Below are 1,141,641 nucleotides of genomic sequence, written 5' to 3'. Positions count from 1 at the left end.
TCTTCCTGTTCTTTTGGAATTCTGTCAGTAGCTATGAGACCCGGTCCAGGCTACCCTGCTGGAGGATGGAAGGTCACACAAAGCAGAGATAAACTGTGTCGGCTGAGGGCCATCCAAGACCGGCCAGCCCCCAGTCAGTCAGAAGCTGAGCAGACCAGAGGCGCACAGGGGACTCAGTTGATTAAATGTCTGACTTCGGGTCAGGTCATGATCTCATGGTTCCTGGGTTTGAGCCCCACATTCACGGTTCGTGGGTTTGAGCCCCGCATAGGGCTCTGTGCTGACAGTTCAGAGCCTGGAGCCTGCTTCGGATTCTGTGTCTCCCTCTCTCTCTCTGCCCCTCCCCTGCTCGCATTCTGTCTCTCTCTTTCAAAAATAAATAAATGTTAAAAAAAAAATTTTTTTTATAGAACCTGAGCGGACCAGAACAGTCCAGCTGAGCCAACCTAAACTGCAGAACTATAAGATAAATAAGTGATTGTTGTTTTAAGCCACTAAGTATTGACATGGTTTACTTTGCAGCAAAAGCTAACTGATACAGTAACTTTCTTATGTCCATTGGCTTATTACTACCCGCTGCTCCCACTTGGCTTTTGATGACCTCTGGCCTATCCTGCTTTCCATTATTTTGTCCAAAATAATGGTATCTGGGTGTGTACAAGATACCATTGGGTATCTGTTGTGTGTACAAGCAGAGCTGGGTACTGAAATACACCAATGAGCCACCTTGGTTATGCAACAGACACGTACAGATAGTTTCAGTTCAGTGTGATGCTACAAATGTAAATACATATTGCCAACAGAGGACCTGGGACAGACACCTAACTAGTCAGATAAGATAACTAGTCAGATAATTACTAGTCAGATAAGACTAGTAATTGAGAGAGAAAGTGAGTCAGAGAGAGGTATAGACTGTACACAAAAGCCTGGAGGGGCACAGAGGAGGGTCAGGTAAAGAAAGGTCAAGAAATTCAGTGTGGCTAGAGCCCAGAGTACAGGAGGGAGAGCAAGGAGAGGCAGGGCTGGAGAGAGAAGCAGGAACTAGAACACAAAGAGCTCTACCCGCCTTTACAGAGAGTTTAGCTATCTGCTGCAGGGGAATATAATCTAATATAATATGAATGTAGAAAGCTCACTAGGACTGCAAGGTGACAGAGGGACTGGAGGGGTTGAAACTAGAGGCAGGAGACCAGTTAGGCGGCTGTTGCGGTCATCTAGATGACAGAACGTGGCAGTTTGAACTAAGGTAGCAGTAGTGGGGATGAAGTTAAGTGGACTGATATTATAGATGCTTAGGAGTTAAGATTCCATAACTGACTAGAAATGGGATGATGAACGAGAGGAAGGAATAAAGGGTGGTCCCAGATTTTTGGCTTGGCCGAATGGTGATAGAATTGAGGTTAAGAATGTGGATGAGGAACAGGGGAACAGAAGGGGCAATTGTGTCCAGTTCAGTCGGTGGAGCATGTAACTCTTTTTTTTGTTTTTTTAAGTTTATTTATTTTGAGAGAGAGAGAGAAAGTAGGGGAGGGAGAGAGAGAGCGAGTGGGGGAGGAGCAGAGAGAGGGAGAGAGAGAATCCCAGGCAGGCTCTGTACTGTCCATGCAGAACCTGATATGAGGCTCGAACTCACGAACCATGAGATTATGACCCGAGCCGAAGTTGGATGCTTAACCAAATGAGCCACCCAGGTGCCCCTGAAGCCTGCAACTCTTGATCTCAGGGTTATAAGTTTGAGCCCCACATTGGGTATAGAGATTACTTAAAAATAAAATCTTAAAAAAAAAATAGGGGAAGAGATGAAGAATTCAGTTTAGAATATGTTAAGTCTGAGGTGCCTTCAGGACATCCAAATGGAGATGTCTAGTAGGCAGCTGGATATACCTAAGACCTGACAGACAATATTTTATATATTTGCTCATTATCTAACTTGAAAAAAAAAATAGGAGGTATCTGATAGTTGAGGAGTTTAGGGACTAGAGGAGGAAGGGAAGAAGAGAGCTTTGGGAAAAGTGAGAGAACCGGAAGCCTAGAAGGTAGTGGTCAGAGAGTAAAATGTCTAGGATCCCAGGATGTAAAAGTACAAGATAATGAATTTGAAGTACTCGGAAAAAAAAAAAAAAAAAGGAGAGAGAGAGAGGCCAAGGTGATGGATGGGTCACCCCAGATGATAGCAGGCCAGATGTCAAAACCTTTCATAAATGAGAGGAAGGTAAGCCTTTCATAAATGAGCCACCTGGGTGGCTCAGTCAGTTAAGCGTTTCACTTTGGCTCAGGTCATGATCTCGCGGTTCGTGAATTCGAGCCCCGTGTGGGGTTCTGTGCTGACAGCTCAGAGCCTGGAGCCTGCTTTGGATTCTGTGTCTCCCTCTCTCTCTGCCCCTCTCCCACTCACACTCTCTCTCAAAAATAAATAAACATTAAAAATTAAAAAAACAATGAGAGGAAGGTTGGTTGATGACAGTAAAGTGGGTAAGGGGCAGAACAGGATGGCAAGACCTTCAAAGATGGAGTGAAGTCCAAAACGGGGCACATATGTTCAGAGAAGACTCAGCACAGCTTGAGGATGCCAGGAACAAAATGAAGGGTGACTGGGGGACTTACACTTGGGGCAATTAGCAAAATGACAAGAATGTGAAGTATGGTATGAGTGGGTTGGCCCCAGATGTCCAGGTACGGATTGTTCATGCTTTGGAAGGAATGCAATACCCCTTGAGGAAAGAGCAGCAGCCCGGCACAGTGTTTCTCTTTTAAAGGGCAGCCGGGGATAGAACTGCCAGGTTTAGCAAATGAAAATATGGATGCTCAGTTAAATTTTTTTTTTTTTAATTTTTAAGTTTATTTATTTATTTTGAGAGAGAAAGAAGGTACAAGCAGGGGAGGGCCAGACAAAGAGGGAGGGAGAGAGAATCCCAAACAGGCTCTGCACTGTCAGCGGGGCTCAAACTCGCAAACCGTGACATCATGACCGGAGTCGAGACCAAAAGCCGAATGCTTAACCGACTGAGCCACCCAGGCGCCCCGCTCTGTTAAATTTCAATTTCAGGTATTGCATGGGACATACTTAGACCAATTTCTACAAGGTTTTGGCATCATACAGTCGTAACAGCCTGCCAGCTGGTTAGCCTCTCAGCTATCCAATTCAACTCCTTTGTATTAGAGTAGGCTAACTGCTACAACTATTTGATCTTAAAACATAAAATGGGTTTTTAAAAAAGAATTATTTTTCATGTTTATTTATTTTTGAGAGACAGAGCGCAAGCAGAGAAGGGGTAGAGACAGATGGAGACACAGAATCTGAAGCAGGCTCCAGGCTCTGAGCTGTCAGCACAGAGCCCGACATGGAGCTCGAACCCACAAGCCGCAAGATCATGACCTGAGCTGAAGGTGGACACTTAACCGACTGAGCCACTCAGGCGCCCCAGGTTTCTTGATTTTCGAAATTTGTTTTTAAAAATTAAAAATATTTTTAAGATTTTATTTTCTTTTTAAAGATTTTATTTTTTCATTTTTTAAAATTTATTTGAGAGAGAGAGAGAGAGCAAGCACCAATGGGGGAGAGGGGCAAAGGGAGAGTGAGAATCATAAGCAGGCTCCATGATCAGCCCAGAGACCGATCCCACACCCCAGGCACCCCTGAAGATTTTATTTTTTAAGTAATCTCTATTCCCAACGTGGGCCTCAAACTCACAACCCCGAGATCGAGTCCCATGCTCCACCGACTGAGCCAGCCATGTGCCCCCATATAATGGTTGAACAAAGCTTATTTCCTACCTAGCTGGTAACGAAGCTGGAGAGGCCCTTCTACATGCAGTCATTTAGGGGTCAGGGGGATGAACTTTCTGCCCTGGGTGTCATCTCCATTCCAGCCGGGTGGAACGGTGAGCATGGAGGAGGACCTGTAGGGGTTTGTATAAGCCAGGCCTGAAAGTGGCGTAGACACTCCTGCACACAGTCCGTTGGCTGATGTCAATCACATGGTCCTACGTAACGGCAAGGGAGTCCTGTTAATGTAGTCAGGCAGTGTGCATAGAAGAGAACACGGATTTGAGTGAGTAATCTCTGCTATACCCCTTAGGAGGTTTATCTGTGGATCCCCTAGGGGGTCATAAGATTCTGGTTCAATAACCGTTGCTTTTGGAACAGGCCCCTCCTCTCCCTCTCAAAAACACACCAAGTCCTGATTGCTACTGAAAATGTGATTAAAGACAGAATGAAAGATTATCACATTCTTTCCTTTTTTTCCCCAGATACGGTGGTACTTAGGATAGCCAAAAGTGGCACCTATCAAATAGATCTCACTAAAAGAAATAGGAAAAGTCTGTTTTGTTTTTCCAATTCTAGCTGCTAGCCTCTCAAGTTGGTGCTATATCTTTCCATTACGATGAAATTTACCACAAATCATTCCAAACAACAAATATTTTCCCCCAGTTCTGGCTTATGTAAATGTCGGTTGTCATGACAACAAGAAGACTGCCTTGATCATATGGCAGAGCTTGCTAAGAAACAAGAAGCAACTAGCTGGTTCAGACATAAACCTAATCCCATAGGCATGCCTAACAAGGGAAATGAAAAACTGGGGCAATTTTTTATTCAAAAGAAAAAGTGAAAGTAGAGGAAGAATTTGATTCTACTGAGAGAAAAGATGTGGTCAAAAAATTTAAATAAACCACTTCCTCTTGTTACATTCTTTTTTGGGGATGGGACCTGGCTTTCTTCTTGTTTCTTGCTATATCACAGGGCTCATAAAAGGATTTGGGCCCCAGACTCGGCCAATTTTCTCTTTACTTGCAATCCACCTTGACATTGGAATGGGGTCACGCCCTTTACTATATACTTTACAGAAAGAATTCACGGGGACCTCACCCATTAGCTGCTTTCTTGACTTGCTGCCTCTACGGTCTATGTTATTGAGACCTAAATGGCAAGATAAGAACTAATTACTTTGAATAATGTTTAGGATATATTAAGCTACTTTCATTAGAACTGGCATTTTAGAACAAAATAATTTGCACATAACCTTGACATTTTTGGTCATGGGATTCAGTCTTTTTGAAAGTATTGCTAAAACGAGATATTAAAAATAAGCTACAACTAGCGAGGAGCCCCCCTCCCCCCCCACCCTGCACTGCTTGGCAGGAATGCAGACTGGTGCACCGACTATGGAAGATCTTTTGAAGGTTCCTCAAAAAGTTAAAGGTGGGGGGCACCTGAGGGGCTCAGTCAGTGAAGTGTCAGCCTCTTGATTTTGGCTCAGGTCATGATCTCACAGTTTGTGAGTTTGAGCCCCAAGATGGGCTCTGGACCGGCAGCATAGAGCCTGCTTGGGATTCTCTCTCTCTCTCCCTCTCTGCCCCTCCCCCACTTGTGTTTTCTCTCTCCCTCTCTCTCAAATAAATAAACATTTTTTTTAAAAGTTAAAGATGGGGGGCGCCTGGGTGGCTCAGTCAGTTAAGCGTACGACTTCAGCTCAGGTCACGATCTCGCGGTCCGTGAGTTCGAGCCCCACGTCAGGCTCTGGGCTGATGGCTCAGAGCCTGGAGCCTGCTTCCGATTCTGTGTCTCCCTCTCTCTCTGCCCCTCCCCCGTTCATGCTCTGTCTCTGTCTCAAAAATAAATAAAACGTTAAAAAAATTTTTTTTTAAATAAAAAATAAAAGTTAAAGATGGAACTATCCTACAACCCAGTAATTGCACTACTGGGTATTTACCCAAAAAGTACAAAAACACTAATTTGAAGAGATATGTGCACCTCTACGCTTATTGCAACATTATTTACAATTAGCCAAGATATGGAAGCAGGACAAAACAAGTGTCCATCAACAGATGAATGCATAAAGATGTAAGACATATATAATATATACACATACATATACATATATAACCACACAGGAATATTATTCAGCCATAGAAAATAATTAAATCTTGCCATTTGCAACAACATGGATGGATCCAGAGAGTATAATGCTAAGTAAAATAAGCCAGTCAGAGAAAGACAACCACCATATGATTTCACTCATATAGAATTTAAGAAACAAAACAAACAAGGGGCGGGGGGAGAGACAAACCGAAAAACAAACTCTTAAGTATAAAGTACAAACTGATGTTTACCAGAAGGGAGGTGGGGGGGGGGCGTGGGGGAAATAGGTGAGTGGGATTAAGAATACACTTGTCTTGATGGGTTTTAGTCTAATATTAAAACGAACCTACAGTCTTTGAGCATACACAAGACCAGGGAAACCAGAGACAGCAGCTGAGAGGTAGTTGGCTGGGTCCCTATTCACCAGCACTAAAAAATCTGCTGAAGGAAACATTCTTCATTCAATAAACGTGTATTATCGGCTGTGAGCTAGGCTCTGTGCTGGGCTCTCAAGATGGAATGACCAAATCATGCGTAGCTCCCGCCCTGCTGGAGCTGACTTCTAGTCTAACAGAGGAGATGGAATGAAATGACCACAGAAATATACCACCACAATCTGAGATGAGCACTGTGAATGCGAATGATGTGATTGATTACGAGATTTGTGGGTTTGGGGAAGGCATCTCTGAGGAAGTGACATTTAAGCTGGAACCAAGAGAGTAATAGATCAGAGTTGAGGGAAGGGAGGTCCTAGAATGGGCAAAGGCTTCTTTATCCGAGCTGACTTGCTCCCCACCCCTTTTTAAGTAACCTCTATGGCCAGCGTGAGGCTCCAACTCAAGACTCCAAGATCAACAGTCACACACTCTACCAATTGAGCCAACCAGGTGCCCCTCATCTGAGAAGCTGAAAGGAAAGCCTGCCAGGAGCACAGAGAATAAGATATGCCAAGGAAAAGGTCAGCATTCCCATGTAGGCCATTCTATGGAATACGGATTGTATTTTATGATTAAGAAGAAGCCATTAAATGATTTTAAGCAAAGGAATGCCATGCTCAAGTCTGCCAAGGACGATCATCCTGGATGCTTTCTGAAGAACAGACTAGGGAAAGTGCATGGCCAGGGGAATGTTGCAGTGGTCTACAGGAGAGATGGCTGCTTGGGTGGTGGTGGTAGAGGCATGCAGGGAATATTTTAGAGGCAGAACAGACAGGATTTGGTGATGATGGGGATGTGAGGAAGAGAGACGTCTATAAATGGGCAGCCAACTGAAACATTAAAAAGAATAACCCAAACTATTTACTGAGTACCACGTACAGTTCTGCATCAGAAAAGGGCAATCAGTTGAGGAGGCAAGAGGGGTTATAATCTACATCACACTCTTGTTTGGACTTGTCAAGCCACGAGCCTGGCATGGGCCATGTCCACAAGTGGAAGGAGTGCCTTCCTACTGCCCACCAAGCTGGGTGACTGGTGACCTTGACAACACTTTCAGAAAGCCACCAGCAGCCTCCATGGGGGCAATGGATGTGGGTTTTGTCCTGCTTCTCCTAGAATGTAAGATTCACAAGGGCAAGGATCTATCCTGTAGGAACTACCACACTTAGAGCTGCTATAATCTGATCAAACCTAGTCACAGAAGCACTCAGCTAGCCCTGACAGCTCAACAGCCTGCAAAATATGAAGTCAATCTCTCCCTTTAGTGACAACAGATGAGTACTTCATATTTATTTATTAAAATACTTCACATTTAGAATAGCTCCCTTCTGTGGCAGTAGAGGTATCACCTTGGGTTCATGTGATACTCTCTCAAAACAAAGATTACAAAACGATGAGTGAGGTCAAGTAGGTAATCTTTAGACACCATAGCGACACCAGCCAAGGCAGTCAAGACTTTGTGTTAGGGCTCCCAGCTGTTAAGGGCTCACGGGACCCCTATGGTCACGCTGGAGGTCTAAGGGGAGAGAGGTAGCATTGAGTATACAAACCTGCACAAACACAGTAGCTTCAGGAAGGTTAATCCTGCATTACATAGTACATGAAGGTAGCCCAGAGGTATCCAACAAACAGTATTACTATACCCTAACATTGTACCAAGTTTTCACTCACGGTATTTTCCTGGCATAAAAGAGAAAGGAGGAGCCCATCTTACATCTTAACTCAAGTCTCTACTTTCCTAGTTTCCTTACTGGTACTCAGAACCTTGCAGAAGCCCACCAGGGCCACCAGCTTGAAATGAAGCTAAAAACCCCACAAAATTGTCCCAAATTAAGGAGAGGAGGCTTGGAACAAGTCAACCTCCACAGGTCTGATATACAATCTCTCTCCCTCCCACTCCCAGAAAGCTAAAATGTCCAAAGTCTTCCCATTTCAAGTAGGAGGATAGAAAAAAAAAATCTGTCCAAGTCAGTTTACCTTTGACCATTTGGTCAATACTCTAGTACCGACCTTGCAGATTCAATGCAAATCTCAAATCTAAGAAAATCAGGCCAACTACAGAAATACTGGAAGCATCCCTTTGACTAGAAGCCAGGCTGGGTGCTCATTTTTTTTGCTTGCTTTCATCCTGTATCCCTAGAGGATCCTCAACCATTGCTCCCGTTATGAACCTCACTTCCTGATGGTTAGTTCTGGCTTGCCCTCCACCCATTTCTTTCTATATTCAGGGTATGTATGGTAGTAGAGCTCCAAATACTTGGTTTCCTCCTGTCAAACTCAAGAGGCCTATTTTCGCATTTTCTTCTACAGAGGGGGCTTCTTCTCTCTTCTTATCTGTAAAAGGAATAGAATTTAATCTGAAAATCAGGGTCATAAACGTAAGAGTAGGTATGGGCATTCAAAGTTATGTGAAGGAACCCAACACTCAACATATTAAAACAAGATTTTAACACTTTATTTTTTATTGATAAAAAGTCGAAACATACTTAAATCACCTTGCTGTTAAGCTTGTATATGCCAAAGTTGGCTCCCTTTGGGGGAGATTCCTTTATTTAACTCCGGGTTGACAATCTGCTTTGTCTACAGCGGTAATGAGACGTTTTATTTTGGGTCCAAGTAATTGGCAAAGCTTGTCCTTTTCATTTCATTTTTTGAAAGTAATTTCTATACCCAACTTGGGGCTCAAACTCACAACCCCAAGGTCAAGAGTTGCATGCTCTACTGACTGAGCCACCCAGGTGTCCCTGTCCTTTTCATTTTAAAACTTCACCACCCATAGGACACAAAACTAGAGGATAATGTCAACCTGTTAGGTATATATAGTGTCATACTGTGTGTGTCTTGATATATACATGTGCTTTGAGAAAGGATGGAAAAAACATAACGTTTAACCTTTTTTTTTGGTATTTACTAAATTATCTATCCTGAAAATGTGCTACTTACATAAAAAAGGAGAAATTAAACTGTGTATCTATCCACACTAACATTCTAAAAACCTATTATATAACGTCTAAATTTCTCATTTGCTTTATAAAGTCCCCTACCATATCCTTACTTTCTCTACACCCACATATAACCATTTCTGGACAAGTTTGATGTTCTCTGTCCACATTATTCCAGCTTTTTGATCATTACATAATCTCTTATGTTCCTCTCAAATCAATTTATTTCATAACTTCTGGAGACCCTTGTTCAAAATATCACCAATGATTAACCTCATCTTTAATGAGTACCCACAGATTATACATAATTGTTCCTTTATCCGATTATGATTGTTTGTAGGTTGTTGAATGTACACACCTCTTATTCCCTAACCATAAAAGATTTAGCTCTTTTGTGAAAAATATTCAAGGATTACTTTCTTCAAAAGATCACCAAGCCAAACATTTGGCCATATTTTTATTTACTACATATACTATAAACATATACAATACATGCTACAAAAAAACATTTTTTTTTAAAATTTAACTGTCAAGAAAGTGTATAGTGTTATAATACAATGGCACATGTTCATATTTTATTTCAAATTGGTTTGCTGACCACCCATTTCAAACCATTAATAGTGAAATGTTACTTAAGGATAATTAAAAATTATCTATTTGCATTATTAACAATAAACAATTCCAACAAATTAATAAGAATTAACCACGTCAAATATTAGTATCCAAAAACTGGGCTTTTGCAGAAATGATTATATAAAATATAGCAGCCAATTACAGTTTACTTGCTCTGTGACAATGTACATATGCACTTGAATAGGATTCTAGCATTTGCTTTTGGAAGATACTTTTTAGAAGTCCTTTGATTTAAGGTCTAACAACTGACACACCCAGCCAAATCCAACCCAACAGTTCATATAATGGCTTCAGACAACTGATCAAACTGATCATTGAGAAATTCTTATGATTTGGGTAGAGTTGAATGTTCCACTAATATTACATATGATGAAAAGAGACATATCCAAGCCAATATCAAAGTCAAAGGCAAAAGAAAATACAAACATTCAAATCAGTTTATGACAAGGTTTTTCTACAAGTATTTTAGATGTCATACTTTCAGGAAAACAAGATTTAATTTAATGCGTATTTGGATTTGGATTTTACAGTATCTATGCTCTAACTGAAAATTTAAGAGTAGTCAGATGGAATTAAGTCTAGTATTGCAAATATGTTCATTTAACATTATTGAGCACCCACTACGTGCATTGCACTGTGCTAACTTTTAAAAGTTGAGTATTAATATATTTATCAAGCATTACCTTAGTGTGAGGTAAAAATAAATTAGCGTCAACTCATTAGTTTGCTTGTGGTATGTAATCCTGTGTCAGCTGGCTTCCCTGTGCTGTATGAGCTTCTGCACACCCCTCATTCACTCACACAAACATCTGCACACCGACTATGCCAGGCATTGTGCTAGTCACTGGGATACCATGATTTGGTATAGTTCAAAGAATGCATATTAATCATTAACCTATGTAGAAACAATGAGAAAGATACATTACTTTTCTAAAATGAGGCCCAAAGCAAAATATAAGGTGTTTCTATGGGTCATACCACACCATAGACCAGTAAGTGCCTTTCTAGACTGGGAACTAACTTTTAAGGTTTCATATTGTGGTCTAAATAGCCTAGATCATTTTTGGTCTCAGAAGTCAATTCTTTGGAGCACCTGACCCCACATAAACCTTCCATACTTGAAAGTATTTGTAAACTAAACTGGAACACAAAGAAAAAGAGCCAAAAATGAAGGCAGTTGATAACGTAATGCACTTCAAGCACTATTCTGGCCATGTAAAATGAATACTACATAATTCATGATTGGTTCAAATGTTTTTAAAAGCGCTAACCCTACCCCAAACTCATGTAATTTTAATCTGACTTGTATACAAGTTGCACATAAAGCAAAGGGCAGAATTTGGCCCTACAACCCTCTATGGAATATTCTAAGTGATTGGTCCTTCCACTCCAAGCAAGTAGAAGCTAAGAATTTCAGAGAGTTCCCTAATAGGATACTGGCACTCAGAAGAAATGGCCCTACTGGATCCCATTAGCCAGGAGTCTGTTTAGTTGTGGTAGCAGTGTGAACCTATGACCCCTTGAGGGAAGGCAGAAAGCTGGGAATTTGGGTGTCCACTCAGTGAATCCAATACTGGCTTAAAGCTATGCACTGAATAAAGTGCTCTGCACATCCTGCTTGTCATCTGGAATGAAAAATACTTTTCTCAAGAATGAACCTATTTGTAGGTTTAGGGGAAAAGAATGACAAGGATTTAAAGAATCCCAAGAAAAAGTATGAAGCATTGACTAGGAAGGAAGACAAATGCCTCTAGTAGTGTCCTCAGAAATCTCAGGATCTGAACTGTCAGAATGAGTCACACAATGGTCACGTTCTATAAATGAAAAAGCAATCCCACTGGGTACTTCCTATTCACACGGTGCAATATTACTTCATGGGGGTGGAAGGGAACAGTCTATTGCCATTTGCTAGCATGGTTTCAAAATGAAAACAAAACCATTGAGTAAATCAGGGTAAGCAGTGTCCAATAGTCCTCTCCTGTCCATCAGTTTTCCACAGGTTGATCTGCACTACCTGAGGGAAAGGAGGCAAAATACCCATCCCTTCTGAAACACTCAGGCATGGCTGCTATCGCTTAAAATCGCCAATTCAGAAGTTAACACACGAGCCCTCCAGTTTCGTACCCTGAATATGGTAAATGAGACTAGAGATGGAGTAGTTCAGTCTAAAAAAGATCACAGGTAACAGAATGCTTATATAAACTAGACTGCTTTGACGTCTGTAAGAAAATCGTATAGATGACAATTGGAAAAAAAAAAAAAAGATTGTTCCCATCTGTCAGCAAAACTGTTGAGCTATACTCAGCTGAAGTCCTCATCAGGATTCTGTTGATCCAGCAGACGGACATGTGTGAATGGGAAGTGACCTCGTTTGCCATTACACTCCCCTTCCCACTGACCACTCACATTAATCTTCGTAACCTTTACCAGCTCACCGACCTGCAGGAGGAGAATAAGGAAAGCGCTTTATTTCCAGTTATGAATGCAAACTGAAAAACTCCATTCTCTGGTTAGGCATACCCTGCCCACGTGATTGCTCTAGGGCTGACATTATAGAAATGGCTATTTGCTGCCTCCCAAGCCCCAGCCACCAGACTGATTACTTGTGGTTAGTGCAGGCAGAAGGAAGAAGTGATTTTAGCAGTGCAGAAAAACACAGAGTACAGAAAATAGAAAGGGCCCTAAAAAATGACACTTTTTGGAAATTTTAATCATCTCTGGAAGAGCAATCCCAACCAGAATGAGCCGGTATTCTTTTTTCTGGTACCCACTGCTCTTAGATTCCTGCTTGCCCCCCAGGCCATGGCCTAGGAGGAGAGATCCCCCACCCCTACTGGCATACAAGCAGCAGCACAATCCCTCAACCCACTGGTGTATACATATCACTACCTACTAGTGCTTGCAGAGAAGATAATCATGGAAATCAACTTCATCTGGTCCCAGAAAATGAAGTGTTCTATCACCTTCCTATCAAGGCAAGGCTTTTCCCACTTGGGCAGGTATAGGCCAAAACTCCAAATTCCATCAGCTCCCTGCAAAGTCCCCATCTTCTTCATCAAGCTCTACTTGGCAGGCCACTGCCTGCCAGCTCTCCACCCCCACCCTACCATGTACTAACAGACCTTGTTGCTCCTTCAGTGCCACTTGGTACCTATTCATTAAGGAGACATTACATTTTTGTTTCTGTTATGAAAAACTTTCCTTTGCAACATCAACTATAAAGTTTTGACAATCTAGGATATACGTCTATTCTCGTATAAAACTTAAGACAAAATCAGTCTGATGAATGGATTCATCCTGTGGCAAAATATTGAACAAATGGTGAGATCAGGCCCCATATGACACTGGACTAAAGAACTTTACCCTTTAATTATCAACATCTGAGTTCTGAGCATACAAGAAGTTTCTAAACATAACTGTTCATTTGGTTTTATTAAGTTAATAGCTACTATTTACTGAACTTTCATTAAGTACTGTAGAGGATTTTTTTTTTTTTTTTTAAGTAAGCTCCAAGATCCAACATGGGGTTTGAACTCACAACCCTGAGATCAAGTATCACATGCTCTACTGACTGAGCCAGCCAGGCACCCCTACTGTACAAAATATTTTATATACACTATTTTGTAGTCCTTATAATAACCTTGTAAAACAGGAATTTTTCATTTTATAGATGATAAAACTGAGGTTCAGAGCAATTACAGGATATACCTGAGGTCACATAGCCAGGAGCAGGGCTGGGATTTGAGCCCAGAAGTATTGGCTCCAAAGCCAATTAATTTATGCTCTTTCTACCATAGCACGAACTTTCAAATTATGCTCCTACGACCTTCAGGATTCCCTAAGAATGTCTGTAGGTCAACCACTTGCTTAAGTGAACTCGAGTTTAGGACCAGAGCCTTCTGCAAAACCAGCTTGATCTTACAGAAGAACAGATTGTCTATTGGTCTGTCTATAATTTCCTGAAGAACTATCTGAGAACTACAGAGGCCTAAGGTGGTTGTGGGGACCATAGGGTGCGGAAAAAAGGAAGACAGAAACTAGAGAATATCTGAGAAAAAGGGATAAAATATAAGGGTGAGAAAAGGCAGCAGTGTAGTCTGCTGATGTTGTAAAGATTGAGGCTGATGGTTTAAGGGGAGAAGAAAAGATGCTGCACGTCCATTCTTGCATCCACATGCACAATGCAGTCCCTACAAGGCTGCTAGCACCAGGGTTCTTTATTCCAAGCAATCTTTGAATTCAAAGTTCCTGATGTCCAAGCAAGCCAACCATGACAAGTCAAGATGTTCCTATAGCCCCCAATCACACCACTAGCCTCTTGCTATGCTAAGGTCAATTATATCGAGTGTAGGACTTCTTTTCCCCATCTTAGTATTTATTTGTATTTTCTACTAAAACACTCATGTTGTGCTAAGTGCTATTCTGGTAGCTAGACATAGGATAATAGACCTAGGGGATGTGTACACTCATGTCAAAAGTCTAAATTGCCACTCACATTAAGTTCCCCTCCAGATGGGGACTAGGGGCCAGTTTGAGAAGTTGGTTTGACAGGGTGCCCGGCTGGCTCAGTCAGTAGAGCATGTGACTATTGATCTCGGGGTAGTGAATTCAAGCCCCATGTTGGGTGAAGCGCTTACTTGGCATTGGGGGGTGGGGGGAAGCTAGTTTGACAATATCTAACACCCCTAACAGCTGTCATATCTGAATCCATCATTTTACTGATATTAAAAACCCACAAGAGAGACATGAGGAAACATTCTGGAGTGTTAGAAATGTTTTATACTTTCATGTGGGTGGTTATCACATAGGTGAATACACATGTAAAACTCCAAGCTGTATACTCAGGATCAGTACCTTTTACCAAATGATTTCATGTGTTTTTTTCTCCTAACCTCACTCCCTCAAATGATTTCATATTTTTTTTTTTAATTTTTTTTCAACGTTTTTATTTATTTTTGGGACAGAGAGAGACAGAGCATGAATGGGGGAGGGGCAGAGAGAGCGGGAGACACAGAATCGGAAACAGGCTCCAGGCTCTGAGCCATCAGCCCAGAGCCTGACGCGGGGCTCAAACTCACGGACCGCGAGATCGTGACCTGGCTGAAGTCGGACGCTTAACCGACTGCGCCACCCAGGCGCCCCTAATGATTTCATATTTAAATGAAAAGATGAAAATTTGTTATATTTTACCCGCATTTTCTGGGTTTTTTAGAAGATGGTTCTTCAGGGTATACCCTTAAGTCCACCATTCTACTTGATAGCAAAATCTAGGTTTATTTTATTCATTTTGTTTCAAGTTTGTTTATTTTATTTTGAGAGAGAGCAAGTGGGGTAGGGGCAGAGAGAGAAAGAGAGAATCTCAAGCAGACCCCATGCTGTCAAGCACGGAGCCCAATGCAGGGCTTGAACCCACAAACCCTGAGATCATGACCTGAGCCAAAACTAAGTCAGATGCTTAACCAACTGAGCCACCCATGCACCCCCAAAATCTAGATTTAAACACTTTTCTCTCAACGTTACATTGTCTTTATTTTTAAGCATTCAACATGTTATCTCAAAACGCATCCCACAGAGCTCTGAGAAGTGAAGGACAGGTTGAAATGTGGACTAGCCCAGCCTCTTGCTTTTATCAGTACCACAGAAACACAACAGCTGCTCCACAAGCAGGACAGAACCTGCTGACCTGCCCTCAGACTTTTCTTCTTTCAGAGGTCAAACGGAGAAACATTGCAAGATGGTACTGGTAGGGGTGAGGGGTGGATTCTGTACAGATTAGACCTTGGGACACACCAGAGCCATCTCTAACGCACATGGTGTCTTGGCTCTACCCTACAGAGGCTCTGGAAAACCACACCATATTCTGAAATCCAAAACCTTTTTTTTATAGTTGATCAGGTTCTTGGCAGAGAGGTCCAAACATCAGGGAGTGAAACAAAGGCTATGGCACAACTCTAAAACAATTCTAACTTTTTTTTTTTAATTCTGATTTAAGTGGATAAAAGAGAAAAATTGTAAGCAGTCAATTGGGCTAATTAACCTGTCCAAAGTGGCCTTTAAGTACAAGTACTTCGAGGAAGATCTTATCAAATTAAATAACCCTTTGTACCCTATGGAGTTTTTCTACTGCAATATTCAAAGCCCATGGGGATTCCTAGGGTCAAGAAAAGGCAAACCCCAAGGGCAACACGACTATCCTTAGATCACATGAGGCCCTAGTACTTCCGTAGTCTGGAAGAATAGGTGGCTGTCAAGCCTGGAGGATGCAAGCTGGGGGAGCTCAGAAAGTGCCAGGGCAGTCTGAAAACACGGGCTACGCTAAGTGCAGTTCTTCCTCCAAATCAGAAACAACATAAGAATTCACGCTTCTCCTCCTGTTAGGCAACAACTCACTAAAGCAGGATTTCCAAGGCCACACCAAGGAGGATGAGGGGGACGGATATGGGTTCAAGCTTGGCATGCTATTCCAAAGACAAAGAAAGCAAAACAGAGTACTTGCTCTAGAATTGCTATAATCTTAAGATACAAAGGAATGTACTAATCAGTAAGTGCAGTAATAACTGTGTTCTAACACTACTGATTTCAAAATTCAAGTTATAGATGGAAAAAACCCTAATTGGCCTATCAATGAATAAGAAAGACTTTATAAAGGATTTGAAACACGAGACAGTTAACCTTTCTTTTTATGAGGCAGACTTCATCACCACCCTGTAAAGGAGAGACAGTGATGATTCTTTCACTGAGGTACTGTTCTATTGTCCAGTCAGTTCTCCTGATCCTAGGTCATGAACTTAGACACAAGCCTGCAAGTAAATCATGGCATCATCTATAAAGAGGACTGAATGTGGTTACTTCAGTGTTTTCACTCCTAGGGAATTTGATGAATACTGGTTTCTTCCCTGGCTCTGTGTAGTTCCCAAGGTAAATCACAATTTTGGTACACATTGAGTCAGATCTACAATTGGTCCAGGAGCAAATGACTACCCAATCGATATTCACCAGTGAGTTTCCATTATAGTGAGAAAAATACTGGAACCCAATTAGCATTAATTTTTGGTACTCGCTAAATAGAGGAGACATCAGGGAACTGTGTGATCTCCTTCCTTTGCTGGTGTAACTCCAGGTGACTACTTTTCTAGTTTCGGTCCCTACTATCTAACAGGAAAGGCATCAACAATCACGAGTGTTCCTTTGATGCTGACTTGCTGTAGGATTCCAGTGAGATCTGACAGAAAACACATACAAATTCATATAAATAGAACCAGAGAAAAGTACGTACAGAGATGGAATACAGAGGCCTTGTCTTCAAACATTTTTGAACACACCAAGAACACATTTAGTAAATACTTCCAGATTTGGCTGGAGGAGAACAAAAGTTAAGAAAACGACAGCAATCTAAGACGGGGGTCAGCAAGCTACGGTCCATGAGCCAAATCCAGCTTGCTCCCTGTTTCTGTAAACAGTTCTCTCAGAACACAGCAAACTCATCTGTTGTTTTGTCTATGGCTGCTTTCTTGCTACAATGACAGTTGAGTGGTTGTGACAGAAAGCGTATGGTCTGAAAAGCCCTTTACTGAAAAAGTTTGCAGATCTCTGATCTAAGGGAATAGATAATATTTAGGGTACATCTACAGTCTTGCAAATCAATGGAAACAACTGCAGACAGTTCGGCCTTAAAGATTCGCTTGCCTCAGAGATGGACTGGAATTGCCATGGGCTATATTGGTAGAAAGTGGCAGGTCTTTGAGATTTAACTGGTAGGCTTCTGGATGAAAAGAAAAAGCATCTCAACAAATCCTGGAAAATAGGTCTCATCCTAATTCTAGTCCAAGTCAGAACAGATCTTCTCTAGCTCCACAGCCGATACTACCTAAAACTAAGTTCCCTATCCCCCTGGTACAAGTTGGGGAGGTAACCACATATACTAGATACATTTTTAGCTAAATGTAAAGAATTTTCTTTTTTTTTTTTTTTTTCTTTTTAAAGTTTATTTATTTTGAGGGGGAGAGGGAAGAGGTGCAGAGAGACAGGGAAAGAAAGACAGGAAGAGAGAGAATCCCAAGCAGGCTCTGTGCTGTCAGCTTGATCCTATAAACTATAAGATCATGACCTGACCAGAAATTAAGAATCAGATGCTAAACTGACTGAGCCACCCAGGCGCTCCTCTTCTTTTCTCTCCCTTAAGGATTCTATTTTTAAGTAATCTCTAGACCCAACGTGGGGCTCAAACTCATAACTCCAAGATAAAGAGCTTCATGTTCAACCAACTCAGCCAGCCAGGCCCCCCACGGATTTTCTAAAAACCAACACAATGGACTAGACCTAAGGTTCCCAAACTGTAGTGTCAGAGAGAGGCATTGCAGCAAATTCAGAGGGTGCCGTGACACAGTTAAAGTTTTGAGGGAAACAGCAATACTTGACATCTATTATGCCATGTGAACTACTAGCTCAAGGCAGCTGACAATTTCTACACTAGACTGCACAACATTCCTTTCAAAGATGTCATCTCTTTGCAAAACCAGGTGGCAGCAAGCTACAATAAAAAACAAGCACCTCATGAAATAAGTGTGGAACAAGAAACAAGAATGGCAGTGTTCTAAATGATCTCAAGGTTTGGAAACAATATGGCATCTAATAGATGTACACGTCTTTTTTTTTTTTTTAATTTCTTTTTTTAATGTTCTTACTTAGTTTTGAGAGAGAGAGTGAGAAAGAGAATGAGCAAGGGAGGGGCAGAGAGAGAGGGAGGCAGAGAGAGGATCTGAAGTAGGCTCTGCACTAACAGACAGCCCAATGCAGGGCTTGAACCCACGAACTGTGAGATAATGACCTGAGCCAAAGTTAGATGCTTAACCGATTGAGCCACCCAGGTACCCCTAGATGTACATGTCTTAATAGTTAAGTAATTGCAGTTATTTGAGATTAAAATTAAAATATTGTTTTTTGGGGGAGCCTGGGTGGCTCAACTGGTTAAGTGTCCGACTCTTGGTTTCAGCTCAGGTCATGACCTCACGGTTTGTGAGTTCAAGCCCCACATCGGGCTCCAGGCTGACGGTGCAGACCCTGCTTGGGATTCTCTCACTCCATCTCTCTCTGCCCTTCCCCCGCTCTCTCTCAAAAATAAACTTAAAATTTTTTTTTCGTAAGTATTGTTTTCTTTCCACTATGTTTATTATTTTTCAAATGGGTACTAAGTTATTAGGATATAAAATTTTAACCTATCTACTAAAGAAATGCAACTGTCATGTATTTCTTTTGGCCTGGGACACTGTGAAATGTTACTGAGACACTATAGGTGCTACGAACCAAGAAAGTTTGGAACCTCTGGACTATACTTCTGTGTTGACATAAAGTTCCCCAAAAGTAGAGATATCCAAGCAGATGTTTAAAAAATCACCTGTGAAGATACCAGAAGATCTGCCTTTAATGTCTGAGAGGCTAGATTAGTTTACCTCCAAAAGTCTTTTCCAACTGAGATTCTATGAGCTGAAATAAAGGTAATGTCCAAGAAGAATGGAAAGAAGAGGAAAAGTAGACATCTGTCTCAATAAGCAATACAGAAATCTGTAATTACAATTCCAGGAAAAGACAAACCAAACTGACACAGCAAGAACCTGCCACTCGTGTTCTTACACTTTCCGATCTCAATTTTTTTTTTTTTTCTAACACAGGGAAAGTTTAAAAACTTAGGTTTCGGGGCGCCTGGGTGGCTTAGTCAGTTGGGCGGCCGACTTCGGCTCAGGTCATGATCTCGCGGTCCGTGAGTTCGAGCTCCGCATTGGGCTCTGTGCTGACAGCTCAGAGCCTGGAGCCTGTTTCAGATTCTGTGTCTCCGTCTCTCTGACCCTCCCCCGTTCATGCTCTGTCTCTCTCTGTCTCAAAAATAAAGAAACGTAAAAAAAAAAAATTAAAAAAATAAAATTAAATAAAATAAAAATAAAATAAAAAACTTAGGTTTCATAGAGTTCCACATGGGGAGATAGAGTTGGTGTAGCCACTAATGCATATAATCTGGGACCCAAAGCACATTTACTCCTTTCCTATCTGTGCCCTGAGGAACAGGTCCAAGTCTAAGAATACCTGAGAAGCTCCTTGATTACTCTCAAGTCTTATCATCTATCAAAGGCAAAATGCCAGGTTGAATCAGAGAATGAAAGTTACGTGATTAGTACATTTAAAGATAATTTGATTATTTTCGACAGTCTATAGAGGCATCAAATTAACTTTAACATCTGCAATTCACGAAATAAGAATCATCCTATTCCAGCTCCCAAGGAACCATTACACAAAAATCTAAGAACAAAAATTAAAGGTGCCACTGCTCTACCCTAATGTTATTTCCAGTATCTCTCCTTTAAAACACTCTGCATATTTGCATGTTTAAAATCTCAGGAGCTCCAGAATGGAACAGAAGGTATCTGATTTAGTTATATTCCCCCCAGATATGACCAACTGACCCACAGAACTATAGTGGGCAGAGGAATACACTTACTTTGGTGGTTAGCTGGAATCAATCCCTACTTTCCAAAGCCTTCAACCTTACTAGAGAAATCTGGTGCATAGCAAAAGAGAAAATATCTAATAATTTTCCAGTTGAGGACTGTGGTCAGAATAAATGTACTACTGCAGAAAAATTCCATCTTTAAGGTGAGGGCAGGTGGTTTGTGAACTCTGTTTTTTAAATTTATGTTTTTAAGTACAGAAATCCTTTCTTAAAAGAAAATCTTAGAGAGATCCAAATATGTAACACAGTTAAAAACAGTTGCTTTGGTTGAAGCCAGAGCCCTGCATCCTTCAATTCCCCCTCTCACTACGTACCTCTTGGGACTCTTATGACACTGAGAAGCAGTCTGAAGACTGCTGGTCTAGGGGCGCCTGGGTGGCTCAGTCAGTTAAGTGTCCAACTTTGGCTCAGGTCATGATCTCGCAGTGTGTGAGTTCAAGGCCCACATCCAGCTCTGTGCTGACAGCTCAGAGCCTAGAGTCTGCTTCAGATTGTGTCTCCCTCTCTCTCTGCACCTCCCCCACTCACGTTCTGTCTGTCTCTCTCAAAAATAAATAAACATTAAAAAAAATTTATGAAGGGGCGCCTGGGTGACTCAGTTAATTGAGCATCTGACTTTGGCTCAGGTCATGATCTTGCAGTCTGTGAGTTTGAGGCTCATGTCAGGCTCTGTGCTGACAGTTCAGAGCCTGGAGCCTGCTTCAGATTCTGTGTCTCCTATTCTCTCTGCCCCTCCCCCTGCTCACTCTCTCTTAAACATAAACAAACTTAAAAAAAAACTTATGAAGACTGCTGGTCTAATACAGTATCTCTAGGGCCCTACCAATTCTAAAATGCAAGGATTCTGATTTATCAATTTCAAGTTAAATGTAAAACTGCACTAAAATGTACCTCGCTGGTCTACAGATCTTGATTTCTAGTGGGTCATATATAGCAATGAATGTTTTACTTTATTTTGTTTTTATTAAACCAGAATGCTAAGGTCAGAACACCACAGCCTCCTACTCTTATCTCCCAGCCTCACCTCAATAGGGACAAGACATCAGCTTATAAAAAACTAGACATGGGAAAGGAGAACTGTAGACAACTGTCTATGATACAGCTGTACTGTACTGAGAGCACAACTATCCTTGCATACAGTACAAGTGAGGATATGCTGTCAGTGAAATCACACAAAACCTACATTGAGAAGGGCAGTGGGACTGTTAAAAAACAAAAAGAATCAGAGATTAGATTGGGCATGGTAGAAAAGGTACCACATGAGATCTGGGTTCATTATAGCTCTACCTCCAATTAGTCTGAACAATCCAATCTGTCTAAACATCAGTTCTTTTTATATAACAGATAAAGATATCTAAGATCCTTTCCAGCTCTAAAATTGTATGATGCTAAACTGACAGTGTGTTTTTAAGCACATGAGGTATTTTGAAGCTATTACTGTGGGGTATTGAACTTGAAAGAGGCCATCTTCGGCAATCAATATATGTGGCTTAAAACCAGTATCTGACCAAAAAACAAAACTTACTGAAATCAGACATTATTTTCTTTCCTTCTTTTTTTTTTTTTTATAAATTATTTTCTACTTAGTTATTCACAAGATTTATGTTTCATAGTAGGGAGAGCAACTCAACCACTTTGAGCACTAAAATCTCTTAGTCAAGGCAGGCATCATTAAAAACAATTCTCTTGGGGAGCCTGGGTGGCTCAGTTGGCTAAGCGTCCAATTCTTGATTTCAGCTCAGGTCATGATCTCATGATTCAGGGCTCAAGCCCCACATTGGGCTCTGAGCTGACAGCACAGGGCCTGCTTGGGATTTTCTCACTCCCTTCTCTCGCTCTCTGCCCCTCCCCCACTCTGTCATTCTCACAAAATTTAAAAAAACAACAACACTTCATTAAAAAGAAATCTCTTTCAAGAAAGGAAATGCAGGGGCACCTGGGTGGCTCAGTAGGTAGAGGGTCTGACTATTGATTTTGGCTCAGGTCATGACCCCAGGGTAGTGGGATCAAGCTCTGCATCAGGCTCCGTACCAAGCATGGAGCCTGCTTAAAAGTCTCTCTCTCTCTCTCTCTCTCTCTCTCTCTCTCTCTCTCTCATTCTTTCTCTCTTAAATGAATGAATGAATGGAAATGCAAGAGCACCTGGCTTAGTCAGTAGAGCATGTGACTCTTGGTCTTGGGGTTGTGAGTTTGAGCCCCGTGTTGGGTACTAAGATTACTTTAAAGAAAGAAAAAAAAAAAAAAAAAAGGAAATGCAAATGGAAACAAAAGTACTGTGATAATTATTCTTTCCAGGGTCTTGGCTGGCTTGTTTCATGAATGCTATTTTCATACTCCAGCCCAGTGCTAACAAGGTCTGCAGTAAATGTCAAAAGTTACATCTGTCATGTATGTGCCCAGCATCACGCTATATGTCCAGACTCAAAGTGGGAAAAAGTGGTGTGCCCTAGATAACACACATTCGCTTCTCGCCAAACCAGAAACACAATACTTTTAACTCACAGCGCAATCTCAAAAAACAAGCACTTTAAAAATACATTTTTCAGTAAAATCTGTATGACTCAGCTAACCCTCTTTGCATTCACTATTCAGAATGTAAAAGAAAAATTTCAAATCCAGTATGATCAGAGACTGATTCAAATAAAACCTAGCTTATTCTATAGGCTAACACTTCTAAGCAGCTCTTACTCCTCAGTGTATGAACATAACCCAAAGAAAACAGCATTTAGAGATTTCAGTTTATAAGAACACACTTTGGCCCCTTCTCTGCTAGTCAGTACTCACATAACTTCAGTCTGTGCTTATGAAAGGTAGCTCCTTGCTTAAATTCACATTCTATCATAAGCTCTGAAAGACAGGAGAGCATACCACTTTTGTACAAGCTTTTACACTAAACCACTAGCTCTGCATAACTCAGAAAGGCAGGGAGACAAAACTATGAGTGCTAAAGAGAGGAATAAAAGAATAAACACAATGCAACGGTTGGCCAGAGGAGATGGGCTACCAAGATTAACTATTCACCAGTAAAAGGCAAGAATTTATTCCTCAGGAGGAACTGGCTTCCCGCCTGTCAAAGGTACCGAACAACAAAAGCCAAGTAAACCTGCTGCTCCTTGGAGTGTGTGCTTTTAGGTACATATCTCTTCTCCCCTGTACTATGCTACACTGTTCCTCCTGAATTCTTACTTTATGAACACAATCAGTCAATGCTAAGGAACCCCATGCCCTCTAAAGTAAAAACATTATGGTTTTGTGGGAAAACTCCATTTAAGTACTTTAACAGAGCCCATCTTATTATTTTCAACACCGATAAACAGAAAGAATCAGATTAGAATGCAGATGAGAAAAAAATATTTTAGGTTAATTCCTGTGAATTTAGGCGGAGTTAAAGAGGTCAAAGTATGTTTAGTAGATCAATAAGAACATTCAGTTATACAATTTTAAGCTTACTCATTTCAAAATAGGTTTTCTACAAAAAAAGAGAAAACCCAACATTAAATGCCAAAATCAGTACTTAATGATTCGACATCTACAACATCACAATGCTGGTGCTTGTATTCAGCATTCCTATAAAGCTCTAAGAGGTCTGAAAGGGAGACCCTGTAGCAGATCTCTTCTTTCTACATTTTGCACATTATGTACCTCCAAAGCCAAGGCTGTCTTGTCGTAGGCATTAGGGACTCGCTTCTGGATTACCCTGGCATAAATGGGCCCATTCTGGAGGTTAGGGAGCGGAGTGTTGACGCTGGGTTGGGCATAGGGCCCAGGCTCCGGCCCACCCAGTGGCTGTGGGTGGGAACCCTCCTGGTTACCTCCAATCAGAGCCGATACTGAGGCGGAGGCAGGTCTATACTTCTCGACGTAAGGGACTGGAATCATCCCCCTCTTGCCTTCGCTGTCCTCCGCATTCCACCACTGCTCTTCAGGCTTATCCCGGATTCTCAGGATGTCTCCTTTCTTAAAGGGAAGATCTTCTTCATCATTCCCATTAAAGTCAAAGAGGGCTCGCACATACTCAGCCTCCTCCTGCCTGAGAATCACTCCACTACCCTGCCTGGATTTGGAAACTGGTTCTATCAACGTTGTAGTGTCCAAATAATGTATTTTGTAGAATTCCAGTAAAGCAGGCAATGAATCAAACTCTTGATCTCCTATTCGGAGTCTGGAGGGGCTCACCCCTGGAAAAAAAAACAGAGCAGGTTATTATTTAAAGATGTATTACACAGGATATGAAATGCAGATTTTAAGCATTTCCCAAACACATTTAGTCAGTAATCAGAAAAAAAATAAAGTCTAGAAAAGATAATCCCATCTCCTTATGGTAAACTGAAATACTTTGTAGCTAAAACATACCCTCAAAAGATGCCCAGCACCACCTGCAGCAGAAAAGGAAGAAAGGTCATAAGAGACCAGACCAGTTGGGGCATACTCTCATACTAGATAAAAGACAAAGCAACATGGAGACTTTGTTCATTTTCCCAAAATGTTCTGTGCTATCCCATTTACAGAGTAGCATAAGGCTTAACGTTTTGTTAAAATCTTCTTTTCAACCTCAGGAAATGTAGCGAGTTCTCCTTTTCCACAGGTCTCAGCAGCTTTTCCAAGAAGAGGTGGGGAGAACTTGCTATTTATCTATACCAGGCTCATACATTCCTTCTCTTCACATTTAGAATGTACAATTGCTAAGAGGAGGTTGTTTTTTGGTTTTTTTAAGTGAGCTCTGTGCCCAATGTGGGGCTCAAATTTATGACCCTGAGATCAAAAGTCACATGCTCTACTGACTGAGCCAGCCAGGCAGGCGCTATCTCTTTAAAAATTGTTTTTTCATTTAATCTACTTTTTAGAAAGAGAGAGGGAGAGGGAGAGAGAGTGCACGTGCATGTGGGGGGGGGGGGGGAGGGCAGGGAGAGACAAACAGAAAGAGAATCCCACACAGGCTCCACACTTGGCACAGAGCCTGATGCTGGGCTCGATCCCACAACCCTGGGTTGAGCTGGATGCTCAACCAACTGAGCCACCCAGGCACCCCAAGACTATCTTTTTTATTTTTTTTTTTAATTTTTTTTTCAATGTTTATTTATTTTTGGGACAGAGAGAGACAGAGCATGAACGGGGGAGGGGCAGAGAGAGAGGGAGACACAGAATCAGAAACAGGCTCCAGGCTCTGAGCCATCAGCCCAGAGCCCGACGCGGGGCTCGAACTCCCGGACCGCGAGATCGTGACCTGGCTGAAGTCGGACGCCCAACCGACTGCGCCACCCAGGCGCCCCAAGACTATCTTTTTTAATCTATGATTGCTGATTTCAATTTCATTTCTGACAGCCAAAAAAAAAAAAAAAGAAGAATCTTAATCAGGCAAAAGAATCAAGGAGCCTATAAAAAGAAACTAAAAAGCTGCTTAAAAATCAATTCCTAATGTCTTCATTGAAATAAAACATGCAAACAGTATTGTTCCCTTTGAGGCAAACAGGTCACGAAAAAAAGTAAATAAGGATGCTTGAAAAAATAAAGAAGCATTAAAATTCTCAACCTCTAGGGGTACCTGGCTTGCTCACTCACAGCACATGACTCCTGATTCAGGATTGTGAGTTCCAGTCCCATGTTGGGTGTAGAAATTACTTAAAATCTTTTAAAAAATAAAAATAAAATTCTCAACCTCTGAGGACATCCTGAGGGTCAAGGAGAAAATGCATTAGGAATCTTTAAAATTCATATGATGCAAAGAGGTGTATGGCCCTAGACATACAGGGCATACTTCAGAATGTATTCCCTCTCAGGGCGCCTGGGTGGCTCAGTCGGTTGGGCTGCCAACTTCGGCTCAGGTCATGATCTTGTGGCCCGTGGGTTCGGCCCCACGTCAGGCTCTGTGCTGACAGCTGGGAGCCTGGAGCCTGCTTCAGACTCTGTGTCTCCCTCTCTCTCTGGCCCTCCCCGACTTGCGCTCTGTCTCTCTCTCTCAAGGGTGAATAAATGTTAGAAAAAAAAAAAAAGAATGTATTCCCTTTATCCTGAGATTCTAGAATTGAATAAATTAACATAGTATCAGTTCAAATGAGAAACAAAGTTTCTAGTAAGGAGCACCTCTAACTTACACTCTGCTAAGTGCCAAAATATCAAATTGTCTTCATTGGATTTTTAACCTTTGGCTTCCTGATAAAGTAATAAATAACTCTATAGAAAACTGGATTTTGTGGAGGTTGGATTTTTTTTTTTTCCAATCAGCCTTAACCTACAGGCACTCAGCATTGAGTTATAACATCCCAGATTTAAAAAAAAATTAATGTTCATTCATTTTTGAGGAGAGAGAGACAAGAGTGCCAGCAGGAGGAGGGGCAGAGAGAGAGAGGGAGATACAGATTCTGAAGCAGGCTCCAGGCTGAGCTGTCAGCACAGAGCCCAAAGCAGGGATCAAACTCACGAACTGTAAGATCATGACCTGATCCGAAGTTGGACACTTAACGACAGGTGCCCACAACCTCCCAGATTTTAATATAGATCTGTGTGTATGTGTGTGTCATAAATTTATACAGGTTTTCATAGCCAGGTTGCTATAAAGTTTTATATCTTACCTTTTCTCATACTATGAAAAACATTTTATCTTACATAATAAAAACTTTCTCTCTTTTCAAGAACATGACTTTTAATAGCTACAAAGTATTCCCCAGGCGCCTGGGTGGCTCAGTCCCTTAAGCTTCTAGCTCTGATCTCAGCTCAGATCTTGATCTGCATCATCACTTCAAGCTCCACATTGGGCTCCATACTGGGCATGGAGCCTTCTTAAAAATAAATAAATTGAGGTGCTTGGGTGGTTCACTCAGTTGGCATCTGATTCTTGATTTCAGCTCAGGTGATGATCTCATGGTTCATTAGTTTGAGCCCTACATGAGGATATGCACTGACAGTGCAGAGCGTGCTTGGGATTCTTCGTCTCCCTCTCTTTCTGTCCCTCCCCAGCTCATGCACACCACGTGCATTCTCTCTCTGAAAAATAAACACCAAAATAAATCAAATAGGGGTGTCTGGGTGCCTCAGTTGGTTAAGCATCTGACTCTTAGTTTCGGTTCAGGTCATGAACTCACGGTTTGTGGATGGAGCCCTGCATCTGGCTCTGCGCTTAACAGTGCGAAGTCTGCTTAGGATTCTCTCTCTCCCTCTCAGCCCCTCCCCTGCTCACACGCTCCCTCTTTGAAAATAAACTTTAAAAATAAATAAATACAGATAATGGAATAAATGCTGATAATGGATTTAAAAAATAAAAATTAAAAAAATGAAGTATTCCCAGCTTTTTGCTAGTGAAAATGCTACTACAAGCAATTTTTTAAATTTATTTTCTTTTGAGAGAGACAGAGTGTAAGCAGGGGAGGGGCAGAGAGAGGGAGAGGAAGAATCCCAAGCAGGCTCCTCGTGGTCAGTACTCAGAGCCTAATTTGGGGCTTGAACCCACAAAACAATGAGATCATGACCTGAGCCAAAACCAAGAGTTGGATGCTTAACCAACTGAGCCACCCAGGTGCCCCTATTGTGAGCATTTTTTTTCTTAACTATTAATGAACTTTTTTCTCATTACTTCCTTAGGATAGATTCCTTGAAATGCAATGGCTGGAGCAAAGGGTAAGAACATTAAAGTTTAGGGGTGTCTGGATGGCTCAGTTGGTTAAGCTATCTAATTCTTGATTTCGGTTCAGGTCATGCATGATCTTGTGGTTGTGAGAGCCCCATGTCTGTGGAGCCTGCTTGGGATTCTCTCTCCTTCTCTCCCTTGCACACATGTGCTCTCCCTCAAAAAAAAAGAAAGAAAGAAAAAGAAAAAAAAGAAAAAAACATTAAGGTTTATGTTGCCAAATTGCCCTCCAAAAAATCTGTACAATTTTACACTCCCACCAGTGGTTTATGAGTTCCCACTTCCCCCATACTCTTGCCAAAACAGCATTTAAAAAATCACTGCCAATTTAATGAGAAACGTGATCTCTTTTTAATATCATCTTTGATTATTTGGTGTTTTTCAAGTTTACTATTTGCACTTGTTTGGGGAAGGTTACTTGTTCAAGTCCTTTGTTAAGGGAAAATGGTCAATTTCTGCTCTCCACTCCAAGAACACTGGTCCACCATCTAAAAGCCATAGTGATTAATATGGTGAAATAGCAATATTGCGGTAGCTCAGAAGTATAAATTAATTTGCATTCTAAAAGAAACGAGACCCAATTATTCTGTTGTTAGAAATCACTTCTAGAATGACCAGAAAAAGTACATTTAAAATTCAGTAGTGAGGAGAAGTGAAGATAAACTTTGGAAGTTAACCTGAAGTCCTCAATACAGAATGAGTTCTGATGGATGAATGCCTTCCCTTTTTACATAAATGAATGAATGAAGAGCTGTAAGCTAAACAAGCTGTAAGCTAAAACAAGTTAATAGCCCACATTCAGTAATGCTGTCTCTCCAACTCAAGATGCTGAAATAGATGTCCAGACCCAGGACTACATATCTATGGAGAACACTTAGCAGGCACAATCATGATAGTTCTGAGTGTTGAACTAGAAAAAGAATTTTGGTTATGAATACACCAGAGCACGGTGGTGCTATATTTTGGAGTTTCTCTTCACTAAAGGGGATCAATGAAGGGGAACTGTTCTTATTTAAGTCTGGTAGGCAGGGAGACACATGGTCATTCTGCCTATCACCACTAGGCTAATTAAGTGATCCTTTAGACCTGCATAACTGTTAAGGATTGGGTCAGTGTGAGCTCCAAGGAAACCTACTTAGCCCTGCCTGCTCAAGAAAGCCTTCAGGGCTGAGTGGTAGGGAGAACTCTCACACCAGCAGAGTATCCATGGCTTAGAAAATGGTCCTAATGACACCTGGGGAGGAAAGTTTCCTTGCTCGAGTTTACACAACTACATGCCAAGGTGCAACAGCCAAATGGTTTTCACTAGTTACCTTTTTGGGACAGTGGTTGGAAGATGGTATATACTCAATAAATGTTAGATATTATTAATGAACAAAACTCTGAAGTGAGGTAAAGTAAAATGAAAGTCTGTTCCCAGCTTTGAGAAGCTCACAGCATAACTGGGGATGTAAAGGCGTACACAGTGTAACCAAAGCAGTGTATCGCAGGAAGACATTATTTCCCCCTGCTTCCACTTTTTTTTTTTAATTTGTAAATGTTTATTTTTGAGAGAGAGAGAGAGAGAGAGAGAGAGAGAGACAGCGCGCGCGCACACACAAGCAGGGGGAGGGGCAGAGAGAGAGGGACACACAGAATTTGAAACAGAGTCTAGGCTCTGAGCTGTCAGCACAGAGCCCAACCAGGGCTCGAACTCACAACTGTGAGATCATGACCTGAACCAAAGTCGGACGCTTAACTTACTGAGCTATCCAGGTGCCCCACTTCCTGCTTTCACTCTGAAGGGGAGATGTGTTCTTACAAAAAACAGTAGCAACATCAAACTGTGTTCTTAGATACAACAAAATCATGATGAAAGATTTGATCATGCCTGAACATTTCCAAGGCACTCTTTTCACTCTAAAAAGGAAAGTAACCACTCCCTGTTATCCATTGTTATAGTTCCTCCATTACTGTAGGAGCCCAAATAAAATGTGTTTTGTGTTTGTGTTTCTTTGGGGGAAAAGAGTTTAGAAGAACAAATAAGACCACAAAACCAATTCCCTTAGAAAGATCGCTGGGAGAATTCTGAAAGGAAAAACTGGCAGCTCCTCTGCCATAAACATAAAGGTAGGAAGCTGTTCATTTCTTCTTCAATTGCTACATGGTGTGAAGTGGGCCCACTATGACTTCTTTCTTGGCTTGGCTTGGCAACCCCAGCAGTCACAGAAATATAAGCAAAACACCAAGGGAAATCTCAGATATTCCTTACTCATAAATTTTTTTCTCTTCTAATGACACTATAATAATACCACAAGAAGAATGCCTGTTTTTGTGTACTGCTGAAGCAATCAGATTATATAGACTATCAAGTTTCATCGATCCAAACTCCAGAGGAAGGGAAGGGAAGGGAAGGGAAGAGAACAAAGGTAAGTCTCAGATAAGCCCAAACCTCATTACAGCTGTGTATTCTGGTTCCTTTTCCCTAGTCCATCTCCTTCCAACCACAAAGAGCCAAAGGCAGGAAATAGAAGGGCGGGAAAGGAAGGAGATACAGTCAGTCTAGAGAAAAGAACCAATGACAAGGTTCTCATTGCTGGAGCTTGGAAAACCTCACTGATTTGTTCTACCTAAGCCTGCGCTGGTATTCTGAACATGCAGTTATGAACACACACGTTCAGAAATCACAATCAATGCAAGCAATTAGATATTCTTTTGGTTTCTGTACATGCTCAACTCATTACTTTTAAGCATTTTAGCCCTTGGGTTACATCAGTTTTTACAACACGACTCCCTGAAGGTTATATGGACACCCAAGAGCTCTGTGGGCTATGACAGGCAAGGTCACTTCTGACGTGGGTACCACCTCAGCAGCTCCATTATCATCCTCTCCTTGATCTCACAGCACTTCCTTTTTCCCTTTCCCTTTCCTTAATTCCCACTCCTTCTCTTCTGCTTATGGTATTTATAGAAATTGCTTACACACACCCCACCACCTGTCTAATACAAAGGGATAAAAAGGCTGCTGACTTCCATCTGAGAAGGTTTCCTAAAGAGGTATCAAATGTCTGGTCTCCTAAGCAAACAGAACTTTCTAAAAATGGTAGCTATTAGCTATCAGCCTGGTACTTTGCAGACTCAGACTGATTGGGTTTGATGAATTCTGGCTCTGCCATTTACTAGCTGTATGAGCTGTTATTTAACTTCTCATGGGGCCAAACACCTACTTTATTACAACAAAGTTCCTAAAAGTAGCTGGTACCTTACAGGTGCTTAATAAAAAGCAAATTCAGCTTAATACCCTGCCCAAACTTCTGAATTCCTTTAGAAATTTCCAATTAATCCCAAACCCAAAGTCCACTATACTGTTTCCCAGAAAAGGTTCTACAGAATCTCAAATGCTTCTCAAAAAGTCTTGTGGTCAAATATGTTTGAAAAACCCAGTATCCAATACCTACTAATTTCACATAAGCATAGTAAAGGCTTAGAGAAGTCCTCTAGTAAATAAACCTACTTCCTTTTACCATGGAATCCTTTTCTTGTAAAACGTGGAAGTAACTCACTGAAGAACTTCCCCCCAGAACCACTGGATGGATGGATGGATGCTCTGTAACTGACGAATAAAACCTGAGGACCAGGTTTCAGGACGGCAAAGACCAGGTAAACAAATGAAACATAGATGGTGGATGAACAAAAAAAAGGAGCAGTGGGTGATGAGCAGTCCCACGAGATCTCTAAAGTGGCTTAGTGCAACACCACGTTGAAGAGGCAGCACAAACAATAACCACCTTAGCTTCTGCCCCTCCCCCCTCAAAAGGAGGCAAGCTTTTATGCTCCCTTCATCCACTAGAGCAACAGGTAGAAGGCTCTGAGTTAAGCAGGTAACAACAGGTGTCTTCTTTATGTCCATGTCCTGGATCCAAGGTCCTTTTCACACTTCTTGATGCACCCCATCCCCCTCCACCCAGGCACCTGACAGTGTCCACCAATCCACACTGTGCCTACCTGTGAGCCTCTCAAAGCTGAGAGTTTTCAATTTGGCTCCAAGTCCTGCTCTCCCAACCTCATAAGACTAATATATCTAATACTTACTGAGTACTTACCATATGTTGGCCCCATTCATAAGTATTTAATATACTAAACTCATTTAATCCTCACAACATAGTGAGGTATCATACTCTATGAGGTATTACTATTTCCCCCCTTCTTTACAGATGGGGAAACAGACAGAAGTTAAAGAACTTGCCCAAAGTTATATAAGTAGTAAGTGGCAGGTAAGAAAGATTCAAATCCAAGCTCCAGAGCTCAAACTTATAACTACTCTCCCAGGTCACACTTACTCAGTTTTGTTGACTGTCTACTGATCAAGGTCTAGTAATACTTCATTGTCTGAAGAAGAAACGTGTGAATCAGTGATCACAAAGCCTTCCCACGAGGTCAACCTTAAAGTCTAACCTGACCAGGTATGACCAGCAGACCTGACCAAACCTTGCCTTATGGCCCTGAGGCATAAGGCAGGTTGCTCCCAGACTACGGCAGCCTATGGAGGCTGAACAGCTAAGTTAAAAATAGGTTCACGGGAAAAGGTCGAGAACACCTGTTCCATCCTATCCCTATGACTCTAAAAACTAAGCCATTCTATACAATTTCTACCTATGTATTATGTCCAGAAAATATGCTATATAATCCTACGTAAAAATCTCATTTTTCATGTTCAAATTACCAAATAAGGATTTTTAAAGCTTCATCATTGACTTTTAGATGGCAGACGTGTATTATCTAAATGCTAAAGCTAGTTTCTTCTTGTCATCCTTTCCTTTTGGTCTTTAAATAGAACCTGTAACCCCAGGACAGAGACAAAAGTGTTGAATCCTCTATGTGCATGGTTGAGATCTTAAAAGGAAAGAGAAAGAAGTACAGTATAATAATGTAAGCTCTCTGGTCAGAATTCGAAGGTTCAAATTCTGGCTCAGTCATTTACTAGTTATGTGACCTTGGGCAAATTACTGAATCTTTAACTCTGTCTCCTCAGCTATAAAATGGAAAAAAAAAATTTTTTTTGTTAAAATGAAAGCACTTTAGTAAATAGAAATCATAGTACTTTCTCCTCAGATTGTTATAGACAGAGAATGAAATAAAGCACAGAAAGTACTCAGCAAAGTACTTGGCACAGAATAACCAGTCAATAAATGTTAGCTAATACCGTGCATGCTTTTCTAAAACTCAAGAATTCCTGTGTAGTTTCAAAAGAAAATAGCTTGATGGGGGAGGGGGAGAACAAAGATTAAGTAATCTTTATGAAGACAGCAACTCAATCAATTGCTCTACGTGGAAAAAGTGGGCATGTTACCAGAAACAAGAATTACCACAATGCCCATGAATGTTCCACACCCCATCTACAAACCTTGGCAATCTTCACCTTCTCTCTTGGGACAAGCATGTGAACTCGTATCTGTTATGACAAGGTGGAGCTCAATATCAAGGTAAGTGCAGAGATACAAAGTCATAACACCAAGGTGTGGAGAAAGCTCAAACTAACAAACCTTCCTGCTGCCATTCCCAAATTTTGCAAAACAGATACGCAAACAAAAAGGTTGAAAATTAAGCTTTGGTGCCAGTTTGACATCATATTACTGCATTGTAATGCAAAAACCTAGATACCAAGAAGGTGGTAAAAGGTAGAATATATCTGGTTTAGGGCAAATTTATGTTACATCAATATTCCTGTCTCATGTTATGCTATTAAACCAAAGAGACTGAGAAGGACTTAGGCATTGGTATGTGTTAGCAACAAAGAGACGGACTATCCTATCTCCCCATTTCTGGCCTGAGTGAATAAATCTAAATTAGGACTACCTAATTTGCAAGTCTGCAAAGCCTGGCTCAGGAGCTTCCTAATTCACTGAGACTGGCCCAGAGCTTGCCTCAACTGGTCAGGAGGAAACTGCTTCAATTTGGGAACAATGAGAAAGACGAAGCCTCTCCGTGCTGTGACACAGATGATGGTAAGAGGATAGGCACCTCACAAATCTCAAGTACTAAGTGCATAAATCTCGTTAACATTCTCCAAAGACATTGATAAGACAGTCACGTCTCAATGATCCTTGCTAAGGAAAACCTAGGTCACAGCCCCCAAGTCACTGAGAAAGGAGAGGCCCTGACTTACAAGACTGACAGTGTTTAAGTCCAATGAAATTGCAAGGTCCATTCACTCTGAAGGAAAAGATGGTTTCCACTGGCTTATTTCCTGGGGGAGGGGGGGGAATGTCCTCCCCCAAATACCTTGAAAACTAGAACCCGTAATTGTGGAGAACAGTCTCTGGAAGCTAAGATCTCTCGGACACTATCAGCTGGGCATCAACTTGTTCTGGGCTGATCACAGAGGGCTTACTTCTATCACCAAGGCACTTAGCTCACCACCTTCGTCCTCTGTGGGGGAAGAGGGCAGTAAAAGTATTTTGGAAAAATGCCCAAGAAAGGAAAAAGCTGACCGGTTTCCTGAGGGTGTCTCCATCCCTCCCGGCTAGTATGTGGTGACTTCCTACCAAAGGCCAGCAGGGGAGAATAGCTCTCCAAACCAAACCCGGCTCTCTAACACTACAGGAAATGTTTCAAGCCTAAAAAGCCACTTGTAGGATCATCGGATTCATTCTGGGAACCGGTGCCAAGTGATGCCCCCGCAGTGCCAACATCCCCCTCAGCTCTTTGTCCCCACGTTGCCCGGCCCTGCCCTTGTGCCTGGCCCCGCCGCTAGCCCCACCCTGGGGCCGAAGCAGTTCCCCTTCCCCCGGGCTGTCCTCCCAAGTCACACCCAGAGGCCTGGGTCAGCGGCTCCTCCTCTCCCCACCCCCCAACACACGCCCGCTAGTCGGTGGGAACGAGCCCGGGCACCAGGCTGCCCCCCTGCCATGGTCGCTCCAGCCCTCTGCCCGTGTCCCTCGTGGAGGTCAGCTCGCGAGGAGCAGCCAGCCAGGCTGGGGAGTTCCGCGGCCCTCACCCCCGCCCCGGGCCTCCCGTCCCGTCTGTCCTCACCGGGCGGAGGCTGGGCGGGCGACGGTGGCACGGGCGGGCGCGGGCCGCTGCTGTTGATGATGTAGTGGGAGACGCGCGAGTTCTCGGAGACGCTGAGCACATAGTCCCCGGGGCTGGTGCTCGAGTCCCGCACCAGAAACACCCCGTGCCGCTGGCCCTGCAACAGCGCCACCGCCTCCTGCCGGCTCAGCCGCCCCCAGTACCAGCTACTCCGCTCCTCCGAGTCGAAGTTGCCCGCCATGGCCGCCTCCGCGCCTATACGCTGGGCCGCCGCCGCCGCCGCGCGCGCGCCCCTCTTGCCCCGGCGCCCGCCGCCCAGCGGACCGGCTCCGGTCTCAGCCTCACAGCAGCGCCTGAAATGGCGGCGGCGGCCGCGGGCCTTCCCCACCGGAAATGACGCGCGCTTTGCCCCCTCGAGGATGCCGGGAAGGGGACCGCCACCCGCCATTGGGAGAAGGGCAAAGTATGGCTCGAGCGCTCACTGCGCGTGCGTTCTCACGTGCGTCGCCACCTGGCGGGGATCGGGACTGCAGCGGATGGACAGGCAAAGTCTGGGACGAGGGGTAGGGGCTCAGCCAGCAGTCGGCGGAGGTTTGTGTTTGTGCTTTGGGACCCGAGGCTCTTCTCTGCACCAGGCTTCAAGTTCCTGAAAGGCCCAGAATTTCTAGGCGGCGACTCCGGGCCAGAACTGGAGTACAAAAGATGCATGTGGCCCCAGGGCCTGAGTTCCGGGAGACCCGTCTTTTTCCGGTGGTTCCTCCAGCTTTTGTCTATACTGGCTAAAGTTTTTTGTTTGCATTGATTCATTCAGCAAACAGTTATTGACACCACTGTGGGTGCAAAGGTGATCAAGGCTGGGCCTTGACCTCACCGAATTCACCACCAGTGGGAGGAACCAGGAAACAATGACAAAGGAATGCCAAGTGCTGTGATAGGGAACCGAGAAGGGACTCTAGGAGCACGGTGGGGGGTGGGGGTGGGGGTGCTCATCCAGTCTGTAAAGGGATTCAATATGAAGTGGCTTACCAGAGGAGGTGGCTTGAGCTGAATGTTGAATGGCAAGTGGGGGAAGAGCATTCAACACAAAGGAAGCAGAATGTGCCAAGCGAGGTAGAGGTATGGAGTTCTCTGTACTGAATCAATCTCTCAAGTCATTTGCCCAGATTCTTCTAAACCCTAATTGTGGCCGTGGGGATCCTGTACTTTCCCTGCTGTCATGAGCATGTCTGTCTCTCTATTCTGCATCTATATCTGTATTCCTGTGAACAGCTGCTCAGTCGTGCTCTATAGTCTTGCTGCCCCAAGTGCATTGCACATACCTGCCAGCGTCAGCTTTCTAAATTACAGCTCTAAGTCTGTTGCCACCCTGTGTGCAACTTTGAACGGTCTCCAGGTGTGAAAACTCGGTGTAGCTCCCAGCATAAAATGGGGCCACAGTCTCCTCTTAACTGCTCCTGCGTGAACCTTGTGTTTCTTTTTCCTGGAATACCTTTTCAGTCCTTTCCAGATCTCAAACTCAAACGTGTCCCGGCCTTAACCACCCATCCCTCCCTCTCTGCATCGACAGCGCTGCATCCGTATTATTTCCATTACAGTTCCTACCCATTGTAGTGTAACCTTTCGTTTACAGATCTGTCCGTGTCCCACACTAGAGCTCCTCGAAGGCCAAGCATCTAGTGTAGGAGGTACTACACAAATGTTTCATGATAACGGCTCACATTTATCCAGGGAATACTACCTGCTAGGCAGAGTGCTAATTGCTAACCACCTTTATACAGGTCATCTCATTTAATCCTCTTAACAACCTCTTTTACAGCTATCTCCATTTTACAGATGAAGCTCAGGGAGGTTAAGTAATTTGTCCAGAGACACACGGCTGCCAAGTGAGGAGCTGGCATTCAAATCCAAGGAACAGAGAGCTATGGTCCTTGTGCCACATCCTCAGGCTCCTGGAATAGGAACGGAGACGGACTCGAGGCTGGGGGAGGATGGCAGAAATAGGCATTAAAAAAAATCAGCCAGCCCTGGGTTTTGGTCTTAACATGAACAGCACACCTCTTCCGGATCTACTTCACACACTCCTGAGCCTGCTCTGGGAAGGGAAGGAGAGCAAAGGCACCTTCCATGCTGTGGGTGACTCATCGTGACCCTGGCTTAGTCACAGCCAAGTTACCACAAGCCAGCAGCAGAAGCCATCCCAGTGTGAATTCTGGCCCTTTGGGAAAGAGGAGTGCCTGCTCTTCGCTTCTCCAGGATGGCAGAGCCTTGAGGCAAAGCCTTACCAGGAGGCTGCTTGTGGGCTCTGAAGCCATTTCTCAAACCCTCTCTCCGGGGCATATGGATATGACAGAAAACGTACTTTAAAAGAAGAAAAAGGGAAAGGAAGGAAGGAAGGCACAGAGGAAGGAAGGAAACAGATCATAAACTGGATTATAAGCAAGGAGATCGACAAGGAGGGAGACCTAGACCCAAGGGGCTACTTGCGTGTGTTCTTTCTTGAGCACAGAGAGGCCAACGAGGTAGGAACAGGAGTGGCCTTGGAACAAGGAGGAGGCGAACCCATCCTGCGCCTCCGTCCTTTCTCTTCTCCTCCTTCTCTTCCCTACATACATTTGGGATTTGTGCTGTAATGGTGGCTTTTGCACACCCCCCCCCCATTCTTTGCCCTACAAAGAATGTGACTTTCCTGCTTAGGAATGGCTCCTGGTGCTGGGGTGGTGCGGGGGGGGGGGGGGGGAGTTACCTGAAAGAGAAGCAGAAGGAAAAAGGAAAAAGAAAGAGAAGCCTGCCCCATTCAAGAGAAAAACACACCAAAGTCCTTTACTCCCAACTCTCCTAACCAGAGAAAGGCATTCCTTATTTTAGCAGGGGAGGAGGAGCAGGGGATCAGTGACCTGCTTGTGTGCCTGCACTGAGTTACCTAAAGTAATCAGAGCTGCCTCGTACAGCTGTGCAGGCTGTGCACTGCATAAGTCCACACTATTATGTAAGGAAGCACTTGGAGTTGGGTTACTACTATTACAGTTTGCCTTAAAAAAAAAAAAAAAGCAAACAAAGACGATTTGTATCAAAGACGACAAAAATATTGCTATCTAGAGCGAAAACTGACAGGATCACCTTGCAAGAGAGAGAAAGAAAAGGTGGGTGAGTGTGTGGAGACACAATTTGTATTAGTACAAAACCACCATTCTACCCTGTTCTCATCCATGTAGGGAGACCGGGGGAAAGGAAGGAGACACAAAAATCTCCAAACCTCTGCTGGAGTTTCTGAACTATGAAGAGAAATGCCCCACCTCCCAGTGGGTAGCCCAGAAGCTCTGTGAGGAATTGTGAGGGGATTCCAGGAGGGCCTAGGAGAGGCGAGTGTGCTAGGAACCGAGGCAGGAGGCCAGACCTTCCCAGGAAAGTCAGTGAGATATTCCCATGTGGCGATGTGCTGTGGGACTGGTGAGAATAGGTTGTGGGGGGCGCCTGGCTGACTCGGGCTGTGGAGCATGCGACTCTTGGTCTCAGGGTTGTGAGTTTGAGCCCCGTGTTGGGTGTAGAGATTACTTAAAATCTTTTTAAAAAGAGAGAGAAAGACATGGGGCGCCTGGGTGGCTCAGTCGGTTGAGCGTCCGACTTCGGCTCAGGTCATGATCTCACAGCTCGTGAGTTCGAGCCCCGCGTCAGGCTCTGTGCTGACAGCTCAGAGCCTGGAGCCTGCTTCGGATTCTGTGTCTCCCTCTCTCTCTGCCCCTAACCCACTCGCATTCTGTCTCTGTCTCTCTGAAAAATAAATAAACATTAAAAAATTTTTTCAAAGACAGAGAAAGGCAGAATGCGTTGTGTGCCTTGCTGCGAGGTGAATGCCCCTCCCTGCCTCCATCCTTTAGGAAAGCCTTTGCAGTGAGGCATCCAAGAGAAGGTGTCACCTTCGTTGTCTCCATCCTCTCCAAGCTGAGGAAGTCAAGAACATCTGAAGGAGGCAAGATGCAACCGTGCCCGACTTGTCGTCTCCCCCTACTCACCCGTCCCTGGCTCCTCTGATTCTTCTTCCTCCTCCTCTGACGAGCCTCCGCACTTTGCACTTGCTGTTCCCTCCGCTGGCGGCCCACGGTCAGTCCCTCACCTCCTCCAGGTCTGTGCCCCATGTTGCCCCCTCAGGGAGACCTTCCCTCACCCGCCCATGTGCAAAGGCGAGTGGTGCAGCCACCTCTGCTTCTCCTCCTTCTCTGCTTTATTTATTTTCCTCCTCTAAAACGTAAGCTCCGTAAAAGCAAGAATTTGGGTGCTTTTTGTTCTTGCTATATCCCGAGCGCCTGGCAGAGAGCCTGGCACATAATAGACATTAAGTAAATACTGGTTGAATGAAGGAATGGACAGAGATTTGGGTGGAGACTCTTGTCCAGGGCCCCATGTAGCTTCCCACAGTTGGCACGCAACTCCTGGAGGGCACTGGACTTCCTGCAGGACATGAGCTGGGGGTGCAGACCATTCTTGACTGCCTCGCCAGAGGCCAAGGCTCCTGGGCCGCACGTGGGTCACGTCTGCGACGTGGCCTTTGCACGCATCGCAGTTTGCTAGAGAAAGGCGTGTTGCTGGGTTCTAAAGCTGCTAATTGCACCCAGCACAATGCTTATCTTATCTGTCGGCTTCTTGCAGCCACTGCTACTACTGATAGAGCGGACAAATTATTGTGGTGCTTTTTTTTTTTTTTTTTCTGTAGTTGGGGGAGTGTCAAATCTAGGTTGTGCACACAGGATTGCGTCAAGCCCAAGATAGTCCCACGTTGCACAGTATCTCATTCATCGGGAACTTCTGCTCCGGATGATGAATCTAAGCTCCTGGGCAGATAGCTTGACCCCAAATTAAACTTTTTCTTGCCTTTAACCCCTTCCTTTGCCATTCCTTCTGCTCACCACGCCTGTCCCACTTGGGAAAACTCTTAGCCATCTGCCAAGGAGTTCTGTGGATGCTGCCTGCAACACTCATTCCCTTTCTTCTGGAGGCACCACTCTGATGATCTCTTGGGAAGCCATCTGCCCCCGCTCTTGGACCATGAGTCAGGTGTGGTTCATGCTGCTGGTGTCTGGGCTGGGGTAGGGGATAGACGCATGACCTAGACCTGGCAGGCATCTATTGGAACAGAATGTGCTCTTCTCCCTAACTGCAACAATTGGGTCAGGGAAGACCCAGTTCAAGGTCTTCATTCAAGTTGGTCTACTCTGCATTGGCTCTGAGACTTTTTTTTTTTTTGTCATTTTTTTTTAACGTTTATTCATTTTTGAGACACAGGGAGAGAGACAGAGCATGAGTGGGGGAGGAGCAGAAAGAAAGGGAGACGCAGAATCTGAAGCAGGCTCCAGGCTCTGAGCTGTCAGCACAGAGCCCGATGAGGAGCTTGAACTTGGAACGGCGAGATCATGACCTGAGCCAAAGTTGGACGCTTCACCGACTGAGCCGCCCAGGCGCCCCCTGAGACTTTTGAATTACTGGGAAAGACGCTCTTTTTTCCTACCTCCTTATGCTCAACTCACAGAGTGAAAGCCCCAAGCTGCTGCTGACTGTTGCCGCCATGCCACAGGGCAGAACCTGCTTGACAGTGGAGCCACCGCAGAGGAAGGCTGAGCCAAGAGACGGTCCCAGACATGTTCTTAACGATGTTGTTTGAGTGCCTGCAAGCAGCCCTACCCTGGGACCATTAGGTCGCTAATGCTAATAAATGCCTTTTCTGCCCAAGCCAATTTAGATTTTATTTGCCACTTGCCACAGAATTTGGAGCGTATCCTTTGGGACCCAGCTCAGATGTCATCTTCTCTGTGAAGTGTTTACAGCCTTTCTCCCCCACTGAGTCCATCGCTAGTCAGCGTGCCCCTTGGGGCCTGCACTTCCCACACTGGGCTGTGTTTCTCTCCGCCGGGCTGAGGACCACTGGGCAGGGACTGTGTGAGATGCATCTTCCCCTGGCCCACAGCAGTGGGCCAGGCTGAGCAGCCCTTCGGTAGACAGTTAACGAAAAAGCAAGTCTGTGTTGCAGCTACTGGTTACTTCTGTTTTCCCTCCGGGAAGGCGCCCTGCCTTCCTCCTTCTGTGGACAAGGCAAAAATTCTAACACAAGACCCTGGGTTGCCTTTAGGGGTCCTGTCCCTTTTCCTAACATTCACAAGCAGACCAATGTTGGCAAACACATATTGCTTTATTTAGTGTTTCTCTGGATTGCAGAAGTATCAGCGGTGGGCTGAGACCCCCAGGAGGGCAGAGGCAGCTGGGCAGCGCTCAGGCCCTCTGGGGAGGTGGGGGGACACAGCAGAAAGAGGTGATGCCTCTGCAGCTCCTCCCAAGGCTAGCCTCTTCCCTGGGCTCCGCAGACAGGAGGGCGTAAGGGCCAGGAAAGGGCCTACATCCTTGAATTGGGGCCAAAGTATATAAACAGGATGTTTGTCATCCTAAGGCATAGACTCAGGTAGGACTGCTTCTCCCACCTGTTGGCCCCCAGGGTGATTGCTGGTTAGGGAGCCACACGCACCCTTAAAGACATGAACCTGTCCCTGGAGAGGCAGTGAGGTGTGTTGAAGACAGGACTGCAGTCCTGGTTTTGCCCCAACCTGCTGGATGAAGGGCACATCCCTTCTCTTGGGCCTCTGTCTCCTGCTCTGTCACACCAGGAAGCTTACACTAGATGATCTCTCGGCGTGTTCCAAATTCTGTGGTCTAAGACCCCTTCCCCCGCTCCAGGATGTCCTCAGGCGGGGGTGATGATTTTGAAAGGGTATTTTTAAGGCAGGAAGAAGGGGGCAGGCAGAGGTGGTCTCAGCCCCCAAGGGGATGACAGAGTGGGCTGCAAAGGGTACAGGTGGGCAGGCAGGCAGAAAGAAAGGTGCCAAGGGAATGAAGAGGAGAGAGTGGCCTGGGCAAGGGAGAGGGCACCGGGGCCCAGACCACCCAACCCCTCGGCTACACTCCCTGCCCTGCTGGCATCAGGGAAAACACATCCAGTGTGTCTTGGGGTGGGAAAATAGCTTTTTTAAAAAATAGTTTCTTATAAAGCATCAAAAAATCTCAGAGAAAACCTCAGCAAAAGTTCCCTTCTCTCAAATATTTGGCATCGGCAGTGGGGCTGGCATGGCCGCCTCTGTCCCCGGCTTTCCTATTGCTGTGGCCCGGCCTGGCCCACTTCTGGGGTGGCTCCCTGGCCCCCGCTGCTCCCTCAAGAGAGGGGTGAGCAAAAGGCAGGAATTTGTCAGTGGGCTTCGAGGTGTCCCTGGGTCCCTGTCTAGAAGCTCGAGTCTTTGGTAAGTGGGAAGGGGAGGTGGGGAGAAGCAAAGCATTGGGAGGTGGGAGGGGGTCCAGTGGGCGCCTTCATCACCGAGAGTTCAGCCGTGGGGCCACCTATGGGGGCAGAGAGAGAAGCCCAAGTGGTGAGTAGGAAGCAGACCCAGGCGCTTTGGGTGCTTGTCTACATGGATTAGATAAATGCAGTGGCGGTCTGAGGGGTGGGCGTCTGGTGGCCTCAGTCCTGGAGACTCCGATCCTACTCCCATAGGACTCCCCGTCCTGCCAGAGTGGGCCTTGTCTACAGCTCCCCTCGAGCCTCCCAGGCCTCCCCCACCTCCCAATGCTGCCATCTTTATGACCCTCTGCACCGTGGAGGCTCATATGGCCCCACTCTCTGGCCCTCAATGGGCCATGGGAAGAACAAGGTGGTTTGATGCCCCACGGATGGAGACCCATGGATGAGCTGCCCAGGCTCTGCCAAGCTGCCGAGGAAGCTCGGCACCCGAGGCTCACCTGAGCCCCAGGGCTACTGGTAGGGAGGTGGGCTGTTGCCTGCTGGCCCCACTCACCACAGCCAGGTGCCCGTTCTTGGCCTTGGTGATGAGCAGTTCTGAGCCAGGCGTGAAGTCGATAATGCCATCCCTGCCGGGGCCCCCTGCAAACGTGATGCTGGAAGGAAGGGGGTGTGTGAGGGCTGTCTGCATACGCACGCCTGGTCCCCTCATCACCCCTGACCGCCTCACCTGCCCTGGTTGATGTTGATGTTGTTCACACGGTCAGCACTGAGGGCTGTCTTGGTCAGTGTCTCAATCACGTGGTCACTCTGCAGCACCACATCCCCCTGGGGGCGTCCAGAAGAGAGAGGGGTCAGGCCCTGCCCAAAGCTCGAGAACCCACCTCGGCCCTGCCGCCCAGGCCCCAACAGGGTACCTTCTGCTTATTGTCCTCCCGCTGCACATGCAGCACAAAGAGGCTGTCGCTCAGGCTGCTGACAGAGATTCCTGAGGAGAATGGCAGAGGTTAGGGGTCAAGGGTCAGAGCGGGGGCCCTCCCTAAGCAGCCCTGGGCTCTCGCTCACCGGTCAGGTTGGTGTAGTCAATCCTCTGCTTGACTTTGGCGTCCTCCACGATGACCACGGCGCTGGGTGTCAGCAGCAGCTGCCGGGAGCGGGCTTTGTAGCCCTTGCGGTCGTATTTCACCACAGGCACCGCATACTGCAGATGAAAGGTGGGGTGAGGGCTCGGGGAGGGGCTACGGGGCCTCCAGGGCAGCCCCTCATTCTCTGCCCAGGCCCTGAGCACCCCCCATGCAGCCCTCAGGCCGCAGAACCGTGGTCTCACCTGGATGGGCTCAGAGCCGAGGGCCTGCAGTACCTTGGGGCTGATCTCATCTGCACCTGCAACGCAGGTGGGGGAGAGAGAGGTCAGGGGAGGGGAGAGGGGACTTAAGTTGGATGGTGCTGGAGGGTCGGAGCACTGAAAGGGGCTCACCAAGCCGTGTGCTGATGAAGAGCCTGGGGACACTCTGGGGGTAATTGTCCTTCTTGCCCTTGAAGATCTCACTAGCCACGGCTTTTTGCTGCAGCTGAGGAGACAAGGGCGGGAGGTGGGGGTTACAAGGGGTGGGAACCATCAGGGAGCGGGAAGGGGCAGGCCAGCCCTAGGAACTGAGACAGTCTCTCACCTTCTCTCTGGCCCCAGCACCAGGAGGCGAGGCCCTGCCACCAACCCTGCTGTTGGCCTCTCCCTCTGCTTTGCCCCCAACCCCACTAACAAGACAGAAGGCTTTCCAGAAGGGTCAAGACAGCATTTCCAGGGGCTAGGCTCGACCTGGGGGCTAACTCCCCATCATATCAGGCCCTGGGGCCCCTGGCGTTCACCTCTAGCTTGGCACCTTGAAGCTGGCTGATTGCTGATACTCTAAACTACTAACAGGTTATCTGAGCTGGTGGGTCTTTCAGCATCATCCAATAGTGACTTGGCCAACACAAGGCACATCAGCCACCATCGTCCATCCGTGCAACCACAGCAGACGTTACCAACCGATCAGACTGATTCTGTAGCCTTTTCAACACAGGGCTCTGGGGAGCCTCTACCACTCCGGTGGAGTGGGCCCATAGGACAAATTCTATTTGCCACCCAGGAGCCACTCCAGCCTCGACCTCACACACAAGGCCAAATAGGGCCCGGGATCCGTCTGACATCACACCGTAAATCCGGGGGGGGGGGGGGGGAGGTGACATGCTCCTCCCAGCACGCTGCCCCGACCTCGCTGGCTAGTCCCAGTCCACGCCTGCCTCCTCACTCTCCATACCTGCTGCTTCCACTCCGGGCTGATGCTCCGACAGTAGTTCCACACCATGTTCTTCATGCACAGCTCCCGCAGAAGCTCTGAGGCCTGAGGGCACGAGGGAGGTCAGGGCACCTACACAGCCCGGCTCCCTTCCCTCTGAAGACACTAGGCATATGCCCACTACTGGGCCTTTGCCGGAGTGACCCCCCCCCGCCCAACCTGGACATCCCTTCCATTCCTGAACCGTTTCTCTCAAAAGAACTCATTCTCCGTGGCCCAGCTCCAGTTCTCCCTCGGGGGACCTCCAATGCTTCTCCGTCCACAAGATCAGTAGGCCCCTCCGCTGAGTGCTTTCACGGTCCCCAGATCAGTAGGGAAGCCCACGGACCTCACGCAGGGCAGGTGGCGGTGTGGGCCAGGAAGTGTCCAAGACATTCCGGGGCAGATGCTTCCGCAGGTTGAGCAGAAAGGAGGTGCGCACGTGGTCCAGGAAGAAGGCATTCTCAGGGCAACGGGGTGCGTGGCGCAGGATGAATCCACGGATGAGCCTGGGGGTGTGGGCCCGCCAGGGGTGGGGGTGAGAGGCCTGGCAGCGCCCCACCGCCTGTTCTGCACCACCCCCTCGTGGCGCCCCGGTGCTCACCGCCGGATCGTCTGGGCGGCCCACTTTCTCTTGGCTGCCTTCCTCCGGCCCAGCGTTCCCCGCCACCAAGACTGGATGCAGATGGCTGCGGAGACCACAAACGGCTGACCTTAATCTCCTCACGATGGCGGCCCACTCTAGCCCCAGACCCTGCCCCTTCTGAGGATCCCTGGGCCCCCGCACCTGATCGCTTCACACGGAGGAATTTCTGCCGCCAGTGAAAGCCCCTCCAGGCGGCCTGGATCTTCGTGGCTGTGGTGGGGAAAGAAAGTCACTTGGCCAGAGCCCTGGGGAACCAGCTGAGGGCCTGGCACTGTCAGAGCTCACTGAGGGGCACGAATGAGAGTGGCTGAAGGAACTACTGAATGAGAGGATACATAAGAGGAGGAGAATGCAATGCGTGAAGGAGTGAAGGAGGGAGCAAAGGAAGGTGGGAATATGCTCAGAGTTTGCATCCAGGAGCAGGACTGGAGCTGGTAAGGAGGAGGGGAGCTGAATGTGAGTGAACTGGGCTTCCTGGAGAAAAGGCCCAAATGCAGTGATTTCTTTCCTTCTCCCTAGAACAGACCCCACTGGGATAGGAAGGTGTGGCCTCTCTCTTACCCAGGCTCTGCCGCCGGACCTCCAGGGCGTCCTCTGTGGCAAACAGGGTCTTGGGGAAGCGGATGAAGATCTTGGTCCTGAGGAGGCAGCAGTGATCATCCCCTGCTTGCTACCCCTTAGCACCCCAAACACTGGGTGTGGGCGGGTACCACTCACCTGCCCATCTTGTACTCTTCCGGCTTGTAGCCCAGGTGCCTGACCAGCACAGCCACCCCATCCTGGGGCCGTCCTGCCCATGTGGGCCATGTCTCTGGACACAGTGACTTGTACCTGGAGACAGGAGGAGTGGAAATGCACCCAGGCCCCACCCCAATCAATTCCCCCCGACCCCTGGGGACCCAAATCAGCTTTTTGGGGTACATGCTGGGTACTCCCACCCATGACTTGCAGCTCATGAAAAGCCTCAGAGGTCACTTTGTCACTATATCCATTTTATTTTATTTATTTTTCGAGAGAGTGAGCAGGAGAGGGGCAGAGAGAGAGAGGGAGAGGGAGAGAGAGGATCTTAAGCAGACTCTACACTCAGCAAAGAGCCCAACACAGGGGCCCGAATCTCATGACTGTGAGCCGAAATCAAGAGTAGGACACTTAAACGACTGAGCCACCCAGGCGCCCCACTGCATCCATTTTTTTTTTAATTTTTAAAGTTTATTTATTTTTGAGAGAGGGAGAGAGAGAGAGAGAGAGAGAGAGAGAGCAAACAGGGAAGAGGTAGAGAGAGAGGGAGACACAGAATCCAAAGCAGGTTCCAGGCGCTGAGCTGTCAGCACAGAGCCTGACGCGGGGCTCGAACTCTCGAACCATGAGATCATGACCTGAGCTGAAGTCGGACACTTAACCAACTGAGCCACCCAGGCGCCCCACCACTGCATCCATTTTAAAGAGGAGGAAACTGATGTATCCTCATCTAAGGCCACAGGGCTAGAAAGTGGCAGGGATGGAATTCAAATCTGATTGACTCTCCAGCCCCTTAGACCAACCACAAAGCTGCTCTATCCTTTCTGAACTGATTGGAAACTCTGTCCTCTTCATAGACTTTTACCATGCCACCTGGTGACAAGCATGTGGATGCATGCCTATGGACCCCTAACCAGGTCCTCTATGAGGGCAGGTCCCTGAGCGGGTGGGGTGGGGGATGGGGTTGGGAGCACTGGCATCCTGTCCACCTAGCTTGATATTAGGCCTTCCAGCATGGAGGGTCCCCTGGCATGCGTCCCACAGCAGCTCAGAGACTCAGTGTCCTAGTCTCTGAAATGGGGCTAAGAATCCCTGTCTGCTCTCACAGGACCCAGAAATTTCCTACCCTCCTACCCCCTTTCCCTGGCGCTGAGCCAGGCCACGCCCCCACCTCTGCAGGAAAGCTTCGTATTTGCGACGATAGGCAAAGCCGGCTCTGCGCACGCGCAGGTTCTCCATCAACCCCAGGTACTTCACCTGGTGCCTGATCAGCACTTCGTCAAAGCGGCCTGGGGGAGGGGTAACAGGGTGGTCAGTGGACTTTCAGGGATGGATAGCCTGTTGCCCCTGCAGGGGCGACCTGCAGGGGTGACCCAGTCCCCACAGGCCTATGGCGGGCGGAGGCACCTACCTGGCTGTTTAGCATCATTGGGCTTGATGCAGCGGACATAGGCGGGCTCTTTGGACTGCAGGATCTCCACCAGCTGCAGGAGGCTCATCTTGAACTGGGTGGCAACCTGGGCAGCCAAAGTGAATGGAAGGTTGGCCAAGGCTGTGGATCCCTGCAGCTGCCCCTCACTGGGGCAAAGCTGCTGAACCCTGCAGACGCCCCTTCCTGGAGCGGAGTGGCGCCAGTCCCCACAGCTACCCTGGGCCCTACTTGGGCCCTTCCTTTTGCCTCCCCAAGCTCACAGTAGAGGGAGGGACCAGACTGCTGGCATCTTCCAGCTGGGCTAGAGACATCAGCTTAGGAACCTCACTCCTATCTAAAAACCCTGCTCAGGAGGCACCAGGCTGAGACTCAATCATTGGAACCTACTCTTGTGGGCTCAAGCCACACCCAATCTCTACACCCCATCTTTTACACATTGGCTGTAGAGATTACTTAAAAAACCAAAAACAAAAACACTTGTTCAGGTATCCCCACAACCCCGATTCTACATCTCCCTTTGACGACAACTCTTTCTCCTTCTAGAATTTCAGGGCCACCTTCTTTACCAGTGTGTCCTAATGCCTATGCATCTAACCATTGTCTCTGCACACTGCTCATCAAGACCGTCAAGGATCTCAGGCCTATGGGAGAAGCAGACTTCTCAACAGATTCGCAATTCCATCAATGACAGAGGTGTGTGCCTGGGGGTTCCAAAAGCATCAAGGAGGGGCAACTAATCTAGTCGGTGGGGTAAGGGGCATCAGGAAATGCCCCTTGGGCTGAGATTTAAAGGATAAGTAGGAGATAGCCAGAAGGAAGAGAGGAGAGGAAGGTATTCAGGCAGAGGGACAGCCTGAGCAAAAGTTTCATGTACCCAGGGAGCTATAAGCAGTGAAAGGATCCAGATGAGGAGCAAACAAGATAGGATTAGAGAGGCAAGCAGATGCAGTATCATGACAGGCTTGGAGAGTCACTTTCAGGGGACTGACTTCTCCTGAGGGAAATAGGGAGCCAATGAGGAATCTGGAATGAGGGAACAGCAGGCACAGATCTGCATTTTGGAAGACCTCTAAACAAATATATGGAGGGTGGGTGGCAAGGGCAGCCAGGAAGCCAGGAGGAGACCAGAGATGACACTGGCTGGCTCAGAGCACTGAACTGGAGCAGTGGTTATGGGGACAGGCTGAGGGGAAGGAGCTAAGAAGTATTCAGGCAGCAGGAACCAGCAAGATCCAGTAGTTGTCTGGATGAGGGAGATGGGGGAGACTGAAGAGTCACGGATGTTGCCCAGGTTTCTGGCCTGTGAGACGGGGTGGTGGGTGATCCTCGTCCTGAGTTAGGGACACAGAAGGGGCAGGCCTGGGGCACTGTGCAATCAAGGGCCCATTTTAGACCAGTGGGTTGCCTGGAAGGCACTGGAGGAGATCAGTGGATACGTGAACCTGCAGCCTGCTGGAGAGGCCTGGACAGTGGTGCGTGTCCTTCCCGCGAAGGGAGGTATGTGTGTGTGGGGAGGGCGAGGGGTATGCATCAGGGAACAAGGGACTGGGGAGTGGGACACTGGGCAACCCATGGTTTCTGCACCCTCCCTGCCAGCGTGTCTCAGCCTGCAGTACTCCAGCTTCTACCTCAGACTGAGCCCGCTCCTGCTGGGACCCGGGGCCTCCTCCCACCACACCCAACAGCCACACCTCTGCCCTCAGCTCACTGGAGCTCTCCCTGAATCAGGCACTACTGGCCGCACCCGCCTTTCCCAGCCTCTCTCTCCATGATGTCACTCTCCTGTCAGCCTCCTCGTCTTTTTTTGGGTTCTGCAGGTCTGTGCTGGGCCTTCCTCTGCCTGCTGTGCTCTCCCATAGGTCCCTCTGACAAGCACTTAGTCCCAAGTTATCTCAGATGCTTCCTCTAGGAAGCCTTTCCAGACAGCTCTCCCCACTTCTACTCCCTCAGGCAATTTGCTGTTCCTTATTCTGTTTCCAAAGCACCCTGTGCACATTTCTATGAAAGCACCTATTCATTTGGGTCTCCTAAGTGCCTAGGAATGTCTGATCCAAATGTCTGCCGAGTGGGTGAATGCAGGCAAGTGCCGATGCAGAGACACGTACAATCCCCACAAGGACTCGGGGGTTCATGTGTGGGTCTACAGGTAGAGACAGGTGCACACATGGAAGCCAGCACAGATGCACCCACGGGCAGCCTCCTAGACGCACACAGATGTGTACCAGTGAACACGTAGCTCACATGCACGCTGCCAACTCCTGGCTCACGCAGGCACCCATCCACACACACGTGCACACACGTGCCCCCTCAGGTCCCCACAGCCTCCACACCGTCTCTGGCCGCTTCTTGTCGCTGAGCTCACTCCGGTCGAAGCATTGGCTCATAATGGGATTTTCTGAGCTGCACATGGTCTGTGAGGGCAAAGCAGGGAGTCAGGGCACAGGGGCAGGTGGGACCCGTTCCTGGGGCAGAGGTCAGTCAGTGCCCAGATCCTGATCCCTCTCCCCAGTCTTTCTCACCTCCTTCAGGTTCCGGAAGAGAAGGTCATTGTTTTTATCCAGAAACCCTGGGAGAAGGGAGCAGACACGAGGTGAGGGAGAGCCCCTCTCCCTGCCCACTGTGGGGACCCAGCTCCAGAATCCTCACCGGTCACGCTGTAGGTCACCTCTCCAGCATAGTGCAGAAGGCGGAACTCCCCACGGCCCAGAGATTTCCTGGTCCGCTGGTCAGCCAGCTTGTGCCTGGAGAACGAGAGGAAGCTACAGATTGCTGGCCTGAGCCATGCGCCTTCCTGCTGAAGAGGCTCAAGAGACGAATCGGGCATCTAGTAAGGAGCAGGTACGCCCTGGGCCACGCCACAACCCTCTATGCCTGGCGACAGACAGGGCAGGGCTGTCAGCTGCGGAGGCTCAGGGAGGCAGACGGCCTTTCCCAGGGTCACACAGTGCCAGGACCGGGATGCAGGCCTCTGCGCGGCTGGGGCTCACGGGGCAGAGGTCTCCTTTCATTGCCTGTGGCTGTTATGTGACTCTGCTCAGAAGGCTCAGTGCTGCCCACTGCATTTTAAGAATGGAAATCTGCCCCAAAAGATTACTTAAGTGTATTTATACCCTTTAACCCATTGTCTACTTTTTTTTTAAGATTTTATTTTATTTTATTTACTTATTTTAAAAATTTTTTTTTAACGTTTATTTATTTTTGAGACAGAGAGAGCATAAACGGGAGAGGGTCAGAGAGAGGGAGACACAGAATCTGAAACAGGCTCCAGGCTCTGAGCTGTCAGCACAGAGCCCGACGCGGGGTTCGAACTCACAAACCGCGAGATCATGACCTGAGCCGAAGTCGGCCGCCCAGGCGCCCCTAAGATTTTATTTTTGAAGTAATCTCTATACCTAACATGGGACTCAAACTTACAATTCCGAGATCAGGAGTCACATGGTCCACCGACAGAGCCGGCCAGGCACACCCCCGCCCCCACCATTTTCTACAACTATTCCAAGCAACTAACCAGAGATACAGGGAGAGATTTAAAGCACAAGGATGTTTGTGGCAGCCTTGTTACCCCAGCAGAAGCCTGGAGGCTGGCTAGGGGCCTCCAGAGGCTGGGTGAGAGCACTGGAATATCTGTGAGTTAGAGCCACTGGAGGAAGTGTTTTGAGGAAATTTTTCTGTTTGATGATACAGGAAAACACTCAGGATATAACATTATCCTGAACCTTATACACAATAAGTTTTCAACTATGAAAAAAAAACATATAGGGGCGCCTGGGTGGCGCAGTCGGTTAAGCGTCCGACTTCAGCCAGGTCACGATCTCGCGGTCCGTGAGTTCGAGCCCCGCGTCGGGTTCTGGGCTGATGGCTCAGAGCCTGGAGCCTGCTTCCGATTCTGTGTCTCCCTCTCTCTCTGACCCTCCCCTGTTCATGCTCTGTCTCTCTCTGTCCCAAAAATAAAGAAACGTTGAAAAAAAAAATTAAAAAAAAAAAAAAAAAACATATAGAAAAAGGCAGGAAGGAAATGCCTCACATTGTTAACAGTGATGACCTCTGGGTGTTAAGCTAGATAACAAGTGGCTTTTGCACACATTCCAATTTTTCTCTAATGAGCATCATTCTTTTTACAATCAGAAAAAAAAATGTTAATTTATTTACTATGAGAGAGAGAGAGAAAGCGTGAGTGGGGCAGCGGCAGAGAGAGAGGAGAAAGTGAGAATCCCAAGCAGGTTCCACACCGTCAGCGCTGCACCCTGAGAACCCTGAAATCATGACCTGAGCCGAAGTTGGATGCTTAACTGACTGAGCCACCCAGACACCCCCAGGAAGAGGTTTTTAATGTTACGATTTTTTAATTTAAAGTTTATTTATGTATAAATAAATTGAAAGAGAGAGAGAGAGTATGAGCAGGAGAGGGGCAGAGAGAGAGAGAGAGAGAGAGAGAGAGAGAGAGAGAATCCCAAGCAGGCTCTGCACTGTCAGTGCAGAGCTGATGCGGGGTTTGAACTCACAAACCATGAGATCATGACCTGAGCTGAAATCAAGAGTCAGACTTTTGGGGTGCCTGGGTGGCTCAGTCAGTTGAGTGACCAATTTCGGCTCAGGTCATGATCTCACGGTTTGTGACTTCAAGCCCCGCATCGGGCTCTGTGCTGACAGCTCAGAACCTGGAGCCTGCTTCGGATTCTGGGTCTCCCTCTCTCTCTGCCCCTCCCCCACTCATGGTCTGTCTCTGTCTCAGAAATAAATAAACATTAGAAAAAAAATTAAAAAAAAAAAGAGTCAGACTTTTAACCGACTGAGCCACCCAGGTGCCCCTTAAGGTTACAACTAAGCAAAAAATAAAAATAAAAAAATAAAAAAATAAAAAGGTAAAATGCTCAGGGCTTTGGCATTCAACAGCTCCAGGCCTGAGTCCTAGCTCTGCAACTTACTAAATGTGTGATAACCTTAGGCAAATGACGTCACCTCTTGGAGCCTCAGTACAGTGAAGAAAGCACCACGAATGCCTCCTTACAGGCTTGCTTCAGGTTAGAGGAGGTGATGTGCACAAAAGATGCAGGGCAGAGGTGCTTGCTTCTTTCCTTCCCCTTCCCACATTAGGGGAATCCTTAAAGAAAGAGCAACTTCCAAATAAGGAAGCTAAAAAAATCTTAAGTTTCATTCTCAAAAAAGAATAAGGAGGGAGCCATGCTCCTCTTAGCTTCTTACTTTGTGGACGCACCACAAGCTGTGGCTTTGTGCACCTGTCCTCAGCTTAGCAACTCCCCTGGTCATCTCTCCTTATGGCTGGGGTCTTAGGATTGTACGGGGATCCCGCGCTTCACAGGTTCTTCCCCAAGCGAGCCCTTGCCCCTAAGCTGCTCGGCCACCCCGCTTACGTCAGGAAGTGCGGATGGTGCTTGACTGTGTCCTCCAACTTCTCCAGGAAGGTCAGATCCGTGGCCTCCCCAGGGCGCAGACATTCCTCATCCTGGGGGGGGGGGGGTAATGGCAGAGGATGAGGGATGTATCAGGGAAGGAGCCGGAGGGCACAGGAGACTCAGGGGCATCGTGCCAGGAAGCAGAGATGCAGCGGACAGGGGCAGATCATAGGGAGCCTCCCACAGACAGCTTCCAGACCAGACCAGCACCTCACCTCACCCTCCACACACAGCCCTGCCCTGTCCCTACTCAACACCAAACTCAGGCCCTCCATGGACAGGCCTAAGAGAACAGGGAACAGAGTAACATCCTCCCACCCAGCCCCCAATATGAGTCCTTGAAAGAGCAAAGGACTCACCAAAATGGAGATGATGCCCTTGAACTTCTCCTCTACCAGGTCACAGATGATCTTATTGTTGAAATACTGGACAGGCTCCCACTGAAGGGCAAAAGGGAAGGACGGCATCATCATGGGGTCCTAGCACCTTGTCCGGGGGACCCCAGTGCCTGGCTTCCTATGGGGTGTCCATAGGGACACCTGTAGGCTCGCACCTACCGCGATGCCCTCTGCCTCATATTCCTCCTGCTCCGACTTGAGGGTGAGCTCGATGAAGAGCTGCTGAAGCTTCTCGTTGCAGTAATTGATGCAGAACTGCTCAAAGCTGTGAAGGAAACAGAAGAGCCCACGGTAGTTCAAGGGGGACACAGGATCAGGACAGGGGAGAGATGCGGGGAGGACTCGGAGTAGCTAAGGGAAGGTACACAGAGCAAGACCCGAGGTGGCCGGGACTTCGTCAAGAATACGAGAGGCAGGGGCAAGAGGAGAGGGACCGGGACAGGGGAGATGGGAGGAGAGACGGGCAGGTGGATGGGGGGGCTGACCTGTTGTGCTGAAACACTTCAAAGCCATAAATGTCCAGGAGCCCAAGGACCGTGGTGCTCCGCCAGCTGGGGCTCTCAGCATCCTAGGGCCAGCGGTTCAACAAAGAGCGTGGGTCCTGGTGTTTGCCAGCACCCAGCCCCAGGCCTCCCTGGACTGCCCTCTCTGCTGCTTCAGAAGCAGCATGGTCCAAGGGCCACGAGCTCACCTTGGAGGCCAGCGACCTGTTGATCTTCCTGACCAGCCAGGTAAAAGTGCGGCTGTACACGGCCTTGGCAAGAGCGTCTCGTGCATACGCAGCCTGTTCCAAGTTCAGCGGGCTCAGGAGCTGCCAGCCAAGGTGAGACGGGAGATGAATGCCACAGACCCCTTTCCATCTGCCTCCCGTATGGGCTCAGGCCGAGCACCAGAAAACCACGACCACTCTGTCCTCCCGGCTCCTGGTGAGCCTGAGGGGTGGGGCACGCCAGGAGAGGCCACAGTGGCCACATCAGAGGGAAGACGGCGTAAGGACAGGAGGCTGCGTTCCTGGAGGTGGGAGTCTCAGAAGAGGCCTTGGAGCACCTGCACCCCGTTCACCCCCCACGTCCTGAGACAAAGGCTTGGCCTCACCTCCTCCCCCTTGGCGATGATCTTCCTGTGTGTCAGGGCTTCCCGCAACGTCGAGCCTTCCACACCAAGCAGCTGTCAAGGGAGGGGGTGGGCATGGTGGGGGTGCACTCCTCCTCACCCCAGCCCCTCTGCCCTCGCCCTCTGCTCACCCCACTCACCCTGGTCAGATACTTGAGCTGGTTCTCGGTGGTGACCTGGGCGTTGCTCTCCTCATCAGCGGCAAAGTGGATGTTGCCCAAATGCAGGACGCTGGCCACAATACTCAGCAGGTCCTGGACAAACAGGGAGGGGTGGGTGGGGGTCACAGGAGGGGCAGAGAGCCAAGGAGGGCAACCGGTGAGCAGTCAGATGGAGCGAGGAATAGGTGGGGGAGTGTCTGAGAGAAGGGAGCTGTAAGGGCTGTAAAAGCGGACGGAGGTTTTCCAGGTGCGGCAGGAGGAAAGGGGGGGCGTCCCCAGCACCGGCCTCACCTCCACTTCATCTTCAGTGAAGTCGATGACTGTCAGAGCCTTCCTGACGACTTTCCAGTCACTCTTGTCATTGATGGACGAGACTTTGGCACACTGGCCCTGGGGGAAGGGCAGAGCTGGGTCACCAGCCCCGGCGCTGCGTTCCCTGGGTGGCACCCGCCCTGCCCACTCGCGACTCACCTTGACCAGGTACAGGTAGCTCTGGGGGTTCCGCTCCAAGCCCAGCCTGCGCAGCAACTCCTCCTCGCCCCCTTCCAGCAGCTGGTAGAAGACGTGGAAGTTCCTCTCCCCGTGGTTCTGGTGAACCACTCGGGACTTCTCCAGCAGGTAACTGAGGATGTGGCCACCCACAGGTGCACCCTGTGGGCAGGGCAGGACGTGGTGGCTGTTCAGGGGGCCTGGGGATAGGCTCCGACCCACCCTCCCCCGCCTTCCTCTGCACTCCTGGCCTCTAATTCTAGAGCTGCGACTAGCTGCATGGGCTCAGCCAGCCACCCCCTCTGGCCTCCGTGTTCCCATCTGGGAAATAAGCACGTCCGGCCCTATCTACCTGGCCACTCCACTTGGCTGTCCGACGAGCCGCTTACACTCAACAGGCCTGGAACTGCACCCTGTACTCGTGGTGTCGCCTCCTCAGACCAGCTCCTCTCTTCCCATCTTGGTCAATGGCCACTCCGCCCCTCTAGGTATTCGGCCCAAGGAGTTTGCCCTCCTCTCGGAAGCCTCTTTTCCTCCCTAACCTCATGTCCCGCCACGCAGCCAATCCTGCTGCCTTAACCCTCAAAACATCCAAAACTCTACACTGCCCCCACACTGGTCCCAGCCACTGTCATCTGTCATCTCGGCTTAATAACCACCAGCCTCTGGACTGGTTTCCTTGTTCAGCCTGCTTCTCCTACCATCTACTCTCGACAAAGCACTATGATCTGTTGGAGAGCAACGTCACATCATGACGCACCTCTGTTCCAAACCCTCCAACAGCTCCCCTTCTACTCAGAGTTTCTTGTTTTGTTTTCTTTAGTTTTGACAGAGACAGAGACAGAGCATGTGCGGGGGGGGGGGGGGGGGGGCAGTGCAGAGAGAGAGAGGGAGACACAGAATCCAAAGCAAGCTCCAGGCTCCGAGCTGTCAGCGCAGAGCCCGACACGGGGCTCAAACTCATGAACCATGAGATCATGGCCTGAGCCAAAGTCAAAGGCTTAACCGACTGAGCCACCCACGCGCCCCTACTCAGAGTTGTTTTTTTTTTAAACTTTTTACAAAGACCCAGAAGTGCCTGCACCATCCAGTCTCCCCTCCTATTCCTGGGCACCTTGTTCTCTGGCCTCCTTGCTGTCCTTACCAGGTACTCTCCTACCCCAGGGCCTTTGCACTGGTTAGTCCCGCTGCCTGAACTCTCTCCCCTAGGTATCCGCACAACTTGCTCCCCTGTCTCCATCAAGCTTTTACCAAAATACTACCTTCTCAGTGAGGTCTACCCTATCTGCCTTATTTAAAATAGCAACTGGCCCCACCCCTCACCTCATTTTATTTTTTGCTATAGCACTCGTCACCTAAATTACATTTTTCTGTTTATTGTCTATCTCCCTGGAGGCAGGATTTTTGTCTATTTTGTTTCACTGCTTGTACCACTGGCACCTGGAACAGCACCTGGCACAGAGTAGACGCTCAAAAAATATTTGCTGATACCAAAGACCTGGCGAGTGGGTGCCTACTACCTGGGAATCCCATTCCCCCCGCCTTGACCCATCCACAGGTACCTTGAAGTCAAACTGCACATCCATGTACTTCCCGAACCTGCTGGAGTTATCGTTCCGGAGGGTCTTGGCGTTTCCGAAGGCCTAGGAGCGGAGGGGGGTATGAGGGATATCTGGTGTTCTCTCCCTGCCCCTCCCTCCCTGCAGACACTGCTGTCCCCTACCTCCAGCACCGGGTTGCTCTGCAGCAGCCGGTCACGTACAGCACCCCCCCTCTCGGGGGCTGGGCAGGTCTCAGCATAGAACTGCAGCAGCCGCTTGGTGGCCTCTGTCTTGCCTGCCCCGCTCTCCCCAGAGATCATCACCGCCTGATCCCGGCGCTCGGTGCGCAGTGCCCGGTACACGGTGTCGGCCACTGCAAACCTGGGGCAGAGGCTTGTCAGGAGCTTAAGGGATGGGAGTGGGGCAAGGTAGGAGGGGGATGGGGCACAGGGATTCCCGTATTTCTCATATTTGCTTGGAATTCATTTGTGGGTGGGAGTTGGGCATGCCCTCACAGATGGGGATTGGGGGACCCTCAGGACTGCGGGTCAGGGAAGGTCCTTCACCCTGAAATGGGGGTCACTCTGAGATGGAGGACTGAGGAGATCACTCACGGGTGGGGGTCCTGGAAGTCATTCAGGTAGAGATTGGGGTCGCAGAGTCACTGAGGTTGGGGAGCCATGCCCAGGTACAGTTGGGGGCAAGGAGCTAGGGGTGTGAGGTGGGGTGGGGGCTGGGGAGGCCCCACCCAGATGGGGTTGAGAGATTCATCTCAAGCGGGGATCAGGGTCACTCTAAGGTGAGAGATTGTAGGACCCCTCACAGATGTAAATAATGATTCATCCCAGGTTGGAGATCAGGGATATTCTAGAGTGAGAGTCATCTCAGGTGGGGTCATCTCAGGTGGAGGGGGGTCACTCCTGGAGAGGCTGGGGGTCACTCACAGGTGGGGTGGCACCTCATAGAAGCTGACACCCCGGTAACGTTCCATATGCTGCCGGCTGTAGATCTGTAGGTCCCGGTAGGGGTTGACAGAAACCAGGACGGGGCCAATATAGGTCTGGGGGTTGAGGGAGGAGAATCAGAAGTCTCTCCCAGAGGCTCCTGGTGCTTCTTTCCCCCTCAGACCTGTGTCTGTGCCCCCCCAAAACCCTTCTCTTTCCACTTGGGGCTCACGTAAATGAGGTTCTCCCGGAAGCGTCGCCGCAGGTTTTCGATGAAGGCTGCCTCACTGGTGAAGTTCTCCAGCAGCACGAAATCCTGTACCCCCACCCGGTCACGGGCCGTCAGTGCACTCTCCATGGTCACCCGCACCCCGTCACTGCCCAGGGCCTGCAGGGAATGGACCACAGGACGGTCAGAGCCAGCAGGGTAAGGTAAGGCTGCTTCTCTTCCACCTCAGCCTGTGGGACTCAGAGGGCAACCAGGGGCACATGCACCCAGGACACAGAGAACACCCAAGAGATGGACCATGCTGGGTACAGGGGCAGGGTCACAGGAAGCTGGCACATGGAACATTGAAGACATGGGTCATACAGAACAAGGACCATGTGGGGCACATGGCACCTGGACACAGGACACTGGGGCACAGAAGACCCTGAGGAATGTGAAGCAAGGCCACTAAATCCAGGCAGGCACTGCTTTTTGTGTAGAGAAAGAGGAGTCATGAGAAGAAACTCCCTGGAATAATAAAAAGAATGCTCTGTTGACCTTGGACAAATCCCCTCCTCTCTCTGGCTTGTTTCCTCCTCAAGGAGGAGTTGAGTTAGACCAGGTGACCTCAAGTCCCTTAGTTCTGGGCCACGTGTGACAGGTGCTTTGGAGGACAAAATGGCTCAGAGTGAATTCTGCAGTCAGGGTGGAGCCATCTCTGCCACCCTCACTCATCAAAATCTCCAGGAGAAGAGAGTCAGGGACCAAGCAAAAGGCCACCAACAGACCACAGGAGAGGGATTTCCCCAGAGGGCCTCCTGTCCCAGCTGGACTCAACACCCACCCCAGAAGTTGCAGGGGAGGGGGGGGGGGGACTCCTTCCCATAGCTGGGCCACACCCTCTCCTCCAGCTGCCAGCCTCCCCAGACACCCTCCTCCTGAGAGCCCCAGAAGCCTCAAGGGGGTGGGGGTTTTACCATGGAAAGCCCAGCTGCCTCCAGAGCACACAGGCTCAACAAGGCCCTCACCCCAGGTTACACTCTTCACATAGGAGGAGAGGGGGCTCTAGGAAATTGACGTCAAGAGTGTCAAGGGTCGGAGAAAAGCAAGGTGGCAGTGTGGGAGGGGGGTTGTAGATCCCACTGAGGCCATCAATTCTCCTCCAACCACAAAGCATCCAGATCTCTGGCCTGGGGCACCCCTCTGGGTCTGGCCTGCCTCTCCCAGGCTTGTCCCTCGCCGCCTTAACCGCCCCCCCCAATCCTGTCCCGAAGCTGTTGCCAAATCTGGCCAAAGCTCCCGCCCCCTTGCCCTCTGGGTGACGGGTCTCTGTGCTCTCAGCCCTCCCTGAGAGCCGCCAGCCGGGCTCTGGGTCCGAGTGCCCCGCGGCCCTCTTTGCCTCCGCCTCTTCCCCCTGCAACTTTCCGGGACGTTTTTCCACCCGAAATTCCTGGGCCGCGCCCGCTTCCTGGCGGGGCCGAGGCGGCGCCGCGAGGCAGAGAGGGACGCCCGGGACCCCCCGCCCTGCCCGCCACCTCCGCTCACCGACGCCCGGTAGCGCATCCTGCCCGGCCGGTCTGGCGCCCTGCTCCGCTGCCCGTGCTCTCCGCCCGGGGCTCGGCGGCAGCGGCGGCGGCGGCGTCAGCGAGGGAGGGGCCGGCCCGCCCCCCGCGCCTCCCCCTGCGCGAGCCTCGGAAGCGCGGGACTCCCCGGCCGCCCCCGCCTCGCACGGGGTTCGCACTCGGGGGTTCCTGCCCAGCTGGTGGGAGTGGGGTGGGAACTACGCGGGATTTCGGTGCGGGGGTGGAAATGGGGGGGGGGGGAACGGAGCTCCCCGCCCGGCAGGGGCTCCGCCTGAGTCAGGTTTTCCAGGAGGGGCGTTGTTGGTTCCAGGGTGGGGCCCGGAACCCGCACGGCCGCCGCGTCTACACGGACCCGGAACTGACTTCCGGGCTGTGTCTACACTACACATCAGGGCAGGCGCACGACGAAGATTGAGGCCCTTGGGTCCCGAAGGAGGCAGGATTTCCATCTCCCCTCACCCCAACCTCAAGTCCCAGGAAAGTTAAAAATAGACCGAAATGTCCAAATACGGCCGGCGCGCCCAGGCGGGCGGAGCCTCCGTGCAGGACACTGTCCACCCCTATATACTCTCTGGGGGGTGGCCCAGTGTCCTTAAGGCCCAAGAAAATCTCTTTAGGTTCGGAGTCAGGACGGAGCGCACACCCAAGGGACAGCCACGGCCACAGGGAGCCTTTGCCGGGCGCGGTGTGTGTCTGGTCCCTAAGGAGGTCTCATTTTTCCATCTGGGAAATGTACACCCGACCTCCAGCATTTGGGGCCTATACCCTTCTCCCCTATCCCAGACACCCTAACGAGGGCCTCTGTGCTTCGCTCAGGGGCTCCTCTCCTCTCCCTCTTGATCCCCCAGGACACTCTTCTCCCAAACCAGCCCCAAGCAGCCCCACAGTCGCTGGGGTCTTAAAAGGCACTCGAGGGGCAAACTCCAGCTCAGATCCCACCGCTGGCAGAGGCGGTGATGGCTAAAAGGCTTTGGTGCTTGCAAAAGGCTGGGCTATTTCTTACGAGCTGTATGGGAACAAGGCGGTTTCCTAGAGCCAACTCTGCATCCTTAAAATGTGGCTAATACCTGCCTTAAAGATTGCTGGGAAGGCTAAGATAAAGCGCGAAGGCACCTCCCAATCCCTCAACAAGCACTTCCCTCTCTCGGCCCGACATTCATTCCACACGTGCTTGGGACAGACCTACTAAGAGCCAGGCCCTGGGCCAGATAGGTCACACTTCCTATAGTGGGGAAAGCCCCTCAGGCGTGCCTGCCAGTTACAGACAGCTCTCGTAAACTTTACCTGTTTCCCACCTGACAGATAAGGAACCTGAGGCACAGTAACGCGGACTTGTCCTAGAGAGGAAAAGGCGGGGCCGAGACCTAAAGCCCCAGCATGCCCCTCGCACCCAGGCTCCCCCGAGAGGGGGTGAGGCTGCGGCAGGTGCGGGCTGCAGCCTCGTGGGGAGGCTCATTACCTCGAGAACAACAGCCCGGTCGGAGCCGCGGCCCGGGGGACCCCGCGGGGGGTGCACCAGCTGGGAGATGGGGCCTTGCGGAGGGGCCAGGGGACTGGGTGCGCAGCTGGGAGATGGGTGGGAGAGGAGGGGGGGTATTAAACGCCACCGACAGAGGCGGGCTCAGGGAGGAAGGGGGCGCCCTCTGCGGCGTCCCAGGTTTAAAATCCAGAAGGGAACGGGAGCGGGGAGGGTTCTCAGCTTCCAGCCCACTCGGGGTGGGGAGCGCCTTTGGATACTGGGGGAACGAGGTCGAGCGAGCCCCACCAGCAGCATGGCTCCCTGCGGTAAGGGGGCGACAGGGCTGGCGCTGCGGCCGCTCGCGGACCGGGGAGGAGGAGCGGAGAGCGGGAGGAGCCTCGCGGCCGCAGAGCCCGCCCCGCCCGCTGCCGCGTCAAGCGGCTGGAATGAGGGGAATCCGCGTGCGGAGGGGTCCTGCCGGCCACCCCCCCCACCCCCCACCCGGAGCCGCGCCGCCGCATTCCCGGGATGCCCGCTGGCGCCCCCACAGCCGCCGCCCGGCGGCGGAAGGAGGGGGCGTCTTCGCTGCCGGGCAGGCCAGAGGGGCGGCCCCAGCCGGGGTCCCGGCCCCCGCCCGCCCCGCCTCACTGGACGGAAGCGCCAGCCCCTGGGAGGGGTAGGGAGGCGGGGAACCGAGGGTGTGAGAGACACAGCGACCAAGGCTGCAGCTCCTGGAGCTTCCTGCGTTCTCAGCGCCGACTTACCGTACTCCCTTCCATGCTCCCAAGCCAAGCCTTTAGGTCTGTGTTATTACCCCATTCTATAGGCGGGGAAACTGAGTCTGGGCAGGTGAATGACTTGTTCAAGATCCCAGGACTAGTGAAAGGAGGGGTGGGGTTGGAACCGGCAACGCCAGCACTCACTGCTTCTGCAGGGCTGCCCTGAAGGAGAGAGGCAGGCCCGCCCGCTGGCTGGTGGATGTCCAAGCTTCCGCTTCTCTGCAAGGGTTAACTCGCTGCCCTGGCAGGCTATGACCTTCCTCAGTAACCCCGTGACTGCAGTGCCCAGTATACAACCGTGTCGGTTTTGTGTGACTATCGATATGTAGGCCTTAGGAGCAATAGCTAGGGAGTATGCCACTGCCTTTGGGCCCCCAGCATGGCCCTGCACCTAGGGGCTGGCTGCACGCTGGTGAGAAGCCATGGACACATGAGTGACCCAGGACTTATTTCCCAAGACTACCTCTGGGTTTCCTCCCACCTGTGTCATTTCCTCTAAAGGCAGGGATGGGGCAGACCCAGCAGACCTAGGTCATCCAGTGCCCTTTACCTAGTGTGGGCCAGGTACCCTCAAGACTGGCCTCTGGAGGAGTGGGGAAGGCAGTGGCAGCCTCAGATGTTCAAAGAGCCTCAAAGGACCCATGCAGATCTGGAGCGGGTGTTTTGAGCATCCCCAGATTTCTGCTAAAAGCTGATTTCCACCGAGGCAGCCTCCTGGCCTTTTGGGGAAACAGACTCATAGCCTCTCTCACCCACAGTGTAGTGCTGGGCACAGAAGAGTTTATATTCAGTTTATATTCATTATGCTCAGTTTATATTTATTGGATGTATCTTAGATCTGGGCCCAGGCTGCCCCACCAAGGACTGTTCCAGACTTAAGGCAACTGTTGTGAGGGGCAAGGGAGATGAAAGGTGGGGACTAAAGGGCTCTACCCGATTGTTCACAGGGCCCCAGTCAAGGGCTGTACACTCTAGCTCTAGAATCATGGGTCTCTGGCCTGCCAAACACCTCTGCTTGGGGGTCCAGTGGAAGTAAACAGAGCATTTTGCCCCCCTGACCTATCCTCTTTGTTCAATATCCTATATGTAGAAAGGAGGAAGACACCTCCAGCTAGTCATCACCATCTGGCATCAAAAGTCCTGTTCACTTCCCTCCATTTCTCATACCAAGGAGTCACCACCTGCTAAAACCTTCCCTCTGCTCCCCCTTCACTCTTGTGCTCCTGGATCAGGCAGCAACCTTCACACTGCCCTCCCAGCCTTCCTCCCTCCAATCCATTTTTCCACAACAGCCTGTAGTATTTACAAATGCAAGTCTGATTAATCAACATCTTATGTTAACGGAGTGAAAGTTTATAGGGCACCCTTCCATGTGCCAAGCCCATACTTCACACCTAATGCTTCTTGCCAGGAACCTGCATATAGACTCCAGCAGCCCCCTCTGTCCTCAGCTCACCCCGATGTGCCCACAGGGGTGGTCCTCTCCAGTCCCTTCTTTTACTACCACACACAGCCAGGAGGAACTGCCCCCATCCCTATCACACGTCGCTCTCTCCCTAAGCTTCTTGTTTTTGCACCTGCACCTTCCTTGGTTGGGCGCACCCTCCCTCTCCCCACCTGACTGACTCTTAGTCATCCTTGAAGACTCAGCTCAGGTATCACCTCCTTCAGAACCCCTTCCTGCCTCCCCCAACACATAGCCCCCTCCATATCTCATCGTGCTCTAATCGCCAGTTTCCTTGTCAGTCTCTCCCAGGAGACTGCTCCCTCCAGGGCGTACACCCCGGCTAGGCACACAGTAGGGGCTCAGTAACCCCTCGTGGACGCCTGTATGAATGAACGAATCACAGAGCCCAGAGCGTGCCGGGAGTTGAATAAGGCCGTGGACCAACCATTCATTCTCTCGTTCACCTCCGAGACCCCGGCCGCCGCACTCCCGGGCGCCCAGGCGCGGGGAAGCTGGCACTGCAGGGCCCCGGGGGCGGAGTACGGGAAGGGGCGGGGCTCGAGCGTCCTCTCCGGAACCCAGAGGCAGCCCCGGCTGCCGGAGGGGCCCAAAGGGGGTACAGGGTGCCTGGATCCTGTGACCCCAGCCGCCCCTCCCCGCCCTCACGTTACCTTCAAGTAATCTAAGTCTCCACGAGGCCGAGTTCTGGGACCCCTCACGGGCCGGGCCAGGCCGCCCCGGGCCGCCCCTCGGCCCCAGCGATCCCCAGGCCGGCGACCCCCGCCTTCCCGCACGGCAGCTCCGGGCTGGGCTCGGCTTTCGGCCACCTGCCCTTTCCCCTTTTCCCCCCGCCGGCCGACCCCTCCCGAGACCACGCGGCTGCTGCCCGCCGTGCGCCCACGCCCCCCGTACCCACCGGCTCAGCTCTTCGGGTGCGCAGGCGGGGGCCAGGCCGGGCGGCGTGGCCGGCTCCGGAGTCCGCGGCCCCGGCACGCTCTCCCCGCCCAGGGCCCGCCCGGGGCCGGGCCGCTGCCTGTCGTCATCCCGGGCAGGGCCCAGGCCCCGGCGCGCGCGCGCGAACCCTCCCGCCCCGCCCCGCCCCGGCCAGCCCCGGCCCTGGCCCCCGCCCGAGTCCGCCGAGACTCGGTGCCGCACACTCCGCAACCAGCTCCGGGGACGGGGCGCGCGTCACAGCCACACGCGGACACTCTCTCTCTCTCTCTCTCTCTCTCTCTCTCTCTCTCTCTCTCTCACACACACACACACACACACACACACACACACTCACGCACTCTCCACACCTGGCCCACTCGCTGCAGCGCTGGGGTCGAGGGGATGCATTTCCCCATCCTAGGGCCGCTTTGCATCCTCAGAGCAAACCCGACCCCCGCCCCGCTTTTGCCAGGCCAGCTCAGCTCTTCCCCACTTGTGCCTACCTGTCTCTCTTCCCCCTCCTTCCCTGCCCAAGCTACCGCTCTGAGCTGGCCAGTCCTGGTTTTTTGGGCTGAATGAAGCGGAGGCATTAATTCAACCTGTCCTATGCGTCTGGAGCTTTACATGCACCGCCCGTCCTTTGGCCCCAGAGCAGTCCTGTCACCTACGTGTTAGGGCCAGTTTATAGCCCAGCCTATTGAGGATCAGGGAGCTGGGAGAGAAGGGATTCACACCTAGATCGCTGCTTAGAAAAACCCTGCTCCTAGAGGTGCTTAAATTCTTACCCCTTCCTTTCATTTACCCCTTCTTGTCCAGTCTGTTCCTGTCCAGCCAAGGATCAGAACCCCTCCCCACTGCTCACCTCTTTCCTGAGGGGCTTGCTTGAGAGGGAGCTGCTGGGCCCTGGGGAGATGCTGCCACCCTTCCTCCCGGCCCAGGGCATCCCAGCTTACAAGCTTGCAGGGCCTGTGGGGATGAACCACGCGGATGATCTCCCCAGTGGGTATCAGCTCCACTTGCAGTGCCATTCTGCCGATGGAGAGCCAGCGTGCTGAGCAAAAGCCTGCCTGCCCACTGGCTCTGGCTGCTCCCGGAGTCAGGAATCTGGTCTCACACTGGGATGGCCACTTGGTTCGGCTTCCACTCTGGCCCCGGGGGATGTGTCTGGTCCAGCTCCTCAGGACACAGCTGGAGCAGCCCAGGTCTGATTGGGAGGCCTCTTGGCCCAGCGGGTTGGGGCAGGAAGAGGAGGGGCCGAGGGATGGAGGAAATGCCTGTTGTCCCAGGTAACCAGAGGAGCTGATGCAGCCACCCGTGGGGGACCCTGGCCTCCAGGTCAAAGGTTAGGAGGGTCCTTCGCCGCAGCAGCTCCATGGCCAGGCCTCTCCTGCTGCCCACTCACCGGTGTCAGCCGCAGAGCTCAGTGTTCCCCAAACCAGAAGCACATCCCGCCCTAAGCCAACAGGATCCATCGGTAGGCACTGCCCCTCCTGCATGTTCCCCCAGGGTGCCTACCTCCCCACAGCAGCGGGCAAACCCCTTAAGTTTGAGAGGCCAGAGCTGCTGGGGGCTGGCCATGTTGAACAGAGGGGGTTTAGCCAGAGAGGCAGGACGACACTGGGAGGAGGCCCCCGTCCCACCGTCCTCTGGAGCCTTTAATGCCTGGGAAGTTGGTCCCCAGACTCCTTGGCTCTGGGCAGCTGTAGCCCTGTCGGCTTCTTACTTTTCCATAGCACCCTCAGGTGCCCCTCACCCCGTTCCTGTTTTCTTCTTTATTGTTGCTAAATCACAGCTGACACTTTCCTGGCCTGGGAGTGAGCCCTCAGGTCTTCAGCCGTTCCTTATCGGAAGTGAGAAGGGAAAGAGGATGGGGAAAAGTGACCTTTCCAGAGAGAGGCACTGGCCTGGGAGGGGTGGAGTCCAGCGGGCTGGTGCTGGCCTTGACAGCCCCCTGGATGGGCACCTTCCCCCCGGGGCACCCTTTCCTTCCCTCCCCACGGCTTCCCCCGCCCAGGAAAGGCCAGCAAAGCTTCCTTCCTTCCTCTGAGCAGCATGTCTATCTAGGGCAGGCTCATCCCCGGTGGCCACACAATGGCCCTTATCAGCTGTGGAGCCAGGCGCAGAGACCCTGCGAACACCAAGTCTCACATATTTCCTGTTTCCACCCAGCGGGTCAGGGCTGGGCCCAGAGCGACCATATCCTGACTGGGGCCAAGAGGAGGGAGAACACTCCCCCTTCCCTTTCCCGGCCTCTCAATCACTGGACTCACCCCCACCCCCAGGCCAGAAGGGGGCCCCCAACAGGAGGCAGGGGTAGGGATGTGTGAAGACTTAAAGGAGGGAAGGGGAGAGGTGGGCACGTGGACAAGCATGCTCCACAAGCAGAAGGGGGGACCGCGGAGACCCAGCCCCAGGGCTCCGTTTAATCAGAACGAAGAGGTAGGCATGCTGTCGCTTTGGTTGTTTTTGCAATTGTTCTCACAACAATCTTGTGAATGGATTCATTCTTTGTGTTTTACAGACAGCCGAGATTCCTGTGTGGGAAGAGGTGGAACTCGGATTCAAACCCGGGTCTTGACCTCATTCCTGGGTTTCTGGCCCTGCAGGACACCACAGCTGCTTGTGTAATTTTGGAAGGATCACGCCACTCCTTTGAGCTTTGGTTTCTCTGTTTGCCAAGTGACAGGTGCCGTGTGGCAGAGCCCATGATGGTTGTGCAGGCACGAAGGCAGGAGGCGGGCAAGTGCGGGTGTTTGGGGTTCCTCAGGTGTTGAGTGTGTTGGGGCAGGAACAGAGGTTACCATGGAGACGTTGGGGGCAGGAGGGCCTGGGAAAAGGTGGGGCAGAGAGAAAAGATGGTGACATCTTTGGATAGCTGGACATGGGACCAAGGCTCAAGACTAAGGTGAGGAGGGATGAACCAGAGTGCAGAGTAAGCATCTTTTCTGAGTTGTCGGTTGCCAGAAATGCATTCTGCTTTGCAGCAAAGTAAACTAAGTGCCTAATCACATAGGTGGCTCGCCCCAACTGCACCAGGGACCCAGAGGGCCACCATCCTGGAACCTCATCCCATTCCCATCCCGGCAATATCTGCCACTCTCGGACACAGAAAGTCTAGTCTGGATCTACGGGGCCCTCGTCCCAGAGTTTAGAAAGGGCCCGTTACTATGTGCCACGGAGTCACACACAAGCGTAAAAGTCATGTTTCTAATTATCCCCCAACACAACAGACACAGAGCACAGACAGCCATGGCCCGCTAGCAGCCAGGGGGACAGTTCTTCATGGTACACACGGCTCCCAGGGTGGAGTATGGATCATAGAGCGACTGCAGCGTCCCTCAGTCTCAAGTCATAGGATGGGCGTGATGGTCACAGAGCAGGCTCCCTGAGGTGTCTTCTCCTGGGAGAAGGGCCGTTGAATCACCAGTGGCTGGAGGCAAGTGGTGGGAGGTGGGACTGAGGGCCCAGACAGCACCTAGAGAATGCTCTCTGAACACCCTCAAGGTCAGATTCTCCAACATCTAGATTCTGGCTCTCTTCTCTGCCGGCCTCCGCTTCTGGGTGCTAGGGCACTCTAGAGAGAGGGCAGGTTTCTGGCCAGTGACCACTGCAAGGGTATGAGCACGAATGGGCAAGGAACACCCTGGAAAAGTCTGTGCCTTCACAAGAGGACAGGTTGGGGCATGGAGCCTGACCCACCAGCAGAAGTGAACCTGGGTTCAATCTTCTGCTCCGGCCCTGGGACATCCTGGGGTGGGGGTACTGGCAGCAGGACAGTCATCGTCTTGCCCACAACATTTACATGAGAGCCTGGGTGAAGGGGCCCCTCCATCTCACCCACTTAGTCCTTGCTGAAAGCAGGGACCCCAGGCCCTCTGCCTATCCCTCAGGGGGACAGGCAATGAGATGCCAAGACTCCTGGAACCCAGGGCTGCTTGTGCCAACCAGTCTACAGAGCCTGTGCAAATGTGAGCATCTCTTCCCCCCCCGCCCCCCGCCCAGGCAGCCTGAGGCCCAGGATGGCGTGACAAGAATGCAGGCCTGTGCCAGATGGGGCATGTGCCTGGCAGGCCTGCTTGGGCGGAACTGGAAGTGTGTGTGGGGAAAATCAAGAAACGAGATGCAGGCTGGAGGGTCTTCCCACAGCCAGTGGACTGTCCCAGGTCTTCACTGCTGACAAACCAGCTGGTTGCACTCACATCTCAGCAACAAAAACCTGTATTCAAGTGGCCAATTCCAGAGATCTGGACTGGAGAGAGAGCATAGGAGTGTGGCGAGAGCTCCCCCTGGGAGGTGGAGGGTACCTGCTGCCTCTTCTGGGGGCTGGGCCCCCAGCGCTCCTGGCAGTGGTAGGCAGAGCTGGCTGCCAGCTCTGGCCTCCGCCCTGGATCCACTCTCATCCGGGCTCAGATATGTGGTTGGGCTTCACCCAGTAGGTCCTCTGCCAAGGAGGAGCCAGGCTGGATCTGCAGGGATAAAATAGGCGGTGAGTAGAAGTGGGGGGGGGGGGGGGGGGGGGAGGGGAAGAGCAGGTTCTCCTTTGTGCCTTTCCATCACTCCCATTCTCAAAGGATGCGGCTCCGTGGTACAAGTGGGTTCCTAGCCCGTGCCCTGGGAGAACCGATGAGGAGCTCAAGTCCTCTGACAGTCCCCTTCCCCACCAGCATCCCGTACCTTGAAGGGTTTGCTTATCCCCACCACAGAATGTAGACTGTTGCTATAGTAACAGAGGAGAAACTGGTCCTCAGTCTCGGGGATATTGCTGACATTGAAGTATACCTGGAGGGGAGGATGAATAGGAATGGGGTCACCTCCCCAGGCTGGGCCCCACCCAGCGCTCAGCAACAAATTATCCCAGCCTCGGTTCCTTCCAAAGACAGCGGTGCTCAGGCAAGCCCTCATGCTGGAGACATGGAATACCTAGCTTAGGAAAGGGGGCAGGTACCTGGCTCAGCCCATCGTTGAAGGAGACCTGGTTGTCCCTGACCCAGACATAGGACACGTAGTCATTAATGTGGCGCAGCCCCACCTGTGGGAGAGGGGATTGGGCAGTCAGTGGTCTGGGAGGACACAGGACCTATAGCAAGTCCTAAGGAGAGGACGGTTTTACTCCCCAGGCTGGCCATTGTGGCGTATGCACCCTCCCCTTCACTGCCAGCCCCTAGGTGGGCAAGGACCCCCATGGGGGATGAGCATGAGCTCTTCAGCCTGTGCCCAGCTCCCGTAAACCCTCAGGATGGATAAGCCAGAGGAGTATGGCTGATGGACGCCACGCCTTTCCTGCCACATCACCTTGTATAGTCCAATCCAGTCCCAGGGGCTGCTGAGAAAGTCTGGGGTCAAGGAGTAACTGATCAACATGTCGTTTTCCATGGTCCACAGGCCCTCAGGTATCAGGGTGATCAATGGGGCAGACACCAATGGCTTCAGCTACACGCAGGAGTGAGAAAGGGGTTGAAATCCCATAGCATCATTCCTTTCTCTGAGACGAATGTCCTTGCTGGGCCCTTCCAACATATCAGGGTCAGTAGGGGAAAAGAGGGCACGCAAGGGGGTGGGCATCGAACTCCGCTCGGCTGCCCCGAGAAAGTATCAGACCCTGGCTGGCCACCTGGAGGAAGGGGCCAAAGGCTTGTTGGGGGTGGCTGGCCCTGCCAGGGAAGATGGGGATGGGGGCCAGGTGGGTAACCACGCAGAGAGTCAAGTGTTGAGGGGTGATGGTGGGGGAGAATAGGGGAGTTGATGACAGGTTTAAGAAAGAAGGCAGAGAGCTGCTCTCAGGCCTCTAGGGTTTGTCAGGAACCCTCCCCAAGGCTCTGGGGAGAACAGCTATAGGCATATGGAGGGACACAATGGTATACAGACAGACAAACCAGTATGAAAAAGTGAAGGCTGAGGGCAGCCAGCGGGTCACCAAGGGAAGTCAACATCGCCTTGGTCATTTGATGGCAAGATGCAAGGATGGAGGGAGCTCCCTTTGCAACCTGATCCAGGTAGGTTTAGGACAAAAAGAAGTCCTACTTCACATAGTAGGTAATAAGCATAATGGAACTCATTAGCCCCAAGGGACGGCACCAAGAGGAAATGGAAACCTGTTCACAAAGGGTCTGGACACGTTTTTGACAGAGCCCTCCACAGCTTCTAAGAGCTGGGATACCTGACCTGGGAGGAGTGGCAGTGGTGTCCTCCTACAGGTCTCCCCTGGGACGTTTGCTGACATTAGAATCCAGGGCTGGAGGGTGTGGGAGGTGGCCCGGCACGGGTGCTCTGTTAAGTGCCAGGCAGCCCAGAAATTCACCTCCAAGTCAAAGGTGCTGGTGACAGGCTTATGGTCACTGATGCAGTACACCATGTGGCTGACGTAGCTCCTCAGGGTCAGGCAGAAGTGGGGGGCTGGGAGTCTCGGGGTGTGGGGGTTGGCCTGGGGCTGCCGCTTCAGCCTCCACAGGATGCGGTCGGTCCATGCGGGCTTGCGTTTTTTCTCACTGCGGGGGGGGGGGGGTGGAGAAAAAGGAGGAGGAGAGAAGGGTTGGCAGGAGAGCAAGAAGTTACCCCCCACAAGCTTGCTGGAGCCCCTAACACCAGGGGCTATCAGTGGCCCTGAGAGCCCTGGCTACAGCTGGAGCATGGCATGGCAGCAGACTGGAGGGGGCCCAAGGGAATCAAAAGTATGTTGGCTTTTGTCAGACTCCGCCAAGGACCTTCAGTCTGGTCTACGTTTGTATGAATCAAATTGTGATTCGGAACCGTTTCTTTTCAAAGCTTTTCTTCTTAAACAAAAGCAGCAGTAGCTCGAAAAAGCTGAGGTCTGGACTCGGGAGTCAGACGTGAGCCTGACTTTGGCTTCCCCCTCACTAAAGGCATGGCCTCAGGAAAGGAAAGGGAAGCATTTGGAGAAGCTGTCTATGCCTGCCACTGATACTGTTTGTTCCACTCTCCACTCCACAGGTGGAGAAATTGAGATTTAGAGGGGAAGCAACTTTCCCAAAGTCACCCAGCTACCGAGCGTGGAGCCAGGATTCAAGGGGAGGCAGCATGACCACAGAGCACACGCTCTTCATCACACCAACCCCTCCTGGCCTCAGCCTCCTCATCTGTAAAATGAAGGTAATAAGGGTTGCTGACGTGATTAAATGAGATAAAGCACAAAAAATATTTAGCACGGCGGTAGGTACAAAATAAACTCTCTGTAGTCACTGGCTGTTATGACTCTTTGTTCTCAAGAGTCCTCCACTGAGGGACCTCTCACCTGTTTGCTTACAAGCTTCCTTGAAGGGCATGAGGGGCCGTACAGCCCCTGGAGACAAGAGTGCTCTCCTCCCCTAGGTAACTGTAGTTGCCCCAAGACAGGCAAATCTCTCACTCCTAACACAGCTATGCCCAGGCAGCTACTGGTGTTCTCGAAGACTGGTTGGCTAACCAGGCCCTGCCCTCCAAAGGGGGGGCCCCAAGTCCTGGAACGGGGTGGGGTGGGGGGGGGAACAGTGGCTGTTCTGGGTTCCTCCCCCCTTTATTTTATTTTTAATGTATTTATTTTGAGAGAGAGAGAGAGTGAGTGGGGGAGAGAGGGGGAGAGAGAGAGAGAGAGAGAGAGAGAGAATCCCAAGCAGGCTCCACAATGTCATCACAGAGCCCAATGGGGGGCTTGAACTCATGAACCGTGAGATCATGACCTGAGCCGAAATCAAGAGTTGGACACTTAACCGACTGAGCCACCCAGGCGCCTCCTCCCCCTTTATTTTACGTATTAAAAAAAATTTTTTTTAACGTTTTATTTATTCTTGAGAGCGAGCGAGAGAGACAGAGCATAAGTGGGGGAGGGACGAGTGAGAGGGACACAGAATCGGAAGCAGGCTCCAGGCTCTGAGCTGTCAGCACAGAGCCTGACGTGAGGCTTGAACTCACAAACCGTGAAATCATAACCTGAGCCGAAGTCAGACGCTTTACCAACAGAGCTACCCAGGCGCCTCCCCCTCCCCCTTTATTTTAAATGAAGCCAGAGTGGTCAAGCCTGGTCAGATGGTTGCCTACTTTAAAAACTACCACCCCCCATTTTAAAACCTTTAAGGAGTCTTCATGCCTCCAAAATAAAGCTCAAGTCCCCAAGTATGGCTTTCAAGGCGCTCAGGAGTCTCACACCCCTGTCCTACCTTGTCTCCCACCACTGTCCCAGACCCGCCTACCACAGTGCCTCTTAAGCCTCAGGACCTTTACTCTTGTGGTTTTTGCTGCCCGGAACACACTTCTTCACAGGGAGAGGCCCAATTCCAAAGCTGTCTTTGTCATAAAGCCAGCTTTGAGCTCTCCTTTTTGCTTCCAAAGCATTTTACACCGGTGCTTCCCTAATTATGTTATACAGCGCGGCCGTTTTGTTTCCCAGTCAGCACGTCGCTTAGTGTGAGCTGGGAAGGCAGGACTGGCTCTTGAGTCCCCTGTGTATTCTCAGCATTAGTACAGAGCCTGGCACATAGTAGGTACTCAATGGCGTATGGAACCCAAACTAACTAAAACCCCAAACTCAATCTCTCTCCTCAAAAATGATCATCTAATCCTAACGTATACGGTTTCAGACGTTGATAACCAGTTTGAAATGCTATTTTTGTCTTCTGTTTCATCCCTGTTTTTAATTGATTAATTTATTTTTAAGTTTTTTTTTTTTTTGAGTGGAGGGTGAGAGAGAGAGAGAGAGAGAGAGAATCTCAAGCAGGTTCTGCACAGTCAGCGCAGAGCCTCACGCTGGGCTTGATCTCACGAACCATGAGATCATGACCTGAGCTGAAATCAAGAGTCAGTCGCTCAACCAACTGAGCAACCCAGGCACCGCCCCCCCCGCCCCCTTTTACTGTTTTAAATTAACATTTCCGACATACTGTTGTCAATTCAACAGCAATAGTCTTCCAGCAACAGATGCAGAATGGTGTCCGGCTGGTAAACTCTGACTCTGGAATCAGATAACAGGAGTTGGGGGAAGGTCCTGCTCTGTTATTTAAGAGCTACATGGTTCTGGTTGGTGAACATGTGATTTGAAGAGCGTGGAGGGCTCAGAGGGCAGGGAAGCTCCTCGCCCTCTCCCCATACCTTGCCCTACGCATCTCTTTCATCTGCCTGTTCCTGAATTACATCTTTTTATAATTAACTGGTAATTTAGTTTAAAAAAGAGAGAGAGAGAGAAAGCTATGTGCCCTTGGGCAAGTGACTTCACTACTCCAAGCCTCAGTTTCTTCAACTCTAAGATGGGGTGATAACAGTACTTACTTCAAAGAGACATTGTGAGGACCAAATAAATTAATGTGCGTCAAGGGAGTGGTCAAAAAGTGCTAACTGGCTGAAGCACATCTGTTTGGGGCTCCTGGCGTTGTTTCAACTTTTCACTCTTCTGAGGACTGGTCAGAGCACATCAGAATGTGCTATTTCCATCCCAGAGACTATAAACAGAATCTCAGAACCTACTGAACCTACATTCAGTACCCAGCAATCCTTATACTTGGTGATGCGCCACATAAATACACCACTCTTCCTTTCAAAGTGTTCCCCCTCCTCAACTTCCCTATCATGGTGACTTCAAGATCTTCCCCAAGACCTGACCACAGCCTGTCTCCCTTTCTTCCTTTTCCATGGCCTGGCCCAGGCTTATCACCGGGCACCTGTATTGTTCAATCTTTCAACAAAGATTCACTGAGTGCTTATTATATGCCAGGCAACTGGGGATCTGAAAAATGGGATTGACAAGGTCCTCAAAGAGCTTGTTTGACAAACAAAAGACAGGAAGCAAGTTAAATGTGCACAAATTAAATTCCCCCACTTCTCCATTTCTAAAAATAACAAGAGCAAAACATGGGGTCCTTCTGTGCATTAGACACTGTGACAGGTGTCTCACGGACTGTTCTAACCCTCTCAACACCGGAAGAATGTCACAGGGCGCATTTTCCTCCTTCTACAAGACCCTGAAGTTCAGAGGTCACCCTGTCCAGGCAGAAGTCGGACGTTTGCCCAGGTCTACGAAGTCCACACTCCTTCCACGGCACTCCCCTGTGGCCAATTCCCAGCAGCCAGAACTGTCTCAGAGCATGCCGTATAGAACTGGACCTCGCTTTTGCTTTTTGGCTGAATGGTGTGACTGAGTATAAGAAATGCTTCTGGATCTTACCGTGTCCTAATTTTTGAAAAATTAAAACCGAGCAACTCTGCAAATTTCTCTTTAGGAGCTAGAAAATTGAGCCAATTTACTGACCCTAAAGTAGGGAAGTGTTCCATTTCTAGGTCAGAAATGGACTTTTCCCTTCCGCTCCCTATAGATGGCTTCTAAGTGTCTCACTGAACTCTGGACATGAGTTTTGACTAGATTGAGCATAATAACCTCTGCTCATCGCCTAGTGGAGAGGTTGCCCAGGCTCGTGTTGACTGTAACAAAATCCTATCGCAATCCCTGACTTTAACAGGATTTCCCGCTCTGGGCCCTTTCACCCTCCCCTGTAATGGAGCTGACCTCGTTTCTCATTACATCTTGGCTCAGGGACGCTGCTGTGGCTGGGCAGAGCCGTGTGCGTACTATGCCCTGTCTACAACTCACTCGCAGCCACTTTGTATGGCTGGTCAGCCTCTTCTCAAGGTGCCTCTCATCAGTGCTGCTGATTGACCGGAACGTCTGCCCTTCTTTCTGCCAAAGTCTGCTGCTTCCTTGACAGCAGCTCTGACTGACTCCTCCTGGCTTCAGCTGTCTGTCTCCTTACCATTCGCTCAACTTCCTTCGGCACTTACAGAGCTCTAGAACCTTTTACTGGCCAACTCTTGGACTTGAGAGTGTTTATTTGGATCTCTTGCTATGGGTGGGTCTCTCTACTAGGCTGGCTGCTCCTTAAATAACTTATCTTTCTTCCTTTTGTCCTCTCAGGCTCCCGATTCAAACATACTCCAGGCACTATGCTACATACCAGAAACGGTCATAAATCAGCTCTCTTCAGGCATTCATAGTAGAGCAAGAAAAGCACACCGTGTCTTGAGAACAATACCGAAAGCATGATGTGTGCAGGGCTTTCAGGCGGCATGCCGGCAGGAGAGGGCTCTCGGTGGGATGGGGGAGGGTCAAGGAAGGCCTTCTAACAGACGTGATGTCTGAACTGAGTTTTCAAGGATGAGTAACAGTCTGGTTACACAGACACACGGCAAGTGCTCAGTAATGGCGACCACAATGTGGGTTGTATCTATCATGTGGAAGTACCTGCTTCCTTCTTAGCAAGGCTTTGCTATCCCAATCCCGCCCTTTCTGCGGCTGCTGGCAAGACCGGCTGTGATTGTGGAGGTACTGCGGGCTAGAGGGAAGCATCGTGGGCCACCAGAGTCCAGAGTCAGGTCTCAGCCCCAACTCTGCCACCAGTGGCTGAGCTTCCTGGGGAAGTCCTCTGAAGTCCTTTAACACCTCAGGGCCTCTCTAGCCAATCTCAGTCCCTGCTGACCACAGCCTAGACTCAGCTGTAATAATTCCTAGTCTCCTGGTGGTTTCCCTGCCATACGGGGTGGGGACAGAGGGACACCTGGCCACATGGCCTGCCAGCAGCTCTCTTCCCGCTGCCAAGTGAGGATTTAAAGTCAACTGGCAGAGGGTCCCAGGCCCCAAGGCTTGGGCCTGTCCCACCGAGGCCTCGCAATTTCCATGGTAGCTCTCATTTCCAATGGATGGCTGCGGAGACTGGCGTTCTCCGTGCCGCTGTGGCCCCGGGCCAGCTGGCCAGCCAGAACCTGCCCTCTTACCTCTTTTCCAGCCTGTTCTGTTGCCCAGGCTGGACTCTGTTTCCAGTGTTCATGGCCTCTTCTTGTGTACATTGCCCAGGCCATGACCCCACCCCGTCTTGCTCCACACTCCTGAAATGGCTCACCCTCTCCCCGTTCCGTGGAGGGGCCGCTGTGGCTCTGCCATACCCCTTCCGGCACAGGGCCGTCGGTTCTACCTGTCTCCCTGGCCTGGCTGGGGAGATACCTGTTCACTCCCTAAATTCCAGAGGCGCTGCCCTGGAGGCACTTCCCGCCGCCCTCATAAGGCAGCCCCGCTGTGAGGAATAAATGAAGCCGCTGCTCCAGGGGAAACGAAACCCCCAGAACACGTGAGGGGTTCTTTTCTTTTCTTTTTTTTAACATTTTACCTTTAAGTAATCTCCCTGCTCAACGTGGGGCTCGAACTCACAACCCTGGGATCAAGTGTCGTACGCTCCACCGACGGAGCCAGCCAGGTGCCCCTACTCTTTTTCTTCAAAGAGATGAGAATCCTTGCCAAACTGGGCCAGGGACTCCATGCTGGAGCTGCTTTCAACCCTTGGCCTGAGCTTAAAGTTTTGGCGGTTACCTGGCCCTTTCTTGGCTTCCTAGAAACGTGTCTGGTAAAACTACCACCTGAAGGCACGAATCTAACAACAGCAGTCGTCACCGTGCTTACCAGGTGCCAGGCACCGGGCTAAGCACATGCAAGGTCTCGTTCAATCCTCAACCCCATGAGGGGGGGTACTGTTAGCACCCCCATTTTATAGGTGACAAGACTGAGGCTTAAACACCTGTCCAAGGTCATGCAGCCGGCGAGGGGCAGAGCTGTACCTCTGACTGCCAGCTGCACCGTCTCTATACTGTTTCCCATAAAACTCCTCCCCGCCCCGACAACTACTATTTCATCTTCCTAAATAGTACCTGATTCACCCACAGCTGGGGCAGGGACACTTCATACCAGTAACTGGCTGAGCCGACATTTCTGTCCCCCTGTCTGGGAGGGACCAGAAGGTCTGGGGAAGTGTGGACAAGGGTGCCCAGAATGTTGAAATACGGTCCCTCCCAAGGGAGGAATGAGCTGCTTCTCCCCTTCCTCCTGCCCTACCTGCCCTGCCCCCACCCCCACCCTGCAGCCTCGTCAGCACCTCCATGCTCTCCGAGGACAATCTGGGGCAGCTCCCGTGGTCAGCGCCTCATGAGGTGGGTGGGAGGTGCCATTCCCGAGGTGGTGGCTGGCCGGATCTGTTCCCGCTTTCTAACACTTCTCCTGTGAGGCAGCTCCCTCTGCCACTAGGGCCCGTACAACCCGACTTCCCGCGCCTCCTGGCCCCGCACTTCCTCCTCACAGGCTAATTCCAAATCTGCGGCAGGCTGACCCTCTCCTGGTGGAGCCCCCTCACCTGGTATCGTAGTTGTTGGAGTTCTTATCAAACTTGTAGGTGGGCGGGAAGAGCAGAGGGCCCTCCTGGAACTCCCGGAGCAGCGGGTCGTGTTTCTTGGCAATGCTGAGCTAGAGAGAAAGAACAGTCCCATCTCCTAGGAGTCCTGACCCAGTGGCCCAGCACACACTCCATTCAAGGGATGAGCACGTGCCGGCACGCTAGGCAAGAGTCCAGCAACACCTCTTCCCTTCCTCACCGCCGCCCCGGTGGCAGCCTCAGCACCCCATCCCCACTCCACCCCCAGGAAAGCAGCTGGATCCCTTTGTAAACATCACGCGAGATCCCTAGTCCCGCGAGAGGCAGATGCCTGCCATTTCCCAGTCCTTGGGCTCTAGCGAGCAGGCTTTGAATTGCATCTGTTTGGGAGCCACTAGCAGACATGTATCACAGTGTATTTGGGTAGCCAGGGTGCCCCCAAAGGGGTAGTATCTCATCCTCCAGAAGGCAAGCAAGCCTGGGGATGGGAAAGACAACAGGGTATAGGAGAGTCAGTGTCTGGTGCGGGGCCACGGCAGGCGGAAGCCCTTCTTGTTCCCCAACTTATTTCACACCCGGCAGCTCCTCCAGGCGAAGACCAGGCCCCTGGGTGCAAAGGGAACAGGGACTTCAGAGGCTTGGGAATGGAGGACAGGTGCTCAGGAACCTGAGCAGTACTCCCCACATTTGATGTTAGGCCTCCACAATGGGCTCAGATCACCCCTCTGGACCCTTCCTTCATTTGATACCTGATCCTTCTCCCACAGGTCACTGTAGCACCGATTTTTTATGGATTCCCGAACAAAATGCAGCCCAAAGTCCTCGATCCGAAAGTTCATGTCTCCAAACCAGAGAATGAGGCTGCAGAGGGAAAAGAAGGCAGCTGAGGGCTATGATGAGGTAAGAGAAGACAGGAGCAATGGACCCCGGGGCCGCTCACTCCTCTGGCACAGAGCTCGAGGGGCAGGTGAGGTGCCAGATGCTGGGAGAGGAGCCAGTAATGGTAACGACGTGGCATGGGTCCTACTGGGCTGTTCTGACGGCCACTTCCTTGTCCTCCAAAGAGGCCAGCTCCTGGGGGCAAGCAGCAAATACAGAGCAGGCTCTAGGCCTCCCACTTCCCCCTCAACTGGCCACCAGGCAAGGCTGAGAACCAGCTCCCCGTGGGTGACCTCAAGGAACCATGGCCTTCTCAATCTGGGGTGTTCAGAAGTGTCTAGAGCTCCTAGGCGGGCCAGGGAGGCAAAGCTGGATGGGAGAGTAGATGGAGCATTAGGGAAGAGGCTGGGAAATGGGGGGAGGGGAGCAAAGCTGCCTGAGGAGGATGCTAGCCTGGGCTGACCGCAGGGGCAGCAGTTCGCAAGCACATGCTCACTCATGGTCCAGGATGTTGGGGATGTTCTGTCCCTCAAAATTTTGCATCTCCAGGATCCGGTCAAAGTGCTGCAGCCGCTGGTCATTGTTGGCCATGTGGGGGGGGAGGTGGCAGTTGATGATGCTGACATAGTAGCCATAAAGCTTCAGGCAGATGTTGATGCCCCCTTTGTTCCCCTGGTGGAACAGGTGGGCAGAAGGGTGGGAAGTCGCTCTGGGTGAGAATCACCTCCCCTTTCCCATTGCAGGGCCAGACACTCAGCTCCCTGGAGCGACGTCTCCATCTAAGAGCCCAGCTCACCCAGTCTGAGGTCTCAGGGGTGCTAAGCTCCCAGGGGCAGGAGAGCAGATATGTAGGGCACTGGCCTGGAAGAATGCTCAGATTCATTTCACCCCCTCTTTTATTTGCTCACCTCTAAAGAACCCAGCCCTCCCCGGCCCAGTGGCAGAGGGCCTCCCAGCTCACAACTCAGACCACAGCTCAGTCCTTACCCAGTACCCGAAGAGGCCAGTGGGGGTGGATTTAGTAGAGAGGATCTGGACAAAGGGCAAATGCTGATGCTTGGCAAAGAAGAGTAAGAGGAGCCCCTGCATGCGGACACTGGAGACCTACAGCACAGGGGGGACAATGGTCATTCATTTCCCTGCACTGGCTGAGCATGACCCTGCCCAGCCCTGAGGTCAATGGTATCTCAGCTCGAGTCTTACTCCCCTTAGCTGCCAAATGATGCATTCTGGGAGCTGAGCAAGTTCCAGTTTCTGTTCTTGGGCTTGAGTGGAAGGCAGGGAAGACAAGGCTGCCAGGGTACCCTGCCATCAGGAGGGCACTGACTCTTCAGTCCCAGTCCCATGGAACCCAGGGGCTCCTCTCACCCATGCTCTGTGGGTCCTTTGGGGACCCTGGGCTGCTACCCCTGTGGGCCAGGGCCTCAGAGAGTAATGGCACAATGCAGGATAGTGGCTAAGGGCAGTGGCTTTGAAGTTAGCCAGATCTGGGTTCAAAGCCCAAGAGTATTTGATACTGGGCCAAGTCTCAGTCTATTTTATCATTGATAAAGCAGGAATCTATCTCATCTATCTCACAGATGCTGAAAGGATTAACTGGTAGCTGCTATTTTCTGGTTTAAGGATTTATTTTTTATTTTTAACATTTATTATTGAGAGACAGAGCATGAGCAGGGGAAGGGCAGAGAGAGAGGGAGACACAGAATCTGAAGTAGGCTCCAGGCTCTGAGCTGTCAGCACAGAGCCTGACGCAGGGCTCAAACTCACAAACTGCAAGATCATGACCTGAGCCGAAGTCAGACGCTCAACCGATGGAGCCACCCAGGCGTCCCATGGATTTTTTTTTTTTTAAGTAATACACCCAAAATGGGGCTTGAACTCATGACCCTGAGATCAAGAGTCGCAGGTTCTTCTGACTGAACCAGCCATGCGCCCTTGATTTAAAGTTTTTAAAAGTAAATTGGGTAGCAGGGTGGCTTGGTCAGTTAAGCATCTGACCTCGGCTCACGTTATGATCTTATGGTTTGTAAGTTCGAGCCTTGCACTGGGATTGCTGCTGTCAGCACAGAGCCTCTTTTGGATCCTCTGTCCCCCTCTCTCTGCCCCTCCCCCATGAGCATGCACATGCACATTCAAAAATAAACATTTAAAAATAAATACATACATACATACATTAATACATAAATAAATAAAAGTAAATTTAGGGGGAGGGGACCGCTTCAGTCACTTAATCATATGACTCTTAATTTTGGCTCAGGTCATGATCTCACCAGTTGTGAGATCAAGCCCTGAGTCAGTCTCTACGCTGACAACACGGAGCCTGCTTGATTCTTTCTCTCTGCCCCTTTGTCTCTCTCCCTCCCTCTTATAACCATTTTACGAAATTAAAAAATACATATAAGTAAATTCGGGGGGGGGGGTGCCTGGATGACTCAGTCGGTAGAGCATGTGACCTTGATCTCAGGATTGTGAGTTCAAGCCTCACGTTGGGCGTGGAGCCTACTTAAAAGAAAAAAGAAAGTAAATTCAGGTAAAGAACATGAGAGAGCCTTCTAGGGTGCTAAACATATTCTGTATCTTGACTTGTTGACTTGACAGGTGATAATATTGGTGCATATACACATAAAAATCCATAAAAAATACACTTAATTTTGCAAACATTATAGGTCAATGGAAAATTAAGAAAATGCTCCACAAAATAATTATACTCCGTGGTTCGTTGCATTTCCATAAAAGCAATGAGAGCAAGCACAGTGGACATGTGTTTACGGGCTGGGGAGAACGGCCACGATCTACACAAACCCTTCATACCGCATTTAACCTCTGCACCAATGTCCCTGTTCTGCAGATGGAAGGCTGAGGCTCAAGGAGACTAAGGAACCAGTAGGACTACTTGGATAACAGTATTAGAGGTCTGGGATCACCAAAATCCTTGCTCTCTTTGAGGTGGGGTGGGAAAGGGCCCTAGCCAGTGACCCTCTCACTCAGCTTCAGGCTGTCTACACCTACCACCCGAGTAGCTGTTTCCGGAGCATGAGGTGCAGAGGCCAAGGAGGAAATCCCCGGGTGGGGAGTGTGTACTGGGGCCTTCCAGGAATTATGAAACTTGATGCCGCAGGCCAGGAGCTTTGGCACAGTGGAGGAGTCAAAGCAGGGAGAACCCCAAACCCAGGAACGAGTGAGGGAGGCGTGGAAACCTAGGGCTGGGTAGAGGTTGCTACAGATGTGTCCTCAGCCCCACCCTCCAGCCCCAGTCTTGGTCTCTCCCATTCACAAGCACAGGATAATGGACGGGACTAAGGAACCGATAAAGATCCAGGAAGGGCTGTGAAGCTTAATCCTAATCCACGGAGCAGGTCTGGGCCACTGGGACCCAGCACAAAGGCACCAGTCCACTCTGTGAAGCAGCAGGGACGGGTGGGGAAAGGGGGGGTGGCAGAGGCAGGAAAGCCTCAGACTGGGAGAAAGGGTGGGGCCACCGGGGGAAGGCGGGAGAGGGGAAGTTCGGTTGGAGGAAGTGAAGTAGGAGGAGCTAAGGAAGGGCCTAAAGGGAGGCAGATAGGGACTCTGGAGCAGGCAGAGGGCCTCAGGCCCAGGCTTCTCAACCTATAATTGGCAAACTCCTGCCAAAGGAAGAGGCTGCAAGCAGGACTCACCCCTTCCCCTCAATTCTTGGCTACGGGAAGGAGGGACGTCTATCTGCTTTGGGTGCCAGCCCCTCAGGCAGTCCTCCCAAACGCGGGAGGCTGCATGGGTGGAATGGGTTGTGTCCCTGCCACAAGCTGAGCTAATTTCCTTGGCTCCATTCCATTCTACCAATCCCTTGCCAGTTAGCTGGGGCGCAAGGAGGCCTCCAATCTTGGGAAGAGAGTGGGTGGTGAGAGTAGTGGTTCTGCCCTCACAGAGGCTCTAGCTCCTCGTCTGTAGAAAGAGGCCTGAGTTTCATCTGGAGAAGACCAAGGGCTTGGGGGTTGGCCTTTTCTAGCCTCAGCAGCAGGACAAAACTTGTATTCCCTCCTCCTGGCTCTGCCCTCAAGAGGACTCACATCTGTTGCCTTGGCATCTTTAGGCAAACTGGGGTAAGAGAATCAATTCTGAAGAAATCTAGTCGCCCAGGGAGAGGAATAGAGGAATTCTGGTATTTCCCAGAAGCACTGCATAAGGCGCTCTGAATGGGAGGATGCTTCATCCCTCAGCTGCGCAGGACATAAAGGTGAAGATGCAGCAATCTCGAGCCTTCCTGTGGAGTCTCCTATGGTCTAGTTTCCCCAAAGAATACTGGCCTTTCAGACTGAGAACTATTTTCCTCCCCATCTATCTCCCCTCTCCTAACCTCTGGGCCCCTAGAAGTTGAGGCACATGTCCTCTATGATCAGAGGACACCCTCGGATACCAGCAGGCTAGCCTTGGGATACCTGTCAGCCTCAGAGCTCACCAATATAGCACTAAAGTATAGTAATCAAAAACATGGGTTATGAAGTTTGAAAGATATGGATTTAAATCCCAGATAGCCTGTGTGACCTCTGAGTCTTGGTTTTATCTGTAAAATAGCCATATTTCAAGAGTTATGGTTTCTAAGTAATGTATATGGAAAGCTTATTTACAATGCTTACTACCAAGTAAGCACTCGATACATGTTAGCAGTTATTATTATATTCAGGGACTTCAGGCTGGGCATGGGAGTAGAGATGGAGACTGGCAGTAGGGTAGGCACTGAGGTGTTAATAAGCTCCCCCCTCCACCCCCCCGGATTCTCCCAATCTGAAAAATATCAAGGTGTTAAACTAACCCCCGGGGTCCCAGCTCAGCTCCAGCTACATTGGAAAGACACAAGGCAGACAGGAGCACCAGGAAGCCAGGTGCAACTGAAGTTCAGGCCTTTAAATAAATAGAAACAGCATGAAAGCCTGAGTGGGAGACCAAAGGACTGGGGGTTAGTGAGGAGAGGGGAGATACATTTCCCAACTGCCCATGAACTTGTAAGTTACCTTGACGAAGGTCAGAGGGGAAAGCACATCCATGAAGAAACTGCTCCATGGGTCTTCAAAGGCAGTGTCAGAAAGGAGGCTCATGATCCCACAGTTCATTTCCTGCAAACTGCCCATCCCAGGTCAGAGGATCTCCCCCTGGCCTAGAGGGTACTGCCTCTGCCACGGACATTTAATACCGCCCTCAGCACTTTCAAACCTTGGGTACTCATGACCGTGATCTCTCCCTCCCCTGGCTGTTGATCGCCAACCCTTCGCCATTACTAACTCAGGACAAGAGACACTGACTGGCTGAAAGCTCCTAGCCTTCAGACTCCGGAGCAAGGGAGGACAGGTCACAGTTCCCCGTGGGGACGATTTGGGACTGGCTGGGCTTACCTATCTCAGATATGGGGAAGGGTGAGGGGGCATTGCAGACACCTACCCAATGACATACATGTCCACACTCAGGTTCTCTTTGTTGAGCTGAAGAAGATCACTGAGGTCTAGAGGAGGTGCTGCAGAGGCCACGTTCCACGTCACAACATGGATTCTGTGGAAGGGATGCAAAGGGAAGTCGTGCAGGAAGGAGGGTAAGACCTTATCCCGGTAACAAACGGGCCGAGGCCCGCTAACGGCTGCACCACGATCCCCTGCAATCGTAGTGGGAAATGTGTTTCTGCACCTGGGTGTGGGAAGAGGTGCACTGAACTGCAGGCTCTTCATCCTGACTTCCGTCCTGAAGCAGGACATTTCCATCCTGCTTTGGCTCCTCCATGCAGGCCCACAGCTGCCCACACCTGGCAGCATGGGTGCTGCTGACATCAGCAAAGCTGCTCAAAGTTTTCTGGGGCAGGCAAGGGAAGGGGTGGGGATGGGGTGGGTCGTCAGGAACTTAATAATTCCACCAGCCATTCACACCTCAGGGCTCCTAAGACCACCAGAAAGATTCTGGAGGTTCAGTTTTTACCTTGTAAGAGGCCTCGGCACTACAAGACAGGAGAATTTCAAAAATAACAGAGATAACAATACCACATTCCCTTCCTTCCTTCTTCCTAGGAGGTCCCTGGAGCATAACCAAATCCTGCCAAACATTTCAGGGAGCCCAAAGAGAAGATCCTAAATAACAAGGTTCTCAACATCTCTCTCAAGAGTCTACCCTCTCTTGGGAAAAGTCATCAGTTGGATAACATCCTCAACCTTGGCTTCATGCTAGGGAAGCAACAGAACTTAGATCAGCAGCTCTCAATAACAATGGATCACATCACAGGCTCCGGGGAAAAGACACTTGCAGATTTCTTTAATTGAATAGTTACAGCAGTACTCCCAGAGAGCCCGATTCTGCTCAGTACAGAGCAGGCAGGAGCTACAAACCCTGCAGAGACCAAAGACAGCCACCAATCCCTAGGTGAGGGACACTATGAGGAGAGGATCTGCAGCAGCTGCAAACCGAGAATGGGAGCAGCTACAAGGGGGTTGAAAGAGGTGGGAGAGAAGGGCAGGACGTCTAAAAACATCTCTTCTTCACCAGATCCTGTTCTCAGAGGTCCGTGTCCTAAAAAGCACAATTTGAAATTCTTGGCCTTTTTTTTATTTTTTTTTTTTTTTAAATTTTTTTTTTTCAACGTTTATTTATTTTTGGGACAGAGAGAGACAGAGCATGAACGAGGGAGGGGCAGAGAGAGAGGGAGACACAGAATCGGAAACAGGCTCCAGGCTCTGAGCCATCAGCCCAGAGCCCGACGCGGGGCTCGAACTCACAGACCGCGAGATCGTGACCTGGCTGAAGTCGGACGCCCAACCGACTGCGCCACCCAGGCGCCCCAAAATTCTTGGCCTTTTTAAAACAACTTCCTGCCCCTCCCTATGAACATCAACAAAACAATACACAAACCACCTTTCTAGGCATTCGGCCAGAGATTCTGGGCTACGTTAGTTTAAGATCTCCCCCTGCTGTCCAACAAAGGATTAAGAAAAGCAACCCTTTTAGTGCAAGGCTCTTTGTTTTCCCACGGACCAGCTCTAAACGGATGGAGAACAAAAGTCGGGATTTCTTGCCCTCACTCTCAGATCCGACGATTAGCAGCAAATCCCTGCATTGTGACTTGCACTAAGTTGGTGATTAGCGCTGTTCTTTGCTAAAGAGCAAGCATGGGACCAGGCTATATCCCTTCGCTAAAGGATCTTACCTAAATCTGATTTCGGATTTCAGGAGATCACAACGGGATCAGGCAGACCCCGTGATGTACGTGCTGATCAAAAGAACAAGATTTCTACTCTAGAGCTGACAGAAGAATGCCTTGTTATGTCTTTAACTTCAGACAGCCCGACACCGCTGCCTCCGCCAGTAGCAAACTGAGACACCTGCTTGGGGCACCCAAATAGGAACGAGATCGGCGGCTTGAATTTGGAGGGGGCGCGGGGCTTGGGCCCAAAACAGCCCACTCGACATCGGCTTGGGAGAACTGGGGAGGGCCTCTGAACTAGAATCAGCCCTGTAGGCCTGGTCCTTTCTCTCCCAGTCTAGTTCTACCCCAGATCCGCAGCCCGGAATGGGTAGGAGGCAGTGATCCTGCCCGGAGCAGGCCGGCCTGCCCGCAGCCGCCTTCCTCACCTAAGCGTCTTGCCTCTCGGTTCGGTTAATTTCCGTGGGTTCACAGCCGCCATCGTCCCAAGCAGCGGCCCGGCCGCCTCGTGTGTCCCCGCCACAGCCGCTCCTGGCCCGATCCGCCTCCCTCCTGCAGGAGGTCCCGGCCAGCTTACTCTCACCAATTGTTTTCCTTCCGGATTCTGACTCTCCGCCTCAGCTTCCGTAAGAGGCGGGGCTTGAGGCCACGAAGGGCTCTGAGTGGCTCGGCCCGGGGGAAGAGGCGGGCCTCTCCAACGAGCGCGAAACGGCGAAAGGCTGCGAGGAGAGAGGCTTAGGGGGATCCGGGCCATAAGACAGGCACGTCTCTGTGTCGTCAGAACCCGACGCAACGATGCCCCGCCCGGCGCGCCGGGCATCTGTCGCCGCCCCCCCCCGCGGCTCCCAGGGAGCCCCGCGCGAGGCTGGCCGGGAGGGGCTGTCTTCCGGCGTAAGCTGCTGCGAGGCCCGCACCAGCATCCTCGAGCCGGTGCGTTTCCCTATCGTTGGAAATGGGGTCTCTGACCTCTGCGCTGTGCCCCTCCACCTCCCCAACGCCCAGAGACCCAAAAGGCGAAGGTTGAGGGTGGGGTGGCAACCCAGCCACTGTCCTGCCTGTAAACCAGTCTCTCTGCCCCTCATCTACAGGTAATCGCTCTCATGTTGGTCATTGAGCTCCTCCGTCGTTCCTCTCCACTCCCACTTTAAAGTGCTTCTCGCTTTTCAAACTCATTAGGTTATGTATTACACGCTAGACGCTGGAGGTTCCTGGACTCTTAAAAAAAAAAAATTAGCCACCAAAGAATGAAAAACCACTCCCTATATTTGATGAATATCAGATTTTCTTCAGATAACTGGTTCTTAATCTTTTTTGGCAGTGGGGAGGACGGTGCATGGGATTCCTTTGAGGATCCGATGAGAACCATGACTCCCCAGAAGAACGCACAATTTCACAAACAAGTGTTATGAGGTTCACAGACCTGGGACTTTTTTTTTTTTTTTTTTTAAATAAATGTTTTGATGGGTAGGATGGTAAAAAAGAGGGAGATGTGAAGAGGAGGAGAGACCAAAGCAAAAGGGAAATACTGCCAATATAAAGTGGCAGAATTCCTTTCAAATACGTGATGTCTGCGTAAGTACAATGACGAGGGGATGTTTTAATTTACAGAAATTGGCCTGCAAAAAATTTTGGAGACATCTTGTATTTTTTTCTAATCCTGGTAAAATGGAGGAAAATCAGCAGAAGTTGGAGCATATCCAAGTTGTAAAATGGACATAAGGACATCACCAATAAGCTGGACTCCAGAAATCTCTGTCTAGGATTTTATTAGACTGCTTTTCTCCCCCCAATATACCTGTTTCGGAAGATTGAGACAAAAAGGCACAAACTCACATTAAATAAACAAGGTAATCTAATCAGTTCTACAAAGTGTATTTTGTAAAAGAAGTAGCACTAGGAACCAACCGAAATAAGTCAGGGAGTCCCAGCAGGGACTATAAGAGGACTTGGGAAGATATACACATGCCCACAATACTGACCCCGTCCCTGACCTCTCTCGACGAGAAGGCCAGAGCCCGGCATCCCCCCTTAACAGAGGCACTGCTGCTTCAAACTGGGACTATGACCCTGGAAATCTAATGGAAGCAGCTAGCCTGCAGGGGCACGGCACACCCTCAGGTACTATCCCCGGAGCTGAGCCTTGCATCAGAAGCCCCTCTCGGTGCTAGTCAGTTTGGAGGGTGGGTGAGAGGGTAAGGGGGATACTTAAAAGCCAACACTGTTGCCCAGCAGCAACACTATCCGTGGGGATAGAATAGACCAGGGACACCCCTCCTTATGTTTCTGTGGGTTGGCGCCCCAGATCCAGCTGACCTCAGGAAATTCTAGCTCAGCTCATGTGGATGCTTTCAAACTGGGGCAACAGGTGGATGTGGGAGGAGCCAGAGAAAAGCCAGATAAAGAGCAAGCCCCCAACTCCATGGAGTTGGAGTGGTATGTGTGGATCTTAAGAGAAGAGCTGAAACAAGGAGACTAACATCTGCTGACCCTCAAACTACCTGTCTGCTGAGAACATCATGGTTCGTTTCTCCCAGGATGACCCACATCTGGACTTAGATGATGCATGAAGAAGGGAAAACGTTAAGCACAAATATAATTATAGCTAATACAGAGCTTGTAGGAAAACATTAACATTTTTCTCCAGTAGTAATGCTTCACTTTCCCGGTCAAAGAGAAGCTACCAGCAGTCGGGATCCTAATAACCAACTGAACTGCCCCAGATCCATTACCGTAGACCCCACAAGGTGAGGAGACTGAAAGGAAGGTGTAACAGGACATTTCCTGGTCCCAAAGAGGCCTCAATGAAGGTGGGAGACAACCACACTGAGGGGTCTGAGTCCATCCACTGTTGCCCCAACAGGGCCACAGGGAAGCATCCATCAGCATGTCACAGGTGCAATCCTGTGAAACATTCCCTTATTGCACTTAGAAATGAGTAAGGCAAAACAAACTGACAAGAACATAAGGATAAATGATCCCATCCTACTTCTTGCTCCCCCAACACAGATTTGGTCTCTTAATCAATCAGCCACCCCACCCAGGCTGGCATGGGCTTGGATCACAACACGCTTGGCTAACAACATACCTCACAAGGCTTGGGAGATGTCGGATGACACCACAGCTATCTCGGATTCTCCCACCGGGAAGGCATGCTTGGGTTTTGCCAAGTCGTACAAAACCATGAAGCACTCAGCAGCTTCTACCTCCCTTGGAGTCGACTTTTTCACTGGCCTGCTATGGTAGAGTTCTATACCACGATCACTACTTGCTTTTGATTGTCCAGGACAGAACTCAGCATGGGGGTGGGATGAGCTGAGTCCTTGATCCCCAAATTCCTTTCCGGTAGCTGGAGACAAGAGGGAACATGTTCTGCTGGGGAAAAGCTTTTTGCATGCTTGTTTTGTGCAGCAAGAAAAGATCAGGACCCTTCTGTCCTGACCAGCCTCAAAGACAGGGCAGGAATGTGAGAAAGCACAGAGAAAAGAGGATTATTGCTGAGTGGCAGCACCAGCCCAAAAGGGAAGAGGAGCATGGACATACAGAGCTCCTCAGGGGGGTGGGCACACTAATTAGTACATACAGGGCAGACTCAGTTCTAAGGGCCACACGGGACAGGTCCCTCCAGGTGGAGAGTTGCCCCGGGCGTATCATGGGCTCTGTGAGGTTCAGACAGAGTGGGCAACAGGAGGGCCGAGAAGCCATAGGTGTTTCTAAGACTAGTGACCAGAGATGCGATGCCTGGGGCAGAGGTTATCTGAATTTGTTGAATGTTTAAAACAGACTGGCTGGGCCCTGGGTACTTCCTCGGTGCTTACAGCACATGAACAATGGGTTACTGAGAGCAGAGATCACAGTTAGGAAGCCACACTGCTGTTCTGTGGAAATGGAGGAAAAAACTGTATTTCCAACTCATCTCCTCTCCCCAGGTGAGCACTCAAATTTGCAAAGATCTGCCCAGGAAGTGAAATACCTCAGTTTATCCCAAGGTTGAAAACAAACAAACTTAAGTCATTTAAATCACCACATCACAAAAGGCAGCTATTTTGAAAGACTAAAAATGTCACTTGGAAATAAAGGGAGGGGCACACAGAAATGGGCTGAGAACACAATGGCTGGAGAGGGAGGAGCTGTAAACACAGCAACCTACAGGCCATGTATCTCAGAGGAGCAGGCTCCCGTACACGCGGGCTTCATAATACCAGACGGTCTATTTGTTCACAATATTGAAGGGCATCTAGAATTAGCTACAGTAAGGGATCGAAAGTTGCCTGAAGAATGGGCACAGAAAGGCTGCGTCCGAAGATGGCCTGTCACTCGGGAGGGTGGAGCTGCTGGGCCTTCCTGTTGACCACTGTCTTGCAAAACTAGAAAAGAAATACAATTATTAAGGAAGCAACAGAGGAAAATAGAAGCACACTGTAAATCGTCATTGATGGGGGAATTTCAAAAGGAGGAAAGATGCCAGTTGGGGGTTGGGGTCAGGGGAGAAAACTAAGGCCCAAGCAGCTGGCATTGCACCAATCCACTTGATCTTACTGTTTTATCTCTCAGAAGTTCTCAAGCACATGAGGCAGGGAGAGCAAGCTGAGGTCCACGCTACCGCTAAGACCCCAGGCCTCCTCAGCAACTTAGTGGTAGAGGACAACCAGATTTTATTTGATAAAATAATTTTCTCTCAGAGCCTGATGGGAAGCAGGGCCAGGTTTTCAATGCCATGACCAAGCCAGCTCTGAGCTGCTGGAATACCAGGAGTCTGGGGAGGTATGTAGGGCCCTGGGGGCTAAGAGAAGGACAGGGCTTGGGCAAGAGTGACAGCATTAAACAAGGAACATCTCATTCCGGTCCTATGACCTGGGAAGAAATACTCTCCAAGCATCTGAAAGATGCTGCCTCTGATGAGGACAGCTACTTAGTATGGGATCAGGAGGTCTAAAGAACAAGGAAACGATACCCCAGACACAATGATGGACCCTAGGAAAAGCTGTCTGGCCCGCAGATTTTCCAAGGGTGGGGCAGGTAATGCTGGCCTGGGAGCTAGGAACGAGCTCAGGGGCATAGGGGGCACCCCGCAATGCCAGCTGCAACTTGACACGACTCTAGCTATGACAGGGAGAGGAATTAGTTGCAGATAAGCTTCAAATCTGTATCTACCAACACAGCCCCACTCCTCACCCCCAGGTCCATGTGTCTGGGCCGTTCATTATAAAATCACATATCCCTGAAATGTCCTAACAGTCACAGGATCTTTCAGTGGAGGGCTGAGAGCTGTTTAGCATGGCAGCCATTGTTATCAGTGGAGGGCAGGATGATGAACGAAGCGTGCTTCCTGACTCCACAGCGAGCTGCTGAGGCCCCGAGGACCCAAACTGGCTTTCACGTCTATGACATGCAAACGGAGGGTATTCGGTACATACAGTGCAGAAGGGGGAGGGGTGGCTTTAGTCATCTGCGGTCATTCCTTTCACTGGGTCCTTTTGTCTCATCTGGAACAGAAAAAAAACAGGAAAAACTGAAGGCTCTTGCTGCTGATGGAACTCCAACACAAATACATTCCGCCTTCTCTTCAGTCCTGCCAATGAAGAGGGTGGAGCATTTTTTGTTCACAAAGCTAATCAGAAGAGAATTCTGCATACATACGGCCAAAGCCCTACCATGGATAGCTCCGTGTCACTGGTCCCACTGTCCAGGATTTCTGTTCCGCGCCCTGCATCCCAGTGCTGGGGTATAGCTCTTAAGCTCCTCTCTTTCTTCATTCATTCATTCAACAAATATCTATGAAGCAACTCCTTTGTGCTAGAAACTGCACAAAACTGCTTCAGGCCTGAGGATTCAACAGTGAACCAGGGAGAGACCAAGTCTCTCCTCCCGGTGCTTACTTCCTGGGGCAAAGTGAGGGAGAACCAACCAATATGTCAGGTGGGGCCAAGGGCTGTTTGGATGGAGCATGACCCTGGAGAAGCGAGTTGTGGAAGGTCTCTGACAAGTGACATTAAGTAGAGACCGGCAGGAAGCGAGGTGGCAAGTCCTGTGGCTCCCTGGAGGGGGCAGGTGGAGGGAAGGGCAATTCCCTTTCCTGGGCTCTGCTGAGAGGCTCCGCGCCATCGGTCAGATGGGCAGAGCGTGGCACGAGAAGGCGGGGCTTGAAAGTGCAGGGGGGGTAGATCTCAGCAGAAGTGTGAGGCTGCCGGAAAACAGGATGGGGTCTTCTCTGGAAGCCCTGAGTGGCCCCTGTCAGCTGCAACTTCCAAGCAGAAGGGGACACAACTTCTCGTGGGGAGACTGTGGAGGTGATCTCCCTCAAATCCTTTCCAGCTTGCAAGTTCCACTCTATTTGCAGCATGCCTGCAACACATGCGTATTTTAACTTCCCATCAGATATTTCTTCACTATCCACGAGTGTTCTGCTCAACTCTCATTCTTTATTCATTCAACAAATTGTGAGCACCTCAGAGAATGGGCCTCTGGAGTCAAACTGCCTGGATTGTATTCTGGCGCCATCACCACATGTGACCCTGAACAAGTTACCTCACTGCACTCTAAGCCTCAGTGCCTGTGATGATAAAATGAAGATAATAAGAGCGACTGCGTCGTGGGGCTGTAGAAAATGAAGTAAAGGTGTTCATGCAGAGTACTTAGTGCGGTAGAGTGCTGGCCCGGAGTATGCGCTCAGTCCACCCCACCTGGGATCTCTGCAGCACCCTGCAGTAAAGGGGGGGGGGGGGTGCCCACAAGCTCCGAGGAAACTGGACTTCTGTGCTTCCTCCTCAGAGTTCTGTTTCGTTCGCTAAAACTTTAACACTGCCACGCCTGCAGAGATTCTACCTCAGAAGCAGCAGTTCTCCACTAGGACATATTTTCAAAATACTCTTCCCGCCACATTTGGAACTCGTGTCCGTTTTTCACACTCCCTGCTTTCCCCCGATTATTACACTCAGTGAATCCATGTGGAACCTGGACATGGTTAAAAAAAAAAAAAAAAAAATTCTCCTGGAGGTTCCGATATTCATTCCCTGTTGACAACTTTTACTGGAATGACATCAAATGTCTCAGCTTGGTCTTTTGGGCCAGTTTCCTACTTGAGCAAAAGAATTGCCCAGACTGCTTGTTGTAGATTCTTGGACCCAAGACCTGATAAGTCAGAACCTACAGGAGACAGACAATAAGTGAGTCACCAAATCAGTCAGTCTTACATGCCTCACTTACCATCCCCAGCAAAGATCCTCTGTGCCAAACAGGAAGATCCATTTTCTGACACGAAGCCAGTATGTGCTTATTCCTACCTCCACCTGAGTGCCTATCTCCTGTCGATTTGCTCTAAACTCACTTTCACAAATGATGGCTTTTGATTTTTACTGCTTCTGTAACTTCAGTTATCTATATCAATTAATGCCTGTTAATAGATTACTTTATAGGAGTTTAACAAATTCAAGATTTTCCAACATGATAGAAATCTGTTAAGGATAAAGGCACTGTTTTAAAAAAATTTTTTTTAATGTTTATTTATTTTTGAGACAATGCAAGAGACAGAGTGCAAGCAGCGGAGGGGCAGACAGAGGGAGACACAGAATCTGAAGCGGGCTCCAGGCTCCAAGCTGTCAGCCCAGAGCCCAACGCGGGGCTCGAACTCACAAACCGTGAGATCATGACCTGAGCCGAAGTCAGATGCTTAACCGACTGAGCCACTCAGACGCCCCACTGTTATGTTTTTAAAAAGAGAAAAAGTTTACCTTGTAGTATTAGGCTGGAATTGGAAGTATTTGTGTGAACATACACGTAAGACAGATATGGAAATAACTACAGATGTGAAAGTTCCTCAGCTCTGTCCTATGAGAAGGCCTGGGGGCAGCAACAGCCCAGCAGTAACGAGCACACCCAGGACCCTTCACTGAAAGGAACCAGGGCTCCTTAGAGACATGGTCCCAGGGCTGTGTCACGAAAAGAAAAAGACAAACCCCTGATGCCTTGTGCTTTGAGTGGACAGAGGTAACCTGAGCAGTAAGTGGACAGAAAGACAGCTACAATGCAATGAAAGGACACCAAATCTGTGACATTTTGGCCTAAAATATATAAACTGGATCTAATCCTGCAGAATCATTGCATAAACCCAAACTGAAAGACATTTTACATGATGATTTGCCTATGCCTATAACCTTCAAAAATGTCAAGGTCATGGAAGTCCAGGAAAACTGAGGAATTGCATCAGAGTGAAAGAGACTAGAAGGGTACAGTGTGTGACACTGGGCTGTATCCGCTCGAAAGGACAGAAGTCTCTGGGGAGCCTGGGTGGCTCAGTCAGTTAAGCATCCGACTCTTCATTTTGGCTCAGGTCATGATCTCACAGTGTGTGAGATTGAGCACTGTGTTGGGATTCTCTCCCTCTCTCTCTGCCCCTCCACTGCTCTCTCTCTCTCTCTCAAGATAAATAAATAGGGGTGCCTGGGTGGCTCAGTCAGTTAAATGCCCAACTTTTCATCTCAGCTGGGATCATGATCTTGCAGTTCCTGGGGCTGAGCCCTCTGTCGATGCAGAGCTGCTTGCGATTCTCTCTCTCCCCCTCTCTCTGCCCCTCCCCGGCGCTTTCTCTCTCTCTCTCAAAGAAAGAAATAAACTTTAAAAAAAAAAGAAACTTAAAAGGAATGAGGTCTCTGTGTAAGGGGGCATACAAGAGTTCTTTGTGTTTTTCTTGTCATTTTCTCTAAGTTTGAAACTCTTTCAAACTAATTTTTATTTATTTCTTTTAATTTTAGAGAGAGAGAGCACATGCATGCAGGGAAGAGGGGCAGGGGGAGAGAATCTTTTAAAAAAAATTTTTTTTAACGTTTTTATTTATTTTTGAGACAGAGAGAGACAGAGCATGAACAGGGGAGGGTCAGAGAGAGGGAGACACAGAATCTGAAACAGGCTCCAGGCTCTGAGCTGTCAGCGCAGAGCCCGACACGGGGCTCGAACTCATGGACCGCGAGATCGTGACCTGAGCCGAAGTCGGCCGCTTAACCGACTGAGCCACCCAGGCGCCCCAAGAGAATCTTAAGCAGACTCCACGCTCAGTGTGGAGCCAGACACAGGGCTCTATCCCATGACCCTGGGATCATGACCTGAGCCAAAATCAAGAGTTGGCCACTCAACCAACTGAGCCACCCAGGTGCCCGTCAAAATAAATTAAAAAATAAATAAATAAAATATAGCTGATGTACAATATTATGTTAGTTTCTGTGTACAACACAGTGATTCGACAATTAGATACATTAGGAAATGTTCACCATGTGAGTGTAGTCGCCATTGGTCACATACAAAATTATTCCACTACTATTGACTGTATTACCTGTGCTGTATTTTTCATCCTGTGACTTTTTTTTTTTAAGTTCGTTTAAGTGTGAGCAGGGGAGGGGCAGAGAGAGAGAGAGAGAGAGAGAGAGAGAGAGAATCCCAAGCAGGCTCTGCATTGTCAGCACAGAGCCCAACGTGAAGCTCAAACTCACAAATTATGAGATCATGACCCGAGCTGAAATCAAGAGTCAGATGCTTAACTGACTGAGCCACCCAGGGTCCCCGTGACCTACTTATTTTATAACTGTTTCACCCACCTCCCAATCCACCCTCCCCTCTGGGAACTACTAGTTTGTTCTCTATATTTGAGGCTCTGTTTCTCTTGTTTGTTCATTTGTTTTGTTTTTTAGATTCCACCTATCAGTGAGATTATATGGTATTTGTCTTTTTCTGTCTGACTTATTTCACTTAGTGTAATACCCTTTAGGGTCCATCCATGTTGTCACAATGCAAGATTTCATTCCCTTTTATGGCTGAGTCGTATGCCATCCATTTTATTTACACACACACACACACACACACACACACACACACACACACACACACCACATCTTCTTTATCCATTTATCTATTGATGGACACTTAGGTTGTTTCCATATCTCAGCTCAAAATAAATTTTTTTAAAAACACAAAAAAGAATTCATTAACTGTTTGCTCACTAATGACCATTCACATAAATTTTCGATTTGAGAGAGGCTAAGATTTAGTACCAGAGAAGCAAAGCTCCTTGGGCCCCAACTAGATCCATGTATACCCTCAGAGTTTATTGCCTTGCTTTAATTTACTAAAGCCAGGTCCTGTTTCCTACGGCTTAAGATGCAACTTCCTATCAGAGACCATGATAGCTTCCCCTACTCTCAGAGACAAGGTCGCCTCAGAGGGTGCCACTGAAATAAAAATGCATTATTTCATTCTTCTAACGAAATGCTCTAAGAATGCTTATTTCCTGTTTCTTGGGGCCTGTATAACACTGAGAGGTTTTATCTGATGTTTGTTCTTCCGATCAAGCTACAGAAGGCTGGCTATGTAGACGCATATAGTCCAGGAATATGAAAATAGAAACTCCAATCCTGGTTTGTTTGTTTTGTTTGAGAAAAAGAGAGATCGTGTGTGCACGCACACGTGCGCAAGCAAGGGAGAGGGGCGGAAGGAGAGAGAGAATCTTAAGCAGGCTCCACGCTGAGTGCAGAGCCTGATACAGGGCTCAGTCCCAAGACCCTGGGGTCGATCATGACCTGAACAGAAATCAGCAGTTGGATGCTCATCTGACTGAGCCATGTCAGTTGGCATCCCCTGGTTTGTTTGTTTTTTAATTTTTATTTTAATGTTTATTTTTGACAGAGAGAGAGAGACAGAGCATGAGCGGGGGAGGGACAGAGAGAGAGGGAGACAGAATCTGAAGCAGGCTCCAGGCTCCGAGCTGTCAGCACAGATCCCGACGTGGGGCTCAAACTCACAGAGTGCAAGATCATGACCTGAGCTGACCCCTCCCGTTTGTTTTTTTTAATATTTTTATTTATTTTTGAGAAAGAGAGAGAGACAGAGCATGAGCAGGGGAGGGGCAGAGAGAGAAGAAGACACAGAATCTGAAGCAGGATCCAGGCTCTGAGCTGCCAGCACAGAGCCTGACGCGGGGCTCGAACTCACAGACCCTGAGATCATGACCTGAGCTGAAGTCGGATGCCCAAACTACTGAGCCACCCAGGCGCCCCCCTTGGTTTGTTTTTAACAGTGATTTTCTCTAGGGAATAAGGCCAGGGATTGGAAGAAAGGAACTTTTATTCATCTATTTATTTTATTTATTTATTTGGACTTCAATTTTGTATTTTTCCATATTTATATATTTTTAAGATTTTATTTTTGGGGCCCCTGGGTGGCTCAGTCGGTTAAGCCTCTGACTTCAGCTCATGACCTCACAGTTCGTGGGTTCAAGCCCCGCGTTGGGCTCTGTGCTGACAGCTCAGAGCCTGGAGCCTGCTTCAGATTCTGTGTCTCCCTCTCTCTCTGCCCTTCTCCCACTCATGTTCTGTCTCTCTGTCTCTCAAAAATAAACAAACATTAAAAAAAAAAAGATTTTGGGGGCGCCTGGGTGGCGCAGTCGGTTAAGCGTCCGACTTCAGCCAGGTCACGATCTCGCAGTCCGTGAGTTCGAGCTCCGCGTCAGGCTCTCTGGGCTGATGGCTCAGAGCCTGGAGCCTGTTTCCGATTCTGTGTCTCCCTCTCTCTCTGCCCCTCCCCCGTTCATGCTCTGTCTCTCTCTGTCCCAAAAATAAATAAACGTTGAAAAAAAAAAAAAAGATTTTATTTTTAATCTCTACACCTAACATGGGGCTCAAACTTACAACCATGAAATCAAGAGTCACATGCTCTACCAAATAAGCCAGGCAGGTGTCCCTATTTTGTATATCTTTTGAAAATTTTTACTATTAAGTATGAAATACTCCTTTGATTAAGAAAAAAAAAAAAACTAGTGAAAGTATCAATGTCAATATCCTGGTTGTGATACTGTAGTTTTGCAACACATTGCCGTTGGGAGAAATGGATCCCTTTGCATTCTTTTTTTTAAGTTTATTTATTTTAGAGAGAGGGAGAGAGAGCATGCATGAACGTGGCAGAGAGAGAAGGAGACAGAATCCCAAGTAGGCTCCGCTCTGTCAGCATAGAGCCGGAGGTGGGAATTGAACTCATAAACTGTGAGGTCACAATGTGAGCCAAAATTGAGTTGTACGCTTAACTGACTAAGCCACCCAGGCACCCCACTCTGTATTATTTCTTATAACTGCATGTGAATCTTTTTTTTAATTTTTTTAAATGTTTATTTATTTTTGAGAGACAGAGTGTGAGCAGGGGAGGGGCAGAGAGAGAGAGAAAGACACAGAATCTGAAGAGGCTCCAGGCTCCAAGCTGTCAGCACAGAGCCCGATGCAGGGCTCGAACTCACAAGCTGTGAGATCATGACCTGAGCCGAAGCTGGACGCTTAACCGACTGAGCCATCCAGGCGCCCCTACATGTGAATCTTATAATCATTTCAAAATAAAAAGTTCAATAAGAAATAAAGCTAGCAAAAAAAAAAAAAAAATCAGTTTAAGACCCTGAAAAGCAACCAGAGACCAAGCATTCCTGAAGAAACACAAACATGAGGTACATGCAAACTGTTTCTAGAACCTCTTTAGAAAGCCCTTTGCAGGGGTTCCTGGCTGACTCAATCAGAGGGGCGCGTGACTCTTGATCTCCAGGTCATGAGCTCAAGCTCCATGGTGGGTGCAGAGATTACTTAAATAAATAAAACTGAAAAGAAAATTAAATTAAAAAAAAAGAAAGCCCTTCAGAAAAGAAATTTGGTAATAAATAACAAGAGTCTTAAATTGTCTAATTCCATTGGTAGGAATTTATTCTAAGGAAATAATCATAATCCAAATCCAAATAATAATCCAAAACACTGCATGCACAGAAATTTTCATCCCAGCATTACTGACAACAGTGAGAACCTGAGAACATGAAGGAAAACCCAATGCAGGGCAATGACCGATCACAGAGCAATGTGTATGCTGCCGTCAGAACCCTGTGTGTGAAGAAACTCTTGGTGGAAAATGTTAACATTTGTTATAATGTTACATATTTGTTATAATGTTCAGAGAAAAAAGTAGGCTATCCATTTGGCATATGTCCTATGATCATAACTAAGTAAAAGTGTGTAGAAAGGGGCACCTGGGTGGTTCAGTCGGTTAAGCATCCAACTTTGGCCTAGGTCATGATCTCACGGTTCTCGTGAGTTCAAGCCCCGTATCGGGCTCTGTGCTGACAGCTCAGAGCCTGGGGCCTGCTTCAGATTCTGTGTCTCCCTCTCTCTCTGCCCCTCCTCTGTTCATGCTCTGTGTCTCTCTCTCAAAAATAAACATTAAAATTTTTTTAAAAAAAGTGTGTAGAAAGACTTCACATGTTTTGGAGGTTATCTTTAAGTAGAGTACAAGTGATTTTTTTTTCTTTCTACTTTTCACTATTTTCCAAAAAAATGTTTAATGTTTACATATTACCCTAATATTGAAAAATGAGACTGTATTTGAAAAGAAAAGAAAGAGGCGCCTGCCGGGGTAGCTCAGTTGGTTAAGCGTCCGACCTTGGCTCAGGTCACATGATCCCACAGTTTGTGAGTTCGAGCCCCGCATCAGGGTCTGTGCTGACAGCCTGGAGCCTGGAGCCTGCTTGGGATTCTGTGTCTCCCTCTCTCTCTGCCCCACCCCTGCTCGCACTCTGCCTCTTGCTCTCTCTCAAAAATAAACAGACATTAATAAGTGAATGACTGATGAACAAATAAATAAATGAAAAGAACGTAAATAAATCTACTTCCATATTTCAAGATGTTCCAAAGTTCCAGGCGGTCTGCCCTGGGGTCACTCACTGTTGGGCAGGTGAGAGGGAATTAAGAGTCCACGGGCCAACATGGTTCTCCACCTGCAGGGATCCCGCAGCCTCTAGAGCCCGAGCTAGCGCTGCCCTCTGCCAATGCTACTGGAATCTCACGCCCCACTGTCCCGCGGCCCAGCAGGTAAGCTAGGCTCTGAACGGTTTCTGTTGATCAGCTTAACCCTCTAAACTTCTGTCTACCATAATCACAAACTGGAAACTTTGGGGTATAGTAGGCATTTCACTGCACAGGGACACTTATATAGTCTCAGGGGAACCAGTTCAGAGTTTAAGACTTAAAAATCTAAAAATTATGGTGAACCAGCAATCATCTGCCAGAAAGCCAAAGGATGGAGCAAGGGACCTTTGCATCAAGAGTCAGGAGACGAGAAAGAGAAAGGCACATTCACAGGTAAGCACAGAGACAGGGGGAGTGACTGCAAGGAGGTTCAGAGACAGCCCCCAAAGTGGACCTGCGGAGCAAGAGGGTCATGCGGCCTCTTGGCTCCATCACGAAGGGATGGGCTACGGAGGTACCAGAGGAATCACGGAGCCCACGGGGACTTAGAAGGAACCCCCACAAAGGAAGGCTGGGAAAGAAAATGCTACAGAATCTTACTCATGCACTCTGACACAACAGTATCTTTGCGGTTTTTCAGCAAATGTTCTAGAGTCCAGCACCTCAGGAAACAAGTTTTCTTAAAAGTTTTAAAATGAGTTCCCTTCTCCCAGGCGCATTATCTACAGAGTTATTGGCCAAAGGCCCAGGCGGCACTTGTATACTGAACTAGGAGGTATCCTCAACTTCTTTGAGCCTCAGTTGTTCTACCTATAAGATGAAAATACTATGGCACAGGATGACATGAGGATTTGATAATGCAATTCACGGAAAATGCTGACCACACACGCCAGGCGTACAGTAAGACCTCAATAAAATATTAGCTATTAGTAATGAAAATATTTTTTATTACCACCACATTCAAGAGATAGTGAGTTCCCCATTATAGGAAGCAATCAAGCACAGGCTGGTGGGGAAGCTGCAGAGAGGACTCAAGCGTTGGACATGCAATTGGACTAAGTGAGCTTTAAGGAGCTTTCTTTCAGTTTCAAGATTATGAGTCTCTTTTTTTAAAAAAAAACTTTCTTTCTTAGTGTTTTTATTTATTTTTGAGACAGAGAGAGACAGAGCATGAGCAGGGAAGGGGCAGAGAGAGAGGGAGACCCAGAATCGGAAGCAGTCTCCAGGCTCTGAGCGATCAGCACAGAGCCCGATGTGGGGCTCGAACTCACAGACTGTGAGGTCATGACCTGAGCCGAAGTCGGACGCTCAACCGACTGAGCCACCCAGGCACCCCTCAAGACTATGAGTCTCTTAAGAGAGCAAGAGCAAGGGAGAGGGAGAAAAAGAGAGGGAAGAAGGGAGGGAAAGAGGAAAGGAGGGAGGAAGACAGACAGACACTGCTCTCCTACAGGCACACATATCCTGACATGTTTCTTTTTAGGGCAAAGGACTGATCTCTTGATCCCTTGTTTCTCAAACCCTTGAACCTCACCCAAGAATGGTAAGTCCACCCTCCCAATGGGACCAGAGTTACAGTAGTGGTGACTGTGGCCTTATAGTGACCCCTCATAATTCACCGAGAAAATCCACCCACGTTAGACTGCTATGCATTATTCAGAGAGCAAGGGTCATAATTCCTCTTGCAAATTTACAGTTAACCATGGCAGGTTGTAAACATGCATCTATCGCTATTCCTTCCCCAAACCCCACTACGATGACAGTAAAAGAATAAGCAAAAGATATAAAACCATGAAGACAACAAAAACACAGGCGCCAACAGCAGACAAGAGATGGCAACGCCATTCTGGAAGATGAAACACGGATGGACGAGTAGTGACTGATTCGCAGAGCAGCGGGACTGGCACTAAGTACCTGTGAGGAGGGGAGCTGAGGAGGAACAGACCCACTTACGCTGCAAGTTCTCCAGAGGCTCAGGAACCGGAAGCACCAGGTACCTTAGAGGGTGGGTGTGCAGCCAGGGTTGAAAATGGGTGACTTGTTTGAAAGTGAGAATAAAAAAAACCCAGTTTGGCCCTGGTATTCCCTCCCTGAGTTCTCACATCCAAGCAATCACCCCCCTTCCTGTCACATCATAGCAGCAGTGAAGGGCTCAGCAAGTGCGGGCGGTGGGGGGACCCTTAACCAGGGGGTTAAGTTCAAGCAATCCCATGGCATGCTCACTCTTAGACGTGAATGAATGGCCAAGGACCGCTAGTCATTTAAGGAAAGCCACTAAGGCGAATCACGGAGTCCAACAGGAGAAGGGTGCTCAGGGGAAACAAAGAACACACGAGGGGCAGAGAAACCTCAAAAACCAAACACAAAAACAAAACGCCAAAGCCTCAGAAAAGGAAGATAACGCACAGAGAAAAACAGAAAAAGTACTGAAGAAAAAGAACACGGTGCAAGAAATGCTTGAAAATGTTTTTAAAATCAACAGATGAGAGAGAAGCAAACGTTGGAAAAGATCTTCAGAAGGCAGATAAAAAAGGAGAGAAAACATAAGAAAATGAGGTCACTTCATTAAGTCTGATTTCTGACTCCTAATAAAAATCCCAGAAAAAAGAATAAAGGAAACAGAGGGGAAAAAATTATGAAATAGATACACAAACACATTTTCCAGAACTGAGGAGATCTTGAGATCAGAGTGTCTGTTGAGGGGGGAGCAAAATCAGTGAGGATGAACCGACGTTACCTACGTTATCACACGGCACACGCCACACGACCAGACAGGACCACCCACGTAAAGATTCAAAAACAAAACTTAATGACACGGATACATAAAACTAAGCTAACTAAAGGAAGGGAGGCAATTACTAACTTCTTATCTTTTTTCCCCCAGGTGTTTATTTAAATTCCAGTTCGTTAACATACTAGTTTCAAACTGTATTATTAAAAAACAAAAAATTTTCCAAGAAAGGAACGGAAATCAGCAGAAGACTAAAGTGCTCAGATGGGGAAATGAACAAAAAAGTTGTAATAACACAAACAGAATAATGAATTAACCCAAAATTCTGATAATGGAGGAGGGAGAAGAGAGTGAGTGATGGGTGGAGTACAGGAACTAAATCATAGGAAAAGTCGACCATTAATATCTAAAGTTGAGAAATTGAGAATTAAGCGCCTAAGCATATTATTTGGAAATACTGGAGGTCATTAACAAAAGAAAGACCCCGAAGAACTGCAAGGGGGTGCTTCTTGGGGGCAGGACTCCAGGGGCAGGGCAGAGGAGGACAGCTTCTTCCTCATAAGCCGGGGACGCCATCTGAGTTTGAAAACTATAAAAATGCTTTTGGAGGTGATGTTTTTGTTCACGCAAAAACTGTGGTGATGGTTTCACAGATGTATACTTATCTGAAACTCATCAACATATATATATTAAATATGTGCAGCTTTCTGTGTGTCAATCATACCCCAATAAGTTTTTTTTTAATAAATATAACTGTAAAAATAAAACTTTGATAAAACTATTTTTAGAAGGAGGGAAAAAAAGAGAAAAAAGTATGCCAGAGGTACAGTTGCTGATGAGGTCAAAAGATGTCCCACAACGACACAGACTTGGTTTTCCCTTTTTCTTCTACTACAAACTATTTAAAATTCCAGTTCTAAAACGGGTTTCCTGAATTTGCAGTTAGCCTGGAGGATAGCGGTCTTCTAAGGTTTTGGCACAATTCTCCACAGAATGGAGAAACACACAGAGAGAGGTGGGGATTAAAAAAAAGAACTCCCCAATGGTGAGGACTCTCAAACTTTGAATCTCAGAGTCAGATCCAGGAGCTCCTCTGGAGAGTTCCTCCAGCTCCAAGAACTCAAATTCTGCCCAAAGAGTGAAAGGCTGTCCGCAAACGCCTCCATGAGCCCCGGTATACCTTGTCAGGCAGTGGGTGACGGAAGCTCCAGGCTGAACCCTGAAGTCACCACGCTCCTTTGTTTGGTAATTTTTTTCCCTTCTTTTGTCAGGACTAGGGTGACCAAAACACTCCGGCCTCTCTCTCATATAGTCCCGGAGGTTAAAAATCTACCACTTCCTTGAAGATCCTTAGCAGAAGAATCAGGAATTGTGTCAAAAATCCTGCCACTTCCCTGCCAAATGCAGCTGGATGAATAACCAGAACATCTGCCTTCAACAGGAAGTAGGGAAGGAAGAATGCCTGGGCCCAGTCTGCACCCAAGACCAGCTCAGTGGAGCGGGAGCACCACAGGCACCCAGGCCTGGGTCTCGCCGGAGGCACTACCGGGGAGCTGGGCAAAGCAATGTCTCCCCGACATCTGGCTCCACGCCAACCCACCCAGGGCAAGGAGGGAGAAATGGACGGCAGTTATGAAACAGAGCTTCCTGCCTTATTTTTAGCCCCGAGAGGGCAGGACGGCCCCAAATGGCATCTAAGGGAGGAAAAACAGCCAAGTGATCCGGAGCTATGGCTCTCACCCTGCCCGTATGACGAGCTGGACTCTCGGAGCCTCGTCTGAGGGTGGCAACAACAGTGGCGTCTCCTCACCGGTATCATGAGGATCTCAGGAGATGGCGTATTTAAGAGCCCTTGGAATGGTGCCTCACACACAGTCAGTGCTTGAATGTTGTTTCCTGACCATCTCCTCAGAGCGAGCCTCGCAGAGAAGCATCCCCAAATGAGGCGGCACGAGTGGTAGGCCTCCGGCTCCTTGGATCCACGCCAAGCCCCCGCTTCCCCCAAAAGAGCCAAGGCTCCAAACTCTAAATATAGCTCAAGACCACCCTCTTCAGTAGTTAGCTGCGTGTGTGCGCTGCTGCCGTCCTCCGTGGGGCATGTGCGTGGTACTCACGGATCCGACCAGCCTGCCTTCTCCCAGGGGCCCCCTCGAGGTCGCAGCCCAGCACGGCTCCCCCCACCCCTCCAGTTCCAAAGAACCACGGCAGCAAGCGCTCACTTGGCATGCGGCACACGCTGCCATATTCGTCTCTCCGAGTACGCCAAGGCCTCAGCTCGCTGTCTCTCCTTCCATGCCACCTGGCACCAGACCTTACTCACGTGGACACTGACGCGTTCCTAGAGCCGCAGGCGGTGCCCTCGTGAACTGCCCCGCATGACGGTCTCCTTCGGGGATCGACCGGGTGGAGAGCCCAGTCTCTTCCAGGCACCCACTTACCTCATCCAGCTGTCTCTTCGTCTCTTCTTCCATCCTTCGGATGTCGTCCATGGTCAGGTCAACCCACTTATCGAGCCAACAGAACAGCTGCCTGTGGAAGTTTGTAAACAGACGCCTTTCTTGCTACAGAGAGGAGGGAACCTAGTTAGAAGTTAGAACCAGAAGGCAGAGGCCACTGCTGCAGCTCCCCTCCCACGACCTCCGTGTCAACAACCCCACTTTCCGGGGGTGGGCGGGGAAGAGTGGTGCCCGGCTGGCTTACATGGGTGAGCCCTTGGGTCCCAAAAGTCAGTGATTTTTGCCCTCACATGACAACAGGTAACATCTCAGGTAGGAGGGAGCCCCCCCACAGCCTAGGCCCTGTGTCCAAAATGCTGGCAAGACAGGCAGCGTATGTGCTCACAGTTCGGCCAAGGCCCCCCAAAAACTGTGCCAAGTTTCCCTTCTTGTCTCTGGAGCCTAAGGCCAGGTTAAAACCGGCCAGCAGCTATGAAATGTGGCCCAGGAGCGAGGCTCTAACACATCAGAGAAAAAGCTATAAAAACGCCTTAGGTCTGTCCAGTTCAGGAATTGAGGGTGCTGGAGAATTTAGCTCATGGGGCCTCTTGCCTTTCGGCTTCAAGCAAAGAGAAAGACTGAGTTTTATTTGAAGCTCAGTCATAGAAAACCCCTTCCTGTTTCCTTTTTGTTGCTTCAGTTTCCTTCCCTGTAACATGTGGTGCTCCTGGACAGACAGCATTCAACTGTAAGACAGTTAAGTGAAAGGGGAAGTGGGGTCTGGGAAATCAAACCGAAATATTCTGATGTCACCCACCTGAGGATAAAAGTCACTTATCTTGTTGGGCAACCCCCACCCCCCCACCCCCCGCCACGGGAAAGGCCTTACCCTGGTCACTTACCTTATGTATAAAGTTTTCCACTTTGTTCTGCAGGCCCCACCACTTAAACTTGACAGTGACCAGTTTGTATGCACACATGTATGGGCAGTCTTTCTGATTTACAAGTTCTTGCTGTATTAGAAACACACATATAGGCAGGCAGGTAACTAAGAGGGCAGACCTCTGGCTCTCCCTAGGCCCACCCTAGCCATTCCCCTCCTCAATGGCAGAGGTCTGCCCGTGCTGTGCCCTGCCCCCTGGTGGTGAGGATGTGAACTGCACCTTCCAATTGGGTCCCAAGGGTCCTCGGCCTGTTTTGATAGACTTAAATTTTGCTGGGTCTTCCTCCGCCTTGTAATCCTGAGAGAAGTGGTAGAATTGGAGTTGGGGTCGGAAGGGAGAGAAGGAGGGAAGGCGGGAGGGGGAGAGACACAGAGATTAGGTTTTTCCATCAGAATACACTTCATACCAGTTGAAGCTGCTGGTGTATAGAAAACATGGGAAAATTTTATAAACAAGATATAGAACCGTTTACATTTGCCTCTGAGGAGAGCTCTGTGTGATTTTCTCTGCCACAGTTTGTTTTCAGTTTTATGCGTATGAAAGTGTCAAGTCAAGTACTGTCTGAGCAGGCACATATTTCCAGCTTAAGACAGAGATATTCAACCTGGGATAAGCATCCGAATGGAAAGCTTTTTCAAAATACAGATTTTTGGGCTGCTGCACCTAAAAACCCAGCAAATAAGAATATTTGCAGGTAAGGGCAGATTTTCTTTTTTTTGTTTTAAGCCTCTGCAGGTGATTCTAAAACCTGGCCATAGAGGAGAACTGCTTGTCGAACCTGAAATCTCATCCAATCTCCTGCTGGTTCTGTTGTTTTTAACTGACTTATTTTAATAAAATCATTACTGGAAACGTTCATTGTATGGAACCTATCCTCTTGTATACCATTGTTAGTCCCACTTCACTTATTTATAATGCGGTCAATGCTGTGTGTGAATTAACCATAACAGAAGTTTAATCTGTGGCTATTCTTCTGCACTGACTAATATGGGCTTAAGAAAAGCAAACTCACTCTAAGAGCTACTTAACGAAGATACCGAAGAAAACAAATCACACGCATACACACGAGTCATAAAGTATTTCCCAAAATGAAAATTATGTGTGCTTTAAAAAAAAAAAAAAAGATCAACCTTTTGTGTCAACTATACTTAAATAAAAACAAATAAATTAATTATTCATATCTTCCCCACCTCTGCTTATCTCCATGCACACAAAACCCCCAGAGTTGACAAAATCCTCAGAGAGCCATAGTCTTTGTTAGCATTTCTGTTGGAGAAATATCTGGGTATGCTCAGTTTGAGAAAATCCATTAAGCTACACACTTAGGATATATAACCTTTGCTGTATGCTATACTTCAATAAAAAGCTTTTGAAAAAGCCACTAACTTTTGAGGGTGGAAGTGAGGCTATTACGCAAGGAAGCATAGGATGGTTTTCCTGTCTTTTTGGAGACATACAGATCAAAATATCGAAGCACAGAGAGCGACTCCAAGAAAGAGGTGTCATACCCCTGGGATATGGAGAGCAAACACTTACTTCCCACCAATAGGCAGAGAGCCAAATTCCTCTGCCCTGATCCCAATATCCCCCGTCAAATAGGAAGAGTAGTGAATGAGGAAGAAACTAAACTTTCCTTCCCTAAACAAATACTTCCTGGGAGCACAGCACTGAGCAGGACACACCTGGTCCTGGCTCTCTCCAAGTTCATGGTCTAGTAGTGACTGTCCTTTTCTGGGCATGTGCTGCCATGTGTGTTACTCTGACAAGCCACCACCAACTTCTTGGGGGGAGGGCATCTGTCTTTTCATTTTTCTGCTGGAATCCATAGAACACAGTCTTCCAAACACAACAGGCAGGCAATAAATGTTTTTTTAATTACTGGGTTGGAAACATTAATTTGAAAACCAGTTTCAGGCTTAGTGTCATTTCAGCTGAGCAAATTATCCTCAGCACCTACACTGTCCGGTGATAATTCCCAGAGGCTAAACAGGACACATACATCCGGGCCACTATCTTCCTGGTGGAATCCCCAAGTCAAGATAGGAGAATTCTTAACACTACTTTACAAAAATAAAATAAACAGTAGCTGAGACAGAACTTCCCTTTGAGCCAAGTTGGGTACGGTTCCCTGGTTTCTCTGACACTTGGAAGTCATTTCTGCACCTCAAAGGCCGCCCACGTCGCTAACCAGTTCCTACCTTGCTAAGTACTTGGCTTCGATCTGCAATGTCTATATATATGGCTTCCACGTGTTTCCAGGCCTCAGGCTCCAGTTTGTGCACCTGTAGGAACAAGGACCACTGTGTAGGTTTTGTCAACTACAAAGCACCCTTTATCCAGAATGAACACCTAGGGGGTGCCTGGGTGGCTCAGTTGGTTAAGCATCCGTCCGGCTTCGGCTCAGGCCATGATCTCCCAGTTCATGGGTTCGAGCCCCGCATCGGGCTCTGTGCTGACAGCTCAGAGCCTGGGGCTTGCTTCGGATTCTGTGTCTCCTTCTCTCTCTGTTCCTCCCCTGCTCATGCTCTGTCTCTCTCTCTCTCTCTCTCTCAAAAATAAATAAATATTACAACAGAATGAACACCTAGGAACAGCTATTCCTGTAGTCATCAATGTGCAATTCCTACCAGTAAGGAATTATAGACAAAATTATCCAAAGGAACAAGAGAAGGATTTTAAGTAGATATACAAGAGAGAAGTAACACTCTGATTTCAGCAGGCCAGAACACTCAGGGCTACTTACAGCACTAACATTATTTCTGTATGTTCCCCTTTATAAAGACTACAAACACTTGTGGACTTGTTCCCTGTTTAGCCATATACTGTTTGTTTTTTTTTTTAAATGCTTATGTATTTATTTTTGAGAGAGAGAGAGAGAATGAGAAGGGGAGGGGCAGAAAGAGAGGGAGAGGGAGAGAGAGAGAGGGAGGGAATCCCAAGCAGGCTCCACGCTACCAGCACAGAGCCTGATGTAGGGCTCAAACTCAAAACTTACAAATCAGAGATAATGACCTGAGCCAAAATCAAGAGTCGGACGCTTAACTGAGTCACCCAGGTGCCCCTATACTGCTTACTTTGAAGTTTTTAAAAAACTTTCTCTTGCTTATCTTCCAGTCCCCTCCTGAGTAACACCACCACCACCACCAGATTCTATGCACAAACATCCATGTAGAGAGATTTTTCTTTTATTTTTTTTTAAATTTTTTTTTTTTTTCAACGTTTTTTTTTTATTTATTTTTGGGACAGAGAGAGACAGAGCATGAATGGGGGAGGGGCAGAGAGAGAGGGAGACACAGAATCGGAAACAGGCTCCAGGCTCTGAGCCATCAGCCCAGAGCCCGACGCGGGGCTCGAACTCCCGGACCGCGAGATCGTGACCTGGCTGAAGTCGGACGCTTAACCGACTGCGCCACCCAGGCGCCCCGAGAGATTTTTCTTTTAACAAAAAATGGCAACACAAATACACAGTTTTGCATCATGCTTTTTTTTCACTGAACAGTCTACCTTGAAGACTGTTCTCTATTGTTTTTTTTTTTTTTTAAGTTTTTATGTGAACATGTTTTATTTTTTTAAAATATTTATTTTATTTTGAGAGAGAGAGAGAGAGAGAGCACGGACAAGCAGGGGGGAGGGAGGGAAGGAGAGAGAGAAGGAGGGAGAGAGACAGAGAGAGAGAGAAGAGAAGAGACAGAGAATTCCAAGCAGACTCCGCACTGTCAGCACAGAGCACGATGCGGGGCTTGAATTCACAAACTGTGAGATCATGACCTGAGCCAAAATCAAGAGTCAGATGCTTAACTGACTGAGCCACCCAGGTGCCACCCCACCTTTTTAAAAAATGTTTATTTACTTATTTTGTGAGAGAGGGAACAAGCAAGGGAGGGAGGGAGAGAGAGAGAGAGAGGAGAGAGAAAATTCTCTTTATCTTTTAAATATTTATTTGGAGAGAGAGGGAGAGGAACAACATATGAGCAGGGGAGGGGCAGAGAAAGAACTCCAAGCAGGCTCCAAGCTGTCAGCGAAGAGCCCGATGCAGGGCTCGATCTCACAAACTGCAAGATCACGACCTGAGCCCAAATCAAGAGTCAGCTGCTTAACCAAATGAGCCACCCAGGCGCCCCTATAATCTTCGTGGTTTAAAAATACAATTCCTCTGTGCCAAGCGTTGCATTTTTAGACCAATCTCAGCTCTACGAGAAGGCCCTATAAGGAGTCTTGGAGGGGCGCCTGGGTGGCTCAGTCAGTTAAGCGTCTGACTTCGGCTCAGGTCATGACCTCATGGTTTGTGAGTTTGAGCCCTGCATCAGGCTCTGGGCTGACAATTCGGAGCCTGGAGCCTGCTTTGGATTCTGTGTCTCCCTCTCTCTCTGCCCTTCCCCGACTTGTGCTCTCTCTTTCCCTCTCTCTGACTCAAAAAATAAAAGAAAAACATTTAAAAAATTAAAAAAAAAAAAAGAAAAAAGGAGTCTTGGAGATCATGTTTGGCAAATTAGAGCAATCCCATGCTGGTAGAAAGGGTCTAGGTACAGGCTGTTGCCTTCACGGCCAGGGAAAATGGGACCACGGGGAAGGCAGCGAAGGAGAAGCTCTGGGCAGAACCTCAAACGCCACTCTGCAGCCTGCAAGTCCTTGGGCTCTTGGGAAGTGCTACTTACATTCTCCTGGGTGCCAAGATCTGGTTTGTGCCAGGTTTCAATTTTAATCAGAAAGTCTTCTTTCATGTATTCATTCTGGAAGGGGGAAAACACCTTACAGTCACCAGCCTCAAAGGTGGAGAGTAACTGTCTCCCATTACTGCTCGCGGGCGGTTGAGAGACTCCAGCTTGTCTTACAGTAACAGCCAACTTGACGAGGCGCCCACAACATGCTAGGGGCGCGTTATCTTGTTCACTCCTTATCCCAGTCTGCAAGGGCTGTAGTACTATCACCCTCATTTTACAGACGAGGAAAGTGAAGTTCAAAGCGGGGAGGTGACTTGCCCAAGGCCACGGGGACACTGACAGAGCTGGGCCTTAAAACCACGTTGGTCTGACTTCAAAATCCACGTAATTAACAACTCGGTCATCCTGCTTTACGCACAGGGTGCTAACGGTTAACGAGAGAAGGAATATTCCTAACCAACCAAATGTTCACCGGGTTTTGCTGAGGCCTGAAGTTCTCTTCTCAGCAAATGAACCCTTGGTGCTTCCTCCCTTGATGCTGTTTAAAACATGGTGCTACTTGGAGGAGGCACGCATTAACCCCTAACTCCTCAGCGGGCATGAGGTGGGCAGAAGCCGCCTCCGCTGAGCAGCAGGGACGGACACCTGGATGTGGTGTCCAAGGGTGAAGAGAAGGGGTGATGACGGGGGGTTGGACGTGGAAAAGACACCCCGCTGCCTTCACAATTTTGCCAACAGGCAGTGCCGCCTGGGGTCCACAGGTGCGCACGTGGGAAAGCCACGATCAGTCAGCTGAACTGAGGTTTTGTAAACCCTGAGAAGGCATGACGTGGGGAGGGCGGGAGAGAGCCTCGGGTCATCCTGTACACGTGAGACCCGTGGTCCTCACTGCCGGACCTACAAAGCCACATGCCAGTGCAGCTTACGGCAAGAGGCCACTTTCCCAATTAACAAATTCCTCATTAGGAGCGAAAGGATTAAGCCTCAACAGCACCATGTCTCCTGACAGAGAGGAACACCCAGGAACTGCCAGTGTAGTGATATTTTAATTTCCTCTTTTCTTATAAATCATCTGCAATTCCACTCCCCCCCTCGGAAATTCTTACCGTAATAACTGCTCCAAGGCAAGGACATGGAAAGAAGAGAGAAAAAGATTAATGAGGATCAATAAATATCTGCCCCTCACCCCCAGGGACCACGGTAGTAAAAAGTTCTCCACTCCCTGGGGCTTATGCCATGGTCACCCTTCAAGCCCCGTGAGTGCATCTGGCGCTTCAAATGTACGAACCCTCAAGGTTCACTCATACAAAAATCCCAGAAGACCAAATCTGGAATGGATTCTTCCCCGCTGCGCAAGGAAGGGGGCCGGCTCTGAGGAGCTGAAGCCCCCTGAGACCCAGCACTCTGCCATCAGAGCGTCACCTCCCACCGCCTCCCGGGGCACAGAGGGCGCTTGCGGCCAGACACTGTCTGTCGGCCTTCTGTACGCTTCCTGTCACTGTAACCAAATCTCGCGCCCTCTATACTCCTGCTCATTGTAATGAGACCCCTTCGGAGAGCACGGATCAATTATTTACCAGAGAAAATGGCTGCAGCTCTAATGTCACTGGGGAACAAACTAGCTCTCCTCCTGACAACAGCCCAGGTCACTGTGTACCCTCTGAATTTAGGAGCTATCTCAGGTTCTGATGGATGTCACACGGCCATATTGGACAGCTTATGGGGCTAACAGTCAAACTCCGTAACTCCAAAACTGAAACTGAGGTTACCCCTGAGATTAAAATGAGGAAACGCTGAAACATAACAGAGAAGGCCCACCTTGTATAGAAACAATCCAAGAGCCCACTAGTAATTTCCCTGAGTCCGACGAAAGATACTTGCAAGAAAGCACCCGGTTAAGATTATTAACTACGTGGCCTGTCCTGTTATCAGCTTGAAGGAAATCAGTTCACAAAAAAGGAAATGATAGGTATGATATCCACTGAGCGGGAGGCCAAAGAGGCCTGTCTGGCAGAAATTCTCCCGTGTTATACCGGTGGCAGTAATTCCAGGGCACATCTAGTCAGCCCCGTCTCTACAGTGGAGACAGCGGTGTCAGCCGGGGCTGGTTTGACGACACAAGCCACTAAGGTTCTCCAACTAACCACCTGATCCTGAATCCATGTACTCCAAGCAATGTTCTAGTAGCCAGGCCTCCGTGGGGACAGAATATGCTCATCAATGGACACGAGAGTCCAATCACTTAAGCAAATGGACATTTCTACCGCGTGTTGGCGTACTGAGTAAGCGCTGGTTTGCCACGTAGCGGGGTCCCCAAGGAAAGAACACTCTAGTCAGCAAACAGGAATACCCGGTGTCATTAGTTAATTCTGTATTTCAATACAACTTAATATATCAGCACTTGGGGTTCTCATGCGTTAGTCTTTCCGAGACCCTGAGAAAAGGATCCACTCAGTTCTGACAAACTAGGTTTCTGAACCTACGAGGGTGATGACCCTCCCTGGCCTTTAATGTCAACTCAGGTGACCAAACAAGCTCCCCCTATCTTCTCTAGTCCTCCCTGTCCCTCCAAACACCTCTGCATTCAGAACAGACCCTTTTCTTCAAACCGCAACACTAGCTATACTGGAAGAGTCTCGGGAAGCCCTTTGCAGTTGGGAAATGCGGCTCTCCAAATAAGACTTATCAGGTACTTTAAAACCATGGCTTACCGAGACCGCGTTCAGGCCCGGGTTAAGGTTAGAGGGAGAGGCAAGAGGAGAAACATTTATTTCCCTCTTCCTACTTTCAATCACAGGCCAAGCCCCCTCTTACCCCCTCCTTATCAGCAACAGGAGGAAAGAAACAGAGAGAAACAAGGTCAGAGGACGGAAAGAGCGGACGGTGAAGAGAGCATCACAAATCCGTTTTCATTCCACTCAGAGCAGGGGTAGAGCCTTCTAAAAGACACCCTATGCTCCTTTATCCATTCTCACCTCAAACTTTACTTCAGCCAGGCTAAGGGGTTTGAACTATTGATCTTTCTCCCACCAGAGGGAACTGGCCAGTATTTCTGGCTCCTTATTTCTATCTCTGAATTTCAAAAAACAATGTCTAACTAAGCAGATCTAAGATTCAACATATTCGTTCCGTATGATGGAGAGTTCTGGCTATGAGACCAGCACCCACTGAGGAAACCAACCTTACTCCCCTAACTCCCTGCTTCTCCTCTTCATGGAATATTTAGAAATTACATTCTTCTTCTTCTTCTTCTTCTTCTTCTTTTTTTTTTGCTAAGGATCAGGACAATATGTGAATGGACACTTGGCATCTAGAAAAATGCCCGTGTCAGCTGTAGCACACTCTCCCCAGAATTACTCAGAGGACAGAGGCGTCTCTGAGTCAACACAAGCTCTGTACGCAGAACACTGACCCAGGCATGAAAGAGTCCACACTGTTTATCACTTTTATGCCAGTTGGTTAAGGTTTTTATGATGCATGTTCCATGCAATTCTCTTGGACATAAAGAAAATTCACCTTTGACCCTAGGCCAGACACACCCAGCCACAGTGGGCAGTGTCTTTTAAGAAAGTGTGTACATGCCTCTTTTCCAAGAATTTAACAATTTTATGCCCTGCACTGTTTAGGGAGTTATGGTATTTTCACCGTCAGCTACTGCAATAAAACTCTAAGTGTTACACATCCTGGGTTCTACCGAAGATTGTCCATCGCCTGAAACAAAGTTCTTGAACCTCTGTAGGGCCACTGAGGGTTGGAGAGAGCAATGACTCTGTGCTCTAGCCTTTAGTCACTCCCAAAGTCCACAGGATAAGGACTCCATGGGTGGAACATCCTCATCAGATACAACCTTTAGGGTGTGCCGGATTCCAACAAATGAGACAGGTGTTAACTCTACACGTAAGTAGAGGCTGGCAGGAGGGCCCCACAGCCAGACTGTCTATGCCAACAAATGCAGGTTGGCCAGGGAAAAGGCCACTCAACTAACTCACAGTCAAATTCCAGGGGACCTCTAAGGACACCCCCCACCCCCCGCCAAGATTTGGATCAGTACTGGCTTCAGTCCTCCAAGAGTTCTACTCTTAAAGAGCCTTCAAGACCTAAGAATCCTAGAATGTTAAGAGTCTGAATTACTCAACAGGAATCCCAGAATGTCTAGAAGAGAAAGTTCTCTGTGGAGGTTCAAGTCTTTCCTTCCCAGAAACTCCAGATAGCCAAGATTAAGACAATAATTCCACCCCTACTCATACCTTGAATACAGAACATGCTGATTTTGTGTAAGCCTTTAATTCAGGGCTCTTAGCACGTATATTCTATGTGTATATAGATTCTATACACATCTATAAAATACAGACACACACACACACACACACACACACACACAGGCTTGACCCTCCCCCAGGGCAAGAAGGTCACCTTATAGGTCCTTTCCTACGACTGCCTCCCTCAAGAGTTCCTCAGACTCAAAGCGGTTTTTCAAGCCAAAGCCAAATATGTTATATTTAACTGGAAATTTCAGTGTCTAACAATAAGGGAGTGGTTTAAAAAGATCACAGTACCCTCACAGAATAAAATACTATTCAGACATTACAAATTTAAAAAACAGTAGACTACATAGCGATAGGGGAAATGTCCTGAGTAAAAAATGAACAATTTATACCATCCCAACCAAAGTGGACTGGTTCTGTGCCATCCAGGCCGTGACTCCTTGGTGGTTCCCACCCAGCTGGCTGCCAAACTGTACTAGACAGCACGGATGCTCACCACCAGCCCGGAGGGAGTCCCCAGGCTCATCCTTTCACTGGCTTAATCTGGCAAATGAAGGTGTGACCCCAAACCCTAATTCACTGCCACCCCTGGGCCTACCTGACCACACCCTCGGTCCACCTTGGGGCTCAAACTCCAGCTTCTGGCCAGGTCTGCACTTACCAGTTCTGCAGTAAGGGTAGGCATTCCATGCCTTTTCATGTATATTCAGGGCTCCCTCTGGGGCTAGCATTCGAACAAACGTGGGCACTTTGCTGTGGTAAGAAAAAGGGATTGTGAAGAAAAATGGAGAGGAGAAAAGACAGTGGGCTTTTATATCACATTCTTCAGGCCACAGCCCCAGCTTCTTCAGTGGGGTTGACGAGCAAATTTCTATGAGATAAGCAGGTTACTCTTGTGTGTGTGAGGCCACCTGTCAGAGCCTGACGCCCAGGCTCGGCTGGCTACTAACATCTACCCACTACTCGCCCCAGTACCTCAACACCCATCAGAACAGGACAGCAGGTGGGACCCTGGACTACCTGCCACGGCTTGGCAGTCCTTACATTATCATTACCCATTTTTTTTAGTTCACCAGGCCCAGGGCATTATACCACACCCTGCAAGGATGTGATAACTCCAAGAGTTCACCCGTCTAGGCTTATGGGCCAGAGTGACTGACAGGCTGATGAACTTGGAATATGGGATCCAAGATAATCTGATCTGCTTCGTCAGTTCTGGGAGGCCAGAAGGGCCTCAGGGCCATCTGACTCCCAGGACAAAATATTTCATCAATTCATTTTATCTCAGGTTACAGAACAGCAGGTACAGTATGAGCCCATTTTTGTTTGTTTGTCTGTTTGTTTTTAAAGGTGCATATGTTCCTCTGCCTTCGTTTTTAGCTGGTAATCCATGTAGTCTTTAGAGGCTCCAACGATCTCCTCAGCTTTAGAGCCTGGGCCTAAGACAAAAGAGCTAAGTCCAGCAGAGAGCTGATTCAGGCACTCAGCAACCCTCTGAGATTCATTCACTCACTGACACACTCATTCAGGGAAATACTCCTGTGTGCCAGGCACCAGGACACATACAGAAATCACACAGACATGGCTCCTGACTTCATGGAGCCTATGTGCGAGCAGGGAGTCCAGCAAACCAGGCAGAGGACGGCACTGTATGTGTATATGCCATAACGGGTGAGCCCAGGGCTCTGGGGGGACAGAGCGCGGGGAGAACACGGTGTGGGAGGCATGGGACATGGGGAGGCTCCTCGGAGAAAATAAGAATTACACGAACACAGAATAGAGCTAGAAAGGTCAGAAGTGAGGTTAGAAAAGGTAGGAGAAAGAGATTGGAGTAGCTGGTATAAGGTATGAGGCAGGAAATATAAGAAAATATGATGGGGTGCCTGGGTGGCTCAGTCGGTTGAGCGGCCGACTTCGGCTCAGGTCATGATCCCACGGTTCATGAGTTCGAGCCCCATGTCAGGCTCTGTGCTGACAGCTCAGAGTCTGGAGCCTGCTTGGGATTCTCTGTCTCCCTCTCTCTCTGCCCCTCCCCAACTCATGCTCTGTCTCTGTCTCTTCAAAAATAAATAAACATGAAAAAGAAAAGAAAAGATGCAAAATCTGGTCACAAAAGATCTTGTAAGTTACATCAAGGAGTATGGACTTTATCCATGCTTTCGGGCATAGGGAAGCCATCCAGAACTTTTTTTTTTTTTAATATTTATTTATTTATTTATTTTTTTGGAGAGCACAAGCAGGGGAGGGACAGAGAGAGGGGGACAGAGAATCCAAAGTGGGCTCTGTGCTGACAGGTTAACAACAGTGAGCCCAATATGGGGCTCGAACTCACAATCTGTGAGATCATGACCTGAGCCAAAGTTGGACGCTCAACCGACTGAGCCACCTACGTGTCCCCATCCAGAACTTTTAAGCTGGGGAGCAACAGATCTATCTTTGGACAGAACACTGGAAGCAGAGAAATGGAAAGCAGGGAGAACAGTTAGGAGGCGCTGTAGTAAGAGATGATGATGGCTGGCAAGAGATGATGGAAGGCAATGGAAATGCTGGAGGTACTAAGGAGATGCAGTCAAAAGGACTTGATGTGATATGAGGGACGAGGAAGAAGGTAGTGGGCAGCCCATATTTCTGACCAGGGCAACCAGACGGCTGACAGGAAGGCTTTGATCCTCATGAGGGAAGGTGGTCACGGGATTCAGCACTGTTGGTTTCCACCTGGTTTTTGCAGTTGAAGTTAAGTCAAGGGTGGTGGTGGCAGCCCAAAGTTTACCCCCTCTCTTTTAAGGAAGAGAGTAAGACATGTCCCACCCTCCACATGTACAGATCTCCCCTCTGACACTTTGGCTGGACCAACTGAGTCGTAAGAAACCAGCTGGTCTCTTCTCCCAACCTCACTATCTCTGCAAAGTCCTCTTTAGGAAAACAGAGACGCTATGGGGAAGGCATATCCTGAGTCTTATTCTAACCAACGGCGAATGGCTCAGTAAGGATTGGTTGGCAGTCAACTGAGTAGGGATGGAAGAAGACGAAGAGGAGACATGGAGGAGAAAGAAGACAACGGCAAGGAAATGGGATCATGGCGAGATTTCCCCACTTTACAGTGTTGCTCTCTTCCTGGTTCCAGCACTCACAAAATCCTGGACTGCTCTGGGCTAGCACTTTTACATCTCCAGAGCATCAGACTACATTAAGTCAGGGATTTCACCAGACGAAAATGAAATTGATTTCATGTCTAGTCAGTTCAGCGACTGGAAATGAAGATTCCAGCTTATGCTACATGGCAATGTAAATGTACTTATTGCCACTGAACTTAAAAATGGTGAATTTTGTGTTTTGTGTATTTTACCACAGTTAAAAAACATAGATTTGGGGGGAAAAAAAGGCATAGATAAGATTTATTTTTTCCAGTACTGGATAGTTTCTAAAACTAGCTTTGTTCAACTTCCATTCAAGCTGGTGTATGTTTACCATGGCTTTCAGTGCCCTTTGGGTCAGCTTAGAGTTTACTGAAATATGACTGTTTACTGAAATATATGATTCAGCAAATCTATGTGATTTGCTATGGATTTTGGTATACAAATAAGACTCACTTTTATTTTTATTTATTTTTTTAATGTTTATTTAGTTTTGAGAGAGAGACAGACAGCATGTAAGCTGGGGAGGGGCAGACAGAGGGAGACCCAGAATCAGAAGCAGGCTCCAAGCTCTGAGCTGTCAGCACAAATTTGGACGTGGGGCTCAAACCCATGCACTGTGAGATCATGACCTGAGCTAAGTCTGGCGCTTAACCCACTGAGCCACCCAGGCACCCCTCAGACTCACGTTTACTTATGCCTTTGGGGCACCTGGGTGGCTCAGTCAGTTAAGCGTCCGACTTCGGCTCAGGTCATGATCTCACAGTGCATGGGTTCGAGCCCTGCTTCGGGCTCTGTGCTGACAGCTCAGAGCCTGGAGCCTGTTTCGGGTTCTGGGTTTCCCTCTCTCTGCCCCTCCCCAGCTTACACTCTGTCTCTCTGTCTCTCTGTCTCTCTCTCTCTCTCTCAAAAATAAGTAAACATTAAAAAAAATTTCTTTTAATTAAATACGTATGCCTTTGATCCAAAAAGAGGTGCTTCAAGTTCTCTAGTAACCAATTCCCCAGTATCAGAATTTAAAATACTACCTGCCCCCAATTTCACTTTTAGGAGCATGTGCTATAGATTTATACACATAAGTGCAGCAAAAGATCTGTGTAACATCTGGCAAGGATGACTGTCCGTCCAGCAGGGGAGGACTGGTGAAGCAGATTATAGCACATCTGTGTGACGTAGCACTGTGCTCTCTAAAAGAACAGGGTAGAATATGCTGACAGCCAAAGACAGCTATGATATGACAAGTAACAAAAGCGCCAAGTCCAGATCCGTACGTATAGTTTGATCCCATGGATGAGAGAACAATAAAGGAAATGGAACACCCATACACACACACACACACACACACACACACACACACACACACCCCTATACTCACAGACCATGGAACAGCCTCCAAGAAACTAAACACTACCACCTCTAGGGACGAGGAACCTGGCGGGGAAAGTATTAAAAAAAAAAAAAAAATCCAAAAAATAAATTAAAAATAAACTAAAAAACCTTTAAACGAGCAAAGAAGTGTCCTTTACGCCCACTCTCACAGGTGAAGCAACCCGCGTAACCAGCCGAGAACCCGGAAAAAACCCCCAGTGATCCACTCTCTCTGTTTCGATCCCTGCCTGCCTCCCGGCCCTGCTGCTCGGCCACATACCTCTGTAGGTGGTAGATCTTGTGTGTGTACTGGCCTTTCTCGCCATCCTTCTCGTAGGGCTCGTTCACCAGGACCTCCACGCCTTCACCACCACCCGTTTCGTTTTTACTGGCCTCGGCCACAGAATACAGCTGCCCTACTTGGTACTAGAGGAACAGAGAGACAGGAGTCATTGTCAGAGAGTCTTCTCGACAAGCACACAGAGTCCAGTTGCCAGAAATTGTCCAGTGAGATCACCCTGGGATTCCCCTGCATCCAGGACCTCATTCTGCAGTTCCACTGGGACCTTGCCCAAATCCACCCACAGCGACTAAGAACGCTGCTCCGTGGCCTCTCTTTAGCTATCAGATGTGTTTCGTTTCATCCTTCCCATTTCCCCATCTTCCAGCAAGGCTGAAGAAGCCAGGTAAACATACTTAACTTCACACCACTATCCAGGAACCAGATTACAGAGTCCAAGGCAGCTTCTTCCCTGAACCTGCCTCTGGTATTAAGACCCTAAAACCAGATCTGGGTCGGCCCCTAGAATCTCTTCACCCCATTCATTCAAACAGATCCTAACACAGGACTTCTTGTCAAAGAAAGTTGCCCCAGTGCTCTGAGAAGTCCACAACCTCTGCTGTAAACTGACTCATCTACCTGTTTTTTCTCCAGTGTCGGGCAGCTCGTCACCCTGCCAGCAGCTCAGAGAACAGTTTTACAGGCGACCAAACCTCCTGATGCTTTCCAGATTCCTGGTAGCGCTGGGGCAAGTGGCCTGCTTCCCATACTGGATGACAGAGATTCCGACCCCACGGTGTGTGCCTTTACTAGATGGCAAGAACCTGGTTTTCCTTTATTTGGTCATCTGCCACCCTATCAAGTCACCAGTCAAGGTTACTGGCCTCCTCTGACCCCCTCAGGACAACCCAGTGTTACGGCCAGTGACCTGGGCATTGCCCAGACCTGGCCCTTCTGCAACCTTCTGAGTGAAGCTGTTTGGAGGGAAAAATAAGGCAAAAAGAACGAATGGCAGTAGTTAATGCAGGAAGTTATGTCTATACCGGAGGAAGCATTTTCCCTCTTACTGCCAGTGCCACCAGGAACAACTATTCAGGGAGGATGAGAAAAAAAGGTACGTAATCACACTGCGGGTATAAAGGTTTTCCTCACCTTCTACGTTGCTCCGCAGACTCCTTTTACACCCAGGAGAGACAGACAAGGGGTTCCCTCCCTTCGAGATTAAAAGAGAGAGGCTGCGTCTCTGAGCAGCTGCCACTTAACCCACTCCCGGCAACAGCAAGGAGCAGAGGCAGCTTCCAGGGCTACTTCCCCTCAAACTTGGAAGCCCGCTCTACCAGGCAGCTTCAGAATGAAGCACTGCAGGGAAATTTCTGGGCAGAGTCTGGGGGAGGCAGCACACTAGGACAAACGCCAAGAGGCCTAACTTCCAAAGTAAAAACCCAGTATAAAATGCCAAAGAAAGGCCCAAGCAAGTGATCAAGGCTCAGTTAATCCCATAGAGAGAAACATCTGGGACAGAGCCAGTCACCTTGACCTTGCTAATCCTGAAAAACATCAGTGCTGCCTCAATGCCCCCGTGGAACACCAAGCTGTCTCTGTGCCTTTCCAAGTCCACCCCCTCAAGTGGGTCCGGGTTGGGCTAAAACAGGGGTTCCTAAGAAGGAGCATTAATTGTTTCAGAGAAGAGTCATAATAACATCTAACCACTGACTCAGCAATCCTGAAGGACAGGCTGAAGAAAGGGCCTGGTGGAGGGGACAGGGCTGTCGGCTGGTGGCGCTGCTTGGGGAGGGGCCCCCACGCAGACACTAATCCCCTTCATTTGGTTCCTCATCAGATACAGGAACCAGAGGGCAGGCTCTAAGAGGATCAGTCTGTTGGGCCGGCATCTTCTCCCTTTAATCTCTCTTGATATTCTGATCCTTTAATCCCAATGAGACAAGTGAAGGCCGTTCTGTTAATCCAAAGGGGTTAAGTAAGACTGGCCTTCAGAAGCTACAAGTGAGGGACACTTTTCATGCCAGAGGGTTCCCTTTGGCAAAGTGGCGCCACACCTTGGGAAAGCGGAAAGCAGCCACACTCAGATGGGGATGGGGGTGGGGGTGGCGGGCAGACCATTAAATCAGATAAAAAACCCTTATCCATCTGAGGATTCCAGCCTCCTCAGGCCTAGGACAATGAGGCCTGCCCTTGTCCCAAAGAACTAAGACACTCAGCTAAGAAAAACAGACTCTACCACTTAGGCAACCTGGGAGCGGGAGCCCAGGAACATGCAGTGGGTGGGCCTGAAACACTGACAGGCAATATTATCATGAAAAACAGCACAGCTGTTGGCCCCATCCACGTGACTGTGTCAGGCCAGGTACCACAGGCGGATGGTAACATGCATTTCTGGAAATGGGAAGTAAAACAGCCCTGCCCACAGGGAAGAGGGTGGGCCTATCTAAGCCAGGAACCACCGGTGGACACACCCTTGTCAAACATCCAGGGCTTTCTCTGCAGAAGGCCTAGAAACCCTGTGCAGTGTTAACCCAAAGGCTCTGGCCAGATAGAAGCTAATTCCGCCCCAAAATATTGATTCACACCATCAGGATCGTTATAAAGACATGGCCTTCTCTTTTCTCCTTCTTCTCTTTCCCAACCTACAACAGAAAGCCCTGAGGAAGGGTGCCTGGCTGGCTCAGTCACAAGAGCATGCAATTCTTGATCCTGAGGCCTTGAGTTAAGCTCCACGTTGGCTATACAGATCACTTACATAAATAAATAAACTTTTAAAAAAAAAAAAAAAGGAAAGAAAGCCACGAGGGCCTCAAATCAAGGCCTCCAATTAGGAAGTAAGTCCAACAGTCATATGATGCTGGGCTGTTCCCATGGGAACCATGAGTCATGATGGGTCTATTGATAAAGACTGAAAAGGTTGATCATTACTTGTTTCTTCTTTGGCTTCCCCATTCAAGATTTTCTGATCTCTGGAACTAAAGTTTAAGCCATCAGAAAAGCAGCTCCAGGGTGCCTGCTGGCTCAGATGGTGGAGCAAGGGATTCTTGATCTTGGGGTTATAAGTTCAAGACCCACACTAGGGCCATAGAGGTTACTTAAAAACAAAAAATCTTAGAGAAGCAGCACCTGCTTCACCCTACCCAAGCCATGTACTTGCTTTCTCATCAGTGGTTTCTAGCTAAGAAAAGGCTGACCATTCCCAGGCGGACAGATGAATCCTTAGCAGAGCTTACTTCCCAAGCTTCTGCTTAGACTTTAGGCTCTGTTCACCCTGCCCCATCACTTCCTCAATGCTGCAAAAAAAAAAAAAAAAAAAAAAAATCACAAGCTAAAAACTGCCAATTGCAGATGATCTCAAGGTGAGTTCCTCTTTCCCTCCACTCTTGGCCCCATCCTAAGTCACCTCCAGCCTTGCTGCAGAGTAGCCAATAGGTGCTCCTGAACAGTGCTGGCTCTCCCGGGTTGGCCACACTTCTCACAAATATTCCCATCCTTGTTCCATCAAGATACTCCCTGTGAAAAGACCCATTTTGCCCCTAAATGCTACACTGAGGTACTCCGGAGTTCCTGAGGGACATCTTCCTGACTGGGGGGTGGGTGGGGGGGGGGTGGGATCATCCTGTACAGCAAAGAGAGGGTTACTGGACTCCCAAGAGCTGAGTTTCAGGGTAAGGGACAGGCCAAGCCTTCCCGCTTGGCCTCCTGATTTGGAAAATCATCACTTTTATTTTTCACAAAGACGGCAAGGCCTCCAAGGAGGTGGGTTAACAGGAGCCCCCCAAGCCCAACACCTGTCAGCCTAAGCACAGGGTTCCCAGGCCCCAGGTACACGTCAGGTGCTTCCAGGGATAGGAGCATCTATCCTTTCCATGCCCTTTGCCCTGCATCCCCGGTCTGGTTTCTCTCAAGCTCCTTTCCTAGAGCTCCCAGAGCATGATCGAGGACCACCTCTGGCTCCCACCCCCAGGTCTCCACAGCTCTTATCAGATTACAGCCCACCACTGGAGACGATCCTCTAGGGGGCCGATGCCTACCCACCCCCTTTGGGTCCAAGAAGCTTGGATATCTGTCTCATCTAAAGTGTGCTGCAGGCTCTGTTGGCCTGATTTCATTTTTCAAAGGTCCATTTCATATTTGGAACAGAGTGTAAGTTATCACAGGAGCTTCATGCTGACACCACAGGAAAGACAGTGACTGAGGGCACCGCGCTGGCTGACACACTTCACCCAAACTGGAGCCTGGCTAGAAGCTGGGGGATGCAAAGAACAGGCTGCAACAGGAGAAGACAGTGGAGGAGATGCAAAGAAAGGATGGAACAAGGGAGGCTCTATGACAGTTTTTTGCTGTCCAAGACACGATTCTGAGTCAGCATGGCCTATGAACCTTCTCGGGGCAGGTCCTGCCAGATCCCCATACACAGGGACGTTGGGCCTAAAACCATAAAAGGACAGAGGGCAAGCCAAGCCCATTTGTTATTCCTTGCCCTCCGTAAAAGGGTTCGGGGCCTTGGTCTTCCCAGGGGTCACCTAGAGCATGGCTAGGGAGGGCCTCAGAGATTTCCCGCCCTACTGGTTTGTTGCACAACCAGAGAGGGCCGTGCACGCTTCCCAGTCAAGTGCTGGAGGGCCCAGAAATCCCCTCACACACTCAGTCCCCTCAATAAAATGTCCCCCAACAGGCACAGTCTTAGCAGGTAAAAGGGGCTGGTTTAGGCTCTATCCAAAGTCTCCGTTCAAAGTTACCTAGCATGCCGACAGCTTGAGGCAGGTTGCAGATATACAAAATAGGTGCCCTCCTTCGACTAAAGGTGGCACTAGGAAAATTCTCATCGGATACTGAGTATCTCTAAGTTAGAACAACCATGAAAACCACACCAAGAGGGTGGGCCACTTGTAGCCCAACGTAGCTAATGGTCGCAAGCAATTATATGAATAAAAAGAAACTATGAATAAAAAGGAAAAAAAAACTTACCTCATCTACAGACACAGGCAGGATGACTCGGCTACAAGAGAGGGAAAACAGTATCAACTTCAGGCCTGAATGCTACCCAAGGCCATTACAGCACCACTGTAGAACAGTCTTAAATGTTCTGTTGCACATGGCATATGCTCACTGCCGAAAACCCAGCAGAGAATGGCCCCCTGAGTGCTATGAGGCAGGATCGTCTGTGCCCTTCAGCCCCAACTTAGAACCTGTGATTCAGTGCAAGCCTGTCCCCCTACGGGCTACTTCGCAGGCCTCTGACTCATTTGGAGCTGTCTTCTTCTCCCTTTCCCCCACTGATATCTTTCCCAGCAAAACGAGGACCCCCCCCCCCCCCCGGCAAACTCTGAAGCCAAGATGAGGAGTCAGACCTGAAGACTCAGGCCCTGGGGATTTCATCTCTACGGGCCCAATGTCCTGACGATGGCCCTCAAGGTAGAAAGCTAGGAAGGGACCAAGCTCCTTCAAAGCTTAATCACCCCAAGAGCACACACCAACCACCTCTGCTCTGAGGCAGGATATTGCAATACAAGCTACTATCACAAAGTCACCAAGAGAGGACACTCGACTTGTGTCTTCAACTCCAGAAGCTGTCCAAAGGCACCCCAATTGACAGTTTCCTTTTACTTCTTCTCCATCTTAACGACCACTGATTGTTGGAGGTGCCAACAAGCCATGACCAACAAGTCATGCCCAGCCAGGTCGCACGCCCGTCAGCATTCCACAGAGGTGGGAGGGCTAGTGGCAGAGCAACAGCCGAGCCCCAGCTGAAAGCCGCGCGGTCAGAGAGGTGAGACCAAAACACTTGGTTGTATTTATACAAACGAGGCCCGCTCCTGAGCTCAGGTTCTCAGTGCCCAGACCCCAGTTGGAACGCCCTGGAGCCTCCTGCACCTCGCACGCTTGGCGAAGCGTGAGCTGCTATGTTCTCCTTCCTAGGCAGTGCTTCCGACAACTGGGATCTGTGCTCCAGGCTGCTAAACAGTCCGCTCACTATTTTCCAAATCCACAAAGGTCCCCCAGGTAGCAAGAAGCACACAGGGGTCCGAGAAAAACATCACACTGAAGGCAAGGTGCGGGGCAGAAAAGGAGCAGGAAAAACAAAAGGGGCCTCAAGTGCTTACTGCCTGCTAACCCCCTCCTCCAGAATGACTCAAATAACACAAATCCTGCAGGTTACTGGATGCTGCCGCGAATGCCCTCCTCCCATTAGAGAAAGCCGACAGCGCAGAAAAATACTTCCAACGTGGAGGCCACAATTTCTGCACCCTCAGAAGAAACTTCCTAGAAAACAATACGCCTTTTATCTGCAAGAACAGCAGTACAAATCACATCCAAGAATTTGCAGAAATCAAATCCAGGAGAATCCTGTTAGAGGAAGTGTCAGAAAAATCACCAGGGAAACCGCCAGACCCTGGGTAGGCACCAAGTCTCCCCCAGCTCCTGACGGGATGCTCTGAGGCTGCCTTACGTGACAGCCGCACACCCGGACGTCTCTCCCTGGCTCCTCAGGAGCAAAACCACTTTAGCAGCAATTGGGTGCAATTCCAAAGGATAGGGCCACAGGGGCAGTGCTGGGCTGAGACTGGAGCTGTGCTCACTTCAGTGTGACCTTCACTTCCACCCTTCCCAGAGCTGCAGCACTGCAGCCACGGCCAAGTGTCTCGGATGCCCCCCTCCTCGGCCCCTGCCCCAGGACGCACACACTCGCCGGGGCACACGCGGGGCACAAGTCAGGCAGGAAGGAAACGCAGATGCCAGGCAGGCTCTGCAGCCCCGGCACCTTGGACCTTTCCCTGATAGGCTTCAAGGGTAGAAGAACAAAGACTGGGGAGGAAGGCCCTTTCTTCAAAACTCACTCAGATCTCTTCTGAAGGTCCCTTCCCTGTCTGACCTTCTTCACAAAACTACAGGTTTCTACAGACTCTGGAATTCACTTGGGAAGAGATAAAAAGATCAGGAGAATGGGATGGGATGGGAAAAGCCTGTTTTCTGGACGGTCGAGGTTAAAAGCCAAAGTGCACCATGCTCTCCTCCCATTGGTATCCCAAGGTTCATCCTCCTCACCATACCAAGCTCCAAGCTCTGGCTGGATCAACATCAGACTGGATGTCAAGAACCAGAGGTGGAGGGGCTCCAAAAAATGCTGTTCAGATGAGGTGTCCAGCTGGGACGACAGCTTGGGTCTCTGCTCCCTTTGTTATCCAAAGCGCCACACTATGTCCTAAATGTCCTAAACACCTCCAAGGAGCAAGCCATATGGGATGGGGCAAAGTGCTTTCAATGACAGAATGGAAACAGCCCTCCGCACACCTGCCTGGCTACCAAGTGAGTTCCACCAGTTGCTCTCTATGGGGACATCTCCCCCTTCTGGATTTCCTGGGCTTCTGACCCAATGCTGCCCGCCCACCCACCCTCTCCTCCAGGGAAGCACAGTTTCACTGTAAATTCTGCACACACGCATTCAATCTCTCCTCTTTGGGGGCAGGGAGGAAGCCCTGAAATGTTTACTTGGAACCATGAGCTTCAGTGATGGGTCATCTAGTGTCTGAAAGATTTAGCCATCTACACATCCCCACCTGTCATCCAATCCCCTGGATTTCAGGAGCAAGCCTTCTGCCTGCAACACCTACCAGAAGTCACTAGTTTTCCACCCCAGTCACTAGTCGAGAACTCCCTCACCCTTCACTGTCTTTCCTCAAGTAATGGCTTTATGGGAACCTCCTTAATTTCTCTTTGCACCAAGACTGAGATTGCCCTAGAGACAGGCTGCCCCTGTCTCTACTAACCCCCTAACCCCCTAACCCCTACTCCAATACGTTTATTTATTACATACATTCACAAGCCTACTCCCTCTCCAAACTGCCCTCTACCCTGGTAACATCCCAGCCCTCTCCAGCACTATAACTCCCACAAACCAGCTCCTCCCCAATATTTTCTGGATGCCTTCCCCAAGTGTCCCCCAAGTCCCAAGCAAACATCCTAAGCTTCTTTCCAAGTACCTCCTCCCCTGCACCTACCACTTAGGCACCATGTCACGCCACCAGTGCCCTCTGCAATCTTCTTAGACCCTTCCTCTGTCACCCAAGCCTGGCCCTAACTCCCTGCACCTTTCCCTGTGTGCACTTCCTTACAATCCTCCCCATGCCTAAGGCGGCCACTCCTCATACTCCAGGTCCCCCTCACGCTCCTCTCCACCATCTCAGCTCCATTCCTGAAGCTGTCTTAACTGTTCCTCAGCCCCTGAAGCCTACTCCTTCTCCCGCCAGTCCCCGCGGCCACTCCTGTAGTTCTGGCGGGCCCCTTCGTCCCTCTGCCCCCACTGTAGGGCCACCACGCATCTCCATCCCCTCAAGCCCCTCCTCATGCCCTGCTGGCTCTCACTGTCCCCTTGACCCCATCTCTGGCCCTGTCCAGCCCTCATTGTCCCTTTGGCCTCTTCTCTCAGGCCTATTCGGCCCTCACTGTCCCTCAGGCCCCACCTCAGGAGCTGTCCGTATCTCTCTATCCCCGTTGGCCCCACCTCAGGCCCTTTCCGGCCCTCACGGTCCCCTCAGCCCCTGCTGGGCCGCCCAACAGCCCATCCATTGCTCCCCATCCCCGTCCGGTCGCTGCATCCACTCCGCCAAGCCATCAGGCTCCCTGGTCGTCATCCCCGACTTTCCCTTCCTCCCCGCTTCCGCACGGCGCGCCGGACACTCACTACTCCTTGAGCAGCACCATGTCGCTCCGCAGCTCGGCGGCTGCCCGCTGCCCGCCCGGCCTCCCGCCCGCTTCCCGGCGGCCGCTCTCCCCGTGGCCCGGCCCGGCCCTGCTGCCTGCGCGCCTTCGTCGTGGTCCGCTCCGTCCCCGCCGCTCTCGCTGCGGTCGCCGCGCCGGCTTCTGCCGCCCCGGCCTTGCCGCCTCCCGCGCCGCTGCCGACGCCGCCCGGAGCTCCGGTTCCGCAGCGCCGCGCGGGGGCGGGGCGTCTCTGCGGCAACCAGAGCGTCACACGCAGCGGTGCGCGCTGACCTCAGCGCGAAGGCGGAGCCTTCTCGGGCCCGCCCCCTCCATCCTTAAGTGGGCCGTGGCGTCTGCGTCCTCTTCCGAGGTGGGCCCCCAGCGGGGGTCAAGAACTCCCCGCCGCCAGCCCAGGGCAGTAGGCGAAGCGGACATCAAGGTGTCGCGTGGGGACCTAGGTGTGACTGTTTTGCACCTGTACGTTTGGCCCCCCTCAGCGGGGTGGGTTGAGATCAAGGAAGCAGTTGTGCCAAGAAAATATTAAAAATAGCCAAATTTACATGCAACTGCTGTTCTAAGTGCTTGACTCCTCACAACAACTCTACCGGAAAAAGTTACCATTACTGTCCGCATTTACAGGTGAGGAGGAGGAGGAGGCAGAGGCTAAAGGAATTGCTCAAAAGTGAATGAATGACTTGTTCAAGTCCATAGAGAGCATGTGATGGAGATTTTCACCTAACAGTCTTAGTGTGATGTCATTCATCCAATAAGTGTTTGCAGAGTACCTGCTGTGTACCAAAACCTGTGCTTTTTTTTGAGAGAATGAACCGAGCAGAAATGAGAAAAGGCCCGTGAATAGTGAAACACAAGCTTGATGGGATTACACTGGAGGTATAGTCCTCAAAATTTTCCTGGAAGAAGAGGGTTTGTTTGGTTTTTTTCACTTTGTTTTTAAGATTTTTTTTTTTTTTTATAAAGGAATCTCCACACCCAACGTGGGGCTCAAACTCACGACCCTGAGATCAAGAGGCATATGCTCTATGGAATGAGCCAGCCAGGCACTCCCCGGAAGAGGAAGTTCTAAGCTGAGGTCTGCAGAGAGCTTGGAAAGGGAGAGTTTACCAGGCAGAGTGAGGAGAGGGTTGGGGGCAGATAATGCAGTTCCTGACAGGTGATAATAAGTTGTTTGGAGTCCATCCTAAGGGGGCTGGGGCCTTTTAGGGGTTTTAAGCAGGTTTGGTGTTTGGAGGCTCACTCTGAGCGGTGGGTGGAGAGGGGATGGCGGGGGCCAGAGCAGAGGCAGGGTGACCAGTAAGGAGGCCGCTGCAGAAGTCCAGGTGAAGATGACAGTGATGGGAAAGGGCAGTGGAGGGAAGCAGCTCAAGAGGTAATATCAGCAAGACTTGTTGACTAATTGGCTGAGGGAGAAAGGAAGAAAACCACCCAGGTTTCTGGCCTGGGAGCCTGGGTGGGCAGTACTGTCTTCAGAAGAATACCAGAAAGGTAGATTTGCACAGCAGAAGATAATGACTCCACGGTTGGACTTGAGGGACAGCCAGGTGATGGTGGGTGGGCTGCCACTGTACGGATTTGGGAAGGGAGGGTGGAGTAGGTGGCATATTGCTGTCAAGCCATGACTCGTACCCCAGGACAGCTCTGAGTATTGCCCATGTTGGCCACTCGTTCATCAAATCCTAAAGTAGGCGCGTGGATTGCCCCAGAAATCCAAGCCCCTTGAAGGAAGGCCAAGAGAAGAGATATTACCACCCAAAGTCCAAGTTGAACTGGACCCTGATCCCCTGACCCTTCAGTAGAGAGCTTTTTCTCCTACATAATAGCAGTGAATAGTTGTTTAACAATTGCCATGTGCTAGTTCTCTCCAGAAAGTAACCGAACCATGCCCTCTGGGAGCCTGAAGTCTAGTTGGGACAACTAGTGAATTCACTCAGTAAATACTGACTGAGCTCCTGGCCCTGTCCTGGGCCTTTTTCTCAGCACTTGGGACACGGGGGGTGACCTAGAAAAACCAGGTCCTTCCCTTGTTCAGAGTGAGGGAGTGGAGTATAAACAAACACAGAAATAACTTCAAGTAGTGATAAATGTTCCGGAGAGGTTGAACATGGTGACTGTGGGCAGTGGCAGGTGACATTAATGGGGAGGTCAGGGAAGGCGCTTAGAGGAGGCGAGGTTTACACTGAGCCCTCCATGATGAGAGGAATTATTGCTAAGCAGACTCTTAGTTAACAAAAGCTGAGACAAAGGGGCTTGCAGGGCTGTGCTGGGCTCTGGGGAAAGTAAGAAGCAAAACAATAATCGAAATGCCTGAGAAACAGCCCCTGCTCTTGAGTCACTCACAGGGAGGAGGACTTGCAGTTTTGGAAAACTATAACTCGTGACACAAGGTAGCTTGTGACAAAGGGGAACATGTGTGACACAAAGAATAGGTCCAAGGAGAGGCCTCTCTGGGCTGCAGAGGCGTGGGAAGCATCCTGGGACAACAGGCACTTGAGCCACATTGGAAGAGGAAATGGCATCTCCAGAGGGAAACTATGATATGCAAAGGTGCAGAGGCAGAATGCTACGAGGGCCTCTGGTTAGCATTCGAGCGTGTTCTGTGTGGGCACACAGGTGGGACTGAGTGCCAAGCTAGAGAACTGTATCTCTGTTCCGGGGACAGGGGGCAGGGGCCTTAAGGCACCCCCAGTCCTTGTCACCCAGATCCAACGGTTAAAGAGATTTTGCCGCTCATGCTTTATCTCTTTTCTGGAACATTTTATTTTAAATGTTTACGTATTTTTTAGAGAGATCGCGCACACGCGTGAGCGGGGGAGGAGCAGAGGGGAAGGAGGGGACAGAGGATCCGAAGCAGGCTCTGCACTGTCAGCACAGAGCCTGATGCGGGGCTCGAACTAAACTCACAAACCGTGAGATCACGACCTGAGCTGAAGTCAGACGCTTAACCAACTAAGCCACCCAGTCGCCCCTTTCCTGAAACATTTTAAAGCAGATCTCAGACATCATACCACCTCACCCCCTCTATGTTTTGGTATGCATTCTAGGAATAGGAATATTTTCTCGAAAACCCATGCCATTATCATACTAAAAAAACTAATAATTTCTTTTTTTTAATGTTTATTTATTTTTGAGAGAGAGAGAGACAGACAGACCATGAGCAGGGGAGGGGCAGAGAGAGACGGAGACACAGAATCTGAAGCAGGCATCAGGCTCTGAGCTGTCAGCACAGAGCCCTATGTGGGGCTGGAACTTATGAACCTTGAGATCATGCCCTGAGCCAAGGTGGATGCTTAACTGACTGAACCACCAAGATGCCCCAACGATTTCTTTTTTTTTATGTTTATTTATTTCCTTTGAGAGAGAGAAAAAGAGATAGCATGAGTGGGAGAGAGGGCCAGAGAGAAACAGAGAGAGAATCTTTAAGCAGGCTCCATGTTCAGCCTGGAGCCTGACACGGGGCTTGATCCCATGACCCTGGGATCATGACCTGAGCCAGAGTCAAGAGTCAGATGCTCAACCAACTGAGCCTCCTAGATGCTCTTTTTTTTTTTTTTTAAGTAATATCGACCCCCAACGTGGGGCTTGAACTCATGACCCTGAGATCGAGTCATATGCTCTACCAACTGAGCCAGCCAGGCACCCCAAATTAATCATTTCTTGATATTATCTCCTACCCAGTTCATATTCAGATTTCTCTTATTATCTAAAAAATATTTTGCAGTTTCTTTTAGATAAGTTCAGTGTCTGAACAAGGTCTGCATTTCCCCCACATTTTAGCTTTGTGATGTTTCTTACATCTTCCATTCTAGCAAGCTCTGCTTTGGGTGTGTTTAAGAGTTAGCCCTCACATGCGGGTGCCACAGCACTTTCTAGCTTGGCCCCCTGGGAGTCCTCAGCCCCACTGTGGGAGCAGACCCCCCGGTGCCCCATGCCTTCCAGTCCTTCCGCCTGTATGAACTTGGGCAAGGTACTTAACCTCTCTGTGCCTCAGCTTCCTCAGTTGTAAAACTGGGCAATGATTGTGCCTGCCTGCTAGGAATCAGGAGACGAGGCAGTGTCCTTGAGGCCATCTTGTGCAGTGCATGGCACATTTCCATATCATCATTATTGGGGAAGGGGTGTTGTGAGGAAAGAGGGATGGACGCCACCGCCCCTTAAATCTACCTCTCCGATGGCATCTGGGTGGCTCAGTGGGTTGAGCGTCCCACTCTTGGTTTCGGCTCAGGTTATGACCTCACAGTTCAGGAGTTCGAGCCCCGCGTCAGACTCCACGATGAGTGTGGAGCCTGCTTGGGATTCTCTTTCTCTCTCCCTCTGCATCCCTCCCCGCCCCCCCATCTCTCTCTCAAATAAGAAAATGAAAAATAATTTAAAAAAACTACTTCTCCAGGCTCCAGGCTTAAAATCTCGAGTGTCACAGTGACCTCCTATCATGTCTCCTTCTTTGTTTCTCTCCCTCTTTCCATCCCTATCTGCACCAGAATTTCTGTCTTCTCTCCCTCCCATATTCCCTCACCAATTCTGTCTCTCCTGTCTCTTTGTATCTCTCTCTGTCTCTGTATCTCTCTGTACCTTTGTCTCCCTCTCTGTTCTGTCTCTCTCTGCCCTCTGTTTCTCTGTATCTTTCTGTCTCTGTCTTTCCTCTCTCTGTCTCTCTTCACTTCTCCTCCTGCCTGTCCTCTTCAGACCTCTCTCTGCCTCTCCCCAGCCCTCTGGTTTCAGTCTTTGTCACACTGCTCTGTCTGGGTGATGACCTTCAGCCAGTGTTTTTGCCATCTTCTCTTCCCAGCGGTCTCCTGCCCCGGCCTGTGTGCTGTTCGCTCCACCTTGGACTTCCTCCTGCCTTCGTCCTCACGTCTGTGTATCTCAAAGCTCCGACCCCCGCCCAGGTCCTCCTGGCTGGCCGGCCCTGTGACTGCTTGGGCCACAGCCACACCTGGAACCCACCTCTGGGTATCTCGAGGAGACTGTGTTTCACTGTTTCTGTCTTCTGCTGTGTCCCTTCCTGGCTGGCGAGGGCATGCTCTTCCCCTTTCCCAGTGTGTGTCAGCCCCTTTTCAGTTCATTTCTGTCTGTCTCTCTCCATTTTCAAATTTCATCTTCCAAATATTTATTGAGCAGCTGTTCCTTGCCGGGCACCATTCTGGGCCCTGGAAATATTGCAGTGACCAGGACAGAGCATGGGGCAGCTTTCAAGAGGCATTCATTCTAGTGGAGAGACAGACACCGGACAAGAAAACAGACAAAGGCGTGACCCTGGCTGCTGGGCTGGACCCACTGGGAGGAGGAGGGTGTCGGCCAGTCCAGGCCACGGGCAGGCACTCAGCCAGTAAGGGCGGGCTGCTTCTGCCCTGCACTTTGCCTGACAATTCCCTGTCCCTAAATGGAGACTCGGCCCCTCTAGAAGCCAGACTAGAGTGTTTAACCCACTTGCTCCCTCCACAGCATTCATTATGCACCAGGCTTGGGGGAGACAAAGGGAAAAATGAAAAGGTCCCAGGCCAGATAGGGCCACAGTCTGATGCAAGACAAACGTGTCACCTGCTGGAGCCAAGGAAATAGACAAGCAGTTGTTTTGGGCACCCGAAAGAGGCAAGGAGGCCCTGCACATTCTCCTCTCTCCTTACCTCTGATGTGTTTGGTCTGCATACAGTGGAAAGCTATTTGAGCAGCCATGAGAGTTTTTAAAAAATTGTTTTGAGCCGACAATTGAAAATGGGAATTAAAAAAAAAATTTTTTTTAATTTTTATTTGAGAGACAGAGAGAGAGAGAGAGCACAAGTGGAGGAGAGGGGCAGAGGAAGAGAGAATCCCAAGCAGGCTCCCCACTCAGGGCAGAGCCTGATGCTGGGCTTGATCCCACGACCCTGGGATCGTGACGTGGCCAAAACCAAGAGTCGGACGCTCACCTCACTGAGCCGCCCAGGTGCCCCGAGAAAGAGAATTTTTAAAAAAATAATAAAATTTAGGATTTTCAGCTTCTCCTGAAAAAACTCAGAAGATCTGACAGACAACACTAGGCTCATTCCCACGTGGCCACGATAGAGTGGGGTCAAGGCTGCCCTTTAGATGGAGGCTGTGGCCTCCACGTCCCCCCAGTCCCCCCCCCCCAAGTCCTCCTGTGTCCCTGGCATGGAGGTCAAGGTCTAACAACGCCTGCATTACCAGAGACCTTATGTTGTGGCTCTACTTACATTAGAGAAATATTTCTCTGTGCTTTCTCAATCAAACATGGGAAAAGGAAAGGTAGCAAAGGGATGTGTCAGAGCCTTAGCTTTTGAATTTGCAATCCTGACAGGTAGGAGCTCCCACACATACCCAGGTAATATTCCCTCTCATCCTTTCCCCAGCTGGCCCCTGAGGCCATGCACATCCCTCCCCTAGGCCTCAAGCCCCCTCCACACAATTAGGGTGAGGGGCCAGGCCATCCCTTCCCTCCCTGGGATGGGGATCTCCTTGTGGCTTCTCCGGAGAGGCCCAGTGGCTCTCTCTCTCCCTCTCTCTCTCTCTCTGCCACTGCCCAGGGCCCTGGCAGGAGGGCAGCCAGCATGGTGGGAAATCTTAGAAGGAGCAGTCATGCCCATGACCACCACCTTAGTACGAAAGAAAAGAGATGAGGATGAGCTCCCTCTAGAACCAGAATTCACCAGAAGCCTTGGTCTTCCCACCCAAGAGGCCCCTCACTCTGTCCCTCCCCCACCTCTTAAAATAGCCACCCAGAAGGCCAAGCCAGCAAAGCTGGGCCATGGCAAGGGCACCATAGGGGAGGGGTGGGGGTCAGGGAGCACACGTCAGACAAGTGACACAGAATCTGAGCAAAAGGTAAGGGACAGAAAGATGGGGGACTTAGGAAGAGACACAGGAGCAGAGGAGGAAGTAGTTGTTAGTCATTCTCAGCATACATTTATTGAGTGCTTACTGTGTGCCAGGAAGTAAGCCAGGTGCCAGAAACAGCAATAGGGCCGGGAGTCAGGGTCAGTTACTGAGGAGCGGTGTCACTATTGACCCTGGTTGACACAGGGAACCGATGAACCCTTCAGGCACCACTCAGGACCTAGGCCTTCCCAGCCATGGAGAGGGATTCAGCGAGGCAAGACCCTCTCCCTCTTCTCCAGCACACAGACAAGCTCCTACACGCTCCTCAAAACGCGTTCACACCCGACGTGCCCGGAGCCCATCTCAACTCACACGTGCACACACGCACACACTGAGGCGCAGCCAAGCAGTTGTGCAGGAGGTGGTACAGAGGTGCCACCTACATGCAGTGACCCGAGTCACCCCGCTTAGCATGAACTGTCGGGGCGCCTGAACACCCACCACTTAGAAATTATCTTGAGACGCTTTGGGGCCAAGTCACTTACTAAAATGTGAGAAATAAACGAAAAATAACAATAAACAAGATGAACAAAGGGACAACTTCTTAAGGCTTTTGCTTCGAGAGGGGTTCTGAGAGGGATACGGGTCAGCGGAAACGGACCTCGCTTCCTTTAGTTGGCCACAAGTCTGTTCCGGTCAGAGTTGCCTAAGGTAGATGTCCCGTTGTATGGATGGGGTTAGGGTGGGGACGGTCTTTGTTCCCTGTGCTATCCGCAGTATACCACTGTACATGTGCTTTATGCCCATGTCCACCTACCTCCCAGTGAGGGGATCACCTCCATTTTACAGGTAAGGAAACTGAGGCTCAATACTTGCCTAAGGCCACGGAGACTGTATATGCTGTGGGGCCTCTAACCTCTGCCCCTCCTCTCACTGCCTCCTTGGCACGGGAAGATGGAGCCTTATCTGGGATGGGTCAAGAGGCTGGGAGCTGCCAGGGGCCCGGGTTCAGTCTCGGATCCACCCAGGAGGCTGAGAATGACTGACTTCAAAGGTGAACGTGCTGTCTGCAGAGACCCAGGGGCACAGGTGGTGGCCCCCTGCTGGCAGGGAGAGGCTGGCGCTGTGGCAGGCTACCCACGTGGAGGATGCCACACCTCCTTCTCGACACTGTGTCCTCACCCCAGGGCTTGGGTGAGTTAGGAAATGGGTGGAAACAGCCTCACAGAGCCTACCTGTTCACCCTGACCTTGCCCCCAACCCTGGGGGACCGGGGTGGGGGCTGCAGCCTATGGAAAACCAACTCTTTCACTTTGGGGGTCCTGGGCTCCTAATCCTCACAACCCCACGACCTACGCCGTTTTGGGAAAAATGGGCTATCACCCTTGAGCTGGTCCCCTGGCAATTGGAACAGGTAAGGCGCCCCACCACCCCAAGAGCCTGTGAGGAGCCATCATATTCTCCTTCAGAGAAGAGGGGAGCTGGTGTTTAAACAGCCTCTGAAGCCCGATCCTGTCGAGAAGACTTCTCGGAGCTCTCTGACAAGAGCCCCTGACCACAGAGTGCCAACCACTCGTCCCCACACCCCCACCTTACGTGTCTGCTCAGACTCACACAGGCTGATGCAAGTGCATCAACAACTCCACGGAGCTGAATGTGCTGCTGCCTGGGGCAGTCCTGCACATATACCCCCAATACCAGGTGTGTCCCCATTTTCAGTGTCCTTGGGGCCCAGGGCAGAGTGATGCCCCCCTCAGACTGCATAGCCCAGGGGCCATGACGATGGGGGCTTGAGCAGAAGTTCCTTTGACCACGCCGATTCTGGATACAAGAGGGAAAGGAGATGGAGCAAAACCAAAAGGAACCCACAGGGGCCTGCAACCATAACTGTGGGAGTTAGAAGGGTTGGAACTTTCCCCAGCAGCGTTTGCAGGAAGCCAACCACAAAGGAATGACTAGACTCCCAGACAGGAGTCCAGGAAGACTAGACAGGAGGAGACCCCTGGCAATGTTCCTGAGGACGGCCCAGCCCCCTTCCTCTCTCCGACCAAAAGCGCAGGACCAGGCATCACTTCCTGCTCCTTCCCACGAGGAGCCTGGAGGCTGGGGGGGTGGGACGAGACCAGAGGGCTGTGGCCACTTGGTGTCCACTGCCTTTGACCAGCTCGTGGTCCCTTTCCCACCCCAGGGCACTCTTCTCAGGGTGGGGGTGACCAGAGATTTGCTCCCCCTTGTACCCATCAGTCTCCAGGGCCAAGATGACTCTACTAAGTAGAGCTCAATCCAGGCTCTGAGGAAGCTCTTGGCTCCAGGAAATGGAGACCATGCCTGGCTTTTTGCTTCCTTTCCCTGGGCTGTTGCTGCCCTGCTCCCAAGGCCCAGTGGGCCCTGGGGCTGATGCTCCAAATGGAATGTCCTGGCCTAGAGGGCCTTGGATGCTCCAATGACTTCAGGAGTCCTGGCTCTAACCTTAAGCATGTTACTCCACCCCCGGGCCTCGAGTTTTCCAGCTATAAAATAGGGATAGTATCTAACTCCTGGGTTATTATGATTCAAGGATGATAACAGGAAAATATGTAACCCATCAACTCCGTACTGTCAGAGCAGAATGACTGGCCCCCGACAAGGGGGTGGGGGCGCAGTTACCTGACCCATCTGGTACTGCTCCATGCACTGTTGGCCTTGGACTCTTTTCCAGCCTGCCCTCTAGTTTCTCAATGCCTGCTTCTTCTCACAAAGTGCCCATGTCCTGCAGGTGGGTTGGGAGAGATAGGCAGCAGCTCCCTTTGGCCGGGCCTGGGCGCTGCTGGGGACGACACGGGCCCTGTCTGTACAACCTCAATACGGAAGGGCCCTTGCTAATTAGCCATCTCCCCAAATTGTACTCCTCTGTGTCCCTAGGTCTCGAAATGTGGGTGCCCCAGAATCACCAGGTGGGGCTTAGCAAAATGTAGATTGTCAATTCTCCGGGCCAGAGGCGACACCTGGCGTTGACCTTTTTAACAAGCACCCGAGGAGTTCCTGCTGCCGGTGGTCATTAGACCGTATGTGGAGGACGGCTCTGACTGCTAACACCATACCCCACCTGGCCTTGGAAGCCACAGGTCCACAAACATGACAAAAGTACAACACCTGCCTGACTTTAACTCTGCATTTCCCAAATTTGACCATTTATTTATTTATTTATTTTTAAAAGAAAGCTCTGTGTCCAACATGGGGCTTGAACTCACAACCCCAACATCAAGAGTCACATGTTCTACTGACTGAGCCAGCCATGTGCCCCTGACCAGGAAAGTTGTTTTTTTTTTTTTTTTAATTTGAATAATTAACATCTCACAGAACTAGTGTTCTGAAGAACGGTTTGGAAAATGTTGATCTGGTTCTCTCTCCTTTTTAAAACTATTTGTTTTAGGGGCGCCTGGGTGGCTCAGTCAGTTAAGCGTCCGACTCTGGGTTTTGTCTCAGGTCACGATCTTACGGTTTGTAGGATGCAGCGCTGAGTTGGGCTCTGTGCCCACAACACACAGCCTGCTTGGGATCCTCTCTCCCTCTGCCCCTCCCGGCTTGCTTGCTTGCTCTCTTCCAAAAATAAACTTTAAGAACAGTAAAAATAATTGTTTCAAACAAATACCTTGTTTTTTAATGTTTGAGTGGACTGAAATCTAGGAAAATTAGGTGTGTTCAAGGTGCTCGACCGTTAATGCAGGACTCGAATTTGGGCCTGGGTCTGTCCTTTACTGTTCTCCACCAGTTTCCCTCACCACTTTCTGCCTCTGTCTCTTTGAGCCTGAGGTTCTCCTGGGTCACCTTGTGTCCTGAGCTCAGGAGGAACCCTCAGGGCAGCGGATCCAGGAATAAGAAATCTGAGTCGGGGATGGAAGGGATCAGGACTCGCTGTTTGGCTGGGATAAACAGCAGAGGCAGTCTGGCCCACACTTCTAAGATGTCTGTACAAGCGCAGTTTGTTTGGGGGTGGGGTGGGGAGTAAGGTCTCTTCCTGGCCCCACTGTAGCTTCTAAGATGGCAATCACCCAGAGAGATGGGGAGCGGCTGGCTGGGTAGGACTGGGGCTGCTCAGTGGCAAGAAATCTTGTCTTGCCTTTTCTCCTCAAGCTCAAAACAGGCACGTGTAGCCATTAACCGAAATGCTTAGCAGGGGCGTCCCTTACCAGGAGGAAAATGGATTTATTGCTTTATAAAAAGGAGTCTGATAAAACTTAAAAAGAAAAAACCCAAAAGTAGAAACCTAAAAATCAACCCACCCTGCTGAGCACTCCCAGGAAGTCTCAGACACATTTCTGGAGGCAGTCAGGTGGGGGGCTGGAAAGCCAGGCCCGCCTGGCAGAGGAAGGGCGGCCTCTTCCCGTAAACAGCTCCAAGGCCCTGGAGGAGTCTGCCGGCAGGGGGCGCTGTGGCCCCACGGCCTCAGACCAGCTCCAGGCCCAGAGTGAGGCTGCCTCCAGGACCCTGGGCCTGTGGCAGGCCTGGCTGGCTCCTGGGTGGCCCCGGGAAGATGAGGGCAGACACCCAGAGCCCACACCTTACCATCACCCCACCACACACATCCCTCACACGTATCACAGGGTCACACATCCCACTTAACACATGTACACACACACACACACACACACACACACACTTAGGCCCCTCACCGTCCATCTCCCCGGCCAGGCCTGGACCTCCTCATCTGTCAGCAGCAGCCTGGCTTCCACCCCCATAAAAACAGCTGTGTGTGTAGGGGGTGCCCTGTTGGTGCTGTTTTAATTCCCTTCGGGTCACAGACTGGATGAAGGGTGGCAGTGGAAACTTGCTCCCTGCCCCGAGGGAGGAGGTGAGGGACTGCTAAGCAGCCTTGTCCTTGGCTCCTAGCCGTGCATGACTATCCAGCCCTCCGTCCCCTCCCCAGGCTTTAAGCCAGGGGGGCTTCTCCACAGGCCTATAACAGGAGGACAGGTCACAGACAGGCCACAGGGGGCTGGAATTACAAAGGAGTTAGCACCAACAACAGGAAGCGGGTCCTTCCTTCCTCAGGCAGCCTCAGACTGGCCGGGGAGGAGGTTGAGGGGCCAGGCGAGGGTGCGCAGACAGTGCAAGCCTTTGTCCTTGGGCAGGTGTGGCCAGTGGGCATGCAGCTGAGGGGCAGGTGGCAGGCAGTAGGTGGCAGACCCCTCTGCTTTGGCAAGAGGCAGAATCCAGACACTTAAGGGAGAGAGAGCCTGCCTGCTGGAGGTCCTCCTTGCTCCTCCTGCAGGCACCATTGTGCCTCAAGGCTCCGGGGCCCCTCGACAGTGGCAGAGCAAAGCCCAGGCCAGCCCTTGCTTCCAGCAGTAGGAACATCGCACATCCGGGCCCTCTCCCGTCCGTCCTTGCGCTGCAGAGCTCCAAGGCAGGACCAGGGCCCTGGGAGGGAGCGTGGACTCCAAAATGGTGAAGGAGAGGATCCTGAGGGTGCACGGAGGTCCTCTGGGATGGGGAGAAGGACACCGGTGAGTCACTGAAGCAAGGGCAGGAGGCCACAGTTCCGAGGCGGCGAGCGCTACACGAAAGCCTCTGGGTTGGAGGAGCCGTTCAGCTTGAGGAAAAGCTTGTCATCCTCCCTCTTCTGCTGTAGCTGCCTCTCCAGCTGGCGCCGGTAGCAGACGAGGTAGAGGGGGAGGCAGAACCCCAGCATGCTCAGGGCAAGCAGCCCCACATTCACCTGGAGAAGCAGAAATGAGAGCTGCCGTCACATGAGGCAGGGGGCCGGGCAGGAGCTGTGGTCTTTGCAGAGCCCGGCTCAAGAGCCTTCCCCACACTCAGGTTTGGACGAGGGGAGGTCACAGGAGGGGAAAGGAAAAGCTGAAACTGGACGAAGGGCCCAGGGCCCGTGGCTCCACATTCCAGTATCAGGATTCCCAGCTGAGAAGCCCTCGGGGACTGGGCCCTCCACCTCTGACCTCCAGTTGTGAATATCCAGGGGTGGGGCCAGGGGTGGGGCACGTTCACAGTACCTGGTTAAAAATGCCAACCCTCAGCAGGAGGGCTACCCCAAAATCAGGTCCAGAAAGGATACTCTTCTTCTCCTACACAGCCACCGCTCACAGAGGGACCCTGAGTTCATCCTAACCGAAGTTCCAAACTGCCTCTCCTTGGGGCCCTGGAAGCTCCTGAGCAATGCCTCCCAGCTCTGAGTGGGCAGATGCCCATACCCCACTGCCCCACACCCTTCTTACCCACAGAGGGTCTCCTTGGAGGGGACCCATCATGGCCAGAAACAGGGGCTGCTGCAGGAGAGCGAAGAGTGCACTGACCAGCGACTGCAGTCCTGTGAGGCTGCCAAACTGGGTGGAGGGGTACCTGCCGGAAAGACAGGGGACCTGTCACCACAGGTGCCACTCTCAGGCTTTCCCAATGCTCCTCGGCCTCAACTTGGCCCCAGGTGTGCCTGCCTCGGATTAGTTTCTGCCAAGCAGTCCTGTGACTGTGAATTTCTCTTTCAGACCGGCGTGAGACCCCCGATTCTGGGGAGGACCCCACTCCACCCAGGCGTGCCCCAGGTCCATGGGTGTCTGGACGAGCTGAGTGGAAAGTGGTGCCAGCAGGACTCTGCGGCTTGGCAAACAGGCCCAGGGAGCAGGTTGGAGGCTGGCCCTGGCTCCGCTACGCCCTCATCCAGAGGAGCATTGTGTAATCACGGAAACTCGGCATCACACTCTTGGTGGACTCTCAGACTCTGCCAGGGCAGCAGCAACTTCCTCCTGGCATCGGGTGGAGTGGGGGACGACAGGCAGACCTGGAATGACCCCCGTGGGATGCTGATGGGAGGGGAGAGAAAATCTCAGCGAAATGTCAGGCTTTGTGGCCCCGGAGGTGAAAAGGGGCTCCCAGCGAGGAACAGGCTAGTCTTTGGTCAGAGACACACAGGAGACGGTGTTTGAGTTCCTTTTTTTTTTTTTTTTTTTTTAAAGATTTTATTTTTAATTAATCTCTACACCCAATATGGGGCTCAAACTCAGAACCTCAAGACCAAGAGTCACATCCTCTACTGACTGAGCCAGCCAGGCGCCCCCATGGAGTTCCATTTTTGAGCCAAGCCCCAGCCCAAGGGGGAAAAACAACTGTGGTTCCTTCTGGATGTGTGGCCTCTTGGAAAAGGAGGCAGGTTTCATTTTAGCCAAGGCCCAAAAGGCCAGTGGCAGAACCAGGCCCTTTGAGACTCTGGGTGAGAACAGTCTGACACATTGTGGGCTCAGTTATCCATGTCATTGCCCCTGTGGAAGGCCCTGTAGTTCTGGGCAGCCAGAGCCCTCCCCTGTCCTTCCCGTGAGCAACCAGGGGCAGTCCCGGGGCTCAGCTGAGCGGCCATCCCCGAGGCATAACAAGCTACACGGGAGCACTGACCCTGGCGGGGGAACTGACTTCGTGTTAGATGCCAAGGCTTGTGGGCACCCAACTGTCGGCCCGCTGACCCACCTCCCACCAGGTGTGACCTTCCCTTGACACACCCAACAGAAGCCCCGGTACCCATCCCCTGGCACAAGAAGATGGCAGGCTGGCCCCCTCCAGGACCTCGGTCCTCCCACGAACCTCCCTCAGGTCATTCCCTTACTGTCGGCCCCAGGCCACCCCCGGCAACCAGCACTTACACGGCGGCATACAGGCCCCCGACGGCAGAGTGGATGAATCCTCGCACAATCGTGTGCAGGATGAAGGAGAGGATCTGAGAGAGGGAGAGCAGAGTGTGAGCAGAGAAACGCGAGGGTCCCCACAGTCCTTGGGGTCCTGAGCAATGGCAGCACTGGCAACTGGTGTTGGCTCACACCAGCTCTCCAAGGGCCAATGCCCGAGTTGTCAGGGATTTTGTGAGCCAGCTATGAGACAGTCACTACGAAAAATTAAATTCATAAAGACTTAGAATTAAACAAATTATATAAAAACAGAGGTAACGGATACTCAGAATTCACCATTTCTTAATTATTTTGCTATTATCTGTGCTCTGGGGGTTTCGACGTTTATAGTCTAGTACGGCGGGAGTACCGTACGATGGCGTGTCACTGTGAATCTCTTTTCAACTGCACATTTGGGGATGTCATATCAGTTGAAATCAGCCATGGTGAAAGCATTTACACCAAGGAAATTGGCAAACACCGAGTCAGGGCTCCTCCTGCCTCCACCCAGAGTCAGCAGTTATAGATGTACTGACACAGCACTAAATAGGAGGTCATTAATCATGATTTGATCTCCTGCCTTTGCTGACCTGAGGATGGTGCCCAGAGGTCTCTGTGCCTGGTCACTCAGGTCCTAACGGCTGATAGCTTTCCTTCTCCCTACCCGAAAGTTCAGCTTCTTAAAAAGGCCACAGCTGGCCGGCTTGGCAAGCTCCAAGAAGCATTTGTAGATAATTCCTCAGGAGCAAGAGAGCTGTGTCCATTTTGCCACAGCCGCTGGGACCCTTTATTCGCCCTTTGCACACGGCCCTGCCATCCTGCTTAGCAGCCAGGACCTGTTCCCAGGAATGTGGGCGGCAGAGGGGGCAGGGGCTGCTCTCTGCAGTGTTGCAAGAGGGCTGTGCCCAACTATGCTTGCTCACACATCCTTGTGCAGGTTCCCCCTTTCCACTTCAAGTGTCTTGTTGCCTTTTCATAACTTTTCTTTCAACAAGAACTAAATAAAACAAAAAGCAGAAGACTGTCCCTAGTGAGCACTGCCCCTTCATTAGACAAGGTGGTCAAGGCAAGGATCTATCGACCAGCCTTGTAAGAGGGGACAGCCACCAGGAAGCTGGGAGGGTACCAGGAATACAAAGACACTCTCACTGGGAACTGGAACAAGCCTCCAGTGGTTTACTCTGGTCTCACACAGAATGTCGGCACATGCACATGATAGTACCCATGGGTGGTGCACAGCTGGGTGTTCAATGTACTTCAACACATGGCCACTTGCAAAAAAAAAAAAGAGAGAGAGAGAGAGAGAGACTCTGGCTTTCCTTCTGGACCTGGCCCAAGATACTATCTGGACTTGAGCTAACCCATGTGGAAGCAATGCCATTATTCAGGTCCCTTCAAAGTTCATAAACTTGGGGATTTAAAAAATCGTCATAATAAAAATAAACAAACTTGGAGATTGGCACTAGAACACTTTCATGGACGTAAGGGTAGAGCTGGGCAGGTGACAAAATCTACTTTGCTTGCAATGTCTGCCAAAAGTCAGCTTTCAAAAGCAACAGAAATCTTGTGAAAAGGAATTAAACTTTTGAACCCTCATGCCCAGTGATCATCACAGTCTTTCCCAACTCTCTACAACACAGATACCCCGTAGGCATTCTTGTACCAGAGTAGATGGTCCCATCAATGCCACAGATTAGCCAGACCTCTCTGGACCTCAGGTTTCAACTGTGTGAGCAAAAGCAAAACAAGGAGCCATACAACTACCCCACATAGTTCTGGGGGACGGTATGGTGGTGGTATTCACGGCATGCAAGATGCTCAAAAGGCCATGAAGAAGGATAGGCCTTCATAGAGAAGAGTCTTCTGTGAAAGGCAATCCCAGTTTCATTTAGAGCTCACCCCCTGCATTAAGCACAGAACCTGGCAAGTAAGAAGCCCTTGGTAAATAACAGCGGGCTGGTTGGTTGTTGGTTGCAATAAATGAATGAAAAGTCACCATGGTCTTTGTTGATGGCTTCCATGACACATCACGTCCCTTCTAGTCTCACTGTCCCACATCCCACCCGACCTCTCCTTCTCCCCGTACCCACCTGCAGAGGCAGGTTGGGAATGAGACAGGTCACCCCAAAGCCCACAAGCAGCACATTTGTGAAGGCGAAGGCCCGCATGGCGTTGGTGACTTTCTGGATCTGCCGGTCTCGCTTCTTCTTCTTCTCGCCCCTGTGGAGACAGAGCACACACCGGAGCTGGGAGCTCCCTGAAGGAGGATGGGCTCTCCCAGGAAGTCACAGCTTACAGATGATGCGAGACTCAGAGACCACCCGAACACATCTGAGGGACTGTCAGGGCGAGACCACCCCTAGGGACGCCCCCATTGCGCCCTCTGGACTGAGTGCTGGGTGTGAACCGCAGTGGAGAGGTTGGATGCAAGGTCATTAACACACTGCGCTGCCTCAGTGAAGACTGACGGGGAGGCAAGCAGCAGAGCACACCCAAGTCAGGATGTGGCGAAGCCCCGCTTCACCGCGGACTCCAACTTCACCCAGATCCCGCAGGGAGCTGATGATAAGCCAGATAATAAGTCAAACAAGGGAGGGAGTGGATTTCCCCTTTGGGGGCAGGAAGGGGTGAAGGAGAAACAAATATGCAGTAGATGGAACCAGATGGCTTTAGGACCTGACCTAGATAACGGAGCATTCTCTGTAGCTATTTCCTTGTGAATTCACTATTAGGGATCCCAGTGCCACTGCCCACACAGATAACCCACGGACAACTGTAGGACATGCAACAATGAATGCCAAGTGCTGGAGACCCGGGGAGTCCCAGACCCACCACTTCCTCACTATGTGACCCCAGGCAAGCTACTCAAAGTCCTAACTTCAGTTCCCGCATTTGAAAAATGGGTTCAACACTAGTACGCGCCTCATCCAGGTGCTGGGAGGCTTGACTGAGATACTGTGCATCAAGTGTTTGGCATGGGGCCCAGAGCAATAAACAGTGGCTTATTATATTAAGGTGGAGTCATGAAGACAGCATTTAACTCACCCTCTGATCTTGGAGCCCAACCTTTACGAACGCGGGGCTCCTGTACCTTGTTTCATGCTGACAATTATGAACAGATCTAGCAGTTCTGCGGTTATAGCAGCCTACTACTCCCACCGAGTGGAGTGAGCCTCGTAGGCAAGCAGGACTTTACCACGGTTTACCACTGTGCTATTCCTGAGTGGGTCCTCAGACACCCAGTGTCTGCACACAGACCTTCCTCCGGTTTCTCCCATTCTTCCATCAAGCCCAGTGCTTTTCCAAACTTTCAGGTACCAAAGGATCTCCATAACGAAGTGATACACTCAAATCTGTGCTGAGCTAAGTGAGAGAGTGTCGGAAAGCCCTTACGAATAGCTTTGGGCACGACCCCCTCTTGCCTCTCCCACTGACTTCAAAACCTAGGCCACCCACCCGGTTCCTGCCTAGCAGCTGACTCTGGGGCCAGGAGCTACGGGACAGGCCCTGTCTACGCACTGGTTGGCGTCTTTCTCCTCAGGTTCCTCAGAGGCATCTTCACACTCCTTCAGCCTCCAGTCCATGATGTAGCCAATGACAGGGGCTGTCAGCAGGCAAAGCAGCTGGAGCACACCGAAGATGGAGGTGTAGAGGCCAACTGGGGAGGAAAATGGGCTGCGTCGTGGGGGGCCCCTAGCAGAAGCCTGAGGCAGGGGCTGGGAGAGCCTGAGACCCCACAGGCCCTTCCGGGGTCTTCCACAGACCACCCCCCACCACCCCTCACCGTGGGCCTTGAGGGGAGCCCAGAGACTTTGAACTCCAGAATCAAAGGTGGAGCAAGGGGCAGGCACCCTGTTCTCTTCTCCAAATCATCTGCTTATTTCCAAGAAACAGCTAATGAAATCCAGTATGTCACAACAACATCCCCCAGAAGCTCCAGGAAGCGTCTATGACTCGGGAACCACAAAATTACCAATGCCTGGGATTGAGGCTTTGTGTACGACTAGTCATTAGTTTTCTGCCTCTAGAAATATACCAGGAAGGCACCACTCACAGGGGCTCTGACGTAAGGGCTCCAGTCTTCAAAGAGCCTTAAAATTATGATGCGATTTTTTTTCAGGCAAATAGAAGCTGAGGGTTGACTGCCCCTCCCCCACCCACAGTTCTGGCCAAGAGGGATGTTTCTTGGTCAGAGACTGGCTGGAGGGGATGTTGCAGTGTTCTTCGACAATCCCCCTGGCTTACCGGTAGCCATCACTGCATCAGGAAAGCAAAAGTAAAAAAGCAGAAAGGAGAGAGGTTAGCAGCAGAGATCTCAATGGTTATTATAGGGAGATGGGGCGTGGTAGCAGGCCAGCTCTGGGCCCAGCACACACATGCCATTTCCCACCAAGACCAGACTCTTAGAGCATCCAGGGGACGCCCAGCTTGAGTCAGGCTTCTGGGAGTGCAGGCGGGTGAGGCCCAGCACGGGCATCTGTTGATGGTTTCCGGTCTGCTGTGGCCTCAGTCACATGCAGCCGGAGCCTCGTCACAGGAAGGCTGGTGAATCAGGCCTGCAGTGCTTGCCGAGGACCAGGAGAGGGAAGTGGCGTGGGTGCCGAAGACCCGGCCAACCAGGGCCCCTCATGCACCCTGCCCTGTCATACTCTGTCACACCTCCTACTGCTCTCCAAGGGAAGGAGAGGTCAAAGAATCCGTCCCGACCCCCAGCCAAACACTGACACCATGGGTCTCCCTCCGACAGCCAGAGATGGTCTCTTCTATTCCACCAGCTCCCTGAGCCTGAGCAGCCCCTCTGGGGACAGCCGGGGCTGTGGGGGTCAGGAACAACAGCTCACAGGAGCAGAGTGGGGAAAACCGGTGCCCCGTCAGCTGCAGATTGGATTTCCTGGCCCAACTTCCTCTACTTCTTAAAGCTGACTTTTTGAATGTGGGAAACAGTTGGGAAAAAAAAATCCTCTTGAGCAGCAAAAGATTTCTTAGAGAACTGGAGTGAAAGTCCACGACTCAGCAGCAGGGAGATTTGCCTTCTAAGAGCCAGTGGGCCCTCACTTCACTTCTTGGGCCCTGAGTTTATAACAGAGGGTGTTTAGACACGATAGATCAGCTTTCCCCAAAGTGTGGTCCACAGATTTTAATGAGCGTTATACCATAACAATGTTCCTGTGGTGGAAGTTTGGGGAAAAATCATTGGACAAAACAAAGTTAAATAGGTTATGTTTTCCTATAGGGCTCTCTTAGGGCCTTTACTGTGTCAGCGTCCATTATGAAATTTTGCAAGGGCACATGGTAACTTCGCCACAGGACATCCATTTTCACAGTGGAACCAGTGTTGTCCAGGTCCCTTTGTCATCTTTCCCTTTTGTTAAAGCTGTTTTTTTACTTATTTTTGAGAGAGAGAGTGAGAGAGAGACAGAGGCAGAGTGTGAGCAGGGAAGGGGCAGAGAGGGAGACAACAGAATCCAAAGCAGGCTCCAGGCTCTGAGCTGTCAGCACAGAGCCTGACACGGGGCTCGAACTCATGAACTGTGAGATCATGACCTGAGCCGAAGTCGGACACTCAACCGACTGAGCCACCCAGGCACCCCTCTCTTTTTTTAAGTTTATTTATTTATTTTAAGAGAGAGAGAGGGAGAGCGCAAGAGTGCACATGTACATGGGGCAGGGGAAGAGAGAGACAGGAAGGAGAGAGAGAATTCCAGGCAGGCTGCTCACTGACTCATCCCCTTTAAAAACTGTATTTCAGGGGCACCTGGGTGGCTCAGTCAGTTGAGCGTCCGACTCCTGTTTGTGGCTCAGCTCATAATCCCACGGTCGTGGGATGGAGCCCCTCATCGGGAGATGGGCATGCATCCTCCTTATGATTCTCTCTCTCCCTCTCCCTCTGCCCTTCCCCCACTTGTGCGGACGAGCTCTCAAAAAATTCAAAAAAATAAAAATAAAACACACCAAAAAACCTATATTTGATTCCTTGTAATCCCTAGTGTAACTACCCCTGGGGAAAACCAACTAAACCAACAAACAGTTGCACACCAGTGAGAATGCCAATAAAAAGGATTTACCGACTGTGTTTGTCCAGCTTAGGGATGACTAAAGCTGACTCAGCTCAGGCCCTGAGGAAGTACTGATTTTCTTTGTAGAATCAAAACCTCTAATCAGCTGAAGACCTTCTGTGCTGTTTTAGAAAAGTGGTGTGTGCGTTATCAGCTCTGTTTACCGAACTTGACAAGCCTGGACTGGATCACACGCACAAGGAAGCCGCCGCCCAGCCTTGCCTCCCAGTTCTGGGCGCAGACCCTGAGTACCCAGCGGTGTGGGCCACCCCTGCCCCTTCGCACAGAGCCTCTCCACGGCCGCGCCTGCGGTTTCCCAGGGCAGGGAGACCCTTGGCAACGGGGCTGACTGCCTGTCTTTCAACAAGTTCTCAGGTGGAGTACTCCGTTCCCCACAGTGTTTTCATTCACAAACAGGCTTGCCAATGGCCCCGAGGCAATGAAAAACATACGCCCCACACCCTAAACACATGTAATTATTTTAGTCCCCCTCCCCCGCCTCTAAACCGGGAAATTCTAATGGCAACGGGAGAGAACAGTGGGGGCCGGCTGGGGTGAAATGGCTCTCATCAGCAGTGAATCCTTCGGAGCCTGCCATTTTCCGGACTAGTATCTTCCAGGCGGTGGGCTTAACCTCAGGCGGGTAGGAAGGAGCACGGATCGCGGGGTGCCCTCTTGTGGGGAAGTGCATCGAGGTCGGGGGGCCACCTACCTACATCCTGATCACCGCTGACCAGGAACTTGAGGATATTGTTCATGGCGCCCATGTAGAAGATGAGCCGTAGCTGTGTGATGCACATGGTGACCAGGCTGAGCAGCAGGATGGGGCTGAACACGCTGTGCATGAAGGAGGGGGCCGCTGCGGGGAGAAGACCAGGGGTGCTCAGGAGAACCGACGCCCCTACCCGCCCCGCCCCCGGCCCACAGCCTACCCACCGTCCAGGGGAAGCCTGATTTGCTGACCAGATCACCCTATGCTGGATGCAGGGATGGGCCTGGGGGAGGTTAAATGTGTGGGTGCTGGACTTGGGTCACCCAGGTGTGTGAAGTGAGTTGGAAGAATCCCTTCCCCATTCTGGGCCTCAGTGTGCTCGTCTGTCAGCCCGGGTGCAGGGTGCCGCCTGCCCTCTGGGGATCAAGTGGGAATTAAGTGAGATGGCACCCACGAAGCCCTCAGTTGCTGCTGGCCCCGGTGAAGGGGTTTCCGGGATGGGTTGGCCGAGGTGCGGGTTTGGGTGCAGACGGCTCCGCCGACGTCCTAGGCAGGCCCTGAAGGTGAGGTCATGAGGTGGGTACCTGCGGTGTCTGGCTGGCACTTCACCTCCAGGTCAATGGTGGACAGGCACAGCTTATGGCCCTCCTGCAGTGCCGCTTGCTCCTTGCTGCTCCTCATGGAGCTGCCCACGCTAAGGCGGCGCCCCACCGTGGTCACCTGCTTGTAGAACTGCTTCCCTGTGATCTTGTGGTCAAAGCCCAGCCAGCTGAACTTGATCTTCACCCTGGAGGCCACAGGAGAGTGTCCATTGGTGCTGCCCGGGACCCTGGCCAGGGCGGGGGTGGGGCAGACGGCACATCCACTTACGAGTAGTCCATGTCCTCCGGCCCTGGGAAAGGCTCCAGGGGCCAGTTCAAGAAGCAGTTGAGGAAAACCAATCCGGAGCAGCCGGCCCAGACCACGAGGATGATGATGAAGGAGGCACCAAAGTCGTAGATGACCTGACAGGCACAATGGGGTAGGTGCAGGGCCAGGGGGCAGAGTTAGCAGAGGGAAGCCACGGCAGGTGGCGGGCATCTGTCAGCCCTGCTCTTCCTGTGCTGAGCTGCATAAGGAGGCACGTCGTTAACCCCCTGTGCCTCCAACTTGGACCACATGTCACCTCCCTGGAGAGGCCTTCCCTGACTGCTTCCGTCACTGTCACCTCACAAGTTCACAGTGAACAGCCCTGGCTGAGATTACTGACTTCTTGATTACTTTCCTAGTCCGTTACTAGTCCAGCTCCTTGAGAACGGGAACCTGCTAGCCTTGTTCACGGATGTGCCTTGAAGGGTGCACGTGGCAGGTGCCCCAGACACCCAACGAGCAGATGGATGTCTCACTTTGCTCCTCTCTGAAATGGGCATAACACTGTCCTGTAGCCTCAAGGAGCTGCAGGTGTGATCCCCAGAGTGCTCAGTACAGGGCCTGGCAGGTGGGAAGCCTGCTGAGCAAGCATATTAGTCGTTGTTGTCACTGTTACCATTTATTTCCAGCACAAGAGTCGCCAGCATCCTGGCAGACAGCTGCCCAGCTCCCCAGGGAGGGGACCAGTGGTTAGACAGCAAGAAGAGGTGGAGGAGGAACTTGTAGACTTCTCCACACTCCGGAAGGGTGAGAACGCCTAGGAGGCCACAGCATGGCTGGCTCCACACCCTCCAGGTACCTTGATTCCCCCGAGGCCAGCCCGCGTCTATGACTCCTCCTCCTAATCCATGGCCTCCCCGCCATGTATCGCAGGAAAGGGGTTTCGATTTGGTGCTGAGACCACAGGTGGGACAAGCCCCTTTCGAAGACTTGGCAGGGCAACAGTATTTGGAGCGGGTGCCGGGGCTGACAGACTGTGAGGTGTTTGCTTCCTCCTGACCCTGCGTGACTTCCACGGGTTCAGAATCCTGCCTGGGAGGGAAACAGCTGAACCAACTTAGCCAAGAGCAGCGCTCTGGCTAATGAGGAGTAACAGCCCAACAACAACAGACCTGGGGGTGGGGTGACCTGGGACAAACTCACCCATCCCTCTTCTCTACCCCAGCCCAGAAATGCAAAGGCGGCCTGCGGTAACACCCTGTGTGATATGCTTGAATTTTCCGTCTCCCATGGCTCAGTGGTTTTCTTTTCTTACTCTTGTGGTGGCCAGGTGCATCCTCCCAGGTGTGGGTGGTGGGGAGGGGCAAACCCCAGAACCCACAATTACTTCCCTCTTCAGAGGAGGCTGAAAGAGCCTTGGGAGAGGGCTCTGCTCAGACATTAGGACCAGAGGGTGAGGCTGGTCACACCCTCACCTTGATTCCTGGGAAGGTGACTGCTGAGGAGGCATAGGATCCAATCATCAAGGCAATAAACGTGGACCGAAGGTCACCGAACATGTTGGGTAGCTGAAAGACAAGAAGCAAGGGAGACCTGCTGAGGGAATGGGCAGCGGACTGGTGGGGGAGGCGTGGGGGAAGGAATCAAGGTATCCTCAGGTTCCATTTCTTATCAGCTCTCCTTCCTGTGTCATTGAGGGGGTGGTGTGGGGAGTGGGTAATTACGGCTTTTCATCTGGGACTTAGTTTGATAAGGGGAGGGGAGATTAATGCAGAACTCGGAGACCGGGTCAGACTCTGAGCTGTTAGACTTCCTGGCTGGTGAGTGTCCCTCCTCTTTGCTCATGCCAGGAGCCTCTGCGTCTTTGCAGGGTTTCATTGAGATGCCAGCGAGCAAAGTCGGGAGCCTCAGGCATCCCTCAAAGGGAGCAAGCCTGTTAAAAATAAGAATCTATTTGGGGATGAGAGTGTCACTGTATACATAAAAATATCAGTGTCCCAGAAGGACCAGATGTCAGCAAAAGCTGCTTTTGGTTCTAAGACAGTAGGCTTCTGGAAGGTGCCAATCTGAATTCTACAGTTCCTCAGGGCTGACAGGGGAGCCAGCCTAGTCTGGGATTCCTGCTTCTGGTTTCTAAGTGCAAGGAGAGCCTCTCCATCTCACATTTTACCCCAGTGATGGGCATCGGAGGAGACCGATGGCAAGAAAGACTCATTCTCTTGTCCCAGTGAGGTCGCTCACACACCTCCTATCAGCTCATTCTGGGCCTACCGCCACAACGTCAAAGCTCAGACCCACCCAGCCCGCGATTCTACACAAATCCAGGCACAGTAAATGTGACAACACAGTCACAGAGGCAAACAGACCTAGGGCAAAGTACATCCTCCCAAACAGCCAGTTTGTATCTCCTCTCCCTTGCCTCCAAAGAGACGGAACTGCCATGCTGCGAAGCTCTCCCGTCCCACATCCACAGTGTCCAGAGCATTGAGATCACTCTCTGTGTAGCTATCCAACCTGCTTCACTGAATTCAGGCTGTTCATATGGACCTAATCTATGACCCCCTCTCCCATTTGTCCGGAATCACATTGGGGTTTTCTTAAACACGGAACACTGCTGCCTGGGAGCCAATCCATTGTTGCTGAGTGCAGGCAGTTTGAACTGGCCTTTCCTGCCCCTCATCATTTCTGCCTGTGTTGCCCACAATTAAAAATGAGGAAGGGACATCACCAAAATTAAAAGCTTTTGTGCTTCAAAGGGCACCAGCAAGGGGCTCCTGGGTGGCTCAGCTGGTTGAGCACGCGACTTCGGCTCAGGTCATGATCTCACGGTTTGTGAGTTCGGGCCCTGCGTTGGGCTCTGTGCCGACAGCTCAGAGCCTGGAGCCTGCTTCGGATGCTGTGTCTCCCTCTCTCTCTCCCGTCCCCTGCTTGCACTCTGTGTCTCTCTCTCAAAAATAAATAAACATTAAAAATTTTTTTAAAAAGGCACCACGAAGAAAGGGAAAAGACAACGCACAAAAGAGAGAAAACGTCTGCAAATCATACATCTGATAAGGGACATGTGTCTATACACTATGTATATATAAAAGACTCCTAAAATTCAATAATAAAAAAATAACCTATTTTTTAAATGGGCAAAAGATCTGAACAGACATTTCTCCAAAGAAGATCTACAAATGGCCAATAAGCATATGAAAATCCACTCAGTATTATTAATCTTAGGGAAATGCAGGTTGAAACCACAATGAGATATCGCTTCATGCCCCCTAGGGTGGCTATAATAAAAAATCAAATAATGACAAATGTTGATGATATATATAGGAAATCAGAACCCTGATCCACTGCTAGTGGAAATATCAGATGGTACACAGCCACTTTGGATAAGTCTGGCAGTTCCTCAAACAGTTCAACACAGAGTTACCATATGACTTAGAAACTTCACTCCTAGGTATATACCAAAAGAAATGAAAACAAATGGACTCACAAAATTGTGGCAGCATTCAAAAAAAAAAAAAAAAATTGGGAGGCACTTGAGTGGCTCAGTCAGTTAAGTGTCCGACTTCGGCTCAGGTCATGATCTTGCAGTCCGTGAGTCCGAGCCCCGTGTCGGGCTCTGTGCTGACACAGCTCAGAGCCTGGAGCCTGCTTTGGATTCTGTGTCCCCCTCCCCTCTCCCCCTCCCCCACTCGTGCTCTGTCTCACTCTGTCTTTCAAAAACAAATAAATGTTAAAAAAAAAAATTGTGGCAGCATTCTTCACAATAACAAAGAAGGGCAAACAAGGCCAATGTCCATCAGTAGATGAATGGGTAAACAAAATGTGGTCTATTTATGCAATGGAACGTTATTGAGCCACAAGAAGAAATCAAGTACTGATACCTACTACAACATGGATGAACCCTGAGAATATTATGATAGATGAAAAAAACAAGTTACAAAAGACCACATATCGTATAACTCCATTTATACGAAATGTCTAGAATGGGCAGATCCATAGAGACAAAAAATAGATTAGTGGTTGCCCAGGGCTGGGGTAGAGGAAGCTGGGAGTGCATAGGGAGGAAGTGCCAATGGGTACAGGGTTTCTATTTGGGGTGATATAATTGATTACAGTGATGGCTGCACAACTCTGAATGTACTAAAAACACTCAATTGTATACTTCAGGTGAATTGTATGGTATGTAAATTTGTCTCAACATCACTGTTAAAAAATACATGAGTAAGATACATAAGATGATTTGGGGTCCCAGGATTAAAAAGGAAAATGAATAAATCTATAGTGTATGGCCAATAAGCCATTCTATGGCATAGGGCCAGGGTGGCCATCTAGGCTCCCCTAAGAATTCCAAGCACACAAAGAGCTCTTCTTCCAGCCTTGACATAGAGTGGACCCTCTGTCCACTCAGGCTTCTCAGATAGGATCAAAGGGGGATAGAGAGCATATTGAAATTCCCCCCAGCAGGAAACAGAGGCAATGTGAATGCTCACGTGTGCCCGGGAACACCTAGGTGACTACTAAAGGTGCCTAATCTTACTCTTTGCACACCTGCTTCCCAGGTATGCTGCGGTTCAGAGGACATGCCTCCGTTCCTGAGCTCACATATTCGGGCTGCTCTGTGCTGGCTCACCCAGCAAGGCAACCTTGCAGCGGAGGCATTTCTGGGGTCATATCCGCCCCAGGGAGAATCCAAAGATTTGTTCTGCTTATGTGGAAGGAAGGAACTGTTCCAACCTGGGATGCCACTCCAGCCATGGGAAATAAAGGAAGAAAGGGATCAAAGAGGCCTTGGAACCGAACCAGAAGAGCGCATGGAGGCCAAGCGCCCGGTACAGGAAAGGCTACTTGGTACAAAGTCAAGCCAGAAAAACACTCTTGTTGCCTGTAGTCACCTTGAAGCACAAAAAGGTATCTCCCAACTTTTCAACAGGGCTGGGAATACTCTTAAAAAGGAGACAGCTTGCTAGCTAGCCTTTTTCCTTCTTAAGCTCAAGTTTGCCTTAATCCTAACCTAGGCTAGAGGCCAACAGAACAATGGACTCGGGCTAGCATACAACCCTGGCCTGATCTTCTGGAGTCTTCTCCCCAGAAAAGATTCAGGAAGAACAGGAAGCTGAGAAAGAGGACTGACTTCCCATCTGCCCATGGATGAGGCCCTTGCCCTCATACCTAGACAAGGACAGTGGCTTTTTAGCTGCCCAACTTCTCCCTGCCTAGAACACTCTTAGTGACACCAAGAAAATTTGCCCCAACGTGTTATTTTGGTCAGTAGGGCGATACCTAGGGGGAGTATAGCTTCAGGTCAAACCGTACTACACAGTGTTCTCACCAACACCTATATCCTTTATTTTAAATTAGGGTTATTTTTTTCTGATTACAAAAGTAATGTATGTTCATTGTAAAACATTTGGAACAAAGTATACATAAAGAAAGAATAGAATAAAAATCCCCCTGATATACCCATTAACTATTTTTTATATATTTCCCATTAACCTTTGTCTTATAAATAACTGTAGCTTTTATTTTTTTTTTATTTTTTTATTTTTTTCAACGTTTATTTATTTTTGGGACAGAGAGAGACAGAGCATGAACGGGGGAGGGGCAGAGAGAGAGGGAGACACAGACTCGGAAACAGGCTCCAGGCCCTGAGCCATCAGCCCAGAGCCTGACGCGGGGCTCGAACTCACGGACTGCGAGATCGTGACCTGGCTGAAGTCGGACGCTTAACCGACTGCGCCACCCAGGCGCCCCAATAACTGTAGCTTTTAAACAAAACTGGGATCATATGCTACATGTCATTCTACAATTTTTCCCTTTTACTTGATATAGTATGTTTTCTTACTTTTTAAATTTATTTAAGATTTTTAATTTTATTATTATTATTTTTTTAACTTTTAAGTAATCTCTACACCCAACATGGGGCTCGAACTCACAACTCTTGAGATCAAAAATTGCATGCTCCACTGACTGAGCCAGCCAGGCACCCCTATAAACGCTTTCTAACTTAGTATTCACCTTCAACATAATTTGTAATGACTGTCTGGTATTTCCTTATCTGGATGGTCTATAATTTATGCAACCACTTCTCTGATGTTGGAATTCAAGTCCTTTTTAATTAACATTCTTAAAGATAAGCCTATGTGCACATAGCTATTATTCCCTTAAGGTAAATTCCCAAAAGTAGAATCATTAGGCAAAAGGGAATACACATTCTGAAGTTTTTGTGATATCCTGTGCCAAACTGCCCTCCAGAAAGTTACACCAATTGGTAACTCCCACCAGGAGTACAGTAGAGTGTCTATTTCACTGTATCCACTCTGGCATTTCGTGTTATTTTTAATATTTGCCACTTTACCAACATCCTTGTTTTAAAATCCATTTCTTTGTGTATATGGATGAAGTGAATGAGTAATATTTGCTTCAAAATAGCCTGGATGGTGGGTAGAGACAGGAACAAAGCAAGGCTGGTTGTGAGCTGATAATTGTTGAAGTTCAAGATGGGCACATGGGATCATTATACTATTCTAATACCATGTATATATTTAAATTTTTCCATGACTAAAAAACGAAATTAAAAAATTTACATTTATTGATTACTAATGACTTTCAACACTTTCTATAATTTTTAAAATCAGCCATTTATATTCCTCACTTGTCCTTTTCTCCTATGAGGATGTTAATCTTTTTATATTGATTTCGTATAGGCTCTTTATATATTAAAGACAGTTACGGTTTGCCCATAGAGTGCAGGTATATTTTCCTAGTTTGTCATTTAACTTCTTAGTTACTTTACCTTCTTCTTAGTTCATGGTGTTCTTTTGATCAACAGAAGTATTTAAATAGGTAGTCAAAGTGTGTGTCAGCTTTTAGGGCCTACGTAGCATTTCTGTCAGATGAAATCTCTCTGAAAAGAACATCAAGGGTGACCTTGACCAATGAACCCCAAAGTACAAACATCCTGACAATGTCAATGTGTGGTCACAAAAGAATAGCAAGCACAGGAGAAAAGAGGGTTTCCCTAAGGACGCTAATTATTTTTTAAATGTTAATACTAATTGTGTTTTTCCTTTAAGCCACTTCCTTCCCTTCCTCCTAAAGCTGTCATGCCTGCCAGGAGATTTTCCCCATTTGCCATGCCCAGAAGCAGCTTGATTAGATGATTTTTCTTATTATTAAGTAATAATATATAATAATATGGCCTAATTATATTAGTATAATAGCATATAATAATAAGACAATAGCATTATCATAATAATAGCAACGATTTTTAATACCTACTGTAGGTATTATCTTAAAAACCCTCAAAACAACCTTCCAAGGTAGGTTCCAAGGGTCACTTTTCACACTCCCTTATCGGGTATAAAACTCTAGGATTAGAAAAGTCGAGGGACACCCTCAAACCGGTAAGGGTCAAATTTGGGATTCAAAGCAGGTCAAGCTTCCGTGCATAGCCACTGGACTACTCTGCCTCTTGGAAATCTGAGTTTGGTCCCCAGGGCAATTACCATCACCTCTCAAGCTTCTATTTGCTCCTTATTAAGCACTCTGTCTGCTCTCCCCACTAGAGTTTTCTTTATGTCCCTTCTGATGCTCCTTTTGGACCTACCTGCCCCTTCCTCCTCTTGACCTCCCCATGGTCCAGGGCCACACCTTCAAGTAGACTTGCACTTGCCCTTGGACTTGCTCCTATTTCATCCTCATGTCTGTCTCCTCCCATTCTGGTCTCCTCCTCCCTCCCACCCTCTCCCTCCTTCTGGCTCCAAATGACCTCATCTGCACATAATGGCTACTCAGAAGCCCTGATGACGGAGTGATGGCTGGGCACTGAGCAGAGTGCCTTAGTGTGGGCCTCAAGCGCTAGGTGGAGAGGGAAGAACGGAGCTCTTCTGCCAAGTAGGAAGCTGGAGCCAGGCTACAATGACAGACGACAGGGGAAAACACTCAGCAGGAGTGGTTTCCTGATTCTGGATTCACAATTGCACTCACAGGTGGGGAGCGCAGGCCCCCTCCCCAGGCTCTGGGTGCTTCCCATAGCCACTTCTGCTGTCTCTGCAAGGGCTGGGGCTGGAATAGCTCGCGGGGCAGAACCCACGGCCTAGCTCACTCGGGGATACCAGTGGTGACTCATTCTCAGCCCCGTGGCTGCACTGTAAACAGGCCCTGGCTCTGTGACCTTCCCAGAGGGGAAAACAGCAGCTGCAGGCAGCCCTCCCCTGGAGTTCTGGCCACAGAACATGGCTACTGGACAAGAGGACCCAGAGGCCTAGGCTCCGTGATGGTGAGGACTGGCTAGCGTCCTTGCAGGACCTTAAGATGCCTCTCTACTCAGGGGCCCCAAAGACAGGCCTTGGCTGGCAGGCAGGGACAGAAGGACCACCGTATAGCCCCTGGAACTGACTTTCCAAATCCATGGTCCCCCAAGCCCACCAGCTAAGGGTGCACCCTGGCCCTCAGGGAAAAGACACAAGGCCCCTTCCAGAGGTGGCTGGTGTACACACCCAGAGCCCTGTACAACTTGTATAGGCCGGGATCCAGGTACCAGTCTGGACAAGCAGACTCAGCAAAGCTAGGCTATTTCCTAACCCCAAACAACCGGGCAGCTCCAAGCACACACTGCCAGGAAAAGGTCCTTGTGGTCACCTTTCCGCTTCACTGCTGTAGGGGTGGGGAGGAGGGGTTCCACTCCCGAAACCACCTCATTTGCCTTCCCAGCCAGGGCCAGCCCTGCCGATGCCTCCACTACACCTTCTGTTCACCCCCGAACATGTCACATGGTGAACAAATTCATAAGGCAGAACTCTCGGATGGGTGAATTTTTTCCAGGTCGGTGGCGATCAGCTGGTTAGTGGGCTCTCAAGGCCCGGGATAGAAGCTAAAAGACAGAGCTGGCTCCGGGCACTGAAAGTCCTGCTCACCTGGCACTTTGAGCTCCCAGAGAGCTGGCTGGGGTGCTGTGGGGATTTTCTCCTGGTGGTAGAAATGGGCCAGCTGAGCAGCAACGCCGAATTCCCATCCCCCCACCAGGGGGCACATGCTTCACTGCTGTGCCCGATTCCTTTGCCTCACCTCTCTCTTCTTGGTATTTAAAGAGGGATATTTATTCTCTTCTCCTCAAACTCTAGTCCCAACTCCCATGGGACCATTTCTTCCTCAGATTTAAAGTCAGACTTCAATGAATCAAATAGGAAAAGCCCACAGAGAAATTTTTCATTACGGAGCCTGACAACAGTTTGGAACCACTTTGCTGCAAGGTTTCCAGCTCAGAACCCACTCCCGCCGACAGGGACAGGGGGCAGAGTAATGAAGTGGAAAAGATATGTTCACAATGTTGGTCGCATCTGCTCCCATCTCTAAGCAACCCCGGGCCCTGGATCGCAGGGTGGCAACCCAAAGATGCCACCTCAGCCTCCGGCCGGTATTTACACTCCACCCAATGAAGCGAGTTAAAGGGTTGTACAAACGCTAGACATTGGGCAAACAGACCAAAGTGTTCTGTCCAGATGTCCAGCGGGAAGGCTGGGCTCTGCACCTCGGGGAGTGCTCTGTTCCCATGGAATGACCTCACCCTCCCCTGAGGATGTCACGAGGTTCAGGCCCTCTGCTGTGGGGACCCAGGAAAGTCAGTTCTGGTTGTCGGCAGCCCACGGGCATGGGATTTCAGTCTTGCCCTTTGGAGCCTCTGCTCTGGAAGGAAGGATCACCCAGGAGTACAGGCCTCTCAGGCACTATAGACCATCTCGGCCTGGCCTGTGGGGAAAAGGCATTTTGCCAACTTTGGGGCCTCTTCTCCACCAATGGGGTGACCGCTCACAGCCCCTGGTCATTTTTATTTATACCACAGCCCATACTACACAAAACTTCTTAGAACTCAGAAAGTCCCCAAATTAGCATTTCTATGGCAACACATTCCCCCAAATTCCCAGGTTATCACAGAGTGATTATCCACGGCCCCAAAGAAGTGATAGGAGATTTGATTTAGGAAGTTCCTAAAGGCGACCCTAAAGACTCCTTTGTCCCCCAAATTAGAACATGGGTTGGAGACAAAACAGAAAGTGCCGTTGTGCTGCTAGCTTGGCGTCTTTGGGGGGCAATGTTGGCAGTTCTGCTTTTTAAATTTTTTTTTTCCAACGTTTTTATTTATTTTTGGGACAGAGAGAGACAGAGCATGAATGGGGGAGGGGCAGAGAGAGAGGGAGACACAGAATCGGAAACAGGCTCCAGGCTCCGAGCCACCAGCCCAGAGCCTGACGCAAGGCTCGAACTCACGGACTGCGAGATCGTGACCTGGCTGAAGTCGGACGCTTAACCGACTGCACCACCCAGGCGCCCAGGCAGTTCTGCTTTTTAAAGGCCTGGGCTGTGTCAGAAAGAGATTGAGCTCTGCTCAGCAGAAGCCTCGGCCAGCCCTAAAACACTGCCCAAGAGCTCTGGCTCTGTCCTCACTGACCTGCTTCTCATTCCCCTTTTGGGGTCTATTCTGGAAAGGACAGCCACAAGAGCCCCCATCTGAGACCACATGGGACAAGAGAATGCCCACTGAGATCCCTCGGGCCAGGGGCAGTAGTGGAGGCGGGGAATGACTTAGAAAGTGTTTAGGGAGTTGGCCCATGTATCTAGGAGGGGGATCAGTAGGATGGGGGTGAGGGGATGAGGGGGTGAGGGCAACACCTGCCTTCTGACAAGGAATAGTAACTGAGCAGCTTCTTGGCGCCCTGCACCAAAGCTTGTAAAGCGCCCGACAGTATGTATTTTAGGTTTTGCAGGCCATATAGTCTCTGTACAACTCCCTCATTCTGCCCCTACAGCACAAAGGCAGCCACGGACAATAGTAAACAAGTGGGCACAGCTATGTTCCAATAAAAACTTTGTTTACAATCTGCACCCCACACTGTAGAGGCCTCTTTTAGGCAACAGGCTTGAGCAATGGAAACCTGAGTAAGGGAAAAGGGCGCACGGTGACCACTGGGCTGAGTACAAACAGGCCCATTAGGTGACCCACCTCAAAATAGCCATAACTCCCAGCTGACCAATGGGCCACTTACAACTGGGCACAGGTGCCGAAGAAGGAGCATACATTCCCATAACTCCTCACTCCCCACCTTACCTACAGCCCCCCACCACCGCCTCCTGGCAGATGTCTCTCCTTGGCTGTTCACCCACCGCTCCGGTCCTTTGCAGTGTATTCAATAAACTCCCATCTCCTTTGTTCTGCCTTGGGTGAATTCTTTCCCTGCCCTCGCCTCCGGCTTCCACCTGGCCTCTACCTGATCGGTTGCCCCACACCCAGCAGTGGTCTGGATTTGGCCTAGGGGCAGCAGTGTGCTAACCCCTGCTCTAGACACAAGAATGGAGACCTTAGGAGACAAGCCACCAGCCTCCCTTAAACAGACAGCTGCTAACCAAATGCTTTAGGTAACAATCAGATGGTTTTCTTGCCTGGTCACTCTGTATCCTCTGTACCTTTGACCTCCCAGTGGGCGGGTGAGGAGCCAATGGGAGTGCTCCCGCTACAGTGCTTTTGGACTGTGAGTGCTTTTGGTCTGTGTTAACACACAGACCTGTTAGAGGCTGATGAGGGCAACAGACCCTCCCGCGGAGAAACGCACACACAATTTGCTTGCATACAACTTTAAGGGGGTGTACACTCCTCCTTAAGTTTATTCATGATCACCCGGAGGCCTCAAAACCCTAGGGGAAGATCCCTCGCTCACTCCAAAAAGAGAGCTAATTTTTTTTTTTATATACAAAAGAGCTCTTACAAAACACTTAAAAAAGATCAACAACCCTGTAGAAAAACAGACAAATCGCACAAAGAAGCAATTCACAGAATACAAAAGATCACAAAAAAAAGAGGTGGAAAGATGTTCTGCCTCGTAAACAATTAAAGGCAAATTAAAAAAAAAATCATGGTATATCATTTTCACCAGATCAGACTGGCTAATGTTTAAAAGACTAATAACAGGGCACAGGAAGGGGTGTGGAGAAAGGGCCACTCTTACTCCTGCCGGTCCACCAGAACCAGTATGGGGAAGACCAGCAATCCCACTTCTGGGAGTTTATTTTACAGAAATATACATACGGGGGTGTGCACCTTAGCATCATCATAAATCAGAAAGACTGGGGACCTGGGGCGCCTGGGTGGCTCTGTCGGTTAAGCATCCGACTTTGGCTCAGGTCATGATCTCACGGTCCGTGAGTTCGAGCCCCGCGTCGGGCTCTGTGTTGACCGCTCAGAGCCTGGAGCCTATTTCGGATTCTGTGTCTCCCTCTCTCTCTGACCCTCCCCCATTCATGCTCTGGCTCTCTCTGTCTCAAAAATAAATAAACGTTAAAAAAAAAAAATTAAAAAAAAAAAACAAATAAAAATGCACAAAAGAGTACAGAGTAAACCTCCCTCCTGTCACAGAGGGCAAGGCAAGCAGAGTTCCCAGATTTGTGCATGTCACCCACACCCGAGTTGTCACCCACACCCTGAGCATCCCACATACACAGCCCTGTGCTATGCCTTTCTCACCCAACACAGATCTCTCTGAACTCCCCATTTCCATGTGCCTCCACCAGATGGTTACCCCTTCCCACCAGGACAAAGTTAATAAGGCAAAGTGAACAGGATAGGCCCTGGGCTGGGCCTGGCCATGGGCTCACAGCCTGCAGGTAGAGGGGTCATGGAGATGCCAGCTACCTATTTAAGCTCCTTCCGAGAAGACCAGCAGTCCCAGGGCCCCTCAATAGCATGACTTGACTCACTAGTAGAAAGGGAAATCAGAAACCAGAGTGCCCTGCGAATGGTGACAGTAGATATTACATCATATAAGTTTTTCACAGGGAAACTAAGGCAAGCCAGACTTTGCTGTCGGTGGAAATCTCTCTGAGAAACGTAGTATTCTCACTTCTTTCCCATCAGCCAGCTCTGAAGGGCAAGCCTGCAGAGAGCTCCCTTCGTCTTCCTGGGGAAGACATTTTTGGCCTTCTTTGACTCTCTTTCTTTCAACCTGGACCTTCCTGCAACCACTCTCACCTCAAAAAGAAACACATTCTGTGGTGTTCCACTGCTATAGGTAAGGTAGGCGCTCAAGCATCCCAAGAAAACATCTCCCTCCTCAGGTCGGCTCGCTGTGCCCTGGCATGTAGAAAACCAAGAAGAGACACAGCCGGGTACTCCCCTGAGTTTTCCACTCCATTCTGGACAAAGGCAATGGTGAAGGGCGAGGAGATTCCAAGGGAGGATTGTTTCTAGAGTGCACTATTAGCCAGAGTTGCCATGGAAAAGGAGAGGAAAGAAAGCGGGCGGCAGCTTTTTTCCTTCCTGCTCCTGTCTTCTCTGGGTACGTGGCTAGTGAGGTGGCTTCTTGGGTACCTAAGCCAAGATCAGAAGGCAGGGGATGGGCTCACTCTGAGAGCCGTGCTCTGCTGCCTTCGGGCCCGCCTCCGGAACCTCCCAGCCCGGGAGGCCATGACTGGCTTTGCTGCTAGGCCGCTTCATCACCAGCAGCCTCTCCTGCTTGGGATGTCCAGGCGCAGGTAGGCCAACGGAAAGCAGGGCAACTGAAGCCAACAAAAGCTGCCTCAGATTCAAAAGGAGATGACCAAACGAGAGAGCTTTAAAAAATCAATACTTACTGTTAACGAGGTGAAAGTCATGCACATCCCACCAAAGCCATTCAGAGACAGGGCGATGAAGATGAGCACAGACAGAGCTGGAAGGAAACAGAAGGCTCATCAGCCGGGAACCACGGCTGAGCTTCAGGGAGGCCTGGCCCGCTGCCTCGCAGAGAGCAAGCAGAATGGATGACAGGCCATCAGGGGCTAGCGCCGGACACCCGGGGAGGGGGAGTTGGAACAGCCTCTTCCTCCTCACCCCCCTCCTCTTTGATTTTACAGGACTTGGACTCCTGCTAAAGGTCTGACGCCACCCCCTCCTTTCTCCATTAACCTTAGAGCAAGCCAGAGGCCCAAAGAAGCTGCTTCACCGAAACCAAAAATACGGGTCTTCAAAAATCAGTAGATGAGCCCAGCTAAGATTTTGATGAAACCCAAGTTCTATTTTGGTATTTGTTCTGAAAGTCTTTGAAGCAACAGCTCCACCTAAACAGGGTTGGGGACCAGTTGGATTCTAAGCCATTTTTTAAAAATGTAGGCTCTATGCCCAACTTGAGGCTTGAACTCACTACCTGAGATCAAGAGTTGCACGCTCTTCTGACTGAGCCAGTCAGGTGTCCCAGCTTTTTTTTTTTTTTTTTTTTTTTTTTTTTAATTGAGAGAGAGAGACAGACAGACAGAGTGTGAGCAGGGGAGGGGCAGAGACAGAGGGAGACACAGAATCCAAAGCAGGCTCCAGGCTCTGAGCTGTCAGCACAGAGCCTGAAGCAGGGCTTGAACCCACGAACCATGAGATGGTGACCTGAGCCGAAGTCGGACGCTTAACCGACCGAGCCACCCAGGCGCCCCCTAGGTGTCCCAGCTTTTAAGCCAACTTCACAGTGCTGGCCTAGGCTGCCTCAGGGGACTCAGCTCCCAACTTCTGGACACACCCCTCAGCTAGCCTGGTTCTTAGAACTTGTCTGGGGTTGGCATCAATGAAGCCATCAGGGACTGGCTTGGCTTGTGATGAGATGGGAGCACGGTACACCCCGGGAGCTTCTCTCAGACGTCTGTCTGGGGGACTGCTGTCTTACCCAGCCACCCGTTTGAGATAAGTAACTGCGTGAAGGCCTAACAGGCATCCCCTGTAATTTGAGCAGTAAGGCCTGGCATGGCTTCCTAGAGCAGATGGACCTGTGAGCACCTCTGGGCACTCTCTCTCCAGTCCCTGACCAAAGAGTAGAGGAAAAGCATACTCACAGTTTGGGTTACTTGCTCCATATGCAATCAGCAAGCAGGAGACAGCAAAGCAGGCACTAAAAACAAGCAGAAATAGTACGTTATTTATTATTATTGTAAATAGTGTTATTTGGAAGTATTTACCATAGGTCAGATGTTTTCAGAAAATGTATATACATTCTCTCGTTTAATTTAACATTTCTAAGGAGTATAATTGGCTCTGTTTTACTCATGAAGAAAATAAAACAAAAAGAAAGAAAAAAACAAACAAACTACATTCTCAAAAGTCTCATAGCTAGGAGGTGTCTTAAACTGCAATTCAAGGCCCGAAGGCAGATCTGGTAAATACCACTATCTCCTGTGCCTTCCCCTCCCATCCTCAGACTGGAGAGGCCAAAGCTCTGAAGTGAGAGAGAGCACAATCCATTCTCCAGATTCCTCTGCCCGTCGTGCCAGGGGAGGAACAGAACCGCACTGAGCATGAGGGAGATAATGGCAGTTTCTGAGTCCTGGCTGCCTGGCTCCATCCTGGGGACAGAGGCCTCTCAAGCTCCAAAGAATGAGTGAAACTGATCCCCTACCCATGCCCTTCACGGTCACAGGCCTCACCCGTTGCAAACCACTGCCCTGCATGTGATCGTTCCCAGTGGGCCTGGTCTGGGGAGGATGCTGGCCTGAGAGGGCTAGCTTCTTGGGGGACTGACCCTGAGTCTGGCAGACTGGAGCTTTACGGACCATATCAGGAAGTGCACAAGATGAACCACTGCAGTGCCGGGGGGTGATGGAAACAGGAGGACTTCTGCTTTATCACTTTTTTTTTTTTTTTTGCAAAATTTTTTTAAATTTCAATTTTAGCTAGCTAACATAACAGTGCAATATTGGTTTCAGGACTGGAATTCAGTGATTTTTTTTTTTTTTTTTTTGCGATTTTTAAAAATTGAAACTCTTTTATCATTTTTAATCTTTGCCACTTTAATTGACATTTTTTTGTACATGCATCATAAAGCAACATAAAACATTAAAAATGGCCTATGTGTATATAATTGATAATTCCATGCTTATATTGGACGTACACGTTCAAAATCTTTTTTTTCTGATGGGAGAGGTCAAAAAGATGGTGGAAACCAGTGTTCTTAACGATAAGCAACTCCAAACCCTCCCAGGCGGGCCTGGGGCCCTGACCCTTTTTATGCAGTATTGGCATGTCTCAAGGACCACAGGACCTACTGATTTGGTGGTGGAATGAGCAGGAAGCCCACTCCAGGTGGGCATTTAGGGAGGTCCACCGTGCATCTGATAGCAGGTACAAGGATTCCCTACAGTGGGGACCTCAGCCCCAGGAGTCCCACCTGCCCACCCCCAACCCCTGCACTGACCTGCCCAGCAGCCTGAGCTTCCTCGGGCCGTACTTGTCCATGACGATGCCTAGAGGTAGGGTGATGGCGCTGAGCAGGAAGGAGCCTACGGTGAAGGCCAAGTTTAGCATCTCATCCTGGGCCTTGCAGCTGAGCCAGCCATTCATCCAGCTGACCTCCTCGTGCTCCAGCTCTTCCGTGTCCCCCACTGTGCCGTTGGTGACATTCTCTGTGTGTGTAGAAGGAGGGAAACTTGACCGCAGGGTTGAGGCCAAGATTCCCAAAGATCAGAGGGCAAATGCACATTCAGACCCCACGGGAAATGTCAGGGCTGGCTCTGGCTCCCCCACAGCAGGTGTGGCTGTCCATCTGGCCCCAGCCCCCTGGAGCGATAAGGTGGAGGCCCTGGTCTTTTGTGGAGGGCACAAACCCTTTGGAGAATCCAACGGAGGAGGCTCTACTCCTGCTCCTCAGAAAATGCATGTGAAGTCTTGTCCACAGTTTGAGGAGATTTATGTGTCCCTTGAAACACACAAGCCCCAGCTTGGGAGTCCCATTCTAGAGTAACCTATGCTCTGGAAGAACAGGCCTCAGGACCCAGTGTAGGCTGTGGGGCCGCAGGTGGGCTAAAACCTCCTCAGCAGCTCTGTCCCTGGAAAAGGACAGCAGCCAGTATGTATGCTGTCGATCCTAGATCACTTGGCAAGCACAGGCTGCTGGTCTCACCGCAACACTCCGGTTCTCCTCAGTCAACCAAAGGGAAGAGTGAGCGGGTCTCCTTTACTGCTAAGTACAGGAGACTTCTCATACCTACACCTGCTACCTCCCCCGGGTATTTTCACAGCATCGACCACCACACATACTGTGTCACAGAATCCCTGGGAAAGGTTTTTTTTTTTTTTTTTAATTAAAAAAACATATGTGTTCATGTTTATTCATTTTTGAGAGACAGAGAAAGAGAGTGAGCGGAGAAGGGTCAGAGAGAGAGACACACACAGAATCTGAAGCAGTCTCCATGCTCTGAGCTGTCAGCACAGAGCCTGATGCGGGGCTCAAACCCCCAAACCGTGAGATCATGACCTGAGCCAAAGTCGAACGCTTAACCGACTGAGCCACCCAGGCACCCCAGGAAAGATTTTGTTTTTTAATTTTTTTTTTTATATTTATTTATTTCTGAGACAGAGACAGAGCATGAGCAGGGGAGGGACAGAGAGAGAGAGAGACACAGAATCAGAAGCAGGCTCCAGGCTCTGAGCTGTCAGCACAGAGCCCGACGCAGGGCTCAAACTCACAAACCGTGAGATCTTGACCTGAGCCGAAGTCGGACGCTTAACCGACCGAGCCACCCAGGCGCCCCGAATGTTTCTTTATTTTAGAGAGAGAGAGAGAGAGAGAGAGTGCATGAATGGGGAGGGACAGAGAGAGAGAGAGACACAGAATCAGAAGCAGGCTCCAGGCTCTGAGCTGTCAGCACAGAGCCCGACGCAGGGCTCAAACTCACAAACCGTGAGATCTTGACCTGAGCCGAAGTCGGTCGCTCAACCGACTGAGCCACCCAGGCGCCCCAGGAAAGATTTTTTTAAAACAGTCCCAAGTTACTTGCTTTCACTCGTTGAGGTTCACCTTTCTTATTTTTCTTGCTGGGGGTCAAGTGTTGCTGTCCCCTGTGGCCACAATCTTGAGCTGCAATCTCAGCCCTTAACGGCCTCTCCAAAATCCACCCAGCACCAAGACAACAAAAACTAGGGAGGAAGAAGCACTGGAGCAGCTGAGGGCTGGAGGGTGGAGTGCAGGCCGGAAGGCGGCACAGAAGCCCTCCCTCCCTGACTGCTAGTTAAGAGATGCTGACTAATCCCACGAGGAGCAGCCTCTGATTAGATGCGAGGTCACACCGGGAGAGTCAAGGAAACACCTCTCTCCAGATAACTGCCTGACTCCGGATTGCGGCCCTCTGGCGCCAGGGCTATAAAGCTGAGGGCTGCAAAGGCCGGCCCAGGCCTCTCAGGGCTGACCCAGGGTCACGGAAAAGGATGCACTTAAGGTGAATCATGCTATATGCCAACCTCCTAACCAACAAGCCCTGCTGGGGGCACACTGGTTGAGGGTGAGGAGCTACAACCTGGCCTCTGGGTTCCAATTTTGGTGTCTCTACTTCCTACTTGTATAACCTCAGAAAAGTGACCTAATCCCACTCTATCTCAGTTTCTTTATGTGTAAAATGGCATAACGTAATAGCAGTATCTACCTCCTAGAGTCTGCCCGGGAGATAAATGAGAAAATCCAGATAACGCTCTGGGGCTCACATGGCCGTAGAAAGTACTCAATGAACAACAGTTATGAGTTATTATTATTACTATCATGGGAGTCCTGGGAGGGTGCACCTCGGTGGCGGCAGAGCCGGACAAAGTAACTGGGCGCAGGGTCCCATAACTGTGTGTGCGTAGCGTGAATTTGCATCTAGTCGCCTGTTAGGCTGGGGGCCGTGTTCCCAGCACCTCACCCAGATCCTGGTGTACGGTAGCTATTTACTGAATGAATGAAAACAACGGAGTCAGATCACAACAGCCCAAAGGCCCCAGAGAGAAGAAAGGAACTAGGACATACGGAACCATGAAAATAGAGGGGACGCACGGAGATGACAGGCACATTGCTAACCTCCTAAAGCCACAGAGACAAGACCCAGCACGCCAGATTCTCCCCCCACCCCCAATCTCTGCCACTTCCAGTTTTCCAAAAGAGGCCCCACCATGTTGACAGCCCAAACACAGGACAAACAGGATCATCTGAGTCCATCAGGGTCCGGGTCAGAACCACCACACACCCTGCCTTAGCCAGCGGGCCCGAGCCGCTCATCCACTGTGGGATAGCCTCGGCAGAGGCCGGGCTGCCTCACAGGCTGGCACTGGTTTCTGGTGACAGCTCGGCCAGCAGCAACAGGAAGCGGGAGGACGGGGTCCCCACACAGCAACGGCCATCCCCACGTTGGTGTGCAGATAGGGGCAAAGCAGCACACGTGTGACAGGCTGGATGGGCGCAGAAGGCCCCTCAGGGCCCAGGATCGTTGGCTGGCGAACGCTGACTGCGGCCATGCAGGGTCTGGAGCCCATGACGGCACTGAAGGACACGAAATGGCCTGGATGGCTCAGTCGGCTGAGTGTCCAACTTCGGCTCAGGTCGTGACCTCACGGTTCCGTTAGTGAGTTCAAACTCCGCATCGGGCTCGCTGCTGGCAGAGCCCTCTTCAGATCCTCTGTCCCGTCTCTCTCTGACCCTCCCCTGCTCACACATGTGCGCGCGCTCTCTCTCTCTCTCTCACAAATAAATAAACATTAAAAATAAATAAATAAATAAATAAATAAATAAATGACACAAAATAACTCAGGACTTGGGAGCATGGCAGGATCTGCTGCTACAGGCAGGGAGCCAGAGCTGGACTGGGAACTGATGGAGCCAGGCAGCACCATCTCTGGGTAGAAGCCCCAGGGTGTCCACCCTCAGTTTCCCCAGAGCTGGACTCCTAAATCCATGATGATACTCACCAACAGAGAGAAGATAAATCCCAAGGCAATGTACCCAAAGCAGTCTCCCTGATTTGCCATAACTGGGGATGTCCACGGAAACATCTCGAATTATTTAGAGATGGCTAGACAGAGAAGCTCGTAAGGAGAAAGGCAACACCAGGGGGAAGGATATTTGTCCCCCGTCTTTCATCTTACAGTCACTGCACACAGGAGCAGGGACCTTCCACACCTTGGGCCACCGGCTTTCTCTCCTTAAAAAAATCCCTGCCAACAGGGCTGCCTGGCCCTCTGCCCTCCTGCCTCTAGGCAGGGATGTCCAGCAACAGGTCAGCCTGGGGTGGGGGGTCCCAGTGGCCTCTCTTCGTCTGCTCATGAAGCAATTCAAAAGTGTCCCTTGCTCCTAGAGGGGACTAAATCTTCAGTGAGCCCAGAAGCTTTGTTGGCAGTAAACAGTCCACGTGAATAGTCACAGATCCAGGAGATGCCCAAACACAGTCACACCCAAGCTGTTCCTCTCCCTCTGCTCTCACCTGGGCCACCGTGGGCCAGGAAAGACACAAACAGATAAGCACAAAGGAAGTGTCAAGCCCTGGGGTGCCCCTCTGCTCCCAGCCTAGAGCTCAGGCCTCACTCCAAACCGGCCTGCTCTGCACCTCACTTGCACCTGTTTATCAAACAGATGTCTCTGCAGTGGGTGGCCAGGGTGGCCTGGCCCAGCCCAGCCAGGAAAGGTGAATCAAGAGGACAGGCAAGGAATTGGTGTGGCCCGAGTGTGCTGAGAAAATAGCTTCGAGGCTGCTTAGGGGCAGGGAAGAGAGAACAAAGCCTGCACTGTTCAGCCCTCCTCCCAGAAGACTCGCACACAATCTGCACAGTGAAAGTAGGGGACAAAAGGGGGTGCTATGACCCCACTCAGGTTCCCCTGACATCTCTGGGTCAAAGAGGGAGCTCCCCCAACCCCAGAGAAACAAAGGGAATGAGGAACAGAACAGCTGGCTGCATGATGCTTAAGGGAGCGAGGGACACGGGGCTGGAGACCCCTCCAAATTTCTGAGCAGCCCCCTTCTCTGACTGGCTGTTCACTGGGCCCTCCACCCAGGATGCAGGCCCCTGGACCTCCCTGCTGATGGTCCCTGCCCCAGGATCTCCTGTCTGTCTCCCAAATCCTTAGTCTATCCGGCAACAGGAAGCAGCATCTCAGTCCAACAGGGGGATGTAGGTGAGAGGTCAGTCTCAGACACAGAGCAAACAAAAGGCAGGACACAGTCAGAGGGCCATCGTGGGGAGGCCAGGGCCTAGCCCCTTGCTGCGGTCCCGGAGTGCCTGTGTATGCTGGCTGCTGTATTCAGTGGTATTCATTCTGTTTCACTCAGTGCCCTCTCACCCCCACCCAGATGCCACACGAGGACACCAGCAAGTTGCTTGCCCAAGGTCTCCCAGACAGTACATTATGGGGAAGCTGAACTTGAATCCAGGCTGCCAGACCCCAAAGTTCCTGCTTTTAACCTTCAGGCTGTGCTGATGCTGTACCACCTGAGTTAGAGGCATTTCAGAGAAAATATGCTGAGGGAATGGAGACAGCCCAAGGCTATCACAGTGTCGGGGACAGCACCAGGTGGCTCTTAATGACACCTAGTGTGAATGGGACCGTCCCCAAGATCCTCCCTGAAAGACAACCCAAGCTGAACAGAACCTTAATGCAACACCACGAAGGCAGGTGGGGCCAGCGGATGTGGGGGAGGGAAACTGGGTCACGAAATGGGCAGGAGGAAGGCAGGGGTGGTAGGAAGGGACGCTGAGGGCGCCAGCTCCTTTCTGTGATGCATCCTGAGGCCGAGGGCACCAGCCTTTAGACCTTACCCGTTGCTACAGAATACTTTTTTTTTTTTTAATCCAAAATACACTGGGCGGGGGGGGGGGGGGGATGGAAACAGTCACATTCACAGCAATACAAGTAAAAGGGTGGGTTTTCAAAAGCTATCAAAGGCCAGCAGCCTTTAAGTGAGGCAGAGACCGTTAAAAGAGGGTCTCTAAGCAACAGGGAATGTCTCTTGTCCACATCTGCAGCTTCAGCCCACCTGCAGGGGACCAGTCCTGGCTCTGCTTCTTTGCTGTGACAGCAGCACCTCTGCCCCTTCAGGGCCCAGCTTTGTTTCGTGAGGGGTTCAGCTCCCCTGCCACCACAGGCAGAGAGACTGCAGTGGTCAAGAGCACAGAACTGGGATCTGCCTCGGCATCCACGGAGGAGCTGGACTGAGACTTCCTCAGGCAGAGGCCGCGACTCCACCCCCCCCACCCCATGCCCAGAATGTGGCAAGACCTCAACAATTTTTAAGAATCTAATAGGTGAATGTGGTGGTCACCCTCTTCTGCCTCTGTCTCTTCTTCCTGCCTTGAGAATAAAATCCAACTTCCCGGGGTGCCTGGGTGGCTCAGTTGGTTGAGCGTCCGACTTCGGCTCAGGTCAGAATCTCACGGTTCATGGGTTTGAGCCCCACATCAGGCTCTGTGCTGACAGCTCAGAGCCTGGAGCCTGCTTAGGATTCTGTGTCTCCCTCTCTCTCTCTGTCCCTCCCCTGCTCATGCTCTGTCTCTGTCTCAAAAATAAAATATAAAAACATTAAAAAAATTTTTTTAAATAATTAATTAATTAAATAAAATCCAACTTCCCCAAGTGGCCTCCTAGGCCCAATGGGCCTTGGCTCCTTCCCACTCTCCTTGCCCCCTCCTCTCCCAACTCACCCCTCTTGGCCCTCTAAACATCAGAGAGGCCCTGACACCCAAGTTGAACCAGGTGCCCTCTGTGGCTCTCCTTCCTGGCACCCTGCTCTCCACTGGAGTTCTGACCCCCTCTTGGAATTATATGGTCTGTGTGTTTAATGCTGGCAGACTACAGACTCCCTCGGGACTGCTCTACACCCCCAGCACAGCACCTCAATTAAATGTTTACTGAACGTGGAGGTTAGAGGAAGAGGAGATTAACAGCCCCCTGATCTGACCCTGTCCAAGAGGGCCATCAGATGACAGAGAGAACGAAGAAAGAGGTCAAGAGTGGGTAGGTACGACAGCCATCCGGAGGCCAGAAGGATACGGTTCTGGAAAAACCCTGTTCTTCCTGGGCTGGGAAGCCAGTCAGCTTCCGATCCACACCAGGAGGCAAAGCCCAAAGGCCCACCCCCAGTCCTTATCAATCCTGTCTGGTGGGCAAGGCAAAAAGAGCTGAGAGGCAACAGAGAAATGCGAATTTTCTTTCCTTCTCCCACCTCACTATGCTGGAACCCAACACCGTGTCTGTGGTGAGATTCTGGCTGGAGTCCCAAGAACCTTTCAACAGGTTCAGGCAAATTTTCTTTAGAGAACAAACCAAATCAAAGGTCCTAAAAGCAACCAAAAGCTGACAAATTTGCATCTCAATCAGATGTAGACCAGTATGTTTTTCACAGTCTAATTCAATAAATGGCCCAAAGGCTTCTCTGTAGTTCAGCCACCTACCAAGTTTGAAAATATTAGGCCTAAGCAGAAACCTTGACCCTAAATCCTCCAGACACTCCCAGTTAGGCATGGAGGAGACTCCTGGCCCCCAAAGGCAACAGGCTACTTGGACTCCAAGAAGCAAGGAGCAGCGAGGCCAGAGATAAGCTAAGTGGAACCGGCAGGCCTGTCCGTAAAGGATGCTGGGTCAGCAGGTTTGCCAGGTAGTCAGAAAAAACAAAATCAAAGGCAGGAGCAAAGGCACGGGATAAGAAGTTGATGTTCAACCTACAACCTGACCCTTCACCTTCACTTTGCTTTATAGAAGGGACGGGTCAAGCCTCTCTAGGGCTTAAACACCAAGTCAGCACTGTGTCGGCACAAACTCCAGGACTCCTCCCATTTTAACGAAGGAAGAAGCCAAGGTCGAGGCAGGAATGAAATGACCAGCCTCGATGCTGCCAATACCATAAAATAATTAAGCAGTGGACAATCTGGGGGATAAAACCCTAGAATCGGACCTTCCACAAGAGGTCCAAAAAAAAAAAAAAAATCGACCACAACAGTCCCTCAGTCTGGACGAGATGCTAAAAGCTTCATCTGGGGATGATGATGTTTCTTGCTGTTCTTAAAACCCTCGCTGTACCTTGAAAGAATCCATCAAAGAGGCAAGCAGGAAGGGTCATGATCTAAAGCAGGAGGGCGGGGGAGGAGCCAAACACTCCAACCTGCTCCTTCCAGATAGTCCTTAATCTGCTAACATCTCTTGGGCAAAGCAGAAAGCTCGTTCAAGGAACAAGGTCTGAATGACTCTCCCATCTCCCAAGATTTCTTGCTGATGTGGGGAAAGTTCTGCCAAGAACCTTTAGGCTATTGGAAATATTTCTGAGTAGCTAAAGGCTAAAGGTTATAAATGACATACTCTCTGTCCTCTCTCCCAGGTGGCCTCTACATCTCCTCCATTTCTCCTGCTCTAAACTTGTCCCGCAAAGCTTGCCTAGAGACTGAAACACTTGGGGATCTCCTGGGACTGTCAGGAGAGGGAAACAAGGAGGATTCTACATGGGGTTCCAGGCAGCGTGAGCTGGTCCAAAGTTTTCTCTCCCCCCCAATTTAGAACTCTAGGAAGAAAAGGCATGCCAGCGGTGTGATTCAGAGGGACAGACTTAAGCTATCTCCCTCTAAGGGGACTCGCACAGGGGTTGGCTGACAAAGGAACTGGGAAGAGATATTCCGGAGCTCAACTATTAGATAGCCCCTGCTGGGGACAACAGGAGGGCAGAGGGAAACATTTCCTATCAAGGTTACCTAAGAAAGGGGATGCAGGGTAGAGGCGGGGACTTGGGTCCCACTTCTTGGCTTAATCTACTGGCCTATAGCAATTAGGATCCTTAAACAGGGTCAGGGGGCATGTGAGGGTAGGAGTGGGGGTTACACTCCTTGTAGACAAGCATCTTCAACCTGCGTTCAGCAACACCAATGATGCAGCAAAGGGAGAGCACAGAACTAGTGTTATTTCCTTAAATACTCCCCTTGCCTTCCCCTACCATGATAGGCAGATAGAAGGCCACAGAGACATTCTCATGGCCTGTGGGAGAAATGTCCTTTGGAAAATCATAAAGCAGCAAAAACAGACAAGAAATTGTAGCTGACATGCCCTTAAGAGACTCCATAATGGCCTAAAAAACATCTAGATTCTAGATGAAACTTCGATGGGGTGGAGGCCAAGCCACTTCCTCTCTCTCTTGCTGCACCCCAACCATTGAGTCAGGAGTTCCTCTTTCTCACAGAGAGCAACATATTTAGTTCAAGTCAAGTGATACGCCAGACACCAGGAGGAGAGAAATCCAGCAAGGTTCCTAGGTGGCGGAAAGAACATCCCGGACCTGGAGGTTCTGGAACTACCAGAGTCCTCAACTGTGTGGCCTTGGACAAGTCAGCAGATCTGTCTGAGCCTCAGTTTCTTCACCCACAAAACAGGGACAATGATATGTACCCAGCTGAGCTGGCTGACGATCAAATGGGGCTTTTGCTAAATGGGAGGCGCTGCGCAGCGAGGCGGTATTGCGGGCCGGGTCCTCACTGCCATCTCGCCCTCTCCCAAAGCTCCCACTCTGGGAACCACCCCGAGCCCGAGACGCCCGTCTCACCTGGCTCAGTACACAGGTATGAGTAGAAGCCCTCCGACTTGAGCATGATGAGCAGCGAGCCCCAGCCCAGGAGGACTGCCGAGAAGAGGAGGTTTTCCAACACGGCTGTGCAGGCCATCCACCAGCGGCGCCGATGGGCAGTGGCCAGGGTGGGCGCCATGGCGCGGCGCGGCGGCCCTGCTCCGGCTCTGCAGCCACCTGCACACAGACCCCGGTCAGCGTCAGCGCCCGGCCCTGCCCAGCCTGTGTGGCCAACCCGGGCCGCTGCCGCAGCGCGCGCAGCTTGTCACCCCTCCGCGGCCCGCACCGTGGGTGCGCACAGCGAAGGAAGCCCCAGCCCTGCCTGGGTCCCAGGCCAACCTGTCCGCGGCTGGCTCGTACGTCTGCCCTCAGCTACGGGACAGCGGCCCCGGCCAGGCAGGGAGACCTCTCCCTTGGCTCATCCCGAGGAAACCTGAAGCATGAAAACAGGAGGGACTAACGCATGCTCAGGGACGTGGAATTAATCCTGGCTCTCCGCAGGACTGACATAGCTTGGGGACTGTCAGGGGAGGCACCTTCAGGTCCGGATACCTGGGCAGGGCCATACCTGAGGACTGCCACTCCCTGGGACCCTGACAGGCGCCCTCCCGCCCGCACTCGAGACCCTTCCCCAGAGCTGGTTCCTTCAACCACAAGATCAGCGCAGGGAATCCGGAACGGCCCGCCCCCGGCCCGCTCATAGGCTGGACGGCTAGGAACTGCTGCGCCATTGGCCGCTGTCTAGGTCGCTAGGCGCTGCGGCCACGCGAACCCCGCATGGGAGAGGCGAAGCCGGTTCAAACCGGCGGCGCGAGCCACCTGCACGACCCCCATTCCGGCTGCTTCCACGCCATTTAGTCTGTTCCCATGGAAGCGGACCCCCCGTCCCTCCATCTCCGAGCTGCCTCCTCCATTCGTCATCTCTTCCCTGGCAGACCTTCATCCAATCTGTTTCCTCTCATAGTTATACATCTTCTCCCTATGCCCCTATTCGTGCGCCTTCTGTCCCCCTAGCACCTTCTCCCAGATCCCCAAGACCCAGCTCACCCGGCTTCTACTGGCGTGTATCGGGCCCGGCCGGCGCCTTTTCTGCCTCCTTTTATTCCAGAGCTTTTATTTCGACCCCAAGACGAAAACACTGTCGCACGCTGATTGGCTGAGTGGGGGCTGGAAACAGGCATTGGCCAATCAGCAGCTACCCGCCCGCCCGGCGGCGAGCAGAAGCCGGTTCCGGCCGGACTTGAGAGACAAACAAGAGAGCTGGGGGGGGGGGGCGGGGGGGGTTTGCCGGGGGCAGCGGTGGGTTGCCTCTACTGCTACTGCTGCCTTAAACTGGAGTAACAGCCTGGCTGGGAATTCCCCGGGGCATTGCCCCAGCGTGTCTCTAGAGCCTTACTCCGAAGCTCTGACCCTGGGTTCGGTCCCCTCTGTGGATGTTCTGGTGGACTGCATGCCTGCCTCCCTCGCACACCCAGCTGGGCTCTTACACTCCGTTCTACTCCAGCCCGCTACATAGTCCCCAGCTTCCCCTCTGTCCTGGGCGCCACGTCCCGATGCCCTGGCTCCGTGTGGGTCGTTCGCTCCTGCCGTCTCCATTGCCTCTCCCACGCAACGCTGCCATCCCCGGCTGCCTCGGGCTTTATGTTCTGATTTCTCGCTCTCCTGTCCCCAGTGTTCTCCATCCAGGCGCTGTCTGCACATCCCGGATCCCCGGACTCCTGTGCAGGCGTGCTATGCCTCTTCCCTGCTCTCCTGATTCATCGACCCTTCTCCTGGGTGCCATCTGCCCGATCCCTAGAAGATGCTCTTGGGGGATCCCTAGGTGGGAGTTTGGGGCTTGTCTATACCCTAGGACGGTTTTCTCCCATCCACTGATCCCTCGCCCACCCGTTCCTGCTGTCCTTGGTCCCCTTGGGGACCCCTACCCAGAGTTGCCCATCCCATCCCCATTGTCCTGCGCCGCCACCACCCCCTTACGCCCCATTCGCGGACGTCTCCTTTAAGGGCCCTCTCTGGTGACGCGGCGGGCAGCGCCTCGGGGAAAGCGCGTGGAGTCTCTGGGCTTCCAGTCTGATCAGAGCTGGACCTGTCCCCAGGACTGCTAGGGCAGGGAGATGGAGCCCCGGCACCGGGGAGGTTCAGCAGCCCAGATGCGTCTTCCGGATCGGAGTTGCCAGCCCGATCTCTGAGGACCCTCGGGCTCCCCCAGACTCAGCTTGGTCTCCCTCGGCTCGCTTTGGGAGCTGGCTTATTCCAGGGCTCTGGGAGCCTCAATAGCCTCCCCTTTCATGTCCTTGAATCCGAGTGCGCCCCCTGCCGCCATGAACCCACCGCTGGCAACCTTGCTCACACCACGCCTGGCGCTGTGGGCTTGGGGGAGATACTGGCTGGTTACCTATCAGGTTACCTACCCTCACAGAATCTCACCCACTCACTCCTCACTTGCGACTGTCATTTGATAAACTTCAGTCCTTCTCTCCCTCCTACTTCCACCTGCTTAAGGGACGTCTTCAGGCAGCTGTTCGATAGACATCTCTGAACTGTTTCAAAAACCATCAAAAATGATTCACTCTCTACCCCCAAAACTGTCCCTCCCATTCTTTCTCAGATAATAGCACCACTACCATAAAACCATCTTTTCAACAAATATTTATTGGGCAACTGCTGTTATTCTCCCCCTCCTTCGCCCCATCCCCACCCCACCAATACAGCCGTATCTCCTAAATATTTATCATCTGTGTACTGGCACAAGAACAGACACTCAGATCAATGGAACAGAATAGAGAACCCAGAAATGGACCCACAAACGTATGGCCAACTAATCTTTGACAGAGCAGGAAAGAATATCCAATGGAATAAAGACAGTCTCTTCAGCAAGTGGTGCTGGGAACACTGGACAGCGACATGCAGAAAAATGAACCTGGATCACTTTCTTACACCATATACAAAAATAAACTCAAAATGGATGGAAGACCTAAATGTAAGACAGAAAGCCATCAAAATCCTCGAGGAGAAAGCAGGCAAAAACCTCTTTGATCTTGGCTGCAGCAACTTCTTACTCAACACATCTCCAGAGGCAAGGGAAACGAAAGTAAAAATGAACTACTGGGACCTCATCAAAATGAAAAGCTTCTGCACAGCAAAGGAAACAATCAGCAAAACTAAAAGGCAACCGACAGAATGGGAGAAGATATTTGCAAATGACATATCAGATAAAGGGTTAGTATCCAAAATATACAAAGAAGTTATCAAACTCAACACCCAAAAAACCCCCAAATAATCCAGTGAAGAAATGGGCAAAAGACATGAATAGACACTTCTCCAAAGAAGACATCCAGATGGCCAACCGACACACGAAAAAATGCTCAACAATACTCATCCTCAGGGAAATACAAATCAAAACCACAATGAGATACCACCTCACACCTGTCAGAATGGCTAACTTTAACAATTCAGGCAACAACAAATGTTGGCAAGGATGTGGAGAAAGAGGATCTCTTCTGCATTGTTGGTGGGAATGCAAGCTGGTGCAGCCACTCTGGAAAACAGTATGGAGGTTCCTCAAAAAACTAAAAATAGATCTACCCCACGACCCAGCAATTGCACTACTAGGGATCAATCCACAGGATACAGGTGTGCTGTTTTGAAGGGACACAGGCACCCCCATGTTTATAGCAGCACCATCAACAATAGCCAAAGTGTGGAAAGAGCCCAAATGTCCATCGATGGATGAATGGATAAAGAAGATGTGGTATACATATACGATGGAGTATTACTCGGCAATCAAAAAGAATGAAATCTTGCCATTTGCAACTACGTGGATGGAACTGGAGGGTATTATGTTAAGTGAAATTAATCAGTCAGAGAAAGACAAAGATCTTATGACTTCACTCATATGAGGACTTTAAGGGACAAAACAGATGAATACAAGGGAAGGGAAGCAAAAATAATATAAAAACAGGGAGGGGGACAAAACCTAAGAGACTTAAATATGGAGAACAAACAGAGGGTTACTGGAGGGGTTCTGGGAGGGGGGATGGGCTAAATGGGGAAGGGGCACTAAAGAATCTACTCCTGAAATCATTGCCTCACTATATGCTAATTTGGATGTAAATTTTAAAAAATAAAAAATAAAGTTAAAAAAATAAATTAAATATTTATATATGATATTTGAAAAAAAAAAATATATCATCTGTGTCCAAAGGATTGCAACTGCTGTTCATCCAGCCTCCAATTTCAGCCCCTCAAATCCATTTCTTTACCCAACCCCATCCCAGTGAGCTGTGGGAAATGTAAATCTAACTTTAGTAAATGTGACTTCTGCTAAAATCCTTCAGAAACTCTACTATTTGTCCTGTAGGGTAAAGTTCAAGTTCTTCAGCCTGACCCACAGACTCCTCCCCACCAGTCTTCCACCCCCTAGAGGCCAGTTGATGCTTCATTCGCAGGGAATTGCTTGTAGTTCCTGCACATGCTGTTCTCTCACCTCTGGCCCTCAAACATACCCTCTTCTTGGATAGCACCTCCTTCAGGAAGCCTTCCCTAACCACTCCCAAAAATATTCACTATCTTAGTCTACTGATTGCACTGTTTTATAACCATCAGGTCATCTGTTTGTCTCTCCCTTTCCCCACTGACTATGAACTGTTTAGGTCTTACTCAACTTCAAATCACCACCCCCCCTTAACACGGAAGCATGAAGCAGATGCACCATACTGTGACTGAGTGAAAACATGAACAAATGAAAAGGGGTGGAAGGTACATGCTTCTAGGGACAAAGGATTCAAAGCTGGGAGAATGATGGTAATGACTATAATAATTACCCTTCATTGAGAATTAAAAATTTACTAGGTGCTTTAGTTTGTGGCATTTAATCCCCTCCGTAACTCTGGGAGACGGCCATTAACCCCATTCCAAAGTCACAAAACAAGTATATCAGAACTGAGATTTGAATCCATAGCTATTTGAATGAAATTCTGGGTTTGTTTGTTTGGTTTTTTTTTTTCAGTCTTTTTAATGTTTATTTATTTTTGAGAGAGAGAGTGCGAGCTTACAGAGGGGGAAGGGCAGAGAGAGAGAGAGAGAGACAGAGGATCCTCCCTGATATAGGAGACAGCCCGTTGCGGGACTTGATCATGACCTGAGCCAAAGTCAGACACTCAACCAACTGAGCCACCCAGGTGCCCCTTTTTTCAGTCTTTTTATCAAGGGTGTTAAAACTCCAAAACCTGCACTGCTGGCAAATCATAAAGAAATAAAATCACTTAAAGTACTAGAAGAAAATGCAGATGATTGTTTCACTAGTTTTAGGGTAGAGAAGACCTTTCCACTAAAAATGACATGAAACTCATAAGACAAAAAGACTGTCTAAATTAAAATTTTAAATTTCTGGGGCACTGGGGCACTTGGGTGTCTCAGTTGGTTGAACAGCTGATTTTGGCTCAGGTCATGATCTCTTGGTTCACAAGTTTGAGCCTTGGATCAGGCTTTGTGCTGACAGCTCAGAGCCTTGAGCCTGCATCAGATTCTGTCTCCCCCTCTCTCTGCCCTTCCCTGCTTGCAATTCTCTCTCTCTCTAAAATAAACATTAAAAAAAATTTTTTTTTAATTTCTGGGGTGCCTGGGTGGCTAAGTTGATTAAACACCCAACTTTGGCTCAGGTCATGATCTCACAGCCCCACATCGTGCTCTGTGCTGACAGCTCAGAGCCGGGATCCTGCTTTGGATTCTGTGTGTGTTTCTCTCTCTGCCCCTCCCCCACTTGTGTTCTGTCTCTATTTCTCAAAAATAAATAAACGTTAAAAAAATTTTTTTAAACTTTAAATTTCTACAGAGGGAAAAAAAAACTATAAACACCATTAACCGACCAAACACAAATGGGGCAAAGAATTCATACCCTTGATACACATAAAGGCAATTATAAATCAGTGAGGAAAAGAGAAACACCTCACCTGAAAACTGAGGAAAGAGGGGCACCCGGGTGGCTCAGTAGATTAGGCATCTGACATCAACTCAGGTCATGATCCCACTGTTTGTGGGTTCAGGCCCCTAATCAGGCTCTCTGCTGTCAGAGCCTGGAGCCTGGTTTGAATCCCCTGTCTCCCTCTCTCTCTGCCCCTGCCCCACTCACACTCTCTCCCTCAAAAATAAACATCTAAAAAAATATGGGGCGCCTGGGTGGCTCAGTTGGTTGAGCGTCCGACTTCGACTCAGGTCATGATTTCACAGTCTGAGTTCGATCCCCTCATCAGGCTCTGTGCTGACAGCTCGGAGCCTGGAGCCTGCTTCGGATTCTGTGTCTCCCTCTCTCTGCCCCTCGCCTGTTTATGCTCTGTCTCTCTCTGTCTCAAAAATAAAAACATTAAAAAAATAAAATAATAAAATAAAATAGTGGAAAGAATATAATCAGATAGCTCATAGGAAAAAATACAAGTAATTATTAAAGATACAAGAAGCAGCTCAACCTTAGAATAATCATAGAAATTTACATTTTAATGATATAATTTTTGATGGCTAAAAAAACAAAAGCAAAAAAAAAACTTTTATCTGTACAAAGATGTTAACTTTTTAAGAAGCTTTAGCATGTTATCACTTTATTATTCTTATTGTGCTAAAATAATGAGACACCTGCGAACGCAAGCTGGTGCAGCCACTCTGGAAAACAGTATGGAGGTGCCTCAAAAAACTAAAAATCGAACTACCCTACGACCCAGCAATTGCGCTACTAGGCATTTATCCAAGGGATACAGGTGTGCTGTTTCGAAGGGACACAGGCACCCCCATGTTTATAGCAGCACCATCAACAATAGCCAAAGTATGGAAAGAGCCCAAATGTCCGTCGATGGATGGATGGATAAAGAAAAAGTGGTATATATATACAATGGAGTTATTACTCGACAATCAAAAAGAATGAAATCTTGTCATTTGCAACTACGTGGATGGAACTGGAGGGTATTATGCTAAGTGAAATTAGTCAGTCAGAGAAAGACAAATATCATATGACTTCCTTCATATGAGGATTTTAAGAGACAAAACAGACGAACATAAGGGAAGGGAAACAAAAATAATACAAAAACAGGGAGGGGGACAAAACAGAAGAGACTCATAAATATGGAGAACAAACTGAGGGTTATTAGAGGGGGTGTGGGAGGGGGAATGGGGTAAATGGGTAAGGGGCATTAAGGAAACTACTCCTGAAATCATTGTTGCAGTATACGCTAATTTGGATGTAAATTTAAAAAAATAAAATTAATAATAATAATAATAATAATAATGAGACACCATTTCAACCTATTAGACTGGGTGTGGGAACACAGTTCCTATCATCACTTGCGAGAATGCAAAACCACATAACTGTTTTGGACGGTAATTTGGAGTAAGTACCCAAATGGTTACTTTTTTTTTTAATGTTTATTCATTTTTACGAGAGAGAGAGAGAGAGACAGACAGAGAGAGAGAGAGAGAGAGAACAAGGCGGGAAAGGACAGAGAGAGAAGCAGACACAGAATCGGAAGCGGGCTCCAGGCTCTGAGTTGTCAGCACAGAGCCGGACGAGGGGCCGGAACTCACAAGCCGTGAAATCACAACCTGAGCCAAGGTCGGTCGCTTAAGTGACTGAGCCACCCAGGCACCCCAGTACTCAATTGTTTAATGTTCTTACCCTATAACCCAGCAATTCTGCTGGTAGGAATCTCTTCTACAGAAAAAACTTCCATGAGTGCAAAAAGAAATACGGACAAAGTTGTACACCGAATCATTTATTGTATCAAAACAATTAGAAATGACCCAACTTCCCATGGGTAGGGGATGGTTTAAATAACCTGTGTTAGTTCCACATGATGGAATCCCATGCAGCCATTTTTTAATAAAAAGAGGTAGCTTTATAATTACTGACATCAGAAGATATCCAGAGTATATTTAAGTAAAAAACCAAATTCTACAACGATATGCGCACAGGAAAACCTCTAAAAGGAAGGATCTAAGCTGTCTGCAAGATTCTCTGAGCTCTGGGATGGAAGGGGGAGCTGCCGTTTCTGTCCTGACTGGGTAATTCAAGTATGTGAGAAAAGAATTCAGAACCAAAAGGCATTCAATGACAAGTAAGTCTGGCCCCTCCCCTGTCCCTCAGACTCCTCTGGGGAAAGGGGCAATCTCCTTTCTACTCTATACATATCTGTAATGTTAGTACTTTTTTTATTTTATTGTATTTTAAAATTTTTTTTAACGTTTATTTATTCTTGAGACAGAGAGAGACAGAGCATGAACGGGGGAGGGGCAGAGAGAGAGGGAGACACAGAATCGGAAGCAGGCTCCAGGCTCTGAGCCATCAGGCCAGAGCCCGACGCGGGGCTCGAACTCACAGACCGCGAGATCGTGTCCCGGGCTGAAGTCAGATGCTCAACTGACTGAGCCACCCAGGCGCCCCCGTACTTTTTTTATTTTTAACAACATTTTTTTTTTATTTTTTTTGTAAAAAAAAAATTAAATCTAGAGAGAAAAGTAAAAAGAATGTTCATTATAGAACATTTACAAATTATACAGAAGTTTACGAAGGAAGAAAATAAATATCAGCCACTATCTCATCTCCCAGAAAAAAAATGCCACTTGATGCTGTTCCCCCGAATCTTTTTTATGCATATACAAAAAAAAAAAAAAAAAGTCTGCAAAACAATCACAAAACACACACAAAACGGAAGGATTCTAAACATGTATCGTGAAGGAAAAGGAAATGAAATTTATAAGAAGAAAACTTACTTTTTTACACTTAACAGTAAAGCATAAACAGTCTCCCATATTTCCCATATTAAATCTTCTTGCACAACATGATTTTTCATGGTTGTTTAGGAAAGTATCATAAGCAATCTTGCTTTAGCCAATCTTCTATCACTGAATATTTAGGTTGTTTCCCATTTCAGAAAAATGTTTTCCAAATGAAGAAAAGAATAGCCTTTGGGGGCAAACAGAGTCCAGGACAACAGAGAAAAAGTCCCCACGGTCATCTCTTTCCCCTTCCTGACCACACCCAATGGGGTCGCTGCCCAGGCCTTCGAGACCACTCCCAGAGCACTGCCAGGGCCCAGAGCCAACTGGCCTCCAACTCTGACGTTTCCCCACGAAAGGGCAGAGGCTCTGGTATGTCTTTCCTGGCCCTGGGATCTTTTTCCAGCAAAACACAATCTGAGCCAGGGGCAGTTCGTATGCCTACCCTCCATCCATAGTCTTCCTTCTCCCCCAATTCAAGGCTCTCAGGGTGCTGGTGGCCCAGAGATGGGTGCAACATTCTCATACTGGGGCTCCTCCTGCCCCTCCTCATCAGACAGCTTCTGGGGATCCTGTTCCTGAGGGCCATCCTCAGGGGCCAGCTCCTGGGCCCTCCCCGAGTTCTTGGTGCCATCGCCTGGTCCCCTGGCCACTTCCTCTGGTCCAGTTCCTGCAGACTCTAAGGCCCTAGTGAGCTCATGGTTCGGGGCTAAGTTGGGGCTCTGACTGGCAGTGCCGGAGGCCAGCCCGGGGCTGTCCTTATTTCGACTCAGGGCCCGGCGTGGCGGCTTGGGGATGGCACTCTTGACCTTGGGCTCTGCCTGGCCTTTCTGGAAGCTACCAAAACGACGGAGAACAGACCGGACGGGGCCCTCAGATACCTGGGGTGTCCCTGCCAGCATGTAGATCGTGGTCACGGAGCCTGAGCCCTCTGAGACACTGCCTTCAATGGCTTCCACACGCTCAGCCACTGTCCGGCCACCAAGTGGGAGCCGGCGGCGGCCAATGGCTGGATCCCTGGGGCTGGCAGCACCAGGAAGGGTCTCATCCGTTTCTGCTTTCTCCGGGCCCATGGACTCTTCAGCCTCCTGGCTTTCCGGACTCAGCGGGGCCCCCCGGGAGAGCCTCTTGGGCTTTCGGAGAGGACTGGAGAGCTCCCCTGAGCTTTGGCGACTCTGTGGTGCAAACTTGGTGCCTTCAGCAAAGGAGACTGATGGCCGCTTGGCCCGTGCTAGGCTGGAAGTGCGTGGGATAGGGAATGGTGTGGAGGCGTCCTCAGGGGGAGGGATGGGACCTCCAGCCAGGCTGGCCTCTGGAAACTCTCCGTGCGCCACAGTGGCCATCCCTGGCAGAGGAGACAGAAAAGCTTGGCCAAAACGGGGCTGGCCACCCCAATCCGTCCTGTTTACTCAGTTTAGCATCTTCTGGGGATCCTCATCAGTGGGGCAAGGAAGAGGGTGAGGGCACAGAGACAGGAGAAGAGCCTACTCCTTCTACACACTTTTCTCCCCATCCCTTCCCACTTTGAACTGATGCCACACTCTAACCAAGCTAACATTCTTTCAGTGCCACACAGTCATGTCCCTCTCACCTTGGACCTTCACGTGCACTGTTCCGTCCTCCTGAAACGCCGTTCCCATCCCTCCTCAACTTGCGCTTTGTTGACTCCTGACTCCTGAGTCTAGCAGGCTCAGTTCCGATATCACGAACACAGAGACATCTTCCCTGCCCCTAATCACCCCTGACATGGCTGGATTACAAGCCCCTACGTGTATGTCCCCCATCAAAGCATGCATCACCTGGTCCTACACGTGTCTTATTCCTGCCCACCACACTAGAAGGTTGGCAAGGATGGGAATCCGTGTCGCTCTTTACTATGTCCCCCAGCCAGCAACAGTGACCTGCACTTGAATGGGCACCTGATACACGTTTGCTGAAGGAGTAAAGAAGTAGTGGGCAGGGCTGCTCGGGGCCACGCGGGCTGTTGAGGGGTTGGTTACCTTCTTGGGGTGGCACGCAGTAGGCAGGGCCCTCGTCCTCCTCGCCAGACTCAGGATCAGAAGAGAAGGAGTCGTCCGAGGCCCAGCCGGCGGAGGGCGGCTCAATGAAGCTGTGATTGAAGGGGATCTCCGGGTCGTGGTGTGAGACTGCAGGGGGCTCTGGGTCAGGCACGGAGCTCCATGGAAGACCTTGTCCCGTCCCAGCCCCTGACCTGCAGCACCCACACTCACCTGTCACCCAGGGAAGCTTGTGGCTGCTGAGGGAACCACAGGGTAGCGCCGAGCCCAGGCTGGTCAGCGCCCCCCAGACCTGCATCTTCACCCTGGACACGGCGGCTTCATCTCTTGCTGGCCTGAGGGGAGAGGAGGGCAGTCGGTGCACAAGACCACCGGTTGGGGCAGCGTGGGGGCAGGAGAGAACGATGTGAGAGAGGCAGGCTGACACAGCGACTGTCTACCTCGGCGGTGCCCTTTGACAACAGAGTAAAACCCAAACCATTGAGCCTGGGATTTGGGCCTGTCAGAGAGGGCAGCATAGCTCAAATAGAACTGGGTAGCAACTCTGGTTCCGGCTTCCCCCTCTCCGGGCCTCGGTTTCCTCATCTGTAAAGTGGGGACAACTCCTAGCTCTGAGACTCTTTTTCAGGACCCAGTCTAGCTCCAGGCACCTGCTGAGGTTCCCCCAAATGCAGCTTTGTGTTATCATCTGGCTGAGTCCCCAGCTCAGCTATGTTTCTGGAAGTGGCACCACCTCCAGGAAGCCTGTCCTTGACCCCATCCCCAAGCTGCTTCATTGTTATGAACACTCTGATGGCCTTTGTCATTCCCAGCCTCTCCCCACCCCCACGGGAGGGGCTATTGGGTCTGCTCATCTGTGAATCCCCCATAGCACAGAGGAGGACGTGTTCAAGGCTCAGTGCACGAAGTAATAAGAGAGCACCAGACAGAGAATCCAGAACAACAGAGCAGGGGCTTTGCGCGTGCTAGTGACAGGCTGGGTCACCTTGGGCCTCCATGTCCTTCTCTGTGAATTGAGAACGCTAATCCTCCTGCCCCCACATTCCCTGCTTTAAACCTTGCTGCTGTGAGTCTCCAAGGGATTTTGTAAAGGAACAAAGCCCTGTGCAAGCAACATTCCCCTGCAGCAGGCCCCCGCAAGCCCAAATCCTTCCTATTATCTCCTTTTCTCAGGAAGCTACCATCTCTGCTAAACCACTGCTCAGACTTCTGTACTCTCCTTCGAGGGTGGTGGAGGGTGTTGAGGCCTCGTCTCTTCCCCTCCGTGCCCAGAGCTGCCCTGCTGCTTCTGCCTTCCCCGCATTCCCCCTCTGGTCCCTAAACCCTCGGCCTCCTGCTGCAGGTTTGAGATTTGCCATCCTGGTGCCCAGCGCCCACTGTGCACACTCATGCAACTCGGACACTCGCAGGGAAGGCAGGCAGCCGACCTGGTGTCTCCAGGCCATGGCCACTGCCAACTACCTCATGCCCTCTAAGTGTGTGCGCCAAGACCAGCCCTTCCCCGCCGCTGAAAGGAAACCAGATGCTACCTTGCTCCCACCCTGTGGCTTGAGCTGGGGGTGAGGAAGGGGTGAGCCGGCATTCACCTGTCCTTGGGGTCCAACCGGGCGGCCCAGCAGCAGCAGGCACAGAAGGCGATGCCCAGGAGCAGCAGCAGCAGAGGCACAAGGATGCCTGCGATGAGGGCGGCATCCTGACCGTGAGGCCCTGGGGAGAGCGGGGAATGGCCGAAAGTTCAGGGCTTTCCTGTCTTCCACACATCGCATCTCATCTCCAGCTCTGAGTTGCCTCCCCCACCCCGGAATTTTCCACCTGTGGGTCCCTCCCCTTCTTCTGAGAGAGACAGGCTCTGCTCAGCCTGGAGGCCCTCTTCCCAAGGCAGCCTCTCTGCAACCCTGTCCCCTCTTCACGGCCCATGTTCCACAAGCTCTTGCTCCCAACTGTCACGCCTGATACACATCCCGGTGTCCAGACCTGCCTGCTCACGGATGCCAGCCCTGGATGCGAGCCTGGTGTCTCAGCAGGCAAGGGCCGTATCATATCTTCAGGGGTCTCCAGAGCATCCATACAGATTTCAGGTATAGGGAATGTCTCTGAAGTGAGCCCAGCCTCCCTGGCAAGTGATACGTCCCTGAAGCCATATAAAGGGCCCATTTTCCCTGGTCACTGCACCCCACACCCTCCTTTTCACCTTACCCAGCTGGCAGGCCCCAGAGACAGGGTGGCAGGATCCCCCTGGGCATTCACAGGGAATAGAGCAGTTGTTGCCATGGAAGCCAGATGGGCATGAAGTGTTGCAGCTATGGGGTGACAAGAGAAACAGGCTGAAGGCTTGGTGAGAAGGGATAGGGGTGGGCAGAGGACAGGGGAAGGTGGATTTCTGGGCACTGCTCCCCAACCCCTGTCATGCAGACTTCCCTTGAGGATGCCCAAGTAGACTCCTCTGACCTCTGAGGACATTCTAAGTACCCCTGGCCATGTCTGGGAGAATCCCTTAGCCCCTAAGCTCATCTTCCAGAGAGGCCACCCCACAAGCTGCCCCTTGGTCCCCAGCCCCCCAGGGTATACCCCAGAGTATAGGGCAAGATCCACCCCTCATGATGCTCGTCCCTAGCCCATCCAACACTAATGTGAAATAAGCAAGGTGCCAACGGCATCCAGAGAAACGTCCTCAGGGTCTGGAGGTCTGAGTCCGGCCCTGCCCCAAACTCTCTGGGCCTTGGTCCTCTCTTCTATGAGATGAGGTCTCTTCCATTTGATACTACATTCTGTTCTAGAGGCGGAAAACCTGCCATTGGAGACATTGACCTTGATTATGTTTCACCACATGAAGGCCTCACGGGAACAACAATGGAGTTGGGAGTCCCACCCCTAAATAACTTCCCCGGCCTAGTTCCGGAGCCAGGTCTTTGAGATTAAGATTAGATCACTCTGACCCTTCTTCAGAAGGTGCAGACCTCACAACAGGAGGACAACTTCTTCAGTAAGAGCTTGCTGGGTGGGTATCCGGGAGGCAGGCAGGCGGAGAAGCCCCGAGAAGGGAAGTTTAGGACACAGATTGCACTGACGCCTGACCGAGGCCCGTGCCTCCCTGCCAGGGCCCCAGTTCTCACCTGGGTCCCCAGTAGCCAACGTCGCAGACACATTCCCCAGTCACAGCATCACAGGCCCCCTGAACACAGGTGGGGCAGGTAGAGGTGCAGCCTTCCCCAAAGGTGCCGAGCGGGCAGGGGTCTTCACATCTGAGGTGAGGCGAGACTCGGAAGAGGAGGGCAGGGCAGGTCCGGCAGGGCAGACCTCCCCCCCCTCAAAAGGTCCTATGCGTCTTCCCCCATGCTTCTGGACTCAGGGCCCCAACTGTCTATGCCTCAGCAATGAAGCTCAGGTGTTAACAGGGCCTTGAACCTGGGGCCAAACCCCATAGGTGACAAGACTACAGATCCCTGGAGGGGGAAGAGAGCAGGATACCTGAGCGGTGAGGGAGCTGGAAGAGAAGCCTGCCCAGGGCTTCATCAGCACCCCTCTCTCTTCTGTCAGTCTTGGCCAGGAGGCAGGCCCCCAGTGGGGGAGGGGCCAGCTATCCCAGGGCTGGAATGAGGACCCTGAAGGAGGGGGGCCCCCCACCCTGAGCAGGCTGGCCCCCTCACCTGGGCCCCAGCCACCCAGGGTCACAGCGCTGACAGTGCCCAGTGTCTGCCTGACAGGCCTCCCCAAGCCGGCAGTGGGGGCACTGCTTCCGGCAGCTCTCGCCAAAGGTTCCGGGTGGGCAGGGCTGGTGGCACTGGGTTCCATTCCAGCCCGGCTCGCAAGACTCACAGCTGCCTGTATCTGCAGAGCATGGCTTGTTCTGCTTGCAGTGGCCGCAGCTGGGAAGAGAAGGAGTCATGGGAGCACTGAGGAGCCCATGGATGGAATGCCCACCCAGGCCTCCAGGGACACTGGAGAGCATCCAGGACACTCAGGCAGGTCTCAGCCTCAGTTTCCCCATGTTGTACAACAAAAAGACCGGACAGATGATCTCCGTAGGATTCCAGCCCTCTCCTTCCAACTTCCCATTCCAGGACCCATCCTTCCCAGGGTCCCAGGATTAGCCCAGGCAGAGCAGCCAAGATACCTTGGCCAACCTTCTCCCTCCTATCCTTTCTCCTCTCTTCCTCCTACCCACGCCATCTCTGAGGTCTGGTATGACTGTGACTCTTCTATCTCGTAACATAAAGATCCATAAAAATTAAAACATGTCTGTTTTCATCACTATAATTTCAAGTTTATCTTATGTTTGAAAAAAAAATGCTGGGGCACCTGGGTGGCTCAGGGAGTTAAGTCTCGGACTCTCGATCTCGGCTCAGGTCATGATCTCACAGTTTGTGAGTTCGAGCCCCCCCATCGGGGTCTGGGCTGACAGTGCAGAGCCTGCTTGGGAGTCTCTCTCCCCTCTCTCTCTGCCCCTATTCCCCTCTCTCTCTCTCTCTCAAAATAAATAACTTAAAAAATATATTAAAAAATGCTTTCCCCGGTTTTTTGGAGATATAACTGACAGTATACAACTTAAAAAAAATTTTTTTTAATGTTTATTTATTTTTGAGACAGAGAGAGACAGAGCATGAATGGGGGAGGGTCAGAGAGAGGGAGACACAGAACCTGAAATAGGCTCCAGGCTCTGAGCTGTCAGCACAGAGCCCCACGCGGGGCTCGAACTCACGGACCGCGAGATCACGACCTGAAGCCGAAGTCGGACGCTTCACCGACTGAGCCACCCAGGTGACCCAACAGTATGCAACTTTAAAGTGTACAGCATAACGACTTGACTTACATATAGTGTGAAATGATCACCACAGTAGGTTTAGTTAATATCCCTCATCTCATATAGGTACAAAAAAGGGAAAACAATGGCTTTTTTGTTTGTGATGCAAACTCTTAGGATCTACTCTCTTAGCAACTTTTCCAACAAGGTTTACCTTATTCTAATTTCTTATTGATTCTTTTTTTTTTTAATTTTTTTTTTCAACGTTTATTTATTTTTGGGACAGAGAGAGACAGAGCATGAACGGGCGAGGGGCAGAGAGAGAGGGAGACACAGAAACGGAAACAGGCTCCAGGCTCTGAGCCATCAGCCCAGAGCCTGATGCGGGGCTCGAACTCACGGACCGCGAGATCGTGACCTGGCTGAAGTCGGACGCTTAACCGACTACGCCACCCAGGCGCCCCAGATTCTTAACAGTTTCTTGACAAGGTTCCCCCCAGATAATTATTTGGAGTCATATGCTTGGATCAGACTCATTTGTTCATAAAATCAACTTAGCAGACCAGCATCAAAAAAAGAAAAATAAAAACATTACAGTATATATACACATATGTGTGTATCTATACACACATATGTGTATCTATACACACATATGTAATATATATTATATATATGAAGCAAAGATAAGTATATGTTGTTAAGCTTTTACCACAGAGGGGTGTGAATGAGATAGGGGGGATGTAACACGCATTTCTTTTTGTTGTTGTTTTGCTCATTTTATTTGTTTTTAAGTAAGCGCCGTCCCCAGCGCCCAACCTGGGGCTTGAACTCACAACCCCCAGATCAAGAGCCAAATGCTCTACCTACGAGCCGGCCAGGCACTCCTAAAACCCATTTCTTATTGTGGGTGGGGCCCGCCTAAGTTTGAAAGCCACGAGGTCTAAAAGGGACCCTGCAATCATTTCGTCACGTGGTTCATCTTTTCTCTGCTTCTAAGTAGAGCTTGCTAGTACTCCTATTGTCCGTTTAACAGTAGCCGGACGTAGGGTGGGCGAGGCCGGACCTAGGGGCATCGGGGGTCTTTTCACCCCTTTCATCCCGTCCCTGTATGTTTTTGCCGAGGGCACCGCGCGACGCCCCTGCCGGGCCCATCCCCTTTCTCTCCCGTTCCCTTCAGCTCCTTCGCCCGCCCTCCCCGCGTTCTGTCCACACCCCCACCGCCGGCGGCCCGTCCCTCTGCCCGGCTGCTGCGTGAGCCCCGTCAGCACCCGCCCCCCGCACGCCCTCCCCGCAGCCTAGCCGCAGCCCCACGGCCCCGCTCACCTGTCGCGGCAGTGCGGCCCGTAGCTGCCGGCGGGGCAGGGCAGCTCGCAGCGCGCGCCGCGGAAGCCGGGCGGGCAGGCGCACAGGCCGGAGACGGCGTTGCAGCGGCCGCGCACGCACTCGCACTCATACCGGCACTCGGGACCCCACCGGCCCGACCGGCAGACGCAGCGGCCGGTCTCCTGCGCGCACGGCGAGCCGTGGCAGGCGCAGCGGAAGCTGCAGCGGCGGCCCCACCAGCCCGGCTCGCAGCGGCAGGAGCCGTTGGTTTGATCGCAGCGCGCCACCGCCGGGTTGCACTGGCACGGACGGCGGCAAGTGGGCGACCACCAGCCGGGCTCGCAGCGGCACGCGCCCGTCGCGGCGTCGCAACGCCCGTGGGGGCCGCAGTCGCACTGGAACTCGCAACGGCTGCCCCAGCGTTCCGCCTGGCAGTGGCACACGCCCGTGGCCGGCTCGCACTGGCCGTGTGGGTGGCAGGCGCAGGTCTCACGGCAATCTGGGCCCCAGTACTGACTCGGGCAGCCTGCAGGAGTCGGGTGGGGAACATAGAGGGGTCAGTGGGCTCAGGGCCAGGCGCGGATCTCCGCCCTGCGCGCCCTTCCACAAGGAAGAGAGGCGCCAGGCCCACCCTCCAAGAGCCGGAGACAGACCCTTGAACATCTGGCAGCCTAACCTCCTGGGGCACAGCTCACTTCCTGCCTCAGACTCAGGAACTACAGAAAGCCTTTGGAGTGGCCCAGACTCCCACTTCATACTCCAGAACACACTTAAAGTTCCTGAGTGGGAAAGGTTTGCCCAGAGTCACACAGCAGTAGGATTTCACTCAGGTCCCTTCCTCTCTCTCATGCCCATCCCCCTTCCCTCCACCCCCACCCCACTAGAGATGACAGGGCGTCCCAGTGTCCACCCCTGCCTGGATACTGACCATGAGGGTCACAAGAGAAGCCACATTTCCCCCCTTGCGTCTCCTCTCAGCCCTGATTCCTGGTGGCTGCTCTCTGGCCATCCTGCCCACCAGGACAGGGCAGAGCCCTGCCAGATTATCTCCTTCCACCCTCCTCCACACGTGTATAAAGTGCACACGAAGGAGACAGAGAACGTGTCCATTTTGTGATCAACAGGGGTAACCACCCTCTTTTCTGAGAAGTTGTGGATGGTGAAGGGCCCAGAACTGAAAGTGTGGGTAGGGCTTTGTGGATATGGGTAAAAACCAGATGACTCAGGGCATCTTCCAGGAATGCGTCACTTCCTGACTCTGGGCCTCAATTTCCTCAGTGAGGCTTGGAGGGATTCTGGCTCTGCCGTTTTAAGATCACATTTCTACCCGCTTTGCCTCCCCGCTCCCCTCCCTGGTTCCGCCTGACAACTTCATCCTCCAGATGAAACTCAGGACTCACGGGAGTTGCACTGGGCCCCAAAGAATCCAGGTTTGCATCGACAGAGGCCTGGTTTCACGCACACTTCATCTTCCCGGCAAGCATCCAGCCCCTCACAGATGGCTGAAAAACACCCCACCCAGGTGGGAAGGACAGTGGCATGGCACCAACCAGGGGACACTCTGCCCCTCTCACTGGCTCCCAGCGCCCTGCCCCGTCAAGAGCCATTCCCTCAGGGCGGGGGGGGGGGGTGTCAGGATGGACCCTAGCTCTAGGGCTCAGAAGGGGAAATAGGAGGCCCCAGGAGGGGAGGCAGGAAGGGTCACTGGACTATGTTCTCCTTTCTTCTCAGGTGGGGATCCGTTCTGGCTACTCACGGATAGTGCATTCTTGGTCTTTCTGCCTCCAGCCTGGGCAGCACTGGAGCTCAGCAGAGGGGCTGTGGGGCAGAGAGGGGTCAGCCGGGGGACAGACAGACTGGCTCCGCAGGTGGATCACTGTCTCTGGCTGAGATGTGGGAGGCTGCCTCAGCCCCATCAGGCAGGCCTAGCCAAGAGTCACAGCCCCAGTGTCCCCAATTCCTTCCCTTTCCTTCCCTGGCCCTCCCACCTTCTGTCTTGACTACCCACCACCTTCTAGGCTGTCCCCAAGCCCCCCTCCCTTCAGCCCATGACCTCTTCCCTCATGTCCTCCTTCCCTGCAATGCTGCAATACCAGTTCAGGCACCCCCCCCCCCCCCATCAGATTCCTACAAAGACCCACCTGCCGGCCGTGCAGACATGCCGCCCGTTGGGGTCCAGGTTGGACCCCTGGGTACCCTGTGTCCAGAGCAGCAACAGTGAGACCAGCAGCCTCAGCCCCATGGCGGCCAGTCCAGCGGGAGGGCTTGGGTTAGTCTGGCCCCCACGGCTCCCAACCCCCTCCCTGCTTCCTTCCAAGGCCTTTCCTGAGGAAACCAGTGCCGAGAGGCGGGCTGCCATGAGGCACCTCCCTGAGAGGGCGGGCGGGTGGGTGCTGGGAAGACCAGACGCCAGAGAAATGAAAAGGAAAGCTGAGGGCAAAGGCTGAGTCGGGGCTTTAAGGGGCTGGTCTCAGTGTGGAGGGGGCAGGAAGATGAAGCTGCAAATCCTAGGGTACTGGGGACAGGCGAGGGTGTGGGGTGCGAGTGGGAGCCACATCTTTCCATTAGGTCATGCTACCCAACGGAGGCCCTAGCTGGGAGACTTCCCCACCCACTAACAACCAACAAGACCCTGTGAGGAAACCTCAGCCTGCCTTTGGTCCTGGCAGAGTCAGGCGGGGGCAGACCAGTCACACACAGACATGAAGCAGTTTCTGGGTATCGTGGGCAGCGGCTTTATTACATTGGCTTAGGCCGTTCACATAGACCCTTGGGAGGTAGGTAGCCCGCTCTCCATTTCACAAATGGGAAAACGGAGACTCAGGGAGGAAGCACTTTCATCTGACCCCGGAGGCTTGGCACAGAGATACAGGGAAGGAAGGTAGGCTGAACTCTTCATCATCCCCTGGCTCAGGCCAGGATCGCGAAAGAGCCTGGGGAGGGCTGAGAAGGAGGGAGCCCTGTCCTCATTTGAGGCCACACATCTACCCATAGCCAGATTCCAAAGTCAGGTCTCTGGGGCAGCTGAGACAAAGATGTTCATCGAGTGCAGAGCACGGCTGGTCAGGAGTTGAGGACTGTGGGGCTGCCCACAGGCTCCGAGTGGGGTGGCTGTGGGGTCTCCTCTTCTCCCCCTAGCTTACTGGGGGCCAAGTTGCTGGTCTGGGCTTCAGGGGCCTCTGTTTCACCCCGATAGGACAGGCCAAAGCTGGGGGGAGAATCAAGAGGCACGCTGAGCTTGGATGCCAGAGAAGTCAACGATATGGGCTGAGGGCAGGGGCTGGTGAGAAAAGGGATACAACAGGAAGAAAGGGCAGTGTGAGGTATTGAGGGGGCAAAGGGGCCGGGGCCGGGGCCAGGGCCACTGTGGGGCGGCATGCTCAGAGCTCAGGGCAGCAAAACAAATATCAGTGGAACAGAAAAGGGGGAAAGAACAAAGGTGGGGCCCCTCCTTCACCCCCACAACCTTTCCCCTTCCTCTTCTCCCAACATACAAACTCTGTATTCGGGACTCAGTGGGTGGAGGATGGGCTCCCTTATCACTGGAGAGTAGGAGCCATGAGCTGTCTTCATCGTCACTGAGGCAAAGAGGAGAAAGGAGATGTAGGGGTCATTAATCAAGGCCCTAGGGGACACCAGGAGTCCAGCTATGTTCAGGCCTCTGCACAGCGCCCAGGAATGGCCAAGGGAGGACAGAGTGACCCTGGGCCCCTCAAGGCTGGAGAGAAGGTGGTGCTGGGGAGATGAAGGACATCTTGAGGCTTTTACTTTACAGCCTGACGGCCGGCCCTGACATAGCTGGAACTACAGTCTGAAATTTCTGAGAACAAACAGATCCAGCCAAGACAGGAAACTGAAAAATTCATGTGGAGAAGCAGCATTACCAGGTTTCTTTGCCAGGAGGTACAGTGAGCACGGCACGTGGGTGCAGTGCAATCCAGAGGGAAGGGTGGCAGGCTAGGGTGTGCCCAGGCCAGAATGGAAGGCTCAACAGGACAGGCTGGATGGCAGGTCCAGGGGGTGACCAGGCCAGAGTGGTAGGTTCAGCAGAACAGACAGGACAGCAGGCTCAGGGGGTAACCAGGCCAGGTTAGCAGGTTTAAGCCGTAACTAGGTGACAGGCTCAGGGAGTAAGGAGGCTAAGGTGATAAGCTCAAGGGGTGACTAGCCTGGGTTAGAGCATGACCAGGCTGGGACATCAGGCTCAACAGAAAGAGGAAGGGAGAGCTGGCTCAGTGGGAATGGAGGCAGGGACTTACCTGCTCTCTGCTTCCTCTGGAATCCCTAACATCTTGGCCTTGATCTTCTTCCGCTGCTTCTTGACAGCCACCTTCATGGCTTCAACCAGAAGCCCAGGGACCCGGTGGTCCGTGAGCAGCTCCCTGCAGAGGAGGGAGAGGGGCCGAGTAAGCAGTGGGAATGCCAACAGTAGGTCTCATCCCAAGTACCTGTGCATGTTGTCCCCCCCTTTTTAAAACACTCCGCCTTGCTAACACCCCTCAGACCTTAGCTTAGTTGTTGCCCTTTCCTAGGAGTACTTCTTTGACCACTGCTGTGACTCTTTGTACCACCTCCTCCCTCATTTGGAAGAAGTTCCTGGAGGGCAGGTGCTGTGTCCTCCCAGTGTCCCGCACAGTGCCTGGCACATGTCACTGTGGATATATCAGTGAGCCAAAAAATGAAGCTGGTGACTTGAGATCTGGGAACGGTTGTGAGTGGAGCGCCCCCATCCCCAGCTTCCCAGCCCCTGCCCACCGCCCTCACCTCTGGAAGTAGGCCAACTCCTCCTTCAGCAGGAACACGTTGGCTTTGAGTTCATTCCTCTCCTGAAGGATCTGCTCAAGTTCCTCTCGACTGAAGCTGCACCGTCCTACCTTGGAGGGGCGCCCTGGCTGAAGGACGGGTTTGGTCGATGGGGGTGTCTCTGCTGGTGTTCCCCTGCCCCCCCGGGGCCATCCCAGGAATGCTAGAGCAAGTGACTGGCAGGGAGACTTGGGAGGCAAGGGCGCTGCAACAGATGACAGACCAGTGCTCTGGCTGAGAGTGAGAGCAGAGGCCGGCTGCGGGGGGGGGCGCACACTTGTATGCCACCTTCCAATTTTCCGGTGGACCTGCTAACGCCGCACAGCAAACCTTTCCCGAGTGCCCACCAAGTACCAGACCTGCGAATACTACGACGGGCACTCACCGGGTCCTCAGGGGTCCCTGGGGCCCCCGCCTCAGCGGTTGCCCGCTCAGGGTCCTGCCTCTGCTCGTACCCGGCCCCCCTGGCCTGGTCCTGCGCCGGCTCCTGAGCCAGCTCCACTGCCCCCTGGCGCTGTAGCTCCCGCTCGCCCTCGCGGTCCCTCGCGGCACGCAGCTGGGTTTGCACCGCTGCCAGTTTGTGCCGCAGCTCTGAATTCACCAGCAGGAGGCGCTGCAGCTGCTCCTGCAGCTGGGGGCGGGGCAAAAGAGAAGGTAGGCGGGGTGTCGGTGGGTGAGGTGGAGAGCCCCGCCCCTCGCCCCTCGCCCCTCGCCCCGCCCCGCCCCGCCCCGCCCTCACCGCCTCCGTCTCCTGGCTGCGCTGCAGCAGGTCGCGGTTGTGCGCCCGGAGCTCGTCTCGCTGGCGGTCGGTCACCTCCTTGAGCTGCCGCAGAAGAGCGCGCTCCTCTGAGGAAGGGGCGAACTTAGCAGCGGCTTGGGGTGGGGGCCCTGAGCCGGCCCACCCCACACCCTGGTCGTGCCCGCACTCACCGTGTGGCCCAGAGTGCAGCTGTCTGCGGAGGTGCTCATTCTCCTCGCGCAGCCGCCGCAGCTCTAGTTCGGCCTGCTGCGCTGACACCTGCAGCTGGGGAGTCCAGGCGGTGAGGGCTACGCTCCCACCAGCCCTGCGGGTGGCGAGGGGAGGGGGCGGTGACTCACTGAGTCCGGGTCGGGCCCCACGGCAGCCTTTTCCAGGAGCTCCAGCGCCCGAACCACGAGCGGCACTAGCCTGGCCGCCGCCTCCGGCCCGAAGCGGCGCGCCAGCTCCTTCAGCTCCGTGCCCAGGGCCCCTGCTAGATGGTACACGAGCTCCGCGGCCGTCCCTGACCCGGCGGCCACTCGAGGCCCGCAGCCAGGCACCCCGGGTATCGTCCCCCTGGGCTCCATGGTTCCACAAGGCCAAGGGCTGCAACACCCCCCTCCAACCCTAACTAGGGCAGGAAAAAGCCAAACAGTTTCGGCCCAGGAAGCAGTTTAGGGCAGTAGAGGGCGGGGAAGAGGCGACAGAGGAGGAGCGATTAAGGGAAAAGGCGTGGGGAAGGAGGTAGTGCACTGGGTCCCCTGGGCCCTGTCCTGTTCGGATCCCCCAAGGTCACAGGAAGCAGGACTGCCTGCTTCCAGCCAGGCGTCCCAGGGCTAAGGCTCAGGGCTCTAAGTGGTCACTTTCGTCAATCCCTCCCCACAGCCTCCAGTCCAGGCTCCACCCCAGTGTCTGGTGTCATGAGGCTCCACTTGGCAGCCAAGCACTACAGGCAAGAGGTGAGAGGTAGGAGGGTTGTCCCTGGTCTCAGAGACAGTCATCTGTGAAGCCACGTGCCTATTTCCCCAACCAGGAGTGACACAAAGCTTAAGGGGCTAGGCTGGGCACCACAGTTGGAGGGGCAAATCCACAAGCTTCCAGACTCAGAAAATGGCAGCAACTGTTCCAAAGGATGTTGAATAGGAGTGATTTGGTTTGCAGAGAGAGAGAGAGAGAGAGAGGGAGAGAGAGAGAGAGAGAGAGAGAACGAATATGAGTGCACACACATGCAAGAGCAGGGATAGGCAGAAAGAGAAAAAGAATCTTAAGCAGGTCCAGACCCAGCGCAGAGAGCTTGATCTCACAGCTATGAGATCATGACCTGAGCCAAAATCAAGAGTCGGGACACTTAACTGAGCCACCCAGGTGCCCCGGTTTGCAAATATTTTGAAGGGATGTTGACAAATGTGGTCAAGCAGTAAGGGTGTGAAAGCCCAACCCCACCTCAGTTCCCGGAATCTAAGGGATACTTACTTAGTCCCACAGCCCATGAAAAGGAGGCTCATGCCCCTTTAAGGTTGAGGCCAGCATGTTGCTATGAACAAGTCCAGCCTCCCTACTTCCAGAATTTGAGCTCAGGAGGAAAACAACAGCAACAACTCAAAAACTCCTATTTATACAAAATTTATTATTACACTTTACTCAGGACTACAAGCCACCAGAGATCAATAACACAAGAAGCACAAAGACAGGAAAATGGGGTCAAGCTGCTGAATGTCACCAGCTTGTCTTTGGGGGTAAAAGACTCCAGCCTGTGGAGCGTCTGAAGCAGGGGGAGGTGAGGATACAACTAGGCATAGAGGTCCTCTCGATCCGCGGAGTAGACCTCGCCCTCTTGCAGGAGAGCGAAGTTGAGGAAGTGGGAAGGTCTGTGCACCTCGTGGTAGAACTCTTTGGGGTTTGCCAGCTGCAACTCATACTTCATGTTGGGATCATGCCGCACACCTTGGGGTAGAAGGAATGGTCTGGTGTTAACAAGGTGCACCTGCCTCACCCAGCCTGGACCCTGGCCATCTCCAAACCAGAGTCAAGCCCCAAGTGCTAAGGGGGATGGCCTGCCCCAGCCCCACTTCCCCATGCTGAACTTACCCATAAAGTTGTAGTTCCATGAGGACTGGGCAGGGACCATAAAAAAGCCAAGGAAGCGGTCTGACAGCAGCATCTGGACCCTTTCATAATGCGAGGGTAGATAGCCCTTGGGATTGTTGCCCTTGTCTGTGTTCTGGCGACCCCATTCATAGCCACTGGGGGTCAGCTTATAGGCTGTCAGTGTGCAGGAGCCTGGTGTGAAGCTGACAGAGCGATGAAGACAGAGTCAGAGCTCAGGCCGCCGTTCTAGGCCCTGTGCTGCAATGCCTGCCGCACCCCATTTCCTCCCAAAGGGGCCCAAGTCTACCTGCAGGTGATGATAATGGTCTTCTCACCATCCCAAGATGGGTTGTCAGCCATGATCTTAGCATGGGTGGTGACATCCTGGGGTGACAGCTGGGGGGACTCATTGGGCTGAGTGTGGATCCATCCTAAGGGTTCCATTTCCTATAGGCAAAGAGAGGTGAAAAGTTATCTGGAGCCCCATCTGCAGACGGGAATCACCCCATGAGAACAACATGGCTGCCCTCCTTCCACCACTCTCACAGAAGAAAGCTCCCATTCTCCCACACCCCCACTGACCTTGAGGTACTCATGCTGGGGCAGCTGGCCAGGCAGATGCACGGTTTGGTGAGTGCCCCACTGCGGTACCATCACGATGCAGCGGATCTCCTTCACCTGGGGGTTATCCGGTGGGCTGACCCCATACAGGTATCCTGCAATCTGGAAACAAAGGGGTCAAGAACCAAAACGATTCTTAGTACCATTCCAGACTCTGGGCTATCAGTCCTGTGTTTCATTCCCTTCCCCAAGAACAAAGGAGAGCTTCTCAAAACGTGGTGAGAATCTCTTGCATCAGAGTAGCCTGGGGTGCTTGTTCGAAATGTTAAACACGGCCCTCATCTCGGACTTATCACATCAGAATCTCAAGTGGGGTCCAAGAATCTGCATTGCTCACACACTCCCCAATCGATTAAACAGCATCCATAAATAAATGAGCACACCAACACACAGCTCATGAATTTTCACAAGATGAATACATCTTTAAGTCCACCACTAGGTGGTATTTTGAATTTTACCCAGCCATCGACAAAGAGGACCTGTGTCCTATAAACCCACCCGCAATCTTCTATTAACAATCTTCTCAAATTCACCAACCTGAGGCCACAAATTGGGTATTGTATACAATATGAATTACCTGATTACTAGTAAGGCTAAACATCTTTTCAAAGTAGTGTGTTTATTTTTGAGAGAGAAACGGAGTGTGAGCATAAGCAGGGAAGAGGCAGAGAGAAAGGGAGAAAGAGAGAAAATCCCAACCAGGCTCCGCACTGTCAGTACAGAGCCTGACATGGGGCTCAAACTCACAAACTGTGAGATCATGACCTGAGCTGAAATCAAGACTGAGCCACCCAGGCACCCCCCTAATCAACTTTTCATATGACATTTGCCATTTGTAGTTCCATTTCTGAACTACCTTCATATTCTTTGCCTATTCTTCTAGTTATTTTTTTATTTTATTAATTTTTATTTTAGAGAGAGAAGCTCCGTACTGAGCGTGGAGCCCCATGCAGGGCTCAATCTCACAACCCTGGGATCATGACCTGAGCTGTAATCAAGAGTTGGATGCTCAGCTGACTGAGCCACCCATGTGCCCCTACAATTACTTTTAAAAATCAACTTCCCTGTTCTAGATTCTAATCCACCTTATTTTAGAATTATGCAAAATTTTCTTCCTGTTTTTAGTGTGTCTTTTGCAGCACCCTTTGTCACACACAAGTTATTGATTTTGATTACGGTTTTGTGTCCTTTTTAAAAAATTTTTAATGTTTGGTTTTGAGACAGACAGTGAGTAGGGGAGGGACAGAGATAGAGGGAGACACAGAAGCCGAAGCAGGCTCCAGGCTCCAAGCTGTCAGCACAGAGCCTGATACAGCGCTTGAACCCATGAACTGTGAGATCATGACCTGAGCCAAAGTTAGATGCTCAACCGACTTGAGCCACCCAGGTGCCCCATGGTTTTGTATCTTAAGAAGGCTATCTTGGGGCTGCCTGGGTGGCTCAGTTGGTTAAGCGTCTGACTCTTAGTTTTAGCTCAGGTCATGATCTTATGGTTTCTTGAGTTCGAGCCCCACGTTGGGCTCTGGGCTGTGGGCTTGGGATCCTTTCTCTCTCTGCCCCTCCCCAATTTAGGCTGTCTTTGTCTCTCTCAAAATAAATAAATAAACTTAAAAAAAAAAAAAGGCGACCTCACCATTACAATAATAGATATTTTCTTCTAATACTCTACAGCTTAGTATTTTATATTCAGGTCTTTACTCCACCTGCATTTTTTAAGTGCTGTGAGGCAGGGTTCTGACTGTTCCAGTGCCACAAAGCATCCTTAATCCTACAGATCTGATACACATTTATTATGTACACAGGAATCCCTTTCTGACTATATGCTATCCTCTTCCAAAAACTTTTGGAACTCTTAACTGCCATAGCTTTATAACGTTTTAATATTTGGTGGGAGCCAAAACCCTCCTTGCTGTTTGGGCCACTCTTATGTACCCTGCGTTCCAGGCAGTCTCAGGTGAGTTTTAGGCATGTAAAATGCCAGGCACACACTATGGCTTAGTTGAGCACACTTACTCACTTGGGCCCGCAGGTCAGATATGCAGATGAACTTCTTAAGCACGTTCTTGGGAAGGATATAGGTGTAACCAGTCTCCTTGATGTCATCAGATGAAACATAGATATGATTGGTCCTCAGGTGAAGGTTGGCAGCAGAGATGGCCCTACAAATGGTGAGGAATGTAAGCATTTCTCAGGCCGAGCACCACAGGCAGCATCAGTAGGCTTTGCCATCCCTACCTCTTCCCCTTACAGTACCTAACCCGCCATTCAGTCTTAGAGGAGAAAGTCTGCGTCTCATAGTTGCTGGTGGTAGAAGTAATGATCTCATCACCATGCTTGTTGACAGTACGAGTCTGTGTTGCTGTCAGCTGTGACTGTTCCTTGGTCTGCTTCTCGATCTCTGCTATCTGCTGCCGCTGCTGTGATGGTGCCGAGATCTCCATACCCAGGATGATGTCTCGAATTTCCGATTGTGTCAGTGATGCCACGTTCACACTGTGGGGACAGCATGGGTCACACCACAAGATCCCTCCCCTTGGTCAACTATGCCTCAATGGCAAGAGTATAACTTGGTAGGACAAGGGACTCCATACCCTTACCCCAGACGATCCTCAAGTGTATAGTGGAGATGTCCTAATACCAGTTAAGATTTATCACAGCCCAGGATGGCCCTGAGCATGTACACCCTTTCAGCAACACTCAAACCTGCTCAGTAGCCATTCCTCCCTCTTTTCCTTGACAAGAAGTGTCCTGGTTTATAGAACAATTCTCAAAAACAGAAACCCTTAGAACATGTTCTCAATCATTGCTGGTACTGTCAGTCACCTCAGTCATCCTGGGGGGGGGGGGGGTACCTGGACATCTATGGACATTTTTCTTCTTGGTTGCCAAAATGACAGGAAGAGGGAAGGAAGGGGTGTGTGTGCTGTTAGCAGTGGTACCTGGGGATGTGGATGTTAAAACTGCCTATAACATGAACAGTAAAGAAATGCCCTGCTCAAAATGGCAACATGAAACAATGCCCAAGAATCAGACGAAAACCCTGAAACACTGACATTTTCTACGTTATCTGAAGACACCATCTTTTTTCTGTAGGCATCTCCAGGACAATTCCTTGAGAAATTTCTGAGCCTTAAATGTTTCAAAAAACCCAGAAACCACATACCAAACCATTCATTTCACCCTTTTAGGATGTCTCCCAACCACCAGCGCTCACTTGTTTTTCTTGCCGTAGTCGGCCAAGATCAGATCTTTGAGCTGCACTTCCACCTTGATCCACTCCTCGTCAGTCAGAGTGGGCCAGATATGGTGTGGCTCTGTAATGGTCGTCTTGTCTGGCTTCAGGATCACCTTCGCCCGGTCATTGTTCACGTGCAGGGCACGCAGAATCAAGATGAGGCGGGAGAAAGCCTGAGAAGAGGTATGGCAACAAAGGGCAGGGGGGGGGTCAGACACTGAGGTCCTCCCCATTTCCTCGATTCTGTTCTTTCAGGGAACCCAGAAATTGATTTCAAACTCTAAGGTAGAGCCTCCACCGCTCTCCCAGTCAACTTTTTATGCAGAGCATAGAATTGCTGTCTCATCCACAGGCTGAAGATGTGAAAATGGCCCCATAGGGGACCTGGGAAAAACTTAAGGAAGGCACAGAATTGTCTTATGACCCCAAACCCACTCCTCTTAGAGTGACCTTCTTTGTTAGGTAGTTTCATACCGTATAAGATGAGATAGTCTTGAGCCAGTCATCATAGAGATTAAAAAGAACCATCTGGGGTTCAGTGGCTTTAAGGATGAGGTCCCCAAACTTTTCCACCTTGAGACAAGCCTGGAAAGGGAGCTGGAGCTCCGATCCTTTGATCACAATATTGGGGAAGTCCAGCAAGTGCACCTAAGACAAGATCAAGTCCAAGATTAGAAATAGCCTATACGTCTCAGCCCTCCTTTCTTCTACCTCATCCACCTCTCACCTCCAATGGGTCCAGCATGCCCTTCCTAGTGACAATGATCTGCTTGGGCTGCTCCTCCACAGGCAGAGATCGGATCAGGGCAGCCACCTCCTCAGCCGTCTTCCACTTAGCCAGCTAAAAAGGAAGAGGGGAGGAAATGGAAATTGAGTGTCTATCACCACAGGTCAACTAGAACAAAACAGCCTAGGTCTTGAGATAATCAACCTATCTTTCTGTTGCACACCGCTACTGAATGTTAGGTACTTTGGAGGTGCAAAAGAAGTGTCAGATGGCTTTGCCCAAAAGGGTTTTTCAACCTAGCTGGCCAGACAAAACTCACACAAGATATACCACAAGCCGGTATTTGATTATATAATACCAAGTGTCTGGGACAAAATAAATTAAGGCTAAAACTGATAAAAAGCTATACAAAGAAACAGGTCTTAAGGGATAAGGAAGACTTGATTAACAGAGTAAAGAGGAGAGATCATTCTAGAAAGAAAGATACATGAGCAAAGCCACAGAAGCAGAAATGGATGTCAGAGTTTGGGGATTCTAGGAGGAAGTAGGTTTTATTTATTTTTTTATTTTCATTAAAAAAAATTTTTTTTTAATGTTTTATTTATTTTTGAGACAGAGAGAGACAGAGCATGAGTAGGGGAGGGGCAGAGAGAGAGGGAGACACAGAATCGGAAACAGGCTCCAGGCTCTGAGCTGTCAGCACAGAGCCCGACGCGGGGCTTGAACTCACAGACCGCGAGATCATGACCTGAGCCGAAGTCGGACGCTCAACCAACTGAGCCACCCAGGTGCCCCAGGAAGCAGGTTTTAAAGGAAGAGAAACCATGGGTGGACAGGTGGTAGCTCAGCCAAATTATCAAGTGTCTAGGAAGCCAGAAAATAGTTAATTCAGCAAAAAAAGAGTTAGATAGATAGAGGTAGAGATTTGGCAAAAATGAGGCCTTAAGCATACTTGGTTCCCTTTAGAAAGATGATTCTTGGTAGTCTCGTTCAAGGTAGGTTAGAGATGGGAGATGCAAGAAACACAGAGACCAACTGGTAGGTAATGAAGGACCTCACATACTGCTGGGCCCCCTGTAGAGTACTCCCCAAGTTAAGTAATTTGGAGCAAAGGTTCAAATGAGACATAATCTCTCACAGAGAGAAACAAGAGGATGTGCCCTGGCTCCCTGCTTCCCAAAGAAAAAGGGGCAGCAAGGTTCCACAGCCTCTCTACCCTTTAACCAGCTCACCTGCCCCAGACGCTTCTGTCCAGCCCACACAGATGTGTGGATTATCTTGAGGAACAGCTGCCCTGTGCGTGGATTGAAGATGAAGATGGCCCCATTGATAGGTTTGGTTGTCAAATTCCCTTCAAAGGTCTAAAGAATGATATCATCAGTTAGTGCGGCCTAGACACATCCACCCTACCTTCCCATATGCACACATTTGCCTCATCACCCTCTCACATGCATATACAGTCCCACACCCCTAGGTTGTTTCTAATTCTCACCTTGTGAATAGTCACTCTGTAGACATTAGTGTCATCCACAAACCAGATAATTTGGTTGGAGAAGAGCTCACCATAGTTCTGAGAGGACAGATAGGGCTCAGTGGGCTCAGATGAATAGAGCTGCAGCCCCTTGCGGATCCGTTCACGTAACACATACAAGGCAGGGTTTGCCTTCATGATCTTGGCCATGGCCTGCTGTATGAGAGGCTTGCTGCCTGGGAACCAGTTTCCATAGGCACTATGAGAATAGAAGAGGCAAGAAGAGTGAAGACCAGGCTGACAAGTGTCTGCCCATGTACACAGAGGCAAGAAGAAAAGGTCGATGACCCAGAAGAGGAAAGGGCCACACAGGCAAACTAAAAAAACGTGTACATTAAAGTATGGGGCCGACTGGGGTGCCTGGCTGGTGCAGTCAGTAGAACATGTGACTCTTGATCTCAGAGTTGTTGAGTTTGAGCTCCAGACTGGCCACAGAGTTTACTTAAATAAATAAAATTTAAAAATAAAGTATGGGGCTGACATTACATACATGCTTCTGAACACCAACTTACCTATGCAGGTTATAGGCCAGGTCAATGGCAATGAGCACACCAGTGGGTGAAGGATAGATACTCATGTTGTCTGTGGTGTAGTCCAGGAACTTGGCCCGGGCATAGCGTTCAATGTCATGGGAGTCATAGTCCCCCCAGCGCAACTGGATATCAATCCAATACTTCTGAGTGGTGGTACTGTCCATCACATCCCTGAGGGTGGAAAGAGGTTAGGAATCCAGGCGTTAGGAAGCCACTGACACAACCAATGTCCAACAACTACATGAACTCTCAATCGCTACATCTAACTCTCAAAAAGGAAAGGAAAGTTTCCAAAGTAGCACAGGTAGAACAGTAAACAAGCTTCTTGGATGCCAAGGGCTGTGTTATAATGCACTTACTTGGAGTCTGCCAGCAATGAGGGCCGGGAGACATTCCACTTATAGGAGGCAAAAAGCAGAATATCTGCACAGGAAGAATTCATCTTATAGGACTTTCGGGGGTGAATTGTCTCCTTTTGTACTGTCTCAATTTCTAGTGCATCCAGTTCCTGATCAAATACCTGAAGGCAAAGGTAGAAAGGTTATGACTGCTTATGGGAGCCCACTTAGAACGAGACTTGTAGGAGTCCAGATTATGTGGCACCTGGCACCACAATGCAGGTCTCCTCCTTGGTGCTTCCAGGGTGGACTTCCCATACCAAGAGTGAGCTTTTTCGTTTCTTTTCCTTCCTTTCTTTTTTTTTTTAAAGCAGGCGTCATATCCAGCATGGAGCGCAATGTAGGGCTTGCATTCATGACTCTGAAATCATGACCTGAGATCAAGAGTCCTTAACTGACTGAGCCATCCAGGCACCCCAAATACAGTTTTCCTTTTTTTTTCTTTTCTCTTTAAGTAGGCTCCATACCCAGCACAGAGCCCAAGGTGGAGTTTGAACTCACAACCGTGACTCAAGACCTGGGCCAAGACCAAGAGTCAAATGTTTAACTGACTGAGCCCGAGCTGACCTGACTTCTCATAGTACCCTCTCCCCTCACTTCTGGCCCACCTGACACAAGTCCATCACAATGCTCTCGTGGATCTTCTGCCATAAGTGAGCTCGGAAGATCTGGATGAGAGAGATCTTCAGTGTGGGGATCTTGCCATGCATAAAGATACCTGTCAGGTCCAGCTGCACCTGAAAGCCTACATATACCTGACGGGAAAAAGAGAGTGAAAGTGAACCCAGACATCAAGACACTTCTTTTCAGGACACAATGAAGGAAACAGAAACTCTTGTTTTTAGCTTCCTGTCTTCCAGGTCTAGCGATCACACTCACATTGGCTCGGTTGATGGTTGGGGACCACCAGAGGGTGAATCTACGATTGGGAATCTGGTTCAATCCCGATCGCTGAGCATTGGTTAGCTTCTTCCACTTCATAGACTCCTCAAAACCACTGGCCTTCTCCCTGGGAAAAAGAGACCAGGTAAAGTGATACCCTGCCATCTCCCAGAGCACTGGTCTCTGGTAAACGCCACAGAACACAAAGGCACAATAGGGATGAGCTCAGAGGGTTATGACAGGTTACCGTAAGGGGAGAAGAGAATCCTCACCAGAAAAGCCCCTCCCAGGTAGGGAAGTAAGTGCCCTTGAAGAGTGTGTGTTCCAGAATGCCTTCCACACCACCCAGGGCCTGGATCATGTCTGTACGGTAGTTGTTCAGGTTCCAGAGCTTCCCATCATGCCGCTGGTGTGTCCACCAGAAAGGGTTCTGCTTCAAGACCTAGATGGCAAAGCAAGCACCATCAAGCTTCTGGGAGCCTACTGCCCCAGCTAGATTCCTGGCACAGCCGTGGGTTCCTCTAATGCAGGGGAAATCTCTGTACTATCCCCTCCATGTACCTGGTACTGCTTAAAGTCAGTTCGAACACGCCAGCCTTTATCATACGCCAACGTGTGCCGGTCCTTCTGGAAAAGGGTGTTGATTCGAGGAATGCCACGATCCCATGAATCCTCTAGATCTTCTAAGGTCAGTCGTCTGTCAAAAAAACACTGAAGTCAAATATGTGCTCACACAAAGTTTATTTAGCATTCCTCCCTGGCCAAGGACCGATGGGTCAGATGTAGAACCTACTTCCCTGGTCTCCATTAAAATACAGCACGCTCTGTTCCTGACCTCCATGCAAGGCTGCACACCCCTGACAGGACTGCTATGCCTTCCTGGATGTGTACCTGTTCTGAGCAATGGCCTCTTGTCTCTTCAGTGCATACTCAGCCCAGACCCTCTGAGAATCAATGAACTCGCTCTCCCATGGTTGTATGTAGCGGTACAAGTTGGGAATCAGCTGGTCTTCTTCATGGCTCATTCCTGAACGAAAGTGTGTGATACCTACATCTGTCTGCTTGGACCACCTGTTTGGGGGCACAACCAAGATTAGAGAAAAAATAAAACCTAAAAGTAAAGAAACATCCCCTTCCCTCAGGATCTAGAAGGTTTTCAAGCAAGTCCTACCTGAGGTCAGACTGGGGGATGAGTACATGGCCCATTGAGAGCATGCCAAGTCCACCCAACTCCTTAGGGGTATAGAACACAACAGGAGGGAAACGACTCGGCATCTTGGAATTGAGGCCAATCTTGATACGTGTCTGGATCTTGTTCTCACACTTCACTAGCAAGTCCAGGAGCTCCTGGGTGTTCACTACAGCTTCCCGAAAATATGTCATAAGGCCAATAAGAGCGGTGTTCCACTTATTCACAATCTGAAAATAGTAGGGAAAAGGTAAATTATAGGTGAGCCATGGGAGGGGACAAGTGGTGGGGACTACTTGGCCCAGTTGATTACACTCTTCCTAGTTCTCAAGGAAGACTTGAGCTCAGTGTCATTAGGGAAGTATACATAAGTCAAAACCACTGTGAGAATCTGTTTAACGCCCACAGGAATGGCTACAGAACAGTGACAACTGTTAGCAAGAATGTGAAGAAAATGGAACACTCCTCTACTATTGCTGGTGGGAACGTGTACTGGTGCAATCACTTTGAATAACAACCTGGTAGCTTAAAAGGTTAAACAGAATTACTGTGTGATCCAGTAATTCTACTCTTAAGTATATAACCAAGAGAAATGAAAACATTCATCTGCACAAAAATCTGTACCAAGTGCTCATGAAAACATTATTCATAACAGCCAAAAAGTAGAAAAAACTCAAATGTCCACCAACTGACAAAGATAAACAAAATATGGTATATCCATATAACAGAATATTATTCACCTGTGAAAAGGATTCTTCAAGTATTAATACATGCCACAATGTAGATGAATCTTGAAAACATGTTAGGTGAAAGAAACCAGACCAAAAAAGGTCACATATTGTACAATTCCATTTGTATGAAATATCCAGAACAGGCAAATCCATATAGACAGAAAGTACACTCATGCTTGCCAGGAGCTGAATGGTGGGGAGCAATGGGGAGTGAATGACTGCTAATGAATACAGGGTTTCTTTCTGGGGTAATGAAAATATTCTAGAATTAGACAGTGGGGACAGGTGCACAATTTTATGAATATACCGAAAACCAAAGAACTGTACATTTCATTATTTTAATTTTTATTAAAAAAAATGTTTAACGTTTATCTATTTTTGAGAGAGGGTGTGTGAGCAAGAGAGGGCCACAAAGCGAAGAGGGAGACAGAGGATCTGAAGCAGACTTCGTGCTGTGAGCACAAAGCCCAACGTGGGACTCAAACTCATGAACTCTGAGATCCTGACCTGAGCCGAAGTCAAGAGTCGGACGCTTAACCGACTGAGCCACCAGGTGTCCCGGAACTGTACTTTTTTTTTTTTTACAATGTGAATTTCATCTCAATAAAAAAATCAACTAAGGCAATATAAACACTTAAGAGCAAATATAGTAAGTAATCCTGGGGTGGGTGGGGGAGAAAAAGGGATGAGAAAAACTACTAAAAATTAATAGAGGGAATAAAAACTAATGGGGCCACAGAAATTGCCTCTACTTTAAACAACTAGAAAACTGAACAAAAGATATAAAACAGTATCTTCAGACAACTGACAAATAGGCAACATAGGCCTAAGGGCCATGACCCTTGAGGAGAAGGAAACAAATGAAGTCAACTCCACGACTGTCCCCCACAACTTACTGCCGAGTTTCTAAGCTGCAGCATACACATAGAGGAGTAACAGAAACAGGGCCCAATAGTCTCGCTCAATTGAAGAGATCAAGATTAGAATTCAGGAGGCCAAGGCAGCTACAATTTGTGGGGCAGAGGTACTGGAGAGAAGCAAGGTCTCCAAAAGAGATTTCTGGAGATCCATGAAGGGATTCCCCATGATTTTGGATGAGTACCAATGTGTATGGAGTAAAACTCCAAGAACACCCGAGATCAGAAAGCTGAGCAAGTCCCACAGGTCATATAAGGTTGGCAGCAGTTTGTGTTCCCACCAGCCAACTAGAGAGAACCTGTAATACATGGGAATTGGGTAGAGTCCCCAGAAGGTTATCAACCCAGCAGCAGAGGTTCATTAGTCCCAGAACAAAGGGTGCTATAGAGTTGCCATAACTACACTTAAAAGCAAGCCTTCAAAGGACCAAACTAACCCACAAGTTACTGAACTGCACACCAGAACACAACTCAATACTCTTTAACAAAACATAACAAAACCTATAAATAATGTAAAATTCAAAATTTCTAGCATGTAATAAAAATGATCATTCATGCAAAAAGAATGAATTAACCATAACCAGAAGAAAAATCAATCAATAGAAATAGACCTAGCAATAACACAGGTGATAAAATTAGTAACCAAGGACTATAAAACAGCATTTAAAAAATCTTATAATTACACTGGAGTATATAAAGGAAAATATGAACATAATAAGGAGAGAAGATACTAAACACCTCGATGGAACTTTCCAGAGATAAAAATCATAACATCTGAAATAAAAAAAATACACCGATGGAAAACTGCAAAAGAAAACAATGATTTACATTAACAGAAATTAGACAAAATAAACACTTTCCCAGACAGACAAAAGCAGAATGCATTCACTGCCAATAGATCATTACTATAAGAAATGTTAAAGGAAATTCTTTAAGCACCATGAAAACAACACTAGATGGAAATCTGGATCTACATCAAGTAACAGAGAATACCAGAAAAAGTATGTGAGTAAAATGTAAAAGATATTTTTGCTCATTTTGTAGTTTCTGTAAAAAAATAAAGTCTGTTTAGAACAAAATTAGCAACAAAGTAATGTATTTATAATACAGGTAAAGTTAAAACATATGACAAAAATACTACAAAGAATGAAGGGGAAAATGGAAGTGTAATGTGTGGTTCTTACGCTATACGTAAAGTGATCTTAGTAGAAGACTAATGGTGACAGTAGACCATGGTAAGTCAGTGATGTACAGAGCAACCAATTAAAAAAAAAAAAGAAAAAGAAAAAGTGTAGGGGCGCCTGGTTGGCTCAGTCATTAGAGCATGCAACCCTTGGTCTCGGGGTTGTAAGTTTGAGCTTCATGTTGGGTGTAGAGATTCCTTAAAAATAAATCTTAAAAAAAAAAAAAAATGTAGTTACTAAGCAAAGAGTGAAATAAACAAGCCCACTCAGGGTGCCTGGCTGGCTCAGCTGGTGGAGCATGAAGCATGCCACTCTTGACCTTAGGGTTAGGAGTTCAAGCCCTACGTTGGGTGTAGAGATTACTTAAGAAAAATAAAATCTGGGGCCCCTGGGTGGCTCAGTCAGTTGGGCATCCGACTGCGGCTCAGGTCACGATCTCACGTTTGTGAGTTCGAGCCCCACATCAGGCTCTGTGCTGACAGGTTGGAGCCTGGAGCATGCTTCAGATTCTGTGTATCCCTCTCTCTCTGCCCTTCCCCCGCTCGTGCTCTCTCTCAAAAATGAATAAATGTAAAAAACATGTATTTTTTTTTTAAATAAAAAAAGCTTAAAGATGAAAAAAGACACCCATGCAAACACAAAGTCTGAGTAGCACTACTATCAGACAAAGTAGACTTTAGGACAGAAAATATTACCATGAATTAAGAAGAACATTTCATAATGATAAGAAAGTCAATTAAGAAGATATAATAATCCTTGGGGCACCTGGATGGCTCCGTCAGTTAAGCATCCAACTCTTGGTTTTGGCTCAGGTCATCATCTCATGGTTTGTGGGTTTGAGCCCAACATTGGGCTCTGCGCTGACAGTGTGGAGACAGCTTGGGATTCTCTCTCTCCCCCTCTTCCCCCCACCCCCACCAAAATGTTTGAAGAGTGTTAAAAAAAAATATGTATATGTATATATGTTAACCCTAAATACATTTCATACCTAATTACAGAGCTTCTAAACTGTTTATATAAAGTAAAAACAGGTGGATGTTGAAGCAGAAAACTCAAAAATAATCATGAACACTACATATTCCTTTCAGGGTATCAACAGAGTTGCTTGTATGTACGGAAGTATCTATGTGTTTCCACCGTAAGGCCCAATTCTAAGTTCAGCTGTCTCTTTAGGTACATGACAACACTCCATCTGGCACACTCCCCTGGTCATCATTTGTATGCAGGTTCAATGTTCCTTGGACAAAAGGTTTGTCAGTTTGCATTCTGATATCAATGCAATGGCTCCCCTCTCCCCTAAGCCTAATATCTTAGATGAATTCCTTGTTGGTTTTCCATCTGCAAGCCAATACATTTTGCCCAACTTTCAATTATGTTCAACAAAACGTCCTGATCATTTGCCTTTTTATACAATTACAACCTATGTGAGTAATTTTGTTCTAAGTATTTTAAGAATTCCAGATTTCTGAACTTCAGAAATTCTTCATGCTCAAAAAATATATAATTTTCTTGAAAAATGTCACGTGGCTTTATGCTAAAAGTTTGGATGTCTCTAATAAAGTTAACTGTGTCTCTGAATAACCCCTTCCACAAACAAAACAAAAAAACCCCAACCACAAAAAAATGGACCTGAAAGAGGAAATAAATAAATCCGCAATTATAGTTGGAGATTTCCAAGACTCTTCTCTCAGTAATTGACAGTAGACAAAAAAGTCATTACAAATATACAAAGACTTGAACAACACAATCATTCAACTTACTGGACCTAACTAACATTTATAAAACACTCTACCCAAAAGCAGAATACAGATTCTTTTCAAGTTCACAACCATAAAACAAGTATTAAGACATCTGGAAAAACGAAGATCATAAAAAGTATGTTTTCTGACTATAACAATTACTAGCAACTAATAACAAAAATATCTGGAAAACCCTCAAATATTTTAAAATTAAACAGCATACTTCTATTTTTTTTTTTAAATTTTTTAATGTTTGTTTATTTTTGAGAGAGAGACAGAGCACAAGCAGGGGGAAGGGCAGAGGGAGAGGGAGACAGAATCTGAAGGAAGCTCCAGGCTCTGAGCTGTCAGCACAGAGCCCCACACGGGGTTCAAAACCACAAACCACAAGATCATGACCTGAGCTCAAGACAGACACTTAACTAACTGAGCCACCCAGGCACCCCTAAACAGCATGCTTCTAAATAACATATGGGTAAAATAAAAACTCTCAAGGGAAATTAGAAAATATTTTTAACTGAATGAAAATAACCCAACTTAATCAAAATTTGAGGGATGCAGCTTGAAGTAATACTAAGAGGGAAATTTATAGCAGTGAATGCTTATATTTAAAAAGATCCCAAATTGACCTAACTTTTTACCTTAAACCAGAAAACTTTAAAGCAAATTACACCCAACTGTAAACAAAAGGAAAAATACTATAAGAGCATTTTGAAAACAAACAGAACAGAGAAAAATCAATGAAACCAAAGCTGGTTCTTTAAGATTAAAAAAAAAAAAAAAGGCAAACTACAAAATACCAAATGATATAATCAAGATTTTAAGGTAAGGACTATGTTTTCTGGACAATTACTGAAGTGCAAGATCACACTGGCTGGAGTAACCATGGAAATTAGTCTTGAGCAAATAGCCGTCTTCAGATAGGCAAGATAAAAGGGACTTTCTAGGGGCGCCTTGGTGGCTCAGTCGGTTGAGCGTCCGACTTCGGCTCAGGTCACGATCTCACGGTCCGTGGGTTCGAGCCCCGTGTCGGGCTCTGTGCTGACAGCTCGGAGCCTGGAGCCTGCTTCCGATTCTGTGTCTCCCTCTCTCTCTGACCCTCCCCCATTCACGCTCTGTCTCTCTCTGTCTCAAAAATAAATAAACGTTAAAAAAAAAAGGGGGGGGGGCTTTCTAGAGTTAGGTAACAGCGTGAACCAAATCACAAAAGCTACACTGAGCATCTAGCTTGTACTCAAGATGAACCAATGAAGAAAACAGACGAACAGAAAGGAAGGCCATGGGCCAGAATGGGCTGGATCTGGGAGTAAAGTCAAACAGACTTGAGTAGGACAACTGTGAGGCTCAGTAAGCTCTTCGACTATAATTGGCTCTAGGAACTGCCAGCTGCATGGTTTTTATCACAAAACACACCAGTTGTATTCTGCAGTTACCAGTGCTTTATTCCTGGAGGGGAGTAAGTCTGAATTCCCAAGAAGTACCACAGTCCTTTACGAATAACAGGAGTATTCTACATTCCTTTACAATAGCAGGTCCCTGGGCAGCTCAGTCGGTTAAGCATCCAACTCTTGATTTCAGCTCAGGTAATAATCTCACAGTTTGTGAGCTGGAGCCCCATGTCACGCTCCACACTTGGAGCTTGGAATTCCCTCTCCACCCCCCAACCCCTGCTCTCTTTCTCTCTCAAAATCAGTAAATAAAACATAAAAAACAAACAAACAAAAAAGCCTTAAAAAAAAAAAAAAAAAGAATAGCCAGAGTTGCTGGGGATTCAGGGAGGCAGGAAAGAAAATGCATCAGTGACTACATGTGCTAGGTACCAAGGTTAAGAACTTTACACTCATTATGCCTTTAAGTCTTCATAAAAGAAACAAATTCAACTTCTACCAACTTGCTCAACACACCTCATGACCCAAAACGAATGTGGAAAAATAAAAACTGATGTTAGGACAACAGGATTCTAGATACTTTCTAGGTCTTGTTAGTATTTTTACGGTAGCAAAAACACTCTGTATGTTTTAATAATCAATTATATCATTATACATTTATCCAAACCCACAGAATATATACCACCAAGATGGAACCCGAAAGTATACTATGGCTTTTGGATGATCATGATGCGTTAGTGTAGGTTTATTCTTGGTAAAAAATGTACCACTCTGGTGTGTGATGTTAATAGGGGAGGCTTGCATGTATGGGGACGGGGAGTTCATGAGAAGTCTGTCCCTCCCTCTCAATTTCACTATAAAACTAAATTTAGTTTTTAAAAATTTTTTTTTAATTTAACATTTATTATTATTTTTTTTAATTAATTTTTTTTTTCAACGTTTATTTTTGGGACAGAGAGAGACAGAGCATGAACGGGGGAGGGGCAGAAAGAGAGGGAGACACAGAATCGGAAACAGGCTCCAGGCTCTGAGCCATCAGCCCAGAGCCTGACGCGGGGCTCGAACTCACGGACCGCGAGATCGTGACCCGGCTGAAGTCGGACGCTTAACCGACTGCACCATCCAGGCGCCCCAACATTTATTTATTTTTGAGAGAGACAGAGGCATGGAGAGAGGGAGACATAGATTCTGAAGCAGGCTCCAGGCTCTGAGCTGTCAGCACAGAGCCCAACATGGGGCTCAAACTCATGAATCGTGAGATCATGACCCGAGTCGAAGTCAGACACTTTACTGACTGAGCCACCCAGGTGCCCTTTTTTGAATTGTTTTAAAAAATTAAGTCTCAAAATAAATAATGTAAAATAGAAGTCAAAACGAAACTCAAAAAAAAAAAGAACAGAGAAATACATCTCCTGCCAAGCAAAGATGTTCTCTTGAGGCCTTTGCCTCAGGCTTTAGACTTCAAGTCATCCGGACATGGTGAAAGGGACACCTTGGTGAGGGAAGCAGGGACTGCCGTGTTGGGAAGGTAGTGAAAGAGGCAGGAAGGCAGCAGTAAGGCCCTTCGGAACCTGAAGCTAAGTAGGCTGCACCTTGTAAGTCAGACTATCTATGCCCATCTCTGTTTTCCCAGTTATGCCTGGCCCTTATGAAAGCCCTGCTTAAACGTTCCAGCCTTATTTTCTAGCTCCCACTGGGACCGAAGAGAAGGGTCCCTGCCTGCACGCTTGGACTAGTGTGCTGCACACACCCGAAAGCAAGGATGGTGAGAGCACCTAAAGTGGCAGTGGTGGCAATGACTGCAAGAGTCCAATTTTAGAGGACAAGAACAGGGCCACAAGGTCCAGCCACCTCTCACCCTAATGGACACTTCCCTTCTATTATCAACCTTGGAAGTGTTACAAGAACTATTTTACCTTAACACACCTCAGGAAACAAATTCCAATATTCTACTACCTGATCAAAACCCGGATCCCTCTACTTGATGAGAGCAAACATTTACTGAACAATTTACTGAATAATTTAACTTACTACATTTGCTATTTCATTCTCACAATAAGCCCTCAGAGCTAGGTAATACATCAGTATTCCTGTTTTTTTTTTCTTTTACATTTATTTATTTTTGAGAGACAGAGCACAAGGCGGGGAGGAGCAGAGATAGAAGGAGACACAGAATCCAAAGCAGGGTCCAGGCTCTAAACTATCAGCACAGAGCCTGATGCGGGGCTCAAACCCACAAACTGTGAGATCATGGCCTGAGCTGAAGTCGGATGCTTAACTGACTGAGCCACCCAGGTGCCCCAGTATTCTTGGTTTAATTTACTTTTTTGAAATGTTATTTAAACCCAAGTTAACATATAGTATAATAATGGTTTCAGGACAATTTAGTGATTCGTCACTTACACAGAACACCCAGTGCCCACCCCCATTTAGCACATCTCCCCACCCAACACCCCTCCAAAATTCTCAGTTTGTTCTGTTTTTTAGAGTCTCTTATGGTTTGCCTCCCATTTTTTTTAAAAAGTGTATTTACTTACGTAATCTCTACACCCAACATTGGACTCAAACTCACAACCCCGAGATCAAGAGTTCCATGTTCTACTGAGCCAGCCAGGCACCCCATCATTGGTATCCCCATTCTATAGAGAGAACTGAGGCCCAAAGTGGGTGACTTATCCAAGATCTCAACTAGTTATGTGACAGAGCTATGATCTGAACTCCAATCTGACTTCTAACCACTATAGTAAATCGCCTCCCTAATCTCTGACATTACTCAGGCTCTCACCTCTCACACATCTACTCCCTTGATCCCTACAACTCAAGACCACTGGCCTCTTCTAGTCTCTTCCTACTCACTCCCCGCTACCCCCAATAATCCAGGATCCCAATAGGGGCCAGCACTCTTGATTCTCCTGCATTCAATCCCTTACCACTCCACAACAGTCTACAGCAAAACCCCAAAACCTAAACTACCAATAGAATATATCCACTTTGCCCATCCTGTCACTGAGTAGCTGAGTGCTTCTGAGAAGAACTCACACTCACAGCTGTCAAAGCTGAAAAATTCAGTATTTGTTATAACTTCCCACTCAACCTTACATTCACATATATCCAGACCTCTTTTCTTTTAGGTTTAGAGGAGGGTTCCCTCTGCTTCCCCTTTACTCTGCCCCCACTCAACTCTGGGGAACGCTGCTCCATCACTTACTACACTGGTCTACTGCACCCTGAACTGCTCCTGGCTCCTTCCTAATTAGAACATTCTTCACTCAATACCATTTAAAAATACTGCCTTGACCTATATCTCCCTCTAGGTGGCATCTCATGCCCTTCCTCTTTTTCTAGCTCTGGCAATTTGACGGTCCTTGCTGTCTCCACTCCCTCACTTCCCATAAAGCCTCACCCACTGTAATCTGGCTTCTATCCCCACTATTTCTGAAACAGCTCTTGCTAAGGTCACCAATGACGTCCTGACTGCCAAATCCAATGGATACTTTTCAGGCCTTATCTAACTGAAAGACTCTTAGGCAACTGACACTGTTAAATGCCCGCCCCAATTCCTGACATCCTTGGCTCCCATGACCCAGCACTCTCCCAGTCTGGCCATGCTGTTGCTCAGTGTATCCTATGGTTCCAAACCTGTCCCTCTGCTCTTCTCAATCCTTACCCTGTGAAATCTTGCTCGCTCTTGAGTTTTAAACCACCTCGTAAACCACCAGACTCCTAAACCTACATCTTCAACCCAGATATCTTCTCCAAGCTTCAGACTGCAAAACATCTCCACCTGGACATCCTACAGGAGCCTCGAAGTTACCCCTGACTGCTCTCATTTTCTCACTTCATGTCTCTCTCTGAAGCTTCAAGCTCAAAGTATTTTACAGCAAATCTAAGAGATTATCAATTTACTAGGCATCACTAGGGTGGAAAAAACACGCACGTGTGTGTGTGTACACATTTGTATATATACATACATATACACACATACACACACACTCATTTTGGAATTGAAAACAGAGGATATGGGGCGCCTGGGTGGCGCAGTCGGTTAAGCGTCCGACTTCAGCCAGGTCACGATCTCGCGGTCCGTGAGTTCGAGCCCCGCGTCGGGCTCTGGGCTGATGGCTCAGAGCCTGGAGCCTGTTTCCGATTCTGTGTCTCCCTCTCTCTCTGCCCCTCGCCCGTTCATGCTCTGTCTCTCTCTGTCCCAAAAATAAATAAACGTTGAAAAAAAAAAAAAAAAAAAAAAGAAAACAGAGGATATAAGAAGTGCCTGCCAAACAGCTCCATCTGGATATTCCTAGGAACCTCAAATTTTTTACATCCTGAACGAAATCCATTTATCTTCCCTCCTAAACCTGCTCTTCTTCCTGTACTCTTCCAGTTGGCAGTGCCAATATCCATGCCCAAAACTGAGTGTTATTTTCCTTTCCCTCTGGCATCCCACCAAAATGAGGCTGCTGATTTCACCTGCTAACTACTCAGATCTACTCCTGTCTCCTCACTGCTCTCATCTCTATCATCAGGACTTCAGCAGAAATCCCCAAACTTGATCTCCCACCCAATTTCTCTAAACCCATCTTCTCCACAGCTACAAGAGTGAAGGACCTAACACAGAAAGCTGGGAAAATCATTCCCATGCTTAAGAACCTCGTAGGATTCTTTAGACACCTGGAAGGCTCAGTTGGTTAAGCATCTGACTCTTGATTTTGGCTCAAGTCATGATCTCACAGTTCATGAGATCGAGCCCCACATCAGGCTCTGTGCTGACAGCACAGAACCACTTGAGATTCTCTCTCCCCCTTTCTCTCAGCCCCTCTCCCGCTCACACGCGTGCAAGTGCTCTCTTTCAAAATAAATAAATAAACGTTAAAAAAAAAAAAAACCCTCACAGGATTCTTAACAAGCCATGCAATCCCCTCCATGATCTGGCTCTTGGTGATCTGTCTCGCCCCCATCTCCTAACAGTCCCTACTCCATAACTATACTCCAGTAAACCCTGAATTTGCACAGCTCCACACATTTCATGCTAGTTACCTCTTCATACCTAAGGCTGAAGGAAGGCCCTCCCTCATCTACCTCATCACACATTACTTCTTCCAGGAAGACTCTCCTCTCCCTCTCCCAGACTGGGCTAGTCATTAACTTGAGTGTTCTCACAGATTCCCAAATAACACCATAGCTTTATAAACACTACATCCTAGTATAGTTCTCTTGTCTATGGATCTTGTCTCTCCAACTAGGTAGGTGAGCTCAAAGGTACATGCAGTGTGCACAGAGCCTTGAACGCAGTAGTTATCAATAAACACCAATGGAATGAACGAGTTACGGAATTCTTGTTACCTGACCCTTAGAGAGACCTGAAAAGGTAAACTCTCCCCTTGTACTGTACTCAAAATGTGTAAGAAATTTTAAGAAATACTAAGGGGCTCATGGTTGACCTAGCCAGAAGAGCATGCGATTCTTGATCTCAAGGTGAACAGTCTGAGCCCCAAGCTGGGTATAGAGATTACTTACATAAAACATAAAAGCTAAGATACAGAAATGTATCCTTAAAAGCACTGTTTGGAGCACAGCCTAGTAAGAACCTGAATTTCTCTTTTTGGCATTATTGATGTTCTTGAGAGCATCAGCCAAGACATTATGTGCACCTTTACGACACCATGGAAAGACAGCAGGAAGAACAAGGTGACGTTTTAAACCTCGCAGAAGCTTAGGTATGCACTGTTAACAAATTTCCAGATTATTTTTTCTTAACTCCAGCTGCCTTCAGGTGGGTGTCTGGAAGCAACTAAAGGGGAAAATGAATACTAGTTATACTTCCTTTTTAACATACACACTGTTACTGGTTAAAAAATGAGCTATATGAATAGACAATAAGCCCCCTGGGAATGTGTAAAAAATGTCAAGTTTTGTCCCAATTAAAGAATCCCACTTCTACTCTTACCTTAACTCAGTCATCACACGGACAATCCCTACAGGGTATTCTCAGAAAGGAACTGAGTTGATTTGACACTCTAAGGTTCTATATCATAAAGTATAGAAACTGGTACACTGAGCCAAGCTGGGAAAAAAGGAGAGCAAACCAAGGGAAGAGTTCAAAAGGACAGGAGATGGATAGAGGACGTGAAGGAGGTTGGGGCTGACTGACTTATATACCTTGGTGAAGGTGGTGGAGCCAGAGGCCATCAGAATCTGACGCACGCGGTTGTGGAAACGCTGCATTGACTCATCGTCCACTCGCAGGAAACACTGAGCTGTCCGCTCTTTAGTAACCTAAACCACAAGGTCAAGGTTAATTGGTCTTTGATACTGTTATGGGAGCAAGGACCAAATCTGACACCACAACCCCTCACTAAGCCCTACCACCCAACAAAGCTCAAATGACTGATAACGAAAAGGTGTGATGTTCCTCACCCTATGTATCCCGAAGGTATGGGGGTGGAAATGCTACTTCTAGCCCCTTTCCGGACTGTACCTCATTCTGTAGGTTCCAGACCCCATCCTTGTGAGTGAACTCCTCATAGCTGGTGCGGCATTTAGGCAGGATGCGGCACTCAAAGCCACACATGTTGAACAGCAGGTTGGGGTTGTCCTTACTGTACACAGATACGAAGCTGTTCTCCCACTGAACTGTAGTCACTGATCGTGGCAGACGGTTCTTGATGTCCCAGAACACTGCCCGACCCCTGCTCACAGGGAACATATGGTCACATTAGTCTCCTGGAACTTGAAGGAATTTCCCTCAGAAGGCCAGACTGACAATATCCTAACGGAGTACACTCCTCCCACACAGGACACAAAGTCATAAATTCCCTGTTTTCTGGGTCCCTCAGACCAATGTCCTTCCAGCTTCCACAGCCCCCAACTTAAACTCACAAGTTGACATCATGCTTCATGAGGCGCATGCGGGCATCTCGGGGCCAGCACTTCTTGTTATTATAGCCAACGATATTTTCATTGTTGGGATCAGGATGCTCTGTCAGGTAACGCTGGATCAGGTCCCGAGCCTCATCTGCTGTGAACCTATACCAGCGAGATGTGTGGCTGAGACCCAAATAAACTGGAACCTCATGAGACCTACAGCTTTGTAGAACCCACCTCCAACCCCCATCCTACTCATGGGACTTCATTCCATTTTAGAGCCCCGATCCAGCAGCAGGAACCTTAGTTCCTCAACTAAGGAACAAAAGCTGTGTCCAGAGGCTGAGCATATGTCTTGATGCCCTGCAAAGATAAGACTCCAGGCAAGGTGCTCACCTGAAGAAAATATGTATGCGATCAATGTATCTGCAGAAGAGACGGATGGGGTGGGCAGCCTCGGTGGCTATATCCTGGAAACTGAGAAAGTCATTTGGCATCTGAGGGGGCCCAGCCATCTCACTGGCCCGATGTAATCCCAACACAAGCAAATCCATCACCAGGCCATAGTACTGCACAATGAATGAGGCAAACTGCAGGCCTCTGATGATCCCGTAAGAATTTGTATGGTTCATGTCCTAGAAAGAAAAGATTTACAAACTCTTGGCAATTCTTAACCCAAGGCCATGTCTAAAGCCTCTCTGGGGGCTTATCCTCTTTTGTCCTCCCTTCAGCAAATCCTAACTCAGGGAGCCAGACACACCCCTTCCCCAATTCCTTGCTACCCTGCCCCTAAGACATACCTTATAGTTGATGACCACGTTGTTCTTGGCAGTCATGTAGTCGGCTATGTTGTGGTCTACGATGAGTCGCAGCAGCCTATTAAGCAGGGTCAAGTCGATCTTTTCATACATCTTTTCAAAGCGTGATTCCAGCATGACATTGCACTCACCCTCACTTGTCTCCCACACATCCTGCAGATTATTGATGCCTGAGAAGTAGTCAAGACAGGTGTGCAGCAGGTTAGAAATTCCCATCCCATAGTAGCTACCACAGTCCATAACCTCATCACACTGCCCTCCATTCACACGTGTGGACTGATAGGAGTGCCAGTGTTGCTCAGTTTCACGTTAATACTATTTCCTTGGCACTACGCAGCAAGAGTCAGCTACACCGCCTGGATGAGAACTTTAATGTAGAAGTCAATTCACCTCAAATCAACCCAACTCACCTCAATTCCCAAGGGCAAACCCAGAAAAACTTTACCTTGGCACCACTTGTAAACAAGCAGAGGGGGTGGTTCTGTGTCAGCAGGCTTGATCCACGGTGGGAAAAGGCGGCGCTTGTCAGCTTCATACCACAGGTACTGGTCCAGGTAGGCGTCAGTGATCTTCTCCAGTGGCTCCACATCATAAACCGGCACCAAGTGGCTATAGAGATCCATGAACTCAATGCCCACCTGCAGAACAGGGAAGCTGGCTTACACGGATCCACCAATCACTTACTACTACTCTTGGTAGCAACCCACTACTCTTGGTGCCATGAACGAATAGCAATAGACAAGTTGGGGGGGAAGCATCTTACTCACTTCTTTAAAGGCTCTCTGAGTGAGGAGGTGACGTTTGATGCGGGACAATGCCTCATGGGGGTTGTCATAGGCTTGCTCGATCAGACCTAGCTCCTCCCTCTGAGACTGGTTTAACCGAGACTTCACACTGATAAGGAAACAGGAAAGATGAATGGAAAAACCAAGAAGGAAACCAAAACCAGAAACCACGGAAGCTAAACCTTCTTTCTTTGGACTGTGACAATGATGCTGTCCTTCCCGCTCTCACCTTCCCAAAGGAATCCACTCTCTACTCTTTACCTGTAAGCTTCTTTGAGCCGCTCCAAGGCCAAGATGAGCAACTTGGTATCATGCTTGTAGGAGAGTGGGGGGAACGGGATGGGTGAGAACCTCCGGCTCTCCAGCCAGTGCACAGTGGTGGTATACACTGCCACCGCCTCCTCTGCTGTGATGTACGGCCCATCCTGCAAAGGAGACATAATTAGCCCCCCAGTGTAGCCTAATCCCCACAGGACAAGGTATAGTCCCAATTCTGCGGTCTATTCTCCTGCCCACTCCCCACACCCAGCCCAGCCTAAGCTGCCCAACCTTCAGGTAGTTGTGCTGCCGCTCCTGTTCTGCCTTCAGGTAGAGCCGAGTGAGGCGGCCCAGGTTCTTTTTGCAAACAGTCTTGTCCACAGTGGCTCCACGGCGGATCCGTTCTCGGTTGTAGTGGGCAGTGTTAGTCCACCAATCAGCCTTGGCCTTCACATATCGAAGGATCATATTCTCTATGGGTGTTGGCAGCCCAGGTACCTGAAAGTGCAAAAGGCATAGTGAGAAAGTGACAAGAGCCACATAGCTCCCAAAGGCAGTCTGAGAATGATAATCTTTTTTTTTTTTTTTTTTAACATTTATTTATTTCTGAGACAGAAAGAGTGTGAGCGGGGGAGTGGCAAAGAGAAGGGAAGACACAGAAACTGAAGCAGGCTCCAGGCTCTGAGCTGTCAGCACAGAGCCTGAGGCAGGACCTGAACACACAGACTGTGAGATCGTGACCTAAGCTGATGTCAGACACTCAACCAACTAAGCAACCCAGGCACCGCCCCCCCAAAGTTTTTTTTTTAAGAGAGAGAAAGAGACAGACAGACAGAGAGTGGAAGAGGGAGAGAGAAGCCCAATGCAGGGCTCCATCCCACAACCCTGGTTCATGACTGGAGCTGAAATCAAGAGTCGGATGCTCAATCAACTGAGCTCACCAGGTGTCCCCGGGAGCGGTAACCCTAACCCTAGGAAAATGATGTTCCTGCCTTCTCAGAGTTGGGGTGACACCCACCTTCCAGGGAATGTTGGCCTTCCAGCAGCGCCAGGCTTCACTGAGGTGCTGCAGGATCGTCCGCGCCTTGTTCTGTTTAATTCCCTCAGGCATCATGTCCAGAATGTCATGCATCACAGCTGCCCGAAGCTCAAGGTCAAAATGTGACTCCACTCGCTGCTTTGTTACAGTCTTTGCCACCCCCTTAGAGTGTCGGCCTAGAAGTGAATTGATTAAAGGCAAGATTCATTGCTCTCAGTGAGTCTCTACCATCATGTCCCCTCATTAACCATGGGTACACTGAAATCAACAAGTATAAACAAAGTGTCCACACACCCAGCACATGCAAAAATGACAAGCTACCTCAGATAGTCACAACAATGCTTCTGAGAAATTTCCATCCTCCAAATCCAAGATAGCCTCAAGGCCCCGGAGAGAAGCCCAAGAAACACAGTGCCAAGTCAGAATCACTGAAGAGCGGGACTTAGAGGCAATCCAGCAGAAAGGGATTCTCAGTCTCAAACAAGGGGAGGGGACATGATGGGAACATATGATCTACCCTTGAAGGGATTAAAAAAAAAATGTTGGACACAGAGAAAACCACTCACCTTCAAACTGTCGGGCCAGGAGGTTGCCTAGCCACCGCTCCAACAAAGGGGTGATGCCACGCATGAAAAACAGCCAGACCCGCCAGCCTGCAGCCCAGAAGCCACAGCCAGGGCCCTTCCCTACAGGGCCCTGTGGCCCCAAGCAGAAATCAAGAAAGTAAGTTAGCAATTCTTTTAGAGAGCAATTGAAAACTGGGCACAGGTAGGGTCATGGGAAACATATCAAAGACAATAATAGGAAAAGAGGCAAAACTCCTGGACTTCAACATCTAAAATAGAATAGGTGCGAAATTCTAAGGTACAAACCAGTAACTGAAATTCCCTATTTAAAGGTGGGCTTTTAGGGGAAGTGTTAAAGTACACACAGTGAGGGCAAGTAAGGACATACTTAAGGCCTCTCTCCAAACAGGTCCCTGGAAAAAGCCCTGACTAGACATAAAAATTAAAATGGATTGGAGAAAGTGCGTGCACGAGGGCAGGGTCCCACCGTGTTGAAGCGGTAATAGATGAGATGTTTCAGGTCCTTGCACATGCGAATCTGCCGCATCAGCTTGTACTTGTAGCGGTACATGCCCGTCAGCTGCCCCACATGGGCAAAGATATACTGCAACCCATCTGCCAGCTGCAACACAATTACACCATCAGGCTTTAAGCTAGAGTCAGTTCCATGATGAGATCAGGCTTCGCTCAGCTTCCCCCCCCCCCCCCCCCCCCCGGGGCAGGGATCAAGGATACCTAGCCTCACCTGGAAGGCATCCACATTGCCCAAACGATACTGCACATGACTGTCTACCACCAGCTTAGTTAAACGCAGAACTTCTCGACAGAGATGGAAAGCATTCCCAAAACGAGATTTCTTTCTTTCCTGGAGAAGATACCAAAATACAAAAAACATTAATTAGCAATGGTCCAAACTGGATGTACTCCTTCCCCAGAGGACAGAGCAAAACGAGTAACATCCCTCAAACCCAGAAGACCCTTAAGGTGAAATGCAGACACCTTGGTGGTGAGGGTCTTGACAGGCTTAAGATTGAAGTTGTAATCCAGGTGCAGATAGTTGAGGTTTTTACGGTGAATGAGAAGGTTGAGCATGTTGTAGCCCTGGCGGCAAACCTGTAGCCCCACCTCCACCCAGTCCAGCTTCGTGGACTGAAAGAATTTGGTGGCTTTGAAGGAACGGAACAGGTATCTGGGGTGGGAATAAGAGGGAGAGGAGAGTGACAGTTAGCTCCTGATTATGTTTGGAACAAAAGAAGTCTGAGAAATGACCCTCAGGCACCTTACCTCTTCTTTTGGGCTTTAGGGGGCCGGTGCTTCAGGGCATTCAGCACATAGTACTTAAGCAGTTTCTGGTAGGAGACTCTCACTTTCACAGGCTGCCCAGCAGGACAATGCTCTCGATACCTGGGAAAACAAGCCAAGAAGAGTTAGCCCATCTCTCCTTCCAGTCCCTCTGGTAAAGGCTGCAATCCCACCCAGTTGTAGTGTTCTCTCCAATACATTCATTACCATCCCCCCAGATAGAAACCTTACCAGTTCTTGACAAGGGGGATATCCAGGGCCCGGCGGGTGCGACCAGAGCGTAGGTTGAAGGGCCGTGGGGCCCAGAGGAGGGCAATGCCATTGGCTGTATTGTCTGTGTAGAGGGGTGTGTCCTTCAGGAAGGGCTCCACAAACTCTGGGAGCTCAAACTCCTCATCATCATCAGGCAACGGTTCCTGGCTCTGAAACGAGAATGCCCAAGGGTTCAGCTCCCACTGAACTTGGAAGAGAATTGGGATGAGAAGAAAGCTCTCTGGGGCCAAGCACAGTGGCTACATCTGCCATGGAAACTAGGCTGCCAGACAAGAAAAGCCCTAAAGAGCCAGGGCAAAGGGGGCCAAGGGAGCAGAGAACAAGCCAGGGCCAATCAGGAAAGCAAGCATCACTCCTCACACCCCAAATGGCTCATCACCAAGGGCCTCCCAAGGAGCCCCAGTACCTTACACAATGCAATCACCTCCTGCCCAAGCTCCAAAACCTGAGCTGGGGGAAGGAGGTCTGTTAAGAACACTATGGAACATAGGTAAACATCAAAAACATTATTTCAAGTATAAAAGGTCAATCACAAAAGATCACATACTGGAAGATTCCATTTATATGAAATCTCCAGAATAGGCAAATCTACAGAAAGATTAGTAGTTGCCTAGGCAAGGGAGGTTCAACAGAAATAGAGAGTGACTACTAATGGTGCAGGAATTTCTGAGATGATGAAAATGTCCTAAAATTGCCTGTACAGATGGCTGAACTACTCAGAATACACTAAAAACCACTGAATTGTACACTTTAAATAGGTGAGTTACATGATATGTGAACTCTATCTTAATAAAAGGATTCCAAAAAAAGCCATAATGCAAACGGACCAGAACAGACTATACAGAAAGCCCCAATCACAGAAACACAAATTAAACACCAATAACTTGGTTTGAGCCAAGTGTCAAAGTGTCAAATTAGCTTCAAGCTCAAGGGGAACACTAAAGCAGATGACAAACACGTCTCCCTCTAGCTGATTTCCATCTAGTAACACTTAAGCCACAGTCATGAAATTTCTCTTGCAAGAACTAAGGTCAAATGTTCCCTCTTCTCACCTTGACAGAGTGCCTATGAGAAATTGGGTTGATTAAAGGATCAAAGTAGAAAGCTGGCAGATCAGGATCCTCAGTTTTGATGAACACAACGTTAGGAGTATGGTACCTAAAATGGAAGAACAATCAGCTCAAGTTCTCCTGACTCTCCAGCCTTCTCTTTTCCCCAACATGTATTCTTGCTCTCACCAGGTGAGGTGGACATGGTGTGGAAGATTGTTGTACAGGTAAGGGAAAGCAATCTTGTATTCAGTGCGGATAGGCTGCCGGATGATGATCTTGTTAATATCATTGAATTCATTCCAGTCTTCATCCCTAGGGTACAAAATCAAGGATGAGTAGACCAGCTGGGGAATTTGGAAACTACAAACGTTTCTCAAGGATCAAGAGTAGATCTTATTCAACCCAAAGTGCCTAAAATCCCCACTCTCTTCAACTTACTGGAGGTTGATGTCTCGAACAAGAGGTTCAAATTTGGGGCCTCCAGGAATGGCCATATTGAGTGCCTTGGAGGTAAAGAAGGCCTTCAAATCAAACAGATAGAAATAGTTGTCATCTACTAAGTCTGTCAGGAGCTGATTGGCCAGGCGATAGAGAGTGGACATCATGGGCAGTGTGAACTGCCAGCGCTGGTAAGTGGAGCCATTCACATACCTAGGAAAAAAAAGACAGGCCTCTATCAGTTAGGTATACCAGCTAGCCAAGCCATTCTACCTATTGCTCTCCCAGGACTCCTGGAATTCCAAAACTCTCACAGGAGCAGTAACTTAACCATCACTCACTTCCGGCTGTCCCTCAGTGGCTGGTGGTCATAGAACCAATCCAATACAGGGGCATCCTCTTCAGGGTCCAGCTCTAGCTGAATGGCCTCCAGTGGCTCAACATCTAGGATGTTGTCAGCATAATCCAAAGGTGGCTCTTCATCATCAAAAGGGGGGAAACGCATCCTCTTGAAATGCCTCCTGTCTCTTTTTTCACGGCGCATCATAATCCACATTGACCTAGAAGCCAAAAATGTCATACTATGGTTTCTGTTCACTGTCCCCAAACCACCCTCCCCCCATTCCAGCCCTTCTTACCCCCACTGGGAGATGTAGACAGGCTCAATGACCCAGGGAATCTCATTGACAAAAGAAATGGCTCCAGTGATGTGGTACAGCACAGGCACATCTCGAATCTGCTCCCAAGGCATAGGCATGTTCTCCAGGAGTTTCAGTACTGCATGGGGCATATACTTTAGGGCACTGCAACATTAGGGAGAAAGACGATTGTAAGTGACAAGGTATTCTGCTACCTGTGCCATGCAGAGAAGCCACATGCTATCAGAGTACAGCATTCCACAGAAAAGCCTGCCTTACAGTCCAAACTCCCAAACTTAGCACACAGGCCCTCCTTGACCAGGAGCCCTGCCTCCTCCTCTCCAATTGTGCCACTCTTCCTCTTCAACTTCACAGTCCTACAGTATTGGGTTTCTTTTCCTCTAGAGATAGTTTTCGGGCTGTCACACATTCTACGTTCTCTGTACCTTCCCATAAATAATAACAATAAGAGGCGCCTGAGTGTCTCAGTTGAGCATCCAACTCTTGATTTCAGCTCAGATCATGATCCTAGGGTCATTGGATTGAGCCCCATGTCAGGCTCTGTGCTAAGATTCTCTCTCTCTCTACCCCTTTCCTCCACTTGCAGTCTATTGCTCCCAAATTAAAAACATAAATAAAAGAAACCAATATTAAGTAAAATTATTCATCTTAAAAAAATAATAAAATATTTGTCATACTTTATTGTAACCATCTGTCTCATATCGGCCATGCCACTAGACTATAAGATCCAGAAAGGCCATTACGTCCTATTCACTGCTCTATCCCTAGCACAGTTCTCAAAAAATACTTTTTATAACCAAAACATATGGCCCTCTTTTTTTTAGATGGCCACCTTAGATCATTAAGTGGCTAATATTTTTGTGTCCAAATAGAAAGGAGATTTGCTAAGGCACTTATGCCTGTATTTACTCAGCTTGGGAGCAGAGAAAAACAAGAGTATAGAGGCTTCAGGAGTTAAATATCCTGAACTTCAGGATTCTGGTCACTGAGGAGTTACTAACAATAAGAATGAAGTGTCCTGTTCTGGGTTTCAACCCCTTCAAAGATAGGGACATCTTAACATAGCTTCAACAAGACGAATTAGAGGCAGATCAAGAAAAGAAATCAGGGCAATCAAGGGAATAACTGCAAGGGGCGCCTGGGTGGCTCAGTCGGTTAAGCGTCCGACTTCGGCTCAGGTCACGATCTCGCGGGCTGTGGGTTCGAGCCCCGCGTCTCAGAGCCTGGAGCCTGTTTCAGATTCTGTGTCTCCCTCTTTCTCTGACCCTCCCCTGTTCATGCTCTCTCTCTGTCTCAAAAATAAATAAATGTTGAAAAAAAAAATTTTTTTTAAGAGAATAACTGCAAGATCTGAAAATTATCACGGAATCCTAGTTTTCTCCCTTTGCTTATAACCACCAAGATGGGCTGTCATTGAGGATTCCTGTCCCCAAATGAGAGCTGCTATCCAGGACTACAACCTATGGGGCAGGAACAAAGGAGAGGGGCCAAACCGTAAATGAAATAATTCCAAGAGGTTCCTTACCCCAAGTAGACCCTTTTGTCATGGCGGAACTTCCTGTTGGTCATGTCTCCATGGTCTCGAATGATCTTCCTAACGTGTTCTGGGGGCATGTCTTCCTTCTGAGCATCCACAAATCCAAACTTCCGCTTTTCTGCATAGCGCTTGGCCTGTAATTGCTGCCATTTTCGGGCTACAAAGACAATTCAGTTTAAAGATCTACACACCCTCAGCCTAATCATCCCCCCCTCTTGCCCCAGGGTAAGCTCCTGTCTGGATGTATGAGAAAGGGGTGGGCATACAGTAGATGCACTCCTTGCCAATTCTCTTACCTCCCTCTGCTTTATTTTTTCCTTTATCTCCTTCATCACATTTATGACTGTCTGACATTCTTGTTACACATGTTTAAGTTTTTTATTGTCTACCTCACTCATTGCAACTTAACCCTTATCAGAGTAGGGCTTTTTTTTCCATTGCAATTGTTTCCCCATTGGATCAGTGCCTGCAAGTAACAGATACCTTTAACTACCCTATTAGATTAAAAAATAAATGGGGTTATAAGTGAGCTGACACCTCATGCCGACTTAACAAAACGGGGAAAAGAAGCAAACCCGCTGCGCGCACGCGCACACCCGCCCTAAGCCTCCCGGCCCGCAGGCGCCGGTCCGCACGCTTTCTTCATTCACCTTTCTCCTGCAGCTTCTCCTCCGACATGTAGTCTGGCAACGGGGCTAGAGGGCCGGGCACCGGGTTACCCGGCCCTCGGTAAGGAAATACTCCGGCCATTCCCGGAGGATCTGGGGGGGCAGAGAAATTAAAACTGTATCGAGCAACAGGGCCCGGGCCCAGCAGGAACGCGTCAACACCCCCGACCTGCAGTTCCTCCTTGCTCAGAGTATGCCCAGCCCGACCCAGCCCAACCCTCAAGCCTTTCAGCCCGACCCCCTCACACCTCCCGCAACACAGCCCTTAAAGCCCGCCACGAACCCCCAAAGGCCCCCACACAGGTAGCCGCTTTCTTCGCAGCACAATGGCGGCAAGCCTACGTCCGCTGTGCGTTCCCAACGCCGGGAAGTACGCAACTCTCGTTCAGCAGTCGATCCAATAGGCGCCCAAGTGCCCAGACGGATTAGAGAGCTCACCAATTAGAGTTGCACATAGGACCAGAGGGGGCGGTCCATAGGCGGAAATATTAAAACGCAAGAGGGTGGGGTCGGGTAGGCGCAAGCCCCGCCTCCCTCCTTTTTCGGGCTGCTTTTGGGACCTGGGGTAGATGGATCTAGACTTTAATCTGCGCTTGGGGTCCATCAGACTGCGACAGACCTTAGTTTTGAAAAATAAATTTGTAACAATCTGCACGTTATACTGTGTCTAATTTCATAAATGTAGGTTTGAGGTCCTCTAGCTCGGAGTCCATCCTTCTTTTGTTCATGCATGCATTCGTTCACTAAGCCATCTATTGGGTGCTCAACATGTATCAGGGGTTGGAAACAGCAGGGGGGAGGGGAAGCCAACCTCATGGAACTCACAGGGTAGCGGCCAAAGGACCCAGGATCTTGCAATGCAATGTGATGGGAGTTCAGGGGCAGGACATTTTAACCCTGCCAGTGAAGTCAAGGAGTTAGTCAATGCACCTAGAACAATAAAGAGGCCATGGAGGTCAACATCGCTGGGTGACCTTTCCCCTCCTTCTCCATTCTTTCTCTCTCTCTCTCTCTCTCTCTCTCTCTTTCTCTCTGGCAATGATCACACCATGGAGTATATACTGGACATAAATGCTTCTTGATTCCCTCAGGCTCTGCCTGTGTCTTGCTACTTGGATTGCTTTCCATCTCCTGCCATCCTGGTTTCACTTTCTATCTCTCTTATTGCATCCTAACAACCTTAAATCTGACTTAGTCAACAGGTAAGTTTGTTTGAACTCACACAGTTTACTGTGGAGTATGCAGAGGAATTGTAACCCATACAACCTCTCAAACTGGTTGAAAATGTAGGACTCAAAGGTGAAATGATGAGAGAAAAATGCAAAGGAGAGTCCAGACAAGTAAAGATTAGTAAAGATTTGATGGAAATGGGTAGATGTGAGGGATTTGATGGGGGTAAAGAAAGAGGAAGGAGAAAGAAATCCCAGGTGGTGGAAACTGCTAGAGTTGAAGTTTAGAAAGGGGAATCAATAGGGGTGCCTGGTGGCTCAGTCGGTTAAGCATCTGGCTCTTGGCTTTGGCTCAGGTCATGATCTCACAGTTTGTGGGTTTGAGACCCACATCAGGCTCTGCCTGCTTGCGATTCTCTCTGCCTCTCCCCAGCTAATGTGCACTCGCTCTCTCTCTCTCTCTCTCAAAATAAATAAATAAACTTATAAAAAAAAAAAAGAGGAACAAATATGGCGTGCTCTGAAAACAGCCAATCAATCTGGCAGCAGTAGAAATTCCACTCTTGTCATTATTATGTTCATCATTGTCATTCTTGTGGAGTCCTTCCACCTGCATAAGGTTGGGTGGGAGGTATTGTTCTAAACCCTGGTAATATCCAAGTGTTATGGAAACTGGTCTGGATCACCTGACAGAAGAACCAAGTGGCACTTGGAGAGCTTAGAAGGCAGGAGGTTTATTTTACACCGGTGGGTTCAGAGGAGATCATTCTCCAGAGGTCTGAACCCAGAACATCAATAGAGGGGACAAGTTATAGTCTGTTACTTCTGCATTCCTCATTAGTAGTAATTTGGAGCCTGAGGCAAGCAGGGTGGAAGAAGAACCCAGAAGGGAAGTCTTCAGGCAGGGACTGAAATTCCCTTATCAGTACTGTCGGCCATCATGTAACAGATTTTTTCCTATCACTAGTATTGTCTATAGTTTTGTCAATAGTACCAATGTCAACTTCTGGTTTCAGTTGTTCTGCTATTGTCATGTAAGAAGTTTGCTACTGGGTGAAAGGTAGCAAGCTACTGGGAATTCCCAGTACTATTTCTTTATTTAAAAAAAAAAAAGATTTTACTTTTACGTAATCTACATCCAACTGGGGCTTAAACTAATAACCTCAAGATCAAGAGTCATGTTCTCCATCAACTGACCAAGCCAGGAGCCCCTGTACTATTTCTAAACAGCATTATTAAGATATAATTTGCATTCCATAAAGTTCACCTCTTTTAAAGTGTACAATCCAGTGACTTTGGGCATATTTATAGAGTCATGAAATTATCATTACTATCTAGTTCCAGAACATTTTCATCATCCCCAAAACAAACCTCATAGCCATTAGCACTCACTGCCCATTTCCTCCTATCTCCTACCCCTCAGCCCTAGGCAACCACTAATTTATTTTCTGTGTCTATAGTTTTTTGCCTGATCTAGACATTTCTCATCATTAGTATCATAGAATAGTGATCCTTTGTGACTGGCTTCTTTTACTTAGCATGTTTTTGAGGTTCGTCCTCAAAATATACACATACATACATACACACACACATACGTATACCTGTACATACATATACATATATACAAAATCTTCTTTGGAGAAATGTCTATTCAGATCCTTTGCCCATATTGAAATTGCGTTGTCTTTTTATTATTGTGTCCTGGAAGTTCTTTATCCTAGATATAAGTCCTTTACATGATTTGCAAAAATTTTCTTTCATTCTTAGGGTTATCTTTTCATTTTCTTCATGGTGTTCTTTGAAGAACAAAGGTTTTTAATTTGGATAAAGTTCAACTTATCAAATCTTCTATTGCTTATGATTTTGGCATCAAATCTTGGAGAAATTATTGCCTAATTAGGGGCACATGTGTGGCCCAGTCAGTTAAACATCAGACTCTTGATTTTGGTTCATGTCATGATCTCACGATTCACGAGTTCAAGCTCTGAGTTGGGCTCCTCACTGACAGCACATTGTCTCACTCCACAGAGCCTGCTTAGGATTCTCTCTGTCCCTCTCTCTCTGCCCCTCCCCCCTCCAGTGCATGCTCTCACACAGGTATATGTGAGCTCACGTGCGTGCTCTCTCGCTCTCTAAATAAACCTAAAAAAACCTGAATAATATTGAAAAAAAAATGAAAGAAAGTATTGCCTAATCCAACTCACAAACATGAACTCCTATGTTTTTTCCTAAGAGTTGTATAGTTTTAGCTCTTACATGTAGGTCTACGATTCACACTGAGTCACTGAGTTAATTTTTACGTGTGGTGAGAGATAGGAGTCCAAATGCATTCTTTTGTATGTGGATATCCAGTTGTCCCAGGACCATTTGTTAAAAAGACTATTCTTTCCCCTTTGAATTGTCTTAGCTCCCTTGACAAAAATTGGTTGACCATTTGTTCGTTCCTTGACTCTCAGTTTTATTCCATTGATCTATACGTTTCTCTTTATGCGCTCTCTGTGCTATTTTTGCAAATTTCATGTGAGCCTAACATTATTTTTTAAGTTAATAAATAAATAAGCGACTTTAATCCTCAAAACAACCTTACAAGATAGATGTTATTATTATCCCTATTTTAATGAAGAGAAACCCAAGCTCAGAATGGTCGAGTAATCTGTCTTGGGTTACATGGCTAATTACATGAAGTATGTGTAGGTTCTAACAACTTTATATGCATTAGTTCACCTGATTGTCACAATAATCCAACAGGGTAGTTACTCTCATTAGCCTCATTTCTAGATAAAGAAACTGACAACTTGCTCACAGACAGTAAATAATGTCCCCACAGAGAGTAAATAATGAAGCCTCCGTCTCACCCTAAGCGACTGGATCCAGAGCTTATAGGCTTTTTGTTTGTTTGTTTTTTAAGTAAACGCTACTCCCAACGTGGGGCTCAAACTCACGACCCTGAGATTAAGAGTTGCACGCTCTACCGACTGAACCAGCCAGGTGCCCAAGGGGCTTATGTTCTTGACCATACTGCTACATCAACTTCTATGGTCATGCCAAGAAGCATACTGTTGGATGGGAAATTTTGGGCTAAGTTGTAGCTGGTCTTGAATTCCAGAGCTCAGGCAGCACTTTGACTTTTTACTAATGATTCGATCTATTTGCCAATGTTTTCCAAGCTTTTTCTTTTAAAGCTGGAAAACATTTGTGCAAATTAAGTAATTTACATTAAGTGGGCAAGAGGCACTAGGAGGATGCTTGTTGGGATGAACACAGGGTACATCCTTACATGTAATTGATGAATCACGAAATTCTATTTCTAAAAACATTAAAAAATAAAAATAAAATATATAAAAAAAGAAATAATTTACAAATGAAGAAACTTTAAGACTTAAAGAATTAAGAACTTCTCTTAAGTTCTCTTCACCGGTCAAACATAGCTTGAGTTAGTCTGATGGAGCTCAGTTGAGTAGCAAAGTGACAAAGCCGGAACAGATCTGAAGGGACAATATTGGCTGCCATTATTATGGACCCATTCATTGCAGCCAAACCAATCTCCTCATTGTTTAAGGAGTTTAAAACTGGACTTGAAGGTGACTGTGGGTCATATAAATGAAGGAGTCCTCTGGCTAGAAATACACAAGTGTGAAGTCTAGGAGCTCAGACCAGAGGTTCAATCGACAGACCAAAGCTGATAGATAGTAAAGCCATGAAAAGAATAACAGAAAAGCAGATGAGAAAGCCTGGACACACAGTCTGGAACAGGAGGATGCCAGAAAAAGCTGGGGAAGTAATAGCTGGAAAATTTGGGAGAGGCCCACAGGAAGGAAGAGCTTCAAGAAAAGGAAGCCCTCTACCATGTTAGATGATGCACATAGAGGAAGACTAAGAAAAGTCACGTTCTTGGCAAGAAAGAATTCTCTGACCTCGGAGAGCAGTTTCAGAAGAATTATGGGACAATAAGGTTGCTGGTTGCCAAGGAGGTTCCTATGGAGACAATGGGTATCAACCATTCATTTGAAAATTTGGGCATAAAAGAAAGACAAGAATTTGGACTGTAGCAAGAGGGTTAAGAAAAACCGAGATAAAGGGCTCCTGGGTGGCTCAGTTGGTTAAGCGTCTGACTTTGGCTCAGGTCATGATCTCGAGGTCTGTGAGTTCAATTCCTGCGTCGGGCTCTGTGCTGACAGCTCAGAGCCTGGAGCCTGCTTCGGATTCTGTGTTTCCCTCTCTCCCTGACCCTTCCCTGTTCATGCTCTGTCTCTCTTTGTCTCAAAAATAAATAAGCGTTTAAAAAAGAGAGAGAGAGAGAAACTGAGATAAGAGGCAAGGTAGATTAAAATCATAGAACTGGCAGAGACATCAGAGATCATCTTGTCCAAACTCTTATTCAATCCAGTAAGTCTTTCCAAAGCATACCTGCCCTTAAAGATTTATTTCTACAAAAGTTGAATACACACCTCCAGGTGCTGGCCTTGCCAGGGTGCCAGGGTACAGAAGACAGCCAACCAGACCCAGGCCGTGCCTGCTCAGAGCTTGCCTGCGGATATTAAACAGCTAGAGTTACACGATGAATGTTTGTAGTTTCAGTTTTTACAAAGTTATATAGTCTCATAGAATCTGTGACAAAGAGCAGCTGCCTATGCTTCCCCTTCCCATTTCTCCTTTCCCAAAGAAAACCACTTTTCTCGATTTTAGCTGATTAATTTGGCATTTATTCTCATATCTCCAAACAAGTGTGTATTGCTACTTTTTGCTTTTATTTTTTTTAAGTCTATTTAATCATTTTGAGGAGCGCCTGGGTGGCTCAGTCGGTTAAGCATCTGACTTCGGCTCAGGTCATGATCTCATGACTCATGGGTTCAAGCCTTGCGTCAGGCTCTGTGCTGACAGCTCAGAGCCTGGAGCCTGCTTCGGATTCTGTGTCTCCCTCTCTCTCTGCTCCTCTTCAGCTCACTCTCTATCTCTCTCTCAAAAAAAATTTTTTTTGGAGGGGGCGCCTGGGTGGTTCAGTCCGTTGAGCGTCCGACTTCGGCTCAGGTCATGATCTCTCGGTCCATGAGTTCAAGCCCCGCGTCGGGCTCTGTGCTGACAGCTCAGAGCCTGGAGCCTGTTTCAGATTCTGTGTCTCCCTCTCTCTGACCCTCCCCCATTCATGCTCTGTCTCTCTCTGTCTCAAAAATAAATAAACATTAAAAACAATTTTTTTTTAAGTTTTTAAATTTATTTTGACATAGAGAGAACCAGTGGGGAAGCAGCAGAGACAGGGGAACAGAGGATCCAAAGCAGGCTCTGCACTGACAGCAGAGAGTCTGATGTGGGGCTGAAACTCATGCACCGTGAGATCATGACCTGAGCCAAAGTCACACACTTAACCAACTGAGCCACCCAGGTGCCCCAATTTTATTTTATTTTTTTTTAGAGAGAGAGAGAGCACGTGCATGCACCAGTAGGGGGAGGGGCAGAGGGAAAGGGAGAGAGAATCTTAAGAGAATCTTAACACCCAACGAAGATCCCAAAGCAGGGCTTGATTCCACAACCCTGAGATCATGACTTGAGCCAAAACCAAGAATCGGTTGCTCAACCAACTGAGCCACTTGACTTTTTGCTTTTAGAGATTATCCACTCACTTCCCACTGTAGAAAATGGAGATCCAACTCCCCCTAGCCTCCCATACATATGTATGCCCTTCCCACTACCTCATTCTCCCCGCCTGCTTATATTATAATTTTGGCAACATTAACAAGCAAGCTTATGTAATTGTGCATGCAATATCAATAGCACTACATAGCATGTAGTCTGTGTTAGACCCTTGTCTAAGCACACTGCACATGTCAATTCATTTAATTCTCATGATAATCCTATTACTGTCATTCCATTGCACAGATGAAGATACTGGGACTCAGAAAAATAGGGGGGAATCTATACCTCCCCTGAACCTTCCCTGTAAGTTATTACCTCTCCTATCCCCCCGTTTAGTGCACTCACCTCCAGCTGCCATTTGTGTGCCTATCATCGGTAATTTACACAAGGTTTTAACGTAAAACAAAACAAAACAAAACAAAATAAAAATAAAACCCACCAAACAAGAAAACTTTATTGTGCCTGCCTATGCAAATGGTACCCATGGATCTGCGGCTCATTCCTGTAATAAACTGTGATTGCATTTCCTTTCCTAAGCAACTGTTCATTTTGTCTATAATTGACAGATGCATTTGCTCAATTGTCTATAGATTCTCGCAATGTTTCCCCTGGCTCCTCATTAGTTTTTAAATCTCTTCCCAAATATTCAGACATTTAAGATAGTCTCCCAAAAAAGTCTCTTCTGGAGATTTATGACCCGCTGTAGAATGCACCTGTTTCCCTCTCTACTTGCTTACCATACAGCTCTCTTCCTAGGATCCCCATTCAACATTATCCTGCGAAGTCCGTTCTTCTCTTTTATGTTGAATCTCCTGTTTTCATTATCCGTGTATTCTTCTTTCTTGTTTAACTCCCTCTTTTTGGTGGAGTGTATCTTCCAGTAGCTTTCTCTGAATGGTGCATGGAAAATAAATTTTGGAGGACAACCCTCGCACGCGATTGGTAGTTTGGCTCGGTATCAAATCCTAGTTTGAAATAATTTTCCTTCAGATTTTTGGTGACATCACTCCATTACTGTTTAGTTCCCATGTGCTGTTTAGATGTCCAAAGTCTTTTTTTTTTTTTTAATGTTTATTTGTTGGGAAGCCTGGGTGGCTCCGTTGGTTGAGCGTCTCACTTCAGCTCAGGTCAGGATCTAGCAGTTCATGAGTTTGATCCCCACATTGGGCTCGTTGCTGTCAGCTCACAGCCCACTTCATAACCTCTGTCCCTCTCTCTCTCTCTCTGTCCCTCCCCTGCTCACACTCTCTCTGTCTCAAAAATAAATAAATATTAAAAAATTAAAATAAAATGTTTACGGGGCGCCTGGGTGGCTCAGTCAGTTGGGCATCCGACTTCGGCTCAGGTCATGATCTCACGGTTTGTGAGTTCGAGCCCCGCATCGGGCTCTGTGCTGACAGCTCAGAGCCTGGAGCCTGCTTCAGCTTCTGTGTCTCCCTCTCTTGCTCTGCTCTTCCCCTGTTCATGCTGTCTGTCTCTCTGTCAAGAATAAATAAAACATTAAAAAAATTAAAAAAATAAAATAAAATGTTTACTTATTTATTTTGAGGGAGAGAGTATGCAGATGCATGAGACAGGGAGGGGCAGAGGGAGAGGGAAAAAAGAATCCATGCTGAGCATGGAGCCCAACACAGGGTTTGGTCTCATGAACAGTGAAATGATCTGAGCTGAAATCAAGAGTCGGACATTCAACAGACTGAGCCACCCAGCCTGGTGTTTGTATATAACTTTTTCCTCCCCCCTGGACCATTAATCTCAATGTCCTGAAATTTACCTATAAGGTTGCTTGATGTGAGTCTATTTTCTTTCACTGGTCCACGGACCCATCAGTATGTAGTACCTGCAACTCGTGTTCTTTGGTTTTGAGGAATTTTCTTTTATTACTTCATTGATGATTGTCTTTCTTTCCTCAGTCCTCTCTTTCTGCGATTCCCATTATTATTACTATTTCTCTTTTAATTATAGAATTAGAGAGCGAGAGAGCATGAGTGGGGGAGAGGAGCAGAGGGAGGGAGAGAGAGAGAATCTTTTTTAAGTTTACTTTTGAGAGATAGCAAGAGTAAGTGAGGGGCAGAGAGAGAGAGGGAGAGAGAGAGAATTCCATGCAAGCTCCACACTCCCAGCACAGGGCTCAAAGTGGGGCTCAAACTCACAAACCATGAGATCATGACCTGAGCCGAAGTCAGATGCTTAACTGACTGCGCTACCCAGGCACCCTAAGAGAAAGAGAATCTTAAGCAGCCTCTACACTCAGCATGGAACCCAACGTGGGGTTCAATCCCATGACCCTGGGATTGTGACCTGAACCAAAATCAAGTGTCAGATGCTCAACTGACGGAGCCACTCAGGCGCCCCTATTATTTTTTTAAGTAAACTCGATGCCCAACATGGGATTTGAACTCATGACCCTGAGATCAAGAGTCACAGGCTCTACTGACTGAGCCAGCCAGGCGCCCCTTTCCATTATTTTGATGTTGAATCTCCTGGACTGGTCCCATGATTGTCTCATCTTTTCTGTCCTAATTCTGGGAGATTCACTCAACTTTATCTTCCAACTCCTCCATAAATTTTTCATTTCCAGTATCACATTTTTTTTAAGTTTATTTATTTATTTTAAGAGAGAGAGAGAGAGAGAGCACAAATGGGGAGAGGAAGATAGAGGGAGACACGGAATCCAAAACAGAGAGCCTGATGCGGGGCTCAGACTCCTGAACCATGAGATCGTGACCTGAGCCGAGATCAAGAGTTAGGAGCCCAACCGACTGTGCCATCCAAGAGCCCCTCCAGTGTCACATTTTTAATTTCAAAATATTCTTTTTGGTTTTCTCTGAATGCTTTCCTTTCTTTTTTGCTAGTATGTTCTTACGTCTTGGTTGCAATATATTCTCTTGTCTATCTCAGGAAAACAATTAAGAGCTTTTCCGAAGTTTTATTCTCCATGCAGTCTTTGCTTTTTGTGTGTTTTCCCTTTCCTTTTTCTATATGTATCATGTTAGAGGCTTTCCTCAAATGAGCACGATCGGTTCTTCAATTAAACTTGTAATAAGTGCTTCCAGTGAAAAGTACAGAGAGATTTGACCTAATTATAGGGGGAGGGTCATGGAACTTTCCTCAGAAAAAGACATGTTGGAAATAGGCACTGAAAAGTAAGAATGTAAAAAAAAAAAAGAGAGAGAGAGAGGGAGAGAGAGAGAGAGAGAGAAAGAAAGAAAAGAGAGTGCATAAGATACAGAAGGGGCAGTAGGAGGAGGGCAGTCAGAAAGACAGGAGCAGGGGATAATGGGAAGCCTACCAGGCATTGGCCATTGTGCAAGGTCCTGAGAAAGAAGCATGAGACAAAGAGTCAAACAGAAAGTCCCAAGAGTCCAGAGAGTAGACAAGGGGAGATTATGCAGAACACGATAGGACAGCCCGAGTCATGCCTTTATCTTTATGTATGTATGTATGTATGTATGTTTATTTCTTTTTTGAGGGGGGGGAGGGGCAGAAAGAGAAGGAGACACAGTATCCGAAGCAGGCTCCAGGCTCCAAGCTGTCAGCACAGAGCCCGACCATGGGCTTGCACTCACAAATCATGAGATCATGACCTGAGCTCACAAAGTCGGACACTTGACTGACTGAGCCACCCAGGTGCCCGGGGTCATGCCTTTATCTTAAAAAGAAGGAGGAGCACCCGGATGGTATGAAGCAGGGGAATGACAGGATCAGATCTGCATTTTCACAATCCCAGGCTGGCTGCTACGTGGAGGATAGTTATGAAGTCATCGTCATGTCACCCAGGCTAGAGATGGTGGTGACTTTGACCAGGGTGGGAAAGCAGGAAATAAAAAGGAATGAATGGATGTGGGATCGATGCCCAACTGAGTGATAATCAGATACGTATGTATGGGGTGGACATGGGGTGGCATGCTTGAGGACGATGTTAAATTCCTGACTTCTACAGTGAGTTGATGGCGGTGCCATGCACCGGGAGACTGGGAGACTGGGAGAACACTGGGAAGGATGCAGGTCTGGGAAGAAAGATCCCAAGTTAGGTTCTGGACAGCCCCTCGGATGTCAGAATGCAACAATCCTAACCTCCCTGTACGTCGTTTGTCTGTTCGCAGTCTCACGGTGATCTGTTTCTACATTTCTTACCCCTGGTCTCCCTCCGCCGGATGATTCTTTCTTTCCCAATTTCCCACTTTAACAAAATCCCGGTTGCAGGCTTCCCCTAGCCTGCGAGAGATATGGCTTGTTTACTCAATGTTATACTTTATAAATTCTTGTTGAAAGGAGAAATAAAGAAACAGTGTAGCATGCCATTGATCGTTGGAGCCACAGAATAAAATGGCACATCTCCAGGGCACCTGGGTGGCTCAGTCGGTTAGGCACCTGACTCTTGGTTTAGGGTCATGATCTCATGGTTCATGGTTTCAAGCCCCACATCAGGTCCCACACCACCAGCACGGAGCCTGCTTGGGATTCTCTCTCTTCCTCTCTCTCTCTCTGCCCCTCCCCACCCAATCATTTTTTTTTTTCTCTCTCTCTCTCTTTCTCAAAAAAAATAAAATAAACTTTAAAAACGATGGCACATCCTCCTGGATGGTAAAACTGACAATTTCACTTGACATTTTGTAAAAATTTTTAAAATCACAGACCATAACCCCTAAGTAATTTCAAATGGTATTATATATTAAAACGGATATGAACAGACTTTGAAGCAGGATGCAAAGTTCACCTGAATGTCTAAAATTTAATACACGTCAAGGCAGTGCTGCTGTAGCTGCCCTCCCTGGGCAGTGCCCCCTGTGTCCCTGCCCCCCCCCCCCCCCCCCCCCCCCGTTTCTGTCATCTCCCTGGCTCCTCACCGTTGCTTGCTGTCCGGGAATCCTTTGGACTTTGTGAAGAGTTAGGGTTAGGGAACAACAGCAGAGTAGCAGCAGGAATTTGTGGCAGCCCCACGCTTCAGGCCCCTCGGTCCTCCTGCAGCCATACCCCAACCTGGGATCTGTGGCACACACCGCGTCAGTCTCTCAGCTCCCAGGATTGCACAATGCCAACCAGTGAAGTTCAAGGGGGAGAAGCGGTCCTTTGGAAGGTCAGATACTACCCCAGAGTGGGGAGTTGGGGATTGGATGGTGGTGGGCAGGGAGCCCTTTGCAGGGACCCTCCCGTCGCACTGCACAAATGAACTCCCATTCTTTTCCCCGCCCCCCAAAGGTCACGTGGCCTGCATCCTCAGTTGAGCTCAGTCTAAGAATCACTTCCGCGATAATAAGGGTTATTTGCATAAGGTCTGCTATGCAGACCTTATTAAATCTTATTCAACCTCCTGTGTGATAAGAGTGTCTCTGGTGATTAGGAGTCATTCTCCCCTTCCTGATAAAAGATGTGGGGGTGGGCGCCGGGCGGGGTGGACACCTTCACACCTTCACAAAGGGAAATTTACAGGGCGCCTGGGTGGCTCAGTCAGTTGGGCGTCTGACTTCGGCTCAGGTCATGATCTCGCGGTCCGTGAGTTCGAGCCCCGCATCGGGCTCTGTGCTGACAGCTCAGAGCCTGGAGCCTGTTTCGGTTTCTGTGCCTCTCTCTCTCTGACCCTCCCCCGTTCGTGCTCTCTCTCTCTCCGTCTCAAAAATAAATAAATTAAAAAAAAAAAAAAAAACAAAGGGAAATTTACATTCTGCCTCTAGGCAGAGATGGAGAGGACAGACAACTTTTCCTGTATCTGTTTCTCAATTGACTTCAGCTCAGAATAATCCTTATGGCACAATGGCGTGTCTAATAACCTTTCACCTGTGTCAAACCTACACATTCCTGCAGAATGTTCCTGCAGAAGATGTGGCAAGAAGGGCGCTTTCCCACCCGGTTAGAGGTGGAGAAAGAATATGCTCACACCATGGAGTTAAGTGGTGTTCTTATTTGCAGGGGAAAGCTGAAATGCACCTCTGAGAGGCAGTTGCTACATTCCTGAAAAGCACAGGGATCAATACCTGGTGAATATAAAAGTCTGGCTTTCAAACCGAAGCATTCTGACTTAGAAACAGCCACTCCAGAGGCAATTTATCTGATCTGATAGATCTTCAGTTGTCAGCTGCCTCCTATCTTTTTACCTTGATGTTTCTCCCTTCCTCGGCCTTTCTATAAAGAAAAAGACAACATAGTGTGTAACAACGAGGCCTGAACCAAAGCAGAGACCTGGATTCTAAGTCTGGCCGTGCCACAAACTGGCTGGGTGTACTTGGATGGGTCACTTAACTTTTCTAGGTTTCAAGTTCCTGCAAATTGAAATAGGAAGACTGAATAGTCTTGAAGGTGATGTATTAACAAAAAGACTCACAGTTACGGGTGAAAAAAACAAAACAAAATAAAACTCAATTCATACTCACTTAAGCAAATCGGGAGTTTTTTGGCTTGTGTAACTGAATTGTCCAGGAGAAAAGTTCTGGCTTCAGGCAGAGCTTGATCTAGACAACACTCAGGTGATGTTAGAGATCTCCATCTCTGACCCCTCTTTTTTGTGGTGCCTTCACGTTCAGGGATGCTCCCTCACATCCTACTGGCTTAGCAATGTTAGCACACATAGTGCACGTAGCTAAAAGGTCGAGCAGAAGTCAAGGTGTTGAGGCTCATAAGCTCTGCTTATGTGTTAAGCATTCATTTCAGGGAAAGAGGATATGGTGTTTTGATGGGCTAGGCTTAGGTCACATGCCCATTGAGAGGGGAGTGAGAGAGGAGGGTTTTCTAAGGAAAATCTCTACACTGCTAGGCAGGCAAAAATAGCAGATGTTGACCACAGGTGGGATCATAGAAAAAAAAATGGGTTTGAGTCCAGACCCTGCCACTAGCTAGCTAGTTAAACCTGAGCAAAGTATTCAACCTCTCTGAGCCTTTGTTTTCTCAACTAAATAATGGGATTCATCTCTGTTGAGTGGGGTTAAATAGGATAAAGCATAAAAGGTGACTGATGACGTGGTGGAGGCACGGCAAATGTTTAGTTTGGGAAGCTGTGACTTTAAGTTAGTGATTCTAATAAACATTTCAATGTAAGTGCAACTCTTTAAAGAATAACTTCCCCTGGGGTGCCTGGGTGGCTCAGTCTGTTCAGCATCTGACTTCGGCTCAGGTCGTGATCTTGCGGTTCTTGGGTTCAAGCTCCCTTGTCAGGCTCTGTGCTGACAGCTCAGAGCCTGAAGCCTGCTTCAAATTCTATGTCTCCCTCTCTCTCTGCCCCTCCCCTACTCGTGCTCTGTCTTTCTCTCTCTTAAAAATAAAATAAACATTAAAAAAAAGAGTAACTTCCCTTATATAATTTCCTGTCTAGTGAGGGCTCCTAATTTTCAGCCTGAGAAATCCAGATTTTATATACGATAAAGCCTTGACAATTCAGTTATAGAGATTTCTGTTAATTTTCTTAATTCAAGATTAATTTGGCTAAAAGATTCTTTCAGTTTCAAACCTTGGCATTGACAAATCACTCTAAATTGTCTGATTCCATTCTCTTGCTCTAAGCCCATTCTATTGAATAAATTGGGTTTTGGTTTGTTGTTTTTTGTTTTTTTTTTAACATTTATTTATTTTTGCGAGGCAGAGAGAGACAAAGAGACAGAGCATGAGTGGGGGAGGGGCAGAGGGAGGGAGACACAGAATCCGAAGCAGGCGCCAGGCTCTGAGCTCTCAGCACAGAGCCCAACGCAGGGCTCAAACTCACCAACCGTGAGATCATGACCTGAGCCCAAGTCGAACGCTTAGCAGAGTGAGCCATCCAGGTGCTCTGGGTTTGCTTCTTGATAGTAGAGGATCTTCCAACACTTTAGGGCTTTGTAGGTCAAAAAGTTGGTGCCAAGACGAGACCTTCCCAAAGCAAAGCTTCCACAGTCCAGCATTTCATTATAAATCAGACCGCCATTGGAACCCAGAAAACATGACTCAAAGAAACCGCATTCATAAAAGACTGCAATTATGTGCATAGCAATTTATTAATTTATGATCAGGATAGTGTTTCAAGACTATAAAATATCAATGTCTCCCATCCCGGAAGCCACTCCCTTGTGCCAGAGGACAAATAATTCATCAGCCAATAGCTTGGTAGGCATGGAGTCAGTCTTGAGGGCCACTTCACTAAGCCATGGTGAGGTCTGACAGGTCACTGCCACGGTGACCCAACTCATTGTACCAAATGCAACATTTGCCAACCTCTGCATTTTTGAGTTTCTCTTTTCTAGGGACCCAACTGACCATGCCTCTCCAATTCCCATCATCTATATCTGGTCCACACCATCTATAACTGGTCTCTGTGATGAGATATCTACTTAATCAATTACAATCATAATGCAGTCTTGCCTTCCTGAAGTTTCACTGGGTCACTGTGATGAAAATTTGTCTGATTCCAAATTCTTCAGGTGTTTGCTTATGTCCTACCCCTACCTAGTAGCTAATCTTACCCTTCCTGTGCAAGTTTTACTAGTTAACCCACAGGAACAGCTATATTTCCATAATGGTCAAGGTCTTGGCATCTCTCACAAGATACTATCAATTAGTCACTTGAGGAGTACTCGCTTGAACCATAAACTTGTGTCGGCAGCACAAGAAAACATGCAGGGCTTGGAACAAATCAATATTGACCTCAACACATACTTAGGGAACGGATTTCTTCCGTGAGTTTGTCACATTTCTTTTGCTTTGAAAACTCAAGATAGTGTTTTTGTTAATGAAGGTATTCAGTTAAGATGGCAAATTGAGTTTTGAAGCTACTATTTCTATCAAGGACAACCTCTCTGACACAACTCTGTTTTGTTTCTCTGTCTCAACTTCTATACCTTTGCCTCTCTGGCTTTTGTCTGATTACATTTGATGTCTCTGCTCTTATTGTCTGCCTGTGTTTGCTTCCAACTGTGGCAATTTCTTCTCAGCCTCTATGTGCTGTTCTTTCCCTTTGTGCTTTTTGGAAATTTTTAAGATTTTCAAATTTTGGGGGTTCCTGGGTGGCTCAGTCAGTTAGGCGTCCAACTCTTGATTTTGGCTCAGGTCACGATCTTGTGGTTCGTGAGTTTGAGCTGCTGACAGTGCAGAGCCTGCTTAGGAGCCTCTCTTTCCCTCTCTCTGTTTGTCCCCCAAATAAATAAATAAATACATAAACTTAGGGATATAAATACATAAACTTTTTTAAAAAAGATGTTTTAATTTTGTAAAGTAATCTCTAGTCCCAACATGGGGTTCAAACTCTCAACCCTGAGGGGCACCTGGGTGACTCTGTCAGTTAAGCATCCAAGTTTGGCTCAGGTCACGATCTTGCGATTTGTGAGTTCGAGCCCTGCGTAGGGCTCTGTGCTGACAGCTCAGAACCTGGAGCCTGCTTCAGATTCTGTGTCTCCCTCTCCCTCTCTGCTCCTCCCCTGCTTGTGCTCTGTCTCTCTCTCTGTCTCTCTCTCTCAAAATAAATAAACATTAAAAAAACCCAAAAAACAAAAACCTCATGGCCCTGAGGTCAAGGGTTGAATCCTCTTCCAACTGAGCCAGCCAGGTGCCCCACCCACTTTGTGCTGTAATGATCTCTGATGGGTATCTGTCACTATCCCTCCTTCCTTTTTTCCCTATCTCTATTCTTTTTTTCTTTTTTTCTTTCTTTCTTTCTTTCTTTCTTTCTTTCTTTCTTTCTTTCTTTCTTTCTTCATCTGTTCCCTCCTTGTCCTTGATTTTTCCTTTGGATGTTTTGTTGGTTTGGTTTGGGGCATTTTTGTTTGTTTTAGATTTTATTTATTTTTTAATGTTTTTTTTTTTTAATTTATTTTTGAGAGAGGGGGAGAGAGAGAGAGAGAGAGAGCAAGTGGGGTAGGGGCAGAGAGAGGGGGACAAAGAATCCAAAGCAGGCTGTGTGTTGACAGCAGAGATCCTGATGTGGGGCTCAAACCCACAAACCCTGGGACCACAACCTGAACTGAAGTTGGACGCTTAACCAACTGAGCCACCCAGGCACGCTGAGATTTTTTTTTTTTTTTAAGTGATATCTACACCCAGCGTGGGGCTCGAACTCACAACTCTGAGATCACGCATCCTCCATCAACTGAGCCAGCCAGGTGCCCCTTCCTTTGGATGTTTATTTACTCAGTCTGCTCCCCTCTCCACCCACCCCTCCCCCTTCTTTCACTCTCTGTGGTTCTCCTCAGTCCCTTTGCCTATTCTTCTATCTCAATTTACATCCCTGATTCTTATTTTTCCTCATCTTCCTACCAGTCTCTGCCTAACAGTTCCTGGCAGTCTCTGGCTTTGTTATACAGTGTAGCCGTTTGTCCTTTGTCTTTCTGTCCCCAACTCCACATATTTCCTACTTTCTTTTTCTGCCAGTGAATCTTCCCATTGAGTGCCTCTTCACCTTCTGTTCTTTTGCTTCTCAGCTCCCCTGACGAATCCCCCTCAGCCTCTATCTCCACCTCTCTCTTCTCTCGCTCTGCGAACCTCTCTAAAGGCTTCTATTACCTCCATCTCTCCTGAGTCGGGTCGTTCCTCCTTGTCACTCACTCTATTTCTCTGTCTAAACCATCTGTGCCTTGCACCCTTGGGGGCCCTTCCTGTCAGCTTTTATACTGATTTTCCTCGTCCTTGTCCTCTTCGTTTATGACCATTTTACCAGTTCTGTGACTGCTTCCTGTCAGCAACCACGAGGGTCTTTCTCAGCGTTTCTGCCAAAGATTCCCTGTCTTGCCCTCCATCTGTCTTCACCTCTGTCTCTTCCATACAGGTGATCCTTTTATTTGTCCCTTGATCTATGTATGTCCACTTCTACTATCCCTTTTCTCTGGCTCAGCTTTGGGGCAGGATTTTTTTTGTTTTAATTTTCCTGTCTCTTGCTTCTGCTCATGTATTTTTTCGGTGGATGATTAAGGGTTATCTCTTTCTGTCCATTGCTTTGTAGAATAGTAAACTTAATCTGCTCTACACTTCCCGTAACCTGGCTGTTCTGCCTGAAGAAAAGAGATTTTGTGTGGTGAAAAACAGAAGCGCAGCGGAAGTGCTAGGGGAGAAAGGAGAGGGAGAGCTCGCAAAGGAATCCTGGAAGGGAGTCAGATAGACCTTAGTCCCTCTGCAGCCAAGTGGAAGCCTTCCCTCATCTACTTCTGCCTCTGCCTTCCTTCTTCCATGAAAGACAGGGCCTGGGAAAACCCTATAGTCGGCACCCAGATCAGGTGTTTGAGTCCCTGCCGTGGCTCTGGGCTTTAGTGCTGTCCTAAGACAGACCTGGTGGGCACCTGGGTGGCTCAGTCGGTTAAGCATCTGACTTTGGCTCAGGTCATGATCTCGCGGTTCTTGAGTTCGAGCCCTGTGTGGGGCTCTGTGCGGACAGCTCACAGCCAGGAGCCTTCTTTGGATTCCGTGTCTCCCTCTCTCTCTGCCCCTCCCCGGCTCACACTCTCTTTCTCTCAAAACTAAATGAACATTTAAAAAAATTAAAAAAGAAGAATCTGCATTTTCCTTGAAAAGATCAGAAGATACTAAGAAAATTTAAAAGGAAGATGCTGGGCTTTTTAAAAATTATGAAGGCAGGGGCACCTGGTGGCTCAGTGCATTGAGCATCTAATTCTTGATTTTGGCTCAGGTCATGATCCTAGGGTCGTGAGATTGAGCCCTGAGTTGGGTTCTACACTGAGTGTGGAGCCTGCTTCAGATTCTCTCTCTCTCTCTCTCTCTCTCTCTCTCTCTCTCTCTTTCTCTCTCTCAGTGCCTGGGTGGCTCAGTCAGCTAAGCGTCGGACTCTTGGATTTCAGCTCTGCTTGTGATCTCACGGTTTGTGAGATGGAGGCTTACATCAGGCTCTGTGCTGGCAGCACGGAACCTGCTTGAGATCCTCTCTCTCTCCCTCTCTCTCTGCCCCTCCCCTGCTCGCATGCACTCTCTCAAAATACAGAAACATTACAAAAATATTCTCTCTCTATGCCCCTCCCCCCCCCTAAAAAAATTTTTTTTTAAGGCAGTAGAACTAACATTAAGTACAAACACAGTAGTGTGGCTTTGAGAACCAGAAATAGCAGCAGCAATTGTAGTGGCCCAGATCTTCTGTCTCTTGGTGACTATTATGTCCACCCCCACTGGCTACTGATAGCACCTGTGTGGCCTCCTCCCATTGCTAGAATTTGGTCACAGTTGAGGTCTTTCTTCCTCTGACCCCACCCCCTCCATGCCAGATCTCTCTGATCCTAACAGGACCTCACCTTTCTTCACCTGTTCCCATGCTAAAGCAAAGGATTTCATTGGTAGTTTCATTTAGCTTCATGCCTCCTGCCACCTCTTATTGGTAGAACTGGCTGTACCTCTTGAGTTAGTCTGCTGGACGAAGCGGTCATCTGATGATGGGATTCAGTGAACAATAGCCCAGGATCCCGGTTTCCCACCCATCATGAGCATCAGCATTTCTTCTTAGATCCTAGGAATGGGGAGGGGTGTGAGTTAGCCGGAAAAGGAATTGAGATACTGAAAATTCCTTTCGGTCCTTACCCCATCGAGGGACAGTGCACTGTAGACCACCATGTCCTTGTCCTGGCCATGTCTCCCCCAGGACTGGCCGGAGAGGAGCCTGACGCTTCTCTCTAGTCTTTTAGGCTGAGAATGGAACCATCCCTGGTGACAAGCTCACCATCACAACATCTCCTTGTGTCCCTGGTTTCCTTGTGCCCAGGGATGGGCGGGCGGTGCCGAGACCGTAGGACATCACTGACCAAAATACGGACACCCAGTATGATGCTCATGGCACCCACAGTCACCAGTCCAGTTCCACCAAGGATGACCAGAGCAGGAGGCACCTGGTGTTGCTGCCGAATCAGCCACAGACTTATCCACCCCAGAGGCACCAGGCGGAAGAGGGCCAGGGTGGCCAGGGTGGCCCAGCTGGCCATGCTGAAGGCCAGGGATGGGGCCTGGTGGGAAAGCAGCAGCAATTTTCGTAGGTGCAGGCAGGCAGAGTTCAGCTCCAGGAGCAAAGACACCATAGAGAGGCCTACATAGTGGCTGGACAGAATGGCGGTGCTGAGGCAGCTCACTACCTAGGGAACAGGGGTCAGAGGTCAGAGGACCTTCCAGGAACTACTGACCATCATTGCCAACATCTCAATCCCTAAGACAGGGGCTCCTAAGCATTTTGTGGTATGCTATCAAAAACCTGCCCTTTAGGCTTACCCTTACGTTGGGGCCTAAATGGCATTAAAATAACTCTTCCATAATAACCCTCGGCCCAGAGGTTGTCTCCCCTGGGGCAGCAGCAGCGTCTGCACAGTATACCCCCCACCCCGCCCCGATTTCCAATCCTGGGTTTTGATGCCCCATCCCCACTCCCTGTACTGGGACTCCCCCTTCTCAGAAAATCTCCCTATTCAACATTTCTGCAATCTATGAGCCACCTGAGGGAATCCAAGCTACCTAGGCAGTGCTCAGACTCCAGCTGTGGCTAGCAGTCAATCCTCTCCCCCCAAACCAGCCCAAAGTTGGGAGGATCAAGCCCCAACAGGGTCAGAGACTCTGGAAAGTCACTGGACAGAAACCTGAAGAGAGATTGGGGACCCCACCCCGAGCATACCACCGTTCCTGTCTCCCTTTCCCCAAGTCTCACCACCAAATGATGACAGAGAAGTTCCCACGCCTGGCCCAAGGTCTGGTTGCACAGCATGTCAGCTCCATCCGCCAAGAAATAACCTATGGGCATGGTATGAGGGGGAGGACCATTAGGCCTCCCCAAGTTGTTGTACCTCTTGGAGAGGAATCTTCATCCCCTCCTTTTTCCAGGTCTTTAGTTTCCTTCAGCAAAGCTGCCAGAAACATTTGACCCCTGGGGACCTAGAATTACCATCGGAAGGTTGTTCCCCACCAAGCCCGCCCAACCTTCCCTGCAGACTCACCCACGGACACAGCCACCAGCACCAGGGCCCAGAACGGGTGGCCGTGAATCGGGTCGGCAGCCATCTGAGGGTACAGCGAGAGCCTGTAGGAGATGGGGGACCATAGTCAGCATCGTGCAGACTCAGACCCCATTCTCCCGCTGTGCACGCTCACCCACCCATTCACAGCCCCCACCCAGTGTCAGACTTTCAAGGTCCCGCTTGGAGGGAGTGAAGCCTACTTGGAAAGAAAAGAAAAGGAAAGAGAAGAGACGAGAAGAGAAGAGAACAAAAAAGAGAAGAGAAGAGAAGAGAAGAGAAGAGAAGAGAAGAGAAGAGAAGAGAAGGAGAAGGAGAAGGGAACAGGAAAAGGAAAAGGAAAAAGGGTTGTGTAAGGTCCTGCTTCGATTCTTGAAGGTGCCCCTATGGGTCTTTTAATCTCAACTTTCGACCGCTCCCCCTCACCCCGGTACCTCCCGAACCTCTAAGCCCCGCACCCGAGCAGCGCCCCGACCCCTGTGAGCAGGCTGTGCACCAGGGAGACACAGATGTTCCGCCACTTCCAACGGTCCTGGGCAGCAGATCCCGGCGTGGGCAGCAGCTGCAGCGCCCAGTGCAGCCCCCGGAAGGCGGCGAAGGAGGCGCCGGTCACAAGGAGCCCCCACATGGCCTGGCAGGTCCGATTTAGTCCCTTGGGCGCCGGCGCTCTCAGCTGGGACGCACCCAATGTCAGCTGCGGGGGCTGTGAGCTGGTTTTCGCGCAAGAACGGGTGTTTGGCTTCCCCAGCCCACCGCGCCTTTGGAATCCGCTTTAACTTTTCTAGGCTTCGACCACGCCCCCATCACTCGGCTAGGTGGTGATTGGAGCAGCCGGGGAGCCACGCCCCGGAGCTACAGCCAACAGATCCTGTCCCGCCCTAGGGTGGGTGGCGGGTTGGGGGCTTCTGGGGACCACGCTTTGCAACGGAGCTCAGGGGGACTTCCAGGCTGTCGACAGGGTTCTTCCCCAACTCCTGTGTCCCAAACCCTTCGGAACTCCCGAAATAGGTCGCTAAACTCACCTGACACCCCCAGAGGCCCCGCCCCATTGTCTTTCACCTCCTCTTCCCTATACTAACCTTTCACCTGCTGGTCATCCCACTCTTGGCACCCTCACCGACCTGAAGGTAGAGGCCAGCGCACACCCACTCCCACTTGCTTAAACATCGCCACCGCACTGCCCCACATCACCCCCACCCCGTCTCAGCTGTGGGGGTACCTCATTTCCTTCGAGCCACCCTTTGCACTTTCCGAGGTTTCCAGACCTTTAACACATCATGGCAACCCTATTAATCCCAATAGTCCTGTCCCCTTACACAGTGCCTTCAAATGGAACAACAGCTCCCATTTTGGAGAAGCGACCCGCTGGGGACTCCTCCCCCCAACCGCTTTTGGGGGCCCTACAGAGGACCCTTGCTATTAGGAGGGGAGGGAAAAGGAAACCACTTAGCACTCAAGTCTTGAAAAGCACCCCTCCCCCCAGGGCTTGGTACAAGTTAGGTGAATAGAATTCTCTCTTCCAATCTGAGGTGGCAAGGAGAGGTCACGCAGGGTCACCTCCAGGTTGGGGCAGAATCAAAGAGAAAATCAAAGACTGATAGGATTCTAGAACCTTTCAGCCTGGAGATAAAATCTTCCCCGACGCCCCCACCTTCCATCTCCTGAAGAGTGACAGGTTTTTACTGTTTTCCTTACTCCACACCACACCTCTTCAGCTGGCTGAAAGCCAGCAATTCAGAGAGCTGTTTCTCGTAGGTGGAGAGGGGTAGATTCCAGCTACTTACTCCTGGAGAATGAAGTTCTTCACATTCTCACAACCCCTTTTCTTCACCAAAACCCCATTTTGTCCAAGGGGTTAGGGGCATCCCTTCATTCCTCCACACCCACCTCTCCAAGTTTTTAAAACAATTACACTGATTCTTTTAAATTTTATTATATGAGAACCACACACAATGTAGAAAATTTTAAAATAGAAAAGCCAAAGAGGAAAATCACAATGATTTTGTTCCACCATCCAAAGATAATCACTATCATCAACATTTAAGAGTTATGTCCTTAGTCTTTATCTGTTTTATATATACAAGAATATACCCATATTAAAAGAAATTGAGATCACATAATACACACTATTTTCATAACCTTTTTAATATTCAAAGAGCATTTTTCTTTCCAGTCAAATGTTCTTCTACATGACTTCTAATGGCTGTGCAGTACTCCACCATCTGGATGGATATACAATGATTTACTTAAGCAATCCCCCATTGCAAATTTTCATTACAGCAAAGAAGAAGTGAATTCCCAATCAGACAACTGCTTCTCATTTTTTCTATTGCAATGCTGGGGTGAGCATCTTGTAACTGAATCTTTAATTATTTTCTTAGGATAAATTCCCAAGTGTAGAATCACTAGGTCAAAGGCGATGGACACTTTTAGAGCGTTTGACACATACTACCAAACTGACATCCAGGAAGGCTATACCAATTCGCACCCCCATATGCAAGGTATGGGAGTGTTATTTTAGCGCTCCTTTGCCGATACTGGGTCTTCTTTTTTTTATTTTTTAAAATATAGTTTGCTGAGGGAAAAATGCTTTCAGCTATGCTTGTCTTTCTTTAATTACTAATGAAGCACACATTGTTTTTCATGGTTTTATCCATTTGAGTTTCTTCTATGAATTCCCTACATATGTCCTTTCACAGCTGGTTCTTGCTCCTTGAGGCTGCTTTATATCACTCTATAGGGTAGGGAGTGGAAGTAGGAGGATGAAGCAACAGGACATTTTAACACAGTCTCATATCTCAGGGAGGTAGTGACACTGGAGAGAAATAGTGAATGAAGCCAGTGGCCGGGAGCTTGTTCTTGATGGAGGCTGGCCGTCCTCCCTCCTCCTCGGGTGCTCCTGGCCTTTATGGGTCCCCTCTGCGGGGTGCCCAGACAGGGCCCTGTGCTCTCCGGGCCTGGTCCTTCACTGGTCTTCTGCCTGCCTCTGTGTTCCCAGGCTGCTCTTCCTCATCTCTGCTCCATGACGGGTGAGGATGGCAGAGCCACATACCCGGGGCTGGAGGGAGACACTGCGGCCAGTGAAGCGGAGAGGGGAAGAAAGGACGGAAGCAATGTCCAGGGACAGAACAATCTTTGTTGCAGCCTATGAGTGGACCCAGTCTACCCACCCCCTCCACCACAGTCCCACACACATCCAGCCTAGGCTGCAGAAGGGTGGGTTCAATGATCTACTCTCCCCTAAATCTCTCTCATAAGTGGAGAAAAGGACCCAGCTACCTGTACATCTTGTGCCCCACAGCGGGACAGCTTTCTGCAGCCCCTGAATTTGGCCACCTTCAGGCAGGGAGGCTGGGCCACGGTTGAACCACACCAGAGCCTGAGCCCCAAGAGTTACATGGCATCAGGAGCCAGGGGTGCTAGGTTTACACAGCTTGATTCCCCAGAGGGGGTCATATCCCACAACCCATCTCGCCTGGTTACTGGAGAGAATTTCCTGCCTCGTAAGCCTGAGCTGAGTCTCACAAATTATCCTGGAAGGTAAAGTGAGAGAAGAAACAGGAACAGCAGTTGGAACCCCATCAGGGGCTGCAGTTCTGTTTTGGGTGGCAGAGGAAACCTGGGGCCACCTTTGTATGGTGGGAAGTCAATGTAGAGACTGAGCTCCTCCAGCCCCTAGCCCTGGTCTAACTCTAGCCCCCTCCCTCTAATCCTCCCCCCACCCCCAGCTCCTGGGGTTGTGTTGGTTAGGGATGGGGGGAGGGGCAACAGCTTATATGAAAAGCTGTTTTGTTCCCACCCACAGGGAGAAGAGAGCCCAGGCTCTGAGTCTGCACAGTAGGCTTCTGATTCCCTCCTGCACATTCAACTGTATGATTCTGCATCTCACAGGTGTTGAAGCTGAGACAGGAGGCCCAAGGGTCCCACATATAGGTGATTTATCCCTGTAACTGGAGTCTAGGCCAGTCTGAGAAAATACAGGGAAAGCTAAGAGCATGGAGTTGACTACTCAGATGGGAGTTTCAGTATGACCTCTTCCCTGAAGATGAAATTTACTTTGGACCTCACCTGGAAAGGCAGTAGGAAAGAAAGGGAGACAGGAAGGAGGGTCAAGAAAGACATCTGAGTAAAGGTGTTGCCAGTTTTCTTTGCTCCCATTGTCTTCCCTTTGTCACACACTGATGTAGACCAACTAACCTTGGGTAGTCACAGCCATCTAGTCCCCAGCCCAACGAGGGTCTCTAATCTACAACTGTTCTCTCTTGCAGGGCCAATCTGGCTGAAGGGTCTCCAACTGAACAAGGTTCCCTTTTCCAAAAGGCATCACCACTCCCGCTGTTCTGACCTTCCCATCCCCAGTTCCGTCACCTTCCAGATGAGGGGGAAAGCAGCTCCTTCTCCTCTTCCTCCTCCTCCTTGAAGCCAGGGGCAGAGGGCAACAGTTCTTCAACTGGCAGCTTTAGCTGGGTCAGGACATAAAGCTTGCCACTGAAGAACTACTGCGGCTCAGCCAGTTGAGGATGTGGGAGGGACAGGCTCCTAAAAGGAAAGGGAAGAAAAATGGGAAGGATCTGAGCAGGGCCATGTCACAGGGACACTGTCCCACTGGCATCAAAGTCCAGCTCCAACAGATGCTCAACCTTGTAACAAAGGGTTCTTGGCTTTGACTTGGGCCTGCAGGAGCAGTTAACTTCAGTGAGAAGAGGCAGCTCTAAACATACCTCCTTGCACCTCTTTCCAGAACTGAAGGCTGTAGAGACCCAGGCCTGCTCTCACCCCACCCCCCACCCCTTGCCTCAGCTACCCACGGAGGGCCCCTCCTCTTCAGCATTCAGAGAGGGCAGGACTTAGAACCTTGGACACGTCCCACCAATCGCCCAGGTACTTGGTGAGAAGTGGTACCTTAGGTCCAAAAATGTGAGTTCAGTGATCAGCCCAACTGACTTGTTCCCAAAGAGTTCAGCTAGAAGAGTTTTGGGGGCCTACATCTGGGGAAGAGTAAGGAAGTGTTTGGAAGGTCAGCAGAGGCTCCAGGGACTGTGAGGAGAGGACAGGGGACCAAAGGCTGGAGGGGAGGGAGGTATGGGCAGGGTGGATGGGCAGCTTCCCCAAGACTCTCAAATGCCAGGCATTCCGCTTGCGCATTCCGGGTACATCTGGTATGAATTCCAGGCTGTCTGCCGGCCCCTCCATGTCTGAACTTTGTTCCAAGTTCCAAGCCCCGCCCCCACAGTTCCAACGCATGAATCAGCAGGAAAAGCCGGGCCCTGCAGCATGGCCCAGGGAGGGGGCTGGGGGCGTGGCAGGCTAGAGGGCTGTGAGCTGGGGAGGGCGGGTCTGTGCTGACACTCAGTCCAAGGGCATGGCCCATGCCAGTGTGAGCGGCCAAGGCGGTCTTGCTTTCAGACTTCTATACTCAGAGGATAAGAAAGACTAGGGTGGGGGTGGGAGGTTTTCAAATTACAAAACCCTCTTGGGAGACATGAACTTTGTGGTATCTTCCTTCCCCCAGGTGACCAGTCCAACTCCTTCCCACTCTCCTCTGTCTGAGCCAGCTCTGTTCAGCCCATAGGACTCAGCGGCTGCTCAGAGTCTGTGCCAAGCAGGTGCCCTTGGCTGCAGGGCGGGGTGGGCCCAGGGCACTGACCCTCTGACCAGCTGCTCCATCAACCCTTTGGCACCCTGACAATTCCTAGCCCAGTCTGACAGCCAGGATGACAGGCCAAATGAGTTGGAGGCTGTAACTAGGGCCGGAGGGAGGTGGGGGCGATAGCCTAGCGAGAGGCCATAGGGAGGGGCCAAGAGTTGGCCGAGAGGTGGGGAGAGAGGGAGCCCAGTGATGACTAACCCAGGCGCCCCACCCAGTCAGCCGGCTTCCCAGGCGGTCAGGGCCAGGCCTGGGCTAGGGGCCCCACAACCGGACATGCTGGGGGGAGGTGCAGAGGTGACCTTCTCTGGGCCCAAGACGGCCAGTTAGGCTGGGGAGGGGGGGTTAGAGTTTCCAGGTCCTCCTCCAGCCCGCTTCCCCCACCAACCGCGGTGAAACCCTAACCTTTGGGTTGCATAAGGCCCCCGCACCGCCGCCCCCTACTCCTCTCCCCTCCCCCCTTACATAACATCCCCTGGAGGGAACGAGAGGAGGGGCCGGCCCGCCCAGAGACCCCTTCCCTGCCGGGGCGCTCAATTGGCCCTGACCCACTGACTGCCAGTAAAGGAAAACTACCTCCTCACTACCCGCCGGGTCCAAACCCTCCGCAAGCTAGAAGGCCAGTTCTCATATCCTTTGACCAGGGGGCGCCCAGGTTAGCTGCCCCCAGCCCTCCAGCCCCTCGTCTCCCTTTTAGCCACTCTGCAAAACCTTCCGCCACTACTGCTGTCCTGGCTCCTTCTTTAAACCTCCTGCCACACTACTCCAGTCAGTTCAGGCCCCTCTGCCCCAAAGCTCCGCTACCCCCGCCGCCCCCTCTCCCCTCCCCCGGAAGGGCAGGGTGTGGCCACCAGGACCCTACTTTCCCCCGTTACCCTGTTAGCACGGTTCCCTCCTGTGCGGCGGAGACCCCAGCTCACACCCACCTGGTGCTGGGTGGGGGGGCTGCTGAGGGTAGGGGAGCAAATCAGTGCGTCCGTCCCCCACGGCCGGCGGCGCTGTGTCTTCCCTGCGCCCAGCACACACCGGCTCCAGGCTCCGATCAGCTGGCGGCGTCGTGACGCACAAGCTGCGATTGCACCGCCCAGGGCCAATCACCGCCCACTGCTGGGCAGCGTGACCACACCCACTCTGGGGCGCCAGCACTTCGCCCAGGTCCCGCCTCTCCGGCCGTCTTAGCTCTGATTGGCAAGGAGGCCACCCCTTTGCCTGGGTGAGCTGCGCTAGGCCACGCCCACCAACTCACGAGCTCACCAATAGGTGAAAGGGTGTGGCTGAGCCATAAGCCTAAGGCAGCTTGCTTTGAGGAGCGCTACGTCAAACCAGAGTCCTAAAGAGCAAAAGGAAGTAAAGGCGTGTGTGTTTGCGTTGCACACTGGTCAATGTAGTTCTCGGTCTGACCTCGTTCCCAGAATCCAGCGCGCTCTGTGAGTTGGCATTTTTAAACTCCTCTCCGAATCCATCCTGGCGAAGTCCTTAAAGGGCTACAGCCCCTCCTTTTTTGGGCCGTGCGTGCTTGTTTTAAACTACCCCAAAATGGATTCGCTGACCTCTGCGTATGAGGCGATAGTTCTTTAGGGAAAGGTGGAGCAGGCGAAGCAGGAGTGGGTAGAACTGAAGGTGGAAATCAGCCTCCCGGGCAGCACACTCTTCCATTGGATGAGGACTCTTGAGGGCTTTTGGGGGAGGGAAAACTGTCCACCTCTCCTGGTCCCAGCTTTCACTGGAGAGATCTAGTCCTCCTCTCCTGGCGGGCTCTTACTAATCAGGAGATTTTTCTTGTAGAGTAGGTCTCGTCCCAGTCGCATAGAGGCAGAGCCTCTCAAGCAGCAACTTCCTAACAAAAGATTCATAGTACAGTCCTCACTTGAGGGTAGAAGCAAGACTAGTGGTGGGAAACTAGGGGATGGGTCTTGCCAGAGTGTCAACTGGTAAGTAACCCCATCCTCCGCCTAATACCCCTATTCTGTCCCGCCCTCCAGAAGCCTTTCACTGACTCAGGCCTACTTAGGAAGAGATTTCAAAGGTAGAGACCAATGGGGAGGCTGCCCCTTTCCCCAGGGGCCAATCAGAGCCTAGGGGGGCGGGGGATGGGCAAAACGAAGAGGAACCCAATGACTTGGCAAAAGCTGCTAAACCGCTTTTTTAAAGGGCCAAGTCTGGGACGCGTCGCAATTTATCACCCCCACCCCCGCCCGTTCCATAAAAGAGAAACGTGTAGACAGGATCCGTGACTTTTCCATAGACTCCCAGTTGAGTATGAGGATACCGAAAAGGATCAGCCTGGGGTGAGAGACAGTTCCTCTGTATCAAATACAGGCTCCACCAAGTAATTGCTGTGGTTCCTAGGAACTCCAGAATTCCCAGCCTGTGTTCAGAACAATGTGCCTTTAAGGAAACTTCCTGCCTTCCACCCCAGTAACAGCTGATTGCTGGAAAGTGTGACCTCAGGGGACGAATCAGCTGTTACCACATCCTCCTCCTGGCCTGCCCTCCTCCATCCCCTTATCCCCACCCCACCCCCCACTCTACCTCCGCCCCAACCCTCCTGGGTCTTCAGGAAAGAGAGGAGATGGAACCCCAAATATGGGGGACCTGCTTGTATGTTCTTTCCTCTTTCACTCCAAGACTATCTCCCCCCCTCCAACCCCCCATCTGCTGTTTAGCTCTTCAGAGGTCTGAGCTTGGAACGAGCGGTATTTCCTGTCTGCACAGCCAGTTCACACTCAGCTCATACCCGCCTTCCCAGGTCTAGAAGGAGGCCAGTATTGGGGAGGCTCAGAATGGTGGCTGGCTGGGTGTGTGGGTGCTCCAGGAATGGTACTGGGAAAGGTCCAGCGAAGCTGCAAACCAAACCTAGAAGAGAGGAATAGCCATGGAAAGAACGCTTCCTGGGGCCAGAAACCTGCTCCCCAGGCCATTTGCCCCCTACTCCCTACTCAAGTTGCCTTATTCCTTCCCACACTGGGACTAGCTAATGGGACTCTCTTGGCTTCACCCATTCACTCCACTTATAACTTAGATGCCACCTGGCCCTTGTTTTATTTACACTCTCACCCTCCACAGCAGGCGTGCTAATGTGGAGCCTCCCAGAGACTGCAAGTGGAATGCACTGATCCCAGAAACCAGAGGCTTTGGCTAGGAAGTCCTGCAGGAAGACCCAGGTAAATATTTTTACCCCAGCCCTGAGCAGGGAGTCAGGGTCATTCCAGGACAAGCTTAGTGTTAAGTCCCAGGACTGACTTGGCAAGGTTGGGAGAAACTGAGCAGGGCCTTGGCCAAGCTTGGAAGAAAGAGGAACCTCACCAGCTGCCCCCATTATCCATTATCCTTACAATGGAAGTCTCATTCCCTTCTTATCCAAGACCCTCGGAGTAGGCCCATGTCCATTTTGTTCTGCTAACTCTCCATTTCCCCTCACCCCTCCCATCCCATTGGGCAAAAGCACAGGCTTTGAGTCCAGGGTTTCTCAACTTCAGCAGTATTGACATTTTGGGCTAGATAATTTCTTGTTGTGGGGGCTGTCGTTTGTAGCATATTTTAGCAGCATCCCTGGTCCACTAGATGGAATTAGCAACACCCCCACCCTGCAGTTATGACAACCATGAATGTCTCAGGACATTACCAGATGTCCCCTGGGGGCCAAAATCTCCCCCAGTTGAGAACTACCGAAATCAACAAACTTGGATTCAAATTCCAGCTCTTACCAGCTCTGAACTTGAAGATGCTCAACATCTCTGCACCTCAATTTCCTCATCCACAAAATAGAGTGAATAATAAATTCAGAGTTTATTGTAGGGATTAAAAAAGGATTATGTTGTTTTTATTAAAAATTTTTAAAATGTTTATTTTTGAGAGAGAGAGAGAGAGAGCACATGAGGGGGGAGGAGCAGAAAGAGAGGAGACAGAGGATCTGAAGCAGGCTCTGTGTTGACAGCAGAGAGCCCAGTGAGGGGCTCGAACTCATGAATGGTGAGATCATGACCTGAGCTGAAGTCAAATGCTTAAACCTACTGAACCACCCAGGTGCCCCGAAAAGGATTATGTTCGAAAACACCTAGCACAGTACCTGGCCCACTGGCCCACAGTTGGCACACTAAATGTTAGCTTCCTTCACTTTTCTCACTGCCAGATCAGCAAAAACTAACCTCACTCAGCATGGGCTGACTGCCGGGGCAGCTGCAACTTCCCTCCTTGACTATCCAAGCCATGACCTCCAGGAAACTCAATATTGAAGTTGGCGAAAGGGAGTGGCTAATTTGGTCCCAGATTCTCCAAAGCCCAAGGGTGCTTGGGTTGGGATTCCAGGGAAATTTGGGAATTGAGCTGTTACAGAGCATTATATCACGATGTGGCCTGCAGATTGCCTGCATCAGAATTAACTGGGGTGCTTGTTAAAAATTCAGGTCCCTGGGTCTCATTCCAGACTACTGAATCAGAAGTACATCATAAAGTTTGAAAACCACTGTTTTAGGCCTCAGGTTGGGGAAGGTGTCAGTGCCCCAGAAATCTTAGTGCCCAGCATTGTAAGGACATCCTATTCAAAGGAAGAAAAGAATTCTTAAGGTTAGTTACACTCAAGGTCATTGTTGTATTGCAAGCCAAAACCACTAGAGGGCAGGACATACACGAATTTACAGAAAGAAAAAGTAGTGCCTATTCAGACTAGGTAAACAAACCCAAGCAAAGACCAGGTGGACCCAATTTCATTGGTACTAAGAAGCAGGCACTACCCACTGACCATCAAAACCCGTTCTCTGGCCTCAGGTACTCAGACCAAAGTTCGGGATGCGAGATTGTCAAAGAACGCCTAATTTCTCAGGTGAAAAAATAAAACTTCATGGCCAAGGAGCACAGTGAACATTGGTTTTAGAAGGAGATACTTTGGGTTTGAAATTTGGCTCTACCAACTCTTAGCAGTGTGACCTTGGGCAAGTTGCCTAAGGTAGTCAGCTTCCTCATCCTAAATGGTTATAAAAATATCTCCTTAAACAAAACAAGATATGCAAAGTGTTAGCAGGGTGCCTGGCTCCTAATCAGTGCTCCATGAATGATGGTTGTAAGTTATAACTGCCCAAGGCCATGTGAACAAGCACATCCGGGGCTCCCACTGTGTCTTCAAGAGGATGCAGATGGAATCAGATCATAGCTGAACCATTTGTTTCCTCTCTGATTAGGACTGTAGTTTTTCTTTTCTTTTTTTAAATTAAAAAACTGTTTTTAAGTTTTATTTATTTACTTTTGAAAGAGAGAGAGAGCATGAGCAAGGGAGAGGCAGAGAGAGGGAGAGAGAGAATCCCAAGCAGACTCAGTGCAGCACAGAGCCCGATGTGGGGCTCAAACCCATGAACCATGAGATCATGACCCAAGCCGAAATGGAGATGGATGCTTAACCGCCTGAGCCACCCAGGCGCCCCGGGACAGTAGTTTTTCTTGAGTGCCTTTATGGATTCCTCCCTCTACACCAAACTCCTACTTGAGGCAAAATCTCCTAGGAGTGAGACTCAAAAAAACAGAGCCAGTGGTTTTGCTACAATGTCCTCAAATGGGTCAGAACCGAGACCCCCGGATAGTTTTGGCACCAGCTGTCTGGTTTCTGCTCCCTGTCCTATGCTGCACCGTTCCCCTAGCCAAGGTAGCAACTACAAGGCTCTGACCACAGCAGGCAGGCTCTGGCACCTCAGAGGCAGATCTTCAACGGGAAGTCTTGGGGAACATTTCCTCCCAAGAACTACAGGCCTCTGGGCCTGGGCCACTTTTCTCCCTCTCAGATGGCTCAGAATTTGAAAGAGAGAAAGAAAGAGCCCTGAGAGGGCTGGGGAGGGGGGAGGACTGTAGGACAGCAAGTGTGTGCACCAGCTTCTAAGTTGCCATTCTGCCACTTGGGCAAGTCTCTTTGGCGGCTCTTGGTTATGACTTGTGAAATATAAAGAGTATTAACTGTCTTCTGTCTTTTAGGGGTGTTGTAAAAGCCAAATGGAATGCTACTGATTAAATGTGTTGGAAAATTAAAAGCTCCTTCTCTTGGTAGGCAGCATGGAGGCGCTGAAGGGACTTAATGTCAAAAGCCCGGCTCTGCCATCGGTTTCTTAGCTGTAAAACCAGAGGGGCGGTGGTATCAGCCAGCTAAAGGCTAGGATCTCCGGCAAAATCCTTCCTAAATCCACGTCCTGGTGCGTGCAGGAGGAAGCAGGGAGGGAAATCTCATAGGCTGTTCAGCATCCCCCTCTCCTGCACCCCGAGAAAGCGAAGCCGCAACTGCACTGGGAGGGAGGGCACCGAGGCCTGCCAGGCGGTGGCGCCGGCGGGAGGCGCGGTCCGACCGGCCCATTTGAGCCACGTGCGGTTGTTTCCGTGCCGGGGCGATCACGTGAGCCGAGTCAGCTGACCGGTCACGGCAGAGCCAGGCTCGGGCGCCCCGCAGCCCCTGCCCGGCTGTGCCCGGAGCGCAGGACCCTGCAGTGGGGTAAGAGCGTCCCCGCCCTCCCCTCCTCTGTCCCCGGCCCCTCCGCCCCCGCCTCTGCCTCAGCCCGGGTCCCTCGCCCGTCCCTACCCGCCCGGCCTGGCACCCCGGAAGCCGTCGCGGGAAGGGCCGTGGCCGGGCTCAGCCCCGCGCTGCCCCCAGGCGGCCAGGAGGGGATGGCCCCGGGGAGCAGGGGGCGGGAAGTGGCTCTTACCAACGGGGCCGAAGGCTGGTCCCCGCCCCCAAGCCCCGACATGGAGGAGCTGCTCCAGAGCGTGGAGAGGGACCTGAACATCGATGCCCGGCAGCTGGCTGCGGCCCCGGGGGGCACCCACGTGGTGGCCTTAGTGCCCGCGCGCTGGCTGGCCAGCCTCCGCGAGCGCCGGCTGCCCCTGGGACCCTGCCCCCGGGCAGAGGGCCTGAGCGAGGCGGAAGTGAGGACTCTTCTGCAACGCTCCGTGCAGAAGCTGCCCCCCGGCTGGACGCGCGTGGAGGTGCACGGGCTGCGGAAGCGGAGGCTGTGCTACCCGCTCCGTGGCGGCTTGCCTTTCGAGGAAGGGTCCAGCAGCCCTGAGACCCTCACTCGCTTCATGCAGGATGTGGCTGCCCAGAATTATCGCAACCTGTGGCGCCATGCTTATCATACTTATGGGCAGCCGTATAGTCATAGCCCTGCCCCTTCAGCTGTCCCTGCCCTGGACTTAGTACGACAGGCTCTGCAGAGGGTCTATGGTTGTTCCTTCCTGTCAGTGGGTGAATTTACCCAGTGCCCATCATATACAAGAGATGGTCCCTGTCCCCCTCGGGGCAGCTTGGCCTGTCCCAGTCTTTTGCGAGCTGAGGCCCTGCTGGAGTCGCCAGAGATGCTGTACGTGGTGCACCCTTATGTGCAGTTTTCCCTGCACGATGTGGTCACCTTCAGCCCAGCCAAGCTGACCAACAGCCAAGCCAAGGTGCTCTTCATTCTCTTCCGTGTGCTGAGGGCTATGGATGCCTGTCACCGCCAGGGACTGGCCTGCGGGGCCCTAACTTTGCACCACATCGCTGTGGATGAGAAGCTTTGCAGCGAGCTCCGGCTGGACCTGAGTGCTTACGAGAGGCCCAGGGAGGAAGAGAATGAGGAGACCCCTGTATCAAGGGCTGGGCCAGGCAATGAACTTGGAGAGGAGGGAGGTGGGGGGGCTGGGTGTCCCACCTGCCGGGAGGAACTTAGAGGCCTTGTGTTGGATTGGGTCCATGGCCGCATCAGCAACTTTCACTACCTCATGCAGCTAAATAGGCTGGCAGGTCGGCGGCAGGGGGATCCCAACTACCACCCAGTGCTGCCCTGGGTGGTGGACTTCACCACACCCCACGGGCGCTTTCGAGACCTGCGCAAGTCCAAGTTCCGCCTCAACAAGGGGGATAAGCAGCTGGACTTCACATACGAGATGACGCGGCAGGCATTTGTAGCAGGTGGTGCGGGCGGCGGGGAGCCACCTCACGTTCCTCACCACATCTCGGACGTGCTTTCCGACATCACATATTATGTGTACAAGGCTCGGAGGACACCCCGGTCGGTGCTCTGTGGACATGTGCGGGCGCAGTGGGAGCCCCATGAGTATCCCGCCAGCATGGAACGTATGCAGAACTGGACACCCGACGAGTGCATTCCTGAGTTCTACACCGATCCCTCTATCTTCTGTTCCATCCACCCTGACATGCCTGACCTAGATGTGCCAGCCTGGTGTGGCTCCAGTCAGGAGTTCGTGTCTGCACACCGGGCACTGTTGGAGAGCAGAGAGGTGTCCCAGGACCTACACCACTGGATTGACCTCACATTTGGCTACAAACTCCAGGGCAAGGAGGCTGTGAAAGAGAAGAATGTGTGCCTGCACCTGGTGGATGCCCACACACACCTGACCAGCTATGGCGTAGTGCAGCTCTTCGATCAGCCACACCCCCAACGCCTGGCTGGGGCTCCTGCCCTGGCCCCTGAGCCTCCACTCATCCCCAGAGTGTTGTTCCAGACCATCCAGGAGAGCATAGGCCGGGAGGACTTACCAGGACAGCTTACAAATGGGGTGGGCAGGCTGGTTTTGGAGGCCACTCCCTGTGAGGCTGGCTGGGCAAGGGAGAGGCCCGTGGCAGGGGAAGATGACTTGGAACAGGCCACAGAAGCTCTGGATTCTATCTCCCTCGCAGGGAAAGCAGGTGACCAGCTGGGCTCTTCCGCATCTTCCTCCAGTCAAGCCTCCCCAGGCCTTTTGTCTTTCTCAGTGGCCTCGGCCTCTCGAGCAGGCCGCAGGAACAAAGCTGCTGGGGCCGACCCTGGGGAAGGTGAGGAGGGGAAGATTCTTCTTCCCGAGGGTTTCAATCCTGTACAGGCTCTGGAAGGGCTGGAGAAACTAGGCAACTTCCTGACCAAAGGCCTAGGGGGCCAATTGGAGGTGCCTGAGCATGCCCAGGTTCAGCCACCCGTGCAGCTGCAGGACCTCTTCCATCGGGACATGCAGGCGCTGGGTGTCCTGTTGGCTGAGATGGTGTTTGCCACCAGGGTCCGGACACTGCAGCCTGACGCGCCTTTGTGGATACGCTTCGAGGCCGTCCGGGGCCTCTGCACACGCCACCCCAAGGAGATCCCCGTGTCTCTGCAGCCCGTGCTGGACATGCTCCTGCAGCTCAGTGGACCCGAAGGCCCTGTGGCAGCAGGGAGGGGCAAGCTGGCCCCACTCTTTGAGTACAGGCCCATCTCCCGGGGATTGCCTCCACCCTGTCCGGCCCAGCTCCTCAGCCCCTTCAGCTCCGTGGTTCCCTTCCCTCCGTACTTCCCGGCGCTGCACAAGTTCATCCTCCTGTATCAGGCGAGACGCGTGGAGGACGAGGCCCAGGGGCGGGAGCTGGTGTTTGCTCTGTGGCAGCAACTGGGTGCAGTGCTGAGTGACATCACCCCGGAGGGCCTGGAGATCCTGCTGCCCTTCGTGCTGTCACTCATGTCTGAGGAGCACACGGCTGTGTACACAGCCTGGTACCTATTTGAACCTGTTGCTAAGGCCCTGGGCCCCAAAAATGCCAATAAGTACCTACTGAAGCCTCTCATTGGTGCCTATGAGAGCCCCTGCCGGTTACACGGCCGCTTCTACTTGTACACTGACTGCTTTGTGGCCCAGCTGATGGTGCGGCTGGGCCTGCAGGCCTTTCTCATCCACCTGCTGCCCCACGTCCTCCAGGTGCTGGCTGGTGTGGAGGCCTCCCAGGAGGAAAGCAAGGGCCTGGTGGGGGCCACTGAGGATGAGGAGAGTGAGCTCCCAGGGGCTAGGCCCAGCCCCTGTGCTTTTGGGGAGGAAATTCAGATGGATGGTGAGCCTGCTGCTTCCTCGGGCCTGGGGCTCCCGGACTACACGTCTGGTGTCAGTTTCCATGACCAGGCCTACCTCCCTGAGACCGAAGACTTCCAAGCTGGGCTCTATGTGGCCGAGTCCCCACAGCCCCAGGAAGCTGAGGCTGTGAGCCTAGGCCGGCTGAGCGACAAGAGCAGCACCAGTGAGACCTCCCTGGGCGAGGAACGGGCTACAGATGAGGGGGGTGCTCCTGTGGACAAGAGCAGCCTCAGGTCAGGTGACAGCAGCCAGGACTTGAAGCAAAGCGAAGGCTCAGAGGAGGAAGAAGAGGAGGAGGAAGGCTGTGTGGTGTTGGAGGAGGAGGAGGGAGAGGGGGAGCAAGACGACATCACCAGGGCGTCTGAGCTCACTCTCTCTGACACGGTGCTGTCCATGGATACTGTCGTGGCCCGTGGTGGCGACACAGATGGGGAGGAAGAGGAGGAACCACTAACTGAGCAGTCAGAGGGCAAAGAACAGAAGATCCTTCTTGGTGAGTTCTCAGGCCTCGAGGTGTTGTAAAACAGTCCTCTGGTTTGTTTTGTTTTTTTATCTTATCGTATTATTTATTTATTTGCATAATGTCTACACCCAAACGTGGGACTTGAACTCATGACCCTGAGATCAAGTCGCATGTTCTCACTGAGCCAGCCAGGTGCCTCAGGGTTCTGTTTTGTCTTTTGATTCCGATATAGTTAACATACAGTGTTCTATTAGTTTCAGGGGTACAATGTAGTGATTCAACAATTCTATACATTGCTCAGTGCTCCTCACAGCAAGTGCACTTTAATCCCCATCACCTATTTCACTCATTTCCCCATCCACCTCCCCTCTGGTAATCATCAGTTCTCTATAGGTAAGAGTCTGTTTCTTGGTTTCTTCCTCTCACTCTTTTTCTCTCTCCCTTTGTCCTTGCTTGTTTGTTTTGTTTCTTAAATTCCACACATGAGTGAAATCGTGTGGAATTTGTCTGTCTCTGACTTGTTTTGCGTAGCATAATACTCTCTAGCGCCGTCCGTGTTGTTGCAAATGGCGAGATACCATTCGTTTTTATGGCTGAGTAATATTCCATTATACATGTGTACCACATCTTCTTTATCCATTCGTCTGTCGATGGACACTTGGGCTGCACATAGTTTGGCTCTTGTAAATAATGCTGCAGTAAATATAGGGGTGTGTGTGTCCCTTGGAAATAGTGTTTACATATTTTGGGAGTAACTACGAGTATTCCAATTACTGGATCATAGGGTGGTTTTATTTTTAACTTTTTGAAGTACCTCCCAAGCACCTTCCACAGTGGTTGCACCAGTTTGCATTCCCTCCAGCACTGCACATTTCTCCACATCTTCACCAACACTTAACTGTTTTTTGTGTTGTTGATTTTAGCCATTCTGACAGGTGTGAGGTGGTATCTCATTGTAGTTTTGATTTGCATTTCCCTGATGATGAGTGATGTTGAGCATCTTTTCATGTGTCTGTTGGCCATCTGGATGTCTTCTTTGGAGAAATGTCTGTTCATGTCTTCTGCCTTTTTTTTAAGTTGGATTATTTGTTTTTTGGCTGTTGAGTTGTATCAGTTCTTAAGATATTTTGGATACTAAGCCTTTATCGGATATGTCATTTGCAAATATCTTCTCCCATTCAGAAGGGTGCCTTTTAGTTTTGTTGATCATTTCCTTAGCTATGCAGAACCTTTTTATTTTGATGTAGTCCCAAAAGTTTATTTTTGCCTTTGTTTCCCTTGCCTCAGGAGACATAGCTAGAAAGACGTTGCTATGGCCGATGTCAGAAAAATACTGCCTGTGCTCTCTTCTAGGATTTTTATGGTTTCAGGTCTCATGTTTAGGACTTTAATCCATTTTGAGTTTCTTTTTGTGTATGGTATAAGAAAGTGGTCCAGTATGATTCTTTTGCATGTAGCTGTCCAGTTTTTCCAATACCATTTGCTGAAGAGACTTTTTTCCGGTTGTATATTCTTTCTTTTGTCAAAGATTAATTGACCATATAATTGTGGGCTTTTTTCTGGGTTTTCTGTTCTGTTCCATTGATGTGTTTATTTTTGTGCCAGTGCCATACTGTTTTGATTACTACAGCTTTGTAATTAATATAACTTGAAGTATGGAATTGTGATACCTCCACTTTTTCTTTTTCAGGATTGCTTTGGCTATTCAGGGTCTTTTGTGATTCCATACAAGTTTTAGGATTGTTTGTTCTAATTCTGTGAAGAATGCTCTTGGTATTTTGATAGGGGTTGCATTAAATGTGTAGATTGTTTTGGCTAGTATAGACATTTCAACACTATCCATTCTTCCAATCCATGGAAGAACCTTCCATTCCTTTGTGTCATCTTCCATTTCTTTCATCCATGTTTTATAGTTTTCAGGGTACAGGTCTTTCACCTCTTAGTTTCATTTTATTCCTAGGTATTTTACTGTTTTGGGTGCAATTGTAAACGGGATTGTTTTCTTAATTTCTCTTTTGCTGTTTAATTCTTAGTGTATAGAAATGCAACAGATTTCTGCACATTGATTTTGTATCCTGTGACTTCACTGAATTCATGTGTCTGTTCTAGTAGTTTTTTTGGTGGGGTCTTTAGGGTTTTCTATAAATAGTATCATGTCATCAGCAAATAATGGAAGTTTTACTTCCTTTACCAGTTTGGATGATTTTTATTTCTTTTTGTTGTCTAATTGCTGTGGCTAAGACTTCCAGTGGTGAGAGTGGAAATATTTGTCTTGTTTCTGACCTTAGGGGAAAAGCTCCTAGTACTTCCCCATTGAGGATGACATTTGCTGTGGGTTTTTCATATATGGCCTTTATTATGTTGAGGTATGTTTCCTCTGGACCTACTTTGTTGAGGGTTTTATGAATGCACATTGTACTTTGTCAGGTGCTTTTTATGCATCGGTTGGAATGATCATATGGCTTTTATCCTTTCTTTTATTGATGTGATGTATCATGATGATTGATTTGTGACTATTGAACCACCCTTGCATCCCAAGGAGTAAATCCCACTTGATCACGGTGAATGATTTTCTTAATGCATTGTTGGATTCAGTTGGTTAGCATTTCGTTGAGGATATTTGCATCTATGTGCAACAGAGATAATGGCCTGTTGTTCTCTTTGTGTCTTTATCTGGATAACGCTGCCTCACAGAATGAATTTGGAAGTTGTCCTTCCTCTTTTATTTTTGGAATAGTTTCAGAAGAATAGGTATTAGCTTTTCTTTACTCTGGTTTTCATTCAACATTTCTGAGTACCTAGTCTTTGCTAAGCAGTGGGTGCAGCAGATTCACACACAGCACAGATGTGGGCCTGCCCTCCTGGAGCTCACCTGTAGCCAAGGAGATGCCACACTGTAGACAGTGTCATGTAAATGTCATGTTAGTGCTGTAAAGAACAGGACTGGCTGCTATGAGGGAATATAAATGGGGCTTAGATCAAGTTTTCAGGGTCCCATGAAAGTAGGGCTGGTTGAGATCCAATGAATAGGAGATAGCAAGCAAAATGGTAGAGTTTACAGTGGGAAGAGCATACCAGGAAGTGGGAACAGCATGTGTGAGGCTCTAAGGTTGTCCTGGTTCCATTGAAGAATCAGGGACTGAATTCTGCTCCTGAACCCAATATTGTACTGTATTTAAAAAAAATTTTTTTAATGTTTATTTATTATTGAGAGACAGACACAGAGCATGAGCAGAGGAGGGGTAGAGAGAGAGGGAGACATAGAATCTGAAGCAGGCTCCAGGCTCTGAGCAGTCAGCACAGAGCCTGACGCGGGGCTCAAACTCACAGACTGCGAGATCATGACCTGAGCCGAAGTCGGTCGCTTAACCAACTGAGCCACCCAGGCGCCCTTATCGTACTGTATTTTAACTAACTAGAATTTAAATAAAAGTTTGAAGAAAAAAAAGAATCAGTGCAAACCTAGGAAGTTTAGACAGAGAGAGTGGAAGGAAAAAGAAGGAGCACAGGCCATAGGGTGAGGGAGCCAGGGCCTGGCCAGGCCTCATTTAGCAGCTTAGGAAGATTCGCTGAAAGGATAACCTTCCTGCAAGGTGTGCTAAAGGAAAGGAGCCTGGAGTAGCCCTAAAGCCAGGGCCACGTGGGGGCAGTCCCAAAGCCACAGGCCACCTCTGCCACTGCTAAATAGAGGGTGGTGGTGTGGGGCACCCGGCTTTGACTGGGCCCCTCGGCAGGTCTGCAGCCGGGCTGGCCAGGAGAGGTGCCCTGGGGTGGGGTGGGAGGCGTGGCAAGTCACCATTATCTGATGAGCTCAGGGCCCGTTCCTGCCCTGCAGATACAGCCTGCAAGATGGTCCGCTGGCTATCTGCCAAGCTTGGTCCCACAGTGGCCTCTCGCTACGTGGCCCGGAACCTGCTCCGCCTGCTGACATCTTGTTACGTTGGTAAGGCCTGTGGTTGGTGCTGGAGATGGGGCTTCGTCCCAGCCCCTCTGTCTATCTTCAGCCCCCTGCAGGGGATCCTTCCTACTTCCACCTCCCAGGCAGGTCCTGGGTCCCCGTCTGTAAGCTACTTCCTTCCTTGGGTAGGGCATGGGGTGGCCCCCAGGCTAGGGTGACGAGGAGTGGCTACCACAGTTCCTGGAAGGCCGCCCTGCCTCCTGCCTGCTGTTAGCTACTCAAGGCTGCTGGTTCTTCCTCGGCAGGGCCCACTCGGCAACAGTTCACCGTGAGCAGTGGTGAGAGTCCCCCGCTGAGTGCTGGCAACATCTATCAGAAGAGACCGGTGCTGGGTGATATAGTGTCGGGGCCCGTGCTCAGCTGCCTCCTCCACATTGCTCATCTGTATGGGGAGCCTGTCCTCACCTACCAGTACCTGCCCTACATCAGCTACCTGGTCAGTTACTGATTGGCAGTCCCAGGGGAGGTCAAGGAGCTTGAGGGCGGACCTGGGATCCCTGGGGGCCCCAGGGGGTCTGTGGACAGCCTGGCCCTCACCTTCTCTATGGCCCTAGGTGGCCCCAGGTGGCACCTCAGGCCCCAGTCGACTGAACAGCCGTAAGGAGGCGGGGCTGCTGGCAGCGGTGACTCTGACCCAGAAGATCATCGTGTACCTCTCGGACACCACCCTCATGGACATCCTGCCCCGAATCAGCCACGAGGTCTTGCTGCCCGTGCTCAGCTTCCTCACTTCCCTCGTCACTGGGTAGGCTCCTGCCCCACCCCTGTGCCGTGGAGTAGCTCAGCTGAGGGAGCTACCCAGGAGGGGCTGGGAAGCTTGGGGGCGAGACCGGACTGGGTGTCAGGAGTCTTGGTTATCAGGATTCCTGGTTCTGATCCAGCTGTGTGACCCTGGGCAAGCCACATCTTCTTTCTGTGCCTCCGGTTCCTCTCGCCTGGTTTGGATCAAATTTGTCTTGTAGTTCTTTTCACTTAAAGCTTTTCATAGATTCTGGGCAAGTCCCGCAGAGTTGTGGAGAGGTGGGGGGTGCTGGAGCTCATGAACTCTCTTTCCAGGTTCCCGAGTGGGGCCCAGGCCCGGACTGTCCTGTGCGTGAAAACCATCAGCCTCATTGCCCTCATATGCCTGCGCATTGGACAGGAGATGGTCCAGCAGCACCTGAGTGAACCTGTGGCCACCTTCTTTCAAGTCTTCTCTCAGCTGCATGAGCTTCGGCACCAGGTAGGCAGACCTACCCCCCTTACCTGGCTGGGTTGGGCTGGGCAGGGGCCGTGAACTCGGCTGACTCCCTGGGCCTCCCTGCCCACAGGAGCTGAAGCTGGATCCCGTGGGCCGCAGTGAGGGCCAGCTGCCAGAGGTGGCCTTCTCCGATGGGCAGCAGCGGCTGGTGGACCCTACCCTGCTGGACGAGCTGCAGAAGGTGTTCACCTTGGAGATGGCGTACACAATCTACGTGCCCTTCTCCTGCCTGTTGGGTACTGCCCCATCACGTTCCCTCGCAAAGCCTCTGGGGCTATGTCTCTTCTCTGGGGGGGGGCCCATGCTCCCCTTGCCCCCAGAATCAGTAATGAGCATTCAGTGTTCTGGGTCAGAGCAAAGGGATTTGGCCTTGGACCTCAGAGTTCCAAGGTGCTGTATAAACAGGGACTGAGCATTAGCCAGCAAGGAGGCACAGGAGCTGGCCTAGAGTATCCCTGGGGACGGCAGGGCCACCAGGCTGACGTACTGACATCTCCCGGAGCTGAGAGGAATTAGCTGCCCACCATTTCTGTAGCCTCCCGTATGGGCCTGGCACTGCCGAGCAATTATGTGTGTCATCATCTTAAATAGGATGGACAGCCCTGTGGTCAGATATGTCATAGTCCCTCTACTGAAATCTAAGCCCTGGGAGGGAAAGCACCCCCTGGCTTTTACCATTCTATTTCTGATGCCCTGCGTAACGCCCGGCACACATAGAAGATGTTCGTGTGAATGGATCTACCTTTCTCTGTGGAAGAAAATAGGCTCGGAGATGAAGAGTTACTTGCCCAGAGTTGCACAGCCAGGACCTGCCCTGTTTTCTGTGGTTCCCAAGCCTCGGATGGGTGGTGGCAGCGGCCTTCCATCTTCCCTAATCTGAGGACCTCTCCCACTCCCATCCAGGTGACATCATCCGGAAAATCATCCCCAACCACGAGCTGGTTGGGGAGCTGGCGGGGCTGTATTTGGAGACCATCAGTCCGAGCAGTCGCAGCCCTGCCGGCGTGGAGCCCACGGTGCCCAGCGCCGGCCCTGAGTGGGACCCCCAGAGTGGGGGCTGCTCCCGGGACGACGGCCACTCGGGGACCTTTGGGAGCGTGCTGGTCGGGAACCGCATCCAGATTCCCGATGACTCTCAGCCTGAGAGCCCCGGCTTGCTGGGCCCCATCCCTGGCGCTGGCAGTGGGGGCCCCAGCAGCGAGGAGGACAACGCGCTGAAGCGGGAGCTGCCTCGGAGCGCCCACGGGCTAAGCGGGAACTGGCTGGCGTACTGGCAGTACGAGATCGGCGTGAGCCAGCAGGATGCCCACTTCCACTTCCATCAGATCCGCCTGCAGAGCTTCCCGGGCCACTCGGGGGCTGTCAAGTGCGTGGCGCCCCTGAGCAGCGAGGACTTCTTCCTGAGTGGCAGCAAGGACCGCACGGTGCGCCTCTGGCCACTCTACAACTCTGGGGATGGCACCAGCGAGACGGCCCCACGCCTCGTCTACGCCCAGCACCGCAAGAGCGTCTTCTTTGTGGGCCAGCTTGAGGCCCCGCAGTATGTGGTGAGCTGTGACGGGGCTGTGCACGTCTGGGACCCCTTCACAGGTGAGCGGGCCCAGGTGAGGCCTGTTCTGTTGCTGCCATGCTGTGCCCTGCCAGGCCAGGCCTCTGGGTGCGGGGACCCAGGGTTGGGCGGTTGGGGTGTCTTGGTATATGGTGTGGGACAACCCAGCGAGGCTGCACAGAGGAGCAGTTAGACCTGAGTTGGAATCCATTAGCCTTAAGTTTGAATTGGTTCTGCCAACTTATTTGCGGAGTTACCTTGCTCAAGTCACTTTGATGCTGGAAGCGTTAGTGCTCCCCATCTGTAAAATGGGAATCAGAACTGGTTTAGAAGATAATGCACATAGGGGTTTGGCTTAACACATAACATGTCATACAAGTTTGGCAGAGAGTTGCTTGATGATTTTTTGGCATCGTGTTAGGGAGAAATAAGGTTAATAAGGTTTTTAAAGGGGGAGGGGATGGAGTAGCATCGAGGTAGACCGAGGAGAGGTAGCATTTGGTCAGGGGGTGCTGTGTGAAGAGTTTGGGGACAGGAGCCTGGCCTGGCCATGGATGCAGGAAGGTGGGGGGGGTCAAAAATCATCTTTAGTATTTTCTTAGGTCCCCTGGGAGATGAGAGGCAGTTACAGGGTATGTCAGGGAGATAGGAAGGGTTGGGGTTCTTCCATCTGCTACTGGGACCCTAGATCCACTGTGCCTTTCCTTCCCAGGGAAGACCCTTCGCGTAATAGAGCCATGGGACAGCCGGGTGCCCCTGACTGCTGTGGCTGTCATGCCTGCCCCCCATACCAGCATCACCATGGCCAGCTCTGACTCGACCCTGCGCTTTGTGGACTGCAGGAAGCCCGGCCTGCAGGTCAGGGGCGTTCGGTTCCCTGAGCCCTGGCTTGGATGCCCAGCAGGGAGGAAAGACCCTGAAGAGAGAAGCAGGGTGTAGTTTCTCTTTGGAGACAAATCACCCACAGCAGCAAACGCTGGGGGGTGGGACTCTGATCTGGGATGAAGGGGTGCCCTCCCCTCGATGGGGCATAGAGGCTCAGGCCTTTCAGCCGTGTGGGCTTGGGGTGAACAGGACCTCAGGGAGAAATGGGTTGGAGTGGGTGGCAGTGCTTTAGCTCATCTCCCTCTGTCTGCAGCATGAGTTCCGCCTGGGTGGCGGGCTGAACCCGGGGCTTGTCCGCTCCTTGGCCGTCAGCCCCAGTGGCCGTAGCGTCGTGGCTGGCTTCTCCTCCGGCTTCATGGTGCTCCTGGACACCCGTACAGGCCTGGTTTTGCGTGGCTGGCCAGCCCATGAGGGGGACATCCTGCAGATCAAGGTGACTGACGTGGTCCCCTTTCCCTCCTCACTGCCCAGCCCAGCCCCTGCTCCAGGCCCTCTTAGGGCCCACCCAGGACCGGCTCCCTCGTACATGCCCCATGGCTGATGGGCGGAGAGGGTTAGGAGCCAGCTCTTCTGCAGGGGGCCCTGGCGGCAGGCAGGCCACGGGGGCGGGAACCAGGGGGCGAGCTGACCCTGCTGTTCCCTGGGGATGTTCTAATGAGTAACCCTTGTCCATATTTGTCTTGCTTGGAGGATCAGGGGTCGGGTCCTGTCCGTGACCCAGTTCAGGTTAAATAAAGCTCAGCTGGGAGGGTGTTTACTGCCCCCGACCACTGAGCAGAGTCCATGGCCCGTGCTGGGCTGCCCTGGTGGGGGTAGGGACACCCGGGCATGGGGATCCTGCCCCTACCCCCGCCCATTCTCAGTCACAGACCTTGGGGAACTGCCCAGGGTGGGACCAGGAGGAGGAACAGGACTGTATGTGGGAGGATTTTTCCAGGCAACTGGCACTCCCTCCCTATCCTGACTGGAGCCAGGGGACATGCACTGCCAATACTAAGGGCAGGCTGCCCCCAACTCTGTCCGGGGCCCCAGGGCTTCAGGCACCTCTAAGTTCTGACCTTCCAAGGAAGGCTTTGGGGTCAGCCTGGGTATTACCTGGCAATGCCACTTACTGGCTCTGTGACCTTGGTAGGATTACTTAACTTTTCTTAGCCTCATGTTTTTTCTCTATAAAATGGGAACAACAGCATTTACGTCATAGAGTTGTTATGAAAATTAAATGTGGTAATATGGCATGCCTAACAAAATGCCTAGATACAGTAAGTGCTCAAATGATAGTGATGACTAGGTTAAAGACACTTTAACATATTAACTAGTGTTAATGTAATGTGGCGGGGAGGGGGGGGGGCAGCTGGTCCCCTGCCCGGGATCCCCTGTCTTCCTGGGAGATACAGTGCGAGTAAACAGAAGACCTTGGAGCTCGGTGGGCACATGGGAGGGCCCAGGCCCTGCTGAGGCTCTCTTCTCCCTGAGCAGGCGGTGGAGGGCAGTGTCCTGGTCAGCTCCTCCTCTGACCACTCCTTGACTGTGTGGAAGGAGCTGGAACAGAAGCCCACGCACCACTACAAATCAGCATCTGACCCCATCCACACCTTCGACCTGTACGGCAGCGAGGTGGTCACCGGCACCGTGGCCAACAAGATCGGCGTCTGCTCCCTGCTTGAGCCGCCCTCCCAGGCCACCACGAAGCTCAGCTCTGAGAACTTCCGAGGCACGCTCACCAGCCTGGCCTTGCTGCCCACTAAACGCCACCTCTTGCTGGGCTCGGACAATGGGGTCATCCGCCTCCTGGCCTAGGCCAAGGTGGGGCTGGCCAACGAGGGTGGGCAGACATCCCCCGCGAGTCCATCCCTTACCCTTGTCTCCCCAGCAGCTCCCTCTGGGCAGGCCTCAGGCCCCACACTCTGTGCCCACATGGCCTGCCAGCCACAGTGAGGCAGGGGTCCAGGTTCCTGAACCGCCAGAGCCACCAGTGCTGCCAGAAGGGATCTCATTTGTGGCTTGGGGAGATGTTGCCCCGAGTCAGCAGGAAGCAAGAGAGGGAGCACAGGAAAGCATCGCTGCCCTCTCTTCTCCCCAGCTCTGCCCCCTGGGTCCACATGGGGACAGGGAAGCTCTGAGAAGGAGAAGCGAGACTGGCCCTGTCCAGCCAGTGTCCAGCCAAGGACGCCCCCACCCCCACCTCCCCTTGTGAGCCCTCTGTGCCCCTATCTCACAAGGGCAGGGAAGCCGCTCCAGTCCAGGACACTGATGGTGCTTGGACTCCAGCCTCTAAGGAGGGCTGGTCCTGGTCCAGGAGTTAGGGGCCTTGGGGTGGGGTTTAAGTGTCCACCCAGCCAGGCCCTGCCCAGTATGGGACCAGTAGGGGAAGAAAGAGGGCAGGACCAGGGGAGGGAAGATGGACTGGTCCAGCTGGTGCCTGCCAGGAGTGACCCCATGCCTTGCCTGCCCATTCCTAACCACAGTGTTTGTGCCTTGAACTGAAGAGGCAGCCCCTGGGCCCAGAACCCTTGGGGAGTGGTCCAACACCCTGAGAGAAGGGGCAAGAATGATCTCTGCATCTCAGGTCTCTCCCAGGGGACAGGAAGACCCAGGCATCCCCGGACCCTCACAGTCTGGAGCAGAGATGAGGTCTAAGCCTGGGCCCTTACTGCCTCTTCACTATTTGCAATAGATGTAAATATGACCAATAAATCTTTTGGAAGAGCCATGGAACTGAGTGAGGCTTTTCTTGATGATGGTTATCAGGGTGGGAAAAAATTGAGACCCAGCAGCTTCCAGGGCAGTGAGGAGAGTGAGAAGTAGGGTGGGAGGAAGGTGGGAGACAGCCTGATCATTGCTCTTGGGCACCACGGGGTACAGGGCTTCTGGTTCATGCAGCCCCAGGTCAGTTTCCTGAACCCTCAGCTTGGGGGAAGGTAAGGAGGCTTTGATCCTGCTGAGGGAGGATGCTGGCAGAGGCCATGGCCCTCTCTCTTCTCTCCACCCCTTCCAAACCCAGACTGAAAGCAGCCAATCAGGATCCTGGGCTTGTAGGGATTGGGGATGGGCATCTTATCTTGGGTTCCCCACATAGGCTCCCATAGCTTCCCCTTCCTTACCCTTAGGACGGGGGAGAGAAAAGGACATTGGAAGTGAGAAGCTGGAGGTGGCTCTGAGCCCAGCTGTGTCCTTGGGCATGTTGCATAGACTCTCTGAGCCCCACTAAAATGGGGATGAACCCCCACCCCATGGGGTTGGGGGGAGGCCCTTCCTGGATCTGCCCTACAGATGAGGACAGTCTCCTCAACCGTTTCCTGAACCTCCTTTCTTCAGACTCAGGTGGGACTCAAATCCATGAGGGCTCCAGGTAGCTATCTCAGGGTTAGATGCCCTGGTGGGAATGGGGCTTCCGGCCCCAATATCAATGTTTAACCGGATGTGCAGGTCAATATTTACCAGAAGAGAAAGCAATTTGAACCGGGGTTGGCTGAGAGCAAAGGTCCTCCTGGTGGGAGGGGAGGGCTCAGCTGGGCTGGCTGGAGCCTGGGCAGAGTGTGGGGAGCACCCAAGTGGGGCCAGAGGGACAGTGTGTGCAGCAGCGAGGAGCCTGCAGAGGTACGAGGGGAGGGGTGGCTCGGCCTGCTCTTTGGGCAGGAGAGGAGGTAAGAGCTGCCTACCTGGCTGAGGGGGTCTGGGGTGAATTTATTCAGGTTTCTTATTTCCCAGCCTCCTGGGTGATGAAGACCCAAGGTGGGGGTTCTGGCAGGAGTCTCCCCGGGACTTCAAAAACTAGAGGTCTTTTCTTGCCAGGAAGTTTCAAAAGCCCAGGTTGGAGATCAGAGCCCTGGCCAAGGGTCCTTGTGCGTGATGGGGGGTGGGGCCAGGGGTGACAGAAGGACTGGTCCTGAGATGGGGGTAGGGTTGGAGTGTGTGGGACCCGCTCTGGGACAGATCTAGACCTGCCCATCCCCACCCGCCAGCCTGGCTTCCCGGAGCTGACCTGGACAGAGTGGGGGGCGAGGCCTGTGCTTCCCGTAAGTCCAAAGGTGGCTCTGCTGGGAGCCATTCATTGGGCTCTGTTGCTGGGTCAACAACGTGGCTCTCCAGCCCATCTCACCAACGCTGCTGAGACCTCAGGGCCTCACGGGCCTGTCCACGTTGGTGGTCAAGACCAGACGAGCCAGAAAAGGTGGGCCACTGAACAGCAGGTTGGATAGGAGCTCTGGGAAAGGGGCCCCAGTATGGAGGAGGCTTCGGGGCAGGCTTCCCAGAAGAGGGGCCCTGGGCTAGGCTGACAACAGCCATGTGACTGAGTGCCAGGCATTGTAATCAGGGCTCACAAAGACGGTCTTATTTTGGTCCTCACAATAAACAGTGGGAGGAGGTAGGGACTTCTGCTACCATTTGACAAGAAAAGGCAAAGCCCAGAGGGGTATGGGAGATCTATCTCAGGTCCTCTGAGAAGAGGCAGGATGTGGATTCTAAACCACAGCTGACTCACAACATAGGGCCTTGAAGAATGAGGACTGCTCTTGTTTTGATATTTGCCCTATAAACCTGAACATTTTCAGTGCACGAAATGGGAAAAACCGGAAAGTAAGAAGGGGTTAAAAGCAATTAGGGGGAGCTCCCCACCCCTGAGAGATGGGAGCCAGGGCGAGTGTGTTTTCGGGTGGGTGTGCAGGCGCTTGCTGGGTTGACCCTCAGCCGTAGAGGCTCAGGAGTTGCCAGGCCAGGCAACGTGTGGGTGGGATCCCGCGCGGGAGCGTGGGCGAGCTGGGGACGCAGGCTCCCTGTCCCGCACAGGAACATGGCGCTGCTGCTCCGGGGGCTCCTGCTGCTCGGCTTGTCCTGCCTGCAAGGCCCCTGCCTGGTGGTGAGCCTGGGCCTCGGTCAGGGTGGGGCGGGGAGGCAGGTGGGGCCACGCCGGGAGTCGGGTGTGTGTGTGGGGTGGGGGGGGGGGTCTGGGCGGGAAGAGGAGGGGGCTGAGTCGAGGGTGGCTTTGGCTCTGAGGGCGTTCCCTCTCCTCTCCTCATCCCTTTCTCGACAGTTCTCCGCGGCGAGTGCCATGGAGCCCTTGGACCAGCAGGTACTGGGGCGTGAGGGCGAGACGGGGAGGAAGGCCTTGAGGGGCCTCACCTGTGGCTCTTGCAGGGTGGGGGACGTGTGGGAAGGGTCCCGCTCCATTCGCTTCCTCCCTTCTTCAGCTAATGAGCGGGCCGGCCCAGGAGAAGCTGCCCCCGCTTATCCTCCTCAAGTTGGGCAACCAGGTACAACCAGGTGGGGCTGGGGGAAGAGTGGGCGGGGTCCGAGGGAGGAGGGCCAATCAGCAGGGGCGAGGGACCCGGGGGCGTGGTCATGAGGCTGAGACCTAAAGGGAGAGGGTGGGAGGGAGGGACGAAAGGAAAGGACCGGGTCCCCAGAAGGCTATTGCCCACGTGACTCTCCCTCTCATGTCAGGACTGGGAGGAAGCCCTGCTGTTCCCAGGCACAGGGCCTATGAAAGGGATCTTTCCACACAGAGCTGACCCCTTGACCCTACTGACCCTCTGATCTGTCCCTGTAGGAGCCCAGTGGCCATATTGCCCTGAAGAAGGCCCCAAGAGACTGCAAGGGAGCCCCAACCCAGGAGGAGACCCGCAAGTTGGCCCAGGCCATGATGGCCTTCACCACAGATCTGTTCTCCCTGGTGGCCCAAAGGGCCACCAGCCCCAACCTCATCCTGTCGCCTCTGAGTGTGGCCCTGGCATTGTCTCACCTGGCACTAGGTACTGTGACCTCTCCAGCCCAGCAGAGCTGGGAGGCCAGTAGGAACTCCATACTCCAGAGTTTACTAGTGGGTGCTTCTTCCATCAGGGTCACTTGGATGTTTGGTAAAAATGCAGATTCCTTGGCACACCTCCAGTCTCTGTGAATCAGATTCCCAGGGATTGGGCCTAAGGATATGCTTCTGGTGATTTTTATGCAAGGGTTTGAGAGCTACGATGTCTTCACTGGACTGGATGCTCTCATGGTGGGAAACCGAGGTTCAGAGAGGGAAAACAACTTGGACGAGGTGAGGTCACCCAGACCGCCAGCAGCAGAGATGAAAGTAAAACTTAGGGAGTACTGTCATTCAGACCAGTTCAGTGGATATGGGAGGAGAATGTGATGCTGTGGGCGTGCTCATCATGGGGGTTTAACAGGGGCTAGAGTGGGCAGCAGGGCGGGAAAGAACCCCGGCCCCGGGCCACAGCTGATGTGGTCCTCTCCAGGTGCTCAGAACCAAACGCTGCAGAAGTTACTACAGGTGCTGCACGCAGACTCAGGGCCCTGTCTCCCCCACCTGCTGAGCCACCTTTGCCAGGACCTGGGCCCTGGGGCATTCCGACTGGCTGCTAGAATGTACCTGCAGAAAGGTAGGTGCTGGTGGTTTGGAGCTCCCTAGGTAGTGCCCTGGGGTGGACAGGGTTGATGGAGATGGGCTTGGCCTAGGTTAGGGTTAGGAACAGCTTGTGGCCCCTCCTGTGTAGGATTTCCCATCAAAGAAGACTTCCTGGAACAATCAGAACAGCTCTTTGGCGCAAAGCCCGTGAGCCTGACAGGAAGGAAGAGAGATGATCTGGTGAACATCAACCAATGGGTGAAGGAGGCCACAGAGGGGAAGATAGAGGATTTCCTTTCAGAGCTGCCAGATGACACAGTGTTGCTTCTCCTCAATGCCATCCACTTCCAGGGTGCGTTTGTCCTCTCCTCGGGTCCCCCACCCCTCAGCTGGTACCCCTGCCCTGTAGGCTGAGCTGGGCTTCGAAACCTTTGTCCTCAGGGTTTTTCTCCTCAGGGCTGGGCCAGGAGGCAGGGAGATCTCTGTGTTGTGGCTTGGGGGAGGGTGGGAAACAGGTGATGGTTTGCCAAAGAGGGGGCCAGGAACTGGATAGGGCTGTTGTGAAGAGAGTGCCCTAGCAGGAAACTGAGTCTGAAAGGATGGGCGGGTGGGGGTGGGGGGCAGGTGGGACGCTCCTGGGAGCATGGCAGGGCATGGGAAGAATGCAAGTCCAGATTTCCAAAATGCTACAGGGAAGACACCTTAGATCGGCTGGGTATGCACTGGCACAGTGTCCCTTGGGGTTTTGACTCTACCTTTTGTCCCTTGAACGGGTTCTGGGTGGAATAGGGAAGAGGCTGGTGGTGTCCCAGTCTACGTGGCCCCTGCCCTCTGCTGGATATAGGTTTCTGGAGGAGCAAGTTCGACCCGAGCCTCACCCAGAGAGACAGTTTCCACCTGAATGAGGAGTTCACGGTGCCAGTGGACATGATGCAAGCCCGCACGTATCCCCTGCGCTGGTTCCTGCTGGAGCAGCCTGAGATACAGGTCACCTTTGATCACCCACCCAGGCTGGGCCTGACTGCTGGGAGGGGGGGCGGGGGGGGAAGGAGGGGGCGGGGCTGTGGAGCAGGCTCAGGGGTAGAGGGGGCTGTGGCCCATCTTCCTTGCAGTTCTGTCGCTGAGACAGGTGGCTCTGGAAGGCCTCACTGTGCCCCGACCCAGTGGGGACTGAGGTTCCAGTCTCTTCGAAGTTCATTAATTTGGCAAAAGTATGTGGGGGCATGTGCTGCATGCCAGATCCTGTTCTAGGCTCCGGGCGCACAAGGGGGATCTGGTGCCCGCTCTCTCGGGAGGGAAGACACAGAGTACACGAACAAACATAGTTTCAGAGAGTGGTGAGTGCTGCGAAGGAAAAAAAAAAAGTGATTGATCGGTGGCTGGGGAAGATATTTTAGATACAGTGGTCAGGGAGCGTTCTTTGAGGAGGGGCCTTGGGTCGAAACCCAGGTGATCTTGGTGATAAGGGTTTGTTACAAAGGCGCATGGGTTGTTGGGCAGCACAGGGGCCACTCAACAGCTGTAGAGCCACTCAGCCTCAGCATCCCCAAGCCTGGGTGATGTGACCTGGCTGTCACAGTGCTCCTTAGAGAAAGGAGGGCCTGCTTGGGATGGATTTGTCAGTATCCTGCTGGAACATTCTGATCGCACGGAGTGCAATGCCAAGCTGTCTCAGATGAGGCCTCCCTTGCTTCTGGCCCAAATGTGGTCCTCTTGGCTTGAGCGTGGATCCCAGGGCCCGTGAGCTGTGGCAGAGACGGCAGTGTTGGTTAGTTTCACAAGACGGCCCGGCACAGACCTCAGCTGCTTCTGTTAGCCCTCCTGAGAGGGGCTGTGGGTCTGTGGTTGAGGCAGACCCTTGGAGCAGCGTCCCGCTTCTGCCTTCCACCCTGACAAGTAGACCGTCTTGTTCACCTCCCCACCTGTGCCCTTCGTGCTGTTCCTGCTCTCTAGGCTGTGTCCTGCCCCTCCTCCTTTACCCTCTGCCTCTGTTCCTGGCCCTCGGGCCTCCTCTTCCTCATGCACTCTGCAGGTAGGCCCTGGGCAGCCAGAGGTGGGGCTGACCCCGCCCCCCCCCCCCCCCCCCCCCCCCCCGCCAGGGCTCCTGCTCCCTGGCTGCTCTGCCTGGAGCCTGAGGGGGTCACAGCTGCCAGAGGCCATCGAGCCCAGTGCTTTCCACACTTGTGTAGCTGCAGAAACCCCACTGACGTGAAATCTTACCTCAAACCACAGTATTATACACACCCGGGCAGTCACTGTTGAAAGTTGGGGGGTGGGGAGGGAACCACCCATTGCAGTGGCTCCTCTACAGAACCCAGGGTGGTTTGGACATGAACAACGCAGGCCATTGTACACATGGAGAAACTGAGAGGCCGACACGGGGGCCTTGCTCAACCCAAGTCACTGGTAGCAGGTGAAGAGACAGAAAGTCACCATTTATTGAGCACTGCCTATGTGCTGATACTCTGTTAGAAGCTTTACATGTTTATTTATGTTTGAGAAAGAGAGTGCTAGCAGGGGAGGGGCAGAGACAGAGGGGGACAGGGATCCGAAGCGGGCTCTGCGCGGACAGCAGAGAGCCCGATGCGGGGCTTGAACTCACAAACCGTGAGATCATGACCTGAGCCCAAGTCAGACGCCTAACTGACCGAGCCACCCAAGTGCCCCTCTGCTAGAAGCTTTAAAAGGCTCACTCTCTCTCCTCTCTGTGTGTGTCACACATCACCCTGCAATATGGGCAGGTAGTATTATTCCACTTCACAAGTGAGGAAATGGAGGCTCAGGGAGGCCAAACACAACCTGAGAAGAATAGCCTGGAACCCCTGGTCCATCTGTCTCAGCAGCATGTGCTGGCCCAGACCCCATCGGGTCTGGGCGCTTACTGGTCCTCACGTTGTCGCCTTTCCTTTTCCGTAGGTGGCTCATTTCCCCTTTAAGAACAACATGAGCTTTGTGGTCATTATGCCGACCCACTTTGAGTGGAACGTGTCCCAGGTGCTGGCCAACCTGAGCTGGGACATCCTGCACCAGCCCTTACTGCGAGAGAAACCCACCAAGGTCCAGCTGCCTAAGCTGCATCTGAAATACCAGCTGGACCTGGTGGCCACCCTCAGCCAGCTGGGTAAGGAGGCTGGGCATGGGACAGCTCCCCCAGGACAGGCTAGGGTATGGGACAGCCCCTGCTAGGTCAGGCTAGGGCATGGGACAGCCAGAGTGGGTGAGAAGGAACCCCCACCCCCACCCCAAGCTGGCAGTGGGGCACCCTAGCTTTGGGTCCCAGCCTTTTCTGGGGCTTCGGGAGGCAAGAGCATTTCCTATGAGCCCCTGGACCATCTGTCCTGGGGTGGGCTGGGGTGGCCCAGGGAATGAGGACCTGCTCCATCCAAGACTGAGCATTGCAGAGAATCCCCGCTAGAGAGCCTGGGTGGCATGTGAGCCCTTCTGGCTGTCCTGCAAGGGGCACTGTACTAGGCACTGGGAGCCCACCGTGTACCAAGAGCTCCGTCAGATGGAGTGGACAGATAAGGAATCAGGTACTTACAATTCAGTATGAGTGAAAAGAGGGAGGGGCTTCTCTCCAGTTCTCGGGATTTGGGGGCAGGGGATCAGGGAGGGCTTCCTGGAGGAAGGGACTTTTAAGCTGATACTTGGAGGTTAAATAAGAGTTAACCGGGGACCTGTGCGTTGGAGGTGTTCCCTGGCTAGGATGCCAGACACCCTCCCGGGTGCCCAGGCGGCCTGGGGGGCAGCAGGCAGCTCTGAGCAGCAATCCCCTGCCCTGGGCAGGCCTGCAGGAACTGTTCCAGGCCCCAGACCTACGCGGGATCTCTGACGAGAGGCTGGTGGTGTCCAGCGTGCAGCATCAGTCCACTCTGGAGCTCAGCGAGGCTGGCGTGGAGGCGGCCGCGGCAACGGGCACTGCCATGTCCCGCATGTCTCTCTCCTCCTTCATTGTGAACCGCCCCTTTGTCTTCTTCATCCTCGAGGACACAACAAGCATGCCCCTCTTCGTGGGCAGCGTGAGGAACCCCAACCCCAGCGCGCAGTGGGAGCGCAAGGAACAGCAGGATTCCCCGGATGACAGGGACTCCTTCCTGAACCAGAAAGCCTTCCCCCGTGGAGACAAGCCCTTCGGCCCTGACTTGAAACTTGCACCCCCCTCAGAGGAGGATTACCCCCAGCTTAATAGCCCCAAGTGAGAGGCCAGCTGCCAGCATCCTGAGTCCCTGCCTGGACCAACTTCTCAACTCCTGAGACTCTTTCCAAACAGCTTCGTGGATTAGGGCAGGGGTCTGGGTGGGCGGTCTGGGAGCGGAGAGGAGCTGTTTTCTCCCCGCTCCTCTCCTCTCTCAGGGAGTTTGGGGTGGGTGGGGCCAGGATGTGGGCGGGCGTCAGGGAATCACGGGCCTGGATCCCACATCATTTCTTCCAAAGCGGCTAGGAGGCTGTCCTTGTTTGGGGCTTGGGCAGAGGGGCAGCTAGAGAGATCCACTTTTGTCAGGAAGGGAGGGAGGTTATTCCCTAAGTTGGCGGTGGCACTTCCACATTTGTTTACCAGAGGGGGTTGGGGACAGGAGGGAATGGATGCCTTGGCTGGGGAGAGAACTGACAGACCCTGGGGGTGGAGCCTTGTCCCACTGTGTGGGTGGGAGTTGAGCCTTCCAGTCCCTGCTTGGGCCTTAACCTCCCTAAGGCCCTCAGCCCTCCTCCGCCCACCCTGATGTTCTGTCACCTCAGTCCCCCCACCGCTCCTTGGACATACCCACATTGCCAGGACTCTCCTTCCCTCCGCTCCCTCCTCTACCCAGGTGTCTCAGGGGCTGCAGTGGGAGAGGAGGGGGATAGTTCCCTAAGGCTCTTTTGTAAAGTTTTTGTAATGATTTTTATGCCACGCGAATAAAGAATGAATGGCCCTGGCTGCTTTGCTGTCACTATTCTGGGCGTGAGTGGGAGCAGGAGGGCGGAGGAAGGTGGGAGGAGGCCACAGGCTGCACTGAGCACCCGGCTGGTGCCTGAGGGCAGACAGCCCTCTCGGCCACGTTTGTCCTCTGACCACTCGCCCGCCCTTCTCCGCGCAGTCCCCTCTGACCTCGGCAGCCGTCTCCAGGGCCGCCTCCACGCCAGCCTGGCTCTGCTCTCAGCCTCTTCCCCTCTAGGGACCTCCAGCAGCTGGCAACAAGGGCGGCTCAGAAATAGCGCCGGCCTCCCAGTTTGGGAGAACTGGCAATTAGGGAGCTTCTGGGGTTTCTAATTACATGCGGGTCCTTCTGCCAGGAGCAGGCGCCCGCCAGCCGGGGGGCAGGCTGCAGGAAGCGCTGGCTCCAGCTGGAGGCTGTCAGCGCCCGAGATCTGGGGGGAGTGATTGCGCGCATCGCGGCACCGGCACCGGGCTGGGGGCAGCGCGGGTGTCCACGTGGGTGGGCCCTTGTCTGTGAGCGCAGGGTGTCTGTGCAGTGGCCGCCTGCAACCCTGAAGAACACTGGTTAAGAGCAAGTGCCTGGGGTAGACTCTTGCTTCTAACAAACCGGCAGTGTGGGGAGACAGGTAATAAATAAAACAAGCGAAATAGATGTTGTGTCAGAGGCTGGCAAGGGCTATGGGGAGAAAGAAAGCAGGGAAGGCCTCCCCTATAGGTGGTGTGGGAGCAGAGACTGGAAGCAGGGGAGGGCAGGCACCATGGAAATCTTGGGGAGGAGCTTCCCCGGCAGAGGAAGAGCAAGGGCAGAAGTGGGAGCATGCTCAGAAGGTTCAGGATGAGCAGGACATTCACAAGGCTGGGGCGGGGGCGGGGGTGGGGAGGGGTCAGAGGGGAACTGGAGACCGATCGCGTTAAGGCTTTAAGGTCACTGTAAAGAGTGTTGTTTTTATCTTTGGAGTAAGAAGTAATTGGAAAGTTAAATCAGCAGTCTACCAACTTAATTTTACCTTCTAAATCCTTCTCCGCTCTCTCCTCCTCTCCATTCTGGCTTTAGCCACGGTTTGGATCTGGTCATCACTCCCACGGGTCACCTGCCCTCACCTCCTAGGTTCTCCCTGCTGCTGGTCTGACTGCATCCCCCTACAAGTCCTTGTCAGAGCCTGTGTGTCCAGCAGTGCGTCAAGCTCTGGGGATACAGCAGTGAGCCAGCAGACAAGATCCCTACCCACCGGAGCCTAAATCGGTGGTAGAGTGATCTAGACAATAAACAAGTGAAAATCTTGTGTTGAAATATGGTATGCAAAGTGCACAAGTCTCAACTGTACACGAACTTAATGAATTTTCTCATGAACCCAATACCCCTGTGCAACCAGCACCTGCATCAAGAAACGGTACTCACTCTCCTGACTTCCAGGAACAGATTCGTCTTTCCCGGTTTTGAACTTCATATAAAGGAATTATAGGGTCTGCTCTGTTGGGTCTAGCTTCTTTTGTTCAACCTCCTGTTTGTGACATTCGTCTGTGTTGTTGTGGATGGCAATAATCCACTCACTGTGGAAGGCTTTTAAGTGAGGGGTGCCGTGGTCTGATGTTGAGTTCTAGAAGGCTCCCTTTGGCTGCTGTGTGGAGAACGGAATGTAGAGGGACAAACGTGGGTTAGCAGGCAAGAGACACAGGGGGTGCGGGTATTTTGCAGGTAGATGCTGTAGATTCTGTGGATAGATTGTATGGGACATGATGGAAAGGAAAGGCTCAAGGATGGTGGGGTTCATAGTTCAGATTCCTGGATTTCTGTTTTGAGAAAATGGGTTTCACGGAGATGGGAATCAGAGTAAGGGACAGATTTTAGCATAGATCGGAGGTTTCTCCCTTTCCTTCTTTCCTTCCTTCCTTCCTTCTTTCTTTCTTTCCTTTTTTTTAAAAAAAGATTATTTTTAAGTAACCTCTACACCCGACGTGTGGCTTGAACCCACAACCCCGCAATCAAGAGTTGCACACTCCACCGACTGAGCCAGCCAGGCGCCCCGACTGGAGATTTCTAGTTTGAACATGTTGTGACTGAACTACCGCATTAATGTAGACTAACATCGTCTACCTGGGACAGTTCAGGTTACGTCTGTGGTTCTACTTTTGTTCCGAGGAGTGTTTGGATGGTAAATTGTATGTTCATCCTACCTACTCGGCATCCATGTGGATTTGTCAAATAGGCTATTGGGTATCTTGGTCAGGAATACACACTTGGAAGTATCTGGGAGCATACAGATGCATTGAAAGTCACGGAACTAGGGGAAATCACCTAAGAGGAGATGTCGATGGTGAGGAAAAGGGGTCCCTGGATCGAGCCAGCAAAGGAGATAGAAAAGATGCAGTGTGTGAGGCAGGGGTGGCAGGGGGTTGGTGGGGAGTGGAGTGGGGAATGGGGGTGTGTGGAGAGGCAGAGTTTCAAGAAGGAGGAACCATCTGCTCTGCTGTCTGTTGTCAAGGGAAGAGACGTCACTTTGGTGGTCAACATGAAGGTCACCCGTGAACTTGGCTATAGCTGTTTCGAAAGAGAGGTGGGCACAGAAGCAAGTTTGAAACTGAGGAGGGAATGGAGCGGGACACCTCTCACGGTAATCAGAGGAGAGAGAAATCTTTCTTCGTAAGTTATCATGAAATCATTGGGACAGACAAAAGGTGCAATGAATTGCATAATGCCATTAAAATATTCTCAATATAGCGACAGCTTTACAAGTCCTTCCACGATCCCTCCTCTACTCCCATAACTGTCATCCTGAATTTGGTTTCTATTATTTTCATGTATTTCTTTTCCTGTGATCACACGAATTTTTTTTTATCCTTGGGTAGTATATAGTGTGTGTTTTTAAGCCTTATGTAACTGTGTCGTGCAGTTTGCATGTTTCTGCAACTTGTATCACTTCACACTCTGAGACAGGTCTGTGTTGATACAAATGACTTCCCTTCACTTTCTCAGGGCTGGAAGACTTTTCCATCTCTAGTCTCCTGTTGATGGACATGCATCTACTTTTTTTTTTTTTTTTTCCTTTAACGTTTATTTATTTTTGAGAGCAGAGACAGAGCACAAGCAGGGGAAGGGCAGAGAGAGAGGGAGACACAGAATCCGAAGCAGGCTCCAGGCTCTGAGCTGTCAGCACAGAGCTGGTTGGGGGCTCGAACCCTTGAACCTTGAGATCATGATCTGAGTCTCCCAGGCATCCAATTACTTTGTTTCTTTTTGTCACTATAAATAGTCCTGCTATAACATTCTTGACCATACATACTTCCTTGTGCACACATGTGGAATCTTGCCACCTTGCATGTTTAGGATTGGAATTGCTGGGTTGCAGTTTGGGTCTTCCCATCTTTAACTGCCAGGGCTGCCCCCTATGGTTATGCACAGCTTTGCCATTTGTTGCCACATTGTTCTTCGAGGTGGTTGTATCAATTTACATTCTCACATTCTCAACAGCAGGGCATTAAGAGATCCTGGTTGTCCACATCCTCACCAACACTGGGTCTTGTCAGATGTTTAAATTTTGCTGATCTGGGGGCACCTGGGTGGCTCAGTCGGTTAAGCGGCCGACTTCGGCTCAGGTCATGATCTTGCGGTCCGTGAGTTCGAGCCCCGCGTCGGGCTCTGTGCGGACAGCTCAGAGCCTGGAGCCTGTTTCAGATTCTGTGTCTCCCTCTCTCTGACCCTCCCCTGTTCATGCTCTGTCTCTCCCTGTCTCAATAAATAAATAAATAAACAAATAAATAAATAAATAAATATCTCCCTGTCTCAATAAATAAATAAATAAAACGTTAAAAAAATAAGTTTGCTGATCTGATGATGAGTGTGAAACACACTCATCAAATTATGGTTTTAATTTGCATCCCCCTGATTACTGGTGAGAATAAACCATCTTTTTCATCAGTTTAGTGGCCACTTTGGATTCTCCCGTGAATTACTTGGGTCTATGGTTCTGTTGAGTTTTTAATTTTTTGTATTAATATGTACCTCTCTCTATATTACCATTAGTAATCTTTTGTGCTTTTTTTTTTTGTTTTTTTGTCAGTTACCTGTGTAACAATTATGTTCTCCCAGTGTGAGCCTTTTGTTTTCACTTTGTTTTATGGTATCTTCTCATGTTTTCAGTTTTAGTGTTAAATTTACCAATCTTTTATAATTTGTTCTTCTTTTGGTGTCTTGTTTAAAAAAAAAATCCTTTCTACCCAGAGATCACAAAGAGATCCATTCATACCTTTCCCCCCCCTTTTTTTTTTAAGTTTATTTATTTATTTTGAGAGAGAGAGAGAGAGAGAAAGACAGTGCACGAGCAGGGGAGGGTCAGAGAGAGAGGGAGAGAGAGAGAATCCCAAGTAGGTTCCACACTGTCAGTACAGAGCCCGATGCAGGGCTCAAACTCACAAACCGTAAGATCATGACCTGAGCTGAAGTCGGACACTTAACAAGACAAGCCACCCAGGCACCCCTGTATTTGCTTTTGAAAGCATTAAAAGTATGTCTGAAAGGATACATAGGAAAGAGATTAACAGAGGTTTCCAGGGAGTGGAATGAGGTGACTGGAGATCAGATCACTGTGTACCTTTTGTTGCTTTTGGGTTTTGAAACTTGTGAAAAAAATGCTAATTTTTCTTTATTGTTTACTTATTTTTGACAAAGAGAGCACGAGCAAGGGAGGGGCAGAGAGAGAAGGAAACAAGATCTGAAACTGGCTCTGTGTTGACATCAGAGAGCCTGATGCAGGGCTTGAACACATGAACTGTGAGATCATGACATGAGCTGAAGTCAGACACTTAACCAACTAATGCCTATTCTTAAATAATTAAAAAATTTTTAAAAATGTTTATTTATTTTTGAGAGTGGCAGGGTTGGGGGGGAGCAGAGAGAGAGGGAGACACAGAATCTGGAGCAGGCTCCAGGCTCTGAGTTGTGAGCACAGGGCCCGATGCGGCGCTCGAACTCACAGACCCATGAGATCATGACCTGAGCCGAAGTCGAATGCTCAATTGACTGAGCCACCCAGGTGCCCCCTATTCTTAAATAATTTAAATACAAAATCATTATGAAAGTTTCTTCAGGGGCACCTGGGTGGCTCAGTCAGTGGAGTGTCCGACTCCAGCTCAGGTCATGATCTTGCGGTCCGTGAGTTTGAGCCCCGCATCGGGCTCTGTGCTGACAGCTCAGAGCCTGGAGCCTGTTTCAGATTCTGTGTCCCCCCTCTCTCTCTGCCCCTCCCCTGCTCATGCTCTCTCTCTGTCAAAAATAAAATAAATATTAAAAAAAATTTTTTTTTAAAAAGAAAGTTTCTTCAAAAACAGAAATTGTTTTTCACATTTAATCCCTAATGTAGCTAGAGCTACTTTTTGTGAATGGTGTGAGATAGGGATCCAGTTTTAACTTGTCCACATGGATACTTGCACCCTTCCTGCGTTTCCATGCTTAGCTCCTTCTTATTCACTCTTCAAGACAGCTTAGATTCATATATTCCAACCACATTGCCACAATACCCTTCAGAACAGTGCTGTCCGATAGAAATACAACGCAAACTACATACGTAATTTAAGATTTTCTAGTAGCCACATTAAAAAAGAAATAGGTCGGGGCGCCTGGGTGGCTCAGTTGGTTAAGTGTTTGACTTCGGCTCAGGTCCCGATCTTGCGGTCCGCGAGTTCGAGCCCCATGTCGGGCTCTGGGCTGATGGCTCAGAGCCTGGAGCCTGCTTTGGATTCTGTGTCTCCCTCTCTCTCTGCCCCTCCCCCGTTCATGCTGTGTCTCTCTCTGTCTCAAAAATAAACGTTAAAAAAATTAAAAAAAAAAAAAAGAAATAGGTGAAATTAATTTTAGTAATGTATTGCATTTAACCCAATACATATAATCAGTGTAAAAACTACTGAGATACTTTACAGTATTTTTTTTTCATACAAAATATCCACAATCTGCTGTGTATATTACACTTATAAGATATCAGATTAGCCACATTTCAAGTGCTCTGTGGCCACATGGTTAGTGACTATTGTACTGGACAGTGGGGTTGTAGAGCCTGCTATCACAGAATGTGCCACATTATGGTGCAACAATCTGTTCTCGTACCAGCCTCTGACTATTAGCCAGTTAAGTTTCTGGAGTGTGGCACTGAGCCTTATTCATCTATATCCTTCTCCTCTTCTGCATACCTAGCCAGCGACTTGCATAGAGGTACTCAACTTTTTTTGTTGAAAGGCTTGAACTCTGACTGTTGAGAGAGTTTTCTTATATAAGGCTGAACCCATTGGAAAGTTCTACCCAGGGGCTCTAGTTCTGCTCCCTGGAGCCTCACAGGAGGTGATGGTGTTTTCTGGAATTTTCTCTTCCTCCAGCTAAATATTCCAGGGCGTTCCCTGTTCCTTCCCTGATCTCTTCTCTGGAATTTTCTCTTCCTCCAGCTAAATATTCCAGGCGTTCCCCGTTCCTTCCCTGATCTCTTCTCCGCATGACCACTGGGCTCTCGGCCAGCACTCATACCTGCCTGGAAAGCGTTTTGTTACGTTATTTCCCATGTCAGTATTTTAGGTTCACAACCACATTGCAAGGTCCTAAACATCCCAGCTGAGCAGGGCCCAGGTGTTCCCCCATCTAGAGGACCTGTATTGTGCCTAGAAGGTGCCCAGCACGCTCTTGGCCTCCCCTCAGGACTAACGGTTCTAGCACAGCCCAGTTCTTCCTCTGGTCAGATATTTCCCCCACTGCCCTTTCGGATCTTTAGAAATCACAGAATTCCAGGGCTGAGAAAGCAGATAGACACCCCAGTTCCATTTCTCCATTTTTCAGCCAAGGCAAGGCAGGAGCTGGGAGAGTTGTCTTGCCCCAAATCCCAGCTAGTGCCAGAGCCAAGGACCAGGAAAAACCTAGAGTCCTAGCACTGGGCAGGGTTGTTTTTTTTTTTTTCCCCCTCTCTGCTCTAGCCTGCCTCCGGGGCCTCCTCCTGCAAGTCTCTTCCTTCCTTAGGCCTGTCTCCCACCCGAGTTGGCCAGGGTGCCCTCTGGGGGTGGGACCGCAGGCAGGAGGAAGGCCAGGGTCCCAGAGGACGGTCTGGTGGAGTCGGTGTGGGAATGTGTGTGTGTGTGTTGGGGGTGTGCGGTGGAAGGGCAGCAGTGGGTTAAAGTTAACACCAGGCAGTGATGCAATCACAGAATCCAAACTGAGTGCAGGTCGCTTTAAGAAAGGAGTAGCTGTAATCTGAAGCTTGCTGGGCGCTGGGTCGGGAGGCGGCTGCAATAGCTCTTGTGCTTGCTGGAGCCCCTCGGTGTGCAGAGGCTGGCACGGAGCTGCGGTGCACCCACAGGTAAAGCAGCTCCCTGGCTGGTGCGAGTGTCAGGGGAAGACTGGAGAGGCTCCCCGGGGTTGAGACAGGCAGGGAGCAGAAAAGAGGGGTGCGAAGGAGAGGAGGTGGGGAGCCAAGAGCTCCTGCAGCTTGGGCACGGGGGTGAGAGGATAAGAGAGGGCAGAAGGGGTTGGGGGTAGAAGGCCAGGGCCCAGTTATCCCCAAACCCCACTGCACCACTGGAAGAAGAGGCTGGAAAGACTTTTGAATGAAGTGGGTGGGAAGCAATGGAGGAGGGCGGTAGTGGAAAGAAAACAGAGGGCTCAGCTGCTGGGCCGGGTCTGAGCAGCACCTCCAAGGGGCTCCGCAGACCTAAGGGAAGGAGGCTGTCCCGGAGCACTGCTTCCCTGGGGGTATTTACGAGGCAGCCCCCCAACCCCCTCCAGCCCAGCCCTGGCTTGGGCTCAGCTCCCTGCTGCTTTTTCAAAATCAATTGGTGCCGATTTCAGAGGTAACTTCCTACACCGCCAAGCAGCTGACCTGTTGAGCCCTACAGAAGACTGGGACGAGGGACGGCTGGGTCCTTCTATCCAGTCGCCATCCTTCCTCTTGGGCCAAATTAGCTTCCAGTAAAGGCTGGGATGGGAGACCAGTGGGGCTTTGGCCTCTCGCAAACAACGACCACTCTTTAGTCCAGCCAGCGTATGGGGTCTGGAGAGATTGGCTGCCTGCATCCTTTCTGCTCCCCGGGGTACACCACAGCAAGGAGCGGGTCTGGGCCAAACAAAAGCCGCAGGCTTCCCAGAAATCCCATCACTGTCTGGCCCATGCCTGTCACCAGGAGTTCAGGGTGGGAGGGGAAGGGGGCCAGACAGTTCTGCTTCTAGGGCTGGCCCTTCTGGGGCGTGGGGAGGTGAAACTCATGGGCACCGTGGCCCCACTCATTCAGGCTCCCAGGCTTCAGAAGGAAGGCTTCCCGGGGACTGGCAGGGTCCCCATGGGTGGAGTGGGCCTGGAGGGGACCCTCGGAACCTCTCTCCCAGGAGAGAGGGTGGTGCCCTTCCCTGTGCTGCCCAGGAGGTCCACTGCCATGTGGCTTTAGGCTGTGTGGTGCTGGAAGGAGGAGGGATGGTGTTTGTCTCACAGCTGGATTTAATCTGAAACACATGTATTGGCTCAAATTTATCCTCCCAGCTTGAAGGCAAGATCACAAAATCCCAGTTCCTTGTGTCTCTTGATTTGAGTAAATGTGGCAGCAAGGAAGGCCTGACCTTGGCCCAACGGGGAGCGTATCTACCTCCTCCCCATGCCCTCCCCTTCCTGGTATGACAGGAGTCTGGCTTGGATACTGCCCTTTGGACAGGATGGCATCATTGTCCCTGTGCCCCTGGCCAGGCAGCGGCTGCCTGCCCTCAGCCCACGGAACAATCACCTTGGACAGGGCAGTGAGTGGGCTCAGAGGGCCCCCCAACCCCACGCAGACTCTTTCTCTCTGCTCTCTCAGTGCCCTTGTAGGGGGCTCTCAATAATCTCTCCTCTTCCCTCATCCCCAGGGCTTGAGATAGAAGATTCAGAGGTGCCATTAATAGTACATGTCCCAGCGACTGGCTCTGGGCCGGCTGGGGACCCATGTGCCTTTCACTGCCAGGGTCCCTCACTTCTCTTCAGCCCACCCACATGGGGACAGTGATCACATGACCCCGGGGCTTAGGCTGATTCTGTAGGGACTCCCGTGGGGAAGGTCTGACCTTCAAGTGCATTTGAACTGTAAACGTAGCTTCCTTAGACACTATGCCAGGATGCCCCCCACCTCCCCCGGCCAGAGGGACTAGAGCTAACGGCTTATCCTTTAGCCTTGCTGCCTGTGAATCTCCTGGAATTTTGGGTCTCTGATAAACCAGTCTGCTGAGGCTCAGGCGAGAAGGCTCCGCCAGCTCTGGGGTGGGGCTGGCGGGTGGAGAGAGCAGCTGTGAGCCTGGATGGTGTTAAAGGTTTCGATCTGGTACCACAGAAAGCTTTTCCTGTTGCCTCAACGGAAGATTTCTCCCTGAGCGCCAGCCGCAGCTGTATAGGAGGGCAGCTGGCTGAGAACGAGGGTCTGTGGGGCTCACCCTGGGACGCAGCTCCCTATCAGAGTTTGGGAAGACAGCCAGGCTCGCTCCCACCCGCAGTCCAGCCATGAGCTGGGCAGACTCTGGAGGCGGCCTCTTTCATTGCTTTTCATCTCTACGGTGTTGTCTGGTGGATTATCTGGCTTGATTCTAAGGACTTTGGCCAAAAATCACACACCGCACTCCCGACTTTCCTATTTGTTCTGAGAAGTCAGGAAAGTATGTGTGTTGTGCGTGTGGGAGGGTATTTCTGGGTATATGAGAGGATGACAAGGAAAGTGCTCAAGACCCTTGGCCTGTGCGTGTGTCAGGGAGGTGAGGGGCAGGGAAGGCAGATTATAAATGGTTGACTTGGCAGTGTGGACAGAGGGAGGTCACAGACCAACCAGAGGTCCTAGCTTCTGAGGCCTTCTCCCACTTTTTATTTTTTATTAAAAAAATTTTTAATGTTTGTTTATTTTTGAGAGAGAGACACAGACAGAGAGTGCAAGGGGAAGGGGCAGAGAGAGAGGGAGACACAGAATCTGAAGCAAGCTCCAGACTCCGAGCTGTCAGCACAGAGCCCGACACGGGGCTCGAACCCATGAACCGTGAGATCATGACCTGAGCTGAAGTCGGACACCTAACCAACTGAGCCACCCCGGCTCCCCCTTCTCCCACTTTTTAAACAGAGGGCCTCTTAGAAGATCCTACCTGTGAAGCCCCCTTAGCTGCCTTCCGCCCCTCCCACCCCACACCCAGACTCCCAGGGGTGAGCTCACGGATGCAGCAAGTGCAGGAGGGTGAGGGATGGTGGCACGCATACAGCTCTGGACCCAGATTTCCCGTTTCCCTCGTGGTCCAGGGGCCAGAGAGAGTGGGTCCAGAGGAGGCCAGTGCTGGGGAGGTGAATGGACTTGGGGGGCCCTACTAAGAAACCGGTTGTTTAACCTGAAGCAAAGAAAGCCCTGAGGGTGTAAGAGCTATTTTTGAGCTGGTGGCTGGAAGAGGACCTGTCTCCCTAGGATGAAGGGGCGCCCTGGGGTTCCAGGTGTAGGGAGACCCACTTCAGCTCAGGGGCTGCTGGAGAGCTCACCTGCCTTTGCCCTGTTCAGGTCTATGGAGACATTATCCAATTTAATCATCATCACAATAGGTAAGAACTATTTGATCTCCATTTCACAAGAGAAGACACTGTGATTTAGAGAGGTATTAAGACAAACTGAGATTTGTACCCAGTTGTTTGACCCTAGGGCCAGTGCTCCTAAGTAGGAGACTAAGAGCTCTCAACAGAGAACTGGGAAGGGAATGAGTCCCTCATGCGGCCACGGGTTCTAGACCAGAGGAATTCAAGGGGAGAGTCTAAGAACTTCCTGGGGAAAGCAGGGGCTCGACCAGATGTCTCCATTCTCTGTATTCTGTCATTCTACATATGGGACCTCGGTTCTGCCCCCTTCACACATTACCCCAAATCCTATGTAATGAGCTGGCTGGGTGCCTCTAGGGAAATGCCTTGCTGTGCATTTGTGCTAGGCCATATCCACGCAGAGGGGCCCACGACTCGATCTCCATGGCCCTGGAGGTTTGGGTCCAAAGGTAGGTCTCCTGATACAGCAGAGGAAAGCGCAGGTTCACCCTGGGACGGTAGGCCTTGAGGCAGGTGGAGGAGAGGAGAGGTGATGAGAGGGAGGGACTGTCAAGTTGAGGGGCCACTTCTAGCCTGGGGAAGTCAGAGGCGAGGTGGCTGGCCCTATCGAGCTCCTGCTTCCTGTCCAGGGTGGCTGGTGGAGCAGGGCAGTGGGTGAGGGAAACAGCTCACTGCCCCTTGCTTTCTTCCAGGCCCCGGGATGCAGGCCCTCATGCTACTCCTCTGGGCTGGAGCCCTCCTCGGGCCAGGCAGCTGCCAGGACAACGCGGGCAGCCTGGAGGTCAGTGGGGGTGGGGTGAGGTGGGGACGTCAGCAATCCCAGCCCCTCCTTAGCAGGCAGCATGGGAGACGGGACAGACACCCAGGTTCCAGGCCAGGCTCTGGCCTTTACATATAGACATCAGCAAAACAGACAGAAAGCATCTTGCCCTGCCTTTCAGAGAACCTAGTGGAGACAGAAATAAGATCCCAGAAGGTGAAAGGTGAAGGCAGTCTAACAAACCCCAGGGACCAGGGTGGTCCCTTTGGTGAAGGCCTTTTCTCATTACCTTGTGGGACTGTGGGTCTCACTGACTGGGTGAGTTCCTGGATATTTGTGCAGATACCAACCAGGGTGCGGCAGAGATATGAGTGTGGAAGGCCTCAGACTGCAAAGGCAGATGCTGAGAACCTAATACTGAGTGACAGTGAGGGACCAGGGCTGCACGGGCATAATGACCGAAGCCCTGGACTTCATTGTGAGTTCTGAGTTTGAGTTCTCGCTCTACCTCTCATTTAGCTTGGTTACCTTGTTCGTTCGTTCTTTCTTTCTTTCTTTCTTTCTTTCTTTCTTTCTTTCTTTCTAAAAAAATTTTTTTTATGTTTATTTGTTTTTGGGAGACAGAATGCAAGCAGGGGAGGAGCAGAGAGAGAGGGAGACACAGAATCCAAAGCAGGCTCCAAGCTCTGAGCTGTCAGCACAGAGCCCGACGTGGGGCTCGAACCCGTGAAGCATGGCATCATGACCTCACTGAAATCAGAGGCTTAACCCACTGAGCCTCCCAGGTGCCCCTAGCTTGGTTACCTTAGACAAGTCACTGTCACCTGAGTCTGTCTCTATCTTATTGATAAAGTGGGTTTAAAAACACCTACCCTTACAGGGCCATTGTGGTCAGTCACTCACTTTCTACCTACTGAATACCTGCTCTGTAGGGGCTGGGGATGGGCGGAAACATCAAAGACTCAGTTCTTGCCTTCAAGGCACTCGGTCTTTTGAGGCATGGAATACATCAATAAGCAAGAAATAAAGTACCTCAAATGAAAAGAACTAGCACAGAGCCCAGTACATGGTAGGTGGTTCATATGTAAGTGGTAGTTGACTCTGTAAAAAGTTCAGAAAACCAAAAAGCACCTTCACTTTGGGGCAACGAGGGAAAGTCTGTGGTGGAGGAGATGATGTGTGATCAAGGCCGTGAAAGGCAAGGAGGGTCCAGGTAGAGACCTGGGAGCAGTAAGCAAGGGGGAACAGACAGGTAGCTTGCTCTGGGCTGAGAACAGAGTTCCTTGGAAGGCAGGAGGCTCTTTCTCTCTTTTTTAAAATTATTATAGGCCTGAGGCTCACAGGTCACCAGTGTTTAAATGTGGTCAACTGATTTCCATTTGGGGCTGTCTGTCCCCAGCAGAGAGCTCCTGCATGATCAGGGAGCACAGACACATTCCAAAGTTAGGCTACATGGACGGTCCTCAGGCGGGATGGCTGTAAGGGGCCAGAATGACAATCCCACTCAAAGCAACGAGACCAGTCATCCACGGCTCATCTCTAATGGCCCTTTTTACTCAAATCCAGGACTCCCCAGCTCCTGACACCACAGGGGTGCCGGTGGAGGAGGAGGACCCCTTCTTCAAGGTCCCCGTGAACAAGCTGGCAGCGGCCGTCTCCAACTTCGGCTATGATCTGTACCGCGTGAGGTCCAGCCTGAGCCCTACTGCCAATGTGCTGCTGTCTCCACTCAGCGTGGCCACTGCTCTCTCTGCCCTCTCACTGGGTGAGTTCTCAGACGCAGACGGCCCCAGAATCCTCTGCGTGTACATGCCTCTCTAAGTCCTAGAGACTCTTCCCCTCAGGAAGGGGCGAAGAGGTGCTTGAGAGACTGGCCTGCTGAGGTCCCCTGCATGTTCACGTACAATCCCTTCCTCGCTCCCCGGAGGCGCTGAGCACTGCTGACTCAGGGGTGAGGCCTTGGGACCACTCATAGACAGGGTGACTCAACACTCATTCATTCCTTCAAGAAGCTTCTGCATACCAGCCGTCCGGCTAGATTATGGGGGTTCAACTGCACACAAGCAGGCGTGGTCTCTACCCGCCCTCGGCTCGCAGCTGAGTTCATATTAGCTGAGCTAATGAGTCTCTATTAGCTAAGACTAATAAACAGGTAACCACAAAACGTTCTGGTAACAGCTGTGATGGAGATGCATCGGGGCTTATACCTCTCAGTCCTACCCTTATTGCGCTCTCTAGGCCTGATGACCTTAGCCTGCATTAGAAAAAAACATTTTTCTTCCATTGCCTTCAAATTTCTTGCCAGTCTAAGATGTTTCCAGTATGAGCAGTAAAAGACTAGAGTGTGGTGGCCTGTCCTGAGATCTGGCCTGATCTGGGCCCCGGTGGGCAGTTAGTGAGGCTCCCACCCATGTCTCTCTGACAGGAGCAGAACAGAGGACAGAATCCACCATTCACCGGGCTCTCTACTATGACCTGATCAGCAACCCGGACATCCACGGCACCTATAAGGAGCTCCTTGCTGCCGTCACTGCCCCCCAGAAGAACTTCAAGAGTGCTTCCCGGATCATCTTTGAGAGGAGTGAGTCACCTTGCTAGCTAGGGATGCCCGAGGAATATGGAGCTCTCTCCTCCACATGGGGGCTTCATTCTAAACACTAGATCACATCTGTCCAGGCTGGGGCTGGCACTGGTGGGCAGGAAGGGGCCCGTGAGCTCAAAGAGGATCAGAAAGAAGAAGTGGCCTGAGGGAGACAGCGGGAGGGTTGGGGGAGGGCGGTAACACAAAGAGAAATGGCAATGAGAGAAACTGGTTGTTCCCTGTCCAGAGCCTGGGGAAGCTGGCACAAAGTCCCGGCAAGTCACGGGAAGTCACTAGGCAGGAAGTCGGGTCCTGCTGAGTGGTAAACCAGAACCTGAGCCTGGCATGCTCTCAAACAGCGGATGCTGGTTAGCTCTCAGAGCACATTCTCTCTCCATGTCTCCCCAGAGCTGCGGATAAAATCCAGCTTTGTCGCGCCACTGGAAAAGTCCTACGGCACCAGGCCCAGAATCCTGACCGGCAACTCTCGCTTGGACCTTCAGGAGGTTAACAACTGGGTGCAGGCCCAGATGAAAGGGAAAATTGCTAGGTCCACACGGGAGATACCCAGTGAAATCAGCATTCTCCTTCTCGGTGTGGCTTACTTCAAGGGTGAGGGCTCCTCCACCTCTCGTTTGGCCAAGGGTGGGTGGTGGGTGTCCGAGGGGCTGGGGAAGGGCGGGACGTCAGAGATGGAGCTCAGCAGGAACCCAGAGGCGAACAGCCAGAGGATGACCCGGGAAACACCCTTGCCTGAGAGCTCTGTGCTCGTCACCTAATCCCAGGCAAACGTGGGGAGTGCCTACAAAGCGAAGAGGCTTATGCAGAAAGACCAGCCCAGACAAGAGAGCACTACCACTCTTGTGCCTGTTTGGGGCGGGCCACCGTTAGATTTGGGCTGGAGTCACAGGGGGGTCAAAGCCCAGCTCGGCCTTTCCCGGCTGCAGAGCCCTGCGCAGGCCTCACAGCCTTCCCGGGCCTATTCCCTCACCTCTAACACGGGATGACACACGTCAGAGGCCCTCTGTCTGTACCGTCTCCTATCTTCACATCGACCAGAGCACTGTGCCCAGGACACGGCAAGTATTCGACAAACCGTTGTTCGCCATGCGAGGCTGGCCCCATTCAGATAAGACTTGGGTGGGATTTGGACAACCTCCGATGCTTTACAACCAGCTCTCGGGCGGTAGCAACAGTGGACCCCTAACCTTGAGAAAAGCCCTCCTTGAAGCACTGATCTCCAGAAGGTCACGTCAGACTAAGGGAGCTTGGTTATCACATCGCTGTACTGCCAAGTGCCTTCACCCCTCTTGGGCTTCGGCGCTTTTTCAGATGTGAGGGGGTGATGCTGAGGTCCCTTACAGCTCTGACCTCCTTCGATGCTGTCTCCCAGACACCTCACTGCAGAAGTAGATACCAGTTTACTTTTCCCCCTGGGCTATCACAGGAGGATATTATTGTATAATCCAGACCATCAAATCACTAAAATCAATGTATTTCCTTCCTCCTGAGTCTATACACGGAAGGTGTTCAGATCCTAGACATATTGTGGTCCAGCCTGCACATTCTGGAGCGGTTGCTTTAGCCAGGCAGCTTTCCACAATATGCTTTGGTCTCACACCATGGTCCCAATGCCTGTCTGGTCTCCCGGGGCTCAGGGCACCCCATTTGTTTCATTCCAGGGCAGTGGGTAACAAAGTTTGACCCCAGAAAGACTTCCCTTGAAGATTTCCATTTGGATGAGGAGAGGACCGTGAGAGTCCCCATGATGTCAGACCCTAAGGCCACTTTACGCTACGGCTTGGACTCTGATCTCAGTTGCAAGGTCTGTAGGGGGTAGGGTGAGTGGTGGGTGCCGGGGGGACTGAGATAGGCAGGATGGTATAGTGGAAATAAGATGACCTTTGAGATGTGATAGCTGTCTAAATTCTGTGGGACTTTTAGCAAGTCAACAGCTTCTCTGAGCCTTTCTTCTTAAAATGAAGAAGGACAGGTATTGAAACTTATCCTCTCAGGGTTTGTTGTAAGGATTAATAGATAATGGGAGGGCCGCCTGGCTGACTCAGTAGGTAAAGCCGTCGACTCTTGATCTCAGGGTCGTGAGTTGAGCCTCATGTTGGGCATGGGGTCTACTTTAAAAAAAAAAAAAAGAGAGAAGATAATGCGAAATGGGCCAAGAGTGGACAACTCAAATGTTGGTGTTTTCTTGTCTTTTTTCCACCATCTTCCTCTCTCTTTCTCCTTTTCTCTCTTTGGGGAGATCTTTTATTTCTAGAATTCAAAGCGAAACTTTAAAAAACTGTCACAAACTCAGGCGCCTGGGTGGCTCAGTTGGTTAAGTGCCCCACTTCAGCTCAGGTCATGATCTTGCACCCTGTTGAGTTTGAGCCCCGCATCGAGCTCTGTGCTGACAGCTCAGAGCCTGGAGCCTGCTTCAGATTCTCTCCCTCTACCCCTTCCCTGCTCTCTCTCTCTCTCACTCAAAAGTAACTAAACATTAAAAAATTAAAAAACAAACTGTCACAAACTCCGAATTGCTGGCATTCTAAATCTTTCACATATACTAGACATCTTTTAATTCTAAATCAGTAGTTCTTAAACCTTTTTCTTTGGGAATCTGACAGAACGCCCAAAACACTGGAGAGAAAAGCCACGTATACCCATGCACACATTTCTGTATGTGGTTTCAGGGGCCGTTAGGACTCCTGATGCTGTTTGTCCCATGGACCTTAGGTTCACAACCTCTGCTCCAAAGACTCATTTTATTACTGCTTCTGTGTTGCTGTGCTCAACGCCCCCCACCTTCTAGTCCAGGGCTCTGTACATAACAGATGATCAGTAACTATTGGCAGACAATCCTCAGGAGAAAATACGGACCTGGGATTCAATCCTAGCTCCTTAGAACCACAGGAGAAAATTCTTTCAGCACATAACTTTAGTTGGTATTAGGCTGAGGTAAGAAAAGACAAGAGTCTACTCTTTGGAAGGAACCAGAGTAGATATCTTGCTGCCAGAAAGCAGTGGCCTAGAAGGACAGTTGTTAAATAGATTAGGGGCCGGGGAAGGCATGGCCAGGGACCCAAACAGGAGAGGAGAAGGCATCCTGGAGTGTGTGTCTAGCCCTGGGCTCTTGGGCTTCAAAGCACTAACCCCTGTGCTCCTTCTCTATTGTTGCAGATTGCCCAGCTGCCCTTGACCGGCAGCATGAGCATCATCTTTTTCCTGCCTCTGAAAGTAACCCAGAACCTGACCATGATAGAAGAGAGCCTCACCTCTGAATTCATTCATGACATAGACCGAGAGCTGAAGACTATTCAAGCCGTCTTGACCATCCCCAAGCTGAAGCTGAGTTATGAAGGCGAAGTCACTAAGTCCCTGCAGGAGATGAGTATGTCCGCAAGACCCCCTTGCTCTTGGGGTGCATGGGGTTGAGCCTTGGAGCCTTCCACCTTGATAAGCAGAACTCAAGGGCTCCATGGCCCTTGAGTAGGGAAGCCAGGGATGACTGGGGAAGACTGAACTGCCTTCCTTATCAGACACATTCCTCAGCCCCAGAAGCATGCATCTTTTAATAGAACACTGCGTCTCAAGACAGGTCTGTTGAGCTGGTTTCTAATCTTAACCTCGCTTGCTGTGTGCTCTTGGGCAAGTCACTTACTCCCTACCCAGCCCAGAGGCCTGTGTTCATACCTCACAGAATGTCCAAAGTGGTGTTCTACTCCCAGCTTGCCTGCCTTCTTGAGAATCAGGACTTAAGAATCAGGAGCATATTCTTCCTCGGGGTGTTGGGTAAGGCAGGGTTTTAACGGAAATCTCTCTCAATCTCTGCAGAACTACAATCCTTGTTTGATTCGCCAGACTTTAGCAAGATCACAGGCAAACCTATTAAACTTACTCAAGTGGAACATCGAGGTGGCTTCGAGTGGAATGAGGATGGGGCCAGCACTGCCCCCAGCGCAGGGCTCCAGCCTGCCCGCCTCACCTTTCCCCTGGACTATCACCTTAACCAACCTTTCATTTTCGTACTGAGAGACACAGACACAGGGGCCCTTCTCTTCATAGGCAAAATTCTGGACCCCAGGGGCATTTAATGCTCCAGTTTCAAGTTCAAATATCCCAGAAAAAGAAAAGCCTAGGGGGTGGCTGATTACATATTACACGAAGGCTGCCCCTATCATGTTTCAATGTATACTTTGCAATAAACGTGCTTTATCCTTAACTATTGTTGCCCTGTTCCTCCTATTTTGAGCTATGTTAAGTTTAATATTAAGATAAATAGCCCTTTAGTAATTTTCTGGTACTATAGTTATAGCCTGGGTCTGTCTAAAACTCTGCAGAAAGTCACCATTTAAAAAAAAATTTTTTTTAATGTTTACTTAGTTTTCAGAGAAAGAGAGAGCAAGCAAGCAGGGGAGGAGCAGAGAGACAGGGAGACACAGAATTGGAAGCAGGCTCCAGGCTCTGAGCTGTCAGCACAGAGCCCCATGCAGGGCTCAAACCCATGAATCATGAGATCATGACCTGAACCAAAGTCGAACGCCTAACTGACTGGGCCACCCAGGCGCCCCAGAAGTCACGGTTTATAAGAGTATAACTTATACTCAGTATATAACTTATAACTTATACTCAGTGGGGCATGCTCTTAAATAAACCAAACTTTAGGTTTTAATGCAAGCACAGATAGTCCCCAGTCAAGCTAGTATCACCTGACAACACAGGATAACACAGACAGATAAGGGAGGTAATTTGTAACTTCAGGAAATATTTCATAAAGCATTTAAAGAGAGCTCCCAAGTACACCTAAAATGGGACCTGATATGTGAAAAATTCTAAATGTATTCTTTTTCGGGGAGTATGTCTATTTTACACAGTATAACAGGACCTTTTTTTAGGAACATGAGACATGTCAAGTGTTTGGAACATAATACAGAACTGTCCTCAGGACTAAATTTTCAAGAAGAAAAATTTATCTCTATGAAACAAACAAACAAACAAACAAACAACAACAAAAACCTAACTGGCCACTGTCTTGCCACAGTGAATTAGTAGAGAGAATTTGGATAAATGAGATTCTGCCTGACCTTCATTCAAATGTTTGAATGCAAACTGTGTTCTAAACACTCAGCTTCCTGGGGTGCCTGGGTGGCTCAATTAGTTAAGTGTCCAACTTAAGCTGAACCTAAGCTGAAGCTTAGGTCACAATCTCATGGTTCATGAGTTCAAGCCCTGCGTCGGGCTCTGTGCTCACAGCTCAGAGGCTGGAGCCTGCTTCAGATTCTGTGTCTCCCTCTCTCTCTGCCTCTTGCCCACTCACGTTCTGTCTCTCTCTCTCAAAAATAAACAAACATTAAAAAAAATTAAAAAAAAAATTTAAACACTCAGCTTCCTGAAAAGCTACTGCCAGACATCTTCAGGGCTAATCATTTCCAGATTATAATGCTGAGGCAAGCAATGGACACTTCCTGGTCATGGCCAGGGTGGGCAAGCTCTCAAAGCACTGTGGACCTGACATTCTTTTCCACTGATTCATTGAAACCACTTGGTCACCGATGGTGCTATATAGCAACCAGGGCTCAGAACAGAGTCTCCTAGCCTCCTGAACAGGATGGAATCTAGACTATTGCTACCTATCCAGGTAGAAAAGAGCCGTCATCCCTACCTTTTGTCCCTCAAGTTTGAAACCACAAGCAGCAACGCCTGTACCCTCAGCATCGTTTGAAGCCCCCCTGCCCCCAATGTCTCAGTACATATGCAGTCTGTATTTACCAGCTTGGGGAGGTCTGGTAGAAAGGAGTCTCTTTTCAGGCTTGCTAATAAACACAACTGAGAACGGAGGCGCGCATGTCATTACTATAAGCTCGATTTTATTAGTGTTTGGTCAGCGAGTCTGCCACGAGCATAGAATGAGAGGCAGATAATAAGGACAGGAAGAAACTGATCAACAGTAAAGTGGCCCCATATTTATTTCTCTATTTACAATTTACACTGTACCAGTTTTAACAAAGGATTCGAGAAAGCTAGATATCATACAGGAAATGGTGACTCTAGATAGAGGTAAGGAGCCTCGGTGATTTCTTGCTTTATAATTATTTTTCAATTACAATACAACTACCAACTACCAAGAGCTGAAGTTCCCACTGGAGTGGTACATAACATTTCATTACTACTAGAAACCATAGGAATGTTCCAGGGAAACAGACTATCATCATTTAGTGAGGTGGAGTCTAGCCAAAACCCCAGGCTAACTTCCAGATGCCTGCAGATGAGCTAAAATCCTTTTAAAGTGCTTAGACTCTCCAGACACTAGTTTTAAGTCTTTTCTGGGAACTGGGAGTTTTTATGGGAGGGTAGTTAACTATTGGAAGAAAACATTTGGACCCTGCACAGAAGGCCCTGCAGGGATGGGTGGTAAGTCCAATAAGCAAGATCTCATCTTTTGGAGCTCCTGGATCTCATCATTCCAAGGGCCATAGTGCACCATCAGAACCTTTTCTGCCTTTTGTATTGTATTCAGCGCCTCTGGTATTGCAAACCTGAACCACGGGAGGTAAAAGGAGTAAATTCACCCATTCAACCAAGCAAACTTTAATCAAGGGTCTACTCGCACCCTGTGAAAAATACAAAGTTATAGAAGGTCAATTTGTCCTCAAGGATCTTACAGTCTGGAAGGGTTGGTGAGAGACTTTCACGAACACACGGCAAGGCAGAGATTGAAAACAAAGTTATCAGGAAAAGCATGAAGGTTCCAAGGTCCTGAGAAATGGGAAAATCTCAAAGTGTTAATCTGGTGTTTATGCCACGGTTTACTCAGGAGCCTTCGTCTCCAGGTAACCAAGTCCATCCCTGACCTGCCTCTGCAGCCCTGTTCTCTCTCTCTCTCTCTCTGACCAAATGGGTGACCTCTGTGTCTTGGGTATCAGATCCACAAACCATTCGTAATCTTAGGATCAAGCTTCAAACACTGCCTCAGCCAGGGTGCACTGATGGCAGCTTTAGCAAGGCTGGAAGTAAGTATTCCATCTAGAAATAGGGCCTCCCAGTGATCTCAGCCGCAAAGGTAGATGACATCAACCCTACTGCTCCTTCCGTGAAACCTCCAAAGCAGGGTTTCTCAACCTTGACACTATCGGCATTTTGGGCCGGACAATTCTTAGCTGTGGTAACAGCATCTCTGGTCTCTACCCTGAATTGTGACAACCAACTGTCTCCAGACATTGTCAGACATCTCCTGGGGGCAAAATTACTCCTGGTTGAGAAGAGCTGCTTTAAGAGGAACAGGATAGGGAGGAGGAAGAGCTCCTGGACTTGAAGTTGCGAGAGTGAGGGCAGTGAGAGAGGTGTGAGGAACCCAAGGACTGAGAAGAGGGGCCACATGCAGGTGGTGGGACTGCTTGGCAACTTCTCCCTAGGAATCTCCTTTCAGAGCTAAGAGCTTTCCCCATATCTCTCAGGAGGAGATTCTAAAGCTCCCATTTTTCCATAAAACAGAAGGAAAGGATCTCTCCTAAAGGGGAAACGAAGAAGTTTCAACATGCTTAACGGCACCACAGAAAAAAGGTAAAGGACAGAAGAACCTAATGAAATACAGGGAGTGGCCTGGAAAGTGTCAGGAAAAAAGAGAAAGACTTACCCGTTGAAGAAGAGTTGGGCCAGTTTGAAGAGCTCATGGCCCATTTCAACACTGGACGGCCCATGGCGAACCTCAACCACTTGGAGACTCTTCTGTAGATGGGTAGCTGACTTTTGCCAGTCCCCTGCAGAGACACAAAAATCTGGTTCCAGGAGAGAATCACAGTCAACTGTGGATGAATGTTTTCAGGGTGTGTAAAGCTCAGTAAGAGGGAGAACAGCTTTAGCTGAAGGCTAAGAGGTAGGCCAGGGTCATGACCAAACACACAAGGCAAACTTGTTCCTCAGAACAGAAAATGAAGACACAAGTCATACCTAAGGCAGCATAGGCCTGGGCCAGGTCATCCTCCATTTCTCCCACCAGACTGTGTTCTCCTGACAGGAAGCTCTGGGCATCACGCTGGCACCCCAACAATAGCTGAATGGCTCGCTCTATCAATGCAAAGGAAAGTGGCCTCATTACCACACAAACCCAGTCCTGGAAATGTGAACCCAGCTCTTAAGTTCTATATTGGCTGGGTTGAATGTGGAAACCCTACTTTGTCTCCTTCGGTTGTGACCAACCCACAATGTTTGTTCCAGTAAAGCTGTTGTTCTCTTATGTTTTCTCTTTCTATAGAAAAAGGTGCTAGGTGAGGCCTCTCCACATTTACTCTGGGTTTCCAACTTCAGTGGCCTAGATTCCACTTATGACCATGATTTCTCTTGACACTGAAATCTAGGTTAAAGGTCAGCTTTCACAAAGTTCAGTAAATAAATTCCTATGACATCAAGTTCGAAGGCAGAGTTTGCAAGGGTGATGTGGAATTCTACAACTGTCTCTCTGAAGAAAGCAGGATACTTCCATCCATTGGACACACGCTCCACTACTCTCTACAAGAGATGAGGCTCTGATGAGAGCAGAGAATCTCTTTAGAAAATTAAGTCATTAGGCCCTGGAATTAAAAATAAATCCACTGAACTTCTGGATATGCACAAAGATCATGGGTGTCAGAGATAACCCTTTAGTTATCATGGGCGTATTTTAACTTAGCTCTCTGATGCACAAGAGAACAACAGCTTAAATCCTCTGGCCCTTTTTCAAGGACACCACACAAATTCAGCTGGTTAGGGTTTGGTCTCATTGGCCTGCATAGCCATCTTGTGGCTGGCATGGGGATAATTAAATGTAATTCTTCCATCATCACTGAGTCTCCTTGAGTCCAAGGTGATCTCAGAATGAATAAAAAGGAAGGGGCTGGAGGACCAAAGCAGGGAGCCAGTCTCACCTGGTTTATCATTTCTGAGAAGCTTCCGGGCCATCCCAACCTGCTGCTGAAGGTCCTGTAACCGAGAGATGAGGTGATCTCTGCTGACTGACTCCGTACAGGACGTGCTGCCACAGATCAGTACATCGTCTCCCTGTGGAAGTCAGTTTTGTCTTTATTCCTGTACCACATTCGGTTAGCAACATCGCATGTGCCTTACATTACAGGGTCACTCCACAGCTTCTGACCCCAAAGAGATGACGGCAATAATACACCATGACCAAAGCCTGACTCACTTCGGTTTGACAGCAGCAACTCTACTGAAAGCAGTAGATGATCCCACCCTAAGACTTAATTTTTGCAACCAAAATTAAACTGGTATTACAATTCACAGTTTCTTCCCATCTCTAGACTCCTTTCTTATCTCTCTTTAGGGTCAGAGCTTTGGATGACAGACACATTCCTAGTGGTTATGAAAAGGCCATATGAGTACAGAGTTGTTGGGGGCATCTGGGTGGCTCAGCTGTTTAAGCATCGGACTCTTGATCTCAGCTGAGGTCTTGATCTCAGGGTTGTGAGTTCAAGCCCCATGTGGGGCTCAGTGCTGGGCGTGATGCCTATTTTTTTTTTTAAAGGGGGTGTCTGAGTGGTTCAGTCAGTTAGAGTGTCTGACTCTTGATTGTGGCTTAGGTCATGTTCCCACAACTCAGGGTCATGGGATGAATCAAGCCCTGCGTTGGGCTCTGTGCTGAGTGTGGAGTCTGCTTGGGATTCTCTCTTTCTCTCCCTCTGCCCCTCTCCCCGGCTCTTTCTCTCTCAAATTAAAAAATAAAATAAAAAGAGTACAGGGTTGTTGAATCACTTTGTTGTGCATCTGAAATTAATGTGACATTGTGTGTCAACTATACTTCAATTTAAAAAAAGCAAAAGCCATAAGAAAACCAAAGGAAGAGGTGCCAGACGAGACCTCCCCACATTTGACCTTGGGTTTGTAACTTCAGCTTTCCAACACAACCAGCTCTACATTACACTTATGGTTCCCCTAAGAATACTGTGTCCTCTGGCAGAGGAGAAAATCTCCGAGGTGAACATTTGCTGGTTTTTAAATGCCAGTATCGGGGCCCCTGGGTGGCTTAGTCGGTTAAGCGTCCGACTTCAGCTCAGGTCATGATCTCGCGGTTCATGGGTTCGAGCCCCACGCTGGGCTCTGTGCTGACAGCTCAGGGCTTGGAGTCTGCTTTAGATTCTGTCTCCCTCTCTCTCTCTCTGCCCCTCCTCTGCTCGTGCTCTGTCTCTCTCTCTCAAAAATAAACATTAAATAAATTTTTTTAAATTAAAAAAAATAAATGCCAGTATCTACACCCTCATTTGGCAATAGTAACGTGATTTCTCCTGAGGATCCTCTCCTACCCTCCCCCACTCAGGACCCCGTGGCTGAGGGGGTGGTCATGTGGCTCCAATCTGACCCATTCCTCTGGGCCAAATGGCTGGAGGAAAACTATGTGACTGATTTTCCACCAGCCACAGGGATCAGGCCAATGAAATGAAGCACAATTTTGGCCTATACCGCTGTGAGAGGAGCGCGTGTCTTTATCCTCCCGGACCAGGAGGATGTGAGGTTGGAACTGCCGGTAGCTATCTCGCCACCACCACCAGAGGGAAGTCTGTCCGAGGATCGCCTCGCTGAGAAAGTGGAGCTGAGGGAAGGAGGGAGGGAGAGAGAGAAATCGGTCTTGGTGACATTATCTGAGTCCCTGGATCTAGTTGTTATCTGAAGTACCCCCATCCTGGGACCTTTTAGTGATTTATTGAGCAAATACATGCCCAGTCTTTTTTTGCCCCCTTCCCTCTCCCTCACACCAGTTTAGGTGGGATTTTCTGCTATTTGCAAGAGACAGATTACTAAATCCAATGTTTCCTGTGGTTCCTGTGGAGGGGTAACCAGTGTGCGGGGAAGATGAGCTGAAGGGGAAGAGACTTGCTCTCAGCCTCCCCTGAGAAGCCTCCAGGCTTCTCCTGAAGATTTATGGCCTCTGGGCTGGATGACTGACCTCCAGCCAAAGTAGAGAAGCAAGAAGAGAGATTTACCTGCATGAGCGCCCCGCAGCTCCTACAGCAGAACGCCTCCCACCGGGGCCCTGTGGCAGCTGAGTGCTTCTCGTTCTGACAAGCTGCGCAACTGCAGTCAAAGAAATACTGTGATCTCAGCTTCTGTTGCCTTTCAGCAGCACGCATCCTGCTCTGGTGAGGCCCTGCAGAGAGACCACATGTGGCCAATAGTGAAGGCAAGAGGGAGCCAAGCACTAAACTCAAAAAACTTCAGTTTAGGGGCGTCTGAGTGGCTCAGTCAGTTAAGCATCTGACTCTTCATCTCGGCTCAGGTCATGATCTCATGGGTTTGTGAGTTCAAGCGCTGCACTGGGCTCTGCACTGACAGTGCAGCACGGAGCCTGCTTGGGATTCTGTCTCTCCCTCTCTCTGCCCCTTTCCTGCTTGCACTCTCTCGTTCTCTCAAAATAAATGAACAAACTTTAAAATAAAATAAAAATGCAAAAAAAAAAAAAAACCCTTCAGCTTAGCAGAGGATCCGGTCAATTATTCATCATGTGACAGGTGCCTTTTACTCAAACATTTGTGGAACTAGATATAGAAATAAGCTTCTGGGGTGCCTGGGTGGCTCAATCAGTTGAGTGTCTGACTTCAGCTCAGGTCATGATCTCACAGTTCATGGGTTCGAGCCCCGAGTCGGGCTCTGTGTGGAAATATCAGACAGAGCCTGGAGCCTGCTTCAGATTCTGTCTCCTCTCTCTGTCCCTCCCCCGCTTGCATGCATTCTGTCTCTCAAAAATAAATAAATGTTAAAAAATATTTAATTAAAAAAAGAAAGAAAGAAAGAAGCTTCCAAGTTGGAAGGATAGGAAGGAAAAAAACCCAAAAAGTTATTCTGAGCCCATTTTTGGCACAGGAAGTTTATGGGATTAAGCAGTGAGATACGTGATAGTTTAGACACAATAGGGCCAAGGAAGGAGGCCAGGAGGCCTTTTCTTTTTCTGGCCCAAGTATGCACTGCCTTCACCTGTCCATTGGTTTGCCCATTCTGATTCACCCTGTCCTTTCCTGCCAGAGAAACGTGGACAGTGGCGAGGCAGGGAGGGCTCACCGTAGCAGTGGAGAATCTCTTGCCCTTTTCCAATCTGCTGTGATGCCCGAACGGTGGCGACGGTGCTAATGAAGGACAGGCTGGTGTTGGGGCTGCAGGAATGGTTCAGGAGGCTGATGACAGGGAAGATGCCCGTGGCAAGGCGGACCTGCCTGCTGTTGGTCACGCTGTTCTCTTTAGATCCTGAAAGAGCAAGAGGAAAGGAAAAATGTGTCAGGACAGTAGTCTTGGCCTCACTGTCGATTCTTCAGAAGATGAGCTGGGCAACTGGGCCTGAAGCCCCGTCTGAGTCATAGCTCCATAGCCGGATCTGATACATATCAGATGAAACATGACTCACAGCAAACTCTCGTCCTCAGGAAGCAAAGCAAACGAACACATGAAAAGTCCACTGAATCCCGGAACCCAACCATTGCATCTCGATACCAGAAAAATCCAAAGATTAGAACTTATTTTTTTTTTAATGTTTATTTTTGACAGAGAGAGAGGGAGAGACAGAGCATGAACAGGGGAGGGGCAGAGAGAGGGGGAGACACAGAATCCGAAGCGGGCTCCAGGCTCCCAGCTGTCAGCACAGAGTGCGATGCGGGGCTCAAACTCACAGACCGCGAGATCACGACCTGAGCCGAAGTCAGACGCTCAACTGACTGAGCCACCCAGGCGCCCCCAAAGATTAGAACTTATTAAAAAAAAAAAGAATAAAAAAGGAATTATCAGCCGGGAGCCTTCTAGGTAGACAGTTTCATAATGTTCACCAGGACACAGAAACCAGAGTGCCTGGTGAGATGATTTCCCAAAGACTTTTATAGTCGATGCCGCTTTTGTTTAACCGGTCTCTGGTTAGTTAATAGAACAAGTCACCTGATCACTATCCCAAACTAGACACGTGATAATATATTAAAAAAAATCATGTTCCTTATGCTTACCTATTCGTTCTGCCCTCTGTCCCAACTTTATGGGAAATCAGTCACTGAAAAAAACCTCTCTGGAAAAGCTCTAATTCAAGACAGTCACATGTCCCACACGATCTCTTCTTTGAAGCACAATTAGCCAGCAATTTAACTACGTGATTGAAAATTAGGAAGGAAGGAAAAGGCCTCTAAGCGGGGATGCTATTTCTGCACCAAAGCTCGCGACTGGTACTCATAGATGAGTTCTTTATGCTCTCATGTGGTCCTATTTGCTCTTATTTTAGCCAGTTATAGCTGCCTTAGTTATTCAGTTTCTCAGCCCACAGCAGCCCAGAAACAGAGAACTAATAAGAGGCAGGTTTTATGACAACGGCAAAGGAGACAGGTGACAGACAGGAGAGGGAGGTAGAAAACTTATATAAGAATAACAGCCCGAGGGCAAACAAAAACACTAGTACCATTCAAGTTTTACTACCGGTGTAACACTTCCCTTAACCAGAGGTTCCTAGACCGACGGCATACCGACATGGGTTTTGTAATAGCCATGCACGGCTCGGGAATATGTGTGCAAAGGCAGATGACCCTGGGCATCCAGAAAGGCTTAAATTGTGTTCAGTGGCCTTGGTGTAAGCGTGAGGAAATCGTATTCCCAACGAAACCGGCTGAAATATGAAAGCTGCCGGTACTTCAAGGGAAACCTTCAGTTTTCTGGAAACCTGAAAAACCATCGGCTAATTGCGGTATCATGGCCTATGCCAGGAATCCCAACACACCAGTTGCCGAAGAAATGAAGCGGTCTAGGTGCAAATGTGATGAATAAAGAAAATATCATGATCCATCATGTGAAAATGTCTTAGAAAGGAAAACGTTAAATATAGGAATAATGTTGTCTCTCTGCAGACAATCCTATTATCTGTTGCTATGGAGGGCAAGAAAAGAACAAGTAAATAAAATTCGCAGGGAATCCAAATGACTCAATTTTAGTCACCAGTTCTACAAATTGTATTGAAATCTTTCATCAGAGCTTGTCTTCAGTATTTAGCAGATTTTAGTTTCCCTTCCTTTTCCCCCTGGCCAATGCCTACCTTCTGGTGTATGTGCTAATGAGCAGTAAAAATGCTAAAGGGTAGGCAGCGAGAAGGAGCAGTACAGGGCACGAACAGTTTGTTGTCTGAATAATCAGCCTCTGCATAATTAAAAGTTGACTTGCATTCCCAACTACTGATAACTGGCAGGCTATATTAGCACAGTTGTTAAAATTTTCCCAGAAAAAATTATCACAATACGGTGAGTAATGGCAGCTTTGTGAATTATTTATAGATTATCCTCTAACATAAGTAGGTCCAGGAACTGAGTGGGGTGAATATTTATGTGGGAGTTGAGTCTCCCTCTAATTATTTCTAAAAATGAAGTATTGATTTAAAAAAATTACCCAATATTTTACATTAGTCATCTGCTAGGAGAGATAATGGAAAGTGAGAATATATATGTACCTTATCAACCAAATTTAATATGTGACATTTGTGCATAAAACGAAAACGAAAACAAAAGAGGGAGTGATTCTTTATTTTACCAAAAGTGTACCTTAGTAATATCCCTAGTGCATTTACAATGGGGTTCAAGTACAGAAAAAGAGATTTGTTCCAGACTTCCAGACTATACCTATTCCGGTAGGTATTTTATAACAAAAGAAATTTGTGTGTATAGCACACAGATAATCAAGGATCCAAACTGGAGGTAGATTCCTTGGTTGTTGAAGAGTGAAAGCAAAGGGCAGTGAATTAATCTGAACCTGCATGGAACCTCGTTAAGCCTTGTGATGAATCCAGATACCTCTGGAATCTGCCATTCCCACTGAGATAGAAGCACACATATCAGGGTCTAGAATATCATCTGTGGCCAGTTCTGTGCCTTAAGATAAGTACCAAAGAGAGGTTTCTGATGAACTTTGATTAAATAGGATTCATACAAAGATAATAACATACTTTTCATAGGTTTTGGTCAAAGTCTATCCTAGTTAACACTTTAATCCTTCTGTGCTACTAATGAAAGAGCTGCTAATGAAATTCAACGAGAACACTAAACTGAGAGGTGTCAGAACCCCAAAGAAATAATAAAAAGGGATATAACAAGATTAGAAATATGAGCAGACTAAAACAAAATCAGTTGGATTCAAAAATGAAAGTGAACATCACTGGTAGGCTGGTAACTGGTACAACTTTCCTGGAGGGCAAATTCCCAATATGTATCAAGTGTCTTAAAAATGTTCATACGGGGCGCCTGGGTGGCTCAGTCCCTTAAGTGTCCGACCCTTGATTTTGGCTCAGGTCTCGGGCTCTGCACCAACAGCACGGAGCCTGCTTGGGATTCCTCCTCTCTCTCTCTCTCTCTCTGCCCCTCTTGAGTTCTGTCTCTCAAAATCAGAGAGACAAATGCTCATACAAATAAAGTTCCCATTGTTTGAATTATTTTTGTTATTTAGAAAACTAATCAACATTACAAAAGGAACACATGGTAGTCAGAAAGAAATTACAAAGTGAAAATTGTAGAGAAAATAAATCATCTATAAGCCTACCAGGCAGAGGCATTTTCTTGTAGTCCTCTTTCTAGCCTCATGCATGAAATTTTTCGTGTCATTGGCCACGTGGTACACATAGCGATTTATCGGCTACTTCTTTTCACTTAACATATCATGGCCATTTCTTTATACTCTAACCTAAAATCCTTATCACAGTTAAAACAAACAAACAAACAAACAAACAAACAAATCCCCCAAACCCAACAAAGCAACTTTGCCAATCTGACAGGGAAAAAATGGTATCCAGTTTTAATTACAATAGAGACATGAATTTATTTTTATTATTTTATTATTTATTTTTTAATGTATATTTATTAGAAAATATTTATTTCTGAGAGAGAAAGAGAGAGTATGCACAAGCAGAGGAGGGGCAGAGAGAGAGAGAATTTCAAGCAGGCTCCTGTCAGTGCAGAGCCTGGCTCGGGACTCAAGCTCACGAACCGTGAAATCATGACCTGAGCAGAAATCAAGAGTCAGAAGCTTAACTGAGTCACCCAGGCGTCCCACCACTATGCATATTTTTAAAGACTGATTGCTAAAGATTTGATTTTAAGATTTGCACAGTTGTTAGAAACACTCTCTCATTTTGTCATGTACATTTTAGTTTTGTTTATGGTTTGTTGTTTTTTTTTTCCTTCCTGGGGGTGGTTTGCTGTTAAAATAACAACTATTTCATTTGCTTATAGTGCTGTGTGCCAGCAACTTTGCCCAGAGTTTACCTGAACACTTTTTTCTGCTGGTCTTGCCCCGGATTACTCACATGATTGCATTCGTCTGGCACAGTCTTTTACCCGCAAGAAGGCTAGCCTAGGCTTGCTTATGTGGCTACACAATTATTCCAAGAAAATGACACGGAAGCTACAAGGCACCTTAAAGCTTAGACTCAAAAGTCACATAATGTCACTTCTACTGCATCCCATGGGTCAAAGTAAGTTACAGGGCTGGCCCAGATTCAAGGGCACAGGAAACAGACTCTACCTCTTGATTGGAGAAAAACTAATGTCAAGTGGTAAAGGGGCAAACATAGGGATGGGCAAAATTGTTGGGGTCGTCTTTGCAAACAGTCCTCCCCAGAGGCCTGGAGGTTCACCCAGCCCTCTCATTATCCATATAAGAATACTGAGTGAGGGGCGCCTGGGTGGCTCAGTTGGTTAAGCGTCTGGCTTCAGCTGAGGTCATGATCTCGCAGTTCCTGAGTTCGAGCCCTGTGTCGGGTTCTTCGCTGACAGCTCAGAGCCTGGAGCCTGCTTCAGATTCTGTCTGTCTGTCTGTCTCTCTGTCCCTCCCCTGCTTGTGCTCTCTCTTTCAAAAGTAAATAAACATTTAAAAAAAACAAGAATAGTGGGTGAATTTCTCTGACATATCTTTCTAGATATGTCTCCTGAGGTAAGGGGAACAAAAGCAAAATAAAAAGCTTTTGCACAACAAAAGAAAACAACCAACAAAACTAAAAGGCAACCCACTGAATGGGAGCAGATATCTGCAAATGACAGATCTGATAAGGGTTAGTATCCAAAATATATAAAGAACTGATATAACTCTACACCCCAAACAAAAAATCCAAGTAAAAAATGGGGAGAAGAATAGAGATTTCTCTAAAGCAGACGTATGGAAGGCTAACCGACATGAAAAGATGCTCAACATCACTCGTCACTGAGGGAAATGCAAATCAAAACCTTACACCTGCCACAATGGCTAAAATGAAAAACTCAAGGATCACCAAGTGTTGGTGAGGTTGTGGAGAAAAAGGAATCCTCGTGCACTGTTGGGGGGAATGCAAACTGGTGCAACCATTGTGCAAGACAGTTGGGAGGTTCCTCAAAAAGTTAAAAATAGAACTATCCTATGATCCAGTAATTGTACTACCCAAGGAATATGAAAGCACTAAGTCGGGGCGTCTGGATGGCTCGGTTGGTTAAGTGTCCCTGACTCTTGATCTCAGCTCAGGTCACAATCTCACGGTTTGTGGGATTGAGCCCCACGTCAGGCTCTGTGCTGACAAGAGGAGCCAGCTTGGGATTCTCTCTCTCTCCCTGTCTCTGTCCCTCCCCCAATCTCTTTCTCTCTCTCGCTCTCTTTCTCTCTCTCAAATTAATAAACTTTAAAAAAATTTTTTTTAAGGTTTATTCATTTTTTAGAGACAGAGACAGAGCAGGAGTTGGAGAGGGGTAGAAAGCGAGGGGGACACAGAATCCGAAACAGGCTCCAGGCTCTGAGCTGTCAGCACAGAGCCCGATGAGGGGCTTGAACCCATGAACTGTGAGATCATGACCTGAGCTGAAGTCGGATGCTCAACCAACTGAGCCACCCAGGAGCCCCTCAAATTAATAAACTTTTTAAAAAAAGTTTAAAAAAGGTTTTTAAAAACAGAAAACACTAATTTGAAGGGATATATGCACCCCTATGTTTACTGCAACATTATTTATAATAGCCAAACTATGGAAGCAGTCCAAGTGTCTATGGATAGATGAATGGATAAAGAAGTGGTGTGTATGTGTATACACACACACACACACACACACACACACACACACACACACACAGGAATACTATTCAGCCATAAAAAAGAATGATGTTTTGCCATATCCAACAACATAGATGGAGCTAGAAAGTATAATGCTAAGCGAAGTATGCCAGTCAGAGAAAGAAAAATGTATGATTTCACTCGCCTGTGGAATTTAAGAAACAGAACAAATGTGAGGAGCCTGGGCAGCTCAGTTGGTTAAGCGTCCAACTCTTGGTTTTGGCTCAGATTTGTGGGTCTGAGCCCTGCGTCAGGCTCTGTGCCTCAGTGCAGAGCCTGCTTGGGATTTTCTTTCTCTCTCTCTCTCTTTCCCCCTCTCTCTCTGGCCCTCCCCTGTTTATACTCTCTCTCTCTCTCAAAATAAATAAATAACCTCTAAAAAGAGATTAAAAAAAAAGAAAAAGAAACAAAACAAATGGACAAAGAAAAAAAAGAGACAAACCAAGAAACCAACTCTTAGCTATACAGAACTGATAGTTACCTGAAGGGAGGTGGGTGGGGGGATGGGGGAAATAGGTGATGGGGATTAGATTAAGAGTGCACCTGTCTTCATGAGCATTGAGTAACGTGTACAGTTGTTGAATCACACTGTTGTACACCTGAGATGAATACAGAACTGTGTGTTAACTACACTGGAATTAAAAAAATAATAATACTGAGTGAGACACAGAGAGGTTAAATAATCTAAGTTCATATGGAAAGTTAGTGGTTAGATTCAGCAGAATGGAAACTCAGGTCTGTTGCCTCCAGTCCCATATTTTCATCCCTTCGAGGACCTCTTTCACCTCCATTCTCTATCTTCTTTATTGATTCTGGTGTTTTTGATATTTGGTATTTAGGTTAAATCTAGCTATCTTTTAGTTATCAAAATTGGATACCAATGCTTTAAAAAGCTTCTCTCACCCCAAGACCATATAAGTGTTCACTTATCATTTTTGAGATATTTTATGGTTTAATGCTTCACTATTTAAACTTAATGATTCAGAGAAAGAATTTAATACTTTTTTAGGGGGGCTATCATATCAGTACCAAGCCCTTTCAGTATGTATGTATGTATGTATGTATGTATGTATGCATTCTTCTTCTTAAGAGTTCAGATTTTATTAAACAGGTTACAGAAGAGGTTTAGTCAAAAAAGACCAACTACATCCACATGATCATCAGACTCCTCTGATTCTTCTTTTTTTTAAATGTTGATTTATTTTTGAGAGAGAGAAAGAGAGCGAGAGCGAGAGTGAGAGTGAATGAGTGGGGGAGGGGCAGAGAGAGGGGGACAGAGGATCTGAACCCGAGCCAAAGTCGGACACTTAATCAATTGAGCCACCCAGGCGCCCCCAGTCTCCTCAGGCTCTTCTTTCTTTGCTTCCACCTCCTTCTCTTCAGATGGGCAGTAGTGGTGGTGGGGCAGGACCTCCTGCGGGTGCAACACCAGCTGCTGGGGCGGGTCCATCAGCTCCAACTTCTCAAAGGACATTTACACCCTCTGCTCTAATGGGGGCATTGACCTTAGCCTTCCTGACCACCACCAGGTCAGGTCATACAGGCTGAGGGCAGGGGAGATGCAGGCCAGCTCGGACACCGAGGTCCTGGGTGGGCGAGTGCCAAGCAGACGCTGCAGGACGTGCTGCTCTGTGCAGGAAGGGAGGGCCTCACCCCAGCTGCTGCCTTAGCTTGCTCGGAAGGACCCGGTGAAAGAGTTCGGTACTCTTACAAAAAGGCCATTCTCATCGCTTATTCGAGATGAACTTTAGAATCACTGTCAAATTCCAGGAAAAGTCCAATTGTAATTTTGTGTGAAATTGCATTACGCTGATCTGGGGAATGTGGGGGAACTGCCATGTTTAGTTTTCAGTCTTTCCATCTAAGAATATGGCCTGTCTCTGCATTTACACAAGCCTTCTTGTACATCCCTCTAAATTAGAATATCCTTGCATTTCTGGAAGAAAGCCTACTTGGTCTTATAGTAGTGTTCCGTCAGTCAACTACTGGATGTGATATGGCAGTGATTTTTTTCAGGGTTCTAACAGCTATATTCACAAGTGAGACTAGCCTATAGTTTTTCTTCTTGGCTTTACAGAATGAGTGGGAAAGGGTTCCAGATTCCCCCATGCCCTGGAACACTTTATAGTGTATAAAAATGATCTTTTCCTAGAAGATCATTTTTTCTTTGCTTTCTTTATTTAAAAAAAAAAAATCGTGGCTAGGGGTGACTGGCTGGCTCAGTCGACTGAGTGTGCCAGTCTTGATTTCAGCTCAGGTCACGATCCCAAGGTGGTGGGATCTAGTCCCCTCTTGGGCTCTGTGCTGAGCGTGGAGCCTGCTTAAAATTCTCTCTCTCTCTCTCTCTCTCTCTCTCTCTCTCTCTCCCCCCCCAACCTTCCTCCACAGCCTGCGCACACACTCGCTCTCTAAAATTTAAAAAAAAAAAAAAAAAAAAAAAAAGTGGCCTAAATATGGTCCTTAAATATTTTAAAGAACTTATCCGGAAAAGAGTTGGTCTGGCTTGTTTTGATGGAAATATTTTCACAATCTTTTTCAATTTCTTCCACAATCACTGGACTTTTGAAATGTTCTCCTCCTCAGAAAATCGAGGCAATTTATATTTTCTACAAAGTTTTCCCTTCCTTTTGTTTTGTAAGTAGGCTCCACACCAAATGCAGAGCCCAATGCAGGGCTTGACATCACGACCATGAGATCAAGACCTGAGCTGAGATCAAGAGTTAGAGGCCGCCCAGGCAACCCTACAAAGTTTTCTACTTAATGTTTTCAAGTTTAATAGTCTAAAATCATATTAAATATTTGCTTAAAGTTAAAAAAATTATATTATTGGCTATATTCATTGTTCCTAATTTTGTGGGCTTTTTCTTTTCTTTTATTTTTTTAATGTTTATTTATTTTTGAGACAGATAGAGAGAGAATGGGAGCAGGGGAGGGGCAGAGAGGGAAAGACACACAGAATCTGAACCAGGCTCCAGGCTCTGAGCTGTCAGCACAGAGCCTGATAGGAGGCTCGAACTCAGGAACCGTGAGATCATGCCCTGAGCATTAGTTGGATGCTTAACTGACTGAGCCAATTGGGCACCCCCCAGGCTTTTTTTTTTTTTTTTTTCTAAATAGATTTCGTTATTACATTTGTCAACTCTTTGTTTATATCAGGGGTCTGTAAACTATAACCTATGGGTCATATCCTGCCTGCTGCTGGCTTTTATACAGACTGTGGTCTGAGAACTGTCTTCACCTTTTTAAGTGGTTAGAAAAAAATGAAAAGAATAATGCTCATGTTGTGAAACGTTATAAGAAATACAAATTTCAGAGTCCATTATAAAGTTTTATTGGAACCCAGCCATACTCATTTAGATGTGCATTGTCAGTTGCTGCTTTGGTGCTACAATGACAGAGCTGTGTGGCTGCAAAGGAGACATGATGGCCTGCAAAGCCTAAAATATTTACTATTTGCCCCTTTACAGGAAAAGTTTGCTGAGCCCTGAGATAAGGAGAACAAAGGCAAAAGAAATGTAGATAAAATTACATTTCCTTACAACTTGCAGCCCATTGACAGGCAGAGTAGGACAATCCTCAAGGAGCCCACAACTGCCTAATGGTAATGCTTTGCTAGAGGCAAAAAGCAGCCTTAGCGTGATAATAGCCAGACCTCCAGGATTCTGTAAATTTCCTTTAACGTTGGAAAATCCTGTCGGAAACTTCCTTTATCTCTAATTTAAAAGTATACAATCAATTTAAAAGTAGTATATAATCAATCCCTCCTCACAATCCCAGTGTAGTTCTTTAAGCCCACGGGTCCTATCCCATGCTTTAATTAAAAACAAAAACAAAAACAAAAACAAAAACACACCTTTTTGTGCTGAAAATGTCTCAATTCTTTTTTGACCATTGGTTCCTGGCCCACATCACATCACCCTGGTCTATAGGACACAAGTTTGTTTATTTAAAAAAAAAAAATTTTTTTTAACATTTATTTATTTTTGAGACAGAGAGAGAGAGCATGAACAGGGGAGGGTCAGAGGAAGAGGGAGACATAGAATCTGAAACAGGCTCCAGGCTCAGAGCTGTCAGCACAGAGCCCGACGCGGTGCTCAAACTCACGGACCGCGAGATCATGACCTGAGCCGAAGTCGGATGCCCAACCGACTGAGCCACCCAGGCGCCCCTATAGGACACAAGTTTTGATGGATATTATGTACTGAATCCCCTAGTACAGTAGTTATCTTGGCTTCTAGATCCTTATTATTTTATTGTATTAAAACATTTTTGTTTAACATTTATTCAGTTTTGAAAGATGAAGAGAGACAGAGCATGAACAGGGGTGGGGCAGAGAGGGAGACACAGAATCTGAAGCAGGTTCCAGACTCTGAGCTGTCAGCACAGAGCCCGACGCGGGGCTTGAACTCACAAAACACGAGATCATGACCTCAGCCGAAGTCAGACGCTTGACTGACTGAGCCACCCAGATGCCCCTAAATTATTTTTACTCATTTTGAAAGATTTGTTTAGAATTTAGCCCATTTATAATTACTTAAAAACTCATTTTACCATCTTTATCATCTTTTTGCTCAGTTAACTTGTTTTTAAAAAATCTCCCGGAGAATAATAAGGAAGTATACAATCCATTTTAAATTTACTAGAATAACGTTACTACTGTGTGAATCAGTGTTTTTAATTTTAAAAATATAGGGGCGCCTGGGTGGTGCAGTCGGTTAAGCGTCCGACTTCAGCCAGGTCACGATCTCGCGGTCCGTGAGTTGGAGCCTTGCGTCAGGCTCTGGGCTGATGGCTCGGAGCCTGGAGCCTGCTTCTGATTCTGTGTCTCCCTCTCTCTCTGCCCCTCCCCCGTTCATGCTCTGTCTCTCTCTGTCCCAGAAATAAATAAACGTTGAAAAAAAAATTTTTTTTAATTTTAAAAATATAGAAAAACTTCATGGGTGCCTAGGTGAATCTCAGGTCTTGATCTCAGGGTATGAGTTCAAGCCCCGTGTTGGTAGGCATGAAGCCTACATAGGGAAAAACAAACAAACAAAAAAACCATATAATCTTTATATATATATATGTATATATATATATATATATATATATATACACACACACACATATAAAGAAGTTCAAAGAAGAAAAAATAGCAATCACTCGTATTTCCACTTTCAGAATTGATTACTGTTAAGATTTTGGAATTTTTTGCATTTAGTCATTTTTTTTTCTATTTTTAAACATCATGTAAATAAGAATAAATTATGCATAAAATATAGAACCTCATAGATAGGGGCACCTGGGTGGCTCAATTGGTTGCTACCCAAAAGTTTATTCTGAACTTATGAAAATTTTTACCCCAAACTTGCTATACAAATAAAAGCCTGACTATAATGAGATGTCACGCACATGGAGCAAAACATTTGGGCTAAGATTGTTTGATGGTGCGGAACAGGCCATGGAGGGAAGTGGATGGAAAACTCCTCTGCCATTCTGGCTCCGGGAGTCAGCCTGCTATTGTCTACCCAGACAAGAGTTTCTACAGTTCTTAGAGCTACTGACATTTCTACCTTTTTTGTCTGTTCTATTAAGTACTTTAGGAGCACGACACAATAAAATCAGGAGTTGGTAACTTCCTGCCATTATAATCTGGAAGCCCCCTATACTATATTTTTTTTTCTTTTTTTTTTTAATTTTTTTTTCTTAAGTTTATTTATTTTTGAGACAGAGAGAGACAGAGCATGAACGGGGGAGGGTCAGAGAGAGAGGGAGACACAGAATCAGAAGCAGGCTCCAGGCTCTGAGCCATCAGCCCACAGCCCGACGCAGGGCTCGAACTCACGGACCGTGAGATCGTGACCTGAGCTGAAGTCGGACGCTTAACCGACTGAGCTACCCAGGCGCCCCTCCCTATACTATATTTTTATATTCGCAAAAACAGAACTCAATGAAAATAGTATTTTTTAAAATGCCAGGGAATGTACCCAAGGGAAAACAAAATTCTGGAAAAACACTCAGCAGATGTATTTTAGAAGGTAGCAATGGCTCAAAGAAGCAAAAGAAAGCAGAGAAGAAAACAGAGACTAGCTTGCAATAGGATTTCCTAGTATTATGGGATGAATCCAGTGCTATTTTTGGATGTTCCATGTGCTTCAGGATGGGGAAGAGAGTCTTCCTCCAAAACACCTCTACTGAAATGCCTATACATCATAACACTTGGCAGCTGAATTAAAATTTAAGATAAAAACATGCATACAAAAGGTTGACAAAATTCTAGATTACCTAATATGAGAAGATCAAAAGAATTGAATTGAAAGACAGTATCTGTTAAAATGGAGATCATACGATAGAAATGCTGGAAACACCATCTCCTTTCTAATAGTATCTGTTGTCAATACGGTGTCACTGTGATGCTGGGCACATCCAGTCTCTCCATCTGCCTTAAATAGCCTTATCTATAGGACATGTTTCAGGCAAGCAGGGTGAGGCTGGTCTGTGTGTAGGGGTAGCCCCTAGATTATTGGCCATGCACCAAAGGACCAACAGTTCATGGTAGTATTGTGTGAAAAGTTGTGCTTGGCCAGATCGCTCTCTTGGAAATTTAAAACAGAAGATTGGGGGAAATCTGTCAATTGGAAAGGGAAGCGATCGAGTGGCTGAGTCACATGAATAAGACTCTGATATGCTAACTCAACCATAGACCTTCTTTCTGCAGTCTTCTTTGATTACTATTTCATAATAAACTCCCCCTTAGCAATTGGGTTTTTAAGGTATTTTTACAAACTACAAAGGTATTCTTCACAACTCAGTAAAGTTAGGTGGGATTAAACTAGCCATTTTAGCCATTTTAGTGGGGGTCTGGGTGGCACAGTCAGTTAAACGTCCGACTCTGGATTTCGGCTCAGGTCATGCTCTCATGGTTTTTGAGTTTGAGTCCTGTGTCTGTCTCTGCCCCTCCCCTGCTTGTGCTTACTCTCTCTCTTTTTCAAATGAATAAATAAACTTAAAAAAAAAAAAACCCCATAAACTACCCATTTTAGCGATGAGAAAACCGAGGCAGAGTGGAATCAAATAATTTGTTAAGGCCACGTAGCTTCTCAATGCCATAATCACGACAACACGAGGTAGCCAGCGGTGTTTTCCCATCAGACCGCTGATTTGAAGGCTGCCGTTTCCACTCACAGTTCTTTCTCCCCAGATATTAGCTACATCAAGGACAGTACCGTAAGGCAAGAACAGTTTCCCTCCTACCTGTGTGCTGAATGGTGGTGATCGCCTGAGCGTTACAGTGCAGCTGCAGCACGTGTTTCAGCATGGCCACTCCCCAGACATCCAACTCTGAACCCGACCCAGGAGGCACAGCCGCCGCTGGCTTGTAGCAACCGGCTGCTTCAAGTCGCCTGCACAGTGCAGAGACACTTAGAGCACAGAGAAATCTGTGCTCCGGGCTATGGTTTCCAGTATGTGGCAGGAGGTGGAAGACGGCATTGTAATTACTTTCATATTTCCCATTCAGATCACATCCTGGAACTGGGGGCTCGAGCATTTTGCCTTTGTTCTCACTCTCCCCTCCCAGGTCACAAGTGAGTGTTTGCACCAGAGTCTCTCTTTCAGGTGAACATGTGTCTCTGTTCCTAATCTCACCGCAAAGCTTCCTTATGACTTTGCTTGCATCCTCAAATCTAGCTACGAGAGTGGACCTCAGGGCAATGTGGCAGAAGACACCCAGTGTGAGAAGCAGCCCCCCTAGAGAACACTCCACACTATGGTACAGGTCCCAGGCCTGCTGCATACAGTCATGGCTGCAGTATTTGGCATAGCTGCACCCATCGCAGGGAACTGTGGCCAAAGTGTGGTCCAAACATCGGTGACAGTAGAGGTCCCCGTTGGTAACCCTGGTATCCCACTTGCTCTCTAGGTGACGTAGCGGTGGCATCTCTCCCGGGTGAAGGACGCTCACAAAAGCGTCCTCCTTCACCAAGAGCTCTCCTGGGAGAATATCTTTTGTGGCAACCAAATAGCGGCCTCTTAAAGGGTCTGTGCGTAAGCTGACAGATGACGATGCGCTGGGGACTTGTCCATTCTCTCCCTTTAGGTCCATATCCTCCAAGGCTTTGGTTAGAGCTGCCGGGAAGGTTTCTGTGAGACTCTCCTTTTCTTGTGCCTTCATTTTCAGACGATAGAGGTTTGTCTGCAGAATCTGAAACTGGGCAGCTGCGAGGGTTGGTTTGGCAGCAAAGCTACTTTCAAGATCACTGATGGTCTGGCTCGCCTCCTGTCGTCTCCCCAGGGTCACCAGACATTCGGCCTTACGCAACATCATCTTGGGTTGCAGTCTCTCTGGATACCCGTGCATCTGCGCTCTCATGATGTCTTTAAGACACATCTGCAAACAGAAAGGAGATCCCCAAATGACCCTTGGTCCCTACTTTCAGTGTCTATTGCAAATGGTAACAAAAATCTACAGGAAACTTACGAGATTATTACAGATGCAGCAACTATAACCACGTGCTAATTTCTTTAAATCATATTCTACCGTGTGATGTTTTGAGTGATTAAGTAATACTTGCCGAGGATATTGTGTTTGTCTTATTGAATATTCCTGTTTTGAGGAAGAAAAGTCTTAGACACAGAAGTCAGACAGATCCGCATTCCACTACTGACTGACTCTTACGAGCTGTGGGACCCTGTGTAAGGAACTTCATTTCTAAGTGTCTTGGTGTTCTCATCTGAAAAATAGGGACAACCTCACAGGGTTGTTTTAAGGATGAAATAAGGTAATACACCTAAGGTTGAAAAGAATGCGTGGGGCATCGTATGTGTTCAATGTATGATGATCACTGCTGCAAGAAGGGAATAGAAATAACCAATATAGGGAAAGTTATGAAGGGTTACATATTACACAAGTTCTTGCAATTGTTGTCCTCAATTGTCCAGGACTTTTTTGCTCAGGGTCTGGAGTTAAATTCTTGCTTGTCTCTTTTAGTTCAAAGGGCAATAGGTATGAACTTGTGAGTATTCAAAAAGTTCTTAAAAAAAATTTTTTTTTAATGTTTACTTATTTTGAAGAGTGAGAGAGAGAGAGTGAGCAGGGGAGGGCCAGAGAGAGACAGAGACACCGAATCCGAAGCAGGCTCCAGGCTCTGTGCTGCCAGCACAGAACGTGACACCGGGCTCCAACTCATGAGCCGCGAGATCATGACCTGCGCCGAAGTCAGACGCTCAATTGACTGAGCCACCCAGGCGCCCCCAAAAAGTTCTTAATTATAGGGAATATTTTACATTTCTGTGGTATTCCAAAAAAGGACATGCCAAAATGATGTTTGAGAGCTTGTCCTTAGACCTCAACTAGGGAATGAGAAGAAAGTCGCCCATATAAAGCCCACTTCCTCATAGGCATACACAGGCATTTCAGCGCAACTTGGACTTGCCCTTTCAAAAGGCATATTGAGGGTGAGCTGCATTATTGAAGGGATAATCTTGAACATGCTCTACTCATTAAAAACAAACAAACAAACAAACAAACAAGTAAATTGTTTGCAAACACTTGGAACCTGAAGTATTATTAGCAACATATCTCACTGCTGATCTCAACACTGAGAACTGCTGACCCACTGGATATAGTCCATGGCCCTGTGCCACGTGCCATGACTCTTTCTTGTCAACCAATACTGCCCCACATAATCACCTGTGATAGGTAAAATGAATCAGGAGAGAAAAAAATGAATCGGGGAAGAATAAATTTGGGAGGATACCAATTTTCTTCCAATTCAACTGACTGCAGCATGGCCTAGGTTTAGTGCTCTAAGGTAGGAGCAGAGAAGACAGTCTAGTCTTCCAGGGTACCCCCTCCAGATCCTCTCCAATCACACCATGCACCCTGATACTCACCTCATGCTGACCCAGGTGGAAGAGGGCTGCAGAGCGATTGGCATAACACAGTGAAATGTCTGCAGTGTGAGGCCTTGAATGTGATATTCCCTGCAAAACAATGAACCGGTTAAAAGTATAAATGGGAAATAGCATTAAAAAAAAATCTCTACACCCAATGTGGGGTTCCAACACACGACTCCGAGATCAAGAGTCATGTGCTATACCAACTGAGCCAGCCAGGCACCCAGAAAACAAGCATTTCTAAAGGTTTGTTTTTTTTTTTTCTTTCTTCCAGATAAGGGCTCTGCTATGAAAGATGGTATGAAATTCGGAAAGTTACTGGATCTTTTCGTGCTTCAGCTTCATTTTTAATTATCTCAGAGCAAAGCTGTGAAGATCGAGTGAGGAAATAAATACTCAAAGCACTTTGAAGATAGCAGCATCAAACACCACTTCAGCCACAAACAATCCTAAAGGTAAATGAAAATGGAGGAAAATATTGCAAGCACGATCCTGCACACAACAAAGGGTGAGTGGCACAAATAGAAATTCACAAAAGAAGAAACACTAATGATACTTATTTCTTAGAACACAAATAGTTAATTTATTTGTGGATAGTAAAATATATGCAAATGAAAGCACACAGGGCTCCCTTCCTTCTACCACCAAATTGGCAAGGATTAAGAATTATCATAAAGGTAGCATCTCAAATCACTGGAGGAAAAAAAGGGATTATTCAATAAAAGTATTGTGACAAGTAGGAAGAGAAATAAAGTTGGCCCTCTATTTATGATAAACCTTTAATTAGGACAAATTCTCAATGGATCAAAACCTTAATGTAAAAAATGAAACTCTCAGAGCACTAGAAGAAACTATAGGAAAAATCTAAAGCGATGTTGGAGTGAGGGATCCCTTTGTAACTATGACACAAAACCCAGAAGTCACAAAAGGTTAATAAATTTGAGTACATAAAATATTTCTTGAGGCACCTGGGTGGCTCAGTCAGTTAAGTGTCTGACTTTGGTTCAGGTCATGATCTCACCGTTTGTGAGTTCAAGCCCCACATCAGGTTCTCTGCTGTCAACGTGGAGCCTGCTTGGGATCCTCTGTCCCCCTCTCTCTGCCCCCCCCAAATAAATAAACACATTAAACAACTATTAAAAAAACACATTTCTTTACAGCAAACCAATAAAAGCAATATCAAAAGGCAAACATGAACCGGAAAAAATATCTGTAACTCATGTCACAGGCAAAGGGCTCATTTCTTTACTTTATGATAGTTCCTGCAGATCAATAAGATGATGACCAATAATTCAACAGGAAAATAAGCAAATGATATGAATAGAGAGTTCTAATGGGAAATAGAAATGGCTCATAAACATATGAAAAAATGCTCAGCCTCATTCATAATCAGCAAAATGCAAATTAAAACTCTACTGGACCTTGAAAACATTATGCTAAGCGAAATAAGCCAGAAACAAAAGGACAAATATTGTATGATTCCACTTACATGAGGTACCTGGAATAGGCAATACCACAGAGACAAAAACAGAACAGCGATTGTCTGGGGTGAGGGAGAGGGAGGTATGGAGAGTTACTGTTTAAGGGGCACAGAGTTGGTTTTGGTTGATGAGAAAGTTCTGGAAATGTATGATGATGGTTGTGATGTGGGAAACAAAGGCAAAAGGAAAAAAATTAAAATTTCCTTACTACTTACTGCCCATTGACTTGTCCTTGAGACAGGCCGAGCAACCCTCCTCTAGGAACTCGACTGCCTGGATGCTAATACTTTGCTAAGGGCAAAAGGCTTAGTTTAGCATTAGCCCGACCTCCAGGATCCTGTAAGTCTTCTTTAACATATAAAAATTCCTTTGGAAACTTCCTTTCTCTCTAACACCCCGAGATATATGTTGGCAATCATCCTCCAAGCTTATGGCCCACTGATACACATCTGAAGGATCTCAAGACTGAGTTTTTACTAAACAATAATAAATTACCTTCTCCTAACAAGAGCTAGCCCCCTCAAGGTCCTGGAAACCTTGCTTCCACACTCCTTAGAGACTTACTCTACCCCTCAGCCCCTCCCAACTTGAAGATATATAGTCAAGGGCTCTTCACAACCCTAGTGCAGCTCTTTCTGCCCACGTGTCCTGTCCCTGTGCTTTAATAAAAACCACCCTTATTGCCCTGAAGATGCTTCAGTTCTTTCTTGACCATTTGCTGCAAACCCCAACATTTCCACATCAGTTAAACAGCACTGTAAGTGTACTTAACGTCACTGCACTGTATACTTAAAAATGGTTACAATGGAACATTTTATGTAATGTATATTTTACCAGAGTAAAAAAAAGTTTCCATCTGATAAATTGGAAAAAAAAAGAAAAAACCCAACTATACTGAGAAACCATTTTTTAGCTATCAGATTGGCAAAGATAAATAAAGCCGATAGCACATGGAGTCATCAAAGGAGTGGGAAAATGAGCATTCTCATATGTTGCCAGTGGGAGTATAAGCTGGTCTCATGATTATGAAGGGCAAGTTAGCAACATATATATGTATTTCACATATATATATCTGTATCATTTATATCTCCATTAAACCAGCAACTCCTCTTCTAGGAATTTATCCTACAGATATAATCTTTTACCCCAATGCTTAACCGACTGAGCCACCCAGGAGCCCGTCTTTTACCCCAATGATAGGTACAAAATAACATACATGCAAAGTTTCTCAGCATAGAGTTGTTTGAAATAGCCAAAGATAAGGAACAACTTAGATCAATTACATATTGATCTATAAGATGCTGGCTAAATAAATTACTACACATCCATATTAGGTAATACCATGCAGCTATAAGAATGAGGAAGCTCTTAATATTCTGAGGTGGAATGATCTTCAAGATATTATTAAGTGAAAAAAGCATGGGGCTGAACAGTGTATATTTATGTAAAAAGTGTATGTGTATGGGGGCTCCTGGGTGGCTCAGTTGGTTAAGCGTCCAACTCTTGATTTCGGCTCAGGTCATGATCTAGAGGTTCATGGTATCCAGCCTGGAGTAGGGCTCTGTGCTGACAGTGTGAAGCCTGCTTGGGATTCTCTCTCTCCCTCTCTCTCTGCTCCTCCCCCGCTCGTATGTGTGTAAGCTCTCTCTCTCTCAAAATACATAAACATTTTTAACAAATAAAAATAATTTTTTTTAATTAATTTATTTTTTTTTTTTAATTTTTTTTTCAACGTTTATTTATTTTTGGGACAGAGAGAGACAGAGCATGAACGAGGGAGGGGCAGAGAGAGAGGGAGACACAGAATCGGAAACAGGCTCCAGGCTCTGAGCCATCAGCCCAGAGCCTGACGCGGGGCTCAAACTCACAGACCGCGAGATCATGACCTGGCTGAAGTCGGACGCTTAACCGACTGTGCCACCCAGGCGCCCCAATAATTTTTTTTTTTAAAGTGTATGTGTGTGCAGGAATGGGAGATTGTTTGTATTTATTTATATATGCTAAATACCTCTGGAAGACACATTTTTTTTTTAATTTTTTTTTTCCCAACGTTTATTTATTTTTGGGACAGAGAGAGACAGAGCATGAACGGGGGAGGGGCAGAGAGAGAGGGAGACACAGAATTGGAAACAGGCTCCAGGCTCCGAGCCATCAGCCCAGAGCCTGACGCGGGGCTCGAACTCACGGACCGCGAGATTGTGACCTGAGCTGAAGTCGGACGCTTAACTGACTGCGCCACCCAGGCGCCCCTGGAAGACACATTTAACAGTGCTGGGTTCTAGTGTTAGGTAAAGTGGTGACCAGGAGACAGAAGAAATAGACTACACTGTGTATATATTCTTGTACCTTTTGAATTTTAACTATGTAGACACATTTCATATTAAAAATAAATAGCTAAAATAACAAAATCTTAAAAACTAGTATTGCTGAGGATACAGAGAAATGAACATTCCCATATTCTACTAGAAGGGTTGTTAACTAGTTTTTTCCTAGAGAACAATCCAGCACCAAGTACCAAAGGCTTAGAATAATACATTTAAATTGACCCAGCAAATTCTCTTCTAGGAATTTATCCTAAGGAAGTAATCAAATGCGTAAAAATATTTACATAGAAAGACACTCCTTGTAGCCTTGTGATACCAAGCAATCTGTCAACATTAGGAGATGTTAAATCAAGCATAGTTCTCTGTAATGGAACACTAAACTAGCCATAAAAAAATCATGTGCTAGTGGAAAATTTAATAACACGAGAAAATGGTCACAATAAATTGTTGAGGGAAAAAAGCAGATTACAAAACAGTAAGTGCAGCATTATCCCAATTTTGTAAAAGAAAAACATATTTTCAGAGGAAAAAGTGTCTGGATGGATATAAGCAAAAATGTTAACAGTGCCTATCCCTGATTATGTGACTTTTTTTACTCCTATGCTTCTCTGTATTTTCCAAGTAACTTACAAAACATAGTACTTTTATAATCAGATAGAAACAACAAATATTATTAAAAAAAAGAGAAAATAGCAGGTTTGTAGAAAATTGCAAAGTACCATAATCCCCAAAATACTAGCTTCATGAAATAGGAAGGCTCATCTCCCTTCACATACAGAGCAAACCTTAATTTTTTGTCTGATTTCCTTTTTTATTTTACTTGTTTTCCTTGAACAACTTCCCACATGATCACATTTCTGATGCACATGCATAAACTTGAAGAGATTAGCTCTGTAAAAAGGAACTATTAAGCCACTTATCAGTGGATCGTTACTTAATTCTTCAGGAATCACGAATTCACATTATTCAACTAAATACTTTATAACGTTACAATTTAGGGCTCTTATCAGTTATAGAGGCTATTGTTAGAAGTCTGAGAGTTGTTGGAAAACTAATTCCAAATGTTAAGCTTAGCCCTGTTAAAGATTCAGAGTAAAGGTGTTTACCCTTCAAATTTAGACTCATTCTTTTATTTAAAAAAAATTTTTTTTTAATGTTTATTTATTTTTGAGAGACAGAGTGTGAGTGGAGGAGGGGCAGAGAGAGAGAGAAAGACACAGAATCTGAAAAGGCTCCAGGCTCTGAGCTGTCGGCACAGAGCCCAACATGGGCCTTGAACTCACAAGCCGTGAGATCATGACCTGAGCTGAAGTCAGATGCTTAACCGACTGAGCCACCCAGGTGCCCCTACACTCATTCTTTTAAATATAAAAGATCACAGACGTGGTGAGAGGATTGGTACATTCCTGCTTTAAGCCCATATTTATCTCTTAAAAATTATGGACGGAAGTCTCTCAGGGATCTTGTTTCAGTTTCTATGATGGAAGCAGGACAGTAAAAGCCGCAGATTGTTAAAAGCCACTCTTCCTGATCAAAATCTAGCTCAGTGATGCTTAGTTTTTATTTTATTTTATTTTATTTTATTTTATTTTATTTTATTTTATTTTATTTTAATTTTATTTAATTTCATTTCATTTCATTTCATTTCATTTCATTTCATTTCATTTCATTTCATTTTTTAAAGTTTATTTATTTCGGGCGCCTGGGTGGCTCAGTTGGCTAAGCATCCAACTTCGGCTCAGGTCATGATCTCATGGTTTGTGAGTCTGAGTCCTGAGTCAGGCTCTGTACTGACAGCTCAGGGCCTGAAGCCTACTTCAGATTCTGTGTCTCCCTCTTCTCTCTGCCCCTCCCCGACTCATGCTCTCTCTCTCTCTCAAATAAATATTAAAAAATAAATATAGGCATACCTCATTTAAAAAAAAAATTTTTTTTTAACGTTTATTTATTTTTTTTTTTAAATTTTTTTTTTTTTCCAACGTTTATTTATTTTTGGGACAGAGAGAGACAGAGCGTGAACGGGGGAGGGGCAGAGAGAGAGGGAGACACAGAATCGGAAACAGGTTCCAGGCTCTGAGCCATCAGCCCAGAGCCCGACACGGGGCTCGAACTCACGGACCGCGAGATCGTGACCTGGCTGAAGTCGGACGCTTAACCGACTGCGCCACCCAGGCGCCCCTAACGTTTATTTATTTTTGAGATGGAGAGAGACAGAGCATGAACAGGGGAGGGGCAGAGAGAGAGAGGGAGACACAGAATCTGAAACAGGCTCCAGGCTCTGAGCTGTCAGCACAGAGCCTGACGCGGGGCTCGAACTCATGGACTGTGAGATCATGACCTGAGCTGAAGTCAGACGCTTAACCGACCAAGCCACCCAGGCACCCCTAGGCATACCTCATTTTAATGTGCTTCACACACATGGCGTTTTTTTTTTTTTTATTATTACAAAGTAAAGGTTTGTGGCAATCCTGCATTGAGCATGTCTATCAGCACCATTTAATAGCCTTTGCTCACATTGTTCATTGTGTCTCTGTGTTACATTTTGGCAATTCTTGCCATATTTCAAACTTTCATCATTATATTCATTACGATGAGCTGTGATCAGTGATCACGACTTGCTGAAAGCTCAGCTGCCAGTTAGCTTTTTTTTTTTGCAATACAGTACTTTTAATTTAAGGTATGCACATTTTTTTGATATAATGCTATGGCACACTTAGTAGACAATAAATAGTGTAGCGTGAACATAACTGGGAAGCCAAGAAATTCATTTGGCTAGCTTTATTGAGATATTTGCTTCATCGTGGTAGTCATCTCCTAGGTACTGCTGTATCTGTTGACAACTTCCAAAATGGGATTTAAATAGGCTGTGGCAGTTGGGCTTATTTTCCTTTCTAAGTTAACCTAAGTCATACCGGTTGTAAGCGAACACTGTGGCTGACCAAACACCTAGCTGGCCTCTAAATTGGGACTATCAAACCAACAGCCTCATCAGTCATTCTGATACAAAGGGCACACAATTCAGTGACAGCTGACAGACCCGGGCAAGGCAGAGCCATGGGTCCAATAAGCCTATTGCTACAGGGTATCTGAGGGAATCCAGGAATAGAAGTTTCTTGATGGAATTTAGGACGCGTATATGCCTTTGTTTTGGCATATAACCAATGGCAGAATCCTGCCAGTTTTCTTTTTCAAATTCAGTTCACAAATTGTAAACAAGGGAACCACTGGCTACACAAGTCAGCAGTAAGGTTCTGTGACCTGAAGAACTATGCATCGCGGAATCGTTGGTAGCCCCTCCTGCTGAGATGCGGTGCCTTACCTTAGAGTACAGCACTGTGGCTCCCATATAATCCTTCTGCTGAAATTTTTTGTTTCCTTCTTCTCTGTAGAAAAGGGGAGCGTTGGGGTCCTTTTCCACCAGGTAGCCTCTAGACAGATTTTGTAAAAACATCTCATCCTCGGGTCTTCATGAAGAAAGAAACGAAACAAAAAAAGCACACATTTGTTATTAAGGGAAGTACCTTAACCACTGCACTTGAAACGTTCTGAGTACCTACCTGCAAAACACTGGGACACATGAGGTTGTCTGTATCGTGTAATGTGAATGGGGGGGGGGGGGGGAATCTTATGGCCTCAGAGGCATAGATACCAGAATTTCTATTTAGAGGACAGAATGCTAATTATTTATTTTATAATTACCACCCCCACGATAATGTATCATAAAAAAGCTTAGGTGTGGAGAATAACATAATACATGGTTTTGTAGCAGAGTATTCTCCACCTAAACTGTGTTGAAAATACTTGAGTGAATGGCTGACAGAAGGAGGAAAGAGAGGGGAAGAGGGAGGGAGAGGTAGGGAAAGAGAAAGAGAAAATGAAAATGAATCATAAAGTAAATGTAGTAAAGTATTAACATTTGGGGAATCTGAAAGAAGATACTGAAAAGAAAGTCACAGGTCCCAAATGGTATCACTTGTTAAGGACCCAAGTCAGTAAACCAAGACTTAATACCTAAGCTGACTGCAGTTGCAAGACCCCAGAAATGTAACCTTTAACCTCCAGATAGGAATTTACTGGTCAGCACTAGTAAGTTTACTGACAGACCCCTTCCATTCGCCTTAGGAGGGTGACCTTGCCTAAAACAATGGATTCTTTGCTAATAATTTCCTTTTTCTCCACACTTTCTCTACCTTTATTTTTTTAAGTTTATTTATTTATTTTTAAATATTTATTTATTTGAGAGAGAGAGAGGGAAAGAGGAACAGAGAAAGAGGGAGACAGAGAATCCCAAACAGGCTCCCGCCGTCAGCGAAGAGCCCCACAAGGGGCTAGAAACCACAAACTGTGAGATCACCACCTGAACCAAAACCAAAAGTCAGACGCCCAACCAACCAAGCCACCCAGGCATCCCTAAATGTTTGTTTATTTTAAGACAGAGAGAGAGATAGGGGGAGAGAGAGAGAGAGAGGGAGAATGAATGAGGATCTCAAGCAGGCTCCAAGCTGTCAGCAAGGAGCCCGATGAGGGCTCAGCTCTCACGACTGTGAGATCAGGACCATAATATGATGACCCTGAGATCATGACCTGAGCCGAAATCAAGAGTGGGGCACTCAACCGACTGAGCCACCCAGGCACCCACATCCTCCCTACTTTGAGCTGTCAGCGCAGAACTGGGCGAGAGGCTCAAACCCAGGAACTGTGAGATCATGACCTGAGCCAAAGTCGGAGGCTTAGCTGACTGAGCCACCCAGGCGTCCCTCTACTTTTAAAAACCTTCCCTTTTCCATAGCCCTTTGGAGCTCCCTTCTACTTGCTAGTTGGGATGCTGCTCAATTCATGAATCAATTAACAAAGCCAACTGGATCATTAAAATTTAGTTGGTTGAGGGGTGTTTGACTTAGGCTCAGGTCATGATCTCGCAGTCTATGAGTTTGAGACCCACATCAGTTTCTCTGCTGTCAGAGTGGAGCCTGTTTGGGATCCTGTCTCTCCCTCAATCTGCTCCTCCCCCATGCTCGTGTGTACATGCGTGCTCTCTCTCTCTCAAAAATAAACATTAAAATTTTTTTAAAATAAAAATAAAGTAAAATAAAATAAAATAAAATAAAATAAAATAAAATAAAATAAAATAAAATAAAATTTTCTTGGTTGGGGCATCTGGGTGACTCAGTCGGTTAAGTGTCTGACTCCTGATTTTGGCTCAGGTCATGATCTCACAGTTTGTGAGTTTGAGCCCTGCATGGGCTCTGTGCTGTCAGCTAGGAGCCTGCTTGGTATTCTCTCTCTCAATCTCTCTCTCTCTCTCTCTCTCTCTCTCTCTCTCTCATAAATACATAAACTTAAAAAAATTTACTTGATTGAATTTTTGTTACTTAACAAAGTATATTACTTTGTTATACTTAATATACTTAAAGTATATACTTCTTAACGGTATATACTTTTTAAAATATACTTAACAAAGTATATTACACAGCAATTATTTGTACTATTTTTACAAATTTTATTGTAAAAATTACTACTACTATTGTAAAATTACTATTTTACAAATAATTCTGAAATTATTTCAACCTGAAAAGGCTAAGTGTCTAACTCTTGGTTTAGGCATGGGTCATGATCTCACGGTCTGTGAGTTTGAACACTGCATTGGGCTCTGTGTTGACAATGCGAAGCCTGCTTGAGATTCTTTCTCTCTTTCTTGTTCTGCTCCTCTCCTGCTCTCTCTCTCAAAAATAAATTAATAAACATAAAAAACCCCACAAATAAACACACACACTGGCAACGGAGAATACACCATTCTGCCAACAAGGAGAAACAGAATACCCTAGACTCTCTCTTTAACTGTAAAGAAAGTAAAATATGCATAATGTGAAAAATAAAAATTCCCTTTTTAAAAAATTCTTTAGGGGTGTCTATGTGGCTCAGTGGGTTAAGCGTCCAACTTTGGCTCAGGTCATGATCTCACGGTTCATGGATCTGAGCCGTGTCAGGCTCTGTGCTGACAGCTCAGAGCCTGGAGCCTGCTTCAGATTCCGTGTCTCCCTCTCTCTCTGCTCCCCACCCCCCCTTGCTTCTGCTCTCACTTTCTCTCTCAAAAATAAACATTAAAAAAAGTTTTTGTTTATTTTTGGGAGACAAAGAGACAGAGTGGGGGAGGGGCAGAGAGAGAGAGAGAGAGAGAGAGAGAGAGAGAGAGAGAGAATCTGAAGCAGGCTCCAGGCTCTGAGCCGTCAGCACAGAGCCTGACGTGGGGCTCAAACCCACGAAGCGTGGGATCATGACCTGGGCTGAAGTCAGACGCTCAACCAACTGAGCCACCCAGGTGCCCCCCAATTTTTTTTAATTTTTAAAATATGTATTTATTTGAGAGAGTGAGTAAGCAAGCAAGCATGAGTGGGGGAGGGCAGAGATAGCAGGAGAGAGAGAATCCCAAGCAAGTTCTGTGCTGTCAGTGCAGAGCCTGACGCAGGGCTCAATCTCACAAATCATGAGATCATGACCTGAGCCTACTCAGAAGCTTAACTGACTAAGCCACCCAGGTGCCCTGAAAACTAAAAATTCTCTTAAGCATCTCTTCTCAAAGAAATTGAGATCAGAAGTGTAGAATGTTTTTCAAATTTTTGTTTACAAAGACCCATAATAAGAAATATCTTTTACACCGTGATTCAGTCTGATGTGTCTATGTACATATGTATTGAAATTTCACAAAACATTATCTTTACTATGTATGAGTTAATATCAAATATTTTATTAGTATTTAGATACAATATAGAAAAATATCAAAATAAATAATATAAAAAGGAAAATTAGAAATTTTAATTAAAAAATTTTAATTTAAAAGGTGTGCTTGCCTGTTCTAAGTTTATTCCAGTCTAAAAACAATATGAGGATAATACCCTATGCATATCTGGTGAACCATAGAGTCTGTTGTTTTTTTTTTCCTGTTTGTTTTTGTTTTGTTTCAAATTAGGGTAAATCTGAAAATCCTAGTTCAAGCAAAAAGATTGTGGTGAATAATAATTATAGCAAAACTCTTCTTGCCTAACAATGGATACTCTTTATCTTAATCCAAAATGATGATAAATTCAGTGTTGTGTAATTGTTCTTTAGTCCAATTAAGAACTAAGCTGCAATAATTCATTCTTTTCTTCAGGCACCAAGTTAACTCAGTAATTGATTCAAAGTTTTGAAAAGCAAATGGATGTTCTTTTTCTTTTTCATATTCCAAATTTTCTTCTGGAATAGTATGATAAAAAATTTGAGGAAGTGAGATAAAACAATTTTTCTTTCTTAAAAAATATATTTATATATATATATATATATATTTTGAAGATTAAAAATTTTTTTTTAATGTTTATTTATTCTTTGAGAGACAGAGTGTGAGTGGGGGAGGAACAGAGAGAGAGAGAGAGAGAGACACAGAATCTGAAGTAGGCTCCAGGCTCTGAGCTGTCAGCACAGAGCCTGATGTGGGGCTTGAACTCACAAACTGTGAGATCATGACCTGAGCTGAAGTCAGACACTTAACCCACTGAGCCACCTGGTCACCGCTATTGTTTTTGTTTTTGTTTTTTTGAGAGAGAGTGTTAGAGGGATAGAGAGAATCTCAAGCAGGCTTCACACCCAGCATGATACCACAATCCTGAGATCATGACCTGAGGTGAAATCAAGAGTTGGACACTAAACCGACTGAGTCACCCAGGTGCCCCAAAACAAATAATTTTTTTTTTACATTTATTTATTTTTGAGAGACAGAGCACAAGTGGGGGAGGGGCAGAGAGAATGAGAATCTGAAGCAGGCTCTAGGCTCTGAACTGTCAGCGCAGGGCTCGAACTCATAAACCGTGAGATCATGACCTGAGCTGAAGTCAGATGCTCAACCAACTGAGCCACCCAGGTATGCCAAAACAATTTTTCTAATTATCTTTACTGTGGTAAAATACACATGACAAAATTGACACTTTAACTATTTTTAAGTATACAGTTCAGTGGCATTAAGTACGTTAACAATATTACGCAATTGTCACCACTATCCACTTCCATAACTTTGTCACCATCCCAACCTGAAAACTCTGTCCTCATTAAAAAATAACTCCTCAGGGGTGCCTGGGCGGCTTAGTGGGTAAAGCATCTGACTTCGGCTCAGGTCATGATCTCATGGTTCGTGAGTTCAAATTCAATGTCAGGCACCCTGCTGTCAGCACAGAGCCTGCTTTGGATCCTCTGTCCCCCCCCCCCCCCCCCCCGCCCCTCTCCTGCTTGTGCTCTGTGTGTCTCTAAAAATAAATAAATAAACTTAAAAAAATAATAATTTGATAACTCCCCATTCCTCCCTCTTCCTAGCCTCTGCTAACCTCTATTCTATGTTCTGTCTCTATGAATGTCTACTCTAGGTAACTCAGATAAGTGGAATCATATAATATTTATCCTTTTTATGCCTAGCTAATTTCACTTAGCATACTGTTCCCAGATTCATCCATGTTGTAGCATGTATCAGAATTTCATTTCCTCTTATGGATGAATAATACTCTATTGTATGTAGATACCACATTTTTTTTATCCATTCATCCGTGAATGGACAACATTTGGGCTGTTTCCATTTCTGGCTATTATGAAAAATACTGCCATGAACACTGGTGTGCAAATATCTGTTTGAGTTCTGTTTTCAATTCTCTGGGGTATCCATGCAGAAGTAGGGTTGCTGGACCATATATTAATTCTAGTTTTAATTTTTGAGGAATGACACTGGTTTCCATAGTAGCTACACTATTTTACACTCCCACTAGCAGTGCACAAGGCCTCCAGGTTCTCCGCATCCTCACCAACATGAGCTATTTTCTGTTTGTTTGTTTTTTCCTAGTAACCATCCTAATGAATGTGAGGTGGTATCTCACTGTAGTTTGGATTTGCATTTCCCTAGTTATTAGCGATGTTAAGAGCACCTCTCCAGGGGTACCGGGGTGGCTCAGTCAGTTAAGTGTCTGACTTTGGCTCAGGTCATGATCTCGTGGTTCATGGGTTCGAGCCCCACATCAGGCTCTGTGTTGACGGCTTGGAGCCTGGAGACTGGTTTGGATTCTGTGTCTCCCTCTCTCTCTGCCCCTGCCCCACTCATGTCTGTCTCTCTCTCAGAAATAAACATAAAAAAAAAAAAAGAGAGCACCTCTCCATGTGCTTGTTGGCTATTGATATATCCTTTTTGGAGAAATCTCTATTCAAATCCTTTGCCCATTAAAAAAATTTTTTTTTAACGTTTATTTATTTTTGGGACAGAGAGAGACAGAGCATGAACAGGGGAGGATCAGAGAGAGAGGGAGACACAGAATCTGAAACAGGCTCCAGGCTCTGAGCGGTCAGCACAGAGCCCGACGCGGGGCTTGAACTCATGGACTGTGAGATCATGACCTGAGCTGAAGTCGGACACTTAACCGACTGAGCCACCCAGGCGCCCCTCTTTGCCCATTTTTAAAATCAGGTTGTTTGTTCTCTTGTTGTTGAGTTTTAGGAGTTCTCCTTATCAGGTACGTGATTTGCTAATATTTCCTCCCATTATGTGGCTTGCCTTTTTAAAAAAAAATCTTTTATTTTTATTTTTTTAAGTAATCTCTCCACCTAACATAGGGCTCAAACTCACGACACAAGATCAAGAGTCACATGTCCTCTCTACCCACTGAGCCAGCCAGGTGCCCTTCTGTGGGTTGCCTTTTTTACTCTGTTGATATTGTCTTTTTATGCACAAACTGTTTTAATTTTCAAAATTGTCTACTTTTGTTGCCAGTGTCTTTGCTGTTATAGCCTAGAAATCATTCCCAGCCAATGTCATAAGCTTCCACCTTAGGTTTTCTTCTAAAGGTTTTATAATTTTAGCTCTGAAGTTTAGGTCCTTGCGCTATTTTGAGTTAGCTTTTATATATGGTATAAGGTGAAAAGTCTAACTGTGTTTTTTTCATGTGGATGCTAATTAGGGAGCAGACAGAACTGAGTTCCTTCTTCTAGTCTTGCCTTCTGTCTCTGGAGCCCTACTGAGGGCCTCTCATGGAGTCAACTGGCAATGCATCAAGTTCCACAGAGTACAGAGGATTGAGAATGGAGCTGAGAAACAATAGTGTGTTAACTCCCACACGTCTGTATATACATGTTTTTTCTGAGCCATTTGAAGTACAGTCATCATAGAAGTTCACCTCTACGCATTTCAGCAGACCTCTGCTAAGAATAAGAACATTCTAGGGGCGCCTGCGTGGCGCAGTCGGTTAAGCGTCCGACTTCAGCCAGGTCATAATCTCGCAGTCCGAGAGTTCGAGCCCCGCGTCGGGCTCTGGGCTGATGGCTCAGAGCCTGGAGCCTGTTTCTGATTCTGTGTCTCCCTCTCTCTCTGCCCCTCCCCCGTTCATGCTGTCTCTCTCTGTCCCAAAAATAAATAAACGTTGAAAAAAAAATTAAAAAAAAAAAAAAGAGTAAGAACATTCTATACCTAAAAAAATTTTTTTGGGGGTGCCTGGGTGTCTCAGTCGGTTGAGCATCCAACTTTGGCTCAGGTCATGATCTTGCGGTGAGTTGGAGCCCCGCATCAGGCTCTGTGCTGACAGCTCAGAGGCTGGAGCCTGCTTTGGATTCTGTGTCTCCCCCTCTCTCTCTGCCCCTCTCCCACTCACACTCTGTCTCTCTCTCTCTCTCTCAAAAATAAACAGTAAAAAAAATTCAAGACCTATTTATGATACAGACAACTTCCTTAAATTAAAAATGGGTATGTACTATAAACCTATGGCAAATGTCCTAAATGGCTGTTACTATTCAATACTGCACTGGAGGTCTAACTAATGTTATAATCAAAAGATAAAATGAGAGGTAAAAATATTGGAAAGGAGGATTACCATTTGCAGATATAGCTACTTGCCTAAAAATTCCAAGTGAATTGGCATAAAAACAATAAAATATTGTGAAAATACAGTTAGGCAGCTGTAGGATACAAAAATTCCTAGCCTTTATACACCAATCGTCAGAGAATGTAATTTGGTGAAAAAAAAGTCTTATTCACGATAACAATAATCTCACAATAAGGAAGAATAAATCTAAGAGGGAATGTGCAAGACCTATACAAAGAAAATGATAGAACTTTACTTAAGGATATGAAGGAAGCCCTAAGCAAATGGCAAGACATACCTTTTACTTGGAGGAGGAAATTTAACATTGTAAAGGTGTCAAGTCTCCCTAAATGAATCTGTAAGTTCAACACAATCTGCATCAAACATCCAACATTTTTTAGAAAGTATTTATTTATTTTCGAGAGAGAGAGAGAGCACGTGTGCAAGCGCAGGGGGAGGGGCAGAGAGAGAGAGGGGGACAGAGGATTCGAAGCAGGCTCTTTGATGACAGCACAGAGCCCGACGTGGGGCTCGAACTCACCAACTGTGAGATCACGACCTGAGCCGGAGTCGGACGCCTAACCGACTAGGCCACCAGGCGCCCCTAGCCAAGACATTCTTGAAAAAGAAGAAGTATATGAGTGTGTGGGAACTTGGCCTACCAGACAGCAAAGCCACATCTATACGAGCCTTCCATGCTTTCCAGTGTTCCTTCCTTCCACTTCTGGTAATAAAATCTCAGGGAGGAAACCATTTCTTGTGGCTGAAGTAGGGAAGACCCCAATGTGGCAACAGGGTTGAGCACCGTGCTATAGGCCTGGCCAATCAGAAAGGCCTCACGCTCGTGGTTGAAAGGATGCATCAGGCAGTCAAAATTAGGTTGAATGGAGTCCACAATTAGGTTGATCTAGACCTTTTCTGCCCAAACTCTCAGGAAAGATGGCCTCTTTTCTTGTGGTTGTTAAGTTTGCAGGACGTGTCCAAGGCTACCAGTGTTGATTATGCCCGCCAGGTGTGCAGTTTGTCTGCGAGATGAAGAGCTACAGTCTGATGACATCTGAGCCCCTGGACAGAACTCTGCTTGCAAACAGATCTGCCTTGGACATCCTAGTTTCATAGTGCATAAATTTCCTAATGTGAGCTGGGTTTCTGTCACTTGAAACTGAAAGAATTCTAGTATGATACTATAAAGTCACAGTAAAAACCCTTTGGTTTTGACATAGAAATAGAGTCTAGGAACAAATTTGTGGCAAGTGGGAATTCAATTTTTAACGAATATGGTGTTTTGAGGCACTAAGGATATCACGGACTATTCAATAAATGCCTAGGAAAAATCATCTGGAAAAAAGTTAGCACATTCTCTTACATCACATACAAAAATAAATTCCAGTGCCCGCTTCGGCAGCACATATACTAGGATTGGAACAAAAATAAATTCCAGATGGAGTTTTGAGTGAAAACTAAAACACAAAACTACAAAAGGAGTTAGAAGAAAATAAAGACTATTTGCAAGACACATAACTCAGAAACCAGAAAAAAAAAAAGATATAGGTGTATAGAAGTTAAAGCACGCACAATTTATATACAATGCAAAACACTGCAAGTAAAGATAAATAATAGGTTGGGGGAAAACTAGTCACAAATATAGCAAAGAATTATAGGACCAGATTTTTGAAGATCTCTTATAAATTCATAAGAGAAAGACAGACAACCTAGAGGGAAAATAGGCAAAAGACACAAATGAAGAGTTTGCATAAGAAATATAAACGGGTTGTAACATCAGAAATAATGCATTCTTTCACTAGTAATTAGAAAAGTGCAAAAAAACAAAACAAAACAAAAACAAGGTATTTTTGTCCTGAAGTCTGGCAGAATTAAAGACTACTGCTTTCTAGTGCTGGTGTGGATATAGGAAAGTACCAGTAATGTCTTTTTGGAAGACAATTTGTCAGTATTTATCACATTTTAAAATGCCCTGGGCGGCTCTGCCAGTTGAATGTCCAACTTCAGCTCAGATCATAATCTCATGGTTCATGGGTTCGAGCCCTGTATCGGGCTCTGCACTGACAGCTCAGAGGCTGGAGCCTGCTTCAGATTCTGTGTCTCCCTCTCTCTCTGCCCCTTCCCCACTTGCTCTGTCTCTCACAAAAATAAATAAACATTAAAAACAATAATAAAAAAATAAATAAAATGCTCATAATGACTGATACAGCTATTTATCTTCTAAGAATATATGTGTACAAAAACATACAAAAAAGTTGCTTAGTGCAGCATTGTTTGTAACAGTAAAAATGCAACAACTTGGAAATAATGTAATTGCCCCTCAACAGGGAAAAGAATAACTACATTGTGGTATAACTACATAAGCAATATCATGCGGTTGCTAGAAAGATTAAGGTGTGACATCGGAGAAAACCTCCTAGAACAAAGCACATAATATGACAGAATAAAGAAAAAGAAATGTAGATATATCTACAATTGTATGAGAATACACAAAAAGGACCAGAAAATTCCAATAAACTGTGGCTGTTTCTGTAGAATTGAATGAAGAGACGGTAAAGGGGAAACCTTCCCGTTAAACTTCATTAAATACCATTTCAAATACGATGAGAATGAATTTGCATCTTGTCAACATTTATCATAAAGAAAAGCAAGTATCAAAAAAAAAAAAACACCCCAAAACAAGTAAAACGCTAATTGTACCTGGTTAGTGCCTGAACTGGCAAGGCTCAACACTGAACTCATCATCTCATTCAACTAAAATCTGAGTGCCCGCTATGTGCCGGACTATCAGCAGTTGTTGGCACAAAGATAAAGATGTTAACATTGAACCTGAAAAGTATGTGTTTATGTATCTGCATGTATATGAGGCTCTCATGTATGAGTCCTATTGAGCATAAATACGTGCCAGTTGGTGAAGAGCTTTAGACATATTTCCAGATTGACATTCAATCAGTATTTATTAAATGCCTGTTTTGTTTTGTTTTGTTTTGTTTTGTTTTGTTTTGTTTTGACACAGCACTGCTCTTGTCTACACAAAGACAAACACAGACAACATCTTTGCCCTCATGGAGTTTATAGTCTATAGTGAAGACAGACATCAATCAAATGATTACACGAACCTGGAAAGGAAAGCTACATGACGTTGTTAATATATACTGAGCTGGGACTCAGGAGGCTTTCCTGAGGAAAGATCTGGCTGACCCTGAAGGATAAGTAGAACTTAATTAGGGCGCGGAGGAGTAGAGAGAAGCCAGGGAAAGCATTTCAGGCAGAAGAGATACAGGAAGTAAAGGCCACGTGACAAGAAGCACAGTGTACATTAAGAACTGAAAGAAGGTCATGGGGCGCCTGGGTGGCTCAGTCGGTTGAGCGTCCGACTTCAGCTCAGGTCACGATCTCGCGGTCCATGAGTTCGAGCCCGACGTCGGGCTCTGGGCTGATGGCTCGGAGCCTGGAGCCTGCTTCACATTCTGTGTCTCTCTCTCTCTCTGCCCCTCCCCTGTTCATGCTCTGTCTCTGTCTCAAAGATAAATGAACGTTGAAAAAAAAATTAAGAAAAAAGATCTGAAAGAAGGTCAACAATATGCTGGAAATAGGAGCGTGGTAAGAGGAGGCCACGGGCGATGGGCAGACTGCAATGTCTTACTGGCTACGTTAGGTTGATAATTTTAGTCTTTATTGTAAGAGCGAAAGGAACTCCTGAAAGATTTTAAGTGAGAGCACTATAATCTGATTTGTGTTTTGAAAAAGGATTTCTGTTGTGGTGTAGGAAATAGTTTGGAGGGAGGCAAGTATGCATTTGGGGAACCAGTTGGTAGTATTCTAGCTACTGATAGTAATTTGGATTAGGGAGGTAAAGGGAACGTGTTGGTTTTTTGTCACTGCTGTAACAAATTCCTACAAAATTAGTGGCTTGATACAAACAAAAATGTGTTCTCTTACAGTTCCGACATGGGTCTCAGTAGGCTAAAATCAAGGTGTTGGTAAAGACATGTTGCTTTCTGGCCCCAGGGGAGACTCTGTGGCCTCATCTTTTCCAGTTTCTAGAAGCTGCCTACATTCTTTGGCTCGTGGCTCTCTTTCTTTACCTTCAAAACCGGCAATCCTGCATCTCTCTTGACAATTCTTTCATAGTTATATCTCCCTCAGACTCTTCTGCTTCCTTTCTGCACTTTCAAGGATTCTTGTGATTACACTGGGCTAATGGGTAATCCAGGCTACTCTGCCCATCTTAAAGTTGGCTTGTTAGCAACCTTAATTCCATCTGCAAACTTAATTTCTCCTTACCATGTAACCTAACACATTCACAAATTCCAGGAATTAGGATGCAGACAACTTTGGGATGTATTATGTAGTATTATATCTACCACACAGGAAAAGAGGGAGATTATCACAGTTTTTTGAGAGAGGGAGAGCGCATGAGCGGGGGGGGGGGGGGGGGGGGGGGGGGGAGGGGGAAGAGACAGAGAGAGAGAGAGAATGAATCCCAAGCAGACTCCAGGCTCAGCATGGAGCTCAGTGCAGGGCTCGATCCCATGACCCTGGGATCATGACCTGAGATGAAATTAGGAGTCAGAAGTTAAATCAACTGAGCCACCCAGGCACCTCTTATTATAAATGTTTAAATATTTGTTTTGCGGTTATCCTGGAGATTAAAAAATGAATCCTTGATTTATTTACTATCTTCAGTTAGTACTTTTGCCATTTCCCAAACAATAGAAGAACCTTACAACAATTTACCTCCATTTGCCCATCTTTCCATTTGTACTACTATCATGTGATCATGAGTTCTTATTTTATATTTAATTATTTTTTAAAACCTTATTTATTATTATTATTTTTAGTAATCTCTACACACCAATGTAGGTCTTGAATTCACAACCCTGGGATCAAGAGTTGCATGCTCTACTGACTGAGCCAGCAAGACACCCCTCATGAGCTATTTTTTTGTTTTTGTTTTTTTTAAGATTTTGTTTTTACTTATGTATTTATTTTTTTAAAGATTTTATTTTTAAGTAAATCTACATCCAACATGGGGCTCGAACTTACAACCCCAAGATCAAGAGTCATATGTTCTACCAGCTGAGCCAGCCAGGAGCCCTGTGAGTTGTATTTATCTATTTAAAAAAACAATTTTTTAAAGTCTTTATTTTTAATTAATCACCATACCCAACACGGGGCTCAAACTCACAACCCCGAGATTAAGGTTTGCAGGTTGCACCAACTGAACCAGCCAGATGCCCCTCCTCGCCATGAGTTATTTTTAAATATAGAATGGTTCATAGGTTCTTAGCTTTAAGAACTGAAATAAGGCAGTGCAATTCACTAAGATAGGGACCACTGGAAGGGGCTGTGAGTTTGATTTTGAATATGTTGAATGTTTTTTTTCAGCGAGAGAGAGAAAAAGAGTCGGGGGGTTGGGGAGAGAAAGAGGCAGAGAGAGAATCCCAAGCAGGCTCCATGCTTAGTGTGGAGACCCACGTGGGGCTTGAACTCACAAACCCATGAGATTATGACCTGAGCCAAAATCAAGAGTCAGGCGCTCAACCAACCGAGCCACCCAGTTGCCTCTGGATATGTTCAATTTTAAGTATCTTTGGGACTTTTAAGTAGTCAGCTGGATTTAGAGATTGGAGTCTCAGAAGGGAGGTGAGGGCTGGACATAAAATTTTAAGGATAATCAACATACAGAGGAGGTAATTGATGTCATAGGTGTACATGAGACTGTATCAGTTGAGGATACAGAGTGGAAAGGAAAAAGAGCCTAGGTTGGAGTCTTGAGGAACTCCAATAGTAAATGACCAAGTAAACCCTCTTCATTTATATTCCTTTCCATGCACCAAAACTTCAAATGATTCTTGTGGATTAGGACATCTTGGTGTTAGTAAGCCATATCCAACTACCTTGGGATAACTCTGTTACCATTACTATTTTCATCAATAGTTGTCTGTCATTTTTAGAAACTCTGTAAAAGGAATCCACAGATCCCATAAAGATTTAGACATTATTTTTCAAACTGTAGGTCATGACTCAGTGGGTCATGAAATCAGTTTAGTGGGTCTTGATTATTTTTTAAATGAGATAAATAGAAAGGAAAATATCAAGGCACATCATACGCAGTAAGCATTTATATTCTCTACCATGGTGAACTTACCCAGTCTGCAGCTCAAAATACCATGTATGACTCCCAAATTTCTATCTCCAGCCCAGCGCTCTCTCCTAAATGTCGTGCTGACTTAGACACCTCCACCTGGATGTCTACTAGACATCTCAAACTGAACTGGAAACCCCTGATCTTCTTTTCCAAAACTGTACCAAAGCAGTCTTCCCAGGTGATGGTAATTTCATCTTTCTTAGGCCTAAATCCCTAGAGTCACTTTTTACTTCTCTCATCCTCTAATATATCACATTCCATCTTTCAAGGAATGCTATGAAGTCTACTTTCAGAATCCAACCATTTCTCGTCAACCCCACCACCACCACCCTGGTCCAAATTATCATCACCTCATTTTTCACCTGGATTAATGCGACAGCCTCCCAACAGGTTTCTCTAATTCCACCCTTGCTTGTCTATCCTCAACAGAGTAATCCCTTGAAACAGGAGTTAGCAAACTTTGTCTGTGGAGAGTCTGAGAGTAAATATTTAGGTTTTGTGGGCCAAGAGGTAAAATTGAGGCTCTTACAGAGGTAGCTCTATAAGAAAAGAGAAAACAAATTTCTATAAAATTTTTATTGATACAACTTAAAAAATAATTGAGTATAATGCCTTGTAATACCAGTCTACTTTTTTTTAAGTTGGTTCCCCCCCCCCCATCCTCTGGCCCCCCTTCCCGAGATCAAGAGTCACAAGTTCTTCTGACTGAGCAGGCCAGGCACCCCGCGTAATATAGGTCTACTAATGAGAATGGATTTTTTTTTTTAATTTTTTTTTCAACGTTTATTTATTTTTCGGACAGAGAGAGACAGAGCATGAACGGGGGAGGGGCAGAGAGAGAGGGAGACACAGAATCGGAACCAGGCTCCAGGCTCCAAGCCATCAGCCAGAGCCTGACACGGGGCTCGAACTCACGGACCGTGAGATCGTGACCTGGCTGAAGTCGGACGCTTAACCGACTGCGCCACCCAGGCGCCCCGAGAATGGATTTTTTTTTTTAATGAATTTTACTTAATTGGGATTCAAAGCCAGTGTTCCCAAATCATCAAATCAACTGTAAATGCTTATCTGTAAAAACTGTTCTTAGTTGATGGTCATATAAAAACAGGCAGCAGGACGGATTTACCCTGCAGGCTGTAGTTTGCTGACCCCTGCTTTAAAATATAATCAGATCATATCGTTCTCTCAAAACCCTGGGAATTAGTTTTCTACTGTTGGGTAACAAATTACCACAACTTCAGCAACTTAAAACACCCGTTTATTATCCTCACAGTCTGTTGATCAGAAGTGCAGGTGAGTCTGGCTGAGTTCTCTGAATTCTCTGAATAGGGTTTCACAAGGCTGAAATCAAGCCAGTTCTTTCCGATTGTAAGTCTGAGGTCCTCACTTCCTTGCTGGCTATCAGCCAGGAACTACTCTTAGCTTGAAGAGGCTGCCTGCATTCCTTGTCATGTGGTCCCCCTCCATCTTTAAAGTCATTAAAAGCACATGCGTATCTCATGGTTTGAATCTTTTTGATGTTCCTTTATGCTACCAGCTGGGAAAAACGCTCTGCTTTTATTTTTATTTATTAAAAAAAATTTTTTTTAACGTTTATTTATTTTTGTGACAGAGAGAGACAGAGCATGAACAGGGGAGGAGCAGAGAGAGAGGGAGACACAGAATCTGAAACAGGCTCCAGGCTCTGAGCTGTCAGCACAGAGCCCGACGCGGGGCTCGAACTCACGGACCGTGAGATCACGACCTGAGCCGAAGTCGGACGCTTAACCGACCAAGCCACCCAGGAGCCCCAGAAACGCTCTGCTTTTAAAGGGGTCACCTGATTAGGTCAGACCCACTCAGATAATTGTGTATCAAGGTCAACTGACTTGGGAGTGTTGGGAAGGGGGCATCATCTTTAGAAGTCTGCCTACCACACCTTGCAATAATTTCCTACTCAGAGTAAAAAGAAAAGGCACGTAGGAGGGCCAACATGACTTGTACCACTTGCTGTCCCCCAACCTCCATGGATGTCTCATTACCTCTTTGATATTATTTCCTGCTCCTCTCCCTCTGGTTTACTCGGTTCATGCACACTAGTCTTCTTGCTGTTGCTTAAACATGCCAGACACATCCCACCTTGGGATCTCTGTCTGGAGTACTCTTCTCTCAAATATCTAATTTGTTAACTCCTGTATCTCCAAGACTTTGCTCAACTTCCACTTTTTCAATGAGACCATATCTGATCACACTATTTATTCAGAGGTGTTTTTTTTTTTAAGTTGATTCATTTATTTTTGAAAGAGAGAAAGAGTGAGCACAAATGGGGGAGGGTCACAGAGAGACAGGATCCCAAGGAGGTTCCGCACTGTCAGCATAGCACCTGATGAGAGGCTCGAACTCATAAAGTGAGATCATGACCTGAGCCAAAGTCGGACACTTAACTGACTTAGTCACCCAGGTGCCCCTGATCACAACCTGCACTCTCACTCCTGGCACTGCCTATTTCTCTTATCTTGTTCTATTTTTGTTTTTTTTCTACTATACTTAGCACCTTTAACATACTATATCCTTATATGTGCTTATTTATGTTTATTGTCTGTCTCTCCTTGCCACAATTATGCTCCTCAAGGGTAAGGCTCTGTGTCTATTTTGGATTCACTAATGTATTTTTCTTTCTTTCTTTTTAAGTGGTAAGGTTCTTTTCTTTTTTTTCTTTAAGTTTATTTATTTTGAGAGAGAGTGAGCATGTGCACGTGGCGGGGGGGGCAGAGAGGGAGAGAGAATTCCAAGCAGCCTCTGCACAATCAAGAGTCTGTTGCCTACCTGACTGAGCCACCCAGGCACCCCCTTTTTAAATTTTATTTATTTAGGGGCGCCTGGGTGGCTCAGTCAGTTAAGCGTCCTACTTCAGCTCAAGTCATGATCTCACAGTCCGTGAGTTCGAGCCCCGCATCGGGCTCTGAGCTGACAGCTCAGAGCCTGGAGCCTGTTTCAGATTCTGTGTCTCCCTCTTTCTCTCTCCTCCCCCACTCATGCTCTGTCTCTCTCTTCTCAAAAATAAATAAACGTTAAAAAAAATTTTTTTAAATAAATTTTATTTAAAAATAATTTTTAATGGTTATTTTTGAGAGAGAGAGAGAGAGAGACAGACAGACAGACAGACAGAACATAAACAGGGGAGGGGCAGAGAGAGAGGGAGACACAGAGTCCAAAGCAGGCTGCAGGCTCCGAGCTGTCAGCACAGAGCCCGACGCGGGGCTCGAACTCACGGACCGTGAGATCATGACCTGAGCCGAAGTCAGACGCTTAACCGACTGAGCCACCCAGGCGCCCTGATTAAAACATTTTTAATGTTTATTTATTTGAAATGTTTTTTATTAGTTTTCTTTATTTTTGAGAGGCGGAGAGAGACAGAGCACGTGTGGGGGAGGGGCGGCGAGAGAGGGAGACACAGGATCGGAAGCAGGCTCCAGGCTGTGAGCTGTCAGCACAGAGCCCAGCGCAGGGCTTGAACTCACAAACTGTGAGATCATGACCTGAGCTGAAGTTGGATGCTCAACCGACTGAGCCACCCAGGCCCGCACACCCCCCCCCCTCCTCCTTTTTTAAAGTAAGCTCTACTGCCCAATGTGGAGCTTGAATGACCTTGAGATTCAGAGTCACATGCTCTACTGACTGAGCCAGCCAGGCACCCCTCATTGATGTATTTTTTGTTCACTAAGCATATAGCACAGTGTCTGACACAAAACAGGTGATCAATAAAAATTCGCTGAATGAAATTTTGGGAAACTCTTGTTGTAATTTCTGTATACGTATGTATGTACTAGGTTATGATATAAAATAGAATTTCTTATTGAGGATGGTAGTCGAGAGTTTGAATATATGACTTCTAAAGTCCTTTCTAAATGTGAGCACTTATAAATTTCTATATGCAGCTAGTAAATCTCCACTATATCTTTTGGGAGATGGCAAAGTTCACAGCCTACTTTCCACAGCACAGCATTGCTTATTGAAACCAAAAACACCAAAAAAGCTATCTTGTCTGTTCTATAACAGTAGGTTAGGGAAAACTGGAAATAGCAAGAACTGCTGAATGCTCCAAAATGTAAAAAATCTGAACGTAATCCTTCCATGAAAAAGAGATAGAAATTGAGAGAAAATGACAAAAGAGAACATTTTCGAGACCAACATTTCCCTGGTTAAAGCTTTCATTCACTTACTGAAGAAGCAAAGAGGAGTGAAGAAAGATATCGCTCAAAGTCTCTGCGGTAGAGATCGTGACCTGAATGGACTTCGGGAGCAAAGACCACTTCTGAAATACATATGATTTCCACTCATCCACAGGCAGATCCATCCTACTTTAGGTCTATAAAATGAATAAGAAAATAAAGGATTCAGATTTCTACAAATGCACAATCCTAGAAAAATCAAGATTTCACTCAAGCAAATGGGAAACAACCAAATCAATTCTTGTGGTCTTTTTCTGTACTTTACATGCTGAGGATCTATAGTCTCTCACACTGAACATCCTTTTATTCAGAAATATTTATTGAAGGGCTACTTTGTTCCACAAAGGACGCTTGCCTCTTACCTCCATCTCCCAAGATGCTCAAGTCAGAAACTGAGACATCCCAGGTTTTTCTTTCTCTCTCCTCAGCAACTATTAAGTTAACAAATGTTTCTATGTATAGTTCAGTTTTTTTCTTTCAGTCCCCAGGTCATTCCTTTAGTTCAAGTCCTCACCATCTCTTGTCTGGCGTAACTAGTTTCCATGCCCTCAGTCCCCTACCCGGCTTTCTAAATTCAATTCATCCTTCATATTGAGACAGATGTCCATCCTCTGCCTTAAATTAATTAATGCTCCTCCAAGCATTTAGGGAAGCCCAGTACAAATCCTTCACTATTTGACCTGGGGCTTGTTTTCTTCCTTTTTTTCAAAATTTATTTATTTATTTTGAAAGAGCGAGGAGGCGAGGGGCAGAGACTCCCAAGCAGGTTCAATACTGTCAGCGAGGCGCTTGACAAACGGCTTGAACTCACCAACTGTGAGATAGATCGTGACCTGGGCCAAAATCAAGAGTCAGATGCTTAACTGACTGAGCCACCCAGGCACCCCTACCCCTGGCTCATTTTCTAATGCCTAAGTCATCTTCCTCTGTAACCCACTATCCTGAGCTACTTAAAGCTATCCCCAGCTTGCCAGGCTATTCACCTCTCTAGTTTGTGCATAGGCTTCGCATTCATCCAGGCGCTTCCTTATCCTCACTTACAGTCCACCTGACAAACCTGCACACACCCTTCAGGGCTCAGTTTGAATGGCACCTCCTTTGGGAAGCCTTCCCTGATTTTCCATCTGTGATCGCAGCACACTTCGTGTCTCTCCTGAGGCCCATATCATGTCTACTTGGAGTGAGGACCCCTCACTGTGGTAACTCCCTGGACAGACCATACTCTCCTCTGAGGGCAGGGACTGGATTCTATTTACCTTCAGAGATCCCCACTGTGCCAAGCTCAAGGTCTAGCACCGGCGGGAGCTCCGCCCTGGGTTGAGAAAGTAGTCAAGTTACTGCTTGACTATGGGCAGCAGCAGGGTTATCAGGGAACAGCTCTCTCTTCCAGTCGGCCCGCCAAAGGCCGAGCCAGGCTTTCCACCAAGAAGCCTCTCGGCAAGCTTCCGGAACTGCACCTCGCGCCCTTGGTTAGCGCTCGCGTCATCCTCCGCGCGCCCCGCGGCCCAGGCCCCGCCCCTAGGCCGCATTGGGAGACTAGGTCCTGAACGGGTGCTCAGGCGTGTCACGTGGGCTGCTCGCAGCTCCTCGGCCAACGCGGTGGCTGCTCCGCCCTTATGCCCGCCTCCGTGCCCTGCGCATGTCGGAAAGCGGGGGTGGTGCCTGTAGCTCCTTGGCCCAATAGCTTTGGAGCGCGCGGGGCCCCGGGAGTGAAACAGGGGCTGCGGAGGATCCCGAGCGCGGGAATTGGTGCGGCGAAGGCATGGTGGGCCACCTGAGCGAGGGGGCCATTGCGGTGAGGAGACGCCTGCGGGCCAGCGGGCCGCGGGGTAGCTGTGGGCCCTGGCCGTGTCCGGGTGGAGAAGGAGAGAGAGGCTGGAGGCTATGGGGAGAGAACGCGGGAGAAGATAACGGGGGTGGGACAGGAAACCGTCGGGTGACTCCCTAAAATCATCACCCTCTCTTCGAAGGAGTTTTCCTGTCCTCTTTTAAATATGCCCGTGTTTTTTGTACTTAAGAAAACGAAGCAAAATGAACTTGTTTGTCCTCCATCTCCCTCCTTTTGCTAGTCTCTGTCTCCTCCCCTCCCCTTGTTCACAGCAAACTTCTCGAGAGTTGTCGTTTCAGCACACCTCGGGTTAACCCATTAACAGACTCCAATCCTTCGTTCCCTTCGATCGCTATAGAAAGAACGCTGGCTGAAGTTAACAGTGCCTCCTAGTCGTTAAATTCAACAGCCACTTTTGAGTTTTCAGCTTAACCAACAGAGTTCTCAGCAGCGTTTGAGTGTGTTGAGCATTACTTCTTAACTTAATGTTTCGGCTTTTTTGGCTTGGCTTGCCCGATCTTTCCTCGTCTTGTTTGCAGGTCCCTCATTGTAGGTAGTTTACTCAAGGTTATGTTCTAGGCCTTCTTCTACCAAGACATACCATTACCATCTATATGTCAGTTGCACACAAGTGTCTTTGTCCGGAACCACCTTTTAAAATTTTTTGTTTATTTATTTTTGAGAGACAGAACGCTAGCGGGAGAGGGGCAGAGAGGGAGGGAGACAGAGAATCCCAAGTAGGCTCTGGGCTGTCAGCACAGAGCCCTATGCAGGGCTCATGCGGGGCCTGGACTCACAAGTTGTGAGTTGTGACTTAATGAAGAGTGAGTTGCCTAACAGAGCCACCCAGGCACCTCTGGAGCCACCTTTATCTGAAAGACAAACCTCTATTTTCTGTCTGCCCACCGGATACCTCAAAGAGATTTTAAATTCAACATATCCCAAAGTAGATCCATTATTTTAGTAAGTTGGGGCCTCTTGGTGTTCCCTATAGGGATGAATGGCACCATTATCCACTAAGATATGCTAGCCCGAAATTGTGGAATCATTCTTCTTGCAGACTCCCATCACTTTAGATGTCCAGTCCATCACCAAATTTGGTTTTACCTCCACACATTTCTCTTAAATACATCTACTTCTCTTTCATCCACTCTGGCATCATCATTTCTTGCCTGGACTACTCACTTCCACCCAGTGTACCCCCCCCCCCCCCCCATTCCCATCATTGCATATTCCCTCTTGTTCTTGCTTCCTTTCCAGCTTTTAAAAAGTGTGTTTTTTTTTTTAATTTTAATTCTAGTGTAGTTAACATACTTCTGTTAGTTTTAGGTGTACAATATAGTGATTCAACAATTCTATACATTACTCAGTGCTCATCATGATAAGTGCACTGTTAATCCCCATCACCTATTTCCCCCATCCCCCCACCACCTCCTCTCTGGTAACCGTCAGTTCTCTATAATTAAGAGCCCGTTTCTTGGTTTGTCTCTCTCTCTCTTTCTCTTTGTTTCATTTGCTCATTTGTTTTGTTTCTTAAGTTCTACATGAGTGAAATCGTATGGTATTTGTCTTTCTCTGACTGACTTATTTCGCCTAGCATTATACCGTCTAGCTCCATCCATGTTGTTGCAGATGGCAAGATTTCATTCTTTTTTTATGGCTGAATAATATTCCATCATATATATACATACCGTATCTTCTTTATCCATTCATTTACCAATGGACACTTGGGCTGTTTCCATAATTTGACCATTGTAAATAATGCTGCAGTAAACATGGGGTTCATATATCCTTTTGAATTAGTGTTTTCATATTTTTTGGGTAACTACCCAGTAGTGCCATTACTGGATCCTAAGGTAGTTCTATTTAAACTTTTTGAGGAACCTCCATACTGTTTTCCATAGTAGCTGCAGCAGTTTGCATTCCCACCAACAGTGCATGAGGATTCCTTTCTCACCTTATCCTCATCCAGGTGTGAGGTGATATCTCATTGTGGTTTTGATTTGCATTAACCTGATGATGAGTAATACTAAGCATTTTTGCACATTGGCCATCTGTATGTCTTCCTTGGAGAAACGTCTGTCCATATCTTCTGCCCATTTTTTAATTGGATTATTTGGGTTTTGGTGTTGAGTTGTATCAGTTTTTTATATACTTTGGATACTAAGCCTTTATTGGATGTCATTTGCAAATATCTTCTCCAATTCAGTAGGTTGCCTTTTAGTTTTGTTGTTTCCTTAGCTGGGCAGGAACTTTTTGTTTTGATGTAGTCCCAATAGTTTATTTTTGCTTTTCTTTCTCTTGCCTCATGAGACATAGCCAGCAAGATGTTGCTATGGCCTATGTCAGAGAAAATATTATTATTTTAAAGTACCTGTGGGTTTTTTTAAAGTTTATTTATTTATTTTGAGAGAGAGAGGGAGAACGAGCAGGGGAGGGGAAGAGAGAGAGAGAGGGGGACAGAGGATCTGAAGTCTCTGAGCTGACAGCGGAGAGCCCAACGTGGGGCTTGAACTCATAGACCGGGAGATCATGACCTGAGCCGAAGTTGGACCCTTGACCGACTGAGCCACCCAGGTGCCCCTATTTATTTACTTTTGAGAGGGAGGGAGAGAGATAGAACCAGTGGGGGAGGGGGAGATGGGGCAGGGGACACAGAAGATCTGAAGTGGGCTCTATGCCGACAGCAGAGAGCCTGATGCAGGGCTCAGACTCACAGACCGTGAGATCATGACCTGAGCTGAAGTCAGATGCTTAACCAACTGAGCCACCCAGACGCCCCAAGAAGAAAAATTCTTTTATTACAGTTTATTTATTTATTTATTTAGAGAGAGTGTGCACTTATGTATGAACTGGAGAGGGGCAGAGAGATCGGGAGAGAGAATACCAAGCAGGCTCCCTGCTGTCAGTGCAGAGCCTGATGTGGGACTTGAACTCACAAACTGAGATCATGACCTAAGCTGAAATCAAGAGTCAGACGCTTAACTGACTGAGCCACCCAGGTAACCCGGCAAAAAAAATTTTTGTGTTTGTGGTGACTGAGTGTGGAGCACCTTTGCGAACTCTGATTATCAGCTAAAGCAAGTAGTATTTTAGTTCAAAAGACACAGTCCCAAAGGGTAAGCAACTGACACATAAATAGGAGAGACATTTGGGGCAAGAGCTAACATCATAAAAGAAGAGATTATGCATGTAACTACTGTGGTAAACCGGATAAATAGCATTTGTATCTTAAGTTACTGGGTAATATAAGGAAAGGAGAAGGGAACTAATATTTTTGCCATTTCCATTGTGCCAGATACTTTATGTATAATAGTCAGTACTTACAGTAACCCCATAAGGTAGATTTTTATAATTACCTGCATCTGCACTGAAATTAAAGTGCAGAGAGGTTAAATAATTTGTCAATGGGGTGAAGATTTGGATGGATGTGCCCTTGACTACTACATTCTGTTGGTTTGTAGTTTTTTAAATTTAAGTACAATTGACACACAATATTCTATTAGTTTTAGGTGTTCATCTTAGTGATTTGGTATTTTTATAGGTTAGGAAATGATCCCTATGATAAATCTGGTTACTGTCTGTCACCATACAAAGTTATTACATTGTTACTAAATTCCCTGTGTTGTACATTACATCCCCATGACCCTTTTTTCTTTTTTTAAATCGGGAAGCCTGAACCTCTTAATCCTCTTCACAACTTTCACCCACAGCCCCAATCATTCCTCACTCTTGTAATCAATAGTTTGTTCCCTGTTTCTGTCTGTTTCTATTTTGTATTTTATAGATTCAACATGTAAGTGACATCATGTTATTTGTCTTCTCTGTCAGGCTTATTTCATTTAGCATAATACTGTCTAGGTCTAATCATGTTGTCACAAATGGCAAAATTTCTTTCTTTTTTATGGTTGAGTAATATTCCTCTGTGTGTGTGTGTGTGTGTGTGTGTGTGTGTGTGTCTGTCTGTCTTTGTTCATCTATTTATGGACATGTGGTTTCCTTCCTTATCTTTGCTATTGTAAATCATGCTTTTTGAACATAATGGTGCGTATGTCTTTTTGAATTGGTATTTTTATTTTCTTCAGGTACCTACCCAGAAGTGGAATTTCTGGGTCATATGGTAGTTTGATTTTTATTTTTTTGATGGGCCTCCACACTGTTTTCTGTTGTGACTGCACCAATTTACATTCCCCACCAACAGTGTACCAGAGTTCCCTTTAGTCCACATCTTTGCCAACACTTCATATTTTTTGTCTTTTTGATAGTAGCTAATCTGTGATTTTGATTTGCATTCCCATGATGATTAGTGATGTTGAGGATCCTATGTATCTGTTGGCCATCTCTATGTCTTTGGGAAAGTGTCTATTCTAAAGTCTTTTGCCCATTTTTTAATTGGGTTGTTGCTTTGTATTTTTTTAAATGTTTTTAAAATTTATTTTGAGAGACACAGACACACAAACACACACAGCGGGAGGGTGGGGGGTTGGGTGGAGAGAGAGAATCCCAAGCAGGCTCCAACCCAGCATGGAGCCCAGTGTGAGGTTGGATCCTGCAAACTGCGAGATCATGACCTGAGCCAGAATCAAAGAGTTGGATTATCAACGTACTGAGCCAAGGTGTCCCGAGGCAATTTTATTTTAAGTGTACATATCATGTTATATGTCCCAGAAGATTTAATCTTATATGCACTATTTATGATGACACAAATTAAACAGTAATAAGTTAGTATATGCATGTGGTTTTTATTATTTTTTAAAATTTACATCCAAGTTAGCATATAGTGCAATCATGATTTCAGGAGTAGATTACAGGGATTCATCCCCTATGTATAACACCCAGTGCTCATCTCAACAAGTGTCTTCCTTAATGCCCCTTGCCCATTTAGCCCATCCCCCAACCCCTCCAGCAACCTTTAGTTTGTTCTTTGTATTTAAGAGTCTCTTATGTTTTGTCCCCCTTCTTGTTTTTGTATTATTTTTGCTTCCCTTCCCTTATGTTCATCTGTTGGTTTTTTTTTAATGTTTATTTATATTCAAGAGAGAGACAGAGTGAGTGTGGGGGAGGGAGGGATAGAGAGAGAGGGAGACACAGAATCCAAAGCAGGCTCCAGGCTCCAGGCTCCAAGCTGTCAGCACAGGGCCTGATGCAGCGCTTGAACTCACAAACTGTGAGATCATGACCTGAGCTGAAGTCGGACGCTTAACTGACCAAGCCACCTGGGTGCCCCTCATCTGTTTTGTATCTTAAATTCCATATGAATAAAGTCATGATATTTGTCTTTTTCTGACTAATTTTGCTTAGCATAATACCCTCTAGTTCCATCCACATAGTTGCAAATGGCAAGATTTTGTTCTTTTTGATTGCTGGGTAATACTCCATTGTATATATATGCCACATCATCTTTATCAAAATTCTTCTGTCGATGGACATTGGGCTCTTTCCATACTTTGTTGTCGATAGCAGTACTATAAACATTGGGGTGCATGTGCCCCTTCAAAACAGCATACCTATATCCCTGGGATAAATACCTACTAGTGCAGTTGCTGGGTTGTGGGGTAATTCTATTTTTAAATTTTTGAGGCACCTCCATACTGTTTTCCAGAGTGACTGCACCAGTTTGCATTCCCACCAGCAGTGGAAAAGAGATCCTCTTTCTCTGCATCCTCGCCAACATCTGTTGTTGCCTGAGTTGCTAATGTGAACCATTCTGACAGGTGTGAGGTGGTATCTTATTGCGGTTTTAATTTGTATTTCCCTCATAATGAGTGATATTGAACCTTTTTTCATGTGTTAGCCGTCTGGATGTCTTCTTTGGAGAAGTGTCTATTCATGTCTTTTGCCCATTTCTTCACTGGATTATATGTGTTTTGGGTGTTGAGTTTGGTAAGTTCTTTATAGGTTCTGGATACTAACCCTTTATCTGATATGTCGTTTGCAAATATCTTCTATTCTGGTGGTTGCCTTTTAGTTTTGCTGATTGTTTCCTTCGCTGTGCAGAAGCTTTTTATTTTGATGAGGTCCCAGTAGTTCATTTTTGCTTTTGTTTCCCTTGCCTCTGGAGACGTGTTGAGTAAGAAGTTGCTGTGGCCAAGATCAAAGAGGTTTTGGCTTGCTTTCTCCTTGAGGATTTTGATGGCTTCCTGTCTTACATTTGTCTTTCATCTATTTTGAGTTTATTTTTGTGTATGGTTTAAGAAAGTGGTCCAGGTTCATTTTTCTGCATGTTGCTGTCCAGTTTTCCCAGCACCATTTGCTGAAGAGACTGTATTCCATTGTATATTCTTCCCTGTTTTGTCAAAGATCAGTTGGCCATACATTTGTGGGTCCATTTCTGGGTTCTGTATTCTGTTCTATTGATCTGAGTGTCTGTTTTTGTGCCAGTTTCATACTGTCTTGATGATTACAGCTTTGTAATACACCTTGAAGTCCGGGATTATGATGCCTCCAGCTTTGGTTTTCTTTTTCAGGATTGATTTGGCTATTTGGGGTCTTTTTTGGTTCCATACAAATTTTAGGATTGTTTGTTCTAGCTCTGTGAAGAATGCTGGTGTTATTTTGATAGCGATTGCATTGAATATGTAGATTGCTTTGGGCAGTATCGACATTTTAACAATATTTTTTCTTCCAATCAGTGAGCATGAAATATTTTCCATTTTTTGGTATCTTCAATTTCTTTCATAAGCTTTCTATAGTTTTCAGTGTATAGATTTTTCTCCTCTTTGGTTAGGTTTATTCCTAGGTATTTTTGTGGTTTTTGGTGTAATTGTAAATGGGATCAATTCCTTGATTTCTCTTTCTGCTGCTTCATTATTAGTGTATAGAAATGCAACCGATTTCTCTGCATTGATTTTATATCCTGCAACTTTGCTGAATTCATGGATCAGTTCTGGCAATTTTTTGGTGGAATCTTTGGGTTTTCCACATAGGGTATCATGTCTTCTGTGAAGGTGAAAGTTTGACTTCCTCCTGGCCGATTTGGATGCCTTTTATTTCTTTGTGTTGTCTGACTGCTGAGGCCAGGACTTCAAATACTGTGTTGAATAACAGTGGCAAGAGTGGACATCCCTGTCATGTTCCTGACCTTAGGGGGAAAGCTCTCAGTTTTTCCCTATGGAGGATAATATTAGCGGTGGGTCTTTTGTATATGGCTTTTATGATCTTGAGGTATGATCCTTCTATCCCTACTTTCTTAAGGGTTTTTATTAAGAAAGGATGCTGTATTTTGTCAAGTGCTTTCTCTTTATCTACTGAGAGGATCATGTGGTTCCTGTCCTTTCTTTTATTAATGTGATGTATCACATTGATTGATTTGCAGATGTTGAACCAGCCCTGCGTCCCAGGTATAAATCCCACTTGATCGTGGTGAATAATTCTTTTAATGTGTTGTTGGATCTGGCTGGCTAGTACCTTGTTGAGGATTTTTGCATCCCTGTTCATCAGGGAAATTTTTCTGTAGTTCTCCTTTTTAGTGGGGTCTTTGTCTGGTTTTGGAATCAGGTAATGCTGGCCTCATGGAATGAGTTTGGAAGTTTTCCTTCCATTTCTATTTTTTGGAGCAGCTTCAAAAGAATAGGTCTTACCTTTCTTTACATGGTTGATGGAATTCCCCTGGAAAGCTATCTGGCCCTGGACTCTTGTTTATTTGGGAGATTTTTGATTACTAATTCAGTTTCTTTACCGGTTGTGGGTCTGTTCAGATTTGCGATTTCTTCCTGTTTCAGTTTTGGTAGTTTATATGTTTCTAGGAATTTGTCCATTTCTTCCAGATTGCTCAATTTGTTGGCATATAATTGCTTATAATATTCTCATATTATTGTTTGTCTTTCTGCCGTGTTGTGATCTCTCCTCTTTCATTCTTGATTTTATTTATTTGGGTCCTTTCCTTTTTCTTTTTGATCAAACTGGCTGGGGTTTATCAATTTTGTTAATTCAAAGAACCAGCTCCTGGTTTCATTGATCTATTCTATATTTTTGGTTTTGATATCATTGACTTCTGCTCTAATCTTTACTATTTCCTGTCTTCTGCTGGCTTCGGGTTTTATTTGCTGTTCTTTTTCCAGCTCTTTAAGATGTAAAATTAGGTTGTATACCTGAGACCTTTATTCTTTTTTAGGAAGGCCTGGATTGCTGTATACCTCCCTCTTATGACTGCCTTTGCTGCGTCCCAGAGGTTTTGGGCTGCGGTGTTACCATTTTCATTGTCTTCCATGTACTTCTTAATTTCCTCTTTAACTTCTTGGCTAACCCATTCATTATTTAGTAGGATGTTCTTTAATCTCCAAGTATTTGTTGTCTTTCCGAATTTTTTATTGTGGTTGATTTTGAGTTTCATAGCATTGTGGTCTGGAAATATGCATGGTATGATCTCAGTCTTTTTGTACTTGTTAAGGGCTGATTTGTGTCCCAGTATGTGATCTGTTCTGGAGAATATTCCATGTGCACTCAAGAAAAATGCGTATTCTACTGCTTTAGGATGAAATGTTCTGAATATATCTGTTAAGTCCATCTGGTCCAGTGTGTCATTCAGAGCCATTGTTTCCTTGCTGATTTTCTGCTTATATGATCTGTCCATTGCTATAAGTGGGGTGTTGAAGTCCCCTATTATTATGGTATTATTGTCAATGAGTTTATGTTTCTGATTCATTGGTTTATATATTTGGGAGTTCCATGTTGGGGGCATAAATGTTTGTAGTTGTTAGATCTTCTTGGTGGATAGACTCCGTAATTGTAATGTAATGCCCTTCTTCATCTCTTGTTACAGTCTTTATTTTAAAATCTAGATTGTCTGATACAAGTATGGCTATTTGGCTTTCTTTTGGCGACCATTAGTATGATAGATGGTTCTCCATCTGAAGATACTTTTTTCTTTTTTTTTCTTTTTTTCTTTTAATTTTATTTTTTATCTTTTTAAAATTTACATCCAAATTCGTTAGCATGTAGTGCAACAGTGATTTCAGGAGTAGATTCCTTAGTGCTCCTTTGAAGATACTTTCAATCTGGAGGTGTCTTTAGGTCTAAAATGGGTTTCTTGTAAACAATATAGAGATGGATCTTGTTTTCTTATCCATTCTGTTACTTTTGATTGGAGCATTTAGTGCATTGGCATTTACAGTGAGTACTGAAAGATATGCATTTGCTGCCATTGTGTTGCCTGTGGAGTTGGGAGTTTCTGGTGGTGTTCTCTGGTCCTTTCTAGTCTTTGTTGCTTTTGTTCCTTTTTGTTTTGTTTCATCTTTTCTCCCCTCAGAGAGTCCTCCTGGAAATTTCTTGCAGAGCTGGTTTAGTGGTCACAAACTCCTTTAGTGTTTGTTTGTCTGGGAAACTCTTTATCTCTCCTATTTTGAATGACAGCCTTGCTGGATAGAGAATTCTTGGCTGCGTATTTTTCCAATTCAGCATGTTGAATATAACCTGCCATTCCTTTCTGGCCTGCCAACTTTTTGTGGGTAGGTCTGCTGCGAACCTGATCTGTCTTCCCTTATAGGTTAAGGACTTTTTTTCCCTTGCCACTTTCATAATTCTTTCCTTGCCTGTGTGTTTTGCGAATTTGACTATGATATGCCTTGTTGATGGTTGGTTTTGTTGAATCTAAATGGTAGTTCTCTGTATCTCCTGGATTTTTGATGTCTGTCTCTTTCCCCAGGTTGGGAAAGTTTTCTGCTATGATTTCATGCATGTGGTTTTTAAATGAAATAGAACAGGAAGGTGTTTGATGAAATTATTGATGTTTGGCCCCGCCCTGCCCCAGTTCTGTTCCCTAGAAACTTTTAAAAATTCAAACTGTATTGAAATTCAGTGTGATTTACACACTATAGAACTGTGATATGTATAATAAATACATATAACAAAGCTCAAGATGTGTGCAGTTTGACAAGCTTTGGCAAATTCCCCATCTCGTAATGCCAACCTAGGCAAACCAGAGTTTTAACTTCTGTTTTTTATCTTTATAGGTTAGTTTTAACTATCCTACAAATTTTTTTTTAGTGTTTATTTTTGAGAGACAGAGCGTGAGCAGGGGAGGGGCAGAGAGAGAGGGAGACACAGAATCCAAAGCAGGCTGCAGTCTCTGAACTGTCAGCACAGAGCCTGATACGGGGCTCAAACTCGTGAGCTGAAGTCGGACGCTTAACCAACTGAGCCACCCAGGCACCCCTAGTTTTAACTGTTCTATTTTTTTTTAAGTTTATTCATTTTTGAGAGAGACAGAGCAAGCAGGGAAGGGGCAGAGAGAGAGAATCTCAAGCAGGCTCTGCACTGTCAGCACAGAGCCCAATGCGGGGATCAAGCCCATGAAATGCAAGACCATGACCTGAGCCAAAACCAAGAGTCGGACGCCTAACTGACTGAGCCACCCAGGTGCCCCTTGACTATTCTAAAACTCCATATAAACTTGTGTCTGGCTTCTTTGCCTAGCAAAATGTTTTTTGAGATTTATCCATGTTGTTTCAATAGTTTGAGCCTTTTTTTGCCTTTTATTGTGAATAATCAATTTGTTTAATTTACCTGTTGTTAAACATTTGGGTTATTTTCATTTTTTGGCCATTACGAATGAAGGTGCTGTGAACATTCACATACAAATCTTTTTTTTTTTTTTTTTTTTTTTTTTTTTTTATTTTTTTATTTTTCAACGTTTATTTATTTTTGGGACAGAGAGAGACAGAGCATGAACGGGCGAGGGGCAGAGAGAGAGGGAGACACAGAACCGGAAACAGGCTCCAGGCTCCGAGCCATCAGCCCAGAGCCCGACGCGGGGCTCGAACTCCTGGACCGCGAGATCGTGACCTGGCTGAAGTCGGACGCTTAACCGACTGCGCCACCCAGGCGCCCCCATACAAATCTTTTTGTAGAAATATATTTTTATTTCTCTGGGATAAATACTTAGGAATGTAATTGCTGAGTTACATGTTCAGTGAATGTTCATAAGAAATTGCTAGACTTCTCTAAATCGATTGTGAGAATTCTAGTTGCTCCATATCTTTGCCAACACTTAATTTTGTCAGTCTTTTTAAGTTTAACCATCCTATTGAATGTGTAGTTTTATTTTGTAGTGGAATATAGATCTGTGTTTTTTCTCTTAGAACGACTTTGTTTTTTTCTGTCCGGTAAACCTAATGACATCATAAAATGAGTTCAAAAGTGTTCTCTTCTATTTCTTGACAGTTTATGCAAGATTAGTATTTTTTTCTTTATTAAAAAAATATATTTATTTATTTTGAGAGAGAGAGAGAGAGAGCACACGAGCAGGGGAGGGGCAGAGAGAGAGAGAATCCCAAGCAGGTTCTGTGCTGTCAGCCCAGAGTCTGATGTGGGGCTCGATCTCAAGAACCATGAGATCATGACCTGAGCCAAAATCAAGAGCTTGGTGCTTAACTGACTGAGCCACCCAGGAAACCTCCCCCCACTTTTTTTTTTTAGTAGGCTTTATGCCAAACATGGGGTTTCAGCTCATGACCCTGAGATCAAGACCAGAGCTGAGATCAAATTGGATGCTTAACCCACTGAACTACCCATACGCCCCCTCCGTTGGAATATTTTAAATTATAAAATCAGGTTTTTTTTAATGGATATGGTACTGTCTAGATTCTCTGCATTTTGTATGTCAGTTTTGATAATTTGTGTTTTTCAAGGGACTTAGCCATTTTATCTTTTTCATAAAGTTGTTCCTAATATTCCATTATCTCTTGTATATATAATCTAACGTATATGATATATAGTGATGCATTTTTCATTTCTGATATTGAGAATATTTGTTTCTTTTTCTTGGCCAGACTAGCTAGAGGTTTATCAATTTTATTGATATTTTCAAAGAACCAGCTTTTAGTTCAATTGTTTTTTCCTGTTGTTTATGCATTTTCTATTTTGTTGATTTTTTGCTCTTTTATTATTTCCTTCCTTCTGTGTGCTTGAGTTTAGTTTATTCTTTTCTGGCTTCTTCTGGTAGAAGGTTATATAATTGATTTTGGATTTTTTTCTTCTCTAAGCATTAAAGCTGTAATTTTCCCTTGAAGCATTACTCTAGCAAATCCTATAAGTTTAGATAGATTGTATTTTCATTTTCATTCTGTTAATAATACTTTCTAATTTCTCTTGTGATTTCTTTCTCAATAGATGGGTTATTAAAGAAGTTTATTGTTCACGGGGCACCTGGCTGGCTCAGTAGGTAGAGCATGCGACTCTTGATCTCGGGGTTGTGAGTTTGAGCCCCACGTTGGATTTAAAAAAAAATAGAAGTTTACTGCTTAGTTCCCAAGTATTGGGAAATTTTGTAGATATCCTATTGTTAGGATTTTTAGTTTCCTTCCAGTGTGGTCAGATAACGTGCTCTCTGAATTCAGTCTTTTAACATTCATTGAGACTTGTTATATTGCCCAACTTATGGAACCTTGATGAAAATGTTCCAGGGGCACTTAAAAGAATGTTTATTCTGCAATTGTTAGATGATCTAATTAGGTCAAGTTGGTTAATAGTTTAATCTTTTATGTTCTTCTACATATTCTTTTTTTATCTCTTTGCTTTTTCCATCCTGAGGGAAGGAAGTTGAGACCACCAATTATAATGATGGACTTGTCTATTTCTCTTAACTCTGTAGATTTTTGCTTCATGTCTTTTGAAACTTTGTTATTAGGTGTATATATTTATCATTGTTGTGCCTTCTTCAGGAATCAACCCCATTATTAGGAAATGTCCTTTTTTATCCCTGGTAATATTCTTTGTCCTGAAGCCTTCTTTGCCTGCCAGTAATGATGCAGCTTTTTCCAGTGTTTAATTTTTAACCTGTGTCTTTATATTTGAAGTGCAGTTCTTGTAGACAGCAGATAGTTGGATCTTATTCATTTTGACAATTTTTGCCTTTTACTTGGAGTACTTGAGCCATTTGTACTTAGTATAGTTACATGTTTGGGTGTAAGTTTTTTGTTTTGTTACTTGTTTTCTCTTTGTCCCATCTGTTGGTTGTTGTTGTTTTGTTGTTTAGCTTTCCCTGACTTGTGGATTATTTGAGTATTTTTTATGATTTGAATTGATTTCCACTATTGATTTATGAGCTATACTTTTTTTAAGGAGTGCTTTAGAGCAGTTCATCTTAGTTTGGACAACCATTACAAAACACTTTTTTTTTTCTTCAAGTTCTGTTGTTCTAAGTATTTGCTTCACCAAATGTGGGGCTTGAACTCACAACCCCGCGATCAAGAGTCACATGCTCTTCCAACTGAGTCAGTCAGGCGCCCCTATTACAAAATACTTTAGACTGGATGGTGTAGACAACAGATTGGTTTCTCACAACTCCAGAGGTTGGGAAACCCAAGATTGAGGTGTCAGCAGATTCATTTCTGGGTGAGGGCTGTGTTTCTGGCTTGCAGCTACCATCTCACCATGTGCCCACATGACCTCTTCTTTGTATATGGGAAGAGAGAGCTCTGGTGTCTCTCTCCTTTTTTTTTTTTTTTTTTTTATGTCTGTTTATTTTGAGAGAGAGAGAGAGAGAGAGAGAGCGAGAGCATGTGTGTGCGTGCAAGCTGGGGAGGGGCAGAGAGAGAGAGGGAGAGAAACCCAAGCAGGCTCTGTGCTGACACCCCTGCTGCCATGTCCAAATGACTGAGCCACCCAGGTGCCCCAAGTTGTCTCTTCTTCTAAGGGCATGAATTCCAATGTGGGGGCTCCACCTTCATGACCTCATTAAAACAAATTACCTCCAAAGGCCCCACCTTCTAATGTCATCACATTGGGGGTTTGGGCTTCAACATATGAATTTGGGGAGGTGGGACACAAATAGTCTAAAACATGGTGGTTCTCTTCTTGTTTTTTTATAATTTATTTTTTATTTCTTCATTTTATTTATTTTGAGAAACAGAGACAGAGCACAAGTAGGGGAGGGGCAGAGAGAGGGAGAGAATCCCAAGCGGGCTCTGCACTATCATCGCAGAGCCCTATGAGGGATTCGATCCCACAAACCTTGAGATCGTGACCTCAGCCAAAATCGAGAGTCAGATGCTTAACTGACTGAGCCACCCAGGAGCCCCTCTCTCTCTTTTTTAATTGAAGTATGGTTGATACACAATGTTATATTAATGTTTTAGGTGTACAGCACAGCAATTGGACAAGTCTACATGTTATGCTGTACTCACCATTGAATGTTTTGATCTTAGAATACTTTTCTTTGATTTTTTAATGTTTAACGTGCACAAGCGTGCCGGGGGGGTGGGGGCAGAGAGAGGAGGGGACAGAGGATCTGAAGCGGGCTCCTGCAGGGCTCTAACTCAGTGAACTGCGAGATCATGACCTGAGCAGAAGTCAGATGCATAACTGACTGAGCCACCTAAGTGCCCGTCACTTTATTTATTTTTTGAGAAAAGATTTACTCAGTTCCAAAGTTTGAATAACCAGTTTGTCATTTGGCCTTTCAAGTAAAAATGATGTTTCGTGAAAAAAGTGGCTAGTTCAACTCACAGCTCAAACAGTTGCACAAGTGGTGACAGCCAGTACTCCAGTATGTGGCAGAAGTACTTTTTGCCTACTTCCCATGTTGTTCCACAGAATATTTAAAATTTTCTATAAAGAATATGGAGTTGTTTTGGCAGGTTGTTGATTGATTGACTTGCAAATCAGCTGATCCCTTGGAGATTGGAATGGGTCCAGAATAGCTTTTACTTTGGGTCTAGTTTAGTCCTGTTTCTGAAGCATGACCTTTCTGGGGTTTCTACTGAAAGCAGCAGGTGTTTATTGAGTTTTCTGCACTCAGGCTGGTGAGAGCTCAGCTGTGTTCTAGCCTGTGTGAGCTCCACTCATTTTTCAGTTTATAGCTAACACTTAATCTTTGCCTGGCCGTGTGGAGTCTCATTTTGTGTATCCACAACTTAGAAGTCAGCCAGAGACTCCTGGGAACCCCTGTGTGGGTTATTGAGGCTCTAACTCTGGGTAGCTTGTCATCTCTGGTATTCTGCATCCACGAAATCCAACTAAGTTGTCTCCCTGAACTCTGTGCTCAGTAGGACTGCCACGTTCTTCTTGGGTTCCCTGTCCACGCTGTGATCCAAGAGTGCCTCCGTGCAGAAAGCCAGGAGGATTGTAGTGTTCCCCTCATTCGTTTCTCTTTTTTCAGGGACCACAGTCTTGCTCTGCCTGTTGTCCAGTATTTGAAAGGTTTATGTATTTTTGTCCAGTTTTTTCGTTGGTGGTGCTGTTTATTTCAGCATGGGCAAGAGCAGAGGTCAGAGAACCAGTATTCACTGCTGTTGGTTTTTTTCTGATGATTACCTTTATTTATTTTTTTAAATTTCTTAAACGGATTTTTTACTTTTTTATTTATAAGTAGGCTCCAGGGCCAATGTGGGGCTCAAACTCACGACTCTGAGATCAAGAGTTGCATGTTCCACCGACTGAGCCAGCCAGGGACCCCTCTGATGGTTACCTTTAAATGGTGGCTTTTTAAAAACAAACTAAAAACCTGATTGGTGGTCTTTTTTTTGTAGATACTATTTTCATAATTGCTAATAGAGACATGAGATTTAAAATCAAACGGTTTTGGGTGCGTAGGTGGCTCAGTCAGTTGAGCGTCCGACTCTTGATCTTAGCTTAGGTCTTGATCTCAGGATTGTGAATTCAAGTCCCCCATTGGGCTCTGTGCTGGGCGTGAAGCTTACTTAAAAAAAAAAAAATGCAAAAGATATAAAAATTGGATCCAGTGTGAGGTCTGCCTCCCACCTACGGCCCTACTCGCCAGTTCTCTCAAAAGAGGCAACCAATGTTACATACACATCTCTTTAAGGCTGCATAATATTATTTTAAAGATTTCCCATACTTACCTAATTATTTTTTTTTTCCCATTTATTTATTTATTTTTGAGAGACAGAGAGGGAAGTGGGGGATGGGCAGAGATAGAAGGAGACACAGAATCCGAAGCAGGCTCCAGGCTATCAGCACAGAGCCTGACATGGGGCTCGAACTCACAAACCGCGAGATCACGACCTGAGCTGAAGTCAGACGCGCACTCAGGCGCCCCTCTAATTGTCTATTAATGGGCCCTATAGGCAAATTAATGTGCTGTTCTGAATAATGAGCACAAATGTGATGCCTGTATTTTGGATGCAGTAATTGTATTCTTGTTAAGCCAAGTATTGCACTTTTATGCTTTTATGATTTTATCCAAGTGATAAAACTTTACTAGATTTTCAGATGACATGCTCCAAAAAGTCTCTTTAATAATGTTATCTGTGGTTTATTACAAATACCAAACTGTAAAAATATGTCAGATTTGGTCATAATTTGAATGTAGGTCTCATTCTGTGTTTACTCTTTCAGGCCATAATGCAACAGGGAGACACTTCCATAAAACCTGTCCTCCAGGTCATTGTGAGTACCTGTGTATGTTTTATGTCAAACATTTTAAAAACTTCTATGTAATTATACATTATGTTTGATGAAGCACATGTCAATTTCATGTCCATTTTAGGAAATTCTCTCCCTCATCACAAAAAATAGGCCTGTCCTGTAGTAACTGCAGGAGAGCAGCTAGGGCTGGGTTTTTTTCTTCTTCAATATAAGTTAGCCAGAGTTAGACTTGGGGGTTTAGATTTGAGCCTTCGCCTTTCTATTCTTGCCACAATTGATGGAGGCTGTAGTGCTACACATCATTAGTATTGCCTCGTTACTTTTTTCTTCCTGCCCTGAGGTTTGTCTTTCTTAAATCTGCCTTATATGGGCCTACAATGAATGTGTCTGCTTAAAATTCTTCATTAGCCCTATCATTCATTTAAAATTAAATTTTTTTTTTTAATGTTTGTTTATTTTTGGAAGAGAGAGACAGAGTGTGAGTGGTGGGGGAGGGGCAGAGAGAGAGGGAGACAGAATCTGAAGCAGGCTCCAGGCTCTGAGCTGTCAGCACAGAGCCCGACGCGGGGCTCAGCCATGAGATCATGACCTGAGCCAAAGTCAGACACTCAACCGACTGAGCCACCCAGGCGCCCCCATTTAAGGGTTTTCCAAAAATTTTTTTTAAGTTTATTTATTTATTTTTGAGAGAGGGAGACAGAATGAGCAGGGGAGGGGCAGAGAGAGAGGGAGAGAATCCCAAGCAAGCTGTGCACTCTCAGCATGGAGCCCGATGCAGGGCTTGAACCCACAAACCGTGAGATCATGACCTGAGCCAAAGCCAAGAGTTGGATGCTTGACTGACTGAGCCACCCAAGTACTCCAAAGGTGTTTCAAATTTTAGTGGGAATTTAAAAAATGAATAGAAGCAGAATCCTGGATCATTCTGTGGATTCTGAGTCAGTAGGCCTGGTGATCTTGTGACTCCCAGACTCGCTGCTGGTCATCATAAGGCTCCGTTTCTGTATTTCACTTCCTGTGGAGAGCAGCTTCTGATTTCCTGTAAGTTGTGATAAATGCCTTGGCTGTGCCCCCATGTCATGTGCACACATCTCTTATATCTCTTTGCCTCTGTCTCCACCACACTTGTAAGCCCCTTCAGGGCAAGGATTTTTTGGTTTTTTTGTTTTGTATTTTTAACATGTTTTCTACACAGCACCTTGCATTGTTAGGTGCCTTATCATTTTTTTTTAATTGATTTTCAATTAAATTTGAGCTGGGGAGAGAGAACACGAGTATTGGCAACTCATTTTATTCTCATCTGTGTTGTGCTTAATAATGTTAGAGAGAAGCTGGTGGGAAAATCATCATATCCAAGTTTCTTTTGCTTGGACGTAGGTGTCAGGAGAATGGGCAAGCAGTTCAGTGTTTGCTGAAATAATGACAGACCTACTCTCCTGCCACTTAGATGTAATTATCTCTGGGGACTGGGGAGACAGTCTGTCTAATGAATCATGTTTTCTATCTTAGAACATCCGTCCCATCACTACAGGGAATAGTCCACCCCGTTATCGACTGCTTATGAGTGATGGATTGAACACTCTCTCCTGTGAGTATGATGTATAAATCCAGGAATTTGTATTTAAATAATAAAAGCACATCCAGCACTTTGATTGCAATAATTTGGGGCATTTCAGAAGTGTACATTTGCCTGACCGTGCACTTCATTCAGACAGAATTGCAGCCAGCAGAGAGCATTCTAACAATAGACTGGATCTAGTGGAAAGCTGCCACTTGGCTTAATTAATTTTCTCTAACTGGTGCTCTGTTTTCTTTGATTAATTTCCCTCAGGATGATATTGACATTTAGTGAATATAATGGGTTAGCTGTCCTATACTTGCCTTTTTAGGCTTTTATTTCAGTGTTGGAAACTTCACAAGCAAGAAAGACAGTTTTCAGAATATGTGCTTGCTATCTCTAGTCACAAGGTGAAGAACATAGAAAAGATTTTTTTAGTCTTCATCATGAAACCTGAATGATGGAAAAAATGATTCTGGGCAATTTAAGAAATACTTACATTTCAAGAGTAGCAGCAGATGTTTAATGCTTAGTAAATCATACTGTTTTTCACTGCAGAATCTGAATAGTTTTAGTTTCAGAAACATTCAAGGCATTGTTTTTCTTTGCTAGTCCACGTGTGATCAGTGCTAGTTCAGATTGTTATGACTGAAATGTTTTGGGAACTAAAGAAATCTTTGTGCTTTTCAGCTTTCATGTTGGCAACACAGTTGAACCATCTCGTTGAGGGAGAACAATTGTCTAGCAACTGTATTTGCCAGATTAACCGATTTATTGTTAACACTCTGAAAGATGGAAGGTATGTGGTGGGTTATTTTTGCTTTTTAGAGTTTTCTTTGGTTTTATTGTGTTTTGGAATGGGGACTAATGTTTGAACAGAGAAGTCCTTTGGATACCAAAATTCACTTAGGAATTTCAAAAAGACAATGATGAGCTTCCAGCTAAGAGTTTACAGCTATTGAGATTTGAACTCGAGTGACTAAAACATGGCACCAAAGGGAGAGAAATATGGAAACAAATTGGAAATTTCAAAGCAGGAGATTAAAGCCAAACACAGAACTCTTATTTCTAATCTCTTCAGAAGCCCTGTTTTTAGCATTCTCTTTTAAAGCATCTTTTAATGAAAAGGGGTCACTTATAAAGAGCAGAAGAGGTGTATTTAATTATGTAACACTGCTCCTTTTCTACAACCTTGAATCTTTCATCGTAAATTATTCAGCCAATACAGAGCATGGTGAGGACTTACAGATGCTACACGCTAGAGGTGCAGCGGTGAGCACACTGTTAACCGTTGCTAAAATAGGACCTTTTTGTTGGGGAGAAGCTTTTAAGGTCTTTATTTTCAGTCACAGAACACATGAGAAACAAATATGGCAAGCATTCCCATCTTAAGGGTATGTCAGTGTATGTTACAATAGTATTATCTGTACATTTCCAAGTAACTTTTGCTTTATATTTGTTTGCTATATCATTGTCCTTCTTTTAACTTTCAACTTCTGTTCTTAATCTTGGGTGTCTTTTATAAATAGTGTATACTTTTATTTATTTACTTTTTAATTTTTATTAAAAAATATTTTTTGGGGGCGCCTGGGTGGCGCAGTCGGTTAAGCGTCCGACTTCAGCCAGGTCACGATCTCGCGGTCCGGGAGTTCAAGCCCTGCGTCGGGCTCTGGGCTGATGGCTCGGAGCCTGGAGCCTGTTTCCGATTCTGTGTCTCCCTCTCTCTCTGCCCCTCCCCCGTTCATGCTCTGTCTCTCTCTGTCCCAAAAATAAATAAACGTTGAAAAAAAAATTTTTTTTTAAATACTTTTTTAATGTTTTATTATTTTGAGAGAGAGAGAGAGTATACACAAGCAGGGGAGGGGCAGGGAGAAGGAGAGACAGAATCCCAAGCAGGCTCTGTGCCATCAGCACAGAGCCTGATGTGGGGCTCGAATTCATGAACTATGAGATCATGACTGCGCCGAGATCAAGAGTCGGACACTTAACCGACTGCACCACCCAGGCGCCCCAGCAGCATATAGTTTTAGAAATCATTTAAAAAAAATTTTTTTTTAATGTTTTATTTATTTTTGAGACAGAGAGACAGAGCATGAACGGGGGAGGGTCAGAGAGAGAGGGAGACACAGAATCCGAAGCAGGCTCCAGGCTCTGAGCTGTCAGCACAGAGCCTAACATGGGGCTCGAACTCACGGACCGTGAGAATCATGACCTGAGCCAAAGTCAGACGCTCAACCGACTGAGCCACCCAGGCGCCCCTAGAAATCATTTTGAGATTTAGTTGGTGAGTTTATTCTGCTTAACTTATTATTGATTTTTTCTAATTTTTGTGTTTTCACCATGTTTTTTGCTTTATTTTTTTCTTGCCTTGGATTGATTGGATTTTTCCTTAATCCTCATTTTTGCCTCTGCTGGTGTGAGAGACATTCTATTTGTGCTGTGTTTTTGTTTGTTTGGTTTGTTTGTTTTTTGTGGGTACTCTTACATTTAAAAAAAATCCTGGGGGCACCTGGGTGGCTCAGTCAGTTGAGTGTCCGACTTCAGTTCAGGTCATGATCTCATGGTTCATGTGTTCAAGCCCCGCATCCGACTCTGTGCTGACAGCTTGCTCGGAGCCTGGAGCCTGCTTTGGATTCTGTGTCTCCTCTCTCTGCCCCTCCCCCGCTCACACTTTGTCTCTCAAAAATAAATGTAAAAAAAAAAAAATTTGAAAATCCATATGTAAATTAACAGAAATTCTAAAATAGGTCAGTATTTTTACCATCCTCTCAAATAAAACAAAGGTCTCAAAATGATCTGTGTTTAGTGTTCAATTTTGTTTTTATTTCTTCTGATTAGCATTCTCTACACAGACAGCCATTACTTATATTTACCCATAGTTTGTTAGCTCCCGTTTGTCTCCTTCATCATACTCTTTCCTTTTTAGTTCAGTTCTCATTTTCCTGAAGAATATCTTTGAGCAGCTCTTATGGAGAAAGTTTGTGAATGATAAAAATCTGTCATCTAAAAATGTCTGTTGCCGGACTCCTGGCTGGCTCACTCGGTAGAATGTGTGACTCTTGATCTCAGGGTCATGAGTTTGAACCCCACTTTGAGTGTAGAGATTACTTAAACAAAGAAATAAAATTTAAAAAATAAAAATGTCTGTTTCACTCTCAGTTTAACTAAGTATAGAATTCTAGGTTGACAGTTAACTTAGTTGCTGTTACTATTTTCACCCTGATAGAATTTTGTGTTCTTGTCCTGGTGCTTTGAAAAAAAAATTTTTTTTTTTAATGTTTATATTTATTTTTGAGACAGAGAGACAGAGCATGAGCAGGGGAGGGGCAGAGAGAGAGGGAGACACAGAATCCGAAGCAGGCTACAGGTTCTGAGCTATCATCTCAGAGCCTGATACGGGGCTCGAACCCATGAACCATAAGATCATGACCTGAGCCGAAGTCGAACGCTCAACTGACTGAGCCACCCAGGCGCCCCTTGTCCTGGTGCTTTGTAAAAAAGACTTTTGTCATATGTACATTATAAAATTCACATAAATAAAAATAACTGTAATCCCACTGCCTAGAAGTAACTATTAGTAACATTTTGTTGTAATCCTTCCAGAATTTTTCTGTAAACATGAGTACTTATAAATTTGTATTTTCCTTAAAAAAAACTTCATAATATAGTTTTATAAAATTCTTTTTTAAGTTTATGGTTGTTGTTTTACATGTTCCTAGATAAACCTCTATGTCATATATTACTTAGCATGTCATTGTATAAGTTTACTTTAATTTAGTTAACATTTAATATTACACAGTATTTCACTATTTAAAGTTTTTCACCAGTGTTCCTTAGAATATATTTGTAGCTCTTTGTGTATTCAGATTTTTAGAGAAGACGATCATTTTAATAAAAACAACACACAGAATCACCAATTCAAGCAATGCAAAACAAGGTACAAAGAAGGGGAAAAAATGGTCTAAAATTGATACAACCTAGAAATAACTATATTATGATTTAATGAGCATCATTCCAAAAATCTCACCATGCATATTTATCAATAATTGGTGAATCGATGGAAATCATCTTGGTAGTGGAATGACAATATAAACACTGTTACTGCTCTCTTCCTTCCTGTATAATTGGGTCCAAAGCCATTAGGTGGGGTCAAGCAAGGTAGGTGTTTACAAGGGAGGGGTGGTGGTGGTGGTGGTCTGGAACCAGGTATTAGCCCAAACAAAGTGAGGAGGGGGTCTTTGTGGGCTGGACAGGGTGCTGGAGCCCCAGCAGGTAACGATAACACACACGAGGGGAGAATGGCTGCGGCCCAGAATGGGTTGTCGGAGCCTGAGTAGGGTGAGGCAAGAGTCTGTGTGGCCGTTGGATCCTGAGCAAGGGATGAAGCCATCTGGGAGTGTGGGGGTCAGGGGACAGCAGCATGTTGTTGGAGACTGGGTGGGATAAGGAGGGAGGCCAAGCAGAATAAGGAGGGGGTCTGCAAGAAGTGGTGATAGCCCAGCATGAGTGTCAGAACCAATGGGGAGAGGAGGGTGCTTGTTTGTAATGGGATGGTGGTAATCTTAGAACTAGGTATGGAACTTGAGCATCGGGAGGAGGATGTCCGTGGGTGCAGCAGTGGCAGGTGGTGACATATGAGGGGAATTGATTTAATAAATATGTTGAGGGCAGTGAGAGCTAGCCAAGGGAGAAATCTGTGATTCTGGATTGGAACTGGAGGTTTCAGAGTGAACTCAATGTTTTTGATAGGTAGATGTAGATACAGATATAGATAATTAGTTTGGGGTTTTAAAGTTCTATTTTATTGGGTCGCCTGGGTGGCTCAGTTGGTTAAGCATCCAACTTTGGCTCAGGGCATGATCTCACAGTCTGTGAGTTCGAGCCCCGCTTTGGGCTCTGTGCTGACAGCTCAGAGCCTGGAGCCTGCTTCAGATTCTGTGTTCCCCCTTTCTCTCTGCTCCTCCCCCACTCACACTCTGTCTCTCAAAAATAAAATAAAAACATAAAAAAAATTGATAAAAAAATAAAGTTCTATTTTATTTTATTTTTATTTTATTATTCAATTTATTTAAACTAAAAACAAAAACAGTTCTCCCATTTCTCCCACCCCCTTCCCCTTGCCTCTGACAACCACCAATCAGTTTGTTCTTTGTATCTATGAGCTTATTTCCACATATGAGAGATCAAATGGTAATTGCCTTTCTTTGTCTGACTTAGCATAATGCCTTGGAAGCCCATCCATGTTTTCACAAATGGCAAGATCCTCCTTTTCTTTAAATGGCTGAATAAAAGAGTGTGTGTGGGTGTGTGTGTGTGTGTGTGTGTGTGTGTGTGTACCACAGTTTTTTTATGCATTTATCTATTGGTGGACACTTCGGTTGTTTCCGTATCTTGGCTATTATAAATAGTGCTGCAGTGAACATGGGGGTGTAGTTATCTTTTCAAGTTACTACTTTTGTTTTCTTTGGATAAATGCCCATAAGTGGAATTGCTGGATCATATGGTAGTTCTAGTTTTAACTTTTTGAGGAGCTTCCATAGCGTTTTCCATAGTGGCTGCACCAATTTACATTTTCACCAACAGCTGTACGAGGGTTCCCTTTTCTCCATATTCTCGCCAACACTTGTTATTTCTAGTCTTTTTGATAATTGCTATTCTGACAGATATGAATGAGGTGATGTCTTATTGTGGTTTTGATTTATATTTCCCTGATTCATGAAGTAGAGTATCTTTTCCTGTATCTCTTGTCTAGGTATGTCTTCTTTTGAAAACTGTCTCTTCACATCTGGTTGGTGTAGGAGTATACATATATTGTGCAGTGTGTGTGTGTGTGTCTGTCTGTCTGTCTATCTTGCCTAGGTCTGTCTACCAAGAGAGCTTTGGAGCAGCGACAGCACAATAGCTGTGAGCCCACTTAGCACATCTTGGTTTCTGAATGCCAAAAAGAACCAAGGCTCCTTGGAGGATGGCTTGTTATGGGCTTGGAAATTATAAGTCGAGCCTGGACTATCTTAATGTGTCAGTTGGTAAGGAAGTGCTCAAAGGGAGAGGGGACCCTGTCAAAAGGCTGGTAGAAATCTTACACTTGCCAATCTAAGATAATTTATAAACCACAATAAAAGTGCAAACAGATTGCAACCTGTTGAATAAAATAGGAGTTCGTAAGTCGGTACTGAATAAATGAATACATGGGGGGAAGATAAAGGTTCTTCTTAACATAGAATGCCATCTAATAAATGTAGAAGGAATGATGGAATAGAAAGTCGCCATTTGGTAATCATCACAATATTAGTTCATGCAGGAAACATCAATGGGTGCTTTGACTGCTCTAACAAATTAACACAAACTTAGTGGTTGAAAACAATCAGAAATTATTCCCCCTGGAGGTTGGAAGTTGAAATCAGTTTCACTGGGCTGAGATCCTGGTGTTGACAGGGGCATGCTCCCTCTGGAAGCTGTCTGGAAGAATCCATTCTTTCCCTCTTCCAGCTTCTGGTGGTTGTTAGAATTCCTTGGCTTTTTGCTGCATCAGCCCAGTCTCTGCCTCCATGGTCACATTGCCTTCTGTCTGTTTCAGATCTGCCTCCCTCTTAAAGGATACATGCCATTCCTTTTAGGGCTCATCTGAGGATTCAGGAATAATCTTGCCATTTCAGTCATTAACTTCATCACATTTGTAAAGTCCTTTGTTGTCCCGCTCACAGGTTTCAGGGGTTACGACGTGGATATCTTTTGGTGTGGGGGATTCAGTCTACCGCAGATGCTGAAACAAGTGGTGAAAGTTTGCAGAGTGACAAGTTTTTTTTATGGGGTTAAAGTACTTCCCCACAACATAATTACTAATTGTAAATGGAACAGAGGCAACTTCATAGTGGAGGAACCTGGCAGACAGTACCTTATTCCAGTGATTAAGGTTAACATTACCAGTAATGGGACAAATAGAAATCGTGTATTACCTGATAAGATGCAATGAGAATAACACAGCATCACTAATAGTATATTTTTGCGAAAGATACATAATCTATATCTAATCATGAAGAAACCTCAGGTAAATTAAGGGATATTCTACAAAATAAGGGACCTCTGATTTTCAAATCTCAAGCATGAAAGTAAAAAAATTGTGTACACTGAAAGACTGTTCCAGATTGAAGGAGTCTTAAGAGATTTGATAATTAAATATAACAAGTGATCCTGGTCTGGATTATTAAGGACATCATTTAGACAGTTGATAAAACTTAAATAGGTTCTGTGGATTATGGAAAAATTCTTTCATTATGTTTCAAGTTCAGTGACTTGACCAGGGTATGTCTTTTTTTTTTAATGTTTATTTTTGAAAGAGCAGAAACAGAGCATGAGTGGGGAGGGGCAGAGAGAGGGAGATACAGAACTTGAAGCAGGCTGCAGGCTCCAAGCTGTTAGCACAGAGCCCGATGTGGGACTGGAACTCATAAACTGTGAGATGACCTGAGCTGAAGTAGGATGCTTAACCGCTTAACTGACTGAGCCATCCACGTGCCCTTTAACCAGGCTGTGTCTTAATGTCCATTGTTCTTCCTTTTTTTTTTTTTTTTTTTTCTGGTCCATGGTATGCCCTTTCAGTCTGCAGATTTATTTCTTTTCAATTAAATCTTTCTGTGTGTTATTCCTTAATGCTGTTTTCTATTTCATTTGGTTCTAGTTTTTATTTACATTGTGGATAACTGTCTTCCCTTTGTGTCTTCAGTTTGTTTTAGTTTATTTTCTAATGCATATGTTGGATTAAGTCAAGATTTTCCAACATACTAGTAGTTCAGTTTTTAGCTTTCTTCTTGCTGTCTCTTGGTGTTTATAATCTTTAAGTGTTAGATGTATAATGGTATTACTTTTGTTCTGTTTTTGTCTTAAGTTCCTTTTTCTTCTCAATCTCTCATCTCATCTTTTGAGTTTTATTTTATTGAATTCTTAGTCTTATTTTCCAAATCTCTCTTGGGAAGTATTATTCCCTTTCTTGGCTTATGCTTTCTTCTAGATTGGATTCTCTGATTGTCTCTGCCTTTTTTGTTCCTCGTATTTTTATACATTTTTGCATGTTGCATTGTTGCCATGTCATTTCTTTTTATCTCTTTCGTGCTTAACGTGGATGGTTCTGTCAGACTTCATATTCGCTCCGACATAGTTTAAGCTGGATACATCTCTTTGCCAACCTTCCCACTTGGGATCTATTATCTTCCACTCCAGGCTACCTTTGAGTGCTCGAGTGGTGCTTTTTATCCACTTTTCTGTCCTCTGGGGTATGGTTATGGGAGAAGATGGAGTGCTGTGCTGGGGTTGAGTGCAACAGCTTAGGCTTGGTTCTCTACAGTCAGGGATAGAGTTTCAGTCCCACGGGCTTTGCTTCTTTCTACCATCTCACGATGGTGGCATGTCTTGTACTCTTTCCTACCTCTGTTGACAATCTGTGTCCATACATCCCAGCTTATTTACCCCTTATTTTTTGATGGACATTTAGCTTTATTCCAAACCGGGCTTTAGCAATCATCCTTGCAAATTTATCTTTATGTGTTCGTGCTATTACTTCTGAAGAGCAGATTGCTTGAGTTAGTGTTGTGGGGGTCAAACGACGTCTCTTAACAGAAAATATACCAATTAATACACCCAGTAACTTTGTGTAAGAGTGCTTCTGAATAAACAAATCCAAGGAAACAAATTAGTGGTTCTGCATGGGTGGGGAAATGGAGTGGTATGTGAATGATATCTCAAAAACCTGTTACGAAAGAAAGAAAGAAAGAAAGAAAGAAAGAAAGAAAGAAAGAAAGAAAGAAAGAAAGAAAGAAAGTTCCCCTTAACCTTGTCATCATATTGGATACTACTAATTTTTTTTAAATGTTTATTTTTGAGGGGCGCCTGGGTGGCGCAGTCGGTTAAGCATCCGACTTCAGCCAGGTCATGATCTAGCGGTCCGTGAGTTCGAGCCCCGCGTCAGGCTCCGGGCTGATGGCTCGGAGCCTGGAGCCTGTTTCCGATTCTGTGTCTCCCTCTCTCTCTGCCCCTCCCCCATTCATGCTCTGTCTCTCTCTGTCCCAAAAAAATAAATAAAAAATGTTGAAAAAAAAAATTAAAAAAAAAATGTTTATTTTTGAAAGAGAGACACAGTGCGAGTGGGGGAGGGACAGAGAGACAGAGACAGAATCCAAAGCAGGCTCCAGGCTCTGAGCTGTCAGCACAGAGCCCGACGTGGGGCTCGAATTCACGAGCTGTGAGATCATGACCTGAGCCAAAGTCAGATACTTAACCAACTGAGCCACCCAGGTGCCTGTATGCTACTGATTTTTAAAAATAATTGTTAATTATCATTACTTTAATTTACATTTCCATATTCGTGAGCTCAAATGTCTTTTCAGGTACTTGTTTATTCTTTGTAGTTCTTTTCTGAATAGCTTTTTATATATGTACTTTGTGCATGTTTTTGTTTCCTGGGAGATCTTTGTAAACCAGGGATATCAACTATTTTTTAGCTGTTTCAAGTATTTTATCCCACTTTATCATAACTTGCTTATGGTGTCTTGTGATACAGCATTTAAAACTATTTTTAATTTTTTTAATTTTTAAAAATTTTAGAGCAGGGAAGGGGCAGAGGGAGAGGGAGAGAGAGAATCTCAAGCAGTCTCCACGCCTGGCACAAAGCCTTACACGAGGCTTGAACTTGTGAACTGTGGGATCATGACCTGAGCTGAAATCAAGAGTGGGACACTTAACCAGCTGAGCCACCCAGGTGCCCCAGTAAATAAACTTTACAAAAAAAAAAAAAAAAAAAAAAGAAGTGATATTTGAGATGAGAGCAAAAAATGAGTACTAGCTGACGGCAGAATGAGAGAAGGTCATCACAGTCAGTGAGCAGCATATACAAAGGCTTTGTGGCAGGAGAGAGGGTGGCAAGAGAAAACATGGCATATACCAGGAATTGAAAGCAAACAGAACTGCTGGAGAGCAGTGTTTCTGGGAAGCGGTATGAGATGAACTAGAAAGAGATTAGCAAGACCAGATCACACAGAGCCTGTAGGGCATGTGAAAGGTTTTAGTTTTGGGCTAAGGTTCTTGGGAAGTTATTGAAAGGTTTTAATTAGAGTTAAAGATAGGTAAAAGAACTATAAGTTTTTAGATCATAATTACATTAAAAAATAGCTACAGTTGTAATGGTTTTCACTGGGAAAAGGTAATTGTTTAGATGGGTATATGTTTCTGAAAACAGATCATCTGTTGTTGTGCCATATATTATTGTGTTTAATCTAAATTCTGATTGTGTCATTTACTCCTTGATGGTACGGTTTGTGGTAAGGGCACTGCATTTTAATTAAAGGACTAGATGGAAAATGAAAATCCTGCAATCATAAAAAGCCTTGATAATGATACAGTGAAAGATTAAGGGAAATATTTACATAGGAATTGATATCATATATTTCTCAAGTTATTCAGTAATGAAAACCTGTTGACAAACGGAAATAGTTTTATCAAAATGATTATTGGGGGAGAGCTTTTTAAGTAGCTTGTCATTTGAAAGGTTCTGAATTGATTTTTTCTAACTTGTTTCTATTTCTTTGCCTTTGTAGGAGAGTAATTATTTTGATGGAGTTAGACATTTTGAAATCAGCTGAAGCAGTTGGATTAAAGATTGGCAATCCTGTGCCCTATAATGAAGGTAAAAGGCTTTTTTATAGGTTGTAGCACTCGATAGAATACCTCTTTATAGATCCAGAATTCTACCATTTGGTTTCAGTTTGATTTGTTAGTCTTACTAAAACTCATGATTTGGAGGTTTAGGAACCAGGTTATTCTTTCAGGTTTTTTAGTATGGAAGAAATGATGGTAGGACTCCAAAAGGAAAACTCTCTCTGTTTTTCCCAACACACAACTTCCTTCATACTTCTGGCTTGTCTGTTACCAAAAGTGTGGGGTTTGTCTCACACTAAGCAATTCTCTAATTCTCTGTGGACGAGAGCCGGTTGTCCTACAGTTCCAGTTGAGTTCTGATACTACCTATCCAAAGTTAGCTTCAGATTCCACAGATAAAGACAGAGTCCCGCAAGGCTGCCTCCGCACCCCTCCACCACCGCCAAACCCCAGTTCAGATGCCAGTCAAAAGTCTAGGTAGTTCCCTCTGCTTCTGACCAACTGGCTGTAATTGAAGGTTCCCACAATCCCCTCCTCAGGTTCCATTAGATTAATGAGCTAGAGTGGTTCACAGAACGCAGAGAACAGCCAGATGGGAGAGGTGCATTGGACAAGGTGTGTGGGAGGGGTACAGAGCTTCCGTACTCTCTCGGGGTGCACTGTCCTCCCAGTGCCTCCATGTGTTCACCAACAGGAGTGCCCCAAACCCCATCCTTTTGGGTTTTCATGGAGGCCTCCATAGACATGTTGGATTACATCATTGGTTGTTGGGTGATTGGTTCCACCTCCAACCTCTCTCCTTTCCCCAGAGGTGGGGAGTGGGTGCTAAAAGTTCCAACTCTCATCACATGGTTGGTTCCCCTGGCAACCATCCCCATTGTTAGGAGCTTTACAGAAGTCACTGTGTTGATACTTAGCTGTGTTTGAAATGGGCTTTTTATAAATAAGATCCCCTTAATTCCTCTTATTACTTAGGAAGTTGTAAGGGTTTTGAGAGCTCTGTGCCAGGAACCATGAATGAAGGTCAAAAAAATATTTCTTATGTATCACAATATCACAAGCTTGCATTAGGAAAAGAGGGAAAATGAAAGAATAGAAAAAAGTCCCACTTACAATAGATTAAAAATAACAAATACATTGAAGTGTTAATGAGAAATGTGCTTTCTTTTTTTTTTTTTTAATTTTTAAAAAAATGTTTTATTTAGTTTTGAGAGAGAGACAAACAGGAAGAGTTGGGGGGTGGGCAGAGAGAAGGAGACACAATCTGAAGCAGGCTCCAGGCCCCAAGCTGTCAGCACAGAGCCCTGTGTGGGGCTCAAACTCAACAAACCATGAGATCATGACCTGAGCTGCAGACGAAAGCTCAACCGACTGAGCCACCCAGGTGCCCTGACAAATGTACTTTCTTAAGATCATTCTTACGCACATTTTTGTTTTTATTTTATTTTTGTTTTTAAAAAATGTAAAGCAGGGGCACCTGGCTGTCGGTAGAACAATCAACTCTTGATCTCGAGGTTGTGAGTTTGAGCCCTACACTGGGTGTAGACGTTATTAAAAATAAAATCTTCAGGGGTACCTGGGTGGCTCAGTCGGTTAAGTGCCTGCCTTCAGCTCAGGTCATGATCTCACAGTTCATGAGTTCAACCCCCACATTGGCCTCCACTGTCAGTGAAGAGCTCGCTCTAGGTCCTCTGTCCCCCTATCCCTCTCTCTCTGCCCCTGCCCTGCTCATGCACTGTCACTCTCTCGCTCGCTCTCTCAAAAAAAAAAGTAAAAAATAAAATCTTTAAAAATAAATAAAAAATGTAAAGCGTGTAATCGGTACTCTTTTGATAGCTCACCACACCCAGTAGTTTTTAAAATAATTTCTGTGTTTATTGCCAGGCCACGAATAAACTCCCTGAAGGTGCACACCATATTTTGTTCTTTGTTGTGTCTCTCATGCCTAACTTTTATTTTTATTTATTTTTCATTTTTATTAAATAAAATGCAAAACAGTGGCCACCCACCCTTTTGCACCTCTGTGATCAGAAGCAGCTTTCAGAGCACAGATCCCCAGTATTTGGAGGACAGGGTCCTTTTTACCTACCTCATTTCTCCAAAACTGTGTGCACAATGCTTTAGGAAAATGTGCACAGGGGCTCCTGGGTGGCTCAGTCAGTTAAGCATCCGACTTTGGCTCAGGTCATGATCTCACGGTTTGTGAATTCAAACCCTGCCTTGGGCTCTGTGCTGACAGCTCAGAGCCTGGAGCCTGCTTCGGATTCTGTGTCTCCTTTTCTCTCTGCCCTTGTGCTCACGTTCTGTCTCCTTCTCAAAAATAAATAAACATGGGGGAGAAAAAAAGGAAAAGGTGCACAGCTAGCTGCCTGCCATTTAGCTGAGGGCCCAGAGGTAGGTAGCAGTTACTGTGCTAAGAGCTGAAATTGACTGTAATTTGCCATCCAGATCTTCTCCTGGAAGTTGCAAGCCTTCAGGAGACTCCCAAATTCCAAAATAGTTGTATCAGACAGATTCCGCCAGTGCAATTATAGTTTAGGTTAAGAGATAGATTCCTAGTACTTCCTAAACAGTGATTATCTGTTGATAATGAGTTTTATTTTCTTGTGAAAATATATAGAAAAGCACAATGAAATCAGAATGATTTAATTACTTTAAACGAGAGACAATGATAATTCTAGAAAAAGACAAAGAATTGTAAATCACTGACCCTGTTAAAGGAAATGGCTCATCTGTCCCTCTACCAAGTCTAATAAAAATAAAATTAAAAATAATTAGTTAAATAAAAAGGGGTGCCTAGCTGGCTCAGTCGGTAGAGCATGTGACTCTTGATTTCAGGATCATGAGTTTGAGCCCTATGCAGGGGCATAGAACCTACTTTAGGAAAAAAAAAAAAAGTAAAGCCTCACTGTTCACCAAAATAAATTTCCAGATTTGTTTTAAAAATTAGAAAATAAGGGTGCCTGGGTGGCTCAGTTGGTTAAGCGTCTCGCAGTTTATGACTTCAAGCCTCGCATCAGGCTCTGTGCTGACAACTCAGAGCCTGCAGCCTGCTTTGCATTCTGTGTCTCCCTGTCTCTCTGCCCCTCCCCTCCTCACACTCTGTCTCTCTCTTTCTCTCTCTCTCTCTCTCAAAAATAAACATTTAAAAAAGAAAATGAAACCATCAAAAATAATAAAGAGGATGGGGCTGCATACGGATTGGGATAATTCACAATGAATACATGATTACATTGAAATAAAATTTCACACGGTGAAAGTAGGAAGGTATGTAAACTTAAACTAGGATAAAATACTTATGGAAGATGAGACTGATAGAGGCACCTGGCTGGCTCAGTCAGTAGAGTATGTGATTCTTGATCTCAGGATCATGAATTTGAGCCTCACATTGGAGGCAGAGTTTACTTCAAAACAAAACAAAACAAAACAAATAGCCAATACATAACAAAAAATATTTAGCCTTACTGGTTGTTTTTGTCTTGCTCCTGGTCTTAGGGAGATAGCATTGTCTTTTTCCATTAAGTATTATGTTAGCTGTAGGTTTTCATATATATTTTTTTATCATTATGAAGATGTTTACTTTTAATTCCTAGTTTGCTGAGGGTTTGTATCAGGAATAGGATGGTGAATATTTTGTCCAGTGTTTTTTTCGGTGTCTATTGATGATTGTATGGTTTTTCTTTTTATTGGTTAATATGGTGAGTTACATTCAATGATTTTTGAATGCTAAACCAATTTGTGGTTTCCGGGATATGTTATGTCATCATGACCTATTAATACTTCTTATATATTGTTGGATCTCATTTTCTGAATTTGCTTGATTTAACAAACCAACTTGATTTTGTGTAGAATTTTTACATCTATATTATGAGGGACATTTGTCTATTATTTTCTTGTGATACCTTTTGTCTAATTTTGTTGTCATAGTAATCCTGGCCTTACAGAATGAATTAGAAAGTGTTCCCTCTTAAATTTTCTACAGTAGTTCATGTGGAATTACTACTTTTTACTTAAATGTTCAGTAGAGTTTACCAGTGAAGCCATCTGGGACTGATATATTTTTTAGAAAGGTTTTTAAACTACAAATGCAATTTCTTTAACAGATACATATAGGGTTATCCAGATAATCTGTTCCCTTTTGAGTGAGCTGTAGTAGATTGTGTTTTAAGGAATTTGACCATGTCATTTAAGTTGTTGGGTTTATTGGCCTCTATAAAAGTAAATAGTCTTGGGGTGCCTGACTGGCTCAGTCAGTAGAGCATGTGACTCTTGATCTCGGGGTTATAAATTTGAGACCCACTTTGGGTGTAGAGATTACTTAAAAATAAAGTCTTTTAAATAAATAAATAACAGTAAGTAGCCTAAAAACCCCAATTAAGTGGCAGAAATTATCAGATTGAATCAAATAAATGTAGTATTAGCCTTTTGGTGTCTATGAAAGGCTGTAGTGATGTCATTTCTCTCATACTTGATATTCATAATTTGTATTCTTTTTTTTTCCCCATGATCAGTCTGGCTGGATGATTTATCAATTTTGTTAATCTTTCCAAAGAACCACCTTTTGGTTTCATTGATTTTTTTCCTCTTTTTATATTTTCTATATTACTTTGATTTAAAAAACATTTTTTTTTTAAGTTCATTTATTTATTTTGAGAGAGCACAAGCTGGGGAGGGGCAGAGAGAGAGGGAGAATCCTAAGTAGGCTGCATGCTGTCAGATGACCTGGGGCTCCATTTCATGAAACTGTGAGATCATGACCTGAGCTGAAGTCAAGATTCAGTGCTTAATGGTCTGAGCCACCCAGGTGCCCCTATGCATTGATCTTTAATGTTTCCTTTCCTCTGTTTATTTTGGGCTTAATATGTTCTTTCTCACCATTTCTTTAGATGAATGCTGGCTCATTGATTATGACCTTTCTTCTTTTCTAAAATTAGAGGCATTTGGTGTTACGAATTTACCCCTAAGCACTGCTTTAACAATGTCAAGCACATTCTGGTGTTAAAAGTTTTATTCCATTCAGAGTACTTGCTGGGGTGCCTGGGTGGCTCAGTCAGTTAGGCATCCTACTCTTGATTTTGGCCTAGGTCATGGTCTCACCTTTCGTGAGATTGAACCCCAGGTCGGGCTCTGCTGACAGCGCAGAGCCTGCTTGGGATTTTCTCTCTGCGCTTCCCCCCTGCATGGATGCACACGCACGCTCTCTCTCAAAATAAATAAACTTGAAAAAAAAGTCAAATGGTTTTGTGTACACTTTAAAACAAAACCAAGTAAATAACATTTCCCTTCCTTATTTTTCTTTGGCCTCTAACTCCTGTCCAAGGCAGTCTTTTCAAATTTTAAGCTATTTCTTCCATATTTTTCCCCATATTTATTTCCATATTTTTAAATAACATTTATGCTGTTCTTTCTTGATTTTTCAGTGTAGACATTTGTTTACTGACTTCACGCTATGGTGAAGTCAGTAACATATAGTTACTGTATTAACATACAGTGTTCTATTATTTTCAGGCGTACAATATAGTGATTTCAGGTGTAAAATATAGCGTACAATTCTATACATTACCCAGTGCTCATCATGATAAGTGTGCTCTTAATCCCCACCTCTTTTATCCATCTTCCCACCCACCACCCTCTGTTTGTTCTCTATAGTTAAGAGTCTGTTTTCTGAGTTGTCCCTTTTTTTATTTGTTTTGTTTCTTAAATTCCACATATGAGTGAGATGATATTTGTCTTTCTCTGACACACTTCTTTTACTTAGCCTTGTACTCTCTAGCTCAATCCATGGTGTTGCAAATGGCAAGATTTTATTTTATTTTTTTTATGGCTGAATAATGCCACCTTTTCTTTATCCATTCATCTATCAATGGACACTTGGACTATTTCCATAATTTGGCTATTGTAAATAATGCTGCAATAGGCATAGGGGTGCATATATCTTTTTGAATTAATGTTTTCATATTCTTTGGGTCAATGTCCAGTAGTGGAAATACAGGATCATATGAGAGTTTTATTCTTTTTTTTTTTTTTTTTTTTGAATTTTTAAGTTTTATTTTCTACGTGTTAACATGCTTATTAATGCACTTTATTTTTTTAGGTTTATTTATTTATTTTTTAGAGAGAGAGAGAATTCCAAGCAGGCTCCATGCTGTTGGTGCAGAACTGGACACAGGGCTTGACCCCACAAACTGTGAGATCATGACCTGAACCAAAATCAAGAGTCAGATGCTTAACCAACTGAGCCCCTCAGGCGCCCCAGATGCAGACTTTAATCTGATAAAGTCTGCCCCTAATCAGACTGTTGATTATTTCCGTTTATAATTGGTTAAATCAGAGAAAAAAATTTAATTAATTTTTAATATATGCCATCAAAAATAAATATTCACTTAATGTGATCGTATCTGTTTTATGATATCAAAACATTTTTTCCTCCCCAAATAAAGAGTCTAAGTAAATATGAGATTTCTTCTAATGAAAAAAGTTATGCCTTATCAGCTGTTGAGCTTACAAAACAATACAGGGGATTGCTACCGGCACACTTACTGTAAGAGGAAAGTATGTCCAATGAAAAGGAAATTTAAAATATGACATTAAACTTGTATGAAAAATTTTAGCAACGCCTTTACTTCATTTACTTTTAACTTTTCCATAAATACCAGAAAAGAAATTGGACAGTTTATAATGAAACTTAGAAAAATGTCTTTTTCCATAAAGCAAACTTACTCATCGTCTTTCCCTGTGGCTCCTTCTTCCAGTCCTCCTGCACTGTGCTAAAGAGCTATTGAGTTCTTCCAGATTTTTGATTAGACAGGTGGTTTCCAAGCCGACTGGGCTTTCTAGGTACATAGTTCCTGCACGGGGTTTTCCAGTCACTTGTCCAGCTTTGAAAGTATCTCGGCCCGTTCATGTTCCACATGCTTTGTTCGTGGGATGGGTAGAGCTTTGAGAAGCACAGTATCCCCCAGTGTGCACTGCTGAAGAGCATTGTGAGCAGAGTAGATTTTTCACTGATTAAAATACTTTAATAAATAGGGATCCAAAATGAGCCTGGTCACTCTCACTTTAGCTGTTTTTTGCATTGTATTGCTGTTCCAGTGACCTTCCCCATTGATATTATGTGGCTTTGGTCACCTCCCAGCTCTCTTTTCTTGGCACTTGTTCTGGTAGTTCTATTTTTAATATTTTGACCCTCCCAGTTGTCTTCCACAGTAGCTGCTCCAGCTTTCAATCCTACCAACAATGCATGCAGATTCCTTTTTTCTCTACATTCTCACCAACACCTGTTGTTTCTTGTGTTGTTGATTTTAGCCGTTCTGATAGGTGTGAGGTGACATCTCATTGTAACTGACTTGCATTTCCCTGATGATGAGTGATGTTGAGCATCTTTTCGTGTCTGTTGGCCGTCTGAATGTCTTCTTTGGAAATATGTCTTTTCGTGTTTGCTGCCCGTTTTTAATTGGATTATTTGTTTTTCATTATCAGTTAATTTTTTAAATGTTTTTTTAATGTTTTTATTTGTTTTTGAGAGAGACAAACAGAGTGTGAGCAAGAGGGCCAGAGAGAGAGAGGGAGACACAGACTCTAAAGTAGGCTCCATGCTCAGAGCTGTCAGCACAGAGCCTTACATGGGGCTCGAACTCGTGAACCATGAGATCACCACCTTAGCTGAAGTCAGACGCTTAACGGACTGAGCCACCCAGGTGCCCCATCAGTTAATTATTTAACTAAATCTGAAGAGATGATGATCAGTCATGAATATTTGGAAAAGAATTTCTGACACAATTTATGAGAAATAGATATGTTTCAGGAAATGTATGGAATAATTTTTTTTTTTTAATTTTTTTTTTCAACGTTTATTTATTTTTGGGACAGAGAGAGACAGAGCATGAACGGGGGAGGGGCAGAGAGAGAGGGAGACACAGAATCGGAAACAGGCTCCAGGCTCTGAGCCATCAGCCCAGAGCCTGACGCGGGGCTCGAACTCACGGACCGCGAGATCGTGACCTGGCTGAAGTCGGACACTTAACCGACTGCGCCACCCAGGCGCCCCTGTATGGAATAATTTTAAGAGCTTATATAATTTATTAAGTTAATAGTTTTTATTAGCTATTTTAATTATAAACATGATGTTTAAAAATTTTAAATGGGAGTGCCTGGATGTCTCAATTGGTTAAGTGTCCAACTTTGGCTCAGGTCCTGGTCTCACGGTTTGTGAGTTCATACCCTGCATCAGGCTCTCTGCTGTCAGCATGGAGCCCACTTTGGATCTTCTGTCTCTCTCCCCTGCACCTCAAAAATAAATATACACATACAAAAATTAAAAATGACTTTTCAGCTGGTCAGTATAAAGGATGCCAAAAGCTGTATATATGACTTACCTTATTTAAAGTTTTCCATTATGTATTTCTTTCTCTTTCCCAATTGATTTCACAGTAGGAAATTAAATAGGTGTTTGGTTTTTTGGTTTGTTGTTTTTTTTTTTTTAATTTAATTTTTTATTTTTTTAAATATACATCCAAATTAGTTAGCATGTAGTAAAACAATGATTTCAGGAGTAGATTCCTTAATGCCCCTTACCCATTTAGCCCATCCGCCTCCCACAACCCCTCCAGTAACCCTCAGTTTGTTCTCCATATTTATGAGTCTCTTCTGTTTTGTCCCCCTCCCTGTTTTTATATTATTTTTGTGTCCCTTCCCTTAGGTTCATCTGTTTTGTCTCTTAAAGTCCTCATATGAGTGAAGTCATATGATTTTTGTCTTTCTCTGACTGACTTAATTTCACTTAGCATAATACCCTCCAGTTCCATCCACATAGTTGCAAATGACAAGATTTCTTTTGATTCTTTTTGATTGCTGAGTAATACTCCATTGTATACATACACCACATCTTCTTTATCCATTCATCCATCCATGGACATTTGGGCTCTTTCCATACTGTGGCTGTTGTTGATAGTGCTGCTATAAACATTGGGGTGCGTGTGTCCCTTCGAAAGTGCACACCTGTATCCCTTGGATAAATGCCTAGTAGTGCAATTGCTGGGTCATAGGGTAATTCTATTTTTAGTTTTTTGAGGAACCTCCATACTGTTTTCCAGAGTGACTGCACCAGCTTGCATTCCCAATAGGTGTTTGTTTTTAACTTAGAGAAATAACTGTTCTGGTTAAAAGTAAACCGTTTCTGTTGGTCCTAATAAAGAAAGGTGCTTAGGTGTTTCTACTAAAGTACACTAATTCACTGTCTAAATTTAAACTTATCAAGCATAATTCTTCAATTTATCATTAATCAAAAATTACTAGTCAAGCTTTTGCTTAAGGAAGATAAATGTGATCCCAGTAATTTTTGTGCTAGAAGCAAACTGCATCCTGTCCTTGTTTTCCTATCTGGGACTCAGTTCTGGTCTTCACCTCAGTGGAGTTAATGGAAAGGAAAGGAAAGTTTGAGATGCTCAGGCCTGCTGCACAATCACAGAACGTTAAGAGATAGAAGGAACTGTTTTAGAGATCAGTTGTGTTAATCATAAGACAGAATGAAAGTGAAGGAGGTGATAAGTGACTTGGCCAAGATGGCGGAGCAAGTTAAAAATTACACAGCAGGTGAGTCGCTTCAACAGATGAGACTCATTATTCCTGATTTCCAGGTGAAGATGCTTTCCACTGTACCCAGACCTTCAAAGATTAACCTTCATATCAAAATGTTTGCCTATTACGAAAATTGTATTTTAGTTAATAGAGTGTGTGAATTGAATCTATTATAGGAATGTTTCTGTGTGTATATATAATCAGAAGTAGTCTAATTCATGTTAGTATATTTGTCCATTAAAACATGTATAATTTTATTTTTTTTTAATTTATGTTGAGAGAAAGAGTGTGCCTGCACGAGTGGGGGGTGCAGAGAGGGGGGAGAGAGAGAATTCCAAGCAGGTTCCATGCTGTCAGCACAGAGCCTGATGTGGGGCTCAAACTCATGAACCACGAGATCATGACCTGAGCCAAAATCCTGAGTGGGACGCTTAACCAACTGAGCCACCCAGGTGCCCCCAAACTTGTATCATTTAAAAAATGGAAATATAATTAAGATAATCAGACATCTGTTTTTTATAAACACTAATTTCCTTGCAACTTTTGAATAGATAATATAATTACATGTTTCCAAAGTGAAAAGTACAAAATTATATATTTAGGGAAATCTTACTGCTACCCCTGTCGCCGGCTAATGCCGTGTTTGTATCCACTGCTGACCTGTATAGGTAACCAATTTTAGTAGTTTCTTTTTATCCTTTGGGTGTTTCTTTATGCAAATATATACCAAATAAAAATATTATATATTTTTATTCTGTGCTCCAGTTTGCTTACACAAAAGGTAGGATATTGTGTATATTATCTTACCTTTTTAAAAATTTTCTATTATTAAAAACATTTTTTAATGTTTATTTATTTTTGAGAGAGAGAGAGGGAGAGAGAGAGCACAAGGAGGGGAGGGGCAGAGAGAGAGAGAGAAACACAGAATCTGAAGCAGGCTCCAGGCTCTGAGCTATCAGTGCAGAGCCTGACACAGGGCTTGAACCTATGAACTGTGGGATCATGACCTGAGCCAAAGTCGGATGCTTAACCAACTGACCCACCCAGGTGCCCCTTCCCTTTTTTGATCCTGCTTTAAAATTTTTTTTTAGCTTAGAGATATTTCCATGTATATACACTTAGAGATCTTCCTTATTTAAAAAACAAAACAAAACAATTAAAGAGTGTTCTGTTGTGTAGCTGTTCCATAGTGTAACCAGCCTTGTTACATTATGGCTTGCTTGCATGCTGTAGCAATGAAAACAGTACTGCAGTGAGTAACTTTGTACATATGTGGGTATATTGACAGAGGTGGTTTGGTTTCCAGAAGTAAGATTGCTTGGATCAGTGGATAAATGCATCAGTGGTAGGTAGATACGGTAGGATTCCCCTCTGTAGCATGGTAACATTCTGCATTCCCACCAGCAGTGCATGAAAGTACTAATTTCTTCTCAGCTGTACCAACAGAGTACGTTATCAATCTTTTGAATTTTCACCAGTCTCTTAGATGAAAGCTGAGATCTCAGTGTAGTGTTTAATTTGTATTCTCAGCAAGATGAGCATCCTTTTAAATATTTGAGGGCTTTTGATTCTCTGTGAACTGTGTATCCTCCATTTTTCTTTTGGGTTGTTCGTCTTTTTCTTCTCCATTTTTAACAGTTCTTTAAAGAGTAGGGAGATTAGTCCTTTGTCTCTGATATGAGTTATAAAAAGCTTTCTTTACTTGGTTATGGTGGCTTTTTGCCACAAGCAATTTTTTTGTTGCTGTTTTTATGAGGTTAAGTTTTCCAGTCTTTTTTAAATGACTTTGGAATTTTGAACCATCATTAGAAAGGTCTTTAGGGGTTCCTAGCTGGCTCAGCTGGTAGAGCATGCAACTCTTGATCTTGGGTTTGTGAGTTCAGGCCCCACATTGGGTATGGAGCCTACCTAAAAAAAAAATTTTTTTTTCATTAAAAAAAAAAAATGAGGAAGGCCTTCCTTACTCCAAAGTTATTAAAGTATTCACCCTTTTTTTTTTTTTTTTTTTTTTACATATATTTACTTAGAGGTCGGCAGCGGGACAGAGAGAGAGAGAGGGAGAGAAAATGCCAAGCAGGCTCTGAGCTGTCAGCACAGAGCCCAACGTGGGGCTCTAACCCACAAACTGAGATCAGGACCTGAGCTAAAGTTGAACGGTTAACCCACTGAGCCACCCAGGGGCCACCACCAACCTTCTACCTTTTACTATGGCCATTGAATATGTTCAAATGTTACTTAAAAAAAGATTTTTTTTTTTTAATGTTTATTTTTGAGAGCGAGAGAGACTGAACACAAGCAGGGGAGGAGCAGAAAGAGAGGGAGAGAGAATCTGAAGCAGGCTCTGGGCTCCAAGCTGTCAGCACGGGAGCAGGATATGGGGCTTGAACTCACTAACCGTGAGATCATCACCTGAGCCCGAAGTCTGACACTTAACTAAGCCACCCACGTGCCCCCACGTTTTATTCTAGTATCTACACAATTACATTTTCTATATTTAAATCATGATTGCCACTTCTGTCTTACAATTGGTTTCTTGATTTATGGTGTTTTGAGCTTCACTTTTCATGTAATTTGGAATTGATGGGTTTTCTCTGCTCCTTCAATTCACTAAAGATGTAGTCTCTATGTGGGGCGTTTGTGTGTAGAGTATGTATTCATTCTCCTTTATGCTCTGTATGATTTTTAGAAGTGGGAAAATTTGGTTAATTGTGCTTCTTCCAAAAATGGACCCTTCTAGATTTTAATGTTTACCTATACAAAACATAGTAATTTGGTATGTTAAATTGGAGAAGGGGGCACCTGGGTTAAGTCGGTTAAACGACTGACTCTTGATTTCTGCTTTGGGTTTGTGAGTTCAAGCTCCACATTGGGCTCGGTGCTGGCAGTGTGGAGCCTGCCTGGGATTCTGTCTGTCCCTCTCTCTGCCTCTCTCTCTATCTAAAAATGAATAAGTAAACTTAAAAAATAAATAAATAAATTGGAGAAGGAAAGCTGAAGCTTATGTAGGTAAAGTCCTAAAATCTTAAATTGGAACATCACATTTGTTTTGCAGTAGTAAAGTTCTGTTAAAATGAGCACATTGGTTATCTTCTCAAGCTTTCAGGACAAAACAGTGTTTAGCATCTCTATGAAATCTTTGGATGCAGAAGGGTTGAGGGAGAGATCATTGTGCCCAACTTTATCACCTTTGTCCAGATTTCTAATGTTTTTTATGTTGTATTTAATTGAGTGGTTGCTGTGGACATTTTGTGTTTCAGGGGAAAAGTATTTGAGATAAAGCTGGAGTTGAAAGGGTTGAAAGGTAGTTATCGCTTGGGGTCAGGACTATAGAACTAGCGGAAAAACTCCTTTGTCTCAATAGTCCATTCCACTCGCTCTTCTTTTTCTTCAGGGCCTGTTAAAGTGCAGAGGGATGAGGGAAGATTTTGCTGTCCAGGATTATTTGCTACTGAATTTCATTGTAACCAGATCAATAACACTTTGTTACTTGGGCCATGGTGGAAATAGCTTTGTTACAGTGGCTATTGCATTGTGGTGTATTTCACACAAATGGTTTCTAATTGTCTATTGTGAAGGCAAGGAAACTGTTACTAGTGAGGAGGGAAGTAAAGTTAGATTTGTATCCTCCAAGCACTTAATCCAGAACCTGTGACATATCAGGTGAGCTGTGAAATTAATTGACTAAACCCAACTGGGAAATAGGCAGAGGAATTACAAAATGTGCATTGAAATTGTTTGGAACTAGTACCACATTAAGTACAGATACTTAACAGAATTTTCCAAACATGAGAAATAAAACTTCAAACGTAATTCATGTTTCATATAATATTGGATTGGATGATTTTAAACTCCCGTATCTATCACTATATATTTTTGTCACTATGTATATTACTACTGCGTACCTACAGTGTTTATCACATTATTTTACTTAGACTTAAGTTTCTTATATGATACATAGTTACTAGCATTATTTATTATTGAAAGGTAGAAGTTGGAACTTTTTTCAGCCTTACTCCGATCATATTATGCCAACAGGAATTTTTAACTAATGGGTTGACTTTTTTTTTCTTTTTCTGGTTGTTAAGAAGGTACTTGCTAGTAGAAATTGAGTTTTTGTTACTCTGTATATTCTGTGGTTGTTAGCTAATTTTTCTCAGCTGGTGGCTCATTTACCACTATATATTTTAAAAAAATTTTTTAATGTTTATTTATTTGAGAGAGAGCACAAGCATGAGTGGGGGAGGGACACAGAGAGGGGGAGAGAATCCCAAGCAGGCTCTGTGCTGAGTGGAGCCCAGTGTGGGGCTTGATCCCATCACCTGTGAGATCATGACCTAAGCCAAAATCAAGAGTTGGATGCTCAAATGACTGAGCCAACCAGGTGCTCCTGATATATATTTAAAAAGAAAGTTTTTAAAATAATCTCTGTACCCAGTGTGGGGCTTGAACTCATGACCCTGAGATTAAGAGTAGCATGCTCCATGGGGCACCTGGGTGGCTCAGTCGGTTAAGCATCTGACTTTGGCCCAGGTCATGATCTCACAGTTCATGGGTTCGAGCCCCATGTTTGGCTCTGTGCTGACATCTCAGAGCCTGAAGCCTGCTTTGGATTCTGTGTCTCACTCTCTCTCTGCCCCTTCTTCCTCACACTCTCTCTTTCAAAAATAAACATTTTTTTAAAGTTATTAAAAAAGAGTAGCATGCTCCACCAACTAAGTCAGCCAAATGTACCATTATAATGATAATAAAAATGATAGGTGTAAATGCAAGTAACTTGAGAAGCTAGAGTATTTCTTTCTTTTTCTTTCTTTTTTCTTTCTTTTTTTTTTTTTTTTTTTATGTTTTATTGTTGAGAGAGAGAGAGACAGAGTGCGAGCAGGGAGAGGGGTAGAGAAAGAGGGAGACACAGAATACAGGTTCCAGGCTCTGAGCTGTCAGCACAAAGCCCGATGCGGGGCTTGAACTCACGAACTGTGAGATATGACCTGAGCTGAAGTCAGATGCTTAACCGGACTGAACCACCCAGGCGCCCCGCTAGAGTCTTTTAATGTCCTATTTCCCCCTGGTTCAGAGACAGTGGTTAAAGCTAGCACAGAGCAAAAGAGTGTAAGAATTAGGACCTTGATTCATCTTAGTGGGATGGTTTCATTTGCAGGTGGCACAAAACAGAAGATTAGCAGTTGATTCTCTGTATTGCTGTTTGGGGGTATAATTTCAGTTTTTAGAAAGATTTTCATTTAGCCGTGGACTAATTTCGGGTTTTGTGGTCAGCAGCTGTGTTGCAGCGCATTAAATTGAAGGGCGATTGTTGCAATTTAGGATGCACCAGGACTCTTGTCATCCGTTTGGTTTCAGGACTGTCTCTTGTCTCCTGTGCCAGATTTGCAAGTGTGGGCCAATGCAGGAGTTTAAGATTGCCCTAACAAGATTGGTGACTTAGATGTTTCGGTTATTCGTTATGTTCTATATAACTGGAGTTTGGGCTGCCAGAATAGGTTGCTTACAATTAAAAATTAACTGGATGGTGGTGAAGTGGGTGGATCTGGTCAGACAAACGTGGATCAGGACTGGATTCTGCCTCCTCCTAGCTCTGTGTGACTTTGGGCAAGTTACTTGCCCTCTTTAACCCAGTTTTTTCATCTGTTAAATGAAGAGAGTAATAGTGCCTTTGTCATAGTCCTGAAGATTAACCGTGTACCTGGTGCATAGTAAGCACTCAAAGATTATAGCTATTATTAATATAGCCTAATTGGTGTCTTGTTAAATACACTGTGCTTTATTGAGTCTGAGAATCCAATGAGTGTAATTGACTGTACCAGTAAATTATATACTGATAAGAAATTATAACAATTAGATCGCCCATTGGATTTTATCTGGGATCTGCAGTTTGCCTTTGGGATTGATCACCTTGTCGTTTTGAATCCTGACAAATCCCTTGCTTCCCACCCTTTATACTCTCCTCTGGTTCTCAACCTCATCAAGTTCAAATCAGCCATCCTTTTTAGCTCCCATGGAATTGTTTTGTATCTGCTTCCTTACTAATCTCCCTTAAAATGTAAAAAGTACATTCTGTCAATTTTTTATTGTAAGAACTATGCTTTGGGGTCACCTGGCTGGCTCAGTTGGTGGACCACGCGACTCTTGATCTTGGGGTCCTGAGTTCAAGCCCAAGCTCAAGGCCTAGAGCTTACTTGAAAAAAAGAAAAAGTGGGGTGCCTGGGTGGCTCCGTCACTTATGTGTCCAACTTTTGATTTCAGTTCAGGTCATGATCTCATGGTTCAGGGGATTGAGCTCTGTGCTGACAGAGTGGAGCCTGCTTGGGATTCTCTCTTTTCCTCCCTCTTTGCCCTTCCCAAGCTTGTGCACATGTGCTCTCTTTCCCACTCTCTCTCAAAATAAATAAATAAACTTAAAAAGAAAAAAAGGCATTAGGGGCACCTGGGTGGCCCAGTCAGTTAAGCATCTGACTCTTGCTCTTGGTTCAGGTCATGATCTGAGTTTGAGCCCCACATCAGGTTCTGTGCTGATGGCTCGGAGCCCGCTTGGGATTCTGGCTCTGTCTCTGCCCCTTCCCCGCTGGCACTCTCTCCTGCTCTCTCAAAATAAGTAAACTTAAATAAAAAGAAAAAAAAAACCACTTTGATGTGCTAGCATAACTGCTGTAGCTTCTTGTATACTGTAGTTCTGTGTGGCGTCAGATTTAGTACCTGTAAACACACACAAGACATTTATTACACTTTTTTAAAAATGTTTATTTATTTTTTGAGAGAGGGAGAAACAGAGTATGAGCGAGGGAAGGGCAGGGAGAGAGGGAGACACAGAATCCGAAGCAGGCTCCAGGCTCTGAGCGGTCAGCACAGAGCCCAATGCGGGGCTCAAACCCACGAACTGTGAGATCGTGACCCGAGATGAAGTCGGCCGCTTAACCGACTGAGCCACCCAGGCAGGCGTCCTTTGGTGTTGGGGATTTTTAATAAGCAAACAAAATTACACAAAATATGGGTGCCTGGGTGGCTCAGTTGGTTAAGCGTCCGGCTCTTGGTTTTGGCTCTGATCATGATCTGGTGGTTTATGGGTTCAAGCCCCGTGTCAGGCTTCACAGCTGGCAGCGTGGAGCCTGCTTGGAATTCTCTCTCTCCCCCGCCCCCACCGCTGCCCCTTCCCTGCTCATGCTGTCTCTCTCAAAATAAATAAACTTAAAAAAAACCCACAAAATACTGTTGGTTACAGTAAACCAACTAAACTCGAGTAATGGCTGCTGGAGAAACAGCTACCAGTGTACTGGGAGGGACTCAGCTGGTCTTTGTTCAGAAGCTGCCGCTGAACACACATAAAAATCCTAGTCATCCACGTTTAAATGTCTGCCAGTCTAAATTTAGATAATTAAAAAATATATGTATTTCATTTGCAGTTGCTAATAATCTATCAAATCTTCTCTCTCCCAACCCCACTTTTTACCATATGCTTATACACTCTCCTTTCAAATACCAGTTTGGTATTTAAGTTGTTCACCCCCATTTCCAGTAAGGATAAGAAAAAAAATAGAGAAATGCAAAGTATATAGCTAGACAACTTACCCAAATATAAAATATTTCCAAATAGTTGAAATAAGAGGGGAAAACATGGGACTCCCTGCTGTCAGCCCAGAGCCCACTTCAGATCCTCTGTCCTCTTCTGTCTCTTTGCCCCTCCCCCATTCATGCGCATGCTCTCTCAAAAATAAACGTTTTAATTTTTTTTTTTTTTAACGTTTTTATTTATTTTTGGGACAGAGAGAGACAGAGCATGAACGGGGGAGGGGCAGAGAGAGAGGGAGACACAGAATCGGAAACAGGCTCCAGGCTCCGAGCCATCAGCCCAGAGCCTGACGCGGGGCTCGAACTCACGGACCGCGAGATCGTGACCTGGCTGAAGTCGGACGCTTAACCGACTGCGCCAGCCAGGCGCCCCTCAAAAATAAACGTTTTAAAAAAAGGTTTTTTTACATTTATTTTTGAGAGACAGGGCACTAGTGGGGGAGGGGCAGACACACACACACACACACACACACACACAGGCTCCAAACTCCGAGCTGTCACCACAGAGCCCTACATGGGGCTCAAACTCACAAACTATGAGCTCATGACCTGAGCCGAAGTCGGATGCTCAACTGACTGAGCCACCCAGGCACCCCGAAAATGAATTAACATTTTTAAAAATCCCTAGCATGAAAAAAAAAATAATGTTTTAACTCATATGTTAAAATATCTAAAAAAAAAGTTCAACCTAGAATAGGTAAATAGGCAAGTTATATTATTGAAAATTATGGTAAAATACTCAGAAAAAAATTTACATCTTTTAAGTGCAGTTTGGTGGCATTCAGTGCATTCATAGTTGTGCAAGTATCGCCACCATTCATCTCCAGAACTTTTTTTTCTTTTTAACATTTTATTTTAAGTAATCTCTACACCCAGCATGGGGCCCCATCTCACAACCCTGAGATCAAGAGTCACATGCTCCGCTGACAGGACTGACTAGCCAGGCACCCCTACAGAACTTTTTCAGTCATCATCTCAAGCTGAAATTCTAACCATTAAACCATAATCCCCCATTCCCTACTCCTGCCAGTCCCTACTAAACACTGTTGTGTTTTCTGTCACTGTAACTTGATCACTCTAGTTACCGCATAAAGGTTGGTTATGTTATGATAGAAATTAAATGTTAAGAGATCAGCATGATCCCATGACCATGTCCTATTCAGCAAGATACTGGAAGAAGCAGGCATGATACTGAAGAAGGGACTTGAGATGGGTTTGAAACAGTGGAACTAGGTGGAGTGGAGTTTGTATATTTTTATGGCTCCATCTTTAAATATCTAAATCTTTTGATTCTTTTGAATATATTTCTTGAAGCACATAAGTATAGTTTTATTTTTTCCAGTTACTTAGCCCCAGTAAGTATAGTTTTATTTTTTCCAGTTATTTTTGCCTACCGATTTAAGAAACAGTTTACTTTAAAATTTCAAAATGTTCCATCACTAGATACATTGTCAAAGAAGGGCAGTTTTCCCATACAATTTCATATGACACTTGGTAAATTCAGAGATGATGGAAAAACTAAAAAGTATCACAAAAACTCATTATCAATAATCGAGTCTCTTGGGGAACCTGGGTGGCTCAGTCAGTTAAGCATCCAACTCTTGATCTCAGCTCAGGTCTTGATCTCAAGGTCATGAGTTCAAGCCCTGTGTGAAGTCTACTTAAAAAAAAAAAAAAATCTAGGCTCTTTTTTTCTGTGTAAGTAAGGTCTCTCAGAACAAAAAGAAATAAAAGGCATCCAGATTGGTAAGGAAGAAATAAAACTTTCCTAAAGACTCTACCAAAAACTGCTAGCATTGATACATGAATTTGGTGAAGTCACAGGATACAAAATCATTGTACAGAAATCTGTATACACTAATAATGAAGCAGCAGAAAGAGAAATTAAGAAAACAACCCCATTTACAATTGCACCAAAAATAATAAAATACCTAGGATAGACTGAATGAAAGAGGTGAAAGACCCGGATCCTGAAAACTATAAAACCCTGATGAAAGAAATTGAAGATGACACAGAGAAATGCAAAGGCATTCCATGTTCCTGGATTAGGAGAACAAATATTGTTAAAATGTCTATACCACCCAAAGCAATCTACAGATTTAATGCAATCCTTGTCGAAATACCAGTAGCAATTTTCATAGAACTGGAACAAATAATCCTCAAATCTGTGTGGAATGTTTACAAAAGACTCTGAATAACTAAAGCAGTCTTGAAAGAGAAAAAGCTGGAGGTATCATGATTTCAGACTTCAAGTTATACTACAAATTGTAGTAATCAAGACAGTATAGTACTGGCACAAAGATGGACACACAGATCAGTGGAACAGAAAAGAAAACCCACAAATAAACCCATAAGTATGTGATCAATTAATCTTCAACAAAGGAGGAAAGACTATACAATGGGAAAAAGACAGTCTCTCCAACAAATGGTGTTGGGAAAACTGGACCACTTTCTTACACCATACATGAAAATAAACTCAAAATGGATTAAAGACCTGTTGTGAGACCTGAAGAGAGCATAAGCAGGAATTTCTTTGACATTGGCCATAGCAACATTTTTCTAAATGTGTCTCCTGAGACAAGGGAAATAAAAACAAAAATAAACTGTTAGGACTACAGTTTATAAATAAAAAGCTTTGGCATACTGAAGGAAATAGTCAAGAAAACTAAAAAACAATCTAGGGAATGAGAGAAGATACTTGCAAATGATATACCCAAGAAAGGCGTAGTATCCAAACTATATAAAGAACTGATATGTACAACTCAACAGCCAGAAAACAGGCAGAAGATATAAACAGACATTTCTCCAAAAGAGACGTACAGATGGCCAACACATGAAAAGATGCTCAACATCACTCATCATCAGGGAAATGCAAATCAAAACTACAATGAGATATCACCTCATACCGTGTCAGAATGGCTAAAACCAACAGCACAAGAAACAAGTGTTGGCAAGGATGAGGAGTAAAAGGAACCCTCTTGCCCTGTTGGTGGGAATGCAAAACTGGGCAGCTACTGTGGAAAACCTTATGGCGGTTCCCTCAGGAAGTTAAAAATAGAACTACCTTGGGATCCAGTAATAGCACTACTAGGTATTATCCAAAGAAATACAAAAACATTCAGAAGGATACAAGCACCCCTGTGTTTATTGCCGTATTATTTACAGTAGCCAAGTTATGGAAGCAGTCCAAGTGTCCATTGATAGATAAATGGATAAAGAAGATGTGGGGTGTGTGTGTGTGTGTGTGTGTGTGTGTGTATGCACATATGTACGATGGAATGTTATTCAGCTATGGAAAGATTGAAATCTTGTCATTCACAACGACATGGAGTGAGCTAGAGAGTATAATGCTAAGTGAACTGAATAGGAGAAAGACAAACACCATATTATATCATTCATGTGTAGAATTTAAGAAAGAAAAATAAAAAAAAGAGACCAAGAAATAGATTCAACCACAGAGAACAAATTGATGGTGACCAGAGAGGAGGTGGAGGGGGGAATGAGTGAAATAGGTAATTGGGATTAAAGAAAAGAAATAAGCAAGGTCTCAATGTTTCTCTCCGTAGGAAGAACTAAAGAATAAGAAATTCTGTTTTAACCTTTTTAATTTTATGCTAGGTTTATTTTACTCAAATGGCACGGTTAACTCTTCGTTTTGTTATACTAGTTAAGAGAATATTGGCAGAAGGAAATGAAGTCAGGGTGTAATAGGCCCGTTCGAGGTACAGCCTTGGGAAGCCCAGCAGGAATAAGCCTAGTGATTGGAGAAGGCAGAGACAAGGTGGTGGGTGGGGAGCCTTTTCAGCAGTGCTCACCATGTTTGTTTGTAGGACTTTCTAGGAAATCTTTTTGAGCTGTATTTGTGTGAACAGCCTAAATTAGTGCCCGCCACAAAGGCAAAATCAAATTCCATAAATCTATTGTTTTTTTTACATTAGGTATATTTTGCAGTTTTAACATTTTTCAACTCCTAAAGCATTTGTAGAAAGGGTGAAGGGCAAATAAATACTCTCGTGGTATGGTATTTCTTATTTTCTGCTTGAGAGACATGTTCGTTTCCCCTCCTTTCCTTTTAATCTTCCTGTTTCCTTGACACACCTGCTTCTGAACCCCATCTCATCTCTCCCTGCTGTGACAGTTCACTAGCACTTCACGGTACCTAAGCCTCTTTCAACTCTTATTTTCCACCAACCGTCGGTTTCAAAATAAGGTGGCTTTGTTTGGGAGGGAAAGGGTAGAATCCTTTCTGAATGTCTCCTTTTCCTTTGAAGCAGGAGCACTTCAGAGACAATTGAACTGCTTTTAGGTTTTTCTTACCACCCAGCTTTTGCTTCTGATAGATCCTGCCGTGAACACAGTTCTGTTGATGACATCGATTTGTTGCTATGGAAATAGTGGTAATGTCACAGATTCAGCCCAGTGACTTGACTTCAGGTTCAGGCAGGAGAAATGGGCAAGGCCTTAGGGGAGAACCTCATTAAAACTGAAAGCTATCAATTATAAACAGGTGAAAGGTGAATGGAGCCAACCTTTCATATAATGAAAACAAAAGTGAACCCCTACCAAATTGACTGCATGCAGTTGAATGCAACAACATGAATTCTGACCCATGAGAGTCTAACGAAATAAAAAAATTACACTTTCTTGGAGTATTTCTTCTGCTTAAGTTGAAATCTTTTAAGCTGAATTATTTGCACTAAAGTTGTCTTTTTTTTGGGTTCTCAGGACACGGGCAGCAGCAGGTAGTTCCTTCTCCGGCCTCAGCAGCCAACCCACCAGCCAGCAAGCCCCAGCAACAGAATGGGAGCTCAGGGATAGGTAAGCTACTGTGTGAGGACACGTGCTGATTATATGTATCAGGCCTCTGAGTAGTGTTTAGAAATTTAATCTGGGACTAAAGGGAGTTTTCAAAATGTCATTCATGATAGTTGCTTCTTGCAAAGGATAGTTCCAATTCTTACAGTAAAGTATGTGATTGAAAAAATGATTAAAGATAGCCTTTTAAAGATACTTCATATGCCTGTTTTAATCAGAATGATACACTGTTCTCTGTTAATAGTTTATCTGGTGGTTTCTCACATCTTACGTTTTGCACTCTCTTGACTTGTGAATTTACATATCTTTTAAATTTGTACCTTTTAACTATTTGGAATCCCCTTAACTGAATTTCGCTTGTCTCTCTCCAAGTTTCCCATTTGGGGCCCTCACGGGTATTTATCTTAATGTGAAAACAGTATCATTTATACCGGTCATAGGTTCTGCTTCTCAGTCTCATGGATGAGAAATCATTTCTTCCTTTAACTCTCTGCAGTAGGTCCTGAGAGGCTATAATGGAATCATTTTGTTTACTTTCTGGCCTTCACTTTAGGAACTATTGAGAATGATGATGTGTGGAATTTGGTTGGATTTATTTTTAGAGGTCCTTTTTTTCTGTCACAGTGTCTCATACACCCCCTCCTCTCTTCCTCTCAACTATTAATTGCTAATTTTAAATGCTGAGATTTTAAGAAAAACAAGGTTAAGGCATCACTAAGGTGGCTGTGAAACTTTCAGGACATGGGACTTCATTGTTCTTTGATGTTTTTATCTATCTTGCAATATCTGTCGATCTACCTTCCATCTAGCTCCCCTGTGTACGTGTATCTATTTATACACAACTCTCAAATTATATTCTGTTGAAGGAGGTAGTGGCATAGATATACTAACATGGTAAATAATGTAAAAGTCACTTCCTTAAGCCTGAAATGCAAATCGTATATTGTTCCTTTCTTTCTTCTCACAGATTTATTTTCCCAGTTGTCTGTCTTTGGCTTATATTAACATTTATTTTTAAAAGTCAGTTAATGCTTTTTAAACACACATCAACTGGGTGGTAAAAGAAAAAAAGACTGGGCGTGTATTGAGGGGAAGCATGTTTTGTATAACTATCTTCTTGATGATATTAGGTATGCATATACACATGTATTCTGCGAAGTTCACTTGCTTCCTTGCATAATCTTGATGCAGTCATTACTGTTGTATGTGTAGTTCTCTCTTGACTCCTCAGAATAGGAAATGTTAAGATCTAGGACAGTCTGTATGGTTTTTATCAAATGCTACAAATACTGGGGCACCTGAGTGGCTCAGTCAGTTGTGTCTATCTCTTAATTTTGGCTCAGGTCGTGATCCCAGCGTTGTGGGAAGGAGCCCTTCATCGGATTTCAGGCTGAGTGTGCAGCCTGCTTAAGGTTATTTCTCTTCTCACTCCCTGGCTCACGCACATGCTGTCTCTAAAATTAAAAAAAAAAAATTTTTTTTAATGCTACAAATACCGAGAATAATGTCTTACAGGTTGTACAAACTCAGTAAATAAATACTGAATAATGGTAGGTTTACATCTCTAGCAAAATTCCATTCTAAAGAAATGTTTTGATAGAGAAGATTTGAAGTAATTGGACTAAATTACATTTTCTGAATTTGGAGGTTGAAACTTTATAGAAACTGTGCATATAAAGGAATTCCTATGTTTATAAGCTTTAATTACCTGTTTTTTTCCAAGTGCACAGTAGCTGCTTAGGCTTGGGTAAAGAGGCAGAAGGGATCTTGGTTCCCAGCCACCTGGTTGTCTTGAACCAAAAACTGATTGTTGCCCTTTGCCCCCAACTAAACCCAGTCACATAGACTTCAGTGTAGACCTTTCAGTCCTATAGAGCAGTTGAGAACAGTGAGTTTTCTGAAGATGTTTTGAGGTAAAATATTTGTGATAGGTATTGGTGTCCTTCACCTCAGATGGTTCATCTACTGTGTCCTTCACCTCCTAACCTTTTCTTCTGCTTTTTTTTTTCTTAATGTTTATTTTTGAGAGAGAGACCGAGCAGAGGTGGGGCGGAAAGAGAGACACACACACAGAATCCAAAGCAACCCCAGGCTGAGCTCTCAGCACAGAGCCCGATGCGGGGCTCAGACTCATGAATGGTGAGATCATGATCTGAGCTGAAGTCGGACACTTAACTGAGTCACCCAGGTGCCCCGCTTCTGTTTTTTTTTTTCTTATACATGCAGTGACTTGCCGTTGGTTTGACCAGTCAAGGATGTTGGTTGATTTTCTTTCTCTGACCCATTATCTCTCCCGTTGATACAATAAGTTTAAGAAGGATGAGTCTCAGCTCAGTCAGTTGAGCATCCAACTCTTGATTTCGATTCTTGATCTTACAGTTTGTGGGTTTGAGCCCTGTGTCGGGCTCTGCATTGGCAGTGTGGAGCCTTCTTGGGATTGTCTCCCTCCCTCCCTCCCTCCCTCTCTCTCTCTGTCTCTCTCTCTCTCCCAAAATAAATTTTTAAAAAAAGTTAAAAAGGACAGGCCTCTGAAAGAGCAGTGTCTGGACTCACTACTATTATCATGTTGACCTCAGTCATAGCTTAAGTCAGCAAATAAAGTAGTAAGCTTCTGTGTGCCCAGCCTTCATTCTCCATCTCTTTTCTAGCTGCCTGTATTGGTCTCTGATGTCCATATCTCTTGATTGATAAAAAGGAAAAACTCGTTGCCTCTCATTTTGTATGATTTCATGAGCAACACCTCAGTGATTGAGAGTTACTACAAAACTTACATAAAATTTATGTAGACCAATGATTGCCCTTCTTTGTGTTTGTTTTTAAAGGTTCCACTCTATCTAAGACTTATGGTGCCTCAAAGACATTTGGAAAAGCTGGAGCTACCAACCTAGCAAACACAGGTTCTGGAGGAACACAGGTCAAAGTGGTACCCATCGCCAGCCTCACCCCTTACCAATCCAAGTGAGTTTTTCCATAGAGTACGTTCAGAATGTACTTACAGTATAATGCTAGGGGTTATTATGGGCTCTTGCATTATGTATATGCGAACTTCAGGGCTATCATACATAAAGTAAGTTTCATCTCTTTTTTTCCCTCCAGAGGGGGAAGAGGGTACAAATTGTGGCAATCATTAACTCTCTTATCATAAAAGAATGGCAAGAATGGGGCTCCTGGGTGGCTTAGTCGGTTAAGCATCCGGCTTCAGCTCAGGTCATGATCTCACGCTCTGTGAGTTCGAGCCCCACGTTGGGCTCTGTGCTGACAGCTCAGAGTCTGGAGCCTGCTTCAGATTCTGTATCTCCTTCTCTGTCTCTGCCTCTGCCCGGCTTACTCTTTCTCAAAAATAAATAAATGTTTAAAAAAAAAAAAAAAAGGCAAGAAAAGCAATCTACTGTAGATTATGGGGTTTCATTAATTTTGAAAGAATTTGATTTGAAAAATATTTAATGCCTTAAAGAATCCATTTATCATCAGGAGTAAAAAATAAATATTTGTTGTAATTCAGAAGACATTTCATCTTCTCATCATATAAATAAGCGACTTTTAGTCTAAAAATTGTTAGTATGATTTAGGTGACTAAAAAAATCTGTACTATTAGTATAACTGCATTACTATACCCTGAATGGATATTTCTTTTTTTTTTTTAATGTGTATTTATTTTTGAAGGAGGGAGAGAGAGAGAGACAGAGAGAGACAGCTCATGAGCGGGGGAGGGGCAGAGAGAGAGGGAGACACAGAATCCAAAGTGGGCTCCAGGCTTTGAGCTGTCAGCACAGAGCCCGACACAGGGCTCGAACTCACGAACCATGAGATCATGACCTGAGTCAAAGTCAGACGCTTAACCAACTGAGCCACTCAGGCACCCCTGGATATTTCTTATATATAATTCTTTTCCATTTGATTTTAGTAGTTGAGAATGAGTGAATTCTCTTTTCAGAGTTCTTTCAGCTATGTTTTTATTCATTCTTCAACTCTTTGCAGTGTAGGGGTAAGGAGTAAGGTAACTAATGTGCCCAACACATGCCAACCAGGATAGGCACCAAGACTGGATATTGATTGAATCTTGTGCCTCCTTTTTTTAGTGGCCTCTGTCTGAGGTCATACTACTTTGGTGTGTTTTCCTTTGGTAGCTCACCAATACCGTGTTCCATAATTTTGTATTTATATTCAGTGTGTGTTAGAATGGAGACAGAAGTTTGACACCAGTTTTATCAGTTCCCATAATTGAAAATAGTGGCAAAATATAATTGCTGGTATTACTGCATTTTCTAGCTTAGAACCTTTCATTAAGGGGATACCGTTGCCTTGGTGATGCTTTTTGGAGAAGGGAGAGGGTTTATAAATTTACTAATTTGACAGGAGAATGAGTTAGTGTTAAATCATCTCGTATGTTTTACTACTTGCTTATTCTATAAACTGTCAAACCTGTATGTCCTCTTGGGGTTTTAATTAGCTGGATTAAAATACAGCTTATATTGAAAAATGGAATATGCATAAGGTAAGAAAGACTATAGGAAGATAATAGGGCACCCTTTTAGACATTTCCCACGTAAGACTGAGCACTAACATAATCTGTTTGGTTTCTAGGTGGACTATCTGTGCTCGAGTTACCAACAAAAGTCAGATCCGTACCTGGAGTAATTCCCGGGGGGAAGGGAAGCTCTTCTCCCTAGAACTAGTTGATGAAAGTGTGAGTATTTGTCAAGTGGGGAAATAGGAGGAGCCTAAGAAACAGAGGGCTCATCTCTGTGCAGGCCTATGAGATGAGGAACAGTAGTAGGCCAAAAATAGACATGATTGTTATTGTGGTTTTTCCTGTCTGTATTCTTTTGATGGCTCTCTGTGTGCAAAGGGTTAAAGGTCTTAAATAAAATCCTTCGTTTTATTTTACTTTATTGAAAAGCAATTTTTTTAAATTATTGTTTTTGGATAGGCTTCACACCCAACAGGGGCCTGGAATTCATGACCCTGAGATCAAGAGTCACATGCTCGGGGAACCCAGCTGACTCATTCGATGGAGCATGTGACTCTTGATCTCGGTGTAGTGAGTTTGAGCCCCACGTTGGGTGTAGAGATGAGATTACTTAAAAAAAAAGCCACGTGCTGTACCAACTGAACCAACCAGGCACTTCTAAAATCCTTGATTTTAAAGGAAAGCATTTGTAGAAATTTATTTGTTTGGGGGCGGAGGCAGGTGAGCAAGGGGCATAGAGAGAGAGAAGTGGGGCTCATGCTCAACCAATGTTGGACTTGAACTCACGAACCGTGAGAACATGACCTGAGCTGAAGTCAGATGCTTAACAACTGAGCCACCCAGGGTGCCCAGTAATTAGTTTTTTAAATGTATAAGCAGCCTCATGAGCAGTAGAAAGCAGAGACACTCTGTCTGACTTGTTAGCAGGCTAAGTTGAAGCCCTGAGAGGTGATGTCTGGTTATAAGCAAAGTGTTGCTTTGGGCCACAGCAGAAGGCATACAACAGCCACCTTGAAAATCGAGTGGTTGGGGCGCCTGGGTGGCTCAGTCGGTTAAGCGGCCAACTTCGGCTCAGGTCACGATCTCGCGGTCCGTGAGTTCGAGCCCCACGTCAGGCTCTGTGCTGACCGCTCAGAGCCTGGAGCCTGTTTGGGATTCTGTGTCTCCCTCTCTCTCTGACCCTCCCCCATTCATGCTCGCTCGCTCTCTGTCTCAAAAATAAATAAACGTTAAAAAAAAATTTTTTTTTAAAAGAAAAGTGAGTGGTTTTGTGGGAGATGGATTCTGGCTGTGCAAACTCTATACTTAAACAAAACCAAAGCATGATGAAGAGACAAAACATCCAAGTTGTGGAATCTCTCGACAGTCTCGTTAGCTGTTTGTTAGTTTTATTTATAATTCCTAGTATGTACTTCACACATTGTTTTCAAGCTGCTGCCTATTTCCTATTGGTTCAAACTTCTGCAAGGGCGGGGGAAAAATTGGTGGTTTGTTTTGGGTTTTTAGTTTTTGGAAGATGGAGTGATATCCCAAATGTATTGACTGTGTGATGGCAGAATCAGTATCAGAACCTAATTTTTTACCAAATTATTGGTCTGATCTGTCAGTTGGCAAAAATTTGAGCCTTTTTTAAGTTTTTTATCCATCTATAGTTTGTTTTTGTTTTTTTAATTTTTTTTTCAACGTTTTTTATTTATTTTTGGGACAGAGAGAGACAGAGCATGAACGGGGGAGGGGCAGAGAGAGGGAGACACAGAATCGGAAACAGGCTCCAGGCTCCGAGCCATCAGCCCAGAGCCTGATGCGGGGCTCGAACTCACGGACCGTGAGATCATGACCTGGCTGAAGTCGGACACTTAGCCGACTGCGCCACCCAGGCGCCCCATGTTTTTGTTTTTTAAGTGAAGATTTTATTTTTAAGTAATCTCTACACCCAGCGTGGGGCTTAAATTCATAACCCTGAGATCAAGAGTCACGTGCTCCACCAACGAGCCAGCCGGGTGTCCCCATCTATAGTATTTTGACTGACGGAAAAGTAAAGTGAAAATCAAATCACAAGCAACTTGAAAACGTGACTTATTGTAACATTTTGACAATGACTCCCGAATATATCCATCCCTTGCTTGGCGCCAACGTGAGGGCAGCTGGTGATTCATTTGGCTCATCACGCTTCCTTGTGGGCTTCATTCGCGTCAGTGTTCAAAATTTGTTTTTATTTCTGTTGTCAGAATATTAAAATCACTAGGTTCATTGTGGGGTTTTTTGTTTTGCCTTGTTTTTAGGGTTCTAATTTGAGGTTCATAAAGCACCGTAACAGGATCAGCTAGTTAAACCCAAGTTGTTGGCTGGGGTTAATAGCTTGAATGTGTGACCACAAAATACGTGTTTCTGGGGCATCTGTAGACCTCTCACACATCCCATTTGTGCTTGTGTTACTGCTTAAAGATGTCATTTTGACACCACGGTGTCCTGCTTTTCAGTGGTAAAACTTGATGGACACAATTCTAACCGGTTCTTGCTTGTTTCTGCAGGGTGAAATCAGAGCTACTGCTTTCAACGAGCAAGTGGACAAGTTTTTTCCCCTTATTGACATGAACAAGGTATGGTGGTGTTGCGTTGAGAACTGAAACAGTTGAGTGGCATGGGGGACTCTCGTCCTTCGGAGAACTGCGTAGTGGTAAGGAATTTGTGGTTTAATCTGATATACTACCCACGTTCCACAGCTTGCCTCTTTTGCAGGTCTATTACATCTCTAAAGGCACCCTGAAGATTGCTAACAAACAGTTCACAGCTGTTAAAAATGACTATGAGATGACCTTCAATAATGAGACTTCCGTCGTGCCCTGTGAAGATGGTCATCATTTACCAACAGTTCAGTTTGATTTCACAGCGATTGGTGACCTGGAGAATAAGTCTAAAGATTCTCTGATAGGTAAGTCTGCAAATGAGAGCAAAGAGAGTTGGGATTATTAGTTTTTGTTTGCAACATGTAAGGGAAATGTAAGATTTAAGTGCTCGCCATTCAACCTTGGATCATGCTGTAATGGAGCTTTGACCGTTTTTTGCTAACACATTGTGCCTGTATTTTAGACATAATTGGGATCTGCAAGAGCTATGAAGATGCCACCAAAATCACAGTGAAATCTAACAACAGAGAAGTTTCGAAGAGAGACATCTATTTGATGGACATGTCAGGGAAAGTGGTGACCGCTACTCTGTGGGGAGAAGATGTAAGCATTTGTACTGAGCAGTCAGAGTGTGTGCAGAAGGCAGAGATGTAAAGAGCTGGGTGGCTGTCTTGTCTTAAGAGTTGTGGGTTATGCTAAGCGGAATTAGAGGAAGACAAATATCATATGATTTCACTCATATGAGGATTTTAAGAGACAAAACAGATGAACATAAGGGAAGGGAAACAAAAATAATATAAAAACAGGGAGGGGGACAAAACAGAAGAGACTCTTAAATATGGAAAACAGAGGGTTACTGGAGGGGTTGTGGGAGGGGGGATGGGCTAAATGGGGAAGGGGCACTAAGGAATCTACTCCTGAAATCATTGTTGCACCATATGCTAACTAATTTGGATGTAAATTAAAAAAAAATAGGGGCGCCTGGGTGGCGCAGTCGGTTAAGCGTCTGACTTCAGCCAGGTCACGATCTCGCGGTCCGTGAGTTTGAGCCCCGCGTCGGGCTCTGGGCTGATGGCTCAGAGCCTGGAGCCTGTTTCCGATTCTGTGTCTCCCTCTCTCTCTGCCCCTCGCCCGTTCATGCTCTGTCTCTCTCTGTCCCAAAAATAAATAAACGTTGGAAAAAAAAAAATAAATTAATAAATTAAATTAAATTAAAAAAAAAAAAGAGTTGTGGGGCCTTGGCCATGTAGGCCCTTCCTAATGAAGGATTGAGCTGTCTAGGGAATATTTGAAATTCTTTATTTGATTTACTTTTGTGAGGTATGCTATGATTTAAGTTTTATACAGAGAGGTGATCTTTCTTCTAACCCTAGATTAGTTTTAATGTATCTTTGAACAGATTCCTGTGAGTGAGGTTAACTTGGATAGATTCCATGTACTATTTTATTGCATTTATTCTATTGACTGTGTTCCTTGTTTTCTATAAAAATGTTCTGTGTGTTCTTCCTGACAGTGACACCTGTTCACTGTATTTGATTGGTGTTTTTGTTGTTACCCAGGCTGATAGATTTGATGGTTCTAGACAACCTGTGATGGCTATCAAGGGAGCCAGAGTTTCTGATTTTGGTGGACGGAGCCTCTCTGTACTGTCTTCAAGCACGGTCATTGTGAATCCTGACATCCCGGAGGCCTATAAGCTTCGTGGATGGTAGGTATTTTGGGGCTAAACCAAGGGGTCATTTGAGCCTGGCCTTTGAGAAGAAGTGGCTCTTTTGGTTCTTATGATCAGTATGTGAGCTGTCTGCAGAACAGAGGGCTTTGTTACCGAATGGAGCAGTTCCTATATTTCTCAGAGGTGTTATGCCTTCTAAGAGGATGGCTTTAAAGCCCTTAAACTGACAAGCCTGTAATCCCATGACAAACCCAGAGATTCCGGAGGAGGCAGTTAGCATGGACGTGCCGCATGCTGACCTCTATCCTGCCAAAGTAGGGTGGGGCCAGGCTGTTCCAGCCGGGACCCGAGGGACCGTAAGCTAGAGCCAGCTTTCTTTCCTAGGTTTAAAGCTGTGGGCTTCTGTGGTGTGGGCAAAGAGTGTACTTCCCTGTTCTGTCCAGTTGTTGGTGCTGAGCACATCTTCCGGTGTGTTCACTGGACTCTGATAAAGTGCAGTGGAAACAGTGGGCTCTTGTTGGCACTGCATTGTTATTCCCAGGCACTTGGATGAGAGCCTGTTAAGATCGCACTATATCTGGCGTTTTAGGGTGTTAAAACTCTGCCTTTAAAGAGCACTTCAAACTGAAACATAGTGTGCAAGAATTGATGTGGTCAGGGAAAAACACTTTAGCTTGAGCTTAAATAATTTGTGTAGCTGTAGTCCCAGGGGATTGTATCGGTTTCCACCTATGTCTTAGGGTTTTAGTGATTAAAGAATTCGCTCCTGTGACATACTTCTCACTTTTATTTTGAGTGTAATGTGAACCAGTAGTAGCACTAGTGTTTGAGTAGTTTCATGAAACATCTACTAGAGTGTTTGTGACACTTAAGCCAGCCTCCTGAGTATGGTCCACACGTATCTATGTTTAACTATTCTGGTAGCTGGCATTGCATTATGAGGCAGGTCCCGCTCATAGTCTGAGCAGAAATAACCACAGCTGTGGTCTGTCCTTCTCGCTTGATTTTCTTTCAGGCTCTAGAGCTTGACCCCAGGTTAATGGCATGCCCACATTAAGGTCTTCATATTTTACTTGTCAGTAACAGTGATCCTGGTCAACATAAAAAGACATGGCTGTCTCCAGAATAAAATAACCTGCCGTTGATCAAAGAGAAGTTCACTGCACACACCCCACCTAGGCATGGGTTGGAGATGTTTGATCTTGGTTGTAACAATGTGGAGGGGTTTTTGTTGTTTTCTTTTTTTTTTTTCCAATGTGGAATTTTTTTATTGTAAGAAGGGCTGCTTCAGTCTTTGCTCTGTTGATTCCTGATGAGCTATCTTTGGTGGCAAATGTCTCCTTGGAGTTTTTGAAACCGTAAACTGGTGTAGATAGTGGTGAAACAGATTTATGGACCTTGCTGTGCTTCTGTGACGGATTTAGCCGCTTCCCTGACAGAATGTGAAGGCAATTGTCTGCAGCTTAGGGCAGCACCCATTCTGTGACATGGTCCCTTTTTAAGGGGCCTGCTCTCTCTGTGGTTAGCTTTCAGTTATCCTCCTTTTAGATGACATTGGCATGTTTTTAATCTCAGACTGACTCCTCCCTCCCCCAAGTATGTTTCTGAGCCGTTTTCCTTCATGTCAGCTGATATGTGTTCAGGAAATATAATCAGTTTTAATCATAATGCAACACAAATTAATGATAATTTTAATATTGGCATAGGTAGAACCTCACTAAGATAAATCTACAAGAAAATAGATAATATCTTAAATTACTTCGGGTTACGTAATCTTTAGATTCTCTATCAGGCTTATAAGATCTTTTACCATGAAATTTTTTTTTTTGCCACAAAAAACGTGACAGTCAATATGCTGACTGTCACTTTCTATATTGATACAGTTCAGTGATGATAAAAATGTGGCTACTTGCTGAGAATGAGCATCAGTAGCCTAAAGAACTGTGTATAACAGATGCTAATTTAAGAAAAGGTTCTGTGATATTCTGGCCACCGTCTTTCTTGACCACTGGGGGGCATCAGAGCAATTGAGATGAAAAGAGGTCATTCACTTCCTGCAGTTGGCTTAAGATACAAGGAGGAACATAATCATTTCAGCCCATGTGACCACGACCTATGAATGTAGGACAGGTGGGGGGGCTAGTGAATAGCCTCTGATGTCTAGAAACAAGTAGCATATTCAATAAGTATAATAAAGTACCTGTTGTTCTTTGTTTATTTTTCAGGTTTGACTCTGAAGGACAAGCCTTAGATGGTGTTTCCATCTCTGATCTAAAGAGTGGAGGAACAGGAGGTAGCAACACCAACTGGAAAACTCTATATGAGGTTAAATCAGAGAACCTAGGCCATGGTGACAAGGTAGCCCACATTCCTAACTTTCTTCACAAAAGCATATAGAGTGTGCAGAAGGATGAGTTTTCCAACCTGATTTCTGGTACCACCTGTCAGACATTCAGAGCTGTGATTCTTATCTGGAGGTCTGACCAGAACATGGCGTGACAGTTGAGAATCACCAGAGTGAGGGAGTCGTGCTTACTAATAGGCTATGTCAGATCCCTCAGATATCCTGCGGCAGAAAAACATTAGAAACTGACTTAGAGAGTTAATTCTTAGAGGGATCCTGATGAAGTGGTAATAACTTCGGGTCTATGTTTGTGTTTGCTGATTATTCCTGCAAGTTGAAGTGCCCACACACCAAGAAGGTGGGTTTTGAAGTTCTAGCTAACACTGAGCATTAGTCAGGCTCAGGGTCAGACATCAGGCAGTTCACACGTGCCCTCACTGGCTGTACAGTATTAAACTCTCACGGGCTGAGATTTTGCCACTGTTCTCTGATGGGAATCGGCTCTGGTATTTGACTTCAGTTGCAGCTTCCTTTCAATGTTTGTATGTAATGACTCTCTTCCTGTCTTGATCTAAACCTGTATTCTGCCAGCAGTTCATTATTTAAGTCATTTATTTCTCCTTTATGCTCCCCAAAAGAGCAATTCCTACTTTTATTGTTTTCATATTATATAATACAGTTTTTATTCCTTTCCCCCTCGTTTCACTATACTCCCTTATCCCTCATTGTCGTCAACGGCATCTGATGATGCTGTCATATGGCATCTTGAGACTTAAACATTAGACAGATAGGTATTGTCTTGTCATAGGAACAGCCACTCTTCAGGTTCTCTTTTCCCAATTTTCTTCTTAGATCTACAGGTAGACTGTGTGTAATAAATCAGGCCTGTGGGCACCTGGCTGGCTCAATCAGAAGAGCAGGTGACTCTTGATCTTGGGTCCTACATTGGGTGTAGAGATTACTTTAAAAAAAAAGAAAGAAAAAGAAATGAGGGACACTTGGGTGGCTTGGTCAGTTAAGCATCTGATTCTTGATATCAGCCCAGGTCATGATCTTACGGTTGTGGGATTGAGCCCACGTTGGGCTCTGCGCTCATAGCACATAACCTGCTTGGGATTCTCTCTCTCTCCTTCCCTCTCTGCCCCTCCCTCTCTCTCTGCCCCTCCCTCCCTCCCTCCCTCCCCCCCTCCCTCCCTCCCCCACAGTAAGTAAACATTAAAAAGAAGAAGAGGAAGAAGAAAAGAAAAATCATGCCTGGAGAGTACCCATTTGTACCTAAACTTTATTTTTTTAATTTTTTTTAATGTTTATTTTTGAGAGAGAGAGAGTGCGAGCAGGGGAGGGGCAGAGAGAGAGGGAGACACAGAATCCAAAGCAGGCTCCAGGCTCCGAGCTGTCAGCACAGAGCCCGATGTGAGGCTTGAACCCACGAACCATGAGATCGTGACCTGAGCCAAAGTCGGACACTTAACCGACTGAGCCACCCAGGCGCCCCTGTACCTGTACTTTAAAGTCATGAATTGGGGCTCCTGGGTGGCTCAGTCGGTTAAGCGTCCGACTTCGGCTCCGGTCACAATCTCACGGTCCGTGAGTTCGAGCCCCGCGTCGGGCTCTGTGCTGACTGCTCAGAGCCTGGAGCCTGTTTCAGATTCTGTGTCTCCCTCTCTCTCTGACCCTCCCCCGTTCATGCTCTCTCTCTCTCTCTGTCTCAAAAATAAATAAACGTTAAAAAAAAAAAATTTTTTTTTAATAAATAAATAAATAAAGTCATGAATTGAATCTGGACGTTACCTAAAAATACAGAAAATTCTATAGGCATTCTCCTAGGAGACTTATTTTCTCTAGAGCCTTCTAGATAGAGGGCTCAACAAATCTCTTTAAATATCCATATTATTGGGTTTTGCCTTCTTTGTTCTAAGACATTGGGAAGCCCCAGAGATTGCTGACCTGGCTCCGAATTCAGAGTACACCCAGAGGGAACTGCTCACCCTCAAAATTATTTACCCTGTATCCTTTCTGTGAGAGTTAAAAAGCAAAACCAATAACAACAACATAAAGTCCAAGCACATGACTTAGTCCTTTGCTACATTTACTTATCAGTGATTTCTCCACCCGGATGGCTTAGACCAGGGGTTGACACACAGCCGCATGCGCTCATTTGCATATTGTCTGTGGGTGCTTCTGTGCCACAGCAGCAGAGTTGAGTAGCTGCAACAGGGACTCTGACCAAAAGGCTCGTAAAGCCTAAAGTATTTCCCGTCTGGCTTTCTACAGAAAACGTTTGCCACTGTGACCTAGACAAAGATGAAGGTGACTCCAGGCCCCAGAAACCACTACTATTGTTCTTAATGTGGGAGGATGGTTGAACGTCGCTGCACTAGATTTTCCTGCCTTGCCCTGTATTTCCTAGATGTTAACCTTTGGAGGGTCAGAGGAACGGAAGGAACAAATCTGTGTCTCCTGACATCTTTGTTTTTCATATAGTCTTTTTCTGTTTTTAATTAATTTAGTCTACTTTAGGATTCACTTTTCTCGTTAAGGAATAATGTGCTTTATTATTACTATTATTATTATTAATGTCTAATTTTGAGAGAGAGAGCACGAGCTGGGGAGGGCAGAGAGAGAGGGAGACACAGAATCTAAAGCAGGCCCAGGCTCTGAGCTGTCAGCACAGAGCCTGACTGCGGGGCTCAAACTCACAAACCTGGAGATTTTGACGCAAGCCGAGGTTGGACTGAGCCTAGTCACCCTAGGAATAATCTGCTTTAAAGCTTAGTTTATTACCTTTGTAGGTTTTGCAGTCCGCACAAGTGATTTCAGAAACTATAGCATGAATTGTTCCCTGTAATCACATTGTGATCTTAAGGATTCATATATGTGAACACTTACCACTTATATGTCAGGGCAAGCTTGGGCTGCCCCTGAGTCCCTCTTGAACATAGGCCCTGTGTTCCAGGTCTCTCATGTCACTCTTTTCTCCTGAAGGCCGACTATTTTAGCTGTGTGGCGACAGTTGTGTTTCTTCGCAAAGAGAACTGTATGTATCAAGCCTGCCCAGCTCAGGACTGCTTTAAGAAAGTGATTGATCAACAGAATGGATTGTACCGCTGTGAGAAGTGTGATAGTGAATTTCCCAGCTTCAAGTACCGCATGATCCTGTCAGTAAGTAAAATGGGTAGTTGAGACACTATAGTGTTTCTCGAGTCCCTACCACGTGCCCGCCCGCCACTGTAGAGACGAGGGCCAAAACAAGATCTCTTGTGGTAGGAAGCCTGCAGACGAGTAAGTGCTAAAGAGCTTCTTATTCTACAAGAACAAAAGTAAGGGGCCTTTCGCTCAACTGAATAGCAGTCTGTTTTCTCCTACTAAAAGCTTTTTTTCATACCAGTGTTGCATTTAGATGCCCAGCTGATTTCAGTTGCTGTGCATGTAGTACAATTGCAGCATTGGTGACACTCTCCTGCTAACTGTTATGAAGATAAATTAATTTGAAATGGCATTTCTGGAGAGCAGTAATTATACAGCCAATGCGTATATTTAGTTATTTTTCTTGTAGATAATCTATTCCTCTTAGCCCTCGGTAGAGCTGACTTCTCGGGAATGTGACTGTGTGCTGATGTGGGAGTGTGGCTTTTTTGCATTGTAAGAATTGTTTCTTTCGGTTTTAAAACCTTTAAAGTGAAGGGTGTGCTTTAAAAAAATGATAATACTGAATGATAATAAAGGTATAAGAAAAATAGGCATTCTCCTATTTTTCTAGAAGGTGATTTGGCAGTAACATATCAGGAGCCTTAAAAATATTTATGTTTTCTGGCACATTAAACACTTGGAGAGAATTTCTTCCAAGAAATCATCAGAGTTGTTACAGTTGTGTAAAGTTATCTGTTACTCTGTTATGTTGAAAAGTTCAATACAACTTAACTTCCTTAATATTATAGTGGTTAATTCCGTTATTTTATCTGTGGAGTGGAATACCACGCAGGCATCAGAATTTGCCATTTATTTGACAGTTTTCCACAGTTAAAGTATTTGAAGATGACATGAATAAATGTTCAGGTTATTAATTGAAAATGGCAAATTTTAAATCATATGTTCGATATAGTCTTGAGGTATGTACACACACAGAAAACAGACTTGAGTGGGCAAATACCATACTGTTGATAGAGGTTATTTCTGGTTGATTTCTAGTTTCTTCTGCATTTTCCTTTTTTTTTCCCCCTGCAGTGAAAACTCTTGTGATAGAAAAAAAATTTTTTTAATCTTTTCAGATAAAAAAAAAAAAAAAAAAAAGATTTTACTTGTCCTTTCTATATTCTAATTGCCCCTCAAAATGTTAGTTCAGCAGGAAAGTTCTACATTTAAGCTTTATATTCCTGTAAACCATAAACTCCATCGAACCAGAATGGAGAAGGTTGTCTAGATGACTGATCAGCCTTTCTGTGAGGCTTGTAGATAGTGGAACCCCAGGGCACTGGTTTCACAAGGTGTGGACCCAGCGTGTTCCCTTCATTATGCCATTCTCAACCCTGTTGAGGGTGCTCTGGCTCTAGGATGCTGGCACACGGTAAGCAGACTGTAGGTGTGAACTGGGATGAGACACATTCTCTTGTGTGTGTGAGTGTTTGTAACTTTTCTTGTCCCCTTACTTTTCCATCATAACTTTGATATTAAAGCTCTATGTATATGCCAAGTGAAAATGTAGACTCATCAAATGACACCTTAAAAAAAAAACTGTGCTACTTATTTCTACTAAGACTTTTACTTCAGCAAATGGATTCTTTGTGATCCACTTTCTTCCTTGACTCTCCCCTATTTAATTTTACATCGTGGTCCAATTGGAGACAGTTGATCCAAGCTCCTTTCTTTTGCTAGGTAAGTTTGGCCACTGGAGGAAGGCCCCTGACTCAGACTTTTAAATAGTCTGGGGTGCTCAGCAGTGACTGAGAATTGCCTTATAGAACTAGTGACTGAAGGATGTACAGTTTGAAATGCAGAGAACCTGCCCTCACTCATTGGAGGCTCCTTCAGAACCTTTAGTCCAGAGGCCATTGCGGCTGGAGGGGAAGGAACTAAGTCCAGGGTGCCTGGATTCCATGTCTGAAGGAGAGTTTAGTTGGGTTGTTATCTCCACTGAGATCTGAAATCACATACCCACAGCATATCGTGTTCCTGCTGTGATCCAGGCTTACATTTTAAATTCTTTCTTTGATATTTTTCACACTCTTTGGAAAGAATATAGCATATGTGGTAGTAATGGGGTTTTTTCCCCCTGGGAATTATTTTAATGAATGGAAAAAGTTAATCTTCTAGTCTCCTGAGTGTGTCTTCCTTTTATTATTTCTTTGCTAAATTAATATGTAATGTGTTTTTTAGGCAAATATTGCTGATTTTCAAGAGAATCAGTGGGTCACCTGTTTCCAGGAGTCTGCGGAGGCCATCATTGGACAAACCACTGCTTATATTGGGGAGTTAAAAGAGAAGGTTGGCCCCCTCTTTTATTATTAGTGTAACAGTTGCCAATAACACCCTTTTGCTCTTTAAGTTTTTTAAATTTCTCTTGGGTGTTGTATATAGTTTCTCAGTCTGATGATTATTTGAGACTCATCTAATTCTGTCAAATTTGTCCACTTTGGGTGTACTAACAATGAGGTAATCAGGCAATGTATATAAAAGTGTTTTAAGGGTGCCCGGCTGGCTTAGGATTGTGAGTTCAAGCCCCATGTTGGGTGTGGAGCCTCCTTTAAAAAAAAAAAAATTTTTTTTTTAAAGTGCTTTAAAAGCAGCATTTTACAAGTGTAAACCACTTATTTCTCCTGTTACTGTTAGCACACAAAAGTTGGTGTGCCCTCAGTCACTTGACATCTTCTGAAGAAACCTGAAGTACAGATGTGCCCTTTTAACATACACCATCCTGAAAAGTTGAGTCAAATCCTGGTTTAAATTCAGATAGAAGGTACTTGCTACTTTAGGTCTTCAGATGGAATTTTATGAAGTAACTTACTTTCATAAGGTAACTTTATGTTTCATTTTGATAAATGCTTATTTTCACATATTTGGTTTATTTAATGTAGGGAATAGATTACTAATTATGCTAAATGTAGGAAAGATACTTAGATAAAATGTGTAAAGATGACCAATGAAAGCTGTGTTTTCTGGGCCACACAAATTAGCATCTATCTGTGTATTTTTCTCCGACTTCTTCCAGATTGGTTAGAATACTTGTAAAAACCACTAAGAATAAAGATTTGTCATTGGTTTTGGCACATTTTTCTCTTATTCTTTCCTATCTTCAGTTCTGTCCATTCGGCTCCCCCCTACACACCTCTTTTTTAAATTGTTTGTGAGATCTCTGAAAATAATGCCAACAAGCCCTTTTATAGAAATAACTGGAATTGACTTTAAAATATGATGGTGTCTTTTATCTGTTTTGCCTGGTTCTTTATTTTCATATCAGATTTTAAGGCTTGAGGCAGCTTTTCAGGGTTTTTTATGAGCTTATTACATTTGACTGTTTTTACTGCTGGTGAATGAGGACATATAGAAACTCTTCCCTCAGGAACCATGATATTCTTGGAGTATGCACTCCAGCCTTTCCCTAATCTTAGAAGAATAATGACAGCTGATATAATTTTCTTAAGATTTAACACGTTTTTATTTACATATCTGAAGGCCCAGAGGACTGCAAATTTATTTTATGTATATTTATATGCATTAAATGCTTTCTGTGATCCCTCTCTGTTTACCAGACTTTTTTTTTTTTTTTTCTTTAAATAAGTGTAATTAGTGGGCACCTGGCTGGCCCAGTCTGGTGGAGCCTGTGACTCTTGATCTTTGGGGTTGTGAGTTCAAGCCCCACATTGAGTGTAGAGATTACTTTAAAAAAAAAAAAAGGTGGGGGAGGGGGCAGTGGTGCCTGGGCGGCTCAATTGGTTAAGAGTCCAACTTCAGCTCAGGTCATGATCTCATGGTTCATGAGTTCGAGCCCCACGTTGAGCTCTGTACTGACAGCTCAGAGCAATGGAGCCTGCTTCAGATTCTGTGTCCTTCCCTCCCCCCCGCCCCCAACTCATACTCTTGCTCAAAAATAAACATTAAAAAAATATTTTAAAAAACAAAAAAGGGAGGGGCACCTGGGTGGCTCAGCTGGTTATGTGTCTGACCCTTGATTTCAGGTCAGGTTTTGACTCATGAGATCGAGCCCGGCATCAGACTCCATGCTGTTAGCATGGAGCCTGCCTGGGATTCTCTCTCTCCCTTTCTCCACCCACCTCCTTCCCTCCCTCCCCCCCCCCTCTCTCAAAATAAATAAATAAATAATTTTTTTAAGGTACAAAAGTTTAAATAATATTTGACGGGTAAGATAAAGGAGAGAACTGTTTTTATTTTTTTATTATTATTATTTTTTTTCAACGTTTATTTATTTTTGGGACAGAGAGAGACAGAGCATGAATGGGGGAGGGGCAGAGAGAGAGGGAGACACAGAATCGGAAACAGGCTCCAGGCTCTGAGCCATCAGCCCAGAGCCTGACGCGGGGCTCGAACTCACGGACCGCGAGATCGTGACTGGCTGAAGTCGGACGCTTAACCGACTGTGCCACCCAGGCGCCCCGAGAACTGTTTTTCATACTTTCCCTAGTCTTTACCCACCCCACCTCCCTGGCTTCATTTGCTCACAAATCACTGTAAATGTAGAGGTTTAAACCATGTATAACAACTTGAGCTTTTTTCTTACTGTCCACCCCCCATTCTTAATTTACGATGAACATGCTGAGCCTCAGATGTATTTCATCACAAACTTTTTTTTTTTTTAAGTTTGTTTATTTATTTTGAGGGATGGAGAGCAAAGGGAGAGAAAGAATCCCAAGCAGGCTCCACACTCAGAACAGAACCTGAGGCAGGGCTTGAACCCACCAACCCTGAGATTGTGACCTGAGCTGAAATCAAGAGTCAGACGCTCAATGAACTGAGCCACCCAGGTGCCCCTATTCCATCACAAACTTTTAAAGTTTAGAAGTGTGATTTTTGGGGGGCGCCTAGGTGGTTCAGTTGGTTATGTCTGACTTCTGCTCAGGTCATCTCTCAGTTTGTGGGTTTGAGCCCCGCGTCTTCAGGCTCTGTGCTGACAGCTCAGAGCCTGGAGTCTGATTCTGATTCTGTGTCTCCCTCTCTCTGCCCCTCCCCAGCTCACATTCTGTCTCTCTGTCTCTCAAAAATAAATAAACATTTAAAAAAAATTTTAAGTGTTTTTTGGGTTTCGTTTTGTTATATTATGTTGAAATGTGCATAACCTAAAATTTACCATTTTTAAGTATAAGTTCAGTGCATGCATTAAATAGTAACTCCATTTCCCTTTCCCCCAGCCCCTGGCAACCATTCTTCCTTTTTTTTTTTTTTTTAACGTTTGTTTATTTTTGAGGATCTGACAGAGGATCTGAAGTGGGCTCTGTGCTGACAGCAGAGAGCCTGATGTGGGGCTCAAACCCATGAGCCGTGAGATCATGACCTGAGCTGAAGTCAGACACTTAACAGACTGAGCCACCCAGGCGTCCCCCCCCACTCCCTACCGGCAGCCATTCGACTTTCTGTCTCTATTAATTTGACTACTGTAGGTAGAGTATTTTAATTTTTTTAATAAAATTCTACCCAAACAGTTTTATGTAATGAAATATCGCCTTTAGAGTAGTCATTCCTATTCAAACCACTGGGGGTAATTTTTTTTTTTTTTTTTTTTGAGAGAGATTTTTCTCAAAAGTCTTTTCAAAACTCTTTTTTAAAAACAAAATCCTAAAGATTTTATTTTTAAGTAATCTCTACACCTAATGTGGGGCTTGAACCTACAACCCCAAGATCAGGAGTCACACGCTCTTCCGACTGAGCCAGCCAGGCGCCCCTTCAAAAATCTTAATAGATATTTTCAAATGGTCTGGTAGCTTCCATGCCTAAAGTTTTACATTTGTTTTTGCAGAATGAGCAAGCATTTGAGGAAGTTTTCCAGAATGCCAACTTCCGAACTTTCATATTCAAGATCAGGGTGAAACTAGAGACCTACAATGTAAGTGAGGTCACCTGGGATGCAGGAGGGCTAGCAGTGGGAAGCTACTGTTTGTCACCCACAATAACAGTGCAGTGACAGCTGTCACATCATTGCTTGCTGTGTGCCAGACTTAGTACTAAGTGCCTTGCGTTTATCACTCCTCGAGTCTGCCCAGCACTGAGGTACTGTTATTATCTCTATTTTCAGAGGAATAACCTAACTTAGAGAGGTTGAGTGTTTTGTCCAGTGTCTAGCATCGGGGGAGAAAATGCTTATGGTCTTTTCAGTTAAAACCTGGGGTTTTTTGTTTGTGTATTGACAAAGAATGGTAAGGTGTTTAGCGGATTCACATCTTCCATGAGGTTTAAGCTCCAAAGTTAGTGTATGAAACAAAGCACACACATAGTTAAAATTACCTTGAAAATTCCTTTAGGTTGCCTGTAACATCATGTAATTGTATAGTCATAATATAACAGCATTTATTGGGCACTTATTATCTGCCAGTTACTGTTCTACACCTTTTACTGCATATATCATCTCACTTGGTCCTGCCAGTAACCTGGATGTATAGGAACTATTGTTATCCCTGTTTTACCACTGAGAAGCTGTAGGCTTACGGAGAACAAGTCATTTGCCCAAGTCCTGTGCCAGCATGTGGCAGAACTAAGATTCCAGCCCCCAGCTTCAGAGCTTTGTTCTTAACCGTGCTTATAAATCGGACTAGTGATTACTGAGCACACACACTAGAGCGTGTGAGCCCCTGCACTACACTGTGTATCCTTTCTGGGTATCACATCATGCTTCCTCTAAAGACACTGCACAGTCCTGATGAACGAGTGAGGAGGGAGGCTTCTGAAAACATCTCTGCTTATTTTGGGGTTTCCCCATTCTTTTTCACTATTAGATCTTAACCCTGATGGATGTATTCTGCTAACAGATGTGTTCGTTTCTATGGGCATTAAATGAGTAGGAAGGCAAATGTCTGATAGAGTGTCTGAGGTGAGATCCAGGGGCCATTTGAAGGGTCATTCAGCCTCTCATGGTATGGACGGGAAGGTGAGGCACAGAGAGGTGGTCTGTTGCAGAGCCGAGATGGGACCCAGGCCAGGTGTCCCTCCTCTGCCTCAGGTGCCTTTGCTTTCACACCACTTGCAGAACTAACTGTGTAGCTTTAAGCGCATCACTCATCATCTCGGGGCTCCTGTTTCCACCTTGGCAAAGAAAATAAATCGGCCTTGATAAGCCCGCTTAGGTCCATCCCATTTGGATTCTAGGTTTCTGAGTGCTCGGGAGCATGAGGGAAGGGTGAGGGAAGGAGAGGGGCTTCTCCCCACTCTCCCAGCCCCAGAATTCTGGACTTGGCTCTCACTTGTGACTTTTTCTGTATTGGAATTACTGAACACTAAATCCAGCATGCCTTTGTGTTTTCTCCTGCCGGGATCATTGAAACCTCTAAAGCAAAGGGGGTTATCACCACTGCTCCATGCCACGGGCTTTCCTTCGTTTACGAACTGCTTTTCTCTTCTCAAAGGATGAGTCTCGAATTAAGGCCACTGTGATGGACGTGAAGCCCGTGGACTACAGAGAATATGGCAAAAGGCTGATCATGAACATCAAGAGAAACGCACTGATGATGTGAGCAGAGCAGTGCTGATTGGGCAGAAGTTTGAAAAAGCAGAGTTGAAATGAAACAGACTCCTGCCCGCAGCCGCCCCCCCCAACCCCCCTTATGACAATTCCACATTAGGTCCCCAGTGCATAGAGCCTCTCTGCGGCGGACTAGGTGCTTCCTCTCTCAGGCGCATCTTGGAACCCATTGGTAGGCAAAGGACAGTGTGCTCAGGTGGCTGAGGTGTAAACTGTGTCTGACCTAGCGGGTCAGCTGGCGGGAGGTGTAGTGCCAGTCCCTCTGTCTTCAGGCTTTTGTCAGTGATATTAAGATTTCATTATCTTCAAGCAGGAATTATGTCAGAAGTAATTGACCCTAAATCTGCAGACAGTGAAATAAATTATGTAGCTCGGGTTTCCGCCTCTCCAGTGGTGACACCTTCACAACTTGGGTTCCTTCTCCGGAGGGAGAGCCGAAAAGGGGCTGTGCAGAACCTGTATTTTAGTGTGTCTTTCTAGAATTCAAAGGCTTTCCTTTCTAGAGATGCCACAGAGTTGTTAATGCTTGGAATGGCAATAGGGTAGAATTATTAATCAAAGAGATGTCTTTTATATCTGAAGAATATCCTTCCTTCAGGGTTTAATAGACTGAGTCAGATGGGTCTGATATTAATCAAAATTGTCTCTTCTGAGGAAGGCTGATAAGCATTGACTTGCTGTCCCCCAGGGACATCCAGGCAACTACAAAGCATTGCTTTAGTTTTTACTTCAATTAATGTTGCATTTTGGTTGGCGAACGTATACTTTTTCTACCTGTACATATTTTTTGCATTTGTAGGTTTCATTTCTTGATTAAAGCTATGTTAAATAGAAGGGATTTTGAAGGAAGAAGCTCTTTGTTTCCCCTGCTTTGTTTTAATAAACAGAAGCTTCTCTGTGTGTGAATCCTACTTTCTTTGAATGCAAAGGGTTCTTGTAACTGGAAAGCAATTAATTAGCCTTCATAATAAATGTTCACTTGGGGGAGATGTTAACTCATTACAGACTCACAGATTAGTCCAAAGCGTAGAGATCATTCTTCCTAATGTTTGCAACCCTAAGATGCATCTTTAAAAGAGTGAAAAAACTAGAAACAAAAAGCCATTGTACCCAGGAATGCCGATGATCTGGCACTTTGGGATTTTATTGATGTTTACACAGCAGTCTAACACCAACCAGGCTTTGAAATGTGTACAGACAGTGAGCCAGTAAGAAAACAGTAATTATGCGACTGAGCTTTTCAGTCAGCGAGAGCATGCTTGCTCTGTGTGTTCCTAATCATATTAATTATCTATCCAGTTGCCGCGACCCACCACTTGGCATTTGCTGCACATCCCTCCCCGAGCACCCAGGCAGTGTTGCAGGCAGCCTGCAGCGGGAGGACCTGGTTTTTGATTCGTGCCGGTGAGGCGTATGGCAGCCCTCTGTGGAGGTGGAGAACGAGGCTGTCCTGTCGGTCTCATCTTTACCTGTCCTCTTTTGGGAGGAAGCGGCCAGCTCTAGGCGAGATGACTCCTGTTCCTCAGCACAGACAGAGAGGGCCTTTCTCAGGCCCACTGACTGTTTGGACACATTCTGGTCTCAGAGGACGGTCGTCGGGCTGTACTTCCCTTTTTGGCTGGGGCCTCAACCATTTTTATGGAAGCTCTTTTCTGTCTGACCTTGCTTATAAAGCACGGACTAGAAAATTACAGTCTTCAGCACGATTCTGGATTGACAAATTGTGGGTTGGAGGTGGTCATCTAGCGTTCAGCCCAGTAACCAGTCTCCCATCTACCGGTGCCGGGCGCCCTGCCCTCTGCTCACGGGCCCTGCCCGTGAAGAGCGCTGACCTCCCACCTTGCCCTGACTCAACACCATTGTATCAGTTGCTGCTCGCTCCGTCTCCGTGACCACGTGATCAAACCAGCAAATCCATGGAGGTGTTCTGGGGAAGGGCAGCCTCCTGGAGGGAGGATGCTTAGCAGATTCCCCTTCTAAAAATCAGATCACCAGTAGAGGAGCATCAGAAATTGGCTCCGCGGTTACGCTCTTAAGAGAAGTGGGTCCCTGAGGATTGCCTAAATAGATTCTGGCCCGCAGTTCTTGGAATTCTCTTGGATATGGTTTACCTCGAAAGGCTGTTCATGTTCTATTTCTCTTCGCTCAAGATCAATGTTTATTTTGCGTACACCATGACATCAGCGTTAAGCAATTAGGGAAAATCTAATCATTTGCCTTCATTTTAAATGGTTCTTGGATTCCCTCCAGTATCACTGTGAGAGACAAAAAAAATAAATAAAAGGATAATAATCTGATTTCTGTCCATATTTTCAGTGTTTTATGCTTTCCATTAAAGCCTTGCTAATCTCTAGTGTGCTATTCTTTTTTGAACTGCAGGGTCAAAATTTCCCCTTCCCCTGCTTTTTTTTTTTTTTTTTTTTTTTTTTTCCTGAGTGGCCTGTCTTGGAAAAGTATAAATAATATTGATCGTGGTATTTAATACACTAATGAAACCCGTGGTTATTGACTACATAATTAATATACTGTCTAAAAGTGAAGTTTGGCAGCCCAGTGTATAAAGGTTTATATTGACTTGTGTTTCTTTGGCAATATGCCTTCTAAGGTTTTATTTATAGACAATGAAACAGGTTGTTGAGTCTCCTTTCCTTTTCACTTGTTAGAAGGCCACTGCTCCCCTAGTCAATTGATTGTTTCCTTATCTCAGAGAGGATTTCTCTCCCCCACCCCACCCCCCACCACCTTTTTATGTGGTTTGTTAGCTCTTAGTCTTATAATCCTCTCTTTATTGGTGGAGTTCTGGTTTTTATTAAACACTTTTGGAAATAATCAGCTTTTCTCAAAAAGGTTAGAGTATAGATGTTTTATTTTCATTGAGAAAACCTCAACTAAGTATATTTGTTATTAAGCTGAGAAGTGTTGTTAATGTCTGTTGAAAAGGAAAGGAATGGGGACTCTTTGGACCATTATCTCTTATGTAAGTAATCTGTGTTTGTTAGAGAAAAATAACTTATAGATAAGAAAAAACAAAATTACCCATAATCCCACAAGTCAGCAGTAGCCACTTGTAGAACTGATTTTTCTATGCATATGTGCATAGAAATGTGGTTTTAATTGAAATAGGATTACATACTATTCTGTAACGCTTTCCCGCTAGCATGATAGGATGGACATCTTTGCTATTTCAATAAAAATAGATCTGCATAATTTTAACTGGTATTTGGCTATGTGGAAGTATAAATTTATTGAGCCAATTCACTTGCTGGATGCTTATACTTTCCAATTATTTTTAAACTTTATTTTTGTTAAGATATGATTGGCATAGGAGCGCCTGGGTGGCTCAGTCGGTTAAGCGGCCAACTTCGGCTCAGATCATGATCTCGCGGTTCATGGATTTGAGCCCCGCATCCCCGTGTCGGGCTCTGTGCTGACAGCCCGGAGCCTGGAGCCTGCTTTGGATTCTGCCGTCTCCCTCTCTCTCTGCCCCTCCCCTGCGTGTGCTCTGCCTCTCTCTAAAATAAATAAATATTTAAAAAAAATTTTTTTTTTTTATTTTAAATTTTTTTTTTTTCAACGTTTATTTATTCTTGGGACAGAGAGAGACAGAGCATGAACGGGGGAGGGGCAGAGAGAGGGAGACACAGAATGGGAAACAGGCTCCAGGCTCCGAGCCATCAACCCAGAGCCCAACGCGGGGCTCGAACTCACGGGCCGCGAGATCGTGACCTGGCTGAAGTCGGACGCTTAACCGACTGCGCCACCCAGGCGCCCCTAAAAAAAATTTTTTTAAAGATATGACTGGCATATAACATGTGTTCATCTTAGAGTTACATATACTTCCTAATTGCTATCATAAACTTAGCTTTTGATGGGCAGGAACATTTATCCTTTGTGGCACTATGAAAATGTATGCCTTCTTGTTGTGTTAGCTTTCCTGATGGCTTTCTCCGTGTCTTATTCCAATGATAACTCCTCTAACCGTGTGTACCATCAAAGACTGGCAGGTAATTTGAGCAAGCCCTAGAATCCTCTGGAGCAAAAGCAGGTAGATTAATGTAGGGACTGGAGGGGAAAGGAAGGCTCCGAAGCCACAGGCGGCTGTGAAGAGGCCCCAGATCCTCCAGTGTTCTGCCAGTGTGGCAGAAATGGCTGCTTGAGAACACATTTGACTTGCTCCGTAAATCAGTATATATCAATGATTCTTCACCCAGAGCTATTAGTTAATGATTTTTAAATCTTTTAATTATATTTGTGACGACGGCTTTGTTGTTAAGGAGAGTATGTAGCACTTGTCTTCATTGATTGCATTATAAGTGATTTGAAATCAAGACACCTTGTCCCCAGGAACCCTGGTCTGTCTGGAGCAAGGCTTGGGGCTAAGTAATATCACAAGTCAAATTAAAATTCAGTAAGTGGAGGGGTGTCCGGCTGGCTCAGTCGGTAGAGCATGTGACTCTTGATTTCCGGGCAGTGAGTTCAAGCCCCACATCAGGCATAGAGATTACTTAAGGGAATAAAAAAAAATTTTTTCAGTAAATGGAGAGATCACTGGAGACTGGAGTCTTCAGGAAGGACTTCACAAAGAATTGGGTGATTTCAGACTCACAGATCGTAGCCTTCTAGATCAGGGGCTGTCCAATCTACGTGGAGGAGCACGTGTCGCACCTGGCAGTGGTGGTTCTGTGTGACGGCAGATGAAGCATGTAGATGCCACGAAAGGTAGCTGGCCTCGGAGTTCCTTCTGTGAATAATGTTTGACCCGTGGCGGTGGAAGGGACTAATGTTTCCTATTGCCGGCTCCCTAACTCTTGCATCTGACCTGTTAGAGTTTGTGATTTGCCAGTGAACTCGTGGGTGTACTTGAGACTTTGAACCAACCAACGGGCCATTTTCACAGCCTTTCAGCTTTGCGAGGCTCTTGATGACTATCCCCTTGCACCCCCCTGCTTCTTAGCTGTTGATAAACCTCAAGAGGTATAATCTTCAAGAAAACAGTTTTCTTTTTTTCCAGCCTTGACTGTAGACCACATGAGAAACTTAATCCCACCTGCCTTGTGAGAAGTATTTATATCCTATTCAAAAGTTATCATGTAAACTTTTAATAATTGTGAGCCATTCTTATAAAACCATACCTGCTCCCTAGTGTATTACCCAGTTGGTAATTGGAAGTTTGTGCTGTCATTAAAAATGACAGCTTCCTCAGATAACATTCTTGGTGCTTGTAAAATGCAGATAACTCAGCCTATATTTATCTTGTGTGGGGGGCAGCTTCCTTTCCATGGTTAGGTAACCTGGGGCTGGTGCCTGGGAGAGCAGGGAGCTCGCCGCAGGGAGCGAGCTCGTGAATGCCCTGCCCCGAGACGAGTCAGAACAACCAGGACTTTTCAAAAATAAGCCCCAATTGGACTCTCCTCTTTCCTCTCACAGTTGACACTGCTGTTCATGTCGAAGTTTATTTATATCTTCAGTCAGCCATGGTGCAGAGGTCATTTCTATTGGCCTAAAATTTTAGAGGCTTATATGTTTGCCTGGGAAAGCTGATCTCCCCAGCACTTAGGCTTGAAATGCAAAGCCTGTCTTCTGCAGGAGGCTTGCCGTCTCCATAGCATCCCTTCTCCCACCACCACCATTTCCTTCTCCACTATTTATTTAAAATTTGAACAGCTTTAGAAGGTGCATCCCTGTAAATGAGCTCTCCTCCTGTAATGGGTCCTCTCCAGGCAGCAGACCTTCCATAAAGGAGCCACTAATTAAGCAGAAAACGGTTTGTCTTGCTTAGCCACGTTCCCTGAATCTAGCAGTCAGTTTAGAAGATGGCAACATCCTTCTTTATAGCTATGATTTTTAAGAATACTCTTCTGTCTCTCCGCCAGTGGTTAGGGTCTGTGTGTGCGTGTGTGTCCTTGTTCCTGTCTTGCTCTCCATTTTTGAGAGGAAGATCCGTTTCTGTGGACCCTCATTTTTAGGAAAATCCTTATTAAAGTTACTCTTTCAGGATCAAACTCACGCCGAGCCTTCCTGGTTGGAGAGTGGTGCTGTGGGGATGTGCGTCGATTTGCAGTGGAGGCACGCGCAGGCTTTCAGGGAAGATGCCTGTCAGTCAGATGGGCCTCGGGTGTTGAGAGGCCTGCACGGCTCTCCCCTCAGTCCGAGGGGGAATTGAAGGTGTTAGCAGGCTTACCCGGCCGCACCGCTCACGGCCTGGTGTGCATGCCGCACATGCCTCCTAATAGAACCTTCGGCTTCTGGAGCCAAGTCTCATTTTGTGTGTGTGATTAAATTGCGGGTGGCTAGGAAAAGCAGAGCCCTCTTAATTAGAGAGCGACATTCTCGCATAGTAGTTGTGCTCCGTTCGTGGCATAATTGTCACAGCAAATTACCAGTTAGGTTAAATATTGAGCTGGTAGTTCTCAGAGCTTCAATTATTTCCTCCACCCCGCCCTCCCCGCCCCCTCCTACCCTCACCATCACCTGCTATCCTGCACTTCTAACTTGATCTTCTGCCAAGTGGTAGCTTTTAAGTGAGGCTTAGAGAAGATACACTTTACAGCGGGAGCAATAAATCTGGCTTTGGGCAAGTTGTAGGATGCCGAGAACATCTGAATGAGGGGTGCAATTTTTGCTTGGTGTGCGGGGGGTATGCTGGGTCATCTTACAGGTCTTCTGACTCCAGCTATAAAACCACTAGGTGAGTCGGTATGTCCAGCATGGGTGTCTCTAATGTGAAAACCCTACATCTGAGATGCCACAAGAAATGCAAAGGAAATGGAAGAGCTGGTCCATTTTAATTTTAATTAAATTTTAAATTTCTAAATTTTAATCCATGACGGGAAACCCCACAAAATGGAAGCACGCTTTTTATAAACAAGCAAAATCACACAGAGCAGACTGGGTACACGGTGTTGGAGAGGAGGAAACGGAATCTGGTAGAGGCAGTCACAAAACTTCTGAGTTGTCATTGTAAAGGTGCCAAGAATGGCCCGGCAGGGAGAAAGCAGAGGGACTCTTCAGGGTGGAGGAATGGCACACGGCACAGGCACGGGAGTAGGAGAACGTGAACCTGGCGTGGGTGATCCCCAGGAAATTAGTTTGGTTCCAGGGGTAGACTTTGGTCGAGAAATAAAAAAGGAGATGGCCGGAACATCAGGAGCGCAGCCTGGACCTCGATTTTCTTGGAGCTTAATGCTTAAGCCCTTTGGAATGCAGGTCTCAGCGAGTGTCCTTTGTCTTTAATTGCCCTTTGAGTTGCTCCGAGAGCCCGTGTTCTGGCAAGCCAGGTACAAGGGAAGATTGCTCTGGTGCAGCCTGTCTGCTTAGCCAACTAAAGAGCTGAAGAAATCCTGCAGGGGCTGTTATTGGAGTGTTGTGCACTCCATTCCTCACAGGCTTCATGCTGGGCTGCTCATTTTCTCTGGACAAAGATAGACTGGCTCCCTCTCTTGTTGATGGAATGAAAATTCTCTCTTGCGTTATGGCTCATGTGATAACTTTGGTGGCGGTGCTGTGGGGATAATGAAGAGTCTCTTAATGGCTCTAGTTAAACCTGGTAATATCGCTCTATCAACCTTCAGCCGGCTGTGGGAATCTAACCCAGATTCGTATTCCTAAACGTCTAAAACCTGCCACTGGCATCTTCAGAGTGCTAATAAGGAGCTGGCCGGCTCTCGGCTGTTTCCTGGAGCATATGTGGAAGGCAGTGCTCATTTCCTGACTCTAGAATGGTGCGTCTTCCAGTTCCAGCTCCCCAGCCCAAGGTCAGTCTCCTCGGATAAACTTGGGAAGTCCAAGTCATTTCGGCTACAGCCTCCCCCTTGGCCGTCTCTTGCTGCTGGCATGCTGGTTTAACGCCCCCAGTGGAAGAGCTACTCCTTTTATTCTGGAAGATGGGGAAATGAATTTGCTTCAGGACCTGCCTAGGTCTAACGAGTCCAGTCTGTAAGCAGGCCTTGCTCCGTGTCTGAGGCGTGTGTGCACATGTATGGTGTGCGTGTGCACGTGCGTGTGGCACGTGAGCGTGGGTGCCCTTGGCTACAAGAAGATGTGCGCAGCAATGGCTGCTGTTCCTTCACGCTGGCCCACTTCAGCCCTGCTCTCAAGAGAGCTGGTGGATGTGGCCCCCTTAAAACCCTTTTCCTAACTGAAAATGTCTCCTAGTCACCCCCAAATGGAGAAGTAGGCAGGTCACTGTCAAGGCAACTTTTTGGTGTACATTAGGCAAGTGGAAGCCACATGCTGAGGCAGAGGCAGGGGAAAAGGGGAGGGACTAGGAGAAAAAAAGGCATAGGTGGGAAAGAGGTTATTGTTAACCCAAATTAAATAACGGGAATGACAATTAGGAACAGCAACGAGGGCAATGATTGGGCAGCCGGAACTACACAAGACCATGACTAATGGCTCTCCTGGGAAACGGGGCTCAACCTCCTCTCCTGGAAGTCCGGGAAGAGGTCTCTCCGCCAACCAGGGGCGGAAGGCAGGGCCTGCCACTGCCTGATTTAGCCTGGAAGTTGAAATCGCTGGAGCGGTTTATAGAAACACCGGAGTGAGCTGTGGCGCACAATCAGGACGCAGGATCCAGAGATGATAGCATAAATGTTTCAAATGTGCTCAGGGTAATTAGTTTTGAATTACCATGTGCATATTTTAAACATTTAAGTGATCATCCAGGTTTTCGAAAACAGTTTCACGCGAATTCGCGTCGCTCCCCCTCCCCCCACCCCGGGAAGGCTGCCGGGCGGCCGCGCTCGAGATGGAGCCTGGCGGAGCATAGCTCTGCGGCTTGGGCGCCCAGAGAGGGGCGGCGGGGGCGCGCTAAAGCCTTGGATAAAGGGGGATTAGGCTGCAGCCCCAGGTCCTGGCTCAGCCAGCTTGCCCAGGACTTTCCTTCATCCGCGCCAATGTTGTCTGTGCCAGTTTTTCAAAAACGATTTGTTCAGCCTTTAAGTTTTCCATTGTGCATGAAAAGGCAATTCCGTTTGGGGTGTGTGTGTGTGTGTGTGTGTGTGTTTGTTTCTTTGGTTTGGGGTTTTTTTTTCTTTCTTTCTTTCTTTCTTTTATTTTATGAAGCTGGACAGTGGGGAGACTTGAAAGATGACTAGCCAGGTAAGAACCACGTGTGGTATTTTAAACGGGTGAACGTGTTCCCCAGTCATTCAGGGCAAACTCCCTTCCCGCAACTTCAGCCTCCCTGAGGTTTGGCCCGGAATGTAAACAGCAATTTCTAAAATCCCCAAGTCAGTGGAGGGTGGAAAAGGCAAAGGTTTTCATGCCACAGCCCTGGAGCCTCCCTCCTCCTACAAGTCATTGTTAAAGGGGGCGCCCTCCGGCACCTTACAGAGGCTCCTTCGAGGCTCTTCGGGCTCTGGGAGTTTAAAGCGAACTCTTTAACTTTATGAACCTGAATGTAGAGTAATGGCTTGGAAAAGCTGCCCCGCATCCTTTCTTTCCTGTCAAATGTTGTTTCTCCAGCAGGGGGAGCTGGGAGAATAGAAACTCTGAGCCAGTGCCTAGGACCTTTGAGTGGGAGCTATCTCTGCTGAGATCCTGATTGAATGAAAATTGTTCATTATGCAAACTGTCTGGTTCAACACACAGAGGCAGCCCCCAGGCACAAACCCCAAGTAGTTGCTTTTTCTCTCCCCAGATTAAAACATATGAATTGCTTTGATGTAATCTTATAACAAAGCCTAATAGAAATTTTATTTCTTCTGAAGTTGCCTGTCATTTCTTATTGCCCCCCTTCCTCTGTCCTATTAATACCCTTACAGTCAGGAATCTGCAGTTGAGTTTAGATTGTGTTTGAGGATGAGAGCAGTGTGCTTTTCTCGGTATGGCCCAGGTTATTTAAATACAGTTACACCGCTTGCAATATGTTTAATCTCTTGGTCCCCCCCCCACCCACCCCACACACTGCTATTTATCATTTTAATGGAACGCTACAGAATATCACATTATGCAATGTGTTTAAATTGATAAATTGTATTAGAAAAATATTGGATAGGATGTTTTAATGGTAAGTGGGTTTTTGTAGAAATATTTTCTCATTATTAGATTGGCTGCTTGCAGCAGGGTAGAAATTGTAAAGATTTGGGAATAAGCTATATTTATGACCTATTCGGCTAATTAAAATTAAAGCATAATTTTAGCATGAAGTTCCTGCAAGACTTTGCAGAGAGGGTGGAGGAAGAAACTTGCCCAAATCCAGTTACTTTTAAATGTCAGTTGCCATAACAACTTCACATGAGCCATATTTTTACTTGAAAATTCCTTTTAGGATTCGGTTGCTATAATAATTTGCCTCAGCTCTTTTTAGGAGGCATATTTCCCTCTTTTCCTTTTGTGATCATTTCAAGGCTTTCATTACTATAACAAAAATGACCATGCAAACCTCAACTCTTCCTTTTTGCACGCACCAGGGTAGAGTGGCCCCCCCAAAATAGAAGTGTGGGCTATGGGGAGTTCTTCTGCAGGGAAGACTCTCTCGGGTCACCAGGGGAAGGGGCCGAGTTCTAGGGGTCCATTGCTGCGGGAGCCAGTGCCCTTCTTGGTGGAAATTATTAAGCCAACAGAATTTTTTAAGTGTGGCTGTTCACCTTTTCTGTGTCTTTAGGTTTTGCATACGGCAAAGACCAGTCTGACCCTCTCAAGGAAGGATGGTTCCGCTCACATATTCTGAAGGCCTGCCGGCTGCCATCAACTGGTTCGGTGAAAATACTGGCATTTGATGACTAAGTGAGGCAATCCCTGAAGTATTTTCTTAGAAGCAAAGTGGTAGCAGAGTCAAGTTCAGTGCCCTCTCTTTCGCTGTTCGGCTGTTAACCTTAATTCATTAGACAGTATGACCTCAGAGAAGCACCTGCATCTAAGATCTCTTCTGGCCACAGACACATCAGAGGGGACTAATTGCTGCCAGCCTTGGAGCTCTGTCTGGAGCCTTCCAGATACGTCTGGAGCAGGCGTTGTCATTGTCGAGGGCAAGCTCACGGTCCCAAGGAAAAGGTCTCATAAGTGGGCAGAACATTTAATTTCCAAAGACTCCTGGTTCCACCTCCTTGAAGGAGCACGGCCCTTGTGTTCACCTCCCTTGGCCCCAGCGGAAGCTGTAGTCAGGTCTCTGACCTGACCTGCCACAGCTTTAGCGGCCACGGCCCCTCTTCCTGGGTCTTGCCTCGGACCTGCTGTTCCCTCTCCCATCTCTTCCTACACCCACTCATTGGTGGGATCTCCACCTGTCACATCTTTCCTAGGACTCTGAAGCTTGCAAAGGGACGGTGGAATTCCTGCAAAGAGGGGCGCAGAGAAAGAGGCGCCTTGGTTACAAGCCTGCCTTGCCCCGAGATTCCCTGTTGGGCAGACTCCTGGTGTCCCTACCTTGGCAGTGAGGGCAACATCTGCCCCCGCTCCCGCCTCATAGGGCGGAAGTGATGATCAAATGCGATGGTTTGTGGGAAAGAGAAAGCATAAAACATTCCATAAAGATACAACAATAATTGGTTAAGTGGCCGACTCTTGATTTCGGTTCAGGTCAGGTCTCTCTCTCTCTCTGTCTCAAAATAAACATTAAAGAATTTTTAAAAGGCACAACAATAATTATTATTATATTTTCTCCTCTGGGTGATCCAGACTTTGGAGGTAGGGAGCACCTACTCTAGAAAAATCAGCTGGGCTGGCAACATGACTGCTCTTTTCAAACCTCGGTGATGTGCCTCTGCGAGATAACTTTGGTGAAGGTTTGCACCTGTTTGGGGATGTTCAACATTTTGATTGTTCTGTACACGTCCGCTGAAATGTAATACTTGACATTTCTCCGGCGCTGGTTGTGCCTTTTTTTTTTTTTTTAAACCAAGGGTAACTGAACTGTATGTTCAGGGAAATTGAAATAAAACATTATTGTTTGGTTTAGATGTGCAACTGAAATTTCTGCTTCATTTTAACCCTCCTCTGAGGTCTTTAGTCCTTTCCCCACTCTCCAGCCCCCAGGCATAGGACTGTCCCTTCACGTCTGAGGACAGGTGGCATGGCAGGTGCTGGGGACACAACATGTGGTCAGACGGATCTGGGTTCAAATCCCACATCTTCTACCTACCGGACCTCAGAATTCATTCCCTTGCCTACAAGACAAGGTTGAGAACAATGCGTGCCTTTCAGGCCTGTTGTGACAAGTAGAAATAATATACATAAAGCCCCTATCATATAGGGGACTAAATTCAAAGCCTGCAGGGCTAGTTGCTCCCCAGGCTTGTGCAATTCCTCCGCTCGGTCTGGCCCCGCTGCCGGCGCCCTGTGACCTCTGGGGGGATATTTTCATCCCCTCAGCTGATGAGAATGAGGCAGCTTCTAAGAGCCCAGTGGTGACCTTCATGTCTAGAGTTCCTGAAGGCAAATCTGGGACACTGGGTGTGGATGGCATCACGGGTAGGTCAGCCTTGACTCAACCAAAGGAAAGTGTTTTCTCGGGGCCCCTGGGTGGCTCAGTCGGTTGAGCGTCCGACTTCGGCTCAGGTCACGATCTCACAGTCTGTGAGTTCGAGCCCCACGTCAGGCTCTGTGCTGACAGCTCAGAGCCTGGAGCCTGTTTCCAATCCTGTGTCTCCCTCTCTCTCTGCCCCTCCCCCAGTCTCACTTTGTCTCACTCTGTCTCTCAAAAATAAATAAATATTTTTAAAAAATTAAAAAAAAAAAAAGAAAGTGTTTTCTCATTATTAGAGCCAACCAATTACATAATAGGTCACTCTAGAATATAACGAACTTCCATCCCTTTTCCACTAAGAGACGGCTGTTAAACATTTGCAGAGCCCCTGTAGGAGAGGAGCCCAGTGCTTGGCCCTTGCAACTCAAGGCTTCGGGCCATGGACCGACAGCGAGCAGGGACATCCTGGCTACAGCGTTTGGCCCAGCACTCCCCTTCTGGTCCCCTGGGATGCCTTGTGGGCACAAAGCTCTGCCGTGGTCTGCCATCGTAGAAACTGCCTCACAAGGTTTTCGGGGCCAAGTGGCACTCTGAGACAGGAAATGGTTTTGAGAAGAGAGGCCTGGCTTTGAGGAGAGGCTCGGTATCCCTGTGGCTTTGTTACAGAGCCCAAATTGCAGGCATCTCAAGGGTAGGCAGAGGGTCCAGTGGGAGGTGGCCTAGTCCTCGAGAGATGGCTTTGTCCTGGGAGCAGTTCTCCAGATGGCGTTGGCTGTCATGGTGGGTTGAATGACAGCTCCCCAAAAGATATGTCTAAAGGAAACTGCGAATGTGACCTCATTGGAAAAAGGGTCTCGGGGCTCCTGGGTGGCTCAGTCGGTTAAACATCAGACTCTTGATTTTGGCTCAGGTCGTGATCTCGAAGTTTGTGACTTCAAGCCCCGCATCGGGCTCTGCACTGACAGTGAGGAGCCTCCTTGGGATTCTGTCTCCCTCTCTCTCTCTCTGCTCCTCCCCTGCTCGGGCACACACTCTCTCTCTCAAAATAAAATAAAAAATTAAGAAAAAAAAAATGTCTTTTCCGACATAATATGTTAGGGGTCTCTAGGTGACATCTTCCTGTGTATATGGGTGGACCTGAAATCTAATGACATTTGTCCTCAGAAGAGGAGAGAAGTTCCGACAGAGAAGGGGATATGAAGACAGAGCAGAGATTGTAGCTACAATCTGTATGTGTCTACAAGCCAAGGAGCACCGAGGACAGCTGGCCGCCACCAGAAACAGAGAGAGGCACGGAACAGATCTCCCTCAGAGCCTCAGGAAGGAAACAACCTTACTGACACCTGGATTTCAGACTTCTGGCCTCCAGACCGGACAGAATAAATTGCTGTTGTCTGTAGCCAGCCAGTTTGTGTCGTTTGCCCCACAGCCCTAGGAAACTAATGGCTGTTGTTCTGCCATCTTGAATTCTCTCACGCCCTTTCGGCTGGGTCAGTGAGTGGCGCAGTGGGGCCCCTCATTTCCATTGTATTCTGGGGCCCACTGTGATCCCTTGTTCCTAGGGCTGTTCAGTTAGTCTCCTCAGCTCAGTGCTCCCTATTCTCTGTTCCCAAATACTTCCTGGTATCCGCTTTCTTCCACACCAGGTACAATGCTGTTGTATTGTTAATGGCTGGGGTTTTATTGCTTAATGATGTCTGAGCCACAGCATGAGGGAACACGGGGCCATTAGCACAAGGCCTGTGCCCCATGCAAAAAAGGCACATCCCCAACCAGAAGAACATTTTTGAAAATCACCTAAAAAAATAAAAAAGTGGCACCGAGCACGCAATAAACAGCTTTCAGCCACAGTCTGCCAGCCACAAATTTAATCTGTTTTGACCTGGACACAGCTGTTTCCCTCTCTTTTCTTCGGCGTCTTCTTGTGAACTGGCAGCGGCCAAGTGCCCATTGTCATTGGCAGTGAGTTTCCATGTGGAAAGACACTTTAATGAGAGAGTTGGCACCACGTCGTCCTATGCCTTGGTGGGTATTGTTCTCTCAGCAAAGTTTTTAGCTAACGAGTTTGGGGTTTTTGATCTCGAAAACACTAGGGACATAAGCTGGAAGGCCCGGCAGTGACATTCCTTTGGAGACTAACAGAGCCAACACTGTTTTCCAGGAGCTGCAGATCCGCCCGCCAGGGGTCTGGAGGCAGCCCCGCAGCAGGGGTGGGGACGCTGGGCTCTCCCCTCCCACCCACCGCAGCCCCCACCCTTGCTCCTGCTTTCTCCTGGAGAGAGCACCAGAACCCCTGGGTGTGCTTCTCTGAGCTATGGTGGCCCATCCTGCTTCGGCAGAAGACGCGTTTCTTCTATGTGCAGCCCGGGATTAGCATGGAAATAGAGACATCATTCTTTAGGGGACCTCTGTTGACATCTCCTTCACACATCAGTATTGGGGAATCAGTCCCTGGGCTGTGCTCTGAGGAGAAAGGATACATTCATCCTGTCTCCTGGCAGGTGGTACCCAAGGAGCTCCTGCATTGGACCCTGTCGCTACAGAATGTCAAACATTCTGGTTGTTGCGGATTCTCCCAGCCAGGCTCCGATGTCTGAGGAGTAGCGGCCTTTCTCATTCTCGGGACTAATATGAACCTTTCAAACCTTTTGCTCTTTTTTTTTTTTTTTCTTCCCTTTTAATATTCTTTTCTGTCTGTGTGAAAGCACCAAGCACTGAATGCTGCTAAAAATGAAGGGAGCTGTCAAAAAGTCAGAAAGGAAGGGAAAAATCAAAGTCACCCCCAGCCGCAATGGCTGAAAGGTGCGTCGTGACCTGTCCCCACCACTCTGCGGGACGGAGTGCCTGTGCCAGCCCAAATGCCACCGATCCACGGCCCTGTGTGGTGGTGAGGAGTGTGGGCACCAGGGTACTCCCCAAATAATGCAACATTTAAACTGCTTCCATGTCCCTTTCACACACCTCTGCTTCACTTCTTAATTATTGGCAGCGTTTGACTTCCAAGGAGGCCTCTTTGGCCCCTGGAACCCATTACCCCCACCCCCCCCAGCCCCGACCCTGTGCACGTGCTGTGGCCTCACACAGAGGGGTGACACATTTTGTGGCAACAGATTGTGATTTGGGGGCAAGGGTTGTGATCCCCAGGGCGGGAGAGATGCTGGGAGAGAGGCAGTCTCCTGCCCTGGACAGAAGCATCTTTAATGGAATCCTCAGCCGTGGCAGAGGGAGGGGCGCTGGAGGGAGAGGCAGGAAACTGCGGCACGAAGTGTAAATATGATGATTGTTGTCTCTTTCACGGGAAGTAAATAAATCAACCCGATGTAGATTCGAGAGGTGGCTGGTGATGCTGTGTACTTACACAGCGTCTCGAGCCTGGCCTCTTCAGGGCCCTTCAGACGTTGATTCATTACGCCGTCCAGCACCCATGGAGGGCGGAGGTGGGAGAGTTATTATCCTTTCTCTAAAGCGAGGGGCCGAGAGAGGCTAAGAGGCGGTGAGTGGGGAGTGGAAGACGGCAGTCCCAGCCGCACATCGCGTGTCTCCGCCACTAGATCATGCTCCACTTAGAAGCAAGTAATTGTCAGGTAACCTATTTTTCGGGGGCTAATTTCAGCATATGAGGACTTTGTCTCCTCCGTATATTTCTTTGCCTGAAAAATGTATGAGTTTATGGAGAGGGAAAGGACGATGCTAACCATGCGCCAAGCTTGTCTGGGAAAGGAGGGTTCAAGAGAGAGAGAGCAGGAGGATCTGACCCCCCACCCCCACCCCGCCAACCGTCAGCCCCCAGCCCCACGTGGATGAACACTTGAAAGGGGAAATGCATTGTATAGGAAGAATCCTGAGGCTTATGGCCTGGGGTTTCGTGAAAATACGGATCCGAAATTGTTTTCTCATTAGGAATATGTTGACCAAGTGTCGTGAGGAAGGGCTGAGCCGGGGAGACGTAGCCAGATGCTTCGGCCTGGCCCGTGGGTTCTGCTCAGCAGCCCTGCTGAGGCAGTGGGACAGCAGCAGCTGGGGTTTGCAAATGGGTGGGAAGTGCCTGAGTCTTTGTCATCCCAGGCCTGGAGTTCGACCGACCGACCGACCGACCCCGACCGTAGCTTGGGAAAGCCAGGAAGTGAGGAGAGGAGGAGATTCGGACACAGGAGGGGCGGCGCGTGGGAATAATTCTCTGCAGCTCTGTTGCCTGTACTGGACCGTCCAGGACTCTCGGCAGCCCCCTAGCTCTCCTGGGTGCCCGGGAACAGGAGGTGAGAGCAGACGGGTTGCGGGTGGAGCTCCGTCATGTGCGTTACCAAGGAGCAGTTGAACAGAGGAAACTGCCTGCCACGTCCCCGAAGGCCAACGTCCTCCAGCGCCAGCAAGTGTGCAGCCAGCACCAAGTGCCACGCGTCAGGGTGGCTGTGGCTCGGCGCCTCACCGATGGCATGGCAGGGGTGCAAACCAGCACCCCCAGGCGCCCGAAGGAAGACACACCTGGGCACGCCCGCCGGGGCATCACTTCCACCCCTTGTGTGTCCATGAAGGGGAGAGGAAGCTGTTGCAAGCCTCGCCCCTGCTTACTTAGCCCAAAGCAGCGGGGCCCAGACTGATCCCGGCTATATCGGGCAGGCCCTGTGGGGACGTAATGGTACGCGTTTAGCGCCGTGGCGGGTACTCGCCACCATTATAGCTATCTGACGTGCACCCGCTCCCGCTCCCCTCTTCCACTCCTTCCCATCTTCGCTCTCTCGTTTTTTCCTCGCGCTCGCCTCTCTGCTGAATTCTGCATTGACATCAGCACTTCCAAAAACAACAACAAAGGAAAGTAGGTCACTGGCAGTTCCAGGTCGGAGCTGCGCCCTGGTGTCAGCTGAGTCAGGGGTGTGCCCGTCTCATGGACCGAAGAGGGACGCCCCAAACTGTGCCGGCGGCCTTGCAGGTGGAGTTGGTCCCCACCCTGTGTTCTTAGGTGGAAGGGTAGATATGTGCACGGGTAGTGTGTGCTGGCACACCTGCTCCACGAATGGAGCAAGGCTGGGGTTCCTGTACTCAGGGCAACACTCTACTCTGTCCTGGTCCCGGTGTTGGCATTTAAGGGACCCGGGGTACGCACACCTGGTCTTGTGAGCGGGAGGCCAGCCTGCAGATAGCCAGGTTTATTTCCATGCATGTATGTGCACAGGCCCGGCAGCTCTGCCTTCTCTGACCTGTTCCTCGGGGGCTTCACATGTAATATTTCCTCTGCTCTCTATGGTCACGGAGCTCCCAGTTCTACTTGAAAGATTACCCAACACGCTAATTGGGACTCCTGCTGTGATTAAAAGGAAATTTCAGATTAGAGCCACCATGCCATAGAGCTCAGGAAGAAAACAGCTCTTTATAAACCCAGCAGGAGCAGACTTTAAGGTTGTTTTTTTTTTCTGACTTGGAAGGAAACTGCATTTTGCTATTGTTTTGCCCGCGAGAATGAGTCAAGTACAAATAGCCACCAGGTATGGTCTGAACCATAAAGAAAGGGGCACTTGTGAGGAGACAAAATTGCAGCTCTCCCCCCTTTCTAATACAACAACCATAAAGGAGTTATCTCTGCAAGCCTAGATCCTGCCTCGGCCAGCCCCTCTTGTCTCCTGACTCGGGAGACGCCTCCATTCATTCTGGGTCAGCCTTTGCCGGGGATAAAGCTTTTATGAGCAGCCGAGGCTGAGGAGCACATTTCAATCAAGCTCCCTGAAGCGATTAGCTCTGGAGGTCCCCAGAGGTGGCTGGGGGCTTGAGGGGGTTAAGCTGTGGTCAGTGAGAGGCAGGCACAGAACGAGGATCGCACTTCTGAATGATTTCACTTGCGGGGCTGAGTTCTTCGCACAGATACTTTTAGATCTCGTTACCGTGGGCAGCAGCAGGGGCACGCTGTACTAGGCCCCCTGGGCGCCTTGCCTTTTAGAGCAGCACCTCTTGTTTCAAAAGGGAAAAATTCCTCCCGACTCCATTTCTGACCATCAGCCCCAGCCCCCAGCCCCAGTCAAGATTTGTAAACTTTTGTTTTTAATGTTTATTTATTTTTGAGAGAGAGAGAGAGAGAGAGAGAGAGCACAAGCTGGGGAAGGGGAAGAGAGAGAGGGAGACACAGAATCCGAAGCAGGCTCCAGGCTCTGAGTTGTCGGCACAGAGTCAGATGTGGGGCCCGAACCCACGAACCGTGACATCACGACCTGAGCTGAAGTTGGACGCCTAACCGACTGAGCCACCCAGGCGCCCCAAGATTTGCCAGCTTTAATGTTGAACCCAAACCCTCCTCAAAGGGAACCATTTGGCTTTATGTAAATAAGCGTCTCCTCAATATTGCCTTCATCAAAAGACCCGAGAAAAGAACATCAGTGTTTGCTGATGGAAAAGTAAAGCTGTCTTTACGGGTAACTGGTTATTTTTGGCAGATAAGTACCTGCAGATAATGGAGAGGCAGGTAAGAAAGAGGAAGGGGGCTGTTCAAAGAGGCTCACACTGGTAAGCAGGCTCCATGCCCTGAGTGGGGCGAGGTTGGGGCGGAGAGTTTAAGGCAAGGACTGCACTTCTGGCTCCTCCAAAGCCACCATTCCCAGAGTTTCCCAAAGCAGTGAGCCTGCAGAAAGAATCTGGAGGGCCTACCTGGGGTGGACAACGTTTATTTGGCCAACTGGAGACACTGAGAAGCGGCAAACTGTTATGCACCAAACATTAGTTTATGAAAGAAATCTCTTTTTAGGACACCCCCTCCCTCTCTCACCCAAAAACAGGGACACAGTTTCAGAATAAAGGATTATCTTTAGATTGAATAAATTTGGCTTAATGAAAAGCTCACTACATTAATATTTCACTGCAGATCGGTAGAATCGGGATCCCAGGGCCCTCTGGTCTTCCAACTGGCGTCTGGAAACCACCCGCTGCCGCTTCTGCCCTGTGGCCGCAGCTCTTCGGAATAAAGAGGAAGCAGAGGGCCTGGGTTTAAAATGCTGTTGCCGTCTTCTTCCAGGTTTCACCCCCTTTCCCTTGTGTATGTGAGAGAGAGTGGGGAAGTAGACAATTTGGTCAGAGCCAAATGGGTTGAAAGGACACATTAGTCAAGAATGACTATTTCCAGGGCCCCTGGGTGGCTCAGTCTGTCAAGCGGCTGACTTCGGCTCAGGCCATGATCTCACCGCTCTTGAGTTCGAGCCCCGCATGGAGCTCTGTGCTGACATCTTGGCGCCTGGAGCCTGCTGCGGATTCTGTGTCTCCCTCCCTCTCTGCCCCTCCCCTTCTCATTCTCTGTCTCTCAAAAATAAATAAACATTTAAAAAGAAAGAAGAAAAGAACGAGTATTTCCATCACAGCCTTCGTGGCTTTTCCTGCCCAGGTTGCCCTTGCAGCCAGTGACATCATCCCAAAGGCAGAGCGCCACCTGTGGGTCAGGGTGGGAAGCTGCAGTGACGCCGAGGACTACCTGAAGGTGTGCTTAGGCAGTGTCTGAGCCCCAAGTCTGTAACCTTTCCCAGAGTCTGATGAAAAGCTAGCTCTCTCTAGGGGCATCTGGGTGGCTCAGTCAGTTAAGCATCCAACTTTGGCTCAGGTCATGATCTCGGAGTTCACGAGTTTGAGCCCTGCATTGGGCTCCGTGCTGACAGCTCAGAGCCTGGAACCTGCTTCGGATTCTAGGTCTCTCTCTCTCTCTCTCTCTCTCAAATAGGTAAACATTTAAAAAAGATGGGGCGCCTGGGTGGCTCAGTCGGTTAAGCATCCAACTTCAACTCAGGTCATGATCTCACGGTTCGTGAGTTTGAGCCCCGGGTCAGGCTCTGTGCTGACAGCTCAGAGCCTGGAGCCTGCTTCGGATTTTGTGTCTCCCTCTCTCTCTGCCTCTCCCCGCTCATGCTGTCTCTCTCTCAAAAATAAATAAACATTAAAAAAAAAAAAAAGAAAAAGAAAAGTCCACCTAAGTAGGTAAAGTAAATATCATTAGCTAAATAAATTTAGAATGGAAAAGACAAAATAACATGATGTTATACACGAAGTTACCATTGGGGAAAACAAGGTGAAGATATATGGAACTTCCCTGTATCTTTTTTTGGCGGGGGGACAACTTCCTATGCACCTAAAATTATTTCCAAATAAAAAATTTTTTTAAATGGAAAAGAGTTGGGACGCCTGGTGGGCCCAGTCTGTATAGCATGCGACTCTCGATCTCAGGCTGGTGAGTTCAAGCCCCACACTGGGTGTGCAGCCTACTTAAAAAAATAAATAAATAAAAAAGGAAAAGAGTTTTCCGAAAATAAATTGTAAAAAGTTATAATATCACCTAGGATAAATTAATATATGAACCAGTGGTTGCCTGTTCATTTCTTCAGCCAATTTCCTACTAGTTTAGAATTGGATACAAAATTTTAAAATTCGTGAAAATATTCCAAACAAGCAAAGCAGACATATTTGACGGAAAATTAGTATGACGATTTTAAATTAATTTTCCAAATGAATGAAAACAATGGAAAGAAAACACGAATTCCCAGAACAGACTTAAGGCTCACAACAAACTATGAATCGAGGCTGGAAATCAATGATCGAAAATGCTTGAAGCACAAACAGTTGTAAAAAATGCAGCCACTTGAGGGGGCCCACCAGGTAGCTACCTGCTTTCTGTTTGTACACAGGAACCCCCAGGGGGAAGATTGTCAGCTTCCAGTATCCCTTTGCCCACTGTCTTCCTTTTGCCCCCCGCATGGCGCCTGCAGGGGGAAGGACCATGGGGCCAGGTCTTCTGTCTCTGCTCTCACTATTGGAGTCCACTGCACTTCATGGGTCCTTTCAGAAACAGGGACCCAGCTACAGCTGTCAAGAAACTGTTGAGGGCGTCTGGCTGGCTCAGTTGGTGGGGAAAGCCACTCTTGATCTCAGGGCTGTGAGTTCAAGCCCCATATCGGACGTAGAGATTATTTAAAAATAAAATCTTTAGGGGCACCTGGGTGGCTCAGTCAGTTGAGGGTCCAACTCTTGATCTCGGCTCAGGTCATGATCTGGCGGTTCGTGGAATTGAGCCCCACATGGGGCTCAGCTCTGATAGCGCAGAACCTGCTTGGGATTGTCTGTCTCCCTTTCTCTCTGCCCCTCCCTCCCTCCCTCCCTCTCTCTCTCTCTCTCAAAAAAAAAAAAAAAAAAACCTCATAAAGAAAGAGAGAAGGAAAGGAAGAAAGAAGGGAATGGTTGAAACCACTCAGGCCATCGTGGGAGTTTTCTGCCACTGCACCCCTGTTGTTGGTGGAAAGGAAGGCAGAGAGCACGTGTTCTGCCAGCTTCTTCAGTCACCAGGTTGGTGACCCCAGTGACCTAGTTTGGGGAAGTTTAAGGGCTCAGGAGAGCAGAGAACTGCTAGGAAAAACTTCTGACTTCTTCTCCAGGACTTTTGCAAATCAATTCTTCCGAGCTTGAAGTTCCTGGGGGTGGGAAGGCCGTGATGCCCCCCCCCCCCAGAGTGATCCCACTCTTAGCCATGGGTCACATGGGAGGGGACCTTCCACTGGTGGGAGAAGGCAGCACGGGACCGTGCTGGGGAAGAGCCCCTGCCTTAGACTTAGAAGCACAGGTTTGAATAACCAGCAGGGCCACTTCTCCATCTGTAAAATGGAGGTTCCAATCAAACCTCCTCAGAGGTGACACTTCCCAGTTAGTAATGAGGTTGTGTCTCCCAGGGGGCTTTAAAAAAATCAGAAATACCACCCAGTTCCTGAGGAGGAAAGATCTGCAGGAAGACAGGGCTGTGGCCTGGCGGGAGCCATGTCAGCAGCGGAAGTGGGTCAGAGACCGAGGGATGAAGCATCTGTGAGTGAGAAGGCCAGTGTGTGTGGGGGGGGGAGCAGAGGAGGCAGCTCCTGACCGGGCCCTGGGGAGGCCGCTGCCAGTGCTGAGCCCGTGTGAAGCTGGGATCCAGAGGAGCTGGATCCCAATGTCCCGCATGCACTGCCTGTGAGGCCAGGAGGGTCGTTCTGTGGGGCGGTGGAGCAGAGACCGAAGGACAGGAGGACAGATCTGGGATTGGGGGCAGCTCGGAGGCGTGGTGGTCACGGCAGCTGCACCTATGGCAACTTCCAGCAGAAACCGGTCCCCACCCATCCCCTTTCTGTGGGCGTGGAGCTGGGAGCAAAGTGGGGCCCACCCAGGGTGGGTGTGAGCCTCTTTCCCGTGAACTCAGGTCACGGCTGGCAGGGACACAGGTGAGGACGCGAGCCTGCGGGAGCTTCTGGAAAGGGGGCTGGTGTCGAAATTTAGAAAAGCCTGTGTCTTAGGCTTGCAAAGTGCCAGACGCTTGGTGGCACTTTAAATGCTACAGATAAAAAGTGCGAGACTCTCCGGGTGGCAGGCGAGACGAGGGGTCAGGGAACTGGGCCTCTGAGGCTCAGATGCCAGGATAAAGAATAAAAACACCTTGGAGACCCCTGTGACCCGAGTGTGGGGGGAGAATGTCAATGCAGCCCAGCTGGCCGGGAGCTCAGAGCTCAGAGGCACGTGCTGGACAGGCACAGGGTCAGAGATTAAGGGCTCTCGGCCTCTTCAGAACCTCCGTGGGGCTGGGAGCTGGACAAAACCCTTCAGGGTCAAGGCCCAGTGGGAAATGTGGAGGCCCCATGGCTCAGACCAGAATCTGCTCCCTCATCCCTGATGGATGGTCACCAGTGGGTGAGGAGAGGCGGCCCTCTGCCCCTCTCCTGATCACCCCCTGTGTAATCAAATAAAAGGGGCTATCAGCCAGAAGGCAAGCCCCTCGTGGATGGGCATTCTTGTTCCTGGCATTTCAGGGCCTGTCTGGGCCTTGCACGTGGTTGGAGATCAGACCCGTGGACGGGGTGAAGGTCCCACACTCAGCTACACAAGGGACAGGGACAGGACGTGGTGGCCACGCGATGCGCGCGTGCCTGCGTGTGCAAAATGTCTCTGCACCGTCCTGTCTGCATCTTTCTCTGCCTCTGACCCACTGGTGACATGACTGCCCCCTAGCGCTGTGCTTCTTCATGTCTCCTAGTGACACTATGTGTGCACCCTTTGGGGTCTCGCTCAGATTCCACCTTCCCTTGCCCACCCAGTCCACGCCCGACCCCTTCCCCTGTCCCCACGGGTCCCTCTCTGGACTTGTCCTGCTGGCCCCTCCTCAGCACGAAGGTCTTCCTTGGTGACTAACCCTGTCCTATCCTCTCTCTCTGGCTGGAAGGTTAGTGGCCACTTGGGGGCTTCACATCTCAATGTCCAGTCAGCTGCCACTCGGAGGGCATCACTGTCTTGCCAGTGACCGTGCCCGAACCTGGGTGGGGGAGGTGTCATGATGTGGAGCTGGGGGCCTCGGAGGCCTCCCACCTGTTTAGACCCGGGGCACCTGCGTGTCCTTCTTCCTTGCAGCCCGCCTCCTGGGAAATGGTACTTACAGAGCTTGAAGAGTTTCCTACATCTCTCGCTTCCTCTCTCTTTTCTGAGGCCCTGAGAGGAAGCAGCAGAAGCTGTGGCTGGCAGGGTCCCCCTGGGATGCCTGGGTGAAGGAGGAGGGGGTGGCGTGGAGTCTCAGCCAATTTGGAAAGCGCTGTGACCCAAGCACATTTTGCAGCACTAATGTCAAATTCTGCCATTCGGGCATGCCATTAGTGTGCACACTGCCACACAGTAATCCGCGACACAAAAGGCACAGCCTTCCCCACCCTGCCGGTGCTTAGAAACTAACAGCTCTAATGAGCAATGAGAGCTGAAATGAGAGAGATAGGGGGCAGGCCGCATCAGAGCAGGCTGCTGCCGGCTCTTGGAGGAGGCTGACCCACTTCTTTTGGAGGTAAGGGGCCTTGTGGACCAGCCCACTGAAATGCCACTTGAATTAGCCACTGCTGCCTGCACAGGGGTCTCTTTGTTCTCACCTCTCCCTCGCTGCTCTGGGAGGGAGCCCTGTCAACAGGGCACACGGCTACTGACTTCGCTTTCCCCTGGGGCATCCTCGGTCCCTTCGCCCAGGGAACATTTTAGGGCCATAAGCCTCCCTGGGTCCATCGGTCGGTCCCTTTGAACGACACAGGTGAGGACAGTCTGAGGGAGAAGGTACAGGTGGCCGTGCCTTGCGCTGAGCCTCCCTTTTGTTCCTGTCTTTTTGATGGTGTGGGGAGTTCTTCAGCCAACAATAGATGTTTATGTATGTTTTCTTAGAGCCTATGTTTATTCACAGCCTGCAAAGGGGAGACCGTGAGATTTATTCCAAAAGTGCAGTGAGTTAAAAGGGACAATTAGGGGAGCAGAAAGAGATATCGAGCATGGAGCTGTAAAGGATATTTTAATGCACAAAGAGTTCTTGAGATATTTTCCAAGTCGACAGAAGGTATAAGAAAATTGGCCGATTACAAGCTGATAGTGGGGGATTGGTGACATGGGGTGGAGGAACGGGCTAAAGTCCTACGTAGAGGAAGGTGAGCCCAGAGAGCAGACTGGGAGGGCATGAGCCAGAATGTAGGCACAGCCAGGTCAAGAGGTTCAACAATAGATGTTGGCCTGGATGCCACCAAAATGGGCATTCACCTCAGTCAATCAAAGAATATGGACAGAGAAAGGCTGGCATCCCCTGGGTCAGTGTGGAGTAGGGCCCTGCGGAGCTGGGTCCCAGAAGGGACCAGTAGGGACAACCTTGGGAGTGGTGGTGGTGAAAATATGACGAAAGATTTGCTGCTGCCTCCAGGGAGCCCTCCCAGCAAACGTGTCCTCTCCAACCCCCAGCCCTACATCTCATCCTCTGAGAAACTTTCCTGGCCACCCCCGCCGGCCCTCTCGAACTCGCCCGCAGGCCTTCTGGAACTGCATTTGCCATGGTGGCAGAGTGCTGGGTGATTAGTTAGGTGACAAGTTAACATTTGCTTAATGGGATTCTTGGCTCCCTGGTAATGAACAGCACCTACCAGGAGAGAAAAGGGAAGATGCAGTCCGGGGGGAGGTTGGGGGGGGGGTGGTTCTAGGGATTTCTGACGGTCAGCCAAAGCAGGCACAGGTAGACGTGGCCGCGGGGGTGTTGGGTGGCTACGCCTGGAAGCAAGGGAGGGGCTGAGGGCTGAGCCCCTCATGGATGGGAAAGGGGGGGGCACGGGAGATGAAGCGGCTGCGGGATACTTTCTGAGCTTGGAAGCAGCAGGTGTCTGGGAATGGGACTCCGGCCCAGGCAGATTTCCAGGGAGCGCTCCAGCTTGCTGGCACGAGGGAAGGATCTGGCTGAGCAGAAGAGGCAAGTTGGGATGATGAAACCCACTGTTGAGGAACATTGGCAAGCATGCCACGAGTGGGGACCGCGTGCCTGGAGAAACGCTGGGGGGTGGGGGTGGGGTAGGGAAGAGGACTGCAGAGGGGGCCACACCTCCACTGCCGAGCAAATCCAAGTCCCTGAGTAGGATTCCCCCCAGCCTTCCCATTGCCAGTCTTGCCTCCCATGCCCCCCCCCCACCCAGGGTTTCCAGCCCTTGACTCACAGCTCTTTGCTGATACCCCAAACCAGCATGGGGCTGCTGTGGCCCTCCAGCCCTCTGCTTGAAATACTCCCCACACTCTTCTTTGGCCACCTCCTCATCCTCTGAGAGCCACGGGGTGTCACCTCCTCCTTGAAGTCCTCCTAGACTGTCCTCAGTTGACTTTCTCATGATTCGGGGCGCTAACAGAGGCACCAGTCTCATACCTGTTTCCACATCCAGATCCTGTGCTCCTAATAGGAGAGTCACATCTTCCCACTTCTATGTCCCCAGAGCCAATGTCCCCTAGGCCAATGGCCGGCACATGTAGGCCCTTGAACAGCACTTGTTGAATGAAAGGTAAGGAGCCAACTGAGCTCTGGGGTCAAGGGAAGAGCTTCTATGGAGAGCCACTGAGACCACCAGTGGCCACCCAGCCCCTCTCCCAGGCCACCCCCTAAAGTGGAGGACTGTGTGGCAGGAGGGGAGAGAGGGAGGAGGGGAGATGGCTCTCTCCCAGGGCGCAGGGAATGTGCTGAGCGAAGATGGAGGAGGGGCTGGCCCCATGGGGAACGAAGGAGGGGTGGCCTCAGCCCCTCGGAGGAGGACAGGATTCCCAGGGGCAAGAATCCACGTCGCCCTTCCCTGAACCACCCAGGAGGGACTCTGCGTCTAGCCCTTGGCTTGTCAACTTGCTCTGGCGCTCTGGGCAATGGTGTCATCGTAACTGCGTAGCGTGTGAGCCTCTGAGTGACACGTGATGTCATCCACGATAGAGCTGCTTTTATTCCCTCTACCTCTTAGAGGAGAGAGCTGCTAAAAATATACCTGGCGTCCTGGGCCCCTCTGCCTTGCCTCTAACAACAGTCGGCAACCAGAGACCGTGCTGCACTTGACAGAAGTGGATCATTTAAAAAACATTAGTATTTCTCGTACTGACATTTCACTTTCATATTACAGGACTAAGTCTTTAAAAAAAAAAATTAATAAAGTGCTCGGACTCGATTTTCCCACTGAGGGCCTTGCTGTCTAAAGTTGGAAATGAAGTCAACAAAATAACAACATCCTCGGGTTCCAAGGGACAGCTGGACCCTGACACCCACCTGGGTAAGAGCAGGCAGGCCACCGGAGAGCGGACGATTTGTTCTGCCGTCACCGAACTCCCTTTAGTGCATGTTTCCAGCTTTGGACCGAGGAAGATTTGTTCAGCCAGGCCTGAAAACACAGCCCTCCCCTCTTTATCTGGAGAACTGCCTCCTTTCTCTGAAGCAAGAGAGGCAGAGACAGCCTCCAGACCCCGTCTGCTGCCGTCTGGGTTGGTCCCTAGCCTCCTGGAAACCCCAGTGGGCCCCGGGAACTGGCAGCTCCCTTCCAGGCACTCCTGAGCCCCCGAACAGTCAACAGCTCAGGTGCCACAGGTGAGGCTCTTGGGCACAGGCCAGGAAGGATCCAGGACCGGCCTGCTCCAGGGAGAGCCACGGAGATTGGGCTGACCCAGCGCAGCCAGAGTGTAGGAAGTGAGTCACGTCTGTGAGGGCGAGGGAAGGACCATGGAACAGAGAACAAGCGTGTGTGTGTGTGTGTGTGTGCGTGCTCGCACGCGCGTGCACGTGTGCATCCCAGTGAGTCAGTGTGCCTCTGCCCCACACGGCTCCTCCCACCAACAAACGTGCTGTACCCGGCCAGCCTCGCCCACCCCACCAAAATCTGGGATCTGCCACCATTTCAGGAATGCAGGGTTAGGAAATGAGAAACAGGGTTCTTGTCCAAGAGAAATTTTATTATTATTATTTTTCTCTCTTAGTTGGATTCAGTGTTTTCTTGTTCCTCACACACATCCTCTCTGGTGGGGAGTTCAGGTTTGTGGAAAGCTCAAAGGAGATTGTGTCTCCAGGGGCCCTGGCCGGCAGCATGGCCAGACTTGACCAGAGCCGCTGTCCCCTATTTGGGCTTGCCTGCTCCACTGCCTGCACGTCCCCATTCCTGACCCCTGAGTCTGGCCCCCCCCCCCAACCTCTGCCCGTCTCTGGGCATCTTCAGAAGGGCCAGGAGTGATGGGGCCTCCGTTAATGCAGAAGTGCCTGAGATGGTTCTTGAAATGCCCTCTTGTCCCCCTTCTGCTAAGGCCACCTGATGCTTTCCCTCCTGCCACCTATACAGGACCCTTGCTGGGATGGCCATCAAAGAGCCTCAAGGAAAAATTCAGCAGCTGAGCCATGTTGGAGGCCTGGGCTCATGCCCAGAGTCTCCCTGGCCTGTCCAGACCGTTGCTGGCAAAACGCTAGGCTGACGACACTGTCCAGCCTGTTGGGCTAACACTGTGGATGCTTCCTGCCCGTCAGCAAAAGAGACCCAAAGTCCCTTCCTTCCCCTTCTCCGTCAAGCCCGGCCCCCGGGCCTGGCTCCCTGATGTCCAATGAGCTGCTTCTCACTTCTCGGCCTGACGACAACAGCTAGCTAGTACGGTGGGGGTTATGGAATGCTCTGGGGCGGCAGCCGGACTTGTGTTGCATATAAAAACAAGGTGATGCTCTGAACATCTAAGAAGATTGGTCCCCTGAAGTGATTCTTGCTGCCTCCCCTTCTCCCTGACCCCTCCCACTGACCCTTTGCCCTAGGCCCTGGCAAGCCCAGGTTACACGGTGACTGTTGTTGCCAGGTTGGGATTCTAGACAAAAAATCCTGTGACTCTTTTCTTGCTAGAAATCACCAATACAATCCTTAATTCAACAGATAATAGTTTTCCGTATAGTTTATAAACATGAGAAGACATACAGTCTGGTAGGGGAGTGGGGAGGGGTGGGGGGGGCCTGTGCATTTGTGTGTATATATATGTAGAGAGTGTGTATATATATAAGTGGACGTAGTTATAAAACTGCACCTCCTGTGAGAGCCTCACTGCACTTGACGCAGTTCTAAATTTCAGCCTCTGATGATCTTTCCTTTGGTAATTGGTTCTTGGAGCCCAGCAGCTAGGCCTGGGTCTGCCAGGGTAGCCTGAGACATCAGGAATGAGGCCTTACCCCCGAGGGAGGGACTGAGGGTTGGATTTAGGGCAGGCTGACTACGTGGCCTCAGGCAAGAGCCAAAATGCCACCTGCTCCTGTGCTCCCAGGTGGCTGGTGGACCCACCCTCTTGGGTGAGCCTCGTCTGTTCTCCTGAGTCCTGCTTCCTCCAGGAGTGGCGGGGGGCCCTTCAGACCTCTCCAACGACCGGGATTCCACAGAGCCCAGCTCCTGTGGGGCACCGTCCCATGGTTGCTAATGAAGGATTCACTTTGCGTGCTTTAACCGCCTTGCTGGATGGGTGCTGTCCATGGGTGCTCGGCAGGGCCTGGCCGGGACAGCAGGGTGTGATGCGCTAATCCCTTCCCACTTGGGGCTGTACACTGTGGGTTTATAATCCACCGGGCAGGGCCCAGACAGCAGCCAAAGGCTTTACCAGCCTTTGCCTGAAACCCAGCAGATCCTCCGCTTGTTAAAAAAAAGAAAAGAAATTCTGTTCCTTGGTGGACATTGGCAGTGCTGGGTGCTGGGGCCGCAGGTCCTCAGCGGAGAGTGACCACCAGCCCCAGTATCCAGGCCAGGAGCGAGGCTCCCAGGGCACGGCCCGAGGAGGCCTGCTGCACCCCGCTGGGGGCACGGATGGGGGTCCTGCGGGCACACTTGCCCTTCCGCTTGGGCCGCGCCGTGGGCATGATGTCAAAGCTGAACTTGTGCTGGTAGTCGGGGGCGTAGTCCTGCAGCTCGGGGGTCTGCTTCCCAGCGCCTGCCTTGGACACCTGGTTGCGATTCCTGTGGCTGGTGCAGTTCTTGCCGGGCTTCCTGTAGCCCGGCCGGGAGCCCGGCAGATGGCCGTGCGGGTGGCCCTTGTCCCTGGCGGGGCCGTGGGGCGGGTAGTGTTCCTTGCGGGCGGCCCTGTCGGTGGTGGTGAGCGTGTGTGACTTGATCTGGTGCGGGGACGCCGGCCCCGTGCAGTTCCGGAAGTCCTCGGCCCTCAGCAGCTTCAGGTCCTGGCCTTGCCGTGACTCGGGGGACACACAGGGGACAGCAGAGCTGGAGCCGCGGAACCTCCGCAGCCATTCCCACAGGGAGTGCGCCCGGCAGCCGCAGTCCCAAGCATTCCCGTTGAGGCGGAGGAACTCCAGGGCGGCCAGGGGCGCCAAGCAGTCGCCCTGCAGCTCGGAGAGACTGTTGTTGAAGAGAAAGAGGGTGGTCAGCCTGCGGAGGTCGTGGAAGGCCTTGTGGTGGACCCACCGCAGCTGGTTCTCGTGCAGCAGGAGCCGGTCCAGGTTCACCAGCCCCCGGAAGGTGTCCTGGCCCAGGCTCCACAGCTTGTTGCCATGGAGAAACAGGTGGCTGAGGTTGACCAGGTCCACAAAGATGTCGTCCTGGAGGTACTCGATGTGATTGTCCTGCAGGTAGAGGTACTGCAGGCTGTGCAGGCCACTGAATATGCCTGCCGGCAGGGCACTGAGCCCGCACTTATAGAGGTAGAGGGCGTGGAGCTTCACCAGGCCCTGGAAGGTCTCCGGGGCCAGCGTCCGCAGCTGCCGGTTGTCGCCAAGGTCCAGCTCCTCCAGGTGCACGAAGCCCTCGAAGGTGTTGGGGTCAATGTAGGTGATGTTGTTGGAGTAGATCCACAGGGTGACCATAGCGGGGCTGAAGTGGCCCTGCTGGAGGAGGGTGATGCGATTGTTCTGCAGGAAGATGCGTTCGCTATCCTCCGGGATGCCCTCAGGGATGGCGGCAAAGTTGTGCGCCTGGCAGCTGACCGTCATGGGTGCCGGGTAGCACACGCAGTCCCGCGGGCAGCCGCCGCCCAGGGGCAGCTCCCCGGCTAGCAGCAGCAGCAACAGTTCCACACAGCACCCTGGCGGGGAGACAGAGCACAGCCAGGTCAGGGTCGGCCGGGGGACGCGGGGGACAGACGGGGTGCGGGGCTGGTGGGTGTGCCACCCTCCCAGGCCAGGCTCTGGCCTGGCCTGCGCCGAACTCGGCAGTCTGGGACGGCAGTCCCCTGGGGGAGGCTCCAGATGGGAGGAAGGCAGGGCTCAAGCCCAAGCCAGGCCCGCACCTGACGTGAGATAACACTGGGGCCCTGCACCTGTACTGGGGGTTCTATTCCCCAGCCTGGGCTGCCCGCCATCCTTAGTCCTGCCCCCTCAGGCTCTGTCAACCCTGCGGGGGGTGGGGGGTGGGGGTCACAACCCCAGGCCACAGAAGCCAGCCTCTGGTTCCTGTTCCAGCTCTGTCACTCACTCGCTGTTATCCACATGAACAGATAGTGGGGCAGACTCCGGGTCTAGCAAAGTAAACATACGGAGGCCTGAGGAGTCTCTGTATTTATTCTCAATAACAAGGCAAGCATGCATGCACGATACCAAAGTTCATCTCAAAAGAGGTCTCATCTACCATGCCTCCCGCATCCTCAAATACGTGACAACTCTCTGGGCCTCAGTTTCTAAATAATACTAGTTGTCCCCTTCAGCGCCGTGAGGATGTACTAAGAGGACCCGTGTGTGTGGACTGGGGGAGGCATCAGGGTGGCCAGGCTCTGCATCCCCCCCACCCCCCCCCACCAGGAGCTAGCTGCTGCCCCCCATCAGGTCCACCTTCTGGCCTCTCCCCTCTCCCCAGCTAAACTCCCAGGCTGTGGCTGCAAGCCAGGCCTCGCCTCTCGACTGTCCCGAGCATTTCCTCTGTAGCTTCCCTCTAATTGGGCATTAATTAGGCATTCGTTAATGGATCCTTAAAATAATTTATTTTCGGATGTGTCCAGGCTGTGGTCGGATAATAGCCCCGTGCTCATTATCGGAGCAGCCTCATTATGGACGATCATCATTACCTGCCTTTTTCCAGGGTCGCAGCTGCCCCAGGCTGCCCGGCAGGCGCGCCGGCGTGGGAAAGACAGGCTCCAGGCTGGTAGAGCCCCACCCCGCAGGGCCCGGCAGCCACCTCATCCCCGCCTGGTTGGCCTCTTGCCCGTCCCTTCCAGCTTGGCCAGCCGGGCCTCTGGGGAGAGGTCAGGGCTGCCGGCAGCTCAGCCGAGTCTCGCTGCCATCAGCGATGCCCAGAGCATGTAGAAAGAACCTACCCTCCCGGCCGATCTCAGACCCGCCCCACTCCCAGCCTCACAGGGGCCACTGGGCCAGGCTCTGAGGCCCTGCTGCTGCCCTAGTCTGATGGTCAGGCTCAGGCAGGCCTAGCCACCACCCCCTCGTTCCTGGCAGAAATGGCATCGTAAATAAGTGACAGTTCCCAGCTGTTGGGAGTTATGGGCTCCCAGAGAGTGGCAGCTGCTTCCCGTCCCCCTGTAATCACCCGGCTTCCACCAAACGTTTCCAACATAAAAATCATCGCATATAATTTTGTTTTTGCATAATTGGGTTCGGTTGCGATTTCAGAGCAATTATGACCTCGGTGGCAGTGGTGGCGGTGGCAGTGCAGCTGTGAGGAACCGTCCTGGGCTGGGCTCCTGCGCTCCATGTGGCTCCTGCAGTGTCTTCAGTCACCACGACCATTGCACAGCCTGCAGGCTAAGCCTGAGGCTGGTGCCTCCGCAGCCTCAGTTTCCCTCTCTGTAACGTGGGTAGGAGATGATCGCTATGCTAGCCTGCCCCACGTGGAGGCTCGGGTCTGACCTCCAGGCCCCCCCACTCCCCACCTTGGTCTGGCGGGGGGGTCCCAGCCCCGCAGGGGGAAGCAAGAGTGTGGACAGGGGGGGACAGGAGCCTGGACCCAAGCTTCAGCTGACTCTCGGGGAGCCTGCCCGATGCCTCGAGCCACCGAAAGCCAGGGCTGGGATGAAGGCCCAACTCACACTGTCTGCACCTTCCACAGAGACTGACACTCCCTTTCCCTACTCTCAGCTCGCACTCCTTACCCCTGGCCAGGCTGCTGTCTCCCAGGGACCCTGCCCCCGGGAAGCGGCCCCTGCCCTGCCGCTCGGTGGGGCGATCACAGTGCTCACTGTGCTGAAAGGGACCAGGCCACGGCCACGCACCTGTGGTTGTGGGACACACAGTGCCACACCAGACCCTGGGGGCAGGGGGTGGGACTGCAAAGAAAGAGGCTTTTCCTGAAGTCTGGCAGCAGAGGGACACTCACTGTGGGGGCAGGGGTAAGCTGTGGCAGGCTCAGCACTAATACCACTCGACATTTGTGCAGCTTATGAAGTTTACAAAGTGCTTCTGCTCGCGATGCTCTGATCCTCAGAATTACTGTGTGGTCGTAGGGGGTTCTCCTGCCCCCTGACCTGATGGGGGCAGATGACCCTTCTCCCTGCTGTTGTGGCTATGTCTCTGTGAGGCCCCTGGGCTGGGGTTCTCTCAAATGTCCCCAGAAAAGCTGGGGGACCCCATGGAGAGCCACACCCTTTCCTTAGGTGCCCCAGGGAATGTTGGGGTACAGGGAAACCAGGCGGAGATCTCCATTTCGGGGAAAAGCCAAATGCCCAAAAATCCAGGCCGGGGCAGAGCGGCCAGCTTGTGAACACACTTTGGCAGGTGTGTTGGGTAAATGCAGGACCCAGGGCAGGAGCCACCCATTCCCTTCCTCCCAGAGGGTCCCAGAAGGAGGCAGGGGCCCCGGCCAACGCTTGGAGCTGCTCTCCGTCCTTCAGTACTGCCCAGATGCCAGGGACCCAGGCCTGGGAAGCTGCCCTTGCACTACCCCTGCCCCCTTCCACTGGGTGCTGGGGTGGGTCTCAGCTGAGTCTGCTTCTCCACCCCGGAAGCTGGTCACATCTCCAAGGCCCCAGACTAGCCCTCCCAGACAAGCTCACCCACCTCTGGCACCCCTGCCTGAGCCGGCGGGAGCCCCGGGTCTGGATCATCACCCTGCTGGGTTTCTTTCCAGGCAGGAGCTACAGCTTCTCCTGTGCCCCCTCCGTGTGCTGGTGGGAGCCCCAACCCACTGATTGCCTGATTAATGTACTAACACCGAGGCCGGTGCCTTTGCTGTGCATTTTAAGACTGCAAATTAGCAGCCATGTAAATCTCTGAGGAGGAGCCTTGCGCCCCCTCCCATCTGCTTCCTCAGCCCCCTCCTGGGTGCGGCAGGGGTTGCTCTGCCTGAGGGGGCTGAAGAAAGCCAGGCTGGGCTCCCCCTTCCTCAGGCTCTCCTCCTTCAGCAATCCTCCAGGGGCATGCACCCGGACTCCCAAGCTCCTGCCCCCCCCCCCCCCCGCCCCACATCTGAGCTCACCTGAGGCTCCTCTGCCTCATTCATTCCTTCCTCCATTCAATATGTGCCTCAAGTCCTGGAATGTCCAATGTGATAGGGCAAGGAGGAGCCCAGGGATGAGCCGGGGTGAGTCCTCCTGGGTTCATTAGCAGATAGGAGGTCTCACAATACCAGGCAATCTGACCAGGTGCCGGGGCCCAGAGCAGGTGCTAAGGGGTGTGTGTGTGTGTGTGTGTGTATGTGTGTAAGAAGCTCAGGGAACGTCCTTGCTGCCCCTACACCACCTCCTCCACTAAGCCCTCTGCTCCCCTGCCAGTATAGAGGATACACAGTAGAGATTCTATTGTTTGCAAGTTCTCCTTCCTCCAAACCCCAAAACCCTTCACCCGCTGGGCAGCGGGTGAGTGGCCTGAGCATGGTCAGCACCTCACCCAGTCTATTCGGCAGGCCCAGATGTGGTTATGCATGTCCCTGTGGGGCTGGACCTAGCAGGGTGGGTGGGAAGGGCATAACAGGAAGAAGGCACAGTGTGTACAAAGGCACTGAGGTTTGCAAACAGGCAGTGTGCCCACATCTTACCCCAGTCCCCCTCAATCAGCCAAGTAGCCAGAGATCCCAAAGAAGCTGTAACACCAGCCCTGCTAGGCTGGGGAAACCCAGGCCTGGGGAGGCCAGAGAGGTCCCCATTGGAACCAGCACTGACAGGACCCCTGCTCCCGTCCCAGGCCAGATGTCTAGAAATGTCTAGGATGGCAGGGGTCCTCAGCTTCCCCCCAGGAAGGGAGCTAACCAATGAGGACCCACTCCTAAACATGCACCAGGTTCTTTACATGGAAGCCCCATACTACCACACCACTGCAGAGGAAATGAGGCACCCGCAGAGAAGTGGCCACACAGCTGGTGAAGAGGGTGGGAGAGCAGGCCTCACGCCCCTGACCTCAAATCCAGGAGCTCCAAGTTGCATGGGGCAGGCAGGGCAGCCTCATCTGACCTGAGTCAGACCTCATCAGACCTCCCCCTGACCTTAGTCTGCAACCTGCTGGCACCAAAGCGGCCACCTCTGTCGACACCCCCGCAGGGACAGCCCCATGGACTGGAATCCCCCCAAGGCCCCCAGGCAGGTCCCTAGGGGCTCTCTGAGCCTCAGAGACTTGTCAGCCATGTGGCCCATCCTTCCGGCTCCGCAGCCCGCCCTCCCTCTGCACAGGGCCAGGCATCCCCTCCCTCCTGCCCGGGCCTTGCCAGCTGCTCCTCTCTAAGCCAATCGATGCTAACCAAATGGCTCTGCCGGTCAGATAACAGCCTCGGGCCAGGCTGGCTGTGCTCACAGAGCGACTGGCGCCCCAGGCCACTTGGCACTGTCCCTGCATGCCGCACCCAAGTGCAGGCCACTTCCTATAGCGCCCCCGCCCGGTCCAGCCCCGGAGACGAGGCAGCCAGCCTGGGCAGAGCAGGGCTCCCCCCCCCCCCCTCCCGCTGCAGATGCCTGTAATCCACCTGCCTCCCCATCTCTCCGTCCATCCCACGCAATCTGTCCAAAGGTGAGCCGCTGTTCCCCGGCCCCCCAGGCCTCCTCCACGCGCATCTTCTCCATCTCAGGTGAAGGCGGCTCCTTCATTCTGGCAGCTGGGGTGAGAACCTCAGAGTCACGCCGACTCCTCTCTCTCACCTCATACCCAGTCTGCCGGGAGCCCTGTGGGCTCAGCTTCAGGACATACCCAGAACCCACCCTCATCTCCCGGCCACCACCCCAGCCTGGGCCGTCATCATCTCTTGCCTGGCCCATCGCCATAGTCTCCTGCGTGGTCCCCGGGCTCCCACCCTTGCCCCTACATCTCCACTGACACAGCAGCAGAAGTCTGAGTCAGAGCACGTGGCGCCTCTGATCAAACCCCTTTGGCCCCATCGTGCTCAGTAAGACCTTCTAGTTCTCACTGGGGCCCTGGCCGCAGCCTCTCCTCCCTCCCCCAGCCTTTTCTTCTCCCTCTTTTCACGTGCTGGGCGCATCCTGCCTCCAGCCTTTTGCTGCTCTCTCCTTCTGGAGCACTGCCCATGCTCCAGGATACCCGTGGGGCCCCTGCCCTCACCCCAACATTGGGGTCTCTCACAGAGTCACTTTCTCGGTCAGGCCTTCCTTAGCAGCCTGTCTTATTTATTTTTTACATTTTTTTAGAGAGAGACACCACAAGCTGGGGAGAGGGGGAGAAGGGTAGAGGGAGAGAGAGAAAGAGAAGAAGAGAGAGAATCCCAAGCAGGTTCCATGCTCAGCCTGGAGCCTGATATGGGGCTTGATCCCACGACCCTGGGATCACCACCCAAGGTGAAATCAAGCCAATTGCTCAACTGACTGAGCCACCCAGGCACATCCCCAGCAGCCTATTTTAAATGGTCTCCTTCAGTTTAATTTTCCTCCTTAACATTTATGCTCTTCTTTTTTTTTTTTTTAATTTTTTTTTTAACGTTTATTTATTTTTGAGACAGAGAGAGACAGAGCATGAGCAGGGGAGGGTCAGAGAGAGAGGGAGACACAGAATCTGAAACGGGCTCTAGGCTCTGAGCTGTCAGCACAGAGCCCGACGCAGGGCTCGAACTCACGGACCGTGAGATCATGACCTGAGCCGAAGTCAGACGCTCAACCGACTGAGCCACCAAGGCGCCCCTCATTTATGCTCTTCTAATAAAGTACATCATTTATTTATTTCTCTTGTTCCTTTTCTGTCCCCTCCCACTGACAGTGATTTTGTCTGGTATGTTCCCTACTGTGCCCTAGGGCCTAAAACGGTGCCTAGAACACAGTCATGTTTTTCTTTCTTTCTTTCTTTCTTTCTTTCTTTCTTTCTTCTTTCATGTATGTTTGTTTATTTATTAATTTACTTATTTATTTTTGAGAGAGACAGAGAGAGAGCAGGGGAGGGGCAGAGAGGGAGAGGGGGAGACACAGAATCTGAAACAGGCTCCAGGCTCTGAGCTGTCAGCACAGAGCCCGACACAGGGCTTGAACCCACAGACCTTGAGATCATGACCCGAGCCAAAGTCTGATGCTTAGCCAACTGAACCACCCAGGAGCCTGCTATGTGTTTCTTTTAAGAAGAAAACCCTACGGGGCTCCTGGGTGACTCAGTCGGTTGGGCGTCAGAGTTCGCTCAGGTCAGGATCTCACCATCTGTGAGTTCAAGCCCCGTGTAGGACTCTGTGCTGACAGCTCAGAGCCTGGAGGCTCCTTTGGATTCTGTATCTCCCTCTCTCTCTGCCCGTCCCTCTCTTTCTCTCAAAAATCAGTAAACATTAAAAAAAAGAAGAAGAAGAAGAAGAAAACCCTAGGCCAAGGGCCTGGCTCATAGTAGGTGCTCAATAAACATAGTGGTTCTCATTAGTACTGAGGTCTCTAATAAGAGTAGATTGGGCCTTGGCTTTCTCTGGAGGGCCCCCTGGGCCATCACAAGGGGACAGATGGTGGGGAGCACTCTGCAGGGGCACATACACATCAGGCCTATCCAACACGTGGGGCAGGTGATCAATGCGGCTTTGCCCAGGACTCTGGATTTTCAGTGCTAAAACCGTAAAGTCCCAAACAAACCAGCACAAGTCAGTCACCCTACCTAGGGCCAAATTGCACCACCACCCCCCCCCCAAAAAAAAAAAAAAATCTCTGGGCACAGGCAGGGGAGGGGACAAGCAGGCAGGCATGAAGCAGGAATGTCCTCTAGGCACCCACACCCACACCTCAGGTCTAGTGCCTGCAGCCCCGGAGGCAGGCCTGGGCCTAGACAGAGCATGCGTACATGTGTGCACATGGGTCTGGGCATGCCTATGCACATGTGTGCTTCTGTGCGTTTACCTGTGTGTGTACATGGCCAGGTGTGCACGTGTTCACAGCATCTGCGTAGGCGCATGTGTGTATGCAAGCACATGTTTGTCCCTGGACGCCACCAACGGGCTGGCAGCCTGGGCCCTTTCATCCTGCAGCATCCCTGAGCTCCGGCCCAGAGAGAGGGCCCGGGTCTGTGATATCCCCGTCTTATCTCGGCACTCACTCTTGCTTTGCCTTTAGCTCCCGCTCTCCTCCTGACGTGCTGCATGACATCCTTACTCCGGGATCACTCCTGGCTGGGAAGCGGGCGGCCCCTTACTGGAACAGTCCTTGGCTTCCATCTGCTGTGGCTAGCCCCCTGCACAGGCCTGGCTGGGACGCCACGCTAACTGGGCTGCCGCACTCTCAGGAGGCCTCACTGGAGCAACCAGGCTCCCCATCTTTGCCTTGCTGTGTTTGCCACCTTCTCGATGTGGGGTGCCTTCCTGGGGGGGGTACCCCGGTACTGCCTGGCCTTGGGAGCAGCCCCACCGAGACACATTTCAGCTGGGCCACCTCGGACAAGTCACTAAGCTTCCAAAGCCTCAGTTTCTTAGTCTGGGAACTGGGAGACAGAGCACCTGCTTTATTGGGTGTTGGAAACACTCGGGTAGGCTGTGCCCCTGAACTGTAGCCCAGGGGGAGCTGTAGAGGAGGCATTCATGAGGGGGAGGACTGTATGCTCTCCCCAACCCCCAGCGGACTCTGGCCTTCACCACACCCACCCTGGTGCTCTCGGGCCCCAGAAGCCTGGCAGAGGGACCTGTGAGATGGGACACTGAGTCGAGGCTCAGACCCAGGTTCAAGTTCCCTGCCAGGCCTTGGCTGTCCCCAGGACACAGCGGGTGGGGATGGGATCTTGACCCCTCTACTTTGGCCTTTCTCCCAGTCCATCCCTCCCCAGCTGGAGCTGCCAGCTCTGTGCAGAATGTCCAGGGTATGTGGGTTCTGCCTTTACCTCGGGAAGTCCCTCTGGGGCTCATAAAATGTGTCCTCTGTTACTCAGATTTGCTCCTCAGTTTGGGAGCCCCAGAATCTGGGCAGTGGCAGCTCAAGGCTGAATGCCAAGGGCCTCTGAGAGCCAGCTTTTCCCAGGAGGTTTTGAGGAGGGTCTGCGTCCTGCCTCCTCCCTCCAAACCCTGGAGGCTACCGTCCTTCCCTCCCAAACCACAGCAAACTGTGGACCCACCTGCACCAGACAGGCTCACCGAAACTGGAGTGGTATCTTCGGTGTATTTGGTGGGGCAGGTGAACTTCTGTGGGGATGGGACTGTCCTCAGGGGCAAGTGTCTATTGCCTGCCTGGGGGACACTGAAGGGAGGTGAGGGAGAGAGAGTAGGGGTGGGGCTCTACCAAATCCTGAAGGCCCTGGCACTGGGTGACACAAAACAGGAGATGGGACCCAGCCTTTGCAAAGCAGGCGCAGAAGTCTCTTCCAGGAGCCCTCATTCCTAGTTCCCGGAACAGCCACCCTTTCCTCGCTGCCAGTGAAAGAAAGGCATTCAGAACTCACATCCAGGCTGTGGATCACCCTGTTCTGGATCTGTCCCCTGACTCCTTCATTCATTTGACAACAGCTCTGTGCTTGGAGCTGCAATAGTAGGATCCAGCCCTTTCCCTCACGGAACCTACACGTTCTAGCTGGGAGATGATTAAGCAAAAGGAAACAGACAAGCCCAAACGGACACAGGGTAGTTGACACTGTGGACACAATGAGGGAGTTAAGACGGAGACAAATGGGAGGGGAGGAGACTGACATTCGCTTGTGTGCTCATGAAGGGCCTCCCTGAGCAGGGACACCTGAGCTGAAACCTAAAGGAAAGGAAGGAGCCAAAGAACAGAGGGAACAGCAGGTGCAAAGGCCCTGGGATAGAACCAAACTTGGTATAGATGAGAGAAGAAGGGAAGGGCAGGAGATGCCGTTAGAAAGGCAACAGGCAGGCTTTGGAGGGCCTTGAAAGCTTCAGTTGAAGAGTTTGGATCTAATTCTGGGTGTGGCAAGCAGCCACTGAAGAGCCTGAAGTGGGAGCAATATGATAGAACTTGGGCGGGGGGGGGGGGGGGAGGGCTGTTATTGGAGCATGGATTAGAGGGGAGCCAGAGGAGGGGCAGAGAAGCCTGCGGTTGTCATCCGTGAGAGATGTGGGGGGCCAGAAGGGGGCGAGGCCATGGAGTCAGAGAGCAGTGGACAGAAGGAGAAATGTCTAGGATGCAGAACTGGCCGGACACACGGGGGACCAGTGTGAGGGACAGTGAGTGGTTCCAGAGGATGAGGGTACAGTGAGACTGGAGGAGCCTGGGAAAGCAGGGGTAGGGGCCAACAGGAGCTCCATTGAGGATACACAAAGTCTGAGGAGACTTACAGAGATATTCAGCTGGTGGCAGCTGGCTGTCCAACTGGAGCCCAGAGGCGAGAAGTACACTTGGGACTCATGAGCCTAGAGATGGTATTCAAATCTGTGGGAATGGATGAGGTCACCTGTGAGAGTCAAGAGAGGAGATACAGGATGGAGGCCTCCGGGAACACGGTTCTAGAATGTAAAGAAGGCATGGCCCGTGGCGTCAAAGGAAAGCCAGGGCATGCGGTGTGACCGAAGCCGAGAGTGTTTCAAGAAGAAAGGTGGCCTCTGCTGAGAGGAAGGCTGTGAGGGTTTACGTGAGGACAGAGAGGTGCGGTCCTCTGGCAACATGGAGGTGATTGGTAATGCCAGAAAGTTCCTTTCTGGGAGAAAGGTCGGGACAGAGTGCATACTAGAGTGGGAGGAATCTATGGGGAGACTGCACTGTGTTAGTCAGGACAAGTTAGGACACAAGTGGCCCTTGGGGGGGGGGCGGTCTCAGTGGCTCACAACAGAGGCTGGTTTCTTGCTCAGGTGGGACAGCAGGGGCTCTGCTCAGGGATCTGGGCAGAGAACACATCGTCTGCCCAGAACCCTGACTGTCTCGTGGCAAAGGGGACAGAGGACATGGCCAACTACTGCCTTTTGTTTCAAGCAGGACATAGCACTCCTACTCACGTCAGTCACATGGCCCAGCCTGTCCTCAGATGGATAGGGAAGAATACTGGGGTGGGGTGGGGATGTCAGGGAGCACCCAGAGGCCACTCATTCAGAAACTTGGCTATGAAGGGGGCAGAGAAACAGGGCAGCACCTGGAGGGGCGTGGGGTCCTGGGAAGTTGTTGTTGTTTAAAGTTTATTGATTTGGCAGGGGAGGGGGGAGCATGAGTGGGGGGGGGGGCAGAAAGGAGGGGGCGGAGAGAGAATCAGAAGCAGGCTCTGTGCTGATAGCAGAGAACCCGACGTGGGGCTCAAACTCACAAATGGTGCGATCATGACTTGAGCCAAAGTCTGACGCCCAGCTGACTGAACCACCCAGGTGCCCCTAAAACTTATTGTTTATTTTGAATGAGGGGGAGGGAGGGGCAGAGAGAGAGAGAGAGGGAGAGAGAATCCCAAGCAGACTCAAAGCTGTCAGTGCAGAGCCTGACGCAGGGCTCGAACCGACAAACCGTAAGATCATGACCTGAGCCAAAGTCAGATGCTCAACAGACTGAGCCACCCAGGTGCCCCAGGTGTTTGTTTTTTGAAGACAGAAGAAACTAGAGCCTGTTTGCATGCTTGTAGGCATGATTCAGGAGGAGAGAGAGGAACAAAAACGGAAGCAATAGGAGTGAGGGGGCCAAAGCAACAGACCCAGAGCAGCGCTGAAGGACTACCTCTCAGGCCGCAACAGGAGGGAATCCCATATGTTCAAATGACAAGATGATGGAGTTAGCCTCCCAGGTTTCTTTTCTCCCTGAAGTAAAAGGGAGTCATTAGCTGAGAGCGAAGGTAGGGAGGAGGGTGGGAATTTGAAGAGAAAGAAGTCAGAAGGAGGCAGGATTCCATTTGGTGGGAAATCAAGCTCCCTCAATCACATGAGAGGTTTGTGGGGGACGAGGAGGTAGCTGTTTGCAAACACAGCTCTCCAGTGCCCGCTCCCCTGGCCTCAGCCCAAGTCCCCCTCACCTCCTGCTGGACTTGGGGGCGATTGGCTCCTCTGATGAAGTCTGCTCACGTCACTCCCTGGCTGACAGACCATGCATTAGTTCAGCAAACATTCACTCCACCCCTTCCTACGGGCCAGGCAGCATGCCAGGAGGGCACTGGGGACAAAAGACCCAGTTCCTGGTTCCCAGGAGCTGGCAGTCTTCCCCCAGGTGCCTTCAGGATAGTATGTTGTGGACATCTGTCACTCCTCTTGGCCACCCAACTGCTTAAGCCTCTTCCTGAATTTGGGAGATCTCCCAATTTATATAGATGAGTCCTTCCCTCCCTCTGGAAGCTGGAAAGGTCAAGTCCTCGCTTTCCCATCCTTCCTGGAAGATTGGGCAAGGCCAGTAACCCAGACTTTGAAGTGGGAGTTAGCGATGCAAATAAGCATGGACCTACAAGGACAGAGGCAGTGGCAATGACAGAGCCAGTGGGGCAGCGGCTATGATAGGAATATTGGAAATACAAGCTGGAAGTGTCTGTCTTTGTTTGGGGCATTGCTCCTGTCTGTGGAGTCCCCAACCCTCTGGGAGAGTCTGTGGGTTACTTTTAAATAGATGGGCTTATTTAAATGAGTCAAGGCTGGATGTCTGTTGCTTGCAAATAAGAATCCTCACTGATGTGAGGTCCCTCCAGCTGAGCATGGCTTACAAGTCCATCCATGGTCTGGCTCTGCTCCTCTCATTCCCGCTCTGCCCCCTCATCTCAGCTCAGGGGCTTTCTGCTCCCCTCTCCCTGCCTTCTTGGGGAAGCAGCTCCCCAAGTTCCCTCGGGAGACCATCCCTTCCCCACTGCAAGTGATTCAGGATTCAGTCAAGTGGCCAGGCTCAGACAAATTAGACTGTCTTCTAGGAATTTCAACCTGAACTTGAAGCCAAGTGACTCAGCTTGAGCTGTTTCACCCAGGTGGGTCCATCCGGAGGATACTGCCTAGTAGTTTTTCCACCAAGACTTCCAGAGCCACCGTGGTTCTTGCCCTTCCCAGACCTGGGTTGTTCAGCTTCTTCTTTGGGTCCCATTTTCTTTCTGCAGTGGTCCACCTAACATCCCTCTTCTTGGCTATCGGGATCCAGATTTCATTCAGCTACCAGGTAGCCATATACTCTAGAGGAGCTGGGTATGGAGGGAGGGAGTCTACTTTATTAGGCTACTCCATTGTCAGTGATTGGTTGAGATAGGAGCATGTGACTCCATTCTGACCAATGAGACACAAAGAAAGTCAACTGAAGGATTTGGGGAGGAGGGGTGTGTACGTGTCTTTTTCCTCTTGAAAAGGGACACAAGGAAGGGGTGTTCTCTTTCCTGCCTCTGAGTGTGAGTGGGTGAAATGCCAGGTGCTGACACACTATCTTTTGGCCATGAGGGGACTACCTAAAGACCAAACCAGTTTACCAAAGACTAAGGAGCAAAAAGATGGAGAGAACCTGAATCGTAATGACTTTCTTAACTCAATGAGTCAACCAATACTGGGATTTCCAACCATTTTCTTTAATTAAAATTTTTTTTGTTTAAGTCTATTTATTTATTTTGAGAGAGAGGAAGAGCATGAGCTGGGCGAGGGGCAGAGAGAGAGGAGAGAGAACATCCCAAGCTTAGGCTCCGCGTTGTCAGTGCATAGCTGGACAGCTGCGGTGCTCGATCTCATGAAGTGTGAGATCTGACCTGAGCAGAAACCAAGAGTCAGACGCTCAACCCAGGAGCCCCTCCAAACTTCTGATAAGACATAATAAATCTTGTTTTAGTCATTTTTTTTAATTTTAATGTTTATTTATTTTTGAGAGAGAGAGAGAAAGGACAGAGAAAGAGGGAGACAGAGGATCCAAAGCAGGCTCTGCGCTGACAGCAGTGAGCCCGGTGTGGGGCTCTAACTCACGAACCATGAGCCGAAGTCAGAAGCTCAACCCACAGAGCTATCCAGGTGCCCCTTGTTTTAGCCGTTTTGAGGTGGGTTTTCAATTACAGCCCCAAAACACCTTCCAATGGGTTCCTCTTTTGCTTAGTCAGACTAGATTTCTCTTGCTTGCAACCAAAGAAGTCTAACTTGTGTACCTGTCACGCACATGACTTGGCTCACATGGGACCTCTTCCAGGAAGCCTCGTTAGACCCTCCACCCTCCTCAGTGCTGCCTCCTTTCAAGGCACTCACCAGTGTCTTAAAGTCACCTGCCTCCAGCACTGGAGGTGTGGCACTGCTGGGGTGCCCGACTGGTACATGGAACTCATCCATATGTGTCTGGAAAGTGTACGATTGCATGATTTAGCTGATGTAATTCTAGCCAAAAGCCAAAGAAACCAGGTGCTTTCGTTAGCTGAAGCAGCTTTATTTTGGGTAGATGTAGATATACAATAAGTTTTAGCAGCCATAGGATCCCAGGCGCCTCATACCTAAGAGGATAAATGAGTTTACGGGGCATTTCAGGCCTTGCCTCACAGGCTTTTCCCTTTTGACCCCTCTGCAGAGTGCCTCCTGATCGGCCACTTAAGACACCCTGCAGGGAATGCTTCAAATGTATTTGTGGTGTTCTGTGTCTTAATCTGAGCAGTAGACTCAGGGATGTTCGTTTTCTTATCCTCTATACCTTAAACATACTATATTTTGATGCATGCATTTAATATTTAATAAAAGAAATACATCATAGAGAAAAAAAAAAAAAGACACCTTGCAGAGTCTAGCTAAGAATCTCAGGTGCCAGGCCTTGACTTGCCTCCTCCCTGCTGTCTTGAGTCCCACACTTTCTCCAGGGGCCTACCTCCAGCTGGCCACTTACACATTTCAGCCTCTAACCCCAGGCCAGGGAGCTTTGACCCAGGTAGAGGAGGCACAGGCTTCCTGGTGTGGACCCCAGGAACTATTTTTCCCCATAAGTGGTTTTTTTTTTTTTAACATTTATTCATTTTTGAGAGACAGAGCACAAGTGGGGGAGGGGCAGAGAGGGAGACATAGAATCTGAAGCAGGCTCCAGGCTCTGAGCTGTCAGCACAGAGCCCGATGCGGGGCTGGAACTCACAGACTGCGGGATCATGACCTGAGCCGAAGTTGTATGCTTAACCGACTGAGGCACCCAGGCATCCTAAGTTTTTGGGTTTTCTTTTTTATGTTTTTTTTTTTTTTTTTTTTTGAGATAGACAGAGTGTGAGTGGGGGAGGGACAGAGAGAAAGGGGGACAGAGGACCCGAAGCAGGCTCTGTGCTGATAGCAGCAAGACCGATGTGGGGCTTGAACTCACGAACCCTGAGATCACTGCCTGAGCCAAAGTTGGATGCTCAACCGACTGAGCCACCCAGGTGCCCCATAAGGTTCTTTTTTTTTTTTTTTAAGCCACTCTTCGTCATTTATTTTAATTTAAAAATAATACTTGCCAACTGTGGAAAATGTGGAAAGTGGGGAAGTAAAAAGGAAGAAAAATCATCACAACCCCATTAGCTTTGACAACCATCGAGAGTGCCTTGCTGTGCCTTCTTCCTGTACTTCCTTCATTTATGTAGGGATATATAAAATTTAAATAAAAATTTTATTTAAAGCAATAAAATTGGGATCATGCTATATATGAGCTCTGTTCTCTGCGTTTTCTGCTTAACTTAGATCATTCATCCATTCAGCAGCTCGCCAGGTGCCTTCCTCTGTGAGGCTCTACACTAAGGCAGCCACGGGGTGCTCAGCAGGCAGAGTGACCCCACCCTCCAGGAGAGTACAGTCTGAAACAGATACTCATCAAATGGCCACATCCACATATGATCACACTCCAAAAGGAGAAGTACAGAGAGAGAGGTCCGAGGAGCTATGAGGAATGTGGGGGCCCCCCTTGTCAGTGGGAGGGGGAAGGCTGGAAGACTCTCAAGATTGAGAAGGACTCCACTGGGGGGTGGGGAGCAGGATTCCAGGCAGAGGGAACAGCATGTGCTGAAGGCCCGAGGCCAGACAAAACACACAGTTTAAGTAACAGAAGAACGGTGTGGTAACAGGCATGATTTGTAGGGGCTGCGGAGTATCCTTCTTTATGGACAGACCATAATTTATTTATCTGTGGAACATTTAGAGCGTTTCTCATTTTTCATGGTTATAAATTATCATGGCAAAATTGGTAACATTAGTTGCCTCCTGGGAGGGCTACCAGAAGCTCGGGGACTAGGGGCACCTGCAGGGCTCAGTTGCTTAGGCAGCCGACTCTTGATTTTGGCTCAGATTATGATCTCACGGTTCGTGGGTTCAAGTCCCACATTGGGCTCTGTGCTCACACACCCGAGCCTGCTTCGGATCCTCTGTCTCCCTCTCTCTGCCCTCCCCAACTTGTGCGCATACACACACGTGCTCTCTCTCTCTCAAAAAAAAAAAAGTTAAAAAAAAAAAAAGAAGAAGAAGCTCAAGGACTAGAGAGAGGGGAACTTCACTGTATACCTGTCAGGAACGTTTGGTTTATTGCCATATGAATGTACTTATTGATTCTTTTAAGGGTCAGTTAAAGTAAATAATGTTGGAGTGAACATCTTTGTGTATAAAGCTTTGTCTGAATTTCTCAGCCTTTCCCTAAATCATATTCATTGAGCCAAAGTCTCTTAAGTCACCTTCCGGACAGTTTTGCTCACAGAGCCTTAAGTCCTATACCCAGAAGACCATCAGCCTTGGGGACTTTCAGGGACCCCACACTTCCCCATTTGCCTTCCCAACTAGACTGAGCTACTCAGAAGAGACAAGAGCTGTGTGGTTCATATGGAGAAGAGATCTCTGGGGTGGGGAAGCAAAGGTCAGGAATGTGTGTTGAATCCCTCCTGTGTTGGTCAGACCCACCCATAACTGGGGGCACAACATACATTCATTGAATGTTCCCCCAAGAACTTATTACGAAAGTATTAGTACCTGGGGCACCTGGGTGGCTCAGTTGGTTAAGCCATCTGACTCTTGGTTTCGGCTCAGGTCACGATCTCGTGGTCTGTGAGTTTGAGACCGGCTTCAGGCTCTGAGCTGACAGTGAGGAGCCTGCTTGGGATTCTCCGTACTCCTCTCTCTTTCTGCCTCCCCCTCTCAAAAATAAACAAACATTAAAAAAAAAAAGTATTAATATCCCCATTTTAGGGGCGCCTGGGTGGCACAGTCGGTTAAGCGTCCGACTTCAGCCAGGTCACGATCTCGCGGTCCGTGAGTTCGAGCCCCGCGTCAGACTCTGGGCCGATGGCTCGGAGCCTGGAGCCTGTTTCCGATTCTGTGTCTCCCTCTCTCTCTGCCCCTCGCCCGTTCATGCTCTGTCTCTCTCTGTCCCAAAAATAAATAAAAAACATTGAAAAAAAATTTTTTTTAAAAATCCCCATTTTATAGTCAAGAAAAATAAGGCTCAATAAAATGTGGGCATTCGCCCAAGATGGTGGAGCCGGGATTCAAACCAAGATCTCTCTTTTGAGGCCACTGCTCTCTCCCAGGCCCTCCGCCACCCTCTTTCCCTCCAGCACCCAACAGGCAGCCCCCCTACCTCCCATGAACTGTGTGCTTGCTCCCTTGCCAATAACTTCATTCCTGCCCCCATCTTCATTATTTATTTCCTCTCCTGGTGCTTCACACTCATGAGGCTGGGAAAATGGACGAGGCAGATGGGGAAGGAAGTGGAAATTCTGTGTAATACCATCATCTGTATCACAAAACTTGTCTTAAGTGCCAGCCCCAGGGATTTGCTGGAGTTGGTGCGACAGAGGTGGGGCTGAAGGTCAGATTAAATTGGACTAGTAACCCCAGGGGGATACTTGAAAGAGGTTGCTAAAGAAAGCGTTTCCAGCAGGAATGCTAGCGGCTGAGGCAGCAGCGGGCAGCATGCTGGCCGGCCGGCTGGGTCAAGCCTGCTTAACGGGGCTTGGTGGTGACAGGCTTGGGTTCACACGTCCTCCCCCGGAAACCTGGAATCTTGCCTTTTCCCCCCCAATAATGAGTTGGTATAAAAATGGATCTTGAATAAAACCGTCTGCAGTTTTCAAATTTCAAACTGCATTAGTCAAAATATATCAAATTTCCGTGTACTGACTTACCACCTGCTCAAAATCTGATCCTTTTTCAGCTGGAATATATTGAAATATGAATCACCTCTCCTGAGAGGAAAAAGGGAAAAGCAGCCGAGGGAAGGCCCTTTTAAAATGTGCTGGTGGGTGAACTGCACTTGTGTGCTGCTTTGGGCTCCCCCAGCCTCCCCCAGCCTCCCCCAGCCTCCCCTTGGCAATGGTTGCTGGCTGGTCCAAGCCCCTCGCTTACTTCCCCGTGACACCTGGTTTCTTGCTCAAACCCCTATGCTCTGGGCAGTCTATGCCGCATGCTACACAGCATGATCGCCTCAAGTCCTCAGCCTTTAACAAGTGTCAACACGGGAGCACAGATGCACCACACAGGCCGATCAACGGTCATATTGCTGAATCCAATAGTGACCCTTTCGTCACTCCTCATCCACTCACACTCTTGAGAGCACTGGACACAGCTGGCCCTCCCTTTTGGAAGCACTGTCTTCTCTTTACGTCAGAGACAGGGCTCTGCCCTTTCTTCTCCTACCTGGCTGGCCGCTCTTCTCGGTCTGTTCTGCTGGCCGTCCCTCCCCTGCCTGGTCTCTGCATATCCCGATTCCCCAGCACTCAGCACTTGGACCTTCCAAGGGTCCACATCTATCCCAGCATCTATCGGGGTGCTCACCCAGGCCCAGGTGTTAAGTACAATCTCCAGGGGGACGAAGGCCAAGATACACGTCTCAGTCCGGAACCCCAGACCAGCCCAGGTGACATTACCACGTGGATATCTGACAGGCAGCTCCACCTGACGTGCCCTGAAGGTGTTTCCCACACAGGCTTCCCCATCCTAGTAACTGACAACCCCATCCTTCTGGTTGCTCAGGATGAACATCATTCCATGTTCCTCCTTTTCCTCTGTTCTCTTTTCCTTTAATCCATCAAGTCCCGTTTGTTCTAGTCTTGAAACATCTCCCAAATCTGTCCACATCACTAGACCCCCACTGCCGGCGCCCCATCCCAAGCCGCCATCCTCTCTCCCCTGGACCGCCACAGTGGTCTTGCTAGCTGGTCTCCCTGCTTTTATCTCAGCTCCATCACCACCCACAGCCCACATCACAGCCACGAGGATCTTTGAAAACAGTAAGAGCTATCATGTTACTTTTCTGCCTGAAATCTCCCAGTGGCTTTCCACCGCACCAAACAAAATGCAAACTCCCTACCAACCCAGAGCATCCTCCTGACCGGCCCCCACCACCCCTCCAGCCCCACCCTGCACCATTCTCGCCATCACTGGCTGCACTAGCCTTCCTGTTCCCAGACCACGGCAAGCTCATTCTTTTGCTTTATTTTATGGTAAAGTACACATAACATAAAATGTACCATTTTAACCGTCTTAAAGCGTATGATTCTGAGGCATTTAGTACATTCACAGTGTTGTGCAAACATCACCACTATGTAGTTCTAGAACATTTTCATCATCCCAAAGAGAAATCCCATACCCATTAGCAGTCACTCCCCATTCTTCCTCCCCCCCGGCCCCTGGCAACCATTAATCTGCTTTCTGTCTCTGTGGATTTACCTCTTCTGGATACTTCATACAAATGGAGTGATACAATATGTTTGTCTGGGAGTGTGAGCACTGACTGTTCCCTTCCAAACAAGGCCCCCAGGCCCTTGCAGGACCACCTCCTTCTTCTTCACATTCAGGCCTCAGCTCAAACATCACCTCCCGGTTTAATGCAGATGCCCCTATCAGCTCTGGTCCCTCTTTTTTTTTTTTTTTTTCTCCTAGTCCCTCTTGATTACATAAGTACCCTGCTCTATTTCCCTCTTAGGGCAGAACACTCACTGCGAGCGTCTTGTTTAATTATTTGTTTACATGTTTATCGTCTTCCCCCTTGCCTGCCTGTTCGCTGTGATGTCCCCAGCCGCCAGGACAGTGCCGGGCACCCAAGAGGCGCTTTCGGGGCAATTATCTGTGGATTGAATGAACCAGGGCACTACCGGTCCTGTGATGGAGTGTCTACAATGCTATGGAAACGTGGATGAGGAAGAAAGCAAGCAGTGCAGCCCTGAGTGGAGTCCCAGCGGGAAGGCAACCTCCAAGGGCATTGGGGGGGGGGGGGGGGTGGCGGAAGGGGTAGGACATTCTGGTAGAAGGAACTGCACGGTCAAAGGCCTGGAGGCACGAGAGAACATGTCCAGTTTGGAGGCCTGTGCTGTCTTCTCTAGTTTGCAATTTGTCCCCTGATTGCTTCCCAGCCTCCCGCAGAGAAGACATCATATACGGCTGGGTGTTGGTTTTGATACAAGATGTGAGGTCCTGGCAGGGAAGAAAGGGTGGAGTCTGTTTCATTTGTTTCTCCCACCCTGGTTTCAGCATGTGCGGGACACCCTCACAGACCCAAAAGAAAACAGACTGGTTCCAGGTTTTCTGATTTTGGAGTCACCCTGCAACCACCTTTAAGAGAGACGGAAAGGGGCGCCCGGCTGGCTCAGTTGTGAGAGCATGCGCCTCTTAATCTCAGGTTGTGAGTTCGAGGCCCACACTAGGGGTAAGAGATTAGTTAAAAATAAAATCTTTAAGGGGCGCGCGGGTGGCTCAGTCGGCTAAGTGTCCAACTTCAGCTCAGGTCATGATCTCGAGGTTTTTGAGTTCAAGTCCCGTGTCGAGCTCTGTGTTGGTCGGCAGCCTGGAGCCTGCTTTGGATTCTGTGTCTCCCTCTCTCTCAGCTCCTCCACTGCTCATATTCTGTCTCTCTCTCTCTCTCAAAATTAATAAACATTAAAAAAATAAATAAAAAGAAAGAAATCTTTGGGGCACCTGGGTGGCTCAGTCGGTTAAGCGTCTGACCTTGGCTCAGGTCATGATCTCGCAGTTCATGAGCTCCAGCCCCGCGTCGAGCTCTGTGCTGACCGCTCAGAGCCTGGAGCCTACTTCAGATTCTGTGTCTCCCTCTCTCTCTGCCCCTTCCTTGCTTGTCTCTTTGAAAAAAAATAAATATATTTTATTATTTTTTTAAAAATTTTTTTTTCAACATTTATTTATTTTTGGGACAGAGAGAGACAGAGCATGAACGGGGGAGGGGCAGAGAGAGAGGGAGACACAGAATCGGAAATAGGCTCCAGGCTCCGAGCCATCAGCCCAGAGCCTGACGCGGGGCTCGAACTCACGGACCGCAAGATCGTGACCTGGCTGAAGTCGGACGCTTAACCGACTGCGCCACCCAGGCGCCCCAATAAATATATTTTAAATAGATAAATAAAATATTTTGTAAAAAGAGAGAGAGATGGAAAGGTGGGAGAACTTGATGATGTATATTATACATTGTCAACTGTGTTTTGAGGATGGGGGGGCCTCTCAGGAGGGAGGCAGAGCTAGGATGGACCTGTAGCACCCCCACGGGTGCCCTCCTCACTGCCCTAATCTTTCTGGACTAGGCCACTGTCCCCTCTGGGTACTGGGTTGTCTGAGAGCCCTGTGTCTTTTATTTCTCCTGATCGAATCAGGCCCAGCTGACCCAGGCCCTGTGGCTCTGGGAGTCCAGCTGAGCTCCCAGGAGGAGAGGCCCTTCCCCAAAGCTAGTAGGCTCAGGAGGGCAAATTCAATTGTGTGCAAGGCAGGAGCCATTAACCTGTCTGTGGACTTTGGTGCTCCCACTCCCTCTCCCCTCTGTCAGCCGGCCTGTCCAGGCTGCCTCTGCCAGATTCCAGCCTCCCACCATCCCAAGGGCCCCCTGCTGCCCCTGGTCTGTTCCCAGCCTCCTCTGTCCCTCAGTGCCCCATAGCTCCCATCACCCCTGCCTCTAGGGTCAGAGTGGATTTTGAGCTGAGGAGGAAAGCCAGGCCATGAGGAATTCAGCCCCTCCTCAAAGACAAGCCAGACTCTTTGCCTTCCCGCCCCTCAAACTTCTGAGTATAATCTGCCCCTAGAAGTCCTCATGGGGGCACCTGGGTGGCTCCGTCAGTTAAGCGTCCAACTTCGGCTCAGGTCATGATCTTCTGGTTCGTGGGTTCAAGCCCCACGTCAGGCTCTGTGCTGACGGCTCACAGCCTGGTGCCTGCTTCGGATTCTGTGTCGCCCTCTCTCTCTCTCTCTCTGCCCCTCTCCCGCTCACGCTCTGCATCTCGTCCTGTCTCTCAAAAGTAAAAATATATGTTAAAAAATAAAAATAGAAATAAATAAATAAATAGAAGTCCTAATGGGGAAGAGGCCCTGGATGCAGGCTGGGGCCATCTGAGCGGAGAACTCTGAAGTCTCAAACACTTGGAGTGTGGTTTAGAGCCAGCTGTCCAATGCAGTGGCTGCTACCTACGTGTGGCTTCTGAGCACTTGAAATGTGGCTATCTCACAGGCTTAGTTCAAAAAAGGCTTGCTATATTGATTGCGTGTTGAAACGATACTACTTTAAATATATTGGGTTAAATAAAAATAAAAATATCTTAAATGAAGTTCACTTGTTGCTTTTTCCTTTTTTCACGTAGCTGGTAGAAGACTTACAGTACCCGTGGCTTGCATTTCTGCCAGCACTGCTCTTGAGTGATGGGCACGGGCTCCAGGTGGGCACATCTCCACGGACTCCTTGCCCTTTGGGGAGGGGGACAACAGGAAGAGGGCCCGAGCAGGGCCATCCAAACCGTGGACCTGCTTGGAGGAAACCAGTCCTGACACCCACTCAAAAGGCTCCCCTAAAGAACCACAGCTGGAGGATCGGTGAAGGACGGCCCCCAGGAAGGGGCGTGGCCTGGGGCGGGCAGCAGGGGAAGGCCTTGGCTGTCCCTCGCTGTTCCTCTAGCACAGCACCGCTTCAGCACCTACCTGGTGCCAGGTGCTGCCCGGGCACTGCAGATGCAGCTGTGGGCAGCACAGACCCTTGGGGTGGCTCACGCTGTTGTGGGGCGGCAGACCCACAGGTGGCTCCCTGTGGCCCCTGGGGGGAGGGGCAGCGGCAGGGGTGCACCCAGGAATTGGAGAGCCCCAGGAGGTGGCTCTGAGCAGAGAGAGCAAACAGAACTCTCTGGGAAAGTTGGCATGGCAGATCCCCAAGCTGGAATGCCACAGACCTGAGAAGGGAAAGAGGAGAGGGAGAAAGAGAGAAGAGGAAGGGGAAATAAAGATAGAAGAAGGAGAGGAGACAGGGAGAGATGCCCATGAGGGGTGTGGCTCTGGTGCAGAGAACCGCTTTGGTTCCAAGGTCTGAGTGGTGGTGACAGGATGCCCAGAACGGGGCCGAAGAAGCTGACTGGAGGCTTGCTTTTGCATGGGAACAGCGAGGGCGGTGGGGTGGTAGGAGGCTGCCAGGGGTAACACATTCTCGATAAAACTGGGAGACGTGGGTGGCACCATGTGGGGATGAGTGGGGTGGGGTGCGGGGGCTTGATGAGAAGGAGGGGCTGTAATGGGACCCCTGGGGCAGGCCAGGCTGGGGAGGCTGGCCTCTTGGTTGCCTCCTTCTCCATGTGTCCCAGGAGCCCTCATGGAGGAGGAAGGTAGGTTGGGAACACTTCAGAGTAGGTCTGGCTGACCCTCCCAGATGTTCAGGGCAGAGCTGGCCTGGGGCCTCTCCTGGTGAAGACCTCTGGACCTTCTGTGCCCTTGTCCCAGGCCTCATGGACACATGCCACCGTGGAGGACTGTGGCTTCTGTCTTCCCCCGACCCCAGAAAGGGACAACTTGCTCTCTTTCCTGCTTCAAAGCCCACAGCGCCCTGTTAGGCTCTCCACCAAAGCCCCCGCTTCCTGCTCCAGAACAGGGCCAGCTCAGTTCATGCAGCCAGGATGAGGAACAAATCAGGAGCACCTCCAGAGCTAATGAATGATCTGAGCCTTCGGCTCAGGTCAGCAGTCCCCCACCAGCCTCCCTGGTCCTCTTGTGATGGCTCATTATTCCAGTATTCCCAGGAGACAGACGGAATTTTCCCCAACACCGCCTAATTACATTCCAGCTCTACGTGATACAGTGACATGTGTCCAAGCCACACACACAATTCCCAATAAGACCGCGAGGAGACTGTTCCTGCAGAGGTGCGAACAGCAATGTTTTAATCTTGAAGTGTGCGCTGAGAGCTGTTTCCTGGGAAGGCCCTGGGATGACACCCTCCTCTAGGTCAAGGGCAAGCCTCATTCCAGGGTGACGGCCAGAACTAGCCCTGAGGCCAGACAGGGACAGACGGGAGAGACTTCAAAGGGAGGGCAGCTGTGGGGAGGGGTATGTGTGTTTCCTGAGAGCCTGTAACAAGGAATGGGACAGGGTTCTGATCAGGAATCTCAGGAGTATTCCAACTTAATGCAGGGCTCCCTTGGATTGATTCCTTCCCCATGCCAAGTGCAGTCTCTCAGCGTGTTCCCAGCCTGGCAGAGTCCCTGGGATGGGAGAGGACAGGCTGTCTTCTGGAGCCCGGTGTGGCTCTGAGTCTCAGGCACTGCCCACCCCCACCAACAGAGCCACGGGACACTATGGAATATGGAAGCTCCTGGAGGACGGGGCACGCTCCCCGGCCCCTCCTCTCCCTCCAGCCTTTGTTCCATCACCCACGATGTGAGTCGGAGCCTCTGCAGGGCCCAGGCTCACAATCTTAACCAGACTCAGCTAAGGGTCCAGCTGCATCGGCCTCGTTCTATGTGGTCTTCACAGCTTTCTGTCCTGCCCCCCTCTGTGGCCATTGCAAACCTTCCCTTCTCTCCTCGAATCCCTACCCTTGACCTCCCTGCCTGACCCCTCACCTTCACAGAAGCCTCCTGCCTGAGGCTGGCTCTGGCCCTGCCCTCTTACCATCCCCATCCCAAGGTTTCAATTCAAATGCCTACAGGGGCCAAGCAGGAAACAGAAAAGGGTAGAGATAGACCCTACCTCTACAGAAAGGGTAGAGGCTCAGGTGGCAATCTGGAAGCCAGGCTTATCTCGAGGGCCCCAGGCTCTGGCCAAGTGTTGCCCTGAAAGAAGGGAGGCCCTGGGTTATGAGGTCTTTTGGTTTTGCCAGAGGCTGGAAATCAGGCTTTTTTAAAAAAATACAATCGGTTGGCAGCAAATACAACAAAACAAGGAACAAAACAAACACAACTCTTACAGCCTGATTGCCCCTGAGCCAGGCTTTCTGATAGCTGCCTCCCAGTCCGGGGCCCCACTCCCTGACTCTTCAGTCCCCAGCCATGCTGCTCCCTCTCTGCCTACAGACTCGCTCAGGTCTCTCCCACTTCCAGCCTAACCAGAATCTTCCTGCAGCTACCCAGCTACCACTTGCCTCCATCCCAGGCAAACCGCAGTGCAGTGGGCCCCCTTCCTCTCCTGTCTCTCTCTTTCAAGCCCCTGCACCTGGCATCTCACCCCTTCTCGCACACAAACTCCCAGCTTGTGCCCAAATCCAAGTTTCCAGTCCCCTGCTTGCCTCAACTGCTCCTGGGGCCAAAGCGCCCCTTAAAATCTTCTCCCGCCCCGATTTCCTTGACATAGCTCTCTCCTGGGTGCACTCCAACGTGGGCCACTCTGGCCATTCTTTCTCAGCCCCTGTCCTGGGCACCCCTTCCCCTTCTCATTGTATCCACAGTCTCCGGGGGCCACTATGACCCAGGCAACTTCATCCGTGCTTGGCTCTCTCCGGGCTCCAAATCTGTCTCCAATGCCTCCCTGAACATGCTCCCTGGATCTCCCAGACTCTTGCTCCTAGGTATTCACAAAATAGACATGACTCTCCAAGCTTCCTCTCCCCTATCCCGGGTCGCCTTCTTGGGGGCCACTACCTCCTCAGTTTGCAAAACACCTGGATTCTGCATTCTCCTTCTCCCTTGGGTTCAGCTCGCCAGGTCTTACAGCTTCTGCCTTGGGAGCTCTCTCTGGATGGTGCAGCTACCTCTGGCTAATCTCCTGCCTTACCCTTGCCCTGTGCTATCTTCCTCCGTCTGAAGAGCTTTTCTTAAACTTGGCTCTGACTGCATCACTCCAAATGTCTGTGACCCTTCTTTCAGGAGGGTGTCTCTTTGTCTACTGTCCCAGGTCCTAAGCCCACATTCCCCTCTGGTCAGGAGCCCAGCCATGTTGACCTGCTGTAGTCTCTTGAATACACTGCATTCTCTTCCATTCATAGGCCTTGGGTCATGCTTGGGTCCCTCTGCCTGGGACGTCCCTTGTTCCTTCACCTGCCTGCTAATTCTCACTTGGCCAGGGGGATTCTCCCCACTTTGGGCTTACCTAGATCACTGTGTTCATTCAACAGGGCCTCAACATTGTCAGTTTGCATGTAGGTATCTCTTGTCGTATAGAAGAGTGAATATACAAATATACAAATGCCAGACCACATATATAAACAGAACTCTGACTCCCAATCTACGATAACCAGCCCAAGACCCCATCCCATTATCTGTAGTAACCAGCCCAGGAAGCCAGCCTGCTCCTTGTTGGAAATCAGATCCGTAGCTCATTGGACCACATCTCTAATAGGACCACGGTCACTCCTGTGGCAATCAATCCAAAATGTCCAGGACTCGATAAGCTTCCCTAATTTTTGTCCCCACTTCCAACTCAGGACCAACCAAGCAGAGAAAGCCAAACGTGGTCCCCTAACCAGTCAGTGAGAAGGCCTCACTCCCCCTTCTCCCGGGTCCAGTTTTCCCCATCACGACACCCGTCCAATCAGGACACACCCGGCGACTTTTCTCTTTCACACGAAAACTTTTCCACTCCTCTGCCTGACTTTGAGCCTCTGCCAGGATGTGAGTGACGGTGGCTGACTCCCTTGGAAGAATAGCATGCTCTGAATAAATAGCCTTTCCCTGTTCTCATTCGGTAGGTCTCCGTTTATTTCCATATGTGTAACAAACCATTCTAGATTTGACGGCTTAAAATAAAACCATTTTATGACCTCATGGCTCCGTGGGCCATGGGTTCCACAGGATGCTTCTTCTATTGTTCTCACTTGGGGTTTCTCACGTGGTTGCAGTCAGATGGTTGCAAGCACTGGGGTCACCTGAACTAAGATGCTGGGACACCTTAGCCTCTCCCCGGCTCCGTGTGATCCCGAGAGATCGCTCAGTGCGGTTCCTGCATGTGACCTTTCTAGCAGAGCAGCCCTACGTCTTCCGTGGTGGCTCGATCTCCCAAAACCACAGAAACGAGGCTGCTGGCTCGCTTCGGGCTGAGGCCCGCAAATGGCACAGCCTCAACTCTATTGCCTCCCACTGGCTACATCAAGACGCAGGCCAGCCCGATTCCTTGTGGGGAGGGACCCTCACAAAGACACAATAGCCCGGAGCTCGGGGACTGACACTGTTCTTGGTCTCTGGGCCCTCGGCATCGAGCGGGGGGCCAGACTGAGTCAGTGCTCAGCAAGGCTGAATGACCCAGTGAATGGATGGAAGGATGGTGGGCCCGGCAGATGGACAGAGAGGCCTCATACTGGCTTCCCTGCCCCCCGGCCCACACCGCCACGTTTCCTTCACATAAACACTGCTCTCTGCTGCTTAATTCTCCTCTATTTTTAAACCTCTCAAGCAGTGAGTAGTGCTTAACATTTTTTGCATCAGGACCCCTTAGGGAATCTCATGAAAGCTGCGGGAGACCCCCTCCCTAGAGAAGAGCGCCTCCATAAAATCCCTCACACTTCTGCAGCACACTAATGACAGCTGCGCGTCACTGAGATCTTTACCGCGTGCTGCCAGCGACGATGTGCAGTGCGGCGTGACTGTTACCTGGGCTTATTGCCCCAAACGTGCTGCAAGGTGGATCCTACCATTTCGTTCCATTTTATAGATGAGAAAGCCGAGGCTCAAAAAGGTTAAGGAATGGGGCGCCTGGGTGGCTCAGTGGGTAAGTGCCTGACTTTGACTCAATTCACAATCTCACGTTTGTGAGTTAGAGCCCCACGTCGGGCTCTCTGCTGTCAGCACGAAGCCTGCTTGGGATCCTCTGTGCCTCCCCCACCCCCACCCCCACCCCTCCCTACCCCTCCCCTGCTCATGCTCTCTCTCAAAAATAAATAAACATTAAAAAAAAATGTCAAGGAATAAGTAGAAAGTGGCCCTGGGACTCAGACAGTTCTGACCCCAAAGCCCCGACGCACCCCAGCAGTGCACCTTATAGTTTCAGGGGGTTCCAGGATGCTCTGAAGGCCAGCTGTGAACCTCGGATTAAGAACTCCTCTCTAAGAGTTCCTAGAGTCTTACTTCCTTTTTTGTTTTTCTTTTTTTTTTTTTCTGAGAGAGAGAGAGAGAAAGAGTGAGCAGGGGAGGGGCAGAGAGGGAGAAAGAATCCCAAGCAGGCTCCACACTGTCAGTGCAGAGCCTGATGCGGGGCTTGAACTCAGGAACCGTGAGAGCATGACCCGAGCCAAAACCAAGAGTCGGATGCTTAACCGACTGAGCCACCCAGGTGGCCCCAGAGTCTTACTTCCTGACTGAAGTATCCTACCTGGCCTCAAGACCCTAAATAAGCCAACCCCACCCTTTGCTTCCCACTGGCTGGCTGGCTACCCTGAGCATACCTAGTGCTGCCTTCAGCCCGGCCACCTGACCCTCCTCCCCTCCTGGCCCCTCCTCTGAAATGCTCTCTCTCCTCTTGGTCATCACCCAAAAGTTGAGGCTCTCTTCTTCTGACGCTTTCCCTGATAGTCTGCCCCAGACTTATTCCCTCATCTGCTTGGGGGTTCTTATCATTTCCTGAATAAGTGCTAACTTCCCAACCTAGTTGTGATCACCTTGAGATCAGAGACCCACCCTCCTCCCATCTTTCTCGCCTTCCTAGACAGACACTCATGTAAACACTAACTGCTCACAGACTCCCCCCAGGCCTATTTTCTCTGTTCTTTTTGGTTTCTGGATCCTCAAACCCCAGAGCTGAATGAGACCCCAGAGTGGACCAGGCCAGAGAAAGGATGTGTCTCCTTTCAGCAGAGAAGCAACAGCTGAAATGCAGTTTTGGAACCTAGCCAGGGCCCCATCCCTGCTTGGTCACTCCAGCAGGGATATCTCGTGGCATCTGTTTCTCTCTTTTGCATTCTCAGGGGACAGCATGTTACAGGAAATCCGTGCAACATGGATTTCCCGATAAGAATGAATACAGATGGAAAAGAGTATGCCCGTGTTGGTCAGACAGCTTCTAGGAGAGATCACAAGACAAAAGAAATACCAGCTTCCAGAATCCCATGAGATTCTGTTTTTATGGCACCCTCCACCCACAGTGGGTCAGCAGTGCTCAGAGCTGTGCCGAGTTCATGGACGGAAAGCAGACAGCAGAGTGTAAGACTACCGGAGACCCAAGGACAGAGGTGACTGACACACCCCCACACACAATTCCTACACCTCATATACACCATTTCTGTCCTTGTGGGCTGGCCCCTGCCCCTCATGATCAGCCTGGAGGTTAAGGTTACTATTTTCCAGGCCATGGGTCAATCACGCTGTACTCATTACAACAACACAAGCAAACAGTTTTAATAGTAAAATTCATTTTGTAGGTGAGGGCAACAAAGCTCTAAGTAAATGACTTGCCCAGGACTGCTGTTTCAGTCGAGTGTCATTAGGTGCTCTGAGGACAGTTTAATAGAGATAATTGACAAAGGTGTAGGCAGGGCCTAGGGAATCCACGGGGATAACAGATAACAGGCAAGAAAGCACCGGTGAGTGTCACCACCCCTTAGCCTGGCGTGGGGAGGGAGGGGACTGGCAATCAGAACCCAGAACAGAGAAGCTGTGTGGAGAGCACCCCTTGACAAGAGCTGAGAGCAGCCTGTAGGGAGGGGGATAAATACCCAGCAATCACTCTCCTTTCTCCCTCTGATCACCTGCCAGTGCCTCCTGAATGGGAAGTCAGAGGGCAGGAGCCCACAGGTGTTGATACACAGGCCAGCCCCGGGGCGCCTGGATGGCTTAGTTGGTTGAGCATCCGACTTCGGCTCAGGTCACGATCTTGCGGATCATGAGTTCAAGCCCCACATCGGGCTCGCTGACACTGTCAGCTCAGAGCCTGCTTCAGATCCTCTGTCCCCATCTCTCTCTGCCCCTCCCCGGCTTGTGCTGCCTCAAAAATAAATAAAACATCAAATATATATGTACAGGTCAGCCCCTGGCCATAGGGAGGGAGCAAGTGGAAGCCTGTAGCACCTGCACCAACTGGGAAGTGGCAGAGATGGCCACGCAGACTTGACTGCCTGCCAAGGCCAAATATTTAACCCTTCCACTGCCATATTTCCATGGGCTGGAAGCCAGAGAGGCCCAAGGGGGGTGCACACAAGTCTGAGGGCCCTCACTGCCCCAAAGCGGACTTTCTAGTTCTTTGAGAAGATGTGGTGTGGGAGGTTTGAGGAAGTCCCCAGCAGAGGGGAGCTGCGCTTCTATAATTAACCTAAAAGCCTTTTGTTAGCATCTTGGCCTAAAAGGGCCCAGACACCCACACAGAACTGGGTCTCCCCCACCCTGACTGGCTTCCAGCTTGGGGTAGATAGAGAAAGGGTTTCAGCACAGGTGTGGGCTGAGGCTCTGCAGTTCAGAGAACGAGCACATGGCACAACCCCTTCAGGGGCAGGGTTAGGCCGCACCCCTGTGACAGGAAGCTCGGGGTGACCTAACGCCACATCATCTCACCGCACCCCATTCCATTTGCAGATTTATTAAATCGAGAGCCAATTCTGGCACGGTTTCTCTCAAGCACTTCTACCTTGCAGGTGTGCAAAATTTATTTGAGATAAAGAAAACCATTACAGAGAGAGCCCGCAACCTTCAAAGCCCACCTCTGAGACCAGAAAGAAATAAAAACAGTAGCCCATACAAACGTGCAATTAAGTTTCCAAATACTTGGGAGCCAAGAGAAACACCATCCCTGTGGAGAGCAGGTCTTTAAGGCAATTTTCTTGAACTCTATTCAGCACTCACTCAAAATGCCTTTTAAAAATAACATATGATTTTCCTCCCTCTCCAAAGCCCCCCTTGTTCTTTCTCTTCCAGGTAAGAATGAGCCAGCTCTGGAGTGAGAAATTTGCTCATTTTGATAGGGGATGATGGACTATGTTTCCAGGAAGGCAGATAAGAAAGCCAACCAAACATCCCTGCCCACTGGTGCAGGAGGCTTGCTGGGTGTGGGGAGGCCCAGGTACTGGGGGCTGCCCCCCCACCCCGGGACCTTCCCTGACCCACAGAAGGCCACAATGCCAGCCAGCAGACCTGGCTCTGAGGAGGTGTCTATCCACAGCCAAGGCAGAGTTCAACAAATGCCCACCTCTCTCAGGGTATATCTGATCCCCTGTGAGGAGGAGGGGGAGGCTTGTTCGCTGTCAGCTTTGCTCAGAATAAAAGATTCCTTTTTCTTTTCTTTTTTCTTTTTCTTTTTTATTATTATTTTTTAAAGCTGCAGAGTTTCTTTAATTTTTTTTAACGTTTATTTATCTTTGAGACAGAGAGAGACAGAGCATGAACAGGGGAGGGGCAGAGAGAGAGAGGGAGACACAGAATCCGAAGCAGGCTCCAGGCTCTGAGCCGTCAGCCCAGAGCCCAACGCGGGGCTCGAACTCACGGACCGAGAGATCGTGACCTGAGTTGAAGTCGGATGCTTAACGGACTGAGCCACCCAGGCGCCCCTCCTTTTCTTTTTTAAAAAAATATTTATTTACTTTTGGAAGAGCACAAGCAGGGGAGGGGCAGAGAGAGGGGGAAAGAGGATCTGAAGCAGGCTCTGTGCTGACAGGCTGACCACAGCGAGCCTGACGTGGGGCTTGAACTCCCAAAACTTGAGATGATGACCTGAGCTGAAGTCGGAGGCTCAACAGACTGAGCCACCCAGGGGCCCCAAAAGATTCCTCTTTCTATACGAGGTTGAATGCGGTACAAAGAGGTGCAAAGCGCACTCCCTTTGAGTGCTGCAGAGGGAGACAGGACACACGTTCCAGACTTGCAACAGTCTCTGCAACAGAGTTCCAGACTCTGCAACAGTGTGACTGGGCAGGTGGCTTGGCTTCACTGAGCTTCAGGCCTCTAAGCCGTAGAATGAGACACTTGACAGGGCTTTGGGGAGAAAGTGTGGTTTATCTGTTAGAGCACCTAAAGGGTTATACTCCCCGAGGGCAGGCAAAAACCACTGCAGCTGGGACTCTCAAATCATCGCCCCACTCCTGGAAAGGGCCACCACCCAATCACCAGGGCGGGGAGCCAGAGATGGCCACTATGCACAAAATAGCACAGGCCATGACTGAAAGCCCAGGTTTTGGATGGGACTCCGCTTTGAATCTCAGCTCATCATTCAGTCTCTATATGCCCCATGACCCTTAGCTTCTGTGACCCTCAGTTTTCCCATCTGTGAAATGGGAATGTTAATATGTAGTACCAAATCAAATGAGCTAATTCATGCAAAGTGCTTAGCTCCTGCCTGGCACAGCATAGATGCTTAAGAAGCAGTTCTTCTGTTATCATTATGGCCCTTCCAGATCAGACTTCATGAACTAAAATTTAATAACATTGTTTCCTTGTATTTATTTTTGTAGTTAGTTTCTATTTATGGCAAGTGATACTGAGTTTCCATTTATAGAAGTGTTATCCTTTCCTTTTTAAACACATTCATTTAAGCTAAAGTGGGTCAACATAGAGAAGGAAAAAGAGTCAAAAAATAGTGCCCCGTGGTGCAAAGATGGGTGAGACGCTGGGAAGGTGTGCGGCAGAGGCTGAAGTTTGGGAAACCCCAAGAAAATAACCTGCGTGTAAAGCCAGAAGCGAGGCCCAAGCTGTACCCCACGTCTACCCCATGGCCATCCCGAGGTTGTTCAGAGGCGGGGGACCTTGGAGTCTCCCCTTCCTCCCCTTCTTTGGACAGACCATCTTGTCCAGGAGGAAGTCCCCAGCTTCCCTGAGGATGACTTTCTCAAAATGAGGGCATCAGTGAAGAGCCGCCAGGGGCCCCTTGCCTGACTGCCTCTTGGGGGGCCTGGGCCCCAGGAGTGAATCACGGATCTTGAGGCGAGTCTGGCCAGAGACCGCTGGTCTGGGGATTGAGGACAGGGGGAGTGTGCGGGATGCGGTCCCTTTCAGGAGGGAAACCAAATGCCATCCTTCTACAACTTCTAAGGAGAGACTTGGAGCAGCTAGGAAATAAAACACCATCCTGGCTCTCGCCACCGAGGTGTTACAACTCAGTCTCGGTTGCCTGGCAACCGCGCAGGTGTGTGATAGGGCGAGCGGCGCTCCCGGGGAGCCAACCAGCGCCGGCCGGGCCTGCCCAGGTGGGGGCCGGTGGGGGGAGGGGCCCGCAGCCGCAGCCGCCCGCGGCACCCCGCCACCCTTCTGCTGCCCCTCCTCCTGCCCCCTCCGAGAGGGAGGCGCTGCCGTTGCCTCCGGCGGCCGAGGTTTGGGCGGCTGCCAGGCCCCGGCGCCCGTGTTCCTGCCTCCACTGCCGCCTGTAGCCGGTGTTGGGTCACACCGGCTTCAGGATCAAAAGCCAGGAGCCCTGACCTGGTGCAAGGCGGCCTCCTGCCCGCCCCCTGCACACACACTTGAGCCCAAACCACGCATTTCAGAGAAACCCAAGAATGGGGACAGGCGACACCTCCCTCTCTGGGATCTGGACTCTCGTTTAGCACATAGATACACTTCCCTCCGTCCCCAGAGAAAGTGCTTATGGAGCAGAAGCCTTCGGAGGGGGGATCTGGTGGACTCCTGCAGAAGCATCCAGGTGGTTCTGCAGCTTGCCTCCCAGCACCAACAGCTAGAAATGGTGGCCAAGAGAGCTGGCTTGAAATTAGGCCTGCATTCGGATTCCAGCTAGGCGCTGACCGGCTAAGTAACCTTAAGCAAGCCATGTAACCTCTCAGTTTGCTCACCGGTAAAATGGGGGGTGGCGGGGGTGGGGGGGAGGAACAGACCTTACAGGGCTGCTGTGCAGATTAAGTTATACATACAGAACATTAAGCATGGCGCTTGGCAAATTCTTAGTCCTCATTTTCAGAAAAATGGTTCCATTAGGGCCTGGAAGCCATTGCCACCAGGAACAAGTCACGGAGTTGCTGGGGAGTCTCCCACCCCACCCCCTCTTCTAGTCACTTCTGCAGGTGGCTTCTCAGTGGTGGGGCCCAGTGAAGGACAATGGGTCACTCTGCTCCCCATGTGGTGACCAAGCCCAGGCAGCAGAAGTCAGGGCCCCTGCATTGGCTGCCTCCTATAGAAATGCTAAATGAGGGGGCAGTCGGTGTGGGCCCTCGAGATTTCTGCCTGACTCGCTCCACCCTCTCCTGGCCCTGCCTTTTCTCTCTCCAAGGTGGCAACCTCCGCGGGGTCCTCATCAACCTGCACTAATGGGGCTCCTTCCCTCTGCAGAGGCTGCTTACAGGCATTTCAGCAGGACCGGCCACTTTCCCCCAACACGTACACACACACACCCCTTCAGGAAAGAAAAGGGAACACAAGCCCACTCCCATCCTTTGCCAGGTGGGGCAGTTCTCTCTGGAGACTGCCTCCCCCACGCTCTTCCTTCCATCTTCTACCCTTTACTGCCTTCCACTTGCTGACAGGCAGGCAAGCAGGCAGGCCAAGTGTGAAAGCGCTCCTGCCGGGAAGTGCGTGGAGAAGGAAATCAGTGACTGAGGCCAACCTCATCCAACCTTCTGGGAGTCTCCGGGGAAGCCTTGCTGAACCCCAGGGGCTGAAGACCCAGACTTTGTCCCGCACTCCCCTGCCTAGGGGTGCCTCCAAATCCCTGCACTCCAAATCCACTTGGCTCAGATGTGTTTTCTTAAAAAGATTAATCCATGGAATCCCAGGCAGTCTTTGACATTGATGTTTACATGGGGTTTCTAAAAGCTTCTGCTTTTCAGTGGGAAGCCAACATATTAACATGTTAACAGTTGTGCTTGACTCTGCTTGGGTGTATGGGCTTTTCCTCCCTGCCTCTATCGTTTTCTGTACTTTTCAAATGTTCCACAGATGGCATGTTTTACTTTTGTAGTCAAAATAAACAAACAAAAACAAAAGATTAATTACTGGGCCCGCTCAGCAACCTGTTCAAATCCTTATTGGAAATGTAGCAGGGTTTCCCCAGGGGGTCAGAACCAGTCCCAGTTCCTGGCTCTGGGATGCTTCCTGGAGCCACACGGGGCAGGAAGGGCAGGGAGGCCCTGATGGGACAAAGTGCTCCAGATGAGCCTTGATCTGACCCCAGCAGGAATGGCTGTGGTCACAGTGGGTGGCAAGAGGTCAGCAGTTTCCTGGGAGTCACCTGCCCAGGTCACCAGCCAGAAACTGCCCTCTTATGAGGCCTAGAAATGAAGCTGGCTCCATCCTGCTATTTCCCTTTGCTCAGCCCTGTCTCTCCAGGGATGTTAGGGAAATGGGCTGCTGCTGGGGGTATCCCTCTCTCATCCCTGAAGCTGCCTCATCTGTCTGTCCTGAGCCACTCCACACAGGTCTCTGCTCCTTCCCAGCTCAGCCTGCCTCCAGCCTGATGCGGCTAATGCTGCCTAAGACACTGCCCCAGGGGATACCAGCCTTGACCAGCCTTGACCCAAGAAGCTCTGGGACCCTACAGAAAAGGAGACTTACCAGGATGCTAGAGAGGAAAGGATGTAAACTTCTCGGCTCTTCCAAAATAACTGTAGGACAGGCACTGGGCTCAGCCCTATGTATGTGAAACCCTTAACTTCCCAATACCCCAGCAAGGTGGGTGTTATTGTTTGTCTTCTAGATGACAAACTTGGAGCTCAAAGAGAATCAGAGGCTGCTGTAATACCCACAGGTAGAAAGTGGAAGAGCAAGAGCCAAAGCCAGATTCTCTGGGGTCACCCTCTTGCTCACGAACATGAGGAGACTGAACAAGGCAGGGACGGAGGCAGCCCACGGTTTCTACGCCCCAACCTTCCACCTTCCAGTGGACCTGCCCAAAGCCTGGGCTTGGACAAACAGCCATACTGTGCTCAATCCCAACAGAAATGAATGGAAGGGGGCTAAGCACAAACACGGAGACCCTTCCGTGGATGCCCGGCAGGAAGCCCTCGCCTCTTCTTGCTCAGAGGTAGGCTGCCAGGGCTCCCCCGTATCACCAGTCTGCTGACAGTGGAGTGAGGGGGACCAGCAACTTGCTGAGCTAGGGGAATGTGGAAGGGGGAGGCTCAGCGGGCAGCAAAGTGAAAGCAGAGGAGGAGTAATGGCTGGTAAGTCATTGTTTACTGGTAAACTGGGTCTCCCTTTACTGGGAGCTTCTTGAAGGCAAGGCTAGTCTTTTCACAATTCAATCTCAAGTACGTGGGGGGGGGGGGCGGGCAGCAACCAGAAAACTGGGTAAATGCCTCTGGGGGCCAACAGGGGGCCATCTGGTGGGTGAGCTATGCTGATATCCCACATTCTTCTGAGGACACATGTCCAGCTAATGGCACCAGTGAAGGCCAATGCTAACAGCAGCCACAGCCCCTCCCAAGGCCATGCAGCCTAATTCTGTATTCATGACTTGTGCTTTTTCATAGAAGGGGCCCCCGAATTGTCTAAGCTTCAGGCTTCATGAAATCTGGATCTGGCTCAGGATGCCTAAAGCTGGAAACTCCCTCTGCCTGTAACGAGGCCCACACCCTGCTCCGTGCTGGCACGGGTTTGCCAGCCTTCCCAGGGAAAGAAATTGAAAACCACACCCTAATGACAAGGGTTGGTGGGGGCCCTGAGGCCCAGGAAACCCTAGTGACGATCAGGTCTCGGTCATAAGTGAGGCCATGTATCCACCAATACAGACCCTCATGTAGTCACATTATCACAGAGTCCAGTGGGTTCTTAATCGTCTTGAGTGGGGGACCTTCTTGAGAATGAAAGCCCTGATGCTCTAAGACGTACCCGCACATGAAACAGTACTTATCATTTTCAGGGGTTATGGATGCCTGAGGACCATCAGTTGAGTCTGTAGGAATTGGAGAAGGCCGGGCCGGACCCCTGCTATGGAGACAGCATGATATGACGATGGACAATGGGTGATGTGGGCTCCATCCCGGCTTCTAAGTCCCTTCACTTCCCCAAACGTCCACTGGGCTTTGCATTAAGTGTTCCCGAAATTCCTCCCAATTCTAAAATTCTGATTTCCATGATATATGCAACAAGCATTTTTCATACGCTGCTCATTTAATTCTCTCAATTACTCTGTGGAACAAATATCCTTTGCTCCAATTTGCAAATCAAGAGATCCCTCTGTCTGCATGTGGGGTAAAGGAACTCCCCCCAAGGTGTATGGCGAGTGGTGGGGCTCAGATGTGAAACTGGGTCTCGGGGCTCCTGGGTGGCTTAGTTGGTTGAGCATCCAACTTTGTTCGGCGCAGGTCATGACCTTGGAGTTTGTGAGTTCAAGCTGTCAGCACAGAGCCTGCTTGGGATCCTCTATCCCCCTCTCTCTGTCCCTCCCCAGCTTGCGCTCTCTCAAAAATAAACATAAAAAAAAAAACCAAAAAAAACGAAACTGGGTCTCTTGAACTGCACAAGCCTGTGCCTATACCAGTGGCCACAACCAACCCCCTTGGTCCCCTCCTTCTCACACCACTGTCAACTCTGCATTGAAATATGGGGCTTTCTGTCTACCTCTTGCACTTCTTGGCTTCAAGTCACCTGCCTCCCACTTTCTGTCCTCAGAGCCTGCTAGCTACCTGGAAGAAACGAGGACCCCATTCCCTCCCAGCTGGATCAAACCCTACTGAGCCTGACTCCTCCCAGGCCTTTGCTTCCTTGAGGGACAATTGACGGCTGGGGGTTGATTACTGGACACTTAGGCACGGAGCAGCATCAGCCTGGTTTGCATCCCCAGCTTAAAAGCCCAGATTAATCTCCCTGGGCTGGTTCTGTCACACACACGGATATATTTTCTTCTTGGAATTTACAAGTAGTTCCATCGGAGAAATAAACAACCAGAGATAAAAATTACACTGTCACAGTGCAGGTGTGATAGATGTAGGTAGCAAGCCGTTGTGGTCGCCGAGGAGGTGCTCTGCCGACAGAATCTACCGAATGAGACCTGGAGGGGCCCCAAGGTAAGGGGAATGAGATGCTGATGGGATCTCAGCCCAACACACGGAAGCAACAGAAGCGTGGAATCTGCAATTTACATTCATCGCTCTAAATCCTAGGGTTCCCAAGCTAGCCTGGCCAGGGTGAGAGGTTGATTGGCAGGAGGCCTCCTCAGGCTGCCCCGCCTCCCAGCCTCAAGCCTGGGGAACAGGGTCTGCTCAGACAACAGCCCTCACAGAGGAAGCAAGCCTAAGGACACCAGCTTAACCTTGACAGCTCTGTCTCCACCAAGATGTCAACTTCCTGTCTTGTCTCCACAACTACTAGCTGAGGGGAGGTAAGCCCTACGTGTAAAGAAAGGCACCTCGGAGAAGGAAGAGCAGGCTGGACCTGGAGTCTGAAGACTATAACAACAGCTAACATTTACTGAGCACTTACTAAGTGCCCGGCCTTCGGTGAAGGACGCAACAAGGATGATCCCACACAATAACCTTATGAAGTAGGCACTGACATCATCCCCACATTACAGCTGACAAACTGAGGTTTGAAGAGGTTAAGTGACTTCCCCAAGGTTCCTGGAATGTGTTGGATGGTGGCCTCCAAAAAAGTATGTCCACTGGAACCTGCGAAATAAACTGTTAGCTTATTTGGGAAAAAGAGTCTTTGCAGATGCGGTTAAGGATCTTGAGATGAGATCATCCCTGATTACCTACACGGGGCCCAAATTTAATGACCAATGTCCTTATAGAGACAGAAAAGAAGTGAAGCCTCGGGAACACGGAGGCAGAGATTGGAGTGACGTGGCCACAGGAAGTGCCAACCACCACGGGAAGCTGGGAACGGCAAGGAGTGGAGCCTTTGAAGGGAACACGGCCCTGCCAGCACCTAGATTTCGGATTTCTGGCCTCCAGAACTGTGAGGGTATAAATTTCTGCTGTTTTGGGGGGGCACCTGGGTGGCTCAGTCGGTTAAACATCTGACTTCGGCTCAGGTCATGATCTCACGGTCGTGGAATTAATCCTCACATCAGGTCCTGCACTGATAGCCCAGAGCCTGCTTGGGCTTCTCTCTCTCTCTCTCTCTCTCTCTCTCTGCCTCTCCCCGACTCGTGCTTTTTCTCTCTCTCTCAAAATAAAATAAACTTTAAAATAAATAAATAAATACATAAATAAATAGGGGTGCCTGGGTGGCTCAGTTGGTTAAGCATCTGCCTTCGGCTCAGGTCACGATCTCACAGTTCCTGAGTTCAAGCCCCGCGTCGGACTCTGTGCTGACAGCTGGGAGCCTGGAGCCTGCTTCCGATTCTGTGTCTCCCTCTCTCTCGGTTCCTCCCCTGCTCTCACTCTGTCTTTCTCTCACTGTCTCAAAAATAAATAAAGATTTTTAAAAATTTTTATAAATAAATAAATAAATTTCTGCTCTCTTAAGCCCCTAAATTTGTGGCAATTTGTTACGGCAGCCTTAGGGAATGAATCCAGCCTCACAGACAACAAACAGCAATGCCAGAGGCTTCAGATCTGGCAGGCTGACCCCAGACTCAGGTCTGTCCCGCCAGGCGATGCTGCCAGGCCCCAAGACCTGGGTGCCAGTCCTGTCTCCACCGCAATCGAGCTGTGGGGCCTCGAGAAAGTTGTTAAGCCTCAGTCTGTTCATCTGCAAAATGAAGGGGTTCGACAGCAAAAGTGGGGTGCCCCAGGGGCTTCCAGAGCAACAGGACAAATGGAGTTCTGAGGAAGACGGGTACAAAGAAAGCACTTAGCAAACCACCTAAAGCCTACAATTTGTGTGGGTTTCTGGCCGCCCACGATATATTCCCCTCTTTCTGTATGCAGCACCCTGATTTTACCTTGGGGGAACTGGTTCTCCTCAACTTTCCACCGAGCTGATCTCGGCACCCACCTTCCGGGCAGGCACCCAGTCAGCACAGGCTCCCAGGCCTCAGGACTGGTTTGTGGGCCGATGACAAAGGGCCCACAAATATGTTCTAAGTGTTGGGGGGGGGCGGGAAGAAGCTCTCTCTTTCTGAGGGGAGGGAAAATGTGAACACAGAGCTTCTGGAACCTTCTGAGTATGATGTCAAATCAGGGGAAGTCACGCCAAGAAGCTGAGAAGAAGGAACCAGGTCCTGGTGACACTGCGCAATCAGGTTGCACCTGAAGGTGAATCTTTTTAGTTTCAGGAGCTTGTAAGATCCCTTGTTTGTCCCAACAGTTCTGGGTTTCTGTCATTTGTAACCAGAGACTCCCAAACCTCAGGTTACCAGTCATGCCCATTTCCAAGCATCTTTCTAGCTGTGAAGTGTCAGGGCCAGAAAATCTGCAGTGCCTGCAATCCATACCTGTGGATTGTGGGTTGTGTGTGAGCTCACAGGCATGCACGGACATGTGTCCTTTCCACACACGATTCCCCCCAGCATCTCTGACAAGAGATCATGAAGCCTGCACTTCTTGACAGCCCTCTTAGGAGGCTCCTGGTCACCTGGGGTCCAGATCACGCCTGACCAAACTCTTCCTAGAGTCTTCGAGGTAATACCCGGGAGCCTCTGTGCCTAGCTCCTTTTTTTTTAAGTATATGGAAGGTTTTTTTTTTAATGTTTATTTATTTTTGAGAGACAGAGACAGAGAGAGTGCACACGTGCATGTGCACGTGCACACACACACACACACACACACACACACACGAGTGAGTGGGGGAGGAGAAAAGAGAGAAGGAGACACAGATATGAAGTAGGCTCCAGGCTTTGAGTTGTCAGCACAGAGCCCGATGCGGGGCTCGAACTCCTAAACGGCAACATCAAGACTTGAGCCGAAAAAGGATGCATAACTGACTGAGCCACCCAGGTGCCCCCCCCCAAAAAATTTTTTTTAAGTAAGCTCTACACTCAACATGGGGCTTGAACCCACAACCCTGAAATCAAGAGTCACATGCTCTACCAACTGAGCCAGCCAGGTGCCCTTGAGTTTAGCTCCTTTATGCCTCTGAAGATGGTGGCCCCCACGTCTCTTCTTCAGGGCAAGCACTTACTCGGCTCCTTCAGGAGTTCCTGACATAACCCAGGCCATTCAACAGGTATTTACTGAGCACTTAATACATGCCAGGCCCAGGCGAGAGCTAGGGATACAAAATAGATAAGCAGATATAACCCCCGTCCACACACAGCTCACAGTCCAGAGGCGTGCATGACTAATTATAGCACTAAATAGATACCACCAAGCGGCTGCTGGTCCGAATGACCACTCTCCTCAAGGACACTGTAGTCCCTGTAGTCGCCTAACTTTTCTGTTCTCTTCCATTCTTCCTCCTCAGAGTCTCTTTCCTACTTGGCAGTCAGGGTGGTCTTCCAAAAATATGAAAATGTAAACCAGCCTTTTCTATGTCTCCCCATCATACTGAGCATCAATCTGCAGGATCTGGCCACACCGACCACACTGCCGCCTTCCTTGCTCCCCTCCCACCCCTGGGGGCTGTCTTGCTGGGACGCACCAAGCACACACGCTCTCAGGGGCTTTGTGCTAACCGGTTATCTCCTCAGCCCCGCTCCTCTCTTGGCCCGGCCTCCATAGGCTCCTTCCTTCATCTCACCAGGTCTCTGATCAATGTCATCTCCTCATGAGGCTTCCTTGAGCACACTGTCCCAAACTCCCTCCCTCACTGTCTGTGCCCCCACCTCCCTGGTCTTCATCAGCCCTACCTTTGCTTTCTCGTCCATGACTCGGCCCCCTCTCCACTGCTACAGGGGTGTGAGCTCCAAGGGAACAAGTGGTGTGAGGTGATGTCAAAGGGCTAGCAGGGGCCCTGCAGACATGAGGCCTCGAAAACCCTGTTAAAAATCGGGTGTCTAGGGGCACCTGGCTGGCTCAGTCAGGGGCACCTGACTTTGGCTTGGGTCATGATCTCACGTTTCTTGAGTTTGAGCCCCACATCGGGCTCTCTGCTATCAGCACAGAGCCTGCTGGGGATCTTCTCTCCCCCTCTCTCTGCCCTTCACCTGCCTGTGCACGCACGCACACGCACCCTGTCTCTCTCTCTCTCTCAAAAATAAACAAACATTAAAAAATAAGTAAAATAAAATATTAAAAAGAAAAAAATCAGGCCTTTACTGCCAAAGTTGTGAGAAGCCTGAAGGAGTTTAAGCAATCAGAGTGATATGATTAGATTGTGTTCCCTAACATCACCTGTCTGCAGCATGGAGCCTGAAGGCAAGAAGCTAGAGCACCATCAGGAGGCTACTGCAACGGTCTAAGCAAGAGATGTGGGACCCGGGTTTGAGATGGTAGAGGCAGGGGAAATGGAGAGCAGGGGATGAATTTAAGCATCGTGGTGGTGACGGACTGGATTGGTAGAAGATGGCAAGAGAGGATGACTCACTGGGTGCTCAGCAGAGAGGGAAGCAAGTCCTTCACGTCCCGGATCTGGACGCTTCTATTAATGTGACCAAAGATTATAGATGATGTTTTGGTGGGGGAGGGGGTTGTTTTTGGAAAGCACATCAAACTTTCTGACTCACTGTGCCTGCAGGCAAATGCTTTCTCATCATAATAACCCTTACAGGACAAGAAGTCTTTGCTGTGAGTGAGCTGGTTGGGTCCCGGGGCCGTGGGGAGCTGCTGGATCACAGCCTGGAGAGAAAGGTGCCAGGACATCACACACTGGCTGAGGCCAGAGAACCACTGGGGGAATTTCATTTCGAGAATGAAAAATAGTCATGGGCAAGAGATATACACTCTCTCACTTCCTCCAGGCTAGTGAATATTTGACATGAGAAAAAAGAAATAGTAGGAGAAATGTCACCATGCTATACTACCTAGATCTCTGCTTCTAGAGGTTTCCATGACCACTACCCATGTTCTACTGGACTGCCAATGCACTCCATGATTCCAGACACCAGAGAAGGAATTCATTGAGGTGGAGGTTCCAAAAGCTGGCGTGTGGAAGATGTAAGTGGAACGCTGGCCAAGTCTGAGCAAGGATACCCTCCTTAGGCAGAAATCAAAGGCCACAGAGGCGTTTCTCAGGCTTTCCCTATTAACAACTTTGCTAGTGGCACCATTATAACTGATCATCACGGGTTGCACAACAATGTGACTGTACTTTATGCCAGAGAACTGGACACTTAAAAATGGTTTAAATAGGGGGCACCTGGGTGGCTCAGTTGGTTGAGCATCGACTCTTAAATTTCGGCTCAGGTCATGATCCCAGGGTCATGGGATCAAGCCCCATACCAGGCTCTGTGCTGGGCATGGAGCCTGCTTGGGATTCTCTCTTTCTCCCTCAAGTTTAAATGGTAAATTTGGGGGCGCCTGGGTGGCGCAGTCGGTTAAGCGTCCGACTTCAGCCAGGTCACGATCTCACGGTCCGGGAGTTCGAGCCCCGCGTCGGGCTCTGGGCTGATGGCTCGGAGCCTGGAGCCTGTTTCCGATTCTGTGTCTCCCTCTCTCTCTGCCCCTCCCCCGTTCATGCTCTGTCTCTCTCTGTCCCAAAAATAAAATAAAAATGTTAAAAAAAAAAAATCGCTAAATGGTAAATTTGGTGTTATGTATAACAAAGTATATAATTAAAAAGAACCTTATAGTCCATTGAAATAATCAACTACCTCATGCTTTCATTTCTCCCACAGAATGCCTGTCAGCTGGCTGTCTTCCGGCCTATGGTTGAACAACCACCACAACAGACAATTCACTACCATGCTTAGTGGATTCCATCTTTTGTGTCTCTATTAGAAAGTTCTTAGAATAAACTGGGTAATATCACACAGGCTAATTTTTTTTTTTTTTTTTTTTAAGCCATCATGGAGCTTTTGGACCTCACCACAGATGTTCTTCTGAGTGGAATCTTTCCAGAGCTGGGCCTTCCTGCCTATCACACCGTGTTCAGTACTGCCTCCTAAAGTCACTCTGAGTTGTGTCTCCAGGAAATGAGAGGGTGTCCCCACCTTGTCCCGGACTCACCCTCCATCCTTGCACAAGGGGGCACTCCTTCCCTCACGACAGTGCCCATGGGAGCAACCTAAGAAAGAGCCAACCTATATGGGATTTGGATGTCTGACCTTGGCCAATTAGTACCTTGCTCGGTGTAACCAACCGAGTCACAGATTCAATTCAATTCAGCAAACATTTATCAAGCCTCTCAGCGCCAACCGATTCCTGTCTGTTCTAGAAGTGCAACGAAGCTCAGCCTTGTCTCCGTATTAGAGTTATTTGTATTTCAAGGTAAAGGGTAGGTTTTAAGTACTTGTAAGAGGCGGTAATGGATGCCTTGGGGAGTGGTGGCCATGGGCTGGGGCCGAGGGAAAGGAGCTGAGAAATGGCCCCTAAGTCAGGGCAGCAGGACCTGGCTGCAGACAGAGAAGGCACGCAGACTGAAAAGCCAGATAAAGCCTGGAGATTTCTTTTTTTCTAAACCTCCCCCCACCTCCTTTTTAATCGAAAAGATAATGTATGCACATAGTAAAAAAAAAAAAAAATTTTTTTCAAAGAGCACAAAAGGGTATACAATGAAAAATAAGTCTCCTTTCCTCTCCCAGACCTCCAGTCCCTCGTATCTTTCTTCAGAGGCATCCTACTGTTAACAGTTTCTTTTGTGTCTTTCCAGAAAATTTCTATCACGTACAAGTATATCTTTCTTTTTAAAAGCAAACGGTAGTGCAGTATATTACCACTGCTTTTTCACTTAGCAATACATGTTGGCATCCGTCCCATATCAGTGCATACAAAGTCATCCATTCTTTGGAGCACGGAATCCCGTTGTGTGGGGGTATTGTAATCTACCCGATCGCTCCCCTACTGATGGACATTTAGGTTGTTTCCAGTTTCTGCTATTATAGTCAATGATAACATGCCTGCTCCTGTATATGTGTTTCTGCCCACAGGTGCAAGGGTATCTGTAGAATAAATGCCTGGATGTGGAATTGCTGTATTTAGACAGCTGTGTCTGGGATTGTGGTTGAGGAGTCCTGTTGGAGCTGTTGTCTCTCCAGGAGAGGAGAGGGTATGTGCAGAGCCTCAAACCACCAGCCTTCTAGCACACACGAGCCTGTCACATGCAGCCACGGCATCCAGGGAAAGAGCCCCTCTCTGGATTCTGAGAGAACCAACCTGTGTGGCTGGGGACCCAGTGGGAACTAAGAGTATGCAGACCCCCTCCAGTCAGGGGCCAAGAGTGTGTAAAGGGATAAAAGCTTAATGGTAAGACATTTAACACAATGCTCCATCAGCGTGAGCTTCTACTGGTACCATCATCATCATCATCATCATCCAGAAGGAGCCTTGTCTTGTCAGTGGCCAGGTAAGCTCCCAGAGTTTGTCTGTTCAACAGTCCAGTTGACTCAAAGGCACCAAACCAGAACCTGCCCAGCATCTGGGGCTGGGTGAGAGCTGAGCCAGCCCGTTCCACTCATCACTGCTTGGCATCCAGAATTCCCAGGCCTTTGCCAGAGTACCTAATAAACACCATACTTCATTCCTTGCCATTGTCACCCACGCATCCCCCGACGCCTGCTGACGTCTGCCATGGCACACAGTCAGCATTTCGCCTTGGCACACGGCTCCTTTATGACCCGCTTTCTTTTTTAAGGGGTGAATACAGCCCGAATGATGCCGCCGTGACATAACGAAACTAAATGTGTGTGTTATCGAGGGCAAGGAGGAGTGTGGAAGGTATACCAGAACTCTATACACCCCAAAAAAAGAATTGGCCTTGAGTGTGGAGCCAGTCAGACCTGGGTTCAAATCCCAGTTCTGCCACTTCCAAGCCCTGTGGCCTTGGAAAGGTGTTTAACTTCTTTGAGCCTTCATTTCCTCACCTGTGAAATGGGCTAAGTGCTTGTTCTAATAGGATTACTGTGAAGAGTAAGCAAGACAATGGATTATTTATGATTTTTTTTATAGACTGGCCTTATTCCAAAAATGATTTCAGGCAGTTGAGATAATGTATGTAAAGTGTCTGGCACATAGTAGCGGCTCAATAAGGCATCAGTTCCCTTCCCCTGAGTTTCTAGCAAAGTGGTCACTTTCGGATCCAAGCCCCTCGTTTCAGGGTGCTGCCATCACTTGAAACACTTCTGGAACGTCCTTGTGAGAAAACTAGCTACATACTTGAGCCCCATCTTGTTTTAAAACCTTAAAAAAAAAAAAAAAAAGAATCCCAACAACAAAACAAACCACACTCTGCAAATTGCTCATTCCTTTTATTCACAACACACAGCTTCAAATTACTTTTGGCCTTTTCCAAAAAATCAAACCGACCCTCAAAGGTCAAGGATTCGCCACCACCGAGGCTATTAAGAGGAAAATGTTGTGAGATCTGAAGCAATTTCCCAGGAAGGACTCGTCAACTGTTTTGAGCTGGCGCAGCAGAACTGGAGTAAGAGCGAGGCTCTCCACCCGCTCCCGACTACTTTGAACCGGCCCCTTCCTTGGGACACTTACAGTCGGAAACCTCTTTGTAGGAAGAACCAGCTCCCTGCTCCCTGACCCCCCTCTGTGGCTCACATTTCCCTGTCTCTGGGGTAAAAGCAGATGTTGCTGCCTCTGAAGTATGGGCTCGGGTGGCAGTCAGAGACACTGGGTGTGAGGAGAAGGCATTGAGAGGGAAGTGGCGGGCAAGAGTTTGAGGGGATGGAGTGGCCTCCCCTCCATCTTTAAGGGGATACTGACTAAGGAGCCAGGGATTCTGGGTTGGAGATGGGATGCTTCAGGGAGCGGAGAACGGCATCTCCCCTGTGCCCACACCCACTTTGTTACAACAGCCCCACCAACTGTCGCAGCCAGAGACCCGCTTGGCCCCTCCTAGGGCAAAGGCAGGGCAAACATCTCCTGTGTTCTGCGTTTCCTCAGCTTCATCCCCAGATAGTCTCAGGCCAGAAAATGCCAAAGGACCCACTCACTGCATCCTCTCGTTGCCGGCTCACGGGCTCCCAAACCCACAATGTGCAAACAGCCCCTGCCCCTGGCTAACCTGTAGAAGGCCACAGGCAGCACAGCCAAGCGAAAAGACACTGAACTCCGGAGCAGCCATGTCTGTCTGTGTGCAGATCGCTCGGGCGGCACAAGTAGGGTCTGCGGCCTCCCACCTCCAGGCCTGTTTTCTCATCTAGGGAAGGACATAATACCTACTCGGGTTGGGGGTGGCTGTCAGGAAGGGGCTTATAAAGATTAAATGAGACGATGCATGCCCTCCACCCATGGCAGCAAATACCCCCGAGGCCCTTGGGTGCAGGCCCGGTACCTGCAGTGTGTGGCTCCTCCCTCTCACAGGAAGCCTGGGACCATGCCCTGAGCTGACAGGGACGAAACGAGCCACCAAGGTCCCAGCAGCCCACTGGGCTCTGCGAAAGGAGGGCAGGGGAGGGGAGCCTCCACAAGGAGGGCACAGAACTGGCTCTGTGAACACAAGACCTTTGGCCTTCCCCAGCTCACCTCCCGGTAGGCTCATCCCAGACATGAGGGGGCTCGACTCTTGCTGTCGATGGGAAGTACATCTTCCAGAAAGCAGTAGGGCACAATGGTTATGCCCCGTACTCAGCCCTGAAAAAACACCTCTGTGTCTGTATCATCCCGCTTAGATGGTTTGCTGCAAGATCTACAGTCTATTAAAGATAAACAAGTCCTTATCCTCTTGCTAATTGGTTCAAATCGATTGACCTTATAAGTGGGTCTAATGTACAACGGGGTGGCCTGTATGCTGAGCAACCCGTGCACTTAACTAGCTGTCGCTCAAGCGACTGAACAAGGCACATTAACCCAAATTTCTCAGAACACCTTCCCTGATAGGCTGCCGAACCAGCGTTTCCCCCATTGGGCTAAAGCATTTGCTGGGTCAACAGGCCTGCTTGAAGGCATCGGATCCTATCAGGCGGGCGGTGATAAGCCTAGTGTAGATTCCTTGGGGAAGCAGAGGGAGCGCAGAGCCTGTGACCAGAGTCCCTAGGCCTTGCCCTGCCCTGGTTCAGGCCGCCTGGCAGGAGAAGGGACTGCGTCCCAAGTGCTGGCAGAAGACGTACAGGAAGGCACTCTTCCCGGCACTCTCATGATCTGGCTTACATTGCCTTTCGATCTGTTTCCTCACTCGGCCTTTCCCCAGGAAAGCTCGGCTCTATCTCACTGAACCCATCTCTGAGGCTGGGTGACCGCTGCTTTCCAGGTGGGAGCTGACGTTCAGCCTTTTGTTGTTGCCAGTGTCTGAAACGGTCTGGAGACTGGTAAAGACAACACACACCAGGAGATGGCCTAGAAGTCTTGGCCAGGGTGGGGGTGGAGAGCAGCCCTCCCAACCGGCCCTCACTCCCCAGTGCCACCCTGTGGAGGGCTAGCTGCTGGCCAGGAGTGCCTCTCACCCTCCAGAGCGGTGGCCAGCCACCCCGAACTTTCCCCTGCTCTATTAATAAACCTCAGCTGAGATCCTTCTGAGCCCCCTCTTTGGGGTTTGATCCTCACCGCTTTGCCTTATCAGCCTTGCTTTTCACAAGCACTTAAATTCATGAGAAAAGGGAAAAAGTGAAATCAGATAGAAATGCAGGTCTGTTTGCTGTTTTCTCCAATGAAATGGTTCTGGGTAAACAGCAGCCGCCTTTGATGAAATCCCAGCAGGCTTAAACAATAAAGCTGGTTACAAACTCAATCTGGCGGAGATATCAGATCTGAAATTGTTTCAAAAAACATGTCAACATTTTCTAATGCTCCTCAAAAAACTTCCTGGGCTGCCCACTGTGGAGTCTGGGTCTGGGAGATAGGATGGAGGCGACTCTGGTCTTGGCCTCTGCTCAGGCCCCATGGGACTTTCCAAGTCAGGAGCCCAGAGGCTCAGGAGCAAGCTGTTCCTGCTGCTGGGGGGCCCTGTTATTTGTAGAAGCTTAAGTGGCCACTTAATAGGCACTGCCCAAGCCGGGCAGGGCCCACTCTCCCCCTCATACACCACTGCTGTTACACCTCCCCCCACCAAACTTGGCCTCTCTGCCTCCACCCTTAACTCCCTACCTTCTATTCTCCATACTGCAGCCAGCGGAAGCTTTTAAAAATGTAAATCAGATCATGCCATTCCTTTGCTTAAAACCTCTAATGCCTTCGTACTGCACTTAGAATAAAATCTGAACTCCTCCCGTGGCCTACAAAACCCTCGGGGATAAGCCACTGCTTAGTTCTCCCCCACTCGCTACTGCCTCCCCGGCCTTCTACCCAGACCTAGAACACCCGTCTCTTTTCTGTCTCTGGGCCTTTGCACTCCCCGTAAACTGCCTGGGATGCTCTGGCCTCAACCCACTGTCATGGTTCAGCTCTCAGACCACGCCAGTTAGTGTTGCTGTCCTCCCTAGCCAAACACACGATCATAATACAGTTCATTGTCTGCACGAAGTTCAGCCACTCTCTGAAATCACCTTATGTGCTCACTTATTAGCTGTTTGGAATGTAATCTCTCTGCAGACCCAGACTTGTGGGCCTCCTTGGGTACAGCCTATGACCAGCACATAATAGGTGCTCAATAATTAACCGCTGCATGAAAGAACAACAAGATGTCTGACCTCCCAGGGCAACGCCCAGGAGGCCTGGAGCACACCACGGCAGAAATACCTTGCCAGCCCTCTATTTGGCCTCCCTGGCTACCCCGCTTCCACCTCACCGGAGGCCCCTTGCAGGCTTTGGGTTCTGGGCCTCGGGAGGCCAGGTCTGGCCTGGGAACTGGGATGTCCTTCCGCTTTCACGGCTCCCTTCCCGAGGGCTGCCTCTTCCTCTCCGCCTCCGCTCCCCCAACAAGCTCAAACAAGGACTCTAGAATGGGGGTGGGCAGAGGAGGCTGGTGGGGGGCTCTGGATCCTAAGCCTTCCTAAGGCCTTCCTGGAAAAGCATGGGCATTGGTCTGCTCGGGCCTCCCGGGTCCGGGGCCTGGGGCGGACAGCGATGCCACCCGAGGGCACAGGTCCCCCACCCTCACCCCCACACGCCCGGGACGCGATCGATCCCTGCCACTCCGGCCTTATTACCGAAGAGAGCTGCCGGGGCTGGCAGAGGAGCCAGACGGCTGCGGAGGGGGTGGGGAGGCCTCCTTGGCTCCCTGGCCCGGATTAAATATTTACTATGTTTTGTTTGGCCTTTGGGGGAGGGGCGGGGAGGGCGGTCTCATCGATCCCGAGCTACGGGCGAGGCCCGGCCGGGCTGGAGGCGAGGGCGGAGCCCAGGCCCCGAGCCCCCGGAGCCTCCCCGAGCCCCCGGAGCCTCCCCGGGGCGGGCCGGGCAGAGAGCGCCCCCGGGCCCGACCCCTCCCGGGGCGAGGATCGCTCACTGCCCGGCCGCCGGGCCGCGCTGACAGATCTGGGTTACCGCGCGGGGAGCCGCCGCCCGCCCTGGAAACGATTCCCACCTCTCGGGCGCCAAGGCCGGGCGAGGGCCTCGAGCGACGCCCCGCGCTCTGCTAACCCCGCCGCCGTCCGCCCGAAGGTCCTGCCGGCGGACTTGGGAACCCGGCCCCGGCCCCACGCGACCCGCCCCGACCGGCCGCGGTCCCCAGAGCCCAAGCTATGCTAAACCGCACCACTACTGCGATCTCTCCTAGCCCAACAGCAGCCCCCAGAGGGCTCCACTCTCCCATTCTACAGATGTGAAATCGAGGTAGGGAAGGGTCGATGCGGAGCCAGATTGGGCACCCAGGTCCACCCCAAAGCCCGATGGTTTCCTCATCTGGCTCACCCCACGCTCTGCCCACCGGCCTGGCAGGCTTGGAAGCAGGGAGTGAGAAAGCAAGTGGTCTAGCCTGGCAGGGACCCAACGGGGAGGGGGTGGCTCTGGGAGTGCTCCGAAACTGCCTGCTGGGGGGCGGGTTTGACACCCTCCTTCGGCAGCCAGATAGGACCCCGGAGTCCCTTTACGTGGGCACACACACACCTGCTAGTCACCCATTTACTATTCCACACATGGAATAGGCCCATGGGAGGTGGAGAACACAGCCGTGCCCTCCCCCAGCGCAGTGAGAATACACACAGTAAGAGCTGCCCTTCTGGTCCCTCCACTCCCACATACACTACCACACTAACTCCCATGCACACACAGGGGCATGACCACCCTCCCACAATCCTATTACATGGATGTACACTCCCGTAAAGAGCTGCTTACACCACATTCTACACATGGAGACACACACTTGTCCACACCACCCCTCTATACGTATATGGGTACATATGCATACACACACGCACACATCAATTAAGGAGAGGCCGCCCGACTGTCTTGCGTGTGCCCACCTTATAAACACGCTCACGTGCATACATACTAAGAGCTGCCCCATCCCCTATACGTGCACGTGTATATGCCAGCACACACACATTTACACCCAAAGAACACCCATCTGTACCTCTGTACATGCTGGCATAACATGCACACAGAGCGGACCATTCCCTCATCCCGGCACACACTCACACACGTGCACCAAAGTGTCCACCCCCACCCCACTTCATCCCTATACATGTGTGACACCCCTGTGCACGCACAGACGTGAGCACGCGCCCGCGCGCACACACACACACACACACACACACACACACACACAGCACGCATGCGCTCTGACTACAAGCGGCTGGGGAAGAGCTGCAGCCTTCAGCCCTGCTCCTATTTAAAGAGAAGCATTGCTGGAAAAGGAACAAAAGCAAAGCTGGCTATAAATAGCCACCTCCCTCCCAGCTTTTCCTGCCCTCCGGCCTCCCGGCCTTGCCTCTCCTCTCCCAGCTCAGGCCCACAGCAGCGAGGGCAGGGCTGTCCCCGGGGGCTGGCAGTGGGGCCCTAGAGGCCGTGTGGCCAAGCACTGACTACTGGAGCAGGCCAGGGGCTCTGGGCCTGGGTGGGTGCAGGGACACTGCCCCCCCCCCCCATCTGCAGCCAGCCCTGTGTGCATGTGCCCAGCTCGGAGGGAGGTAGGCCCACTTGGGCCTGGGCTGCTGCCTCAGCAGAACTGGAAGGCTGGCAGCTGCAGGCAGAGGAAGGCGGGTCCACCAAGCATTGGCCACGGCCACGCCTGCCCCGGTCTTGGTCTTCCCAGCCAGGCCAGACCTTCCCTGGATTGGTTCCTGGTTTCGTTCTTGGGCCCAGAGTGGGGGAAACTGGGTGGCAGGAAGCCTCACAGGGTGGAGGAAAGCATATCAGGACAGGAAGTGGAGGAGGGGATACAAGTCCCATTTTAAGTTCCAGTTCTGTCACCTACCAGCCCCAACATCCTCGAGCAGGGCTCCTAACACACCACCCAGCCTTGGGTTCAACCCCCTCTGCACATGGTGTGGGCAATGCTGCGTGAACAATAGGTGTGCCTGGCAGGCCCTTGGGAACGGTGGAGCACCATGGGATGGGGGAGATTACTGACTGCTCTCTGTGTCTGAGAATTGGATCAAAATAACCATGATAATTTATTTCGTTTATTTGGTATTTACCATGTGCTAGGCACTGGGCTGGCTTATTTGATCCTCTGTTAGGTAGCTAGTTTATATTTCCATTTTACAGATTGAGCGACTGAGATTCAGTTGCTTGCCCCAAGATCACACAGGCCCCTAAAGCACAAAGCCAGGTTGCAGAGCCAAGCTGGGGCTGTCTTAGACTAAAACCCTCTTTCCTGCGTCCGATACTCTGGGGGACTGGGAGACCCTGGTCCTCAGGGCAGAGGAGGGTGGGTAGGGCTGCTTCTCCCAGGCTAGCCAGAGACTGGAACTGGACGGCTGCAGGGAGGGAGGGTGGCATGGTCCCCAGTTCCAGAGGCCCCCACTGGCCCCCATCCCTACCCCCCGCCCCACTTGCTGCATCCACCCACCGCCTCCTCCCTCCCCGCCTCCCCCCGCTGTCCCTAGCTCCCCAGAGGGGCCTTTCTCCACCAGCCCTGGGGAAGGGGAAGGGAGAGGGTGGGGGAGAGCTCAGGCAGACCTACTTTCAAGGCTTTAATCCTTTTTGCTTAAAGGATTTTTTTTTTGCTTGGGGAAGACTTGGTCTGATCAGAGGAGAGACGCAGGGAGCTGACAAGCTGTGGAGGATGGAGGGGGGGTGGCGAGGAGAAAGAAATACATATTTATTACCCTCAATTATTAAAAAATAGATAGTACCAGATCTTAGGTCCTGACAGACACTGCAGCAGTATTTGCACAAGGACTATTTTCTTTTCTTTCTCTTTTCTCTCTCCCTCTTTTTTTTTTTTTTTTTTTTGGTTAATTGTGTTGAGATTGTAATGTGGCTAGCCTGTTAGGAAAACCCCCTGGCCAGTTTCCAGTGGGTGGAAGAAGGCTGTGGTACTAGACAAGTGAGCAGAACCTCTACACCCCAGGTACAGGGAAGAGCCCACGCTTTATCGCAGTGGAGGGAGGGGGTGGGGTGGGAGGGGTCGGTGTGTCCCATTTTGGGCTGCCTAGGCTGGACACCCTTGGCAGGCAGGTGTCCTTAGCTCTTTCTCTCCCTCCACTGCTCTCAGTGTTCCCATTCTTTTTAAGGAAGTAGCCAGAGAGAGAAATCCATTCTGGGCTCCTTCCTAGGGGAGGTGACAGAACTCTGGTGAAGCCCTGGAGCTTCTGCGGGCTTCAAGCAGGGCCAGCTCCCCAGACACACCCTTCTCCTCCCATGATTGTATCAGCCTGTTGAAAAGGGGTCAGGTTGTCAGCCTAGTGCAAAGATACAGAGGCATCCAGCAGTACCAGGGCCCCCTAAGGCCTGATACCCAAGAGGTTAACACTCCCATCTCCCTAGGTGGGGCCTAGAAGCAAGCAGAGAGGGGTCTACAATGAGGAAAAAGGCCATGAGAAGAGGACTATGGCATTTGTTTCGGTTCTCAGTGTCCCCACAGAGCCTGGCACACAGTAGGCCCTGGCATATGGCTACTGAATAAGAGGCATTGGATGATAAAGACAGAACAACAGCATTGTCTCACTGAGGCCTTGCTACATGCCTGGAAGGCACTTTACAACCATTTGTCAAGAATTCTCAGAACCCCAAGAGGCAGGTCGCATTAGCCCCATATTTCAGATGATGAAACTGAGGCCCGCAGAATTAAAAGCATTTGGTCAGGCAAGGTCAGGCAGCTGGTTAAGTGGCAGAGCAGGGCCCTGGTTCCCACTTGTCCTACTCCACAGCTCCTTGGTCTCATCTACTTGGCTCAAGATACAGAGAGAGCAAGGAAGCCTGGGAAGACCAGAAATAAGTTCCAGAGGAACCAGGCAAAAAACAGTGACTATTTCACAGATCCGGAGATGAAGGCCCTGGGCTGGGACTGGGTTTTCCTCTCTGACTGGGGAGACCTTGTTTGGAAGAGAAGGAAGAAGCCACTGAGTAGAGGTGAGGGCTTAGGCAGGTGGTTGCTGGGTGATGTTTTCCATTGCTCCCCCTGCATTATCTCAGGGGCCTTCTCCTGACCCTAGGCAGAGGGGTCAGGGAGGTCAGGACAGAGTCAGTCCTCCTCCGACAGAGTAGCCCTCTCTGCTCAAGGTGAGCCATCCCCTCTGGTCCTGAGACTCTTGCTCCTGGCCACGGCTGGCCTGTGTCAGCCTGACCACTCAGACTCAGCTCTGGTCACAAAGAGGCAAAACTTCACAGGGTATTGAGATCTGGTCTGCAGGAAGGATGACACAGGATGACACAATGTTACTACTAACATTGAGGGCATTTGCCGAGCCCCTGTCGCAGTCAAGTGCCAAGAACTTTATCAGGATTAGCTTGTTTCATCTTTACCACCTTACAAGGCAGGTACTCTTTTTTTTTTTTTTTTTTATTCTTGACAGAGAGAGACAGAGCACAAGCAGGGGAGGGGCAGAGAGAGAGGGAGACACAGAATCCGAAGCAGGCTCCAGGCCTGACGCACAGAGCAGCACAGAGCCCGACGCGGGGCTCAAACTCAACAGACCGCGAGATCATGACCTGAGCCAAAGTCGGACGCTCAATCGACTGAGCCACCCAGGTGCCCCAACAAGGCAGGTATCTTATCAGTTGTCCCATTTTGGAAAAACTTAAGTTCAGAGAAATCAGATCATTCCCAGGACTTGAACTGGGTCTGGCCATATCCTGTGTGCCTAGCCAACCCACTAGGAAGGGAAGGGCTTGTCCACTGACCCCTGCAATGAGCCCTCCCTACTGGCCTCCACTAAGCAAGGAGAACCACTAGCACTGTGTCCTCCGCTGGGTTACAGGAGCAGGAAGAGACTGGGGACAGGGTCCTGGATAGATATGGGGCACGTTACTAATGTTACCGGCCAGCAAGCAGCCTGCTTTGGACATTCTGGAGTACTCATCAGCCAACCACTCCTAATGTTGTACGATGTTGGGCAAGCCACAGCCATTCTCTGGGCTTTGGTCTCCTCAGCTGAGCTATATAAGGTCCCTTCCAGCACCAAATATGAAAAGGCCTACAAAACTGTCAAAACCACACAAATCCCCTGGTCCAAATCAGGAGCAAGGAGAATGCTCTTCCTCAAAGTCCATCCTCGGGAGTTTTTGGTTCTACCCCAAACCCAAGGAAAACTAAAGCCTCTATACATCTTCCCCTCTGGTTCACCCAAAGCCTGTTTCACTAGAGACATAGGCCATGTTCATGGCCACAACACACGTGTACACACACACACACACACACACACACACGGACCTTCCTCCTTTGCAAATAGCCAGAAGGCTTCAGGTCTAGCTGGCTGCTACTTGGGGTAGTATCAAGCCTGCCCACCTAACAGGTGTCACTGACACTGCACGATGGCCTCCACACACTTGGCTGTCTGTAAAGACCTTGACCTCTCACCCTTCTTTCCTTCTCCTGCTCAGCAGTCCATGCAGCACATGGACTAAGGCATGGGCACAGGTGTTGGCTAACACCTCTAACAGCAAAAAGCTGGAAACAGCCTCTGTGCACAACCTGAGGGGATGGGCAGTCATACAATGGAACATTGTGCAGCCATTAAAATAGGTTTAGAATTACCAACCTAGAGGGGCGCCTGGCTGGCTCAGTCGGAAGGGTGTGCGACTCAGTCTCGGGGTTGTAAGTTCGAGCCCCACGTTGGGTGTAGAGGTTACTTAAATAAATAAAACTTAAAAAAAAAAAAAAAGAGCTGGGGCACCTGGGTGGCTCAGTTGGTTGAGCGACTGACTTCGGCTCAGGTCATGATCTCGCAGTTTGTGAGTTCGAGTCCAATGTCAGGCTCTGTGCTGACAGCTCAGAGCCTGGAGCCTGCTTCGGATTCTGTGTCTCCCTCTTTCTCTGCCCCTCCCCCACTCATGCTCTGTCTTTCTCTGTCTCAGAAATAAACATTAAAAAAATTTTTAAATAAAAAAGAGAGAGAGAGAGAGAATTACCAACCTGGAAATTACTCACCCTAATGTTTGAGATACACTGTAGATTCAACAAGACAGGGCCCATTTGCATGAATGTGGGGAAGCGGCACAGGATACCCCACACTTTGTTCTCCGGGGTGTGGGATTACAGTGATTTTCTTCCTTTTGCCAATCCAATGTTTTCTGTCATGGGTATGCATTATTTGGGGAGTTCAAAAATTCTACTCAATGGCTGATGAGTCAACCGACCCTCCTCCTCCCTGGTTCTTAGGTTTCTGCAACAATCGGGCTCCCCCCATTCTGTTCTACAACTGAGAGGCCACCGCCCCATGCCACGAACAGCCATCATGGTCTATGTACACTTGTCCCTCGCTCTCCAATCTTTCCAACCTGCCGATTCCTTCCGGGCCCTCCTCTGCCCACAAAGCCTTTGAGCCACCTGCCTCATGGGCTTGAAAACACCTTCTCTGTCGCCCTACCCTGGCCTTTCACTTGCGGTGTGTGGCTTCTCTCTCCCATCAGATGATAGATTTCCTGAGTGGGGATGGGTCGCTCACTCCCCACAGTACCTGGCCCAGAGTGAGAGTTTGGTTATTTAGGAAACAAATACAAGAGAGCACAGGGGCTCAGGCCTGGTCTGAGATGAGGGTCTAATTGGGGAGAAAAGGCTGATGTATAAAATGAAAAAGACAAGACCATACACAGAATTAAGTTCTGTGTTTCATGCTTTGGAATAAAAGGGAAGAGCTTATGGGAACCGATCTGTGAACCTTGTACTCAGGCTGCAGACTGGGCCGCGTTAACGGCCGATAAGGAGAAGTGTCTGATCTCAGTGAGAAAGAGGGATGCCTTAGACCCACCACTCCTCTTCCTGCCATAATGTTGCTTTGGTTTGTGCTTTGGCTCCTCCCCCTAGCCAAGTGGCTAATGGACTTGGGACTGACACCAAGCTCTAGTCCTCTCCAAAGGAACTTGAAACTACTCCCTGGGCTATACCCGAATGCCAGCCCTGCCTACAGCCCCAGCCCCAGCCCCAGCCCCAGCCCCAGCCCCAGCCCAAGGCAGCCAGGTATTGTATCAAGAACACTCCCACTCTCAGATAGCTGCAGAGAGCCCTCCCTCACTTTACTTGGGCCTCTGTTCAAATGTCGCCTTTATCAGAAAAGCTTCCCAGTCATTCTAAAATACCTCTCTGGTCACGCTCTGTTCCTTAATTAACCCTCTAACAGGCTTTTCTTTTCTTTCTTTTTTTTTTAATGTTTGTTTACTTATTTTGAGAGAAAGAGATAGTGCGAGCAGGGTAGGAGCAGAGAGAGAGGGAGAGAGAGCGAATCCCAAGCAGGCTGCGGGGTTCAATCCTGTGGTTCATGAGATCAGGACCTGAGCCCAAATCAAGAGTTGGACGCTTGATCGACTGAGCCACCTAAGCGCCCCTAACAGGCTTTTCTCCTAAGCACCTATCCCTACTTGACAGAAAAAAGCCATTCATTGTCTCTCTCCCCCCACCAGGAGGCTCAATAAGAAGAGAAGACTTGGTTTTATTCATCACTCCGTGCTTAGCTTAGCCATGCCAGCAGTAGGGAGGTACTCAATGGCTGTTAAATGTTTGTCAATGGAGAGACCCTCCCATACTCCTCTTGGCCGGCAGAATAAAAGACAGCCAGCACCTCCATGGATCGACAATTCATAGGTGACTGGGATCTATAACATGGTAAACGTGGCTGGCTCAACTGGGGTCTTCCTTCTGGGATACAAAGAATGTGAGGCAGTTAGCAGCGGGAGGAGGTAAAAGGCCATCTTAAAGAGCAAGCAGCCCTGGGAGACCATATTGGGCTTTGTCCCAGGTGACAAGTCATGGGTGCAGACAGTGGGGCAGAAGCCGGGGCAGCTGGGCTGGGGGGAAGGAGAGGCACCACAGAGAGGCCGCGGCCTCCTAGAGCTCCTCCCTTTCCTGGAGGCTTCTGGAGTCCCACTCCCTCATCTCCTTGCAATAACCTCCCATTTCCAGCCAGCTACCTTAAACCCCTGCAATCAGATCTGTCCACTGGAGGAAGCAGAAATAGCAGCCCACCAGGGGCGGTGGGCCAATTACAGGAAGATGCGAACCCGCCGCTACCTCGAGGCAGCCCCAGGGCCTACGATTTGGTGGCACAATGTCCCCCTTGCCTGGTGCATTCTCCTAAGTGTGGCCCCGTGAACTGCCTTGGCCTCTCCCTCTGCTCAGAGGTTTTATTTAGATTGCAGGCCTGGGGCCTGGACAACAACCTGGGAGCCCTCCCTCCCTTCGAGGAGGAGAAGCAGTTCAAAGTAACAAGTCATTTTCACAGATGGGAGAGAAGACAAAAGAGGCCGGCTCCTCACCCCAGGCACCACCTGAGCTGGGCTTATCTCCTCGTGTTCGGGCCAGTCTCATTTAAACATTTCAGATCTCTGAAGCCCAGAGCGTCCACAAGAGGTTTTTATTTGCCACAGAATCAATAGTGCAAATTTTGTTCTATAAAAATCTGCCAAGTACAACCTTAAACTTTTCAGAGTGAGAGTGCTATTTCTTTTCCCAACACAGCTCCAGTCCTGTTAGATGTCCTCTGTGGTCCAGCTGGCCCATCTTTCTGTACCTCCTAGCTTCCTGGGGCCACAGAGGAACAGAGCTGGGCTGGGGTGAGGCAGCAGCAACCCTGGGCCCTGGACCAGCCATGTAGCCCCTCTGAGACTCAGTGTCCTCATCTGTAACCTGGGGCCAGTAGGACCTGCCCTGCCTTTTCTGCTTTTAACGAGGCACTGCAGGGGCACCTGGGTGGCTCAGTCAGTTGAGCACTTTGGCTCATGTCGTGATCTCACAGCTCGTGGGTTCCATCCCCACATTGGGCTCTGTGCTGACAGCTCGGAGCCTGGAGCCTGCTTCGGATTCTGTCTCCCTCTCTCTGCCCCTCCCCCCACCACCATTTTCTCTCTCTCTCTCTCTCTCTCTCTCTCTCTCTCTCTCTCTCTTTCAAAATAAATAAACGTTAAAAAAAATTTTAATGAGTCACTGAACAGGGAAAGCTGTAAGACTTGGGGAGGGAAAAAATGTGTGTCTTCTTGGTTGCTGGTACTAAAGCCGCAGCCCAGAAGCAGTCAGGTATTGTATCAAAAAATGCTCCTGCCTCAGGGCCTTTGCACTTGCTGTTCCCTCTGCCTGGAGAGCTCTTCCCAAATAGAAGCAGCTTGGATAGCTGCAAAGAGCTCTCCCTTACCTTACTTAGTCTCTGTTCTTTTTTCTTTTTTTTTTCTTTCTTTTTAAATATTTATGTTTTTATTTTGAGAGAGAGAGAGAGAGAGCATGAGCAGGGTAGGGGCAGAGAGAGAGAGAGAGAGAGAGAGAGAGAATACCCCAAACAGGCTCTGCACAGAGCCTGACACAGGGCTTTATCTCACAAACCATGAGATCATGACCTGAGCTAAAATCAAAAGTTGGATGCTTAACCAACTGAGCCATCCATGTGTCCCTCTTTTTCTATTTTTTAAGCTCCAGATTATCATGGTTTGATTTTTTTTATGGTTACAGAACAATTTAAAAATTAGGTTTAAAAAAATGTTTTTTAATGTTTATTTATTTTTGAGAGACAGAGCACGAGTCAGGGAGGGGCAGAGAGAGAGAGGGAGACACAGAATCTGAAGCAGGCTCCAGGCTCTGAGCTGTCAGCACAGAGCCTGATGCGGGGCTCAAAACCGCAAACTGTGAGATCATGACCTGAGCTGAATCAGTCGCTTAGTCAACTGAGCCACCCAGGCGCCCCTAAAAATTAGGTTTTAAAACAACTTAAAAATTAGGTTTTAGTACTAAGTTTTTTGGGTTCCAACTTATGTGTACAATATTGAATCAACATTTCTTTCTTTCTTTCTTTCTTTCTTTCTTTCTTTCTTTCTTTGAGAAAGAGAGAGTGTGTGTGTGATAGTGGGGGAGAGGGGCAGAGAGAGAGAGAGAGAGAGAGAGAGAGAGAGTGTGCGTGGGGGAGAGGAGCAGAGGGAGAGAGAGAATCCTAAGCAGCAGAGGCTCGATCCCACAACCCCAGGATCATGACCTGAGCTGAAATCAAGAGTCAGACACTCAGCTGACTGAGCCACCCAGGCTCCCCTGAATCAACATTTCCAAACAATTCATGAAGACATGACATTAGTTACTGATTCAACACTATTCACCCAGTGTCACTATGTGCTACATTTTATTTTGTGCCGGATGCTGTTTTAATCAGGTCCTGATAGGAACAGCAGAGCGCATGCTCAGATTAATTAGATGAGTGCATAGTAGTCAGAGAACCTGGGTAGGGAAACCCCAAGAGATAATGCCATTCGCCCCAGCTGCACCCCACCCTGGGGCTGAGGGGAGGAGGCTCTCTTGGACCTGGAGCCTCCCTGGCAGGAGCTGTGTAGCAGATGCTGTGAAGGCCTGCCTATCCCTGGCTTTCAACATTTCAGCACACACCAGCCTGACTTCCAACTGGCAGAACCTGCATTTCTTTGCCGGAGGGCTTTTTCTAGCAGTGGGGCTGGCTGTGCTCACCCACAGAGCAGGCCAACAGTGAGGGGGGAATGAATCCCTACACCAGGAACAACACTGAGCCAATGATGGATAGGAGCCGCGTATAAATACCCCTACTCCCTCCCTCCCTTGTGTGGAGGGAACTTTGAGGTGCGTGTTCTAAGACTGTATCCCCAAATTCCCCGGTGGGCTTGAGTTCTGGTTGCCCACAGTGTTAATTTGCTCAACCACAGGCCCATTATTGGCTTCTTCCCTTCTCTGTCACACTTCCGACTCGCCTACTGGCATTTTCTAGGATGCCTCCCAAATATACATCTTAAACTTGAATCCTCTTCTCAGGCTGCACTTCTGGGAAAATCTTTGGGGGATGATGGAGGGACATTAGAGCTCACAGTGACTCACCGTGGGTTGAACCCAACTGGGAGCGAGAGGGTGGGAGCTCATTGCTGACGGTGGACAGGCCAACCTCCTGCGACAGAGAGCAGATCTGGAGGGGCAGGGGGTAAAGAGTAACCGGTCTCTTCACTGAACTTACCTTCCAATGAGGAGGGCAGATAATGTAAAAGCAACTGTAATCAAATAGGTTGAGTACAACGAGTAGGAAGCACAGAAAATGATAGGACGCCCAACTGAAAAGTCTGGACCATCCCCCGAAGGAAAAGAAATCCCTGAAGGTGTTTAAGCATGGGAGGGGATGAGAGCAGGTGGCATTGTAGAATGTGGCCACAGCGTAAAACCTGGATTGGGTGAAGGCAAGAGAGGTGGCAGGGAGCTGCCCATAAGGTCAGGGAGAAGAAGGCAGTCTGGGCTAGGGTGGAGGCAGGGAGAGGGGCAGATGTGAAGGCTGCTGAGGGGGGAAGGGTGGCACTTTGAGACGGACTGATGGGAAGGGGTGAGGTGAGCGGGGTCATCATCGTGGGCCTGGTTCTTGAGCTGAGGGTGCCTGGGAGGCTGATGGTGCCAGATGCCAAGATGGTGGGGGTATGTGGGGAAGGAGTGGGTTTGCTGCGAGCTCAGGTAGAAGTAGGAGGGGCCTGTGCGGCTGCCAGCGGAAGCAGCGCTGGGCGCAGGGGGGTGGGCGCGGTGGAATGGGTGGCCCCGGACAGCAGAAGCAACCCCTCGGCTGAGATGCAGGTGCGGGAGTTAGCAAGCAGGAGCGGCGGCCATGGGCGTGCAGAAGTCCCCCCAGAGGTGAGAGAGGGGGTGAGACAGCGCCCAGGGCGATGCTTGGGGAGGTGCCACGCTTGAGGATGGCAGGAAGTAGTGGGGTTGGCAAAGTAGGCTGAGAAGGAGCAGCCTGCTCTGTGGGCGAGCAAAGTAGGGAAAGACCAGGGGAGCTGCCATCAGGGAAGCCAAGGGGAAACTGTGGCCAACAGAGTCAAATGCCACCAGAAGGTCAGATGAGCCCAGGAAAATGTCTGGTAGGGTCAGCATCAAGCCACAGTCGAGTGACAGAGGACACAGCCGGAAGTCTGGATGGAGGAGTAAGAGGGAGGTGAGGGCAAGGAGACACCACGTGTAGACAGCTCCTCTCAGAGTCACAGCGGGTCCAAAAGGAGAGCGGGAAACAACTCCTCCCACGCAGGAGAGCGCTGGGCCTCCGGTCCCGCAGGCAGTGTTGGGTCCCTTTGTTAACACGCAACACACAGCACACCCAGTGGTCTTCCTGTGGGCGCTGCCTTGCCAAACGGGACCACAGGAGACTCCCTGATCTCCTGGAGGGGCTGTTGGGATGGCAGGGAGGCCAGAGCTGGAGGCCCCTGTCCCCAGCTCTGATCAGGGCCACATATGCTTATCTGTTTTATACTCTGGGCTCTGTCAGTGGCTATCATTCGAAGAAACTGCTCTACTTCCAAAAAACACTTGAAAAGTCATCAATCTAGTCAGGTTACAGATGGGGAAACAGAGGCCCAGAGAGGAAGAAACATACCCAGGGTCCTAGTGAGTCAGCCACAGAGATGGAACCTAACACAGCCCTGGGACTCCAACTTTGGTATTCTTTCTACAACCCCACAGTCCCTAGGAAGAAAAGGGCCACGGCCAAGCCGAAGCCGGGGTCACACAGAGCCACTGTTCGAGGCAGAGCCTGGGGGCCGGTGAAAATAGAGACAGACAGGAGAGGAAACACCAAATGACACACTGAGCACAGCACATACCAATGAGGTGGTCCTTGGCGCAGGAACAGAGCTGCTGGCCCCCAGCGTCAGGCCTGCCCAGCCTGCCCCACATCGGCCACAGCGTGACCTACCGGGCCCTGCCGCCCCCTAGGCTGGCCAGCCTCAGCCGGGCAACCCACTGCCCTGCACGCTCCTTCCTTCTCCCAGCCTGCTCAGACAAGCCCATGAATAGAACATTAAAGGCAAAACCTTCTAAAAGAAAAAGCAGCTCCCTGGTAGGAGTCGCCCCACTAAATGTCAAATACAGAGCAAGGCTTCCTGCCTTGTGTGCTTCTCACTAATGGAGGCACCTTAGCCTCCATATCCCCATCATCCAATCGCCCTATAAATAAATCATTGTGAGAAGAATGCCAATTTCCCCCCCAGGGCCTCATGAATCTCTCTATACAAGCATATGTAAAGGCCCCCTTCACTATGTGTTGGCACAAGAGCCCGGAGAGAGATGGCAGGCTCTGCGAGGGCAATTTTAGAGGCAGAAGCAAACTTTCATACCACCTCAGTGGGCTGAGAGCCGGGAGCCCAGCTTTTCTCTGACGTGAAGAAGGCTCTTCCTCCATTTCCCATGGACGCACCCTGACTATGCTGCCACGGCCCTCTGGGATCAGCCCAGGGAGCCGCCAAGAGGCCCAGGTCCAGGGCCTGCGGAGGTCTGTACCCTAGAAGCCACTTGGCGCCCCCAGCCGTGCGGGGGAGCCTGGTCACCGACGTGCAGTGCACGGAGCACTGGCCCACTCACCCCTGGAGTCCCCCACTGAGCAGCTCGCCAGCTCACCAACGGCACCAACGCAGCACCGGCGGACCCAAGGTGCGGGTGCCGACATAGGCTCCAGGGCCAGTAGGTCGGGCACATGCATTCAGCACACGTCCGGCTTGCACACGTCCGGAGCTTGTTGCACGCTTGCCAGGTGTGTTTCTGCACACACACACACACACACACACACACACACACACACAGTATTGTGCCAACACGGAGGCCTCCAGGGCAACTCTTCTGAATCAGATAGCAGAGCTGTTTGCTGTTTTGGATCCCAACTTTGCTGACTGATTAGACAATAATCACAGGCTCGGAAGCACCAGCCTATCTGTGAGATCAGACACCTTGCCTCACCATGGTGGATGAGAGCTCTCACTCAGAGGATTCAAACATGTTCTGAAGGGGGCAGGAGAAGTCCCTTCTAGAAGACCACTCTGAGCTCTGCATTACAGTCCAGCTAACAGACTAGGGCTGGGCCATGGGAGCGCCACCCCAGGAAGGAGGGAGAACCCCAGAGGTGGGGGGGCAGATACAGGTGGAGGGACGTGCCACTACCATCCACCTGAGCCACATCCTGGGGCCGTTGCTCTCCACACAAGCACCAGCCAGTCTGGAGGGTGGCTGTTCACAGGTCTACGAGGTTAGCCAGGAAGAGCAACATAGTGGCAAGATCCAGCCCCCAAATAAACCACGTCCCGGCCTTTCTCAAGGGCACGAAAGCAGGCGGGATGGTGCTGGCCCACTGTCCCATCTGTGTCATGAAGAAACCACAGCAGAAGGCAGTAGGTGAGGGCGTATCTGCCCAAATACAAAGAGGGGCAGGGAAGAAGAGGACAGGTGGGACGATGACTCAGGGTCCTCGAGCCCCAGGCCCCAGCCGGAGATGCTCCTGGGGGTAGACCAGAAGGGGAGTGCCTGGGAACTACCAGGGAGCTCTGTAACAAGATACAAATGATTCATCAGTGTCCAGCATCCCGCAAAACAAATGTCATAGGAATTCAAGGCAGATGGGCACGTGAGACAGTGGAGTTTAGGGGTCAAGAGAACAAGTGAAAGAGTGTGGTGGCAGACAGATCTGGGATTGCATTCTGACTCAACAGTGTGCCAGCTGAGTGACCCAGGACAAGGGACTTCATTTGTCATGCCTCAGTTTCCATATCTGTATAGCAGGGGCAAGTACAGACTGACCTCAAAGGGTGATTATGGAGATCACATGACATAAGGTGTGGAGTCACTTAGCCCGGCCCATCAGTAATTACAAGCAGCTATTGCCACTGCATGGACACGGATGGGCACAAGTGGATCTTTGCTGCCCCCGTTTCCAGCCAGCATGCATACCTCCTCCCAGTGGGTTCAACCACGCATGCTCTAAGACCCAAGGTGGCTTTGCCTTGCCGTGGTGATGGACACCAACCAAGTCAGCGTGCCTCCTCTCCCCAATTCAAAGGCATCCAAGGAAGTCCCTGCTCTGGGCCCCTTAACCTTGGAGCTAATGTCTCCCTGGGTCTTCTCCCAGGCCTTGAGGAAACCCTCGCCCTGAAGTCCCTGTTCCACCCTTCTCTCCGACTCACTTCTACTCAGGGTGGCCTGGCCAGCGCACCCGAGAAAGGGCTGCTTCCGGCACTCTGCGCGGAGGTCCTGCCTTCTGCTGTCCCTGGAGGCTCTGTTCCCGTTTCACCAGCTATTTTGCTTCCTTGGCCATCTGTTCTCTCCCTGTCATCTCCTCTCTGTTTTAACCTTAACCACTACTTTGCTGCAGATGGTACCAAACAGATCCGTTCTTGACATCCTTCATGATGCCTGCCCCCTCCTTCTCATCTCCAGCAAGGGAACTTCTGCTGTGTCCTTTTTCAGGCTGTGACTCCAAAGCTCAGAGTTGAATTCACCCCACAAGCCTCCCTCCCCAGCCTCATCTGCTGTCAACTATGCCACAGGTCAGGGGACAGACACCTGCATTTTCCTCTTCCTAACAAGACTTCCCCTTTTCGAACCTGGCCAAGAACCTCCGCTGGTCCACCGTCTGCTCCAGTTATCTACCTGGTGTCCATAAATAGTGCCCTTGAACCCTCTAGAGGGCTCAGGAGCAGCAGCCCGAGATGGAGACCACAAACTCCGGGATTCCTTCCTGCAGTGCAGGAGCCTGTGTGCCCATGCTCGGAGTTTGGGTCTGGAACAGCTTGTCTGTCAAAAATGGACCTGAGAGCTGCAATGAGGATTTGGCCACGTATTGGCATGACAGGAATCGAACCAAAACACATTTTCTGTGTGGTCTGAGCTCACAAGGGAAACAATACGCTGCTTTCCTTGCTTTTATTCTGGCTACTGATGAGGAAATGCATGCATGGGCTTTATTTAGCAACTCGCTCTGCCTCTCTTCTTCTGTTGGTTGTGTCCCGGTGCTCCCCTAAAATTCCTCCTCTTGGCTTCTCTTTTCCAGCACAAGGACGAGGAACTCTGAGGAAAGAAGCAGCCCAGAGGCTCCCAATGATAGAAGCTGTTTTGGTGACATTGGTTCCACCAGGCTGCATTCCCTGAGCGGGACAGAATTAGGCTGGGAAGACTGAAATTCCACTTCCGCACCGGGGTTCGGGATACAAAAGCCTCATATCTCAACCCTCTCAAGCAGGGCTCTTGTATTTCCGTTCTACACTTCCTCTGCAGCGGAAAGAGAAGTGTCTTGGCTGTTGGTGGAACACTCCTCCCTTCTCCTCTCCATCGGAGCTAAAGAGGGCCATGTTATGGATAGCTCCAAGAGATGGAGCCTGCTCACCCCTGGCCACATGGAGACTCTCAGGTCACCTAGGGAACCTCAGGGATCAAATGGACGAAGCACTGACAACCCCATGGTCCCTTCCTCCCTCTGCCTCCCCTCCTTCTTCACACAAAGGAGACCCAATCCAGCCACCAGGCCAGCCCATCTGGCTATGGAAAACCAAAAGAACAAAATGCATCTTACTGGATTGCAGACCTTAATCTAGCTCTTGCTGAATTATTCAAAGATGGCATTAACTTATAAATGAGTGTGTTTGACTGATTTTGTGGTTGATGTACAGATAAATTCTAATGAAAGACAGCTACAAGATTTTAAATTATTAATTAGACTGCCACTTAACAAAGCCTATTTGGCACTCTATTTCCTTGCTTAACAAGACAAAAACTTTAAGGACAGGTTCTTTATTAGCCCAGAGGCTGTTGATTTGCATTCTGTTTTTATAGCTCTAAAAATGAAAACCATAGATCCTGACCTTAAGCAGGCCACTTCTGGCAAAGCAAAACCCCCAACAGGGCTGCTCTTTCTTCCTGGATGGTGCTGGGTGGCTCGGGGCCTGGCTTGCTCTGCCTGCCTCTCATCTCTGACCAGAGGCTTGCTTTTTATATCCCTGGTTCTGCCAGGGTAGGCCAGGAGATGGAAAAGAGGGCAGGCAGCAGCTGAAGCCTTCAGCTACTAGCACTGTCAGCAGCAGGATCCACTGACGACTCAGGCTGTTCTGGTTCACAGAGGTGGGGCTGTGGCCAGTAGAGTCCTTTCCTGAAGGGATGCAAGGCAGCGCACACAATTCCTAAAATGTCCTGCCAGAAGACAGGACCCAGCTTGCCGTAACAGGACAACCAGAAATCAGAGCAATGACCCTCATGACCGAATGCCTACGCTCACTGCCTTCCTCCTCTGGGGCTTCAGACACTGAGCCTCCTAAATCCACAAAGCACTCCATTGTCAAGCCCACGAGCCCAACCCTTTACAGAAAAGAGGGTTTTTCTCTTCCACTCTGCCCCCAGGATCTAGGAATGGCAGCTCTTTCTTTTTTCAAACCCTCTTCCCAAACTGGACTATAAAACTCCCTCGGGTCTAGGACCCCATGCAGGGCCCTGCAGCTGATAGGCAGGGAAACTGCAACAATTGTCTGAACCCACCCTGTAACATTTTGCTTGGAGCTTTGGGGAACAATTCCAGAAGCAAACACGTCAATGGCCACCTCCCTTGGCATTGGCCTCAGGCATACCTTTGGCTTTCAGCACATACCTAGAACCCACACGGAGCATCCGAGTGTCTTGTACATGTGTGCAAAAGAAACAAGTCCTGGTGATCACAATCAGGGACAGAGAGAGAAGAGTGTCCAGCAAAGGACCAAAATAAAAGTCCTTTGCCCACACAATGTCCCAGCAGAAGGCTGCAGGCCACTGGAGTAGAGCATAGCCCAGCAAAAGGTTTTTCTGCTCTGTTTTCCCCTGGTCAATCCAGGTGGAAACCTCTTTGCTGGAAGAAACTCTCTTATCAACCAAGCCATGAAGGAAGGGAAAAATAGCCCAAGTGGTGAACACATATGACTGCCAAGCCTCCAGCAGCCACCTCTTGAGCAGGGTAAGTGAGTCTCCTCCAAGGGGAGCAGCCCCCAGGATGCACTGGGCTCATTCCAGGTTGGGTCTCTGGATGGGAAAGACAGGCTCCTGGAGGTTACTCAAGCCTCCCTGGGCACCTAAGCCAAATAAATGAAGCGCATGGGCTGCTTTGTGGCTCACTTTAAACTAGAAACTGCCAAAAGGCAACAGACCAAAAGGAAAATGAGATGTCAGTTTCCCTCTATTATCTCCATCACAGACGAGGCAACCCAGACATGGCGGCTTTTTAAAACTGCCTGGGAAGGCTTACACACCAGGGCAAGTCTACACACTCCAGGCCAAAGCTTCTCAGACCTGGGCTTCTGCTCAGTTCTGTAAAAAGCCCCTTCTGTGTGCAGACACTCAGGCCAGCACCGCTAGCTGCTGAAAGGACTTTTAGTCTCTTTCTGCAGAGAAAAGGAACTGGGTGTATCCGTGAAGTGGTTTCTCCAAACAGCCGCAGGGACTTTTCCCACACCACAGTAAAAGGCAGCCAGCGTTTCCCCCGCACTGCCCAGGCCCACGTGGAAGACACAAGTCACACACAAGTTTGTGACTCTTGACACGATGGGGCAACCAAGGCTTCCCGGTAGGCCTGAGCAAGCCTGGACCACCACAGAGCCTTTACTGCGTCCAGCGAAGGTGTGGTTTCTTCACCCACCTGTCCCACCTGCTAGTGGGGTCTCCTCCGTGACCCCCACGCCTGCTTCTCTCCGCCCATCTTGAGGCTTCGCTTCCCATTCCTCCGCCACCTCCCCCTGCCCGGTTTCTCCTTCCCTATCCTACTGTGAGGTCAGAATCCTGTGCTTACGACACCTCGGTCTGTTGCCATGGAAACAGGGGCGGATTAAGGCAGGAGCGCTGAGCGCAGGGATCAGGCCCCTCAGCTACCTGAGCTCTCGCCTCAACCCGCTCTCGCAGGGCCCGGGTCGCCAGACACAGGCGCCGAGACTCGCCGGCCACCCGGCCGGGTCCAGGGACGAGAGGGTCCCGGCGGAGCGCCGCAGTTCGCCCGGACCTGGAAAGGGAGGGAGGCAGACGCAGAGGCCGGGGTAGCTGGAGACGGGGCTTGCGGGCTCACGGCGTGGTCACCTGCCCTCCCTGGGCCCTGGGGACAGCTCCCCGCGCGGCAGCCACGTGGGGGCGCGGCGGGACTTCCCCAGCACCCGCGCCAACTTTGCAACGCTCTGCAATGAGCCGGGCGGCGGAGGGAGAGGGAGGGTCGTGGTTAGGTGGTCGCGCGGGGCCAGCTCCCCTCAAGTTGAGCCTGGCACCTGCCGCGCACGCAACCCGCGCTGCCCCCCGCCTTCGCATTTTTCTGCTCCAGTCAGAGAGGAAAGTTTGAAGAACCGGACATCAGGCGCTGGCCACCTTCCCTCGGCTGCTGGGTACCCAGAGCCCGTCCCTGAGGACCAAAGCAGACTGCAGGAAAGGTGCCCGTGTCCGGGCCCCGCCTGAGAAGCGAGGGCGCGCAGTGAGCGCCCGGGCCCGCGGTCACTGACCGCTGGCCGTACTGGAGCGCGGGCTACACCCGGCACGGTCAAAGCGGCAGAACTGGCAGCATGTGCCCGCGCAGGGGATGGAGCCTGCAACTGCAAAACTTTATAATGGCAAAGCAAAGGTCCCAGAAGGCCACCTCCCCTTCCATCATGGGCAGCTCACTGTGGTCTCTAAATGACCTCGCCGAGCCAGATCCCTAGGCCTGGCCGCTAGATCCACGGAGCAAATCCCGTGTCTCGCAACTGGTCACCGACAGGGGCTTGAGCTCCAGCAGCAACCCCTCCGCAGGTGCGTCCCCGCAAAGCCCGCCAGCCCGCCAGGGGCTGCTTCCCCGGCCAGGAGCCCCGGCGCCGGGCAGCTCTCAGGCGGCTGGCTCCCAGCCTCGCGGCTCTGTCCCGTGCACACTCAACTCCAACTTGCCCCTTCAGCTCCAACTCACCTTTGCGAAGCATGTTGGCCGTGGGGCCGCCACTCCGAGGTCGGCCTAGGCGCGCTCCCTCCCGGAGTCCGGATTCAAATCCTTGGGCGCCGGCTGCAGCTAATCCGAGCGCGTCGAGGCGGGGGCAAGCCGGGGATCCGCTTGTGCCCGGCAGCCAGGCCCCTCAGGGGCATGGTGAGCCCGAGCCCCGCGCCGAGGGCACCGGCGCCCACTAGCAACCGCGGCGCTGCCTGGCAGCCCGGCGCGCTCGTTCAGCCCCGGGACAAGCGGCTTGCTCCGCGGAGCCGGCGGCCTGCCTCTGCAGCCCAGAGCTCTTTGCAGGCGGTTTTGAGACGGGACGCCGCCCCCCGGCCGCCCGGCCGCCGGGCTGCGGCCCCCTCCTTTCCGCCCCCTCGGGCCGCCGCCGCCGCGGCTGCTGCAAAAGGGCGCTCGCACGCACCGCCGAGCTCCAGGGAAAGCGCCCGGCGCGCGTTTGCAGGACCCGGTGATCGGCGGAGCGGGGCGCCTCCCTTCCTCCCCCCAACCCCCCGGCTTCCCCCACCTTTCCTCCTCCCTCCCTCCTTCCCTCGCTCGCTCGCTAGCTCCCTCCCTCTCGCTCCGCTCCCCGCCCCCGCTCACGGAGCGCCTCCCATACAAAATTTATGAAAGTGCTCTCAGCTCGCGGTGCCGAGCGCGGTCCTATTCCCAGGGCAGCGGCGCTCAGCCGCACGGCGCCGCCTCCCAAGGTGTTTTCGCTGCGCCCGCCCCCGGGGACGATCCTTGGCCCGCGTTGGTCCAAGTACCTGCCCCAGCCCCGGGCCGGCCGTCGGGTCACTCGAAAGCCCCTCCCGGGCCCCTCGGGCTTCCCGGAGCTCGCACCCGCAGCCCAACCCCCGCCCGCTCGCCCTTCCCGGCTGGAGGTCACCGAGACAGGCGGCTGGAAGCGTGCGCTCTGCCCACCAGCTGGGGCAGGAAGACAACCGCCATGAGACCCCAGTCACAAGTCAGCACCCCTGCCCATATCCTCTCTAGCCGGCTCCGCTTGCTTCTCGGAGGCTCGACGGCTCCTCCTCGCCCAGGACAGCTCCCGCGGACCCAGCCGCTTCACATCCACCGTCCCCCGATACTATTCTTTTGGCGGGGGGAGGTGTGGCGAACGCCCAGGCTGGTCTAGTCCATTCAGCAAGCATTCAGTGAGGCCCAGTTGTAAATCCTAGAGAAAGAGAAGAACCAAAGTGGGGCTCAAGTAGGCTATCCCCGCCTAGGGGGTTCCCTGGTCTCCTTCAGTCTACACAGACCCCGCCCGGGGCTTCCTGAAAGATGGTGGAGGCACCGCCTAGAAAGCTGGCCCCGCGGGGGGCCAGTTGAGTTGAGCTGAGAAGGTTCAGGCCTGGAGAGATCCTGGGTGGAGGCGGCACCCCCTACTGGCCTGGGATAAGAGGGGTCCTAGGAAAGGAAAAAGTAGGCTGTCACTCATTCAATACACATTTATTGAGGGTCTATCCTGTGGGACACTACTATTCCTAGGGATTCAGCCAATGGAAAAGACAAGGTCTCTGCCTTTGTGGAGTTTATAGTTAATAGGGAGCAAATGAAAAAAGTCGAGATCAGGCAGTGCTTGGAAGAAAAGCAGGATATAGTACAGAGTTGATATGAGGGGGTCAGGGAGTGCTGCTTTGAGCAGGTGATGTCTAAGAGAGCTAACTGAAGTGAGAATGAGTTGTGATTCCATGGAGAAAAACTTGGTATGATAGGAAGGTTCAAAAGAAGGCCAGTATCATTCATTCACACATGCATTCAATGGCACCCAGGCTCTGTATTTGAGCTAACTACATAGATATGGACTTCCAGAAGCTTATGGCATAGTTTAGGAAGAAAGACCCACAAGCCATCTTAGAATATGACGAGGAGACATCAAGTGTGGGAGGGGGCTCTGCTAGCTTTGTAAGGGGGTGAAGGACCATCAAGGAAATCTTCACTAAAGAGATGCCATTTAGGTTGGGTCTTGAGGGCGGAGAAGGAAAAAGGACATTCCAGGCAGAAGAGAATGTGCAAATGCTTGGTAGTGGAAAAAGTAACTTTGTTCTGAAGATTAAGAAGATTGGTCCATCATGGGGGTGCCTGGGTGGCTCAGTCGGTTAAGCGTCTGACTCTTGGCTTCAGCTCAGGTCATGATCTCACAGTTCATGAGTTCGAGCCCCATGTTGGGCTCCACACTGACAGTGTGGAACCTGCTTGGGAGTCTCTCTCCCTCTCTTTTGGCCCCTCCTCTGCTCACATGTACTCTCTCTTGCTCTCTCTCGCTCTCAAAATAAACTTTAAAAAAATAAAAAAATATTGGTCCATCTTGGGATGAACTGAAGGTGAGGCATTCTCTTAGCTTTGACCAGCTGCAGGGCTGGACTGACCTCACACCCTGCCTGAGCCCTGCCAGGCAGACATTAAAGCTGAACTTAAGGCACTGGGCACTGCAGAGGCTCTCCATGAGTTAACTGAGGCTCAGGGAGTCTGAACAACTTGCTCAATGTCACAGAGCAGATCAGTGCCAAAGTGTAGGCCTGAATCAGGGTATGCTAATCCTCCTTCCAACTCCATGAGCTGCCTCCCCATAACCCCCTTGCCCCACAAACTCTAGCATCTTAGGCAAAGTTGGCTGGGGCTGGGCGTGAGTGTGAGAAGCAGAGTTATTTCAGGCCTCAGGAGGGCTGGATGCTGCTTTGGAGTCCAGCCAGGGGGTGGGGGTGACTGTAGGCGGGTGTTGTGGTGTAACGTGGGGGTGCACTGTGCCTGCCTTCTTGTCAGGCAGTAATTACTCAGACTGCTGAGTAACTCAGGCAGGGAGACCCCCCACAAACAGATGGAGGTGTTCTCAGCCCAAGTTGAATGGCAGCCCTCAATGTCCTTCACTGCAGTATCTTGGGGGACATGTTAGTTCTTCTAGACATCACCTGGTTTCTTAATGGGTGCAAGAACAGCTCATTCAGCACAGAGGCTGTAGGGCAATGTTATGAGGATGGGGGCCTTCCATCATCAACAGGCCCCACCTCTGCCTAGGGAAAGACCCTAAGGGGTGGTGTGCTTGCTAGGGAGAAGCCACTACTCTGCTAGAGTCAATCCCCACCTGCCCCCTTGCCAAACTCACAGCTGCAGCCAGAACTAAAGCTTCCCGTTGGCTGGGACTTCGTGTCCTGAAGGGGGAAGGGCTGGACTCAGGGGATCCCTGGAATTGAGATCTTGCACCCTGGGGGTCCAAAGAACCAGGGACATTCCAGGCTGGACTCTTATCAAGGCAAGAGGGGTGTTCCTGAGACGGATGTTGGCCACAGTTTAGTCCAAAGTTGTAACTGTCCTAAGAGCATCGGTCAGTGGCCTGAGGGGCAGAGCATTGACCCTTTCTGGCCCTCCCCTTGGCTGCTCACTCTCAGCCAGCCCATATATCCCTCTTCTCTGGGCAGCATCCCAGGCAGGGCCTGTCCCTGGCTGCTTGTTTTTCACTTCTCCATGCACTTTAATTAGGAGTTTCCAAGCAAGGAGGGCCTCCAGGGGAGCCCGAGGCCACAGAGCTACCTTAAAGGGCCAGCAGTGCTCACATCACCACCACCAAAAGAGGAAGATGGTGCCAGAGGGCTGGATGGGCAAACAGCCCTGGGGGACCTTTGCTCTCTAGGGCAGACCTTGTTGGGGGCCAGTCCTGCAGGTACTCTGCTCTTCCAAACGTCAAGGCTGCCTCACTGGCCACTCTGCCTTCTCTTTGGGATCACAGGAGCCCATGCCCAAGCCAGAGAAAGACTATCTAGGCTTGTGGGGCAGCCTAGGCAGAGCAATGTTGGCCAGAATCCAAACAGTTTAGGCTGTTCAAATCCTTGGACCGTCTCCCTGCCCCAGGAAAGCACCCTCAGATTTGGGGTCTTCCCAAATTGGTAGTTTTTCATATGGGAACCTTCCACACTTGGTTCTAAAGGTAAGAGCCCTCTGGTGCTCCTGAAATCAGCACCAGGACTCAATTTGGAGCTGGGCTGAGTGGAGCTGAGTTCTGTCTTGTTTGGGCAGTGGGGTCCTCTGAGTTAGAGAATGTGGCCTACCTACATGGCCTCCACTGCTTACCAGGAGGGGATACTGGGAGAGGAGCAGAAGGGAGACTTGGAGGGGGGGGTGGTGTCCACATTCACAAGACAGACTGTAGAATTCGGGCAAGGAGTCGGCAAATAGAGGAGCACTGGCCTGGGAATGCCAGGTCGGGCGGGCCGGGAGCTGAGCGGAGAAGCCTGGGCAGCCAGGAGAGCGCAACTGCTGTGTTCTGGGGGCTCGGGAGAGCCCGGTCCTTCCGGGCTAAGAGGGACTTGCGATAGCCCCGCCCCTATCATCTCCTTCCTGGTCCCCGCCCAGCAAATTCCCGCCCCTCGCTAGCGATCGGCGGTTGATCGCAATGTCTGAGCTCTCCGCGTTCTTCTAGCGCTGCCTTTTTGATCTCCACGTGGGCAGGCCAGTGATGGCGGCGCTGGTGGAGTCGGTGGCTGCAGAGCCCGGCGGCCGAAGCGGCCCTGGCAGAGGTAAGTACTACCATTCTGCGGCCGCAAGACCTCACATCGCAGGTTAGGGCCCTCAAGTTAGGGACAGAACCAGCCCCCTCTAACAGCGGCGGCCTTTCTCCACCGGACCCCGAGGGCCCCGCGGTCACTGGGCACCGCGGCTTTCGCTGGAGCCCAGAGGGACCGGTCTTCCTTTTTGCAGTCTTCGGGCTCGATCGGGAGCAGCCCTTCCTAGGAGCCTGTAGTCCTCACGCCGGAAACGCTGCCCTCCTGCCTTGGCGGGCAGACAGGCTCAGGAGGGCTCACGGATAAGGCGGACCCGACCGGGAGGAAAAGAACTGGAGCGTTGCAGCGGCCATTCTACAAGTGGGCCCTCAGGCAGTGCTTTCAGGAAAGAAGCGGGTTTCATTCACCAGGCACTTACTGAGGGCCCACTGAATGCCAGGCCTCTACTGGATGGAGGGACTAGACGACAGTCCTGCCCTCCAGGACCTCTGTCTACCGGAGAATGCTGATGTAAACAGAAGATTACAGGCACGTGATAAAGGAGGAGGAGCCTACTGGTCCTGGGGACTAATTGAGCTACTAAGGCCAGCAGCTCCCACACCCCCAAGACCACAAGGGACTTGGCCCTGTCAGAGGAGCTTTTGTGAGGGGCCCAGGGTTCTGAGCTGGTTGTTCGAAGGCCTTCGAAACACCTGAACAAAAACGATGGCAGGGGTAACAGTCACCTCTGGTCTCAGGATCCCAGCCTGCCATGCTAATTCTCCACTGCACCATCATCACTACCACCATCCATCCACAGGCAGAGGGTGAAGGGTCATGTCTAGGAGCAACCCTCCCATAGTAGTCAAGGGCCCTAGCAGAAATTCTGGCACAAACTACAGGTTCAGTAAATATTCGTTCAATACATTTCTTGCCTTCCTTGTCACATTCCCAAACTATCTGGTTCCTAAAGATATAATAGGGGTTGAGCTAAACTGAACTGTGGAGAGTAGGATGCAAATTAAGGGCTGCAGTTTTGCTATGGGCTACACTGTTTTCTTTAATCAAAGGGTTGTAATTTGCATACCTGCATTTGCTCCCACTAGACTACCAGCCCCTAAAGGGCGAAATCACTTCTCTGTCTTTACCTGTTTGCCCCCAGTCCTAATTAGAGTGTGTTCTTTCCATCTTTCCTGGGGTGGAACTATGGGACTAGGGAACTTGTTAAGTCAGTTAAATGTTTGTTGTTTGTTTCCCTTTTTTAAAAAATTTAATCTAATTTAATTATTATTATTATTAACTTTATTTCATTTTTTTTAGAGAGTGCAAAGAGGGGCAGAGGGAGAGAGAGAATCCTAAGCAGGCCCCATGCTCATCGCTGAGCCAGATGTGGGGCTCGATCCCACAATCCTGGGATTATGACCTGAACCAAAATCAAGAATCGGATACTCAACTGATTGAGCCCCCCAGGCGCCCCATTTATTTCTCTTTTAAATGAGGAGAGGGAAAAGTGTAGGAATTCATCAGTGTAGACCTAGTCAGTGGGACATGAGTAAAGAGAGCAGTCTTTTGGGGCGCCTTGGGATTCTGCTGGCTTGTGAGCTCTCTCTCAAAATAAATAAATAAACTTAAAAAAATAAAAGAGGGCAGTCTTTTAAAATAGTACCTGTAGTACTTGTAACAGTTGGCTTCTACATCTCATATTTAGGACCTCAGAACTTCAAGGTGTTCTCAGGGACTGGGGGAAGAGAGACATTTTCCCAGGGTGCTAGGGTGGCTAGGCTTTCCCTCAGAGTTGTTCTTTATCAAGGAGCAGTTGTGTGGACTTTTTTCTGTTTGTCCTCAGTACAGTCTCCTGGTATCATTTCTGTTCTCCAGAGGTAAGGTATGAACTATGCCCCATTCATGGGCTTAAGTCTCTGATTTCCAGTAATCTCTCAATCTGGAAACTAATTATGCAGCTGTCTTCCTTGCTTAATGGATTCTCTTTCCAGCTTCAGAATGAATTCAGTGGGGAAGAAGGCTGGGCCAAGCCCCTTGGCATCTGGGATCTGGGCTTGAAACTCGGGTGGTATTAACAGCTTAGCTGGGTCTGGCTCTGTTTTAGGCCAGGAGCCAACTCAGGCCTTGCGTTGTCCTAGGTCGAGCCCCTCGGGGACGCTTGGCCAATCAGATCCCCCCTGAGATCCTGAACAACCCCCACCTGCAGGCAGCCATTCAAGTCTTGCCTTCCAACTATAACTTTGAGATTCCCAAGACCATCTGGAGGATTCAACAGGCTCAGGCCAAAAAGGGTGAGCCCTCAAGCTTTGAGATGGGGTAGGGGTGGTGAGGTTGCCTGGCTCAGTCAGGGGTAGTAGCCCCATCCCAGCATTTTTCCAGCCCTCGGCTCTCATGTCTCTGCTCTTGTCTTTCAGTGGCCTTGCAAATGCCTGAAGGCCTTCTCCTTTTTGCCTGCACCATTGTGGATATCTTGGAAAGGTGAGGCCTGGGGCACTGGAGAAGAAGCTGAGCCAAGGTTTTCCCCATGCCTGTTACAGCTCTGCCTGTTGACATTTTTTTCCTTCTGGACCTTGACCTTACCCTATCTCCTCCCATAACCATACACACACAAAGGGAAAAAGCCAAAACTAAACTCCCAGCCTGCTGAGATCCCAGCCTGTCCTGCTTGGTTTTGTCCATATAACTCTCTTTCCCTAAAATATTTAGGGGGGAGGAATGAGTCAATTCCAGTATATTCAAAGCTGAGTCCAGAGCAGGTGGTGGGGTCTGAAGAGGAACCTAAGAATCCTTGGTGCTGACCCGGAATGAGCTCAGTTGCCAGCATCAGGTCTAGCCAGGGTGAACTTTTTTCTCTGGCACACTTGGGGGAGTAGGGCAAAGAGGGGCTTGGTGCGGGAGAAATGTCTAGGAGATGGTATTCAGTTCCTCTTCCCTCTAAGTTTCTTCATTACAATGAGACATCCTTGGGGGTCGGGGGTGGGGAGTGCTCAGCCATCTGGAACCAGCACTGGAACAGGGAGGGGGAATGGAGAAAGGGGAGGTCATCTCGTGATGGGAACCTCCCACTTCCCTGCTGCTGCCCTCCCCCACCCTGCTTCTCATCCTGCTGCCACAGACTCACTTCCCAGCTCCCACCCTCTTGCCCCTTGGGGATGCTCTCTGGGGCTCAGGCCAATTTGCATACATTTTAATCTATAAAAAATTAAGTGCTCTGGCTGACTCAGATGCCTGGGCTGCATTTTAAGGAGTTGAATAATCTGCTTCTGTGCACAGACTGATTTGGGGAAGGGGGAGGAGGGGCGGATGCTGACTGACAGTAGCTCAGCTTTCCCCACCACACCCCCAGGAGAGGAATGGGGAGACTCTGGTCACCAAGCCAGGCCCCACGCCCCAGGGGTGGGTCTCTCAGGGAAGAACTGGTCCTCCAGTTGCATTACCATGGTGAATTTGGGGAGTGTGGGGTCTTCCCCACCCACCCCTGTCCCCTAGTGATTCAGGCCTGGCAGCAGATCTTATGGCAATGTGTTGGCCAGAGCCCACTCTTTCTGACGCACAAGGTATGTGGGTGGTGCCATGTGCTGTGGGGGAGCTGTTCATGGGTCCCCCCATCCTGGGCACAGAGGGCCCTAACTAAGGGTGGGGATCCCAGCCTATAGCAGGGGGTCTGGGTGACAGGGAGGCTGTGTGTACCCATACGTGCCTGCCCACGCACACCACAGTGTCAAGGCCTGGGAGTGGGTGCCTTTGCATGTGTATACGCACTCATTGCTCTGGGTGGGATGATCGGGGCATCAGAGGTCTGTATTTGACCCCGTGTATGCCCAGCTGAGGGGTGGGGGTCCTTCCTGCAATCTGAGCTTGGACAGAGGAACTGGGTGCTACAGAGACCATCCTCATAGAGCTACACAGTTCCAGGAGCTGCTGCCAGGACTGGGGGATGTGGCAGCTGGGCTCCTCCTACTCTTTGTTGGCAGAAGTGGCAGCTGCCAGCCCAAGTGATTGTGGGGGGTAGGGAGAGAGGAGCTGGGCCCTGAGATACCCCACAGGGGTAGGTCTCTCTCCCACCTCACCCTTGTGTCACCATCTCATTGTTCCCCTGGCTCCACTCCCCCCACCCCACCCCGTCCCCCCCACAGGTTCACAGAGGCCGAAGCGATGGTGATGGGTGATGTGACGTATGGGGCCTGCTGTGTGGATGACTTTACTGCAAGGGCCCTGGGAGCTGACTTCCTGGTGCACTATGGCCACAGCTGCCTGGGTACGGTGGGCCGGGATCTAGGCAGGGAGGCAGAGGGGCAGAACTGCATGCTAATCCCCCATCACAGTGCCTTCTTGTCTTGCTTGCAGGCAGGAGGTCCCTCCCAGTTTCTGGGATGGCCTTGGCCTTCCTGCTCTGCAGGTGGATCTTTCCTTTGGATTTGGTTGCCTTGGAAACAGTGTTGCTGTCCCAGATGTGGGTGTTTGAAAGGCTGTTGGTGGTAGAGCAGGCTGGGCCCCTGGCCGAATGACAGAGAAGGAGCTTCTGAGGGACCTGTGACCGCCACCCCCCTCACACCCCCTCCTTTTATCCCTAGGCTGAAGCCACTGGTCCTGGCTGCACAGAGGCTTTGGCCCTGGCAGGCCCTCTGCCCCTCTGGCTTTCCAAAATAGTCTCCTGATCTCTACCCTCCTCCCAGTTCCCATGGACACCTCGGTCCAAGACTTCCGGGTGCTGTACGTCTTTGTGGACATCCGGATAGATACTACCCACCTCCTGGATTCTATCCGCCTCACCTTCCCCCCAGCCAGTTCCCTTGCCTTGGTCAGCACCATTCAGTTTGTGTCAACCTTACAGGTAAGTGGACAGATGGCACCATCCTCCAGACTATTCCTGGGGTCCCATGTGAGGTGCTCCAGGCTGGTCCTCTGGCTCTGGCTCTCTCCCCTCACCCACTTGCTTCCCTTCTGTCATTATCCCTACAGGCAGCTGCCCAGGAGCTGAAAGCTGAGTATCGTGTGAGTGTCCCACAGTGCAAGCCCCTATCTCCTGGGGAGATTCTGGGCTGTACATCCTCCCACCTGCCCAAAGAGGTGGAGGCTGTTGTGTAAGTGAAAAATGGGGGGCCAGTTATAGAGACATAAGAAGTGTACCCTAGAAGGGAGCCTGATGTTCATCATATAGGAAAGAAAACGGAGTCTAAAGCTCCTTAACTGTTTGCTCAAGGTCACCATGTAAAATGGGGACCACATAGGGTTTCAGGTTTCCTGTCTCCCTCTCAGGTGCTCTGTCCATCTAGGAGGCTAGGCCCAGAGTGGGCAGGAGTCAGGGGGCCTCACAGCAGGGGCTGAAGGTGGGCTAGAAATGGTGGGAATATAATTGGAGAAGATAGATGGGCACGCCCAGGCTGCAGCCCCATTAATTTAGCATCCGGACAGCTAACAAGCAGGAGCAGCATGTCTCCTGCCGCCTAATTATTTTAGGTAATGGAAATGCTTAATGTTGTGTGAATGCAGCCAGCCTCAGAGCCGACAGCTCCCCCGGCTGGGACTGGGGAGGGGAGCCCCATTCCTGGCTAATGGAATGAAACAGGGAGGGGCACTCCCCTGACTCAGCCCCACCTCTGGGGCTGCAGATGCTGGCCCCACAGGCCTTGCTGCTCCCACACAGAACACCCCTGCCCCTAGACAGGCCCACATCAGGGCCTTCCCCAGCCCAGACCTTGCAGCCCTACTCCCCAGGGGCATTCCCCCTGTGCCTGTGCCCGCATAATTCTGAGCTCATAGACACCTACCCTTGGGGGCTTCAAGGTGTGTGTTGGAGGGAGGGACACTCTTGAGTGTTGGCCATTCATCACAATTCAGTGTGCTCTCCAAGAAAGAAGGAGCTGCCATGGCAGATTGTCCTTTGTCTCTGGCTTCTCCTTGGCCCGGGAAGCTACTTTTAAGGACAGTATCTCCCAGGGCATGCTTGAATACATCCTGGGTTAAACCTAGAATCAAGTCCAAATAGACTGCTTAATAGCTGTGTGACTTTGGGCAAGTTTCTTAACATCCCTGAACATCCGTTGTATCTCTTGTAAAATGGAGAGAGACACTATAGGTAGCTTGGAGGATTATTTGATAAGACTGAGTGAAGTCCTACATGTCAAGTGCTTAGCCCAGGCCTGGTGCGCAGAAGGCACAAATCCAATACGGTAGTTGTTACAACTCAGTAACAGGACCTGAGAGCCAGTTTGGGCGGAAAGACCCAATGTCTACCCTGAAACCACGTTTACAGCATCATTGATACATTGAACACTACTTGCCAGGTTTGTGTTGAGCTAGGTGAGGGAGAACCTGTCCTACCACCTCCAAGTTAGGATCTCTGGACCCCTGACTGGCCTTCCCATGGTACTGGCTGCCCCTCTACTCTTCCTCCAGAAGGTTGAGCAGTGGGGAGCAGTTCTTAGATTCTACATTACTTAACTAGAGGGGCCTTACACTCCTCTGATTCAAACTCCTTATTTTGCATGTGAGGAAACCAAGGCCTCCCAGGAGGTGAAATAAATGCCAGTTCCCTCTCTCTCTCTCTCTCTGTCTCTCTCTCTGTCTCTCTCTCTCTCTCTCTCTCTCACACACACACACACACACACACCAGCACAGCGGGCCAAGAACTCAGCCTGGACCTCCAAGCCAATGCCTTCCTTTCCACTCCACGCTTACCATCCCCTTTCTACCATTGCAGATATCTTGGAGATGGCCGCTTCCATCTGGAGTCTGTCATGATTGCTAACCCTAGTGTCCCTGCTTACCGGTATGGGCTGAGCTGGGATGACCCACTAGGGAGGGGGTGGGACTCCCTGCCACTGAGGTCCTCGATTGGCCAAAACTTCCTCATTCTCTGGTACTTCACAGCCAGCAGCCCTAAGGATCTAAGGTACTTGGGTTCTGAATCTGGGGGTCAGACCCAGGCTGCTGCTCCACAGTACCCACCCATCCCCTGGTATTTACAATGAGATCGTAAACCCCTCTCCCACCTTTGCCTGTTCCAGCTATGGGACTGATCTTTCCAATGACCGTCTCTGCTCTTGCCTCTGTTCCTAATTACCTGCATGGAGCCTGAAGGTTCAGCAGACCAAGGGGCTGGGTCGGGGAGCTATGTGTACAACATACACTGTGAATGGCTGTCACTGTGACCCTGATAACTTCTTTTCCAGATATGACCCATACAGCAAAGTCTTATCCAGAGAGCACTATGACCACCAGCGCATGCAGGCCAACCGCCAAGAAGCCATAACCACAGCCCGCTCAGCTAAATCCTGGGGCCTTATCCTGGGCACTTTGGGCCGCCAGGGCAGCCCTAAGATTCTGGAGGTCAGCGGGTTGGGGATGGCCTCTAGAGGAGGGGACTGACTAGAAACCCAGCTGGGAAAATCAGTAGGCTAACAAATTTAGACTTGGCTGCTTGATTATGGTGACCTGAGCTTGGCCTCCCTCTTCCAACAGCACCTGGAATCTCGGCTCCAAGCCTTGGGACTTCCATTCATGAGGCTGCTGCTCTCTGAGATCTTCCCCAGCAAGCTTAGCCTGTTTCCTGAGGTGGATGTGTAAGTTTCTTCCCCTTACCTCTCTAGCTATGACTCTGGCTAAGAAAGCTTAGATCTGAGTCCTGCCCAGCACACATTGAAGACTGGAGTGAATGGGAATTGCTTCCATGACATTTTAATGTTTACAGAGCACTCATTCAGCAGGGGCTACCCTTGGCTATGGGTCACCCCACTCTAGCGTGGGGGCTCACAGGTAGCTGCAATTATAACGTGCGAGATGAGTTTGAGGAGTGGTTGGCACCTGCAGAATTTGATTCTGGGGATATTATCACAGATGAGCTGCCCAGCCCCTGCCCTCAGAAAGCTCATAGTCACTGGAGGAAACAGGAGAAAACAAGCAATGCTGTAGTGTTATTCTAAACAGCATTAGGTGACAATCTTTACTTTAGAATGAATAGTAAGCATTCATTGGGTGTGCTGGGGACACAGTCATGTTTTTCATCATGCTGCCCAGGAGAAGGGGAGCACCCCCCTCCTTGGGTTTGACCTGACTTCCCTTTCCAGGTGGGTGCAAGTGGCATGTCCACGCCTTTCCATTGACTGGGGCACAGCCTTCCCCAAGCCGCTGCTGACACCCTATGAGGTAACACCAAGTTGTGAGAATCCCTGAGGTAGAGTGGGCTTTGTACTGGTTCTGTCAAGGGAGGGATCTGGAGAGGGGTGGGTGAACAGCACTTAGTTACAGCTGAGTCACTTCCTAGTTGTGCGGCTTTGGGCAAGTCCTTTAACCCCTCTGAGCCTCACATTTCCTTTCTGTGGCATGGGGATAATACGACCTTGATAGGCCCTCATGAAGACTGAATTAAGAAATCCTGCCCAGAAAAAGTCAGCAAATGTTATTGTCCTGTTGTCCCCCACTAGGCAGTGGTGGCCCTGAGGGACATTTCCTGGCAGCAACCCTACCCCATGGACTTCTACGCCGGCAGTTCCTTGGGGCCGTGGACAGTGAACCACGGACGGAACCGCCCCCCCCAGGCCCTGGGCCGGCCGTCGCTGACGAAGGTAGGCAGGGACTGCAAGCAAGGAGGACAGACCAAAGGCGCGGCCTCGCACTGGCCGCCTCCCTAGCGACGCGAGCCGAGGCCGCCGCCGTGCGGTCGCTGCGGAGAATGCACGGGAGCAGGGTGGAGGACGTCGCAGAATTGAGACCCTGACCAAAGTCTGGGACCTCAGATGCAAATGCAGGAGGAGCCCACGCGCCCTACTCCAGCAGCGGCCTGCGACGATTGCAGCTGCAGAGAAGAAAAGGGAGCGCCGCTCATTCCGTAGACCCTCCTTGGTCTCAGGTATCCACCCCTCCTCCGGCCACACCTTTCCCCTCCGGGTTGTTCTGGGAACGCCCGCTCGCTCTATGGCCCGCCTTCGGGGTGGTGCCAGCATTTGGTCCCGCCCCTTGCATATTCGACTTCCGCTCGGGGAAAGTCTGCTTCCGGCCCCTGGCGCGTTGCCCGGCAAGATGGCGGCTCGGCGGCCGCTGCGGGTGTTGGGGCTGGCGGGATTCCGACAGAGCGAGCGGGCCTTCCGCGAGAAGACGGGAGCCCTGAGGAAGGCGCTGCGGGGCCGCGCCGAGCTCGTGTGCCTCAGCGGCCCGCACCTGGTCGCAAATGCCGCGGGCCCCGAGAGCGTCGGGCCAGCCTCCGGCGAGACGGCCCTGCCCGGTGAGACGGCCCTGCCCAAGAAAAGCACGGAGTCTTTTATCTAGCGTCGTCTCCACGACACCCTTTGGCATACCCCCACGCTGTATCCTCGCCTCATTCCTTCCCTCTGCCCGTACCCTTCATTTCTTCCTTCCCAGCCTCACAGGCTTCCTCCTTGATGTGTCATCCCCCTTTCTCCGTGCCACCCTGTTCTCCACCTCATTTCCCCCAGACTTTCTCCCTTCCCCTCAGCCGCCTCTCTTTCCTTACTGTCACTCCCAAATCCTCCGTGCCTCTCTTTTTCATTTCTTCTCCCCTAGATACCCGCTTGCTCTAACCCCATCCTTTCCCCTATATCACTTTAGAGCCCTGCCTTCCGGAGGAGCAGCCTCGAGGCTGGTGGTTTTCAGAACCGGAAGCAGACGTTTTCAACGCCCTGAGCCATCCCACAGTGTGCAGAGGTCTGGAGGAAGCCTTGGGAACTGTGGCACAGGCACTGAAGAAACTGGGGCCTTTTGATGGGCTCCTTGGTTTCAGCCAGGGGGCCGCGCTAGCAGCCCTTGTGTGCGCCCTTGGCCAAGCGGGAGATCCTCGCTTTCCCTTGCCAAGGTTTATCATCCTGGTGTCTGGTTTCTGTCCCCGGGGCCTTGGACTCAAAGAACCCATCCTGCAGGGCCCCTTGTTGCTGCCTTCCCTCCATGTTTTCGGGGACACTGACTGTGTCATCCCCCCTCAGGAAAGTATGCAACTGGCTAGCCGATTCACTGGAGCCATCAACCTCACCCACTCTGGTGGCCATTTCATTCCAGCAGCTGCAGCCCAGCGCCAGGTCTACCTCAAGTTCTTGGACCAGTTTGCAGAGTGAAAGATAAACAGGGGCTCTGCCCCTGTATCCCCTACCCCCACATGACCTTGGGGCAGCCTCTGGACTCCAGCCTCCCCGTCTTTCCCCTGTTCTGGGAGCTCAAGTGCTGTAGTGTTCCTCCCTATCACCAGTTAAGAGACATATCAGTTTTTTAGACTCAAATTATCATAAGCCCAGCTCTACACTCAAGAAAAAAGGGAGCAGGATACTCAAACATGACGTCTGATACTCAAACGTGAAAAAGGCCAGTGGACCCCTGGATGAGTGGAGGGTGGCATGGGAAAAGCAGGGGCTGGCACTGTGACTGCCACATAATAAAGTGGTGATTTGGATTTTGAGCATCTTTTTCCTTACACAGAAAAACCCATTTTGAAACCGAAGTCTGGATTTCTGGCCTTCCATACAACCTCCAGGGAAGCACCAAACAGGGAAGTGTTTGCAGTTGTGAGTCTCCAGGACAAGCTTGTGAGTGCACACGTTTGGTAGAAGTCTTAAGTCCCAAGCTGAAGGGAAGGAGACCTTGGTGGCTGAGTTGGAAGAGTTTACATCTGAGAAGTTTTGGGAAGAGGTCCCCTGGCATGGTTCTGCCTGGGCTACAGAGTTAGGGTTCCTCCATCCTGATCCCTGAGGGTTGTGTGCTAGTCTGTCAGACTCTGGCATCTTGGGTTCTCTGCTTTCTCCTCCAGAACTGCTGTAGACCCTCTGAACTACCAGCTTGAAGGGTGGGATGATGCTCAACCTTGGGTAGAGGCCCAAGCCTGCACAGAAGAAACCCTATTACAGCCCTGACCTCATCTACAGAGTTTCTGGGGTTGATGCTACTCCACAAGGATCCAGCCAAGGCCTAAGGAGCCCCTCCAGTTCTTGAGTACAGTTAGTTGTTCCTAAGCTGTCACTAGGTCCACTTTTGCTATTTGCCCTACTTCTAGTGCCTCCACCTGTGGCCCGCCCTGCACTGATTTCAGCCCTGCCTCTGCAGGTTCACCCGCCTGTTCCTTTTCTGAAAGATTACAAGAGGCCCTGGTCTAACCCTCATGCACAGTTGCCCCCAGGGAGGTTAGTAATTGAGTAGGAATTAGGATTAGGGGATACAGCACAAATACTCCAGCCTGCCCTGAGCCAATCAGACTAACATCCCTTAAATTGCCCCTAATCCTGAGTTCTTCACTACACATAGCACTTGTCTAAGATGAAAAAGCTGGAGTTACCAACCCCCCTTCCCCCCAGTCACCACCAGACACCCAGCTTACTGGATTTAGGACCTTTACAGCAGAAACTGAGGATGGGAGGATAGTTCTCCCTTGCTACAGTCTGCCTCTGCCTTGCTCTTGGTGTTTAAAGGGATCCCTTTTTTGGCAAAAAAAAAAAAAAAAGGAGACTCAGAAATGAACTGAATTGCTCCTACAGACCTGTTGGATTTGGCCCATTGGATTTTTAAAAATACTCAATTTTTGATACTTAAGGTTTTCAGAATTTCACCCACACAAATCAGATTCCTGGCTTCTCTGGAAATAAGCAGTTCAGAATGGAATACAATGGATCTGCAGTTCAGAGCTCACATGCCCCCATGGCAGTCGTGGGCTGCCCCCTTTAGCAATGTCCCGAGGTATGAAAATGATGACAATTGCTACCACAGCAGTTGCTACTTTGAATTATTTTGAGGACTAAAGGAGAGAGGGCAAGGTAATAGTGGGGAATGAATTTTTAGTCAGGGCTTAAAATTAGAAGGATGACGGTAGAGAACAGTATTAGGTGGGGCGGAAATCTTCATGTTTGGTGTGAGGAGAATTCTCCTTCCCTCACCTCCTGCTTCAAGAACAGAAAATGTCCCCTGGTCCCAAACAAGTGAGATACATCCTGTCCTGTCATGTCTTCCAGGAACAACGGATTCTGTTAGGGGTTATTGCCCCCCCACCACACACACATTCTGTGGACCACTTGTGTCAGAATCATGTCAAAACTTAGATTCCTGGGGCCAGCTCCTGACCTACTGAGTCAATCACTGGGACCCAGGAATCTGCATTTTGGCAAACTCTGGACGTTACCATGCAACACAACTTATGAAAACCACTGCCTTAGAGTAAAAGCCTGGTAAATATGTGCTATTGGTGGTGGGGGGGGGTGGGGAACCCACATGATTGTCATGCACTCTACTAGGGAGGGAGAGAAAGCTCTCCAGGTAAGAATTATTCTAATAGTTTCAATTTATAACTAAGGGAAATGTCCAGAGGACAGAAAAAGGAATACCATTTATTGAGTGCTAACTGGCCAGATACTGTGATAAGCACAATCTTCTGAGTTGCCCAATTTAATCTCACAACTTCCTGAGGTGGATACTGTTATTAATTTTACAACTGAGTAAACAGGCACAGAAGCTAAGTAACTTACCCAATCTTGGATTCAGATCCAGAACTCACATTCCTGACCTTTGCTAGTCATTGTTTTCTTTCCTGCACCGTAGAAGATGAGCAGAGGGCACCCACCACTCACTACTGTTGGGCTATATGTGGTCTGGGTCTCACCTTCCTACCATAAAATAGGTTGGGGGTGGGGTGCACTCAGTGAATTCTAAGATACTAAAAAACTACTATCAGTCCTCTGGTTTCTCCTCCCCTGACCATCTTCTCCAGATAGGTTAGAATTGCAATCAACTTGGTATTTTCAGAATATCCCTACCGTTTCTCTTTTCTACCTCTCACTCCATCTTAGATACCTAAAGCTCTTGAGAGAGTCCCCGAGCAAAGAACCCCTCAACAGCCCCAGTCCCAGATCTGCTCAGAAAGGTGTGCTCCCCTCCCGTTATTCTGCCTAAGTGCCCAGTGTTGGGGTCTTGCCAGTGCCACCACACCCTCACAAAGACATAGCAGCCTAGTAGAATACTTTAGGTTGAAATTGCATTCTGCGGTTTCCAAAGGCTTTTACTCACGTGATCCTATTTGATCCTCACAAGTCTGCCAAGAAGGAAGGATCATTATCCCATGTTGCACAAGGCTCAGAAACAACACAGCCCCTTAAATAATAACCAGTTGGTGATGAAGCCAGGTTGGACCTCCTATTTCCCAGTGCACTACTCATATCTGCATACACTACAGTCTGTCCACAGATGTCCACTGGATTCCAGAATCAAGTACATTTAATCTAAGACCAGGGTCCTCGAGTGGGAGGAAGGAAGCATGTGGGCATTGACTAGCTATGAGACCAGCACCAATTGTCTTAAAAGTAGTTTAGCAAAGGAGGGGGTATGGAGAAGTAACAAAAAAATTGATTAATGAGCGGCAGGACTAGGTTGCACTAACCACTCCCCAGCACTGTCCCTAGGGAGGTCCAGCACCCAATGCCCATCAGTCAACCCCTGCAGTGGGTGGTGATGGTGGTGGCAGATGACATAAGCATGGTTTTGAAGAAGTTCCTCACACTTCCCCGGACCAATAGGACTTCAGCCCTTCTCACATTCGCTCCCCCACTTTAGGGCTAATTTGAGTCACTATCTCAAATTGGAATCCAGCACAGATTGAGGTGAAGCTGCTGACACATTCAGACAATGCTTTACTGACCGGGTTACCTTTACAAGCACACTGGCTTCCTGAGGCTTGGGAATCCTTATCATCCTACATGGAATAGAAGAACGAGTGGGGAGAAGAGTGAGGGAAGGCTGTGACTCCATCAGGAAATGAGTTCAAGGATTAGTCTTGCTTTCTGCCTACCCAGCGAGGGGGTCCTGGAAGAATGAAGTTGTGGCATATTTAGAAAAACTTTCCTCCGTCTATTCCATTCAGTCCCCAGGCCTTCAGGTCCCAGTAGTCTCCCTCCCACCGAGGAGATAAAAAGAACACAAATCTCAGAGCTACCCCTTCTCTCGCCATCCCCTGGCTGCAACCCTCTTGGCTAAGAAAACAGGATGGTCACTGAGGCGGACGGTCAGACATACGCCCCAGACCGTGCCTTCTCTGCCTTGGTAGATGCGCAAGCAGTCAGACCCTACGGTAGCCCGCCCCGCAGAACCGCACCTCCCTCCGCCCCGGCAGATACATCCGATCTTGACTTGCCGCCCCCGCTTCCTCCTGCTCCTCCTGGTCTCCCCCCTCCGGGGCTGGCAGATCCCAGCGCGGTGCGGCGCGTGGGCGTGCTGCGGGGCGACCATGGCTGTAGACTGTTACCTCCGGTTCCCACAGTAACAATCGAAAGCCACGGTTGCCCTGGAGACGCGGGGGCGGGGCGCGCGCTGCTGACGGCACCGCGGCAGCTCCCGTTAGGCAGTCGTCAGGGCAGAGAATTTTGGGGAAGGGGGGAGCGGGGGTAGCGCGCGCGACGGGGACCTGGCTCGGGGGCTGTGCGATGTGCGTGTAAGCTGGCCGGCCCTCGTAGCCTCTGGTGACCAGGGACCTGACGGCCGGATCGTAGCTCCTGCGCTGGATCAGCACCGCGGACAGCGGCGGCGCGGGCAGCGCGCGCAGAGCTTAGGGACCCTGGGGGACAGAGGGGCCGGGGGCGCGGCAGGTGGCCGGGTCCGCGGTCCTGGGGCGGGGCCAGGCGTCGGTGGCCGTGACTGGAGACTGTTACTGAGGGCGGCCCGGGCAGTAAGCAGTCTAGAGCCAAGGTGCCGGCGCGCTGCCCGGGCGGGGGTGCCTCCGTCGCCCGCAGCTGGGGGCGCTGCTGCTCTTCCTCCCCCGCGTCTCCCGCCTTTCTCGGCCCAGCGCTTGCAGACAGGCACGCGGCCCTTGACGTCAAAGCCCTGTGACGTCAAATATGTCCCTGCGGAGAGGCACTTCCGGCGGCGGGGGAGGGGTCAGTGGGGTGGGGCGGGGCAGTCCGTCTGAGGCCCCGCCCCCGCCTGGTCCTGAGAGGACAGCTCCTCGCGCAGAGGCGGGAATTCGGGGGCGCTAAGGGACTAGCCCGACGGGATGGGACGGGGAGGGGGTGCCCGGCTGGATGCGGGGTGGGGGTCCCGAGAGAGCCGTGGCTGGGTCGGCGGGAAGGTGGGCGTCTGTCTTTTACCGGCGGCCCGGCTCAGCCGGCCGGGGGCAGCAAGGCTGAGTCACCGCGCTGCGGGGAGGGGGAGGAGGGGGCGCCTCGCCTGGGGCGTCAGCACCTTCGCCCCACTTTCTTGGGAGGATGGCGCAGGAGCCCCAGGAAATGTCGCGGGGACTCTGGGGTCCGTCCTCTCTTCGATGCTCCTCCGAAGTGGCTGCGTCTTCATCCGGGCGCGGGCAGGTTGCTGCACGGGGTTCTGGGTACGCCTCCGGCCGGCTCCACCAGCTGCGTGGGGATCCTCGTCCCCCACCCTGCTCCCAACCCCACCCCGTAGGGGGCCTCCAACCTGCCGCCTGCCGGTCTCCTCATTGCCCTCCCGTCCGTGTCCGTACATCGGTCCATCGGTAGCCCGTCGGCCGGTCAGTCCCACTTACCTGTCGGGCCGCGTCGCGCCCGCTCCCGCTCGCCTCCTGCAGCCGGGCTGGCGCCGCCGCTTTTATAGGCGCGCGTAGTACTCGTGCGGCGGCTCATTCATGCGGCCGCGGCTCCTACACACTGACGCGCTGCAGACGTCAGCAGGGAATTTAGGAAACGGGAAGAGGGGCTATTTATAGTGGCAAGGCGGGGGGTTGGGGGGGGACCAAGGCGACGGGGAGCTGGGAGGGGGAGGAAGGCTCACGGAAGCAGGAACAGGGAGGGGGCGCCCGGGCCCCTGTGCCAGCCTACAAAGGGTTAACTTTCCGGAACTGCGGGCTGGGGGCCGGCTGGAGGATGGTGCAGGGAGGGCGCACGGTCCGTTACTCCTTTATTCACTCAGGGACACCTGGAGGTGCAATCCCACCTAGCGCCCTGCCTTCCGGGTAGCCCCCATTCCCACTCCTCAGTTCCTGAACCCGACGGCTCTGTGGCGTCGCAAGATGACCCTCGGCGGCGTTATACCCCGCATGGCCACTGCAGTGCCGTCACCTTGGGGCAGGAGGTACAGGAGAGGAAGCTACATCCGAGGAGGGGCTAAGGCAGCATGTAGAACTGTGGCGTCGGGGAGATGAGGGAAGAAGAGTGGAGGAGCCCAGGGCTTTCAGAAGCTTTTAGAAGGAGTCTGGGCCTAGAAAGGAAGGCCTATTGGGGGGGCCGGGGGGGGGGTGTCCAGGTACCAGTTGGGAGCTGGAGATCCCACAAAAGTTGAGGAAAGTGGCTTGGACCCCCCAGAAATTGAGCAAGGGGTTCCTCCATGGGGGATCTGTGGGAAAGGTGGCAGAAGGGGGTGACTGGAAGAGGAAGCCTCAGCAAATGGAGGGGAGGAAGGCAGGTTGGAGGTGTCAGTTTTGGAGCCTGGCCCCGAGCAGACCCCATTTAGGACCCGTTTGTGGGCACTGGCAGAGCTCATATGAGGGTTATAATGAGTGAGGGAGACCAAGGGCTCAGCAGCTTGGAGGGCAGAGAGAGGTCTCCAGAGGGTGGAGGGGCAAGACCACTTCCCGGAGGAGAGTTTCTGGAGGTGTGAGTTGACAGGAAGGGCCTATGCCATGTGGGGCAGAATTCCCCTGAACAAGAACAGGGAAATGTATGATCCTGGCTCCATCAGTTGAGGGAAGTTCTAAATGTTGGAGGGTGAATGTGTTCAGAGGGAGGAGATGGATTGGGGGCCGGGGGAGCAGTGCCAGGCTAGTAGGGTAGGTCAAAAGTAGGGAGGGAGGGAAAGGTCAAAGACTGAAGAAGAGTGAAGGCCACAGGAAGACAGCAAAGCTAGCGGCAGGGCTGTAAGATCCTCCCATACAGATGTAAGGACAGCTTGAGGGTAGGGATGGAGCCAATGAGTTGACTTAGGGAGTGGGAATCCCTGGAGAGTGTTGAAGAAAATCAAAGACAGTGGGCACAATGGACACTGCACAAAAGAGACACTGGGCTGAGGGGCTCCTTTTGGGGCTAGGATCTGGTCCCCTCAAGATTACAGGAGAGGTCCTGCACAACCTTTGGAATCTAGCCTCCTGGAATCCCCGCCCACCCCGCCCCCTGCTTTTTTTTTTTGCCTCCAACCTTTGTCTCTGTGGTTCTTTTCTCCAGGACTGCCTTTCTACCTGGGGGGAGAACTCCTATTCATCCATCAAAGCCCATCTTTAAAGAGTGGTTTTCTGAGGAGCCTTTCTGCCTTTCTCCAGCACTCCATACACCTTTTTATTTTTCCCCCCACCTCAGTGCAGAACACATCCATCCCTCGTCCAACATGTTGGGGGCCATCTCCCCTAGAGGCGGCAGCTCCGGAACCTACCGTTTTCATTCTTGGAAGCTCACTGCAACCCTAGCGAGGGGACCGTGGGGAGATGGAGGAGAGGACTGGAATAAAATGAATCCAGAACATGGAGTAGAAACAGGGTGAGGGCAGAGTCAGAACGCAGTGGGAGTCTTTAGGACCGGCGGGGACCATGGCCCCGAGGCCGTGAAGATGGCAGCGAAGGAAAGAGAGCCTCTGGGGGGCGCCCGAGACCTTAGTGTCTGTCAGGGACCGCGAGTGGCCGCGCCAGCGGCCCCTCAGTGAGTGACTCAGCTACTACCTCTGGCGGGGGCGTGGGGGTGGAGGACCGCTCGAGGGGCGGCAAGCGCGGCACCCACCCGCCCAGCGGCCCTAGGCGGTTGCTAAGCTCTCCAAGGCCTCAGAGAGACGCGATCTGGGCGAACCTCATCGGTTACTATGGTAACTCTGCGTCCCAGCCTCTTGCTCGCGACAGCTGAGAGAGGCGCAGCCAATCAGAAGCTGCAGGCGTTCTCCGGGACCCACTACCCACCCCCCACCCCCCACGTGTGGGCAGGGGTCAGAAGGTGCGGGGAGGAGGCGTAGCAGGGGCCGTGGAGACCTGGCACTCACAGGCCCGGTGCGGCGGCGGGGCCACGCGGGGCCACTTCCGGAGTAGCCGTGCGAGTGCCCACGCGCCAGTGCGGGATCTCCTCCCTCCCAGAAGGGGCATCACCTCAAGAACCGGGCCTTCTCGGTGGGGTGCAGAACTTTGCCCGGGGATCCCCGGTTGCCGGCCCTGCTGTCACGTTTGGGGTTAGTGTGTTGGAGACAAGTGCAAGCAGGTCCCTCAAAATGGCTCACACGGGGAATCTAGGGGCTGGGGTCGATTCTGCGGGACCACCAAGAGGCGCTGTCCAGCTATTCCCAGTCGGATATCCTGGGGTCTCTCCAGAAACCTACAAGTTCGGGGGTGGGGCTGATTAGCTCTGCCCAGGTTCGTGGAGGGCCCTATGTGACGGCCTCCTAAGTAACCCAGAGAGCCAGGACTTGAACTTAAGAAGGGGGCAGGTGTGTGTTTGTGGCAACATGCGTGCCCGCAGTTGTCAGTGCCTGGAGAGGGTCTGGGTGCAAATAGGTTTATTCTGTGTGTACCTAACTCATGTGGCTGAGTGAAGGTGGGTGTGTTGGGGGTGGGGTGGGTATAAATGGACAGTCCCATCCAGGAATGTGTCAGGAGAACCTCCGAAGAGCTTGTCTACCTTCTTTTGTCTTAGGACTTCTATAACCGCGCCCTCCCCCCCCCCCCCCCATCTACTGTCACCAGTGTCCCCTCCATGTGGGCAGGACTTCTCCAAGCCGAGGCAATGTACATGGGAGCGTTTAGCTCAAAACCCCAGAGTCTGTGGGGGCTCTAAGTTCTGGAGCCTGGGTTCTCACGTGGGCACATCTGGGGGGTGAACCTGCGAGTAGACCTCATTCCCCGGTACAGCTTCGCAACCCAGGTGCACGGGAGGGAGGTGGCGGCTGTGTCGTGCAGAGCCTCGCACGGCCGCGAGGTGGCGCCATAGCCGCAGCAGCGCGAGCTGGCCCGGGCCGCTCCAGATAAGAGTGTGCGGAAAGCGCGGCGGGGCTGAGACGCGACCAGGACGCGGGGAGGACGGACCATCAGGACAGACCGACCGGGGGCCCGGCGGGCGGAGGGCAGCGCAGCGCAGCCACGTCCCCCCTGGATCCGCCGGCAGCCGGGCCCGGGGCTTCCGACATGCCCCCCAGGTGGGTCCTCAGACTCGGGACCGGGAGGGACAGGGGACCCGGACAGCCCGGTCCTCACGCGCTGGCCGCCTCGGGCGCATCCTCCGGCGCGGGCGCCCCAACGCGGCTGGCGTTCAGGACTCCGGGTGTCGCCCCTAGAGGACTCAAGACCGCCGGGCTGCTGCTCTGCGCCGGGTTCACGGCGGGGTCAGCGGCCTGGGGCCGACTCTGCCCGCACATGGGCTGGAGAGGCGAAGGGAAGGGAAGGGGAGCTGGCGGGCGGGGCTGGCAGGGGCGCTGCCCTGGCACAGCTCGGCGCCTGGCAGCGGGGCGGGTGGGGCGCCGGCTAGGAGCTGCCACCGCCACGGGGAGGGAAGCTGGGTCGGGCAGCGGCCGCAGGTAACGGGCCGCGAGGCCCTGCGGGCCAGGCGGGGAACAGGGTGGGCAGACGAACGAGCGGGCAGGGGAGTTCAGGGCTCGGCCCAGGCCCCAGGGCCGCCTGGCTGCCGAAATTGGGGGCCGAGAGGAAAAGCTGAGAGTCGAGGGACTGGGGCTGGCGCGCTTCTCCCGGCCTGTCTGAAGTTAGGAAACTTTTCCCCAAGTTTGGGGCGGCGGAGTTCCCGCGGAGAAGGGGCCGAAGGGAGCTGGGGAGGGAGGCGCGGGCCCGCGAATGCAGAGCTGAGGCCGAGGCCGGGGCCGGGACGCGGGTGGGGCGCAGGCCGGGGTCAGGGCCGCAGCCGGCTGTGCGCCGTGCCCGCCCGGGGCGCTGCCCCCTCCCTCCCCTGGGAGCTGCGTGGCTCCCCCCTCCCCCCCACCTGCTTCCTGCCTCAGCCTCCTGCCCCGATATAACGCCCTCCCCGCGCCGGGGCCGGCCTTCGTGCTCTGCCCGCCACGGCAGCCTCTGCCTCCGCTCCCCGCGCCGCGGCCGCGCCCCGGCCCCAACTGAGGGCCTGACAGCCCCCAGGCAGGGCGGCGCCACGGCGGGCACCGCGCTCCCCTCCACTGGATCACTTCCCCCAGCTGGGGCAACTTCTCCCGAGGCGGGAGGCGCTTTTTACTCGGCTCCCTAATATCCCAGTTGGGCAAACTTCTCGGCCCTGAATGACTTTTCCTGAAGCGGACATTTTCCTCAAATCGGGTAACTGTCTCTGAAGGGGTCACTTCCCCCAAACAGTTTTCTCCTCGGAAGTCCCCAGGACCCAGCCCCTGGGCCCGGTGGCCTCCGGGCCTGGGCGTGCAGGCCAGTCTGGCCCCCTCTCCACCAGCCACTCTCCTACGCCTTCTTCTGGTCCAGGCCACCGGCCCAGGCTTCCACACTAGGAGGCCGCCGATCCTCTGCTAGTGCCCAGGCAGCGGTGCTCGATGCCCCTGCCTAGCTGAGGGGAAGGGGAAGGGGAAGTTGGTGGGGGGTGGGGGGTGGGGAAGAAGTGCCCAGCTGGATACAGGCAGCGGGGGCTCCGTGAGGCTCTGACCCGGCTGCTGTGTGTCCCTGCAGGAGAGTGTGCTGGGCAGACGATGCTGGACACGATGGAGGCGCCGGGCCACTCGAGGCAGCTGCTGCTGCAGCTCAACAACCAGCGCACCAAGGGCTTCTTGTGCGACGTGATCATCGTGGTGCAGAACGCCCTCTTCCGCGCGCACAAGAACGTGCTGGCGGCCAGCAGCGCCTACCTCAAGTCCCTGGTGGTGCATGACAACCTGCTCAACCTGGACCATGACATGGTGAGCCCGGCGGTGTTCCGTCTGGTGCTGGACTTCATCTACACTGGCCGCCTGGCTGATGGCGCAGAGGCAGCGGCGGCAGCGGCCGTGGCCCCGGGGGCTGAGCCGAGCCTGGGCGCCGTGCTGGCCGCCGCCAGCTACCTGCAGATCCCCGACCTCGTGGCGTTGTGCAAAAAGCGCCTCAAGCGCCACGGCAAGTACTGCCACCTGCGGGGCGGCGGGGGCGGCGGCGGCGGTTATGCACCCTACGGGAGGCCGGGCCGTGGCCTTCGGGCAGCCACACCCGTCATCCAGGCCTGCTACTCGTCCCCAGCCGGCCCTCCGCCGCCACCCGCCGCCGAGCCGTCTTCGGGCCCCGAGGCCGCAGTGAACACGCACTGCGCAGAGCTGTACGCCTCGGGCCCCGGCCCGGCCTCGGCGCTCTGCGCTCCGGAGCGCCGCTGCTCCCCGCTCTGCGGCCTGGACCTGTCCAAGAAAAGCCCGCCGGGCTCCGCGCCTCCAGAGCGGCCGCCGGGCGAGCGCGAACTGCCCCCGCGCCCAGACAGTCCTCCCAGCGCCGGCCCCGCAGCCTACAAAGAGCCACCGCTCGCCCTGCCACCGCTGCCGCCGCTGCCCTTCCAGAAGCTGGAGGAGGCTGTACCGCCTCCGGACCCGTTCCGTGGCGGCGGCGGCAGCCCGGGACCCGAGCCCCCGGGCCGCCCCGACGGACCCAGCCTTCTCTATCGCTGGATGAAGCACGAGCCAGGCCTGGGCAGCTACGGCGACGAGCTGGGCCGGGAGCGCGGCTCCCCCAGCGAGCGCTGCGAGGAGCGCGGCGGGGACCCGGCCGCTTCGCCCGGGGTACCCCCACTGGGCCTGGCGCCGCCGCGCTACCAGGGCAGCTTGGACGGGCCAGGCGCGGGCGGCGACGGCGATGACTACAAGAGCAGCAGCGAGGAGACGGGCAGCAGCGAGGACCCCAGCCCGCCCGGTGGCCACCTCGAGGGCTACCCATGCCCGCACCTGGCCTATGGCGAGCCTGAAAGCTTCGGTGACAACCTGTACGTGTGCATTCCATGCGGCAAGGGCTTCCCCAGCTCGGAGCAGCTGAATGCGCACGTGGAAGCTCACGTGGAGGAGGAGGAAGCGCTGTACGGCAGGGCCGAGGCGGCTGAGGTAGCGGCGGGGGCCGCCGGCTTGGGGCCCCCTTTTGGAGGCAGTGGGGACAAGGTCGCTGGGGCTCCGGGCGGCCTGGGCGAGCTGCTGCGGCCTTACCGCTGCGCGTCGTGCGACAAGAGCTACAAGGACCCGGCCACGCTGCGGCAGCACGAGAAGACGCACTGGCTGACCCGGCCCTATCCGTGCACCATCTGCGGGAAGAAGTTCACGCAGCGCGGGACCATGACGCGCCACATGCGCAGCCACCTGGGCCTCAAACCCTTCGCGTGCGACGCGTGCGGCATGCGCTTCACGCGCCAGTACCGCCTGACAGAGCACATGCGCATCCACTCGGGCGAGAAGCCCTACGAGTGCCAGGTGTGCGGCGGCAAGTTCGCACAGCAACGCAACCTCATCAGCCACATGAAAATGCACGCCGTGGGTGGCGCGGCAGGCGCAGCCGGGGCGCTGGCGGGTCTGGGGGGGCTACCCGGCGTCCCCGGCCCCGACGGCAAGGGCAAGCTCGACTTTCCCGAGGGCGTCTTTGCTGTGGCCCGCCTCACGGCCGAACAGCTGAGCCTGAAGCAGCCGGACAAGGCAGCCGCGGCCGAGCTGCTGGCGCAGACCACGCACTTCCTGCACGACCCCAAGGTGGCGCTGGAGAGCCTCTACCCGCTGGCTAAGTTCACCGCGGAGCTGGGCCTCAGCCCCGACAAGGCGGCCGAGGTGCTGAGCCAGGGAGCGCACCTGGCCGCCGGACCCGACGGCCGGACCATCGACCGTTTTTCCCCGACCTAGAGCGCCTCATGCCGGCCCGACTTGCCGCCGCCGCGTGGCCCCGGCCCGTGGCCCTAGGGAGCGGCGGCGGCAGCCGCGAGCAGGCACACCGCGCCGGACAACTGTAGTAGCAGCGGCAGCGTCGCCGCGGTGGCGGCGGCCCCACCTGGCCTCACTGCTTTGTGCCTTAGCCCGGGGGTTGGGGTGGGGGGTGAAACCCCGGGACGGGGGTGGGATGGGGGAAGGGAGATTTATATTTTTGATATCAGCTTTGACCAAAGGAGACCCCCGGCCCTTCTCCGCCTCTTCCTGTGGTTCGTTGGCCCCCTCCCCTGGCTCCGCGCTGCTCTTGGAGGGAGGGGTGTCACTGATGGGGCGCTCCCAGCCCTACCTCCGGCCCTTGCGACCACACCCATTCTCACTGTGAATCTCCCTGCTGGGGTCGGAGCGTCGGGCAGAGTTGGGGAGTGGGGAGGGGACTGAGCCGGCCGGAGGGCCCCCCCTCCGCCCCCCCGCTCCCGCCCGCCCCGGGACTGATAATGTGAAGTTCCTCATTTTGCACAAGTGGCACTAGCCCCAGGGCCAACCCTTCCCTCCCTCTGGAGTCCGAGGGCTGAGACAGCCCTGGCCCACCGGTCTCCCACTCCCGCGGTGTCCTCCCCCCTCCCCTGGGGCCCCGGACCATATTTATTGCATGCGCCCCGGGCGGCCCCCCACCTCGAGCCCAGGCTGGGCTGGGCTGGAACGTGGTCTCTTTAGCTCCCTCCTCCCCAGTTTGTATATTTCCTACCTTGTACACAGGCTCTTCCAGAGCCGCTTCCATTTTCTATACTCGAACCAAACAGCAATAAAGCAGTAACCAAGGACCCTGGACCCCGCTCCTCTCTTCTGCCCTGCACAAGGACCTGGGTGGGTGGAGGGGCCAGACACACCCCCTCATACAGGTGCAGAGAGAAACTTGCGTCTTCCCTCCCCGACCCCAGAGACAGATGCGCAAGAGGTCAGGCATGTTCATAACTAAAAATTTATTAAGGGAAACAAAACCAGTGCTGCAAATGGGGCAGAAAGGAGAGCCAGGTCTCCCACCCACCCAGTCATTGGCCTTCATCCAGGGGAGAGGATCTCAAAGGAGAGGCCGGGACCCTGTACCCCAAAGAGTCCATCTTCTGAGGCTCTGGGGCACTCATCCCCCTGAACCACTGGTGGCTCTCCTGCACAGTACCCCCTTATTCAGGTATAATCTTGGGGCCTCAGGGAGGGTACAGCTTCATTCCCATCCTCTGGCCAGGCTGTACAGTCCAGACAGGGAGCTTTGGGGGATTCCCCCTCTGGTCCCATCAAAATTTACTCCTGGCTCCTCCTCAAGGCCCTGTCTTCCTCCAAGTTCCCCTCATCCCTGTCCCTGGCTTGGGAGAACCCATTCCCAGTAGGAAGCCTCTCGAGTGAGGCTTTGGACACAGGTGCCAGCTTAAGAGGCAACAAAAACCTCAAAGGCCAAAAGGCCCCTGTGTCAAGTTCTTCTAGGGCAAAGCTAGAAAGGGTGAAAACTCCAGGCTTGGCAATGCCCCTCTCAGGCACTGGCCCATCCTACCCTCAGGCGGTGCTGCAGGAGCCTGGAAGTTTCTCAGAGCGCAGGGGCCTGAGAAAGGTTTGGGCAGGAACACTTTATTAGGGTCCTGCCACAGAGAAGGAAGAGGTATCAGAGGAGGTACCAGAGGAGGAAGATTCAGAGTGGGAACCCCCATGGCAAGGACCTGAGGTGAAGAACTTGAGGGGATCAGGGAGGTGAGAGGCATCACCAGAAAGGGAAGGGGGGCAAGGGGAGGATTCAGGAGGGAGGGAGGGAGGGAGGGAGGGAGGGAGATAGATAGAGAGAGAGAGAGAGAGAGAGAGAGAGAGAGAGAGAGAAGGGGGGGGAGGGACTGAGAAAAGTCTGAAGAAACTTCATGAAATGGGAACTAGAACAAAAGGAAGGCCAATGAGGGAGAGGAGCAGGCAAAGGCCACCCAGGAAGCATGAGCCTGAGACCATATGTCCCCTCCCTCTAGACCCATGACCATCCAAGGGGAAACGAGTGGCAAAGTGTAACGGACTCAGATGGATAAGGACAGGAAGAGCAGCAGGATGGATGTGTGTTTGGGGGTAGAGGGTAGGAAAGGTGGGGCCTAGGGCTGCTGTTTGGGATCTAGTGTCCAGAACCCAACCTGGGTCCCTAGGGGAATCCAGGCCTCCGAGAGAGACACACACCCTGGGCACTCTCTTCATGGCATGGCCAAAGCTTCTTGGGACACATTCAGGACAGGGGTTCTGAAGATTGAAGGGACCCATCATTTCGCCTGCACCTGATGGAAATGCAACCCCTACCCTATCTCCAGCTGAGAAAGTGTCTGAGTCCCTGTGCTGAGAAGGCCTTCCCCCAGCCCTTGAACTAGACAGGGGGAGGGAGAAAGGCTGAGACCATGGGTGGCCTATCTGGCTCACCCACCTGCTGTCACTGCAGCCAGCCACCTCCCTGCTAAATCTTGGCAGCCCAGGAGGGTCCCAGCAGCTTCCGCCCGACCCTCAGGAGGGGCTCTGTGAGGAGCAGCTCCCCCACAGCACGGCCACGGCGTGGGTTGGAAGAGGATGGTTTATTGTCTGGGTGGATTGGTGGCTCAGGCACGTGGGCATCTTCGTTGCTACACTGGGCGCCTGGTGGCCTCTCAGGAATGGTTCCGGGGGGAGACCCCGATGCGGCCCTCTCAGCCCACCTGGGCCCACGTGAGGAAGGCCGGGATGTCCCGCACAGGCACATTCCTCGTCAGTGCCTTCACACGCAGGTTGCGGTCATCCGTCAACAGCACCACCTCCCGCAGTAGCCGGATTGGCTCCTCTGTAGGCAGGAGAGAGCAGAAGGACTTCAATGAGGGCAGGAGGCAGAGGCACAGGCTGCCTCTCCTCTCTCTGGAGGTTGGGGGGGGGGGGGGGATGTGGTCCCGTAGGGGTCAGGGACGGTCATTTCCTGGCCCTTCTGTAAGTCTTTCCCTCACGCCATCGGCTGAGGGTACCCCTCCCCTATCGGCTTAGAGAGGACCATGCTGGGCCAGCGCTGGCCTTGTGCTTCAGACCCCCGCCTCCAGCACAGGGCTGTGTTGCCTCCTGCCTAGAGATCTGCCTGAGCCACTGGCCTCCATAGACCCTTCTCCCAGGATGCTGAACTGAAGGGGCAGAAGGAGCCCCTTTCCTTCTACTCCTTCTGACTGTATGGCTGGTCCTGGACTCACAATTACTACTCTCTTTTTGCACATCCTCTCCCTCCAAGGCTAGCGGGCCAATGCTTTACATATTAAGAGGTAGAAAGCTCAAGATGGAATCCACAGTGTATCCAGGCTCCCAGATGTGAGAAGAGGGGTTAGTTTAGGGGAGCTCTAAGGAAAGGAGGGCCAGGGTTCCTGGCAGAGCCGCGGCCAAGGTGGCCCTGAACTAGAGTCCAATGATTTCCTCCATTACATGAAAGTAATCCACGTAAATGGTGAGAACCTTGAACAGTAGAGAAGAGGACAAAGGAAAGGAAAAGTCACAGTCATCCATCCAGCTGTCTCCCTTCATGTGTCTCTGTCTTGCTCCCGAGGGCTCGATCTGTGCGTGCTTTCGGATTTCTTTATGCACACGTGAGTACGTATACTTCTTACATAAGCTTTTTTCCTACATTATAATCATACTAGCCATATTTACTTTATTCAAATTTTACATATTTTAAAGCTCTTTCTATATCAGCACAGGCAGCCTTTGTTCTTTTTAGATGACCTCTTAGCAAGATGTCTTCCACTACCTCTCTTCCCCTAATTTCCTAACCTCTTAATGTACTGGGGAGATTCAACCAGGGCCAAGTACCCACACAAGTGACATCCCCACCCCTGGGCAGGCCGCTTGGTGGCAGGCCCACCCCTCAGTCCCAGGCTGGGTATTTCCTGACGGAGGTCCGGCAGACAGTGAGGCACAGGAAATGTCCTGCGGGGCTTGCTGACTGCGGGGGGCTGGCGGGGCTGGGCAATCGCAAATGTCCAGGTCAGACCTGAACGGTTTCAGGCTTGCCAGCTCCAGGCAGGGAGGCTGAGAACTGGCCGTCAGCCTGGGAGGAGTTTGGGGGAAGAGGGAGGGAGAGGCTGAGGACGCTGGTGAGCAGAGGGGAGAGGTGGAAGGAGGAGGGGTGGGAGGTGAGGGGCTGCGGTGGGCAGATGGGGAGAGGATGGCCGCCTGAGCAGAGAGGAGGCCTGGAGCTGGAGCTCAACTGCCTGGGCCTGGGCCCTCTGGCGTGGTGGTGCTGGCCTGTGCTAATATGGGGTTCCCAGCTGGCTGCTCAAGGCAGCCCCACCGCTCCTGCCCTGGGGCTCGGACCAAGAGAGTCCCAGACCTTAGGTCAGTTGACTAAGGCCCTGCGTTGCTGGCAGGGGTCTGCAGGGGTTTCTGTGGATACTTTCAGACATTTTTAACAATAAACATCCTCTGTTTTGACACTGGTAACTTCACTTTGTTAGAAACCAGAGACTGTCATCTTGTCAGGCCCCATCCGCCATAATCCACATGATTTTAAAATTCAACATCGTTTACACATAAACATTTAGTGACGGTTTCTCTGTGAATCTGACAAGTTAATCTGCTAAGAATTCACACTGACAAATGGGGTTTGATTACACTAGCCGTTGCTGATGTAATTCTGATAGGGGCGGTCCCCAGGATGGCAATGGGTTCCTGTAGGCTGTTTAGGGTGAAGTGTGTGTGGGGGGTGGAGAGACTAGTAGGGTGAAAGCCAAAATTTGTCTCTGCTGAGAAAGAAACAGCTCTGAGGCTGGGTGGGGCCGCAGCAGTATCTGAACTACACTTCCCAACAAGGCCTGCAGTCCTGCCTACCTCTCTCTCAGAAGGTGCCCCTCTAGGAAGCTGCCTGGGAGCAGAACACAAGCTCCCCCGTTTGGTTCAGCCAGGACTCCTTTTTATCACTTCACTGCTCCAGGTCTGGCTCTGAGGGCCAGAATGTACAAGCCACATGGCAGGACCCCTCTGAACAGCACCTGTGGGTTCATTACCAGCCCCTGGTGCAGAGACTCAGGTAGGAGCAGCAGGGGAGAAGACAGTGCCCCGACTAGTCTGGAAGCCAGGGTAGGAAACTGAGCAGGGAAGGGAGATGAGCAACAACGGCTAAAGGAAAAGGACAGGATGTAGTTACCTATACATAGACAGAGACCAAGTGGTAAGAATGACCAAGTCTGTAGACGACACGGAGCTAGGACATCCTACGAGGAAACATCAGACCCCTGGAAGCCAGGAGCAGAAAACACCTGAGCCTTGCTGACTCCGAGGGGCCATGCAGGAAAGCATTCTGGGTTGAGAATGAGGTGCTCAAGCCCCTGGAAAAGCGTCCCAAGGTGGGTCTTTGGGCCAAAGACAGGACTCCAGTCACCAAAGAGGTCTTGAAAATTAGGCTGAGGGCTCAGTCCTCAAGCTGTCACCTGCCCCCAAAGTGTGATGGCATATGACACTGAGACAGGAAGAGAAGGCCCACTACTCACTAGGGAAGTACCTCCGTCACCGGCCTGACAGAGGGCAAACGTTCAGGGATGAACTGAGAGTGTGAACACGGCCAAGAAAAGGGAGGTGGGCCCCAGGGACCACTGGGGACTGTCCTCTCAGAGCTGCGGAGGGCTGGGCTCAGGAGACCATGGCCAGAATAAGCTACACTGAATCATAAAGACATTCTTGCTGTCAGAGAACTCACTGAGGACCCAAGAAAGGAAATGGATCCATGCCGAGTGGGAAAGCTCCCTGCCTAGAGCCTTGCTTCCTGGGCTAGGTCCACCCCTAGTTGGCCCAGGGTCCACCGGGGAGTGGGGGAAGCTGTGACAGGGAAGTTGGATTTCCAGAGTCTGGCCTCAGGCTTGCATCAAACCTGACCTCTGATTTATCAAACTTCCCAGGCCAGAGTTGGTGGTGGAGGAACCCTTTCCTAGGGCTGAGGATGGTAGGGCATGGGGGTGGATGATCCTGAGGCAGAGGCAAAGCTGTACCTTTGTTGGTGGGCATGAAGTCCTTAGCCTTGTCTTTGCAGTAGTGGAGGCAGCAGGAGAGGATCAGGTCATCGTTGTTACCCTGGAGGAAGAAAGTGTGAGAAGGGCCATTGGGCAGGAGGGGGCGCCATTTGGAGGCGGCACAGGTATAACTTTTTGCCTCTGGGGTTCCTGGGGAGGATCACATCCCGGAGTCCCTCCCATACACGTCAGGCCCTGCTTGGTTGGGTCCAACTGTGCCAAGAGTGATCTAGGAGACACAGAACCGCCCCTCCTGGGCCTCAATGGTGGCTGCCCCCCCTTCAGCTGCCTAGGCTGCCTGAGCTGCCTGACTTCCCGGAGACCCTGTTCTGAGGTAGACTGTGGGCTCTTCCTTTCTGCCACAGGTCTTACCAGTTGGCCAGTAATGTCCTCGCTGCGGAAGGCGATGGATTCCAGTTCATTGCCACGGCTGGTCAGGGCTCGCAGACAAGAGTCCCGACTCTCAAATCGCCGCTCGAGGAACTCGATGGACTTCCGGGCCTTTTCCTGCACCACACGGGCATAGCCCCCAGCCCGGTGGTCTGTCTCCTGCCCCTTGGCCAGGCCGTCCAGCTCATTGATCACTGATGAGACACAGTTCCACAAGTTTATCAGCTCCCTAGGCTCACTCCCAGCCAGCCCCTTCCCAGACCACAGAATCCATCTTGCCCAAAGGAGTCTTCCAATGATGCTTAGGAGAACTTGGGAGGCAAGAAGTGTCCCAGACTTTACACAGAATTCTATCTTTCTGCGCCTTCCCCTGGGCCCCGCCCTCCTCCAAGAAGGAACTTCCACGGATTTTCTGGAGCTGCTGTATTCAGAAGAAGAAACCTGGCCCCTCCATCACATTCCTTAGTTATAGGATCAAATTGAAAGAGTTTCTCAAGAGAGGCAAGGGTAGCTGCTACAGGACAAGAGGCAGCCCCCTCATCAACCTGGACCCCCAACCACAGAAGTTCACAAGGGGCAGAGTTCTACACACTATCCCCTGGCACAGTGCAGGCAGGTCACCAAGTGGGAAGCAACAGTCACGGCCTTACTTGCAGGGGCCGTGGTATTCCCTCAAACCATGCCCTTGGCACAGACACTCCGCTGATACTGCACGTGTTTGTGTGTGTGTATGTGTGTGTGTGTGTGTGTGTGTATGTGTCTGCCTGCCTATGTGTCTGGGACACGGCTTCATTTTCTGGTGAAGATTCTTTCCAAAATTCCAGCCAAAAGCCTGAGGTCAAGTGGGAAATATGCACTCCTTGGGGGCTCCGGGAGAGTTTGGGGTCTGAGGCCTCTCCTCAGTGCAATGATTCATGGCTCGGGGAGTCGGCATGAGCATGCTGTTCCATGGTGAGCCTGGCACTCACTGTCTGGGTATTCAGAGACACTTTCTGGAAAGGGCCCATGTGGGAATGCACACACACACACACACACACACACACACACACACACACAATGCCCACGCTTTCAGCAACTTGAGGCTGCTACATGTCCACACAATGTATGGTTGAGGCTGGGAAGTGGTGGTGGACGGGTGTATGGTACGGCAAACAGAACATCAAACACGAAAAACTGGTATTCCATCCCAAAATCTCCTTTCCTGCTTCCAAACTAAACAGGCTTCAAAGGGGAAGCTTGTTTGTGCTTCTGCACCAGGCGGGGCTTCTTGATGCTAGGGTCAGGCCTAAGGAGCAGGAGCAGGTTAAAGAGCACAAGAAACAAGCAGGGAAAGCTGTCTGCTTAACCCTTTGTGCTCTGGACACAGGGCGGGAATCCACTGAGGGAGCCTCACTGAACAGGAGTGCTCTTTACAGCTCCTGAGATTTGAGGGCCCCGCCCAGCTGAAGAAGGTTCAAAGAGGCTGGCCCTCACTGCTGTAGTGGCGCTGTCATTTCCCAGCAACAACGGGGGCCATCGATTTATTCTACATGTGTCCCTCTCCTATGGGTTTTCTCATATATTTGCTCCCTCCCTACCATATCTGGCTTTCCCTACTGAACCACAAGCTCCTCAAGGCCAAGGTCTTGAAGCTCTGCCTTCCGTGAGATCCCTCAGGGACAAGGAGCCTGAGCACACCATAGGGGCACAGATGGTGCTGGTGACCAAAACCCCTGCTAGCCTTGGATGGTGTTTGAGGCTCCTTCCAAGTCTTAGGGGGGGCTCCTGAGATGTCAGCAACCTCTGTCAGTTTATACCATTTCCTGACCATTAGCAAAACAAATGACCACTTACTCACTTTCTTCCCCCTAAAACTCTCCTGGATAGGAAAGCAGAAGACATGTTATCCTGATAGCCGCCCCACCCAGGAGGCTGTGAGGAAAGAGGGAAAGCTGGAAAAACTTGATGGTCTTGCTGCTCTACTTTTGAAGAACAGAAAGCCTTCCCTTAGGTCTAAAGGCCTGGGTTTTAGAGGTTCTGGCCAGGCCACATGGGGAGGGGGAAGGAAGACAGGGAGGGTGGAGGCGGGACGAGGGCTGCTTCAGTGCCAACATTCTCAGGTGGTGCTAACGTGTTTCCCACAACCCCCCAGGGTTCTATAGCCTCTGCAGGGGCGGATGTTTCCTGCCCTTTGTTTCCACCCTCATCTGGCACTAAGACACTTGGGACTAGGAGGGGAGGCCCAATGGAACATCTTGGCATGGATGTCAGAGGTGGCTTGGCAGGCAGACTGCCAGTCTGGCAGCTTTTCCAGAGGACAAGGATCCCGAACTGGCTCCCAGCAGCTGCTGAGAAGGGGACACTGAAAAGCCAGTCACCTTCCAGGCCCTCTCCCTCCACAGGATGGCCATCAGCTATATGAGCTCTATCAGGGATACCAGGCGCCCAGAGCCCACAGCCCATCCTCAGGCTGACCCACCATAGAGCTCCAAGAACTAAGACAGTGCCTAGACAGTCCCTTGGAGACAGCCCAGCTGGGCTCTTCTGGCCTGAGGGTGGAAGCAAGCTAGCTGGGTCCTGAGATGCTGACCCTGCACCAGCACCAGTGACCAGACAGCGGTAAGGGCCCAAGTGGCAGGAATCCACAGGCATGAGCCAAGGGCTTGCTCTGGAGGGTTTCCATCAGCCTGGCCTTAGGGTGACACCGGCCAGAAGAATGCTACCTCGAACCAACAGAATGATCATGAAAAGCTACAAGACAATCAGACCAAAGGCATCTAACCACTTCAAAATCCTCCCAGCCTCCCTGCCAGACCACCCAGCAGCACTGCCGTTATCTGCCAGGGCTGAGTGTTTACCAATAACGGGAACCAGCTTTGCTGTTTTACTGCAAGCTTTATAAGGATAAAAACAAGGGCTGGGCTCATGCAGCCTCTGGTTGCTGGGACACAGGAGTCCATTTGCTCAAGCAGTTTAAGCCATGGATCAGCCATAATAATTTGAACTGCTCTGATTATTAAACAATTTTCCTTGCCCCACGCACACCCTACTTCCCTGCAAATCCTGTCATACGCACGCCGCGGGGCTCCCTTGCCTGTGTAGCCCCCCGGGCCGTGGGGCATATGTGTAGAGGGGCCTGCTGCGCACGTGCAGGGTTGCTCAGGCCTGACTCACCGATGAGGGGCACCACCAGGATGTACTTCCTGCTCTCCAGCAGCCGTGCCAGACTGGCCAGGTGGTCAATGAAGCCGTTGGTGTCTGGTACAAGGAACAAGGGTCTGATCTCGAGCTCCATCTGCCTCATCTGACTCTGGTCCTCCAGGACAGCCTACAGGGACACAGAACGGTGAGTGAGCCAGAGTGAGTAGGCAAGTGGGTGGACGAGCCAGGGCCCTGACTACACAGTGTGTCAGCATCCTGCCTCCTGAAACTCTCCCCGCTCCAGAGGGACAGCCAGTCCCTGTCAGGCCTGAGGGACGGGCCCAAGGACTGGGCAAAGTACTGCAATAACAATCAACACAGACTAGATGGCCTGAGGAACAGCGTGTGACTAAAACCCTGCCTCGGCCAGAGAAAGCCCCGATGGTATTAAAAGTTACAGGTTTCTGAAAGACAGACCCTGGGCTAAAAATCACCAAGGGGGAGTCAGCTTCCCTGGATAGGAAAGTGGTTTCACACACATTACCTAGGCAGCGTATAGAGGGGTACTGCTCAGCGCGAACACTTTATATAGTGCATTTGTTATTTCAGTTTACTTCACTGGATGGCCAGAAAACAAAGGTTACGCTCAAAGGCAATATAAAAACAGTGATGCTGACAACGAATTATTAATGCCCACAGCAGCAGGAGTCCATACGGTGTGATGGATTTGGACCCAACTCACATGCTCACAGAGAGCAACACCCAGGCTGATGAGATCAGCCGCCCCCCGCCCAGCAGCAGTGTTTCCTCAACATCAGTCCTGTGTTCTACCTGTGCTCCTTTGCCGCTGCTCTGCACAACCTGTATGATTATTTACTTGGTGTTTTTTCATGAAACTGACTTTAAGGCAACTATTTTTGGCTTAGCCTCTTCTTAAGCTTACCAGTGCGAGCTATACTTGCACAATAAAAAGCCAAAGCATCTCCTGTGTGCCGCTAAAAAAACAACTCACTCAGCACCAGTGGTCTGGGCACCACCCCTCGAAGACCACATGGCCTGGAGGCTTGTCTGTCTGATGGACATTCACATCTTTCAGGGACGCTCCACGCACATCTGTGAAAGCCCGACTTTCTCAAGTCTGACACAGCCCCGAGTGGCAGCGGCCCTCTGAGATAGGCCCTGGGTCTGTCACTACAGAACATGGTCACTATTGTGCTGCTTCCTCTTGTGGGGACCATGGCCAAGAAGCAAAATGATTTGCTGGCATCTGCCCAGACGGTGTGCTCCCTGGGTGCACAGCAGGAGGGCACCGACACAAATCTGGCAGGGACCAGGCCAGCAGGTCCCAGCCCTGTCCCGCCCTCTCCTGATCTTCTGCCACACGCCAACCAGCAAGGACAGACACAGGCTCAGAGCAGGGGGACTGGTGTGCGTGCCAACCGAGACGGGTCCCACAGTACTGGCCCCGGCCGCTAACAGTCAGGGAGGAAGGCGCTCAGGTTTCACTGGCAATGACAGTAAAACTGAAAGGGCATGCCTCTGAATGCTGGGGGTGGCTTCTCTGTGACCTACTGGGGACCTCTTCCTATGAGTAAGTCGTTGCTGCCACTGCCACCACAGCTGGTGGAAGGCACAGGCCACAGGCCACAGGCAGGCATGAGAAACGCAGCTGAGAGGCCCAGTCTGACGAAGTCATCCTGCTGCTGTTGCCTCAGCAGGGGAAAGCACCCCCGCTGCCGGCCATCTTCTCGGGGGATTCGGGTGGCAGTCCCTCCCTGTGGGGTGACCAATTGCACGATGATACCCAGTCCACTAAACTCTCCTTGTGGCATTTTTTAAAAAATTTATTTTTTCTTCATATAGAATTAACATAGGCCACTATTTAGCGGCTCGGGTGTTCTGTAAGAACAGGCACTCTAATGGGGGCGCCTGGGTGGTTCAGTTGGTTGGGTATTCTACTTCGGCTCAGGTCATGATCTCGCAGTTTGTGAGTTTGAGGCCCACATCGGGCTCTGTGCTGACAGCTCAGACCCTGGGGCCTGCTTTGGATTCTGTGTCTCCCTCTCTGCCCCTTCCCCGCTTGTGCTCTCTCAAAACTGAATAAATGTTAAAAAAAAAAAAAATTAAAAAAAGAAGAAGAACAGGGGCTCTACTCTTCCTCCTCATGGGGAGCGGCGGCATTCCAGCTGTTCATTTCCCCAGATCTTGCTGTTCTCTATCCAGTTTTTCCACTGCCAGGAACATTCTTCCTGGTATCACAAGCCCCCAAATCTCTGTGTTTCTGGGGGAGAAGGAACAGAACAGAGACCTGGCTGGGAAGAGGACAGGGGCTCAGGGACCTGAGCACTAGATCTCTGCCACCGCCCCACCGAGACTCTTCACATCTTAGTTTTCCTGCCTGCAGAAATGATAGGCCAGCTCTCCTCTGACTCTAAAGAAGAGGACCTGGCTGCCATTCCTCACCCTGAGTGAACAATAATGAGCTCCTGAGACCCTGAACCATCCCACCTTTAGAAAGCTGGCCTTTTTAAGCCAGGTGACCAAGGGAGGCCGAGGGCTAACAGCCTGCTTGTGTGTTCTGATGACAGGATGGAAGAAACACCTAGGAGCAGGGTACAGGGAAGCTCTAACTGTCTGAGTTCTCAGACCTCTGGCTCAGGGCCAGAAAGGTGAACAAAGGCCGTGCGGGCTCTCAGGGAGGTGGCAACCTTGTTGGTTCCCCAGGGGTGGGGTGGGGTCAAGCTGTATGAGGGTGGTTGGAGCTGTGCTGCCATCATCCGGTCCCAGGGACGCCCGCAGACAACTTCCCTTAACCTGGCTCTGCCTAGTGAGTCACCACACAACTGCTTCCTGTTCCCCACATGCCCTCACGGAGTCTCAGGAGGTTAAATGAAGCTGCTCCCCCTTCTCCTGGGGTACCTGTGGGCCTCTGGGGGGTGTCATACCTGGGTCATGAGACTGGCCCAGTACCTTTCAAAAGAATGGCAGACGAAGAGGGACCGGGAGTCTGCAGGCCCTCTTCTGCGGGTGTCTGTGTTTCCGGCCCTCTCTGAGTGGTGCTGTGTGTGTGTGTGTGTGTGTGTGTGTGTGTGTGTTTAGCATTTGCCCTCCTAACTTTTCCAGATTTTACCCGTCAGATTCCTGGCAGCTGTGCACGGCGCCTGTGCCGGCCGTCACGTCCCATTCCGATCTCTGGGTCGCACGGTGAGAGAAGGACACAGGATGCGCAGGGAGTGAAAAAGTGATGTCGGTGGGGAGAGTGCCAAGTCCCCACTCACAGCCATGGGACGCTTGGGGAGACGGGGGAAGCAAGCTGCTGTGGAGTTCAGAGGCCGGTAGTGAGATTTATTTTTGTTTGTATGAGTAAAAAGCTGCAGAAGCCTCTGGTGGGGGTGAGGGGGGCTCAACTGGAATGCTGTGATTCAGACAGACTGGCCCTGGCCTGGAGTCAAGTGTGCTGACCCGGAAGGAGAGGTCCACAGGAACCCTTCTCGTTGCAGCTAAGGTTGGGCCACGATGGTCCTTGGATAATGAACTGGGAACCCAAGGAAAGCACGGACACTTTGAATCACACCAGTGGTAGTAGGAACCGAGTTGTCATCAAGTGTGGAAGGAAAAAAAGAACTCAATTCTGTTTCTGGAAGGTGCTAAGTAGCCAACTTTCTCTGAGGTATGAGAGCATCCTTGAGCAAGGCAATGGGGAACTGGGAAAGAGATAATCCACAGTAACATCTAATGAGGAAGCTAACAGGCTTGGGAGAAGGGCTCTTTATAGGTTAAGTTCCTTCTAGACTGTGGGGATGTTTTGGGGATGCTGACCCACTGAAAATTGGGACACTGAGAATTACAAATAAAAGGTATTGCAATTAGCTCACACAGGAGCTGTGGAACTTGAAGAACCCAAGTCACGAAGCAGAGCCACATTGAGAGAAGGCCCTCTTAAGTCTTCCTTCCGCTTAGGACTCCACAGGGAGTGTGGCTGCTCCCGTCCCTCTACTGGGTGATGGAATCATTTATCCCTGGGCCTCTCTGGCCAGAGCAATGTCTTCACCAGAAACAAGAAGTTCTGTGCCACAGCAAATTTCGGTGCTCATTTTGTATGTGAAAGTATCTAGGAAAATGCCCGATACATGAATTAATAACCTCACAAGTGTCAGTTTCCCTTCCTCCTGACCAGCTCCATTTTTCACCTCTTAGATTATCCAGGAGGGTAACTATCTGGGGAAACCACTCGGGAGCAGAGCTGGAGATGGGGAGGGGAGAGAGACAGGGTTGTTAACTTCTGTGATAAGATGATAAGACTCATGGTACTCTTATTGTCTTTTTTTTCTTTAATGACATAGAAAGCTTTTTTAAAAATGAAAAATGGAAAAATGGAAATGAAATAAAAAATAGGAATAGTTGGTGAGATAACCACTGACAGTGCAGGCAGGCAGTTCCTTCTCGAGCCACAGAAACCAAAGGGAGCAGATACTGCATTTGCTATCAAAAGAGAGCAGGCAGCACCAGGGGCTGGTAAACCCCTGGCATGATAAACATCGTCATGCAGGGTGGGTGCTCATGGGGAAGTCTCCGTTTAGGATCCCTTCTCTGGATGTTCAGTCAGTGCCACAGAACTTAACGTGTGCCTGCTTTCTTTTCAAAAGTTACAATCAGAAAAAACAAAAACCAAACAAAAACCAAACAAAAAACCAAACCAAAAACCAAAAACCAAAAACCACCCAAAAAAGTTATGATCAGGATGAGTTGCTTGCTGCTTCTTATAGTTTTATGAGGACTGATTTTATTTTCAAACTAGACTGTAAAGAGCTCAAAGAGAATGGTCTTCTTTTCCTATAGTTTCTTCAACAATACCTCGCTCGACGAGCTCAATCACAGAATCTCAGAGCTGGAGGGCATCTTATGGCTAATCCGACTTGAATTTTATCCGGATAACTCTCGTCCTGAGAATGCCCAGGAGGTGTGCCTTTTCCTGACGGAGAGGGAGTGGCAGGGTGAGCATGACACCTCTGGGCTTGCTCCAAGCAGTACTAGCCTAAGGGTGCTGCTCCAGCCAACAGCCCATGGGTTCATTCTGTAGGAGGTCGGGACCTTGTGGACGCTGCAGGAGCCAGGGAGGCGAGAGGGGCTGCAGCAAACTGGAGACCCAGCGCCACGGCTTGTGGAGAAGCTGGAGCGGGCTCTGGAATGGCTCGAGTAGGGCGGGCGGCTGCCCGGCTCTGCAGGCTGATGTGCTTTCCTGCCTTGGCGTGAACGTGCCCCTGGCCTGGTAGTGCAGTGGCTCCCACCCTGCCTCCGACAGCTAGGAGCCAGGGCTGAGTGTCTGCCTTCCGCTAGCTTCCATACAGGTGTGGGGGGCTCTGTGTGTGCCCCATTGTTCCACAGCACCACCCTCCCCCAGCTGGGTGGCAGTGTGAATGGGCCGCAGCTATATTTAGAGTGAAACTCCTGGGGCCACCACAAAGGAGTGACTGCATCTTCAGGAGGGTGGGTGGGCGGGAAGGGGACAGGGGAGCCAAGCTATTTTCAGAACACATGTCATTGCTGGCTACAGAGCAAGACTGTGGCCATAATGCCGAGGGAAACAATAGCTGTGGCCAGAGGAAGAGCCTGTTATGTTTCAGGTGGGATGTTTGCAACTGCTCAGGAAACCCGACCCCGCCCGACAGCAGCACAAATCACAGCAAAGCCTCGTGGAAGCAGGGGGGGGGGGGGGATTCACAGGGCCAGGATGAGGTGCCAAGAGGCCACGCCTCATGCCTAGAGGCGGATTTTCAGTGACTGCTTAGCCCTAGGGGCCTGATTAGGACTGAAACACCTCAGACCAACTGCCCAGACAAACCATGTACCTGGCACTCTGGTCTCCAGACACCTCCCAAGAATGGCAACGGGAATGAAAAGGACTCGGTCAGAAAGCATCCAGGTGGGCAGAACCGACCTAATGTGAAGAGGTGTCTCAGGCAACAGGCAAAGCCTGGGGTGAGCCAGAGAGCGTGGCCTCAAAGTCCCAGGTGGGCGGTCTTGGCCCCGCAGTATTCAGGGACTTGCCTGGGTGCCGTGGCTCCAGCTGCACAGGCCCGGAGAGCTGCCCACACCCCTTTTCTGACCTCCAGTCGGCCCCACTCACCAGCCTCTGTGCAAGGCCGGAAGCGGGGAGGGACAGGCTGCGGAGGGAGGCTAGGCCTCACCTCCCCCATCCCACAGATGAGCTTGGGCCCAGGGGTCTAGGTGGGAGAAGGGAAGTGGGGGTGTGGCTACAGCCCCAGATCTCAGTTGGACTTTATAGCCATCATGGGGGCCAGGAGGATTTTTTCAACTCCATCTTCATATCCCCTTCCCCAAACATGTGTGGTTCCTGTTTTGCTGCATCTGTAAAAGGCGCCGGGAGCTGGGGACTTGCCTTACACCTCTCGGTTAACACCCCTGGAGACTGATGGAGTTCAGAGCAGTGTAATTTACAGCCCATCTCTCCAATCTTAATTCACCCGATGCTCCTCTCTTCCTTATTGTATTAGTGTGACCCAGGTACCTGCCAACAATAATGGCCTCTCCAGCTAGGAGCCTCTCCCCCACTCCCAGGACAATTTATACCTTTTCCTTGGGATTTTCCCCCCTTAAATTAAACAAAAAGAGGAAAAATAAGAAAAGGTTAACATGGGTTTGGAGTGCTGCAGCCCCGTGGTTCTGGGCAGGGAGCCAATGGCCCGAGGGCACACACATGTGTGTGCTCTCCCAGAAGGGCCTTCACCGGCCCTGTTTTACAGCCACCTCGGCACAGACTCCAGGGTTCACGCATATGGCCAGACAGATGTGTCTGGCTTACGTTCAAGGCTGGAAAATGAAGAATTATGGAAGTGAAGGGCCCCGGGCATTAAAAGGGGGGGGGGAAGGAAGGGGGGAATTTTTCCTCTGCTGAGAAATCCTCCTGTGGCTGTGAGGCTGGAGGAAGAAGGCTGACAGGAGGCAGGGCCGCCAGCAGTGGTGCATGTGGGGCCTGTTCTTAAAGGGGCCACAGCAACCCAAACCCCAGCTGGCCCATAGCAGGCCTGTGGTGCCCAGGCCCGAGCAGCCTGCTCTGAAGGAGGTGACGGGGGAACAAAGCTCCCGAGCAGGGGCAGCCCCAGGCACGAGACGTTAAGTAAGATTCATACAAGACCTCCGGTTTGCAATGTACTGCCTGTTGCTGGAGAGGCCAAGCTGAGCAAGGCGCTCTTGACGAGGCCATGTCCCCATGGCATGTGCTCCCACAGCATCCTGTACTTCCCTCTGGCCACAGTGCACGCTGACGCCTCAAATCACTGGCTCCTCCATTCACTGTACACCCTGCACCTTCTGGGGCGGGACTTCTTTGGTTCGGTCCTGTGTCCCCCGACCCCTAGCCTAGCAGATGCTCCACCACCACTTATTACACACTGAGATGGAGACATGGTACTTGCTTCTAAGGAGTTCACAGTACAACAGTGGGGGTGGGGTGGGTGGGGAACAAGTCCAGAAATAACTGTAATACGAGACATGATACAAGTTTCAGAAATGAAGCATAAATCAGTGCCACAGGAACACTGAGCAGAGAGGGATGAATTCCTCCTGAGGGGTATCAGGGAAGGCTTCACTGGGGAGATGAAGTTTCATCTGAGGACTGAAGGAAGACTAGAGTTTCAACAGGTAATAGGAAATGTGGAGCAGGAAAAGGGTATTCTGGTCTGAGGGAACAGCATGGACTGAGACCCGAGAGTGGGACAGGGTAGAGCACGTCAGGGGACAGTGAGAGGAGAGGACGGTTAGTGTTGTGGTCCGGGCAGAAGGGCACTAGTGTCTGGACAGGCACTTTACACGCACTGTCATTCTGAGGTAGGTGCTGTTACCGCTTTCGTTTCATAGATGAGGAAACAGTTTTAGAGAAGTTAAATAATTTGCCCAATGCCACACAGCTCGTAAGGCTCACGGGAGAGAGGAGAAGAGGCTGAGAAAACACTGGGAACAGACAAGAAAACCTTAAATGCCATAGGAAGGAATTAGATTTTACTAGTGAAGCAGAGGCACAGATGATTTCTGAGCAGGGGAGCAGTTCTTTTGGGAAGAGAAGGATGACCACACGTGAGGTGCCCCGGAGGCAGCGAGGATCCTGGTGTGCGGACGGCACGTTCGCAGACTACCGAGTAAACAGCACCCCCTGGAGTTGTGCAATGCGTGGGCTCTGACTGCTCTAATCCAAGTCAGTACCTGGCCTAGAGCAGCAGCTGTGGCAATGGGAACAGACAGGAGAGAAGGGAATAAATGAGCAGAAGGGGTTAAAAGCCAGTGAGGAATTTAAGAGGATTGTCTAGTTGCTACTGTCTATTAAGTCACCGAACAAATATCTGCTGAGCGCCAACTCTGCACACTGAGACTAAGAAGTGACAGGAAGGAGGAGGCCAAGAAGAGAATGGTGGTGAGGAAGCCTAGGAGGGAGGTGTGGCCAACAGAGGGCTTGCTTGTGCTCGACAGCGGCTGCAGGAAGGGGGCTTCAGGGCCTAAAGCTACAGGGACGTCAAGTATGACGGGGATCGAGACTCGATGAAGACAGGTACTTGGTGACTTCTGATACCACGGTTTCCATAACTGCTGGGTTGAGGGTCAGGACATGGAGGCGGCGGGTATAGACAGAACCTTTGGGAAGACTGACGGTGAGGAAGAAAATAACCACAGGACAGGAAGAAAGACAGCCTGAGGATGAAGCTGCCTTGCAGGCCACAACAGAGGGTTACACACAGACCCCAGAAGGGCTGAGGAGGCAGCCACACCGTGACAGTGACCTGGTAGGAGGTACCACACACTTGATTCCAAGCAGCCAAGGGACACGAATACGTCAAGAGCAACGGATCCCAAATGGTATTCATTCCCCTTCCCGGGGCAGAGTTCTGGTCGGTGTTTAGACAAGTATCAGGCCACAGTGACCACTTACGGAGCACACACCGTGTGCCATTCATTGTGTTATGCGCTTTACACGCACTGGTTCCTGTAGGCCTCACGGCAATTCTAGGAGGCAGGCGCTACTACCACTTACATCTTACAGATGGGGAAACGGGCTCTGAGAAGTTAATGTCCCCGAAGTCACAAAACCAGTAAGTGGTGGAGCCCAGAATGTGATCAGGTCTGCCTGACCACAGAACATTAAGCCCTGTGCCAAAGGCAAGGGGCGGCTGAAGCGAGGACTGGAAACAAGACATTCCTAAAGAGGCCCGATGCTTCCCCATGCTTACGGTCTTTAAAGTCTTTAAAGGGAGGAACACGACTGGCTCTTCTCTGTCTGCCCTGAGCCCCAGATAAGAGGAAGTGAGCTTATACAGTGTAAAAGGACAGACTTGGGAGAGCCATAGAGAAAAACTTGCCGCAAGTGCAGGTATGGGTCCACAGCAGAGCTGATGGTGGAGGAACCGTGTGTGGAGATGAAGTAGTTTCTCTCCAGGAGGGTTTAGTGTGTCCTGTCCAGAGGGGCTCAGCCATTACACTGGGAATCCAGATAAGCAGACTGTGGCTATGACATTCTCTTCCCTGAGAAGTGGTGTTCTCAACAGAGCACCTATGACCTCTCCAGGAGTGCCTGGATAAGGTTTAAGGGGACTCTGAAACCCTGAAATTGTGTGGAAGACTGTATATGTGTAGGTGTGTATTCACAGATCATCACTGGAGAAGAAGCTTTCAGCAGACTGAGAAGAACCTGCTTCTGCCTTGGAGTCCACGAGAAGGGAGACTCCAGGCACCAAAAATGTTACCAGAATTTGGTGATGGAGAAAGAAAATGGGTGGGACCAGTAAGGACACTGCAAGACCGTCTCTTCCTGAGAGGGTCCTTCTTATCTCTACTTGTGACTCACACTCCCCCCCACCCCCCCCCCCCCCCCCCCCCACTCTATGCCCTACACAGCCACCACCCTGATGGGAACCACCCTCCCCAGGCAGGCCCCACCTGGATCTTTTCTTGGCGACGCTGCTGCTCGGCTATCTTCCTGGCCAAAGCCAGCTTCTTGGCCCGAAGTTCCCTGATGTCATCCTCACCCCCGCTGCCTTCGGCCTCTGAATCTTCCTCAAAGTCTTCAATCACCACGTCCTCCTCCTTTGGGTGGTGGAGCAGACCAGGGGAGAGAGGAGACTGTGAGCCCATGGCCCTTCCCAGCCCCACCCTTCTGTCCTCCTAGCACTCCCAACTCCATGGAAAGAATGGCCTTTCCTTACAAAGGACCCCAAGGTGTGTGCTTCCTTCAACTCAGGCAGAGAGGGAGTCGACAGAAGCTGCCACCTTGCCCTACAGCAACTGCTCCCTTTTGCACTCCAGGCTCTTTCCTCTTGGAGAGTCATATGTCCACAGGAGAAGTGACTCACACACACATATACTTCCATGCTTATACACACAGCTTTCCATTCTCCTTTGCACACACTCACCAAGTCTTGCTTAGAACATATTTTCCTTTTGAAATCACCAAAGGGTAAAACAACAGAGAAAGCTGAACCACTCAATTTAGACCTAATTCCTGCTAATGATCTGATAGGAATCAATTCTGGCCAAGAGCTGTGAGTTAGGCGTGGAAGCTCCCCTGCCCCCGAGATAGCTTCAGGGAGCAGATGCTGTAGCTCAGCAGACCTTGCCCTGGTTTCTTTTTAAGACCACAGCCTGGCGGTGTGGGGGCTGCTGAGCCCCATTACAGGAATTCACATGACATGACCTTGCTCGGCTGCCCTCTCGGGTCTGGGCAGGCTAGGAGATGGCTGGCTAGCTTCAGGAGCCTCCTGCCAGGCTGGTGGAGCCTTCCCCAGGGATGGCCCCTCCCCGCCTGCAGCCTCAGCTCTCAGAAGCCCCCACTCCCCGGGTGGTCCCAGGCTCCATTCCTCACTCTCTCACTTCTGACCTTGGTCAGCAGAGAACATGCAGCTGCCCAAGACAGTGTCCTCTGAGGGACAGCATTAGCATGGGTAACAGGGAGTGATTTAGTAGGAGAAGATTCCTGTGTTTCTAACTAGATGATGATAATAATGACAATGATTATGACAATAACAGCTACCATTTACTGAATGCTTATTGTTGGTCAGGTAACTAGGCTAAGTGTTTTTCACGTATCAACTCATTTAATACTCACGATGGTCTGTGAAATAGGTGTTACTATCATCCCTTCTTTATAAATGAGTACACTGAGGTTTAGAGAGTCAAACAGTTTGCTCAAGGTCAAAGGTAGTAAGTGGCAGATCAGGGATTCAAATTCCAGTGGGACAGACTCCAAAGTATGTGCTCTTACCAACAAGGCTGGGGTCTTGAATCTAGACAGTAAGGCCAGACCAGCCCTGAATGGCTCAGGCTTCCACTAAGCCCACCCGGGACCTGTTCATTAGAGTCTTGCTCTCTCCTCTAACTGTCCATCTCAAGATGATATTCTGAAGGATTCTTTGGGCTGAAAGTGGTTGGTATAGTGTGTGGGTGCATAGGTGGTGCTTTTGTCTTGGGAGCAAAATCTAGGGGCAGGAAGACAGGTGTTTTGGTAGCATCTCTAAGGAATGGGACTCTCTTCTGCTCATGAAGAATGATGCCTGAGGAAACAAAGAATCACCGTCTCCTTCTTCCTCCCCCAACCAGCTTCAGTGATCCAATCTTTCAGTTTAGGGAGAGACGGGGGTCTCAGGATGGGGTTAGAACTGTCACTATCCAAGAAGTCTCAGGGGTCTGGGACGCTGTCCACAGTCACCATGCATCTGACGACCCACAGACTATTCATTTCTGGGAGGCCCAGGCCATGAGGAGGAAGACTCGGTCTACACATTTGCCTCCTTGTTCGTGAGGTTAACCTGGACCAGAGTCAGTGGGACAGGATGGCTAACTAACCTGTTGGGGGAACACTGCCTCTGCCTGCTCTGATCAGAGATCCACAGGGTTATCACGGGGCTTGGAGTAAGCTTGACTGAGGTCAAAAGGGGGTCAGTGAGGCTTGTCTGAGGTTCACTCAGCTCTCACAGCAAACGAGGAAGTGTGGGGTTATGAAATTACAAAGACCAGGGTAAGCAGGGTTTCCCAGGGGCCACTAACATAAAGGAACCCAGGAGGCTCGTGGGAAAAGGAAGAAGTGGGCAGCATGGTGTGGGTCATAACCTTTGTTTGGTCAATAAGCCTTAGAAGGAGAGAGAGAGTGGCACAGCCAAACTCTGGGCCTGGAGAGCTGGTCTGATCCTCCTAAGAGTGGAGGAGGCCCCCCTTGGCATTTACATTGTGCCCTTCTCTCCGGGCCTCACTTGAGGTGAGATTTGGTACCGGATTTGGTACTGTGGGCTCCACCGGCCAGAGGACATCTCTCACAGCAGTCCTGGATGCTGGCCTTGCTTACTTTCCACTGTCTGCCTCAGCCTTGAAGTGTGGGTGAGACAGCTGGCTGAGGCGCTGCCCCACCCATGCTTCCCTGCACAGCACCCAGGGCTTGGGTGGCATGCTCTGTCCCACCTCAAGCCTGGACACCCCGATGGCTTTAGCAACCCACCGCCTCCTCCCATACTGACAGCTCATTCTTTCCCGTTATTCCCTGCCCAGGTTTCATCTGGAGTCTGGAATCATGGGCTCAGCTTTATCCCTGGAACCACCTCTGTCCTGGAAGCTGAGCCCTGTGTCATCAGGGGTGGGGTGGGGTTCTCCAGCTATTCTAATGAAGCCAGTCCAAGACTCTGCTGCTCTGAAGACTCTGAACCAAAGGTGGCCACTCTATCACTGCTTCAGATCACAAACGACAGCTTCCAGCTGACATCTGGCTTCCCTGGCCTGTTGCTGATTTCATCCCTGCACCCCACCCTGCTCCACCAGGCGCTTGAGACTGCTGTGGGCCAAATGACTGTGTTGGCCTACGGGTGACCTGGCCTCTGGCTACAATCACTTCCGTCCCTTCTTGAAGTCCCACGTTCCTTCCCACCTAAGTCTCCTCTGTCTTTAACGCTGCAGAGGAAAAAAGGAGAGTCAACCTTCAGGCATAAGTGAGCTGTGTGTGTGTATACACCCAGACAGAGCTGCCCACACCCAGACAGACAGCAGGGCAGCTGGCAGCGATAGGAAACGCATGCATGTGCCGGCATCACCACACACTCACATTTACTCAGAACCCACAGACTGCAGGGCAGCCGGCGGCAGAGTTCTGTTTCAACTAACACACAAACCCAGCACACACAGACCTGTGACAACAATCCCCCTCAAGAAGACACATACGTGGACAGGAGGGCAACCGGTGGTGGGGCTTAGCAGGGGTGTGTACACGGTCTCGTGCGCACGCGCATACACACACACATATACACATGGTCTGGAGTGAAGCAAGGGCTACAGGAACAACCAAGGGCAAACAAACAAGAGGAGAATTCCTTAATCACATCAGGATGTGCAGGAGGGAGGGAGGGAGCGAGCGAGTGAGCGAGGGAGGGAGAGTAGGCCGGGGGAGGGGGTGATTTTCCACACGGGGCCAGCAATGTCAGCTCTTCCTGTACGTGTGCTGGAGGCTGGAGTTCAGGCCTGTGCTGCGCTGAGCTCCACACATCTATAAACTTGATCCTCAGCCTGAACCCTAACACCCCCCACCCCCAACTCCCTTTCCTAAGCCTCCCGAGCTGCACATTATTAAACTCTTTCTTTCCCTCCCTTCTCCTCCAATGCAACATTAAAAAGAAGCATCTGGAACTCGTAGCAGAGTGAGATGGAGACACTGGGGTGGGACTGGCAGGAAGGGGCACCAGCAGAGTGCACTCTTGAGAAGTTGGCTGGTCACGTCCACATCCATACTGCTGTGAGCGGTTATAAATAACCAGGGTAAGAGCAGCAGCCATGGGCAGAGCAGGGTTGGGGGCGGGGAGGGGAGCCTTCCCTCTGCCACAGCGGGCTCTCCCCGCATAGTACCTCATCTTCCAGTTGTTTTCCCTCTTGGCTTCCCATTTCCTTTCCCATGGTGTCTGGGACGGGTGCCACTGACACATATTTTCCACCCTTGAATGCCAGCAGAGGCTCTTCTTGTCCACAAAGGGCTTCCAGAAAATACTTCAGCACTGTGACCCTTTTGCAGTCGGCTGCAATAACCTACAGGGCGAGAGGGAGAGAAGCAAAACAGCATTTTCTGAAAGGGAAGATGAAGATGACAGGCACTATTTGCTGGCAGAGGGGCACGTGACAAGTGTGTCAAAGTTACCCGACAAGGCTGTGGGGTGAACGAGCGGGAGTCTGAGCGTGTGTGAGACTGTGAAGGAGGGCCAGGGCAAGGGGGTTGAGGTCAAGGTCCTCTGGAGGAAGAGAGCACCACTACCTCTCTTAGGTCATCTCTGGGGGAGCAGACAACCCCACGATCAAGGCCCCTCTGGGCTTTGCCTTTCTTCTACTGAGGTCCTGATATAAAAAAAGAATACACTAGATTCTTCTAAGTTTAGCATTTAATTGATAGAAGGAAGGAGGGAGCACAGAACACTGGCTTTCACAGAATACAGCTTCCTGGTACCCTCACGGCCACTCCATTCTCCTCCCGGCTCCCCTCTCTCTCGGTTCCCAAGAGGAGCCCTTCTAGCCTGAGTGCAAAATGAATGATGAGGGCTTTCTTGGCTGTTTCATTTCAGCTAGATCACTTCAGGCTTCCCCTGACAGGTTCCTGCTCCACCTAAGAGCTTCTCGTGCTCAAGAGACTGGGGCCAGGCAGGAAATTGTTGTCAGGAGAAGGGAGACAGGCAAAGCAGGTAGGGGCTGTTTCACCAAAGCTCTGCTCCTCCAGGGGTCCACGCCATCCTGCTCCCATGTGGCCACATCAGCACATAAGCCAGTGCTGTCAGAGAAACTGGGGCTGATTTAGCTGAAATGAAATTCAATATCTTGAGCAATCGTCAAATTTGTAAGTGTCTCAGAGGAAGTTTCCGTAGTCACTCTGTCTGGGGTCCTTCTCCTGTGAGACCACACAGGTGTGTCCTCACCTGTAAACCCGTCTGCATTGCTGGCACCCTCGCATGCCCTGCTCTTCATCTCTGGCTTCTGGGGTCCTTTCCTCCCTACTGGCAGGGCATGTACCAAGGAAGTGCTTGATCTGGAGCTTGGAAACTGGTGAAGGCCATCACTGCCTCATCAGCACTAACCTTAGCCCCTGGAGAGTGCCCTCCACCATGCTTTCCCATTCCAGACCACGAAAGGGACCTCTACGTCTGTATCACATAGTAAAGTACAAACTTGGAGACTGGCTTTGCTTGTTTGCTCCTTGTTTTACAGGTGCATATGCCCCTCACCTGGACAATAACCCCACTGGTAGCAAAGGGATACATCTTGCACTTTTTGTGCTTCTCTACCAGGGGGTGCTAAGGGCAAGTGGGGCACACAGGAGGCTCGCAGTAAGGACCGACAGGCACAGGGGAACATGAGGCAGGTGTGATCCAAGTCTTCTAGGACACTGTGGAGCTGAGCGCTACTGTGCCAGCTGGCTGGCCAGGGCAAGTGCAGCACGCACCAGTCAGCTGTGACTCCAACTCTGTGACTCTATCCTTTGCTGCCCCTCCCAGCCAAACCTGCTATTCTCCCTGCCTATGAGTGCCCCCTGCTCACCCTCACCAATGGCCCTGGTAGCATTATAGGCCTGAATCTCAGGCTGAGTCTCGACCACCTCCACCTGAGAAGCTGACTTAACAGGTGCTCAGCTACCCAGAGAAAGCTTAGGAAAGGACAGCCATCTTGAACTTGGGGTGCCAGGTCCTGGACTTGGGCCAGGGCAGGTAGCCATAGGTTCTACTGCGTGTGTTTGTTCAAACATGTCATGAGAAAGGCTAGAATACAGAAGCAGGGGCTAAAAAGCATTAAAGAACAGAGCTGCAGTGAGTAATGGCCTGGCAGGCAGCACGCACAGTGGCCTCCCTGCATCCCCAGCCTCTCACTTGCAGAGGAAACTTCTGCATTTCCACAAGACTGCCAGTTTCCTCTCTGTGGTCTAATTTTAACCACCTTGTCGTTACAGTGTGTGTCAGCCACCTGACCCCACTATGACCTCTGACCTTATGCCCCAGCTACTGCTTGCACTATGGAGAATTATGTAATGGGTCCAGGACTTTCCTTTTCAGTGTGAGGCTGCTACCAGTGAATGGAGAGGAGGTGGGGGTTAAGGGGTGAGAGGAAGACAGAGGAAAAGCTTGCCATGGTCCTTGGCATCACCTGGATGGTAAGAAGTATGCCAGGACTCTTGCTGAATATGCAGCAGAAATGTGCCCAGAAGAGCAGAGCATGTCCACGGCTGTGTGTGCCCGCTGATAGGCAGTGAGAAGAGTTCCTGCTGTTTACAGCATGGGCTTGGTGGCATGCTCAAAGGCTCAGGAAGAAAGTGTGATTAGTGGCCAAGAGGGAGAAAGGGCACATTATGGACGTGGGACTCCTGAGATGGGGATTTCCAGGGCACAGCAGGGGGGCCCCAAGGATGCAGACATCCTGAGTCTGCCTGCAGCACATCCTTAGGGGATCACTGGGGATTGTCATTCACACGGACACAAAAGCAAAAAGGCGTGTCGTGTCCCCCCCCACCCCCTTTTTTGATTGTCCCTCTAATGTTTAGAAGGAACAAGGTTTCTTTGGGGATTTTGTCTGCTATGGCCAGTTAGTTCCTTCCCTAGGGCGAGGGCACTCCTGGCTGATTCTCAAGGGTTTCGATCCACTGGGATCTCTGAGATGCCACTAAAAGATCTAAAGAGAATTCTAGGTGTCTGCAGAGAGACAAGCTACCCAGCCTTTTGGAATTGCAAACTCCCTCCTTTGCAACCCAACTAGCAGGGAGGACAGCCAAGGCTGTGCTGTCTCCTTAGGTTTCCAAAGTGAGTGAGAAATGGGCTTCTAGCTATATAGTAGATGGGGGAACTGAGAGAGAAAGTCTAGGGCTTGCCCAGGGGCATAGAGAAACTTCTGTCTCCAGCCTTCTGGCCTATCTGGTAAAGCATTCCACTTTAAGGCCAGAGGAATGAGCCCAGCAGAATGAGGACCACAGTTCTCTTGGTCCTGTAGTTTACAAGAGGCTTATGGGAATATTCTCCCAGACAAAGACTCCAGCACTTGAGTTGGGGAAAAAGTTTAAATGTGGTTAATAAGGGACACCATGATGGAAGAAGCCCTTCGAACCACCCATAAAGAGCCAACTCCAAGATGCTCTCTGGCTGGCCAAGAAGGACTTCCTGGTAGGACAGGGGTTAAAGCTGGGCTCCCTGCTTGGAGAGGAAGGAGTCCAGCTGAAGTCTATGACATAATCCTCACAACAGCTCTGTTCATGAGTACATTTTTCCGTTCTATATCAATGAAAAACACAGAATGTAAGCGGCCTGTACATTGCAGCTCTGGGCAAACAACAGAGCTGGGCAGGGGAGGCCTCCGTCATGGGCTGTTAACAGGCTAGAGGTAAGTAAAAGGGCTGCTGGCCAGGGACTACCCCAGGGAACCTGGGACCCAGCACCTTCTCAGTAGCAGTTCTGGCCCTTCTGGAGGGAGACTCACTGTGTAGGAGATTACCAGGAACTCCAACACTGATGGACAAAGTGTCTTACACAAATCACTCTAGTCAGCTTTGAAAAGAAAACTGGGGTTTTAGGTCAGGGAAGAGCTAAAAGAAAGGCGCCCAGAGAAAGCCCCTTTCCGTTCCCCTGAAAACCATCTGAGGCAGCGTGCCCCACCAGTGGGAACTGAAACCTCTAGCTTCAGGGCTCCGGTTATCACTGGATCAGGTCCACACGCAAAGAACCAAGCAGAAAGGAGGACTGAAAGCAAGATGTGGCAAGGCCACACAGGAGTCTGTCCTGTCACAGACTCAGTTCCTTAGAGGTATAATGAGAGCATGCATGGGGTAAGTGGAGCTTGGAGCTATGTGGAAAGTTAGGTCTTGTGGAAAGCAGGAAGAAACCTCTAGGTCAAGAGAGAAGAGGGAAGGCAGACCGAGCTACTGGTCTGGGGTACCTTAGGTGGGGTTGATAAGCAAGGAATGGAGTGTTCTACAGCCACTTGGCAGGAGACAAGCCCGGCCTGGGCAGAGATGCCCTGGAAGGAACAGAAAAAGAGATCTGTCTTATGGACTGTGGGGGAGGGCGACAGACAGAGAAAAGGAACTGAGCACCAGGTACCACAGACTGATTGATGTCCTCTGAGTTGCAAGACTCAACACCTCAGAGCTGCCACAGAGAAGGGAGAACACTCCTCCCTTCCCTGCGCCCGTGTAGCCAAGCGAGCTCTGAGAACCAGGCCTCTGGATTCAAGTTCTAGGGAATGAGGCACTCACTCCATCTTTATTGGGGTCCCTGTTATCTCCAAACGGCCCTCTTGGAAGGCACAAGCACAACAGGGGCTGGTTTGATTTTGTAGTTTCTTTTTTCTGAACTCTTGGTTTGGGGGAACCAGAATTTAAACCTGTACTATCAGCCAGTTCTATTTTTTTCTGGTCTTAAAAAGTCCTGCTTGCTACTGCTCCTCTGGTTAAAGAGAAAAAATCACATGGGTTTTCCTCTACAAACTGAAGTTTACAGGTTGTTTTTCTTGTTTCTCTAAATGGAGCCAATTATTCTCACATTTGTTGAAACCTTCAATCAAATTTTATAGCTTGTTAATTTTACAGAATGTCCTTAGAGCAAATAAGATGCAGACAGAAAGTGAAGTCTTGCGGAGATTATTAAGAAAGCTTAAAATAGCCTGCAAATCCACCACCAAGGCTGGTGAATATAGGCTGTTTGGCTGGCTTCTGAGGTCAATTAGCAATGGGTTAATTATCATCTTTAATAAGCCAAGCCTACAGATTGGCTACAAGAAGCTAAAGTCAGACTAAAGCGTTTTCACAAACTGGGAACCTCTGGTTATTCACGACTCACCCTCACAGGAGACTACAGGGTGGGAAGGACAATTCTGTAGTGGCCAAGGGTGGGTCAGCCTACAAAGAGGCCTGCCAATGAAAGTTCAGACACAGGGAATCCTCTGGAGCTGGGAGGACAGAGGAAGTGGTTCATTCACATTCCTAGAGGGAGGGGTTTCCAGGCAGGGAGCGGACTCCAGAGGCAGGAGGGAGCTGGCCATAAGGATGCACATTCACTCTGAAGACACAGGGAGTAGCTTACGATGGGGAGACAGACATTCACAGCCTACCTGAATCAGAGTGAATTGGTACTGGACTATGAGAGATGGTGGCGGGTCAGAGGGGAAAGAAAGGAAGAACCTGTGCAGGTGCTGAATGACAAAGGGGGCAGAGGGAGAAGAGGCACGGGTCCCTGTGCTAGACATATAACCTGAAAAGCCCTGGGCACACTGTCAAGGGAGTCACTCAGCACTTCACCATTTCCCTATCCCTGCTGCAGCGGGGCCCCATTTCTATGCAACGCAGCTAAATGCAGGCCTCTCCTGCAGTCACTTTCGATCCCAATGTCCAGACCCAGCACTCCTTAGTCCTATATAGTTAGTCTGTGTTAGTTGAGAGGTCAATGAATCACAAAATGAGATGTTAACATCGTCGACCAGCCCACAGCAGTCACCCCATTCCACATGTCTGGTCCCAACAGCTGTGTTTTTTTCACAGTGGAGGCAACGGGGGGCGCTACCCATCAACTGACAACACGCAGATGCCTGTTCAGAGTGGTATGGCAGCCGCTCGCCACACCCACCTCTACTGTGTGTGTGTGTGTGCACGTGCGTGCACTTGCACCCCTGCACTGCCCTGAAGTCTCCTAGAGAGGGATGGGTGGGAACTGGAAAATGGTTAGGTAGAAGAGTTCAGGGACAGGGAAGAGGCTACCCTAATAAACAGTCTTACTGTATATTCCAAAAGGTGCAGATACCTGGCTACTGGGAGGCAGATTATGTTCACCCTGGAGGGAGAGTCGAGGGAACAGAATTGTGGAGCATACCCTGGCACTGAGAAGGTAAGCACAGTAGAAACAATGGGTCCATTCTGGAAAGAGGCAAGTTGAGGCAATAAACGGGGTTGATCAAGAGCCTGGGCTTCACAGTCAGAGAGACTTGAGAGACTTGTCTTAACTACGACTTCCTAGCTGTGTGTCTACAGACAAGTTACTTAGCATCTCTGAGCCTCTGTTTGCTCAAGTTGTTCTGAGGTTTAAAAGAGATAATGTGGGGCGCCTGGGTGGCGCAGTCGGTTAAGCGTCCGACTTCAGCCAGGTCACGATCTCGCGGTCCATGAGTTCGAGCCCCGCATCAGGCTCTGGGCTGATGGCTCAGAGCCTGGAGCCTGTTTCCGATTCTGTGTCTCCCTCTCTCTCTGCCCCTCCCCCGTTCATGCTCTGTCTCTCTCTGTCCCAAAAATAAATAAAAAACGTTTAAAAAAATTAAAAAAATAAAAATAAAAGAGATAATGCATTATCAAACATTCAGCAAGGTGCCCGGGCCAAGTGCTCAATTAATGAATGGCTGTTCTTTTTTCTTCTTCCTTGCTGCCTCACTCTGCTCAGACATGCGTGGAAGCCAGACTCAGAGGTAATGAAGAAGGAAACATGGGGCTGGCACTCCTCTGGAATGTTCACCTGGCTGTTGAAGCTGCTGGAATATCTTACTCAGAACTAAGGTGCTGGATCCAGGCTGCTGGGTAGGCCACTTGGTGGAAGCAAGGCCTGGCCTCTCTCTAGCTGTCCCTCCTCCTAATCTCCACAGAGATTCTTAGGCCTAACCATAGACACGCATTCTGTGGGACTCTAGAGAGGCCTCAAGGACCTGGGCTTTAGGATAAACAAGCCATTAATGCACACAACAGAACTAAAATCCTGTACTGAATATCAAGATTGCCTTGTCCATCTAGCTACTTCATACTGGGGTTGTGTGGTGGCTTTGTCTTTTTAGCACTATCCTCCTTAAATGAGACCCAGCTGGATCCTTGCTCCAGGTTCCTCAATACAAAAGAAATGATGAGAAAATCCCCAATGTGGCATTTTCTACCCACCTGAATTTCCTGAGCTTGGCATTCTGAACAAAGCCAGAGAGAGGAGTCTGGATTTTCCTGTGTAAAGTACAGCTTGCTCTTCTCGAACGGTTCCCTCGTGGAAAGAAACTATTCTTTTCTAGAGCTCTGAGCTCCGGCTGTACGAGCAAGGTGCATTCTCAACATGAGCCCGTTGCAGAGAGCAAACTATAGGCAGCAGTAGCTTGGGCTGCAGTCCAATCCGCTTCCCCTGCAGAGTGCTCTGAGAGCAGCCACCCACATCGGCAGGAGTCAGGGGCGGATACTGGCACTGCCAACACAAGCCTTTCAGGTCTGGCTGGCTTCAGCTGGTCTGAAACCTGGAACACAGGCGCTGGGGCCCTCACTTACTGAACCAGCAGGGGAGGCTACAAGCTCAGCCCCTGGGGATGAAAGTCCTCATGTCTGTCTCAGTCTGCAAATACCCGCATGCAGTCTGTTTCTACATTGCCAGTTAGTTCTGGGCTAGGAGCACTTATCTTGGGCTCCAGTTACGCTGAGCTACATTCTTATTTGCTTCCAGATGGCCAGGATCAGGAGACCACCCTTTAGGTTTGTGTTCAGGTTCCTTCACCAAATTTGTTCCTAGTTTTATTTTACGTGTGTGGGGGAGAATACCCTCTCTGAGATATCTGCAGCATTCGACACACTTAGTCAACAGTCAATTCAACAAATATTTTCTAAATGCCTACTGTGTGCATTAGGCACTGTTCCAGGCCCTGAGGATTCAGTAGAAAACAAAGTCCCCGGTGGCTCCAGTGGGTGGCGGGTCACATTCAGATCAGGTATATGGAAGACTCTCTGCCTCTGTCCTAAGAGAGAAATCCGTCACCCTGGCCTTATGACCTGCAGCACGCAGGGTGGCAGAATCCTCATTCCTCTTCCCTCAAGGAGGAGGAAGACACAGCCCCAGGAGACCTGGCACAGCGCTCCTTTATCCCTTTTAGGTGACGGGTCCTCAGGAAGTCAGGATGGAGAATTAATTCCCTCGGGCTCAGCCTCACTACTAGATGAAATCCCGATCTCTCTTAACGCTTTCCCTGACTTGTCTGAGCCCTCTGGCACCCACCGTCCCCTCCCCACTGTGTATCACCACTCTCCCTTCTTGCTATTATTCCCTAATCCTCAATTCAAGGCCCCAGGCAACCCTGTTTGATATCCCCCCACATGCTGTTGGCTCCCTTTTGCACCTCTGAGGCTTTGCTGTTATTCAATCAGTTCATTCCCTCGTCTTCCTTTATGTTTGATACAAAGTCTTTCTTAAGAAGTCTTACTCAATGTGCCAGCCCACCGCCCACAAATTTTTCCTAAGGCTCTACTATGTGTTAGACATTTTGGGCACATAAGGGAGAACAAGGCAGACGCCATCCTTGACCTCACAGAACTTTCAACTAGAGAGCGATTCCACAGCAACCTATGCTAACTCTCCCAAGTCCACAGGTGGTCCCTTCAGCACCTGTAGCCTAGGCCAACACTTCATTCACCTTCTCTGACCTCACTAGCAGCCCTCAGCATGTGTACTGCTTCCACGAAGAGTCGCCTGTCCTTCAGAGCCACGCTGCCACAACCGGAACCTCCTCCATATCATCTCCCAGTGATCCAACCCTTTCCTGAATATTTCAAGTGGGGAGGATTCAAGACTGTGGATTTAAAACCACCAAATGCTTAAGAAACGTGGGAGTAATTCTTATTGTTACCTACTTAATGGATTTCTTTGTTTTTCCTGTTATCTTCCAGTATTGACCACGCTGTATGAGAGGTCTGTTACTATTTTGACTCTACAAGGGGGTTCATTTTCTACCAGGGAGCCCATTCCATTTTTTGACTTTTCTAATTGGTAGAAACGTCTATCTCTTAAGCCCAAATTTGCCTCCTGGTGCTTCTAATTCTGTTCCCGGGGGCCACATAAAAACCCCCAAATTCTGCTTCTACCTGACTGGCCTCGGATGGTTTGAAGTCGATTGTATTATACCCTCCCTAGGCTGAACAGCCCCACTTCCTTCAACTGCTCTTCACTTCAATTGTCTCAACATCCTGCTTATTCTTTCACCAAGACTTTCACTGAGACTAATGTGTCTCTGAGAGCGAGTGCCCACGTGTGAGCCGGCAGCTGAGAACAGACGGAACATCTCCTCCTTGTTCCATTCTGGATACCTCCGTCCTATGAATTGAGGTCAAAACTGTACTGGTTTTCTTGTTCACCACCTTGTACTAAGGACACATTGTGTCCAAATCCCCAAAGTGTTTCCACATAAATGGCTAAATAATCTCTCCCCCCACTAAGTGCAAGCCCTCCACTGTTCCCTTTTAAACATTCCTTCACTGAGGCCTCCCCATGTTATAAAAAAAACCCCGTTTACTTACGATTGTGCTGCGTGCTACTTGCTATGTGCAGCTGACTTTTTGGATAAGGTAGGATTCTACCTTTATTCCTAGTTGATTTCATCTTGTTATTTACTTCTTTCATTGTAACCTATCAAGTTTTATTTGGATCCTACATTTGTCACCTGAGAATGTGTTCCCTCTCAAATTCATGACATCTACGAATCTGATCTGTTGATTTGTTAATGCTTCTCAGTATCTTTCTCCCATCAGTCTGTCCTGTTTTCTCCCCTAAGTAAGATTCTTGAAGGTAGGCACCATAATTTGTATACACACACACACACACACACCTATTTAAAGAAAAATCTATCTGTAGCATCTAACACACACTGAGTACGTGGATAGTGTGGATGACATGATCACAGAGGGGAGACAGCCACACTGTACAGTATGTGAATCATACTCTGTGTTGTGCAACACAGACACCTTGGATAAACTCAGAGATGCTACTCTCTGCTTTGGATAGTGCTCCCCGTGGAGGTTTGGGCTCAATAAAACACAGGTACTCTCTTTTGACAGGTTGCCTACTGAGTTTTGGGTTTGAAATAAGATACCACAACAAGCCAAGCTCTGGGCACGTTTTGCCTTGTCTTAACTAGAGGCTGTTGCCCCTGGACAGGGTATAACACACCTCAGCAAGGGGTAAGACCTAAGTTCTTCAAAGCACCAGTGTGGTGCTCTGAGAAAAAAACTGCAGCCATATCTCAAGAATCCTCATGGCATATTAAAAATATGGCACACAGAAATTCTGAGATTAGGGCTGAGGTAGAAAGCCACTTTAAGTTGTATTTTCAGATTCTACACCCAGAGTCCTGAATCTTACACGTGGCCCATGCCTCAAGCTTGGCTAACTAAAGCTGACTAACTAAAGTCCATCCATAGTTTGAGATAAGGTGTAAGTAAGGTAAATGTCTGGGATGCAGAAGAAATTCAATAAATATCAGTTCCCTTTTCTATACCTCTAAACACTAAAAAGCATTTTTTTTTTGAGAGACAGAGAGAAAGAGAGTGCAAGTGAGTGAGGGTCAGAGAGAGAGAGGGAAAGTGAGAGAAAGAGGGAGAAGCGGGGCTCACCCGAAGCAGGGCTAGAGCTCACTTGATGTGAGACTCAAACTCATGAACTGTGAGATCATGACCTGAGGTGGTCAGACCCTTAATCAACTGAGCCACCTAGGCACCCAACACTAAAAGCATTTTTAAAAACCACCTGCATCTTGGGCGCCTGGGTGGCTCAGTCGGTTAAGGGCCTGACTAGCTCAGGTCATGATCCTGCAGTTTGTGGGTTCGAGCCCTGTGTTGGGCTCTGTGCTGATAGCCCAGAGCCTGGAACGTGCTTCAGATCCTATGTCTCCCTCTCTCTGCCCCTCCCCAGCTCTTGCTCTCTCTCTCAAAAATAAACATTAAAAAAAAAACAAAAAACAAAAAACAAAACAACCACCCACATCAAAATCACATAGTGAGTCTGTTAAAAATGCATACTCCTGGATTCCACTAGGCACTAACTTAGTGTTTCTAGGGATAGGGGCTTGGAATGTGTACTCTAAATAAGCGAACACTGAAGTTTGAGAGTCAGTGCTTTAAAGGGTGGAAGACTACAGGAAGTCCCCATGGACCGTGAGATCATGACCTGAGCCAGAGTCGAGTTGGATGCTTAACTGACTGAGCCTCCAGGTGCCCCGGAAGCAGTTGTTGTTGTTGTTATTGTTATTATTTAAAGGTTCTACTTTCAAGTAATCTCTACACTCACAACCCCAGGATCAAGAGCTGCATGCTCCTCCGACTGAGCCAGCCAGGTGACTCTGAAGCAGCTACTATTACATTCAGGTACCGATTATAGAGAAGAAGAAACTGAAACTTGAGTAAATTAAATGAGATGTGAAGCCAGATGAAAGGAGTTCCTAGCCTTATGTTCATGCCACCTCACCAGAGCCACTTCCCGGGACAGCTTTATGCCACAGGGCTTTAGCCATAACAACAAAATCCGCTGCGTGCTTCCTTCACCGTGACAGCTACAGCTAACGCTTAGTGAACGGCTGCTACATGCCAGGCACCGTGCCAGATACGGTCCATACACAACTCCTCTAATCCCCACGGCCCCATGAAGCAGGTGCTGTCATCATCTCAATTTTACAGACGAGGAAACCAAAGCACAGAGAAGTAACTTGCTCAAGGCTATACAACTAGTAAATGGAGGAGCTAAAATGTGCCTCTGCTCTTTTTTTGTAATCAAGGTTTTAATTTTAACTACCCTATAGTTAACACACAGTGTTACATTAGTTTAGGTGTATAGTACAGTAATTCAACAATACCGTGTATGTTATTCAGGGCTCCTCATGGTAAGTGTACTCTTTAATCCCCATCCCCTATTTGCTCTGCACCCACCCGTGTGCCTCTGCTCGTAACCAGTGTTCCAACTGCCCGCAGCTCTCCATGAACCCAGAAGGTTTACCTGTGCTTCAGGCAGAGATTCTCACAATCCCCGCAAGGGGAAAAGTCTGATTTCGTACAGAAACTCAAAGCGGGCAGTCTCTTGACGCTCACTGCTTGAAGACTGACTTCCTTTGGGTGAGGCACTCTTCCCACAGGCGGCTGACATGGCATGAGTCTGGGGAGAGCAGGGTCTAGAGGAAAGTTCACTTCATGCTTTCCTAACTCATGTGATCTTGGCTAACTTACTGAACCTTGTTTGCAAAATGCAGATGATTCTGAAGGTCTCTTTCCATTCTTAAACGTTTCTATGATTCTGGGCAGTCATCTTGGAAAGGAGGAGAGGAAAGACAGTTCTGCCACTGACCTTGATGCTGGAGTTCAGCTCTGTCACAGGGGTCAGTGCCAAGAGTTGGGCTTGGCCTTCTCAGAAGGGCTGAAGCTTCAGAATCTGAACTAACAGCGAGAGGCTAGAGACAACTCATGATGGAAAAAGGTGGTATCGGCTCTTCTCATATGATAAGCCACTCAGGAAGACTTGGAGGGTTTTATGGAATCATTAGCACAGAGCTCCCCTCTGGCCACAGAGCAGAGGAAGAAACAGCAGACCAGTTTATAAAGCTCCAGAGCGGAAAATTTCTGTTGGTGTCCAAACTAAGTTTTTGGCTTTCTGTGAAGTTTGGAAAGACTCATACTGATGTTTTAATCACCTGTTTAGTGTTCTGAAGACTCTTGTCGGCGGCCTCACTGAGCTTTTGCTCCAGCAGGCAGTGGGGAGCTGCTGGCTCACACACCGTCATCTTTTTGTGAGCCATTTCTTTCCCATGGCCATCTCCGACACCCTGTAGCTCTCTCCAGGCCACTTGGAGGGTATGAGCCAAAACTACGAGCCTCCCCACGGGAGGCGGAGGGCAAGCTTTCTGGCTAACTTTTCACCAGATCCAAAGTCAAGAAGGGCCCTTTAAGAAAAGTCAAGGGGCAAAGAGGTAAGAAGTGGTCTCTGGAGATCAGAATACAAACTCGGGGTAGGGCACATTCTAGAAGCAAAAAACTCATGAGCATGCAAGAAACCCATCAGGGAGGTTCAGGGTAGCAACATGTAGAACAAGTCAGCATTTTACTTCCTCCGCAATTTTCACTGCCCACAGCTTCCCAGTGGCTGAAATATCCCATTGTACTGGGAAAGCTGTGGTGGAGATGAACTGGTAACTGCTGGTTGCCAGGCATTATGTTACTTCATTTGACTATCACAGTAATCCTTTGAGACAGAAAGAGGAAGAGGAAACTGAAGCTCAGAGGAAACGAACATCTAGTAAGTGGTGAAGCTGGGATTTGAACCCAGATTCGTGTTATTCCAAAGTCTGTGTTCATTATACTTTGTAGCCTCTTAGAAGGAAATGGTACTTTTGGGGAAGAGGACTTAAGTTCAAGTCCTTTTCACTAAGGGATGCCTCCCACCCCCAGCCCCGCTCAGCAGCAACCCAAAGGCCCAACCCCAGGACAAAATAAACAGTTCTGATGAGGCTGCGTTCAGATGAACACAAACCAAATGGATGCTTGGCTAAGCCATAGGCAAGAATAAAGGTAATGAAATTTAACATTTCTCAGCGTACCCATCTTAAAAGGAGTTATATCCTTCAGATTAATTTCATTTCTCTGGACACAGTAGGGGCAAGACCTTAGCCGATCAGTTGATGAAATGAATGGATATGGGAAACTAGTCACTGCTGGGTGCCAACTTAAGACCTACATATGAGTGTCCCCAAGTTCTCTGCAGTACACAGTCTTGAACTCTGGATGTACCGTAAAGAGGCAAGTCCACCAGGGAGCATGGGGACAAGAAAAAAGAAACCAAAGTCGTCTGCTTCCACCTGGCACCCCAAGGCTCCACGAATCCATTAGCCTGAGACACTTTTACTGTGCAAGCAACAGGGTGTGTTGTTCATCTGGCAGCTCTTGGTCTTGGAGCAAGAAATGAAGGCAGAGAAGAGAAAGAACAATAATTTGGTTCTCAATCGAAAGATCAGGCTTAGGGAGGAGATGCTGATTTCTGCCTGAGTTCTCAGGGAGTACCTCCCTGCCACAGAATTCTGTCTTTCCTTGCCTTCTCTCTTCTTTTCGGGGGAAGCTTCCTCAACTGTCTGCTCTCTCTGGCTAAGAGTTAACTTCCCTTTGTCTAGCCAGGACGCTGCACACATGCCATTGTTCCCTGCCCCATTATGCCTGAGTTCAGGCAGAGAAGCCGCCAACATGGCTTTCAGCAGAGGAAGGGAAGGGGTCTCTCAAGGGAACTCTGCTTACCGAGGAAAAAGAGACTCCTATAGTGGCAAATGGCACAGACTGCCCTTCCTCAGTGACCTCAGAGGAACTGACTTACAAAGGGTACAGTTAGAGGGGGTCAGAGAAGGAAGGGAAAAGAGAGGGAGACCATGATCAGAGAGGTTTTACGTCCCACAGGAATAACTGTGAGGATGAGGAAAAGGCTGTCTTGTCATGAGGGCAAAATTAACCAGACCCATCTGATTAGGACAGAGGGAAGGAGGGTGCTGGGATAATGAATGGGGGCAGAAGCTTACAGACCATTGCATGCATGAAGGGATGTAGGAGAAAAGTGTTCCAAAGCTGATGACAAGGCAGACAGGAAACTTACATGTCCTTGCTGACAGGAAAGAAATAGTGAAATTCTGGGTCTCCTCTCATCTGCAGGATTTCTAATAGGCGTCTGAAGTTCACCCTCTTCCCAAGGATGTGCTGACAGCTGGGAATACTGCCCTTCAGGTCAGGCAGGGCAGGGGTCTAGACCTCTACAGGAGTTCACAAAGAGGTTCAGTAAGGACTCAAACCACGATCCAAAACACAAATGGGACTGCCATTTCCTGTTGGGTTTCCATGCTGTAAAAAAGTGGGGGAGAAATGCCAACTACAAAGTGCTCTGTCTTCTGTGGAAAATGGAGTATGCAATGTATCCGGCTCCAGGTTCTGACTTGTAAATCTAAGTGAGAACTAGTTGCTAGCTGCTAGAGGATTATACTGTTAAAGAGATATTCCACCACCCAACCTGCCAGCCTTTCTGCTCACTGTCCATGGACTTCTAAAGAGCTGATGACAAAGTTGTCTTGGACCTCTGTAGGAAGGGCAGCCTTGGGCTTTGGCAGCGCCTTCTGGACCCCAGTTCACTGTCCTGTGTTCTTAAACAGCTCTGATGGAACAAGCCATCTGTGAGGGTTATTTAGCTTGGAACTGGAAGAGGGTGAGGATGTGGAAAAAATAAACTGAGCAGCCAAAGGATGGGGCCAGAGAGAGAGAGAGAGAGGCAGGTGGCATGTTCGTGAGACTATGTGCCAGGGCTGACAGTGGGGTGGGATTGCAGAAAGGAATGGTGCCGGAAGGGGGCCAGTATGGGAAGCTCTGGAACACCCAGGACAGCATGATTTTCTTTTCAAAGTGTTTTGTTGTTCTCTGAAGGGCTCACATACCCTCACTTGAGGGTTACCATTATAGGAGGGTCCTGGGATAACGCAAGTGTAAGCACACCTGCCTTGCCTTCTGAATCCTGCCTAATTTCACACTGGGCCTGAATCCTAGCTTCAAAGGTAAATCCAACAGGTTTTCTACATCCAAAGCCACAAGATAATGGCAACGGCTGAAAGGGTAGAAAACGGAGACGGTGGAAGGTCTGAGGAAATCTTTATGAATTACAGAAAACAGCAACAGAGACTGCAGGATGATCTGGAAGAGATATGGGAATCTGGTGTGGGACTAAACTGCAACCGGTTATTTGTTTAGAGTCTTCTTAACTGCCTCTCCACTCACTATGAAGAACATATAAATCGAGAGACTTTTATTTTCAAAATCTAGACATTTTCACTTATAATATCTCATTTAATTCTTAATGAGCTATCATGATGGGACAGACTACTTTCACCCTCTATTTTATAGAGAGTAAACTTAAGCCCAGACAAAATAAATAACTTACATGGAGTTTTCTTATGACCAAAACAGAACAGAATGAAGACTGTGACTTCCATCTAATTCATGGAGATTTATTTTTCTGCAGGTCGTTCTCGCAAAACAACACTGGACTTGATGGTATCTCACCTGACCCATTTCTGATCACCAAGCCTATGTAGTATATCCTCATAGGATTTGCAAAAGAGTCCAAAAAGCTGTTGTCAGAATATATTTCCGGTTCTTTACTAAATAACTCCAGGTCATTGGACTAAGAACAGGCTTGGAGGTAGCAAGCCAGTAACTATGAATGCTGCGTATCCTACTTCTAAAGCACATGCACAGAAAGACATGCAAACAATCACAGACTGCAGCTGACCCTTGAACAACACAGGTTTGAATTGCGTGGGGTCCACTTATATGCAGATTTTTTCTGATAAATACAGTATAGTACTGTATTTTCTCTTCCTTATGTTTTTTTCCCCTTATTTCAAGTTTTTATTTAAATTCTAGTTAGTTAACATATATGGTATATATGGTTCCTTATGATTTTCTTAACATTTTCTTCTCTAGCTTACTTTATTGTCAGAATACAATATAGAATACACATAACATACAGAATACATGTTAATCGACTAAGTTTATATTACTGGTAAGGCTTCTGATCAACAGTGGGCTATTAGTAAAGTTTGGGGGGGAACCAAGATTTTTTCTTTTCTAATGTTTGTTTATTTTTGAGAAAGAGACAGAGCATAAGCAGGGAGGGGCAGAGAGAGAGGAGACACAGAATCTGAAGCAGGCTCCAGGCTCTGAGCTGTCAGCACAGAGCCTGACGCAGGGCTCGAGCCCACAAACCGTGAGATCATGACCTGAGCCAAAGTCAGACGCTTAGCCGACTGAGCCACGCAGGCGCCCCTGGGGAGCCAAGTTTTATGCATATTTTCAACTGTGCAGGGGGTCAGCAGCCCCAAGGCCTGTGTTGTTCAATGGTCAACTGAACTTTGTGGTACAGTTTCACTGCTTCACACTGGTAAGACAGACAAAATTTCTGTACCAGCGTGTACTAGGGAAGCCCCACACAGCCTCAACTTTTTTAAAACTGACAACACAGAATTAAAAGCTATCAATGAATTCTGCTATTTAGACTAAAGCCACTCTTGCTGCTGACAAAGCAGAAGAGAAGCTCAATGAGAGCATCTTCTAGGAGGCACTGAAGATATGGTGGCATCTCGGCTTCCAAAGTGGCTTCTTCCACTGAAGATATACGGTGGCACCTACAGGCCAAACTGAAGCTGCTTAGTGATGTGTAAACACATGGCACATGGTAAAAACAAACAAATAGTACAAAAGGCTGAATTTTAAAAACAAAATCTTCTCATTCTGATTTCTAGACCCTCTGTTCCCCAGCCCTGTGCCAGCTTCTGTCGTGTCCCTCAGAGATACATGCATATACTGCCATACATGATGAACTGTGGGCTCTCCCTATACTTCTTATAAATATATTGATATAAATGGTTATGTACTTTGCCATTTTTAAAAACTTAACAGCATATCTTAGAGATCATCAACATCATTTGTGAAACACATTTCATACCAAATGCTAAAGATCATCAACAATAAAGTTCTGGAACACATCCAGAAAACTTAACGTGTTTATTGCAACACAGTTTCTCTGTGTTGGGAGGACTAAAAAACCTAGAAAAGGAAGCAAAACAAAGCAGACTGGAGAAAACAGCTGTTTGTTAGTCAAGTCCATCAGGTCTGGGAGTGGTCAGTAACAAGAGACCCCACAACCCCGCATGGTCTCAAATGACAAAGAGGTTGGGCCAAAGAAGCTGCATTTACATATCACAAAAGATTATGAAGTGTATGTATGTGCTCCAGTCTGCATGCTGCCCAGAAACAGTGCTTTTTCTGAAGCACACACATAGACATGCAAACAATCATCAACTATAATCCTTGAAAAATACAGGTTTGAGCAACATAGGTCCACTTATATGCAGATTTTTTCTAATAAATACAGTATACAGTACTGTAAGTGTACTTTCTCTTCCCTTCTGATTTTTTTTTTTAAGTTCATTTATTTTGAGAGAGAGAGAGAGAGAGAGCGAGCAAGTGAGCATGCAAGCACTGGAGGGGCAGAGAGAGGATTTCAAACAGGCTCCATGGTCAGGGCAGAGCCCAACACAGGGCTTGAACTCACAAAGCCGCCAAATCACGAGCTAAGCTGAAACAGAGTCGGACATTTAAATGAAGAGTCGGACATTTAAACGTTTAAATGACCGAGCCACCCAGGTGCCCCTGATTTTCTCTAGCTTACTTTACCAGAGTAAATCAACATCAGGAGGGTCTTCATCAAATGTGAAGGCCAGAAACAAACACTAACATTTTTTACTGAAACAGTAAATTGTGTTAATTTCATCTCTAAGTGTAACCCAGATGTTATGGCAAGAGGCACTTGTACATCTGAAGGCTCAGGCATTGCCTGCAAGTACTAGTCTCAGTTAGGGACAATATGCAGCTACTACTGAACAGAAAGTAAGATATTTGAGGTGTTTCAGGCTGGTCTCACAGTCTGAGGTTCTACTGTGTAAAAGTACCCTCTACTAGGGCAGGCTGTAACTTTTTGCTACATTTTAAGATATTCCACTGAATTCATTCAATAAATATTAATTAAGTACCTGCTATGTGTGCCAGCCTTATTCAAGACATAAGGAATAGAGCAACGAATAAAACAATATTCCTGCTGTCCGTAAAGCTTACCGTTCTTGTGAGACTGAGAAACAAATAAGCAAATAAACACAGGACAAGTGGGAAGTCCTATGGAAAAAATTAAGTAGGGGAAGAGGGCCAGAGAGTAACAGGGTGGGGAGAGGACTGCTATTTTATAGAAGATGAACAGGGAAAGGCTTCCGGAAAAAGTGCCATTAGAGCAGACGTGAAGGGGTGAGCCACTAGGCAGAGACAGCCTTAGAAGGGCTTGCCAGCCACACAGGGTAAAGAGAGAACAGGCTCTTCTAGCCCAGCTGCGTGAGAGAGGAGAGGCCTTTGTGAGTTTATGCAACTTGCACGCCCTCCATGCAGTTTCTGGATAGTTTCCATCACAGATGAGAGTTTTATGTTGAATTTTAAGTTGACCACAAATATTTAACTTCCCTGGACCACAAATGCAGTATCTTCTCTGCGGTTTAGCTGGCACCAAGCACATATTTACGAATCTCTATATGTCTGCCTGTTATTTAAATTTCTTATAGAAGTGCCAAGGTTTTTAGTTGTGATTTACCCCCTCTCACTCTGTATTACTGAATGCGAGCCCTAATCAGGCCTAATTCTTGGAGAAAGAAGATATCTTTACAATTGAAGTATAGGGTCTTCCTAGTTAAATATCCTATTACTGCTTTCCTCGTCAAAAAACATCACTGGAGGGTCAGTTCTGAGTTCTTGTATTTGAATTACAATGTAAAAATTAAAAAACTTCTGTGTTTCCCCCCACTAGAGGATAAAAAACAAAACTTAGTAACTATCTACATACTCTTCCCACATTAAAAAGCAACATGAATAAACAAAAGAAGCCAGGTGTAATGAGCTCCAAGCTTCTAGATGTACGTCCTTATTTACATACCAATTCCTAAGAATTATAACCAGTGCAAGAGTTACAGAGTGACTTTTCTCCCCAGCTGCATCTCCACTAGCTGGCTTGAGCAAGGGCTCTGGCTCCGCAAGAACGCAGAATTCTGGGTTATCCCTCATCCCAGGGCCAGTGTCTTTTACCCAGCTGGCAAGAGATCCACGCAGGCAGGATCAAATAAAGGCACACAGGCAGATCATCTGAAACTCTTGAGTTTCAAAACAACCATTCCTACCCCATTCTGGATACCTGACATTGCCTTCGTCTTTCTCAGTGCAGCTTACTGAATCTTTGGGCTACTCACATGCAGGCCAAGAGACTTGGGTCCCAACACAGAAAGACTTAAGAGACATCTTCATGAACCACTGGATTGTTTCTTCCTGCATTTTACAGGAGAGTAGTACAGCTACTTGCTATGAAGTATTAGGTCACACACACATAAACACATGCAAGTACGTTTTAAGAACAACGCTCACCTTAATAAAATGAACATGACTTTCAAAGTCTTCAGCTTGGAAGGCCAAAAACTTATTAAAAAACAAAACAAAACAAAACTAGCACTGGCTTGTAATTAGAATGGCTTTAAGCACATGCTTCTAAATATTTTGTCCATCCTTCCAGTTTTCCACTGACATGAATGTATCAGACCTAGGCAATCACATACCAGAAAGTATAAGGAATTTTCTGCAAGACAAAATGCAGATGGGACTGGAATGTAGAAAAGCGTAACTGATGTTCAATCCTCTGCCTGTTTGATAAGTACGGAGATGAGACCTTGGCAGCAGTGCCCTGTTAAATGCCCTCATCTTGGAGCAACTAGGACAAGAGCCAAGATGGGTCATGGTACACTTAGAAGGGCACAATTGGATCCTACCAGGGTATCAGAAGAACTTAGTAGTTGCTGGCTTATAACTGGTGTGGGTGCCCACGTGAGGCAGAAGAAAGACAAAGCTGAGGTTGGCTTCTTTCTAAAAGAGGCCAACAACCCAAAACAAGAACGCTAAGTTAAGAGACCTTGTCTACCACAGAAAACAAGGGCTTTTTGCTCTCAGCTATAACTATCTCTGCCTCTAGTTTCCCTTCTCTACTCCACCAGAAAATGTTTCTCTTTATCTGTACCTGAAAATCTTGAAGAGACGCGTCAAAATTCCCAAGGGACTGCTCCAATAAGGATGAAACAAACAAACAAACAAACAAACAAACAAAAAAACACAAAAAAACCCCAACCACCTAACATATGAAAAGGTGTTACAGTTGGGGGCGCCTGGCTGGCTTAGTCGGTACAGCATGTGACTCTTGATCTCAGGGTTGTGAATTTGAACCCCACACTGGGTGTAGAGATTACTTAAAGAAAAGAAAAAAAAAAAAAAAGAAAGAAAGAAAAGGTATTACAATTGAACAGAAGGATACAAAAGTAAGAAGTAAATATCTCTCTAGCAGAGTCACTGTGAAAATTTTGCAGACTTTTAAATTAATACTAATTAAGAGTTAACGGTAATTGCACAAAGACAGATTAAACAGACCACTGGAGCAGAACAGAAAGTTAGAAAAAGACCCAAACATATACAATCACCCAACTTATGACAAAACACTACTGCAGTTTGGTGGAGAAAATGGAACTTTCAATAAATGGTGCTGGATCAACGAGGCATCTGGGAAAAAGTAACCTTCCTTCTACCTCATGCCTTAAACAAAAATTTGAGATAGACTACAGACCTAAATGTTAAAGATAAAATAGCTTATATAAGAAAACACAGAATATCTTCATGATCTTGGAGTAGGCAAACATTTCTTAAATAGGACATAAAAAAAGGAGCACCTGGGTGGCTCAGTGGGTTAAGCGTCTGACTCTTGGTTTCAGCTCAGGTCATGATCTCATCATGGTTTTGTGAGTTCAAGCCCCATATTAGGTTCTGTGTTGGCAGCATGGAGCCTGCTTGGGATTCTCTCTGCCCCTTCCTCACTCATGCTGTCTCCGTCTCTCTCAAATAAATAAATAAACTTAAAAAAAAAAAAGGACATAAAAAGCACAACCACAAAAGAAAAAAATTTGACTTCATTTAAATTATGAACTTGTGTTCATCAAAAGACACCACTGAGAGTAAAAATATGAGCCACAGACTGAGAGAAGATATTTTTTTAAGTTTGTTTATTTTATTTTTTGAGAGAGCGAGAGAGAGAGACACAGAAAAAGACAGAGAGAGTGATCTCAAGAAGGCAATATGCTGTCAGTGCAGAGCCTGAGGTGGGGCTCAATTTCACTAACCACGAGATCATGACCTGAGCCTAAATCAAGAGTTGGACGCTTAACCAACTGAGCCACCCAGGTGCTCCATGAGATATTTTCAATATATACAACCAACATAGGACTTAATATTCAGAATATTAAAAAAATAATCCTACAAATCAATAAAAAGACAAACCACCCACAGAAAAAAATGGGTAAAAGGCAAGAACAGGTACTCCATAGAAGAGGATATCCAAATGGCCTACAGCAGAAGAAAAGGTACTCAGCATCATTATTCACCAGCGAAATGCAAATTAAAATTACAATGAGAAAAAAAATTACAATGAGATATTTCTACATATCCACCAGAATGGCTAAAATAACCAAAACCAAACAAGTGTTGCCAAAGATGCAGAATAACTGAAACTCTCATACACTGTTGATGGTCCTGTGTATTGCTACAACCACACCGGAAATCTGTTTGGCGGTATCTACTAAAGTAACATACACCTACCTTATGCCCGAACAATCCCATTGCTAGGTATATATCAAAGAGAAATAAATAAAGAGTGTAAGTCCACCAAAAGACACATAAAAACGTTCATGGTAGCTTTAGTCATAATAGCCAAGACTGGTAAAAGAAACGCATTTTCATCAATAGTAGAATAAACAGGGATGCCTAGGTGGCTTAGTTGGTTAAGTGTCCAACTTCCGCTCATGTCATGATCTCACGATTTGTCAGTTCGAGCCCCGCGTTGGGCTCTGAGCTGTCAGAGCCCATCTGCAGTCCCATCTGCAGCTGTGCTGACAGCTCAGCGCCTGGAGCCTGCTTCCGATCTGCGTCTTCCTTTCTCTCTGCCCCTCCCCCACTCATGCTCTGTCTCTCTCTCTCAAAATAAATAAACATCAAAAAAAATAGAATACTATAAAGCTGTAATCATCAAGACAGCATGGTATTGACACAAAAACAGACACACAGACCAATGGAATAGAATAGAGAACCCAGAACTGGACCCACAAATGTATAGCCAACTAACCTTTGACAAAGCCGGAAAGAGTATCCAATGGAAGAAAGACAGTCTCTTTACCAAATGGTGGTGGGAGAACTGGATAGCAACATGCAGAAGAATGAAACTGGACCACTCTCTTACACCTACACAAAAATGAATTCAAAATAGATGAAAGACCTAAATGTGAAGACAGGAAACCATCAAAATCCTAGAAGAGAAAACAGGCAACAACCTCTTTGACTTTGGCCACAGCAACTTCTTATTCGACACGTCTCTGAAGGCAAGGGAAATAAAAGCAAAAATGAACTACTGGGACCTCATCAAGATAAAAAGCTTCTGCACAGCAAAGGAAACAATCAACAAAACTAAAAGGCAACCGACAGAATGGGAGAAGATATTTGCAAGTGACATATTGGATAAAGGGTTAGTAACCAAAATCTATAAAGAACTTAACAAACTCAACACCAGAAAAACAAGCCAGTGAAGAAATGCGCAGAAGACATGAATAGACATTTTTCCAAAGAAGACACCAAATGGCTAACAGACATATGAAAAGACACTCAACATCACTCATCATCAGGGAGATACAAATCAAATTACATTGAGATACTACCTCACACTGGTCAGAGTGGCTAAAATTAAGAGCTCAGGAAACAACAGATGTTGGTGAGGATGTGGAGAAAGGGAACTCTTGCATTGTTGGTGGGCATGCAAACGGTGCAGACACTCTGAAAAACAGTGTGGAAGTTCCTCAAAAAATTAAAGATAGAATTACCCTACAACCCAGCAATAACACTACTAGGAATTTATGTAAAGGATATAGGAGTGCTGATTCATAGGAGCACATATGCCCCAATGTTTACAGTAGCACTATCAATAATAGCCAAATTATGAAAAGAGCCCAAATGTCCATCAACTGATGAATGGATAAAGAAGATGTATGTATGTATATACAATGGAATACTACTCGGCAATGAAAAAGAATGAAACCTGGCCATTTGCAACAACGTGGATGGAACTGGAGGGTATTATGCTAAGTGAAATAAGTCAGTCAGAGAAAGACAGGTATCATATGTTTTCACTCATATGTGGAAGTTGAGAAACTTAACAGAAGGCCATGGGGGGAAGGGAAAGAAAAAAAATTAGTTACAGAAAGGGAGGCAAACCATAAGAGACTTTTAAATACAGAGAACAAACTGAGGTTGGAAGGGGGGTGGGCAGGGAAAACAGGTGATGGGCACTGAGGAGGGCACTTGTTGGGATGCACACTGGTTGTTGCATGTAAGTGATGAATCATAGGAATCTACTCCTGAAACCAAGAGCATACTATATACATTGTATATTAGCTAACTTGACAATAAATTATATATAAAAAAAGAATAAACAAATTGTGGTATATTCATACAAAAAATATACTACACAGCAATCATGAAGAATGAACTACTTATAGGCAGCAATATGAATGAATCTTTCACAGGGGCTGTGTTGAACAAAAGAAGCTGGACACAAATGCTATGTACTATATGATTCCATTTATATACAGTTCAAAACAGGCAAAACAAACTGCTCAGAATGATGGTTACCTGTATGAAGGAGAGTATTAATAAGAGGGGGCATAAAGGAACCTACTAGGATGCCAGAAATATTCTAAATCTTGATCCAGGTGACAGCATGATATAAGCACATATAAAAATGTACTGAACTTAAGAATAGTGTGGGGCATCTAGGTGGCTTAGTCGGTTAAGCATCCGACTTCAGCTCAGGTTGTGATCTCAGGGTTTGGGAGTTCAAGTCTGCATTTGGCTCTGTGCTGACAGTGCAGAGCCTGCTTGGGATTTTCTCTCTCTCTCCCTCTCTCTCTGCCCCTCCCCACTTTTGCTCTCTCTCTCAAAATAACTTAAAAAAAAAAAAAAAACCCTTAAGAGTAGTATACATTACTTTATGAAGGTTAAATCTCAATTAAAAAAGTCAAAAAAACCACACCTACTAAATTGCATTAGTCATGTGAAAATGATCAGGAAAAATTACAGGTAAGGCAGTAAGTAGCAGTTAAATATAACAGAAAACCAAAAACAACAAAACAGAACACTTGCTTGAGCCTCTCCTACAACACAGAATTAGAGATGAAAGTCAAGTAATGTGGAGACAGATCCCTAATCTTATTTATTTATTTTTTCATTTATTTATTTATTTATAAAAAGAAATTTTAATATTTATTTTTGATAAAGAGAGACAGAGTGTGAGCAGGGGAGGGGCAGAGAGAGAGGGAGACACAGAATCTGAAGCAGGCTCCAGGCTCTGAGCTGTCAGCACAGAGCCTGACACGGGGCTCGGACCCACAAACTGTGAGATCATGACCTGAGCCGAAGTGAGACACTTAACTGGCTAAGCTACCCAAGTGTTCCATATTTTTTTACGTTTTAAGTAGGCTTCATGCCCAGCATGGAGCCCAACACAGGGCTTGAACTCATGACTGAGATCAAGAACTGAGCTGAGATCGAGTTGACACTTACTTGACTGAGTCACCTAGGTGCCCCAGATCCCTTATCTTTAAAAGACAATCCAGAGAGGGGTGGCTGGTGGTTGAGTCGGTTAAGCTTCTGTTAATTTCAGCTCAGGTCATGCATGATCTTGCAGTTCATGAGATGGAGCCCATGTCGGCTCTGCTCTGGGCTGGGAGCCTGTTTAGATTCTCTCTTCTCCCTCTTCCTCTGCCCCTCCCCTGCACTCTCTCTCCAAAAAAAAAAAAAAAAAAAAAAGCTACTCCAGAGAGATCAAGACAGGAAAAGAGCATAATCTCAAAAGAGAAAGAAGGGGCACCTGAGTGGCTCAGTTGGTTAAGCATCTGAGTTCGGCTCAGGTTCATGAGTTCGAGCCCCACATAGGGCTTTCTGCTGTCAGCATGGAGCGCTCTTCGAATCCTCCGTACCCTCCCTCTCTCTGCCCCTCGCTTGCTTGTGTGCGCTCTCTCAAAAACAAACATTAAAAAAAAATGATGTGGGGCGCCTGGGTGGCGCAGTTGGTTAAGCGTCCGACTTCAGCCAGGTCACGATCTCGTGGTCCGTGAGTTCGAGCCCTGCGTCAGGCTCTGGGCTGATGGCTCGGAGCCTGGAGCCTGTTTCCGATTCTGTGTCTCCCTCTCTCTCTGCCCCTCCCCCGTTCATGCTCTGTCTCTCTCTGTCCCAAAAATAAATAAAAAAAAACGTTGAAAAAAAAAATATTTAAAAAAATGATGTGAAAAATGAGAAAGGGTTAAAAGAGAGAGAGAGAAGGAACTTCTGAGTGAAAGATTTAGAGCCTGAACATCCTAAGGGCATGTTAAGAAACTTAATAAGAGACTAACACCTTCATAAAGGGTGGCAAATCTGCAGCTTCCGTTTGTGTTCAGGTGGGAAAGAGTGCTGGGATCAATTTGTAATGCCTGTATCGTTGGCATGGAATGAAAGGACACCTATTAGACATCTGCCAGACATATCTTGGTTCAGTCTTTAATTTCCAAGGATAATGAGAAAAAGATAATCCTGTAAGTACTAAAAAAAAAAAAAGAGCACACACACAAACCTGATTGGCCTCAGACTTTTCTGCCCAAATGCTAGTTAGCCATGCATGTAGAGGGCAAAAGAAAAAGCATTCTCAGATAAACTAAGATTTAGAGAGATAATAAATATTTTTCTTTCAGAAAAAAATCTTACTTAAATAATGTATACCACTAAAACAAGATATCAGTAAAAACCCAAGAACATTGTTGAAAAAGAAATCAAGAATATCTTCAACAAATAGCATTAAATGGCATTTTAAAAAGGAAGGCGGGGAAACTGTTACACATTAAAAGGGCCTTGATATCCTATCACCCAAATACAAAGGTATGGAGCTTGCCTATCAGATCTTAATTCTGATGAAGCTACTGTGAAATGGCACTAAAAAAAAGTTTAATTCCAGTATAGTTAATATTCAATGTTATATTAATTCAGGTGTACAATATAGTGACTCAACAGTTCTATTTCTCATTGCTCAATGTGACAGGTGCACTCTTAATCCCCTTCCCCTATTTCACCCATCCCCGTCTCCACCTCCCCTCTGGTAATCATCAGTTTGTTCTCTACAGTTAAGAGGTTTTTTTTTTTGGTTTGTCTCTTGTTTTCTTTGTTTTGTTTTTTAAATTCCACATACAAGTAAATAAAATCTTTTAGCATTTGTCTTTCTTTGACTTATTTCACTCATTCTATATATCCACCCACGTTGTTTTAAATGGCAAGGTTTCATTTTTTATGGCTGAGAAATATTCCATTGTGTGTGTGTGTATATATACACACACATATATATAACCTCTTCTTTATCTAGCCTTCATCTATCAATGGACACCTGAGTTGCTTCCATAATCTAGCTATTGTAAATAATGCTGCTACAAACATAGGGGTCGATGTATCTTTTCTAATTAGTGTTTTCATATTCTTTGGGTAAATACCCAGGAGTGAAATTACTGGATCATATGGTAGTTTTATTTTTAATTTTTTGAGGAACCTCCATACTGTTTTCCAGAGTGGCTTCTCCAGTTTGCATTTTCACCAACAGTGCATAAGCGTTCCTGTTTCTCCACATCCTCACCAACACATGTTTCTTGTCTTTTTTATTTTAGCCAGTGAAATGACATTTTTGAGATAATCTGGAGAATCTGAAAATGGACTTAAAAATTAATTTTGACATGTATAACCATATTATAGAAGTTATGTTAGGGAAAAAAAAGCCTTATAAGATAGCTACTCAAGTATTTTAAATGAATGGGGTTTGATTTAAAACTTCCAAGAATAAGGGGCGCGCACCTGGGTGGCTCAGGCATCCGACTGGTTGAGCGTACAACTTCGGCCAGGTCACGATCTTGCAGTCTGTGGGTTCGAGCCCTGCATTGGGCTCTATGCTGACAGCTCAAAGCCTGGAGCCTGCTTCAGATTCTGTGTCTCCCTCTCTCTCTGCCCCTCTGCCACTCATGCTCTGTCTCCATCTCTCAAAAGTGAATAAATGGTTAAAAAAAAAATTCCAAGAATAAAAATTTGGCAGGGGGACAAGGAGAATGACTGAAAAAAATACTGGCAAAATGTTGACACCTGCTCAAGCTACATGATGATTCATTATATTATTCTCTCTACTTTTCTTGTATGTCTGAAAATTTCAACAACAAAACCCAACAGAAAACAAAACCCAAAAAAAGTAAAAAATATTTCATTCTATATTAACGATATTAACAGGATTCTAAAAATAGTACAAGTGTTAAAGAGTACAAACTTTAAAGAGATGATACACAATGTACACACAGTATAAAAACATTTAAGGACAATAGGGTTGAGTGTGTAAGATGGGTAATCTGAACACTACAGCATGGGTTTGAATTACTAGATGTATGCCCTTAGGTAAAGTGCTTAATCTGAGTCTTAGCTTCTTTAACTGTAAAATGGGAGATATAACAGTACTTACCACTGTTGTGAAGATTAAATACTGACACAATGTAAGCCTAAATAAATAGCTACTATTATGTAAAATCTCACTGACATCTATAAAAATTAGGAAGTGGAGGAGTGGTGAGAGAAGGGGGATATTTATTTTATTTTATTTTAAAATATTTTATTTATTGAGAGAGAGAGAGAGAGAGAGAGAGAGAGAGCGCGCGAGCAGGGGAGGGACAGAGAGCATCCTAGGCAGGCTCCATGCCCAGCACCATACTCAACCCAATGTGGCTCCATCTCACAACTTCAAGATCATGACCTGAGCTGAAATCGAGAGTAGGTCCTTTAACCGACTAAGCCACTCAGGTGCCCCGAGGAAGTCCTACACATATGCAAGGGAGGTGTGAGAGAAACAGCAAGTTGTTTCCCATGATTTTTTCTGCTACTCTTTCTCTGTAATTGGACTCTTGATTTTTCAGTTATGCATACAGTTGCCTAGAATAAAACTATTTCCCAGTCAACACTGCAACTAGGTTTGGCCATGTGACTCAGTTCTGGCCAACAGAATTAGGCAGAAGTGAGTATGCTCTCAGGATAGGTACTTAAAAGGAGAGGCATCTTAAAAAAAAAAATTTTTTTTTTTTTTTTTTTTTTTTTACAATTACATTCCTCCTTTTAACTGTTTCTACTTCCCACAGGATTGTATGCAGATGAAATGGCTGGCATTCCAATAGCCATCTGAGACTTCAGGGGCCCTTGGAAATGAAAGCCATATACAGCAGAGGAACAAAATAGAAAGAGCCTTGGTCCATGACACCAGGAAGTGCCAAGCCAGAAAACCTCTGGGCTTCTTTCACTTGAGGGGAAAATCTACTATCTTATTTAAGTTACTATTACTGTATTTTGGAATTTTCTGTTTCTTGCAGCTGAACATAATCCTCACTAAAATGAGAGACTGTTATATCCTGCTTAATTCTTCTACTTAGTAAGTAGGAAAAAATCATTTAAAGCATTGTATTTTAAAAATTAAAGATAAATGAAGGGAATTAAAATGCAATGACTATAGAGATAGTGGTTGCACAAAACCATAAATGTTCTAAATGTCAGTGAATTATTCATTTAAGTGGCTAGTTTTATGTTATATGAATATATGAAGTTCATCTTAATAATTTTTTTAATGCAATGTTGTAAATACAGTTTAGAAGAGACATACCTAAACAATGAAATTTAGAGGGGCACCTCAGTGGCTCAGTTGGTTAAGCGTCTGACTCCTGATTTCGGCTCAGGTCTTAGTCTCATGGTTCATGAGATCAAGCCCTACATTGGGCTCTGCACTGGCAGTGCAGAGCCTGCTTGTGATTCTCTCTCCCTTCCTCCCTCCCTCCCTCTCTTCTCTCTCTCCCCCCCCCACCCCGCTCACTCTCTCTCTCTCAAAACAAATAAACTTAAAAAATAATAATGAGATTTAGACAAAAGGGGGTGAAGGGGAAGATAGGACAAAATCTATCAGGCAAAGACAAATACCAAAACAAAACAAAACACCAAAGTAGGATTCAAGGTTAGAATGAACTGAAATGAAAACAAAAAAAACCTTTGAAATACAAGAAGAAACTGACAAAAACACAATTGTAGTGGTAGACTAATTACTTTCATTCTTTAACATATCAACCAGGTAAAAATAATACAATTAGAATAGTGTAATTAATGATAATTCAATAGCTATATACTGAATTTTGTATGCTACAAAAATATATTCTTCTCAAAATACATAAAACTTCAAAGAAAAAAAGTATTACCTACTGTGTCACAGAAATTAAAAAAAAATTTTTTAAATGTTTATTTTTGAGAGAGACAGAGAGAGCATGAGCAGGGGAGGGGCAGAGAGAGAGAGGGAGATACAGAATCTGAAGCAGGCTCCAGGCTCTGAGTTGTCAGTACAGGGCCTGATGCGGGGCTTGAACCCACAAATGAGTCACAGAAATTTTTAATTTTTTTAATGTTTATTTTTGAGAGAGACAGAGAGAGAGCAAGAGAGAGAGAGAGAGAGAGAGAGAGAGAGAGAGAGCAAGCACGGGAGAGGGGGAGGAAGAGAGGGAGAAACAGAATCCGGAGCAGGCATCAGGCTCTAAGATGTCAGCACAGAGCCTGATGCGGGGCTTGAACCCACAAACCGCGAGATCATGACCTGAGCTGAAGTCGGACGCTTAACTAACTGACTGAGCCACCCAGATGCCCCCACAGAAATTTTTAAAAACATCCCCAAGTAGAAATTAATAAAAAAAAGTTTAAGAAATCTAACTCAAAAAAATCCATAAAATTTTCCCAAATAACTTTAGAATCAAAGAGACAAAAAAATCAAAATGATAAAGCCTATTTAGAAAACAATCATTAGAATACTACACATCTAAATGGATTAGAATGTGGCCAAAGTATTAGTAATGGTATATTCAAAGCTATAAAGTTTTTAAGTAAACTAATGAAAAACAAAAAGATTCAACATAATAGAACCATGTCTAAGACAAATAAAAGAAAATAAAGATAAAAATAAAAATTACAGAATAATAAATATAAGAGCTAGTTTTTGAAAACTAAGAAATGCATACTGCTAACGAATTTAAGAAAAAACCCAAAGAACATAAATTAGCAATGGAACGTGGATATCACAATGTAGCCTTAATTTTTTTTTGTTAGTAAGGACATTAAAAAAATGTGAAGATCTTAGACAAATGGATGATTTTCTGAATAAAGTAGGTTAACAAAATTGATACAAGAAGTGATGACAGTGTTCCATATCACGATTGTGGTGGCATTTACACTAATGTATATTTTTGCCAGACTCATCCAATTGAACATTTTATTTACTTATTTATTTTTGTACTGTTTTATTTTATTTTATTTTAATTTTTAAAATTTACATCCAAATTAGTTAGCATATAGTGCAACAATGATTTCAGAAGTAGATTCCTTAGTGCCCCTTCTCCATTTAGCCCACCCCCCCTCCCACACCCCCTCCAGTAACCCTGTTTATTCTCCATAGAGGGTTTGTTTTGTCCCTCTCACTGTTTTTATATTATTTTTGCTTCCCTTCCCTTATGTTCATCTCTTCTGTGTCTTAAAGTCCTCATATGAGTGAAGTCATATGATATTTATCTTTCTCTAATTACACTTAGCATAATACCCTCTAGTTCCATCCACACAGTTGCAAATGGATCCAATTGAATATTTTAAAGCTAGTGAATTACTGGGGCATCTGGGTGGCTCAGGTCATGATCTCACAGTTTGTGAGTTTGAGCCCCACATCAGGCTGTCTGCTGTCAGCACAGAGACCCCTTTGGATCCTCTGTCCCCTTCTCTCTCTCTCGCAAAGTAAATAAACATTTTTAAAAAGCTAGTGAGTTACTTATTCTATGTGTTCGTTGTATCTCAATAATTCTGCCTAAACATTTGACACAAGAACTAAAAACTTACTTTTTTTTTTTTAGTTCTGTAAGGGAAAAAACAGAAAAAGGAGGAAGGTGTCAAAGTTTTTCTTTCCAAAACTACTATAGGCTGAGTTCCTTCAATTCATTCATGTGTTCAGTCAATAAATATTTATTAGTGGTATAGGAAGGGGTCTAGTCTCCAGGAACTATTTTAAGCACGGGAGGTGAATACAGTAAATAAAAATAAAGTTTTTACATCCTACTGGGGGACAAAAGATAAGCAAAGCAAAAGCAAAAACAAAGCCTGCTATCAGGTGATGTTAAGTGCTAAGAAATAAAGTAGGGGACAGAGAGTGCCCGGGGTAGAGTGTTCATTTCTATAGATCACGGGTAAAGAACTTTTTGATAAGGCTGACTCCTGAACAGAGACCTGAAGGGCACAGAAAGTAAACTACGCAGTGGGATAGCAGTGAATTCAGCAGAAGTGCAAAGGCCCGGAGCGTGACTCGTTTGGCATGACTGAAGAATGAGTAGGCGGGTTTGGCCAGAGAGGAGTCTGCGAAAGAGTGGTAGGAGGTGAGGTCAGAAAGGAAGTAGGCCCCAGTCAGTACTTGATATTTCTCTCTGAGTGAGAGGAACCCTCTGGAGGGGCTTGGAACAGTGGTGTTAAATAATCCAACTTACATCTTAAAAGATCACTGTGGCTGCTGTGTTGTGACTCAATGGAAGGGGGCAAAGATCAGAACAAGCTTATTGTAATAAGAGAAAGGAACATTTTAGACCAGGGTAGTGCTGGTGGAAATGGATTCTGCATGTATTTTAAAGGTGGAATGATACCTGTTAAGGTAGAATGATAGGTAGAATGTTACCTGCTAAAAGCCTGAGGCAGAATCTGAGAGAAAGAGTCAAGAATGACTCTCAAAGTAATGTGCACCTTCCAGGTCACAGAAAAAGCAAAGCTGCTTCCCATTCTTTTTCTAAAGTCAGCACAACCTAATACTCAAATAACAGCAAACATAGAAAGAAGAGACCAGGCCCACTATGGAAATGGATGTAAATAACCTGAATAAAATAACAGCAAATCAAATTTAGCAGACCATTAAAATACAACTACAACGACACCCAAAAAACAAACAATCCAGCAAGAAATGGGCAGAAGACACGAATAGACACTTTTCCAAAGACGACATCCAAATGGCTAACAGACACATGAAAAGAAGCTCAACATCACTCATCATCAGGGAAATACAATGCAAACCCATAATGAGATACCACCTCACACCTGTCAGAATGGTTAAAATTAACTCAAGAAACAACAGACGTTGGTGAGGATGTGGAGAAAGAAAAACACTTTTGCACTGCTGGTGGGAATGCAAACTGGTGCAGCCACTCTGGAAAACAGTATGGAGGTTCCTCAAAAAATTATAAATAGAGCTAACCCTATGACCCAGCAATTGCATTACTAGGTATTTATCCAAAGGATACAAAAATGCTGATTCGAAGGGGCACATATATTCCAATATTTATAGCAGTGCTATCAACAATAGCCAAATTATGGAAAGAGCCCAAATGTCTATTGACTGATGAATGGATAAAGATGTGGGGTGTGTGTGTGTGTGTGTGTGTGCGTGTGTATGTATATTTTTTTAATGTTTTTTTAAATTTATTTTTGAGACAGAGAGAGACAGAGGCAGTGGAGGGGCAGAGAGAAAGGGAGACACAGAATCCGAAGCAGGCTCCAGGCTCTGAGCTATCAGCACAGAGCCTGATGCGGGGCTTGAACTCACGGACTGTGAGATCATGACCTGAGCTGAAGTTGGATGCTCAACCGACTGAGCCACTCAGGCACCCCTATATATATATTTTTTTGATTGCCGAGCAATATTCCATTACACACATACACACACGTCATAAGACAATGGACAGACATGTGTAAAGTATTGAAAAATTTCTATATTGAGTGAAGACACCTTTTAAGAAGTGAAATAAAGACATTTTCTGATAAAAGTACACTAAGAGAATTTGTTGCCAGCAGATGTGCCCCATATGAAAAGTTAAAAGCTTTTCAAACCAGAGGAAAGTGATATCACTTGGATACTTGGCTCTTCACAAAGACAACAATTTTTCCATTCTCTTAAATTAAAAGAGATATATAGGTATGTTTATTATTTTTTTAAAAGTTTGGGGCATCTGGGTGGCGCAGTCAGTTAAGCGTCTGACTTCAGCCAGGTCACGATCTCGCGGTCCATGAGTTCGAGCCCCGCGTCAGGCTCTGGGCTGATGGCTCAGAGCCTGGAGCCTGTTTCCGAATCTGTGTCTCCCTCTCTCTCTGCCCCTCCCCCGTTCATGCTTTGTCTCTCTCTGTTCCAAAAATAAAAAAATAAAAAAAAAATGAATAAATGTTAAAAGTTTATTTGTTGATTTTGAGAGAGAGAGATAGCATGAGTAGGGGGAGGGGCAGAGAGAGTGAGAGAGAATCCCAAGCAGGCTCCGTGCTGTTAGCACAGAGCCCAATGTGGTGCTCCAAACCAGGAACTGTGAGATCATGACCCGAGCCGAAATCAAGAGTCAGATGCTCAACCAACTGAGCCACCTGGCGCCCCTACAAAAGATACATAGATATGTTTAAAACAAAATTATAACATGTTACAAATGGTGCTGAGAAAACTGGATATCCACATGCTAAAGAACTCAGTTGGATCCCTACATAACACCAAATACAAATGTGAACTCAAAATGGATCAAAGATCTAAAAAAAAAAAAAGGATCAAAGATCTAAACTTATGAACCAAAACTACAAAACTCCTAAAACATAGGGGAAAATCTTCATGACACTGGATTTGGCAATGATTTATTACATATGACACCAAAAGCACACACAAACAAAGGAAAAAACATAAAATGGTAAATTTTATGTTATGTATATTTTACCACAAACAACCTTATCAGCATGGGCTTTAGTGTTATTTAACACATTTTCTAATTTTAAATTAGTGGGAATAAAGTTTGCATGTCTTTGAAACAAAAACAACATAACAACTTCCTGACACTGTCATGTGGGGTTTATAATGTATATGTTGTATACATACGTATGTTCTGGTATATACTATACAGCAACCATAATAATAAAATACAGAGCAGCTGCTAACTGGAACTGTATGGTTACAAGGTTTTTATGTGTTATGTGCAGTGGTACAACAGTATCTCTAAGTAGACTGAAAAGTTAAGGATGTCTGCTATGATCTACAGACCCACAACTAAACAAATTGCAAAGAGATATAGCTAAAAGCCAGTGAGTAAGTTAAAGTGGAATCCTAAAAAAACAATTCAAATAATCTAAAAGAAGTTAGGAAAGGAGGTACAAATGGTACAAAACGGAGGAACAATGGGGCGCCTGGGTGGCTTAGTTGGTTAAGTGTCTGACTTCTGCTCAGGTCATGATCTCATGGTTTGTGAGTTTGAGCCCTGTGTAGGGTTCCAAGCTGTCAGTGCAGAGCCTGCTTCGGATTCTCTGTATCCCTCTCTCTCTGCCCCTCCCCTGATAGTGCACTCTCTCAAAAATAAATAAATAAACATAAAAAAAAAAGAGAGAGAACAAAAATCAGAAGGGACAAACAAAACAGATAACAAAACTGTAAGTCTAAATTCAATCACAAGGATAATTGTATCAAATGTTAAAAAGTACATACCCCAATTAAAAAGAAGAGATTGTCAGGATGGATTAAAAAGTAAGACCCAACCATATGTTGTCAATAAGAGACATATTTTATTTATTTAATTTTTAATTTTTATTTATTTTAATGTTTATTCACTTTTGGGAGAGAGAGAGATACACAGTGTGAGTGGGGGAGAGGCAGAGAGAGAGGGAGACACAGAATCCAAAGCAGGCTCCAGGCTCTGAGCTGTCAGCACGGAGCCTGACGTGGGGCTTGAACTCATAGACTGCGAGATCATGCCCTAAGCTGAAGTTGGACGCTTTACTGGAACGCTTTTTACAGGAACCCCAATAAGAGATGTATTTTATAGGGGCACCTGGGTGGCTCAGTCGATTGAGCATCCAACTTCGGCTCAGGTCATGATCTTGCTGTTCACAGGTTCAAGCCTCACGTCTGGTTCTGTGCTGACAGCTCAGAGCCTGGAGCCGGCTTTGGATTCTGTGTCTCCCTCTCTCTCCATCTCCCACTCACGCTCTGTCTCTTTCTCTCAAAGATAAATAAACATTAAAAAAATTAAAAAAAAAAAGAGACACATTTTATATATAAAGACACAGACTGGTTAAAAGCACATGGATGGGAAAAGATACACCATGCAAATAATAAACTTAAGAAGGCTAGAGTGGCTATGTTAATACCCAAAAAGAAAAAAAGAAAAAAAAAAAAAGATTTCAAGGCAAAGTATTACCAGAGAAAAAAGAAAGATATTTCACAATTATAAAACAATCAATTTATCAGGAAGCTAAAACTATCGTAATTGTGTATGTGCCTAGTAACAGAACACCAAAATACAGGAAGCAAAAATTCACAGAACTAAAAAAAGAAAAATATCTACAATCATATTTGGAGATATTGACACTCCTCTCTCAGAAATTAACAGAGCACCTAGATAAAATATTAGTAAAGACATAGAGGATCTGACCACTATCAACTACCTTGTTCTAACTGGTGTTTCTAAATCACTACACCCAGTAATTATGGAATACATTCTTTTCATATACATATACTATGTTCTTCAAGACAGAAATGTACTGTCCCATAAAACAAGTCTCAATAGATTTAAGAGAACTGAATAATGAAGAGTATGTTCTCTGATCACAGTGGAATTAAATCTGGAATCAGTAACACCAAGGTACCCAGGAAACCCCCAAATATCTAGAAATGAAGTAACACACTTCTAAAAATGAACATGTCACTATAGATCCTACAGACATCAAAATGACAGCAAGGAATTATTATGAATCATTTATACCAACAATTTGACAACTTAGGTGAAATGGACAAATTCCTTGAAACCTTCAACTTATCTAAGGTTTTTATACAAGATAAAACAGAAAATATGAATATTTACATACATTAAATAAATGGATGGAATTCATTATCAAAAAGCTTCCTACAGGAACTCTAGATCAAGGAGGTTTTAGCAGTAAATTCTATCAAATATTTAAGGAAGAATTAACACCAATATTACATAAACTCAGAAAATGGAGAAGCTGGAAGTTATACCTCCAAGTCATTTAATGAGGTCAGCATAACTCTAATGCCAAAACCTGACAAGGTTTAACAACAACAAAATTATAAAAATCTCTCATGAACACAAAGATCCTTACCAAAAATGCTGGCAGATCCAATGTAGCAAATAGGGTTTATTCAAGTAAGCCAAGGTTGTTTAAACATTTAAAAACCCAGGGGCACCTGGGTGGCTCAGTTGAACATCCAACTTCAGCTCAGGTCATGATCTCGCGGTTTGTGAGTCCAAGCCCCGTGTCAGGCTCTGTGCTGCCAGCTCAGAGCCTGGAGCCTGCTTTGGATTCTGTGTCTCCCTCTCTCTTTGCCTCTCCCGCACTCACACTGTGTATCTCTCTCTCTCCCAAAAATGATTAAACGTTAAAATAAATAAAAATTAAAAATTAAATAAATAAAATACGTCTCTTATTGACAACATATGGTTGGGTCTCTGCCCCTCCCCTGCTTGTGTTCTGTCTCTCTCTCAAAAATAAACAAACATTAAAAAAATTTTTAAGGGGCGCCTGGGTGGCGCAGTCGGTTAAGCCTCCGACTTCAGCCAGGTCACGATCTCGCGGTCCGTGAGTTCGAGCCCCGCGTCAGGCTCTGAGCTGATGGCTCAGAGCCTGGAGCCTGTTTCCGATTCTGTGTCTCCCTCTCTCTCTGCCCCTCCCCCGTTCATGCTCTGTCTCTCTCTGTCCCAAAAATAAATAAAAAATGTTGAAAAAAAAAAATTAAAAAAAAAATTTTTAAAAATCCATCACTGACTCCTAAAACTTAATTTTGGGAAAAACAATCAACACAATTAAATGGGCAAAAGACCTGAACAGACACCTCACTGAACTAGATACACAGATGACAAATAAGCATATGAGAAGATGCTCAATATCATAAGCCATTAAGGAATTGCAACTTAAAACAAACACAAGATACCACTGTACAGCTATCTAAACAGCTAAAATCCAAAACACAGACAACACCAAATGCTAGTTAAGGATGGGGAGGAATAGGAACTTTCATTCATTGCTGGTAGGATGCAAAATGGTACAGCTACTTTAAAGGCAGTTTGGCAGTTTCTTACGAAGCTAAACATATTTTTACTATATGATCTAGCAATTGGTAGATTTGGGTAAAATTAGGTATTTACCCAAATGAGTTGAAAACATATTCACACAAAATTCTGCACATAAAAAGAGCAGCTTGATTCATAATTTACAGCAGCTTTATTCATAACTGCCAAAATTTGGGAGCAATCAAGACTTCTTTCAATAGGTGAATGAATAAAAAACTGGTTCATCCATACAGTGGAATATTATTCAGAAATAAAAAGAAATGAGCTAACCTTAAATGCATATCACTTAGTGAAAGAAGTCAATCTGAAAAGACTACATACTCTAGGATTCTAATTATATGGCATTCTTGAAAAGGCAAAACTACAGACAGTAGTTAAGATGAGTGGCTACTAGGGGCTGGAGATGATGGAGGGAAGGAATGGGTGGGGAGAGCACAGGGTATTTAGGGCAGTGAAACTATTCTGTATTGACACTGTAATGGTGGATACATGTCATTATACATTTATCAAAACCCACAGAACTCACAAAACACAAAGAATGAACCCTGATGTAAACTATGAACTTCAGTTAATAATAATGTATCAATATCCACTCACCAGTTGTAACAGATGCACCACACTAATGCAAGATGCTATTAATAGTAGAAACTGTTGGGGAGGGGAAGGGGGGCATGGCAGGGGAGCGAGTGTCTATGATTTGAGTCTTTTAGCTCTCACAAAGTAATAGCCATAAAAGAAAAACATGATAAACTAGATTTCATCAACGGAAGCCTGGATGGCTTGGTTGGTTAGTGCCCAACTTCGACTTCAGCTCAGATCGTGATCTCATGGCTCGTGAGTTTGAGCCCCGTGTCAGTCTCTCTGTTGTCAGTGCAGAGCTTACTTCAGATCCTCTGTACTCTCCCACCCTCTGTACTTTCCCCACTTGCGTTCTCTAAAAAATAAATAAACATTAAAAAAAAAAGCCTCGATTTCATCAAAATGAACAATTTCTGTTCACCAAGGCAATGTTTTAAGAAAATAAACAGGGGGTAGCTCAGTCAAGCATCCAGACTCTTGATCTCGGCTCAGGTCATGATCCTGCAGTTGGTGGGATTCAGTCCCGCTCTGTGCTGACAGCATGCAGCCTGCTTGAGATTCTCTCTCTCCCTCTCCCTCTGCTTCTCCCTCTCTCAAAAAAATTAAACGTTAAAAAAAAAAATAAAAAAGAAGTGGCGCTTGGGTGGCTCATTTGGTTAAGGGTCCAACTTCAGCTCAGGTCATGATCTTGCAGTTCATGGGTTCGAGCCCTGTGTCAGGCTCTGTGCTGACAGCTCAGAGCCTGGAGCCTGCTTTGGATTCTGTGTCTCCTTCTCTCTCTCTGTCTCTCCTCTGCTTGTGCTCTCTCTCTCTCTGTCTCTCAAAAATAAATAAACATTAAAAAAAAAAAAAAACCAACAACAACTGCCTACTCTGGATTTAAAAAAAAAAAAAGAAAGAAACAGATAAGCCATGGACTGAGTGAAAATATTCACAAAAGATATATCTGACAAAATACTTGTTTCCAGAATATATAAAGATACCTTATAACTCAGTAACAACGAAACAACTCAATTAAAGAAAATGGGAAAAGATATGAACAGACTCTACACAAAGATACACAAATGGCCAATAAGGTGATGAAAAAATATGCAGCTTCCATATTAGTCACCAGGGAAATGTAAATTAAAGCTGAAATGATATTATCAACCCCTCCGGCCCCAGCAACTACCACGGGGATATAGAGCAACAGGAACTCTTACACACTGCTGGTGTGTAATATGGTGCAATCACCTTTGGAAAAAGGGCTAGCAATCTCCAATAAAAAAACCCCAAAAAACCCAAACAAACAAACAAACAAAAAAACCCCCCGAAAAACCATACATCTATCCTATGACTCAGCAATTCTAATCCTAGGCATATACCTAAGAGAACACACATGTCCACAAAAAGATTTGTGTCTAACTATTCATAGCAACTTTATTCCTAATAGTCCTCAAATGGAAATAGGCTAGATGTCCATCAAGCAATCCATCAGTTAGAGAATGGATAAACTGTGACATATTCATAAAATGGAACACCACTCAGCAATAGAAACAAATAAACTACCAATAAATGTAAAAACACGGAAGAATCTCAAAAACTGTACAATAAACAAAAGAAGCCCTTCTAAATAGATTATATGCCGTATGATTCCATTTATATGAAATTCTAAAAAAAGCAAATCTAAGCTATGGTGGAAAACATTAGAGTAGAGCCTGCCTCTGGGGATTTAGGCAGACACAAGGGATCATGATAGGAAGATTCTATATTTTGATAGGTTTTGGATTACATGCATTTGTCAGAACTTAGCAATGGTACACTTGATATTTGTGCATTTCATTTTATGTAAATTGTACCTCAAAAGAAAAAGCCATAAGCAAATACTGAACTCTAGTTAATGATATATATGCATGCTGAAGGATTTAGAGAAAATGTATTGATGACATAAATAAAAGGGTAATTGATGAAAGGGGCGCATGGCTGGCTTAGTTGGTAGAGCATATTACTCTTAATCTTGGGCTGTGAGTTTGAGCCCACGTTAAGTGTAGAGATTACTTAAAGAAAAAAAGACACTGATGGTGGATGGAGAGGGAGATGTATAGACATATGACAAAGCAAGTATAGTGAAATAATGAGAATGACAGAATCTAGATGCTAAGAGTAAGTGAGTTTACTGTAAAATTCTTTCAACTTTGTAGTATAATAAAATGTTAGAAATCAGTTATATCACTAAAAAATAAAAAGACAACATACATTTGGATGCAGAGGACACGGCTGTTTGGATTAAAGAAAATCTCTTTATCCCTGTCGCCTTTCCCAAACATTGGCCTCACTAGCTATTAAAGAAAACACAAGTGTCAGAATGCTGGTTTTGCCACCTAAAAGAAGTCTTCAGCTGTTTGTGTCATAACATTGGCTCTTATATAAATCTCCAAATTCTAAAGGCCAGAAATGTTGAAAATGAAGAGGCAGTTACAATATCCTGAGGCAGGACTGGGAATTGAGAGATACAAATCTGGCTCTAGCCTTGGGTAGGGAGGAGGCAACGGCTAAGCTAGGCTAGAAGTGGCTGGTCACTTCTCCAGCAGTTCTGTGTCTGGATGTCAGCCCCACATACTGGCTTAAAAACCTCCAGAAACTCGAAGATCTCACCAGTGGGATCAGCCAGAGCAGCTGAAACACGTCCCTGTAAACAATAAATGTTTATCTGGGCAGATAACCTGGCAGATAGCCGTGTCCTGATCTTAGGCAACTTGAAACCCCACAACGGGAGGCTGAACACAGAGGCCCTTTGCCATTGCCACACGGGTAGGGAGGCAGCGATGGAAGGTGGTCCTGGCTCCTACTACAAGAGAGGCAGCAGGAAGCCACTCTGTTAATGCCAGCTTCTTCTCTACTGAGCCATGGCCAGATTCCCTTAAACAGAGGGTGGGGACAGAGAAGTCAAGTCAACCAACACTAAACAATGCCACCGCATAAAGCTGGCTGTTACACCACAGCCTGAAGGTATGAAGAGCTCTGGCGTATTTGGCTGCTCCCACAGGAACCACACTGGCTGAGGGTTTCCCCAGGCCTGGGTGGGAGTCTCATCACTGACTCTGGCCACACACACAGGCTCAGTCGCCACCTTGGTCAGTGGCAAACAGCTGCTGAGAGGGGAGAGGCAGACCCAGGGGTACTGTGCTCTGCGCAGCACAATCTGCCACTTTCAGACACTCCAGACAAGATTCATTAAGAGCCATATGGCTAAAATCCGACGAAGGTACCAGGTGAAAGGGAAAGAAGCAGCTGGAAGGAAGGAATGAAGTATGTTGATGGGACAGAGATTCCTTTCATTGACAACCGTCTCTGCAAACAATTTTACTACCAGTTCTGAAAACCCCACTCCCTAACAGAGAGATTAAATCTTGGTATTGGCTATTCCTCCCATCTATATGCTTCTGCCCACACTCCTCTTGGAAAGGAAGAAGACAGGGAAGTGGAACCCCCAGTTTGCCTAAAGGGAAGTTCAGCCCTCATTCAGCAGACTATGGCTAAATTCTCTTCCAGGGAAGAGAATGGAGCTAGTTTAACAAAGGTTCTTTGCTCTGAAATAGCAGCAAAGTTAAGTCCAGCGGAACAATAAGGGTGTGGACCTGGGATGGAACTTAAAGGAGTGTAGGAGTGTGTGTGTCTGTGTGTGTGTGTGTCTGTGTGTGTGTGTCTGTGTGTTCATTTGTATTTTTATTGTATATTTTTTTGGCATGGGGTGTGTTGTGTGTGTGTGTGTGTGTGTGCGCGCGCGCTCACGCGTGCGCCAATCCATTTTTTTAATTTCATTTGCACTTATAGCTGCTTTATAATCATTTCCTGAAGACACAGTAGGAAGACAGTGGTATTTGCTCACCCCGCCCTCCATCTAACACTGGCCCAGTAATCCAACTATGTGCTTTAAACTGAGGCGAGGCCAGCTTTTTGCCTTTGGCAGCACTGAAGGCCAGACATTACCAGCACTCCTGTGAACAGCTCAAGGCTCCACCCAAGTAAGACTGCACATACTGAAATCCAAGAGGAATATCATTCCAGCATAACAACCCAGGAGAGAGACGAGAGCTGAGGAGGCTGGGTGGGACACTTGGGACACTTCTACATTCTGATACCAGAACACCCAAGTGGTTAGCATAGGCATTTTGGTAGAGTGGTGATAGATTAATTCCAGTGTGGGAAAACCCAAACGCTGTAATAAAGAGCTTTATCTCTGTACAAGGAGAGGGGTGAGAATGAGGGTGGGGTGTAGACTATAGGACAATAAGGTGGAGAAATCATTTTTAGAGAACTGGGTGCTTGCTGAGCTAGTCTAATTCTGCATACACAGAGATGTTCCAGCCTCTTTGCAGGAGAAGCTGATGCAGAGTGGTTATGGGCAGGCCAGGACATGTAAGTTCCATTTTTGGTCTAAGAACTGATTGCAGGACTCCTCTGCAACAGAGTCATGACAGAATGTTTATACAAAACACCACAAACCTACTGTTCCTGACTGTCCAAGGCCAAAGGCATCTTCTTCCTAGAGAGCTGTGTCTGACAGCCTTTAGGTTTTAAGACTCCCGATTTTATTTATTGAGTTTTCCTGTTTACTTCAAGAAGGTCTACAGATCTCCCTAGGGAGTCTTTAGAGTGACGCTACAGAGGGGGCGGCAGGGAGACTGCTGTGAAGAGTACTAAGGACCTAGCTGTTCTGTATCTTCGTATTACTTCTTACCTGGCAGGAAAAAGAAACAGGGCAAGGAGGTTTCTCAGTTTAACAAAGGTACGAACTAAAGTGTCTATCTTCTGAAAATGGAATTGGATGCGCAATGCCTAAAGGCATTCTTTTGTTGTTGTTCCCATAAGAACAGCAGCAGAGTGATGAACAAAGTATATGTGCTTTAATATAATCATCATCCTCATTTAGAGCAGGAATTTCTTTTAAAATACCCCATTTAGGGTACATGGTCTCTGCTTATACGGAAGTAGGAAAAGGCACAAGAAATTCCATTTCTGCCACAGATAGAGTTTGTCTTTCTGCTAATTTCTTTTTGAAAGCAATAGGTTCTCTGCTTCTGGAGGAAGGCAGATTTTTCAAAAGGAAAACAGAGGAAGAGACAGAGTCTGGTGCAGTGTGACTTGTGGCCATCTCAGATCTCCAGGTCTCTCTAACCATGCTTTCCATATGGTGCAGTTATCCTGAGACCAATGATGATTCATGTACTACAAAGTCTCTGCAGATGTTACTGTAGTTCAATGTTTTAGAAAGAAAAGTAAATCTGAAGATGAGTCTCTAGAGCCATGCTATCCAATATGGTAGCCATTAGCCACATGGGGCTTTTAATAAACTTAAATTTAAATTACCTAAAATTAAATGTAACTAAAAATTCTGTTTCAATAAACAGAAAGATATCCCATGTTCATGGATTGAAAGACTCAATGTTGTTATGATAACAATACTACTCAAAGTGATCTACAGATTTAATTCAATCCCCATCAAAATCCCAATGGCATTATTTGCAGAAACAGAAAAAACAGATACTAAAATTCATACGGAATTTCAAGGGACCCCAAGTAACCAAAACAATTTTGGAAAAGAAGAATAAAGATTAGAGAACTCACATTTCTCGATTTCAAAACCTACTACAAAGCTACAGCAATCCAAACAGTGTGGTACTGTCATAAGGACATACAGACTAAACAGAATAGAGAACCCAGAAATAAACTTTCACTTATACGGTCAATAGATTTTTGACAAAGGTGCCAAAGCCATTCAATGGGGAAAGGACAGCTGTCAACAAATACTGTTGGTAAAGCTGGATATTCCTATGCAAAAGAATGAAGCTGGACCCTTTCCTTACACCATATTAAAATTAATTTGAAATGGATCAAAGACCTAAATGTAACAGCTAAGACCAGGATTTTTTTTTAAGTGTATTTATTTATTTTGAGAGACAGCGTGAGCAGGGGAGGGACAGAGAGAGAGGGAGAGAGAGAGAATCCCAAGCAGGCTCCACACTGACAGCGCAGAGCATGATGTGGGGCTCGAATCCACAAACTGCGAGATCATGATCTGAGCTGAAACCAAGAGCTGGATGCTTAACCGACTGAGCTACCCAGATGCCCCTAAAACCAGAATATTATTAAAAGAATACACAGGGGAAATCTTCATTACATTGGATTTGGCAATGTCTTGGACCTAACACTAAAAGCATAGGCAACAAAATAAAAAATAAATAAAACAGATTCATCCTCTTGAGGCAAGGAAAGCAACAGCAAAAAAAACAAAAAAAAAAACAAAAAAAAAACAAAAAAAAAACCAAAAAAAACTATTGGGACTACACCAAAAAAAAAAAAAAAAAAAAAAAAAGCTTTTGGACAGTGAAGAAAACCATTAGCAAAATGAAAAGGCAACCTACTGAATGGCAGAAGATATTTGAAAATTGTGTATCCAATAAGGGGTTAATATCCAAAACATATAAAGAATGTATACAACTCAACACCAAAAATATAATCTGATTAAAAAATGAACAGAGGACCTGAACAGACATTTTCCAAAGAAGACATACAGGTGGCAAACAGATATATGAAAAGATGCTTAACATCACTAATCAGGGAAATACAGATCAAAAATACAATGAAATATCACCTTACACCTCTCAGAATGGCAAGTATCAAAAAGATAAGGAATTACAAGTGTTGGTGAGGATGTAGAAAAAAAGGAACTCTCATGCACTGCTGGTGGGAATGTAAATGGGTGCAGCCATTGTGGAAAACAGCACAGAGGTTCTTCAAAACATTCAAAATAGAAATACCAAATGATCCAGTAATTCCACTATGGGGCATTTACCCAAAGAAAACAAAAACACCAATTTGAAAAGATATATGCTCTCCTATGTTTACTTCAGCATTATTTACAACAGCCAAGATATGGAAGCAGCCCAAGTGTCCATCGATAGATGAATGGATACAGAAGATATGGCATACATATTCAATGGAACATGACTCAGCCATAAAAAAGAATGAGATCTTGCCATATGAGACAACATGGATGGATCTAGAGGGTATTACGCTAAGTGAAATAAGTCAAACAGAGAAAGACAAATACCATATGATTTCACTTATATGTGGAATCGAAAAAATAAATTTAAAAAGTAGACTCATAAATACAGAGAACAAACTGGTGGTTGCCAGAGGGAAGGGGCTAGGAAGATAGGCTAAAAAGGGTGAAAGGGAGGGGAAGGTATAGGTTTCCTTCCAGTTATGGAATAAATAAGTCATGGGGATGAAAGGAACAACATGGGGAATATAGTTAGTGGTGTTGTAATAGTATTGTAGTGACTGATGAAAGCTACACTTGTGATGAGCACAGCATACTGTATAGAGCTGCTGAATCACTATGTTGTACACCCAAAATTAATGTAACATTGTATATCAACTATACTTCAATAAAATTTTTTTTCTTAATTTTTAGGAGATAACAAATTAAAAAAGACTTACCAAAATTAAAAACATTTGCATATCAAAGCACACTAACAACAGAGTGAAAAGACAACCCACTGAATGGGAGAAAATATTTGCAAACCAAGTAGCTGCTAAGGGACTGATGTCCAAAATATATAAAGAACTCCTACAACTAAACAACCACCACCACCACCACAACAACAAAAACAATCTGATTCAAAAATAGGCAAAGGAATAGAAAAGACTTTTTTCCAAATAAAACAGGCAAATGGCATAAGCATGTAAAAAGATGTTCAACATCATTAGTCATTAGGAAAATGCAAACTCAAAACACAATGAGATATCACTTCACAGCCATTAGGATGTCTCTTATGAAGAAAACCAAAAAATACTGAGTTTTGGAGAGAACACAGAGAAACTGGAAGCCTTGTACGTTGCTGGTGGAAATGTAAACTGATGCAGCTGCTATGGAAAATAGTTTGGTGGTTTCTCAAAAATTTAAACATAGAAGGTGCTGGTGGCTCAGTCAGTTGAACATCTGACTCTTGATTTTGGCTCACAATTTGTGGGATTGAGCGCCGTGTCGGGTTCTGTGCTTGGGATTCTTGATCTCCCTCTCCTCTGCTTGTGTGCACACTCTCTCTCAATAAATAAATAAATAAACTTAAAAAACAATTTAAACACAGAATTACCATATGATTCAGCGATTCCACTTTTAGGCATATACCCCCCAAAATACTGGACATCACGAGGAGCACCATTCATAGGAGCACCATTCACAATAGCCAACATAAAGGCAACCCAAGTGTCCATCAACATATAAATGAGGAAACAAAATGTGGTATATACATACATTTGACTATTAATCATAAGAAGGAGCTAAATTCAGGGTGCCTGGGTGGCTCAGTTGGTTAAGCATTGGACTCTTGGTTTCAGCTGAGGTCATGATCTTGGCAGTTCGGGGGACAGAATCCCACATTGGGCTCTGCACTGGCAGCTTGGAGCCGGCGGGGGATTCTCTCTCTTCCTCTCTCTCTGCTTCTACCTCACGCACGCACACACTCTCATTCTCTCAAAATAAATAAACGTTAAAAAAAAAAAGAAAGGAGCTGAATTCTGACATATGGATGAGCTTTGAAAACATTACGGTCGGTTGATATATGCACAGCAAGGGGTGCCTGGGTGGCTCAGTCGGTTAAGTGTCTGACTTCAGCTCCAGTCATGATCTCAGAGTTCGTAATTTTGAGCCCCGCATCGGGCTCTGTGCTGACAGCTCAGAGCCTGGAGCCTGCTTTGGATTCTGTGTCTCCCTCTCTCTGCCCCTCCTCTGCTCGCTTGCTCTTTCTCTCTCACAAATAAACATTAAAAAAAGAAGAAATATGAACAACACAAAAGGATATTATATGATTCCACGTTTTTTTTAAATTTTTTAATGTTTATTTATTTTTGAGAGAGAGACAGACAGAGTATGAGGCGGGAGGGGTAGAGAGAGAGGGAGACACAGAATCCGAAGCAGGCTCCAGACTCTGAGCTGTCAGCACAGAGCCTGACATGGAGCTCGAACCCACAGAACGGCGAGATCATGACCTGAGCTAAAGTCAGATGCCTAACGACTGAGCCACCCAGGCGCCCCTATATGATTCCACTTGTATAAGGTACTTTCAACAAGCAAATTCATAAAGACAGAAAGTAGACTAGATGCTACCAGAGGCTTGGGAGAGGGAAGAATGAGGTTCTTGTTTAATGGATACAGAGTTTTTGTTGGATGATGAAAAGGTTCTGGAAATGGACAGTGGTGAGCAGTGTGCAACACTTAATGTCACATATTGTACATTTAAAGATGGTTAAAACGGTAAGTTTTATGTTATGTATATTTCACCACAATTAAAAAGAAAATTTAAACCATTTCCTCAGGTGGCGCCAGCCACATTTCAAGTGCTCAACAGCTACATGTAGCTAGTAGCTACCATATCGGACAATACGGAGTAACTTATTCCCATCACTGCAGAAAGTCCTATTGGAAGGTGCTGCTCAAGAACTATCTTAAAGACCATCTGATCCTGTTTTCAGGAGCACCACCCTATGTACTACCTCTAGCTGCCTTGTCCCTCGTTCCAGCACACCACTATCCTGCCTACTTGTCTAGCAGCCTCTTTAACCACTGTAAACTCCCTTAATATTGTAAATTTGAAAGTTTACAATATTATTTCCCAAATGCCATTTCACTTAATATTCAAAACAACTGACTGGTGGTGGTGGTGGTACTACTTTTTCTTAGATATAAAAACTAAGGTCCATAGTTTTGTAAGTGTGGTTGGGATTCAAACTCTTGATTTTGAATTTTGTGTTCTTTCTACCTCCACATTGCACTGCCTCTCAGAGGGATTTGTTGTTTTCATCACGCTGACATCACCAAAAAGCATTCACTGAGCTGCTATGAGAATATCCTGGAGGCTGTACAGAGGTGATCATCATCAACTTAGGAGTATCCAACCTCAAACATGTATCCCCAAAGGCTTCCTTTTCCAACTTCCCCATTTTAATCAACAACAGCGGCTCAAATTTTCTAGCTATTTAGCCTCAAAATTTTGTGAAAATATTCACTACTCTCCTCCCTTATCCTATTTATATTTAAACAAATACCAAGTTATACTGTAATGCAGCCCTCACATCCATCCCCTCCCTTTTGTTACTATGGATGCTAGTCTGAGCTAGACTGTTGTCACCATAATCCTAGACCTTACACTGCTAACTGACTTCTTGCTTGTACTGTTCCTCCCCTTCTAAATATTGCCACCAGATTAGTCCTCTGTATCTCCAATTCTGTCATGCTATTCCCCAACATTTGTTTTTATATACAAATATTTTTTTAAGGATAAACTTGTTGTTCTTAAGTAGGCTCCATGCCCAAGGTAGGGCTTGAGCTCATGACTCTCAGGTCAAGACTCACATGCTCTATCGAATGAGCCAGCCAGGCACCCCTAAAGTATTTTTTAACACTTTTTAAAAAGTATTTATTTTGAGAGAGAGAGAGAGAGTGTGAGCACACACGTGTGCATGAGAGTGGGGGAGGGCAGAGAGAGAATTGCAAGCAGGCTCTGTGCTGTCAGTGCAGACCCAACGCGGGGGGCTCAATCTCACAAACTGTGAGATCATGACCTGAGCCAAAATCAAGAGTCAGATGCTCAACTGACTGAACCACCCAGGTGCCCCTCTTTTTTTATACCTTTAAAATTGATTTCCCGGGGCGCCTGGGTGGCTCAGTCGGTTGAGTGTCCGGCTTCGGCTCAGGTCATGATCTCACAGTTCGTGAGTTGGAGCCCCGCGTCGGGCTCTGTGCTGACAGCTCAGAGCCTGGAGCCTGCTTTGGATTCTGTGTCTCCCTCTCTCTGACCCTCCCCTGTTCATGCTCTGTCTCTGTCTCAAAAATAAACATTAAAAACAATTAAAAAAAATAATAAAATAAAATTGATTTCCCACAAATCCTCACTAAGCTAAGGTTGTCCTTTAACTGTAGCATACCCCTATTTGATTCAGGTTTCTTCTCTTCTATTTCCTTAGCACAATGAATGGTATAAACATATAGTTGTCGCTCAAATAATATGGACAGAAAGAATAAATGACAGGCAGACAGAATAAAACACCTAAGAAAATAAATGAAAAGATTTATCACCTATGAAAAAAGTATGGTCAAAAATATGTTCTTTTTAAAAAAAATTTTTTTTTAATCTTTATTTATTTTTGAGACAGAGAGAGACAGAGCATGAACGGGGGAGGGTCACAGAGAGGGAGACACAGAATCTGAAACAGGCTCCAGGCTCTGAGCTGTCAGCACAGAGCCCGACGCGGGGCTTGAACTCACGGACCGCGAGATCATGACCTGAGCTGAAGTCAGACGCTTAACTGACTGAGCCACCCAGGCGCCCCAAGAATATGTTCTTTTGGGGGATGGGAGAATAAGGAGAACACACTATTTTAGGAAGGAAATGATAGTTATGTATTAGAAACTTATTAATTTATATCCCCATAGTAATAGGTCAAAAAGGAAGACCACATGATCATCAATAGATGAAGAAAAATATTTAATAAAATTTAACCCTCATTCATTTAAAATTAAAAATAACTTCAAAAAAAAAAACCTTCAGCAAACCAGGAATAGAAGGGAATATCCTTTTTTTTTTTTTTTAATGTTTTAATTTATTTTTGAGATAGACAGAGTGCGAGTGGAGAAGGGGCAGAGAGAGAGGGAGACACAGAATCAGAAGCAGGCTCCAGGCTCTGAGCTGTCAGCACAGAGCCCGATGCGGGGCTTGAACTCATGAACTGTGAGATCATGACCTGAGCCGAAATTGGACGCTTAACCGACTGAGCCACCCAGGCGCCCCGAAGAGAATATCCTTAAGCTGATAAAAGATATTTATCAGAAACCCATGGCAAAAGCAGATTTAATGACACAACTCTAGAAGCATTGCTATTATGGTCAGAAACAAAGTAAAAAATTTCTCTAATGGCAACTATTATTAGAACAAATTATAGTAGAGTTGGTGGACAGAAGATCAACAGAAAAAATAGCACTCACATTTATACCATTAATAGTCAACTGGAAAATATAATATTCAAATTAGTAACAAAAGCTGTGCAGGGTTTTTATGGAAAAGATCACAAAACATCCTCAAAGATCTGAATGAAATTGATAGCATATCATGTTCATGGATGGAAAGACTTAATACTATAAATATGGCAAGTCTCCCCAAATTAATTTTTTAATGCAGTGCAATTACAAACAAAATCCCTACAGAGTTTTTGGAGGAATCTGAAAAGTTGATCTCATCTGGAAGAAGAACCAGGAAGTCCAGACATTTCTGTAAAACAAGAAAAAAGTGGGAAGACTTGTCCTTGTAGTTTTAAAGACTTATAAACCAGAATGGTGGTATTGACTGGCCCACTGGATCAATGAATCAGAACAGAGACAGGGTGCCTGGGTAGCCCAGTCGGTAAGCATCCGACTCTTGATTTTAGCTCAGGTCATGGTCGTGTGGTTTATGGGTTTGAGTCCCACATTGGGCTCTGTGCTGACAGTATAGAGACTGCTTGGGATTTTCTTTCTCCCTCTCTCTCTGCCCCTACCCTGCATGTGCGCACTCTCTCTCTCTCTCAAAATAAATAAATAAACATTAAAAAAAAAAAAAAAAAAAGGAACAGAGAACCATGAAAGTGACCCACATATAGAGAAACCTGATTTACAAATATAAATTCCAGACAGATCAAAGATGTAAATGTATAAAGTAAAATAAAACTTAAAGAAGAAAAAAATGTACATATATGTTTCTTGTGACCGCAGGGTGGATAAGGCTTTCTTTCTTTCTTTTTACTTTTTTTTTCAGGTAGAATTGCAATTCTTCTTGTCGACAATTTAACCTAACAACAAAGTGATTTTTTAAAAAAAAGATCAAGTGACAAATTTTATACAGAGATCAAAGTAACCCTTTTACCTCACCAAATTAACAAAATTTGGCTTATTAGTAGGGCAACTGATTTTTCTATACGATAAAACTTAAAGCACATTTGCTACTAAATGCATTCCGGTGGACTTATTCTAAATTTTTAAATTTTGGAGTATTTCAAACATATACAAAAGTGGGAACTATTATAATAAGTAAATCTGACGACCACTACCCAGCCTCAATTAGCAACACATGGACAATACTGTATGTATATCTGGGAAGAATTTTTTAAATAAGACATAAAGCATAAAGGAACTAATTGACAAATTTGTCAGAAAAGGAATTTCCATACAAATGAAAATAGGTGAATTTAAAAGATAAACTATAGGTTGGAAGATTTGCAATGCACTTAGCTGACAGAGAATTCATATCCATACCTGCAAATCAGTAAGAACCAATCAGAAAATTTAAGTAGAGAAAAACGGGTAGAAAATATAAACACGGAATTTTTTTTTTAAGTTTGTTTATTTATTTTGAGAGAGACAGAGACAGTGTGTGCGGGGAAGAGGCCAGAAGGAGAGGAGGGAGAATCCCAAGCAGACTCCGCAGGGCCAGTGCACAGAGCCTGACGCAGGGCTTGAACTCAGGAAACCATGACATCATGACCTGAGCTGAAATCGAAAGAAGGATGCCTAGCTGACTGAGCCACCCAGGCACCCTGTGAAAATGGAATTTAACAAGGGAATTCAAATTGCTAATTAATAAATGAAGAAATGTTTAACCCCTCTAGTAATAAGGAAAACAAAAAATAAAACATGACAGGTTTTAAAACCATCAAATTGGCAAAAATTAAGTTTGGAAAATGCCTGGTTTTGGTGAGAATGTAGAAGAGTTGGAACTCATCTGCTTTTCTAGGTAGTGTGAAGTGGTATGATCACCTTGAAAAGCAGTCTGGCAACAGCTAGCAAAGCTGATGGTGAGCATGCCTTACAACGCGGCAGCTCTGCTACTAGATACATTTTTTAGAGAAGCTCCTATATTATACCAAGAGACTGCAGTACTGTTGGCAGTTCTAAAAAATCATGCATCTGTAATACAGTTCAATAAGTTGTGGTATATTCATACAATGGATTAGTATACATCAGTTAAAATGAAAGAAACAGAACGACGCACATCAACAAAAATAAATCTAGAAGTTGTAATGCTGAGTAAAAAAGCAAAGTAGCTGATAATCACAGTAGGTCATGTGTATAAAGTCTAAACATGCAAAAATCATACTATATTGTTTATGGATATATATATTTATATATATAAATATAAAAGATATACAGATACAATGAATTCAGGATGGTGGCTACCATTAGGGAAGGAGAAAGAGAAATAGGATCCTAGAGGGATAAAGAAGGAGTTTTAACTGTATCTATAATGTATTATTTCTTTTAAAAATGAGTGGAATGTACCCAGGTGTTTGTTAACTATTCTGTTTTTCTTTACCTAAGAATTGCTAAAAAAAACAAAAAACAAAAAAACCAAAACCAAAACAAAACAAAAAAAATCCCAAACAACTGAGTAGAGATCACAACTGTTACCAAGATAGTTCTAAGTTGCACCAAGGAGGATGGAGGTCAGCCCCTGCTTGTGATCACCATTCACCATCAGCTCTTCTACTCTAAGGGTGGTAAAACAGTAGCTCAAAGTAGTAGGTTATGTGGAACAGGTTATGTGACAGATTCAATCCACTCCCCCAGTCAGTCTTTCATCAAATTTCCCCATTTTATTTCCTCCATGGTATTTAACATAAGCTGAATTTATTTGGCTTATTTCTTTACTAGATTTTTGCCTGTCTCCCTTTAACTAGGACATAAGATCCATGAGGTAAGAGACAGTATCTGTCTCATTCACTACAGAATTCCTAGTACTATGAATAGTGCCTGGCAAACAGTAAGTGCTCAATAAGTATCTTATGTTCAATTAATGTCAGGAGTCAAGACTACCAGAGTATGTTAAGGGGAGACGTCCAACCCTTGCACAGAAGCCCAGGTTAAATATGGACTGTAAGTTCAAGCACCAATCTCTCTGGGGGGTCCATGGGGAAGAGTCCAGCCACAGTCACAACTAGAACACTGAAACAGGGGGTTTGAGAATGAAGAGAAAATACAAAATTAAATTTGGAAACAAAATTTCTATTAACAAGATATAGAAACTTCAAGCCTCTGGATTCTCTACAGACACCTAATTAATTTCCCAGCACAATCTTCTCATGCAAGTTCCAACATGAGTTCAGGGATATGAACTTTCTAAAAACCTAAAATAAAGCATGCCACTTAATCTCTTTTTCCAGGCTCCAGTTTTGGAGAAGAACAGAAGAGGAAAGGGAACAAGGAATGAAAAAACAAGAAGACACATCAAATGTATTGCTTTTATTAGCACAGCTTCCGAGTAATCCCAAGGAGGAGAATGGCATGCCTGTAGGATGTGTCTGGAAAAGCTCTTCCCCTGGGCTGTGATGGGGGCCACCATCCACAATTATGGCACCTCCTCCAGAGGCTCCGTACAGTAGCAGTGGTTCAAATGGGCTCTGGGGTTAGAGTTCTTGGGCTTGAATTCTGACTCTGCCATTTTCTACCTGTGCAACCTTGGGCAAGCCAATTAATGGTTCTATACTTCAGTCTCCTTAAGTAAAATGGTGGCTAATAAAGGTACCTACTGCATAGGGTTGTAAGGATGAAATGTTTTCATGCGTGTAAAGCTCTCAGAATAGCAAACCCTCAATAAATGGTAGCTTTTATTGTAATTGTTCATCTGGAAGAGAGGGGCCTTATGTTTAATTCTTTGGAAAAACTGCTTGCCCTGGAGACTTGGATGACTAAATCATTAGCTAATGAAACAGAGGCAACAGGAAACAGTGCAAAAGCACTAGACCAAAATTCAAAATGCCTGTTAGGGCAGAGATTGCCAGTTAACTCCCAATACCCGGTCTCCTCCTCTTTAGTAAAAGAACTTGTCCTCTTCCTCCATTGTGCTGCCCACTGATGCCCTAGCAGCCATCCTGGGATGAGGCCACATCCTAGGATATTGGCGTAGTGAGCTGCAAGAGGCCTCAGCATCTCCCAACTTGGTGGAGCCTTCACACTAGCCTTGGACTGCCTAGTTCTGGACCCTGATGTGAGAGAATAAAATTTTATGTGTGTAAGACTTTGGAGTCCTACACACATTCAAACTTAATGATATATCTCGGTTCTGACCTATTACTATAATACACTTGTAGATAAACTGGTTTTAGTTTTCTCTCCTATAAAATGTGGATAATACTTTATAGAGTAGTGGAAATCAAGCGAAACAACACATCATAATAGCACTATGTAAAAGGATAATGTAATTGTTATCAATGGAAAAAAGAGAGACACTCAGAAAGGAAACACAGGTATGATAATGATAGATGGGAAACACAAAGATACAGACTTAGAAAAGGATTAGAAAAAGTCCAGGAATAGACATTGTGCTTATTTGACTATGAAAAGTTCTTACAGAAGATCATGAAAGCTGATCACTCAGGAGAAATAACCTGTATCCTGCATCCTATAAAATACATTATGAAATTATCTCAATAGGAATCTCCTTATCTACCATTCTTTGGAGTCCACTATCTGTGATCCTGAATCATTCCTAATTAGATGAATTTTGCCCTTCAAATCCCAGTGTCTCCCTTTCTATATTCTTCCTGTCATTACCCCCAATCTTAACAATCAAGTCATACTTCTTGATTTTATCACAAAGCAGAGCTGTCTAACAAAACTTTCTACCAATGATAAAAATTTTCTATACCTGCTCTCAACAATATGGTAGCCATTAGTCACATGTTGCTATCAACCACTTGAAATGTGGCTAGTGTGACTGAAGAACTAAATTTTGAATTTTATTTAATTTTAAGTAATTTAAATTTAAATAGACTCACATGGCTAAGTGGCTACTGTTTCTGGAGAGTGCAGTCTGCAGAGAAAGCTCTAGGAAAGAGAAGGAAATTGTGTCATTTCCTCATTCCTATTTGATCTCATTTCTTCACAATACCTATGCTAAAAAGCTTTTTCTTAGCCTATTCCTGATGGCCCTAAATCCTTGGAGAGTCCCAATTTCCCTATTTGGGATTTGGGTAATTATTACCTTCTTTTCAGAGGGATAAGCACATTTGTTCAATACACACACACACACACACACACACACACACAGTCCTGAGTGAGACAAACGTTCTTCTGGAAAGCTTTATCGAACATGCCAGAATGACTGGATTCAGTGAATCCACCAAAAAATGTACAAAAGAGGATTACTTCCCTGAAAAGGATAGACTCTTTTTAGGCTCTGTGGTCCATTTATTATTTAATTTATTTTTTTTTTAAATTTTTTTTTCAACGTTTTTATTTATTTTTTGGGGGACAGAGAGAGACAGAGCATGAACGGGGGAGGGGCAGAGAGAGAGGGAGACATAGAATCGGAAACAGGCTCCAGGCTCTGAGCCATCAGCCCAGAGCCCGACGCGGGGCTCGAACTCACGGACCGCGAGATCGTGACCTGAGCTGAAGTCGGACGCCCAACCGACTGAGCCACCCAGGTGCCCCAATTATTTAATTTATTTAAGAGAGAGAGAATGCACAAGTTGGGGAGCGGGGAGGAGAGTAGTGGAAGGGGGGGAGAGAGAGGGAAGGAGAGAGAGAGAGAGAGACAGAGAGAGAGAGAGAGAGAAGCTCAGTGCAGAGCCTGACATGGGGCTCAATCCCACGACCTTGGGATCATGACCTGAGCTGAAAAAAATCAAGAGTCAGAGGCTCAACCAACTGAGCCACCCAGGCACCCCTGGCTCTGTGGTCTAAGGACATCAGAAGTTCAATTACCCTTCTTGATAAGTCCTTATATATCCAATATACGTCTAGTATGTTTTTTAATTAAAACAGGTGGAGAAACAGGCACCTGTTTCTCCTGCTCCTCAGAGCAGATCAGAGCAGAGCTTCTCAAATGGCCTGAAGCAATGTTACTGACCATGGAAGGCTTGGTATAGTAAATAAAGCTGTCAAAATAAGCAATCTGCCAAGTTGAGGAATTAGTATCTTCGTGATGGGGGATGGGAGGTTGGCTAAAATAATAGTGCAGGTAATTTAAGTTCTTATGAAGGACTGGTACCTCTCAACAATGCAAACTCAGTCTCATGAAGTAAAACTCAACAATTTACTGGCTTGCTCTGTCTGCCTGGACAACTCTAGGCATTTCTAAGTAAGATCGATATGTTTCATTTTAGGACTAGGAAAATTCTCTTAAGTGTCTACTATTAATCTGATGGGCAAGACAGAGAAGAAGCTCCAGAGGAAGAGGGTCCCAGAGGTGGTGATAATACAGACAAATGTCTTTCTAGTTTCAAAAACACACACTAGAACAAATACCCTGACCCTGATGACCCCTCCAGGCTGCTACTCAGGTGCTCATGTTTTAGATGTGAGCAAAAGTGTAATTCCTTCAAAAACTCCTTGATGTGAATCCAAGAAATGATGTGACAGTACTTGCTGCAGATTTCCCTTGGAGGCATACCAGTATGACCTTTTTCAAATGCAAATTAGCTGTCAGGTTTCTTGGGGAGGAGTTTAAAGAAAAGACATCACTATGCTCTGATCTGAAGAGTATGGTGAACCTGGACTAAGTGAGAAGGACGGACAAAGAACACCCGGAGAATGACCCCTGTGAGAAAAGTCCACGGGACTGGTTGGGACAGAACTTGATAAGAAATGGAAATCCCTGGCTTTGCAGATTCTTGCTTGAGTTGGACCAACTTGACTTTGGCAACCCCTCCCCCTCCTAAGTTAGCTCAGGTATTCGTTGATCTTAGTACAGAATCCAAAAGTCCCCTAGACCTCTAAGCGAGCTCTCCCTGGTATTTAGGGCAGGAGTGCCTGTAAACCATGTCATCCAGTTATGCCACACTGGCTCTTACTCACATAGAAAATATTTATCAAGCCCTCATGAGATCTGTAGCACCACACTAGACACTCAGGGATGTCTATGAGAGAGCAGTTTCAAGGAACTCGCAACTTAATGTTCTGTTTGTAGTCTTAAAGGCAGATGCAGGCAGAAAGGGGTGAGAGGGGACCCAGAAGAACTGTGTCCACACTCAGAAAATACCGCTGATCTTTCTAGGAGTTGTTGTACCACAACACGGAAATAGTTATCAAGTAGGAGGTGGTGGGAAACCCTGGAATTTGAGAAATGAGAGAAAAAAAATGTGGAGTAAAGGCAGGTAGTAGTTGGGATTAATGAAAATGACAGAGTGGAAGTTTTAGACTCTCAAATATAAAGGCCAGTGAAAGGAGGAGGCCTGGAAATTGAAACATGCCTAGATTAAGGAGCCCGTCCCATCTACAGGAAGTTTATCCCTAACATCTAAATAGTCATGTTTTAAAATCAACAAGTTTGCTGGTTTTCAGCTGCCACTGACCGGAACCCCCAGTGGCTCTGGCCCACAGTGTAGACAGACTGTGCCCAGCCGGACTAGATGAAGACATGTAGCCGGAAGTCAGCCAGCCAGCCCAACCCCTCCCAGCCTTGGGAGGGGTTTGAGCAAAATGCTACCCGGCTATGAGTAGTAGGCAAGACAGTTTAACCCTAGCGGCACGGAGCTATACCTAGGCCCCCGCATCTCAATCAGTAGATTCAGAGAGTGGACTGAGACCCAAGGGGACTCCAAGAATGAGAACAGAACCCCACCAGCAAAGTGCACCAGGACCTGTGGTCCTCCAATGCTTTCCCTCCTTGTCCGCTGCAGTTGCATATTCACGTTCACAGTCACGTATTTTTAAAAATTGATATAATTATCTCCTAGAAATTACTGTATGTAGCCTCTTGGGATCTAAAGCAATTAAGTGAAGATAAATTTCTTTCATGGAGCAAGCTGTCAAAGGATGAAGCAATTTCATTCCCCATTTGAAGTGGAAGCTTTGGGTCATGCATGGTTTATTTGAAACAATGCCATCACCTAAAGCTGCTGATCTTATCTCTAACTCCGTTCTCCATTTCAAACTGCTGGAGATATGCAGCGTGGCACTGCCTGAAGTTATGACATCTGGCTCAAGGCCAGCAACAGAACGGGCCAGCTCCTCTTCTAGGGTTTAAGTATAAGAGGACAGAAATCATATTAAAAGAAGATAACTATATAGGTGAAGTCTGTTAAACCCTGAAGAGGGGAGAAGTTCCCAAGGCATCAGTTGTGACTATGGAGGCACCCTAACAAAAGGGAAGTGGTACAAGAGCAGGCAGGAACGCCCCCCAAAGGGGGTAGGATGAAATACATGCTGAGGAACGAGCTTTTTCTCTTCTGGGAGACACCAAACCCAACCAACAGTGGGGCCTATTTCATGAACCCTGGCCTGATAGGTGGAAAGCATACCAGGCTGAGAATCAGAAGCTCCGGGTTCTAATTCCAGCACTATATAAGACTGTGTGTGAGATTTATAGGAAGTTCTCATTAACTGTTCTTTTGAATCGCAGCTGGTACTTTATTTAAAAAAAAAAATTCTGCATAACCATGTTTTATTTATTTTACAACATACCAGTCAATGTACTATCTAGGTAATAGTATTCAAAGTATTTTTTAAGCCACTGAAACATTCTTCAGGTGAAATCCACGCACGTCAGACCATGTCTGAGTGTTGCTTTCGAAAGGAACTCTGAAGAACTAGAATTGGCTTTCAAGTGTCATTGCACTGGAATCACCAGAAGAAACTTGTTGAAAGTGATTGCTGGGCTCCCCTCTCAGAGTTTCTGATTCACGGCTCTAAAACATTACACACTTAACATGTTCTCAGGGGGATCTCATGCTGCTGGTCCTAGTACTACAATTTGAGAACCAGTGGTATAGAGGAATGTGGCCCAGAGAATTTCAATCTAGAATTGAAATGTCCAATACACTAGCCACTAGCCACATGTGGATATTTCAATTTAATTAAAATCTCTGTTTCTCAGCTGCACTAGTCACATTTCAAGTACTCAAGAGTCACAAGTGTCTAGTGGTTACCATATAGGATAGGATACTGTGGAAACAGATCAGTTCTATTATTACAGTTCTATGGGATAGTGTTGGTCAAGAATCTATTTGATTTTGGGGCACCTGGCTCAGTCAGAAGAGTGTACAACTCTTGATCTCAGGGTCATGAGTTTGAGCCCCATACTGGGTATAGAGATTACTTAAATAAATATTTAAAAAAAAAAAAAGGATCTATTTGATTTCTCTGGTGAATGTTTAGCCCAAAGAAGAGAAAACTTAAGGGGAATTTCACATTTGCTAAGACGTGTCAGTATTAAAGCCTGGGTGGCTCAGTCGGTTGAACACCTGACTCTTGATTTCAGCTCAGGTCATGCCCCATGTCAGACTCTGTGCTGATAGCACAGAGCCTTGCTTGTGATTCTCTCTCCCTCGCTCTCTGCCCCACCCCTACCTGCACATGCATGTGCGCTCTCTCGCTCTCTCTCTCTCTCAAAAATAAACATTAAAGAAAAAGTCTTTGTAACACCAAAGTGCAACATAAGAAAACCTAAATAAAATAGATCTCATCAAAATTTAAAAATTTAAAAATTTTCAATAAAGTGAAAAGACAATCAGCCCATAGAAAGGGAAAAAATATTTGCAAATCATATGTCTGATAAAGGACTTTATCTAGAATATAAAAAGAACTCCTACAACTCAACAATAAAAGACAATCCAATTTTTAAAATGGGCAAACTATCTGAATACACATTTCCCCACTTTTATAAAATCTTTACAAAATACTTTCACAGACCTTATCATCCCTTTTTATCCTCTTTGAGATCGATAAGGTAGTTACAGGTTTCCTAGTTTTATTCAAAAAGACAAAAGCCCAGAGAGGTTATATGAATTGTCCAAGACCACACAATCAGCCTATAGCAGAGTCAGCATCAGAGCTCACATTTGACACTTTCTTTTATTCTATTTTGCCTTCCTTTGGCTCAGAGGGAAAAAACTAATGCTCGGGTATCCCACAGGCAATCAAGTGAGAAAGTAGAAACTGTATTTTTTAAATGTATACAATTAAGTAAGCACATAATAAAGACATTCAACATTATTAGTCATTAAGGAAACACACATCAAAGCCACACAGGGATATCACTTCACACCCATTAGGATGGCTATTATCAAAAAACCAGAAAATAAAGTGTTGGTGAAGATGTGGAAAAACCGGAATCCTTGTGTACTGCTGGTAGGAATTTAAATGGTGCAGACCCGTGGAAAGCAGTTATGGCAAGTCCTCCAACTCAACACAGAAGCACCATATGATCTGGCTATTCCACTTCTGTGTACACATCTGAAAGATGTGAAAGCAAGGGCTGGAACAGGTTATTTGTATGCTGGCCATGTTCACAGCAACATTATTCACAACTGCCAAAAGGTAGAAGCAACCCAAACGTCCATCCCATGGAACAGATACAAAATATAGTGTATATACACAAGGGAATATTACTCAGCCTTTAAAAAGGCAGAAATTTTGACATGTACCACAACAGGATGAACCTTAAAGATGTTATGCTAAGTAAAATAAGCCAGTCACGAAAAGACAAATATTGAATGATTTCACTTATATGAGGTTTGTAGTCAAATTCAGAGCAGAAATAAAATGATGGTTGCCAGAGGCTGGGAGAGGGAGGAAATGGGGAGTTGGTGTTTAATGGGTATAGTTTCAGCTGGGGAAAATGAAAAAATCCTGGAGATGGATGGTGGTGGTGGTTGCAAAACAACATGAATATATTTATTGCCACAGAACTGTACACTTAAAAATGGTAAATTTTGTATTATGTATATTTTAACAATTATAATTTTAAAAATGGAATAACTGTCTTTTTTTTTTTTTTTTTTTGAGAGAGAGAGAGCACGTTTATATGAGCAGGGGAGAGGGAGAGAGAGAGAGACGAGCAGGGGGGAGAGGGAGAGAGAGAGAGAAACAGAGCATGAGCAGGGGAGGGGCTGGGAGAGAGGGAGACATAGAAATCTGAAGCAGGCTTCAGGCTCCGAGCTGTCAGCACAGAGCCCGACACAAGGCTCAAACTCACAAACTGCGAGATCATGACCTGAGGCCAAAGTCGGATGCTTTAGCCATTGAGCCACCCAGGAACAGAGAGAGAGAGAGAGAGAGAGAGAGAGAGAGAGAATCTTTTTTTTTTTTTTTTTTTTTAACGTTTACTTATTATTGAGAGACAGAGAGACACAGAGGAAGGGGCAGAGAGAGGGGGGAGACACAGAATCTGAAGTAGGCTCCAGGCTATGAGCTATCAGCACAGAGCTCGACGTGGGGCTTGAACTCACAAACTGTGAGATCAAGACCTGAGCCAAAGTTGGCCGCTTAACCGACTGAGCCACCCAGGCGCCCCGAGAGAGAGAGAATCTTAAGCAGGCTCCACGCTGAGCCCCGACATGAGGCTTGATCCCATGACACTGGGATCGTGACCTGAGCCGAAATCAAGAGTTGAACATTCAATGAACTGAACCATCCAGGTGCCCCAAAATGAGCCCGTTTTAAATTAAACTTTGATTAAAGGAAAACCTTCCTTCCTAGTTCCTCACCCTCTTGAAATGTCTGGTATAGCCATTTTCCAGCTCCTGGCATTGACAACGTAAGGAAGAACAGATTAAAGTTATCAGTGAACCAACAACTGTCCTATGACCCTGGCATATTTGGAGCAAAAAAGCAACCTATGCAGGCTTGTAGTTACTCTTTCACTTCATGGTCTGATTCTCAAGGCCAAAAACGATCTTCGACTCTTGTCTGTGTGAAATTCTGAGTTAAAGGAAGGAACAACAAAGCCTCTCTTCAGTCATCTGCTTATGACTTGGGCCCTCCAGGAAACAGAGCTGACTCTTAGTTCTCAAAGGCTAAAACTTACCTTATATCAAAATGTAAGCCAGTGGCAAAACACTAATTCCAATATTTAAGTTCCATGTCCACGGGACTTTAACATTCTCACAGGGAGGGTCCTGCTCATGTTGGTAATTCTGAAAGGCAGAAATGCCTGTTCTTTTATGTTAAGTTTAACCCAAGGGCTAGAAAGGACGTAGACTGAATTCTGAGATGAGTTCTTGGGGGGTGGGGGACAACCCTTCCATACTCTTGAGCATTGAGGGCCTAGTATCAATACATCAGACAGATGATGTTAGTACTTTCTATTGGGTTCATCAAGATCCCCCAAAAGAACACAGCCGTGTCCCCACCTAGTCAGGAGTAGCTAGTCGTTCAGAAGGTTTTGTTCTCTTGACTCCTAGATGCTATGGAAGTGATCAGACCCAACTCTGATGGCCATCTCGAGATATTCTTTATATGCTGTTCCTAGAGTGAGAAGGCAAATCACTACAGATCTCTGCCTATACGAAATTTAACTCTAAGGTAGTAAGACATGTTTTTAAAAAATCAAAAATGAGTATTGGCGTAATCAGGCTATACTTGGTAGTTACACCTCATACTGAGGTGGTGAAATACTCTTTCCCCTAACTTGCAAGCCCAGATCTCACTGGAGTGTGGAGGAGGATTTTTTTTTTTTTTTTTAATATCCATAACCCAGCTGTGACACTTCCTTCCATCTCTACCTGTACATCTGTTTCCTACAGAGTGCTGCTGCCTCAAGTGAGATGCGTGAGGCTTCTGTAGATGCTGGGGAACAAGATGGAACAAAAATGCTTCACACCTGGCTCCCAAATTACAGGAACGCTGGACTGGGGCCAACATAAGCTGGCACAGCACCAGCTGAAATGGACATCAATTAAGAAGCCTGTCATCTTTCAAGACTGCAGGGTCTTTTTTCACTCTGCGATCCGCACTGCTCTACAAACCAGCCGCGGCACCACTGGTAGAGTTTTCCAGATGGGATCATTTCCCTTAGATTCCACACTTGCAGATTTATTGCAGAACTTGTTTTTAACCCCTCCCTTTGTTTTTAAAGCCTGAACTATTATTCTACAGTACAATTTTATCTTTAATTGAATTTATTTGTCCTTAGTAAAGTGAGAAATTTGTACCTATGTGAGCAGAAACAGTTGTAAGCCTGACTAAAAGATGTTTTGTTTACAAAAAGACATTTGAATAAATGTATTTGAATAAATAACTGAGATTAGTGACGGGTCAGAAATTCTTCTCTCTCTATACATCACTCCACTTGGGGTCAAAAGCCACAAAGCCTTGACCAGACTACATTATCCTGGAGAACTGGACAGACCTCTAGAGCTAAAGCAGGCTTTCTCGGACCATCACATGCAGTGTGACCCATGTCATGTGCAGAAAGGAAAGAAACTCTGCTAGCGTCTAGTCAGTGGCAAATGCTCTTTAAGAAAAATAAAGACTTTAAGAGTGTCAGCAATTAGGGGCCACCTGACTGGTTCAGTCAGTGGAACAGGCGACTCTTGATCTCGGGGCTGTGGGTTCGAGCCCCACGGTGGGTGTGGAGATTACTTAAAAATAAAATCTTAAAAAAAAAAAAAGTGTCAGCAATTAAAAAGTGGCAAGAGTCTGGGAGCAAGCCCAGCCGATCAGGATGATCACAGAAGTGCAGCTCGCCTTTGCCAACGTGCTGGGTGTGTTGCTCATCCTGCTGGCTGTTCTCTTATCACTACGTGGCTGTCAACAATCCCAAGAAATAGGAATGAAAGTGGCTTCTCTGCCCTGGGGCTCCAGGAAGTAGTCTGAGGCAAGATGGAGGGTGGGAGGGGCCTTCACACTTCACTTCATCCCTCCACCCATCACAATATACAAAGCAGCTATAACTGGATCTTTCCAAACAACCTGCATTTCCTCAAAGTCTTCCTGAACCCTACAGAACAAGAAGCTGCCGCCAAGTAAGGTCCTGTATAGAGGCTTTCTTTTCTACTCCCTCTCTGCAGTATAAAAATATAGATATACTTTTTCCAAAAGGGACGAGATTACAAATACTACCTTTTCTTGTCTTTTGTCCAATGGGGCATGACATATCTCCTCCCCTGTACCTAAGTGAGCTGCCTTGTGGAAAGAATTCCATGCAACATGAAAGAGTCCCATGATAAATAAATATCTCGTCCACATTTAATGCATGTTCTAAGAACTGAATTCCACTGCCTCAGGGGGCTGCCTGTTGCTGCCAATTTGCTTCTCATGGCAGAACCCTGTGTGGCAGAGCCCTGACTAGGCTCTGCCGATGCTTGTTTGGAAAAGAGTCCAGCTGGAGATGAAAGAAGCTCTTCAAAGTGGGTGACTCCTCGGAGGCTATCACTTTAGGGCTTGGGAATGATTACTTATCAAAACCGCCTTCAGTCTGGAATACATTCTGGGCAAGCAGCTGGTCTGCCCTCTTGGGCGTTCCACTGGAGTGTGCAGAGCTGGATTTGGAGTGATGGCAGAAACTGAAGAACCCAGTTGAAGGCAAGAGCCCCAAATCCACATCGTAGGTAGGGACAGGAGAGAGAGAAGGGATTTTAAAAAGCTTCAGACATCTGTCTGCACAATTCCATCTTGGCCCACCCGTCTCCCCCTTCTTTTATTTTAAATAAACAGCTTCAAAAGGGGTGGTCCTCACATCTTTCTGCTGACTAAGGTCTCGATTTCCTTACTTTCCTCTACCAAGAGAGCCTGAAACCTCTAGCTCTCAGCATTTAATCAGTCAAAACCTAGTCTCTAAGTGAAAAGACAAGCTAGACCAAGAGAATATTTATGACACATATATAGCAGATGAAGGACTTGCATCCAGATTATATAAAGACCTCTCAAAATTCAGTCAGAAAACAAACAATACAATTTAAAAATAGGCAAAAGATCTGAAGATACTTTACCAAAGATATACAGAGGGCAAATAAACACACGAAGAGATGCTCAACATCATTAGCCATGAGAGAGATGCAAATTAAAACCACAATGAGATATCTAGTAGAATGACTTAAACACATACACACACACATAAAATGTGGAATCAAGTGCTGGCAAGGCTGTGGACGAACTGGAATTCTCATACACGCCTGGTGGGAATGTGAAATGGTACAGCCACCTTGGAAAAGTTTGGCAGTTTGTAACAAAATTAAACATACACTTACCAACTGACGCACACATTCATTCCTAGCTATTTACCCAAGTGCAATGAAAACTTAAGTTCCCATAAAAACCTATACATGAATGTTTGTAGTAGTTCATTCATAATCGCCTAAACTGCAAACAACCCAAATGTTCATCAACTGGTGAATGGATAAGCAAATTGTGGTCTATTCATATAATGGAATACTACTCTGAAACAAAAAAGAACGGATTACTGATCTAGGCAACAGCATGGATGAATCTCATATGCATTATGCTAAGTGAATGAAGCCTCGAAAGCTAACTACTATCTGGTTTAATGTATATGACATTCTGGAAAAGGCAAAGTCGTCCCTATGACAGAAAAAAAGATCAGAGGTGACTAGGGGTGAAGGGGTTGGTTGCATGAGGGTTTTTTTTTTTTTAAATTTTTTTTTTTCAACGTTTATTTATCCTTGGGACAGAGAGAGACAGAGCATGAACGGGGGAGGGGCAGAGAGAGAGGGAGACACAGAATCGGAAACAGGCTCCAGGCTCTGAGCCATCAGCCCAGAGCCCGACGCGGGGCTCGAACTCACGGACCACGAGATCGTGACCTAGCTGAAGTGGGACGCTTAACCGACTGCGCCACCCAGGCGCCCCTCATGAGGGGGTTTTTGTGGATGACAGAAATGCTCTGTATCTTAATTGTGGTGACAGTCACATGACTGTATGTCAGAAACTGTGTAACAAAGAATCGATTCCAAAAAAATGTTTTTAATGTTTATTTGTTTTTGAAGCGGGGGGGAGGGTTGGGGCAGAAAGAGAGGGAGACACAGAATCCAAAACAAGCTCCAGGCTCTGAGCTGTCAGCACAGAGCCCGACACGGGGCTCGGGCTCACGAACTGTGAGATCATGACCTGACCTGAGCCGAAGTCAGATTCTTAACTAACCGAGCCACCCAGGCGCCCCACAAAGAGTGGATTTTAATGTGTGTAAACAAACATATTTGGGTCTCTGGGGATGGGAATGAACTAGGGACACATCGCCGCACTCTGTGATCGGGGACAACTGGGAACGCATGTAGTTAAAGTGTGACAGGGCTGGACACAGAGCCCATTTTCACCCTGAAATTAGAGGCGACATTAAAACAGACCCAGATTTCTGTTGGCATAAAAAGAACTTTATATACTCTTTGTCCCCAACACTTTTCATTGTTGCTGGGACAATGCAATCTTCTTTAACGCAGATAAAAAGATACCAAGTCCCGGCCTGGTTTTCCTCCTCCCCTTTCATTTCCTGTTTCATTTGGGCAGAGATCTCTGTTTCTACAGAGGGCAAAGTAGATTCAAGTTTAAAGGTTGTGGGAGAAAGCAGAGATCTAGGCTAACTGGAGGCCTCTTGGTCTGATCAGGTTAAGGGGCACAGAACCTAACAAAAAACTAAATCCTGAAACATTTTTTAAAAATAATAAACACCTGTCAAGCTCTAATTAAAAGTATTCTCCACGAAATCTCTGTTGTGTTGTCATTGAGTGAGGTCAAAATACAAAGTATACCTGTAATAATAAAGCTTCCTTTCATATCATTATCTAATAGTGAAATGATGGGGATGGGCACCTCCAAAGGGGCAATATTTTCAAAGGAAAATTATACCTCTTATAATGTGGTCACAGGTCCACAGGGAGCGAGAAGGTTGAGTAGCTAAAGATGTGTGTTCCATCAGTACCTGGAGAGCCGTGAAAGCAGTCAGCTTGGAAAAGAGAGCACATTCCTGCTCTTGTCTTAGTAGCTTGTCTTCCCACCTCTGCTTCACAGCTTAATCCTTAGTACTACTTCTTGGGTGCTTCAAGTGAGAGGAAGGAAAGGGTACTTGGAAACTATAACTGAACTAGAAACTCTTAGCTCCCGCCTCCGAGGAGCCCAAGCATGTAAGGATAGGCACACATACAAATGCAGAGAAGGAGCTTTTTCATTTAAATGGAGGAAGCTGCCATGTCCACCTCTATAAGCAAAAATATTAATCATCCACCGTCTGGTTTTAATCCACACACTCCTGATCCTGCATCTGAATGTATTGTTATCAGGGGAAGAAGCATTTCTGCTCAATCTTATTCACCAGCCAAAAACCTGAAAATGTGAAAACCACATTGGTAAAGTGCCTTCTTGGGGACCCAGAAAACTCTGAGCTGCTGCTTTTTTTATTGTTTTCTTTCTTTTTTTCTTTCTTTTAAAATGATGAACAAATGTGAATTTCAGAGGGTCTGGAGGGGGAAAAAAGAAACAGCTCAAGTTACAGGGCCCTCGTATCTTGGAGTGACACTATCCTCAGGGAAATTAGTACTTTCTCTTCTCTATTTCCCAAAGGGGATCCAGCCACACAACCTGATTGATATCAGCCCTTCAGAGACAAGCTTGGGCATCCAGGTGCATCCCTTACGGAGCATTTACAAATGAAATGGCAAGCCCAAACGTAAGCCTTTGCCTCTGGTCTCCGTTCTTCTGGTTTGTGCTTTGCTAGAACTAAAATCAGGGACTAAAAACGCCATCTGAATGAGTCCAAGCACATTTGTCCCACCGTCTGTGCTGGAGACCCTTCCCTCTCCTGAGGGTCACCCTAGAAAGGGTCTCCAAGCCCGTATGTGGGCTTGAGTGTCTTCAAAGCCATTAGTCACCACCCTTGCAGCCTTGCTCCAAACTGCGAAAGGGGCCACCCGTGACACAAAAACTCTGGCAAGATTAGAGGATAGCAAGAGCAGAAGAAACCACAATACGCCTGAGACTCCCAGGAGAACAATGACTAGTGCTGGTGGGGAACAGACTGACAGACAGAGCAGACAGACTCTAACCAGGCCTCGCTCTGTTTTCGATGCAACACAAATGTTTTCCATTAGAAGTTCCCTGCCCCACAAACACTCATACATGCGGCTATGAAATCCACATACTTAACTTCTGCTTTTTTGGCACTCAGACCCAACTACCTCTCCTGTTCCCCTGGAACAGAGCAAAATTGAGAGAAAAGAGTAGTACCCCCAGCACAAAGGTAAGGGGAACAGAATCAGAATCAGAAGCATGCTTACTAAGTAAGTACTATCTAACACGAGTATGATCGAGCAAGCTAGAGGGAAGGAGGGAGAAAACAAGGACGTTTCCTTGGCCAAGAGAGAAATAAGTACTGTAAGGCTCCGGCTCTTACTGGTTGGCTCCTATGCTTTCAGCTTAAAGTTTGGCTTTACTTTCTAGTAAGTCTGCAGCTGAGCTCCATCAGGAGGTGTCGGTCGCCATTAAAGCAAAACAGGCAAAAACCTCAGAAAACTCATTACAAAATGTGCAAAATTCCAGTACTGAAAAACGAATGCTGGCTGATCAGGAACCCATATTTCAAACACTCAGAACCAGCTGAGTATTGCAACTGTGAGAAGAAGCTGAACCAGAAATCTTTAAACCATCAGCAACCGTCTGTAGAACCTGGCCCAGGTTCATTTCTAATCAGTCACAGAGGTAGGGACATGTGGATGTACGGCTAATGCATCTCTTCCTTAGAAAAAAGAAGAAAACTACAAATAAGAATTCAAAGCAACAATTAAAGAAAAAAAGAACGAACACTGAAAAGAAGGGAAAAAGTGAATTTTTAAAATGGCATGTAAGAAACAAAAGGAAATCCCCTATTCAGGCAGCTCTGGAGTTCCCTAATTGCACAAGAGCAAAGGACACCCCCCCAATGTGGACGCCTTATTAAGCAATTGCTCAGCCTTCACTCATTGTGCAATTCCAACCCTCCAAAGCTTTTTGCTGCACATATGCAAACCACGTTTTCCACTGCACTCTAGAATTAAGAACAGTTTCTCATTTTTCTCTTCCTCACTTTAGGGGGTCTATGTGCACAAGGAAAAAAAAAATATCTATTGCTAGATAAGCATTCACTACAAATGAGGTTTTACATTATTTCATCTGGTTGTTTCTGAGTTTACTGGGAGTTAGGAAACATTTGGATTTACTCTTGGACAGCTAAAGATTCATTTTTTCCTGTCACTGACAATAATGATATCACAAAAAATTGTCCATGAAAACATTAGACCTTCAAAATCCTTTGTTCCAAATGGTTGCCATTCTGGAATATTTGGAGTACTTAAAAGTAGCAGTCCCTACTTTACAGCCAAAATTCCAACAGCAGCCTGGGTATATCAAAGTGTATTTTATTAACTACAAACCTTTCTTTTGAGAGAAATCTTGTTAAGCGATCAGCAAGAACAATAACAGGTGTATACAAAGATGAGGAAAGCATGACAAGAAAACCCAGAGGTCATGCAGGAAAAGACAGATTTGACTTCATAAAGATTTTAAGCTGTACACTGTAAAAAATATAAAGAAGATTATAAAACAAGCTACAAACCGGGAGATAATATTTGCAACATATAAAATAAAATATAACTATCTACAGTGTATAAGAACTTTGCATATCAATCACAAATAACAATATAAAAACGAGCAGGGCCATAAATATGCAAGTCAGAATGGAAAAATATAAACAGACAGTAAATATACAGAAAGATCCTTTATTCCACTAGTAAACAAATGCAAGCTAAAGTGAGATGCACTTTTTAACCCAGAAAATCAGCAGAAATTAAAAATATTGCTGTAATATTTACAAATACACAGTATTTGTAAAAGTATGAAAAAACAGACACTTGTATACTGCTAATGGGAGTGTAAATTGGTATGATCATTTTGGGGGCACTTTGGCAGTATTTGTAAAAACAGTAAAATTTACATATCTTTTGACAAAGCAATTTCACTTGTAGGAATCTATTCTAAAAGAACAGTCTTATAAACATACAAGGATTTAAGTATGAAGAAGTTCATTTTAGCACTGTATGTGATGACAAAAAAGGGACATAACTCAGTTATCACCTAAAAGACAGATGGTGGGAATGTATACTGGTGCAGCCAATAGGGAAACCACTATGGAGGTTCCTCGAACAATTAAAAATAGAACTACCCTACGATCCAGCAATTTCACTTCTGGGTGTTTATCTGAAGAAAATGAAAACACCAATCTGATGAAATGTAAGCACTCCTATGTGCACTGCAGCATTATTTCCAACAGCTAAGATATGGAAACAACCTAAGTGTCCATCGATACAGAAATGGATAAAGAAGATGTGATGTATGTATACCATGGATTACCATCCAGCCATAAGTAATGAAATCCTGCTATAGTGAAATGAGTCAGAGAAAGACAAATACTGGGTGATTTCACTTATATGGGTAATCTAAAAAACAAAACAAATGAACAATCAAAACAGAAACCAACTCAAAGATACAGGAAACAAACTGCTGGTTACCAGAGAGGTGAGGGGTTGAGGAGGGAGGCGGACGAAACAGGTAAATGGGATTAAGAGGTACAAACTTCCAGTTATAAAATAAGTAAGTCACAGGGATGAAAAGTACAGCGTAGGGCATATAGTCAATAATATTGTAATAACTGTGTGGTGAAAAATGAACTAGACTTATCATGGGATTTCACAATGTATAAAAATATCAAATCACTTTGATGTACACCTGAAACTAACAGAACACTGTATGTCAATTATACTTCAATAAAATAAGATGTATAAATTGTATCTACACAATGGAACATGATGCAACTTGAAAAAGAATGTAGATTTATACACCGTGATTCAGAAGCAGTTACAAGGTATGAATATTAAGCAAAAAAAGAGTAATGTATCACAACATGCATTTGTATGAGAAAAGTTAATATTCTGTGTATGTATGTTCGCAAGAATGGTTACCACACCGTTATTAGCAATCGTTTCTGGAAGGGAAAGAGGGGCTGGTAGTCTCATTTTCTACAGTTCTATATGATTTTAATATTATTTCAGAGAGCATGGATTACTTCTGTAATTAACAAGTAAGGACAGTCTGCCTTCTGTTTCTCAGCATGAGATGAAGTAGGTGGTACTGGACTAGTCCTCCCACCATAAACAACTATAAAATATCTGAGGCAGCTGTTTGTAGGCAGTGAACAACAGGCAGTGCAAAACTGTGAACCCTAAAACACCAAACCCATGGAGAAAGAGTTCAGATCTGTGGTTATCAGAGGTAGGGGTAGGGAGAGGGTGACTAGAGGGAGGTGGCCAAAAGGTACCAACTTCCAGTTATAAGACAAGTAGTAGGGATATAACGTACAGCACAATGACTACAGCTAACACTGCCGTATGATACATCACAAGGAGAAATTTTTCTTCTTTGCTTTTCATTGTGTCTGTAGGAGAGCATGGATATTAACTAAACTCACTGTGGTAATCATTTAAAAATATACACAAACCAAACCATCGTGCTGCATACCTTAAACATGTACAATGATGTACGTCAATTAGTTCTCAATAAACTGGGAGAAAAAACACTAGAAATATTTTTTTATGATTAAAGTCTGTTCCCCTTTCATGAGGGGGAAAAAAAAGGCTGTGACCTCTGAGAGAAGAAAAACTCACAAAATGAACTCTTGATCACTTAGTCCTCTGCTTGGGAATAATTTTCCAAACATGATACAGAAAGCTGAATCCCAAGGAAATTATGGTGGTCCTGTTGAGTTGAGGAGGCAGAGGCAGAATTTGAGGTAGCTGAAGGGGCCGGAATCAGCAAGTAGGGAAATGGACAGGAAGAAGTTATACAAAGAAAGAGCATGAAACACATGTGAGAATCTTCAGCGAATAATGGGGTGAAGTCTGGACTGTACCTATGCAGCCAAGACCACCAGGGGCTGACCAGAAGGCAGCTGCTACAGGGTTGAGAGTGGTACAGAAAGATGTTAGAGATCCAACAGTGTAGAAATAGCACTGCCTTAGGACGGAGGAGTTGGGAGTTCCAAAACTGCCAGAGTAGAGAGGTTTTAGCACCTTGTTAACATGCCCTGGCAACCAGCTGAATCTCCAGAGAGGCCACACCCTAGAGTGGGAGCTAATCTAAATTTGCATTAATTAGATCCTAAAACCCAGACTAAAACAAAATCTGCAGGGAAGACAGGGCTTGGAGGTTGACTATCACCACATTGCTGGGGCTTGGGGACATCCTAGGTTCCTAAGTAGCTGCCCTAATAGTATGTAAAAAAACCAAGCATACAGAAGTTCAAGATGATCAAGCAATGATGTAATTGCCTTTTTAAGGAAAAACAAACAAACAAACAAAAACCCTCCCGCCCAAAAAACCAATACTCTCCAGAAGAAGGTAACAAGATCCAGAATCTAACAAATTAGCCAGTGCCAATGACTATAAACAAAACCCACTAGACACAAAGAAACAGGTAAATGCAATCTACATTCAACAGAAATTGAATGTGAGATGGCCTACATGTTGGAATTGATAGGCAAAGACTAAAACAGCTATTATAAACAAGTCCAAAGTATTAATAAGATGTTCAAAGAATTAAAGGGAAATATGGCCTTAATGAGTAAACCAATAGAAAATGTCAGCCAAGAAAATTATCAAAAAGAACCAAGTAGAAATTCTTAAACTGAAAAGTAGTGAAATAAAGAGTTCACTCGATAAGTTTTACATTATATTGAAAATGGAAAAGAAACAGTCCATTAACTTAAAAAGACAGATCAATAGAAACTAAGTAATTGGAAGACTAGAGAGAAAAAACACTAAAGATAAATAGAGCCTCCAGGTCATGATCTCCCGGTTCATGGGTTTCAGAGCCACAGAGGGCTCTGTGGTGACAACTCAGAGCCTGGAGCCTGCTTCGGATTCTGTGTCTCCCTCTCTCTCTGCCCCTCCGTCTCTCACGCTCTGTCTCTCTCTCTCTCAAAAATAAACATTAAAAATTTAAGGGGCCCCTGGGTGGCTCAGTCAGTTAAGTGTCCAACGTCAGCTCAGGTCATGATCTCGTGGTCCATGGGTTCAAGTCCCGCGTTGGTCTCTGTGCTGACAGCTCAGAGCCTGGAGCCCGCTTCGGATTCTGTCTCCCTCTCTCTCTGCCCTCTCCCACTAGCGCGCTCTCTCTCTCAAAAATAAACATTTTTTGAAATTAAAAAAAAGATAGAGCCTCACAAATGTGTGAGACTATCTAAACATTTCTAACATATACATAATAGGAATTCCAGAAAGAGAAGACAGGGTAAGTAGGGCAGAAAAAAGAATAATGACTGGAAGATACCCTGAATTTGATGAAAAACACCAACTTACAGATCCAAAAAGGTCACTGAACATTAAGCAGGATTCATGTAAAAAGAACTACACCTGTGCACATCTCAACCAAACTTCTGAAAACCAAAGATAAAAAGAAAATATTCAAAGCAGCCTCCCCCCACAAGATACATTATACAAAGAGGCATATGAATGCAGATTTCTCACGAGAAAACAGTGGGTGCCAGGTAATAAGAGAACCACATTTCAAAGATGCTGAAAGAAAAAAACTTCAATCCAGAATTCTATATCCAGTTTTTTAAAAAATCCTTCAGAACCAAAGATAAAAAAGAGAGAGAGAGAGAGAGAGAGGCATTTTTAGCTAAACAAAAGCTACTGGAATTTGTCACCAGCCACCTGCTTGTGTCCTATAGGCTCAAGAGAAATAATTATCAGCTGGAAACTTGGATCTACTGAAAAGAATGAAGAGCACCAGTAAGTAAGTAGATAAATAGAAAAGTCTGTATTTTCTTTTTGTTTGTAATTTACTTAAAAGAAAACTATTTAAGTAAAAATAATAACAGGGTATGGTAGGATTCATACCATATGAAAAGTCAAACAGAAGACAATCACACTAACCAAGAGGGAATGGGTAAATGGAATTATACTGTTTAAAGATTGCTACATTTGTTTTTGTTTTTTTAATTTTTTAATGTTTATTTATTTTAGAGAGAGAGAGTGCACAAGCAGGGGAGGGACAGAGAGAGAAGGAGACACAGAATCCAAAGCAGGCTCCAGGTTCTGAGCTGTCAGCACAGAGCCCAATGCAGGGTGCGAACCCACGAACTGTGAGATCGTGCCCTGGGCTGAAGTCAGATGCTCAACCAACTGAGCCACCCAGCCGCCCCAAGATTGTTACATTTGTAAAGTGCAAAGCAGGAAACAAGAAGAACAGGTGTGTAGGTGTGAAGTGTAAAAAGGTACAATACTGTGCTTGTTTCCACAGCACATGTACTAATACTGGAACGAAACAGAGAAGATCGGCATGGCCCCTGCGCAAGGATTACACACGATTCGTGAAGCGTTCCATATTTTTATATTTCCATACCCACTTCTCCCCATGTGTCTCCTCCCCAAACATCTCCATGAATCTCCCCTGCACCCCCTGCCTTATTGCTACCCATCATGCAACCTTACAGTTGCCATTTTACTGCCTTTTTAAAAATATTCAACAGAAACCAGGTGCCTTCAGAGGCTCTCTGATAAAGCAGAGCCTGGAGCCTGCTTCAGATTCTGTGTCTCCCTCTCTCTCTTCCCCCCACTCGTGCACTGTCTCTCTCGCTTTCTCGCTTTCAAAAATAAATAAACATTAAAATTAAAACAAAAACAAAACAAAAAACAGAAAAGGTGATAATCCTTAAAGGAAAATCTTAAAAAACTGAATTTTATCAAAATTAAAAACATTTGCTTTCCAAGATTCTGTCTTAAAAAAAAAAAAAAAAAGCTAGCCATACACAGGGAAAAAAATATTCACAGGACACCTATCTGACAAGGACTTGTGCACAGAATACACAAGGAACTTTTACCACTCTCTAAGAAAACATCAATATCCCAAATTTTAAAAATGGGCTATAGATTTGGCCATTTCTCAAATGAGGATGAAGTACTAACAAACCACATGAAAAGATGCTCATCATTAATTACACAAATGCCAACAAAACTACCATAAGACCCTGTCACACTTTACTAGAATGGCTAAAACTCTAAAGACCAGAAATACCAAATGTTGGCAAGGATCTGAAACAACTGGAATTCTCAGGCATGGCTAGTGAGAGTATAACGTGGTACAATCACTTTGGAAAACAGTTTGGTAGTTTCCTTGAAGTTTACAATATACTTAATCATTTGACTGAGCAATTCTACTTCTAGCTATTTGCCCCCAGAGAAATGAAAACATTATGTCCACAAAAAGACTTGTACATTTGTTCACAGCATCTTTATTCATAACAGCCAAAAAATAAAAACCCAAATGTGTCTGAGCCCAAAGTGAATGAATAAACAGAATGTGATATATCCATATAATGGAATACTACTCCTCAATAAAGGGAATGAATTGCTAGAAGAACACAACATGGATGAATCTCATAGATATGCTGAGTGAAAGAACAAAGACATAAAAGCATATACTTTATGATTCCACTTATATGAAATTCTAAAATAGGCAAAACTAATCTTTAATAAGAATAATTAGATCAGTGGTTGCCTAGGATGGGGAGTTGGACTGAGGAGATTAACTGTAAAGGGGCACTTAAGGAACATTTTGGGGGATGGAGACATTCTGTATTTTGATTGGGGTGGTCATTACACAGGGATATATATACTATCAATACATTCGAATGTATGATTTTATTGTATGTAAATTATACATAAACAAGTTGACTAATAAAAGTAAAAGTATTACCAATAAAGATTACTTTTTTCAGATATCTAAAATTATGAAGTAAAAACAATATTCTTTTACATATATGAGAAGTACATTAAAGAAAATGAAGGGTGGGGCAGGAAGTATAGAGGCAGAAGTTTATGTCAATAGCAAAGTCCTCTCTCTAGGTATCATACTTTTTCTTCTTACCCGTTTCAAAGTTATTTTTTTTTTTAATTTTTTTTTTTTCCCAGCGTTTTTATTTATTTTGGGGACAGAGAGAGACAGAGCATGAACGGGGGAGGGGCAGAGAGAGAAGGAGACACAGAATCGGAAACAGGCTCCAGGCTCCGAGCCATCAGCCCAGAGCCTGACGCGGGGCTCGAACTCCCGGACCGCGAGATCGTGACCTGGCTGAAGTCGGACGCCTAACCGACTGCGCCACCCAGGCGCCCCTCAAAGTTATTTTTTATTATGGCCCATATTCATTAAGTCTTGAGCCAAAGATGGTTTATATGTATGCATATAGATAGGTAGGCAAACTTCCATTGCTGACCTTCAGGTTTTTATGCATCAGTTACCCCCATCAGCCAAATCCATGAATCCCTGTTCATCTACAAACAATCCTGGCGGCAAAGTTTGTAGCCCAGGACGTTGTCCCAATTTTTTGGTCCTTACAAGTTGCACTATCACTACTCTTAGATTTTTTTTTGTCCTCGGACACCCTTCCAAAATGATGTAGATCATCCTTTGCATATATTCAGTCCCTCTTAGAGAACACTCAAGGGTTTGCCAAAAATAAATCAAGTTCTCTCTCCAAAGACTCATATTCTAGACACTAAGGTACTTTTGGACTCCAGGGCATTCCAAGATTTGAAGAACATCCAACACAGAGAGAAAGAAGTAGGTAAATTCATTCTGAACATCCATTCTCCTGTGAACTTTTCCTTCTTTGTTCATTTTGAAGAACTATTATGGGAGATCAGGTAATATCCCCAAACCAGGTAAAAAATTCCCAAGCTCATGGTGAGGAGTCAAGCTCCAAGTGAAAATAAAAGAACTGTCAAAGTTATGAAGAGAACTGAAGGTACTAACAATTGTTTGTTCAACCACTGTATTACTGCATTTTTATTCAATTAAGAGTGTGTGTGACTTGCTTGGATTTGATTCCTTCATTCTTACCTGTGTCATCCTGGGCAAGTTCTTTCATAAAGTTCAAATTCCCATGGGGCTTTTGTGACATTTAAATGAGATAATGTAAAGCATTAAAACAGTATCTAGCACATGAGAGACACTCCTTAAAAGTCAGATGGTTCCCTCAGGGTCCTCTTGGGAAAAGAAATCCAGACATGTGACTCTTCATATATACTCAGGAAAAACATATTTATAGCATTCTGAATATAACTTCTTTCTGAAGAGCTCAGAAAGCTGTCTGGCAATATGGAGGCAAAGTATATGCACTCTTAGGTAATATGCCCTACATTCCAAAGTTAAAGATAGAATGAGGAAGACTATTTTTAAAAAAAAATTTTTTTAATGTTTATTTATTCTTGAGACAGAGACAGAGCGTGAACAGGGGAGGGGCAGAGAGAGAGGGAGACACAGAATCTGAAACAGGCTCCAGGCTCTGAGCTGTCAGCACAGAGCCCGACGCGGGGCTTGAACCCACCAACTGTGAGATCATGACCTGAACGAAGCCAGACGCTCAACCGACTGAGCCACCCAGGTGCCCCGAGGAAGACTATTTATAACAGAAATCTTTATTATTTTTACCTGGGCCCAAATCTTTGCCTGATAACTACAACCTTGGAAGCTACCAAGTTCCTAAAAACCAGTGGTTCTCAAAGTGTGGAACCCAAACCATCGGCATCACCTGGGAACTTGTTAGAAATGCAATTTTTCTACCTTTTTTCCTCTCAAACAATCAAAAAAACACTGGGGATTGGGTCCAGCAACTGCGTATTTTAACAAGCCCTTCAGGTGATTGTGATGAATGCTAAAGTTTAAGAATTACAGAAAAGAACACCTACTCATGACGTATCCACAGCATGACCATAAGGTAGCTGAGTTCAACAGAGCCCGTTTGGGGAATGAGATTTGTAATTTGTAAATTAGGGAGTAACTAATAAATCTGAAAGTACTGGAGTAAATGGAAGTAGTAATCAGTAATTCTATAAATTTAAAAACAATTAGTAAAGAGGTGAGAGAGAGCACAAAAAAGGTGAGGGAGGGCAAAAATGAGGTAGGCAGAGATATACACGATACAAACGGTTAGTGCCAAGGGGCCACTGGTGGAATGAATCATCAAATAAAGCAAGCCATCGAGGTATTTACTGCACTTACAGTGAGAAGGGGAAAAAGTTTTACATTTGCTAGATAGAAACCAGAGGACTTCTCAAAACACCATACAATTTTACCTAGTTTATACCCATCTCAAGGGCTCCTTCAATTAAATAGGCAAAACAGAAAAGGAAGTAGATACAGTTCACAGTTTATTCTAAATATCTGGCTGGACATGATTTTTCTTTAGATGTCTATGGACTGATAGGGAAGTATGAGGAGAAACTGACTCAAAGGGTGAAAACAAACAAAAGATCTAATCTAGCATGGTGTGACAAAGGGACATCCATGTTCTTATTACCTAAAAAATAGAATGCTATGCCTCTCCAAGTATCCAAAAGTTCTCATCTCATTCAATATACAGAGAAAACACCTCCTGTACAAGGGTAACCAAAGAAAAGTTCAAAAGTTATTCATATACAGCTACTGTAAAACATAAAGAAAAAAATGGGTGATGGGGTGCCTGGGTGGCTCAGTCGGTTGAGCGTCTGACTTCGGCTCAGGTCATGATCTCGCGGTTTGTGGGTTTGAGCCCCACTGTGCTGACAGCTCAGAGCCTAGAGTCTGGAGCCTGATTCAGATTCTGTGTCTTCTCCTTTCTCTGCCCCTCCCATGCTCATGCTCTCTCTCTCTCTCTAATAAATAAACATTAAAAAAAAAAAAAAGAAAAAAGAAAAAATGGGTGAGTATTCTAATAGTAAAATAGGCAAAGAACATAAAGCAGTTTATAAGAGATATAATACCAATCATATAACCATTAAGCATAATACTTTTAGAACCAACCCTATTGGTAATCAAAGAAGGAAAATCAAAACAATGAAATATCGTTTTTTGCCCATCTCTGGCAAAGTCAGGAAAAATTAAACCATTCAACCTTGATGAGGAAGCTAGAAAATAAATACTCTTATATTCTGCAGTTTACATGGCATACAATCTTTTTTTGGAGGGCAATGTAGCATTATCTATCAAAAGTCTTAAAAATCTGCATACCCTCCTTGACCTAGTAATTGTACTTCAAAAATGAACAAAAGGTGTATGTAAAGACTTCTGCCTGAGAAGTCATCATTTATAAAACTGAAAAGTCAGTAACTTCCCAAAATGCCTAATGGTTGAGGACTCAGCAAATATTATGGTATGTCCATGCCAGTTAATATAACACAGCCATTAAAATTCATGTTATAGTTCTGAACATGGAAACATATGCAGAATATATTTATTGCTAAGTGAACAAAGTGGTTTACAAAACAGTATATATATGGTTTGATCCTATTTCTGCTAAAAAGCAAAAAGAGTTCACATGTCTGTCTGTCTGTCCATCCATCCAACCAGAAGGATCACAGTCTTTTCTTTCCCTTATTGATAATCTTGATTTTTCTAGTATTTCTAAGATGAACACCTATTTTATAATACAAAGAGAGGTTATTTTTGTAAAAAAAAACAAAACACTTAAAAACTATAGACCTCAGAGTTAAATAATTCTACTTCCAATATCTCAACTGAAGTGCCCAAACTGAATACACAGAATAGCTCCTCCATATGCCTTGTGATCCCTCCTTTGTCTACTGTGTTTGCTGCTATGGTTGTGGTATCCAGAATGGTGCCTGATGCATGGCAGACAGTCAATAGCTCTTAAATGAGAAAATGCCATCCATCTCCCATAAATCATAAAGAATTACTGCCAGATGGATAGAAGACAATTGGAAGCAGGTCATTAAGAGCCAATTGACAGCCTGCATTCCTAACAAATCCACTTTTATTTTCTATTTTTTAAGAAATCAACTTAAAAAAAATTCATTTGATGTCAGTATGTAGATATGGAATTAATTTTTTAAGGTGCTGGTTTGTTTGTTTAGAATGTGTGTGCATGTGAGCAGGGAGAGAGAGCAGGCAGAGAGAGACAGAGAGAGAGAATCCCAAGCAGGCTCCATGCTGTCAGCATGGAGTCTGACATGAGGCTTGATCTCAGGAACCACGAGATCATGACTGGAGCCAAAATCAAGAGCTGGACGCTTCACTGAGTGAGCCACCCAGGCGCCCCTGGAATTGATTTTTGTATACTGACTTTATGATCAATCAACTTTGCTAAACTCACTTAATTCTATTAATTTATCCTTATTTTCTTTCAGATTTTCTAAGTATTCATCACATTATTTGCAAATAAAGACAACTTTTTTTTTCCCTTTCCAATCAATCACCTTTTTAATACTTTCCTTTTCCTGCCTTCCTGTACTGGCTAGGACCTCCAACATAAACTGAATGTAACTGATAATTACTACCCTTGTGTTGTTCTATTTCTAGACCGGCTTGGTGGTTATATAGTTCCTCACTTCGAATTGTTTTTGTTTAATGTATTTCCACATGTATATTGCATAATTAAAAAGGTTCAAAAAGAAAAAGAAAGTAGCGGGAGAAGTAAACAATGAAGAGACTGGCAAAATTCTCCAGTATGGAAGGGTATGTTAGTTTCCTATTGCTGCAATACAATGTATTACTTTACAGTTCTAAAGGTCAGAGATCCCAACATCAAGGTGTTCACAGGGTGTTGTCAGTTTTGTCAGTCGACGTGTTGACAGTGTTCTTTCTGGAGGCTCTGCAGGAGAATATGCTTCCCTGCCTTTTCTAGCATCTAGAGGCCACCTGCATTCCTTGGCTCACAGTCCCTTCCCCCATGTTCAAGGCCAGCAGTATACTGTCTCCAAATCCCTCTCTCTAGACCACTAGTTCCATCATCACATCTCCTTTTTCTGACTCTTGACACCCCTGCCTCCTTATAAGGACCCTTATGATTACATTAATCAACCTCGGAAACCTAGGATCATCTTCCCACCTCAAGACCCTTAATCACACCTGCAAAGGCATTTTTGCCTTGTAAGGTAACATTGAACAGGTTTCAGGAATTAAGACGTGGACCATCTTTAAGGGGCCATTATTCTGTCTACCACAAACTGTGAGGACATGGGGGCAGAGGCAGAATGCCACTTGGCAGCTTTTTCACCACTATCAATCAGTACCACTCACAATCAGCAGTTCAGACAAGCTCAAGGGAAACTACCATACTAAATGGGAAGTGACCAGAGAGTAGAATTTCTTCTTGACATGGTAGGCTACAGCTCCAAGGAGGAGGTCAGAAACTGCCATATCATTTATGTGAAACAGAAATCAGACACAGGAAACAGCTCTGGTATAGTAGCTCCACTTTATACAGAATAGAACATGTAGAAAATAAATTCATTTGTTAAGATTGCATACCACCTGACTTCCTCCCCACTCTCTTCAGGGTAGTGACTCAGTAATATAAACTTCTATCAAGCAGTTGTAGACTTGAGAAGGAGATTCTAAAGAGTATTTGTAGACAAAGAAGGAGTCACATAAGAATCAACATAACCTGGGGCGCCTGGGTGGCTCAGTCGGTTGAGCGTCCGACTTCAGCTCAGGTCACGATCTCACGGTCCGTGAGTTCGAGCCCCGCTTCGGGCTCTGGGCTGATGGCTCGCAGCCTGGAGCCTGTTTCCGATTCTGTGTCTCCCTCTCTCTCTGCCCCTCCCCCGTTCATGCTCTGTCTCTCTCTGTCTCTCTCTGTCTCAAAAATAAACATTAAAAAAAAAAAAAAGAATCAACATAACCTATTTTGGAGCAAATATGAGATCTGAAGAAACCTTTCTTTGTTCAAAGAAATATAAATGGCCAGAATCAGACTGTAGAAATCCAAGTTGGGGTCTATGAAAGGAGTGTACCACAGTTTGTGGGAGGTAATGTAAAATGAAGAAAAAGATATTCTTATATCTGATGTTTAAAATCATAGACATTGTGAAGTATGATAAAAGAAAAATGACAAAACAAAGTTAAAGGGACCTGGAGAAAAGGCAGGCAAAAATATAAAGGTTATAGGATAAGACGGGGAAATAATGTAAAAGAACATATAATGCAATAGCAGTCTTAAAAACCAAATTAGAAGCAGTGAAAAGTAGAATCAGCATTATAAAAATCCGAATCAATTACAGAAAGGATAAACTTGAGAAGCTCTTTGGGGATGCGGCAAAGCAAAATGAGATTACAATGATGACAGAAAAAGATGTAGAAGACAACGAAGAAAATAATAAACATAATATTAGCAAATAAGGACACAAGAAATGAAAACTTTTCTAGTCCAAAGACAGAACTGTATCTGCTTATTAAAAAGCTCGTTTTGGGACACCTGGGTGGCTCAGTCAGTTAAGCTTCTGACTTCGGCTCAGGTCACGATCTCATGGTTTGTGAGTTTGAGCCCCACGTGGGGCTCTGTGCTGACAGCTCAGACCCTGGAGCCTGCTTCAGATTCGGTGTCTCCCTTTCTCTCTGCCATCCCTCCCCTGCTCATGCTTTCGCTTTCTCTCTCTCTCTCTCTCTCTCTTGAAAATAAACATTAAAACGTTAAAAAAAAAAAGCTTGTTTTGGGGGTGTCTGGGTGGCTAGGTTGGTTAAATGTCCGACTCTTGATATCAGCTCAGGTCATGATCTCATGGTTGTAAGATCGAACCCCACCTCAGGCTCCCAGGCTGAGCATGAAGCCTGCTTGGGATTCTCGCTCTCCCTCTCTCTCTGCCCCTCCCCTGCTTGCACATGCTCTCTCTCTCCCCCTCAAAATAAAACAATTAACTTAAAAAAATAAAGAAAAAGGTAAATACCAAACTGTTAACAGCAGTTATCCCTGGAGTGTAGTCTTTGACTTTAAATATTTTTGTGAATCATCTGATTCCTTTGCAGAAGTATGTGTATTACTACTACATTTTATAAAAGTCACCTTAATGTTTAAAAAGCATCCATGTCATTTTTGATGAAAACATTCCTCAACTGAATAACATTTGAATAACAGGTGAATCAGCACACCTGGGTGGCTCAGTCGGTTAGGCATCTGATTTTTGGCTTAGGTCATGATCTCACAGTTTGTGAGTGAGTTCGAGCCCCACGTCGGGCTCTGTGCTGACAGCTCAGAGCCTGGAGCCTGCTTCCGATTCTGTGTTCCCCTCTCTCTCTGCCCCTCACCTGCTCGCATGCTGTCTCTCTCTCAAAAATAAATAAACATTAAAAAAAAAAATAACAGATGAATCAAAGAACATAGTAAGAATGGAAAAGCCATAGAGTAAAAGGACTGATGGTGAGCACTGAAAACACAATATAAAATTAATTCTCAATAATTATTGTAAATTTAGAAATAAAATACAATTGTGTGAAAAAGAAAATATATATTGGTAAGCAGTCCTAATTTCTACGTCTTAAGTATAGGTCAATAGTTTTGGCTTTTCAAAAATTCCTCATGTTGATACTTTGAAAATAGAAGATCAAGTATGCTTTTCAATAAATTAGTGACTGGTAGCTCTGAAAATAAATATTTTCCAGACAACCAAACAACAAAGGCAATATTTCCCCCAAAACTATGTAGATCTGTGTGCATGTACGTGGGTATACATGTACACACACACACACACACACACACACACACAAAGAGTATATAAAAAACATTAAAAAAGAACAAAACATATACCGTACAGTCCCAATTTTATGAAAAGAGTAAGTACAGATATATAAGCACAAGGGGGAAAAAGACTGGAAGGATATAAACTAAACTATTAACACTATTTAATTTTAGGTGGTAGTTTGCAGGTGATTTTTATCTCTTGTGCTTTTCTATATTTTCCATTTAAAACATTTTGGGGTAATTATGTATACAATAAACATCACTCCAAAAATGTCACTAAACAAATAAACAAGGAGACAAAAGCCAGCAGTTCCAAAAGCTGGACAATTTAAGCCCCATCTTTAATCTCAACAACCTATTTTATGAATGATGAAGTTTCCTAGGCTCCTACATCCAGAAAGAAAGTAAAGATGCCTGGAAGGATGAATGGGATGTGACGTGAGACTTAAAACACTGACTTTATAATTCATTCCCCAGTCAAGCCAGAGTGGCTCCAGCAGTACCTTGCTGAAAAGTTCTTCACTTAGTTCTTGGTCAGACAACATGGGGAGGAAGACAAAGAAGATCACAAAGCTTAATCTACCTGGGGATGCCAGAATAAGCACTGCTTACATCTATTTATGACATAAATGCTTGGTACCATTAACTAATTAGAGCTTTAGGAAAGCTCTTTAGAGTCTAAGGAAAGAGAGGACCTGTTGCTAAACAGATCCTTGGTTAGTATTACCTAGAGCTTTAAAGTCACACACATGTATTTTGAAGATGATAATTAAGCTTTTTTTTACACTAAGCCACAACATGAACTCAACATCTTTCCATCATTTCCCCAATCTGCATATAGGGTTATTGGGGTTTCAATGAGAAAATGCAAGTAAAGAGCTTAGCACAGTGCCTGGAAAATGGTTAGTGCCTACAAGAGCTTAACTTCATAAATACTATAGTTCAGTTACGCTTCCAATCATTTAGGCACTATAATGCGGCAGAAAGGACACAGAATTTTGTTTTGCTTCCTTTCAGGATGACTATTTATTACTCCTTTAACCACAACTTACTATAGAAAATTTCATGCATATACAAAAGTAGAATACTCTAATGAATTCAATGAATCCATTACTCAGATTTAATAATCAGTATTTGGCCTCTTTTTTTCATTTATACTTCTATCCACAAATATTTTATTTTATTTATTTTATTTATTTTATTTTATTTTATTATTTTATTTTATTTTATTTTATTTTATTTTATTTTATTCTATTTTATTTGAGACAGAGAGAGAACACGAGCAGGGGAGAGGGGCAGAGAGAGAGACAGAGAGAGACAGAGAGACAGAAAATCTTAAGCAGGCTCTTCGATCAGCAAGGAGCCTGACATAAGGCTCGGTCCCACGACCCTAGGATAATGACCTGAGCCTAAATCAAGAGTCAGACACTTAACTGAGCCACCCAGGTGCCCCTATCCACAAATTATTTTGAAGCAAATCCTAGACATCAAACCATTCATTAGAACATGAGGGTTTTTTTTTTAATTTGTTTTAATTCCTTTTTTTTTTTTTTAAGTTTATTTACTTATTTTGAGAGGGAGGGCGGTCAGTGTCAGTCAGAAGACACTGTCAGTGCAGAGCTCAAACTCACGAACCATGAGATCATGACCTGAGCTGAAATCAAGAGTTGGATGCTTAACTTACTGAGCTACCCAGGCACCTCTTTAAATTTATTTTTCTTAAGTAAACACTATGCCCAGCATGGGATTCGAACTCACGACCCTGAGATCAAGAGTTGCATACTCCACCGACTGAGCCAGCCAGGCACCCCAGAACAGGAAGTTTTAAAGTCCAACAGAAAAGGAAGGGCTCTAATCTTCCACTACTTTACTAGCTCCACGACCTTGGGTAAATAAATTACTTAACCTTCTGAATTTAGGCACCTAGCAGCCACACAAGTGGTCTAAGATCACTTTTTTTGCCCTGGTTGGCTCTAGTTGGTTTCAACGTCTATGATGTTTCTCTCAAAATGTAACCAGCTCTACTCTACTGCTTTTACCCTCATCTGTACTCTTTATTTTACTTCTGGATAATCCCAATAGCAACTGTCTTCTAACCTCTTGCTCATCCCACACCCAGGTTTTTTACCTTTTTTTTTTTTTTTTTAATGGCTGAATACTGAATATATCCTGCAAGATATTCAATAAATCAAAAAAGATTAAGGGTGAAGAAAGTTTGGGAAAGACTGTGAAGGCTATTCTCACAGTGTACACTATAGTAAAAGCTTTAATAAGTCTTGCAGTATTGGATTCTAACATTGCTTTACCATAACTTAAATGATTATGAAACTCTTTTTCTTTTACCTAACAACTAAGAACCTATAAAACTAGAGTTCCATACGACATGCTTAGGAAATATAATACGTTAATGCTAAGTCAGCGCTCCTGAAGCACTGCCTTCACTGGAATGCTACCAGCTCAACAAAATTTCAAGAGTTCCTCCTTAATTACAAGGTTCAAATTAACTTATGTTGCTTCTCACGTCTTCGTACACGCCACAAACTGCCTCCCAAACTAGGACGTTTGCCTTACAAGTCTGGATCTTTCTTGTTGTGTGTGCAAGACAGTACAATACAGACATGTTCAGTAAGTATCTGGTGAATGGGCATCAAGGAGGAGCCGAACACGTGACCAATCTGGACCAGCAATGAAATTGCACATGTTGCTGCTACTGACAAGTCCTTGAGATGCTTTATGTTTCTTAGTATTGACCACTAGAAGCTGGAGAAAATCTCTATCTTTTAGGGTTTCTAAATGGTCAAAGTTCCTACAGATTCTCTCTGATGACACATCCATATACTAATATTCTAGGTCAGCCATGGAGATGCCTCGTATGAGTTTATCATCAGTTTTCAATCTTCTCTTGAGCCTCAGTCACCTCTTTTAAAAAAATCAAAGGGGGGTAATACCTACTTGGCAGGCTTATTGTGAGAACTTCATGAAATACTATATACAAGTACCTACTCCAGGGACCAATACATGCTAGATATCCAAGAGTTGTTATTTTTCCCTGCAATGGAGAATAAGGCGGAGTGAAAAGTAAACAAAGGAAGGGAACATCTTATACAAAGTAGCTAGGGAAGACCCTCTAACAAGGTGACATTTAGAAGGGAGTGTCACCCTTACAGCCACACAGCTCTCTGCAGACACAGTGCTACACGTTAAGAGGAAAGCAAGCGCAAAGACCCTTAGACATGAGTGCTTGGCTTGTGTGAGGAACAGCAAGGATACCAATGTGACTAGAGTGTATCAGGTAGGAGGAGAGCAGTAGGAGCTGCAGTCAGAGTTAAGGGGGATGGAGCTGGTCTCAGATCATTCAGAGCGTTGCAGGATGTTGTTAAAGCTTTGGCTTTTACTCTCAGTGAGAGCAGCAGCCATCAGAAGGTTTTAAACAAAGAAGTGACATGATCTCACTGATGTTTTAAAAAGATCATTCCAACTGTGGTGCTGAAAACAGACTGGGGAGCAGGAGGAAGGAGGAACTCGAGAAATTAGTCAGAAGGCATTGTAACGAGTTAACCTAGAGTGTGGTGGTAAGAAAGAGTTGTATCTGCATTTATTTTGAAGGTAAAGAAGACATGAACTGCTGATGAACTAGGTATGGAGGTGTGAGACAAAGGAGTCAAGAATAACCCCAAGAATTTTGACACAAGCTACCCAAAAGTCAAAGCTGCCATTTACCAAGATGAGAAGAATAAAGAAAGATCAGATTTAGGGGAGAGTATGGATTTAGAGATGTTATGTCTGACATACCTATTTCACAGTCCTTGGGGTGGAGACTATCTTAGTCTCGAGCTGCCATGAGCTGCAACTGCCCTGGGGTAGCCTGTAAATCACCACTATAGGCTGAGAGCATGGACTGCTAGTTCTGTAGTCTTCTCTGGCCAGATCATATACTTATCATATGTTGCAATGTATCATATGCTGTATCATATACTGACATTACCACTGGGAGAGTTGATGAGAAGATGAGGGTCAGTATGGCTGCAGCTGGTTAGGACTCCTTCCTTGATCTGCACCAAAAACAGCTAACCCAACAGCTGACTCCCAAAAGTACCCTCCAGAGTCCAGCTCATCTTGTGATCACAGAACAATAATACTAGGATCCCACTGCCCAAGCCATGCTTACCCAGTTTCTCTTCTAACTTACCATCTTCCACAAAGTGTAAACATTGTGTTAGCTGTCCTCAGCCTCACATACTACAACTCCCCATCATCACCCCCTTCTGAAACTGGAAGAGCAGGATTTCACTCCAACTTTTCATTGGAAAAGCATAAAATGAGTATTCTTCTTGAGAAAGAGAGGCTCCTACATTCCCAAGATCCCTATCAGTCACCCAACACACCCAAAGTATGGGTTTTTGATTCGTCAATATATTCAACCAAAGGCAATCTATGCAACAATTCTGCTATAAGGAACCACGTCACTGTTTGCAGTAAGGCAGAAATTGAGAATAGTCCCTTGGTTCAATAAAGCAAAGACTGGCTAAAGAAATCTTGGCATATAAAGGAATACTAAGTGATCATCAAAAATGATTCCATGTAAGAATACATTAAAAAATATTGAGTGAAAAAAACCAGATTACAGGGGCGCCTGGGTGGCTCAGTAGGTTAAGCGTCTGACTTCGGCTCAGGTCATGATCTCCCAGCTTGTGATTTCGAGCCCTGCATCGGGCTCTGTGCTGACAGCTCCGGGCCTGGAGTCTGCTTCCGATTCTGTGTCTCTCCCTCTCACTGTCCCTCTTCCACTCGCACTCTGTCTCCCTCTCTCTCAAAAATAAATAAACATTAGAAAAAATTTTTTAAAAAAGGGAAAAAATCAGATTACAAACAGTATGTATAATGACCCCTAGCTTTGTACAAAAAAAGTCGTGTATGTGTGTACACTAGAAGTTAAATATGATTATGATTAGCAAAAATTAACAGCGATGTTAGCACTGGGTAAAAGGACTGCAGATAAATTTTCCTTTTTCCCTTTTTATTTGTTTTTTTTTTTACTTGTTTACAATGAACATATACTCTTTTCTACTAAGCACATGTTTAAACATTTAAAATATTCAATACAGCAATATTTTATATTCAATACAATATCTCTCATATTCGCAGTTTATGGTTGGGATTTAGTTTTTACTGTCTGACATTTTCTGAGAAAACGCTTACCTATGTCTCTATACTTCATCTAGGTCAGAAGGCTTCCACCCAAAAAGCCATTTGAGGACTCTTCCCCAAGGGCCTCTCCCCCAGGGGATGTGACGAGGTCAGACACAGGGTTCCCCGGCTCAGCACAGGAGACTCTGCTCCCAGGGTGTGCGGGTGCTACTCCCCCAGCCTGGCAACTGCTACGTGGGAATGCGAAGCAGAGCAGACTGCCCTACTCTCCACACCTGGCCAAAGACCCAACTGTTAAGCAGAGACTAAGAGTTCCACAGTCCCCACCAGGGCAACAGGCAACGAGCTTTGTTTTCTATAAACAGACCAGAAAAAAGTTCAGGCTAAAACACAGTCTTTAGAGGAAGAAAAATAGAAACCAGGCAGCGGGGAATGCTTCATATTCCTAAAAGCTTTTTTTGTAAGTTAACACATGGTGTCTGCTTCTCTCTAGTCACCTATTTATCACTCTCCTCCTTAGAGAAGGGAAAAAGCCCTGGCTGTTTTCCTAGTGCAGAGTTTTGTGGCTGGGGGGAAGGAGGAGAGGGGGGAGGAAGGAGGGTGCTTTAAGCATGATGCAAACCATTTGGAGCCGAGTGAGAGCACTGCCAACACAAGCTGCACTATTTAAACAAGTGAGGAAATGATCGTATATACAACATGCCAGCGAGCACACACACACACCAAAGGAAGTCGAGAGGGCTTTTTTTTTCAGGACACAGAGCTGGATGTCAGCGGCTAAAAGGTCGATATTTTCCCTTAACACCCTTCTCAATGACTTAATCATGTTCCGTTTGCACAGAAAACTTCCCAAGAATAAAAAAGTCTGGAGAATTAAGAGGAGGGGTGAATGGGGAGGGATGTTTGGCCTGGGGCTGACCTTATCCGAGGTTTTCTCCACGTAGCAGGGGTCCTGAGGGGCAGCCAGCAAGGGGACAAAGCCCGAGAGAAGCCGATCCTCTTCCAGGATAAGAAGGGTGAGGTCATCGTCCGGGTCCTTGTACAGTGGCACCTCAGACTGATTCACCGCAGTCAATATGTTACAGAAATCAGCCAGCATCGACCACACATCCATAGCAACCCTGTGAGAAATAAGGTAAGAAAAGAAGAACAGCTCTAAAGAGGGACCAGTTAAAGTATTTTAAGCACTGCTGAGAACAGAGGTACTGGTGGCAAATGCTGTCTATGGCTGGCATCTGCCAGGAAATCTTACCCAAAAAGCTAGGGCACAAAATTGCATCCATGGCAGCAATCTGGTAGGCAAGTGTCCATCTATGCAAAGTTGAAATTGATTAGGGGGAGTTTTTAAATCCTAACCAGAGAGGAAAAAGAATTGAGAGAATCAGTTGCCTAATGCAGGTCCTGTCACCTTTCCAGACAGTGTGCCTGAGACACTTACTCAAACACTCTAGACACCCAGGGCCTGAGGCAGCTCCCAGAATTCCCCCACTTCTGTCCAGCCAAGTATATGCCACAAGACAGTAACAGAGCGCCAATCTCCCCTCCTCCCATACAGCCAGAGGGGCCAGTCACGCCATGGGAAGAGTCACGTGAGTTCTCTCCCCCCACCCCCCTTATAACGCTTTAGAAATCTCTTCCTATATATAAGCAGGAAAACAAACAAACAAACACACAAACACAAATAGGTGAAGGGGATTAAGAGCACACTTATCTTGATGAGAGCTGAGTAATGTATACAATTGTTGAATCACTATATTGTATACTTGAAACTAATCTAACACTGTATATTAATTATATTGGAATTAAACACATATACACACACACACACACACACACCAACAAAAACCTCATTCCTGGCCTGCCAAGAGCATCCCAGGACAGTAAAGCTTCCCATGCATCCCAGCAGACGAACCAGTATCAGTGCTGTCTTGGCCATCCCACAACCCCCCACCCCCTTCTCTCATTTGTGGAAGGTTAGACACAGGATGACCAACCATTCTGGTTTGCCTGGGACTGTCCCAGTTTTCACACCCTGTGGATGCTAAGTTGTACTTCAAAAGGAGTGAGTTGCATAGGAGAATTATAATGAAAGGCTTTACAATTAGGGTCAAGAGGTGGGGTGGCAAGAGGCGAGAAGCAAAGAGAACTACGAATGAGCTACATCCTGGAATCTTCCCAGAGGAGTTACTGCGCATGAGCCAAATCTGCTAGGGAGGGGCCTCAGCCTTAAGCAATTTGTTTCTCCTGGAGACTAGGAGCCTTTGGGAGATGGCAGAAAAGAGGGCATGCAAGGGACATGCCACTGAAGGTGATGCTGGGGGAGAAAGTGGAGTAGGGTGTGGGGACTCCCTGACTGGCTCCAGGTGGAAGGAGCCTGCACTGGTTTATTTACTGTAATCACTGCACTAGGAAAAGGCAATGAAATGAAACATCTTGTTTTCAAGAGTGTCCTGGGAACCAGGCGGAACACAGCCCCATTAATCACACAACGGCACATAATCAACACACGTGTACTGCAGAAGTAACTTGCTTCACAGGCTTTGCCCAGGAAAAAGAACATGTTTGGGAAGAATCACCGGAGGGACGAGAGTTTTCTAAAGCCTTCTCTCTGCACAGACACCGACAACCAGACTCATTCACAAAGCTCCATCTTTTGGCTCAGCTGAGTTTGGCTGTCAGAAATGTTTAAATATGGAAAAAAATAAACAGTTGCAACACGTTTCTGTGCAGAGATCTGCCTGAGCCCCTTTGTGATGTAATGGGAAACGCGGCATTGAGGCTACCAGCTGTAGAATAAACAGAACTTGGAGGGTTAAAAGGAACTGAACTCTCCACGACCCCATCTGCAGAGAAGAAAATAATAAGAGGAATGATGCACTGCCCCACAGCTCTGATAGTTTATCCTCCGGTCCCGGCTGCAGAGACAAGCACCGGATGTGATAGGGCTGCTCAGGGCCGCCTCCGAGGTTAGCGCTGCCCATGGGAGACGCACAGGGAGGCTCTTCCAGCTCCCCACTTCCTCCCCCAGTGCCCTGCTGGCCACTTGAGCCCACTGCCTGCGTCCAATCCCACAGCGCTCGTGAGCTCTGGCCAACAGGCACTGCTCGGCTGCAGAGCAGCAATTTGGAAAATAAACAGGAAAGACGACAGTGAGAAGGAAGAAGGTGAAAAGTCTCCCAGCTGAATTCTTGGCTTGGGGGCCTTGGTTGGTGCTGTGCAGGTCAAGGACCCGACTGCTTCAGGACATAGTTGGGGGGTAGGGAGGTGTGGGCAGCAGCATCCCCAGTCAGGGAGAGGCAGAAGAAAATTACCCACGGCTGCCACAGTGGGAGGCCCCACATCCCTCTCTCATCCTCCCACCCCTACCATCTTGGAACCAAGACGAAGAAATATGTGGTACCATGTGGTTCTCATTACCATGCTCCCCTGTCCCCTAAGGCTCAGATAAACCAAAACTGACTCCTCCCAGAGACTGCTGGCCACCACAAGGGACCCCTGCCCACAGCTGCCTTTTGCCCATTACCACCCACCTTGTGCCAAGACCTTAAGGCTCACTGCAAAAATGAAGTGGAGGAGAGTTCCTACCCCAGTGCTGGTCTGTAAGATAGCAGCTGGTGCCAAAAGACATAGGAAGTGTCCTGAGTTCCCAACTCAGAACGAAAAAGGGGCCCAAGGGCCACGCTAGACTAAGCAGAACCAAGGGAATACACAACATGCTTCAATGAAAGGTCATTTCTGTCCCGATCCATTCAGACCGGTCTTGTGTTTGGACTCTGATTCTGAGTAGCTGCTTTCTTCTGGTATCTCAGTGGGATTGCCCGAGATCACTTCACATTTCATCACTGGTTATCTCCTCTCTCAACTGAGCACCATGGACATGAACACACTGACTAGGCACCCATGTACCATCCGGTGACTCTCCACAGAGGGAGGGGAAGGGGAGTGGCAGGAAAACTAGTTCTAAAAGGGAGAGGTACTTAGAAAAACTAGGTGAGATGCCTGAGCTCAAAAGCTAAGATATTTGCAAAAGGATGGGGTAATTCCTGGAACCTGGGCATCATCACCTCAGCTTACCCTCAACCAGGCCTCTAGGCTGAGAGGTCAGTTCTGTGGGTGAACATAGGGTTTCCTGTATGAATAGAAGGGGAAAAGCTTGGCTTTTTCCTGCTCTAGCTCGTTATCCCCAGTTAGGAGTGCCTCACAACCTTCATGCCTTGGGTTCTAAGGGTTCAACGTTAGCCTGGGCCGAGGAGCCCAAAGTTAAGCTCTGGTGGCTACGAGAAGCTTTTTCCCAATCTTCTAGAAACACTGGGGAAATGACTCTCCAAAAGTTTTTTCAGACAATCTCAAATAACCTTTGGTTCTGAACAGACCCTCTAGAATGCTATAAGCCTGGGCAAGTGCCTCTGGCTTGTTCTGGTCCCAGCTCATATTTTGGGGAAGCTCCAAGAGCCCACAAAATCCTACGAAAGTTAGGATGCATTCTTTACCAAGCAGACACAAAGCAGCCAGAGAATATGAAACTGTGTCCAACAAGTCCGTTTATGGCTCTCAGAATGGTGGCAAGGGAACCTCTCAAGCAGCTGTAATGTGATTAGTGAGCAAGGATCAGCAGTTGCTGGGTGACCCACTGGCCCAACCCCACAGAAACACCACACACCAGGAAAGCAGACCCCTGGCTGGAGTCTGAACACCAGATCCTAGCTTGGGACAGACCAGCAGTGGCTAGTTAGAGGTATGTACTCAGGACCAAGGCTCACTCACTTCCCTACAGACATGCATTCACTTACTCCACCAGGAAAGGAAAAAAATAAGAGTTAATTTACTTTTTATTGCCTCAGAATTCCAAGGTTTAATGTAGCTGTCAGTTTGAGTGCAGTGCAGCTGCTGGCCGATACAATGCAGCCCAGGCCAGCCCAGGTGACTGGGGAAACACATTTCACAGAAATGAACCAACACACACTCTTGGCTGGTTGTTTGGGGGATATTGACTTGGGGAATCAGATTAACCCTTCAGGCTGAAGTTGTTTTCTGCATACAGCCCTAGAAAAGGAGCTTCAGTCCAAGGAACTGAGAAGCCCTGGTGTCAGACAAATAGGTTTCTGTGTTCTTGAGCTTTTGGAGTTTTCGCACACAAGGTGTCATTCAACACCTGAAAGGTTAAGGTGTGAGATAGGTGAGCAAGTTATACCACAATATATCTCCTTCCTAGAACTCAGAAAGCAAGGCAGATCTGCCAGCTTTATAGGGAAGAGGTCAGGTAAGAACTTTTTTGCAAGTTCCATCCGGGGCGGGGCCAAGGGAAGGAGAGTTTGGAGACTGGAGTGCTAAGGTCCAACCAGGGCTCAGGCCATCCTTCTGGCAAGTCTAAGGAGGACGGAGCCCTCACACACCCCTTCATATTTTTACTGGGGGAACAGGCTGACTGGTGATTAATATCAAGTACAATGACCCCATGTTACAAGCCTGCAGGGGCCTGTGGAGGTGGCCATTTCCTGTGTAATACCAGCTTGTTTAAACACTAACATTCAAACTCCACAGCTGCAGAACAAACCCGGAAAGAGTTGAGTGAGAAGAAGCCCTGCATTGTGTTTCAGAGCTATGGAAGATCAGAGTTGTGGTACAGATGGGAAACAAGTTGGGTCTTTTGGTTCCTGGGATGAGGAGCTCTGGAGATGTAGCCAAGGTGGCACAGAAACTAGACACAAGGAAGCTGAAAAAGACAAAGCCTGTGGGCTACAGAGACAAAGGGGAAAGACAAAAGACCACAACAGGAGACATGCTCGTAAGATATGCAATATGCACCTTTAAAAACCTGTTTGCCTATGGACCATTATATTCCAGCCCACAACTCTCCACAGGGGGTTCAATGGCCAACATGAGACCATTGTAGCCCCAAGGACTTCCCACCCAACCGGAGAAAACTGCAGGCGGTGAGCAGCTAATAGCAGAAATGGACCTGAAGGAATCCAACAGGGCTGGCAGAGTCAAAAGGATAGTACCTGGGCTTAAATAGCATAGGAAGCCCTTAAAAGCTGAGATGTCAGGCCAACTCTGTTTTCAGTGGGCTGAGGATCTTGTCTGGTATCAATGCTAAAGTAGCTCAACAGGTTCAGGGATGAGGTGGAGGTGAGGGTGGTGGGAATCTATGCAGCTCTCTGAGATTAGGAACTAGAGTGTATTTTCGATGCCACCACAGTATGAAGAGGAGACAAGGCTGTCAGAGATCACTGTTTTAGCAGTTAAGACATGGGCAGCAAGATATCATCCTCTGAGAATAACAGCTGTTTATTAGGTGATCACTAAAGAATATAAGACTGAGTAAAAGATAATCCCTTCTGCCTTTCTACTTTATACAAACAAGTCAACTTGGGGCCCTGGGAGACTGTCCAACTTAAATGAAGTCTGCCCAATAGGGCAAATTGAATTCTGAAGCCCAGTCATCCTGCACTACTCCAAGAATACAAACTTCTTCATGTTGTAAGCAGTGCAGCTGGAGCCCTATGGCCAACGACAGGTCACAGTAACCTCATTCCAGGATTTCTCAAGTACCTCTACTGTGCCTCCCTCAGCTTCTATCTAGGTCAGTGCCTTGTTTGATTGCACTTTTCCCAAGCTACGTTCAACACGTATAGCCTCTGTTGCATCACTATGGTGTGTTAAACCCATCAGCACTGTGTGTTTGGGAAAGAGCAGCCCCCGGGGGACCTCAGCATCTCCACGGCATGAGTGGAGCCCTCGGTGGCCTCCCTGGTGCGGATTCTCACGGTTCCTGCCTCTCTTAAATTTTTAGCTGTAACCACTCCAACACATCTTCTTAGTTTAGCACACACTGGACCCAAATAACCTCAGCCCAGAGCTGGAAAGTACTCTCCCTGGGGTCAGCTGCTGTACCCTGTTGGGGTCAGACTGGAGCCTTAGGCCAACACCCCTTCCTCTCACAAGTCCTGTGAGAGGAGTTGGGAGGGGACAGAGACTCCTGTCGTGGGAGAGATCACGTGTGTCTCACACTCAGCACTTGGAGGAAGAGGAACCCCCTGGTGCCAGGCTGTAGTGCTGACGCCCCAACCCGGAGCCAGGGAGACTGGGTGGGGAGCCAGGGTAGCAAAGGGGCTTCCCACAGTCACCACCACTTCCTTCAGGGAAGTGCTGATGGACCATTACTTAGTGACCTCCTAAAATGCCCTTTTGGGAAGACGTATTAAGCGTCCTTGAAGGGGTGCCGATTAGACTTGGGATTAGTTCTTATTCCAGACCTGCCCTGTGAGGGTGAGTGAACTAGCTGTTTTTCAACTCAAGAATGTCTATCTCATCTACAGGGTCAACACATGTAGGCTCCCTGAGGAAATCAGCTTACTGCATACTCCCTACACATCCCCACGTCTCCCTATGTGACAGCACTCACAGGGCTCCCTACAAGCCTTTTCCAGCATGCTCTGTAGACTATACAAGACAAGGCATGGAAAGTAGCAAGTCCAGGAATTTCTGGAGGTTTTTTTTTTTTTTTTTTTTTTAACAGTACTCCAATCCAACAGTGTGATAAATGCATCGGAGCTACAATTAGGAAGATATATAGCATCAGAATGCGAAGGTCTGGGCAGCCTGGTGAAACGCGGGCTCTCCAGAGCCCCAGCTATGTTTCCCATTATGTAACCCTGGTCATGGGCAGACAGCCAGACTCCAAATGAAAAAGAGACTCTGGCTTGGCACTGGTTCTATTTTCCTATCCTCATTCGGGGTCAGCGCAGTGTCATACAGCTGCAGAGAAAGCTCTGGGGATTAAACCTGGGAAAGCCTCCAAGACCAGGACCTGGGTTCAAGTACCAGCTGAAAGCAATAAACCAACTGCCACAGCTGGGCTAGGTTTGGATGTTCTCAAAGTCCCCTGACTCTTTCACTTACTGAGAACTAGAGATCAAGATGAGGGAAGATTTGGCTTCGGCAGAGACTATGAAATGAGGTAGGCTGTCCCGCTGCCCTAGCTTGCCAAAGGTCTTGGGATGTGAGGGGTCACTATGCTTAGGCTCGTGAAAGCCTGCTGCTCTGCTCCTCTCCATCACCTGACAGTCATGGCTTACTTCACGCTCACTTGGTAAAGTGGGGAGCAGCTACCTCTCCCTGCTAACGAGAGGCCTAGTGCAGAAACCACGTTCCCCACTCCTCCCCCACACCCCACAAGTAGATGGTCCCTCCAAACACTGTGGTCTGTTCTAAACAGACCAAAGCACCCTACACTGTCTTTTACAGCAACCCAAGGCAACTTTCCACACTCTGCTACAATCCTCTGCACCAAAATCTCTTGGGATGTAAAGCCATCCTATCACAACTCCTAACAGGTACAAATGGGAAGTCAACCTACTTACATGCTGACTCCAACACACATACCTACGAATGCCGCTGTGCGGGAAGGCACAAGTGGCCCTGAGATCCTGCCCTTATCACTCTGCAGTGTCATCACCAGCCGAGGTGTTCCATACGTGCTAGGTGGCTACTGCCTAGGGAAAGCAGATGTGACTGGAAAGAAGAGGAATATGGGCAAAAAAGGAGAGAACCAAGGAGACTTATGATGAGCTTTGGAATTCCCCGAAGAAAGCTTTGGAATGATTCTCTAACTGTACAAGGAAGAAAGGCAACGAAAAGAAAGGGAGGGAACAAAGGGAGCTAGATTAATTAAAGGTTCAAGTGGGTCAGGGAGATAATTTGGGAGTGAGGGTTTCTGGAGGAGAGGCAAATTGAAATGTAGGCTATCTGATCACCTGATGTTAGGATCAAGGATGGATCTGTCTTTGTAGAGAACAAATACAGGCAAAAACCAAGGAAAACATGCAAAGGAGAGATGTCAGGTAGAACCCATTTCCTTCCTAGTCTCTTGAGTGCATTTCTAAAACCTCCAAAATGAAGATCAGCACCTGGACCTTAAGAGTGCCACAGGGATTACTGTTCTGACATCTGCAGAACTATCTGGAGTGTGTTATTCCCTAGGGCCTTAAAAGAAAAGGCTCCAGAGTATGAAAGATCAGTGAGCATAAGAGAACCACCATACCTTGCCAATCTCTCCGCCATGGTATTTACTCAGTGAGTGTTAGCCAGCTATAGGAGAAACTGGACAGGAGGGAAGTAAATTCTCATTCCACTTTTCCAGCACCTGACAGCTATGAGGTGGGACTACCCTCAGTGGTGGGCAGGCCAGGTTTGCGCTGTCCAACAGAGGCCCCAGCCCTCAAACCACCATGCCTTGTGGCCAGGCCCCAGGACAGCAAGAGCTCCTCCTTTATGCTTAAACTTGCATTCCAGAGACAACCAGCTGCTAATCCTGGTTGCAGAGACAGTGCAGAAGGGGACTCCATTCTCTACCACACTGGCTGCTCCAGTCTAGACTGGATTCATCAGTGGTGCCCACTGCTCCAGGAACTTGTTTACTAGGCAATCAGATTCAATATTTATTATTTGGTCAAATCTGCTCTCCCTGTGAAGAACGGTCTGAAAAGAAAAAGCAAATTTGTTCAAGTGTCCCAACCCCCTCTGCCTCTCTGTGGCCTTAGAGGTGAGGCCTAGCTGGGGACGGCTGTAGCTTGGACCACGTGCCCAGTTGCAGATTGAGCCCTTGCCCAAAGATGGGCAGCAGCTTGCATATGCCGGCAACGGGCCATTTGCTACAGCATCCAAAGAGAAAACAGACTCGGCACCTCAAGCAAATGAGGCCCAGCACTTCCTGCGTGAGCTTTCTATTTCCTCAGCCAAACAAAAGCCAAAGGGAGTGACAGAGGGAGGAGGGATAAAGGGAGACGGGTCACAGAAGAGCGTTAACAGGACTGATGGCTGGGATATGGATAAACAGGGGCTGGGTGGACCATATCTAAGGGACCTGTGGTTGTGAGGTGAGGTGACCCAGAGAAGGCCCAAGCTCCAGGGACAGATGGTCTGCCTCCCCACCCCCCGAGAGGAAGGGAGGAGCACTCTGTGACCCCTGTGCATGCTCAGAAGCAGTGGCTTCAGATACTTGGAGAGCTGAGCCCTTCCTTGTCAGTTTCTTTCCAAAACTGCAAATTGCCTAGTCGGCATTATAGATTAACAGCCTGAAAAGTCTGAGGCTGTACATGTTAACTCTTTAGGGAACACTGCTGGGAAACAGCTACCCCTGGTCAGCAGATCAGTCCATTCCTTTGAGTGGCCCCAGCTGCCCCACTCAGGTCTCAACCCTGGCTCAGAAGGCCTCAGCCTGGGATACATGTTGGGAACCTAGGAAGGTTCACAGGAGAATGCAGAGAACTGTCTGATGTTGTGAGCATCACTCACACAGTTACAGAGCTAGAGCTGGAAGGGAACTGGGGAGAGAGGGCCTGACAGTCCAGGGGTGCTTCCTGATGTGAGGAACAGGGAAGAAATTTGAGGAAGAAAAGGCGGGAAAGAGGCAGACAGTCCACACAGAAAGGTCAATAACTACTGGCCAGAAACCTCTGCTGCAGCCTTCCCTCTGTGGATCACCCATGAGTCTAGAGGGACTCATGTGGGCAGCACCCAGCCCAGAGAAGTGCCCCTCTCCATTCCCAGAAGTGCCATCGGCAGCAGCCTAGGTCTCCATACTCTACCCTCCAGTGTGTGCCCCTCCCAGAGAAGAGCAGTGGAGAAGAATGGTGGTGTGTTGGCTAAGGACGCTCGCTCCCAAACACACACCCTCCCCCAGCGCAGCGCCCAGAGCTCTGAGTATGCCGCACCTGCCAGAGACCACAAGACAGCACGGGGCAGGGGGGCGAGAGAAAGAGAGAGGAAAAGAGAAACAGAGAGGCAGAGGCAGAGGCAAAGACAGGAAGAGGGAGAGAGAGAGAAAGGTGGAGAGAGAGAGAGATGGACAATCAACAGAGCTGACCAGAAACAGGTATCAATATGCACACGCGTTAAGAAACTACTGTGCAAACGTGAGCACATGCAGTGACGCTAACACAAGAAAAGAACGGGACGCATGGGAACATAGATATACACCAAGAGCTGGCAAACTTTCTGTAAACAGCTAGAGTAAACATTTTAGGCTTTGCAGACTATAACGCCTCTGCTGTGACTCCTCAGCTCAACTGCTGCAGTGTGAAAGCACCCATAGACAAAGTATAAACAAACAAGCATGGCTGTGTTCCAGTACAACTTCATGGACACGGAGATTTGACTTTTCTAATAATTTTCACAAGTCATGAAATAGTAGTCTTTTGATTTTTTTTCAGCCATTTAAAAATGTAAACCGTTCTTAGCTCATGGGCCATAGTTTGCTGACCCCTGATACAGACACACACAAACCCCAGAGGCAGATAAACAGAGGCAAGCAGGCAGGAACAAGCCAAGACAAGCAGAGACGGGCAGGCAATAGGTGAAGCAGGTAGGGAGACACAGGCGAGGCAGGCAGAGGCAGGTAGATACAGGCAGACCCTCATACAGAGATTTGCTTTCCGACAGACAGATGCAGACCTACGCGCAGAGGCACAGTCACGGACGAGCAGAGACACAGACACACGCAGTCTTGAACACAGATATTCAGGAACACATACAGACACTCCCACAGGACACAGTCACACACACAGACACATGGACAGGACTACAGCACACATGCACTGACACAGACCTACAATCAGAGAGAGACACAGAGAGACATGGAGATGGACAGAGACACACACTGAAAGAGCCCCTTCGTGGAGATGCATGAGCCCTGCAAAGAGACCACTCCCCTACCCCCAAGAACAGAGAGACACAGACACAGATACGGACTCAAGGCAGAGAAACATATGGACACGTATACATGGACAGACATGGACGGGTACACCAAAGACCCTTAGACAGACCCCTAGACAGACAAAGGCCCTCACACTCAGAAACAGACAACCAGAGCCAAAGAGGCACATACAGAGATAGAACCCACACACAGATACGGACGTAAGAAACAGCCATGCATGGCTACATAACTATGTAAATATAATATAGCACTGAATTGTATACTTAAAAACGGTTAAGATGAAAAATTTTGTTACATATGCTTTACCACAGCTTTTAAAAGAAGGAAAAAAGTCACACAGACACATCCAGGCAGACACACACACTCCCCAGACCGACACACCTCACAGCGACAAATGCTCTGACAGACAGCACACTGACACCCAGAAACAAGGAGATGGGAAGTGACATGAACAAAAGAGAGAGGTGTGTGCAGTCACCCTCCTCATACATCACAACGTGTGAGAGGAAGGCCCGAGCAGCAGCATGCATAAGACAGCACAAGCAGCAGCAGGACGAGAGCACGACGGATGCGTGGAGACAAACTAGAAGAGAGAGGAAGAGATAAGGCCTCTCCTCACGCCACCGACACACGGCCAGACTCGAGAGGCCGCTACAGAGACGATGGGCACGAACAACATGAAGTGAGAGCGAGAGAGCAACGGCAAAGACAGAGAACAAAACAGCAACTTCGGAGTGAGAGAGGAGGGCAGACTGAGGAGGAGGAACGGGCCCGAGAACAAGGGAAAACAGCCTAAAACATCAGGGGACAAGGAAGGTGTTCAAGGAAGGGGAAAAGTAAAGTTCAGATGAGGAGGGACGAGACGAACAAGCAGGTGGCGGGTGGGAGGACACACGGAGGACCAGGAGGGGAGCCGTGGGAGCACAGGCGGGCCGAGTTCAGCAGTGCCGAAAAACGAGCCGGCTGACTCACTGTGAGGGCAGGTCCAGGGACGTGGGCGGAGGGTTCCAGGTGTCTGGGTAGCCGAGCATCCAGTCTGACCAGACTTTCACACTGGGGAGCAGTTCCTTCAGGTCCGGGACGAAGGAAGACACCTTGATGTCATCTTGGTCATCCTCGTCCTCAGGAGAGGACAGCTGAGCTGCAGAGGCAAAGGGTGAGAACTGGGCCTAGGTCTGCTGTGGCCCACGAGTGAGGCCTGGGGCGCTGGGACGGCAGCAAGCTCTTAGGGAAGGGAGACCAAGTCCACAGGAAAGCTGGGCCCAGAAGCGGAGGACAAGTGCCAGCACCTAAGAGGATTCTGAAAAGCAGGACAAAGAGAGAACCAGTGCACTGGGTCTGCCCCTGCAGACAGCTGTTTCTGCTCCACCTGTGGCCTGGCTGAAGTCGCCACTCTGGCCTCTAGCCCCCCCCTTTTAGCTTTCCTTCAGCACAGCTCTGACATGGCACCAGGGATCCTGCCAAAACGACATAACCTGAACTTGACCATGAGGAAATATCAGACAAACCCGAACTGTGGGACATTCGACAAAGTGGCCTGCACACTTCAAAAATGTCAAGGTCATGAAAAACAAAGGAAGACTGAGAAAGCATTAAAGAAACCATTCAATTCCAGATTGAAGGAAACTAAAACGGACACGACATCTAAATTGCAATGTGTGGGGGCGCCTGGGTGGCGCAGTCGGTTAAGCGTCCGACTTCAGCCAGGTCACGATCTCGCGGTCCGGGAGTTCGAGCCCCACGTCAGGCTCTGGGCTGATGGCTCAGAGCCTGGAGCCAGTTTCTGATTCTGTGTCTCCCTCTCTCTCTGCCCCTCCCCCGTTCATGCTCTGTCTCTCTCTGTCCCAAAAATAAATAAACGTTGAAAAAAAAAATTTAAAAAAAATAAAAAATAAAAATAAATTGCAATGTGTGATCCTGGAGTGGGTCCTATACCAGAAAATGACTTTTTTTTTTTTTTTTTTTTAGGACACTGATACAAACTCAATACGGTCTGTAGATTCAACAACAGTACTATATCATTGTTGGCTTCCTGATTTTGATAACTGCACTGTCATGTAAGGGAATGTCCTTGTTATTTGGAAATATTTAGTCAAGTATTTGGCGGTAAAGGGCTAACATGTCTACAACTTACAATCAAATGGTTCAGGACAAAAATAATAATAAGCATAAATATCTGCATGTGTACAGAAAGAGAGAGAACTTAAAAGGCAACTATGGTAAAATGTAAACAAATGGGGAATCTGTGTGAAGCGCATGTAAGAATTCTTTGTATTATCCTTGCAACTTTTCTATATATTTGAGATTGTTTCAAAATAAAAAGTTACCCCAACCCTCCCTCCAAAAAAAAGCAGCTCCAGGGTCTGGAGGCACCCACAAAGTTGAAGTGGCAGAGGGACAACAGCATGGCTTCAATACACACCAATACTGATCCAGGAGCTGAGAGAAAGGGGCAACCTTCAGCCCTACCTTATACGGCTCAGCAATCAGGCTTAGATTTCTAAGGGCAGCCTTAATGGATATGGGGACACTGCTCAATGCAAGGGCTAAAAATAGCCCCTGCTCTGGTTCAGTGAGTCTCACAAGGTGGCTGGTCCACAGTGGTTATAGCAATCACCAGTACCAGACAAAGAGGGACATAGAGATAGAGGGGGGAAACGAAAACGTCAATTATGAACAAAAAAGGAAACGCTCTTTGCTGGTTTTCTAAAGCTGCAGGAACCCACAGCAGCTTTTAGGTACAGTGAAAATCTTAACTACTAGAGAAAGGGGGGAGGGGATAGTTTGCTCAAGGACAGAGGGCCACAGAGGTACACAGAATGCAAAAGGAGGCAGGACTAGTTAGGTGGGCAGAAGGAAGGGGGGTACTGGGAGGAGGAAGAATGTCAAGTAGAAGGAGGAGACGCTGGAAGGCAGCGTAGCATCCTGAACTTGTCTGGACAGGGCCCAGGCAGGGGAAAGGCCATCAGTCAGGGGGCCCCTCATCTCCTTACCTTTGGCAGACTCCTTAAGTAAGCAGGTGCAGCGCCGCACCAGGAGAGAAAACATGGCCAGGCCCAGCGCTGCCGCTTGCTCCTGGATCACAGAGCGACACTCCTCCGAGAAGCAGTCTGAGGAGAGGCAAATGACACTCCATCAGTGCCCTGGGGGCCAAGGGCTACTCTTCCCTACCTCACTAGGTGCACATACTCGGTCACGTCACTCAGCTCCCTTTCCTCATCTGAGACTGGGGCCAGCAATATTTCCTCCCTCGAAGGATAGCTATAAGGTTAAATAAAATCATTACCGCGATGGCTGGTGTGCGGGTAAGCGCTTGATAACCTTATTATAGGGACCCCCTGTGCAAATTCTGCATCACTTCCCCAAGACCAGGGGCCCCAGGGTGGACAGTCTGAGCCAGAGCTGCAGGTCACTGTACTTAGTAGCCTACTAATAATGTGAAGCTATAGTAACAAGAAGTCACATTTAATTAACTCAGTCTCTCTAATGTATAGATAGCAGGAGTACAAACATCAATTAAGAGAAGAAAAATACAAATTTAAATTATCTTCTTGAATCACCAACTTTGGTTCCATCCTTACCTCCTGTTAATCCTCCACTTACAAATAACCTATTTTCACTGAATGAGTTCATTTTACATAGGAAAATGGGCATATAATAAGCACTCAGCCAGAAGTACTTTCTTTTTTCTTTCACAAATTCTTTCCCCTAGGGCTAAAAAATAAATCTGGCTCCCGATACCAGCACCTTCTGCCCCTCACTTTCTCAGCCTGGTTAACTTCCTTCTAGCTGCAGGTCTCAGTGAAAGGAGCCACCTTCATGGTGGCTAGAGCCATTCTTTGGCAGAGGCGACAGACACACTCTCAAACCGTTGTCTGTACCTCTTGCTTGTCAGTGGACTGCCCTGATAGCCACATCACCCAGACCTGAAAGGAATCGGAGACAAACAGAAGGCAAAAGTCCAACCTGCAGCCTCAGAGGAGGAGACACCGAATACACACACGAGATGAAATCGGGCGCCCGGTCACTTGCTCTGGCAGCAACTAATCTGTTAATTCCCTCTGTAATACATGAGAACTCTCTGAATCTCCAAGTGTTAAAAGGATAATTAGCCACATGTTTGATCTCTGTGCCTGCCTGCATTTTAACCTCAGTAGCCAGAGGAAAGCCCTCTTGACTTTCTCCTCATTGACACTAGTCTTGTCAATGGGGCCTAATTGAAGTCTTTACTCCAGGAGATGCTACACAACCACAGTTATTCCAAAACCGCCCTAGCCACAGGAGCAAACATGACTGGAGTATACAAAGCCAGCCCCAAACCACTTTAGAGAACCCTGGGAGTGAGAAGGAACAGGCTGCTGCTCAGAAGATCCCAACATATGAATAGCATCAGTGTAGCAAAGTATTCATCTATTGTGGCTTTCCTGCCATCCCTCCAGATGCCCACTGGTCCCAAATGTCACCCTCTAACTTTCCAACCCAACTGCGGCAGGCAGTAAGGAAGTGGTAAGAGTCCATGCGATTAGAATAGGTCACCACTCTGATTCTTCTTCTGGTAAGACCCCAAACCTCTGCTAGAGAGACCAAGATGCAAGCATCCAACAACCAAGGGGAGAGAGTGTAGAAATCAGGGAAGGGGAAGATGTGCAAGCCATCCTAAAAAAACCTTGCCAACTTCTCCCCTCCACCCCTAACCAGGGGCAGCAGCACTGTCTGTACAGCCCCAGCTGAGCCTAAGCGCTTGCCAGGCACTGCCAGCAGCCTGCCTCTAATTAGCAACGAGGCCAGCCCAGACTGGGGCAGTAAGTACAGAACAGAGGAAGCTAGAACAGGAGAAGGGGAGGCCACATCTTGGTAGCTGACATTAGTGTCCCCTTATCAACTGGGCATCTTAGGCAGAAGTTACCTGCACACAGAAGGTCCTTAAAAGGCATGAAAGGGGGTGTCTTAGCTCAAAGAAGACTGGCATCTTGAGAAGCCCAAGACTACAATAAGATACTCTCATTAGCCCGGATAAGGTTAAGATGGGCAAAGGGAGATTACTTTCACCAAGCCCATTTCGATTTTTATGACAAATGGCAATCTCAGGCTAGGCTATTTCTCGCGCGAAAGTTTGGACTAGGGCTCAGAGGGGGAGAACGAACTGCTTAAAAACAATGACATTTGTGGCCTCTGGGGAGTCCAGGTTGGCTCCCTTTTTAAGCCTCCTGCAATAAAGGTCTGGGGACCATGCAGGGTAGCAACAACGGGAGCGTCTTTGCTGTGAGTGCAGAAGGGCTCAACTACCTCTCAGAGCAGCAGCTGAAAAGGTAGCTTCATGAATGCTCTGTTCTTAGCCATGGTTATGGCACCTTAAACCTTTACCTCTTCCCGCCTCTCCATAAAGGGCCTGTCAGTACTTCCTGCAGTGGTCTGGGAGTTACAAACCAGGAAGCTGTTCTGCTCTGATCAGGCAGGTGATGATATCACAGCTCTATGGGGGTCAGAATGCCTAGGTCTCAGTCAGTCTTCTGGCCACGTCACAGAGAGCACTTTTTGGAAGGCCTGTCCTCCTCCACGGCTCCATGGTACCACAAGCACACACTGAGCATCTATGGTGAGCTTTACCCTGTGCTGTGTATTGTGGAGAACACAGCCACAAATAAAACACAGTCCCTGCAACCTTAGGATCTTTCAGTTGGGTGGGGAAAAAAAATTGCTATTTACCTAAGTAACCATGGCAATGCAGACCCAGTGCCTCCAGTGAGAAATACATTGAGTGTTATGGCATCTTCGGAGATACTCTTTGCTTTACTTAGGCTTTTGCAGGCTAGAAGCCCTAAGATGCCACTCCTTGAGAAGTACTGATTCTCATACAACTGAGTAGGGAAAACAGCAGCCAGATTCCCAGAGCCCACCAATCTGGGGCTAGAGCTAGGGAACTGGCCCGAGGCTTGACAGATACCCACACATATCCCCAGAGTTGGGCTGGGCCAGACCGACAAATGATGTGGGGTGGGGAAGGAAAGAGCATTGTTTGCCTTGGTATTTGCCTGGGTTCCTCTGGCTCGGTGTCAGGTAGCAGGAGGCTGACATGAGCTGAGGAACTCATTAACACTGTGAAACAGCCTTTCCCCTTCTTTCCAAAAGCAGGCTTGCTCAAGGGTTTAGGGGGATGGTTTTGGCTACGCAAGTCAGACAGAAATGTTTCTTACCAAGAAAGTCACCTGAGGTCTGAACTTGATTCTGCCCCTTCTTCCCACATGCTCTTGGACGGGCAGGTGACCACAGCTCCCACTATTCCTATGCCCAAATACCTACTCAGGCAGAAATAGTCTTCTCACTCCTGTGTAACAGGGAGACTTTCTCATTTTTCTCAGAACATATTCATGGAAAACATAAACCAACTGTCGTCAAAGTTGTATGAAATCAGGAAATGGAGCGGCCGGGAGAAGGCTGCCATGTGGCCGGATGTTATGTATTTCTAATTAGTGCTATACATCTTTCAACAGCAAGTGTCCTTCTGCTGGGAAACACAACACACTGCCCTTGTTATTGTAACTGTCAGAGAAGTGCTTAAACAGATAATCTCCAGGAAAAGTGATAAACACGTCCCCTCTCCCACCAGTGTGTGCGCGACGGTGCTGCCAAAGCAAAGCTGTGCTTGACGGCTCCAGGATGGCAAAGCATCCTCCTGCAGGAAATGGGAATGAGGCAGGAGGAGGGGGAGAGGGGAGGGGAGTGGGAGAGAGGCAGGCCCACCTGCCGGGACCCTCTACGCCCAGCCAAGGGACAGTGGTTCAGAACCATCACTTCTGATCAACTCCTAGGTCAGGGAGAGATCTGGAGGAAACTAGTACCGGGAGGGATGAGGTTTGGCTGGTCACAGAAAAATCTGGCAGCACTGAGACAAGCAGAGTTTCCCTGATGCGCACAGCCAACTTCCTGGCAAGACGATGAGAAGAGCGCTGATGGGGAGGCACAGGACAGATGACACAGAGCTCTGGTACCCTGAGAGCAACGGACGGATTCGGCAGACACTGGGGTCCACTAGCTGTTTCGGGAGGGAGAACCAACTATTTGCTCGGCTGCTTCACTAATAGCTGGAGAAAAATGCAGGCAAGACCACTTATTCACGGACTCCCTCCCCACCGGCTCCTCCCAAAGACAGGAAATGAATGGTCAGTCACCTCCAAACTAACACCACCTGGAGGCGATTTGCTGGCTCTTATCTTTCAGACATAAGGCTGCTTTTCTCATGAGTCAGTCACCAGTCAGACACAGGGCTGGCACAGTTCCTGAGCAGCCCACCAAAACCTCCTAGTGTACAGGAAGTGGGCAGTGAGAGCATCTTGCGACTGCTGCTGTTTGGGCTACAGAGTTCCCTGTGGCAGTTGCTGACTGGGGGGGTGGGGTTGGAGGGGTGTGTGTGGAAGAGGCAGCCATTGTAGAGAAACCAGATAAAAATCTCAGAGCAAAAGCAGAGATGTCCATGCCATCAGGGCATCACTTTATTCCCTGAGAAATAAAATAAATGAATCAGAAAAGTCAGGCACTAATACACCCAAGCAAATTATTCAAGCATAATGGCAGAACAGTTAGGCTGACTGAAGGCCGGTCATGAATGACATATCCCCAAACAGGGTAGAGCTGCGAAAAGACAGAGGAACGTGGAAGCCAGTGTTTCCTCCCTAAGAGCCCCTCCTGTCATACCCACTACTCTTTTTGGATTTTCTAGGATTGTAAAACTCTGTAAAACTTCTTTTAGTGGGTACTTATGAGGGCAAAGGAAATCCAAACCTCTTAACAAAGTGACCTCTCCCACTGGTTCCAAAGTTATTTATTCATCCCAACGGTGGAAGATACAAAGGAAAATAGGATCCATCCGTAAGAAGATGATAATCTAACGAGGAAGACAGGAAGGATACACGGACCCAAATAACTATAATTCAAGGAAGATGGAAGTAAGATGCTTTCTTTGACCAAAGGGAGAGAAAATCACTTCCAGCTAGAATATATCAGAAAAGGTTTCATGGAAGAGAGCACTTCTGAGCAAGGCTCCAAAAAATGAACAAAGATGGAATTGGGGGATGAAGGAGAGATGGGAGTGTTGCTAAGGAGGCGTGCAGATAGGGGCACATCAGGCAGACTCCCACAAGGCAAGCAAAGCAATGCACTAGGGTGCCACACTTTGTGACAGGGACCACAAAGCAGAGGGTCTGAGATGCCACAGCAAGGAACACAGACCTGATTTGGCAGGCAGTGAGAAGAGCACTCACTCAAGGTTTCTTTCATTCTTTTTAATTTTTTTTAACGTTTATTTATTATTAAGGGACAGAGAGACGCAGAGTGTGAGCATGGGAGGGGCAGAGAGAGAGACACACACAGAATCTGAAGCAGGCTCCAGGCTCTGAGCTGTCAGCACAGAGCCCGACACAGGGCTCAAACTCACAAACTGAGAGATCATGACCTGAGCCGAAGTCGGTCGCTTAACCAACTGAGCCACCCAGGCACCCCTAGCACTCGCTCATGGTTTCTGAATGAAGCACAGGTGAGTGTTTCATGAAGGATAATCTAGTTAAAACATTTAGGACAGATTCGGGTAGCTGGAAAAATAGAACAGGAAGGGAGACTGGCTGGGAAGCCAACAGGGCATGAACTTGTTTGAACTGAGAGAAATTCTATGTAGTGCACTTCGTAAACTTTTTAATGCCAAGTAAACGTAACATCTTTCTTATAGGAGCTAGAAGAGGGAATGGACAGGAGTGCACGGATATGAGAAATGCTGCAGAAAGAAAATCAGAAGAAGGTGGAGATGATGTGTGGGAGGGAAGGGATTCACTGAACAGGCCAAGGACTCTCTCTCACTAATAATCTCGGCAGATTCCAGAGGATCCTGGGGCCTCAAAAAGGGTAACACCTACCAAAGGAGACCCAGGAAAGGGGCAGCAGTTCGGGATTGCAGAACACCTGGAGGGACTGAGGTCTGCATCAAGGAGTCCCCAAGCTCCTGCCCACTTGGCTCTCAGCCAGTTCTGTCTTTCCAGAACAAAGACACTTCAGGGGGTCAGAAATACTTGAGGAAGACCTTGCAAAAGGAGGCCTGGGAAGTCTGAACTGGCTCTCCCTGTGGAAGCCATTAGATATTCAGCACTTCATTTGTTTCCAATTCTTGTATGAGTGCAGCTCCAGGCTGTGGGGTGAGAGGCTCCTCTCTGACGTAATCAGGAAGCAGCTGCAAAATTAAGGAATCCCTCATGACATCATAAAAAGGGTCGATGGTTTACTGGGGAAAGTATAAAAATTAATTACATATTCCCACATGAATCCCTTCCCCTAAATCTGTACACACCCCCTCCCACCCCCACACTCTCTCATCAACAACATCCCAAAGCTACCTCACCGAACAGGGTACAAAAGAGCAAACAAAACCCAGGAAGACAAAGTTTTCTGATGCACCCACTGTCTGCCCCATACATTTTGAACTCACAAGTGATACCCTGTCCTGGAATTTTTATACACACAGCATGCTTCCTCAACAAAATTATAAGCCCCTTGAGGACAAGAGCGATGTCAAAACTTCACATCCTTGAAAATTAGCACCATGAAGGGTTTAAGACTGTTCACAACAGTAGGTACATTTTGCCTCTCATTTGTGAATCCTAACCATAAACTACACGATTCCACTGTAGCCTGAACAAAGTTATATTGAGACCGGTGTTTGGCGCATGCGTGCGCGCGTGTGCACACACACACACACACACACACACGCACACCTAATCTCAAAGCTTTACAAAAGATTTGCACAGGAGGTATTATTTTCCCTCTGACAATTGAAGAAACAGAGTCAGAGAAGTTAAATGACTTGCCCAAAGTCACAAAAAGCCAGTAGTGTCAGAAGTGGGACTTAAATTGGAGTCTGTCTGCTTTTGTACTCACACTGTTTCCGTATATACCTGGTTTTCACAATGCCTGTGATTCAAGCCACAAGTTTCAACTCTTCCTCTCCCCTTTCTATGAATGTGAAAACCTCAGAGTACTCCGTAAGTTCTGCACAAAAAGCTCTGAGATAACAACTATGTGGAATAAAATAAAATACAGTGTCCCACTTATAATAACACCAAAGGACACAAAATACTTAAATATAAAATATTAGATATTTTAAATATTAAATTTAACAAAATATATACAGGATCTCTTTTGCTGAAAATTACAAAAAAAAAATGAAAGAATCACAGAAGATCTAAATAACTGGAGAGATTTACCACGTTCATAAATTGGAAGACGCAACATTGCAGAGACGTCAAATCTCCCCACACAGATCTACAGATTTAATGCAACTACAATCAAAATCTCAGCAAAGTTTCTTATAGACAAAGACAACCTTATTCTAAAATTTATATGGAAAAGCAAAGGACTTAGGATAGCTAAAGAACAAAATGGGAGGGATCATCTTGCCAATGTAAAGTCAAAGAAGGTTAGCCTTTGCAACAAATGGCGCTAGACCAATTAGACATCCACAGGCCCAAAACTGAACCCTGACCTAAGTCCCACACCTAATACAAAAAAATAACTGAAAATGGATCAAAGACTTAGACTTAAACATAAGACCATAAAACTTGCAGAAAAAATTGAAGAAAATCTTCAGGACCTAGGACTAAGTGAAGAATTCTTGGACCTAATGCCAAAAGCACAATCTATAAAAAGAAAATTGATATACTGAACCTCATAAAAATTAAACACTTTTGTTCTGCAAAAAAAACTGTAAGAGGATGAAAAGGCTGGTTACAGACTGAGAAAATATATTTGCAAACTATGTATCATACAAAGGGCTGGTATCTAGATTATATAAAGAACTCTCAAAACTCAACAGTAAGAAAACAAACAATCTAATTAGAAAATGGACAAAACACATGAGCAGACATTTCACCAAAAAAGGGGATACAGATGAAATATAAGCACATGAAAAGATATTCAATATCATTAGCCACTAGGAAAATGAAACATAAAACTACAATGAGACATCACTAAACACCGATCAGAATGGCTAAAATAAAAAATAGTAACAACACCAAAAAGCTGGTGAGGATGTGGAGGAATTGGGATCACACATTCCTAGCTGACTGGAATGTAAAAATGGTACAGCCATTCTGGAAAATAGTTTGGCAGTTTCTTCTGAAACTAAAAATGTACTTATGATATGATCCAGCAATTATCTTGGGCATTTATCACAGAGAAATGAAAACTTATGTTTGCACAAAAATCTGTACACAAATGTCCAGAGCAGCTTTATTCATAACAGCCTAAATCTGGAAACAGCCCAAATGTCCTTCAATGGATGAACAGTTAAACAGGCTGTGGAACATCCATAGCACAGAATACTACTCAGCCATAAAAAGAAAAGTGATGCACACAATAACTTAGATAGACCATCAGGGAATTATGTGGAGTGAAAAAAGCCAATTTCAAAAGGTTACATACGGTATGATCCTATTTATAGAATATTCTTGGAATAATGTAATTATAGAGATGGGAAAACAGGGGTTAAAATCTGGGGATGGAAGGGGACAGAAGGGTTTCTAAAGAAGTAGCCTGAGGGAGCTCTGCAGTGATGGAACAGTTCTGCACCTTGATTGTATAGCAGGTACATGAAGCTACTTGTGTGATAAAATTGCACAGAACTATACATACACACAATCACAAATGTATAGCTGGTGAATGTGTAATTGTATAAATGTAGAACTGGTGAAATCTGAGTCTGTGGATTGTACCAATGTCAATTTCATGGCATTAACATTGCACTACAGTTCTACAAGATGCTAACATTAGGGAAGGAGGGATGAAGGGTGCATAGGACCTCTCTGCACATTTTTTTTTTTTTTTACAATTTCCTGTAAGTCTATACTTCTTTCAAACTATGCACTGTAAAACAAGTAAACAAAACCCCAAGATCTACCCTAGGATTCCAGAAACATTTCTCTTTTACAGAGAACAGGGCTGCTTAGCCATTTTGGGGACATTTTCCCAATTAGCTGATTACTCTGTGCAGATGCTGCCGTCCCTCGTTCTCATCTTGTGCTGCCTGGCCTGAGCTACTGGAGGCTACTGTGGCTTCTTATCTGGACTGAGCAAGAAATTGCCAGGGGCAACCAAAAAGAAAATAAGAAGAAAGAAGGGAAAGTTCACTGAAGACAGAACTTCTGTCTAAGAAATAAGGAGTAAAGCAAGAGAACTTCATTTTCAAGGCTATGACTCATCGGATCAGTAAAATCCATGTCAAGCGGCACAAAGTGAAGGTGATGAGAAAGCGAAGAAAGATGACAAGAAGAACAAATTGCAGAAGCTAAATGAGCTGTTTAAACATGTTCTTGCTGCTCAAAAAATAAGGAAAGGTATAAATCTCAATCAGTGGTATGTGCAATCTTCAAAGAAGGACAGTAGGAGGGAAAAGTTACTTAAAACGTGTTGCTTGGCACTGTTTTCTTCATAAATGAAGCTGCTTGTGCATTTTCAGTGTGCAATGCTCTGGACCATCAAACAGACGGAAGTTTACTTTTAATTGGCAGTTACCAGCTTCAATACCATGATAAACTGTCTTTGTGAATCAATCTGTAGACCAAACCTTAAAAAAAAACTTCATCAAAACACACACACACACACACACTTGTCTTCAAAAGACAAAAATGAAGACAGAAGCCACAGAGAGAATTTTCTCACTGGGAGAAAATATTTGCAAAACACATACCTGACAAAAGGACTCATATCTAGAAAATATAAAGGACTCTTTCAACTTAATAGTAAACAAAAAAAAGGAACAAAGAAGATCTATGGATGGCAAATAAGTGCATGCTCAACATCTTCTTATGATAAAATGCTCAAAGTTATTATCTTTATGGAAATCAAAACCACAAATACTCTATACCCACCAGGATGCTGCAACAAAAAGAAAATAAACAAGTGTTGGTGAGGCCATGGAGAAACTGGAACTCTCATGCACTGCTTTGGGAATATAAAATGATTATAACCGCTTTGGCAAACAGCTGGGGAGTTTCTTAAAAAGTTAAAACAGGGGCGTCTGGGGGCACCCTGGCTCAGTTGGCTAAATCTCTGACTTCAGCTCAGGTCATGATCTCACAGTCTGTGGGTTAGAGCCCCGCGTTGGGCTCTGTGCTGACAGCTCACAGCCTGGAGCCTGCTTTGGAATCTGTCTTCCTCTCTCACTGCCCACCCCACCCCTTGCACTCTGTCTCTCAAAAATAAACAAACATTAAAAAAAAAAAAATTTTTTTTTAGGGCCGCCTGGGTGGCTCAGTTGGTTAGGTGACCAACTTCGGCTCAGGTCATGATCTTACAGTTCGTGAGTAGCCTGGAGCCTACTTCAGATTCTGTGTCTCCCCTCTCTCTATCCCTCCCCTGCTCATGCTCTGTGTCTCTCTGTCTCTCAATAATAAATAAATGTTAAAAAAAAATAAAAAAATTTTTTTTAAACAGGGGCGCCTGGATGGCTCAGTCGGTTAAGCGTCCAACTCTTGATTTTTGCTCAGGTTATGATCTCATAGTCCACAGTGGAGCCTGCTTGGGATTCTCTCTCTCAACTTCTCTCTTTCTTTCACTCTCAAAAAAAGAAAAAAAAAGCATTTTTAAAGGTTTCGTACTCATGTACAAAATGACCTACCTATACTACTCCTAGGAATTTATTTAAGGTAATGAAAGCATATGTCCACACAAAGATTTACACTCGAATGTCCACAGCAGTTTTATTCACAACAGCTAAAAACTGGAAAAAACAAACTGTGGTATATCCATACAATGGGAGACTACTAGCAACAAAAAGGAACAAACTACTGAATCGTTCAGCAACACGGATAAATGTCAAAATGATCAATGTGGAGTAAAAAAGACGAGCCAAAAGACAGAGAGACAGAGAAAGAGAAAATACTGTCAAATTCTAGAAAATGCAAACTAATCTACAGTGACAGAAAGCAGATCAGTGGTTGCCTGGGGACTGGGAGGAAAGGTTAGAGAAGAATGGATTAGAAAAGGGGCACAAGGAAACTTCTGTGAGTGAAGGATATGTTCCCCATCTTGATTATGGTGATGGTTTCACAAATGCATACATATATATGTCAAGATCCATCAAATTGTACACTCTACTATATGTATAGTCTAAAATACATCAATTGGGTCTCAATAAAACTGTTAAAAAGACTTTTTAAAAAAAAAAAAACAGGGGAATCACATTAAAAGGCCATTAGTCTGACTCATCATTTTAAGATTAGGAATTCATAACTTAGAGGCTGATTTGATAAAGCTGGACATCTACTGAGTGCCTAATACATAATTTGACGCTCAGGAAAACCTTGCAAACTAGCACCAATATTCACAGATTACAGACAAGGAAACTAAGCCTCAGAGAGGATAAGTTAATTTTCTTCATCAAGGTCAAACAGCTGGTAAATGGCTGAGAAGAGAGTTCAGATCTTTGATCTGGATGATTCCAAAGCTCTTTCTTTATGCCATTACAATACAACTGCTACCTTCTGAAGGTGAGAAAATGATCTCCAGAAGTGCTGGGCCTTCTCCAGAAGACAGCTTGGCTTATCCTCCTCCTTTATATGGAGCTCTAGGGCCAGGAAATGTCCTGGGGGCTCTATCAAAACATCTTGGCAAGACAGACAGCAAACCATTTCTACTCTCTACAAGGAAAAATGAAAACAACTCCTAAATGAGTGCTTAGCTTTTTCCAGATTATACCCATGGATGGATGGATGGAAGGATGGGAAGGAAGGGCAGGGAAGGAGGGGGGTGGGGGAGAGGGAGAGAGAGAGAGAGAAGAAGGGAGGGTGAATGGGCAACCAGTGAAAACACACTCTGGCCATTTCCAATTTAGCTATGTCTCTGGATTGATATTTTTGTCACTCAGAATTTCCTGCCTGATTCCAGGGTTATTCAAATACATGTTCCCTCCTGGGCAAGAAGACTGCTGCAAGCAGAATGGCATGCTGGCACCAGCCAAGTCCCTCAGGGATGGGGCCCAGCATAAGTGGGCCTGCCATTCCAACATCTCATCTGGAAGAATTACAAGTAAATCTTGAGGGGCAGAGTTTCTGTTTCTACACTGCTTACTAGAGGTTTTGCAAGCCTTGCTTCTCTCACAATATTTGGGGAGAGCAAAGGAGGAGTTTAAAAAAAAAAAAAAGAGTAGCAGCTTCTTAATTACATCAGCCAGGTAAGTGTCCCTATGGAATCTTACCAGGAGAACTAGGGTGACTTGTGTCAGAAATTATTTAGGGTTGTGGAGAAGAAGAGAAGTGAAGGAGGCTTGCTCAAAGTCATACCCATTAGCCAACCTAGAAGGAAACTTTTGCTGCAACAGTGAGAAGGCATTAACACAGCTACATCCCTTCTGACAGAGTATGCAGGTCTGGCAGCTGATTTAGACAAACAGCATGAACCCTGTCTCTGTTGGTATGAAGCTTCAGGAGCACTGTGAGACTAAAGTTAATGAGAGATAATGTCTGCAGACAACCTGATCCAGAGAAAGCTCCTCTGATATGGCAGGCAGAGGGCAGAGAGAAGTGCTCAGCTTCTCTTTTAACAGATTAACTCAATTTCTTTTCACTTTATGCCTTCCTAAAGCGTTTTTTTAAAGGACACTCTGCTTTTTTTTTTTTTTTTTTAAGTTTATTTATTTATCTTGAGAGAGAGAGAGCATGCACATGCAAGCAGGGGAAGGGCAGAGAAAGAGGGGGACAGAGGATATGAAGCGAGCTCTGTGCTGGCCAGCAGAGAGCCTGACTTGGGGCTCGAACTCATGAACCGTGAGATCGTGACCTGAGCTGAAGTCAGATGCTTAACCGACTGAGCCCCCCTGGCAACCCCCTGAAGCATTTTTAAAATAGTATGACAGTTTGCAAACAATGCTAAAATAAGAAAATTCTGAGATAGGGAGGGCACAGAGGTACCCAGGACAGGAAGGATCTCTTGGACTCCTGAGAAGCTTCCAGAATGCAAAGATTAGAGCCATCAAACAAATCTTGAAGAGTCAGTACTAAAAAAGAGGCCAGTGATAAGACATAATTCTTGTGTGGATTCCTTGTGAATATCCAAATCAGCACATTCACATCCTGCTCTGCTCCAGCAACTCACTCTTTTAAAAAAGTTCCTCAAAGCTTTATAATCCAAGATCAATGCCCAAACTAGATCGAGTAAGCAATGACTTCATCCAGCCCCATCCACTGTGGATCATGTAGTTTTAAAGTAGAAAGGAGATCAGCAGAATAACAGCTAAATAAAGCAATTATGCCAAGGAAAGGTAGGACTCAATGAAGGTGACTGGAAATCCAATGAGGCATCAGCTAGACCTCTGATGTAGAGGCTCTACAAAGAACATCTCCTTTAGTAACAGCCCTTCCAGATTTGTAATCAGTTGGCTGACTGGCTAATTTGCCAACAATACAAACTAAAACCTATAAACATTATTTTAAACTAAATTTAAATTGTTTTGTTTATAATTATTGTTTTATACCTCATTCCACATAAGACTTGTGACAGCTTAGGGCAAAATCACCTACAATTAAATAACATTAAAGTAGATGTAGAAAATTAGGACCTAGAAAAATAAAAATACTAACATGTCGATCATGTGCCACGAATGAACTTTAAATTTGCCTCTGATTTTTCTGGCAGCCAAAGCAAAAAGGGAAACACCAACAATTATACAGCTGTCATTATTGCAAAGGAATATATGTATCAGTTCTTTGGGAAAAACAAATCTTTTCTCAGCACTGAGTCCTAAAATCATTTTTTAATTTTTTTTTAATTTATTTTTATTTTTTATTTATTTTTTTTTTAAATTTTTTTTTTCAACGTTTATTTATTTTTGGGACAGAGAGAGACAGAGCACGAACGGGGGAGGGGCAGAGAGAGAGGGAGACACAGAATCGGAAACAGGCTCCAGGCTCCGAGCCATCAGCCCAGAGCCTGATGCGGGGCTCGAACTCCCGGACCGCGAGATCGTGACCTGGCTGAAGTCGGACGCTTAACCGACTGCGCCACCCAGGTGCCCCTAAAATCATTTTTTTAACTGGACTCTCTGCAAGGGATACTGTGTGAAAAAAATGAAGAATAATCTTAAAAGGTCTTTACAGCCTATGGCCTTATACTGCATACTGTTAAAAGATACCCAAGAAAAATTATCATGAAGTTATCTGTATGGGGAGACAAGATATGTAAGTATAACAATCTAAGAATGTTTTTCCAAAAACATAGATATAGGAATATTTTACATACTGATAGGTATATAGTGCTTTAAGAAAATCTTTAAAACTAAGTTGAAATAACAATTCAATTATGAGATGATTATTTCAAAAGAATCTGTGTAGAATTTCTTGAAGCACAGAGACCCAGGATGCCCAATGCATTTGTTTGCCCAACATTAAGTCTGTGACAATCAGAGAAACCCAAGTGCATATGCTATATGATGACTAAAGACTGAAGTATTCTAAAATCTTAAAAGAAAATCCCTACAAATGAGAAAGTGACATATGCTATAAAAGATTCTTGTTTTAAAGGACCAAGTGACATATTAAAATATATGTGCTATTAAAAATAAATGTACATATAATAAGAATATTAATATAAACAATTTAATTTATAATATAAATATATATATAATTATATATATACAAACAGATATAAAAGGGAAATTGTCAAATCTGTAAAATTAGATTTATGTACATTTTGGGGATATTTTCAAAACAGAAAGTTCAACAGCATGCTATGAAGCAAAGAGATTTAAAAGCTAAACTTAATATTTGAACATTGGTACAGAGAACAAAGCTATATAATTTTGGGAATAGCACTCCCTACCAAATAGACAGTTTTTAAACACCAATTCATTCATTTTCCTGGTGAGATTTCCCACACTTGGAGGACAGAATTGACCTGCTTCTGCCTAGTTCAAAAGACCTAACATGTATTATACGGCATTGTCTTATTTCTTAAGAAGGACTTACTAAAAGGCTGTTTCGAAGGGACACATGCATCCCAATGTTTACAGCAGCACTATCAACAATAGCCAAAGTATGGAAAGAGTCCAAGTGTCCATCAATGGATGAATGGATAAAGAAGATGTGGTACATATATACATTGGAGTATTACTCAGCAATTAAAAAGAATGAAATCTTGTCATTTGCAACTATGTGGATGGAACTAGAGGGTATTATGCTAAGCGAAATTAGTCAGTCAGAGAAAGACAAATATCATATGACTTCACTCATGAGGACTTTAAGACACAGAACAGGGGCGCCTCGGTGGCGCAGTCGGTTAAGCGTCCGACTTCAGCCAGGTCACGATCTCGCGGTCCGTGAGTTCGAGCCCTGCGTCAGGCTCTGTGCCGACAGCTCAGAGCCTGGAGCCTGTTTCCGATTCTGTGTCTCCCTCTCTCTCTGCCCCTCCCCTGTTCATGCTCTGTCTCTCTCTGTCCCAAAAATAAATAAACGTTGAAAAAAAATTAAAAAAAAAAAAAAGACACAGAACAGATGAACATAAGGGAAGGGAAGCAAAAATAATATAAAAACAGGGAGGGGGACAAAACAGAAGAGACTCTTAAATATGGAGAACAAACAGAGGGTTACTGGAGGGGTTGTGGGAGGGGGGATGGGCTAAATGGGGAAGGGACACTGTAGAGTTGTTTCTTTGAAAAGATAAAATTGGCACACTCTTCTTAGCTAAACTAATCAAAGAAAAAAGAGAAAGGATCTAAATCAATAAAATTATAAATGAAAAAGAGACATTACAATGATAACACAGAAATTCAAAGGATTGTGAGAGGCTATCCACCAACAAATTGGACAACTTAGACGAAATGGAAAAATTCTTAGAAACCTACAACTTACCAAGACTGAATCAGGAAGAAACAGAAAAGCTGACTAGACCAATTACTAGCAAGGAGACTGAATCGGTAATCAAAAATCTCCCAGCAAAGAAAAGCCCAGGACTACATCACTTCACTTGTGAATTTTACCAAACATTTGAAGGAGAATTAACACCAATCCTTCTTCAAACTGTTCCAAAAAACCAAAGAGGAGGGAATACTTCCAAACTCATTTTATGAGGCCAGTATCATCCTGATAGCAAAACCAGAAAAGAAGACTACTGAAAATAAAACTATAGGCCAATATCCCTAATGAATATAGATGCAAAAACTCTCAATAAAATACTAGCAAACTGAATTCAGCAGCACATTAAATGGATCATTCACCATGATCAGGTGGGATTTATCCTCAGGATGCAAGGATGGTTCAACATATGCAAATCAAGCAATGCCATACATCACATTAATAAAATGAAAGAATCATATGATTATTTCAACAGATGTAGAAAAAGCATTCAACAAAATTCAATATCCAGTCATGATAAAAATTCTTAATAATTAGGCACAGAAGGACATATCTCAACATAGTAAAGGCCATACATGACAAGTCCACAGCTAACATCATACTCAGTGCTAAAAGGATGAAAGCTCTTCCTCTAAGATCAAGAGCAAGATGAGGGTACCCACTCTCATCACTCCTATGTCATATAGTGCTGGATATCCTAGCTAGAGCAATTAGGTAAGAAAAAGAAATAAAAGGTATCAAAATTGGAAAGAAGAAGTAAAAGCATCTCTATTTGTAGACAACGTGATTTTATATAGAGAAAATCCTAGTGACTCAATAAAAAACTGTTAGATAAAATTAATAAATTCAGTAAAGTTAACATACAAAACCCAATAGCATTCTATATACAAACAACAAAATTTCTGAAAAATAAAAAAACTGATCCCATTTATAATAGCATGAAAAACAATAAAATACTTAGGAATACATTTAACTAAAGAGGTGAAAGATCTCTACACTGGAAACTTAAGAAAATGATAAAAAAATAAAAGAAGACACAAAAAATGGAAAAGGTATCCTGTGTTCATGTATTAGAAGAATTAATATTGTTAAAAAGTCACTACTACCAAAAGCCATCTATAGATTCAATGCAATCCTTATCAAGATTCCAATGGCATTTTTTACAGTAGGAAAAAAAAAATTTATATGGAACCACAAAAGACCCCAAATTGCCAAAGAAATCCAGAGAGGAAAAAGAACAAAGCAGGATTATCACACTTCCTGATTTTAAGTGTATTATAAAATTACAGTCATCAAAACAGTGTGGTATTGGCATAAAAACGGATAAATGGGCCAATGGAACAGAATCGAGAGCCCAGAAATATACCCAAGCATATATAGTCAACTAACATTTGACAAAGCCAAAAATACCCAATGGAAAAAAGTCTCTTCAATAATGGTGCTGAAATAACTGAATATTTACCTGTAAAGGAATGAAACTGGACCCATATCTTACACCACTGACAAAAATTACCTCAAATGGATTAAAGCCATAAAGAAAGAAAGAAAGAAAGAAAGAAAAGAAAGAAAGAAAGAAAGAAAGAAAGAAAGAAAGAAAGAAAGAAGAAATGAAACGAAACAAGAAAAGAAAAGAAAATGGGTCAAAGACTTAAATGTAAGATCTGAAACTATGAAACTCCTGGAAGAAAACACAGGTACAAAGCTCCTTGACATGGAGTTTGGTAATTTTTTGGATATGACACCTAAAGTACAAGCAACAGAAGCAAAAACAAACAAGAAGGATTACATCAAATTAAAAAGCTTCTGCACAGGGGCAACTGGGTGGCTCAGTCAATTAAGTTTCCAACTTAGGCTCAGGTCGTGATCTCGCAATTTGTGAGTTCAAGCCCTGCATCGGGTCTGTGCTGACAGCTCGGAGCCTGGAGCCTGCTTCAGATTCTGTGCCTCCCTCTCTCTCTACCCCTCCACCACTCATGCTCTGTCTCTCTGTGTCTCTCAAAAATGAATAAACGTTAAAGTTTTTAAAAAAAAATTTTAAATAAAAAATAAAAAACTGCTGCACAGCAAAAGAAATCATCCACAAACTGAAAAGACAACGTAAGGAATGAAAAATAAACCATATATCTCATAATGGGTTAATATCTAAAACATATAAAAAAAACCCATACAAAAATAAATAAAATAAAAATTAAAAACTCATATCACCCAACAGCAAAAAATCAAATAAAACAATTAAAAAATAGGTATAGTGGGTAGGGGTTGGGCTAAATGGGTAAAGAAAAAGACACTTGTCGGGATGAGCACTGGATGTTATACATATGGGATGAATCACTGGAATCTAGTCCTGAAATAATTATTCTACTCTATGCTAACTCGGATGTAAATTTAATATAAATTTAAAAATTAATTAATTAAATTAAAAATCTTTATGGCATCAGAATAAAAATAAATAAATAATTAAAAAATGGGCAAATGACCTAAATAGACATTTCGCTGAAGAAGATATAAGAAAGGCCAATAGGTCCATGGAAATTGCTCTACATCACTAGTCATTATGGAAATACAAATAAAACCACAATGAGATATCACCTCACACCTGTTAGAATGGCCAATATCCAAAAGACCAGCTATAACAAATGCTGATGTGGATGTGGAAGAAAGGGAACCCTTGGTGCACTGTGGAAACCAGTATGGAGGATCCTCAAAAAATTAAAAATAAACTACCATATGACCCAGCAATTCCATTTCTGGAAATATCGTATATCCAAAGGTAATGAAAACACTAACTCAAAAAGATACCTGCATCCCTGTTCAAAAACAACATTATTTACAACAGTCAAGACATAGAAACAACCTAAGTGTTCATCATAGATGAATGAATAAAGTAGTACACACACACACACACACACACACACACACACACACACACACAGGAATAATACTCAGCATAAGAAAATGGAAATAGGGAATCCTACCACTTGCAACATGGATGGACCTAGAAAGGAATTATGCTAAGTGAAATAAATCAGAGAAAGACAAATACTGTACGATTTCACTTATATGTAGAATCTAAAGCAAAAACAACAACAAAAAAAGAAACAACAACAAAAATGCCACAACAAGCTCATAGAAAAAAAGATCAAACTTGTGGTTACTCCAGGTGAGGGTTTGGGGGGTGGGGAGATTGGAGAAGGTGGTGAAAAGGTACAAACTTCCTATGGTAAGATAAATAAGTACTAGGAAGCTATGTACAACCTGATGACAATAACTAACACTGCTGTATGACTTACAGGAAAGTTGTTAAGAGCATAAATCCTAAGAGTTCTCATCACAAGAATAAATTTTATTTTTCCTTAATTCTTTTCTTATTGTATGTTTATGTTAGCTGAACCTACTGTGGTAATCATTTTGCAACATATGTAAATCAGACCATCACGTTGTCTTATACAGTAAAGTTATAATGTATATAACTTATACAGTAATGTATGTCAATTATTCCTCAATAAAACCGGGAAAAAAATTAGAAAGGGGAGGCACACCAAAAGATAGGGAATGACAAGAGCCAAGAAATAAAACGGCAAACCTGCCTCTGTGGCCCCAAATGGCATTCTCCCACCCTTATTCTCCAAACCCCGCCTGTTTCCTCCTCATTATCTAAGTCCTTTCTTCAAGTTCTTTCTCCCTCTCAGCCTCCTCCATCTTCTCTCCAGACATTTTGTGTTAACCACTCCTCCTCCCTCTCCCTGCAACTCAGCCTTGCTGTACTCACAGCCCTGTGCTGCCTGGGGACAAGGTGAGAGACACAATCCCTCACTGGTTCTGTCCCAAATATCATTCTGCCTTCTCAGTCCCCCAGGTCCTAAAGATCAGGAACTAAAAGGGAGATTTCATGAAAAGGGAAATTCTGGAGCTAAGTACCAAACTATCCAAACAAGAGAGTCTCCTTCAGAGCCCAGCTGAGCTTCTGAAGACTGTCGGCCAGCAGAAGGAGGGAATGGAGTTCATCTTCAACCAGGTGACACTTGGTGTTTTTTGAAGAAGGCCAGGGCTAATGTGGAGGTATGGAAACCACTGCATCAGTCAGAGCCATGGAGCCCATCCCCAAACTATTTCCATCTGTCTTCAGAGTGTGCAGGTGATCCCTGACCTGCCCTGACCTTCCACGAGAAGCTTTCCAGTCCACCTATAGGACACAGGTCCTCCATAAGCATCTTTTTAGCCTTTCCCTGTCATCCATGCCACCATTAGCCCCTCCCCTGCCATCTCTGTTCCCTCTCACATTGTCACCATCTTCTCTCTTCACTCCACTTATCCCTCCTTTGGGCCAAGTCAGGAGTCTAGAGAAATGCAATTCAGTTGGTTCTCAGAGTCAGAGGACATCCGGAGTCTACCTTTGAATTAGCGTCCAGTAAAGGGGTCCTGGAGCCAGTTATATGTTCTGGTGCTCCTTATACGGCTTTCTGAAAAAATAAACACAAAATTCCCCCCCTCGACCCCTAAAAAGAAACCTGTACTGGGCCGCCTGGTAGGGCTCCTATTCTCTCTACAACACACAGTGGGCACATGGCTCAAAGCTGTCCTAGAACAGGATTCACAATCCATCAAGCCTCCCTCACTAGGCTCAACAACCCACTGAGGCAGGATACAGACTCCAGGAACTCCCAAACACTTACTTGCCACAGGGCCTAGTCACTGAGATGATCTGTTCTGGGTGGTACTTCACTAAGTACTGGATCGGTTCAATTCCTTATTCACACAGTCAGCCTTTACTAAGTGGCTACTATATGCAAGGCCCTGTGTTAGGCATTTTGCTTTCAAAGATGAATCAGATATGAACTGGACCCCCAAGGAGTTGAAGTCTAACAGGATTCACACAAGTAGCTAACCATAAATCAAAAAAGAAAGTGAAAAATATCTTAAGGTGTAAAGATAATGTATGAAATGATATGAATGAGGAAATTCACTACTACAGTTTGGACAAGAAAAGCCTGCAAACAACCTAGATGTCCATGAATAGAAGATTTCTTTTTTTTTTTTTTTTTTAATTTTTTTTTTCAACGTTTATTTATTTTTGGGACAGAGAGAGACAGAGCATGAACGGGGGAGGGGCAGAGAGAGAGGGAGACACAGAATCGGAAACAGGCTCCAGGTTCTGAGCCATCAGCCCAGAGCCTGACGCGGGGCTCGAACTCACGGACCGCGAGATCGTGACCTGGCTGAAGTCGGACGCCCAACCGACTGCGCCACCCAGGCGCCCCTAGAGGATTTCTTAAATAAATACAGGACAGGGGCACCTTGGTGACTCAGTCAGTTAAGTGTCCGACTCTTGATTTTGGCTCAGGTCACGATCTCACAGTTCATGGGATCGAGCCCCGTGTTGGGCTCTGCATTATCAATGCAGAGCCCGCTTGGGATTCTCTCTCCCCCTTCTCTCTCTGCCCCTCCCCTGTTCATGTGTGTGCTCTCTGTTTCTCTCTCAAAATAAATGAATAAACATTTTAAAAATTAATTAATTATAGGACATACATACAATGGAAGAGAGAACCATTGAAAAGGGTGAAATAACTTTATTTGTAAAAATGCATTACACAAAAATGATGTAATAATTAATATGCCAGGAAGGGGAGGAAGTACAACAGCAAGAAATACGCAGAAGGAAGCAGAGGAGAAGAAAAAGGCTTTCCTGGTTCCAAACCCTTCGACAGGCCTAGCTATATCCTTGTCCTCAAGTTCTTCACTTGAATGTATTCTTCACAATACATTTCCTTTCTTGTTTAAGCTATTTCAAGATGGTTCTTGTTATTTTCAAACACTCCTAACATACAGGGTAAAGGAGAAAAAGAATAAAAAGTGGGGTTGGCATTTGTAAAAACCCATCAAACTGAACACTTAAAATCTGTGCATTATTGTTCTGCGTGAATTACACCTCAACGTAGTAGAAACAGTGAGGCCGAGACAGCCTGAGAATATGGAGGACGTGGGGAGGAAGAACAGAAGGATTGTGCATGGGAGAACGGTTCTGGTGGGGCAGGAGATGGTTTGGTGCACTGCCCAGCACATTCTCCCACTACCAAGAGTGTTGGCAGCAGATCTCAGATGATCCTTCTCCCCGGCTCACTCTCAGCTAAAGAAATGTGAATCCCCCCTTCCCAGGGGTAACTCTTATCCACTCGCTGGTTGATGGAGGGGGTATAAAAGGGCATAAAGGTCTAGCCCCTTTGGTTCAATTGGGACTATTCTGAAGAGATCCCTATAGGAACGCCTTTGTAACAGCTGCAGTGCAGTTCGACTTCTCCCTGTGCCTCATCCTGCTTTTTCCATGTCCTCGCAGGTACTGACCCTGAGAGCATTCCCCAATCAGCTTCCGGGGGATGCAAATCTACACCTCAAGAGTTTGCTTCCTGGGAAGCCTGACTTGCAACACATGAAAAACAGGATGCATAATTTTTGTTTATTTATTTTTTGAGAGACAGAGAGAGCATGAGCGGGGGAGGGGCAGAGAGAGAGGGAGTCACAGAATCCGAAGCAGGCTCCAGGCTCTGAGCTGTCAGCACAGAGCCCAACGCGGGGCTTGAACTCGTGAACTGCGAGATCATGACCTGAGCCGAAGTCGGAGGCTTAATCGACTGAGCCACCCAAGCGCCCCAGAGGATGCATAATTTTTTAATAAGCTTGAGATTCCTGGTGATAATGTCCCAGAGGGTAGAAATGTGGGCTAAAGCTCAGGAAAAAGATCTGGCAGAAAAGAGATTCGGGAGCAATCCACCGAGAGGTGACAGTTACAACCATGAGATTTTACAATACACCAAATAGGGAAAAGACTACAGAGAGGAGAGCCAAGGGGATATCTTTAGTCAGTGCTGACATTTAGGATGCTGGATTAGAAAGGGAAGACCCAAGAAACAGATGAAGAGGAATAGGAGAACACAGAGAATATAGTTATGATCACTGAAAGCCTTTCTGGAAAGTCTGCAGTCAACAAAGGCAAATGCCACCAAAAAAGCTAAGAAGAATGAGACACAGAATGGATGCTTAACAAACCCTTGTTAACTGAACTGAGTGGGACATGCAGCCTGAAGGATGCTCAGGTTTTTGTCGGGTTGTCTTTGGCAGCCTCTGTCCTATGGCGGCAGGCACAGAATCTACCTGAACACCCTGCAGCAGGCCCCCTGTTAGGCCGACAAGCAAAGGAAAGTTGAAACGGCATAGTGCATAAATCTAAGTGAGCCAATACAAAGTTGAGATGCTTGAGCAATTTGGAAGAAACCCCTATCTGAAAGGCTTCTTTGAATAGCATTCCCAGCGATCTTCTGAACAAACAGCCAGGATCCTTGAGAAGGGCCACTGTCCTTATGGACCAAATTCAAACCTCAGTCAAACCCACAGATGTTTAAATACAGAGGACTGATTCTAACTTTTTTTTTTGGCACTGGCCTAAAGGTATAAAAAGGGAGGAGTGACATAATCACTCATAGACATTAGAAATATCATCACTGCTTTGAATACAAAGCATTCTAAAGTAAATAACATACCACACAAACAGGTGTTATTTGACCTCCAGTCCGTGGCTGGAGTAATAAAAAGAAAAAGACTTACCTTCTATGAATAGAAGGAATTTACCTTCTGCTTCTGTGCACAACAACGCTATGCAATATTCATCAGTGACTCACTGACTTTCTCTGTTTTTCTCTGGGTGTGGCTGGGGGGAACCCCACATCTACAAATCTTGCCCCAGCTCCTCCTGCCCAACCTGCAATCAAAGGCCATGGCACAATGCATCATGGACTCCCCAGGAGCCAGTGTAGCTATATATCCTGCAGAGATCTATAAACCTGTTAGCGTCCCAAAAGTCAGTACCAATTTCAAATCTGATCAGCATCTCTAAAAGTCACAGTTACCATACAGCTGAATAAAATATTTTTTCATAAATTTAACGCCAGCATGTCTGTGTTTGGAAACTCTGAAAATACATGTTGTATGGTTTACTGCACTGGAAAAGGTGCCAACAGACTTTCAAAGGAAGGGAAGTGTATAACTGTTTCCTTTCAAATGCATTTTCCAATGGGATCCATTCAGGGAAAAGGCTGGAACTAACTAAAACATTATTAAAAACTGTTATGGAAAGAGACAGGGAGATGGAAAAAGATAGACTCAAAAAAGTGAACTACATAACCAAGAGTGAGACAGACATACAAGGAAAAAGAAAGGGGATCTGGGCAGAGACACAGGTTGGACAGGGAAATGGGGTGAAATGGAGTTTTGTCTGGCAGTTGCTGTTCATGGTCTCATACTGTTGCAGATCAATCGATCAGGGATGCAGTGCTGCTGGCCCAGTGGCACAAGACAAACCACAGAGTTGGCTTTCAGTTCGGCACTTGCGAACTGCTGACCTTCAGTTTTCAAACCAAAAATATTCTTTGGGAAACGGTAATACCAGGTTCAGCCCAACCAGCCAAGCAAAAACAAGGACTACTAACCTGAAGTAACACCCTATTTAGTTACATCAGGCACCAACCCTTCACAGGCATCAACCAGGAAGTCTGCAAACCTGAAACCACACCCCACGAAAAAACGAACTCCAGGTTCTGACTCAACCAACTAGGCAATGATAACCAGAACTGCTAAAACAAGTGACATGGTGTTTCAAAGTTGGCTTTACCAGGACCTACTCAAGCAGAAGGAAGGCCAGTCCTCACTCACAGAGCCAGAGATATAGCAATTCTTTCTGAGGTCACATGTGCATGACTCCAGTGGAATCTGCATGCAATGCTTAGGGCAGGGTTTGGCACTGACTTACAATCCATTACATTTCTAGACAAAGTCTTAACAGTTTGTAGCAAGTGACTTATTTTGTTTGTTTGTTTTTTGCTAAATTCATCTAAGCTAGGGTGATGCTAAAATTTATCTCCTAAACTGGGATATTTGTGAGATCTAAATGGTGTGCTGCTAAATAATTCCTAAACAGGGTCTATGTCTGGGCAAACCAGGGCTTACCGTCACCCTCGCCCAAACCATAGGAGCTTTTTTTTTCTCCCCGGGTCAGTGTTGTAAGATTTTAGCTCACAAGAATCTTTTTAAAAAGCCAGGACTGCTCCTGATTAGTGCCAAAGCACTTTCTTTCGGAGCTCCTCCAATGGAGAGGTAAACAAATCAATTAAGTTAACTGCAAAAACTAACAAGAAAGATCGAGCTGACAATCAGGATTCTGGAGAAGCTAAAAATTCCAGGCGGCAGCTTCAGGGGAAAAGGGAAATGTGCCACAGATGGAGCTGTTGAGGCTGATCCACCAGACCGCTCTGTGCCGGGTCCTGGTGCCTCAGCCAGCTTCAAACAGCCGAATGGAGGGCGGGCAGACCCTGGTGCAAGTTTGCTGAGTTCCAGGCCATCATTCTTGAGGGTGTAATAACCATGGGCTGTAGCACACATGTTGAGGGATGAGGGAAAAAAATAAACAGAGAGACAAAAGAATGAGGATGCACTGCCAATTTCAATTGTGCAGCTTTTATTTTTAAATGCTTATCAAGCTGAGAGAGAGCAGAGTTCTTGGAAAACAAGGTTTCCTTTTTTCCAATGCCAGCGTAAAACACCCTCAAGGACGGGCACTGCACAGACTGTAACAACAAGGAACGTGGCTCTGCATCTCTCAGCAGCCAGTCTGCCATGGGTCCCACGCCGCTCTGATTTCGGCTCAGCTGAGGACTCGAAGTAACAGGCCCGCTGCCTCTGGTAAAAACTGCTCTTTTTAAATTTTTTATTAATCTCCAAACTGGCTGTGTTAGAGTTACAGCCCATTACCTACCAACTCTCTTCACTAATAAAATAAATTTGTAAAAGGCCTAATTACTACTTTTACTGAACTACACTGCCTGGGGATCAAGTACAGGAAGCCAAGGGCTCAACTAGTTGTCAGCTAGGGGATGATGGGGAGGGGATCAGGAGAGGACCTGGAGTCACCAGCAGGAGAGAACATGAGGTCCACAGACGAGCCTCCGAACCCATGCCCAAAAAGAAACAAAAGGGCACTAACCCTGTTTTTGTTCTGAACAGCATTGTGAGGATCCATGCCATCATGGGATTTGGGAAGGCCTGTCACGAGGTACACAGGCCTATGCTGCCCACGCCCCAGCTCAGTTCAAAAAGAGAACTGCAATCCAACACAGATGGACCGTGGCCGGGCTCTCAGCAGAGAGTCTGGGGAGTCTGACCCGTAAGGAAACAAACAACCGTCCTTCCCACCTATCCATCACTCTACCCTTCCACCCCAACCCAGGCCCCCAAAGAGGAAAAACAAACAAAACAACAACAACAAATGCAGGCAATTGTACAAGAGCTGTATCACGAAACGAGGCGGGCTGCAGCAACTTCTGGGCTGTGCCCTGCACCTCATCCCAGAACAACGATTACAAAGCTGGAGACGTTACTCACACGCTGAGCCAGGAAGCCCCTCATCCAGGCTGGTGCTGAGAAGTCTTACTAGAAGCCAGCAGTCAACTCTGACACACTCATTTATAATAAGAGGTGTGTATTAAACAGGCCAGTCCAACTTCAGACAAAAAGTAAGGACAAAACATGACCTTCATTCTTAATTGTCCACAAAGAACCCTCCTAGGCAAATCCCATGCATCTCCTGGACTTTAATAAACGGTATTTCTCCTCCAGAGAACACTAAAAGAATCAGCCACTGCCAAAGAATCTCTTTTTAACAAAATCCTGATAAGAAAAGCTGCTATGTCAGGTGAGTTAAACCTGTGGCAGACAACGCTGTGGGGGATGACCAGAATGGAACATGGCATTTCACTGAGGCAGAGGGGTCTGCAGTTACTCTCTGCATGCCACGTGTCCAACCCTAAAGAACTGAGGAATGCTCGCTCTCAACAGGAAAAACACAGCAGCAAATGCTGTGATACCATAGCCACAACTCCACGGGCCCCTGGAGCCTCTCAAAAACTAAGCTGCCAGCTAAGGAGCTAACACTAGCTTTGGATAAAATGCAGCTCTGGTAGAGTAATTAATTTTTTTCTTAACTGGGATTACATTAATTTTCAAGGACTAATGGAGTCCAGCTGTAATGGGGAGAGCGGCTGCCGATGCACAAAGGCACTTGTGCGTACAACATTATAAACACACACATACACACACACACAGACCTATAAAAAGGATCCACTATAACAGGATATTTTTAGTTTCTACAATGCGGCACTAAAAATATAGCCCCGGCTGATACATCATGGCAGAACTATTCTCTCTCTGTCCCTTCAGGAACAGTTTAAAACATTTATTTTTGTTTCCTTTTGTGATGGTCAGAGTAGAGAGAAAATAGCAACTCATTGATAAGAGGAAACGAGAGAGACATGAAAAATTGAAAACTACCTAAAAACTCATGGAGAGGTTTATTTTATTAGTTCTTAATAAATATCTTGCAGATTTCCTCAGGAAATACACCAGATCACATGTAAAATAGTTTGATACTGATGTCAACTGCATCAACATATGAAGTCTATTAGGGTGAAGCCGCAGCAGGGTGATCAGCGTGCTGAAAAACTCCACAGTACTTGAGGGGGGGGGGATCTCACGGCCTTCCAAATTCTTCGAGAGGTAAAAAAGTCAGCCAAGACGCAGAGAGAGAGAAAGAGAGAGAAAAAAAAAAGATCCCACATCCTGCTTTCAGCTGCCAGCAATGTGAAGTGCCCAGAGATTAATTCTACGTCTGGCCTGGAAATGTGACTTTAAAGCATGAGGGAGGGGAGTTGGGGGGGGGGGGGGTTGGTGGTGAGGAGGAAAGAGGAAAGAGAAGGGCAGGCTAACTGAGGCTGGCAGCAGGCCACCAACCCCCTCCCAAGCCATGTTTCAATGTAGACAGAAGTAAACCCCAATAGACAGCAGCGCCTCAGCCTGCCAGGGCCTTACACCAGCTGCAGCGCATCTCGCTCTCTCCACTCAGTCCCAAGTGCAGATGTTCCCTACAGCATCACTTCCGTTAGACTTTCTTTTAAAGAAATAGCACACATATGTGGAGGCACTTCCACCACTTCCTAAGAGGACTCTCTTTGCCTTTAAGGGCCTCAAAGTAAGGGTGAAACTCGGAAGGCAGGTACCAGGCAGCTGAATGAACTGCTTCAGTCTCCTTTGCAAAGGAGCATCAGTGAGTGGCTAAAGAGCATTAGTTAATTAATATGAATTTCTTTATCAATTTGGCTTCCTAATGTCTTCAGAGGGAGAGATTCCCATAGTCTGGAGCTAGAAAAAAGGGGGGAAAGTATATCACAGATTCTAATCTTGCTTTCTCAAAGCAGTCTCCTGGAGCATTACCATCTCAAAGAGAGTTCTCGGATGGCTTTATCAGCATGGAGCTTTGCATAAGGCAGTTTAAAAGAATGTAAATATAATTTTAATATGCCTAAACTCATTATATATAAACTCAGATATACAGGTATAACTTAAATATAATTTCTTATATGCTGAAACTCATTTTTACACAACTCCAGACCCTGATAATCAATCAACCAACCATTATTAATTAAGTGCCTAATTTTGAAATCTGCCTTGAACACTGTTAGGGATTTGATAAAATACCTTATAGTCTTTTGTCCTCATGGAGTATATACTCTAGTTGAGTGATCTATGCACTTTATGAAGCCAAAATAATTGCACTTTCTAGAATTAGGTGAATATTCTCTAGTTCACCTATCAGGATGTTGGTTCCTCTGGAATGAATGAAGAGAGTTTGAAGAATCAGCAATGTCAAAGGAAACAATACAGTTGGTAAACCCTCAAAACCAAAGTTGCTTTGTTTGAAATTCAAAGTTCAAAAGAGAAAATAATCTTCCCTTAAGGGAAGGCGACAAATAATGGCAAATCAGTGGCAAACATACTATATACAGCAAGGAGGTTTAATTCGTTTAATACTTCTTAAACGTCTTCTATGCACAAGATACTAGGTGTAGAAACAGAGAAGTGGTTAAGTAATTTGGACGATATAGCAAAAGACACAGTCAGAATTAGAACCTAGTTTTATTTAACTTCAAATATTTTTGTCATTACAATTTCTAAGAACACACTTCTATGACAAAAATGTGATTGTGACAAAAAACTAAAAACGAACAAAAAAACAGAGAAAGCAAAAGAAAATTTAAAACACTCATTAATTCCACCATTCTAGAGAATTATGATTAAGTTCTGAGGTACATCCACCAGTCTTTTTAAGTAAACGTATGTATAATATGTATAATTTTACAAAATGTGATTAATTGCAAAGTTCATAACCATGAGATCACATGACTTTCAGAGAAAAGAGAGATCACATTTTTGGCAGATGACCCCACGCCCAAGATCTATCACCCAGAAAATACAAATGTCATGACCTGACTCTCCATACTGGGCAGCATACATCTGCTCCACCCCTATACCTCTCTCTGAATTCCTTAAGCCAAAGAAATTTCAGAAATATCTCATTACTACTACTCTCCGCCTGCACATCCCTGGGCCCAGGACAGTCAGGGGCACTGACTTGCTCAGCAGAAATGCTGCCCTAAATACACCTTTCATAATGCTTCCAAAGCCAAGACTAACCAATGAAAAGGGCCACCAGAGATTACGGGAAACATCTGTATGCAAATGTCTCTGGCTGAGTATGGTCCCATGAGCCAGTGTTGAGGGCCCCAACTGGCACAGCCTTACTCCCTTAGTATTAAACTCAAAACATGGTTTATGTCAAGAGTTTTTACTCCAAAAGAAAGATGTACTTCCTCAGTAGAAATAGTCTATTAATGCACAGATGAATTATTAGTTAGTGAAAAGTGGGAGAGCCACAAAAGGCAACCAAATTCTTTCCTCCCTGAAATGGCAAGACAAGACTACTCACTGACATATCCATGCTAACTTTCCAAGCTTAAACTATTCCCAGCTGACAAGTTTTCACCTGGTTAGGTGAGGTGCAGTAAAAGGTCTGACCCTGACAACGCAGTTCATGATGACTCCAACCTTACCTCAGTCAAAGTAATATATACACCAGGCTGATCTGCTGGTTAGGAACTTTATATGATGCAAAAGATCTAGTTTGACAATGTTACTATCACATTAGTAAGGATGTAGGGTTCCTCACATCTCTTACCAACTGAATGAAATTACCTGACAAATAGGGCTAGAATTCCCTCCAGCTGATAGAAATGAAAATATATTTGCAGATCTAGTAAAAAAAAAACTTCTCCAGTAGAAAGCCCTAATAAAGCTTAAGAGCAATGGAATAAATTCCAAAGGAAAAAGAATGACATTTTTAACTAAATAAAAATTTAAAACTTTTGTACATTTAAAAAACCATAAACATACTTAAAAAAAATCACACACAAATAAGAAAATTACCAGTGAACACAGAAAGGACTCATTATATTTACCATCTCCAAAGCTCCAACAGGGGTACCTGGGTGGCTCAGCTGGTTAAGCGGCCGACCCTTGACATCGGCTCAGGTCATGATCTCACGGTTATGAGACTGAGCCCTGCGTCAAGCTCCGCCTCGTGAACGTGGAGCCTGCTTGGGATATTCTTTCTCTCTCTCTGTCTCTCTCTCCCTCTGCCCCCTTCTCCACTCATGCTCTCTCTGTGTCTCCTTCTAACATGCAAATTAAATAAATAAATGTAAAAATAAAGCTCAAATAAATTGACATGAAAGATACTAGGTTGGAATGGAAAAATGAGCAGAGACTACAAACAGAACTATAAACAATAAAACAGAAAAAAATGCCCATTCTCATCAGTAATCAAAGAAATGCAATTTAAAACAAGATAAGTTGGAAAACAGTTTAGCAGTTTCTTACAAAACTAAACACAGTCTTACCATATGATCTAGTAATCTCATTGCTTGGTATTTACCCAAATGAGCTGAAAACTATGTCCACCCAAAAACCTGCACAGATGTTTATAGTAGCTTTATTCATAACTGCCAAAACTTAGAGCAACCAAGATGTCCTTCAGTAGGCTAACTGGCAAATAAACTGTGGTATATTCAGACAATGGAGATCATTCAATACTCAAAAGGAATGAGCTATCAAGCCCTGAAAAGATGTGGAGGAACCTTAAATGTATATTAGTAAATGAAAGAAGTCAATTTGAAAAGGCTACCCACTACATGATTCCAACTATATGACAGTCTGGAAAAGGCAAAACTATGGAGACAGTAAAAAGATCAGTGGTTACCAGAAGTTAGGGAGAGGAAGAGATGAATAGGCAGAGCACAGAGGAGTTTTAGGGCAATGAACTTACTCTGTATGATACTATAATGCTGGATACATGTCAGTACACATTTCTCAAAACCCACAGAATGTACAAAATCAAAAGTAGACCCTTAATGTAAACTATGGGCTAGAGCTGATAATGATGTATCAATATAGGTTCATCAATCGTAACCAATGTACTACTCTGGTTCCCAGTGTTGATAGTGGAGGAGACGGTACATGTTTTGGGGGCAGGAGATATATGGGAACTCTCTGGTCTTCCCGATCAATTTTGCTATGAACCTAAAACTTCTCTAAAAATCAAAGTCTATTAAAAAAAAAAAAAAAAAAAGATGGGTTTTCATCTATCATTTACTCAACAAATATATGAATGTTTACATTATGCCAAGAACTATAAAACATTAAAAATACTTTAATGCCAGTAAGAGGTGGTAGCTGGGCATTCTCAAACACTCCTGTTAAAGAGTGTAAGCTGGCACAACTTCTTAATAAGTAATCCAGCATCATGTATCAAAAGCATTAAAAGACTTCAAACTCTTTAACTCAAAATCTGAGCTTCTAAAAATATGTTCTAACAAAACAATATGAAATGCAGACAACGGTTTTATGTACAAAGATGTTAATTATAGCATTATTCACAATACTAGAAAAGTGGGGGAAAATGTCCAAAACCAGGATACGGATTAAGTGAATTTTAACATATTCGTATGAGAATGATATTCAGCCATTAAACAGGATTATAAAGGATTTTATAACTTTGAATACCTCTAAGTGAAAACAGTAGAATCAAACGTCTTTATATGCAGTATTTTTTCAACTGTGTTATGAAAAGCTTGAATATTCATATATACATGTAGGAATGAATGTCATTGCTGGGAAGTTTACAGGTGGCTTCCAGCTTTTTTCCTATTTTTTTAGTACTCTCAACAAAAACAAAAATGTTAAATCTTTTTTAAAAAATATGTAGGGGTGCCTGGGTGTCTCAGTTGGTTAAGCATACAACTCCTGGTTTCAGCTCAGGCCATGATCTCATGGTTTGTGAGTTCGAGCCCCGCATTGGCCTCTGCACTGACAGTGCAGACCCTGCTTGGATTCTCTCTCTCTCCCTCTCTGTCCCTCCCGATCTCTCTCTCTCTCTCTCTCTCTCTCTCTCTCTCTCTCTCTCTCTCTCAAAATTAATTAAGTTAAAAAATTAGTTTACATAAAGAGGACAAATTGCTCTAGTTAAATGAGAATGAAAATACAGTAAAGGAGAACTAAAAGAACATTATGTGCAGGAAGAAAGGACAGAGAATAAATGATGGAAGATTTAGGAGATGAGAAAGGACAGAACTTATGCTGTTCTCCAAGAAATTTTGCTTTCCAGAGCCCCAAAGACATAGATTCCAGGATTAACAGTAAATACCAAAACACATTTAATGTATTTTAATTTAACGCCAGGATACAAAATATGTATTTGGAAATGACATTTTCTGAGGTGTCAGAAAAAACAAGGAAAAAAGAAAAAACACGGAAGACAGTAAGATTATCAACAATGACCCCAGATAACAGATACCCGGGCCTTGCCTTTCAATCTGCATTGCCCAGACTGACTTGTTGAACACGTTTATTGACAACTTATAGCACACCGGGCATTGTTCTAGAGGTTCATAATGCATCAGTGAATAAAACAGGGTAAGGATCCCTAACTGCAGGCAGTTTATGTTCTTGAAGAGGAGCAGTAGGAGAAAATGAGTAATAAACATATGCCTCCAAAATGAGTTTCCTAGTATTGAGAATATAAGCTGTGAAAAAAGAAAATCAAGCAGGATCAGAGGTAATCAAGGGGTACAGGGTGGGAGTGCAGCACTGTTGATAAGATGATTGGGGCAGGCCTCACAGTGATATCATTTCAGCAGACCTGCAGGAGGTGAGGGATCTGCCATGCAGAGAGCTGGCAGCAGAGCATTCCAAGTAGAGAAAACTGCTAACGCAAAAGTTCAAAGGTGGAAGAATCCCTGGCTTATCAGAAGACCTGCAAGAAGGCCAGTGTGGCTGAAGCAGAGTAAGCAAGCCAGGGGAGAACAGTAGCGGCAAATGAGGTCAGAGAGAGGCGATGTGGGAGGGTGGGGAGGAGGGGGAGTTTTCTTGTAGAGACTATGGCTTTGCTCTGACTGAAATGGGAAGCCAGTGGAGGATTCCGAACACAGTGACATGATCTGATGTTTCTGAAACAATCACTGCCGTATAGAGAGCAGTGTGTGTGTGTGTCTAAGCGTGTCTGAGTGTGTGTGTGTGTGTGTGTGTGTTTAGAGGGGGATCAAGAGAGACCACTTAGGAGTTTCAAGTCTTTCTGGATTGTCTTTTCCTTCATGTTTAAAAAGAAGTTTATGAGGTATGCAGTCCATGTTTACAAACAGGATTTTCTCTTCCAATGTGGAATCTTGAATGTGTCAATGGCCTGCAATTGTGTCCTTAGCAGGCATCTCAAAATAATGATTACCAAACATTTCTCTCTACTCACTGCCCTGACACGAGTTCTGGGCATCACCCTTTCTCAAGGGAGAGGTGAAAAGAGGTTATGCAGAACAAGCAGTGATAACAGGATGACGTCACAGGTGTGCCTCAAAGAAGCCCCCAGTGAGTTCGGCTCATAACCACTCTACAGTGATTTACTCTACCCTGCCAACGCCAGCTGGAGAAAGCTGACACAGCCATAAGCCTTGGGCAGGCACTGTAAGATCTTTCTCCCTCCAGTCCCCTGCCAGCCCCTCCCCTCTTCAACCACTGATCCCTGCCTCAGAAGCCAAAGTGTGAACAGCACGTGTCTGGATTTCAGAAACCTGCCCAGCAGTTGGAAATTCCCTTCCGCGTGTCAACTGTTGCATCTGCTGTTGGCACTTGGGGCAAGGGATCACAGGGGCATTTTCTGAAATAAGCTTCAAGATGGGAGTCCTGTATGTGAAGAGGGCCTAAAGAAGCCAGAAAACTGCAATTACAGTAAATAAAATTCTAAATATGTGACAATCTGACTTCTAAACTGAGACATACAAGCCAACAAAACAGCTCTAAGAACAGCAGAAGTCAAGAACAAAAGCACAGAGCACCCTGACTAATGGAAAAGATTTTATGGGCCAACAAGGGTTCACCAGATATGTAATGTAATGTGGCTGAAACTAGAGAGCACTCTTCCAGATCTCTAGCTCAGACCCTTTTGGTAATAAATGGTTTCTATCATTTCAGCTGCAAGCTTCTCTTTACCTTCCTTCCCCACCCAAGTAGTCTTCCCAGTAGTCTACACCTTGAACACCTTTTGGTAAAATTTTTAAATGTGAACCCAGTAACACCATCTGCCATAAAATTAGACTGTAGGAGCTGGAAAAAGAGCTACTCTTTGGAAAGCAGCCCACATGCCCTTGCCACCCTGAATACGGGTGCCCCCGTCACACTGCTCCAGGCAGAGCTAAACAAATGCTCACGTCTGATGGTAAAAAGAAAAAAGGTGTCGCAGCATTTTCTCTAGTAACATGCCCGGCAGATTAGGTACCTTGATCTACTCTCCCAAGGAAACAACTAATTATCCTGGAAAAGGTATTTTAAAAATCTTTTTAGAAAGCATACACGAGTTAGGAAATTAAAACGGAATCTTCTGGTCAGAGATTGTGTAAAGATGGGAAACTAGAGATAAAAGTGTGCATGCAATACAGGCAGACTTTACCCTAAGACCATTTGCCACCTGATGAACTTGAGCTTTGGTTTCCAAAGCTTCATGGGTACAGCTAGCCTAAGAGGGTGCCCAAAATCTCTGACATTAAGCTGGGATCCTAGAGCACTACATCCAAGGTGTGAGAGTGAATCAGAAATAACCCTCGGCCCCATGGGGCGCCCGGGTGGCTCAGTCAGCTGGTCATCCGACTTCAGCTCAAGTCATATGTGATCTCGCAGTTCGTGAGCTCCAGCCCTGCGTTGGGCTCTGTGCCGACAGCTCAGAGCCTGGAGCCTGCTTCAGATTCTGTGTCTCCCTCTCTCTCTGCGCCTCCCCTGCTTGCACTCTCTGTGTGCCTCTCTCTCAAAAATAAATAAACATTAAAAAGAAAAAAAAAAGAACTAACCCATGGCCCCTTGATAAGACAGTTGGAAAACTGACTATGTTAAACCATAGGGCTGAATAGAAGAGGAAAAATATTACACTGAAAATATGGACCATGCCCTAGCCCTCACAGGAGTATGCAGCCTGAATTCACATAACCTGAGTGGTCTGTAAACCCTCAAGCAGGTATTTTAATTTAGAATGATTATTTTAGATTGCCCACAACAGGCTGTGGACAAAAGCAAACTCAAGTCCTTTTCCCAATTTTCATCCCAGATTTCCAAGCACTCCCAATAATGAATTCCAAAGAAAATAAGAAAAAAATTTTAATTGCACAGGAAACAAGGCACAGGAATGACAACCAGCAAAAATAAGAGCTTAGCAGAAAGTTATCTAAAAGGACCCCTTATTCATAGAGTTTTAAATAACCATGTTTAGTATATTTTAAAGAAATAAAAGACAAGCTCACAAATACGTCCAGGGAACAAGAAATTACAAAAAAAAAAAAAAAAAAGAGTAGATTTGAACAAAATATATCTGGAAATAAAAGCATATAACTGAAGTAAAAAAAAAAAAACTCAGTGGGGCATATTTAGCAGATTAGATATAGCTAAGGAAAGATTCATGAACTGAAAGACAGAGTTAAGGAAATGATCTGGAATGCAGAGCACAACACAAAAAGTCATAAAACTGAAAGAGGTTTAAGAGACACTAAAGACATAGAGTAAGGTCTAACCTCTGACTAACTAGAGTCACAGAAGGGGAAGAGAAAGCATGGGCTGATGTCATATTTTTAAAAAGCAGCTAAAAGGGGCGCCTGGGAGGCTCAGTCAGTTAAGCATCCGACTTCAGCTCAGGTCATGATCTTGCAGTTTGTGAGTTCGAGCCCCGCGTCGGGCTCTGTGCGGACAGCTCGGAGCCTGGAGCCTGCTTCGGATTCTGCATTTCCTCCTGTCTCTGCCCCTCCCATGTTCATGTTCTGTCTCTCTCTCTCTCTCTGTCTCTCAATAATAAATAAACATTTAAATAAAAAAAGCAGCTAAGAATTTTCCAAAACTGCCGAAATCAACTCACAGATAGGTGAAGCCCAACAAATCTCTAGCAGGAAGAATAAAAAATAAATCCAAGCTTAGACAAATCATTAGAACTGCAAAACATCAAATAATTAAAAAAAATTTTTTTTAATTTTTAAAAGACCTGGAAAGCAACCAGAAAGAACAGATTATTTTTAAAAGAGAAACAATTTGACTGATGGTTGGCTTTCAAACAGCAATGGTGAAAGCCCAGACACAATAAATTATCTTAAATGGGGACTGAAGAACAATAGCTATTAACCTAGAACCCTATTACCAGTGAATAGAGATCCTTCAGGAATAAGGAACATAGGGTGGCTATTTTCCTGGGTGGCTCAGTCAGTTAAGCACCCAACCCTTGATTTCGGCTCAGATCATGGTCTCACCGTTCCTGAGTTCCAACCCCACGCTCGGCTCCACACTGTGTCAGCGTGGAGTCAGCTTAGAATTCTTTTTACTGCTCTCTCTGCCCCTACCCCACCCATGCTCTCCATCTCTCTCAAAATAAATAAATAAACTTAAAAAAATTAAGTTAATAATTTATTTATTAAGAAAGGAATAAGGAAAATAAAGCCTTGTAGACAAATAAAAACCGAAAAAATCTGTCATCAAAAGAACTTCGCTAAATAAATTCTAAAGAATATACTTGAGGCAGAAAGAAAATGATCCCAGGTGGAGGTTATGAAATGCAAAAAAGAATGAAAAGAAAAATTTAATCATAGTAAATATGAGTGGATCTAAACAAGCATTTACCAACAACATAATAACAACAACAACAACAAACAGCAACAATTTGTCTTGTAGGGTTTGAAAGGAAAAAGACAATTCAAATACATGACAAAGCAGCTTATAAACTGGAGAGATACAGTATAGAATTTAAGTATTCCATGGCCCTTGTATTATTTCGGAAGAGAATGAAATACTGAATAACCTGACTTTTGGCAAGGTAAGTGTATATGCTCTCATTCCTAGGGTTAATCACTAATAAAATAAAAAGAAACAAGTAGGGAAAGGAGAAGAAAGAGTGGGGAAAAAAATCCAAAAGAAAGTAAGAAAGAAGAAAAAAGGGAACAAAATGGGTATAAGAATGGGAAAGCATTAGGGGAAAATATCTGCAAAATATATATCTGATAAGGGGCTTATATTCAGATCACAGAGAGAAATGTTGAAACTTAATAATAAAGGCAAACAACTTGATTTTTCAGTGGGCAAACGATTTAAGTAGATACTTACCAAAGAAGATATACAAATAGTAAATAAGTACATGAAAACTCACTCATCATCCTCAGTCATCAGGGAAACACAAAACAAAATTAAAACCAAAATGAAATGGCACCACATACCCACCAGAACCACTAAGTAAAGAAGACTGACAATACCCAATATTGGCAAGGATGCAAAGAAATTGGAGCTCCTACACCTTGCTGCAAGGAATGTTAAAATGGCTCAACTACTTTGGAAAACAATTTAGCAGTTTCTTATGAAGTTAAACATATACTTTACTGTATGACCCAGAACATCTACTCCAGGGTATTTACCCAAGTGATTAAAATATACGTTTACAGGGGCGCCTGGGTGGCGCAGTCAGTTAAGCGTCCGACTTCAGCCAGGTCACGATCTCGCGGCCCGTGAGTTCGAGCCCCGCGTCAGGCTCTGGGCTGATGGCTCAGAGCCTGGAGCCTGTTTCCGATTCTGTGTCTCCCTCTCTCTCTGCCCCTCCCCCGTTCATGCTCTGTCTCTCTCTGTTCCCAAAATAAATAAATGTTGGGGAAAAAAAAATTAAAAAAAAAAAATATACGTTTACAAAAAGGCTTTCATACAAACATTCGCGGCAGTTTTGTTCATAATAGCCCAACAGTAGAAACAACCCAAACATTTATCAACAGGTAACTAGATAAACAAAATGGTATTATACCCTCACAGTAGAATACTATTCAGTAATATAAGGGAATGCAGTACTGATACACAGAAACAACATGAATAAATCTCAGACATGTGAAGCTGAGCAAAACACGAAAGAGTACACACTGATTCCATTTATATGAAACTCTAGAAAAGGCACATCCAGCGTATGGTGACAGAAAGCGGGTCAGTAGTCTGCCTGGGGCCAGGGGTAGGAACGGAGGTCAACTGGCATGAGCACAAAGAAAACTTTTCAGGATGATGGAATGTTCTGTGTTTTGATTGTGAACATTAGTTACCTAGGTATATTAATGGGTCAAACTCATTTAAATACATTCTTAACATGGGTTCATTTTATTGTGTATATACTTTACCTCAGTAAAAGCTTATTTGTAAAAAATAAGACCGTATAGGGGTGCCTGAGTGGCTCACTCAGTTGGGCGTCTGACTCTTGGTTTCAGCTCAGGTCATGATCTCACAGTTTGTGAGTTCAAGCCCCATGTCCAGCTCTGCACTAACAGTGTGGAGCCTGCTTGGAATTCTCTCTCTCCCCTCACACTGTGCCCCTACCCCAGTCCCTCTCTCTCTTTCTCTCTCTCAAAATAAATAAACTTAAAAAAAGAAATAGACAGTATATATAAATCCAAATACTCTAATAATTACAATAACTGTCAACGGATTCAGTGTTCATAACAACCCCAAAGAGAAAACTCAAATGCCCTTAAACATAAGAATGGGTAAACTGTAATAAATGAATAAAATGTAGTATTGTAGCAATGAAAATGGATAAACTACAACCACACACATCAACATGGACAGAATTCACAAACATTACATGGAACAAAATAAGCCAGAGAAAAAAAGAATGTAAATAACATGATTAAGCATGATTCCATTTATATGCAAGCAAAACCAAACTATGTTTTGTTTAAGAGGACGTACTTATAACAACACTATAAAGAAAAGTAAGGGGATGAACTCCACAGGTCAGGTTGACGATTACCTGGAAGGGTGAGGGACAATTACCTGGAAGGGTGCACACAAAACACAACAGGGAATTTCTGAGGTGCTAACAAGATTTCATTTCTTAATCTAGGTAGGGGTTCCATGTGTATTCACTTTATCATCCTTTCAAATGCTTTATTCTCTCATCCTCTTTTCTGCATGAACAATGTATCCATTTTTCCCTAGGCCAAAAATAAGAATCACAGTCTCTTCTAAGAATGGCATGTGAGGGGCTCCTCAGTCGGTTAAGTGTCTGACTTCTGCTCAGGTCATGATCTCAGGGTTACGTGAGTTCGAGCCCCACATAGGGCTCTGTGCTGACAGTTCAGAGCCTGGAGCCTGGAGCCTGCCTCAGATTCTGTGTCTCCCTCTTTTTCTCTGCCCCTCCTCCGCTCGTACTATCTCTCTCTAAAATAAATAAACATTAAAAAAACTTAAAAAAAAAAAAAAGAATGGCATGTTGAAAAGCCTCTTTTGAATTTATTTTAATTTTTTAAGTTTTATTTATTTATTTTGAGAGAGAGAGTGCAGGAGAGGCAGAGAGAAAGGGTGAGAGAGAGAATCCCAAGCAGGCTCCGCTTGTCAGTGCAGAGCCTGACATGCGGCTCAAAATCACAAACCGTGAGATCATGACCTGAGCTGAAGCCAAGAGTTGGCCGCTTAACTGAGTGAGCCACCCAGGCGCCCTGAAAAGCCTCTATTTTAAAAGCAAGAGGGATATTAGAAAAGATTGTGACAGTAAGAAACAATGCTCCTAAAAAGTCCTTTAAAAGACAGAGATAGAAACACACAAAGACACTACATTTCCCAAAACAAGAGAAAGACAGAAAATTACTTTTACCAATCGGTCATTAACAATGCTTTCCAGGGGCGTCTAGTGGCTCAGTGGGTTGAGTGTGTGACTTCGGCTCAGGTCATGATCTTGTGGTTTGTGAGTTCGAGTCCCACATCGGGCTCTGTGCTGACAGCTCAGAGCCTGGAGCCTGCTTCAGACTCTGTGTCTCCTTCTCTCTCTGCCCCTCCCCTGCTCTCACTCTGTCTCTCTCTCAAAAAGAAATAAACGTTAAAGAAAATTTTTTTAATGCTTTCCATTGTGAGAGGGAGATTCCCTCTTATCCATGAGAGTAGTAAATATGGAACCTCAACAACAATCTTGATATCCCTAAACCATATCCTTCTGCCAGCTTATTATCCGTGGTCCCACTAGAGGCTCAAGTAGCCTAGGAGAATTCTGACCCCCCAACTCCTTCATCTCTACTTGCTCCTCTTCAGTCTCAAATCAGACTCCAGGATCACTTTTTGCATCAAAGAACAGCAGCTGCTCAGATTTTGGCGGGGTATCAGGGGATGCTTTCATTGTTTAACTGTCTCAATTAAGTCCAGGGAAGTTTTTCTGTCTTCTGATAGGGAAGGCTGGACACTTAAGACCTGGGTGTAATTTATGTAATTTACAGCCATGCAACCTTGATTAAGTTACTAAAACTTTCTGTACCCTTTCAGGTCATCTATAAAGTAAGTTACAAAATATCTGTCCCACCTGTCTCAGACAGCTGATAGGAGAAATCAAATGAAAATACATACATAGTAACTATAAAATGTCATCAAGTATTAACGCGGTGTCGTTTTGTTGTTGCTGTTATTGGTCACTACCTCTGAAAGCCACAATTCTTCCTCAGACCATCATCTAGTTGATTAGGATACAAAGTACAACTTACTCCCTCTAACCACATCCCCAGAACACACCTACTTCCCCTGTGTCTTCAACACATAGTACCTATCTGGCCCGAGTCCCCTGTAACCTACCCATTTAGAATTTTTCTCCCCAGGAAAAGCTTAAAGAGAACTCAGGAAAGGCAGCTGGAAGTCCTGCTGCCAACATTCCGGTCAGTAATGTCTTCCTTTCAGAACAAGTTCTTCATGGAGCAAAAGAAAATCAAATTGGGAAGCTGTAAAACGGCAGGAGAGATGAGCTATCTGGCCCATTTCAGCTCCCGGGTTATGATGGGATGTTACACGTCAGCACTCCAAACCAAAGAACCAAAGACACCAACCCACAGTGTCACACTGGGGCAAACACAGAAATCATTTCTTCAACTGACACGTAAGAGGCTTACTTTTGTTGATATGACTGAATTTTCTCATTTCTTTAGCTTTTCATAACTGTTTCTCTTTCCCAGCCTAAAGTAACAGTCGTTCTAAAAACAAGGACCCTGGAAATCAGAGTCAAGAAAGATAGGGAGGTCTCTTGACATACTCACTTCTTTAACTTTTCCTCTTTTCCAGGGAATTCTAAGGGAAGAAGGCTGTGCTAAGCAACCTGTTGATAGTTATATCTCCCCCAGAGGGATAGAGGGCATAGCTGAAGGACGTGTCCTCCTCTGGCCTGCCTTCTAAAGCCTAGCCTCTTCTGACCTTCAAATCTATTTCTCACAAAAATTTGTTGGCTAAGCTGGCTCTCTCTTTGTTAATTTACTCTAAACTGAGCAGTTCGGAAAGTGAAGGTCAGGCAGTGCTGATTACCTGGAGAAATCTACCCATAGATCCTTTAGGAGAAAAAGCCCAAGGGCTTCTAGCACTAGAGATATAGAAGGAGAAATGAGAGGGACAGTTTGTACAGCTAAACTCAAGCCTAACCCCTTATGAAAGGTGGATTTCCTGTACAACTGTTCTGACAAGCAGAGGATTAGGCACTTCATACATTTTGCTTTGGTAAGAGACTCAGACAGAAGTGAACCGCCACAGAGGAGCAGACTGCTGTACTCAAGGGCTGTAAGGTGGATGTAGCTGGAAATCAAAGGAACTTTGGTTGTGAAGCAAACTTCTCAACTAGACTCAATTTGCATACACAACAGCAGCCTGAAGGGGTGGGTCTCCACCTCAAGCATCCCAACACCTAGGTTAGCCACTATCGGTCCTAGCTGTGACTCTCCATCCCTTTGGAGACACACATGTGGCACTCCCCCTACCGCCTCCAATTTAGGATTCCTAACAAACCATAAGAGCAAGCCTAAATGGTAACGCCAGTCCAGCCCTACCTCAATCCCAGCCCCTACATGTTCCCAAAAGCAGGGAGCACCGACGGCACACACAAGAAGTGTCTCTTGGGTGCCCTCTTGCTGCCACCAGAGCACCATTTCTGCAGGGCTGAAATGGAGGCCTAGTCTACGAACTGGCGGAGGAGGAAAAGGAGGAGGAAAAAGAGGGGGCCAGGGCACAGAAAAGGGAAGTTATTCCAGTGGTGGCCAATGAATAACATCCAATGATTTATAGGAAGTATAATCCAATAATACAGTAAAATAAAACAGTGTGTGCCTGAGATGGTTTTGATTCCAGGAATTATAAAACATATTTTTTTTTAAAAAGAGAGAGACCAAGAGGGGGTGAAAAAAAAAAAAAGGAAGTGGGGGGAAGGCCAGATTGGACCAAATTGGGCACAGATGGGGGATGCAATGGGTTTCAGTGATGCCCTACCACAAACGTTGCTTCAATTATTCCTCTTCAAGAAACTCCAGTTTATTTCCTTAAATTACAAAATTAAAAAAAAATTAAAATTCTTGGAGTGTTTGTGGTTTAGATCAACAGTTCACCCTCCAGCATCACGTCAGTCAGTCAGATGGCCACTGAAGTGTTAAATGCTGAGGCACGTGGAGAAGCCCCATTTCTCCCTTCAGGCTCAAGAATGCTGTAGAGACATTACCAATTGTGACATCACTCTGGGAACCACCTATCTCACCACCACCCATCACTCGCCAAAGGACAATTTTGGACATGGGCCAAGTAAGGAACACACTGTTCAATGAGAGCTGGCTTTCCCAGAACTATGGCCGCCTTCATCCATGCATTCAACAAAGGCTTAGTGCCTAATAAATAGCAGGCACTTTGCTAGGAGCCCCCAAACATCCTTCAAATTCATCTGTCCCCAATCACTTCTGTGCAGGATTCTAGACTCTCTGGTTCCACTGAAGCAGAATTTTTGCAAAGGGTCCATATGAGAGGAGGAGATAAAGGTCTCCCCCCACCAATGGCCCTCAACCCATGCATGTTTTTTTTAAGATCTTATTTTTAAGTTATCTCTATACTCAACATGGGACTCGAACTCACAGCCCTGAGATCAAGAGCTGCGTGCTCCACCTACTGAGCCAGCCAGGCATCCCTCAACCCGCGAATTTGAAGATCAATGCTGAGATTGGAAAGTTTAGATAGATTTTAAATGATGTGGCAAAACTCAATTTATTTTCCCCTGTGCAAAGAGGGCAAATCTGACCTTCATCTTCCACCTTCCTGAGCGCCAGGGTAAACTATAACCTAGGAAAAGGGGAAAGATGCCTTTAACTCACCACTTGCTAAGTTTTTCTCCTCCATTTTAACTTGGGAGGCATCCAAAGCTTTTAAACAGTTTTGTGTCTCTCTTGACCACAAGGAAAGCACATTTAAAAAGTAATCACACTATAGAGTTAGTAACAGTATCATTTCTATCCCTCAACTATTGGTATTTTGAAAAGAGGAGAGCAATACAAGGGTGGCACTGAACACACATACACAGACACACAAAAATGAATTAGAGGCATTAACAAAGAACATACTTTTTAGTAAGGACGTCCCTGTTGTTCTTCAAATCACACTCCTAAGGTACCACATCTACAAGGAAGGCCCAGGCACAGACTGAAAGGATCGCGACTGCCTTGGGGGCCACAGATCACCTCTGCTTCAGGCTGGAATGTTCCTTCTCCACAGAGTCCAGGAACTGACATACGCAAACACCCACCCAGAAGGACATGTCCAAGAAGGAATGGAAAGAAAAATGATGGCCCAGATGTTCTGTAACTTGCAGTGACTGCCAAATCACCAAGACCCCAAGCACCTGGGAGGGCCAGGCAGCATCAGGCCCTTGCTTCCCGGTCTCAGACAGTCAGGGTTCCGTGTCTGGGTGGCGATTCTGACAGCAAGCAGACTGGCCTGGAGAGAAGCCTTTAGAAGGGCACCAGCTGACAGGACTTGCGGGCTGAACACTCAGGGCTGATTTATCACTTCCTTACTCATAAAAATGTGATTCAAACTGCTGCTGATTAGTGAAGGATTTAAATCTTTACCCTGTCCCCAACCCCCTTCCCTCTCCACCCCCGGCACAGATGCTGCTACTCAGCCACAACACCCCCTTCTTGCCACTGTCCGTGCAAGCACAGCACAGGGGCCCAGAGAAGATGACTCATGTGCTGGGAAATGGAAAAGTGCATCTTCCCACCAACCAGCCCCGCTGAGTGCTCTGCTCACCCCTCTCCCAATGGCAGCCCACACAGTGGGGTCTGGACGGCCGCCTCAACTGCACACCGGGTACTTGGCAGCACGTCCGCAGAGCTCTCTGTCCCAGCTGAGTGTTATATCCTGTGGCCCGGGCTGTTTTTCCCTGAAACGCTCTTGGAGCTTCTGACCACCTCAGCTCCTACTCCCCTTGGCCCCAGCTGCCTCATGGAGGTAAGCGTCAGGACGAGGCCAGAAACGAGAAGGTTTCTTGAGAAGGTTTCTTGAGAAGGTCTCAAGTCAAGCACAGGTTTTGACATGTCCTTCTTGGCTAGCGGGTCCTCATTATGACTGACCACGGATGGAAGAGTCCTAAAAAAAAGAACCTTGGCCTGAAATGGGAGAACCACCTATTTTCTTCTTTCTCCGTTCTCACCATCTCACCTTCCTTTCACCCATATTTTCTTAACCTTTACGTAACAGCAGCTACAAGAAAAGGACTCACTCGTGGCCTATGAAAAGGCCAAGGCATTCCTTTTCACGGAGCAGAAGCTGCTGACAACAGATGCTTCACAGGCAAGAGTTGCAGGTCCTTTACATTCACACCTCCTGAGACCACAGGTCACCTGAGGCCGGAACCACACCTTGGCAGAGGCTGCAGTTCTGTGACAGGCAACTCCCTGAACTCCGTGTTGCTGCTGGAGGGAAGCAGGAAAATAAACAGGAGGGCATCTCCCGAGTCTGGTGAGCCTCCCACTCGACAGAACCAGCAGAGCAACGGTGAAGGAATCAATCCCCTCCCCTTTGGACTTCAAGCCTCACGATGACAGCACTTCACAAACTTTATTTCCTCCTTCCTGGAAACTCCTGCTGCCTCCTCAGGAGCGCGTGCTTCCTCAGAGGTATTCTCAGAAATAACGAGCCAGCCTCAAAAAGGCACCCAAGCCTCTGCATCTCGACTTCTTCTGGGAATTCTAAATGCTGTAGCAGGCAGCACAAGATGAGAAAATCCTCTAAGATTCAGATATGACTGAAAACGCAGGCGGAGCAGCAGAGGACCTTGCAGAGTGTCCCAGGAGGAGCCAAGTGCCGAGGGCAAGTGTGGCATACACTCTCATCTGCGGAGAAATCCACTCCCACCCCCCAACACCAGAGAGCTGAAGCATAACCCCCAAACACAAATGGGAAGGGAAGTAAATCGACCTCAGAGGGAGAAAGCACTAAGAAGAGATATAACAAGAGAACTGGCAACACTCTGTCCAGAAAGGCCAGGTCTGTTTTACAACAGAGTCTGCACGGGACAAATCCCACTTCTTGGCATTTCCGATAACAAGCGCTGAGACCAAACCGTCTCTGTCAATGCTCCAAAACGGTTCTTTGGCAGCATGGACCAAATAAACACACAAAACAATGTCACCCTCGCGCTGCATAGCTCCGTCAAGTCAAACCACATCATCCTTACCTAAGTGGGGTGGAGGGGAGGGATCCTGGTAACATCCTTCAACAGTGACCTGGTCCTCAGAACATTTAAAACTCCTGCCAATCAGCCCCTCCCTCCCCAGTGTTAAAAACCCCAGTGTTCAGAAGAGCATTTCAGAATGCACACCAGTATGATAGCCAAATTCTGGGCCTGGTGATTTTTGTGCTTCCAGCTTGAGTCACCAAAGCTCATCAATTCACTGTTCGTACTCCCTGGCAGGCTCCCACAAGGGATAGCCCATAGGGAACTAGACTTTTCCATATCGAACAAACAGGGTACATGAGTCCAGAAACAGCTATTCCCAATCCCTGCCAAGCGTATGGTCTCGGCAATGAAACATTTCAGCAATGCCTCTCCCCTGGGAGAGGCTCTGGATCTGCAGCCTCCAAGAGGCCTTGCTGCTGCCTTCAGCATGGCCAGATGTGCAACAGCATCTCTGGGTTTGCAAATTAAGCTCCATACCCATGATTCCCTCCTTTCATCCCACCCAAGCACTAGAGAGTCATACAGATTTCAGAGAGTAGATTGAAAATCAGAGAGACACTGATAGAGAAGTGTGTGTCTGTGTGTGTGTGTGTGTGTGTGTGTATCAGGTGAATGGAGTGATATGGTACCATAGGAAAGAAGCTAGATTAATCTTTACCTGTGTAGATAAAGAAACGAGACAGTCCTTACCTTTCAACTGAGAGTTGTGCACAGCGAACATGTTGATGGTCATAAGCTGCAGCATGCGGGTACTTCCAATTGGAGAGGGGCTATGCTGCAGCAACACCTGGAACTCCTTGAGGACCTTCTCAGCCACCGCAGGGAATGTCTCCATCCTACAAACACAGCCAGCTCATTCAGGGAGGTATGTGCCCAACAGCAGTTGGCGTGTACGCTCACACACAAAATCGGCGCCCCCCCCCCCCCCCCCCCCCCCCCCCCGTCCCATCCCACGGTGTCTCTCTGAAAGCAGACAACTAATGCCTAGGACGTTTTCTTTCACAAACCTTCCTGGTATCCTAAGGTGGCGACCACATTTAAGAGAAAGAATTGATCAGGGATGGAAACAACTCAACCTCTGGATAAGTTGCTCTGAGTTATTATGCTCTGGTATGCTATTTCCTAACCCCTGGCAGTAAGTGGATTCAAGCTGAAGTCAAAGTTTCTCTGTGAAACAATCGGTTTTTGTGAACAGTGAACGAATTTTCTTTAAGCTCTAAAACCTACATATTCCCCAAACTCTCTGGTATGAAAACTATTCTATAAAAAGAGGTTCATGAATCTAGCGAGTCCTCACTCGAGGCTTCGCTTCAGGAAACCAGACCGAGCTCTGCTGCTGTGTTTCAGGTGCTATCGCACTAACTGCTCTACCTAAGGATCCCAAACTTCCCCTTGAAGAATCCCTAGCCCAAGGGCCCTACTGATGTGTTTCAGTCTTTCCTGTGTTGCTGTCCTCCTCCCTCTCACAAGCCTCTGCTCATCAGGGTCTGTATGTTTTCAGGCCAGTGGAAATATAATGCCCTGGCCAACTGCCACTCCCAATACAGGAAGAGCCTGTAATGTAGGGAGGTAGAAATCCAGCCAGTGACCTAGGGCTCCTAAAGAGAGGTCATTCAAACCACTGCTTGCCAAATGTGGCCACTGGATCCCAAACAGTGGTGCATGCCTGGAGCTCCTTTGGCAACATGAACAAACCACAGCCCAAGTCCTCAGAAAATAAAAAGCAAATTCAGACTTGGTGCTAGAGAGAGAAACCAGGCACATGGGCCTTAGAGCCATGCCGAACAATTCGTGGTCAGCGAAGTATCTTTTATCCATCCTCAACCCCCACCCCCCCCCCCAAACAAACAAACTCCTTGTGGTACACTGGGGTAGGGGGGTGGGAGTGAGGAATAGCTCCAGGCGGGATTAATAAATAGCTTCTGGAAAGCCACAGGGAAGGGAATCCTTCTCAAAAGATACAACAGTTTCAGGTCCTAGAGAAAGGTGCTCCTGGTTTCACCTGAACCTTGGCCCTTTCCCCACTGAATAGTAGCCTCCATGGGTTAGGAAAGAAGCTCCAGAGCTTTCTGGCATTTTAGCAATCTTCATTCCTTGCCCTTGGATGGCAACTCCTATTACTGACCTCCTGGTACCCAGGAGTCATGCCACAGCTATGGGTCAATTACAGTTTATACTTCAGTTCCCTTCTCTGCTGAGCTGTCCTCATTTTCATTGGCACAAAACATGCCATGTATTTGCTTTTTTCCCCAACGTGCCATTTCAGTGCCCCTCCTCCCCAAAAAACAAGAGGGGAAAAAAAAGAACCTTGTTTTTCCTTCCAGAAGTTTCAGAACCATTAAAACTCTTGGTAGGTTTGGAATGGCAGAGAGTGATATGTTTGGGGCTGGAATGGATCCATTTTTCCCCATGGGCTGTAACAAAGGTTTCATTTTAAATCTTGACACTGTGCAGCACTCTTTCTGGTTGGAGGTGGGGAGGGGGCTAGCACTTCTCATTACGAGAATAGCAGTGTTCACTCTGCTTGAAAAGCAGCCACAATGGGCAAGTTTCAGAGCCATGTGTCTCCGTGTTGAAAAGCAGTAGAGAGCCAGCACGGAATGACATGACAGAAATGTCACGTGGGACAGTCCTGCTTCGAAGCTGTGTCTGAGGAAGCCTCTTCCCTGGGGTGGAAATTGAAACAGATCCATTAACTCCCTAGGTCAGACTGGAATCTCAAATGAGCACCAGGTCAAATGTCCACATCTTTTTTTTTTTTTTTTAATTACAATAAAATCCTCCCTTTGCCTTTCAACTAGTTCAACATGATTAAAACAAAAGTAAACATCAAATACATAAGGATATAAATTAGAATACTTCAATTCTGAGCTACGAGAAGGAAGATGAATCCACTCAGACTACATCAGCTCAGGCAGTAACTGAGGGACGCACAGATAAAAGATCTTTCCTCTGGACTCAATCACAGGGTTTCTAGTTCCCAATTTTGTCACTAAATTGCTGATTTTGGCCTCAAACTACCTGTAAGCAGTTTTATGTTTCTCTTTGCTCCACCCATATCACAGAACAAAAATTGTATTAAAGTGGAGATAAATACAACATACGATTTATGTTTAAAGTTTTATAAAATTATAAAAGCAGCAGCAACAGTAGCAGCAGAGGAGGAAGACAGAAAGCATAAGATGATAATTTATAACAGCAAAAAATTGGAAACAGCCTAAAATGCCCAACAATAGCCGATTATTAAGATGGCACATCCATATAACTGAATTCTATTTTTTAAAAGTTGTATTACATTTTTAATCATGTGGGGGTAAGTTCAGTATATATTAAATGAAAACAGTTTTAAAGTAGTTTAATATCCCTTGTTAAGCATATTTGTAAAAAAAAAAATAAATGTGGGGGGGATATGTATAGAAAAAAAAGATAAAAATATATGCCAAGTGTTAAGGATGGAGAGTTATCTCTGGATAGTGAGAATATGGGCAATTTTTTATTTCTTCTCTTGTTGGGCTTTCTTAGTATTTTACACCGAGCACTATAGGCAGTAAATAGATTTTCCCTACAATGAATACGTCTGGCCTTTGTATATAAAACATTTATAATTTTAAAAATAAATCAAGACATAAACATTGCATTTTTCACAATTCAAAGACCAAAATAAATATATCAGGCTTTGAATTCCAAGAGACCTTGAAGTTGTGCAAACAGCGTGACTAGGCAAGTAAGTAAAAGTTAAAGTGGTAACTTTAACCAAGGCAATAATGGGAGGCAAAATCATTCTATTTGTCACAAATCAAAAGTCCACAGGCTGCCGGCTTCCCAACCTCTCTCAGGGGAGTCAAGACGCAGGTCTGATCAGCCTCTCACCAGGAAAGCAAGTGTCTGTGAGGAACCATATGGGATCCCTGACTCAATCCCTCTCCTGCGCCTGAGAGGATTCGGTCCCTATCCTTAAAAACTGCCGAAGATACAATAAATTTCAGGATGAGTGTTTACAGACTGCTTTCTGAAATGATCTCTAGAGACACCCTGTCTCATTTGAATGGCCGTTTCAAGAAAGTTGTCTTGCAGACAACACTGGGACCTAAATCGGGAGTGACTCAGTGACTAACTGGGCAGGACCCAACCTCTCCAATGCTGAGGAACACAGAGGGGCTAGATGACACTCTCTGCAGAAAAGAATCAAGCTCCTTAACTTTTCTCAACTTCTTAATTTTTAAAAACTAAACAAGATAAGGAGCAATCCAGTAGCAAAACAAAAACAAACAAAACTAAGCCATGTGACAGGGTAAAAACAAGAGGAAAAAAAATTTCATAGTGCTGTAGAACATAAGGACTGGAGTGGACCTTGGACATCATCTATTTAAACTACTGATAAGGAAACTGAAGTCCAAGGAGGCTTTGACTTGTTCCCTCTCGAGGTCTTGTATTTAGTCAGCGGTAAAAAACAAAACAAAACAAAACAAAACAAAAAAAAACACCTCTTGTTGGCACCTGAGGCCATCTAATGCTCTTTTCCCCTGGACACTGAGGAAGGAGGGCCATGATGCACACAGTAGGCACTCAAGCAGATATGGATGCCATTTGGGACACCTGGCACAGAGAAGACACAGGCCCGGAGAGCAACGTAACCCGGGGCTTTTCTCAAAAGGCAGGCGGGACAGTGGATGTGTCTTCAGCTGCTCCCCATTACAATCTCCTCACTCTTAATTCGTTTTCAACGCCTCCCACATTTCACATCTTCTTGGTAATTAGGCACCAGTCCATGTTGTTGTGTGTGGTTTGGGCTCCCTGCTTTTCTAGTCTTACAGACTACTATACTTCTTTTTTCCCCCAATAGAAGTTACTTCTGTCTCTGCCTTCCAGAATAAATATGGGGCTCAATTCTTTTACCTCTAGGTCTGCACAAGAAGAATACTCATCAAGGGGGCTGGACTGCCTGTAATTTACATATATTTTCCTTATGCGAACACGACTGTAACTCATTTTTTATGAAGGTGAAACTAGACTGGACTTATCTTTTTGCCAACAGAATGTGTTACATGCAAAAATGGAAGAGGTCCTGAAGAATAATCTGGACCACAACAAACCACCTCTGACAAATGAGGTAATCTATTCTTTTTCAAAGGCTTCCCGAGAAGAAAATTCCCAAACATCTTCTCTCTGTGAAATTGTCTTACACCTAAACCAAGTCTCTTCAGCTGTAACATAAGCCTATTTTCTCTTGCTGTCATCCCACAGGAATCAAAACTATCTGGTTATGACTCTTTTATATTTAAATACAGTTAGGGTACCCCACACCTGTCTCTAGACCTTTTTTTTTACCTTAATTTTTTTAAGATTTTATTTTTAAGCAATCTCTCCTCCTACTATGGGGCTCGAACCCACAACCCTGAGATCAAGAGTCACATGCTCCACTGACTGAGCCAGCCAGGCACCCCTTACCTTAATTTTCTTAAGATTAATTTCTCCTCTCAGAAATTATTTTCTAGCTTTTAAATCATTATTGTGGTTCTTTCCCTGACATCCTCCAAAATATCTATGAGAATTTTTAAAGACAACAAAAGTAAAGTTCTACCTAATACTTAAACCTGACAAAAATATATCCTAAATATTTCTACGTTCTGGACCAAGATTTATAACTTCTTTAGCCAAAATCTCTAACAGAACAGTGGTTCCCAACCAGGAGCAATTTTTTTCCCCGGAGGGAACATGTGGCATTGTCTGGCGACATTTATAAGTATCATGACTGGTGAGAAGAGGAAGGGACACTATTGGCATGGAGCGGGTAGAAGTCTGGGATGCTGTTAAACCATCATAAGATGTGCATCGTAACGATGCACAGGACAGCCTCCAACAACAGAGAATTCTAAGGCTCAAAATATCAACGGTATGAAGGTTGAAAAATACTGACTTGGAACAACACGATACATGAACGTTTAAAGAAAAAAACACAGGAAAATGAGAGAAGGAGAGAGATATGGAGTGGAAAGGTAGTAAGGGAAAGAAAGATTTTTAAAATGATAACTAAAAAAGATAACAAAGAGATAAGGAACCATAGTTCCGATTTTAGGTGCAGCATAACAGTATTTCCTGCTATGATGGGTTAATTTTATGAAACGATATTGGTATCATCTTGCCTACCTTGTAACTGTAGCTTTACATGACTCACTGGTGATTGGACTGGGTCTACTATTACCTCCTAGAACACTAGGAACCTTCTCTCTAGTCTTTCACAACCTATCCATTTCTTGTAAACATTTACTCATTCATTCAGTAAATATGTGCTGTAGGTACCGTATGCCAGGCACTAGGGATACAACAGTGTTGAGTAAAAACCGCCAGAGTAGAGCTTACAAGGTGGGGGGGAGGGGGGGGAGGAGCTACTGACACACCTGATTTCCTTTTCACGAGTGAATTACTTCACACTTAGTTCTCCTACTAGAGATGCATCTATTAGCACTGCTCTAGGTTTCCCAAGTGATTTCAAAATCAAGAGTACCCCCTGTGCTGGCCATCACTGTCACTCTTGCCCAGGTTGATGACAAATGAGTATGTAATAAGCACACTTTCTAGTTCACCATCCATGGAATAGTGTTTCTTAAAACGGGACAAAGCCTTTCAGCTTCTCCCAGGAGGAAAATGTTCTAGAGCATCATAGATAAACTTAGAAGGTTATGGCAGAAAGTGAGAGGGAAATACTAAGAACAACCTGGGGGATCCATAATCCAAAAGATACCACCTCAAAGGGTAGCTCCTAATAAAACCTCCAATTCAGAAAATACTAAAATGCAGTAGAAGACTGATCAGAGAGCACTGCCACTTATTCCTCTCCTCGACTACAAGGGCCCTCAGCACACCTCAATTCTGGTATGCAGGCATACATAAGACTTTAGGATCCCTAGTTTTATACAGCAAGGAAAAACTCTGATCCACCAAAGGAATACTCAAAACCTAATCTCTTTCCAGGGACTTAATGCGTGAAGTAACAGGGGTTTTGCACACACCACTTTCCCTGAGATTTATATGTAAAACCATGGCGGATGGGGAAACCATAGAAAAATCTCGGCATTTACAGGGATCAGCAATATGGGGCAGGAGCCTGAGCAGACAAGAAAGGGGTATGGTTCAGAAGGAAGAGAAAATGTTAGAGGAAAGCAAATGTTACCCTCCTCTTTAAGGGAAAATTAATGGACACTAGTCTCCCTAAGAAGGACCCCTGGGATTGAGTATGACTTCCTTAAGGAGATCACTAGGGGCTGGGCTGAAAGGCAAAGGAAAGAGAAACCAGAGGGACTAGCAGTGGGGGATGGGTGTTTAAAGGGGGCTTTAGTAAAGGTAGAGAAAGAAGAGACAGACGGATGCAGAATAATATTTCCCAAACTTCATGAGCAGAGTGAGTGAAGGGAAGAGAAGGTGGAGCCCTCTAAGAATTCACACCCTGTGCCCTCAGTTACAAACACAGTCTAGTTGCTAACAATATTAAATTCCAAAATGACTTGTAATGTAGGAAAATAAAATAAACATCCTGCACACTTACCCAATCCGGGTAAACAGCTTCCCATGGGCATGGAGAAAACTGAGGATGAACCTTTTGTTCAGCTGCATGGGAAAAAGAGAGAGGAGAAAACAATTAAACTTTCCCCAGTTTCCTGTTACTGAACAGAGTCCCTAGTGACACAATAACCTGGCCAGGGTCTAAGGGGTGGGCACTAGGGATGGGAACCAAATGAACATGCCCAATGTCTCAAACAGACCCAGGGCACATGCCCAACAGCTGCTGATCAGCTGAGCCAACATGACAGCAGGCTCGGTGAGCCGACAGCACCCTCTGCTGGCAGTGGTGCCTCTGTGCAGGGAATGAAGTGATGACTGCAGCTCTCTGAGATCTAGGAGCCAATCTGGCCCCACAATGATGGAAATGAAACAGTGAAAAGGCAGGGGAAATACTCTGATTTTGGTAAGGCCCTAATCTTATTTATAAGCTATTTTTCTACCTACCCAAGAAAGCAGGATTCTTTTGTAACCAAGGATAAGGTAACTAACTAACTCATTTAAAAGCCCAGCTTTTAAAACAAAAATTCAAGTTCTAGGTCTGGAACTGAAAATTCAAGTGTCTACAGGGGCCAGGTACAAAACAGGCTGGTGGGGACAGTAGTGTTCTATGGCCGTTCCAGTCCAGGTCTGCTCTTTGTAGGCCCAGTTTTATAATTTCTTCCCCCCTCCCCACCTGCCCCCTTTTAAGGAAAAGTTAAAAGCTAGGTTTTTATATGAAACCTTCTGGCTTTTAAATGTTGGCTACTGATGAAAAAAATTTACACATTAGGCAAGTCAAAACATACATTTGCCAGTCCCATCTGGCCCAGGAGCTACCAAATTTATAGTCTTCAGTTCAAGGTTCCAGAAAAATCTACTTCTATCAAAACTGAGGAGAAAGATTCCTCTGATCAAACGAAGGAGGTGAGGGAGAGGAACTCAAAGAAAGTGGAGATAATCTGAAAACCAAACCTTGTTGTTTGGTTCTTACAGAACCAAAATGCTTAGGGCCCTGTAGCCAGACAGAAAGAAGGGTCAAGAATCTGATGTCAAGGGGGTGTTCAGGACAAGGAATAGTCCAGCACCCCTGGATACTTCGCCTAACAGGAAAAACTCTTCTGGTTTATCCTCAAATCATGGCAGTTCCATCTACCTCATATGGAAGCTAGATGTGGGAAAAGGAGGATACTCATAGGTCACCAATGACTTCAACACCAAACTCTGCATACAAGGTTTTGTCTTTACAAATATCATATGATTTCACTCATATGTGAAATTTAAGAAACAAAATAGATGAACATAGGGGAAGGGAAGCAAAAATAAGATGAGAACCAAGAGGGAGGCAAACCATAAGAGAATCTTCTTAAAAAAAAAAAACAAAAAACGCTTATTCATTATTGAGAGAGAGAGAGCATGAGCAGGGGAGGGGCAGAGAGAGGGGGAGACACAGAATCTGAAGCAGGCTCCAGGCTCCTAGCTGTCAGCACAGAGCCCGACGTGGGGCTAGAACCCATGAACCACGAGATCATGACCTCAGCCGAAGTTGGATGCCCAACCGACTGAGCCACCCAGGCACCCCCATAAGAGACTCCTAAATACAGAGAACTAACTGAGGGTTGCTGGAAGGGAGATAAGTGGGGGGATGGGCTGAATGGGTAATGGGCACTAAGAGGGGCACTTGTTGGGATGAGCACTGGATGTTATATGTAAGTGATGAATCACTAAATTCTATTCCTGAAAATAAAATAAAATAAAATAAAATAAAATAAAATAAAATAAAATAAAATAAAATAAAATAAAATATAAAATAATAAAATAAAATACTGTTAAAAAAACAAGGCCTTGTCTTTATTTTTGCTTAAACAAAGTATATTTAATCAGCAATACTAGATCAAACACTGATTAATATAGCTAAAAAGCTCAAGATACTTCATAAATAGTAACCTATCTCTATAGTGAGGTGAGTCAGGGCCAGGGACACTGGGTACCATGAAATGAAGGGAAACTGCTAGAAAACAAAGGAAGTGCTATAAAATAAACTGCCAGTGGTTATACCACTGCTAGTGGCAAAACCTGGGCTAGAATGCAAATCTCTAGATCTACAACAAACCTCTGCCATTTACCTGCTGTGGAATCCCAGGCAACTGATCTAACCTCTCTGAGTTTTTCTTTCTACACAATGTAGGTAACAGTACCCATATGTTAACAGAATGGCACATGAGATAAGGCAAGTAAAAGCATGCTCAACATGTTGTAAACTCAGCTTTTAGCTGAACATTCTCTCCCAATGAATGATAAAGTGGTAAAATGTGAACAACTGAAGAATCTGGGTGACGGATATACAGAGTTCTTTGGATTATTCTTACAACTTTTCTACAGATATAAAATTATTTCAAAATAAAAAGGTAAAGTATGTAAATTCTCTCTATATATTCGAATTTTAACTCAATTATCCCTTTTCCCACAGCTATCAATCATAATCTAGTTAACTCACCCATAACCAGGAAGAATCCTTTATAACTGGTTATATTTATACATACAGCATACTTTGGTAGGCACAGAATGAAGTTAATTCCTCTCATTCAAGCCAATTACCATCCCCAAAGCCCCAAGGCAGCTCAGAAATTTAACCAACTTAAGCCAGCAAATGGCAGAATCAGAACTTGAACTCAGGTCTTCTGATTCCAAAAAAAAGAGGGGGGGGGGGCACCTGGGTGGCTCAGTCGGTTAAGCGGCCGACTTCAGCTCAGGTCATGATCTCGCAGTCTGTGAGTTCGAGCCCCACGTCAGGCTCTGTGCTGACAGCTCGGAGCCTGGCGCCTGCTTCGGATTCTGTGTCTCCCTCTCTCTCTAGCCCTTCCCCATTTGTACTCTGACTTTCTCGGTCTTTCAAAAATGAATAAATGTAAAAAAAAAAAAAAATTTTTTTTTTTAAAGTTCTCCTTCCCTTATAATGCAAGTAGCTCAGGAAAAGAATGGATGAGCTTATTCATAAAGGAAGGGATGATAAGGGAGTAAGAGTAACTAAAAGCACTTCAGTTTTACTTTTAAGGTTTCCGATTAGGTAGAAAACTCATACTGTATGACCCATAATACCTCCTAGATTAAAATGAGAGCTCCAAGAGGCTTTGTTAATATTGTGGTTCTATGTAATACTTCCCAAAGACCCTTCACTTAGGATAGTAGATGAAGCCCACTTAAGACCACAAGTCATGCTTGCCATTATCATATTTCAACTGTACCTAGTAAAAAGTAGATCTCAACGCATTGTGCTTCAAGTGAGAGTGAAGCGAATCTTAGGGAACTTTTTCAAACTGCACACACATTCTCCCTGAGCTTGGTTAATGAGAACCACTGCTTTATTTTTAGTCTAGAAGTAGCTGTCACCCTAAACACAGTTTCTCTCTATAGTTACCAACAATACTTCAAGTCATAAAAAAGCTAAAAAAGCAGATGTGTTCTAGAGAGAGGTAAGGCATGTTATATTGAGGAAATAGACTTGTTACATGTTGATCAACTGGGCCTAAGCAACACTGCATGTAACAATATGAAGTCAGCTAGTACTCCTGCAAAATTTTTGGGAAACTTAACTGATACTAAGTCCATAGTAGGTAGGAAAGTCTTAGTCTGAACTTCCTCCTTCTCCAACACAGCACCCTGTACTGGTTTCCATTTTGGCAACTTTCTGATTCTGAATACACTCAGGTCTCACTCAGGTACAGAAAGAAATGTTACTCTTTGAACAGTGAGTGTATCTGCTTCCAGGTCTTCCTCACATATTTACATACTGTTCATCAAAAACTAAAAATGCTTCTTGGGTATAGCCCTAAGAGGACGTTAGAATTATTAAAGGGCTCTTTGCTCTTCAGTTCAAGTTCAAAACCAATTCACTATGGACTCCTGAGCCTCTTATAAACCATCGAAAAGCAATGACCAAAGAGGCATTAATGGCGGCAGCCATTAATGGGTAGGTTCCTGGACCCTCACAATGAAGTCTGTCCTGCCATTAACTATGGAATTGTGAGTAAAATAGTTCGGGTTGTTCCTCAACTATAAAATGGAATTTCCACCACTGACACCACCTAACTCAGAGCTGAAAGGATAAAATGAAATAATACAAATTAAAGCATTCTGAGGTGTAAATGTTTTATACAAGCCCTGGCAACTGTCACTCAGAACTGCCTAAGTGCTCTGTGAACTATGGAGCAAGGAAGGAGAAAGGTGCTCAGAAGCAGCAATACAACACAGGAGAGAAGTCTGAAATCTGCCCAATTTCAATTCCTAAATAGTTGCTCCTTCTTCTGAACAGCTGTGTGGAAAACTGAATTTCTGAAAAGTGAATTATTTTAAGAACAGTAAGAGTACTCAGTATTAAAAGAAATTCCAATGTGCATTTTTACAGGGTTGTGGGGAGCATAAATTATCATTCTCTTAAACATCTGGAGCACCTCTATAGATATGCCAAGTATTAACAACAACTTTATTAGGTTTTAAAAAGCGGGGGGCTCTGTCCTCTTAAATAGGAGCCAACATGGGTAGAAACCCAAATTTCAATATTACCTGTCAGTAAATGTCCAGGACTTTCAGAGCATGCAACCAAAGCCCATTTACCGCCTCCCTAAAGCACCGAGATCACAGGGTGCTGGAAAATGTGAGCGCCGAAGTGATGCTGTCCACTTTCATCCCTGTGCTCCTCCTATGCCAGGCACAATCAGGCAGAAACCAACAAGACAGGGTCCCCACTGCCAAGGAACTTGCAGTCCAAGAGCAAAAGATAAACAAATAGCATACCAACTTGCCAATTCCCCATTTATGCTCCAAATTCTAAGACAAGGCCTACCGGCTATGAAGGTATCTGGAAGCACTCTATTTCCCTCCTTGTTACTATACCTCAGCCAGGAAAGTCTTTGGAGGAAGTGAGATCTAGGGAGATGATAAAGAAAGTGAGGAAGGGGGGCCTGGAACACAAGTGTGGAAACCTATCAGTAAGTCAGTAATGCAGTAATCATTTAATAAAGGTAAAAATTATTCATTTAGGACTTTCAGTATTTCTCCTTCCAGGATACATATAAAGAAAGAAGTACAGGCAAGCCAAGTAACATGACTCAAATGCCTCATAGGAAGACAGAGCAAATCAAAATCATGCTCCCATTTCTTACTTGGACCAAAGAGCCACACCAGGGCTGAGGCACGGCAGGGACAGTGATTACTCCTCACCTTTAGTTTCTCCACTCCTGAACCGTTCTGGGCAAAATGACAGCTCAATTAGCTCTAATTAAGCACAAGTTCCATGTAGAGATGTCCTACTTAGACAGCTGGATCTGAGCCATGTGAATTCAAGTGTGAAACGTGCCTCTTAAAACCACCTCTTCCAAGAAATGCACCCCTTGAAACAACGGCTCTCATCCTCACACTGCAGCTTAGTGCCGCCTCAACACGGTCTTACATTAAAGCAATTTACTTGCTATTACTTCATTATCTCTCCTGAAAGCCAGCAGACCGGAGGGAAATTAGGCTAAATGTCAAATCAGGAGTCAGCTCCAGAAACCCAGCCAACAAACAGAGGGACAGCAGAACTTAGAGTCCCCGCTCAGCTCTCAGGAGGGAGAGTGGCACTAGGCATAAGAAGAAGGAACCCCGCTCTTCCTCGTCGATGAGATGGCGGAGCGGTTTGGTGGCAGCGGCCTCGTGGCAGACGCAGACATGCAGACCTTTGTGAAGACCCTGACGGGCAAGACCACCACCCGTGAGGTCGAGCCCAGTGACACCACTGAGAATGTCAGAGCCAAAATCCAAAACAAAAGAGGGCATCTCGCATGACCAACAGCATCTTACTTTTGTGGGCAAACAGCCGGACGATGGCTGCACTCTTTCAGGCTACAATATCCAGAAAGAGTCGAGCCTGCACTTGGTGCTTTGTCTGCGAGGTGGCATCTCCGAGCCTTCCCTCGCCAGCTGGCCCAGAAACACAACTGCAACAAGACAATCTGCCGCGAGAGTTAGGCTCACCTGCACCCCTGCGCTGTCACTGCTGCAAGATGTGCGGCCACACCAACAACCTGAGCTCCAAGAAGGTCAAGTGAAGCCCCTCCACTGGCTCTTCCTTTGTCCCCAGGGAGGCCTCCTGCCTGAGCCCCAAAGCCCTGGGACTGTAATAAAGTTTCCCTTTCATGGAAAAAAAAAAGGGGGGGGGGAGAAGGAACCCTGAGTTTGTGACTATTCTACATTTACTGCTCGTTTGTTTATTGGGGAAAGGGATGAGTACAGAATGATATGAACAGAGACCACTAATCTTAGAATTAAAGATCTGGGTTCAAACTCTGGTTGTACCATTTATTTGCTATATAACTGCTGAGTAGTCAGATCAACTTTCTAAGGCTGTTTCTTCAACTATAAAATGAGAAGGCTGAGGGAGATCAGTGATGGTAATTCTACAACCCTGAGTGTGTGCGCATCACAAGAAAAGCTTTTGTTAAAAAACAGATTCCCCAGTCCTACAGAATCAGAATCCTCGGGGAGGGGAGAAGGTCACTGCGAATCAGCATTTTTAAAAGGTCTCCACATAATTCTGAAAGGCAGCCAGACTTACGAACCACTGGGCTAGATCAGGGGTCAGCAAACTACAGCCTGAAGGTCAACAGATAGAATGCCACTTGTTTCTATATGGACCATGAGCTAAGAATGTTTTTTATACTGTTTCCATGGTTGAAAAAAATTCAAAAGAATATTTCATGACACATGAAAACTATATGAAATTTAAATTTCAGCATCCACAAATAAAGTTCTATTGAAATACAGCCACACTCACTTGTTTATATCTTGTCTGTGGCTACCCCCCTACAAAGGACAAGGTGAATAGCTTCGGCAGAGAGTGTATGGCCCCAAGACCTATAGTATTTATCATCTGGCCCTTTACAGAAAAAAAGTTTGCTGATCCCTGGGCTAGATCTAGAACACTGCGGTCTCAAAAGTTTTTCTACCTGCACAACACTTGAGAGCTACCACACACATCTACTGGAAACAGTAATGTTTCTCATGGGCTGAGAGGTGAAGAAGGGTACTGAGGAAGAGTGTGGTTTAAGAGAATCTCCACCTCCCAGGATACTCTGATACCTACTTACCTCCTACCACCTCAGGGGAACCACCAACCTACAGTGTTCCTGCCAATTCTAAAAGCCCACAAATGTATGATTCTAACTAAATCTAACCTCTCTTAATTTTGAGTAAGCACCATCCTATTTGATGATAGGACCCCCCCCAAACAAACAAACAAATAAACAAACAAACCAACCACCAAATGCCCAAAGACTTCTGTTCTCAAAACTTTTGAACTCAAATGCCCCAAAGGCTTCAAAGAAATATAAATGGGGCCCTCCACGTTTTCACCTTCAATGCCACTATGGGGCTAAGTGACCAAGTGGAAACAGAACACCCCCAAAGCCAATCAAGTTTTTCTTAGGCCAGAGGGCCCTTGGACACTTCCCAAAACATCCGTAATCGAGGGAAAGTGCCAGATTAAGGTTTATGAATCCATGTGCTGTGGTCTGACGATCTGTAACAACCAGCTCAAAAGTGCCACCAGCTTGACATCCCAAGGTATACAGAGAGAGAAAGTTCAGCCAAAGGGCAGCACTGTTGCTCTGACTGGACTACTTTCTGAATGACTCTTCTTTCTGACTCATCTCTCTCAGCGCCTGGGAACTCTCATGCCCATCCACCCGAAAAGTAGGTGAGCTGGGACACCTTGTGTCTGCACTGCGTAAAGTAAGAGAGAAGAGGAAACGGCTGAATCTCCCACTCAGTGATCAGGTGGGCAACGAGAAAAACAGTTCACTAAAGGCACATACGCAAGCTCAAACCCATCTTAGAAATTAATGGGCCAACAGAGTGTGAGAGTGGTAAGGTCATCTATTCATTTGACAAAAACTTACTTGCCACCTTCTGTGAACATGACACTGCCCAAACTATGAACAAAGGCAGACATGATCCCTGCTCTGCCCAAACTATGAACAAAGGCAGGGATGATCCCTGCTCTGTGGGTGACACAATTATAAAGTACCATGATTAGGGATGTACAGGATGCTCTGTACCTCCACAGCAGGAGCATTAGAGACCTCAGAGGAAGAGATCCTTGAGTTGAAACCTGATGGCTGAGTAAACAGTTTTGGAGCAGGTAGGGTATCTTGTCTATGTGACATAAGCAAATGGAACAGCATGTATGCTGGTCCCAAGAGTGGTATGTGGTAGAGTGGCATGGCCAGGTGGGTGATTTTCCAAGAATGAGGCTGGAGATACAGGCTGAACCAAACTATACAAGTTGTACTCCTTATTAAACAGCCTGATCTTAATCAAGCTACTGAAAAGTGTTGAGCAGGGAAGCGACATGAACAAACCTCCATTTTTGAAAAGACATTCTGGCTACGGTTTAGAAATTTTAGTTTTCTAAGGGGTAACTGGCCAGGGTCAAATGTGCAGAGGCCAGGAGACCCCTTAAGAAGCTGCTGCAATCACTCCTCAATGGTAAGGGAGATGGAAAAGAAAGGGAAGGTAAAGGAAGTAGTCATTCCACACTCATCGACAATCATGATCCCATCCCTAAGTCCCAGGGGTTCTAGTTCTAAAGAACTCAATCTATAGAGACCAGCAGTGGCCCAGAACCAAGTATGAGTCTTTAGAAAAAGTCCCAAACTAAATGAAACACCGATTTCGCTTTTAGAGATAATTTGGATATTTTTATTTCCTTTCAATATTTTTAAATGGCCTAGCATGGTATTTGGTACCTTATTACATATTCAGTAAGTGGTTGCTGAATGAAGAACATATAAAACACAGAGATTTAATAGCGATTAAATAGGTTATCCAGGTACTACATATAAAAAACTCTCAAGAAAAACAGTGCGGTACTAATATTAATGCTGTAGGGAAATAACATGTTCATCACTATTTATAAGAATTTAAATCTATTTCTTTTTGGAGGGTAATATGACAAAACCCAAACAAAAGTAGTCAAAGAAAATCAGAGTTCTATCAGAAATTAAGGAATATGATCCTGAGTAACAGCAGTTCCATCTGCTACATTCCAGCCCAAGAGACGGGACAAAAAGAGACCACAGTTAACATCAGAATAAAAGTCAAAGTTCAGGGCACCCAGCTGGCTCAGTTGGTGGAGCACATGACTCTTGATTTCAGGGTTGTAAGTTCAAGTCCCACATTTGGTGGGTGTAGAGATTACTTAAAAATAAAATCCTGGGGCGCTTGGGTGGCTCAGTCACTTAAGCACCCAAGTCTTGGTTTCGACTCATGATCTCATGGTTTGTGAGTTCGAGCCCTGCATCGGGCTCTGTGCTGACCTGTGTGCAGCACAAAGTGCAGTGCAGAGCCTGCTTGGGATTCTCTCTCTCTCCCCCCCCTCTCTGCCCCTCCCCTGCTTGCTCCCCCCCTCAAAATAAATAAACTTAAAAAAAATTTTTTAATAAAAATAAAAAATAAAATCTGAACACACAAAAAAAGCCATAGTCCTTACAGTCTCCTATAAAAGGCCTATATAATACTTACTCTCCACTCCTGTTGCCTCCTATCTCTTGAATGTGCCAAGCATGCTTCCAGTTGTGTCCCTAGTCCCATTGTGCATAGCATAATGGAATGGCGTGCAAATCTTTTAAAAATACAGATGCCTGGCCTCCATCCCCAGACACTGATTTAATTCCCACAGTGACACCTTGGGGTGTGACCTGAGCATTGGGATTTTTAAAAACTCTCCAGGTGATTATACTGTGCAGTAAAGTTTGAGCAGCACTGCTCAAGCTTATCCTGTTTTTATAGTACTTATCACCAATTTACACACACACACACACACACCATGACAGTGAGGATTCTGTGTACTTGGTTCACAACAGTGGGCTTAAAAAAGGTAATCAATAAATATACTTGGTGAATAAATAGCCTTTCTAGTCTGGCCTTTGGCTGTTCCTCCCGCCTCTACCCTTGCTGATACGGCCTACCTTTCAGCAACAAAGAATTATTCGTGGTCCCCAAAACTCACCATGTTCCTTCTGTCTACCCCAATCTCTATCTAAACCCTTCTCATGTACTCCTTTCTATATCTAGTACAGTCCTACTTTTCCTTGCTCTGCCTGTCCTCTACCTCCAGGCTGAACCTTACACCTTATCCTGCAGCCTCAGAGAGTATTTCATTCGCCACAGTACATCTTACATACATCCGTGTCTGTCTTTAGACCAGCTCTGTCCATAGAACTTCCTGTCCAGGATGACAGATATGTTCCTTATCTTCACAGACCAATACAGCGGCCACTAGCCACATATGGGTAATAAGTATCTGAAAGGTGGCTAGTGTGACTAAGAAACTAAATAGCCAGTATGGCTACTACCGTAATGGTCAGCACAGCTCTAGACCATGACATCCTTTAGTTCATGATTCACTTCTATAACCCAGGACACAGAAATTATCAATAGTGATGGAGAGGTAAATAGAGAGATGGATGGACGTGAGAGAGTTGGTTCTAAAGATCATAACACTCATACTTTTACAATTGCTGGCTTGTCATGTAATGGGAGCAAAAGACATACTTTGAAGCATAAATAAGGCTCAGCCAATGAGAACAAAGAATTGAAAGAACCTATCCAGTATTCTACCCAGCTTATAACCCACACGATGGGGGGCAAGGGTGGGGTGGGGGGAGTGTGGCCTAACACCTAATTGGACTGTACCTTTCAGAAGCTCAGGGACAGTCCCCAACTGAGGACAGGTTGAATTTACACTCTGTGCTTTAGGAGTTAAAAGTATCCCACGCTACTCAAACACAATTTAGACAGTAAGAACTCAAGTTTTCTAACTGAACAAAACAAGTGTGACACACCCAAGCACCTTAACAATAATAATCCAAACTTCTACAGCACCTTCTATACGTATGGCACTATTCTAAGCACCTTGTCTATTAATGTGTTTAACCTTACAACAATGCTGTGAGTTTAGGAATACTATAAATTCTATATTACGGATGAGAAAATAGAGCACAGAGAGGTTATGTGACTTGCCCAAAGTTAACCCAGGCAGTCTGACTCCAGACTCTGAGCTCTTCCATCTTTCACCTTTAAAACAGGCAACCTTTTTTCTGTCTTTTTTTTAAGTTTATTTATTTTCAGGGAGAGCATGAGTGGGGAAGGGGCAGAGAGAGAGAGAGGGAGACAGAGAGAATCGCAAGCAGACTCCACACTGTCCGCATGGAGCCTGATGCAGGGCTCAAACCCACGAACAGTGAGATCATGACCAGAGCCGAAGTCGGACGCCTGACCATCTGAGCCACCAGGCGCCTCAAAGAAAGCAACCTTTTGGGCAGAAACAAGACAGACACCAAGGATGTTTATAAAGGCCAAAAGCCAAAGCAACCCCAAACAAAAACCCACCAATGGTTCCAGCTATCACTCACTGAGACCACTAGTTCAAGGTCTTACAGATTAAGGGAAATAGATACTTCCAATCCAGATCCTATCCTGCAAGTCAGTGGAAGCCCTTAACAAACGCACCCCAGGATAACGCCGGCCAGAAGAGAGAAAACAGAAAAGTAGGTAAGAGCTTGCTTTCCATAACAGTAAAACAGCAGTAATAAAACTAGTAAAACAAAAACCCTAACATTTTCTCTAGACAGATCCACAATCTGCCTGGTTAATAGAGAAATAGTTCTTCAAGAGTCAAAGAACGTATGTACATTCACACACCATCATCAAGGGACGGTGCATAATCCAGAAAAAATATCTGAAAACATACTCTCCTGCCCACCCACCTACCACAATACAGGAAAACCCCCGAATCTCTCAGGAAAGGGAGGAGCACGAACTAATCTAAGAACCCAAAGGAGAACAAAGCTTCAGTTTAAGAAAGATGTGGTCACAAAGAAGGTTTCACAAACCACTCTGCTGTGGGTACCAAAAAGCAAATAATCAGCACACAGGGAGCTCTGGCAACCTCATGCAAGCTTCAGATTTAAGCAGGGCACCAAATAAGGGAAGGATTCTGGTGCGTCAACTCGTAGGAAAAGTGTTTCAAGTTAAAAATGGTTATTCAGGTTTGGATGCAAACTTCTGTATCTGTTCTTTATCAACAGAGGCACCTCTACCTCACTGTCAGCTAGCAGCAAAAAGAGAAGAAAACTGGGTTTGTCTAGCTAGCAAAAAGAGAATAAAAATGGGTTACACTCAGACAACGTGACCTGGTACAGCCTGGCACTTACCTGGACGCCAAAGACAAGGCTATAAACATGGCAGCACGGGACTTCTGGGGCGCCACATCCCAGCTGGATCCAAGCGTCTCCAGAAGCAGGCAGGCCATGATGTCACTACCCCCCCCCCGCCCCCCCAACAGCCAGATAGTTCGACATTAAGGCCAAACCACAGCACTTTTGGTGAGAGACTCAGTTTCACTGTGACTGGAGGCAAGGCCTGCTTCCATCTGGTTTTTTGTCAGTCATGTCTCTTTTGGACTTGTTCCCAAGACCTAAAATATCTAGTTCAAACGATAGGGCAAACACCTTCAAAATCTCTGATCTTTACTCCAATTCTCCTTTCCTCTCAAAAAAAAAAAAAAAAAAAAACAAACAAAACAACAACAACAAAAAAACATTCTTATGCATACCAGAAAGCATTAGCAAGGGAAAACATAAGCATTAACTTCTTCCTCACTTATTTACAATGCTCTATCCCTGTCACTATTCCTGCTAAATGTATGGGGAAAATCTGAGTTTAGAGTTAAAAAGGAAGAAAAGAACAAAAGTGACATGAGTCAAAAAGCAATTACTCTGCTGGTTACAAAAGTATATGCTTAGTTTGTGACAATTTATCAAACTGTATGGCTTCTTTTTTTTTTTTTTTTTAATGTTTATTTATTTTTGAGGGAGAGAGAGCACAAGTGGGAGAGGGGCAGAGAAAGAAGGAGACACAGAATCTGAAGCAGGCTCCAGCACCAAGCCCGATGTGGGGCTCAAACTCACAAACTGTGAGATTGTGACCTGAGCTGAAGTTGACACTTGACCGACTAAACCACCCAGGTGCCCCAAATGTATGGCTTTGATATGTACACTTTTCTGTATGTATATTATAATGAGATTTTTTAAAAATCACCGCAACTTTTTCTGCTGTTCCACAAAAAGCCTTTATTCCATAGCCAATACCCTTTGCCCCAAAAGTCCTAACCCCCACACCAAGATTCTAACTCTGAGGTGGCAGAAATGAAGGTGACTGTGCTAAAAGTTTGGGGCTCCATCTAAGTGCAGAAAGCTACACTGGTGTTAAAGACCAGATCAGCTGATGGCGTAGATATGTTTGTTTTACAGATGTAGAAACAAAGAAAGAGATTAAAAAATGTGTTCTCAGAAATAAAAAAACAATTTAGGAATGTATCCAGAAGATGTAACTCCTAGTCTCCATTAGCCACAAGGGACAGCTTACTGGGGATGCCAAGGGCATGCATCTATTAGTACCTTAATCAACCAAAGTGACCAATATGTCACTTTGAAGTATTTTAAAAGCCATACTGTTTTACAGATCTGTCCAGAAGTCTAAAGGAAAATCTGCCAAAAAAAAAATTCCTCAGAGAGAATGTCAACCGACTTACACATAGTTTGCTTTACAAATTAGGACCTAGTATCTCAGACATTTGTGGCACAATTCAGCTCAAAATCTCATTAGACAAAGTTGCAGCATCCTTACCAAGAAACACCCCAGAAAAATGCAAATCCATAGACGGTATCATCCCAACTCCTCATTCCCACATGTTCAGCAGTTGCGGTCCTACTGTGCATGTGCAGGGCAAGAACAGAACTTTTATTGCCAATGGTTACCACATAAAGCATAACTTATTCCTAAGCCAAACCGGCGCTGGCTCAGAAAGCTTCCCAGAATGATGGAAGGCATGACTTTAGGATGACTCAACTTTTGCTAATGCATAAAATAAAGCAGAGAAGGATCCACTTCTAAGCTTCAGCCAAATCAAAAGCCCAACATATCTACTTTGTGATGAATCTTCAGCTCCAGCTGACTGATTAAACAACATCAATGTGGACGTCTGTACTGTGGCCTAAGATATTCTAATTACAGACTCTTGGCTAGGAATCCCAGAAGCAACCACTTAGTTTCCAACCATACCACATTTTTATCTATGTTGTTGCTTCTGCCAGAAAAGTTGGCTACTCACATCTACCTAAAGAACTTCTTTTATCCTTCAAAATTAAGGACAGATCACCCTTCTAGGTAGCTTTCCTTGTTCATCATCAGTTAATGTTTTTCTCCTCTGTGTTACCCCTGTACAATGTACACATTTCTATTTTGTAACACTTTATTACAAGTATTTATTTACATATCCATTTTTCCTACTAGACTGTATCTTTGAAGGAAAGATCAATATCATTTACCTTTCTGTGTGCAGTGCCTAGAATAATAACTAACATACAAAGGTACTCACTAAATATTTATGGAAAGGACTTGAATGGGGATAGTAAAAACCTTGAGCCCCTGAGAAATGACTAGCTGACCTGAGAAAGAGGTTTTACAACTGAATAATCAAGAGAAAAAGAAAAAAATGTGCATATAAAACTGTAAAGCCCGTTATTTAAGGCAACATACAAAGGCATATACTGAACTGCAGCATAAAATAAATTGAAAACAAGAAAGAGAAATGAAAGAGAAAAAGATCAGAGGTCACTAGTAGTAAGGACATGACACAAGATGCATGCCAGAAAGTCCTTCACATTTACTAAAGGAAGTTACAAGTTTAGTGCTAACCTCTGAAACAATTAAGACAGAATCATTCTTAAAAACAAATTCATAAATGTGCATGAATTTAAATTAAAAAAAAAAAAAAAGCCCACACAGCACAACTATCTCTGACACTAAAAGCAGAAATTTCTCCCATGGGTTTCCAGAAAGAAGATACCACGTGATGCAAATGGCAATGATTCCCTAGACCTCCGTATTATTATTTGTCTTAATATAGGCTGCTGACCTTACACCAAAGTACAATTCAGTCAAAGCAATGCTACTAGAGACCAGTACGTCACCTAGGTACACACTTCTCATATGGTTCTAGGCATGAATGACATGGCAAGAACAAAAGTAGGAGATGCCTGGTGATTTCCATCAGAGATAATAAAGTTTTGGATCAGTGGACAGAGGGAAGACAACCAGAAATATCACTGAAGCCCTCAAAAATAAAAATGTGTGGCAGATACATTTTATAGAGACCGAAGCATTAGAAAGAGTCTCCATGGTATCTTAAGTTCCTTCTGGTCTAATGTCTATATAGTAATACTTGGAAAAATAAAACTGAGCAGCAACTTCAATATTAAATATTTATGAGTAACATGAATGGCTTCCAAGAGGGGGAAAAACCTGGAGTTTCCCCCTGAAGCCCAACAAATAGTCTGCCGACTGGGAGAAGATCGCCAGCCAAGAAAACAACTTTTTCATATTCTCTATCTCAGCCCAAACATCACATCCAAGACAGTGAAAGCAGAGTAGACAGATGAATCTCTGGAACCTTTAAGAGTAGAGAGGGATTACAGAATGATAGAACTGCAGATACATCTCCCCAAGAGTATGGTCAGAAATAAAAAACAGTACAGGAAATTGGTGAGAAAGGCAACAGGGGGAAAACAAAAAGGTCACTGCAATCTCTTACCCCAACCAACAGCCAGTATGTTACTATATAAAGTGAGCTGCTCCCACAGTAACATCAAATCACTACTCTATTCCTTCCTCAAGCAGCTGCAGAGTGACAAGGATCCTGTGTAAGGGTCTCATTCTTATTTGGAAGGCTCTTCACAGACTAGGAGCTGGATCCTAAGGGACGATTTATAGTACACCCTCACATACATTCCAGTTGGCTAGAACTCAGCAGCTGATTGCTCCCTTGTCTAACTTGGTAAAGAGCCAAAGGAGGACTTTTCTCAGTCAACTCTCCCAGGCTGGAAAATTCTCCAACCCCAGAGTTCTGGCTTAAGTCTGCATATCAGGTTATTCACAAGATGCCAAAACTACGTCCTTACATTGGCTCTGAACAAGTCTCTCAAGTACACCATACAGATTCCCACAGATCTCATAGCGATCTGGACATGAAGGCCAAAGATGGCTACTCTTCCTCTCACACAGAGAGCAACATGCTTCTGAAAGCACGGGCAACATCAAAACAAAGCTTTCATAAACTATATATGAATCTCAACAATCCTTTTAAGGGTGAACATGCAACATACTCATTAAATGGCCTCCTTAAAACCTCTTTATTATACCCTACTGAGAACTTTCCCCATTCCACCAGTTACTCACATTCCCTCTCACACTATGGTTGGTCCTTATGCCATGAACAGCCAAATCCCAAATCTGTTTCTCTGACTGAGAGGAAATGAAAGAGGAGGAAACCTTAACAAGGTGTTTTTGGTGTCACCAAGCTCCTGTATTGGTGATTCCCAACCAAAACGGTACCACTCCTTCCAGGGAGTGCCTGGAAATGTGTGGGGGCCACCACTGGCATCTGGTGGGCAGGCCCAGGAATGCTAAACATCCTGCAGTGACAGTCCCACAAAACGAAGAACTGTCCCCCAAAAAGGCAGGAACACCCTTATTAACAATCAGTGTCCTAAATGAAGGGCCGCCACTGTATTAACTGCCTTCGCCCTTCCCAGCTTCTAGAGCAGTGGTGGGCAAGTATTTTCTGTAAAGGGCCAGACAGTAAATAGTTTAGGCCTTGTGGGCCACATACATCTCTGTCACATGCTGTCTCCTTTTTAAACAAGTCCTTACATAAGAATGCTATAAACCACTCTTGGCGTGCAGGCCACTGGCAGTCTTTTATCTACCCCTGTTCCAGTGTGGTACCTGACTCATCACAGTCTGTTCATACTGAGACATGCTGATTAAAATAAAATGCAATGAAGTGTGTTGTAAACAACTTTAATAACGTGTACTACAATTTTAACGAATGTAAAGAGAGCTTCAGAATTGAGCCTTAAAACCTAAAAATAGGACCATTATTCACTTCTAATTAATCAAACAGTTCCCCCCCTGTCCTCTCCTCCTCTGCTGTGCAAGCCTTCTCCTGAATGTTTATTTTCAAACACGTTTCTCAAAGAGCCCCGGTCCTGCCTTTCCCCCTCTCCTCAGGATGCGTTACTTCCTATTCAGTACGTGTGCCACTCAGTAAGTCTCTTTAAAATTACTACTATTAACATTTTCTGAAATGTCTAAACCAAACCAAAGCCTGGAAATTCTGACTGGTATCTGGGTCCTGACTTTCCGGATGGTAGCTAAAGGTCACGTGGGGTGGAAAGTGGCCTGTGGGTAACACAGAATACACACATGCACGCGAACAGGATATGTTGGTAATCCGGTTTCCTGAGACCTGGTGAGTTGTGAGAGTTCTCATCAACACTGGTGGGGAAGATGAAAAGCCCTAAGCTCGGAAATACTGGATTGCAACAAAATGTCCATTCTTAGAATTAGATTTCTGGCTAAAGCAGAATGGGCAGGTAACACCTCTTTTTCCCCACGTTCTACTTCTCTAAAAATACAAACAAAACAAACACAAAAAAGAAATGAAGTCAGTATCTGACAAGGTTTCTTCAGTGTGGAAGCTGGTGTTTGCAGCATGGCTTATGTCACGTCTCAAGCCCAGAAAGATGAAGAGTGTGGTTTTGGTGTTTAACCAGCCTCAACTGCACCCTGGCACTCTGTTTCTTCCCCCAGAGAACTTTGCTCTGTTAGAGGAAAGAAACCAACCTCACATCTTGAAACGAAACGGCTAGGATAAAAATAAAGCCCTGAAGTGGTTTGGTGACCGAGGTCATACAGGGCGTTAAGGGTTTGTAGGTAGGGCCAATGTACTTTGAGAAACTTCCACTCACTGCCAACCACAAAGAGACAAAGAAAGACAGCAGTCCGAGAGTCCAGCAGTGGTCCAGGCTCCAGTCCCTGCCTGCTAGGGGCTGCATCTCAAAGAACACTTCACATTATCAGTATCTGAAAACCCCAGTCCTGGTTCCACCTCTGAAGTACCGTCACCAAGTTCTGTTCCTCATGGCCTAAGAAAAAGAGAGCCAACCTGTAGCCCCTTCCTAAAAGAAAAAGGCCTCAGGAACGCCTGTCATCCTACGTGGCCAAACAGCTTCCAGGGTGGAGGAATACACTGCACACTACTTTGCAAAAGTAAACAGCTACCTGAATGACGTGATGTTAATGGAACCCCCAAAGCAACCCTGCATAACTGTATACTACCCCCCCCTACTGATAGGACATCTTTGTATTTGTAAGGCCAAAAAGCTAAGCAAACTTTGATAAATACAGGGTAATGAAATAATTGAGTTACCAAACAGAAAACATTTGCCTATTAGCACAGAGCCTCAATGCTTCTCTCACTGTAGATTAAATCAGTGCTTATGCCATCCAGGGAAAATCAGGGCAAAAGCTTTTTCGTGGCACTAGTTCTGGAAGTGCCAACCTAAAGGCTCACAATACTACTCTAAGAATTAAAACACTCCAATACGAGACCAGACATCTTGCCTAAGAAAGCAGGCCTTCTAAAACCGAGCTCTGAACTACAGCCATGTTCAGGGGCAGCGGGGGTGAGGGGAAGGTGGAGCTATTAGATGTGTGCCACCCACACACCACAGCTTTCTTTTCGCCACAGCAGTGGCAGTGGTGGTGGCAGCAGCAGCAGCTCAGGTGCACAAACTATGCAAAGGGGCACTGAAAAGCAAGACAAATGGTCTGAAGAAAATGCCACCTGCAAAACATGGTTAAAAAAAAAAAATTAAGAAAGCCTTCAAACAACTGTAACAAGTTGAGCATGTGAAAGCTCGCGCTCCGGACCACCTGACCCGGGTTTCTCACAGTGAAGCTGTGCTCCTTTGCGGGCCAGTGTTTACTTTGCTGGACACTTGATTCAATGCAGGAAAAAAAATATACACATGTACTACCCAGCCTCGTAGAGCCATGCATTCAGACGAAAGAAAATCATCATTCTCAACTTATGAAAGCACCTCTAAGGAAAAAAAAAAAACTAAACTAAACTAAAAACGTGGAAACATGGACACATGAGATTCGGGCAGGGGCAGCAGGCAAAGTGTCAGGCCAAAACTATGATTTCCAAGCCTAGAGAAACGAGGTTCTCACTCTGCCGGAGATCTCAGATCAATGAAAAAGCCTGGGGTTAGGGAAAATTACATGAGACAAGAAAAGTTTATTTTTAATCAACCAGTTTGATGGGTGGCATTCAGACTCTACTAGAACACAGCCTGAAGCTTGTCAGTTCACCCACTGAGGAAGAATAACTTCTTGCTTTTCACCAAGTTTGGCTGCAACAGGATGTTGAGGAAAGAACTGTCCCAGAGCTCTGTACATAGGCCTCCATTCCCAGAGGTACAAATTTCATTAGGAAACAGAAGTGATACCTCCAGGTTCCTTAGGCTCACTAGTACTAGACTATACACAAAGAGTAAACCAGCCTGGTGGCAGGGCACATAGCTAACTAGTTTCTGGGTCAACACCAATGACAATATCATGTGAACACAAGCAAAACACTTACGCTCCTCCCTAAAAAAAGAGAAAACAAAACAACACTTATGGTCCAATGATTAAGACATTTCCAAACCGTAATCAAAATCAGGCCTGTCTGGGGGGACTTGCCCGTCCTAAACAGAATCTCTGAGGAACAACTTAAAAACCTAGAATGCAATAACCCACGTTGGTGGCACTCTTAAAGCACTAATCACAAAATCAAATGCCTACAGAGGCAAGGCAAGTGACAAAAGTGGCTGTGTGTAAGTCCAGGAGAGTTGGGGGGTTGGTGGCAAATTGGAGAACACAAGCCCAATTAAAAGGGGGTAGCTGCTACTTGGCTCTGGCAAACTGTTGCCAGATCTTGATTTTTTTTTGTAAATTAGCTGGCAACTGATTGAAATGTTAAAACAAAACAAACAAAACCCCGCCATTTGTCTCACCTGAACCCTCTGATCAGCCTTAGCATCACTAAAAGCGAGATAAACAGACACTTCCTAATGCAGTGCACAGTGAGGCACACAGCTCACCTGTGAACCTGAATCTAACCAAGTTTCTAGAGCTAATTCTCATTTATAGGAATATGGGGGACAGAGGGAAAGGCTGAATGATACCACAAGGAGACAGACAAATTGAGAGTGTGGGAATTCTATAGCACAACCAACCTGCTTCTTTAACAAGCTTATAACATGAAGAACATCTTTCAAAGGGAAGGCAGAATTGTTCTTGATTAAAACAAACTTAGAAGACGAGACAATCAAACATAACATGTAGGTCTTGATTTCAACAAACCAAATCTAAGAAGCCATTTGATAGATAATGTGGAAAATGAAGTTACGGATCAGATACAGAATGCCACAGACAGACATGGCAATGGCACCGTGGTATATTAAAAAAGTCCTTTAAAAACCTTTTTTTTTTGTCTTTATTTTAGAAATAGAGAGAGAGAGGAGAGGGGCAGGAGAAGGAGAGAGAGCAAGCTCCACACTCAACGCGGAGCCTGACAATGGGCTTGATCCCACGACCCTGGGATCATGACCTGAGCCAAAATCAAGAGCCAAATGCTCAATCAACTAAGCCACCCAGGTGCCCCCAAAAAAGTCCATTATTTTTTACAAGGTGTGTACATAAGTGAAATATGTAGGGATGCAGTGATGTGACATCTAGGGTTTGTTTTAAAATATTTCAACTGAAGCAGGGGGAGGGGCGGAGCACGCAGGAGGGAAAGCTAAAACAAATGTGGGAAAGTCTTGATAATTGTTGAATACCAGTGACAATATGGGGATTCATTTTATTATTTTGTCTTGTGTGTATTTGAAATTTGTCATCATTAAATAAAACTCTTCACATCAAACAAAACAGGTCTGCATTTAGACAGCCAGTTTGTGAATTATTAAGCTTCACTGTTCACTTTAATTAGAAACAGTAAAAAAGGCAAAAATAAACCTAACAGCTTAAAAGATCATAACAAAAATGTAAGTATGTAATTAAGAACTACCACCAACAATACATGAGAAGTTACCATATGCTACTCATTGTGCTTCACATGCATTATCTCATTTAGTCTATCAGTATCACCGTCTTACAGATGAAGAAACTGCAGCTCATGCCCGAAGCCTCACTGCTGATAACTGATAAAACTAGGACTTGAACTTAGGACTTCCCAAAGCCCAAGCTGTTAACCTCTGCACTATCCTGCCTCTGACATATCAGATGCTGGACAAAATTAATGAAATCTATCAGGCTGCCAGCCTCTAAGAGAGATACAAGGACTTGTAGGCAAGCACTCATGGAAGGATTTCCCAAGTCCAACAGTAATATGAAGGGGGAAAACAACCAAAGGTGAATAACAGTATGTACGACATGCCCTAATAATGTAAGAAAAGGGAGAGAACCATGTTTATATGTACACACACACACACACACACACACACACACACACACACTTGTAGGCAAGCACTCATGGAAGGATTTCCCAAGTCCAACAGTAATATGAAGGGGGAAAACAACCAAAGGTGAATAACAGTATGTACGACATGCCCTAATAATGTAAGAAAAGGGAGAGAACCATGTTTATATGTACACACACACACACACACACACACACACACACACGTTTTACCTATTCAAAAATATTTCTTTAAAATATTTGAAAAGGCAATCATTCCTCTGCTAGATCTTTTTATCTCTATTCCCACTGACCTAAAAGCCACCCCCAACACCACAACCTAGAAACTTTTCCAACTAGAACCCAGCTTTTCAAAGTCACAAAGGTTCTATGCCCACAGGGCCTCAAATTAGCCCTCATGCCCCAATTTATTACCAGTTCAAGATGCTTCCTCATGAAACGGACCCTTTTATACTCAATCTTTCAAAACTAGAATGAGTCCTATTAGATGTCTAATCTTTCTTGAACTTGTTCTTCTTTATTGATGTAGCCTGAGAAGTTCCTCTTTACACAGGAAAGGGAGAACATCATGGTGTCACTCACTGTGCTACTTGGATAAATAGCAAGATACAGGTATCTGTGTTTGACTTCTGAAATTAGAATACCACTTTTCCAACCCAGTTCTGAGTTGATAATTAGGCATGGATTTTTCTCTTTTGACTCCCCAGGTTAATGGGTGTTAGACATTTCCAATCTATGTACTATGACCTATATAAACATGCAGGAGGGGCGCCTGGGTGGCTCAGTCGGTTGAGCGTCTGACTTCTGCTCAGGTCATGCTCTCACAGTTCGTGGGTTTGAGCCCTGTGTCAGGCTCTATGCTGACAGCTCAGAGCCTGGAGCCTGCATCGGATTCTGTGTCTCCCTCTCTCTCTGCACCCCCGCCCTCTGCTCACGCTCCGTCTCTCTCCCTCTCTCAAAAATAAATAAACATTAAACATGCAGGAAAAGCAAACCCTAAGATGTTAGTAGTGGTCAACACTAGATGGTACAAACACATTGTTTGTCTGCACTTTCAAATTTTTTACAGTAAGGATGTGTTGGCTTTGTAACTTTTTAAAGGCAATAAAAATACCAAAATGAAAAGAAAAAGAGGTTTGCCCTACTTAAAGCCATTGACAATTTCCTCCAACAACCAAGACGCAAAGAAACATCACTAGTATCTTCTGCATGTTTGAGTTCACAATGCCTAAAGCACCGTCTAAAAGAGTAGCCCTCAAATTTTAATCAACAAACTGCATGACAAAAAATTCAGTCAATTTCCATCCTACCTAATTTAGTGAATGAAACAGTACTGCTTTTGTTGAATTAACAACGCAGACATGACAAGTAAACAATGAGAAATTCCAGAAACAAATTATTTCCAGCATGAAATCTATTTGGGCCCATTATTTGGGCCCAGCCCACTGACCACTACCCATACATACCACAGCACCAAACAAGAAAGTGTTCCTGCAGAAGGCTCAGTCTCTCTCCTACTCCAACTTTCTCACATGATCCTCCAAATTACCGTATGTTTAGATACCTGCAAACCCTCTGCTGTGCCACACCTCCTCTGCCTTTGCCCGTGCTGTCTCTTCTACTTGGAACACTCTCTTCTCACCTGGCCTAGTTAACTTTCCCAAGAAGTCTTCCAAAGTGACTCCCCTTTTCCTCACTACAACCCATGCTTCCACCTGGACTGAACCAAGTAGCCCTTCCCCATGCTTCAACGGTACCCAACACACACCTCCCTCATGACACTTACCACAATATACTTGGTCATCATTATTTGTAGACTTCATATTTGTGAATTCAGCTACTTGCTAAAACTTATTAGTAACACCAAAATCAATCCCCATGGTGTTTCCGCAGACACTCGTGGACACACACAGAGTGGCAAAAAATTCAAGTTCCCTGATACACCTGTTCCCAGCTGAGGTCCAACAAGGTGACTCTCTGCCTTATTGTTCAAGTTCTCATACTTTAAACAAGGGCCCTTTTCATAGTCTATTAGTGCCATGCCTTTCACATTTGTGTGCTTTTTGTTGGTGATTTCACTGTTTAAAATGGCCTCCAAGCATAGTGCTTGAAATGCTGTCTAGTGTTCCTAAGTGCAAGAAGGCTGGGATGTGCCTTACAGAGAAAATGTGTGTATTTGTTCAGGCACAAGTTATAGTGCTGCCGGCCAGGAGTTACCAATATATATTAAATAAAGTGACTTTAAACAGAAACCTACATAAAACAAGATTATGTACTAATCACCTGATGAAATTCTTATAACCAGAGGCTCACAGAAACCTAATCCTGTTTTTCCTTTAGAAGCAATGGTTCAGTATTCACTAATTCAGTGTCTGTGGTGACTTTATAGCACATAACTGCCGCAAATGACAATAACCAACTGTATGCTGAAACATTCTGTTTACATAGCCATTACTTCCAGCAGATCAGAAGCTGGCAAACGAGGCCCACAGGCCAAAGGCAGGCTGCCACCAGTCTTTGTAAATAAAGTTTTACTGGAACACAGCCATGCTCATTCAGTTAGGTACCGTCTATGGCTATTTTAGCACTACAACTGCAGAGGTGAGTAGTTGTAAAAGAGACCATAGGACCTGTAAAGCCTCAAATATTGACTATATGGTCTTTTACAGGAAAGGCTTGCTGACCCATGCACTAGACTGTAAACTCTTTGAGGTAGTAACAATGTTGTATTCATCTTTACAACCCTAGAACAGAGGCACAATAGGACAGGTAAACTAACCTTTAGTCTGGTTAAACACTGGACCCAGAAGGCAGCCGTCTACTCCAAAATCTCAAGAATAACTGCAGTAAATTCTGGACTGGACATGAACAAGTCCTGGGGAGGTGGGGGGGGGGGGGGGAGAACTATGCAAAGAAATAAAATAAATATTGGAATGTGACAGAAGGAACAGGAACAAAAGGAAAAAAAAACAAGGCAAACAATATCATTTGGTGGATGAAATAGGATATGAGATTCAAATAAGGAAAGGCCAAATGACTGTTATTAGGAGCTACTGAAGTACAGTCCAGACTGAACCCCAAAACCATTTTGAAGGGCCAAAAGGAAGGAAGGCTTGTCAAGAGTTTGGCCAAATACACAATGACATTTCATTACCTAAAGCCATTTTCCACACATGGCACCAAACAAGTTATACAATAACCACAGTCAGCTGGGAAAAGGAAATCAAATCATGCCAAAACACGAGAACTCAATGAAGTTGGAGAGACAAACATCTGTTAACGACTCCCATTCTCACTTGCTCATTCTTCCCCAGTCAACAGACACAAGTTACATTGGATTCAAGACACAAACAGAGCAGTTTCCTGGCCTTTCAGTGTGAAAACGGTCTCTGATCCTATAATCTCCTTAATTAACTCACTGTCTGCAACAACTTGTTTGCTAAGCAGTACCTTTTTCTGATTTCCAAAGGGACCTGAGGCATAGCAGAAGGCACACCCGCTAAATAAAGAATGCTTGGGACCCTGTGACACCGAATTTGAGTAGCCTAGCTGTCAGGGGTAGAGTTTAAATAGAAGTCTCAATTAGTTTAAAAGGATGCCATTTACAGTTGAGGTTGGCAGTCCCTCCCCAGGTAGCATGTTCAACCCAAACCACATCTCAAGGCTAAAAACCAACAACCCACAAGCTAACCTCCTGCAGCCACTCAGAGACAGATCCAAAACCTGTGCTTGGCAGAGAGAGAACAAACTAGTGGGGACTCTACTATCATTACTAACAACTACTTGAAACTACAAACTTTCTGTTTCTTATTCATGGATGTAAATTTTAGTAGTTTGTGCTAGAAATGGGAATTGTCAAAGGAGTAATTCTTAGTAAGGCTAATCATCCAAAAAAGACAACTAAAATGAACAAGCAATGCTCAGCAAATATTTAAATTACACAGATAAGTTAAGCAAATGACACATACCTTCATAATGAAATATTCAGCCACACTAAGAACATACTAAGAAAAGATACTCTTGGACAAGTAGAAATAGAGTCTGTTTTGCTATAATCCTTGTTTTGAAAATATATGTTTGTTCCATTGTGATAAATATGTTAGGGAACATTTTGAGTAGAACACAAATTTTGCATCTCCTTATGCATGATTCTGTTCATGAGAAACACTGGGTGAACATAGGAAACTGCACTCAGCTGAACCCAGCTACACAGGAATATAAAACACACACACACACACACACACACACACACACACACGCTCACACGCTCACACGCTCACTCGCTCTCTCTCTCCAAATATCTACCAGCTACTGCAGTTCACCATGTGAATTCACAGATGCTAAACCTACCCACACGTGATGTTATACCTACTCATACAATTCCAAGTAACCTTCCCTCCATCACTTCACAAGAATCCACAAGCTATCATCCTTCTCTTTAAAAAAGAGTGTAACAGGGGGCACCCAGGTGGCTCAGTTGGTTAAGCATGCGTCTTCAGCACAGGTCTCACAGTTTGTGAGTTCGAGCCCCGTATCGGGTGAGCTTGAGCCCCGCTTCAGGATTCCCTCTCTGCCTCTCACTCACTCGTGCACCCTCTCTCTCACTCTCTCACCAAAAAAAAAAAAAAAAAAAAAGGTGGAACGGGAACCTTTAGTCCTTCTGAAGCCCATTTCTGTAGGCAAAGTTCATTTCTTTTTCAAAATAGTATTTTTGTACTTCTAAATTTTTTCTAATGTTTATTTATTATTTTGAGACAGACACAGAGCATGAGTGGGGGAGGGGCAGAGAGAGAAGGAGACACAGAATTCGAAGCAGCGTCCAAGGCTCCAACCCGTCAGCACAGAGCCTGACGTGGGGCTCGAACCCACGGACTGTGGACCACGAGATCATGACCTGAGCCGAAGTCTGATGCTCAACTGACTGAGCCACGCAGGCACCCTAGTATCTTTTTATTTCTTAATCAATGGATAATGTATAAAATTGCACAACTGCCTTATTAGGTTCATATCTTTTTTTTAATACATCACTGAGGAAGTTTTTGAGTATTGTGCCCCATCCCCATCTTCCCCATAAGCTCTGTGGTTTTTACTGTGTGATTTTACATAGTACAGGGAATTTTAGGAAGTATGTTACATTATAACATTATAACAGAACCGATTGTATGTCCAGCTGATAATTTAAAAAACCAAACTATAGATTAGTATATATAGATATCCCTTGCTTTTCAAAAGTTCATGCTGTATCATTTTATTTTTACGAAAGACCTACAATAGTACCACTTTTGCTAACTGAAAGAAATCCAAAGGGGATTTTGGCTTTTATAAAAAAGCTGAAAAGCGAAACTAGCATTCAGCATTTGTTTTCAGAGGCAGCGCGTACCTCGAGTGGCACCACCAAGCTCCTTCTCTGGGAACTACACTCGTCACCTCAGCATCAGGCCACCAGAGCTCTGAACTGTGTCTGCAAGCATCTGTGCTTTGTCTGATCTATTCTGTGCATCCATTAGCAAGATGTGTCTTATGGTATCAGAACAGCCTAAAAGAGGGTATTTTGGGGGTCTGGGAACGTCGAAAAAATTTTCCATACAAATTAATGGCAATGGTTTCTTTGCTTTATGCCATTTCGGCTTACAAAACATTTCATAGTAATGCTCTATTTTCAGATAGCAGGAGACATGTGCATAGGATAATCCCATTTTTGTTAAAAATATATTCCATGTGTCTACAGGTATGTGTGTACGTGTACACACTTATAAATGCTTGGAAAAAAGGTCTGGAAGGGCCTCCATCAAATAGTTAATAGTGGTGTCTCTGAAGGCAAGAATACAAGGGACTCTCATTTTAAACTTCATGGACACTGATTTAGATACAGTGCTATCCGTATTGGTATTACTTCTGCAATTAAAAAAAAAAATCCCCCTTAAAAAAAATAAATCTGTTCTAAGAGAAGTACTGAAAAGAGGATCATCACACAATCTGATTATGTCCCAGCTTAAAATCCTACTGCTTAAAATCCTTAATATCCGATATCCAAATTCCTCAGTATTTATGAAGGATCTGCTCCCCTCTACCGTCTCCAGCCTCATTCCTCAGTTTCTTCCATCATTTATATATTCAACTAAGATTTATTTAAATTCCTGTAAATGTGGGCACTGGGGATAAAGTAAGTGAACAACTAGATATGGACCTCTCACAGAGCCATGAATCCAGCAAGGGAAAGATTTTAACCAACAACAACAAAACTGTACCCAAAAGTACTTAATTAAAAATGTGGTTACAAAGGGGTAACATCCAGGCTCAGGGATCAGAAAAAGCTTCCCTGGAAAAGGGAAATGATATTTAGACTGAGAATTTAAGGAAAAGAATGGGACTGATAGAGAAAAGCACTGCAGAAAGAGAGAATGTGTGATAGCCAAGAGTCAGAAAAGAACTTGGGCCCTTCACCAAGAAACCAGTACAACAGGGCTGGGGGTGGGGGGGGTGGAAGAGAAGTATGGTGAGAAGGTATGGTCAGAAGTTGCAGGGGCCAAATCATGTGGGGCCCAGTATACTACAGTACAGATTTTGGACATGACTCTGAGAGCAAACAGAAACAACTGAAGACTTTCAATCAAAAATGTGTATCTGGAAGCTCACTTAGGTTACTATCTAAAAAAAAGGCCTGGGGTGCCTGGTGGCTCATTCAGTTAAGCGTCCAACTCTTGATTCTGGCTCAGGTCATGATCTCATGGTCCATGGGATCAAGCCTCGCACTCACAGTGCAGAGCCTGCTTGGAATTCTCTCTCTCCTATCTCTCTGCCCCTGACTCTTGCTTGCGCACACACATATGCACTCACTCAAAATAAATAAATACACATTAAAAAATAGTAAAATAAGGGGTACCTGGCTGGCTCAGTAGGTTAAATGTCCGACTGTTGGTTTCAGCTCAGGTCATAATCTAATAGTTCATGGGTTTGAGCCCTACATTGGGCTCTCCTCTGACAACGCAGAGCCTGCTTGGGATTCTCTCTCTCTCTTTCTCTGTCTCCCTGCTCGCTCTCAAAAAAAAAAAAAATCCTAAAAAAAATTTTTTTAATTAAAAAATAGTAATAAAAGAAAAAAAGAAAAAGAAATGTCAAAGGAGGACCAAGAATAAATGTGAAAAGACCATTAGGAACTTTTTCAAACGTCTGCGGATTACCGATGAGAACTTGGACTAGGATGATGGTAGTGGAAATCGAGAAAAGTATATATATAGTATAGCCTCAGTTCCCAAGCCTCAGGTCTCAGAGAGGAAATGCCCTTACATCATCCTTCAGCTGCAAAATGCCTAACCCTTCCGAAACCCTGCCCAAATTAGGTGCCCTGGCCCTGTTCTTCTGTAGCCTCTCATGCTCCCCTTTATCATAGCACTTGGCACACTGCACTATAATCACATATGTATGTTTTTGTCTTCCCCACATGACTGAGTGCTCCCTGAGGTCAAAGATCATTTTTGGTTGTTTTTGGTTGTTTTAATCTCTATCTGTACCCCCAATGCCTAATCACTCAAATGTCTGTGACTAAATCCCCACTTCTTGTCAACTATAGGTTCCAAGGAATGGAGAGAACAAGCCAAGTTCTTGGGCCTTCTCTAAAAAAGAAAATATGGGAAGCAGACTTAGGGTTTGAGAAAGCAGGTGAAAAAGGAAGGGAGGTTTCCTGGCTGGATAAATGAAGAGCTATGAAACTGCAGACTTCTTCCCCTGGTGCTGGCAGTCTCAAACTAAAAGCCCAACCTCACAGATGTAAATTTAAGAGAAATTAAGGAAAGTAATTACCCAAGAATAAGTAAGCTGAAAATACATAAACAACATGAATAGTTACGAAAGAAATGACCACTTCACTCCGCTTATATCTTTAATCATTTGAAATTCCTACTAAACTTACATTCATATATTAGTAAAATTAAAAATAAAATAATTAATAAAACTTAATACACCTAATGACAGCCCATAAACTGAAAATGCCTTCTCTGAGATGCAAACAAGAATAAAAACATAAATGGGGCGCCTGGGTAGCTGAGTCTGTTGAGCATCTGACTTCGGCTCAGGGCATGATCTCCCGGTTCGTGAGTTCGAGCCCCACATCGGGCTCTGTGCTGACAGCTCAGAGCCTGGAGCCTGCTTCAGATTCTGTGTCCCCCTCTCTCTCCGCCCCACCCCTGCTTGTGCTCTGTCTCTGTCTTTCAAAACTGAATAAACATTAAAAAAAAAAAAGAATAAAAACATAAACTTATAAACACAGTACTTAAAAATCAATGAGGCACAATGGGAGAGTGAGATCTATAGAGTATTAGTTACAACCTTAACCTTTACAAAGGATACTCCCCAACCTTGAGGCCAAGGTCAAAGAAAGCCATAAAATGCTTTCTCAAATTGCTGTTGCTGCTTTCATTTTTATTTATTTATTTATTTATTTATTTAAACGTTTATTTATTTTTTTAGAGAGAGATACAGCACAAGCAGGGGAGGGGCAGAGAGGGAGACACAGAATCCAAAGCAGGCTCCAAGTTCCAGACTCTGAGCTGTCAGCACAGAGCCCGACAAAGGGCTCGAACCCAGAAACTGTGAGATCGTGACCTGAGCCAAAGTGGGATGCTTAACCGACAGCCACCCAGGCACCCCCCTGCTTTCATTTTAAAGACAGACAGTGGAGCTAACCCAATAGAATGACTCCTCTCTTATTCATACAGGCTTCCAATTTGGGGCTGCAATATCCAAACTAGAAAAGGGCAACAGTGAGACAGTCTACCTTCAGTCTCCCCTGAAGCATCCCATGCAAATCATGGCACATAGCAAACTGGAAGTTTCATTCATAAGCAATGTCTACTTTCCAAGTCATGCAGAAAAGAGCTAAAGAAGGACATAAAAAGAGAAAATGGCAATTTTAAATTAAACCACAAAGAAGTCCTCCTATTCTACTACTTTTGATTCATTCTTAGCAGACAACAATGTCTCCAACTTCAAAGAGAAAAAAGTAAACATCTTTCTCCTCTAATACCCACAAACTTACCTGATCCCCAATTACCTGCCCCCATCTCCCTCAAGTGTAAGAAGGATCTCTCACCTTCAGTCAGGCTAATCTCTGCACTTGTGCTCCAGATTCTACTCCCTTCCAATCCTCTGCAAGGACGTCTCCCTGCCATCTATCTCCTTACTCTCTTAGACCTTCAGCCTATTTATCACTGTTTTCTCCTCAAGTGACTAAATCTACTCTCATGACTTCAATTCCATCTATAAGGGGATGCCTTCAAATATCTTCATCTCTAACTTAGAACACTCTCCCCACTTTTGATATGTTAGCCTTTAAATCTCTTTTCAATGTCCTACAGAAATTCCAGCATGTCCAAAACTAAACTCACTGTTTTTCTCCTAAAACCAATTCTACCTCTATTCCCTATCTCAAGGAATAGACCAGTACTCACCCGGTTTCCAAGCCAGAAACACCTAAATAGGTATTACTTTTGACTTCCTCTTGTCCTTCAGCTCCCCATGTCCAATCAGGTCCTTTGGATTCTACCTCATTAATATATATCGTATATCTGTTCACTTCTCCCCATCTCCAGAGCTATTTCCTGGTTCAGATCTTTTTCACATCTTACTTGGATTATTGTAGCAAACTCTCATTCTTATTTCTAAGAAGTAATTTGTCAGATACACATTTTAGAGATATAACTCTGGCTGCTTTGTGAAAAGTTTGGAGAAGGGTAAGATTAGAAGGATAGACAGGAGAAGGGTAAGATCACACCATCATTCACTCCACTATGAATTTTACTCTCAAGGCACAATGAACCAGCCATTTGCAGTTTTCCAACTATGAGCTCTCTCTAGCTTCACAAAATCACAACGGAATTCGAAGCATCATATTGGTGACTCCAAAGCCAAAGCAGCAAAAAATTCTCATCCTATACTAAGTAAATCTTCCTCTAGAAAAACTAGTTTTACTAAATTCTACAGTGCCACATAGTGGTGAGAGAGGGAAGCATATAATAAAGTGAAAGAAGTGTAGCTGGAAGTGAGAGATGACATCAGAGAGCCTGAAGTGATTTACCTTCCCTGTGATTAATGGTAAATGTCTGTGCACTGATTCCCAGTTGCATGTACTGGGGCACCCATGTTTACTTAGTTAGTCTTGCTCATTAGATCACCCTCAGCAACTTACATCACTTGGGCTCAGGCTGCCCAGCCCATTCTCCTGCTCAGAATCCTTCCCAGATTCAGTGCCCTGGGAGGACCGAGGATGTGATGGGTGGATCCAGATCTCTAAGCGAGTGGTGTCATCTCCAACATGCCGGAAAGTAGACTTCTTTCCTTTCCGCCATTGGTCAGGGCTCAGTTCCAACTCCTCATGTTGCTTTTTTTCCATCTGTTCTGCCTGTACAATATACAAACACATAAGCTCAGACTCTCCTGGAATTCAGCTAATAAAAAGAGGCGCTCACCTCACCTGAGTTTGTTGCCCAGGGGCTATAAAAAGTAAAGACTTTGCTATAGTCCCAAAGTAGCAAAGTATCATCTGCTTTGTCTCATAGGCGTTGTTAATTCCATAAACAAGATGCACACCCAAGGGCCCTGGAGAACTTTCCTAAACATGAGTTTGGTTCTGCATAGAGGCTGACTGACTCCATCAGCACAGCCCAATGGGGCCCCCTGAGGCCATCATAAGTCATTCCCCTGAGGACACAGAGGCACTAAGAGAAACACATTCTGTTAGGAAGGAATGAGTCTGCCTGCATCCCCACTCACCTTTCGTTTGGTCTCTTCAAACAAGCTCATGAGACTCTCCTTGGCAGTCAGGATAGGGTTGCTGGCAGCTAAACTGCGCATATAGTAATAGACAGCATCAAGCTTCCTCCTCTGCAGAAAGAGGCCAAAGACATCGAGTCAACCAATTCTTTTTCTGACTCCAGCCCGAGTCAGCTGACCTAGAAAATTACTATCTCTCCCAGGCTGTGAGGAATTCCAATAAGAAAATCAGAATGCTATCCACGGAAGAAGCCATGGCAACTACATCAGAGAGCTCTTCTTGCACAGTACTGTATCTTATGAGCCAAGTGCTCACAAGGGGGAGAAAAAGAATGAAGAGCCTCATGAAATATAAAATCCAGTTACCTTTTGGTTTTAGAAAAATACAAGGTTCAGCTCACTAATTAGTATTTTAAAAATTATAAACAACGGCAACATCACTGATTAAATATAGTGAGACAAGTGACCATCACTTTATAGATTTTACCTCTAAGCCTAAGGACACTGCCCCACAGGCATTATTATTCCCATTCTAGAAATGAGGAAAAGGAAGCTCAAAGAGATTGCTGTCCAACAACCTAAGTTGTCCAACAAGGTCTCCAAGCCAAATCCCGGGTAAGCCAATATATGAACCTTGGACTGTCTGGTTCCTACGTTCACGTTTTCACTATACCACACTGACTCTACTGAGGAAGGGAAATACAAACTACTATCCAATGAATTCAGCAAATAAATACTTCAAGTCAGTTTTACAACCAGTTAATAAGGAAAAGAAGTAAAACAGAGAGGCCAGAAAGGAGAAAAAAAAAGAAAACACTGAAATAAAGGGAGAAGGAATGTCAAAAACCCTTTCTCTCTTCAAGTTCATATACACTTTTCCCCTTTTTTCTGTCTCAAAATGCATCTAGAATACTAACTTCTCTCTCTCCCCAGTAACTCATTCCTCAAAACTTCCATTTTAAACAAACAAACAAACAACAATAACAAAAAACCTTACATCTTGTATTCTGCTAGCATGGTTAAAGATACACATTCTAAGGTCAACTGCCTGAGTTTGAACTGGTCCTGCCATTTATTAGGTATAACTCAAAAGAAATCAACCTAGAGGTTTCCTTATCTGTAAAATGGAGATGTTTACACACATATGGCTCCCAAAAAGATTAAAATTCATATAACGCATACACTTTAACAGAATATCTGACATACTATTACAGTCAGTTCAATGGGGACTATTTGTTTTTTAAGATTTTATTTTTAAGTAATCTCTAGTACACCCAATGTGGGGCTCAAACTCACAACCCCTAGGTCAAGAGTTGCATGCTCTACTGACTGAGCCAGCCAGGTGCCTCCAATGGGGGCTATTTTTAGTATTATTCTATTCCATACTAATCTCAGTCTATACCACTCACTTGATTTTAGGCTGTTTTGTCAATTCTACAATGATTTTTTCATATTTTAACATCTCTGAAATTGATTTACAATCAATATCTACCATTATATCTCATTTATAATAACTCACATATTCTTTCTTAGTGGTCCAGAAAATAACAGTGCATTTAACAATCAACGCATCACATTTCATGAAGTCTAATTTGTATCAGTGTCTACACACCTCACTTGTCTTTTCAATACTTTTTTTCAGATCATATCACATACTCATCATTCAGAGTACCTAGCAAAGCACTGTGCACAAGCATGTTCTCATTGAATTCTTGAGATTCACTGAAATACTGATAGAAGACACAGAAAACTGAGAAAGTGACACTAAAAGACAAGTAGGATAAAAGAAAGAGAGGGACAGAGGAAAAGAACTTGAAAGGACTACTAATTTAGGTCAGAGATTTATGAAAGAAAAATATACCAATTTAATCAGAATGGGGAAAAGCCATTGAGGGAATTCAGTAAAGCTGTAAGGCTAAGATCAATGCTCAAAAATCAATTATATTTCTATACGTTAGTAATAAACAACCTTTAAGAGAAATTAAGAAAATAATTCCACTTACAATAGCATCAAAAAGAATAACATACTTAGGAATGAATTTAATAACCAAGTGTAAACGTGTAAAACTTATATACTGAAGATTATAAAACGTGTCTGAAAGAAATTAAAGAAGACCTAAATAAATCAAAAACATCTGTGTAAATACTCCCCAAAGCAACTACACAGTCAACGTAATTCTTATGAAAATCCCAATGACTCTTTTTGCAGAAATGAAAAAACTGATCCTAAAATCCATATGGAATTACAAGAAACCCCAAATAGCAAAAATAATATTGAAAAAGAAGAATAAAGGTGGAAAACTCACATATCCTGATTTCAAAACTGACCACAAAGCTACAGTAATTAAAAGAATGCTGGCGTTGCTGGCATAAGGGTGGACATATGGGTCCATGGAAGAGAACTAAGAGCCCAGAAATAAACCATGCACCAAATGATTTTGAACAAGGATTCCAAGACTAGGCAATAGGGAAAGAACATTCAACAAATGGTACTGGAACGATTGATATCTATATGCAAAAGACTGAAGTTGGACTCTATTTCACACCAACTACAAAAATTAATGAAAAATGGATCAAAGATCTAAATACAGAAGCCATAACTATAAAAACTCCTAGAAGAAAACATAGCTTAACTCTGAATTTGATAATAGTTTCAAAGCTATGACACAAAAGCACAAGCAACAAAAGAAAAGATAAATAAATTGGACTTCATCAAAATTTAAAACTTTTGGGCATCAGAAGACATTATCAAGAAAGTGAAAAGACAGGGGCACCAGGGTGGTTCAGTTGGTTAAGCATCTGACTCTTGACTCCAGCTCAGGTCATGATCTCACAGTTTGTGAGTTTGAGCCCCGCAATGGGCTCTGCACTGTCAGTGCAGAGCTTGCTTGTGATTCTTTCTCTCCCTCTCTTTCTGCCCCTCCCTTGCTCCTCTCTAAGTTTATAAACTTAAAAAAAAATTTTTTTTTAAGAAAAAAATGGGCAAAGGATTTGAACAGACGTTTCTCCAAATGGCCAGTAAGTACAGCTCAATAGCGTTAGTCATTAGGGAAATGCAAATCAAAACCACAATGAGATACTACTTCAAAATCAATAGATTTGTAGGTTAGCAACAAACTGATTCTAAAGTTAATACAGAAAAGCAGATCCAGAATAGCCTACACAATACTGACAAAGAAGAACATGGTCAGAAGACCAAACTCCCTCACTTCAAGACTTACTATAAAGCTACAGTAATCAAGACAATGGTACTGCCCAAGAACAGCCAAATAGATCAATGGAATGTAATAGAAAACCCAGAAAGAGACCCACACAGTTATGGTCAGCTGATCTTTGACAGAGGAGGAAAGGCAATTCAATGAAGAAGGGATCACCTTTTCAACAAATGGAGTTGAAACAACTGGACATCCACATGCAAAACAATGGATCTTGCACAGACCTTAAAACTTTCATAACAATTAACTCAAAATGGATCACAGAACCTAGATGTAAAATGCAAAACTACACAACTCCTAGAAGATAACACAGGAGAAAATCTAGGTAACCTTGGGTTTGGTGAAGAGTTCTTAGATATTAAACCATAAGCACAATCCACAAAAGAAAAAGTTGATAAGATGGATTTCATTAAAATTAAAAATCTTATTCTGTGCTGAGAGAATGAAAAGATATGGGGCACCTGGGTGGCTCAGTCAGTTAAGCGTCCAGCTCTTGGTTTCACCTCAAGTCATGATCTCATGGTTTGTGAGTTCAAGCCCCACGTCATGCTCCATGCTGACAGTGCAGAGCCTGCTTGGGATTCTTTCTCTCTCTCTCTCTCTCTTTCTCTCTCTCTCTCTCTGTCCCTCCCCCGCTCACTTTCCCCGTCTCTCTCTCAAAAATAAATAAATAAACTTAAAAAAAAAATTTTAATTAAAAAATAAAAAGAAAGAAAATGAAAAGATAAACCACACACAGAGAAAACATTCACAAAACACGTATCTGATAAAAGAGTGGTATTCAAAATATACTCTTGGGGGCGCCTGGGTGGCTCAGTTGGTTAAGCATCTGACTTGGGCTCAGGTGATGATCTTTTGGTTCATGAGTTTGAGCCCAGCATCAGGCTCTGTGCCGATAGCTCAGAGCCTGGAGCCTGCTTTGGATTCTGTGTCTCCCTCTCTCTCTGCCCCTCCCCAACTCACGCTCTGCTTCTCTTTCTCAAGAATAAATAAACATTAAAAAAATTTCAAAATAGGGGTGCCTGTGTATCTCAGTCGGTTGAGCGTCCGACTTCGGCTCAGGTCATGACCTCACAGTTTGTGGGTTCGAGCCCTGCATCAGGCTCTGTGCTGACCAGTTGCTCAGAGCCTGGAGCCTGCTTCAGATTCTGTGTCTCCTTCTCTCTCTGCCCCTCCCCTGCTCACGCTTTGTCTCACTCTGTTTCTTAAAAATAAATAAATGTAAAAAAAAAAAAAATTAAAAAAAAATTAAAAATATACCCTTTAAATAATTTTTTTAATATTTATTTATTTTTGGGAGATAGACAGAGTGGGGGAGGGGGAGAGAGAGAGGGAGACACAGAATCCGAAGCAGGCTCCAGGCTCTGAGCCTGTCAGCACAGAGCCCAACGTGGGGCTTGAACCCACAAAGCACGGGATCATGACCTGGGCTGAAGTCAAGACGCTCAGCCGACTGAGCCACCCAGTCACGCCGAAAATATACTCTTAAAACTTAACAGTAAGAAAAAAAACAACCCAATTTAAAAATGGGCAAAAGATCAACACATCTCACAAAGAAGATGCACACAGATGGCAAATAAGCATACGAAAAGATGCTCACATCATATATCATTAGGGAACTGCAAAGTAAAATGAGATGATAACACTACACACCCATCAGAATGACCAAAATCCAAAACACTGATAACACTAAATGCTTATGAGGATGCAGAGCAACGGGAACTCTCACCCACGGCCAGCGGGAATGCAAAATGGCACAGCCACTTCAGAAGACAATTTGGCAGTTTCTTCCAAAACTACATCCGCTCTTACCATACAATCCAGCAATCACACCCTTTGGTATTTACTCAAATGAAATGAAAACTTATGTCCACACAAAGCCCTGCACACAAACATTTATAGCATTTTTATTCGTAATTGCCAAAACTCGTAAGCAACCAAGATGTCTTTCCATAGGGGAATGGATAAACCAACTGCGGAACATCCATACAATGGAGTACTATTACTCAACAATAAAAAGAAAAGAGCTATCAAGCCACAAAAATAAACCTAAATGCATATTACCAAATGAAAGAGGCAAAGCTGAAAATGCTACATACTGTATGGTTCCAACTATATGACATTCAAGAAAAAGCAAAACTACAGAGACAGTAAAAATTAAGATTGCTAGAGGTTCAGGGAGTGAGGGGGGATGAACGGGTGGAAGGTGGAACACAGGGTATTTTTAGGACAGTGAACTTACTCTGTATAACACTACAATGATGGATACATGTCATTACAGATTTGTTCAAATCCACAAAATGTACACAAAATATAAAAGTGAACCCTAATGTACACTATGGACTTTAGTTAGTGATAACGTATCAATGGTGTCTCATCAATTATAAACAAATGTATTACACTAATGCAAGATGTTAATGACTGGGAAAATGGAGGAGAGGAGAGATGAGGGAATATATAGGAACTCTGTACTTTCTGCTTACTTCTCTGCAAACCTAAAACTGACCAAAAAATTTAAAAAATAAGAAAAAAATATTAAAGAGATATCCCTTCACACTCACTAGGCTGGTCATAATCAAAAAAATGAAAAATAACAAATGTTGGTGAGAACGTGGAGGAACTGGAACCCTTGTACATTGCTGGTGGGAATGTAAAATGGTGCAGCCTCTATGAAGAAGTTTGGTGGTCCCTTAAAAAGTTAAACACAGGGGCGCCTGGGTGGCTAAGTCGGTTAAGCGTCCGACTTCAGCTCAGGTCACGATCTCGCGGTCCGTGAGTTCGAGCCCCGCGTCGGGCTCTGGGCTGATGGCTCAGAGCCTGGAGCCTGCTTCCGATTCTGTGTCTCCCTCTTTCTCTGCCCCTCCCCCGTTCATGCTCTGTCTCTCTCTGTCTCAAAAATAAATAAAACGTTAAAAAAAAAATAAAAAAAATAAAAAGTTAAACACAGAATTACCATACAACCCAGCAATTCCACTCCTAGCTTGTTTCTTTGTTTTTTTGTTTTGTTTTGTTTTTTTGTTTTTTTAGAGAGTGGGAAAGAGAGAGAGAGAGCACATGGGCAGGGGAAGAGCAGAAGGAAAGGGAGAAAGAGAGAATCCCAAGCAGGCTCTGCACTGTCAGCTCAACATGGGGCTCGAACCCATGAACCATGAGATCATGACCTGAGCCAAAACCAACAGTCACATGCTTAACTGACTAAGGCACCCAGGTGCTCCTCCACTCCTAGATATAGACTCAAAAGAACTGAAAACAGATATTCAAACAAATACCTGTACTTGACAAAGCACTATTCACAAAAGGTGAAAGTTGAAAACAACCAAAACGTCCATCAACTAATGAATAAGTATGGTATATCGATGCAATGAGAGTATTACTTGGCCATACCAATGAAGTGCTGAGACATCCTACAACATAAATGAACCTCAAAAACTTTATGGTAAATGAAAGAAGCCAGATATAAAAGGTCACATACTAAGATTGCATTTACATGAAACATTCAATAGATAGATCCTGAGACAGAAATAAACTAATGATCGCCAGAGGCTGAGAGGTGGAAGGAATGGAGAGTAATGGGTGTGGGGTTTCCTTTTGGGGTGAAGAAAATGTCTTGGAACTAGACAGAGTTGATGGTTGCACAATACTGTTAATGTACTAAAGACAATAAAAAGTGAGTGAAGATATTTAATAGATTTTGAAGGAAGTGTACTCTGTAAACCATGTTATTTTTTTTTTTTTAATTTTTTTTTTCAACGTTTATTTATTTTTGGGACAGAGAGAGACAGAGCATGAACGGGGGAGGGGCAGAGAGAGAGGGAGACACAGAATCGGAAACAGGCTCCAGGCTCTGAGCCATCAGCCCAGAGCCCGACGCGGGGCTCGAACTCACGGACCACGAGATCGTGACCTGGCTGAAGTCGGACACTTAACCCACTGCGCCACCCAGGCGCCCCATGTAAACCATGTTATTTAATCAATAATTTCAATCCATAATTAAATAGTAGGAATTTTTTGGAATCTTTTGTAGAGTAAAGGGGAATAAAAAAAAATTTTTTTTTAATTTTTTTTTTTTTAACGTTTATTTATTTTTGAGACAGAGAGAGACAGAGCATGAACAGGGGAGGGTCAGAGAGAGAGGGAGACACAGAATCTGAAACAGGCTCCAGGCTCTGAGCGGTCAGCACAGAGCCTGACGCGGGGCTCGAACTCACGGACTGTGAGATCACGACCTGAGCCGAAGTCGGCCGCTTAACCGACTGAGCCACCCAGGCGCCCCGGGGAATAAAAATTTTTAATTCAAAAAAAATTTTTTAATTCAAACATTGTTTATTTGGGCAATGAATCTTACAAAATTATGAAAACGCTACCTGCTAAATGACATGTTAGCTACTTTACACTTAAATCTTTGATACCTACCATTGACCTTCCCCCCCTTCAATTCAACTTCCTTACTAGGGGCCATTATCAGCTCCCAGGACTCTCTGTTAGAGGTACATTTAGAGAAGTCTGGTAAGATCTAGGAAGATACAATTTGGAACTAAGTGCTTCTGCTAAGGGGGCTCCTTAGGTGGAAAGCTAAGAGGAATATCTGGGGAAAAGAAGGATCTGACTACTTAAGGACAGGTGAGGACTTTAAGGAAAAGTGAAAAGGATTCTTATTTTCCTTCTGGAAATGAGTAACCTCATTCAACAGGACAGGGAAGGGAAGCAACAAGATTAAGATTCAGAGCAGAAGCCTTGGTCAAAAACAAAGAGTGGTGTTTGGCTGGGGCATGAGCACTCCCTTAGGAACTGAAGGACGATGAAAATGGATCAAGTACAGATTCAGCCGAAGTAAGGATCACTGACAACTTACCTCTGAGAGGAACAAAAGGAAGGTGAGGATGGGAGGCAGCAAAGGATATTCTTTGGGTTTAGTGTTCAGATGAATTCCAGCTCCAGGAGCTGATACTATCAAAATCCATTCTTTCTAAGATACTGCCTGGAAACACTTCTCCTGTCCATAAGATTGCTTACCGTGTACACTGCCAGCAGAGCCAACTGGTTATAGGGGCGCCCATTCTTGGGAGCAATATGCTGGGCCTTTAGGTACCAACTGGAATAGAAAAACAGTAAAAAATGCTAGCTCCACATCAACTCTTTCCATTTCATCACTTGACAGCCCTTACTGCTTAAGACATAGCTGGAGTGTTAGATGTAACGCTGGAGTGGTAAAGCCTGGTAACAGAGACCAATAGGGACAACTGTAGGACTTCCATATGGGAGGCAGCTCAGGTGGCCCATTGCTCTTAATAGGGCTTAGCCTAACGCCACAAGGAAAGAGAAGCAATGAACAAGAGGCAAAAGTACCTGCGTGCTTTCCCGTAGTTTGCTGTGTCATTGGCTTGTTCCCGATACCTAGCGATATCTCCTTGGCAAATCATACATCGCTGGGCACTGATCAAAGCATATTTTACCTTCAGAAAAAATGATCAGTTAGTAGTGTACCCAAGAAACTGTAACTTCAACCCCAAAGGACAGGGATGGGATCAAAGTGACAAGAGCAGCATTAATAAGGCACTAGTAGTCCTGAACAAAGTAAAAATTTTCAGTCTAAACTTGGCTACTAAAAAACAGCCAACAACATGATGCAAAATTTAATGAGAAAGAATGGCAGAAACAAGAGGGTGTCATTCTTATTTCAAGTCCCAAGTAAACAGAAGAAAACATTTTGAAACTAGGAGTCAGGAAACCTATGTCAGAGTTGTATGATTTTACATAGGTCTTTGGGACTGTTTGGAGGACTCAAGTTTCTTCAACTGAATGTAGAAATACATATTCCACAGGGTAAGTGGAGAGAATAAGTGTTAAATACTCCATAAATTATAAAGTGATATACAAATAGTAAGATAACTATTTATTCTTTTATTTTCCTGTCATCATTATGGTCTCTCTCTCCTCAAACTATTAGTATCACTGTACTGTGTTACTGCCTTACACTCACTTTGCAAAAAACAGTGATATCCCCTAGAACTAATAATATCGTTACCCTTTACCAAACACCTACAACATAGTTGTAGTTCTCTCTCCCTCTCCGTGTATGTTTTCTCACTAATGGGCTTGGAATCTGTCACTCAGTGAGAAAACAAGAGTTTTCTCAATCCCAAGACATATGTCCAACCAAAAAACCTAAGGAGCATCACTTTGTAACATACAATTCCACTCCACTTCACCACACACGAGAAATTAACACATCACGAGTAAAGAACAAAGCTTCAAGAAGAGGTAGATTCTGATGCCTTAGCAAGGCTCATCCACGAGCTCAATAACTAGCTGCAGCACATCAGCCTCCTAATACATAACAAATGCGTGCCTCAGCAAAGTTACATACCACTACATGTCACATACCTTCAGAGTCCTCACTATTCTGCACATTCTATGAATGAACACCAAGAACCCTCGGTAGTTAACGGATAAAACACCAAAAAAAACAATTTTGTTTCCATACTGTAGCACTCTGCCATCTCAACGGTGGGGGGGGGGGGGGGAGACCAAATTCCAGCAAAGGCTCTCCTTAGGATGAAGTCCCAGAAGATCGAGCTTCTGTTCATCTCTTCAACACCACTTCCCACCTCTCTCTGGGCCTCAGTCAGATTAGACTTCTCTCAGTTTTCCTAACACACCATGCTCTTTCCCACTTCAGGACCTGCATATATACTACTTCCTCTCCAGAGAATGTTCTAGCATCTTCACATACACCTTCATCTGGCTAACAACCCAGGTCTTCAGCCCCAGCTTAAGCACAACTTCCTCAGTCTTCTAGGATCCTCTAAACCCCTTTACATTAGACCCGCACCATACATCCTCTGCCGAAGTCACTGCATCTGCAATTACTAATCCAACATCCGTACTCACCCCTAATCAAACTCTAAACTCCAGGAGCTGGGATCATGGCTTTCTTGTTCCACAATGAATCATGTGTGCCTAGAAAGGCACATGGCATGTAGGAAGAACTCAACAAATACTTGTTGATTAATGACAGAGTTTGTACACCACAATCATCAGAAGAAATAGAAAAACAAGAGGAAGTCTCTGCTCCATAATTCATATGCCTTTCTCTAATGAGTCTTTAACCTCTTCCTTTCTTTTGGCTCTTTCCTCCCAATATACAAATATGCTTAAGCCTCTTCCAGGTTAAAGACAAACTTCTCTTGACACTGTGTTCTCCTTTAACTACTATCTTCCCTCCTTGCCTTTGCAGCCAAGATTCTTAAAAGAATGGTCTATATTCCTCCCTTCGTTGTTATCTACTGTCCCACCTCTTATTCACTATACTCTGGCTTCCATCCTCTCCAATGAAAATAAATTGTAATAAAGTCATCCAATGGACACTTTTAGTAATCTTAACATTCAGTGACTCTACAGCACTTTACCAATTTTATCCACTACCACCTAGAAATTTGATCCGCCCCTATTCTCTGGCTGACTGGCCAATATATCCCAGCATCCCAACTTCTCCTTCAACTATCACTTATACATTGATGACTTCTGAATCTATATCACATGCTTAGCTCTTTCTCCTGAGCTTCAAACAGACCAGAATACTTCTTTGTGCATTTTTAAGTTCTCCCACTTAAACACAGCCAAAACTGAACTATTAACCTCTTCCTTCCCAGCCACTCTCCTAGGCCACAAACTGGAAAATGATCTACACTCTTTATGCCTCCTGTCTCATCACTCACATCAAATCTGCCAGCGAGTTAATTATATTTCCCTTAGATCTTTCCAATTTGTTTCCTCTTTTCCACCTCCATTACTTCTACCTTAGTTCAGGCCCACAACCTGACTCTCCTACCTCCATTCTTGCCCAAACTCATCCATTTGCCAGAGTGACTGGTTCTAAGAAGAAATCCATTTACTGAAGTTCAATCAATGGTTCCTCACCACTTTCCAAAATGAAGTCCAAACTCTTCACTATGGCATACAAAAGTCTTTGATCTATCCCTTTCTACTTCATTTGCTTTACCTCCTACAACAGCCCGACTCCACATTACAAAAACCAGCATACTGAACTTCTTGCACTTTCTAACAAGGCCTAATTCTCTCTTGCTGTACCTTGTACTGCCCCTTCCACTCCCGGTCATGTTTCAAGACTTGACAGTCTCTCAGAAGTTTTCCTTGACCCCACGAGTCTGAATTAGAGCCACTCCACTCTGTGCCCCTTCAACACTGTATATATAACATTACATTAGTACTTATTACATTATAATTGTTGGTTTAATCAGTCTGTTCCCCCGTTGGACTATATCTTTCATTCTGTACCCTCAACACCCAGCACAGTGCTTAGCACATAACTAACACTGGATAAACGCTTACTAAATGGATGAATAAATTTAAGATATAGAAGCTGGCTTACTGTCTTGCGTAATGGCTTGCTGCGAATGGCAAGACCATCCATGTAGTCCTCCAGTTTGAACTTGTAAGTAACCTGCAGCTTCTGAAGCAAACTATCAAAGAAGTCACTACCCTATAAAGACAAAAAATAAGAAACAGCTGAATCAGGCTGTTCTGATCCAATCTACCCACCAGGAACTGGGTTAGGTAACCTGTCCACAGTTCTGCTAATGTTCAATCATCCCATGTAAATAGAGGCACACACAGTATTTACTGATCACCAACTAAACACAAGACAAATCCATAGCATAAGCCCTCCATGGTTTTAAAAATATGAAAGAACACACACACACATACACACACACACACACACACACACACACACACACACGCTTTCTCTCCCAACAGCCACCCGCCCTCCAAACAAGACATTCAGAAAATTTCCAAGCTCAGAACTAACTCCAACTGCCAGTTAGTTATGATCCCAAGGAAGCAACAGGGTAGGGTAGGCCTAAACCCATGAAAAGAGCATAAAGTATTTCGTCAATGTTCCGCCATAAATCATATTTCCGGTGATAAAAACCCATCACAACTACAGAATGCTGAAGCCTTTATCCTGAGGGCAAAAAGATGATGGTTTACCTCATCCAAGAGCTCCAAAAGTCTGTTCCGAATCTGCTCTGGGTTCTCAACATTCGGATCCTTGAGAAGCTGCCTGAACTTCTCAATCACCTGATAGAAAGCATTCTTCCACAGGATCTGATCCACATTCTGATTATCAGAGAACTCAATATCTAATAGGATACAGCGCTCATATAGCTGCAGCAGTTCAGCTCTGGAATAAAATACATGCAACTTCTAGCTCCAAATACACCACAGGAAAGGCTAGACCCAAGAGTTGAGCTTCTTGCAAATTAAACACCTTCCTTGGCAGGAAATCCAAAATGCCACCAGGTACAGTACTCATTTGACTTTCCACTCTGCAGCAGAATGTCATTCTAAAGACAGTTATGTCTAGGAAAGTAGTTTTTCCCCATATGCCTCTACCTAAATTTAACAGCTGAAATAAGATCTCCACCACAAGTTATATGCTGTTCACTTCTTGGCATTCTGGAAAGTTTCCTTTTCCATTTCCAGATTCCAGGTTCTCTTAAAGATTTTTTTTTTTTCTTAAAGAAAAAGTGGGAAGCATAATCATCTCTAAGACTAGAAACTGCCCCTTCCATATACAACTCACCTAGTGACCTGCCTAAAAAGTTTCTACCTTCCTCAGCCACAGGAGCCCATATGCCTCCAGCTTATCTCCATTCCCCTCTAGCCGGGATGGAACACACCATACCTGAGCTGAGCCATCTTCTCCAGGCCCTCCGGACTGATGCGGTCCCTGGAGAGCAGGTTGCTGAGCTGCAGTTCCTGGTTGTCAGCCACCCGGAGAAGCCTATGCAGCTCCTGCTGCTGCATGTTCCTCATATGCTGTTCCATCTCCTCAGGACTCATGGTGCTGGCAGGAAGAGGACCACAAACATACTGTCCTGCTGGAGTCGGGTAGCCCGGGTAGTAAGGCCCAGGGTACACACCATTCGTAGGGCCCACTGGGTACTGCAGAGGGCTATAACCTGTATAAGGATACTGGGAGGCAGGACCTGGTGTCCGGGGGTAATAATAGGGGTTGTCAGAGTTTTGAAACTTATAGTAAGATGCTTGGGCCTGGCGGGAGTCACCCCAAGAAGTAGGACTGACTTCATCATCAGTGTCCAAGAAATGTAGCTGGGGTGTCTGGCTCTTTAGAGCAGGTTTCTGATCAGGATTGTTTGGGTCCCATAATCGTCGAGTGGTGCCTCCTCGGCCCCAACTCCGAGATCCCTTACTACCAGATCCAAATAAAAGCCGAGGTCCCAAAGGTGCAGATTCTGGAGAACCGGCTGAATTGACAGATAGGGTGGTATGGGCAGGCAGAATCAGAATGCCTCGTCCCCGACCCCGAAGTTCTTGCTTCAGGTTTTTGGACTCTTGCTTCTCAGAGCCTTTGCCCCCACTGCTCAAGCCTTTGTCAGGCTTTATCCTATCCACATCCTCCCTGGATGATCTCACCATGGGGGAATCTTTGTTCATGGTTTCTGCATCAAAAGTGACATGAAGTGTGCCTCGGTTTTCTTTGCCGTTGCTTTTCTGCTCTCCCTCCCCCCGGCCAGACCAGCTTCTTTCTAAATGTTTCTTCCTTTCCGAGCTCCTCCTGGGTCCATCAGACTCATCAATTCTGTCCTCGTCTAAAGAATCAGTTGAGGACATAGATACTTGCTTCTTCAGTCGTGGTCTCTCCTTGGTCCGATCCTGTCGGCGGCGACGACATGCGTTATCAGTCAGGCCAGCCCCCTCAGCACTGTTGTTGCTGCCAGCTGAGCTGGTACTACAAGTGCGGTATCGGTTCCTCCGTTTGTCTGAGCGGGAGTAGCGCTTTGCAGAACCTGGCTTCCCCTGTGCCGGGTCATCATTCACTTTCTTTATCCCCTCCCCCTTTTCAATCCTCCTTCCTTTTTCTCCCTTTGCAACCCTTACTCTGTCACCATTGAGGCTCTTTTCTGCCTCATCTTTATCTGGTTTATTCACAACCTCCTCTTTCACATTTCCCCTATATTCATCTTCTTCTACTCTCAGTTGTTCTACCTGGCTGAGGATTTCTTCCTCACCCACCCTGCTAGTTGATTCTTTGGTAACAGTCTGCAAACGCCTTCCAGGCTGGTAGATCTGCATGTCAGGTTTCTTTGTTCTCTTGATAATTCTTAGACTTCGATCCTCTTGTCCAGAAGTCCTAGGAAAGGACTCCTGTGCCCGAGTATTTTCTGGATCTACAGGACCATTTTGGTGTTGATTATCCAGTTCCTTGCAGACATCTTTAATGAGCTGTGTACCATTTCCAACAGCAGAACAATCTCTGTCATTAACAATTTCATCCTTAAATTCATCACTCCCAGAAGGTTCCTTGATTTTAGGTTTGTTCCTTAGCCGGGAAAGACCAGGCTTATAGATTTCCAGATCTGGGCGCCTGTTATCTTTGCGCTGCCTGGGCTCCTTCATGTTTTCTGCAATGTTGGAGACAGTGTTGGGGAGGAACAGGTAGAAGAAAAGAATAAAAGGGGAGGGAAGGGAAAAAAAAAACCACTGTCATTCCAGTCAAGTAACAGAAAAGCCTAGCAAGAATTACACATGAAAATGTTAATATTGGTGGACATGAAAGGAAATTTCTAAAGAAGCAGAAATTCTACTAGATGCACAATATTTATTCAGCAACTGGCAAGGCTAAGAACTTCATTATGTTGGAGCTACCTACACTTGGGTTAGGGAAACAGGAAAAAAAAAATCATACTCTTTTGTGTCACCCAAGTTATATCCAGATCCCCAAGACCCCAAACTACCTCACTGCCAGAATAAAAGATCTCTGATCATTTAAGCATCAGACTGTTCTCTGCTATGGAGCCCTTGGATCCATCTGAATCTTTTCTTCTAGTGCCTCCAACACTTCTCCAGGGTGGCTAAGTCCTTTTTAACATAGGAGTAGTTTATGGAAAAGGAGAAAAAGAGGGGTATGCATAACAATCCACAGTTCTGGACATCTCTGAAGAAAAAATTTGCAACTCCAGTCTCTGAACTTGGCCAGGACAATCCTCTTCTTTTAGGATACCAATTGCCCAAACATGTACCTCCTGTTGAAGCAAACAGGAAGCAGTTCCTTTCACATTCTTCAACTGCACTCATGCTTACCAACTCTCTAACAGCAGCTAGCAGTCATTCTAAGGAAACACTGCTTAGACTATCATCATTAGAATACTGGGACTAACTGCTACTATGATGTGGAATATGAGAAGGAAAAAGTTCCATAAAGGAGCTTTCTCTGGAGGATAACGGAAGTATTGTCACATGCTCGCAAAATACCCAGGCCTGCAGCACTCAAGAATAACAGTACAGGACTTTAGAAACTCCTCTCCAGGCTCCAAAAACTTAATGAATGACAGATAGGCAAGTATCTATTTTTTGTATCTGCCACTTTACCTATTAAGGGGAGAGATTACTACAAATAGACACTAAACTTTTCAATGGGAAACTGACAGGAATTAGTGAGATTACAGAGGACTCAAAACAGAATGCTATATAAAATCCCCATATTGTTCTATAAACATCAATGCAAACAAGCCCATAACAGGGATAGGGAACATCCTCCAGTATTTAACCTCATGGGTATAACAAAGCAGAAAGAAACAAAAACCCCTGAAGTGTAAGATATTGCTACAGTATTTTCAAAAGTTTAAAACACTACTTCATCAAGTACAGATAAAGGTAAAGCGGTTTACCTCCAGAATAAGTCACCCTCAGCAGCCTTTGTAACTTAGGTGAGAGGTGGGGAAGAGGAATGAGAAGAGCTACTACTACTTTTCAGAGCAGAGGGAGAAAATGACCTGAATAATCCCATTCAGATGACCAATGAAAACCAATTTCACGGACTCTGGCCACAAGCATGAGAAGCACAACTCTAACACAACTCCACTGCCTAACAAACGAGAGATGAGATACTAGAATCTTCCTTGGAGCTTTCCTATTATGGATGGAGACTTTAATTTGCAAGATGGGCATTCTCTCTGATAAAAACTGCTCCTACACATGCCAAGGGCAAACCAGAGTAGAGTCAGCTCTCTACTGGAGGTCCTGGATCCCTCCAGCGGCGCAGCCTTCCTTGGGGGAAAAAGTTCAACAAGGAAGTCCAAAGCTGTCCCATCTTTCTCCTCGATTTCCCCAGTTCCTTCTCTCCAACTCTAAAGAGATGACAGGGCAGGCACGCAGATGATTTCCTCTAGGAACGATACACCCTGGGGCCTCCACCAGACCCCAGCGCCCACTCCTCTCCGCATCTCCTGACGGCTGGGAAATCCAGACTGGTCTGAGAAGGCTGGGGCATTGGGGAACAGTCACCTTCGCGGTGAGAAAGGGGGCGGAGGCAGGAACTCAGGTCGAGCTCTCCCGAAAGGGGCCGGAGCTGGCGGAGCCGGACTCCACACCGGCCTCCGGGGTGGTGGGGCGGCCACGGGACCGCCCTCGGCCCCCGCCCCCACTGCCGGGGGAAGGGGCGGGGGCTCCGGAGCGCCGCGGACAGAGCAGGGAGGAGGCAGAGGAGGAGAGGGAGGCGGGGCGGGCAGGCCCAGCCCAGGAGCTGGGCGGCGCGACTCACCTCTGCTCCCGGCCTGCGGAGCCAGAGCGGCCAGGATCCCTCGCAGCTCCGACGCCGAGATCCGGACACGCTCCAACCCCTCCGCCATCTTCGCGGCTGCTGCTACAGCTGCAGCCACTCCGCCACCGCCGCGCGCAGCCAGGAAACCACGACGGACGGGCGGTGCGCGCGCTTACCCACCTCCCACCCGTGTCCCCGCCCCCTCCCGCCCTCCTCCCCTAACGACGGTGGCCGCACAGGGAGGAAAAGCTCTGAACGCCAGTTCAGCCACTCCAGAGGGCTGGGGAGGCGGGCGCTGCGCGTGCGCAGAGGTGTGGTCGGGAAGGTGAGCTGAGGCTGGAGTTGGGAGCGCGGCGCCTGTGAGGTGAGGAGAGGCCAGACCGGGCCAAACCAGGCCAGGCCAGGCGGGCGTTCGTGGCAGTGGCTGCTGTTGCAGCTGTGGTGGCCATCGAGGACACTGGGACTTTGGGCTGACGGAGACACCCACAATCCGGCCTCCAGTCATCCTAGGCCAGGGTCTCCCGCCACAGGCCTGGACTAGCGCCCCAGTCTTTTACTTGGGGACCTTAAGCTCTTGTAAGAGCAGTTATTATCTGCACCCCGCCCTCCTTTTTTGTAGATGAGAAAACTGAATCCTAGAGAACCGTAGCAAATTGCCCAGGGTGACACAATGGTTAGCTACCAGAGTATCAGTCTTTTCATTTATGTCTTTTCCTTTATGGCAGACTACCTCCCCGAGACCCCTGACTTTTTTTCTTTTTTTCCTCCTGACTTTTTAAAAATACAGTATAGTTGGCTTCTGCTGAGGGAAGGGATTGTGTGGAAGTAAATCGAGGTATTGTAAGTTGATTTGGGAAGTTCTGTATCATTGTGGATTCTTGGGGAAATTAGCTGACTTCCCTGGTTCTGTGGTTGTGGTTGTTGTTTTGCTTTGTTTTTGTTTTTTGGGGTTTTTGTTTTGTTTTGTTTTGTTTCATCTTTAAAATGTAACTGGATCAGAAGACTGGTACTTTAACTTCTTGTTCCTGAGCCCCTATTCAGAACTGTGGTGAAACTCCCTCCACCTGTTGCTCTTTACCAGTCCCACACAGTCTGTTGGACCTCTACACCATCAAAGAATAGTTACACATTCTTATTCCTTAGACTGGGCCTAAAAGATTTGAACAATCTCTGATAGAACTAATTCAGTCCCTATTATGTGACACAGATTTAGCCACCAGAAGGTTAAGCAGGTGGAGAAAGGTAAAAGATATGTGAAGAGATTCGATGATTCAAAAGAAGGGAATTGATTTGAGTGGTCAGAGCAAATGGCAATCTTTAAAACAGGAACAAAATAAGAAAAAAACATTAAAACCTAGCCATTTTAACATTGGAGTTAGAGAGGACATTGCATCAATTTTTTTCAAAAAATGGAAAGCCAATCTGAACAATACTTTCTTAGAGAGGAAAAACATGATTGCCAAATTAATGCAACAGTGTACCGCAGAGGAGATATGCCAAAAGTTTAAACAACTCAAGAGAATTTACCAGAACTCAGAAGGGAAGTAGAACATAAAACTATGAGAAACAAGAATAGAAGACATGGAGAATGGATCCAGAAAACTAATAATAAATACAAGTTCCGGAAGGTCATAATGGAACTGACTGAGAAGGATCAGTTATCAAAGAAATAATAGAAGAAAATTTACTAAGTTGATGAAAAAATTTGAATTTAAGACTTAAATTTAGCCCTCAGATTTAAAGCATTCATGAAATACCAAGGTAAAAATAAATGAACAATCATAGTTAGACCTGTATTACAATGAAAGCTTCTGAGTTTAAAAAATTCAAATGTGTTTGACATGTAACAGCAAGATGTATAATTTAAAAAAATTTTAAGCTAGTTGCAGAACAATATATAGAGTATGGTTTTATTGGGTTGCAGCAAAAAAAAAATTTTTTCATATGTATACTTCTCTATAAATACATCCAAAAAAGGTATGGAACTATGTACATAACAAAACTTTAATTATAGTGGTTGTCTTTGTAGAAGAGAGTAGATTTAATGGGAGAGATTGAAACATCTTTATAGTTCTATGTTTTTAATTCTTATAGTAGGAATTTGGTCACATATAGGTAATCCAAAAAACAAAAAACATTTGGATAATGGGAAAGGGAGGAATTCAATTTCTAAAACCAAAAATTTTACAGGTCACGTTTGCTGAGCACAAAGTAGTAAAACTAGAAGTAAATAACCACAAATTAAGCAAAATTCTAGCTACTTAGAATTTTCTTAAAACATAAATTTTAAATAATTCCTAGGTCAAAAAAATAAAGCTAAGAGTGTGGATTCTTTAAAAATTAAAATTAATGAAAATATTGCATAACAAAATGTATCATTAAAGCAGTACTCAGAGGAAAATTTATAGCCTGAGTGCTTTTGTTACTAATTAAAATTGTTTTTTAATGTTTATTTATTTTTGAGAGAGACAGAACGCGAGCAGGGGAGGGGCAGAGAGAGAGAGAGAGAGAGAGGGAAACAGAATCTGAATTAGGCTCCAGGCTCTGAGCTGTCAGCACAGAGCCCTACGAGGGGCTGGAACTCCTGAGCTGCGAGATCACAACCTGTGCTGAAGTTGGACGTTTAACTGAGCTACCCAGGCGCCCCTTACTAATTTTAAAAGAATGCAATCCAGTAAATGCCCTACTGGGTATTTACCCAAAAAATACAAAAAGACTAATTCAAAAGGGATACATGCACCATCCCTGTGTTTATTGCAGCATTATTTACAATCACCAAACTATGGAAGCTGCCCAAGTGTCCATCGATAGATGGAGAAGAAAGATGTGATATTGTGTGTGTGCGCGCGTGTGTGTGTATACACACACACATATATGTGTATGTATATCTGTGTAAATACATAATAGAATATTATTCAGCCATAAAGAATGAAATCTTGCCATTTGCAACAACATAGTTGGAGCTAGAGAGTATAAGGCTAAATGAAATAAGTCAGTCAGAGAAAGACAAATAACATGATTTCATTTATATGTGGAATTCAAGAAACTAATGAGCAAATGGAAAAAAAAAAAAAAGAGGCCAAGCAGACTCATAACTGTAGAGAACATACTGATGGTTACTAGAGGGGAGGTGGGTGGGAGAATGGGTGAAATAGGTGATGAAGAAGGATTAAGGAGTATACTTATACTGATGAGCACTGTATAGAATTGTTGAGTCGCTATATTGTACACCTGAAACTAATATAACGCTATGTTAATTACACTGAAATTAAAATTAAAAACTTCATTTAAATAAAAACTTTTAAGAACTTAAGATTTTTAAAGAACAATAATATGCTAAGCATTAAACAAGAGTAGAAAATGGAAGAAATAAAGATGAAATCAGAGATTAATAAAAGAAAAAGAATAGCACTTGATAAATAAATGGGAGAGCTCATTCTTCAGAAATAAAACAGACATTAAAAATAGACACATTTCCAGGTGCCTGTGTGGCTCAGTCGTTTAAGTGTCCTACTCTTGATTTTGGCTCAGGTTATGATCTTACAGTTTGTGAGTTCAAGCCCTGCATTGGGCTCCTCGCTCACAGTGCAAAGCCTGCTTTAGATTTTCTCTCTCTCCCTCTCTGTGTTCCCTCTCTGCTCCTTGTTCTCTCTCTCTCTCTCTCTCTCTCTCTCTCTCAAAATAAATAAATAAACTTAAAAAAAAATAAGACACATTTCAGGAGCATCTGGCTGACTCAGTTGGTAGAGCATGCAACTCTTGATCTCGGGATTGTTTCTTCACCAGTCTTATATCAGTAAATTATGCCATCATCTAAATCAAAACCCAGGAGTTACCCTTAATACCTACCCCTCCCCCACTCCCCACATTTAATCCAATATCAGGACATGTCTCTTTTATCTCTGCAGTGGACAGCTATGGAATTAATTACCCCAACATTCTCACCTTTTCTCTTGAAAAGTGCCCCCCCCCCCCCATTCTCACTTGGAAGTACCTTTTCTTTTTGTCTTTCCTTTTTTTCTTATTTCATTTGCTATTTTTCCCTCAGGTGCAGAGATTTGAGGCAGTCATGCTATTCGTCCACCTTGTCATCAACAAGTCCTTTCTCATTTTATCTTTTTTCCCTTCAAACCAGTTACTTATGTTCCTTCCCTCCCTTCTTAGGTAGCCAGTCTAATGTGTTTGATATATGTCTTTGGATATACATATATCTTTGAATAATATAGTTTCATGTGCGTGTCTTAAATGTGCATAATTGATACTGTGTCATAGAAATCATTGTTTCTTCTTCATGTTTCTGTAAATACTTCTGACTGTTGCATAGTATTATCTTAAATGACTTCACATCCTTGACTGCTGGTCCTGGGCCAAGATGTGGCAATCAGAATCCTTACCCAGAATTTTTGAACTGAAACTAAGGAAAAAATCCCTTTCCAGTGTGGAAACCATAAAATGTAAAACACAGGAGCTGTCAGCAGCCAAATGTCCTGCCATGTGGAACCAGCTGGTCTGCAATGAAAAAGAATGAAGCCAACATGCAGAAAACAGCAGACGTGAGAAACAATGAGAAAGTCCTGGAAAAATCTCAAGTCCCTGGTTCCAGTTGTTCCTGAAGCTCCATATTCCTGCCCTTCCCATGTTTCAACTCTTCTTGGATTCCGTGAGCCAGTAAATGCTGTCACCTCCACCTTGTGCCTAAGCCAATTCATATTGGGATTCTGTGACTTGCAACCAAGAGTCCTAATTATAATCTCCAAAATGTATCTCTTTTGTGTGTGTGTGTGTGGTTTTTTTTTAATTGTGGTAAAGTACACATTACATGAAATATACCATCGTAACCATTTTTAAGTGTACAGTTCAGTAGTGTTAAGTGCATTGACATTGTTGTGCAACCAATCTCCAGAACTCTTTTTATCTTGCAAAACTGAAACTATATCCATTTAACAACTTCCAATTCCCCCCAGCCTCTGGCGACCACCATTTTAGTTTCTGTGCATCTGACTACTCTAGGTACCTCATATAAATGTAATCATATATTTGTTTGTGACTGGCTTATTTCACTTAGCATAATATCCCAAAATTCATCCATGTAACATGTCAGAATTTCCTTCCTTTTTAAGGCTGAATGATATTCCATTGTATGTATATGCCACATGTTGTTTACTCATTCATCTGTTGATACTTAGGTTGCTCCCACCTTTTGACTATTATGAATCCTACTGCTCCTAACATAGGTATACAAATACGTCTTTGAAACACTCTTTGAATTCTTTTGGGTATATACCCAGAAGAGGAATTGCTGGATCATATGGTAATTCTATGTTTAACTTTTTGAGTAACTACCATACTGTTTTTCATAGCAGCTGCACCATTTTATATTTCCACAAACAGCAACAGTACACTAAAGCTCCAGTGTCTCCATATCCTGCCCAATACTTGTTTGTATTTTAATAGTAATCATCCTAATAGGTGTAAGGTGGTATCTCATTGTGATTTTCATCTGAATTTCCCTAGTGATTAGTGATGTTGAGCAACTTTTCATGTGCTTGTGGCCATTTCTATATCTTCTTTGGAGAAATGTCCATTCAAGTCCTTTTCCCATTTTAAAATCAGATTTGTCTTTCCAAAATACATCTTGAATGATTATTTTTTCTACCCTCACTTGCACCATCCAAGCACCTGTGGATTTTCATGTAGACAACAGTACTTCCTAAATGGACTGATTCCAATCTTCTTTCTTTCCTTTTCATTCACCACAATGGAGCCAGAGTGAATTTCTGAAAATACAAATTCTGACATGTCACTTACCTGCTCAGAATTATCGAAAGGCATTCTGTTGCTCTTCAGAAAAAAATCCATGAGCCATGTTCACTAATGATGTAGACCTTGCCACCTTCACTCTTTCTTTCTTATCACACTCCCCTTTGATCACTATTTTCAGATACATTGGCCTTCTTTTAGTTTCTGGAATATGCCAAGTTATTTCCCTCCTTGAAGCCTTCACACATATTCCCTCCACCTGAGACACTTTTCCCTCTACTCTGCCCATTCACCTTATGGGTCATAACTTAAATTTCACTTCCCCATACAGGACCTTCCTTAATCTCCTTCATCCTTGATCTACGTAACTTCCCATTATAGTAGTATCCTATCATAACACACTTCCCTAATACCACCTATCAATATTTGTAAATATCTCTCCACTAGATTATAAATTTTAAGAGCAATGACAAGTCTATTTTTCTAACACTGTATCCCCAGATCAAATATCTGACACAGAGAGGTGCTCAATATTTGACTGGAATAAATGAATACCAGATAGGAAAAATGCTTAGAAATATTAATATGTTCAACGTTATACTAACCCATTTGAAATTTTAAATTAGATGATTTCCCCCCAAAAAATATAAATTACTGAAATTCAGGAGAAAGCAGCAAATCCAGATAAACCAATTAGCTGTGAAGTTACTGAAAAAGTTACCAGAGGTATGCTTATAAGGTAAAGACAAATCATCTTTATTTACAGATAGCATGGTCGTTTGGAGAATAAACTATAAAACTATTATATCTAACAAGGTAATCTAAGTATCCTATTACATGATAAATATACAGAAATTATTACCTTTCATATATATCATCAGTAAGCAATCAAAAAAATATTTAAAAATACCTTATTTCAAGAGCAACAAAAATATTTTCTACTTAAGCATAAATTTAATCAGATCTACACAGGACATAATGAAAATCTTACTTAGAAACCTAAAACAAAGGCTTTACTAAATTGAAGGACACCCATGCTCATGGATAGGAAGACTCAGTATTTTTATTTAAAAAAAATTTTTTTTTAGTATTTATTTATTTTTGAAAGAGACAGAGCATGAGTGAGGGAGGGGCAGAGAGAGAGAGAGACATAGAATCTGAAGCACGCTCCAGGCTCCAAGCCAACAGCACTGAGCCTGACACAGGGCTAGAACCCACGAACCGTGAGATCATGACCTGAGCCAAAGTCAAACACTTAACCCACTGAGCCACCCAGGCACCCCAAGACTCAGTATTTTTAAATGTCAATTATGCCCCCACTTCATTTGCATATTCTTAAAAAATGTTTATTTTTGAGACAGCATGTGCGAGTGAGGGAGGGGCAGAGAGCGAGGGAGACAGAATCCCAAGCAGGCTCTACCCTGTCAGTGCAGAGCCTAACGCAGGGCTCAAACTAAAACTGTGAGATCGTTACCCAAGCCCAAATCAAGAGTTGGTCACTTAAGCGACTGAGCCATTCAGGTACCCTTCATTTGTATATCTTAAACTGGATTTTCTGGCAACCTTGATAAAGGATTTTGAAAGTTTATGGAAGAAATGTGTGAGAAAAGCCAATACATTTTTTTTTTCTTTGAGAGGGAGAGAGCCCACATGTGCACAAGCAGGGGAGGGGCAGAGAGAGAGAGGGAGAGAATCCCAAGCAAGCTTTGTGCTGTCTACTTAGAGCCCCCAACTGGGGGTTCTATCTCCATGACCTGAGCTGAAATCAAGAGTCAGAGGTTTGGGGTGCCTGGGTGGCTCAGTCAGTTAAGCATCTGACTTTGGCTCAGATCATGATCTCACAGTTCATGGGTTCAAGCCCGCATTGGACTCCCTGCTGTCAGCGCAGAGCCTGCTTCAGATCTTCTGTTCTCTTCTCCCTCTGCCCCTCCCCCTCACATGCTGTCTCCCCAAAATAAATAAATATTTTTTAAAAAAAGGTCAGAGGTTTAACCAGAAAAGCCAATACATTTTGGCATAATCATGGAAGAACGTATTAATACAGTGAACTGGAAAAAGAATTGGCAGTCTGATTAGTGGAACAAAATACAAAGTCCAGGAAAGCTCCCAAGTGTTAATAGAAATTTAATCTTTGATAAACATGGCATTTCAGAGGAAACTGATTGGGTAAGTGGTGTGTTAGGGTCACAAGAGAATGTAGCCAATAAATATATACAGAAAAAGTGTTCAATCACTAACAAATATAAATTCAAACTACTAGACATACTTCATTAAATTGACAGACTAAGGGGCACCTTGGTGGCTCAGTCGATTAAGTGTCCAGCTCTTGATTTCAGCTGTCACGGTTTGTGGGTTTGAGCCATGTGCAGGGCTCTGTGCTGACAGCATGGTGCCTGCTTAGGATTCTCTGTCTCCCTTTCTCTCTGCCCCTCCCCTACTTTCTCTCTCCCCCAAAAATAAATTTTAAAAATTGACAGATTAAAAATGACACAACTGGGTGAAGGAAGAAGGGCATTCCTTAGAAACTGCTGTTGGGAACGTAAACTGATATAATCTACAACTCCTCTGGAAGTCAGTTTGGCAATGGGTATCAAATGTCTTATAAGTGTGCATGCCTTTTGATGCAAAATACATTTGGCACAATCTACCCAAAACACAAATACAGACAAAAAGATCTTGCAACGGGTCTCTTTGTTACATTAAAATAGATTCCCCCCCCCATCAAAAAAACTTTAACTATGGTATTTATGTGAAAAGAAGTAGCCATCTAAAATGTTGTATATCTATTGATAAGCAAAGATTCACATATTGTCTCAGAAAAAGCAAGCTAGGGGCATCTGGCTGGCTCAGAGCATAGGACTTTTGATTTCAGGATCATGAATTCAAGCCCTACGCTGGGTATAGAGGTTAAAAATAAAATCTTAAAAAAAAAAAAAAAAAGAATAGAAAAAAGAGGGGCACCTGGGTGGCCCAGTTGGTTAAATATCTATCTGGACTCTTGGTTTCAGCTCAGGTCATCATCTTACGGTTCGTGCCTGCATCAGGCTCTGCACTGACATCATGGAGCCTGCTTTGGTTTCTCTCTCCCCCTCTCTCTGCCCCTCCCCACTCACTCTCTCAAATAAATGAACATTAAAAAAAAAGAAAGTGAAAAAGAAAAGGCAAATTATCAAATCTGTCAAAAAAGTTTTGTTTGTATAGGTGTGTGGGCCTGGAAAGATAAATCCCAGAAGTTAGATAGCAATTGTCTTTGAGGAGGAAACAGATCAAATTCTGTTTTTTACACTGAACATGCATTGCTTTTTTTTGTTAATTGCTTTTTTTTTTGCTTTTTTTTTTGTTAATTGCTTTTTTTTTTGTTAATAAGGAAAAATAAAAAGAAACTTCATGTTTAAATGCTACAATAAAAATAGTGAAAAATGGAAGCATAAGTTACTGAAAACAGTAACTAAAGAAACTTTAAAGAAATTGAGCCAACTGGAATAGGGGTAAACAAAATGTTATCTATGCTTTTAGCTGTCATATAATGTATGTATATTGAAAAAACAGGAGTTAGAAAATGAACATAATTCATCAAAATGGTAAGACTGCAAGCAACTTTTCTCCTTCTTAAATATTTTTTAAATAAAAATGTATAGCATTTTGAACACAGTTCATTCAAACTTCACAATTATGAAAATGTAGAGACCAATGACAGTGCCAAGAAACGGATGGTGTATATGAGGGGTGAGCTTTAAGCCTTCAAAAATCACCACCAATTATTTCCTATAAAGCTTCACCAGAAAACAACAGAACAAAAATAAATAAATAAAACCTTAACACATTTACTAAGAAAGTCGGCTTCAATGCCATTTGCAACTACGTGGATGGAACTAGAAGGTATTATGCTAAGCGAAATTAGAGAAAGAGAAATATCGTATCACTTCACTCATATGAGGAACTTAAAATACAAAACCGGTGAACACAAAAATAATATAAAAACAGGGAGGGGGACAAAACATAAGACACTCTTAAACATAGAGAACAAACTGAGGGCTATGGGTGGAGGGAAGGGCTAAGTGGGTAAGAGGTATTAAGGAAGACACTTGTTGGGATGAGCACTGGGTATTATACATAGGGGATGAATCACTGGAATCTACTCCTGAAATCATTATCGCACTAACTAACTTGGATGTAAATTAAAAAATAAACTAAAAATAATTAAAAATAATTAAAAATAAATAAAGTCAGATAATGTAGAAAAATATTTTTAAAAAATAAAAGAAAGTAAGTCAGCTTCAAGACAAGTTTTCTATAGAGATTCTGGAGCCCCAGTACTGGAAACAGTTCCATTAACATCACAGGCCCCAGGTATATTTTCCTGTGTTGTACATTTTCTTTTTTCCTCCCTCTTTTTGAGATTTCTTTAAGAGTAATTTAAGGTTCACAGCAAGATTGATGGGAAATTAGAGACTTCCTATATATCTCATGTCCCCCACAAAAGCAGAGCCCCTCCCCCCCATTACCAATACCCCCCACCAGAGTGGTGGTGTTACAATTGAACCTGTATTACCCATCATTACCACCCAAAGTCCATGGTTTACACTATGGTTCACTCTTGCTGTTACACATTCTATGGGTCTGTAAGCCATTTTCAAAATTTTCTCATTAAACACAGTCTCAGGCTTTAACCTCTTTTTGATTCCTGGATTTCAGAACCATGTGTGCTCAGTACTGCATCTCCTTTGCTGATGTTGAGAAAGCTCGTGTCAACATTCAAGATTTTATCCACCTCACACCAGTGCTAACAAGCTTCATTTTGAATCAAGTAACAGGGCGCAATCTTTTCTTCAAATGTGAACTCTTCCAGAAAACTGGATCTTTTAAGGTAACAATCCCTTTTGCTAGTGTATCATTATCTTCTCAAACCCCTTTTGCATATACATTTATTTGATCCTCCTGACCACCCAGTAAAACAGGTAGAACTATTTTTATAGCTGAAGAAAAAGGGTTGTAGAAATTTTCCTTTGATCAAGTCCTGGTTACTTAGCATCAGTGTTGACAAGCCACTTGAACATTTACTTAATCTCAAATTTTCTTTATTTTTTTTAATGTTTATTTTTGAGAGAGAAGAAAGACAGAGCATGACCAGGGGAGGGGCAGAAAGAGAGGGAGACACAGAATCCGAAGCAGGCTCCAGGCTCTAAACTGTCAGCACCAAGTCCCATGTGGGGCTTGAACCCACATATCCGGAGATCATGACCTGAGCCAAAGTCAGATGCTTAACCGACTGAGCCACCCAGGCTCCCCAATCTCAAATTTTCTTATAATTGGGGTGATCATATATTTTACTGTCCAAACTAGAGCATATTTGAGAAGGGGTAACTCAGGATTAAACCCAGACAACAGACATTAACCTGGACTATCGCAAGGCAAAATGGGCAAGTGTGATCACTGTATATAACCTAGTTTAGGCATTCGCTGTGTGTCAGCTTGTTATTCCTTGATACCTTGTTGTGAATATAAAAGATCTAAACCAGGCTAAACCTTCACACAATAAGATCTTTTTCTATAAAATATGTCAGAGCCTTCCCTTTGCATAAAAGATAGACTTTTGGGGGCATCTGGCTGGCTCAGTCAGAAGAGCATGCAACTAACTCGATTTGGGGGTTTTGAGATTGAGCCCCATGGGTGTAGAGATTAAATTTTTAAAAACTTAAAAAAAATTTTTTAAAAAGTTAAACTTCTGTGTTGATTCGCTACTATAATTTCTGACAGTTGAGCTTCTTTAAGATCCTTCAGGTAAAAATCTGAAAGCCGCATTTAGCCCTATGCCTGACAGGTATTAGTACCCATTAAGTGGTAGCTTTAGGACCTTTTTCCCCACCCATTAATGAGCACTTTTATGTTAAACAAAACACTATTCTCTTTTGCCCTTTTCTTCTGCTATGGTTTTATTTTTTATTCATTAGACATCAAATACTTATTTTCACTTACTAGGAACATTATATATACACATACACACATATATACAGTAGGTCTTGTGCTATTATCCACACTTACAAGGGAAGACAAGCTAGTCAACAAACAGGTTAATGACAAGTAATGTAAGACAGATACAAATAAAACGCCATGGATTGAAATGCCTAATTCTGCCTGGGAGATCAAGGAAGTTGAACCAAATGCTGTTTGACCCAAGTCTTACAGGTGAGCACTTTTAGCCAGATCAAGGAATGAAGGAAAAGAACTAGACTTAGGGGTACCAGCATGCTGAGAGGTACGGGGGTATGAGCTAACCTGGTAGGAGGGAAACTGGAAGCAATTTAGGATGGCTAGAACAGTGACGAAAGCAGGAAATATGTTTTAGAAAGACCACAACTTCCAAGGAATCTGTACTTCTTACAAAATAGCCAGTCAATGAAAAAAGGTAACATTTGTTTTTAAAAGGTCACTTTCAGGGGCACCTGGGTGGCTCAATCAGTTGCTCAACCACTCCTGATCTCAGCTCATGTCATGATTCCAGGGTCGTGGGATCGAGACGCTCATCGGGCTCAGTGCTAGGTGTGGAGCCTGCCTGGAATTCTCTCTCCGCCCCCTCTCCCTTGCCCCTCTCACCTGTTCAAGCTCTCTGAAAATTAAAAACAAAAAAACAAAAAACTAATTTTAAAAAGGCCAATTTCATAATCTAGTGGAAATATTAGAGAATGAGCCTTGGAGGATCAGTTGAGGTTTGATACAATGCAAGTTGAGAAATGAAGCTTCACCAAGGTAGTGGCAAAGACACATGAGATATTTCTGAGGTAGAATCAGTGAGATTTCGTGATGGAATGGATGTGTGGTGTTAGGAAGAGAAAACTCATGAAAGCTCTTTGGTGTTTTAAAAAGAAACTTTTCCATCAAATCCATGGATTCACCATCCTTTTCCAGATTCGTGGTGCCCTTAATGCAATCAAAGGCTTGATTCCTGCCACCTCAGAAGAGAAGCCCAAAGCTGTGGTTACTCACAGCAGTGGAAACCATGGCCAGGCTCTTGCTTATGCTGCCAAATTGGAAGGTATTTGATTAACTTCTCAGGGTACTGGGTAGGATCATCAGATAAGAGTGGAAAAGTATTCTTACTCCCAGTGAGATTGGTGATAATTGTGGGAAGGATATTTCCAAGTTCCTATCTGATTATATAAGCAAACTGACATTAGTTTCTATTCTAAATTCTGATTTGTACTAACTAAACATGGTTCTCTCTGCCAGGGATTCCTGCTTACATTGTGGTGCCCCAAACAGCTCCCAACTGTAAAAAATTGGCAATACAAGCCTACGGAGCCTCCATAGTATACAGTGAACACAGTGATGAGGTAAAGAAGAGGGCAGTGCTCAGTGTCACCTTGACTGTCAAATGAAACTTCTCATCCTAGCTTACTGGCTATTCTGTCTCCTATGTTTCCTCTTCATCTCTCAATGTTAATATGCCCAACTTTTTCTCTATACTCACTCAGGTGATATCATTAATCTCCGAGTTTAAAATATCACTTATACTCTTAACTCCAGTCCTGATCTTTGCCCTTAACCCAGACTTGTATATCCAACAATTACCTGATATTCCCACTCGGAATGTCTTAATAGGCATCTCAAATGTACTCTAAAACCAAACTCCTGGGGAAGCTGGGTGGCTCAGTCAGTTAAGTGTCTGACTCTTGATTTCGGCTCAAGTGATCTTGTGGTTCATGAGTTTGACCCCTGCTCTGTGCTGACAGCGAGGAGCCTGCTTGGGATTCCTTGTCTCCCGTCTCCCTCTCTCTGTCCCTTCCCTGTTCGCTCTCTCTCAAAAATAAACATTAAAAAAAAAAAAAATTCCTGAACTTCCTCCCCAAAACTGCTCCTCTTCCAGTCTTCTCTATTTCAATAAATGACAACTTGTATCCTTCTAGGTGTTCAAAGTAAACGAAGTCATCTTTGAGAACTCTCCCACACCCTACATCCAAATCTTAGTCCTACTTTCAAATCATTTCCATTATCCAACTACTTCTAACAGCCTCTACCATCAACACCCTGATTCAAACCAACATCAGTTCTCAACTAGATATAGTATCCTAACTGGTTTCTCTACTTCTTCCACCCTTGCCCCACTAGTCTGTTTTCTAGAGACCAAGCAGAACTATCCATTTAATAAGTTAGAACTTGTCTCTTGTCAGCTGAAAATCCTCCAGTGGTTTCTCTCACACACAGTAGTAACCAAAATTCACACAATTATCTAACACCTGGATGAAATGGCCCATTCCAATCATATCTGACATCATCTCCCACTATTACTGTCCCCCAAACACTCCACACCAACCAAACTAACTTATTAGCCTTTTCTCAGAAAGGCCAAGCACTTCTGTTTTGTAGTCTTTGCACTTGCGATTACTCTCTTCCTGGAATATTCTGGAGATTCACAAGACTTGTTCAAACCTATTAAAATGTCACATGACCAGAGGCCCTTCCTGAGCACCCTGTCGAAAACAAACTTACTTTTCTCCATAGCAGTTAGGCATACCATATATTTACTTATATGCACCCCTTCCCACCATATTGGAACATAAATCCACTGAGCACAATGATCATTTTGTTCACGGTTATATCCCCAGTGCCCAAAAATAGTCTGAAATAAGGATGGCCAATAAAATGTTAAATGACTGAATCTAACTTGTTGGGAAGTCTATTCAGTATAAATGGAGTGAGCTACATTAATGTACTCTTTCAGTCCAGAGAAAATGTTACAAGAAGAATTTTGGAAGAAACAGAAGGCATCATGGTACATCCCAACCAGGAGCCTGCAGTGATAGCTGGGCAAGGGACGATTGCCATGGAAGTGCTAAACCAGGTGAGAGCTGTTAATTCTTGTTTAACCACTGGTAAAGCTGATATCTGACTGTAGTCTATTTTACATATATATAAAACTGGTTATTGATAGACCTATTTATACTTTACGTTCTTTTCACTAAAGATACCCTTGATAGATGCACTGGTGGTTCCTGTAGGAGGAGGAGGAATGGTTGCTGGAATAGCAATTACAGTTAAGGTAAGAAAACAGCTTCTGGGGGTGCCTCGGTGCTCAGTTGGTTCAACATCCAACTTCCGCTCAGGTCATGATCTCACAGTTCATGAGTTTGAACCCCACACTGGGCTCTATGCTGACAGTTTAGAGCCTGGAGTCTGCTTCAGATTCTGTGTCTCCCTCTCCCACTGCCCTCCCTGCTCACGCTCTGTCTCTGTCTCTCAAAAATAAATAAACCTTAAAAAAAAAAAAAAAGAAAAATAGCTTCAAAAAAAAAAAAAAAAAGAAAGAAAGAAAGAAAAAAAATAGCTTCTGGAGGACTCCCCACTTCAGGCATAGCAAATTTTATTTTACATCATACTACACTATGGATACTTGGTTCAACATTCCTCCCAATTGCTATTCCTTCCCATCATCCCTTGGCACTTGAAATGGAAGGCTCTTCTCTGCCTCACTACCTTGTTCTTAATCCATAACAACTGGACAGCACAAAAGCAGTTACAATGAGTGACACCCTCATAGTCCTTTCCCTGAATTCCACCTCAACAACCCACTATCCAGGGGCTACTCTTTCCCCAAGTTATCAATAGAACCAGATATGATCTAAGCAACTTAAGGCCAGTATTAGGGATACAATTTAAAATGCTTAAAGGTCTATTTTCATTACATCAATCAAAGGAAAGGCTCTTACTTAACGAAATGTGTTACCTATGTTGCCTATTTTACTGCACGCATGCAAAGCAAAATGCTGTGGCTAGTTGTAAAATATCTAATATTCCTCTTCCCAGGCTCTGAGACCTAGCGTGAAGGTATATGCTGCTGAACCCTTGAATGCAGATGACTGCTACCAGTCCAAGCTGAAAGGGGAACTGACCCCCAATCCCTATCCTCCAGAAACCATAGCAGATGGTGTCAAATCCAGCATTGGCTTAAACACCTGGCCTATTATAAGGGACCTCGTGGATGATGTCTTCACGGTCACAGAGGATGAAATTAAGGTGAGGCTCCAATAGAAAAGGAAAATACAAAACAATGGATCAACTTCTTAGGCAAAAGAATCTTCTCCTGTTTTAAGTAGAAACTGACTCCCTGGGGACTTGACTAGATGACTTCATGACATGTGGGAGGGTGCCCCAGATGTATTAGACAATCCTCTCAACAGAAGCAGAGTAAGGATGGGAAAAAAGCCCTGCCCTTCCCTGGCAAGCATATACATATGGCCAAGAAGAAAATTCAGACTGGGCATATAACCCCATCTGGCCTTTAACTGTAAAGGCCAACCAATGAGGCTCTTTCTCCTTCTCCCATTTCACTAATTCTTACTCCTTTTCATACCAACAGTATGCAACCCAGCTGGTGTGGGAGAGGATGAAACTGCTTATTGAACCTACAGCTGGTGTTGGAGTGGCCGCTGTGCTGTCTCAGCATTTTCAAACAGTTTCCCCAGAAGTGAAGAACATTTGTATTGTACTCAGTGGCGGAAATGTAGACTTAACCTCCCTAACTTGGGTGAAGCAGGCTGAAAGGCCAGCTCCTTATCAATCTGTTTCTGTTTAGTTTATGCAAAAGAGATGGGATTCAGTGTCTTGAGATACTTGGAAATTTTGTTTCCTGGTTACTTTAACTTCCTATCTTCCCCTCTTAAACAGCTTTCAAAATCCTACTGGAAAGTGGATGTTTCAGTAATAGTTTTGTTTTGTTTTGTTTACTAAGTAAGTAGCAAGAGAAAAACATCCATAGTTTACTGAGACAACTTATCAGGGCCAAGAAAAGCCTTTTGCCAAAACTGGCAGCAGACCTCTAGGCTAAAGTAGAAAACAAACTTTGTCCAATTACAACCTGTAGGATCCCATCCCTAGAGTGCTAACTAGCAGCAATGAGACAGAATCCCAGTGAATCCATTACTCCATATCCACCTCAGGCACTGTTGAAGGGATCTCACTTTTCATCCATGGTACTGGTTCTGGTACATATGGATCATAAGTCCATTTGGGGAAAACTCGTTTATAGAGGTTCATCAGCACTGTGTCCTGAGATTTTAGCTTCCCATCAAAACTGCACTTCATGTGGCCATGAGTACCTAGAAAGAAAACAGAGCAAGTTGGTCAAATTAAAATAGAAAATGTTAAAGCAGTAGTCTTCTAACCCAACAGTCATTTAGTAGCACTGGAGAAACCTAGACAAGGTACCAAATCCCACATTCTCTTACCTAAAGGCTCCTTGATGTGTCCCCTGCGACCCCACTTTGTTCTCAGTTCCACTGGTTTAAACCACAACACATCCTCTTAGAAAGAAACAAAGAGAAGACCAAGATGAAACATGTACCCACAAAGGGTAAACTCAACCCTCACCCCACAAAGGCAATCTGATCCCATCCTTCACACCCACCTCTGTTGAAGAACATGTAGCGCACTACTGCCATCTTAGTAAAAATTTTGAAAGGATGACCACTCAAAACAACTCTCTTGATGACCATTCTGTCTGGATCCACTGACAACAGATGGCCTGTGGCAATGAGGCTGTGCATTCCTATGGAGCAAAAGCAGAGCAACAGGAGTCTACAAGCCAAAGCCTTCACTGATTACCCCCGTCCACTTAAAGACCCAAACAAGATCTTTTTAGAGAAACCTTAAAGTAAGGATATATTATGCTGCCCTCCTGGGTCCATGCAAAGATCATTAAATGATATTCCCTCTAGGCCTGTTGTGAGAACCTATCCTAAATACAGCAGTCTGAGCAGCACCTATCAACTGACTATGGTTTATAAGCAAGATAAAGTTCCGTTTGTCATCCTTGTCTCAGACCCAGTCTGAGGCTGAGATTGGGGTATTTTGAAAACTATTATTACGTTCTTCATACCATATGACTCTCAAATCTAAATACAGGAAATAGTTTTAAACCTATTAAGGACCTACAGGTCTGTTCACCTCTGTGAACTTAACTTACCATTGCTATTCTGTTTAAAAAGCAGTACAGATGCAGGAGGAAACGTGATTGGGCCATATACTGTCGCTACCAAGGCCACATCAGCAGTCAGGAATCTCTGAAATTTATGTTTATCCGCTGCCATAATAAGGGTTAAAAAATAAAAAGTAAAAACATTTTGAGAAGCCATAGGTAATCCACAAGCCTGTGAAAAGCTGTATCATTGCAACTCAAATCTAAGGCAACTTATGTTTCTTTGCCCCACTAGTTCTCAAAATATTTTCCTACCTCAATACAACTGTGAGATACAACTCAGTCCTTCACAGTGATTTTTCAACAGGGAGGCAAAATCTTGGAGCTTGGACTATATTTGGGGTTTGAAAAAGTTCTCCAGGTGATTCTGACACTCATTATCCCTACCTTGTTTGGGAAGCAATGCTTTACAGAAAATACCTCCACTAAATCAAAAGCCTGTAGTCATGAGCAAGAATTGGCAAATATTTTCTATAAAGGGCAACATAGTATTTTAGGCCTATGGCCATACAGTCTTTCTGTTCCAACTACTACTCAGCTATGCCACTATAGCAAAAAAACAGCCACAGACAACACATGAGAAAAAAAGGGGAAAAAAGAAGGAAAAAAAACCCCAACAACCCACAACTGTGTTCCAACAAAATTTTGTTTAACAAAAACAAGCAGTGGGGCAGATCTGGCCTAAGGGCCATACTTAGCTGATCTCTGATCTTGAGGACTACCTGAGCTTCTGCTTTTATCTTCAATGAAACTCTCCCTCCTGCTTAATACTGAATTTACAGAGAAATAAAATATTTTAAGGGAAAGAGAAGATAATTCCTCATTTAGATAGCATAGCTAATTGACATATGGCTAGTAAGAACAGAAATTATCCAGAGTACCCATTAATACTGCCTTCATCATCTTCCTCCAGCCACTGCTGAAAGCTGAGTGTGTGTGGTAATGTTCAGAAGCCTCCAAATATCTTCCCACTCCTAATGTATAGGAGTCCAATCATTTTTGCCATAAAAGTGTCCCTGGTCACCACTCTTCAACATCTTATCCCAACATCTCAGAAGCCACATACTTGTTTTACCCAACTGTGGGCCACCCCTATCCTTCATCCACACTGCCAACGGCCATCAGATGCCAAGGGTTCTACACTTTGTGACACCATTTTAAAGAGCCACCAACTCCCATTCAAAACCACTTTGGAATAAATACTCATGGCAGAGAAGCCTCAGCACCACACAGAGGTTGCATCACTGGGATGCTTCAGACAGGTTCAGACATTGTGAATAAAAACATCATTGGCTCCTAGACCAGAGTAGTGAAAATACCCTTAACCCAGAAACCCAGAGTTTGAAATTGTGTATTCTACACACCTGCACTAAAAATCAATAGTCCCCCAAAAGACATTAAGATGGACAAGAACCCAGAAGCTTCCCCACTGCTTTACCTGCAGTGTGCTGAGAGAACAAAGGTGAGGCTCGGAAGCGCCTGAACCCACAGTGGAAGATCAGCTCCTCCTTAGCTTTCACAGGCTCAGTGTTGCCAGGGTGCCGGCTCACCACCATATTCAGTACTGACATCTGGGAACCACATAAGAAAAACAGACCTTCCTATCTGGAATAGAGCAGCCTAAACTGAAAGAAGACAAACTAAACTAGCAGATCCAAATTCGCTCTAGTACTCATTTACAGTAAATAAGATTTACCTTTTACCTTTACCAACAACTGGCATTCAAGTTACATATAGGCTGGTTTTGGGGGCTTTCACGCAGCCTTCTGTGTTAGCTAACCTTCCCGTGTCTAACAATGCAGAAGCTCAACATCTGCCACAAACGCAGTGCCTTCAAGTCACTCAACTCACCACACACCTCAAAACTACTCATTCAAGACGGTTACCTCCCAAACTCTTCCACTGACCAAAGGCCAGAGCTCTCGCATACACACAATACACACGAGTACTGGCCATCAAGAAAGAGACCTACGCGTGGCCCAACCACTCCTTCCCGCACCCCCCCAGCCCCACTTAAGGCTGCCAACCCTTGGTTAAAATCTAATCTGACAGAGAAGTCTCAGAACACAGAGTGCATCACTGAGATGCTTCAGACAGGTTCAGACATGTTGTGTAACACCATCATTGACTTCACCATCATATTCTGATTCTTCATCCTAAGGCAGATTGTTTACATCCCAATGAGTAAAAGGTCGGTCACATAAAATTTCAGACTATCATACAAAACTGGTTGGAAAGTTTCTTAAGTCCCCATTTCCCACAAAATACTAACTCACCTTCTGTTCATGAGGTAGTAAAGAAAATACAATCAAGGGTGCCCCTCGCTTAAAGTATTCAATCACTGAGATAGGGACTTCAGAGACATGAAGTGTGACATACCAGCCAACCTGCCAAAAAGAAAGTAGAAAATAATCATTTACCCTTAAGGTCTCGACAATGATGAAGCATTTCTCCAAATATGTTAGAAGTCTCTTAAACTACCCTAAAGCCCACCCTCACCCTTTAAAACTGCCTTTCACAGATGCCTCAACTACCCAGATTAAACTTTTCAGTTAACATCTGATACCTCTTTGTTCTCAATATCACTCTCATCAGTGACTCAGTGGCTCCTCTAATTCAGCTATGGGCAGCACAAAACTAAATAAGGTACTCATGCCAAGAGGAGGAATAAAGGAGAGGGCACCTTGGCAAAGAGCAAATTACAGGGATGGACAAAGTAAGGCAGATACCTCAGCTCCTTCGACCTCTTTTTCTTCAATTTCTTTAAAAATGCGTTTCCTAGTATTAGTAAAGTTCTGAAACTGAAAGATCCGAGCATAATCTTGAGGAAGGTTTTCCTTAGGATCCCATGGAGATGTCCGGAAGCTCTTGAGGCCTCTGTATTTCTGAAATCTAGATAAGGAAGATTTTAAAAAATAGTCAAATTTATATGGTGCTACTTTTTCACTCAAGTCACTTCTAAAATGGCTAAGACTCTAACTTAAAAAAATTCTCCCACTATCTCTCAAAATAATCTAACAGCTTAAAACCACACTCCAAAACAACTCATAACAAGTATTTCAGAACCAAACCCCAGCCCCTCACTGATAAAGGACAAAGTACTTAGAGTGGCTCCTTCAGGCAGTGGCTCTTTAACCTGGCAAACAAGGTCCTTGACAAAAATATTACATCCCTAATATCCAATGTAAACCCTCTGGCTTTAATTAGACTCATCTCCAGGGAAGACATCATCTACGTCTTCACGCTTTTATTCTTGCCCAAACTCCCTCAAATCTCCAAAATGTTTTATACTTTCAGTATTAGCTCCTATAGGAAGCACTTGCCGATTAACCTTAGTGTTTCCCCTTCGTTAAAGTACTGTGACATTGTTAGTCTGCACCACACAGTCTGGAACTTGATCACATATTACTGTTTCTGTATGTATGTCTTACCTTCCCATATAGAATGTTAGCCCTTCAGAAACGGGGACAATGTGTTGTGTTTTTTTTTTATCACACTGACACACTTCTGAGCCACATGAATTTTAAATAAAAACACTGATTTTAGACTTGTTGACTAACCGAATTCTTGCAGCCACGTCACGGGGGGTATCTACTTCATCTGGAAACATCTCTTGCAGTCTTTCTTGTTTATATTTCTCCAACATTTTTTCTTCAGCCTCTTCATCCACATTCTCATCATACAGATCATCATGCACAGACTCTCCTATAGTCATAGTTTCACATTCTTCCTCCTCTTCCTTTTCACTGCTCTCATCCTACAGAATAAAGATTACAGTTTCACACCCGTCTCTACCCTAAAGACCATTAAACTGTAAGTAAATTAGTTTTACTAGACGCCTGGTCAAAATCAGTATCAATTCTAATAGAGATTAAGTTATAAAAGAAAGTCTCACTTCTGGCAGCTCTAAGTCATTCCAAGGAAACTGATCACACACAACCCTCAAGGTCAGGATTGCACTTTGCCTTGCATTTGGGGCTGTACGCAGAAGTGGCCTAAGGATTCATATCTTTACCTGAGATTCCTCTTCAATAAAATCCTCATGTTCTGTATCATCATATTCATCTTCCCCACCACTTTCACCATCCTCATCCAAAATCCATTCAGCTTGGTAACTGGATGTCCCTTTGGGAACCTTCTTTACCACCTTGGAACTTTCCTTCAAGCAGTCTGTAGAAGCCCAAATGAGTTAAGTTAAATTATATACCTCTGGGAACCTGGGTGGCTCAGTCAGGTGAGCATCTGACTCTTGATTTTGGCTCAGGTCATGATCCCAGGGTTGTGAGATTGAGCCCTGCGTCGGGTTCAGCACTGAACATAGAGACTGCCTAAGTTTCTCTCTCTTTCCCTTTTCCCCTCCACCCCTCTTGCGCACTCTCTTAAAAAAGTATATACATACGTATACTTATATATACACACACACGTGTATATACATACGTACACATACACACCTTTCCCCTATTACTCCCATATTCTCACCTAGGCAAGATGATACCAGACATTGTTACCAACACCAGAAAGTCTAGCAGACACTATGAGTAGAACAGACTACTTCCAAATTTAATTCAGCTGCCTCAGAACTAGCGACACTTACACAGCCCAATAAGCTTTGCAACAAATCAAAGTTGTTTATCTGTTTATGAGAAAACAACAACACAAGTAATTTTGAAAAATGGAGCAAAGCTATGTCCAATGTTTGCTTGGTGCAAACATACAGCCTTTAGAGATAGAGGGGAAAACTAACCTCCAAATACATCTCATCCCACCCTACCCTGTGAGCAGCTAGAGAAAATGCACAATTCTAGGCCATATGAAATACAAACAAGTTTGCCAATACCAAACCATTTGCCTCATTCAGTTCCTCCTCTGTGGGCCAGGTTTGCTCCCCCTCCATTGGATCTGGGATAACCTCTGTTTGCAAAGATTCTTGTCTTTCAGGGTCTGCCTTCATTAGGACCTTAAGGTCTTCCTCCATATCAACCACAGCATCCATAGCACAAATCTGAAAACCAGAATAGTAGACACCAAACGTTACCCAAAATCTACTAAATCTAACATGGTAACCAGAAAGATTCAGAAATAACACAGTCCTCAAAATAAATAAATAAAATAAAATAAAAACAGAATGAAACAGTGAGCCCAACTGGTCAAATCTTTCAACCATTTTAATTTCCTAGCATTTTAAGTCCATACCTCTACTTGCTTTTGAGGCCTTTCATAATCTGCTCTCACTCCTACACATTTATTACCTACCTTACTCCCATCAAGCTGATTTCTTCAAAGAAACCATCTGATCTATCCCTGGGACTAAATTCATGTTGTCTCTATCTTCTTCGACAGTTTCATCTCTCTTCATCTCATAAGTCATATTTATCCATCTCAACACCTGGTTCAAGTCTGAGCTCTTCTGTGAAGCTTGCTAGTCTACTTTCTCAACTTACACAGCAGGTCTCTATCCCTCAACACACTTTTTCAATCTTTGATGTTTGCCATTTTTTCTGACGTAATTATGCTGTCCAAGGAAAGAGACTGCATCTTTTGTCTTTTATACACTCAAAGCCAATTGCTATGTGAGGTACCTATAAAGTGCTGAATACAGGATATCAACATATTCAGTTGACTACTGTCTTACTTCAAACTAGCAGTCACCTCCAGAGGCTAGTATAGTTGTCTAAGAGTGCAGACTACCTCCTCTGATGTTATTCACATCCTACACCAGTTTACACATAAATCTACAAGTCGTTTAAAAAACATTTAATGTTTACTTATTTTGAGAGAGAGAGAGAGAGAAGGAGAGAGAGAGAGAGAGAAAGAGAGAGAGAGAGAACGAGTGGGGAAGGGGCAAAGATAGAGGGAGAGAGAGAAAATCCCAAGCTGACTCTGTGCCATCAGCGTTGAGCCTGACACAGGGCTCCAGCTCACAAATCATGAGATCGTGAGCTGAGCCGAAATCAAGAGTCAGACGCTTAAGCGACTGAGCCACCCATGCACCCCAACAACACATAGTTTTTAAGAACATCACTCTTACCTCCATTGCAGCTCCAGAGTCCTGTGATTTGACCACTCTAGGATTTAAAAGGAAAGGGTCTAGAGGAGCATCTATCTGTTTCATCTGGAAATCACCCTGTCCAATGATATGCAGCAAGCTATTTACATTCAAAGTCTGTCCACGAATATAGCCTGAGATTTTCAAGGTGCCCACCAAGTTATTTTCTTCACTAGGCACAAAGTCAGCAGCATGAGCAAACATGTAGGCCCGTCGATCTCGAAAGGCAAGATGTCTTTGCTTTTGGTTAGCCAACTGCCTGAGCAGCATCTGTGCCTCCTGTTGTGTGTCTAACAGGAGAAGTTTGTCATCAGGAAAGCGCTTCTCCACTGCTTTACTTAGCTTCTTTCTGGCATCTATTTGTTTCCTTGGTGGGAGGCCAGAAATCCCCTGGACAGCTAGTGCTGTGAGCAAGAGAGAAAGGGCTTTGTTACTTACTTTACCACATGTAAATCCCCACCGTAGTTCACAAACAAGCTAACAGTTCAGTTGTGAGACCAGAGATCACTGAGAAACTGAACACTCAACTACCCTAAAAAATTTTCATAGTGAAACCAAAGTTCATACTCTTCTTCCTCTGGACAAAGAGTAGTCCAGAAATAAAAAGCAGCTTGATAGATAATTTCTAAATGATGGACCAACTTAAGCCATAGATGTACAACTCGCCACCAGCCAAATACAACCCACCAGTTGTATTCCTGTATCAAGTGTCAGAGTGCCTGGAAAATTATAGATGCATAATAAATGCTAATTCACTTCCCCCCCTTACCTCTAATACTCCTAACTCACTTACTATAGGTAGGAAGGCCCTGGGCAAAAAGGCAGGAAAGGCAGTAATCCCCAGTGCTGTCCCAGCCTTCTAGTGGATCAAGGAGAAAAAGGATGGTATCCGCCACTTTAGCCATGTCTAACACAGCGTGCAGATCCCCTGGACATAAAAGACAAAGTTAGTGGGAAGAGGTGTTTGGCACCAGCACATCATACTAAAAGAATATTACTACTACTCAGAATACAACAATAGAAAACACTGTTGTATGCTCCAACCTGGCCTTGCAGATGTGAAATACCACCGATGTTTCAAGCGGGGGCACAACAGCACAAAGCTATGGGTGCTTCCCCACTCATTCAAGTGTACTGTTCCAGTGTCCTTATCCTGAAGCAGCCTAAAGGCCGCTGGCAAGGAAATCCTGTCATGCAGAGGCACTACCAGCACCTGATGAGGAGGACCATCCTTGCTGCCCAGCTGTCTTTTCTCTGCCAGAACCTGAGAATAGAAAGATCAATGTTTCAGTACTTCATTTCAGTATTGCATTTCCCATAGTATGGACGCCCCTTCCTCACCCCCCACTCCCCACTCCCAGTCCACCGCATCTTTCTTGTAAAAGGCACGTAGGCCGGGAGAGTGGGCAGAAGCCTGCACCAAAACAAAGAATGTCCTAGCATGAATCTAGATCTGCATGCCTGACATGTGCCCGAGAATTATTTTTCCATCCCCGGCCCCTTCCCAGGGTCACATTTTTCAGTTCGAGGCATTACCGCCTAGAACAGCTGTGAAACCACACCACTCCCCAATCCCTGCTCCTCTCACCGCCTCCTTCTTCTGCTTTCGGAGCTGGCTGGCGCGATGCCTCTGGTCTACTCTGCTGAGCTCTTTTCTCACTTTCCTGCTTAGGACCTTCAGTGCTAGACGGCCTAGAAGATTAAAAAGGGCTCTTATGCAAGGTACCAGAGAGTCCAGAAAGGGGACCCTCTCCGCCCATCTTAGAGCCTTTTGCGCGCGGTCCAGGCCAGAGATAGGAACTGTCTGCACACAAAGAAAAGCAGCTAACATCTAAAATAACCCTTCTTCCTCCAACCCTATCTTCTCACCCTTGCCGTCCCGCTGCGCGGATCCCCGACCCCGATGCCGCCCGCCCTTATGAGCTTTATTCTGCTGCTTAAGAGGGCCAGAACGGTGGGCCGCCATGCCGCCGCTCACGTGTACCTAGTCAGCACTACTTCCGGGCCGGACGGAGCGCTTCCAGCCCCCTCCTTGCCCCTCCCTCCCCGTGGCGGGGCGGGGCTCACCGCGTCCTCTCGCGAGAGTCCTTCAACCAGGCTCAGAAATAAGACTCCGGCGTCTCAGCAAAACCGCGGAGCAAACTTTTCCCACGCGGTGGTCTACGGCTGGGGGGTTTAAAAAGCTGGATGTAGACTCGAGGTTTAGCCTCTCAGCCCCGGAGGGCTTTTTTTGCTACCTGTATTTTCATTTTTTGCGCTATCTAGTTGCATCACCTTAGGCAGCTGTTGAAGTTTTTCCATTCGTGTGGAAGAGGGCTAAGCCCTTCCTGTCACCTAGATTTGTGCACGCCGCTCCTCAGTTTGCAGCAGCAGGTGTTACCACTTTGAGCAATCCTTTCTTCCTCTTATGGGCTGCTGAGGTCTAGAAGGAAAATCGCGTGGAAGGCTCCGTACAAGTTCCCGCTGATCACCGTTATCCCAACCCGCGCCCCCCGCTCCAACAGAGCTGAAGGCAGGACGGTACCAGACAGGGAGAACTGGCCTTGACAGGCGAGCCCTCACAGGCAACTCAGCCTCTTCAATCTCGGGGTGACTGTGCTCCAGCTCCTCTTCCCACAAGTCTTGAAACTGAGGGCCACCGGCTGGCAGGGGGATTTAGAGGAATGATGGAGCTCTGGCCTTTCAGCCAGGAGACTAACGCTAGTTTCCTAGAGAGCCAGACTCGAGGAGCTAATGGCCCGGCCCTTCCCGTCGGGAAAACGAGTGGGTAGAAATCAGGGAGCGTCTAGCTGGGTTGAGGCCAGCTCCGATGCGAGTGACTTTCCTTCAGCCACGGGGTCCAGAGCGCGCCAGCTACCGCGCGCAGTGCGGCGCGGAACTGGCTGCGGGAGCTCACAATGAGGGTTCGCGCCCTCGGGGCGGGAGCGGGCGCGTTGCCATGACAGCGGCCAGCTAGGCGCGCGCCCGGGGGCCCACCGCCCCCGGGCGCGCGCAGCCTCACCCCCGCCCCGACCCCCCCGTCGCTGAGCGCACCCCCCCCTCCCGCCCCCGACTGTGGGAAGGGGCCGGGCCAGCCTCCTGACGTCTGTGCGGGGCTCGGAAGATGGCTGCGGAGCCCAGCACGGGGCAGTGGCTGCGGCGGTGGTGGCGGCGGGCGGGGAGCGCGGCGGACGGGGGCTCCGCCTTGCGCGTGGGGCGCTGAACGGAGAGGCGCGGAGGAGGCGAGGGCGCACGGGGGGCTTGGGGACAGCTCGGCGTTGCCTCTCTGCCACCCGCCACACCATGGGCAGCGCGGAGGACGCAGTCAAAGAGAAACTGCTGTGGAACGTAAAGAAGGAGGTAAAGTAGGAGGAAAGACCCTCGGAGACTCACGTCCCTGCCCGCGCTGCCCGGCGGGGGGGACGCGGAAAGGTCCGTACCACCCCCCCCCAAGCCGGGACCAGCGCCCGCGGGCCTGGGCCGGGCGGGGGCGGGGTCCTGGACTGGCTGCGGCTACCGGCTCTCTCCCGGATCTGGGGCAGCACCCCTCCGTCCGAGGAGCCAGGCCGGCGCTCCGGCGCTTGTTTGCTCCGCGATCCCGCAGTTCCCCGCCCTGTGACGGCAACAGCGCTGGGAGACCAAGGTCGGGGGAGGGGTGGTGGCGATTTCTGGAGAAGTGGTGCTGCCCTTTCATTGCCCAAGCCGAATGGGCAGGGGCGGGGCCCCGCGAGGGCCTCAGCGCTAAACGCGTGGTTTGGGGGCTTAGCTTTGGTTTGCCCTACACCCAAGATTCAGGGATCCCTCTGGGAACTGAATCGCGGCTGCAGGAGGTTCGTCGCACACCTCGCTGCTTCTCCACGCCCACCTCCCTACCCAGAGACCATGGGTGGGGGGGGGGAGGTTAAGAATGCTTTTTTTAAGACTCAAGATTTTTTTCCCCGTTTAAGGATTCCCGCCCCACCCCAAATGTCAGAAAGAGAAAAAAGCTCTCCCCTCTACTAACGTCCTTTACCTTGACCCTGCCCTAAAGCCCATTTCAGTTTCATCGTGTTGGGGGGGGGGGGGGGGCGGGTACCCATATGAATGACTCACCGCACATGAGAGCTGGAGAGCTCAAACCTGCAGTATGGATTAGAATGGATTTAGGCCTCGGGAACCATGAACTCCTTGCAACTACCTTTGTGGCTGTCTTCTACCAGATGTGCAAACTCCATGAGGGCAGGAAACCAGTCTGTTTTGTCCACTATTCTGTATCCAGGACCTGGCACACAGTAGACATTCAATGAGTATTTGGTAAATAAATCTACTGATTTTAGAGACTGCAAGATCTGTAGGGATGTGTAACCTTGGAATACTCTGGACCTAACTCTGTGTGACTTGAAGAAGTTACTTAACCTGAGTCTTATTTTATTCATCTCTGAAAGAAGGATGATGATATGTATCTCCTATATTAAAGTTTGCCATAATGGTTCCTTTACCTCTTCCTAGAATTTCAGGATTGGAGAAGACTATGTGTTCTCATAAACTCCTGTAAGGCCCTAGATGGTTCTCCTGCATTAACTGTGGCCTGGCTACTGTGCCCTACCTAACATTTATTTGTGCCCTTCCCTCTTGTTGGCAAAGTAGTCAAAGTCCTCACCTTTCCATCTGTGTGTGAGAAGCTGCCTCACCACTTTTGTGTGAAGTGGCCAAGAAAGCATTTTAGGTCAGGAGTACATCAAATCAGCATTTCAACTAAACCCTGGTCTCCCCAAGCAAAAGGGCAATCCCAAGTCATAGTGATTATCCTCGGGAAACAAGCAGTCTAGTGACAGAGGCTCATATGAACAGTATAAACAAGAAGAAAAAAGTAGCCATACCTAAACCATGGATGAATGTGCTAGGATTGTTGCTGTGCTCCAAATTTAGAGTTGGTCAGGGACGTAGGAAAGATTTCTGATACCATGATTCTTTTTTTCAATACTTAGAAGGCTTTTTATACTGCTCTAAGAATGATTCCTAAACAAATAAGAGAAATGCCCAAAATATGCCACAGCTATGTATATTACCTGACAAAGTTTAACCTGCTCTGAATTCTTAGTTCCCTTCTCCCTTTAGCACTTGATTTAGAGAGAAATATATCCTTCCTCTTCCACAAGTAGAGGAAGTGGGGATAATTGTAGGCAAGGCTGGACTTTCTTTTTTTTTTTTTTTTTTTTTAATTATTATTTTTTTTTATTTTTGGGACAGAGAGAGACAGAGCATGAACGGGGAGGGGCAGAGAGAGAGGGAGACACAGAATCGGAAGCAGGCTCCAGGCTCTGAGCCATCAGCCCAGAGCCTGACGCGGGGCTCGAACTCGCAGACCGCAAGATCGTGACCTGGCTGAAGTCGGACGCTTAACCGACTGCGCCACCCAGGCGCCCCAAGGCTGGACTTTCAATACAGAATTTCTGATACAATTCTAGAGTCATCTGTATGTCCTTCTAACCCCCAAATCTGCCCCACCGGCCTGTTTCAGATGCCCGCAGGTCTTTAAACTGTGACTTTATGCTCTGTTTAATACAAACACCGCTTGGCAAGTAACCTAGGAAGGTTTTAACAATTTAGAGTGCAGGATCAATCTGATTCCCCTCTACCTAACTGCTAACTGTGAGCAGTTTCAATAGGGAGAAGCCTCCAGGTCCTCCCTACCTCCTCTGCAGGCTTTAGAAGCTTTACCACTCTCCAAACTGTACAGTCCTCAGCAAGGGTCTTGGGAGCAAGGGCAGCATCAGAACACTGTATGCCTTGTCCAAAGAATGACAAAGACACGCTCTGCCCAGAGCTTACTTCATATAAGATTTTACAGTGGGGTTGAGGTAATCCATCTCTCTAATCTCCAGTATTAGTATCTGTTTCTTGGCAAATTCCCCCAGGACATCAAAAGTGCTTGACTTCTATGTTGGGAGCAACTAAAACCTCATACATTGCTGATGGGAGTGTAAATTGGTACAACCACTTTGGAGAGCTATTTGGCAAAATCTAGTGAAGTGGAATATACATATCAGAAATGCCTTGTCTGGAAATATAAATGCAAAAAATGAGCACCTATGTTTACTAAAAAACATATTTTTAATGTTCATAGTAGCACTATTCATGACAGCCCCAAATTGGAAACTACCTACGCACAGTTCATTGTGTGTTAACATAATGGAGAATGAACAATCCACAAGTACATACAATGTGAACACATCTTATAACCTATAAAGAAATCCAGTCACAAAACACTACACACAGTGATTTCATCTATCAACAGTATGAAAACCCATAAAGAGACTATGCTGTTAGAAGTCAGGATAGCACATGTCCCTGAGGAGAGTAGTGAGTGGAAGGAAACATGACAGTGGGAGGTGTTCAGGGATGCTGGTCACATGTTCTGTCTCTTCATCTGGATGCTGGTTTCACAGGTGGATTCAGCTTGTGAAAATCCATCAGGCTGTGTAATTATGACATATACCCTTTTCTGTAGTTTTATGTACATCAATAGAAAAGTTGTGTGTATGTGCTTTTTAAAAAGGGCTTTCTTAAAGACAGATGTAACTGCTCATCTTACAAGGTACTTGGAAACTTTTATATCCATGTAGGAACCCAAAACATCAGGGTTCTATCTAGACAGAAAGAAGGCTGGGCTTGCAAGCATGTGGAGAGTGTCTCTGAGGCCTGGGTGAACGTTGAAGAAGTAAATGAGGGGCAGGTTGTTTATCTACAGCCTATAATGAGCTAGTTTGTTCCTAACGGACAGTTTGCCCAAAAGCTCTTCTCCAGCTAAGTACACATGAGCAAATGGCATCCTGTCCATCTTCTCCACAGCAAGGCACTTCCTCCTGGACTGGAACATCTGCACTGATTGCTTGGTGGATGACATCTCTCTTCCTGGTTGCCTTTCCAAGAAGACACTTGGCTTTCCCACCTCTCCCATCCCTATTTACTATCTAATCTGCAAGTAGAGTAGGAGATAGACCAGGAGAGCGGAGCCAAGCTATTTACTTGCCCACAACCCTTTGATCAGAAAAATCAGTAAGATGCTGCCCGTTTGTCCACAGGTGAAGCAAATCATGGAGGAAGCTGTCACCAGGAAGTTTGTGCATGAAGATAGCAGCCACATCATTGCTCTGTGTGGTGAGTGACTGGGGGCAGTGGGAAGAGGGTTTAGAACTGAGGACACTGTCCTGGGGCCAGGGAAAGAGGAGTGCTCAGGTTTAGTAGTTTTCAAATGTGGCTACAAATTAGAATCAGCTGTGAAGTACTTGTGCTCTCCCTGGGCCCTGTCCCCAACCTACTGAATTAGGATCTCCAGGGCCAAAGGATTTGTATATGTATTTAGTTCCCTTGGTCTTTAGTATGCATGTGAGTCACCCAAAGAACTTGTTAAAACACAGATTCCTGGGTCCCAACCCTGGAATTTCTGATTCTGATAGGTCTGGGGTGGGCCTGAGAATTGGCATTTCTGACAAGTTCACACATGGTTCTGAGCTTCTGGTCCAGGGACCACGCCTTGAGAACCACTGACCTAGGTGATTCTGGTCTGGGAACTGCTGCTCTGGTTTATGTTTAACTTTGGGGAAGGGTTTGTGTTTCGGAATGCTTTCTGTGCCACATCTACTTTCTTTTTTATTTAAAAAAAGTTTTTTAACATTTATTTATTTTTGAGAGAAAGAGACAGAACGTGAGGGGGAGAGGGACAGAGAGAGAGGGAGACACAGAATCCGAAGCCGGCTCCAGGCTCTGAGCTGTCAGCACAGAGCCTAATGCGGGCTCCAACTCACAAACTGCGAGATCATGACCTGAGCTGAAGTCGGACGCTCAACCGACTGAGCCACCCAGGCGCCCCTCAACTTTCTAACTAATCCCACTTGTGTTGCTCTGGCATTCTCAGTTCTCCAGACCCTGGATTGGGGGCAAAACAGCATGAGCTACAACAGGAGGGAAACCCAAAGCCTTCCCACCTTAAAAGGGAGAACGTTGGTAATAAACCATCACTTCCTCCTCTCCTGAAGACTTCTGCCTTTACAGGGGCAAGCTAGTCTCTATACACAATAGAGTTTTCTTGGATTTCCAGGACTTTTATCTTCCTTTCAACTCCCTTTCTAAAGAACAGTTTGCCATCTCTGTGTTGTTTTCCTTGGCTTCTGAGATTGGTGTTGGGAATTTGTGAAGAGAGGCTGTGTGTTTTGGAGAGGAGCAGACAGTAGCATGGTGAGGCATATAAAGCTGCCTGCCATCAGTCCAGCAACAAATGCTGTGGGTCCACCATGTGCTAGATCCTGTTTCCGCATAGGGAAACAGCAGTCACAAGATGGACAGAGTCTCTGCCCCCAAGGGCTTACATTCTTTGGGGACAGAAGACACGTGCACATATAAATATATCCTGTATGATAAAGGTGTGGAGAAAATAAAAGCCGAGAGATAAGGGACAGCTATCGGGAAGAGATGGCCTGTGGACCCAGCCTGAGTGACACACTGATGCAAGTGAATCTTGATGCTCTGCTAAGTTATCTTGGACAAGTTTCATAGCTTCCGTCACCCTTAGTTTGCTCTCCTAAAAAAGGGTGGTGATTCCTACCTCAAGGAATTTTTGGAGGGATTGAGATGATGCATGAGAACATTTCTAGCATTGGAAGAGCTCAGGAAATGTCTGTCTTTCCTTCTCCTTTGGATGTTGAGGATGAAACTAGGTTTGCAGGATTTCAGTTCCCAACACCTCCCTTTGGGTGTTTCCTGGTTCTTTGAGATATGTTAAGACTCTCAGGGTTACAAGGAACAATCTAATCTCACCTTTTCTCAGGCAGAACCTATGTTAGGGGAGAAGCATGGTAGTCTTTCAGTAAGTGGCTTTGAAGAATATTAGACCCCTACTCCTTTCCACCTGTGTTGTGTGCTCCTAACATTAGCCACTATTTGTTGTTGTCACCAGAAGGGCTTTGCTGGTGGCCCAATTATGCATGGCTTAATTCCTTATCCAGAGCACATTCAACAAACAGAAAACAGAACAAAATAGCGCAGACAGCTTGTGCATGGGCGCCACACGTGGGTGGCCAAGGGGGAATAGGGGAAAGAGAGGCAGAGAGAAAAGTTGTGGGTATCTCACATTCAGGCCAATTGGGATGAGAAGAAACTGTCAGCTCTCCTGTGATCATTGCAGAGGCCCCCAGGAAGCAATGGAGCTTTCGCTTTGCTTTTGTCTCTTGCCTAGAAGCCCCCCCACCCCCCCACCCCCCCTCCCCGGGCTCTTCCCAGCAGGCAGGAATATTACCTTCAAAAGGAATGCTGCTTCTCCTTTCAGCCAGTTTTGGTTGCTGAAACAGAGCAAGGGTCTATGAAATAAACCCAAGTCTCCAGGATTGTAAAGTCAGCCCAGGAGCAAGAGGAGCCCCGTTCTGCTGGATCTCAGGAGGTGCTTTAGGTCTGCTAGCATAAACTTAAATAATGTCTACAGTCAGATGGAAAAGGTCCACACAAGAAGCTGTCTGGGTGTGACGCTGCAGGCAGTGGTGGTGGGGACTGGGGTGGACTGAATATTGCTTGCCACTATTCAGCTCCTGCAGGAATGCCAGCCCAGGCTTGCCATGGCCTTTGTTTTTTTCTTAAGAGAAGACAGAAGTCTGGGTTTTTATATGAAATTTCCCAATTTTTATTTTTTTAATGTTTATTTATTTATCTTTGAGAGAAAGAGAAACACAAGTGGGGGTGGTGCAGAGAGAGAGGGAGACACAGGATCCAAAGCAGGCTCCAGACTCTGAGCTGTTACTGCAGAGCCCAATGTGGGGCTTGAATTCACGAAACACGAGATCATGACCTGAGCCAAAGTTGGTTGCCTAACCAAATGAGCTACCCAGGCACCTCTGAAATTCCCCAATTTTTAAAGGCTAATAACTAATTCCCATTAAAAAAATTTTTTTAATGTTTATTTCTTTTTGAGAGACAGAGCATGAGTGGGAGAAGGGCAGAGAGAGAGAGACACACAGACACACACAGAATCCCAAGCAGGCTCTGTCAGCACAGAGCCCAATGCAGGGTTTGAAGCCACGAACTGTGAGATCATGACCTGAGCTGAAGTCAGACATTTAACCGACTGAGCCACCCAGGTGCCCCAACTATTTCCCATTTTTATATACTTTATGTTTATTTATTTATTTTGAGAGAGAGAGAAAGCGCGTGTGAGGGAGGGACAGAAAGAGAGGGACACAGAGAGACTCCCAAGCAGGCTCCACACTGCCAGCATGGAGCCTGATGTGGGGCTTGAACCCACAAACCTTGAGATCATGACCCGAACTGAAGCCAGACGCTTAACCAACTGAGCCACCCAGGTGCCCCAACTAATTCCCATTTTTAAAAAATCTGTGGGCCAAACAAAAGGCATCTCTGAGCCTCTGCCAGTCGGCTGCCCCTGCCTTGGGCTCGGTGCATACACTGAGGAGAATGCTAGCAGTAGGGGCTGTCAAGCTAAGTATAAAGCTGTATAAAGCTAAGTCAAGCCCACAGGGAAAAGGAATCCTTAGGCTTCGTCAAAATTGGTATTCGGTGGTGAGGTAAATCCCAGTTTGGGTTCAAAATAAGATACGTTTAAAGCAGTGATTATCAAACTTTTTTCCTGTCTGCAAGCCGTTTACATGCATCACACAGTAGAATGGTAATCAGGGATTCTTGGGAAGAGGCAGGGAACAATAGGTAAGTATTGATGGAAAACTCCACCCCTCTGGCATTTTGGAGATTCTAATATGTCGGTCTCCTTCACCCCTGGGCAAATGCTCTGAAATGAATTTCTAGTCTAAAGTAGATCCAGTCTTATACTGACTGGGTTGTGCTATTGTCCTGGCCTTGTCCAGAATCCAGCTTTGTTCTGGAAGGAATTGGAGTGCAGGGAAGATGAGGAGAGAGGTGACCAGAGCAGAGGCTGTAGAGGCTGGATCAACCACAGAATGGCCACATTTCCTGGAGTTTGGACAGTACTGGGGCCCTGGGCCCCTCTACTCTGCCCTGGCCCCTCTGTTCTTGGCAGAGGAGGGCAAGGCCTCGGCAAGATGAGCTCCTCTGAGCTTCCTTAGAATAGAGACATTTGAACTGGAAACAGAATCTTCCTGGAGAGCCTTAGAAAGGGAATTGAATAATCCCTGAGTTGAGTCCTGACCCTGGGCAAACCCAGGAAAGTTGCACCAGACCCCTGTTCCTATTATCCACAGGAGGAGGGAGACTCCCAGGACTGGTAAGAAATGTGTCTTGCGTGTGCGCGTGTGTGTGTTGTGGTTGTTCCTAAACCTGTTTGTCCAGAAGCTGGTCAGCCTCCTATAGGTAGAAACTTTGTGAGGAAATCTTGTGTGGAAGCTTTGCTGGCAACCCCTGGTTGGCAGGGAGTGGTTCTCTGTGTGCTGTTCTCCAACCACAGAGCATGGCTGTCAGAGAATCAGGCCTATGTGACTGCCCACTCCCACAGGCAGAGGCTGAGGCTTGGAGAGTAAGCCCAAACCTACCACTGATACCACCTTTTTGTCTTTAAAAAGTCTTGTCAAGTTTGCATTTTGTTCCATGATATGGTCTTTGGAACTTTTATTATTATTATTTTTAAGTTTATTTATTTTGAGAAAGAGAGAGAGCATGCATTGCGAGGGAGTGGACAGAGAGAGAGAATCCCAAGCAGGCTCCGTGTCCATCAGTGAGGAGCCTGACATGGGGCTCGATCCCATGAACCGCGAGATCATGATCTGAGCCAAAATCAAGAGTTAGATGCTAAATCGACTGAGCCACCTAGGCGCCCCTGAAATTTTTATTTAAATGTAAAGACTTTTGAATCAAATTAATTCTCCTTGTTTACCCTGTGGCTTCTTAAACCTCCAGATATAGTCTGATATCTCCTGCCACCCCCTCTCCCCAAGGGCAAGGTGCTTTTAACTTTTGTTTGTGGGAAACTCAAGGTTAAAGTAAACAAACTGTCCCAACTTTAGCCTTTCAACTTTGCATTCAAAATAATAATACACATGCTTTAAGAGAACTCATTCGCTCTCTTCCTGAAGTAATTCAGGCATCGACCCTGGAGCACCAGAGAAGCCACCATTTCTCTGGACCTGCCCTTCCTTCATGTCTGGGTGTGGGTGCCTCCACAGTATTTCTGTGTGCTCTGTTCTGATTGGGTGCTGAGTTTGGATTTTAAAGTTTGGTGGGTAGAGCAGGTTTACAGAGAGGTTCCTGGCACAGCAGGTTCTCAGACTCTCAATGTCTCCTCTCCCCAGAAGGCATTGGGATCAGAGCCCAGGGGGAAGTCAGCCCTGCCCCTCAGTCTCCAGGTTCCTGGCTCTCCCCACACCGGTCTTTAGATCCTCAACCTGAGGGTTGTTGCTTCAGGCTAAAGATGAGCTGTAAATGGGAGACAGGGGTGGGGCCTATGGAGCTGGGAACGGCATCAGGGCTTTATTAACCACCCGCTCCCTGTTGCTAAGCAGCTTTCGTTAGCCTGGAAGGTCGGCTGTGGCTGCGGTGAGCTCCTCTGGGGAATGGCAAGGAGATGCTAATGAGCTGGGTGAGAAACAGGTGCTGTGGAAAGATTGTGTTTCACCTGAGATGTTGCAGCCAGAGATACTTTCAGCACATTCTGAGATTCAGGCTCCAGGCAGTTTTTAGTCTGTCTCTTTTCAGTGAAAGGGATTCCTTTTCTCTTCTTCCCACCCATACTGAATCAACAGCTCACTCTCAGGATATCTGCCTTCTGCCTTCAATCTGGAAACAATCCAGTAGGAAGGAAGGCCCTCTGGGGAAGTGGCTCCTCTCACCCTGTCTTGGAGCAAAGCTGAGGGCGTATGGTGGTGATCAGTAGCTGAGACACTAAGTGTGTGACCATGGCCACAGCAGCCCCAAAGAACTCTGAACCTACCCCGGAAGATTGGTGTAAGGACTAAAGGAGTGACACAGGTAAAGCACACAGCATGGAGCCAGTAGGTGCTCAATAAATGTTGCCATCACCACCACAATGACCCGCAGCAACTTTCTTCTTTGTACTTGAAAGTGATCCTACAGGGAGCAGGGATGGGTTAAATTGGTGAAGGGGATTAAGAGTACGCTTACCATCCTGAGCACTGAGTAATGTTGAATCATTGTGTTGCACACCTGAAACTAGAATACATTACACTTGAATTTTTGTAAAAAAAAAAAGTGATGCCTGTCTCAGTCGGTTAAGCATCCAACCAACTCTTGATCTTTGCTCTGGTTATGATCTCATAGTTTGTGGGTTCGAGCCTCAAGTCTGGCTCTGTCCTGGCAGTGCAGAGCATGCTTGGGATTCTCTCTCTGCTCCTCTCCCATTTGTTCTGTCTCTTTCTCTCTCTCAAAATAAATAAACTTAAAAAAAAAGTGACCCTAAAACCTTCCCCATCGAGTCTCCTAGAACCTTCTCCAGGATTCCATCTGAGAATCCATGATTCTGTGAGGAGTATCTAGATAATTAGAGAAATTTGAACTCTAGGAACTCAATCAGGGAACCTTTATAATATTAGGAAATTTTTATTAATCTTGTAGGTACAATCAAGGTATTATATACATCTTTTTCAAAGAGTCATCTTTTACAGATACCTACTGAAATATTTATAGATAAAAATATATAATATTTAAAATTCACTTCAAAATAATCTGGGGATAAGTGAAAAAGTATTTGGCTGAAACAAGATGGGTCATGACTTGACCATTGTTTGGGTTAGGTGATGGGTACATGGGGTTAATTCTTTCGTCCTCTTTACTTTTGTATATGTTTGGAATTTTCCATAATGATTATTTTTTAATGTTTATTTATTTTTGAGAGAGAGAGAGAGAGCACATGAGCAGGACAGATAGAGGGGGCAGAGGATCCTAAGTGGCTCTGTGCTTACAGCAGAGAGCCTGATGCAGGGCTCGAACTCATGAACCATGAAATCATGACCTGAGCTGTAGTCAGATGCTTAACCCACTAAGCTACCCAGGTGCCCCATAATGATTTTTTTAAAGGAGGAGGGGTGCCTCGGTGGCTCAGTCAGTTGGTTGAGCGTCTGACTCTTGATATCAGCTCAGGTTTTGATCTCAGGGTCGTGAGTTTAAGCCTTGTGTTGGGCTCCATGCTGGGTGTGAAGGGCGTGAAGCCTACTTAAAAAAGAAAAGAAAAGAAAGTTGGAAAAGCAGGGGGAGCAGATGGGAAGAGGAAGAGATAAAGTGAGTATAGACAACTGTCCTGAGAAATTTTACATAAAGGGGACTAGCTAAATGGTTCAATACCTGAATGGGGATATAGGACCAAGGGAGGTGGTATTGGTCGTAGGTGGGGTTTTTTTTTTTTTTTATGTTTATGTACAAATGGGTAGTATCTAATAGGGAAATATTAAAGATACAGGGAAGAGAAGTGATGTTTGTTGGAATGATGTCCTTGAGAGGTAAAAGGGGCTGGAACCCAGTGTGTAGGTGGACAACCCAATGTGTAGGTGGCCTTAGGAACATAGCCAGACCATCTGGAGGGACAGAAGAGAAGGCAGGGGATGGGCATGAGGTGCAGGGAAGAAAGCACCAATGTTCATGATCACCTTCAGTGTACTCGAGAAGAAAGCAAGGAGCCTTTTGCACCTCTGCATAGCCTGTGGCTTGTAGTCACTCAAAACCTACTGAGATGGGACCTGTTCTTTTCCCTAATTGCTGCTGAAGCTCAGAGAGATTTAGTGGTTTGGACCAAGTCAAATAGATAGGGAAAGGAGCCAGAGTTTGAACCCACATGTGTCTTGCTCCAAAGCCTGTGCTGCCCAGGAATGGGTCTATCTGTGTAGCCAACTAGGAGAGGAGCCTTGTGGTGTGAGGTATTGAGGAACAGTTGGCCCTTACGGAGATGTAGCTCACGTCACCAAACAGTGGACTCATGGTGGCCAGAGATACTCCGGGAGACAGTGAACCCCTTGCTGAACTGAGTGAGGCCAACGCTGGCCTGGTCCGTGGGAAGCCATTGTGAGCACTATACACTCAGATTCTGCCCTGCATCTCCATCAGGGCAAAGAAGAAAGGTGTATGTGTTAGGAATTTCATTTCCCTCACCTGCTGCTTTCTGGAATATCAGAGCAGTGCCTTCTCCTCCTAATGAAAGTCTGGAGGGGAGAGTTGCTTTCTTGTTTCAGGGCATTGAACAAGGCTGACTGCCCTCAAAAGCTGAAGCAAACAGTCAGCGTCACTAATGCAGGCTGAGAGAAAATGTACTCTAGTTACCATAGAAATGCTCATTCCAGGTAGAAGCAACTGTTACAAATCCCTGGGTGAAATAGCCAGCCAGAGAAGTGGGAAGGAGAGCGGTGGATGATGCCTTGCCTCTCCTTTTTGCCCTTCCCACTTCATCTCTACATACAATACACTGACTTCTCCCATTAGCAGTTGGAAGAAGTTCCTACTTAAATTTTTTTTTTAATGTTTATTTATTTTTGAGAAAGAGTGAGTGTGAGTGGGGGAGGGGGAGGGACAGAGAGAGAGGGAGACACAGAATCCGAAGCAGGCTCCAGGCTCTGAGCTGTCAGCACAGAGCCCGACGCAGGCTCGAACCCACGGACCGTGAGATCATGACCTGAGCCGAAGTCGGCCGCCCAACAGACTGAGCCACCCAGGCGCCCCTAGAGATTACTTTTAAAAAGTTGTTTTAAATAAAAATAATAAAAAAATAAAAATAAAAATTCTGCTCTAAGTAGTATCCTCAAAACTCCAGGACCCAAAGCAGCCACCTGTCTAGCTGCTCCACCCTGCACTTTCCTCGCTTAGGTTCTCTATGGCAACTACAACCGAACTCCCCCGTTGCACAGATGGCAGACGGCAGAGGTGGGGGAGCAGGAGTTACTTTCCACACCTGCTCCTCCCATTACCATCTCTTCTTGGCTCAGTGCCTTGGGCTTAGCCTTCCTGTTAGGCTGTGCTAACTCTGGATATAGTGTCCCTGTATCTCAGCCAACTGGCCTAGTTCTCTGAAGGCCATTCAGTGGCTCCCCCTATTACCAGGCCTCTGGGCTGCTGAGCACAACTTTCAACATAGGTATGTATGTGATAGCCAGGGTTGCTGCTGAGGCTCCCTAGGCTGGCTGAGGACCCTTCAACAATCACTGCTGTGTGTGCTGCACAGCCATAGTTTTAGTCCATTTTTAAAAATTTTTTTAATGTTTTATTTATTTTCAGTGGGAGATGGAGAGAGAATCTCAAGCAGGCTCTGTGCTGTTAGCACAAAGCCTGATGATGCGGGCTTGAACTCACAAACCATGAGATCGCAACCGGAGCCAAAATCAAGAGTCGGACACTCAACCGACTGAGCCACCTAAGCACCCCAGTTTTAGTCCATTCTTGTGACATCTCAGCTTGTGCTAGCCCACTGAATTGTTTCTCTGGTCCTTGCCCAGCTCAGATCACTTGTGGCTTCCCTAAGCAGAGCCCAGGTATTCCTGTGGGGGTGGGGAACCAAGCCAATTGGGAGGAATGCTGCGGGAACTGGTGAAGGACTGGGTGCCCATGGACAGACCCAGCCTTTCTGAGTTTTGTGAGTTTTGATTCGCATCCAGGCTAGAAAAAGTCTCTAACATCGTCTCATGATAGAATCGTGGTATCTGGGTTGGATGGTCACCTGTTTAATTGTTATTATTCTGAATTGGTAACGTGTTACCTGGTTCAAACATCAAAACTGTACAGGTGCGCCTGGGTGGCTCAGTCAGTTGGGCGTCCGACTTTGGCTTCGGTCATGATCTCATGGTTTGTGAGTTCAAGCCCCACGTCAGGCTCTGTACTGACAGCTCAGAGCCTGGAGGCTGCTTTGGAGTCTGTGTCTCCTTCTCTCTCTGCCCCTCCCCAATTTGTGCTCTGTGTCTCTATGTCTCTCAAAAAATAAATAAATGTAAAAAAAATTTTTTTTTAATCAAAACTGTACCGAAGAGATACAGTGAAAAGTTTACTCCTTTTCCTGCCGCCATTTACCCACTTTCCCCCCACTTACCTGTTCCCACACAGGTAACCACTACCACTTTTGTTTCTTATATATCCTTCCAGAGTTTTTTATCCTAATAAAAGAAATTATATTCTTTGTTTACTGCCCACGTACCCTTTTTGTAATGAAAAGGTATCCAGTCATAGTGTTCTGCATCTTGCTTTAGGAGACTTTTCATTGTTAGCTCCTAGAAAACATCCTCATTCTTTTGCAGAGTTGTTTAATAATCTGTTGTATGAATGCCCCATGTGTACTTAACCTGTCCACATTGATGGACATGAAGATAGTTTCCAGTCTTTTGCTGTTGTAACTTAAGTACTCTTGCAGTTACATCTGTAAGCTAGAGTCTCAGAAGAATGTCAGAGGTTATTTGCAATGGTGATAGACAGTGCCACCCTACCTCCACCGGAGTGGTGCCAGTCAGCTCTCCTCCCAGTACGGTCTGAGAAGATTTAGTAACTTCCTGGGTCCCTGCCATCTCTATCTACCCGTGTCTTCTCTGTTCTAAATTGGACTCCTGGGAATGGTTAAATTGGTATGTAAGGAGTTGTGGGAGGGGCCCTTTAGGATTCTGTTAGCACTTGGGCTCTCCAGCCCATTTAGCCTTTGCTAAGCCCCATAACTTAATAGACTTTATTGGCACATCAGAGGCTGGTGAGGGAAAGTTCCAGGGCTAGTCCGGGCTTGTAATTCCCAGCTTTTCCTTTGGTAGATGGTACCAGACCTTTTGGGAGAGGAAATGTCCACAGCAAAGTTCTTGCAGTTCCCTGGGCCTTCTTGTCAGTCGTATGGGATGACAGAGTAGAGAGGGCACCATGACTCCAAAGTTCCAAGAGCAAGGTGAGGGGTGAGAGGGTTATGCTTGTTGAATCATGTCTGTTTCTCTGTTTCAATTCATTTACCCAAACCTTTCCACCCCAACCAATGACCAAAACCAGTGTTGATTTTTATTAATTAGTACACTGAGCTGGATATTGTCAGGGATATCTCACCCCTCTTCTGGCGGATCCAGAGTGGCTGTGGGTGGTACCAGGACCCAGTGGGACAGGGGCTCCTGAGCCTTCACTTAGGAGGAGGAGAGGTTCAGCTGACTTGGTGCTTGAGCCATGATTGGCATCTCCTGCCACAGGCCTCCACCCTAGGGAATGGTCATGGTGGCAGTCTGGGACAGAAAGCTGAATAAGGAGCTGGAGTTCTGCTTGGTGCTCTGGGCTTTCAGTCAGGAGAGGAGAGACATGGGCCTCTGGCTGGTTTCTGCTGGGAAAGGGTGCTTGACAGTCTGTGAGAGGCCCTCTCTGGAGACTGAGGGCAGCAGGAGAGTTGGACCTTGTGGCTGATGGCTCTGCAACCGAGTTCTGAGTGGTGTTGCACTGTACATTGTGGGGCAGGGAGAGTATTCTTGCATCTCTGAGTTTCGACCAGTGGAACCATCTGTGGTTCAGCGCAACCCAAAAGTCTTAGAGCAGGGATTCTAGAACTTTTGGGGGTCATGTATTCCTTTTAGAAGCTAAAAATCTTGGATCCTTTATCCAGACAAAGAGCACTCACCTAGTCATATTGGAGCACACCAACAATTTTGTATGCAATATTTGGGGGTCTTTGGAAGGCCCAGAAGCCCACCCACAAACCCTCAATTCTCGATCATTGTTAGTGTTACTATCATCATATTACTATCTTGCCTATATGCTGCACACAGTATTTTTCATTGCGCGTGCTGACTTTCTGCGGTGGACAGCCCTGTGGGAATGGGAAAGAACAAGTGTAGTTTGAACAGCCACTGGCCGAGGAGCCCATGGAACTGGATTAGGATATACCTGGCATAGAGGATCATTTACTTTGCTTGGAAAGTAGAGAGTTGAGAGGGATTTCTCCTTCCCCAGACATTGCCTGGCATCTTGCCTGCATTTCACAGAAGGAACGTATGGGCTGTGGGGTGAGCAGGAGGGTACTAGGCGTGATGTTTGGGCTTCTCTACCTGCAGTAATTGCTGAGGAATGCCTCCGCTCACCCCAGAGAGCCCTAATGCCTGTGTTCAGAGGCTGCCTGAGAGGGTGGGTGAAGCCAGGCGGGATGGGAATGCTGCTCCCCGCCATTCCCAGGCTCCCCAGCCTGGCTGCATTTGCTGTCTCCTGGGGAAGGTGGGAAGGCTAATGTCTCATTATGCCAGCAATTAGTCACATCACTGAGGCACATGATTCCTTGCAGGACTGGTGCCACCAGCTGCCACTCTGGCTGTGTTCAGTGCTGCTTCTCTCCAGAGCACTCTGAATGGGGCATACAATCCCGGGAAACGGTCACCACTTTCCTACAGGCGCTGCAGCCCCAGGACCAAGAGACTGGGACTCACTCACCTGTGTACCACAGGGCCACACAGGACCTCCAGAGACCAAGGGGACAGCCATGGAGTAGAGTATGTGGACACTTAAGCAGAGATTCCCTCACATGCCCCATACAAGTAAATATGTAGATACGTCTGCATACACATGTGCACATACGTGTATGAACGTGCTGTGAAGGAAAGGCTGTGCCTTGTAAAATAAAGTCTTCTGAGGCCCAACCAGGGAAGAGCCCAGAAGGAAACAAGTAGGAGGAGGGTCCTGCTTTGTTTCCCCTCCCTTGGGGTGTTCTCACTGGGTCTGGCCTGCAGGTTGGTCCCAGGGACTCTCTCCAACTTCTTGACTTCAGTACAGGAGCAGGCCAGATAAAGCCCTTATAGCACAGCAGTGACTGCCTTCCAGTTACTAAAAATGAAGACGAAAACCAGGTGAGAGCCCAGGGTCACTGGTCGTTTCCTAAGCTCAGGCTTCATATTCTAACAGCACTAGTCACAGTCGACTTGAGGGGCCTCAGTTCCCCTGTTCCTGAGAGAATAGCATCTCCACCCACCTCTGGACAGCCTGCGGCCCTCTCTCTAATGTGCCCTCTCCCCTTCCTGCCAGGGAGAGGTCTTGTAAAAACCCAGCCCTTGCAGCTTAACTGTGGAATAGGATCTTGCCAAAAAGGGCTGAGGGCTCAGGCACCGGCAAAGACCGAGTGCCTCCCGTGTGCCAGACTCGTGCGAGGGCTTTATGCCCTTCATCTCATGTAACGTTTCACGCCAATCCTAAGTAGCCCCATTTCACAGATGACAGTGGGCTCAGAGCATTATCACCCACGTTTCCCAGGGGTAGCGAGTGGCCATGCTAAGCTCCAGACCCTGTTCTGACTCCCCTCTCCAGCACAGCACTTGTCAATCCATGCAGAAAGAGCACCTGTGACATGAGGGGAGCCCTCCTCACATCTGTGGCACCCCCAACATACCTGGAGAAGGTGAAAGGGTCTGGGCTAGGATTTGGGGTCCTGGGTCATGGTCCTGGCTCTGCCACTGTGTGACTACAGTCAAATCCCTTCCCCTTTCTAGGGCTTTCCCTCCTTGATAATGGCCAAGCACCACCCCCTCACATACTAATATTTGTAGGCTCTATATATACCAGGGCAACTCCCCACCCTTTCCCACCAAGCCCTTCCTACAGGATACAGATGGAGAGAATAAAACTAGCCCCTAAAAACATGAATGAGTGAAGGGAAATCCTCCCAGCATGGGAAATAGAAACCTCTCACTCTTGGCTGCAGGGCTCATCAATAATTCAGGGGCTGATGTTGGGTCTGATCTCTGCAGTGGCCTCATCAATATTTCAGCTCCTTCCCAGAGCTCTGTTCCTTAGCAACCACATCATCCATGCTTTCCAGGAGGGCTGCTGGGCTTTGTGCTCCCTGCAGCCCCTGTTGTATAGGTGCAGTCCGTGCTTGCCCTCGTGGGCAGGTGAGGAGCCACTGGGACTGGCAGCTTTGGGCCTCATAGTCCCAGGGGTGATGCTGCATACAGGAGGCATGGACAGGCAGAGGGACAGGGAGAGGGACGGTATGGCATGTCAGCCCCTGCAGGTCCACCCTGGCCAGGGGCAGAGAGACTGGGAGGGGAATTTTGGAAGGCGGTCAGGGTATGTCTCCATGGCTTGCCTCAGACTGAAACCCCTTCCCCTCATCCCTGCATGGGTCAGAGCCCGCCCTTGCCCCTCTGCTCTCCATCGGTATGAGGAAAAGGAGTGTTTCTCCCTTTCCCCCTCTCACCTGGGCTCAGGTGCTCGTTCCCTTTGTGGCTCAGGTGCAGTGGAGGCTTGCCTGCTACATCAGCTGAGACGCCGTGCTGCCGGCTTCCTGCGCAGTGACAAGATGGCAGCCCTGTTCACCAAGGTGGGGAAGACATGCCCAGTGGCTGGGGAGATTTGCCACAAGGTACAGGAGCTACAGCAACAAGTAGAGGGCAGGTGAGCCCCAGGCCAGCTCCTCCCATCCCTCTCTTCTGCTTTTTGCACTTGGCATTTGCTACTTCCCGGGTTGGCTTCCTGGGCTCATCTCTTGCCGGACCCCTTGGGTGAAAGACCAGCCTAAGGGTGGGGGTTGGCTCCTTTTAGACACAATGCCCTGTCCCCCACTTCAACCCCTCATTTTAGTCCTCTGGGTTCTTGTGGCACCAAACTCTGCTCCCAATGCCACCAGTCCAGGGCCTACCCCCAAGCCCTCACACTTTCTTTGCAGGAAACCCTCAGCGGGCAACCAGGATGCCCTGCGGAGACAGGGCTCTGCCAGCGGGAAGGCCCCGGCTCTCAGCCTACAGGCCTTAAAACACATATGGGTACGCACAGCGCTCATCGAGAAAGTGTTGGACAGGGTCATGCAGTACCTCGTGGAAAACTGCAGGTGACTGCCCCATCCCCCAGGCAGCCCCTCCTTGGGGCCCACCTCCTGAGCAGCCCTGCACCCCTACGCCTTAGCAGGCTTGATTGTTCACAATAGTCTATAGACTTGCCCCGTCTTCCCCTCTAGCACCCCAAAGGGTGCTACACCAGGCACCCCACAAAGAGCTCAGTCCTTATGTACTCACTTCTTAGTGATTCACATGAATGTGGTCTTTGTGGAGATGTCCCTGCTTGGTAAGCTTGACTGCCCTGGAATGAGTCCTGCTGTCTGTCTCTCCCCCTGGCAGCAAGTACTACGAGAAGGAAGCGTTACTGGCAGATCCTGTATTTGGCCCCATCTTGGCCTCTCTTCTAGGTGAGCCTAAGAGCAGAGAGGCTGGTGCTGGGCTAGTGGGGGCTGAGGGACAGGTGCTAAAGGGGCACCGTGTGAGCTGACTGTCCCTGTCTTCACAGTGGGACCTTGTGCCTTGGAGTACACCAAGCTCAAGACTGCTGATCACTACTGGACTGACCCCTCTGCTGATGAGCTAGTCCAGAGGCACCGTATCCGGGGTCCCCCTAATCGCCAGGACTCCCCTGCAAAGCGCCCAGCCCTAGGAGTAGGTATCCCTCTCCCCACCCCTCATACTTATCCAGGCTATGCCCATGAGCCTGTATGGAAGGGCAGTTTGGCCTCCATATTCTTTGCAGACGCAATCTGGGCCTTGGAGATGCACCAAGGTAGTGGTTACCTCAGGAGAGCCTTTTATCCACACTGGCACTTAACATATAAATGCCAGGAGCACACCAATGGTCCATGGCTGGAGAGAAGAGGGCGGCCAAGAGCAGACCCAGGACAGAGTGGACCCCTGGGTCAGCTAGAGGGTCTGTGTGGAATCTTAACATTCCCTGAGGCTGATTCCCAGGGCTGGGGGCTGAGCCGTGCCTTTCTGCACAGATTCGGAAGCGGCACTCAAGTGGCAATGCATCAGAGGACAGGCTAGCTGCCTGTGCCCGCGAGTATGTGGAGTCCCTGCACCAGAATTCAAGAACACGGTTGCTCTACGGCAAGAACAACGTGCTAGTGCAGCCAGTAAGAAAACTTTAATGCCCACCCCTCCTTTCCCTCTCCTGAAGGCCCCAGGATTGGAACCTTCCAGTCACGTTTGTCCCGTTCTTCAGGGGTTTCACTAGCGAGAAGGGGGAGAAAGGGCCCTGCCCCCCACTTCACAGTTTCACAAGCCTTGTGCCCAGCCTTGAGTTGGCAGGAGGCAGGAATGTCATCTGCCCTGGATAACTGAGAACCAGGCTATCCAAAAGTGGGAATGGCAGCCAGAAGACAGGACGAACAGGATGGCTGGCCCAGGATGTACCTGGCATCCAGGAGACTAACAAGACAGAACCAGTAGCAGCACCAGGCCAGCCAGGGAGAGGAGGTGCCCACATCTACATGTCACTTGTGTTCTCCCCTACTTCCTCCTGGCCTCCATTCCAGGATCCTGTGACTATGCTAGATCAGCCTTCCCAGCTCCCGCCTGGAGCTTATTTCCCATAGGCCTCCCCTGGGAGCCTTGACCCCTTATCACCTCTCCCTTCTGCTGTGTCTCCTCCCCCTAGAAGGAGGACATGGAGGCTGTCCCTGGCTACCTCTCCCTGCACCAGTCCGCAGAGAGCCTAACTCTGAAATGGACCCCCAACCAACTCATGAACGGGACTCTGGGGGACTCCGAGCTGGAGAAAAGGTGGGGGCTCTGGGACTCCCTCCCAGAAGCCAGGGAAGGGTTGGGGGGGGCCTGACTGGGGGGAAAGGTGGGTGGACATACTCAGCTTACTCTGGGAGGCAGGTCTCACTCCTTATCCTGATGCCAAGAACTGCAGGAATAGGCTGCCTGGAGAGAGCTCTCTAAGATCAAGCCAGGCCTGGCATGAAGAGGTTTGCCTGAGCCAAGCTCTAGGCAGCTGAGACTGCCGGGCTCTGTGCCATGACAGCACGGGGCCCAGAGGGACATGGCTGGCTGAGGTCACTTCTCGGCTATGGTCCTCCTGTCTTCAGGGTAGTTTCACAGGTATTGGTGGTGGGAGATGAAAAAAGCAGGATGACGGGTCTTGGGACACAGTGACACCAATCTGGTTCATTTCCAGCGTTTACTGGGACTATGCCCTGGTTGTGCCCTTCAGTCAGATTGTCTGCATCCACTGCCACCAGCAAAGTGAGCCTCCCTTGTCCTGGGTACAGGGTTGAGGGGAAAGAGACTGCCTTCTCCCAGCCACATGCTGTGCATGGCCCATTGGATATCCTATCCTCCTCCTGTCATCCCTGTGCTTCACCTAACCGGGAGGCCTGGCTGACTGGGCTGTGGTGATGGCCAAGAGGTCTCAGGGAGGCCCAGCCTCACTCGCCCACGTACACCCCACAGAGAGCGGCGGCACACTCGTGCTGGTGAGCCAGGATGGCATCCAGAGGCCGCCACTGCACTTCCCACAGGGAGGACACCTGCTGTCCTTTCTGTCCTGCCTGGAGAATGGACTTCTGCCCCGAGGACAGCTGGAGCCCCCGCTCTGGACCCAGCAGGGGAAGGTACCTCAGGGCTTGGAACACTCTGGAGTAAAGGGATATGTGAGGGGGGTTCTCTGCTCACCTTCCTTCCTTTCTCCAGGAAAGCCTCTCCAATTTAGAGGCTGCCTTGGGTGGGACCTTGGATCAGACTCTGCTCTGCACAGGCTGACCACCCACCCTTCCCTCCGCAGGGGAAAGTGTTCCCCAAGCTACGGAAACGCAGCAGCCTGCGGACTGTGGATGTGGAGGAGATGGGCACCGGGAGGGCCACAGACTACGTGTTCCGGATCATTTACCCCGGCCACAGGCACGAGCACAGTGAGTATCCCAGGCCTCATCGTGGAGGAAGGGAGAAAGATGCTCAGGGAGGTAGGGGAGTACAGTGAGACCCAGGAGGGGCTACAGGCAGGGTCCACTCACTGACCAGGCCAGGTTGAGAGGAGGGGTTCATTACTCAGCCTCTCCCCAGACCATCCCTTGCACATCATCCCTCTGAGAAGCTGCCTGTCTCTTGCCCTAGCTGTCTTCCTCCGCCTCGTTACCCCAAGATTCTTGGCTCAGCCGATATTGTGCAGTATCCTCTTAGCCTTTCCTTCCCTGCCCCAAGGAAAAAAAAATGTGGTGAGACCAGAAATAGAAGATGGAGAACTCTACATTCCTCCTTGGCCCACAACCTGACCTCCACAAGGCAGCCTGGGTGCAGAATCAGTGCTTCTTTATGGACGGTGCAAATTGTTCACTGACTCCTCCAGAGCCAGAGCCCTTCTCAAACTAGCTACTGATGAGAAGAGCTTTAACTGGAGTAGGGATGCATCTGAAGAAGGTGAAACTTGGAGCTGCCTGGGGGACCGTGGGGACTTGGGGGCTGAAAAGGTGGCTTGGTGCTCATGGGTCCTGCCCTGCCTGCACACCTTTGGGCCCATGGGGCCTGTGCATAGGTATCTGGTGACACCAGAGTTTCTTTTCTGGTCTGAGTCCTGGTACGCCCTATAGGCCAGACTCACCAATCGTGGGGATAAGGTCAGAGAATTTACCAGTGTGGAGCATTTACTGCCAGCTGGACCACCTGCTCCCTAAATTTCCCAACTTGTGCCAATAAGTTGTGAGCAAGTTGTTTCTGTATTAGTGGAGAGATTACCCAGACTGCTAACACACAGCCATGGCACAACCAACCCCAACAGGCTTGAAGGGTATAAGACAGGGGGATTCCCCTTCCAGAGGTACCTAACTAGGAGTCATGTCTTGTGTCAGAATGTGTTTGCAAACCTGGCATTTAATCTTGGGCTGTTGCTCGGCTTAGATTACTTAGTCTCCGCTTCCCCTCTTTAAGCCTTGGCATTTCCCAATTCTGGTCACTTTGCTTCAAGGACTGCTTCCCCAAAGGGCAAGCCAGGGCCCCAGGAGCTGAAACCCAGCCGAGTGACTCAGGCTCCTCAAGAGCAGCTCAGGGCAAACCTTGGAGAAGTTTGGATTTACAGTCTGAAGAGGGGGTTTGGGTAATCTTCAAATTTGGTCTAGCCTGACCGTGATGCGAGCTAAAGAATGATCAGGATCCATCTGCCGACAGTCGTACCCAGCCTTGGCCAGGGCTGGGGAGCTCCTGAGCCGCCTGCCTGTCCCACCTGGTCCCTGTCTTTCACTACCCTTGCTCCCCCATCAGTTCTGTCTTCTGTTCTTCCTAGAGCCTAGAGAGGGTCTCCAGTGGAGCTCTGGAGCTGCCGCTTTCCCTCACTTTCTTCCATACTATCCCCAATAAGTTTTATGGTCCAGAGAGCTTTCCATCCCACATCCCCTTCTCCGTGCCAGGCAGGTTCCAGGTGACCCAGACTCTGCTCCCTCCCCATAAGGAGGGAGTCTGGTCCCTCCTGCCTGGACCAGGGTCCTCATGCCTCTGCCTCTCTCGCTGTTCTCTTTGAGCAGTCACTATTAACTACCACCACCTAGCGGCCAGCCGCGCGGCCTCGGTGGACGATGATGAGGAAGAGGAGGATAAACTGCACGCGATGCTCTCAATGATCTGCTCGCGGAACCTCACAGCTCCCAATCCGATGAAAGGTTTTTATCCCTGCCCCTCTCCTGCCCTGCCCCGCCCCACCCCCTGGCCCACCTGCCACCCACCGCAGGGGCTCGGACGGCAGTGTTGGCATTATGGGACTGGTACCCAGGGCAGTCCCCCATCAGGAGGCAGGTCAGGGAGGGTGGAAAGAGGTGCCGTTAAAAAGAGGGGATGGTACAAAGAGCAGGTGGCTCTGGGCTCCCCACTTGGTGTAGTGTAGACGATCCTCCCATGCCTGAGAGGGAGGATCGTCTGCTAGGAAGGTCTGACTATTGGGAGCCCTGAATGGCTCTCCGAGCACTGTTCCCACTCCAGGGGGTCATGCTGGCAAACCTGAGGCAGTGTCTCTTTGTGCCCTGCTGGCAGGGAAGGCTGGACCCTCGGCCCTGGACCTCTGGTCCCTGACTTGACAGAAACAGGATAGGGGCACCAGGCCCCTTCTTGAGGGGGGGGCGGAGGTGGAGGCTGGATAGCTCACACAAATGAGTGCTGTGGCTCAGGTTGAGGTGCTGGAGCCACCATGGGAAGGGACCTAGGGGTGGGTTTACCCAGCAGGGCTGAGGGCTCCGGCAGGTACTGCCTGGTGCTTCAGCATGAAATCTGGAAATAAATGTGCCAGGGATATAAGATAGGTGTTTCCTGCCTTCACAGAGCCCGGAATCCACAGGTACAGAGGTCCCTTCATTGTAAATGACACAGCACAGTGCCCATGGCCCCTCAGCATTTGTTCCTCTGTGTACCACCCATCTTTCTTAGCACAGAGCTAGGCTGGTAGAGAGGGAATCCTGCTCTTTTTTTAGAAAGTGACTGGCCAGGGGACCTGAGAAGGCTGGGCCGGGATGCTCAAGGGAAAATTGGTTATGAAGGGCCAGCTCTCTCGGAGTTTAGGGGAACTTCCCCGTCCCCACCCATTCCCATGCCACAGAATTTATTTCTTCTCCCATTTCCCTTCCCTACAGAATGTATCTAAGAAGATGTGACACCCCAGCCACCAAGGCAGCCATGGGTCTCCCCTCTTCCTGGGAAACCAAGTCCATGGCCTAGCACACGTTTAGCACACCCTTAGCACAGCCCTACCAGCTGCCCCCTACCCACCACATGCCTGCCCTTGCACCTCCCTGCCAGCCCTCCTGGTAGGACCCACAGACCAGCCCAGGCAGGAGTGCAGGGGAGCCAGACAGACTGCCATCTGGCCCCTTGCAAACCTGGGCTTGGGGCTGATGCTTATTTATGGGATAATGGACTTTGAGCAGTTTGGGAAGGCTGAGCCAAGAAGGACAGGGATCCCCAGGAACTGATATCAGGCTTAGGCTGGGGGTCCCAGCAGAGGCCCTGTCCTGGCAGACTTGGTACCAGGAAGCCTGTCCCCGACTAGTCTTAGGGCCTCCAGGGTTAGAGAAGCCTCCATGTACATGGGGACCCAAGGGGGCTTGTCAGGGCTTCCTCTTGGGGAACTCAGGAGCCAGACCAACCCAGTAGGCAGCTCCTGGGCCCCAGTACTTGGGAAAGGGGAGGAGGCATGAGAGGAGAATTGGCAGGTGGTTGGGGATTTGACGTGGGAGCCCCCACCTCCACCCCAGTCCATAATGACAACACTGTTGAGTCCGTTCTACTAGCCGTTGCTTCTCAGGCCTGCGACATGCTTGACTTGTGCATGTGATTCAAGTGGCGGGTGTCCAGACTCTCCTCCCTCTCCCCCACCTCTCCTCCTTTTCCTGCTGCCTCCCCACAGAGCAGAGATGCTGTTCACTCTAATTCTGCTCCAGGCCAGGCACCTTTCACTCGGAGTCTTAGGGGCTGTGGGGTTCAACCACCCTGATTGTTTTTGCTTCAAACTTTCCTCATGCTCAGAGGAGAGAGTCAGAGTCAAAGCTGGCCCAGCAGACCCCTCCCCCCACCCAATGTCCAGCCTGCTGCCCCTCACCCAGTCACTCCAGAGCTCCAGCTGTCTGCACTGGGTTAATTCAGAGATGTGGTGTTCAATGCTGGCTGGTTCAGCTCCTTCCTGGAGAATTAAGGTGAAGAGCATTGACCCAGGAGTCTTGCCTTGGTTGGGCCCTACTTTCTGGGCATGAGCTTGTTTCCCTGTGTGCCCCCCCCCTTCATCCTCTGCACCTGTGGCGCCCCCACCTTCCCGCCTGTTGCCTGCTGCCTGCCTGGCTGGGCCCGCTCCTGCCCCCTTCCCACGATCGGCCTCTCTCCTGCCTGCTGCAGGGGCATGAGCTGGGCTCCTGCCCCACCCCACCTGCATTTATCCCCTCCCTCTTCCCACTTTTGGGCATGGCTTGCAACTCCTCACTCCCAGAGCCGCAGCCCCTCTACACCAAATATGTTCCCTTAATTTGCCTCCTGGTGGAGCTGAAGGGCCAAATATCTACAAAAATCCCAGCTGTGGGTCTGGGAAGAGAGCCTCAGGCCAAGACAGGGCATCCTTTGAGGGGAGTGGAGAGGGCTCAGCTCAGCCCTCCCCACCAAGGCACACCCAGAGCTGGAGTCTGGCTCCTGCAAAAACCAGTCCTAGGTCTGCTCCAGACTCCTGGCAGGGCCAGGGCCCAGGCTGTGATTCGTAGGAAAAAAAGCTACTTGAAAAGTCTCTTCACGTGTCTCTCTTTCCTCCTCTTCCCTCTTCTGTGCTCTCCCTCTCCCTCCTGGCGTCATCTCCTGGTCCTTACACTTTCGGCCCTCACTTTGCTTCATCTTTGTGACTCACTGGACCTGCCAGAGACCCCCTATGAGCGGTATTCTGCCCCACTCAGGCCCTGGGAGCTCTGAAGGGTCTTGAGTTCTGATTCAGACCGGCTGAGCTGGCCCAATCTGCTGGCGGTGTAGATGCGTCCAAGGAACCATCTTCTGAGGCTGCACCTGGCACATTCTTCTGGACAGTGGAACTGTGTGCCCAGCCACCACCTCCTCAGTGGCCTGGCAGCCCCAGGAATTTTGCTCTTCCTGCCGGCTCACCTGTGTATTTGGAGGAGGCCACCATGCTAAATTCAGGCAAGGCGAGGATGGAGAACTCAGGACGAACCCATGTGAGCTGGCAGTGGGGGCACCTGGCCTGGAGGGGAGCACTGCTCCTCCTTAACCACAAGATCTAGAACCCTCGGAGGGGTGAGGTCTGGGGACCAGGACAAGTGGCTCCGGGATCCTTAGGAGCTTTGATCAGGGGAGACTCCAGGTGTGGAGAGGTTCAAAGTATGCAGGATTGCAGGCACCTTCCTGCGCATCTCAGAGTTTGTCCAAGAGAACCAGGCTGAATCCTCAAAAGCCAAGCCAGCTAGCTGTGTTTTAGAGCGCTTAGGCTTTCATTCCTTCTCTTTTTTCTTCTCCCTCTAGAAAAGCAAGCGTTCGTTCCGTTGCTGCTAGCAAGTTGGAGAGAACAGACACACTTACCCACATGCAGAAAGACTAGGTGGAGGGTGGGAAATGTCAGGCACTCTCCACCATTTCCATCTCTGGGCTCCGCACCAGGCAGGCACCACCCTATGGATTTGCTACCAACGGGTGATTCCGTGCTGCAGCTCTGGGCACAGAGGTGGGCGTGCTTCAGGGTGCTTGGGGGACGAGGCCTGCCAGGCCCTGACCAGGGCCCCCTTCCTGTCCTCAGATGCTGGTGACATGATTGAAATGCAGGGCTTTGGGCCCGGCCTGCCAACCTGGCACCTGGAGGCCCTGTGCCGCCAGGGCCCCTCCTGCCTCTCCTGCTCCACCAGCAGCTCCCCATATGCAGCCCCCAGCCATTGCAGCCGTGTCCCCGACCGGTGAGTGGGCAGGGCCCAGAACACCAGCTCCCTGTGGGTGTGTCTGTGTGTGGGCATTCTGCCCTTCAGGGCTATGTCACTTGTCTGACAGGGTGGCCTCAAGTTGGACAGACCTGGGTTCGAATTTCACTTCTGCTACCTATGTGACTTTGGCAAGTTTTTGAGTCTCTGTGGGCCTCTACGTTTCTGAGCCTCTGTTTCCTCATCTGTAAAATGGGAATAATACCACCTGGTTCGTAAGGTACCTGTAAGGATGAAATGAGGTGTATGACTCATACGAGTGCCCAGAGCTGTGCCTGGCACCATGGTAGGTATGCAGTACTTGCGAGCTCCCTTTCCTAATGTGGATGCAGATTCTGCCATCAGGCTGTACATCTGAGGACACACCAGATATCTGGGCATCTGCCAGGTGCCAGGAATGGTGCGTGAATGGCATTTGTGTGCGGGTCACATTGCCAGCACTTGATGCTTTTGCAAGGTGCTCTCTTTTACCTGTTACTCCTAATGACCTGAGGTGGTTCTCTCCATTTTCACATGAGGAAACCCAGATTCACTAACATGAAGTGAAGTTAGTTGCTCAAGGTCCCTTGGGTGGTTGGGGCCAGGCTGGGTCCCCAGCAGCACCACCTAGGGTGGCTGCCAGACACAGGGAACCCACAGACGTGTCGCTGGGCTGTGGATCCTGCTCCTCGTACCACCCGAGCACCTTACCTGTCCCCCACACAGGATGTCCTTCTCTCTCAACCTCCCCCAACCAGAGGGGCCGTAGCCCCTCCTCTCTGAACCAGGTTATTTCCACAGGTTGCCCCTCAGGCTGCTGTGTGAGAGCATGAAGAGGCAGATCGTGTCCCGGGCCTTCTACGGCTGTGAGTGCAGGGTGAGGTGGGGTCGTGAGGGGTGGGGGCTGTGGGAGGCACCACTTGACGGTGTTCTGGCTCCCCTGCCCCCGCAGGGCTGGCTTACTGCCGCCACCTGTCCACGGTGAGGACCCATCTGTCAGCGCTCGTGCGTCACAGCATCATCCCGCCTGCCCGGCCCCCAGGAGCCTCCGGGGGCCTCACCAAGGACGTGTGGAGCAAGTATCAGAAGGATGAAAAGGTGCACACTCTGGGATGCCAGGGCTAGGGGCCGGGGTGGGGTGGCGAGGAGCAGTGAGTGCAGAGCAGCCTGCTCTGGGAGCAGCTTGCATAGACCAGATGGGCATTCAGGTAAAATGTAGTAGGGCCAGGACCAATGGCCTTGGAGTGGCCCAGGTCAGACAGCTGGGTCTGTGGGTCTCCATAGGAAGGGGACTGGACTGGTTCTTGTCTGCTTCCACATTATTCTGAAATCTTGGGCAAATCTCTGCCTCTCTGCTCTGTTGCCTATCCTGGAAGGAAGAGAGGTTGAACTGGATCTCATCCAGCTGTAGTCTGGGGCAGGGAGGATGTGACCCTCCCAAAGCAGAGTCTGTCTGGGCTTCAGCAGAGTGACTGAATCACTGCCCCGGCCCTGGCTCTCCATGGGATGGATGGAGATAGGGCCACCCAGCCGGGCCGCAGTTACCATGGGGGCTATATGACCTTTACTTCCTGGGTCCCACAGAACTACAAGGAGTTGGAGCTGCTACGGCAAGTTTACTATGGAGGTGTGCAGCACGAGATCCGTAAGGATGTCTGGCCCTTTCTGCTTGGCCACTACAAGTTTGGCATGAGCAAGAAGGAGATGGAGCAGGTAAGGGGACCCCCCCCCCTCCCGTGGGGATAGGGAGATGAGCTGAGCCAGGGGACCCCAGGGAGGGACCCCTGAAGCCTTGGCCCCTTCCCAGACAGAAAGGAACATGGCACAGGAAGATGTTAGCAGAGAGCAGCCCCACAGTCTTCACCCCTGCTGTCCCAGGACACCCCTCCCTCCATGGTCACGGTATGCTCTGAGACAGGTGGACTCAGCAGTGGCAGCAAGGTACAAGCGGGTGCTGGCAGAGTGGAAGGCCTGCGAGGTGGCAGTGAGGCAGCGGGAGAGGGACGCGCAGCCAGCCACACTCACCAAGTTCTCCTCGGGCAGCAGCATCGACAGCCATGTGCAGCGCCTCATCCACCGAGATTCCACCATCAGCAATGACGTGAGCCTGACGGGACCCGGGGAAGCCAGGGGCAGGGGCCACCGGCGTTTTATAGGAGTAACATGGAGTCCTGAGCACCAGCCCGACCTCTAGTAGTCACTGGCACCGGTGCCCTGGGAGAATGGCTTAATGTGTCTGTGTCTCATTTTCTTCTACTGAAAAACCGGATGACTGTCCCCCTGCTGCCCATTTCTCTGAGTGTTGCAGGAATAAAATGAGATAGTGCACTATGTTCTGTTTTAATGGACAAGAAGGGAAAGAAGGGTATATCAGGATTTAGGGAAGCCCTCCATCCTTGTAGAGACATCTCAAGGCTAGGGACAGGCAGCCCGGGTTCGAGTCCCAGGTCCGCTGCCAACAAGCTGAGTAACTTCTTTTCTTTGGGCCTTGGTGTCCCCTGTCACCTCTGACTGTGGAGGTTTCACCAAGAGCTACTGGTCAGAGACGAGAACAGCTCTCAGGTCCCATTGGTGTCTGGAGATCTCCCTCCCTCTGTGGTGTTTTCCATCCCCTAGTGGAATTAACCAGGCAAAGCTAGTTCAGAGCCTATGTAGTTCTTCTGGCATCACCCCTGCCTTTAGATGAACAGCAGGTGACAAACCGTGGCTTGCTGGCTGAAACAGAAATGATGATAAGTTTCCGTTTTAGGGATATCCTTTTATTAACTTACATGTTTGTTTGTTTTTTTCTCTAAAATTGTCTCTCTTGATAACATACATTCTTGTCACTTTACTAAATGCTTACTAGCGTTAACAGAAAACTGAAGCTGGAGAAATATAACTTTGTACTCCTTTCCATGTGCTTTGTTCTTACTCCCCTATTCATGAGCATATTCTCTTTCTCTCTGGCTTTGGGTTTTGTACAGTCCTGAGTCTGAACCAGTGCCCCAGATGCTTAGCACATGAACAGCAGTAGCTTTCCTTTGCTGGCACTAATTTGAGGCTCTGTGTCGCCTTAGAATCATGGCCTTGCCTGATTCTAACCCAACACTTCATGCTTCTTGCCAAAGTGAAAACTCCTTTTAGTATCCCTTTCCCTACATAGCCCAAATAGAAAAAGAAAATCTGTATATGTCTCTTTGATTCTCTCTGGGACTTGTCCACAGAGGTGGACTGTTTCTAATCAGCAGAACAGGTTACCTTGCCATTTGTCCCCTCCCGAGCGTGTGTGTGAAACTAACATAACTGATTAGGCACTTGCTAGAGAAGTTTCCTGTCTTGTTCTGCCAGTCAGTGGAAAATAAGGGAGAACTTGTTTTCCTAACACCTCCAGCCTGCCGCCCACCAGGCTGCCCTAGCAGCCACACCAAGTCTAGTGCCAGCCTTCATTAGTACCAAGCTCTCTTAACTGGAGGCAGCCTCACGTCTTCAGGCGTTAGTAGAGTTACATGTAACTCACATCCGCCATCAGGTGTCTCCTTCCCTGCAGCAGCCACAGGTAGTCCTGTAGTGCTTCACACTTTTTCTCAGGCCCCAGAGAGAGGCCTGAGGAGGGGGACTGGATGGGGCTAAAAGATGGTGTCTCCGTGTTTGCCCGGAGCCTGATTGCTCTCCCCCTGGTTGTGTGGGTCAGAGGGGAGGCTTGGCAACCTGGGGGTGGTGGGTGAGGCAGTGTGGAGGCCATGGAGTTGTAGAATTCTCCATCCCTCTTGTTCAGACCCCAGGAAGGAAACGGTGAGCTGAGGGAAGGTGCTGGATTATAGGTGTGAGCCCCACCATCTCTTCACCCCCACCAGGTATTTCTCTCTGTGGATGACCTGGAGCCCCCAAAGCCCCCAGGCACTGAAGATCCCAGACCCGAGCCTGAGCAGGAGCCGGGAGCAGGGCCCCCCGGCACCACCATGGTGGAACAGCAGCAGTCAGTGGAGTTTGACTCTCCAGACTCGGGACTGCCATCCTCTCGCAATTACTCCGTGGCCTCGGGCATCCAGTCGAGCATAGACGAGGGGCAGAGCATGGGCTTCGAGGAGGAGGACGATGGCGGTGGGGAGGAAGGCTCCGACGGGCCGGTCCTGGCAGCCTGTGTTTTCTCCGAGCCCCAAGATCCCAGCCAGGAGAAGGCCTCGCGGGCTCGCGAGCTGGAGGCAGGGGAGGAGCTTGCGGCCGTGTGCGCTGCTGCCTACACTGTATGTGGACATTCCCCAGGGACTGTTCTCAGCCAGCCCCAGAGGCCCTCCTGACATCCCTGAGGCGTGGGGACGGGCTGGTGGGTGGAAGGTGGGGCTACCCTTACTGTCCTGCAGGGGGTGCTGAGCGCATCTCTCAGCATCCCTGGGGGCTCTGTTTTCAGAGTCTCTTGGTTCCTGCATTTGCTGCATCCCTTTATGTAGGCACCACTTCTGGCCCCCAACTCATTCCTGAGGGCCCCCCACTCTTTCAGATAGAATTACTGGATACTATGGCCTTAAATCTGCACCGCATAGACAAGGATGTGCAGCGATGTGACCGCAATTACTGGTACTTCACGCCCCCCAACCTGGAGAGGCTCAGAGACGTCATGTGCAGGTGCCACTGTGGGGCAGGGTTCAGGGAGGGAGGCAGGGACCCTGCTCTGTGGAAGGTTAGGTCTGGCAGGTGCCCTGCTCCTCTGCCCTGCACTGAAGCACACTCAGCTCTCTCCGTCTGGAACACTTCCCCGCTGTGCCCCCCACCCCACCCCTCTTCTTTCTTAGAGGTCTTTCAGATCTCAGCCTCGGCCATACTTCTCCAGGAAGCCTAGCTGATTGCCCTCACCTGAGCAAACCGAGCGGTGAAAGCCGTTCATTGTCTTTCCCTGAGTCCCTGGGTGCCTTGAGGACAGAGACTGTGGGTTACCACTATACTCCCTGAACTTTAGGGTCATGGAAAGGCTGACTTCTGGGTAGCAGGCCGCTCTAGGGACCATCTCCCTAGGGGTCCCTGCGGGGAGCAGAGGATGGCACACAACCACAGTGGCTCTCTCCCCGTCATTTCAGCTACGTGTGGGAGCACCTGGACGTGGGCTATGTGCAGGGCATGTGCGACCTGCTGGCACCTCTCCTGGTCGTCCTCGATGATGGTGAGGGACTGGGCCGGGGGTGGGGGTTGAGAGTATTCCCAGAATGGTATTGGGATTGGGCTGAGATCAGCTGGAGAAAGGAAAAGAAGACCACTAGTTCTGGAAGGGTGGGAATGTAGGCCAACCCTGTCGTCCGGACCACAGGACACCTCCCGTGAGATGAGGCATTGGGGTCTGCTGCCTTGCCGGCCTCACTCCCATCTCCCCTCAGATCAGCTGGCCTACAGCTGTTTCAGCCACCTCATGAAGAGGATGAGCCAGAACTTCCCCAACGGGGGCGCCATGGACACCCACTTTGCCAACATGCGCTCCCTCATCCAGGTGAGGTGTGCAGCTGCCTGTGGGCTCGTGACCAGGCACCTCCAGGCTCGTCCATAATCCACAGGGAGGCCAGGGAGCATTCCAGAAATGTCCTTTATGTATAAGCTTAATTTCTATCACTTGAGAAATCATTGTTTTCAGTGTTGCAAATTGAGGGGGATGTCAGTATGGGAATACTGTGCCCATGAAAGTGTTGGTGAGTAGTACAGGTGACAGCGAATCAAACACCCAGAAAGTGGTATAATTGCAAAGAGAGCAACTCCCAGAGAGACGGATGGGGCAGCAGAGGGCAGCCTCCACCCAAGGAGACCGGAGGGTCTCGGGAGCAATGCCAGCAGCCCGCACAGTGGGCAGGGGAGGCTGGGAGAGGCAGCATCAGCTCAGTTGGCCTCCTTTTCTCTACTTCTGCAAGATCCTGGACTCAGAGCTGTTTGAGCTGATGCATCAGAATGGAGACTACACCCACTTTTACTTCTGTTACCGCTGGTTCCTCCTGGATTTTAAGAGAGGTAAGAGATGGGTTGATGGTGGGACTAGGGTCATGGCAGTGGGAGATCCTTCTCCCCCAAAGTCAGTGGTTCCTAACCCTAATTGCACTTTGGAACCACCTGGGGAGCCTTTTAGACATGCCAGCGTTACGGGCTCACCCAGCCCCAGACTTAATGAAGTGTGGCTGCCTGGGCATCCACAATTTTAAAAGCTCCTTACGTGATTCCAAAGTGCCACCAGCAGTCACCCTAAGCCAGTGGTTTTGGGGACTGTTTTCAAACCAAATCTTCTCAAGCAGCAAGGCTTATAAAGAGCAGCTGACAAGAGCACAGGTGTGAAGGCTGCCCAAGTCCAGTGTGCGGGAATCACCAAGGAGAAGGGCAGGGTCTCGACCTGGGGCTTGGAACCCTCTGCTTGGACAGGGCTCTGTGGAACGGGGAGAACCCCAGGACCTAGGCCCCTGGAGCTCTGTCTCTGCATTTGGCTCTACCTAGAGGCCCATGGGGAGCCAGGCTCAGCCTTAGCCCCTAACTGTCCCCAGAGCTGCTGTACGAGGACGTGTTTGCCGTGTGGGAGGTGATCTGGGCGGCCCGGCACATCTCATCAGAGCACTTTGTCCTGTTCATCGCCCTGGCCCTGGTAGAGGCCTACCGTGAGATTATCCGGGACAACAACATGGACTTCACCGACATCATCAAGTTCTTCAATGGTAGGAGCCGCTCCAGCCATCCCGGCTGCCCCCTGCAGGGGTTTGGGGGGGCTCCACTTCTGGCCCAGGAAGGGTTGGAGGGGCTCTCAGAAATCTCCAGTCCCTTCCCCGTAGGCAGATGTCCCGAGTCCAGCAGGTGGAAACAGCAGGGTGGGCCACCACAGGGCTCCTCGCAGACTACTGCCCCTGCCCCAGCATCCCCACAGTTCTGTCTCCCCCAGAACGGGCTGAGCATCACGATGCCCAGGAGATCCTGCAGATTGCCCGGGACCTCGTCCACAAGGTGCAGATGCTCATAGAGAACAAGTGAGGGCTGTGGCCAGGAAGCGGCAGCTGACTGGAGCCTGGGCTCCGGGCCCCCGGCCCCCGCGGGCAGAGGTGCAGGGCAGTGCAGCGGAGACTGCCCGAGCCCCGGCCAACCCTGCCTGCCCACCCGTGTTCCTAACAAAGCGTTTGTGAGCCTGGGATCGGACTCTGGGCAGTGCTGGCCCTGCAGGGCAAGTCAGGGGCCTGGATGCCCTCAGGCCAGGGATGGGATGGGAGAGGTTGGCCTCAGGGAGTGGCTCCCCTGGGGGACACCTACTCTGCTCCCCTCTCAAACACCTGGAAATAGCCCCACTGTCACCTGCAGCCTCAGCCCAGACTGCTCCTCCTGGCCTCTCCCAGGTCAGCCTGGGGCCGTATAGATATAACGGGCCGTAGTTGCCTGGCCCCACCTGGCATGGGTCATGTGGGCAAAGGGACTCTGTGCTGTATCTCTTCCTTGAGTCCTCTTGCAGGCATAGTGCATATGCCCACCGCAGCCCCAGTGGGGGCAGCCAGAACAGCTGCCGGTTCGGGCATGTGTTCTGGGTGCAGGAGACCTTGAGGCAGTCAGAAGATGCGGGCCCAGTGGGAGAAGCCCACCTCAGCAGCACTGCCACTGCCTTTGGCCACCTGGGGTGACCCCGTGCGCTCCCCAGCTCGTACAGGGCACCTACGTGTACCTGTACAGTTTCACTCTCGCCACCTAGTTCTTGCTTTATGCATTAGATGGCCCCCTGAAAAATGACACTTTTGCCCACTGGATGACCTGGAAACGCAGTGGGAGCATTGCCCTTGAGAGGAATCCCAGGGTGATTCTTTAGGGAGGAAATCCTGTGATAGCCTCCTCTCAGGGACAGGCCCCAGAGCTTTGGGACAGCCCATCGCCTGTCTCAGGCACCCACTGGGTCCCTCAGTCTGGTGGGGGGTGGAGGGGGAGGGGAGGATGCCTGGGTCATCCCTGTTTGTCCCTGGTGAGGAGCAAGGCCAGCCCTGCCTGCCCCATGCTCCTCAGGATGCCAAGAAGCCTGGAGACACGAAGCCCCCTGGAGGAGCCTCACTCATAGAGATGTCGGGAAGGGCCCAGCTCCTGACCCCAGGCCTAAGCACACTGCTTGCTCGGTCATCCCTACTTGCCCCCCCACCCCTAAACACATAAGGCTAAGGCTCTGCCCTGGGGCCATTCTGCCACAGGGGCCTGTCCAGCAGTCACTTAGGTCTGGAGACTCCCTGCCTTTGAGAAACATGAAAAGGGCCCAGCGGCCCTTGGGCATCCTGCAGTCTCCTCAACCCACCCCTGTCCTGGGCACTGCATGGCCTGAGGGCCAACTGCCCCATTGCCTACCCTTGTCTGTGAATCCTCAGCCTCCACCAAGCATGGTGGCCATTGTGTGCCTGCCTTAGTGACTCTGGTTTTGTGAGAAGCAGAGTGTATATGTTTTTTGGTTCAGAAACTATACTCTTCAGTGTTGTTAACAGACCAATAAACACAGCATTTGGCAATCCTTGTGGCTCTGGGGGCTGCTGAGTGGGCAGTGGACACTCACTGGACAGTAAGTGACTTTGTGTACTGGCAAATTCTGGAAGCTTCACAATTGAACTGTACAGAGGGCCAGCCCCACAAGGCAAGGACGGTGAAAAAAGAGAACCAAAGTTTCCAGGAGAGAGGGACCTCAGCTGTGGGCTGGTCAGGAGCAGGGGATAGCTAGACCCCGAATACTCAGTGGGGCGACTTCACCCCAGAGCCAGTGTTCCTATCTCAGACCAACCAATGACTTGACCAGCCTCTGGATGAGTATAGGTCCCTGTCCCACCCCTTCCCCAGCCTGCCTGCCCTCTTGACCAGCTATAATGATGAGTTGGAGCCTGAATTGGAATCTGCAGGAGCTTCCCGGCCCCTCCAGCTGGTGGGGAAGGACCCAGCCCCTCTGGCCCTGGCTCCTGGCCATGGAGCACTCTGCGATGCCTGCTCCAGGATGGGGCATGAGGAAAGTGTCAGGAGGGATCAGACCTGCTGAGGGCCCCACTGGAATAGTAGGTTCCCACCTGTCTTCCCCCACCCTAGAGGACCACTGCCCCCATCATCAACGGCTCCTGGGAGAGGGCTCCGGCCATCAGCATGTGCTCTGGTCTAGAGGACACAGGCTTTCTGGCATCAGGGCCTGTTATCAACTCAAAGTTGCCAAGGCAAGGAAACTAGTTGGCACAGGGAAATCTGGGTCCAGGGAACCTTATAAACCCCTCAAGGCAACACTTCCCCCACTGTTGCCTGGAGCAGTCTGAATTCCCGGTGCTGTGACTTCACCAAGGCTCCATATAAACTAGCCTGGGAGTGGTCTGGTTCCTTTACATACTCCCACCTTCCTCTCCACCCAGAAGTGTGGGCACTCCCCATCCTCCTGGCTCGGCTTCTAGGACCAGAGGCCAGCAGCCAAAGTGATGGGTCCACGGAGGGCAATGCCACGTGCAGAGTAAGAGCAAGAAGCGCCAGTAGGAACCCCACCTCAGGGAGCCCTCCAACCCCTGAAGTCTTCCTCTCACACAGAGCTGCTGAATGGAAGCACCTGGATTCCTAAATCGGGATTTTTGTTTTCTGTTACTCTGATCACAGGCCCCCTCTTGCAGGCTCCAGCTGAGCTGGGGGAGTTTCTGCCTACCCTTAATATACAGTGCTAGCCCGGGGCGCTCAAGTCGGTTAAGCATCCTACTTCAGCTCAGGTCATGATCTCGAGGCTCGTGAGTTTGAGCCCCACATCGGGCTCTATGCTGACAGTTCGGAGCCTGGAGCCTGCTTCAGATTCTGTGTCCCTCTCTCTCCGCCCCTCCCCTGCTCACACCATCTCTCTTTCATAATTTTTTTTTTTTTTTTAAAGATAGTGATATCCCTGAGATGATACTGGGTCATCACTACCAGGGCAGAGTCTTCATCTTTGTCCCCAGTGTTTGACAGTGTCTGACACTGAATAGGCACGTAGGAAATACTAGTCCTAACCCTTAAGCCTTCCCTAAGGTCAGGGGACTCCTCTCTTCCTGGAGCTACCAGCAGGGGGAGCCAGCATCTCACAAGTGAAAGGACTGGCAGGATTCTAGGACAGAGGTACACTGGGCCTGGCCTTTATTGAGCTGGTGCTTCTTCAAGAGAATGGGACCCAAGACATTGGTGACCACTTCCTTCCCTAAGGATAGCCCACCTCAGGAAGAGAAGTGGAGTCCATTCCTCTGGCTGGGGCTGGGAGTGGGGAACGTGTCGCTGGGGCATTCGACAAGGCAGCCTGCCTGGTCTATAGTTAGGCCTCTTCCTTACCTCCCCACTTCCTCCTGAGACAGCCTGCCAAAGGGCTGGTTTCCCCTAAACTGGGAGAGATGTCGTTATAGGGACAAGGGTCTTCCGGGCCCATCTTAGAACATGGTTCTTTGAGTCCTGACCTTCAAACTTCTTCCTCTTTTTGTTCCTTTCCCTTATGGATTCCCCAGATGACCCATCCTAACTACAACTTCAGAAGTGCATTGCCCTCTAAGGAAGCCTCTCACCCTTCTGCGCACAGGTCTTGAGGCGGTTCCCCTTCACCTTTCCTACTGGAACTTTATCAAGTTCAGGATTCACAACTCTACAGCAGGCCCAGGGCAGGGTGGCACATGTTGGGGAACTCTGCATGGAGTTGACAGATTGGACTGCAGGCTAGCTGTGTGGCCATACCAAGCCACCTCGAACCTGTTTCCTTATCTGCCAGAACAGGGCTAGTTCTTGGCTCGTTTACTCCGCCATGCTGTTAAGAGATGAAACAAGATAGTGTTTGTAAAAATGGTTTTGAGGAAGTATGAAGTATTGCAAAAGTATAAGGAAGACCAGAATTGCAGTCCTCAGAGCCTGTTTAGGATCGAACACTGGCATCAGAACTGGAAGGCCCCAAATCTTCTAAAACTGACCAGCACCGAAGCTGCTCGAGGACCCATGCCCCTCAAATGTCCACAGGGTTAAGAACCCCGATGCTTGCTAGAGGACTTTCCCTAAAAGGCTCTGCCTCCTGTTGCAACAAAGTGACCCAGATGCTGCAGCCTGACAGCCCCATCTCTGGTTTCAGTGCAGGTTTATTTCAGTTTTATATTTTATTCCAGGCAAGTGCTTATTACATGGATAGTATTCATGTCTCAATACCTAAAGTCTTGGAGCATGAACAGCCACTAGAATACAGTTCAATAGTAAAAATACAATATGTACAAAATTAGGGTTTTTGTAGGGTTTTTGTTTTTTTTTTTCCCACACAGCAGATGTATCCAAACACATAAAAATCTCTACAGTCTGGGGTCGCTACGGTTTATATTTCAGGAAACGGAGACACAGTGACCGAGTCCTCACTGTAAACAAGGGCCACCTCTTTAGGGGATGGGGATGGAACCCTGGGATGGGGGAGAAGCTGTTCCTGGAGAGCAGGGGTATGGTGACCCCTAATTCCCCTCCAGGCACTCCCTGCCCTTCTTTGGCCCCCCAAGGAACCAACCTCCCCCTCTCCCCGAGGTAAAGGCTCCCAGCCAGTGAACCACTCTTAACATCAAAAAGTAAAACACGCATGAGAGGTAAGGTGTGTGTGTGTGTGTGTATGTGTGTGTGTATGTGTGCGCACACGCACGTGTCCCCCAGGCTGGAAGGGCTAGGGAGGGGAGGGGCAGGCGGTCCCACAGGGTGAGGACAGATATGGTCCTGACAGCTCTCAGAGGGGAGATGCCCAAGGAAGGGCTGGGCGGCGGCTGCCCTCTCGGGCACACGGCATCACAGCGTTCACAAACAACAAAAACAACAGCAACAACACCCATCGTCACCAATCTGGACATAGTCATTCGGCACTAGATTCGAAGGCCCCCACTGCTAGGGGTGGGGAGGGGCAGGGGCGGTGAATAGGCGGATGAGGTATCTGTGCAGGCCCGAGAGGCCACTGGTTGACACACTTTCTGGAATGGCCTCAGGATGCAGGGAGGTGAACAGAGCTTGAGAGGGAGGGCAGGTTCCCCAACGTTTCTCTGTTCCCTGGGCGCCAGGCTGATCGGGCTCCCTCTGCTCTTTCGGTTGTAATCACTCAAGGAAGAGTGGAAACTGGTCTCCCCAAGAACCAGGGTGGCAGGTGGTGGCTGCAGGGGCAGGAAGGCAGCGAGCTTGTGAGGTGTGAGTGCTGTGCTGGGATGGGTGTGGGGCTCCCTCTTAGAGGCCTCTAGGGTGTCCACAGGCCCTCCCTTTCCCCACCCCAGGAGAGACAAAGGAGAGCAGTCCCCTGGGAAGTCTCCAGGACCAGGAAGGAACTGAAAGGGGGTTCTTAGGTGTCCAAACCTGTTCAAGACCTTTGCCAGCCTCCTCAGAACACTGCAGGCCACTCCTCCTGCCCCCAGCCTGTCAAAGCAAACTTCACACCTAGGGACACTGGCTTCCTCTCCCCACACTGAAAGGCCATCTTGTGTCCAGGTGGGGAGCCGAGTGCACAACTGAGTGTGTCTGACACAAGGCCACTTGTAATAAATACCCACATAAAAAGAGAAGCCAAAGCGGTCTGCCGAGGCAGAGGCAGGGAAAGAAGCATGCCCCCCCACCCCCCACACACACAGGCCCCCTGACTCCCCACCCCAAGCTCAGCCCTGCCCTAGGTCCAACCAAGGACCTTCCTCAGAGGAAAGTTGTGGCACACAGCAGCCTCCACAGAGTATACACTCAGAACAGCCCACTGGGAAAAAGTGGATGTTCAGGGGGAAAGAGAGAGATGATGGCAGAGACAGAGGAGTTGGGGCAGGAGTAGCAGCCCTCCTCCCTTCTCTACAGGTCCCCAGAGCAGCAGGGAAGGAACTTGGTTGGGCCCAGGCCCTGGATTTTTAACTTCCTCAGCAGTGTGGCTTCAGGCACCTGGAACCCAGACCAGATAGCTACTAATCCACTTCTCTGAGGCTGCGGGAGGCACTCAGGCACACCCATCCCTCGGGAGTGCACAGCACTGAGCAGAGGCCAGGGAACCAAGGATGGGGACTGATGGGTCCAGAGAAGCTCTCTCCCCAGCCGTACCGTACCCAGGCCGGCGGGAGGGGGGGAGGGGCAGGACCGCTAAGCCCTTCCTTCCCAGTCCCCACCCACCTTCAGCCTACCCTCCTGAGGTCAGGAGCCCAGTGGCAAGGATTGGGGCACTCAGGGAGCTTAGCAACAGCACGGGTTCAGTTGTTGATAGAGACTCCTCTTAACTAGCTTCTGTGACGAGCCAGTGACCGCAGCTGGGTTGGAGAACCGTAGGCTGGCGCCCACCTGTGTGGGTGGGACTGCAGAGCAGCCACTTCTTAGGATCTGTCACGTGTACTCAGAGCAGAGCACCCCCCACCCCCCACGGTACCCAGCTTTCTGGGCCAAGTTGCTTCAGTTCTGCTCCCTCTCCCCGTCCCCTCCAAAGGCCTGGGGAGAGAAGGCCGAGGCTCAGGACAGAGGACCCGGCACTCAGCCACCTCATCAGACAGCAATAGCAGCAGCAGCACAGGAAGGCAGGCAGGGTCGGGGAAGCCGGAGAACACAACACCCACTTCGCACTGGTTGCAGGGGACAAGGTGGGGAGGCGGGAACGGCACTGGAGCTGGCACCAGGCCGGACGAGTGGCACATTCACCAGAGTGTCTCATCACTTTATCAAGTCCTAGTGCAGTGGGGTAACCCCCTGCCCTGTGCCCAGCTCCCTGGGGGGGGGCCCTCCCTCCCCTGGCTCAGAGTCTCTGCACCCCCTTCCCCTAGGAGGCCTGGGGGTGGGTGTGGGTGGGGCGGGCCTTGGCCTGGCTGGAATGTGTGGAGCTGGTGGGTGGGAGAGTGGGGGACAGGTCCCCCTCCCTGCCCCCACTGGGGGCCTCTGAGTGGCCTCACCCTCAAGCCAGCTTGAGTGTGCTGACCGGGAAGGAGGGCATGGTGACCATGGTCACGGGGTTGAGCACTGTCTGGCCCACCAGCTGGGGGTGGTGCACCACCTGAGCCCCCACAGCTGGCTTTGCCATGACAGTGGCTGGGGGTCCCAGCCCCGCTGTGCCATTCACTTGCTGGTGTGAGAGGGTGTGGGCAATGTGGCTCACCGCCACGGGCTGGCTCACTGCCACGGGCTGTGGATACAGGGGCAGCTGGGAGCCGAGGTGGGCCACATGGTTGAGGGTGGCAGGGTGCACTGTGATGTGGCCAATGGGGGGTGTGGCAGGTGCCAGCTGCACAGCAGGGCTGGGGGCCGAGGGGGCAATGTGGGCGATGTGCTTGCCGCCCGGCCCCTGTAGAACGTGGTTCACAGTCTGGATGACTGAGGCGTGGGTGGTGGCCGTGTGGGCGATGACCGTGGAACCTCCACCAGCTGCAGCCACCAGATGGGCTGGAGCGGGCACCAGCGTCTGGGCAGGGGCAGCCGGTGGGGGAGGAGGGGCTGGCAGAGGTGTCTTCTGCTGTGGTGGCGGCTGCTGCCCAGGCAGGTGGACAGGAGACAGGGCCACAGGCTGGGAGTGGGGGTGTGGATGGGGAGGCAGAGGTGCAGGGGCGGTGCTGGGCGGTGGCTTCGGCAGCTCCGGGTGGGGGCGATGGCTCAGTTTAGGTGGGCCCAGGCCGGCCTGATCCTCCTCCATATCCTCGTCTATGTTGTCCTCACCCTCTGTGGGGGGACACGGGGACAGGGACAGGTCAGAAAGGCTCGCGAAACAAGAGGCTGGAGTCGTAGATGCCCTTGGGGTCTGGGGGCATGGAGCTGGGGGGCAAGGGCCTGACCAGGGAGGGGCAGGTGGGGCTCACCAGAGGCCGTAGAGGTGGAGGCCTGGTCGTCCTCCGGCTGGCCAGTCTGCCGGAGCACCCGGTCGATCTCCAGCACGTCCATCCACTGGCTCAGCTCATGCTTGAGCTCCGCCAGCCGCTGCTGTGTGGCGATCTTCTCCCGCGCCAGCCGCTCCATCTCATGCTCGTATTCCTTCTCCTTCCTCTTCAGAGACTGGACAACAGCCAAGAGACCGAAGGATACCCTGAGCAGAGGCCACAGGGTCCCCAGTACCGCAATCCCTTCCCACTGCCACCCTGGCCTCCAGGTCACTTAGCACCCAGGGGCAGTCTGCAGTGATGGGGCCGCGGGGGACCACACCCACTGCTGGTCCATGGCTTTGTCCTGTGAGGCCCTGCATCCTGGGGACTGTGGGCTCTCCAGCAGGCACCATTGAAAAAAAGCACAGATCCAGGCCAGCCCCACTCTAGGATGAAGGCCTTCCCCCACCCCCACATCAACTGTGTCCTGAGGGGCTTCATGGCCTCTGGCTCTATCCACCCTCCTGGCAGCCACTTGCCTCCATTCTGCAGAGGACAGAAGGGGTAACAGACTTCTCCGTGACGCTCAAGGCCCCGCCACCACTCATACCATGCTGTCAGTCACCATGCCACAGGCTACCCTCCTTGGAACTCATTCCCCAAAGAACCCCAAACAATCCTGCCCTTTGCTCCACAGCATCATTCACTAGTCTTAACTTCAATGTCCCTGAGGATGCCTCTCAGACTTTGTGGCATGGCCTCCAACCCCCTGAATTTCTTCTTGACCTGCCTCCATCTCATCCCCAGCAGCTGTTGGCTCTGCCCTCTGCTCTGACCTGGACTACTCTCCGTGGCATCTACCTGTGCTGCCTCTCAACCACACTCTCCATTTTCACCCTGCCCACAGCCCTCCAGATTCCCCAGGCTGCTGAATGATCGATCCCTAAGCCCTGGAACGTGCCCCTCCTTCCACACCTGTAGTGAGCTGCACTGACCAAGGAGAAATGGCTCAATGGCACCTGTGACATGGAGCACCACTGGAGACACTTCTGTCCTTCACACAGGTTCCACATTGTTCCTGCCCCCATGACACTGATGCCACCCACCTCACTAAGAACACCAACAGGGAGTTCCCTTGTCCACAGAGCCATCCCTGCCTCAACTCCTCCAGGCCCACAGCCTCTTAGGTTCACCCCTCATGTTGGTGCTGGATGCCATGCCTCCCAGACTGTGGCACTGCTCCCCTATCAGAAGTGTCTCGAGGGGCATGTGGGTGGCTCAGTCGGTTGAGCGTCCAACTCTTAATGTCAGCTCAGGTCAGGATCCCGGGGTCGTGGGATCAACCGCTCAGCACAGAGCTGGCTCAACATCCTCTCTCTCCCTCCGCCTCTCTCCCCCAGTTGGCATATGTACTTTCTCTCTCAAAAAAAAAAAAAAAAAGTGTTTTATATCCCCAAAAGGCCAGCTTGTGTCCTATGCCTCAGCTCCTATCCTCCATGACCTCCTGAAGCTGACACTTTATTAAAACTGACTCCTCCAACTCTTGGAGACCTCCCTGTTGCCAGTTTCTCTTTGGCCCAGACATGTCACGAGTGCTGGGTCCACCAAACATGGACACTACACTTTTGCCCTGCTGCATCCTGAGTCTCTTAACCTGAACTATTCCTGAGCTCCTGGCTTCTAAGGCTGGCCAGTTACGGCCAGGTACAGAACCCACCGACTCTTCCTACACCAAACTATCCAGCTTGTCTTAGTTTTCCTCTCTGAACCCAGTCTCACACACAGATGGTCCCTTCTCATCCCTCTACATCATATGTGCTTGTGCTCCGAGACCACATCCGACTCCCACCACCCATCCCATCTCATGCCCTGACCAGTGCATCTTCTTGACCTTGAGCCCTTCTTGGAACCGCACAACACTCTTGAGCATTTAATAAGACTGTCAGGTAGTACTTAATCAGACACTAGCTCATATTATCCCTAAAAGCTTCGTATTTTGTCCTTCCACCTCCATACACACTGTTCCTTGTCCAACGCTGTGAGTAAAGGCAAGGACTGTTTTATTATCAGCTTTATCCCCTGACCCAACCAGTGTCCAGGACAGAATTATGCACATCTTAACTCCAGGGGAAGGATCTGTGAGGATGTGAGCATGTTGGTTCCCACCTCTATCCTGTCTCTCTGCTGTATCACAGAATCACAGTCACATTAGACATAAGTTTCCCCTGACTCTATTTCTACAAGCAGTTTTATAGCAGCCTTCCTGACTGTTCACTTGTCCCTCTTGGGCATGGCAATGTCTTCAAGTTCGCCCACTAAACTAGGCCCAATTTCCCTATGCTTCCTCGTGCAGCCCCAAACTCCTGTGTTTCTGACCTCACCAGTAAGAAATGCCTCAAACCATTAGTACCTGCCAACACATAACCCAGACACAACCATGCAATGTTCTGGCCTGAAACCTGGTAGTTTTACAATTCTGCTAGCAGTCCCAGGCCACACACAGCCTTCTCTATCCTGGTTTTGAGATTTAACCTGTTTCCCTCTATATTTCTGCCAGAAAGATCCCTCCCTCTCCCTCTCTCTCTCTCTGTCTCTCTCTCTCTCTCTCTCTCACACACACACACACACACACACACACCTGGCTTCTCACCTGGCTCTACCCTGAGAGGCCAGTGCTGGACATGACATCAGATGAGGCCATATCAATGATGGGGCCTGTGGTGAGTCAGCTCTCACTTGAACCTGGCTGCTGGGGGCTGGAAGTGGTGTCCTGAACTCTACCTACCAGCAGGAAGAGTAGATTTCTGACTTAGGGAGAAACTCAGAGGCCAAAACCTCTTTTTCTTACCCAGCTCAGTTATCCACAGGCCTAGAGGCCCCCGGAAAGTTTCTCCAGGGTCCAGCTTTTGTCCACATTGCTTCATTTTAAACATATTTCCTAAAACTGCTTGGATGCATAGTTTGGTACCTGCCTATTCCTCTTCCTGTTTTTGTCCACCTCACTGTGGCTTTCTTAAAATCTTCCACGCCACTCTGAGTCTGGCTGGGAGCTACAGCCTTCCCCCCTCAGCAAACAACCAATGCTTTCAGTCTACACACCTTATTGGTCTCTCTACTATTCCATTTTGACTCCTATCTAGTGCCCTGCTGCCTGCCCCCCTCCCCCCCCAGCCCCTGGCCCATCTCTAGTCTCCACGTGGTAACCCCCACGGCCACCTTTAAGTTCCAAAACTGAATCCTGCTCCCTCTTGCTGGAGAAATTTCAGCCTGAGCTGGGCTTTCTGCCTTCTGCTTTGCCCAGGTCACCCTGGAACCTTCAGGTCTCAGTTCAGATGCCCCTTCCTCAGCAACAACCTCCGGCACTCCTCAAAACAGATCCTCTGATCCCTGTCCCTATTACATTCTCATGGCACAGTATTTATAATCTGCCACCAAGACCAAACCTATGAAGACAGACCCACGCTTATTTCTTTGCTCCCTGCTTCATCCTCAGAATCAGACACAGAGCTGTCCAAAGTACCTGAGTGAATAACCAAATGAATGAGATTGAGGATTGAGATAGCCTTGTAACTTTTGTTTCTGCTTCCATTACCAGCCCCAGGACACATTTCTCTTATGAACAGCCTGGGTACACCTCACACCTCGCTGCCTCCTCAGCCCAGGCTCATGTCTGCTGGTTCTACTAAGTCTCTATTTCTGATTTATTTTCAAATCCAGATATCATTGCAAGCAAGGCTTTCAAAAGTATGTGTCTATAAAGTGGAATGTGCCATCCTATTCTTTCTACTTCTCAAGAATTATTATTAAGTTGGTGTTTATAGAGGACCAATCTGAACATTCCTATGATGAAGATGCTACTATTTCTTCCCATTTAGCAAAATGGCAGTACAAAAGAAACTGAGAGTCATAGAAAACGTCACAGTATTTGGACAAGGATTTGCTTCCAGGAGACATAATTGCCTATGACTGAAGGACCGGGAACATTCTCAAGCCCAAGTTCTGCAAAAATATGTCAGAAGTAGGCCTCCTGGAGACCCTCCGAAGCCCACCCCCTCGGGCCTCTCCTCTTTCTAAGCCAGTCAGGCCAACAGCGAGGCCCCGCCCCTCCCAGAGCACGCGCGCACCCACGCGGACCCGGCCTTGCAGCGTCACTCCCTGCCGGCTGCACCCTCCCCTCGGAGCTCGGAAGCCCCGCCCCCACCCCGTTTCCACCAATCTTCGAGCCCGACCCCTCCCCTCCAGGGTGCCGGGAAGCGGCCTGGAGGCGCGCCAGCCCCTCCCCCTCACCCGCAGAGCGGGCGGAAGGGCGGGCGGAAGGGCGCGCGTTCGCGGGAGCTTGGGAGGGAGCAGCCGGCTGGGAGCAGTCGCGAAGCAGCGCCTCCGCCCCCTGAACAAGTCAGGCTCCGGTTACCTTAGGGCTGTGACCCCGCAGTACTGGCCGGGGGAGGGGTGGCGCCCGGCCCCGGCTCAAAGCTCGGTCAGATCCTCTTTGCTACCCTTCCCACAGGAACCTTAATGCTGCCCGACCCCCCAGCTGTCGAAGCGCGCCGATAGGGGGACCGCAAGCTGCCCCCGCCCCCGCCCCCGCCAGGCAGGGAGCCCTAAGTCCCTCCCATTCCCCAACGGCTCCATTCGGACTCCGTCTCCGCGGCAGCCGAGCGTGGCCGCGCGCCCCACCCCCACAGCCTCCTTTCCGGCACGCGGAACCCTCGGCCGGTTTCCAAGGAAACCGAAACACCGGGCCGTCATGGCAACTGTCTTATCTGGCGGGCGCCCCCCACCCCGTACTGCAGAGGGAAGCCAATGTCCAAAGAAGGGAGGTCCACACAGACAGGAGGGCCCCTTGAAAAGGGGTTTTTAAAATCCCAGGCATGAAGAGAGCCTAATTTTTGAAGGTTCGGCGACCCGAGGACTGGTTACTCAGACATTTCCACAGCCTCCAGGATTAACCCCCAAAATTGAGTCGTGGCACCTCAATGCGCTCACTGGAAGGCTCTTAACCCTTTGGGGGTAAAACGGGGTGGGGCCTCACCGGAGCGCCGCCGCGTGCAAGGAGCCACGCCCAGGGGACTCCCCACCCCATCACGAGCGACAGATTCTCGGGCCAAATCCGGGTTCCCGCCCAGGCACTGCGGGCGGGCTGGAGGCGCCGGGGCGGCTCCACGCCCTTCTCACCCGCGGGGGCACTAAGAGCGCCAGGCTGTAACGCGGGCCCGGGCACCGGGTCTGAAAACCGAGCTGCGGAGGCGGCGCAGATGGCGAGGCTCCGCGGGGCGGCCGAACGGGAAAAAGGGTGGGGGCGGAGAAGGGAACGCCGCGGCCGCCCTCCCCCGCGCACGCGCGCCCGTCCTCCCGCCCCCTCGCGGGCGGGGAGCCCCGCTGACGTCAGCCGGGCCATGTGCTCAGCGCCCGCGTGGAGGCGGGCGGGGGAGCGGGAGAGGGAGCGAGGGCGGGGCGGGGCCGCGGCGAGGGGAAGAGGGCGGGAGGAGTAAGGAGGAAGCTGGCGCAGAGGCCGCCGCCCGCCGTCCTGTCCGCCGCGCTTCCCTCCCCCGTACCTGGATGTACCGCAGCGCCGTCCGCAGCACACTCAGATTCGACGTCTTCTTGTCGTCCACGTTGGGGATGTTGCGCTTCAGGGTCTCAAAGCATTCTTTCAGATGGGCCCTCCTGGGGAGAGGGAGAGGCGCCAGTTAGCCAGCGCCTGGGGGGCCGGGGACCAGGGCGGGGAGGGAAGGCCCCAGGAGAACAAGGGTGGGACCTGTCCCCGGAGCGGGCAGGTGGAGCCCAGAGACACACACGCACGCACACACACCTGTTCTTCTCCAATTTGTTGTGGACTTCTCTGGTTCCGATCCTGAAACCCAGACAGACAGGAGGCTTAGGGAGGAGGGCCCAATTAGGTGGCCTTCCCGCCCCCTGCCCCCACTCCCCAAATGTCACAGGCGTCTTGCCCCCCACATTCTCTGTACAAAAAGCAGCAATGGGAGATGTTCACCCTGTTCAGATGTGCTTATACTCCCTGGAGGGCACACGTATGCTCGTAATTCACAACCCATTAACCCTCCATCCTGCCCCTTCCACCTAAGAGGAGATATAAGGTCTCCTGGGGCTCAGAGAAATAGCCAGTTGACCCGAGCCCTCACCCAAGAGTTCCCCAATCCAATACTCTGTCCAAAGGCTTGGAAATGCCATCGGCCCATCCTTGAGGGGGTCAGAGGACACAGAAGCCTGAGAAAACAGAGGGCAATGGCCATTCCCCACTCCCAGGGTGGGGATAGGCACAGGCACAGGCACAGGAACAGTGCAAACTGTCCAAATAAAATACCGTGCTTCTCAGATAGGGAGGTAGGACATGGCTTTGAAGGACTGGCTCAGGAGAGGGGGGGGGGGGTACTTTCTCTTCCACACACAGCCCAGACTCTGCCACACCTCACTCACCCCCCAGGCCTCTTCTTCTGTTCGCTGGATTTGACTTCTTCCGCTGGTGCCAACTTCAGGGTCCCAAGAGTGGGTGGGGGTGGCTGCTGGGGGGCCAGCTGGGGCTGGACTCCAGGGTGTGGTGCTATGGTCAGGATAGGGGTGGGCAGGGGCTGCAGAGGCTTAGGGCTGCCAGTGGGCGGAAGGGTGGTCTTGGAGTCCGGCAGCAGGGGAGCAGGGGTGGGCACCTGTGGCCTGGTGGGCAGGGGGGCAGCCTCCTTAATGCTGAGTCCAGGGGTGCTAACCAGGGCTGGCTGGCGGGGCGCCAGGGGCAGAGGCTGGGCTGCAGGAGGCAGTGGTGGGGGTGGGGGCAGAGGTTGAGGAGAGTTGGTCACTACTGGAATAGGAATGACAGTCAGTGGGGTGGGGGTGGCAAGTGGGGGTGGGGGTGCTGGCGGGGGTGCCGGAGGGGACAGAGGTAGGGGTGGTGCTTCAATGCGGGGCTCCTCCACGGGCAGGGCATGGGCCAGCCTGGCCAGGCTGCTGGCCTTCTTCTGCTCCTGCTCCCTCTCCCGCTCCAAGCGAAGCCGCTCCTGCTCCTCTACGCAGAGAGAACACAAGGGGTTTTCTCAGTGGGCCAGCAGTCCTGGGTCCCAGCTTCTGAAGTCTTCCAACCATAACACATCCTTTGACCCTGTCCCAGTTAGTGCTCAGTGACACCCCCGCTCAGCCTGAGACACCACAAATCCCCATCCACACCCAGACAGGCACTGGGGTTAAGTGCTGGGGACACAGCGGCGAACAATTAAAACAGACCTAGTCTCTGCGTTGAGGAGCTCAAGGCCTAGAGGCATTGAGGGGAAGGACAAGTTACAGAGGATAACAACCCAGGCTGAGAGAGGAGAGGGGCTGTGGAAAGACAGAGCAGGGGCTGTCAGAGAGGATGCTGGAGGTCTGGCAACCTGAAAGTTCAGAGGTTAGGCTGGTGATGAGCAGGAAAGTTCAGGAACAAGGCTGAGGGGAATGGGGTGATAGATAAGGTGGGCAGAGGCCAGTCAGCAAAGACCTCACAGGCTACCAGAGAAAAATGGGGGGGCGGGAGGTAGGCGGATCATAGCCTCTGGGGAAGGCCTTCGAAAGTATTTACCAAGTACTTTCCAGAGGGCAGGCGGCACCTCCACTTCACAGATTAAATAAATTAGCTCAGAGAAGCAAAGTGATTTGTTGAGGACCACACAGCAAGTCACAGGTATTACTGAAACTACACCCAGCCAGGAATCCAGACACCGGGCGTATACCTATACTTGCTGTGTCAGCATCTGCTCACTAGGTGTCTGTACACACACACACCTGTGGATCCTCACAAGAGTCCACACCACAGGCAGGGCAGGGACATCAGCTTCAGTTCACACATGAGGAAATCAGACCCAGGACTCCCAGGCCAGGTCCCAGTGTCTGGTTTCCTCAGAGACCACACAAAACAAATTCGGTCCTTCTCTGCCCTTTGTGGTACTAGAACTCATCGTTCCCACATCCCTCTTGTCCCCACCACCAGCGGGACAACCAGGAAGCAAAGAGGCAGGCGGGAAAGAAGGGCAGCCTCGCACCGGTCAGTTCAGCATCTCTGCTGAAAGACCTGCTGCCAGGTGAGGCCTGCTCAGGAGCTGGCTGAGAACACCCTTCCTGATCCAGAAGCACCTCTCCATCTCCACCCAGCCCCATGCTCTCTGGGCCCCACCATTCAGGTTCCCTGGCTACAGGGCTGGGCAGGATCTCTGGGGAGCAGCTGTAGCCCCCAGGCCAGGGAGCAGGCTGGTCCACCAGCCCTCCTGCCCATCCCAGATTGGCCACACTGCTGACTGACTGAGCTGACAGCAGTAGCGGGCAGACACACCCCAAACACACCACCCCACGGTGGGTGGGGTTGGGCGGGGAGGACAAGGTTGGCTAAGAGCCCCTTGTGGAGGAGGGCATCAACCCCACACTGGCCTTTGGGGCTCAGGGCCCCAGAAAACCTGAGGCCTCAGGGCCCTTTGGCCAACCAACAATTTGAGTGTGAGCCAGGCCTGCTCCAGGCCCCTCCCTCCCGCAGGGGAGAAGAGGCGAAGGAAGGAGGAAGTAGAGAGTGTTGTGAGAGGGGAAGCACTCGGCGGTTTCCCAGCAGCACGGGGCCTCTTCCGTATCTCCCCTGCCCTTCTGGAAGGGGAGCTGCCAGGCCGGTGTGGGCCTGCTCCAATGAGGGGAGGCATTGGTCTCCCAGGCCTTTCCAAAGGCCCTGGTTAATATTACAGCTCCAGGGAAAGCCAGCTCTCTGCTCTCCAGCTTCCCAGAGACTACACTGGCAAAGAGTTCCACCTACCACCTACCCAGTCCACCCCCCACCCATCCCCAAGGCAAGGCCCTGGAGGTCAGGGCCCAACACAGCCCACCTTCATTCCTTTGAGCCAGGGCCCAAACTTTCACAGGTGTGGGGGTCGGTGTTCCATTCTCCCATTAGCAGTGGGACAGAGGGGACCCCAAGCCCCAAGGACAGGTGTCCTGGGAACTCAGCCTGAAAGTAAAACTCATTCCCCATATTTTAAAGTAACTCCACACAGCTGGTCCAGGAGATGGCAACCTCCTTCTCACCTACCCTCTCTTCCAGAGCCAGGCAGGTACCAGGAAGGACCCAGGTGAATGGCCAAGCTCTATCACACCTGGATTGGCATGAGAAATCTTGACTGGTGGCGAAGAAGAGGGGGTGTCCCAAGCCAGATCCAGCCCACCAAAGCTTCCTGCCTCCTCCCCACCAGCAGCAACCCTCCTCCTATGCCCTGGGGAGGGGGAAACCCAGTGGGGACAGCAAAGTGGCAGTCACTCAAGGGCCTCCCTCAAGAACAATACAGGTTTAGACTCTTTAAAATAATGCACCTATGCAGCACTCCCAAACATGCAGGCACTCTGACACCCTCCCTGGGCTCTGCCCAGAGGCTGGCCCCAGGGAAGTTAGCCTGACCGTTCTGGGGTGATTCAGGGGCCACAGCAGGCTCAGGGCTGGGGCCTGAGGAATCTACACTAGGTAGCCCCCATTGTTCAGGAGTCCTCCCCTTCTTCATGCTAATAGGGAGCTAAATACACAAGGCAGCCCCCCCCCCTCCCCTCCCAGGGTGTAAGTAGGTCAGGTAGAAGAGGCTCCCATTTGAGCTACCTCCATGAATGCTGGAAATGACCAGACCCCCTCCCCCCCCACCTGACCACCAGGATGGCCTCTCTTTCCTCTCACACACACATGTGCACACACATCCTCAGGTTCATCACGTGAGCAATCTGGCTGGTCTAGGTCAGGAAACCCACCCTTGAGATTGAACCAGGGCATGGACAACAGGATCCCTGTTCAGAGCTGCTCATCAGGTACATACCCAGGAAAGCAGTTCTGGTCAGCAGGTCCACACACCACCCCTTTTCTCCCATTTTTCCCACCCCAAGTCAGAGGACAGAACCTCAAGGAGGAGAAAAAAAATATGAATTTGAGATTAACCGCTGTGGCCAGGTCTCGCCATCTGTATGTCAGCTTTTGGAGTAGATGTGGCTTTGCACCACCCATCCCCTAAGACCTCCTGCCACGCGAAGAAGGACCTGTGACTGGTCAGTTAAACTAGGCCTCTACTCAGCTCCCTGCCCTCAGTTCTCACCACGTGGGGGAGGGGCGCTCTCTCGCGCGCGCGCCCTCGCTGTCTCTCTCTCTCTCTCTCTCTCATCACTGTCCTTCTTACAGCCAGCTCTGGCCTTATTATTTGGGAAAGGGTGGAAGAGAAGAGGGCACAGGGTCTTCTCCTCTTCCCCAGAAGGCCAATCAGCCTGAAGGTAAAACGAAGGTGATGTGAGTGTTCCCTTGGGGCAACAGCAGGGTCAACCCTGTTCACCTCTAGCACAGTGCCTGATGCGCGGCAAGGACACAATAGGTACTCCTGAATTGCACAGTGTTGATGGTGGCAGCAGGTGACTCAAGTCTCTCCAATTCTTGTGCACGCTGCCCTCCCCTCCACGCCCCGTCGCTGGGCCTGAAAGCAGGACATTCTCGGCCACCACCAGTACTGTCAGGGCCTGGCCCTGCTCAGGACCCCGAAAACAAGGGGGAGGGGCACGTGGGCTGATGTCCTGGCCCATCAATTCCGCAAAATCCAAGCATGTCAGTCTCACATATCTCGAGTGGCTCCTGACCTTGAGAGGCCTGTCGGTCGGGTTGGCCGGGCGGACCCGCTGCTCCCCCGCCCCTGGCCCGCTGCTGCTCCCCCCACCCCACCCCCTCCGCCGCTGCCGCGGCACAAGCTAGCTGCAGGGCGCGCGCGCACACAACACACACTACTACCTCCTGCATGACTCATCATTGAAGCAACAATAGGCAGAGAGAAAGGAAAGGAGGGCGAAGCACTCTCTCTACCACAACCAACTCGGCAGAAGGGTTGGGGAGGGGAAGTGGAAGGGACAGGAGTCCCCGGATACTGCACACACACCGATCCGGGTCCGAGGCCCTCGCAATGGTCCGGAAAACGGAGGTGTTTACCTCCAACCCCTATTCCTGACCCTGAAGCCTGGGACCACCGACAGGGCGGGTGGGACGGAAAGCATCTGAAATCTTCCTTTCCTGTCGAGGGAACGTCAAAGTTTGCCCCTTCTCAAGCCTGGTTCACTCCACAATGTGGCCAGGGGTATTGTCAGGAGGTCCTGGTGAGAACGTTCCCCCAAACGTCAGTGGGAATATGTGAGCTCTAAATGTCCTGTCGCCTTGCAAGTCTGAGGGTTTCCCTTGCCCCAGGATCAAAAACAGGAGGTTAGGGCGAGAATGGACAGGTGAGCTCGGCGGCTCCTCCTTCCAGCGCACAGGCTCTCCCGGGGAGGTGCCCGGCGGCCGGAGCCAGGGCCCAACCCGGCGCAAGGCCACTCGCCAGCCCCGCCCAGGCCCCGCCCCCGGCCCAGCGCGAGGCAGCCGGGAGGGGCCGGGCCGCTCCGTCCCCAGCGGGAGTGTCCCCCGTGCACGTGGTCGGAGGCGGGGCCTGTCCACGTCACCACCCGGTGTAACCAACGGGCTTGGAACGCAGGCACACGCAACATTCCAGCCGAGAGCGGGTTTGGAACGCGCAGACACGCCACATTCCACACCGGCTAAAGTGGGGCGCAGCAAGGGGGGCCCGGGGACTGCCCCCAGCGACCTGCAGGCCTTTTCGCAGACACCCAATCAGCCCGGCTCTCACCCAAATCCCTGAAGCGCGACCCAGCCCAGCTCTGGGAGGCGGGGTCAGGCGGGGCTGGCCAGGATCATAAGACACGCGTTGTCATTTCATTCTGCAAAGGCCGCCTCCGCCCCAAGCGGCGCGTAGATCGTCCAGGAGCGCCCCCCGCACCCTTCCCACAGGGCCAGGGAAGCCGGGGAGCCGCTCGGCGTAGAGTAATTCCCACCCCCCACTCCGTTACACACACGCCCACTCGTGTGCACTATACACTCGCCCGTGTACCCGTCCGTTCATCCGCTCTCCTCGAGGCTCACATCACAATCCCCTCTGCACACACGCACGCACACGCGGGTCTGCCACCCCCACGCAACACCATTCCGCACCCCACCCCCCACCGGCTCACACATCCTCAGCTCTACCGAGGGCGCCCCTGGCCCACGCGAAAGAAGCCCCCACGAAAGGTGCACACCGGTGGCAGGCAGCTGAGGTGGCGCCCACAGGAGCCGGGTCCCTCACTGAATGTTAATGTATTCATTAATTAATTTTACTGCCCCCAACACTCCTCTCCAGGCGGCGGCTCTTGTGCGAACCTTGCGCTGCCCGGCTTCGCGGGCCGCTCGGGAGGGGGTCGTGTCCGCGGTTTCGCGTGGGCTCGGAGACCAGGGTCGCTCGTCTCCCCTTCCCCGGTGCCCCAGGGGCCCAACCCGGCCGCTCACCACGTGCTCTCTGTTGTTGCTGCGCTTGCCATTCCAGGAAGCGGGCCGCCTCCAGTAGCGTCTCTATGCTCATCGCGCCGAGAGCTGCCGGGGGCGCGCCGGGGCCGAGACTGCGGCCCGCGAGCCGGGCACAGGTCAGGCTGGCGGGCAGGCAGGAGGGAGGGATCACCTCCGGGGGGCGACAGGGCTGGGCGGCGCAGCGCACTCCGCAGGGAAGAACGGGAGAGCACGGAGACAAAAATTAATGTTTCCCAAAATATTTGCAAAATATAATTTGCAAATTTCAAAAATTTTGATGCAAAAAAACAAAAGGCAGCACTGCCTCCCTCCTTCCCCTCCCTCTCTTCTTCCCTTCAGATGCCTCCCGCCCCGCGGCCCCCGGGAGTCCCGCCGACAAGAAAAGGCTTTGCAACAAGATGGCGAGGAGGCACCGACACACACAACAAGGGAAGGAGCCGCGCTGCCCCCGGCCGCCGCCCCCGCTACTACACCGGGGCCGCAGCCAAAGCCCGGACCGGAGCCCCCGCCCGCAGGGCCGCGGCGTCTCAGGAAGGGAGGGGCGGGGTCCCGAGCGAGCTGGCCCCGCCCACTACAGACGGCGCGCGCACACGTGGCCGGGGTGGGGGTGGGAGAATCTCCAGCCTCGTTCGCGCCCTGCATTTCCGCTTTCTCGCCTCGCCCCGCCCCGATGGCAAGCCACAAGTTGAGCAAAGGCTGCGTGTTGCGGTCTTTCACAACGAAATTTGTCCTGCTGGAGGAAAGGAAGGGTGGAGAATTTAGGACTTAAGTTAGCTCAAATAAGGATATTCCAGGTCAGGGAAACCTTAGGATGGTACAGACTGGCCTGACCCCAGGGTCTCCGCTCCCTACCCACACGTGACCTAATTCCTGCAACCACCCGGCTGTCGCAATTCCCCCGGGATCCGCCCGTGGGCGGAGCTGACGGCAGGACTCTGCCAGAGAACAGCCGGAGGGAGCGGAGTGGCGATCCGGTTCCGCGTTTTGTCTCCGTTCCTCCCCCCGCAGTGCGTTCGCATCCTATTAGGCGACGTCACCGGGCCGCGGGCCAATGGGCGGGCAGGACAACACGGCATGGAGCAGCTCCACATGGACACCCCGCGCCGCCAGCCTTCCGTTTAAAGGGCCAGTGTCTAACACGGTCACATTCGTGGGTGCGGATGGGTCCACTGTAAGAACGGAGGGTGGGACGCCGAGAGGGAAATTCCGCAGTTGTGCCCTGGCCGACCCTTTACTTTTCACCACCTTCCCTTTAAAACCAAGTCTCTCTCTTTTCTTCCCCTAAATTCTTGTCTTTGTCCACGGGTGTCGAACTGTGCCACCCACAGGCCACCCTTTGAACTGGGGCCGGGGCGGGGGCAGTTAAGGCAAGGCGTCCACAGCCCAGACTAAGGGGGCGTGGCTCAAATCGGGAACAACAACGTGGAGGGCGGAAGCCTGGCCCTGCCAGCCGCTGGGCTACTGAGACCGCTGGCGGGGCTCGGGGTCCGGACGCAACGCCCGGCCTCGACCGAGCTCACCCAGAGGGCGGGACCCCCGGCTGGCGCTTGCTGCCGCCTCTTCTAACGCTCCGGTTTGGAGGAGCCTCCGGGTACAGTCAGAAAGTTAGACCTTTGTCAATTTACCCCAAACCTCTCATTTTGCAGATAAGGAAACTGAGGCCCAGAGATGAGAAAGGACTTGTCGAAAGTCACTCACTATTCACCCCCCATAGGGAGGAGCTTTTATCCCTGACCCCGTGGACGACTCTTTTGTGAAGGCAGTTCTGCGGCAGGGCACCGAATTCGAAAAAAAATCATGGAGGAATATCAAACTGCCCGCATGGGAAGTGGTCTGCCCACTTACTATATGGTAATCGGGGCCTCCAAAATCTTCACCTGAAACCCTGCTGTTCTGCTTCTTTGGTTCGGGCCACACAAACCCCAGTGGTACAGTTGGTAGCAATACAAAGCCCGGCTGAAGGCACTTTTGCAGCACCCTGGACCATGTACAGCTCTGCTGCTCCAATGCCTCAAAGCCAGCAGTCCTACGGCCCCCAGGTCCTAGTCTCAGATTCCTTTCTTTGCTACCGGTTCGAACAGAGGGGGGCAATGTCAGTTGGGTTCAGGATCCTGCAGCCTGGGCTTCGCCATTATACAGAACCTCAAAGCAAACCTTAATGAGGACCGCTTTGTGGCAGACCACCCTGCCAATTCATCTCATCCCATCCCATCCTATCCCCACTGTGCCCTTAGAGGGTTATGTTCCTATTTTGAGGTCTAAAAAAGGCCCCAAATTTGTACAGAAAGCCGGCAGGGGCATAATGCATACTAAGAAAATCTGCACAGATCCTGGAAATCAAGAACCTAGCCAACAGAAGGAAGGGGGGGTGTTTGCCAACAGCAGTCTACATAAGGCCTCTGATCTTTACGCAGTGTCTGTAGCTGAGCATAGAGGCCATCACACACTTCAGGTGTCACTAGCTTTGCTTATGATGGAGCTGGAAAGGAAGGTAGTGGGGAAGGGGTGGGGACAACTCAGCCCAGTTGTCCCTCCGCCCGGAGATGAATGCTTGGATGCCCTTTTCCTGGGAGGGTGAGATCTGTGTGGGTCCTGACATTGCTTCCTTTCAGGTGTCTGCCACCTGCTACTAGTGTGGTTGGGCCTGGCTCACTTGTACAACCAAAGAAAATGGTAAGTTTAAAGGCAATACATAGGGGCACCTGGGTGGCTCAGTCAGTTAAATGTCCAAAGGCTCAGGTCATGATCATGAGTTAGAGCCCAGCATTGGGCTCTGTGTTGACAGCTTACAACCTGGAGCCTGCTTCAGATTCTGTGTCTGTCTCTCTGCCTTCCCCCCGCCCCCACCACGCTTGCACTCTGTCTCTCAAATAAATAAGACATTAAAAAAAAAAAAAAAAAAGACAATACATAGCTGTGTGTGTTGGGGTGGGGTGCTAAACAGTATATATAATACACATAATAGTGACCTGAAATAATGTTGACCTACTTCTTGTTTTGTTTGGGGTCAGCACTACCATTCTGTCCAGTGGCCCAAGATGCTCAGAGAGCTCCATCCAGCTGTACCTTCCGCCTTTCTCAGGTGCTCATAGCACTCATGTAGCCCTGAAGTCTCTTGTAGAGGCTGAAGTCCAACTTTTGACTTTTCTTGTCAGGAACGAGCTCTATCCCATGAAAGCAGCACCCTTTTGAAAAGGAACATACTGAAGACGCCTTTTCCTTCAGGGGTGGGAGAGAGAGAAGTGGGGTGAACAGAGTCAAATGCCGGCCTCTCCCTTGCCCCCAATATCCCATCTGCTCCAGAGCTTAGTGGAGATGCTTGCTATTTAAAACAAACAGCCTTACTGGCTTCACATGATCATCTGTTTATTTGGGTCATGTGGGGACAGCAGCCAGGGGATGTTAGGCAAAAGCAAGGGTTTCGAAAGGAGGCTTTTTCTGAGCCTGCCGTTGCCTACAGGAGCCTGAAAATGGCTAAACAGAATTTCTCATCAGCCAGGGTTTCCCCAGTTGGGGAATGGACAGTTGGGGGAGATAACCTACAAGCAGGGTATAAAGGAAGAGGGGAATGGATAGAAGAGCCATTTAATATTTTAGCCCCAGCTTCCTGCTCCAAAGGGATGGAACTGGGGTAAAAGCTGGCAACTGTATTCATTCAAAGGAAAGAGAAAAGTTTTCTGATGTTTCACCAGAAAGGTGAGCACTCTGTGGCAATGATCCAAAGCCCAGCCATTTCCAAAAAGTTGCTCAAGTTTTTTTTTAATGGCTTCTAAGTGCTTAGTACCTTTGGAGCAGGACACTTGGGCCACCCATCATTGTGTACTTTTAGCTTTTTTTTTTTTTTTTTTTTAAAGTTCATTCATTTATTTTGAGAGAGGGACAGAGGGAGGGAGAGCAAGGTGGGGAGGGGCAGAGAGAAAGGAAGAGAGAGAATCCCAAGCAGGCTCCGTGCTGCCAGCACAGAGCCCGATGCAGGGCTTGAACTCACGAACCGTGAGATCATGACCTGAGCCGAAATCAAGAGTTGGACGCTTAACCAACTGAACCACCCAGGTACCCCAATCATTGTGTACCTTTAAAGGACTTCTGTTTTCAGCCTTCCTCCTCAAATCTTGTGCATCCCGATGCCCAATTTAAATCCCTCCATTTTTTAATATGCTGAGATAGAGACATTCCTTTGATGAGGCTATCTTCCACCCACACCGCCCCCACCCCAACAAAGCATTACATACATATGCAACCCTAAGAGCTATGAAAATCAGTTTCCTGACCCCTACGATGCATACATAATAATGGCAAAAATAAAGCCAAAGTACAGGTATTTACATTAAATCCCAGAAGATGTCCTAATTGTTCAGGCCCAACTTCTCAAATTTTGCAAGTGGTTTTAGGAAGTTTTTCACATATCACAATTAAAACAAGACCAAAGGGAGAAAGTCAGGATGAAGAGTAAGACACTCAGGGACACAGCAGACAACATTCGTTTAACAAATATTTATTGTGTGCCTGACATGTGCCAGGCACGGGGCTAGGTATCCTTGTAGCCAAGGCCAGCTGACATTTGGAAAGCCAGGGTGGGGTAAAAGGTCAGAGCAGAACTCAACTCCACAGTTAATACCTGGAAAAGGTTAGCTTTGCCCTCTACCACCATGCTGGACATAGCTCAAGAGATCATATGACCACACAAAGACTCCTAAGAATGCTGATGTACTCTTTTAGGCTAGGTTCCCAGATAATCATACTTTTCTAAGAAGGTGTAAGAAGCAATTAAATGGACTTTAATTTGGTCCACTTAAGTGGACTGAACCTGATTCCTGACTGACTGATGAGCCCAGTCTGACTGATGAGCAGGATTCTGAATTGCTCGGATAGAGATGTATCCAATGTGGTACTCATTCAGTCATCAATGAAGCAGGCTCCTCGGAGCTGTAAGTTTCCACCGAAGTCCTCACCTACCTTCCTCCACTCCCACTGAGTAAAGGACTCCTCCGGAACCTACAGAACAGGTAAAACCAAGTCATGTACTTCCCCCTCTTCCTTGCCTCACATGACCTCACAGCTGGAAGAGTTGAGATTATCTAGCCAAACCTCCCAAGAGAAGGTGTCTTATCCAAGGTCACAAAGCTGCTTAGTGTCAGCTGGCAGGAGTAAGTGGCCTGGTTCTCCCTTGACTCCATGGGACAGGCAAGCCTGGGGAAGTGCGTCCAGAGTCCTTGAAAACCTCACAGAAATGGGTGATGATAGATAACTTCACCCCTTTTGGCTACAGACAGGAATAATCATTAACTTTGCTTAGTGGTGCCCAATAAACAAGCTTAGCAGGTGAGTGAGAAGGCAAGGAAAGAGAATCAGACTGAGGATCCAGAGGCTCAGATGGCCTGAGGATACTGAACTGCGTCAGGCCACTGAGGAATTAAGAGCTTCTAACTGGCCCTAGGTAGATAGCCATTCCTCACTGGTGTTTGTGTCCAGGCTGAAAAGGTGACTGGGGGAAAGGGGGCAGATTTTTATCCAGGCAACCACCCTGGGTGTGGACACTGAGTAATAAGGAAAGAAATGCAGCTCGGAAGCAAAAAGGGAGGAGCCACGCACTTTGAGCTTTTCTGAGAAACCAAGCTAGCTAAAGGCTACAGCTAGAGATGGGGGCTATAGAGGACTTGGAGGAGGAAGCTGATCAAACTGGAAAGGCATGAGGGAAGGATGAGAACTTCAGCTATTCCTCTAAAGAAAAAAAAGTGTCTTTATGAGAGAAAATGAATTCAGGTCAGTGGGAGTGAGACTGGGCAAGGCTGTGAGCAGAACGAGGGGTAGTCTTGTAATGTGAGTCAAGAGCCAGCTGGGTCAAGTGGAGGCAGGGGGTGTCCATGACAGGGGAGGCCCCCCAGGGCAGAGGGGCTGGGCTGTGATGTCCCACAGAAAAGACAGAGGTCTACTGTCCCAGCAAACCAGGCTCACACCTAAGACGCAGGCTGCAGAATCAAGACTGTAAAACCCAAGAGAGACCAGCTACCTGTGCCCTGAACCGATGCCTTCTCAGAATAGTACGTAAGGCGTGGAGTAGTGGCCTGTCACTGGCTGGAGTGCCTAGATCCAGGGCTCCGTCCACTCTCACAACTGGACTTCTTTCTAAAGCCCCAGGGCTCACTGGGAGAGTGTGTACTGGCCAGTGGTGGGGACACTCTAGGAGCCACATACTAGCCTGTGCCTCTCTTCCCACTTCTAGGCTGGGGACTGATGATACCAGTACATGAGCCCATCCTCAACCCCCAGCGGGCTTGAGTACCTTTCCCATTACCTCAGTTGGCAGTGCTGGAGCTTACCAGTCGTCTCTCTAAACAGTTACTCTGTGATAACTTGGAACCATTCGTTTAACACAGTTAGGTTCTTAAACTGCATATCATACACCAATACAAATTCAAGTGTTACATGTAAAAAATAATGCCAAAAAGAGCCATAATAAAATACAGGCAAACATTTTTTCTGCTCCACGGGTGGTGAAAGAGATTTCTACCCTTAAAGGAAACAAAGAAAATATAAAGGCAGAGAATGACAGATTTGATTACATAAACCCTCTACAAGCCACTAACTGTAACACCGAAACAAAATCACCACAAATAAAAAGGTATAGGACAAAATGGAGGTAAATATTGGCAAATGTGTCCTTGCAGTTCAGTAACAAAAATAACACTTGTGATGGAAAAATGAACACAGAACATAATTTAAATTTTATAAAATATACGAGATAACATATATAACAGAAATATGTATACAAAAATGTCTGGTCTCACTAATACTACAAAATTAAAACAATGAAAATATTTTTGTCTATCAATTGATAAAGGATGTTTTTTTTTTTTTTACAGATTTTAAGTAATCTCTATACCCAACGTAGGGCTCAAACCTACAACCCCGAGATCAAAAGCTATACACTCTACCAGCCAGCCAGGCACCCCAATAAAGGATTAAAAAAAAAAATCAGCCCTGTAGAGCTATCAAAGGAGTGCTTAAAACTGGCATGTATGGAAATGTAAACTAGCACAATCTTTTTAGTGACCAAATTGGCAATATACACAAAGAGCCTTTAAAAAGGTCATATCCTCTGCCTTCAGTAATTTTAATGTTTATTTATTTTGAGACAGAGTGTGAGCGGTGGAGGTGCAGAGACAGAGGGAGACAGAATCCTAAGCAGGTTCTGTGCTGTCAGCGCAGAGCCCGATGCAGCCCTCGAACCCACAAACTGTGAGATCATGACCTGAGCCGAAATCAAGTCAGATGCTCAACCGAGTGAGCTACCCGGGCACCCCTGCTTCATTAATTCTTACAGAAATTTATCCTAAAGCAGTAAGAAAACACATCAGATTTTTTAAACTAAATTCTATACCTAATGTGGGCCTGAACTCAGGACCCTCAAGATTAAGAGTGGCATGCTCTACTGACTGAGCCAGCCAGGCGACACATGAGGATTTTTATACAAACATGTCCATGAAAGCATTATTTACAATAGTGAAAAATAGAAAATTTCCAGCAAGGAACAACTGGTTTAGTGAAGGAACACTCTCAAGATGACATGTAAAGAAAACACGCTGTTAATAAACCCAAAATATGAGTGGTTGTCTCTGGACAGTGTGCTATCTGGTTATTTTAACTTTTTATAAGTCTTCCGACAGACACTAGTTTTATAATCAGAAGGTTATCACAATATATTGCTACATGAAAAGTATAAAACAGTCATATACAATATGATCCCACATTTGTTATTAAAAAATATATATGCATATAAAAATACTAAGATAACGACATGTAACATAACTCCATTTGAGTAGTGGAATTATAAAGTTTTATTATTTTCTAAATTCTTAGAGTGAAAATGCATTACTTTTGTAATTATTATGAAATTGTTAAAGGGGAAAAAAGTTCTCCCATGCTTTCTCAGGAAAGGACTCCTCTCTCTTGACCTCGACTGTGACCTGTTCCTACGGATCTACTTTCCATCCTGGTCCTTCTTCTGAAAGCGCTCCTGTTTCACCCCCCAAAGTGGGTTTCTTCATCTCCCTCCTCACCACCAAACCTATCTAAATCTCTTTCTGCTGCTCAGCTCGCAAGTTCCCCAGAAATGGTTCAGGCGACCCTTCCAATCCAGGTGAGAGATGAGGAAGAGCACTAAGGTGGTGGCACTCAGGATGGAGAGGGTGGGCTGATTGGGGAGGTATTTGTGAAGATGAAAGATTTTAGTCTCTGGTGGCAAAGGAGAGAGAGGAACAGAAATGTCTTATCTGGACAGCTGGATGGACTGTGACCAAGAAGATAGGAGAGAACCAGGTATAGATTGAATTTGACACTACCATGGTCCTGGGGGAGATGTCCAACAGGTGGTTAGGTATGTGGGTGTTGAAAGTTCAAGAAAGGTCTAGACTCAGGAATGATGAATCTATAGGTGAGCAGCAGTTGAAGTCATGGGAGTGGATGCGGCCAGCCTGAAGTGCTAGGAGCAAAGAGCAAACGAGGAACTTGGACCGAATCTTCGGGATTCTCTCAAGAGATGAGAAACACTCTAAAAAAGGGGGGGCAGGCAGGAAGCAGACTTGAGGAGCTGAGGTAAATGAGACTTAGGGAAGTGGAGGCAGTAAATATGTAAACAGTTCCACCCCCTGGTGGTGGAAGAGGTCACGAACTGACGGTCTACCAGGTTTTGACAGAATACTGAATTAACTGTCAGGATTTACAACCAAGTAGACTTCTCACAAATCTGGATTTCTGGCTTCCTGCAAAAATTCAGAACATCCAACACCATTTTTGCATGGCAACAACCAACAGGGATCGAATAAAAGCTACTCCCTTTTAGTCAGAACATGAGCTATTCCATCTTGCCTGGCCCTTGCCGTAGAGGATGAGAAAACACGATTCCCTTTGTGAATGAATAAAGTCCTACTGGTGCTCACCTAGAGTTCAGAGAAATACAGGCTAGAGTTTGGTTCATAAAGCCCCACACTTGACCCTGAAGGCAGAAATCCTGGGACAAACATAGCTGAATGAAGGATCCTTTGCCAGAGCAGACTGGGAACCCCCCTTTCCCAGCAAGAGACATCAAATCTCTTGACTCGCAAAATCTACAGAGGCAGGCCCATGCCTCATCCACTCTCCCAGGAAGGGCCTGGCCCCACAGTGCTCTCTGCATAGTCTTCTCTTTTTGGACAGCAGTAGCACAAGCTGTCATTTCCCTGGGGGCTGATTGGCTGCTAAAGCCAGCCAAGTCCCCTAGCTGGGAATTTCCTGGCTCTAGTTTCTAGACTCTTGGGCCACACTCCCTGAATGGGTCCACCAGATGGCAGGCAGCCTTTTCTTTCCTCCCGATTTACACGAGTTCATTCACCCTACCTGGGGAAGAGGACTTGCCATTTTTCTGACGACTGCTACCTTCTCCAGTAAGATCAAAAAGCACATCAATTCCGTGAGTGAAATATTTGGAGCTGCCTATTAAACTATAAAAAAAGTAAAACCCTTCTTCCATTATTATACAATTATGTATTGTCAAAGAGTCATTACCTAATTATCAGTTATTTTACATTGATTCTGATCCAACATGTGCTTGTACTAGACATTTTATTATGTGGTTTCCCTAACTACTTAATTATCTGCACTCCTGCCAAATGCAAAATTCTATGAAGATTTGGTAGCATAAATTAAGAACTAATTATAAGCAATTTCATTTATCAAATCTTACTCATTGATCATAGGCTGGAGAATAATGTTACCTTCAACTGTGAAGCTGGGTGAGAGAGGCTTTTTCTCTCTTCCCTAGAGGCAGGTCAAATGAGCCCAAAAGTCCATTTCCATATTAAGTGTAGCATTTGTTACGAATCTTCAGATCTGGTACAAGAACCTAGTCTCAGATCTCTGCGCCTGAGTTCAACCCCCATATCTCAGTGACTTAGCTCTGTGAATGACCTTAGGGCAAGTCACTTAAGCTCTCTGAGCTTCCGTTTCTTTAAGCTATCAACAGAGGGACATACACCACTGTGCTGGGTTCTTTAAGGAGACAATTTATGTCAGAAGATGGCCAATCAATCTGATTCCCTGTTTGTCACTCTGGTACATGGAAGCATGGGTTTTGTTTTTGGTCAAGTGGAACTCTACACCTACAGTTACATACTTGAGGTCTTGGACCTTTGACGGGAGTCTACTGGTAGATTTTCTGACCAGAAATGGACAACTCAAAGAATACAAATAGAAGAGCAAGTTGAGAAGCCCACTATGCTCATGTACTCCTCCGGGTGTCTTAGTACCGATCTCACTTTCATACTTTCACCTAACGGCTGCTGTTGTGAAGCAAGAATCCTTCATCATTTGTGTGAGGACGCCAAGGCTTAGTGAAACAGATTTACCCCTCTAGTGGAACTGGAACATAAACCCAGGTCTGATGACTGCAAAGTCTCTTTTCTGCTTTTCATTCCCCTAGGGAGGCTGGAGAAGCCTCTGGGATTTATAGATCCTTTGACCTCCTGGGAACATCATATACAAGCCAATTCTGCCAAGCCCAACTGCAGATTCTGGTCTACTCCATCTTACTTCAGCTTCTTGGCTCATAATGAGCACCCATGACCCTCCACTTCCCCATGGAGAGCCTGGAGTCCCTAAAGTTTCTGCTTGGACAGAGACAGACAGATAGGCCACACCTCAAAGGGCATGCAGAGGTGCAAGGCCTTTGCTCAGTCACAACACGGCCCCCTGCAGTAAAAGCACAGCCTCCAAAAGGCAGCATTAGCTGTTCCAAAAGGGAGCATTAGCTGTTCCAACCAGTAATTAAAAAAATAAACTGATGTTTTAGTCATTTGGGTGAGTCACAGCAGAGGATCTCAATGTCTTTCCAGAGCAGAGTGGGAACTCTCTGGTATGCGTGTGAGGCCCTGCTGCTAGTGGGGTGAGCTCCACGCAGGGCTTTCTAATATTGTGCTGGCACGAGCACCCAGACTTTGTACTTGGGAGCATTTAGAAAGGTTCAAGACCATCAATGCTCTACTCCAGAAGGCAAAAGCCAATTCCTTCTCACTAGTAAACCTCTTCTGGGTGTTACTGGGGTTAGTGCCCATTCAGCAAACCAAATCTCCTAGGCACCAACTTCTCTAAAGATGAGGTCACATCCCTTTCCTCCTGGGTGGCTATAAATGTGATGCACCTTTGGGACTTTCCTTCTCCCAGTGGGCTCCTGACTACCAAGCTGGACCCTTTTCCTCCTACTGTGCAGATCTGCTGGGCCCATCACCTCTGATACCTGTGCCACAATAGATGGAACTTTTCTGTGAACCAACACAGACCCGAGTTAGTAATACGTATGTTCTACACAGAAACATCCTGTATGGGAAACAAGGCCCAGCTAACCTATAAAATATATACAACACAGAGCCAACTGTGTCAACTTTTGATGTAAACAACATACTACATGCATGCTGGTCCACCAGCCAGATAAACCAAAACAAGAATTAAAAGACAAAGGAACAGTGAAATGTTTCTTAGAACTCTCTCTGTTAACTCTACCTGGAACATAAGACTTCTGAAAAATTACTGTTTAAGGTAACTAAACATTCCCCTACCAGTATCCCCATTAACTAGATACTAATAAAAAGTTAATCCAAAGGACTGACCCAGCCTGTATATATTTTAGAGTAGCAGGACACATGGAAATAAAACAGTCAATTGGGACCATAAAGAAACATAAAAAGGTTGAAAATCCATAAAAAAGATCATGGAGTGCTAGGTTTTTCTATTTTTCTACTTTTATTTTTCAAATTTTATTTATGTGAAAATGTACTTGTTTACATAAAAAATATTCTCTGGGTAGTAAAGGGATATTTCAAGAAAATACCAAGGGCACAATTTTATTCATTCACAGCAAAGTTAAGGTGCTTGATAAAAGGGCCAAAGATGCCCCCATGTGGCTAGAAAGGAAAATGCTGTGGTTTAAGAAAGATGGAAGGGACACACACTCCCTTCTTTAAGAGGCCTTGGATTTTCCATGGGCTTTTGCATCTTTTCCACAACTTGCAGTTTTATTACTTGTCAAAGCTTGAGGCTGGTGTTCTCACATCATTTCCATCAAGAGAAGAGAGGTTTCGTATTTCGAAAAATACACACTAAAACTTTAAGTAATCAACACCAACCCTTAAGATCGGCTGAAACTCCACCACTGTGACATGAACCTTGTAGGACTCACAGCAGCGCCCTGGTGTGTGAAGAGCAGGGCAAGGATGGGGGGTGAAGGAACCCAGTTGTTGGAAGCAAAGCAGATTCCAAAGAACAAAAGCAGCTTTAGTCCCTCTTGGAAAACAAGCTCAGCTTCTGTTTCTACCTTAGTTATCAAGAGAACAGAAGCCAATGCCAGGGACCAAAAAAGAAAATAAGATAATACCACAAAGATTTAAGTCCATACAATCCGTCAACATGAACTTGACCTCCAGACCCTTAAGGCAAGCACCACTCAACCTTATCATACATGGGTTAATAACCTATTTCTTTAAAGACAAAATTCCCTTTTCCCTTATACCAGAGGTGTATGTATCACACATCACACAATTATAAAATATATGCATAATGAAAATAATTTTTAGATGTTTTAAAAAAACGTTTTCAATGTTCTCTCATTAGACAGAAATAAACTTTTCTTCTCAAAGAAGAAAACGAAGACAACCAAGTGCAAAGAAGGCACTCAGAGCTCTAGCTGGAAGCTTCCCTCATCATACAGTTTTTAAATTCTAAAAGGGTGAGCTGACCACCTATAAAACCTCCTCCAGGACACCGAGCCTTAAACCTGGGGCACTGCAACACACAGAGACGCAAGACACATCTTTTGTGCCTCCGGTCACACCTTGGTACCAGACTCAAATGAAGGCTAATACTGTGTCCAAAATGCACGGGCAAGGAGTGTATGTAAACATACCACTCATCTAACACAGAAAAATACAAGACGTTAAAGAGAAGCGTAATATAAAATCAAATATACAGCATGAGTACAAAGTTAAACCCACACACTCATGCACCTCCCATCGACAGACTAGAAGGAAAACATTAAACACCAACAGTGGTCATAACTGAGAAGACTGTGACTGGGATGATTTTGTTGCTGTTTTCGACTTTGATTTTCCAAATCTTTAATGAGTACACGCTACTCTTTTACAATGAAGCAAATATGCAAACAATACGTATTGACCATTTATCAAATGAATAATTACAACCTAATTCAATTATCCTAAAATTCTATCAAGATAAGACACAAGGTTTGGGGCCTGCATAGGATTTAAATGTGTCAGGAGGACGGGGAGGTTGGGGGGGGGCGGGGGGAGGAGGCACAAGAGAAGATTACTGAACCAGAGGAATTCAAGGGCATGAATTCAATCTTGGCTCTGTGTGAACCTGGGTATTGATTTCCTCATCCTGTCAAATGAGAGGTTGGGCCAGTGCTTCCTAATCCTCAGTGGCTCACTGACCCCTCTAAGTCAGAGATCCTTATTTCCGGAGAAGTGGTGGTGGTAGTGGGTGTTCACAGAGCTTTTAGAAATAATCCAGGAGTTTTATGGACTCTCTAGAGATCCTTGGACCGGGTCAAGAACACTGGTTAATCTGTTCTCTTTTGCAGCTCTGTCTCCAATGACAGAGGGAAGTATAATATGGTCCTATTTTCATTTCTTGAATCTTTGCTGAGGGCTGGGTCTAGGTGTTGCCAAAATACGCCAAGGTCATCAGTTTTTTGCCCTAACCAACAGCCACTTTTCAAGAAAAAACTTTTTAATGTTTATTTTTGAGAGAGTGCGCACATGAGCGGGAGAGGGGCAGAGAGAAGGGTGGGGGAGGACAGAGGATCTGAAGCAGGCTCTGTGCTGATAGCAGACAGCCCAGCGCGGGACTCAAACTCACAAACCATGAGATCACGACCTGAGCTGAAGTCGGATGCTCAACTTTTAGACCCACCCAGGAGCCCCTAGCCACCTTTCAAAAGCATGGCTTAACTGCTCAGCCCCCATTTGCTTTGCAGATAGGAAGGAGCACCATACAACAAGTTCAGTCTAAACAGAACATGAGACTACTGGTGTAGAATCAAAATCAAGGTGTGAAAGTTTAAGTACAGCAGAGGGTAACTGAGACACCAAGAGAACAACAACAACAAAAATACTCTTTTTTTTCCAGAGGCATTCCTGCTGAACCCTGACATTCCAGTGAGAAACATGTTTTAAGAACATGGTTACCCTGGCCTCAGAATTCTCTAAGGCAAACAGGTAAGCACAGAAGGGATTACAAGGGGACCCACAAAAAACATTATTTGATCAACTACAAATTCTCTGCCAATAGATGAGACTTGCTTAAGCAACATACTGCTCATAACTATCTCGCTCCATTTATTTGTTTTTACTTTTTTATTTTTTACTTGAGAGAGAGAGAATCTTAAGTAGGCTCTACACTCAACGCAGAGCCCAATGCAGGGCTCGATCCCATGACCCTGAGATCATGACCTGAGCTCAAATCAAGAGTCGGATGCTCAACCGACTGAGCCACCCAGGCGCTCCACCCCCCCAATTTCTTATTTCTATCATCAATCATTTCTCCATTCAAAGCAATGAAAATATTTCCCCCAATCGCAGGATTCAAACATGATGGACAGATTTCAATTCTGAATACTGTTACATTAAAAATAAAACAAAGCTCCACTTTGTATGTCAAAAAAACAAAACAAACTCAAACCATACATCAGTAAAACTACTACAAAACACTACTTTCAAACAGTTTGGAGGTAGGGTTATAGCTTCATTCTGTTGTATCTCAGTCACATCTGGGAGTTTTGCTTACCTAATTATTTCTGAAATAAGCAGCATCAAAACAGCTATGAATCAGGAATGTGACATTTCCAGGAGCCCTCTCAGGTCAGCCCTTCTTCTTGGCATCACTAAGCTTTCTCCCCCACCACCTAACACTAGGCCAGTTCCTTCTCTCAGGACTGATACAGGGGTCATCAAGCCTATATACCCAGAGAAGTCTTGCAGGTGACTCCAGAAGTGGGCACAGGGCCTATCTGCCCGCTGTACTGCCTCTATTCAGAGAATGAGAAAGCCACCCCTCCTCAAGAAGCAACTATGGATGACAGAGACAGCATGATGCTCTGTAGTTCTGACCCAGACCAGACTCCAAAAACAATCCTTTTGGCCTCGGCTAAGCTAAGGTGATCAGCTTAAGTCAGGTTTAAATCCCTCCTGAATTTACTGATGGCTTTTTATTGATGCTGGTAACCACAATTTATCCTCATGAATTACCATACTAATGCCCAGTGACTTTAATAAGGGGGATTGGGCAGGGGTTAAAAATAGATTAATTTGTTTCTTTTCTTTCTTTCTTTTTCTTTCTTTCCTTTTTTTTTTTTTTTTTTTTTTTTAAAGAAAACTGCACATAATGACCAATGGGCCTATGGTGGAATACCTCTTGCCACACCAAGGCAAGCTACATTATAGAAACTTCCCAGCTGTGCAAGAATTTAACTAGCAACAAGCCTGAAAATTTGGTTACGTATATAGGTACAAAGCTGGTTCATCAAATCCCTATTCTGGCCCTCAACCCAATGCATTTCAACTAAAGCATCATCTACCTCCTTCTTTACATTTATTAAACACTTGAATAGGTAATGTCCAGCCACTCCTTGGAGATGGCTTCCTTTTTCAGACACCGGGCTGCTGAACTGCTCAGATGCCTCTCGGTCCTGGGCCCCATTGCTAGAGCCTTTACAATTTTCTGAAGCCTCCATCCCTCCCTTTTCCTCACTCCTTTCATCCTCCACAGGTTCTGGGTTTTCATCCTGGGAAAGCAGATCCTGGTTTGAGGAATGGCCCTCAAGAGTGGAAGATTCGCCTTCCTGTGCAGCAGGCCCACACAGGGCGCCCTCCCGGGGGCCCTGGGCCAAATCCTGGCTACTGCCAGACTCTCTCGGGGTGGACTTCTTCTCTTCCAAAGCTTGGATGACGTCCTCAGGAGCTCGCGGAACTTCTCTCAACTGTCTCACTCGCTCCCGTTTCTTTCTCCTTAAATGAATCCAGGAGTTTTCTATTGCTGTTAGGAAAAGACTAACCTCTTCCTTTCCACAGGGGACTCGTTTATGTTGAACCTATTCGGAGGAAAAACAGAATTTGATAGAAAATCACTTTTCTCAAAACTTCAAAAACAAAAAAGAAAAGAAAAGAAAAAAGATTATTGTTAAGGAAGTCATCAATGTGCTTAACAAAGTACCTTCAGATCGGTGAGGATTTTTTCAATCCACGTTGTCACAACTACTATGCCTTCCACTGTCTCAGAGCCCAAAGATGATGCTTTGAGGGATAATTCTTTCATCACAGACTCTAACACCACGAACGTGATGGGTTTCCTTGACTTCTCTAATTTTCTTCGCTTACTGGGTGGTGACTGAAAGAAAAAGAAGGCATGGGGGAAGAAGTTATCCAACTAATGAAATTTCATGTATTATAATGAACTCAGCCAGGGACATTTCCATGACTTCTACTACCAAATGTAGAGCACTAAAAAACGCAAAGACCTTTGCATGCCATACCATGCTGCCTATGGTCAGGCTATCAGCATATAACAGCCTCCAATTACTGAATGTCCCTCATCTATGTGTTGTGCCCAGCACACACCTGTATGATTATTTATTTCATAGCAACTCAAGTACCCTGGGGACTCTGTGTTCTATTCTATCAAGAACTGCATGGGGGCGTCTGGCTGGCTCAGTTGGTAGAGCATGTGACTCTTGGTCTCAGGGTTGTGAGTTCAAGCCCCAGGCTGGGCATGAAGCTTACTTAAAAAATTAAAATTAAAAAAATAAGAACTGCATGGTTTAAAATTCCCTACTTGTAGTCCAACTTTATACTTGTTGAGGCTTGAAGATCACATGTGAGGAATGACCAGGGTCAACTAGGATCACATGGGCAGAGAAGGAGGCCTGCTGCATCTTGGCTAATGTTGGGACCAAGCCAATGGCTAGCTGTGCACTGCCTCTCTGCTGGAAGAAGAGATACCAGTGGTGATGAGAAGAGTGGATTTGAAAGTTGGTTCCACACAATTCAAGACTCTCATCCTTCTATTTCAAGCTTAGAAAGTGAATTGTACTCTACCCACTAGAGGGACTCAAGTTCCATTTTAAAAACTAAATGACATATATTTAAAATCTGTTTCTTTAAACATTTACTAAATTTTTAAAATGATTCTTAGTTCAGGCTAGATATATTATGAACACTTTAAGAGGCAGACTTCCACCTGTTGACAAAATTTATCAAAACTTTAAAAAATTAAGATAATTCTAAGGGTCAGGGTCAAAGTGAGCAGGTGGAGATTATAAGGAGAAAGGCTCATAAAGAGAAAACACTTTAGTCAGGTTGAAAGCCCCTTTCCTGCAAAAAGCAGTCGCCGATAGTGGTGTTGCCGTTAACTGCAATTCTGCCTGGCAATGGTGACAGAGCACATGCATATACACACTGTCAGGTCCGCTTCCTGGGTGAGGCCTTGTAAGGAATAATCAGCAACTCCACATCCCACATGCACACAACAAAACAGCCAGTTTATTCCATGCTAGAAAACTTCTAGATCGTATTTCTAAGAAACAATCTATATTTTCCCTTTATACCAAGACATTTAAAAAAAAGGGGGGGGGGCAGAATTAGAGAACACTAGAAAACAAGTTTAGAAGAAAAGGACCAAAAACAAAGGGTACATATATGAGTAAGAACCTGCTCTTGAAAAACAAATCATGGACTCCAAGCTCTAAGTCTGAACTTGTTCAATTAATGTCTCAGACAAGATGAGACAAATTCATATTGATATTAACACAGTAGTATTGCTATTAATCAATCACCCAGCCTAAGAAACATATTTTCTATAGTCTACCGAGAGCCTAACACTTTCCATTAAGGAGTTTAAAACATGACTATTAAGCTGTGGAGGAAGAAAGATAATGGTGTGTAGGGGGGGAATGGGAAAGAAGAACCAGATTCCCCATTCCACTTCCCAGCATCCAAGGCTGTTACTATGGACAGTTCACTGTAACAGGAGCATCCCTGACAGCCCACCCAGCACACTAAAGGTCACCCAGAAATATGGCTAATAGGACAGTGCCTGCTATCTCTTCTGACAGAGATGGTAATCATTTGTGTTTACAAATTCAAACCAGCAAAGTGAAGATTTTGCCGTTTCTCGATTGGTCATGCTGGAGCTGGCCTACAATACTCTTTCTCCAAAAGAAAGAATGGACTCACCATCATTTCTAGAAATTAAAGGAGAGAAATGTGTCCTCACCGAACCTAACAAGACCTCTATCAAGGATCCACTTTCCAAGTTCCGAGGGAATCAGAAATAACAAAATAGACAATTTATTACCCTATTACCCCAGGATGAAAATGAAAACTTCTGCCTCTCAAATATGGTTCCTTTACCTTGCATTCTGGTCCCAGTTTTCCATATGTAATGGCCAACTGATAAATCTGGTATTTCTGAATAGTCTTAGTGAATTACTTTAATACACACATACACAGTCCTCCCAAGACTGTTTTAGTTTTACTCTATTATAGAAACAAGGCACTCAAAAGACAGATAATTTATAGTCCAGAAATTCTTGGGGTTTTAAATGATTAAAGTCTAACATAGGCTTGGCTTACAGCAATCATTCCTTTCCCCCTCTTATTTGTACTGAAATTCCTTTTTATCCCCCCCTACCTTTTTTTTTTATAAGTTTATTTTTGGGGCGCCTAGGTGGCTCGGTCGGTGAGGCGTCCGACTTCGGCTCAGGTCACGATCTCACAGTCCGTGAGTTCGAGCCCCGCGTCAGGCTCTGTGCTGACAGCTCAGAGCCTGGAGCCTGTTTCAGATTCTGTGTCTCCCTCTCTCTCTGCCCCTCCCCTGTTCATGCTCTGTCTCTCTTTGTCTCAAAAATAAATAAACGTTAAAAAAAAATTTATTTTTGAGAGAATGAGAGTGGGGGGGGGGGGGAAGAGAAGATCTGGAAACTGGCTTCACACTGACAGCAGAGAGCCCGATGTGGGGCTTGGACCCACAAACTGTGAAAACATTACCTGAGCCAAAGTTGGCTGCTCAACTGACTGAGGCACCCAGGTGCCCTTGAAATTTCTTTTTTTTTTTTTTTTAATGTTTTATTTTTGAGAGAGAGAGAGAGCACGCGTGTGCAAGCGGAGGAGGGGACAGAGGATCCAAAGTGGGCTGTGAGCTGACAGCAACGAGCCCCATGTGAGGTTTGAACTCGTGAACCATGAGATCATGACCTAAGCCCAAGTCAGACGCTCAACTGAGTAAGCCACCCAGGTGCCCCTGTACTGAAATTTCTTAGCAGGCAGGGCTAGAGTAAAATACAGGAGCAGGCCTTGAGAAATTAGTAACTAAACTCAACCCCATAGGTCCCCAACAGCAGGTAATCTTATACCCTGCCACAACACTAGAAGCTGTTTTCCCCCAACAGAGATAACTTATTGCAAATATGCTTATAATCTCAAATCACAAGTGTTTTCAACAAAGGGTGCCACACTCAAACTGTCATCATCTAGTTTAAGAGGCAAAATAACATCAATAATTTAACATTTTAAAATGTAAAACAAAATCACTTATTTACCATGGTTTATTCAGTTTAATGTGAAGAACCAGAAGGTGAACTTACAACTGATTTTGCATTAGAAAATATACTACTGTATTCCCCAGCTGAAAGGACAATGTGAAAGAAGTTTGGTGAGGAACTGTAAACTCCATAGGGGATACTAGTTTTGTATTTTTTGAATTGCAAGGATTTAATGAATAACAATCAACAGGGGGTGGGACCTCGAATGTTATTTTGTTGCAGCATTTAAGAATACATTAGATTGAGGGGCACCTGGGTGGCTCAGTGGGTTGGGTTGAGACTTCGGCTCAGGTCATGAGCTCACGGTTTGTGGGTTCAAGCCCCACGTCGGGCTCTGTGCTGTCAGCTTGGAGCCTGGAGCCTGCTTGGGATTCTGTGTCTCCTTCTCTCTCTCTCTCTGCCCCTCCCCCACTTGTGCTCTGTCTCTGTCTCTCAAAATAAATAAATAAATAAATAAATGTAAAAGAAAAAAATTTTTAAAAAAGAATACATTGGATTGAAAATATAAATAGAAAAACAGTTCTTTTTTAATGTTTATTATTTTTGAGAGACAGAGACAGAGCATGAGCGGGTGATGGGCAGAAGGAGAGGGAGACAGAATCTGAAGCAGGCTCCAGGCTCCTAGCTGTCAGCACAGAGCCCGACACGGGGCTCGAGCCCATGAACTGTGATCATGACCTGAGCCAAAGTCGGAACCTTAACTGACTGAGCCACCCAGGCGCCCCTGAACAAAAACAGTTTTAAAAAAAAAAAAAATTTTTTTTAATGTTTATTTTTGAGAGAGAGAGAAAGAGAGACAGACAGACAGAGTATGAGTGGGAGAGGGGCAGAGAGAGAGAGAGAGAGAGAGAGAGAGAGAGAGAGAGAGAAACACAGATTCTGAAACAGGCTCCAGCCTCCAAGCTGTCAGCACAGAGCCCGATGCGGGGCTCAAACTCACAAACCGTGAGATCATGACCTGAGCCGAAGTCGGTGCCCAACCCACTGAGCCACCCAGGTGCCCCTAAAAACAGTTCTTAAATTTTAAAATATGCTTTACCTAACAGGGCTGTAGATAAATTTCTTAAATCCTCACTCTTACTTTCATTTCTACATCTCAGTGGTGCAATCAGTCAAGAGACTTTCAAATGAGGTGTAACGTGACACAAATCCATGTAGCATCTGCTATGCTGCCAAAGCTCTGTTGTTAACTATGGCTAAGGCAAAAACTGTGTCAAAGAAGCCACAGGCTACAGGAAACCATTAAGTTCTCCCCAGTATCTGCAGGAAAAGAAGGGAGTCATTCACTAGAGATGTGCTGAGCAGGTAGCCACAGCCTCCTCGTTTTGACAGAACAAGCTCCAGACTGGTCCTGAGGGGAAAGGAGGGCTCTTCTTGCTCTCGGCCACTGCAGTGGAGGCTTTGCTGTTCTGCTGCGCTCTGAATGGCTGCTACCCTAAGTCCTCCAGAAACCAGCAGAATGCCTGTGAGCTATTATTCTGCACAGACTATCATTATCTGGAGAAACAGAGCCAAGGGGCCAACACTGACGCCTGACTAGAATACAGACAGGAGGTGTGCTGGGAAGGACAGCCAGATTACCTCACCAACTATGCCTTATTTAAATGTGTATCAGCTCTGCTGCCATGAAGTGGACTGAATATTTTGTTGTCCAAGAGTGCAGCTTTCCTGTTAACAGTTCAGTGGGCATTTCTATTGCTATCTTAATCTGACAGGTTACTGTTTAAAATGTCCTGAAATTGGGGTGCCTGGCTGGCTGAGTAGGTAGAACATGTGACTCTTTTTTTAAAAAAATGGTTTTATTTTTAAGTAATTTCTACACCCACTGTGGGGCTCAAACTCACGAACCCAAGATCAAGAGTCGCATGCTCTACCAACTGAGCCAACCAGGTATCCCAAGAAGGGGTGGTTTTAACCCTACATCTGTATTTCCTTACTCTAAAAAAACAAACAATGGAAGGATAAATTATAAAACTGTGTAAATAGCGACCCATGCAGCAGTGAGGTTTCAAAGACACAAGACAAGCTAGATTACTAAGTGTGTGTGTGTGTGTGTGTGTGTGTGTGTGTGTGTGTATATATGAGATTTGATTTTGAAATCATGTATTTTTCACAATTACAAAATTAAATAACACACAAAAAGGAATCCCTAAGAAATGAAATGAATGGGCTTGGTGGCATAAACCCGCAAAGAGGAAACATTCCAAATGACTTTAAAATCTATCACGAGACAGTCCCCACGGACAAAAGAAATGAAAAAACGACAAAATAGTTATTTTCACAAGTCATTTTGTTGATGATGTTAATCCTGAGACTGTTGTGGTGAATTGTGGGTCAAAACAAATGAAAAATTATGTTAGCATGGTTGAGGATTAAGCTGACTTTTTAGAGCCCCCAATTTCCTCATCTAGCAAGTGGGGACAATACTTCACTTGTTAAGTTTAAATAAAATGACATAACATGTGTGATGATTCACATAACAACTCCTCCATGAAGTAAGCTCTGACTAGCCAGCCGGAACTGCTTTCATTTTAGGAGCTCCCTAACTCCTGACCATTCATTTCAGCACTTACTCAGACATAATTCTGTAGCAATGCTGTGTGTGCATTTCCCTCCCATAAAACTAATCACCATAAGGATAGAAAATGGTGTCTTCTTTCTTTGGTGTTATCACAATGAAGATCATACTTAATAAGATAAGTAACTAAGCAAAGGGTCCTTAGCTCTGATTTTGCTCAAAAGCTCAGTTCCTTACTCGAATCTGTTTTACAGCCTGCTGTATAGCCTGGTACAGTGCTGGTTTTCAAGCCATTTAATAGCAGAATCTCTTCAAGAAATAAAGTCAATAAGTAATACTGATGTAATCAGATCATCTCTGGTTAAAATGACAGCAAAGCCTGAAGTTCCAACCTGACATCTGCCCCAGCTGTCATCTCCCTGTGGCACCCTACACAGAATCCCTAACCTATCTAGAACCAGTTTGCAAACCTATGCAGTAGTAAAGAGAGCACTGTCAGGAGACCCCAGCTGTGACACTAACAAGGTTACCTGATTAATTTGACCCCTTCCCTCCATCTGCTTTCCAAAAGCCTTCTAGCTTTACTTCCTTAGACAGGAAAGAAATGTCTTGAATGCAGAGGGATAATTTTTTTTTTAACCAGAATTCCAGGGCAATGGTCATAACTAAGAGCGCACAACTTGCTGGGGCCACACTATTTGTCCTTCTTGTTTTGACAAGTGTTAAACTTCTGAAAGCAAAGCAAAGCTAAAATAACATCTTGAGCAATTAGAGGAGAAGCTGGGACAAAGAGGCATTCTAAGTGGCTTGTTAAATCCGTAAAGAACAGTCCTCACAATATGCTTCCTTATATACATCATCAGTCAGGAATGATTGTACAAAAATTCTATCAACACCAGGACTCATCCTTTTGTTGCTAAAATAAATCCAGCTAAGAGCAATGGACTTAGTGTAGGCACTTGAATCAGAATTTTTTTTAGCATTCAGCACCAACAGCAACGAGTTAGTGGGCCCGAGATAAGTGAAAATAGAAGTTGCCATAGTAACTTGCACATTTACCCTAAAAAGGCAGGAGTGGGGGTGGGGTGGGGAAGTAGGTCAATATTTCTACTTAACTAGCTCTAGTCCTTGGCTTCCTCTCCTCATCGAAAGCAGCATCCTCCTACCTACCCACCCCTAACAGGAGCAAGAGGGAGAAAGCCAGGTGAGCATTTCAAAATGCAAGAGGTGGGAAGAGGTCCAGGTAGATGAAAGGAGAACCAAGAGGACAGCTCACTGAAAACCTTGCCAGTGCCCTGGGACCACCCCTGGGAAAGCAGTTGCTGATCAAGGGCACCAGTGCTAAGAAACTGTTGCTGGGTTACTGCAAATCAGAAATTGCCATTTTCCCTGTAGTGGTTTAAGTGCACCTAATGGAACACTTGGGAACATGTTATTAACAGCTTTGGGTTGAGGAGAGCGGTGGGGTGGGAGGAGTATTCTGGTATGGGAGAACCTGAGGCCCTTTGCAAAAGGCATTCTTTGATGGTTGAAACTATGAACAGAGCTCAAGGATGGCCTAAAAGACAGGGAGGGAGAAGGATCCTTTTCAAAATAAGCTGATTTTGCTAACACAGAAACATAGTGCCCTTTGATATTTTCATCTGAGACAGCTACTAATCCAAGAGGGCAAAGGGGACTCTGGGTTCTGAGATGGCATGGAATGTGCCCAGAGCCCATTATAAGCTCTTCCACCTGTGGTGCCAACAAATGTGGGAAGCAGGTTAAAGAGAAATCATTTGGAAACAGATACAGTTCCACCTTCCTGCAACTGTTAATATCTGCACAGGGATAACCCAGTGTCTGTGCAGGGACAATCTAGGGCATTACTAATGATTTTAACCATTTGGTGTAAAAGCCTCAATATCCTAGAAAATGACAGGAAGAATAATCTGTCAGGAAAGTAAAAAAAAAAAAACAAAAACCCAGAAACATCTTTTTAAATAGTGAACACTTTGGGGCGCCTGGGTGGCTCAGCTGGTTAAGCATCTGATTTCAGCTCAGGTCATGATCTTACAGTTTGTGAGTTTGAGCCCCACGTCAAGCTCTGTGCTGACAGCTCAGAGCCTGGGGCCTGCTTCCAATTCTCTGTCTCCCTCTCTCTCTGCCCCTCCTCCACTCATGCGCACATGTGCTCTCTCTCTCTCAAGCATAAACATTAGAAAATAAATAATAATAAACAGTGAACATTTCAGGGGCACCTAGGTGGCTCAGTTAAGCGTCTGACTCTTGATTTCTCTGAGCAGCTCAGAGCCTGCTTGGGATTCTTTCTCCCTCTCTCTCTGCCCCTCCCCAGCTTGTGCGCGCGCGCGCGCACACTCTCTCTCTCTCTCTCTCTCTCTCTCTCTCTCTCTCTCTCTCTCTCTCCCTCCCTCTCAAAATAAATAAACAAAAACAAAACAGTGAACATTTCAAACACTAACCTCTAGTCTCTCTATATTGCATTGTACAGAGGGAGGCATAGGCTTCCACAGGATAGGCCATTCAAACTTGACTGGGACACTTATTTCAACCCAGCAGCGCACCTAGTAGCAGAGTACATGGAGGACAGGCTCAGTTTTAAATCTGAGCCCATGTATACAGAAACATCTGCAAATTGTCCCCTGCACTCCTCTGTCCTAGGAGAGAAGGGGAAGAGGCTCACAGACACAGCAACATTTAAGACTTGAAAGACCAAGAGCAATCAAGACTTTGGGAAAGGAGCACCCATAATAAGCCTATTGTATGGATAGGGGATCACAGACCTGAAGGACCAGGTACTAGGCCTCCATAATTACTATGGGAAGAAGGGGCACAGTGCCCAGCAATGTGTGCATAAACTTAAGACAGGAGACTCCAGGTGACAAGGCTGATCACTCTTGTGAAGGAAATGTGAGAACAGATGCTTTCCTATTATCACCTCTCAGTGCAGCCCAGAAAAATTACTCAGTCTAACCACTTTAGAAGTATTTTTCCTTTACATATAATAGCACAAAGGACAGAGAAATTTGTGGAACAAATCATTTGTTAAAACGTTCTATTCCAGAAAATGTTCAAGCTTAGGCATATGCAAAGTAGAGAGACTAGGATAATAACCTATACCCAGCTTCAAAACTGATCAATATTCTAGTGGTAATCTTAAAGCTAAGACAGAACCCTTTACTGGAATAATCCCTAAGTGTTACACATCAAAAGCCTGCAACACAAAATGGCAATTTCTGTATTCACCCATAACTCCAAGAGACAGCTACCCTATGAAAGAAAGCATATCAATAAAAAAGAAAAATAAACAGACTTCAATTTCAATTCTAAAGGAATAGCCAACAGAATAATTATACCTGCAAGGTATTTCTACAGGTTATATGATCTAAATTTTTAATTCCCAAAAGACGCATTTCTAATTCATTTATATTTGCTCAACAAGATTCACGGTGCTGCCCAAACCCACAGAGAAAGGCTCCATGGTCACCAGTCAGCCTTATAGGACTGTGCCTTATTTTGTAACACTTCCCATTCTGACATAAGCATCTAGGGCAAACTTGAGGGAAACAAGACAGTACAGATTTATTTATGACCTACTGAAACCCACCATGTGCTGGCATTTGAAAAAGCTATAACAAAGTCTCTACTTACGGGCACTGTAACATCATCATAAAAACTCCAAGCTAAAGCCCATCTCATTGTCCGGCCTTGACAGAATTCAGTGTAGGTGACTTTAGGAACCTGAAACCAAGAAACATGTCATCTCATCAAACTGAAGTCATTCTACCAATATGTTTTTGGCTCCTGCCTCATGTTAATTATGTGTTGGTTTTTCTTTTTATCAGTTAACAAACACTACTATCCCCAGTTATGCACAGTTATCTAACAATCAATGAATAAATTATCTCTCAATAAAGTTGTGGATGTTTTCCTCTCCTAAAACATTATAGAGAATTTACAGTTCTGGCTTGAAGGTCCAAATATACAAAACACCCAAAATAACACAGCTCCTTCAGAAAACCACTGGTAAATGATTCAAATATTTTTGTTGTTGTTGTTGTTGTTGTTGTTATCTTTTCTTTCTTTTTTAAGGAAAGAGAGCCACCGAAGCCTGGCTAGATACAGCTATGTAGTCTCCCTTTTATCTATCGGATTTTATGGGAAAAAAAATGAAATTACTTTGCAGCTGTTACAATTTTAACAAGGAAAAGGTGTGATAGGGAAAACGGGATGAGTACAATGTCAGAGAGAAACCAGAAATCAGAACCTTGGTTTCTGCCACTGACCACACATCTGACCCCCTTCTCTGAAAACTCACCTGGCTCATGCTTACTTGTGCCAAAACTTCATAAACTGGGAGAGAAGTCAGGGGGCAGTATTAATTTGCCACCTGCTTTTCAAAACAGAAGCAAGGGTCTAAACTCATGTGGATTGTACCATAAAGGGAACCACACTTGATTGAAGACCATTCTAGTTATAGCTGATCTTTGATAACTAGGCATGTGACCCAGAACAAGCCCCTTAACTTATGTAGACTTCAGTTTCTGTAATTACAAAGGAATCCGATGTGGCGTTGGTGGCAGATGGCACCAGGTTTTTTTCGTTTCTGGGAGCTCTCATCCTGTTTTCCCCATCTTTTCTCTGTTATAATTGTCAAAGAAGGCCTTATAAAAATAATTTATAAAAAGCCTCTTTTAGCCCCAGAATTACAAAATTCAAAAATAAACAAACAAAAAAACAAATTTAGAGTTTTAAAGTATAAAAGCAAATTCTACACTCTGCCATCACAAGTAGATACACCAGAACAGCAATGATAAAGCCTTACCCCTTGTATGCGAAGTTCTTCCTTTAGAGGAGCCAAGCTGCATTTTTTCCCCAGCATACAGCTGTACCACCTAGGGGGAAAAAAAAAAAGCAGAAGTAAAACACTGTTTCATATAGTTACATTTTAAAAAAAAAAATTTTTTTTTCAATGTTTATTTATTTTGGGACAGAGAGAGACAGAGCATGAACGGGGGAGGGGCAGAGAGAGAGGGAGACACAGAATCGGAAGCAGGCTCCAGGCTTCGAGCCATCAGCCCAGAGCCTGACGCGGGGCTCGAACTCACGGACCGCGAGATCGTGACCTGGCTGAAGTCGGACGCTTAACCGACTGCGCCACCCAGGCGCCCCCATATGGTTACATTTTTTAATTAAGTATTTCTCAAGCGAACAAAATGAGAACAGACGTAAAAAATTCTGAGTTAAGTTCCAAGTGACAATAACAAAAATTATACATCATGTATTTAGGAAAAAAACAAACCTAACAAATGAAAACAAGCCCAAAGCAAAAAACAAAACAAACAAACAAAAAAAAACCAAAAAAAAAAAACCAAAAAAACAAAACCCACTTAGCCTCTCCAAAACACCACCTATACCATTTTAACAGAAATTATAAAATCTGGCATGAACCTGTATTTTGAGATGGCTTAACCTGCAAATAATTAAAGGATATTATATTAGTGTTTCAAAAGAACATGAAGTCAATTTCTTCTATAGTAAATACAAATCTAGAAGAAGGAGTGGGGAGAAGATGGAGTGAACTGGTTAAAAGGTAAAAGAATAGAATTTAGCCTATGAAGGATTAACTACTATGCTTTCCATCACAAGCAACTAGGAAACTTGACAAAATATATGTAACAATTGTTTTTCAGACATTGGACAACTACAGTGAAGACCTATGATCTCAGACAGATGAGGTGAGCCCCATAATTGCCAGAGCTTACTGCCTGAAGGAAATTTTCCAAGCAGCAATGCAGCGAAAGGTCATGCAAACAGATCCCAATAATCTTGCTGAATTAATGAGGGAGAGATGGATTTCAGAAGCCCACACAGTAAGAATCTGAAGGGCAAAATACAAGAAAGGAAGGAGGTGCATAGAGAATTATGGCCATCTGCAGAAGAGTTCCCTGGAATATTCTGCAGAATAATGATCTGCATGTGTGTGAGGTGGAACTCTGTGAGGCTAGGGAAAGAATTCCCAGAAAGCAGTCAGCTGAACAATTCCTAGAGTCCAGACAGAGCTGGACTAGTTTGTAGTTCTACTGGCCAAAGCAAAAAACCCTTGTTAATAAAGGGGCATCTGGTAGAGTCCTAGAAAGGATGCTGCTTTGTAATGGGGCTAGAGGTTATTCTATCTTTACCCTAATGAAGCTTAAAATTAAAAGCAAGACTCAAAAGGACCAAAGTGATCACAGATAACCTAAGCAAACATCAGAACAAAATCCAACACTCTTTAAAGGAACACAATGAAATGCAGCACCCCAAAACATAAGATTTGCAATATGCAGCATCCAACCAAAAATGACCAGACATTAAAACAGGCAGGAAAAAAAAGGGGGGGGGGGGGGGGGGGAAATGACTTACAACCAGGATAAAAAAAAAAAATCAATTATTAGAAACAGATCAAGAAATGAGAGATGATGAAGTTAGCAGATGATGACATTAAAACAGCTCTTAGAAATATGCTCCAAGACAAAACATGGACATAGTACGGAGTATAAAGGAAGATATCAAAACCAACCAAATGGAACTTCTAGACATGAAAATTATGATACCTAGAATTAAAATTTCACTGGACAGGATTAACAACATATGAGATTCTGCAAAAGACCTGTGAACCTGAATACATACCAACAGAAACTACCCAAAATAAAGCACATGGGGAAAAAAAAATACACATAGCACCTATGACCTGTGGGACAGTATCAAGCAATACACATTAAGTGGCATTTCAGAAAAGGGAAGAAGAGACAAAAAAATATTTGAAAAAAGGGCCAATTTTTCCAAAATTGAAAAAAATTATAAGTCTACACACACAAAGTCTAATGAACCCCACAAAGAAACATAAGGAAAATGCTATCAGGGTACCTCACAATTAAATCACTGAAAATCAGGGGAGCCTGGGTGGCTCGGTCTGTTAAGCGACGGACTTTGGCTCAGGTCATGATCTCACGGTTCATGAGTTCGAGCCCTGAGTTGGGCTCTTTGCAGACAGCTCAGAGCCTGGAGCCTGCTTTGGATTCTATGTCTCCCTCTCTCTCTCTGCCCTTCCCCTACTCACACACATACACGCTCTCTCTCCCTCTTTCTCTCAAAAGTAAATAAATATTAAAAAAATATTTAAATTACTGAAAATCAGAGATAAAGAGAAAATCTTAAAAGTACAGAGAGGCTGGAGACACTTTTGTAAAAAAAGATTTTATTTTTTTTTTTTTAATTTTTTTTTTCAACGTTTATTTATTTTTGGGACAGAGAGAGACAGAGCATGAACGGGGGAGGGGCAGAGAGAGCGGGAGACACAGAATCGGAAACAGGCTCCAGGCTCTGAGCCATCAGCCCAGAGCCTGACGCGGGGCTCGAACTCCCGGACCGCGAGATCGTGACCTGGCTGAAGTCGGACGCTTAACCGACTGCGCCACCCAGGGGCCCCAAAAAAGATTTTATTTTTAAGTAATCTATCTCTTCATGCAACATGGGGTTCAAACTTACAACCCTGGGATCAAAAGCCACAGCCTTACTGACTGAGCCAGCCAGGACCCACAAGTCTTAGAACACTTTTAAAGGATTAGAATAATACAAAACATGGTCTCAGGCTGTAATAACTAATTAGACTAGAAAACAGTAAGAGAATCATAGTTTTCAGGCCGTGATCTCATGGTTCATGGGATTGAGCACTGCATCAGGCTCTGTGCTGACAGCAGAGCCTGCTTGGGATTCTCTACCCCTCCTCTCCATCCCTCCCTGGTATATGCTCATGCACTCTCTCTCAAAGTAAATAAATGAAAAAACTTTAAAAAAGTTTTTTCTTGGGGCGCCTGGGTGGCGCAGTCGGTTAAGCGTCCGACTTCAGCCAGGTCACGATCTCGCGGTCCGTGAGTTCGAGCCCCGTGTCGGGCTCTGGGCTGATGGCTCAGAGCCTGGAGCCTCTTTCCGATTCTGTGTCTCCCTCTCTCTCTGCCCATCCCCCGTTCATGCTCTGTCTCTCTCTGTCCCAAAAATAAATAAACGTTGAAAAAAAAAAAAATTTAAAAAAAAAAAAAAAGTTTTTTCTTTAAAAAAAAGAGAAAAGAATTCAAATATCCAAAACAATTTTTTTTTGGAAAAGAACAAAACTGGAGGGCTTACACCACCTGAATTCAAGACTTAGTATAAAGCTCTGATAATCAAGACAATATGGTAATGGCATAAATATAGACATACAGATCAAGACAATGGAATACAGTCCAGAAACAGACTCGCTTATATGATCAGGTGATTTTTAAAAAACTTTTTTTTTTTTTTTAACATTTTATTTATTTTTGCAAGACAGAGAGAGAGCAGGGGAGGGGCAGAGAGAGAAGGAGACTCAGAATCCAAAGCAAGATCCAGGCTCCAAGCTGTCAGTACAGAGCCCGATGCAGGGCTCGAACTCACAAACCGCGAGATCATGACCTGAGCTAAAGTTAGATGCTTAACTGACTGAGCCACCCAGGAGTGCCCTATGAGCAGGTGATTAAACAAAGGTACCCAAGGCTTGCTCTTCAAAAAACATGGTTATAAAAATAAAAAGGCAGACCACAGACTGGGAGGAAATACTTGCAAAATACATCCTATAAAAGACTTGTATTCAACATTATATAAGGAACTCCTACAACTCAGTTAAGATTAATAAACAGATAAAAATATATAGGGAGACTTCTAGTTTCTAGTCCAACATGTTAAGAAGCTGGAAGTTGCCACACTGTTTAAGTAAAAGGCTGAACCAACTAAAAAATTAACTCTTCCTATATCCATCACAGAAACAACTATTCACAGGGGAAACCACTGACTCTAAAATTAGAGAAACCAACAGGTGAATACAAAGAATCACAACTCACCAGAACAAAAATCCTGGAGCAAAACCTCCATGGGAATCAGTGCTGAGGTAGGGAAACTGAACTGCAGCTGACAAATTGCTGGAGACTCAGCAGGGACAGGTCTGAGAGAGAAAAAACCCAGGAGGACTCTGTCATCAGGACCCCAAAACTTTTATCAATTTTACATCCAAGAGCTTGACCAGGTTCTCACGGTGAATATGGGAGAAAAATTCTCTGTGCTTCCAGCAGGGAAAAGGGAAAAGGAGTAATCCTCTAGAGCATCCTGTTCTTAACGAGGCCTGCCCTCAAGAGAAACTAGTTAACCAGATCTTAACCTGTTAAGGTATTATCAGAGCCTAACTGACATACAGGAATGGCATCATCCAACTCCAGCCTACTCTAGCCATCCTGTCCCACCAGGATGGAGGGGAAGAGAGTAAGGAGGGACTGAGAAGCAAGTGTGAAGTTCACAATCCAGAGGTACAGGCTCACTAAAAGACTGATCTATTCACACTACAGAATATCTCCCCTCTCTCCACACCTCACCCACATTACTAAAGGTCTATTTACAGCAGTTCCTTTTACGCAGTATATTATGTGTTTCTATTAAGAAAACTAACAAAACATACTAAAAGGCAAAAAACAGTTTGAAGACACAGAGTAAGCATCAGAACCACATATGGCAAGAACGTGGGAGTTATGAGACCAGGAATTTAAAACAACCATGATTAAGATACTAAGGGCTCTAATGGATAAAACAGACAGCATGTAAGAACAGATGGGCAATGTAAGCAGAAATGGAAATTCTAAGAAAATGAAAAAGAAATGCTACAAGTCAAAACCTCTGTAATGGAAAGAAGAATGCCTTTGATGGGCTCATCAGGAGACTGGACACAGATGAAGAAAGAATCTCTGAGTGTGAGGATAGCTCAGCAAAACTGCCAAAACTGAGAAGTAAAGAGAAAAAGCACTGGGCAGGGAAACAGAATACAACATCCAGGAACTGTGGGACAACTACAAAAGGTGTAAAATATGTTTAATTGGAATTCCAAAAAGAAAAGACAGAAAGGCACAGAAAAATCATGAAACACTAACGACCGGGAATTTCCCCCAAATTAATGCCGGACACGAAACCACAGATTTGGGAAGGTAAGAGATCACTGAACAGGAAACACACACACACACACACACACACACACACACACACACACACAATTTACAACTAAGGCATGAGATTTCCAAAATATGGAAAACCAAAGATAAAGAAAAAAATTCTAAAAGAAGCCAAAGGGAAAAAGCCACATTATCTATAGAGGAACAAAGAAAGAATTACATCAAACTCATCTTAAGAAACAACACAGGGGGGCACCTGGGTGGCTCAGTCAGTTAAGCATCTGACTGCTGGTTTCAGCTCAGGTCATGATCTCACAGTCTGTGAGATGGAGCCCAGTGTGGGGCTCTCAGGTTTGTGAGATGGAGCCCTACACTGGACTCTGCATTACAGCACGGAGTCTGCTTGGGATTCTATCTTTCCTCTCTCTCTCTGCTTCCCCACACCAGCTCTCTCTCAAAATAAATAAAGAAACTTAAGAAAAGAAAAAAAAAGAAAGAAAAAAAAAAAAGGAGCCATGCGAGAGTAGAGTGAAATGTTTAAAATGTTGAGAGGAAAAAACCCACCAACCTAGCTAGAATTCTGTACTCTGCAACATTATCCTTCAAAAGTGAAGGTGAAATAAGACTTTCTCAGACAAACAGAAATTGAGGGAATTTATTGCCAGTTCCTTCTCTAGAGAACTTCTCTTTAACATTTGCAAGGCCTTACAATAAGGATAATTATATCAGTCAGAAACTCAGATCTATATAAAATGAAGAACAAGGGAGAAAAAAATAAGTGGAAGTTGAAAAAACAAAAAAATCAAAACTTTTAAAATTCTTTTTCTAAAATTTTGTTTGTTTGTTTGTTTGTTTATAGCGAGCACACACAAGCAGGGGAGGGGCAGAGACAGGGAGGGAGAATCTCAAGCAGGCTCCACACTGTCTGCATAGAGCCCGAAGTAGGGCTTGATTCCACAAACTGTGAGATCATGACTTGAGCCAAAATCAAGAGTTAGACGCTTAACCGACTGAGCCATCCAGATACCCTAAAACTTTTAAAATTCTTAATTAAGCCACAGGTAACAGTTTGTTAAAAATAACAATACCATGGGCACCTGGGTGGCTTAGTCAATTAAGCATCCAACTCGATTTTGGCTCAGGTCATGATCTCGTGGTTAGTGGGATCCAGCCCCGCACTGGGCTCTGTGCTGACAGTGTGGAGCCTGCTTGGGATTCTCTCTCTCCCTCTCTCTCAAAATAAAGAAATAAACATTTAAAAAAATCACCAACAACATATTTGATTATGTATGCTTATGAATATGCATACGTATAAATGAATGACAAAAATAGAAGGGACACGAGGGGAATTTTTACATTTACATCAGCTTTATTGGGATTTAACTTGTATACAGTAAAATTTTCCTATTTTATTTTATTTTTTAAATGTTTTTATTTATTTTTGAGAGACAGAGAGGCAGACTGCAAGCAGGGGAGGGGCAGAGAGAGAGGGAGACACAGAACCGGAAGCAGGCTCCAGGCTTTGAGCTGTCAGTACAGAGCCCAGTGCAGGGCTCGAACCCATGGACCGGGAGATCATGACCTGAGCTGAAGTCAGCCACCTAACTGACTGAGCCACCTAGGTGCCCCTATTTTATTTTTTTCTTAAGTAGGTTTCATGCCCAGTGCAGAGCCCAATGTGGGGCTTCAACTCATGACCCTGAGAGCAAGACCTGAGCTGAGATCAAGAGTTGGACACTTGACTGAGCCACCCAGGCACCCCCCCTTTTTTCTGTGTGTTAGATTATTTGTTTATTTTATTTTTTTAAAATTTACATCCAAATTAGCATATAGTGCAACAATGATTTCAGGAGTAGATTCCTTAGTGCCCCTTTCCCATTTAGCCCATCTCCCCTCCCACACCCCCTCCAGTAAGCCTCTGTTTGTTTTCCATATTTAAGAGTCTCTTCTGTTTCATCCCTCTCCCTGTTTTTATATTATTTTTGTTTCCCTTCCCTTATGTTCATCTGTTTTGTCACTTAAAATCCTCATATGAGTGAAGTCATATGATTTTTGTCTTTCTCTGACTAATTTCACTTTGCGTAATACCCTCCAATTCCATCCACGTAGTTGCAAAGAGCAAGATTTCATTCTTTTTGATTGCCAAGTAATACTCCATTGTGTGTGTATACACACACACACACACACACCACATCTTCTTTATCCATTCATCCATCGATGGACATTTGGGCTCTTTCCATACTCTGGCTATTGTTGATAGTGCTGCTATAAACACTGGGGTACATATGTCCCTTCAAAACAGCACACCTGTATCCCTTGGATAAATACCTAGTAGTGTAATTGCTGGGTCTAGGAACCTCCAAACTGTTTTCCAGAGTGGCTGCACCAGCTTGCATTCCCACAGGCACGCCTTTTTTTAAATCTAATTTTAAGTAGGTAGTTCAGTGAATTTTGACAAATGCGTATAATACCACCATCACAATCAAGATATAGGACATTTAGGGGCGCCTGGGTGGCTCAGTCAGTTGAGCGTCTGACTTCAGCTCAGGTCTCGATCTCGCGGTTTGTGAGTTCGAGCCCCGTGTCAGGCTCTGTGCTGACAGCTCAGAGCCTGGAGCCTGTTTCAGATTCTGTGTCTCCTTCTCTCTCCACCCCACCCCTGCTTGTGCTCTGTCTCTCTCTGTCTTTCAAAAATGAATAAACATAAAATTTTTTTTTAAAAGATATACAACATTTACAGCACCCTAAATAGTTCCCTTGTGCCCCTTTGCAGTCTTTTCCCACCCTACCCCAGCCTCCAGTGACCCCTGGTCATTCTGTCTTAATAATTTTGCCTCTTTAGACTTTGATATAAATGCAGGCACAGAATGTTTTTGTATCCGGGTTTGTATCATAAATACAGTGGCCATTTCATATGGTTCGAACTTAATACATTAAATAATATAAATGAAAATCTTAATGTTTACAGAAGTATGAGAAATACCATTATACTGCTCTAGAAATAGTATGCACTACTATTTTGTTTTCATTATTTGTGGGCTCAACAACAGGTGACTGCCCCTATTTTGTTTAGTCAATCATTTTCCCCTTTGAAAATACAAAGAAATAATTGTTTTACCTAAACCACTTTAAACAAACCTGGGTAAATTTACTTAGAGCACAAACAATTCCATTTGGTGGTTTTAAAATGTTTAGGACAAAAACAATATGCTCCCTTTAAGAAGACAGTATATAAATGGAGAAATCATTAACCAGGAATAAAAGCCTTTGGTATTTTAGGAACAAGATACAAAAAAAGAAATTAAGAGCAATTAGTGCTCAAATAGTAACAGTATAAAATAGGTGAAGACCTTTCCTTTAAGATTACCATTCCTGAACAGATTAGATCAGAGTCACCAGAAACCAAGAAACAGTCCAGAACAGAGACAAATCAAAGATATTCTAAATTTCCTCAGGAGATGAAGGGAAGCAAATATTTAGATAAGTAAGGCTTGTTATGGTTAAATATGTCATCGGCAGTTAACATACACTTGGCAAAGTACATATTTCTTTTAACCCTTGCTGTAAACTGAATACTAGACTTGTGAATCTAAGATTTAATCTCATCAGTATACTTAACTGTTTCCTGAAACACTTATATTTCTTATAGGACAAAGTTATAGCATGTATTAAAAAAAAAATTCTGAGCTGACTTCACTTTAAGAAATGCCTACCCATCAGATCCTAGCTACTCTCACAAACATCTTGTGACAACTAATCAAAATGCAAGTAGAAAAAAGATGAACGAAAGGAAGATCTAGCTACCCAGGAGACTTTGAACCCATTATACTATTTTAATGATGCAAGTAACACTGTACTCATTACAACATTTAGTAATTCCTCTGAGATAGCAGCTTCAAGAAAAAGTATTCTGAAATAATTTCAAACATACAGAAGAGATGCAAAATTAGTACAAATGATTCCAGTATACTCTTCACCCAGATTCATCAATCAACATTTCCTCCATTTGCTTGTTCTGTATGTGTGTTTAGTTTTGTTTTCAATATTTGAGTGTTAGCTACAGTCATCATCATGCCCCTTTAACCCTTAATATTTTGGCATGCACATTTTAAAAACAAGGACCTTCTCCTTCATAACTACAGAACAATTATCAAATTGAGAAAATTTAACACTCATACAATACTATTATCTGGAATACAGTCCATTTTCAAATTTCACCAATTATCCCAATAATGTCCTTCATGGCAATTTTCTCCCCTGATGCAAGATCTAAGATCCTGCATTTCATTTACGTGTCAAGTCTCTTTAGTCTCCTTCAATCCGCAACAGTTCCTCAGCCCTTTTTTTGTTTGTTTTTGTAACTTTCACGACCTTCCTATTTCTGAAGAAATGTTTTACAAAACCCCTCCAATTGGTTTGTCTGGAGTTTCCTCAGAGTTAGGTTCAAGTTATACACGCTGGGCATGAAGAGCACAGGGTGCTGTAGTGTCCTGGGTGCAGCACATCAGAAGGTGATTACCTGCTTAAGGCAGGGTCCCCCAGGCTTCTCTACTATAATGTTACCGTTATTTCTTTGTGATTGTTAAGTCATCTGTGGGGAGATACTCTGAAATTGTTAACATCCTGTCCCTCCTCAAATTTTCCATTGTTGATTTTCCATGAATCAATTATTATAATAATGATGACAAAATGGTGATTTTTCTCACTTTATTGTTCCTTCTGCATGTACTAGTTGGGATACTGTGACAAAGAACTTTTCCTCTATCCCCTTTATGTATTTCATTTGCTTATTTTATTTAATAGGTTAAAATCAATTATTATCATTATTTATTTTGAAATCATATTGTCTCAGATTTGGCTTGGGCTACCTCTTGTATGCTTCTGACAGGTCATTTTTTGAACACTTCCTTACTTTTTGATACCATAAAATATTCCAGGCTCTTCTTAAACTTATACTCACCTAGCAGTGGAATCACCCATTTCTCCAAGGCGCCTGGTTCTTTTTATTTATGTTTTTTGTTAAAAACATTTTTTTAATGTTTATTTACTTTTGAGAGAGAGAGAGAGAGAGAGAGAGAGAGAGAGAGAGAGAGAGAGAGAGAGACTGTGTGAGCGAACATGAATGGGGAGGGGCAGAGAGAGAGGGAGACACAGAATCCAAGGCAGGGGCTCCAGGCCCTGAACTGTCAACAGACAGCCTGATGCAGGGCTTGAACTCACAAATCATGAGATCACGACCTGAGCTGAAGTCAGATGCTGAACCAACTGAACCACCCAGGCGCCCCTACTGGTTCTTTTTAGTGGGGACTGGTTATTTTAAAACTTTTTAAAACACCAAACCTTAAACTAAAGCATAATACAGAAAAACAGACAGAAGCAGAAGTTTAGCATGTAAAGTGGACATGAGCATAGTCTAAAAATTTCCCTAGTTGTGGAATCTAACATTTCGCTGCCTATATTGAATTACCAGAATAAATGCCCCTCGACATGCAGAACAGCCCTAATGTCCACCTGATCTCAAAATTTATCATTTAAACTACCGCACATTACAAATCTACATGACTAAAAATAAACTTTTATCTTCCGTTCTTCTTAAAAAGTAGCTTTAATGATTCACATACATTTTTACAAGTACAAGAAACACTGCAATAAGATTCTCCAAGGTAGTGGGACCAAGGCTTTTCATTCTTTGGTATTCCTTTTTATAACTGCCTGATGTACTAAAAATACATGCTTGTTGATTTTAACAACTCTCTACTTCGAGTACTGAAAGTAGCACTAAGCAGTGACTACCTATTATAGGTAGATATGCTATGAAAGCTGATACAGCTAGTTTGTCACGGCATGAACCACTGGATTCAACCTTTTCTCCCTAAGACCTTAGAGTAGTCACCAATCAATGAGGCTCTGCCCCCTTAAAACTTGAAAGAGAATGTAACTACGCATGTATGCATGATACCTAAACTAAGGTTATGAGAAGCACATAATCTAATTCATTAAAAAAAAAGTAGCCCCTTATCTTTCAGGCTGCTTAATTCTCTATCTTCCTACCTTAGCAGGAAGTAAAAAATCAAAATACCAGTACCTACTTCCTGTGGAGCTCAAAACTAAGACATACATTTTAGGTTTTTAACTGAGAAAATCGTCTTCTACCGGAGAACAGGCTGGTATATTATCTGATCCCCAATACATCCCTACATTCTTTATCTGTGTAGTGAGTTGGTACACTGGAGCAAGGGGTACATTTCTTTCTAATGACACCCAAGAAACCCTTTTACTGATCGGCAACCCTATGATGGATCCTAATCAAAGATGAAATCAGAGGTCAAAGATAGCCACCCACGTTACAGATTCATTAGATGTATCTGTGGAGGTTCAGTAACAAATGAGAAGTGGTATGTTCTTTGTAACACTGAAAAAAAGAATATAGTGCCCAATAATAAGGAATTAGTTAATTGTGGACTGTTGTCAAGCTATTTAAAATTACTGCTATGCACATACCATTAGCCACAAAGAAACACAGGAATGAAAAAAAATCAAGAGCAGAAAACAAAATTAGTGGTATTTATGATTATAACCACGGGAATAAAAAAAAGGGGGAACTGGTAGGAAATGCACCCAAAATAAGCTAATAGTTGCATCAAAGTGCCGAGATCAATGTTTTCTCCATTTGCTAATTTTCTGTGTGATTATCTTGTTTAAGAGATAAAATCACAAATAATAGGAACATCTAACATTTAGATAGCACTTCAGTCTACATGTATATTCATATGTAATTTCTCTTCATTCTCTGAACAGCTATAGGAGGTATTATCTCCAAAGTTGGGAGTCTTTCAGCTGGAGAATTAACTAAAGGCTCAGGGATAAAATCTACAATTGTACCCTGCAATTATCATTTATAGTACTCCATAACTATACTAGCATCTACTTTAAAAAAAAAAAGAAGGGGACGGGGAGGGGCTTTTTATTAAAATAACGTAACAAAGTTATTTGTAACATTTTCTTTCAACATAGTGGACCAGCATGTAAATCTACTGAACTCCTAGAACAGTCGAGTTAAAATGATCCTATTTAATATTCTTTATATCAAATATGTGTTCATTTAATTCTATGACCACCCTATGAGATCTAAAGTAGCTATTATTATCCCATTTACCAATAAAAAACGAAGTTTACGTTTGGTGATTAAGAATGTGATTAAAGAATCACATTCAAAAGGCACAGGGGTGCCTGGGTGGCTCAAGTGGTTGGGCATCTGAATCCTGATAAGAGCTCAGGTCATGGTCTCACAGTTTCATGGGTTTGGGCACTGCGTCGGACTCTGTGCTGCAGCATGGAGGCTGCTTAAGATTCTCTCCCCCTCTCTCCGCCTATCCCCACCTCACATTCTTTCTCTCTCAAAATAAATAAATAAACTTAAAAAAAAAAAAAAAGGCACAGATTATTCAATTTGTTGCCCATCACCAAATATACGGACTATATATACAAACCCAGGAAGTATCCATCATCTGGCAGGGAGTAGGGAACAGAAAGGAAAAAGAATGAAGAGGAAAAGTGGTGAAACCAGTATTAAGTTGGAACTCTGTGAGATACAGATCTCTGACTCCTGAAAAATCATAAAATAATTGCCATAAAAGGAATGAACTACAGACCTAGTAAGCAATGAATTACAAGACTGAAATTCAGGTCATAAGGAGTTTGATTAAGTGAAACTGATTATAAATAGATCTGTAAATATATCGACTGATCTATTTAGAAGGTTGGGTGAGTCTCTAAAAAAGACAGTGCTCTTTTTTTAAAATTTTCTTTTTAACGTTTCATTTATTTTTGAGAGACAGAGCAAGTGGGAGAGGGGTAGAGAAAGAGGGAAACAGAATCCGAAGGAGGCTCCAGGCTCCGAGCTGTCAGCACAGAGACCAACGCGGGGCCTAAACTCACGAACCGAGGCATCATGGCCTCAGCTGAAGTGGCCACTTAGCCAACTGAGCCACCCAGGCACCCCCAAAGACAATGGTATTAAGTAAGCTTAAGCCACAGGCACAAAAATGAAAGGTAAGGCTGAAAAGCATTTGCAACTTCATCAACAACAAAAAGGCTGTCTACTTAGAAGTCCAACTGTACGCTAGGACTGCATATGCTGCAGGCTACTAGACTAGAAATCAGGATATCTGGGTCCCAAGTTTCTAATCTGTAAAACTAACATACTGGATACCTTTACCTCCCAAAGGCATCCCAGCTGCAAAATCCTTTAAGATACAAAATAAAACACATGCATGCAGGTGCTGCTGTGCATGACTTAGGTGAGGCATGAATCGTAACAGGGAGGTGAGGCATCTTGAGTGCCATCACGGAGATCAGTGCAACAAATTTAACTCCATAATGTTAAAAACGCTGCTGAGTTCCTACACTTTTTCAGGAATAAGAAAAAAATTCTAGATGGGTAAGAAGCAGATGGTAGGGTTAAAATATTTGTTTTTAATCCCTTATTTTTCAGAGCTTCAAAATACAAGTACACCTCATTTTAGCATGCCTCCCTTTACTGCACTTCATAGATAACTGTGTTTTTTTTTTTTTTTTTTTACAAATTGAAGTTTGTGGCAATCCTGCATTGAGCAACTCTATTGGCATCATTTTTCCAACCACCAGCGCTCATTTTGTGTCTCTCTGTCACTTTTTGGGAATTCTCCCAATATTTCAAACTTTTTCATTATTACAGTATTTGCCATGATGATCTGTGTTGGTACTATTGTAACTGTTCTGAGGTGCCACGAGTCACACCCATGTAAGATGGTGAACTTAACCAGTAACTTGTGTGTGCTCTGACTGCTCCACCAACCACTGTTCCTCCATCTCTTTCCCTCTCCTTCCTATTCCCTGAGACACTACGATATCGAAATTAGGCTAATTAATAACCCTAACAAGGGTCTCTAAGTGTTCCAATGAAAGGAGGGTCCACATCTCTCACTGTAAATCAAAAGCTAGAGATGATTAAGCTTAGTGAAGAAAGCCTGTCGAAAGCCAAGACAGGCCAAAAGCTAGGCCTTCTGTGACTATCAGCCAAGTTGTAAAAACAAGTTCTTGAAGGAAACCAGAAGTGCTACTCAAGTGAACTCATGAATAATAAGAAAGCAAACAGTGTTACTGCTGACAGAGAGAGAGTTTTAGTGGTCAGGACAGAAGATCACACCAGCCGCAACATTCTCCTAAGCCGAAGGCTAATCCAAAACTAATCCAGAATTTCTCTTCAATTCTATGAAGGTTGAGAAAGGTAATGAAGCTGCAGAAGCAAAGCCTGAAACTAGCAGAGGCTCCTTCACGAGGTTTAAGGAAAGAAGCCATCCCCATAACACACAACTGTAAGGTGAAGCAGCCAAGTGTTGATGCAGAAGCGGCAGCAAGTTATCCTGAAGATCTAGCTAACATAATGAATGAAGGTGGCTACATTAGACAACAGATTTCCATGTAGATGAAACAGCCTTATATTGAAACAAGATATCATCTAGGACTTTCATAGCTAGAGAGCTTTAAAGGACAGGCTGATCCTCTTGTCAGGGGCTAATGCAGCTGGTGATTTAAGTTGAAGCCAATGCTCACTGAACATTCAGAAAATCCTACGGCCCTTAAGAATTATGCTAAATTTACCCTGTTTGAGCTCTATAAATGGAACAAAGCCTGGATGACGGCACAATGTTTATAACATAGTTTACTATTTTAACCCCACTGTTGAGACCTACTGCTCAGAAAAAAAAGATTCCTTTCAAAATCCTGCTGCTCACTGACAATGCACCTCATCATCCAAGAGCCCTGATGGAGACACACAATGAGATAAATGTTTTCATGCCTACTAACATAACATCCATTCTGGAGCCCATGGACCAAGAAGTATTAAGGACTTTCAAATCTTACATTTAAGAAAATACCTTTCATAAGGCTATAGCTGCCACAGACAGTGATTCCTCTCATGGAGCTGGGCAAAGTATATTGAAAACCTTCTAGGGGAGCCTGGGTGGCTCAGTTGGTTAAGGATCTGACTCTTGGTTTCGGCTCAGGTCATGATCTCGCATTTCATGAGTTCAAGCCCTGCATCAGGCTCTGTGCTGACAAGTGCAGAGCCTGCTTGGGTTTCTCTCTCTGCTCCTCCCCCACTCATTTGCTTTGTCTCTCTCAAAATTAATAAACTTAAATTTTTTTTTTTTTTTTTTTTTTTTTTTAAGAAAGAAAACCTTCTGGAAAGGATTCACCATTCCAGATGCCACTAAGAACATTTGGGATTCACGGGAAGAGGTCGCAATATCAACATTAACAGAAGTTTGGAAAGAAGTTGATTCCATCCTGCATGAATGACTTTAAGGAGTTCCAGACTTCACTGGAGAAAGTAGCCAAAGTTGTGGTGGAAACAGCAAAAGAACCAGAATTAGAAGTAGAACTTGAAGATGGGACTCAGTTGCTGCAATCTCATAAATGACCCTTGAACGGATGAGGAGATGCTTCTTGTGGATGAGTAAAGAAAGTAGTTTCTTGAGATGGAATCTACTTCTGGAGAAGATGCTGTGAAGATTGTTGAAATGACAACAAAGGATTTAGAATATTCCATAAACTTAGTATGTAAACAGAAGTAGGGTTTGAGAGAACTGACTCCAATTTTAAAAGTCTGCTGTGAGTGGAATGTTTTCAGACAGCATCACATGCTACAGAGAAACTGTTTGAAAGAGTCAGTTGATGCAGCAAACTTCATTGTTCTTATTTAAAGAAATTGACACAGCACCCCAGCTTCAGCCACCAACAGTCAGTGGCCATCAATACTGAGATCGCCCCCACCAGCAGAGACATTACAACTCACTGATACTGAGGGAAAATGCCCACATAGTCAGCATTTTTTAGCAATCAAGTATTTTTTAATTAAGGTATATACATTTTTAAAATATATAATATAATGCTGCTGAACATTTACTGTAGTATAGCTGTAAGTGCATGTAACTTTTATATGTACCAGGAAACCAAACAATTCATTTGACTTGCTTAATATCACGATATTCACTTCACTGCGGTGGTCTAGAACTGAACCCACAGTATATCCAAGGTATATGTGCGTACAGTTTTCAGAGTTGCATAGTGGTTTAAACATTATGTCAACTATAAAAATATGTAGGAGGACATGAACTGGTACTATGTACAAATGAAAAATCAACATGGAACAATGTGATATTATAAACAAGATTTATGAGCAATACTCTCAAAACATACTGCTTTATTCTCTTTTCAGTAAAAATGAGTTCTTCTCTTCCTAATTATCCCTCTCAATCTGCATGAATCCTAACAGAGTGGACAGGATTGCTGAACCCTATTTTCAAATCAATCATAAATGGGTAATGTTTCCCATCTGTGATACCAAGCTCAAAATGGTCAGCTCTCCAGAAGTATGATGAACTCTTGCAATTTATCCTTCTTAGCAAACGTGTACCTTTCATTCAATCTGGGGGCAGCCAGAGCCAGGTATAGGCAGATCTGGAACATATTGATCAATTTCTCTTAGAATGGTGTTCCTATAAAACATATTTTTGTAGTTCACGTGGGACTTCAGTAACAGACCTACTGAAAACAACTTAGGTCCTCATTTTCCTGGTTGGCTCCCATCCCCTCAAAAGCTGACAGATTCTGAAATGGCTACATGGCCCTGTGTACCTCTTTTCATAAGTTTCAGTGCTCTGTTACCTTAAGTTTACTTTACTCATTCAGACTCTTCCCAATGCTCAGTGTAACTTAAGTCACTTTCTTCTTTATACCCTAATCTGTCTTTGAACAAATCAATTTAAAGCAGAAACTTCTTAACCTTTGGCTTCAACAAGGTATAAATAAATCCTGAGAGGCAGACCACCCAAAAATCCAGTCGCTTTCCACAAATCTATAAACTCACATTTAAAAAATTAGGATATCCATTGGTTTTGGAATTGGCCTTTTACTAAGATAAGCAGCATTAAACACATATAAATCCAAAAGAAGGAGAAAAAAAGTCTTCCTTATTCAGCAATTTCACTCTGGGTTTATACCCAAAAGAATTAAAAGCAGGGTCTTACGAGATACTTGCACACCTGTGTTCATACCATCATTATTCACAATAGATAAAAGAGAGAAACAACCCAAGTGCCCATCACCAGATAAATGAATAAACAATGTGATATATACTATACAATGGAATATCAATATTATTCAGCCTTAAAAAGGAAGGAAATTGTGACACATGCTATAACATGGATGAACATTGAGGACATTATGCTAAGTGAAAGAAGCCAGTCACAAAAGGACAAATACTATAAAAAGTCCCTACAATAGTCAAATTCATAGAGACAAAGAATGCTGTTTGCCAGAGACTGGGGCGAAAGGCGGGGAAAGAGGGATTGTTGTTTAGTTTAATGGGTAGGGAGTTTCAGTTTTACAAGAAAGAGTTCTGGAGATTAGCTGCATTACAATATAAATGTACTTAACACTACTAAACTATACACTTTATTTTTTTTAATGTTTATTTTTGAGAGAGAGAGACAGAGCGCAAGTGATGGAGGGGCAGAGAGAGGGGGAAGACAAAAATCCAAAGCAGGTTCCAGAACAGAGCCTGATGATGTGGAGCTCAAACCCATGAGTTGAGATCATGACCGTAGCCAAGTCGGACACTCAATCCACTGAGCCACCCAGGTGCCCCTAAACTATATACTTTAAAATGTATAGTTTTATGTTAAAATGTAAGTTTTGGGGGTGTCGGGGTGGCTCAGTCAGTTGAGCATCTGAATCTTGATTTCAGCTCAGGTCATGATTGCAGGGTGGTGGGACTGAGCCCCACATTGGGCTCCACGCTGAGCGTGGAATCTACTAAGATTCTTTTCCTCCCTCTGCACCTCCCCCACTTGCACAAGCTCTTTTTTGCTCTAAAACACACACACACACACACACACACACACACACACACACACACACACACAAACCAAAACCTATACCTATAAATTGTATGTCATACATATTTTATCACAATTTAAAAAATCATCTCTACATCCCAAAGCTAAATGCTAGGGTTAAAAGACCTTTTACTTTTGAACTACCACATTATCCATCATTTCAACAACACTTGGCAGAGTGAGAAGTCAAGCGAGACAAATAGCACTTTTCGAGTACCTTATGTTGCTTAATGACAGGCGTGTTGTCCGAAATAATTAGCTTTTAAAAAGGAATAGCTTTAACTCTCCTCTGGAACTGGTTAGTGATCTCAGTTTCCCTTCATTAAGTTCTTGACAGCTCAATGTCCTCACATCTGTCATTGTTTGGGAGACTGATTCCAAGAACATAAATTGCTTCAAGGACTAGGCAACAAATTTATTCTGGTTCATGGGACAGATCTGAACCCATCTGTTTTCTAATCAAAAGCCATATTTGAATCAGTTTTGTTCCACCACAGTATCGTACCAATGGGAGCAATACAATCATACGATATTTTCCTTTCTATCCATGTAGTGCAGATAATTACAAGAAACACAAATCAATTAAGGCCACGAGAGCATCCTCAGAAACAGGGTCTTTGCGGATTGTAGGATCTGTAACCATTTCCATTTTTATCTATTTATTCTTCAGGCTACTGTGATTACATTTCCTGTAAGTGAGGTTGTTTCTTTCAGAATTACATAGGGAAAAAATAGTCCCATGTTGTAATAACTAACTTACCTTAATCTTTTTTTAAGTTGTAAACTGTCATGGATGATCCTTTTAACAAACTCTAATTCACCTCCTTCTGCCATGATTTCTGTGATACCTCCTGTATTTACAGAACTAGGTGGAGGTCTCCGAGGATTTCGAGAGTTTACTCCCTGCACAACAACAACAACAACAACAACAACAGCTGGTGAAAAATTTTTACACCATAAGACTAACTCTTTGACTGTAATCTAGTTCTAAATAAGAATGCTTAGATGTAATTTTAGTTTCCAAATCATCACGGTAGATCTAGGATTTAAAAATCATATAGCAATTGTAATATTACATCTTAAACAACTGCATTCACACTAATATTCTTCCCCAAGGTCTTTTACCTTCCATCTTTGTGATTAAACGAACAAAAATTTTACCTTTCTTACATAGACTAATCTGTCACTTTTTATGTTTTGTCTTGGTACCATGCACAGAAAATATTCCACCCAAAGATTATATAAATATCTACTATGTTTTCTTCTAGTACTCTTAGGGTTTCATTTTTTAAATTTAAATATTTAATCCACTCCTACCACAAACCAAATTGAAAAATTAACTCAAACAGATCAAAGATCTAAATATAAAAGGTGTAATTATAAAACTCTTAGAAGAAAACACAGGAGTATATCTTCATGGCCTTGGCCTACACGATGGTTTCTTAGAGAAATTGGACTCCTCAAAATTAAACTTCCGAGCTGCAAAGGATTCCAACAAGAAAGTGAAAAGACATCCCACAAAATAGGAGAAAATGTCTGCAAACAATAAATCTAATAAGGGACTTGTGATTAGAATACATAAAGAATTCTTACAATAATAATTTAAAAAAATAATCCAATTTTTAAATGGGTAAAGGATCTGAATTGGCATTTCTCCCAAGAAGATATACAAGTTATCAATAAACATGTGAAAAGATGTTCAACATAATTAGCCACCGGGAAAATAAACATCAAAACCAAGATGGGATATCACTTTATACCACTTCATACCCACTATGATGGCTATAATCAAGAGGACATATGACAAAAGTGTTGACAAGGACGTGGAGAAACTGGAAATTGGAAGCCTCACACACTGGAGCTGGTGGAATGTAAAATGGTGCAGCCACTTTGGAAAACAAGTCTGGCAGTTCCTCAAACAACTAAACACAGTGATCATATGACCCAGTAATTCCACTCCTACACAAACATTTGTACATGCATGCTCACAGTAGCATTATTCGTAACAACCAAAAAGCAGAGACAACCCAAATGTCCATCAATAGATAAGGAAAATATGGTATTTCCATACAATGAAATATTATTTGGCAATAAAAAGAAATTAAGTACTGACACATGCCACAATATGGATGAAACTTGAAAATACATTATGCTTAGTGAAAAGAATCAGTCACATATTATATGATTCCACTTACATGAAATGTCCAAAGCAGGCAAATCCATAAAAACAGGAAGTCCACTGGTGGTTACCTAGGACTGTAGGAGCTGTGGGAAACTGACAGTAACTAATGGAGAGGGGTTTTTCTTAGTGGCAGAGGGAGGAGTTGGGGAGTGAGGAAAATGTTCTAAAATTGACTGTAGTGATAGCTGCAAAACTCTGTGAATATACTAAGAATAATTAAATTCTACCCTTTAAGTGAGTGAATTGTATGGCATGTGAATTATATCAATAAAACTGTTATAAAAAGAAATTTAGTTGTAGTGCTAGTCGTACTCTATTTCTTCATCTGGATGCTGGTTCCACAGGAGTGTTCACTTTGGAAAATCCAATTTACACTTACGGCATGCATACTTGTATATGTTATGTATATATATAATACGTATATAAACATATATACGTTCATATATACATAAATATACTGATTTCTCAGATATGTAAGCCAATAAACTTCCTTTATTAAGTCAATCTGAATTGATTCTTCAGGTGCTTGATACCAGAAGCATCCTGATAACAGCCTCCAAAATAAAAGTTGTTCTTTGCTCTTATCTTTGCAAACATCAGCAACTTAGATAAATATTCAATTGTTTTAAAGCAGAGATATTTTACCTTGGCTTCCAACTGATTTGCAAAAAAGGGTGGGTTGCACATGCAAAAATCATAGATTATCTCAGATTCTTCTTTAAGAGCATCCATCAGGAGTGTCTTCTGTGGTACTTTTACCACTAGGAGAAAATACAGAACTGTTAAACTACTCTTAATGCACTGGCAGTTTTCAAATATGACCACAGATTCTATGACACTAGTTCCTTTAAGAGGTGGAGTTTAATATCCCTCTCCTTGAGTATAGGTTGCACCCAGTGACTCACTTTTATTGAATAAAATGAATGTGATGAAGTGATAAGGTGTCACTCCTGAGGCTATGTCATAAAAGAAAAATTGCCCTTTTTCTTGCCCTATTTCTTGAATTACCTGCACTAAGAGAAGCCAGCTGATATGCCATAAGGATAGTCAACTGGCCTAGAGGAAAGATCCACGTGAATGAACCAAGGCTTCCTATCAATAGCCATGTAAGCGAATGGCTTTTGGAAGCAAATCTCTACTCCCAGTGAATCCTTCAGATGACTACAACCTCATGAAAGACTGAAACAGAACCACCTAACCAGGCCATGCCCAAATTTTCAGCCCGTACGAACCATGACATAAATATTTACTGTTTTAAAGTTGCTAGATTTGGGGGCGCCTGGGTGGCGCAGTCGGTTAAGCGTCCGACTTCAGCCAGGTCACGATCTCGCGGTCCGTGAGTTCGAGCCCCGCGTCGGGCTCTGGGCTGATGGCTCAGAGCCTGGAGCCTGTTTCTGAATCTGTGTTTCCCTCTCTCTCTGCCCCTCCCCCGTTCATGCTCTGTCTCTCTCTGTCCCAAAAATAAATAAACGTTGAAAAAAAAAATTAAAAAAAAAAAATAAATAAAAAATAAAGTTGCTAGATTTGGAGTAATGTGTACTACAGGAATGGGTAAATGAAGAACACATTATTAGTATCTCCCCTTAGAATAATATGTTTAACACTAGTGAGAAAAGTCTAGTTCTTCCAGGAAGTGACATAAATTCTCTTTAATTAAAAAAAGAAAAAATGAACAGCTCTTTAAATATATAGTAAGCACAAATATTAAAAAGTAACTGGTCACTAAGGGGACTTGATTATTGGTAGCACAGTTCCATATTCTGAAATTTTAAAATGATATACTTTAATCAACAGCAGGGTTTCTCTTCTAAAATCCTGGTGATTAGGTCACTTCATATATAGTTGATACCCAACATTCATGGTAGTTATGGTCTATAAAGTCAACGTGAATACTGAATTGGAACAAATGGCTCCTGAGAGAAATATCTAGGGTTAGGTAACTGTGAACAAGCCTCTGGTCAAACAGTCTCATCAACTACTCAACATACAATGTTGTTTCATGTTTCTGTTTATAAACACCTTATTCAATATAGACTGCTGATTCATTAACACTGAAATCACACCCGCAACACTAGAACTCATGTCTGATGAAACTTAATCTAATACACGTATTTCCTGAAAGGTGCATCACATCTTCTTGTATTTAAATAACAACTAGATTGTATTTAACATTATGTTTAAACAGCAAAGTCGCCAAGAAAAAAACACAATGATGCCAAAAATGTGGCACTACATAGACTATGAAAAGGACACTTGTTTACAGTAGAGAGCTGAAACAAGAAGACAGATCAGCACCCTGTACAACTTCTGCTGGAAACATGTATGTTGGGTGACTCAAAATTTTTACCACTCTGCACAGATCTGTGAATGACCATAAAAAGTACCAGAGGTATTGACCTGGGGGTTAAATATAACGCCAAGTATGCAAATTTAGCAAACAGGCAAATTCACAAATATAAAATCCACAAAATTATGAGGATCAACTGTATTTACCATATTTCCTTCTGCATTAATACTGATAACAAAGCTGTAAACTCCATTACAATGTACTGTACCATATTTTTAAGAATTACCGAAGTCTGTATATTAAAAAATATTTTTTTAACATTTATTAATATTCGAGAGAGAAAGAGAACATAAGCAGGGGTAGGGGCAGAGAGAGAGAGACAGACAGCAAGACAGACACTGAAACAGGCTCCAGGACCCGAGCTGTCAGCACAGAGCCCGATGTAGGTCTCGAACTCACAAACTGAGCTGAAGTCGGACACTTAACTAACTGAGCCACCCAGGCACCCCAAAGTCTGTATGTTAAAGCAAAAAATTAGATGTATTAAATTATGAAGACAGGTTAACACAAGTGCTTGAAAGAGGCATTTATTCTGTAGAGCTAACCTTTTATAAGATCAGATAAATTATTCTGTTCCACGTTTTTCTTTGCATAGTTGAAGCACATATCATCCACTTCCGTTGCAAGGAAATACCAGCCATTTAAGGTTGTTCCAAGTAAAGGGTAAATGCAGGATGCCCCTGTACCTAGTAAAATGAAAATTCAAAACACATTGCACACACCAGAGACAGAGGTGAGAACAACAAGCCAAACACCATTCTTCCCCTTCTTAGAATTCTTATAACCTTAACAGTGTAAATCCCAAGCTGGTACCTGACTGTACACAAACGGTAGCTGCTGGGGTCTTTAGTCATTTCAGGTGTCAGTCTTACCTCATAATTGGATTCAAATTTCCTAGAGGACAGAAACCTTGCTCTTTTGTGTGTTGTATGTAATGAAGTGCACACAACTGGCTGGTGATCAAGGACTATAAAACTTATAAACTAAAAATGGTCAAAATAAGTTCATTTACTTTATACAATTTTTCATTTTAAATCTCACACAAAACTTGATTTTCTTAAAATCAATGCTTAAAAGAAATCAATGTACATCCCACTCCCCAAAAGCAGAAAAAAAAATACACAGGGTATTCTTATGATTATTTAAATGACCAATGCTCAAATATCTGTAAGCTGTTACTTGAAGGAAATCAGAAGTTAAAAACAAACAAACAACAACAACAACAACAAACTAGATCTCTTAGATGCGATGACATGGAAAGACATTTGATCTAGATGTAAAACACAAATCATTGCCTTCCCCTACTACAGTTTCAAGGGAGATAGTCAAAGGCAAATGTTCCAGGCAAAGACAACTAGGGTTTGATCCTCAACTTGTATGTAGATCCCCTAACCATGAACTGAACTATGTATATACTAACCACAAATACTGTTTTATGACCACTGACCAATCTTGGCCAGTAAGATCCAAAAGCACACGTTCAAGAGAAGAAAAGCCAGTGTTTATCTTGAGGGCCTATAGCAGTCAGCCTCTACCAGGCCACTCCAGGCCTGCTTTCCTCGGACTACATCTAGGTGCCAGTCTAGTCTTCTAAGGATTTGGCCAGAAGAGATGGGGCTAGGGATACCTCTCACCCAGAGGCAACCCAAGGTCTCTTACTGCTTCCTCATTAAGTATTCTAACAGGCTGATAAAAGACACGACCATAACTAACAGCCCTTTGACAGTCACCATGATTGCTATACTTTCTATCATGTTTACCTAATAGCATCCTGGCCCTGGTGCTACTGGGCAAACACCCCCTTGGGAATGTATGAGGTAGCAAAGGAAGGGGTGGTGAAGGGAACTCATGCTCCTCTCAGAGGCGACAATTACTGAGTCCCTGCTAGCCATTCTGGTAAGTCAGAATCATTCACAGTAAGGAAATTTAAGAAGCTCCGTAGGAAAAAATATCTGGACCAGATACCAGGCCCTTGATTCTCACACAATAGCCTCTCTCTTCACACTTCAATTCATTCAAAAGCAAAGAGCAAAAAGAAGAAAGTACACTTTCCTTCAGCTACCTCCAGGATAATAAACACAGGTAAAGACCTGTTTTTTGCACCCCCCCCCAAAAAAAATTAAGTTGCTCAATTCTTAAGACTAAAAAACTTGAATTCTAACATCCTAGTCTCCTCAGAAAGCTGAATGACATTTTTTAATGGATAATAACACTTGTAATTATAAATAAAAATGGAAAGTGTATAATCATAAAATTAGAGCAAACTGATGGAGTCTGGGGGAAGAATTTATATAAAACCCTAATTAGAATGAATGTGATTTCAGCTAGAGCGCCCCTTGTGAAGAGCTAAAATCCATTAACCTCCTATATCCCCAAGTGTTATTTTAGACAGTTTGGGGCATAATTAAAATAAATTAGTACCAAGTAGGCTCTTGAGTTTTCTATAACCCATCAACCAATCTTCTGCCATGAACATAAAAGGGCAGAGCGTTAGCTAAACCCCTCATTTTTACATACTGCTTAGCTCATATGGGATGTTCAGAATTTTGAATGTTGAAAGAATGATGTATTTATCTATGAACATTCAACGAATTATTATCAGACACCTACTAGAAAGCTAAAAACTTTGTTAGGCCTTGGGATAGTATAGTAAGCAAAAAAAGTTAACAGGTTCTGCACTTTGCAACCTAGTGGCCAAGAAAAGACATTCAGACAAGACAAAGTGTGTTAAAAATTACAACAAATACCCTGAAGGAAGAAACATGGTTTTCTAAAGCTTATAATCAAGGAACTTGTCTCATGCTAGAAGGTCAGAGAAGGCTTTCTTGAAAAATAAGGCTTGAGTTGACAACTACAGTATATATGAGATTCTAACAAGGTGACAATGGGGAAGTTCCAGGCAGAGGGAACAACATGTACATTCACGGTGCCTTATTAGAAGGACTAAAGACCAAAACTGTAGAAAATAAGGAAGAAAACCACACTGGATGAGACTTAGAGAGGCCCAGAGAAGAGGGTAGGAAACACACAATGGATGTTTTAACAGCCTAAGTCAGGATATTGGGTGTTTATCACAGAAGCAATAAGAAGCCATTAAAGCCATAAAGATGTGACCAAGTATGTATGGATTTATACATACTTTCTGGAGAATGAAATGGAGAGGCAACAGAGTGGATGAGAAGAATAGTTAAAAAGTAATCTGTAGACCAGGGGACAGAACAGTGACTTGGACTGAGATGGCTGCAGCAGAAATGGAGAAAGTAGATAATTGAAGAAATATTTAAGAAACAAAACCAACAGGAAATGATAGACATTCTCGGTGAGAATGGAGAGACCTATCAAAGAATATCAAGGATGAAAGTGGATTGTGATCAAGAGACTATAGATGCTGGAGAGGATGTGGAGAAACGGGAACCCTCTTGCACTGTTGGTGGGAATGCAAATTGGTGCAGCCACTCTGGAAAACAGTGTGGAGGTTCCTCAAAAAATTAAAAATAGACCTACCCTATGACCCAGCAGTAGCACTGCTAGGAATTTACCCAAGGGATACAGGAGTACTGATGCATAGGGGCACTTGTACCCCAATGTTTATAGTAGCACTCTCAACAATAGCCAAATTATGAAAGAACCTAAATGTCCATCAACTGATGAGTGGATAAAGAAATTGTGGTTTATATACACAACGGAGTACTACATGGCAATGAGAAAGAATGAAATATGGCCCTTTGTAGCAACGTGGATAGAACTGGAGAGTGTTATGCTAAGTGAAATAAGCCATACAGAGAAAGACAGATACCTTATGTTTTCACTCTTATGTGGATCCTGAGAAACTTAACAGAAACCCATGGGGGAGGGGAAGGAAAAAACAAAAAAAGAGGTTAGAGTGGGAGAGAGCCAAAGCATAAGAGACTCTTAAAAACTGAGAACAAACTGAGGGTTGATGGGGGGGTGGGAGGGAGGGGAAGGTGGGTGATGGGTATTAAGGAGGGCATCTTTTGGGGTGAGCACTGGGTGTTATATGGAAACCAATTTGACAATAAATTAAAAAAAAAAAAAAAAAAAGAAAGTGGATTGTGGTGGATCCACTGAAAATAAGGGATGAAGAAAAAGGACCAAGATGAGCAAGAAAAGACAATGAGTCTGGTCTTGGACATGGCAAAGTCTGAGATGTTCTTGAGAAATCTGTATTGCCGACATAACAGACTACAGCTCAAGATAATCCAAGTTGGCAGAATATATAAATTTGTGGGTTATTTGACTGGAGGTGGGAAACAGTCACAGATGTGGGTGAAATTGCCCAGAAGTAGGATGCTCAATAGGAAAAGGGCTAAAGATTGAGCTCTAAGGATTCTCAACATCTAATGGCCACACAGAGGAAAGCAAGCCTAAAAGGGGAGAAGAGTGACTAGAAGGGAAAGAGGAAAACCAGAGGAAGCCCATGGAGGAACATGCATAAAGGAGAATGGAGGAGTCAATAAATGACCTAAAAAGGTCATGTATGAGGAGGACTGAAAATGTTCACTGAAAATGCATACAAAAGTCAAAGTTAAAAAAAAAAAGTCAAAGTTAAACATCTACTATTATCTAGAAACTACTATCTAGAAACTATCCTATTAACTATAGTTTGAAATAGGGCCACAGAGCTTTGTTCCCATAAAGGACTAGTAAAGGCCAAAGGATTAAAATTTATTCTTTATTTTTCTGGGGGTGTCTGGGTGGCTCAGTCAGTTAAGTGTCTGACTTTGGCTCAGATCATGATCTCACTGCTCAAACCCCACATCAAGCTCTGTGATGACAGCTTGGAGCCTGTAGCCTGCTTCAGATTCCGTCTCCCTCTCCCTCTCTCAAATATAAAGTAAAACATTAAAACAATTTTTTTTCCTTTACTTTTTATCTGGGGAGGGGAGGGGCAGAGGGAAGAGAGAGAGAGAATCTTAAGCAGGCTCCACTCCCAGCAGAGAGCAGAGAGCCTGATGCAGGGCTCGATCTCACAACAATGAGATCTTGACCTGAGCTAAAATCAAAAGGACGCTTAACCAACAGAGCCATCCAGGCGCTATGAATTAAAAAATTTTCTTAACCCTATCAAATTAAAACATTGGCTATGATATGGCACCTGGGTAGCTCAGCCATTAAGCATCTGACTTTGGCTCAGGTCATGATTTCACAGTTCCCAGTCTGAGTTCCACAACAGGTGAGCACAAGCCCCACTTCGGGTAAACCACAAGCCCCTCCCTGTTTGTTTGTTTGTTTGTTTCTTTCTTTCTTTCTTTCTTTCTCTCTCTCTCTCTCTCTCTCTGCCCCTTGCTCACTGGTGCCCCCCCCCCATAAAATAAAACATTGGCTATGATAAACATACAATACACTTATAATCACAAAACATACCCTGGCTTTATTTCCTTCTGTATTTCCACTTAATCTCCCAAATGAACAGATAGTCCTTTCCACTGTTACAAGTTTACAACTAAGAGAACATCTTAATTTAAATCGATGACTTTTTCCCTCTCTTTGATTTTGCATTAAATGTCCTCTATTAATAAAGAGATTCCTGGGGCATCTGGGTGGCTCAGTTTGGTTAAGCCTCCGCCTTTGGCTCAAGTCATGATCTCACGGTTTGTGGGTTCCAGCCCTGCATCGGGCTCTGCACTGACAGCTCAGAGCCTGAAGCCTGCTTCAGATTCTGTGTCTCCCTCTCTCTCTGCCCCTTCACTGCTCTTGCGCGCTCTCTCTCTCTCTCTCTCTCTCTCAGAAATAAAATATTTAAAAAAAAAGAGAGAGAGATTCCTTAAAGTATTCAGCCCACATGATCTTTTATTAAATGGCTATCACACAGTATCCCAATATGGGACTACTGCATTAACACCAAATAATTCAGAGTAAAAATAATGCCCCAAAGACACAGACATCAATATGGTAATCTGAAAAGGTAAGAAAACAAGAGCCTCACTTGGGTTCTGCACTGTTATACCCCTGCTCCCTGTTTGGTGCTGAAAATCCCTTCTCAAGAGAAATAAATGGCAGAAAAGCCCAAGTGTAGCAAAAAAGAACAGTAATATCTGTAGCCAGCTTCTTTCACACACAAATACCCAGAAGAGAAGTTTACAAAGAAACAGACATTGCAAAATTTATGAAACTTATGTTCAGCTAAAAAAGAATTTAAAACCATATATACATACCTATGTCAATTCCTCTTCGGAGAGTACTTTTGTCAGAGTCCTGATGACCAATCAGATCTTCTACCCAATGAATGTAGTTGAGTCTCAAGGGAACTGTAGGAATCAGTCTTTCCAATGGAATATCAATGGAAAGTCCAAAATCTTCCTTTAGAAGAGTACAAGTCAGAGCTCTGACTGCTTCGGGGTCTTTAAAATTAAGACTGAGGAGTGGAGAAAAAGAAACAAAACTGATTAGTAAGATTTACTATGCTATACAAGTTCTATGTCAGCCACACAATACCAAACACCCATTTGAATTTTCTAGATCACACATAAATAACTATGCGGAACATTCACAGTGGCATACATATATGGGTGTTTAATACAATTATAGTTTATGAAAGGCAGTATAAATTTCCACCAAAAGTATTGCATTTTCATACAAGGAGCATAGAGGACAAGAGTGCCTCTGTTCCAATTCCTGCCTGATTATCTCCTTACTTAGTTATGTGACTTTGGACAAATTATCTCACCTCCATGAGACTGTTTCCTCAGCTATGGGGATAACAGCATCTATATCATAGTTTTGCTGTGAGATAAACTGAGAAAAGTAGTTAGCATCATGCCCAGTACATAGTAACTATTTTACAAACCCTAGCCTGTTTTTACTATTATTATTAACATCATTTGACATTAGCACTTTTTGAAAATCATGTTTAAAAGCAAAAAGCAATATAAAATGCTTGATAATGAAAACAGGATTAGAGGGGCACCTGCGTGCCTCCGTCAAATAAGCATCCAACTCTTGATTTCAGCTCAGGTCATAATACCAGGGTGGTGGGACTGAGCCCAGCGTCAGGCTTCTTGCTGAGCATGGAGCCTGCTTGGGATTCTCCCTTCCTCCCTCCCTCCCTCCCTCTCTCCCTCCCTCTCTCTCCCCCCTGCCTCCTCTCTCTAATAAAAAAATACAAAATCTAAGGGTCGTTCCAGGTAAAATTTTAAGGGTTTATGAAGCATACTATGAATTAAGTACAATAGTACTCAAATATTTGTAGAGCAAATTATAGAGACATGAACAATCAAGACAATTATTGAAGACACAGAATAACCAAGCCAACAGTAAACATTTCCATTATCTTCCAGTCTGACACCTAACAAATTCTTTATTCTGCTCTGTGATACTAAGCATACAGTAACACTATTGAACACATATTGAGGAATATACAATCAGCGGTTAAAGATGACATGATCTACCTTTAAAAAAACTGTTCAGGGGCGCCTGGGTGGCTCAGTCGGTTGAGCATCTGACTTCGGCTCAGGTCATGATCTCACAGTCTGTGAGTTCAAGCCCCGCGTCAGGCTCTGTGCCGACAGCTCAGAGCCCAGAGCCTGCTTCAGATTCTGTGTCTCCCTCTCTCTGTGACCCTCCCCCGTTCATGCTCTGTCTCTCTCTGCCTCAAAAAACTAAATAAACATTAAAAAAAAAAATTAAAAAAAAAAAAAACTGTTCAGAGAGGCACCTGGGTGGCTCTGTCTGTTAAGCGTCCAACTCTTGATTTCAGCTCAGGTCATGACCCCAGAGCTGTAGAATGGAATCCCAAGCAGGCTCCATGCTGTCAGCACAGAGCCCCACTTCGGATTCTGTCTCTCCCTGTCCCTCTGCCCTCCTCTGCTTGCTTGCTCTCACTCTCTCAAAATAAACAAACCAAAAACAAACAAACAACTGTTAAAAAAACACAACTTTAGTTTTTTTTTTAAGTTTATTTATTTATTTTGAGAGAGAGAGTGAGCACACAGGGTAGGGGCAGAGAGGAGGAGACTTCCCAGCAGGTTCTGTGCTGACACTGCAGGACCTGACACAGGGCCTGAACTCAAGAACCACAAGATCATGACCTGAGCCGAAATCAAGAGTCAGATGCTTAACCAACTGAGCCACCAGACACCCCAAACACAATTTTAGTAGTAAAAGAATTTACAAAGAGTGATGATGGGCAGGATTAGATTTTAGGAATACAGGTCTGTTTGTTATCTATACAAAAACTGCACAATATACTTGAATATAACTATTTCTTATACCTTTAAGAATGCTTTGGGGGGCGGGTGGGGGGAAACACCTGGGTGGCTCAATCGGTTAAGTGTCTGACTTCGGCTCAGGTCATGATCTCACGCCCCGTAAGTTCGAGCCCCACGTCGGGCTCTGCGCTGACAGCTCAGAGCCTGGAGCCTGCTTTGGATTCTGTGTCTCCCTCTCTCTCTGTCCCTCCCCGGCTCAAGCTCTGTCTCTCTCTCTCTCTCTCAAAAATAAAGATTAAAAAAAAATGTTTTAGCGTACTAGTTTGTAGGGAAAAAATGAGATTGAGAAGAAAGCTTTCACTGAGAGTGTAAACTGGTGCAGCCACTATGGAAAACAGTAATGGTGGTGCCTCAAAAGATTAAAAATAGAACTACTGAAAGGGAGACACAGAGAGATAAACCAAGAAACAGACTCTTAACTACAGAGAACAAACTGATGGTTACCAGAGGGGAGGGGTGAAATAGGTGATAGGGATTAAGGAATGCACTTGACATGATGTGCTCTGAATAGGTATAGAATTGTTGAATCACTATTATAGTACACCTGAAACTAATATAACATTGTATGTTAACTACACAGGAATTAAAAAAAAATACAACTACCATATGGTCTAGCAATTCCACTTGAGTATTTATTCAAAGAAAATGAAAACATTAACTCAAAAGAGATATATGCATCCCTATGTTCACAACAGCATTATTTACAATAGTTAAAACATGGAAACAATCTAAGGGTCCATGAATGGATAAATGGCTAAAAAAAAAATGTGAAATCTCACACACACGCACGCACCCAGAAGAATATTACTCAGCCATAAAAATGAAAAAAATCTGGGGCACCTGGGTGGATCAGTCAGTTAAGCATCTGACTTTGGCTCAGGTCGTGATCTCACAGTTCACTGGGTTCCAGCCCTGCATCGGGCTGTCTGCTGTCAGCACAGAGTCCGCTTCAAATCCTCGGTCTCCCTCTCTCTCTGCCCCTCCTGACTCACGTTGGCTCTTGCTATCTCTCCAAAATAAATAAACATGCTCAACATCACTTATCATCAGGGAAATACAAATCAAAACCACAATGAGATACCACCTTACACCTGTCAGAATGGCTCACATTAACAACTCAAGCAACAATAGATGTTGGCAGGGAAGTGGAGAAAGAGGATCTCTCTGGCATTGCTGGTGGGAATGCAAATTGGGGCAGCCACTCTGGAAAACATTATGCAGGTTTCTCAAAAAATTAAAAACAGAACTACCCTACAACCCAGCAATTGCACTATTAGGCATTTATCCACAGGATACAGGTGTGCTGTTTTCGAAGGGGCACATGCACTCCAATGTTTATAGCAGCACTATCAATGATAGCCGAAGTATGGAAGGAGCCCAAATGTCCACTGACTGATGAATGGATAAAGAAGATGTGGTATACATATACGATGGAGTATTATTCGGCAATCAAAAATAATGAAATCTTGCCATTTGCAACTACGTAGATGGAACTGGAGGTATTATGCTAAGTGAAATTAGTCAGAGAAAGACAAAAATCATATGACTTCACTCATATGAGGATTTTAAGAGACAAAACAGATGAACATAAGGGAAGGGAAACAAAAGTAATATAAAAACAGGGAGGGGGACAAAACAGAAGAGACTCATAAATATGGAGAACAAACTGAGGGTTACAGGAGGGGTTGTGGGAGGAGGGATGGGCTAAATGGGTAAGGGGCACTAAGGAATCTACTCCTGAAATAATTGTTGCACTATACGCTAATTTGGATGTAAATTAAAAAAAAAAAAAAAGTAAAACAAGTTATAAAAAAAATTTTTTTTAAACATGTTACATTGACTTTGGGACCCGGTGGGAAAGAGCAGTACCTGTTTGTGAAAGCTGAAAGAATCAGGAAAGTGGTATCAGAGTCCAGAATAAAGGAAATATTGTTATGTAAAAAAGAATAAATAAATAAATAATAAAAATATTCTTAGAAATAAAAAAAAATTAAAATAAACATTAAAAAAAAGAAAATAAAAACCTGCCATTTGTAACAACAGTGAAGGGGTGAAGGGGGCCAAAATGTATACATTTTCAGTTATAAAATGAAGTTATGGAGATGTAATGTACAGCATGGTAGCTATAGTAAATAATACCATATTGCAAATTTTAAAGTTGCTAAGAGAATCTTAAAAGTTCTCATCACAAGATGGGGGCACCTGGGTGGCTCAGTCAGATAAGCATCCAACTCTGTTTCGGCTCAGGTCATGATCTCATGGCTTGTGAGTTCAAGCCCCACATCGGACTCCGTGCTGACAATGTGGAGCCTGCTGGAGATTCTCTTTCTCCCCCTCTCTCTCTGCCCCTCCTCCTCTCACTCACTCTCTCTGCCTTTCTCTCAAAAATAAGTAAACTTAAAAAAAAATTCTCATCACAAGAAAACAAATGTGACTATATGATGACAGATATTAAGCAGACTTAATGTGTTCATTAAAAAAAATTTAAGTTTACTAATTTGTTTGAAAGAGGAAGGAGGGTAGGGGCAGGGCGTGGGGGGAGAGAGAGAATTCCAAGCAGGCTCCCCACTGTCAGTGCAGAGCCCCATGCGGGGTTCAAACTCATACACTGCGAGATCATGACATGAGCCACAACCAAGGGTACGTTTAACTGAGCCACCCAGGCACTCCAATGTGTTCATTTTTAACATATACAAATATTGAATCATTAGATTATATACCTAAAACGGGTATATGTCAATTATACCTCAATTTAAAAAAATGGAACTTTAATATAATCTAAAGAAGATGGCTATAGGGGAATCTCAAGAGATATAATCAGAACCTAGAAGCAATGAGCATAACTAGTGTTCCAGATCTTAGTTTCCAAATACCATTCCCACTAAAAGGAATCAGAGTTCCTTAGTTGAATGGCTATTCCAGGTTTGAAGTAGGAGAAAGTATAAGATAAACCTAGAACATTTCGTTGTATCAGAAAATAGGACATACTCAAAGATGAGGAAAGTCACAAGGACGTGGGCCAGTTAAGGGGGCACCCACTGACCAAATCTGGGACAATCTGAATGAAGAATGCCATCAAGGGATTATATCCCCAGAGTAAAAGAAAAATATACATGAGTCTATACTTACACAAATAGATAAATAAATGGGGGAGAAAGGACAGCTTTTATTTACAATAGAATAATTACCAAATGTGTAGAAGTAATGAAGGAGTAGAAAATTATACTTGGCAATCACAAAGCTAATGTTTCAATTAAGAATCATCAGTGGCTCCCTCTCTCTGCCCCTCCCCCACTCACATTCTGTCTCTCTCAAAAGTAAACAAACATTAAAAAAATTTTTTTGAAGTGGGGAGAGGGGGGCTCAGAGCACTTGGGTGGCTCAGTCAGTTAGACGTCTGACTTCGGCTCAGGTCATGATCTCACCATTTGTGGGTTTGAGCCCTGCATCGGGCTCTGTGCTGACAGCTCAGAGCCTGGAGCCTGCTTCAGATTCTGTGACTCCCTCCCTCTCTATGCTCCTCCCCCACCCATGCTCTCTCTCAAAAAAATAACGTTAAAAATTTTTTTAAGAAGCCGGGGGGAGGGGCGCCTGGGTGGCGCAGTCGGTTAAGCGTCCGACTTCAGCCAGGTCACGATCTCGCGGTCCGTGAGTTCGAGCCCCGCGTCGGGCTCTGGGCTGATGGCTCAGAGCCTGGAGCCTGTTTCCGATTCTGTGTCTCCCTCTCTCTCTGCCCCTCCCCCGTTCATGCTCTGTCTCTCTCTGTCCCAAAAATAAATAAACGTTGAAGAAGCCGGGGGGAGCGCTCAGGTCATGGTCTCACCATTCGTGTGTTCGAGCCCCACATCAGACTCTGTGCTGACAGCTCAGAGCCTAGAGCCTGCTTCAGATTCTGTCTCTCCCTTTCTCTACCGCTCCCCCAGTCAACTCTGCCTCTCTCTCTCTCAAAAATAAACATTAAAAAATATTTTTTTAAATCATCAATGGATGCTAAAAATAGTACAAAGTTCAATGAGAAACAGAATATTTACATGGTCTCAAGGTACTTCCCCACAAATTATCAATTACAAAGGAGAAAACAGTAACTCTGTAATGAAGAAATCTGATGGATACCACCTTAAACAAGTGATCAAAGTTAACACCAGTAATCATGGATGGGACAAATTAACATCATAGGCTTCAGTGATGCATAAGAAGGACAAAACAGGACAAAGAAAACAAGACTCAAAAAAGCACACAAAAATGAAATGGAATTGAGGAATGAGATTGTGGGGATGATGACACAATACTGTCCACAACTAAAAACTAAAAACCACTGATTTATACAGTACAGAGGGGGAATTTTACAGTACTTAACTATATCAGAATAAACAAATGAAATGAACAAGAAGTTAAAAAATTAGAAAAAAAAATACAGGAGAAGCAGATAACAGAGACCCCTCATACACTTAATTGGTCTTCCTGAATAAGAAAACCAAAGGAGGAAAACAAAGAAATTACTCAAAATAATCCCCTGCCCCCACAAGAAGATTCACTGAATCTTCAGTGAATTAGCAATTCAGAATTAGCAATACTGAAAAACCAATTCAGAATTAGCAATACTAACACATGTACCAAAAAAGTTACTAAACTTCAAGGATTAAAAGAAAAAAATCGTTTTTACACCGTGGCAAAAACAGGGGGGGAAGAAGGGCAACAGGATAAAAAGAAAAAAAATGGCTTCAGGGAACACCTGGTTGGTACAGTTGGTGACACATGCGACTCTTGATCTCAGATTTCTTAAGTTTGAGCCCACAATGGACATAAAGATTACTAAAAAATAAGATCTTTAGGGGCACCTGGATGGCTCAGTTGGTTAAGAGTCCGACTCTTGGTTTTGGCTCAGGTCATGATCTCACGGTTTGTGAGTTTTGAGTCCTGTGTCAGGCTTTTGTGCTACAGGTGTGGAGCCTGCTTGGGATTCTCTCTCTCCCTCTTTCTATGTATGCCCCTCCCACACTTGCACACATGTGTTCTCTCCCTCTTTCTCTCAAAATAAATAAATGAACTTAAAAAATTAATAAGTAGGGGCACCTGGGTGGCTCAGTCAGTTAAGTGTCCAACTCTTGGTTTCAGGTTGAGTTATGATCTTGCAGTTCATTACATTAAGCCCTGGGTCTGGCTCTGCACTGACACCACAGAGCCTGCTTGGGATATTCTCTCTCTCTCTCTCTCTCTCTCTCTCTCTCTCTCTCTCTCTCTCTCAAAAATAAATAGGGGCACCTGGGTGGCTCAGTCGCTTAAGCATCCAACTTCAGCTCAGGTCATGATCTCGCAGTTCACGAGTTTGAGCCCTACACTGGTCTCTCTGCTGTCAGTACAGAGCCTGCTTCAGATCCTTTATCTCCCTCTCTCTCTGCCCCTCGCTTGCTTGCACATTTTCTCTCAAAAATAATAAATATTTAAAAAATAAAATAAAATCTTTTTTAAAAGTTTATTTCCTTTGGGAGGATGATGAGAGCACAGAAGGAGCAGAGAGAGAGGGAGACAGAGAATCCCAAGCAGACCCCGATAGGGTCCCGAACTCACAAACCGCAAGATCATGACCTGAGCCAAAACCAAGAGTCAGATGCTTAAGTGACTGAGCCACCCAGATGCCCCAAAATAAAATCTTAAAAAAAAGAAAAAAAAAAAAAGACTGACTTCAGACTTCCACGCAACAGCACTATTTAATAGCAGAAAACAAAAGGACACAGACTACAAAGCCCTTAGAGGAAAAGAATGTTACCTAACAATTTTATACTCAGCAAAATTGTATTTCAAGTATAATGACAACAGATAAATGTTTTTAAGCACATAAGAACTCAAGGAACATAGGTTTCCACGATCCCTTTGTGAAAAAAAAAAAAAATCCCTAATGGAAAAATTCAACAACCAACAGACAAACTATAGCAATAGACTAGCAGTGAGCAGTGAAGCTATTTTAACTGGAGAACTAAGATTAAAACACCTGTGAACTGTGGCCACACAACAGGACATGTACACACAATTAAAATTAAGGAGGGGAAAAGGAAGAGGTAATTAAGTACATTATTTCCTCAACGTGGGTCAGAAGATTTCATCCAAAACTGATAAAGTAGGTAGCAGAGATATAAGGTATACATTTAAGAATATAAACACTAGAAAAATTAAGAGAAACAATATAATCGAATAAAATCAAGTGGTAAAGAAAAGGGAGATGAAAGCCAAATCACACAGAGTAAAGGGAAAAAAAAAAAGCAACCAAAACAAAGCACAATATAAAATAAATGTAAATGGGTCAAATCTATTCTAAAACTCTCAGGTTAGATCACAAAGACAAAACCAAAAAACTATGCTGTAAACAAAGACTATGCCAAAACACAGTGATCCAGGGGCACATGGATGTCTCAGTCGGTTAAGCATCTGACTTCGGCTCGGGTCATGATCTCAGTTCGTGAGTTCAAGCCACGCATCGGGCTCTGTGCTGCCAGCTCAGAACCTGGAGCCTGTTTAAGATTCTGTGTCTCCCTCTCTCTCTCTGCCCCTCCCCCACTTGCACTCTGTCTCTCAAAAATAAACATAAAAAAAAAACAAAAACAAAAACATAGTGATCCAAAGATTGAAAGTAAAAGTTTAAGCGAAAGTAAAAGAGAAAACAGCAGGTATTACCTTACACTAGATCACCTTCAATTTAGAAGAAGGATAAAAAGCACTGAATGAGAAACAGCAGTGACTGTGCAGGAACTGTCAAAAATACAAAATGCCACAGCAAAGTCAGGAGGATGGCTAATTTCTACCTCCTGTCCCCTGCCTTTTTAAAGTAAACTCTACTCCAACTTGGGGCTCAAACTGACAACCCCAAGATCAAAAGTCTGCATGCTTTGCTGACAGCCAGCCAAGCATCCCAAGCGGATAGTAATTTAAAAAATAATTACCCCTTCACATTTAGGTGGGGATTTTTGAGATTTTAAAGACCAGTTTCCACAAAACAGTGGAAGTAGAAGTTTATTGTATAAATATATGCGAGCAAAAAAAGTGTCATTAAAATATATTACGTGTATTTAAAGGGGAATTAAGTATTAAGTCTATTCCTAGACATCTAAATAGATATATATTAGTTTTGTAATTTGTGGGGCCGATAAAAGAGAATCTATAAGCAAGCGATGATGAACACATTTCTGCTTCACTCAATCACATAACATTAACACACACACACACACACACACACACACACACACACACACAATGGGGGTTCTGGGCTGGCTCAGATGGTAGACTCTTGATCTCAAGGTTGTGAGTTCAAGCCCTAAACTGGGTGCAGAGATACAGAGATTACTAAGAAAATAAATTAATTCCTTAAAAAAGAACTTTCCTTACCTTTGTATTTCTTCAAATAAAAGCAGTACAATCTCAGATTCAACAAGATAAATGATGTAGCATAAAAAAGGGGGTTTTAAATCTATAAAAACTTTACTTTTAATTCTAAAAAGAATATTGGATTTTACTCCTGTGAAACCCATCAAGTGTGTGAAAAGATGGGCCAACTCCATTTCCCTCAGTAACAGAGAATGGGAATCGAATTTTTACACGTGGGTGGGGTGCCTGTGTGGCTCAGTCAATTAAGCATCTGACTTTGGCTTAGATCATGATCTCACAGTTTGTGGGTTCGAGCCCCATGTCGGGCTCTGTGCTGGCAGCTCAGAGCCTGGAGCTTGCTTTGGATTCTGTGTCTACCTCTCTGTCCCTTCCCTGCTCACGCTGTCTCTCTCTCAAAATACACATGGAAAGACGTTCACATCTGAGTACCAGACTAAGGCATTCAAATGAATTCATATTCTTTATTCTATAACAGTAGCCCAATCTATCAAGCTTCACTGCTAAACACACAAACAGAATTATATCCCAATATAATATCTATGTTCAAAGCCTAAAAATCTGAAATGTAAAATTTCCAATTTTTCTATCAAAGAAACTTAATAGCCTAGATACCTTGTAAATAAACTTGGAACGGGGGCACCTGGGTGGCTCAGTCGGTTAAGTGTCCGACTTTGGCTCAGGTCATGATCTTGTGGTTTGTGAGTTTGAGTCCTGCATCGGGCTCTGTGCTGACAGCTCAAAGCATGGAGCCTGCTTCGGATTCTGTGCCTCCCTCTCTCTGCCCTGCACTCACTCACTCACTCACTCACTCTCTCTCAAAAGTAAACATTAAAAAAAAAAAAATTTTTTTTTAAATAAACTTGGAACAGTATTACCTTGAACAGCGTTAACAGAAGTAAAGTACATCCTGACATAGTTACTACCCTACAACTTCTGAGTGTTACTTTGCACTGGCACTTTAAATAAAATTATGAAAATCAGGGATTGCAAACTCAAATACTTACAAGGTGCTACTCAAAATGCCAGTCCCTAACAAGATATGGAGCTTGTGCATGCCTGTAAATCAGTATACTGAAGAAAGTCATTCAACCAAAGAAATGTCTGCTAAACAGACATGTAGCATAAGGTGCTTATCTCTGTTTGTGGCAAATAGTTTGTGGCTGAGCAGCTAGTTCAATAACCACACTTTTAGTAGCATTACACCAGATGACACAAAAAGCCAATTCAAAGGGTATGATTACCATGTAGTTCCAGATAATTAATGTCAAGTTTGTCAGTCCAGTTTTGCCAGATCTCTAAAATTTTCAAAGGAAACCAACAACCCATAATTTTACATGAAATTTTCCTGATTCTTAAAATCTATGTGGGCAAGAAACAACTGCAAGCCTTACAAAATTCACAGGCTGACAGGTTGCACCCCATACTGTAAACAGTGGAATTACAAAAAAAGCTGAAATACTTGGTTACCTTATACTTTTAATGCTTTTTGTTTTTTCATTTTTTGTTTTGAGAGAGAGGAAGAGAGTACAAGTGGGAGAAGGACAGAGAATCTGCACTGACAGCAGCAAGCCTGATGTGGGGCCTGAACCCATGAACCGCGAGATCATGACCCGAGTTGAAGTCGGATGCTCAACTGACTGAACCATCCAGGCACCCCCACCTTATACTTTTAAAGATGAAGTATAAAAATGTTTCACTCTCTGGGTGGCTAAGTTGGTTGAGTGTCCAGCTCTTGATTTCCGCTCAGGTCATGGTCTCGCACTTCATGAGATCAAGCCCCATGTCAGGCTCTGCGCTGATGGTGCAGTGCGGAGCCTGCTTGGGATTCTCTCTGCCCCTCCCCTGCTCGCTCTCTCTCTGTTTCTCAAAATAAATAAACATTAAAAAAAAAGTTTCACTCTCAGGGTGCCTGACTACCCCAGTCAGTGAGGCGTGGGACTCTCAATCTCAGGGATGTGAATTTGACCCACACGTTGGGTTTAAAGATTACTTAAAATCTTCAAAAAAAAAGTTTCACTTTCTTTGAACACTACTTTGCTCAGCTAACTTATACAAAATAGGTTAGAATTTTTAAGAAGTTGTGACAGTGGGAATTCATTCCTTTATTCATTCAACAGATATTTATCATGTATCAACTATGTAGTAGGCATTGTACAAAATGCCAGAGACTTGCAAATACAGACATGATCTCTCCCTTCATGAAGGTGATAGTGTGGTAAAGGGTAGGTATTCATCCAAGAAGCATCCAAACACATGTAAAATTGTCACTGTGACAAATGCTGTAAAAGATAGGTACAAGGTGCTGAGGAACCTGTGTAATTAGTGGAACCTTAGAAAGGTCAGAAAAGTCCACCAGAGAACTTCTAGAACTGATTCATGAATTCGGCAAAGTTGCAGGATATAAAATCAATGCACAGAAATCGGTTGCATTCCTACAAACCAACAATGAAGCAACAGAAAGAGAAATCAAGGAATCGATCCCATTTACAATTGCACCAAAAACCATAAAATACCTAGGAATAAATCTAACCAAAGAGGTGAAAAATCTATACACTGAAAACTATAGAAAGCTTATGAAAGAAATTGAAGAAGACACAAAAAAATGGAAAAATATTCCAGGCTCCTGGATAGGAAGAACAAATACTGTTGAAATGTCAATACTACCCAAAGCAGTCTACATATTCAATGCAATCCCTATCAAAATAACACCAGCATTCTTCACAGAGCTAAAACAATCCTAAAATTTGTATGGAACCAGAAAAGACCCCGAATAGCCAAAGCAATCTTGAAAAAGAAAACCAAAGCAGGAGGCATCACAATCCCAGACTTCAAGCTATACTACAAAGCTGTAATCATCAAGCAGTATGGTACTGGCACAAGAACAGACACTCAGATCAATGGAACAGAACAGAGAACCCAGAAATGGACCCACAAACATATGGCCAACTAATCTTTGACAAAGCAGGAAAGAATATCCAATGGAATAAAGACAGTCTCTTCAGCAAGCGGTGCTGGGAAAACTGGACAGCAACATGCAAAAGAATGAACCTGGACCACTTCTTACACCATACACAAAAAGAAACTCAAAATGGATGGAAGACCTAAATTTAAGACAGGAAGCCATCAAAATCCTCGAGGAGAAAGCAGGCAAAAACCACTTTGACCTTGGCCGCAGCAACTTCTTACTCAACATGTCTCCAGAGGCGAGGGAAACAAAAGCAAAAATGGACTACTGGGACCTCATCAAAATAAAAAGCTTCTTTCTGAATTCATGGGGCATTCCAGATACTGAGACAGCCACGGTGTCTAGAATGGGGAGGGCAAGGTAAGCATGTATAGATTCAGATGAGGCTAAACAGGAAGATAGGAAACAGATTATGCAGGGCCTTATAATTAGGGCAACAATATCATTTTATCACCTAATCTGGGACTCTACTGAAAGCAACACTAAAACCTATTCATCACACCAAGAAAATTATAATCTATGCTAAGGACCTATATCTGGTATGAAACACAGACAGACCAAAGTGGAAGCAGAGACACCAGTTAGAAAGTGATTCCTTTATCTGACTTATGAGGCTGGATAAAGGTGGCAGTGGCAAAGCTTGGGGAAAATGAAAAGAATGAAGATATTTTCAGAAGGGGAAACTTAACAAGATTTGGTGACGGACAAGTACTCATAGATGTCCTCTCAGGTTCTGGCTTGTTAACAGGACAGACAGTGCCGTTCTCTAAAACTGTGAACTCTGACAGAGAATGACTTTTAGGAGAAATATCATAAATCTGAGCTGAATCTGAGACATCTAAGGAGATAGTGAATAAGCAGTGATCTCCAGGTACAGAGCCCAGAAAATTGGTCTGGGGAAACAAAAGAATAAGTGAAATGCACACAAACAAGTGAGAGATGAGTGATGAGAATTCTTAAGGGGAAAATACAAAATCAGAAGCAAAGAGAACCCTGCATTAAGCCTTGAAGTCCCCTTTAATGGTTGTAGATATAATCATTACAAAGGAAGTTATGCAAGGATACAGAAAGGGTGGAATAAAGTGTGGTGCCCAGGAAGCCAAGGAAAGAGGGTGTCCATGAAGGACAGCATGGGCGGAGTAACCTGCTTCTCAGAAGTCAACTGAAAACCAAAACTGCATTTAATGACAACAGATCAATGGAGACCTTTTCAAGAGCTGCTTTGATAGTGGTGGAATCAGAAACCACCATAGAACAAGCTGAAGGTTAAGTATAGTGTGGAAAAAATGAAGACTGTAAAATCAGACAATTCTTCAAGAAGGTGAATTGTGCAAAAGACAAGTGAGTTGTGCAAGGGAGAAGTGAGATAGGGCAGTGGAAGTGAGAGGGTTGATGGAGAGATTTTATTAATAATTTTTAAATTAAAGATTTAAACATGTTTAAAAGTCAATGGAAAGTCACAAAGACCACATATTACGATCCCATTTATATGAAATGTCCAAAACATGCAAATATGTAGAGAAAGAAAGGAGATTAGTGGTTGCCAAGGGCTGAAGAGAGACAGGAGTTGGGAGTGACTGCTGAATAGGTTTATTTCGGGGGTGACAAAAATGTTCTGGAATTAGTGGTGATGCTTGCACAACCCTGCGAACATACTAAGAACACAACCATACATTTTAAAATGATTTTATAGTATGTGAATGATATCTCAAATTTCCAGAAAGTTAAAGAGAAGAAGCTAGGTGAGAGAGAGAGATTAAGTCATTAGGAAAAGGAAAACCATTAGGAAAAGGTTCCTGGGATGAGAGGAGAGTATGGGATCCAAAGGACAGCTCTGATTAGAATATAGTAATAATAATAGTAATAGAATCATGAATAACAACATTTGTCCAACAAAACCAAAAGCAGACCCATGATCTTTTGCTGTGTTTTCCACCAATTCACAGTTATCCACAACTGATTTAATTTTTTTATTTTAACATCTCATGGGTCAAATAAGCAATTAGACACTAACATAAAAAAATAAAGATCCTGAAACAGTGGAAATGACCATTACTGACAACCTTAGGCTAACCAAAGAACCCAAATCCTACTTGCAAAATGTTAAGAAACTACCCTGATCAAATTGACCTCTCTTTTTTTTTATTAAATGTTTATTCATTTTTGAGAGAGAGCGTGAGTGGGGCAAGGGCAGAGAGCATGGGGGACAAAGGCTCTAAAGCGGGCTCTGTGTGACAGACAGCAGACAGCCTGATGTGGGGCTCAAACTCACAAACTGTGAGATCATGACCTGAGCTGAAGTCAGACACTCACGCTCAAACCACTGAGTCACCCAGGCGCCCCTCATATTGATCTCTTAAATGCAGATCTCTGTGCTAGCCAAGAAGCAGATGACAGGAAAGAAAAATCCAGTCATCCAAACACCTCTCTGGCCTTCCAAGTACCGTTAAAAGTATTGCAATTTTCTAAGCAAACCCCAGTGACTTACCCTAAATTCACTTAAAGAAAAAAAAAAAAAGCTTTTAAAAAATTCAGTAGTAAGGGGCACCTGGGTGGCTCAGTTGGTTCAGCGTCCAACTCTTCGTACCAGCTCAGGTCATGATCTCACAGTTCGCGAGATGGAGCCCTGCATCAAGCTCTGTGCTGACAGCATGAAGCCTGCTTGGGAGTCTCTCCCTCTCTCTGCCCCTCCCCCACCCTTTCTCTCAAAATAAATAAACTTAAAAAAAGTCAGTAGTAAGAGACCCTTAAATAAATTTGTTTTGTATTACAGAATTTAGGAACAATCTAAAAGTAATCATTAAGGAGTTGGATGAATAAACTATAATACCTCCACACAAGAGAATACTCTGTAGTCATTAAAGAAGAATGGGCTGTGCTTTTATGAAGAGGGTTCCTTGATATATTAAAAAAAAACAAAACACACAACTTTGAATAAAATCACGTATGTACATTATGACCGCATTCTTGTATAAAAGACAAAAACCAAACAAAAAAGATCCCATGTATGTATATGCATAGAAAACTCTGGAAGTGTAAAAGCCACTCCTGGATGTGGAAATGGTGGGTGGGGTGAATAGGGTAGATACACACCTTCATTCTCTTCGTTATTTTTCTTTTATCTGAATACGTTTTACATAAAATAATTTTCACAGCAGTGTTAGAATTCTAACTATATGCAAAATGCTTATAATGTCAAGTGGGGGTAAAAAAAAAAAAGTCCTATTATTGTATCTATCAAAATTACAATCACAAAAAATACTATGTATGTATAAGGACAAAGATTTAGAAAGACACATAAAGTACTTACATCTTCTGGGGGTGTAAAAACTGTGACTTTTTATTTTATGTTTGCAACATTACCATCATAAATGTAGTTACGAAGGATATATTTCTATAATTTTCCATTAAGCGTTCTATAATGTCTGTATAATTAAAAACAAAAACAAAAACCAGGGGTGCCTGGGTAGCTGAGCAGGTTGAGCGTCTGACTTCAGCTCACGTCTTGATTTCACAGCTCGTGAGTTCTAGCCCTGCATCAGGCTCTGTGCTGACAGCTCAGAGCCTGGAGACTGCTTTGGATTCTGTGTCTCTGTCTCTCTCTGCCCCTCTGCTGCTCGCTTGCTCACTCTCTCTGTCACACACACAAACATTAAAAAAAATTTTTTTAACAAATAAAAAAATAAAAAACAAAATCCTCTTTTCAAAAAAGGAAAACAGGCCTATGGTTTCAGAATACTTTTCCATGAAAGAGGGACAATTCTGTTGGAAACCAAACGAGGATTATTTCCCACGGTGACAGCAATCACAAAAGACAGTACTACAGCTGAAGCATTAATTACATAGCTTTATAAAACACTCGGAGCAAGGGAAACAGCATTATAATTAATGTTTTCTTAGTGCCTTCAAACAGAGTTGTTATTTATATCAACAATTCTTGTTATTAAAAAATATACATATATTCACCTTGATGGACTAGAGTATATAATTTATTAATAAGAAATTACATCCTAATCACCAAAATGTACAAGATATCAAACAGAGATTATTCTAATTAAAGAAACGGAAAAAAACAACAAAGAGCTGATTCTTACACTTTGTTAGCAAGACAAGTGTTCATTCTCTTACCTCTAAGAAAACACAGACACTACTCTGAGGGTTAGAAATCCTTTTGTAGGACAAAGTCTAGTCATTCAGCTTTACTGGTTAAATATCTAGGTCACTGTAGCACCCTGGGACATTAAAAATTCCTGAACACAGGCAAGATCTTTTTTCATTCTCGTTTCTGAGATCACAAGAATTAAAATTAGCTCTCACGTGGAAATTAGTAATTTATTCGATCAGTCTTTGTTGTTTAACACATCCAGCTTCACAAAATAGCCTATTGTCAACAAGTCCATGTCCGATTTCCCCAGAATAACTCCTGCTCTGCTAGTAATGAATACAATATTACCATTATAGATGGAGTTTGGAAGGATACATTCTGTGACCAATGGTTGAAATAACAATCATTCTAACACTGTAGGACTGAACCTCATGTAACAACAACAAAGGCTAAAGCCTCCCAACCTAATTTTCTGACTTGGTTTCTATTCATTAGATCTTCACCAAGAGGTTAAATATGTACTGTTATAAAGTATGACAAAACCCTTCAATGCTGGCTCTTTGGCTTAAAAACAAATCAGTTAAGTGTCACACTCTAACCAAACTCAACTGACAGGGCTCAACTCAGTTGCATATCCCCAAAGGGCTGGTTATTGTGAAAAAGTACAAACTAAAATCTAATTGCAAAGGTCAGACATGATTACAACAAGGCAGTGATGGATGCAGAGAAGAAAAATAGAAAGGGAGATTACACTAGAAATCCTCGTCACCTTATCAATTACACCAAGCGTAACAAAAATAAGGGTACCTATCATTTGCTAAGTGTTTATAATGTGTCACTTCACATTAACCCTTATGACAAATACCAAAATATGTCTTTTTATCCCTGTGTTCTTTAGATGAGGAAATTCAGTCTCAGTGAGGTTAATTATCTAAAACCTCCAGAGCTGCTAAGTGGCACCTCAAGACCAGTCCTTAGAGTGACTGACTCAGAAATACCCCCTCTCCATACCACACACACCCTGCTTAAGAGGTGAGCAAATATGGGGTGCCTCACTGGCTCAGTCAGTAGACCTTGCAAATTTTGATCTCAGGGTCATGAGTTTGAGCTCTTCGTGGGGTGTAGAGATTACTTGAACATATAAAACTTAAAAAAAAAAACCACACGCATTCATGTTTATAGGCTAAAAATTCAAAACATAAGGGCACTTGGGTGCCTCAGTTGGCTGAGTGTCCGACTTCGGCTCAGGTCATGATCTCACAGTTCGTTGAGTTCGAGCCCCACATTGGGCTCACCGCTGTCAGTGCAGAGCCTGCTTTTCTGATCATCTGTCCCCCTCTCTCTCTACCCCTCCCCCGTTTGTGCTCTCTCAAAAATAAATATATTTTTTTTAAAGTTCAAAACAGGGGCGCCTGGGTGGCTCAGTCAGTTGAGTGTCCAACTTCAGCTCAGCTCATCATCTCTCGATTTGAGAGTTCAAGCCCCGTGTCAGGCTCTGTGCTGACAGCTCAGAGCCTGGAGCCTGCTTCAGATTCTGTGTCTCCCCCATTCTCTGCCCCTCCCCTGCTCATGCTCTGTCTCCCTCTGTCTCTCAATAATGAATAAGTGTTAAAAAAAATTTTTTTAATAAAAAATTTTTTAAAAGTTCAAAAGATATAATTAAATCAAATTTATTGAATGTATTGTTTAGACTTCCTATCAGTAGTACTTAATGGTTTTTGGGTCAATGACCCTTTTTAAAAGTGAAGTTCTAAATTACAGGTCAAAGTTTTGAACCCTATCTCCTCAAGAAAAAAAATATACCATTTTTTGTTTGTTTGTTTTTTAAAGTAAGCTCTACGGCCAGCATGGGACTTCCACTCATGACCCTAAGATCAATAGCCTAGAGACTGAGCCAGCCAGACATGCCTCCAACTCAAGTATTTTTATCTAATTGTTTTCAAGGCATTTGTGAATCCTCTGAAAGTCCCTAAGGTTATTTCCCTGTTTACTTTTGTCTACTTGGTTAGAAATACAAGGAAAAGTGTCTCCAAATTATGTTAAACACTTTTTAATTTTTTTAGAGAGTGCTCTCACAGCTCACAAGTAGGGGGGGGAGGGAGAGAGAGAAAGGGAGAGAGGGAGGGGGAGAGAGAGAGAATGAATCTCAAGCAGGATCCATACGCAGCATGGAGCTCAATTTGGGGCTCAGTCCCACGACGCTGGGATCATGCCCTGAGCTGAAATCGAGTTGGATGCTCAACTGACAGTCACCCAGGTGCCCCATGTTAAACACTTATTAAAAGATATTTCTGTTATATTTTTCAAAATGATGGGGCGCCTGGGTGGCTCAGTCGGTTAAGCGGCTCACTTCAGCTCAGGTCATGAGCTTGCGGTCCGTGAGTTCAAGCCCCGCGTCGGGCTCTGTGCTGACAGCTCGGAGCCTGGAGCCTGTTTCCGATTCTGTGTCTCCCTCTCTCTCTGACCCTCCCCTGTTCATGCTCTGTCTCTCTCTGTCTCAAAAATGAATAAACGTTAAAAAAAAAAATTAAAAAAAAAACAAAACAAAATGCTGAAGCCTTCGTTTTTTTATTTTTGAGACAGACAGAGAGAGAGAGAGAGAGAGAGAGAGAAAGGGAGAGAATGAGTGGGGGAGGAGCAGAGAGAGAGGGAGACACAGAATTCGAAGCAGGCTCCAGGCTCTGAGCTGTCAGCACAGAGCCCAATGTGAAGCTCGAACCCACAAACCATGACATCATGATGTGAGCCAAAGTTGGATGTTTAACCAACTGAGCCACCCAGGTGACCTTCATTTTTTTTAACTTTCAATGAAAATTATTGTTTTTATTAACATAAACTAGTCCTTTTTTTCCAATTTGATGTTTTCTTATCTTCTACTTTACTTTTTCTAATTTGGGGGAACTCTCATTTGCCTAGAAAATTTTTGTTCATCCCTTTAATTTTCCATTAATCCATAATTTAAGTAGGTCACTTGTGAGGTGGACAGGGGGAGGAGGAGGGGTAGGCAATGGGTTAGACCGGTGATGAGTAGGCAGCTCTTTCTGCCCATAGGTCTGTCCCTGTGCTTTAATAAAATCATCTATTTGCACCAAAAACAATAACAAAAAACAGGTGATGGGTATTAAGGAAGGCACTTGTGATGAGCACCAGGTGTATGTAAATAATAAATCACTAAATTCTACAGCTGAAACTAATATTCCACTATGTTAACTAGCTGGAATTTAAATACAAACTTAGAGAAAAAGTAAGTTTGCCATTTGTAAATGGCACGGAGTTAGATTTTACAGAGGAATTAACTCTCGTGAATTCAATAAATTTTTTGCATGTCTATTACTTGCCAGGCACCTTTAATACATTCAGATATGCTATAATAACAAATCTGTCTGGTCTTCTCTGAGCTATTATTTTAAAAAATATAAATCTTGGGGCGCCTGGGTGGCGCAGTCGGTTAAGCGTCTGACTTCAGCCAGGTCACGATCTCGCGGTCCGTGAGTTCAAGCCCCGCGTCGGGCTCTGGGCTGATGGCTCAGAGCCTGGAGCCTGTTTCCGATTCTATGTCTCCCTCTCTCTCTGCCCCTCCCCCGTTCATGCTCTGTCTCTCTCTGTCCCAAAAAAATAAACTTTGAAAAAAAAAATTAAAAAAAAATATATATATATATAAATCTTAAGCCATCTTAAAAATCCTCCTCTGGTTCCTCTGTGTCTGAGCAACCAAGTTAATTTGCATGCTATGACAGGCTCTTCATGACCTGTTCTTTTTTTCATCTTGTTATTCCCCAACCTGCTATCCTATGTCCACTTCAGCCCCACCTACGTGCAATTCTCCAAACTTTCCACACCCTTCACAAAATTCTGTTCTCTGTACTTGGAATTCTTTCCCCCACCCTTTTTTTTTTTTTTTTAAATGTTTGTTTATTTTTAAGACAGAGCACGAATGGGGGAGGGACAAAGAGAGGGAGACACAGAATCCAAAGCAGGCTTTAGGCTCTGAGCTGTCAGCACAGAGCCTGATGCAGGGCTCAAACTCAGACAGCTAACCGAATCAGACACTCAACTGACTGAGCCACCCAGGTGCCCCTCCTTCCCCCTTCTATTCAGTCTTCAGGATTCAGTTCAAAGACCCAAGGCCTCTACTAACATCACCCCGTATCACTGCTTTGTCCTGCTCTTCTAACTTCCATTTTCAATTGCCTACTAAATAACCCTACTTGAATATCCCACAGCTTTCTCAGATTGCATATAACCCAAACCGAAAATCTCATCTCCCCAAAAACAAGCTCATTCCCCCTTGATCCCTAACTCAATAAACCAGGTACTACCACCTAGCCTCTTGCTAAATTAGAATCCCAAGCACCACACCTGGCTCACACTCCTTAATTTCTACCAGGTTCTGCTCATTCTATTCATGAATTTTTCTCAAATTCATCAGTGATTTCTATCCCTCCTGCCTCTACCTAGTTAGGCCACCAATGTCTAATCTGGATTACTGAAACCATTTCCTACTTACCTCCCTATACCTCCAATCTTAATTTCCCCTGCAACCTATCCTCCGCAATGCTCCTAGACTACTTCTGTCTAAACACAATTCTGAACATGTTATTCCTCTACTTTTATTTATTTTTTTGATTTTTTTTTCCAACTTTTTTAAATTTATTTTTGGGACAGAGAGAGACAGAGCATGAACGGGGGAGGGGCAGAGAGAGAAGGAGACACAGAATCGGAAACAGGCTCCAGGCTCTGAGCCATCAGCCCAGAGCCTGACGCGGGGCTGGAACTCACGGACCGCGAGATCATGACCTGGCTGAAGTCGGACGCTTAACCGACTGCGCCACCCAGGGGCCCCATCCTCTACTTTTAAATGTTAGTGGATAAGAATGGGGGTGGGTAGCTCTGAAGATACAAGAACCCTTGATGCATGTCCTTAAAATAAATTCCAAACTCCTAAGTGGGCCTTGTAAAGTACTACAAGCATAATCATCTCCAGACTCATCTGTCCACTATATCTCAGGCACACTCTGCTTTTCCAGTTCCCCTACTGCTCAGTGCTCTGCACATACTGTTCCCTCTACTTGTAACACTCTTCTATCTGGCTAACTCCTAGTCATTCTTCAGCACAACCATGACACCACTTTTGTTTCAAATCATTCTCTAAGTCCCAAAGTCACAGTTGGGTCTCCCTTCTATGTGATTCTACCATACATCCCACAGATTCTGCCACACCAAATGTGTTTATTTGTCCACTTCCCCTACTAGTGTGTAAACTCCAAATGCGAAGTCACTGTCTTTCTTCTTTATTATGGCTTTTCCAAGAATTTAGCACAAAATGGTTAATCAACAGACATTTTGTTAAGTAATTAAGTACAATGATAGGAACACACAGGAAACCAAGAATAAAAAAACTGTATCTGTCCTAAAGCTACATGGACAAATAAAACATCCACATATATAACTATGAAACGAAGATTTTTTTTTTTAATTTTTTTTTCAACGTTTATTTATTTTTGGGACAGAGAGAGACAGAGCATGAACGGGGGAGGGGCAGAGAGAGAGGGAGACACAGAATAGGAAACAGGTTCCAGGCTCTGAGCCATCAGCCCAGAGCCCGATGCGGGGCTCGAACTCCCGGACCGCGAGATCGTGACCTGGCTGAAGTCGGAAGCTTAACTGCGCCACCCAGGCGCCCCTGAAACGAAGATTTAAGCACGATGGTAGAGATGATCTACACCAAGAGAAATACTAACTCAATCTCTCTAGACCATCTCCACAGTAAGATGCCAAAAATAATTCTTTAGAGCATGTAAAGAAAATACTGGAACTCTTATTTAAATGTTTTTTATTTCTATTTCATATTATGTCGTCTAATGTGCTTAATATAGTAACACAGTGAATTGTACAAGCATTCATATATGGGGTGGTCCTCATATATGGGATGGTCCTCAACTTTTAACTGAGTGACAAAAAAAGCTTGAAAACCATAGTTCTAGGGTATTTGATCTCAACCTTTGTGTATTGTTGAAGGGGGCCTTGATCGCTTTCAGAATCTGATAGAAACTAAGAATTATCTCCCAGAAAAATGAGCATAAATATACATTATTTTTAAACTTTTATAAGATTTCTAGGGTATCTCAGCCTTCAGGTTAAGTCCTGCCCTAGGGCTTCCATTTTTAAAGCCATAAAGAGACTGCTAGTAGAAGAGGTCATCAAAATGTCTCAGGCCCTATTATCCTATTATTCCTTACCTTCCCTTTTCTCCACAATCCTGCTCCTCCTCCTCCCCAGTTGAATCACCACACCTGTCCCCAAGAAGGCTTGGAGTTTCTAGTCTATAACTCCCATAGAGTTTAGGAATGCAGTGAAATATTTCCTTCTCAAAGGTATAACATACACATCAGTTATTCCCAAACCATCACCATAATTTTGCTATTTCCCTAAGTACTCATATTATTATTTCCTTAATTTTTAAAATCAACATTTTTACCAAATTTAACTTCAAATTTGACGACATCCTAAGTATCTGTGAAATCAGTTTTGATGCCTGATGATTTTCCTACTACATCAAAATAAACATACACTTAAAATAAGGACTCTAGACCCTCATCAGCACCAAGTTTTAGAGCACAATCTCAAGGTTTCTGCACTTACTCTGAAATCTCTGTTGGGTAAGCGATAATTCGGAGATCAAGTTTTCTTAAAGCCAGAAAGAAACTTAAAAGTATTTGGTCCAATCCTCTCATTTTACAGTTTAAAAAGATGCAACCCAGACAGGTTAAGTGATTTGTCCAAGATCAGATGAGAAATTTAAGGAAAAGTCTAGGATTAGCATTCAGGTATAGTACTGGCCCAGTATGCTTTCCACTACACTTGTGACCTTTCAGATTACACTAGAATAATACAGTTATCAAGAATTCTTCATCTGTTACCTACCTCACTCTTCCATTCAGATTTATCTGAACATGCTGCTTAAAATCTGGATATTTGGATGCCAGATACGCAAAGTCAGGAGGTTTGTCCTTGTATCTATTCCTTGCATGCATTGATTTACTCAGAGCCATCTTTAAAAAGAAAAAAAAAGGAAAAAAGTCAGCATATTTAGTTTAAAAAAAAAATTAATGGGAAAAAGCTGTGGTTGCCAAGTCAACAGTTATAGCCAACATATTTCTGCTAATCAACTGAGAAAGTAGAAGTTACATTTTTTAAATGTACACAACAAATAAGCATATGAAAAGATGCTTATCATCACCATGAATCATTAGGGAAATGCAAATCAAAACCACAGTATCACTTCATACCCATTAGGATGACTATTATTAAAAAGGAAAAAAAAGAGGGGTGCCTGGGTGGCTCAGTTAGTTAAGCGTTGGACTTTGGCTCAGGTCACGACCTCATGGTTCATGAGTTCAAGCCCCACATCGGGCTCTGTGCTGACAGCTTAGAACCTGCTTCAGATTCTGTCTCCCTCTCTCTCTCTGACCCTCCCCTGCTCGCACTCTCTCTCTAAAATAAATAAACATTTTAAAAAGTTAAAAAAAAAAAAAGAAAAAAAAAGATAAACGTTGGTGAGGATGTTAGGAAACTGGAGCCTTCACGCACTGAAGGGAGGAATGTGTACAACTGCTGTGGAAAGTTTGGCGGTTCTTTAAAAAGTAGAATTGCCACATGATCCAGCAACTCTCCTCCTAAGCATATACCCAAGAAAAGTGAAAGCATGGATTCAAAGAGATATTTGCACATCAGTGTTCACAGCAGCATTATTCATAACAGCCGAAAGGTAGAAACAATCCCAAATGTCCATAAATGGATAAACCAAATGTGGTACATACATACAATGGAATATTATTCAGTCATAAAAAGGAATAAATTTCTGATACACCCTACAACATGGATGAACCTTAAAAACATTATGTAAGGGAAACAAGCCACGTACAAAAAAGACAAACGTTGTATTTTCCCACTTATAGTAGCAAGAATAGGCAAATTCATATAGAGAGCAGAATAGAGGTTACCAGGGTTTGGGAGGGAGGTAGGAATGTTGAATTATTACTTAGTGGGTACACGGTTTCTGTTTAGGATGAGGAAAAACTTCTAGAAATGGACAGTGGTGATGGTTACACAACACTGAATGCACTTAATGCCACTGAATAGTACACTTAAAAATGGTTAAAATGGTTAACTTTTATGTTATGTATATTTTATCACAGTTTGAAAAATGTATGCAACATATGATTTTTTTTTTTTTTAAACCATGGGAAGAAAACCGGAAACTATTCTTTTGAAAGCATCAAAGGGGTAGAAGGCAGTATAATCTACAGCCAAGAAGTAATAGTCAGAGGTACTTTTTACAGTGTTCTTATATGGACTGAATATTTGGTAGTACACCATAAAGTCACTAATGTTTCAAAATACACTTTCTATTTTATAAATTTCAGTCTTGTCATTCCTAGGTAGCTAAAAACCAAATGAAAACAATTTTGTCTTCTTCCAGATTACAAAAAGGGAAAAAAAGTTAATGCATTTATATTGCAAGACAAACACTGGAAGAAAAGCCATTGTAGTGGTTTAGTAAATTGTGCAGTTGGTAATTTGAAAAAATAATTTTTTTATGCTTGTTTATTTTTGAAAGACAGGGACAGAGCATGAGTGGGGGAAGGATAGAGAGAGAGGGAGACACAGAATCCAAAGCAGGCTCCAGGCTCTGAGCTGTCAGCACGGAGCCCGACGTGGGGCTCAAACCCACGAACTGAGAGATCATGGCCTGAGCTGAAGTCGGACACTTAACCAACTGAGCCACCCAGGCGTCCCTAAAAAAATATTTTAGTGTATATCTCAGTGGCAACTGATTTGTATTTTCTTTTTATCACTCTGTATTTTCCATTGTTTTTTATAAGGTGCATTCACCTAAACAAAGTTATGTAAGTCAGAATCTTAAGCATCACTTGCCAGTTCTATACTCCTCTCATATCCCCCAAAATCAACAGTCATGAGGATTTTTACCTGCTAAAATACCTCTCAAATCCATCTATTCCTCCCTATCTTCACAGGTATCAGCCCAATACAAATTAACTTGGATAGCTAAAACAACCTCCTACTTGGCCACACGAAATCAACTCTTACAATTTCCCTTTTCCACCTTGCAGAGATCATCTCCTAAACACAAATCTCATTATGTCTTCCTTCTCCTATGCCCACCTGTTCAAATCTTTACTCAGAGGATTAAAAACAAAAACCACTAGGGTGCCTGGGTGGCTCAGCTGGTTAAAGTTAAGCCTCTGACTCTTGATATCTTGATTTCAGCTCCAGTCAGGAAGGCTGCTTAAGATTCTCTCTTCCTCTGCCCCCCACACCCCTCGCACAGGCTTGCTATCTCACACAAACTCATAGCCCAGCACAGCATGGCCTTACCTAGTTTTTCACCATCAGTTTATGTCACACCTATCCTTGCTCTTTTTTCTGTCCCTCCACTCTGGCAACAGGGTCTTTACACAGTTTATTCCCTTTGTAATGTTCTTTCCTCCTCTTCACCTACTGAATTCCTACTTATCCTTTCTTTTAAGTTTTTATTTATTTTTGAGAGAGAGAGAGCACAGCCAGAGTGCAGCCAGCAAGTGGGAGAGGGACAGAGAAAACGAGAATCCTAAGCAGGCTCCACACTGTCAGCACAGAGCCTGATGTGAGGCTGCAATTCTCTAACCCAACTGTGAAATCATGACCGGAACGGATATCAAGAGTCAGACGCTTAATAGATTGAGCCACCCAGGCGCCCCTCCTACTCATTTTTACTCTTACAGTTCAAACATCTCTTCTTCAGGAAAGTGTTTCTTCCCTAGTCTCACTAGTTAAATCATATTCCCTTATTATAGTGTCTCCTGGCAACAAGCACCTTTCCTTTGTAGGCTTATTAGAGATGTAACTTTACATAGTAATGGATCTAACACTCTATTTCAGGTTTTTGACAGCTTTCTACACTGAAAAAACATTTTTTTAATTTTTTAATTCAAGTATAATTACCATAATGTTATATTAGTTTCAGGTGTATGATATAATGGTTCAACAATTATAAATATTCCTCTGGGCTCATCAAAGTAAGTGTACTCTTTTTTTTTTAAACGTTTATTTATTTTTGAGACAGAGAGAGAGAGAGCATGAATGGGGGAGGGTCAGAGAGAGGGAGACACAGAATCTGAAACAGGCTCCAGGCTCTGAGCTGTCAGCACAGAGCCCGACGCGGGGCTCACACTCACGGACCGCGAGATCAGACCTGAGCCGAAGTCAGACGCTTAACCAACTGAGCCACCCAGGCGCCCCAAAGTAAGTGTACTCTTAATCCCCCCCACCCACCTCCCCACCTCCCCTCTGGCAACCACTAGTTTGTTGTTTGCATTTAAGAGTCTGTTTTTTGGGAGGCACTTGGGTGGTTCAGTCTGTTAAGCATCCAACTCCTGATTTCAGCTCAGGTCCTGATCTCATAATCGTGGGATAGAGCCCTAAGCCAGGCTCTGAGCTGAGCTGAATGTGGAGCCTGCTAGGAATTGTCTCTCCCCACCCCCTTCTCTACAGACATGCGCTCTCGCTCGCTCGCTCTCTCTCTCTCTCTCTCTCTCTCTCTCTCAAAAATAAACATCTAAAAGAAAAGAGTCTTTTTTTGCTCATCTACCTTTTTTTTGTTTCTTTAAATTCCACATGAGTGAAATCATATGGTATTTGTCTTTCTTTGACTTATCTCACTTAGCATTATATCCTCTAGGTCCACCCATGTTGTTGCAAATGGCAAGATTTCATTCTTTTTTAAATTTTTTTAATGTTTGTATTTACTTTTGAGAGACAGAGACCAAGTGCGAGTGGGAGTGTGGGAGAGGGAGAGAGGAAGAGAGAGAAAGGGAGAGAGAAAGAAAGAGAGAGAGGGAGGGAGACACAGAATCCGAAGCAAGCTCCAGGTTCTGAGCTGTCAGTACAAAGCCTGATGTAGGGCTTGAACACGTGAACTACCAAAAGACCATGACCTGAGTGGAAGTTGGATGCTTAACCAACTGAGCCACCCAGGCGCCCCAAGATTTCATTCTTTTTAATAGCTGAGTAATATTCCATCATGTATATATACACCTTTTTAAAAATATATACCTTTTAAAAAAAATTTTAGTGTTTATTTATTTTTGAGAGAGACATGTGCAAGCCAGGGGAGGGGCAGAGAAAGAGGGAGACACAGAATCCAAAGCAGGATCCAGGCTCCGAGCTGTGAGCACAGAGCCCGACATGGGGCTCAAACCCACGAACCGTGAGGTCATGACCTGAGCCGAAGTCAGACACTTAACCAACTGAGCTACCCAGGCACCCCAACTTTCAAAGCATTCTAGGCTTTTCCCTCAAAGTTCTTTAGTTTACATTTGTCTGTCCTATCCCCCACCCCACCTCCCAAGCTGCAACCATGTCCATCTTATTGTTTATTCCATCCACCAGCAACTGGCATACAATAAATATTTGTTAGGTCAATGAATAATTCAGAATTTAGGGGAATTAATAGTCACCTGAAAGCTTTTCAGCATACTAAACTACCACCTTTTGCCCCTAACGTTATCACAGAAACTCACTACATACAAGTTTTAATTTCCTAACGTTAATATACCCTTACAGACTATCAAGAAAGAGGGGAGCATAAAACTAGGACAAGAACCAGTCCCCATGAAAAAGTTGTATAAGGGGCACCTGGCTGGCTCAGTCAGTACAACATGTGACTCTTGATCTTGGGGTTGTAAGTTCAAGCCCTATGTTGGGTGTAAAGATTACTTAAAAATAAAATTTAAAAAAGATTTAAAAAATTAAAAAAAAATTTTTTTAATTAAAAAAATAAAATAAAGTAAATAAATAAATAATAAAATTAAGGGGCACCTGGGTGGCTCAGTCGGTTGGGCAACCAACTCCACCCAGGTCATGATCTCACAGATCATGAGTTTGAGCCCTTCATCAGGCTCTGTGCTGACAGCTCAGAGCCTGAAGCCTGCTTTGGATTCTGTGTCTCCCTCTCTTTCTGCCCCTCCCCCACTCATGTTCTATCTCTCTCCTTCAAGAGTAAATAAACATCAGGGGCGCCTGGGTGGCTCAGTCGGTTAAGCGTCTGACTTCAGCTCAGGTCATGATCTTGTGGTTCATGAGTTCAAGACCCACATCGGGCTCTGTGCTGACAGCTCAGAGCCCGGAGCTTGCTTCAGATTCTATGTCTCTCTCTGCCCCTTCCCCACTCATGCTCTGTCTCTTTCTCAAATATAAATAAAACATTTAAAAACAAATTTTTTAAGAGTAAATAAACATCGGGCGCCTGGGTGGCGCAGTCAGTTAAGCGTCTGACTTCAGCCAGGTCACGATCTCGCGGTCCGGGAGTTCGAGCCCCGCGTCAGGCTCTGGGCTGATGGCTCAGAGCCTGGATCCTGTTTCCGATTCTGTGTCTCCCTCTCTCTCTGCCCCTCCCCCGTTCATGCTCTGTCTCTCTCTGTCCTAAAAATAAATAAACGTTGAAAAAAAAAATTTAAAAAAAAAGAGTAAATAAACATCAAAAAAATATTTTTAATAAACAGATTAAATTTAATTTAAAAAAAAAGGAAAATGTTCTCCTTTCTTGTGATTCTGGCAAGCAACAAAAGTACCCTAACAGTAATTTCAAGAGACATTGGTATGTAAGGCTCTGCAACACATTTAAGATTCTAAAGACTGCATACATGACATCAGTGTACACACGACACTCTGAACATATGTGGAACAAATTAAATTACAGATACAGCAAACTCAATTCATGTCCTACATTAATCAACCCTTCTGATTAGAATACATACAGAAAAAATCAATAAAGCCACCCTTTTGCTAACCAATCTCCTAATGCAGGCAATGGAGTCTTAGCTAAATCTTATTCTTCTGAGTATCAACACTTAGCTGGAATAAACATTGTCACTTCCCACTTCTCTCTAACTTAATCTTTCTCTTCCTGGCTCATTCTTTTTTTTTTTTTTACATTTTTTTCCCCAACGTTTTTATTTATTTTTGGGACAGAGAGAGACAGAGCATGAACGGGGGAGGGGCAGAGAGAGAGGGAGACACAGAATCGGAAACAGCCTCCAGGCTCCGAGCCATCAGCCCAGAGCCCGACGCGGGGCTTGAACTCACGGACCGCGAGATCGTGACCTGGCTGCAGTCGGACGCTTAACCGACTGCGCCACCCAGGCGCCCCTTCCTGGCTCATTCTTATCCAGTCACACTGCCCTCCTTGTTTGTTTGTTTGTTTTTTAATCAAATCTGGCACACTCCTGACTCAGGGCTTTTGTACTTGGTCTGTATAAACTGCTCTTCCCCCAGAAGTACATACATATAAGGTGCCTCACCTTTTTCAGGCCTTTGATAAAACCTCACCTTCTCACTGATGCCTTTCCCACTTTTTAAAAATTATTATTTTTTAAAGTATGCTCCATGCCCAACGTGGGGTCTGAACTAACCACCCCTCTATCAAAAGTAGCATGCTCTATCAACTGAGCCAGCCAAGGCGCCCCAGATGCCCTTCCTTAGTGCAGTGAGTTAACACACTCCACTCCCTTAAAAGTTTCGGTACTCTACATAGAACTTACCCATCCGATATTCCATACACAGCATTGACTTACTTTTCAAAACTGCCCTGCCAGTAAACTTCATGTGGGAAAATATTTTGTCTATCTTGTTCACTGTGATATCCCCGCGCCTAAATTAGGGCCTGGGAGAGTAGACACTCTTAAGTATTTGTTGACTGAACACACGATGAAACTCTTCACTGTCCCACAACACTAAAACACAGCACTCTCATTCTTTGTAGAACAGCCCTCAACTGGACACTCAAAAAGGATGCCTCTTGTGGGTTACCCGGGTCAGTCCAGAAAGCCAAAGGAGTACACCCTTGAACCTGAGGCTTCGCTTTTCTTTGATCTTTACCATCTCCATGCTGTTTCCTTGGTTTCTCCTAACCCTCTTAGTAACAGTCTTAAACTACCGTTTATCTTAACACAAAAGAATCTAAATTCCGCTTCGAATTCAAATTTCCGCTTCCAACTCGAAATTTCTTCTGCATAAATTTCTCCCAGTTCAACCCCTATCTCCGTTTTCTCACTTTGCCTTCCTTCATTCATAACTCTGACTTTTTCCTCTAGTTCCGCCATTGCCAGTTCTCCATCTCCTCCACTCCTCCCACACATTCATCTTATCCACCCAGTCTTCCCGTCTCAGTTTCGGATCTCTCTAAACTTCCTCAGCCCCTGGGACCTCTCTCACTTCAATCCTAGCCTCCATTCTATACGCCAACTCCTCCCAGCCGCCCCACCACCATTACCCCCCTCCACGTGCGCGCGCGCACCCACCCACCCAAACCGTTCACTCACCCATGTGGTCTGTCCCCCTAGACCCAAAGTCAGTACCTCACAGGTGCAGAATCCGCGCGCGCACGCACGCAAACACACACACATACACCCATCGGGTCTGTCTCCCCAGGCCCGAAGTCAGCAACTCACCAGCCCAGGACCCGAGAATAAGGAACTCGGGCCATACATAGGTTAAATGACCTCTCTTCCCACCCAAGAAATATTAAATGACTCACATCTGAAGTCAACGTTTCTTCAAGAAGACCAGTCTGGAGTAGGCCTCTTTAACCCTAGAGTCTTAAACCACCCGCAGAGCGAAGCGCCTAGAAACGCAGATGTTACGCTCCAAGTGCGCCGCCATGTTGGGCAGCCATTTAGCCTCGTGATTGGACGAAGCACTCTCGCGCGACCTGTAGCAGAGTCTGAAGAAAGAAAGAACCGTCGCGATATCTGGAGTTTGAGGCTCCTGACACAAGGAAGGGGCGTGGTAGCAAGCGGAGTGTTTTTGCTAGAGGGTACCTGGCGTAAAATCGGTTTGAGAACTTGTTTTTCGTTTGTTTTTTAATGTAGATTTTTAAAAATGTAGCTTTCTGGGTCCCACTTCAGACTTCCTAAATCACTCTCGGGGGTTGGGCAGGAATATGAGAACGGCGGGGGGAGGGGACTTTAGGATTTGATGGCGAGCAGTTAGCGTTTATTGTGCAACAGGTCTCTCTTCGTATGTTGCCTCATTTAATCATGACAGATGAACCTGTGGTGTGGGAAGGCGTAATCGCATTTACAGCATCAAAACTGGGGATCAGAAATATTAAGTCGTTTGTTCAAAATCTCACACCGGATGACACTAAGTCCATGTTCTTTGTCTCCTCACCTGCCACTTGAGCTGGAAGCTCTATTAAATGCTTTTCATTTTTCTTTTCAACTCGGTTATACTTTCTTTCACCCTCTGGTAAATAGAGTGAGCATTAGTCTCATTTCATAATGGAGACAAAAAGATAAACCGCTTTAAAAAGGTATACAACTTAAGCTAGGACTAAAGTCATCCTCTGGGCCCTCACGTGTTAACTTTTTCCATTAAAGCTTGCCTGAGTCCTAGTAATTAATTTGAAAGCTTCTGGCAAAGTGCTGCTGTAAAATTGAGAGATAGAGGCTAAGAAATGGAGACTTCAGCTTTATGCAGAACAAAGTGTATAGGCAGTCACCCAAGGAAAGGTGAGGAGGTGCTCTCATCTATTGTGTAACACACACCACCCTAAAATATATAGCTTAAAACAACAATTTTATTTACTCACTGTTCTTCAGTCTAGGCTGGAATTAGTCCATCTGTTCTTGTTCTGTCTTTGCTGCTCATGGTAGCATCAGCTGGTGGCTGGTTCAGCTGGAGTGACTGGGCCCCCCTCTCCCTGTAGTCTCAAATTTTCTCCCTCTCCATGTGACCTTTCCATATAATTTCTCCAGCAGAGTAGCCAGACTTCTTACATATTAGCTCAGAGATCCCAAAAAGGCAAAAGTGTAAGTTTCTGGGCCTCCTTAAGGCTTAGGCCCAGAACCGGTGCTTTCATTATTCACTAAATTCTATTTGTTAAAGCAGATCAAAGGGCCAGCCAGATTCAAGAGGAAGGTATCCTGGAGTTCCAAGTTATACTCTCAATACTGGAAGCTGTGGTTTGCTGATCTACCAATGAATAGAAAACCACAGAAAGTTTTCTCTTTAGTTGTAGTGACTTTGGTACTGGTTATTTTTACAGTATTTAGTGCTGGCTTCTGGAAAGGTGAAAGAGAAAATGGTTTGGGAGGTATGACTGGTAGGGTTGTAAGATGCTGGTGAATTTCTCTGTTAGCTCCAAACAGAGATCTGACTCCCTGTGGGTCAAACCAGAGAGATCCTAGCTTTATAGGGTTTAAATCATGCCCCCGACCACTTACTAACCCCATGATAATGGACAATTTACTTACAACATCCAAGCCTGAGTTTTCTCAATATTGCCAAACAGGATAGTAATCTCATATGGTTGTTGTGAGAATTAAATCAGATAATGCATATAAAGCAGCATAGTTTCTAGCACATAGTAAGTTATCATTATTACTATTATTATTCCTTATAATTTCTTTGTCAGTTTCCATTTTTAAAAAATTATTTCAGGGGCGCCTGGTGGCTCAGTCGGTTAAGTGTTCAACTTCAGCTCAGGTCATGATCTCACAGTTTGTGGGTTCAAGCCCCGCATCAGGCTCTGTGCTGACAGATCAGAGCCTGGAGCCTGCTTCAGATTCTGTGTCTCCCTCTCTCTCTGCCCCTCCCCCGCTCATGCTCTGTCTCTCTCTCTCTCTCTCTCTCTCTCTCTGTCAAAAATAAATAAAAACATTGAAAAAATTTTTAAAAAATTATTTCATAATGATAAAACATGTTCACTATAGAAAATTTGTAAAAATTTTAAATAATACAGGAAAGTATGATAAAGAAAGCAAAAAGTATCTAAAAATCTCACCACCTAGAGCCAATTACCAGAAGCTGATAACCTTACTTCCAGACCTCTGTTTTCATAAGGATATATAACTAAACAATTTTTATATATTTTTTCTCAGATATAAATCTTGGAGGTTCTCCTACCTCAATTAATATAGTTCTAGATTAATGCGATGGGTCCATAGTATTCCATTTTATGGATGCGCCACAATTTTTTGAAACTATTTTCCCTATAGGTGAACATAGATTGGCCTGCTGTTATGGTACAATGATGACTACATCTCCCTTAAAAAGTTTTTTTACGTTAAAATTGTCTAGAGACTCCACAAAATAGATTAATAACATACTCAACATCAGATTCCTATGGCTTATCTCTCTGACTTACCCTCAAATTCCCAGGAATTTAATCTTGTAAGAGAAGTCTGTCCAACTTCAACACAGTATAGGAGTTCAATTAGTCTATTACATTCTTTGCTTTTTGCTGCCTCTTTGTAGTAGGAAATTGATTCTGCACATTTAGTGGGTAATGCTGCTAATTCTGAAATTTTACATATTTGGTACCAGATCTGCTTTCAGCATCAGCCATCTCCTGGGCTGAAGTCAACCCTTGAGGGCATCATCCTGAATTCCCATTTTACTGAAGTTAATTATTTCCAAGACCTAGTTACTCTACCCTGCCACTCTCCTTTGGCCAGGACTAGACAGTCAACATCCACACATCTCTCTAACTTCATGTCTTAGGGAGTAATGATTGAATGTCAATTCCCAGAAGACCATGGCCTCCTTATGTCAATGTATTCAGCTCCTTTTTAGGGACCAAGTTAATATTTCAAAAATCTAATGGCCACCTTAATTAAGTCGTAAGAACTATGCCCTTATCCCAAAACAATGACTGTTTCTCAGCCTTACATTTACATAACTGAGGGAGCTGCTCAAGTGATGCTTTATATTTAGGACACCATATTTTTCATTTTTATAAATAATGTTGAATTCTTTGAAGACTCAAAAAGTAAATTTCAAAAATTAATAGCTGGAAGAAGAACTGGATCTAAATGTACATTTGACTACTTCCTGTTCCAAGTTGCATAAAACAGAATATATTAATTTAAAAACAATAAATTCCAAATAGGACTGAAAACCAGAAATAAGGCCATTGACGGATCAGAAAATTGGGGGATATTCTGAAAAACCAGGACACGGATAGGAATAACAACTAAAATGCCAAGGGTTTTTTTATAGGGAAATGCAGATGATTTTGAAATATATCTGGAAAACGAAATGTGCAACAATAGCTAATAATAGTGTTTTCCACTTGGAAAAAATTATACCACACATAAAATGAACCCCATATGGATAATAAAACAATCATAAAAATAAAATTAACTATAGAAGTGTTAGAAGAATGCAGAAAAATGTTTTTATAAAAAGAATGGGGAGGGTCTCCTAAAGACACAAAGCTCAAAAACCATAAAGTTTGCTAAATTTGGTTACATAAAAATTAAAAAATTCAGGGGCGCCTGGGTGGCTCAGTCAGTTAGGCATCCAACTTCTGCTCAGGTCACGATCTCGCGGTCCGTGAGTTCGAGCCCCGCGTCAGGCTCTGTGCTGACAGCTCAGAGCCTGGAGCCTGTTTCAGATTCTATGTCTTCCTCTCTCTGACCGTCCCCTGTTCATCCTCTGTCTCTCTCTGTCTCAAAAATAAATAAACGTTGGGGCGCCTGGGTGGCGCAGTCGGTTAAGCGTCCGACTTCAGCCAGGTCACGATCTCGCGGTCCGTGAGTTCGAGCCCCGCGTCAGGCTCTGGGCTGATGGCTCAGAGCCTGGAGCCTGTTTCCGATTCTGTGTCTCCCTCTCTCTCTGACCCTCCCCCGTTCATGCTCTGTCTCTCTCTGTCCCAAAAATAAATAAACGTTGAAAAAAAAAAAATTTAAAAAAAAATAAAAATAAATAAATAAATAAATAAACGTTAAAAAATTTTTTTTAATTAAAAAATTCAATATAACAAAAGATACTACAAATAATTGACAATAAACAGAAAATATTTGCGATATATATAACAGAGTTAATATCCAAGATACGTTCTCAAACAACATCAAATCAATAATCCAATGTTAAAATGATTGATCTATACAAAAAAGAAATTCACAAAAGACCATATATAGTTGACCTATGACAATATATTAAAAGTTCTCAAATGCATAAATAATCATACAAAGGTAGAGTTAAATAACTGTAAGTACCACTTTGAACACATCATATTAATAAAAATTAAAAATATTGATAATGTCCAACCATGGCAAAGGTTAGTGTGTTAGTTAGTTTTTGCTGTGTAACAAGCCATCCTAAAATTTAGTGGCTTAAAACAACAGGCATTAATTATTACAATTCTGTATATCAGCTGAGTAGTTATTGGGGTTCACTGATATCTGCAGTTTTCTAGATGTTAAGCTGAGGCTTGGATGATCTGAGATGACCTTACATGTCTGGCAGTTAGGAGGCTGGTTGGTGTAGGGTCAGGGTCAGGAAACTACTGCCAGTGGGCCAAATCTGGCCACACTGATTTATTTACATACAGTTTACGGAAACAGCAGAGTTGAGTAGTTGCAAGAAAGGCCATATAGCCCACAAAGCTGAAAATATTTATCATGTGGCCCTATACAGAAAAAGGTTGCCAACCCCTGGTTAGGAGGCCTAAGCTGGGAGTGCTTGTCTCTGCTTCACATGGTTTCTCACCCTCCAGTAGCATAGACTGGGTTTACTCACATGGCAGCAACATTCCAAGAATGTTTATCTAATAAGAGATAAAAGAGATTTATTTCTTTTTTTTAAAGAATTTACCTTTTCATTTTTATTTTTTTAATGTTTTATTTATTTTTGAGAGAGACAAAAAGAGTGCAAGCTGAGGAGGGTCAGAGAGAGAGGGAGAGAGACAATCTGAAGCAGGCTCCAGGCTCTGAGCTGTTAGCACAGAGCCCCCAACATGGGGCTGGAACCCATGAACTTGAGATCATGACCTGAGCCAAAGTACAACACTTAACCAACTGAGCCACCCAGGTGCCCCTGAGATGAAAGAGATTTAGAAGAGGGGCGCCTGGGTGGCTTAGTCGGTTGAGCATCTGACTCTTGATTTCAGCTCAAGTCATGATCCCAGGGTCTTGGGATCTAGCCCCATGTTGGGCTCCACACTGAGGGTGGAGCCTGCTTAAGATTTTGAGATTCTCTCTCTCTCTTTCCCTCTGCCCCTCTCCCCTGTTCACATGCATGTGCTCGCTCTCGCTCTCTCTCTCTCTCTCTCTCTCTCTCTTTCCCTAAAATAAAAAATAAAGACATTTAGTAGACATATCCAGGGGTGCCTGGGTGGCTCAGTCGGGTAAGCTTTCAACTTCAACTCAGGTCATGATCTCACAGTCTGTGGGTTTGAGCCCTGCATCGGGCTCTGTGCTGACAGGTCAGAGCCTGGAACCTGTTTCAGATCCTGTGTCTCTGCCCCTCTCCCACTTGTGCTCTGTCTCTCTCTCTCTCTCTCTCTCTCAAAAATAAACATTAAAAAAAAAAAATTTAATGAGAAGATATATCCAGAAGCTCCAACTCTGTTTAGTAGGAGTTGTAGAAGGTGAGAACACAGAAAATGAAAGAATCATGGGGCGGGGGGGGGGGGGGGGGGGAAGAATAATGGAAGAAAATTTCCTAAAGCTGAGAATGATAGAAGTCTTCAGATTGAAAGAGTTAACTGGTACTAAACTGAATGAATTTTAAATTTTTAAAAAATGTTTATTTTTGAGACAAAGGGAGACAGAGTGTGAGTCGGGGAGGGGCAGAGAGCAAGGGAGACATAGAATTCGAAGCAGGCTCCAGGCTCTGAGCTGTCAGCACAGAGCCTGGTGAGGGTCTCGAACTCATGAACTGTGAGATCATGACCTGAGCTGAAGTCGGACGCTCAACGGACTGAGCCACCCAGGCGCCCCTAAACTGAATCAATTTTAAAAGACCCACACCATGTCAAGTTGTTAGTATGGACTCTAGTCCAATGTGACTGATGTCCTTATAAGGAGAGGAGATTAGGTCACAGACAACACAGAGGAGCAACCATATAAGGACACAGCAAAAAGGCAGCCATTTATGAACCAAGGAGAGAGGCCTCAGAAGAAACAAAATCTGCCAACACTTTGATCTTGGACTTCTAGCCTCCAGAATTGTGAGAAAATAAATCTTTGTTGTTAATAGGCCACTTAGTCTGCGTTAGTATTTTGTTAGAGCAACCCTAGCTAAGGAATACAGCCTACTTGGTTACATTTATTATTAAGTATTTTATCCTTTTTGTTGCTATTGTAAATGGAATTGTTTTCTTAATTTCCTTTTCAGATTGTTCGTTGTTAGTATACAAAAATGCAACTGATTTTTGTGTGATAAACAGGCATGCCTGTGTGTAAAAGCAGGCACTTTTGTCTTGTTAATCTTAAAGGAAAGCATTTGGTCTTTAACCATTGAGTATGACATTAATTGTGGGCTTTTCATACATAGCCTTTGTTATGTTGAGATAATTTCCTTCTATTTTTAGTTTGTTGAGGGTTTTTGTCAAGAATGGGTGTCGACATTTGTCAAGTGCTTTTCCTGTGCCGGTTGAGATGATGTGGGTTTTTTTCCCCTTCATTTTTTTGATGTGGTGTATTAATTGATTGATTTTCATGTTAAACCATCCCTGCTTTCCAGGAATAGACCCACTTGGTCATGGTGTATAATCCTTTTCATATGCTATTGAATTCAATTTGCTTGTAGTTGGTTGAGAATTTTGGCATTGGTGTTTATAAAAGACATTGATCTGGGGCGCCTGGGTGGCTCAGTTGGTTAAGCATCCGACTTCAGCTCAGGTCACGATCTCACAGTTTGTGAGTTCGAACCCCGCGTCGGGCTCTGTGCTGACAGCTCAGAGCCTGGAGCCTACTTCCGATTCTGTGTCTCCCCCTCTCCCTGCCCCTCCCCCACTTGTGCTCTGTCTGTGTCTCTCTCTTTAAAAAAATTAAAAATTAAAATAAAATAAAAGACATTGATCTGTGGGGTTTTTGTTTGTTTTTGTTTTTGTTTTGTAGTATCTTTAATTTGGGTATCAGGTTATTGCTGGCCTCATAGAATGAATTTGGAAGTGTTTCCAAAATAATAAAGTAAGTAGAATTAAGGAGACTTGGTGGCTCAGTCAGTTAAGTATCTGACTCGATTTTGGCTCAGGTCATGATCTCACACTTTGTGATATCTTGCCCCAAGTAGGGTTCTGTGCTGACAGTGCAGAGCCTGCTTGGGATTCTCTTTCTCCCTTTCTGTCTGCCCTTCCCGCCCCATGCATGGGGTCTCTCTCTCTCAAAATAAATAAATAAACTTTTTTTTTTAAGTCAAATTTTCCTTAAAAAAATAAAAGTAGCATTAACCTTGACCATGGCTGTGAAACAGATCTGGAACTTTTTCAACTTGCAAAACTAAAACCCTATATCCATTAAACAACAACTCCCCTTTTCCTCCTCCCTCCAGGCCTTGGTAACCACCATTCTACTTTCTGTTTCTATGACTTTGACTATTTTAGAAAGTTTATATAAGTGGAATCATATAGTATTTGTCTTTTGGTGACTGGCTTATCTCATTTGAATATCATTTTTAATCCATTGATTTGTCCTTTTGGTAATTCATGTAGTCCCCACATATGCTTCAGTTTATTTCTAGACTTGTTTTCTTGATCTGTCTGCTACCTCTATACACGTACACATTTGTTTTAATTATTGTAGCTTTCTATTTTCTAACTTTTCTCACATGTTTATGCTTCCAGATAAACTCTAGAACCATTTTGTTAAATTTTCTACAAAAATCCTTTTTTTAATTTTTTAATTTTTTTGGTTTTTATTGTCATTACATTAAATATACAGATCGATTTTGAGAAGATTAGCATCTCCACAATATTGACTCTTCCATTTGTTTTTTTGTTTTGTTCTGTTTTAAGTAGACTGCATGCCCAGTGCGGAGCCCAATGCAGGGCTTGAACTCACGACCCTGAGATCAAGACCTGAGCTGAGATCAAGAGTCAGATGCTTAACTGACTGAGCCTCTCAGGTGCCCCTCTTGCACTTATATTTAATAAGACTTCATACTAGCATACAAGACCATTTGCAGCAGAGTCCCATCCTTCCTTTCTCGGCCCCATTTAGTCTCCTTCCAGTCAAACTCACTGTGATCGGGTCCCCAAACACATTTAATGCTTCATGTTCTTTTCTGCCTCTCTTTCTTTCTTTTCTGCCTCTCTGCCTGGTCTCTCATCCTGAAATGTCCTCCTCTTCTCCTCCTCATAATTTCTACTGGTCCACATCCTTTTTTTAAATAATTTTTTTTAATGTTTATTTTTGAGAGAGATAGAGTGTGAGTGGGGGAGGGGCAGAGATCAAGGGAAACACAGAATTGGAAGCAGACTCCAGGCTCTGAGCTGACAGCACAGAGTCCGACTCGGGGCTTGAACTCATAAACTGTGAAATCATGACCTGAGCTGAAGTGGGACGCTTAACTGACTGAGCCACCCAGGCACCCCTGGTCCACATCCTACACATACTTTATGTCCCATCACAAATTGCCATATCACCCTAATACTTCCTGATTCCTTCATCCAGATGTGACTTGAAACTCCATAGGGGTAAAAAAAAAAAAAAAGTGTGTTACTTTATTAAGGTGCCCACCCCAATTTTCTCTCTCTTGTTATTTGTGTTATTCTCTTATTGGTCCACAATCAACAGTTATGCTTTAGAGCAACAGGTTTCAATGAAGAGGGCCCATTAGAATCCAGGGAAAGCTTTTTTAAAGACCACTTGCTTTGATCCCCTTTCAAGAAATTCTGACTCGGTAGGCCTGAGGTGGGGCTCTGACATCAATATTTTGCATGTGTATACTTAAAACTCTCCACAGGTATGCTTTGAAACTCTGCAAACCACTGTTTTTAGTTAAACTTCATGAATTCCTGAATATCATATATATGTGGCTATGGTCCTACCAAATTTTGGTTCCTTGAGTGCAAGACCTGTGTCTGATTTATCATTACATGCCTCCCCAAGTACATAGCCCAGTAAAGATTTGGTAAAACCAGGACTGGTATTAAATGGCAATGTTACTTTCCCTATTTTAATACTCTTACAACCATACAACCTACTATTGGCCATAGTCATCAGCCCAGGACCCTCCCTTTGCACTCTGCAGCCTGGATGCTTCAGTGGGCAAAGGAAAATCAGGAGAAATATCAGCCCTATGGGTATCCATAGCTACAAGCCTGGTGAAGGAACTCCAGGAAGCCGGGCCCCAGAAAGCAGGCAAGACTGGATTTTGCATAACATATAGCTGGACTACTCCTCTGAATCTTGGTTTCCTCATCGGTAAAATGAAAATAATAGCATTAGCCACTTCTACTTTCCAAGGATAGTGTGAGGCTCAGGAAAAAAAAAAAAAAAAAAAGCAATGAGTGTGCTTTCACATTGTCCATCAACATACCCATACGGGGGATTACACTAGCTGTTAGTACCAGGGATCCTACCACAGCCCTCCACTTCTGCTACTAGAGTCCCATGAGTGAGATCTGTATCTCCAGGAAGGCAGTTTAATCACACAGCCATTTCATATGTATCCAACCACCATCTACTGAGAGCCTATCATGTGCCAGGCAGTGGGGATACACAGACAATAGACCAGCCCTGCCTTCAAGGACCCCACAGAGAGGGACACAGTTTGGATCCTTTGTCCACTGTTTCAAACGAAGAAAAAGCAACTTCGCACACAATTTCAGACTAGTGGAGAAGACAAGTGAGTAAACCTAGCACTGGGAACAGATGGGTTAGCGCGGAGCCGATTGTTGCCCTCTAAACGAAGGGGGCAGGGCGCGGTCAGGAGCTGTTTCCCGGCCCCCTTTGGTTCCTGAGACGCCTACAGCATCCCGGGTTCCTCCAGGTACCCCCGCGCCCTCTGCACCCTCAGGTCTCAGCACCCTTTGGCCTCCACGCCCCCACAGCCCTCGAATCCCCAGATTCCCGCCTCCTCCGGTCTCCGTGCCGCCGGCGCCCGGCTCCGGCCTCGGGTCTCGGATCCCCGTATCCCGACCCATCGCCAGCACCTAAGTCCGTGTAGGTCTTCCCCGCGGGCCGCGCTGCGCAGGGCGAAGCAGGCTGGTGCGCCCCGGCCCCGAGCGCCGGCCCAGCTGATGATGCAGGACGAGGGCCGCAGAGCGCAGCAGGCCCTGTCGCCCTGGCGCCAGCTTGCCTCCTTCCCGTCGCTGGGGCGCGGTCGCGGCCGCCCGCAGCTCAGGCCCCGCGGGCACCGCTCTCTGGCAGGGGTCGGCGGGCCGGCCGGGTGCGCTAGGCAGGCGAGCTAATGCGCAGAAAGGCCTTGGAACAGGGTCTGCCGCCGAGAAGGCGCTCAATCCATATTAGATAGTATTGGTTTTTCCTGAAATCCTCTCCTGCCACCTGCTTAATGAAACTGCTCATCCTGGAAGCAGAACGTTCCCCGAAATAGCTCATCTGAAGGTTTACTATAGGCCTGGCACTGTGCCGGGGCTTTAAAAACGTTATCTCTAATTTTCACAAGCGCCGGATAAGATAGGGACCGTTATCTGCCCATTTTAGTGTTGAGGAAACAAACACTTAGATTAAGAATTAATTCTGGGGGCTCCTGGGTGGCTCAGTCGGTTAGGTATCGGACTGCAGCTCGGGTCACGATCGCACGCTGTGAGTTCGAGCCCCCCCCCCCCCCCCCCGACTGACATTGGGCTCTGAACTGACAGCTCAGAGCCTGGAGCTTGCTTAGGATTCTGTGTCTCCTCTCTCTGTGTCCCTCCACCACTCATGCTCTGTCTCTCTCTCTCCCTCTCTCAAAAACAAAGATTAAATAAAAGAAGAAGAAAAATTAATTTTGCTTAAGGTCTGGCAGCAAGTCAGTGGAGGAACCAGAACTCTAACCCCAACTGCCTGGCTCTCAGGCGCCCATTTACCGCTACAATGTACTGTCCTCCCCAGCACCTCTGCAGGTTCTCTGTGCAGGGGTCTTGGGGCCAAGTGGATCTTAGGCCCTGGAATAGTGATGGGAAAATAGGTACACTGGGTGGTGGTTTAAACAAACAAACAAAACAAAACAAAACAGTTTCAACTCAGAACAAATCTTATTGTTTAAGGCAGCTTGAATTGGGTGTTCTGTTACAACCAAATGTATCTTTATTGAGACAAAATTTACATAAGATAAAATTCGCCATTTGATCATGTTGAAGTGTACAATTCAGCGGTTCTTCATCTATTCACAATGTTGGGCAACCATCAGCAGAACATTTCATCTCCCCCGCAGAAGAAACTCCATACCCATTGAACAATCATTCCTCTTCTCCTCTCCCACTAGCCCCAGGGAACCACTAATCAATCTCGTTTCTGCTTCTATGGATTTGCCTTTTCTGAACATTTCATATAAATGGAATCATACAATATGTGACCTTTTGTAACTGGCTTCTTTCACTTAGGGTAATGCTTTCAAGGTTCATCCTTGTGGTAGCATGTATCAGTACTTCCTTTTTTATGGCTGAATCATATTCTATACAGATATGTCACATTTTTCTTAGCCATTCATTAGTTTGTGGACATTTACCACTGTTTTGGCTGTTGTGAATAATGCTGAACGAGTCCTGTACAAATTTTTGTTTGAAGGCCTGGTTGCAAATCTCGAGTATATTCTCAGGAGTGGAAATGTTAGGTCATGGGGTAACTCTGTGTTTAACTTTTTAAAGGTAATGGCGGCATCCTTTTGCATTCAATCAGCAGTGTATGAGCGTTCCCAATGTTATTATGAAAATAATCAGTATGCCTAGTTTAAAAAACTGTTGCTAGCAGGCTTATGGCAAAACACAACTGTGTTGACCTAATCCCCTGTCTCATTCCCAAGAGACCGACACTTCCAACTCTTTTAACCGTTCCTTTGCCTCGCTTTTCTCCATATTTTAAAATAATACGCATCATGTTACAGTTTCACAGTCTATCAATTTTAAACGTTATGGTGACTTACAGTACTCTGTGTTTTCTTCCTTCTACAACTCTTTGGTTTTCCTGAAATTATCGGTTTCCATGTTTCCATCTGCTTAGTTTTCTATGTGCCTGTCTCTATTTCACAGCTTCTCCACAAATGCCCCAAAAAGAGTCTGTCACATGACTGTCAATAATTTTGCTATATACTCAGACACAGTTTGAAGCCTTTGTTGATTTCATTTGCATTTTTGATTCTGGAGGCATCTATCCCTGAGCCCCCTGCTCCTTCCCCAGTTTGGACTAGCTGTACCCACCTAGGGCCTGAACACACCTTGGCCCTGCTGGACCTACCCTCACTAGCGTCCTGGGTTGGCTCTCCAGCTTCCAGGGTCCATAGCTTTCTCTTTCATGTTGTATATCCTCATTTTGGTAAAATGCATCCTCCAGGAGTATTCTAAGATTGTTTGGGAAATTAAATATTGGAACCCTTGTATGTCCCAGAAAGTCTTTATTCTACTAGTACACATGCTAAGCAGTTTAGAATAGATACAGAAATCATTTTTCTCCTGATTATTTTGGATTTTCTTTTCTTCTTTTGAAGTCATCTCTATGCCAATGTGGGGCTCTAACTCACAATGCCAAGAGTTGCATCCTCTAGCGACTCTGCCAGGGACCACCATTGTTTCCAAAGCAAAGCTTCATGGTCTTCTAATATCCAATGCCTCTGAGGGAGCCCAATGCCACTCTCATTTCTTATCTTTCTTATCTTTGGCCTGTTTTTCCTTTTTTCTCTTTCGAAGCTTTTAGGATCTCTTCATCTTCATTCTTGGTGTTCTGAAATAAAAATAATAAAATAATAAAAGTTAACAAAAATTTATCCGTGGTGAGGACAAATACCTGCATCGTTAAACAAAGTCATTAAACAACAGTTTGTTGTGCCTCTTGGTGAACTCTTTCAGTCTAGAATCCCAGGTTTGTCAGCTACGGAAGTATTTCCTATAGTATCTCCTTTGATAATTTAAAGAGATTCTTGTTATCAGGGTTTGTGGAATAATCTAAACCAGCTCCTTCATAAATATCCAGCAAAAGAGGGACACCTGGGTGGCTCAGTCGGTTTGAGCGTCCGACTTCGGCTCAGGTCAGGATCTCATGGTTTGTGAGTTCGAGCCTCACGTCGGGGTCTGTGCTGACAACTCAGAGCCTGGAGCCTGCTTTGGATTCCGTGTCTCCCTCTTTCTGTGTCTCTCTGTCTCTCAAAAATAAATAAATGTTAAAAGAATTTTTTATAAATAATATTCAGCAAATGCTTCTGGATGTTTCTGTGTTTTGTGTTTTGTTGTGCTTTTCTGATTATAAAGATAAATGCACACTTACGTAGAAAACTCAAACAGGGGCGCCTGGGTGGCGCAGTCCGTTAAGCGTCGGACTTCAGCCAGGTCACAATCTCGCGCTCCGTGAGTTCGAGCCCCACGTCAGGCTCTGGGCTGATGGCTCAGAGCCTGGAGCCTGTTTCTGATTCTGTGTCTCCCTCTCTCTCTGCCCCTCCCCCGTTCATGCTCTGTCTTTCTCTGTCCCAAAAAATAAATAAACGTTGAAAAAAAAAAAAATTAAAAAAAAAAAAAAAAAGAAAACTCAAACAATACTGGAAGCTATAAAATTTAACATACTTTTTAAAGATTTGATGAAAGTGGAACTGCAATAATAAAAACATAAAGTTACTTAAAAAAATTTTTTTTAATGTTTATTTTATTGTGAGAGAGAAAGAGCATGAGTGGGGGAGGGACAGAGAGAGAGGGAGACACAGGATCAGAAGCAGGCTCCAGTCTCTGAAGTGTCACAGCGACTGACTCAGGGCTCGAACTCACAAACTGCAAGATCATGACCTGAGCTGAAGTCGGACACTTAACTGACTGAGCCACCCAGGCACCCCTAAAGTCACTTTTTTGTTTTAATTTTTAATGTTTATTTACTTGTCTCTCAAAACTGATGTTTTGAAACAGAGAGAGAGTGTGTGTGAATGGGGGAGGGGCAGAGGGAGAGGGAGACACAGAATCCGAAGCAGGCTCCAGGCTCTGAGCCGTCAGCACAGAGCCCAATGTGGGGCTCGAACTCACGAGCTATGAGATCATGACCTGAGCTGAAGTCAGACGCTCAACCCACTGAGCCACCCAGGCACCCCTAAAGTCGCTTTTAATAGTTGCTTAGCATTCCATCAAAAAGCTGTGCCATTATGAATTTGACCAGGCCTCTACTAGCAGGCAGTGATTTTTGGTTTCTCTTAACCGTAAATGATGCTGGGGTGCATGTCTTGTACACACAGATGCTTCAGTTAAAGTGGTCTCCTTACCTCCGCTGCCCTCAGGGACAGTGGAGGTAGGGGAAGGGTCTTGGGAAGATGAGATTCAACTTGGCCCTCAAGGAGAAGCTGGTTTTTTGTTTTTTGTGTTTTTTTCAACGTTTATTTATTTTTGGGACAGAGAGAGACAGAGCGTGAACAGGGGAGGGGCAGAGAGAGAAGGAGACACAGAATCGGAAACAGGCTCCAGGCTCTGAGCCATCAGCCCAGAGCCTGACGCGGGGCTCGAACTCACGGACCGCGAGATCGTGACCTGGCTGCAGTCGGACGCTTAACCGACTGTGCCACCCAGGTGCCCCAAGGAGAAGCTGTTTGGAGACTGTCTGAACCTGCCCAGAGATGACCTTGGCCTGACCTCCCTAATGGCAGTGCTTAGAGCAGCAGTTCACAAACCTCAATGTGTACATGGATCATCTGAGAAACTTGCTTCCCAAGCTACACCTCAGAGAGTCTGATTCAGTCTGAAGAGAGTTCTGAGAATTTTCATTTTAAACAAGCACCACAGCCGATTCTGATGTAGATGGCCACACTTGGAGAAATATTGACAGAGGGGAAAGTGCGGAGAGGTAAATAGTGTTCACCGAGGAACAGGAGGGGCTGTGGGGGCTGGTAGGGAGGATAATGAATTAAGCATCTTCCGTCATCCCAGGAGACCAGGCTCCAGTGTGCTTTGGGTTAGGGCAGAACTAACTTCACCAGCTGGCCTTTGTTCTCCAAAAGGATCCAGTGATTCTGATAGTCATGTAGACAGACCTCAAGTTCCCTAGTCTACCCCTACACTTTCCTCCCCTCCCTTGTGGTCAATGTTATTCAGTTAAGAATACAGGGGTACATAGAAACATCTTAGCATGTCCCCCCTCCCTCCCAGAGCTCTGGCTGGGAAAGGTGGGGGCCACCCCAGGTCATCAGCAGAGATAACCAAGGTTAGGGATGCTGCTGGAAAGCGGGAGAACAACACCAAGTCTTTTTTTTTTTTTTACTTTTATTTTTTAACGTTTATTCATTTTTGAGAGGCAGAGAGAGACAGAGCATGAGCGGGGAAGGGGCAGAGAGAGGGAGACACAGAATCCAAAATAGGCTCCAGGCTCTGAGCTGTCAGCACAGAGCCCGACACGGGGCTCGAACTCACAAACTGCAAGATCCTGACCTGAGCCGAAGTAGGACGCTCAACCGACTGAGCCACCCAGGCGCCCCTTTTCTTTCTTTCTTTCTTTTTTTATTTTTTTTTAACGTTTATTCAGTTTTGAGAGACAAAAGAACAACACCAAGTCTTGGCGAGGATGTCGTGCAACAACAACACTCAGAAGTGGAACATAAATTGGTCCAACCACTCTGAAAAACAGTTTGACTCAGTGATTCCACTCCAGGGTATATACCCCAGAGAAACTCTTACACTTGGGCTGCAGGAAACATAAACATCCAGGAGTTTTTAGCAGCATTGTTGAAAACAGCAAAAAACTGGAAAGAATCCAAATGCCCTTGGATAAAAGAATAGCTAAATTCATTGTAGTGTATTCACACAATGGAATACTGTACATAGTACAAATGAACAAACTGTATACACATCAACATGGATGAATCTCAGAACAATAATATGTGAAAAAGTAATTCATAGAATAAATACATTCCTGTTAAATTTAAAATAAAACTAGGGGCACCTGGGTGGCTCAGTCGTTGAGTGACTGACTCTTGATTTCAGCTCAGGTCATGATCTCATAGTTCGTGAGTTCAAGCCCCCCACCCGGCTCTGTGCTGACAGTGCGGAGCCTGCTTGGGATTCTCTCTCTTTCCTTCTCTCTCTGTCCCTCCCCTGCTTGAGTGTGCATGCTCTCTCTCTCTCAAAATAAATAAGATAAAATAAAATAAAACAAAAAATAAAAATAAACTTTATATCTTGGAGACTTGTGTGTGAAAAAAATAGAAAGAAAAGTAAAATATTGTGGGACAAATTCAGAAGAGTGGTCACCTCTGGGTCAGGCAGGGGATGAAACATTTGAGCACTGGTAGTGTTCTAGTTAAGTGGGGGGTGGGCTCACAGGTGTTTGTTTTATTATTATGCACATGACTGTATATGTATATAACATTCTTTTGGCTATATCAAATATTTTAAACTATAAAAAATAGAAAGAAATTTGAAATCCCCTGGCCACGACTGTGGTCTCTCAAAGTGATTTATCCTTTGTACCCACCCCATTTCTCCTCCAACAGGCACTGTGGACCAGGAAGTAAGATATCAAGCCTGAAGAGGCCAATACAAGCTTGTAAAAATCTACCTCTATCTCACCATTCAGAGACCTATTCACCTCTTCTGCCCCATCTCAGTCTGTTTCTCATAGACTATACCTGTCACTAAGTAAAGGCCTCTTTTCCCAGCCAAATATGCAGCCAAATATGATCGCATATTTAGCTAGTATGGCATTTTTCTGTGACAATAGTACTGTGCTTGGGACATCGTTTTCTGAACAAGCAAGGCATCTTAGCACTTACTTTTTCTTATCTTCATGCATCGCTAGCAGCCACTCTTTTCCATTCACCAGTCTCACATCCGGCTGGGTCATCAAGCTTCCTTTTGAATCTCCAGTGATGGTCGTCTTCCACTCCCTTCCTCATGGCCTCTGAACTCAGCAGCAGGCCTTGGGGTCTCCTGGGCCTTGACGGTTCTCCCTCTGCCATGTTTCCTAATTCAAAGACCACTGAGCCTTTGGAAGAGGGGCAGAGCTCCTGAGGTGAGGTTTTTCCTTGACTAACGCAGTTGAATGGATTAGGAATTCTAAATAGGCAAGTTCCAACCCCCCCCCCCACTTGCCTCCTGATTGTGTGACTTGGGGTGGGCGCCTCATTCCCAGGGAGCCTATCGTTTGCCTAAGAGATGGAGAACATTGTCTTTTGGGATGTTGATAATGTGCCAGGATCACTAAGAAGTGGAAAAGAACTTAAAGTTCATCTAGTTTAACCCACTTGTCTTAAAGAAAAACTAAGGGTAGGTTGGGGAAGAGACCTGGATGGGCTGGGAATGATTTAATGGCAGATATTAGAGTAGAAGCCAGGCCTCCTGTCTTTCCATTATCTTGTCTCCCTGTGGCTTGCCGAGGCATAAAGGTGAGGGAGGAGGACATGCAGCCACTTAACTTAGTCCTGTCCCAGCTCCATCCAAGGCCAAGACACTCAACTCTTAGAAGATGTTGCTTTTGAAACTGCTAATGAGGCTGACACGATCTGGGGGTGGAAGGAGCCTGCCTCACCTATCAGCTGGTCCATTGCATAATCTGGCAAGCTGAGACCTGAGGCTCTTCCCACATGAGGCCCAGCTGTAAAGAGGAAAGGTCAGGGTGCAGAGAATAATAAAAAATCGGGCACTACCTGTACCTGTCTCTCAGACCCTACCCGCTTTCCCCACAGGGGCTGGGGTACATTGAGGGTAAGAGAGGCCCAAGGAGAAGCAGGGGTGGGGAAGCAAGCTCTCTGCAAGAGTTGAAGGGGAGCAGGGCTAGTCCTCCTCCTCACCGTCAAAGGGGTCTTCTATTTTGGGAAGATAATTTATGGACAAGGTAGAAAGGAGGAGGAAGAAGCTTGTGGCTTGCTCCTTCCTTCAGCTCATGGGTTGAGAGTTCGTCTATGAAATGGAGAAATGGGAGGTGAGACAGAGGAGCTGAGTTGGCACAGGAGGCTGCCAGTGTAGAATCTAATGGAGGTAGTGGAGACTGACTCAGTGCGAAGATGTCTGGGGTCCCAATTTGGTCTCCTGACCTGTGAGGCAGTAAACGGAGAGGCCGGGACTACACATGACCTCTCACAGCCCTGACACGCACACAGACTGCCACACTTCAGCCCCCATCTGAAACATAGCTATTATTCAGGAATTCCATCAAAGGCCCCTGAGCAATTAGACTTAAAAAAATTATTTAATGGTCATACACATGACTGTAATACAAAAGGGAGTTTTTTTCACTTAATACTGCAATATATACAGCAAGTCTGGGCTAGATCTTACAATCTGAACACAGGTATTTAAACTTTTCCACGTTGTTTCTGTCTCCAATGGACAGAAGTTCTGTAATTGAGGCCTTGCTTTTCAGTCACTAGAGGAGCCTTTGTAATTGCCACAAACTTCAGCCCTCAAACTCAGTTGTATAAGAAAGAGAGCTTAGTTAGGTGTTTTTTTGGGGGAGGGTCCCATGAATTATATACTGTTTGGGGAGGATTTTTTGTTGGGGCATACATTGGGCTTGCAAGCAGTGGTCCCCACAGGTCACAGCAGTTCTGTCACCTGTTTCCATTCCCAACAGGGCGACATGGGACTCTGTCTCCCGGTGCAGGGAGCAGCCACACCCTCCCAGAGGTATCACAGACTCTCAGCCCTCTGCTCTTTCTTTCTTTCCTTTCATTAGCCTGGGGGGAAACACGGATGTAGGATTATCAAAATATTTTAAAACCAGGCCTCTGACATAATAAGGTATGGATTTTTTTAAAAGTACATTAAATACCAAGATCTAGTGATGGATATAATAACTTTATACTTTTGAAGCAGTGACAAACATAGACGATATTTGAACATATTGCAGCAACCATAAATAGGACATGAAAATTGTTGATTTCGGCTGATGACAAATGCGCAGGTACCGTTAGCACAACAGTGGTTTGTTGCCTGCATACATAATTGAAGGAAATACTACATTTCAGATGCACATTAGTGAAAATAAAGATGTAATTTTTTCCCACCCAAGTTCAAGGGCCCCAGGTCCTAAGAAACCCTTGTCAGAAGAAATCCATCCCTTCTCAATCCCTATTTCTTCAATAGAAGCCACGAACGATTCCTGAGACCAGTAGCACAAGACCTATTACCTGCTTGAACGAAGGGGAAGAGTCAGTGCAAGGTTAATATCTCAGGGAAGCTTTCCCATTTTACCTTCACTGGGGTTTATTTTCTCCCAGTTTACGTACAATCCTATTATGTCTGATAATCTCTTTAATTACCTCACAAAAAAATAGAAGCAGTACATTAGAAAAAGGGATCGTAGGGGCGCCTGGGTGGCTCAGTCGGTTGAGGGTCTGACTTCTGTTAAGGGTCATGATCTCAACAATTTGTCAGTTTTGAGCCCAGCATTGGGCTCTGTGCTGACAGCTCAGAGCCTGAAGCCTACTTTGGATTCTGTATCTCCCTCTTTCTTTCCTTCTCCCATGATCATGCTCTTTCTTTCTCTCTCTCTCTCTCTCTCAAAAATAAATACACATTAAAGATATTTTAAAAAGAAAAAGAGATTGTAGCTGCTAAGAAAACGCACTTATGATACCTAAGTAGACTGCGAACAGCCTGAAATATAGGGGGATTTTTTAAGGGAGACAAGAATTCAAAAACTATGGAATATTGGAAAGATTTAGTTGGTATAGAAGCAAATAACTACATGTACTTTAATTTCCTTAATTGCCTCTTTGAGATTACATAATAACTGATATTCATCTCTATGACCCTATATTCTGAAGAAAAAACTAAATAATGCATGCTTGTTAACCTATACTTAGGAAGAAGGATGTAGAATATTTAGCATGATTTCCAACAAGATGATTAAAACAGGCAAGATAATTAAAATAAAAATTAGTCCCCTGGGAGTAAAGGGCAGGGGAGTGGATGTTGGGACCACTGGAGGAGAACCCATCTCAGTTCAGATAGCCACATCAATAGCATGTTGTAGAGCATGGAGAACAGAGTCCAGTTGACTCCCACCCATCTAGTGGTGGTCAGGGAGTCCTAAACCTCAGAATTCTGAAATCTTTTCTCATCAAAGCCAGACATCCTCAACTTCCCTCTTGACCAGGGCCTGCCAGAGGGAGCATCAAGAGAGTGAGTAAGGACTCACACTGGAAGACACTTCTGAGGTTGGCTGGTTCAACACCTGCCTATTACGGACGAGGAAACTAAGGCCCAGGAGATGAAGTTAGTGTAAAATCAGCATTGTTTCTTCCTCAAAGATGTTGGTAGAATTCAATGATAAAGCCATCTGGGCCTGGAGTGACTTATGGGAATGTTTTTTAAGTCATAAGTGTAGAATTAAAAATTTTCCATTTCTGGGGCGCCTGGGTGGCGCAGTCGGTTAAGCGTCCGACTTCAGCCAGGTCACGATCTCGCACTCCGTGAGTTCGAGCCCCGCGTCGGGCTCTGGGCTGATGGCTCAGAGCCTGGAGCCTGTTTCCGATTCTGTGTCTCCCTCTCTCTCTGCCCCTCCCCCGTTCATGCTCTGTCTCTCTCTGTCCCAAAAATAAATAAACGTTGAAAAAAAAATTTAAAAAAAAAAAAAATTTTCCATTTCTTCTTGTGTCCATTTTGTAAGTCTTATTTTTTTCTCACAATCTGCTCATTTCAACGAAATGTAGAAATTACTGGAATAAAGTTGTTTGTAATATCATTTAAAAAATATTTGTCAACTCTATAGTGACGTGCATTTTTTAAATTCCCGATAATCGCTATTTAAACAGTTTCTCTTCTTGGGGCACCTGGGTGGCTCAGTCGGTTAAGTGTCTGATTCTTGATTTCGGCTCAGGTCATGATCTCACAGTTTGTGGGATCGAGCCCCACGTTGGAGCCTGCTCAGGACTCTCTCTCTCCCTCTCTCTCTGCCCTTCCCTTGCTCACACACACTTTCTCTCTCAAAATAAGTAAAACTTCAAAACAATAAAATAAATAAACATTTTCTCTTCTCTTTCTTGATCAGTTGTACCAAGGGTTTAGCAATTAGTCCTTTCAAAACACTAACATTTGTCATTATTAATATTCTCTGTTGTATGTTTGCCTTCTGCCTTAAGTTCTGCTCTTAATAATTGTTTCTTCTGTTTTCTGTGGGTTTAAATTTTTTTTTAATATTTATTTATTTTTGAGACAGAGACAGTGCGAACAGGGGAGGGGCAGAGAGAGAGAGAGGGCAACACAGAATCTGAGACAGGCTCCAGGCTCTGAGCTTTCAGCACAGAGCTGGACACGGGGCTCCAACCCATAAACTGTGAGATCATGACCTGAGCTGAAGTTGGATGCTTAAGCAACTGAGCCACCCAGGCACCCCCCCTCCCCCCCCCCCCCCCCCCGTTTTCTGTGGGTTTAATCTGTCATTTAAAAATACTTCTTGGGGCGCCTGGGTGGCTCAGTCGGTTAAGCGTCCGACTTCAGCTCAGGTCACGATCTCGTGGTCTGTGAGTTCGAGCCCCGCGTCGGGCTCTGGGCTGATGGCTCAGAGCCTGGAGCCTGTTTCAGATTCTGTGTCTCCCTCTCTCTCTGCCCCTCCCCCATTCATGCTCTGTCTCTGTCTGTCTCAAAAATAAATAAACGTTAAAAAAAAATTTTTTTTTAAATACTTCTTGGGGCACCTGGGTGGCTCAGTCAGTTGACTCTTGATTTCGGCTCAAGTCATGATCCCAGGGTTGGGGGATTGAGCCCTGTGTCCAGATCTGTGCTGAGCATGGAGCCTGCTTAAGATTCTCTCTCTCTCTGTGTCTCTCTCTGTCTCTCTCTGTCTCTCCCCCCACCCCCGCTCCTCTCCCTTGTTCACACACTCTCTCTGTAAAATTAAATAAACAAACGTATGAATGAATGAATGAATGAATGAATAAATACATAAATAAATAAATAGGAAAAAAAAAAGAAAAATACTTTTTTTTTAATGTTTTTTATTTATTTTTGAGACAGAGAGAGACAGAGCATGAACGGGGGAGGGGCAGAGAGAGAGGGAGACACAGAATCGGAAGCAGGCTCCAGGCTCTGAGCCATCAGCCCAAAGCCTGACGCGGGGCTCGAACTCACGGACCGTGAGATTGTGACCTGAGCCGAAGTCGGCCGCTTAACCGACTGAGCCACCCAGGCGCCCCAAGAAAAATACTTTTTGACATGACTGCTTCAAATATTGATTCTTAGTCTTTCTTCCTTTCTAATATATGTACTCAGGCTATACACTTTCTGTTGGCACAGTTACATCCCAAAAGCTTTGGTATGTCATATTTATATTATCATTTAATTGAAATTATTTCTCATTTCCATTGAGAGTTCTTCTTTGACCTATAGATTATTTAGAAGTGTATTTAAAATTATTTAAGCATACAGAGATTTCCTCGTTAAACTTCTGTTATTCATTTTGAGTTTAGTTACACTGTGGTCAGTGAAAATACTCTAAATGATTTAAATATTTTAAAATTTGTTGATACAAATATTGTCAATTTATTCAATTTGGTAAATGTTTCATCTGCCTAATATATACTAATTTGTATTCTCCAATTGTTGAGTATTCTACATGTGTTAAAGAAAGCAAGTTTTTTTTTTAAATTTTTTAATGTTTATTCATTTTTGAGAGACAGAGCATGGCGGGGATGGGGCAGAGAGGGGGAGACACAGAATCTGAAACAGGCTCCAGGCTCTGAGCTGTCAGCACAGAGCCCGATGCGGGGCTCGAACTCACAGACCGTGAGATCATGACCTGAGCTGAAGTCGGACACTCAACCGACTGAGCCACCCAGGCGCCCCAGAAAGCAAGTTTTTAAATTGGTTTTTGAAATCTTTTATAACTTTTATATCTGATTTTCTCACTTGCTTCTTCTTTAGTTACTAAGAGAGGGGTATTAAAACTTCCAATTATGAGTGTAGATTTATCAATTTTCACTTTTTGGTGCATTAATGTTTGTTTGCTGCATTTTGAGACTATGTTATTAAGAGCATGGAAATTTAGAATTGTAACATTGTCCAGATACTTGAATATTTCATTATTTGAAACGTCCTTTTTATCTCCAGTGATGTTTTTTGCCTTAAAGTCTCCTTTGTCTGATAGTAAGATAGCTACACCAGATTTTACGGTTCTTGTTGACATCTGCATGTTGTATCTTTTTTTTTTTTTATTTGAAGTGCACAATTTCACTTTCCTTTTTAAACATTTAAATTCATTATGTGATCCAATTAGCAAGTTAAAAATAGATAACAATTAAAGACATTTTCCATTTTTATTTTTTTTCTCTCTCTCTCTCTTTGTAAAATATTTATTTAGGGGCACCTGGGTGGCTCAGTCCCTCAAGCCCCTGACTTCGACTCAGGTCATGTGAGTTTGAACCCCATGCCGGGCTCTGTGCTGATGTGCTGAGCCTGGAGCCTGCTTTGGATTCTGTGTCTCCCTCTCTGTCTGCCCCTCCCCTGCTTGTGCTCTGTATCTCTCTCAAAATAATAAACTTTTAAAAAATTAAAAATAAAATAAAATGTTTATTTATTTATTTTGGGAGAGAGAGAGAGCACGAGAGCACAAGCAGGGGAGGGACAGAGAGAGAATGCCAAGAGGCTCCTGGCTCACACTCCGCGTAGAGCCTGATATGGGGCTTGTGCATGACTTGAGCCTAAATCAAGAGTCTGATGCTTAACCTACTGAGTCACCCAGGCTCCCCTCCCATTTTTAATTTTTGGTGGTCTATTTACCTCTTTTCTTTTCTTTCTTTCTTTCTTTCTTTCTTTCTTCTTTCTAAAGATTTTATTTTTAAGTAATTTCCATACTCAACGTGGGGCTCAAACTCAAGACCTCAACATCAAGAGTCACACACTCAGGGGCGCCTGGGTGGCTCAGTCGGTTAAGCGTATGACTTCGGCTCAGGTTATGAGCGATCTCGCTGTTCGTGAGTTCGAGCCCCGCATCGGGCTCTGGGCTGACAGCTCAGAGCCTGGAGCCTGCTTCCGATTCTTTGTCTCCCTCTCTTTCTGACCCTCCCCCGTTCATGCTCTGTCTCTCTCTGTCTCAAAAATAAATAAACGTTAAAAAAATTTTTAAAAAAAGAGTCACACACTCAGCAGCACATTATTTACTATTTGATTTGAATAAAAATAAATAAATACTATAAGGAAAAAAAGAGGCATACTCCACCAACTGAGCCAGCCAGGTGGTCCTGCTTTTCTTCTTTTAAAAATTTTCTATTTTGGGGTTCCTGGGTGGGTCAGTCAGTTGATCGACTGACCATTAATCTTAGGGTCATGGGTTTGATCCCAGCATTGGGCTCCACCCTGGGCATGTAGCCTACTTAAAAAAATAAAATAAAAAATTTTTATTTTTTATTGTGGTAAAATACACATAACACAGATTTTGCCATCTTAACCATTTTTTACCTTTGTTTCATCACCTTTATTTTTTAACTTACACATATTTTTAAATTTTTTTTCATTTTTTATTTGAGAGAGAGAGAGAGAGAGAGAGAGAGTGAGTGCTTGAGCAGGGAAGAGGGGCAGAGGGAGAAAGAGAAAATCCCAAGCAGGGTCCATGCTCAGCATGGAGTCCAATGCGGAGCTGGATCCCACAGCCCTGGGATCATGACCTGAGCTGAAATTAAGAGTCAGACACTCAACCAACTGAGCCACCCAGGCGCCTGAGAGGTATATATATATCTAGTATACATATAAGCTATAGGCTTATATACTATAAGGTATAATATATATTATATTATATTATATTATATATACTTTATATATAGCTTATATATAGTATATATATATATAAGTTATAGGCTTATATACTATAAGGTATAATATATATTATATTAATATAATTAATATAATATATATAATTAATATATATTAATATATAAAATATATTAATATATAGTAATTTATAGTTTTAATATATATATTGTAACTTATAGTCATTTTAAAAAATTTTTTTAAAGTTTATTTATTTTGAGAAAGAGAGAGAGAGAGAGCATGTGCACAAGTGGGGGAGGGGCAGAGAAAAGGAGAGACAGAATCCCAAGCAGGCTCCATGCCATCAGCACACAGCCTGATGTGCTGGAACTCACGAACCCCAAAATCGTGACCCGAGATCAAGAGTCCGACGTTTAACTAACTGCACCACCTGGGTACCCCTATATATATATTTTTAAACTCAAGTATAATTAGCGTACAGTGTTATTTTCATTTCAGGTGTACAATATAATGGTTCAACAATTCTATACGTTTCTCAGCGCTCATCAAGATAAGTGTACTCTTTTTTTTTTTCCTTTTTTTTCAACGTTTTTTTTTTAATTTATTTTTGGGACAGAGAGAGACAGAGCATGAACGGGGGAGGGGCAGAGAGAGAGGGAGACACAGGATGGAAACAGGCTCCAGGCTCCGAGCCATCAGCCCAGAGCCCGACGCGGGGCTCGAACTCACGGACTGCGAGATGGTGACCTGGCTGAAGTCGGACGCTTAACCGACTGCGCCACCCAGGCGCCCCAAGATAAGTGTACTCTTAAATCCCATTTACCTATTTCACTCACCACCCCCCCCCCACCTCCCCTCTGGCAACTTGTTTGAAACCAATATGTTTCTCTGTATTTAAGAGTCTGTTTTCTGTCTCTTTTTTCATTTGTTCATTTGTTTTGTTTCTGAACTTCCACATGTGAGTGAAACCAAACAGTATTTGTCTCTCTCTGATTCGTTTCACTTAGAATTATAGGTAATAATATGTAGCATTATAGCTAAGTGAAATAATTATAAATAAATAATTATATAATTATAGCTCCATCCATGTTATTGCAAATGACAAGATTTCATTCTTTTCTATGGATGAGTAACATTCTGTTGTGTATACATACACACATATTCCTTATTTATCTATCAATGGACACTTGGGTTGCTTTCATATACTGCAATAAACATAGAGGTGCACACATCTTTTTGAATTAGTGTTTCTGTTTTCTTTGGGTAAATACACAGTAGTGAAATTACTGGGTCAGATGGTAATTCTATTTTTAATTTTTTGAGGAACCTCTGTACTGTTTTCCACAGTGTCTGCACCAATTTATATTCCCACCAACAGTGCAGGAGAGTTACTTTTTCTCCACATCCTTGCCAACATTTGTTATTTCTAGTGTTTTTTGTTTGTTTGTTTTTATTTTTGTTTTTGTTTTAGCCGTTCTGACAGGTGTGAAGTGATAGCTCATTGTGGTTTTGATTTGCATTTCCCTGATGATCAGTGATGCTAAGCATCTTTTCACGTGTCTGTTGACTATCTTTATGTCTTCTTTGGTCTGTTCATGTCTTCTGCCCATTTTTAAAATTGGATTATTTGTTTTTGGTGTTGAGTTGTATAAATTTTTTATGTATTTTGGATATTAACTCCTATTGGATATATCATTTACAAATATCTTCTCTCATTCAGTTGGTTGCCTTTTTGTTTTATTGATGGTTTCCTTTGCTGTGCAAAAGCTTTCTATTTTGGTGTAGTTCCAATAGTTTAATTTTGCTTTTGTTATCCTTACCTTATGAGACATATTTAGAAAAATGTTTCTGGGTTGCCTGGGTGGTTCAGTTAGTTAAGCATCTGACTCTTGATCTCAACTCAGATCTTGATCTCAGGGTCATGAGCTCAAGCCCCACATTGGGCTCCATGTTGGGCATGGAGCCCACTTAAAAAAAGTTTCTAGGGGCGCCTGGGTGGCGCAGTCGGTTAAGCGTCCGACTTCAGCCAGGTCACCATCTCGCGGTCCGGGAGTTCGAGCCCCACGTCAGGCTCTGGGCTGATGGCTCAGAGCCTGGAGCCAGTTTCCGATTCTGTGTCTCCCTCTCTCTCTGCCCCTCCCCCGTTCATGCTCTGTCTCTCTCTGTCCCAAAAATAAATAAACGTTGAAAAAAAAAATTAAAAAAAAAAAAAGTTTCTAGGGGTCCTGGGGGGTTCAATTCATTGAGTGTCTGACTCTTGATTTAGGCTCAGGTCTTGATCTCATGGTTCATGGAATCAAGCCCTGCACTGGGCTCTGCACTGACAGCATGGAACCTACTTGGGATTCTCTCTCACCTCTTTGCCCCGCCCCCCACTCATGCTCCCTTTCTCTCACTCTGTCTCTCAAAATAAATAAATAAACATTTTTTTTAAAAGTTTCTATTGCTGGGGCGCCTGGGTGGCGCAGTCCGTTAAGCATCCGACTTCAGCCAGGTCACCATCTCGCGGTCCGTGAGTTCGAGCCCTGCGTCAGGCTCTGGGCTGATGGCTCGGAGCCTGGAGCCTGTTTCCGATTCTGTGTCTCCCTCTCTCTCTGCCCCTCCCCCGTTCATGCTCTGTCTCTCTCTGTCCCAAAAAGAAATAAACGTTGAAAAAAAAATAAAAATAAAATAAAAAGTTTCTATTGCTAACGCCAAAGAAATTACTGCCTATGTTTTCTTCTAGGAATTTTATGGTTTCATGTCTCATATTTAAGTCTTTAGGTCATTTTTAGTTTATGTTTGGTGTAGGAAAGTGGTCCAGTTTTATTCTTTTGCATGTAGCTGTCCAGTTTTCCCAACACCATTTGTTGAAGAGATTCTTTTTTCCATTGTACATTCTTGCCTCTTTGTCATTAATTAATTGACCATAAATGCATGGATTTATTTCTGGATTCTCTATTCTGTTCCATTGATCTACGTGTCTATTTTGTGCCAGTACCATACTGTTTTGATTACTACACCTTTTAGTATATCCTAGAATTTGGGATTGTGATACCTTCAGCATTGTTCTTCTTTTTCAAGATTGCTTTGACTTTTTTGGGTCTTTTATGGTTCTATACAAATTTTGGGTTTGGTGAAAAATGTTGTTGATTTTTTGATAGGGATTGCATTAAATCTGTAGATTGTTTTGGGATGTATGGGTGCTTTAACAGTATTGGTTCTTCCATTCCATGAGGATGGCATATCTTTCCATTTGTTTATGTCTTCTTCAATGTCTTTCTCAATGTTTTATAGTTTTCATCTTAACCGATTTTTTTTAACAGAGGAAGATTTTTAAATTTTTTTTTCTTAAAAAAGCTTCATTTTTAAATTTAGTTTTCGGACTCTGTGCTTATGCCTTCAACACTTTCACAATGATTTTCCGTTTCTCAGTAAGGAAAGCACATTTAATCCTGTCACAAACACACTTAGCACACATGGAACCACCATAGGCCCTGCTGATGTATGCTTCATTTTAGACAGCCTCATAAGCTCATGTCAGAGCATGAACTCCCCTAAGTCATGAACTCCACACACCACATGTGGATTTTGGTGCTGTCCCACACTTCTTGATATAAAGGTACACGATTCTGTTACCAGGGATTCAGGACAGCCTAGCTTTGCTAGAGGCTCTATCGTAGGACAGACTACGATGGTCTATCATATGCTGGACCATATCAATGCCTATGGACACCATCCCCAGAAGAGTCATCTTAACCATTTTTAAGTGTACAATTCAATGACATTAAGTACATTCACATTATTGTGAAACCAATCTTGAGAACTCTTTTTACCTTATAAACTGAAACTTTTTACCCAGTACTGCCCCTTCTTCCTCCCCCCAGCCCCTGACAACAACCATTCTACTTCTAGCTCTATGAATTTGACTATTCTAGGTATCTCATATGAGAGGAATCATACACTATTTGTATTTTTGTGACTGATTGATTTCACCTAGCATAGTGTCCTCCAGGTTCATTCATGTAGTAGAATGTGTCAGAATTTCCTCCCTTTTTAAAAAATTTTATGTTCATTTATTTTGAAAGAGGGAGAAGGGGAGAAGGGCAGAGAGAGAAGGAGACACAGAATCCGAAGCAGGCTCCAGGCTCTGAGCTGTCAGCACAGAGCCCGATGCGGGGCTCAAACTCATGAACTGCAAGATCATGACCTGAGCCGACTGAGACACCCAGGCAGCCCAGAATTTCATCCCTTTTCAAGGTTCAGTAATATTCCTGTGTGTGTGTGTGTGTGTGTGTGTGTGTGTGTGTACATACCACATTTTTACCACATTTTGCTTTTCCATTCATCTGTTGATGAACACTTGGGTTGCTTCCACCTTTCAGCTATTGTGAATAATGCTGCTGTGAATATGGGTGTACAAATATCCCTTTGAGGCCCTGCTTTTAATTCTTCAGGATATATATACTCAGAAGTGGAATTGCTGGATCACATGGTAATTCTATTCTTAATATTTTGAGGAACCACCATACTGCTCTCCACCATTTTCTATTCTTACCAATGATACACAAGAATTCCAATTTCTCTACATCCTTGCCAACACTTGTTTTCTGTTTTGAGTTTCTTTAAGAGTAGCCATCCTAATGGGTGTGAGGTATTATATCATTGTGGTTTTGATTTGCCTTTCCCTAGTGATTATGACGTTGCATATATTTTTGTTTGCTTTTTGGCCATTTGTATATTTTATCTGGACAAATGCCTATTCGAGCCTTTGCTTATTTTTAAATTGGATTGTTTGTTTTGTTATTGTTGCTGTTGCTGAGTGCATGGTTTTTGCATTCTTTTATTTCCATCCTTTCTGTACCTTTATATTTAAGGTGTGGCTTTTGTAAGAAGCATAAGCTTTTTAAAAAATCTAGTTTGAGGGGCGCCTGGCTGGCTGAGTTGAAAGAGCAAGTGACTCTTGACCTTGAGGTCACGAGTTCAAGCCCCACACTGAGTATAGATATTACTTAAAAATAAATAAAACTTTTTTAGGGGCACCTGGGTGGCTCAGTCGGTTGAGCATCCGACTTTGGCTCAGGTCATGATTTCGAGGTTCATGAGTTTGAGCCACATTGGGTTCGCTGCTGTCAGCCTATCAGCACAGAGCCTGCTTCAGATCCTCTGTCCCCCCTCTCTGCCCCTCATTCACTTGCACTCTCCCCCCCTCAAAAAAAATTAAATAAATAATAAAACTTTTTTAAAAATATAGTTGGAGAATCTTTTTCTTTTAATTGGAGTATTTAGCCTAATTATAGTTACTAATTATTACCTATTGCTGCATTACAAATTACCCCCAAATTTAATGACTTAGACCGCAATAAACATTTCTTGTCCCACACAGTTTCTGTGTGTCAAGAATTCTCATGAGGTTTCAGTCAAGATATCGGTGAAGGCTACAATCACCGGAAGACTTGACTAGAACAGAAGGATCCACTTCTGTGATATCTCAGTCACATGGCTGTTGGCAGGAGGCCTCAGTTCCTTTCCAGGGGACTGTTTGAGTGTCCTCACAACATGGCAGCTGGCACTCTGGCACTCTCCCAGAGTGAATAACCCAAGAGAGAAAGCAAGGAAACATGTGTGTGGTCTTTCATGATCTGCTCTCAGGAGTCACAGACTATCACCTCCAATTATATATGTTAATTAGAAGCAAGGCACTAAGTCACCTAAGACAAAGGAAATTAGGCTCCACCTTTTGAAACGAGAAGCAGTCAAAAAGAGTGTGGATATATCTGAAAATCACTGCCATCCCTCTGGTCATCGATTATTTATATTTCTCATACATGCAAAATGCATTTACTCTTCTATGGTCCCCCAAAGTCTCAACCTGTTACAGCATCAATTCCAGGTCAAGACTGTCATTTAAGTTAGATCCAGCGCACATAAAGCTCCTTGGGTCTGGCTTCTCAAGGATAGCTCCTCTCCATTGGAAAGCCTGTGGAGTAAAGAGATAGGTCTCCAAAGATTCAACATACGGCGTCAGAGGGTAATTGCTACAGACTCTCCCATTCAAAAAGGGGGAGAAACAGGAGGCACCCAGGAGTCGATGGACCATACAAATTCTGAAATTCAGCTGGGCACAAGCTGGTAGCTCCTTGATTAGGACTTAAGGTCTCAGAATAATCCTGCATGATTCCTGGCTCCACTAGACTCTTGTTTCTGCCATCTAAGTCATCCTTTTTCATCCACGAAAGATAGATTGTATTTTTAACGGAATAGTTTTTTCCCCTTTCTTACTGCTAGTAGATTTGGGTGGGGAGGGGTTGCCCACAGGCCTCTTTTCATTTTATGTGGTCTTGGTCCCTTTCAGTCCAAACTGGCAGTAGTTCCGCCAATATAATAATTTAATTTTTTTGTGGGTCTATTATTGATCTATTATTGGAATGTCACTCCCTTAGACAAAAGCTATATCCACAAGTCTTCTCTAGATAATCTTTACCTTGGGATTTTGCTGAGACTGTGGAGAAGGAACGGTTATTCTATGAGATTGCTACCAAGACTACACATATGCAAACACACACACACACACACACACACACACACACACATACAGCTGATCCTCACCCTACACAGTTCCAACATGCATGAATTTCAGTTACCATGGTTTAATTAAATAATACCGGTGCCTCAACAACATAGTTCTAATTTTATTTGCCACAGTTTATTACCGGTGAGTAATTAATTGTATAAAGTACAAACTTCACTGCTAGCGATTTAGTCCATAAATCACCATGTGAATAAGGTGCACATCATGATCAGTGACTAGTCCTGTCACTTCTTTCAAAATCTGTTGGTGACTGGTCATTGTATATCTGTTATTCAATTCACTCACAGCCAGCAAAACCTGTACCTGCGTTTCCTCCTTGTCTCCCAGGGATAAACACGTACGATGTTTTTACAAAAATGGAAAATCGAAAGAGAGAATTGGCCAAGAAAATGAAAGTGAAACAAAGAAACTAGAAATGAAAATGTTAGCAGTGATGTGATTAGATTTGAAGATAGTGACAGCAAAGCAAAGATAGAAAGAGACCTAGACCTGTATGAAGCTATACAGCAAATCAGACTGAAAAAACCTTGATGAACATGAAAAAAACAGGTAAAGGCACTTTAACAGCTTTTAGTTTAAACTGCACAAGAAACGGAGGCACCTGGGTGGCTCAGTTGGTTAAGCATCTGACTTTGGCTCAGGTCATGATCTCATGGTTCATGGGTTTGAGCCCCGCATCGGGCTCTGTGCTGACAGCTCAGAGCCTGGAACCTGGCTCAGATTCTGTCTCTCTCTCTCTCTCTCTCTCTCTCTGACCCCGTCTCTCTGTCCCCACCTCAAAAATAAACATTAAAAAAAACTGATTCTCCCTCTGCCCTTCCCCATGTGCACGTGTGTTCTCTCTCCCTCTAAATAAATAAATAAATAGCACAAGAAACAGAAAGCCATTTATTTGCACTTTTTTTTGATGTTTATTAATTTTTGAGAGAGAAACAGAGCATGAGTAGGGGAGGGGTAGAGAGAGAGGGAGACACAGAATCCAAAGCACGCTCCAGGTTCTGAGCTGCCAACACAGAGCCTGACATGGGACTCGAACCCTCCAACTGAGAGATCATGACCTGAGCTGAAGTCGGATGCTTAACCGACTGAGCCACCCAAGTGCCCCTCTTTGCACTTTCGATTGAAGAACATAATAATTTTTTCTGAATCAGTTTGGCTAGCGTTCAGGCCAGAGCATTGAAGTTAATAGCCACACTGGAAGAAAACGATCATTGCAAGGAGACTGAAGAAAAACCCTCGACTGCTGGTAATGGCTGGTTCTACCATTTCAGAAATCAGCATGAACTGATTAATATTAAGCTAAACTGGTGAGACTACTAGGTCAGAGAAGGGTGCTGCTGTGAAATTTGCACCCTGATTCCAAGGCAGGTAGTTGTGACAAAAACATGAATATGTCATCGAGGAAATGATGCTGGCGAAAAAGAGTGAATGTTAAGGGAGCTCTCAGAGAGATTTCATGACACTGAAAGCTCAGAGGATAAAGTGTTGGAAACAGACCCAAACTTAGAAAGGAATCTGACAGTTCGATAAGCCATAGAAAAGATGCTTGCTCTGTAAGTTACATGATTAGAAGGCAAGCACTGTTGTTTTTTACAAAGAAATAAAACATTTTAATTTTTCAATGTTTCTAAACAACTGTGTGCTAAATACATATTAACTTTTCTTTTTTCATTTTCCTAATACACTTTTAACAGTAGTTTTTAATGTTTTGACCAAAATATTTAAAGGTCATAGAACAATCCTACTTTTTCTCACTGACTATTCAGATGGCTTTGAATGGTTTCAGCTTGCACTGTCTTTTTTACAGTCCTGCATTACCATGCAAAGCAAAGACTGCCTGTATATATTTATTACAGAGATTTGACCTTATTTAATTGCTAGCTGGTTAAGCAGTTTCTGGAAAGCTGTTGTCTTCACATCTGATGCAGCTTGAAATCTAAAGGGCAGGCATTTGGGAATGGACAATGGATATAAAGTGGAGGAGACCACGAATAAACTGTTACTCGCAAGTGTGAGCTGAGGCCCATGAGGACCGGCTGAAGCCCACGTCAGTTCTTGTTGCCTCTAGTGTTGATGGTGTGGGTGTGCTACAGAAGTCAGGGCTCTCTGCACGGAGCTAATCACCCACACCTGGCCCAGGAGTCAGAGAAGGTGAAGGAAGATTCAGGAGAAGGCAAAGCAGTTACATGCATGCCCACTGCCCCATGCTAATGAGATGAGACAGCAGTTAATTGGCAACATGTGTCAGCCACAAAATGGCTGCTGCTTCACTTCCGCCCTCTGAAGCTCCAACAAGAATCGCTCTTATGGCCCATGCTAATTGGAAACAGACTGGAAGGGGAATTCTGGGAAATGTAATTCAGCCTAGCCAAGCCGTCAAACTTAACTCTATACCTTAATGGTTATGAACACATGTCCTGGAAGTCAGATTTCCCAGCTTTGAATGACAGTTCCTTTAACTCAAGCTGTGCGTCCAAGAGTAAGTTACTTAGTCTTTTTGTGCCTCAGTTTCCTTGTCTATAAAATGAAAATAGGACTTACCTTAGATTTGTGTGAGGTTTAAATGAGATAGTATATGTTAGCTGTTGATACTATATATCAGTATGTTATATATACCTATCAATATTGACATTATATATCAATAAATTGTTATATATATAATATCAATAATATCAATATATATAATATTGTTGATACATAATATGTCTTGTTGATATATTATCAACAAGATTTAGCCCATGGGGAAAGCTCAATAAATATCAATTATTATCAGTTGTGTGATCATGGGAAAAATCCTTTCATCTTTTTGATCCCCAGTTTTGTTTTTTTTTTCTTCTTCATCTGTAAAGTGGGGATAACTTCCTTGGCTCATTTCAAAGCTTCTATTAAGAATCCAATGAAATGACCCATCTTAAAGTCTTATTCAAATGTGAATATTGGTGATGGTGATGATAAGCTCCTCTCTTAGCTCCTTCCAGCCTCAGGGCTGATACCTGCCCCGTGGTGACCAATCTTATGCGAGCTCTTCAGTGATTATCCATTAGAAAAGTGGTTCTCCAGGGGGCAACTGGGTGCCTCAGCGGGTTAAGCGACCGACTTCAGCTCCGGGCATGATCTCGAGGTTTGGGGGTTCCAGCCCCACATCGGGCTCTGTGCTGACAGCTTGCACAGAGCCCGGAGCTTGCCTGTGTTTCTGTGTCTCCCCCCTCTCTCTGCCTCTCCAATGCTCATGCTCTGTCTCTCAATAATAAATAAACATTAAAACAAAAATTTAAAAAAAAGAAAAGTGGTTCTCCAAATAGGTCATATTAATGTAAGATGTTGATAATAGGGGAAACTGGGTGTGTGTGGGGGCGGGCGGGGGGAGAGAAGGGGAACTCTTTGTACTATCTTCACAAGTTTTCTGCAAAACTGAAAGTGCTAAACAAAATATTTTAAAAACCCAATCTTAAAAATAAATTAAAATAAAACTTGGGGCACTTGGGTGGCTCAGTCGGTGAAAGCATCCAACTCTTGATCTAGGCTTGGGTCTCCATCTCAGGGTCGTGGATTCAAGCCCTGCCTACTTAAAAAAATAAAATAAATAAAACGTTAAAAAAGAAAGTGGTTCTCAAACTGTAGCAGGCATCAGAATCCCCTGGAGGCCTTGTTAAACTACACCTCGCTGGGCCCTGCTCCCAGAGTAGTGATTCAGTAGGTCTGGGGTGGGGCCAGACAGGTTGCATTTCTAATAAGCAATGCTGACTTTGCTGATCTGAGGATCACACTTTGAGAACCACTGACTTCAGATTTCAACTATATGGGCCTTCCTGTGTTTCCCTTGAACAGAGTCTCCCACTCATCTTAACCTGTCATTTCTTGGCTCATTCTGCCCGTGACATCACCCAACACTGACTTACCCGGCAAGAAGAAGAAGACAAGTGATGACCAACTTAGCCACTCAGCAGTACAGTTAAACAGGGCCCACCCAGAAAATCCCCTTTACCTTCTTCCCCCTTGTCTCCAACCTTTTCAAAGCTCTAGGCCATTGTAATAAAAAAACTAAGAATAAATAAGTCAACTACACTTCAATTTAAAAAAAGCTCTAGGCCATGGATCAAGCCATGCTTAAACTAATGCACACACATACATATTTAAATATATAAATTTCATTGTAAAGAAAATTGTGCTCATGGAGGAGAGTTAAGAAAAAGTAGAAAGAGGAAAAAAAAATGTAATTACCCACGGTTTTCCCACCCAAAGATACTCACTTAATATTTTTGTATATTGACTTTTTGAATTTTATTTTAACTGTATGTTTGGAGGTTTTTCTTTTTTCTTTTTTAAGTGTTTTATTCATTTTGAGGGAGAGAGAGAGAGAGAGAGCACGAGCAGGGGAAGGGCAGAGAGAGTGGGAGACACGGAATTCAAAGCAGACTCCAGGCTCTGAGCTGTTAGCACAGAGGCTGACGCCGGGCTCAAACTCATGAACCGGGAGATCATGCATGACCTGAGCAGAAGTCAGACGCCCAACCAACTAACTGAGCCACCAGGCGCCCTGAGGTTTTTCTTTAAAACACTGTTGGGGCACCTGGGTGGCGCAGTCGGTTAAGCGTCCGACTTCAGCCAGGTCACGATCTCGCGGTCCAGGAGTTCGAGCCCCGCGTCAGACTCTGGGCTGATGGCTCAGAGCCTGGAGCCTGTTTCCGATTCTGTGTCTCCCTCTCTCTCTGCCCCTCCCCCGTTCATGCTCTGTCTCTCTCTGTCCCAGAAATAAATAAACGTTAAAACACTGTTGTTATCAAAAAGGACACACATTTTTTGTATACTGCTTTTTTCACTTAACATTATATCATAAATATTTTTATATTGTTATATAGTATTTGTAAACATTAGGGGAGTCTGGGTGGCAGTGAGTGGAACAGTTAAGTGTTTGACTCTTGATTCTCCCAGGTTCAGGTCATGATCTCCCAGTCCCAGCCCCTTGTGGGACTCTGCACTGGGTGTGGAGCCTCCTTGGGATTCTCTCCCTCTCTCTCCCTCTACCACTCTCCACTTAGGTTCTCTCTCTCTCTCCCTTAAAGAAAATTAGAAAAAATTAAATGATTGCATAACTCTGCAAAGTTCCCCTCTTAATGTTCCAGCTTTCTTAATTTTTCACTATTGTAAAAGGAGGTCCAAACTTCACAGTCACAAGAAATCAGGTGAGGAAAAACAGAACTTTTTTTCTTTCTTTCTTTTTTTTTTTTTTTTTTTTAAATTTTTTTTTTCAACGTTTTTATTTATTTTTGGGACAGAGAGAGACAGAGCATGAACGGGGGAGGGGCAGAGAGAGAGGGAGACACAGAATCGGAAACAGGCTCCAGGCTCCGAGCCATCAGCCCAGAGCCCGACGCGGGGCTCGAACCCACGGACCGCGAGATCGTGACCCGGCTGAAGTCGGACGCTTAACCGACTGCGCCACCCAGGCGCCCCTCTTTTTTTTTAAATTTTTAATGTTTATTTACTTTTGAGACGGAGGCAGTGCGAGCAGGCGAGGGCAAAGAGAGAGGGAGACACAGAGGGTGAAGCAGGCTCCAGGCTCTGAGCGGTCAGCACAGAGCCGGACGTGGGACTGGAACTTGTGAACCGCTAGATCGTGACCTGAGCTGAAGTTGGACACTTAACCAACGAAGCCACCCAGGTGCCCCTAACTTTATTTCTTATAACTGAACAAGTTTCCTTCTTTAAAAAAAAAAATTTTTTTTTAACATTTATTTATTTTTGAGAGACAGAGCACGAGTGGGGGAGGGGCAGAGAGAGAAGGAGACACAGAATCCGAAGCAGGCTCCAGGCTCTGAGCTGTCGGCACAGAGCCTGATGCAGGGCCCGAACTCACAAACGGTGAGATCATGACCCAGGCCAAAGTCAGTCGCCCAAACGACTGAGCCACCCAGGCGCCCCCGAACAAATTTCCTTCTTAAGCCCCCAGTCTCTAGAAACAAAAAACCTAGGTAGGTTACTTCCAGGTAAACTCAGTCATACTCAGAATCTTTCTGCTCCTCTCAGCTCTTTACCTCTCGATTACTGAGACACTTAAGGAAATGTCACCAAGAAGTAAATGGGGAGGGGACAACCTCTTGATTTTCATGTGCTTTGCCCCAGGGCGGCCTCCTGTTTCAATGGAACGGGCAAGCCACCCCTGTCCTGCTCGTGGACAGGCCACAGTGGTGGTGGTGTGGCAGTGGGAGTTGGGAAGCGTCCCTCCTCTATGCTGACAATCTGCTGATATATAGCCACCTCCTCATCTGTCCATGTGGCATCCTCCTAACCCATCCGGGAACCCCTCCAGCCCTTCCTCCCACGAGGAGGAAAATCTAGGGGAATCTGTTCCTGATCTCAAGCCTTGCCAGGCCAAGCTCTCATTTCAGTTCCGTGGAATCTGTGCCATAATGCTGGGAGATTTGTAGAGAAGGCTTATTGCCTGACAAGGCCTTGCCCCGGAATCAAGGTCTTTTCAATCCCCAATGAAAGTGGTGTGCCAAACTCCAGATGGGGCCGGGTGCATAGCCCCCGTTAGTTTTGCTTCCGCTTCCAACTCTCCACCTGTCTTATTCTGTAACAAGGTCTTATCTTCTCTGGAGTGGAGGTGGGGTTTGGACATGTTTTGACAGGTCTCTTCCTACGTCTCTTGGTCTCACATTTAAACACATGGCTTTGAATTTAAAGGCTGAAATGTTGCTGAATTTCTTCTGGGGTTCTGTTCTGCAAATTCTTTACATGGCGTCAAGCATTACAAACTAAAAGGGAGGGTGGTGGTATTGGCTTAAAAAGAATTTGGGGAAAGGGAAAGAAAACACCAGTTATCATCAGATCATTATCCTTCCTAATAAACAATGCTGCAAATGGGCACGTGTCACCAGCGACCTTTGAAAGAGCGGGGCAGACAACTGTGTATGAACTGAAGCCTCATGTCATCGAGGAAGATAGGGGAGGTTCTGGAGGCTGAGGGTACACAGAGTGGCAAAAGCAGGGGGTCCATCCTTTGAACATTGGCGGCACTGTCCTAGGTATGATGAGTAATCCCCTGCCCCTCCTCCCTTTGAGCAAAGACAGAAGGCCCTGACACAAGAATGCCCTTCCCAACACACAGGGACAGTGAGGATCTTCAAAGCAATTGTCCAAAGCAATTGGTTTACTCACACAGCCCCCGATTCCCAAAATCTATTGTGTACGTACCTATTATTTATCTACCTATCAGCACATACTTTTTATATGTGTGTAGTTTAGACCCTTTCTTTAAATATTTCCCAAGAGTGGAAGTACTGATTCAAAGGATAAAGCTTGTATAATTTTGATGTTAAAGAAGAGATGGACAGCCATGGTATGTGGCTTAATATATGGTCTTAGTACGAAAAATACCAAAGCTGTTAAATCCCAAAAGGTGATAAAAAAAGAAAACAAACAAACAAACAAACAAAACAAAGGGTACCTGGGTGGCTCAGTTGGTTGGGCGTCTGACTTCGGCTCAGGTCATGATCTCGCCATCTGTGAGTTCGAGCCCCGCGTCAGGCTCTGTGCTGACAGCTCAGAGCCTGGAGCCTGCTTTGGATTCTGTGTCTCCCTCTCTCTCTGCCCCTCCCCCGCTCACGCTCTGTCTCTCTCTGTCTCAAAATAATAATAATAATAAATTTTAAAACATTAAAAAAATTAAAAACAAAAACAAAAACAAAGGGTGATCAAGCATCAGACATTGGTACAGAGATTTAATTGGTACAATCTTTCTGCAGGGAAATTTGTCAATATGTCAATATATACCACTATTTGACCTAGCACCTCCACTCTGGGAAATTTATTGGAAGGAAGGATGTATGTGCTAGGATGTTCAAAGAAGCATGTTTATAATAGTTAAAAAATAGACATTATTCAAATAGCTAATAAAGGGTGTTGCATAAAAATAGTACATCCACATGAACGAAGAACATGCCATCATTAAAAATGATGATAAGAAAATGGGGTGCCTGAGTGACTCAGTCGATTAAACGTCCAACTTTGGCTCAGGTCATGATCTCATGGCTTGTGAGTCCAACCCCCACATCGGGCTCTGTGCTGACAGCCCAGAGCCTGGAACCTGCTTTGGATTCTGTGTCTCCTCTCTCTGCCCCTTCCCTGCTTGTGCTCTCTCTCTCTCTCTCTCTCTCCCTCTCTCTCTCTCTCTCTCAAACATAGATAAACATTAGGGGCACCTGGGTGGCTCAGTCGGTTAAGCGTCCAACTTCAGCTCAGGTCATCATCTCACAGTTCGTGGGTTTAAGCCCTGCATCGGGCTCTGTGCTGACAGCTCAGAGCCTGGAGCCTGCTTCACATTCTGTGTCTCCCTCTGTCTCTGCCCCTCCCCTGCTAGCACTCTGTCTCTCTTTCTCAAAAATAAATAAACATTAAAAAATTAAAAATAAATAAACATTTAAAAATGATGATAATATTGACTGAGAAGAAAAAACATTCATAATGTAATGCTCAGTGAAAAGAGTAGATTAGAAAAAAGCATGTACAGTATTATCTTTCAAAAAATTATATAGCGTAGGGGCCCCTGGGTGGCTCAGTCGGTTAAGCTTCTGACTCTTGGTTTCAGCTCAGGTGATGACCTCACGCTTCATGAGTTCAAGTCCCGTGTGGGGCTCTGTGCTGACAATATGGAGCCTACCTGGGACTCTCTCTCTCCCCCTCCCCATCTTGTGGTCTATCTCTCAAAAATAAACAAACTTAAAAAATTATATAGTGTACATATGCATAAAATAAAAAACCAGAAAGAAATATACCAACGTATTGATGGTGGCTATCAGTAGGTGGTAGGATTATGCTGATTTCTCTTTTCTTATTTACTCTTTTCCATATTTTTTACCTTACATTACTTTTTATGAGACTGAGTGCTACCTACTGCGCTAACGAGGCACCTTACTTTTTAAACCTAGAGTGGGGGAGGCGAGGGAACACAGAAAGGTAGCATATGTAATTAGGCTACTTGAAATATGTTATTTTATACCTTCTAATCTGTTATTCACACAAAATTCTACCTGCACTGAAATAGAGTTCTTGGACTCTATGCCTCTTTTCACTTTATGCAGCTCAAGCCCTTGTCTTCCTTTGAGCTAATTCCAGAGTTCTCTACTCTTGTCCCTTCCTCGCCTCTGCCTCCTTCCATACAGGAGCCCCTGTTCGATTCCAGCCAGCCTTCCTTAGTCCCTTTTGGAAAGTGGGCCTTGCCCTCTTGTGACACCACTCTGAAGTGGCTCAGCCTGGGAAATCTCTAAGGATCGTTGCCCTTTACTGACCTTCACTGCAGCCAGACTTGGAAGTCACAAGTCCCCTGCAGTGTGCCTGGCATGGACAAGTCTACCAGCCAAAGTGGCCCTTTTGGGGAGGAGGAGAAATAACCAAAGTCCACTGCCAAGTAGTCACCTGGGCTGGGCCAGTAATGGGCCCTGATAAGCTGGTAGGAAAGTTTGGTCTTCAACCCTTGGACTCCGGCCATGGGAGGACTCAGCAGAACTCAAGGTTCTGCTCATTCAGCTGGCTTTGGGCGTCAGATGTGCCAGCTCCTGCCCTTAAACCCAGAACCCGGGAGTGAGGGCGGGACAACTAGGAGGGACACCTCCTGTGAATACAGGAGGGGATCAAACCTCTCAGATGCAGCCCCTTCACCCACTGAGGGCATTCGCTTTCTCTTCTGATTTACTTCTCCAGAAAAATAGGGCTGACGCCTTCGTGGTGACTTTGGATCGTAGGCTCATATAGGACCTCAGCACTGGAAAGGCCATCAGACATCATCTTCTCCAAGCCTCTCCCTTTACAGCACAGAGAAGCAGGGCGACCTGCCCAGTGATGCTCAGTTTATGATGCAGCACGTACAGAGCCCAGATTTCACATCTCCTAGCTCAGAGCTCTTGCGTTAGTATAATTCCATTTATCTTATTCACAAATGGGGTATTTCTTTTTTATCATCTTTAAAAAAGTGTTTATTTATTCATTTTGAGGGAGAGAGCACGCGCACACATGCACAAGTGAGCTGGGGAGAAGCAGAGACACACACAGAGAGAGAGAGAGAGAGAGAGAGAGAGAGAGAGAATCCCAGGTAGGCTTCCTGCTGTCAGCGCGGAGTCTGATGCGGAGCTCAAACTCCCGAACTGAGAGATCATGACCTGAGCTGAAATCCAGAGTCAGATGCTTACTCTGAAAGATTGGGTCAACACTGACCCAATATATGACTGTAAGCCATCAAAACTAGAAAATAAATGGATCTAACCTATTTTACAAATGAGAAACTGAGGCCCAGAGAGATTACTCAGAGTCACTTGGCTGTCCAGTTTCAGAGCCACAACTCTGGTTTATCCACAGCTATTTCTATTACTGACTGCCCAGATTCTTAGCCAACAAGGACTGAGAACCATGGAAAGCAGTTCTATGTCTCCAGGTGTACATAGTCACCAGGAACTCCTTCAGCAGATAACTATTCTCTGCCCCTCTGTTGTCTTTCTTTTAACTGACTGTTCTTGTGTTCAATTCCTGGAAAGATGAGTGACCCAGCATGTGTGGATGTTGGTGTTAAAGAATAGACATCTCACCTATGAACGAGTAAGTGAGAGGTAGAGCTAAAGCTAGGATGTGTGTGTGTGTGTGTGTGTGTGTGTGTGTTAAGAGGAAAATTTAGGCTGAGTTTGAGGGTGTTATGGTGACCACATTTTCCAAATAAAATATTAAGACTGAGGTCTAATGTTTCATTTTATTAAAGGGCAGAATATTTTGAAATCAGCATTGTCTTCTTTGTAGATAGTTTGCAATTCTGAAAGATACCTGTGAATGATTTGTTTATCTGTATCATCCAGGCCAGATGATTGCCAAATGTTAGAGCAGAAAATGACAATGAATCAATACTCTGTTCCCAGCTTCTAGGCTGGTAAATGTCTTAACAGTCCAAAATAAATGACTGTCCCCTCCCTTCTTGATGTCTCCAGAGAAATGATATCACATCCTGGGGCACCTGGGTGGCTCAGTCAGTTAAGCATGGGACTTTGGCTCAGGTCATGATCTCGGAGTTCAAGCCCCACGCTGGTCTCTGTGCTGACAGCTCAGAGCCTGGAGCCTGCTTCAGATTCCATGTCTCTCTCTCTCTCTCTCTCTCTGCCTCTCCCCTGCTCACACTCTGTCTCTCTCAAAAATAAACAAACATTAAAAGAATTAAAAAGAAAAGCTCCTACGTTTGTTCAAGGGGCTTGCTCTTCTCCAGGATGCTGCAAAATTCTCAATTTTCACCATCATCATTTTTGTGCCTTGCTGAACACCTTCATTCTTTCATTTCACCAAAAACACTGTATGCCAAAAACTCTGTGTGCAGCAGACTTTACTGAAGATTTGAGGTAAGAATCGCAACACTTTACAGTCTGGGTTCCGGCTCAGAATTGAGCATTAGACATCAGTGCCCTAGAGAGCCACCTGCCATTCCCCCAGCTGAAGGCATTTCTTGATGTCCATGTGTTTGCCATTTTCCCCACGCCTGCCCACTAGCCTACATGGTGACTTCATGCCAATTAGGAAAAGATGCCTGCTCTGAGTGGGGTTGAGGTAACACCGGCCCAAAACGAACGTGTGTGGGCAAGAACGTGTGGGCGACTGGAGAGTTTATACTCCAACTTACCTGGGCAGCTGCTACTCCATTCTGGCCAATTGTAGCACTGTAGAAATGCAAGGTAGCGTTGCCAGGCCTTGCAGAAGAAAAAAAAAAAAAGCCAGAAACCTAGGTTTTCATTTCAAACTCCATTTGTTAATAACTAATAGGCAAATCAAACTATTGATTTTTTAAAAAGTATTTATTAAGTACTTACTATATATCACTAATGCGCTTACTTCCTTAAGCACATTAGAGATATTAATTATTTGGTCTTTATAACACCTATGAGGTGGTTACTATCATTATCTGTACTTTAGAGATAAAAAAAAAAACTGAGGCAGAGAGATTAAGTTGCCCAAAGTCATATGGATAATAAGTGGCAGAAGCGAGATTTGAACTTGGGCATCTGGCTCTAGAGACTACCTCTTAAACATCATGCTTTGCCACTATGTACTAAATTTCGCCCATGCTTTGCAAGTTTTGATCTTCGTTAGAGCCCAGTGCAATCCAACAGTCTTCTACGATGATGGAATGTTCTGGTGTGTGCTGTCCAGTATGGTAGTCCCAGCCACATGTGTCTTGTTGAGTACTTGAAATGGGGCTGGTGCAACTGAGGAACTGAATTTTTGATTTCATTAAATTTTAAGAGCCTCAAAAAAAAAATAAATAAATTTTAAGAGCTTCCTATGGGTAGTGCCTACCATTTTGATCAGTGTGGCACTAGACCCTTCTCTCTCAAACTATCAGTTTTTTCAATCTCTTGATTTTTAGATTTAATGTTTCAATGCCTTAATTTCTACCACTTTGTCCTCATTTTCTTTGTTTTTTTGTTTGTCTGTTTGTTTTGTTTTTGTTTTTTCAAAAACACTTTCCTTGTCTTCAAACCATGTTCTGCAGGGACAGGGGTGGAGGCAGGCAGAGGAGTGGAGTGACAGTTGGTATTCATCCTCTCACTCATGGGGCCCAGCAAACCGTTTTCTTCCACCGCTCAGACGGGAGTCATGCTACTCTCCTAGGGGCAGAAATGTAGCTGTCCCAGCCTTTGTTTTCTGGATCGTATTTTCCTCTCTTTGATGTATATTGCTATGCATGCACAAAAAAGATCAAGAAGATATATAGCAAAGTGTTAACGGTGATGTTTAGGTAGGAGACTTATATATCACCTTTATTTTCTTTCTTACGCCTTTTACATTTTTCCACAATGAGCAAGTCAGACTTGTGGAATCATATAAAATAGCTATAGAACAATTCTCTTCAGAATCTGAGGTCAGCAAAGGAAAGACTCAGGAAAGGAGCTTTGCAAACTGTCCAGGTGGGGGGAGGGGCTGCAAGAGGGGTGCACCGGGAGTGGTGGGGGTGAGCGGAATTGAGGGATTATCCGACAAGTTTGACTGTGCAGAAAATTGGATTGAGAGGGCTTTACGGAGTCCTTGGAGGGTCTGGGAAGACTCACAGATTCAAACAAAGCTGAGCGTGTGACAAAAAGAGAATTAACTCCAGGGAAAACAAAAGAGAAATGTACTTCAGTCTGTCATCGTCGATATTTACCGTTCTAATAGTGAAGCCAGGATGTATGGCTTTAACCGAAATTGTGTTAAAAGACATTGAGAAGGGAGAGGAAGAGGTGGAGAGTTAAATCCTTCAAGTCCTTAACAGGGAGCCCATTCTGCAAATGAAATTTTCGGAAATAAGCTTGTTACTAGAGGTTATGTGTGTAAAGCCAGAAGAAACAGCTAATAAGGAATTAAAAGTGGCTGGATCTGACCCGCTGGACTTGAGGTGGGAGTGAGAGAGCACAAGGCTGCTGTTTTTCCTTTAAGCCTTTTTCTTCTATTTGACTTTTTCGCTTTTTAACTCTCTGTACCCATATTATTTTATGAAAGATAAAAAAATTTTAGCAGAATTAAAAAAAAAAAAATCCCTTCCATGACCAGAAAACAGGTGTGGCACTACCTTGGCCTTCTCTTCTGGTGATGTCAAATGGATCCCTGCTTCCTGCTCTAGTCCTGGTTGGGTCACATTTTTGTCAGGGATGGTGACCAGGACGGGACACCTCACCCATGCAGGTTGACTGACTAAGAGGGCGGGAAAGGACTTCCCCACACGCATGCCTTGGGTTCTGAGTCTTGTCTTGCTCAGGCAGCCACACTCACTGCAGAGGGCTTTTCCACAAGACGATCAAATTGCTACGGCTTATATAGCAGCAGGACTGTCACTCTCGGGAGGAACCCTACGGCCAGAGGACAGTGGCAGGAGTGTAGAGGAAGGGAGAAGCCCGGGTATAGTTCTGTCAGCTAACACTCCAGGCCCTGCACACCTCACTGGGGCCCAGACAGGGCGACAGACAGGATCTAGCGCGTGTCTGCTCCCCCTGATGAAGAATCCAGAGACCAGGGCAAATTCACCACGTCCTCCCTGGATGATCCAGGCCCTTCTCCCCACCCAACCTCACTGGAGGCAGAGTGCCTAAGGAAGACAAGACAAGGTGACTGGACAGATCTTCTCTTCCTGCTTTTTCACTTTCTCCACCCCTGGAAGCCCAGCCTAGGAGTCCTGCCCGAAAACACTTTTTTTTTTTTTTTTTTTTGGTATGTGTGTGTCACAAAGTATGTATAACATACAATTAAGCATCGTAATCATTCTTTTTTTTTTAATTTTTTTTTAACGTTTATTTATTTTTGAGACAGAGAGAGACAGAGCATGAACGGGGGAGGGTCAGAGAGAGAGGGAGACACAGAATCCGAAACAGGCTCCAGGCTCTGAGCTGTCAGCACAGAGCCCGACGCGGGGCTTGAACTCACGGACCGTGAGATCATGACCTGAGCCGAAGTCGGCCGCTTAACCGACTGAGCCACCCAGGTGCCCCAAGCATCGTAATCATTCTTAAGTGTGCACGTCTGTGGCATTAGGTGCCTCCATATTGTTGTGCCACCATCATTACCATCCTTCTCCAGAACGTGTTCATCCTCTCAAACCGAAACTCTATATCCATTAAACAATAACCGCCCATTCTCCCCTTCCCCAAACCCCCGGCAAATAGCATTCTGCTTTCTGTTTCTATGAAGTTACTCTAGGAACCTCGTGTAAGTGGAATCCCACTGCCTTTGGCCTTTTGTATCCGGCTTCTTTCACTCGGCATCATCTCTCCAAGGTTCACCCGTGGTGCAGCGCCTGTCAGAATGTCTTTCCTTTGCGAGACTGGGTAACGTCCCATTATGTGCATGTACCACATTTTGTTCCATCTTTCCATGGGCAGTTGGCTTACTTCCACTTTTTGGCTCTTGCGAATAATGCTGCTGTTAACACAGGTGTATCTGTTTCCTGTCCTGCTTTCACCCCTTTTGAGTATTTTCCCAGAAATGGAGTTGCTGGATCATATGGTAATCTGTGTTCGATTTTCGAGGCATTGCCATACTGGTTTTCATGGTGGGTGCATCATTCCGCATTCCCATCAGCCGTGAACGAAAGTCCCGATTTCTCCACACCCTTGCCAACACTGGTTTCTGTTTCGGGGGGTTTGGTTTGGTTTTAAAAATAGCCATCCCAGTGGGTGCGAGCGCGGATTTTTTTTCACTATCCCTTCCTACTTGTTCTAGGAGTGGCTTAGTTATAACGAAAGACTGTGGGTTGAATGGGGCTGCGGTGGTGTGAGGCGGTCTGAGGTGCCCAGCCTGCACTGGGGGGTGCTGGGCTGACCGGGGACGGGTGGGCAGGAGGAGTAGAGGAGGTAGAATTTGCCACTTTGCAGCCCAGTCCCGAAAGGGGCTTGAGTGATGGCTGGCAGCTCTGATTTCGGTGCCAGAGCCCGGTTCAAGTCCTCATTCTGCTTTCTCCCAGCCTGTGACCTGGAGCAAGGCGTCAGCCTCTTTGCACCGCAGCCTCCTCCTCTAAACAAACGGATGACCTGAAACATCCCTTCTAGAGCAGCTCTAAGGTTTAGGTGACAATGTCTAGAACACAGCGGGTACTCAGTACATGTCATTCGTTTCTGTTAACTCTGGCCAGGAAGTGCTATAGTTTTTAGGTCCGCCCAAACGGCACCAAGGCCCCTGCTGTGGTCTGAATGTCGGTGTCCCTCCAAAATTCATAGGTTGAATCCTACCCCCAAGGTGATGATATTAAGGGGTGGAGCCTTGGGAAGTGATTAGGTCATGAGGGTCATTAGCCCTCATAAATGAGATTAGTGCCATTATAAAAGATTCCAGAAAGATCCCTCACCCCTTCCACAATGTGAGGCTGTGGTATAAAGACGGCCGTCTGTGAACCAGGAAGCGAGCTCTCACCAGAAGGTGAATCTGCTGGCACCTTCATCTTGGACTTCCCAGCCTCCAGGACCATGAGAATTAAATGTCTATTAATGTTCTCAGCCTGTGGTATTTTGTCATAGCAGCCTGAGCTAAGACAGCCTCCTGTCCACACTTGGTCCACAGATCCTTGCGGAAAGCACCACGCTAGGCACAGGAGACACAGTGATGAACAAAATCAGACAAGGGCCAGTTCTCATGGGGTTTCTAATCTAGTGAGAGGGAAGATTTTAGCTGAATGATCACCTTAAATTTGAGAGTATGATTACAAAACAAGATAAAGGCTACTGCAGCAGAGACTCTAGTAGTCCCTCAATACCCACTCTGCCCTTCTTGACGAGTAATAGAACTCTCCATTTCCAGGTGGACATACAGTTACCTAGAATAAAGACTGCATTTACCAGCCCTCTTGCAACTAGGTGTGGTCACGTGGTAAATTCCAATCAATGGGGTGTAACCAGAAGTGGTGGGTATTACTTCCAGGAAATGTTTTTAAACGCTGGATGCTTGCGCGTTCCCCTCTTTCTTCTTCCTGCTTGTGAGAATGTGGATGTAATGGCTGGAGCTCCAGCTGTTCTCCTGGGTCAATAGGGAACCTTGGGAATGAAAGTCATGGGTAGTGGAGTAACAATATGGAAGGGCACTATGGAGCCCAGGATTTCTGAATGCAAGAGAGAAATGAGCTTTGGTTTCGTTTAAGCCATTGTATTTGGCATTTTTCCGTGATATGCCGCAGTAAGGGACGATAGGTGGTTTTAAGCGTGTATAACATGGAATCTGACCCATACTGGAGGGCTTCTCTGAGGAGGTGATGCTTGAGTTGAGTTAGCCCAAAAGGGAGTGGGATGCAAAAGGTTTTCAAGCAAAGAGAAAGTCCCATGCAAAGACCCTGAAGTGGAAAAGAGCTTGGGCGCGTTGGAAGGAAGAGAAGGAAAGCCAGGATGGTTGGGACAAAAAAAGCAAGGAGGGAAGTGGCACAAAATGAGGTCAGAAAAATGACCACATAAGGCCCAGTCAGTCTGCTAAGGCTTTTGTCTTTATTCCCAGAGTAATGGGAAGCCACAGAAGGGGTTTCAGTGAGGGGTTGCGGGGTCAGACTTGCTCTCCCTGAGGCTAGTGGTTGCAAACACCAGGAACACAGTTAGCATCCCCCAGCCCCAGAACATCCTTGAGGCCGGGACCAAATATTGTGAATAAATTTGTTTGTTTGCTCTTTCTTTTTGAACTATTTCATTGTCGTGGTAAAATATAGAAGGTAACATTTGTCACTGTAGCTATTTTAAGTGTGCAATTCAGTGGCTTTAAGAACATCCACCATGTTGTGCAACCATTTCTACTATTTCCTTTTTTTTTTTTTTTTTTTTTTTTTTGTGAATGACCTTTTGCACTTAGTAATCATTTACCAACTGTTGTCTTGGCTTGAACCGAATCATTGTAGCCGAGATTGTGTACAAATTCCTAGAAAGTAGACTGTGGGACGTGTGGAGGAGACGACCACGTCAGAGACAGCTGGGGCCAGTCTGAGGAATGTCACGCCCTGGGTCAGCGGCACCGCCGATCAGTCAGGGTCACCAGACAGGTCATCTGGTATATTTTACTTAATAGGCAGAAAGAATGCATCTCCTGAACGGGAACCAGGGTAGAAACTGAAGTTAACTGATGTTTGGTCTCTTCTAAGATCTTAGGAAAACATCGTGCGCTGGTTATCTACCAGAGAATGCGAGAGACGCGAAGAACGGATTTTGTGCGCGACACCGTTCTCTGGACATTCACAGTGGCGCGACCCGGACACACAAAGCCCCAGGATGGACGTGATGGGAAACAGTTCGCTTGCTTTCATTTTCAAATAAATGTATAGGTATTTGGAGACAGAAAGTATGTCATGAAGTTAGAAGGTAAAATATAGGGGCGCCGGGGTGGCTGAGTCGGTTAAGCGCCCGACTTCCGCTCAGGTCATAGTTTTACAGCTTGTGAGTTCGAGCCCCGTGTTGGGCTCTGTGCTGACAACTCACAGCTTGGATCCTGCTTCGGGTTCTGTGTCTCCCCCTCTCTCTGCCCCTCCTCTGCTCACACTCTGTCTCTCTCTTTCTGTCTCAAAAATAAACATTTAAAAAAAAAAGATAAAATATAAAGCTTTTACGAGATTGTACTTGCTGCTTGGGGTCTTACTCTCAGGTTTCCAGAGCTATTTGTCCCGTTCCCCTGCTAACAGTGGTATTTGAGCATAACATAGTGATTATAAATAAACCTCTCAAACCAAACAGCCCAGAATCAGACTCTTGCTCTGACATTGCTTAGCTATGTCATCCTGGGCAAATTATATAACCTGGCTGAGTCTCAGTTTCCTAATCTATAAAACAAGAAAAATGATTGTACCTAACTCATAGAGTTAGTTATGTGTTAAATACTTAAAAAAATGCTTAGCACATACAAAATAGTCAATAAGAAGTTTTTTTTTTAAGTTTATTTATTTATTTTGAGAGAGAGAGAGAGTGAACGCGAGCAAGGGAAGGGCAGAGAGAGAGGGAGGGAGAGAGAATTCTAAGTAGGCTCTGTGCTGTCAGTGCAGAGCCAGATGGGGAGCTCGAACTCCACCAACCATGAGATCACGATCCGAGCTGAAATCCGGGGTCAGGTGCTTAACTGGCGGAGCCACCCAAGTGGCCCTCACTGAGAGTTTTCATTATTGGTAGTAGTGGTAGCATCAGATGGAAATGCTTCAGACCTTTGGCTCTTTTTCCATTTTTAAACTTACGGCACTAGCAGTCCTATCTGCTGATTGTAGAACATTCAAACAATGTGGAAGTAAATACTGGAAATGAAAGCAACTGTCCCCGTTACATTCCAGTGACTAGACCAGAGATAAACACAGATTACTGTTAGGTGTATGTCCTTTCTTCTAAGCATTAAAAAAAAAAAACCCAAAAACTTTTTTAACTCATTCATTTTTGAGAGAGAGAGAGAGTGGGGGAGGGGCAGAGATAGAGAGAGATACAGAATCCGAAGCAGGCTGCAGGCTCTGAGCTGTCCACACAGAGCCCAACATGGGGCTCCAACCCACGGACCACGAGATAATGTCCTGAGATGAAGTCAGAGGCTTAACCAATTGAGCCACCCAGGCGTGCCCCCCATTTTTAAAAATTTTGAATCATTCATTGAGCACCAACCATGTACTTTGTATCGTTACATTTAAATTTTTTTTAAATGTTTTTTAATTTATTTCTGAGAGAGAGAGAGGGAGAGAGAGCATGAGCAGAGGAGGGGCAGAGAGAGAAGGGGACAGAGAATTTGAAGTGGGCTCCACCGTGACAGCAGAGAGTTCAATGCTGGGCTGGAATTCACATGAATCGTGAGATCATGACCTGAGTGGAAGTCGGACACTTAACTGGTCGAGCCACCCAGGCACCCCTCATTGTTACATTTTCAATGCCGTTCTTCTGTTGTCTTCTAGGGCGTTTTGGCCACGATGCTGATCATGGCCTTCTTCCGGAAACATGTGACAGGTGGCATTCCTGAGAATGAATGATAAAGACTGTGCTCCAGACCCAAAGCTGTGAGCAGTAGGCACTCTGTCCACAACCTCAATCTGGGAAAATCACTTCCGCAAAGGATCTTTTATAAAGAATGTGATCTGATGAGACTGGGAATGTGATCTTTTATGAAGAATGTGATCTGGGAGACTGGGGAGCCTCAGGAAAAATGGCCTTGTCATATTTCTTTTGTTCTGCTCGACTTCAGAGTTCTATCTTGATTTTGTGATTCCATGTTTAATGCGTGAAAGGAAGCTGATTGGAATTTGAAAGCTGATTGAAGTTGGTAGGTCTTTGACTTCGTTTCTCAGCGTTCCCCTCATCCTCCCCCTCCCTTTCTACCCATTGAGAAGCCACAGTAGAGAGGGTCGCAAGACTCCTTGGCAGTCACTTCCACCAGGCAGTTTTGCCTATGTTTGTCACCCAGTGTGCCTCATGCGTCCCCCCACCTGCTTGCATGGTGTCCTCTAAACGTTGTTGTGGCTCCAGTTGCACCGCATTGTGCTGTTAGCTTGGCTGTCTGTGTGTTCTTCCCTACATTAGACCTTCTTGAGGACAGAAAATGTTTTGTCTTCTCACTAGGTCCTAGCATATGGCACACGATATTTACTAAATAAAAAACATATTGAGTAGGTGGTAGGGGTGGTCATTTGTTTACAAAGATGGCTGCAATAATTTTTCCCATCCTACCCGCCAGTCCATTTGCAGTGACTCTGCACTCCCCGTCGAGGGGTGGGAGTTATTCCTTCACTCCTTGAATCTGGGCTCGGCCAATGGACGTTAGCAAATGTGATGCAGGCGGAAGCTTAAGAGCCGCTTGCACAAAAGGGCTGGCCCCTTTTCGTCTGTGTCCGTAACCCTGAGACTGAGATGTGAACAAACCCGAGCAAGTTCCACAGAGGCCATATGCAGGAGAACTAAGGACGCTGGACAGCAGGCCGCCTGTATCCAACTGGCCAACCGCGGACAAGTGGGTGAGGCCACCTTTGACCATCAGCCCCATTTAAGACCCCAGATGACTACAGACAGATGAATGACTCCAGACAAGACCAGCAGAAGAACAGCCCAGATGATACCAACCCGAGTCGCTGACCCACGGAATCATGAACAAGCCAGTAAGTTTAGGGGTGGTTTACAATGCAGCAATAGATAACTGCCATCGAAGCGATTTTATAAGTGATTCTTCCTTTGTACAGTTTCTCTTCCTACTTTACCTTTAATGGCTACCTCTTGGTTTTGCTGCCCAGACTATTCACTTTCTTCTTGTAGCAGCAAGTAGATATTTTCAGTGGCAAAAATTCTTAGAAACGAAAATTCTGTATCAAAGTGTAGTAGACATTTTGATTTTCTTTCCAGCCTGAAATTTTGATAGGCTTAATGGTGGTAATTTTTCTTTTTTAAAAAAATGTTTGTTTATTCATTTTTGAGAGAGAGAGAGAGAAAGTCAGAGTGCAAATGAGGGAGGGGCAGAGAGAGGGAGACACAGAATCTGAAGCAAGCTCCAGGCTCTGAGCTGTCCGCAGAGAGCTCGACACTGGGCTCAAACTCACAAACCGGGAGATCATGACCTGAGCCAAAACCAAGAGTCAGCTGTTTAACTGACCAAGCCACCCAGGCACCCCTATGGTGGTAATATTTTCACACGCACACATGCACACACACATACACACACACATGTCAAAACTTACAAAATTGTGTACTTTAAGTATGTGCATCTTATTTGTATGTCACTTATACCTCAATAAAACTCAAAATTTGTCAGGGAAAATAAATATAGCTTTGATTTTACTATTTTAGGTGCACAGGTGTGCTGGACTGGCTCATCTAGCTTGTGGGATATAATATAATGTTATTATATTATTAATCATATATTAAATATATAATGGTGTGCTGTTGTACCACTCTTCCCAACTCCATGTTCAGTGATGTAATTTTGGAAGCCTCAAATTGGCCATGATGGGAGTATTTATACCGTAGAAATTGGAAAACACTACAAATCAGGGCATCCTTCCTACCCCCAAGAACCAACTAGAAAAGATTTGCTAGCACTGTGCTATTTAAGGGTAACCACAAGGAAAATAAAAATAGATGTATCATTTATTTAGTTAGTTAGTTAGTTATTTTAATTTTTGAGACAGAGAGAGAGAGAGAGAGACAGAGTGGGAGCGGGGAAGGGGCAGAGAGAGAGGGAGACACAGAATCTGAAGCAGGCTCCAGGTTCTGAGCTGTCAGCACAGAGCCTGATGCGGAGCTCAAACCCACTGAACAGTGAGATCATGACCTGAGCCAAAGTAGGATGCTTAACTGACTGAGTCACCCAATTGCCCCAATAGATGTATCTTCTAAATCAACAATAGAGAATTTAGTCTATACAACATAAGGCACTAACAATAAGAAGAAAAAAAGAAATATGATAAGTAGAAAACACAAATTAAAGGGCACCTGGGTGATTCAGTAGGTTAAGCATCCAACTCTTGATTTCTGCTCAGGTCATGATCTCAGGGTTCTTGAGATCGAACCCCCCATTGAGCTTTGCATTAACAGTGCAGAGCCTTCTTGGAATTCTCTCTCTCTCCCCTCTCTCTGCCCCTTCCCTGCTCACTCTCTCTCTCTCTCAAAATAAATAAATAAACATTAAAAAAAAAGAAAATACAAATTAAGAGGCAGAAATAATTTATTTATAATATAAATATTTATTTGTAATAACTATAAATGTATTGAACTCATCTATCAAAAGAGATTGTAGCTGTATTAAATCAAGTTGTATTAAATCAAACAAATCAAGCAAGTGCTATCCACAAAAGACTTATTTTTTATTATTTATTTATTTGTTTATTTTTGAGAGAAAGAGAGCACAAGTAAATAAGGGGCAGAGAGAGAGAGGGAAAGAGAAAATTCCACGAGGGACAGAGAGAGAGAGGGGGAGAAAGAAGGGGAGAGAGCATGCAGCCCAAAGGGGGCTCACCCAATGTGGGGCTCGGACTCACAAACCATGAGATCGTGACCTGAGCTGAAGTTAGAGGCTTAACTGACTGAGCCACCCAGGTGCCCCAAAGTTTTTTGTTTTTTTTTTTTAAATAATACTGTAAAGTTGAAAGCACAAGAATAAAAAAAGTTAAACATAGAAATATGAAACAAAGGGAAGCCGTGGTAACAATTTTAATATTAAAATAGACAAAACAGAGTTCAAGGGAAAAAAAATTATAGTAAGAGGCAAACAAGAACAGAAAGAGACAATAAATCAAGAAGATATAATAACTACTAACATACATGCACCTAATTATATAGCCTCAAATTCTATAAAGTAATAACTGGCAGAACTACAATCACTAACAGATACATCAGCACCACTTAGGAACTCGTAATTCAAGCAGAAAAAAATAAGTAAGGATACAGATGATTTGGATAAAGTAATTAATCAACTCAAACTAGTATATGTGTATAAATAAATAAATATGGTAATATATGTATTATATGTACATGACTCTCCCCAAAATAACACCCCCAAAAGTATACAATCTTTTTAAGCACACTAGGAATGTTGGCAACACTAATAAGGTATCATGTCTTTAAGAAAACCTCAATATCACATATACTAAGATTTCTGGCCAGAATGCAATAAAAAGAAAAATCAGTAAAAAGATAACATAAAAGATGCTCATGTCTGAAAACTAAAATTTATACCACTAAATGCATCTTGTGTCAAAAGGAAAATTGTAATTTGTATTTATGAAATACTTAGATTTGAATGGCAAAACAATATACATCAAAATATACAGAACATAGTTAAATAAATAGAGGAAAATATGTAGCCTTTTAGTTTTATGTACATTTATTAGAAAGTAAATAAGCTAAGGAGCATCTGGGTGGCTCAGTCGGTTACGCGTTTGACTTCATCTCGGGTCAGGATCTCATGGTTTGTGAGTTTGAGCCCCACATCAGCAGAGCAGAGCCTGCCTGGGATTCTCTCTCTCTCTCTCTGCCCCTCCACCACTTGTATGTGCACACACATACTCTCTATCTCAAAATAAATAAAATTTTTAAAAAATTAAAAAAATAAAAGTAAGATGTTAGAAAAAAGTAACAGAGTAAACCCAAAGGAACAGGAAAGAAGGAACGCAAAGATAATAGATTAATAAAATGGGTTATCGCAAGAGAGAAGATTAATAAAACAAATGATGGTTTTTCAAAACATATGAATACCAGGGGCACCTGGGTGGCTCAGTCTGTTAGGTCTCAACTCTTGATCTCAGCCTCAGGTCTTGATTTCAGGGTCATGAGTAAGCCCTGTATTGGGCTCTGTGCTGGGCGTGGAGCCTACCTAAGAAAAAATAATAGGGGCGCCTGGGTGGCTCAGTTAAGTGTCTGACTCTTGATTTTACTCAGGTCGTGATCTCATGGTAGTGAGGTCAGGCACCACATCAGGCTCTGCACTGATGGCATGGAGCCTACTTAAGATTCTCTCCCTTTCTCCCTCGACGCCTACCCCCTAAAATAAAAGATGTTAAAAAAAGTTTTTTTAAATACTACAAAATCTCTGCTTACGCTGCTCATGAAAGAGATGATACAGATAAAATAAAAACATAAAAGGGAAAATAATACAGCCACAATAAATATTTTACAAATAATTAAAGAATATTATAAATAAATGTGTGCTGATAAATTTTATAACTAGATAAAAGTAAATACATTTCTGGCAAAATCTAAAATGATAAAATTGTTATAAGAAAAATAGAAAACTTGAGTAGAATAAGCATCAGTAAAAAAAACAAAAACAAAAACAGGTAATAAAACACCTCTACCTACTTTTACCCACCTGAAGCAATCCAGATTCCAACAGTTTTGCAGGTGAGTTCTATCAAATATTAAAATAATCGATACAAGAATAAAACTAAATAAAAGTAATAAGATAAAATAAACAAAATAGAAACAAGTTGTTCCAGAAATTAGAAAACAGACTGAAAACTTTTTAACTCATCTTAGGGCTTAATATCATTACGTTTGTTTGTTTGTTTGTTTGTTTGTTTGTTTTAAAGTAAGTTCTACACCCAATGTGGAGCTCAAACTCACGGTCCCAAGGTCAAGAGTCACATGCTCTATTGAGTCACCCAGGCTCCTACACTATGTTTCTAATTCAGATGATGACAATTAAAACACACACACACACACACACACACACACCACAAAAAAACTAAGATCTATGTCACTTAGGAACATAAATATGAAACTCTTAAATAAAATATTAACTAACAAAATCCAGTTGTATGTAGAAGTAATAATACATCATGATCAATTAGGAATATAAAGATGATATGGCATTAGAAAACCTAGCAAGGTAATTCATTAACAAACTAAATAAAGCATGGGATTATCTAAATAAATGCAGAAAATAATTCGATAAACTTCAACACCTGTTTATCACAAGAATTCCCAGAAATCTTAGAACAGAACTTCTATAACTTTGCTTATCCATCAAACATCTACAATGTACAAACATAATACATAACAGAGAAACTTTAGATAACATTCCTTTTAAGATCAGGAATAAAACAAGGGTACCTACTAATGCTATTGGTGGTCAACAATTTGTGTCTTTACCAACAAAACAGGAAAAATTTGAAAATTAGAAGTATAAGGATTTGAAGGTGTGGTAGATAGAATAATAGCTCCCAAAGATGTCCATGCCCTAGTCCCAATTTATGACTGTTGCCTTTCATGCCAAAAGGGACTTTGCAGATGTGATTACTTTGAGGAGTTTGAGATGAGAGTATCTTGGATCATCTGGGTGGGTCAATGTAATCACAAGAGTACTTGTAAGTGAAAGAGAAAAAGAGGGGCAGAGTGATGCTATGTCCAGCATACATTAGGGACCAAGGGTGGACATGTGAGGAAGTCCGGGATAATAGTGCTTCAGGAGGTCTTTGAAGTAACTGATCTATGTTGGAGCAGGAGGATGGAAACTTTCAGTGGTAGCATTACCAAGACAGCTGTGTTTCACTTAGATGGAGAGCAGTTTTAGAGGTATTCTGCAGACTTGGAGCATGTGATAGGTACCTAGAAAAACAAACTAAGTGAGGTTATTTTTAATGCCAGGGGAAATACGAAGTTGTCAAAGAAAGGACATAGCATACAATATGGCTCAGCTGTGAACAACATTACATGGTTATAACAAGATAAGCACTGAGTGCCAATTTTTTAAAATGGTAATAAAACTATATTGGGAAGATGTGTATGTGAGGGTGTATCTGCACGTCTCTATCAGCTGTAAAATGGAGCAAAATTTTATTTCTATAGTAAGGGGTCAATAGGTAACATCTAAAATAGGAATACTTAAGGGGCGCCTCGGTGGCTCAGTCAGTTAAGTGTCCGACTTTGGCTCAGGTCACAATCTCGCAGTTTGTGAGTTCGAGCCCTGCATCAGGCTCTGTGCTGACAGCATGGAGCCTGGAGCCTTCTTTGGATTCTGTGTCTCCCTCTCTCTGCCTTTACCCCACTCATGGTCTGTCTCTCTCAAAAATAAATAAACATTAAAAAAATTGTTTTAAATAGGAATACTTAAAAATGACAGTGTAAATATCTTGTTTAGAGGTATAGAGAGACATAGCAGAAGAAGGAGCTAAGAAGATACAAGTGGTAGTTTCTGGGGAATGGAACTTAGGGTCAGGGAGGGATAGAGCGAGGAACAGCAGAACTTTATTATGAACCTTATTATTTTATTTTATTTTAGTTTAGTTTAGTTCAGTTTAGTTTATTTATTTTAGGGGAGAGAGAGAAAGAGAGAGAGCAGGGGGAAGGACACACAAAGAAAGAGAAAGAATCCCAAGCAGGCTCTGTGCTGTTAGGGCTGAGCCAGACACGGGGCTCAATCCCACGAACTGTGAGATCATGACCTGAGCAAAATAAAAAATAGGACACTCAACTGACGGAGCCACCCAGGCACCCCTTTATTTTATTTTATTTTATTTTTTAAGTTTTATTTAAGTAGTCTCTACATCCCATGTGGGGCTTGAACTCATGACTCTGCAGTCAAGAGTTACACACTCCTCTGACTGAGCCAGCCAGAGCCCCTAGTTTTATTTTATTTTAAAATTTATGGACTTTTGGGGCGCCTGGGTGGCGCAGTCGGTTAAGTGTCTGACTTCAGCCAGGTCACGATCTCGCAGTCCGTGAGTTCGAGCCCTGCGTCAGGCCCTGGGCTGATGGCTCAGAGCCTGGAGCCTGTTTCCGATTCTGTGTCTCCCTCTCTCTCTGCCCCTCCCCCATTCATGCTCTGTCTCTCTCTGTCCCAAAAATAAATAAACGTTAAAATAAATAAATAAATAAAATAAAATTTATGGACTTTTACTACTTTAAAAGTCAATTCTCCCAAAAATTTACCTATAAATTAAATGCAATTCCAACCAAACCAAAATTCCATCCGAATTTTTTTGAGAAATTGAACAAACGTATCCTTGCTAGAATACCTAAATTAATTTTAGAGACAAAGCAACAAGAGGGGATTGTCTCAATCACATTTTATGATATACTATAATAGTCGTAAAACCAGAATGGCAATGCTACAGGAATGGATGGATCAACCAGAGCAACAGAGTTGAGAGCTCAGAAACAGACCCATATATCTATAAGAATTTGATATCAGATAAAGACGACACCACAAGTCAATATGGAAAGGATGAATTTCCCAGTAGATGTTATCAGGAAAACTGTCTCAGTATTTGGAGAAAAATAAAGTATGATTCCTATTACCTACTACTCCAGGGAATTGAATATCTATATGTGACCACTAAAAGAACACGAAAAGGGGTGCCTGGCTGGCTTGGTCAGTACAGTGTGTGACTCTTGATCTTGGGGTCACGAGTTCAAGCCCCACATTGAGGAGTAATTGTACTTAAAATAAAAAACAGTTAACACACACACACACACACACAGACAGGAAACCCACTAAAGTAATGGGTTACTAGAGTAATGGGTACCTCACAGATGGGGAAATGCAAATAATTCACAAGAGTAAGAAGAGATGTTCAAACTCCCTTGGTAATCAATGAAATGCAAGTTAAAACAATGAGATATCATTTTATACCTATCAGGGGCAAAAATTGGAGAGTTAAAAAACAGCAAGTGATGGGGAGAATCAGAGAAATGAAAATCCTCCCGTGTCATTATGGGAGTACAAACTGGTACAGATATTCTGGAAGGAAATCTGGCAGAATTGAGGACGTCAAAGATGCAGAATCAACAACCAGCAGTCCCAATCCAGGGTATGTACTTCAGAGAGTTTCCAGGTCTATAAGGGATCACATACAAGGATATTCGCTGCAGCTCTGTTGTGAAAAGGAGGATTTGAGGACATCCAAGGTGTCTGTCACTAGTGAAATACTGGGGGGCATCCTGTGGTCTTCAGCCGTGGACCTGTGAACTAGCTGTACATGCAGCAGCATGAGCAGGTCATAAAAACAGTATTGGACAAAGAAATAAAACAAAACCATCCTTAGACCATTACTATTCTGTCCATTTAAACATCTGCACAAAACAGCCGTATGTATTTTACGAGAATATATACATACATTAACACATCCAGAGGCGCATTTCAAACACATAACTGTGGGCTAATGTTAAGAATAAGGGAGGGCTAACATGCCTTACACAGACCATGTGTACTATGAACTGAGGGATCTGATGAACTCTACTCTCGTCATGCAAGGCCTCCCCAGCCCCCGCTATTTTCAGCAAAACTCTCAGTGGAATTTCTTGCAGACGTGGCGACATAATTCTAAAATTTTTCCAAAAGAATAAATAGTGAAGAAAAGATCAGAAAACCTTGGGAAAGAAGAGCATCTAGTGATGAGTTGGCCTCCCAGATAGTACAATGTATGAATAATGCAGCAGTCGCCATAAGAGTATGTTACTGGCACAAGGATGGACAGGACAATCAATAGAAAGGACACAAAGGGAGGAAATAGACCCAAGAACTTAGCAAAAACTTGATGGTAAGAGTGGCATTCCCATCGGTGAGGGAGATGCTGAATTTCACAGCAAAATGTATTTGCAAAATTGGCTAATGATTTTGGGGGAGGGAATTAGAAAATAGATACAGCGATAATTGCTTCTCGGCCTTTTGGCTCAAATCAAGTGTAGAAAATACATACCGTGATAATTAAGATGTGTAACTAGATAGACGTAGGGTTTGAATGCCAGTTTTGCCGCTGTTTAGCTGTGTAACTGCAGACAAGATACTTAACCTCCCTAAACTTCATTTTGCCCAGATTTAAAAACAAAGTAATAAAAACAAGTACATCATTGTGAGGATTAAAAAAAGTAATGGGTGTTGAAAAATAAAAACATGGTGCCTGTCACATAAAATGTGCCTCATAAATGTTAGCTGTTATTATTTCTACCCCATACCACATGCAAAGTAATGTGCAAAATGAAACCATAAACATTCCAGAAAGAAAATAAATTGAGTATTATTATAATCTGGGGGAGCAGGAAGACTTTCTAAATATGACCCTAAGGGTGGAAAACATGAAGGAAAAGATAATAGTTCAGACTACAAACAAACAAACAAACAAACAAAAATAACCCCAAACATAAAAATGTCTTTATGCCAAATCTCACCACATTCAAAGTTAATATACAAATGACAAACTGGGAGAAATATTTGCAACATATGCAATAGACCAATGGTTAATAATCTGTTACTAATCAACAAGGAAAAGGTAGATACAGCAGTAGAAAAATGCACCAAGAATATTAACAAATAAACAAGCAAAAAATAGGTTACAAATAAACAGAGGGGGAGATGTTCTGAAAACCCAAAAGAGCTCTGACTAAAACACAGCGTTGCTGAGACAGAGGCAAATGGTTGCTTACGTATATCTGGAGGCCAATAGCAGACACTTTCAAAGCAGATCCCGATCCTCAGGATAAAATTATGGAGCTGGATGGAACATACCCCTTTTTCCTTTTTTTAAGTTTATTTATTTATTTTGAGAAAGAGACAGCTCGTGCTCGGCGAGTGGAGGAGGAGGAGAGAGCGGGAGAGAGAATCCCAGGCAGAGCCTGGGATTCGTGAGATTGAGACCTGAGCTGAAATCAAGAATCAGACGCTTAACCGACTGAGCCACCCAGGCTCCCCAGAACATAACACTTTTTAAATGGAGATACGATTGGCATATAATATTGTGTAAGTTTAAGGTACACAACATACCGATTTCATAGTTGAAATTGCAATGATTGCCGTTCTCAGCTAATAACCTCTATTGCGTCACATAAGTGTTTCTTCTAGTGGTGGGGACATTAAGATCTAGGCTCTTAGCAAATTTAACATTGATAATACAGCTTTGTGTATCATACTGTGTATTCGATCTCTGGGATTTATTTATCTACTAGTTGCAGGTATGTACCCTTGAACAACATCTTGCCCTTTCCCCTACCCCTCAGTCTCTCGTAAACACCATTCCACTCTTTTTCTGAGGGTTTTTGTTGTTAACATTTCACAAATGTAGGATATCATGCGGTATTTGTCTTCCTCTGTCTTATCTCATTCAGCATAATGTTCTCAAGCTCTCTGCATGTTGCAACTAGCAGGATTTCCTTTTCTCTTATGGTGAATAGTATGTCATTGTGTATATATGAACCACATCTTTATCCATTCATCTTTGATAGACACTTAGGTTGTTTGCAAATCTTGGCTATTGTGAATAATGCTGCAATGAACATAGGTGTGCAGGTATCTTTTCGATCATCTGCTTTCATTTCATTCTGGGTATGAAATGAGATTGCTGGGTTGTATGGTAGTCCTATTTTTAGTTTTTTTGTAACATAACTGTTAAAAAATTTTTTTCATGTTTATTTTTGAGAGAGAGAGAGAGAGAGAGAGAGAATGAATGGGGGAGGGGCAGAGAGAGAGGGAGACACAGAATCCGAAGCAGGCTCCAGGCTCTGAGCTGTCAGCACAGAGTCTGATGTGGGGCTCGAACCCACAAACCAGGAGATCATGACCTGAGCCAAAGTCAGACGCTTAACCATCGACAGAACCGCTCAGGCTCCCCTTGAAACATAGTATCTTAATGACTGTTCACTATGTATACTAAGTGCTTTACATACATCATATCATTTTATCCTCAAAACAACCTGAGATTAAAATTTTCCTGTAGTTATGCAAATATTGTATCATTATGTTGTTGCACCTGGAATTAATATAATGTTATGTGCCAATTATACCGTAATTTTTTAAATTCCTATGCTTATTTTCTAGATGAGGAAATCGAAGCACTGAGAAGTATGACCGAGACAGCATTGTTCATCCAAAGTTCTACCTGCTCTCCCGCATGTCCCAGCCCCTGGCAGTTGGGTGGGACCGGAGGTGCTGGCAAAGTAAAGCCTGTGCATGATTCCCCCACTCTTCTCCTTCCCTGCATGGTGCCTAGAAGGGTGGTGTCCAGATGAGGTAATGCACAGGGTGGTGGAGCTTCCATCAACCTGGTACTTTGAGAGTATTTCAGAGCAGAGCCCCCCATGTCTTCCACCATCCGTATTGCATATCAGATATACAATGTAAATAAGAAAGAAATCTTTATTGTGCTACCAATATTTTGGTGTTTTGTTTTGTTGCTTTGGTTTTAGCTGTAGCACAACCTGGCTACTCTAACATATCCAAGTGGGTTTGCATAACTTACCCAAGGAATCACAGCTGGTACATGGCAAAGCCCAAATTCAAACCCAGCTCCACCTGTGCTCTTTTTTAGAGGCAGTAGTAAAATAGAGATAACATAGAATTTACCATTTAAACCGTTTTTAAGGGGCGCCTGGGTGGCGCAGTCGGTTAAGCGTCCGACTTCAGCCAGGTCACGATCTCGCGGTCCGTGAGTTCAAGCCCCACGTCAGGCTCTGGGCTGATGGCTCGGAGCCTGGAGCCTGTTTCCGATTCTGTGTCTCCCTCTCTCTCTGCCCCTCCCCCGTTCATGCTCTGTCTCTCTCTGTCCCAAAAATAAATAAACGTTGAAAAAAAAATTTTTTTTTAAACCGTTTTTAAGTGAACAATTCAGTGGCACGAAGTACATTCACAATGTTGTACAACCATCGCCACTTTTCACTTCCAGAACTTTTTCATCACACCAAAAAGAAACTATGTACCCAGTAAACAATAACTCCCATTCCTCTTTCCCTACCCCCCACCCCCACCCCGTGGCCACTACTCTACTTCCTGTCTCTATCAGTTTGCCCATTCTAGGTAACTCATGTAAATAGAATCATACAATATTTGTCCTTTTTGCATGTAGCTTACTTTATTTTGCATGTTTTCAAGGCTCACCCATGTTGTATAGTGGCTTGTATCAGAATTTCCTTCCTTTTTATGGTTGAATGATATGCCATTGTATGTAAACACCACATTTTGTCGATCCATTTATCTTTTGATGGACATCTGGATTGTTTCTGCCTTTTGGCTAATGTGAGTAACGCTGCTATGTCTGTTTGAGTCCCTGCTTTCACTCCTTTTGGGTATGTACCTAAAGGTAGAGCTACTAGACCATATGCTAATTCTACGGTTAACTGTTTTTTTTTTTTTAACGAACTTGATTTTTATTTATTTATTTTTTAAATGTTTTTATTTTTTAATGTTTATTTATTGCTTATTTTGCGCAAGAGAGAAAGAGAGCACACAAGCAGGGGAAGGACAGAGAGAAGGAGAGACAGAATCCCAAGCAGACTCTGCACCTTCGGAGTAGAGCCTGACGCAGGGCTCCAACTCACCAACTGGGAGATCATGACCTGAGCTGAGATCAAGAGTCAGACACTTAACCTACTGAGCCACCCAGGCGCCCTAACAAACTTGATTTACAAGAAAAAAGTTTATTTATTTTTGAGAGAGAGAGAGAAAACGCAAGCAGGGGAAGGGCAGAGAGAGGTAGGGACAGGATCTGAAGCAGGCTCTGTGCTGATAGCACAGCAAAGAGCTAGATTCGGAGCTCAAACTCTGGAACTGAACTGTGAGATCATGATCGGAGCCGAAGTCCAGCTCAATCAACGGAGCCACCCAGGCGCTCTCTTGTTCCATTTATAAAAGTCAAGTTTTAGGGGCACTTGGGTGGCTCAGTTGGTTCGGCATCCAACTGTTGATTTTGACTCAGGTCATGATCCCAGGGTCATGAGAATGAGCCCTGAGTTGGGGGCTCTGTGCTGACAACACAGAGCATCCTTGGGATTCTCTCTCTCTCTGCCCCACCCCCACTTGCATGCATTCTCTCTTTCTCTCTGTCTCTCTCAAAATAAATAAACATTAAAAAAAAAAGTCAGGTTTATTAAGGAATAATTTACACTCAGTAAAATTCAATTTTAAGGTGTACAATTTTATGAGCATTTTCCAACACATGAATCGTGTAACTACCACCACATCAAGGGATAGAACAGTACCATTACCCCAAAAAGATCTCTCTGTAGTCTATACCAAGCTCATACACCTGTCAGCTGCTGATCTAATTTCTTTTCCTATACTTTGACTTTCCCAGAATGTCATACAAATGGAATCATTGGAGCCTGGCTTCTTTCATTCAGCACAGTTGATCTGAGAGTCATCTATGTTGGTGTATCAATAATTTGCTCCTTTTATTTTTTTTAATTAAAAAAATTTTTTTTAAGTTTTAGAGAGAAAGAGTGCAAGTGGGAGAAAAGGCCAGAGGGAGAGGGATAATCTTAAGCAGGCTCTGTGCTGTCAAAATCAAGAGTCGGAGGCTCAACCGACTGAGCCCCCCAGGTGCTCCCAAAATTCGCTCCTTTTAATAGGCAACAGTACTCTCTTGTATGGATGTACGACGTGTGTTTATCCAATTCACCAGTAGATGGATATTTGGTTTGTCTTTAGTTTATGGCAATAATGAATCATGCTGCTGTAGATATTTTCCCGTAGTTCACTCTGCACACCTGTGCTCTAATTTCTCCAAATAAATAAGTCAGAGCAGGATTTCTGGGTTGTATGGCAAATGTATGCTTAACTACTTTAAACGGCCTATCCGTTTTGTGAGAAACTACCAGCTTTGCATTCCCACCAGCATGTATGAGAGTTTCAGTTGTTCTGTATCCACTATGACATTTGGTAGTGTTAATTTACTTTCATTTTAGCCATTTTAATAGCTATGAGATGTGGTATTTCATTATAGCTTTCATCCTTCATATCCCTAATGGCTAATGATGTTAAAATTTTTTCTATGTGCTACTTACTTACCATCTTACTTGGTGAAGTGTCTATTCAAATCTTTTTCCCATTTTTGAGTTGGGTTGTTTCCATATTGTTGAGTACTGAAGTTCTTTATATATTCCGTATACGTATCTTTTTATCAGATGTGTGTTTTGCAAATATGTTTTTCCATTCTGTGTCTCGTCTTTTCATTTTCTTAAGTGTCTCTTCAAGAGCAGAAGTTTTCATTTTAATAAATCTGACTTATCATTTTTTTTATAGTTCATGCTTTTTGTTTCTTTTTTTAGTGTTTATTTGTTTTTGAGAGAGAGCATGAGCAGGGTAAGGGCAGAGAGTGAGGGATCAGAGGATCCAAAGCAGGTTCTGCCCTGACAGCAGAGAGCCCAGTGTTGGGCTTGAGCTTACGAACCATGACATCATGACCTGAGCCAGTTGTACGCTTAACAAACTGAGCCACCCAGGTGCCCCGGTGCTTTTTGTTTCTTATTTATGAAGTTTTGCCCAACTTTAAATCACAAATATTTTCTCCTCTATTTTATTCCAGAAGGCTTATTGTTTTAGGTTTACATTTAGGTCTATGATTTATTTCAAGTTCATTTTTGTATATGGTACAAGGTATGTATCAAGGTTCTTTTTTTTTTTTTTTTTTGCACAATTTATTGAAATCAACCTATTTATTTGTTTGTTTGAGAGAGACAGAGAAAGAGAGAGAGAGCAAGCATGAGCAGGGGGCGGGGCAGAGAGAAAGGGAGAGAGAGAGTTCCAAGCAGACTCCAAGCTCTGCATGAAGCCCCACAAGGGCTTGATCCCATGACCATAACATCATGACCTGATCTGAAATCAAGAGTCGGATGCTTAACCAGGTAAGCCACCCAGATACCCTGAAACCAACCTGTTCTTAACTACCATATTATGTTGTAATAAATCTCTTCTCATTTGTACCAAAATCTGATGAGGCTTGGAGATATACAGGTGATACTTGTACTATTCTTCATAGCTTACACAGTGCTTTTGATTCTATGACCTCATTTTGAACCACAATCAACAATTACAATGAAGAGGCCCAGAGAAACTGTGTTTGACCGAGATGACAAAGCTTTTGGTGCTACGTTCAATACATTATCAACCATCCATAAACACTGAGCTGCCTTTTCCAAGATCCAAGGTATTCCCACAGCTCTTCCCAGTTACTCAGGAACACTGGAAGCAAAAGTCAATACTCATTGCTTAATTTTGAGTTTATCAGTCTTTGAAAACTGGAAAGGCTAAGATACTTGGTGTAAGGATGGTCATTTGGACCACCCATAAGGAGGGGTCACATATCTCAACCCTGCTTTGTGAACTGGCCATAGTCATGCAAACTTTATTCTATAAAAATGCAATCAGAAATCTTTTCTTTAAGATATTACTGAGCTTCATCAAGAAACAATTTGTAGCCAAATAGTCCAAATATTAAAGCAATAAACGGATTTGGTTCATGTTTTGGTCATTTCTTCAGCCCCCTACCATCCCCCTCTCTTTGGGAAGCATACTCACACATCACATCATTGCCATGGGCTCTTGGGAGCCATTGTGCTACCACCTGATTCTGTCTTTGTGCCCAGGGCTGTTTGTACCAGGGGTGGACATGTCGCTCAGGGTGATAATTAGATTGTTTCTTTGGAGAATTTAGGATTGGACTGAGAAACAGATCATCAGCCTGCTGTTGGCTGGAATTTTAACTTATGCACTGGGAGATGCACTGCAGCCACATTCCATCTGTCACGTGAATCAGAGAAGAAGTTAAGGCAGATACGCAGAGAGAGAAACAGATACACAGAGAGAAAAGGAATGAAGTAGGGAGGGAGAAGTAGGGATTACTTCTTTAGGAGAAGTAGGGTTTACCCAGCTTTACTGTTTCTGATTTCAGACTATCTCGGTGGCTTCACTGCACACCTGTCCTTTGGTGCTGTGAAAGCACCTCTCCCTATCCTTTAAAAGTTGCCCCTTTTTTTCTTAAGCTACTTATAACCGAAGAATCCTAACTAGTACAACAGTGGTAAATTATCAGGGAGTAGGAAGATATGACCTTGAACTGGTTAATGGGCGTCTAAAAACAGAGCTGACTTTTGGGACAATGGGTGCTATAACTGGGAGAAAAAATCCCCCCACCCTTTATTCTTTATAATGTAAATTGCATGAAAGGTTTGGGCCAACTGAGTGAGCATCAGCGTATACAATGAGGAAATGGAGAGTGTTATCCAGGTCGAATTATCATTTGTTTCCCACTGGGAAGGAGTAGGGAGGAGGAGGAAGAAAAAAAGTAGGGTGGGAGGGAAGGCAGTGAGTGGAGGAAGGAAAGAAAAGTCTGACATGATGTAGTGCCCAGAAAGGTTTTATACATTTACATTTGGAGACCCCTTTACCTTTGGATGAAAAAAGGTGATCAACTGCCAAGTATTATTTTGTAAATTAGATGCTCTCTGTGAAATTAGCCTTCTGACACATTTCCAGCCATTTTTCTGAAGCAGCCTCTGTGAAATCCTGACTCTTTCTTTACAGGCAGAACTAAATACTGTGGCCTTGTGTTCTCCTCTTTGCCCAAAGTCTCAGTTTTTTGTTGTTGTGTGGGTTTTCTTTTTTTTGTTTTTTGTTTTTTTGGGGTTTTTTTTGTTTGTTTTTTTTTTGCCATGTTCCTGCCTTTGCCATTAACTTTGATGAACAAAATAAATGATGCAAAGAAACGGGTGGGACAATGAGACTGATTCATGGTTTGGGAAAACAGGGAATTGTCACAGAGGAAACACTGGCCCTCCTTTTTGCTGGGGACACTGCAATGTTTGGCTGAAAGCATCTTGTTTGGATTCTTCCAACCAGTGGATAAGCATCTAAATGACAGGCACAATATGGGGTTCCCAGGGTTCCCAGAGTCCTCAGGGGCGCTTAAAACAATCCTGAGATACCCTGGCAGAGCTTGTGATCTTTGTGAACAGATAGAGAGAGGTTATTCAAATAGCCCTTAATTTCATTAAGAAGTCTCACTGTAAATTCCCCAAACAGGCATTTATTTTTATGTCAGGATTATCTCCAAGTTTTATATTTGCATTCACTCCTGGTAACTTAGCTGGGATGTCAAGTGCTAAGCTTACATTGGATTGATGTTTTGGGTTGGCCTTCAAAAATAATTTACCTTGATTATTAAGGTAAGCTCAGTCGATTAAGCTCAGGTGGTGATCTCACAGTTCATGAGTGCTAGCCCCCATCAGGCTCTGCACTGACCTCTCAGAGCCTGGAACCTGCTTTGGATTCTGTGTCTCCCTCTCTCTCTGCCCCTCTCCCACTACTTCTCTGTCTCCCAAAAATACATAAAAATGTTAAAAAATAAATGATTTACCTTTAGACAAACTTTGAACAAAATAAATTGATGGGTAATTTAGAAGAATCTATGTTTATATTGGTATCATATTGATATGCAGTTTTATGATATTTTTCATTGAGCAGTATAATATGAAAATATGAAATTGTCAACAAACTTTAATCTACAATATAACTACTAATAGATGTGTTGTGTATGACTGTATGAATGAACCATCATTTATATAACTAGTCCCTTGTTGGACATTTAGGTTGTTTTCAGTTTTTCATAGCTATAAACCATGCTTCAGTAAAAATTATTGTAGCTAAATCTTTGTATACTTCCTTATTTCCCTTGGAAAGAAATCCTGGATTTTGATTGCTCGATCAGATGTGATGCATATTTTTAGTGTTTTTGACTCATACTGAAATACTGCCTTCTAGAGTATAATATATACTTCCTCCAGGTATGAGAGTGTTTTCCTTCAAACACACCCAGCTATCTGGTCTAAACGTTACTCAGGTAATTTTTTTTTCCAGGTAAGTGACCATATAATCTACAAATAATGCAAATAATGAATTTTTTTTTCTTTTTTAGAAGGCAGACTGCCACATGCAGCACCTCCTTTGGATGTGTCTCGAGTCTTGGAAGCTTGAATACCCTACGTTCTCCTACAAATAGACCTTGAGAGCTTGTTTGGAGGTTCTAGCAGGGGAGCGCAGCAGCGTATATATACTCTTGACTAGAAAACAGTCCTCATCCATTGGGGAAGGTCATCCTCTTCAACCAAAAGTGCAGCTTCTAAGGGACGCACATGGAACAGTGAGGGAGGAAGGGGACACACATCTAGCCAGCCAGATCACTTGAATTAACCCTGGCAATCAATGGAGTGACAGATGTCACAGCCAAGATCGCCCTCACATCCATGACTTTGTTTTTTCCTGTATCTGCCAGATGGGCAAAAGCTGCAAGATTTTATAATATATCTTTGTTGATGAGAATATGGATAGATGGATGCTTTCAAACCCTATAATTGGGAAGAATTTTTAAAGGATAACTTGAGAGTATCTGTGGAAAATGTTAAATTGCATATCCTTTGACCTAGCAATTTCAATTCGAAAAGGCTATCTTTCACAAGTGAACAAAGATGTATGTATAAAGGTTTCATTGAAGCACGTTTTTAATGTAAAAAAACTAAAACAACTTAAAACTCATTAGTAGAATATAGGTAGGTGAATTATAGTACATTTATGCTATGATATACTGTGTAACCATGGGGCACCTGGGTGGCTCAGTAGGTTAAGTGTCTGACTTTGCCGCAGGTCATGATCTCACAGTTTGTGAGATCACAGTTTGAGCCCAGCGTCTGGCTCTGTAATGACAGCTCAGAGACTGGAGCCTGCTTCAGATTCTGTCTCCTCCCTCTACCCCTCCCCTGCTTGCTCTCTCTCTCTCTCTCTCTCTCTCTCAAAAATAAATAAACATTAAAAAAAAAAGAAATACTGTGCAGTCATTAAAAAAGAATAAGGTAGATCTCTAGTAGCAACCTGGAACTCAATCCATGTTATTTTGTTAAGTTTAAAAAATGTATTGCAGGATAATAATATATTATGATCCCAATTTTATTTTTTAATTTTTTTAATGTTTATTTATTTTTGACAGAGAGAGAGAGAGACAGAGCATGAGCAGGGGAGGGGCAGAGAGAGAGGGAGACACAGAATCCGAAGCAGGCTCCAGGCTCTGAGCTGTCCGCACAGAGCCTGACTCCAGGCTCGAACCCACGAACTGTGGATCACGACCTGAGCTGAAGTTGGACACTTACCTGAGCCACCCAGGCTCCCCAGTACCCTGCTATTCTTATTCAAGTAGGAGATTTTTATTGGATACATTTATTGAGTTTTATTAAGGATTTTTTCTTGTCATCCATCATGGTGATCATGTAGTTTTCTCCTTAAGGTAAAATAGTATTATGAATTATATTACTACATTTTCAAATGTGAAACAATCCTATAGAATAAATAATTGTTGGTGATAGTGTTATTATTTTTAAGGTACTTGATAAATTTGATATGCTAATATTGATATGATAATATTTGATGTGCTAAAAACACACAACATAACCATTTTTAAGCAAACAGTTCAGAAGTGTTAAGTATATTCATGTTGTGAAATAGATCTCCAGAACTTTTCATCTTGCAAAACTGATACACCCATTAAAGAACTATTCTCCTTTTCTCCTTCTCCCCAGCCTCTGGTAACCACCATTCTACTTTCTGTTTCTGTAAATTTGGCTGCTTTAGATAGCTCATAAAGTGGAATCATACAGTATTTGTGTTCTTGGGATTAGTTTATTTTACTTAGCACAATGTTCTCAAGGTTCATCCATGTTGTAGTATATGATGACATTTCCTTCCCTTTTTCAGCCTGAATAATATGTCTTCGTGTGTATATATTACAGTTTCTTTATTCTTTCATCCATCCATGGACATTTCGGTTGCTTCCGCCTCTCAGCTATTGTGAGCAGTGCTGCTATGAACATGGTAAATATCTCTCCAAGACCCTGCTTTCAATTCTTTTGGGCACCCAAAAGTAGGATTACTGGATCACATAGAAGATCTATTTTTAATTTTTTAAGGACCCACTGCACTGTTTTCCACAGTGGTTGCACCATTTTACAACCTGTCACCAACAGTGTGTAAGGGTTCCACTTTCCAATTTCTCCACATTTTTGCCAACACTTATTTCCCTATTTTTTTGATAGCAGCCATCCTAATAAATGTGAGATGATATCTCATTGTGGTTTTGATTTGCATTTCTCATGATTAGTTATGTTGACTATCTTTTTATATGCTTCTTTACTATTTTTGCAGACATAGAAAAATCCATCCTAAAATCCATGTGGCATCATAAGGAACCCCAAATAGACAAAAAACAAGAGCAAAATTGGAGGACTTGCACTTCATAATGTCAAAATTTACTACAAAGCCACAGTAATCAAAACCCTGTGAAACTGGCAGAAGGAAAGACACATAGATCAATGAAACAGAAGAAAGAACCCGGAAACTGATGCATATACGATCAGTTGATCTTCAGTGGGGTGCCATGATCCTGCAATGTTGAAGGTACAGTCTTTTCAACAAATGGTGGTGGGAAAACTGAACATCCATGTACAAAAGAATTAAATTGGACCCTTACATTACACCATATACAAAAATTATCTCAAAATAAATCAAAGACCATTTTGGACTTGACGTTTGTAAATTATAAATTCAATATCCCTAGTAGGGCTATTTGAATTGTCTATTTCACATTGGGTGAATTGGGGTAGTTTCTGCTTTTAGAGGAATTGGTCCATTTCTTCTAAGCTGTCAAATTTATGTGCATAGAATCTTTCATAATATTCCCTTATTATCTCTTTGGTGTCTTCAGAGTCTGTAATTATATCCCTTTTTTCATTTCTGATATTGGTAAATTGTGTCTTCTCACTTTATTATAACTTTAAGACTTCCAAAAATATATTTGCAGGCCCAAATGGAAATCAAACTTTTAAAGAAAAATTAACATCAGTCCTCCATAGTCCTCCATAATCTATTCTAGGAAGTAGAAGGGAACACTTCCTATTTCATTTTATGAAGCAAGTATTATCCTAGTCCCCAAACCAGAAGAGACAGTATATAAAAAAACAAAACAAAACAAAACAAACTATACACCAATATCCCTCATGAATACAAACCCAAAAACCTTTAACAAAATATTAGCAAATAGAATTCAGGAACATATAAAAATAATTATACATCATGACCAAGTGGGATTTATCCCAGGAATGCAAGGCTGTCTCAACATATGAAATGAATATAATGTACTATATTAACAGGTTAAAGAAGAAAAATCACATGATCATAATAATTAGTGCAGAAAAATCATTTGAAAAAATACAATACTCATGATTAAAATCACAAAAATAGGAATAGAGGAGAACTTCCTCAATTGATGAAGAAACCTACAGAAAGCCTAAATGCTTTCCTCCAAAGACTGGGAACAAGTGAAGATGTCGGCTTTAATCACTCTTAATCAACGTAGTTCTGTAAATGCAACAGGCATGAAAAAGAAATAGAAAGCAAAAAATCATGAAGGAAGAAATAAAAATGTCTCTATTTCATATAACATAATTGTCGGCATAGAAATCCCAAGGAATCTCCAAAGAAAACATCCAGGCTAATCAATGACTTCAGCAAAGTTTGAGGATAAAAGATAAACATACAAAAATCAGTTGCATTTATGTATACTAGCAACAGTAGTTACCAAAATTAAAAATACAGTGCATTTATAATCACTCCAAAAACGTGAATTACATAGATGTAAGTCTAACAAAATGTGTGCAGGACTTATATACTAAAAACTACAAACTGCTGAAGGAAAAAGGACATAAAGAAAAGGAAAGACATATGATATTCATGAATTGGAAGACTCAAAGTAAAGATGTCCATTCTCTCCAAATTGATATACAGGTTTAATGCAATTACTACTAAAATCCCAACAAGATTCTTTTTTTTTTTTTTTTTGTAGATACAGATAAGATTCTTCTATAATTTATATGGAAAGGCAGAGGAGCTAGAAGAGCTAAAACAATATTGAAGAAGTAGAATAAAGTAAGAGGAATCACTTGTCTCAATGTTAAATTTTGCTTTTGTTTTTGTTTTTTGGGGTTTTTTTTGTTTATCTATTTATTTTGAGAGAGACAGAGAAAGAGAGAGAAAAGGAGAGGGAGGGGCGGAGAGAGAGAATCCCAAGCAGGTTCCACACTGTCAGCATGGAACCAGACGTGAGGCTTGAACTCACAAACTGAGATCATGACCTAAGCTGAAATCAAGAGTTGGATGCTTAATTTTTTTTTTCAACGTTTATTTATCTTTGGGACAGAGAGAGACAGAGCATGAACGGGGGAGGGGCAGAGAGAGAGGGAGACACAGAATCGGAAACAGGCTCCAGGCTCTGAGCCGTCAGCCCAGAGCCTGACGCGGGGCTCAAACTCCCAGACCGCGAGATCGTGACCTGGCTGAAGTCGGACGCTTAACCGACTGCGCCACCCAGGCGCCCCAAGAGTTGGATGCTTAATTGACTGAGTCACCCAGGCGCCCCTCAACATTAAGTTTTATCATGTAGCTACATAATCAAGACTGCGTAGTATTGATGGACTGGTCTATGTAGATCAATAAAGAACCAAGAAATAGACTCACACAACTGATTTTTGACAAAGGTATAAGAAACAATTCAGTAGAGAAAAGATAGTCTTTTCAATAAATGGGGCTGGAGCTATTGAACATTTGTCAAAAAAAAAAAAGAAAAAGAAAAAGAAAAAAGGGGCATCAACCTAATTCTCACACTTTATGCAAAAAGTAACTTAAAATGGGTCACAAACTTAAATATAAAACCATAGTAATTTCAGGAAAAAAAATAAGAGAAAATCCTTGCGACCTAGGGCTAGGCAGAGGTCTTAAGCTTGACACCAAATAACACAGTTTATAAAAGGGAAGATTGATAAATTGGATTTCATCAACATTAAAATCTTTTGCTCTTTGAAACACCGTGGGAACATGAAAAGAGAAGTTACTAACTCTGATAAAGTATTTGCAAACCACGTATCAGAGGACTAGTATCTAGAATATATAAAGAAGTCTTAAATTTAACTGTAAAATACAAACCAATTAGAAAGTGGGCAAAATACATGAAGAACCAATGTACTGAATTGGTTCATACAGTACTGAATACTGAAGAACCAATTTTTTTTTTTTTTTAACGAAGCATGCAACTATCATGCGATCCAGCAATTGCACTCCTGGACATTTGTCCTAGAAAAATGAAAAAAAAATTAAGATTTTTTTTTTATGTTTATTTTTGAAAGACAGAGAGAGAGAGCGAGAGCACGCGAGAGCGCGTGCGCGCGCGTGCGCGTGCGAGTGACCGAGTGGGGGAGGGGCAGAGAGCGAGGGAGACAGAATCCGAAGCAGGCTTCAGGCTCTGAGCTCTCAGCACAGAGCCTCACGTGGGGCTCAACCTGGGAAGAAGTCAGATGCTTAACCAACTGAGCCACTCAGGCACTCCCAGAGAAATGAAAACTTAATGAAAATTAAGAGAAATGAAAATGTTCAAACAAAAACTTCACACAAATTTCAGAGCTGCTTAACTCCTTTTTTTTAAAGTTCATTTATTTATTCTGAAAGAGAGAGAGACCAAGCACGAGCAGGGGAGGGGCAGAGGAAGAGAATCCCAAGCAGGCTCTGTCTGCACTGTTAGTGCAGAACCAGACTCAGGGCTTGAACTCACAAACTGTGAGATCATGATCTGAGCTGAAATCCAGAGTCGGATGCATAACCAACTGAGCCACCCAGGCACCCCAGAGTTGCTTAACTCATAATGGTACCAAACTGAAAACAACCAGATGCTCTTTGACAGGTGAGTTGTTAAACTGTGTTATTATATCCATACAGTGGGAGTAACACTCAGCAATAAAAAGGAATGAACTACCGAATGTGCACAGCAGTCTAGATTAATCTCCAGAGAATTATGCTGAGTGAAACAAAAGCCAATCTCAAAAAAAATGGCTTATATACTATTGAGTCCCATTTATAAAACATTCTTAAGTGAACAAAATTCTAGAAATGAAGAATGGATTTGTGGTTGTCAAAGGTTAGGAAACGGGGTGGGATGGGTGGGAACTATATAAGGGTAACAGGAGGGATTCTCCTGCTGATGGAAATGTTCTGTATCTTGATTGTATCAATGTCAATACCCTAGTTGTGATACTATACTATAATTTTGTAGGATGTTACCAAAATTATAGTACAATATCACAACTGGGGTGGGGTATAAGGGATCTCTCTGTTATTTTTTACAACTGTGTGTCAATCTATATCTGAAAATTAAAACTTTAATTAAAAATATAAAAATAGAGAACTGTCCCATCCAAAATGCCAATAGTGGTCCTGTGAAAAACATTAATACAACCTTAGAAAAAAAAAAAAACTCCAATTTTACAAGGAAGAAGTCTGGGACAAAATTTTACATGCTTTTAATTTGTATTTATTTAATATTTTATTTTAAGTAATCTCTATACCCAATGTGGGGCTTGAACTTACAAACCCGAGATCAAGAATTGCATGCTCTACTGACTGAGCCAGCCATGCACCCCAAAATTTTACATGCTTTCAAATATAGATGTGTCCAAAGGGATTATAAGGAAAATAATATTATTTTAAGTATTGTACACTGGAATCCAGGAAGAGATATGTAGTCATAACCTACTCACCTTTAAAAAAGGATTGAGTTAGTGTACTAATTTTTTTTAATGAAGAAATGAATGTGGTGTGAGTTGTCAATGTTGTCAAAGATACACAGTGAGATGATAGAAACTTCCCTCTGTTGGTGTAGTATGATGGAGGGGGTGTCAGTTTGTGTCCCTAAACCCCTACTTCAAACAGGGAAGCTCTGTTTTTTGTTTATTTTTATATATACAGACATTCTACATAATATTTTGTTTGAAAAAATAAGCCTTGCGGCACGTGGGGGGCTTGGTCAGTTGAATGTCTGATTCTTGATTTCAGCTCAGGTCATGATCGTGGGATCAAGCCCCGAGTTGGTATTCTCTCTCTTCCTCTCTCTCTGCCCCTCCCCCCTCTCTTTCCTTCTCTCAAAATAAATAAACATAAAAAAAGAAAAAATAAGCTTTGGAGAAAAAGAAAGTACAAAAACCATGATTTAGGGTTATAACTTAGCATTAGTGGTTTTTCTGGACCATCATTTGGAGACTCAAAATTCAGTCCTTCCTTTTTCTGCACAGTCAATCGGGGAAGGAGAGACAGTAGAAATAGCAACTGAGAGAGAAAAAGTATACTGTTGAAGGGAGTCAGGAAAGTTCTCTTTGGAAGATGAAGGCTATTGGTTTATGATCTTACACAAAAACAATATAAGCAGCCCCATAGCCAACAGGACACTCTAGCCATCAAGATACTCAAGACCTTGCAGTCCACATTACCTTTCCAGTCTTACAACCCATGTATTTCTCCCTTCTTCCCTCTCCAACCCTCCATCTGCCTTCCATGCCTCTCTCACATGCACCAAATTCCTTTTCAGCTACACCAGAGCCATTTTTTGTTCCCAGAACTTGCCTTCCACATTTATAGCTCCATATCCTTGCTCGAGTCCTTCTTTCTACCTAGATTGTACTGTCTAGTATGGGATATTAAAAACTTGAAATGTGGCTAGTGTGGATTGAGATATGCTATAGATGTAAGTATACGACAGATTTCAGAGTATGAAAAAAGAGAAAATGAATTCCATCTCTTTTTACTTTTAAAAATGTGGCTACCACAGAATTTAAATTTACATTTATGGTTTATATTATATATCTATCAGACAGTGCTACCCTAGACCCAGAAAGTTTTGACCCTTATATATTGACCTTAAGAACATGATACCTCAGCATTTGCAAATCCAAGTGATTTAATCAGAATTATATCAACCTCAGGAAATTTTCAGGGAAAGTATATTTATCAGAACACACTCTACTTAAGCAATGTAATTATTTGATCAATTCTCTATTTAGCAGAGTTAAACCACCTCCAATTTTTCTATTTTCATTTTTATTTTAATGAAATTATTTTCATTGGCATCGGTTCTTTCTTCTAATAATTTTACAAAGGAAATTTGACTTGTCAAGGTTTTTTTATAGTCTTTTTTTTATGTTTTCTATTACTGTGAATATCCTTTTGTGGCCATGATTTTGATCATATGCAATTTTCCTGGGTCAAATTTTATAGACAAAAAATTTACTCCAGCTCCTGGGTGGCTCAGTCTGTTGAGTGTCCGACTTCAACTCAGGTTCATGAGTTCGAGCCCCATGTCTGGCTTTGCGATGATAGCGTGGAGCCTGCTTCTTGAAAAGCCTGCTTCGGATTCTCTGTCTCCCACTTTCTCTCTGCTCCTTCTCCACTAGTTCTCTCTCTCTCTCCCTCTCTCTCTCTCTCTCAAAATTAAAGAAACATTAAAAGTTTTTTTTTACTGTTTGCTATTTTAGCCATTGCCACTTACATGCTGTGCAAATCACTTCTATAGTAATATTCATTTTAATTGGATATAAGACCAATCATTCGCACTAATTTTTAAAGTAATCCATGAAAAGTTGTGGGTAGACCTCAAGTGATCGAGGATAGTTCCTTTAAAAAATTTTTTTTTGGGGGCGCCTGGGTGGCGCAGTCGGTTAAGCGTCCGACTTCAGCCAGGTCACGATCTCGCGGTCCGTGAGTTCGAGCCCCACGTCAGGCTCTGGGCTGATGGCTCGGAGCCTGGAGCCTGTTTCCGATTCTGTGTCTCCCTCTCTCTCTGCCCCTCCCCCGTTCATGCTCTGTCTCTCTCTGTCCCAAAAAAAAAAAAAAAAAAACGTTGGAAAAAAAAATTAAAAAAAAAATTTTTTTTTTAATTTAGTATTTATTTTTGACAAAGAGAGAGGCAGAGAAAGAGGGGAGACAGAGAATCCCAAGCAGGCTCCAAACTGTTAGTGCAGACCCTGACGTGGGGCTCAAACTCAGAACTGTGAGATCATGACCTGAGCTGAAATTAAGAATCAGACACCTAACCGACTGAGCAACCTACGTGCCCCCCTAGGATAGTTCTTTTGTCCAAGATTGCTTAACTGAATTGCTTGTCCAATTTCTCTATAACTTCTGATCACTCCATGGTTTTGGTGAGGCAAAGATCAAAGGACAAGGTCAAAATATCCTTAAGGAATGATTGTTATTATTCTTTTAAGCATAATAATGGTGTCAGGATTGAGGTTTTTTTCTTCTAGACATAGTATTTTTTTTTAATTTTAATGTTTATTTATTTTTGAGAGAGTACAAATGGGGGAGGATCAGGGAGAGGGGGACAGAGGACCCAAAGCTGGCACTGCACTGACAGCAGTGAGCCTGATGTGGGGCTTGAACTCATGAACGGGGAGATCATGAGCTGAGCCAAAGTCAGAAGCTTAACTGATTGAGCCACTCAAGGGCCCCTAGAGATACTAAACTATTAATGAGTGAAATAATGTGATATCTAGAATGCACTTCAAAATAATATGGCGGGGCACCTGGCTGGTGCCATGATCTCGGGATCATGAGTTCAGGCCCCATGTTGGGCATAGAGTTTACTTAAAAAAAAACCCAACATATATATATATATATATATATATATATATATATATATATATGGAAATGAATGGGATTATATATGAAACAAGATTGGCCATGAGTTTATAATTGTCAAACCTGGTGATGGGTTTATGAGGGTTCATTATATCATGCTACTTTTATATATATCTGAAATTTTACATATTGAAAAGGTAAAATAATAACAATTATTTTTTTAAAGTTTATTTATTTATTTTCAGAGACAGAGAAAGTGCAAGTGGGGGAGGGGCAGAGAGAGAGATAGAATCCCAAGCAGATTCCATGCTGTCAGCACAGAGCCCCACATGGTGCTCGATTTCACAAACTGTGAGATCATGACCTGACCTGAAAACAAGAGTCAGATGCTTAACCAACCGAGCCACCCAGGTGCCCCAACATAATTTTTTTTTTAAGTCTTTGAAATCAAAAGTCAGGGTCAAAATGTGTTCGTTTTTTGTCTTTATCCACAGCTACAAAAATGAAATCCAAGTTCTCTCCTATGTTCTCAAGGTCCTGGTCTGATTCCTACTTGTCTTTCTGATCTTGTCTACTTCTTCCCGCTTCTGGGCTATTCAGAGAATAAAATGCGAATGGTGTCCCCAGACCAGTGTAGTCTAGAAGCTGCCTTCCTCCTCACCATTTCACTCTGTCTGCCTGGACCTTCTTTCATTTCCTGGGACACAGCAAGCATTTTCCTGCCTCAGGGCCTTTGCAGTTATTCCTTAATCTGGAATCCCTTGGCTACCCAAGTCTTAGCTTAAATGTCATTCATTCCTCAGAAATGTTTTCCCTTACCACCCTCACTAATATAGTCGTTCATATTTTAACCATCTCAATACTTTTATTGCTCTCAGAGCTTTGTCACCTTTTTTCTGTGTCTTTTACCAGAATACAAACTCCATGATCTCAGGGATTGTTTGTCCTGGTCATTGTGTCTGGTACATAGAAGGCACTCAATAAATATTTGCTGAATGAATTATAATTCTAGCCTTTTTTAAGGCCTGCTTTAAATCACCTCCATCATAAAGCCTTCTTTGAGTCCTCTTGGTGAGAATCTTTTTACTCTACTAGGTTTACAAACAGACATAAAGGGGAAGCTGGCCTGTTTTACTTTTCTCATGGTCTATTGTAGGGACATCTAGAATAAATCTGGTATGTCCTTTTGTATTTTTTCTCTCCTTTTTTGTTTATTTATTTCGAGAGAGAGAGTGAGCGAGTGCAAGCTGGGGAGGAGCGGAGAGTGAGGGAGACAGAGAATCCCAAGCAGACTCTGCACTGATTGAGCCCTGGTGCGGTGCTCAATCTCTTGAACCTTGAGACCATGACCTGAACCAAAATCAAGAGTCAGATGCCTAACTGACTGAGCCACGTAGGTGCCCTGTATTGTTTCTTTATGTTAACATTTTGCAAATTATTTTTCTATCTGAATTTTAAAAGGTTTCAGATTATGAAGTGCTGCTTCTAAACATGTTTTCTACGTCCAGGTTAAGAGTTTCACCTTTTTTAATAGTCTTTGTTTCTATGGCCTCCCAGCGTTCATGACACATGAGGATGTCATGATGCTGAGATGAAGAATGACTGGTTTAGTGGGACTTGCCCTCATTGACATGTCCATGCTTTGGGGAAATGCAGGTACACAAATTAATCAGCTAAAATCTCCTACAGTGCGTCTCTTGCGAGTTGGGTCATGGTTCTCTTTCAAATGGGGCTTTGATTTCACATAACTTATATACCTGAAAGCACTCTTGTCACCATTTGCTAATTGCTTCCTATCAAATATGAACATATAGCAATGTGCATTTGCCTATAAACAGAGGACACTTTAATTCTCAAAATAAAGTTTTAACGTGTGTAGTGATTGTCACACCTAAAACTAATATAACACTGTATATTAACTATGCTGGAATTAAAATAAAATTAAAAAGTAATATTTTAAAAAGAAAAAAAATTATGCTCCTTGTGAACAGATTTTAGAAGACATTTTGTCCTCTTCCCAATAGCAGTATTTTTGGAGTGGTTCTTTCAGTCAGTTTATTTGCAGAATTGTTTAAACTAACACTAATTTTACTGCAGCAATTGAAACAAATGTTTCCATTTTGAAAATGTCTGCTGGAAAAAATAAAGATCTGCAATTCAAATGAATGGGGAGGTTGTTACATTGTGGCAAGTAAAGTGGATGTTTATACTTAAATTTTTTTTTCAAGAAACATCATCCAAAAAATTCATTATTAAAAGTTTCCTGGATGGATGTAGCAGGTTCTATATAAGTCTTCATGGATTATGATTGATAGCATAGATATCCTAATTCTCCATTCTCAAAAGACAAGTGTTTATTAAGACGGATCTATCATTTCAGCAACTGAAAAGAAAGTGCATAGAACCATAACACATCACTCCACAACAAGTTAAGCACATAACACGGTTTTATTTCTGTTTGGAAAAATTATAACTCAAGAAAAGTTTTTATACATTCCTCCCAAGGGAGTCTGTATTTTAAAGGATTGCTACAGAAATAAAACTTGATCTCAATTTAGTGTGTAATTACATAATAACAGATTTTAAAGATTCTAAATACAGGAGTCTATGAGCTCAAGGTTTATAGCAGTTAGTACTACCTATTTGTATTAAATCAGTGTTTATCAATGTGATTCTGATTTCTGGGCAATTTTGTTGGCTTTTGAAATATTCATTTTAAAAATAACTGATTTACTCAGCTGATTAAATATTAAGCAGTGTGATATCACACAATAATAAATATTTTAAAAGGTAAAAATGAACCAAAAGTGGATTCTTCGAACAAGAGAGGTTAATTTATTTCATGTTTACTGACTGTTACTGGACATAGCACAAACCAAACCCCTGTGCCTCCTCTTGCTGTCCTTGTCCAGTTTGAGAATTCCAAAGCTGTAAACCTGGAAAAGACCTTCCAGAGACCCTTTGATTTCCCTCCCTGGCTTCATGAAGAAGAAAAACCCAAACCCTCCAGGCAACCAACCCCACTCATGCTCTTCCTGAACACCTCAAGGATAGAGACAACCTTTCTTTACAAAAGGAAACTTTGCTTTGGTATCAAGCAACAGTAATGGTGACATGAGATACCTACGTTCCTCACCACGGCAATATCTTACACATGCAGCGTCACCTCTCCATTTCTCACAGAAGCCTTATGAATTAGCTATTTATTAGGTCTGTTTTATAGAGAAACTCAGGCCAGAGAGTAATTTAGTCAAGGTCACACTTCTGCTAAGTGGCTGATCCAAGATACATACACCCAAGTTATCTCTTTCGTTAACTCAGCTGCCTCTCAAAGGCAGCGTTTACATTTACCTACATAATGGGAAGTAATAAAATCAGTAAACGTAAGCTTAAACCTATGTTTTAGGAAAAGAGTTTCCTTGTACAATATAAATTAATAATTAGATAATCACACCAGATACCTCCTATTAAGAGTATATTCCATATTGAAAGATTCAGAACCTCAAATCTGGCCTGTTTTAAATCAAATATCCCGGTGCGGAATAAAGAGACTACAAATCCCCAAGACTTCTTTGTCATCAGTAGATCAACTCATAATTTAGCAAGCGGGCGCGCACACACAGGCGCGCGCGCGCGCGAACACCTTGTGAGGATAAAGTTCCAGGTCTTTCTTTGGACGTCAGTTTCCAGACTTCAAGTATCTCAAATGTGTGTGTGACTAAGGAAAAGAATAGCTGAATCACGGCTAAAAGCGAATCCTCCCAATTAAAAATCTATAAAAAAAAAAAAAAGATAGAGAGAGAGAGAGAGAGACAATTAGGCATTCCATCAGCCTTTTACCCTCGACAGCTCTTCTCTCCAAGCCAACCCAACCTACTTCCCTCCTCTTTGCCCCCACCAAACTGGGAAATAAATCCGAAGGCCAGAGGTAGAAGGGGCCTCAGCCTGGCCGGGGCTCCACTTTATTCTGAAGCCTATCGGGGCCCGGAATCCATGGGTACCAATGGGTCCCGGCTGTTGGCCGGGAGAAGCGGGGAGAGCTCCGTTTGTGGGCAAGAGCAGGGCGGGGAGGTGAACAGAGCCGGAGTTCATGAGGTGCCTGAACACGCAAACGAGGGTCTAGGTAATGGGAGACCAAGGTTCCAGAGGCAAGCAGAGCGCGAGAAGGGGAGCAAGCTAGCCCTCCCGCCACTCGGTACCGCCAAACCGCAGAGCCAGCGCGCCCGCTAAGCGGAAGGCAGCGCGGCTCAGGGCCCGGCCCAGGCCTGCGCATGCGCCGCAGCTCCTCTCCTCTCCTCTCCCGGCCCCCCTCCCTCCCTCATCCCGGCGGGTCTGGGGCGGCGGCGGCGGCGGCGGCGGCGGCGCGGTGACGTCAGGGCGTTGGGGCAGCTCCTGTGACAGACGGAGCTGGAGCGGCGGGGCGGCGGCGGAGTCCGGCGGCTGAGATAGCGAGTGAGCGAGCGAACGAGCAGCGATCCCGGGGCTCAAGAAGCGAGAAAGAGAAGGAGGAGCGCTCGGGCGCGAGCGAGAGGAACCGCGAGCGCCAGGCTTGGGCTCGAGCCCCGGAACGGCTGAGGAGCCCGCCCGCTCCCCTCCCCTCCCCCTCCCCGGGACCGGGCCCAGCGCGCCATCCTCCCCCTCCCTCCTTCCCTCCCTCCCTCCTTCCTCCCTTCCCTCTCCCTCTCCCCCTCCCCCGCCGGTGGATGGGAGTGAAGGACGGAAGAGGCCCTGCGGAGGCGGCGGTGCAGCGCTCCGGTAAGGCGGCGAGGGTCTGCGCTCTCCCCTCTGTCTTCTCCTCCGCGCTCGGGCTGCTGCGGGCCGGGCCGGGCGGCCTGACGAGGTGGCTGCGCCGGTCCCCTCCCTCCCATTCTCCCCTCCCCCTGCCGCCGCCTCCTCCTTCTTCTTCTCCTCTCCTCGCTCTCAAAATGGCGGCCGCGACGGCCGTTGAGTGAGAGACACGGGAGGAGGGGGGACAGGCCGGGGAGGGCGCTGTCCTCGCTCCCCTCCTCCCCGGCCCGGGTTCGGGGGGTGCCGGGGCTGCCCCGACTCCACCCGCGGCCCTCCCCGGGAGGAGATCGCCCTCCTCCCTCAGTGACTTAGCAAGAAAAGTATTCTTGGGTAGGAAGGGCGTGGAGAGCAGGTCGCTCTCTGATCTTGGGAAAGGGTTCGGCCCTCCTCTCCCTGGCCGCGGAAGGCGAGCACCGCAGTCCCCACCCCACCCGTGGTTGGCGGCTTGGGGACCGGGCTCAGCCCCGCGCGGCCTCGGCACCCATAGGCCTTCAGGCGTTCCGTCCCCCACCTGTCCTTAGGATGGGATTGACCTAAGGAGGCTGGCCCAGCCCTTCTCTGATCCCTCTGTGCGGTGGTCCAGCCTCTACATCCACTAAAGAGGAGCGGCCGACCCACCGAACCATCCGCAGCATCCACCCACCAAATCAGGCAGGATTTTCTTTTCTGCCACTGGCTCCTGAAACGGGAGTTGCCTTTTGACGTTGTAACACAGCTTCGAGGCCCTCAGCCATTCCCCTTCATCTATCTCCCCACTCCTTTAGGAAACGCAGTGTCTTCTTTAGTCTCCCAGCTGAGAAAATAAAGAATGTCTTTGAGGTGGTGGGCAGATTTTAACTCTCTCTCTAAACATTAGAGAAGAGAAAGAGGTTTTCAGTGTCTTAGATAAGAGAGAGCAGGGTGCCTTGGCTTTATTTGTTTTTCTGCTTTTCTTCAGTGACTTAGCAAGAAACTCCCTGGGAGGAGGGCAGGAGATTTTCTTTTGGGGTTGGGGTTTGAGTCCAGATTACATCAATCCTTTGGTTAAGAATTTGTACTTTTGAAGAGAAGAACCAGATTTGTGGTTTCATTCTCAATGGGCGATGTCATGCCAAGGTCCCCCCCCCCCCCCCCCTTTCCTTAAGAGGCAATCGGGAGAGAATAAAGATATTACTGTTGTTCTGACCTCTACTTTAACACGTAGCCCTCGACATTCATAACGTTTTAAAGGGTAAACAAATTTGGGCCATTTTTGGAAATTCTATTTTTGTTGGTAGGTGGGTTGTTTTGTGTGAATTTCATTTTGAGTCTAGGGCGGAGGAGACATAGCTTGGGCCTTTAATACCAGTAATGTCATCCATCCCCTTTTGCCTCAGTAGTATTTACTTAAAATTTTTTTCTTCTTTCTTTTTATCCTTTTTTTTCCCCCCCCCCCCCCTCTTTTCTGCAGCAGGGCTTGATTGCTGCAGGGTTCAGCCTCTTATTCAAGAAAATTTCCTGCCTGGGTTATGTCGGCAGTGATATAATATTGACTGTATAAAAAGCTTTTACTTAAAAAATTCTGATTTGGTTCCAAGATATTAGCTAGCTTTTAATCTCTCATGGGTATCTTTCAGGACACAATTTTGCAAAATAACTGGCAATTGCAAATTGCAGTTTTTATTAAAGCAGAAGTGTAATCTGTATTTAGGGTGATTTATTCTTGTTCTATTATAAATGATCATTGTTTGAACTGTTCAGAAGGGGAGGATCTCTGAAAACAAATCTGAACCTGTTATTTTTTATAAATCAAAGGAAGGAACACAATTTCTCACAAAATATTTCTGTGTATATTAATTTTGAGAAAGATTGCCCTGTTTTGGTACCCACTCCCTCCCCTTTTAAAAATGGGCTAATATTTGTGGATGCTGTGAACAGCCATTGAGCTGAGGAGACTGGGTGGAGTAAGAGAGCAGAAGCTGTGAAATGCTAGATTGCCCTTTCATAGCATTTTTCTCTTGCTTATGTTTTGTAAGGTTATTTGATACTAATTGGTGCTACAACAAAGGCATTTCTCTGTGGTAAATCTTAAAATCTGTTGTTTTTAGTTTCGACCATTTTTGCAAGGTGAGTGTTGAACGATTGGGGTAAAAAGCAATGCCCCTACTCTTAAGCAGACACTTATTGTCTCTCTGTATTTGTGTGTATACATACACACATACAACCCATGTTAATGTTTTTTATTCTTTTAGTAAAGTAAGTGTAAGTTAATGAATGCCAGAAATATTTGGCGAGAAATAGTGGTAGAAAATACGGCAAAAATCTAAATGAGAATACTGTATATGTCTTCTTTTACTTTAGTTTGCACTGAAACATTAAATCTATGATTTTTCAAATAACATCACTGAGTAAAAAGGGATAAGATAATTTGTGTTAAAGCCTATTTATAAAGGCTTTCTTCTTGTGTTGTCCCTTGAAAGGGACCTTTTGTAAGGTACTACCATAAGAGAGGGTAGGTCACTTTAACATCTTGCATTGGGCATTCATGTGAATAGACATCTTCAAAGAATGTCACATTCATATGGTAAATATGATTTTGATGAGCCTTAAGACTGTTTGTCAGTGTATGATATATTTTTACACTTTTGTTATTTTTAATGTGTTTAGAAGGTAGAAGGGTTCATATGGTGAAGGATGGGTAAGGTTAAGGATGGTAATTCACTATGTTATGTGACATATTCCCATCCTAGTATTTTAAGGTATAAAAGCGCACTAAGAGTGGTGATTTTTCAGCAGACAATTACTCAAGAGCGTAAAATAATTTAACTTAAATAAGAGAGCTGTAGCTCCAAATATGTATCTGTGAATATATGAATGTTTCTGATACATGTGATAGGATCTTTAGCTTAATTTAGAGATCAATTTTTAAAATTCTTCATAATCCTGTATTTATAAAACTTTTATGAGATTGGGATAGATTTCTTTTTTCTTTTTCTTTTTCTTTTTCTTTTTTTTGTAGAATTATTTGGTATCTATTTTCCAGATGAGATAACTTTACTACATAAGAAATTTGGAGATGTTTCTGGAAGGGAAAAATCAGTATCACAATTTTTCATTTTATAGCTAGAACATCCATGTTTCATTGTATTTTTTTTTCAATGTAAATGTTTCCCTCCTATGTACTCAATAATACACATACATAGATAACATGCATATACGCCTTATGGCTCATATTGTAGGTACCCAGAAAAAAATAGGACCTTACTTTTTGTTTACATGTGGCTCCCCTTATTCACATCTTGTCATCTTAAACAAGTGATAGAAACTATATGGAAGTTGACAACATTAGTATGGATGTATCTTTAAAAAACTCTGGGCGAAACCTTAGGGCAATCAGAATGAATTTTCCAATTCTTTCCATTGAATTCTGCGGCAGTGAGTCACACACTCTTTTGCCAAAGAGACTTAAGGCCCAGTTGGTTTTGAACTGAGCTAGCCATGTCTGCTGTGGTCCTAAGAGAGATTTTTTAATTTGCTTTTAAGTCTGTGTTTTGAATATATCATGACAGGTAACCTGTTTTCGTATCATATATGTTGGAAAAAGAGAAATAGTTAAATTGAAATGGAAATTCTTTGCCACTGTTCTTAAGTCTTCTACAATAGGACTGTAATTGTTTTGTTTTTACCTAAAATGTTGCTCTATTTAAAATAAAACTAATGGTATGCAGTGAGTTCTGAAAAGATAAAGGAAAACCTACGCTGAAGATATTAAGCTGTAAAGTGAATCCTAGTTGCTGAAGGCCAAGTGTTTTGAGAAATCTGTACTTCATGAAGAAAGATAATATAATATAAGCCTAATAGTTAACTGCAGTGAAGGCTTTTTGGATTACTTTAGCTTTGTTGCTGGTTTGGCATGACACTTTCGGGTAGTTATTAAATAGAACTGTGTTTTATGTGTATAAATGCTATGTGTATAATTTTTAACTTTGCCATGGCAGTTAGAGTTAATTGATATTTGTGAAATGCTTTATACTCATTGGATGCGGGCATCATAAGTGCTTATTATTTAGATTTATTGCTTTCTCTTTAAAAGATGGTGGCTTTTGGTTGAAACATACCTAGTTAGCATTGATGTGTGTATTCATTAAGGATACTTCTGGAAAGGTATCCTCTAAAGTTACTGTCATTTAACATTGCCATAAACATTTCCCTCGAACTTTGTAAATATATTGAATGTAGTACTTATTTTCATTTGTTCTGTCAGCTACTTTTGGGCAGATTGGTATTTTTATGGATGAGAGAACTAAAATTTAGAGAATGTCTTTCCCTAAGGTCACATGTTGGGTTAGCAGCTAGAATGAAGTAAATATAAGCACTGAACCATTTGGGTATTTATTGCTTTGCGTGATCAAAGAAACATTCCTTATTCCTTTGACAAAACGGGCCCTTCTTATGTGTTTGTGAATTTCTTTCTTTTTGAAAATGGTGAAAATCCGTAGCATTTATTGTCTGCATCATATAAATTTGCATTTATTAACTTTCAGTCTTGTTAACTATTTTGCTTGCATAAGGCTTTAGGCATTTGAGTAGGGACTCCCAGAAATTGTCTACTACAGCTTTACAGTAGTATTAATAGGTAAATAAATACTTGGTGCATACATGTAGGTAGTATTAATAAGCAAATGTTAATTAAATAATATTTAATATTAAATATTTAAGTAAATATATAAGTAGTATTAATAAGTAAATAAATTCTTGTTGCAATAGATTGAATGCAGGATTATGTGAAAGGAAATGTGTTGTGTTGTAGTTCTTTGTAATAGCTAACTTCCAGCGATCTTTCAGGAATTGAAGTGAAGGTGGGAGAGGTGTTTATCCTTCCTTTACAGAAATTTCATGTGTCCCACGGAACAGAGACATGTTCCTGACATACTTGTATCAGGGCCACAAAATTCTCAACTTAGTGAATTAACCCACCTGGGTACCTTACATTTGCATCTTGTAGTTACTTGTTCTTTGCATTTTGATTATCTTTGAGCTCTTATGTGTTGACAAGAGTTATTGACAGTTAACTAAGGCTGTTAATAACAAATTTTCTGAGAGACTGTCTTTTGATAGTCATAAAATTAAGTAAGAATCTGGGAAGTTTTCAAAGACTTTAATTTTTAAAACCATACGAAAGTTTCGTGTTTATTAAGATTTTGCATATTGTTTAATCCACTTTTAGTCTCTGGCAAAGATAGAAGGATATGTTTTATGATTTTATTGCTCTGTATGCATAAGGCATATATTTTGTCTATTCATCTTTCTGTATTTGTTTTTATTTTATCAAAAATATGCTGACTGCAGGACACCTGGTTGGCTCAGTTGGAAGAGTGTGTGACTCTTGATCTTGGGCTCGTGAGTTCGAGCCCCACATTGGGTATAGAGATTACTTAAATGAGTAAATAAAATAAAAACTTTAAGAAAAATTATGCTGACTGCAAAAGAAGGGAAGGTGAAGATGAATCGGTGTTATTATTTACCTTTTTTGGTTAATTTTTATTTTTTAAGGGTGGGGAAAGTTTTATACATTTAGTATTATCACAGAAAATGAATTAAGGTGTTGACTAAACCATATATGAATATTTTAGTAGTCCTAACTCCACAATTTGCCAGCTATGTGCTTTGAGTAGAAGCTTCGATTTCCTTTTCTATAAATGGATAATATTGACAGTATCTAACTCACAAAATAATGGCTACTGTTGAATGATGAATGGCCTTTAACCCTTCATAACTATTTTTATTGTTTGAGACCTTTTTTTAAGAAAGAGAATATAACATACAGTTTAATCAAGTAAACAGTCATTAATATATTAATATAGTAGCTTTTATAGTTGTAAGTATATTTCTTAAGAATTAGTATTGGGTTTTTTTCCCCCTTCTTTGGTATCCATTATGTGTATCTGAATCCTGTATGGCTTCAAAGTTTCATAATAGGTAAAGAGTGCTATGTAAATCAATGCTAAGTGGAATACTTTTTTTTAAATGTAAAAAGCATGTTGCAGATGAGCATTTTATTTAAACTGAAATATGGTTTACATCTATTTTAACAATCAATATTTTTGTTTGTACTGTTAAGTATTATTAATTTAAATAATCCCACATTTTTCCTATTTTTTTTTAACAAAGTTTTTATTTTGGAATAATTTTAGATCTACAGACAAGTTATAAAGATAGTGCAGAGAGTTCGTACATCCCTGAGCCCGGTTTTCCCCACTGTTAATACCTTACGTTTTTGAGGTACATTTGTCAATCTTGGTAATTACTATTGGCTACAGTCCAGACTTTATGTGGATTTGACTAGTTTTTCCATTAATATACTCTTTCTGTTCCAGATCCAACCCAGGGTACCAAATTGCATTTGATTATGTCACTCCAGTCTCTTCTGGTCTGTGACAGTTTCTCAGTGGTTCCTTGTTTTCCAGTACTATCTTGACAGTCTTGAGTAGTTCTGGTCAGGTATCCAGTAAAATGTCTCCCAAGCTGGGTTTGTCTGGTGTTTTTTCATTAGACTGGGGCTATAGGTTTTTGGAAGAAATACCACGGAGGTAAATGGCACTTCTCATCACATCATGTCAAAGGCTACATGATACTCACTAAACATCACTGGTGGTGTTAACCTTCATCATTTGGTTAATGTAGTGTGTGCCCATTTTCTCTACCCTAAACTTACTGTTTTTTCTTTTTCTTACTTTATCCTTTGGAAGCTAGTCAAGTTCCATGTAGAGGGTGAGCAGTGTTTACATATGTTAATTGGAATTCTTCATCTCCTCTTCTCCATTTATTAAAAAATTTACATCTTTGACTATCAGAAAAATTTTGTTTAGGATTTTAAATACTAAATAATCCTAAATTTTGCCTGGTTTCCTTTTTTTTTTTTTTTTAATGTCTATTTATTGAGAGAGAGAGAGAGAGAGAGACAGTGCAATTGGGGGAGGGGCAGAGAGAAAGAGGGAGACAGAATTCAAAGCAGGCTCCAGGCTCTGAACTTACAAACCGCGAGATCATGACTTGAGCTGAAGTCAGACAGACACTTAACCAACTGAGCCACTCAGGTGTCCTTGGGTTTCTATTTAAAAAGTATCCAGCACCATTACATATCTTTTTCTTCTAAATGTTTATCAATTTTTCTGTCCAGCAAACATTTATCTATATTGTATCCCAAGTGCTGAGGATACAAACATGATTGTCAGTCCCTGCCCTCAAAGATCTTAAAGTATATAAATATATATTTAATATGCAAAGGTAGCACAATAGTGCTATAATCAAAATATGTACTTGGTGCGATGAGAGTCCAGAATTTTCAAGGAAGTCTTCACAAAGATGTTGAACATTTTTGAAGAAACCTTGTCACATTGTTTGGGGTTCCAGGCAGAGGAAGTGATTTGTGCCCAGTCTCATGAGTATACCTTGGTTGGTGAGGAAAGGTCCCAAGTAGTTAAGTATGGCTGGAGTGATGGGTTAGTATAGAGGAGTTGATCTGGCCTGATGACATTGATCTGGCCTATAAAGTAGGGTGTTACATGGACCGTCTTCATCAGATGTAGGTTTTTATCTATTAAAAATGGAAATTTCCAGGCTCCATCGTAGACTTAAGCAATAAAAATTCCATGGGGAGCACCTGGGGTATCAGCATTTTCTTTTTTCTTTTTCTTTTTAATTTGGATTTTCAATAAGCTTCCTAGTTGATTGAGAACCACTGTTTCTGCTCTTGAACTGCCAGTGGAGGATTTTGTTATGGTAAGTGCCTTTCTTTACAAAAAAATTTTTTTTTTATGTTTATTTTTGAGGGAGAGAGACAGAGTGCGAGCAGGAGAGGAGCAGAGAGAGAGGGGGAGACACAGAATCCGAAGCAGGCTCCAGGCTCTGAGCTATCAGCACAGAGCCTGACAGGGGGCTCGAACTCACGGACCGAGAGATCATGACCTGAGCCAAAGTTGGCCGCTTAACCAACTGAGCCACCCAGGCACCCCTAAGTGCCTTTCTTTAAGAAAAGCTGCTGTCAGCAACGTGTAAAATGCAACTATGGAGTGGATGGAGGCAGACAGACCTGTGAGGAGACAGTTTAAGTGGCAGTGCAGATTGAAAGAGTAGATTTGAGAGAGATTCAGTCTGTTTAATATTAGTAACCAGTTAGATAATGGGAAGTGAGGAAGATGAGGGAAGTGAAGAATTGAAGTATTTTGTTTTGATTTGGGCTATTGAGAGAATGTCAAGAAGGAACAAGGAAGAGTTGAGAGGATCTAGGTTGAGGAAGGTTTTTTTGTTATGGTTGCTTGTGTGTGTTTTAACTGGATAACTGTTAGGTGTACTGGAGACTTGAGTTCTAAAACCTTTGGTGTTTTTGTGTTTCTTATGTTTACCAGTGTAATTAATAATAGAGAATTTTTGTTTTTTATTGCTTACAACGTTATGAGGCATTAAAAAATTTAATCGGAATGTATTCAGTGTACTCTGTTGTAGGAACCATGCTGAGGTACTAGAAGGTGCTCCAGACAGGGGACAGTGGAAGTAGAATCATAAAGGTCACAATGTGGGGAGAAGGAAGACCTACATTTCATGATGCTCAGTGTGAGCAAAGTGGGGCTTGATTAGAAATGAGACTTGGGCAGGGACCAGCTACTAATCGAAGGCCTTATAAACTGTTTTAAAGCATGTAGACTGTAGGAAGTAGGGAGGCAGCATAGTTCAGTGATTAAGAGGCCTGATTATGGAGCCCAGATGCTGGGTTCAACTTTCAGTTCTGCTGCTTACATAGCGGTGTTATTTATATTTTACACGTGTGTGTGTACACACACATGCACACTAAATAAAAGCTAGTTATTTAAATTCTCATAGGTAGTTGTGAGAAGTAGATGAACACTTGTAAAATAACTTAAAGCAGTGACTAGCATATAGTGAGTGCTACGTAAATAAAAAATAGGGAGCCTATGAAGGTTTGTTTTTAAGTAGAGAAGTGATATGGTCAGATTGTACTTTAAATAGATGGCTTTGGGAGCTCTATAGAAGATAGATGTTAACAGGCCAAGACTGGATTTAGGTAGACCTGTTGAAATTAGTCCAAGTGAGAGGTGATGGTGTGAACTATGGTAGTAGTGGTAAGGATAGACGGGATAATTCAACAAATATTGAGGAGGTAAATTTGACAGATCAAGGTAATTGGTTATAGAGGAAGAAATAAAAAAGTTAAGGTTGATTGCCATATAAAGTATTATTTCTTTAAAAATTTTTTTTTAACGTTTATTTATTTTTGAGACAGAGAGAGACAGAGCATGAACAGAGGAGGGGCAGAGAGAGAGGGAGACACAGAATCGGAAACAGGCTCCAGGCTCTGAGCGGTCAGCACAGAGCCCGACGCGGGGCTCGAACCCACGGACCGTGAGATCATGACCTGAGCCGAAGTCGGACGCTTAACCGACCGAGCCACCCAGGCGCCCCTATAAAGTATTATTTCTAACATTTCTAAAGGGATACTTTTTTTTTTTATAGCTTTAAAAAAAATTTTTTTTTTTAACGTTTATTTATTTTTGAGACAGAGAGAGACAGAGCATGAACGGGGGAGGGTCAGAGAGAGGGAGACACAGAATCTGAAACAGGCTCCAGGCTCTGAGCTGTCAGCACAGAGCCCGACGCGGGGCTTGAACTCACTGACCGCAAGATCATGACCTGAGCTGAAGTCGGCCGCTTAACCGACTGAGCCACCCAGGCGCCCCAAGGGATACTTTTTAAAGTACCTTGGATCTTAGCTATTCTCTGTACTAGTGGTATTTGAAGCTTTGGGGGTATGTTGTAAGCTTCCATAAAAATGAGAACTAATGGGGTGCCTGAGTGGCTCAGTCATTTAAGCATCTAACTCTTGATTTCAGCTCAGGACATGATCTCACCGTTTGTGGGTTCGAGCCCCGCATCGGGCTCTGCACTGGCAGTGTGAAGCTTACTTCAGATTCTGTCTCCCTCTCTCCCTGCCCCTCCCCTGCTCACTCTCTCTCAAAACAAATAAACTTTAAAAAAAAAATGAGAATGGTCATACTTTTTAATTTCTCTAAATTAATAGGCTTTTGTTTTCTTCTTAGTCAATAGAGATAAATTTTTCTTAAAGGATATACTGTTAGGCAGAAAACTTACTTTACTTAGGTCAAGTCCAAAGAGCCGGAAATCTTGAATAATAATATTATTATATATTTTCTGTGTTCTCTTTATGTTGAGATTTGTGATTATAAAGCATGGTGTAATACTTTAAAAATTTGAAGTACTGTTCAATCTTTGAAAACATTACAATTTGGGGGATGCTTGGATGGCTCAGTTGGTTAAGCATCTGACTTCAGCTCAGGTCATGATCTCACAATTCGAGAGTTCAAGCTCTGCGCTCGGCTTCGGGCTTCGTGCTCACAGTGCAGAGCCTGTTTGGGATTCTCTCTCTCTCTGCCCCTCCCCCACTCACACTTTCTCTCTCAAATACATACACTTTTAAAAAAAGATCAAAATTTGAGGTCCCTGGATGGTTCAGTCAGTTTAAAACGTCCAACTCTTGATTTCAGTTCAGGTCATGATCTCATGATTTATAAATTTGAGCACTGCATCAGGCCCTGGGCTGACAGTGCAGAGTTTGCTTGGGATTCTTTCCCTCTGCCCCTCTCCTGCTCTCTCTCTCTCTCTCTCTCTCTCTCTCTCTCCTAAAAATAAATAAATAAACATTAAAAATACCATTAAAATTTGTTAGTTCTGTTACATCCAATTTTTTCATTGTTTATTCACGTGATAAATAAGCTTTTTTTGATAAATAAACTTTGATAGCCAGAATATTTAATCACATTCATTTCTTGGGTAAATCTTAGCTTGCCTCCCTATTTCTAGATTTGTTAGGTTTGGGGAGGGGGGTATTTTATTTTTTATTATTATTAATTTTAATTCCAATATAGTTAACCTACAGTATTAGTTTCAAATGTAAGGATTTGTCAGATTTTTTTTTTTTTTCAACGTTTATTTATTTTTGGGACAGAGAGAGACAGAGCATGAACGGGGGAGGGGCAGAGAGAGAGGGAGACACAGAATCGGAAACAGGCTCCAGGCTCTGAGCCATCAGCACAGAGCCCGACGCGGGACTCGAACTCACGGACCGCAAGATCGTGACCTGGCTAAAGTCTGACGCTTAACCGACTGCGCCACCCAGGCGCCCCAGGATTTGTCAGATTTTAAGAATGGCTTTTTTTTGGCCAGTTTTATATAAAGTGGGGGGGGTGGGGTGGAACTTGATTGAAATTAGAACTTTTGGATTTGAATTTTCTCTAGATTATTAGTGAAATAATTAAATTATAGGAAATTTAATATCCTTATGTAGTTTTTTTTTTTTTTTTTTTTTTTTTACCCCTTTATGTAGTATTTTAAATCTGGGTCCTGGATTATAGAGTATCTGTCCCTTAGGGTGTTGCAGGCCCATCAAATCTCCCCACTAAAGAGAGTTGAGAAAAATGATATTTAAACTGACTCTTGAATGAATAATTGGAGTGGACATGGAACATTTTAGGTAGAGGGAGCAGCAACATACACAGGTACAAAAGCATGAAAAACGATTATGTGTATCCTGGAAAGTAGTTTGGCAGAGGGGATTTGTAGGGTATGTATAGATATGAGGCTGGAAAGGTACATGAGTCAGATTGATAGACTGTGTAAAATTGTATTCTATATACATACATTGTAGGCAATTTGGAAGTCAACAAACAGTTCCAAGCAAAAATGAGCATTATGATAAGATGTGTATTTTAGATAGTTTATGTGGGTGGAGTGAGGGATTTAGATTGGAGTTTGAAGGTCACTTGGGAGGCTTTCTCAGGAAAGAATGATTAGTGCTTGAAATAAGATCATGACAGTGAAGGTTACTGATGGTAGAAAGGTTCAGGAGGAAGAATTGTGAGTGAGTAGTGTGATGGGGAGAGGGAAGTATCAGAAGACATCTCAGATTTGTAGCTTGGGTGTCTGGGTAAAATTGAGAAACTGGGTGTTGCTAGCCATAGAGAATAAGAGGAGGAATTATATGGGATGTTAAAGCAGCCAGACTAATTTTCCTGAACCATAGTTCTGAAATACTTGGCCCAAACCCAGCTTTTTACTGTCTTTAGTGATCAAAAACATGAAAATGCAAAGCACACATTGCTGGACACATGGTATTTAATAGATATCAGCTTAATCCCAAGTAGGTGCTAAAGGACTTTTCTTGTGTTCTGGCTCATCGTCTCATCCTTTTTCTTATTGCCTGCCATGTATCCTGTGATTCAGCCTTATGAAGATACTTCCGTTGCTTAAGGTGTTTTCACTCTTTACCACTCCTTTTCTCTTTTCCTCTCTGTATCCTCTGCCTGTCAATCTTTTGAAAGTGTGCATATACCAGATTCTCCTTTTCCAGGCAACTTTCCCTAACTTTTTTCACCTGAAAGAAATTTTGTTTTCCTTTGAGTTCATCATCTTATGGCATGTGTTACTTTTTCTCTTGTTCTAGCTTATGTCAAAGTTTATCTGATGTATCAAATGAGCTAATGCATTTAAAAAGCCTAGAACGGTGCCTAGTACTCACTAGACAGTAAATGTTGGTCATTGTTATTATGGTGATGATGAAGATGATTTAGATGAGTTAATAATAGTAATAGGGCAGTCCACCTTTACTTTCTGCCATCTTGTGATGGCAAAACTGATTTATTCTTGTCTTGGACACTAGGAAAGCAGTGTCTCTTTTACTTTGCTTATGTATGTAAAAGTGCAAAAGGTACTGCATCATATTGTCGTCTTCAAGGTGAAATTATCTCTATCTTCACTATTCCTGAGCTCTGTTGAGGTAGCTGAAATGGTAGACAAGTCCTTAACACTGATTATCTCATTACGCTTTGCCACAACTCATTGATGTGGGTAGTAGAGCTTCTTTTATAAATGATCAAATAGGCTTAGGAAATTTGAAAATTTGCCCAAGGTCACATAGTTTATAAGTGGCCAAGTTGATATTTGGACCTCCACTATTTGACTCCAAAATACTGCACAGTGGGACCTCAAAAGTGTAGGATTTATTCCTTCAGTGCTTTCATATCATTTACATAATCAGAGGGCCTATCATGCGATGTATAGTCAGAAAAGTGCTTTTTGTTTTTTCTTTCACATATTTCCAGTTTAATTATGGAATATATCAAACATGCAGGAAAAGTACCTGTAGTAATGTAAAAAAAAAAAATCCACACAAACTACTACCAGAATTGACAGATGTTAATGTTTTTGTCATATTTGCTGTAGCTTAAGAAATAAAGCATTATTGGGGCACCTGGGTGGCTCAGTTGGTTAAACGTCTGACTTCAGCTCAGGTTCTGCTTAGTACTTCTCACAGTTGGTGGGTTTGAGCCCTGCATTGGGCTCCATACTGACAGCATGGAGCCTGCTTGGGATTCTCGTTCTTATCCCCTCTCTCTCTGCCCCTCCTCCACTTGCGTTTTCTCTCTCTCTCTCTCTCTCTCTGAAAAACAAAAAAGAATGCATTATGATAGTCACAGTTGATGTCCCTTTTGTACCTCTTTCTAATCCCTTTCCCCTCCCTTGCTCTTCACAGTGGTAAAGTTCTCGTAAAGTTTGTATATATCCTTTGATCTGTCTTTATACTTTTACTACACATATATGTATCCATAAACTATATATAACGATGCTTAAAATTTACATGAATGTTATACGTAAATGTAAATATTATTGTACAACTCGATGTTTTTAACCTAACAAAATGTTTTCTAGATGTGTTATTAGTATATGTAGATCTAACTTATTTTGTTGTATAATTTATTATATACGCTTATACTGTAGTTTCTTTATACTACAGAAATAGGCATTTAGGTTGTTTCTAAATTTTTGCTATTACAGATAGTGCTTCAGTAAACATGAAAGTGTCTGTGGATAACATGATAAAATAGCTTTTTATTTGGTTTTGCGTTACAGAATTTATCCTAAGGTTAAATAAATATTTGTTGTTCCATAATTTTTATGCTTTTAATTGAATAAATAGAACAGATTGTATTGTTGGCATTGTTTTTTTTTTTAAGCATAAATTCCTAAATCCTGTTCTACTTTCTTCAGTCTCTTCAACTGTTCAAAAACCATATCAAATCAGTACTGAGCTGGGGATTTGCACATTGGTTGGCTGCCTTTAGGCAGAATGAAATCTGTAAATGCATTTCTCTTTGCCTTGCATTGTTAAAAAAATTATTTTAAGTTAACATTTAAAAATTAGCTATTTTGCATAAAGTCTCTATTTTTGGATTATCCTGAAAAATTAAAAGTTCTTGCAACTGTGAGGCCCACATTTTCCCGTGACAACATTTGGCCTAAGCTGTATCAAACTGCCCTCCTTTAGATGGGCGGGCATAAGCTCGCCAGTGAAACAAGTTCCTACCACTTACCACTGTTTATAATTGCCCTTGGACTGTTTTTTATGGTGAAGAAATACTTCTCTGTTGGTGTTTCTATAAAACATGGGAAAAAATGGGGCACCTGGATGGCTCAGTCAGTTAAGTGATCAACTCTTGATTTTGGCTCAGGTCATGATCTCATGGTTTGTGAGATTGAGCCCTGTGTTGAATCCCTTCTTGGGATTCTGTCTCTCCGTCTCTCTGCACGTTCCCCGCACGTGTGTGCTTACAAAATAAATATTTTTAAAAATGGAAAAAAGTATAGTGGGATGACTGCAATAGTCAAGAAAAGTAGAATAGAGCATATATCTCTGGAAAGTGAATATATTGTAATATGATTTATATGCAAACAAAATGAGTCTTGTATGGAAAGATTATAATCTTGCTATCATTTATATCACCTGCATTGTTCTCTGTAGACATGTGCTTGTGATCTCTGCATTTTTGTGTAAGTAGCTGTGAGAACTGCTGCACGGTGCAGGTGAAGATCAAAAAGATATGAAGACAGTTTATAAATCATGAAGTTCTGTGCAAATAAATGCAAGATATATACCTGTTTTGTTTGTATTGTTAACCTGTGTTATATATATATACCCTTGTTCTAGAAAGGTTTTAAACAGAGGGGTTGAAAACTGGTTTAATGTCCTCAACGATCCTACCTTTTACCAAGTATATTTATTAAGTACCTTATCCAGAGGCTGCAAGTGGATGGTCCAGAGTTTTATTTTTTTAGGATTTTTTTTTTTTTTTTAAGTAATGTCTACACCCAACACAGGGCTTGAACTCACAACCCTAAGATTGAGTCACAAGCTCCACCAACCAAGCCAGCCAGGCACCCTAGATCCAGGGTTTGGATCACAAACATGTTTTGTCTGCTCAGTCTTCTATTATTTTTTAAAATTATTATTATTTCTTTTTTAGAGAGTGTGAGCATGGGGGAGTAGCAGAGTGGGACAGAGAGAATCCCAAGTAGGCACCATGCTCAGTGCAAAGCCCAATGCAGGGCTTGTTCCCACAACCCTGGAATCATGACCTGAGCTAAAATCAAGAGTCGGATGCACAACCAAGTGAGCCACCCAGGTGCCCCTCAGGCATTTTATTTTTTATTTTTTATTTTTTTTTAATTTTTTTTCAACGTTATTTATTTATTTTTGGGACAGAGAGAGACAGAGCATGAACGGGGGAGGGGCAGAGAGAGAGGGAGACACAGAATCGGAAACAGGCTCCAGGCTCCGAGCCATCAGCCCAGAGCCCGATGTGGGGCTGGAACTCACGGACCGCGAGATCGTGACCTGGCTGAAGTCGGACGCTTAACCGACTGCGCCACCCAGGCGCCCCGCAGTCATTTAATTTTTAATTAAACTTATATTAAAAACCCAGTTCTATCACTGTTGTCTTATTTTTAGCTGATTTGCACTTTTACCTAGTCTCTGTTTTGATTTGTAATCCTTTAAGGCAGTTGATAAAGATGCACAAACTGCAAAATACCACAGATTACTAAAAGTAAAGAGAAAGAAGAAACAAAAATAAAGGGTAAGGATAAAATGTAATCAGAATCTAGGGCAAAAAGGTATATTACAATGTTCTTGCTACAGGCAGAGCACAAATTTAAGTCTTAGCTTTCTGTGAGCTAGCAGGAGAAAAAAAAAACCTGTTAAGGTTATTTTCACAATGTTCTTACAGTAAAAGTAAGCTAGTTAATTCAAAAGGATAACCACTTGGCACTATCAGATTAGAATTTCTCATAAGGGTCTTCATAATGAGGATCATGTACTGTTTTCATTACCCTCATCAACATCTCTAAGGTAGATGGATGTTTAGTATTTAATAATAATATGGAAAGACCAACCCCATCATGTGAGAGTCAGTCTGAAAAAGTGTGTAGATTGTCCTTTGGTGTCTGGCCAATGGATATAATTTCTCTTAACCCAGGTTTTGATACATATTGAGATTGTAAATCATTGGCATGTACCTAAAGTGCAGATGTTGCATACATCAAATACAGACCATTTATAATGTAAGATTTATTTTATCTTTTTTTAAGTTTATTTATTTATTTTGAGAGAGAGCGAGAGCGTGTGTGCATGAGTGGGGGAGGGGCACAGAGAGAGGGAGAAAGAATACCAAGCAGGATGCATGCTGTCAGTGAGGAGTCTGACATAGGGCTGGATCCCACGAACCATGAGATCATGACCTGAGCCGAAACTAAGAGTTGGATGCTTAACCAACTGAGCCATCCAGACACCCCTATATATGTAGGATTTAAATGTTTTTGTGAAAACTAAGTTTTACCCAGATAGAATTTGCGTGAATGCTTGAAGCTTAAGGTTTTTCTTAGAAATTTTAAATCTGCTACACAGATTTGCTACCTCTTGTTTGAAGGTACACAAAGCAGTATTCTTCCAGAGTATCTCCATATGCTAAAATCATTAAGAAGTAGACTTAAAGAAAAAAGGGGACAGTACACAACCCTATTTTATGCTGCTGGAAATTGACTCAGCAGACCATTTTTTACTTTTATTTTATTTTTATTTTTATTTAAAAAAAAATTTTTTTTTTAATGTTTTTTTATTTTTGAAGGAGAGAGAGACAGAGTGTGAGTCGGGGAGGGGCACAGAATCCGAAGCAGGCTCCAGGCTCTGAGCTGTCAGCACAGACCCGACGTGGGGCTCGAACTCACAAATGGCAAGATAATGACCTGAGCCAAAGTTGGATGCTCAACCGACTGAGCCACCCAGGCGCCCCTATTTTATTTTTTTGAGAGAGAGACAACAGAGTGTGATTGGGGGAGGGGGAGAGAGTGAGGGAGACACAGAATCTGAAGTAGGCTCAAGGCTTGGAGCTGTCGGTACAGAGCCCAACATGGGAACCACCAAGTGCGAGATCATGACCTGAGCCAAAGTCAGACGCTTAACCAACTGAGCCACCCAAGTGCCCCAGCAGAAGACCATTCTAATGGATCAGGACTCATGATAGTTTTTTGCATAGATTAAATGTAAGGAGGTATTTTATTTATGTTTGTAATAGATATGGTCTCTACCCTCAAGAAATATACTATATGGCTTTGCCCCTTAAAAAGATTTTTTTCCTTCAACTGTAGTAGAACTGCAGTTCTGTATCTTGTTACCTTCACTACTGAATCTTTTGAATTCAGGGTCAAAACCTATTTTCTGATGAGTGCCCTTTGTATTTCTCAGTTTGCCATCTTTAGCCTCAGCTTTCAGCAATACTGTATTTTCCAACTGCTTAAAATAATTTTGCCTTTGGATATTTTATTGTCCTATTTTATTTAACATTATTTTTCCTTCTTCCAAATCCTGCCTCAAAAAATTTCCAGTCACTTCCATTTTTTTAGTCTTTCAGTTTATAAAGCTAACTTAGTCTTTAGCTCATGTTATATTCTCTTTATCACCTTCTTTCCTGTCCCCTCCTTCCCATTTTATTTTTAATAGATTGTACATTCATTTAAGGATGGATTGCATTTCTTTCATCTGTCATCTTAAAACCTCATAGCACTGAGCCTAACATAATGGTTAATGAATGAGTTAAAGGATATGTATAGCTCACGTCTTCTAATTATATTCCATTTATATAGGTTTCTTATGGGCAGGAACTATTTCTTAACATTGCTTTTATGTCACATGTAACTCCTATGTGGTGAGCTACATGGGACACAGATATGTATTGTTGGGTTTGAATACTGGGTACTTGGTAGATCCTCGGTAAACAAATTGAATAATTGATACCCAAGAATATAGTTCTCATGTATCCGTTTCAGCAGAGATAAACATTGCTGTGGATAATAGTAAACTGGAAATCAGTTGAGAGACACTGCAGGTTTTCCAGTGTGTTGTCATAACACCTGGGCAGTTGTCCTTGGATGTAAGCAGGGGATCTGCTTTTAGGACCAGAGAAGGTCCTCTTCAAGACCAAGAGCAAATAATGGACCGTGTCCAAAAAAAAAAAAAAAAAAATTCCACTTTTGCTTAATTGCAGTTTGACCATAAAGCTCTTTTTTAAAAAAAATCATTCCCATTGGTGGCTCAGTCGGTTAAGTGTCCAACTCTTGATTTAGGTTAGGTCATGATTTCATGGTTCCTGGTATCTAGCCCTGAGTTGGGCTCCTCGCTGACAGTACAGAGCCTGCTCGGGATTCTCTCTCTGTCCCTCTCTATCTGCCTCTCTCTCTCTCTTTCAAAATAAACAAACATTAAAAAAAAAAAAAAAATTCCCATTGCTTCCATCCCAGTCCAGGCCTCCGTCATCTTCTACTCAGCTTTCCCTTGCTTTAATATGTGTTATGTATTATCTCCAAAACAATCACCGTGAAATACCAATTTTAGAACATTGTTCCTTTGCTTAAGAATTGCGGTGTTTTCGGGGCACCTGGGTGGCTCAGTTGATTAAGCGTTCGACTTCGGCTCAGGTCATGATTTCACAGTTCATGGTTTGAGCCCCACATCAGGCTCTGTGCTGACAGCTCAGAGCCTGGAGCCTGCTTCAGATTCTGTGTCTCCCTCTCTCTCTGTCCTCCTCTGCTTGTGCTCTCTCTCAAAAATAAACAGACATTTTTTGAAAAATTGCAGTGTTTTCTGCATTGTCATAATTCCTTCGGGCTATCTGCATTAGGATTCACCAGATCTTATGCTAAAAAAAAAAAAAAAGGCACATAGCACAGTGAGTCTTCTATTATTTGTATGACTGGAAGTATTAGAAAACTGTTTTCTTGTGTTACAGCAATGGATTTTTTGTGTGTGTGACTTAGTTTTAACTTAAAAACTGTTGTAGCTGTGCTTGCTTAATTGTTCCCTGATTAGCATTTGTAAGCAGAAACCAGAAAATATGCATGTTAGAATGTAAAACGTCTTTAATTTTTAAAGTTTTAGTATAAAGTTGAGACAGCCAATTGATTTTCTATAGGATTTTAAAATTGATGTACTTTATCTGATAAATATTAATCAGTGTTCAGCCTTTAAAAAGGAAAAAAATTGGGGGGGCGCCTGGGTGGCGCAGTCGGTTAAGCGTCCGACTTCAGCCAGGTCACGATCTCGCGGTCTGTGAGTTCGAGCCCAACGTCAGGCTCTGGGCTGATGGCTCAGAGCCTGGAGCCTGTTTCCGATTCTGTGTCTCCCTCTCTCTCTGCCCCTCCCCCGTTCATGCTGTGTCTCTCTCTGTCCCAAAAATAAATAAACGTTGAAAAAAAAAATTTAAAAAGGAAAAAATTATATGGAAACCAGCCCCAGGGAGCTGGACTTTGACTTTTGCCCATATTTCAGAATTTAAATTATTTGGAATTTTAAAAAAGAAGGATGAGAGTAAAGTGATACAGTGCACCTTTACTTCCCTGAACATAGTAGATTTTAATCTGTTTTACTACGATACCTGTAGAAGTCATTTAGAAACATCTATTAGATACCAATTGTGTGTCAATTACCATGATATTTGATAGAGATAACAATGAGGAATATGTCAAGGTTGGAGCTTTGGAGGAGTATTGTTGAGGAAACATCAAGGCAGATGATTACAGTGTAGTGTGAGAATTGTTAACTATGTGTATGCATAACTGAAATCACAGAAGAGGGAGTTACTCTGCTTAAGTTTTTGGTTAAAACTGTAAATAAATTCCTCAAGTTCTGCTATTTATGCTAGCTACTGTAACTTTGCTAATGTTCTTTTTTTTAAATGTTTGTTTGTTTGTTTGTTTGTTTGTTTAGAGAGAGAGCGTGAGCAAGGGATGGGCAGAGAGAGAGGGAGAGTAAGAACCCCAAGCAGGCTCTGTGCTGTCAGCACAGACCCGGACTTGGGGCTCAAGCCCACGAACCATGAGATCACAACCTGAGCCGAAATAAAAAGTTGGATGCTTAACCGGCTGAGTCACCCAGGCGCCCTGCTAATGCTTTTTAAATTACCCTTAATAAGTACTAGGTTGAACCTGTGTAATTGCCATTATTGGCGATTTAATATGGTTTAACCCTAATAGTATTTTGGTATGGCAGTTAAAACATGGTTAATGGCTTTTGCCAATACTGTTTGATAGTTGTTGAATAATTGATATTCTGTTAAAATAAAGCCTTGACTATTGAATAAATGCCATTTTGGAAAACATTTTAAAAACTTCATCTTGGTTTCTCTTTTTAAGAAGATATTATATTATATATGGGGGTGCCTGTGTGGCTCAGTCAGTTAAGTGTTGACTTTGGCTCAGGTCATGCATCTCATGTTTCGTGAGTTTGAGCCCCACATTGGGCTCTGTGCTGTGACAGTGCACTACACGGAGCCTGCTTGGGATTCTCTGTCTCCCCCACCTTCTCTCTCAGCCCCTTCCCTGCTCAGGTACTCTGTTTCTCAAAATAAACTTAAAAAAAAAGAAAATATATGAAAGAATTTCATTAAGTATAAATTGCTATGCAATTATAAATTATTTTGTAATTGCTTATGACTGTGGAAATACAGTTAATTAATTTGGAAAGTTTTGCTTTCAAAGCTTGATTCCTTACAAACATTTGTTGAGTGCTAAGACCCTATGCCTGGTTCTAGAGAGGCAAAGAAATCAGTTCAGTGTTTGCCTAAAGAGGTCAGTGTGGTACTAGAGACAGCATGTATATAGTTACTTAAAAAGAACGTGAGAGGCAGCACAAGGTAGCATCAGTGATTTTACAAATTTATCTTAACAGTGGAAACTTTCCCCCAAAAATCTCTTATGCAGAAACTCAATATATAAGCAGATAAAAAGAGAATTTTGCCTACCTGGCCTCCTCTCTGTTCACATTCCTGCTGTTTGAAACCATTGCTGTGGGAGTCCAAAGCAAACCTGGCTTGAATCCTGGCCCTGCCACTATCCAGCTGTTTAACCTTGGATACATGACTTCTTTATCTGTTGAACGAGGATATTAGTTTTTTTGCTGGGTATTGTAGGAATTAAACATTTTAGGAAAGAGGCGTAGCATGTCATGTCAGTAAATGGTAATTAGGATTATAACATAGATGGCACGGTGAGACTTTAAAAAAGAAGAAACCTACTTCTGACAAGGGGGGTGGGTTAGCCAGGGAGGGCCTCACAGAGGTAGTGATATACAGCTTTCAGGCTGGATCTTGAAGGGGAGGAAAATTGCAAAACATGGTAAAGGGTGTGTACCCCAAATAAAACATTTTAATAATGAAGACTTGGACATGTGGAATCTGCCTCATTACACCTTTTTGGAGATAATGACCTCACCTGTGTTCTAGGTAGCATTTCCTTACATTCTTCAACTCACATTTTAGTATTAGTCTGGGCCGGGCCAGGCCAGAGTAAGAATCACTAACTTTCTTTAGCTAGCTAGTTAAACTGATTACTTAACTAAAGGGAAAAAAGTACCCTAAACCTGAATTTGTAAACCATGCCTTGGTTATAATGTAATGGCGCATTTACAGGGAAGTCCTTTTTTAAAAAAAATTTTATTCATTTTTTGAGAGAGAGAGAGAACAAGCTGGGGAAGGTCAGAGAGAGAGAGGGAGAGAAATCCCAAGCAGTCTCTGTGCTGTCAGCACAGAGCCAGACGTGGGGCTCGAACTCACAAACCATGAGAGCGTGACCTAAGCCAAAACTGAGTCAGATGCTCAACTGACTGAGCCACCCAGGCACCCCATAGGCAAGTCCTTCCTAAATGCAATTGCATTAGTGTGTTGGGAATTAGGAATCTTTATGTCCTCCTCTGAGGTCTTAGTATGTAGGTAAGGGTTGTTTTTTTGCCTGAGATTGCAGTTAATGGGACTGCTGCTATGGATAAATTGCAGGTAGATATTTGCTTTAGATTTTTTGGAAAGAGAGCTAGAATGTTAGTTTCTAGGAAAAACTATTGAATCATTATTATTATTATTATTATTATTATTATTTTATGTTATTTATTTTTGACAGAGAGAGAGAGAAAGAATGTGAGCAGGGAAGGGGCAGAGAGACAGGGAGGCGGACAGAGGATCCAAAGTGGGCTCTGTGCTGAGAGCAGAGAGCCCAATGCAGGGCTCGAACTCACTGAGCTGAAGTTGGAAGCTTAATCGACTGAGCCACCCAGGCGCTCTTAGTGAATCATGATTGGATACTTTTTTCTACCTCAGCAATGAAGGATTTTTCTTTTTATATAAATCTGATTTTATTATTTGTTTTTAATTTATATCTTGTTTATTTTTTTTATTTTTAGGTTTTGGAGAGAGCACGCACAAGCCAGGGAGAGTGGGGGGGTTGAAGTGGAGAGAGAGAAAGAGAGAGATTTATTTTGAGAGAGACAGAGATGGTAATGGGGGGGGGGGAGGCACAGAGAGAGAGAGAGAGAGAGAGAGAGAGAGAGAGAGAATCCCAAGCAGGCTCCGTGCTCAGTGCAGAGCCCGACAGGAGGCTCAATCAACTCTGGGATTCTGACTGAGCCAAAATCAAGAGTTGGATGTTCAACCGACTGAGCCATCCAGGTGTACCTATAACAATCAGATTTTAGACAAAACATTTCAGTGTGATAGACAAATACATTGAGGGAGTATTAAAGTGGGGGGGATATAGAAAGAAATTAAGGTATAGATACATAAAATCATATAACACTTACTGTATACCAATCAGTGTTGTGAGCACTTTACATGTAATCAACTCTTTTAATCTGTCTGACAGTTCTGTGAAAGAGATACTATTAGTAAAAGTAGCCTGTATCAGTTAACTTAATTTGTTTGGCTAAGGGAGTTTGCAAACTATGGCTGGCAAACCAAATCCTGCCTCTGCTACTTATTTTTGTACAGCCTGTGAGCTGAGCTGAGCATGGTTTTTACAATTTTTAATGGTTGAAAAAGCAAAAGAATATTTTGTAAAATTTTATTTTAAAAGATTGCATGAAATTCAATGTCCGTAAAGTTTTAGGAACAGAAACAACGTATTTCTTTTCACATTGGGTTTTTTTAATCATCTTTTTTTTTAGTTTTTATTTAAAAATTCCAGTTAACATACAGTGTAATAGTAGTTTCAGGTGTACAGTATAGTGATTCAACACTTAAATACATACCCTGTGCTTATCACAAGTACACTCCTTAATCTCCATCACCTATTTAACCACAAACCTGTTTCTTGGTTTGCCTCTCTCTTTTTCCCCCTTTGCTCATTTGTTTCTTAAATTCCACATATGAGTGAAATTGTACAGTATTTGTCTTTCTTTGACTTATTTCACTTAGCATAATACTCTCTAGCTTCATCTGTGTCCTTGCAAATGGCTTTTACATATTGTTTATTGTTGTTTTCTTGCTACAGAAACTCTAAGGTTAGCAAAACCTAAAATATTTACTTTCTGGCTCATTACAGAAAGTTTGCTTACACCCTGGTCTAGGTAAATAGGGGAGAAGATACGATTAAAATAAAAGGTGGGGCGCCTGGGTGGCTCACTTGGTTAAGTGTCCAACTCCTGGTTTTGGCTCAGGTCATGATCTGTCTCACAGTCCTTGAGTTTGAGCACTGCATTGGCTCTGCGCTGACAGTGTGGGAGCCTGCTTGGGATTCTCTCCCACTCTCTGTGCCTCCTCCCGCCCCCATACCATCTCTGTCTCTCTCAAAATAAATCAATAAACTTAAAACAAATTGTTTAAAAATAAAAGGTAATAAAATTAATATAGATGCAAAAGAATGTGTCTTTATTAGAACATACCAGGAAGACTAGTTATATAATGAATAAGTCAGCTGTATTTTCTTCTTCAAAAATTTTTTAGAAATCTTCAACAGAAGCTTAACTGTAATGAAAAATGCTTGCTTATTTCAAAATGTTGGACTGATGTCTTTTTCCTGTTAATATCTCTTCAAGGTATATCTGAGGAGTCTTGTAAATATGTATATTATGTTGTTTGTTTTTGTTTTTTTTTTGAGAGAGAGAAAGAAAGTGCATGTGTGTGTGCTCGCGTGCATGTGGAGGGGAGGGGCAGAGGAAGAAAGAGAATCTTAAGCAGGTTCCATGCCCAGGATGAAGCCCAATGCAGGAATCCATCTCAAGACTGAGATCATGACGTGAGCCGAAATCAAGAGTTAGATGCTTAACAGACTGAACCACCCAGGCGCCCCTTGTAAATATTTTTTTGAATTTGAGTGGCAGTTGGAATTATCAATTAAATCTGAGTACCTGGACCTTGTAATTTGATTTTTGACTTTAGAGCCCAGATGCCATTTTCTGACACTGATGATTTCTTGATGAAATATTCATAATTTTGCTTTTGACCCTCTAGGACTGGCTGTGGTTTATACTGTTGAGGGTATGGTTCTCTACTGAGGATGTGCATCAGAATCACTTGGAGACATTTAAAAAATTTAGATGCCTCCTCAGAATCTCTGGATAAGGCCCTTTACCATAATTATCTTTAGGAAATTCTTCAAGTGGTTCTAATGTACACTCCTGGTTACTTCCTTCTTCAACTATTTTAATAAGTCCAATTTGACAAAAATATGTGTGTGACATTTATTGTTCTGTTTCCCATAGATGTTTTTCAATCTAAAGAATCATTGTCTAAATTGATACAAACTTACAGAGGTCAGTGGCATCCGTTTGTTGAATTCATTTTCTTTTGATGTTACTTAATCATGTAATAGAATGCAAGTTGAAAGATATTTATATTAGAGACCAAGAAGTATAATTCAGTATTCTTCATTTTTATAAGATATTTATTTGGCATCATGGAATCCCAGAGAATCTGGAAATAATGAATTTGATAAAGTAAAACACAACTTACAGGAAACAAACATTTTTAGGAGGAATAATTTATTTATATTTGAGAACCATTTTGTTTTGTCAGTGTTCTTATCAGGCTGTGTGTCTGTAAAATAACCATATAAATAGATATTTTTGTTTTCATTTAAGTAAATTTACAAGAAAAAAAATGACCCACAAATCTCTAAAATCATATTAAAACAAGAAATGTTTGTCTTTTTTCACATTCCCTTTTACTGTTGATAGGCATGCACAGTTGTACCATACAGAACAGCTGGTTTGCGATAAAAAGCACTGGAAACTATATACAATAAAACCCAAGTAAATCAGAATTTGTTTCTTTGGAACCTTCAGCTGTTCAAAGTGGCTACATGCCTTAAGTCAAAGAAGAGAAGGAAACCTTTGTTTGTTTGTTTATTTATTTAAATGCTTATTTGTTAGAGAGAGAGGGAGTACCAGCAAAGCCAAGGAGGGGCAGAGAGAGAGGGCAGAATCTGAAACAGGCTCCAGGCTCTGGGCTGTCAGCACAGAGCCCGATGTGGGGCTCAAACCCACGAACCGTGAGATCATGACCTGAGTCAAAGTTGGACACGTAACCGACTGAGCCACCCAGGTGCTCTGGAAACTTTTTTTTAATCCGTGAAGAAGCAGTATTAGAGCACTCATCAACAAGTAAATACTGCTCTGATGAAGGTTATATCTAGCATGTTTGATGGGTGTGCCATGGAATGTGAAGATGCATCCTGATCAATGTCCATAAAGGGAGAACTAAGAAATGGTGAGGGAGACAGGCCAAGAAAGAAGAAACCGGGAGGAAAAGAGGAAACATCAGCAGTAATGAGATGGTGCTTATAAATTCTAGTGGTAGTGAATATCAAAAACTTCGTGGAGAGTATGATGAAAATAAAGAGGGGGTAGGATGAGTTCTCAGTTACCTATTTTGCATGTCAGTAGCCCTTATTTGGATATCTTTCTTGTTTGTTGTAGGTTGGAAGCAGTTTTTTACTTTTGGTAACCCTTGAAGGCTTTAATTTGCCTGGAGGGTATCCAGGGTGTAGAGTTTGAGCACTGTGAGGGGTGAAGAGTATTTATTCAAGTAGAGTTCATTGACCAAGTCTATAATAATAAAGGCTGCTATATTACAACAGAACTGAGGATATGGGGATATATTAGGGTACTCCAGAGAAAGAGAACCAACAGAACGTTATATATATGTTTAAAAGGAAGAAGTAACAATCTCTCTCTGTGTGTCTCTGTCTCTCTGTCTCTGACTCTTGGGGGGGGGGGGGTTGGTTAGATTTTAAGGAATTGGCTTACATGATTGTGAAGGTTGGCAAGTCCAGAATTTACAGGGTAGGCTGCCTGGATGGAGATCCAGGGAAAAGTTCAGTTGCATCTAGAGTCCAAAGACAGTCTGCTGTCAAAATTCCCTCTTCCTCAGGGGTAACGTAGGTCTTTTCTCCTCAGGTGTTCAACTGCTTGGATGAAACCCATCTACATTATGAGGTTGGGGGGAGTGGGTAATCTGCTTTACTCAAAATCAGCTGATTTAAATGTTAATCTCGTCTAAAAAATGCCTTCATAGCAATATCTAAACAAGTGCTTGACCAAATATCTGGGTACTGTGGCCTGGCCAAGTTGACACATAAAATTAACCATCATGGGAGGTATAATAGAAACCATCTCATAGCATGATTTCAGTCTTGTAGTGACAAGCAGAAAACAAAGGCAAAAAAGATTGATCCTAAGATGGGCATCTAGATATGATTTATATTGTGTTACTTAAATCTAAGTCTGTTGGATTTCAGAGTTCAAAAACTATTTCTGCTTTGTTTCTTTAGATTCATAATCTAGCTATGGAGCATCTATTTGCAACACTTGCCTTTAATATTAGAGTTACTAGGGTTGAGATTGGTAGGAATAATTTTCAGTGAAAAAGTGGTATCTTAATTATTGGCCAAAGGCTAACTGAAAAATGCAAGATATTTTATATGTACCCAGATACTTATCTGATGAGTAATTTAAATCTTTCAAATTGAGATGTAGTTGTTGGCTGTAACTGATAGGAAGTGAGGAGGTGGTGTAGCTGTTTGAAGACTTTTACTTTTTCAGTGAACTGTGTGCCTGAGCTTAGTCTGTCCCTCAGTGATGAATCAACCTAGTCTTGTTTTTGTTATTGCCTGCCAACACTAAGTCCCAATGAATCATGGGCCTCCAGGCTGAAGCAGAGTAAGAACAAGTAGACATTAAAGCCCAGATGTTTGATTAAAAACAATCAGTGATCTAATATTTTCAAATTGTGGGCATGGGAGAAGCTTTATACTTAATTTTTCACACAGAGCACAAGACACTGCAAGGAATTAAAATTTTGGTTAATTTTACCACCTTCATTTTTATTAGAAAATGATTTCAGAACTCTAGAAACTTATCTCTGTAGATGGGAAAGTAAGGAAATTATAAAGATTAATTTAAGGAAATGAAGGTCCTCTTAGGTCCTTTTTATATGTGATCTCATGGATTTAAACTATATACTGGGGTATTTTTCAGCATATTCAGTGCATTGACTTCATAGATAAGTTTCTTTTTTCATTATTTGCATTGTTGTATAGCACTAATGATGCAATTTTAAGTATTTTTACCTGGAATAATACTCAGACTCAAATATTGAGAATTTAAAGAAACATATAATCTGGTATTAAGTCTGATGTCGTGTTAAGGAGCATCATCATGATAAAGTGATAATTTTCAGGAACACTCAAAATACCCACCGCTAGTTATTTAAGTGAGAGATGTTCCTTCTTTTAGCCCATACCATGGGAACTGTGCAGATCAAAACACATATGTATGTTCTGATAGGTTAGTTACGCATACATCAGAATGATTTGGATGGTGCAGACAGTTCAGAGACAGCGAGGGGAAAGAACATGGCACAAGTGAAAAAAAATTTCTTTTCCAGAGGGCAAGACCGTGTGTGTTTTGGGAGAGGATTGTTTCAGTTTTCATTTCTCAGAATTTATAGAACATCAGTCATGTGGCACTAACCACATCATACACATTCTTCCTTATACTATATAAAATTGTCAAAAATTAAGTAACAAGAACTTTGATAAGAAAGCTTGTGTCATGGGGCACCTGGGTGGCTCAGTTGGTTGGGTGTCTGACTCCTGGTTTTGGCTCAGGTCATGATCCCAGCTTGGTGGGATCTAGCCCTGTGTCGGGCTCCACACTGAGCATGGAGCCTGCTTAAGGTATTCATTCTCTCTCTCTCTCTCTCTCTCTCTCTCTCACTCTCTCTCTCCCTCCCTCCCTCCCCCCCCTTCTCTCTCCCCCCACCCTTCCTCTCCCCCTCTGTCCCTCTCCCCTGCTCTGTCTCTCTAAAATAAAATTAAAAAAAAATTTAAAAACCAGTTTATTAAGTAGGAACATTATGACATACAACATGAATAGACGACTTGATGTCTTTTTGTTGGATGCCGGTTATCTGTGCTCTTTAAAAAAACCTTGGTCCGATTCTTTTGAAACATAATGTGTGGCCAGCATAACTAAGAAAGTAGCTTTTAGTTTTCTAAGTCAAATTGAGATCTTAATTCATTAAATTATAGACAATAATTTTTTTCATCCTTTTTTACCACCTTGTAAAAAAAAAAGGTTAGCTTTATTTTGCTTAATTGGATTATTGTGTACAAAATCTATGTAAGGATATTAGGATAAAATGATAAAAATAGTTGTAAGTATCAAGACGGGCATATTTGTAATATGAAATAGTAACGCAGTTTAATAAAATATCTTACGTCCCATTATTGACTTTGAGAAAAATTCTATTTTTTTTTACTTTGCTATAAACCTAATGATTTGTAGAGTACCATGTAGCATGCAGTTAATTGGAAAACAACAAATTTTATTGAACTTCTGAAAATTAACTGTTGTGCAAAGGTACTCAGTAAATCTCGATTGACAGTAGTTTCTGCCTTGCTTCATTGCTGTATGTGGACAATATTGTTTGGATTAGGATTAAGAGCTATAATTTAATATGTGCTATTCAAGCAAGGTAGATAATCTGCTAACCCTTTTTAAATAAAGCATTGTCAAGTGACAATTTCATGAGAGCAGGAGCCACTGGAGCCAGCTGGAGCCATACTCCAGTTACTGTAGTATATGACTTTGGTGGCTCTCCTTTTTTTTTTTTTTTTTTTTTTTTTTTTTAAGTTTATTTACTTTGAGAGAGAGAGCTGCGGAGGGGTAGAGAGAGGGACAGAGAGAGAATCCTAAGCAGGCTCCATACTGCCAGCACAAAGCCTGATGCAGGGCTTGAACTCAAGAACTGTGAGATCATGACCTGAGCTGAAATCAAGAATTGGATGCTTAACCGAGTGGGCCACCCAGGTGCCCCTTTTTGGTGGCTCTCCTGAACTCTTAGATCTACATATAATAATAAATAAATCTGATGATTTCTACTTTTTATGTTAATGTGTACTGTTATTTTTATGTTTTCCCTTACACACATCCTTTATTTTCTGTATTTTCCTATTTCATAAACTCAGGGTTGGTAGGTAACAATGTACAAAATAAATTCTTAATGAAATATGTCATAAATCTTGTTTAGATAAGTGTGAAACCTATGTTGTTAACACATGGAAACTGAAAAAGAAAATAATGTGTTTTTTAATGTTTGTTTATTTTTAAATTTTGAAAGTTATGTTGAGAGAGAGGCAGAGAGAGCGAGCTGGGAAGGGGGCAGAGAGCGTGACAGACTGCACTGACAGTGCAAGCCTGGGCTCGAACCCAGGAACCGTGAGATCGTGACCTGAGTTGAAACCAAGAGCTTAACCAACTGAGCCACCCAGGTGCCCCTCCCCCTTTCCTCTTTCTTTGGTGAGGTACTTAACACAGGCAGTAAACATTTTTGCCTAGGAGAGTTGCATTTGTGTAGTAGATAAGCAGGTGTAACATTAGAATATACAATGGTTAAGAATTCTTCATTCCAAAAAACCTACTGAAGCTTCAGTTTCTAGTGCTTAGGCAACACAGATCCCATCTCTAAGAACGTCTGGATATTGACATGCAAATGAATAAATGAGACTCCTCTTTGAAATATGTTTGTAATATATACAAGTAGCTTAGAAGGGATTATTGAAGTGCTGCCAAAATACATTTCAGAATGTTAAGTCTTTTCATTCATTATGTTGACTTTTAGAAGGATTTGTAAACTGCCTTAAAATGCATAGTAATAGTTTATATGTGCTTCTTTGAGGGAAGAGGTCTTGACTTTATTGACACTCCCTCCCCTCCACAAAAAAAAAAAGATTAAGAATTCTTTCACCAGGTGGTATGAAAATATTGCTTGGTTTATTTGTACTGTTGGTTATAAGTATGGATTGTTCATTGCAACATATTCTAAACTATCTGTTTTGGTCCATTTGAAAACCATTTATTTCTGTTGTCATGTGGTATTTTGCAATTATATATTAAAATATTACGCTAAAAGTTAACAGAAGGTAAATCAGAAATACTTTACATTATATTATATTCTTAGGTATAATAGCTCAATTACATACTTGTGATTTCTGATAGCCATATATTATATATGTAGGAAATTGATAGAGGATGAAATAAGTAGATGTTATCTACTTTCTGGGAATGTTAGATGAGTTACTCAGGGTTATAGAGTTGATGACAGACTTAAACCCGTATCTTCTTAATATGCATCTAGTGCTCATCATATTCATTGTCTCTCTTTACCATTTGTCATCAATACTTACCTTGTGATAAAAACATTATTAACATATAGTTAATAATAACATAAAGATAATAATAGCTAATAACAAATTAGGAAGTCTTAGATTTAATCATCCTATTTTGTATTCTCTGATTAACAGCCTTCGGGTGTTCTCCCAGAATATAGAGACCTCTGCTTTCTTGATCCCTCTACTCTCAATTTGCCTTTCCTGTTTACAGTTTCTGTACAATGCAGTTTAAGCTCTTAGATCCATTATTTTGACTCTCATCATCCATTCATCGCACAAACCTTGCAGACCCTCAGCCCAACCCTGGATCTCTAAATGTGTGATTTTGTGTCTTCAGGCAGAGCTTATATATTTGCTAAACAAGAATCACATATCTTTGTAGATGAGGACCACTAAAAATTCAGTCTCCAATCTAAAAAAATGTACTTCCTATTCCATTTCTTTGTCCTCATTCTTCACAGCAGCTGTTTCAAGTCTCTAAACTTAATGCTTTCTTTCTTACTCCCCCTACTCAGCAAATGACCTTACTTCCTGTTTACTCAAAATATAATAAAACATATTTGCATCTATTTTTGAGAGAAAGTGTGAGCAGGGGAGGGGCAGAGAGAGAGGGAGACATGGAATCCGAAGCAGGCTCCAGGCTCTGAACTGTCAGCACAAAGCCTCACGCGGGGCTTGAACTCACCAACTGTGAGATCGTGACCTGAGCTGAAGTCGAACACTTGACCAACTGAGCCACCCAGGTGCCGCGCCTTTCTTTCTAACACAGTGGAAGAGGCGACCTATCTGTATGTGTAAGACTTCTCCTTGTGGGATCTCATTCCTTTCTCATTCTCTTCCCTTAGTTCCTTGTTTCATTAAGTATTTCCCTCTTCTGGTTTTAAAAACAGACTTTATTATAGAACATGTCAGTACATAAATAAAGTTAGAGAATACTGTAATGAATCCTCTTTGTACCATTACCCAGCTTCAACAGTTACCAACCAAGATCAGTTGTGTTTCCTGTATCTTCCATGCACACTCTTTCCACCCCAGTTTTTTTTTTTTTAAGATTTTATTTTTAAGTAATCTCTACACCCAGTGTGGGGCTCAAACTCAAAACCTCGAGATTAAGAGCCACATGCTCCACTGACTAATAAGCAAGCTAGGTGCCCCACCACTCACATTTTTTCATGCATATTCCAGACATAACATTTTATTGATAAATTTTTTGTTGTATATTTCTAAAAGATTTTTAAAAATAAGCACAATACCATATTGACTCTTGAAAAATTCATAATTACTCTTTAATATCATCAGACATCCATCCAGTGTTCATTGTCCCCCAATTTTTGTTCATTGATTTGCAGGTTTTTTTTAAGTTTATCATTTATTTGAGAGAGCGAGTGAGCACAAGCGGGGAAAGGGCAGAGAGAGAGGGAGACAGAATCCCAAGCAGGCTCTGCACCATCAGCGCAGAACCTAATGCAGGACTCGAACTCACAAACTGTGAGATCATGACCTGACCCAAGATCAAGGGTTGGATACTTAACCGACTCCACTACCCAGGCACCCTAGCAGTTGCTTACTCTTCAGTTTTTTTTTAATCCAGATATAAATAAGGTCTGTAAATTACACTTGGTTGATATGTCACTTGTGTCTTTTAATCTGTAGGTTTCCCTTTCTGACTTTTTTTCTTCCTTTCCTTGGAATTTGAGAAAACTGGGTCATTTATTTTATAAGACTTTTTACAGTATTTTATAAGGCTTCACAGGTATTGGTGGTTATATCCCCATGATGTCTTTAACATATTCCTCTTTCCTCTGTACTTCTTGCAAATAGATGGTTGGAGCCAGAGACTTAAACAGATTCAGATTTGATTTGAAGCAAGAATATTTTATAGGTGGTTTAGTGTTATTTTGTCAAGGGATACATCGTGTCTGGTTGTCTGTTTGCCTTTGGTTGATTAGGGGGTGAAAATATTGATATTAAAATTCTTCATTCCCTTCTTCATTTCTCCTGTGTCTTTTTTTCCTCCACCAGTAGCATTTAAGCATCTCATTTGCTTGAGAAAAACTCCTTTTCAGCATTTCCAGCTATTTCTAAGATATTTATTTATGGTACTATCTTTACTTCATCTCCCTCATCAGCTAATTTAAACATGGTTTCTGCATGTTAAACCATATCCTTACCATTTTACTGAAACCATTCTCATCAAGGTTATCAGAGCTCTAGTCTGAATGGAGCAGACCCATTTCAGACCTTATTTTGCTTAATAGTTGGATACTTTTGGATACTGTTGATTGCCTCTTCTTCATGAAATACTCCCTTGGCTTCTGTGACATACTCGCTCCTGTTTTTATTTTTTCCTCTTTGACTCCTTCTCTTAGCCTCGGTTGTAGACTTTTTTTTTTTTTTTTAAGTGTTGGTGTTGTTCCGCCTGGCTCTACTAGTCCCTCTGCTCATCTAGCTCTATGCGTTCTCTGTGGGTCCTCCATTGTCATGGGCTTCAGTTATACCATCCCTAAGCTGATAAGTACCAGACCTTTTTTTTTTTTTTTGTAGGTCAGTTCTCTTCAGGGCAGACTTGTTTGTACTACTCCCTACTAAAAATCTCAGGCACCTTGGAATCAACATACCGAAAATGGAGTAAGTCCTACTTTCCTCATCCCCTCACACACAGGAATTTCCTGTTCAACTTAGTTCTAAGCCAGAAATCTCTGGAAGTTATCCTTGACTCCTTGCCTGACCTTTCTCACCTTCTTGCTACCCACATCTAGTCACCAATCCTGTAAGACCTGGTAAATGATTTAAATCCATCTAATTCTCTTCATTCACTACTGCTATGCTACTGTGAATCTCCATCATCTGTCACCTTCATTACTGTAAGTCTCCTGTCTGGTCTCTTCCTTTCCTGTCTTTTTGGTCCATTCTTCACTATATAAGCAAGAATAGTTTTTATTAAAAACTTACCTAAAGGTACCCCATTTTGGGGCGCCTGGGTGACTCAATTGGTTAAGCCTTTGACTTCAGCTCAGGCCATGATCTTGCGGTCCATTGAGTTCGAGCCCCATGTCGGGCTCTGTGCTGACAGTTCAGAGCCTGGAGCCTACTTTGGATTCTGTGTCTCTATCTCTCTCTGCCCCTCCCATGCTCACGCTCTCTGTCTCTCTGTGTCTGTCTCTCTCGCAAAGATAAATAAACATTAAAATTTTTTTTAAAAGCTGTCCATTGCCCTGAGGATAAATGTAAAGAAGACCTGAGCTTGTTTTGTGATATACACCCTGCTTACCTTCTCAGCTTCATCCTGAATCATCTCTCCCTATGTGGTAATACTTGTCCTGCTTTTTGTACTATGTCAGCTGCCTGTATCTTGGCTGACTGTTCCAGTAGACTATGAACTTCTTGAGGGTAAAGACCAAGTATTTTACCTTATTAAACCTGGTGCCTGGTACATAGTAAGTGTTTGGCAAATGTTGAATTAATAAGTTGTGCAGGGCACAATTACACGTTCAGTGATTTGTTTGTGCCTTGGTTTTATTGTTATTAGATCATCCTAGTATTCCAGAAGTATTGTTATTCATGTACATTGATAAGGTTTATTGGCTAGAGGTGGTCTCTCCATCATTAAACTGGACCTGTGGGTTACCATTGTCCCAGATGATAGAAGCCAGATACTCGCCACCATCAGATAAGCCTCACCCTAACATGAGTTCCTAGATAGCTTGGCTTGGTGAGGGTTAATACTTAGAAAAGTGAGGCTTAAATAGTTAGAAGTTGTTAAATACCAAAGACAGATAGTTTTCTGGGTTGTCCATTGTGTTTGGTTCTCATTCCACTACTTATTGCTGACATTAGTCATATTTTTACTGGATTTAAACAGATGTGGTGGTTTTCAGCTGTCATTTTAGCCAGCTGATCTCTAGGTTGGAAGAATCATTAAAGATGATAAAATAAATTCCAGATTATATATACTAGAATTGCTAAACAGAGAAGGACCTTCATCAAAGTCAGTAGCTACCATTGGGAACATCTGAGCACTCTTTTGACTCGGGGCTTGTATTTAAAACCAGGGTTTGTTCTCATTTTTCCTCCTTGACTGGCTTATTTGCCACTATGTATATCCCCTGCGCATGGAATAGTGTGGCTGGCATGGTATGAAAAAGGTACTCAAGAAATGGTCTCTTCTGTCCATGATTTGTCTCTTGATAGGTGGTCCCGCAGGCCTTTCATTAGATGTTAATTTCATTTTATTTAGAGGATGATTTCCTGTTTCTTTTTTCTTTAATTGTTTTTAATGTTTATTTATTTTTGAGAGACAGCACGAGCGGGGGAAGGGCAGAGAGAGAGAGAGGGAAACATAGAACATGAAGCAGCCTCCAGGCTCTGAGCTGTCAGCACAGAGCCCGACGCGGGGCATGAACTCATGAGCCACGAGATCATGACCTGAGCCAAAGTTGGACGCCCAACCAACTGAGCCACCCAGGCGCCCCTGATTTCTTGTTTCTTTAAAAAAAATTTTTTTTTAATGTTTATTTTTTTGAGAGAGAGACTGAGTGCCAGCGGGGGAGGGCAGAGAGAGAGGGAAACACAGAATCTGAATGAAGCAGGCTCCAGGCTCCGAGCTGTCAACAGAGAGCCAGATGCTGGGCTCAAACCCACGAACTGTGAGATCATGACCTGAGCCAAAGTTGGACGCTTAACCATCTGACCCAACCAGGCGCCCCTCAAATATATTTTCTAAATACAGTGGAATTTCTGTCTAGCTATTTTTGTACAGTGTGATAAAGCAAACGAAACTTGTTTTGTAAAATAGGAAACTTGAAGAATAATTTTTTAAGAAGTAATTCTTTGAGTTTTCTTAACTTTCACCTGCATTTACTCTGATTGAACTGATTACAATACTTTTTAGATGTTAAGTAGAAATTGATTTTATTTTGTTACAAATATAAAGGAAAGACTCTGAAATATTGGGTGATATTATCCAAAAACTAGGTTAGAGAAATTGAATTACTATGTGAGTACATAGACTCTAGGGGGTAGTCCATTAAGGTTTTTGTTTGTTCCTTGTTTTTTAAGTTTATTTATTTATTTGAGAGACAGCCCAAGTGGGAGAGGGGTAGAGAGAAGGAGAATGAATCCCAAGCAGGCTCCGCCCCACCAGCGCAGAGCCCAATGCAGGGCTTGAACTCATGAAACGGTGAGATCATGACCTGAGCTGAAACCAAGAGTCAGATGCTTAACTGACTGAGCCATCCAGGTGGCCCTAAAACACATGCCTCTAAAGAACACAAAATAAGTTGAAATAAAATTAAATTGTTTCTTCCATTAAACGCATTAGTTAAGAGGGCATGTGATTGCTAAGTAATTTACATTATAAATAATATCAACTAAGATTATTAGTGACTAATACTCAGTCTTGAAGATTATCAGTTACGGTTAACTTCTTTGGCTTGTGGACATTGAAATCCTCCTTTTTTTCAGATTATGTGTTTTTTGTAAATTAGAATTTGTATTTTTTTGTCTTTTTTAAGATTTTATTTTTAAGTAATCTCTACACCCAACATTGGGCTTGAACCTATAACCCCAAGATTAAGAGTCACATGTTCCACCACACACCCTGATTTTTTTACTTGGAGGGAGATTATAGTCTAGAGAAGTTATATGTTAATATTTGAATTTTAACAAAATTGATATCTATATTATCTGGCTGGTGACATCGTTGGGAATGGGTAAATTTGAAAATAGTGCTGTTTAAGCTCAGTAAAAAGATAGTTTAAAATACGTACTAATACGATCATAACAAAACGTCCCCTACCATTCATTAGCATCACAGTAAATCGTCTTTGAAAGTATAAACTGCAAATAGTAATGCAGAAATAATTTAAATTCTAAGTGAAAGAAATTATCTTCTCTCTTTCTCTCTTTTTCTCCTTAGGTGGAATGAACCCTATTTGTTGACTATCTCCTGATACTGGTTGGATTCACTTGTAAAAGAATCGTCTTCCCCTGTGTGGACGCCACTTAGTGGCATATTTAATTATAAATCCAGGGATCACAACGCTTTTTGATTTCCCAAAGGAGGGACATACCACTATATCAAAGAAGCTTGATATTACAGCCAAAATGGTGCTGTCCCAGAGACAACGAGATGAACTGTAAGTCTCTCTGTTTTGTGTTTTTTTAAAAAAATCCTTTCATAAAAGACAAAGTAGTTAGTTAAAATAACAGATTTGGGAGATCTATTCTTAGATTCCTAAAGTATTGTTAGTGTTCAGATACTGGTTTGGGCAGTTAAAACTGGGTCTTATTTTGAAATAGTGTTATTTACCCTTAGGACTTTGTTGTGTAGAAGTTTAAAGCAGAACAGACTAGTAAGTTACTTGGGATAAGTTTTATCCTAAGCTTGTCTTAAATATGTTCAGCAGGAAGATAGAGGATTCAAAGCTCTTCTAAATTTTTTTTTGTCTAGAATCTGTGTATTCGGAAAACGAAAGCTTTTTTTGTTGTTGCTAATGCCTTTCCTTTGCCTTCTTGTATTTTTTATCTTTTATCAGCCAGTGGCTATTAGAGAATTTGATCTTTATGAGGTGGATAACATAGTATTAATGCAAATGCATTAATGAGAGGCATAAGATGATTTGACCACTGCTGTTTTATAGTATTTTATAGCATTCTATTTTTATAAGGTAAAGAATATAGAGGAGTACTTTAGCTTCATGTTCTAAATTTTTAAAAAAAATTTTCTGTGGCTTTTTATAAAACTTTAGTTGGAAATAATTTCAAATTTAGAGGTAAGTTGTAAGATTGGTACAAAGAATATTTAATTACATTTTATCCATTTCACTTGTTGTTTTGTACCATTTTTGTACCATTTGTTTTATCATTTGCAGTCTGCACCTGTGTGTGTGTGTGTGTGTGTGTGTGTGTGTGTGTGTGTACATGTGCAGTGTTTTTTCTTAAACCATTTGGGAGTAGGTTGCATACATTAAGGATCTTTACCCCAGGGGCACCTGGGTGGCTCAGTCGGCAAAGTATCCGACTCTTGATTTAGGCTCAGGTCATGATCTCACACTTGGTGACTTTGAGCCCCACATTGGGCCTCATGCTGGCAGTGCAGAGCCTGCCTGGGATTCTCTGTCTCTCTCACTCTCTCACTGCCCCTCCCATGCTTGCATGCGCTCTCTCTCTCTCTCTCTCTCTCTCTCTCTCTCTCAATAAATAAACTTAAAAAAAGAAAAAGGTCTTTATCCCAGATACTTGGGTGTGCAGTTCCTAAGACTAAGGATATTCTATAAAACCACAGGACAGTTAGCCATTTGTGTAAATTTAACATTGATACATTTATTGATTTAATCTGCTTTGCATATTCCAGTTTTGTCAGTTGACCCAATAATGTCCTTATGGCAAAGTTTCCCTCTCACCCCCCACCTCTTTTCTCTCTAGTATATTCTCTAGTAACCCAGTCCAGGGTTAGGTAATGTATTTAGACATTTATTTGAATATCTCCTTAGTCTTTTTTTTTTTTTTAATGTTTTTTTATTTATTTTTGAGACAGAGAGAGACAGAGCATGAACAGGGGAGGGGCAGAGAGAGAGGCAGACACAGAATCCGAAGCAGGCTCCAGGCTCTGAGCTGTCAGCACAGAGCCCGATGCGGGTCTCGAACTCATGGACTGTGAGATCATGACTTGAGCTGAAGTCAGATGCTTAACTAACTGAGCCACCCAGGTGCCCCACTCTTTAGTCTTATTTAATCTGGAACATTTCCTCAACCTTTCTTTGTTGTTGAGGACGTTAATAGTTTTGAAGAATAGTTTTTGTTTTTTGGGTTTTTTTAATAGCGTGTTTCTCATTTTGTATCTAATGTTTCTTCATGATTAGATTCAGGGTATATATTCTTGGCCAGAAAACTACATAAGTAATTTGTCTTCTTAGGATATCATGTCTAGAGACGCATCATGTCTATCTGCCCCTCTGTAGTGATGCTAATTTTGATCCCTTAGTCAAGATGCCTGATTTCTCCACTGTATAGTGTATAGTTACTATTATTTACTTTTCCATAAATATAAGCAGACCATGCAAAACATTCTTATTTCCATCAAATATTCCCCCACTAGATTTAACATCCATGGATAATTCTTGCCTGAACCGTTCTTTACTATAGTGGTTGCAAAGTGATGATATTCTTTACACAACCACTCATTCCACATTTACTAGTCATCACTCAGCATTTTACTGTAATCAAGGGACTTTTCTTCCACTCCTTTTTATTTACTTGTTCTTTCATTATTGGTATGAACTCCTCTAAATTTTCAGTAGCTCTTATCATTCATTACTTTTCTTATACTTTTGCTGTTTGAATATTCCAGACTTCCATAGGAGCCCCTTCAGTTGGCTCTTATATATGGCCCTGTCTGTGGGCACTTTCTTACTTTCTAGCATCACAAGGTGTTCCAGGCTTATTGTGCACCCATCCTGCATTAATCCTAGAATCAGTCATTGCTCCAATAAGCCTTGGTTTCTCTTAGTGGAGAATGGTATTAGACATCAAGATATGGGTACTATATAAGATATGGGTGTTTGCTTCTTGGTCCTTAAAGTAGACAGAACCAAGAAATATGTATTTGTAAACACATATACAGGTACCTTGGTACACATGTGTATTAAGGTTTCTCACTCTTGGCATTGTTAACGTGTTGGGCTGAATAATTCCTTGGTGTGGGATCTGCCCTGTACACTGCTGGTTGTTTAGCAACATCCTTGGCCTCTACCCAAGGATGCCTCTACTAAATGCCACAATAAAAATGTCTCCAGACATTGCCAACTCTCCTCTTGGCGGGGGAGGGCAAAATCTCCCCCAGTTGAGAACCACTGATAACACAAAGGCATGTACACATACTTATTTTAGAAATCATTAAGCTATCCTGGTACTTCTAATTTTCAGTCTATTCTCACTATGTTGTTTCTTGTTTTCCTCCCTACCATATTTGTATCTTTCTTCTGTAGCAAGACCCTGTCTGCCAGCAATAGCAAGGCTTTGACTCATTTGCTCAATCCTGTAGTACTTCCAAAATAGTTTCAGAGTTGTTACACTCTCACTACACATCCTGGAAAGGGTTTAGAATTTGTATGCAGTTCTTCCCCCCCCCCCCCCCCCCCCCCCCGCCATCCACTCTGCTGTGTTTGTAAATTACTTGGATTAGTTGGAAACTCGCCCTGGTTTCTCTCCCTCTTCCCATGGTTTTGTTATTCATTTGAAATGTAGTTGGGTTCATAGGTTCTAGTTTTTTTAGTTTTGTGTGTTTTGCATTTCCTCTGCCTTCCCATCCTTGTTAATTTAATATTTTGGATATTTAGAACATTATCTGTACAAAAATGTATACTCACAAGTATTACTCTTCTGAATCCCTTCTAAGTTCCTCCCTCCTTACCCCATGTAGGAACCAACTTCATGCATTGTTTAATAAAGATAAGAGAGATACATGTATGTTTTCTTGTTTCTCCTTTCTTAAGCAATAGGTAGCATACTATAAGTGCTCTTTTGCACTTGGCTTTTTTTCAGTTAGCAGTATCTCCTGCAACTCACTCTGTATCAGTTCATAGAGATCCTTTTTTTTTTTCCCCCTTTTAACAGCTAAATAGTACTCTACTCTGTATATACCATAGTTTTTTCAACCATTCTCCCGTATATGAACATTTAGGTAGTTTCCACTATTTTGTAATTAGAAATATTATAAGTAATAAATCTACATATGTACTTTTGTGTTATTGAAGGTATGTCTGGTTTTTAGTCATTCTTGTTTCTAAGTCAGTTCAGACTTTTTTCTTCTAGATGCCTTGTGTGTGCCTTATTACCCTCATAATCAAGATTAATATTTAAACATTATGGCCAAAAATAGAGATTTTAATTTGAATAAAAATCAATTGATGAAAGAACCTAATTTCAGGTGGCTAAATTTGTAGAGAATTTTAGGGAAGAATTGACCTAAAAGTGCTCATTAAGCAAATAATATTTGTGTTAGATATAAATGTAAATTTAGGGAATTTACATTTAGGAATTTGGGGAATAGAAAAAATCTTGGAGTTTTTAGTAAGGAAATAAGATGATGGTTTTTGCTTTTTCTACCATTTTTGAAAGTATTATGGAATATATATTATGAGAGACAGAAACAAATGTTTATATACTTCTTACAAGTAAGATACATTTTGGCATTCAGTTTGCCTTTGTAACATTTTAGCATTTCTAACAGGTTGGATACCGATTAGTATTAATTAATTTTGAGTAGTATTAATTTTGAGAGAGACAAAGAACGAAGAGGAGAGGGGCAGGGAGAGGGAGACACAGAATCCAAAGCAGGCTCCAAGCTCTGAGGTGTCAGCAGAGCCTGACGTGGGGCTCAAACTCACGAATCGTGAGATCATGACCTGAGCCGAAGTTGGACGCTTAACCGACTAAGCCACCCGGGTGTCCGTATTTATTTTTTCAATTTACATTCAAGTTAGCATGTAGTGCAACAATGATTTCAGGAGTAGATTCCTTAATGCCCCTTACCCATTTAGCCCATCCCTCCTCCCACAACCCTTCCAGTAACCCTCTGTTTGTTTTCCATATTTAAGAGGCTCTAATGTTTTTGTCCCCCTCCCCGTTTTTATATTATTTTTACTTCCTTTCCCTTCCCTTATGTTCATCTGTTTTGTATCTTAAAATCCTCATATGAATGAAGTCATATGATATTTGTCTTTCTCTAATTTTGCTTAGGATAATACCTTCTAGTTCCATCCATGTAGTTGCAAATGGCAAAATTTCATTCTTTAGTTGCCGAGTAATACTCCGTTGTAGATGTATACCACATCTTCTTTATCCATTCATCCACCAGTGGACATTTAGGCTCTTTCCGTACTTTGGCTATTGTTGATAGTGTTGCTAAAAACATTGGGGTGCATGTGCCCCTTTTGTATCCCGTGGATAAATGCCTAGTAGTGCAATTGCTGGGTCGTAGGGTAGTTCGATTTTTAATTTTTTGAGGCACCTCCATACGGTTTTCCAGAGTGGCTGCACCAGCTTACATTCCCACCAGCAGCACAAAAGAGATTCTGTCTCTCCGCATCCTCGCCAACATCTGTTGTTGCCTGAGTTGTTAATGTTTGCCATTCTGACAGGTGTGAGGTGGTATCTCATTGTGGTTTTGATTTGTATTTCCCTGATGATGAGTGATGTTGAGCATGTTTTCATGTGTCGGTTGGGCATCTGGATGTCTTCTTTGGAGAAGTGTCTATTCATGTCTTGTGCCCATTTCGTCACTGGATTATTTGTTTTTTGGTTGTTGAGTTTGATAAGTTGTTTATAGATTTTGGATACTAACCCTTTATCTGATATGTCGTTTGCAAATATCTTCTCCCATTCTATCAGTTGCCTTTCAGTTTTGCTGATTGTTTGCTTCACTGTGCAGAAGGTTTTTTAATTTGATGAGGTCCCAATAGTTCATTTTTGCTTTTGTTTCCTTGCCTCCGGAGATGTGTTGAGTAAGAAGTTGCTGCGGCCAAGATCAGAGCGGTTTTTGCTTGCTTTCTCCTTGAGGATTTTGATGGCTTCCTGTCTTAAATTTAGGTCTTCCATCCATTTTGAGGTTATTTTTGTGTATGGTGTAAGAAAGTGGTGCAGGTTCATTTTTCTGCCTGTCGCTGTCCAGTTTTCCCAGCACCACTTGCTGAAGAGACTGTCTTTATTCCATTGGATATTCTTTCCTGCTCTGTCAAAGATTAGTTGGCCATACATTTGTGGGTCCGTTTCGGGATTCTCTGTTCTGTTCCATTGATCTAAGTGTCTGTTCCTGTGCCAGTACCATACTGTCTTGATGACTACAGCTTTGTAATACAGCTTGAAGTCTAGCACCAATTAGCTTTTAAAATTCTTGGAGGGGCACCTGGGTGGCTCAGTTGGTTAAGGGTCTGACTCTTTATGATTCTTGATTTCGGCTCAGGTTGTGATTCATGGTTCCTGGTTTCAAGCCCCACATCAAGTTCTGCTCTGACAGCGCAGGGCCTGCTTGGGACCCTCCCTCTTTCCTCTCTCTGCCTACCCCTCTCAAAAGTAAATAAGTAAACTTTAAAAAGAATAAATAGAGGCGCCTGCCTGGGTGCCTCAGTCAGTTAAGCATCTGACTCTTGATTTCAGCTCAGATCGTGATATCATGGTTCCTGAGATTGAGCCCTGCATCAGGTTCTGTGCTGATGCTGTGGAGCCTGCTTAGGATTCTCTCTCTCTCTATCCCTCCCCTGCTCATGTTTCTCTCTCTCTGTCTCTCCCGCCCTCTCTCAAAATAAATAATAAATGTTTTTTAAAAAGAATAAGTAAGTTGGAGTTGCTTGGGTGGCGTCCAGTCAGTTAAGCATCGGACTCTTGGTTTCGGCTCAGGTCATGATATCAGAGTTTGTGAGTTCAAGCCCCACATCAGGCTCTGCTGGTAGTGCAGAGCCTGCTTGAGATCTTCTCTCCTCCTTTCTCGCTGCCCCTACCCTGTGCACGTGTGCGCGCGCTCTCTCTCTCTCTCTCTCAAAATAAATAAATTTTAAAAAATTAACAGGATGAGGTATTTTGGGGGTAAAAAATGAAAAGAATTTTGATGTACTGGAAAACAATAATTTGATCGGTACTAATAAGTGTGACTCAACTCAGCAAATGTATATTGCCTGCCTTCTTTGTTTTTACCACTCTGGGGCATACAAATATTGAATAATAACAAAAACGTTTATGTGGATATGACAAATATCTTTCTTTTACAGATAAATTGAGGATGGGAGAAATTAAAATTACCAATTTCATGACTAGTATTAGAGTCAGAATGAGTTTCCTAATTTTAAGTTCACTATTCATTAAACACAGTTCTATCACCAGAATTAACATGTGTCAAAATGCAAACATTGCTCCCTCCTCAGTTTTTCAGTCCCATTTTCCAATGGTGGCCCCCATTGCCTGTATATTATAGTCTTTTCAGATGTTTTTCAAGTATTTGCAAAAATTTCATGAGCATCTTTTTTTCTTAAGATTTGTAAAATAGAATTATACTTTACAATCTCTTTTTAGTATTTTTTGTCACTCTGTGAATTTGGAAATGATATTACCTGTTAGTTCATCTCATAGTTAACTCTTAACAAAATAAGCTTACACCTCTATTTTTGTATGAGATTTTACCCATTGATCTTTCTCCATGAAAGATGAAGAAAGTCTGTTTTGTTTTGTTTTGTTTTGTTTTAGGTTGTCCTGGTTGATAATATTTGTACTTTGTTTGATTTGTTGCTCACCCCTAATTCTTTTTTTCCACAACTTTCCCATTCTTGTATTCCTTTTTTGGTTAACAGCTGTATTGTAGTATAATTGACACAAAGAACTGTACATATTTAATGTATACCATTTGTTGAGTTTGAAACATTTTGCTAATTTTTTTTTTAATGTTTATTTATTTTTGAGAGATAGACCGTGGGCAGGAGAGGAGCTGGGGGCAGGGGGAGACACAGAATCTGAAGCAGGTTCTAGGTTCTGAGCTGTGGGCACAGAACCTGATGCGGGGCTTGAACTCCTAAGCCATGAGATCATGACCTGATCCAAAGTTGGACGCTTAACCGACTGAGCCACCCAGGCGCCCCAAGTTTAGAACATTTTCCTATTCTTCTTTTGATTACTGTGTTAGTTGGGTGGATTTGTCATTACATACCTTTTTCAAGATGGGCTCCTAAATGGATTTCTGTGAGCCTTTTTTACATGTTAGGGGTTAATTTTTTTTTTTTCTTCCATAAGTGAATGGCAAGTAAAAGTTGAATGAACAATTCTTAAGTTACACACTTTTCCCACTTAGAGTTACAGATACTAAGGAAAAAGTTCCCATGGATAGGACTGCAAAGAAAAATCTCAAATTCCAAAAATGCAGAAATCTCATAGGACTCATTTGCTGACTGTAATGAAATAAAATGAAAATTAGTAGGAAAAGGAGAGCTAAGAGAAATCTATCCATGTGGATGTTTTAAAATGTAATTCTAGGGGCACCTGAGTGGCTCAGTCGCTTAAGCATCCAACTTCAGCTCAGGTAATGATCTTAAAGTTCATGAGTTCCAGCCCTGCATTGGGCTCTGTGCTGGTGGTGCAGAGTCTGTTTGGGATTCTCTCTCTCTCTCTCTCTCTCTCTCTCTCTGATTGTGTGCTCTCTCTCTCTCAAAATAAATAAATAAACTTAAAAAAATGTTAAAATGTACTTCTAGGGACAGCTGGGTAGCTTAGTTGGTTAAGCATCTGACTCTTAATTTTGACTCAGGTTATGATCTCACAATTCATGAGTTCAAGCCCCACGTTGGGCTCTGTACTGACAGCATGGAGCCTGTTTGGGATTCATTCTTTCTCTCTCTCCCTCTCCCCCCCCCTAAATATTTTTTTAAAATGTACTTCTAAATACTTGAAGTTCAAAGAACAGCATGTAACTTAATAAATGAAGACATTGATAATAATGAGGGTACTTACAATAAAAACCTGTAGGGTGTAGCCAACAGAGCATACAGAAAATTAGATAGTCTAATGAATCTTTTAAAAAAAACAAAGGTCAGAAATGAACCACACATTCAGTTCAAGAATAAGACAATAAAATAAGCCCAACGGAAGCAGAGGGAAAGAATTATTTTTTTTAAAAGCAGAAATTAATTGGGGCGCCTGGGTGGCGCAGTCGGTTAAGCGTCCGACTTCAGCCAGGTCACGATCTCGCGGTCCGTGAGTTCGAGCCCCGCGTCGGGCTCTGGGCTGATGGCTCAGAGCCTGGAGCCTGTTTCCGATTCTGTGTCTCCCTCTCTCTCTGCCCCTCCCCCGTTCATGCTCTGTCTCTCTCTGTCCCAAAAATAAATAAAAACGTTGAAAAAAAAAGAAAGACCATAAAATAAAATATAAATTAAAGAAACAAAGAGCATAAAATAAAACTGGATGAATAAAGAGAAAAGACATAAATGAACAGTACAGTAACAAAAAAGGCAACATAAAATGAACTCAGAGGAGGGGCACTTGGCTAGCTCAGTTGGTAGAGCATGCAACTCTTGACCTTGAGGTTGTGAGTTCAAGGCCCATGTTGGGTGTAGGGATTACGTTAAAAAAAATAAAAAAGAATCAGTAGTTAGAATTAAGTCGTTTTTGTTTTGGGGTAATGTTGTAGAAAAGACTTCTTTGCCCTGTTTCTAGTGAAAATAAATGAATAGTGGAAAGATGTCAGAGCTCCCAAATTATTAATAAAATCAAATACAATCCCAATTAAAATCTAAACAGAATTTTTCTGAATTTGACCAGATTGATTCTGAAGTTCATCTGGAAGAAGAAAATGCAGAAAAATAGTTAAGGAAAAATTTAAAGGATTAGTGAGAAAGGAACTAATTGTACCAGATACCCAAACATTGCTGTAAAAGTAGTAAGTAAAATATTTTTGTAATAGGCGCATAGGTTAGGGGAACATATTCAGAGACAAGCTCATTTTATCTATGGAAATTTAGTATATGTTACATGGCATTTCACATCGATAGGAAAAAGTACTGTTCAGCAAATAGTACCGTAGGTTGTACTAAATAAAACTTGAATCCAAAGGATGTGAAAGCCCAAGTGTTAAAGTAACAATATAAAAGTGGTAGAAAAAAGTACAGCCTTTGGTAGGAAAGGACTTTGTCCTGGGTGGCTTTGAGCCTGGGTGGCTCAGTTGGTTGAGCGACCGACTTCAGCTCAGGTCATGATCTCACGGTTTGTGAGTTCCAGCCCCGTATCGGGCTCTGTGCTGACAGCTCAGAGCCTGGAGCCTGCTTCAGATTCTGTGTCTCCCTTGCCCTCTGCCCCTCCCCCACTCATGCTCTGTCTCTCTCTGTCTCAGAAATAAATAAACATTAAAAAAAAAAGTAGAAAGCAAACACAGATCTCACTTGTGATAGTTTCACTAGAGTATTTCCATATGTAAGCTAAGCTCTATGTAGCCATTCTGTTCGTTCATGGATAAAAGTCCTTCATCTCAGTTCTTCCCTTTGATTTTAACCATTTTCTCTGATTTGTATATGAGGTTACTGGTTTGGATCTACTCAGAATTACCTTTTATGTTCTGCATGAATCCTGCTTTGATTCTAGTGATTAGTTGTTTTTCTGCATCTCTTGAGACTTAATAGATTAATTTAAATCATGTATATGGAGTTTGTTGGAGAGATGATTATAAACTTGTGCCTTGATGTCCACTCTTCCAACCTTAATAAAACTGCTGAAAATCAACTCTAGATCAACAGCTGAAACTCTGGAAGCACCATTAGGCTGTTAGAACCTAGAGATTCGTCTGTCTTAATTTATTCTTAGGTTAAGTGATTGTGATACACCTTCCCTGACAGAGGTTCCACATTCACTGGGTTCAGCTATCCCTAATGGCGTCAGACTCATTTAAACTTAGGTTCTAATTTGTTTGCTATATTTTCATATATGTATCTTGCTCTTTGGTGGTTCTTTGTTATATTAGTAATGCTATGTGATCTCTCTTTCCAAACTTTCGTAGATATCATAGTGTTAATGAATAACAATCTTTTTAACAATAAAAAGAGAACCCATCCCTGATATTCTCAACTCACTGCTGCTCCCTGACTCCAGTGCTCATTTGAAACCTTAGTGTGGAATGGAATACTGAGGCCACTTAGGTTGTGACACTGTACTTGGTAAAGTAGACAGGCAGGGACGTCTTAGAAGCCAGATTACTTGGACACTTTTTAGACTCTGGATGACCTCTCTCAGATCTTTGTCACTGTTACACATCTCCATTTCTTTGAAACTTCCATCTTCATTGGCTTGCTGACATCTCTTAATTGTCTTACTTCTTGAATGTTGGTATCTGTCAAAGTTCCATCAGTTACATTCTAGTCCTCCCCCCCCAATATATACCTTCTTCTGAATTGTCTGTCACCACTTACATTGTTCAAATCACTGCTACCTGTTTGCTGATTTTCCCAGTCCTCTTCTTATGTCAGGTCTCTTTCTCAAACATGTCACCTGTACGTCTAGTTACCTCTTATATCGTGTATCTTTACTTAAATATCTTATAGCTACTTCAAGTAAGAAGGTTTAAAACTGAACTTGTCATATGCCTGCCTCTTTTTCTTCGTTCTCTTTTTCCCCTGTCTGTCCAAGTGAGTGGTACTACAATTCACTAGAAACTTATGAATCAACTGTGTTCTCCTGTCTCTCGCATCTAGTCAGTTACCAAAACAAAAGCCTAGTGGTTAAGAGTGTGAGTCATTTTTGGTTTCAAGGATTTGGGTGTAGGGCTTTTTAAAGAGCAGTGTAAGTCCATTTTTAAAGCACTTATGAAAAATACAATATATGGAAGTATATAAATATGGGACAGCTCCAGTTAAAGGAGGGAGGTGCAGAGCTCCACCTACTTAGCTAGTTTCTTCCCCATCCACTCAGTAAATGTTTTTTAGAATTATTATCCTAAATTATTTCACTACATGCTAGTTTTGTGGCCTTAGATAAATCAGTCTACCAATATATAATTCAGGGGTAATATGCTTTTGTATGTACTTTAGTAGAATTTTTTTAGGATCAAAAGAGACAGTGAATGTTTTTAAACAGGATTTAACATTTTTTAAAAAGTATAAATGTGGCGGTGCCTGGGTGGTTCACTCAGTTAAGCTTCTGAATCTTGATCTCACCTCAGGTCTTGATCTGAGAGTTCTGAGTTTGGGGTCCATGTTGGTCACTGTGCTGGATGTAGAGCCTACTTTAAAAAAAAAAAAAAAACCTGTAGGGGCGCCTGGGTGGCTCAGTCGGTTAAGCGTCCGACTTTGGCTCAGGTCGTGAACTCACGGTCCGTGAGTTCGAGCCCCGCGTCGGGCTCTGTGCTGACAGCTCAGAGCCTGGAGCCTGTTTCAGATTCTGTGTCTCCCTCTCTCTCTGACCCTCCCCTGCTCATGCTCTGTCTCTCTCTGTCTCAAAAATAAATAAACGTTAAAAAAAAAATTTTAAAAAAACCCCAAAACCTGTAAGTGTGACATACAACTATAATGAGGTGCTGCTTTATGCATATTTGGAGTCATCTACAACTTCTAATTGATTACATTTGCCACATAACTTTTTAAAATGCAAATGTTGGGTTAAGCCACACAGACCTTAGAAAAATGTTGCACAAGTTTTAAAAATTTAACATTTAATTCACTTTTTATAAAAGTTACATAAACAGAATCAAAGGATAAAAACTGTTGGTTTTTGTTTGTTTCTAAAGTTTATTTATTTATTTTGAGAGAGAGAGGAAGCAAGAGAGAGAATCCCAAGCAGGCTCCACACTGTGAGCACGGAGCCAGATGCGAGGCTTGAACTCAAGAACCGTGAGATCATGACCCGAGCCGAAATCAAGAGCTGGACCCTTAACCGACTGAACCACCCAGGCACCCCAAAACTGTTTTGTTTTGTTTTTTAATCAGTAAAGGCTAAACCAAATATTTGAAAAGTAAAGATGGTGAAGGGATGGCATTCATAACTGCTGTTAGGAATATAAATTGGTACAACTATGGAGAGCAATTTGAAAGTAGCTATCAAAATGTCCTAAAAATGTATATAATTTTTGTCTTTGTCCAGGCTACTGTAATAAAATACTGTAAACTAGGAGGCTTATAAACAACAGAGATTTATTTCTTACAGTTCTAGAGTCTGGAAAGTCCAAGATCAAGGCACTTGGCAGATTTAGTGTCTGGTGATGCTTGCTTCCTGGTTCATAGTCTTTTTTTTATAAGGGCATTAATCTCATTCATGAGGGCTCTGCTCTCATGACCTAAGCACCTCCAAAAGTCCCGTCCCCAAATATTAGGTTTAAGTGTAAGAATTGGGGTGGGTGGATATAGGAGGATAACACACATAACATTCAATTTGTAGCATCATTTGATTCAAATGTAAAGATGTGAGAAAGGCTTTATATGAGTGTTTGTTTACAACATTGCTTAAGATGATGAAAAATTAGAAATAGCCTTGAAAGTCCAGCAATAGGTAATTGCTTGAATAAAATTTGCTCCATCTACATCATGGAGTATTGTGTTTGAGTATTAAATAACTAGGATGTCATGGATGAACATTTACTGACAACGTTAAGATTTTCATGACGTGAACAAAATTAACAGATAATTTATTTAGTTAAAAGCCATACATACGTATCCATGGTGATGTGAATGTATGGGCAAAGAACATGGTATGAGAAGACTATACTGAATGCAGTGGTAATCTGAAAATGTTGGGACTTTTTTTTTTTTTAATAAGGAAAAGGAATAGTCGTTTTGCATTTTTCTCCTTTTACTATTCTTACCTGAAAAGTACCACCATTTATGTATCTTTACAAAAAAATAAGCCCATTAAGATCATAATTGTTATAATTTGTGCCATGTATTACATGTGCATATTACATGTTTTATGAACTTCAAGGTTGTAAGCTGTGTGCAGTATGTTTGGGCAGTTTCAGGGATTAGGGCTTGACCCTGAGGTAAGAGCTAGGTAGGAACATTAAGTATTTACAAGTTCTATATATTATTTGTTTACCCTTGACATTTTTTAAGAAGAAAATAAAGCTAAGAAATAGGTATGTCTTTTAACTTCTTTGTTTCCCTTATTATTTGGGATATTCTAACCAAAGGGAAATTTACTTTTGTTGAAGGTTTGTAACACAGGCTTTGACAACACAATATTTGATGGAATATTTTGAGAGATCCACTGCCTTCCTATTTTGTATTCTTTCGGAAGGCCCAAGTAGAACTACGTGGTGGAAATTAAAACGAAGTAGATTTCAGCTCCATGTAAAGAAGACACTTCTTACGAATCAAGTTATCCATTAGTAGAACAGGCCAGAAGGTACAGGCTATGATATGAGCAGCACACAGACACAGACTCACAGTAATAGTAAGAATTTACCTTTCCTCAGCCCCTGTGTTCATGAATGTGATGTGCTTGACCCTATCTTCCACTAGTTATTAATGCTTTAATTTTTGGTATGCTAATAATTACCTGGAATATATAAAGTGTTTGATATAACTCCCTATTATCTTTCTCTACTGTTTGCTTTATTTTTAGCATGCCATTGAATTAAAACTGGATTCCACCAATTCTACAATACTACTAGAGTGTTTTTATTTCCTAAAGCATTAAGTGGGCAGTGGCTTTGAAAGGATAGTCATAGCATCATTGTTTGTGGTAGCAAAAGCATATGTCTCTATAATGGAATACAATATTTTTTTAAAAGGCAGATTTATATCTGCTGATAAAGAATGATGGTTAAGATTAAGTGGGTGTATGGGATATTGTGTGTAAGACTTTTTGTATATAGTGTATTGCATTCTGTTTTAAAAAACAAATATTGATCACCTCTAGAAGAATATGCAGGAATGTGTGTGTATAGGTAGATTGTCTCTGAATATGCAAAACACTAATAAAGTGGTTACCTCAGGGAGGTCAGTGGTGGAAAGGATATTTTATTGTGTACTTATATGTTTAAATTTTGTTTAACCTTGCATACATATTAACTTCCAAATTATTTAAATGAAAATGTTTTACAGGAAATCTCAAACAAACAACTATTTGTTACAGTGGTAGTTAGGGCTCCAAAAATTTGAGAGACATTGGAATAGGTTGCTTTAGGAGGGAGGTAGTTGATTTTCTCTTTGAAAAATTATAAGGAGAGCATAAAGAGGCATCTGCTAATTCAGCTTTTCTAACCTTTGAGTTCTTTCTAATTCTAAATGAATGTCTCATACTGTGATATTGTACTAAGTTTATAGCCTGTGCCACCTTTTTCGTCCACTCTAATGGTTTAAAGTTATCTCTAATATTAAATGCATATTAATTATAATTTATCAGAACAATTCTGTGTACAACTAAATTTCAGTTGCTAGTCCTTGAGCATCTGCTAAACATAACAAGTAGTAAAGGAAGGCTAAATGTAAACATGAAAAAAATTGATGATTACTGTCACAAATTGATAGCTGTTATATAAGCCATATCTTGATCCATAGAATGCCCACATCTTGTAAGGTAAGCAGTACATTAGAAACTTACAACTAAAAGCTCAGGAATAATGTTACAGTATTTTGGACGTACTATGGCAGGGCTAAATGTTTTAGAGGCTTTTGGGGAAGGTTCCTTTTTTGTGAAAGACTTGGATTTGGAAGGGAATACTCTTAAAAGAATGTCATAAGATTTATGAGATTTTAAATGAAATATTTCTTTAACATGGAAATCAGATTTGGTAGAAGTAAAAATTTGAATTTGTTTTCTTTCAGAAATCGAGCTATAGCAGATTATCTTCGTTCAAATGGCTATGAAGAGGCATATTCAGTTTTTAAAAAGGAAGCTGAATTAGATATGGTATGTTTGACCTTACAATTATTCATATAGTATTTAATAGGTGGATTTTTACTCAAGTATTAGAGGTTAACAGTCACCTCAGCTGTTCATAAATCTTTTGTTATTGTGGTTTACTTTGGTACTAGGTTTTCACCCCCCCTTTTTGGTATAATCAGATATTTATTAACATTTGGGCTTAGATGAATGGTCTGTATGGTTTGAACTATTGTAGGTGAGCCATTTTTCAAAAGGTTCTCATTTTTTTCTCTAGAATGAAGAATTAGATAAGAAATATGCTGGTCTTTTGGAAAAAAAGTGGACATCCGTCATTAGATTACAAAAGAAGGTATCTGTATCTTCTTTCTTTAAAGTCACTTGTATTCGGAGTGTTAACTATATAAACTTTCTGAAAATATTAACATCAATTATTCTGCATTAATTAATAATTATATTTAATCTTGAAAGGTAAATGAAAATACATTTTTATGCATTAAAAAACTTTGACCTAGACAGGTCATTGCTGATACATGCTAAATCATGCATCCCAGGTATTGGCTCCATGTAATCTACACAACCCTGACTTCAGGGAATTGATACCAAAAAGAACTCATTTGTGCACTTAGAAGGGAAGAAAGCATGTAGCCAACATGATGTTGGGGAAAGAACACTAAAGTGTGCTCTTAGACAAGTCATTTTCATCTCTGAGCTTTTATTTTTTTATTTATTTGTGGGGTTTTTTTTAATGTTTATTGTTGAGAAAGAAGAGGGAGTGAGCAGGGGAGGGGTAAAGAGAGGAGACAGGATCTGAAGCTTTCAGCACAGAGCCTAATGTGGGGATCGAACTCATGAACTGTGAGAACATGACCTGAGCTGGAGTTGGACACCCTGCTGAGCTCTTATTTTTATCTGTAAAGTGAAGGCAGCAAATAATATTCTGGTCCTAAAATTTATACCCTTAGTAGGTGAAGTTAGAATAAATAAATACCATTTTTATAACATGAGTTAATCCAGAAAAAGCTCTTAGAAAAGTAGCCAACACATAGATGCATGTTAGGTTTTATAAAGGTGCACTGTCCTTCCTTTAATTGGTAGATATAAATTGAAAAATATTTTTTTTCAGTTAAATATTTGACACAATTGGAGTGAATTTTTCTCAAGTTTCAGTTGTATCACACTACTAAAATTTTGGTGGTATATCATATAGATCATTTTCAGTTAAAATTGATGAATGCTTTGTAAATTACCAAAATTTTTTCAAGAATCCTGCAAACTGATTTCTTAAAAATATCAAATATCTTCTTTTTATCAGAATCTATCTGTATATAACTATGTGTTCCTTCTTAAGGTTATGGAACTAGAATCAAAACTAAATGAAGCAAAAGAAGAATTTACGTCGGGTGGACCGCTTGGTCAGAAACGAGACCCAAAAGAATGGATTCCCCGTCCACCAGAAAAATACGCATTGAGTGGTCATAGGAGTCCAGTCACTCGAGTAATTTTCCATCCTGTGTTCAGTGTTATGGTCTCTGCTTCAGAGGATGCTACAATTAAGGTAACTTTTTCAAAATTAAAGATGTACAATAGGATAATTATTAAAAGCAGATTAACATTAATTGGGTAAAAGAAATAAAACGATCCTGAAGATGAAGACCTGTATAGGACAGGAAAGACAGGAAGGACTCTTCAAAACTGTGATTGGTTCTAAGCCTTAGACAGAATTAGAATAAAATTTCATTATAGCTCCTGAGAGGCAAGCTGCCAACTAAGTTCACTGATGAATTTGAGAAAATTGGGTGTCACTAGTTTAGTGTTGCATAAGTCACCTAGTATGTGAGTAATAATTTTTGTTCTTGGAGAATGAAGATATACATGTGCCTTGCTTTTAAGCAGAGATGATAGATGAAAATACAAGGTTACAAAATTAGTTCTTCAGAGGGTGAATATATTGTGCAAAAGAATTCACTTATTTAAATTGGACTCTCCTTGTGTTTTATCTATCTATCTATCTATCTATCTATCTATCTTTCTATTTATTTAATTTGAGAGAGAGAGCACGAGTGGAGGAGGGGCAGAGAGAGGAGGACAGAGGATCCAAAGCGGGCTCCACACTCAAAACAGTGAGCTCTGATGCAAGGCTTGAACTCACAAACCATGAGATCATGACCTAAGCCAAAGTTGGACACTTGGCTGACTGAAACACCCAGGCACCCCTCTTCTTGATGTATTTTAAATACTGGCTTTGTTCTCTTCAGGGTTGTGGGAATATGGGAGGTTTTCACTTTGTAAGTTATATATTTCTCTCATTTTTCTATTTTTTTTACAGGAAGTGTACACATTTCAGTGTTTTTTTTCTTTTTTAATCCAGTGTTGGTACTAATTTTTTTTAATGTTTTTTATTTATTTTTGAGAGAGAGGGAGGGTCAGAGAGTAAGGGAGACAGAGAAGCCCAAGTAGACTACACAGTGTCAGCACAGAGCCCAATGCAGGGCTCAAACTCATGAGCGGTGAGATCATTACCTGAGCTAAAATCAAGACTTGGCCACTTAACGACTGAGTCATACAAGTGCTCCTAATGTTTTATCTTTTTGTCCAGAAAAAGGTTGTTTTTATAATTTCCTTTGATTCAGACGTAGTGCAGTGACAGTTGTATAAACTATCTGCAGAAAGCTAAGTAAAATATAGTTGAAAGGTTTGGGTAAATTAATTTATTCATTCATTTAATTTTATTTGTTTATTTTGGAGAGAGAGAGAGCACTGAAGCGGGGTAGAGGGAGAGAGAAGTCCAAGCAGGTCCTGTGCTGTCAGTGCAGAGTCTGACACGGGGCTCATTCCCACAGATGGTGAGATCACAACCTGAGCCAAAATCAAGAGTCAGACGCTCGACTGACTGAGTCACTCAGGGGCCTGTAGATTTCTCTGTTTTAAGGCTTATTTCAGATTAAGTTCTAGATTTTAAGAAGTTTCATTTATAGAGGTATAACTAAGAAAACATGAGTATCAGGTTTTGTGTTGTTTTTTTTTTTTTAACGAGTATCAGTTTGTTAAGACTAGACATATGTCACTTAGCAGCAGCCCAGCATAAAATACAGGAATGACTTAAACGTGACTATATTTAATTTGTTCTTCAAATTAAACATTGTTTTATGTTTTCCTTATGTGGTTGCTTTAGTTTCTAAATCAGTGGCTTCCTTCCATCCTGTGGGTTGGTGATCCATGCAGTGGACGGCAGAGTAACTGGAAAAGAGTCTTAAAATCACATGTATATGGTGTAGGCTGAAAATACTTAATACAGTAACCTATTGCTATTTTTCCAATATAAGTAGACATGAATTTAAATTACTGATTTCATGATAGTCTTGTGTACTATACTGCTGTCATGAGGCGTAAGGGTGAATTTTGTAGCAGTGGTATAAAAGTATAAACAAAATTGTTAACGTGCCATCTTAAAATACATCTATTGAGGGGCGCCTGGGTGGCTCAGTCGGTTGAGTGTCCGACTTCAGCTCAGGTCATGATCTCTTGGTCTGTGAGTTCGAGCCCCATGTCCGGCTCTGTGTTGACAGCTCAGAGCCTAGAGCCTGCTTCGGATTCTGTGTCTCCCTCTCTCTCTCTGCCCCTCCCCCACTCATGCTCTCTCTCTTTAAAAAATAAGTAAACATTAAAAAAATATATATATATTGATGAACCTGTTACAAATTGGGGTGCCTGGCTGGCTCAGGCTCTGTATAATGTGTGACTCTTGATCTCAGGGTCCTGAGTTCAAGCCCCATGTCAAGTATGGAGCCTACTTAAAAAAATAAAATTTACAAATGGAAGTTTTAAGGTGCTTTTTTTTTTTTTAATGTTTAGTTTTGAGAGAGAGAGAGAGGGATCATGCAAGTGCATGGGGGAAGGGCAGAGGGAGAGGGAGAGAGAATCTTAAACGGGTTCCACACCCAGTGTAGAGCCCGACTAGGGGCTTGATCTCAGGACCATGAGATCATGACCTAAGCCGAAATCGAGAGTCAGATACTCAACCAACTGAGCCACCCAGACACCCCAACAAAAATCTTTTATTAGAGGTGCCTGGGTGGCTCAGTCGGTTGGGTGTCTGACTTTGGCTCAGGTCATGATCTTGTGGTCCATGAGTTCAAGCCCCACGTCGGGCTCTGTGCTGACAGCTCAGAGCCTGGAGCCTGCTTCTGCTTCTGTGTGTCTCTTTCTCTCTCTGTCCCTAACCCACTGGCATTCTATCTCTGTCTCTCTCAAAAATAAATTAACATTAAAAAAAAAAATCTTATATTAAGTCCCTTGTACATTTGGTAAACACAACAGGTTTGGTGTGGGCTTTTTTGGGGGGTTTTTTCTTGTTGTTGTTTGTTTTTGTTTTTGTTTCAGAGTAATTCATTTACATCACCAACCTTTAAACTTTAGGGAAAATGAAGGATAGGTATTTGGAATAATTCATAATAGTATTTTTAATTTCATCATTTAAATTTCTGAAAGGTCATTTATTTATTTATTTTAATTTCATTTTTAAGTAATCTCCACACCCAACATGGGGTCCAATCCCGAGACTGAGAGTTGCACATTCAGCTGACTGGACCTACCTAGGCACCCCTAAAAAGTTGATACTTTTTTTTTAAGTTTATATTTTTTGACCCAAAATTCTTTTTCACCAGATTTTCGCTTACAGAATGTTTTCTGTGATAATGAAAATTTTTAGCCAGCAACAGGAATTCCTTTAAAAAAGGTGTTTGCCCCAAAAGTGGGGGTGCAGTGTCTGTCTGGCTCATTAGGCGGAGCCTGCGACTCTGGATCTTGGGGTTGTGCGTTTGAGCCCCACATTGGTGTAGAGATTACTTAAAATCTTAAGGGGCGCCTGGGTGGCCCAGTCGGTTAAGCGTTTGACTTCAGCTCAGGTCACGATCTCACAGTTTGTGAGTTTGAGCACCGCGTCAGGCTCTGTGCCAACAGCTCAGAGCCTGGAGCCTGCTTCCGATTCTGTGTCTCCCTCTCTCTCTGCCCCACCCCTGCTCATGCTCTGTTTCTCTCTGTCTCAAAAATAAATAAACATTAAAAAAAATTTTTTTTTTAAATCTTAAAAAAAAAAAAGATGTTTGTCAAGTTTTTAAAAAAAATTTTTTTTTCAACGTTTATTTATTTTGGGGACAGAGAAAGACAGAGCATGAATGGGGGAGGGGCAGAGAGAGGGAGACACAGAATCGGAAACAGGCTCCAGGCTCTGAGCCATCAGCCCAGAGCCTGACGCGGGGCTCGAACTCACAGACCGTGAGATCGTGACCTGGCTGAAGTCGGACGCTTAACCGACTGCGCCACCCAGGCGCCCCTGTCAAGTTTTTAATTGTATGGAAAAATCCTCATGGTGAGAAGCAAAGGGAAAATGGGATAATGAAATACAACACCGTCATTATGCTTAAAAATAATGTAGAAAGAATGGAAAAACCATGCCTTGGGTAGGATAATGGATATTTTTTATTGCCTTTATGTAAGTACATTATAAATGGTTTATCATGAGCATTTATTTTATGATCATTCAAAAGGTAAATATCAAGTAAAGGAAAAATAAAATTAATTCTTACTAATTCTTGATATTTACAAACTATAACTAAAATGCCTTGTTTGCTCACCATTTATGAAGAGACCCAGTTCATTTTATGGATATATTTATTTTAGAGAAAATGCTCTAGTGTTATTTGACAAATGCATGGAGGGAAAGTTAACTGATCCCACCTTACTTATTTTTAGCATGTCAGGTATTCACTGAATTCTTAGTGTCAAAATTAAACTAAATGGGACAAAAATCTTACAAAAAAATTATTGACCAGTATAGTATCATTCATGAACACATATGCAAAATCCTTAACAAATTATAAGTTAAATCCAGCAATTTTTTTTTAAATTTTTTTTTTAACGTTTATTTATTTTTGAGACAGAGAGAGACAGAGCATGAACAGGGGAGGGGCAGAGAGAGAGGGAGACACAGAATCGGAAGCAGGCTCCAGGCTCTGAGCCATCAGCCCAGAGCCCGACGCGGGGCTCGAACCCACAGACCTTGAGATCGTGACCTGAGCTGAAGTCGGACGCTTAACTGACTGAGCCACCCAGGCGCCCCATAAATCCAGCAATTTTTTTTTTTTTTTAGTGTTTATTTTTGAGACAGAGAAAGACAGAGCATGAACGGGGGAGGGTCAGAGAGAGAGGGAGACACAGAATCTGAAACAGGCTCCAGGCTCTGAGCTGTCAGCACAGAGTCCGATGCGGGGCTTGAACTCACAAACCGTGAGATCATGACCTGAGCCGAAGTCAGACGCTTAACCCACTGAGCCACCCAGGCGCCCCAAATCCAGCAATTTATAAAAAGGTTAATTAATATGACCCACGTAGGGTTTATCCCAGAGTGCAGGATTGGTGGAAAACTGAATGCTCCCTCCCCCTATTGGGAACCAAGGCCAGGGTGTTCAGTGTCAAACACACTTATATTCATGTTTGTACAAGAGTGCCTTGCCAGCACAGTAAGGAAGAAAAATAAAAAGCATACAGATTGGGAAGGAAGAAATGAAACTGTTTATTTGTAGACAACATGATCTTCTATGTAGAAAACCCAAAGAATCTACAAAAAAGCTACTTAGAACTATGGCTGAATTTAACAGAATCACTGGATGCAGGGTTAATATTCAAGTGGTAATTGTATATCTATAAAGTAGCAATGAATAATTTGAAAATTAAAAATTGAAAATGTCACACAGTCGCATCAAAAAAGCCCCAAAATACTTAAGGATGAATGTAACAAAATATGTGCAAAATTAGAAATCATTTCTGTGTAGAAGTACTTGAATATATGGTCAAAAACTCTGTTTATATTAAGAAGAGTATGTACTTTTTCTGTAAAAGAAATGGGTTTTAGAAGATGGTTTTTCTTAGGTGAGGTTTTTGTATTCTTTTTTACTTTATTATATTACGTGTGTGTCATAAGTTCCTTATAATTGCAAATCTTGTATCTGCTTGGCCATTCCCCTAATGTTGGATAGATTGTTTCCAAGTCTTCAAAATGCATTTTCTAAGTTTCTTTAAATTGGTTGGTATATATCCTACTACTGATAAATTTGAACCTATAATAGGTTTAATGATAAATATAGGAAGAATGGAATCAATCATTTGATTTTAGAGCATGTAATTGGTGTTGGGTAAAGATTGACTACATTTGGCCACCAGAATGAAAGTTTAGTATGTTCTTGAGGTCTGTTTCTAATACTTATTCTTGATAGCTCATTATTTCCATTATCTTAGAAAAAACTAACTTTAAAAGATGTGGCAGTGGCTTCCCATTTTTGCTTCAAAATGACATAATGCATTTGTTAATTTACTTATTCATTGGCAGTAACATCTTGTGAAGTCTTTCCTTTGCCTCTTAGATGTCTGAGTTCTGCTCTGTATTAGAATTGAGCAATCTTGGGGCACCTAGGTGGCTCAATCAAGTAAGCGTCCAGCGTCAGCTCAGGTCATGATCTTGCTGTTGGAGTTTGAGCCCCATGTTGGGCTCTGTCCTGACCCCTCCCTCACTTGCACTGTCTCTCTCAAAAATAAATACACATTTAAAAAAAAAAAAAGAATTGAACACTTTTTATTGTCCCCGAATATTCTACATATAGATGCCTCTCATAACCACCCCCCAGAACTTAAGTCCTTAAATTTATTTGTTTACATGTCTGTTGTCTCCTGTCAGACTGGGAATGGACTTTGTCTTTTGGCTTTATATACCTACCTGCTAGTATTATTAGGTATATGATAGGTGATGTACTAGAAGTGTGTTTTAGTAATTACAACTTCAGTTTCTCTATAGAGAAAAGACCAATTTACACTTGAAGATTGCTATTTCTAAGATAGTTACCCTTTGTCACTTGCTCATACTGGCCTGCTGAGTGCTAATGTGAAACAAGAAAGAAGGGATGGGTTGATGTTAACTAACTTTCTGATTATTTGACAGGTGTGGGATTATGAGACTGGAGATTTTGAGCGAACCCTTAAGGGGCATACAGACTCTGTACAGGATATTTCGTTTGACCACAGTGGCAAGCTTCTGGCTTCCTGTTCTGCAGATATGACCATTAAACTATGGGATTTTCAGGGCTTTGAATGCATCAGAACCATGCACGGTAAGGGGTAGAGGATAATATTTTGATAGTGATTTGTAATGTGACATTCCAGAGAAAAGAATATTGTTTTCTAATAGTGTGTGGGTTCCCTACATTCGATTCTTTTTTTTTTTTTAAATTTTTTTTTTCAACGTTTATTTATTTTTTTTGGGACAGAGAGAGACAGAGCATGAACGGGGGAGGGGCAGAGAGAGAGAGGGAGACAGAGTCAGAAACAGGCTCCAGGCTCCGAGCCATCAGCCCAGAGCCTGATGCGGGGCTCGAACTCACGGACCGCGAGATCGTGACCTGGCTGAAGTCGGATGCTTAACCGACTGCGCCACCCAGGCGCCCCACGATTCTTAATTGTATCAGTGGAAGAGCATATGATGTGTAGCCCGTGGATAAACCACAGTAGTTGAGAGTTGTTTCAATTATAAGGTTTTAAGTATCTCTTAGTGGTTTATATAAAATACTTAATTCGCTTTCAGGAATATTTTTGGATAAGAAAAACTGCTGGGACATCTGTCTTCAAGAAAAAAAGAAAAATGAAGTTATTGGGGAATTTTTTGTTTTGCTTTTCATTTTCTCACCTGGGAAACAAGTTCATAGAAAGTAGATACAGTAAAAGCTGGAACCTAGCATTTCTTGCTCACTTTATAATGTTGTACATACACTGTAGAATGTGAGCTTGCTTTCCTGGTTCTTGTCATAGAGACTATTCTCTGAGGCACTTGGGCTTTGTGGGAAGAACATGGGCTTTAGAATCAGATATCTGGGTTCAGATCCCTACTTGTTTACTTGTGGCATTGGGAAATTTCAGCTTCTTTCATATGCAAGGTAGAGGTAATAATACCTATCATAGGATTGTTGTGAGGATAAAATGAGATCACATACATAAATCATCTTGGTTTAGTATCTGGCACATAAGGGGTGCTCACTAAATAAGGATTTTTGTTGTTTCGTTGACCATGATAAAATTTGAACGTTTGGATTTTGTATAAGGAATACATTCTGTGTTGGTAATAAAAGTTTTTGTTTTTTGTTTTTTTTAATAGATAATTCAGTGATGTAAGCTATGTGTTTACATAGAAAGTGTAATTTGAAGGGTGTGTTTCCCCCCATATTAAATGGGGAAGCTTACCAGTTAAAGGAATTCTGTTGAATCCTTTCATAAAAACTAGTGTTTATGTTTCTTTAAGTAGCCTGTGTCTTGTTGCTCTGACTTAATGAAGAAGGAAAGTAGGAGATAGAGGCCTCCTGTTACGGAATGAGTAAGTCAAGGGAATAAAAGGCACAGTATGAGGAATATAGTTAAAGACACTGTAATAATGTATAGTGACAGATGGCAGCTACGCTTGTGATGAACATAGCATAATGTATAAACTTCTCAACTGAAACTAATGTAACATTATGTGTCAACTATACTCAAAACAATCTTTTTTTTAAGAAGAGTTCTTGGGGTGCCTGAGTGGCTCAGTCAGTTAAACATCTGACTTTGGCTCAGGTCATGATCTCATACTTTGTGAGTTTAAGCCCCGCGTGGGGCTTTGTGCTGACAGCTCAGAGCCTGGAGCCTGCTTCACATTCTGTGTCTCCCTCTCTCTCTGCTCATCCCCTGCTAGCACTCTGTCTCTCTCAAAAATAAATAAACATTAAAAAAAAAAAAAAAAAAAAAAGAAGAGTTCTTTCTAACCATTGTATATGTTCCTTAAAATAATGATATTTATGAGGATTCTCTAGGGCTTTTTCCACAAAGGATAACTAATTAGGAATAATGCATATAGAATAATGCATTTCTTTTTTACCCCCATTAACATCAACAACAAAATTTTTCAAACACTATTTTTTGGGGAAATGTTTACCTATTTTGAGGGAGAAGAGAGAGTGAGTGGAAGAGGGGCAGAGAGAGAGGGAGAGAGGAGCCCATCGTAAGGCTCAATCCCACGAACCATGAGATCATGACCTGAGCCAAAATCAAGAGTCAAACACTTAACCGACTAGGCCACCCAGATGCCTTGGACCAATATTTTAAATATGGAACCAAATGTGGGGCACCTGGGTGGCTTAGTTGGTTCAGCGTCCGCCTTTGGCTCAGGTCATGATCTCACAGTCTGGGAGTTTGAGCCCTGCATCAGGCTCTGTGCTGACAGCTCAGAGCGTGGAGCCTGCTTCGGATTTTGTGTCTCCCTCTCTCTCTGCCCCTCCCCTGCTCATGCTCTCTTTCTGTCTCAAAAATAAATAAAAACATCGTTAAAAAATTTAAATATGAAACCAAATCTCCATTTTTCTTATTCTTCTGTTTAGCTTTGTAAATCTTATCTCCAGTTTATATCTTAGGATATCAACCATGGAAATTTTTGTGTTTTTCTACTGTTCATATATAAACATTCAACATATTAATACATCCAAATGCTAATGACACTGATGTTAAAACAGTTTTGTGGTCCTAAATTGAGCTAGCTGCTGTTCATTGTGGATTATTTTATTAAGTTGCTAATTCCTAAACTTTTTTGTGTGTAAATCCAAAGTTTCTTATCAAATTTATTAAAATCCAGTGTATTTAAAGTTGCTGTGGTATTTGAAATCCCATGGTGAAATCTCATGGTAAACTGAGATTTAATTATGCTATAGATCACTTAATACATTGCTGTGTTATGTTTTAGGCCATGACCACAATGTCTCTTCAGTAGCCATCATGCCCAATGGAGATCATATAGTGTCTGCCTCAAGGGATAAAACTATAAAAATGTGGGAGGTGCAAACTGGGTAAGTAGGTTTGGTTGAAATGGTGTCAGCTAAAGAGATATTAAACAACCAAACGAAATGTGTTCTGAACCAGTTATTTTGACTTTAACCCAAAATAATTATGGTGCTCGTTGTGTTGTATACTGTAAAATGAGGTTTGAATCTCTAAATGTTTCCCAAAAAGGAATAGAGAAATTATTAACAAAAAAAAAAAAAAATTTCGTGTCCTCGAGAGCCATTTTCTATGCAATGGCTTATTATCTCTGTGGTCTTCTTTTAGGTGATTTCTCTATGGGTTGAAATAAAATGTAAATAACATTTGTGCAGGTAGGCCCCTGTTAGGCTTAATTTGGTTGTGCTTAGAATCACACATGATTGTTATAATAAAATCTTAACCTACTACTAAGTAGTTTTACCCAGATTAGTAGAGTATGCCTTTGTCTCAACAAAGCTATAAATATTTTTGTTAGGTTTATTGTGTGTGTTTAGTTTTAGAAGATTTTATTTCTCTCTATATTTTACCTTCTAGAATGTGTTGATTGGTTAGCTCCTTAATGATACTTCCATCAGCTTATTTTGACTGATGTTTGATTTTCCGACCTGTCCCCATCTTTCATTAACCATGAATGTACATTTATTGTGCTGACTCACATATGATTACCCTAACATGGTGCCGTCCTCTTTATTCCAGTACGTACGTAGCTAGTTTTATATTGCTCCTGGGAAGTATCCCAGTGATTGCCATTCATGATGTACATTATTATTTATTTTGACAGCTACTGTGTGAAGACATTCACAGGACACAGAGAATGGGTACGTATGGTGCGGCCAAATCAGGATGGCACTCTGATAGCCAGCTGTTCAAATGATCAGACCGTGCGTGTATGGGTCGTAGCAACAAAGGAATGCAAGGCTGAGCTTCGAGAACATGAGCATGTGGTAGAATGTATTTCCTGGGCTCCAGAAAGCTCATATTCTTCCATCTCTGAAGCAACAGGATCTGAGGTATGTGATTTATATATCATTTCATGATTTGATTGCTGGTATCAGAATCTTAGATAACTTCTGATTCTCAGTTTCAGGGCAGTTAATGCATTGAAAAATCTGTATCCCAGACTTCTGAATCTTGAAACTCTTTACTCTTTTGAACTTGCAGAAATGTTTATATTTTTTAACTAGTGATTATTATTGCTGTCAGCTGACCCGTGATTTGGGCTGGGGATGGTGGACCCGCCTGAAGAGTAAAAGTGGTCATTAAATTTATAAGAAATGCCATTGTTGTAAGAGTATAGCAACTGGTGCAAAATAAAACTTACGGGAGAAGTTAAAAGTTATCTTTTAGAAGAATAGCCTTCTTTAATGAGCGTAATTATTTATAAATTTATGGTGGAATGCAGTTCAGTATTTAAATATTTATTTTAAACAGAATATTTCATATGAAGGCCTCTTGATACTCTTGATCACTAGAAGCACTAGCTGAATCTGTCTGGAGTTTTATTTATTTGTGTGTTTTAAGTTTTTATTTGAATCACCTATCCTCCACCCATCTCCCCTCTGGTAACCATCAGTTTGTTCTCTGTAGTTAAGAATCTGTTTCTTGGTTTGTTGCTCTCTTTTTTCCCCTCCTTTGCTCATTTAAATTCCACATGCAAGTGAAATCTTACGGTATTTGTTTTTCTCTGACTTATTTCACTTAGTATTATACTCTCTAGCTCCATCCATGTCATTGCAAATGGCAAGATTTCATTCTTTTTTGTGGATGAATAATATTCCATTGTGTGTGTATGTATGTATATATATCTTCTTTATCCATTCATCAGTTGATGTACACTTGGGTTGCTTCCATATCTTGGCTATTATAAACAATGCTGCTGTAAGGGTGCATGTATGTCCCTTTGAATTAGTGGAATTTTTTTTTCTTTCTTTTTTCTTTCTTTTCTTTTCTTTCTTTCTTTCCTTTCTTCCTTTCTTTTCCTTTTCTTTTCCTTTTCTTTTCCTTTTCTTTTTTTTCTTTTCTTTTCTTTTCTTTTCTTTTCTTTTCTTTTCTTTTCTTTTCTTTTCTTTTCTTTTCTTTTCTCTTTTCTTTCTATTCTTTGGGTAAATACCCAGTAGTACAATTTACAATTACTGGATCATAAGTCGTTCTATTTTATACTTTTTGAGGAACTTCCATACTGTTTTCCAGAGTGGCTGCACCAGTTTGCATTCCCACCAATAGTGCAAGAGGGTTCCCCTTTCTCTATGCCCTCGCCAACACCTGTTGTTTCTTGTGTCTTTTATTTTAGCCATTCTGACAGGTGTGAGGGGATACCTCATTGTAGTTTTGATTTGCATTTCCCTAATGATAGTGATGGTGAGCATCTTTTCATACGTGTGTTGGCCAACTGTATGTCTTCTTTGGAGAAGTGTCTGTTCACGTCACCTCATTTTTTAACTGGATTTGTTTTTTGGGGTGTTGAGTTATGGAAGTTCTTTATATTTTGGGGGTACTAACTCTGTATCAGATATGTCATTTTGCAGATACCTTCTCCCATTCGGTAGGTTGCCTTTTTGTTTTATTGTTTCCTTTGCTGTGCAGGAGCTTTTTATTTTGATATATAGTCCCAGTAATTTATTTTTGCTTTTGTTTCTTTTTCTTTGCCTCAGGGGACCTATTTAGAAAAAAGGTGATACAGCCAGTGTCAGAGAAATTACTGCCTATGTTTTCTTCTAGGAGTTTTATGATTTCAGATCTCATATTTAGGTCTTTAATCCATTTTGAATGTATTTTTGTGTGTGGTGTAAGAAAGTGGCCCAGTTTCATTCTTTTGCATGCTGCTGTCCAGTTTTCCCAACACCATTTGTTGAAGAGACTATATTTCCCTTTGGGTATTCTTTCCAGCTTTGTCAGAGATTCATTGACCATATAATTGTGGATTTGTTTCTGGATTTTCTATTCTTTTCCATTGATCTGTATGTCTATTTTTGTGCCAGTACCATAGTGTTTTGCTTACTACAACTTTGTGATAAAACTTGAAGTCTGGAATTGTGATGCCTCCCCAGCTTTGCTGTTCTTTTTCGGGATTGCTTTGGCTGTTTGGGGTCTTTTTAGACATTTTAACAATATGTGCTCAGTCTGTGAACATGGAATATCATTCCATTTCTTTGTGTTGTCTTCAATTTCTTTCACCACTGTTTTCTGGTTTTCAGAGTACGGATCTTTCACCTCTTTGGTTAGGTTTATTCCTAGGTATCTTATTATTTTTTGGTGCCATTGTAAATGGGATTGTTTTCTTAATTTGTCTTTCTGCTGCTTCATTATTGGCTTTTAGGAATACAACAGATTTCTGTACTTTTTTTTTTTTTTGGTATCCTGCAACTTTACTGAATTTGCTTATCAGTTCTAGAAATTTTTTGGTGGAGTCTTTTGGGCTTTCTACTCAGGAGTTTTATATTTCATCATGGTTCTTAATTTTTACTTTTCATGATTTCAATTTTTATGATTAATAACTTAATAAATTACAGACTATTGTTTCTTTGAATAAATTATATGAGCCAAAATTGACCATGTTCCTTTTTTATAGAGACAGTCCTATCGTGGATATTTTAATTATATTTTAATAAATGAATGAAAAGAATCTTCTTCCCCTACCCCCACCCTTCACCCCCCAAAATTATTTTTCTGAAATGAAACTTCTGTAGTAATCTCTTAAATTTTGGCTGGCTGTTTGGTTGCATTTTCAAATTCTTTTTACTGCCCTCTGGTGGTAGTTACTTACCATGTCATAAAGTTGATTCTGGCTTGGATGTTATATAAAGACTGAATTAGTTTTCAGTTTTTTTCTTGATTCCAAAAGTCTTGAGCAATAAATTTATCATCTGTTAGTATCATAAAAACTGAGTCTTAACCTAAATGGAGATTTTCTATTTTCATATTATCTGGGTCCTTCCTGTGTAGCCTACATATGTCAAAAAAGACTTGTGTATTTCGATAGAGGAAAATAAAATGAGTAAGTCCTGGGGATCTAATTGTACAGCTTGGTGACTATAGTTAACAATACTGTGTTGTATATATGTGAAATTTGCTAAAAGGGTAGCTCTAAAGCGGGGGATGGTTATACGAGGCAATGGATATGTTAACTAACCTGATTATGATGATCATTTTACCATGTATATGTATCTCAGTATCAAATTGTGTATAGTAAACATACGCAATATTTATTTGTCTCCCAAAATTGCATTTCTGTAAAATTGAAAATATAGATCATTGTTAGAAGTCATCTAAAGTCTTCACTTAACTTCTTACATGGGAAACTTAATTTTTGTATGTTTTCTATAGACTAAAAAAAGTGGCAAGCCTGGGCCATTCTTACTGTCTGGATCCAGAGACAAGACTATTAAGATGTGGGATGTCAGTACTGGCATGTGCCTTATGACCCTAGTAAGTTTGCATAATATTAACTGCTTCTTTTGAAGCTTACTATGTTTATATTTTGGGGGGTTAGATGCCTTGTGATATCTTACTAAATAATCTGAATTAGTCCAGGCTTTAAAATAACTTCTTTATAAAGATAATTTTTCTTAAACTTTTGTAATTCCATTGTTAACAGTGAAATGAAAGTTATTCCTGTAGGGATGCTTGGATGGCTCACGAGGTTAAGCTTCCAACTTTGGCTCAGGTCATGATCTCACATTTCATGAGTTTGAGTCCCGCATCAGGCTCTCTGCTTCGGATCCTCGGTCCCTCTCTCTGCTCCTTCCCCACTTGCACTCTTTCTTTCAAAAATAAACACTTAAAAAGATAAAAGAAAATTACTCCTGTAGAATGTCATGTTATAAAAAGGATCTACAAAGCCATTAATGCTAGGAGGGAGATCCTAGCTCACTTTATCTTTAAAAATTCTATATCTCCTATGGGGAAAAATAGTATTATTACAGACCCATTCATTTTTTAAAGTGTTTGATTCTATATTTCACTGTATTTAATTTTAATATGAATCCTATTGACATATTTGTTCATATGGTCTTCTTTATTTGTTTTATTTTACCATTGTGACGTTAATGTTGTTACCTAGCTTTACGGCTTAGAAATGTTTATTTAATTTCAGGAGTGCCAGAATTTAATATTAGGATATATAAATGATAGTACAAGATTGTGGGCATTTTTATTTGCCTAAGGGAGCAATAAGGGGATCTGTGGGCATTAACAATTTTTGTTAATTAACAATTTTTGTAATTTGGCATCCGTTTGTTTTAGAGACGTTTTAGGTACTAACCATACCTTGAAGTGATGGTCTCTGTAAGATATGGTAGACACTTTGGAAGTATCATCAAGAATTGATTAGAAAATTAAACTCTCCTCTAACAGTATTCTGAGCTGAGTTCAGATACACTGTATCACTATTTAAAAAGGTGATCTGCAGAGCTACCTGGCTGGCTCAGTTGGTAGAGCATGCGGCTTTTGACCTCAGGATTATGTGTTTGGGACCCACATTGGGTGTAGAGATTGCTTAAAAATAAAATCTTAGGGCACCTGGGTGGCTTGGTCTGACTTTGAGTGTCTGACTTTGGCCCAGGTCATGATCTCACAATCTGTGAATTTGAGCCCTGCATCAGGTTCTCTGCTGTCAGCACAGAACCCATTTCGGATCCTCTGTCTCCCTCTCTCTCTGACTCTCTTTCAAAAATGAATATTTAAAATAAAATAAAATCTTAAAGAAAAGGGAAGCATGTGCTCTCCTCCCCTGTAAGAACAGAGGTCACCTTAATTTCTCCCGAGGTTTCTGGCTCCTGTTTTTCACCTGAAGGATAGTACTTTTTACTGCTTTATTTTGGTGTAGCCATGGAAATGTGATTTTGTATTTTACTTTTAAAATACATTTTGTATTGGGGGCGCCTGGGTGGCGCAGTCGGTTAAGCGTCCGACTTCAGCCAGGTCACGATCTCGCGGTCCGGGAGTTCGAGCCCCGCGTCGGGCTCTGGGCTGATGGCTCAGAGCCTGGAGCCTGTTTCCGATTCTGTGTCTCCCTCTCTCTCTGCCCCTCCCCCGTTCATGCTCTGTCTCTCTCTGTCCCAAAAATAAATAAACGTTGAAAAAAAAAATTAAAAAAAAAAAAAATACATTTTGTATTGGGGCGCCTGGGTGGCTCAGTCAGTTAACCATCCAACTTTGACTCAGGTCACGATCTCTCAGTTCATGAGTTTGAGCCCTGCATCAGGCTTTGTGCTGACAGCTCAGAGCCTGCTTCTGATTCTGTACCTCTCTCTCTCTCTGTCTCTCTGTCCCTCCCCTGCTGACACTGTCTCTCTCTCTCTCAAAAATAAATAAACATTAAAAAAAATTGTTTTAAATAGATTTTGTACTTAACTTTTGTTGAGACTTCTGCCTCTCGTCATTGGTGACTTTTATAGGTCACTACAGTAGAACAAGGTATTTTATTTATTTATTTAAGTTTATTTTGAGAGAAAGTGGGTGCAGGGCAAGGGCACAGAGAGAGTGGAAGAATCCCAAGCAGAGCCTGATGTGGGGCTGGATCCCACGAACTGTGAGCTCATGACCTGGGCTGAAACCAAGAGTTGGATGCTTACCCGACTGAGCCATCCAGGCACCCTGGTCAAAGAATATGTTATGTTGGTCATCTGTCTTTTTTTGTTTTTCTTTCTTCTTTCTTTTTATTATTTTTTTTAAATTCCCCTTGGGTTCTTTTATAAAAGCAGTATGGTTATTTACATTATAGAAAAATTAGAAATATACAGAAAAGCTAAAAGAAGAAAATAAAAATCACCCATATACAGCTCTGTCATACCTAATAAAACCTACCAAGTTTGTTTAAGTTTATTTACTTATTTTGAGAGAGAGAGCAACAGGGTAGGGGCAGAGAGAGAAGGAGACAAAGGATCTGAAGCAGACTCTGTGCTGACAGTAGAGAGCCCAATGCAGGGCTCAAACTCACCAACCGTGAGATCATGACCTGGGCAATGTCATAAACTTAACTAACTGAACCATCCAGGTGCCCCTCTTTTCTTTTTTCTTTTTAATTAATTTTTTTTATGTTTGAGAGGGAGACGGAGTACAGGCAGGGGAGGGGCAGAGAGAGAGGGAGACACAGAATCTGAAGCAGGCTCCAGGCTCTGAGCCATCAGCATAGAGCCTGGTGTGGGGCTCAAACTCCCAGAGTGCGAAATCATGACCTGAGCTGTGAAGTTGGCCACTTAACTGACTGAGCCACCCAGATGCCCCCCCCAACCCCCCACCTGCTTTTTTTTTTTTTAATGTTTATTTATTTTTGAAAGAGAGAGAATCCAAAGCAGGCTCCAGGCTCTGAGCTGTCAGCACAGAGCCCAACGTGGAACTCAAACTCATGAACCATGAGATCATGACCTGAGCCGAAATCAGACACGTAAACCATTGACTGAATCACCTAGGCGCCCCTACCAAGTTTTCTTTTTTTAGTCTAGGGTTGTCCAGTAGAACTCTCTGTGATGATGTTCTGTATCTGTACTATCCATCATTATAGCTACTAGCCACATGCAGCTGTTGAGCTCTTGAAATGTGGCTAATGAGACTGAGGACTCAATTGCTGATAGTATTAATATTTTAGTTTATATTTTAAAAACTACATGTGACTAAATGGCTACCCTGTTGGACTGTTCAGCACCAAGCCATTGTCTTAAATTTCTATGTAGAGGAATATGGTGGATATATATTTGGCTCCAAATAGTTTAACATCTATCTCCTAAGAATAAAGGTGTTCTATATAACCACAATAAAATGATTATACTCAAGAAACAACATTGGGGGGGCGCCTGGGTGGCGCAGTCGGTTAAGCGTCCGACTTCAGCCAGGTCACGATCTCGCGGTCCGTGAGTTCGAGCCCCGCGTCAGGCTCTGGGCTGACGGCTCGGAGCCTGGAGCCTGTTTCTGATTCTGTGTCTCCCTCTCTCTCTGCCCCTCCCCCGTTCATGCTCTGTCTCTCTCTGTCCCCCCAAAAATAAATAAACTTTGAAAAAAAAAAAAAAAAGAAACAACATTGGGGTGCCTGACTGACGCAGTCGGTAGAGCACGTGACTCTTGATCTTGGGGTCATGAGTTTGAGAGCCACATTGGGCGTAGACATTAAAAACATGATTAAAAAAGAGAAAAGAAACTTACCATTAATACTACATATTCACATTTTCTCTAGTTATCCACTAGTGCCCTTTATAACTGTATTGTAGCCACCACCCAGGAGCCAGTCAAGCATCACACATAATATTTAGTGGTCATGCCTTATTAGTTTCCAGTTTCCTTTAATCTAGAAAAATTCCCTACACGTTTTTGGGGGGATGTGGGGTTCTTTTTTGGCATTGATGTTTTGGGTACATGTAGCTTCACTGCTTTGAGTGATGACTGAACTATTTTCTTAGATGCCGTTTAAATATTTTATCCCTTTATTAAGTTGAACACCTTTTGTTTTTAAGGTGGGTCATGATAACTGGGTACGTGGAGTTCTGTTCCATTCTGGGGGGAAGTTTATTTTGAGTTGTGCTGATGACAAGACCCTCCGTGTGTGGGATTACAAGAACAAGCGATGCATGAAGACCCTCAATGCGCATGAACACTTTGTTACCTCCTTGGGTATGTACGAGTAAGGAGATTTCTTAACAAGTAGATTTTGGAGTGCGAGACACAAACAGTTTTATGTAATCATGAGGAATTTTCCAGGTAAGAAATGACCTGTGCTTTCAGGACAGACTAGAGAAGACAGTTTAAAAACTTTGTGGATTCCTACCATTTGTTTTAAATTCTCCTTTCCTTAACTCTCTCTTTCCATCATCAGCCTTATAATAAAAAAAAATTACTTTCTCCATTGCACAACATTGGTTTTGGAAACTAGGATTGTGAAGAGGATGCTTACTAACCACTCTGATGGGTAATTTTCTTCCCCTACTAGTTTGTAAGTTTCTCTAAAGGAAATCTTACTCAGCCTTTTTCCCTCCGGCAGGTTTATACTCTCATGTACTGGGGACTCACTGAATTAAGTCTAATAAACAGCCTCAGTGTCATCTAGACCTAAATCTAGAATATAAGATAGTGAATACATTAAAAATATAATACACCCAGGGTATGATGGATCTAATGATAAAAATAAAGCCTCAGTAGAATAGGGCCAATGCCTACCTCATAGGATTGTTAAAAGAATTAAACATGAATATAATGCATTAGTACTAAGCCTGGAACATAGTAAGTTAAGTAAGTAGATACATTAGAGCTACCCTTGTTGTTAGATTCGAGTGAAACATTCAGCCTTAGTTGGGATGGGGGTAATGGGCGTAGGTATTTTTATTGAAGTGTTAATATAGGATTTAATCATTAAGTCTCAGCTTCGCTAACCCAGGGGTGTATGTGTGGGTGTGTATAGAAAAAAATGAGCATTCCTGGCACGTGGACTTGCTTATTTTGTGGCTTGTTAAAAATTTTATCTGGGTTTAAAATAAGCCTTTTCTTTTTCTTTCAGATTTCCATAAGACGGCACCATATGTGGTTACTGGCAGTGTAGATCAAACAGTAAAGGTGTGGGAGTGCCGTTGATTGAGTCTCATTTGGCCCCTCCTCCCATTTTTCCTCTGGATGCACTCTGATGATACCATGGTTACCCCATTGAGCTCTGTTTAAATAAATATTGTCCTTTCATGTAAATTATTCTGGATGTAGATTGAGCTTATTAAATGTTACACACAAAGTATTCATGCATGGTGAATCCAAATTGTATACTGTAAATTTACATACGTTGTCTAGAAGTACCATAGGGTTTAAAAACCTGGGCTGGCATTGGTCACACCAGGCCTAAGAAGGCAGAAGTTGAATAAATTGAACTAGGGCACTAAATTGAATAGTTGACAGTGTCATTTTATGTTGGATTATTAATTCCTGTTTTTCTTTCTGCTATCTGTTGGTGCCTGACTTGATGGCCTCATTTGGGGAAAAGTGGTGATTATTAGGGCTTTTTCTGAAATGTGTATCTATGTAACATCACTTAAGTGTGCTTAATAAATCTTCTTTAAGGATGTTAGATGATAAGGCTACAATTCAAAATCTTCTGAACCATCTATGTAATTAATGGGGATTACACATTGGAATTTTTGTCATGACACATTTGCCAAATCAATAGGACACATTTGTTTTGGCAGCCTATCAGGCAGAGGCTAGTGGTATATTTATGTACGGAAATGACTGTAAATCTCAAATAAGAAAAATCTCAGCAGCTAATAGCAAATCATTTCTTTCATTTGGGTCCTAATGCTTTGTAAACAGGTTGAAAAACACTGTAATTCTCTAAGCTTCTATTTTTCACACTAGACACACTTGTAGTTGTCTTCTCCATACTGTTAGACTGTGCAGTGACGTGACTCCCAAGTAGAATTTAATCTTCCCGTTGAGTGTGTCATGGTACAAATCACTATTTGTTTTCGATGTTCTTTAGGGATGTGCAATGTGCATTACATAATGACAAATACGGAAAAGGTTATGTTTGCCCATCTGAAGGGAGTGGGAGAAATACAGCAGTTTGTTCTTCAACACAAATCTGATACTGATTTGAACTGTATTTAACTTAACAAGTTGAAAACAAGACAGGGTTTAATGGAGCATGCATAAAAATGTACTGTGTTTTCACCTTTTGTTTATATATAAATGTTATATGGGCCTATCTGTAAGTGGATAAGTCTGTATATGTATATCACACACATACAACCTCCATATCCTTGGGTCCTGGGCTTTCGAAGAAGTGCTAAAATGTACAAGTAGAATAAATTTTGCCGTGGAGTACCATGCTTTAGAACAAACCCTTTTTGATCCTAATGCTTCTGAAAACTAGGTCTGACTCTGTGGGAATTGTTCCCAGCTAAAAGGAAAAGCACCCCCCGCCCCATTTGGCTGTTCAGCATTTTATGCATCCTTGATATATTGTATATGGTGATCCAAAGTTACTACAAGTAGGCTTAAGAGAATTTTTATCTATGACTTTGGAAACAATATTTCATTGCAGATTATTAAATAATTCTATTGCTTAGCTAACCAACAGCTTTTTTTTAAGGTCATTTGAAAAGTTAACAGAACAGTGAAATAACAAAGACAGTTTAACAAAGAAACTTACTCTGAATTGCATTTTATTCATTTGCATAATATGTGATTTTTAAAATGTCCCTTTTTAGTATTTAATGGAAATTTGGTTCTTGAAAAAGACAAAGGGTTAGAGTTAATGTCCTGTAGATACGCACACAGAGACTAGGCCTTACGTTTACTAGAAGCAGCTTTACGTCTAACTTGTGTCTTTTTGTTTGTTTGCTTTGTTTTTAATAATTCCTGAGAGACGTCTCTGGAAGGAAAAGTGTTTTGAGAACTAATGGCTACTTTTGAAGACAAAAATTACAACTTAAGCTAATTCCTTACATACAGTAGAATAACTTTCAGGACAATATTGCCTCACAACCCTGCTCACATTGAGAAGTCTTTTTGTTTGTTTGTTTCTTTTTAGCTGTTCTGACTGGATTTTTCTACAAATGCTATGGAAGATATCTTTGTTCTCGTTTGCTGCTATTTCCTGTCCTATTTTAAGAAATATAAATACATAGAAATGGTGCATCTTAACATTTGTTTGTACATGTATAAATGTCTTGTATTTTAATTCATTTTTAGCATGTAGCAACACGAATTGTTTAAGGGTAAGCCACAACATCTAGAAATCACTCATAGATACGAACAATAAAGGAAAAAAATGGTACCGATTTAGGAGGAAACAAAGCTGCTGTCCACTGGGTTTTCCCCCCTGCAGCACACAGTGACTTTCATTGACAAAGGAGGAGAAACAATATTACTCTGTAAACAAAGTTATCCTTACTTGGGAGACTGCCACAGCCTGCTGCTTAGTTGAGTTACCAGACATCCTCCGTTTAAGAAGCAGCAAACATTGAATCTCAGGGATGGTCCTCAACTGGATCCAAATGTAACGAGCCCTGTTTGAATAATGAAGGGGGGTGGGGGAGAGTGGATCCATCCATAATCCGGAATCGGATGTGCAGCTGTTTCCTGCACTGTTGTTTGACGCTGCCCTGTTGATGCCCTTTCTTCCTGTTTCCTCCGTTTTCTCTGTCTGCTGTCTAACCCTGTGCCTTGCCTGGGATAAGTACAATGATGAGGTTACTGGTTTGGATTGTAAGTAGAGGAATTTATTAACTGGTTTAGAGGTTCACTGCTGCTTTGTCACTTTCTCAATCAAATTGGTCACTTAATTTAAGAAATAAAAAGCTGGTAGAATTGCATCCTCAGATGATTATTTGACTTTGTGTGTGTGAAAAGACATTCCAGTGCCACCCTGATATAATGTGCCCAAGAAGTCCTAGCTGCACTCTCGGAAGTGCGAGCCACAGAAACTGTGGTTTAGACGTTGCTTGGAGAATAGTTGCTTTTTGACATGGCATCTTGCACTTTAGGAGACTAAGACCGTCCTGTTTTGTCTATGTGTGGTGTGACCAATGGTGTGCCCAGAGCACTGCTCTAAAAATCACTAGTGTTAGCAAGTCGTCCAGGCTGTGGAGCGCTCGCTGTAGTCTTCGGAAGCTTTGGCTCTAGATCACCAAGCCCAGTCTCCTTACTGTCAGTGCCCTGCTCTCCTGTTTGCCTCTTTCTGTTTCTGTGTGAACTTCCAGGTAAAATCACGCATTAAATAGTTTTCTTTTAAATTCACTTAAAGAAAAACTATTTAAAAGTAAAGGATATTTTGTTTTGTTGACAGTGGTGGCTTGATAATCCTTAAGCAACTGAAGTTAAAATTGTTGAAGGAAAAGGCACTTAAAATGGTTACTCTTTCTGTCCAGCTGTATATAAGTCCAATGTGTTAATTAATCTAGATGATGCAAAGAAGAATCTCCTGGTAGAGAAGCGACATGTACAAAATTGGTGAAAAAGGTTTTGGTTTTGGTTTTTTTTTTTTTGTTTTTTGTTTTTTTCTTTTCAGTAGGGTGGGGGGGGAGGGCAAGCTGGATTTACAAGTCACAACTGGACTGGACTGGCCTTTTTATCTTTCCACTCTATCATGTAAGTAGCTGCTTTCTTGTCCTGCCTATCCTTCAGGCATCCCTAAAGCTCACTCTGAAGATAGAAACAAACACAAAATCTTCGAGTTAGAAGTTGATCTGACACTGACATGAAGGCAAGCATTGATTTCATATGAATGTTGCAGAGGTGGTGGTGATTGGAGAAAACAGTTCCCAGATTGTAAGAGTTAACTGAAGATATTGACACAATTAAAAAAAAAAATCAGTAAAGGAATGTATATAATATTGCTCTTGTGTTTTACAGTAAGATTTGTTGCTCTCAGACTGTGTAAAACAAAATTTATTCATGTTTTCTGCATATTAAAAAATCCTATTGTACCAATTGGTAAACTATTAAATGCCTATAAAACTAGATGTGATTTTTTTTTTTTTTTTTTTTTTTTTTGTGTCCCTGTGCAGACTTAAAGCTTTTTAGTGGAGTCCTCATTGGAAATGGGGCTGTGTTCAACACCTGTCGTAGAGTAAGATGCAAATTGGTGGCAGGGCCTTGATGGAAGTCTTTTTCTTTAGGGCAGCGGTGGCACTGCCTTTACTGTCTGCTTCCTTCACCTTATTAGATCAGGATCGAGGAGCGGTGGCTGCAGGAGCTCTTGCCATGGTGGTGGACTTGCAGAGCTCAGACTGTTCTCTGAGGCACCACCCTCCCCTCCAGCAGCCCTTTCCGACAGGGACTCATCTGCCCAGGCACCAGAGAGCTGATGATGCCAGGAATGACCTGTTGTAAGCCGCAAAAAAAGTCCCCCCCCCCCCCCCCCCAAGAAGACTTGCCCCTCTTGTGGTCAGGGCCCAGAGATAAGGGTCCTGTCCCCTTTGTTCTATTAATGAATGAGCCTCTTGTTCTGGCCAGTGGTCTTGGATTCTTGGAAGATTCTAAGTACTTTAAATTTGGGTTGAAATGTCAAAATCCTCTTCACTCTTGCCCCAGATGCCCCATGGCTTTCCCTCTGCTTTATACATGTTGCCTATGACCTACCTTCCGTCCCCTACTACCGCTCGGCACCTGTAGTGGCCATGAAGTCTCCAGCCTTTTTCATGTATTAAGGACAAGTTGAATGATGTGGTGGCTCTTTACTTCCAGCCCAGTTGTTTTCTTGCCTTCTGTTGGGAGTAGCCTCTCCCCTACCTCCCCACCCCCACATGGGGAGCTGGGCCAAGAGCAACAAAAGTAATTTGCTTAGTTCGAGTTTTCTGGCTTTTGCAGCTTTTCCCTTTCCCTGCAGGGTTCCTCTTTACCCCCAGCTTAAGATGCAGAAGGTGAGCCTGACCACTTTCCCTAGGGGTAGGGAATCCTAGCTGTAGTGTCAGGATTCTGAAATGCAGGTAGCTATTCAAAACTCACTGGTCTATCACATCAAGCTTCCAGCATTCATAGTTGGGTGTGTCCCCGAGGTAGGATGAGGGATAGGAAATGGAAGACTAGGTGGAGAAATGGTGCTGCATCCTAGATGTGGCAGCTCTGTCGCTGTTTCGGCTTTGGTTTGCGTGCAATTTTTTACTGAGAGACCTACCAGAATTCTCTAGGAAAATGACTCTCAGTGTTTCCCAGCAGGCCAGCAGCAGCACTTGGGAACTCATTAGAAATGCAAGCTCTTGAGCTCCAGCTCAGACATACTCTATCTGAAACATCTATCTGAAAAATCTGTTTTAACCAGCCACCCAAATGATTCTGATGCAGGTTCAAGCTTGAAAACCACTAATTCAAGCAACTTCTTGAATAAGAAATTGGGACGAGTGGCCCCACAGCTATGATGTGAACTCTTGATCGCCATCACTTTGACACGTGGAGTTTTGCCTTTGTGAATATTCTGTATGGTCATTCCTACTTGGGTCGCTAGCCTTTCAATAAAAGTGGAGGGGCTGGCTCCGTTGGAGAAGCATGTGACTCTTGCGGTCGTGAGTTCCAGCTCCATGTTGGGCATAGAGTTTACTTAATTTAAAAAATTAATTTAAAAATAAAAGCGCAGGGGCACCTGGGTGGCTCAGTCGGTTAAGCGTCCGACTCGATTTCGGCTCAGGTCATGATCTCACAGTTGTGGGTTCAAACCCCAAGTGCTGATGGTGCAGAGCCTGCTTGGGATTCTCTGCCCCAAAAAGTGGAGGTGGAGGGACTAGGGGAGGGAAAATAACCTAACATTTTGAATGCTTCTTAGGCGCCAACACCCTTATTTTCAACACACTTATTCTCCCTGCTGGTGGACAGTAGTACATTTCTATGGGCAAGAAAACAGGTTCACTTGAGGTGAGGACATACAGCAAGGGTATTAAGCTAATCTAGAGAGTTGGGACTCAAACCCAAATGCACATGTTCTTTCCTTTATCTGGTTCTGCCCGTGTTAAGCATCTTATTAGCTAAGTGTAAGGACCTTGTGACATCTTTCATTCAACTTGTTAACCTTCAGTAATGCAGGAATGACCCTCATCCCATCCCTGAGGCCCTCTACCACTGGCACCATGTGGGAGGGCCATTAGGAAGGGGTGGAGCTTGGGAATCGGTAAGCAAGGATTATCCTTGCTTACACTTGTAATTTAGGAAAAACTCCTGGGGTGCCTGGGTGCCTCAGTCCGTTAAGCATCCGACTCTGGGTTTCAGCTCAGGTCACAAGCTCGAGTCTCGTGTTGGGCTCTGTGCTGGCAGCTTGAAGCCTGCTTGGGTTTCTCTCTCTCTGCCCCTCCCCTACCCGTTCTCTCCTTCTCAAAAATAAACATGAAAGATATATTTTTTTTTTTAAAGGAAAGCTCTTAAGCCATTCTATAGGAGGTGACTTTATTAGGATAATTGGGTCCTGCATGGTCTGCATCTCGGTGTTATTTTTTTAGTGTCTTTTCTAAGCAATGGGTTTGCCTATTTAGTGGGGGTATTTCAGTTTGCATCTGAGGAGGGCCACTTGTCCTCTGTAGGTGTCCTGATTATGCCTGCCTTGTTTGATTTGACAGTTTAGACTCTGGCAGCAGGAACGTGGAAATCCGCTTATTCTCAGCTTCAGGATATATAGGAATTCCTTGGTGAAGTCCAAGTTCTCCCAATACTCATTTCACAATGGCAGTTTGGAGGGCAGGAGTGGAGACAGATGATACAATCTTAAAAGCTTAACTTGGTGATAATAGTTTTTTTGTTTTTGTTTTTTAAGATATTTAACTTGGAAAAGTAACATGCATATGTTAAAAAACCCAAATACAGAATTTTGGAAAGCGAAAGGCTAGCATGGCATCCATGAGAGAGGGGAGTTGTGGCTCACACAAATTAATTTCAGATCCTGAACAGCTGCCCATCAACACAGACCAGGACCCAAAATGCTAGTTCTCACGCTAACCCTTTCTGGACACCATTCTTCACCCTTTTTAAAAAAAAAAATTATCTGTCAACTAAGATAAGGGAAAAGGGTGGATTTCACATTTAGAGGCTTTTGTTTCCTTTAAACAGTCCCTTGTCATCTGGGTTGTCAAAAGGTAGCAGACAGCACTAATACACGTGAGGGATCAACCATGAAAACAGGCCTCTCAGGTGACTGGTAGGTACAGTGGTAATTAAGCCCGATCCATTCCTCAGGTTTCCAAGACGATGCCCCCATTTGAGAAGTGCCATGAAACACATGGCTGGTGTTCACAGGATAAAGGCTATAGGAAGGAATGTTCAGAACACGACCTTGAGACTGTCAAGGAAAGTGGTGGGGGGTGTGGGGAGCAAGCAAACATCAAGCATCAATGGTGACTCAATGGCATTGCTTAGAAAATTTCAAGGTCGGAGGCGCCTGGGTGGCTCAGTTGGTTAAGTGTCCGACTCTTGATCTAGGCTCAGGTCGTGATCTCATGACTTTTGTGAGTTCAAGCCCCACATCGGGCTGTGTTGACAACGTGGACCCCGCCTGGGATTCTCTGTCCTCTCCCCTGTGTCTCCCCCACTTGCACTGTTGTGCTCTCTCTCAAAATAAAACGTATTAAAATTTAAAAACACCTGAAGGTCAAGAATGTCTTCAGTTGGCTCAGAAAAAGGAACAGATGTTAGAACTTCATTTTTCTTTTCAGAGAATATCAGACACACACACACACACACACACACACACACACACACACACACACAAACTCTCCAAGAATTCAAAAAGATACTGGAGTATGCATGTTGCTGAGCCCACCCGCTCAAGCTGGCCAACAGCAGCCACCAGTTATGAGACCTCCCCTCTTCTTGGCAGCAGACCCCTCACAGGCACCCTCCTATCTCCGAGGCCCTGCCCCTCGAGCCCACCTACATGGTAACCCCTTCCCCTGAGACCTGGCTGACTGAAACTTAACCCTAGGGTGGCAACCCTCAGACCCCCCTCCATCCCAGGGCTCCTAGTCCCTTGGGGGGTGCTCCCAGTTCTCCTGACTCCGACAAAGGGACAAGAGTAGATGCCACAAATCTGGTGTTCAGCAACCCATCCAGGCCAGCAGGCACAGGGCCTGGGCCCCCACCCCACAGCACCCCTCACCCCAACTGGCCGTCCCTCTAACACGTACCACACACAGCTCTATGGAGGAGAGATTCCCAGCCTCTAATTCTGTGACCAACAGGTGACATTTACCTGTTGGGCCATTCTTCTGGGTCTAATGACTGGCAGGTAAACCCTAGCTGGGTGCCTATGACTCTAACCTCTCCTCCCACTTCAACATCATAAGGACAATGTTGAATTTAAACTAATTGATATTCATATGCTTTAAAAAACTCTTCTAGGGGCGCCTGGGTGGCTCAGTCGGTTAAGTGTCCGGCTTCAGCTCAGGTCACGATCTCGAGGTCCGTGAGTTCGAGCCCCGCGTCAGGCTCTGGGCTGATGGCTCAGAGCCTGGAGCCTGCTTCCGATTCTGTGTCTCCCTCTCTCTCTGCCCCTCCCCCATTCATGCTCTGTCTCAAAAATAAAAACATTTAAAAAAAAAACAAAACTCTTCTATTTATATATAAGTGATGAATCACTAAATTCTACTCCCGAAACCATTATTACACTACGTTAACTAACTTGGTTTTAAATAAGATTAAAAAACAAAACAAAACACCCCTTCTACTAGTAATATTTCTGGCAACAACAAGACTGGTACAGAACACACAGGAGAGGCTGGGGCAGCAGGTTTCAAAAACTCACTTTATTCCAATGTGAAATGAAGACGTGATGGTTTAAAAACAAGAAAAAGTTCTTGATCAGCGGTGGGGAGGCTTCGCTTGCCAGCTCACACCCACTGCCTTTGAAACAAGGTATCTGGACAGACCATACCCATCCGCAGCTCCCCACAAAGCCCCCGGGGCAGAGGCGCAAGCCCTGACCGGCTCCCTCAAGCTCACCAGGGCGGCGACCCCCCATCCCACCCCATCAGGGCTCCAACAGCAGGCACAGGGAAGCGGCGCAGGAGGGCGGGAGAGGGAGCAGCTGGGGCTCGTGGGAGCCACTACCTTCCACGGTGGCCCCTCCACCCCCCACCCCAGAGCTACTCTCTGTAGGAGGTGCTTGTGTGACAAGGACCAGGTAGGGAGCTGGGCTCCACAAACAAGTGGCAATCACTCCTGTATCTAGTAAATTCCCCTCAGGATCCATGATTCAGCCCCGGCTGCCCCAGCCCCTCACCTGCCCCGGCCCTACTGTGCGTCAGGCAGCTCCGGTTAAAATGGGGAGAAGGATACATTCAGACTGTAGCCCCTAAAGTTATCTCCTGCTGAGGGGCAGGAAGTGGGGAGGCATTGCCTCCCGCTGGGGCCCAAGGGCAGTCAGGCCAGGGCCGGGAACAGGGTGTCTAGGGAGCCACCACTGCCCGCCCTTTCCCCCTTCCCCCCAGCCCGGCAAGGCAAGGCCCGGTCACAACCGGTAAAGCCCCTGCAGCTCTCGCCTCACCACAAAGCTAAAGTGCACCCCCAACCCTCCAGCCCTGCCACAGAGCTCGGACTCCCCCTCCCAGGACACAGGAAAGCTCCCCTCTTTTTGGCTTCAAACCTGGACTCTAAGCCAGGCTGGGCCCAGGGGCAGAGGCAGCAGAAGCAGCAGCCATAATGTCAAACATTCAAATGACCTGAGAAATCTCATCTTCACGTCATCCACTCAGAACCGACACGGGGCTATGTACAAGTTAGGAAGGACGGATCGAGACACTCACGGGCACGGACTCGCTCGCACACACCTGCTTGTGGATGGGGGGGCCGGAGGGGGCACCTGCCCCCCCCGACTGGGAGCCGATGCCCACACACTTCATTTGCGTGTCTTCAATTAGGCCTCTGCATCGTATATTCATTGAACCAGTGCAAAAACATCTTTGGGGGAGGGGGGCAGGCAGGCCAGGCCAGGGTCCCAGGAGGATGCTGGGGTGGGGTTGGGGTTGGAAACATGGCAGAAGAGGGACTGGTTTCCTCTCCTGATCTGTAGGGCACGCCCCCCCTTCTCCTGGAGTCTGGATCACCGGGTAACAGGGCAGCTGGCTGACTGTCCGTCTGTCTCTCCCTTCCTACCCCTGCAAGCCCGGGGAAGAAGGGTCCTTGGCGGCCTGGGGCTGGGAGGCTGAATCCTCCAGGACCCCCGCTGGCTCAGGCTCGGTGGCCATGGGCTCCTCAGCCTTATCCCTGTTTCTGCCGGCCTCCTGGAGCTGGTGCCGCCGTGCCACCTCGGCTTTCAGGTTCTCCAAGTCTTTTTGGCTGAGTAGAAGGACAGGGATGAAGGGCAGGTGTCAGAGCAAGCCTGGGCCCTCTGTCACCTTACTGGCCTTGGTTAAAATTGAACCTGGGGCAAGATCAGGCTCCGCTCTTTGCAGTGGGGGGAGAGACGTGTGGAACTAGCGCTCCCCTCCGCAAAGCAAAAAGGCCCCTAAGCGCGAAGACAGTAAGAACACGGTGCACTCGACACAGCCTCCAGTTAAGGTCCGGCTCCTGCTCAGCCTTTACCCTCACTTCCGATCCGCAGTGCCACGTGGTCTGTCCCACAGCAGATCACACACGGAAGGTGGCAGTGGGGCGGGGGCGACACACGCGGCAGGTACGCTGTCAGCACCCCAGCCCCTGGCTGACCGAACCCACGTCCTCCGCCGGTGGAAGGCCAGCAGGACCGAGAAGCCCACGAAGGCAGCGCTGTTCTAAGAGCCACAGCAGGACCCCATCCCCACACGGAGGCAGCGGGAAACCAGAGAAAGAACGAAGCTGCTCTTACATACTGACAAGGAAAAGGCTGCTAAGGGACAGTAAGTGCAGAAAGATACGGCCACGTGCGCAGTCTGCTACAATTTTTGTGCAAATAAATAAAAGGAAAAGATTACAGACATGTGCTTGCTCAACTACGTGGCTATTTCCTGAAAAGATTCACTGGGAACTTCTTACCACTGGCTGTACTTCTCAGTTCTGAGCCACAACAAGCAATTACAGATTTTAAAAAGAAAAACCGAAAGCCCGCTTCCACATGGGAGTTGAGTGCAAGCGGAGCGGGGGCCTCACCTGAGAGGAATGAAGAGGATGCCGTTGATGACGTTGAGCTGTTCCAAGACACTGGCCATGCTGGGGGCTGTGAACTGAGGGGCGGTGCCAATGAGCCGGTGAGCGCGCGGGGAAGCCGGAGGGTGGGGGGTAGGGCGGGTGCACATGCAGTTGGGGGGGGGGGGGCAGCGTACCTTGAGGGGCGGGATGTTGGCGCTGGAGCCGTTTCGGTAGATCTCGTTCATGGTGCGCTGCAGGGCCACGGCCTGCTGGGTCAGGCACTTGAGGTACTCGGAGCTCTCCTTGGTCTTCTCGTGGTCCTCGCCCAGCTACGGGGTAGGTGGCACAGGCAGGAAAGGGTCAGCGAAGCCACGGCCCAAGGGCCCGGCGCCGCCCCCTCAGCCCCTGCCGCGGCCCACCTGGGTCTTGTAGATGGTGTAGCCCTCCTTCTCGTGCTGCAGGGCTGACCGGAACTCAGCTTTGCTCTCGTAGACCCGGGCGACAAGGTGGTGGCTGCAAGGAGGCGTGCAGGGTGCAGAAGGGACATGAGTGGGCCTGGCGCAGGGGCTCGGACTACTCTAGATTCCCCTCTGGAATCTACCCAAGGGCAACAAAGAAGCCCGGGACTTGGAGAAGAGACGCAAGTTGAGAGAAAATCCCTCAGGAGTCAGATGGAAGACAGGCTGCCAGATCCCATGTCCACCCTCAATCGAAGTGCCTTCCGGGACCATGTCCCTGCGGCCCTGGGCGCCCCATGCCCTTAACCCAGCATGGGCTCTCACCTGAGGGCCACCTTGAGGGACTTGGGCCCGTGGTACTTGGTGCTGACAGCCAGCGCATTCTCCAGGAAGCGCAGCGACAGGTCATATTCCATCACTCCGTGCAGCACCAGCCCGATGTTGTTCTGGGGGCGGTCGGGAGGGCCCCGGTCAGTGCCGCTTCGCTAGGCCGAGGGCTAGCCCCGCTGCCCCTCCCCAGCACTCACATCCAGCAGCGCCATCTCGGGGTGGTCCTCCCCGAACACCAGCAGTGTGAGGTAGCGGGCGCGGTACAGCAGGCTCAGGGCCGTGGACAGCTGGCTGCTGGCGAAGCAGTACAGGGCCAGGTGCATCTGCAGGGGCAGCGGAGTCAGGAGAGGGTCCTGGGTCCCAGCGCAACCCCCCACCCACGCCCCCAACTGCTCACATATTCCTGGATGGTATTGGGGTGCTCGATGCCCATCACTCGCTCGCTCATCAGCACAGCCTTCTGCTGGTTACTCAGGGCCTGGGAGAGGTGGGGAATTATCATCCCAGCGCGGGTGCCGCCCCACATCAAGTCTGCCCGGCCCCCAAGCAGCCCTCGAGCAGCGCAGCCTCCTCAGCAGAGAAGTGTTCACAACTCAGCTGCTGTGAGCATGGAAGGCCAGGCCCCACTCCGAGGCATTTTTAAATAGCTCGCCCTGAGTCTCTCACCCCAACAAAATCTATGCTTAAGTATAAATCTAAAACAGTAATAATAAAAAAAAAAGGCACACATAAATGAAAGAGTCTACGGTTGAAGGACAAGCGGAGGCCTACAGTGCACCCGCCCCATGACCAGGCAGGTGGTCTCCAGCAGGCCAAGGAATGCTTAGCGACGTTCCCAACAGCTTCCCCGTGGCTCTTACAAGGCACCCGGCACCGTGAGCCTCAGACTATCGTTCCCAGTGTCCCCAGGAAGCACCCCGTCTGCGAGCGAGGCAGCTCTCCCAGGCAGGACAAGCAACTCCCTGGGGTCTCCCTGGTCTCTGCCTGATCCTCCTAGGGGACCCCCTGAGGAGAACAGCGTCCTTGAGCCCCACCGTTGGGGCTCAGGTCCCCAGGCCCGGGCTCCCGCCTCCTGCGGCACGGAGTGAGAACATGGCCCCAGCTCCCTCACTTGCCATCCCCCAGCGCCAGGCCGGGCCCCACGGCCTCTGTGGACACAGCCCGGAGGGTGCTCAAGGCCCACCTCGGCGTAGTCACCCATAATGTAGTGGAGACGAGCAAGGAGGCGCAAGCAGGCACAGATCTCCACGTGCATGGCTCCGTACACGTTGTTAAACAGGTTCAGGGCCTCATTGATGAGCTCACAGCCCTCCTTCAGGAAGCCTGCAGGGCACCCCCAAGGGCGGCAAGGTCAGGGCCGAGCCAGGGGACCCCCACCCCCCAGCCACACCTGGCCACGCACCCTGCTGTACTTTGGCCTGCCCACTCTGGAAGAAGTGGAAGGCATCCGAGGCCTTCGGGTTGACATGCTTGACCACGGGGAAGATATTGAGCACATCCTCCTCGGTGAAGGCGGGTTTGTGGCGGCTGTCAAAGCTGTACTCCTTCAGCAGGATCTGGGGGACACAGCCCAAAGCCCGAAGGTGGCCTCAACCCTGGGCTCAAACGGCCAGCACCTCCCGACTGAGCACCCCATGTCGAGAGAAGGCCACTTCCCCCCACGCTCCTGCCGACCCTGTGGGAGCTAGGAGGGACCCCCTGAATCATCCACACCTGGATTCCAGTTTTCAGGGAGATTTCCCGCAGCAGCGTTATCTTCTGCAGCCCATAGGTCTCCACAGCCTGGTCCACAGTCTCGCTGTGGGGGGAGGTGGCAGGTGGGCCTGGGCGGCCCAGCCCCCGTCTCTGCCCCCTGCGTCAACGGCTGCCTCCCCACCAAAGGACCAAGCCCAAGTACCAGTTCCCATCCCCTCATCACCCCGGCAAGCAGCCCTCCACTGCTCCCTCCCTCCAGTCCCAGCCCCCACCCTGCAACCGCTGCCCCCGCGCCGGGCCGCGGAGAGCCCAACACCCCGTGCTGCCACGCACCACTCGAGGCTGAAGCCAAAGTAGTTCTTGGCCTCCTGGCAGATGTTCTTCCAGAGCTCCTGGGGGGTCATGACAGCCCAGGCCGTGTTATCTGCTGCCCCCGGGGGGCGGTTTCTCCTCCTCCTGTTCCTCTTCTTAGAGATCAGCTCGTCGGCGGGCAAGTGGGCCACAGGGTTGGGGTAGGAGCTCAGGAAGCAGTTCAGAAAGTGGCTGATGGCAGCCGACAGGCCCGAGAGCTCCACTCCCTGCGAGGAGGTTCGACTCAAGTCACAAGGGCCCTCAGGCCCCAACCCAGGGCTCTTGCCCATCCCACCTGCCACCCCCCACCCCCCACCCCCAGGCTGTGGTGGGAACAGCAATACCTGTAAGTAGGTCTTAAAGATGTGCTTGGCAGAACGGGTGATGAGCTCTCCAATGCCAATTTTCTGCAAAGGTTCAAGAAGGGAGTCTTGGTTGGGCCCCAGGCCTCCATCCAGCCCCAATGCCTCACGGCCTGGCCGCCCCGAGCATCACTCACATAGATGTGGTCCAGCTGTTCTCGGGCCGGGCTCCGGAGCACCAGGTCCAGCACCTTGCCCAGGTAGCGCATGTTGATGCCACGCTGGCGCATCACCTCAGCCAGCGTGGCCCCATCCATGGGCAGCACCGCATGGTCTATGCAGTCCTTTACCTGCGGGCTGCAGCAGGTCAGGGCCCCTAGCCTGGGCCCTCTGCCTCCTCCCACCCTGGGTGTTCCGGGGGAGGGGAGTGGGGAGCTCATGCCATCCTGAGGCCCTGAGGGAAGGAGGGGACTAAGACCCCAGCTCCCAGTTGGGAAGAGGGAAAAAAACAAAGTGGCAGCCAGGACGTGAGAACGTGCCCCCCCCACCCCAGCCTTCTGCACAAGTGACAGGAAAACGGGATGGCAGTCACAGGGAAGCAGGTGCTTCCCAGCAGGGGAGCAGAGGTGAGGGAGCCCCACTGGCAGAGCCCAAAAGGCAGCACAGGTTCTCCCCGGACCACGCAGGATAGGGCAGAGGCAGCCACTTGGGGGTCACAGCTCTGTCAAGCCTCAGAGAGGACAGGCTGGGGGCCAGGGCAGCTGGCACAGAACACTGGGCTCATAGATCCGAGACCGGCGTGCCACCCGACTGTGGGGCTACCTCAGTAGGGAGCAGGGGCTCCATCATCCAAGAAGCCTATGTACTAAGCTTACGAGGGTGAGGAGAGGACCCTCCCCCCACCTTTTTTTCCAGATGCCCCAGTGCCCCCTCTGTCAGCTGTCTCATCACACAGGGACTCGGAGGACCAGACCCCCAGCTGCCGGCCCCTGTGGCAGGCCCAGCGAAGCAGAGCCTGCGCCCGAGGCCTCCCTTGGTCAGCAGCCCCATCTGTATGTACGAGGGTGACAAGCACTCTGCCCCGCCTGCCTCACAGATCAGCAGGTCTAAAGGAGTTACTCCTGCGAAGGTTCCACAAGCTTCCAGAATCAGATGGATGAAGCACCAGGCCCTTTAACAGCATGCCCTGTGCAGCCCCCCACCCTTGTGGCCCCTCCCTCACCAAGCCAGGGATCTGGCAGGACAGCAGGAAGGCGGCGGCGTCTTTCAGCAGCTGCTTCTGGTCCCGAACTTCCTCCTGGCAGGACTCGGGGAAACGAACCCCTGTGGGAGGGACAGCAGAGGCCTGAGCCAGGCAGAAGGGATGCAGGGGTGGCAAGATAAAGGCCAGCACCCGCCAGACCAAGGGCCCCAAGATGACCCCCACGGTATCCTGCCCGTCCTAATGTAACACTTGCCTGGTGAGAAGATGTCAGGGTTGAAGCGGACGTCAAAGGCTGTGCAGCTGATGGAGCCGACTGCCTTGCACGCGTTGCGGATCACCTCTCGGCTCCGAGGGTCTGCTGTGGAGACACGGCCGGCTCGGAGGTAGCCCCGCCCCACCATCAGAGGGGGAGGCTGTGCTACCCCAGGCCTCCCCCGGCTCCGCGCAGACATCTGCCGGCCTCTCTCAGGGCTGGGGCAAGCCACCGCTGGCAGGCGCCAGCTGCCGGGACAGAACCGGGGCTCCCCGCTCCCCCCATGCACAGCAGCCCCACCTGTCCCGTCGTCTGAGGCGATGGTCTCCGCCAGCTCCTTCACCTTGGCGAGGCCGCTAGCACTGCCGCCTTCCTCCTCACTTCCTGCCTCGGGCCCCGGAGGGTCTTCAGGCTTAGGTTCCGAGGAGGGGGGGTCACCATTTTCCAGTGAGGTGGGGTTCTCCATCTTGCTTGCTTTCTGCTGCATCAACTGCAGGGCAGCCAGCTTCATGAAGAGGAGGTACCTAGAGCGCAGCAGACGGGGCAGAGCACCAGATGGGAAGACGGTATCCGGGAGCCTCGCCGGCCTGGCAGCCTCCCGCTGGCTGCGGGGACCAGGGGCAGGCCCCAGACCCCTGGTCTGTGTCAGCACGTGGACACCTCCCACCCCAGCAACTCCATCAGGCAGTAGCAGGTCACAGCCACACCCGGGATCTTCCCCACAGAAAGAGGAAATCTGGAGTGTTAGCAAAGGAGTGGCCAGGGGCTCCATGCGGGCCAAGCTCAAAACAGACAGATCCCCCCCTGGCATTGTGAGGAGACTGATCGTGGTGAGGGGCATTCGACGTGGCAGACTCCTAAGCACCAAATGCCAGCAGCGGTGACACCGCCTGGCGCTGGAACATTAAAAACACGTTAGTGGATTTCCATATGCTCCTCAGAGGAAGAGTGCTGCTTCGGCCGAGAGCCACTGGGCTAGCTGGCTGCTAATTTTCCACCCACATAAAGCTCCTGATGTCCATGTAGCGGAGCGTGAGGTCACAGTGCGCGGTGCTGGGACTGTAATGACTGGGGCCAAAGCTGGCTCTTCTTCACCTTTTTTTTTTTTTTTTTTAATATTTATTTTTGACAGAGAGACAGAGTGTGAGTGGGGGAGGGGCAGAGAGAGAGGGAGACACAGAATCCGAAGCAGGCTCCAGGATCCGAGCTGTCCGCACAGAGCCCCACACGGGGCTCGAACTCACAAACCGCGAGATCACGACCTGAGACGAAGTCAGTTGCTTAACTGACTGAGCCACCCAGGTGCCCCTCTTCTTCACCTTCCAAAGCGTCTCCCGTCAAGGACCAGACCCCAGAACTGTCTACTGGTTGGGTGCCCTCAAAAGCCTGGCCCCTCACCTGTGCTCCACAAAGGCGTCCACCAGCTCCTGGCGCAGGCAACAGAGCTTGTGCCGGTGCGCCCGGGGGAAGCCGGCGCGGGTGCACTCCTCGGGCAGCGTCTCGCCGGGCACGGGCAGGAAGTTGAGGTCAGGGGGGAAAGTGCGCAGCAGGTCGAGGATGTAGTGGCGCCCGTCGTTGCCGATGATGCCCTTGCACTCCACGGAGGAGCAGAGCTCCACCTCCTCGCCGCGGTCGTTGAGCACCCGATGCCTCAGGATCTTGAGCGGCCGACTAGTACGTTCCAGCAGCTCCAGGTATCGAGGGTGCGACATCACCGTCTTGCCAAAGTCAATGGAGCCGTAGATGACACTCTGCTCCTGGTCCCGCTCCAGGATGCCAGGGATGATGGACTGGGCTGTGACGCGGTAGCCACGGTAATCCACCACCACCGTCCCCAGCGTGTACAGCCCCTCCACGTCCACGGCGTTGTACGTGCGCACACCATTCAGGTCATTGGTGGGCGCCACGTAGGCCGCCACATCCCCACCGAAGTCCTTGTAGTGGTCACGAACATCAAAGCCCAGGCTAAAGAAGATGTTATTCCAGATGAACATCTGCATCTTGGTCTCCTCGCTGGGGTTGATGGCCATCACGTTGCCGTCGATGACCGCCATGGCGCCCCGTGTGGCTGCAGCCGTGAAGTCGCTGTGCACCTGAGGGGTCGAGGTAGGGAGGGTGAGAAAGGCGCCATCCCTGAGAGCCACAGGTTTGGGCCCACCTGGCCAAGCTCACCCAGACAGCAGAGGCACGTGGACGGCCCCGAGGGCCCGGGGGCTCTAACCTTAGCTTCCTCACACTTGGAAAAGCACAAGAAACCCATTTTTTGAAAAAAATTTAACACTGATGTTCAGAGACAGCAGAGCTTAGTGATTAACAAAGAGAAGGGCTGGACCAGGTATTCGATCCACCAATTATGTACCAGGTGAAGTTGGCCAGGTCACCTCTCAGACCTGTTTTCTCTGTCTATAAAACAGCGACGACAAAAGTTACCGACCTTTACAAGGTGTCTGACAGATTACAAGAGATGATGCCGATCACACACGACACGGCCCCTGGCAAAGTTAGTACTCAAACCACTTAGATCTTAGTTTTACCATTACCATCTCTAGGCAGTAAGATTATTGGAGATTAAAAACGGCTTTTCTGAAAGCTTCTTTTTCCCTCATCTCTCTAGATAACATCACATGTGTGTCCAGGCGAGGTCCTGAAGGCAGACAGTGGCGGGTGGGAGGCTGGAAGAACCCTGTCACACAGCCCACAGGGAAGGAGGTCCCCCTGACCCCACCCAGCCCATGGACTCCCAAGTGTCACAGAGGCCAAAAATCAGAACTGGGGTAGCCTGCTCTGCCGGAGGCGAGAAGTTAGCCAACGCCCTGCAAGGCACCCTGTCTGGACATCTCGGCAGGCAACAAACAGGCCTGAGGCTACCAGACAGGCACGAGAGCCGTAGGCACCTTGAATATAGCTCTTTCTCGAAGGAGCCGCTCAGGCAGGTTCTTGCGGGGCAGTTCCCTTGTCGTCTGCAGCTCCTCGTTCCAGTCCCGGGTCTGTAAAGGGACGGAGATGCCGGCTCAGCCCCAGCCCCAAGACCCGCTGTGGGCACCCCTTCCTCCACCTCCCCGTGAACAGCCTCACAGGCTCCCAAGTGAACGAGACAGACAAGTAGATGGAGCCTCCAGGGAGGCACACAGAACCCAGCCTGGCCCCCAGCAGGGGAGAGGAGAGAAGAGCCCGGGGCAGGCAGGGCCAGGCTGCAGGCACCTGTCCAGGGATGTGCTCCTCATAGCCCAGCCTGGAGGTGTAGGCGTCCTCCGCACGCACGCAGTCCATAGCGTGCTCTGCCTGGGGCGCTGTCCAGCTGTACACCTGGAACGGGGTGGCAATCCTCTCGAATGGGTGGCGCTGGACCCTGTGGCAGGGAGAGGGGGAGATGGGGAAGCCTGCCAAGCTCAGAGCCCTGTCGTAGCCTCCTTCTCTGAAGCCCCCACCAGCTCTTGTGTCTTTGCACCGAGACCCCCCCACCGGAAAGTCTAACAGAAGCAAATGGGCACCTCTCCTAGGGCTGCCATCTTGGGGCCCGGCTAACAGCTCCCTGAAGGGAGGCTCTGGGGTGCTGGGGGCTGAGGGCATGGCTTCTTGGGGCAGAAGCGATGGAGCTCACGCTGGTAGCCTCACCCCACCCCGTCATGGGATGTGAGGCAAGGGGCAGAGACGGAGCAAAGACACCACCTTTTCTTCTGCAGCACGGCAAAGTTTTTTTTGAAGGTTGGGCTGATCTGGTTGAGCAGCTCCACTAGGGAATGGCTGAGGAAGCGGGGGCTGGCAGGCTTGGGATTGAAGTGATAGGCCGTGGACCTGTGGGAAGAGGGTGATTGCTGCGCAGGACACCCTGGGTGGCTGCCCAAACACCCGGAACAGGCTTGAACAGGGACTCACTGGTTCAGGTAAAAGCCCCGAGTGGATGCCGTGATGCTGACTTGCCGGTCCTCGGCTGTGATCACAAACAGGTACATGAGGTCCCCATGCATCTTGCGGTTCCCAGGGGGTGGGTTCCAGCCACTCATGGTAAGAACTTTCAGGCACTGCAGGGGCTGCAAGCATGGCCAAGAATGAGTAGGCCAGGCCTCCAGGTAGGTGGCTCCCGCCCAGCCAGAGACCTGCTGCTCCCTGGCTCTGCTCTGGAGTCCTACCTTCCAGTCACGGTTCTGGGGCTGCAGGGGACACAACGGCCGTTCCCGGCTCCCTGGAAGGATGTACTCAGGTGGTGTGCAGTCAATGGGGTCCATCTCCAAGCCCTTCTTCCGCTTCCCGCTGTCTAAGGGACCCGAGGCTGGTGGTCAGCACAGGGCCACGCAGGGGCCAACTATCTCCCCACCTAAAATGGCCCCAGTCTGGATGCCTCCAGCCCTGCCCCCTCCTGCTAGGAAGGCCCGGCCCACGGCCCCTTCACCAGCCCCTGGCCAATCTGCTCTAAGATCCTCTGCCCAACCCCCAGTCCCAATGCCTCCCGCACCTCCCAGGTCGCCATCGGTAAAGACGCTCAGGAAGGACAAGGAGTTGCAATCAACCCCGTTGAAGGCATCAGATGGGTCCAGGCTCTTGAGCAGGTCTCGGACATGGCGCACGTGGATGCGGGCCTCACGTACTGTGTATGGCTCTGTTGGGAGGATGAGAGGCAGGCCTTGCTCGCCGCTGCAACAACCCACCCAGTACAGAGAAGTCTGCCATGGTGCTTCCACGATGGTCTTGATTTTCAAATTTTAGGCCTCCACTTACAAATTCCATTATAAGCACATTAAGCTGGAGTTCTGGATTCAACACACACACACACACACACACACACACACACACACACACCTGCTTGCTAACAGGCAGAGATCCTTGTCTGCAAAGAACCTTCTGTCAAAGGGCACAAGAAATGCCTCTGGAAGCACACCCAGGCCTCAGGGAGCTCACCGAAAGGCCCCTGCTCTCGTTCACAAGTGTCACAGGCACGCAGGCCCAAGGAACTGTTGGGCCCTGCACTGCAGCCTCAGACCTATTCTTCCAGGGCAGCTCTTGCACAGGGGTGGCCCGAGGACTTACCAGGACCCATAACTACAACACTGCCCCCCAGTATATACTTTGTGAATTTTAATGGAGACTCTTTTGGGGGAGAAGAGAGGGTTCCTCATCAAGTTTGGGCACAGCTGGGTTCCATCTTTCCATATGTGTTCGCAACAACCTCACACACTGCCCAGAACCCCTGAGCTACTTCTCCCCTGGGGACCCAAGTTCATGGGAGCTTTTATAACCAACCAGTCTCACCACACCAGCTGCTCACTCCACACTGGGCCTGACTTGTCTACTTGGGAGCCGTGAAACTTTAGTTTCCTTATGAGATTTAACTTTTCTGTCTATAGAATTTGACTAGGCTGATTATAAGCCCTTGGTTGGTACCATTTTTAAAAAAAAAAAATCATGACTCTGATATTTAACCGATAATGTGGGAGGGCACATGTGTGAAGGCCTGAGGAACAGACCTGGGCTCCAATCCTGCCTCCACAAGGTCCACCCTGTTCTGAGCCTCCACGCACTCATCTGTGACACAGAGATAGCAGTGGGGGTGGGTGGAGTGCCACCTAGCCCCACCTCTGTGCGCCCTCCCTTGGCAGGCTGCCCAACTTCAGACAAACCTTCCACCACGCGTAGCACCGAGCCCTCCTGCAGCCCCTCGACACTGCGCAGCTCTGAGAAGTGGTCCAGCATGTTGCCATCCAGGTGCAGCGAGAAGCAGGTGCGGTGACACGTGTCTTCACGGTCCATGAGTACCTGGTGGATCTCCTGTACCATCTCCTGGGGGGACACCTACCAGGCAAAAGGCCCCAGCCACCCTGGTGAGGACATACCGCTTTCCCTACAGTATGAGGCTAGGACAAGTGATGACCAGGCATGCCTTTCCAGCCTTATCCTAACAGGCTCATGCTCTGGTCCCCAGCACCCTCCTCCACTTACCTGTAAAGAGAAGGGCTCAATCCCAGGTGCCAGGATCTTCACAGAAAAGCCTGTGTCCTGAATGACAATGACCTCCTGTCCAGTCGTTTCCTCTCCTGGCTCGGATTCATCCAGACCATTTTCCCTGGGCGGCTCAGTAGCCCTTTCTTCCCTTTTTAGGCTCTCTGGACAGTCTCCATTCAGTAGCATGACTGATGGCAGCGCTGCGGGTAACAAGAAAGGAGCTGAATCAAGTGGGGCCGTCGGCCTCATCCACCTGGGTGGACGCGGCCCCTAGAGAATGGCATCCGCATTTCCTCCCAAGACTCAGTCAGCCTCACCCCGGACTCCACAGTCCCATTCACACTGGGCACACAACTCTCCCTCAACCCTGGCCACCTGTAGGACGCTGCCTTCTCCCTTCCACATGCTGGGCCCTCCCTTGCCATCTGCTCCTCAGTCCTCCAGTCTGGCTTCCATCTGAGCACACCCACCCAAATCAGTCTCCCTAAAGCCACCCCAAGGGCCAAACCCAACTGTCTTCTCTGGCCTTGAGGTGTCGGACTTCTCAGCGACACCCACCATGGCTCACTCTCTCCTCCCCTTCCCTGGTAGCCACTGTTCGCATGTTCTTTGCTCTCCAGCTCCATCCCCTTCCGGTAGCCCAGGCTGTGGGCATCCCGGGGCCCCAGCCTCTCCTCATCCCACCTGATCTCCCAGGACTTCCAATGCCCTCCCATCATGCAGCTAACCTGGCCAATCCAGGCCTCGCTCAAGCTTTTCAACATGTGGCCATCCCTTAGGCATCACCAAAGACTCATCCTGTTGACATGGAATTCACCTTCCTCCACAAGCTGGCCTCTGCTTGGTGAAAGCCCCTCCACCCCCAGTCACCCAACCTAATCTCCAAGCAGGCCATGGCCCCAATACAGGCCACTATCCCCTATTTCAAGTCACCACTCAGAACCCACTGCTAACCAGATCCAAGCTTCTTAGGCCAAAGCTCTCAGGCAGCCTGAGGTACATCTCAACTCTTGCCGCTCTCCTTGTCAAGGTCTGAGATACACCAAACTACCAGGAAGCCTGACATGCAGGATACACATCTTCCCTCCCACCTCTGTGCTTTTGTGTAGTTTACACTGCCCTCAGTATACCACTCCATCGGGCAAACTCCTACTCATCTATCAAGACCCAGGTGAAATAAACCCCCTTCTCTAAAGCCTGCCCAAATGATCCCTGACAACAGGATTACTGCCTCCTCACTGCTCCAGAGACATGGTGACACCTCCCAGAACACTGTTCTATGACATTCTGGGGGACTCTTCATACTCGCAGCTCTATCTTCCTTCCATCTTTCCTGCACTCAACAAAAAGGCACTGAATTAATGAATTAATTACCGCAAATGTGGAGTTAAGTCCAGTATTTGTGAACAACACCCATTTCACAAGCTGTGGGGAAGAGAAGAAAGCAGGGAACAAAACCTTCCCTTTCTGCCCAGACACTAAAGGGAATAAAGGAGAGCTCCCTCCCTGCCCTGGGGAGCAAGGACCTCCTCACAAACACTCCGGCAAAACACAAGCCTGCCTGGATACCCATTTGGCCCTGGGGCCTTTCCACGAGGGTCTGCCTGGAAACCAAACAGGCCCCTTGCTTGTCTGAGAGCTCCAGACAGGTCAGCTCACCCAGCTCTGCTCCCACCTCTTCCGACCTACTGTTAGGAGGTGCCTTCTCCCCAGACCTATGTGGGCCCTACCCAGACCCACCATAAACGTGGAGCCAGGGGCCTCAGGAAAGGAGATAAGCCCAGCACAGAAGGGTACACCACGGGGACGTGCAGAGAAGCCACTCCCTCTTCCCCGTGTCCCCTCAGCTTAGTGATAAACAGGACCGCCAGGAGCTGAGATATAGCTCCCTCCTCCTCTCCCCAAATAAGGATGTCTGAGGCCCAGGAAAGTTCAGAGGCTTGTCCAAGGTCAACAGTGGACCCCAGATCCCCCGTCAAGAGCCCACACCACCATGCCAACACACTGCCCTCAATCATGGCCACTGTGGATTTTCAAGGCCTGTTATCGCCCCCGTCCCTGTCCACAGCACACCCCTCCAGACCGGAAGGAAAATTCTGGAAAACCACAAGGACACACAAGGACCTCTCTCTAGTGAGCCCGCAGCCCCAGGCAGTGCTACCCCAAGCCCCTAAAGGAAGCGGCCACCCCAAAGGGAGAATCAGGCTAACTCTATGACAAACAAGCAAGAGGGTGGGGAGAAGGGCGGTGCTTGGTCAGCTTCCAAAAGGCAGCAAGAGGAATGGCAGATATGAGGCACTTCCCCTAACTGGGTCCTTGAGAAAGACATTGCTGTGGGAAAGCTCCTGGAATAGGAGCAGATGCAAGAAGGGCTCCCCCCAGCACGGTACAGCAGTTTTGAGGTCTAAGACCCCAGAAGCGAGAAGTCAGATACCCGGCCCCAGACAGGCAGCCTGCACTCCGAGTCTGGGCTAAGAGGGATGGGAAAGGGGGACAGGGAAGAAAGGCAAAGGTGGCCACAGCTCCCACCCCTCTCGCCTTGGACCGGGAGCCTGCCTGCCCAGAAGGTACCTCAGCACCAGGTTACGTCCCAGGGGTACCCAATCCCCTATCAGATTTCAAAGGACCATGGCTGGTTCCCAGTAGCCTCCATTCCCCTCCTCCTTCCTCTGAGAAACCCTGAAGGTCTCCCTACCACTGGATTAAGGCCAAGTGATACCTCCACAACAGGCTGACCACCTGGCTTGCTGCCCCCCACAGCCCACCTGGTGCAGTTGGAGGCTGCTCTCTCCTGGGCTCTGGAGTCTCGGGACCACCATGGCAGCGAGGCAGCCAGCTCTCCAGCTCAGGCTCGGCACTGCCTGAGTCCCCTGTTCTGGCCTCTGCCACTATCCTCGCCCCCATGCAGCTGGTCAGCCCAGGGCTGGAGCTCTGGCCGGCTTCGGGTTTCAGTGGGGCCAGGCCTGCTGGGGCAGCCCTGGGAAGGGCACACTCCCCCTGCCTCGCATCCTGCTCAAGGTCGGCCAGAAGGACAGCTGTGGGCCAGGAGGCCCCAGTGGCTCCAGGACCCCAGGTGGAGCTGCTACCAGTGCTCAGGCCTATTTCCTTGTACCCACCAAAAAGGGGGTCACTGCTAGCGAAGCCATTAGGGGGGCAGGAGAACCCAGCCCAGCTTGGGGTACCTGGGCCTCTCAGGATTGAGGGCCCTGGGGACAGGCTGGCAGGGGCAAGGCCCAGCAAAGGGGTCCTCTCCTCGGCCCCAACCCCAGTGGAGGTGGGCAGGACCGCTTCAGCCAGCTGCCGGCAACAGCTGGTGCAGACCCAGGCCCAGGCCATGAGGTGGCCACCCCGTCCACCAGTCACAGACTCTGAGCACCTTGCCTCCTGGGTCAAGTGGCTGGCTGAGGCTTCTGGCTCATGCTGCCCCCTGCAGGTGACCTGGCCGCTCTCCTCTTTCTGACAGTCACAGGTTCTAGTGGGAGGGGGGATGGGCCCTCAATCTCCCAGAGGACAACTGCACCCGTGCCCCGGGCCTCCAGCTCCACCACGGAGCTGGCAGGCTCTGTCTTCCCTACCCAGCAGCCCCTGCGCTGCCAGGAGAAAACCAAGTCTCTCCCTCAGGGAAAACAGAGCTGGCAGCAAGAGGCCGAAGGCTGTTCGGCTGTGGAGAAGGAACATGCCCAGCCTCGCCAGGGCGCCTTCCCAGGGCCTCTGACTTGTTGCCAGGGCCCAGCCAGCACTGCTCCGGCATCCATACTAACCAGAGTGGGGGCGGGGAGCCAGGCTCACTCCAGGCCCCCTCCCCTCCAGTCCAGTCCTGTCCCAGGCAGCCCTGATGGCCAGGCACACAGCAGGTCCTCAGCCTCTCCACAGGCCCCACAAAGGCCTACACACACTGGCCAGATGGTAAGAAGGGCCAGGCCCAGGCAGAGCCCCTCTTATCCTGCCCTCTTCCGAATCACACCCTAACCCTCTGGAAAAGGGGGTGGGGCAGAACAGCCTGGCAATGACCTCCGAGTAGCAACAACAACCATTTCCATTCTGGTTCCCAGAAAGTCAGTGCTCACTCTAGGCCCATCCCACAGCAAGTCCCTCAATCAGCTCAACCAGCTCATCTCACTTGAGGAAACTGAGGCTCCAGAAGGCTAGGAAGCAAGCTGCCCCAAGACCCGGAGTCAACAGGCAGCCAAGCCAGGTCAAGAAAAAAGAGGTCTGTCACATGCCCAAACCCATGCCTCTGAGTGCCACTCCTTAAGGCTGCAGCACCCACTGGGTACACAGTACCCCTTCCTCCTCCAGGCCTCAGGGCTTAGTCCAGGAGGCAGATCGATCCCCAGCCACAGCACCCTTCCAACCCTCTACATCCCCTCCTCTCATATCCCAGGGGGCTGCCCTGAGGATCTGGGCCTTCGGGAAAGGACAAAAGATGGTTCTCTGCAGAATGGGAAGGGGTGGCCCAAGTTGCACACTGCATATACACACCCCTAGTTCTCACTGACTGGGTCAGAATGTGGAGATAAAGTGTACCCCTGTCCTGGCCTGGGAGCAGAGACCCCATGAGCAGCAGAAAGGAGGAGTTAGAAAAGAAACTTAGGCCATCCCAGGTGGCCTCTGTGTCTTCCCCAGCCTGGCATGGCCTCACTCAGTAGACTGTGCCAGAGCCAGGCCCCGCCCCAGTCAAGGCCTTAGCAGGTGAGGCTCCAGCAGGAAGTAAGGCCTGGAAAGACACATCACCCCCTCCCAGGGAACAGGGCTTCAAAGGAAAGGGTAGGGGTTGGCAGGCAGCCTGCAGAAGACCCTGATGATATGGGCATCTGTCTCCTTCTCTCCCCCCAGGCCAGAGACATGTCTGCAAGGTCTGGAGATAGTTAAGTGATCCTCAAGCCAGTCTACTCAGACCTCCCCAAATCAAGAGCTTTAGGATTCTGTCAGGGAGCTCCCCTTAAGCCTTCAAGCTCCTCCCCAGTCTGCCAGCCCCCTTCTCTGTCTGGGCCTCAACTCCAAGGAACCCTCCCCTAGGCAGAAGGAACTTGACACACCACTGTGAACTTGAAAAACCTGCCTGTTCTCTTAACCCCTAAAAGCAGCTTTATTCCCAAGAAGGTAACTGACCCTTGCCCCCCACCCCAAAAGGCCTTGATTACCTCCTCAAAGGGACTGGAGAGCCTTCCACAGCTGGGTCCTAAGGGTCAGAAGCCTGGATGGGAGCCTGCTGGGGGGTTGGGGGGGGGGTCTCCATTTAAGGCCACCCTACTTCTTTGAATAGCTTCAGGCCGGCTGTAATTCAAATTCTAATTATCTATCCTAGCTTCCCAGAGACATAAGGAGCCAATGTCCCACCACTATCATGCTCCCAGTTTCCAGAAAATGAACAGCTGTGCCCTTCCCCTGACCCAGGTTGCCCCAGACAGAGCCTCTCAGCACATAGTGGAGATGGGGCTTTTTTACACAAGCCCTCGGAGAAATCCTCCGGCAGACTCTCCCCTCTTCAGTCCCCATGTTCTCAGCATATAATCCAAACCAACATGCCTGTCCCGGCTTCCTCTGGGATAGATCAGGGAAGCCTTGGCATGTCAACCATAAGCTAGAAATCCAAATGCCCCCCCACAGCTAAAGCACTGTGTGACCTTGGGCTAGTCACTTTATCTCTTCAGGTCTCTTTGCTAGGAGGGAAATCTGCCAGACCGGACCTCCGCTTATCTGGCCTGCCCCACTGATTCACAGCCACATCAGATCACACAGCCTGGCAGGTTGGAGTCATCAGCATCTGCTGTTCTGCCCAAACCCTGGCCTCATCTAAGCAATCAGCAAAGCTGCTACAGTACCTACCCCCAATACAAGGTAACTATGCTGTGACAGGGTCAGAGAGCCTACTTAATACTGTTCCCATCCTGACTCACTGAAGTTAGGAAGGGAGCTGAAGATGACAAGTCCTGCTGAGAAGAGTTGGGGGGAGTGGAAGACAGGGGTAGTTCTACATTCCCACCACCATCCAGGGGAGAGAAGGACCACAGCCCAGCCCCGAGGCCCTGAGGATGATTTGGAGATGACAACTGAGGCCCTGGGAAAGGGCTTCCAGCCTCAAGGCTGGAGTCTAAGACATGATGGAAGGAACAGAGGAAGCCCAGGAGAAATAGATGAAGCAGGACCCACCAGAGAAGAGCGGCAGCCACTCCCAAAGCCACCTCCACAGAGCCCCCGTGGGGGACAGCTGGGAGCTCCACTCCACACTAATGACCTTTGCCTTAAAAACAGCAATCCTGAGCTGATCCACTTTTCGCAATAAGGCGGGTTAATGATCAAGTTCTGGCACAAACACCTCCTCCTGCCAAGGAGTTTGGCTTTGACTCCACGCAAGCAGACCCTTAGGTCTGCAGATCCCGCCAACACCGAAGAGGGAAGACATCAGAGCCTGAAGACCTGGGGTTAAAGCATTGTTTCTGGGAATGAACTAGAGAAGCCCCCTCACAATACACACCCACCCCCGGCTCGCGCTCTTCCTACAGACCAAACCTGGGAAGTCCCAGGTTGAGCCTTACTCGCAGGGCTGCAGCCCTGTGTACAGAAACGCTGTGTACTTCCAGGCTGGTACATTATGCTTGAGATCCTTACGCGAGGGGTGCCGGACGGAGCCAAGTGTCAGTGACCCCAGCCCCGAGGGTTCCCCATACCCGCGCGCGGAGGGGGTGGGGCACCGATTCCACCGGTCTGCGGCGGCGGCGCACCCCGAAACCGCGTGTGCGCGCACGTGTCCCCCCTAACGCTGTCCTCCCCGGGACCCCACGTGCGAATCCCAGGCCGCAGCCGGGGGCGACAGTGAAGGTGACCTTCAGGGCGGGGGCGGCCCGGGGAGATGCAACCCGGCCCGGGGAGGAGGGAAAGCGGCGGTCCCCGTAAAGCCCGAACCCACCCGCCCGCTCTGTCCCGTCCAGCCTCCCCGCCCAGCTGTCCGCTGGCCCCGGCCTCGCTCACCGGCCGCGCCCGGCCGCCCCTTGCCACCGGCCTGCGAGCTGGGCTCCCGGGCGCCGTCGGCCGGGGCGGCGACCGGCAACTCGTCCGTTTTGATGACCATGGCGGCGGGAGCGGGCGTCCGGCTTGGCTGTCCGCGCCGCCCGCCGCGCCACTAACCCAAGTGCCCTGCGCGCCGCGGCCGCTGCGGGAAGGACGGAGTCACCGGCCCACGTGGTGCGCGTTGTAGCCTTTGACCCCACCGCCGCTCCCCTGCCCCGCCCCCGCGCCCGGCCCGGCCCACGGAAGCCCGCGAGGGACAAAACGCACCGCGCCTCATTGGCCGTCCACCAAGGCGGTGACTTTCCCGAACGCCTTAAAGGGAACGCACTGTGACTCAGGGTACTGAGAAGCTACTGGCCCCCTTGAGAGGCGGGGCTGCGGAGAGACGTCCTTGCCGTTCTCAGCCTGTCCCGCGGGCGCCCTGACCTTGGGTAGTGACTCTTCTAGGACTGCCATTGCTCAGCGTCCCCTCCCCCAATGGCCCTCTGCTTCCTATTGCAAATCAGCCAAATGACCACGCGGTCTCTAATCTGCGGTGACCCACAGCGCCCTCCTCACCAAGCTTGAAAAAGGGTGGGGCTGGGGTGGGTCTAGCTTCCTGAAGAAGGGGTGCAGGGCAACTAAAAGGTAAGCAGTGTCAGAAATGGAGCCGCCAAACTTTGCCCTGAGCTACACCGTGCTCCCCCCTACCAGCGGCCTCCGACACCTCCCACCAGATGAGTCCTTACTTGCAGGCTGGTACATTATACCCATTTCGCAGTGGAGGAAGCTGAGACCAACGTCACACAGAGAGCAAGAAGCAGAGCTGGGTCAGGCTAAATCTACAGGCTAGACACTGTTTACAGTCTTTCATTAGTTTAGGTGTTGGGTTTTGGTGGAGACTGAGGAGTGAGGTCAGAGAATGCTACCCAGGTGACATTTTACCAGCTCTTGCCAGTGAGCTGACATTCTCCAGGTGGAGAGAGTGGGGACTTTCTTTCTTTCGCGCACAGGCCTGGAAAGTGTTTAAGGCATATTTCCTGACAGTTGCCAGGATCTGATGGGAATTGGTAAGCTGAAGCTGCCGAGGCCGGCTAGGGCGGGTCCTAGGGCCTCGTAAAAATTGCAGAGAAAAGTGGACTTTGTCCTGGAGTACAGGTGCTGGGGAGAGGAGCTAGTGAAAGTCTTTAAGCATTTAAGCAGGAGGAAGGGAGGTGAGAAATGCTCTGGCTGATGTGTGGGGGATGAGGGGGCGCTGAACTAGACCGGGGCAGATACATTTGAACCATCGCACAAGAAGCCTGGAAATAGGGGCGCCTGGGTGGCGCAGTCGGTTAGGCGTCCGACTTCAGCCAGGTCACGATCTTGCGGTCTGTGAGTTCGAGCCCCGCGTTGGGCTCTGGGCTGATGGCTCAGAGCCTGGAGCCTGCTTCCAATTCTGTGTCTCCCTCTCTCTCTGCCCCTCCCCCGTTCATGCTCTGTCTCTCTCTGTCCCCAAAATAAATAAACGTTAAAAAAAAACAAAAGAAGCCTGGAAATAAAAGCAAGACCTGACTACTGGGTGTACAAGGAAGGCCAGCAGTCAGGAAGGTGTATGAACCTACTACTTGATTAGATTGGAAATCTGCCTCCTGCCACCTCTACCTTGTCCGTTTTTGTAACCTTGAGCATAGCACTTGACTTTCACCCCAGTAAATGAAGCTCAGGAGCTTCATTTGTCAAATAAAAACACCCATCTGTCTAGCCTCTCACCTAACTGTTGTGAGGAGATAGTGGTCATCAAAGCACGTTGGGTAGTGTAAAACACTTGTGATTCACTCAGTCTTGCAAAAGCTCAGTGCTTCAGGAAGATCAGAAATGATCAGACCCAGGGGTGCCTGGATCGCTCAATCGGTTAAGCATCCGACTTCGGCTCAGATCATGATTTCATGGTTCATGAGTTCAAGCCCCTCCTGGGCTCTGTGCTGACAGCTCAGAGCCTAGATAGAGTCTGCTTTTGATTCTGTGTCTCCCTCTCTCGTTCTGCCCCTCCCCCACTCACACTCTGTCTCTCTGTCTCTGTCTCTCTCTCAAAAATAAACTTTTGGGGCACCTGGGTGGCTCAGTCGGTTAAGCGTCCAACTTAGGCTCAGGTCATGGTATTGCAGTTAGCTTGAGCCCCACGTTGGGCTCTGTGCTGACAGCTCAGAGCCTGGAGCCTGCTTCAGATCCTACCTCCCACTCTCTGCCCCTCCCCCCGTTTGCACTCTTTCTCTCTCTGTCTCTCTGTCTCTGTCTCTGTCTCTGTCTCTCTCTCTCTCTCTCTCTCTCGTCTCTCAAAAATAAATTTAAAGGGGCGCCTGGGTGGCTCAGTCGGTTAAGCGTCCGACTTCAGCCCGGGTCACGATCTCACAGTCCGTGAGTTCGAGCCCCGCGTCGGGCTCTGGGCTGATGGCTCAGAGCCTGGAGCCTGCTTCCGATTCTGTGTCTCCCTCTCTCTCTGCCCCTCCCCCGTTCATGCTCTGTCTCTCTCTGTCTCAAAAATAAATAAACGTTAAAAAAAAAAAACTTAAAGAGAAAAAAAATAAATTTAAAAATCAAAAATAAATAAATATTAAAAAATTAAAAAGAAAAACTCAGAGCCAGTCACTGCCAGGAGAAATTTCAATTTGGTGGATGAAGTGAGATGCACAGAGCAGCTTCATGTCCAAGATTGCAGAATAAAAGCCTTTAAAGAAGGTTGTTTTGACTGTGCAGGCAAGGCAGTCAGGGAGGGCTTCTGGAAAGAGGCTGCTTTGAACTGAGTTTCAAAGGGTAAGATGAGTTTTAATAAGCAAGTCAGAGGAATCATATGGGCAGACACAGAAGGAAGGACTCTGGGAATTTATTCACTCAGGTTATTTATTTTGTCCCCACTTTTATTTTATTTAGAATTGTAAATAGGTAACATATTCACATGGTTCAAATTTCAAGAAGTACAGAGGCACCAGGGTGGCTCAGTCAGTTGAGTGTCTGACTTTGGCTTGGGTTATGATCTCATGGTTTGTGAGTTTGATCCCCACATTGGGCTCGCTGCTGTCTGTGCAGAGCCCACTTCAGATCCTCTCTCTCTGTCCCTCCCCTGTTTGCACTCTCTCAAAAATAAATAAAACATTTTTTCGAAAAGTACAAAAGGTTATACAGTAAAAATCTCACCTGCCCCAGACCACCAAGGTTACCAGTTCTTTTATATTCTTTGTATATAGGAGTGTGAGTGTGTGTACATATTTTTTCACTTTAATTACACAAATGGTAACACTCTGTTCCTGCTATTTTTTTTAATGTTTATTTATTTTTGACAGAGAGAGAGAGAGAGAGAGAGAGAGAGAGAGAGAGAAAGCACGCATGCGCGCATGAGCAGGGGAGGGGCAGAGAGAGAGGAAGACACAGAATCCGAAGCAGGCTCCAGGCTGTGAGCTGTCAGCACAGAGCCCAATGTGGGGCCTGAACTCACAAACTGTGAGATCGTGACCTGAGCCGAAGTCGGACGCTCAACAGACTGAGCCACCCAGGCGCCCCCGTACCTGCTATTATTTACACTGATTTCTTTACTTAGCAATACATTCTGGAGATTGTTCTATATCAGTACACAAAGAGCCTTCTCATTGCATTTTATGGCTCGATTATGTTCTTTTAACCAGTCTCCCAGCTGATGGGTACTTTGTTTGTATCCATGAAGTTCAAGGAATGTGGAGAACCGTACCTAGTCCAGTGTAGCTGAACGTGGAAGCCCCCTCCATGTTGGTGACGTTACTCATAACCAGAAACGTAGCTCAATTTTAATGCTGGGAGCAGTAAGCCTGATGAGAGGAAAACAGATACACACAAAAAAGCATCATCTTCTGGCCATTTTCTCGGTAGTCTAGTGGTCTAACCTCCAATGACATATTAAGTAGCTTCTTGCTTTCGGGTTGCCTCCACCCATGTCTCTTCATCATGGTCTTTAAAAATATATATATTTACTCATTTTGAGGGAGGGAGGAGCAGAGCGAGAGGGAGAGAGAGAATTGCAAACTGCAAACGGGCTCCGTGCTGATGGTGCTGCAGGGCTCGACGCAGGGCTTGAGCTCAAGAACTGTGAGAACATTGGGACGCCTGGGTGGCTCAGTTAGTTAAGCGTCCAACTTCAGCTCAGGTCACGATCTCGCGGTCCGTGAGTTCAAGCCCTGCGTCGGGCTCTGCACTGATGGCTCAGAGCCTGGAGCGTGCTTCCGATTCTGTGTCTCCTTCTCTCTCTGCCCCTCCCCCATTCACGCTCTGTCTCTCTGTCTCAAAAATAAATAAAGGTTAAAAAAAATTAAAAAAAAAAAAAGAACTGTGAGAACATGACCTGAGCTGAACTCAAGAGTCGGCTCCTTAACCAAGTGAACCAACCAGGCGCCCCTCTTCATCATGGTCTTTACAGCAACTACTCCCGCCACTTTCCACAACTGTTTCCACCAGTGCCTATACATTATGTTGTGGTTAAGGTGACCATGTAATTTATTCTCCAAACCAGGACACTTTTGAGAGCGAAAGTGGACACTATTGATAATGGCATTGGGATAAGCAGCATAAACCGAGACTGTCTTGGCCAAGCTGGCATGTCTGGCTCTCAGGTGAGGCATCCAGCGGCTAGACTGGGGGACTTCTTAAAAGCAAGACCATGCCTTATTTATCTAGGCATCTCCAGCATCTTCCCAAAGCCTGGTGCAGCGTAGGTGCTCAATGCACATTTGCTGGTTGAATGAATGAGTTGGGTGTAGAGAGCACTAAGCAGTCCTTTGTGAGGGCTCCACAGGACGCTGAGGACAGAATGTCGCTAGCAACCCAGGGGCTCACCTTTGACGCCCCCCATCATTGTTAATAATATGTGGGTTTTCCTTGTAATGTCTGACATCCCTTTTGCAAACTGTATGCTTTGACTTTTTTATCCAGAGTTTCAGATCATTCCCACAATACCTGGCTGAGACCCAGGCTGAGCCTTGGAGATGTATCAGCCTGTACCATGCCCTAGCCTTCCTCTACCATCCTCTCCATGGTCAGGAGCTGAGTGCCTACTGGTCAGCATGGGTGCTAGTGACCAACGTGTCCATGGGCCTAATCACTAACCAGTCTCAGCAGCCTAAGAACGTGCAACTTAGCTTCCACGGATCCCCTGCCCCTTTCCCTAGCAGGCTTCTGTTACATAGTCCCCATCCTCAGGGCTGCCTGGGTGACACTCCTGAGTAAAGATGCTAAGTATGAAGGGAGGTTTATCAAGACTGAGACCTAGACTGCATAATGAGCTTGCCTAAAGCCTCCCACCTCCCTAATTAGTGTGATGATGGATACACCCACTCGGCTGGGCATTCCTATTTCCCTTCTCCTTTTCAGAGTTCCCAGCAGGTTGGAGAGGTGAGCAGGAACCCAAACTCCTGGATTGCAGGAGAGAGTCCTCTACCTCACTGGCTTGACTCTAGTGACCCATAGGGAGAAAGTGCTTCACCTTCTTCCACCCCAAATCTGTGTGGGCCGAACTGGCAGGAGGGAGGGGATGACAGTCATAGAGATGCCCTGGGCCTCAGTCCTCCATGTGTAAAATGAGGGGTTTGCATGCATAATCTCTGACTTATCTGGCGAAACATCGCACAGTCCATCTCTCTGGGCTAGGGTCAGCCGAGATTCCCTCAGAGGTTTGTGAGGGGACCCTAAGGCCAATT

The 1,141,641-nt window shown here is 46.1% G+C and overlaps 26 protein-coding genes, 5 long non-coding RNA genes, 3 other non-coding genes and 2 pseudogenes across 72 annotated transcripts; 16 read left to right on the top strand and 20 right to left on the bottom strand.

The window, feature by feature from the left end:
* Positions 1-8,729: 8,729 nt before the first annotated feature.
* CRK (CRK proto-oncogene, adaptor protein) lies at positions 8,730-35,409 on the bottom strand. 2 transcript variants are annotated; one of them, XM_043583493.1, is made up of 3 exons: positions 35,005-35,409; positions 24,015-24,550; positions 8,730-12,310 (listed from the first exon to the last, which is right to left on the bottom strand). In XM_043583493.1, exons 1-3 carry the CDS (start codon positions 35,243-35,245, stop codon positions 12,173-12,175), a joined length of 915 nt encoding a protein of 304 aa, XP_043439428.1. In that variant the 5' UTR covers positions 35,246-35,409; the 3' UTR covers positions 8,730-12,172. The 2 variants fall into 2 exon arrangements, with proteins under 2 accessions (XP_043439428.1, XP_043439429.1); XM_043583494.1 differs by having other exon boundaries at positions 24,185-24,550; positions 35,005-35,400.
* Positions 35,410-36,000: 591 nt separating this feature from the next.
* On the top strand, positions 36,001-40,043 carry LOC122485126. Its single transcript, XR_006297791.1, has 3 exons — positions 36,001-36,120; positions 36,821-37,523; positions 38,880-40,043. It is a non-coding gene; the product is annotated as an uncharacterized LOC122485126 (long non-coding RNA).
* Positions 40,044-41,163: 1,120 nt separating this feature from the next.
* On the bottom strand, positions 41,164-65,100 carry MYO1C (myosin IC). Of its 6 annotated transcripts, none has more exons than XM_043583475.1 (32): positions 64,831-65,100; positions 57,701-57,856; positions 57,469-57,584; positions 56,707-56,905; positions 56,546-56,626; positions 54,966-55,145; positions 54,786-54,884; positions 54,474-54,587; positions 54,316-54,387; positions 53,912-54,031; positions 53,706-53,788; positions 53,380-53,485; positions 53,182-53,262; positions 52,781-52,872; positions 50,055-50,149; positions 49,928-49,974; positions 49,739-49,819; positions 47,388-47,493; positions 47,148-47,265; positions 45,956-46,069; positions 45,800-45,876; positions 45,380-45,448; positions 45,197-45,281; positions 44,942-45,101; positions 44,575-44,658; positions 43,752-43,845; positions 43,602-43,657; positions 43,340-43,475; positions 43,192-43,262; positions 43,005-43,102; positions 42,831-42,930; positions 41,164-42,375 (listed from the first exon to the last, which is right to left on the bottom strand). In XM_043583475.1, exons 1-32 carry the CDS (start codon positions 64,903-64,905, stop codon positions 42,349-42,351), a joined length of 3,192 nt encoding a protein of 1,063 aa, XP_043439410.1. In that variant the 5' UTR covers positions 64,906-65,100; the 3' UTR covers positions 41,164-42,348. The 6 variants fall into 6 exon arrangements, with proteins under 6 accessions (XP_043439410.1, XP_043439414.1, XP_043439415.1 ...); XM_043583479.1 differs by lacking the exon at positions 64,831-65,100 and adding an exon at positions 63,861-63,987; XM_043583480.1 differs by lacking the exon at positions 64,831-65,100 and adding an exon at positions 60,544-60,585.
* Positions 65,101-67,070: 1,970 nt separating this feature from the next.
* On the bottom strand, positions 67,071-85,811 carry INPP5K (inositol polyphosphate-5-phosphatase K). Of its 5 annotated transcripts, none has more exons than XM_043583490.1 (12): positions 84,730-85,802; positions 83,338-84,475; positions 82,914-83,022; positions 78,913-79,029; positions 78,422-78,597; positions 77,796-77,907; positions 77,029-77,138; positions 70,176-70,362; positions 69,170-69,307; positions 68,823-68,906; positions 68,552-68,656; positions 67,071-68,343 (listed from the first exon to the last, which is right to left on the bottom strand). In XM_043583490.1, the coding sequence occupies exons 2-12, from the start codon at positions 83,715-83,717 to the stop codon at positions 68,284-68,286; spliced, it is 1,578 nt and encodes a 525-aa protein (XP_043439425.1). In that variant the 5' UTR covers positions 83,718-84,475; positions 84,730-85,802; the 3' UTR covers positions 67,071-68,283. The 5 variants fall into 5 exon arrangements, with proteins under 5 accessions (XP_043439425.1, XP_043439422.1, XP_043439426.1 ...); XM_043583487.1 differs by having other exon boundaries at positions 83,338-83,445; positions 85,507-85,802; XM_043583491.1 differs by lacking the exon at positions 84,730-85,802 and having other exon boundaries at positions 83,338-83,445; positions 83,578-83,717.
* A 113-nt stretch (positions 85,812-85,924) lies between these two features.
* Positions 85,925-86,934, top strand: LOC122485127. Its single transcript, XR_006297792.1, has 2 exons — positions 85,925-86,166; positions 86,687-86,934. It is a non-coding gene; the product is annotated as an uncharacterized LOC122485127 (long non-coding RNA).
* On the bottom strand, positions 86,828-127,453 carry PITPNA (phosphatidylinositol transfer protein alpha). Its single transcript, XM_043583495.1, has 12 exons — positions 127,337-127,453; positions 123,622-123,652; positions 118,648-118,793; positions 114,527-114,618; positions 110,707-110,714; positions 109,595-109,669; positions 107,138-107,221; positions 105,159-105,236; positions 104,898-105,008; positions 103,999-104,121; positions 90,493-90,561; positions 86,828-89,442 (listed from the first exon to the last, which is right to left on the bottom strand). Exons 1-11 carry the CDS (start codon positions 127,354-127,356, stop codon positions 90,517-90,519), a joined length of 813 nt encoding a protein of 270 aa, XP_043439430.1. The 5' UTR covers positions 127,357-127,453; the 3' UTR covers positions 86,828-89,442; positions 90,493-90,516.
* LOC122485129 lies at positions 119,874-138,619 on the top strand. Its single transcript, XR_006297793.1, has 4 exons — positions 119,874-119,886; positions 121,653-121,659; positions 125,045-125,051; positions 138,517-138,619. It is a non-coding gene; the product is annotated as an uncharacterized LOC122485129 (long non-coding RNA).
* Positions 137,796-175,943, bottom strand: SLC43A2 (solute carrier family 43 member 2). 5 transcript variants are annotated; one of them, XM_043583485.1, is made up of 15 exons: positions 175,830-175,943; positions 174,762-174,959; positions 165,641-165,848; positions 164,286-164,341; positions 163,065-163,141; positions 150,923-151,015; positions 149,469-149,602; positions 149,183-149,385; positions 148,599-148,745; positions 146,076-146,087; positions 145,350-145,488; positions 143,921-144,050; positions 141,810-141,883; positions 140,397-140,520; positions 137,796-139,882 (listed from the first exon to the last, which is right to left on the bottom strand). In XM_043583485.1, exons 2-15 carry the CDS (start codon positions 174,919-174,921, stop codon positions 139,721-139,723), a joined length of 1,719 nt encoding a protein of 572 aa, XP_043439420.1. In that variant the 5' UTR covers positions 174,922-174,959; positions 175,830-175,943; the 3' UTR covers positions 137,796-139,720. The 5 variants fall into 5 exon arrangements, with proteins under 5 accessions (XP_043439420.1, XP_043439419.1, XP_043439417.1 ...); XM_043583484.1 differs by lacking the exon at positions 175,830-175,943 and adding an exon at positions 175,351-175,427 and having other exon boundaries at positions 137,796-139,870; positions 140,454-140,520; XM_043583482.1 differs by lacking the exon at positions 175,830-175,943 and adding an exon at positions 175,351-175,426.
* A 7,531-nt stretch (positions 175,944-183,474) lies between these two features.
* SCARF1 (scavenger receptor class F member 1) lies at positions 183,475-194,253 on the bottom strand. Of its 2 annotated transcripts, none has more exons than XM_043583471.1 (11): positions 193,766-194,253; positions 193,381-193,442; positions 193,025-193,126; positions 191,625-192,150; positions 189,208-189,426; positions 188,674-188,802; positions 187,757-187,860; positions 187,147-187,267; positions 185,774-185,895; positions 185,543-185,689; positions 183,475-184,887 (listed from the first exon to the last, which is right to left on the bottom strand). In XM_043583471.1, exons 1-11 carry the CDS (start codon positions 193,981-193,983, stop codon positions 184,028-184,030), a joined length of 2,610 nt encoding a protein of 869 aa, XP_043439406.1. In that variant the 5' UTR covers positions 193,984-194,253; the 3' UTR covers positions 183,475-184,027. The 2 variants fall into 2 exon arrangements, with proteins under 2 accessions (XP_043439406.1, XP_043439407.1); XM_043583472.1 differs by having other exon boundaries at positions 184,774-184,887; positions 185,543-185,652.
* An 82-nt stretch (positions 194,254-194,335) lies between these two features.
* LOC122485120 (Rab interacting lysosomal protein) lies at positions 194,336-198,022 on the bottom strand. Of its 2 annotated transcripts, XM_043583474.1 has the most exons (8): positions 197,526-198,021; positions 197,358-197,451; positions 197,167-197,273; positions 196,813-197,058; positions 196,389-196,516; positions 195,884-196,006; positions 195,119-195,202; positions 194,336-194,832 (listed from the first exon to the last, which is right to left on the bottom strand). In XM_043583474.1, exons 1-8 carry the CDS (start codon positions 197,751-197,753, stop codon positions 194,688-194,690), a joined length of 1,155 nt encoding a protein of 384 aa, XP_043439409.1. In that variant the 5' UTR covers positions 197,754-198,021; the 3' UTR covers positions 194,336-194,687. The 2 variants fall into 2 exon arrangements, with proteins under 2 accessions (XP_043439409.1, XP_043439408.1); XM_043583473.1 differs by having other exon boundaries at positions 196,813-197,273; positions 197,526-198,022.
* A 751-nt stretch (positions 198,023-198,773) lies between these two features.
* On the bottom strand, positions 198,774-230,975 carry PRPF8 (pre-mRNA processing factor 8). Its single transcript, XM_043583470.1, has 43 exons — positions 230,869-230,975; positions 230,568-230,678; positions 229,906-230,074; positions 228,360-228,524; positions 228,063-228,281; positions 227,722-227,934; positions 227,470-227,595; positions 227,284-227,389; positions 226,190-226,380; positions 225,941-226,060; positions 225,656-225,845; positions 225,402-225,521; positions 225,144-225,278; positions 224,657-224,786; positions 224,070-224,266; positions 223,343-223,549; positions 223,055-223,218; positions 222,776-222,902; positions 222,454-222,646; positions 221,991-222,178; positions 221,587-221,825; positions 221,206-221,352; positions 220,805-221,015; positions 220,486-220,602; positions 208,353-208,600; positions 208,073-208,252; positions 207,743-207,878; positions 207,454-207,623; positions 207,179-207,308; positions 206,908-207,054; positions 206,261-206,421; positions 205,881-206,072; positions 205,330-205,567; positions 205,070-205,198; positions 203,838-203,951; positions 203,585-203,758; positions 203,090-203,283; positions 202,129-202,368; positions 201,893-202,034; positions 199,837-199,977; positions 199,562-199,701; positions 199,255-199,457; positions 198,774-199,110 (listed from the first exon to the last, which is right to left on the bottom strand). The coding sequence occupies exons 2-43, from the start codon at positions 230,665-230,667 to the stop codon at positions 198,956-198,958; spliced, it is 7,008 nt and encodes a 2,335-aa protein (XP_043439405.1). The 5' UTR covers positions 230,668-230,678; positions 230,869-230,975; the 3' UTR covers positions 198,774-198,955.
* Positions 230,976-249,312: 18,337 nt separating this feature from the next.
* Positions 249,313-252,193, bottom strand: TLCD2 (TLC domain containing 2). Its single transcript, XM_043583468.1, has 4 exons — positions 251,727-252,193; positions 251,251-251,333; positions 250,965-251,047; positions 249,313-250,401 (listed from the first exon to the last, which is right to left on the bottom strand). The coding sequence occupies exons 1-4, from the start codon at positions 251,894-251,896 to the stop codon at positions 249,949-249,951; spliced, it is 789 nt and encodes a 262-aa protein (XP_043439403.1). The 5' UTR covers positions 251,897-252,193; the 3' UTR covers positions 249,313-249,948.
* A 992-nt stretch (positions 252,194-253,185) lies between these two features.
* On the bottom strand, positions 253,186-259,020 carry LOC122485117. Of its 3 annotated transcripts, XR_006297788.1 has the most exons (3): positions 257,842-258,873; positions 255,637-255,807; positions 253,186-254,339 (listed from the first exon to the last, which is right to left on the bottom strand). It is a non-coding gene; the product is annotated as an uncharacterized LOC122485117 (long non-coding RNA). The 3 variants fall into 3 exon arrangements; XR_006297790.1 differs by having other exon boundaries at positions 253,186-255,807; positions 257,791-259,020; XR_006297789.1 differs by having other exon boundaries at positions 253,186-255,807; positions 257,842-259,020.
* Positions 259,021-263,278: 4,258 nt separating this feature from the next.
* Positions 263,279-277,547, top strand: WDR81 (WD repeat domain 81). Its single transcript, XM_043583467.1, has 10 exons — positions 263,279-267,230; positions 271,036-271,143; positions 271,404-271,594; positions 271,713-271,903; positions 272,215-272,380; positions 272,469-272,634; positions 273,302-273,988; positions 274,660-274,805; positions 275,086-275,265; positions 276,309-277,547. Exons 1-10 carry the CDS (start codon positions 263,555-263,557, stop codon positions 276,627-276,629), a joined length of 5,832 nt encoding a protein of 1,943 aa, XP_043439402.1. The 5' UTR covers positions 263,279-263,554; the 3' UTR covers positions 276,630-277,547.
* A 773-nt stretch (positions 277,548-278,320) lies between these two features.
* Positions 278,321-286,094, top strand: SERPINF2 (serpin family F member 2). 5 transcript variants are annotated; one of them, XM_043583463.1, is made up of 10 exons: positions 278,321-278,429; positions 279,621-279,690; positions 279,865-279,903; positions 280,022-280,084; positions 280,381-280,582; positions 281,069-281,212; positions 281,327-281,530; positions 282,023-282,165; positions 284,095-284,299; positions 284,965-286,094. In XM_043583463.1, exons 2-10 carry the CDS (start codon positions 279,625-279,627, stop codon positions 285,375-285,377), a joined length of 1,479 nt encoding a protein of 492 aa, XP_043439398.1. In that variant the 5' UTR covers positions 278,321-278,429; positions 279,621-279,624; the 3' UTR covers positions 285,378-286,094. The 5 variants fall into 5 exon arrangements, with proteins under 5 accessions (XP_043439398.1, XP_043439400.1, XP_043439399.1 ...); XM_043583465.1 differs by having other exon boundaries at positions 278,360-278,476; XM_043583464.1 differs by lacking the exon at positions 278,321-278,429 and adding an exon at positions 278,795-279,003.
* Positions 286,095-293,164: 7,070 nt separating this feature from the next.
* SERPINF1 (serpin family F member 1) lies at positions 293,165-304,200 on the top strand. Its single transcript, XM_043583461.1, has 8 exons — positions 293,165-293,424; positions 297,333-297,421; positions 298,967-299,165; positions 299,826-299,981; positions 300,390-300,593; positions 301,664-301,806; positions 303,159-303,369; positions 303,813-304,200. The coding sequence occupies exons 2-8, from the start codon at positions 297,341-297,343 to the stop codon at positions 304,070-304,072; spliced, it is 1,254 nt and encodes a 417-aa protein (XP_043439396.1). The 5' UTR covers positions 293,165-293,424; positions 297,333-297,340; the 3' UTR covers positions 304,073-304,200.
* A 1,623-nt stretch (positions 304,201-305,823) lies between these two features.
* Positions 305,824-354,499, bottom strand: SMYD4 (SET and MYND domain containing 4). 2 transcript variants are annotated; one of them, XM_043583458.1, is made up of 11 exons: positions 354,195-354,499; positions 352,930-353,075; positions 335,031-335,175; positions 327,904-327,993; positions 325,264-326,398; positions 312,018-312,200; positions 310,946-311,109; positions 308,879-309,011; positions 307,926-308,042; positions 307,612-307,735; positions 305,824-306,514 (listed from the first exon to the last, which is right to left on the bottom strand). In XM_043583458.1, exons 2-11 carry the CDS (start codon positions 353,061-353,063, stop codon positions 306,337-306,339), a joined length of 2,403 nt encoding a protein of 800 aa, XP_043439393.1. In that variant the 5' UTR covers positions 353,064-353,075; positions 354,195-354,499; the 3' UTR covers positions 305,824-306,336. The 2 variants fall into 2 exon arrangements, with proteins under 2 accessions (XP_043439393.1, XP_043439394.1); XM_043583459.1 differs by lacking the exon at positions 305,824-306,514 and adding an exon at positions 306,551-306,691 and having other exon boundaries at positions 354,195-354,460.
* A 72-nt stretch (positions 354,500-354,571) lies between these two features.
* Positions 354,572-427,961, top strand: RPA1 (replication protein A1). Its single transcript, XM_043583460.1, has 17 exons — positions 354,572-354,733; positions 371,063-371,113; positions 372,602-372,680; positions 373,341-373,449; positions 383,237-383,325; positions 405,177-405,269; positions 408,089-408,224; positions 409,851-409,953; positions 412,269-412,337; positions 412,477-412,669; positions 412,828-412,967; positions 413,924-414,072; positions 416,262-416,394; positions 419,366-419,542; positions 421,754-421,861; positions 425,346-425,432; positions 426,946-427,961. The coding sequence occupies exons 1-17, from the start codon at positions 354,701-354,703 to the stop codon at positions 427,051-427,053; spliced, it is 1,857 nt and encodes a 618-aa protein (XP_043439395.1). The 5' UTR covers positions 354,572-354,700; the 3' UTR covers positions 427,054-427,961.
* A 26,707-nt stretch (positions 427,962-454,668) lies between these two features.
* Positions 454,669-527,425, bottom strand: RTN4RL1 (reticulon 4 receptor like 1). The gene is made up of 2 exons (XM_043583456.1): positions 526,911-527,425; positions 454,669-457,782 (listed from the first exon to the last, which is right to left on the bottom strand). Exons 1-2 carry the CDS (start codon positions 526,921-526,923, stop codon positions 456,458-456,460), a joined length of 1,338 nt encoding a protein of 445 aa, XP_043439391.1. The 5' UTR covers positions 526,924-527,425; the 3' UTR covers positions 454,669-456,457.
* A 3,884-nt stretch (positions 527,426-531,309) lies between these two features.
* Positions 531,310-540,257, top strand: DPH1 (diphthamide biosynthesis 1). Its single transcript, XM_043583454.1, has 12 exons — positions 531,310-531,439; positions 533,545-533,697; positions 533,821-533,884; positions 535,543-535,664; positions 536,083-536,240; positions 536,369-536,490; positions 538,110-538,178; positions 538,582-538,738; positions 538,871-538,971; positions 539,476-539,554; positions 539,833-539,973; positions 540,145-540,257. The coding sequence occupies exons 1-12, from the start codon at positions 531,379-531,381 to the stop codon at positions 540,238-540,240; spliced, it is 1,323 nt and encodes a 440-aa protein (XP_043439389.1). The 5' UTR covers positions 531,310-531,378; the 3' UTR covers positions 540,241-540,257.
* Positions 540,206-541,805, top strand: OVCA2 (OVCA2 serine hydrolase domain containing). The gene is made up of 2 exons (XM_043583455.1): positions 540,206-540,629; positions 540,974-541,805. Exons 1-2 carry the CDS (start codon positions 540,323-540,325, stop codon positions 541,471-541,473), a joined length of 807 nt encoding a protein of 268 aa, XP_043439390.1. The 5' UTR covers positions 540,206-540,322; the 3' UTR covers positions 541,474-541,805.
* An 8,494-nt stretch (positions 541,806-550,299) lies between these two features.
* HIC1 (HIC ZBTB transcriptional repressor 1) lies at positions 550,300-554,931 on the top strand. Of its 2 annotated transcripts, none has more exons than XM_043583449.1 (2): positions 550,300-550,450; positions 551,925-554,931. In XM_043583449.1, exon 2 carries the CDS (start codon positions 551,945-551,947, stop codon positions 554,084-554,086), a length of 2,142 nt encoding a protein of 713 aa, XP_043439384.1. In that variant the 5' UTR covers positions 550,300-550,450; positions 551,925-551,944; the 3' UTR covers positions 554,087-554,931. The 2 variants fall into 2 exon arrangements, with proteins under 2 accessions (XP_043439384.1, XP_043439383.1); XM_043583448.1 differs by lacking the exon at positions 550,300-550,450 and adding an exon at positions 551,295-551,567.
* A 142-nt stretch (positions 554,932-555,073) lies between these two features.
* Positions 555,074-783,689, bottom strand: SMG6 (SMG6 nonsense mediated mRNA decay factor). 2 transcript variants are annotated; one of them, XM_043583439.1, is made up of 19 exons: positions 783,504-783,689; positions 779,625-781,365; positions 778,928-779,120; positions 778,308-778,418; positions 775,262-775,368; positions 774,929-775,007; positions 766,701-766,811; positions 766,117-766,329; positions 734,472-734,533; positions 727,619-727,764; positions 681,061-681,177; positions 679,040-679,208; positions 667,271-667,472; positions 577,525-577,701; positions 573,586-573,732; positions 563,674-563,827; positions 560,503-560,714; positions 560,110-560,191; positions 555,074-556,937 (listed from the first exon to the last, which is right to left on the bottom strand). In XM_043583439.1, exons 1-19 carry the CDS (start codon positions 783,589-783,591, stop codon positions 556,807-556,809), a joined length of 4,242 nt encoding a protein of 1,413 aa, XP_043439374.1. In that variant the 5' UTR covers positions 783,592-783,689; the 3' UTR covers positions 555,074-556,806. The 2 variants fall into 2 exon arrangements, with proteins under 2 accessions (XP_043439374.1, XP_043439375.1); XM_043583440.1 differs by lacking the exon at positions 783,504-783,689 and adding an exon at positions 783,248-783,412.
* LOC122486187 lies at positions 651,977-652,082 on the top strand. The gene has a single exon (XR_006298044.1). It is a non-coding gene; the product is annotated as a U6 spliceosomal RNA (small nuclear RNA).
* LOC122485106 lies at positions 739,874-740,950 on the top strand (annotated as a pseudogene).
* SRR (serine racemase) lies at positions 773,819-799,939 on the top strand. 4 transcript variants are annotated; one of them, XM_043583451.1, is made up of 8 exons: positions 782,196-782,299; positions 793,959-794,130; positions 796,170-796,296; positions 796,491-796,594; positions 797,983-798,102; positions 798,226-798,300; positions 799,065-799,274; positions 799,618-799,939. In XM_043583451.1, exons 1-8 carry the CDS (start codon positions 782,289-782,291, stop codon positions 799,831-799,833), a joined length of 1,035 nt encoding a protein of 344 aa, XP_043439386.1. In that variant the 5' UTR covers positions 782,196-782,288; the 3' UTR covers positions 799,834-799,939. The 4 variants fall into 4 exon arrangements, 3 of the variants coding, with proteins under 3 accessions (XP_043439388.1, XP_043439386.1, XP_043439387.1); XM_043583452.1 differs by lacking the exon at positions 782,196-782,299 and adding an exon at positions 783,767-783,867; XM_043583453.1 differs by lacking the exons at positions 782,196-782,299; positions 793,959-794,130 and adding an exon at positions 773,819-773,867 and having other exon boundaries at positions 795,629-798,102.
* On the bottom strand, positions 798,605-810,149 carry TSR1 (TSR1 ribosome maturation factor). 3 transcript variants are annotated; one of them, XM_043583447.1, is made up of 16 exons: positions 809,555-810,149; positions 809,348-809,446; positions 808,869-808,972; positions 808,325-808,544; positions 808,074-808,208; positions 807,263-807,684; positions 806,077-806,236; positions 805,250-805,404; positions 804,795-804,991; positions 803,964-804,126; positions 803,511-803,621; positions 802,673-802,805; positions 801,223-801,339; positions 800,665-800,805; positions 800,486-800,560; positions 798,605-800,356 (listed from the first exon to the last, which is right to left on the bottom strand). In XM_043583447.1, the coding sequence occupies exons 5-16, from the start codon at positions 808,183-808,185 to the stop codon at positions 800,178-800,180; spliced, it is 1,965 nt and encodes a 654-aa protein (XP_043439382.1). In that variant the 5' UTR covers positions 808,186-808,208; positions 808,325-808,544; positions 808,869-808,972; positions 809,348-809,446; positions 809,555-810,149; the 3' UTR covers positions 798,605-800,177. The 3 variants fall into 3 exon arrangements, with proteins under 3 accessions (XP_043439382.1, XP_043439381.1, XP_043439380.1); XM_043583446.1 differs by having other exon boundaries at positions 809,348-809,702; positions 809,805-810,149; XM_043583445.1 differs by lacking the exons at positions 809,348-809,446; positions 809,555-810,149 and adding an exon at positions 809,150-809,288.
* On the bottom strand, positions 802,441-802,535 carry LOC122486242. Its single transcript, XR_006298091.1, has one exon. It is a non-coding gene; the product is annotated as a small nucleolar RNA SNORD91 family (small nucleolar RNA).
* On the bottom strand, positions 803,281-803,370 carry LOC122486243. The gene has a single exon (XR_006298092.1). It is a non-coding gene; the product is annotated as a small nucleolar RNA SNORD91 family (small nucleolar RNA).
* A 223-nt stretch (positions 810,150-810,372) lies between the features above and the next one.
* Positions 810,373-845,775, top strand: SGSM2 (small G protein signaling modulator 2). Of its 3 annotated transcripts, XM_043583442.1 has the most exons (24): positions 810,373-810,619; positions 814,324-814,399; positions 828,367-828,529; positions 828,801-828,962; positions 829,249-829,316; positions 829,415-829,560; positions 829,899-830,033; positions 830,558-830,682; positions 831,083-831,150; positions 831,358-831,518; positions 831,689-831,815; positions 833,418-833,552; positions 837,158-837,311; positions 838,113-838,177; positions 838,264-838,409; positions 838,896-839,024; positions 839,230-839,412; positions 841,148-841,537; positions 841,792-841,916; positions 842,366-842,448; positions 842,660-842,769; positions 843,182-843,278; positions 843,800-843,967; positions 844,189-845,775. In XM_043583442.1, the coding sequence occupies exons 1-24, from the start codon at positions 810,563-810,565 to the stop codon at positions 844,275-844,277; spliced, it is 3,162 nt and encodes a 1,053-aa protein (XP_043439377.1). In that variant the 5' UTR covers positions 810,373-810,562; the 3' UTR covers positions 844,278-845,775. The 3 variants fall into 3 exon arrangements, with proteins under 3 accessions (XP_043439377.1, XP_043439378.1, XP_043439379.1); XM_043583443.1 differs by lacking the exon at positions 833,418-833,552; XM_043583444.1 differs by lacking the exons at positions 831,083-831,150; positions 833,418-833,552; positions 837,158-837,311.
* Positions 845,776-848,341: 2,566 nt separating this feature from the next.
* MNT (MAX network transcriptional repressor) lies at positions 848,342-864,908 on the bottom strand. The gene is made up of 6 exons (XM_043583438.1): positions 864,384-864,908; positions 858,479-859,058; positions 857,853-857,894; positions 857,596-857,707; positions 852,041-852,233; positions 848,342-851,903 (listed from the first exon to the last, which is right to left on the bottom strand). The coding sequence occupies exons 1-6, from the start codon at positions 864,454-864,456 to the stop codon at positions 851,146-851,148; spliced, it is 1,758 nt and encodes a 585-aa protein (XP_043439373.1). The 5' UTR covers positions 864,457-864,908; the 3' UTR covers positions 848,342-851,145.
* A 3,972-nt stretch (positions 864,909-868,880) lies between these two features.
* METTL16 (methyltransferase 16, N6-methyladenosine) lies at positions 868,881-951,454 on the bottom strand. Of its 2 annotated transcripts, none has more exons than XM_043583436.1 (10): positions 951,295-951,454; positions 943,623-943,750; positions 920,200-920,399; positions 914,569-914,709; positions 912,322-912,437; positions 910,255-910,397; positions 891,387-891,456; positions 890,213-890,302; positions 880,659-880,832; positions 868,881-880,536 (listed from the first exon to the last, which is right to left on the bottom strand). In XM_043583436.1, exons 2-10 carry the CDS (start codon positions 943,748-943,750, stop codon positions 879,913-879,915), a joined length of 1,686 nt encoding a protein of 561 aa, XP_043439371.1. In that variant the 5' UTR covers positions 951,295-951,454; the 3' UTR covers positions 868,881-879,912. The 2 variants fall into 2 exon arrangements, with proteins under 2 accessions (XP_043439371.1, XP_043439372.1); XM_043583437.1 differs by lacking the exon at positions 951,295-951,454 and adding an exon at positions 950,333-950,995.
* A 17,685-nt stretch (positions 951,455-969,139) lies between these two features.
* LOC122486044 lies at positions 969,140-980,182 on the bottom strand (annotated as a pseudogene).
* A 20,304-nt stretch (positions 980,183-1,000,486) lies between these two features.
* On the top strand, positions 1,000,487-1,002,974 carry LOC122485098. The gene is made up of 2 exons (XR_006297786.1): positions 1,000,487-1,000,670; positions 1,002,264-1,002,974. It is a non-coding gene; the product is annotated as an uncharacterized LOC122485098 (long non-coding RNA).
* A 31,379-nt stretch (positions 1,002,975-1,034,353) lies between these two features.
* On the top strand, positions 1,034,354-1,111,363 carry PAFAH1B1 (platelet activating factor acetylhydrolase 1b regulatory subunit 1). Of its 3 annotated transcripts, XM_043583434.1 has the most exons (12): positions 1,034,359-1,034,803; positions 1,068,254-1,068,337; positions 1,071,627-1,071,846; positions 1,086,991-1,087,075; positions 1,087,326-1,087,400; positions 1,088,400-1,088,606; positions 1,095,042-1,095,210; positions 1,097,856-1,097,958; positions 1,098,714-1,098,942; positions 1,102,256-1,102,357; positions 1,106,377-1,106,533; positions 1,107,414-1,111,363. In XM_043583434.1, the coding sequence occupies exons 3-12, from the start codon at positions 1,071,815-1,071,817 to the stop codon at positions 1,107,485-1,107,487; spliced, it is 1,233 nt and encodes a 410-aa protein (XP_043439369.1). In that variant the 5' UTR covers positions 1,034,359-1,034,803; positions 1,068,254-1,068,337; positions 1,071,627-1,071,814; the 3' UTR covers positions 1,107,488-1,111,363. The 3 variants fall into 3 exon arrangements, with proteins under 3 accessions (XP_043439367.1, XP_043439369.1, XP_043439370.1); XM_043583432.1 differs by lacking the exon at positions 1,068,254-1,068,337 and having other exon boundaries at positions 1,034,354-1,034,803; XM_043583435.1 differs by lacking the exons at positions 1,034,359-1,034,803; positions 1,068,254-1,068,337; positions 1,071,627-1,071,846 and adding an exon at positions 1,085,459-1,085,614.
* Positions 1,111,364-1,116,103: 4,740 nt separating this feature from the next.
* On the bottom strand, positions 1,116,104-1,136,173 carry CLUH (clustered mitochondria homolog). 4 transcript variants are annotated; one of them, XM_043583429.1, is made up of 26 exons: positions 1,135,925-1,136,173; positions 1,128,950-1,129,152; positions 1,128,631-1,128,802; positions 1,127,469-1,127,612; positions 1,127,146-1,127,270; positions 1,126,892-1,127,046; positions 1,126,685-1,126,810; positions 1,126,217-1,126,364; positions 1,125,910-1,126,002; positions 1,124,414-1,125,108; positions 1,123,316-1,123,539; positions 1,123,016-1,123,120; positions 1,122,781-1,122,881; positions 1,121,756-1,121,908; positions 1,121,601-1,121,663; positions 1,121,239-1,121,483; positions 1,120,924-1,121,008; positions 1,120,613-1,120,766; positions 1,120,394-1,120,533; positions 1,119,608-1,119,688; positions 1,119,408-1,119,533; positions 1,119,205-1,119,326; positions 1,118,842-1,118,935; positions 1,118,617-1,118,751; positions 1,118,444-1,118,517; positions 1,116,104-1,117,654 (listed from the first exon to the last, which is right to left on the bottom strand). In XM_043583429.1, the coding sequence occupies exons 1-26, from the start codon at positions 1,136,022-1,136,024 to the stop codon at positions 1,117,468-1,117,470; spliced, it is 4,050 nt and encodes a 1,349-aa protein (XP_043439364.1). In that variant the 5' UTR covers positions 1,136,025-1,136,173; the 3' UTR covers positions 1,116,104-1,117,467. The 4 variants fall into 4 exon arrangements, with proteins under 4 accessions (XP_043439364.1, XP_043439365.1, XP_043439363.1 ...); XM_043583430.1 differs by having other exon boundaries at positions 1,123,016-1,123,117; XM_043583428.1 differs by lacking the exon at positions 1,135,925-1,136,173 and adding an exon at positions 1,131,718-1,131,740 and having other exon boundaries at positions 1,123,016-1,123,117.
* Between the last annotated feature and the right edge of the window lie 5,468 nt (positions 1,136,174-1,141,641).

The sequence above is a fragment of the Prionailurus bengalensis genome, chromosome E1 (genome assembly GCF_016509475.1).
Source record: "Prionailurus bengalensis isolate Pbe53 chromosome E1, Fcat_Pben_1.1_paternal_pri, whole genome shotgun sequence".
NCBI classification, from domain to species: Eukaryota; Metazoa; Chordata; class Mammalia; order Carnivora; family Felidae; genus Prionailurus; species Prionailurus bengalensis.
This window is presented reverse-complemented; position numbering and strand designations above follow the sequence as displayed.

What these genes read in the sequence shown, in the direction of transcription:
- SRR (XM_043583451.1), top strand. An exon ending in GAATAGCAATTACAGTTAAG is followed by an intron (nt 798,301 to 799,064) that starts GTAAGAAAACAG and finishes TCCTCTTCCCAG; the next exon opens with GCTCTGAGACCTAGCGTGAA. An exon ending in TCACAGAGGATGAAATTAAG is followed by an intron (nt 799,275 to 799,617) that starts GTGAGGCTCCAA and finishes TCATACCAACAG; the next exon opens with TATGCAACCCAGCTGGTGTG.
- METTL16 (XM_043583436.1), bottom strand. Translation starts at nt 943,750, where the DNA reads ATGGCTCTGAGTAAATCAATGCATGCAAGGAATAGATACAAGGACAAA. An exon ending in CCGAAGAGGAATTGACATAG is followed by an intron (nt 914,710 to 920,199) that starts GTATGTATATAT and finishes TCATTTTACTAG; the next exon opens with GTACAGGGGCATCCTGCATT. An exon ending in CAAATCAGTTGGAAGCCAAG is followed by an intron (nt 910,398 to 912,321) that starts GTAAAATATCTC and finishes GTTGTTGTGCAG; the next exon opens with GGAGTAAACTCTCGAAATCC.
- PAFAH1B1 (XM_043583432.1), top strand. Translation starts at nt 1,071,815, where the DNA reads ATGGTGCTGTCCCAGAGACAACGAGATGAACT. An exon ending in CAGAGACAACGAGATGAACT is followed by an intron (nt 1,071,847 to 1,086,990) that starts GTAAGTCTCTCT and finishes GTTTTCTTTCAG; the next exon opens with AAATCGAGCTATAGCAGATT. An exon ending in CTGAAGCAACAGGATCTGAG is followed by an intron (nt 1,098,943 to 1,102,255) that starts GTATGTGATTTA and finishes TGTTTTCTATAG; the next exon opens with ACTAAAAAAAGTGGCAAGCC.
- INPP5K (XM_043583490.1), bottom strand. Translation starts at nt 83,717, where the DNA reads ATGTCAGCAGCACCCATGCTGCCAGGTGTGGGCAGCTGTGGGCCTGCA. An exon ending in TCCAACAACTACGATACCAG is followed by an intron (nt 70,363 to 77,028) that starts GTGAGGGGGCTC and finishes CCCCCCCCGCAG; the next exon opens with TGAGAAAAAACGCAAGCCCG. An exon ending in CCAGCACCTTTGACTTGGAG is followed by an intron (nt 69,308 to 70,175) that starts GTGAATTTCTGG and finishes TCCTGCGTGTAG; the next exon opens with CTGAAGCCATTGGTGTCTGC.
- PRPF8 (XM_043583470.1), bottom strand. Translation starts at nt 230,667, where the DNA reads ATGGCCGGAGTATTTCCTTACCGAGGGCCGGGTAACCCGGTGCCCGGC. An exon ending in GAGGCCATTGCTCAGAACAG is followed by an intron (nt 207,879 to 208,072) that starts GTACACATCCAG and finishes TTTTTTTGACAG; the next exon opens with ACGACTGACCTTAGAAGATC. An exon ending in GCATGCTGGACCCATTGGAG is followed by an intron (nt 203,759 to 203,837) that starts GTGAGAGGTGGA and finishes ATCTTGTCTTAG; the next exon opens with GTGCACTTGCTGGACTTCCC.
- MNT (XM_043583438.1), bottom strand. Translation starts at nt 864,456, where the DNA reads ATGAGCATAGAGACGCTACTGGAGGCGGCCCGCTTCCTGGAATGGCAA. An exon ending in GCAACAACAGAGAGCACGTG is followed by an intron (nt 859,059 to 864,383) that starts GTGAGCGGCCGG and finishes CTCTCTGCGTAG; the next exon opens with AGGAGCAGGAGCGGCTTCGC. An exon ending in CGGCGCTGCGGTACATCCAG is followed by an intron (nt 852,234 to 857,595) that starts GTACGGGGGAGG and finishes GCTGTTGTCCAG; the next exon opens with TCTCTGAAGAGGAAGGAGAA.
- OVCA2 (XM_043583455.1), top strand. Translation starts at nt 540,323, where the DNA reads ATGGCCCGCCTTCGGGGTGGTGCCAGCATTTGGTCCCGCCCCTTGCAT. An exon ending in CGGCGAGACGGCCCTGCCCG is followed by an intron (nt 540,630 to 540,973) that starts GTGAGACGGCCC and finishes ATATCACTTTAG; the next exon opens with AGCCCTGCCTTCCGGAGGAG.
- DPH1 (XM_043583454.1), top strand. Translation starts at nt 531,379, where the DNA reads ATGGCGGCGCTGGTGGAGTCGGTGGCTGCAGAGCCCGGCGGCCGAAGC. An exon ending in CTATGGCCACAGCTGCCTGG is followed by an intron (nt 535,665 to 536,082) that starts GTACGGTGGGCC and finishes CCCTCCTCCCAG; the next exon opens with TTCCCATGGACACCTCGGTC. An exon ending in CGCTGCTGACACCCTATGAG is followed by an intron (nt 539,555 to 539,832) that starts GTAACACCAAGT and finishes GTCCCCCACTAG; the next exon opens with GCAGTGGTGGCCCTGAGGGA.
- PITPNA (XM_043583495.1), bottom strand. Translation starts at nt 127,356, where the DNA reads ATGGTGCTGCTCAAGGAGTA. An exon ending in GAAGCCAAGTACTTAGCAAG is followed by an intron (nt 105,237 to 107,137) that starts GTAGGAACTGGT and finishes CACTTCTCTCAG; the next exon opens with GATTACAAGGCGGAGGAAGA. An exon ending in CGAAGAGACAGCTGGATGAG is followed by an intron (nt 90,562 to 103,998) that starts GTAAGTGGGTGC and finishes TTTCTGTTCCAG; the next exon opens with ATGAGACAAAAGGACCCAGT.
- SMYD4 (XM_043583458.1), bottom strand. Translation starts at nt 353,063, where the DNA reads ATGGATCTGCCTGTGGATGAGTGGAAATCATATGTATTTCAGAAGTGG. An exon ending in AGAGATTCTCCACTGCTACG is followed by an intron (nt 311,110 to 312,017) that starts GTGAGCCCTCCC and finishes GTCTCTCTGCAG; the next exon opens with GGCCTCACCAGAGCAGGATG. An exon ending in TCTCAGAAATGATAAACCAG is followed by an intron (nt 308,043 to 308,878) that starts GTGAGACTGGCT and finishes TTGCATTGATAG; the next exon opens with AGCGAGCCATTCAGCTATTG.
- CLUH (XM_043583429.1), bottom strand. Translation starts at nt 1,136,024, where the DNA reads ATGGTCATCAAAACGGACGAGTTGCCGGTCGCCGCCCCGGCCGACGGC. An exon ending in TTGAGCCCTTCTCTTTACAG is followed by an intron (nt 1,128,803 to 1,128,949) that starts GTAAGTGGAGGA and finishes TTTGCCTGGTAG; the next exon opens with GTGTCCCCCCAGGAGATGGT. An exon ending in ATCCTCTTCATTCCTCTCAG is followed by an intron (nt 1,117,655 to 1,118,443) that starts GTGAGGCCCCCG and finishes CCTTCTACTCAG; the next exon opens with CCAAAAAGACTTGGAGAACC.
- SLC43A2 (XM_043583485.1), bottom strand. Translation starts at nt 174,921, where the DNA reads ATGGCGCCCACCCTGGCCACTGCCCATCGGCGCCGCTGGTGGATGGCC. An exon ending in TTCCCAACCTGCCTCTGCAG is followed by an intron (nt 141,884 to 143,920) that starts GTGGGTACGGGG and finishes TCCCTCTCTCAG; the next exon opens with ATCCTCTCCTTCATCCTGCA. An exon ending in TCCAAGGAGACCCTCTGTGG is followed by an intron (nt 139,883 to 140,396) that starts GTAAGAAGGGTG and finishes CTGCTTCTCCAG; the next exon opens with GTGAATGTGGGGCTGCTTGC.
- TLCD2 (XM_043583468.1), bottom strand. Translation starts at nt 251,896, where the DNA reads ATGTGGGGGCTCCTTGTGACCGGCGCCTCCTTCGCCGCCTTCCGGGGG. An exon ending in GCTGGTGGCTGTGTCCGTGG is followed by an intron (nt 251,048 to 251,250) that starts GTGAGTCTGCAG and finishes CCATGCCCATAG; the next exon opens with GTTATTTCTTGGCGGATGGA. An exon ending in TTCTCTGTCATCATTTGGTG is followed by an intron (nt 250,402 to 250,964) that starts GTGAGACTTGGG and finishes CCTGTTCCCTAG; the next exon opens with GTAGTGAGCTGCCTCAGCAC.
- SCARF1 (XM_043583471.1), bottom strand. Translation starts at nt 193,983, where the DNA reads ATGGCAGCCCGCCTCTCGGCACTGGTTTCCTCAGGAAAGGCCTTGGAA. An exon ending in TGGGGCCCAGTGCAACTCCC is followed by an intron (nt 192,151 to 193,024) that starts GTGAGTCCTGAG and finishes CGACTCCTGCAG; the next exon opens with GCTGCCCGAGTCAGTACTGG. An exon ending in CAAGCTTCCCTGGGTGACAG is followed by an intron (nt 185,690 to 185,773) that starts GTGAGTGTGGGT and finishes AGCCCCCTGCAG; the next exon opens with TCTCACACCACGACCCGGAG.
- SGSM2 (XM_043583442.1), top strand. Translation starts at nt 810,563, where the DNA reads ATGGGCAGCGCGGAGGACGCAGTCAAAGAGAAACTGCTGTGGAACGTA. An exon ending in GCAAGAAGGAGATGGAGCAG is followed by an intron (nt 839,025 to 839,229) that starts GTAAGGGGACCC and finishes GCTCTGAGACAG; the next exon opens with GTGGACTCAGCAGTGGCAGC. An exon ending in CTCAGAGACGTCATGTGCAG is followed by an intron (nt 841,917 to 842,365) that starts GTGCCACTGTGG and finishes CCGTCATTTCAG; the next exon opens with CTACGTGTGGGAGCACCTGG.
- RPA1 (XM_043583460.1), top strand. Translation starts at nt 354,701, where the DNA reads ATGGTGGGCCACCTGAGCGAGGGGGCCATTGCG. An exon ending in TGGATTGAACACTCTCTCCT is followed by an intron (nt 372,681 to 373,340) that starts GTGAGTATGATG and finishes TGTGCTTTTCAG; the next exon opens with CTTTCATGTTGGCAACACAG. An exon ending in GTCTAAAGATTCTCTGATAG is followed by an intron (nt 412,670 to 412,827) that starts GTAAGTCTGCAA and finishes CCTGTATTTTAG; the next exon opens with ACATAATTGGGATCTGCAAG.
- MYO1C (XM_043583475.1), bottom strand. Translation starts at nt 64,905, where the DNA reads ATGGCACTGCAAGTGGAGCTGATACCCACTGGGGAGATCATCCGCGTG. An exon ending in AGAGCAACCCGGTGCTGGAG is followed by an intron (nt 56,627 to 56,706) that starts GTAGGGGACAGC and finishes CTCCGCTCCTAG; the next exon opens with GCCTTCGGAAACGCCAAGAC. An exon ending in GGGAGGACAATAAGCAGAAG is followed by an intron (nt 43,103 to 43,191) that starts GTACCCTGTTGG and finishes GGACGCCCCCAG; the next exon opens with GGGGATGTGGTGCTGCAGAG.
- SERPINF1 (XM_043583461.1), top strand. Translation starts at nt 297,341, where the DNA reads ATGCAGGCCCTCATGCTACTCCTCTGGGCTGGAGCCCTCCTCGGGCCA. An exon ending in ACAACGCGGGCAGCCTGGAG is followed by an intron (nt 297,422 to 298,966) that starts GTCAGTGGGGGT and finishes ACTCAAATCCAG; the next exon opens with GACTCCCCAGCTCCTGACAC. An exon ending in CCGGATCATCTTTGAGAGGA is followed by an intron (nt 299,982 to 300,389) that starts GTGAGTCACCTT and finishes ATGTCTCCCCAG; the next exon opens with AGCTGCGGATAAAATCCAGC.
- WDR81 (XM_043583467.1), top strand. Translation starts at nt 263,555, where the DNA reads ATGGCCCCGGGGAGCAGGGGGCGGGAAGTGGCTCTTACCAACGGGGCC. An exon ending in GCTGACATCTTGTTACGTTG is followed by an intron (nt 271,144 to 271,403) that starts GTAAGGCCTGTG and finishes CTTCCTCGGCAG; the next exon opens with GGCCCACTCGGCAACAGTTC. An exon ending in GCCCTTCTCCTGCCTGTTGG is followed by an intron (nt 272,635 to 273,301) that starts GTACTGCCCCAT and finishes ACTCCCATCCAG; the next exon opens with GTGACATCATCCGGAAAATC.
- CRK (XM_043583493.1), bottom strand. Translation starts at nt 35,245, where the DNA reads ATGGCGGGCAACTTCGACTCGGAGGAGCGGAGTAGCTGGTACTGGGGG. An exon ending in GCCCGCCCAGCCTCCGCCCG is followed by an intron (nt 24,551 to 35,004) that starts GTGAGGACAGAC and finishes TTTTTTTTCCAG; the next exon opens with GGGTGAGCCCCTCCAGACTC. An exon ending in AGACAGCCTTGGCTTTGGAG is followed by an intron (nt 12,311 to 24,014) that starts GTACATAATGTG and finishes CTCCTCCTGCAG; the next exon opens with GTCGGTGAGCTGGTAAAGGT.
- LOC122485120 (XM_043583473.1), bottom strand. Translation starts at nt 197,753, where the DNA reads ATGGAGCCCAGGGGGACGATACCCGGGGTGCCTGGCTGCGGGCCTCGA. An exon ending in GAGTTGGCCTACTTCCAGAG is followed by an intron (nt 196,007 to 196,388) that starts GTGAGGGCGGTG and finishes CCTCCTCTGCAG; the next exon opens with GGAGCTGCTCACGGACCACC. An exon ending in CCAGAGGAAGCAGAGAGCAG is followed by an intron (nt 195,203 to 195,883) that starts GTAAGTCCCTGC and finishes TCTTTGCCTCAG; the next exon opens with TGACGATGAAGACAGCTCAT.
- TSR1 (XM_043583445.1), bottom strand. Translation starts at nt 809,246, where the DNA reads ATGGCGGCCCACCGTTCTGGCCCTCTTAAGCAGCAGAATAAAGCTCAT. An exon ending in ACTCTGGAGCTGCAATGGAG is followed by an intron (nt 806,237 to 807,262) that starts GTAAGAGTGATG and finishes TCTGGTTTTCAG; the next exon opens with ATTTGTGCTATGGATGCTGT. An exon ending in ACACATCAAGGAGCCTTTAG is followed by an intron (nt 800,357 to 800,485) that starts GTAAGAGAATGT and finishes TTTTCTTTCTAG; the next exon opens with GTACTCATGGCCACATGAAG.
- SMG6 (XM_043583439.1), bottom strand. Translation starts at nt 783,591, where the DNA reads ATGGCGGAGGGGTTGGAGCGTGTCCGGATCTCGGCGTCGGAGCTGCGA. An exon ending in TTGAAGAGACCAAACGAAAG is followed by an intron (nt 766,330 to 766,700) that starts GTGAGTGGGGAT and finishes TATATTGTACAG; the next exon opens with GCAGAACAGATGGAAAAAAA. An exon ending in AAGCTGTTTACCCGGATTGG is followed by an intron (nt 727,765 to 734,471) that starts GTAAGTGTGCAG and finishes CTGTGTTTGTAG; the next exon opens with GATGGAGACATTCCCTGCGG.
- SERPINF2 (XM_043583462.1), top strand. An exon ending in ATTGTCTCACCTGGCACTAG is followed by an intron (nt 280,583 to 281,068) that starts GTACTGTGACCT and finishes GGTCCTCTCCAG; the next exon opens with GTGCTCAGAACCAAACGCTG. An exon ending in CAATGCCATCCACTTCCAGG is followed by an intron (nt 281,531 to 282,022) that starts GTGCGTTTGTCC and finishes TGCTGGATATAG; the next exon opens with GTTTCTGGAGGAGCAAGTTC.
- HIC1 (XM_043583448.1), top strand. Translation starts at nt 551,531, where the DNA reads ATGACTTTTCCTGAAGCGGACATTTTCCTCAAATCGG. An exon ending in GGACATTTTCCTCAAATCGG is followed by an intron (nt 551,568 to 551,924) that starts GTAACTGTCTCT and finishes GTGTCCCTGCAG; the next exon opens with GAGAGTGTGCTGGGCAGACG.